Source organism: Mixophyes fleayi, chromosome 3, assembly GCF_038048845.1.
Source record: "Mixophyes fleayi isolate aMixFle1 chromosome 3, aMixFle1.hap1, whole genome shotgun sequence".
Lineage (NCBI taxonomy): Eukaryota > Metazoa > Chordata > Amphibia > Anura > Limnodynastidae > Mixophyes > Mixophyes fleayi.
The window spans coordinates 218,506,980-219,660,412 of NC_134404.1; the positions used below are offsets into that span (position 1 = coordinate 218,506,980).

Sequence of the window (1,153,433 nt, forward strand, 5' to 3'; positions counted from 1 at the left end):
TAACAGGTCCCCCACTTTCCCTTCTCTGCTCCAAGCTAAACATGTAAAGATCTTTCAGTCTTTCTAGGTAAGATTTGTGATGTACACCATACGCCATTTTAGCTGCCCTTCTTTGTACAATATCAGGATTTGCCTTTGCTTCTACTGCAGCATTCCTTCAGCATGCTTCTTAGTCTTGGCAGCTCCTGTCTATTGGACTACTCTATGCTTGATATTATTTGAATGTACCCTGCACTACCTCTGAACCACCAGAGGTGCTGCTATCATGCCTTGCATTTCTCTCAATAGCAGTGGTAAACTTGCTGTACCTAATTATCTGCAACTGTTCTCTCTTTATTTAAACCTGCCTCGCTCAGATCACTTTTTCTGGTCATTGATGTTGCTGTTCCTGATATTGTTGTTCTCATTTGTTACTCCTTTACATCTCCTGTTCCCTGGGACTACTGTAAGCTGCTAGCCGACATCCTGGTTTATTTTCACTCAGCCTGTTCACCTGGACCAGCCATACTCTTTGTTGTTATTTGCTTTCAGCCTCACCCAAAGATCCGTTGTTCAGTATCTGCAATATTCGGTTTGTACCATTTTCTGCACTATCTAGATCATATATGCTCAATAAATGTCATATGTTTTCACCGTACTCCGTGCTCCTTAACTGTCATTTCCAGCTCTCAGCATAGAAGTGTGACATACAGTCTCTAATTTACTTCTGGAGATATGGCCTCCAGAATGGAACATGGTATCCTAGATGAGTCCGTTCCAAAGACCAATATAGTAGCATCATTGCTTCTTACTTTCTGTTACTGATTCCTCTCCCTATGTAACCAAGCATCTGACTTGCTTTTCTCATTGCTTTGTTACATTGTTTACCTGGTGATCTACAATGGAACCAGAGCCCGCCCCAAAGAAGCGGAAAGATACCCGTCCTAGGTAAGACTCTAGTTAGGGATGTTTTCTATGATTGTTTTTAGTAGAGATGGGCGGGTCCGGTTCTCCGAGAACCGAACCCACCCGAACTTTGGGTATCCGAGTACCGAGCTGAGCAGCTTGGTACTCTCCCGCCCATTCCGAATCCAAATCGAGGCCGAACGTCATTGTGACGTCGTCGGATCTCGGGGCTCGGTTCTCGCGATACTTCAACTTTATAAATACACGCCTCCACAGCAATCCATCGCCATTTGACAGAGGGAGAGAGCAGGGTGTAGTCATAGGCTAATTAGAGCAGGGACAGAGAATACAATATTGTTCTTGCAATTGCTCTAACCAAAATCGCTAGTGCAGAGAGGAGGATAGAGGTTTATTATTTTTTCTTCATATTTGGCACTCCCCAGCGCTTTTGGGGTGTCCCCCATAATTGTGCATAAATATTTCTGGCTGTCAAAAGTCATATCTGTCAGCAGTATCTACTAAATAATTTTTAGCACTCCTCAGTGCTTTTGGGGTGTCCTCCCTAATTGTGCATTAATATTTCTGGCTGTCAAAAGTCATATCTGTCAGCAGTATCTACCAAATAATTTTTAGCACTCCTCAGTGCTTTTGGGGTGTCCTCCCTAATTGTGCATTAATATTTCTGGCTGTCAAAAGTCATTTCTGTCAGCAGTATCTACTAAATAATTTTTAGCACACCTCAGTGCTTTTGGGGTGTCCTCCCTAATTGTGCATTAATATTTCTGGCTGTCAAAAGTCATATCTGTCAGCAGTATCTACTAAATAATTTTTAGCACTCCTCAGTGCTTTTGGGGTGTCCTCCCTAATTGTGCATTAATATTTCTGGCTGTCAAAAGTCATATCTGTCAGCAGTATCTACTAAATAATTTTTAGCACTCCTCAGTGCTTTTGGGGTGTCCTCCCTAATTGTGCATTAATATTTCTGGCTGTCAAAAGTCATATCTGTCAGCAGTATCTACTAAATAATTTTTAGCACTCCTCAGTGCTTTTGGGGTGTCCTCCCTAATTGTGCATTAATATTTCTGGCTGTCAAAAGTCATATCTGTCAGCAGTATCTACTAAATAATTTTTAGCACTCCTCAGTGCTTTTGGGGTGTCCTCCCTAATTGTGCATTAATATTTCTGGCTGTCAAAAGTCATATCTGTCAGCAGTATCTACTAAATAATTTTTAGCACTCCTCAGTGCTTTTGGGGTGTCCTCCCTAATTGTGCATTAATATTTCTGGCTGTCAAAAGTCATATCTGTCAGCAGTATCTACTAAATAATTTTTAGCACTCCTCAGTGCTTTTGGGGTGTCCTCCCTAATTGTGCATTAATATTTCTGGCTGTCAAAAGTCATATCTGTCAGCAGTATCTACTAAATAATTTTTAGCACTCCTCAGTGCTTTTGGGGTGTCCTCCCTAATTGTGCATTAATATTTCTGGCTGTCAAAAGTCATAACTGTCAGCAGTATCTACTAAATAATTTTTAGCACTCCCCAGTGGTTTGCGCTCAGAATGGATTCAAAGCAGTCCACATATGATCTGAATGAGCAACCAGGTTCTGTCACCAGTCCTGATGTTAGTGTTCCCAGTACGTCATCTGGCCAAGGCGATGTCAAACAACAGAGTGTTTTCAAATTAGTGCAAAAAACAAAAACCAAAAAAAAATTTACTGTATTGAAGCGAAAAAGAAGTGTAACTGAGCAAAAGTTAAGTGACGATAAAAAAAAAAATTGCAAGCATGCCATTCTACACACGTAGTGGCAAAGAGAGAATGAGGCCTTCACCTTTGGCTATTAGTGGCAGATCCCAAAAAGTTACCCAGCCTACAATTGGTGCACAACTACTGTTACTCGTCAAAGCCGAGCTGCAAGATAACAGTGAGGCATTACAGGAGAATATTTGCTCTGATTCACAAATGACAACAATCCCTGTGGAGAGTCCATCCAACAGTGGGATGTCTAATCGTGAGCATTCTGCTGATGTGTGCCTTAATAGCCCGAGTGTAGCCGGTGATACCCAAATTGAGGATGCCACTTTGGAATTAGAAGAGGATGAGGGGGAGATTTGTGTAGGCGACGAGGGCGCTAATGAGGATGTTGATGAGGATGAAGTTGTTTGTGTAAGTCCTGCACCAGTGGCAGCAGTTCTGGCACGTGACAAGAAAAAGGCCATTGTCATGCCTGGGCATAAAACAAAAAAATCCACTTCTTATGTGTGGAATTATTTCTACCCAAATCCAGACAACAATTGTATAGCCATTTCTAGTGTATGTGAAGCCACAGTCAGTCGAGGGAGGGACCTTAACCATCTTGGAACCTCGTCTATGTTACGCCATTTAACGAGAGTTCATGGCAAAGTGTTGGGAAAAGCTGAAAGTTCTTCCCAAAAGAATACAAGCACTCCCTCATCAGCTAAGACCCTCCGCTCACCGACATACCGACGGCTACAAAATACACCCACCACACCATCCTCATCAATATCCTCAGTAGCGCTCGGAGTTAGCCCGGCATCCCACTTAAGGCTGGATGACTCCGGCACTATTATTGATTCCTCTGAAGAAAGCGTTAGTCCTGCTGCTGCTGTTGCTGCTGCTGGGGGTGAATCGTCATCCCAGAGGCAGGTTAATAAAATGAGCAGTCCTACATTTCAGCACTTAACTGTGAAACAATCATTTGCGAGGGGAAGCAAATATGACAGCAGTCACCCAGTCGCCAAGCGAATCACAGACGCCATGGCTGCAATGTGTTAGATCTGCGTCCAATCTCCACAATAAACGCAGCTGGTTTTTCACAGTTAATTGAGGTTTTGTGTCCGCGTTACAGAATTCCATCGCGACACCATTTCTCCCGTAAAGCTATTCCACAACTATACCAAAAAGTGTGTAAAAATGTAGAGATTGCGCTGAAAAATGCCATTCTGCCCACTGTTCACTTAACCACAGATATGTGGACAAGTGGAAGTGGCCAAACCAAAGACTATATGACTGTGACAGCCCACTGGGTTGGTCATTCACCTTCACCAGCAGGAACAGCAGCAGCATGTACACCACTACGTAACATTTGTCACAGGCAGGCCACTCTTTGTATCACCGGCTTCACTAACAGGCATACGGCTGACAATTTGTTACGCAAACTGAGAGATGTGATTGATGCATGGCTTATACCACTCGGACTCTCCCCAGGGTATGTCATTTCAGATAACGCCAACAATATAGTGCGAGCATTACAGCTGGGTGATTTCCAACATATTCCCTGTTTTGCTCACACCATCAACTTGGTGGTGCAGAGCTTCCTACGAAATAACCGTGAGGTGCAGGAGATGCTTTCGGTGGCCCGTAAAATTTCAGGCCATTTCAGGCATTCAGCCACAGCATGTAGGAGATTACAGCAGCTCCAAGAGCAGTTTAACTTGCCCTGCCACCAACTTAAGCAAGAGGTGGTAACTCGGTGGAATTCCACCCTGTACATGCTTCAGAGGATGGAGGAACAGCGCAAAGCCATCCAAGCATATTGCACAAGTCATGACATTGGGAAAGGAGGGGGGATGTATTCACTCTTGCACAGAGGGGAATCCTTTCAGTACTGTGCAAGGTGCTGAAACCATTTGAAGTTGTGACATGTGAGGTCAGTGCAGACTCTGCTAGTTTGAGCCAAGTCATTCCTTTAATTAGACTATTGGAAAAGCAGCTTGAGAAAATGAAGGAGGAGCTGAAAGCAAGCAATTCAGCAAAGTATGTTGGCCTTGTCGATCAAGTACTTAATTCGCTTCACAATGATCCTCGAGTTATTAAGATCTTGAACTCGGATCAGTACGTTTTGGCCACTGTGCTTGATCCAAGGTTTAAAACCTACATTGAGTTTTTACTTGTAAATGAGCGAGATGTGAACTTTTGCAAGGAGCTATTGCTCAGCAAGTTGGCCGCTGAACTGGGCCTCGGCTTGACGACGTGTCCTCCTTCACTTTCTCAAGCTGTTGCTCGTAAAAAATTAAATTTCCAAAAAAGAAGCAGGGAAGACACAGGGGGCAGACCAGAACAATTTAACATCTGGGCTGGTTTGAAGGATTTTTCAAAAAAATGTGTCACTTTGCCCATAACTCCATCCAATATGAGTATAAACATGCAAAGGATGATGGAGGATTACTTTCAAGAGGTAGTTGATATGGAAATGTCAGACAGTCCCTTTCCTTACTGGGAAGAAAAGCAGGCCATTTGGAAACCCATGTACAAACTTGCTTTGCAATACCTAAGCTGCTCACCCTCCAGTGTGTACTCTGAACGAGTGTTCAGCACAGCAGGGAACTTAGTCAGTGATCGCCGTTGAAGGTTACTTCCCAAAAATGTGGAGAAAATGATGTTTATAAAAATGAACTACATCTTCCACGAGGAAGGCCTTCACCATCCAAGACATCCAAGCACTGACTGTTCTCTAATGGCGGATTCAAGCGGCGATGAATTGATAGTCTGTGATGATGACGTACACACTGATGAGGGTGAGGATTAAGCTGAAGATGATGCCGATAACATCTTTTTAAAACTTTATATGTAAGTGTAGGGTGCAATCTACCACCAAAGAGGAAAGGGACTTGTGGCATTTCCATATCACATACCATCTTGAAAGGCTGCTGTTAGGGCAATTTATCCTTAAGGGTAGGGTGTCATAGACAGAGTGACCCTAAACTGGCTTTGTCCATTTTTCATAATATTGTACAGTCTATAATGGCTGAATTTTTGGGTATTTTATACAAGTGGAGGGGGGCCTAGAGAGACAGAAACCAAACTGGCTTTTTCCATGTCAATTAATATTGTACAGTCTATAATGGCTGAATTTTTTGGTATTTTATACAAGTGGGGTGGGGCCTAGAGAGACAGAGTGACCCCAAACTGTCTTTCTCCATGTCAATTAATATTGTACAGTCTATAATGGCTGAATTTTTTAGTATTTTATACAAGTGGAGGGGGGCCTAGAGAGACAGAAACCAAACTGGCTTTCTCCATGTCAATTAATATTGTACAGTCTATAATGGCTGAATTTTTTGGTATTTTATACAAGTGTAGGGGGGCCTTGAGAGACAGAAACCAAACTGGCTTTTTCCATTTCTTTACATATTTAACTATAAGTGTAGGGTGTAATATACATTCAAAGACGATGGCTGCATTGCCAATATGCATAGATGGAGAGGAAGACAATCTGTTTTGTGTGTAGAATAGGCCTACCAACGAAGAATTAAACTGTTTTTTGGATGATTTATTACCTCAACAATTAGATTACTTGTCTCTAAAACAGTTGGAGCACTAAATTGGGTTAATTTAGGCCCAAAAACATGGATTTTCCAAAAAAATAGCAAAACAAAACCAAACAAAACCAAAACCAAAACCAAAACACACAATGGCGGTTTTGCAAAACCAAAACCAAAACCAAAACACGACGGTAATCCAGATCCAAAACCGAATCCAAAACCAAAACACGGGGGTCAGTGACCATCTCTAGTTTTTAGTAATTTTTTCTTTTTTTAAAAATAGGAAAAAAGCAGCTTGTATTTCTATTTTTCAGCATAAAACTGATACTACCCAACCACAGGAAGAGTTTAAAGGAATAATGGTCTGGATGATGAAGTCAATGCAGTGTATTGTTTCAATAGAGAAGAGAATAAACAGGGGTCATAGAGAGACATAGCACATATTAGTGAAGATCTGGAAGCCTGGTCTCTCTACCAGTAAGACATTATGTTCTTTCATTAATATTTATGTATCACGCAGTAATGAATCAGGAAAAATTACAAAACACTTCAGATAATTTAATCTTGATATTGTGATATATTAAGCACATTACTAAAGCCATAAGAATTGACAATACTCCAGCTCCTATTTCCCTTCAAGATTCCCTTTCCTAGATCAAAGTAAAAACAGAGTTTTTTTATGTGCACAAGTTTCTTAAAAATGTTGTTTATAAAGAATGTTAGTTATATGATAAAGGTAAACCGAATATAAAAAGGCTTGACCATATGTATCCTTTCCAGGATGATGACGCCTCTCAATGGGGCTTGGTGCCTAAAATGAATTCTGCTATAGCCAGTCTTTCAAACAGATCAACTATTCTTTTGGAAGATGACATCCATTCAACAATTACATGGATAGGAAAATGAAAAATTGTTTCAATAAAGTACACAGTTCTTCTTGTATTGCACTTGTGGCAGTGGCTTCAGTATCAAGAGCTAATACGCTGCATATGGACATAAAGGACAACATTAATAGACAATATCTACTAAAATGTATTGAAGATATGCAAAGAAGATTTGATTTTCTTTGAGAAACATCCATTGACATAAATACATTTCCTACTTTCCCTTTAGGAGTACGGATTAATGTTCAATGCCATAGAATGGGGAGATTCGTTTTCCTCAATAGAATTACAGGATGCTTAATTCCATATTCCTTTTGGAGCACACAATCCTCAATAACTCAGATTTGTTGTCCTAAGGATGTAATTTCCACACATCTGTCTTCCATTTGGTCTCTCTACTTCTCCAAGAACTTTCACTGAGGTTCTTGTGGTCCTCATGGCTGCTCTCAGAAGGCATGGAATAGCCCTTATCTTATGGCCACTATGGCCATATGTGGATGATATCCTTGTGATAGGAAAGTCAGAGCACATTGCCAAGGGTAAGACAGCACACATAATCTTTTTTATATAAAATGGTTGGGTCATCAATTTTTAAAAAAAAGCCATTGTGTGCTCTATCAACAACTTCTGTTGTGGGGTTCATATAGACACTACAAGAGACATGGTGTATCTGTTACAAGAAAGACTTGTCAAGATTCAAGTTCGCAACATTCCCAGATACAGTTTCAACAACTAGCCTCATAACAGACTTGTCTCTGTCTCTTGGGAATGTTCTCATCCATTATCAGAATTCTTCCATGACAAGATGAAATATGTGGGATTTACAGCTGCACCAACCCACTCAGTGGAATTGTAAGAAGGATTGTTTCTTTATGACCCAGAGTGAGTTGTACTCACAACAGATTTCAGCTCAACAGGTTGGGGCACACATCAACTTGCAGATGTAACAAAAGGGGGCAGTTTCAATTCTGAGGAAAGTGCAACCACAGCCTTAAGCAATGAAAATCCACCGTATATGTCTGGCATGAAAGCTCTGTTCATTTTTGCTCTCACCTCATAGAGTTTCTTTGCTGATACACAGTTTGAAAGATCCCATCAAGAAATTTCTCAATAAAATTTCAATTATGCACTATTAGTGTTGTTTTTCTTCAGCCAACCCTATTTTATTATACTAACTGGGTATGTTTCATTGTTATGGGTGCAATAATGTAGGAAAAGGAAATAAAGGAATTATAGTTACCGTCAATTGAATTTCCTTGGCACACTCCATGGCAGGCAAATATTTCTCTTCATGTTCTCCGGCTATATTTTCATAGGACAGCTTGGAAAGTTTCTCAAAGGCACCAGATGAAAGCAGAATCTAAATTTTAGACGTGTTTCTTTAGGTCTGTTTCTTTTTCTGTGTCTTCTCAGCTAATTAAGGAGTTGACCCATTGTATTGACTGCAATGAAATATTACAAGGAGATTGATTTAATGGTATAATTCTCTTAATTATAATAAAAGTGTATATGTTTGATATTTACATTATTTTAAAGTGCATCAGTGAATCCAAACTTCTGTCCACCCCTAATAGAGACCTTACTAATTTACAGATGTGATTACTATATTTATTTTTATTTTATTTTTTTAAATGAAACAATTTGTTTGTATTTGTAATACATATACATTTTGGTATACTGTATATGTTTTTTATGTTTTTGACATATTTGTCACCAGGAGAGTCATATATCTCTTAACATTTCCATTTTCTCATTTTCATTTGTTACATTATTCATGAAAAGTGTGAAGTTATTTGGATATTGCTGATAGAAATTGCTTAGTTGCTAAAACCTACTGAGCAAATGTACTTGGAATCAGTTTGTGGGTATGCCCTAGTTAAAAAGTTTTTCAATCTTAAATATGGGATATATACGAATAGTAAATATGTCAGGCCCTTAAAAGCTGACTTTCAGTCAACTTGACAGCTTTCCTTCTCTTTCTGTAACAGCATTACATAATATTTTCTATGTGTGAATAAGGTCTGCTTTTCCAGCAAACAAATCTCAGATATAAGTTACAAACACAAGATACAGGATACAAGATACAAACTCTGCGGAACTGATTTTTTTTTTACATTTGATGTGTAACAAGTTTAATAAAATAGGGAATGATTTCTGTCTCTGAGTTTAACATATTTGTCAGTGGAACCCATTATGATGTATACTCGGGCCTTATGTAGAGCTGGAAGTATTTTGTTTAAAAACTCCCAAACAAATTATGCAATTATGTGTGTATCATAATATATGTGTGACTTGGAATATTATGTTCAGTACGTCTGTTGCATGAAGCTTTAAGCGTATCCTCATGAGGTAGAGAAGCCTATCAACACCTACTGTACCTGACCTAAGCCTGCCCTTCCCTCCCCTCTTTCTGAGTCTGCATACAAAAATAAGTCTACACATTTTTTGTTATCAAGCACAGTAGGAAATTGCATATTTTAAAAACACAAAAAACATACGTCGAACTCTGCCTAAACCCCTAAATGGGCAATGAAAAATGCCTTGATCTTGGACTGGTGTGCCTACATGGCAACCCCCAGTTCAGCTTACACCAACGTACATGCCTGCTTTTTTGAGTAGATGCCTCAGCAAACTAGGACTGCGTTTAGCTGTCTGGAGAAATTGAAAAATTTAAAAAAGATTTTCATTACTGTGCCAAAGTGTAAATGTCACATCAAAAGACCTCCTGCCACTTTAGAACCGACCCTTTCATTAACTGTTGCTATGGTGGCTTAGTGGTTAGCACTTCTGCCTCACTGAGGTCATGAGTTCAATTCCCAACCATGGCCTAATCTGTGTGGAGTTAGTATGTTCTCCCTGTATTTGCATGGGTTTCCTCCCGCACTCCAAAAGCATACTAGTAGGGTAATTGGCTGCTATCAAATTAACCCTTGTGTGTGTGTGTATGCTAGGGAATTTAGACTGTAAGCTCCAATCGAGCAAGGACAGATGTGAGTGATTTTTCAGTACGGTGCTGCGGAAATAGTGGTGCTGTATAGATGATTTATATATATATATATATATATATATATATATATATATATATATATATATATATATAATATATATATATATATATATATATATATATAAATATAATGGTGTGACGGTTATGCTGGGCTAGGAGTGATGGCAGATTTATAGTTGGGGTAAGGCATGTCCTAGATTAACTTTAAATTTCAGTGTACAAATAAAGCTATCAATTATTTGTGTGCTACATGAAAAGAAAAGCCAGTTTTTATCTTATGTGCGAAATAATAAACTAATTTACACCCCTTGCATTGTAACATTGTTTTGTCCAGAAGAAAACTAATTTTTTGCCTTTCTTTCCTTAATGAAGCATACCCATAATGTTTTGAGCTGTGCATTGGCCAATTTTCGGCTTTATAAATGAGGCTTAGCATTTACAAACCTTGTACCATCAATTAAACTCAATTATATTGAACTTTGGTGCCTGTTAAATTCAGGTTAAATTAATTTTGTCTTGCTCATTTAAAATAAACCTTGCAAGCTGGAAACATTGCAATTATGACTTTAAACACGTATTATAATGTATCTAGGATAAAATTCCAATCATAATTCTAGAAAAAAGTTCAAAATGTTCAGACTGCATATAGTTGAATAGCTTGGGATACCTTATACATGGATTCATTTGGGGGGAGTTGTTTGTTATGTTTGATTTCTTGCCCTATTCTGGGCATAATAGTACCTTGGCAATGCACCGTGAAGACAGAAAATCAACCTTCAAAAGATACTCCAAAAAAGCTAAAATGTTGTTTCTGTACCTCATGCATTGCCCAGTGCCCTGACAACAAATAAAGCATACATACTTCATGTGCCTCAAACAGCTGAGTAAAGTGATTAAGCAGACATATACAGTCAGCAGCTTTTTAGAAACTATACAGTTACTTGTGAACTTCCAGGTATGATCTGGAGCAGTAGATGCAAATAACATTTATATTTTTAATGGAGCTATGTGGCCCATGTACAGTATAGCAGAGTAAAAAACTTGTTGAAAAAAAAAATGTTATGTTCAATGGTAGGTCTTTGCTGAGCTGTTGTTCCATCATTCACCAGGAAGAGACCCCCACCATAATTTCAATTTATATATGGACATATAAATTAGTACTGGAAAAGTTAGTACAATGCAAGCAGTTCGGTGTGCACACAGCAATTGGAGCAAAGAGGAGGCTGGCAACCAAGAAGGTGGATTTAAGGGAAGCATTGTACAGTTACATAATCAAAAACATGAATATAATATTATATTATATATATATATATATATATATATATATATATATATATATATATATATATATATATATATATATATTCAAAATTATTATAGGTAATTGGTGTACTTTCCAAATTAATTAAACTTTAACACACACATGGCAGCGAATATTATCAATAAGATAGCATTGAGTAGATTTATTGGATTATATTTTTATAGAAATTTGCTTGTTATGAATTAAATTTGACTCTAGTAGTTCACGTTCTAATACCAATCCTTTGATTAGTTGTCTGGGAATGTGTATTAGATTTGTATTTTATAAACAGTGAAGCTTAGGATCAAAATGTCAATGAACTTTAAATACTGGCTTATATTATATTTTAAAATTTTGTCACAGAACAATTGGTAACCAAATGTTTTGTTCTTTCCTTTTACTAAGGCATTATTATTAGTTTAAAATGATAACCTTTTAATTGTTTGCAATAGATTCCTTATAGTATTTTACAAATAATAATGTTTCAATCCAGGGGATGGCTGGCAAATTTCAGCCCGGGGGGCAAGACTCGACTTGGTAGCCTATTTTAAAGAACAAAAATGCAGGTGGCCCAGAGATTCAACCCAAGGTAGCCCACTATGGGACCAGCCCGGGGGGCAAATACCCCCTGCCTCCCAGCCCAGCCTGCCCCTGTTTCAATCTCACCTAATGTTACTTCAGTCTACTTATTCGAATTAAATGTGCATTTATAGAATTTTCCCTACCTGATAATTTTCTTCAGTGTCTTTTCAACTAAGGTTTATTTGTTCCTTACTTCTGTGATATAGTTACATAATCTGTTATACAGCATGAAGGATTTCTTTTTTTTCCAACAAATTATTATGTATCTGTATGCTACCTTTTGTGATTCAAATAAAGCAAAATGATTAAGTACCCCACTTCTAGAAATCAATATAGTCAAGGTTCATCCATACACCTATGCTTTACTCTCAGCAACATTTTTTATTCTAATAACACTTTTTTCCCCTCTAATTACCAGTATTATCATCTGGCTTTATACAATTTCTGATTTTGCTTTTATAATTTCCCCTCTATTCGGTTCACTGATTAGTACAGGGCTGCTTAATCTAGTCACTAAACCAACTCTTTACAAGGTGGAGGAGCAATTGAATTCTAATTTAGACTCTGAACAAACACTTTTGTCACGTTGTCACTATACATGCAGCCAATAACACATTATCACTTTACCAGCATATTTTTCATATATTACTTGACTCAGTGCCCTAATATTACATCTAAAATCAGTTACTGTTTGGCAAAAGTCACTTGTAGCTGAATTGAGCTGAAGTGATAAATATGCTTCCAATATTTGGTAAAAATATGAACTAAAAACCTTGCTTCATACTTATTTGAAAAGGTTTTTAAAAGTTGTTGTACTCTTTGGTGCATACATAATATTGAATGCCTTTGCTTAGTGTGACACCTGTACATATACACTGTATAATGTACATACATGCCAATTTGCCAAAAGGACCAGGAATTAAACTTCTTCTAGGAGTAATATTTAACTTCATATGTAACATTCTACTCCATACTTAGGGGGGAATTAAATTTCCCCCGAATTTGCGCGGCGTTAAAACTATTACTGTTATTACTTTCTGCTCGCAGCTCAGTCTCTGTGCTCTAACTTGGTTAGTTGTCTACTAACATTTCCTTTCAAAATTCCCTGAACATATCTGAATTTGTTCAATAAGTCTAACCCTTACAATAAATGGATAATTGTGTATGAGCCCTAAAAGTGCCCAGTGATTGGGGTGGTTTGAATTAAAAACAGTGCACTAAGGGTTGGCAGACAATGTCATAAGTGAAAGGGAGAGCTATTCCAAGGGTTTGATGGTGATATAGTAAGTGCAAAGGAGGCAGGATTAATAATATTGTCAGTGCAAGGGGGGCTGGCCATATGTTCAACAAAGTGATCTGAGAATAGGACCAGTGCAAGGTAGAAGGCAGCCAATGGAATCACTGCAAGAACCACTAAAGTATCACCAGAGCTGGAATAAGGTTCTGGGGCAGTGGTTCCCAAACTTTTGAAGTTCGCGGCACCCTTAGAGTCTCTAAATTTTTTTCAAGGCACCCCTCCAAAATAATTATTGAGCAGTCCTGTTTTAGAAGTAGTTGGTTCAAAAAAATGTAATAAGTATTTAGGTCAGGACATAAATACTTATTTAGTTGTATGCAAAAATGTCCCCTCTGCATCCAGACACTCTGCCCTCAGGCACTCTGCCCCCTCTGCATCCAGACACACTGCCCTCTCTCACACTGCCCCCTCTGTCACACTGTCCCCCCTCCTCTGCTCTCTGTCAAACTGCCCCCCTCCTCTGCCCTCTCTCACGATGTCCCCCCTCCTCTGCCCTCTCTCAAGATGTCCCCCCTCCTCTGCCCTCTCTCACGATGTCCCACCTCCTCTGCCCTCTCTCACAATGTCCGCTCCTCTGCCCTCTCTCACACTGTTCCCCCCTCTGCCCTCTGTCACGCTGTCCCCCTCCTCTGCCCCTCTCATGCTGTGTCCCCCTCCACTGCCCCTCTCATGCTGTGTCCCCCTCCACTGCCCCTCTCACGCTTTGTCCCCCTCCACTGCCCCTCTCACGCTGTGTCCCCCTCCACTGCCCCTCTCATGCTGTGTCCCCCTCCACTGCCCCTCTCACGCTGTGTCCCCCTCCACTGCCCCTCTCACGCTGTCCTCCTCCTTTGCCCCTCTCATGCTGTCCTCCTACTCTGCCCCTCTCACGCTGTGTCCCCCCCTCCACTGCCCCTCTCACGCTGTGTCCCCCTCCACTGCCTCTCTCACGCTGTGTCCCCCTCCACTGCCCCTCTCACGCTGTCCTCCTCCTTTGCCCCTCTCATGCTGTCCTCCTACTCTGCCCCTCTCACGCTGTGTCCCCCCCTCCACTGCCCCTCTCACGCTGTGTCCCCCTCCACTGCCCCTCTCACACTGTGTCCCCTTCCACTGCCCCTCTCACACTGTGTCCCCCTCCACTGCCTTGCTGTCATCCTCCTCTGCCGTGCTGTCACACTCCTCTGCCGCGCTGTCACACTCCTCTGTCCCTCTGTCTGCCCCGCTGTCACACTCCTCTGCCCCTCTGTCTGCCCCGCTGTCACTCTCCTCTGCCCCTCTGTCTGCCTGCTGTCTGCCCCGCTGTCACACTCCTCTGACCCTCTGTCTGCCCCGCAGTCACACTCCTCTGCCCCACTGTCTGCCTGCTGTCTGCCCCGCTGTCACACTCCTCTGCCCCTCTGTTTGCCCACTGTCTGCCCCGCTGTCACACTCCTCTGCCCCTCTGTCTGCTCCGCAGTCACACTCCTCTGCCCCACTGTCTGCCTGCTGTCTGCCCCGCTGTCACACTCCTCTGCCCCTCTGTCTGCCAGCTGTCTGCCCCACTGTCACACTCCTCTGCCCCTCTGTCTGCCCTGCTGTCACACTCTTCTGCCCCTCTGTCTGCCCCACTGTCACACTCCTCTGCCCCTCTGTCTGCCCCACTGTCACACTCCTCTGCCCCACTGTCACACTCCTCTGCCCCTCTGTCTGCCCCGCTGTCACACTCCTCTGCCCCTCTGTCTGCCCGCTGTCTGCCCCGCTATCACACTCCTCTGCCCTTCTGTCTGCCCACTGTCTGCCCCACTGTCACACTCCTCTGCCCCTCTGTCTGCCCCGTTGTCACACTCCTCTGCCCCTCTGTCTGCCCGCTGTCTGCCCCGCTGTCACACTCCTCTGCCCCACTGTCTGCCTGCTGTCACACTCCTCTGCCCCTCTGTCTGCCCCGCTGTCACACTCCTCTGCCCCTCTGTCTGCCCCGCTGTCACACTCCTCTGCCCCTCTGTCTGCCCCGCTGTCACACTCCTCTGCCCCTCTGTCTGCCCTGCTGTCACACATCTCTGCCCCTCTGTCTGCCCCACTGTCACACTCCTCTGCCCTCTCTCACGATGTCCCCCTCCTCTGCCCTCTCTCACGATGTCCCCCCTCCTCTGCCCTCTCTCAAGATGTCCCCCCTCCTCTGCCCTCTCTCACGATGTCCCCCCTCCTCTGCCCTCTCTCACAATGTCCGCTCCTCTGCCCTCTCTCACACTGTTCCCCTCTCTGCCCTCTGTCACGCTGTCCCCCTCCTCTGCCCCTCTCACGCTGTGTCCCCCTCCACTGCCCCTCTCATGCTGTGTCCCCCTCCACTGCCCCTCTCACGCTGTGTCCCACTCCACTGCCCCTCTCATGCTGTGTCCCCCTCCACTGCCCCTCTCACGCTGTGTCCCCCTCCACTGCCCCTCTCACGCTGTCCTCCTCCTTTGCCCCTCTCATGCTGTCCTCCTACTCTGCCCCTCTCACGCTGTGTCCCCCCCTCCACTGCCCCTCTCATGCTGTGTCCCCCTCCACTGCTTCTCTCACGCTGTGTCCCCCTCCACTGCCCCTCTCACACTGTGTCCCCCTCCACTGCCCCTCTCACACTGTGTCCCCCTCCACTGCCCCTCTCACGATGTCCCCCTCCTCTGCCTTGCTGTCATCCTCCTCTGCCGTGCTGTCACACTCCTCTGCCCTTCTGTCTGCCCACTGTCTGCCCCACTGTCACACTCCTCTGCCCCTCTGTCTGCCACGTTGTCACACTCCTCTGCCCCTCTGTCTGCCCGCTGTCTGCCCCGCTGTCACACTCCTCTGCCCCTCTGTCTGCCCGCTGTCTGCCCCGCTGTCACACTCCTCTGCCCCACTGTCTGCCTGCTGTCACACTCCTCTGCCCCTCTGTCTGCCCCGCTGTCACACTCCTCTGCCCCTCTGTCTGCCCCGCTGTCACACTCCTCTGCCCCTCTGTCTGCCCCGCTGTCACACTCCTCTGCCCCTCTGTCTGCCCTGCTGTCACACATCTCTGCCCCTCTGTCTGCCCCACTGTCACACTCCTCTGCCCTCTCTCACGATGTCCCCCTCCTCTGCCCTCTCTCACGATGTCCCCCCTCCTCTGCCCTCTCTCAAGATGTCCCCCCTCCTCTGCCCTCTCTCACGATGTCCCCCCTCCTCTGCCCTCTCTCACAATGTCCGCTCCTCTGCCCTCTCTCACACTGTTCCCCTCTCTGCACTCTGTCACGCTGTCCCCCTCCTCTGCCCCTCTCACGCTGTGTCCCCCTCCACTGCCCCTCTCATGCTTTGTCCCCCTCCACTGCCCCTCTCACGCTGTGTCCCACTCCACTGCCCCTCTCATGCTGTGTCCCCCTCCACTGCCCCTCTCACGCTGTGTCCCCCTCCACTGCCCCTCTCACGCTGTCCTCCTCCTTTGCCCCTCTCATGCTGTCCTCCTACTCTGCCCCTCTCACGCTGTGTCCCCCCCTCCACTGCCCCTCTCATGCTGTGTCCCCCTCCACTGCTTCTCTCACGCTGTGTCCCCCTCCACTGCCCCTCTCACACTGTGTCCCCCTCCACTGCCCCTCTCACACTGTGTCCCCCTCCACTGCCCCTCTCACGATGTCCCCCTCCTCTGCCTTGCTGTCATCCTCCTCTGCCGTGCTGTCACACTCCTCTGCCGCGCTGTCACACTCCTCTGTCCCTCTGTCTGCCCCGCTGTCACACTCCTCTGCCCCTCTGTCTGCCCCGCTGTCACTCTCCTCTGCCCCTCTGTCTGCCCCGCAGTCACACTCCTCTGCCCCACTGTCTGCCTGCTGTCTGCCCCGCTGTCACACTCCTCTGCCCCTCTGTCTGCCCCGCAGTCACACTCCTCTGCCCCACTGTCTGCCTGCTGTCTGCCCCGCTGTCACACTCCTCTGCCCCTCTGTCTGCCCGCTGTCTGCCCCACTGTCACACTCCTCTGCCCCTCTGTCTGCCCTGCTGTCACACTCCTCTGCCCCTCTGTCTGCCCCGCTGTCACACTCCTCTGCACCTCTGTCTGCCCCGCTGTCACACTCCTCTGCCCCAATGTCACACTCCTCTGCCCCTCTGTCTGCCTCGCTGTCACACTCCTCTGCCCCTCTGTCTGCCCCGTTGTCACACTCCTCTGCCCCTCTGTCTGCCCGCTGTCTGCCCCGCTGTCACACTCCTCTGCCCCTCTGTCTGCCCGCTGTCTGCCCCGCTGTCACACTCCTCTGCCCCACTGTCTGCCTGCTGTCACACTCCTCTGCCCCTCTGTCTGCCCCGCTGTCACACTCCTCTGACCCTCTGTCTGCCCTGCTGTCACACTCCTCTGCCCTTCTGTCTGCCCCGCTGTCACACTCCTCTGCCCCTCTGTCTGCCCCGCTGTCACACTCCTCTGCCCCTCTGTCTGCCCGCTATCTGCCCCGCTGTCACACTCCTCTGCCCCTCTGTCTACCCCTCTGTCTGCCCGCTGTCTGCCCCACTGTCACACTCCTCTGACCCTCTGTCTGCCCGCTGTCTGCACCGCTGTCACACTCCTCTGACCCTCTGTCTGCCCGCTGTCTGCCCCGCTGTCACACTCCTCTGACCCTCTGTCTGCCCGCTGTCTGCCCCGCTGTCACACTCCTCTGCCCCTCTGTCTGCCCCACTGTCACACTCCTCTGCCCCTCTGTCTGCCCCGCTGTCACACTCCTCTGCCCATCTGTCTGCCACTCTGTCTGCCCGCTGTCTGCCCCGCTGTCACACTCCTCTGCCCCTCTGTCTGCCCCACTGTCACACTCCTCTGACCCTCTGTCTGCCCGCTGTCTGCCCCGCTGTCACACTCCTCTGCCCCTCTGTTTGCCCGCTGTCTGCCCTGCTGTCACACTCCTCTGCCCCTCTGTCTGCCCGCTGTCTGCCCCACTGTCACACTCCTCTGCCCTTCTGTCTGACCCGCTGTCACACTCCTCTGCCCTGCTGTCACACTCCTCTGCCCCTCTATCTGCCCCGCTGTCACACTCCTCTGACCTGCTGCCTGCCCCGCTGTCACACTCCTCTGACCCTCTGTCTGCCCACTGTCTGCCCTGCTGTCACACTCCTCTGATCCTCTGTCTGCCCACTGTCTGCCCGCTGTCTGCCCCAATGTCACACTACTCTGCCCCTCTGTCTGCCTGCTGTCTGCCCTGCTGTTACACTCCTCTGCCCCTCTGTCTGCCCCGCTGTCACGCTCCCTCTCACTCCTCTGCCGCGAGCCAGCCATAGAAAAAAACAAAGAGCACATAAACTTACCAATCCACGCGGCGCCGGGACCCAGCAGACTCCTCTCTCCCGCAGCTGTCACTGAATATCGACGTCAGTGACAGCTGCGGGAGAGAGGAGTCTGCTGGGTCCCGGAGCCGCGCGGATTGGTAAGTTTATGTGCTCTTTGTTTTTCTCTATGGCTGGCTCGCGGCACCCCAGTGAGCCGCGGCGCACACTTTGGGAACCGCCATTCAGGGGGACCTAGTGCACTTAAGACAAGAGAGTTATCATCTTAGACAGATTTTAGACAAATACACAGCCATTACTGTGTGCAGTACTGTTAGGTGCATGCAGCTCTGTCTTTATGAGCTGCACAGTGTGGAGCAGGAGATACCTTCCAACTGTCCTTGTAGTCAGACCAAATCATGATTAAGCGAGACAGTGACCGAACTGCAAGACTGTCCCATCAGATTCAGGACAGTTGGCAGACTGTCCTGCTCTCTACTACCTGTGCTTTTTTCTTTAACTTCCTGTGACTGTTGGTTTCTTTAGATTAGTTGCTGCTTTTCTGGACCCTGAAATTTAGAAAACACCAACCACCCACATTTAATAATAAGGCCTCCCTAGAGCCCCAACATTAAAATAATAGTACTCACATTTGGTAAATTGATTCATTTCCTTCCAACCAACCCCAGCAAAAATTTATAGTATACACACTTAATTTAGAGCCCTATTTACCTCCAACCAACCCCAGCAAAAAATTAATAGCATTTATGTTTAATATTACCATTTCCCAAAACCATCCCCAGCATTAAATAATTGAAATTAACATTTAACAAATAACCTTCCTCCCCAAACTCAGCTCCACATTCATTAAAAACCTCAAACCACCCCCAGTATTAAAATAAATTAAAGGTCCCGTCAGCCCCTCTAAATTTAATAGACCCAACTATTAAATTAGATAACTCATCAATAAATTAAAATACCCCTCCATCACCCCACAAATAAAATAGCACCCATTAAATAATTAGCCCCCACCTAAACTCCATTATTAAATTAAAAGCCTACCTCCTACCCATGTACTATTAATGCATCCCCTTCCTACCCTCAAATCACACATTATATTAAAAGCTCCCCCATTCCCTCACACATTATAGCAGCATACACCCCCTCCTTTTCTTCACACATTATAGCAGCCCCCCTCCTTTCTTTCACACATTATAGCAGCCCCCCTTCCTTTCCCTCACACTTACCTTGTTGCTGCAGCTGCTAGAGACTCCTCTCTCTGCACACATGGGATGGCATGTGTCATGTGGTGCACGTCCTATGTGACTTTGGGCTGGAAGGGAACTGGAGGAGACCACAGAGATAGTGGGAGAAGTGAGGGCGGAATGGATCAATAGATCCGCAGGCACATTAAAGTAGGTGGCCAGCCACTACTAAAAAAAATATATATTTTTATTTTTTTTAAACCCCCACAATTAGACATTCGGTGGATTGGCCACAGAACCTACCAGAACTTTTCCTGGTAGGTTCTATGGCCAATCCGCCCATACATACAAAATAAAAATTATGATGCTAGATAATTGTGTAAAAGCAATTCATTCTACAAGCATACTTTACTGTAATATCTTGACTTTGACCGATTAGAATATTTTGTACTATGTGCTGATGCAAATAGTTTATAATTACATAGTAACATAGTAACATAGTTGATGAGGTTGAAAAAAGACACCAGTCCATCAAGTTCAACCTATTTTGGCTCTCATGCGATCCTGCACTTATATTTGAAATTAATCCAGAGTAAGCAACCGCCAATCTGTTTCAATTTTGAAAATCCCCCCAGACTCAATATTGCAATCCAATTTTTACCCTATATCCACTACTATCCTTTATTTTAAATTAACGGTCGTATCCCTGGATACACCTTTCCGCTAAAAATTTGTCTAACCCTTTCTTAAACATATCTATTGAATCTGCCATCACAACCTTTCCTGGCAATGAATTCCATATCTTGACTGCCCTTACTGTAAAGAACCCCTTCCTTTGCTGGTTGTGAAATTTCCTCTCCTCTAACCTTAGGGGGTGACCACGTGTCCTGTGTATGGTCCTTGGGATAAAAAGTTCCCATGAAAGCTCTCTGTATTGACCCCTAATGTATTTGTACATAGTAATCATATCTCCCATTAGACGCCTCTTTTCTAAAGTAAACATGCCTAAACTGGCTAACCTTTCCTCATAACTTAATGACTCCATACCCTTTATCAATTTTGTCGCCCTTCTTTGAACCCTTTCTAGTTCCAAATTATCTTTTTTATAGAGTGGTGCCCAGAACTGTACTGCATATTCAAGATGAGGTCTTACCAACGATTTATACAGTGGCAAAATTACACTGTCTTCCCTTGCATCTATGCCCCTTTTTATGCATGCCAATACTTTGTTTGCCCTTGCAGCTGCTGCTTGACATTGAGTACTATTGCTAAGTCTACTATCTACGAGCACTCCCAAATCCGTTTCCATTATAGATTCTCCTAAATGAATTCCATTTAATTTATAGATTGCGTGCTTGTTTTTGATCCCTGAATGCATAACCTTACATTTATTTGTGTTAAACCTCATATTCCATTTGGCCGCCCAATCCTCCAGTTTATTTAAGTCCATCTGTAGAGAAGCTACATCTTGCTCTGATTTTATTACCTTACAGAGTTTAGTGTCATCTGCAAAAATAGAAACTTTACTCTCTAAACCATCACCAAGGTCTTTAATAAATATATTAAAAAGGAGTGGTCCCAGCACGGAACCTTGAGGTACTCCACTTAAGACTTTTGACCAATTAGAAAATGTTCCATTTATCACAACTCTCTGTTCCCTATTCTCTAACCAGTTTTCGATCCAAGTACAAAATTTTGATTCCTAGACCCAGTTCCCTTATTTTGTAAACCAACCTCTTGTGTGGCACTGTATCAAAGGCCTTTGCAAAATCTAAGTAGACCACATCTACTGTCCTGCCCTGGTCTAAGTTTCCACTAACTTCCTCGTAGAAACGAATTAGATTAGTTTGACATGACCTATCCCTCACAAATCCATGTTGATTCCCACTAATAATTTTATTGCGTATCAAGTAATCCTGAATACTGTCCCTTAAAATACCTTCCAGTAGTTTTCCCACTATTGATGTCAGGCTTACAGGTCTATAATTCTCTGGTTGTGATCTCGTCCCCTTTTTAAACAACGGCACCACATTTGCTATTCGCCAATCCCTTGGTACTGAGCCTGATGAGATTGAATCTCTGAAAATTAAGAATAGCGGTCTAGCTATTTCCGAGTTTAACTCCATAAGAACCTTTGGGTGTATGCCATCTGGACCTGAAGCTTTATTTATCTTAATATTCTTCAGTCGCCTTTGGACTTCTTCCTCTGACAACCAAGTATTAATTAATGGCATGGTTTCATTTCCATTTTTATGTATTACTCCTGCCATTTGTTCCTCTCTGGTTAATACTGAAGAAAAGAACGTGTTTAATACCTCTGCTTTTTCCTTAGTATCATTTATCAATTCACCCATATCACTTCTAAGGGTCCTATATTATCTTTTTTAATCCTTTTGCCATTTATATACTTAAAAAACTTTTTGGGGTTTGTCTTACTTTCTTTTGCAACGTTACATTTCTATTTTTGTATGTCACACAGACAGGGATTATCACTGATGATATTACTGCATGTGTTGCCAGCATAATGATTTTACAACATGTTTTCATTAATGAAGACTCACAAGAAGAGCATGTTAATGCTATTCAGGGTAATATTTTATGTATTTTTAAACAACTCTACCCCCTTATAATTTCACAATTTAGCAAAACATTTACTGGCATATTGTGTGAGTATTATGTGGTATATGTTATTAAGCATCATGTAACGTTTTCATTCTACGGTTGTGCTAGTTTTTATGACCAAATTTGTGATTAACTAAGCTATTGCTAAAAGAACTATATTATCCCTCACCAGTGTCGGACTGGGGCATGAAGGGCCCACCAGGGGACTGCTACCAGGGCCGCCATCAGGGGGGTACGGGGGGTACTGTTGTACCAAGCCCGGGCTCACCAGGGGGCCCGGTACAACAGCGCAGCACAGACTTACCTGGGGCCCGCTGGTCTTTGCTACTCTGTCATCAGCCTGGCTGTCACCGTGACAGCCAGGCACCAGGATGCGATCTCAGGGGTGGAGGATTCATTCCCCCTGCGATCATGTGATCTGGCTGTCAAGAGACCAGACACTAGAGGGGGAGTAGTCAGCCCACGAAGGACAGCTAGCACCATAGTGTAGTATATAAAGAATGCAGAGTGTATATAAAGAGTACACAGCCTTGACCTACCCCTTAGATTATGCAGAACAGTCACCAAAAATAAGGATTGTCCCACTAGACTCAGAACATTTGACAGACTGTCACTTCCTGTGGCTGCTGGTTTCTTTAGTTGCAGCTTGTCTGGATACTGGAATCAGGGCCCTCTTAACAACATTATAGGCCCCCGGGCAAAGCAGTGCACCGGGGCCCCTATATATATATATATATATATACACGTAAAAAAAAAACGTTATATATATATATATATATATATATATATATATATATATATAAAACTTTTTTATGCACTGGTCAGCCGTCAGCGGCCCTTGAAATAATAATAAAAAAAAACCCCTTAACTTACCTTTTAATCGGCTTACTCTCCGATGCCGTTCTCTTCATTTATCTTCCGAGTCGCTGCTGCTGCCTGCTGATTAAAGTTGTTTTCGCGCGGGGGACTCCTCCGTGCTGCGCTCCACAATGGATGTCGGGCATGCAGTGCCGCACGGAGGAGGAGACCAGGGAGCGAGCCGGATCGCCAGCTGACCGCAAGGTAAGTATTTTCTTTACTTTTTTTTGGTAGGATTTTTTTTTAGCGCTGCCTCTGACGGGCGCTGTGGCCCGCAGGGCCCCCGGGCACCTGCCCATGGTGCCCAATGGAAGAGACGGCCCTCACTGGAATGTTGGGGGCCCTATTCTGAAAAAAAAATGGGTACATTTAGAAAATTCCAACTCGCCCGGGCTTTAAATCAAAAGGACCCACAATTAATACTTAGGCCTTCCTCCAGCCCCAACATTAAAGTAATAGTATTCCCATTTCATAAATAAACTTATTCCCCTCCCTCCAGACAGCCCAAGCAATAAATTAATAGCATTTACATATAATAAATATACCTATTTCCCACAACTGTCACTGCCATTAAATAATTCATATTCACATTTAATAAATCGACCTCATGCTCCTCAAACTCAGCCGGACATTCAATTAATAGCCCCCAAACCACCCCATCTTAAATTAATAGTCCCCACTATAAAATTCAATTGCCCCACCATCACCACAAAATAGCACCCATTAGTTAGCCACCACCTTCCACACACACATTACATTGCCACAAGCCCGCTGTGCCATCACACACACATTACTGTGCCCCTTCATCACTATGCTGTGCATCCTTATGATCACACTGCGTCCTCAATGCTGCTTTTGCTGCCTCCTTCTCCTGGCCTCCCTTCATCACCCTGTGCCACACTGCTTTGCTCCCCTCTTCTCCGGGCCCCCCTTCCTCACCCTATGCCATGGTGCTTTGGCCCCCCTTCACATTCTGCCATGCTGCTTTGGCCCCCCTTCACATTCTCCCATGCTGCTTTGGCCCCCTTCACATTCTGCCATGATCTTTTGGCCCCCCTTCACATTCTGCCATGCTCCTTTGGCTCCCCTTCACATTCTGCCATGCTGCTTTGGCCCCCCCTTCACACTCTGCAATGCTGCTTTGGCCCCCTTCTTACTCTGCAATGCTGTTTTTGCCCCCCTTCACACTCTGCCATGCTGCTTTGGCCCCCCTTCAGTCTCTGCCATGCTGCCTTTGTCCATTCTCACACTCTGCTATGCTGCCTTTGCCCCTTTCCACACTCTGCTATGCTGCCTTTGCCCCTTCTCACTCTCTGCCATGCTGTCTGTGCTCCCCCTTCACTCTCTGCCATGCTGTTTGTACTCACCCTTGCTTCCGTTCTTGCACTTACCTTTTCTAATAGTTTCTTTCTTCTCTTCTTCTGTCTTCTATCTTCTCTCTTTTTGCCGACTCCTCTCTGCGCCGCTCCTCAGTGAATGTCGGGCGTGATGACGTGACGACCGACATTCAGCAGAGAGGAGGAGCCGCGGTCACATGAGTATTTTTTTTCCCCATTTTTTTTAAAGTTCATAATTCAAACCTTCCGCTATCCACCACTGATGATAGAATTCCAAGTACACATGTGTTTTTGCAAGCAGGGCTGCCAAGAGGAATTTTGGGCCCTGGTACAACAGATTCTTGTAGCACCCTCCATAGTTGACCATAACAAAGACTTGTGTGCAACCCATCAAGGGATGTAAGGTAAAACAATTGAGAGTGTGGCTGTGCCTCCTTGGGTGCCTAGAGTGTAAAAAGCACTAGGCCACCCCCTGCAGCAAAAAACATGCATTGCTGCGTACACTAATGACAGAAGTGTACAGTGCCCACTCACAGAAGACATATCTCCCAGCAGTCAGAAGTCCTGAGTTTCAGGACATCAGGACAGTGCTCTAAAAGCACTACATACCTAGTGGAAGGTATGTAGATGTTATAATGAAACAGCCAAAATATGAAAATATAATGTTTCAAAGAAAGACAAATAATGAAAACACACACAAACATATATACAAGCAGACGGGCACCTTGTCTCAGAATAGTTACAATTAACCTGTCCAGACACATACTATTATTGTCCTTAGTGAGAACATTCAATGCCACACCCTACCTTGGCTACATGGGACTTACCTTTACTGCAGGGGTTGGCTAAAATCTAGTCAAGCTCAGAGCATTTAGAGATAAATATACAGTATATAGATACTGTATATATATTAATAGTAATGGGACCAACAAATAAACATTCAAATCCTGCCACACAGTAGTGCCCCAAAATCATATTATGCCACACAGTACTGCCACAGTGCAATTTATGCCACATTGTTCAATTTAGCCACAATTCAGATTATGCCACAGAGTAGTGCCCCCAAGTCACATTAGGGCACACAGTAGTGCCCCAAGTCCCATTAGGCCACACAGTAGTGCCCAAAAGTCACATTAGTCCACACAGTAGTGCCTACAAGTCACATTAGGCCATACAGTAGTGCCCCCAAGTCCCATTAGGCCACACAGTAGTGCCCCAAGTTATATTAGGCCACACAGTAGTGCCCCCAAAGTCCCATTAGGCCACACAGTAGTGCCCCAAGTCCCATTAGGCCACACATTAGTGCCCCAAGTTATATTAGGCCACACAGTAGTGCCCCCAAGTCCCATTAGGCCACACAGTAGTGCCCCCAAGTCCCATTAGGCCACACAGTAATGCCCCCAAGTCACATTACGCCAAGAACATCTCATGTTCTCACCCAGATAAAAAGGGAATGTCCGGAAAAAAATTACAGTAAAATAAAGTAAGCGTGACATATGATTCCTTTCCTCTCTGTGGTCGCTGGGCAGGCTCCTCGCGGCTCCTGTATGCTGCCAACATCCAACATCATTACTTTAAATCTGAGACTCTTAAAGGAGGAGGAGAAAGGTGCAGGTATCACTTTTAACCATGGGACTCACACATACACATTTCTGGCAGTAGGTTGCGCATAGTAAAATAGAATTTTGTTTAAGACTAATAAAGAACTACATTTCAACTGACAGCTCTGTGTAATAAAAGTAAATGTAACAACTGTAAGAAAATGAAAATAATTACCTGTAACATCTGCATATTTTTTTAAAACACATTTGAATGTGTTTCTTGCCTCATTTTGCTTGCTCTGATATAATCATGGCACATCAATGAGATTGACTGCTGAGGTTTGTTATCAATGCTGCTCTTTGACCTTTTTCAAACTGTAAGACAAGCATTCAGATTAAATCCAGAAAAGCATACGACAAGCTCTTTAGCTAATGAGCGTTGTTTTAGTCTAGCGTATCCTGCTGTGTTTTCTATCTATTCAGTCAGATGTGCTGTTATTTGGTGTTATTTGCTCAGAGAGGAGGAAAAAGAATATGGAGACAGACCTCAACAAAAAGTGCACTCATGCTGCTTGCATGAACCAAATGTATAAAGTCCATCTCCCTGGGTACAAATCATTATGAACTGTTACTTTTGACTTCAGATTTTTTAACATGTTATTGTCAATCTCAATGTAAGCGTCCCTTGTGTAAACCATTGTTTTTGTTAAAATAAATTATTTTACATAGAAATGTTATATCTTTCATGAGGATAAAATTGCAGTAATAATATATTTATTCTCCTTCTGACTTTTAAATTAAGTTTTCATACCAACGCTTCTTGTTGGTATATACTGAGTATTATAGCAGATGTAAATTATGATACATTGTATTTATATATAAACCAATAATCCATTAATTGACTATATTTGATATGTGGAGAAAATAGATATAAAGACCATTGTTGATTAATGAAATCAAGAAATATTAAGAATACATGATATGATAATATTAGAATTGTAAAATGAATCTTTGACTCCTGGGATCCAGATTGATACATGAATAAAGATGTACCAATTGCATTCATAGACCCTCATAAGTCATTGTTGAATTCTAGACTGTGGACAGCATCTCACAGCTGTCTCCCTACTAAATTTGGAAAGGAGTACTGCCAGCATTTAGGAGAGGTGAAGACAGGATTCCTTTCACCAGAGCGTTTAATGTCTGCCTCAGTAATATAAGGAAGAAGGATATGGGTGTGCGGGACATAGATGTAATACTTTGTCGGGTATTGGGCGATATAAAAAAAAATTGCCTATGCCAAACTTGCAGAGGAGCCAACTTATCAGGTGAACAGTTCAAAGGCTCCATTAGCAAGTATTTAAAATAACTAAGGGGGGCAGTAAAATGAGTTGTGCAACAATATCAAACCATTCCCCAATGCATAAGGTATTAATAGAGAAGGACTATGTGTGTGTGTGTGTGTGTATATATATATATATATATATATATATATATATATATATATACATATATATATATATATATATATATATATATATATATATATATATATATATATATACATTTATTTATTTATATTTATGTGTATATATATATATATATATATATATATATGTGTGTGTATATATATATATATATATATATATATATTTATATACAATCAAAATACACCAGCCCCTATGTGCAAAGGGAATTAGCATACATTACAAACTAACCAGTACTCACCAACAGGACTTGTGTTAGAGAAATAGGCTGGGTTTGTAGGCTTGTAGCTCCACCCACATGGCCAAAGTTGAAATATCTGTTAAAGTGAAGCTACCATCTTTCCCAGATTTTACAATAAAAGCCAGGTATGACTCAAGTTGATGTTTGGAGAGTGTATGCCATCCTTCTTTACATGGTGCAGGTACAAGCAGATGTATGAACATCCACAATTACTTGCACGGTGCTTTTCTCAAGCAATTTGTGACTGATCCCACAACATATTCAATGAAACTTTAAAAAAATGTTCATTGTATTAAAACTCTTTTGTGTATTTCAATTTGATAAAATAATATAATTTTATAATAAGTCCACCAACAAAATAATAAGAATAAATTAGTTTACAGTAAGGAAATATGTGATTTATAACTTGCCAATGTATATGTATTTTCTATACAAATGTGATAAAAGATATTTTCTTTATCCTAAATGATCAAATGCACCTTATTTTAATAGGGTCGGGGTAATAGAGAGTTATATGCAATTCTTTGTTGCACTGTTATAACAGAGTCTTGTATCATGTCTCAGAAGGTTTGTTTCCTTCTCATTCTTAATTATAGCTTTAATATCTTATAACTCAACTCTAACACTTATCAACTGTTGCAATATAAATGGCTATAAACTTTTAAGAACTAGGCAGTGTCAGTTATTTCCGAGTATGTTATTTCCACTGAGTTGCTTCTGTAGATTTTTCTTTCCCTTCTCATTATAGGCAAAAATTTGATAATCAACTAATCTCTACTGTCGATTAAATAAACTGTGAACTCAAAGTGGCTATCCTTCCTCGCCTCAGATAGCAGCATCTATTCCTGATCTATCTCTCTTCTAATGACCACTAATTATTGAAGTTCAACTGATTTTCCCCATCCAACAGGCATTTTACTGTTGCTGCTTTCTCAAGGTAAATGCCAATTATTAGGAGACTGGGATTTATAAATATTAATTGGCCAATCAAATATCAAATTCATGATTACCCAATCACAGTTTGGAGCATTAAATCTAGTTATTTGTATTTATTTAATTAATTCTCACAATTATATAATTTAGTATTTTGCATTAATTAAGTAATAAATTGATGATGTTGGTGATCATATTCTTAAGCATGGACCAAGTTAGCGTCCACCAATCCTGAACTGCACCTGGAAGTCCAGCGCCCACAGACATTAACAATGCTTGAAAGCTCCCAAATACCTACAAAAGTAGATAGGAAGGCAATTTCAATCAAACAATAACCTTATTGTAATAAAGATACATCATTTAGCAAAAAAAATGCTTGTCATTCACTTGTCACCACTATATCAGAAAGTTATTTTTATAATGACAAACAGTGCTCACAACGTTATGCCTAAGCTTATTTTCATTTTGTATATGATAAAATGATCATTTGTAATTAAGCTAACGTTCAATAATATGCAGTTTTTGCCAAATTAATGTATGCTATTTGGTGCTTGTGGTTTGAGGTCTCTGTTAGCCTATCAACCAGTATATTTTCATATTTAAAATCATCCTGTCGAGATTTTGGGGCATAAGTCCACTTTTTTGTTAACTATACACTCTATATAGTAGCTCCCGAATTATTATGTATGGATGAATCAATTCTTTACTCTAATTTGTGGATAAGTGGTATATCAGCGTCAGTAATTAAACTCTCAAACAGAAGTTGCGCTAGTATCTATCGATCCCTGACTAAACCACGTAGTCTCAAGCCCATAGAAAACCACAGCATCTCCAGACACATATATCTTCACACAAATTCACAGTCCAAAATGGGAGTTTGGATCATGCAATAACCTTTCTCTAATAAAAACAAAACTTATTTAGAAATTATTTGTCACTCATATCTCACTGCAAAATCTTATAAAGATATAAAGTTATTTTAGAACATATTTGTTATTCATTTGTCAATACTAACTCAAAATGTTATGTTTATGGTAACAAATAGCACTCATAACATCATGTCTATGCATATCTTCACATATGATCTAATATTCATATACAGTTATGCTGACTCTTAATTAAATTGCAGTTCTTAGCCTATTAACAACATGCTATTGTCAGAAATCCGCTGGGATGAGTGAGATCCTGCTGGTCTCGACTGGGATTGGCTAGACTCCACCCAGGGGCGCGGAGTCTAACAGAGTGGAAGGTTTTCACCAGGGATCCCTGAAAGGGAATTTGGGCTTTGCAGCTTCCACGCTGCTGGTCACGGCCCTATAGGTAGGTTACAAGTGAGATGTTATAGATAACTGGCATGAGAGATAAGGGTAATCCCCAAGTAGTACTAGGGGCAAGATGAGATGATGCTGGGAGGCAATATACTTGAAGAAGTAGAGAGCAGGAATCTGCGGCAGAACCACTAGCAAGTGGAGCAGGTGAATGATGATCCATGGTAGTTACCACTAATGTGTGGAACAGGTAAGCGGAGATCAGCGGCAGTATACTGGATAGGTAGTGGGTGATGATCGACAGCAATTACCACTAACAAGTGCAACAGGTGAGCAGAGATCAGTGGCAGTACACTGGATAGGTAGTGGGTGATGAGCAACAGCAATTACCACTAATGAGTGGAACAGGTAAGCGGAGATTAGCGGCAGTACACTGGATAGGTAGCGGTTGATGATCTACAGCAATTACCTCTAATGAGTGGAACAGGTAAGAAGATATCAGCGGCAGTATACTATTTTATAGTGGGTGATGATCCACCATACGGAGGAGAGAGAGCTGCTTCCAGGCACAAAGTAGACACGAAGAACCAGCACTGATAGGTGAGGGAAGGAGCCTTATAAAGGGATGTCAGGAAAGTACAACCACTGGGAGAACAGGGCAAGTAGAACTAGTGAGACGGTCTGCGCAAGCGCAAGACTGCCACTGACATGACAGCCGACGAGGAAAGCGAAGGATCAGGAGGAGGGTAGGTGCGCCGATCCTCGAGTGGTGGACATGGGAGGCCGGCATGTGACAGCTATTTAGAAATCTATCAACTAGTTTGTTTTATTGTTTATCTTTATTCTGTCAATATTGAAAAGCATGTTCCGTAGTTAAAAAATATGTTCTTTGTATCATATTCATTAGTATGATGTTCGGAGATCTATCACTCAATATATTTTATTTTTATATTTATAATTATCCCGTGAAAGACATGTTTATTTCCCACAAAATGATGTAATTTACAACATATTCAGTATGCTATTGCCTTAGTTATCTTCACTATGTTTTAGGTAGTAATATTTTAGTGACAACAGTCATTTTCTCAAATATAGACAGAATGAATTTCAACAAGTCCTATATTTTTATGAGAGCCATAAGACTATTATAAATGTATTGTCCTCATATAAATTTAGTAATACTGGTTATTTAATAATGTTATGATTATACCAATATTTTCTTTGCGGCAGTATTGATCAATATAGTATGTTGTCACAGTGACACAATATACAATTTTCTACCAGTGGTGGTAGAATAATGTGTCCCACTGGTAATGCAAATTTTTATATTAAATAAACTAAAAGGATTTATTTTATTTGCCATCCATAAATTTTGATAGAAGACTTTAATTCTATTGCCAAGAAATTACTAAATAGTTTATTGTTGGCTTGTGATTTGTACATGTCAGTGTTTAGATAATGGTTATTAGTATAACATTAATAGAACAGCATTATTGTTGATATATACAAATTATATTAGGACAACTGATTGGTGGATATTAAGAGAAAGGGAAGGGGATTAAGGAAGATTGTACTTATTCATGTGATTAAGTCAACCATATTGGTTGATAATTAACTACATGTATCCATAAACTTAACTAAACAAATAGTGATGTCTAAGACAATCATTTGTGTGACATCAATGTGATGTAAGTGGAAGGAAAGGAAGATGGAGACAAAATATTTGTGTTTCATCCTTCTTTGTAGTCATTAAAAGACAGAATAATTATAATTTTCATTTTCATTTAATCCAATAGGAACCATGCTATTGATGAAAAAGATTCATCTAGACACTCTTTTTATTAATTCTCATTAATTCCCACCTTCCCCGTGTGCTTTGAGAAATGTCTGACAACTCTAGTTAAAGATTTATATTTTTTCTGGTCCCGTTCTACATTTTGAATATTTCCAATATGCTCAAATAACAGTTGTTTCAGTGGTCTAATCGTCATTTCTATCTACCTTCTACCACAGGTGCAAAACAGACAGTATATAACTCTCTGTGCCATACAGTTGAGAAAACTGTTTATTTTCCTGACTTTTTTATATCTGTTAGTGTAGTCCTTGGTCTGGAAAGCATATTTGCAGTCTCTACAGTTGACACATTTGTAGAAGCCAGTTTTCTTATTTGTTAATATTTTTCTGTAAAGTGACTATGAACAATCCTATCCTTCAAATTTTGTGATCTCTTCCAACTGAAGGACACTTTATATTATATTAGTTTAGTACAGAAGTAACTATAAATAAAATCTTAGCAAATACTTTATTATTGACAGGATCTGCCTGTAGCCTTCTGCATTGAATGCTGCTTTGCATTGCCAGCTCCTGCCTTCTGAACTTTTGGACTTGTTATATTATGTTTATCTGGCAGTGTCTCTGTTCACCAGAGGTGCAGCTATTGTGCCTTTTTCCTCTGATATTACTAGGGGTTAACCTGTGTCACTAATTATCTCCTGCACCTGTGTTTTCCCTATTTATACCTGCCTCTATCCCTTTCCTTGGTTGATCATTGTTGTCTCATTGCTTTCCTTATAATTTGTTTTTCCTGCTGCTCCTGTGCCTCAGATTTCACATTCTGCTGCTACGCCACTTCTCTGGATCTCTCTATACCTACCTTTCTACCTGTGTCAGCAATATTCCATGTGCAGTTTCAGCTATATTAGGTTTGTATCATTTACCTGTATCTTTTGCACAACAAACACCTTTTATGCTTAATCACATCCCGGGCTCTATTGCTGTGATTTACTTTGAAGCTGACAATTATTAAACTTTGAAAATATTCAACAGTTCCAATTCATATGCACATCATCATTCATCAAAATAAAAATGTATATGCTGAAAGAAAGATAAGACAGTATGCATTAAAAAAATGTGATAATAACTAGAGTTAATAATTGTATATTGTATATGTTATTATTCATGATGTGACTGAGGCTGTATAGTTTACGTTTGTAATTATTGCTTATTTATTGGACATATTTAAAATAATTATTTTCCACAATAACTATATTGGCAAGGAAATCGTATTCCTAGTCTAAGATTTCTTTGCAGGCAGGAATATCAGTTTCACATATTATCAAGGGAGAATAGAATTTGAAATTGCTGATGTTATATGTCACTTTGTTCTCCGACAACTAGATGATATTTATTTGGTAGGAAGTTAAAAAACAATGTTTTCAGTTCTATGCATAATGATATAGTCATCTAGATTTGCTTGAATGCAAATGTCAACATTTACTTCTCCAAAATGTATTATATCTGTTGCAATTTTGCAAGGCTAATAATGATACTGATTTTATGTCTATTTTCATAAGTAGATCATGTTATCCATTTTTCAAATGAGACTCCAACTGAATCTTTATAGCTTGTTGGGCATCCAGGCACTTGTTCATATCATATGCTATGCCCTCCCATTTGTTAAGAGCAGATTCTAAGCCCTACCTGTATAGTTAACCATTCACACAATAATATCAGGCTTAAAAATAACAAATATAAGGAGGATTTAGCTGCGCACAGAAACACCAATGCACGTTTCGCCATGTAGCTTTTTGCAATTACAATAAAGTTATAGTTTAATTGAAATTGTCTTCTTAGCGACTTTGTGCAGGCATGTGGGAACTTTCAAGCATTGTGGATGTCTGAAGGCTCGGAACTCCCAGGTAATCGGTGAACTCTAACTTGGTCTGTGTTTGAGAATAAGATTACCAGCACCATCCATTTCTTAAATAATGTAAGGGAATTAAACATATAGATGAAGAAATTATTGAATATTAAATTGTAAATTATATGAAATACAAATAACTATATTTACAAGTTCAAACTGTGATTGGATAATCATGAATGTGAAATGTGAGTGGCCAATTAATATTTTAAAACCCCAGGAACCTAACAACTGGTTTGAGAAAGCAGCAACAGTGAAATGCACATTGGTATTCCTGTTGTATACCTCTTCTTACACTAAAATATATATATGGGGAAAACCAGATGAATGGAAATAAAGAGTGATCATTACAATAGTGACAGATCAGAGATATAGGTGTAGCTGAGGAGGTACAACCATTGTGATTCCACAGTTTATTTAAAAAACAGTAGAGATTATCTCACCTATCAAATTCCTACTTATAATGATAAGAAGAATGGAGAAATCTACAGAAGGCTCTCAATGGAAATAATGTATGAGGCTTGGAAATAATTGACACTGTCTAGCTCCTAATAATTAATAGTAATCACTTTCACCTCTATCACCTCTATCACATCTATCTCTATCACCAGTTTTAGAGGTGTTAGAGGTCAGTAACACAATATTAAACCTGTAATTACGAATGAGAAGGACACACACATTTCGATGTGATACCATACTCTACCACCCTATTATAATAAGGTGCATTTCATAATTTAGAAATCATGTTTTATCATATATGTATATGTATGTTTTACCATATGTATGTACAGTGTATATATATATATATATATATATATATATATATATATACAGTATACATTTAAATATATATATATATATATATATATATATATATATAAAAATATATATACATGCATGTGTATATATATGTATGCATGTACATACATATCTATATATATATATATATATATATATATATATATATATATATGTGTGTGTGTATATATAGAGATAGATAGATAGATAGATAGATAGATAGACTATTTTGTTGGATTTCTGCATGTGAAATAGGGATAATGCGAGTCCAGCATGTAATATGTTGTTTTGATTGTGTTTATGACAGCTTTTGCAGTTCCATCTCATGGTTGTGGTTTTGCTATTGGTGGAGGATGTTTGCATTAGTTTTATAATTAGCAAATAGGCCTAGGGGTGGAGTTTGATGATGTCGGATGTGATGCACACCAGAGGGTGTGGCTCATTCTGATGTTGTCAGCCCATTTCCAGGGGGAGTTGCTGGGTGATGTGCACATGGTGTGGCTGCCTATTTAAGGTAAATGTTTGTATCATGTTTTATCACTGAGGAAAATCATTAACCATGATTGAAACTTTGGAATATGAACAACTTTGTGTTTAGATTCTTTGGAAGTCCAAGGAGTGCTGCCCCCATGTGGTGATATAGATATAGATATAGATAGATACAGATATATAGATAGATAGGTACAGAAACATATATACCTACACTGAGAAGTTTTAAACCACGTATTTCCTTACTATACATTACTTTGTTTTGTTTTTCACAAATTGTAATAAATCAGTCATATTCAGATACTATAAGCACATATTGTAGAGTACAGTATAGACAATATGATGAACAGTGCTGTGATAACTTAAAGGGATTGTAAGCCAGAGCGTAATGATAAAATACTAGTATAAACAAAAATACAAAAGGGAAAAGGGAAGGAAAAAGGGAGAAGGGTCGAGAGATGTTCATGTCAAAGGAAAACAGGCATAAAAAAAACCTCTTATGTGGAACATAATTATCCTGGAAATCAGAAAACTTTATTCGCAATCATATTTCCCTGGTTTTAATTAGACTTTGCAGTATTCAATAGTAGGATTTTAATCACATTGAAATAATCATGAGAGTTTTAACATAATAAACATTATTTTTGTCCCTGAGTATACCTCATAGAGAAACATCTTCAGAGATATATTGTAGATGAAAACTTGGGTTCCATACCACTCAAAAACAAAGTGTTAGATATTTCAGGATGGCAGATTGCTTTCAAGAAATGTAATCAGACTCAGAAGAATGAAGCTAAAGTAATATATCTGTTTAAGAATAAGCATGTATAATATCAGGGTAGAGTTGAAATTGCACAGGGAATAAAAGGGGGACCATCCTCCTAAGAAGAAGTAGGCTAAGAAAGGCTCTGACTTGGGAGCAAATTATGCAGCTGGTAAGTACAGAGAACAAAATCTGTCGAAGGAGAAAAATTAAAAGACAAATAGTAAAATTAAAGATAGAGGGTGAAAATATTGTGTAGTGTGACAAGGCTCTCCAGCTCAATACTAACAGGTACCAGTGTTGAGAGCTGACAACATGTGGACAGGGATTGCGGACATTCCCCGATCCTTATTGTGAATTTAAAGTAGCCTGGCCAACCCCAGTGTAAAGATAAGGACGTAAGCCATGATTAGTTTATGGGTCAGGTGGTTCGTTTTTACAGCTCTAGCTCTGGGTATAAAACTATATAAAAGAATGTTAACTAGTCCATATAAAATGTACTACATTATTATGGTATGTGTATGCATTAAAAGAACAGATCTTATAAGAGTTATTTGAGCCAATAGACACCATTACTATTAAACTCTTATTCTTTGAGATGCCTGTCCCTGCTTTGTTCCTGCAAGATACAGACTAAGACACACTTTAATCCTTCCTGGGCTGTCATGCATTTAGCCCAGAATCCTGAGTCAGTATTCTGGCAGCTACTCAGCAGTTCTGTTCCACAGTAAGCGGTGAGGAAAGACCGAAGATAAAGCAGTCAATAAAGAGGAACTACAGCAGCTTGCCCTTGCCAGAGAAGTGGGAGCAGTTATGAAAACCACAGGTCAAAACAAGTCAATACAATGCTGTTGTTATAAACACGGCAATGCAGAAATCCAAATTTTACTCCTGTGATGCTTAGCTGTGAAAGAAGGGTATATTAAGGCTGTAATCAGGTGTTGCTTCTCAGCCCTGATTACTGTTGCTAACACTAACAGAAGTGCTGAGACGTTCTTTGTACCCAAATCCACATGTACACAATGACACCTAAGTGCCCTTAACAATCCACTTCTCATCTTCACTAAAACAACTATTGTCTCCTAAGTCTGCATTGTCCTGCCCTAATCAAGCCGCCTCTTTCTACAAAAAACACTTACTTTAGCCCTAGACAATGCAGCTCCAGCTGCAACATACAGTATCTGACAATCTAAACCCAAACCATATCACACCAAACAGACCTGCTACCTGCAAAAGTGCTCCAGCACTGCAGAGCGCCACTGGAGGAAATTTTGTTCCTATCCTGATTTTCTCCACTATAAATTCATCCTTTCACCTTACAGCACTGCCCTTTCAATTGTTAATGAAACATTCTTCAAATCTTTCCCATCTTCAACTCACTTATCTGCCCACCTGTACCTCCTCCCCCTTCCTCCCTCACAGCCCATGATTTTCCCAAATACCTCAAAAACAAAATCGATACCATTGCACAAGATATTTCCTCATGCCAAATTCCATACACTCCACCCACTCTACCCACCTTCACCTACACTCCCTAATCCACCTTTAGTTCATTCTCTCCAGTAACTGAAGACTAAATCTCTACACTCATATCATCTTCTCACCCTACAACCTGTCTCCACGAACCTCCCAACTTCTCCACTCCCTCTCCTCCACTGCATGTCCACCTCTAACTCATCTCTTCATCCTGCACCTCTCCACGGCACAATTTTATCCTCCTATAAACATGCACTCATCTCACCAGTTATAAAGAAACCATCTTTCATTCCCACAAGGCTCTGTTCTTCAGAGCGTTATGGAACCCCAGTGTGGAGGCCTCCAGCATCAACTTAATGCTGATGACATCCTAATCTATATCTCTTCCCCTGAACTCTCCCCTTCTGTACTGTCTTTCAACTATCTCCACATGGATGTCCCAACGCTACATAAAGCTCAACATATCTAAAACAGAGCTTATTATCTTCCCTCCTGCCAGAATCAACACCTCCCTTCAAATCTCCTTCACTGTGGTGTTATTACACCACAATTTCCTCAGTCTCCAAAGCCCGCTGCCTTGGTGTTACACTTGACTACACCCTCTGCTTTATTCCTCACATCCAGACTCTCTCCCAGTCCTGTTGATTCCATCTTAAAAACATTGCCAGAATCTGCCCTTGTTTTATTCGACATGCTACCAAAACTCTTATCCATTCTTTCATCATCTCCCCTCTTGACTACTGCCACCTCCTGCTATCTGGCATTCCCAACACCCATATATCCACACTTCAATCCATCTTAAATGCTGCTGCAAGATTGATCTTCCTCTCTCCCCACTCCCCATATGCTGCACCACTTTGCAAATCCCTACACTGGCTCCCTGTGATCTCCGTATCCAATTCAAAATACTCATCCTTACCTACAAAGCCCTCAACAACACCACCCCTTCATACTTCTCAAATCTCATATCAAAATACTCTCCCTCCCACCCTCTTTGATCTACCACTGACCTTGTCTCATCTCTGGTAACCACCTCTCACTCGTACCTCCTGCGCTGCTGTATGTCCTTGTTTTATTTAAGTCCTAGGTTTCCCCACTGTATGGCACTGCAAAACACTATAATAATTGTTTTTACATTATTTACATAAATAAAGATGACTTCAGTGCATACAGAACATACCATGCATACCGTATCTTAGTAGCTTATAGTTGTTCTGTGACAGCTACTGACATGCATATGTGTCATTTTTAATTCAAAGACTATGCTGCCTCGGTCATCACTCTGATATTTATACCTTCCCTGCAGAGGGTGTAAAATATATGGCTGAAAATAAGCATACTTATGACAAACACAAGACATGAATCTGGTGCATCTGCATTGAAACACACTTACTGTATATGGCCAAAATTAGTCCCTCCCCTTCCATCCCCCATTGCACCTCTTAAATCATAGGAGTTTTAAGTGTCAGTTGTGTGCGGATGTGAATTGCCTGCCATTGCGTTCATTGGCGTAGTGTCCATTTCTGGGCATGAGCAGTGCGGACTCACACAAGATATGTAGACTTCTGAACATGGATCGGCCCATAGAGTTTTATTATGAATTGAAAGTTCTATATAAAAATTGAATGGATATTTTTTATTATCCGTGTTACAATCTGCAGCCATAGTTCAGAACAATTTCGATTGTGATTATTACTTTTAGTTATGATCACTAAATTGCAGGTGCTACTGAAAAATTGCTTATGATGTGCGGTTCTTTTTTTTTAACATCAATAGCTTTAATTTATTTATATTTTATATTTTAATATAAAAGCTTTGAGGTATGGGGAAACAGGGTACAGAAAAAAGAAAAGGGAGAGGAAGGGGGTACTTAGTTGGGAGCTGACAAAACATTGAACACCAAGCTACAAAAGAATTTGCTGAAATATGGATTTATGCGATTATAATGGAGGACCCTGAATTAACATGGCCATGGGGACGTCAACTAGGCAACAGAAGTATGGCAGCTGGGTCAGGGGTAGAGGAGTCAGTAGCCCCTAGGGGGCATATAAGTCTAGACCCTTCCCTATTCCTGTCCTGTTTTTGGGCCCATCCTGTAGACTGAGAGATGGAGTATGGAATCGATAGCAGCTCAGGTGAAGTAGAGGGCGGTATTTGGTTGCTATGGTAGAAGAGACGGTAATGTTAAGAATATATATGTGGGGTGAGAACAGGCATCTTAGGTGTCAGACATAGTTAGACCGGAGTGGTCTGCACTATACAGCCTATAGAATTTTCAAGCTTGGACCAATGTAGGTGTCCAGATGGAGTTGCTTACTGGGTGATGGGAGAAACAGTAAGTAAGCTGTGTTTTTGTTCAAGATGGATTTATAGCAAGCACACATTTGTTTGCTCCCTGGAGGTTCAAATGCACCGGATGTATATTGGACTGAGCATTTAAATAGGCCATGAACTGACCATTTAAAGAGCTTGGGAGAGTTATTTATGCAAATGATTGTAATTATATTTTAATGATTTAAACTGTTTTTTAGAGTTCATCAAGCAATAAATAAATATTGTCTTATCATATGTGTTGTGGTTTACCACTGCAGTGTGTTATTTGTACTGTTTAATTTGTGTGAGGAGACCAGTTATCCTTGAACGGGAGCAGCAGGACAACATAGATGGTAGGGACATATGGTGATAGGGTATAAGTCAGAGCGCCCGTAAACTGTGTTTTACTTCAACTCCTGTCTACCATTACTTTTCAACCACTTTCGTAATTAAAAATTTAATTAAAAGGAGTAACTTTGCACCTTTGCAAAACCATGTTGCATTAGAGGGGGCGGTAAACGTAAAATGTGATGGCAGATTTATAGCTGGGGTAGGATATGTTCTAGATCAACTTTAAATTTAAGTGCACAATGAAAGTTATCAAATATTTGTGTGCTACATGAAAAAACAGCCAGTATTTAACTTATGTGCAAAACAATAAACTCATTTGCATCCCTTGCATGTAACATGGGGTTTGTCCAGGAGAAAACGTACTCCTTTTTGCCTTAATTTCCTTAATGCTATTTAAAAAAGTTCTGCTTATTGCAGTCTCGTTTATTTATTTTTTAATAAGTCATGAAATGTGCATCGGGTTGGGGTGGGGGGTTCCTGCAACATTTGTACATTTTAATGATTTGATTGTATTAGTTTTGTTGTGCGTATAAATGCACTTCCCTGTATAAAATACACTTACATGGCATTTAAACTACCCCATTGAAAGTTAAGTTTTGACCAGCACACAATCGCTGCTACCTCAATAATCAAGTCGCTTTGCACCTCCAAAAACATACTGTGGACACCTACTAAACCAAAAACACATCCATAAATGCAAGTTCAAGACAATCTGTTGTCTCATTAAACAATGTATTGCATTTGGCAGCAAGCTGGTTGCATGACCAAGACATATCCAAACAACTCTTCCCACCATAATTAGAAAAACTTGTTTCCCTGCAAGTGCTGTCATCTTAGTCACTAACCAATGCAATTCTGGTTGAAAATTACTTTAAAAGTACAGAAATAAGTGCATAATGCATCTCTTTGTGTTATAAATGGTCTTTAATGAGCATTTAAAATTTGGATTTTTATAAAAGCATGCATGGCCATTCATAAAGCAGTTTCTGCATCACTGGCCATTTCAGGTACTATCTGGGAAGAATGTTTCATGTTGACTGAATGTATTTTTAGCTAAAATACATACTGCGTACTTCTATATTTTGAACAGAAAAACATGGGACAATGAGATATTTTTTAAAGCTGTATATGTTTGGCAATTAATTGTACAACTATTGTATGGTTGCCTTTTTATTGAACAGAATTTTATACTGTTAATTTAGAGTTCATTTATCAAAGTGTAACATTATCTAATGTGGAATCTTTGTGCTGCCCCATGGATATTGTTCTAAATAGAGTGCATAGCATTTAATGAATGAAACTACAAAAACTAGCGTCTATGCCACATCAGATATCCTGATCCTTTGATGAATATAACAGGTTAAGAGATTCATAGATACATTTGATTGTATATTTACTGAGGAATATTATGAGCCTTATATTAGTTTTGGTATGATAATTGTTTAAGCAAACTCATTTAAAAAATAAAATTATATATGTAGTTTCAATGACAGATCAATGGGACATCTTTACTCAAAATTACAATGATGCATTCAGAGTGAAAAGCAAAGTAAAAAGCAACCCAAAATAGAATAGCAAATTTTCCGCATTGAAATTAATCCAAACTACTTTTCAACCTTACAATATGCAGTTGAGTCCCACTCTCTATTAAGTTGTACTGAGCTATTAACAATTGACGAAAATATGTTGCATTTTTTGGATGAGGTATCTAATACATAAAACTGTAGTTCAAGTCAATTCACATTTTTAGTATACTTTTCAAATACTAACTAGGGGAAATGTCATTTGAAGAGTTAATTCTAGACTTTTTGATAAAATTGATATCTGGTCTACAAGAATGGTAAAAATATGCCATAGAGAACTCATAAATGTGTAAATAGTAAAATAGGTACACTACATAGCTTGCAAAGTATTTAGAATGTGTGTGTAAATGTTTAAATGTTTTTATTACACATAAAATCGCCTGCAGTGTTACAAGTTATAAGGTAGCAACAACATTGAGGTAACCAGTCTTTAAATGAGTGTTTGTAGGGGAAGAGAGTAAGCTACGATAAGATAGACAAGAGTTGTTGTCAACACCACAAGTAAATAGTGTAGAATGTGAAATTCAAAGTATCCAATTTCATAGATGGCTCAGGAAGATTGAAAAGCAAATAATAACTACTATTCGTTAAATGATGGCTTATGGCTATACACATCACTCAAAGCAATCCATTTTGTATCATTCAGGCTTTATACGTAAACCTCTGACAAAGCTACAAATGCCCTTTAAGTTGAAGACTTGACATAAAAAGAATTCTAAAGCATCCTTATCAACCTCTTAGAGGCTATTAATTTTACCATGATGAAACCACAGTTAGTATAGCACTGAGGTAAAATTTGTTTCACACTAAAATACCACACTGAAACCCATGGCAAATATAATTCATTGCCTTTTAAAATGATTTTCTTTTTATACTTATTTTTCAATCAATGTTCAGTTTCCTGCAAGAAAATGTTAAGTTGGCCACATTTACACAAAAAGTGCAGGTGTAAGTTACTTGCCATATAAAAAAACATTCACATGTTTATTTTCAGGTATGTATATTTTTCGGTAAGCACAATTTAAAATAAACATATATGTTATCAAGACACACTTTAAACATATCCTCATGCTGGGGCACCATTCATAATCAGCAACTTGAATAAATAAATGTAAAAAATAAATAAATACTTTTAAAACAACGTGCCCCCGTCCCAAAAAACATTCTAGCTCTCATAGCCTTTGTTGGTAGCAGGAATAATGGGGAGGGCGAACAGCGTGGTGTCCCACAGCAAAAGCCGCAACCAGCACTAGGCTACGAAAGAGTGGTTTGGTTATACTATAACAGGGTATCACACAGTGCGGTATTGATGAAATGAGCTATTAATATCACCTCAACCTTAATGCACCTCATTTCTCAGAAACTGTGGACTATAAAAACAAATACTTTATCTAGCTCTCTGGTTCCCCATATTTGTCAATCATTTTTAAACTTGTATAAATTGTATTTGTATATAGTTAATATGTCTGGCAGCATGGTTTTCTTATCTTGTGTATGCACGCAGACTAATCCATTGTCTTAGCCTAGGCAAAAAGATTATTGTCCACCAAATTCTTCTATGAATGTACATCACACCAGGGGTCTCTCATCTTTGATTATGTTTAGCTGTGTGTTTGTGTGTATGTTAGCATAGGAAAAAGGTCAAATGATAAATAATTACTTCATATATTTAAATGTAATGTCTTTGGATTGTGATTTTAATCAATTTCTGCTGTATAGACAGACATAGAACAATACCGGTACCTAACTATATCAAGAGTGTCTCATCTGCTATCACATTGTCTGCATGTTTGCCTGTGAAAAAGTAAACAAAGAAAACGACCAATCAGGAATGTCCAGAAACTTCTGAGAAGGTAATTTCTGCCTTTAAAAGACAGCTCCCCACAAAAGCAAACTGGCATTCACTACCCAATGATAACTGAAGTCAGTCTGGTGTTGAGGCTTCAGTCTTAGCTAGGCGACAGGGAAAGCACAAACGGTCCCAGGAGTATTGCATTTATCCTGAGCTACTTCTCCGTCTATTGAGAAGCTGTGTGTCTGACAAAAGTGGAGTGATAGTGACTTAGGACCGGATATTTTCCTGGGTAATTTTGAACTTTGGATAGGTACCAGGTAGGCCAGCTGTGCAGAACAGAGCGATACATTAGGCCCAGTATCATCATGGTGAGGAACCTCTGTAATAATGTCGACCAGCTCTAGCCTGTTTTTTAACTGTAAAGGACCATCAACATGGACCTTTGCTCCTGGAGTAGAACTCCTGCTACAGATATACTACCTGACAAGGCTTTCTTTGGCTGTCTGTATCTCTTAGTAGATTCTATAGAAACTTTGTTATCGCAGAAGGAATGGGACATTCCTCTTTACCAGAGTTAATGAGTAACTCTATTATTGAGGGGGGGATCTTCCAACATATATTATTACCTACAAGACCAGAGTTGGATAAACAAACATAAAAAAGCACTCCAGTCCACTAATTCATCATATAATCAAAGTTAAAAATACAAATCAATCTATATTGTCTCATACATTGGCAACAAGCCTTTATTACAGAGATGTAAATTGGCAAAATATTAAAATCTTTAGAGAAAATGTGAATAAGTGCAGAAAATCGAGTGTGTATTAAAAACATCAGAACGCTTCCATAGAAGCCAAAGAATAATGAACTGAAGGAGCTGATGATCTAAGTTATTAAATGGTATATCTTAATCAATTCACATCCATCATATTCCAATTACATCATGTCATGGACCTAAATATAATTAACCACCTCAATATCCTGACTAGTCCTTCACAAACATCAATGAAATTAAAAATGTTGGCTGTCTCTGATGCATAATAATGAGGTATTGGTGTTAATTTGTCTGTGTTTAATTCTTCAAATTATAATAGGCAGGTTTATATATTATATGAAGTGAGATAGCAAGATTAGCCTGCTGTTCTTATGATTGAGTAGTCATATATAAATGCCAAATATGAGATTATGCAAACATGATTGATCAAATTATACTGTATTTCATCTGCAGTGTTTTCAAAATAAACACCTTCAAAGACTTAAAGTATCACCCCTAGGGTTTATTATATTATCCTAGAATGATTTGTGTCATATACATATTACACAGCTTATATCAGACCTTATATATATGAGTATATAAATAAGGTCTTAGTGTGACCACTGATAGTGCTCATATGTATATTTAACTGAATGTTTGATGTATAATTGTCCCCCAGTCTGTGTTCAATTCATACTCTCCCAGCTATCATGTTATAAGACTGATTGTGTCACTCACACTATTCCAAGACATTCCGTTGCCTAACAGTATATTTGTGTCTCCTCTTTTGAAATTAAATAATATAAATCAGAGACAAACTGTGCCAATGACCGTGGTCGATGGCTTCTATTTCCAGATCTGAAAACATCAGAACTGACGTCATGACCCAAAGTACGTTTTGCCGTGACCATTGTCAAAGAGTGACCTGATTGGAGATTCTGGAATCTCTCTATACTCAATTCCACCAATCAGAGAGAGTTTCTACTTGATTGGCATTGAGTATCACCAATTACATTAGACATTGTGTAAATAGTATAGTTATGATCTCATAATATAACAATGTTTATAGTTTTCATGGCAACGAGAAAGTGTGTATTATTTATTTCACATTTATACAATTAATATATTAAGCATATGCTGAAATTTTATCAGATGGTTATGCCTAATATTTGTTTTATTTATTAAACTGTCATTATTTATTATATCCTAATATAATTTATAAGTTATTTATTTAGACAGTAAATGTTATGATGATATGCTGGACATCAATAATGTGCTGCGAAAAGGTCAAATCGTCATACATTCTCTTATTCAAAATATCTCCTCTTAGATTTGTCCTTTATAAATCTAATTTATTTATTGTAAATTCAAATGGAGTTATATCAAAAGTAGGGCAAGAGAGTATTGTAGAAATAATTAGTAAAAATCCATATATTGATAGGACACTCAGTTTAGCCCACTGTTCTATATTGACAAGAAGTTTTCAAACAACTTAATGTCACTAAGTGTTATAAAATCCTCTTTTTAAATCCGACAGAGTATTTTAAAATGACCTATAATAAAATGGTGAAAAAAGCCTATGTAAATGGGATTATCTGTAAAACCGAATTTGACATTTTAGAAGTTGATAAACCGAGAATTCTCACTTTATCTATTACCAAAGATACATAAAAATAAAAAGATACCACCAGGCACACCGATTCTTTCAGGCAATGGCAGCCTCACAGAACAGGCAAGTATCTTTGTAGATTTACATCTTAGAAAACATGTTACAACATTCATCATCAACATCAACATTTATTTATATAGCGCCAGCAAATATTGCCTTCACATATTAAAGATACAAATGATGTCTTGAAAATGTTTGATGGAATTACTTTGGATGATGAGATTTGGATCATAACGGTGGATGTGGAATCCTTTTATACGAGCATAGGTCATAAGGGTGGAGTTGATGCTGTTAGATATTTCCTTCAAACATAAACTAATACTAAGTTCAATGATTTCCTAATAAAACTTTTTGATTCTCAAGAAAACTATTTTGTTTTTGCAGATAAATTTTATCTGCAGATCTAGGGCATGGCAATGGGGGTGGCCTGTGCCCCGATTTTCGCAAATTTGTATTTAGGAAATTGGGAAAGGGAAACGGTATTTAGTGATGATCTGCAGTTATATACTAATCAGATAAACACTGGTGTGAGATTCATTGATGACATTTTAATCTTTGGACAGGCAGTGAAAATTCATTAAAAAGTTTTATTAATATTCTCAATGATAATTCCAATGATTTGAGGTTAACATACACAATGAGCAAAACTCATATAAACTTCTTGGACATTACCATAAAGAAGGGACATAATGGCAAAGTAGAAACCTACTGTCACGGTTGTCAAGGCTGGACTATGGATCCCTAGACTCTGCTGGACATGGCAAGGCTTACTCATGGGGGCGGAGTCTAACAGGTAGGTGGTGTTTATCAGAGTGGTGTGGAGGAGCCAGGAGATGTTAGGAGGCAGACACTGACACCAGAAGGTAAGTGGTAGAGACACTGGAACAGTGGTGATTCAATGCCAGCCACGGAGATGAGAGCAAGCTGATGCACCGGTGGTAACTCGGAACAACAGCTGAGGAGTCACAAGAACAGTAGTAGCTCTGAGAGGCAGTAGAGAGAGACCCGAAGCTGACACGATGTAGTACTCAGGAGATGGTAACCGAGATACTTGGAACAGCAGTAGTTCAATACTGCCCACAAGCTGAGAGCAGACTGAAGTAGCGGTGGTAACTCGGGACAACAGCTGAGGGCTCACCGGAACAGTAGCAGCTCTGAGAGGTAGCGGTGAGAGAACCGAAGCTGACACGATGTAGTACTCAGTAGATGATAACCGAGATACTTGAACAGCGGTAGTTCAATCCCGGCCACAAGCTGAGAGCAGATGGTCAGGAACAAACGCAAACCACAAGGAATACAGGAACCAGAACCACAGACTGCAGGAAGTGAGCTTGAAAAACAGGCATCAGACAGATGAACACAGGAAGTTTAAATAGTGCTCCATAATCCCATAGACAATGAGGGAAGAGAGGAGTTCTCAAAGGAGTACAGACTGCGCCTGCGCAGATCTGACTGCAGAGGTGATGTATGGTGTGAGCCTGATGGCAGGGTATGCCGGTTTCATGGTCTGTGAGAGGCAGGTAAAGAGACAGGTGCCCGTATGCGGGACCGGAGCATGACAGTACTCTTTTAAAAGTGTCCACTGGATGCTTAGATGGAGTCTTGTGCGGAAACTGAGCATGGAATCTTTAGAGCAAAGCTGGAACATGGATGTCAGATGCGTTGACCCAAGAGTGTTCTTCGGGACCGAAGCCCTTCCAGTCTACCAGATACTTAACGGTTCCCCTGGAGGCCTTAGAATCTAGAATATGTGTGATCTCTAACTCCTCTTGGTGAGAAAACGTGGGTACCATGGAGCAGAGAACCTGTTGATAATTAAGGGTTTGAGAAGAGAAATGTGGAAGGAGTTGGAAATATGAAGGGAAGTAGGGAGCTGCAGTTTGTAGGAGACCGGGTTAATAACTTGTAGGATCTTATAGGGTCCGATGAAGTGAGGAGCAAACTTGATAAATGGGACCTTGAGATGGATATTACGGGTTGATAACCAAACCTTGTCTCCCACCCCGAGTGCTGTTATTGCTCGACGCCTTCTGTCCGCAAAGTATTTGTAACGAGAGGAAGTGTTTTTGAGATAGGTAACCACTTTGGTCCAAATAGCAGAAAAGTCACGTATGGTCTCCTCGACAGCAGAAACATGGGTCTGTGGGAGGGCCGAGAATTTGGGGAGAAAAGGATGAAACCCATTGACAATATAGAATGGAGTGGCAGCTGTAGACTCATGAAAGAGGTTGTTATGCGCAAACTCGGCCCATGGCAGAAGGTCAGCCCAATTGTCCTGAGGGGAATACTCTGATGAACGTCTCCAGATCTTGATTCACCCTTTCCGTTTGGCCATTGGACTGTGGGTGATAGGCGGAGGAAAAGTTGAGTTGGATGCCGAGGGTCTTACACAGAGCACACCAAAATTTAGAGGTGAACTGAAACACCCTGTCGGATACGATCTCTAGAGGACAACCGTGCAGTTGGTATATTTCCTTGGTGAAATGGTGGGCAAGGACTGAGGAGGAAGTTAGACCTGCGAGAGGAATAATATGAGCCATCTTAGAGAAGCGGTCCATGATGACCCAGATGGTATTGAATCCTCTACTGAGTGGGGGGTTGGTAACAAAGTCCATGCTGATATGGGTCCAAGGTTTGGTTGGTACTGGCAGAGGCTGTAATGGACCCATGGGAACCGCACGGGTACTCTTATGCTGGGCACATACGCTACAAGTGGCCACAAAGTCCTTGATATCTGGTCGAAGAGTGGGCCACCAGTAGGTGTGGGATACCAGCTCGTAGGTTTTGAGAAACCCAGCATGTCCGGACGACCTGGAGGCGTGAAACCAGTGAAGCAGCTTCTTCCGAAGGGAGGTGGGGATGAAAGTTCCCCCGGGAGGAGGGGAGATGGACGTGGATAGACCCAGCAGACATTTCGGATCCAAGATGGGACGACTGAGGGATAGATTGGAGTCCAACTTTGAGTCGAAGGCCTGGGAAAGCGCATCTGCTTTTTTGTTTAAGTGGCCTTGTTTGAAGGTCATGTGGAGGATAAAACGGGAGAAGAAGAGTGACCAACGGGCCTGGCGAGGATTGAGGCATTGAGCAGACTGTAAATACAAGAGGTTTTTGTGATCAGTGAATATAATGACCACATCCTGGGCCCCCTCCAAGAGATAGCGCCATTCCGAGAGAGCCAACTTCATAGCCAACAATTCCCTGTCTCCTATAGTGTAATTCCGCTTGACGGGGAGAAGCTTGCGGGAGAAGAAGACACAAGGAAGAAGTCTGTTGGAAGGATACTTCTGAGCGAGTACCGCTCCTACTCCAATAGCGGAGGTGTCCACCTCTAGGAATAAGGGCTGGGAGAGGTTGGGTTGTCTGAGGATGGGAGCAGAAGAGAAGGCTTGCTTCAAGAATGTGAATGCTTCTAAGTCCTCCTCCGACCAAACCTTGGTATCGGCCCCTTTCTTAGTAAGAGCTGTGATGAGAGCAACTATAGTGGAGTAACCTTGGATAGATAGTCTATAGTTGTTTGAGAGCCCCAAAAGCATTGAACAGCCTTGAGTGTAGCAGGGCGTGGCCAATCCAGGATTGCCCGAACCTTCTCAGGATCCATCTGGATCAAAGGAACACTTCTCGAGCTTACAATATAGTTGGTTTCTCCAGAGTCTGGACAGAACCTCCACGACATGCTTGCGATGCGAATGGATATCTTGGGAGAAGATCAGGATGTCATCAAGATAAACGACCACATAAGATTAGAGGAAGTCTCTGAAGATTTTGTTAATGAAGCTTTGGAACACTGCTGGTGCATTACAGAGTCCGAAGGGCACGACTAAATACTCGTAATGACCATCACGGGTATTAAACGCTGTTTTCCATTCGCTTCCGGAGTGTATGGGGATGAGGTTGTAGGCCCCCCATATATCTAAGTTAGAGAAGACCTTGGCACTCTTGATGCGGTCAAACAACTCGGTAATGAGAGGGATGCAATAGCGATTTTTGACCGTCACCGCATTAAGTCCCCGATAATCAATACAGCGACAGAAGGACCAGTCTTTCTTCTTTACGAAAAAGAACTTTGCTCAGGCTGGGGAAAAAGATGGCCTGATGAAGCTTTTCTGGAGGTTTTCTTTGACATATACAGACATGGCCAATGTTTCTGACTGGTAGAGTGGAAAAACTCTTGCCTGGAAGTAATTCTATAGGGCAATCCCAAGGGCGGTAAGGAGGCAGGAGTTTAGCCTGGCCCTTGTCGAACACGTCTGAGAAAGCCTGATATTGAGGAGGTAGGCCCACAAGGGGAGATTCTGTGGAGGAGGATAAGGTCCGCACAGGCTTGACTCGAGTTAGGCAATTGGCTTGACAATGAGGCCCCCAGGCCAGGACTTCTGAGGAATTCCAATCCAATTTGGGAGAGTGTACACGCAGCCAGGGAAGATCCAAGATGACAGGTGTGGTGGAGTATGATAAGACGAGGAATGAGATTTCTTCTAAGTGGTGAACTCCAATGCGGAGAGTGAGCGGCTTGGTTTAGTAGCGAACCACGGCTCCAGGAAGCTGAGACCCATCGATAGCGGTGCTGATGACAGGTGTCTCCAGAAGCAAAGTAGGAAGGGAACACTGAGAAAATAGAGACCAAAAGATAAAGTTCCTGGCAGCACCCGAATCCACCAGTGCTTGTGTAAACCTTTCAGAAGAGTCCCATAGAAAGGAGACTGTAAGGAAGCAAGTGAATGACGGGAAGGATTTAGGCGACCCCAATCTGACCTCGCCACAATAAATACACAACTTGTTTAGGCGTCTTCTATCCCTCTCCTCGGACGTTAAACGGGTCCTCCCAATCTGCAAAGGCTCCTCTGGAGTAAGAGAGGCTGACCGGGGGCGAGGAGCGGGCTTGAAGGATGGGCGGTGAGATTGTTCCTTCTCCGCCGACCTTTCACGGAATCGGAGGTCTACTTTATTGCAAAGAGAGATTATGGCATCTAGAGTAATGGGAAGTTCATGAGATGTCAACACATCTTTAACCAGGTTCGAGAGTCCTTGCCAAAAAGCTGCTACAAGGGTATCATTATTCCAGTTTAGTTCTGAGGAGAGGGTACAAAACTCTATGACGTACTAGGCAACCGTATGGGACCCTTGACGAAGCCTGAGGATGCTGGCAGAGGCTGAGGAAACTCGTGCAAGCTTGTCAAAAATCGCCCGAAGGTGGCTAAGAAAACTGGATAATTATTGAGTAAGGGATCCTCTCGCTCCCAAAGGGGAGAGACCCAGGCTAGGGCCTGACCGCACAACAGGGAGACGATGAAAATTTTGGAGCTGTATCTCAAATTGAATGGAGCATTGGTTTAGAAAACCACGACAGAGTTTGGGATCCCCATCAAACGTTGCAGGGGTAGGCAGCTTGAGAGAGGAGAGAGGACTCTGCCAGATAGATGGTTGGTCTGGAGCAGGCACGGCAACAGATGGCTGGGCAGCTTGTAGAGCATCCAGGCGGCTGGTCAGGGTTTGGAAACACTGCAATAATTGCCATTGGATGTTATCTTGCTGCTCAATGAATGAAACTAAATGTTATAGCAAATCATTTGCCGATGGCTCCACCGGGGGATCAGACATTTTTGGCCTGTTCTTACTGTCACGGTTGTCAAGGCTGGACAATGGATCACTAGACTCTGCTGGACATGGCAAGGCTCACTCACGGGTGTGGAGTCTAACAGGTAGGTAGTATTCATCAGGAACCCCCGCAAGGAAGTATGGTCTTAGCAGCGACCAAACCTGCAGGTTGCAGTCCCGCGAGTGAGTGGACAGCAGACTGGTGTGGAGGAGACATGAGATGCTAGGATGCAGACACTGATGCCAGAAGGTAAGTGGTAGAGACACTGGAACAGTGGTGATTCAATGCCGGCCACGAGATGAGAGCAAGCTGATGCAGTGGTGGTAACTTGGAACAACAGCTGAGGAGTCACAGGAACAGTAGTAGCTCTGAGAGGCAATAGAGAGAGTACCGATACTGACACGATATAGTACTCAGGAGATGGTAACCGAGATACTTCGAACAGCAGTAGTTCAATACTGGCCACGAGCTGAGAGCAGACTGAAGTAGTGGTGGTAACTCGTGACAACAGCTGAAGAGTCACAGGAACAGTAGCAGCTCCGAGAGGTAGCGGTGAGAGAACCGAAGCTGACATGATGTAGTACGCGGGAGATGGTAACAGAGATACATGGAACAGCAGTAGTTCAATCCTGGCCACGAGCTGAGAGCAGATGGTCAGGAAAAAACACAAACCACAAGGAAGACGGGAATCAGAACCACAGGCTGCAGGAAGTGAGCTTGAAGAACAGGCATCAGACAGGTGATCACAGGAGGTTTAAATAGTGCTCCATAATCCCATAGCCAATGAGGGAAGAGATGAGGTCTCGATGGAGGACAGACTCTGCACCTGCGCAGATCTGACTGCAGGGTGACGTATGGTGTGAGCCTGATGGCAGGGTATGCCGGTTTCATGGTCTGTGAGAGGCAGGTAAAGAGACAGGTGCCCGTATGCGGGACTGGAGCGTGACACGTACCTTTTTCGGAAGACAACTGCGACTGACAGTATTTTGCACAGGCAAATTTTCCATTTTCCACCAGTTGTAAAAAATATTCCTAAAGGAGAATTCCTAAGAATTAGATGTAATTGCTCAAACCCACAAGATTTTAAAGTTAGTGCCGAGGAGCGAACTGTAAGATTAATTGAACAAGGTTATAGTTGAAGATCTGTTAAGAAAGCGTAAAGAGAAGTGTATTAGAGAGTTCGGAATAACCTCATTTTTTCTACCAAGAAGAAAGAAAACATCAATATAATAAGATTTGGTTGGAGATTTTTGCAATAAATGGAAAGACATTCAGTCTATAATACAAAGAAATTGGCCCATTCTATTATCAGATGAGGGTCTCAAAAAATCTTAGATGACTTCAGTTTGAGATGGACTACCATATTGAAGGTCTAGTGAGGAGTCAATTTATCTCTATGAAAAACATGGAGAAAATTACAGGATCCTTCAAATGTAGCTGTTGCAAAGCTTGCAAACACATGATCAAAATAAATACATTTTTAGATAAACATGGTGATAATCATCATATCACCAGTTATATCAATTGCAAGTCTAAAGATGTTGTATATGCCTTAAAATGCCAATGTGATATGATCTACGTGGGAAAAAGAAGTAGGATTTTGAAACAACATATTCTTGAACACATTGGCTCCATTAGAAATGCACAGCAAGGTAAAGATTGTCTGAAACAACTTACATCTGTAGCCGAACACTTTCTTCTGAAACATAAGGGTAATCCTGTCAATCTAAGATGTTTTAAGAAAGAGAATATTACCTTGATTATTAGATGAGGAGATATAGAAAGAGAACTTTTGAGAAGAAAAAGTAGATGGATCTTCCTCCTAGACTCCCTTTCCCCATCTGGCCTTAATTTAATTAATAGCTATGCAAGTTTTTGGAATGATAAAATTCAGGATGAAGTTAAAAATGGACCCAAGAAGGGACATGTCATATTTAATATCTTCTAAGAAAAACTATTCCTGTATCCAATGATAAGGATGAAAAAAGATAAGCCATGTTGGATGAATATATTTTCTCTTTCTCTTTCCCTCTAGATATATGAAAAAAACATTTATTACAAACTAACATCATTCAGATTATATAATAAGAGAAATATAACATGATTATATAGAGGGACTCTATTTTGTTTCATTGGAGGTGTGGTTCACCCCAAATGTTGATTATGATATATAGGGACACTACCAATGTATATTAGTATATTTTCTAATTATTATTTTGTCATGTTGGTATCATATTATATACAGGAATTAATTTTTATTTATTCCTTATATTATCATATATAACTAGGATAATCCATATGAGATGTTTATTTCTTCTATAATCAGAATAGAAAGTTGTGGTATCAATATGATTTATCTCTTTTATGCCATGTTATTGTTCTACCAGCTGAGGTATGCATTTTCCTGTTGGTCATCTAGTTTAAAGCATGTTTGTTGTCACTTCACCATTGATTTTCATTTTATAGCACATTTATTCACCACTATTTATCAAACAAGTCTAATATATTTTTTTCATAATGGAATTATTTTGGACATCAAATTCTCACCTGTTTTTGTAATTTATTTCACTCATTAAATCACATAAGAATGATATATTTATTACTGTCCTCTTTTCACTCAATCTGACTGTCCTATCAGTGTATGTATATTCGCTAAATTATTTGTACAATACTCTCTTGCCCTACATTTGATATAACAACTCTATATGGATTTACATTGAATATATTAGATTTATAATGGATAAATCTAAGAGGAGATATTTTAAGCAAAAGAATGTATGACGATTTGACCTTTTCCATTATTGATGTCCAGCATATCATCATAACATATACTGTCTAAATAAATAACTAATACATTATATTTGAATAAATTTCATTCTTAGTAAATAATAAATAATGACAGTATAATGGATAATTTAAACTTAAGATATAACCATCTGATAAAATGTCAGCATATGCTTAATATATTAATTGTATAAATATGAAATGAATAATACACACCAGAATGATTCTCATTATAATGTAAACTATAAACATTGGTATATTATGAGATCGTAACTATTCTATTTACACATCATCTAATGTAATTAGTGATACTCAATGCCAATCAAGTAGAATCTCTCTCTGATTTGAGGAATTGAGTATTGTCAAACTCAGCAAATTGGATAAAGTCATATCAATTAATATCGAGCAAACTTGGTTGTCTTCGTCTGAAAATATGCATAGAGCTCCCTGAGCTGCGAGCTGAAATTCAGCAAGTAATTACCGTATTAACAGTAATAGTTTTAGAGCGCTCGTTTTTTCCGGCAGCCGGAGGAACAATTGAATACGCCCCCTAGGGGTGATACTTTAAGTCTTTGAAGGTGTTTATTTTGAAAACACTGCAGATGAAATACAGTATAATTTGATCAATCATGTTTGCATAATCTCATATTTGGCATTTATATATGACTACTCAATCATAAGAACAACAGGCAAATCTTGCTAGCTCACTACATATGACATATAAACCTGCCTATTGTCATTTGAAGAATTAGACACAGACAAATTAAGACCAATACCTCTTTATTATTCATCAGAGACAGCCAACATATTTAATTTTATTGATGTTTGTGAAGGAATTGTCAGGATATCAAGGTGGTAGTTATATTTAGGTCCATGACATGATGTAATTGGAATATGATGGATGTGAATTGATTGAGATATACCACTATATAACGTGAATCCTCAACTCCTTCAGTTCATTATTTGTCAGCTTCTATGGAAGGGTTTTGGATTCTGATGATTTTAATACACACTCGATTTTCTGTCTTCATTCACATTTTCTCTATAAATTTTAATTTTTCGCCAATCTACATCTTTGGAATAAAGGCTTTTGCCAATGTATGAGACAATTTAGATTGATATGTGTTTTTAACTTTAATTATATGATGAACTAGTGGACTGTAGTGCCTTTTTTTCTCTAAGTAGATTGCAAGTATGTGAACATGCCTGTACTATACTTAGTCTACGTTAACTCACCACTTCCCTCCCATATTCAATCACTCCAGGAGAATAAAGATGGTACAGATCAGAGATACACAGTGTAATATGGATGTGGGGATATGCATTTTTGTGCACATGCGCAGTCCAAAAAGCATATTTTATACTTTGAAATATTCCTTGTATCCTATTCTAAATGAGACAATGTGTTAGGATGTTAGGTCTGCCTTTTTAACTCTGGTGAGCATGAGTCACTGACTGTGTATGTTATTATTATTATTATTATTGTTCATTATTTATAAGGTGCCACAAGATTTCCGCAGCGCTGTACAGAATACAAACAGTAGACCAAACAGGGTATACAGCACAGTCTTGGTAGGAGTGCTACCAAAACTCCAAGAGCTTCAGGCATTGCTAGTATCAGTGTAGCTGTAGCAGAAGCAGGGGCGGACTGGCCATCTGGCACTTCTGGCAAATGCCAGAAGGGCCGATGGCTAAATGGGCCGATCTGGCCGCCCCAGCATCTGCATCTCCCGGCACCAGGGTCGGGCTTGGCCAGGAAAAAACTATTTTGGGCTTGTCCGTCACTATTACTTGGTGACTGGCCCCATCTCCGGGACCAGCCGCCTTACTTTATGCTGTTGTTGCATACACGCAACACAGGAAGAGCTTGTTAACCAGGAAGTCGGGGGGCGTTCCACTGTGGAACGCATACCGCAGATTCAATTCCGGACGGCGCGCTCTTGTTAGAAGTCTTGTATTATTAAATGTATCCAAGGCTAGTGACCCAGACAAGACTGCAGAGGCCAGAACTTTCACAAGAAGTGAGTATAAGTTGTCTGTAGTATATGCCAAGAGATGTGTAAGCAGTGATTGTGAATTGGTTATTTAAAAAACCAATAATATGTATGTGAAAAACAAATGGCACAGAATCAGACTTCATTGTGTATTATCACTCAAATAATGATATTACCCCCAATATTGCCTATTTTGGTGCCTGTTATTTCCAATAATGCTGTTATAGCATCATAACACAAAGCATTGGATATTGTATATGCTAAATAGTCACTGAGTTTCATAAGTGGTTCCAATTACAGAAAAATTCAATGTTTTAGCTAATGAGCATCTCTTTTACAAGTGCCCAAGACTATGTGCCCCAGTATATGGCTTTTTATTCAAAACTCAATTGTTCACAAATTAAACACAGTTATGAGGAAGAGGAGGAGACTGGGCCAACTAGAAGTGTGTAACTCACATGGCACATTATTGATATGACAGCTGGCAATGTAGACCCATGCTCTGAACTAGACAGATACACTCCCTGATTCCAAAGGCACAGTGCAGATTCCTCTGACACCATGCACCTCGATTTGCCCTGGTGCATTTCTATATCCACCAAAGTGTATAGGCTTTCAGTGAAAGATGGCAACATTGATAAATGAATAGAGGTTTGCAATGGTCGATGGGAGCAGTTGCGAAGTATGCAGTAGGCACACCTTTGTATTTTTAACATTACACAAACACGTTTCATTTTGTAGATCAAGATCATTAAAATCACTTCACTCTGCAACACCACAATATTTGTACCAGCTCTCAGCCGGTGGAGATTGGGTTTTGTCCTATACTTTTTAATGAGATGCATTTTGCATCTTCCAGTTGCACTTTGCCCTATGTAAAAATACCTTCAAACACACATGTAACAAATATATGAGAGTGAGGGGACATCAGGCCTGTTTACTTTGAGCCATAAATGAGGCAGAACAGAGCAATATTTTAACATTTAATGGAAGTGATGTTTCTAACTCCTCACAAACCCAGGTACACTAGCGCTGGTGAAAGGAGGTAAGTGCGAGGGGGGGTATATTAATGTAATGTGGATGGGAGGTGGACTAATTTATGTTAGGAGGTTAATTTAATTGTGGGATGAGGGTGGAGGGCTATTAATTTATTTGTTGGTGATGCTGGGGCTATTTAATTTATTAGTGGGGCCTATCAATTTAAGGTGAGGTGACAGGACCTTTAATTTAATGCTGGGGTTGTTTGGGACTATTAATTAAATATGGGGTTGGGTTTGGGGAGGTGGGCTATTAAATGTGAAAATGAATTATTTAATGCCGGGGATGGTTGTGGGAAATGGTTATATTTATTAAACATATTTGCTATTTATTTATTGCTGGGGCTGTTTGGAGGGAGGAAAATAGGTTTATTTATTAAATGTGTATACTATTAATTTAATGTTGGGGCTGGTTGGAGGGAAATCAGTCTATTTATTAAATGTGAGTACTGTTATTTTAATGTTGGGGGTTGAGGGAGGCCTAACTATAAAAGTTGGTGGTATTGCTTTAACACCATGGCTGGTTGGAATTTTCTAAGTTTCATGTACCCATTTTTCCCCCCAAATAGAGCCTCCAGGATCCAGACAAGCAGCAACTGATCTAAAGAAACCAGCAGTCACAGGTGATGAAAGTGACAAGAACAGTAGAAGAGAGCAGGACAGTCTGCCAACTGTCCTGGATCTGGTGGGGCAGTAACAAATTTTAGTCACTGTCTCGCTTAATCAGGATTTGGTCCGACTAAAAGGACAGTTGGGAGCTTCACACTGTACTGCTTGTAAAGGCAGAACTGCGTGAACCTAACAGTAGTGCACACAGTATTGTCTGTGTATTTGTCTAAAATGATAAACATGTTACATAATAGGAACCCCCTTTCTTAAATATCCCGGGCCCCTCAAGCCTTGATCCAGCTTTGGTTAGCAGGAGGAAGCTGATAGCTGCTCCCAGTCCCGGGATAGGACACAGCCTGCAGAGCTAGCAGAGGAGCTCTAAGTATCACAAGATTTGGAAATCTTATGATACTAAGAGCTTCCCTGCTCACTCTACAGGAAGTTCCCATCCGGATGGATAGATAAGTACAGTGGACTGGGAGTGTAATAATGTGCCTGGGGGATTGGCGTGATGTGGCTGGGAATAGCATTATAAATGTAATTTGTTATTATAATGTATGTTTCAGCACCCCATGTTGACCACGCCCCCAGCACAATGTGGCCACTCCCTTGGTGGCTCCACCACTCCGTGGCGACACTGTTTGTTTCCTGCCCATCAACAGATGTGGGCCTGTGTGCTTTAAATGCCAGGGCTGATTTTTAGTCCCAGTCCGGCCCTGAGCAGAAGTAATAGGTATAGAGACAGGAGTAATGTTGACATTACCTCTACAGGTGTGGTGAGCATAAGCCAATGCACACTGAGATTCTTCAGTTTACCAGTCTCTGCTTTAACTTAGACTGTACAACCTTGGCAAACAGCATACAAAGACTTCTGACTCTGTTCCTTGACCAAACAGCATCACTACTCCAGCTCAGCATTCTGGCATCCAGCTTACTTTAAAATTCTCTTTGTGAGCACTGAATCTTGAACATAGAACTGCATATATACAATTAACTTGTAACATACCTGTGAATTGATTTGCTGTGTATTATTTAAACCCACAAAATGACTATTGCAACTTTGTGTAGCTGATAAGAAGAGTTGTTATTTTAGACTATATAAACATAACACCATAGTAACAAGCTGTAGTAAGCAGCATCAGGGCAATGTATAATCAAAACTGACCATGATTTTCTAATGAGATACAGTAGTGTTTCTTCACAGTATTGATAAAAATGGTTGTTTCTCTTTATATTGCCTTGCTGGGACTTTACTACTTACACCACATCTGGAAAACCAACAGGATGACCTTTATCTATTATTTTATATACTGGTATGCATAGGTTGGGTACGATTTTTCGATTGCGAAAAATCAGACTCCCTTGAGACCTAAAAATAAAAAACGAATGTATTAAAAACCAATATAAATATTAATAGACTTACCTGAAAACCGACTGTGCAGATCACCAATGGAGCAGCATGATGACCGCAAGTGATTTGGAATGAAAAGCTGTCCGGCACTACAGTTTAGTGTCATTGCGACTTCTATTAATGTTAATTTAAAGCGGCAATGTCCTACAAATGCATTGGGTTCGTAACATTGGGCTTGCAAATGTTATTTAATGTCTACATAGGTTAAAAAGCAGTAATCTATATCTAGCTATCTGTATTACTGAGCTGAATAATGCATGAAATAACTTGGGTGTTTTCCACAATGTTCTCTTTCACTCCATTGCAGCTATTTGTCATGTTTTCAGGTGCTTCTCTAATATAGCAAACAGAAAGTGACTAGTTTGCTTAGCAAAAATGCACTTGTGTGGATTGGGTGAGTCATGCACAAGGGTAGAGCCAGTCAAGTCAGTGCATTCTCAGCTTTTAGATACATAAGGTCACTATCCTTGGTGTGGACAGGTACGGACCAGGCTGGGCAGTGTGGCCCACTAGGCTGATACAATTATAGCATAGTTGCCAACTCTCCTGAAAATGTCCGGGAGACTTCCGAATTTCTGGGAGTCTTCCTGGACTCCCAGAAAAGCAGGTCAACCTCCCGCATCCTCCCGCATCCTGCCCACTTTGTTAGTAAAGTGGGTCTTAGAATTAGCAAATTGCATCATTATGGCCCGCCTCCTGCTGTAAGGGGCTGAAATGGTGATATTCAGGGGCCTAACAACACGATTCATGTAACCACACCCTCAAAACTCAACAGCAAGATCTTCCCTCCCGAAGGGGAAATAATTTAATTTAGTCACCCCTGCAGGTCTGAGGTCTTATTTTTACACTAACAGAGATTAGGGTGGGGTGAAGATCTGTATTATAATGTCACCAGAGATCTGTGGTCTGATTTGTTTTTTATTATTATTATTTTTTTATCACTACTGGCTATAGGGTAAGGTGCACATGTATTACAATACCACCATAAATCTGGGGTCAGATTTTTATCATTACATAGAATAGGGAGGGAGGGGTGTATGCCACCCAGAACTTGCTTTATGCCCTAACCGATGATTACTCTCACTGAGGTCATCCATATTAAATGAGTACTCTAGTGTTGTTATCTATACATTATTACTTGTATATAAACTATAAACATGTGTATGCAGACAGGTCCAACTCTCCCTTCAAAATGAAAGGTTCCTCAGACAAACCGTTCCTTGTTTTTCACAATAATAGAGGATGAGTTACTAAACTTTTTATCCCTGGTCCCCTCTTCACAGACTTTATTATGGTAGAAATACATGTTGCACTTAATACCCCAATGAAAAGGAGCAAATGTATTTGATGAATTCAGTTATGTTTCAAATGTTCCTGCATTTTGTACCGTGATGTCTATATGCAATTATTGTGTAAAATACGTTGATATTATGTGGTTTATCGCATTGTGCAGGAATACACTGTGTTTTCCCCCTGTATATACCCAATGTTATTATATTTAGTGGAAAACTGCTGGATACACATATAATTAAATGACTGTAAGAGGGGTCTTGAGGCACTACAATGCACAGGTGTGACATTGTGCAGCTTAGAAAATAAACATCCACACAATCATTGTTGACAATCCCACACTTCCTCAGGCTAATTATCTCAGATGTTTGGGCCTGAGTCATTAAGGAAAGTCAGGCAAAAAAAAGGAGTAAATGTTCTCTGGGACAAACCATGTTACAATGCAAGGGGTGCAAATTAGTTTATTATTTTACATATAAGTTAAGTACGTGCTTTTTTTCATCTAGCAGACAAATACTTGATAGCTTTATTTTTCCACTGAAATTTAAAGTTGATCTAGGACATGCCCTACCCCAACTATAAATCTATCCCCACATCTTAAATTTACCTCACACTCCAATGCAACATGGTTTTGACCAGGTTCAATGTTACTCTTCATTTATGCTTTGCTCTCCTTAATGACTCAGGCCCATTGTCTCCAAGGCAGGTGAAGGCCTAGTAAATTCTATGTAGAGCTGTGGAGAAACAGTTATAACACCAAATAATATTCTATAGCTGAACTGTGGTTAATCTGATCACATACCCCATTGTGCAGGGATCTAGACATCTCATCTCTGCCTCTCATAAGACTATAGCACCCTCTATGTGGTCAGTAGTGTTACAAGGGTATAAAGTATCACGGAGGATGGCTGAGAGAGAGTGGGACATCCGGATTGCAAACACCGAGCAGGACCTGCAGATCTGTCAGTCAGAAGAGTCCTTGGCGCAGGGTGCTGTGTGATCTTGTGTCCTAGGCCGGAAGACACAGTACTGCTGCCAGCATTAAGTTGCAATAGAACAGCGTACCTTCACAACTCAATATCAGAGGAGAGTATCAGGCTGGAGAGTAAGCCCCTCACAAGGTAACTACAAACCAGAGCTTAGTTAGCGGGTAATCATATGGCTGCAATTTGCTAATATTATTGTCTCCACAGTCCCTTCTCCCATTCCTGCTGTATCCCCCAGCTCTGGTACCACATGCTATAAGAGTGATTTAATATTATTTTCACTATACTCTACACTGTAGTATAAAGTTCTCTCATGCTAGATGTGGGCTATGTTTTACTAAATCACTGTGATAGTAGTAAAGGTTAGAGCTATACTCTGGGAGATTTCCACTAACAAATGTACTAAATAATCTTCCTTCCCATACTTTGGTACAAGGGATGTATTGTAAATTGGTCACTCAAAAGCTATTGGTATTTGACATTGATCACTAGAATGCTCTGTGCATTGTATATAGGTCAACAGAATGCTCTGACTACTGTATAGCGGTCACTAGAATAGTCTCTGATTTGTCAGATGGGTTGGTAGGTGTTGTATTTGATTATAATTATTTTACATAACACAGTTTCATATATTTGAATCATCTATTTAAACCACATGACTTTTGTCACTCCATTTTTCCAGTGCGGCACGGTAGAAAAGTCAAGGTCACTTGCTTGTGTTTGTCACCAGGCTAAAAGTTATAAGCCAGCCCCTGGTTGGGGAGGTGACACTTTATATATACGTCCCATATTCACATGGGTTTTGCCCATGTTCTCTGGTTTCCTCCCACAGAATCCAAAAATGTACTGGTAAGTTCATTGAGCCTAGTTTGTGCGTGTGTGTGATATAGGGAATCCAGACTGTAAGCGCCAATGGGTCAGCAACTGATGTAAATGATTCTATAGCATCTGAGCAACCCTAAGCTGGCTGCCTTGCCCTCTGCAACAATGTAAAGTGCATTGAGTCCTATCAATATTATTTTATTTTTATGGTTCATATTTTAAAATTATGAAGTCTAGTGGATTTTTTAAGCACATGAAGAGCAACTGTGCAGTTTGTCTGGAAAACTTTACTATTGTTTATAGTACACAGTTGTTTGTACTTAAAGTATACTCACATGCATGAATAATTTCAGTAGATCAGCAGACATTACTGGTAAATAAGATAACCAAAACAAATGCATGATGAGTAAAGAATGATTGACAATTCATCAAAATAATATACATTGAATTTTATTATGAAAAATAACATATTTTAGTCAACAAAATTGTACTTAATAGTCAATTCAGTATATATGTAGAGACAAGTGTTTTACAACCTCACAAGATCACACAATGCAATATACTACAGAGTTTATATTACTGACAATAATTATTTTGAACACGTCGTCTGCTTGCAAAGCAAACTAACATTCCTTTAGTCCACTCAATAGGATATGCTACATGCAGATACTAATACATCATGCTTTATTATACAGAGAAAGCAATCACTAAGTCATTTCATTTGTGATACCGTACACTAAACAAGGCTACCTGACAGTCCATTTCCTTAATGTATACACAGACAGAATGAACAATGATTTGTGCACTTATAAAGAAATTGACATATTTTTTTGTTATAAAATATTCACATTTTTACATTAAATCATATATGTTTCTGTTTTAAAGGGATTGCTTATTTTAAAAAATATTCTAAGATATTTTTCTTGGTTACATTCATATTGTTGTCACATTTTGTAGATTTGTATCAGAGACTCCTGTATTATTTTGTACACCACAATTCCAAATTGTGCAATTATGATTATTGCCATTGAAGCAAGAAATTAATGTGATGATCCTTTAGTGCAGAATTTGTAATGCAATGTGCTAAGTACAGATAAAGCACGTCTATTTTAGAGGAAATGAACATGTCAATTGTGATGTGCGTACTTAATCCTGCCTAACTACCACTGAAATATAATGGAGGGCATAGGTTATTGTGACATGAACCTTAATACCCAAGGTGCCTTGTGTTTAATCACACCATTTAAATAAAACATGCTGAGGCACTGTGCCTTTAAAATCCTGATAAGCAAATAATTGGGAATATGTAACTTCTGTAAATAAACTACTGTGTTATAGCCAAAGTGTAGAAAATCAAAGAGCTTCTATAGACTGTAATCTAGCTGTAAAATCTATCATTACTTGAAGTCCATCACACATCAAATAGCTGTATGTAATGCCTGCCTAGATAATGGATCTACTGTACAAGCAAAATGATGCCAGTGATGCATACTGTGCCTTTTCAATGTACACAATTATCCTTTCTGTCTAAAATGTCACGCTGCCGGTAATATCACAGAGTGCTTTAAAGACCCTGTGTTTTGTTTTTTTATTTACTTTTTTTCTAGCTCCATGTTCATTACCATTGTAGTAGCATAAGGTATGTCCACAATTACTACCTCAGCTGCCTATTGTGCTGTCTTCTGTATTCTAGTAATCTGTTTTTGTATTCTATACTAAATTCAGCTAAAAACAAGGCCAATCATAAGATAAAAAGTCAAAAATTAAATTGAACATTGCTAGATTACAGCAAGGACTTATGGTGAGGTTGCCCCCATCCAACATTTGATAATTTAATGAAATCTTTAAAAAACAGTGTTTTTACCCTTGTAGCATGCAAAGTACAGACGTTTGGGATTATTTGGTAACATGGAACAATGTGCAAAAATATACTATAAACCATAGCAATTAATCAAATGTTTGCTCTAATTTTGTATAATGTATCAACATATTGGTTGCTAATGATTAAATTACAGTTAAGCACAATTCAACATATTATTAGATAATGGTCTTGGGCTGTAGCAGAAGGCGAGAGAGAGCAATCACAAGCTCTGATAGGACAATGTATTAAAGTATACTCAATAGTACAGCAGAAGATAGTAGGATGCTGAGAATTTCCAAAAGCCACAACTCTACCTTACTACTCAAAATTAGAACACTGTTACTCTTCCCACCTCAACATGGATACCATGTCTGTTAGTGAGTTGATGCTTCCTATGTCATCAGTCTGTTCCTTAGCTGGCCCATTCCTGATTGTACTATTATAAAAAGAGGCCAAATTTATGTTATTGGGAGATAGGGAAAAGCTTATTATGCCGACAAAAATAAAGTTTAATATGTATACAAATAGTTTATCAAATACAATTACATAAAGCTTTAAACATGCTGTATAATATACTTATGCTATATGCTGTATAATATGCAGAACATGGGAAATGGTACTATGCACTATGTGTATGGGTTTAGTTATAGTAATTGAGATTGGTTGGTTGATGTGGGCGATTGATGAAGGGTGTCAGGGTGCCAGTGTCTTAATTACCATCCAGGACCCAAGGTAGTTTTAATTAGGGGTGTGCACCGGCCACTTTTCGTGTTTTGGGTTTTGGGTTCTGATTACCTTCTGATTACCTTCAGGTTTTGGGTTCACCCCACTCAAGGTTTTGGTTCTGATTTTGGGTTTTGGGTTCTGATTTTTTTTAAAAAAAAGCATAAAAAGTGTTAAAATCCATATTTTTGTTTTTTTTTCACTCCTACACTATTATTAACCTCAATGACATTCATTTCCACTAATTTCCAGTCTATTCTGAACACCTCACACCTTACAATATTGTTTTTAGGCCAAAAGGTTGCACCGAGGTAGCTGGATGTCTAAGCTAAGCGACACAAGTGGGCGGCACAAACACGTGGCCCATCTAGGAGTGGCAGATAGGATGTCAGTTTGAAAAACTAGGCCCCAAAGAGCACATAATGCCAAAAAGAGAGGTGCAAGATGGAATTGTCCTTGGGCACTCCCACCCACCCTTATGTTGGGGAAAAAGGACATGCACACTTTAACAAACCAATCATTTCAGCGACAGGGCCTACCAAACTACTGTGGCTGAAATGATTGGTTCGTTTGAACCCCCACAAAACGAGCTGGCAAAGAAAAAAAAGAGGTGCAAGATGTAATTTTAGGCTGCAGGAACAGTGAACGTAGTTATATATTGCAGTACTAATTCTTTTATACTGCAGGAACAGTGAACGTAGTTATATATTGCAGTACTAATTTTTTTATACTGCAGGAACAGTGAACGTAGTTAGATTGCAGTACTAATTTTTTTAGGCTGCAGGAACAGTGAACGTAGTTATATATTGCAGTACTAATTCTTTTATACTGCAGGAACAGTGAACGTAGTTATATATTGCAGTACTAATTATTTTATACTGCAGGAACAGTGAACGTAGTTATATATTGCAGTACAAATTCCTTTATACTGCAGGAACAGTGAACGTAGTTATATATTGCAGTACAAATTCCTTTATACTGAGGGAACAGTGAACGTAGTTAAATTGCAGTACTAATTTTTTTAGGCTGCAGGAACAGTGAACGTAGTTATATATTGCAGTACTAATTTTTTATACTGCAGGAACAGTGAACGTAGTTAGATTGCAGTACCAATTTTTTTATACTGCAGGAACAGTGAACGTTATATATTGCAGTACAAATTCCTTTATACTGCAGGAACAGTGAACGTACTTATTTATTGCAGTACTAATTTTTTTATACTGCAGGAACAGTGAACGTTGTTAGATTGCAGTACTAATTTTTTTAGACTAAAGGGACAGTGAACGTTGATATATAGCAGTACCAATGGACTTAGCAGGACAGAGCACAGGACTCAGCACCACTGGACTCAGCAGGACAGAGCACAGGACAAAGCACCACTGGACTCAGCAGGACAGAGCACAGGACAAAGCACCACTGCACTAACCAGGACAGAGGACACCACTAAGAAAACACAACCTCTCACTTCCCTGATCAATGCCCAAGTGAAGATGGCGGCGGCAAGCGGGGAATTTAAAGGATCCGAGTATCGCGAGATCCGACGGTGGGATTATGAGTCATAGCCTCGTTTTCAGTTTTGCTAAGCGCCGGGAATACCGGAACAGTGCTCGGATCGGGCTCGGATCCGCACTGTTCGGGACTGTTCGGATAGCGGAGATCCAAGCCCGCTCATCCCTGGTTTTAATTCGTCACTGGTGCTGACAATTCTAAAGCTTATGATTTTAATACTTCTACTCTAAACAATATTTATTAAAATACACTGGATAATTACAGTTTTGAGAACAACCGGCAGAAGGGCTAACCAATCAACCATTGAAGCTGTAGTATGCTAGAGGGCAATTCTCTTCCATTTTATTGTTGGTTTGTGTCAGGTGTTTTTGAAGATTTCAAAGACTAGGGATTTTTTGGAGCACATCTAGAAAATATAATCATATATTTTACCTGCAAGAGAACAACATAAACAAAATACCTGCAGTTTGGACTGGCCACAAATGTTACGTTTTATATCATTGCAAAGATATATTCATTTAGTTAAAACCAAATAAGATAATTTTACTCTTATTGTTTTAAATTACGTTTATATTATTATTATCACTATTATTATTATTATTATATTTCTTACTATTATATACATACCCAATGATATTTTGAAATACTGGCAAAACTATAATGGGTATACTTGAAGATTTTGATGACATATTTCTACAGACAGTAATAAAAAAATAGCATTTTAATAGATATTCAGCTGACATTTCACTAGGAAGAATGGCTTACGAATCACAGCTTAATAAACATCTTGCACTGAATAGCAAAGTATTCAAGAACCTGATATATATATATATATATTCTAGATCAAATCATTTCTATATTTATTTTTTAAGGTTTATTTTAAAAATGTTTTAGGGTACAATAATATGCTGAAATAAATCCATTTGATGTTGCATATAATGGCAGTGGGACACCCGCATAGTAAAAAGATTCACATTTTAGTATTTACTTCTATAAAATAATCCAAGGAAACACACGTTTTAAGAAAATAGTATTTAGACTTCTTTTGCATCAAGGAAAATGGGTAATATATTGTTCAATCACTAATATAGAGTGTCTCAAAATTAAACATACATGCTTTCCAGCTTAGTGTTGAACTAGACCTTATCCATAGATACCTCTGGATGTTTACGGCATCACTACGTGTACACAGTGATTGAGCTACTGAAGTGGTAACTGTGTCAGTTCAGAATATGATGCATTTTAGAATCAATAAGAAGCTGACAAAAAAGGTTCCCTTTCCTCCTGTATTTCTGTCCATTCCTATCTTGTCAAGATGTTTGTCCTTGTATATTTCACCTTATGTGTTATATATGCTCAGTATCTTTTTATTTGGTTAGTTTTGTACTTTGCTTGCTAATATATATTTTTACAGTAGCAGGATATTCCACAGTGTGTGTGTGTGAGTGTGTGAGTGTGTGTGTGTGTGTGTGTGTGTGTGTGTGTGTGTGTGTGTGTGTGTGTGTAGAATATATATATATATATGAGAATATTAAAACTTGGCAGTTTTTTCTTTATAAGGAAATGGTATATTGTCTAGAGATGCTCAGGCTCGGTTCCTTGAGAACCGAACACACCCAAACTTAGCAGGTCCAAGTACCGACCAGAGCCGGCTCGGAACTCTAGTGCACCCTCGGAATTGAAAACGAGGCAAAACATCACTGTTACTTCGATGGATCTCGCGAGTTTTTGATTCTATAAGTACCGCCCTCCACGGCGATCCAGCGCCATTTCACAGAGGGACAAACAGGGGGTAGCACAGTTCTTGGCAGTCTCTAGTGCAGTTGGGCAGCGTCAATGGTAGAAAAGAAAGAGGAGGGGTAGCAGTGTTCTTCAAAGTCTCCAGTGTCATTCAGGAGAGCTCTATTGCTCCATTTTAAAAGGAGACAGTAAGCAATTTCATTGAGCTTGTGATTTCACTGCTGTCTGATTTCAAGTGCTGTTTGTTTAAAGTGTGGAGTTAGATCCAGTAAGGATTGCTGTGCTGTGTTGAGAGAGTGATATAGTTTGGGGAATTATTCTGTGTGTTTATTGAAGAGGATTCGTTTTTCTGTGTGTTATTAAGTGTCCCTTTTTTCTTTTTCTTTTTTTCTCTTTTTTCTTCTTTCTGTTAGAGCTAGTGGGTGTGGTTTAATTGCATAAGTAAATACAGCTGGTTAGTGCAAGCTCTATTTAACAGGAGGTAGTAAACAATTTCATTGAGCTTGTGATTTCACTGCTGTCTGATTTCAAGTGCTGTTTGTTTAAAGTGTGGACTTAGATCCAGTAAGGAGTTGAATCCAGGAAGGGGTTTAATATGGTAAGTGGCTAGCAAATGTTAGTACTCTCAAGTTCACTGTAGGCTATAAGAAGTTAGGTTAGCCAGGCAGGTTGTGGTGGTAGGGGATTCAATTATTAGGAAGGTAGATAGGGCAATCTGCTACCGGGACCGTGCATGCCGAACAGTGTGTTGTCTCCCGGGTGTTTGGGCTCGGCATATTGCGGATCGGGTGGACGGATTGTTGGGAGGGGCTGGGAATGACCCAGCGGTTTTGGTGCATGTTGGCACCAATGACCGAGTTAGAGGAAGAAGGGATGTCCTAAAGAATGATTTCAGGGACACAGGTCGCAAACTTAAGGCAAGGACATTCAAGGTAGTATTTTCAGAAATACTACCTGTGCCACGCGCTAGTCCAGGGAGGCAGCAGGAGATTAGGGAGGTTAATGCGTGGCTAAAAGATTGGTGTAGGAAGGAGGGTTTTGGATTCTTAGAGCACTGGGCTGATTTCTCGGTCAGTTGCCATCTTTATTGTCGTGATGGATTGCCCCTAAATGAGGAGGGGGCTGCAGTGCTAGGGAAGAGGATGGTTAGAAGGTTGGAGGAGATTTTAAACTAGGCTCCGGGGGGAGGGGCAAGCAAGCATTGATGGGATATACATTGAGAGTAGTAAGGTTGAATTTAACAAGAGTCAAGGAGGTGGAGAGGGGGGAAAGGGAAGCATAGCCAATAAGGAGAGGCCCTTTTTAAAACAAAAAGAAATACCTAAGGGAGGCAATAGACTTAAGTGTATGCTTGCAAATGCAAGAAGCCTGGCAGGTAAAATGGGGGAGTTACAGCTAGTAGCAATGAATGAGCTGTATGATATTATAGGTATTACGGAGAACTTGGAAGGCGATTCTCTCTTCAGGAGGGATAGGGTGAATAAAAGGGGAGGAGGAGTATGTCTTTATATTAAGCCAGAATTAAAACCAAGTATTCAGGAAGTTATATATGAGAATATTGGTGATAATATAGAGGCATTGTGGGTGGAAATATCCAGCGGAGGAAAAAGTTCAGAGAAGTTGCTGATATTGATATGCTATAAACCGCCAGATATTAGTACGATTGAGGAAGCCCAACTTCTACAGCAAATTGAAAAGGCTACACAACTAGGTCAAATTTTAATTATGGGGGATTTTAATTATCCGGACATTGATTGGAGTACTGAGATATGCGATACAGCTAGGGGAAATAGGTTTCTGAGCACGCTAAAAGACCATTACATGTCCAATTAGTAGAGGAACCAACTAGGAACCGGACTATACTGGACCTAGTAATAACAAACAATGTAGACGTAATATCAAATATTCAAATAAGGGAGCACTTGGGAAACAGTGATCATAATATGATCTCATTTGAAATTAGTTTCCAGAAGCAACGGTATAAGGGATCAACTAGGACTTTAAACTTTAGAAAGGCAAATTTTAATATGCTAAAGGAGTCTATAAAGAGCATAGACTGGAACAAAGCCTTTGAAGAAAAAAATACGGAAGAAAAGTGGGCTGTTTTTAAAATGTTGTTGGAAACATACACGTATAAGTTAATTCCATGGGAAATAAATGTAAAAGAATTAAGTCTAAACCAATGTGGCTGAATAAAAATGTAAGGGAAGAAATGCAAAGGAATAAGCATGCATTTAAATTGTTTAAGTCTGAAGGGTCAGAGGAGTCATTCTGGTACAAGGAATGTAATAAAACATGCAAAAAGGATATTAGATTGGCTAAATTAGAAAATGAAAGGCACGTTGCAAAAGAAAGTAAGACAAACCCCAAAAAGTTTTTTAAGTATATAAATGACAAAAGGATTAAAAAAGATAATATAGGACCCCTAAGAAGTGAGATGGGTGAAATGATAAATGATACTAAGGAAAAATCAGAGGTATTAAACACTTTCTTTTCTTCAGTATTTACCAGAGAGGAACAAATGGTAGAAGAAATACATAAAAATGGAAATGAAACCATGCCGTTAATTAATACTTGTTGTCAGAGGAAGAAGTCCAAAGGCGACTGAAGAAAATTAAGATAAATAAAGCTCCAGGTCCAGATGGCATACACCCAAGGGTCCTTATGGAGTTAAACTCGGAAATAGCTAGACCGCTATTCTTAATTTTCAGAGATTCAATCTCATCAGGCTTAGTACCAAGGGACTGGTGAATAGCAGATGTGGTGCCGTTGTTTAAAAAGGGGACGAGATCACAACCAGGGAATTATAGACCTGTAAGCCTGACATCAATAGTGGGGAAACTACTGGAAGGTATTTAAAGGGATAGTATTCAGGATTACTTGGTACGCCATAAAATTATTAATGGAAAACAACATGGATTTGTGAGGGATAGGTCATGTCAAACTAATCTAATTAGTTTCTACGAGGAAGTTAGTGGAAACTTAGACCAGGGCAGCACAGTAGATGTGGTCTACTTAGATTTTGCAAAGGCCTTTGATACAGTGCCACACAAGAGGTTGGTTTACAAAATTAGGGAAATGGGTCTAGGAATCAACATTTGTACTTGGATCGAAAACTGGTTAGAGAATAGGGAACAGAGAGTTGTGATAAATGGAACATTTTCTAATTGGTCAAAAGTCTTAAGTGGAGTACCTCAAGGTTCCATGCTGGGGCCACTCCTTTTTAATATATTCATTAATGACCTTGGTGATGGTCTAGAGAGTAAAGTTTCTATTTAATAAAATCAGAGCAAGATGTAGCTTCTCTACAGAGGGACTTAAATAAACTGGAGGATTGGGCGGCCAAATGGAATATGAGGTTTACACAGATAAATGTAAGGTAATGCATTCAGGGATCAAAAACAAGAATGTAATCTATAAATTAAATGGAATTAATTTAGGAGAATCTATAATGGAAAAGGATTTGGGAGTGATTGTAGACAGTAGACTTAGCAATAGTGCTCAATGTCAAGCAGCAGCTTCAAGGGCAAACAAAGTATTGGCATGCATAAAAAGGGGCATAGATGCAAGGGAAGACAGTGTAATTTTGCCACTGTATAAATCGTTGGTAAGACCTCATCTTGAATATGCAGTACAGTTCTGGGCACCACTCTATAAAAAAGATAATTTGGAACTAGAAAGGGTTCAGAGAAGGGCGACAAAATTGATAAAGGGTATGGAGTCATTAAGTTATGAGGAAAGGTTAGCCAGTTTAGGCATGTTTACTTTAGAAAAGAGGCGTCTAAGGGGAGATATGATTACTATGTACAAATACATTAGGGGTCAATACAGAGAACTTTCATGGGAACTTTTTATCCCAAGAACTATACACAGGACACGTGGTCACCCCCTAAGGTTAGAGGAGAGGAAATTTCACGACCAGCAAAGGAAGGGGTTCTTTACAGTAAGGGCAGTCAAGATATGGAATTCATTGCCAGGGAAGGTTGTGATGGCAGATTCAATAGATATGTTTAAGAAAGGGTTAGACAAATTTTTAGCGGAAAGGTGTATCCAAGGATACGACCGTTCATTAAAATGTAGGATAGTAGTGGATATAGGGTAAAAATAGGACTGCAATATTGAGTCTGGGGGGATTTTCACGATTGAAACAGATTGGCGGTTGCTTACTCTGGATGAATTTCAAATATAAGTGCAGGATCGCAGGAGATCCAAAATAGGTTGAACTTGATGGACTGGTGTCTTTTTCAACCTCATCAACTATGTTACTATGCTAATGGTCATGGCTGAAATAGAAATAATAGGACTGGCAGTCTTGGTCTAAATCTGCAGTCACATTGTACTGTATTATATAAGTAACATACAAACAGGAGAGCTCCATTGCAAATTGTCATTGCTGAAATAGAAATAATAGATCTGGCAGGCTTGGTCTTCTAAATCTGCAGTCATACTGTACGTGTTATATAGTTTAAAACACAAAGAGGAGAGCTCCATTGCTTATTGTCATTGCTGAAATAGAAATAATAGATCTGGCAGGCTTGGTCTTCTAAATCTGCAGCCATACTGTACGTGTTATACAGTTTAAAACACAATGAGGAGAGCTTCATTGCTAATTGTCATTGCTGAAATAGAAATAATAGTGCCGGAAGGCTTGGTCTTCTAAATCTACAGTCACATTGTACTGTATTATATAGGTAACTCACAAAGAGGAGAGCTCCATTGCTCCATTGCTAATTATCATTGCTGAAATAGAAATAATAGGGCTGGCAGTCTTGGTCTTCTAAATCTGCAGTCACATTGTACTGTGTTTTATAGGTAAAACACAAGAAGAGAGCTCCATTACTCTATTGCTAATTGTCATTGCTGAAATACTAATAAGAGGGCTGGCAGTCTTGGTCTAAATCCGCAGTCAAATTGTATCATGTTATATACGTGATCTGACTGGCGACATGGCGACTATGCTAGTATTAGGTCTGTGCCCAATATCCACTATTAATGCAGCTGGTTTTAGACAGTTACTTGAGGTCTTGTGTACTCATTACCAAATTCCATCACAACACCATTTTACTAGAAAAGCTATTCCTTACCTCTACCAGAAGGTTCGTAAAAATGTAGGTATTGGGCTACAAAATGCCTTTCTACCCACTGTACACTTTATCATCATCATCATCATCTATTTATTTATATAGCACCATTAATTCTGCAGATAACCACAGATATGTGGACAAGTGGAACTGGGCAAACTAAAGATTATATGACTGTGACAGCTCACTGGGTTGGTAATTCACCTTCACCAGCAGAAACAGCAACAGCATGTATCCAAGAATGTCACATTTGTCAGAGGCAGGCTACTCTGTGTATCACCAGCTTCACTAAGAGGCATACAGCTGACAATCTGTTACAAAAACTAAGGGATGTCATTGCAAAATGGCTTATCCCACTTGGACTCTCCTCAGGATATGTAATTTATGATAACACCACCAATATTGTGAGAGCACTACAGCTGGGTGAATTCCATCACATTCCCTGTTTTGCTCATGCAATAAACTTGGTGGTGCAGAGCTGTTTAAAAATGACAGGGATGTGCAGGAGATGCTGTCTGTGGCCCATAAAATATCTGCCCATTTCCAGCATTCGGCAACAGCATGTAGGAGATTGCAGCAGCTACAAAAGCAATTTAATTTGCCCTGCCACCAACTGAAGCAAGAGGTGTTGACAAGGTAGAATTCCACCCTGTATATGCTTCTGCGGATGGAGGAACAGTGAAAAGCCATCCACGCTTACTCCACAAGTCATGACATTGGAAAAGGAGGGGGGATGTATTTTACTCAAGCGCAGTGGAGAATACTTTCCGTGTTGTGCAAGGTGCTGAAACCATTCAAAGCAGTCACCTGTGAAGTGAGTGCAGACACTGCTAGTTTGAGTCAAGTGATTCCCTTAATTAGACTTTTGGAAAAGCAGATTGAGTAACTGAAGGAGGAGATGAAACAAAGCAATTACGCTAATTATGTCGGACTTGTAGATCAAGTACTTTATTCGCTTCGCCAGGACCCAAGAGTTATCAAAATCTTGAAATTGGATCACCACATTTTGGCGACTATGCTTGAACCTAGGTTTAAGAGCTATGTCTTCCATTTGTTTCCAACTGACCCGGATCTGAAGAGTCGCAAGGAGCTGCTGGTAAGCAAGATGACAGCTAAAGTGTTACATGACAGGATGGCGTCTCATCCTTCAGTTTCTCACTGACTGCTGCAGAGAAAATACTTAGCTTTCCCCAGAGACCCAGGGATGATGCAGATGACTCAGCACAACATTTTGACATCTGGTCTGTTCTAACAGAATTGACCAAAATACGTGACACCTCTGCCGTAACTCCACCTGATCCTACTATGAACATCCAAAGGATGGTGGAAGATTATCTTAATGACTCCTTAGAAATAGACACATAAAACAGTCCCTTTACATACTGGAAGGAATAAAAGGGAAGATGGAGACCCATGTACTAACTCGCTTTGTACTGCCTAAGCTGCCCACCCTCCAGTGTGTACTCGGTAAGAGTTTTCAGCATCGGCGTAGGAGGCTTCTTCCTCAAAATGTGGAAAAGATGATGTTTATAAAAATGAACTTCAAGTTCCACGAGGTAGGCCTTTTCCAACAATTACATCAAAATACTGAGACTTCTGTAGTGGTGGATTCCAGCGGTGATGAATTAATAATGTGTGAGGAAGATGCAGTGTCGGACTGGGGCATGAAGGGCCCACCGGGGAATGCAACACTAGGGGCCCACCAAAGGGGGTGTGGTCAGCCATCATAGAGGCGGGACCAGACACTAGAGGGGGAGTGGTCAGTCCACGAAGGACAGCTAGCACCTTAGTGCAGTATATAAAGAATTGGCCTGACATGCAGTAACCCCTGTCTTATCTGCAAAGGAACTGTGTTTACTTTCATCAAATCAATGCAAAGCTCTGTGCAGTTTTACCTGTTTGTTTTTATGTTATGCTGGATTGTCTCCAGGTTAAAGCAAAGCTGCTGATCAATTTTGCTGCCTGTAATTTGACATTAAAGCTGCCAATGTAATATAGATTAATCTGTTCACTGCCGCCACAGGATGGACTCGATATACAGCTGCTAAACAACTGATTGGAGGACTCCTTTTTTTGTTTTGAGTTAAAGTGCACCCAACACATACACACAGAGGGAGACGGCCATTTTGTAATCCAGAGAATACAGACCAAAATGTTTCCTTCCATGTGTCACAAAACACTGCTCCCAAAATCACACCTAATTTATTATTGCAGTTACCTGTGATAAACACTTCTCCTGACAATATAAGACTGTTGAGGTAAAGCCAGACAGCCGGCAACCCCACACAGCACTTCAGAAACACCACAGAATTCATGGAAGATCACCGTCTCTAGTATATAAGATACCAACACTCAAATCTTCAAACTTGTAATTCTGTGGAACTGGATTACTATTAGAGGTGCTGGAGATGCCATTGGATCAGTCACCTTATCTTCTCCGTTAACACCCTCCACCCACTACCAATACTTGGGCAAACACTATTTCTAGATTCTCTTAATGGTAGCTAATGCCATAAATATACTAAACACTGATTTCCCTTTAAACTGGACCCTTCTCCTATCAATTCTCTCGCTGGCCATAGTTTAGTTCATGGTTTGCATAAGTCAATGCATATTTCCATTTGTAAACTCATTAGTAAATTTGACTGAATGTATGCCTTAAAGTCAAGCATAATTCTACATTTATAGCCATAGTTGCTGCACTAACAAAAGGACCCTGAGAATTGACATCCACTATTCCCTAAACAAGTATGTGTTAGTTTTGCATCATTAGGAGTATCTCTTTTTATCCCTTTCACAGAATATATTTCTAGTGCAAAATCCATTTGAATGTCCTGTCACACAGTTATGGTACACACACATACATACATATATATATATATATATATATATATATATATATATATATATATATATATATAATCATCATCACCATTTATTTATATAGCGCCACTGATTCCACAGCGCTGTACAGAGAACTCATTCACATCTGTCCCTGCCCCATTGGAGCTTACAGTCTAAATTCCCTAATATAGACTAGCACAAACAAATAAACAATATAAGCAACTGGTTAATACTTACCCAAAAGTTGATTGCTGCAGTCTCTCTCCTCTTCTCCCTTCAGCGGTGCGGGAACATCAGCGGCTCTTTCCCCAGGATAACACTAGATTTAGAACTGTAAGTGATATTACGATGTAATAAAAGACTGCTTTACGGCGGCAGACATGTTTGTGAAGACCAGCACGTGTGTAAAGTAAACATTAGCACATTCCTTCCTACAATAAATAAAGTCTCCTAAACTCTAGTCTGTGTTATCACTGGTGCATTGTGCGGCCATGTATAGTATGGAGAAGTCCCTTCATCTGGAAGAGAGCTGGTTATATGATGGAAATGAGGAGAATGCAGCAGTCACAGATGTTGTATCTCTGCTGGTTTTACCAGGGTCTGTGCACTCCGCTGCCAGAGATTGCAGGGAGAGGAAAACATGGAGCAAAGGAGCCCGTGGACGGGATAACCCAGATACACTCATGTATCCAATATATGTCAGTGGCTGCTGCATCTGCCACTGGATGTAAGTGGAATATATATTTTATTAATCATTACACAGGTCATATGTTAGAAATGTTAGAAATAAAAGTCTCTGTACCTAATGGTTTGTTTTTTTTGCCAAAACCGGATTGCCATCAGAATAATCCAGAGGTGTCAGCCTTGATCCCTGCACTTAATCAGCTGACAGGGTGAGGGGGCGGGTCACATGATCGCAGCTGCGATCGCATGTGAAAGATGACTGGCTGTCAGTGACCGCCAGTCATCTTTCAATTTGCGATCGCAGCTGTGATCGCAATTGAGCAGGGGCGACACATCGGGGACGATGTGAGGGGCCTCCAGGTAAGCTCCGCCCACTGCTGCAAGGGGGTGTGGCCGTACGGTAGCTGGGCCTATTGGTGGCTTAACCGGTATCCCGCTGGGCCAGTCCGACCCTGGGATGATGTACAAACTGATGAGGTGAAGATGAGGCTGAGGACAACAACATCTTGCTACAGTAGAGTTTATTAACAGCACTGTTACCTTAGGTGCCTTAAATCCATTGTTAGCTTGTTTTGTGGGGGCCTAAACAAACCAAGCACATCAGCCTCAAAAGTGGCACTCCTTGTCGCTGAAGTGATTGGTTTGTTAAAGTGTGCATGTCCTTTTTAAGATCCAACAGAAGGGTGAGTGGGAGGGCCCAAGGACAATTCCATATTTCACCACTTTTCCTTTCAGCTACCAGTGTGCCAATGTTACCTACATGTGCTATATACTGTTGTGTGCTTTGTAAAAATCTTAGACACCCACTGATGATGCAGATGACTCGACACAACATTTTGACAACTGGTCTTGTCTACTGTTAAAGAATTGACCAGAATTAGTGACACCTCTGCTGTAACTCCACCTGATCCTACTACTAACTATCAACATTCAAAGAATCGTGGAGGATTATTTTTAAATTTTTTGAACGGTATAAAGACAACAGTTTTATTAACAAAGAACAACGTTGCCTGCAGAAGTAAGCATGGATGTCTAAATAGACGTGTATATGGATTACCTATATATATATATATATATATATATATATATATATATATATACTACTATGGTGTTTTTTACTTCTCATGGATTCACCTTTGTGGATTGCCAGATTGCCATAGGACCTTTAAATGAAACAGTTTAATATACCGAAACATATGAATTCATAATGGAAGGCATTGAGTCTTTTTAATTTCAATATTGATACTAGTGTGCATTCTCCCATTGTTTTAGAGAACTAGGGGCCTGATTCATTAAGGATCTTAACTTGAGAAACTACTTATTTCAGTCTCCTGGACAAAACCATGTTACATTGCAAGGGGTGCAAATTAGTATTCTGTTTTGCACATAAGTTAAATACTGACTGTTTTTTCATGTAGCACACACATATTAACTTTAAATTTCAGTGTACAAATAAGCTATCAAGTATTTGTGTGCTACATGAAAAAACAGTCAGTATTTAACTTATGTGCAAAACAGAATACCAATTTGCATCCCTTACATTGTAACATGGATTTGTCCAAGAGTTCTAAATGAGAAGTTTCTCAAGTGAAGATCCTTAATGAATCAGGCCCTAGGTTATTATTCTTCTGAGATTATGGATCTTAGGTAGTAGCAGCACAAATGAGTTTTAATAATTTCTTTATTGGAATTTGATTATGAAGTCAGATTTTGATTTGATGCACAGTGGCAATATATTATATACATACTTTTATTTTTCACATATAATATATACACAGGTAAGGTACAATGTAGTCTACCCTACAACTCACATTCCACAATTAATTTATGGTTTACATGAAGGGGTTCTATATTGTCACCTGATGGTCATAACTGGCATTTTGGTAATGCAGCCTTTTCAATTTCTTAGCAGCTCATGGCCAATATTTTTTAGCTTGAAGGATATCAGGCACCTGTAACCTGCCCGCCCTCCAATCACAACAATGAACAACCTTAAACTGCACTGAATATGTTCTACTCATCTTAGCAAAGTTATTAAAATAGAATATTCATTGTAGTGTCCCATGAAATTACCAGATAGTGTCAGCTAGAGATTAGCAAAGTTGCTACAAAATTTTACAGGCTGTTTTCTCAGAAGTTCCAGCAATACAATGTTTGACATAATTATTGCTTATTCTTTCACAGTCTGCATACTGCTATTACATATAATCTATTAATAGAGCTAAGGTGATTGTCAGTTTGTTCTGCTGTATGTGTGTTTGGGGTAGGACTGGAAATACTTACATTTAATTGAGTTCTACTTTAGCCATTTTAAATGCCTGCTCTCTCTGACCAATGACTTACAAGATAATAATGATATTTCAGCAAATATACCGGCAGACTTTTTCCCACTGGCAACGTTGCAATGATTGTGTTCATTTCAATTATTTCCAATAAATTATTACACACTACAAAACTTTGCACAAATCATAGAACAATATTTCATAAACTTTTGAACTAATGAAGATGTTTGGCTATGCATTATAAAAACATTGTATTTACCACCTTTTCAGGCAGCCTGTATTATGATGGCCAAGTTTATAATGGCATGTATGCAAAATTATAGCAGCACTCAAAGTCACTAAACGTAAAGTTGCTGATTTAAGAAAATTGCAGCGTTAAGCAAATAGATAAAAAACATATTAAGATATCATGCATACTTATTAATAATAATAATTTCAATTTTGAGAGTTTCATTTTGTTCTTTACAAAATCCAAGTATCTGCACAAGCCTTCACCTTACATATAACATTATACCCCTTGTTATTTTGCAATAATAATTCATTACTGTCAGGTTTCTTTTAATTACAGACTTATCATTATTACTCTAGAAAAATCACAAGGATACTTCCTGGCGACTTTGACCATTGAGCAGTGAAGTGCTGGTTACTGTATTCTTAACGTTGCTCTTCAGAGAAGTCATTCGAATTGCAGAGGAATTAAGTAGGTAACTGGTAGACCTCTCATGACGCTTCTTTCTCCGGCAGAAAAGCTGGCTGTTAAAGTGTCTTCTAAAACTCTCACTGAGCAAATAAAGTGCAAAAGGGTTGACACAAGAGTTAGAAAAACTCAAGACACGGGCTACTAAGGTGATGATCATATGTCCCAAAGAAGGATCAATTTCATTGTAGTTAAAGGAACGGTACATGTACAACACATGGTTTGGAAACCAGCATAGTGCAAAACAGCCAACAAACACAAGAACAATTTTTGCCAGACGTTTTCGAGTTTCCATCTGCAATAAGAATATTTTAACAAGTTAGGTTTCTTGTTTGATACATACTCTTTTTACAATAATTATAAAAATGAACCACCTTCCATTGCTATGTCAGACTATGTTATCCTATCCCATTTTAAATATGTAAGACAATGTATACATTGCATTAGTTGCATTAAAAAAGGGCTGCTTCAGTACATTGCTGGGCCTTGGGGAAAGCACAGAGAATTTGGGCTCTCCGCCACTTACCAACACCTCAAATAGCCCAAATAAAATATATAAAACATAAATTTTCAGAGTTTATATTTTATGGAAAATATAATTTTCTAATACACAAAAACAACACCTGGCACTAATTAGATGGTATTCACGCCTCATGAAATCTCCAACCGCAGCTGTAAAAGGGATAGTGTGAAATCCCCTTATGGAAATGAGCTAAAGGAAAAAAATGGGTGTGTACAGAGCTGATATATGCAATCAGTATTGTGTATGCCCCTATATTTTTATATATTTTTTTATATGTTTGTCATGTGTTTTTTACATGTTTTTATGAGTGACTAAATTGTTAAATTTCAATATTGCCTTGGATATTATTTTTGGTCAATCATCTATTGATATACATCAATTGATATTCACCTGATGTACTCTCCTTTCAGCTCAGTACACACCCATTTTTTTCCTTTAAAATATAATTTTCCACTAGCAGAGAATGAATGCAAGAGTTCATTTGGTTGCCGTACAGAAAGCACGCATGTGCAGTGCAGTTTTATATAAGTGCCACCTACCATTCGGAATCAAGTTACATGCATGAAAAAAAATACTAGTTACCTAGCAACACCTAACTGATAGATAAAGGATGACACATTTGTATCTGTGGCTTTCTAGCCCCCATTCCTCTATTTAAAGATATCAAACTTTTCATGTTGTTCTTGTAATGACTCACTGATTTTCCTAGATATGGACAGAGGGGCATATTTAACTCTAGAACTACAGGTAGCCAGGGTCTGGAACTAGCCAACTTTTTTGTTGAAACACTTTATACGTGTGAATCCAAAGATAAAAAGTAAAATACATTTTGAAAAATAGCAAGTGTACCCTACTGTAAATATGCACTTTTTTTTTATATACGTTGTGGCTACAACCAGCTCTTGCTGACAACACCGTTTAATGTCTTGTCAAAAATACGCCAAATTTTTCTTATGTAAAGGAACCTAGCAGAGTCACAGAACGACTCACACTTACACATATACACTCTAAGAGAGAAACTATCACTAGACCGAGAATTCAGAAAGTCCAGAGGACACATATTTTACTTTGTTTATGTGGTAGAGGGTTGCACTGAATTTTCTGTGACTGATTTTCACTTTGACCCAAAACCCGTGGTCTTCTTGTTATAGTGGGAACCAGCCCAGACTGTTTGCTGCTGCTGCAGAGGTTGCTTTTTTTTTCTTTAGGGTTAATTTAATCAAAAGCCATATTAAGTAAATAAACGAGTAGTGTGTGTCCATAGGGAACATGGATTGTAAGCTCCACTGAGGCAGGGACTGATGTGAATTATTAAATATTCTCTGTGAATTGTTGTGCAATATGTTGAATCTAAATCATAGTTGCCAACATTGGCAGGTTAAGTTCCGGGAGGTCCGAGGGTCAGGTGGGCGTGTGGGGGCGGGGCTCGAATAATTGTGCCGTTAGCCGCCGTATGATGCGACCGTGATGCAGATAAGCCCCGCCTCCCCCATTCAATTTCCACCGTCGCCCGGGAATCGGGAGAATTGCCCTCTCTCCCGGGAGCCTGGGAGACTGACCCAGATTTCGGGAGTCTCCCGGATATTCCGGGAGAGTTGGTAAGTATGTGCTAAATAAGTAACAGTTAATAATTATGACTGATGACTATTTAATCCCCCCTTTCCACAGGGGAAATGGTTTGCCTGTGTAAGTGAAAAGGTTGCTCTCTTCCACCTTCAATTGCCTGGAATTTCACTTTACACAGGAGAAAGAAGTGCAATCTTATTCAGTTCCCTGTACATAATACCTTCACAAATGCTTTTCTCCAGAATCTGCTCACCATCTGAGGCTTGCAATAAGATTTTGTAACATTGAAATTCAAAGTTAAATTTGCTTCAATCCCACTGTAAATCATTTAAGCTACCATTATATCTTTGGAGAGTACAAGGAAACCAGAGCACCCAAAGAAAACACAAGCAAACACAGGAAGAACATACAAACTGCACACAATGGGCCTGAGTCATTAAGGAGAGCAAAGCATAAAAAAGGAGTATCTTTGAATCTGGGCAAAACCATGTTGCATTGGAGGGGGAAGTAAATTTAAAATGTGGGGACAGATTTATAGTTGGGGAGGGCATGTCCTAGATCAACTTTACATTTCAGTGTAAAAATAAATCTATCAAGTATTTGTGCGCTAGATGAATAAACAGCTAGTATTTATCTGATGTGCAAAAAAATAAAGTAATTTGCCTCCCTTCCATTGTAACATGGTTTGTCCCGGAGAACATTTACTCCTTTTTCCTGCCTTACTTTCCTTAATGACTCCGGCCCAATATCATCCTGATATGGTTATAGCAGTTTAGCATAAACTCACACATAAAATCTTATGGAGCAAAGTATCAGACTGGTTTACATAATAATTATTAATATCATCATCACTGAGACACTGAACATATTACAGATTATCCTGCTTGTTATTTAATGTGTAAAACAAAAATCCATCATACTAGAAATCTTTATATGTGTCTATTCTATAGTGATTAGTATAAGGTCGAAAAGCAGTAAGTATAGACTTACCATATAACAATGCAGTATTTCGCCCACGCTTAATTACCATAACATGTAAAATGCAAATTGAGAGATGTCTCCAGCAAGAAATGATGTCAGTTCTAATGGGCAAAGTGAGACTGCCGGTTTTAAAGCGACAATGGGCGGACCCTCTGCCTGTGTAATGTAAACCGGGTGTCGGCAGGACTGCCAAGAGGAATTCAGGGCCCCGGTAAAACAAGTTCATGGGGCCCCCCTTATAGTCGAGTATGCTAAAAAAAATTGCGCCGTCGTAAGACGCTAAATTTTTCAGGGGTGTGGTCATGCAGTTGGGGGCTTGGCAAATGTGCAATTGGGGCGTGGCTAACACATCAAAATCACTAGGCTCTCAATTCGCCGGAGCGTCACATATGTCCAAGCACTCCTGACTTTCAGGACATCTAGCACCACAGTGTAGTATAGAAAGAATGCATTGTGTACACAAAGAGTTCAGTCTTGGCCTGCACCTTACATTGGGCACAACACTCACCAAAAATTGCCATTGTCCCTACTAGAATCACAACATTTCACATACTGTCCTGCTCTCTCCTACCTGTTCTTCTCACTTTCACCACCTGTGGCTGCATGTTTCTTTAGTTATGACTTGTCTGGATCCTGGAATGCTAGGGGCCCTATTTGGAAAAAAATGGCTACATTTAGATAATTCCAACCAACCCTGGCGTTAAATCAATACCACCCACGATTAATAATTAGGCCTTCCTCCAGCTCCAATATTACAATAATGTGCCCCTTCATCATCGCCATGCCTTATGATCACACTGCACCCTCCATGCTGCTTTTGCCCCCTTCACCTGGCTCCCCTTCATCACACTATACTATGCTGCTCCCCCCCTTTTTCAATCCCACTGTGCCATGCCTCCCCCCTTTTGAACCCCACTGTGCCATGCTGCCACCCATTTTTTAACCCCACTGTGCCATGCTGACCCCTGTTTTTTAACACCTCTGTGCCATGCTGACCCCTGTTTTTTAACCCCACTGTACCATGCTGACCCTTGTTTTTTAACCCCTCTGCGCCATGCTGACCCCTGTTTTTTAACCCCACTGTGCCATGCTGACCCCTGTTTTTAACCCCTCTGTGCCATGCTGACCCTTGTTTTTAACCCCTCTGTGCCATGCTGACCCCTATTTTTTAACCCCTCTGTGCCATGCTGACCCCTGTTTTTAACCCATCTGTGCCATGCTGACCCCTGTTTTTTAACACCTCTGAGCCATGCTGACCCCTGTTTTTAACCCATCTGTGCCATGCTGACTCCTGTTTTTTAACCCCTCGCCCCCCCCCCCCCGTTTTCCTCCCTTCACTTACCTTTTCTTTTCTCTTCTTTCTTGGTCTTCTTTGCTGCTCTGTGCTCCATTGCTCCAGACTGACTGAATGCCGGGTGCGACATGATGATGTCACACCCGGCATGCAGACAGTCTGAATGGAGCACAGAGCAGCAGAGAGGAGGGACGCCGGCGCCGCTATCACGTGAGTATGTTTTTGTTTTGTTTTTTTTAACTACCCTGCTCCCCCCCAACAACCGAGCACCCCCCCCCCCCGCCACACAAAAAAATAGAAAAAATCTAGTTTTGAAAAAAAAATCATCGACACAGGGGCCTGGGCCGGGCCTCCTTAAATGCCCAGGCCCGGGTAATTAGTACCCGCTCCCCCCCCTCTCGGCGGCCCTGGGTGTCGGGTCCACCCATTGCCGCTGCAAATATGTTTGGTTTTGTACTAATGGACAATTTAATGCAATTCAAGGTGCCCAATTACTTTCAGTTTTCTGGAGACCCTCCACAAATTAGCTTTGGTCCTATTTTTGCCATAATCTATAAAAAACAAAAGATTACACTGTGCAAAAGTGCACACATTACATCAAAGTGTAAACATTACATTATTTCATTCAGTTAATAAATCTTTTCAGGTTTAGCCTCATTTATGTCTTCATTATAAGGCAGAACATATTTATTACATGTGGCATTTTATTGGGCTTCAAGCTCTTTTTATATTGGCCAAAATGTGCCTAGAAAGGTGCTCCTATGCTGAAGTGATGTCACAGCCAAGCATCACACTCCCAGTCTTAGGAGCCAGAGATGCCGCCCCCTCCTCCTGCCTGTGAAGGTAAGAAGCAGCAGGGGTGGGAGCTCCAGTTCAGAGTTTGGGTTTGCCACCATGTTTAGCCCTGACAGGACCTCAAAAAGACATATTTACAATGTATAAAGCCCCAAGTGCAAACTATTATTATGAATTTAACTTAATTCCTAAAGCAGAGCAACAGTGTTTTTCTCTGTCCACAGGTGCGACAACAGAAATAGTGTAGTATTTAAACTAGAGATGCAAATAACCTGCTAGTCCACTACAGAACAATCCCTGATAATAGACCAGTTCTATTTTTGGTGCATCAATAATTAAATTCTACTGCTTTAAATGAAACAAAATGAATTGAAGAGATGCTTTAAGATAATATATTTTTGACTATTATGTAAAGCTAGTAAAGCTAGTCAATTATTTATTTTTGATATATTTAATCATTTTTTGGTTCAAAATAACATCACATTTTGTTCAAATACATTGTAAAATAGTTTTTTTTTCCAGAATGACCTTTTCGAATTGACTTAACACCTCTGAATCATTGAAATTTAGAGATTCTACAATTTTGAAATCTTTATTTAAAACTATGCAAAATGATTTATTAAAATCCACAGGGATATGTGTTGCCTTTTTTAAAGACACTTGAAAACACTCATAATATTGAATTGCTAACGCACAATGTGTCAATGGTAATGAGTTAGTAAATATTGGTAAATATATGATAAAACAACCTCTTCAGAAATCCAATGCAAACGATAGGAAATGACAGCATAAATATTGGCTTAAATAAATCTATAACATACAACACAGCAAAATAGCTCAATAACATCTTATTTTTTTACAGCAGAAAAAAACTGATTTACTAATTAGTAATTCAGAAAAAAAATAATTATTGACATTAATAAAAATGCAAAAGTAGACATGTAGATAATGCTGCAAAAAACACCATGCCATAATGGGGTGATTAATGTTGTTCCTACAATGAAAAGAAATATTATGGTAAGTACCTACTCGAGAGTAAAAAAATATAATTAACTTTAATGCCTTATTGACTTGTGCATTAGATGTAAAGCCTTTTATAACTTTTTGGTGTAAAAGCTTTTTGATCTTACATTTGTCACTATGAAGAAAGTGCTATTCGCTGTTTACTAGTTCTCCTTTGAAATGTCTCATAGTGCCTTCAGTATGAGACAAACTCAGACCTTAGAAAATTTCAGAAGTCATTATGTATTTATATTCCTGTAAAATAAGTTGAATAGTGTAACTAAGTAAAAGAGGTTAGATAAAAAAAAGATCCATTTGTACAAGAAACTTGTTCAATATATCCAATATATATGTATCAATCATGCATTAAGATATATATATATATATATATATATATATATATATACATATATATATATAATATATATATATATAAATATATATATGTATATATACGAGAACAATACAATGTAAAAGATGACGCTCAAACTCATAGATCTTAAGGCTAATAATATAGTCTGAATATATTTTTAGACACTTTTGTACAAGACGGCTGCCTTTCTTACAAACATCGGATGGTGGATCCAGTCAACTGCAGATTTCTATAGAACAAAACAGAAGGAACAAGGGTGCCCACTAGTGTAGTATCATTAAGGACATAGAATAGCCCAATACCACCAATAAGTTATTCTGCATTCCAGATAGACGTTTGCATCAAGCTCATCTGTATATATTCCAATGAATGCAGTGAATCATATGCTCAGTCCTCAAAAGCGGAGTGCCAGTAGGCAATAAAAAATAAAAAACAGAGATAGCATAGCACTGTATAGTGAAAGTATGAAAATATATATATCACCCAATAGTGTACATGCGTACCAGAAATAAAGAAAATTAAGGCTTATCTGTGTAATCTCTTGTTACTCAGATCTCTTCTGGTCCATTTTATTTCTCGTAACTAATAACAGGAGTGGAAACGTTGGAGAAGATGACACACTATTACACGCTTTCAAGCTTTTCAGTTTATCAACCTCACTGGGAACTAAAATTTTCTTCCGTAAAAAGAATTTATCCCAGATTTACGGAATAGAATTGTATACATATTCAGATTCACTGCATTCATTGGAATATATATACAGCTGAACTCGATGCAAACATCTATCTGGTACACAGAATAACTTATTGTATATGTATATATATATATATATATATATATATATATATATATATATATATATATATATATATATATATATATACACAAGTTAACTTGTGCATGATACTCATGCATTCTAGTCAAATCAAGCTACTTAAGGTGTTAAAAAGGTTCTTGTTATGCATTTGGGCCTAGCCCAGGCCTCCTCAGGGGAAGAGCGTTACTTCCCGACGCAAGCGCCCTTTTTTAACGTGGTTTTGTCCACATGTCACCACCTCATCACTTTTCTCCATCACCTCATCCTTCATCTTCATCGCCACATCCTTCATCAAGCTACTTAAGGTGTTAAAAACTCCACACTGTCACCCCCGGCAACCACCAACCTCTCCCAACTGTCACTTCTCCTTCAAGAAATATATAGGTCAGTGTATAACTCTGCCAGGCAGGTGGCCCTGCAGCTTCTTTTTTTTTTTTTTCACACACGCCACTAGGCATTTATATAGTAGATATATATATATATATATATATATTGTGAGGAAACGGGGTACTACTGGACTGAGAACTATGTAATCATCACCCGTTTCTCACGGTTTATTGTACTTTTTAATCCTTGGCCCAGTCTAAGTATATACACCAGAGCATTGGTGTATTATGTGTATTATTATTTCATGTTATTAGACACATTTTGCCCATACTATTACCTGTGATATTGTATGTAGTATAAATAGAAACAATATTGCCATACTGTGTGAAAATATCAGAACAACAGCAGTCATTTTGCTTGTGGTAGCTAATGTAATTACCATTTGTCTCAAATGTGTATTGTATGGGGTGCAGCTGAGATGAGGTTTGTTATCAGAACAATGTCTGAGTTAACTAGCTGGCAGCCCATGTTAATTAGCTAGGTCAACAGATAACCTGAGAGGTAATGAGGTTAGAACTTCTACTCATATGCAATGTGCCTCCACAGTAATATATTGGTTGAAATAGCATGGGGAAATGTATCAATATGTGTCAATATAAATGTAATTGTATCAAAAGGTATCACAGACTTATATTGTGTAACCCTGCTGATATCATGTGTCAAAAGTCTTATTGTTCCATGTAAGCGTGCAGTGTCATTCCTTGATGTACTATTGTAACCCCATGTGTAGTGTATCCAGCCAAAACAGCTAATTGAGTCAAGCCATTCTATTGTCTAATCAAGGTAACAGGGACAGTATGTCTAGCAGCTAAATTGTTGACTGGGAGGCCCCTTCTGTAAAGGGGAGGTTGGAGACATTTGACCCTATTTCCTGGGTACAGAGAAAATAATATAGGGCGAGGAGAATGCCAGGGGGGGATGCTAGTTTGGAGGATCCTGGTGTAGAAGACATCAGTGAAAAGGACTCTGGGCCAGGAACTGTGGTGCCGCTGGAGGGAACCCTACCAGGACAGGGTTGGTGTGAGCTAGTAACCCAGGCTAGGAGACACCATAACTGTTTTGCTAAACGGTAGTGGTAATATTGCGGGAGGATAAGACCCTGAAAGGGACAGAGATTATGACTTTGGAGTGCTGACTGCAGGAGGCTGCTGGAGGATACGTGCTACCATTTACCCTGTAACTTGTGAACGTCTTGTGGTGTTGTGCTGTCGTAATAAAGTCTTATTTTGGATATATCTTGGTCTACCCGAGTGAGTTGAATCCCACAGAGGGTAACTTCCATCCCAGCTAAGGGTGGTATCCTCACATATATATATATATATATATATATATTAAAACAATAAGCACTTCTAAATGATGTTTTCTCAGAAGTTGATAGCAGCTACTACAAACTAATACACCTCCAACCAGCAATGGAGCAATCTGAAAATAGAAATACAGAAAAAGTCAGAGAGCGCTCATAATGTAGTGTTACTAAACACCATAATAAAATTATTGTTTTCCAATATAAACTGCATTCAATTAAGAAATAGGGCAAGGCTTATCTGTAATCCTCAGAGGTTGATCGCCAAATGAAACCAAAAAATATGGTTGTATGAAATGTAGACTGAGTGTTACAGGGACTCAGCTCAATGTCTGTTACATTCAGAAGAATATTTATATATATATATGTATATATATATATATATATATATATATATATATATATATAAAGTATATATATTATGACAAGAGCCCGCTACTGCAGAAGCACACGCGAACAACTTCTTCCTTTTTATGTAGTTTTATTGTCAGGATGGTAAATGTTTTGACACCGTACAGATTTCACAGCAATACTTGGAGACCCTAAACGCTAGCTATACATAGACCAGCTCTCTCTCAGGACCAGCCAGCTTACCCAGCGTTGGTCTCAGTGCACAAATTATACAAACAAGCTTTTATACCTGATACTCCTCCCCCATCCTTAGCTTGATGGACAGGTGACACACCCACCTTCTCTTTAAAAGGAAACGCCCCATCACTGGCTCTGTTTGCACTAAACAGACTCACCCTGTCTGTTTACTGAGAGGAAGGATTTCTCTATCATTTAAGTTAACCAAACTTAAACTATTGTTTGTTACACATAGGTCTTTACCTTCAATCTAGGTGCATTGCTGCACAAATGTTTTACTTTACTTCCCTGTTTTCTCTGCATTTTGCCAGCTAAATGCCTCCTTTTGTTACGACATATATATATATATATATATATATATATATATATATATATATATATTCATACACACACACAAAACAAGTTTTCTTCAGTTTCTCCTGTTTGTTCAATCAGAAATATAGGTAAAAAAATAAAACTAAGAAGGCACCTCCTAGTGCAATACTTTATTTGTATTGCCTTATTTAAATCTATAAGAACTTGCGTACCATAAAAATAATTAAATTGTGCTCATCTGTATATTATGAGGATGAAACATTGTGTCTCTTACATCTCTACATATACCAGGTAATAATCACATAGAACAGAACCAACAGTGAAAAAGAGAACATCCGTGCTGAAAACACATTCAAATAGTGGATTAATACCAGAAAATCTTCTTTAATAGCACATTTCCAAAAGTAATTTGTGAGTATCCTTTAACACCATCAGGATTCCTTAATGAAACACTCCAGTATTCTCCTGTGATAGATATGTATTAATAACCTATGTACCAACATATCAAAAAGTGTATATATCCTCTCAACTAGGATCTCTTTACACTTCAGATCTTGTATGTACTCTAGAAAAGCATAAAGAATTTGCACAGCTCAATAATCCCAATATATTCAATTAAAAATACAGGGATAATGGTAAAAACTAGTCCCCTGTGGAGAGGATGGGGCGTGGTTTAGCCACATCATTCAAACCACTGACAAGTCAGTGCATAACAGTGATTATCTCGTTACAATAGCCAAGGCTGCCAAGAGGAATTTTGGGCCCTGGTACAGCTACTACATGGGTCCCCCATATAGTTGACAGGAATGATAACCTAAGTGTGCAGACAAATAAAGGTATGTGGCCATACCATTATGGGGCATGGCTGTGCATCATTGTATGCGTGTCTAGCAAGTAAAACGAGCTAGGCCACCCTCCTACAGAAAAAATACAATTCATTGCTGCTTACACCAATGGCAAAAGTGTGCAGCTCGCTGGAGTGTGACATATGTCCCGTGAACCGAACACACTCAAACTTAGATCGGTACTTTTGCGTGCCCTCGGAATTGAAAACAAGGCAAAACATCATTGTTACGTCGTCGGATCTTGCGAGTTTTGGATTCCGCCCATCGCCATTTCACAGAGGGACACAGAAGGGGTAGCACAGTTCTTGGCAGTCTGTAGTGCAGTTGGGCAGCGTCATAGGTAGAAAAGAAAGAGGAGGGGTAGCAGTGTTCTTCAAAGTTTCCAGTGACATTCAGGAGAGCTCCATTGCTCCATTGCTAATTGTCATTGCTGAAATAGAAATAATAGGACTGTCAGTCTTGGCCTTCTAAATCTGCAGTTACATTGTACTGTGTTCTATCGTTAACACACAAAGAGGAGAGCTCCATTGCTAATTGTCATTGCTGAAATAGAAATAATTGGGCTGGCTGGCTTGGCCTTCTAAATCTGCAGTCACATTGTACTGTGTCATCACAATGGATTTACAGCAGTACACAGAAGACCGAAGATTTATTGAGACAGACACAAATATAGGGAAGTGTGCATAAATTAAGGCAAGACATTCAACAAAACTTCAAACAGTGATGGAGGAATGGGTTGGAGGGGATAATGAAAAGGGAAACACAAGCCCAAGGTTTTATTGAATAAACATACACATAGGGTGAGAAGGAAAAGAGGGAGACAGAAAATTAATCATCTTCCTCTTTCTCAGGACTGTCAACTGTGTTATAGTCTCTTTGCAGGCTGTGGATCAGCCTGTAAACGTCCTGGATGGTCATCTTCAAATAGCGTCCTTAAAGCAGTTCATAAGGTGCCAGGACTCCTGGATTGCCCCAATGGTGTGGGTCCCAGGAAATAATCCATAAAATACTGAATGGTGTGAAAGACAAGTTCTGGGCATACTGTCCTTAAGTTCATGTTCCAAGGCATACAACAGTGGCTGTGCAGTGGGGCAGTCCCAAAAAATATGCTTTGCTGTTTCACTTCTGGTGATGCAGAAGGGGCAGTGGGCATATCGGCACAGGTTCCAGGAGTGCATGAAAGTCCTGAGAGGCAGACCCCCCTGGATAGCCATCCATGCAATGTCTTCGTGTCTATTAGTTAGACTCTTAGAGGCCACATTCTCCCACATGTGTTTTGTTGTTGCAGCAGGGAGCCCTGGAACAGATTCCATAATGTCTTTAGCCCCCCCCCCCTTTAGCTCTGATGAGCTTGTGGACAGTTTTTGGCTTCCACAAGTCTGGTTTAAGTCCCTTCAGATGCTCCCTCACAAATTGTCCAACATCCAGGTAAAACCAAGGCGTAGTTCAGTTTTAAAGGAAGGAGTGTCCCGACCAAGGGTCCTCCAAAGAGGCATGAGGAAAAAACGAGACATAGACTTCCCAGCAGAGCAAATGTTCTTTTCAATAAGAGTTCTGCGGATGCAGTTGCAGACAAAAATGACTCGTAGCATGGTGGGGATATCCGAGATCCCTTTCCCACCTTTGAGGGTCTCCTTGTACATGACTACCCGCTTCACTCTGTCCATGTATTAGCTGTAGAAGTACTACAGTTATCCAAGGATCGGGTGGAGCAATCAAATGAACCATAACGGATTTCATGATTCATTCTCAGTTTCATTGTACCGGCCATGTGCTCAGGGTGACGGCAATCTCCTCGTCATCATCTTCCAAAGCTTAGTATGCTGGGGCCAGTGACACACCTATTTGTTTTCTCAGGTCTCTTAGCTGTTCTTTAAACTTTAAAATGTATCGTCCTGCCTCAGGGCCTCCTTTGTATTAATCTTCTGAATCGCAGTGTATCTCTCATGTACAAGCTCTCTTAAATCCTGGATTTAATCCGGTGGGTCACGTTTTAACTTAAGTATGGCCTCCTCAACTGCTTCTATATATTGGTTTAAATCTCTGTTCAATGCAACGTATTCCAACATGACAGATTCCATGCTGCCCACATGTTCCGTGTCACAGTCTGTCTGAAGCAGATCTATTGCCACTCCAGTTGTAATATACATTCCTGTGTCTACATAAGTTTGGTAGTTCTTCAGGGATGACAGGGAGGTATCCACAGAGGAGAAGGAGATTAAAGATGCAGCATGATCAGACATGGTTAATAATGTAGAGTTTATTGACAGCACTTTTAGGTTTAAGGCAGCTAAGCTATTGTTAGCTTGTTTTGTGGGGGCCCAAACAAACCAAGCACTTCAGTCATAAAAGTGGCACTGCTTGTCTCTTGATTGCTTGATTTGTTAAACTGTACATGTCCTTTTCAATATCTTACACAAGGGTTTTTGGGAGGGCCAACGGACATTTCCATCTTGCACCACTTTTCTTTTCTACCACTGTTGTGTGGCAATATTTCCTAGATGTGCTATGAACTGCCGTGTCAGGGTCAGGGTCACGAGCAATATAGCGGGGTCCAAGGCACAGGCAAAATGAATCAGGGTCACAGGCAAAACAGGCAAAATCCAAGGTACAGGCAGGGGTCATACATAGCAAAACAATACAGAAGGTATTCACCAACAGCACAGGAGCAGGTAGCAGGCAGTAAACTGGAAGCTATAACCGGCAGGGAAGCTAAGCCCTCCCTGCCTTAAATACTGAATGTGGCCAATAAGAGCCTAGCTCTGAAATCACCCCCAGCCTAGGTCTAATGTATAAATCCATAATCAGCCCACAGGCTAGTCAATTAGTTGCGCATGCTCCCGGCTGTTCTCTGTTGCAGGGACGCAGCGCTATCTCCTACAGCGTCCCGACCGTTGCCCAGGCCACGGCCGGGACGAGACCCGGAAGTGACGTCCCGGTCGTCATAGTGATGGCCGGGACGCAGGTGAGAGAGTCGGGGCAGTGCCCAGCTCGTAACAGTACCCCCCCCTTGAGAAGAGGTCAAGAAACCCCGACCTCTAGGTTTTCCAGGGAATTGTTTGAATAATTCCTCAATGAGTTTGCGGGCGTGCAAACGTCTCCACGGAATCCAGGATCATTCCTCCAGGCCACGATCTTTCCACTGAACTAAGAAATGGATTTGCCCCTGGACCTTTTTGGAGTCCAAAATCTTCTCCACCACGAATTGTTGATGGCCTTCTGAGTTGACAGGCTGAGATCTCCATAAGTAATGGAGCCTAGACTTGCATGCAGGAATAGCAGGCTTCAGGAGAAAACAGTGGAAAGTGTTCGGCATCCTAAGTGAAGAAGGAAGCTTTAGCCTGAAGGTGATAGGCTTGACCTGTTTGATGATCAAGAATGGGCCAATAAATATAGGGCCCAGTTTTTTGCAGGGCTGTTTGAGCTTAATATTGCGGGTGGATAACCCCACCTTAAATATACAGTCCTTCCGATGACGGTCTGCAAATTTTTTAGACTGTTAAGCGGCCCGTACTAGTGCAGTGTGAACTGTTTTCCAAACAGATTTGAGGTATAAAGCGGTGGAACAGATCTCTGGAAAAGTTGAGCAGGGACAAGGAATTGGATCTTGGATGGAAGTTAAAATTACAGAAAAATGGAGAGGTTTGGGTGGAGGAATGAAATGTGTTATTATATGCAAACTCAGCCCACGGAAGCAATGATGACCAGTTGTCTTGAAACTCTGTGATGTAGAAACGTAGAAATTGTTCCAACGACTGGTTTACTCTTTCAGTCTGTCCATTGGATTGAGGATGATAGGCTGAGGAGAGACTGATGTTTATGCCAAGGAGGCTACAGAAGGACCTCCAGAATTGAGCAACAAATTGGGAGTCCCGATCTGAAACGATATTGATGGGTAGGCCATGAAGACAAAAAACTTGCTGTACAGCCAGATCTTGAGCACTAGGGAGCTTGGTCAGTGGAACAAAATGAGACATTTTACTGAAATGATCCACTATCACCCAAATAGTGTTGTTTCCTGAAGAATATGGCAGATCCACAATAAAATCCATTGACAGATATGTCCAGAGTTTCATAGGTGTAGACAAAGGCATAAGGACCTTAAGGAGAGATTCTGGAGGTTTTGTTTTTTTGTGCAATTTTCACAGGTGCGAACAAAGCTCTCAACATCCGAGGACAGGGAAGGCCACCATACAGAACGTGCAAGGATTTCAAGGGTTTTGGAGATACCCGGATGCCCGGCCGATTTGTTGTCATGGGCCTCAGAGAGGACAGCTCTACGTAGATACACCGGGACAAAAAGGCACCCCGCAGGTGTTTCAGAAGGGGCTATCTTCTGAAATTGACGCACAGTGTTTCCTAAGTCTTGGGTCAACCCAGCGGGAATGATGGAAGCTGGAATAATGGGCGGTGTTTCACCAGTAGGTAGTTGATGAGGTAGAAAACTCCTGGACAAAGCATCCGCCTTTGTATTCGTAGAACCAGGTCTGTAGGTAAGGACAAAGTTGAAACGGGTAAAGAATAACGCCCATCGAGCTTGTCTGGAGTTTAACCATTTGGCAGACTCAATATACAACACGTTTTTATGATCAGTGAAGACTGAAATTGTATGAACCGCTCCCTCAAGACAGTGACCCCACTCCTCGAAAGCCCACTTGATTGCCAGAAGTTCCCGATTGCCCACATCGTAGTTGACTTCGGCTACAGAAAACTTGCGTGAAAAGAAGGCACATGGATGCACTTTATGATCACCAGGGTACCTTTGGGATAAGAGAGCACCAGCGCCTAATTCAGCGGCATCCACCTCCAGAATAAATGGCAACTGCGGATTAGGATGCTTGAGGAACAGAGCAGTAGTGAATGCATTCTTAAGGGCTTCGAATAATGCAATGGCCTCTGGTGACCAATTACTGGGATCCCCCACTTTGCGGGTAAGAGCAGTGATGGGAGCCACTAAATCAGAAAAGGCCTGAATGAATCTCCGATAGTAATTCGCAAAGCCCAGAAATCTTTGGATTGCTTTCAGATTCGTGGGACGTACCCACTCCAGGATGGCTTGGACTTTACTAGGATCCATAGAGAATCCATCGGGGGAGATTACGTATCCAAGGAAGGACACTCTTTGGACATCGAATTCGCACTTTTCCAGTTTGGTGAAAAGATGATGCTCCTTGAGTTTTAGGAGAACTTGTTTGACATGATTTCGATGTTGAGGGAGAGACTTAGAATATATCAGAATGTCATCCAGATATACTACCACGAAATGTCCCAGCAAATCACGGAGAACCTCGTTGATGAGATCCTGGAAGACTGCAGGCGCATTACACAGGCCGAAGGGCATGACCAAGTACTCATAATGGCCAGATTGAGTGTTAAAGGCCGTCTTCTATTCATCGTCCTCCCTGATGCGTATGAGGTTGTAAGCGCCACGAAAATCAATCTTGGTGTAGATGGTAGCATCCCTCAGTTGGTCAAACAGGACAGAGATGAGCGGGGGCAGATATGTGTTTTTGATGGTGATTTTGTTCAGGCCACGAAAGTCGATGCGCGGGCGTAGGTTACCATCCTTTTTGGACACGAAAAATACCCCGCTCCTACTGGAGACTTTGAAGGTCTGATGAAACCTTTCTGCAAATTTTCCTTCACATAATCTTGCATTGCCTTAGTCTCAGGACCAGAGAGGGAGTATAACCTTCCTTTGGGCAATTTAGATCCTGGAAGTAGATCAATGGCACAATCGAAGTCTCTGTGCGGAGTTAGAGAATCAGCCGCCTTCTTAGAAAACACGTCCTGGAAATCACGGTAAGCAGAATGCAGCTGTTCCGGTAGAGGCTGCAGAAACCGAAGAGACATGGCCAAACAATTTTGAGAACAGTGGGTACTCCAGCAAATAATTTGGTTCCACAATATAGGCAGAGGCCTAAGGTGGGTCTCCTAGTTCTCTCTTCCTGGGAGAGGCGACAAGCCCCTAGCTGCATGGGCTCCGCAGCTCTCATATTAGGAGGAGGCACAGAAAGAAATGTACAGATAGCAGGTGCTTCCTTCTCAGCTCTTCTTTCCTTGAGGCGTCTATCAATTTTGATAGTGAGCTGCATAATTCCCTCCAGGGAGGTAGGTGAAGGGTACTGTACCAGGGAATCCTTAATTTGTTCCGACAACCCCAAACGGAACTGGCTGCATAAAGCTGGGTTGTTCCACTCACTGTCAGTGGACCACGGCCGGAATTCAGCAGAGTATTCTTCCACAGAGCATCGGCCTTGTTTTAAGGATTTGAGGTGGGCCTCAGCGGAGGCTACCCGATCAGGGTCGTCGTACAGGAGGCCTAGGGCATCGAAGAAGGAATCCACTGACCTCAGCGAAGGACTGTCAAAAGGCAAGCTGAAGGTACAGGACTGAGGGTCCCCCTGAAGTAACGAAATCACTATACCCACTCTCTGTTGTTCAGAGCCAGAGAAGAGGGGTAGAGGACGGAAGTAAAGTTTACAACTCTCCTTAAAGTTACGGAACAGACTTCTGTCCCCAGAGAATCAGTCCGGTAAGTTCAGCTTGGGTTCGACGATGGAAGCTGACGGGTTTTGTTGGACTGGCACGGCTCTGGTGGCCTATTCCTGGGCAGACAAACGCTAAACAAGATTCTGGACCACTTGTGAGATGGACTGGATCTGACCTGCCAGAACTTGGGCTGTCAGCCATGGAAGCGAATTCTCCAGAAGTTTATGGCCGGTTATAATGTTACGCTGACAGTCAGTACACAAACATACAGAACTAGTTGGCAGAGGTCTTCACCTTTAGCAGCCACCTTTCCCATAGAGTTTTATACGCTCACCGGTACTCAGATACCCCCAGGACTTATCTCCAGATGTAGTGTGAGTTTGTGATACAAAACCGTAGTGGCAGGCCAGGAGGCAGCGTAGATGGCAGCAAATGGTCAGACGAAAGCCGAGGTCAGGGGTCACTAGCAAGCAGGGTAATCAGGAAACACACCAAAGGTCAGGGTCACGAGCAATAAAGCGGGGTCCAAGGCACAGGCAAAACGAATCAGGGTCACAGGCAAAATCTAAGGTACAGGCAGGGATCATACACAGCAAAACAATCCAAAAGGTATTCACCAACAGCACAGGAGCAGGTAGCAGGCAGTAAACTGGAAGCTATAACCGTCAGGGAGGCTAATCCATCCCTGCCTTAAATACTGAATGTGGCCAATCAGAGCCTAGCTCTGAAATCAACCCCAGCCTATGTCTAATGAATAAATCCATAATCAGCCCACAGGCTAGTCAATTAGTTGCGAACGCGCCCGGCTGTTCTCCGTTGCTGGGGTGCTGCGCTATTTCCTACAGAGTCCCGACCGTTGCCTAGGCAATGGCCAGGACAAGGAAGGGACGTCCCGGTCGTCATAGCGAAGGCCGGGACGCAAGTGAGAGAATCACGGCGGCTGGGTACCGCCGCGGCTCCTAACAAAACCACACATATTTTCTTGTTGAGGAATCATAAAAAGGAAACAAAATTATCTACAGTGAAGTGATTATTTAGAAAAACAGAATACTTTGTGGATCTCAGGATTATCATTTCTAATATATGAAATATTGATTCTTCATAAAGTGCAAGTACACTATTTGAGGGGACAAAAAGTCATCAGTAGATCTGGGTGTAAATGTATCAAGGTCCAATTTTGCAAATCCAGCGATTTTCTCAGGAGAGTTGAAACTTGCAGATGTATGAAGCTGAGATTTAATGTAAAATCGACAGAGTTGTGCTTCTGTTTGCCACTCTAGCTATACAAGTCTCAAATGTTTGAAGCTGTGATTAAGCAAACTCAGGAGAGTTTGCTTTCAAATACGCCAGATACAACACGCTTCTTGCTAGCAGCGTGTTGTATAAACACATCAGTGTTACACTGTTCTGCAATACAGCAAAACGTTTTTTAAAACTTTGATCTATTTTTAACAGCTTGTACAGCTGCCGGAGCTCCGGCTGTATTGCAGAACAGTGTAACAGTGATGTGTTTATATAACAGGCTGCTACAACACAGGAGAGTTAGCTAACACAAGAGTGTTTTACATTGCAGCAAAGCACCAGAGATGACCAGCGATTTTGAAGATCAAGGCAAAAATCGCAGCTTGATACATTTGAGAAATTTTGGACTAAAATCGCGGGTTATCACCCACGATTTGCAGCGATTTTAACATGCTGAAAAAATTGGACCTTGATACATTTACCACCTGGTGTTCAGGATTGCTGTCCAGTTGGGACTTATGCTGTATTTTTGTGAACATTTCTTTGTATATGCACTATTTATATTCAACTGTATTTTGGATTTAGATTTACTACGGACGTTGCCTGTAACATTGTAATCATAGAACCACTAGTCCATAGACATTATTGTTAATCTACTACTATTCCACAGATTTATAGTATTTATACTGGATGATGGTAGATAAATTCAGCAAAATTACACTGTATGTAAACTAATCTCTGAATGCTTTATTCTGGGAATGAATAATCATCCTCTTCTAATTGAGCCTTTTTTAGCTACCGGTATTTCACCAATGTACAGTGCAGATGGCTTTTATCTATGCCTAATTCCCTATTCTTTTCCTGTGGTTGAATCTATGTTTGATTGCATGACACACATTTATGTACCATTTAGTATACTCTGCTAAACAGCTCCAGAACCCAATGGTTGATAGGTGATACTGAGTTGTACCTAAACTGTACACAAGAAGGGCCTGATTCATCAAGGGATGCATACTGAGCTCAATGTGCATTGTTGCATTGTTTCAGAATGCATGTAAATCAGGTCTGGGCACACACCTAAATTCAACAAGGAGTGGATCTGAAGATATGGCCAGTGAAGAATACCATTGTAGGTCTGTCCTCCTCTACTACACAGCACATTGTAGGATATGTCCAATACCTATGTGAGATTTAAATTGTCAAAAGAACACACAGAAAAAAAAATTGAAAAAAAAAAATTGTTAATAAGATAGGCATTAATGACAAAACATTAAAAATGTAAATAAATGTTTTTCTCTTTACATTTTTTCCCATGAAATACATTTTTTAGGATGTTATTAAGGTCTACTGTACATAAAATATTTTTTTTTATAGTTCCTGCTGATTGTATACACCTGTTATAGCATGTATACATAGCCGTCATCATTAGTATGCGACACTTAGACTAGTTCTGTAGCTGGAGAAAGAGATACGGTTGAAAAACAAGTAGCTGATAGATGTCCAGGGCTTGAATCGTAAGCTGCTGTGTACGCTTGAGTTTGGCCCTTACTGTACATTGACTATGGCCAAACGCCCCTTCCCCGCCCAGTTCCCTCCTTTAAATTGTAGGCTGTTGTATGTGTCCTCTGCGTTTGGAGATGAATTGAATGTGGCTGCATTCTGTGGCATATGATCCGGTTCTGGGCATGCATAGAGTGATTTTGTAGATGATATGCACAAAATCACCGTTTATGTCCTTGATGGATTGTGCCGGACATGTTTATCTGCTAAAAAAAAAACTTGGCTTACTTGACATCTGCTAAATTTGAGCCCATGCTAACTGGTCTATACATGATTGCACTTTCATCCTACCTGTTTCATGCTTCTTTGGTAAAACAAGGTTGATCTGGTCATCAATCTCAGGATAGTCCTATGCCTGCTCTCTTGATGAAGGTCGGCTCCAGTGTGAAGTTCAGACATTAATACACATACATCTCTACAAAGATATGCTCCAAAATTTAGTAAGATAAATGGTCTATGACCCAGAAGAGATATTGTGAGTTTTTGCCATTAAGGTTTATGTCAGTCGCCTCTACAAGCAATTTAATCTAAAATTTTGCTTAAGGCCTGATCCTCATGTATTGGGGTGAACAACCTTTCCTATCTAGGGACCCAAATTCAGATTATCTAGTTTATAGACAGCAATCTTGGTGTCACTCACCAGACCGTGAGTGCCTCTACGCTGGTGCGTGGCTCCCTAGCCTTCCTGCCGGCACCTATCTTGAACCGCGGCCGTCCGCCATCCTGATGGACTGCGCATGCGCAGCACCCAAGAACTCTTGTGACTGTTGCTTTTAATCTAATTGGTTGATCAGGCAACTCTCCCTATTTAAGGCACCTGTGCTCATTACCTCATTGCCTGATCTTGAGTCTCATTCCCTGTGAGTCTCTGAAGGTGTCTCCTGTGTTCTACTAGTGTCTTCAGTTTCCTGCTGATTCCTGTTCTTCTCATCGCTGGTTTCCATACCCGCTACCGTCTCCTGTGTACTACTAGTGTCTTCAGTTCCTGTGGATTCCCTGTGCTACTCATTGCTGGTTTCCATACCTGCTACAGTCTCCTGTTTCCTGCCTGTGTCCCCAGCTGGACTCTGATTACCGGATCTACTCACCTGTGGTTCCTACACTCGTCTCTGCCGTTCAGCGTCTCTGCAGTCCTTGCATCTTCCTGTGGACAGACTGTTCTACTGAATAGCGGTATGCCTATCTGTTATTGACTTTCAACGTTTACTCTGCATATCCGCTAGGACAATTTTCCACTCTCAGCAGCGGTTTCCATACCCGCTATAGACTGTTATTGTTACGCTGAATATCTGTTTGGAATTAACCGTACTACTTAGTCGTTATATGCATAATTGTGATTGACTATCCTTTATTGGCCTGCATATCTGTGCTGAGCAAGTCTCTACCAAGCAGCGCCTCATACCATTATAGACTTTGCTGATACGCTGCATATCTATTGGGATCAAGTTCCTCTGTGCTCTCAGTGTCTGCATCCTATTATCCTTTGTATGCTTACACACATCCTCACCTATTAAGCAGTGGTACAACTTGCTGTACGCAGACCACTGACTTCCCCGCTACCTACCTGCACCTGGACAAGTCTTCTCACCATAAGCAGTGGTACAACTTTCTGTACGCAGACCACTGACTTCCCCGCTACCTACCTGCACCTGGACAAGTCTTCTCACCATAAGCAGTGGTACAACTTGCTATACGCAGACCACTGACTTCCCTACTACCTTCCCGCATCTACTCACGTCCATCCTGATCTCCGTGTTCAAATCTGCCTTTCCACAATATCAGCTAGTCGCTGACTCATTGACCAAGATTGCTGCAAGTCACTGACTTTCCTATTATTTATTGGCATTCTCTCTCCATCTGCTGTGATATATGTTCCGCTAGTCACCCTGCTACCAGAGGACCGTTGTGTGAACTTCACTACTCTGGTAAGCCCAGTCATCTGGTGAATTCCTGGGCAAGACTCCTAGTGCCCGTGACACTTGGTCTGCCTTTTTAAGCTGTTTGTTTCCTTTTCTGTGGACTTGATAATTTAGCCCTCATGTATTCATGAGAATTGATTTTGGTTACTAACCCAACTTTCCTTTAGAGCATGGGGACATGGAAATGAATATCAGTTTAGTGTTGGGGATTTAAACCAGCCTCTTTGTAGCAGTAGAAACCAGACTTTGTACTGCAGTGCAATGTAAAATCTGTTATCATGGAGTAGCGGGTTGTGCATCACTAAAGCTCTACCCTAATGCACTACCAAGTGACCCTGTTGTGGTGAAACCAGAAGTATATTTCAGGAGCCCTTCTATTTAGGGATAGAGACTTCTACTTCACCCTCACAGGATATGTTATGCTGAATATTATGTAAGGCTTTATAGCATGTAATGTCATCTCCTTGAATATAAAGGAAATTGTATTTCTAAGAATAAGAGGACACAGTTCACTACCTCAAATTAGTTTCAGAGCCAAGAACATATTTTGTATAAGGTGTGTTTAAGATTTGTTGTCATTCCTTGTCTCCAGTCCATCAGTTTTGAAGTTGGCAGTGCTAGAATAAAATGTAGTCAATCAGATCACCAGAATGTACACATCAGCACATATTACTTCAGGAGATAAATGTGCTGATCTTGAGGGATGCTGTGTGCTGTCCATTTGTGTGGTAATGATATTAAGGACAGAACAACATTTGAAATGGGCAGTGTCATGATGTGAGGAAGACAGCAGAGAAAAGCAGGAAGCCATGCAGCTGAAGTCCATCAGCGAAGCGGAGTAGTGATGTGAGGCACCTCTAAAATCAATACAGGACAATTGATATGTCACAGAGAGGAGTGAACTGGTTAATGGGAACTTAGAACCTCTGAAAACCTCTTAAATGCAGAGAAACTGGATCGATTTGTAAATCAGGCCTTACTTAAATGTGTGCTGGCACATCAAAAGTCACCTACCGTAAAATCTAAAATCAAGCAATCACAATAAAGACACAATAAATGTAATGAGGAATCAATAGCAACACAAGAATCCTCACAAAAACGCATAAAAGTAACATGTATCCAGTTCTCCACTAATTATTCCTGCATCCATCAAAGCACTATAAAAGGTAAGTGTCAAAGCACTGTAATTACTGTACTGTAATTCATGGTAGTGTAATATAATGTATTCTACTTGTGACTACAAATTGTGTGTGTGGTAAATATGTTTTTTTTTAATAAAATATGTCAGAATAGTTGCAAATTATTTAGCTATTATACATTGCAAGTCTAACAGCAAAGTAATCGATTTAGATTTATTTTTGATTTTCATCAAGCAAATACCCGAGGGAGGGGAGGGACTTTAAAGGTAGTTTATAATATTATATTGTACTTGCAGCAAACAATTGTGCATTTAAATGTACTTATGTATTGAAAATAATGTTCTAGCCTGGTGTCAAAGATTAATTATTCAAATATTATACCTGATTGCAAGTAATGTAAATCCAGCATTATCCAAAAATTTAGCTAACATGGTAATGAGAAAATTGCCTTGAACATGTTTGAAAACTTACTCGAACAACACGGTAATGGCAAAGTGCATACTGTGTGCATTATACACAGTCATTCGAGGCCATCAGAAAACAAATGAGGGAATATCAGCCCTTTAGTGTCAATGCTGGCAGTGGAATTGTAGCTGAAAAATAAATTCAGTTTTCAATACTGACATTTATTAATATAAATTAAATGACCAGAACTGAATAACCCCAAAGTTTACTCAATCCCAATATTCACAATCATAGTAATTATTCAGTGTTTATATTGTGTATATTAAAATAAAAACATACTGCTTTAGGAACAATAACTCATATATCCATGTACACTGTTGTTGTAGATTTGCCTTTGATGGTAAATATTTTGTTCATAGTTAACCCAGAATTTGAAACATCTTTGTTCACTCAAATAAATATTGCAGTAAGTCTAGCTCATAGGGGTATATTCAATTAGGATTCCTTGCCCGTGATTATGTGCGGCGGCACATGTCAGGGTACCACAGCATTGCGGATTTCTGGGCGCACCCCATACAAAAATCCGCAATGTTGCGGTACTGTAATGACACTTTACATGCACAGCCGCACATAATCTCGAGCACAAATCCTAATTGAATATGCCCCATAGAATCAGACTATAACTTATGCCAAATGATCCAGAAACTGACCTGTCCTATATCCTATGACTATTTTTTCACTCAAATTAATACCATAGTAGTTGTAGTTGGAATTATTTTAATATGCGTTTTTGAAGTTTGCTATATAACTGTCTGTAACATAAATATTTTTTTTATTTAAACAAACACCACATTAGCTATAGTTCAACTTCCTCTAATATATTTTAATCTGAGCATTAAATTATCTGTCTTTTATATGAACCAATACCTTAGGAAAAATTAGGTATTAGTTCATATTTTGATCAAAACTTTAAGCCTGAATCCCAGCGTCCACTTTATGCTTGAATGCAGGCTTCCATGGATAATGGAGGATATACATGCACACAAAAGACTGAGCATGTGATAAGGGAACTATATGGGACAATGGGAAGGATTGTAATGAATTTAGGAAGATTTTAGAGTACAATGCTGAGAGAATGATTGATATTGATAGATGTGAAAGATAATGTTGTAATGCTATATTAAAGGAGTGATATTACATGGGAGCAATGATTGTGATGTGGATAAGGTTTGTAAACAGGATTAAGGATTATTGTATAGTGTATTTTTTTGAACAGTATGCCATGGATGTATATGGGAACGGCCTTTCTGCTCCACGGGAAGTTTCTGTCCTCCCTAAGCTCGCCTTAGGACACCTGCGTTACGGTTTGACAGGTGCACCGCCCCAGTTAAACTTCCCACCTGCCATTGTCCTTGGAGGGTTCAGAAATGTTGTACTGGGTTCAGAAAAGTTGTACTTGGTACAGAAAAGTTGCACTGGGTACAGAGAAGTTTTATTGGGATTGTAATATAATACCCAGAATTGAAATATGAGAAAGGAAAACAGTGGGAATTATATAGTACAAGATTTGTAGGCAATAGATTGCTGCACTGTATAGTGATAGCAAATTATTGCAGTATATTTCTGTGCTATATTGTGGTAAGGTACTGCAGCGAATGAGTACATGCTGAGGTTTATACATGGGAATTGTACATATACACATGGTATATTGGACACACAGTAAGATATCATTAATGGAAGCTAGTGTACTGACACATAGATATTGTATCCTCTATATGGAACTGTTCAGTGTGTAAGATTATGTTATTGAAGATATGTTGTAACAATGTTGTATAAGTAACATATACAGGGCCGGTGCTAGGGTCCACGGCGCCCTAGGCATTTTTTAAAAAGCGGCGCCCCCCCCCACCCCCGCAAAAATCGCCGCCCCCCCACAAAAATCGCTGCCCCCCCCGCAAAAATCGCCGCCCTCCACCCTCCACCCTCCTCTCTCCTCTCCTTACCTTGTCTCACTACAGCCGCCTCTCTGCTTCGTCTCCTCCCCTCCACTCACTGACACTAGTAAGTGGAGGGGAGGAGACGGAGCAGAGAGGCGGCGGTGGTGACAAAATAGCCTCTTCTCCCCTCCCCGTGCATCTGAATGCTGTGCGGCGGTCGTGACAGGTATGGTCAGCGGTCGCCGCACAGTTTTAAAGTCATTTAGTATTCTGTGGCGCCCTCCAGGCGCCCTCCAGAGCCCGGCGCCCTAGGCAAGTGCCTAACCTTGCCTAATGGGAGCGCCGGACCTGAACATATACTATTTTATACATATATCTGCATTGTGAGTGTGGATTTTTCACAGTCCCAATACAGTAACTTTCAAACAAAGCACTCTGTGAGAGTTGTATGTTATTTAAAAGATTAGAGTAGACATTGCTTATAAGCAAAAGAGTGAAAGTTAGTGGGCAATTAAATAAGATTATCAAGGAACAGTATATTGAAATAGTGAGTGTATAATAACATATTTAGGGTTTGGAATATTATTATCACCCAGGAAGCCATAGATCTTGGGAGTATCACTATAGATCCATAAGTACATTAACAAATAAGATGTGTGATAGATATGTCATAAAATAATACACTGGTAAACATTGTACGTGTATATCAGAATCCTTCTGACCTTATGGATGTTACTCCTTGACACACACTAGGTGAAGAAATTCAGTGTTTGAGATAAACATACGTGTGTGTGCATAGAGTCTGAGACTTTACAGATACATTCAGTGGCATGCTTGTTAAGACACCTTGAGAATTACAACACAAACCTCAAAGAAATTATGCTCTAAGAGAAAATGAAAATCACTAGAAAGCAATGTTTCTTAATTTACTACAAAATGGCGTACCAATAGAAATCATTGATGAGTTTTCCATTGCCAAATGTTAGAGATGTGTTAATAAATGGGGAAGAGAGGAAAGATAAAAATAGCCAAACCCAAGAAGGTGACCATTAGTTATAATTTGCCACAATATTACCTGTTCTCCATTCCAGCGCTGTCCGTCCACTGACAGAATGCCGGCCGACACTTCCGTGTGTACTATTTAAACTCACTATGTCAGTATAGCAATGTCAGAGCAACAAATTACCTAGCCTGTCTGACTCCTGGCTCCTGCATGCTCTACCTGGTGTCTTGCGCCCCTGTGATATCTCCCCCTGAGCTTCTCTATAGTCTGCTGACAGTATGTGTACCAGTTCCCAGCTCCTTTGACTCTCCCATCTGCCTCCTTTCTTATACTTTACTGACTGACCGCCTTTGTACCAGTTCCTGGCTCTGCTGATTCTCCCATTTGCCTCCTGATTTTGTACATCACTGACCGCCTGTGTATCAGTTCTGGCTCATTGACTTTGCTTTTGTTTCCTGATTTGTACCACAGTATTACATCTAGTGGCAGGCCAGAGTGCCGTGACCTACGAGTTCTTGGCAGTTAAGCCCATCTCGCTTTGCGGCGGTTCATGGTGAATTCCAAAGAACTAGTTAGACTACTCATCCCTGGTCGGCCAGCACAAATCTAGGTTAACATGAAGAATCCCAACACCTCTGGTTCTTTACATTTTGAGGTGGTTGAGCCTTTGGCTCCGCCCATGCCTGTGGCTTATCTATACAGAAAGCTTTAGAAACTTGTGATTTTGGGAGATGCTGCAAATGTGAGCACAGGAAATATGTAGGTGTCACGGGCACTAGGAGGCTTTACCCAGTATCACCCGCTGATGGTCTTATCAGAGCAGTAGAGTTGGTATATGATACTCTGATGGCAGGGTGATAATGGAACTGGAAATAGCAGATGGTTAGCGAATGCTCAGAAAGTCTATGACTAGCAGCACTGGTAAACAATAGATAACTGAACACGAGGATCTGGATGGACAAGGGCACGTGAGGGTAGTCAGTGGTCTGCGCACGGCAAGTTGTACCACTGCTATAGTGAGAAGAATGTCCAGGAGTAATAAGGAGGTGGAAGTCAGCGGTCTGCGTATAGCAAGTTGTACCGCTGTCTGTAGTGAAGGAATGGAATCCAGGTGAAGGTAACGGGGAAGTCAGTGGTCTGCGAGTAGCAAGTTGTACCACTGCTTATGTGAGAGGATATATGCAACTGGTGACACAGGGAAACAGGAATCAGTGGTCTGCCTCTAGCAAGTTGTACCACTGAATATATATATGAGGAAGGACACAAGGAGATAAATGCTATGCAGAGTCTACACGGGTACACTGAACTTGATCCCACGTTGAACTGCACACTATGATAATAATGAATAAACAGCACTGCACAGATAAACAAAGTCACTCAAATAGTCCAGCAAAGGAAACACAGTTAATAATAGCAATAGTCTCAGAGGATGGGAACTCCGGAGGAGAACAACTCAGTCCAGATGGATATGCAATACACCAGCACAGTCAATGAGAAGTATGCATACCGTGGTTCAGATGAGCAGGCTGTTAGGGATAGCTGCAGGGATACCTGAGCGGCCGGGAACAGACGAGATGCGAAGTCCTTGCAGAATGGAAGAGGCAGGTAGGTGCAGCGCACTGTAGGTAGGCCAGCAAAGATGACAAATACTCAGGAAGCAGTAGTATATTGAATAGAACAGCAGGAGACCACGGGAGAGTTGAAGCGATGTAGCAAAGCTGGAAGCCGAGGAGCGTAGACTCGATGCAACAGGCGAGTTGACACAAATGGACACACTGTAGAAGCAGTAGGCAGCGGGTCAGCTGACGGCAGGTAGAATGCAGACTGGAGCGCTGAGACGAGCGGACTCTGTAGACATGCTGAAGTAGCGAACAGGAATCAGCTGGAACAGTAGCGATGTAACTCAGAAGAGTTTGCAGTAATCTGTAGCTGTAGATACACGGAGGCAGCGGATAGGAATCAGCTGCTGGAGTCACGATGAAACACAGGAGAGTTTGCAGTAATCTGTAGCTGTAGATACACGGAGGCAGCGGATAGGAATCAGCTGCTGGAGTCACGATGAAACACAGGAGAGTTTGCAGTAATCTGTAGCTGTAGATACACGGAGGCAGCGGATAGGAATCAGCTGCTGGAGTCACGATGAGACACAGGAGAGTTTGCAGTAATCTGTAGCTGTAGATACACGGAGGCAGCGGATAGGAATCAGCTGCTGGAGTCACTAGGAACACGAGGAATAGAAGTGGTCTTGAAACCACAAACGGAAAACAGGAATCAGCATTAGCTGAACACACGAGGAGGCACTGGAACACCTTCAGAGACTCATGAGGAATGAGACTCCATGATCAGGCAACGCGGTATTGACCACAGGTGCTTAATATAGGGAGTGTTGCCTGATCAGCCAATTAAGTTAAAGGAACAGAACTGAAGGTTAAAAGGGACTGCACATGCGCAGTACCTCATAATAATGGACGGACACGGTTCCTAGCTACCTTAGAAGTAGCACTCACAGTCCGGTGAGTGACAGTAGGTTCACATTGCAAGTCCAGTGTTTTAGAGCTGGGGTCACACACCACCAATTGGTATCCTTGTTTTGGCCTGGACAAGAATGAGCTCAATATGTAACTGCATTGTTAGACACGTGCTGACGTTAGAAATGTTCATGGTAGTACAAATTAACACAAATATATTTTTGCATGGCTATAGGTAAAGGTCCTATATATGATGAAGACATTTAAATTAATGACTTATCAGTTAGCATTCTTGGAATTGATATTATTAGGGGTCAGAATATAAAAACTTAACAAGGTACAATTGCCTTTGGTGTCAAAACATGTCTGTTTATGCAGTGAAGTCTATAATTAGAGTTAATGCCAACTAAGATCCAGTGCACATACGTCCAACTCAAGTTGTGAACCTCAAGAAGTGCCACATTCATCAATGGAAAAATGACATCAGATAAACTATTAATGAGCTTCTCTGTGTGTTTCAACTGTTTCAAGCTGCGGTTAGCCAAAATGAGTGTCCCAGAATAAATCAGGCAGGTAATGATGGTTAACTATGGACAATTAAGGTGTTACATTCGCTGCAGCTTTGATGCAGAATTTCATACAAAAGGCTGGATCACTGCATGCAGAAATAGACTTGGCAAATGCCTAGATACCAATACCAATTACACCACAACCTTAGGACCAGTTTCAATTTACATGTGATGGATGTCATGAACTACTAATAACTAGGATTTAACATCAACAGCAGTTAACTATATTTATGACTTTTTGTTGAATGGCACTAAGGAACAAATGAAAAATAATTTTCTTCCCCTTATTGTGCATATAGAAGTTTGTTGTAGGGACATAAATCAGCAGGGCTGACATCAGGGGGGTACGGCCAGTACAGCTGTGAGGGGCCTGGACAGACTAGGGTGCCCAGACAGACACCAGACACCTCCGTCTGTCCGGTCCAGGGCCTGATTAAGGGTTCTGCCCCCCCCCCTCCGAATATATAGGTGTATAGGAACACTCCTGAATATGAATGTTCAGGTGTATTCTCCAGCATTCAAATTTAGACAGATTGTGCCATTGTCTCTTACCTGTTCTTGCTCTTCTCTCTTGCAACTTTGTTATCCTCTCGCTGGCTTCTGGAAAGTTGGCGTCCTGTTTTGAAAATGCAAAAATGTATTAAAATGCAAAATGTTAACAAACCCTGAATGATTAGGCCCTTTAGTTAAAACAAAACACTCCATTGTGGCCAGCTAAAAGTACCCCATTGTACAGGCATATATAAGCAATATCTGAATATTTGTTGTCAATCAAATACAAACCTCTACCAGCCCCATCTCACTAATATTTAGTATTCTAGTGATTGCTGAGACCACCCATGTGTCCACCACACAATCATGAGATTCTGCCCCCAAAGCTGCTCTATTTTTTAAATACCCCCTGCAGCCATTTTCCTTAACCACAACCCCCCCCACAGCCATTTTCTTTACCTCCCATCCTGCATCCATCCCCCTTGCAGCTATTTTCCTTACCTCCACTCTGTAGCTATCCCCCCCCGTCACATCAAAACTCCCCCAGTCACATATATCAGCCCCCCTCCTCTGCCCTCCTTCATACATATCAACCTCTCTCCCTCCCTATAGATTTTCATGGCAGGCACCCCTCCCACCCTATAGATTTGTATGACAGTTCCCCTCTCCCTCCGTATACATATGCATGACAGTCCCCCCTCTCCCTCCCTATAGATATGCAGGGTAGTCCCCCCCCTCCCTATAGATATGCAGGGTAGTTCCCCCCCCTCCCTATAGATATGCAGTGTAGTTCCCCCCCTCCCTATAGATATGCAGGGTAGTCCCCCCCCCTCCCTATAGATATGCAGTGTAGTTCCCCCCCTCCCTATAGATATGCAGGGTAGTTCCCCCCCTTCCTATAGATATGCAGGGCAGTTCCCTCTCCCTATAGATATGCAGGGCAGTTCCCTCTCCCTATAGATATGCAGGGCAGTTCTCCCCCTCCCTATAGATATGCAGGGCAGTTCTCCCCCTCCCTATAGATATGCAGGGCAGTTCCCCCCCTCCCTATAGATATGCAGGGCAGTTCCCCCCTCCCTATAGATATACAGGGCAGTTCCCCCCCTCCCTATAGATATGCAGGGCAATTCCCCCCCTCCCTATAGATATGCAGGGCAGTTCCCCCCCTCCCTATAGATATGCAGGGCAGTTCCCCCCCCTCCCTATAGATATGCAGGGCAGTTCCCCCCCTCCCTATAGATATGCAGGGCAGTTCCCCCCTTTCCTATAGATATGGAGGGCAGTTCTCCCCCTCCCTATAGATATGCAGGGCAGTTCCCCCCCTCCTTATAGATATGCAGGGCAGTTCCCCCCTCCCTATAGATATGCAGGGCAGTTCCCCCCCTCCCTATAGATATGCAGGGCAGTTCCCCCCCTCCCTATAGATATGCAGGGCAGTTCCCCCCCCCTCCCTATAGATATGCAGGGCAGTTCCCCCCCCTCCCTATAGATATGCAGGGCAGTTCCCCCCCTCCCTATAGATATGCAGGGCAGTTCCCCCCCCTTCCTATAGATATGCAGGGCAGTTCCCTCTCCCTATAGATATGCAGGGCAGTTCTCCCCCTCCCTATAGATATGCAGGGCAGTTCTCCCCCTCCTATAGATATGCAGGGCAGTTCCCCCCCTCCTTATAGATATGCAGGGCAGTTCCCCCATCCCTATAGATATGCAGGGCAGTTCCCCCCCTCCCTATAGATATGCAGGGCAGTTCCCCCCCTCCCTATAGATATGCAGGGCAGTTCCCCCCCTCCCTATAGATATGCAGGGCAGTTCCCCCCCCCTCCCTATAGATATGCAGGGCAGTTCCCCCCCTCCCTATAGATATGCAGGGCAGTTCCCCCCTTCACTTATCTGTAGTTGTGCCAGCGTCGCTCCTCTCCTCAGATCAGCAGATAGGAAGTGAAGACGTCCTGATTCCTGTCTGCTGCACAGCAACAGGCAGCCTGGTGATTGACTGTGTGTTGCTAACCACTGACCACCAATGCTTTTGATCGGCGACCCCCCCTCCCCCACCCCGAAAAAAAAAATGAATGAAGAAAAGAAAAAAGAAAAAAATAAATACCCGCAACGCCGCATTCCCCGGGACCCAGCGCCCCAGGCTACAGCCTGGTCAGCCTAGTGGTTGATCAGGCCCTGGTCCCGTCCCTTGGTCTGTCCAGGCCCCTAGCCCAGCAGCCTGTCTTCTGCTCCCCTAAGGTAAGTAGCAGCTCCCATACACTATTGGTCTTGGATAGAAGACAGACGACTGGCCAACAAGGTAAGTGAATTAGAGCATTTCCATTATTTACAGATATATATTTACAACTTTTACTTTTTTTGACATCTCTTATTTTAGTTCCATTTTATGATAATAAACCCTGCAAGTGTGAACAGCCTATCACATTCCTGATCCAAACATTTTACTTCTCAATATGACTCCAGCTGCTGGAAACTTATATATAAGACCAATATATCAGACTCTGAGTTAATAACCTTACTGAAGCTAACTTCTAGGATGCTATTCGGTCCAATGTATTGCAGATCACTATTACAAATGACCAACAAAAGCAGGATAAGATGTTATTCTTTGTGTATTTAAGTTTAGGATCCATTAATAATCATAAGATAAACGTGCTGAACAATCTTTCAATACGATCTGTCCATCAAAGTGTTCTTGGTAACGGAATTAAATAACTATTCAGTCAATAATATAATAAAAACTGCAATTTTCAATTTAAAGCTTGGTTATAAAATGAAATATGTAATGTTCGCATTAAGAAGCATATTGGATGCTCCTTTGAGGTCACTTAGACATTGTTAAAGAATAAATGTAATTTTTAGATTGAATATAGAAGACAGGCGGCTGGTAAGTGAAATAGAGCATTTATATGGGAAAGGTGATTGGATCATGTACTGTGATGAGGGGGGAGAGGGAGAGGCATTAACTTTGATAAAGGAGGGAGGGAGGGGAAGTCATATACTGTGACGAGGGGGGGTCATGTACTGTGATGAGGAAGGTGGGTATATACAGCGAAGAGAGAGGAGGCATGCACCGGGAAGAAGGAGGTGGGGGGGGGGCTCTGCCAGATTAATTATTACTGACCCACACAGTTTCTGTGGGCAGCCCTGTAAACTAGTTTAAGATGCAGAGCTCTGTCTAAACTGTGAAAACCTGGGTATGATATGTGTAAGCGTCATTAAGGTTTTCCAAAGCATGTATTGCAGTCTATTGCCAATATAAAAACACCTGCAAATATGAAAGACATTTTACAGGTTTTAGGACTATTTGGATGATGCTCATGGTTACTTCATTTAAGTCTGATACTACAGGCTATCTATAATGTTACTAGTTCTACAAGTAGTTGAAGAAACTACTGAGCCACTAATTAGAAAGTTGAATCTTAAAAGCTTAAAATCATGTATATATATATAAAACAAATGGCGGATCAGCGCTTCCCACGGGAGGGTGAAATGAGGCATCCAGGGGAACAGGGGGATAGGAGTTGGTCTTGGACTCCTAGGTTAGGCAGAACATAATATACGTAATTCCCCAGCGCAATCTAGAGTAAGAAAGGTATGTAACTCAATGTTACAAAAATAATAAATAACACTTCTGTCTGAGAGCAGTTTCCCCACAGCTCTCGCCTACCCTATCTAAGGAGACTGTTTCTTCATAAGAAGGATAAGACCGCCGACACCAACCAGACGCAAGCGCGCAACTCACTGAACTCATTGAACTGCTCTAGCGAGTCCATAGGAGAAGTCCACGCCTGTGGTTTATCTCTACAATTTGGATATCAGTTCTACTCGTGAGCAGCGGGACCTGTCGACCTGGGAAGGAAGGTAAGTGCACTACCCACCCTTCCCAGATAAGAGTCATCACTATTGCCTTCGTTTGTTGTTTGTTATACTGGAATCCAGTGGTCAGCATGTTTGTACTGGATGTCTGAGACTTATGGACTTCAGACCTACACCATAGCCCCCATTGGTTTTATTATACACTTCCTATGAGTTTTGTTTAAGAGACCATCGATTCTGGTAATTTTTTTTTATTTATTTTTTTGCTGCATATCATTATGCCTGTTTTGCCACCTTATACAGATAAACTTTATTTATTATTTTTGTAACATTGAGTTACATACCTTTCTCACTCTAGATTGCGCTGGGGAATTACGTATATTAAAATCATGTATGTTTGTTATGAACTACCAGAACAAACCTTTATGTAACTAACAGTGGGGCGTGTAAGTGCACCCACTAGAGAGGGCAAGCTGGTGAACACTCCAAAATCAACGTAGCACAAACAAGTGATGGTAACAAAGCCTTGCTGGTGCTAGGCCAGTGGATAGATGAACTTGCAAGTCACGTAGAAACATATAAACAAGCCCAAAAAAGGGAAGCATTTATTACCCAAAACATTTCCACAGACATGGACACCCACTCTGTCGACAACTGAAAAAATTGCCTTATTTTACCTGCTGTTCTGGTCTATATGTACTGTGACAAAGGGCCTGGCCAAAAGTTCAGAACAAACATAAGCAATGTGCTCCACCTGTGGATACATTTAGTGGATTACTAGTGATTCAAGTATTTGTTATGCAGACCATGAAGCTACATGAAAGTTGATTGGACAGATTAAACACTTTTATGGGATATTTCAAGTTCAAACTGATAATGGGTCCCATATTGCAGGCCACACAAGATATTGAGCAAGAGAACGGTGTACATTGAGGGCCTCATGTAGAGTTGGGCACAGTTTAAGCTTCCATTGTATCTGCTAATAGCCCCCTGTATATACTACCTTACTGCACTATTGCCAAGCGTATAATCATAGAGATCTTGCTCTATTACAAAGTGCATTTTGCGCTTGTGAGTCGTACTTACGCCTGACTCTACATGACTCCCTAGATCTTACACTTTTCCTACCATACTCAAGCTACAGGTTTGATAGAAAGAATGGATGATTTGTGAAAGAATTAAATCTGCATGCTTACACCTGCCCATACATTCAAAGGGCAAGACAGGGTTCTATCATAAATTACCAGCCAATAGGGAATTCTAAGCATCAGGATATGCTTATATGAGCAGGGGATGACAGAGACACTTACAGATCATGGAAAGTGAGTATTACTAGTAATAATAAACCGCAGGTGTTGGAGAAAAATATGCTAGTATAACACTGATCACCAGATATGCTATTCAGATAAGAGCCAAGACTCAGGAAATGTTAAATGCATTCTCATAAATGCACCAACAGGTATCATAGATGCAAGTCCCCAATCACAGCTGATTTTCTTCTTCAATGATGTGTTAAAGAGAATTGGAACTTGGAGGAGGTGGTTATCAAAGATTCTCTTAGGGACTTTTGTGTACAGATTACTCCCTATGCAGAACAGGAATTCCCTGCACTTACAGTACTTTGATTGTTCATGAGTAGATCTAACCAAAAAAGATTAAATTGGAATGAACACTTAAGACAATATATGTTGGGCAACAAAGTGTATTGCTCCTTCATTCACAAAAAGGGGTTGGAAGAAAAGGTAAGAAGCAGTATTTGTGGCTTGGGGCCTGGGTTCTACTGCTGCTATAATGAAGAATGGTGACATTTATTCTTTTGAATAATATTTCCTCTGTCCCAGATCACAGACTGTTAAATAAACTCAAAAGCTTGGGGTTGGATTCTAAGGTGGCTGAATGGATAAGATCTAGGTTGCAGGATAGAAAACAGAGTTGTAGCAAATGGAGTGCATTCACAGGAGGGAAAGGTTACCAATGCAGTACTCCAGGGATCCGTACTTGAACCAATGCTTTTTAATATCTTTATTGGTGACATTGCAAATGGTATTGAAGGGAAAGTAAGGCTTTTTGCAGATGACACAAAGATATGCAGCATGGCAGATACACCAGGAGGGTTAAAACAAATGATTGATGATCTAGGTAGACTAGAGGAATGGTCAAGTGCATGGCAACTACACTTTAATGCCAAAAAATGATAAATCATGCACTTGGATCTCAAAAACCCAATTGACAAATATAGTATTAACAGCACTTTAATGGAAACTGAGTAGGAAAGAGATCTATTTCAGGTGACATAAATGCAGCTACTAGTGAGGAGGAAAGAGTCGATATTTCAGGTGATTTAATGGCAGGTAAGCAATGTAACAAGTAATGATAAAAGCAAGTCAAATGCTTGGTTGCACAGGGATCAGTAGCAGAAAGAAAGAAATAATAATGCCAATGTATTGGTCATTGGTACAACCTCATCTAGAATACAATGTTCAGTTCTGGAGGCCAAGACTCCAGAAGGATATAAGAATATTAAAGACTGTACAAAGAAGGGCAACTACAATAGTGCATGGATTAAATCACAAAACTAATACAGTATAGCAATTGAAACATGCTTGGGATAAACATAATTCAAATCTTAAATTGAAATATACTATTTTTGTACTGCTTATTCTTTTTCTACTACTAAAATGTCTTTAACCTGTATGTACCAAATTATGCACAACAGAATCATTGCCACTAAACATGGATAAGCACTGAGCTTCTTACTGCACCATTAAAGATGAATGCCCATACCCCCCCCCCCCCCCAGGGTGATGCATATAGGGTCCTTTGTTTGGTTACGTTTCTCTGTGGGCATCTTATTTGAGTATGTGCCTGGATTGTATAGAATAACCAATTAATGCTATTTTATAACTCAAGCTAAATAAAACATTTATTATTGAACTTGCTAGTGTTTTGTGTTCTCAATCTTATCTATAGCTTTAAATGATGTGTAATTGAGAAACCTAACACAATATAACAGGAGTGTGCAAAAGTACTGTAGTTCCTGGGTATATAGCTAACATTAGGAAGTACTGGAACAGAATAATAACAGTAATGGAAGATATTTTACTTCAACTATTTCAAGATAGCTACATCAAACAAAAAATGTTCAAGTAAATATTATAATGTGTCAAGGCTTGGCTGATGTGTGGGGCACTGGAGGCTGATTCAAAGTGGCAAAGGGACACTGGAAGCTAGTATAATACTTGGGGCAGTGGAGGATTGTAAAAAGTGGGAAGCACTGGTGTCTTTTATAGTGTGAGGCATTTTGGTATAATGTGTTGGACACTGGATGCTAGAGTAATGTGTACATAAGTGGTGGTGGAGGTTGGTATATATTTTTTGTACCCCATATTAATGTGTCCATTTTATAACATTTGGGGTACTGGAGGCTGTGGAAAGGGTGAAATTACTGCTGGTTGTTGTGTGTAGCTTTAAATGGGTGAAGGGACTCCAGACTGCTACCCTGCTAAGGGCCAAATTTGGTCCTAACTCAGCTTACTATGCTATTTTCTCTGCTTTAGTGAGGTATCTGATAGATCTTCTGCTTGTAAAGAATTTTCTCATATATATATATATATATATATATATATATATATATATATATATATACACACACACACACAAGTTAACCCGTGCATGATACTCATGCATTCTAGTCAAATCAAGCTACTTAAGGTGTTAAAAAGGTTCTTGTCATGCATTTGGGCCATAGCCCAGGCCTCAACCACCAACCACTCCCCACTGTTACCCCCGGCAACCACCAACCACTCCCAACTGTCACTTCTCCTTCAAGAAATATATATATATTTTAAATCTTTATAAACACTTTTAACAATTAACAAATTAAATTAACAAATTAAAAACATCTTAGTTTACCAAATTTCAGCCCTTTCTGAATTTTTTTTCCCACACACACTAAGAATTTAGTAGGTCAGTGTATAACTCCGCCCAGCAGGTGGCGCTGCAGCTTGGTTTTATTTTTTCCACACACACACACACAGACAGACAGACGGGCTAACACACGCCACTAGACATTTATATTATAGAGATATAGAGATATATATATATATATATATATATATATATATATACATATATATTTATATACACACATATATATATATATATATATATATATATATATATATATATATATATATATATATATATATATTAAAGGTCAAAGTTTTCATTGCCTGAGATTGCAGAACACCAGCTGCTTGGATGTAGGTACAGGTTGGAATGCACTGCAGAAACAGGATGTGTAAACTGCAGTAAGTTTTTTTACAAAGGAACCAAATAATAATTAGTGTATGTGGAAGAAGTGTCAATGCAACTGTACTGTGGTGCAATATATCACTTCTCTCTTCAGCCACTCTGTATGCTAACTTGTTTGCCAGATACCTAGATTTAATTTAAGCACAAGTCCAAAGTCACAAAGTCTCAGTTTTTCTGCCCATGCCCTGAGTTATATTTTCTCCCTGGAGTTGTGCTATCATTTTCACTTCATAAAGATGTATGTGAGATGCCCAGGCCTGTCTGTGTGAAACTTGCAACCAACTACCAATTTCCTGCTCTTGCATTATTATTACCTTAGATTTCACCCAGACACTGCTCTTGACTAAGCACTTTCTTCTGGCCCCTGCCCCTTGGCTAACATTGACTACTCAGATTGAAGAAAAACAATTTTTCCTAGCATTTTTCCTATGATCTGCTTCTCACTAAGCCTTAGCCAAAATTCTTTCCCATCCCAGAGGATACAGCATCCTAGCTACTGAAGGCTTGATCCTGCCTAAGTTCTGGCTAGCCAGTGTTTTGATCCATTGAGTAAGCTCAGCATAAAATCAATCAACAAACTACTAAGCAGAAGTGGATTCTATTGATGGTTCACATGACTAAAACCAGTCATGTGACCACTACTACTGGATATGATTAATCATATTAACTCATTTTTGCTTACACCTACAGTATGTTTGAATAAGAACACCAAACCTGCATTCAAAATGCATCTGAAAACCCACATGCATTTTTAGATTCATTTTCTATGAATTGTTTAGCACCCCATTTAATTAATAATAGGGAATAGGCAAGAGATGCTGCATTCATATTTAAAAAAAAAAATACTTTCAACACAAATATATTCATCTTGATTAATATTCCCATTTGGTCTGTGGCAGGAAAGGATCTTTAAAGGGGAAAACAAATACAAACAGATGTTTGCATTTAATTTAATTTCACTTAATTAATTTAAATTTTGTTTGTGTTTTAATTTAATTAGTATTTTGTAGTACTTTCACATTTATTAATGACGCTATAGTGACATCATTCTCGCTTCTTATAATATTATTGTGACTGGGTCCAGAGTAATCTAAGAGCATTTTGGAATGTACTCAGGGAGGTAAAATAGTTATTAAAAATGTATAATAAAAATAAAGGTATTTTAAATGTGCGCTGCGGGGCCTGAATAGTAATACCCGGGTCTGCATCATTCAATGGGTTAATCCCCGACGCTTTCATCGGCGTCTCCTGATTCGAATGATTCCTGGAGATGTGGAACCCAGCATGCCAACAGTCATACTAGAGCAGAAATATTTCCAGGAGTGGCAGCCTTGAGATTGACTGCCTACTCTCTGGAGTCAATATCGGCTACAGGGGGGTGCCAGACCTCGGGGCAAAGATTCCTGGAAGTATTTTTAGATGGGAGATTTAAAGATAAATTCCCTGCCCTGGACATATTGCCACCAGGGTTGAAGAGTAGGCTGAATCCCCTCTTCCAGGCAGCTCATGGACAAGGGTGACGTACACTCCCTCTACCATTAGCAACGATGTAGAAGGTGTTAATCCTCTATGGGAGGAGTCATGTGCTAGGTGCATGAATCAGCCTGGACTAGTTAAAGGGGCAGGAGACAGGATTACCTCCTGCTAGGTTATGTGCTTTAAACTGTATATACAGTGCATCCGGAAAGTATTCACAAAGCTTAATTTTCCCACATTTTGTTATGTTACAACCTTATTCCAAACTGGAATAAATTCCTTTTCCCCTCAAAATTCTACACACTATACCCCATAATGAAAACATGAAAAATGTTATTTTGAGATTTTTGCAAATGTATTAAAAATAAAAAACTAAGGACCTGATTCATTAAGGATCTTAACTTAAGAAACTTCTTATTTCATTCTCCTGGACAAAACCATGCTACAATGCAAGGGGTCCAAATTAGTATTCTGTTTTGCACATAAGTTAAATACTGACTGTTTTTTCATGTAGCACACACATATCAACTTTAAATTTCAGTGTACAAATAAGCTATCAAGTATTTGTGTGCTACATGAAAAAACAGTCAGTATTTAACTTATGTGCAAAACAGAATGCTAATTTGCACCCCTTGCATTGTAACATGGTTTTGCCCAGGAGACTGAAATAAGAAGTTTCTTCAGTTAAGATCCTTAATGAATCAGGCCCTCAGAAATCACATGTACATAAGTATTCACAGCCTTTGCCATGAAGCTCAAAATTGAGATCAGGTGCATCTTGTTTCCACTGATCATCCTTGAGATGTTCCTACAGCTTAATTGGAGTCCACCTGTGGAAAATTCAGTTGATTGGACATGATTTGCAAAGGCACACACCTTGCTAAGGACACTTCAACAATACACCATCACTGTTTTAAGAATCTACCTGACGCTTATTGCCTGCTGTATCCTGTGACCAACATATAAGAGTTTACACTCAAATCCATTCCCCGGCGGTCCTGCATTGAACCCAGCATCTCTGTGTCAACGCTCTGCTCTTTACCCAGCAGTCCTGATTGAAAGTAAGAGATCAGGAGGTATCAGCCAGCCCACAGTGTAGAGGCACTGCAGCAACTATAGCAGCTACCCAGAAGAAAGCAGCTTCAGCTATCGGTGAAGGAGCCTGGTAGTGGCAGCCCTTTCCTCCTACAACAATTGCACAGTTGGCATTCGCAGACAGAGAGTGTCAGCTGGCAGGTGACACTAGTAGGAGTGGTCAGTAACAGTCAGTTACTGATGGTGAGAAAGAAACCCAGATAAAATGTGTAAGATCCCCCCAGACCAGGTGGCAAAGTAAGTCCATTTGGTCACAATTCTATTATGTAGCAACAGGTTAATGCTCATTTACTACTAACACTGTCAAGCCACATCTATGTGTCCGCTACACTTGTTGCACCTGATGCAAACCTGCCTCATATGCTAGTTTTATAGAGCTACACGCATTGTGAGATGTGTCCGACCGAGTATATGCATGGGAAGGTGTATTTCTAAATGTTTTTCTTACTAAGATTGGTATTGAAATATATACAATTCTTCAGGAGAAACAATGTGACTTATTTCTATATTCTACATTTTGCTCACATTTTCTATGCATAAAAACAGATGAAAAACACTATCGTATGATTGAGCACTTCAAGATGTCTTAATTTCTTTTTTGCTGTTGTTGCTGGGCATTGCTTTAAATTGTCCAGCATTCTTGTTTGTGCAAATCATGGTCATTTTACCCTTAAAAAAAAGCTGTTGGCAACATTGAATATGCTGGTTAATAAAGAAAATATTTTGAATACTTATTCTGCTGAATACCTAAATTTATTAATCTTATACAGAAATTGTATGTTGTGCAAAGTGACATCCATATTCACTACTATCCATCACAATTTGACCCATATGGATCTATAGGTTTTGGGTAGTCTCAGCTGTATTTTGCACAGAGGAGGTCTGGGGTTAAACCCCATATGCACATGTAAAATTACTATCCTATTTCTTGTGCTTTGTGCTTGTCTTTATGCTTTTCTACTTGTATTGTGCATTTGTGAATCTACAACTGTTGCATATCAATTGATCTTTTATCTTTTGCAGACATATTGGAGGATTTAGATATCTGAGTTTCCTACAAAAAAGAAACACTTTACATTGTGTCATGACTGCCCTTTGGATACCATGTTTAATAGACAACACGTTCCAGCAGCTTGCATCATGTGTTATGGAGGGCCACAATTATTGTGGGAATGATGCGGGATGCTGTCCCAAAATGTACAACTCCTTTAATGCTCTGCTGTACTTATTATTCTTTCACAAGCTTTGTCTTTCCTGGCTGTCAGAATCCTTCTTTAATGCTCTTGTAACCTAGACCTAGCCCATAATTTCATTTTGTAGCCAATTATCTTTCAGTTCTGTGGCCCAGCTAAAGAATTATATTGTGGTTTTCATCCTATTATCTTCACCGCAATTCCTACATTATTTGCAAAAACAATTCACAGTATAATCTTTTCAGGGTATTTTTTTTTTATCATTATCCTGCACTACCCTTACCACGACAGTGAAATGAAATGAACTGCATTTATGGTAACACAACAAAATGGCATTGAACAAATGGATAAGAAATTGGTTTTACAAATGAATTTTACACTTGATTGGGCTACAAGAATACATTGGAAGGTTATTACATTCCATTGTGTTGTGTAGTTTGCTATTTAGCAGTCATGACATTCCATTATTTCAAGTGTCAAGTAACAGTGGTATAACTTTGATCAATGACCTAGGTGGCAAACAGGCTATATTACTCTTTATCATTATCTAAATAGAATGAAAGAATACTCTTTGACACTTGCAGAGTAAGACAAATATTATTTATAGATTCATTTTGTTAAAAACTTGCTGAAATCTAAACAGAATCTTCCATTGAAATTGTTTCATTATTATTATTAACATGCACCCTAAACTTAGGTTTAATAAGCATTATTATCAGAAAAGCCATATCATTCTAATCTGTGTGTAATACAGTTGGATTAAGAATTATATTCTTATTATTTTGTGCTTTTATTATGATGTGGCAGAAAAGAGTCCACAAATATTTTTGTATATTTCCTTATCTGAATATAATCTGAGTCTCTGACATTTACAGTGATGTTAGAAATTTGCTGTTGTATATAGAAAGGAATTCATGTGATATTTCCACAATTGAGGGTATGTTTACTTATCTATTATTATTCTATTATTATTATTATTATTATTTTATTCTATAAAATATGTCCTCTATAAAACATGTCTACAGCTATAGACTAGTGCAAGACTATTTTGCATTAACACTTGCCTGTCTGATTCTGAGTTCTGCAATACATCTCACCAGCATTACCTGTTGTGCCTATGAACTTGTGATTCATATATTAACTTTGACTGCATTTTGATATTACCTGTGATCTGTGTTAAAAAAAAAGACACTCCGTTTTCAGTAACAATCAATATTTTCCATTGTATTCATACTTGGATCTTTAACACTCCCTGACTATTCACCACTGCACCTTGCCTGCATCTGATCATTTATAGGCATAAAAGTACAGAATTAAGCAAAGTTCAGATAAGGTATCATATGTTATACAAGAGATAGAAGTGGAGGTCCAGGCATAGAAGTAATTATCAGAGCACGCTGTAAACAATATATATCCTTCTGTGTCTCTGCATTGGTGGCTAATTCTTGGCTCCACTTGGTTACTGATCCCAGGTTTGTGGTTCAGAATGCTGCTGCGGCTCCTCTTCCACATATAAGCAATGTGAATTATGAATATTGAAAGCGCTGATATTCAAACAACGCTGCTTATCATAGCAATACATTGTTTTCTTTATATTGTTCTAACACAGAAACCCTATAGTTTGGAATCATTGGATTGAATGCCAGGAATAGATTTACAACAGTGACATATGATTATTTTAGCAAAATAGATGCTAACTGTAGATTAGCTGTGTCCCAATCACATGACCAGTCAAAACTATGATAAATATTGCAGAGAATCAGGATAATTTTTTTCCTCTGGTGAAACTACAATTGGAACAAAGGGGATGGAGAAAAGGATTAGGAAGATAGATACTGACATGCTGACATATTGTTTTTGGCTCCACAACGTTCTCTATTCATGTGGTTACTGGTGTGGTCACCGCGATGTTGAATGTACTGTGAAATTTATATCTACAGTGTGTGCCTTTTCCTCTATTATCTAGAGGATCTTCACAGCTAAGTATCTGGAGAATTAAATCAAATCAATATAGCACTGGGAACTTTTGAATACTCACTAACAATTAGTGTACTAATATTACGTTGTGACAGTTGCTTTACTGATACAGTTCTGTGAGTTGATCTAATAAGGACATGTATGCATAAGATAATTGTTCACTTAAAGATTTATTGTGAATACCAAAAACACTTAGGCTGGGTAAACACTACAGGATTTTCACTCGATTATCGTGCCAATCACACAATAAACGGACGCTAGGTCTGATATTGCATTAGTGTGTACACTCCAATGATCATGTTTTACCATTCCAAAGCACATCATATTGTTTAAATTCTTTATACACAATGGAATGATGTCAGGCAAATCCTGAAGTGAGTATGCACTCACGACCAGCAGTATAGGCAGATTTCAATAGAGTTTACAGAGTCACGATCTTTTCAGCCGATGGTTATGACAGATCTGAAGGTAAATCTTTTAAAACGTGTATAGCGTGTACACATGATTGGGCTGTCATGAATTGGGGTCTTAGCCATGTATACGCCACTCGGCAGTATCATGTCACCCTGCATCTCCCCCAGTCAGAATGCAGCATTCTAAATCCTGGGAAAAAGCTTGACTTCTGTCTGCTGTACTGGAGGCTGCCTTCTTGGGCAAGATATTTTTGTTACATCCTGCCTATTCTGAGCACCTGACCTCATGCACCAATTAGCTCTCTCTGTAGACTATAAAAGTCACCTCCTACACTCAGCTAATTCCCAGTGTAACACTTTCCTAGTTCCTGGTTCCAGCTTACCACTGTTGCTGTTTGTTTGTTGCTTCATTGCGCCTGCTGCTGTACAGACGTCAGCCTTTAACCCTTCATCTGGATTAAGCTTCATTCTCCCTGCCACTGTACAGCCTCCAGCCATTAACCCTTTGTGTGGATTTAGCTTCATTCTATCCTCCTGCTGTATAGATTCCAGCTTTCACACCTCGTGTGGATCCAGCTCTCTTCAGCCTATTCCTCTGACTCATCTACTGGCTATTTGGGTAGGTAGGCTACTGCTCTGAGTCTTCCAAATTCTTGAGCCATCTCTGTGTCTCTGGGTACCGGCTTCCAGTTCCAGACTTGACCAGGTTCGGGGTTCTGAGTTGCCCGGGGTCAGTTTCAGGCTTATCCAGTTCAGGAGGTAGTCAACCCTGATAATCCGCTGCCTGAGTTTTTAACCTTCCCAGCCCCAGTTTGGTACAAAAATCTTCTGAGTTTATGGATCCTTGGGGGTACTGAGTCTCTGGCCGTGGGTTCAGTCCCTCTATTTCTGCATCCAGTTTCCAGTCCACCAAGTCCAGATTCCAGTTGCTTATTCCAGTACGAAGTTCAGTCCAGCATTCCTCCTCCTGTCATCTGGTAAACACGAATAGAGCACATCCTTCTTTCTATGTGCAAGACCTTCATCTGGCCTCCTAGATTACACTCCATCCCTGCCACAGCTAGTCTCAAGGGTCCTGAGACGAAACTCTATTACTGTGACATGCTGAGCGGAACTTTCAGGCACTGGTGATATCACATCGGGATACATTTTCTGTAGTATGTACCCAGTCCAAAGGCTCATAAAGGATTTCTGGAATCTCCATCGTTCAAGCAGATTGTGACTTATTTTGTTGTTTAATCTTGTATGTGATGCCATTTTTTTAAATAATTCACAGGAGAAAATGTCAGTTAAGATATATGTCTATTTTTAATGTTTAATATGTATTTTTAATACATATTTGATATTGTTTGCATATCAGCACTTTTGAAATTCATTTGTATATTGTTTCAACAAAAGAAGGCTAATGACAGCTTCCTTAAATTGATGTGAGTCAGGTTGCTTTCTTGTTACATTTCACTTGACCATTAAATTCTCACCTCCATACTCAATAAAGATAAAAAGGAAAGGAGTACCTAGGTAGTTAAAGGAGCATCTTGGCAGGTTAACTCAGATCCAGTTGTGAAACAGTGGTACAACCAAAGGAATGTCCAAGGCACACTATAAATACCATGTAAAGAATACAAGTGTAATTTGTATTGTTTACCTTGTTCCATTAGAAGTCTTAGGATAGGTACACACTGGGCCAATGATTGCACGAAAAACCTCCAATCAGTCGACATCCGACCGTTTGGTCAGATCTCGTGTAATTGTGTCTAGTGACACAATGATCTAAAGTCGTTCTAATGTGCCAATCATCGTTTCATTTGGTTGGTCGTACTGTTTAATATTTTCCGACCAATCATGTAGTATGTAAGCACTCATGCTCACGATCTCCATAGAGTTTACAGAGTCAGGCTCTTTTCAAACGATGCTAGCAATGAATGTCCCGATGAATAAATGTAGAGAATGTTGTAGAAGGAATAATTAATTTGTTTATTCTGAGACTGAGGGCTAGATTTACTAAGCTGCGGGTTTGAAAAAGTGGGGATGTTGCCTATAGCAACCAATCAGATTCTAGCTGTCATTTATTTAGTACCTTCTACAAAATGATAGCTAGAATCTGATTGGTTGCTATAGGCAACATCTCCACTTTTTCAAACCCGCAGCTTAGTAAATCTAGCCCTGAATGTTTTGTTTCAGAGTCACAGAAGCTAACGAAATTCATTAGGACATGTGGATAGCTATAACAAGGCGGTTTTAATCAGTGTGACATTGCGACAATATTGAATGAATGCATGAATATTGTGCTGTCATTCTCTGAAGACTAGCGGATCCGATGAAGGACCAGATGAAGAGCACAGATCTGAAAGTAAATTGTGTCAGAGTGTACGCACGAATCGCCAGACTGATCGGACTTTCAGTCATAGGTTCAATCATTTGAGATAATATGACAGTCGGAAAATTCTTCCGTGTGTACCCAACCTTATGCCTCTCTTATCCAGCACACTCCATTCCTAACTGCTAAACTCTCACTGGTTTTTGAGTACTGTATGCACTAGTAACATGTTTACAACACACAGCCAATCATCTGTGTGTATCACAATTATTGTTTACTCTTACTGGTTGTGTTATCTTCTGGATTCTTTCTGAGGGTGAGGTAAAAGTGCAATAAGTAATAGGATCGTTAAGAACAGTTTGAAGGCACAAACAAAATTGCTTCTTGATCTCAAGCTTAACAGTATTGTCTCCTCGCTGATAATGCATCACATTTAAAAGAGACAAGATTAGTACTCTAGTCTATTTTAACCTATTCCATACAGAAATAAATACAGCAACCTGAAAATAAAATAGGTACGCAAACAAGATTCTAATTGATTTACGATAATTTACCATCATGGGTGCTCAGAGATAAATACTTACACAAAATGTTAGCAAAACATATGTACACACTTGTACATATTTACATGCATACATACACACTTGTCTGAAATCTACAGGGACAGCCACATTTGTACACAAAAACACAATTGCACACAAAGACATAAACAATAGTAAAGACATGCTTCAATCCATATAGGGCCAATCACAGTTCTTCCCATTAGTTTTCAACCTTATAATAATAGTTTCATACAAGGCAATGATCAGGTCACTTTTTCTAGGAGTACAACATTCATCAAAAGTTACTGTGCTTCTTTACACACTATACAGTAGTGCCAAGCCACATAATAATGTGTCTGCTATATTGATTAAAAGGTACCTACCTGTCGCTTGGAATGCTCACTGTATTCTCCAGGAATGTTGTGAGCACTCTTAATTAAAGTCCTTGCAATGTGATAGTAGTAAATGCTGATAATAGTGAGTGGAACAAGATAGTAAACCAAGAAAATAAGCACAGAGTGGATCTTTGGATGCATTTCATCATTTTGCGGATATGGGATACAAGCTGTGAAGCTGACATTGTCTGATCCGTTGATGTGTGCCACTTCAGAAAACACAGCTTCAGGGACTGCCAAGAGCATTGATATGATCCAGATGGCTGTAGCTTTTATACAAGTCCACAGAACAGCACTTGATGTTTGGATGTCCATTGGATTTACTATAGCTTTGTATCTGAAACAGTGAGAAATAAATACATGTGAAGTATCAAAAATGGAAACAATGAAGCTGAGGCATGTGTTCCAGTTTTCTGAGTATATGAGCTGACAGCTTGTTGATCTATGCTGTATGTGTAGCTGCATCCATTATTATCACTAAAAGAACCACTAAGTAAAGATCCAAATTCATGACACATTAGGAGACATTTTCTGTAGTGTGTACCGCATAAAAGATTTCTGGAATATCCATCGTTCAAGCAGATAGTGACTTTTTTAGTTGTTTAGTCTTTTATGTGTTGCCTTCTTTTAAAATAATTCACTGGAAAATATGTCAGTTCAGATCCATGTCTATTACTAATGTTTTATATTTATTTGTAATAAATATTTGATATTGTTTGCACAAGTGATACCATTTTTAATTCACAGGAGAATATGTCAGTTACAATGTATGTCTTTTATCTGTAGTGTGTACCCAGCCTGTATACTACAGAAAAATTCTCCTGATAAGTCATTAATATGGATCTTTATTTAGTAGGTCTTTTAGCGATGATATTGGACGTTGCTACTAATGTGGATATTTTTCTCAATTCATATATTAAGGGGGTTAATATCTTGTAATATTATACTGAATTATTTTTAGTTTTTGTCAAATAATATATTTTGTAGCTTTCTTCTTCCTGAAATAAACAAAGGTATGACTATACTGTATTTGATATATTTATTGTTCAAAGTCTTTTACCATTTTGATAATAATATGACCATTAGTTGCGCTGCATTACTACAGCTTATGATTAATAAATAATCTTGGCCAACAAGCAATATTGCAGCTACCATTTACTAAACACAAATATACAAAGAAAACAGGTTATTTGTTTATAATGCAGAATGTCAGTATAACTCAGATAACATAAACACTACATACCTCTTTATCTTTCATAAGCAAATCACAAAAAGGTAGATCAAGTTAGGCAATTTTGTCATTGTTTAATAAAACTAACCAGCCATTGCTCTATGTATGGGAACAAAATTAACAACCAGACTAATCAAAATCAGTTCACATTGATCAAATTTTTATCTATGAAAGTTGTAAATCTGATTCTCCAAAGACTACAACCAAATTCAATGTGTCTCAGCTCATTAGCAAGATCACATTACCTGGGCCTCACAGTCAAAGTCAAAAATTGTTTTGGATTTATTTTTACATATGAAAAGAACTACTCAAGTTCACAGTGGGCCCTAGATGCATTATTAAGCCAGCTTTCATGAAAACGTCTAATACATCTACATTTAGTAATATATGAAAAGATTACAAATACAATAAATACAGGTGATTTAAAAACTATTAATGATATTTAAATATAGTTGTGGCCTTTCCATTTGTATTATAGTTATTCCTAATCAATGGCTCAATTCTTGCACACTAATTTGTCTACCAACCACTTTGATTTCTTTTAAAACAAAATATAAATATAAGAATACAAAGTAAAACATAATTCATGCAGCCAATTTTAAATATATTTAGCCTGTATGTATAATACATCCCCAAACACAATAATATATATATTACATGTACATGCATTTATTTGAGGAATAACAATGAAAGTATTATATCCTATGTATTTTGTCAGAATATAAATTACTGTTCTAAAAACCTTTTTTTTGCAATCAGCATCAATTTAATGTTTTCTATTCTAGTAAATTAGCTTGGCAAAAAATGTTTTTCTTACTAAACCTCTTATGAGTTCAGTGTATGTCTTAATATATCTTTGAACATTAAAAGACATGAATAAATTCAATAGATTTATGCCATTTTAATTTGAAAGGCTTGCGGCAGCTGTTAACATCTCTTTGGGATTTCCTCACAGGAATAGTGTATTAAGGAAGATATTTATGTCATTATAAATAATGGAATTCATTGTTTACAAGTGCAAGGACTGTAAGTACACGACAGATGAGAAATACAATTTTCCAATAATTAGTAAAATAGGTACAAATTATACAGATATTAAACAGTCAAAAATAACATATAAACATACAAATGCTTTTCTTTTCTTTATTGAAGTCTAAAATAATTTATTCAGCCATTCAGGTGTTTTCCTTATAAGTGGCTGGAGACAACAAAGAGATTATTTTAAGTCCTTTTCCAACTATGTACAGTCTAATTAATCACACCATCTGGTCTCAGTTTAAGACATGTTTCTCCGTTTTTCATTTTTATACTGCAGTGCACAAGTCAGTTATACCTATGGGATAGGCTTACTTTCAGATGTAAACTTTTTTCTTCTCTCATTTAGTTTTACAACAGAATAATGGTTTAAGTCAACACAATTGTATTCAAATTCTACAAATATCCCTGAGATGTGATCCCTCTTATTATTATCCATATTTCCCTCACCCTGTTTTATTTGTTTTATTTCTTGAAAACTGAATGCGTGTATGAGAACTGACTAGCTGTGAACTGTATGTGTGCAATGGTTTAGATTGTGTGCATAAATGTTCCATTAATCCAGTTTCTATTCTGATTGGCATTGTTCTTCCTCTGTTTCATCTCTAAATCTTCTCATACTTTCAAGTATGAAAGTTATCCCATTAAATATGAAAAAAGGTAATTCCATGCCTTAATAAAATATATATTATTTAATTAGTTTGACATAAATTTACTTTACATGAGAGAAAAACTTTCATGTGTATAATGCCCAATACAAAATCATTGCCCCTTCTCACCCATGCCTGGCATTATTTATTACCTGTCTATGTTTCTCAAAGAAAATTTAAATAATTTTGAGGGTTACTTTAAATGTTTGCAAGCTTAAAAGATTAAATGATGGTTTGCACAGTTTTGAGCCTGTTTGAGCAGGTTTGATCTTGATGTAGGAGGTTCAAACTGGTTCAAACATTTTTCAACATATTCACTTTAAAGCATTATTCAACATATTAACTTTAAACTGCCATTTTAAATAATTAAGATTGCCAGATTCTAGACTTCTTGAACTGTTAGTGTGCCAGACAGTCAGTAGCCACCTCCACTAATGCCTGTAGTGCCAACTACTAAATTACTATCACAATAAAAAAAAGAATAAAAACACACACAACAATCTAATGGATCGCAAACATATTACACACACTTGATAGTCAGCCATTTTTATGTCTGTTTGTTTTTTATATACAGGGTCTTGATGGGACGTGCACTGTCTGAATTGACACATTTTAATGAAAAAAAACAACATTTTCTTAAGAGGAAGAGCATAAGTCAAGGTGCAAAGTTCTGCCTAAGGAAGAGGTTGTCTGCAGTTCACAGGGCCATCAGATCAGACGACTCCTGATAGTAGGTGAGATCCCGACATCCTGTACCAATTGCTGCCCCTAGTGGTCTTCCAAGTTTAGTGGGAGAAATGTGTGCAGACCTTGATGTATGGGACCTCAAGTCCTTGCCAATGCAGCTTAGAGTCATGGAGATAGCGTTGACAGAGGAAGTACTGGCAAGTTAGGAACTGACAGATTCCATAGCAGGTCTGATAAAAGGAAGTAATGATTCACTCTTAGTAATAATTCAAATGTCACTTCCATTGCCCGAGATTGTGTTACTCTTTCAGTGACAGAATAAGACATTATTGAAGAGGTGTTTACAATGTGCCGTGCATTGACTTCTGTAACTGACCCTGATGCTGGCATTTTTGCTTCTGAGAGTAGTGAGGAGTCTGTCATTATGACTTCCTAGGAGATGAAGGTAGTGACTTAATTCCCATTTCTAATCTACTATGCACCACTGAGTGTGAGTCCTCATAACCATACATTCCTGTCCCATTTGGATGCCAATTGTCCTCATACTGTGCTTCCCATTTCCGTCCCTTCCACTCCACATGCAGCACAAGTGAAAGTGTGGGAAGCTTATTGTTGGTCACCTGCAAATGTGAAATACAATAGAGCACTTACACCTTTCAGGAGGCGAATCTCTTGCAGGTCCTAGAGAGCTTAAAAGGCAATATGCAATGATAATGATGACCATGAGTTGTATTATCTAGCTGCTTCTGATTGGCTAATTGCATTTTGACCCCTACAGCTGATAGTAATTATTAGTGACTATATTATAAAGCGTTGTGTCGTCTTTCCACATTACTTAATTGACTATTTGGACAACTGCAGGAAAGAAGATTCCCATTGGATTTTTTAAAGGGGGGAAACAACAAATGTTGGTATTGAATTTAATATGTTCATTTGTTTTGATTTGTTTTATTTAATTACATATTATACTGAAAATTCAACTTCTTTTATTAATAACACTGTCAAGATAAAAGTCTCTCTTGTGTATATAACAATTCATTGTATTATATTGTGTACAAATAGGGTAATACAACTTTAGCATTTGAAGCTTCCAGTCTGTTATTCTAGCTTAATCAGCATGACAGAGGGATCTCCAGCCATGTCCTCATCAACACTCTCACCTGTTTTAATGAGATAACCACTGACCTGATTTCAGCTGGTCCTTTTGTGGCAGGGCGGAAATGCAGTGGAAATGTTGTTTTTGGGATAAAGTGCAATGTCATGGCAAATAGGGACTTTGAAATTAATTGCAATTTATCAGTTCCCTCTTCATAACATTCTGGATAATATGCAAATTGCCATTATAAAAATTGAGGCAACAGACTTTGTGAAAAATAATATTTGTGTCATTCTTGACATTGACTCTATACCTAGTGCAAAGACTAATTCTGAGCACATGTGTGTTCACCTGCAATGTTATGTTGGATGGTACACAATGTTTACTTCCATTACCCCTTCCACAGCCAATTCCCCAATATTCCTGCTGAATGACCCTTCATCATACATCATCTGTTTTTAGTTGATGTTAAACAACTAAAAAACAAATTATACTTTAAATAAAAATAAATAAGCTGTCAAATCGCAGTCACTTAATGTAAATAATGATTTATCTAGTGTTTTCTTCTACATCATGATGATTCATCAGTAAACTAGAATTAAAGGTTGTGATTCTGAACAGGAGGTAAAAATTGTAATAGTATAATGGCATACATTTATGGCCATGCACTACACATTATATTTCACTAAACATTGAAGATGGGCCACTGTAAATTGAAAGCAGCACAGCACATAATGTTGTAAAAAAGATGTGCTAGATGTGCCATATTGTTACAGCCCCTTCACATAGATTTAGAGTTCAACATAAAGATGCATTTCCACTTTGGCAGTTTGAGTTGCACACATCTTAAAATATGTGCAACTTTAAAAATAGATCCTTCTAAAGCAAAGATGCGACAATTTTGTGTTTGAATCCCCATACCATAGTTGCACACTAAGGCCTCTGATTCACCTCTCCTTGCACAAGTGGTCATAAGTACAAGATACAGGCAACCCTAAAAAGAATGCAAGTTGCCACATACATATTGTATCAGGTTTGCACCAAGACACATATTTACATTGGGAAATCTCACTTTTGTGATACTCAGGCCCAGAGCAGCATCCTCAGTGCACTTGTAGCTAAATGGAAAAATTATAGAGATAATTGAACACCATAACTTTCACATACAGTGTTCAATAAACCTCTCTAGTTTAGCTCCTAAGATTGTATTCAGCATTCATATCTGCTTAAATTAATATATTTTGTATATACATTATTTATTTTTAAACTGTTTTGATGCACTACACAAGTTTTATTTAACACTCTTTAAAGTAATATACAATTGATGACCTAGGCCGCAAAACATGTGAACTAGTTAGAGTAGCACCACAAATCCATGATGCTTAAAATAACTTAGTGTTATATATTCTTTTTGTTTTTGCCTTATATTTGCATAGTAATTGATGGAGAATAGTAATAGATGGAGAATTGTTTTAATAAATTTATTATGCAAGCCAGTTGATGCTAATGATCGACTCTATGGCTGTATGTTGCTTGGTTCCCTTAAATTTAGATATCCTAAGGAAATTAAACATCTCGTAAAAATCTTAGTTGTATTGTGAACAATACTCGAGTATGTCTTTAGATTTATGTTTTGACTTTTTATGAATGGAAATGATGCTTTGTTATTCAACTGATATGGAACAACTACTTGTTACTTTGTAGCAGCTACTGACTGACTTCACTGAACAATAAATAACCGTGGCTCAGATCAGACTGACCACATGCCACGTGTTAACTCTCTGCAAACTACATTTGTAACCTAGTGCTGATGATTTATGATATTGGAAATGGGATATCTCTGGTAATCAGAGCATTTTCCCTGGCTCATTGATTTCAACGTGGAGAGTATATTTGGAGTGACACACTCGTTTACATTCTGGCCATGACAGCTGTTACCGTGAGAACATCACTCTATGGTTTAATATACTGGTCGGTCTAATAGAGAATCATTTGGGAGTCAATATCCATTACGGTTGGGCTCAGAGAGGGACTCGTGTTCTAGAATACTAGATAATGGACGGTTGCTTTTACCCTGTATTTTACTCTTCCTCCTTTCCTCCGAATGGACAGTTACTATCATTTAGACATTTAACTCTCTCCTTCCATTTTGGTTTTAGGCATGATTCAAGAAATACATTTATATTATTTAGAAAGGCATAACCGTATTGTATTTATAATATTGAAGTTATGTAGTTTCTCATATATATATGATAATTTCTGTGTTTATTTTGTGCTTTATATGTATATGCTTATATATATATATATATATATATATAATGTATGACATAGAAAAGATAACGCTTTAAAATTTTCACTCTATTTAAATAATTCTAGGATTTTTGAAGCCCAATTTTACTATCTAACAATTAGAGATGGGCGGGTCCGGTTCTCCGAGAACCGAACCCACCCGAACTTTGGGTATCCGAGTACCGAGCTGAGCAGCTCGGTACTCTCCCGCCCATTCCGAATCCAAATCGAGGCCGAACGTCATTGTGACGTCGTCGGATCTCGGGACTCGGTTCTCGCGATACTTCAACTTTATAAATACACGCCTCCACAGCAATCCATCGCCATTTGACAGAGGGAGAGAGCAGGGTGTAGTCATAGGCTAATTAGAGCAGGGACAGAGAATACCATATTGTTCTTGCAATTGCTCTAACCAAAATCGCTAGTGCAGAGAGGAGGATAGAGGTTTATTATTTTTTCTTCATATTTGGCACTCCCCAGCGCTTTTGGGGTGTCCCCCATAATTGTGCATTAATATTTCTGGCTGTCAAAAGTCATATCTGTCAGCAGTATCTACTAAATAATTTGTAGCACACCTCAGTGTTTTTGGGGTGTCCTCCCTAATTGTGCATTAATATTTCTGGCTGTCAAAAGTCATATCTGTCAGCAGTATCTACTCAATAATTTGTAGCACACCTCAGTGTTTTTGGGGTGTCCTCCCTAATTGTGCATTAATATTTCTGGCTGTCAAAAGTCATATCTGTCAGCAGTATCTACTAAATAATTTGTAGCACACCTCAGTGTTTTTGGGGTGTCCTCCCTAATTGTGCATTAATATTTCTGGCTGTCAAAAGTCATATCTGTCAGCAGTATCTACTCAATAATTTTTAGCACTCCTCAGTGTTTTTGGGGTGTCCTCCCTAATTGTGCATTAATATTTCTGGCTGTCAAAAGTCATATCTGTCAGCAGTATCTACTCAATAATTTTTAGCACTCCTCAGTGTTTTTGGGGTGTCCTCCCTAATTGTGCATTAATATTTCTGGCTGTCAAAAGTCATATCTGTCAGCAGTATCTACTCAATAATTTTTAGCACTCCTCAGTGTTTTTGGGGTGTCCTCCCTAATTGTGCATTAATATTTCTGGCTGTCAAAAGTCATATCTGTCAGCAGTATCTACTCAATAATTTTTAGCACTCCTCAGTGTTTTTGGGGTGTCCTCCCTAATTGTGCATTAATATTTCTGGCTGTCAAAAGTCATATCTGTCAGCAGTATCTACTCAATAATTTTTAGCACTCCTCAGTGTTTTTGGGGTGTCCTCCCTAATTGTGCATTAATATTTCTGGCTGTCAAAAGTCATATCTGTCAGCAGTATCTACTCAATAATTTTTAGCACTCCTCAGTGTTTTTGGGGTGTCCTCCCTAATTGTGCATTAATATTTCTGGCTGTCAAAAGTCATATCTGTCAGCAGTATCTACTCAATAATTTTTAGCACTCCTCAGTGTTTTTGGGGTGTCCTCCCTAATTGTGCATTAATATTTCTGGCTGTCAAAAGTCATATCTGTCAGCAGTATCTACTCAATAATTTTTAGCACTCCTCAGTGTTTTTGGGGTGTCCTCCCTAATTGTGCATTAATATTTCTGGCTGTCAAAAGTCATATCTGTCAGCAGTATCTACTCAATAATTTTTAGCACTCCTCAGTGTTTTTGGGGTGTCCTCCCTAATTGTGCATTAATATTTCTGGCTGTCAAAAGTCATATCTGTCAGCAGTATCTACTCAATAATTTTTAGCACTCCTCAGTGGTTTGCGCTCAGAATGGATTCAAAGCAGTCCACATATGATCTAAATGAGCAACCAGGTTCTGTCACCAGTCCTGATGTTAGTGTTCCCAGTACGTCATCTGGCCAAGGCGATGTCAAACAACAGAGTGTTTTCAAATTAGTGCAAAAAACAAAAACCAAAAAAAAATTTACTGTATTGAAGCGAAAAAGAAGTGTAACTGAGCAAAAGTTAAGTGACGATAAAAAAAAAATTGCAAGCATGCCATTCTACACACGCAGTGGCAAAGAGAGAATGAGGCCTTCACCTTTGGCTATTAGTGGCAGATCCCAAAAAGTTACCCAGGCTACAATTGGTGCACAACTACTGTTACGCGTCAAAGCTGAGCTGCAAGATACCAGTGAGGCATTACAGGAGAATATTTGCTCTGATTCACAAATGACAACAATCCCTGTGGAGAGTCCATCCAACAGTGGGATGTCTAATCGTGAGCATTCTGCTGATGTGTGCCTTAATAGCCCGAGTGTAGCCGGTGATACCCAAATTGAGGATGCCACTTTGGAATTAGAAGAGGATGAGGGGGAGATTTGTGTAGGCGACGAGGGCGCTAATGAGGATGTTGATGAGGATGAGGTTGTTTGTGTAAGTCCTGCACCAGTGGCAGCAGTTCTGGCACGTGACAAGAAAAAGGCCATTGTCATGCCTGGGCATAAAACAAAAAAATCCACTTCTTATGTGTGGAATTATTTCTACCCAAATCCAGACAACAATTGTATAGCCATTTGTAGTGTATGTGAAGCCACAGTCAGTCGAGGGAGGGACCTTAACCATCTTGGAACCTCGTCTATGTTACGCCATTTAACGAGAGTTCATGGCAAAGTGTTGGGAAAAGCTGAAAGTTCTTCCCAAAAGAATACAAGCACTCCCTCATCAGCTAAGACCCTCCGCTCACCGACATACCGACGGCTACAAAATACACCCACCACACCATCCTCATCAATATCCTCAGTAGCGCTCGGAGTTAGCCCGGCATCCCACTTAAGGCTGGATGACTCCGGCACTATTATTGATTCCTCTGAAGAAAGCGTTAGTCCTGCTGCTGCTGTTGCTGCTGCTGGGGGTGAATCGTCATCCCAGAGGCAGGTGAATAAAATGAGCAGTCCTACATTTCAGCAATTAACTGTGAAACAATCATTTGCGAGGGGAAGCAAATATGACAGCAGTCACCCAGTCGCCAAGCGAATCACAGACGCCATGGCTGCAATGTTAGTGTTAGATCTGCGTCCAATCTCCACAATAAACGCAGCTGGTTTTTCACAGTTAATTGAGGTTTTGTGTCCGCGTTACAGAATTCCATCGCGACACCATTTCTCCCGTAAAGCTATTCCACAACTATACCAAAAAGTGTGTAAAAATGTAGAGATTGCGCTGAAAAATGCCATTCTGCCCACTGTTCACTTAACCACAGATATGTGGACAAGTGGAAGTGGCCAAACCAAAGACTATATGACTGTGACAGCCCACTGGGTTGGTCATTCACCTTCACCAGCAGGAACAGCAGCAGCATGTACACCACTACGTAACATTTGTCACAGGCAGGCCACTCTTTGTATCACCGGCTTCACTAACAGGCATACGGCTGACAATTTGTTACGCAAACTGAGAGATGTGATTGATGCATGGCTTATACCACTCGGACTCTCCCCAGGGTATGTCATTTCAGATAACGCCAACAATATAGTGCGAGCATTACAGCTGGGTGATTTCCAACATATTCCCTGTTTTGCTCACACCATCAACTTGGTGGTGCAGAGCTTCCTACGAAATAACCGTGAGGTGCAGGAGATGCTTTCGGTGGCCCGTAAAATTTCAGGCCATTTCAGGCATTCAGCCACAGCATGTAGGAGATTACAGCAGCTCCAAGAGCAGTTTAACTTGCCCTGCCACCAACTTAAGCAAGAGGTGGTAACTCGGTGGAATTCCACCCTGTACATGCTTCAGAGGATGGAGGAACAGCGCAAAGCCATCCAAGCATATTGCACAAGTCATGACATTGGGAAAGGAGGGGGGATGTATTTCACTCTTGCACAGTGGGGAATCCTTTCAGTGCTGTGCAAGGTGCTGAAACCATTTGAAGTTGTGACATGTGAGGTCAGTGCAGACTCTGCTAGTTTGAGCCAAGTCATTCCTTTAATTAGACTATTGGAAAAGCAGCTTGAGAAAATGAAGGAGGAGCTGAAAGCAAGCAATTCAGCAAAGTATGTTGGCCTTGTCGATCAAGTACTTAATTCGCTTCACAATGATCCTCGAGTTATTAAGATCTTGAACTCGGATCAGTACGTTTTGGCCACTGTGCTTGATCCAAGGTTTAAAACCTACATTGAGTCTTTACTTGTAAATGAGCGAGATGTGAACTTTTGCAAGGAGCTATTGCTCAGCAAGTTGGCCGCTGAACTGGGCCTCGGCTTGACGACGTGTCCTCCTTCACTTTCTCAAGCTGTTGCTCGTAAAAAATTAAATTTCCAAAAAAGAAGCAGGGAAGACACAGGGGGCAGACGAGAACAATTTAACATCTGGGCTGGTTTGAAGGATTTTTCAAAAAAAAGTGTCACTTTGCCCATAAGTCCATCCAATATGAGTATAAACATGCAAAGGATGGTGGAGGATTACTTTCAAGAGGTAGTTGATATGGAAATGTCAGACAGTCCCTTTCCTTACTGGGAAGAAAAGCAGGCCATTTGGAAACCCATGTACAAACTTGCTTTGCAATACCTAAGCTGCCCACCCTCCAGTGTGTACTCTGAACGAGTGTTCAGCACAGCAGGGAACTTAGTCAGTGATCGCCGTAGAAGGTTACTTCCCAAAAATGTGGAGAAAATGATGTTTATAAAAATGAACTACATCTTCCACGAGGAAGGCCTTCACCATCCAAGACATCCAAGCACTGACTGTTCTCTAATGGCGGATTCAAGCGGCGATGAATTGATAGTCTGTGATGATGACGTACACACTGATGAGGGTGAGGATGAAGCTGAAGATGATGCCGATAACATCTTTTTAAAACTTTCTATGTAAGTGTAGGGTGCAATCTACCCCCAAAGAGGAAAGGGACTTGTGGCATTTCCATATCACATACCATCTTGAAAGGCTGCTGTTAGGGCAATTTATCCTTAAGGGTAGGGTGTCATAGACAGAGTGACCCTAAACTGGCTTTGTCCATTTTTCATAATATTGTACAGTCTATAATGGCTGAATTTTTTAGTATTTTATACAAGTGGAGGGGGGCCTAGAGAGACAGAAACCAAACTGGCTTTCTCCATGTCAATTAATATTGTACAGTCTATAATGGCTGAATTTTTTGGTATTTTATACAAGTGGAGGGGGGCCTAGAGAGACAGAGTGACCCCAAACTGTCTTTCTCCATGTCAATTAATATTGTACAGTCTATAATGGCTGAATTTTTTAGTATTTTATACAAGTGGAGGGGGGCCTAGAGAGACAGAAACCAAACTGGCTTTCTCCATGTCAATTAATATTGTACAGTCTATAATGGCTGAATTTTTTGGTATTTTATACAAGTGGAGGGGGGCCTAGAGAGACAGAGTGACCCCAAACTGTCTTTCTCCATGTCAATTAATATTGTACAGTCTATAATGGCTGAATTTTTTAGTATTTTATACAAGTGGAGGGGGGCCTAGAGAGACAGAAACCAAACTGGCTTTCTCCATGTCAATTAATATTGTACAGTCTATAATGGCTGAATTTTTTGCTATTTTATACAAGTGGAGGGGGGCCTTGAGAGACAGAAACCAAACTGGCTTTTTCCATTTCTTTACATATTTAACTATAAGTGTAGGGTGTAATATACATTCAAAGACGATGGCTGCATTGCCAATATGCATAGATGGAGAGGAAGACAATCTGTTTTGTGTGTAGAATAGGCCTACCAACGAAGAATTAAACTGTTTTTTTGGATGATTTATTACCTCAACAATTAGATTACTTGTCTCTAAAACAGTTGGAGCACTAAATTGGGTTAATTTAGGCCCAAAAACATGGATTTTCCCAAAAAATAGCAAAACAAAACCAAACAAAACCAAAACCAAAACCAAAACACGCAATGGCGGTTTTGCAAAACCAAAACCAAAACCAAAACACGACGGTAATCCAGATCCAAAACCGAATCCAAAACCAAAACACGGGGGTCAGTGACCATCTCTACTAACAATTCAGAGAACCAGTGTGCAGCCTTTGTGAGGTTGACTTGAATTTATTTATTTTTTTGTGTTAAGCAATGTTGTTTTTAACAAAAAATTACATTTTTGTTAAAACATGTAGTGACAAACAATATTTTATAGAACATGGAAATATTTTAAAAAAAAACATACTCACTAACTGTTTCAGCTTTATTGTCTGCTATAAAGAATGTGCAATATAAGAGACTTCCAGGAAATATAACTTAAAGACCTTTTTTCAGGTCGGCAGCTGATTTTGGGCCTAAACACAGCAAGGCATAATCTGATGGCGTCTTCATGAACATTGATGCTGTGCAGGTGTTTAAGGAAATACCTGTGCTTATAAGATCCAGTGCAAGGATCCCTTTGCTAGATGACGACTGAGTCCAGTAATCATGTTACCTATATCATGATCCTGCTCTGTACTGACTACTGCTGTTAGCTGCCAGCCATTCTGACCATACATACCACTGTACCAGCATTGTACCGTTGGGTACTACCTTAGGCTTAAGCTTACACTTCTTGAACTGTGCTATCTGTTCTTGGGGTTAAAATATAACTATTAACTGAGACATTCATTTGTGTTAGCTGCTCTCTAGCACTGAACTGTTGCAGCGCAACCTTCCTCCTTTGGCTTTGTCCGGTTCCACTTACTGCAATCTAGCACTGCACAACTAAATGTGCTCTGTTCCTGCATCTGCTGTGTCTGATTATCTACACATGCTGAACTTTGGGGATCGATGGTATTAAGGAGATACAAGTGCCTAACCTGTCTTCAATTTGTGGTTGGCGTCAGCTTCTCCTTTGTGTTTGCCATTCTGATTACTTGAGTCTAGCTTGATTACCATTCAGTGCCTATGAATGCATTCTGTTTGATTCAGTACTGAGATAAATTTATGTGGTGACCAGCAGGAACTTGTCTTTCTTATGTGCTGTTAGTTACATGAAATCCAAATACTGATATTCTTTGAATTAACTGCTGCCTATCAAGAATATGAACTGTGCTTATATCTATATATATTTCTACTTCCTGGTGATTGTCAAGCTATTATATATGCATTGTGATAAACTATACTTCAGGCCATTTGCAGTTCTGTTTTATATCATGAACGGAGTATTGTAAATGGTCTGCTATTCAAACTAAATACTGAACTTTTATTGTTGTTTTGGTATTGTGCTACTTGGTAGAAGCTATCACCAACTGGGGTTTAATCCAGCTTTAGTTTAAAATAGTTTCTGACAAGGGAAAGTTTGTTAATTAGAAATATGGAGAACACAGAATCCTTACCTTAAACAGGTTGGCAAGGGTGTAGTAAGGTATTTTTCATTCAGGACTGCCTCATGTCCATGTGGACATGATCTCCTTGGCCATCTCAACATACATTTTGAGATATCTGCTTGGTATTACAACTTCCTTCATACACAGCTCCAAGCACTGTGATTTATGGATAGTACTGCCTATTTACCAACCAGTTTTTAAAAATGGCAGTTGCTATCCATTAATGAAAGTGCTGAGAGCCATATATTGGGTATAATGGCTTCTCAAGACAACCATACTTCAATTTCAACACAGTGGAGAGGGAGCACATAACCCATTTTGGTCTGCACTGTTACACCACCAGATATATGGGGGTAAATGTGGCAAATAGCAATTTTTGCAAATCGCCAATATCTGGCTACTTTGCATGGTAAATTTAAAGCGGTAATAACTTTAAAGGCAAAACTTGCCCTTATTCACTAGAATGATCTGTGCATTGCCATGGAATACACACTGCATTAAATATTTGTCAGATGAGGTTGCATGGTATTTGATTATAACTCTTTGAATTAAAAATGTTTCATATATTTGATTGGCTTTATAAAACCATTTTCCCATTAGACAAACCACAATATTAGAATTTCTACACCCGCGTGGTTTGGCCATACCCATTTCCCCACTGAAGGGTGCAGCTACAAGAGCCTGGACCACTTATCTCTGTCTTCCCCTGTGGCTAAAAGTTGCCAGTCCTCCCCTGATCATTACCCTACTACCAAATATGCTCAGTAACTGATGTTAGTTCTCAATACTGCTGTTCCTTATAAGGCATTAGTTCAAGTTCCTTTAAAAATGATTCTGCCAAAAGTGAATAACCCAAAATTAGACAAATTAAGAAAGTGAATGGATTGTTTCTCTCAACTTCAGTTTTTATGATATAGTCATCTTTTTATGACATGCTGAATACAGAAATGAATTTCCATTAAATTGAATTTTCTTATCTATATTACATTCTTAATTTACAGCATAATAACTTCAAAATGATTTCATAAAATTATGCTACTTCATGATCCTAATTAGCCCATATATGTAACAGACATACAGTATAGTACATGTTTTAATTCCTTAGCAACCATATTCAGCAATTTCAGCACAGGATACTTGGTAGAAATGCAATGCTGAGGAGTATATAGCTGAATTCTAGAGGATGCATACCAGCAGGGGCTACCATAGCCCTTCTATAATTTATCTTTTACTTAAGTAACATTTTTACTTTATATTTGATAACCATTTAGTGAGCTATTAATATAACATCTACAAATCTTTTTTGGAAGCATAATTGTCTTGGTGTTTTGAGGTTGTCCCCGAGAACCGAACCCACCCGAACTTTGGCTATCCGAGTACCGAGCTGAGGAGCTTGGTACTCTCCCGCCCACTCCGAATCCAAATCGAGGCCGACCGTCATCATGACGTCATCGGATCTCGGGGCTCGGTTCTTGCGATACTTGCAGATTATAAATACACACCTCCATAGCAATCCATTGCCATTTGACAGAGGGAAAGAGCAGGGTGTAGTCACAGGCTGATTAGAGCAGGGACATAGAATACAATATTCTTCTTGCAATTGCTCTAACAAAAATCACTAGAGAAGAGAGGTGGATAAAGGTTTATAATTTTGTTTTAATATTTGGCACTCCCCAGTGCTTTTGGGGTGTCCCCCATAATTGTGCATAAATATTTCTGGCTGTCAAAAGTCATATCTGTCAGTAGTATCTACCAAATAATTTATAGCACTCCTCAGTGCTTTTAGGGTGTCCCCCCTAATTGTGCATAAATATTTTTGGCTGTCAAAAGTCATATCCGTCAGCAGTATCTACCAAATAATTTTTAGCACTCCTCAGTGCTTTTGGGGTGTCCCACCTAATAGTGCATAAATATTTCTGGCTGTCAAAAGTCATATCTGTCAGCAGTATCTACCAAATAATTTTTAGCACTCCTCAGTGCTTTTGGGGTGTGTCCCCTAATTGTGCATAAATATTTCTGGCTGTCAAAAGTCTTATTTGTCAGCAGTATCTTACCAAATAATTTTTACCACTACAAGTGCTTTACGCTCAGAATGGATTCAAAGCAGTCCACATATGATCAGAATGACCAACCAGGTTCTGTCACCAGTCCTGATATTAGTGTTCCCAGTACGTCATCTGGGCAAGGCGATGTCAAACTACAGAGTGTTTCGAAATCAGTCCAAAAAACCAAAACCCCCAAAAAATTTACCGTGTTGAAGCGAAAAAGAAGTGTTACTGAGCAAAAGTTAAGTGCAGATAAAAAAATTTTTTGCCAACATGCCATTCTACACACGCAGTAGCAAAGAGAGAATGAGGCCTTCACCTTTGGCTATTAGTGGCAGATCCAAAAATGTTACCGAGCCTACAAGTGGTGCACAACTACTGTTACGCATCAAAGCCGAGCTGCAAGATAACAGTAAGGCATTAGAGGATAATGTTTGCTCTGAATCAGAAATGACACCAATCCCTGTGGAGAGTCCATCCATCAGTGGGATGTCTAATCGTGAGCATTTTGTTAGTGCACCCATAAAGAAGGGCCCTTTCAGCAGTTTTGCTGATGTGTGCCTGAACAGCCCGAGTGTAGCCGGTGATACACCAAGTGAGGATGACACTTTGTCTTTAGAAGAGGATGTGGGGGAGATTTGGGTATCCGACGATGAGTATGCGGTTGATTGTGTAAGTCCTGCAGCAGTGTGGCACGAGTGGGAGCAGTTCTGGCACGTGAGGTTCTGGCACCAATTTGCATTTTCCAAACACAAGCAGGGATGACGCAGGTGGCACACCACAACAGTTTGACATCTGGGCTGGTTTGAAGGATTTGTCAAAAAAATGTGTGACCTTGACCAAAACTCCAACCAATCCTACTATTAACATGCAAAGGAGGGTGGAGGGCCTATCAGGGATTAAACTGTATTTTTCTTAATTTTCACTAATAATGTTTGGGTGTAATATACAGCCAAAGACAAGTGGTCAATTGCTAAGAGTCATTGATGATGAGAAAGACAAGCAGGCTTGTCTGTAGAATTTGCAGGCAAATTGTGCTGCGTTATATAGGTAACTCCCAAAGAGAAGAGCTCCATTGCTCCATTGCTAATTGTAATTGCTTAAATAGAAATAATAGGGCTGACAGTCTTGGTCTAAATCTGCAGTTACATTTTATTGTACTATAGCTCACTGCGAAACAGGAGAGGTGGCAGGGTTTAGTGATAATCTTCCTCAAACAATACTAATTCATCCCACCATCATATAAGTCTGTGTAGTATGATGTAATTGCTGATAATGGCCTTCCAAAGGAAATGACTAGTTGATTTTAGGGCAGAGCTGTCACGATTTTTGGGCAATTCTTTTACAGCACAGTAAATATCAAAATGTTGAGCAGAATCATCTGCATCACCACTACGTGTCTTGGAAAAGCAATTTCTTTTACAACAAGCAGTTTCCAGAGAAACTGAAGGAGAAGACGTCCCAACAAGATGTTGATAAGTCTGGAATCCTTGCAAAGAAAATTAAGTATTTAATTTACAATTAAAATATAGTTAGCACATTTACTTTGTTTTATTGCACACTATAATTTTCTGTAGCACCTTTTCAAAATGTATTATTAAGGCAATCTCTTGACTCAAGCTAACCGTGTCTGCATTTTCTTCACAGGTAACTACTTCGCTGGACTAAAGTATATTCCCCTCAAATGCTAGTCTTCTTGCAGCTGCTGCATTCTCCCACATGCTGTTGCAGAAACCAGAAATTGACCCTAAATGTTTATGGACACAAACAGAATCTCCTGCATGTCATTTTTATAAAGTTCTGTAACACAAAGTTGAGAGTGTGTGCAAAACAGGGAATGTGATGTAATTCAACCCTGCTGTAATGCTTGACCAATATTGGGGTCATAATCAGAAATGACATATCCTCAGGAGAGTCCAAGCAGGATTAGCCATCTTTCAATGACATCCCTTAGTTTTTGGAACAGTTTGTCAGCTGTATGCCTCTTACTGAAGCCGCTGATACAGAGAGTAGCCTACTTCTCAAAAATGTGACGTACCTGGGTACATGCTGCTACTGTCCATGCTGGGGAAGGCGAATGACCAACCCAGTGGGCTTTCACAGTCATATAATCTTTAGTTTGCCCAGTTCCGCTTGTACACATATCTGTGGTTAAGTGTACAGTGGGTAGAATGCCATTTTGTCGCCCAATAATTAAATTTTTAGGAACTTTCCGGTACAGGAGAGAATTAGCTTTTCCAGTAAAATGGTATAGTGATGATATTTGCTAACAGGGACAGAACACCTCAATTAAATGTCTTAAACCAACTGTATTAATAGTGGACATTGGACGCAGATCTAACACTAGCATAGTACCCAGGGCGCCTGTGATCCGCTTTGCGACTGGGTGACAGCTTTCATTCTTGCTTCCTCTTGCAGAGGATTGTTTAACTGCCAATTGTTGGTTCAGGAGATATTGATTATGAAGGTGTTGGGGGGGGGGATATTGCAGGTGCTGGGATGTAGATGAGAGAAGGGAGGTAGATTATGCTGGAATGCTTGTTGTTATTTTTTTTTAACTGAAGTTTCTGATTTTCCCAACAGTTTTCCAAGAACTCGCTGAAAAATGACGAAACATGGAGGAGGATCCCAGATGGTTAAGGTCCCTACCTCTACTGAGTGTGGCTTTAAAAATGCTACAAATGGATAGACAACTCTTGCCAGGATTTGTGTAAAAATAATTCCACACTTAAGAGATGGATTTTTGGTCTTATGCCCAGGCATGACAATGGCCTTTTTGTTATCACTGGCAAAAACTGCAGCAATTTTTCTTTTCAAGTGTATGAAAATCATATTGTGACATAGGAGGTGTTCAAAATTTAATAAAAAATAACTAGAAATTAGTGTTACTGAGGTTAATAATAATGTTGCTACAAAATAATACTTAAATTATGTTATTTTAGCACCAATAAATGTAATTTTTTTTAACAAATTGCAAAACAAAACCAAACAAAACCAAAACCAAAAGACGCAAGGGCAGTTTTGCAAAACCAAAACCAAAACAAGACGGTAATCCAGATCCCAAACCGAATCCAAAACCAAAACACGGGGGTCAGTGACCATCTCTAGTTTTAACCCATGTGAATTTGGATATACTTTTATTAATGTGTACTCACAAAGTGTAAAGTGCAAAATTACTTGAGTAAAAAAATAGTAAAAGAATACTTTTTATAAACCTGGGTTCCTACAGTATATATAGGTAGATATCCCATCAATTATACAGGAAAATAGAAAGTGCAAATTTAATTTATACTTTACTATACTTGTGACAAGCAAGCATAGCAGCAAAAGTTTGATTTTAACTGGAACATGATAATTTAAAAGGAAGTTGACAGTTTTGTGCACTAACCACCTAAAGGCAGCTACAGAAGTAATTGTATAAAGCACCAATGTTTAAAGTAATTTAAAACACAAGAAAAGAAAATCTAAATTTAAATGAAATATTAAGTATTATCAAGGTCTTTATAATACCACAGACAGTAATATTTAAATCTGTTCTTTTCATACCAGAACACCCACAAGTCTCTAGAGTCATGATTTTATTTCTGACAGGTCTGTTTAAATAACTAATTAACAGCATCTTGCAGTTCTTTTTTTTTTTTATCTTCTAGAGACAAAATATTTTAGAATACTGGTTTAAAATTGTTTCCACTTGCTTTGGCAATACTGGCCACTTAGTCAAATCACAATGTCAGTCTAAGAATAATGTACCCAATCCAACGTACAGTAATTAACCATAGATTGTAAGCTTGCGAGCAGGGCCTTCTCACCTCTTTGTCTGTTTTACCCAGTTTGTTTATTAGTTTATTATGCTTGTCCACAATTGTAAAGCGCTACGGAATATGTTGGCGCTATATAAATAAATGATGATGATGATAATTAGAGATGAGCGCACTCGGATTTCCTGAATCCGAGCCCACCCGAACGTTGCCGATCCGAGTCGGATCCGAGACAGATCCGGGTATTGGCGCCAAATAAAAACTTGAAACCGAGGCTCGGAGTCATAATCCCGCTGTCGGATCTCGCGATACTCGGAACCTATAAATTCCCCGCTAGTCGCCGCCATCTTCACTCGGGCATTGATCAGGGTAGAGGGAGGGTGTGTTAGGTGGTCCTCTGTCCTGGTAGATCTCGTGCTGTGCTGTTTAGTTCTGTGCTGTGCTGTTTAGTTCTGTGCTGTGCTGTGATGTGCTGTGCTGTGTTCTGCAGTATCAGTCCAGTGGTGCTGTGTCCTGTGCTCTGTGCTTCTAAGGGCATAGTTCTTATTTCCCCAATATTCCCAAGTGTTTAAAAAATTAAAAAAAAGTTATAAAAAAAAATACAAAAAACTAATTAAATTTTTTTTTAATTACAACAAAATTTGCAAAACCAATCCTGCAGTATAAGCCCATTGGTACTGCAATATTACCAAGTTCACACATTCAGCAGTAAAAGTCGAGTGATACTGCAATATTACAAAGTTCACACATTCAGCAGTATCAGTCCAGTGGTGTTGTGTGCTGTGCTCTGTCAATTTTGAGTTCAGTGGTGCTGCTGGGTCCTGTGCTGTGTCCTGTTCAGTCCAGTGGTGCTGTGTCCTGTGCTCTGTGCTTCTAAGGGCATAGTTATTTCCCCATTATTCCCAAGTGTTTAAAAAATTTAAAAAAAGTTATAAAAAAAATACAAAAAAATAATTTTAAAAAAAATTACAACAAAATTTGCAAAACCAATCCTGCAATATAAGCCCATTGGTACTGCAATATTACAAAGTTCACTGATTCAGCAGTACAAGTCCAGTGGTATTGATATATTACAAAGTTCACTGATTCAGCAGTATAAGTCCAGTGGTACTGATATATTACAAAGTTCACTGATTCAGCAGTATAAGTCCAATGGTACTGATATATTACAAAGTTCACTAATTCAGCAGTATAAGTCCAGTGGTACTGCTATTACAAAGTTCACTGATTCAGCAGTATAAGTCCAGTGGTACTGCTATTACAAAGTTCACTGATTTAGCAGTATAAGTCCAGTGGTACTGATATATTACAAAGTTCACTGATTCAGCAGTATAAGTCCAGTGGTACTGGTATATTACAAAGTTCACTGATTCAGCAGTATAAGTCCAGTGGTACTGCTATTACAAAGTTCACTCATTCAGCAGTATAATTCCAGTGGTACTGCTATTACAAAGTTCACTGATTCAGCAGTATAAGTCCAGTGGTACTGATATATTACAAAGTTCACTGATTCAGCAGTATAAGTCCAGTGGTACTCTCCTGTGCCGCATATAATTTTTAAAGGCTTTGCCGAGTGTGTGTGGCTTAGAGGTACGCTCTCTTGTGCTACATATAATGGAAAACCAAAATTTGGAGTATAAAGTAGGGAAAGATCAAGACCCACTTCCTCCTAATGCTGAAGCTCCTGCCACTAGTCATGACATAGACGATGAAATGCCATCAACGTCGTCTGGCAAGCCCGATGCCCAATCTCCTAGTACAGGGCATGTAAAATCCAAAAAGCCCAAGTTCTCAAAAAATGGCAAAAAGAGAAACTTAAAATCATCTGAGGAGAAACGTAAAGTTGGCAATATGCCATTTACGACACGCAGTGGCAAGGAACGGCTTAGGCCCTGGCTCGTGTTCATGACTAGTGGTCCAGCTTCACCCAAGGATCTAAGCCCTCCTCCTCCCCTCCCTACAAAACATTTAAGAGAGTTATGCTGTCAGCAACAACAACAAAACAGCAAAGAACTCTGCCTTCTAAACAGATGACATCACAAATCCCCAAGGCGAGTCCAAGGGTGTTGTTGGTTGTGAACCCTGACCTTCCCATCACTGTACGGGAAGAGGTGACTCCATCCAGCATTTGCAGCAGGCCCTCTGCATATGCTGGAAGGATCACCCACAGTCCAGTTACAGATTTGGCTAATGAAGGTGTGAATGTTGTACACTGGGAGGAGGATATTGATGTAGCTGGCGCTGAGGAGGATGTTGATGATTATGATGCAGACAGATACCAAATTGCCTTTCTCAATTTCTATTTATATTCTAGATTATATAACGGCTGAATAGTTTTCTATTTTACTCCTAGTGGAGAGGGGATCTGATGCAGACAGATACCAAACTGCCCTTGTCCATTTCTTTGTATATTTGAATTTCTAGTTCTACAGTCATTGCAGGTTGCTTTTTTTATATTCAACTACAAGTGTAGGGCGGGGGGGGGGGGGGGGGGGGCATAGATAGCCACCAATGTAACGTGGTCCATTTAATTTCACTTTCTAGCTCCACAGTCTGTGCAGCCTGCTTTTTTTATCTTCAAAGTATTTACAAGCCTTGCAATCTAAATTAACTAGAGGTAGTGACGTGCTAGAACTCCAAAAGGCAGTTTGGAAGCCCCTGTACAAACTGGCTCTATTTTACCTGAGTTTGTACCCCCTCCAGTGTGTACTCGGAAAGAGTTTTTAGTGCAGCGGGGAACCTGGTCAGTGAGCGGCGAAGGAGGTTGCTTCCTCACAATGTTGAAAAAATGATGTTTATAAAAATGAATAATCAATTCATCAATGAAGTACAGAACTGCCCTCCAGATAGTACAGAGGGACCTGTGGTTGTGGAGTCCAGCGGGGACGAATTGATAATGTGTGAGGAGGAGGAAGTACACACTGTAGGGGGAGAGGAATCAGAGGTTGAGGATGAGGACGACATCTTTCCTCAGTAGAGCCTGTTTAGTTTGTACAGGGAGAGATGAATTGTTTTTTTGGTGTGGGGGCCCAAACAAACCAATCATTTCAGCCACAGTTGTTTGGTAGGCCCTGTCGCTGAAATGATTGGTTTGTTAAAGTGTGCATGTCCTATTTCAACAACATAAGGGTGGGTGGGAGGGCCCAAGGACAATTCCATCTTGCAACTTTTTTTTTGGCATCATGTGACCATTCAACAGTCGTTTGCCATGTTCAAAATGTAAAAGAAAATGTCAACAAATTCAAAAAATTTAATCAAAAGTTAAATGCCCTGTCACTATTTAAAACAAGAGGGTTTGACGTGCTAGAATTAGTGTAGTGTTAATATGTTATAAACACTACACTTGGAACTTGGAGGAGGTATTGTGGCCCCGGTATCAAATTTAGTATCGGGGCCACCCCACTACGCAGTCCAGATACTTGTTTGGTGGAATTCTGACCAGTTGAGGGTGTAACTATTTATTATATTGTGGCCCCGGTATCAAATTTAGTACCGGGGCCACCCCACTACGCAGTCCAGATACTTGTTTGGTGGAATTCTGACCAGTTGAGGGTGTAACTATTTATTATATTGTGGCCCCGGTATCAAATTTAGTACCGGGGCCACCCCACTACGCAGTCCAGATACTTGTTTGGTGGAATTCTGACCAGTTGAGGGTGTAACTATTTATTATATTGTGGCCCCGGTATCAAATTTAGTACCGGGGCCACCCCACTACGCAGTCCAGAATTTTTTTGGGGGGAATTCAGAGCCGTGGAGGGTTTTTTATTAATTCTATTGTGGTGACCACTCCTCTACGCAGTCCAGGTACATTTATTGGTGTGAATCATACAAGTTCAGGGTTTTTAAATTATATTGTGGTGACCCACTCCTCTACGCAGTCCAGGTACATTTTTTGGTGCGATTCATACCAGTTGATGGTTTTCTTATTATATTGTGGTGACCCACTCCTCTACGCAGTCCAGATACATTTATTGGTGCGAATCATACAAGTTCAGGGTTTTTAATTTATATTGTGGTGACCACTCCTCTACACAGTCCAGGTACATTATTCTGTGCGATTCATACCAGTTGATGGTTTTCTTATTATATTGTGGTGACCCACTCCTCTACGCAGTCCAGATACATTTATTGGTGCGAATCATACAAGTTCAGGGTTTTTAAATTATATTGTGGTGACCCACTCCTCTACGCGGTCCAGGTACATTTTTTGGTGCGATTCATACCAGTTGATGGTTTTCTTATTATATTGTGGTGACCACTCCTCTACGCAGTCCAGATACATTTATTGGTGCGAATCATACAAGTTCAGGGTTTTTAAATTATATTGTGGTGACCACTCCTCTACGCAGTCCAGGTACATTTGGTGCGATTAAGACCAGTTGATGGTTTTCTTATTATATTGTGGGGACCACTCCACTACACAGTCCAGAAAGATACCTCGTTGCCACGTTTTGGACTAATAACTTTATTGTGAGGTGTTCAGAATACACTGTAAATTAGTGGAAATGCTTGTTATTGAATGTTATTGAAGTTAATAATAGCGTAGGAGTGAAAATAAGCCCAAAAACTTGATTTTTGAGCTTTTTATGCTTTTTTCAAAAAAAATCAGAATCCAAAACCTTAAATCCGAACCAAAACCTTTCGGCAGGTGTTTTGCGAAACAAATCCGAACCCAAAACATCACGAAAATCCGAATCCAAAACACAAAACACGAGACACCAAAAAGTCGCCGCTGCACATCCCTAATAATAATGATGGTCATATAAATATACACTCATTTACATAGGCTAGCACTCCAAACATCAGCTGTAAAGTGCACAGGTGTGGTAGGATTTATCGGCTGTCAGAAAGCCGACAGAGTAGACATCGATGTTAAAATAGCAATTAATATAACATTTAGACTGAACATCTAACAGACACCAGTAACAACAGCCTTATCATGTAACCAACAGGTAGTCTTTCCCCTACTTCTAATGAGCAGCATCTCTAAAATGCGATTTTCATAAATAACTGTATTACAAAATGACGTCACTTCTAATGGACACACTGAAAACATTGGTTTTAAAAGCGGCAATTGATGGACCCATCGCCTGGATTGTATTAAAAATATGAAAATTGCATTTTAGAGGTGCCGCTCTTTACAAGTGGGGAAAAGACTACCTGTCGGTTACATTGTAAGGCTATCTTTACTGATGTCTATTAGATGTTCAGTCTATATTTTCTGCTTGCCGCTGTTATATTAATCGCTATTTTAACATCGGTGTAAACTCTGTCAGCGTTCTGACAGCCCATATTATGACATCCACAGCAAGTGCACATATGTCTTTCCTTCATCATCATCGTCATCATTAGGTATTTATATAGCGCCACTAATTCCGCAGCGCTGTACAGAGAACTCACTCACATCAGTCCCTGTCCCCTTAGAACTTACAGTCTAAATTCCCTAACATACACACACACAGACAGACAGAGAGAGAGACTAGGGTCAATTTTTTGATAGCAGCCAATTAACCTACTAGTATGTTTTTGGAATGTGGGAGGAAACCGGAGCACCCGGAGGAAACCCACGCAAACACAGGGAGAACATACAAACTCCATACAGATAAGGCCATGTTCGGGAATCGAACTGATGACCCCAGTGCTGTGAGGCAGAAGTGCTAACCACTGAGCCACCGTGCTGCACTTATTTACACTTAGTTGTAACTATTATCGGCACAAGGTCATTAATTATTGTATTAATATTACATGCTTGAAACAGACACCTAAAATAAAAATATAAATGAATCTAAAAATAATTTATTAAACATTGAGCTCTGCAATAAAAATACATAGCTATACTGTGCTACACATTACATGAACTATTGTCAACAGGTATTGAAAGATTGGTTCATAGATCATTAGGTGTCCTAAATGCCAAATAAACTGAGCTATGTCATTTCCCCTTTGAGTTTGGCCTACTGGTAATCCATGACCACTCTGACTTAATGGATACACATTTTAAAACAGAACTGACACACAATAAACAAAAGCATAACTGACACACAATAAACAAAAGCAGAACTGACACATAATAAACAAAAACAGAACTGACATACAATAAACAAAGTTAACGTCACCCATACCATTTCCTGTACTGGATCTACAGTTCACCATGCATGACAGCATGAAAGGAGAGAGCTGTGACTGTGAGCAACAGAAGACTGAATCTAACCTTACCACTGAAGAAGCTGTAATATGTATGTGAAGTGTTTGCAGTACATGAATGGATTGGCCCCAACCTTCCTCACCTTCTTCCCAAATTAATTCCCCCTTAATGGCTTCAATTCCTTGATTATGATGAATGACTGTATACAAGGAACTGACATCCGCTGTCACTAGATGATAATAATTACACCATTGTACACTGCAATTGCAATTTGTTCAAAATATCACAGGTGTCTTCAAACATGACCCCATTGTAGATTTTCTCTACATGCCAAGAGCAAAATTTCCCATATTTCTAGTACTATCTTTGCAATCGATTGTGCACAGAGTCTTCTAGCTAAATTATATAAAATGGTTGGTCCATACAGGTTCAGTATGGTGGTTTGCATTCCTGGTGGTAAATGTATGGAAATCTGAGACTTTGCAGGGAAAATTAAAAGAGACGATTGCTTGTAAAGGCAAACTTGGGGCTTCATACATTTACCCCCTGGACTGTTTTCAGGTGATGAAACTCCTTGACACTGAACATTTCGGAACATAACTCAAAATCACATTTAAAAAGACCACAAGTCAAAATTTAAGAACTTAAACAGCAGTTGAACTGATGAAAGGGAATTCTTAGCGGGTACTCCTCACTGGCCGGTGTTTTGTACCCCTCTCTCATCACACATGCCAACTCTGCCAGACTTTCCATTAATATACACAATGGATCACAGGAGAAGCCCACAATTGCAACTCATGCTGCTTCCTTCATTCACCAGGTCTACATCACCTGAGTAAGGCAAACCTCTTTGTAAATCCAAAAAGTACCTTACAAATCCTTGTCAATTGTTTAACACATTCCTATCATCAACTTAATTACAATGTATTGTAAGTGAGGAAAAACTATTTAATCATATGTTTCCTCACTTATCATGAACACAAATACATATTACAGAAACTCTTTTACTTCCCACAATAACTATGAGATAGTTTAAATAAGACATTCTTCCACACAGTACATACAATATAGTACAATGCAACAGGTGAGATAATATACAATACCACAACGTCACTTTCAGTGTTAACTCTGTATTTTCTGCTTAATTAAGGTTGTATGATTAATGAGAGCGAGAGGATGAGATACAGATGGAGAAAGAGAGATAGAGAAACTAATGTACAAGGACCTATAGAAAAGCAGAACACATTCTGACCGTATTCAAGAATTTCTCAAGTTTCCGTTTGAATCTGGTAAATACGCTTAAACAGTACTTGTCGTATGTAGGCTCACAGAACAGACTGCAGTATATGCACATGCGTAAATACAAAAAAGCTCACATCTGAACTGGAGATGAGCGCACTCGGATTTCCTGAATACGAGCCCACTCGAACGTTGCCGATCCGAGTCGGATCCGAGACAGATCCGGGTATTGGCGCCAAATGAAAACTTGAAAGCGAGGCTCGGAGACATAATCCCGTTGTCGGATCTCGCGATACTCGGATCCTATAAATTCCCCGCTAGTCGCCACCATCTTCACTCGGGCATTGATCTGGGTAGAGGGAGGGTGTGTTAGGTGGTCCTCTGTTCTGGTAGATCTCGTGCTGTGCTGTTTAGTTCTGTGCTGTGCTGTGCTGTGCTGTGTTCTGCAGTATCAGTCCAGTGGTTCTGTGTGCTGTGCTCTGTCAATTTTGAGTTCAGTGGTGCTGCTGGGTCCTGTGTGCTGTGTCCTGTTCAGTCCAGTAGTCTTGTATCCCGTGCTCTGTGCTTCTAAGGGCATAGTTATTTCCCCAATATTCCCAAGTGTTTAAAAAATTAAAAAAAAGTTAATAAAAAAAATATACAAAAAACTAATTGAAATTTTTTTTAATTACAACAAAATTTGCTAAACCAATCCTGCAAAATAAGCCCATTGGTACTGCAATATTACCAAGTTCACACATTCAGCAGTAAAAGTCCAGTGGTACTGCTGCAATATTACAAAGTTCACACATTCTGCAGTATCAGTCCAGTGGTGCTGTGTGCTGTGCTCTGTCAATTTTGAGTTCAGTGGTGCTGCTGGGTCCTGTGTGCTGTGTCCTGTTCAGTCCAGTGGTCCTGTGTCCTGTGCTCTGTGCTTCTAAGAGCATAGTTATTTCCCCAATATTCCCAAGTGTTTAAAATTTTTAAAAAAAGTTATAAAAAAAAATACAAAAAAATAATTTAAAATTTTTTTTATTACAACAAAATTTGCAAAACCAATCCTGCAGTATAAGCCCATTGGTACTGCAATATTACCAAGTTCATACATTCTGCAGTATCTTGTGCTACATATAATGGAGAGCAAAAACTTGGAGGATAAAGTAGGGAAAGATCAAGACCCACTTCCTCCTAATGCTGAAGCTGCTGCCACTAGTCATGACATAGACGATGAAATGCCATCAACGTCGTCTTCCAAGCCCGATGCCCAATCTCCTAGTACAGGGCATGTAAAATCCAAAAAGCCCAAGTTCTCAAAAAAAGCAAAAAGAGAAACTTAAAATCATCTGAGGAGAAACGTAAAGTTGGCAATATGCCATTTACGACACGTAGTGGCAAGGAATGGCTTAGGCCCTGGCCCGTGTTCATGACTAGTGGTCCATCTTCACCCAAGGATTTTAGCCCTCCTCCTCCTCCCACCCCCTACAAAAAATTTAAGAGAGTTTTGCTGTCAGCAACAAAACAGCAAACAACTCTGCCTTCTAAAGAGAAATTATCACAAATCCCCAAGGCGAGTCCAAGGGTGTTGGTGGTTGTCAAGCCTGACCTTCCCATCACTGTACGGGAAGAGGTGGCTCGGGAGGAGGCTATTGATGATGTAGCTGGCGCTGTGGAGGAATTTGATGATGAGGATGGTGATGTGGTTATTGTAAATGAGGCACCAGGGGGGGAAACAGCTGATGTCCATGGGATGAAAAAGCCCATCGTTATGCCTGGTCAGAAGACCAAAAAATGCACCTCTTTGGTCTGGAGTTATTTTTATCCAAATCCGGACAACCAATGTATGGCCATATGTAGCTTATGTAAAGCTCAAATAAGCAGGGTTAAGGATCTTGTCCACCTAGGGACATCCTCCCTTATACATCACCTGAATAACCTTCATAGTTCAGTGGTTAGTTCAGGAACTGGGGCTAGGACCGTCATCGGTACAGGGACACCTAAATCCCGTGGTCCAGTTGGATACACACCAGCAACACCCTCCTCGTCAACATCCTCCACGATCTCCATCAGATTCAGTCCTGCAGCCCAAGTCAGCAGCCCGACTGAGTCCTCTCCAATACGGGATTCATCAGAGGAATCCTGCAGCGGTACGCCTACTACTGCCACTGCTGCTGTTGCTGATGTTAGTCGGTCATCTTCCCAGAGGGTAAGTCGTAAGACCGCTAAGTCTTTCACAAAACAATTGACCATCCAACAGTCGTTTGCCATGACCACAAAATACGATAGTAGTCACCCTATTGCAAAGCGTATAACTGCGGCTGTAACTGCAATGTTGGTGTTAGACGTGCGCCCGGTGTCCGCCATCAGTGGAGTGGGATTTAGAGGGTTGATGGAGGTATTGTGTCCCCGGTACCAAATCCCGTCGAGATTCCACTTCACTAGGCAGGCGATACCAAAAATGTACATAGAAGTACGATCAAGTGTCCTCAGTGCTCTGAAAAATGCGGTTGTACCCACTGTCCACTTAACCACGGACATGTGGGCAAGTGGTTCTGGGCAAACGAATGACTATATGACTGTGACAGCCTACTGGGTAGATGCATCGCCTTCCGCAGCAACAGCTGCATCAGTAGCAGCATCTACTATCATATATTGTGGTGACCCACTCCTCTACGCAGTCCAGGTACATTTTTTGGTGCGATTAAGACCAGTTGATGGTTTTCTTATTATATTGTGGACCACTCCTCTACGCAGTCCAGGTACATTTTTTGGTGCGATTAAGACCAGTTGATGGTTTTCTTATTATATTGTGGTGACCACTCCTCTACGCAGTCCAGGTACATTTTTTGGTGAGATTAAGACCAGTTGATGGTTTTCTTATTATATTGTGGTGACCCACTCCTCTACGCAGTCCAGGTACATTTTTTGGTGCAATTAAGACCAGTTGATGGTTTTCTTATTATATTGTGGTGACCACTCCTCTACGCAGTCCAGATACATTTATTGGTGCGATTCATACAAGTTCAGGGTTTTTAATTTATTTTGTGGTGACCACTCCTCTACGCAGTCCAGGTACATTTATTGGTGCGAATCATACAAGTTCAGGGTTTTTAAATTATATTGTGGTGACCACTCCTCTACGCAGTCCAGATACATTTATTGGTGCGAATCATACAAGTTCAGGGTTTTTAAATTATATTGTGGTGACCCACTCCTCTACGCAGTCCAGGTACATTTTTTGGTGCGATTAAGACCAGTTGATAGTTTTCTTATTATATTGTGGGGACCACTCCACTACGCAGTCCAGAAAGATACCTCGTTGCAACGTTTTGGACTAATAACTTTATTGTGAGGTGTTCAGAATACACTGTAAATTAGTGAAAATGTTTGTTAATGAATGTTATTGAGGTTAATAATAGCGTAGGAGTGAAAATAAGCCCAAAAACTTGATTTTTAAACTTTTTATGCTTTTTTCAAAAAAAATCCGAATCCAAAACCTTAAATCCGAACCAAAACCTTTCGTCAGGTGTTTTGCGAAACAAATCCGAACCCAAAACATCACGAAAATCCGAATCCAAAACACAAAACACGAGACACCAAAAGTCGCCGGTGCACATCCCTAATCTGAACACATAAAAAAGATGATTTCAATGCATACTATAAGTGCATTTATATAGTCTATCTTAGTTGCATACATCTGTTCTGTGATAGCTACTGACACGCATACTTCTACTTTTTTATTCAAAGACAATTTGTCAGTCATCACTCTCAATTGGCATTTACATCTGCCTTTTAGTGGGTACTAATGTTATGGATGAAATAAAACGTACCTACGAGACACACAGGACTTCAATCATCCACATCTGCGTCAGAAGGACCTTGTTGTACATGGCCTACGTTAGTCCGCCCCTCCATTTCCTGTTCCGCCTTTCGAGTCATAGACAGTCATAAGTGTCATTTGCGTTCAGCCATGAATTGAATGCAAGTCTGTTCATTGGCATAATGTTCATTTCTGGTCTTACAGAGAGCTATCTCATGCAAGTTACACTTTGCAAATGGACATATGTCCAAACTTGAATCAGGCCCTTGCATTGGAGAGTATTAATAATCAAAATGCTAGCTGAAATGTGCTGCAAAGAGTAATAACACAAGAGTGCTGGTAAATATTAAAGTGACTAATGAAAGTACACAGGGAAAAGATTAGGATGAATGGGATTATTCAGAAAGTGCACTGAAGATTGCTGGGAATGGGAGAATATTGGCCTCTTTTGCATGTGCATATTAAGCATATGTGTATGAGATTCACATGAACAGGAGGAGGAGTGTTTTGGACTCTTGAGCTGCCTTAACCTGTCTTGAAAACATGCACCAGGAAATTGTATGTGATGGGTGTAGGGAGTGGTTGGAACAGGATTACATTCAAACATTCAAGGAAAATACATACATTATACTTGTAAAAGCCTTTTTGAATGCATTCCTTTCCCATTAAAGACATTGTGGGCCTAGTTCATCAAAGAATGCAAAGTGGATGCAATTGGAGCTTTATTATTAAACGGAAACTGCATGCAGGTACATCCATATTAAAGTTCAAGCTGATCTGAGTAAACGTTTCTAGCTGAATACAGGTCTAAGTTCACTCTACCTATACGGCGCTTGCCGTATGCAGACAGACACAACATAATGCAGGATATGCACAAAGCATATGTCTATATAAAGTCCCATCAGAATGCACAGACAAAAGATAAAATATTAAAGACATTTACTAGAGATGAGTGGTTCGGATTAGGAAAAATCCAACAGATCCGAATTTTGGAGTTTCAAGTCGAAACAAAATCGAATCTGAAAATGAGACAAATCTGCATTTCTGGCAAAATGTTGGATATCGCGAGTTTTGGACCGATATCTTCTATACAAAACCCTCCCCGCCTGTTCTCATCTGCCATTTTAGAAGTGATAGCATGTAGGTAGGAGGTTTACTGCAATTCTGTGCAATTTATATTGCAATAGCTGTGATTTTACTACACAAATCTTAAGAGTTTATTTACAGATCATTCTGCTGAAATTGTTTGCTGATCAATTGGGTGTAAGATAGTGAAGAGTAGGTAAGCAGAAACTACTAGTTATAATAGTATAATATAGTATAAATAGTATAGACATCTGAACTATGTAGTGGTAAAAAAGTAGGGTGCTATTTGACTCTGAGCACCATACACCAAATAAATAAGAATATGTCTTTACAATCCCAAGTGTTTCCATTTGAAAGCAATTGTTTAAGGGACAGTATCAGTGACATATTTTGCAAGTGGTCAAAAAAACAGGTTGGTCTGTGACTCCTGCACTCCCACCCAAAAAATATATCTTTTATCCATACTCGCTCCTCTTGTTTCAGCTGTGCCCTCTTCAACTTAGAGTGTTAGCTCTCCAATGAGCAGGGTCCTCCATTCCCTTTGTTTTCATATCTGCATTTATTTTGTCTGCCTTGAATGTCCTTGTTTTATGTATGTTCTGTACCGCGCTGTGGAGCACTGTGGCGCCTTACAAATCTACGATAATAATAATAGTGTGTCGACCTGAATGCAATTGTATGAGGGGCAATATCAGTAACATCTTTAGTCAGAGGACCGTAAACAGGGTTCTTTGACTCTGAGCAGAACACCCCAAAAATAATACATATTTCTTGCTTTTAAAATCCCAAGTGTTTCAGTGTTTCAATCTGAAAGCAATTGTGCGAGGGACAGTATCAGTGACATTTTTATTAGTAAGCAGACAAAAAATATGTTGTTTTTTTTTACTCTCAGCAGGACAGCCCAAAAACAATATATATTTCTTGATTTTAAAGTGTTTCAGTGTTTCAAACTGAAAGCAATTGTATGAAGGGTAATGTCAGTGACATCTTAAATAGTAAGCAGCCAAAAAAAAGGTTGTTCTTTGACTCTGAGCAGCACACCCCATAGAAACAAATACATTTCTTGCTTTAATAATCCCAAGTGTTTTAATCTGAAAGCAATTGTGTGAAGGGCCGAATCAGTGAAATCTTTAGCAGTAAGCGACAAAAAACATGTATTTTTTTTTTTTTTAAGAACTTTGTAATTATATTATGGAGCAGTGTCAGAAGAATTGTAAGGTAACATTCCCTCCTTTCCTTATCTAGTTTGGCATTCAATGGGTGTGGTGGCAGCTACAAGTTGGTCCAACTTCAAGTAGCTTTACTCCTCTTGTTAACCATGGCTCAGTCTACAGATCAGGAGTATCCCGGTACCAATGCTGGTAGCAGTAGTACCTATCGACTTCTACTAGTAAATAAGGTAATGCGTTAAGAAAGTGTAAGATAGTGTGCTCAAAATCCAAACACTGTCAATACCAAGGAAAACACTATTCATGTTAGGATTAAAGGAAAAGTTTCTGATGAATGTCGTGATTTGTCTAAAATAGTGAAAGTAGCTAACATTCCATACACCACCCACAGTGGCAAAAAAAGGCTCAGACCATGCCCACATTTTGCTGGTAGGAGATCTGCTACTGCTAGTACAGTTACTAGAATGCCAATTGCATAAGAGAGTGCCCAACATGGTCATGCATGTTCCTTAACTTCCCATGCACCACCTTCTTGCTCAGAGCGTAGGTCTGTCATCTCCAAAATAGCTACATCAGTACATGAAAAGAACACAGAGGGTGAAGAATAATTTGGGCACTCACAGAATCCTGGGGAGATTCTAAGGGCATCCATGAGTTCTCTATGTGAGTCTGACATTTCAGATTCTGACACTGAAATTAAAGAGCAAACTTATCTGCTATTTGGAAATGTGTGCATGAGTTGTAATGATGATGATTTAGACATAAAAATTGAGCATGCTACTTTGGAACCTGCAAATGTACAAGACGATGAGGGTGGAAATTGTGAATCTGAAAATTAATGTGTTGTTGTTAGGAACAGCAGGTAACTGCTATTTAATTTTGGCTGCTACAGTGTTGTTGTCAGTCTATGTGTGATCGCATGAACTTCTCTCACCTGCAGCTCAATCTGACACCTGTCCTGATTGGCTGCTACTGCTTTAAAAACCTGTCAGCTTTACTGAGCCTTTGCCAGTTATAATGTTCACACACTTGCCTCTCCGGGCCACTGTTTCTGAGATTATTCTGATCCTGTCTAATCCTCAGTTTTGACCTCTGTCTGTGATCTGATTGCTGGGGGTTACAAGCAAAATAGACCTTGCTTGTAAACCTGACTTTGTATATCGCTGCCTGGACCGACCCTTTGCCTGCCGCAGGATCGTGATGCCAGCTATCTGTTCCATCGGACTCATCTGTGTCAGCAGTGTTTCACAGTCCAGTTCTATCTTGCTCCGCACCTTCCCCTGCACTGTGTTGCTCTCTAGCTGTATCTGTACACAGGCCACAGCTGATACCACATCATCCTCTACTCTACACTGCCAATCTGTTATACTGGTGGAGATTGGTACTGCATTCTGTTGCAAACTCAGTATACCTACTAATTCTGGTCCATTCTGCATCAAGGTTACCATAGAGATCTCAGCTCAACATCCCACTGCCTAGTCCTCTGTGATGTCCACCTACCTGAGTTAAGTTAAGACTACTCGAGATTAAGTCCTGGAGACAACCGAGTACCGGCAAACATATCTGGTTCTATGGGAAAGGGACTTGTTAAAGATGAAGCTCTTGTCAAAAACAGGTTCTGGTAACTTAACTCGTAGGGTGATTCATGACAGTTGTACTTGAACAAGATAAGGAGGATGATGATGATGACTGTGTTGAAGTAATCCAGCCACCGATCGTACCATGTCATGCCCATATTAAGTGTGTTGTCATGCAAGGATATAAGACCATAAAAACACCTCTTTTGTGTTTGTAAAAACTTTTATCCCAACCCAGAAAATATTTTTCTATGCAACTGTAGCCTTTGTGAATAAGTAGAGGTAGGGATGTTGATCATTAAAGCACCTACTCCCTCTTACATCATTTGCACCGAGTTCATTCTAGCAGTTTCTAAAAAGGTGAAAATTTGGTATAGTAGCAAGAAGCTTAGCATTTGCTTGCAGCTGAATATATAGACACCTCATGCAATCTTCATCTTCAACAGCTTCCTTATCAACATCCTCATTATTACTATGTAGTCCAGCATCCAATTTTCCAATTCAGACTGACTCCCCCAATGCAATCCATGAAGAGACTTCCATGCACGCTACAGATGCTGCTGCTGCTGCTGAGGGTGACAATTCTATACTAAATGTGATCAAGTAGAGTAACCATAGTTTTAAACAACAATTGTCTGTGAAAGAAGCGTAGGTTTGTAGAATAGTGCCTGAAGGCAGGATTTGAAAGTGCAGTCAGTACTGAAACGCGTCCAAGGTCATACATATCTGTACCTTAATTTATTCAAACTCAATCTCTATATCGATAAGGGTCCACTACCAGCAAGCTACATATAGCTTATAGTCCAACTATGTCGCTGACATGCAGCATGTTAGTGTGGGGAACTCTTTGCGATGGAGTCTGATTTTATTGATTCTGAACATTTAAGATCTCACAGCTACATTCAAGTGGTTACAGTCTGAATTGAAGTTGGTTTGTGCAGCACACACTATTCTACAAACCTACAAGCTTCTTTTCACCTCTGAGGCTGCATCTACACTGCCACTTGCTAGAGTCGTATTGAAGGTCATGTGACCGGGACTGTCTCATCTATCTATTCGGGACATTATCAATCTGCACTGAGAAATCCAATAAAAGATGCTGCCTCTACTGAATGTACAGGCATCCGTGAGTAACTGTGTATACATTGATCCTTAATTGATGACTTCTCAATATCACTTATAACACTGGCTATTCGAGCTATTAGAAGTGAACATTGTTTCATTTATTCTACAAAAAGGACCCTTTCTAGAGACTGTTCTTGGTCCATTTACATTACAATATTGTCTATTTTCTACAGGCCTATTTAGTCATTGGGTTATTATTATGCATTGACCACTGTGCTATATTAGGGTCTTTTAAACATTTTTTATAATATCTTATTGTATACAAATAAAATACTGTTTGGTATATTGTAAAAAGGAATGTGACTACCAAATAAAAGTGAAGTAACTACCCTTTATTTTTGTTGTTTATAAATACTCTGAGATTTTACCACTATCTCTTGTGACAGCAGCTACCATTTGGTATATTTTTTAATTATAGCACCGTTAGGGGTACTGTCACCTGTGTTGGTCTAGAGCGGGGTTTGACTTTTACTCTGTGATATTCAAAGACATATAGATAGTATAATTATTGGTTCAATAGTGAAAGTATCATCACCTTCATCATCATCCTCATCACAGATGTCTATATCAATTAAAGTGTGATTTTAAAAAAGAAGACAAAATAAGTAGGTAACCATTAACCAGCATGAGTGACACACTAGGTAGGGACAACAGTGACACACTGGAAAAGGACAGCAGTGGCAGTATCAGAGCTAATTATATGGACAGTGACGGCTTCAGTAGATATTTCACAGAAGATGATAGACCAAGGCCATAATGTAAAATGGTGAAAAATGAAATTGTCTTTAGATCCTCTAACCGAAGTGTGATACATAAGTTTGACAATTACAAGATTGTCATTTATATGGTGGACACCTAAATATAGACAGGGTTGAAAAATAATGACATTAACAGTATTATTAGGTCGACAATTAAAATGTCAACAATATCATTAGGTTGACAATTAAGTCAACAATTCACACGGTCAACAGTATTATTAGGTTAACAATTTAAATGAAAACAGTATTATATAGTTAGTGTTAGGGTTATTGTTAAGGATAGGGTTAGGGTTAGGGATATTACTGTAATTTAAAATTACTGTCTACATTTGAATTGTCAACCTAATAAAACTGTCAATGTCATTATTGTTGACTGTCCAATCCTGTCTATATTATGTTATCGACCATATAAATGTCGATCATGTAACTGTCGAATATATGTACCACACTCAGCAGGAGGAAGTAACGTGCTGGAAATCTACAATTCATGTGCTTTAGCGATTTTCTCAAACCAGTTCAATTGCACTGTGGCAGTTGTAAACAGATTATTTGATACTGAAAATTGATGCTATAAATAGTAATGGAAGAACAAAAAAGCTCAAAATCACATAATTTTGCCTATTTTTCACCATTTTTAATTAAATCCAGTTCCAAAACAAAAACACATGAAGATTTTTGGCCAAAACCAAACGAAAGATGGTTTTAGAGCCAAACCAAAACACGGGGGTCTGCGCTCATCTCTTACATTAATATTTGTTGATAATATTGTAATTAATGAAAATACTTTTAAAAATAATTATTTTCTTCATTTTCTTCCCATGAAACGCTTATATCAGGATGTTATTAATGCCTAAAAAAAAAGCATTTTTACAGTTGCTCCCCATTGCGAACACATATTCTAGCATGCATATGCAACAGTTATCACTACCACTCAGCACATACACGAGCACTGTAGCTAGTGCATGTGATACAGCTGAAAATCACATACCTGCGAGTTGCCCAGAACTTGAATCGAATGGATGTGCATGTGATTGACCTTGGCAAGTTCTTACTGTACATTGACACCATGCATATTGCCCCTTCCGTCCGCCTTTCCACCCTTGATACGGAAGGCTCTCGTAAATGTCCTTTGCATTCGAAGATGAATTGCAGACACTTGCGTTCACTGGTTTCTCAAACCCAGTCCTCAGGGCTCCCTAACAGTGCAGGTTTTCTGGATTACATGTGACATAATTAGGACCACCTGTGGATCTGTTACAATGTGTCAGTCAGTAATGAATACCACTGTGCTCCAGCAAGGAGCTATGGAAAACCTGCACTGTTAGGGAGCCATGAGGACTGGGTTTGGGAAACCCTGGGTTAGTCTATTTCAGAGCAATTTTACACAATATACAGCAGCTATCAGCAGTTGCATTTCTTAATGAATCAGGCCGTATATGTCATCCCTACTACTGCTGTAATTCAAATTGCTAACTCAAAGATTTGCATGTTCACTAAAATGCAAATAGAGACTGAGCACCTCATTTACAGTTAGGAGTAAATCCAACTAGAAGGTACAATTTTCCCCTGTAGAAAATCTATGCTGATCTATCTTCTTATATGTTGGACAGCCACCAAAGCAATTCCATACCATGAGATTCTTAGCACAGGCCACTCTAAAACCCCAACACGGTTGTTCTTACTTTTTGTGGTGCATCTCATCAATTAAGCCTCTCTGTTTTGAAAGAGCTATCACTTCTGAAATTTAAATGTATCTAACAGCCTTTAGAGTCAATGAGTTGCCTAATGTGTATTCCGAACATGACATGAGCCACCAAAATACAGTTTTACTCTGCTTTGGACTCATTATTTTAGGGAAAATGTAGGATAAGATTTAATATGAGAGACATTGCCGCTGTTAGTTGTTGATACCTGGGATTCAAGCCTCGAGTCTGTAGAACAGAGTCCCAGTTCAAATGATTTTATAATTTTCATTACGATTCTGAATTCATTAATGGCAATGTACTTGAGATACATAAACAGTTCTAGGATTCTTTTTTTAGTATCTTAAAATGAAACTTTATACTACACGTGTGCACTTAGCAATAATGACTGCTTAGTAGTGCAGCAGGATCTTTGAGATCCTAATAATGTCCCTGGTTACTTGAGTACTGGATCTATATAATATAGCTTTTAAATATTTCCCTCTTCAGACTTTTTACCATACAGTATATACAGTGACAGCTTATCTCCATCTCCTTCTCAAGTGTCACGCATTGCACCAGCTAACCTGCATTTTGTTATCTATTCTTACCTGTATCCTTCGGTTCTCATTCCCTACATTCACTTGCTGGCCTGAACTGAGCATGCACACACCTGGGCTTTTCAAACTTCCTGCATTCCCTTGATTTGCTAATTCCCTGTCAGCTTTATCTATTTAAAGCACCTGCTTCTCTACTAAGTGCTATCTATTGACTGCTGGGTGCACTTGATTTTCAATTATATGGAGGGGATCCTCTATGCAGCATAGCTCCTATAAGTCCAGAGATAGTGAGGAGCATAGGAGGCAGTTAGCAATACACCACCCATGGACTGTCATTATGGATCACAGATTTGGAACACAGCTATACTGAGATTTAACAGGCACAGCGGACATGATTATTTCCATGATTACTAGCTCTATTACACTCTAACTAGTAAGGAGTACTTATTAGGTAGATAGACTACTGCTTTTCCTGATTTTGATATGCAATACAGATCTCAGGCATTTGTTTAAACTACTAGAGAATAGTTATACTACTACACCTAGACCTCCTCCCCACTATTCTCAGTGACAGACTCCTTCATGGCTGTATAAGTGGCAGATAATTGAACATTGATTCAGTACATTAATTTACATAATGACTACGTATTCAAAGCCTTCAATTAGCTGCATATCCCTCACTCTCAAGCATCAAGTACACCCAGTTATTTTATATTTTGTTTTTTATTAGCATATCATTTTATGTTTCGCTGCCTTTTTAGATTTATACTCAATAAAAGTTATATTTTAAGTGGATGGTTCATGTGATCCTAATAACTATTTAGGGACATTTAGTGCACCTTGTCAAAAAACCCTGTTCTCTTCTCTACTAAGTTGCCAGATCTTCAGGTCTCCTTACCTGTTAGGGCGTTGTTCTCTCTGGCTCTCATCTGCACATCGGTATCCTGTGTACCCGTTCCACGATCAAAACATGTGGTATTATTGGAAGAACCTCGTGCCTTATCATCGGTCCCATCCTCAAGCTATTCACTTTCCAGGGATCTCAGTGCATCAGTTCTCTGCAGTTCACCACCTCTCAATTGGTATATTGTGTTACCTGTTCCACGATCAAGACCTGCGGTATTGTTGCAGGAACCTTGTGCCTCATAATCAGTCCTGTTCTCAGCTATTAGCTTTCTAAAGACCTCAACGCTTCGGTTCACTGCCATTAACCTGAACCTCTGCATTTATCGTCCAGCAGTTCTACTCCACTCCACGGTTCCATCTCACCCTGCACTAATCCCCCTTAGAGGACCGCGACCTGCAGATACAGAGCAGCTAAGTCCATATTCCCTTGCGGGGATCCCTGGTGAATACATCTCTAGACTCTGTACCTCTCTGGGGTAAGTCTATCTAGAGCGGGGCTTCAAGGCCTATTCCAAAATCAGGCTCTATGACATTAAGTATTCTATTGTATGTGCAGGCAATATTACATTTTTATGATTTTTTTTTGTTGCCCCAAAATAAATGAGTATTGATATCAGTAGAAAATCCTTGGCAAAAACAAAATTTTCAATAAATTTTGTCTAGAATAAAAATAGTAAAAACATCCCATTTCTGCAAAAAGTTATGGAAATCACATATCTTAGTATGATGATTTAAATTGTAGAGGTTGAAGAAGTTTAGTTAACTCTCAAATATAGTTGAAATTAATTGCATCAGAGATGGGGAATCTAAGCATGCAGTAGTTGAATTGTGAAAGCTGGAGGATAGATATCCATGGTATCTCTTTTATAAACATTAACTACAAGACCAGACTGGTCTTTTTATATTCCAAAACACAAGGTATCCTGCATAGTACCCTACTGAGTGTAAGTTAGATACTTGCATTTTTCCTGCTTTCACATATACAGCTCAAAATAAAGGATAAAAATATTTACACATCAAAATATGGAACCTTGTGCTTAATTGAATTGGACCCTGTGTCCACAGGTATCACACAGTGTGTCATCAACAGAGCAGATAACTTATTGTTTTAATTTAACACAGTCCTGACTGAGGAAATAAATGTTCTGATTAGTCAAACACATGAGTTTTGTGGATAGTTTGAACTGTTCCTAGATAACTAGATCTTTTTGGTGCCCAGTATGATACACAATTGCACAGAAATCTCAAATTAAATTTGTGTCATCTCTAAACATTACTGAAACACAAGTCACTGAGCCCATCATTACATATCTGCCAAGAAGCAGTGCAATTTCCTCTCTGGTAGTGGCAAGCACATTGATTTGTACACATGCATCTAGATTTTCATAAATGATATATGTGTATTGTTGAAAAGGTAACCACAATATGACCTGTCCAGCAGTGAAAGGCACAGAAAAAAAGCTGACATTTTAAAAAGAAGGATTAAAAGTGTTTGCCTTTTGTTGTTTTTTCCGTTTTGCTTGTCAGTGTATGTTAAGGGAGGGGCAGTTACGCTATCCCGCCAGATTGGATAGCAAGATAGAGGAAATCCTTCAAGCTTTAACTAATGTGGCCGCCACACAGCAGGCCTAGCAGGGCGAAATGCTAGCCGTCGCCGAGGCCCAGGTGGAAAGTAACATACTGATATAGGCGTAGCTCAGTCAGATCTGACAAAATGAGCATGAATCCACTGTCTTGTAAAAGATGACCTCCTTGGACGATGTTGAGGCATTTTTGTTATTGTTTGAAAGGACTGTGACACATCTTAAGATGTGAACAGGTGAATGAGTGGAGAAACTGGCTCCTTATTTGACAGGCGGATGTGCCCCAGAAACCAGGCAGCAGACTTGTAGCAACTAAAGGCCGCAATTTTGGTGTGGATAGGGGCTACAGGGCTTGAGAGGGAGCAACAATTCTGAGACCGGCCGTTTTGACAGAGGTCGACAATCCATGCCCAGCTGGCAGACCTGGCAAAATCAACAAAAAATTGGTTGGAGCCCGACTGTAATACAGTCAGAACTTTAGAAATCCTGGCTATCGAATAGTACGAGCAGAACCTAAGTCGAGAACTACAGAGATGGGTTCTACAAACCGCCTCACAGTCATTTGAGAAGCTTGCGACAACTACTGACCTATATTAAGCTGTCAAAAAATATGACCCATAAAACTGAAAAAGTTATCAGGCCAGACGTCAGGCTGAAGCCAACACCTGTGGTGATAGCAGAATACAGATTTATGGCCCTGACAACTGAGAAAGTTGTCCAGCCAAAACCAATGACAAAGGTTGAAACAGACCACAAAATGACCCCAGTGAAGTATTTTGAGTGTGGCGAGCAGAGTAACTTTCCAAGCCATTGTACACCTCAGCCAGAATCGATGGATTGTTTGGTGGTTCGACTAGACCACAGGTTTTCTAATTATTTCACCATGTCCTCATTCACAGGAAGTCCACTGCTGTTCTGCGTGATCATCCTGATACAGCAACAAGCGGTATTAGCGTTGCTGGACTCAGTGAAATCACCTTGGTATCCGGCACTGTGGTTCCAGAAGGCCTGTTGACCCAACTACTGTCAGTGAAAGTCTTAAGCATTCACGGGGTTACAGAGGAATATGACCGGGTCAATCTTCCCATTACTGTGAAGGGACAAACAGAGCAAGTGATAGCAGCGATAGCCCCAAGGCTGCCATACACTGTTATTCTGGGGCAAGAATTTCCCTTGTTCCTGGAAATTATAGCCGATCAGATCAGTCACTACATGCCAACAACTGACATGCTGGCAACTGAGTCACTGGCTGGACTTCCAACCCTACTTTATCCTGTCTATCATACTCCGGAACTGGAGATAGAGACTGAGAAGCCACAATACCTGGAGCCTGAATACCAGGCTGTGGCTGCAACTAGGCCGATGTCGCGTTCCAGAAGACGGGACAGGAAAATCCTACCTGGAGAAAGTTGTGAGGAAATGGACACATTGCCAGAGGGTGAAGATTGGTCCCCAATATCCAGGACTGTGTCACTCCAGGACTTTGCAAGGGATCAACTTAATGATAGTGCTTTGGAAAATGCTTATAAATTTGTGGTCGAAGTGAATGGACAATGGAAGACTAGAGGACCTGCAAGGGAAGAACCTTTTTTTTATAATAAAAGGGGATCTGCTATATTGGGTGGCGGTGATCCAGGAGAAAAGAGTTCATCAACTTCTGGTGCCAGAGGAACATGTCCCTTTGATACTAACCACAGCCCATACACAACTTTTGGATGGGCACCTGGGAGAGAAGATGACTTTAAATTGGGTGCTCATGAGACTTTACTAGCCGGAAATCTATATGTCAGTCAAGAGATACTGTCAAGCCTGCCCAGCATGCAAGAGGACGGCCCCTAAACCAGACTATTGAGCTCTCCCGTTAACTCTCCCTAAAATTCCAGTCCCATTCGAGTAAATTGCCATGGACTTAGTGGGTCCCTTGGAGAAGTCTGCTCGAGGGCATCAATATGTATTGGTAGTTCTTGATTACGCTACACAATACCCTGCAAAATTTCCGCTACAGAATATTAAATCAAACACTATTGCAAAAGCATTACTATTAATGTACACTCAGCTTGGAATCCCAAAAGAGATCCAAACAGATCAGGGAACTCCCTACATGTCAGGATTAATGAAGGAGTTATGTAAATTGCTAGGGGTACAAAGACTACAGACCTCAGATTATTACCCGCAAACCATCGGGTTGGTTGAGTGGTTTAATAGGACGCTTAAGCAAAGGGATATAAGGAATTGAGACACTGACACCCTGTCACCCTATCTCATGTTTGCGATAAGGGAGGTGCTTAAGGCATCAACGGAGTTTAGTTGCTTTGAGCTTCTGTTTGGAAGACAACCCCGTGGAGTTCTAGATGTCCTCAAAGAAGGGTGGGAACAGCAGGGACCCAATGAGTCAAATATAGTATATTTTCTGGCCCAATTACACGATCAACTACAACAGATCAGCCTGTTGGTAAAACAACATCTGGTGGAAGAAAAGGGACGGCAAAAGAAGGATTATGATACCCAAGCAACCACATGCACCTTTATTCCAGGTGACAAGGTTCTTGTCCTAGTACCAACTCAAGAAAGCAAGTTGCATGCGCTTTGACAAGTTCCTTGTGAGGTAATAAAGTCCATAGGACAAGTAAATTACTGGGTATAATAGCTCGGTAGATGGTCGGAAAGAGCAAGTTAATCACAATAACTTGTTAAAGTCATGGGTGGAGGATATCCCAGCATTAACATTGGGAGCAGTAAGAACTGAGGACTGCATAGTCCCTGTGGTGACAACCTGACACCCGGGACCACAGAAATGGAGGCTCGGAATAAGGAAGTTTTTTGGGCTATTCCAGGGCACACCAAGATAATTGAACATGACATTGTTACCCCACCAGGGGTTATAGTTAATCAGCGGCCATATAGAACACCTGAGGCAAGAAAGACTGCAGTAAAGCAAGACATGTTGCAACTCGGGGTAGTGAAGGACTCCACCAACTATTGGTATAGCCCCATAGTCCTTGTGCAAAGCCTTCAGGGGCCATTCGCTTCTGTTATTATTTAAGAAAGTTGCATCTGGTGTCTAGATTTGATACATATCCAATGCCGCCTGTAGATGAGCTAGTGGAGAATCTGGCCAGGTGTCAATATCTGATTACCCTAGATTTAACAAAAGGATACTGACAGATACCACTCACTGCCTAAGCCAAACCTAAAACAGCCTTTTCGACACCTGAAGGGCTGTTTCAATATAAGGTATTGTCGTTTGGCCTGCATGAGCCACCAGCTACGTTCCAGTGGGCAATGGACAAACTGTTAAAGCCTCACTTGGAATACACCATCACTTACCTTGATGACATAGTCTCCTACAGTCACTACTGGTAGTCCCATCTTCCCAAGGTGGAGGCGGTTTTGCAGTCATTAAATCATCACGTCCTTACAGCGAATACCCTGAAGTGTGCGATAGATTTGACAGAGTCTAACTATTTGGGTTATATGGTTGGTCCGGGGAAAGAAAACCCTCAGGTGGATAAGGTAGAGGCTGTAAGAAATTGGCCTAAACCAGAGAGAAAGTCTCAACTGCAGACTTTCCTGGGGTTGGTCAGATACTACTGATGGTTTATTCAAACTTTGCTACCCAAGCCGCATTTCTTAGAAAGAATAACCCAGACAAGTTAATTTGGTCCGACTTTTCGGAAGTTGCCTGGGAAAACTTGAAAGAAGCTTTGTGCACCACATTGGTCCTACAAGCACCTAACTTTAGATGCTTCTGGCGGGTTTGGGGGTAGTGTAGTGTTGTCCAAGAGGGAGAAGGATGAGGAGAGACTATTTCTTTTCCTCAGCTGTAGACTCCTCCCAAGGAAAAAGAGGTATGCCACAGTAGAACAGGAGTGTTTGGCCATTAAGTGGGCAGTAAATTCACTCCGGTACTACCTACTCTGTAGAGATTTCACCCTGGTTACTGACTGAATGTCTGGGTCACAGGTTAGTTCCTGGCATTACAACCTTTTAGCTTTAAGGTAAAACATAGGCCTGGGGCTCTGCATAATAATGCGATGCTCTGTCGCGGAGAGATGCGTTCCACAGGGCAGCCGAGTTGCCTGGTTTGGCATGCCCAGAAGAGGGCAGTTTGTCAAAAAGGAAATTTTTGCCAGGAAAATTATCCGCTTTGTCAAGTATGGCAAAGCCAGGGGCAGGCTGGGCTGGGGGGCAGGGGGGCATCTGCCCCCTGGGCCAGCCCCATAATGGGCTACCTTTGACTGGGTCACTGGGCCACCTGCATTTTTTTTCCATTAAAATAGGCTGCTGAGTTGAATCTTGGCCCCAGGCTATAATTTTCCAGCCCTCCCCTGGAGAAAGCTAAGGGGAAAGGTAACCTCTATAGGATCTGTTCAGCAGGGAAAGGTACAGACAGGGTTAATGATCCTGCTTCTACCTTGAGAAAGGAGTTTACATACATGTACATGACGTGGGTGTGATTACTGTGGCGTGTGCTTGTGAATAAAAGGATCATAGGATCTGGTGGGTGGGGCTTCCAGGGCTGTATAGCAGCTGAACAATAGTGAAGACTTGTGAGTGAAGCTAATGTGTCAAGAAGATGTGGAATCTTTACTGTTTATGTGTTACTGTTTTATGCTAAAATAAAACAGCTACTGCTTAAGAAGCCTTCAATTTCTACAATATATTTTAACCCATTGATATGAAGATGCAGAAAATGCTATTAGTAATTGGTGTAAGTATATTATTATTGTTATCCTGTATAGTATGACAATATGAACATAATATATAAGCCCCAGTGTAAATCAAAAGAAAATGTAAAAGTTACCATGGAGATTTATAGCCCATGTAAAAGCATTAAATGTGAATATCCACTTGTCTCAGCTGTACCCTCTATCAATTAGATTGTAAACTATTTCATGAACAGAAAATTTTCCCAAAGGCGCCAAAGTGGTATACAATTTAGGCACAAAATAATTCTCAATACGGTGTATATTTATACAGCATATATATTCAGTGCACTGATATAAAATCAAGATATCATAACACATATATACATAAACAACAAGTCCTGCAAGGACGAGCATATAGGCATATTACATTGTTAGCCACTGTAGGATGCAGTTCGTGGTATAATGTGTATACAGTCTAAAAGCAGGCTGCTTGTAACTATATCTCAAGCAATTATTGGTAAATGACAAGATGATTCATTCGGTGTCCCGATGTACAAAGTCCCGTTTCTGCTGCTATAAGATCTATAGCGATAACAATATGACACATATATCCATATATATATAGTCCTACAGGGATAAGTAGGTTGGCATAATACTTGGCAAGCCACTTTGGTACAATCAGTGGTGATAACTGTATCCACACTGGGGCCTACTTCCGGTCGGGAGGACTCACCTGCCACTCGTCATCTCGCTGCACTCCGCTTCTCACGCACAGGACTTGGCTGCCCTCACCACCTCTCCTGTCCTCTGATGACCCTGGCCTACTGCCTCATCATCCCCCTCACCTGAACTTCTGCCTCACCTGGCCCTCCAGCTCCCTGGATCTACCTTATCTTCGGACCCTTTGATCTCCACCACATCTTGGTCCACCTGAACTCTGGACCCATGGGCTACCCCTGCTACTGAACTCTGACCCATGGACCACCCCTGCTCCTGCTTCTAAACTCTGGACCCATGAACCAGCCCTGCTACTACCGGTGATCTGTCTCTACTTACCAGTTCCTAGGTTCCCCTTCCTCCACGCCTGGTACTGGCTCTCTGTAGCCCTCCATTGCTGCTACTACCTTTGTTCCATTTCAATCTACCGCAGTGTCTCTTAACCTTATCGTAATTTTTACTTAACTGTATATTATTTTTGCCACTGTCTCTTTGTTTCACTCTGTGTTTTATTCCATTGTCCTACTCGGCTCCACTGTTCTTATCTACCTTTCTACTGTCTTCACAGGTAGAAAACCTACTTGCTTATCTACCACTTCACCATTTACTGTTTTTCCTCATTTAATGCTTTACATATTTACTGTTGTACTTTTTACCGTTTTACCTATTTACTGGTTTTTCATATTTACTGCTACATATTTCAGATTTACTATTTACATATTCACTGTTTACTGTTTTATACTGATTTACTGTTTTACATATTTACTATGCCCGCTCATTTCCCATACCTATCCTCTCCCCTCACCACCTTCATGGACCCGCCTCCCACCGCCCCGCCTCTCACTGTCCCATCTCTCATCATCCCCCTCGCTCCATCAACCCTGACAACCTCATCCACATCTCCCCACTTTCCTCCCTCCCCTTCTCGTGTGCCCTTTGGAACTCCAGATCCGTCCGTAACAAACTCTCCTCCATCCATGACCTCTTTATCTCCAACTCTCTTAACCTTCTCGCCATCACGGAAACCTGGCTCACCTCTTCTTACACCGTTTCATGTGCAGCTCTCTCCTATGGGGGCCTCTCCTTCACCCACACCACCAGGCCAGATGAGCGTCAGGGTGGCGGAGTGGGCCTCCTTCTATCCCCTAACTGCACTTTCAGGGTTATTCCCACTGAACCTTCCCTCTCTTTCCCCTCCTTTGAAGTACACTCCATCCGTCTCTTCTCCCCCATCCACCTCCGCATCTCTGTCATCTACCGTCCCCCCGGCCCCACCTCCCTTTTCCTGGACAACTGTGCTGCCTGACTCCCCCACTACCTTTCCTCCAACCTCCCCTCCATCATACTTGGTGACTTTAACATCCCTATTAACAACTGCTCTGATCCTTCCACCATCAAACTTCTCGCCATTTCCAGCTCCCTAGGCCTCACTCAGTGGACCTCCTCCCCCACCCACTGTCTTGGTCACTCCCTGGACCTTGTCTTCTCTCATCTCTGCGATCTCACCAACTTCTCCAACTCTCCCTTCCCACTCTCTGACCACCATCTCCTCTCCTTCACTCTGTCCTCCTCCCCTGCTCCCACCTCGCCTAAAGCTACCTTCACTAGGCGAAACCTTGAGGCTATTGACCCAACCTCTTTCTCCTCCTCTCTTGACACACTCCTTTCACCTCTTCCCTCCCTGGTCTGCCCTGACCAGGCATCCTCTCTCTACAACCTCTCTCTCTCTAGTGCCTTAGACGCTTTTGCCCCGGCCTCTTCTAATCGCCAGCGCCGCCTCATTCCCCAACCCTGGCACTCTAAACTCAACAGTTCCCTCCAAAAGTGCTCTCGCACTGCTGAACGCCTCTGGAGGAAATCTCGTTCCCTGGCCGACTTCCTTCATTTCAAATTTATACTCACCTCTTTCTGCCCTCTCCCTGGCTAAACAATTCTTCTTTAAGTTCCTGATTTCCTCTCAGTCCTCCAATCCCCGCCGCCTCTTTGCCACCTTCAACTCCCTCCTCTCCCCCCCTCCTGTCCCACCTTCCCTCTCCACTTCTGACTTTGCCACTTTTTTCTCTTCCAAAATTGAGACCATCCCTCTCCCGCCCTCATCCCTTCTCCCTCCAACAACCAACTCTGGTGCTCCTTCTGCCCCACATCGGCTGAAGAAGTTCTCTCCCTCATTCTTTCCTCTCCACCCTCCACCAGTCCTCTCGACCCTATCCCCTCCCACCTCCTTCGCTCTCTCTCTCCTACTGCCTGCTCTTACCTTGCACACCTTTTCAACCTATCACTCTCCTCTGGTGTAGTCCCCTCTTCATTTAAACACGCTCTTATCTCTCCCATCCTTAAAAAACCCAATCTTGACCCCACCTCTCTTGCTAACTATCGCCCTATCTCACTTCTCCCCTTTGCCTCCAAATTACTTGAGAGGATTGTCTGTAGCCGCCTTACTAGACACCTCTCGGACAATTGCCTCCTCGACCCTCTTCAATCAGGTTACCGCCCCCTCCACTTCACCGAAACTGCCCTGGCCAAAGTTACTAATGATCTACTTTTAGCCAAATCCAAGGGTCACTTCTCCCTGCTCATCCTCCTTGACCTCTCTGCGGCTTTCGACACCGTGGACCACCCCCTCCTGCTTCAAACACTTCTCTCTCTTGGCCTCTCTGGATCTGTCCTCGCCTGGTTCACCTCATACCTCGCTAACCGCTCCTTCTGTGTATCCACGTCTGGCTCCTCCTCCAACCCCTTCCCTCTCCCTGTTGGTGTCCCTCAGGGTTCTGTTCTTTGCCCTCTACTCTTTTTGCTCTACACCTCCTCCCTGGGGGCTCTCATCTTCTCCTTTGGTCTTCAGTATCACCTTTACGCTGACGACATCCAACTCTACATCTCCTCGCCCGATCTCTCCTCCACCCTTCTCTCTCGTGTATCTGACTGCCTCTCTGCCATTTCCTCCTGGATGTCCTCGTGCTTTCTCAAAATTAACATCTCCAAAACTGAACTCATTGTCTTTCCTCCCCTTAGACTCCCCTCCCACCACATCCTCTCTATCACTGTTAACAATACCACCATCTCCTCTGTCACCTAACTCCGCTGCCTGGGCGTAACCCTCGACTCCTCTCTCTCCTTCGCCCCCCACATCCAATCCCTTGCCCAAGCCTGTCGCTACCAGCTATGCAACATTGCCCGCATCCGGCCCTTCCTCTCCCAAGATGCCACCAAAACTATCATCCTCGCACTCATCATCTCCCGCCTTGATTATTGCAACCTCCTTCTCACCGGCCGTCCCCATTCCCATCTCGCCCCCCTCTGCTCTATATTCAATGCGGCTGCAAGGCTCATCTTCCTTTCTCGCCACTCCTCATCCGCCTCCCCTCTCTGCCTTGCCCTACACTGGCTCTCCATTCCTTACAGAATCCTTTTCAAACTCCTGACCGTCCCTTTTAAGGCTCTCTCCCAATCTACTGCCCCCTATATCTCTAACCTCCTCTACATTCACACCCCTGCCTGCTCCCTGCACTCGGCCAATGACTGTCGCCTCTCCTCCACTCTGATCACCTCTTCCCACTCCAGAATCCAAGACTTTTCCTGTGCTGTCCCCCTTCACTGGAACGGCCTCCCTCGCTTCATCCGTCTTTCTCCCAATCTGTCCTCCTTCAAGAAGGCACTCAAAACTTACCTGTTCCTAAAAGCCTACCAACCTTCCACCTAACACCCTCATCTCATCTCCTCCGCCTGTTCTCCCCCTCTCTCCTCCCAGCCCCCCTGTTCTCTCCCCACTTCTTCAACTTGCTCCCTGTGTGCCTGAGTTCTGTCTACCCTCCCTTAGGATGTAAGCTCATTTGAGCAGGGCCCTCTTCCCTTTGTTCTCCATACCTGTTCTTCTGCTCCGTCTTTACTGCATTAGCCTGGCTGGAGTCTCTGAAGTTTTGGTATTTTTTGTTTACTGTGTGTAATGTTTCACCTTGTTTAGTCTACTGTTTTGCTGTGTACGGCGCTGTGGAACTCTTGTGGCGCCTAACAAATAAAGGATAATAATAATAATATTAATAATTCATTGTGTTTAGTTATTAAAATGTGTTTCTGTGCTAGCCTAGTGCGAAGTCTGTATTCCAGTAGCCTTTCATCCTTGTCCCCCTTTTTGTAATATTTCTGATTGAGCCACCTCAAAGCTCATTATGTTTGAGCCGATAAATTGAGCCCGCCCATCGTCTTTCATCAAATCTTTAAGAGTTTGTTTAGAAGACATGGATTTGTGTAGTGATTTTCATTTTTGGAATTGGCTCCTTAAATAGGTGAGAGAAATTACATGGATTTGTGTGTACTTTAAATGACAGTTATAAATTCCATTACAGAACATTTTCATAATGGAAAAATTACTGTAGAAGGATACATTTTACAGTAGCTTTCAAGTATATTAATGTGATATATATATATATATATATATATATATATATATATATAAATATATATATAATATTCAGTAGTCTGAAAATAGTAATAAACCAATATCACCTTCACCTAGTGAAACACTTTAAAATATAATTGTCATGTTGCAGGTTGCTTTGAAAAATGTTGCTTAAAGTAAATAAAATGTAAAGGAGTAACTACAGAAGTATTGCTGAGATTGCCTACATATGTCTGGGCACAGAATGTTTCTGCTGATATCCCGCAGTTCATGTTCCAACAGGCTATAACACTGTATAAATGTGGATATTTCTTATTTATTTTTAATCTTAGTCATTTTTATTTTTTTGCTGTATCTCCTTTTTTGCTTCAGTGTTTGATTTCTGTTTTGTCGAGCTGATAGCCATATAATCAAACCAAGCCTGATACAGTAGTGCTTAAATTTGTAAATTAGTTTTTCTTCAGTGCAAATTGATTTGAGTCCATTTATCTTCACTATGGCATCATGGAGTGGTGCCAATGTTTCAAAATCATTAGATTTGATGTTGGCATTGCTGCAAACATTAACAAGATCATTTACACCACTTTCAGTTTTTCTGGATATTGTAACCAGCTCAACTATGTGTTGAACTAACTAACTTCAGCAAATCTATGTACAATCAATTTTCCCCCAAAAAAAAGGTGCAATACAAAATATATTAACAAAACATAGTGACATATGACATGTTGCAGAGTTAAAAGTAACTTTGGTGTAGTTTATAGCCCAAAAATGTCCATGTAAAAATATTGAATTTCAGCCCATATGCTGAGTCAGATACAGATATGTCAGAAATGTGGCAGGATTGTACATTGGATAGAGCTACTAACTGGTATTGGCACAATTGAACAAAGAGGCGCAGAGTCTCAAGCACCACTGGTTTTCACCAGGGATCCCGCAAGGAGTTTTGGGCTTGGCTGAAAAAAGTGCACAGGTCGTGGTTCTACAGGACAGTTACAAGTGTAGTAGTGGTAAGCGTAGTCAAACGAACCAGATTAAGCCAATCTGGGCAAGTGGTACGAAAGGGAGATCCAAGAAGAAGGCCAGAGTAGTCAAACCAGATATGTAACAGAGCTATATCAGTATCTCAGAGAATGGTCAGTGATATTCAGTGGACTGCTTGTATCATAGAAAAGTTTCAAATAATTTTGCTTGAGTCTGTCTCCAAATTTGAGAGAAGTTACAGACCAAGGTATCAGCAGCCAGAATCATGGAAGCAGGAGCCTCGGCAAGCTTGGGTAAAACAGGGTGTCTGTTAAAATCGTAAAAGAGGGAGAAAACCCAATAGAAGTATATACATGAATATTATGTGCAATTCCAGCCCAACAAAGAAGGTCAATCCAAAAGGTTTGTCCGTTGGTCTGAGGGTGATAACCAGAAATTTAAGGTTTATCCCAAGACTCTTGTAAAAGGACCTCCAAAACTTAGAAATAAACTGTACCCCACAATCCGAGATAATATTGCGGTGGCAACTGTGGTGATGGAAAATATTATTGATAAATAAATGGGAAAGGTCAGAGGTGGATGAAACCCTTTATAGGCTATGAAATGGGCCATTTTAGATAATTGGTCTACCACCACCCAAATGGTATTCAAACAATTTCTCCAGGGAAGCTCAGTAATAAGATCAATAGAGATGCTGGATTAGGAGGAATCCAGAACAAGGAGAGGTTGTAGAAGGCCAGAGGGTAGTTGTCTGGGAACCTTATGTAGGGGACAAATGTTACAGGCCTGCACATATTTGCGGACATCTGAGCCAAGAGAGGGCCACCAATAATATCTGGAAAGGAGGGAAATGTTTTTTAGAGCCGACATGTCTGGCAATCTTAGTGTTGTGAGCCCATTTCAAGAGTTTGGGGCGTAGGTAAGGGCTGACAAAAGAGTGCCCAGCAGGAGGGGATTCCACCAAGAAGTCTGACAAGGCCACAGCTTGCACCAGATTTAATACAGGATCACAAGAAGGAGGAGAGAGGAGGTCAGAGCTTTCAAAGGATCTGGAAAGGGCACCAGCTATAGAGTTTTTAGTACCAAGACAGTAAAGTTTAAGTGGAAGCGTGAGAAAAATAGGAACTAACGGGCCTGGTGAGGGTTTAGACATTAAGCCTCTTGTAAGTACGTTAGATTCGTATGGTCCATCAAGATCATGACTGGATGTTGAGCCCCTTCCAATAGATCACGGCACTCATCTAAAGCAATCTTGATGGCCGAAAGTTCTTTGTTCCCAATACCATAATTTTTTTCACACTAAGAAAATTTCTTAGAGAGGAATCCACAAGGTTCAAAAAAAGCCAGAAGAGGATTTCTGAGAAAGAACTGCAGCAATGTCAATTGAGGAGACATCGACCTCAAGAAAAAAGAGCTTGTCTGTTGGGCTGTTTGAGAAACGGGGCAGAAATGAAAGCCTCCTTTAAGGATTTGAAGGCTGAAACTGCATTCTGGGGCCAAACTCTACAGAAACCTCCACCTTCATAGAGTTAATATGAGGTCCAGAACCAGAAACAAATTATCCAAAAAAGGGAAATTGGGGGAGTTCAAAAAGACATTTCACAGTAGAGGTGGTTGGACCGTAACCGCGAGAGGACCTCCTTGCTTGTTTGCAATGAGTGGAGATAGCAGGAGAAAAAAGTGAGAATATCATTGAGGTAGACTTCTCATTTACAAATTATTGAAATACCGCAGAAGCATTGCAGAGCTCAAAGGCATCACAAGGTACTCGTAATGCCCATCACGAGTGTTAAAGACTGTCTTCTATTCATCGCCTTTACGTATGCTCTGAGGTCTAATTTAGAGAAGATTTGGGCTCCTCGGATGTGGTCAAACAATACGTTAATAAGGGGCAGAGGGTAACGGTATTTGACCATGATAGCATTCAGGTGACAATAGTCTATGCAGGCTCTTAAGGAACCATCCTTATTTTTGACTAAAAAGAACTCAGCTCTTGCCAGAGAAGAAGACTTCCATATAAAACCGAGCTAAAAATGTTCGGATATGTATTCAGGCATGGCTTTGGTTTCGGGAAGCGTTAGGGGATAAACCCGGCCTCTGTTAATGGTTTTATGAGGAATAAGGTTGATGGGAAAGTCCCAAAGTCGATTTTGAAGGTAAAATTTTGTAAGCCGATTTGATGAAAATATTCAGGAACTCCAAACAGGCTTCTGGGAGGACCATTTGGGAAGAAAGAAAATGGCAAAGGGATTTTAGCATCAAGAGGAAAGACCTTTGAAAGGCAACATTCTTTGCAAAAGAGACTCCATGAAGTAACTTGGGCTCAACTCCAAGCAAATTGTGGAAAATGTGTCCTTAGCCACGATAAACCCAGGATGATGGAATTGATATATTGAGGAAGGATTAGGAACTTTATACAATCTGTATGGAGAACTCCTACCTGCAACCATACTTGACTAGTTATACAGGAGATAGAAACTTTAGATACGCAATTGCCATCTACTGCGGTTAGAACCAGGGATTGCAGCAATAAATGGAAGGATAAGTTCCCTGCACATCCAGAATCCACAAAGGCAGAACATGTGAAGGGACCATTCGATGAAATGAGGGTAACAAGCATAAGGAAACTGGCATTCTTTAGTAAACAGGGAGTGTGAGCACTGGATCCTAGGACAACCTCCCTCTTATTGCCTAGGAGATGGCGTTTCCGGTCTCTTGGTGAGGGAAGATAGCAAAATGATGACCGGACTCCCACAGTAAAGGCAAGGTGAAAGGCAAGGCTGGAAATGGCATGTGTGAGCGATGCAGAGATGGTCTCTGACACCAGGTTTGCGATAGGCATACTTACATACACAGAACCAGCCCATAGGCGCAATAAAACTGTAAATACTTTTTCATAAGGAAGAACGCATTTGCTTTTAAGCTTCATATATAATATATAATATTTCCTTCTTGCATAAGCATGAAAGTAACAAAGCAATTTATTAAGTAACTACACACCCAAAATCCTATAATATATGCTCAATGAAGAAAGCACTCAGCAGATTTTGAGGTGAAATTGCAATCAGCCAATCAGAAGCAGTAAACTAGTGCTGGCGATCTTCAGCAGCAGCATGTATTTTCAGGCACAAGTGTAGATGCATGCAACTCTGCATTGTACTATGCTGGATATTGTGTGGGCATGTGCAGAGCAAAGCCACATAATTTAGCTTACACAAACGTGTGCTTTAACTCTGCATCACCCCATAGTGTTTTGTTACATTGCTTGGAAAAACAGAAGTATTCAAATTAATCGTCTTTCATTTTCTATTATTCTGTATGCAATTTGCATTTATTTCAAAAGCCCACAGAAAAAAATCCATGTCATTATTAGTTGTTCAATTATAAGATGAAGGAACACTGGAAAATGTTTTTGTAACTGAAATGGTGATGTCAAGTCATTTTAATATAATATTTTGAATATTATAATTTGAATTAAAATAGATGCATGCCATGACAATTTGTGCTGCATGTCTGTTTTATTAGCGGCTTGCTTTAATATCAGAAAAATTGCGCTTCACTCAAATGGAGAAGGTTGCATTTTTTACAGTAAAAGGACAGGGTATAATATAAACAGATTATTTTGTAAGTTGGTTGGTTCAATTTGTTATATTCTTTTAACCCTTGTTATGTAACAATTTTCCAAAAAAAGAAATTTCCTGTAGCTCTACATTCACATAAACCTATAACCGAGCGCTGGCCCACTGAATCAACCGAAATCAAATTATTCTGAACCATGTTAAATAGCTTCCTTTATTTACAATAACTGTTGATTGTTTGAGATGTTAGTGAAATAAATAATAATGCACAACATTTATCTTATCCAATGAATATTTAATCCAATCATTAAAAACAAAACAATATTAAATGGTAGCTTTATACATCTACATTTGCATACAAATAAATTGCGTTAAGTGAGAATCCTTAGAAAGGTCCTCTATACATCAGTTAAAAAAAATTACCCCGAGCATAAATTGCAGTGGACTGTACATTTTAATCTCATTTATATGAAACAAATCTTCATTTGTATGGCTTTTTTTGACAGTAATCCAACAAAAGAAATAGAATAGCCATTTGTCTGTTGTATTCAATAAAGCAAGTGCCTTCAAGATGTTCTGTAGACTAGGATAATTTACTATGTTTAGGAGCACGATTTCAGAGACATTTAGTCTTATTGATGCTAAAGCTTATCGGATTAAATTGCATTCCAACATTCGCAGGCTAGTGTCTATGTTTACTGAATGACAAACACACTGCATTTCAGACATGGCAGATTTGGAAAAAGGGTTTCAATGCAGAGGGAAATTTTTGTGTCCAATAATAAAAAATAAAATAAACTACCTATTGCTCAGGTATTTGTTAAAAGTGGAAAGCAATAAAATATTGTATTGATTTATAATTAGTAGATTATATCAATTGTTAAATGAGGTATGTTTGTAGTGAACAGTGTGATGACATCTTGTGAGAACATTATGTAAGTTAATGGTGGTAAAATTATATTTTTCAGGATCCTTCATGTTCGTTGAATGCACTAGAAAGCCTCACAGTGCTTTTGTGGAGAGGCATCAGCACACATTATGAGATCAGAGCAGCGGCTATAGCTGACCAGTTACTGTCAAATCACAGACTAGTGATATGTTCTTGTTCTGTGACATAAAAGTAAGTAGGAAGATTGAAAGTGGGAGATTGCTACAGCTAGGATGGACCCTTGAGGGCCAAATATTATTCACCACATTTGTATGTGGTATGTGTAGGACTGGGGTAACTTGGACCTGTCAGAAGAAATATCGTGCAGAGCAGGAAGCATAATTATTAACCATATCACTGCCAAGCATTTTTTTGTCCCTTTGCTAATTTTGGCTCTTTTGGGCTGGTCGCATTCCAACATCAATGTTAGTAATATTTTGTGAAATGCATCATTTTTTTTTCAGAAGACTTTGCATGTTCCAAAAATACTACTGCTTTTTATATGACCCAAGACTGGAATACTTTCCAGAATGTGGTTTAAAAACTGAGGAAGGGATTATATTTTTTAATAATCTACCAACAAAAAGATTTGGAAAATGTTTAGATAACATGCAGTACCATGCCTTGGTGAGTGTTAAGGGCAATATGGCATGTTATCCTCAACTACTAGAACCGCTTCACAAGATGTTCAACTTTAGCAGCCCCCTTTCCAAGGAACTAAATACGTTCTACAGTACTCAATTGCCCTCAGGACCTAAGCTCGGGTTGAAGTAGTAGTTAATCTCATTATTGCCCAGTGGAGTTTACAGAACATGGTAGCAGGTAGTAAGCAATCTACATGGTCACACTCATACTTCCGGGTATTTGACAGCACAGCGCACTCATGCGCTTTGCATCATGTCCTGTTGTTAAACAGTGGGACGCCATCTCTCGCAGCCTGACAGCGGTCAGCTGCGTCTGATCGCTGGAAACTCCTGGCTCCAAACAGAGAGCACCCTCATATATTTAAACCTCACTCTGGTGCCATTAGGGTGCCAGAGTATTGGTTCACCCAACTCCAGCGTTCCTGTTTGTTCTTTTGCATTCTTGGTTCCTGATTCGACTTGCCTTTGACTCTCCCTGTGGATTCTGTTTTGTACTGTGCTGCCTGTTCTGGTTTTGACCCTTGGCCATTCCTGACTACTCTCCTGATTATCTACGTTGTACTGTGCTACCGTTGGTTCTGATCCGGACTGTCCGACTACTCTACTTTCATCTCTGCACTGGTGACTATCTGGGAGAATCGCGACCTGCGCACCTCACACAGCAAAGTCCATACATCATTGGTAATTAAATCCGGGACGCTTTATGAGTGCTGCAAGTGATGCTGCCAGACTGAGATCTGAAGAGATGATGATTGCTATTTACATAGCAACCAGCTGAATCAATGAGAAACTGGCTGCATGGGAGGAGAGGACACTACTATTGTTGTTAGGCAACTAGTCCAGAGCATAATGGTGGACATTCTGCACATACATTAGACTTAGTACAATACACTTTCGCTTAGTAAGTAGAAATGCTGGTAACAGATCAGACATGTGGTGGTGACCACTGCATAACTAAACACATCAGGATACAATCTACCGCAAGATGACAGGAAAAAAATGCCAGTTACAGACATTACATGTAACGGCAATGATCAAATTCCTAAACACATGAAAGAGCAATCCACTGTCACCTGACAGGCAAAGGGCATTGGTAATAGATCTGATATGCAGTGGTGATCACCATACACTTGGTATATCATGGTGCAATCCGCAGTTGCCTGGGTGCCGGCTACCGTTATTAGGCAACTGATCCAGCGTGCTGCAGTGATGGCCATATTTCTTAACAGTGAGTAGCCCACCTCCCTCAGAAACAATGGTACCACTACTACTGTACAATTAAAATCAAACTTTTAAATATCTGGTGACATTACAGTGCAGATGCCTAAAATCACTGTGACTTTACAATGAAGTCCCCTCACACACAAACACAATCTCTGCTGGTGAATTATTATTATTATTATTATTATTATTATTATTATTATTATTTATTTATAGGGTGCCACTAGGTATCCGTAGCGCCGTACAAGTTGAATCAATGGAAACTCTATTTAATCACTTATATCCTCTTGCACACTGAACAAAGAGAGTCTACACAAAGTCCTCCTGACCTGCCAGCCCACCTCTTTTGTCTCAATTCAACTTGTATTTGAATCTTTGGTATGAACTCAGTCTACAATTTGTTTATGCATTCAATGATGAGTTTCATTAAATTCACCAGAATACATGTAGCATATTTGTTTCTACCCCCAATTGCCAGGCTTCCAGGACTTCTAAACATAGTAGACAAAGAATAAACAGGATAAAAACACAATAAATATTAACAGTTTTCTACCTGCTAGAGTTGTTAACAACTGGAGTTACAAACTCACCAGTGACAAAGTATGTCAAAGCCGATGTCACTTATCATGCACTTAAATCTGTTGTTGGAGAGGACTCCATGTATACAGAGATAGAATTTTCTGTGCTGAGATTGAATATGTGTAACAACATAATGCTGCTTATATGGCACAGAGAATAGGACAAAATACCAACCTTTGAGAATTTTAAAATAGATAGTATTATCCCCAAGGCTTTTGTGCCTAAGAGTTTGTAGATTGGTATGTGTAGGTAAAAGACTGTATTATTCTTAAAGTCAACCTTACTTAAAAGGCAATCTTACAGTAACCTTGGCACAATGTAACCAGATTGTGTAACACATTACCGGAAAAAGCAATCAAATGACAAGTATTACTAATATCAAAATGCACAGTAGAAAAAATAAAATAAACAGGTTTATGTATTGAAATTCATAATAAAATCCCAGTAACAATAAATCTGTTTTAGATCCACTATACATAGTTCAATTAGTCTTTGTCGGTTTTGTAAAATTATGCTAACACTCACTGAGAATTTCAGAGGCTGTGATGGTATGACTGCAAATAGCAAATAAATCAGGCTAATATATGGTTGCTAAATCCTAAAACATAGGCACCAGAAATTAAGGAATCAGCTAAATCAGCTGGAGAAGTCAATCCGCAACCATCCAGGCAAATGTGTATAGCTAGTGGTAATGATTTTCATAGTAGAATTGTCTAGTTCAGATCAAGAAGAAGAGGCTGGAAAGCTGTGAAACCATGTATTTACTATGTGGTATATACTGAGAACTGAAAATGACTGCCAGGTATTTCCTGTCAGTCAGCACTTCCTGGTTGGCAAGTGAATGGCAGTGATGTCACTACTATCAAACACATATAATATATACATATATATATATATATATATATATATATATATATATATATATATATATATAATATTACAAAGTACTAATCAATAGGTGTGTGGGTGCAAGTCAGTGTGACATTTGTTGTATGAGGGAACAGTGTGCAAGTGAAAATACAAATGAACTGGTAATGCCGAAAGTTACATAACAAAGTCCTGGAATTTAGTATTAGACCTGGAAATTCTAACAGACCTTGTGATAAAGAAAGAGGGTAGTGATGTGTCCTGTGTTGATCAGGACTCCCTGTTGGTCAGGGGCATAGGACTGTCCTGCATTGCAAAAGATGATTCCACATTGATAGGTGTTCTGATATCCTCAGGTGGTATTCTGTGAGGTGGGTATGCTGGCTCACACACCCCTAAGAGGTGACGCCTGTTGCATTTATACAAAGCACCGTCGGATTGCACCACGTAGCCCTTGGGCGTGTTGGAGGATCTTTGCACAGTCCCGACTCTGTCAAACCCGGCTGGGATCTGGATGGAGACGATCTGTCCCGGGGACAGCAGTCTCAACTGATGAGAGGTTTTGTCGTGATTAGCTTTGAGCTGTCACCTGGACTTCTCCAGAGCACGCTGCACATTGGTCTCAATGGTTGGTGTAAATTTGGCTTTTGTGGTAGGAATGATAGTGAGCGTGCGTCTGGACAGAAGGCATTGAGAAGGAGAATTGAGCTCATCCCTTGGGGTATCTCTCAAATTAAGGAGCGCCATGAGTACGTCTGAACCATCTCTGTAGCATTTGTCTAACAGGTGCTTTGCAGAACGTACTGCTCTTTCTGCTAGTCCATTAGATTGTGGATAGAGCAGACTGCTAATAACATGTGAGAAGTCCCATTCATTGGTGAAGGACTGAAACTCACCACTCATGAACTGCATGGCGTTGTCAGTGAGCAGCTTGCATGGTATATCGATAGGTAGAGAGGTGTGTTTTCATTTTGATAATGACTGTGGCACTTGTCAGTTTAGGAAGATTGGTAAGAAAAGCCGACGCGTTTTTCACTGACAGACTTATTCGTGGCAAACAAATCTTTGCCACGAATAAGCCTGCCGGCATTTCTTACCATGCATGGCTTATCCTTTATTTTTCATTTATTATGTTAAAATCCTATTCAGCTAACTAGCTGTTACCTCTGTCCAACCCCGAGTCAGATCTCTGAAAGGCAGATAGGAATTAACTCCCCTCATTATATTGGCAGCCTTTTCTTTTTTGTGAGCTAATTTAACCGTCACTCATTTACCTCCGTTCAATCCCGAGTCAAATCTTTGAAAGGCAGATAGGAATTAACTCCCGTCACTATATTGGCAGCCTCTTTCCTTTCCGTGAGCTAATTTAATCGTCATTTATAATAGCTACATTTGTTACCTTCTATCATAAAATCTATACAGGTTGAACGCTATCTTATTTGACACGGCTATACTGATATGGATAATCAGCTTGGCCGCTATGTTCAAGATAGGTAGATAGGAACCTATTTCCGATAACTTATTTACCGTACTGGCAGCTTTTTTTTCTTGTAAGGCAAATCCAACTATCATCTATAAGAGTTTATCATACTTGCCATCTCTCCCTGTAGAACCCATTCGGGCTGAATATTACTGTTATTGATATGGTAATAGTCAATTAGTTCGGCCGTAATATTAACATCAACATTAGCGTTATTAACTTTAGAATTTCACATCAGATAATTTGTATTCATGTAACTCAAATGTATAGAAAGTATTTTTACACTGATAACATTCTATTGAACAGCCTGTTAACAGTTCCCTTTATCACCGCTAGTGATTTATAAAACAACTAGTGTTTATTATAATACCCTTATTTGAATTACTTATATTATTTGAACCACCAGTATTATTGGGAGATCATTTTACCAACTAAGGGGTATTTTCTTTTGGTAGGAGGTTCTAAAAACAGCCTTAACAATTCATAGCGTTTCGTCAATATAATACAGTTGACGATAACAACTAGGATTTTGGAATTTATCACACCATAAATCCAGCTACTCTTAATATTTTATATTTATATTCAATATTTTATACATGAGGTTGTGTGCCAGCTGAATATTATTTAATCAATATTACTAATGGAATAAAAGACATGCATGGCAAGATTTTAAATACCATTTTAGTACACACTTCACTTATATTTCGTTGTCTTTTATTTAATCAATAATTCATTTTTAAAGGTTACTAATAAAGGTTTTGTTTTATATCTGTTTTGGAGTATATTTATTTTAATTATTGAGAGACCATTACCACTCATTTCCATCATAGCAGACTTTATTGTATTTAGATTTTCCTACTATATCCATGTCAATGAAATCTAATTGATACATTAAAAATGAAATCTAATTGATATATTTTAAAATCTCATCGGTTCCAGTGCACCAACATTTCATACTGTACATCCTTTTTTTTTGTTTACACTATATTATAGATGTATTTTGGTTGCACCTCCCTATATATATACTATATAATGTTTTGATTATTTGGGGTAACCAATCACTGTGGCACTTGAATTTTGTTATCTTGTATGACAGTACTCTCTTACCATGTAGAATTGTCTGAGTTCAAATCAAGAAAAAGAGGCTGGAGAGATGAGAAAATGCCAGGTATTTCCTGTCAGCCAGCACTTCCTGGTTGGCCATTGGATGGCAGTGATGTCACTACCATCAAACACATATAGCATATATCTACCAGTGGTAATTCGTTAAAACGATAAACACAAATCCGACACCGAGGAGACCAACAAATAAAATCCGAATTGAGGAAGAAACGATTAAAATATAATCAGACTTACCTGAAAACCGGCGCTGCAGATCACCGATGGGACCAGCTTGCTGACCACAACTTATTACGGCTGGACAGCGCTCCGGCACTACAATTTAACGTCATTGCCACCTGTGTGAATGTTAAATTTAAGCGGCAATGTCGGCTTAAGTGTTTAAAGACTTAGCCTGTGGGGTCCCGACATTGGCGCTTTAAATTAACATTCATACAGGTCGCGATGATGTCAAATTGTAGTGACAAAGACCTGTCATGTTGGAATAAGTTGTGGTTAGCATGCTGGTCCCATCGGTGATCTGCATTGTCAGTTTTCAGGTAAGTCTGTTTATATTCAAATCATTTTTTTCTCAATTTGGATTTTGTTTGTAGGTCTCCTTGGTGTTGGAATCTTCTATATCGTTTAAGCGTACCCAACCCACATCTACAATCATCGTCATCAGTGTGTGTTGCACCTGCTCTCCAGCTCCTTGAAATACAGCTACTGGCAGGCGTATATGCATTTTTGTCGCAATTATGCCAACACAGACTTACTGTTCTCGGCCTACAAGTGTGACGCAAGTGTAGGATATGACCAACTCTACATATGGATTTATGCATCTGCTTTTTTTTATAGGCAACCGTAGAACAGTTGCATATTTTATGCTAAACGGACATAGGTCCAAAACAGCGTAAGGCCCATAGGGCCTCATTTCGAGTTGGACGTAAAAATTCATTTTGTTTTACTGTGTATTTGCAGTAAAGCATCAATTTACAGTTTTTGGTATGATGCACTTGTGGCCTGGAGAGGCAGAACGGGGCTGTGCAAGTGCAGCTAAAATATAGTAAGGGTAGAGATGCTGCCTATTCTGAGTAGGCCATATTTCCAGATTAGCAGGCATGCAAGAAGTGGTGTGAAGATAGCTGATGATCATCAACACTAGCTTGGATCCATACAAATGAAAAAATAAATAATATTAATGCATTGTCACTTCCCCAAAAATGAAATCAAGCACCTGTGCTCATAGCCTTGGCTGGTTGCAGTTAACATGGAGGGACAAAAAGCATCACAAAAGCAGCAACTAGCATAATGGTATTCCAGGATGGGATATTCTCATTATAACAGGGACCAACAGCAACCTGGTCAGTATTAAGCTGAATTCACCAGGCAGGAGCAGCAAAAAATAATAAATGTACCTCTTTGTGAAAACCAGCTCAATTCTGAGAGCACTAAAACTCATCCTAACCTCCCTGGTTAAATCATTGAAATTCACACCCCGTGGGTTCTATATACAAGTTAAATATCATCACTTATCAGCATTTTTTATTTTTTCCAACAAAGATCCATATGGATTTATGCAGAAAATATAGGTGGCAACGAGGAGTCTTCATTTATATTAAATAAATGTTATAGTCCATGTGTATGAGTCTACAAGTGCCAGCCTGATCATGCACATTTTTCCCTTATTATCTATTTCATTTTATTTGCCAGTTATTATCAAGTTGATGATGATGACTTTCGTATCTAGTTGTAGCCACTGTTACATAGTATTTGGGCTGAACATTTCTTAACATACATACAACTCAGGTAACAACATAATATTGCTGACCATATATTATAAGAGCGAAAAATCACATTCAAATCTAAATGAGGCCCATAGCCCTGACGTTGAGCAGGAATAAAGTGTTGATTTCGAAAGAAGCTTTTACATAGATTCAATAAAACAGCAGACTTTTCACAGATATGGGACAAACAGGCATTTAATAAAATGTGTATTTATATTGTGTTACTTTTGCAGTCCTTTTCTCTTTATAAAATATGAAACAAGTCCTAGTAAAGAAAAATTCACTGGTTATTGTAGTGTGTTTCCTGGATGTGACCTACAGGATGTAATATTTGTGACATGTTTTCTTTTAAACACCTTGCTGGATAAATGTTGTGCATTAGCGCTAATGACCGGCTCTCATGGAGCCAGATGTAGCCTTAGACCTGAAGTGACTAACATCTTAGGATGTTTTCTGTTGAACTGATGTGCTCCTTGTGGCTGCACGCTTGATGTGTATAGATTGGAAAGGTACCAAGAATATTGACAAGTGGCATATTTCTCTGCATGGAAGAAGATTAGCCACCAGACTAATTTGTAATCACTGCAAGCTGTCTATGGTACAAGACAGAAAGTCAATATGATATCATTTATGTATTACAATTTAATCATTTAATAAACAGTGACATTTTCTGCTAATTGTTTTGTGAGAAAAACAAAGAAAAAAACACAGCTAATGTAAAATGAACTAGTACATATTTATTGTAGCCTTGACAATTTAAGACATATGACTATTGGAATTAGATAAACTGCAATATCCTAGATAAAGTAGACACCAATCTACTCATATATTCACAGCTTTCCATGATTTTACAAATTGTAGCATTAGCATGTTCAATATTTTATTTTAGTTTCTTAATGAATTAATTTCAGTATTGGAAAACAACTTCTAATTTGTTTCCATTATTTAAAAAAAATAAAAAAATAGAACTTATTCTGCCAATACTGAACCTGTCAAGTCTTGTCTCGCTTTGTCATCATACCTTGCCAACCCTGGCCACTAGTTCTACACAGGGCCAGTGCAAGGATTTTAGTTGAACGCTAATACTTTTGATATATTTGAATGTTTCTGTTATATCACCTTCTCCCTGTTACATTGCGTTATGAAGCCCATTCACCATTTTTGCATCTCTTCTCTGAAACTGTTCTTTATTTTTATGTCTTATTTGAGGCCTCGAGAGCTGTATGTCTGATTCATTTATTATGGGATAGTGTATAAAATGCCTTAAATTAATTAATTGATCCACCCTAATCTATCACTTTAGGTACCAATATGAGATGCTCAAAATTGTTTTGAAGCGGTTTTCATACCAGATTATCAAACTTGGCCTAAATTTTGGACATTTCTTATAAATTAAAAATTTTAGATAGACAAAAACTTAAAACTAAATTAGGGCAAGGTGAATAGGCCTCACTCAAAGTTTGAGGTAGTTGAACTAGGTCGATTTAATCAAATTTTCAATTGATTTGAATCATTTGAGAATCTGTAGCTACTGAGTCAAATAAATTCACTAGATTTGTTTGGAATAATCTCCCAGGAGCAAACCCATGCTTGGAACTTTTAATTTGTTTGATTGTAAATAGTCAACAGTTTTACATTTTAAGTAATTCCATTAGCTTCTGTACAACAGTGTTGTTCTGATGCAACACTCACACGTATATAGTTACTATATTCTTTCATATTGCCCTTTTTGACTAATGGAACTACATTTGCCATTATCCAATTACCTGGAATTATACCTGTAAGCAGCATTAAAAAGTTAAAATGTTTGCTTAATGATGCTTCAAGCACTACTGTAAGTTCTTTTATTAATCTTGGATTTGTAGCAACGGAACCCATTGACTTATCTACTTTTAATAATTTAAAGAGTTCAAGTAACACCTCTTCAGTAGTAAATATAATTGTTTCTATAGTACAGAAGGGTACACCTTTCCCTCTAGTCCAAATGACCCCTCTGAATTTAAAACAATAAATTCAGTGGAAAAATAGTTTATAGGTAGCGTAAAACTTTTTCTCCTTCAGCATATAAACACCCTTACATGCCCTGTTTTTCCCACTTACTAATGTACCAAAATAATGTTTTATCCCCATTTTCTTACTGACTGTGCAAACTTTTCTACATTTTATATGTTTAGTCTATTTTAGACTAGCTTTATAAGCTTTTTTTTATTCCTGCTCTGAATGGTGCGGTTTGTAGTTCCTATATGCAGCTTGCTTACCATTTACAACAATTGGCACTTACTAGGAGAACCAGATTGGCTTTTTTTTTATTTTGCTTTTACTAACATATCTGACTTAGCGTTTTGTTGTATTTAATAATGCATTTTTTTTGTTTTTTCATATGTTCTTGTATTTTACTTATCAATTCCTAACTTATCAAAAATTCACATAAATGATTTATCATTTGACTAAAATGAGCCTCTCTTGGTTGGGGAATTCTCTGTACCCAGAACAATGTTTTATTCTTACCTTCAGTTACGACACGCCCTAAGCACACAATTTAAAGGGAAGACTTTGGTGTTTGGGGTGGATCCACTGAGGAAACAATTACAGGCCTTGGGTTATAGAGGTCTGATCTCTCGAATGTATTCATGTCTTCTGTATGAATCCACTGCAGATCATTTGGATGGTTTGAGGAATCAGTGGGAAATAGATATTGGCCCTTTATCAGACAAGGAGTGGGAAATGGTTACAGACAGTACTAAAGGTTATACTTCATCATTAAAATTTCAACAAATACAGGTGTTTATCTTACACAGGGCCTACTTTACCCCTATTAGATTGGCAAAATTTCGCCCGGATGCTACCCCTAACTGTCCGAAATGCAATTCGATCAATGCTAACTTTTGGCACCTTCTATGGGAGTGTTCATGTATACAAATCTTCTGGCGAAGGATCAGGAGATGTATTCAGGTTACTGGAATTGAAGTGTCTCTTAGTTCACCGGCCACTTGTCTCTTTGGGCTCCGATTGAAGGGGAAAGTTAATAAACTGACAAAAATGTACATTTCACAGTTATTGATGTTGGCTAAGGTGTGAATAGCGAGGCTGTGGTTGGCCCCGACGAGTCCCACGGTTAAAAATTGGAAGGCACTGGTCAATACCACCATAAGGCACGAGAGATTTGTTTATACTAGTAGACAGGCTCTGAAGAAATTTGAGAATATATGGTACAGATGGTTAGAGTCTCCATTCTATCCTATGTCATCTAGTACAGATGCTCTATCTACTTAAATGTATGGCTACCGCAGTTCTTATAATAAGTATCTGAGTCCATGTAATAAACCCTGCATGTGTAACATACTTATGTATAAGCATTTACGATGTATGATCCTGAATGAATATAGCACATTTATTATTATTATGCTTTAATGTAATCTTGTAAATTCCGTCATTTAATTCCGATATGTATGCGATTGTTTTTCTTTTCTTTTTGTTGTTTAGTATGTTTATATCTTAAAAAATTTCAATAAAAATACTGGATTTAAAAAAAAATGAGCCTCTCTAAAACCATTCTTTTGGTGCGCTTCAGCTTTATTGCCTCCTGTATATTAACCCACTCAGATCAAAGGTCACTAGACCCCAAGTTCTATTCCACCGACACATATATGATGTCTCCATTTCTGAGAACTAAATTTAGAACTGATTTCTTGAATGTTGATACCCTAATATTGCTTGAAATGTGCCCACAACTCAGAAAGTGACTACTCCTGGCTAATTTAGCAATTGACAGACTCTAGTCCATATTAGGCATATTGAAATTTCTCATTATATCTCCTCACCTTTCATTAACATTTCAGTGATTTCCTCTATTGATAACCTATCCATAGTCTTCATCTTCTCTTGGTATAATTTGGTCCTATTTGAAAACCTGTCCCTCACCATTTTCTAGTTATCCAAATCCTATCAATGCTATATGAGGAGCCCTGTATTAAATATGCTTTTATGTCATTCTTTACAGATACAGAAACACAACCTTCCCTTTTTGTACTATGCTTTCTAAATAAATAGGATAAATAGGATACAACAAGTTTCCTTAACCTGCAAACATTTAGATTTAGGAGTGCATGCATCTCATCAACCCACCATGATGTGCTGCAGAAGGATAACATTTAAAATGTGTTGGCAGATTTAGAGTTGCGAGGGGGACACATCTTAGCTCAACTAAATCACAGTGGTAAAATGAATCTGCCCAATATTTTTGTATTTGTGACTCTAGTCTCTTTGTGTGTACTCACACACAGAGACTATTGTTCATTTTGTCAGAATTCAATTGACCTACCATTATGCTTTTGGACAGTGGAAGAAAACCAATACACAACACCAAAAAAGGTAGAACATAAAAACTTCACACATTACTGCCTCATAGTGCTGTGAGGCAGTAATGATAACCACTGTAACATGGTGCTAAATGCAAAAATCTGGAAGAATTTTCCCAGCATGCAAAAAAAAATAATGCATTTCCACTCCTTGCATTGTAACATGGCTTGTCTAGGTGCAAATTTGCACCCTTTAGCAGGATTTGTTCCTAACTCTAAAAGAGGGCCAATATGCACTGAGCAGTCCAGGAAACAACACCAGGGAGTAAATGTATCAAGCTGAGAGTTTTCCGGCGAGTTTGAAAAGTTGAGATGTTGCCTATAGCAACCAATCAGATTCTAGCTGTCATTTTGTAGACTGTACTAAATAAATGATAGCTAGAATGTGATTGGTTTTTTAAATCCGCCAGAAAACTCTCAGCTTGATACATTTACCCCCAAAATTAAGAGTGAAGCTTAAACAAAATCTAAATTTAATAATTTACCACGTGTCACGAAAGCATTTTGAATTAAATTTCTAACAAGATTAGAAAGTGCACATTACTTGATGGAAAAGTAACGAGTTCTTTTAAAGAAATGTACTTGTACTTGTTGCTTCCTAAACAAGCCTTAATCTAACAAACACTGCCCTCAATAGAATGTCGGCACATTAGATAAAGGTAAAATATTAGGAGTAGCCATAGCTTTTCACAAGTTCCTCGTATTTACACTACATCCATTTATTCAGACAGGTTTCTTTTTGTGAATGTAAAAATCCACAACACAGTTTATTCGTTAGCAAAGTTCGTTTGCCGAATTTTGGTCAAGTTTCATTTCTAAATACCTTTTTGAGAATTATTTTTTATCAAGTGCCAACATATTATGCAGTACTGTTCATTAAATTACATACAGTGATAGATTATAAAGGAAAGGTGGCCCTGTCCAAACGAGCTTACTATCTAAGAGATCAATTGCTCATGTGTTAGAGCCACAATATTTAAATTCAATAAATGCTCATACACAGAGACTGATTTGGAATGACAAGATGTTTCCAAGCAGGTCTTTGAAGCAAGATGTTTATTTGATCACACTGGTTTGAGGTACCAGTGATCAGGTCAGATGTTGAATTCAGAAGAACACATTACATGCTCACACAGCTCATCTTTTATACAGTTCAGAAATAGTCTATTTTTAGAATCAGGATGTACCCTGCTTCCCAAAACATAGATTTACAAGCATTTCAAGGCTAACAAAATTTACACTTATCTATGAAATTCACTCTGGGCAAAAAGACCACACAGTAACGACCCCCTACTGGGACTTTGGCCAGAGCAGGCATGACACTTCATCACAAAACTTATGCCTAATTGAAGGTTTCCACTAGCAACCTTACAAATCCTAAACAATGACACTTCCATACTAAATACATCCCAATACACATATGACATCCATCCACAAAGGCCTATTGTATCAAATATATGCATCAGAAATAAGGCATATCCTTTAGTAAGGTGAAAATAGGAAAAACAGTTTCTACCCTGGTCTCAGAAATAACGATTTCCTATCTAAGAATATATACAATATTAAAAATAAGTGCATTGGCAATTTATATAAATCAGCGCCCTGCGCTATTTCCCTTAAATAAATTGATGCCATAAGTTATGTATGAGTCACAATTACAACTTAGTGACTTATTACACGTACTATGCTTTGCACACACAATAAAATTGGCGGTGCAGAATTTCTTAAAAATTGAGAGGTCTTCTAAGAACCAGCTCCTCCATAACCCTGCTGCCATTAGAGAGGCTTTCCAGCAATATTACTCCGCCCTATATAATCTCCCATCTCCCCCTGCATCTAACCCGCAGCAGTCTAACTCCTCGTTGATATCAGACTTCCTTGCTAAATCTAAACTTCCCAAATTATCCCCTCAGGCCCTCCAATTCCTCAACGAGGAAATTACATTAGAGGAAATTCAGCTTACTATTAAATCGCAAAAAAAATGGAAAATCTCCAGGCCCAGACGTATTTACGGCAGCTTATTATAAAAAATTTTTTGAGTGTGCTTGCCCCTCACCTGCTCTCTCTGTACAATGGTGTCCTACAAGCAACCCCCTTCCCACCTGAAATGCTTGAAGCTAGAATTGTAGTGATCCCAAAAGATGGGAAGGACCCACTTCATTGTTCCAGCTACAGACCCATCTCCCTTCTCAACCTGGATCTAAAGATCTTCGCTAAGATCCTAGCAAATCATTTAAACATATTCCTCCCCTCGCTGATCCACTATGACCAGGTGGGATTTATTCCGGGCCGCCAGGCGAGGGACAACACCAGAAGAGCCATTTATATCATACACATTGCAAACACCAGGAGATCTCCCACTATAATCCTCTCTCTAGACGCTGAAAAAGCGTTTGATAGGATCTCTTGGGGTTTAATGAACGCGGCTCTTGAGGCCTTTGGCTTCGCTGGCAACTTCCTCACTGGCGTCCTGGCACTATATTCCTCACCCTCAGCTAAAGTCTTGATCAACGGAGTACCCTCAAACCCGTTAGCCATCCAAAACGGCATGAGGCAGGGCTGTCCCCTCTCTCCCCTTATGTTTGCTCTGGTGATTGAACCACTGGCCTCTCAAATTCGCCATGACCCTAATATTTCTGGTGTGCAGGTGGGGGACATCAACTCTAAAATTTTGCTTTTTGTGGACGATGTCCTGCTCTCACTCTCCCAACCAACAATTTCCCTACCTAACCTGTATAATGTTTTCCAGGCCTATGGTGACGTATCTAGCTATAAAATAAATTATACAAAATCAGAGGCCCTATTGCTCCATGTCTCACCCCAGGAGGCCGAAGTGTTACGGTCCTCTTTCAAATTCAAGTGGCAGACTAGAAAAATAAAATATCTGGGAGTCTACCTCACATCCCGATACGACCTCCTCTACCAAGAGAATTTCCCAACTCTCTTTGCCAAAACGCAATCTGATTTGGCTTCCTGGAACTGCCTTATTATCTCGTGGCTGGGTAGGATCATCGCAATGAATATCATACCCAAATGGCTGTACCTCTTCCAAACCCTACCAGTTCCTGTCCCTGCCACCCTCCTATCCAACATCCAGAAGGCCCTCACTCGGTTTATTTGGAATCATAGGCCCCCACGGGTATCGGTGGCTGTCCTGAAGAAGCCTATTCCCGGTGGTGGGAGGGGTCTACCCGATATTAAGATGTACTACCTAGCTTCTCACTTCTCTCAAATTGTTGCATCATATGCCCCCTCAGGTTCCATGTCATGGCTGGACCTAGAGGCGGCGCATACTGCCCTCCCTGATCTGACACCACTTTGGGGTTTATCCCCTATACACCGTCCCTCGCCCTCCAAACTCCTTCCTGCCATTAAATTTGACGTTAAGATTTGGGATTCCTACTCCTTCAAATTAAAGCTTACTACTGCCCTCTCTCCCCTGACCCCCATCTGGTTTAACCCCATATTCCCTCCCGGCCTCTCTAGATTGAGACACCGTCTCTGAACTCAGGCCGGCCTTAAATTTCCATCAGATTTCTCGAAACAGGACCAGTGGCTTCCACTAGCTGAGCTCCAGTTTCACTCCCCAGGCTGGACGCTTAGCCCCTTTGAGTTCTTTCAAATCAGCCATTTTTTGCGATCCCTGCCACCCAATTCTATACTGCGTCCCCTCACTCCATTTGAGAACCTATGCAAACACCACCCCATGTCCAAGGGCATGATATCACAGCTTTATAGTATCTTTCTTGATTCCACTCTTCACCCTCAGCTCCCCCACGAAGTTGAGTGGGAGAGAGATCTTGGCCCTCCACCAGATGAGGAGGCCTGGGAGGACATGAGACTGGGGATAGCCAAAAGCTCTATATCGACCAGACTAAAAGAAACATCCTATAAAATTTACTATCGCTGATATTATACCCCCACTCGACTTCATGCAATGTTCCCCTCCGCGTCGCCGGACTGCTGGCGGAATTGCGGCCACAGGGGTTCTATGTTACATATCTGGTGGACTTGTCCAATTATCACTCCCTTCTGGGATGCGATCCATGGCTTTATCAATACTTTATTTGAGACTCCCATTGCGAAGGACCCCTGGATCGTTCTCCTTTGTTACCCTCCCCCGGATCTTGATAAATTCGCCAAAAAACTGACGGCGCACATCCTCACAGCCGCCAAATCTCTTATTGCCCTCAACTGGAAGCGTGCTTCCCCTCCATCTTTTTCGGCCCTTAAAAAACAAATTTGGAATGTGGCAGCAATGGAAGAGATTACTTACACCTACACGACAGAGGTTACGCTTTCACCCAAGACTGGGCTGCATGGCAAATGGCGGCAAGCGCGTTTCCCTCTGATACTTGATTTCCTCGTGGAGGCCCATGTGTGGCGAGTGAGTCCCTGCTCCTGCTCTACCAACCCTTGACCCTCTAACACACATTCATTACCTTCCCCCTGACTGTACCCCTGCCTAACTTCTGTGGTCTTCCTTCCCACCTCCCCTCTCTTACCCCCCCCTTTTTTTTTACCCCCCCAATTCTATTTTGATGTTGTCTGATCTATGTAAGATAAAGCAAGAAATAATATAAAAAACTGGTCACTTTACAGCTTAAGTTCCCTGTGGATGTCCTTCCAGGATTTCAGTACAATGTAAATGTCTTCCTATGCACACACTGTAACTTTCAGATTTTGTATCTTGTATACCTTGTATTGCTTGACCATTCAAAATAAAGAATTATAAAAAAAAAAAATTGAGAGGTCAATGCAAAAGCTGCTGTTTGTGGCCCGTAAAATTTTTGGCCATTTTAGACATTCTGCGACTGCATGTAGAACGTTGCAGCATTCTACATGCGCTCTTTTGCTGGGGCCCAAACAAATCAAGCACTTCAGATATAGAAGTGGTAGTCCCTATTGCTGAAGTGCTTGGTTTGTTAAACTAGCTGCATGTCCTTTTTAACATATGGGTAGGTGGGCCCAGGGACAATTCCATCTTGCACTATTTTACATTTTTGCCTTGGTCTATCAACTTGTGTAACAGTAGACAATTCAGGTGTCAACAGTATTATTAGGTCGCCAATTCACATAGTGGACAGCATGTTTAGGAAGACAATTCAAATATCGACAGTTTTATTATAAGGATAGGGATATATTTAAGGACAGGTCTAAGTACAGGGTTAGAGATATGGGCCGGGATAGGGAGAGGTATAGGGACAAGAATAGGGACAGGTTAGGGATAGAAACAGGGTTAAGGATATGGGTAGGGTTAGAGTTAAGGATAATACTGTTTACATTTGAATTGTCAACCTAATAAATACTGTCTACATTTCAATTGTTGTCCTAATAATACTGTCAATGTCATTATACTGTTAACTTTATAACCCTGTCTATTCTGCTGCCCACCAAACTTTCTCCCCTTATTGGCTCGTCATCTGTTAAATAATGTGTACTGATGCAACTGCTATCCCCTCTCCAATGTATTTGCTGCTGACCCTCTCCAATGTGTCACATATGTTGCCTAACGGGTACCTACTTGATCTATCTTCAATATTCAAATAAAGTCTAATTGATGTAAACATCTTCAGCGAGGGTGATGATGAGGGTGATGACTGGTTATCATTGAGGAAGATGACCACTGTTATCCAAATGCCCAATATTAATTTGTTAACATCCGTATTTATTATCCAATTGAACAACCAACAACCAAAATGTTGACTTTTCGGAGGGCTCAACCAAATTAAGCACTAAAGCCACAAAAGTGTCAGTGCCTGTTGCTAGAGTGCTTGGTTTGTTGTCCTTTTCAATATATGGGTGGAAGGGTGTTTGCCCCAAAGACAATGCCAACTTGCACTATTTTGACTTCTCCAGCTCTCCCCAAGAATCTTCTGAAGCTTTCCTTCCATGTAGTACATTCTTGTACCAAAATTGCCTTTTTTGGGTACGTTTGTAACTCATTTCAAATGCCTGTTTTCAGCATGTTACTAGTGCTGCCAACTGCCAACTGTCAACTGACTGCTGGTTGGGTGACCAACATGCCAAATTCTGTTTTTTTATTTCTCAGAATGGGACATCCAAATTCAATTGCATTGTCTTGTAAAGACATATGTTTTGCAACTAAATCTGCATCAATTTGAGTTATACATACTTACTTGTGTGCTGGGGGAAAAAATGTTGTGTGTATGTTCCTTGCAGGATAACCCCACCCTTTCAAGCACCTGTTATGGCCTATAAATTGATTTGAGCAGCTTCCACTTTTGTATTTGTCTGAGAGGCATGTTGGTGTCAGTAGCTGAGAGGGGGTACTGGCACTGAATTGCTGTTTGGAGGCTTCTGGGGTACCTCTTTGGTAAGTTGGCTCTCAATTTAAAAACACATATGTATGGCCCAAATATATGGGACTCTCATTGTGTAGAGTAGGACCATTCTATTAGCAAAAGCGCCTTGGCGTGGCATATGGCTTAAACATACATTTGCAAATGTGTGCAACAAAGACTTTTGCATTTTTATCTACAGTAGAAATGGCAGATCTATTGCTGGCTATAGCAGTGTGCTGGGGGAAAAAATGTTGTGTGTATGTTCCTTGCAGGATAACCCCACCCTTTCAAGCACCTGTTATGGCCTATAAATTGATTTGAGCAGCTTCCACTTTTGTATTTGTCTGAGAGGCATGTTGGTGTCAGTAGCTGAGAGGGGGTACTGGCACTGAATTGCTGTTTGGAGGCTTCTGGGGTACCTCTTTGGTAAGTTGGCTCTCAATTTAAAAACACATATGTATGGCCCAAATATATGGGACTCTCATTGTTTAGAGTAGGACCATCCTATTAGCAAAAGCGCCTTGGCGTGGCGGATGGCTTAAACATACATTTGCAAATGTGTGCAACAAAGACTTTTGCATTTTTATCTACAGTAGAAATGGCAGATCTGTTGCTGGCTATAGCAGTGTGCTGGGGGAAAAAATGTTGTGTGGGAAGGCCAATTATTGCCCAATCTGAACCGTATGGTTTAAATATTTTTTTTTACACTTCACTAATATAACATATATGTATTATTTATACATTCTATATTTATATACATTCCTTATTGATATACATGACATATTATATATATGACAGTTATATACTTGCAAATATATATAAGTGACAAGTCCCCTTGTTTGATACACAAGAGCAACATTACAGCTAATCTCTGTTAAGCCAGATTCAGCCAGATTTACCTTACTCATACCATAACACGCACTTATAGTAAAACAAGGTGCTTGAAAGCTCTTCACTTGACTCTCAATATATACTCTACCCAATGATAAGTAAATAGACAGATGAAGGTGCAGGCCACCTTTGTCTATTTAGTTTTATCAATGTCTAAGTGTATTCTACCACTGTCCATCCAACGAGCTCTGCCTGTTTCTGTAGCATAAGTGTCTATGATGGAAGCTCTGCTCTATTATGTTCCAAATTTATTGCATGCCTAGTCTTTGAAGTTTTTTTCTTATGGGTGCACTCCATGTTCATCGATCATCATCCATATTTATTTATTTATTTATTTAACATCATCAAATTACGTTACATTTTGCAATCGGGTATCTATCTACTTCTCTAAATCTGTATATGTATTATTTATACATTCCATATTTATATGCATTCCATATTGATATACCTGACATATATAATACATGACATATTTATATATTTGAAAATATATAAGAGTGACGAGTCCCATTGTTTGATTCACAAGAACAGCACAGTGGCTTATTGGTTAGCACTTCTGCCTCACAGCACTGAGGTCATGAGTTCAAACTCCATGTTCAAAAAACATGGAGTTTATATCTTCTCCCTGTGTTTGCGTGGGTTTCCTCCGGGTGCACCGGTTTCCTCACACACTCCAAAAAAAACATACTAGCAGGTTAAATGGCTGCTATTAAATTGACATTTGTCTCATGTAGTCTGTGTGTGTATGTTAGGGAATTTAGACTGTAAGCTCCTATGGGGCAAGGACTGATGTGTGTGAGTTATCTGTACAGTGTTGCAGAATTAGTGGTGCTTTATAAATAAATGATGATAAAATGCACTTATAGCAAAACAAGGTGTTTGAAGGCTCGATTCTTGGCTCTAGGTGAATACTGTAACTAGTGATAAGTGTATATAATATTTTGGGGAGGTTAATATATATAAGGTATATGAATGATATTATTTTTGAGTGGAGAGGTGCACCGGTTTCCTCACACACTCCAAAAAAAACATACTTATTTTAACCAGTTCCTGATGTATTTTGATGTCAATGATTTTAATTTAAAATTCACAGCTAAGCATGACGCCATCCAGATCGAATACCTGGACCTAGTTCTAATGGGTACAGGTAGTATAGTGACCACCAAAAACTTTATTAAAATAGTGGACACTAATAGATACCTCAACTTTGATAGCGGCCATGTTAAGAAGTGGAAAATGAATATCAGCTTTTCACAATTTTATAGAATCAAAAAGGAACTGAAGTGAATATACTCACTGCAGAGAACAGTTGGCCGTCTATGCTGAACAATTTAGAAATAGGAGATGCTCAGCTAATTTGCTGGCATGAGCAATTGATAAAATCACAGAAACAAATAGAACAGATTTCTTAAGCAATTCAAAGAAGGAAATAGATAAAGATGAGGTCTCATCTATCACCCAATGCAATAGCGGTGAATCCAGAATTAGATCTACAATCTGCAAACATTGGGGCATACTGAAGAGGGATCCAATATTAACAACTATCCTTCCAGGTAAACCTGTGGTCATCTTTAGTAAAAATAGAAATATGAAGGATACCCTAGCCCCTTGCATGCTAACCGAAATAAAGAATACAAGCAGCGCATTTCTAGATCTGAAGGGCTTTGATAAATGCACGCACTGCAATGTGTGTAAATATGTATATATTGACTTAGAAAACCTTTTTTAATCACAATAATAGTAGGGAATTTGAAATCAAGCAACTTATGAAACGTATGACAACATTGTTTATTTTTTATGTGGTATGAAGTATGTAGGGAAATCTAAAAGACCTGTCAAACTTCGGATACAACAACATGTAAAGAATATAAAGAACAAAATCGAAAGCCATTCAGTATCCAACCCGTTTATTAAAAAAAAAAATAAGATTCACAATTTTTGACCTTTAAAGCCATTGAACATGTCATACCTAGATCAAGGGGTGGGGACTTACAGAAAAAACTTTCCCAAAGAGAAATGTATTGGGTTTATGAACTTGGGACCCTAATAACACAAGGCATATGAAATGAATGAAAGTTATGAGATAGCCCCTTTTTTATGAATTATCATTGGATATTATCATCATATATTTTAACATATTTTATACATTCTTTCATGGGTTTTTAGAGGTCTAGACATGAGTGGAATTGTAATATGTTGTGAATTAATAAATTAGGTATTATTTTACATTTATATCTGACTTTTATGAATTTATTTATGATTTTATGATCACATATTTTATGCTTTTTAAAAGATAGTTGTAGATTTTATAAATTTATGTTGTTTTTTTTAAAGTACATTGTTTATATTATGTTTATATGTATCAGTCCTTTATCTCAAATTGTAATTTTAGTGGTTTAATACATACTTTCACTTTTAATATATTTTGATAGATTATCTAACATATTTTGATATATATGTTATATGTTATGATATTTGAATTACTTGTACCATTATACATTAAGTATAATCTGGGTTTGAAATAATAATAATAGGAGCATTGTATAGGAACTTGCCCTTTTCTAAAATGGCTGCCATACTAGCAAAGTATGGATCTGAATTAATCATAATCGGGCACTTAATTGGAATTGATCCCATTTGAAAATGGCCGCCATTCTAGACAAGAGACCTTAACACAGGATAAACATCATTCACTATTATATTTGGTACAAATAATCATATCACTTTGGGCATTCCCTGTACAAACTACACTATCAGGTGCTCTATTATTATCATTATTATTATTATTATTATTATTATTATTATTATTTATCTTTGTTTTTAGGGCGCCACAAGGTTTCCTCAGCGCCGTACAGGTTACAGACAGTGGACCATACAGGGTAAAACATACAGAACAATAAATAAAAAGTACCAGGACTTCAAAGCTCCAAACACAGCATATATATTGAAGATGGAGCAGAAGAATAGGTAGAGACAGGAGAGAAGAGGGCCCTGCTTGTGAGAGCTTACATCCTAAAGGGAGGGCAAACAGACAGGAGGCACAATAGGGAGTCAGAGGGGAACAATTGCAAGAGAAAAGGGACCGGGGAATAGAGGGAACAGAGGAGAACAGACATGGAGAACAGATTAGGTGGATGGCTGGTATGCTTTGAGGAAGCAGTGAGCTTTAAGTGACTGTTTAAAGGTGCACATATTAGTGGAAAGTCGGAAAGAGCGAGAGAGATCGTTCCAGTGGAGGGCGGCAGCCCAGGAAAAATCTTGGACTCTGGAGTGGGATGAAGTGATCAGAGTGGAGGAGAGGTGATGGTCATTGGCTGATTGCAGGGAACAGGATGGGGTGTGGGCAGAGAGGAGGTTGGAGATGTAAGGGGCAGTGGAGTGAGAGAGGGCCTTGTTGGTAAGGGTGAGGAATTTGAAGAGGATTCTTTAAGGGAAAGGAAGCCAGTAAGGGGCAAGGCAGAGAAAGGAGACAGAAGAAGAATGGCGGGAGCGGAAGATGAGTCTCGCAGCAGCATTAAGTATAGACCTGAGGGGGGCAAGGTGGGAGAGGGGGAGACTAGTGAGGAGAAGGTTACAGTAGTCAAGACGGGAAATGATGAGTGCATGGATAATGGTTTTAGTTGATCCTGAAAAAAGGAAGGGCCGGATGTGGCCGATATTGCGGAGGCGACAGGATTGGGTGAGAGATTGAATGTAGGGGTAAAGGAGAGTGAGGACTCAAGGGTGACGCCCAGGCAGCGGAGAAGGGGAACAGATGAGATGGTGGTATTGTTAACAGTGATAGAGAGTTCAAGATGGGAAGAAGATTTAGAAGGAGGGAAGGGAGGCCAACCTGCACCATCTTGTGCCCTGTTCCTTTTTTATTGTATGTATGTATAAGTATATATATATATATATATATATATATATATATATATATATATATACATACACAATAAATATATATATAAACAGTAAAGAAGGAACAGGGCAGCCGATGGTGTGCAGGTTGGCCCAGTGACCCAAGCCAAGGTAGTCCACTATGGGACCATCCCGGGGGGCAGATACCCTCCTTCCCCTGTGCCCATCCTGCTCCATGCCACACAATTCCATCATCTATGGCTCATTGGCCCACCAGTCACAGTGACCCTTCACAGTCAAACAAAACTCCTCAATCAAATGGCCAATAAACAGAATCAAACCATCTTCCATGAGGTTCACTCGAAAATGTCAGTATATATGAGAATAGTAATAAGGTTCAATATCCCCTCTCTCTTTTATTTTATATATATATATATATATATATATATATATATGTGTGTGTATATATATATATATATATATATATATATATATATATATATATATATATGTATATATAACATAAAATAATAAAAGAGAGAGGGGATAGTCAGCCTTATTACTATTCTTATATATACTGAAATTTTCAAGTTATTCTTTGAAATATCTTGTTAAATTTATAATGATATAATTGTTATGGACTTATTGAGCTTTGTTTAAGGCTTAGCAACTTCTAATTGATAGTTATAATGCATTTTATCATCCACAAGATCATTATACTAGAGCCTGTTAATAAAAATAGTTTAATCAGTTGAAGACTGACATGGCTTCTTCAGTTTACTAATTACCTGCTGTGTTAGATGCTAATTGAGGAAATCTTATATTCATGAAAGCAAAAAAAATCATGCATACCACACTAAGCACTTCTTGACCTCCCGGTAAGATAAGACTTACTTACTGTATACATTACTTAAAATATTTACTTTTAATCCTGTTCCATAAATCCTAGATTGGAGTTGGAGCTGACCACTCTGCATGGCTCCTCCTTATTAGTCTCTTGACTTCCTTTATTTTCAATGTACAATTTACCCACATTCTTTGCCTTACTTAATGAACACAAATATAAGATTTTTACTAAGCCACCTAGCAGTTAGGCGAGCTAGAGGTTGATCCAATGTTCCTTTACATTGTGTACCCTGACACCTGTTCTTCTTAACTAAGAAATAACAACACAGGATGCTTTCTTGGTAAAGAAAGGTCACAAATTTAATGAGTTAAATTAATTTCAGTGGTAGCGAAGGAAAGCATAGGCTAATTCAGCACCCAAATAATGGTGTGTATCGGTATGATATTCACTTTATTCATGCATATAACTTCAATCATGCATAAGTTCTAATCATACAAGTGCTGATGAAAAGGTAAACAGCAATAGCATATTGTACTGATGTCACAGGTAACAAAACAGTCTGTACCATGGAAACTGGATAAGGTATATCAGGTATATAATGGATCAAAACAAATCAAAACAAACTGTTGCCATATAGACGGTATATCCGGTGGTACCGATAAATAATCCCACTATTCCGGATTCAATCACAATAGTCACAATGTCAGGGATATTCAATAGTGGTCCCGTAGGAATGTCAAAGGTGCACAGATTGGTGCCTCATATGACAAACAGCGGTGTGTGAAATAATGACCGAAATAGTGAACAGTGTTCCGTTGGGTATATTTCTGATCCAATACCTGGTATGTAAAGATGACAATGTTGCAGTCAGGTATATCGACAATCCTATCAACAAAACCCTTTTAGGGTGAAATGACCAATATATCGGGCCAATCGATAAAGCACCAACAGACCTCCAGTTAGAATGGATGTCCAGATATTTGAAATGCTGGAGCGGACTTACCCGGTCCCAGGATATGTAGAAGTTTGTGTCCGTTTGCAATCCAGTCGGTCTGTGTATCTGTGGGATGCTTTCCGGCGCGTGGGGTAAACAGATGGTGGTGTATCGACGGAAGTGACGTTAGGCCGCGGCCGCGGCTCAGTGAACTTCCGAATCGCGCATGCGCATGCGAGTATACGGAGGAAATAATCTCCGTTCTGTCGTCTGGCGTTTGTGGCCAAGAGGATAGAGTTTGTATAATCCTGTAATACGTAACCCTACGCGTTTCACCAGTAATGGCTTCTTCAGGGATGTATGAATACCCCACGGGGAAGCGTCCCTTTATAGTCAATGAATATCTTGTAATTGGTCATGTGATGGTGGATAGTGGTAATCAGCTGACGTCAAGAAACAGTCCAGCTGAAAAATGTACATAATCGATTCCTATATGAATCAGATTATAGTATCAAGGTGATAGATAGTATTAGCGTATCATAAAAACTGTAGATGAATCTTCAGAGTATTGTGAATATCGCTTGTGGATGACGGTCAGTCAGCTGATCCCCTGGATTAATACAGCTGAGAGAAAAAATGGGAGCATATAATAAGTTCCTAAGTGGGATGTAATGTCAATACTGATTAAGGTACCAATATTTCATAAAGATGTCAAAAGGGTCTTCAAAGTTGTAAATCACCAAAGATATATACAGATCACCAGAGTTATAAGAACTTAGATAGTTCAAAGTCAATATTCAGACCATACGGTGTGAGTGTTTTCAGCAGGTAAATCCATTTGGATTCTTCTCTGGATATACGTTCTGTATAATCACCACCTCTCCATGCTGGTGGCACCTTACAGATCCCCATGAACTTTAGCATTGTGGGATCCTTGTTGTGGTGTTTAGAAAAATGATCTGACACACTATGTGTTTCAAAGCCTCTTTTTATATTTCTGAGGTGTTCAGAAATCCTGATGTGTAAATTTCTCCCCGTTCTTCCAATATATTGTTTTCCGCAGGGGCATTTGAGCATATATATAATGCCATTGGTGTCACAGGTGATTTTGTTTTTTATCTTGTGTACCTCTCCTGTAGAGTAGAATTTGAATGATCTAATGGGTCTGGTACCCCACACGCCGGAAAGCATCCCACGGATTCACAGACCGACTGGATTGCAAACGAACACAAACTTCTACATATCCCGGGACCGGGTAAGTCCGCTCCAGCATTTCAAATATCTGGACATCCATTCCAACTGGAGGTCTGTTGGTGCTTTATCGATTGGCACGATATATTGGTCATTTCACCCTAAAAGGGTTTTGTTGATAGGATTGTCGATATACCTGACTGCAATATTGTCATCTTTACATACCAGGTATTGGATCAGAAATATACCCAACTGAACACTGTTCACTATTTCGGTCGTTATTTCACACACCGCTGTTTGTCATATGAGGCCCCAATCTGTGCACCTTTGACATTCCTACGGGACCACTATTGAATATCCTGGACATTGTGACTATTGTGATTGAATCCGGAATAGTGGGATTATTTATCGCTACCACCGGATATACCGTCTATATGGCAACAGTTTGTTTTGATTTGTTTTGATCCATTATATACCTGATATACCTTATCCAGTTTCCATGGTACAGACTGTTTTTGTTACCTGTGACATCAGTACAATATGCTATTGCTGTTTACCTTTTCATCAGCACTTGTATGATTAGAACTTATGCATGATTGAAGTTATATGCATGAATAAAGTGAATATCATACCGATACACACCATTATTTGGGTGCTGAATTAGCCTATGCTTTCCTTCGCCACCACTGAAATTAATTTAACTCATTAAATTTGTGACCTTTCTTTACCAAGAAAGCATCCTGTGTTGTTATTTCTTAGTTAAGAAGAACAGGTGTCAGGGTACACAATGTAAAGGAACATTGGATCAACCTCTAGCTCTCTTAACTGCTAGGTGGCTTAGTAAAAATCTAATATTTGTGTTCATACATACACACCATTATTTGATTTTTTGGTGCCACCAGGTCATTCACAGTTTTATATCTATACGATTTAGAGGGTGGAAGCCTACCCCTCATTTTTTCCTGGAGGCAGCCCCCAATCCACACACATCTGGGTTAAGCGCAGGTACCATCCCTCCCCATTTATTATCTAATTCAGCACCCAGCCAATGCTAAAACCAAAATGGGGTGACCCATCCCCCATGAAGCTTCTAGACCATGAAGCCCCACTCTTCCTCATTTGGCTCAGTTTTTGGGGCCTGCCAGCATAATTGGTTCCCAATAAGCCCCCAAGAGGGTAAGTGTTACTATCAATTAGCCTCACTACTTTTTCCCACTGCCACACTCAGGGAAAGGTTGGCAAGTTTTAGCCCAGGTGTGTGTGTGTGTGTGTGGTGGGGGGGGGGGGGCAAGACTTGACTAAGCAGTCTATTAGGAACATTTTAAAAGAAGAAATATGACCCAGTGACCCCACCCAAGGTAGCCCACTATGGGACCGGCATGAGGGGCAAATGCCCTCCTGCCCCCGAGCCCATCCTGCCCCTGGCCACACAATACCAACATCTGTTGCTGCTGATTGGCATGCTTCCTGCCACAGCCAGGTTCCACACCCCCAGAACTGTAGCCCACCAGCCACAGTGACCCTTCACAGTCAAACAAAGCTCCTCAATCAAATGGCCAATAAACAGAATCAGACCATCTTCCATGAGGTTCACTCCATCATACCTGCACAAATTATCAAGGGCCATTATTGGAACCCCTTCCTGTCATACTGGGAATATTGTCCGATCAGATTAACCTAGTACCAAGCAATTATGCCATTATTATGTTGAAATCAGCCTTAATCTTCCAAATAAGTTTTATGTCATTCAGCTTGCTCAAATCATTCCGTCCAGGATGTGTAAATAGCATGTCAGGAATCCCAAATATGGCTTCTGCAATGAGCAAAGTTACAATAATGTAAGACCATCGAATGCCACTAAATTACTAGCATACAGCATTCTTAGCATGTGTGAAAATGGCCATGGTTTTATCCTGCAGGATTTTGCATTACCAATAGACTAATGAATGTCCCATAATCTATACCTTCCTTGCATCTTGCTATCCACTTATAACATGTAATTATCACACATTGAAAATAACAGTATAATATAAAGAACTTACATCTGGAGCCCCACTAATTACAAAAGGCACAAAGGGGGGCGGTAGGAAAATGATCAAATTCCATTCACTTACAGTCCCTTTAATTTTTCATGCCATCACTTTTACATTTTCATCCCGCCACTTCTAAATGTCCACTTCAAACACTGGGTAAAACTTTAAGAAACCTTTAAGGAGCAACAAGCCCACCCGGCCCTTTAGAGTGAGGAAATATTAGGCAAACCCCTCCATGATCCCACAACATTGGAGAGCAATTTACAGCATGGGTAAGCACCGCAAATAAGGCACTAAGAATCATAGCTTGCTCTGTGTCTCTATGTCTTTTTATAATAGTTGGACTTCTGCCTACAGAACTGCAATTGTCTCAGCATAACAAACTAACCTCAGTAGCTGCCATAGCAAGGTCTATTCTGAAAGATTGAGTACCATTGGACCAACCGGTTAAAACCCAACTTCTGTAAACATCTTCTTATGACTATTTTCCAAAATGATATTGGATAAAAGCATCTCCCTACCTATGCATCAGCAGAGAAGACCTGTATTTATATATTAATTCCGAATAATTTTGAGACTGAAATACTGGGCAAACTTCTCTGTTCTCTCTCTAAACCAGATTAAACCAATCAATCTACCAAGTTGATCTGTTTATGATCCATGGAATTACAAACCAAAGTCCGTTCCGGTAAAACTAAATTACACCCTCTTAATCCAGTGACAGGAGTGAAAGCAGTTGGTGTTAACCACCCGCTAATGCTGATGGCCCTGGAGAAAGTCATGGCAAACCACTCAACAACAAACCATCCTTGTACCGATCAGATGCTACATCCTCCTTTCCCGTTATCAGTTTAAACCAAATATTCTCATCGAATACCCTAAAATGTTCCTACGCAATTCACTTAACTCTAGCCCAACCTTTTTCAAAACCTTTAAGATATGCCCATATGCAGGTATTATCTGGCAGTAAGCTGTCTTAAAATCCTGGCATAAATATAAAAATGAAAAGGTAAAAAATAAACCATTTATAATTGGACAATACTTCTGTACTTGGCCATACAATATGGTTCAATACATGAGTTGAACAATGATTATAATGCAGAATAACGTATGTTTAGCATAATTAGTCCAAATTTATGTTTTGGTTTGGGTTTTTTAACAATATTATTCATGAATTGCTCTAGTAAACTGTTCAAAGTTTAAGAAATCTATAATGTTAGCAAATTATTTAAACCACTACATACCCCATAGGTATAACATTTCATAAGTATCTAAACAGAAAAGGCTCATTAGAAGATCTATTGTGTCAGTTTCTGCTCTAATATCTGACATTCCCAAACAGCCATGAGCAACACTCAAATCACTCTTAAGATAAACGTGTTTCCAATCTGTGACAAAGACAGCGGTGCTAAGTGCCATAACAAATTAATCAGAAACACAAGCATTTAGTTAGAAGAAAACCTTTAGATAAAGTCTCACATACTAGACTTTACTTTGTCGAGAGGTAATTAATAAAAGTACATTAAAGCCCACTGTGTTTTTAACAAATAGATAACTCAAAATGGATCACATCAATGCTTACACTGTCTAAGTGACATCTGAAATATTTTGGACAGTCCACTTGTCAGAATTTAGCATGTATGAATGTGTTATATTAATTAGGGATAAGCACAGAAATAATCTGTGAAGCTAAATCACCCATTTCAGATTTTTTTTACTATTGTAATATGGTTATTATCTAAGCAGTGACAGCATATCTTATTGCTGCTAACAAATAGAAAGCTACCTTCAATATAATACACTATGAAAATTGACTATGCAACAAAAGGCATGTCAAATAACATAATACAACTACATACTTACTGCAAGCCTAAGTGTCATTTCTCCATACTCATTCTCCTGGACCTCTCTGCTGCTTTAGACAATGTCGATCACCCTCTTCTCCTACACACCCTTCACTCCATTGGCCTTAGTGGTACAGTTCTTTCCTGGTTCACTTCCTACCTATCAAACCAATACTGTAGTGTTTCTGCCTCTGTCACATCCTCCCCTCCACTCCCACTAACTCTTGGGGTACCACAATGCTCTGTTCTTGGCCCTTTACTTATTCATTGTACACTGCTTCTACTGGGGCACTAATTTGCTCATTCAGTCTGCAATACCACCTCTATGCGGATGACACCCAAATCTATAACTCTTCCCCTGACCTCTCTCCTTCTGTACTATCTTGTGTAATCAACTGTCTTTCTGCTATCTCCACATGGATGTCCAAACGTTACCTAAAGCTCAACATGTCCAAAACAGAGCTTATTATTTTCCCTCCTGAGTCATCACCAGCCATAAAATGTTCCTAACTGTCAATAACACCATAATTTCCTCAGTCTCCGAAGCCTGCTGCCTTGGTGTCACACTTGACTCTGCCGTCTGCTTTATTCTTCACATCCAGCCTCTCTCCCAGTCCTGTCGATTCCACCAAAATGCCAGAATATGCCCTTTTCTTAATCAACATGCTGCCAAAATTCGTATCCATCATCTCCCGTCTTGACTATTGCAACCTCTTGCTATCTGGCATTCCTGACACCCATTGATGTACACTTCAGTCCATCCTAAATGCTGCTGCAAGACTGATCTTCCTCTTTTATCGCTCCACATCTGCTGCACCACTTTGAAATCCCTACACTGGCTCCCTGCACCCTCTAGAATCAAATTCAAATTACTCACTCTTACCTACAAAGCCTTCAACAACTCTACCCCTGCATACATCTCGAATCTCATATCAAAATTCTCTCCCCCTGCCCTTAAATCTACCTTTGACCTGTGCCTTTTATCATCTCTGATAACCACCTCACACTGCCACCTACAAGACTTCTCCCGTGCTGCTCCGCACAATAGAATTCCCTACCACATTCAATCAGACTTTCCCACAGCCTTCAAATCTTTAGACGATCTTTGAAAACTCATCTCTATTTTAGAGGTGACCTTATCCCCGATAACACTATTCATACTAATGCATCCTCACAATTGTCCCAATATCCACTCTGAACCACATTTGCTCCTCTTGTTTCAACTATGTCTCCTTCCACTTAGAATGCAAGCTCGCTAATAATATATATATATATATATATATATATATATATATATATATATATATATATACACATATATATATATATAAATGAGCAGGGTCCTTCGTACCCTTTGTTTTCATGTCTGCGCTTATTTTGCCTACCTTGTATGTCACGTTTTTTGTATGTACTGTTTTCCCTACTGTACAGCACTGTGGAGCACTCTGTCACCTTATAAATCTATGATAATTATAATAGAGCACTTCAAATATAAAAACAAACCCAATGTATATGGGGTGCCACCCCAACCACTTGCCAACCACTTCCAGCACCATATGGGAAACAGTTTAACCGTACCCTCATCTATAGCCTGTTCCATTCATCTGTAGTAGTCCTACCTTGGGTGTCCCCCTCTGCATCCAGCACAAGCATGCCTAAATCTGCCATCCAAACCTTTGTTACAATGTCCACTGTTAAAGCGAAACATTTTCCTCCAAATTTAAACAGTGTGCTAGGCCTTCCCCATCCTTGCTCTGCAGAGACCAACCACCTGAAAACACATTTCCAGGCATACTTCCACATCCTTGCTCCCAAAAGCAATGACACCAATCCAAACTTGCTGTTAAAGAACATCCTCTGTATGCTTCCTCCACATCGTTCCCTTGGACTTCATGCTCAAAATCATTTAACATATACTTTAATGATATTCATGTGCTCCTCAGGCTTTATCTCTAAATAACAGGACAAAAACATCAACTAACCACCCAACCAGCTGACATAACTTTTGTGAGTCTCTTCATCTACACCTCCTCACACTTTATTTCAGTTGCTTGACCCAAACCGTCCACTGCTCCTAACTGCCCCCTGGGAAACTACTTACTCAACCCAGCAATAGTGGAAACCATTCTCCTACAACAGAAGTCTCCCGCTTCATGTCACCAAACGAGGCTGAGGCATTACAGAACCTGCATCATCAATACCCTTGTGAGGGTGGGGGTCAATACTTGTAAATCAATTTGGTGCAGGCCAATCCCATGAGCAGAGACATTGGACCATGTAGATATACTTCATACCATGCCATTCATGTGTCTCTCCGGCCTGGCCTCTGAATAACAAGCCAAAAACAACACCAAACTGCCATCCAACCAGTGAACAATGACTTTTGTCAGCCTCCTTGCATACCAGCTTCCCTTTTGATGAAGTTGTCAAGTCTTGGACTCCTCTGACCTGGCTTCTGGGGAGCTACATACTTGCTCAATCCAGCAATAGTGGTACCAGTAATCATGCTTCTCATGCTAGGAACCTCCTTCCAATTCACCAAATGAGGCAGAGACAGTACAGAAACCACATCTTGAATACCCTGGTCAGGGTGGGGAGGGGGTTGGATCATACACATATATTTTATGATACTTAAATGCTCCTCGGGCCTAGTCTCTGAATAACCATTGGGAAAGAAAACGTTCTGAGAAACCAATCAGCATAACTTCAGTAGGCTTCGTCATCGAAGCCAAACTGGGTAAAAATGTGGATGGAAGGGGCAACATGGAGGGCATGATGTGGTGCAGTGACATCATAGGTTAAAAAATGGGCTGAGACATGGGACAGGCCAGATCTGCTGAGGGGGAACAACTGGGGCAGTGGCACATGTGAACAGTGACAAATGGTGGGGACCAGGGGTGCAAGGGGGAAGTAGAACATGGGCAGTGGAAAAATGGGTGAAATCACATTAGGGGTCCAGAGGTGGCAGATGGGGAACAAGTGGAGCATAGGAACATATAGGCTGTGATATGGGAGTGTCAAAGATGGGACAACTATGGCATGAGTATATATGGCCTTTGAAATAGGGGAGCGGAGGTGGAAAAACTGGGGTATAAGTACATAAATTGCTGAAACATGGCAGGGTCCAGGGTTTGGGGCACCACTGGGGTATGTAGGATCCTGGGCTGTGGTGCAGGCAGAACCATGGGCAGCTGGGATGGAGCAATAAAAGATAAAGCGCTTGGAGTTTGCAGCAAGAAAAGGGGGGCAGATGATTGGCATATGTAGAAATACAAAAAAAAATCTAATATACTATTTAATAACATACAAGGTGGAAGCAAGTGATTGCAGGGGAAAGTAGAAATAAAATACAATACCATGTAATATATAATGTAGTATATTACAATAGCCAGAACAAGGGATTAAGTGGACATGGAGACCTGACTGACTTGGGGAGCAGAGGGGGAACAAGCTGGCACTGATGCAGGTGGCATGATTGGGTAGGGAAGGGAGCTTACAAGCTGAGAGAGCCTGATGGATGCTGTGAGGGGAGAGGGAGAAGGAAGGGGGGCACATCACTCGCACCTCAGCACAGGCTGGCGGGGCTATGAGGAATAGCTTAATAATAGCTTCATGACAGAGCAAAAACAAACAAGTGAAAGCTCTGATAAGCAATGAAGTGATACATTTAATAAATTCATATAATTAATCACAGAACCCTAACTTCTGCTCACACCTTAAAACAATAAAAATACCATATATTGACTTCATATAAGCCTGATAAATCCCCAATCGGATATTAATACTCCCAATATATTGGAGACAGTATGATAAAAACTCTTCCTCTAATCCTTACATGACCAAAAATGTAAACAACATGCATGTTGCGCAGGAAAGAAGTAAACCTTAATCAATATCAAAGGTAATAGATTACAAAATCATTGAAAAATTGACAAATAGCTTCCCAGTCCTGAGCTGAATAAACATAGACACATAAATACTAGAGGCAGTTCACCTGTGTAACAGGAATATACCATTGGTGGAAACAGTGTATTTCCGATTCAGCAATACTTGTAATATTGACTTGAGAGTAGTATATCCTGAACGCCAATAGTAATCCACTGAAATTGCAAGATATTCCCAATCATATTGGGAAGTGCGTCCAGAACAAATGATCACATAATAAAATATATGTAAACATGTCAGCGCGATAATACGCTGATGTATTTCTTCGCCCACTAGTAGGTGATTGGTGGTTTAATCACAGTCATGACAGAGCACTGTATTATGAGCATAGGAGTAGAGGCAGGGACACACATTTATGAAATAGCGGCAGATACTAAAACCTGAAAATATAATGATGAAAACATGGAGAGGGGAGAAAGGGAACAATAATGAATGGGAGAAAAGCAAATGGAGGAAGATGGACGAGGGCAGGAAAAATGAAAAACAAGGAGAGGATTGAATAGAAACTAAAGAAATGAACAGACAAAGAAATAAAGATAAGGAAAAAAAAGGAAAACAAGAATAATAACCTGTGTAAAAATAAATGCTTAGGCAAGAAAAACAAAAACATTAAGGCACTTTGTACTCTAGGATCCTCCAATAGCAGCCCAGACAATTTTCAGTGACAAGAGGAAGAAACACCATATAGGCTTCAGTTTATAAAATCTCCTCTTGTCTCAGACATCCTGTAATCTTTTCTGATTGGCACTGGCTAAAACATTTACTCCTGCATAGCCCAAAATGCAGGATCACACACAGTGCTGTAACTAGACATTTTGGTGCCCTGGGCAAGACAGGGCACCGGCGCCCCCCATCTAAGTGGGAGTGGCATTTGACAAGTGGGTGTGGCCAACCTAATGTGTGGGTGTGGCTAGCACTTTACAGAGAGAGACTATCATTACTGTCTAATGATATCATTTGCAGGGACCATACTTGGCTTACTCCTCACATTATTGGACATTTTGCATTTAATATACAATGATCATAATAAATCTGAGCAGCTTTTATTGCGCCATAGTTTTCATCATGTGTGTCATACTTTATAGTCTAATTATGTTAAATTAAGGTGCCAAGGCTCTTTGAAGTGACTAAGTATGTATAGGATATAAGGTCTTGCAGCAGTTGAAAACCAGTTCTAATGTACACTCACCGATCTTTAAGTGGTTTCAATGGCTCTTCAATACCTGGAATAGAAAATGTGTCCAGCCTTCAGTTTAAATGAAATCTCCCCAAACAGACTTCCAAGAGACTACCAAGAGCTTGGCGCTTCTGCCCGCAGTGAAACACATGCCTGGAATATCTTGGCGCTTCTGCCCGCAGTGGAACAAGCAGGAAGTTCGGCATTCAAATGCCGGATTTCCTGTCAGTGAAACGCATGTGCGTTCCAATGACAGGAAGTCCGGCGTTTGAATGCCGAACTTCCTGCTTTCGGTGGAACGCACATGCATTCCACTGCGGGCAGAAGCGCCAAGCTATTCCAGGTATTGAAGATATATTGATGCCGGGAATCGATTGTTGCTGGATTAGAGCCGCAATTCGTCTGGGCACAGAGGCAGTATCACGCGCCGGGTGTTCAGGCAGCGCACCTGACATCCGGCAGACTTACCCCATCGGCGCTCCGCTTCCCGCTGGGCGCCGCCATCTTGGATTCGGGTCTGCGCATGCCGGTAATCCGGTGATTACACTAATTCCCCTGCTCACTGCTGATTGGCCCTTCTCCCTGGCGGCAAGTTTAAAAGGCACCTCCTCTCTATCTTCAGTGCCTGTTCTTTGAGTTACCTCCTGGTGATAGAAGTGGCTTCCTGTTACTTTCCAGCTATTTACCTCCATTCTGGACTGCAGAGCTGACGCTCATCTTCGGACATCTCCACTACATTTTTCTTCAGAGCTGACGCTCATTCTCCTGAACTTTCACCACATAGTGGTCTGCAGAGCTGACGCTCACTCTACTGAACTCTCCGCCACATAGTGGTCTGCAGAGCTGACGCTCATCTTCGGACATCTCCACTACATTTGTCTTCAGAGCTGACGCTCATTCTCCTGAACTTTACACCACATAGTGGTTTACAGAGATACAGCGATCTGCATTATCTTCAATTCCATTACTTATTGTATTGACCATCCTTCCTACAACCTAGGCATGTATACACCTTTGGGTGAAAGCCAGCTCTCAGTTAGCTTTGTGGTTGATTATTTAGATGAGCAATCTATGATGCTACTAGTCAAATTGTTATACACAATACTTTTTTTGTTTGCTAGATTTGTACTTTTGAATTAACAATTACTCTTCTGCATTAATACAATATTACATCAATGTATTTTATTACCTTATATAGTGTTTCCTAAATTTGATTTCCCTATTCACTTCTCCTTCTAGGAGAATAATCTGCACTGAATACTGAACAAATAGTATCTAACTTGTCAATATGCTGCTCTCATAGCAACTAGAATTGAAGAAATAGCAACACTACATTAAAAGAAACTGGATAGGGAAATTTCCATATCCCTTAAATTTATGACAATATACAAAAAAAGTTTATAGCAAATTAAAAAAAAAAAAATATATGTCATTTTTTGGTTGGCAATACATTTCTTAAAATGTCAGTGAGCAACATTTGACATCCATTATACAAGTAAACCTTGCTGTCCCCAGTCTCTAATTATGTAGTACTTGCTATAACACCTACCATTTTTCCTAAGAACACAGCAATGAATAAAGAATGGTACCAAAACATCCTCCAAGAGCAACTCCTCCCAACAATTCAAGAACAGTTTGGTGATGAACAATGCCTTTTCCAGCATGATGAAGCACCTTGCCATAAGGCAAAAGTAATAACTAAGTGGCTCGGGGTTCAAAACACCGATATTTTGGGTCCTTGGTCAGGAAACTCCCCAGATTTTAATCCCATTGAAAATTTGTGGTCAATCCTCAAGAGGCGGGTGGACAAACAAAAGCCCACAAATTGTGACAAACTACAAGCATTAATTAGGAAAGAATAGGCAGCCATCAGTCAGTATGTTCCCTAGAAGTTGATTGACAGCATGTCAGGGCGAATTGCAGAAATCTAAAAAAAGAAGGGTTAACACTGCAAATATTGACTCTTTGCATAAACTTAATGTACTTGTCAATGAAAGCCTTTGACACTTATAAAAAGCTTGTAATATTACTTCAGTATACCATAGCAACATCTGACAAAAAGGTCTAAAAACACTGAAGCAGCAAACTTTGTGAAAACCACTACTTGTGTCATTCTCAAAACTTGACCATGACCGTACAACAGCACATTGCATAACAAGGTACAATGTCATTCAACATGCTTGCAACCTATTATTAATATATGTCCAAGGATCAGTACAAGACAATTTATTAATAAATATCCCAGAAAAATATTGAAAAGTTCACAGGGGTGGAAGAGTGGGGAAATTAAGGGAGAATGTTAGTAAGGGAAAGTATTAGAGATGAGCGCACTCGGATTTCTGAAATCCGAGCCCACCCGAACGTTGCCGATCCGAGTCGGATCCGAGACAGATCCGGGTATTGGCGCCAAATTCAAATCTGAAACTGAGGCTCTGACTCATAATCCCGTTGTCGGATCTCGCGATACTCGGATCCTATAAATTCCCCGCTAGGCGCCGCCATCTTCACTCGGGCATTGATCAGGGTAGAGGGAGGGTGTGTTAGGTGGTCCTCTGTCCTGGTAGATCTCGTGCTGTGCTGTTTAGTTCTGTGCTGTGCTGTTTAGTTCTGTGCTGTGCTGTGCTGTGCTGTGTTCTGCAGTATCAGTCCAGTGGTGCTGTGTGCTGTGCTCTGTCCTTCTGAGGTCAGTGGTGCTGCTGGGTCCTGTGCTGTGTCCTGTTCAGTCCAGTGGTGCTGTGTCCTGTGCTCTGTGCTTCTAAGGGCATAGTTATTTCCCCAATATTCCCCTGTGTTTAAAAAAATAAAAAAAAGTTATTTAAAAAAATACCAAAAATTAATTTAATTTTTTTTAATTACCACAAAATTTGCACAACCAATCCTGCAGTATAAGCCCATTGGTACTGCAATATTACCAAGTTCACACATTCAGCAGTAAAAGTCCAGTGGTACTGCAATATTACAAAGTTCACACATTCTGCAGTATCAGTCCAGTGGTGCTGTGTCCTGTGCTCTGTCCTGCTGAGATCCGTAGTGCTGCTGGGTCCTGTGCCGTGTCCTGTTCAGTCCAGTGGTGCTGTGTCCTGTGCTCTGTGCTTCTAAGGGCATAGTTATTTCCCCATTATTCCCAAGTTTTTAAAAAATAAAAAAAAAGTAAAAAAAAATTAAAAATTAAAAATTAAAAAAAAAATATATAATTATAATCAAATTTGCAAAACCAATCCAGCAGTATAAGTCCATTGGTACTGCAATATTACAAAGTTCACACATTCTGCAGTATCAGTCAAGTGGTGCTGTGTCCTGTGCTCTGTCCTGCTGAGTTCCGTAGTGCTGCTGGGTCCTGTGCCGTGTCCTGTTCAGTCCAGTGGTGCTGTGTCCTGTGCTCTGTGCTTCTAAGGGCATAGTTATTTCCCCATTATTCCCAAGTTTTTAAAAAATAAAAAAAAGTAAAAAAAAATTAAAAATTAAAAATTAAAAAAAAAAAAAATAATTATAACCAAATTTGCAAAACCAATCCAGCAGTATAAGTCCATTGGTACTGCAATATTACCAAGTTCACACATTCTGCAGTATCTTGTGCTACATATAATGGAGACCAAAAATTTGGAGGATAAAGTAGGGAAAGATCAAGACCCACTTCCTCCTAATGCTGAAGCTGCTGCCACTAGTCATGACATAGACGATGAAATGCCATCAACGTCGTCTTCCAAGCCCGATGCCCAATCTCGTAGTACCGGGCATGTAAAATCCAAAAAGCCAAAGTTAAGAAAAAGTAGCAAAAAGAGAAACTTAAAATCATCTGAGGAGAAACGTAAAGTTGCCAATATGCCATTTACGACACGGAGTGGCAAGGAACGGCTTAGGCCCTGGCCCGTGTTCATGACTAGTGGTTCAGCTTCACCCACGGATCTTAGCCCTCCTCCTCCTCCCCCCCCCTACAAAAAAATGAAGAGAGTTATGCTGTCAGCAACAAAACAGCAAACAACTCTGCCTTCTAAAGAGAAATTATCACAAATCCACAAGGCGAGTCCAAGGATGTTGGTGGTTGTCAAGCCTGACCTTCCCATCACTGTACGGGAAGAGGTGGCTCGGGAGGAGGCTATTGATGATGTAGCTGGCGCTGTGGAGGAACTTGATGATGAGGATGGTGATGTGGTTATTGTAAATGAGGCACCAGGGGGGGAAACAGCTGATGTCCATGGGATGAAAAAGCCCATCGTCATGCCTGGTCAGAAGACCAAAAAATGCACCTCTTCGGTCTGGAGTTATTTTTATCCAAATCCAGACAACCAATGTATGGCCATATGTAGCTTATGTAAAGCTCAAATAAGCAGGGGTAAGGATCTTGCCCACCTAGGAACATCCTCCCTTATACGTCACCTGAATAACCTTCATAGTTCAGTGGTTAGTTCAGGAACTGGGGCTAGGACCCTCATCGGTACAGGGACACCTAAATCCCGTGGTCCAGTTGGATACACACCAGCAACACCCTCCTCGTCAACTTCCTCCACAATCTCCATCAGATTCAGTCCTGCAGCCCAAGTCAGCAGCCAGACTGAGTCCTCCTCAATACGGGATTCATCCGAGGAATCCTGCAGCGGTACGCCTACTACTGCCACTGCTGCTGTTGCTGCTGTTAGTCGGTCATCTTCCCAGAGGGGAAGTCGTAAGACCGCTAAGTCTTTCACAAAACAATTGACTGTCCAACAGTCGTTTGCCATGACCACAAAATACGATAGTAGTCACCCTATTGCAAAGCGTATAACTGCGGCTGTAACTGCAATGTTGGTGTTAGACGTGCGCCCGGTGTCCGCCATCAGTGGAGTGGGATTTAGAGGGTTGATGGAGGTATTGTGTCCCTGGTACCAAATCCCGTCGAGATTCCACTTCACTAGGCAGGCGATACCAAAAATGTACAGAGAAGTACGATCAAGTGTCCTCAGTGCTCTAAAAAATGCGGTTGTACCCACTGTCCACTTAACCACGGACATGTGGACAAGTGGTTCTGGGCAAACGAAGGACTATATGACTGTGACAGCCCACTGGGTAGATGCATCCCCTTCCGCAGCAACAGCAACAGCTGCATCAGTAGCAGCAACTACAAAATGGCTGCTCGTGCAAAGGCAGGCAACATTGTGTATTACAGGCTTTAATAAGAGGCACAACGCTGACAACATATTAGAGAAAATGAGGGAAATTATCTCCCAGTGGCTTACCCCACTTAGACTCTCATGGGGATTTGTGGTGTCAGACAATGCCAGTAACATTGTGCGGGCATTAAATATGGGCAATTTCCAGCACGTCCCATGTTTTGCCCACACCATTAATTTGGTGGTGCAGCATTACCTCAAGAGTGACAGGGGTGTGCAGGAGATGCTTGCGGTGGCGCGCAAAATTGCTGGACACTTTCGGCATTCAGCCAGTGCCTACCGCAGACTAGAGGCACATCAAAAAAGCATGAACCTGCCCTGCCATCACCTCAAACAAGAGGTTGTGACGCGCTGGAACTCCACCCTCTATATGCTGCAGAGGATGGAGGAGCAGCAAAAGGCCATTCAGGCCTACACAGCCACCTACGACATAGGCAAAGGAGTGGGGATGCGCCTCAGTCAAGCGCAGTGGAGACTGATTTCCGTGTTGTGCAAGGTTCTGCAGCCATTTGAACTTGCCACACGAGAAGTCAGTTCCGACACTGCCAGCTTGAGTCAGGTCATTCCCCTGATCAGGCTGTTGCAGAAGCAGCTGGAGAAAGTGAGGGAGGAGCTGGTAAGCCATTGCGATTACACCAAGCATGTAGCTCTTGTGGATGTAGCCCTTCGTACGCTTTGCCAGGATCCGAGGGTGGTTACTCTTTTAAAGTCAGAGGAATACATTCTGGCCACCGTGCTCGATCCTCGGTTTAAAGCGTATGTTGTGTCTCTGTTTCCGGCGGACACAAGTCTACAGCGGTGCAAAGACCTGCTGGTCAGGAGATTGTCCTCTGAAGAGGACCGTGACATGCCAACAGCTCCACCCTCATTTTCTTCCACATCTATGGCTGCGAGGAAAAAGCTCAGTTTTCCCAAAAGAGGCACTGGCGGGGATGCTGATAACATCTGGTCCGGACTGAAGGACCTGCCAACCATTGCAGACATGTCTACTCTCGCTGCATTGGATGCTGTCACAATAGAAAAAATTGTGGATGATTACTTTGCTGACACCATCCAAGTAGACATGTCAGACAGTCCATATTGTTACTGGCAGGAAAAAAAGGCAGTTTGGAAGCCCCTGTACAAACTGGCTCTATTTTACCTGAGTTGTCCCCCCTCCAGTGTGTACTCGGAAAGAGTTTTTAGTGCAGCGGGAAACCTGGTCAGTGAGCGGCGAAGGAGGTTGCTTCCTCATAACGTTGAAAAAATTATGTTTATAAAAATGAATAATCAATTCCTCAATGAAGTACAGCACTGCCCTCCAGATACTACAGAGGGACCTGTGGTTGTGGAGTCCAGCGGGGACGAATTGATAATGTGTGATGAGGAGGAAGTACACACTGTAGGGGGAGAGGAATCAGAGGTTGAGGATGAGGACGACATCTTGCCTCAGTAGAGCCTGTTTAGTCTGTACAGGGAGAGATGAATAGCTTTTTTGGTGTGGGGGCCCAAACAAACCAATCATTTCAGCCAAAGTTGTTTGGTAGGCCCTGTCGCTGAAATGATTGGTTTGTTAAAGTGTGCATGTCCTATTTCAACAACATAAGGGTGGGTGTGAGGGCCCAAGGACAATTCCATCTTGGAACTTTTTTTTTTGCATTATATGACCAATCAACAGTCGTTTGCCATGTTCAAAAAGTAAAACCAAATTTAAACAAATTCAAGAAATTAAACCAAAAGTAAAATGCCCTGTCATAATTTAAAACAAGAGGTATTGACGTGCTCTAAAACTACTGTATTGTTGTTTATATTTTATAAACACTACACTTGAAAGCTTGAGTCTTTCAATAAAAAAGTAACTGTCCATTGCACGAATATTTGCAACAGGGACAATTTTAGGGTTAAGAAAGTCAACTAATAACACTTCGACGCTGTCTGTCTTTATAAACACTACACTTGGAAGTTGGAGGAGGTATTGTGGCCCCGGCACCATATTTACTACCGGGGCCACTCCACTGTGCAGTCCATATTTAGGTGTATCAGATATTAAACAACGGTGACAGTTGATGCCCAATTTTTTAATTATATTGTGGCCTCGGTACCAAATTGTGTACCGGGGCCACCACACTACGCAGTCCATACCCTTTTTTGGTGGAATTCTGACCTGTGGAGGGTTTTTTAATTATATTGTGGCCTCGGTACCAAATTGTGTACCGGGGCCACCACACTACGCAGTCAAGATAGATAGATGTGTATCATAGATAAAGTACATTCAGTGGTGTGGGGCAAATTGAAAAATATTCAAAATGCACTGACATTATCAAAAACAAGAGGTTGTCACACGCTAAAACTCCAACATGTATATGATGGAGAGGATGGAGGAGCAGCCGTATGTGCAGTGTAATGCAGACCTGTTAAAGGTTTTTTATATATTTTATTGTGGTGCCCAGTGCCCACTCCTCTACGCAGTCCAGATACATTTATTGGTGCGAATCATAAAAGTTCAGGGTTTTTAATATATATTGTGGTGACCCACTCCTCTACGCAGTCCAGGTACATTTATTGGTGCGAATCATACAAGTTGATGGTTTTCTTATTATATATATTGTGGTGACCCACTCCTCTACGCAGTCCAGATACATTTATTGGTGCGAATCATAAAAGTTCAGGGTTTTTAATATATATTGTGGTGACCCACTGCTCTACGCAGTCCAGGTACATTTATTGGTGCGAATCATACAAGTTGATGGTTTTCTTATTATATATATTGTGGTGACCCACTCCTCTACGCAGTCCAGATACATTTATTGGTGTGAATCATAAAAGTTCAGGGTTTTTAATATATATTGTGGTGACCCACTCCTCTACGCAGTCCAGGTACATTTATTGGTGCGAATCATACAAGTTCAGGGTTTTTAATATATATTGTGGTGACCCACTCCTCTACGCAGTCCAGGTACATTTATTGGTGCGAATCATACAGGTTCAGGGTTTTTAATATATATTGTGGTGACCCACTCCTCTACGCAGTCCAGGTACATTTATTGGTGCGAATCATACAAGTTCAGGGTTTTTAATATATATTGTGGTGACCCACTCCTCTACGCAGTCCAGGTACATTTATTGGTGCGAATCATACAAGTTGATGGTTTTCTTATTATATATATTGTGGTGACCCACTCCTCTACGCAGTCCAGAAAGATACCTCGTTGCAACGTTTTGGACTAATAACTATATTGTGAGGTGTTCAGAATACACTGTAAATTAGTGGAAATGCTTGTTATTGAATGTTATTGAGGTTACTAATAGCATAGGAGTGAAAATAAGCCCAAAAACTTGATTTTTAAACTTTTTATGTTTTTTCCAAAAAAAATCCGAATCCAAAACCTTAAATCCGAACCGAGACCTTTCGTCAAGTGTTTTGCGAGACAAATCCGAACCCCAAAAATAATGAAAATCTGGATCCAAAACACAAAACACGAGACCTCAAAAGTCGCCGGTGCACATCCCTAGAAAGTATGGGATGGGATGGGGTCTGGATCAATTCTGGAAAATCATTTAACCAATGGAGGAGAAATGTATACAGTTGCCTCACAGTAGGTAAGCCAGGGGGCTCTGACAGAAATTAGATTTATTAGGAAAGTCATGTAAGAAACTCGTTATAGATTCAAATCGATATATATATCTGCCATATTCTATTAATTACTGTGATAGCGGAAGTTCTGTCTTCCACCAATTAGTTAGTCTAACCCTTTCATTAATTACAGCTTCTTCCTTTTCCTCCTACATTTCTGCTCAATGCTCTATCTTCATTAAGTCATGAGAGCATGGAGACATCGGGGCTCTCATCATATAACTATATGAATTAATTGGATTTTAACATTTTAAACAGCACCTTAAAATACATACAAAGTCAATTTACAGAAACATTGCTGAAATACATCAACATAAAAAAAGGAGAATCAAAGGGCAAAAGGCCATTAAGGGTGAAGAATAGGAAAGACTGCATACATTAACTAAGAACCTCATCAATGATAATAGGTAGAGGTGACTCAGGGATCACACGGGTGTGTTAATTTGGAGGATTCTCCCATATCAGTTGCAACTGATTTTCCCATAGAGGACAGTTTATTAGGATTCTCATATTTGTACATATTAATGTCTTTATTACTTTAATTTCCTGCAACTGATCTGTGAGGTCACAGAGGACTTTCAATTATCAATTTGTTTTGCGCATACCTAAAATACTTTGTGGACACCCACTAAACAAGCAACACCTCTCAAAATGCAAAGCCTCCACCCCCTGATATCAATTACAATATTTTGCCTTGCTAAACAAAATCATGTTTTTGCATTTGGACACAGGCACATTCTCTACAACATTTTTATAGTCAATGTCATCTTATGTATCCATATGTATACCTTAACAATTGCAACAGAACAAGAAATGGCATTTGTGCTGCGGCTCTGCACAAATCCACATTCATAAATAACCTTTTAGTTGTAATATTTTAGTTTTAGGAGTACAGTGCGAGTAAGTTTAAACTTAATTTTATATATTTCTTCAATGCAAAAATTAGAAGAAAATTTTGAAATGAAAAAGTAGAAAATGTTTTTCTCACGACTGTTAAACCAGTACACTCAAGCTACAAAAAAAGAACTCACAAGCTTAAAGTCATGAAATATGCTTAGAAAAAATCAAAGTCTTTGAAATAGGTTCCAATTTAATAGATGTCACACCAAGTGAATGACTCTTTTGGTATTCAATAAGTCTAAAACTACAATCCCTATGGGAGACTAAATCTGGTGACAGGCTATATCTTACAATCAGATTCCCTGAAATATGTGCATAATTTCTGCTAAGCACAGTATCTCCTGCCAGGATAACTTTATCTTTCAATAGCCTCTGTAAATATGGATTACGCATAATAACATTGATTTCATTTATTGCTAGGCCTTGTACATATAGAAAAACAATGGTAGTCAAAAGATAGACAAAATCTTTTTTTTTATCCTCATTTTACCAAAGCATTAGATGCACATTCATTAAAGCGATTCAAAGCTTCCCTGCAGCATAGTGAGCTATGTACTTAATGACCTTTCCTATAGAGAACCACTGTGTGTTACCAAGTGTTAAGGCTTCTGAAAGCTGCAAATAGAAATTTAAATAAATCAAAGCACAGTGAATGTTTGCTATAAAGTGTGTGTTCAGGTCTATTCACTTGCATTACCATTACAAACAGAATGTGGGTCTGAATGTAACAGTTACCAGCACACAATGAGTGTCTTGTGCGATCATTAAACTAGTAATGTAGGACTTGTGTCTGTCAAGAAGTGGATCATAGGACAGATATTTATTCTAAGAAGACAGTAGCTTGATGTAGAACCACACTTCAGGCTAATAATGCTTCTACCACTCCCTCATCATCATTTAATACCCCACATCGTTAGACCATCTAAAAACAACAATCAAGGCAGCAGACATGGAAAATTAAGAGTATACCACAGATAATTAAGATATATTTTCCTTGACAGTAGCCTAATTTGTTTAAAGGTGCATTGATTATGTTGAAAGAGAAGTCAGAATAATCACCACCAACTGTTGAGCACTTCATGAAAATACTGAATTGTTCTGTGTTGAATGGACAGTTTAGTGTAGACAGTGCAGTTAAATGAAACACACTTGGAGGGCATTTAAGGTGACTCCTCCTCAATGCTAGTCCCTTTTTTTTTCCTGTCTAAGCTGAGTAAAAAGTAGTGTACAGTAGTTGTTTTGCATGGATATGTGGCTATTTTCATGTAGGTCTGGCTTTGCCTGGGAAGCTTTTAGACTAACCTTGGATAGCAGCAGTGGGGCCTGTACAGAAGCTGGAATGACCAATTCACCTGCCTTTCCTAACTGAGCCTCTTTGTTCCTGGTGTATGCTCCCAGAGTTGTAGTTGAAGTATCCATGTGACTTTTTACTACAGTGTTCCCTTTCTCTGGATGTCCCTCTGTGACAACCAGCTCCTCGAGGAATGCCAGTATCTGCACAGTATGGATAAATGGGCACATGCGCAGTATGCAGCTCGGCTGGGTGTGTGTGCACAGGGCACCCTCTTTTTAATTGAATAAGGCATACAGAGGGAAATGTATAAAGATCTGGGTGCATGTTGAACAGCTGGGGGTACAATGTAATAATGTTCCTGCCAAGGCAGTTTTAGAAGCCAGCCAGGATGCACAGGATGATTGCTCAAGTCCAACTACGAGCTTCACGTGGTATGAGCGGCAGACACCGGCCTGATTTAAACTATTGCCCCGCATGATGCTCCCTTTCTAGTCAATCACATCAAAACCAGAGGTCTTAATATTCAAAAAGTTTTAAAAGAGTGGAAAATGTTGGTTAAATACCAACCTAACATAAAAGACTAAACCATATGTATCCCTTTCAAGATGAGGATGTTTCTAAATGGAGTTTGGTGCCTAAAATTTACTCAGCTACAGCAAGCCTATCAGTCCATTAGATAATGGTGTCCCCTGATAGATCCTATGGATAGAAAGATGGAGAGCTGTTTCAAAAGTATACATATTTTATCAAGCATTTCACTTAAATCTGGAATAGCATGGGCCTCAGTCTTTAGAGCACTTATATTATGGGCTAGTACCTTACATGCAAATATCAGTAGGCAATATATATGTAAATGTGCAGAAATTTTGCAGAAAAGCATTGATTTTATTTATGAAGCCTCTCTGGAAATTATCATTTTCTCTTCTCTTTACATGACTTCAGCAGTAGTGGTGAGAAGAGCCCTTTGGTTACACCCATGGGCTGTAGACCTGCAATCAAAAAATCATCTGGCTATGCTTCCATTGGAAGGGACGTTTCTTTTTGAAGAGAAACTGGACTCTATGGTGCAGGAGACTGCTGGAGATAGGTCTAATTGTCTACCTTAATATAGAAGAGGAAGATAATTTCTTTATTATTCCTCTAGACAGCAGTTTAAGGAAGCTCTCACTTACAGGCCTAGGAAACAATACTCCAGTAAGTTTGACTACACTGATAGACAGACTAACCTCTATTTGTTTCTGTACAGGCAGAAATGTATTCTTTGCAGAGGTTTGGAAACTCCCCATTCAGAAACTGTGGGTAGAAGAGGTGATCAAGGACTACAGTATACCATTTTATATTCTGCCCCAAGAGAGAAATCAGGTCCCGAAATCCATCCTCCTTCTTGGAAACACAGAAATCCTTCAGAACCTGTTAAAAGCAAAAGCCATTGTTCCCATTGCTACAAGTCCAGAAGGCACAGGATTTTATTAAAAACTGTTTCTAGTTCAAAAGCTGTAAGGTAGTTTCTGAACAGTTCTGGACTTTCAGATCTGAATCAGTTTGTTCATGGAAGGCATTTCCAAATGGAATCAGTCACCTCCATTTTCAAGGCAATAGAAAAAGAAAATGATTTAACTTCAATAGACTTGCAGGATGCATATTTCCACATTTCCATTGCAATTCAGCACAATCAATTTTTAAGATTCTTTGTTCAGAGGTGTCACTTCCAGTTCACCTGCTTTTCTTTCAACCTTTCCAAGTTACAAAGAACCTTCAATAAAGTGTTGGTAGTCCTTATGACTGCTCAAATCTGTGCCTGAGCATTTGGCTCCATACCTTTACTCTAACATTCCTGTTCCTATTGTGGCTGATTCCTGTTTATTCTGGCCCAGACTGTTCATTCCTTTTCTACTGCATGATTTTAGTACTCTATATACCTGATTGTTGCTGACCTGGCTATCTCTGACACTGCTTCCATTTGTTAATTTAGCACCCCGCAGTCTGTTTGTGTACCACCCCCGGCTACATTAACCAAACCCTTCTTGCTGTTGATACCATCTTGTCACACCTGGAGGCAGCGCAGAGGTCTGCGACCTGTGAGCCCACCAGCAGAGATGTCCAAACCTCCTTGCAGGGGTCACTGGCAAAAACGGAAAGATCATTAGATTTCATGTTTCTATTATTGCCAACTTGGGAAAGTGAATCCACTATATCTGCTAGAATTGTGATAGTATACTCTGGCCATGGATTTCGCAGGTAATTCATCTCCTCGAGACCTTCTGCAATACCTAGTGGAAAGGCAAGAAGCTAAGCATGACCAGCTAATGCAATTTTTACAGGGCCTCCCCTGCTGCTTGGACACACTCCAGACAACCCTGAGCACTCAGGTGCCTCCAGCATCTCCTAAACAGACATATATTGCTGTGGCGGCACCATCCCAACTTTGTATTCCTGCACCGCCTAAATATGCTGGGGATTCCAAGGACTGCAGAGGCTTTCTGAACCAGTGCGGAATATAATTCAAAATCTTTTCAGGGATCTTCCATTCCAAAAAAACCCAAAAGTATATTATATTATATTCCCACTTTCTAGTCACTTACCTGAGTCTCCCCAATCTGGAAGCGCAATGGTCTGCTTCTGCACAATTATACCTCCTTTGTTAAATATTTTAGAAGAACATTTGATGAACCTGGTTGTGTACCTTTGGTTGCCTCAGGAATCCTTTGCCTGCGTCAAGGTTCTGAAACAATGGGCCAGTTTGCGATTCTGTTCTGGAGTTTAGCATCTAAACTGCAGTGGAATAATGAAGTTCTAGTGGCAAAATTATGTCAAAAGCTGTCTGACCATGTTAAAGACAAACTCCTTGCATTCTACATGGTTTTGTCCAGGAGAAAATTTACTCCTTTTCTTGTTTTGCTCTGCTTAATTTCTCAGGTCCAATTCATTCACTTTGAATGTATACTAATTGTGAAGTCAGAAACCAGTCTGGTTCCTGATCCCGGTTCCACCACAGGACCCTCAAGCTATCATTAACAGTGAGAATATGGTTTTGTGGCAGCTTAGAGAGTAGACATTTTCAGAAGTGGTTTCTCATATTTCTCATTTATTTCCCTTAACTGTTTCATGAAGAACTATGTGCAACCAATTATGTTTGTTCCACCTATTCTGTTCCTATTCTGGAAAATAAAGATCAAAAGAGTGGAAATGAGAAGGGAAGAGATAGGAAGAGATAGAAAGAACAGGAGGAAAAAAGGAAAAATTAAACAAAAAAGAGAAAGTAATGGACAGTAAATAGGATCGACAAAGACAGACAGGGAAAGAGTAAAACATAAGACTAATGAAAGAGAAAAAAGGAGAGATAAAGCAACAAAGTAGAAAGGAGAGAGTGAGGTAGATCTCCATCATCTAGTTCTGTGGGTTGGTGATCAGGGCCAGCAGCCTAACAATAAGCCATCCGCATCAAGGCGTTCCTGTTGAGTGGACTTATCTTCTAAACAATGATAGTTCCTATATTGAGTCACATATTCATGCATTTTAAAAAATACACAGTGCTTTATAGTGGCAGATAGCTTATCATATATATAAATTGTGTAACTGAGACTCCTGTATTTTATTAACAAATAGAATAATAGCTATATTACTGGTTCACAGCAGTGTGCTGGTGGAAATATTCTGTATATGTCTCTTTTCTGGTGTAGCTTTTTCAGTTATAATGAGCAATATTACAGTGACAGCTCTACAATTCAGTATATAGGTGGAGATAACAAACAGGAGGACATTGATGTAGAAAGTAATGTTAGTAATTCTAGTTGCCAAACTGTTGGTTGGTCAAGGAAATGTACAACATTTTAATACTATCCTGTTCTGTAAACAGTAATTTCAACTTCAGTATTGGTAGCATAATTTGACTTAAAGCTGTCACTCAACCAACTCACACAAGATGTCTCAATTAATATTATTTATCACAGACATTTACTTTCAGATGTAGTTTTATAAGATGAACGTTCTTACCTAGGTATGGCTGCCCATTCCTGGTTGAGATTTACTACTTCTACCCTTTCTTGAAGACAGTCGCACACTTAGGTGGGAGTTCCAGTTAGTCCAGGAGCACTGGTTGCAGGCCTCTTGCCTGGGACCAGCCACCTTACTGCATCCCACCATGGATCATCCTGATCCCTCTTCCTATTATGCACACTGTCCCATTACTGCAAGAGTTCAAGTATCTAATGGTTTGTTTATATCTTCTATATTTCATGTGCCTATTCTTTTTCCAAAAACATTCCAGGATCCAGACAAGCAATGAATGAGTTTAACACGTGGGCAGAAAGATGCAAGAACAGATAGGAGATAGCTGGACGGTCTGCCAACTGTCCTGATTCTGGTAGGACAGTCTGGATTTTGGGTTAATATCTTGCTCAGTCAGGGCTTTGCTCTGACTTCAGGGACAGTTAGGAGATATGTACACTTCACACTGCTCTGTCCTTGTATGCTGGTTCTGCCCACTCTTGAGGCATGGCTTGAAAACCTCCTGTAGAGATCCTGCATTTGTCCCTGGCAGATCATTTCCTATAGGTGGACGTTTCAGAGCTTTAAAAATTTTATATATTACTAAAGCCTTTCCCCAAGCAATATTTCTGCATTGAGAATTATGAAAGCTGTATATTCAGTCTGGTTTTCAGTTCATTTTATGACATTTTTTACAATACCTGTTATCTGTCTTGACTCTTTTTTTCTGTTCTATCTACAAAACTGCCTTATCTTGCCTTGAAGTTCAGACTGCCACAGATTACCTGCGGAGACCTCTCAGAAAAAGAAAGCGAAAAAGACATCCGTAGGAAAAAATAATATCAGTGTTACAAGTGGAATACAAGTAAATAGATTATGGATATATGGTTATTTCAGACAGAATAGCAATGATATTACCACATCAGCATTTCTGAATACTCTTTATAAGACAATGATGGTTGATAGGGGCAGCACGTTGGCTTAGTGGTTAGCACATATGCCTCACAGCACCGGGGTCATGAGTTCAATTCCCGACCATGGCCTTATCTGTGTGGAGTTTGTATGTTCTTCCCATTTTTGCGCGGGTTTCCTCCGGGTGCTCCGGTTTCCTCCCACATTCTATAGGTTAATTGACTGCTATTAAATTGCCCTTAGTCTCCCTCGGTCTGTGTGTATATGTTAGGGGATTTAGATTGTAAGTTCCAATGGGGCAGGGACTGTGAATGAGTTCTCTGTACAGCGCTCAAGAATTAGTGGCGCTATATGATTAGATGATGATGATGATACAGCTTACTACTTTTAAGTGCTGCTGTTGAATCATATATGCTCGCTCCAGATTCACAAATAAGCAAAATGATGGAATAGAGAAAAGATATTCAGCATTTATCTCATCTGAATGGCAGTCTTCTCTAAGTCATAATTTTCAATATTTACCAAAGTCAGACCTTGTTGCTACCAAGTAACTATCGCAAAACCTTGGAAATTAAACCGTTTAATTCAGTTAAAGAATTATTGTGGAAATGAGCAGAGCCACATGGAGTGTCCCTAGTCAGCATTATTTTTTTGGGCAAGAAAATACCAGCCATATGTAACAAATTTCTAACATACAGTATAATGTAGTAGTTTGTTGTCTGCATGGCTGCATAGCCACTGATTAAATAACATACTGCATTTGTATATATATACAACTGGGTGTACTTGAAATGTTTCTCTGATAATTTCACATCAGCTTCTATGAAATGTAGAAACAGCTCAGACTACCAGGATGAAGTCAGAGAAGATTGCAGAGACACCAAATATTATTTGTTCTTTCTGCTTGTTTAGTGGGATTTTATAAAAGCCAATCATTTTATATCAGGAGAAAGTATGCTCATTCTTATGTGCATTTTCTAGCATGCACTTACACTGTGAATTAGCAGGGGTAATGCTGTTAAAATGTTACAGATGAAGTACCACTAAAGTACACTTGTTATCTGAATGTTCAAAAAACACTTATTGTTCATGAATATGAATGCATCAGGGACAATATAAGGGTTATAAGGGTTGTTCTCAATATTATTAGTTGCTCTGAATCTAAATTATTAATTATTGTTGTAATAATCATGTGCATATGACACAATCTGTACAGATTACTAACCGTAATATACGGTTGTACATCACATTTAGTATTGTTAATTCTGTAAATGTGTATTTAACATCTTGCTTAAACCAAAAAGTTACAATATAACGGATAGTTTTGAAAAATATATAATTTATGGAGCACTTGTAATTCTATTACACGCTCAGTATCGCAATGACTCTGCGTGATCTGATCCTTCATTATGTCCCACTAGCCTTGCTATTATGTAAATAGCATACCAATAGTAATGTTAATAGGAGATTTTTGCAAGATAGAAGTGAGCTAATTGTCAAGTACCCAAAAGGACTTCCTCAAACACAGTAATATATGCGTAATCCCAAGCTCTTTTGCTGAGGCAGAAAAGTACCTATGGGGTCCCTATCACCAGCACCTATTATTCCCAGGCCAATTATATACTTTTTCCTTCCACTATTCGCTTCCAGCCCCCACACACATACAGGCTTCCCATTCAGAAGCTACAGACCAGATTCTCAAAATTCTGGTACAATAAATACAGGTTAGTTGTAGAGTTGTGTGTCTTTCAATTATTCACCTTGAGCCCACACAAATCTTAAAAATTGACAATAAACTGCAAGAAAAGAGAAATTTAAAACATTATGCAATAATCAAATAGTTTAACAGCATTCATAAAAAGTCTATATGAACAAATGAGTTGCTCCTTTCTCAAGTGTGCTGTGTAAAATTGCGATTTGAACTTGCGTTAACTCATAAACATCATTGGAAACATCATTCCATCAGTGGAATTAAGACTATTTTTTACAAGGTTTTATTGAAAGCCCGGTATCAGTGTTTTTGTGTTTAAGTGGAAAAAAAACAAAAAAGTGCACAAATGTGGAGAACTAGGAAGGGTCAATCTATTCCCAACCCCCAAGACCAAAAGATCCCTTAGGGAACAAGGGTCTACAACGTGTTATTAGTGCAAGACTGACAGAGTCTGTAATTCTCCAATCTATCCCTAAGTTAAGTAAAGACAAGTAAATTATGGAATGGAATGGATAATTCTGGTTGCATCACAATTGGGGGTCATTTACAAAACTGCCAGCACAGTCCTGAAAATGTTGTTGTGAGATCACAAAAATGTATTTTTAGATCATAAACCTATTTTTTAAGACAGTGGACAAATTTTATGGTATGACAGATGGGCCTGAGTGGATGAGGGGAATACCTTAACACTGCTGGTTAGGCAAATTAAAGTACCATAAAGTACCAGACTGAGCAACTGATCAAGATTTTATTATGTAGGATGAGATAATTAAATAATTATTATTATTTTTATTATTAATTTTTATTTATAGGGCACCACTCAGTGTCCGTAGCGCCGTACAGGGGCAAACAAGTACAATACAAGGTGGGACGGCACGGTACAGTAAACAATAAGCACAGTAACTCAGTAAGCTCAAAGCACAGCTAGAGAGAGGGGGAGGGAAGACCAGCAAGCGCCGGAGCCCAAGAGGAAGGGCGTGGATGACGGGGAGCCCCCTAGAGGGGTGGGGGGAAAGGTAGCTGGAGAGCAGTGTTAGAAGTGTAGGAAACAGGAGGAGAGATGGCCCTGCTCAAGGGAGCGTACAATCTAAGGGGAGGGGTAGACAGACAGAGAGACACAGGGGTTAGAGGGAGAGAAGGGGGAACGGAGGCAGATTCAGGGGAGGGGGAAGAGGGGGGAGAGGCAGAGTGAAAAAAAAAGGTAGGAAGTTAAGTGGGAGACTGGAAGGCTTTGAGAAAGAGGTGAGTTTTTAGAGCCCGTTTGAAACTGGACAGATTAGGGGATGATCTGATGGAGGGAGGGAGCTTGTTCCAGTGGAGGGGGGCAGCGCGGGAGAAGTCTTGGATACGCGCGTGGGAGGAGGTAATCAGAGGGGAGGAGAGGAGACGGTCATTGGCAGATCGGAGAGGGCGGGATGGAGCGTGAATAGAGATGAGGTTGGAGATGTAGGGAGCAGTGGAGTTGGCGAGGGCCTTGTATGTGAGAGTGAGGAGCTTGAACAGGATTCTGTAGGGGAAGGGGAGCCAGTGAAGGGCTTGGAAGAGGGGGGAGACAGAAGAGGAGAGGCGAGAAAGGAAGATAAGCCTAGCGGCTGCGTTAAGAACAGAACGAAAGGGGAGCGAGATGAGAGTGGGGGAAGCCAGTGAGGAGAAGGCTGCAGTAGTCCAAGCGGGAGATGATCAGAGAGTGAATAAGACATTTGGTGGCATCTTGGATGCGTGCGATGTTACGTAGCTGGAAGCGGCAGGATTTAGCAAAAGAGAGAATGTGAGGGGCAAAGGAGAGGGGTTGATATTGTGCACTTTTGAACCCACATGGTGTCATGCAAATGGATCTTAAACTTGCACAACCTCATAAATATGTTTCCAATGTACTTTAATAGCGTATCATGTATATATATATATATATATATATATATATATATATATTTACCTCATCCTCATTTATTTATATAGCACCGCCAATTTCTCAGCTCTGTACTTCCTACCACCAGAGCAGCCCATGTTAGTACATCTGCACCCAAAATGTTGCTATGGGGCTCAGTGACTAAGTATTATTTATCTTCCACCAGTCAGTCACAAAGCATTGCAATCCACCAAAAATAATCTCCATAACTGCAATTGCAATGTGTTTAGCTCACACAAATGAGTATGCCTGCAATATACATAATTTGACTGTGGTCACTGCCCTGAAATGGTCTTGCAGCCCTCTAACATAGTGAGCATGTGTGTGTGTCTAGTGCTACATGCACTATAGCAAAAGTCAGGCTAAGCACTAAACATCTATATCTATCTTGACAACTTTAATCTACAAATTCACATTAAATAATTTAGGACACTAGGACAAAATACATTTGCTCAGTAAGAGGAACTCAAACACTATAGTTTTTATTCTCCTATTTTACTTGTCTAACATAAATATTAAGAGATGATTGTGTAAATATTTTTCCTGAATGATTTAACTTTATTTTATGGTAAGTATCATTGAAGAGCGTTTACATTTTATCATTTATCATTTTGTACAGTTCCATTATTTGTTTCTCTTCTTCATAATCCATTTATCTTCTCCCAGACCTCCCCAGTTTATCTAACGGCGTTGTGATAATCATCTGACAATAGATTGGTGGTGTGGAAAAAGAAATGTGACATCACTGGTATGACATCAAGGTAGGTATTGCCAGGTCTAGAAAGCTCCAAAATATGACAGGCAGCAGTTGAAAAGGTAGCTGGCAGAACTCTGTAAGTGTGTTTATAGCCTGAGAGGAATAACTTAACACTATGCATAGTATATACATTCCTCTGACACGATTAAGCACATAAAATGTGTGGGGTTAGTGTTCCTGTAATAAGTCAGGTATTTAATTTGCAAGCTCTTAACTGCATTGCTTATTAGTGTGCACAAGTGAGAGCAAGACTCTTGTGTACACCTTGCTCGGGAAAAAACATCCTATTGAAATTCTTGCTAGTTTAGAATTAACTAAATTGTTTAAAAAAACACTAGAGCATGTCTACATAATGGATTTGTAGCAAAGACACTTTAATAACTTGAAAGCAGCAAATTTTGCACACAAAAAAACAATGTTTAACACATCACGCTGATTTTATGATCCTTTCTTTTGTAATAGGCCTTGACAACCCCTGTTCCTATAATATCTAGTGGACTACAGTATCACACCTACTGTACATATGCAATCCATTTACACTGTAGAATTATTAAAAATTGGCATTTTAACTGTTCTTAACATTTACCACAGCAGTTTTATGATATGTTAACTGCAGTTAGATACAGTAGTGATTAGAAAGAATTTAAATTTAATGCACAACTTCCAAAACTTTATCTGTCTTTTAGTACTGATAAAGTTTCTTCAGTTAAGCAGTTTCATCCCTCTGGGGTAGTTACAATTGCAGAATCAAAGGATTCCATCTGGTGAATTTCACTCTTGTCAGTTTACAGTTATAGATTGTTCAATTTCCAAACATCCCAAACCAAAGTCTTTGCTTGTAATGAACGTAGCTCGAGGGAAGCAATGTTGCATTTTATCTGCTATTCCTCAATGTTTCTTGAGCATCAAATTCTGTGTAATGCAGGAAAGTCACAAAGAGAGGTATGCACTAATATACAATGATATACAATGTAGAAATGTGACAGCAGCACAGTAATATAAAAGAACAAAGAGCATTACAAATCATAGTGGTAACTGGCGCTCTGAAGAAATGAAGAGAGCACTGTGAATACAGAAGATATCATAGGGAATGTTGAAATAATTAGGTAGAAAACAAAGCCTCAGTTAATACAAGAGGTATGAGGATGACACTAATGCATCTGAATGCATTTGATTGAATTAGACAGGAAGCCTTGCTTCAGAAACCACAGCATGTATAAAATCCTGCAAATTGCTAGCTCGAATGTGCAAACACTTATGGCGTTTAATTAACAAAGTTCATCACAGTGAATCATTTTTAGAATATATTTACATTCACTAGACCTCAGTATCGTTAGAAAATAACCTTCTTATTTTTTGTAGCTATTAGGTAGTCAGTACTCAAATTTTGTAACTAACTTTATTGATATTTATTTTCAATATGAAAAACTATGACTGAAATGATAGAGACTACAATAATATAAGTCCCAACTTACAGTTGCACTCTAATACTGTTATGATTCCCAGTATGAAGATCACAGAGAATAGCAGGAATTAAACATATTGTCTTCATTTTATACACAGATCACACAGGTATAAACTAGATGCAGTCAAAGGGAAAATGGCTAGTAGAAGCTCTTAGAAATAACAGGAACATGTGGATAACTGCAGATACAGGATACCAGGTGTAGCTGAGAAGCAAGAGTCACTTGATAGGCAAAAATGTAGAACTGCAGATACAGGATACCAGAATTACCAGGTTTAGCTGGTTTAGCTGAGAAGCAAAAGTTACTGGAGACCAGGCCCAATAGGATAGCTGAAGATACAGGATACTGAGATCTCAGGTTTAGCTGAGAAGCTGCAATTACTGGAGACCAGGCACAGCAGGATAGCTGCAGGTAGAGTAATCTGGGATCTCCAGATTTTTCTGAGAAGAAAACATGTGGATAACTGCAGATACAGGATACCAGGTGTAGCTGAGAAGCAAGAGTTACTTGGTAGGCAAAAATGTAGAACTGCAGATACAGGATACCAGAATTACCAGGTTTAGCTGAGAAGCAAAAGTTACTGGAGACAAGGCACAGTAGGATAGCTGCAGATACACAATACCACGATGACCAGGTTTAGCTATGGAAGTAGGAGACACTGGATGATCCAGGGAAGAATCAGACTGGGGAAGGACAGGTAAGCCAGGGTCAGAAGCTATGAGATCCACAACAGTACCAGGGGATGAACAGGAGCGAAGTCATACAAAGCTGAAATAAGGGTCACAGTAAAAGGTGCAATTCGATGCGACAAACAGGAGTCAGATACTAGAAGACTTATCAGAACCAGATTACAGGAGTTACTTAGAGAGACCAGAAGCACAGAAAATTGATGAACTGGCCAAGTTTTCTGGAACAGGCAGTCTTATAAAGGCCAGATACAGGTGATCATGATCCAAGCCCAATGATGAGAAGTTAACCCCTTGCAGGCGGGATCTGGAAAAGTCAAAGCAGCATCCACAGAGAAGATGCTGTACTGCAGCCGGAGGCAGATCATTACAATGCTTTTATTTTTAGGTTTCTACTCTTTACATGCAACACAAGTGTCAATCATGTACTGGACAGTCATATCTAGAGCATAGTAACTCACAATTGTCTTTTATATAACACTGGTGCCAAAGCTGCACATACTGTGAAACTGTTCTTTGTTGGCTGACATACAATGATAAGCTAAGAGTCTGATTTTCTAAGACTAAGAAAAATGAGACAAGTTTGGTTTACGGTCATCAAAAATCTTCACTCTGAAACTTTTCAGACTTCCTTTATAATGAGGATTAATAAAACCATTGCGGGTTATTTACTGACATACTGTAGTGTAAAAGTGCAAATGTACAGTACCACATAACAAAAAATTAACATTTAGCTTTCTGATTACATATGTCTTGTAATATGTAGCCCAATCGACAATGGATCAAGATGTCTTTAAGCCCTAAGCAGCGCCCAAGCCATGAAATTCATCCTCTCACAGCCCCTTATACTTAGCATGCCGAGTTAATCCCCTGGGGTTTCATAATGTACCTATAACAAGGACCACAGCCATCACTGTCTAACTAGTAGTAAGATGAGTAACTGAAAATATAGAAATGTATTAATACTGTCTCATACTACATTTAAAAAACATGGGGTTCCATTGAAGTGCTAGTTTCCAAATATGGCAAATATGCTGTTTCCTATTGTCTGTACAACTATTCATATAGTTTTCACTAATGAGTAGATCTTAGGTTTAAAGAGCAAGAAAACTACTTGACATAAATGACTCACCAAATGTCACTAGTATTATGGATGTCTCAGAAAATGAAAATCCTGCTTTGTGCAAAATAAATCATTTGCACTTATGTGTTATATGTGCACCCCACTTGTTTACCCACTTGGGTTGCCACATTAATTTGCCATCATTTATTACATATACATGTGTTTAGTGTACATCTCTACCTCCAGCCAAAATATCAATCATAAAAAGTCATGTGGAAGTACAAGGATGCAATCAGAACAAAATTAATATACAAATGCTGGAGTCATTTCATCTTGATCATCGTGATAATCTTGATCATAAAATATTATTGTATGCATGCAGTGTCTTATATAGGCTACCGATAGGGGGGCAAGTTATTAAATATGTAAGTTTAGCATTCTATAAGGAATTTGTGAGGGCAGGGAAAAGAGGGTTACATATATAAAATAAGAGGTGAGCCTCATATTGAGGTAACTATTTCTTCTTTTCGGCCAATCCTGATCTATGAGGACATAGTGTTGGTATTCAAAATCATAAATTATTTATGTTATGAAAAATTGGGAGCTAAAATTACAATTAAAAATTTACAATTACATATATGTAATTGTAAACCGAGTATTCTACTCTGTCAGGTGGCAGCTGGCAGAAGTATTTCATTATGGGATAGCTAGTGAGACCTGAACTCCCCATTTTGAGATCCTTTTAACAGAACAATTAAGTTTGCTTTATTTAAAGTTGACCTATATGAGTATGGAAACATATCATTTTAAGTAAGCTGGAGACCAAGATCCTAACCCTCACTTGCACACAAAGCTGCAAAGTAAAAAAAAAAAAGCTGATCCTGATCCAAAAAGGAAACCACCTCTTTTACTTTGCAGGTTTCACCATCTGTAGCCTTGTGGTACGAATGCTATAAAGGTGCCTTTAGTAACTGAAGTCGCTCTTGAGCCAGGTAACAGTATGCTGAAAAGCCAGACACGGCACTGACATGCAGAATGGGTTAACGATATTAGCAAAACAACAACGATAGAAGCATCATAGGGAATAGAAATATAAAAGGGAATTTGTATCGGAATGCTTATGCTTTGTATCTTGTTATAGATTACAAGTGAAAAGCTAGTTGTCTTCAATTAAAGTATAGGAACTATTATATATCTTACAGAAAATGTCTTTGAATAATCCTACATTGTCATTACCAACACAAAGACTACAAAATCCCCTGAGTACATTGTAAGAAAATATATCAAAACAGCACTCACACAAAGCATAATAAAGCTTTGGAACTGGGGAAAAATAATCCATTATTTGAGCCTGAAGGATTTTTTTCACACATAGTTAATTGAGACCATATATATTTCCTGTTGCAATGTGCTATTATATAGTTTTTAGGGAATTTTCCATGTTGCGTACTTTGCATTACAGAAAAGTCAGTACACCAATCAATTGTTTTATCCTATGTATGTGCATAATTAAATAATGTGTAGTACCAACTCGAGAGTTATAAAATGCCATGTAAAAGTTACCATATATATTCATGCATTTGAAAGTGATACATGACTAATACACAAGGATTTATAGCTACAATCTCAGACTTTCTAGTGTAAAACATGTAGACTATATTTAAGTCCATCTTGTCTGCCAAAAGGCTATCTCACAAAGGATCTACATGATGTGGTAATGAAGCTCCTAAGTCCATGTGCACAGACTTCATTTTTAATTTTAATACTGATGGCTCCACTCTGCCCCTTTGACCTCACAAGCCCTTGACTCTAAATGTTGCTGGAGCACTTCTTACACATGCCTAGTTATTTACTCCAGACTTGATAAGCTCAGGCAATATCAGTGATCACCAAGCCAAGATGTGATTTGCTGGGTATGTTCACATATAGATGGAGCACAAATTTTGTGCTGAGCGCCATGATTGAGCATCTGTCATACGGTGTGTTGATTGTTCTCTTCACCTGTAATCATGGTACACTGTCATAAAATGGAATGAGAAGTGCTGGGTGATCCCCTACATATGCCAGGAACAGTGTGCACATGCATGCTCCCTTGTAAACTTCACTTTGCTGCTAGTTTGTCATAAGATCCTCTGGGCAGCTGTAGCCTATGTACTAGCAGTCACTTGACAGCATCTGGACCTATTGAGAAGGGAGCTTGGCTCTGTTCTGCTCCCTCTTTGGCTATCTGGCCCTTTTTATATCCTGTTGTCTGTTTGTATGAAGCCCGTTGTAGACTCTGCTACTCGTTCCTTTCTCCAGCTGTTATCTGTTTATGATCCTGTGCCTGGACTTTGACTACACTTTCTGTTTGCTGTCTGTCTACCTCTGACTTTGTGCCTGCACCTGTCTATAAAACTTGTCTGCAGCCTGCCTCAGACCCTGTGCCTTGACCAGTCTATGATAATTAACAGCCGTCTGCCTCCTCTGAAGTGCTTGGGTCGGCCCACACTGATTGACATATACCCGGTCAGTATATATATCCAACTATCCATCTATCTATCTATCTATATAGTGACCGAGTAGGGGGGGATCTGGTACCATCTCCTGGGGTAGAGGTGTTTATAGCTGCCAAGAGATTTCATGAGTCCAAAGGTTTCATGCAACTGGCCTCAGCCGGTTTTATTTGGTGTCGTTTAACAAAACTATTTATTTAACAAAGCTCCAAATTAAAGACCTTGTCTGCTAAATGCTAGTCCCTCCTGACTAGCAAACTAAAACAAAATTAAAAAAAAACTTCAGCACAGTTACTTACAGGCAGATTTCAGGCTTTCTCTCACAGAGACTCTGCGGCCTCTGTCCCCAGGAACTAAGAGACTGACTGAACTGCTTTGCAGCCTATTACTTGCACCACTCAGATGCAACACCTGGTCACCAGCAGAATTACTGGTAACTTAGAAGACTCGGTTAGTGGGCCTAATGGAGGGAGCCATAAACCCCAGGACCATTTAACGGCTTTTCAAAAGGGGTTTTAAAACAAGTATGTTAGGAATCTAAGTGAAATATAAATGCCATCATACTATAATCCAGTGACTTTGTTGCACTATATACACTATCCCACCTTAGCACGTGCAGTGGCTGCCATTTGTTGGGAGGAAGTTCCTCATTTTTCATAAGAACACAAGATCATGGGGTACACCAAATGCATTGTACCTGCTAGGTAGATGTTATGGAACAGTGTTAGAGGATAAAAAAGTCAATTTACATAAGGGACACAGAACTGAGTGTAGTGGTGGTAATGCCTTAACTTCCATTACCTTATTGTCAGTGACTACTGCAAATCCTGACTGTGAAACACCTTGCTCAGATCTGTACCAACTTCATTCAACATACAGAGTAGGATTAGGTTTATCCAATGGGCTGTCAACAGGATCTGGCCTTGGAGAAACTTTTTGTTCAACAACTTGTAAACTCCCCACCTCCACCCACTGAGAGTGAGAACTCTCATCATTCCTAGAGATGAGCAGGACTGTTTGGTAATCTGTATGTCTGTTCAGAGCCCATTGAGTAAGAAAATGTATTACACACACTCAAAAAAAAAGTTGTTTAATTTCATGTTAAGAAATAAAGATGTAGAAGTTTCTGATGGTAGCTATGCTAATGTTTCAGTACTTTTATCAAAACAAAGTGAGACAAAGAAAGACATCATACATAGGGTAAATACAGCATGCACCAAACCTCAGTGTAACTCCTCTTACAAAAATTAATATTTCATATGGTACAAAGCGGCCCACGCCATATGCTATAGAGTCTATTGTGTTGCCCAGGGAATTGCGTTTTGTGTGTTGAAAAAGGGCTTACTCATGGCTACTGGTTGGGGCTAATGTAATGTGTTTCCTCAGCAGAGTTACCCCTGCAATAGTGATAAGATATAGTTTACCAGAAGTACCTAAGGTACAGAAACATCAGTTCCTACCAGTTAAATACAAATGAGATATAGAACAAAATAAAAGTAAAGTAAAGTATCTGATTGGATAGTTGGGCTGTTGAAGCATTTCTGATGGACTTCTCTGCTGTAACCTTTTTTGAACTGTATTAAACTATGCTGGATTAAGAAAAGAAAGATTGAGTATGAGAGTATAGGAGTAGGTTAGAGCACTGCTCTACCATATCAGTTAAAAATTAGGTTTTCATTATATAGTTATTTTTAACTGTAAGTGTTTAATGTGTGCATTTTGGTCAAATAAAGTTATATTCAAAACTTGTGTGTACAGTGTTTATTTATAATCTTACAGGTATAGTGGATAGAGGTCTTAATAAGGCTACCAGTTTCTGAGAATCAAATACAAGTACAAAAAAAATCTATATTTGGTCACACCCCTTTTTAATCCTCACCCATAATGAAGTATCGCAAAGCATGCATTTTTTAACATATGACATAATATTTAAGCATTCTGTTAAATTAAATCAATGCACAAATCTCACTGGTAATAGAAGCTATAAATCCATTGCCACAAATATCACATATGTAGTGTGCCATATATAACACAGCATATGGTACATTGAAAAAGTACATAACTAGAAAAAGGAAATGCGCTTATTACAACATAAACGGAAATTGGTGTCATGCCCCCCAATACTCATCATTTCGCACAAAGGTAATTCCCATTGACAGCCATATATTGCGCAGAGCGAGATACCCCTAATCTCAAACATATGTAAAAACTATAAACCTCAGTGCATTCCATATTTTCAAAGAGATACCCATATTGTCAGTCAAATTTCCATCCAGTCTGCACCCCACTCCTACTCACTTACTTGAATATCTTTCCAGTTCTTCTATCTAGTGTTAACAAAATGATGCAAGGAATCACTGCAAACGCTAAGCATTCATAGCAATGTATGATACTTGCACAGTGTATCAATTAACTCATACTGGAGGTGCCAGAAAGTACATACCTTAAAGGGAATGATGCTCCACAGAATTTTTCCAGGGACAGTGGTTTCCCAGAAACAGATCACTGAACCAGGGAGCATCCCTGGTAAACATTGAACAAACACTGCCCATTTCCATTACATAACTTATACTAGGATGTTCATTGTCATATTCATGCAGTATTTCACTATTTTCTTTAGTACTGGAAAGTTTTTATCTGAATCTTGTATGTTCATTTCCATAGCACACTGAATAAATAAACAAGTATTTTTTCATAAATTGTTGAAACTGAATGTACAGTAATTACAGAATTATAGCATTCCACATGACAATAGTTCTTAATATTTTACAATTACACAACTATTTAAATACAAAATGTTAACATTTTTTGTCCCTCTTGAAAATGCATTAAGAAAATTCAAGTACCTTTATTCACAATGAAATGTAATAATGAGATAAATAGATACAAATAGAAATATATATTTATTCAAAAAATGTTTCTAAGTTACATATAAAGTAAAAACACAGGCATTTTAAATTTACGTCAAAATGTGACACCTAAACAAAAGCAACTATTTATGCAAATGCAGAAAACGAAGTTGAGAGATTTAATAAAAGTTTGAACAGAAAGGAAAACAGCTCAGAAATCTAAATAGGGTGAGTTGCAAATAAGAATATTGACTGAGCTAAATGAGAGAAAATGTGTGTTACATATACTGTGTGGGGAAAGGGGGAAAGAAAGATATTGGAAAGTGAAAATTGAGAATTGGTAAAAAGATATCAAACTCAGTTTCCCTTGGCTCAAGTGCTAAAAATCCAAATTCAATTCATTGAATGCAGTGGGAATCCTTGTCAGGGCCGGATTAACCCGAGATCTAACTGGGCTACAGCCCAGGGTCCTCGGGCATCCAGGGGGCCCTTGAACATGCTCAGCAGCATTATTGATTGGCCAGGGGCGCGATCAATGCTGCTGAGCACTTTCACTGTGGTCCTTCTCTGGTACGCTGCAGCGCTGCAGTCTCCTTACTGAGGAGATCTCGTGAGTCTCACTCTCATGAGATCTCCTCAGTAAGGAGCGTACAGCGCGCTGGGGAAGGACTGCAATGCCAGGAGAAGTAGGTAAGTGCTTTGGGGGCTGAGGGCGGCTCGACTCACAGGGGAAGCCTCACCAGGGGGGAAGGAGGGGCAGCTCGGATCACGGAGGGGGGCCTCACTGGGGGTGGGGGGGCTCACGGGGGAATGGAGGCCCTGTTAGCCCAGGGGCCTCCATTCCCTTAATCCGGCCCTGATCCTTGTTAAAACTATTTTTACTCACGGATAATACATATATTTTAATGTGAACCATGTGTCTTTCAACTTCAATTATAAAATAATTAATATTAATCTTGGTCATCAACTTTAAACAAAAACATAATTTTTTAAATATAATGTTTTTTTATCTTAATTATGATCCCAGTCACACGTTACAAAGATCTGTGAAACATTTTTCATTGTTTTGTTGTACATTTTCTAATACACCCTTTGCATATACTGTATTGCATATTCACTGTATTCACAAAGAGAACAATGAAAACCCTATGCTTGTAGGATTTTGGCTTAAGATCCATGTGGGCTGTATTGGGATCATACCAGAGAAGAACGCAATGATACACACACACACAGATATGAAAAATCTCCTAGACTCACAACTGGTTGAGCGGGACATATTTATGACCTGTTACCTGGTGTCTCACCCCAGGGAGTACATGGAGGTGCTTAAGTAGATTCAAATAATTTATGATGTGTACGTGTCATTTCATTCTGATACCTGGCTAGAGTACGACAAGGAGTTCAGAGTCAAGTATGATGGACACCCGAGCATTATGTTTGGGTTCAAGGACGTCGAGACCCACTCAAAGTTACTCAGGAGTGTCAGGGTGTTCTCTTTCGTAGGCCAACCGGCGTTCCCTGTGTTGGGGAGGCTTGGCACACCTTCACAGCATGGAAGGAACTGTTTTGCCTTCAATAGGTGGCAGTGTATCTGTGGCACGTTGTGCAAGTTCACACATACCTGCTAGTGCTGTGGAGGGAATCACCCAGCAAGGTATTGTGGCAAGCGTAATAAAGGGGGCGGAGATGGTGGCCCGCCCTGTGGGCTCTCTGTAAGGCTTTTTCCCCCCTTTATCTTTTCGAGCCTAGCCCATTGGCTGGCCAGATAAGAAGTTCCGAGCAAACCGAGGGGTCCGCCACCCTGGCAGGGATCTCCTTTTTTTCCAAATTGCATGGATTGCTGGATGTGACAAAGAGATTCCTGATTTTTAAGGCTCTGTGCGGCTGGACATGAAAGCGTCCTTCGTTCCTGATGGCAGGCTACCCATTAGTCCCAGAATCTTAGTTGGCTTGCTAGGAGCGCTTGCTGGTGTGGCCCGAGATCCCTATGAATGTAGTTTATTTTATGGGTTATACTGTCACCCCGGTGTAGTTGCTCGGTTTGCTCGGTATGTGTGGTCACTAAGTTTGCTGGGCTCCATCCACAGGATGCATTGCCCTGGTTGGCAGATCGTGATGGGCCTCCCCTCATGCGGTGGTCTTTAAGCACATGCTAGGCACCCTAGGTCTGGATAATGTGCAGTTTGCCACGCAGTCCTTTAGAATAGGTGCTGTGGAAGTCAATTAATTGGATGAAGTAAGCTAAATTGAACTAAATTTGATGCTTATTTCACCAGCATTAACCCGGTTTCAACAGAGTAGCGATCACATCTAGCGGTCGCAAGTTATGAGCAATATGAGATTAATACTCAAAAGTACTTGTTTATGGGTCAGTTTAGACTGGTTATTCATTGGGAAGACATGTAGGCAACAGCTGGAGTAAGTTGCCCCCACCCTTGGAGAAGATCAAATGAACTGACCTATGACCAGCAGTCTACTGGAACATTGTTAACACTGGAGCAATGAAGACCTCTTTTTGTGCTATCTATATATATTCGTGACATCATCACTGTTTATGTTTCTTCAAGCTGCATATAAGTTCCTGGGCCAGTGTTAACTATCTTTCTTCCTGACTACGGACTGAAGGCTGAATATAGACCTGGGCTCAGGGAGCCTTGGCATAATGTAATCTATTTGGTTTATGCTTTCCTGCTTATTGCTATATCTTTTATGCATTAGCATGGCTTGCTGTAAATCCTGCTATCTTCTGCTATTAAATCTCTTTGTGCGTTGGAACCACAATAATCGCGTTGGACATGTTTATTGGTAGCGACAAAACGAACATTACAGTGCGGATATGTCTGTAGATGTAGAAAGTGCTTTAGGCCTCTGTATTCAGGAATTGGGCGAATGGAAGTTTGCTGAATATCAGCGGTATGTGAGGCTTTCTCTTCTATCTTGACCTTTGTTCTGCGCTCTCTGACCTATCAGGGTTGACACAGGACTCTGTTGCTTGCTGCTCTTGAGTACAGAGGCGCAAGGGGATTTCTCTGGATTTTCCCTCTAAAGTGGGCCTGCTTGGCTGTTGGCACCACAAGGTTATGATGATTTTTACCTGCACCTGTGTCGCCCATTCTTTTTCCATTTCCAGTTTCATTTCTCTATTCCTCTATGTCTTGCTTTGTTTCGACTCCTCTTCTGTGGCCTCTATTTTGTTGCCTTAGCGGAAGCTATGCTGCTGTAGGATGCTTTAATGGTATTATTCTTGCTGCCTTACAGTGCATGGAGCTTCGCTAAAAATAGAGGTCCTGGGCCACTCCTTAATGCTTTGGGCTGCTTTGCACTGAGCGGGTACTGATACATCAGTATTCTCGCATTCAGTAACAGCAAATTGGGTGGGGCATCAGGAGCTGAGGTGGCCAAGCTTAAAAGGACTACTGTCATGGAAAATAGAGGAGCGTGAGGATCTCCATATTCTAGTAGTTTGCCTGGGTGGGAACAATTTGGGGCATGCCAAATCAGGGGATTTGACCCAGGCTATATAATCCGATCTAGCATGTGTGCATGCCTCCTGGCTTAATCTGCTCCTATGCTGGTCCGACATAGTGCCTCTGCTAGTGTGGAGATCCTTAACTTCCAGTCATGTGGTTGACCTATCCCGCAGGAAGGTGAATTTGGTAGTCAACTGGTATCTTGGGTCCATAGGGGGTTTTCGGATTGAGCACCTGAGGATTAGGTTCCAGAACCCCATCCTCTATAGGCCCGATGGGGTACATCTGACTGCTGGCGGTTTAGGTTTCTTCATAAAGGAAATTTATGCAGTTTTAGGCACATAGGTAGAGCGTGATATGGTGGCGGGCCTAGGTTCAGGAGGGAAACTGACGTGGCAGGAGAACACTGTACAGTCGATATTCAAGGTTGGTAAAGTGCACATTCATGCTAGCAAGGCATTTGGAACCTGTTCACTTCAATAAGGCGACTTAGGTTCGGTGCAAATACAGCCCGTCTGGGCTGGCATGTGGTGCATTACAATTAGCCTAGAAGAGTTTAAGTATACACTATAGCAGTGCACGTAAGTAAAATGGCTGATGATACAGATGTCCCGAGGATGGTTGACTCTCGATCGGACATCCTGATTAGTAATGATCAGTAGCCAAGGCAGAGTACAGTGTTCTCCCTCCACCATATCAGTGCAAGGTTAATTTAATAAACTGAGTTAATTGTCAACAAGTTGGTGTGGTGTCTCTTATTACATAGATAAGTATTAAGGTTAAGTTAAAAGTTTATGGATATGTTATGAACCGTTAAGCATTTTAATGACTTTTGAAACAAGCAGAAATGTGATCTGCCTAATTTTATTCTACAAGAAGAACTATTATAAATGAGAATTGTTTCAAGATAATACATAAATGTCTATTCTTATTAGTTTCAACTTCATCATACATGCTATGTTCTTATCCTATCCATTAACGTACTGTTCCCTTGGAAATATGTTAAGGTATCATAAGTTGTTTGTTTTAAATTGGAATCAGATAATAAATAGATGTTGTAAATATCAACATTCTATATTCATTTATTAGTCATGCTTGAACAAAGATGTGCCAAATCTTTCCATCCTACATTCAATATACACATTTCTCAGAGGACAAAATATTAATCTGCTGGACTATCAGAAACTCAAATCTGATACAAATAAATGAGTTTCTATCACGTCTAGACATTATTAAGATTTTGATCATGAAAATGTGTTTAGGCAAAAACAGATATCTATCATGTTTATGCATACAAATACAAAATTCAAAGGTGTCAGCACAGAAATTGCCTATTTAGCTAGCTGGAGCTTACTTTACTTTATTAATAGCACCCAAGAGTGTAAGCACATTCTAATGAATATTACACTATGGGGTTATCTGTCAAATCTCATTTGGAGACAAATTGACATCATTAAAGCCATTTTGATCCTGCAGCTCTTAGCAACTACGAACAGAGACCTCATTACTCTGATCTTATTTATTTCACACATATGCAGTTAAGCACACATTCCATTAAACTTTGCTTGTATATGAAATTGAAAACAGTTTAATGTATAATATATAGTGTATATTATGGGGCTGATGCAAAGTTGGTACAAATTAAGAATAAATTACTCTTAAAAAAGAGCACAGAAAAAATTGTGTATTTCCCCCGATATGCAGAGCTGAGCACATTTGGAGATGTATCCGCCTCTGAATCAATAGCATATGAAATTGGTTTACTATAAGTCATCATCATCAGTGGCAGTGTGCACTTGCCATATAGCAGGTGTGAAATATACACCTCCTAACAGGTGCATATATGTGTTTCTAATGGTCTGCATGAGCCACCTTTACTGTACTTTTTATTGCACTCTTTACTGCCAACATTACAATGCTCCTTCCCTGTCCTGTTTTTCCAAATGCAGACAAAAGTAGGTGCCAGAATCACGCAAGTCTACATCGACACATACGTGTGTGCCTACTTTCTGGGCATGCTCAGAGCAGTTTCATGCAAGATACGCTACACAAACTGGAATAAGTTGCATTCTGCATCAACCTTGTCACAAGTCGGGTCCTGCTGTGGCTGTGTCACCTCACAACCATCCATGCCCTCCACCTACAGCACTCCTGTGTCACTATCTGTAAACAAACACTTCCTGCTTCTTGGGTGAGGCCATCTTGATTTGCATCGCATTATTCATTCTGTCAAATCAGTCTCTAGCAACTGTGGTCACATGATTCAGAAAGCCTATCAATGCACAGGGCTCCATACTTAAACCAGGGACTGCTAGTTGTACATTGCCAGAACAACTCTCAATATTCTGGCTCTGATTCTGTTCCTGTCTGCAGTATCTGCTACCAGTATTGCCAAGTGCTCTGCTCCTGTCTGCAGTATCTGCTACCAGGACTACCAAGTGCTCTGTTCCTGTCTGCAGTATCTGCTACTATCATTACCAAGTACTCTGTTCCTGTTTGCAGTATCTGCTACTATCATTACCAAGTACTCTGTTCCTGTCTGCAGTATCTGCTACTATCATATCCAAGTGCTCTGTTCCTGATTGCTGTATCTCCTCTCAGCAGTATCGAGTGCCTATGGTCCTATCCACAGCATCCTCCTCACACTTCACAGTTGGGTTCAGTCTCCAATTGATTGCTTCACCAGATGCCAGTTCTAAGTCTCCTGTGGTTCATTCCAGCTCTAAGTTGCCTTGTAGTTGGTTTCAGGTCTGTGCACCTGGTTGCAGGTCTCAGCCCTGTGTGTCACATGACTGGTTCCAGTCCTGGGTTTGCTGCTGCAGATTCTAGTCTTCAGTTCTCTGGTTCAGTCTCTAGTTCTGAGTGACGTTCCTCAAGGCGCCCAGTTTCAATTACTTGTCTACTGAAGCCAGCTAAGCCCAAGGGTCCTGATCTAGATCTCCAAAATCCAATATTAGTGACAAGCCCATATGTATGCATGGTACTTCAAATAATAGCTATGACAGACTAACTATATCATTTTAAATGTTTCCTTTGTACTTGCATAATGTCAATATTAAGTAATATCCATATAATATGTATAACTGTTCATTCTTTTTTTGTTGTAGTCTATATGGGATTTACGTGTTACTAACATTAGGAAGATAAATTCTATAAATACTTTTGATTGTATCTGTCCTATAATACCCTTATATCTTTACACTTGCCAATCTAACAGTTTTTATCTGTCCCATAATACCTTTATATAATCACACCTATGAATATAACTGTTAATAATCCTCTCACAATACCACAATTTAGTGGCTGGGTAATAATGACAAAGGAACTGTATTCCCTATACTAAGCAATTAAATATTACAGGACTTTTTTCAGGCTGCACCCACTTTGTGGAATTCCCTACCTTACACAGTAAGACTTTCCTCTAGTCTTCAAACCTTCAAGTGTCCTTTGAAAACCCACCTCTTCAGACAAGTTTATGATATTCCTCAACCAGCATCTTAATCTCCCTAGGTTACCCTAGGGAGATTACTCAATACTTTTTACCTTTGCATTCTAGCTGGTCCAATGTGCAATATGATGTAGCACGTGCCCTTGTGTTTCAAACTCTCATTGTCCCATAGATTGTAAGCTTGCAAGCAGGGCCCTCCTACCTCTCTGTCTGTTTGTTTTACCCAGTATTGTTTTATTAATGTTTGTTCCCAATTGTAAAGCACTACGGACTTTGCAGGCGCTATAAAAATAAATGTTGATGATGATGATGAATTAAATATATACTATTAATGTATATATATGAGTGCCTTTTATTTTCGCTTTCCGTAAATGAGATTTAAACTCCTGGCAACAATTGCAATTGTTAATAACAGTGTTAGTACATATGTTTATTAGAGTAAAATCTGCATTTTTGTACTGTGTATGTGCACCAAAATGCATACCCTTAAGTCCATATGCAGATTTATTCGCATCTTACACTTCCTTACATTTAGAGAGGTGATACAGAGAAAGGTAGGGCCAGCCCAAATTAGGTAAAGTACAGTAAAGGAGTGTTTGCTTGACTGCAAATGAGGTAGACCTGGACACAGATTCATATGCGTTTGTCAGGAGCCGTATTTTCTGCGGGTGCTGAAGAACTGATGCAAATACGCGCATTGTAGATGATGATGATCTACACCACTACCCAGCCATTTCAGAATGGGTGATCAGATTGATCTTTCCAGCTGATAGCACTTAATTTACTAGTGTAGCTGCTAAATTATAAGAAGTCGCAGTCATCTATTCACAATACTTTACAGTAAATGATTTTTAAGATGGAAAATAACAGAAGTTGGAATTTAACTTCACTTAATTTAATTTAATTGAAATTAAAATATATTGTATTTTCTGTTTGTATTTGTATTTAATTATATTTTACATTGTAAAAGTAACTTTCACATTAATTAAAGACTCTATTCAGCCATTATTTCCTTATTTTTATATGACACTTAATGATATTATTATCTTGTGTAGAAATAGGGTAAGGCAACCTGTGCATTTACTGGAGATGTGATAAGAACCTCATGTTTGGTTTTAGTTTTTAATGTTTTGGTTTTGTCCAAAAATCCTCATGTGTTTTGGTTATGGTTTTAGATCATTAAAAATTGTGAAAAACAGGTAAAATAGTGTGGTTTTGAGCTGTTTTTGTTCTTACATTAGTATTTATAGCATTATCATTCATTTACAGTCATTTACAGTTTATTTTCTAATGATCTCTTCACCACTGTCAAATGTTCACCAATTTTAGCCAAAGCAAGCTGGCTGCCTAAAATTTTTAATTAATAAAAAATACAATCCCTATGAAACAAAATAGAAAACTAATTTGCACCCCTTGCATTGTAACATGGTTTTGTCCAGGAGGCTACTCAATTTTTTCACTTGACTTCCCTTAATGAATCAGACCCTAGATCCTTAAGCTGTAATTTTTCAAAAGTAAGATTCACTAGACAATAATGACATTGACAGTAGTAGGTTGACAACGGAAATGTAGACAGTATTATTAGGTCAACAATTCGAATATAGACATTATTATTAGGTTGACAATAATATCTCTAACCCTAATTCTATCTCTAACCATATCCATATCCCTAACCTTATCACTAACCATATATCTAACCCTATCCCTAACTCCAATCATATCCCTAATTCTAACCCTATCCCTAACCCTTACATTAAATAAATAAAACAATTTAGATTTGAATTGTTGACCTATCAATACTATCGACCATGTGAATTGTCAATTTAATAATACTGTCAACACCTGAATTGATTACCTAATGTTGTTGACTTTCTAAACGTTGGCCACATGAATGTCTAGCTTTCTACTGGATACCCTCTCACCCACCCACCATATGTTAAAAAGGACATAGCATAGTTTTTCAAACTTCAGAGATTGGGAAAGCCCCTTTTATGTCTGAAATGCTTGATTTGCTTGGTCCCCCACAAAACAGAACATTTTGGTTGTTGGTTGATAAACTTGAGAATAGCTATGGATTTTAACAAATTATTAATGGTCACTTGGCTAACAATGGCCATCTTCCTCTATGTTGACAATGTCATAACCCTCATCATCATCTTCATCACTGAGGTCAAGATCATCACACAATATTATTCATCCCCACTAGAATCTAGCATTACAGATTCTGTTTGTAATTGGTAGCAACAATGGTTTTAATCATACCTTTTACAGTTCATTTTGAAGAACACAACTTTTCTACATCTTTGTGAAGTAGTCTCCTACGACCATCACTCACAATATACACAACTGTGTTAAACACTCTTTCCGACTACACACTGGTGGGTGTGCAGCTTAAGAACACCATACCTTATTTATACAAGGGGCTCCAATTGCTTTTTCTCCTCCCGGAATTCAAAGGGACTGTTTGAGATGCTAATTTGTACATTATCATTTAAGTAATCCTCCACCATTGTACTAACACAATGTTTATCAGATTGAAATATGGTAGAAGTGTCAATATATTTGGACATTTCTTTTAAGCCTGATCAGGTGACATAACAACCTTTCACATTGATGTGCTGTGTTGACTCATCATCAGTCTGACTCTTTGAAATGGTTAGTTTTTTCTGGCAGTAGCATTTGTAAGAGAAGCTGAAGCAGTGGACATATCATGTATGACTTGAGACATCAGTTTGCTCACAGGAACATGTTTGCATCTGTGAAGATTTGTGTTAGTTAGAAATAAAGCCATTACATATGACTTAAACCTAGGATTGAACATCGTTGCCAAAATATCGTGATACAATTTCAAGATGCTGCAAATCCTTTGTCCTGGTGAAGTGAATAAAGAATTTCATCTACAAGGCCAACATACTTAGTAGAATTGCTAAGTTTTCATCTCCTCTTTCAGCATTTCCAGCCACTTTTCCAGTAGTTTGATTAGGGGTATGACTTGACTCTTGATTCTCCGCTGTGCCGGAGTAAGGTAACATGTCCTCCCTCTCAGTCTCATGGCTTGATATGTAGATCTTGATGGCTTGTTGTGGTTTCTCTAGTTGTTGAAGCATAAAAAGGGTAGAATTCTACCTTGTTACTACCTCGTGCTTCAGTTGGTGGCATGGTAGATAATATTTTCCTTTTGCAGCAGCTGCAATGTTCTTCATGCGGTCGCTGAATGTTGAAAATGGCCAGAAACTTTATGGACCACAGACCACATCTCCTGCACTGACCTCTCATTTTTTTAAGAAATTCTGCACCATCGAGTTTGTTTTGTGTGCATAACATGGTACGTGTTGAAATTCATCCAGTCATAATGTACACACAATGTTTGATCACTTATTGGCAATGAGGAATCAAGAGGAGAGTCTTTGCAGGGTCAGCCATTTTGCAATGACATTCCTGAGTTTTTCCAACAGATTGACACTGGGATGTTTGACCTGGCATTGTGTTCTAACACTACTATGCCGAAAGGATAAGGAGGATGATGATGAAGGCATCAGCACTGCTGCTGCTGATGGTGAAACCCCTACCCAGTGGCCTTTCACAGTCTTGTAGTTTTTTTCTCTGACCAGTACTACTTGTCCACATATCCATAGTTAACTTGATAGTTGGTACAATGGCATTTTATAGAGACTGAATGACTTTTTGAATAACCTCCCATTACAGGTGAGGAATTGCTGTCCGGGGAGAAATCTAATCAAGATGAAATTTTGTAGCACGGACACATGAAGTCAACTGATCTGCTAAAACCTCATACATTGATGTCAGCAATTGGAAGCACATCCAAGGGCTAAATATAGCTGTCATGGCTTTAGTGCAACAAGATGCTGACTGCCAAACTTGTTTTTTCTTGCAAATGCTTCACGGACAAATGTTATTTAAAACTATGCTTAATCTTCTTGCTCCACTTCTATATAGAAATATCACTCCCAGCAGCAGCAGCAGCTGTTGCACGCAAGAATGTCTCCTGGGAATCATGGAATCAATTAGGGGAGACAGTTTAAGTTTGTAAATTGGATGCTGGACAACATACTAATACGTTGATGATGAAGGTGTTGACTGTGGAGATTGCATGAGATGTCTATCCATTTGGCTGCTAGCTGATTCTGGGCTGCTTGTTACTGTACACAATTTTCCACCTTTTAATAAACTACTTGAATGAACTCGCTGCAATTGATGTAAAATGGAGGATCTACCTAAATGATCAACATCTCTACCTCTACTTAGTGTGGCATCACAAAGGCTACAGATGCCTTGGCAAATATTGTCTGGTTTCAGATAAAAATATTTCCATACACAAAAGGTTGTTTTTTTGGGTCTTATGCCCTATATCATGGGCATGAGGTAGTACCACTAGTGGCTGCCTTACTTGGACAAAATTATTATCATATTTCTCATTATCTTGTTCAAGTACAACAAATTCATCATGTTCAGATCCACAATTATCCAAGCATCCTGTTGGATATTAGCAAGTTCCAAAGTAGCATCCTCAAATTCTATGTCTAAATCATCATCATTAGTAATCATCCTCACATTTCCAAATGGTTGAGACATTTTGGAAGGAGGCTGCTCTATATTTACATCAGACTCACAAATAAGACTTATGGGTACCCTTACTCAGTATTCTTTGAGTGGCCAAGTTGTTATTCAGCCACTATGTGCTTTGGAGGTGACACACCTACACTCTGAGAGAGAAGGTGATGCATGGGAAGTTAAGGAAAATGCATGATCGTGTTGGGCCCCCTCTTTTGCAAGTGGGCATGGTCTAAATGTTTTCTTTCCACTGCTGGTGGTGTATGGAATGTAAGCTATTTTCATTCTTTTGGACAAATCTCCATATTCATCACAAACTTTTCCCTTAATCCTTACATCAAGAGATGATATTTTCCTGGAGATTGACAAGCAGTGTTTGGATTTTGAGCACTCTTCAATACACTTTTACATTAATTTTTTTACTAGTAGAGGTTGAAAAAGGACTACTACTGCCAGTATTGGTATTGGGATGTTCCTGATCTGACCCAAGGTTAACAAGACAAGTAATGCTACTTGAAGTTGGAGCTACTTTTAGCTGCCACCACACCAGGTGAACACCAATGAGATAGGGAAAGGAGGGAATGTTACCTTACCGTCCTTCTGACACTGCTCCACAGTATAATTCAAATGTGTAAAATTGGTTCTGAAGAACACCCTGCTTTTGAACGTTTAGCAGTAAATACTGCCCTTCACACAGTTGCTTTCAGTTTGAAACACTTGGACCTTTAAAACCAATATATATATATTTTCTCCACTAAATACTTCAGATGTCACTGATACTGTCCCTTACACTACTGCTTTCAGATTGAAACACCTTTATTTTAAAAGCAAAAGAGAAGATTTTGTGTCCACTCCTAATTAGTTTACTAATACACTATTACAACCAGTAGCCAGTGCTTGTCTACTCTTCGCTCTCACACACCCTATTTACCACCACACAATTCCAGCAGACTGATCTGTAAATAAACTTTTAAGATTTCTGCAGTAAAATCACAGGTATTTCAATATAAATTGCCTTTTTCATCATTTGCAACCCTCTACAAGTGACTTTCTGAGCACAGAATTGCAGCAAACCCATATGCTACCACTTCTAAAATGGCAGCTAAGAACAGCAGGAAGAGCTGTATATATAAAAGATATTGATCAAAAACTTGCAAGATACAATATTTTGCCTGTAGTGGTATCTTGCCTTGCTTTTAGATACTAAATTGGCAAGAGAAACAGATTCATGACTCAGTACCGCAAAATACGATTCTGTCGGATTTCTCTGAATTCAAACCACTCATCTCTAGCATTTACTACAAACATTGTTAAGCCACATCTAGCTTACAATATCATATTGATTTTCAACTAATTATGTTTTTAATAGTAACCAGTGGTCAAAGTGGGCTGGTATATGGTGGTATGCCATACCGCTTCTTCTACTGCTTTTATTGTAAAACTATCAAATTCCATGCACTTACTTTTTCCATACCTTCACTTCTAAATTTCCACTTTGATGACTGGTGAAAACAATAAAAGAGCAGTGAGATTCTGCTTTCTTCCCTTGTTCTATTAAATAGTCAATAAGTCATCAAGCAGAAACACACAGTTACTATATGCACCACTGAGTGGGTGATCATGAGAGGTTTATGTTGCTACTGTGTCATTGCTTCTGATAGATGCATTATTGAATTAAAAGCAGAAAAAGCAGAATTTCACTACTTAGTATTCTCAGTTATATTAAGTAACAGACTGACAATATACTGATTCTGTGCAAATTATTCATATAGGTCAGTTGCAAGAGGCCAGTCATTAAATTGAAAATTATCTAACTCACTTTACAAGCAATGATGACCGTTTTCAAACCAACTTTATTGTGGTCTGTTTTTGAGAGTAGGTGCGGCCAATCACTTCATTGGGAAAAATCCAGCTCTGTTGTATGAGCAGAGATGACTATTCTCAAATTTTTTCCATTGTAGTCTGTCCCGATGGCTTCTGCCTGTTGCTTCTAATCTCTTCATTTTGGCTAATTATTTACACAAGTTGCCAGGCAAAGAGGAAAAGACTTACATATATTTAGTTCAACTGACCACCGAAGGGTGAAAAAATTAATCTATGTTCCAGTTAGCTGAAGATTTTACTTGTGCTTCATCTCTTTGGAAAAATAGTTATTGTTATAATGTTAACCGGATATTTCTGATAGACTAAGGAGGATGTGACAGGGATGCTTTTATTATTATTATGAACCCTGCAAACGTCAAATATATTGGAGAATTTGGATTTAAATGTTTATCTCTGAGCTCGTTATTTAAGTGACTGGTGCATTATATTTTTATACCATCTAGTAGCTTGATATGGTTTCAATACACTTCTATTAATGATTTTTTTCAAAAATAAAATAAGAGCATATCTATTGTAGCAAGAGCCTGCTACTGCTGAAGCACACGTGAACAACTTCTTCTTTTTATGCAGCTTTATTGTCAGGATGGAAAAATATATTTGACACCATATGAATTTCACAGCAATTATGGAGCCTACACACTAGCTAGACACAGACCAGCTCTCTAAGGACCAGCCAGCTTTCCCAGCATTGGTCTCACTGAACAATGAAAACAAGCAGGGTTTTATACCTGCCACTCCTGCCACAGGCCTAGCTTGATGAGCAGGTGACACACCCACCTTCCCTTTAAGAGGAAACTCCCATCAATGCTTCTGTTTGCACTAACAGACACACCCTGTCTGTTTGGTAGGAGTAACGAGCTTCCAAATTATGTGAGTTAAGCAAACTTTAAACTATTGTTTGTTACACATAAGTCTTTGCCTGGTTTATCATCAATCTAGGTGCATAACTGCACCAATGTTTTATTCTGCTTGCATGCTTTCTCTGCATCTTGTCAGCTAAATGCCTCCCTTTGTTACACTATGTAGTTCTACAAGCATCATCATGCACAAACAGTGAATGGCTTCCAAGGCTTGATGGAACTTTTAGTTTTACACACACTTTACTTCACTTTCAAGATTCAGCCCCATGCAGAATATACTGGGTGCATTATGACAGGGAACCCCATGCTGCGGTTCTCCCTGTTTTATTGTGACCAGCTCAGTGTGGCGTAACTTGGTTCTGGTTGGCACTTTTGTAGCGGGTTCCCCACATTCTTTGTCCCACTACATTCATGGTGCTACTTAGTTTTGGGGGATCAATTTTTTTAAAGAAATATTTATTTAGTTAAAATGTGTGAAATTGCAACATAAAAAATGTGAACACATCTGTAGAAACACATTGCACCAGCCCAACCTGTGGGCTGGTGCAATCAAACACAATGCAATCAGCTGTGGCACTATCTAGCCACAGCTGATTGCATATTGATCCTTTAGCTGATAATACTTAAATATTTAGCATCACAGCTATAATATATCCAGTCATGGCTGTCTACTTGCATGCTTACTTGACATTTTCATTTGGACTACTTCAGGAAAGAAGATTCCCAATTGATTTTTAAAGTAGTAAGCAAGAGATATGGAGGTGTTTGCATTTAAATACATCTTGAAAACATTTATTAAGTCTACCAAGATAAAATTCTTTGGTGTACACACTATACTGGCACAAATACTACTCTTTGAACTTGATGCATCTTGAGATACCTCTGACTCAAGATAGTTACATAAGTAAGCTTTTTTCATATGTCTTTTACTGGATACATTCGACACAAATGCATCCAGTCCTACTCTAAATGAGCCCCTATACGTGGAGAAAATGTTCATGGGTAAGACTAGGGTTATGTGGGCAAATTTTAGTCACATTGTTAAGTCTCACGAGATTATTTGCTCTTGTTTATTGAAATTAATCAAACAAACTCAATCATGTAAGATTAATCACCCACCCAAAAAAAACTTTCTGCACTCTCTGCTTTAAATTAACATTTCCTTAACATTTCTTGGAATTAGCCATTATTTCCCGATTCAACTCTATGGATGAGATTAATCATCTAAAACTCATGCTAAGTGATTACATTTCACAGTCCTAAGAGATCATTTCACTACACAGCGTAAAAAAGGGTTCATGTAAAATGTTACCCTGTGGTAACTTTTCTGAAACCTCCTGCTTAAAACCCAAAAAAGTCAGAAGGATCGTGAGGCACAATTAGTGTTTCACTGTCAATTTTAATTCCCTGATGTGGGTGAAGAAAAATTATTAGATAGGATGGTAAATATGGGTGAGACATATCTCTGATGACTTAAGCTGTAAAGAATTTTGGATTCAGGGTCTAGTTTGATGTATGTGGCAAAGCCTACTTTGAATATTTCTCTTGGTTGCCTTTAAATCAGGTTTGATAAGCTATTTTTTTTTTCATTGCCTGTGAACAATTATTGATCATTTTTGATATTAGTTTTATGGGTATGGTAGCATCTCATTGAAAATGTGGCATCTTAAGATCCACTATTGCATGTCTTAGAATTAATATACTAATCCCTTCCTCTATGTCCTTTTTATGATTGGAGATCTATAAATAAGTGCACTTTTTCCCTTTTTAAAGGGAAATCAATTTGGTCTAGCTTTCAAACAAATCTATTTGCTGATCTCAAGAGTATTACCAGTACCATTAATGCTAGATTCAGTTAGAGAAAAGAAAATATTGGTTTGACAGGCCATTCAGTGAATTAAAGGTCACAACAGAGTGCTTTATAGGGCTTGGAACAGTGTGTCATATGTTTTGGTTTTGTTTTGTTTAATTATGACTAGAAATGGGCGGTTCGGATTCTGAGAAATCTGACAGTTCCGAATTTTAGGATTCGGAGTCAAAATAAACCATGGTTTCGCATGCCAAATTCAGACCTGATTTTAAGGCAAAAATGTAATGTCTGGTGAAGCTTACCTGGAGGCCCCTCACGAGGATCCGGTGTCCCCACTGGACCAGAATGCTCTTTTATTGGAGCTGACCTATTCTTTCATTCATGCAATCCTGATTCTGTGCCACTACAGCGCTGTAGCGAACTGCCAGTTTGCACATTGAAAGCAACAGCCGGGACGCCAGCATCATTCTGCGCATGCGCGCATGAAAGGACTCCAGAAACTACAATTCTCTCCGATCACCCGCACAACGAAGCGGAGCTTATGCTGAAAAGAAGCATCGGAAGAATACCGTCCCTCCGCGACTGTAAGTTCAAAGACTCCTTTTTATTTCTGCCATTTTTGAAGTTTTCAATCTCTGCACTGCCCGCTGAAGCGGACAAGTATTGACATTCTATCTACCAACTGCAGACTAACCCGCTATGTTTATGAATGAAGATATCTTTCATTAATCCATTATAATGGATAGACAAGTTTCAAACATTTACTATACCTAGCTGCTTGTACCAGTCATTGTTTTATTGCAGGGGACTATTGTTTTAGCACCTGCAACTCGTGAAGCATGCCTATATTTGAGATTGTACCACTGTGATTTATATGCTATCATTGTGTTCATTGTGTCGAACTTATTGGAGTTTTGTAATACTGTTCTGGCCAGAACTACCATCTTTGTTGTAATTAATAAACTTGGCAATTTTACTTATGCTCACAGCGCCAAGGTATTTCTAATATATTTGTATCTATATAGGGATAGGGGTTCCCTATTTTTCCTCTGGCAGCTATACTTACTACAGACGTGCTGCATTATACCATATTTTTAACTATTAATTTAATGTTGGGGTTGGTTGGAGGGAAATAGATCTATTCATCAAATGTGAGCACTATTACTTTAATGTTGAGGCTGGAGAGAGGCCTAATTATTAAATGTGGGTGCTGTTGATTTAATGGCAGGGATGGTTGGCGTTTCTAAATGTACCCATTATTTTTTCCAAATAGGGCCCTCAACATTCCAGGATCCAGACAAGCCGCAACTAAAGAAACCAGCAGCCACAGGTGGTAAAAGTGACAACAACAGGTAGGACAGTCTGTCAAATGTTCTGAGTCTAGTGCAGGCTTGGCTAACCTGTGGTACTCCAGGTGTTGTGAAACCACAAGTCCCAGCATACCCTTACAGCAATAAGCTGCTATATAAAGGCAAAGCATGCTGGGGCTTGTAGTTTCACAACACCTGGAGTACCACAGGTTAGCCAAGCCTGGTCTAGTGGGATCCTGATTTTTGGTGACTGTTCTGCCCAATCTAAGGAGCAGGTCAAGACTGTGTATTCTTTATACACACTGTATGCTTTATATACAACACTAAGGTGCTAGCTGTCCTTCGTGGACTGACCACTCCCCCTCTAGTGTCTGGTCCCGCCTCTGTGATGGCTGACCACACCCCCTCTGGTGGGCCCCTAGTGTTGCAGTTCCCCGGTGGGCCCTTCATGCCCCAGTCCGACACTGCATATATAGCCCTCCCTCCCTTCTCATCTGCCATTTTAGAAGTGATAGCTTGTGTATAGAAGGTTTGCTGCAATTCTGTGCTCAGAAAATCTCTTGAACAGGGTTAGATAGGGTGAAAGAGACAATTTATATTGAAATAGCTGTGACTTTTCTGCACAAATCTTAACAATTGTGGGCTTATCAACTGGGTGTGAGAGTGAAGAGTAGACAAACAGTGGCTACTGGATGTAAGAGTATATTATAGTATATATAGTATAGACATATGAACTATTTAGTGGAGGAAAAGCAGGGTGTTGTATGACTGAGCAGCACACCCAAAGAACAAGCATATTACATGCTTTTAAAACCCCAAATGTTTCAATCTGCAAGCAATTTTGAGGGGCAGTATCAGTGATATCTTTAGTGCTAAGCACCCAGAAAACAGTGTGTTCTTTGACTTTAAGGGTTTTAATCTGAAAGAAATTGTGTTAGGGGCAGTATTAGTAAAATCTATTTAGTGGAGAAAACGCAGGGTGCTGTATGACTGTGAGCAGCACATTCCCCCCAAAAAAGATGTTTCTTGCTTTTAAAATCCCAAGTGTTTCAATCTGAATGCAATTGTGAGGGGCAGTATCAGTGACATCTACAGTAAGCAGCCAAAAACCAGGGTGATCATCTTTTTTAACAAGTAGATTATTTATTGAACAGAAGCAAAATAAGAAACGTACATAATAACAAAGAAAGGGGATTGGGAGACATCAAGTGGAAGTACTGCAAGTTACATTAATCAAGTACTTCAGACAATAGCAAAAATTATACATAAAAAACAGTAATACTGCAATGGTTTTACTTAAAGGAGAGTAACTGCGGTGGGGCTAGGTTCTCTGAATAATTAGTGCTCCAGTCGAGCCATTTAAGTAGTGGGGAAGAAGCTGACATGGAATATGGGTGGCCAAGAGTCTGCATGACATAGCTCTTCTCGAGTTTTGCCATAACCACTGAAACAGGTGGGGGGAGGGAGACTTCCCGGAATTTGGTGATAGCTGCTCTAGTAGCAATAAGAATGTGGCCAGTCACATATCTCTTATGGTTCTGGAAAGAAAGACGGTATAGGTGCAGCAGAGCGATTTCCAGAGAAGGGACCAAACCTACAGAACTCACTACATCAGCTGAAAAACATCCAAGGTGGGTTCAAGGACAATCCCATCCTGCACTATTTAACATTATGGCCTTAGTCTATCATCATCTGTTAAATGTCTACTGACATCATCGCTGTCCATCTAATGAGCTTTAATTATTGCCTCTTCACTTTTCATATGGCATGTTGTCTAGCATTAAAAATATAGTGTGCGTGGTCTTTTATAAAAAAAATTCTGGGCGCAGCCCCCTTCATCTATCTACTTGTCTAAAATGACCATCCTGTCAGTCAGTGCTCTGCCACTATGTTTCCTAGAAACAGTAACATGCTTTGCACACAAAGCTTGGTTGTTGATTCTCATCCTACTCATCCTTTCAGCACAGTAGTGCTAGCACAAATTGCTAGGTCATTCACAGGAAGCTACTGTCACATTTTTGACACAGGGATAATCACTGACTGGTATTGGCACTACTAAACTGGGAGGTGCGAAGTCTAATGCACCCCTGGTGTTAACCAGGGACTCCCGCAAGGAGTTATGGACTTTGCTGCATGAGGTACACAGGTCGCGGTTCTCCTAGATAATAACCAGCGCAGTGAAAGAAGAGGAAAGATAGGATGGTCCTGGTCGGAGCCAGCGGTGGCACAGTACAACATAGGTAACCTGCAGAATGGTCGGGAACAGGCAGAGGATTAAAACCAAAACGGGCAGAGAGGTACAAAACTCCAGGAGAGTAGTCAGGGAAGCCGAGTAAGGAATCAGGAGAGTAGTCAGGGAAGCCGAGTAAGGAATCAGTATAGTATGAATAGCAAGATAATACAGGCACACTGAGAAAGTAAATCAATACTCTGGCACCCTCCTGGCGCCAGAGTGAGGTTTAAATAGAGCCAGGTGGAATCAGATTGGGGCGGAGGTTCCGGCGATCAAAGCAGCTGATCGCCGACAGAGGAAGAGAGCAGGCGCCCATAACCCGAAAGGACGTCCGGTTGCTAGGGAAAAGGATGCGAGTGGGCCGCAGGATATGGCGACCGTCTCCGGCACCCATGAGGAGTGCTGAAGAAGTGCCTGACAGCTACTCTTTGAGTCAATGGTTTCACTGAGCAACAAACCGGTGTCTAAAACCAAAGCAAGAAGATGGTTTTAGAAACAAAACCAAAACACAGGTATTTGTGCACATCTCTAGTTACGACTGATGTGTAAATATATGTTCCGGAATCTGCAGAAAGAATACTGTGTGGACTAGTACAGTAGCAGATAAAGATTAACAGTCTGATGTAATGCTGATAGAAATGCAAGTTAATATTTCAATTTATTTAATAAGGGCATTTCTGAATAAAAAATAATTGATTGACTTTTTAATGTAGTGCTAGCACTATCTTCTCTTATGTATGTCAAAAACAATTATAAAAATTATACAGTTCAGGTAGACTAAATAGTGTTTTTCTCTGGTAGAAAAAGAAAAAAAAGAAATAATGAGATCAGGACAAGCTAATTGGTTTACACACCAAACTATTTTTCCATCCTCTGTTGAAGAATACTGAATGAGACTTCAGAAAACAAGAACATTTCAGGCATGCACTTGGGGGAGTTCTAGTTGCCTGGAACCAACCTCCCCCACCAGCCCAGAATTGGGGCTAGCCACCATGTGTGGCTGTGGATCATACAGATCCGTTCCTCCCCTCTGATTCCCTCTGTGACCACACCTCTCTCCCCAAGACATCATGTAACAGCATTGGTGTGTGTACAGGGTGTGAAGAGTGTTCCTAAACACACACTAATACACAGTCAAACTAACACCCCACAGCTGCTTCATGAAATGGAGCTGCTGTACTGTGTGGCATAATAGAAATTGGGGGGCACGTCTGTTTGGCATAATAGGAACTAAGGGAACTATTGTGTAGCATAATATTAACTTGGGACACTACTGTGTTGCATAATATGAATTGGGAGCACTTCTGTGGTTTAATATGAACTTGTGGCACTACTGTCTAGCATAATATAAACTGGGGGCACTACTGTGGCATGATATTAACTTAGGATACTATTATGTGGTATAATAAGAACTGGGGGCAATAATGTGGCATATGATCTGTGGGCACTAAAGTGTGGCACAATATGAATTGGGGGCACTACTTGTTTATGAAAAGACCTTGAATATGTTGTCTCTTCATTGGTGTATTCAATTTACACATTATAGACAATTGCTAAAATTAATCATTAAAATCATATCTGCATCTTTGACATATAGTTTCATTAACACTACAAAATGTAAATATTTTAATATTATTTTGTAAATATATAAGTGCTTCATATTCAGACCTCAATGACCTGAGTAATGTCCATGTTTTTCCAAACACCTGGAATATCTTTTCATCTACTCAAGTTATATGCAATAAATACAAATTTCTGGTAGCATACTGCAATATATAATCATACAGATGTAGCATGCCTCAAACTGTCTTATAACACTGGGCAATTCAATTGCCATGGAAAACTCCTGCGTAATGTTAACATTAAAAATCTAACATTAATATATTTTACTTGCAATACAATGACTAGCTGCCTGGTTTGCCTTTGAATCAGTGTAAATATAAGATTGTAAGTTACACTGAATAACAGAATGACATAAAAGCAATTTTAAATTAATGAATCTGCAGCACTGTTAAATATTAAATGCTGTTTACCCAAATCCTTAACCAGCCCCAGTGCTCCACAACTGAAATAGTTTGATAAAATCGCTGAAACATATAAAGTGTGTAATTTCACCTCATTACTGCCTCTTGCTGGGTGTGATACATATGTTCGACAGTTAAATGACATTTATATGGCCGACACCATATTATGGACAGGTTTGGAAAGTCGACAATAATGATACTGACAGTACTTTTAGGTCGACAATTTGAATGTAGACAATATTTTTAGGTTGACAATAATTTCCCTAACCCTACCCCTATCTCTTACCCTAATCACATAATACTGAACACCATGTGAACTGTCGACCTAATGTCGTCAACTTTCTCAATGTCGGCCAAATGAATCATCAAATGAAGTCATCGACCGCATACTCTCTTGCTTTAGTTGGTGGCATGGCAGGTCATTTTTTTAGTAGCTGCTGCAATGATCTACATGCGGTGGCTGAATTCCGAAAATGTCCTGGCAATAGATAGCATCTCTTGCACTAACTCTAATTTTTTAAGAAATTATGAACAACTAAACAAGTTTTTTTATGCAAAGCATGCTACAAACCCTATGAAACATAGTGGCAGAGCACTGGCTGATAGGATGGTCATTTTAGACAGGTTGATAGATAGACAGCATGCATCATAGAAAGTGAAGAGGCAGCAATCAGAGCTCATTAGATGGACAGCAGGAGCATCAGTAGACATTTAGGTACGTATATAGACAATGTTGGGCTGAACCCAGAAGCAAAATGGTGAAAGACCATACACACTTATTTGTCCCCGCTGCTCTTTACCACTGGACCACTGGACCGTCTCCGGCACCCATGAGGAGTGCTGAAGAAGTGCCTGACAGCTACTCTTTGAGTCAATGGTTTCACTGAGCAACAAACCGGTGTCTAAAACCAAAACACAAAGATGGTTTTAGAAACAAAACCAAAACACAGGTATTTGTGCACATCTCTAGTTACGACTGATGTGTAAATATATGTTCCGGAATCTGTAGAAAGAATACTGTGTGGACTAGTACAGTAGCAGATAAAGATTAACAGTCTGATGTAATGCTGATAGAAATGCAAGTTAATATTTCAATTTATTTAATAAGGGCATTTCTGAATAAAAAATAATTGATTGACTTTTTAATGTAGTGCTAGCACTATCTTCTCTTATGTATGTCAAAAACAATTATAAAAATTATACAGTTCAGGTAGACTAAATAGTGTTTTTCTCTGGTAGAAAAAGAAAAGAAGAAATAATGAGATCAGGACAAGCTAATTGGTTTACACACCAAACTATTTTTCCATCCTCTGTTGAAGAATACTGAATGAGACTTCAGAAAACAAGAACATTTCAGGCATGCACTTGGGGGAGTTTTAGTTGCCTGGAACCACCCTCCCCCACCAGCCCAGAATTGGGGCTAGCCACCATGTGTGGCTGTGGATCATACAGATCCGTTCCTCCCCTCTGATTCCCACTGTGACCACACCTCTCTCCCCAAGACATCATGTAACATCATTGGTGTGTGTACAGGGTGTGAAGGGTGTTCCTAAACACACACTAATACACAGTCAAACTAACACCCCACAGCTGCTTCATGAAATGGAGCTGCTGTATTGTGTGGCATAATAGAAATTGGGGGGCACGTCTGTTTGGCATAATAGGAACTGAGGGAACTATTGTGTGGCATAATATTAACTTGGGACACTACTGTGTTGTATAATATGAATTGGGAGCACTTCTGTGGTTTAATATGAACTTGTGGCACTACTGTCTAGCATAATATAAACTGGGGGCACTACTGTGGCATGATATTAACTTAGGATACTATTATGTGGTATAATAAGAACTGGGGGCAATAATGTGGCATAATATGAACTGTGAGCACTATTGTGCAGCATAATATGAACTGGGGACACTTCTGTGTGGCATAATGTGGACTGGGGGCAATATTGTGGCATATGATCTGTGGGCACTACAGTGTGGCACAATATGAATTGGGGGCACTACTTGTTTATGAAAAGACCTTGAATATGTTGTCTCTTCATTGGTGTATTCAATTTACACATTATAGACAATTGCAAAAATTAATCATTAAAATCATATCTGCATCTTTGACATGCAAAATAGTTTCCTTAACACTACAAAATGTAAATATTTTAATATTATTTTGTAAATATATAAGTGCTTCATATTCAGACCTCAATGACCTGAGTAATGTCCATGTTTTTCCAAACACCTGGAATATCTTTTCATCTACTCAAGTTATATGCAATAAATACAAATTTTTGGTAGCATACTGCAATATATAATCATACAGATGTAGCATGCGTCAAACTGTCTTATAACACTGGGCAATTCCATTGCCATGGAAAACTTCTGCGTAATGTTAACATTAAAAATCTCACCACATTAATATATTTTACTTGCAATACAATGACTAGCTGCCTGGTTTGCCTTTGAATCAGTGTAAATATAAGATTGTAAGTTACACTGAATAACAGAATGACATAAAAACAATTTTAAATTAATGAATCTGCAGCACTGTTAAATATTAAATGCTGTCTACCCAAATCCTTAACCAGCCCCAGTGCTCCACAACTGAAATGGTTTGATAAAATCGCTGAAACATATAAAGTGTGTAATTTCACCTCATTCCTGCCTCTTGCTGGGTGTGATACATATGTTCGACAGTTAAATTACATTTATATGGCCGACACCATATTATGGACAGGTTTGGAAAGTCGACAATAATGATACTGACAGTACTTTTAGGTCGACAATTTGAATGTAGACAATATTTTAAGCTTGACAATAATTTCCCTAACCCTACCCCTATACCTAACCTTATCCCTTACCCTAATCACATAATACTGAACACCATGTGAACTGTCGGCCTAATGTCGTCAACTTTCTCAATGTAGGCCAAATGAATCATCAAATTAAGTCATCGACCTCATACTCTCTTGCTTTAGTTGGTGGCATGGCAGGTCATTTTTTTAGTAGCTGCTGCAATGATCTACATGCGGTGGCTGAATTCCGAAAATGTCCTGGCAATAGATAGCATCTCTTGCACTAACTCTAATTTTTTAAGAAATTATGAACAACTAAACAAGTTTTTTTTATGCAAAGCATGCTACAAACCCTATGAAACATAGTGGCAGAGCACTGGCTGATAGGATGGTCATTTTAGACAAGTTGATAGATAGACAGCATGCATCATAGAAAGTGAAGAGGCAGCAATCAGAGCTCATTAGATGGACAGCAGGAGCATCAGTAGACATTTAGGTACGTATATAGACAATGTTGGGCTGAACCCAGAAGCAAAATGGTGAAAGACCATACACACTTATTTTTAACTTTAGACAGCATGCCTCATGGTAACTGAAGAGGCAATATTAATCGGAGGTCATTAGATAGACTACGGCATTAGCAGACATTTGGTCAAGATGATAGATGTAGGTGGGCTGCACCCAGTAGAACAATGGTGAAAGACCACACAGAGTATATTATTAATGTTAAGCAGCATGAAACATGAAAAGTAACGAGGCAGTAATAATCAGAGGTCACTAGATGGACATCAGTGGCACCAGTAGACATTTAGACATTGAGTATATAGATGAGGGTGGGCTGCACCCAGAAGAAAATGATGAGAGCTAGACCATGGACACAGTAAATTTAACATTAGATAGCATGAAAAATGGAAAGTAGGGACAGTAGTCAGAGCTCATTATATGGACAGCAGCAGCATCAGTAGACATTTTACACAAAACTAGTGCAAGAAGGAATTGTCCTTGGGCCCTCCCACCCACTCCTATGTTAAATAGGACATGCATTATTTAACAAACCAAGCACTTCAGCAACAAGGACTGCCACTTTTGTGGCTGAAATGCTTGATTGTTTGGGCATGCAAAAAGTGAACATTTTGGTTGTTTTGGTTTAATGAACTGGAGAATAGATAGAGATTTTAACAAGTTACTAATGGGTATTTGGCTAACTTTGGTCATTTTCCTCAATGGTGACAATGTCATCACCCTCATCATCATCATCATCATTACAGATATCAGGCAACCGTTTTACAGCATATGTGACACATTGGGGATGGGCAGCAACGACAGTAATCAGCAGTCATTAAATGGACAGCAACAGCAGACATTTTACACAAGATGATAGACCAAGGTCATAATGTAAATTAGTGCTAGATGGAATTGTCCATGGGCCCTCCCACTCAGTTGTGATACTTATGTTTGACAGCTGCATCATCAGCATTTATATGGTGAACACCCTAATATCCCTAACCCTATCCATTTTCATAACCCTATCCCTCACCTTAGCTTTATCCCTAAACCTATCGTTTGCTCTATCCATAACACTATCTCTAACTCTAAACCTAACACTAACCATATAATGCTGTAACTATTTGAATTGTCGACCTAACAATCCCATCCACCATGTGAATTGTTGACCTAATAATACTGTCAACACCTGAACTGTCGACCTAATGTTGTCAACTTTCCTAATGTTGACCACATAGCATTTTACACAAGATGAAAGACGAAGGCCATACTGTAAAATAGTGGAAGATTGAATTGTCCTTGTCCCCTCCCACCCACTTATATGTTAAAAAGGACATGCATAGTTTTACAAACCAAGCACTTTAGCAACAAGGACTGCCACTTTTGTGGCTAAAGTACTTGATTTATTTGGGCCACCACAGAAGCTAATGTTTTGATTGTTGGTTTCTGAACTGGTAGATAGGGATTTTAACAAATTACTAATGGGTATATTGATAACAGTGATCATCATCTATGTTGACAATGTCCTCACTGTCATCCTTATCCTCATCACTGATATCAAGATGATCCTCACACATTATTAGTTCATCCCCATTGGAATCTAGCGTTACAGATTCTGTAATTGAATGGTAAGTACGGTATTTTGAAAAATAATATTTGGGTCATTTTCAAAACTTTTGGCCATGATTCTATTGTATAGTTTGTAATGGGAAAGGAGAAATTACTTTTCTAAATTTCTGTGCGTGATTGTGTAGCTTTTAAAAAATAGAGTATTATCATAGGCTTTTATTTGCTCTCAGCATACACACTGCCCTCAAGGAAAAAGAGAACTAGAAACCAGCAATGAGGAACATGGAGGAGGGCTACAATGAGAGAAACATGGAGGGGAAAAGGGACGAAACATGGAGGGAGCAAACAGTGACACAGAGGTGGCAATGGGAGAGACGAATGAGACAATAGAAGAGAGATGGAGGGGGCAATGGGAGAGACATGGAGGGAGCAATGGGAGAGAGAAGGTGTGGGAAATGGGAGAGATGAATGGTGCAATGGGAGAGACATGGAGGGGGCAATGGGAGAGACATGAAGGAGGAAATGGGAGAGATATTGAGGGGGTGATGAGAAAGATATGACAGTAAGAATAACACAGTTTATTCTCTCTTTCTTTGTGACTGATGACACTATTCCTTTAGCTTTATATCATAGTGGCCACCCTGTCTTAAGTGCCCTGCGCCCCCTAAAGCATTAATCCAGCCCTGTTAGCACCTCTTTCCTCCTATAGTTGTTTCTGTTAGATATGGCATGCACTAAAGATTAATGTTTATTGTACTTGGTATAGAACTGCATATATACAGCATATATTGAACATTAGTCTTGGCTAGGAAAGTAATCTTTTATATCACTCTGTCTGCTGATACCTCACCGAGGGGCTCTTGGCTCATCTCAGCACTTGGAGCGTTGCTGCCTTTAGGTGATCAGGAAAATTGGATATTGTACATTACAAATAATATTGTGTCATTTCCACAAATGTAAACTTTAATTATTCTGTGTGATGTACTACAGACTGCCAGTGTCTTTCATTTGTTACAGCTGTCATACTCTGTCATTACTATAGACTTTGTTCTGTGCTTAATAATCAGTAGCAAGCTGAATTTTCTTTGTATTTGATCATCAAGTTACTCTGGATGTTTTCAACATATTCAAATAAATTCACAGCTGTTTGATTTGCTCTCCTGTCTATATCTAGCATTGAATTACCTAACAGACATATTTTTGCACTGCAATTTAGTTGAGCTAGGATATTCCTCCTTCCAATTCTAAATCTGTCCATACATTTTAAATTTGCACACACCTCCACTGAAGTGCAACATGTTTTTATTTCTTTTTTGCTTTTGCAAATGTGCACCTTGTTTATTTTGCTCCTAACTCTAAATGAGATAGACAATTTCTGTTAAAAATGAATAAAGGAATTCCCAATATGACCCAAATATAGATAATTTTACTTCATTTGATATTTTTATGAACATTGTACTAAATGTAGTATGGCTCCAGAATATTGAATGGAACTGTTTAAATTGTGGTTACCCATTCAACTCAATTGGAGATATGAGGTAAATGGGTAAACAGCTCCTAAAACTGGTTGTTGTTATCATGCCAAGGATAATAGACTATCTGATCTTATGAAGTTAACGAGAGGAGCTTGAGAGATAACATCAGATATTTTATATAAATTTAAACCCATCATCAACAATGAATCTCTGTCTTGATGTGGTTGGTTTAAAGCTATGTACAGAAAGATGACCAGAGATTATGATATAGGGTCATATATGGTTATAGAAGAGTTTTGGCATAATTTATTGAAAATCAGAATTTAATTAAAGGTCATGGACTATATTTTGGTAAACAACAGATCACAAGCTACAAACAATAAGGTAACTTGTACAGACAAATGCACCTTAAACCTACAGCTCTACCACAGGAAAAATGGTGTAGTGTGTGGTGTTTCCTGTACCAAGAGTAGGGACACATGAAGCATTTCTTTCCAATAAAATATCAGTAAAGATTGGGAAACATAGAGTATATGGGGTTTCATGGCAAAATTTTCAACAAACATATCATAGACAAAAGTCATCATCTCCTTACTCTTAAGCTCCATCAGTCGAGAGGGAGGAATGAAAATGCTACAAATGGAAATAGCGGGGATGTTAGGATATGCATGTGACTTCCATCTGCTCCAGTTGGTTCCTGGCTCCTGATCCCTGGCCCTGCATTATGGATAACATCTGGCTTGTGACCCCCGGCTCTACATTATGTTGACTTCTGGCTCCTTATCTATGCCTCTGCATCTCCATTGGTACATGTTCCTGACTCTGGCATCTGATTATGGTGATATCTGGCACAGACTACTCGACGATTTATGAACACCTCCTCCATATGCGACACCCTACTCACAGATAGTTCTACTATAATTACATACTTGAGCACTTACAGTTCAAAATTTCTTCAATGAGGGGCTCTGGACCCGTCTCAGTAGTGCTGCTATTCTTTCTGAGTGCTCAACTGTTTGTGCTTTTTGGACTGTGTTACCATCAGTCTTTCTGCACCATGTATACCATTGAGAAGCAGAGATACTTTTACAATACCAGTGTGTCAGAGACACTTCTGTATTACCAGTGAGTGTCTACTGCCAGAAACCAGAGATTTTCTGCTACACTGTGTATTTCCATTTTTGTCTACATATTCCTGTTTCCTTTTCAGCACTCTGTTACTGCTGTGCTTCAGCTTTTATACTGCATATTATTATTGCCAGTTCAGTTCTACAACATTGTCGTTATTCCCTGTCTGCTGTTGAATCTCAATAAACCATTTTTTACCACAGCACAACCTCATTCTTCCTGCCAATGTATTCCTAACAGGTGATATCTGAAGAAGGACTGTCCTAACACAGAGAAGTTCATTTATTCCACTTCATAGTATTGTAATGCTCCCCAAAAGAAATGTATCAATTTCCAATGGACACAAACTCTGGCATATGCCCACCCATGGACAAGAGTGGCATCTGAAAAGCGAAAAGTCTGCTTCCTAAGTAAACTCTTTAGTCCTTAAGATGGGTGTCAAACCATCTCATGATGCAATGATAGGAAAACTTTACTTACATGGCTTCACTTCCTCCAGTATATAAAAAGTAAACAATTGCAATAGATATGGATTTACAAATCACCAAACTACTCATCCAGTAGAGATAATCACAATTTAAATTTTTCAATTATTACTTAACACAATCTCCTCCAGCAAAGTCTTAATCAAACAGCAAACCCTCATTGTTTGTATACAATACAATGTTTGTATTGTGTAATTATGTAATGATTGCTAATTGAATAGAAATGCTGATTGGAAGTCTAGTATGTTCCATTTGTATCTTACATATAGATAAAGATGCTGGTGAAAATGAATTGCTGCCCGAAGACCACAGGCTCCACCAAAGGGCATCTCTGCAAAGTGAAATTATGTCTGGGCAATACTGCCCAATATCTGGAGGACTCTATTTAGTAAATTGATTTTCAAGATATTTTTAAAATAAATAAATAAATTCTATTAAAAATTGCATCTATTTTATTTATTTTTTAAATACACAAAATTTTCGGATCACATCTGGCAGTTTCTTTGCAAATAATTGGTAGGGTTTAGTTAACATGATGTGAAAGTATTTTTCACTAATAGTGTGATTAAGCTGTTTTGCAGTGACAATAGGGTGTATATCTACCTATGATGGTATTGCAAGTGAAGGTGCAAAAGTGTTTATTGAACTAAATGGGACAGTGACATAATATTTACAATGGTAAATACATATATGGTGAAAGAAAGTAGAAATGTAAGCATTATAGAAAACACATATTCATTATAGTTCTGTCACACGTTAATATGAGTGTAGTTTAATAGAAAGCATCACCACTATCATTATAGGAAATCTACTAGTGGTTATTGAGGGTTTGTCACGGTCTCTGATGGCCGCAGGTCTTTACAATGCGAAACCTAGGGCTCGTACAGTTTGGCACTACTCCAGCAGGGCGCGGAGTCTTACGAACAGACGGTGTTTACCAGGAACCGCCGCAAAGCAGTATGGTCTTAGCTGCATCTGCTCGCAGGTCGCGGCCCCTGCTAGAGTGCTGAGCGAGGCCCTTTGGGAACGCAGGAGGATAGTGGGGATGGAAGCTCAGAAGACCAGAAGAGTAGTGGATACTTGGTTGGAGCGTCAGCTCACTGGACGAGATAATAGCAGGCTCTTGATTGGAGCGTCAGCTCACTAGAAAAACAGAATAGTAGGTACTTGATTGAAACATCAGCTCACTAGACAAGATAGTAGCAGATTCCTGATTGGAGCGTCGGCTCACTGGACAAGGTAATAGTGGGTTCTTGATTGGAACGTCTGCTCACTAGACAAATAGAATAGTAGATACTTGATAGAAGCGTCAGCTGACCAGACAAGATAGTAACCGGTCCTTGATTGGAGCATCAGCTCACTAGACAAGATAGTAAGCGGTCCTTGATTGAAGCGTCAGCTCACCAGACAAGATAATAGACGGCCCTTGAATGAAGCGTCAACTCACCAGACAAGATAACAGCCGGTCTTTAATTGAAGCGCCAGCTCACCAGACAAGATAACAGCCAGTCCTTGAATGAAGCATCAGCTCACCAGACAAGATAATAGCCGGTCCTTGATTGAAGCGTCAGCTCACCAGACAAGATAACAGCCGGTCCTTGATTGAAGTGTCAGCTCACCAGACAAGATAACAGCCGGTCTTTGATTGAAGCGTCAGCTCACCGGACAAGATAACAGCCGGTCTTTGATTGAAGCGTCAGCTCACCAGACAAGGTAATAGCAGGGAGAGCAGTCACAACAGGTACTCACGGGCAACTGAAGAATGGCACTGAATGAATGGAGGAAGTGCCTTTTGTATTTAGCACCAGGATTGCCTGGCCAATGGGGAAGCAGACATAGGTTTTATAAGTTGCGGGTCTTGCAGACCCGAATCCAAGATGGCGGCGCCCGGGATGGAGCGGACCGCCGGAGTCAGGTAAGTTTGCCGGGGGTCGGGTGGCCTGCCCGATACCCCGGCGGATGACAGGGTTCAACTAATAGATGGTGGTGTTCTAACGTCACAAATGGGTCTAATTAAGGCTATATGCACATTTGTATTCTGGATTGACTTAATTATACATATGATTCTTTTTCTTTTTGAAACACCTTTGGGTTGGTTTTTCCACTATGGTTCCCTCATGGTCATCTCCCCAACAGGTGATTGGGAGAGGACAAGTGAGAGAGTTGACATCTGCTATTCCAACTAATACATTTAACACCCCCTTTCCTCGGCTATAAAGTATTGAGCTGACTGTGTGATCAGTCACACAGAAATTTTGGTCAGAGGGTTGTTGTCTTATGTTAGCTGTGTAGATGGTGGTAATAGGGTACCCTAGGGAGATTAAGATGCTTGTTGAGGAATATCATAAGGTTGTCTGAAGAGGACAATTGAAGGTTTGAAGACTAGAGGAAAGTCTTACTGTGCGAGGGAGGGATTTCCACAAAGTGGTTGCAGCCTGAAAAAAGTCTAGTAGCTGAGAATGGGAGGATTAGATGAGAGTGGAATGAAGGTTTTTACAGTGTCTTGTGTGAGATATGTGCATATTCTGGAAGTGTCCTTTAGATGTATGTAACATGATTTAGATATAGAGTCAATGTGGGGAACAAAGGATAGTTGTGAGTCAAGGATCACACCTAGGCAGCAAGCTTGCGGGGTGGGATTTATGGTCATGCTATAGACAGAAATAGAAATGCTAGACAGGAAGCTTCTGTTTTTGGGTGGGAATATTATTAGTTCAGTTTTTGAAAGATTGAGTTTGAGTTGGCAAGAAGACATCCAAAATGCAATGGCAGAAAGACAGTCAGTAACGCGAGAACACAGATTGTGAGAGATCAGGAGAAGATAGATTTGTGTATCAGTCGCATAGAGATGGTACTGAAATCCAAAGGAGCTTATTAGTTTTCCAAGAGAAGTGGTGTAGATAGAGAATAGCAGATGACCTAGGACTGAGCCTTGTGGTACTCAAACTGATAAGGGAAGCGGAGCGGAGGTGGATCCAGAGAAATTAACACTGAAAGAGCGATTAGATAGGTAGGATGAGAACCAGGATAGGACAGTGCCTCCAAGACCTATGGATTGTAGTGTTTGTATGAAGAGAGAGTGTCAAATGCAGCAGAGAGATGCAAGAGAACTAAAAGAGTAATGGCCTTGAGTTTTTGCTGCTGTGATCAAATCATTGACAGAGAGAGAGAGATTTTAGTTAGAGGTGGAATGAGCACAGGAAACAGTGACCTACCAATTTGTGAGGGTATGGGATCAAGAGGACAGGAGATAGAATAGGATGATGAGAAGAGAATAGAAACTTCCTCTTCATTTGTGGGATCAAATGAAGAGAGAGTGTCAGAGTGCTACAAAGGAATTGAGCTGATTGCTTGTCGAGGGAGATGATACCATTTCAAGTCTGATCTTATCTATTTGTCCTTGAAATAGGAAACATGATCCAGGGCACTGATGGTAGTTGGAAGGTTTGGGGTGGGAGGATTGAGAAGAGATTTAAATGTGTTAAAAAGGCATTTGGGGTTAGAATCCTGAGCTTAGATGAGAGATTGTAAGTATGTTTGTTTTGCAGTGTCCAGAGCATTTCTATAGATGTGGTAGATAGCGGTATATGTGTTGAAATCATTACAGGTACAAGATTTACGCCAGTGACGTTCTGCTTTACGAGAAAGTTTTTGTACAGTTTGTGTTACTTTAGTGTGCCACGGTTGGCAACGAAGTCTATGCGAAGTATGTAGAGTCGCTGGAACCACTTGATCATGGGCAGCTGATAGGGTTTGGGGAAAATGAGGTACTGTGCGATCAGGGGAGAAGAATGTAGAAATTGGGGTGAGAAGGTGTTGAAGAGAGGTGTAAAACTGTTGAAAATCAATAGTGTTAATATTTCTGCGGGTGTGAGGAGATTCGGAACTGTTTGACACTGGGTAGGGTAAAGAACTGGGGGTGAGCGAGTAGCTGATAAGATGAGTAGCTGACAAGACAGTGGCCATCCTGATGAGTAGTGGATTCATTCCACTGGGAGAGGTCAAGTGAGGATGTTAGAGTAGTTTGGAAGCAGCATTGGAATGTGGATTAGCAATAGGGATGTTGAAATCACCCATGATGATGGTTGGGATGTCAGAGGATAAGAAGTGAGGGAGCCATGCAGAGAAGCATTCCAGAAATTGGTCCAGGAGGACGTTAGATGACAGCAACATGCATAGAGAATGGGTTAAAAATCCTAACAGTATGTACTTCAAAAGATGTGAACGTGAGTGATGTGTCATTTGATAGAACTGTGATCATGCACTGTGGCACTTGCCCTCACCACCCGGGCCCCACCTGCAACAGCTTTTGCCATCTGGAACTCCAAATCTCCCAATTCCTCCCCACTTTCACCTTTAGGGACTTCAACATCTCTGTTGACAACCCCATGGGTAGTTCTGCCTCCAAACTCCTTTCCATCTCCTCTGCTCATGGTCACACCAAGTAGACCTCTTCTCCCACTCACTGTGATGGCCACTCTCTGTACCTCATGTTCTCTCACCTCTGTGATATCTCCAACTATTGTTTGTTCTTTTGATCCAGTATTTATTTATATCATGCTTTGTTTGTGTATTGCTGTCTGTGCAGCACTGCAAAATCTGTGATACCTCAATAAAAAAATAAATAAAAGATGATGATAATAGCACTGGAGTAGGAGTGTTTAATTAGGAAAAGTGTGAAAAAGTGGCAATTAAGTAACAAGACTTTCTAGAAACAGTGTATGGACATATTGAGTGCATAATAGCATATTTAATGTGCCCTAATCTCTGTGTAAAACTTCCATTTTAATATATAGTAGACCCAGTAATAACTGTCATAATTATTAAAACCCCATATTAAACTACTGTACTGTAGAGTACTGTAGAGTGATGAACAAAATCAATCACAAATCCAGTTTGAGTTTTATATACATCAACGTTTATCATACTGTACACCACATATATAGCTTGCAGGCAGCTTGTGGGAAAATAGTAATAATAGAGCAGAACGCTTAATTTCTATCAGCATGGTTACTTTCATTGGATAATCAATCAAACCTACAGCAAAAATATCAATGACAAGGAAGAACCTGGGAGATAAATGGGGTTCATTTGTTAAAATGTATTGATATAATTGAATAAGATAGCATGGTGTGATTAATATACCATTTAATCTCAGACAACAAAATAAATAAATGTCAGAGAAAGTATGTTCTTAGTGAATCTGTCATAACATTGCAAATAGAAGTATTAGACACAAGATATAGAATAATGCTTTGACGAATGAATAGACCAAACCGGTGAAATCCTATTCTAAGCTCAAGAACTATTTAAAAGTGTTGCAGTGAAGCATTGGCAATCACTCAGTAGTTGAAGTTGCAATGGTGCCATTATTTGTGTTGTGCATTATCTTGAATAACAGGAGGAAAGGTTTCCTATCTTAATCTTCAGTAGGAATTAGACTTTTTTACTTGAATCACACAGTTTTATACTGAAGTGACAGAATTTCAAATTCTTAGCTGTTTTGTGTTTCACAACAATCAAAAACATTGATATGCCTGTGCAATAAGAAAAACCATTAGCTGCACATTTTGTCACAGAAACATCAATAGAGTTATCTGAACCCTCCAAAATTTTATGTGGAATCATAGCAAAATGTGTTGATTCGCTCTATCTGTCAAACATCTATACAGCAGTTTGTTTGAGCAAAAAATACCAGCTGATATCACAATGTATTGTCTGGGCATTTTTACATCTATAGATCTAATGATAAGTAAAGAAAAAATGTGTAATTTGCACCATACTTATGACAGTGTTATAAGTAAGGGGGCGCATGGAGATATGAATAAAAAAACAAAGCTATACAGTTGATTACAAGGTAGGGTTTAAGAAATGCAAAATAAAATGTGTCTGTATTATGTTCCAAATGCAGTATGATCAGAAGTAATAGAATAGTCTTTACCACTGATAGTTAAACTGGCTACACATCTATACAATCTTATTTCAGATGCAATTTCTGTAACGATTTCACCAACAACTGAAAGTCCCGATGAGGATGTTGATTCATGTGTACACACCTACACAATTTACCTTCAGATCTTTGATGTTTATCACATAACCCTCTGTTGAAAAGATCATGACTCTGTACACTCTAGAGATATCTGCCTGCTCTGCAGATCGTGAGTGCATACACACTTCCACATTTGATCAACATTGTTCCATTACTGAGTGTGATATTTAGGAAGTTTATAAAGCTGTATCAACAGATGAGATGCGTTTTGGTATGGCACAACATGATGATAGAAGCATACACACTTTTGCATATCTGAACAAATGGTCGTGAATCTTGTGATCTGCACGATAATTGAATAGATGTGTAACCAGCTTTACAACATCTTTTACAATTACACTTACACTTATCACAGTATGTATATACATATTAACAGAACAACAATTGCATTTAGAAAAAAACATGACAACTTGAAATTTTGTATAAAACATCCAAACTAAGCTAAATATAAGTTTTACAACTATAAAGTTTTTGTGAGAAATATTGAGGCATTCACATTATTGCTTAATGTTATTGGAGGTGTTATTATTTATTGTCTGTAGTTGTTTTTTTAGGTATTTATCTGATAGTACTGAAACTTGAATCAAAGTGCTATGCAGTAGTTGATAAGGAGGACTGCATTTATATTGATAACATATATGCATGTTTAAAAATATAATATGTTCATATCTTTTATAGTATATACATAACTTAAACACAACTTGTAGAATGCTATTCATTTGTGTTACTGTATTCTGGGCACACAAGTCAATTTTACTATATTACAATGTAAGACTATGAACTATTCTAGAATAGCCTAGTAACATGATGGCAGGACCATGCACTTAAAACGTGCTTATTTGAAGAAATCTACGTCATTATTATATAATATGGGAAGGTAGACAAGGTAATGAGAATTTATTACAGTAATAGACATTTACCCAGCGACAAAAGTGGAATGCCCCAATAGACTTATGAGTATATGTGTAAGAATATATTAATGGGGGAACATAAATTTCTGTCTTCATTATCACTAACACCAAAATAGTAGGGCATTTCGGGATACTATAATACACCAATACTGTACAATGTCATTACATGTTATATGCAAGATATATGCGGTGGTGATTACTATTGATATTATCTCGGGTAAGAACCAGTGAGAGATTAGCCAGTTTGTAACAGATGGGACGATACTTACCTATCAGCACTGAGAGCGGTGAGTGTGAACACGGATACTCCAACTGAAGTGAGTTGAATGGACGGGATAAGTTTGCAGCACACTTCCCCGAGCATCCACTCTTCAAAAAAGAATCGGAAGGCGTCCACTGGCACACAAGTCACCAGCAGCAACAGGTCTCCAGCGGCCAAGCTGGAAATGAAGATATTCGGCACACTTCTCATGGCACTGTTAGTAATGAAAATCTTCACCAGTGTGATGTTGCCTAGAAGTCCCACCATAATGATGACCAAATACAAAGAAGGGATCACACATCGGATAATAAAAAATGCCATTTCACGATGATGGGGTACAGACGTTTCTGGCAGTATGCTCGGTGCCTCAAGACTCCCATTACTCTGTATCAGGGTAGAGTTGGAGATGTGGCCACTAATCATCGTTCAAAAATGTCAAATGAGCCAAAAGTCGTCAATTAGGTTCTATTTCCGTAATTGAGTCAGTTGAGAAGGCAAGATGTTGGACACTCTATTCAACCATACAGATGTGAAATGAATGTAAAGTTTTAGAACAAACAGACATTGGTTGAAATGCAGTGTTTACAATGCATTGCACACTACTCAAACTCTGCTGCTCTTGGATAGTCTGCATATGTCCCTTGACTGTGCTGGGCGACAGCAATTACTGTAGCTCGGAGGTGTCCACAAGAAAACGGACTTAAAAAGTAACACAAACTTGTAAATATTTATAAATATTTGATTAAAATACAATGCTGCGCCTAAGAGCAACCAGAGCTCATTTGATGCTGTCTTCCCCACTGCACAGTTCTTATACTGTATATTCTCTCGTTCCTATATGAGGGGAGGGACTGTTCGATTCAACCTAAGCATACAGAGCGGGCTGCGCGAGGTTTACAGCGACTCTTCAGAGCATCAGAGACACTTAATCACTTCTTACCTTCTGTTGAATTTTACCAGCGGCTTTAAATTATTCACTGGGGACCAAATGCCCCACCACAAGTGTTTGTGCCTGTCTAGACATAAAAACTGAGCTGAGCCATTTCAGTTTGTGTTCACTACTAAGCTAGGTGAGTATGTAGCTAGTGATGGAGCTGTCCACCTCTCAGTGCTGAAATTGACCCGAACATTCCAGTATTTAAAGCTAGTGCGAGTCACAAAACACGTTACATACAAGAATTATTTTTCAGTTAACTTCTACACGGCACTGTCAGATATAAAACAGTTAACTTTGAATATGACCGCAGTACCACACATTGGACTACATTTTCATTAGCAATTGCACTTAAACACATTTCATATAATATGAGGTTATTTACATCACAGCCAAAAGCTGTGAGAGGTTGTAATACTCTATGCACTATTTGCGTAACATATATTTAATACATAGTTGGTTACAATGTTATCTATACTTACTGTACTTTTTTTTGCATATTATCATATTAGATTTAAATAATAACAGTTCTTTGAACAGCTTGTGATAAATGAATGTTTTACACTGAAATCAGATTCTTCCATTTATTCAGTATGTATACTTTTCAATTTAGACTGCGCATTCTGGAATAAATTGCATGATCTTTTTAACCTTCTGTTCTGTCACATAGCCTTCAGTATAGTCAGTGAATAAATCAGAAGCTAAATTGCTATAACATCTTTTTTTGCAGCAGAATATAACCTTTAGCATATATGCGTTAACAAACATGGATACAACTGTCTGCCCACATTGCTGTCCTTCAAGACTCAGTATAATGTTATGGGAGTATTTGTTGAATTTCAACTTACAAGAACATAACTGTTGCATAGTTCTCTATAAACAATGCACTGCACAATGAAAAACAACTGTTCCCAGCACACAGAATGTCATTAATCCATTAATAGGAAATGAGGCCGCACCATATATCTAAAGGCACAACACGGTGTCTAATGTATAAATTTCATTATACACTGAAGCCTAATGGAAAAATGCAAAGGCATGTTTTCAGTTATACTTAATTTATATTTCATATTAACACTCTTACTGCGGCATGCACACTTAATCTTATCTCACAAACTTTGTATGTCTACTTTCAAAGCTTATATTGGTATCATCATTCTGCATTACATTATTACAAAATATTTGCATCTCATCAGAATTAATGCAATCTTTTAAATGCTAGATGCAAATTATTTAGTGTGACTCATATATCGTGCAATAGCAGTCAGGGACAATGCTAAAGACAATGACTTTACATTTAATCTGAATGATTTTAGTTTGCAATTCAATATCCTTTTGAGGCTGGGATTTGTCACGTGCGTTAGGGACTTTTTATCAGCGCTCAGCAGATGTCTGCAGCGAATGTGAGCAGAGGAGACAGCCTGCCTGTAATGACCGGCTTACACTTGCACCCTCGAAATACCTCTTTATTATTCGTGTATTGCAACAGACAGGAGAGATGCTTGTCTCTGAATCCTCAATGAGCAATATGTCTTTCCTAGTCGTAAACATGTATAGCACACGCACACACATGTATAACATTTTTACTTACAGATTTTTGATTTCATGTTTTAATAATTTTATGCACATCCTAGTAAATATTGTTATTAATTGTCAATTTTAATCCTCGAACACCTCGTTATCATTTTAAAATAACTTTAGATGACCGTTTAATAATATTTTTACTGAATTGCAAGTAACAAAAAGTACTGAAGACTACAGACAAAAATGCAATTTAAAGATTTCAGGTTAAACTGGATATTCCAATATGCATCTTAACAACAAAGGAAAATTCAAGTTCTATCAATTAAAAGTGCCTCAAGAAAAGGCTGGTAACTTTGATTTCATGAAACGGCATTTGAATTCATTTGCGGTGGTACTTTATAAAGAAAGGTAGCTGATCTGATAATGTTAGCTGTACCTAAATGCTGGAATAAAAAGTGTTTAAAGACTACGCTGTATTTAAGCGAAACAGCGTCACCTACTGTAAGTGTTACATCTGACAATGCAATGAGACCGGTGAGCTATGCTCTGTCTGTTTTTAGGTGCCACCTAGTGACCGATTGTGATCGTAATGTAGAACATTATTTTAGCTTTAAAGACCATTTATTGCTAAACATGGAAAATATTTCTCAATTTACAGTGCCGATTGAAATTTTACAGAGGACAAGTTGTTAAAACGTAAAAACATTGATCTTTGGTTATATACATTTTTAAAAAATATTATTATTTCACATGATAGTAAAACAAAAGCTGTTTTTCTACAAAAAGAAAAGTAGAAATAAGTATTGTATAGCATCACACATAAGTGCTCTATTAAACACCATTTTAAAAATTTAACTTAAATAAGAGGTCATAGCAATTATTTTCAAAGCACTGAATTCAGCCACTCATAATATTTTTCAGAGAAAAGGTTTTTTTTGTTTTTTTTTCAAATGTCACTAGTGGTGTAATTCTAGGTATTAGGCACCTTGATATTTCAATATTTGCAGGTTTGGGAATACAGTATAGGGCCTGATTTTGAGTTAGGAGCAAAGCAAAGAATAGGAGCAATTTTGCACCAGAACAAACCATGTTACAATGCAAGAGGTACACATTGACTTTTTTTTTTTGCACACAAGGAAATACTGTCTGTTTTTCATGTAGCACACAAATACTTGACAGCTTTATTTTTACACTGAAATTAAAGTTGATCTAGGACAGTGTTGGCTAACCTGTGACACTCCAGGTGTTGTGAAACTATAAGTCCCAGCATGCCTTGCCAATATATAGCAGCTTATTGCTGAAAGGGTATGCTGGGACTTGTTGTTTCACAACACTTGGAGTGTCACAGGTTAGCCAACACTGATCTAGGACATGCCGTATTCCAGCTATAAACCTGTCCCTATAATTTAAATTTACCTCCCCCTCTAATGCAACATGGTTTGCCCAGTTGCAGATTTATACAAAAAGGTAGAATTGCGCAGATGATACCCAAGAGTACATTAATTGAACACAAACAAATAATATATAAATAAACAAATAAACCCTCTAAAGATAATAAAAACAATCAACATACATAACACTGTAATGTATGGAACAAAGAGTCCTAGAAATTCATAGATACAAAAATTATTGCATTTAGCACCAACCAAAAAACAAATAATCATGTCCTTATATGCTCATCAAAGGTGAATATGTAGATAGTAGCTATATATTAACCATTTGATGCATCCATCCATTGAAAAATATAAATATATGAACAAATGTGTAGATATTCAGTAACCACTCTTAATTAGCTGACATTCGCGGGAGAATCGGGCGTGAGTGGGATGATGAAACCCACACACCCCCAAAGGCTTGGCCGCAGATAGATCCAGCAAGATAGTAGAATAAATCTGAACACTCACCCGCCCGAAGAGTGAAAGAAATGACCATGCCCCTTACCACGTCATCGTCTCCTGGTAAATTGCAGGCTAAAAAGGCTCTGTGGTGCGCACAAATTTCTCAATTTGGACAGGTGTTAGGATGGTTGCACAAAAGTTCCTCTTTGAATTGATTCCACTTTCAAACTGTACATCAAATAATCAGCGCTGTTTAGGATCCGCTATAGATGGTTGGTTAACAATACACAGCTCTCCAGATGCAATGCATTTCGTCTGTCATGCAGACTTAGGGCTAGATTTACTAAGCTGCGGGTTTTAAAAAGTGGGGATGTTGCCTATAGCAACCAATCAGATTCTAGCTTTCATTTATTTTGTACCTTCTACAAAATGACAGCGAGAATCTGATTGGTTGCTATAGGCAACATCCCCACTTTTTCAAACCCGCAGCTTAGTAAATCTAGCCCTAAGTCATGCAATGCAACTTCCTTTCTAAATGACCGTTTTTTTTTATAGAGAAATCCTCTCATTAACTAAATTGGAGCCATGTGTCAAACAAATTACCAGACTCTTTGGAAAACACATATAAACAAAGAGACCAAAGTGCCTAAAACATTTCATGTAATATATAAAAAACACAATTAAAAACTAATATAAAAACAAATAGATATATAAATACAAATATGCATATATATATATATATATATATATATATATATATATATATATATATATATATATATATTTATATATAAACATACACATAATCGAGCATGCAAATGCACACATAATTTCATATAAAAACACATAAGACATTATACTAAATATATGTCACTTCCGGTAACCCAGCTGCACGGACGTGCCGGGTGTGCTCTCCTCTAGGGGCCTAACCCTGGGCCCTAATTCTTATGGGATTGCCCCCGGCCCTCACCTGCTGCCCTGCTGCCTCCACTCACCTTCCATCCATCTGATCCGCCGGTGATTCCGACTCCAGCCATACAGCAACTCGAGTCCCCGGCTCCGGCCTAGTAGCGTGTCATCACCTGCCTGGCTCCAGCGGTTCCTGTGTCCATCTCCAGCGGTCCCTGTGTCCACCTCCAGCGGTCCGTGTCGGTGATCCTGCAGTCCTGTGTCGGTGATCTTGCTGTCCTGTGCCAATGACTCTGCCTCCAGTCATACATCCGGCCAGACATTCACTCGGGTCCCCGGCTGCGGCCTAGCGACGCAATCATCGTCTGCCTGGCTCCGGCGATCCTGCTTCCTCCTCCAACGTCCCCGGTCCCTGCAACACCACTCCTCTACATCAGCCCTGATCTCTTCTCTCCTCAGGCCTGCCCGCAACTTCGGCCTACTTCCGGCCTCATCCCTGGTCTCAAGTGACGACTGCATCCACACTGGGGCCCACTTCCGGTCGGGAGGACTCGCTGCACTCTGCTTTTTATACAAAGGACTCAGCTGTCCTCATTACCTCTCCTGTCTTCCGTTAAGCCTGACTTTTCGGCTATTGTGCCTCCTCAGGTGACCCGGCCTACCGTCTCATCCTCCCCCTCACCTGAACTTCTGCCTCACCTGGAGCCCTCCAGCTCCCTGGATCTACCTCATCCTCGGACCCTTTGATCTCCACCACACCTCTGGCCCACCTGAACTCTGGACCCATCGGCCACCCCTGCTCATGCTACTGATCTCTGGACCCATGGGCCACCCCTGTTCATGCTACTGAACTCTGGATCCATGAACTATCCCTGCTCCTGCTAGGGAACTCTGGACCCACGGACCACCCCTGCTGGTACCGGCTCTCTGTAGCCCTCCACTGCTACTCTTACCCCTGTTCCATTTCAATCTACCGCAGTGTCTCTTAACCTTTATCGTATTTTTACCTAACTGTATATTATTTTTGCCACTGTCTCTCTGTTCCACTCTGTGTTTTATTCCATTGTTCTACTCTGCTCTGCTGTTCTTATCTACCTATCTACTGTTTTGACTTGCCTTCTACCTACTACTTATCTACCACCTCACCATTTATTGTTTTTCCTTATGCTATACGTTACATATTTACTGTTTTACTTTTGACTGTTTACTTATATACTGGTTTTCATATTTACTGTTACACATTTCAGATCTACTATTTACATATTGACTGTTTTACACTGATTTCTGTTTTACATATTTACTATGCCGCCCCGCTCATTTCCCATACCGATCCTCTCCCCTCACCACCTTCATGGGCCCGCCTCCCACCGCCCTGCCTCTCACTGTCCCATCTCTCACCATCCCCCTCGCTCCATCAACCCTGACAACCTCATCCAAATCTCCCCACTTTCCTCCCTCCCCTTCTCATGTGCCCTCTGGAACTCCAGGTCCGTCTGCAACAAACTCTCCTCCATCCATGACCTCTTTCTGTCCAAGTCTCTTAACCTTCTCGCTATCACTGAAACCTGGCTCAACTCTTCTGACACCGTCTCACCTGCAGCTCTCTCCTATGGGAGCCTCTCCTTCACCCACTCCACCAGGCCGGATGGGCGTCAGGGTGGCGGAGTGGGCCTCCTCCTGCACTTACTCCCCTAACTGCACTTTCAAGGTCATCCCCACTGAACCTTCCCTCTCTTTCTCCTCCTTTGAAGTACACTCCATCCGTCTATTTTCCCCCATCCACCTCCGCATCTCTGTCATCTACCGTCCCCCCGGCCCCACCTCCCTTTTCCTGGACAACTTCTCTGCCTGGCTCCCACACTACCTTTCCTCCGACCTCCCTTCCATTATACTTTTTGACTTTAACATCCCCATTGATAACTCCTCTGACCCTGCCACCATCAAACTTCCCGCCATTTCCAGCTCCCTAGGCCTCACTCAGTGGACCTCCTCCCCCACCCACTGTCTTGGTCACTCCCTGGACCTTGTCTTCTCTCATCTCTGTGATCTCACTGTATTCTCCAACTCTCCCTTCCCACTCTCTGACCACCATCTCCTCTCCTTCACTCTGTCCTCCTCCCCTGCTCCCACCTCGTCTAAAGCTACCTTCACTAGGCGCAACCTTAAGGCTATCGACCCCATCTCCTTCTCCTCCTCTCTTGATACTCTCCTATCACCGCTTCCCTCCCTGGTCTGCCCTGACCAGGCATCCTCTCTCTACAACCTCTCCCTCACTACTGCCCTAGACGCTGTCGCCCCAGCCTCTTCTATCCGCCAGCGCCGCCTCATTCCCCAACCCTGGCACTCCAAACTCACCTGCTTCCTCCAAAGGTGCTCTCGCACTGCTGAACGCCTCTGGAGGAAATCTCGCTCCCTGGCCGACTTCCTTCACTTCAAATTTATACTCACCTCATTCTGCTCTGCCCTCTCCCTGGCTAAACAATCCTTTTTCAAGTCCCTGATTTCCTCTCAGTCCTCCAATCCCCGCCGCCTCTTTGCCACCTTCAACTCCCTCCTCTCTCCCCCTCCCCCTCCTGTCCCGCCTTCCCTCTCCACTTCTGACTTCGCCACTTTTTTCTCTTCTAAAATTGAGACAATCCGACTGAACATTTCCTCATCCCATCCCTCTCCCGCCCCCCTCATCCCTTCTCTCTCCAACAACCTACTCCGGTGCTCCTTCTGGCCCACTTCGGGTGATGAAGTTCGCTCCCTCATTCTTTCCTCTCCACCCTCCACCTGTCCTCTCGACCCTATCCCCTCTAACTTCCTTCGCTCTCTCTCTCCCACTGTCTGCTCTTACCTTGCTCACCTTTTCAACCTATCACTCTCCTCTGGTGTAGTCCCCTCTTCATTTAAACACGCTCTTATCTCTCCCATCCTCAAAAAACCTAATCTTGACCCCACCTCTCTTGCAAACTATCGCCCTATCTCACTTCTCCCCTTTGCCTCCAAATTACTTGAGAGGATTGTCTGTTGCCGTCTCACTAGACACCTCTCGGACAATTCCCTCCTCGACCCTCTCCAATCCGGTTACCGCCCCCTCCACTCCACCGAAACTGCCCTGGCCAAAGTTACTAATGATCTACTTTTAGCCAAATCTAAGGGTCACTTCTCCCTGCTCATCCTCCTTGACCTCTCTGCGGCCTTCGACACCGTGGACCACCCCCTCATGCTACAAACACTTCTCTCTCTTGGCCTCTCTGGATCTGTCCTTGCCTGGTTCACCTCGTATCTCGCTAACCCTCCTTCTCAGTATCCACGTCTGGCTCCTCTTCCACCCCATTCACTCTCCCTGTTGGCGTCGCTCAGGGCTCTGTTCTTGGCCCTCTACTCTTTTCGCTCTACACCTCCTCCCTGGGGGCTCTCATCTCCTCATTCGGTCTTCAGTATCACCTTTACGCTGACGACATCCAACTCTACATCTCCTCGCCTGATCTCTCCTCCTCTCTCCTCTCTCGTGTATCTGACTGCCTCTCTGCCATTTCCTCCTGGATGTCATCGCGCTTTCTCAAAATTAACATCTCCAAAACTGAACTGATTGTCTTTCCTCCCCCTAGACTCCCCGCCCACCACATCCTCTCTATCACTGTTAACAATACCACCATCTCCTATGGCACCCAACTCCGCTGCCTGGGCGTTACCCTCGACTCCTCTCTCTCCTTCGCCCCCCACATCCAATCCCTCGCCCAAGCCTGTCGCTACCAGCTACGCAACATTGCCCGCATCCGGCCCTTCCTCTCCCAGGATGCCACCAAAACTATCATCCACGCACTCATCATCTCCCGCCTTGATTATTGCAACCTCCTTCTTACCGGCCTCCCCCATTCCCATCTCGCCCCCCTCCGCTCTATACTCAATGCGGCTGCAAGACTCATCTTCCTTTCTCGCCGCTCCTCGTCTGCCTCCCTTCTCTTTTTAAATAATGTTATCCCAAAATCAGCGCTCCCTCCCGTTTGCAGCCTAAGTATATAATAAATGCCACTACATTAAAAATAAATTTGATCAATAAAATACAACAAGGCGCATAGGGCAAAACAATATGACCAAATGTTTCTTTGATCTTCTAACACAAAAAATAATAATAAGAATAAAAAAGTATTCTGTATAACTTTCTATCTCTTTTGTTCTCCAAAACGGGATAATAAAATCCTGTGGTACTCTAAATAAACTTGGCATAAAAAACTATTAAACCAAATAAATGGTCCACAATGTCCATAAATAAGAGAAATCAATCCTTTCAAAAGAAAATGGAGTATTCTTAATAGATGTTTTATCCAAATGAATGTCAAGCAGTAAGATCCTCTCTTCTTTTGTGGTGTCTCCAAATGATTGAATGGACGGAATAGAACAAAAGTAAAAATACACCTAGTTAGTAATTATACTTATACATAAACTCTGTGTCTCAATTCCACGTCCAGAAGTATATATGTATATATGTAAACCAATGCAAACTGTGTGCTGACTATTAAATATTCCAATCACCACCACACGTGTTGCTAATAACAAAAGAGACTGAATCACTTACATGACACACAAACAAGGGATCCCCGTGTAGATCTGATTTCCAAGATCAAGTCCTCTTAATAAATCATTACCCGATCATGTCATATAGAAAGGGAAAGATAGAGAGGGAGAATCTGGCATATTATCTTCAGGATTTATTTCGTAAAAACGCACAACATAAAAGCATTAGAACATCAAAAAACATCTAAAAATCTCTTTCCATATGAGATCCAAGCTTAAAACAAATGATGGACTCATACCAGATAGGAATTAGAAGTCAGCGTGTAGTTAGAATAGTCCCGGGTAATCACCGCTGTACAAATCACTCTCCTCCGGCTTGTGCACCACCACTGTCAAAAGGGCGGATCTCCGTTAGACCGACGCGTTTCAACCCCGCCTCTAGGGTCTTTGTCAAGGTATACGTGAACACAGAGGGAATCCTCCTTTTACGTAACAAACGTCCAATCATCAATAAGGGTTTCCGTTCTCATAAAAAATCATTTGCAATGTTCAAAACGTAGTAACATCAATGTAAATCACATAGCGTGATATTACCTTAATCTAAACATTCAATTTGGTAAGTACCTTATTAATGATCGCATATATGAGTACATCTCACTCACGGAGCCAAATGACATTTCACAATCAACTAATAGACTTAAGATAATTGTAATTGTAAATATCACGGCTTATAATTAGTGGGTCCGATTATGGATTATTCCCCTAATCAGATGTATTCAATGGGTAATGTGAACTAAATTCACCCCATTTATTCCTGTATGTATGACCAATTATAAGTCACGCAAGTGTAAACATAATATAACTATGGACTATGAAGTGTATAACCATAATATATCTATAAAAATATATAAAAAATAATAAATATCTATTTACGAATGGGATTAAAAAATAGAAAATGAATAAAAAATCTACAACTCCCCATACGAAACCATGGGGTCTCATGACAGAGAGAAGGACTAGTCATACATGTAAAGGGTAATAACGTGTCCCCAGACTAGTATATTAAAATTTGGACAAGTCACCCATGAAAAGAAATGGGTCTATAAAGCTAAATATAGTAAATGAATAAGGACCTCACTCCAAGAACCATTTAAGCTCAAAGTCTGTGTTCAGGCCATCCGGAACGAGTGTTTTAAATTTATAGATGGTCTCCATTTCAGTCTTGGCTAATCTACTTTCTTGGTCATTACATCTCCAGTTGTTCGAGATCTTTCTAATCCCACAGAAGAAATCAATAGCATTGATGTTACAATTATGGATTTCTTTAAAATGTGCCGATAGGGAATGGTTCATGTTCCCCTTTTTTATATTACGCAGATGTTCTGCGATACGGACTTTTAAAGGTCTGCTGGTTTTTCCTATATATTGTTTCCCACATTCGCATTGAATGAGATACACTACGTTATTTGAATGACATGTGATAAAATCTCTTATTTTGTGATTATACCCACTTGTTGTTGATGTACATTGTATGATCTTAGAGTTCTTGCTTTTGATGGTTCTGCAGGGTAAGCAGGTTCCGCATCTGTGGAACCCTGTGGTATTTACCCTTTGTTGATTCAATCTTCTTGGAAGCATACTTCTAACAATTTGGTCTTTAATGTTAGGAGCTTTCCTATAAATAAATTTGGGTTTTTTTGGGAGTTGGTCTCGCAATACGGGATCACTGATAAGGACCTTCCAGTATTTCTTTATAACATTTTCATAGTTTCTATGTCTTCTGTTATACTGTGTGATAAAGGCTATATCCATATTTTTATCTTTCGCTTTCTTCCTTGGTTCCAGGAGAGATGTTCTTTCCATATTCCTAACTTTGGTATGTGCATTCTCCACCAACTCACTTGAGTATCCTTTATGTAAAAATTGTTCCTTCATAATAGTAATTTGTTCCTCACAGACATCGTCTTCTGTACAGTTTCTTTTGATCCGCATAAACTGTCCCACTGGTATATTCTCCAGCCAATTCTTATGGTGATGGCTAGATACACCAATATATGAATTGCTGTCCGTGGGTTTAGTGAAGTTTTTAGTATGTAATTTGTTATCCTTCACATAAATAGTAAGGTCCAGAAAGTTAACTGATTGTTGGCTAATGTCATAGCATAAATGAATATTGAATAAATTAGAATTTAGATGACTGCAGAAGAAATCCAGGGAGGCTTTGTCTCCTCTCCAAATAAAAAGGACGTCATTGATGTATCGAAACCAGGACACCAGGTTTGACACCCCTGCCTCCTCGCTGTTCCAAATATACAAATCCTCCCACGCACTCATAAAGAGGTTTGCATAACAGGGGGAAACCTGGTGCCCATGGCCGTTTCTATTTTCTGCAGGTAAAAATGTCCTTCAAAGTAGAAGTAATTGTTATTTAAGATAAACTGAATGCTTTCACAAATGAAGTCGATTAAATCCTCATTCACTTTTTTCTATTCTAATTTTTTCTTAGTAGCTGTCAGTCCCTGATCATGTCTGATGATAGTGTATAGTGAAGATACATCAGCTGTTACAAGAAACCATTGGTCTTGCCATTCTATATTCTTGATTTTAGTCAGGACATCACAGCTGTCCTTCAAGTATGATCTAGTAGTGACAACATGAGGTTGTAACACATGGTCAATATACATTGATAATTTAGATGTTATTGAATTGACACCTGCCACAATGGGTCTCCCTGGTGGGGAGGTTATACTTTTATGGATCTTAGGCAAGACATATATTGATGGTATCGAAGGATTTTGGGGGATCATAAAGTTAGCCACATCCTCTCCAATTGTACCCTTTGTTTGATATTTAATGATCAAAGTTTTCAAATCTTTGCTAATCCGTTCAGTCGGATCTCCTCTAAGTTTCTGGTAGGTTTGTCCATCCATCAACTGTCAATTGATTTCTGCAATATACTCAATTTTATCCATAATGACGATGGCCCCACCCTTATCCGCAGGCTTTATAACTATATCTTCATTGTCTTTAAGGGTTTTTAAAGCCTGTTTCTCTTCCTTAGTGAGATTATTTCCTTTTGGGGTCTTAGTTTCCCAAGATTCTACCTCATTAAGTACCAACTTTCCAAATGTTTCTATATACCCTTTTCTCATATATGTCGGGTTGAAAGTTGAAGGTTTCTTGAATTTATTGATTTCTTTCAAACCGATATTATCTTTTTCTTCCTTTTGTACAAAGAATTTCTTTAAGGATAATTTTCTAAGGAATTTTTGTAAATCTACAAAAAAATCAAAGGGTTTGAGATTGTGCATTGGTGAAAATTTCAGTCCTTTCGTTAGAATGGCTTCTTCCTCCTTAGTTAGTACATATTTACTTAGATTGTAAATCTTAGTATTGGACCCACTAATATTATGTCCAATAGATGTTGTCCTCTGTAATTTCTTTTTATTCAGAAAATATTGTTTTCTTTTATGTTCTCCCCCTCTCTTACCCCTTTTTCTGGGGTGGGGGTTTTTTAAATTCTCATTTATTATTTGTATCTTTTTTGTTTCCTTCCTCTCCACTCTAAAAAACCTCTTTCGCCTCCCTGCTCTGCCTTGCCCTACACTGGCTCCCCATTCCTTACAGAATCCTTTTCAAACTCCTGACCGTCACTTACAAGGCTCTCTCTCAGTCTACTGCTCCCTATATCTCTAACCTCCTCTCCATTAACACCCCTGCCCGCTCCCTGCGCTCGGCCAATGACCGTCGCCTCTCCTCCACTCTGATCACCTCTTCCCACTCCAGAATCCAAGACTTCTCCCGTGCTGCCCCCCTTCACTGGAACGACCTCCCTCGCTCCATCCGTTTTTCTCCCAATCTGTCCTCCTTCAAGAGGGCACTCAAAACTTACCTGTTCCTAAAGGCTTACCAACCTTCCACCTAACCTCTCCTCCACCTGTTCTTCCCCTCTCTCCTCCCGCCCCCCTGTTCTCTCCCCACTTACTTCAACTTGCTCCCTGTGTGCCTGAGATCTGTCTTCCCTCCCTTAGGATGTAAGCTCATTTGAGCAGGGCCCTCTTCCCTCTGTTCTCCATACCTGCTCTTCTGTTCCGTCTTTACTGCATTAGCCTGCCTGGAGTCTCTGAAGTTTTGGTATTTTTTGTTAACCGTTTGTAATGTGTCACCTTGTTTAGTCTACTGTTTGTGCTGTGTACGGCGCTGCGGAACTCTTGTGGCTCCTAATAAATAAAGGATAATAATAATAATAATAATATGATATAAAATATAAATGTGTATACATACATATATACACAAAGAACATATCCATATAAATGTATAACTAACGATACCTGTGGTGCTGGAACTTATAATCAAACATTTTAAAACAACTGTATAAACTATTCGCATAATATTGCATTTCTCATTGGACGGTCCACATCAATATATTTTTTAACTCTCAGCATACTGGAACAATAGTATCATATAAATAATCATATTTATTAGGAGAAAGACCAAACACTTACTCCAGTGGTAATAGATCTCATTTTTTTAGAAAAAACAGACACATGGGAGCAATTTTAACATCGGAATCGATTCAATGCCTTAGCCCCCAGAACTCCAAAAACGCCAAAGAGAGTACGAGGGAAGAGAGGGAGAGGTGACAGAAATAGACCCCAAAAGACATTAGAGGATGTGAGGGGTATATTTAATCTGTCAAAGAAAACATTAGATAAGGGACAATTGCAGCTTTTATCAAAAGGCATGACTTTTGCTCCCGGTGTGAATCCAAATGTATTTGACTTATATACAGAACTCAATAGATATGTTAGAGCATTATGCAGACAACGTTGCATCAAACAATCAGACCGTTTTAGGCGCATCTACCACAAAACCACTATCACGCATGTGCAGCAAGCACCATATCCGCCTGCTTCCCGAACGCAATATACACTTGCGACAGCATGTGGCTTAGTACGAGGGAAAGGGTGAAGCGCGGAATTGTGAAGGCATGAACTTGTATAATATAGACACAGGGGATGTGACCCCGTAAGTAAATTCTGGACGCAGTAAGGCGCAGAAGCAACACACGTCAAAAAAGGGATAAAAATGTGCGGAAGGAATTAGGTGGCGCAAGCAGTTAGCTGGCTGCATGAACTGGTCGCAGCTTGGCAGGGTATTACGAGTGGGACGCAACTGGGGTTGCATGCCACTCGTAATACCCTACCAAGCTGTGGCACACTCCCACTCCTGCACGCCTTAGACGCACATTGCGTCCAACTCTAAATGAGGCCCATTGTATGCACTGTACACATTGAATAGTTAATTATTAAGTTATTTTAAAATAATTTCTGCAACTAGAGAAAAAAATTATATGGAATATATTTAAAAAGATTTATTGTTTTCCATTATTATATTGTTAGCAGTTGCTATTTTAATTTATGATCAATTAAATGTTATGTGTGTTTAGATTGTTGTAGAAATTGTTGTACATACTCATGCGTGTATACTTCAGTCTCCTATGTATGTCTATACTTATGGAAAGTACAGTTTATACTGAGCGTATTTCCACTTCTACACAAGTTGTAACGTATCTTGAGAAAAGCTTTGATTTGAATACGGGCAGAACTATGCAGAAGTTGCTTATGAGTAATTTGCATTCGGACATGAATCAGGACTTGCTGGTAAAGAATGGGTTTCAGTAGCTTAGCAGGGAAAGAGTTATGTAGTTGCATCTAATGTGTGCCTTTGTTTAAAATATGTGCCTATTATTATCATTATTATTATGATCATTCAATTATATCGCCCCAATCATATTACGCAACACTGTAAAGAGAATTTGTAATCAATCACATAAGTTACTGGCCTATTAAAGCTTGCATTCTAAGGGCCTGATTCATTAAGGAAAGTAAAGCAAAAAAAAAGAAGTAACTTTACACCTTGACAAAACCATGCTGTATTGGGGAGATAAATTTAAAATGTGATGGCAGATTCATAGTTGGAGTAGGGCATGTCCTAGACCAACTTTAAATTTCAGTGTACAAATAAAGCTATCAAGTATTTGTGTGCTACATGAAAAAACAGACCGTACTTAACTCATGTGCAAAATAATAAACTAATTTACATCCCTTGCATTGTAACATGGGCTGTCCATGAGCAAACTTTCTACTTCTTGTGCCTTGCTCTGCTTAATGAATCAGGCCCTTATTCCCTAATACCCACATGCACATTCACTCCATTTTGTCAAAAGCCATTTAACCTACCATTATGTTTTTAGACCAAGGAAACCGGAGCACCTGTAGGAAATCCATGCAAACACGGGGAGAACATAGGTACATAACTTGTTTAAACAACAAGATATTCCTTGCAGAGTAGCAGTAGTAAGCATAGGCAAAGTGGAGGAATTTGATGTTAATTGCAATTTAATATTTAACAAAGCAGTAAACTATGATTTTAGGGTGTGTTTTGTTTAATTAAACTCTTCATTTGAAAATTGTGCATGTGTCTTTATTTTTTTCATTTTACTCTTTTGGAATAGTGGAAAAGGGTCTTGTGGATCCTTGACCATTATTTTGGAACCAAGCTTCCCAATTCTGTTTATTACGCTGGCCACCAAAACCTATTGGGGTTGAGAAGAGCTCCACTGCTTTCCAGCATAGAACTGGTAACTTCTAAGAGTAAAGGCATGCACTGATGTGCCTGCTTCTAAAATTTATTATAGCAAAGGGACCCCATACTCATGGTCTCCCTTTTATAGTGGATACTACTCCAGGCTGTCTAGTGCTGTAACTAGTGGAGGATTTGGAAGCCTCATTTTTATTTTTTTTATTTTAATCAGTGCACTGGACAGAGCTTCTTTTTTTTTATTAGAGAACTGCAAATACAATTCCCTGCTGAATGGATCTCAATTAAAGAGTAATGTTTTGGAATAGAAGTGTATTTCTTCACTTACTGTAAGATACAATATAACAAAAAGTAGAGATGCTCAGGCTCGGTTCCTCGAGAACTGAACACACCCAAGCTTAGCATATCCGAGTACTGAGCTGAGCCGGCTCGGTACTTTCACGCTTTTTTGGAATCGAAAACAGGGCAAAATGTCATTGTTAGGTCGTCGGTTCTCGGATCTCGCGAGTTTTGAAATCTATAAATACCGCCCTTCATGGTGATCTAGTGCCATTTGAAAGAGGGACACAGAAGGGGTTGCACAATGTGTAGAACAGTTGGGCAGCAACATAGATAGAATTGAAATAGGAGGGGGTAGCATTGTTCAACAAAGTCTACAGTGACATTCAGGAGAGCTCCATTGCTCCATTGCTAATTTTCTTTGCTTAAAAATACAAATACTAGTGCTGGCAGGCTTGGTGTAATTCTGCAGTCACATTCTACTGTGTTATATAGGTAACACACAAAGAGGAGAGCTCCATTGCTAATTATCATTGCTGAAATACAAATACTAGGACTTGCAGGTTTTTATTCTGACTTTGCAGCCAAATTGTACGGTGTTATATAGGTTACACACAAAGAGAAGAGCTCCATTGCTCCATTGCTAATTGTCATTGCTGAAACACAAATACTAGGCCTGGCAGGCTTTTCTTCTGACTTTGCAGTCAAATTGTACAGTGTTATATAGGTAACACACAAAGAGGAGAGCTCCATTGCTAATTCTCACTGCAGAAAAATACAAATACTAGTGCTGGCAGACTTGGTGTAATTCTGCAGTCACTTTCTACTGTGTTATATAGGTAACACACAAAGAGGAGAGCTCAATTGCTAATTCTCATTGCTGAAATACAAATACTAGGACTTGCAGGCTTTAATTATGACTTTGCAGCCAAATTGTACGGTGTCATATAGGTTACACACAAAGAGAAGAGCTCCATTGCCCCATTGCTAATTGTCATTGCTGAAATACAAATACTAGGCCTGGCAGGCTTTTCTTCTGACTTTGCAGTCAAATTGTAAGGTGTTATCAAAATGGATTCACAGCAGTACACAGAAGAGCAGGAGCACCAAGCAGCTGCTGCCACCAGTCATGATGATAGTAATACCTGTACGTCATTTGGTAAAGCCTATATAAAAGTACATAGTGTTTTTAAGTCAGGTAAACAAAAATCTAAAAAAAAACACCTTTTACCTTGGTCAAGGAAGAAAGAGATGTAATCCAGGCAAAGTTATCGGCAGAAACAAAAAAAATTGCCAACATGCCATTCCACGCACACAGTGGCAAAGAAAAAATGAAGCCTTCACCTTTCTCTATGAGTGCGAGTTCTGCAGCTGTTACTGATCATCATCATCATCATTTATTTATATAGCGCCACTGATTCCGCAGCACTGTACAGAGAACTCACTCACATCAGTTTCTGCCCCATTGGAGCTTACAGTCTAAATTCCCTAAAATACACACACACACACACACACAGAGTGAGAGACTAGGGTCAATTTTGATAGCAGCCAATTAACCTACTAGTATGTTTATTTGAAATGTGGGAGGAAACCGGGGCACCCGGAGGAAACCCACGCAAACACAGGGAGAACATACAAACTCCACACAGGTAAGGCCATGGTCGGGAATTGAACTCATGACCCCAGCGCTGTGAGGCAGAAGTGCTAACCACTTTTCCACTGTGCTGCCACTGAGGCATCTTCTTGTAAGGTCAGTCATGACCAAGCAAGACCTTGTCATTCAGACTCCAAAAGTGGTGCCCAAATACTTTTACATGTAAAAGCTGAGCTGGAAGAAAACAGTAAGGCATTAGATGAAAATGTAAGTTCAGATTCAGAAATGACAAAAATCCCTGAGGAGAGTCCATCCACGAGTGCTTTGTGTAATCGTGACTATTATGATAGTGTACCTATAAAGAAGGCCCCTGACAGCATTTCTGCAGATGTGTGCCTGAACAGCCCAAGTGTAGCCGGTGAAACAGTAATTGAGGATACCACTTTGGAATTGGAACAGGATGAGGGGGATATTTGTGTAGCCAACGAGGGCGCTAATGAGGATGAGGCTGAGGATGATGACAACATCTTGCCACAGTAGAGTTCACTAACAGCACTGTTACCTTAGGTGGCTTAAGGCCATTGTTACCTTGTTTTGTGGGGGCTCAAACAAACCAAGCACTTCAGCCACAAGGAGTGGCACTTTTGTGGCTGAAGTGCTTGGTTTCTTACAGTAGGCATGTCCTTTTTAAGATCTAACATAATGGTGGGTGGGAGGGTCCCAGGACAATTCCATCTTGCACCATATTTCCTTTCAGCTACCGCTGTGTGCCAATGTTACCTACATGTGCTATATACTGTTGTGTGCTTACCAAAAATCTTAGGGGCCGATTCAGTTGTTAGTAGAACACACTCTAATGCTACTTTGTGTGATTTTGGAGCACAATGTTGTTCCCCGCAATTCAATTGTCAATATAATTTTTTTTTATTTTTTTTTACTGAAAACAGCCTATCGCTGCGGGTTTGAGCCTCATATAACGGTATAAGCTAAAGCACAAGTGAGCAATTCAATTATATGTTAACCCAGAGATGTAAACTTTCAAATAGGCAGTTTTATCTCGCACCTCTCCCGGCCAGGTAAAAAATTGTAAACTACCTAAAATTAATGAAATAACAAAGTATGTATTAAAAATGTGATAATTAATTGTTGTTTTTTTTTATAAAATTACAAAGAACTGAAAAAAACCCATTATAAAGCACAGAAATATTTTTTACAAAAATTGCAAATCTACCCCATCATGTATATATGTTTGTAGTAATGTGTTTTGAGGTACTTTGGTATGAATATAACTAGAAATTAGTGTAGTGAAATTAAAATATAATTAAAAATGGGTAGTGTAATGTAATGCAATTTAAATTTTCACTGCAAAAAATTGCTAGATTCTTTGGAGTCTCAAGGGAATCACCAGAAATCCCAGAGATGACAGTGATATTGCTGGAGATTTTTGTTATACCTCCAACATGGAAGCGTTAAACCCTCCCCTCTCCTCCCATAACATTCGCATTCACCTATGTTTAACACGCGGGGGAGGCATTTATAGTTTTTGAATTGAATTGTACTGTTTAGAACACGGCGGAAAGTGAAAACGGCAGCGGTTCTGAGTTAATGCAGAACGTTTTTTGCTTTTTTGTTTCAGCGCAGCGTTGAATGAATTAATTGAATCGGCCCCTTAGACACCAATTGATGATGGCTCAACACAACATTTTGACATCTGGGGGTAAATGTATCAATCTCCGATTTTGTCAACTTGCGGGAGTTCGGCAAGATGACAGCTTAAATTTAAAGCGGCGCTGTCTTGTAAAGGGAAGTTTCCCTTTACAAGGTAGCGGCGCTTTAAATTTAAGCTGTCATCTCGCCGAACTCCTGCGAGTTGACAAAACCGGAGATTGATACATTTACCCCCTGGTCTTGTCTACTATAAAAGAATTGACCAGAATTAGTGACACCTCTGCTGTAACTCCACCTGATCCTACTATCAACTATCAACATCCAAAGAATGGTGGAGGATTATTTTTATTTTTTTTGAACCGTATAAAGACAACAGATTTATTAACAAAGAACAATGTTGCTTGCAGAATCAATGTAAGCATGGATGTCTAAATAGATGTGTATATGTATTATCTTCCACTTTGCTGTAGTTCCATCAAGTGTTTGTAATCTGCACGGTACACCAAAGGTACCTAACTAGATTATAATTTTGTGGGAATTGGGGCTAATTCGAAGCTCACTGATGAACTCGCTTTTTGCTGGGAATTACATTGGATCTTTTTAGTGCATTGTCTGGCACTCTGGTGTAGGTCTGAAAAAAGCACGCATCCCGGGGGGGTCAGCGCTCGTTGCCATGTATTAGCTGTAGAATTACCTCAGTTATCCAAGAACAGGTGGAGCGATCAAATGAACCATAACTGGTTTCATGATACAAGGACAAATCCATGTTGCACCACTTTTCTTTTCTGCCACTTCTGTGTGCCAATGTGTCCTAGATGTGGTAGGAACTGCCGTGTGTTTGAGTCATTGCCCTGTTGCTTACTATGCAGCCAGATCATTGCAGTATTTGTCCAAAAGTGTATGAAAATAATAATGTGACCTGTGAGATGGTCAAAATTGACTGCAAATGACTTGAAATTAGTATTATTGAGGTTAATAAGAATGTAGGGTCAAAAAAAGAGCAAAATTATGTGATTTTAGCATATTTCAGCAATTTATCTAAAAAAAATAAAGATCCAAAACAAAAACCAAAACACACGAGGGCAGTTTTGGCAAAACCAAAACCAGAACATGAAGCTAATCCAGATCCAAAACCAAAATCACTTAACGGGGGTCAGTGAGCATCTCTAATAAAAAGCTACATGCACATATAATTGACACATAATAAGCACAGAATGACTGTTTCCTCACTTTCCTGATTTAAGCCATAAATAAAGCAAAACCAAGTAGTTTTGTAGGAGAAAAACAAAAAACTTTTATCAATTAATAGGGGTGATATTAAAGAATTATGAGCTTGGACTTTAACTGTACATTAAAGTACAAGCTCTTAACATGTTTCACAATGCATCTCCAAAAATGTTTTCACCCATCTGAACATTGAACCATATTTTAAGGTTTTTGAGGCTGCTCCTCAGTGCAGAGAAGAGGTATGCACTTGTTGCACCTTGACGAATCTTGATGTGCTCTGAGCAGACCTTCGAGCGATGTACCTGTAGAAAATCTAGGTTATTTGAAGTGTGCATCAAGGGCACTTTCTAAATAACCTCACAAAAAAAACAGAAAAACCTATATATAGAGAAAGAGAAAGAGAGAATATGAGAAAGAGCGAGAGCTCCAATGTTACTCCCATTCCCTGTGATGGCATAATGGTGGGAGCATAGTCAATATGTCCAGTGACTGCATGGAAATCCCTCAAGGGATTCTAGAGTAGAGGAGCACATGCGCAATATTAGGTGCAGTTTGCAGGGCTGAACATGGTTGTGTGTTCATTGCGTAAGTCTGCTCATATACAATGAAGATAGCCGGTCAGTGTGTACATGTGTGCTACATGATCTTACCTGTCTTGGGTGATGTGGCTCATGATCATGTGTTCCTGATAGATTTTTGCTGCTATTGACCGTAGAAATGGTCAAATTTATTCAGACAATTTTGAAACTCACACCCTCAATCCAAACTATAAAAGAGAAAACAGGTTGGGTTAGCCATAGTGTGGGGATTCCATGTTATATATCAGTGTGATTCAGCACGAGCTCATTCAGTGCATTGCTATAGTGGTTTTTAGGGTAATAGATACAGATTGGGTACCACTAGTTTCAAGTTTATACCTCAGTGATCACAGTTAATGGGATTAGAGTTACAGTTATCCCTTCCACATTATACTAACATATAATATTATTGAATTAATTAATTAACTTAAATACTGACCCAATGGTCTAGTTATTGTGTACAGTTGTCAAGTACAACAGTTTCACCTCAAGTAACAGGGGCACATTCATTTTAATGCAGCCATTCATTTGGTTGATCTGTTTCTGTGTGCCCCCATAACCCAGCCATTAACTCCTATAATTAAGAATTACAATATTGTGATCTATAGACATGAACTGGAAAATGCATTCAAATGAACCAGCTAAAGTAGAAAACATTATTGTTCACCACTTTAAAATGGTTGCAAAAGGGGTTGTGATAGGGAGGACCAATCAGAACCCACAATATCCATTATTGTGGTTATTATCAGGACTTCTCCCGTGCTGCCCCTCTTCTCTGGAATGATCTCCCTCGCTCTATCAGACAGTCTCCTAGCCTGCTCATCTTCAAGCGCTCCCTCAAAACCCACCTGTTCAGGGAAGCCTACCTTTCCTCTGACCATCCCACCCTCTTCCCTTCAGTACCTACCACTTCTTGATCCCTCTTCACCAGTCTTAGTACTCCTCCTTCTCTTTCCATCCCCTGACCTCTACTTCCCTTGCCCTTACTCCCTCCTTTGTGTCTCTCGTTAGTCTGTCCTTCCCTTCTAGATTGTAAGCTCACGCAAGTAGGGCCTCCTTATCCTCGTGTTCTCCTCCTTTTGTTACTTTTCCACTCAGCTCCCCTACTCTTGCTCCACATCTTTATGCTCCTGCCCTTAATCTTATCTTCTCCCTTGTCTCCACTCCTAACTGGCTTTAATCCTGTTAATTGCCCCCACATGCAGGGCTACAGGTAACACTTGCTTAATTTTTCTCTCCCCTCGTTTGCTTTAGTTCTCTCCCCCTTCCTCTCTTTGCTTCTTAGTATCCTGCCCTCCACTTCTACCTCCTTAGCACCAGTGGACTGTTAATCTAGTGCACTCTATTTGTATTGCTCAGTGTGCTATGTCCTGTTTTGTTCTATACTCTGCTGGGTTGATAATTTACTGTAATGCCCTGTCCTGTGTATGTTTTTTGTTTTGTTTATTCCCATGCTCTATGTACAGCGCTGCGAACACTTAGTGGCACTTTACAAATAAACGATAATAATAATATTATTAATAATAATAATAATAATAATAATAATAATTGTGGCCTCTCATTGGTAATCCCACTAACATTGCAATCCAAAACGTTAAATAACCCCATTTATCAGTAAAGCTGAAACATTAATCACAGAGCCCCGGGAAAAACAGCTGCATAAATCCGACTATGGGGGCTAAGGAAATGGCAGAGTTTATAACCTGCACGTAGCAGCGCATATTTAATTAGGAAGTATCTTAAAAAATGTGTATTTATTCATAATAAATACATACATATAAATGTCATTTTTATTGCTGTACTGTTGTAATTGTTCTTAAAGTTTGATACCTATACTACATACAAATAAATACATTATCTGATTTATACAATACTCTTTCTTTCTAGATTAGTTTATTATTTATTTACTACAGTATATTTTGACTTGTAAATTGACCAGGCCAAACACATTAATTTCAATTTGGCTATTCATGCCATTGATCTGTTTGTAGTCCAATCACCAGACGTAAGTAGTAAAGCATAGGTAAAATATCATACTATAACAGTAACTGACTTTCTCATATTCAGTCTTCCACTCCTATATTTAGTGGATCTACAATATTATAATTTACAGGCATGTTCTTGAAAGGGAGTACATTGTTTATTTCCACTCTGTGTATTTTGAGCTATTCACCATTATTTGGTGGTGCACATGGTTCTACAGTTGTCACACTTTGCAGTAATTATAAACACCTCTCCCTTTATTGTGTGCTGACTACAATGTTTCTGCTTCTCAACTAATTAACACAAGAATAATACAAATATATATAAGAACTGAAATTTATCTCTACTTTGTTTTTAGGCTTTGCCACCCACTGAAAATATTTTTTTTTATAACCAAGTCATTTAACCAGGTTTAAATAAGGCACCTATAGGAAAAATGGAAAAAAGTTATTTATCATTATAACATAAGCATATCAAGTCTATTACAGTTACATTATAGGGTATGTGATGATTATGTAGTATATCTAATGACTGTTTGTTATTTTCTGTTGAATTCATGTATGACAATGTATATTGTATGTAATCTTGTAATGCAATCTCAACATATGCTTTGCTAGATGACATGAGTTTGAATTTATGCAAGTGTCATTAATCTGTTGAAATAGCCAGACCAGGGAGAGATAAGGTCTTGGAGGAGTTTGAAGCCCAAAGATGTAAACCATCTAGCCACTCAAGCAGAATGAGCAAAGGTGGGAAAACAGGTCCTGTGAACATTCTGATCTCAGGACATCGCTAGCTCCCTTTGAAAGCCCTGTGACATTTGGGAGATCAATCTGTACTCATTGACAGCTAAAAAAGGTGGAGGGTGATAGCTATGTGGAAAAAAGGTTTAAAATCTTCTGACTTAGACAATAATGTGTGCATTTTCATGAGGGGTCTATCAAGACTGAAATGTCCCATTTTCCTCAATTGTGTCCCCTCACACATCAGGTCTTAACTAGTAACTCTGATTTTATTTACTATTTTATTTTCTGAAACTCATTTCTGTAACATATTGTATGTCATTGTTATTATTTTTTGTAAATAAGCCTTGGAAACATTTTTCAGATTAAATAAATTTAATCTAGTGTATTCTCCATGATTCTTTGTGACCTTACGAAGCCCAGGGAGGCTACATGTGTATGTGATTTAAGTGTGAATCATTATTAACTGGTTCTGGTGAACGTAAGGACAACATAATAAATCTTTTGTGGTGGCAGAAAAGGTGTATTCATTGCTAAGTGACTAAGGTAACGCCAATCACGAACAGCTCTTCAGACTGCTGTATCTGGGACAGGCTCGGCGTTCGTGACAGGATACGATATGTCAGGTGCCCTCTCCGCGCTCTCAACAGGCGCCGGAGACGGACACCTTCTCTCCGCAATCCACGTCCTGTTGCCTAGCAGTGGGACGCTATCTCTGCTCACCTGTCTGCAGCCAGCATGTCTGACTGCCAAAATCTCCCTAACCCAATCAGGCACCTTAGGGTATATAAAGCAGCCTCTGACACATGTCTAGTGCCAGAGTATTGGTTCCTTCAGCTCCAGCATTGTTGTTCCTGTGTTACTCCTGTGTATTGACTCCTTGGTTATAGTTTGACTTCTCTTCCGGATCATCCCTTGTTCTTCGCTGCCCGCACTGGTTTTGATCCTTGGACTGTCCTGACTACAATTTGCCTTCTCTCAGTTGTACTGCGCTCCTCTGGTTTTGACTCGTCCTGTTTGACTACTCTCCATTCACTGTGCCAGTTACTATCTGGGAGATCCGCGACCTGCGCATCACATGCAGCAAAGCCCAAACCTCCTTGCGGGGGTCCCTGGCGAACACCGGTGGTGCGTTAGACTCCGTGCCTCTCAGTTGAGTTGCGCTAATACCAGTCAGTGATATTCCTAGTGAAAGTCGTGACACTATAGGAATAATGTGCTGTATAACAACTTAGGAAGTGTGTGGACTCAGTAAATGCCATTCTCTAAAGAAAGCTGCAGTGGCACTGCATTTTGGGTCAGTGTCTTGGAAAAGATGTGGGCCTTGGGCCTGATTCATTAAGGATGTTAAATGAAGACGTTTCTTATTTCAGTCTCCTGGACAATACTATGTTACAATGCAAGGGGTGCAAATGAGTTTTCTGTTTTGCACATAAGTTAACTACTGACTGATTTTTCCTTTAGAACACAAATACTTGATAGCTGATTTGTACACTGAAATTTAAAGTTGATCTTCATTTAAGATCCTTAATGAATCAGGCCCCTTGTTATGATCTGCATATAATTTGCATATGATTCTGCCAGCCTGTTTTCGATCATATGCTTTTTATGACAGTGTTTCTGATTCCTCATGGCCGCTTTGTGTACATCTGAGGTGGTCAGGTGATCTAACACATTTGAGATGTATTCTCTCTGTAACCGGAGTGGGGATCTTTCAGATAAAGGTCTCCACCTGTAAAGCCATCAATTGCTGATGATAGCGTTTTCTCACTATAATCCTCTCTATAGTTGTTTGATGCCTCTCCATTAGGGGGAGGGGGCTTAAAACTCCAGTCCAAAATGAAGACTTCAACAGATTTCTTTGAAAAAAGGGGCCCACCCAAGCTCTGCAGTGGAAGTGGGCCTGAAGACCCTTGCCTTCCTTTTGGCTCTGGAGGTTGGAGTTGTCAAAGGGCTCTCCTTAGCTTCAGCAGAGGATTGTCTGAAGACTATAGTCTCTGTCTGCGGCTTTTTGGCTCCTTGGGAATTGGGAGGGACAGGGTCCTTCTCCTTTTGGAGAGGACCCAAAGGAGCAAGCCCCCAGCACAGTGTGAGTATTGTACTTGGTGACTTGAGTCACGCACCTTGGGATTCAATAAGAAAAAAACAAAAGCCTAATTATCATCCTTCACTTTTCAGCCTTACGGCTAAGATAAGGTGTAGATGCAGTGAGGCTTAAAGGCCCCCCCAGTAACCAATGGGCCGTCAACTGCTCCTTTGGTTTTGATGCTGACTGCTTGAAACCTGAGGTGTTATGTGCCCCGGTGCTCCCTGAACTGGTGGTGCCTGAAAATGCACTGGTGATGGAGGAATCACAAGCACAGAGTAAAGAACTGTGCTCTGACGGCATGGGAAAGCGTCACTGACGTTAGTGTTCCCATGCTTCCCACGCTGTCAGAGAAGTCACTGACGTTAGCATTCCCAAGCTTTCCTTGCTGACCATTAGTATTTCATTATGCAGCGGGTTGTTTCTTTGTCCAAAAGCAGTTGCGGCGTCTCGGGAATACTTTTTTCTTTTGCCAAGCATGTTCCAGCTGGATTATATTGGGGGTCAAGGTGCCAGACAACATTTTGTTTTTGCTTTATCACTTAAAATATTTTTTTGGGTTATGTTTTTTTAATCTTCATCACTTAGAATAGTTTTTTGGGGTTGCTTATATCTATCATCACTAGGAATATTTTCAACATTTTTAGCATGGAATTGTTCAGAACTGCTAGAATGTGCAGCAGCATGCAGGGACGGATCTAAAATTTTTCTTGGGAGAGGGAGGGGCAATTTAGACTACGCCCACTTTTTTGGGGACTTGCCGATTCGATCAAAACTGTCTGCCAGCAGGTCTGACCAGAGTGGTCGGGAAGGATTGTCTGTCTAAAGACATTGACCTGCAGCACATAGTGTGCAGCCGCAGACAGAACGCCCCAACCAGGAGGGGGTGAATGCCCCAATCATTCCCACACTCATCAATTTAGTCTGTGTATAGACACCATTAGTGATTTCATTTATACAGCTTTTAGTCCCAGTGTTTTTAAATGTTTGGTTTCAATTACCATTTTACCAATTTATGAGGCCTATGTATTATATTTATTGAGACATTAAAAATATATTTTTTATATACTATTACATCTGTTTTTATGTATCCTGTCATGGTTTCCTTTGATTTTTCTAGTTAAGGCCACAACTATATATCACTATTCAGTGCTACTTTTTATTTTTGGTCTGTGGCTCTATGCAGAGACATCTGTGTGTGGTCGGCACTACCAATAAGATTCAGTAATGATGTAGCAGTGAAAACAGCAGAAGCGAGGTGGTTCTCCAATGAATTGGCAAAAACTACAGGATATCCCACAATCAAGGTGAGACTGCGAGAGTGAAATCAGTGGCCACTGATGCATTTATGCCTGTAAAGATAATTCTTGCAAGGTCACTTGAATTGGTTCCTCGCCACTGAAAAATAAAAAAAAGCGGAGATCCTTACATTCTGCCCCAGAATTGCAAGGAAGTATCTGCACACGCAGCTGAAAATGTCAATCACTTACCTGCTAGGTCTGGAATGCCAGCATTGTTCACCAGAACCTAAGCTTATTCACTGCTCACTAGTGCTGCTGGTAGTATCAGCAGAAGGTGGTGACAGCAGTCGCACATGCTTCTCTGCTGTCACAGTTAACAGGGATGGAGGAATATCTGGACAAATTTCTCCAACTCAGCCTCCTCTGTCTTACTTAAAAAATATATCATAAAATTGAAATTTAAAATGATATCTAAACAAACTAACAAAAAGAAACTAATGCAATAATTAGAAATCTTACTAAAATTCACAATTCTGTGAGGATCCACCGCAACATCAGCTACAGAGTAGAGGTGGCAGTGCACCATCAAAACTGGTGACTGTAACATATGAGGATCCACTGCAATACCACCTACAGATGACAAGTGGTAGTGCACCATCAACACTGACAATTATACATTCTTTTTTCACTTACTGTAATCAGCACTTTGCTAAAGGTCAAGTAAATTAGGACTAAGAGACCTTGCTTGAATGCAACATTTATAAAGCCCTCACTCCAACCAATCTTTACATGATGAAAATTGGGATTTTGTTTCTCTTCTCGTGCTTAGAAGAGTTTTGTGTATGCCTTTTTATTATAGATGGGCGGGCTCGGTTCCCCGAGATCCGAATTCATCCGAATTTAGCCTATCCGAGTACCGAGCCGAGCACACTCAGTACTCTCTCGCCCATTCGGAATCAAAATCGAGGCAAAACATCATCGTGATGTATTCGTATTTCTGAGCTCGGTTCTCGCTAGATTTCAAAAGCATAAATACCCGCCTCCACAGTAATCCATCGCCATTTGACAGAGGGAGAAAGCAGGGTTAGATCACAGGCTATATCAGCACAGAGACAGAGCAGTAATTGGACACATTATTGTTTCTATTCAATACAATTCTAGGGCCCGATTCATCAAGGAACGCAAACGCATACGCATCTGCTAAATGGCACTGCGAAACTGACGTCACTCCTGTCTCAAATCCTTCACAAAAGTTAAGGAAGGCCAGGGTCATGTTTAAGTCCAATACAGCTAGCTAAAATAACTATTAAACGCCTTTGAAAGCATCTTTTGCGTTTAAAAAGCAAAACGAAATATGCACAACATACATACATATCAATACAGACTGCTTTTACAATTTTTAATTTTTTTTTTTTTAAAAAAAAAACATTTTTGGGGATTTATATATCTTACAAATGTTCCATTAGTATGTTTGTGTAAAATAAGCCTTTTTTTCTTTACAGACACCTTTCTAATAAATGCAACTCGCAAGTGCAAGATGTTTGATATGATTTTGGCCCTTTGGCCTCAATCCGGAACTGCCGGAATGCCGGAATTAGTTAGCTTAATATTGCGCCCACTGCTGCTTACTGGCTCTTCAGTAAAGCGGCCTGGCTTTTATAGGCCTGTAAACTGCAGTTTGGTATGCTAGGCAGATATCTTCTCAGCATTATGTGGATAATCCAGTGCACAGTGCATTCCACTGCCGGAATGGTTGCCTGAGTGCATTTCCCATTCATTTCGGTTGCTAGAATGGTTGCCTGAGTGCATTCCCCATTCATTTCACTGCCGGAATGGTTGCCTGAGTGCATTCCCCATTTATTCCACTGCTGGAATGGTTGCCTGAGTGCATTCCCCATTTATTCCACTGCCGGAATGGTTGCCTGAGTGCATTCCCCATTCATTCCAATGCCGGAATGGTTGCCTGAGTGCATTCCCCCCATTCATTCCACTGCCGGAACAGTTGCCTGAGTGCATTCCCCATTTATTCCGGTTGTTGGAATGGAGTGCACACTGCATGGGTAATTATTGTATTTGATTTAAAATGTTGCACAAACAATAGACTTTTGCATAAACATTTATTATAAATCTCTTTCGATTCTCAACAACTACCATTATAGTTAGTCTCAATATGTTACATGCCTGATTTGACAGTTGGTGATGGTGCGTTTGCAATAAAAAAATAATAATAATAGACATATAATAACTCTACGCTATATTTTAGCGATTTACACACATTATTTTGCCTAATTGAAAAGAAGCGTACTATTACCAGAGAGATACTTTTAACAGCAACATGAATATTGTAAGGATATTAATGATCCCTAAGAGACAAGTGAATTAGTGAGGACTCGCACACACGTTTGCAACCTTGCAAGGTGGATTGACTAACTGCTATGCCACTGTACAAGTGGTTATGACAAGAGAATAGAATAACAATGAAAGCTGAGCAGCAACTTCTATCATAAGTTGGTTTCCTTAAAACATGGGGAAAAGTCAAAAGACCTACAAATATTATACACTGAAATAATTGGTACATGCAGAGTAAACATTTATGCGTATTGAAATATATCCTTGTTGATTATTAGAAACCAAAAGTATATTAATATTGTTATCCAATTTTTTTTTCACTTAGCTTTTTCTACTTTTGCCAGTGCAGATTTACTATGTCCTTGCAATACAGTTTTTGGCAACAACTGCTTTGCTGTGTTGTAAGTGATCACACTGTTCAACATGACATATAGGCAGATTACACACCAAACCATATACTAAAGCACTCTCCTAGATAAGTCACAGAGTGGAAAAAATACACTAAAAAACAAAGGTAAGCCACAGACACGCATCATTCAGGGGTCAAACTCATTACCTTATCAATGCAAGGTCATTTCTTTATCCACTAAAGTATACTTCAGATTGAAACACCCACACCAAACTGCACATTAACTATTTCGGTCAGCTGAATCGCTGTCTTAGGCCTGACAAATCTGTCAGGTTGCATTTATTATGAACGCATAACAGATAACGTGCTATTAAATTCATAACCCTACATACACACACACATAACGAAAAATAATTGTTTGACTAAAGCAGCAGGAGCTTGAAAGACTTCACCCCCAAAATAGGAAGAAAAAAAAATTGTGAGCGTGTTGCGTATCTTGCGATATGTTACGAGCATTTGCATATTTTTAAAAATGTTATACTTTAGTGCGTACTCTTAATGGAGGCTCCTAAATTGCTTAGTGCTTTGGGTTGACCTGTGGGCTCAAACTCCTGCACTTAGCATTGGTGGGTGGAATACATAACCACTACACTATAGTGTCACATATAAAGTTTACACCTGTTACTTTAATACATGTTAAGGATTTCTACAGACTATAATTATAGTAAAAACTATTTTTACCTTAATATTGCCACAGCACTAACACCTAAGCGCATGAATTACATCTGTAATAATAGTTTAAATCTCGACTTACCGTACATTTAATCTACTTTGCTAACATGGCAGGTGACTTTTAGGATAAAACACACTTATTTAATACGTACGCACCTGTGTGTTCTTAATCACTTCTGTCCGGCATACTCTCCGGCGTACTCACCGGCATTTAATTAACTAATTACAGTGGTAGTTAAAAATACCTTGCTTGCACTTCTGTGTTGTTGGGAGTTTCACAGTTCTGGGTAAGTAGACTAATGTTTTTTCATCTGCTGTTTACTGCTGTACCTTGCTCAGCCCTCAATATGTTTATTATTTAGCTAGGTGTTGGTGAGCTAGAATTCAAAATTGGTGCTGAAAGGCCTTAATGTACTGTACTAGTGGTTTTAATGTTGAAGGTTAGTGGAAAAGTGTTTGCTTAGCTGCAAAGTTTGACTCTTTAGCCCACTGTGTATACTTAGATGCATAGAGACCTCTAGAATGTACTGAAATTAATCATTATAATCCCTTTTCCTTACTTCATTTGTTACCTGTTGACCCTCCCCCACAGATATCGGATCTCTATGCTGAATTTGGCGCACTAATATTTGTTTCGGATCAGTGCCAATTATAGACAAAATATTGTCTGTCTGTGTGGTAAGTAGAAACCAGAAATTGTTTATTACATACCCCTTGTTAAAACACCTTGCAGTAAGAATGGGCAGGCTTTTTTTTTTTGTTCTAATCACTTTTATTGAAGTGGTGTTTTTGGCCCTACCTGAAAGACACATTAACACTCTGTATTTAGTGTTTCACTACCTTCACATTTGTACGCCACATAAGGTTGAATATAAGTAATGTGATTTGTGAAAGGGTCTATGGCGATGGTAAGTATCACGTTTGCAAGCACTTTGGCAGTGGTTCTATATGACTAGATGGTGTTTGGACAATGAATAGGGTTTGTTTCTCTAATTGTGGTTCTAATTTTTTTTTTTTTTTATTAGCAAACTCACCTTCCACATTACTTTCATCTACTTATGGACTGTCCTTTTACACCATTAAGCGAAAGCAAGAATAACGACATCATTGTAAGTATTGGTTGTGTCATTTGTGGCAAAGTCAGACAATGCAAAGTCTAAACGTTTCACGTAAGTGCTGGTTTGTGACCTCTTCCTTTTGAAACACATACAGGCACTCCTGGAGTTGGAGTACATTATGCATCACGAGGGGCCTGCTCCTGTGCCCCGTTCTAACCAGCAACTACAACAACGTCGCCGTCCGAGGGAGTGCATCTTCAGGCCACGTGTCAGCCTCTTTGGGATGTCAGATGCGAAGGTTGTCCGTCGCTATCGGCTTCCTCCACATGTGATCTTGGACACCCTGCGCATTGTGGAGCGTGACCTTGAGCCAATGCGCGTCACACCTACAGCAGTACCGCCTTTGACCAAACTTGTGGTGGTACTGCACTTCTGTGCTACTGGTTCATTCCAGTTCACAGTCGGGGTCGCGGCAGGAATGTCCCAGGCAACCTTCAGCCGTGTGCTGGAGGTTGTCCTGAGGGCATTTCAGTCACGGCTCCGGCAGTTTATCCATCTGCCACTCGAAGAGGAGTCTCTTGTGCGGATCAAGCAGCAGTTTGCCACCATAGTTGGCTTTCCGCACGTCATAGGGGCTGTAGATGGAACGCATGTGGCCCTCGTGTTGTTGAGTGGAGATGCTTTGGTTTACATGAACCGGAAGCATTTTCACTCAATAAACGTCCAGGCCATATGTGACCCATCTCTCCTGTTTCGAAACCTGGTTGCGAAATGACCTGGGAGTACCCATGACTCCTATGCGTTTCGTAACTCATGGTTGTGGCCTAGATTGCAACAGAGGAAAGGGGGTGTCACACCACACGGAGATGCGTGGCTTCTTGGTAATTATGTGCAAATAATGGTTCCCTCAACTCTAAATTGTTAGTAATATTGGATGGCAGACATAGATTGTTAAAGTATAATATAGTACTTGAGATGTTACTGTTATACAATGTGTAAGATAGTGCATATGCCTTGTATTTATAGATTCCGCTACTATAGAGTGATTGAATGAATGTTTTGAATAGTGAGAGATATAATGCTAATGTAGGCGTATAACTGAAAGTCACCTATTAGTAAAAGGTATGTGTCCTGTGAATAGTGGACTCTGGCAGGTGTGTAATTATTAATTAGGTGTACTTTGCCAATCTCTAATGTGGATTGACCTTTGTTTTAGAGGCATTAATAGACATAGCTACTTTTCTTAGGATGCTAATTATACAGTATTAAGACTTTGTAACCTTACTATTTCGGCTAGAATGTAGTTTGGCCTCATATAGTAGAATGTTAACATTAAATTTTTTTCAGGTATAGTTGTACTCTTAAATGATATTAATCTTTTGTTTTTTTGTCTTTCTTCTCTTCCTACATAGGAGACAATGCGTATCCCTCCTGCCCTTGGCTCCTCACTCCTATATTGAACCCACACACAGAGCAGGAGGAGGCCTATAACTCGGCTCATAGGGCCACCAGATCGGTCATAGAAAGGGCCTTTGGACTTCTGAAGGCTCGATTTAGATGCCTTGACCGGTCTGGTGGTGCCCTGATGTATGGTGTGTAGGATCATCGCTCTGTGTGTGGTGTTCCATAATATTACCATCAGGAGTGGGGCACCAGGGGTCATGGATGAGGTTGCTGGGGTGGACGAGGCGGAGGAGGAGGAGGAGCAGGAGGAGGCGGAGGAGGTGGAGGAGCAAGATCTACTACACCCCCCTCATGAAGCAGTGCGTGGCTCCAACTTCAGGAGCTATGTTGTCGGTCGTTATTTTTGAAGTAATGTATTTGTTAGCACTTTTTATAACTTCACATTTCAAAGCTGTGTGGTCAAATCATCTGCAAGCTTATTCAAGGTTAGATTATATAAGGTATGGTAAGTTCAAATGTCAATATGAATAGACATGGACTGGTGTGATAGTGAAATGTCTAATATGTGTAATATTTTTTTAAAAAAAGCATGGCAACCTGTATTTAACCTTTACAATGTGCGTAGAAAGTATATTTTCATGCCTCTACATTTTGCCTTAATGTCTTTTGCTAAATGCACCTTAGTGTGTTAGATTTCATCTACAGCCTAATGTCGCAACATTAATGATTTTTGGTTTAAATGTTTGCTACAGTTTGCCCAGTCCAGACTTTGCCCGCTTGATGCTTGTATTTGCTAAGTCACAAAAGGCACTAATGGTCTAGTATGTAGATGTCCCCTAGTGTCATAATGTGTTTGCTAAATTGTGACTTTTTAAATGTTCCTTAACTCTGGTCATTTAACCATGTGAGGTTTATAGATTATTGTTCTGCACATATAGTGTGTTGTAGTGGTCATTTTTCACACTTTGTTTGTTTTTTCTTATATCTACAGGCTGTATATTACACTTGGCCTGGAGTGATGGCCTTTGGGGTATTGCACTTTCCTTTTGAGTTGGTGGATGTTGCCATGGTGAAGGGTGTTGACAAATGTAAGTCGTATAGTGTTATCAGCACTGAAATGTGTCTGTCAAGTGAGTGTGCTCCATACAATAATGTCGTTACTAAGCCTGGAATGTGTGGGTGTGCAAACCAAACATATGCTAGCTATGTTACCTATGGTTTTGTGGTTTGTAATCATGTCAAAAAGTACAACCAGATTCAAAGATATAGCTCAAACACACAATGTGTAACCCACCTTTGGAACAGCAAATAATCCAGTATACACCCTTTTCATGGTGTATTTACAATGTTTCCTTGTTGGGATAAGTAATACTTAACCTAGTTTGTTAATTGCTCCAGTCTGCGAAATGTGAGTTTACGGCCAACACACTTATCCCAAATTAGCACTAGTTTCATTAGTCTGATTACACACATTGTTTGCCACCAGTCACTTGACATGTTTGGTGCCCCTGACAATGTATGTTTCAAATTTTATTGCAGTGTATAAATGTGTAATTTTTAGACAATCCAAATCTCTGTTAGATTTCCCTCTGTAAATATAACATATTGACAAAAGGCACATTCCAGCTGGGTTTGACTTCAAATGATATGTCAGTGTGTGTGTAAATAGAAAATTGTGTTAGTTTGGGGCAGAATTGAAGCTATGACTGTTTAAACATGCTAGTAAATGTGAAGACTAATTTGCACCTCTTGCATTGTTACATGGTTTTGTCCAGGACACTGAAATAAGGATACAAATCTTTAAACATCCTTAATCATTCATGCTCAGTGATCATGTGCAATGGGTACCTGTGTCTGTATTTACACGAAATCTCAACATACCAAACGATTCATCATAATAATTTGCACGTGATGTCAATTAGCTTGGCCTTGCTTAAATTGAATCCACAACTGGAAGGGAGCAAAAACCTAGTGTCGTGGCCAGTATAGCAATGAATGAATCAGTGTTCATAAGTAAATAAACTATAAGGTCAGTTTTGAAAAATAAGGTATTAAGCCTTCCAAATTGTTTTGAACTGTCATGCAATTGTGGAATCAGACCATAGAGTTTAGTAAAATAACGACTGTATCGAGAAATTTTGGTGACAAACTACCTCTTGGATATCCATCACTAGGTGATGTAGATAATGTGGTGTCTACTTAATTGGATTAGAGGGTATGTTTATTTGCCAGAGTAAACCATAATCAAACTGCCATGTTTTTAGTGTCCTTCTTACATGATTAGCCAGGCACACAGCAAACAGCTCACACAAGACTACATACACCCTTATATAGTGTAAAAATGTCACGGGCATCTGTATTTCTTGATCCGATTCGGGACCCTTGGGACTAGCTGGAGCAGGACTGAATAAGAACCTAGCAGACTGGATCATCTTCCTGCTCATGTTCTTGATGATTGGCGAATATAGCAGGGGAATGACCAGTCTGCAAATGTGGTCATAAACTCTGCTTTTGTAATGCAGGCCAGAACACTGGAGCCAAGACCTATCCTCTGGAGAGAAGTGTGTTGTTCGGCCAATGAACAGCCAATGAACAGATCACAGCAGCAGATTTAAATAGGTTGTCCAAAACAACTATTGGCTGATCAGTTAATAGTATCAGAGCTGGTGATTCTGGTTGGTCTGGAATGATCAACTGACTGCATCCAAGATGGCCGCACCCATGCAGCAGAACAAACAGTGTGTGTTTGTTTTTAAATGGAGGGGTGGAGGACAGGAATGTTGCAGATGACCAGAAGGAACCCAGGTAGCCGTGATATGACAGCAGGTGGATGTGGTAAGTGCGCCTAAGATCCCAATTTGAGTCACTAACTATATGTGCTTAGTGCAATAAGTACATTAAGTAACATTTAAACACGCATTATGCTAAAGGGTGACCGGTGTATCACTCACTGTGCATTAGCACTATTCTTAAAGGCAAATCCCTTATTAGATATTTAGGCAAAATCAACATTCTGGAAGGTTCTGATTAGTAGTTAACAATACTTCCCCTGTGGCATTATGTTAAAAATTGTTAGGAGTATTTACGTGCCATTAGGACCTGTTTTTTGTGGCTCCTTTGTGTCAGGTTACAGTTTACAAATGCAATACTTCCTTTACAGGATGATTTTGGCATCCTATAAAGGGGCACTGTAGTAGTTGCACACTTGTTTTCAAAACATTTACTCACACAAAGAAAGAAACACTGAGGCAAATTCATTCAGAAGCTTACCTTGATAAACTTGTTGTTTAAGTCTTCTTGACCAAACCATGGGCCTGAATCATTCTGGAAAGTTACGCCAAAGTAACTAAGTCAGGCAAAACCATGTGGCATTGTAGGGGTATGTTAAAAAAAAATAACCTTGCAGTTTGTGTTTGGGGGTAGGAGAGGTCCTAGATGAACTTAACATTTCAGTGTTCAAATAAGCTAACAAGTATTGGTGCGCAATATTCGGATACAGACAGTATTTAACTTTTGCAATAAACCGTTTCCTAATTTACTCCCCCTTGCATTTTTACATGGTTTCTCCCAGATTATTGTAATAAGGATCCTCTTCATTTATGACCCTTAATCAATCTGGCCCTTCCTTTTGGACACCACACTGAAATTAGATCCTTATTCCTTATAGAACCTTAATGAATCAGGGCGTGTGTTCTGAGATAATACTTTGCTTAGACTTGATAACAAGTATTGCTTTAAAGAAACCATAATAGATTATGCAATAGCAAATAAAGAAACACATTATTTCATTAGTAAATAACACTTTAATTGTTAAACAAAAATACATATTTTTTATTCAATATATTAAATGATAAGGTTTAATTCCAAAAAGCAAAATCATTTTTTTTTCCGGCTTTTTATATGGTGTGGGACTGGACTGTGTCCGACTCCTACTTCTTGTCACCCGTGATGTAGAGGAGTCAGAGGAACTAGCCAAACCTGCATGGGAAACTAATTGATTCCGACGATGTGAAGGTGCAGGCTCATGGACAGGGGATTGGGAAGGGACCACGACAGGGGATTGGGAAGGGACCACGACAGGGGATTGGGAAGGGACCACGACAGGGGATTGGGAAGGGACCATGACAGGGGGGGGGGCAAAGCCACGGGCAAATGCCAAACACATAAGACAACATAGGCTTGGGTCAAGGAGGGAGGAGTCAGACACAATAGGGAGGTTGGACGCACCAGAAACAACAGGGAGGGAGGAGTCACACACAATAGGGAGGTTTGAGGCACCAGCCAACTGGGTATGGGGGCTGGTGAACAAATAATCAGAACTGGGTGAAGGGAATGTGCCGGAGGTGGGTTGGGGGTGGGCATGTAAGAGATCACCCAGGAGTGTTGCGATATTTGACAATGTGGTAAATAACGTACCCATTTGGGTGGTGTGTGTGGTCATTAAAGAGTTGTGTGTGCTCATTAAAGAGGTGTGTGTGCTCATGAAAGTGGAGAGTGTGCTATTCAGACTGGTAATTTCTTGATCCGTGTGTTGGACAGTGCTCGCTATTAGTGCCAGGTGAACATTCTGTGCTTCAGTGGCATTTTCAAGTCTTTGTGATGCGAGTGAGAGTGACCGCTGCCATACATGTCCAGCTGGATCCACCGGAGCCGCCTCCACATCTCGGGCAACTTCCGCGATGGGTGCAGCGGGCTGCTGCTCAGAATCTGTAGAGAGAATAAATATAAACTCTAAGATATTTAATAAAAACATTACAGTACAATATATTACACATATTGAAGTACACCTGATGTAGCATTGGTCAAGTCTGAAATGACATTTAATGTGCTTGCAGCCCTTCACAGTCACCAAAAGCAGACATTACCACATATTTTTTTTTACTTACGCACAAAACTATACATATAGAGACATTTTTTCTTCAGTGTCTACATTACATTTCCTCCAATCTGATAGGCTAAGACATTGTGCAATCAAAGTTATCCTTCAGACACATCCTGATAGTTTACACATTTGCTCAGACAGATAGAAACCTTTACAGACATTAACTAAGCAAACTCATCATGTACCTAGTGGACCGGCATCTCCTGTTCGGGGTGGGCTATAGCCAGTGTCTATGTCGCCCACCCCAACAATCTCCACCAGAGCAATTGCTGCCCTTGCACGCTCCTCTAGGGGTGTTAATTGAATATCTAGTGGAGGACCACCACCAGTTCCTACTGCATGCCTATGCAGTTTTGAAAGTTTCAATTTCAGGCGCGCTTTATAGACAGCCCATCTGTGGAATAGACAAACATTATTGCCTCACATAGCAGCTTAAAATCCAAATAAGACACAATTTAAAAGAAAACATTGCACGTTTGCAAATCACACTAATTTCTACTACACATACACGAATACAGATTTTGGCCTTTTCAAGTGTGGATAATGTGGGAAACATATTATGTAAATGTGACCAAGGCCCATGCTGTTAGTTTCTTAAAACAAAGGCCCTGATCAACAAATGCTTTCGAGACACAAGGTGGTTTCACCTCACAGTTGCCTAATACTACTATGTCACAATATCCATATTTATCTATATCGATAGCTATATATATATTTTTTTCCAACTAGACACAGTCAGACAAGTTAAATTGGGGTATTGTTTCTAAATGGGATTAGTACCTTTTCTGTACTTCAATCTTTGTACCCACATATGGAGACATGTCATTTATGAGGTTGGTAATTTGGTGCCAATGAGTTTGGCGCTCGTGTCCTGTGATTGGGCGCTGGTCAGTGTGAACTCTCCTCAGCACTTCTTCTACCAGGACTTCAAGTTCCTGCTCATTAAAATTGTGCTTGCGCCTACTTGGCACACCTGGTGCCTGCTCACCACTGGCGCCAGCATGAGACATATTCCTATTTGAAAGATAAGTAGTGTCTTCATAGGCAATGCAAACAGTCAGGTGCTAATACAGATTCTAAGGCCATCCACCCCCTAAATAAGGTAGCATTTCACAAACTTGTATAAAACACATGGCCCTTACTATAATAAACATTGTGGCTTGTATATTTAACGAACATTGAGTTTGTCCACTGCATTTTGTCTGACATATTCGACAAATACTATTGCCACATTCTCCTACTACTACTACCACTCGTCACTTTTAAAAGCATAACCTTGGTTAACAGGTTATAAACACACCAAAATGAAGGATATCACACTCAGAGTTGCAGAGTGGCAAAGCCTATATTGTGCTTTAAATATTAATCTTTGGGTACAAATCAGCCAGCAACACACTTAAGTGTGTACTCCAAATGCAATTTCTTAGGTATGCACCAAAATAAGTGTATACATTTGGAGGCATGTCTCCATCAATGCAATGAGCTATTTATTAGTGTGTTGAATATGGATAAGGTAAAATACCTTAGCATAGTGTAGGCTACTATTGCATTCTTTCCATGTTAAATGTGAGGGCCAGGCCCATTTATATAGCAGTTTAATTACAGCTAGGACACACACATTTCATACAAAACAGTTGGCTACATTAGGAGATACAAACAATTGGGATATACTCCAAGATATGTTAAATAGTTATACTTACTTTTTCAAAGGTTTTCACAAAAAGCCAATTTAATTTAATTTCAATGTAAAGTGGCTAATGCGTGGTGTGGCCTGGCAAAATAAATAAACACAATATTTTCAAAACAAGGAAAGGTAATGTGTTCAACAAAGCTACCATCCAAATATTATTGAGTGCAATATGGATAAGGTAAAATACCTTAGCATAGTGTAGGCTATTATTGCATTCTTTCCATGTTAAATGTGAGGGCCAGGCCCATTTATATAGCACTTTAATTACAGCTAGGACACACATATTTCATACCAAACAGATGCCTACATTAGGAGATAGAAACAATTTTAAAATATTACAATCTCTGATTTAGTTTTGTACTTACTGTTTGTTGTTTGCTTATTAGGCAAAGCATTAAAATAAAATAATTTGAAATCTTGAATGTGTCCTGTCCTGGCAATTAAGCTATTGAACAGGCAGTAAAGCAAAGCACAGGTGGGTTTAAATGTAGGTTTGGTTTAATAAACCAGGTGTACACTTTTCTTCCTAATTGCAGCGCACAGAGTATTCGTCTCATCGTAGGGGGCCGCCATGTTCTTGGTGGGAGAGACAACCATTACACACACAGGTATCTTAAAGATCCGCGTGTGACATGCACACGCCCATACGTGCTCTGAGAACCAATCGGAGCGCAGTGCCCTCCATTTTGAGTGAGAGATAGCATTTCAAAATGAGGGCTTCAATTTTTAGTCGCTGCGGGTTAAGAGTACTCACAGAGGCCATAGATAATGTGCCCTCTGGAAGGTACGTCTCGAACGAGATTAAAATGCGGGCCTACCAAAGGGTCCGCAGATACCTCCATGTGCGGCTGAGCCAAAATCGGAGCACCATCCAGCTGCAGCGCCGCTGGAGCGACCTCCGCCGGCATCAGCCCCAGCTGCTCCGAGAACTCAGGGATGAGATTATAAGAAGTGAGTTCTCTATTATTCGCCAAAAACACGTGTATACATATATATTTGCTATATGTTTGTAAATATGTTCACCCTAATCACCTGACATGGCCTACATAACAATGTGCAAACACACTATAAAGGTCATGCCCCTTCCAGTACACCCAAAATGCTTTGCCTCATGTCTCCTACATTTGTCTGCTGATAATTTACTGACCTAAATGTTTTATTGTGAAAAATCTGACCATTAAGGGTGGTTTTTGGAATCAGGCATTCTAACTCTTGACCCGAGTGCTGTAACTTGCTGGTCTAACCTTAAAAACATTTTGGAGTGGCAGATGTGTTGTCATTATTGGGCAAAGATTTAAAAGGCAGGTTTCAAATTCCAAACACCTTAGTGTATAGACTAATTTTTAAAAGCTCCCATAAGATGCAAACAGATTACAGAGTGTACTAGATATAGCTAATCAATCATTATTTAACTGCCTATTTAGACTATTTAAGACTGTGAGGTAGTCCCAACAAAGGGTGATTTCCAAAATATACTCAAAGATTTTGAGATCCATCCACTAATTCAGTGGTCCTGTAAAGAGAGAACTAATTGATATCATTACCAGCCCCATAGGAGTTTGCAGACGTAAATTTAACCAACATTAAAAAACATACTACTGGCAATTTCTCCAAACAACAAATTACCCGGCCAGTAGTATGTTTGGGGAGTGTGGTAGACAACACATGCAAATATGGAGCAAGCCGGCAAACTCCACACATATGAAACAATAATCAGGGACTTGAACTCCTGACCGTAGTGCTGTGAGAGCAAAGTGCTAAACACTAGGCCACTGCGAATTTCCGCATCTCTATGGAAAAGAAAAACATTTGTGACAGGTCATGTGAAATACTTTGTGTTCATCATGTTTAGCTGCTTGCTTTGGTAGTAGCTAATATTTCTGTCTGCTGCCAATGCAAAGTTTATTAAACATACATGATCACCTGATTGTCATAATACTATCAGTTTTTTAAGCTGGTGATTGTGTTAACATGCCCTTTTTTTTAAATTTGCTTTTTTCCAACAGACCGGGCACGCTGGGAACGCCAGCAACGCCGCCGGGCAGTGGTGGAGGCGCAGGCAGCGGAGGAGGCAGCGGAGGAGGCAGTGGAGGAGGAGGCAGCAGAGGAGGAGGAGGAGCAGGAGGAGGCAGAGGAGGAGGCGGAGGAGCAAGAGGAGGTGGTGGAGGCGGAGGCAGAGGCGGAGGAGGAGGAGGAGCAGGAGGAGGCAGTGGCAGTGGTGGAGGCGGAGGCAGAGGAGGAGGAGCAGGAGGACGACCAGCTGCGTCTGCCGGTGGTGGTGCTGGAGGAGGAGAGTCGGCAGGAGGCAGCATCGGCCAGCCAAGAGCCAGAGGCTTTTGGAGATAGTAAGTAGTGCTGGACATAATTGGATAACATTGAGATGTCCATTATCCTTGAAAAAAAACCCTGCTTTCACACATGTTGATTTAATGGTAACCTAAATGTCACACGTTTAAATGGCCCTACAAATGTCAATGTCTTTAACCACTCAAACCACAGACAGAGCCATCATATACATGGCCACGCAGGGTAGGGCAACACAAATGTGCCCGATAGCCTTGTCAACGTGTCAGTATATGAATGTTTTTTTTTTTTAACTTCAAATCTAAACCAAATTATTGTAATTTCCTGTGAGTGGTTGTGTAGATAGTGGGCCACTGTAGTGCTTTGCCTTGGGGCCTATAATGCTGTTAAGACCACCTTGTCCACGGGCCTCTCCCCGGGCCACACCAGAATGTAGAACATCTATCCAAATGCAACACCAAAGCCTTCTCAATGTTTATTGTGCGCCAAAATGCATTTGTACCTGGAGCCCTAACATTTGAAAGTAGGCATCTCTAGTAAATCCTGTCTGTTTGTCAAAATAGGTATACATGTATGTAATGTTTTTTTTCTGATTTGTTTCAGCACATATGGAGGAAGCTTACAATTGACCTCCCCCCCACCAACCTTGTCAGAGATGCGGGCGGAAATGGCTGCATCCTTTGAGAAAATAAAGCATCACCAAAAGGAGCAGCAAAAATGCATGGAGGAGCTGGAATTGAAAATGGCCTATTGGTCGACCTTGTATGATTAGGTGTTTTTTTGCGCTTAAATGTTAAATGTAAATAGTTTTAAACATTCATGTAAATATGTAATTTTTTTTTATTATATCCAAATTTATATACATTTAAGAAAAAACAACTTTGGTGTGTGTGTCTTTATTCATCTAATTCTCCTACATGTGGGTGTAAGGACAAAAGAGATTGTATATAATAATCCAAAAAGATTAACATTTAAATAAGATGGTTGGTTTTGAAGTCCATCATAATTTCACTAGCATAAAAGATTGTGATTTGCTCTTTGCATGTAATCCAAAATAAACATGTGCCCTCAACGAACAAGCCACCCCTATAAGAGGTATTGCATCTGTAGGCCCTGTGTGCAAGAAACATTCCAAAAAGGTCAAACGCCCTAGCTAGTTACCAATTCCCCCAAATACATATGTCATTGTAGTGATAGTCCAAGGTAACGTGCAAGTATCAGAGCAAAGCCAGTCACACATTGAAGAGAACCTCGAAAGTGTACCCAGAATGGTGTAAGGCAGAAGTGCAAGCGAAGCAAAGGACCATGGTACTGGAGTGTGGAGAGCGGCCTGTTTGGATAAAGCTGAGTACATGACATAACGTGTACGCCGTGGATCCAGATGAAAGTCTGTTTGCTGACAATGTTGCATTTAACTCCAAGGAAGCTGTCCCCTACAACCCCCCCCCCTCTTAGTCCATTCAGAATTATCAATGCCAGCATGCACCTAATAATGTGCATGTGAAGTGTAGGCCGTGAGGCTTCTCGGATTTCCCCTCGAAATAAAGATTTTCTTTCAATACTGTATAAATCAGAGGGCATATTTTACAATATGGTTGAGCGTGTATAACAAATCCAAAATGAAACCATTGTGTCACATTCCTGTGTTTCTTTTTAAGATAATGATTCCAGTCCACACATTAGTTATGGGTATGCTTGGTATTTGAACTCATGTCTGCTGTGTTGTGAGTCCAAAGTGCTAACCAGTGAGCTACCTGTGAGCTGGGTATTTTGCGAGTAATTTGTGAGTAATTTGTGAGTAATTTGTGTGAATAATGAAGAGTAGTATTAAGTATGAGGTGTCTGTGTAGCACGCATGCTGTAATGTTGGTGTTGTCTGTGTTTTTCACATCTGAGGTTGGGGTAGTGGGTAGCTGTCCCACTTTGCATACAGTCATTCCTGAGTTCTGATCCAGACAAAAATAGAAACCCTTCCTCTGTGTGGAAGTTGAATACACTTTTGTATGTATCCTTTATGGAAGAGTATGCTATGCATTTTGCTGAAAAGGCAAGTTTTATTTACACCACATACAAATTGATACATTCGTTATTCACGTGTTTTTAATGTAGCCATGTCCATGCATTTTGTGTACTATACGGCGACTTGAAATCCTGAAACACAAAAAGATTTTGAGCAATGTGTTTGTTAAGTGTGTATTACGCTAATAAGTAGCAAAGGAAAAACAACGTTGAGAGTGTCCCACATCATTGTTATTTGTCAGTGATTAATGAGTAAAGAGCTATCTCGTAAAAATAAGCCCCAGGCATTTGTGTTGGCTTGTGTATAAACAAACTGTTGGTCACTCCCACAGTGGGCATGAAGTATACATTGCTTAGCTTGCCGTCAATCAGTTTCTAACGTTTGCATTGCTTATTTCCATCCCTTAAGTGTAGTGGACCACAAGAGGGTGTGTTTTTGCTGTTTGAGATGCTTATTTCACTCGCATATCGGTTTGCGTTACTCAAAGTATGCAACGCAGATGCGTGTGCGTTTGCATTCCTTGATGAATCGGGCCCCTAGTCTTAATGCCAATTGTTATAGCAGTAAGAGGAGGATAGAGGAGTGTTTTTTTCAATTTCTGGCCCTCCAAGTGCTTTTGGGGTGTCCCTTATTCCCCATTCTTTTGCATTAATTTTTCTGGCTGTCAAAAGTCATATTTGTCCGCAGTATAAAAAACAATATGTAGCACTACAAGTGCTTTGGCCTTATTAAAATGGATTCAAAGCAGTCCACATATGAGCAGAATCAGCAACCAGGTTCTGTCACCAGTCCTGATGGTAGTGTTCCCAGTGCGTCATCTGGGAAAGGCGATGTCAAACTACATAGTCTTTTGAAATCAGGCAAAAAAACACACACCCAAAAAAAATTTACCGTGTTGAAGCGAAAAAGATGTGTAACTGAGGAAAAGTTAAGTGCCGATAAAAATTTTTTGACAACGTGCCATTCTACACACGCAGTGGCAAAGAGAGAATGAGGCCTTCGTCTTTCTCTATTAGTGGCAGATCCAAAAATGTTACCGAGCCTTCTTCTTGTATGGTCACTCCTGACCAAGCAAGACCAAGTAATTTGGAGTATAAAAGTGGTGCACAACTACTATTACGGGTCAAAGCCAAGCTGCAAGAAAACAGTAAGGCATTAGAGGATAATGTATGCTCTGAATCAGAAATGACACCAATCCCTGTGGAGAGTCCATCCACCAGTGGTATGTTTAATCGTGAGCATTCTGTTAGTGACAGTGCACTCATAAAGAAGGGTCCTTTCAGCAGTTCTGCTGATGTGTGCCTTAACAGCCCGAGTGTAGCCGGTGATACACCAATTGAGGATGCCACTTTGGAATTAGAAGAGGATGAGGAGGAGATTTGTGTAGGCAAAGAGGGCACTAATGATGATGTTGATGATTATGATGCAGACAGATACCAAGTTGCCTTTCTCAATTTCTATTTATATTCTAATTCTACAGTCTGTGCAGGCTGCTTCAACTACAAATGGACGGCGGGCAGGGGGGTCATAGACCGCCCACAAACTACCTTGGTCCATTTATTTTGTATATTGTTCAGTCTATGCAGGCTGCTTTTTTTCTATTCAACTACAAGTGGAGGGCGGGGGGGGGGCTATAGAGACTGAAACCAAACTGCCTTTGTCCATTTCAATTTATATTGTACAGTCTATATCGGCTGAATTTTTTAGTATTTTCTACAAGTGGAGGGTGGCCTAGAGAGACACAAACCAAACTGCCTTTGTCCATTTCTTTATATATTTAACTATAAGTGTAGGGTGTAATATACACCCAAAGACGATGGCTGCATTGCCAATAGGCTAAGATGAAGAGGAAGACAATCAGGTTTGTGTGCAGAATTAAGGACGGCCTACAAGGGATTAAACTGTTGTCTTCCTAATTCATTAGCTTTAGAATTACCTTACTTATCCAAGAAACAGGTGGAGCACTAAAATCGGTTATTTTATGCCCAAAAACATTGATTTTTAAACAAAATAGCAAAACAAAACCAAACAAAACCAAAACCAAAACACGCAATGGCGGTTTGGCAAAACCAAAACCAAAACACGAAGGTAATCCAGATACAAAACCAAATCACGGGGGTCAGTGAGCATCTGTACTTTTTATTGACTTTGGCTTTGTCCCTCACGAATCTGAACCCATCAACTTCAGCTTTGTCCAGATTGCCAAATCATATAACAGAAAGGAATGTTAGTGCAAGCTGGGTCAACAACAATCAGAAAAATAAGCAGTATCAAATTACAAACAGAAAAGAAGTCATTAACAATCTGGATCATAAAGCACATGAATCAGCTATAAGATGCACAGGAACGCTGGAGTACAGGTATGGAGCCTAATACTTTGGCATATAACTGTGCATAGAGCAGGTTTAAAAAGGCCGAGCAAATTGAATTGAGCGTGCTTCTGATGTCAGGAGTCATATGACCACAAGCGTCAAAATCTTAAAGGACCACGCACCCCTTGCTGTACACAGTAGAGCAGTGGTGTAAAAGCCAGCGCTGGCAGTGGGGACAGGAGCCGATGAAGTGTACTGGACATCAGACCATCTAAGTGACAGCCGGAATCTGGATCTGGCATGTGACACCCCTTTTCCTCTCCTCCAATATGACGAAACCTGTCTTGTGTGGGTACAGAATTTACTATTGGTAAGAAAAATATTTCAAAGATACACTATATGGAGAAAAGTAGCAGACCCATTGCCAGAGGTGTTTAAAATCAAGCACCTAGCCATGCAGTCTCCATTTGCACACATTTGTGATACAAAATGGGTTGTTCTGAACAGCTCAGTAAATTCAAGCATGGTACTGTGATCGGATGCTACATTTGCAATAAGATGGTTCAAGAAATTTCATCCTTGCTGGATATTTCACGGTCAGCTGTAAGTGATATTATTAGAAAGTGAAAGTGTTTAGGAGCAATAGCAACATAAAATTCACAGACCGGGGTCTACAGCTGCTAAGGCACATGGTGCATAAAATTCGCTAACGCTCTGCTGATTCAAAAGCAGAAAAGTTTCAAACTTCTAGTAAAATCTCAACATTAGATCCAATTGGTGCACCATATTTAGGTGCTATTTAATTACTGACTACAAGAACCTAGGTTCTATATATAAAATGAATATTACTAATAACCAGATTCCTCACCTGAAATGCAGCTGTCTAGGGTTGTGTGACCCTGTGATTTGATAAACAATATAAAAAAGAAATGACAGCACTGTATCTGATCAAGAAAATGACACGATGTGAAAATTGAAATAAGTTTAACAAATTGTTTTATTACACACACTGGTAATCCCCAATGTATACTCTCAGAAATATTAAAACATTGAATAAATTAAAATCAATAGAAAGTAAGAAATTCCATTAAGAAATGGCATATAATAATGTAAATCTCCTGTGCCAACGGGGATGGTTATAATATGTCCACCGATTCCTTCCCAAACTACAGAATAACTGTTATAAATAACAGTGAACTGTGAAAGAGATTACTGCACGCATTTACTTATTGGTGTGTACATATGAGCTGGAACACACTTGGATGTCAGGGTCAGTGTCAATAAGCATAGGGTTTCAGGGTCATATGCAACATGGGTTTCAAACTTACACTGGCATTAATGTAAGCACAAAAATTGTGTGACGGGAGCTTAATGAAATGGGTTTCCATGGCCGAGCAACTGTATGCAAGCCTCATATCACCAAGACCAATGCAAAGCGTCGAATGGAGTGGTGTAAAGCACACTGACACTGGACTATGGAGCAGTGGAGAAGTGTTCTGTGGAGTGAAGAATCATGCTTCTCTGTTTGGCAGCCAGATGGGTGAGTCTGGGTTTGGCAGATGTCAGGAGAATGTTACCTGCCTGACTGCATTATGTCAACTGGGAAGTTTGGTGGAGGAGAGATAATGGTTTGGGGCTGTTTTTCAGGGTTTGGGCTAGGCTCCTTATCTCCAGTGAAGGACAATCTTAATGCTTCAGCATACCAAGTCATTTTGGACAATGCCATGTTTCCAACTTTGTGGCAACAATTTGGGGAAGGCCCTTTTCTATTCCAACATGACTGTGTTTGATGAGTAGAACTTAACTGGTCTGCACAGAGCCCTGACCTCAAACCTATCGAACACTTTTGGGATGAACTGAAATGGAGATTGCGAGCCAGGTCTTCTCATCCAACATCAGTGCCTGACCTCATAAATACTCTACAGAATGAATGGGCACAAATTCCCATATAAACACTCCAACATCTTGTGGAAAGCCTTCCAAGCAGACTGGAAGCTGTTATCGCTGCAAAAGGGAGACCAAATTCATATTAAAGAATATGTATTTCAGTGCAATGTAATTACAGTCCCTGTAGGTGTAATGGTCAAGCGTCCAAATACTTTTGTCCATATAGTGTATGTGTAACTCAAATTAAGATGCACCTCTAACTTGCACCTTGCCAAATCCATGTTGTAATCAAGTGGTGCAAATGCAATTTAGCTTTGCCTGCAGGGAACATACTGTCCACATTTTCACATACATTAAAAAAAAAATCAACAATCGTGCACTCATTGTCTAGTTGTAGTTGGAATGTTTAGTGTCTTTGTGTCAGGCGCCGCTCGGCGGCCGCCCGCCCGTCTGCATAGCACGTCTGGTTGCCTAGCAACCAGACGCGTCACTTCCCCTTCCGCCCGGCCGGCCAGCTACAGACTTGAAAGCGTTCCCGTTGCTAGGCAACGGGACGCTGCATGAAGATAGCGCTACGGCGCTAAAGGATGACTAGCGCTACGGCGCTGGAGTATGACAGCACTACTAGTGCTGAGGGCATTGGCTAGCAGCACTATTTAAGCCTCTCTGACCCCACCTCCTGTGCCAGAGTTTCAGGTCCTTTCCTGTCCTCCAGCATTCCAGTGTTCCTGTGATTATCTGTTTCCTGAGCTTTTCCTTCCTCCAGTTTATTGCCGTTTGCCTGTGACCATTGTGACCCGGATTGCCTTAACTACCCTTTTGGATCTCCCTTTTGTACCTCGCTGTCAGAACGTTATCGACCCGGCTTGACTCACTACCCCTTCGAATTCTCCTTGTGTACCTGCATTGCTCGCACTGTTGCCGACCTGGCCTGTCTGACATTCCTCTCGTACTTCGCTATCTGACTCGTGGAAGGACCGCGACCTGCGTGTTTCCTGCAGCTAAGCCCATACCTCCTTGCGGGGGTCCCTGGTGAACACCAGGGGCACGTTAGACTCCGCACCTTCCTCCGAGTAGTGCCAACGATAGCAGCTCGCTATACTAGCCAGTGTAACCAATTTCAATTTTTGTAGAAAATGTTGCCAATATTGCAATGTATTAATAAAAAACAGAAATTCAAACTTAAAATTGAAAGCACTCATGTTATTATGTATAATGATGGACCTTAAATGAGTAATTGACTAGAGAAAAAGACATAGCGAATTCTGACTTTTCAAAATTGTAACATCCACGTTCACATTTTTAGCATGAATGGGTAATTAGTTTGTCTTGAATTTTTTTAGTATGGGTGCAGGCCACCTTCGTCTGTCATCATCAACATTTATTTATATAGTGACAGCAAATTACGTAGCGCTTTACAATTGGGTATCTACCTGTCTAAATATCTACTGATCCCTCTGTCTATATAATGACATCTGATTGTTACTGCCTCTTCACTCTCTATGTTGCATGCTGTATAATGTTCAAAATTTAGGGCCTGATTCATTAAGGATCTTAACTTGAGAAACTTCTTATTTCAGTCTCCTGGACAAAACCATGTTACAATGCAAGGGGTGCAAATTAGTATTCTGTTTTGCACATAAGTTAAATACTGGCTGTTTTTTCCTGTAGCACACAAATACTTGATAGCTTATTTGTACACTGAAATTTAAAGTTGATATTTTTGTGCTACATGAAAAAACAGTCAGTATTTAACTTATGTTAAATGTTATGTTATGTTAACATGGCTTTGTCCAGGATACTGAAATAAGAAGTTTCTCAAGTTAAGATCCTTAATGAATCAGGCCCTTAGTGTGTACGTAGCATTTCAACATTTTTATCTCTTGTACCTTACACTAATTTTTTTAGTTGTTTAATTTATCTAATGGTCTTGCTTCCGTTGGCATGACAGATGACATTTTTTTTGCAGCCGCTGCAATGGTCTATATGCAGTCACTGAATGTCAAAAATGCTCAGAAAAAACCTTGACATGCAAACATCCTTTTTTAATATGGATGTCACTGAATGACCCTTTCAAAATTGAAGTATTGAAAAATAGAAAACATTAGAATATACAGCATTTTTCTGGGGTGTGCAGCTGTTTCTGAACACCCAGTTTTTTTCAAAATTATTTCAGATGTCACAGCCCCACACAAGATTACTTTCACTAGAAAAACGAAACATTTTAAAATAAATAAATCTATTTGTCTCTTGGATTCGGCTTCTAATAGTCATACAGCAAAAGCGCACTATTTTCCTCCACTAAATATAATACTACGTAGTTCGGAGTAATATTTAACTCAGCCTATATACCAGTACTATTATATATACATTAACAACAACCAGTAGCTACTACTACTTCGTCTAAATTCTCTGAAAAATTGAAATTAAAAGCAGTTGATGAAGAAACTGTTCTAGCTCACCAATCTCTACAGAACTGCTCTACAATAATGACATAATTCTATTGCTTTCTATGTTCCTCTTTCACCCTGAACGCTATTTTCAGAGGAAAGCATTGCAGTTAACTTCCTACATGCTGTCTGTTCTGAAATGGCACTTGAAAAAATGAGGGAAGGCTATATATACAGAAGATATTGATCCAAAGCTACCGAGTTTTGCAAAACAATTTGCCGATCAATTACGTTTTGTTTGAGTCACAACTTGTTTTCATTTGGATCCCCAACATTGGATCTTGTTGGATTTCACCAAATATCTCCCTTACATGTGTACAAGTGAGAGATCACAACTTTAAAGGGGGAGGGGGGCATTGCTGAAACAAGAGGAGTAAGTGGGACTCTAAATGGAGATTTGGACGGTAGCAGTTTAGTTTAGTGAGAGTACTATCAGTAGCTGGTTGTACCCAGTGATAGTGGTATCAGGGGTTGGAAGATGTTAAAAAATAAGATCTCTCCTGGTTACCTGATCTGCAAGCTGTGCATTACTGCTGCAATCATGTGTAGGATCAATCTGGCAGTTCACTGATTCAGAGTGCTAGTTAAAGAGCAACAAGCTTCTCTTTAGCTACCATTCTGGCAGCTGTGAAATTACTTATCACATCCATGAAGCTGATAATTCTGCCTTTCTGATTGGTGCTTCTAGCTTTTATAAACTTCTTCCTGGCAGCATACCTGTCACATATGTAAACCTTGGGTAGACACTTGCAGGTTTTGGCACAACTAATCAAGGAGGTGCGGAGTCTAACACACCTCCGGTGTTCACCAGGGACCTCCGCAAGGAAGTATGGTCTTTGCTGCGTGAGGTGCGCAGGTCATGGTTCACGGAGCTAGTCACCAGCGCAGTGGTATAGAGCACAGGAATGCGCAAAAACTCTGGGTCAAAACCAGCTGGGAGTGCTGTACACAGGGGTGATCCAAGGATAAATGATAACAAGTTAAAGAACCAGAACGAGCTGTGAAACAAACCGAGATCCAAAAGGGAGTACAGAAACAAGCCTAATTTAGGAGCCAAATACAGGAAGCAGAGAGTAAGCAACAGGAACACTGGAGTAGGTCTGCACCAATACTTAGGCACCCAAGTAGTGCCAGAGGCTTCCTCAAAAAGAGGGAATTAAGTCCTGATTGGGGAGGAGAGAATACAGCAGTTAGAACACAGCTGACTGCCGACAGCGAGCTAAGAAAGCGTCTTGTTGCCTAGCAAAGCGATGCGAGTCCCACAGGGCATGCACGCACAGTACGTCGGCCAAATATAAGAATGGCGTCCCATTGCTCGCCAATGGTACGTGACCAGCCACCAGAGAAAGGTGACTCCCCAGAACCTAGGGCAAGTGTGGGGATGTCATCGGACAATACCAATGCTGGTGATAGTTTTTGCTGGACCTAGTGTGCCTTGTATTCTAACCTGGTCTTTTCTCTGTATTTGACCCAGATTGTTCTAAGGATTCTGCTGGCTTCTCCACTTCTGACCCTTGGCTTTGTTAAACAGATTTGCTCTCATATCTCTACCTTCCCTGACCCCTGGCTTGTTTAAAGGATTCTGCTGTCTTCTCTACTTCTGATCCCTGCCTGTCTGATTCTCAATTCTGCCAATTACATTCTAGTTGCTCACTACCTGCTACTGTGAGCTGTCCACTCCATCAGACAAGTGCCAGACTACTCAGCATTAATCCCTACTTGTCTGACTCTGAGTTCTGCCAAGAATCTCCTGATTGCTCACTACCTCCTGTTCTGTCTTCTCCATCAAGCAAGTACTAAATCAACAACTGCTGCTACCCAAGCTTAAATCCTGGGGAACATAACTAGTTCCTTGAGAAGGGGGCTGCTAAAGGTGAACATCTCATCAAGTAGCAGTTGAGGATCTCATGCTGCTCTTCCCTTAACGGTTGGATAAGCTTTTTTTGAAGGTTTAAGGGAGCTTTTAAAAGTGTCATGGTTGGGAGAGATTCTGATCCGGCAAGGCTTAGAGTTGTATAAGTGGGGAGCAGCACATGAGGCAGGTTTAAGAGGGTATAAAGGAGATTAAATAAATATAAGGTTTGAGATTTTTTTTATGGGGATATTTGGTGGGGACAAATAGTTTTATTTTGTATACTGAAGGGTATTGGGAGCCAGTGTAGAGATTGTCACAGTGGTGCTGATGTGGAGCAACAAGAAAAGGATTTCAGTCTCTCAGTGTAATTTAAGTCAGATTGAAGCAGATAAAGTTGAGTGAGTTTAATGTCAGACATAAAGAAGTTGCAGTAGTCCTGGCAGGAGATAATGAGAGAATGGATAAGAGGTTTGGATAAGAAAAGTGCATAATCTAGCAATAACTCAAAGGTAGCATAACAGGAGTTTGAGAGGTAATGGATGGCAGAAGTAAAGCAAATGACAGAGTAAACTTTGAGTCCAAAATAATTGGCTTGGGGGACTGAGAGGAGGGTACTGCTATTAGTTGTGACAGAGCTTTGAGGGATGATGACACTGGGAGGAGAGAAGATGAACTCAGTTTTGGATATTTTGTTGAGCTTTGGACAACATTAAAACATTCATGAGCATTTGGACACACAAGATTGTAGATAAGTGGAGAGGTTGGGGAGGAGAGGTAGATTTGGGTGTCTTCAGTGAAGAGGTGGTAGAAGATCAGGACTGATTGGAACAGCATTCCCTGGTCAATCCCAAATAAATTGCTCTTTTCTCTCTCTCATTCGTAAACACCTAGAAAAACGAATGTTGCAGTAGACGTGGGTCAGATATTTCACTCAAATACTTAAGTGGTTTTAGTTAAAGAAAACATTGTTCTATAGAAGACAGACAACTGTCAGTCCTAAACAGAATACCGTATATTAAAATAAATGTAACCAGATCTTCTTTTTTTATGCAATGAGACATTTATAACAGATGATTTTCGGGAGAGTTGGTATAAACAATATTCAGATCATTTGAACCACACCTACTACAATGTTTATTTAAGTGAACAGAGATGTTTGGAGAGATGTTTGGTAAAGAGAGATGTTTGGTAAAATATAAGGGTGGGGTACAGAGTAATGATGCTAATTATTCTGACAACAATTACCCCGACGTCTTGACACCGAAATGCTCCTTCCCAGGCTCTAGGACGACTGATGTGCCGACAGACTGGAAGCAATCGCGATGAATGAATTTTCTTTGATTCTAAGCAGCAGAATCCCCCAATTAATATAAAATGTGTTTACTAAGAAACTGAGAAATAATAATTATTATTCTCCGTGTATTTTTGCCACTACTTTGTCACTAATATTAGCCAGCCATCTCGCTGCAGACTTTGGCCAAAATGTGTGAAAATTTGGAGAGTTGTAAAGAGATCATTAAAAAATTGAATGGAAATGACTGGAAACAAATGTTAACATTATAAACAGAAATATAGGAGGAAAAAAACAGCTCAAAATCACATCATTCTAACTATTTTTTACAAATTTTTATTAAATTCAGATCCAAAAGCAAAACCAAAACTTTTCTGACTTTTTTGGGCAAAACCAGTAACAAAACCAAAACACAAAGATGTTTTAGAACCAAAACCACATCCAAAACCAAAACATGGAGGTGCACATTTTGTATCCCGTTGAGTACGATTGCACTGTTTGTATGCAAATGATCATAATATACAAAAAAAATGTTTTCAATAGAATATAATATAACTGAAAATGTACACAATAACCCTAATTTCATAAATTTGACAACCTACTCACAGACTAATAAATTTACAAAACATGAAAAAACTGATATATTGGGCGGAATTCAATTGGGCTGCCTTATTCTAGGCCCACACACTATTACCATTACTACGGGAAATTTAATTCAGATATTTGCTTATGGCTCACAGGCCTGCGAGGGAAGTAAAACGTTAAAATGACCATACTAACGGTAATACTATGCACTATTAGGAGAATAATTGAACACTTGAATCGGGCCTTTTGAGTATAAAATATACAGCAGTAGAATTTATATAACCAATTTATTTCTTGATTCCCTGACTTTTTGTATCATTCTCTTTGACAAATTAATTTTAATGGTAATAATTTGGAATTTCTGTTCATGAATGTTGAAAATATATGTATATGATGACTTTATTATTCTTAACTCCATATCTAATGAACTTGTCAACCTTTACTCCATTATTTATGTCCAAATACATTGGAGCATTTTTGCTTGGAGCATTTTTATACAAAATGCTCCAAGATGTGAAATGTTATCCAATCAAATGTTTGTGGACTTACAGAGTAACCACAATTTTGAAAACCCATACAGGCTCTGAGTAGATGTTGTATCTCTCTTATCCAACTTGATAGCTGCAATTCTTAATTGTCCTCTGATGAAACTGTTCTGCTAAAATGGAGAAAGGCGTCAAATTATTGGCACGATTATGTTTGGGACACCGCATGCTCTTTGGAACTATTTGCACTGACCCCAGGGGTTTGGTTTATTAGCTTTAGATTGGAGTTACCTATGATGTCTGTAATCGGATTTCGAAATTTCCTACTTCTCTCAGAATGTTAACAATTACTATCAAGTTGGATAAATACCTTGTTCAATTTATTTTGTAACTATATGAACTGGATTTGCTGCTGCTTTTTCTGCATGTTAACAAGTTCTGAATACTATTCTATGTACATGAACTGTATCTACTGCTGTCATATCCGCATGCCTACTAGTTTACATCGTATTTCCTCTTGAAGCTGCAAAGGAGAGACATTGGGCCTGAGTCATTAAGGGACGCACACTGAGTGCAGCGCACGTACGTGCACTAATGCAAGTACATCGTGTCTGCGAACGGCCGAAGTCATCAAGACGCGTATTGTCACATACGCATCGTAATGACTCGTGGTGTAAATGTTCCTATCGTACCCATTTAGGGCCGTACACGCCGGCAAATAGTAGCATTACCTGCAGAAGCGAACGCAACACTTTTTAGTGCCATAGTAACATCATTAGTGTATCTCTCAAGTGTTGATTCACGGTTTAACAACTACCCTTGTTTGCTATATAGTGCTGGTTGTAATTAACAGTAAAATATATATTCCCCTTGTTACTCTACTTTGTTTACCTATACCACCAATGCTCTCTGTGAATCCCAAAGTGTCAGCATGGCAATTGGCCTAGTTGGTATTTATACAATTGGTAAACTTTGCCACTAAGCCTGACATTAATGCCCCCATGTACATTGCGCCATTGAGGGGGCATGATCATCATCCCCTAATGGTGATAAATTCACATGCATACAGGGGAGCCAGGCCCCCACCAGCTGTTGGCCCTGTAATAGCTACACCCCCTGCTTCTATGGTAGCTCAGCCTATGGGGCAATATTACAACCACTACACTGCATCTGCATAAGTCCTCTGATGGCATGGTAAAAAAACAGAACCTATAATGGTGCACGTTTGGTCAAAATTATATAACTGATATGTTTTTTTTGGCTTATTACATTATATACCGGATGTGAGGTGTGACCCTATTGTACCGTACTTGGCCTCTTCTCCATTGCCTTTTAACCAACAGCTTTACTTACATGTATAATGATAATAAGAAAAATTGGTAAATCAAATCACACACACACCAGTTTTTCTTTTAACAAAACAATTTTTATTTCTAAACTAAAACAATCTGAAAGATGTAACAATACAAAAATCAATAAAATTTATTTAATATTTTTTTAAGATATTTAATTTTTTTTAAACTTTTTTGGGCATTTTGTTTATATTTTTAATATTTTTTTCTTCCTTTTTAATTTCACTCAGAAGCCTCTGGCTGTGTGGTCTTGCAGGACCCATCAACTCCTCATCAGCTGCAAAAAACGAAAGACAACAATTTAGTTAATGCACTCTTAATACATTAATGTGGTGAAATGCTAGCTCTAGGTTCCTATACATATGCATTTTTGAAGCTCGGTATAGTGCAGAAATGAATGTTACCCAAAAACTGGCCCCATTTCTTTAATTTTGATAAATGTAGGAGTAATTATTATTTTTATTATTATTATCTTTGACTTATAAGGCGCCACAAAGGGTCCGCAGCGCCGTACATAACATATACAGAAAACAGAACCAAGACACATGATACACAAATATATACAAACACAGGTGACAGGGAAAAGCAAATCAGATATCTGACAGATAGTGAACGGGATGGTCGAAATCAGCAAGAAGAAGGCTGAAGTTTAAGAAAACAGGGAAAACAGGGCTAGCGAAGCAGGCCAAGACGTATAGAGGGTGAAGGAACAGTAGAAGGAGCACACAAGGAAAGAGGGCCATGCTCATGAGAGCTTACAACCTAAAGGGAAGTGGGAGACACCAGTAATACGAAGTATATAGTATTATTGTGTGTTTTTTTTTTTATACATTTACTTCCTTGCAAATGTTGGCACAGAGAATCTCACCCTCTAGGGTGCATTTTTAAAGCCAGCCAGCTGCGCACAAGACAAGAAGTTGGGGGGGGGGGTACAGTTTTCCCATTGGGGGAACTTAGGATGGCCTCTATTGTGAATGGGCAGTGAAAACTGTTTCTCATGTCCTACGTCTATCTCGTAAAAAAAAACAAAAAACACCAAACTCAACTATATGAAAATTACCATGTACTTACTTTCTTCAAACAGCACTTGTGGCTGCTGAGAGGGGGGTTCAGGTTGGCTCTGGAAGAGCAGTGGTGATGTGGTGATGTCATCACCAACCGGCATCTCCTCCTCCACCAGCGACTCCTCCTCCACTGCTGACTCCTCCTGTGGCTCCTCTGTTTCACCTGCCGCCTCCAGTGTGACCACTTCTTGATCTTGGCGGTGGTGTTGGGAGCTGCGTTGGTGTCCTGTTGGAGAGCATGATGTGTTATCTTACTTGTAATTTTTTATTTTCTTCAACATACAAACATGTAGCTAATGGTAGCTTTCAATGGTAAATGGCACTCATGTCAAGTAAATGAAATGGTTACGTTTGAAAAAAATGACCATAAGAAGTAGAAACTATATAATAGTAAATAATAATAATAATAATATTTAATAATAATAATAATAATCTTATTTATGGTAATGGACATAAAATAGGCGTTTGCAAATATGTCTCCGTATTTCCTGTGTGCTGAAAATATTATATTGCCATATTATTTAGTGTTTGAGCCTGACTTACGAGTAATTATTTCTGCCCTCAATTCTGCGACAAGGTCGGGCTGCCGTCTCCGCAAATCGCTCCATCTGCGCTGCAATTGGACGATGGAACGACGCCTTCCCAATTGCAGACGCAGACCCCGGCGTATGGGTCTATAACTGTTGAGCTTTTCCTTATTGCTCACATACCTCCCTGCATTGCTGTAAGCACCCGCAGTTCGGTACGTGAGAATGCGGCGGCTCTCATTTTCTCTCACAAATGACAGTTTTATATCATGCTCACCTATTGGTTCTCAGTGCATGTCGGTGCGTCTGCACGTCCAGCGCGGAACCTTTACTAAGATGGATGACTGACCTGTCAATAACTTCTCAGCCAGTGGGAGGGCCTAGCGTTCTGGCGCCTACGCAACATAACACACTGGCACCACTATAAAACCTTACACTGCATGCGATAGTTGGCCCTGACAATTTATGCACGGACAAAGTTTTTGCTGTCGGGAAACGGATTTCATTGTTGGATTTTGAGGTAAGAAACATGGGCCTAGGTCCGCAACCTGACATAGCGTAGAAGGAGAAGGAATAATTGCACTTTCTTTTTACTTTTTTTAGTTTGTCATTGACATTTGTTTACAACAGAACAGGATAACCTTGCTCCATTTTGTGGTAAGTAACATGGGCCTAGGTCTGCGGCTTTATGGTATAGTGATGGACTAAACTTATTTTATTTCAATTTGTAGACATGTCTGAACAAGATTCAAATCAGCCTTCAGGATCATCATCTGTTGGTGCAAAAAAAACACGCCAGCCCAATTTTTCAAAAAATGAAATTGACATTTTGGTGGAATTGGCTGTTGATAGGCTCCACTCCGCGTCAGCTCTCTGCACCATCCAAAGCCAGAATATGGGAAGAAATCACAAATGAGGTCAATGCCGTAGCTCCAATAAGACGCAAGATGAATGAGGTCCAGAAAAGGTAAATATTGAAGCGTCAAACAATTAGCTCTTTGTTCTTATATTAAATGTGTCCAGATTTTGGGGATAATTTTATCCTGCTAATGTGTCTATTTTGCACACAGGTGGCAAGACTTTAAACGTCGACTTAACGACAAAATTACAGAGCACCGAAGGCATGCACAAAGGACAGGCGGTGGACCTCCAGCAACACATGAACTCACTGCATTGGAGACCAGGGCATTGGCCTGTTTGGATGCGGAGATGGTGCAAGGTGTGGGCCGCATTAACACTGGACGTAGCCCACCCGCCAGCGAGCCTATCACAGCTACAGGTATATACACACACATATATTATATATATAAATTGTATCACTATATATATATATATATATATATATATATATATATATATTACAGTTAACAAATAAATGGCCTTTCAGTAGCAAATCCTATACTTCAACATATTTGCAGTTACATATAGTGAGAAGTAAAGAAGTTATATTTTAACCGCCACACACACCAAAGTAAACTATTGTATTGACAATGTATTGTTTCCCAAAATGCGGTCAATAATAATTCACACTAATTTCCTAAGGACGGTATTAACATTTTTTTGTTCAATTTGTCATTGTAGGGGCTAATACAGCGGGAGAAAATTCCGAGGATGAGCTGGTGGAGGAGGAACGTGATGTGGAAGAGCATCAGATGAGTGAGGAAGCAGAAGTCAGTAAACGTGAATCACTGCACGCCTGCTATCACAGTATTCGAGAAACAAATACCACTATTCAGTCCAACACCACAGATATTTCCACAACCCTCACCCATATGGAGCATACTTTATACAGTAGCCTCACCCGTATAGAGAACTTTGGACTTAAACCTTACCTCTATCAACAATACCCTTACACGTCTCACTGACCTTATTGCAATGTATATCACCAATCCTGAAGCACGCATATCACAGGGATCTTCTCCTACTTCTTTCTCTCCATCTCTCAGTCCCATTTATCAATCATACTACACTTCACCCGATTATCCTTCCACAAGTAGACCTTATCGCGCGCACCCGTCTTCACATATTGAACAACTCCACTCTCAAGGTCCTATTGGTTCTAGCGAAAGACCCCAAATGTATCACCATCGTTTCCAAAGCAACCAATATTTTTATAATGACCTATATGCACATTACACTCCGTCAAACAACTATCATTTACCTCCACCTGGCACTTCTGCTACTTCTGCAATCTATGCCCCTTCTGCCACCTCTGCCATCTATGCCCCTTCTGCCACTTATGTTCCTTCTGCCATCTCTGCGCCTTCTGCCACTTCTGCCCTTCTGCCATCTCTGCCCCTTCTGCCCCTTCTGCCCCTTCTGCCATCTCTGCCACTTCTGCCCCTTCTGCCATCTCTGCCTCTTCTGCCACCTCTGCCCCTTCTGCCATATCTGACACCCGTGCACCCCGTGCCACCCATGCACCGCGTTACACACAATCATCGGCTGCTGCACACTCACTCACTGCTGCTCCACTGGCCTCTGCTTCCTCCCCACTGTTGCCTTCTATATCACGGGTTACCAGAAGCCAGACTCATCCAAGAAGAGCTGCAACCATTCTTCCACCAAAGAGGACCCGAAAATCCAAGTAATTGTTTGTTTGCTTTTTTTCCTTACAGTGTATATAAAATCTATAATGACATACTTATTAGTTATGTATGTTGTCTTTGGTAAAAAAAAAAAAAACTTACAAGAGAAGTAGGTGTCCAGGAGATGTTGTTTAAAAGACACAGCATCAACTGATTCTGGAGGGCTGGGGTCAGCATCTAACACCTCCTGGCCAGCAACCTCGGCCTCTTCCACCCAAGGAACCCCACTCCTAATGGCGATGTAATGGAACACCACACACAGAGCTATGATATCACACACAGTGGTTGGAGCGTACATTAGAGCACCACCAGACCGAGCTAGGCAACGGAATCTGGCCTTTAAAAGACCAAATGCCTGCTCCACAACCGATCTAGTGGCTGTATGTGCGGAGTTGTATGCCATCTCCTGTTCCGTACGTGGGTTTAATAGAGGGCCAATCCCAGCAATCTCCCTTAAAAACACACCATCTTTAGTGAGACAAGTTAAAAGCATTTTATGAAGGACAGCTGGACATTCCCCTCATATCAGGACTGTCTTGCATAAATCAGAACAGCTAGAAATTAAGTCCATATCTTCCCACTAACCGGCCAAAGTCCTGAGTGAGACAGTTCCTGAAAATCTGGGCTAACCTACCAGAATCGGTACAGACAGTGATGCTCTCTCCTACCTGTTCTTGCTGCTTTGACTACCTGGTGCTGCTGGATACTGGACTGTTTGTAAATGAGATAAGTATCGATCACCTATTTGAAAGCACAGCAACTAATGAACACTCTAACCAGTCCTTACATAAAAAAATCAATAGCACTCACATTTAAAAAATATAAAATTACTAGTAAATAAATTGGCCTATTACCCGTCTATAAGCCCAGACATTAAATTAAAAGGATTCACATTTAATATATAGGCTTTCTCCCCAAACTCGGTCCCATATTCAATTAAAAGCACCGAATCCACTCCAGCATTAAGTCAATAGTCCTATCACCATACCTTAAATTAATAGGCACTGTCATGACCACACCATTAAATAGCCCCAACAACCACAATCATCCCGCCATTAAATGAAAAGCCTCACCAATAAATTAATAGCTCCTAATTGTTATGAATCCCAGTGCATTCACGAAGAGCAACAGAAGTGTAAGGCAAAGTGTCTTTATTCAGGTAAATATATTAACAAAGATAACTCAAATCCACGGATAACAGGTTCCAAAAGAGACTGTATAGTAAAATAGCAGGAACAAGTATAATAAGTTTTACCCCAGTCCAGAAGGCACAAGGCTGTCCAGGAAAGCAGAGTCCAGGGATAAAGCAGTGATCAGACAAACAAATCCAAATAGCCAGGCAGAGGTCCAGAAGTCTGTTCAAAAGGTCAGGGCAACAGGCAGAATAGCGTGGTCCAAGTACAGGCAAATGATTCGGGGTCTCAGGCAAGCAGGCAAGGTCCAAGGTACAGGCAGGGGTCATACACAGAAGTTCAGTCCAGCAGGTATATATCAAATAACACAGGAGCAGGTTAGCAGCAGCCAGGAACAAAACGGATGAACTGCACAGAGCACAGCTATTATTATTATTATTATTATTATTTTTTTATTTTTTTTTTATTTATAGGGCGCCACTAGCTATCCGTAGCGCCGAACAGGGACAGACAGAAAAACGATACAGGGTGAGACAGCTCGGTACAGTTAACAAAAAGCACAGTAACTCCAAAGCTCGATGTACAGCTAGATGAGAGGTGAGAGCCCCAAGCGGGGTAGAGAGAGGGGTAGAAGGGCAGGAGGACCTTGTGGAAGAGACAAGGAGCTGAAGAGCAGAGTTAAGGTAGTGGAGAACAGAAGGAGAGGAGGCCCTGCTCGAAGGAGCGTACAATCTAAGGGGAGGGTAGGACGGACAGAGACGCAATGGTAGGAAGAGGGAATGGAGAGAACAGAGGCAGAGACAGAGAGGGGGGAAGAGGAGAATGAAAAGGAGGGAGGTAAGAGGGGGACAGGAGGGAGGGTAGGAGTGGGAGGGGGGTAGGGGGAGACTGGGAGGAGGTCAATTAGGTGGGGGACTGGAGGGCTAAAGACAGGTACTTAAAGCAGTGCAACAGGTGCATTTCAAATTAGAATCGGACAAGGAGATTAACTCCTTCAGGCATATTGCAAAGTTCAGGAGCAGAACAGCAGCACCTCTGATGGATTATAGGTACTGCTGCCAGATACAAAACAAAGGCAGTCATAACACTAATCACATTTAATGAAAAGCCCTCAATCAATAGTCCCTATCCCCATTATATTAATAGCTTCCACCACCCCACATTGTAATATAAATAACCCACGCACAATTCTCAAACACCCACTTTGTGGAGTTCTCTCCCTAACACAGTAAGACTTTCCTCTAGTCTTCCAACCTTCAAGCGTTCTCTGAAAACCCACCTTTTCAGACAACCTTATAATATTCCTCAACCAGCATCTTAATCTCCCTAGGTTACCCTATTACCACCCTCTACACAGCTAACACAAGTCAACAACCCTCTGACCAAAATAGCATTGTAACTGATCACACAGCCCACTCAATACATTTTACTGTTGTATTCTAGCTGGTCCAAAGCGAGCAGGGACTTCTTGCCTCTTTACATGTATGTATTACCCCGTATTGCTTTATTAAGGTTTGTTCCCAATTGTAAAGCGCTACGGAATTTGCTGGTGCTATACAAATAAATGTTGATGAGGATGAACAGTCACTTTACACTAAGAGTCGTCCCACACTTACCTTCCAGCTGATCTCTGAGCTTTATAGTGTAGGAGGCAGACTCTTCTGTCGCGTCTCTCTTGCTGAATGCATAGGTGGGAAGGTGTGTGCCTGTCAGGAGAAGCATGGCCCCATTTGTGACTTGCTAAAATAGAGTGGGAACAGAAGGATGGAAGAGGGAAACAGACAGATACTCATACACTAGGGGTAGACAGAAGGTGAAATAGAGAGAGACACTTCCTGTGGGGGGGAAAGAGGGGAAGACACACTTGCACTGGGCAGACAGAGGGGGAGACACACTTGCTGTGGGGGGACAGAGGGGGAGACACACTTGCTGTGGGGGGACAGAGGGGGAGACACACTTGCTGTGGGGGGACAGAGGGGGAGACACAGTTACTGTTGGGGGACAAAGGGTGAGACACACTTGCTGTGGGGAAAAAGAGGGGTTAGACACACATGCTGAGGGGGTACAGAGGGGGAGACACACTTGCTGTGGGGAGACAGAGGGGGAGACACTTGCTGAGGGGGTACAGAGGGGGAGACACACTTGCTAAGGGGTGACAGAAGAAGAGACACATTTGCTGTGGGAGAACAGAAGGAGAGACACACTTACTGGGGGAGGGGGCAGAGGGGTAGACAAACTTGCCGTGGGGAAAAAGAGGGGGAGACACACTTGCTGTGGAGGGACAGAGGGGGAGACACACTTACTTTGGATGGACAGAGGGGGAGACACACTTGCTGTGGGGGGACAGAGGGGGAGACACACTTGCTGAGGGGGGGACAGAAGGGGAGACACACTTCCTGGGGGGGATAGAAGGAGAGACACTTGCTGTGAGGGGACAGAAGGAGACACACTTGCTGTGGGGGGAGAGAGGGGAAGACACACTTCCTGTGGGGGGGAAAGAGGGGAAGACACACTTGCTCTGGGGGGACAAAGAGGGAGACACACTTGCTGTTGGGGAACAACAGGGTAGAGACACTTGCTGTGGGGGGACAGAGAGGGAGAAACACTTGCTGTGGGGGGACAGTAGGGAGACACACTTGCTGAGCGGGGACAGAGGGGGAGACACACTTGCTGTGGGGGGACAGAGAGGGAGACACACTTCCTGAGGGGGACAGAAGGGGAGACACACATGCTGTGGGGGGACAGAGGGGGAGACACACTTCCTGTGGGGGGGAAAGAGGGGAAGACACACTTGCACTGGGGGGACAGAGGGGGAGACACACTTGCTGTGGGGGGACAGAGGGGGAGACACACTTGCTGTGGGGGGACAGAGGGGGAGACACACTTGCTGTGGGGAGACAGAGGGGGAGACACAGTTGCTGTTGGGGGATAGAGGTGGAGACACACTTGCTGATGGGGATAGAAGGGAGACACACTTGCTGAGGGGGGACAGAGGGGAGACGCTTGCTGAGGGGGGACATGTAACGATACTTACCTCTCCTCGCTCCCTTGGCGCTCCATTGGACCTGGAAGCCGCATTACCGGGTTCGGCGGTCACATGTCCGCCAGACCTAGGGCGGGGAGTTCAAATCTGGGACTTCCTATTTAAACAGCGCTCTGACACTCTAGGAGTGTCAGAGCAACTTACCTGTTCCTGGCTCCTGATTCCTGTGTCCTCCTGGTTCCTGCTTCCTGTGTGTATTGATCTCCTGTGTACCGACCCGGCTTGCTGACCCTTCTGGATTCTGTTTCTCCTGTGTACCGACCCGGCTTGCTGACCTCCCTGATTGCCTGTGCTCCTGATCCGGATTGTCTCACGCTCCTTCCTCTATACGTTTATCTGCCATTTCTGTGTACTGACCCGGCTAGTTGATTTCGCATCTGTTCTGGTGACCCGTGTACCGACCCGGTTTGATTGACTTTGAGATTGTCTCCCGTTTCTGTCTGCATTGTCTACCTGTGTACCAACCCGGCCTGTCCGACTATTCTCATCCTGCTCCTATTCTGCTTGTCGAAGTCAGCAGATTGGATAAAGTCATTTCAATTGATATCGAGCAAACTTGATCGTCTTTGTCTGAAAATATGCGTAGAGCACGCTACGGCGTGGAAGGGCGTATTCAGCCGCAACACGTGGCAATAACAGTTTTTACACTTTAGTATACATTTGCACCAACACACACATTTGTAAATAGTACACATTAATCGTAGTTGCAACACATAGTTATTTATGTCGAAATAGAGTAGTGTTTATGTGTAATATTATAAGTTATATGCATATTAGTGATACATATGGTTCAGGTTAAAAGAAATGTGTCATGTCTAATATCATATTAATCCCCTTTACAACAGCAGCTGTTCGGTGCATTCGGCGAAGAGATCGCACATTGCATACTTTAGTTATTGATGTTAGGGAATAAACCTTTAATATGATATTAACTGTCAAATGCTAATGACTGATTGTAATTGGAGTTTGGCGGGAAGAACAGAGCAGTTTGGCGGGAAGAACAGAGCTCATCCCCTGGAGAGACCCCCACCTTTGGATTCCTTAGATTGAATCAGCCTATGATGTGTAACCCCCTGTACCCTCCTGATGCCTGGACCAATAGAAGCAAGCTATACCACCTGCATTGTTTCACTGTATCTCTGTTTGCATATAAGCAGTAGCTCTCATGTAGTGTTCAGTCACCTTGACCACAGACTTCAGGACTGAATGACTATTCACTGGATCCAGAGCGCCTGCGATAAGTAACAGCTGTACTTACTATTATTTTGCTTGAATTATTCTGCTACTTTTTGAGAATAAATATTTGTGCGTTGGAAACACAAATCGAGATTCGACAATCATTATTGGATAGCGACAAAATGCTCATAACACTCTGTACTACATCTTGAGGCAAACCTGAGGACCACGACCTGCGACTCCTGGCAGCAAAGCCCATCCCGCCTTCTGGCGGTTCTTGATGAATACTAGGGAGATCGTTAGACTCAGCACCTCAGATAAGCCAGCGCTAATCAAGATTAGTAGTGTATCCAGTTATCCGTTACAGTTTGCTCTGACCATGGATCCAGCGGCTAAAGATCTACTGGAGCATTTAGTGGGAAGAATGGACAAACAGGAGGCGAGCCAAGAGCAACTTTTAATGTTCCTCCAGAGCTTATCCACTCGGCTGGTCGTTGTTCAGAACACCTTAGTGGCCACTGGACCTCCTGCACCAGTGAGTGTGGCTCCGGACCCCCCTTCTGCAGCAGCAGCTTCTTCCTCCCAATTGCAGATACCTAATCCGCCTAAGTTTGATGGAGACCCTAAACTTTGCAGAGGATTCCTGAACCAATGCTCCATTCAATTTGAACTGTTGCTGGGGAATTTTCCTTCTGAGAAGGCTAAAGCGGCCTATGTGATATCGCTGCTCTCTGGTCAAACTTTGCCGTGGGCATCCCCGTTATGGGTGCGGAATGATCCTATCCTGCATAATTTCTTCACCTTTTTGTCCACTTTTAGAAAGGTTTTTGATGAGCCAGGAAGGGTCTCCAATGCCGCTGCTGGGTTCTTGCGTCTCCGCCAAGGAAACCAGTCCATGGGTCAGTATGCTGTTTACTTCAGAACCATGGCCTCAGAACTCCTCTGGAACGATTAGGCTCTTGTGGCTACATTCTGGCAGGGTCTTTCAGATCGGATTGAAGACTAGCTGGTGTCTCAAGAACTCCCTGCATCTTTGGACAATCTCATCTCCCTCTGCGTTAAGATTGACTTACGTTTCAAGGAGCGTAATTCTGAGAAGAAACAATCTCAACGCAGTATGATCCATTTAGCCCTCAACTTCCAAACACCTATTCTTCCGCCCGAGGAACCAATGCAATTGGGAAGGACTCGCCTATCGGCCAAAGAGAGAGAGAGGAGGTTTCGTAATAAGTTATGTTTATATTGTCTAGAGAGCGGCCACCTTCTGAATTCTTGTTACAAGCGTCCGGGAAATGACAAGGCCTGACATGTTCGGGAGCTGTATCATTGGGCCTCCTTTCTCAGTCTCCCTCAATCCCTTATATTAATGATTGTCTCACCATCCCTATTTCTTTACAGTCAAGACATCATACCTTTTCTCAGTCAGCCCTGCTAGACACCGGGGCTGCAGGGAACTTCATTTCTGCTGCCTTGGTAAGGCAATTCTCCATTCCCACGCAAGCATTAGAACAACCTATCTCCCTTTTAGCCATCGATGGGGGAAGAATTCCTGAAGGATCCATCCTTGTACGCACCACTCCTCTTCTTCTTCAGATTGGAGCACTCCACCAGGAGAGTATCTCTTTCTTTGTGATTCACAGATCTACTAATCCAGTCATCCTTGGACTACCGTGGCTTCGTCTCCATTCCCCTAATCTTGACTGACAGTCTGGTCATATCTTATCTTGGGGACAACATTGTTTTTCTCATTGCCTTTCTAAGGTGGTTCCTCTGGGAGATTCCAAATGCCACAGGAGATTTCCCTTGGCCCTTCTTCCTGAGCCCTACCAAATCTTTGCAGATGTCTTTTGTGAACAGGAGGATATGAAACTCTCTCCACATAGAATTTGGTAATGTAGCATCGACTTGATTCCTGGCAAACTAGTACCTCAAGGCCGAGTGTACCCTCTCTCTCCGTCCCTGAAACCAAGGCTATGGAGGACTATGTCCACGATAATCTGAGAAAGGGCTTCATCCGAAAATCTTCTTCCCCTGCTGGGGCAGGCTTCTTCTTTGTGAAAAAGAAAGATGGTGGCCTCCACCCCTGTATCGACTACCGAGGTCTAAATGCCATCACCGTAAAGAATCGGTGCCCTTTACCATTAATCTCAGAATTGTTTGATCGGATTAAGGGGGCTACCATCTTCTCGAAATTGGACCTCAGAGGAGCCTATAACCTGGTGCGTATTAAGGTGGGAGATGAGTGGAAGACTGCCTTCAACACCCGGGACAGTCACTATGAATATTTGGTCATGCCCTTTGGGTTGTGCAATGCTCCCGCTATGTTTCAAGGTTTTATGAATGAACTCTTTCAAGACCTGTTGTATCAGTTTGTGGTCATCTACCTAGATGATATCCTCATCTTCTCCCAAGATTTGGTATCACATTGCAAACATGCCCTAGAAGTTCTGTCTCTGATCAGGAAAAAACATTTATACTGTAAACTAGAAAAATTTAACTTTTGAACAGAGACAAGTTCCTTTCTTAGGCTACATCATTTCTGGCACAGGATTGCAAATGGATCCCACCAAGTTAAAGGCCATTCTAGATTGGCCTCAACCCTCTGACCTGAAGGCTACACAACGGTTCCTAAGCTTCTCCAATTATTACCACCAGTTTATTAAAGGATACTCTACTCTTGTGACACCTATCACCGCCCTGACCCGGAAGTCTGCGAATTCCAAAGTATGGTCTGTGGAAGCTACTCAGGCCTTTGCTACCTTAAAATCTCTGTTTTCCTGGGCTCCAATCCTCCAACAACCTGACTGTTCTCGTCCTTTCATTCTGGAGGTGGACGCATCCTCTGTAGGTACAGGAGAAGTTCTCTCATAACGAGATTCTAAGGGTAAACTACGTCCATGTGGTTTCTTTTCCCGGCACCTCCTACTTGCGGAGAGGAACTACGGTATTGGTGACAAGGAGCTCCTGGCCATTAAATTGGCTCTTTTTGAATGGAGGCATCTCCTAGAAAAAGCTCAGTTTCCCATTACTATATACACCGATCACAAGAACTTGCTATATTTGCGTACTGCTCGCTGTCTAAATCCTCGGCAGGCAAGATGGTCCTTATTCTTCTCCCGATTTGATTTCAATATAGACCTACTTTCCTCCAAGTCTTGTACTGTAATCCTAGTGGTCACGGACCGTTTTTCCAAAACCGCTAATTTCGTTCCACTGAAAGGTCTTCCTTCTGTCTCCTCTTTGGCTGATATTTTCATTAAGCAGATATTCCGTCTTCATGGTTGTCCTCATCACTGTCACGCGCCGGTCCCGTAGATAGGTGCCGGCATTGTGACTTTTTCCCTATGAACTATGTTTTGGACTTGTTCCCACTCAGAGACACTACTTTCATACAGGTGCTGCAGGTTGTGTGATCAGGACCTCCTCCCTGATTCTCATTGGTCCTGAGTACTATTTAAACTACCCATGACCTTTGGGTCATTGCCTGTTCTTCGGGGGGTATTCAATTGTTGCTTTTAACGCGCTAAAACAAAAAAAAATGAGCGCTCTAAAAATATTAGCGTTAATATGGTAATATGCGCGTAAATACCGTTAATACGGTAGTTTACTCGCTGAATTTCAACTCGCAGCTCAGGGAGCTGCGAGATGAAATTTAGCGAGTAATTACCGTATTAACGCTAATATTTTTAGAGCGCTCGTTTTTTTTTTTGTTTTAGCGCCTTAACGGCAACAATTGAATACCCCCCGAACGTGTTACTCAGATTGCCTGGCTCCTGGTTACCATTACCTGTTCCTCTGTTTGGGCCTCCTGAGTCTATTGTTGCTGTGACCTGCCGGCTGGACTTACCTAATTCATCGTTGCACTTGGTACCTGTAGTTCTACACTGTGCACAGAGTTTGCTGCTGCTGTTACCTGCTAGCTGGACTTCCGCTTATGACATCTTCGCATCTGGTACCTGTAGTTCTACTATGCCGAATCTACTATCATGGATGTCTGCTGACTGAACTTTTGCTTTTACATCTATGCACCTGGTACCTGTAGTCCTCTGTTATCCGTTGAACTTTACCGCTGTCAAGTTACAGATTGGAAACATCTTCCGTGAGTTGATCGCTGCATATTCAAGTTGATTCTATGGACCTGTGCTGTATGTTCAAGCTGGCTCCCGTTAAAGACTCTCCTGTGATTCTGCTCGCTATTCTACTGTGACTGTGTTCCATAGCGAGCTTGCTATTAAGTTTACTACTATTGAACTTCTTCTCGTGAACTTTGCTATATTTTAAGATATCTCTGTGTTGGATTGTTGCTGGAAGATATTAGCCTTATGGGGCGGCAAGCGGCTGGGATTCTTTGCTTTTCTGATTACTTCTAAGTAACGGACTGTTTAAGGGCGCTCTGCTCTATTTGATCATATTGGGATTGATATATATTGTCCAAGAATTATCGTGATACCTTTGACCACGTGCTATGTGGAATATACCATCTTCATGTCTGGACTATTTGCTATTTCATCCCATTACAGTTGCTCAGAGTTACTAACAAACTTAAGTATATATTGTGATTTGCATTCTGTTTGTATTCCGTTGCTGTGTGTGCTTTCCATGTTATATATATTCTTCCATTGCCATTATACCATCAGCATATATACCTGTTGTGTCATCAAGCAATATATCCTTCAATTTTATCATCTCTCTAGTGTCTTATTGCTACTGATATTCAGCCTGAGTGTTGCCTCCACTATCCTCTGTCACTTTTGAGGTAGATCATTATAGACAGAGGCAAGGGATCATTAAAAAAACAACTCAAATCGTGACAATCACATTGTCTCTGACCGTGGTTCTCAGTTTATATCCAAGTTTTGGAGATCCTTTTGTCACAAGTCTGGAATCAAACTCGATTTTTCCTCTGCATATCATACCCAGTCCAACGGCCTCACAGAAAGAATTAACCAGCTGGAGAAATTCTTGAGAATATTCATCTCAGAAAATCAAGACAACTGGGTGGATCTCCTTCCATGGGCTGAGTTTGCCCATAATAACCATTTCCACGAGGCTATCTCCAACTCTCCTTTTTTTGCTCTCTATGGCTGTCATCCCAGATTAGCCACCTTTTCCCAAATTTTTTCTTCCGAGGTTCCAGCAGTGGACGTATTATTTCGCAATTTTTCCCACATCTGGGAAAACAACCAAATTAAGCCTTAGAAAGGCCATCACTCGCTCTAAACAAGCCTACGATAAAAGGAGAAGAGCTGGTCCTAATTTCTCCATCGGGGACAAAGTATGGCTGTCTACACAGAACATTCGTTTAAAGGTTCCCAGCGAAAAATTTGCTCCCATGTTCATTGGCCCCTTTTCCATTTCCGAGATCATCAATCCAGTAGCCTTCAGACTAAAATTACCACATTCTCTTCGTATTCCAGATGTTTTTCATGTTTCCTTGCTGAAACCAGTGGTTAATAACAAATTTTCCACTCCTCCCAGAGTTCCTCCTCCTGTTATTATTCAGAATCAGGGTGAATATGAGGTGAAACAAATCCTAGACTCTCGTAAAGTCAGAAGTTCCGTACAGTTCTTGGAAGACTGGAAAGGATATGGCCCTGAGGAACGCTCCTGGGTAAGAGCGGCTGACTTTCATGCCCCCCGTCTACTCAAACTTTTTCATAAGAAATTTTCCTGTAAACCTGTGTAGGTGTCCGGAGTCCACCTATAAGGTAGGGGATACTGTAACGATACTTACCTGTACTTCCGTTGTACTACATCTTGAGGCAAACCTGAGGACCATGACCTGCGACTCCTGGCAGCAAAGCCCATCTTGCCTTGCGGAAGTTCTTGGTGAATACCGGGGAGATCGTTAGACTCCGCATCTCAGGTAAGCCAGCGCTAATCAAGAGTAGTAGTGTATCCAGTAATCCGTTACAGAACAGAAGGAGAGACACACTTGCTGTGGGGGGACAGAGGGGGAGACACACTTGCTGTGGGGGGACAGAGGGGGAGACACACTTGCTGTGGGGGGACAGAGGGGGAGACACACTTGCTGAGAGGGAGTAGAGGGAGAGACACACTTCCTGTGGGGGGGGGGGAAAGATGGGGAGACACACTTGCTGTGGGGAGACACAGGGGGAGACACACTTGCTGTTGGGGGACAGAGGGGAAGACACACTTGCTGATGAGGGGCAGAGGGAGAGACAAACTCCAGTGCCACATCATTGATAAGGATTGTTCCCAGATATTACGTGCTGGGGTGGCGTCTTGTCCTTGGACATGGCAGGTTGTACAGCATCAGGCCTTCCATGGTGGAAAAAGGACAATTGAAAATCTCCATGCTAGGATAAGGCCGTCTGTCCGGCGCTGTGAGGGAATGTATCTGGCCACTCGTCCTGCAGACACATAGTATACTGCGGTGCTCCGTGCTGCCTAATGCCCATATGGGTATCTCGGTGATGGACTTGCTGTGACCGGCCAGGCCTGCTCTGCTGGTCGGCAGTGTATGGAGCATTGGTAGGCAGCCAGCTGGGAGATGCGTGGGTGCCTCGGTCGATACTGGTATTCCATACCATAGCGCGGCCTATTCCATGGACCACAATCTGCCGGTCACAGCCTCCTCTCCATGACAACATAAGACAAGCCCCCCCAGCTCAGGCTGCTCCAGGGATACCGGATTCTCCAATACCACTGTTCAAAACGTAAGCGACGGAAGGCTTACAAGTTACAGCTGGATGGGTGGCCCAACAGCACAGACATAACTCTAGAGCACTACAGGAGGTGCTGGTGCTGGAAACATCGCTAGCAGTATAAAGACAAGCGGAAACATATGGGCATCCCACCATATCGGCAGTAGCTCCCTATGCGACCCCTCAAACTAGCGCAGAAGTTGGTTGTCCTCCATGGGCGGCGGGAAGTTTAAATGGGCTCTGTAACAGCTGCTCTGGCACCGCTCTGAAAATGAAAAATGAGAGCGGTTCTAAGGCATATACTAGTATAGTCTGCCTCCAATTAGCCCCAAAACACCAACTAGTCCCCCTGTACCCAACAAATATGGCTAAATTCTCCTGCTCACAGAAGAACATTTCAAGTGAAGTCACTCTGAGTACACCCAGCACACACCTCTATTTGACATGCGCAACGTTATGAAATCCCCTATCTTTAAAATGGGGCATATTTTAATAAATTGTAAAAAAAACTGTAACTTTGTCAAACTTGTGAACCCTCAATGGCACTCCGCAGCCCTAATAGCTTTTTAACAAAACAGACCCCAAGTCTCAAAACCTCATGTAAACTGAGTTACGCTCTCCGAAAAAACTGAAAAACGATGACTTTTGCAAAACAGGAAGTGGAAAAGAACAGCAACATTTTTAACTTAGGTTATTCCTATTTTGTTATTTTTATTTTTTTTTTCCTGAAATTTGGCATGCGGCACCTGTGGACAGTTCTCCTTTCGCATGCCAAATTTCAGCTTAATAGCTTTAATACTTTTTCAAATGTAGCCGCTCAAACAACATGCCCCCCCTCTCACAGATTAAACGAGGCGAAATACCGTTTAATAAATGCAACCTTAATAGAAGGGCATGACTGCGCCCTTATATTATATATGTATCTTATCTAGTGTTCTGGTTACAAGAGGCAACATCCATATTTATTTTTTTGACTCCTCGTCTTTCTTTTTCACCACCTCTTTCATGTGTCAAATTTAAAATTCGAAGCATACCAAGTTCAATTAAAAATGCAATGCGCTTTACACAGCTATTAATCCTTAGTAGGTGGTTGTAATGTTTTTGAAATTACAGGTCACCTTTAATTGACTTGCTCTTTTCTGAGTTGTGCCTTCAGACAATTCATTTCTTTGTAACTCACACAGGTCAACTGTGAGACTGAAAAACAACATAAACCAGTTGTAATTCTGTTTATAATTAGGTGTGTAATTGTGCATCCATGTGTGATTATAATGGACATACAAATATACACATAAAACATAATGTCATAATGTAAAGATATATTGTGAAATATTATGTTTCTGCTATTGAAATTGACAACATATTCATGTTGCTACCACACAAAATTGAGATTTTTCTAAATGTCATATTTAAAAGCTGTTTTAATGGTGCTAGTATATGACATTAACGTTTTCAGACTACAATGATAAACCTTTAAGGATTAATACAACAGAGCACATCTCAATGAGATAAATGAATACTAAATTTACTTAATCCTTGGCACGGTTCTTACTGCCTGAAATCATATTTACAGAGAGAGAGAATGTGTTTTGTTAGGGCACTCTAGGATGTTTTATATAATAAAATGTATAATATTTATTTATTCTCATTAAAATATTCAGAAATGCTGATTGCTGAAAGGTAGCAGCAAATATAAAAAAAAATTGTGACAGTGCAATACAGTGAAATAAAGTGAATTAAAATTGCAGCCATTAACTGCTATACTTTGTTGTTTCTATCTGTATTAAAATAAACACTTTTATTTGTGTATCAACTATCTAAAAGAGAAAATTTGAAAAAGCATAAATCACAAGTGTTTGATCATAAACGTGAGTGTGAGACTGCATCCTAATAACATTGTAGGTATTAAGCTAACTAATTGGATGTTTCTCACTCAGAGACTTGCGGCTCACAGAGCTGCGAACAAAAATTAGCGTTGAAATTACCTTAATGCACAGCTATTACCATAGCTTCAATGTGGGGAATTGAATCTGCACTGTGCAATGATCTCAAATGCAACTTTTTAATTATAAATGTGAGTGTGAGACTGTATCCTATTGATATTGTAGCTATTATGCTATTTTAATGGATATTTCATCTTTCTTTTCACACTACTTATGCATTGTACCCTGATATTATATGAATCGGGACTCTATGAATGATTTTTGAACATTGGATAAAATTATTGGATTTATATAAACTTGGGGAAAAGGTGGGCTTTTCTGACACTCAGCCATTTTTCCCCTCATGAACATAAATTTAACTTGTATGACCTATTAGTCAACGTGACCAACTGTATAGACATATACAGTATATTCATTATTCCTCCTATAGAATCTAATTATTGAGACTTATGTACTAGTCTCTTGTCTGAGGGAATAAATGATGTGAATGAGTTCTCTGTACAGCGCTGCGGAATTAGTGGCGCTATATAAATAAATGGTGATGGTGGTACTCCCCATAATAATTTACTATATAGATTTATATACTATCAGTCTCTCAATTTGAGGACAAGTGTATTTGTAGTGGTAAATAAATTAAACAAAATTATACACTGTATTACTGTTTATTTCAATACAGTTAGGGGAGAATTCAATTTTCCCCGAATTAGTGCGGCGTTAAAGCTATTACCATTATTACGGTAATTTTAACCCGGCTTTCTGCTCGCAGCTCAGGGTCACAGCAAGTTCATCACTGAGATACCCGTATGGGCATCAGGCAGTACGGAGCACCGCAGTATAAAAAGCCGGTGTTGAAACTACCGTAATAACAGTAATTAAGTGCATTATTACCGTAATAATGTGCAGGCAGCGTTACTTTTACCAGTAACACGGCCAATTGAATTCCCCCCTTACAGACAACAAAGCACAACAGTCAATGACTGATATTTTAATTCACTTTATTTAACTGTATTGCACTCACAATTTTTTTTATATCTATATATATATATAAATATATATATATATAAATATATATATATATATATATATATATACATACATACATAAATAAATAAATACATACATACATACATACATACATGCATACACACTATATGGACAAAAGTATTCAGCGCTTGACCATTACAACAATAGGGACTGTAATGACATTGTATTCAGATGCATATACTTTAATATGGAGTTGGTTCCCCTTTCCTTTTGCAGCGTTAACAGCTTAAACTCTCCTTGGAAGGCTTTCCACAAGATGTTGGAGTGTATCTTTGGGAATTTGGGCCCATTCATTCTGTAGAGCATTTATGAGGTCAGGCACTGATGGTGGACGAGAAGGCCTGGCTTACAATCTTCGTTCCAGTTCATACCAAAGGTATTCGATGGGGCTAAGGTCAGGGCTCTGTGCAGGCCAGTAAATTCTTCTGCACCAAACTCATCAAACCATGTCTTTGCAGTCCTTGCTTAGTGCACTGGGGCACAGTCATGTTGAAATAGAAATGGGCCTTCACCAAACTTTTGCCACAAAGTTGTAAGCATAGCATTGTCCAAAATGACTTTGCATGCTGAAGCATTAAGATTGCCATTCACTAGAGATAAGGGGCCTAGCCCAAACCCTAAAAAACTCCCCCATACTATTATCCCTCCTCCACCAAACTTCCCAGTTGGCATAATGCAGTCAGGCAGGTAATGTTCTCCCGGCATCCACCAAACCCAGACTTGCCCATCTGACTGCCAAACAGAGAACCATGATTTGTCACTCCACAGAACACATTTCCACTGCTCCACAGTCCAGTGTCAGTGTTCTTTACACCACTCTTGGCATTGGTCTTGGTGATGTGAGGCTTGCATGCCACCCAAATAAGACGGTTCGTGAAAGTTCATCCCTGCTGGATATTCCACGGTCTGTAAGAGATATTATTAGAAAGTGTAAAAGTTTAAGAACAACAGCAACTCATCCACGAAGCGTAAGACTACGTAAAATCACAGAGCGGGCTCAACGACTGCTAAGGTGTATGGAACATAAATGTCGCCAACACTGTGCCGATTCCATAATTAAAGAGTCCTGAACTTCCACTGGCATTAATGTAAGCACAAAAACTGTGCGGAAGGAGCCTAATGGAATGGGTTTCCATGGCCGAGAAGCTACATGCAAGCCTCACATCACCAAGGCCAATGCCAAGTGTTGGATGGAGTGATGTAAAGCACACTGGACTGTGGAGCAGTGGAAATGTGTTCTGTGGAGTGATGAATAGAACATCCTAGAGTGCCCTAGCAAAACACATTATTTCTCTTTATAAAACTTGGTATATGTGTGTGGGTGAACCTTTCAAGGTACAGAATAATTAGGTGCCTTGGGAAGCTGTAATCATTTTGATAAATCTAGAGGATGTTGAGTACTTGGTGCAGTTGGGAAAAAACATTATTTTTAGCATAAGTAATATCACACCATCTTTTTTGTTACGATGTAAGCATGTCTTTTTCTGTCAAAAAAAATACAGTATCATACAATTAGAGATGAATGAAACAATTTATTATTTTTTTAGTATCACTAGTCATTGCAATGAAAGTATCCACATGAGCAGTATCATTGTTAGTCATTGAGAATTGTTGTCAGTCACTCACGGTTATCACCAAACTGGCTGAAATTGCTGTACTTTTGTGAAAACTGGTTCCAAGGAAAAAGTGTTGTTGTCAATAGCAACCAATCAAAACCTATTATTTTCCTAAAGCAGTTTACAAAATGAAAGCAGACATCTGATTGGTTATTTTTGGAATCACTACCTTTTACTTTGATCCATATAATTAAACCACAGTAGAAAAGGTCAGGCAGGATGTGAAAGAACAATTGGAAACAGGTGTGGCCAGGGGGGGATCTATAGCATTCACAAGGGGTGCAAAAGGTATCGGGCTCTGAGGTGAGGGGGCCTGGCAATGCCTTTTAGTCTGCAGTATTTATCATAAATTATCAAATTATTTTTCAATTTCCTGATGCAGGCAATTTTTTTCCTTCCCAAAACACATTCATTAATGTCTGGGTATGGTGTTACCAAATAATTATAATCTTTCCACCATTTTGGTCATAAACAGGTAAATAACTAAAATATCTAAACGGTACATCATACTATTAAATATAAGGCATAATAAAATTGATCAACCAATTGAAATCAATCAAAATCATAATGTCAGAAAAAGGGCAACTGGTTTTGTTTGTATGGCCAGGCTGCAGCTGCTTGTGGCTATGGTGTATACTAAGTTTTGTACGTTTACATAGTAAAAATTTTGTCATGTAAAAAGAATTTTGCCTAAGAACACAACCATGAATAAAGAATGGTGCCATTACATCCTCCAGAAGTAACTTCTCCCAACCATCCAAGAACAGGTGACAAACAATGCCTTTTAAAACATGATGGAGCACTTTGCCATAAGGCAAAAGTGATAACTAAGTGGCTCAGGGATCAAAACACCAAATTTTTGGGTCCATGTCCAGGAAACTCCTCAGACCTTAATCCCATTGAGAATTTGTGGTCAATCCTCAAGAAGCGGATGGACAAACAAAAACCCACAAATTCTGACAGAATCCAAGCATTGATTAGGCAAGAATGGGCGGCCATCAGTCAGTATGTGGCCCAGATGTTGTTTGACAGCATGCTAGGGTGAATTGCAGAGGTCATCAAAAAGAACACTGCAAATATTGACTCTTTGCATAAACTTAATGTAATTGTTAATAAAAGCCTTTGACACTTATGAAATGCTTGTAATTTTACTTCAGTATACTATAACAAAAAAAAATGATGAACAGGGGTTCATATTAGAAGGACAAATTAGCACTCCTTATGTTGATTAAAATATAACTTTTAATGATTATTGTTTAATAATGACATCCTCCCGGAAGACAAGGTGAAATATATTAAAAATTACTTTCAAATACACACATACACACGTGTAATAAAAACAAAGACACCAACTGATAGGAATCTATTATATAAAGGAATAGTCTAGTGGATACAGAGAATTATCTGTATAAATCCTTGGTAGCAAACCATTAACTGGTAAGTAGTGGTTAGTAGGAAGACAGGATGATTTAAAGAGTGAATGAGAACCGTGTCTCTTATGGTATTGGTATTGTAAGCCTTCTAGTCACCACTGTAACAAATGTAGCAGGCAGATAACGGAGTGAGATACTTAATCTCCGTGGATTTAATGAGGGGAAACCCCTAGCTCAAGATAGTGTTAGCTTGCATGGTGATATTTGTAAACTTTGAATACAAGGCTTGTTCTGGGTTAATAACAGTATAAAGCACTACACAATAGTGCATCTATACTAAGGCTGGTGTACTTCCTGCAATGTGTGACATTGTCAGCTATAATAAATGCAGTTGACTCATTGCCAGTAACAGCTCTGTGGTACTGAAAGTTGTCCCTGATGTGGGCTAATTTATATATAGTCTCCGTAGTGGACAATATTCACAGCAGCTATACACATTAGTGCATCTATGATGAGGCTGATGTAATTCCTGCGATGTGTGACCTTGTCAGCTTTAATAAATGCAGTTGGCTCATTGCCAGTAACAGCTCTGTGGTACTAAAAGAGGTCCCTGATAGGAGTAAACTTATGTATAGTTTCCGTGCAGGACAATAATCTCAGCAGCTAAGCTCGTTTTATCTGGCTGATAGAATCCCATAATATTGTATAAACTCCATTTATATGTATGCCTGCTACTAAGTTGAAACTATCGCTACATCCCTATCTGCAATTGGTGTTGGCGCCAAATAACGCTGGCCCCAGTAGTAGAGAATGATGTTATCATTTATTTAACCCTGCTACCCTTTCACAAGCTTCCTTATGTCTAAAGATGTCTGGGAGTTAATATCCAGTAGAAAGAGACAAATGTATATTAGATATCATTTCATGTGAAAAATGTCTATTCATTATGGCACAAAGCTACATGAATACTCAGTTATTTGAAGAAAAATTAGTACACTCACCAACATATGGAACTATTTTTTTTTTTTTTTTTTTTTTTTAAATCCAGTATTTTTATTGAAATTTTTTAAGATATAAACATACCAAACAACAAAAAGAAAAGAAAAACAATCGCATACATATCAGAATTAAATGACGGAATTTACAAGATTACAATAAAGCATAATAATAATAAATGTGCTATATTCATTCAGGATCATACATCGTAAATGCTTATACATAAGTATGTTACACATGCAGGGTTTATTACATGGACTCAGATACTTATTATAAGAACTGCGGGAGCCATACATTTAAGTAAATAGAGCATCTGTACTAGATGACACAGGATAGAATGGAGACTCTAACCATCTGTACCATATATTCTCAAATTCCTTCAGAGCCTGTCTGCTAGTATAAACAAATCTCTCGTGCCTTATGGTAGTATTAACCAGTGCCTTCTAATTTTTAACCGTGGGACTCGTCGGGGCCAACCACAGCCTCGCTATACAGACCTTAGCCAACATCAATAACTGTGAAATGTACATTTTTGTCAGTTTATTAACTTTCCCCTTCAATCAGAGCCCAAAGAGACAAGTGGCCGGTGAACTAAGAGACACTTCAATTCCAGTAACCTGAATACATCTCCTGATCCTTCGCCAGAAGATTCGTATACATGAACACTCCCATAGAAGGTGCCAAAAGTTAGCCTTGATCGAATTGCATTTCGGACAGTTAGGGGTAACATCCGGGCGAAATTTTGCCAATCTAATAGGGGTAAAGTAGGCCCTGTGTAAGATAAACACCTGTATTTGTTGAAATTTTAATGATGAAGTATAACCTTTAGTACTGTCTGTAACCATTCCCCACTCCTTGTCTGATAAAGGGCCAATATCTATTTCCCACTGATTCCTCAAACCATCCAAATCATCTGCAGTGGATTCATACAGAAGACATGAATACATTTGAGAGATCAGACCTCTATAACCCACGGCCTGTAATTGTTTTCTCAGTGGATCTACCCCAAACACCAATGTCTCCCCTTTAAATTGTGTGTTTAGGGCGTGTCGTAATTGAAGGTAAGAATAAAACATTGTTCTGGGTACAGAGAATTCCCCAACCAACTGTTTGAAGGATTTAAGTACATTTGTGTCATAAAGTTGACCTACCGACACCACACCCAACCGAGACCATTCCCTGGCCCTCTTCACTGTATTCAACTTCTCAAATTTCTTTGCCCCCCAGATAGGAGTACATGGATCAATGTCAGTTTGTTTCATTATTTTATTACAGATTGTCCAAATCTTAACTGCCTGAATCAGGAGCGGAAGAGCCCGCATACCAAGCCGCCGGCAAGCAGTGACTGTAAGGGAGTGTGATTATAATTAAATTGGTGTACCAACACCCAATGTAGCTCATGGTAACCGGGGTCCGAAACCCATGCCCTAAGGTGGACCAACTGAGAGGCAAAATAATATAGTTTCAAGTTAGGAAGTGCAAATCCACCAGAAGATCTGGATCTATACAGCGAGCTGAGCTTGACCTTAGCCCTTCCCCCTCCCCAAACCAATGAAATCAAATAGCTATCAATGCATCGGAAAATGGAGGGTGGAATATATACAGGTGACTGCTGGAGTATATACAAAAACTTTGGCTGCACCATCATCTTAATTAGATTTATCCTACTGGAGACAGAAAGTGGGAGCTTCTTCCATACATGAGTTTTTTCTTTAATGTATTGGATCTGGGGCCGCAAATTAAGTTCTACATATTCAGCGGGGGTATTAGAGATCCATATTTCCAAGTATTTGAATTTCGATGCCCATTTTAACTGCAAGCCCTCTAGCATTGTCACGGGACACTCCCATCCCAGAGGGAACACGCTAGATTTATCCCAATTAATTTTTAGGCCGGAAAAAATCCATTAACCACCGTCAGCAAATGTTTTAGGTAAGTGTCGTGATCTGAAAGGAACATCAGCATATCATCTGCATATAATGCCACCTTATCCTCTCTGTGCTCTGATCTAATTCCCACAATTTCTCTATCATGCCGGATCTTACAGGCCAGCGGCTTTATTGCTAATGCAAACAGGGCCGGAGACAACGGGCATCCCTGTCTAGTACCCCGCTCTAATTGAAATTGTTGAGAAAGATGCCCATTGACACAGACCCGCACCACTGGATGTGAATACAAAAGTTTAACCCATTTTATAAATTCCGGGCCCACTCCAAATCGGTACTGTACCTCCCACAGGTATGGCCACTCCACCGAGTCAAATGTCTTGGCTGCGTCCAAGGACACCACAACTTCGCTCTCAGAAGAGGGTGACCGCACCTGCAGGAGAGTTGACAGCCTTCTAAGATTGATAGACGTGGACTTGCCCAGCATAAATCGCGTCTGATCCGGATGAATTAATTCCAGCACCACTCTACTTAACCTCAAAGCCAGTAATTTTGCCAGAATGTTAACATCATTTGACAAAAGTGAAATCGGGCGGTAGGACTCAGGGTACAACAAATCTTTCCCTGACTTAGGCAGCACCACCACTATTGCCTCTGCCATTGAAGGGGAAAGAGCGCCACTCTCACCCAGCTCACTGAATGTATCCAACAACCTAGACACAAAAAAGTGTTTTTTATATAATTCAATTGGGATTCCATCTACTCCAGGGGCTTTACCATTAGAGAATGACATAATAGCTATATCAATCTCTTCAAGAGTAAAGGGTGAGTCCAAAAACTCCCTACTATCATCGGAGAGGACAGGAAGGGAGATACCATTCAAATACCGCTGAAACGTATCCATGTCATATCTGACCTGTGACTTATATGTATTAGTATAATATTTATGAAATACCCCAACAATATCAGGCATCAGATACCTCTTAACCCCACTGTCATCACAGATAACCGGTACTGCCGCATCCGCCCTCTCCGCCCTTGTCAGATAAGCCAATGGAACTATGGAATATGGAACTATTTTTTTAATAACTAAACAAACATAAAAAAAAGTTTAAAAAAATCAAGTGCAATAATATTATTCTATTAGAGATTAATTTATTTTTTTCATGAAAAACTGTAGGGATGGGGGATTGGAAACTACGTGAGGGGGGCTGGAAAGTGAGTGATGAGGACTGGTAAAAGGGGCTGCCAATATGTCTGTTTTCTCGAGCTGTAAAAAAAAAGGGGGGATTAGATTAGCATGCTTAGTTCAATTTTACTACGTATATTACTTCTACGGGTATACTTTGTATACACATTTGCCGGCTCAGCAGAGGTCTGAAGTGGTACATAACTTGAAATTCTCTGCAAAGGTTCATGTTATACTAAACACAGTAGGAGTCAGAGGAATAATACTTTTTGGAGGCATATACAGATATAATTATTTGTGGGGTGGCCGCGGGGGGGAGTTGATTGACAACAAACAATTATTAGGCCCATCAAGTCAGACAACTGTGAAATGGCAAACGTTGCCTAGGTCTAGGGTAAATTATATGTTTGAAATCATTGTTTTTTGATGACTACACACTAATGCTGTTGCCCAAACCCCACAAAATATCCAACATTATTACCTCAAGATACTTACATTTTTCAACAACTTCCTCCTTCTGGCTCTCCTTCAAATAAATAGCCTCCTTGGATTTCTGCACCTCCTTGGCTTTCTCCCTGGGCTCCACCCTCACCCCACTTCTTCGCCTCCGGAGGTTTAAAAGGTGGAGCATGATCAGGCAGTGTTGGAATAAATATGACTCATTAGGTGATTTCTAAAGCTTATCTCTGTTTCACACTTACATAGATAGAGACAGTCAGATAATATTAGGTTGTATTGTGAATTATCCAATTTCACACATAGACCATTGGGTGACACATAGTGAATCAGAAGCCTCACTATTACACAGCAGGCCTTGTACTTTGTCAAATGAAGGCTATTACCAGCCATATTGTATTGTAATGTTCCACATCTAGCAGTGTTTCTAAAATAAAACAATTGTGATAAATAGAGGACTCACTATCATCTTAATATATATATATATATATATATATATATATATTGTTATGTGCGTATCGTCGCTAACCAATAACGATTGTCGAACCTCGATTTGTGTTTCCAAAGCACAAATATTTATTCGCAATAAGTGGAAAAATATGCTCAAGCGAAGTAATAGTAAATACAGCCGTTACTTATCGCAGGCGCTCTGGATCCAGTGCAGTCATTCAATCCTGAAGTCTGGGGACAAGATGTCTGCACTCTGGATCACAAGCTGCTGCTTATATACACAATCAAATACAGTAATACAATGAAGATGGTATAGCTTGCATCTATTGGTCCGGGTCTCAGGAATGTCCAAGGGGTCGTCAATCATTGGCTGGTTCATCCTAAGGAATCCAAAGGAGGGGGTCATCTCTGCAGGGGGTATGCTCTGCTCTTCCCGCCCGGATTCCTTAGTCTTAAGTAGTTCATAATTCCCTATCATTCATAACTTGCGTATGCACTCTGCGATTCCCTCGCAGAGTGAACCAAACAGTAGGATATGTAACAAGGTTCATTATGATACCACTCATGATGTTATTCCTTTAACCCGTTCCGTGTATTTCACTAATATGCATGTAACTCTGATATAACATATAAATACTACTATATTTCGACATAACTGACTATGTGTTGCAATTACCATTAATGTGTACTATTTTATAAGTATGCGTGTTTGTGCGAATGTATGGTAAAAGACCGATTACTGTTGCTGCCACGTGTAGTGGATGCGTACGCCCTTTCACGCCGTAGCGTGCCCTTGTACGTCATAGCGTACCGTACGCATCTTTTCAGACAAAGACAACCAAGTTTGCTAGACTTTAATTGAAATGACTTTATCCAATTTGCTGACTTCGACAATATATATATATATATATATATATATATATATATATATATACACTCTACTACCTGGTAGCTCTCCTCCCCAGTTAAATGTTATTTCCATGTCTATCGTCACCAATAAATATTGAACGATGCGATCAATGTGGTTCCAATAGTAAAATAAAGCAGAACACAATAAAAATAATACAAAGTACAACTGATATATATACTGCACACCCTGGATCCAGGAACAGTCCATCTAAGCTGATGTCTGTTGGCAAAGAGGCCGTTCCTGAATCAGACGCCACCTTATATGCTGTTAGGTTTAGAAAAAAGACAGATGAAGTTACAAATATACGCAGATAACACTAAGAAAGTTCTTCATTGGTGGGTTTGTAGCTGGATTTAAAGTATTGCACTTTTTAATAGTGATATTTGCAGGTGCCATCAGTGCTCATTCCCATTTTGTGGATCTTGCTGAGGAGAAATGCCTAGTTTGAGCAAAGTTTAACAGAACAGATACTGCATGTGGTGTATAGATAGTTGAATGTGTCCTAGTACTACATCCTTATTCTTAACAATCAGAAGAGCAGTTGCTGCTACACTTCTTAAACACATAGGGAGAGATCTTGCCACAGTGTCCAATTGTGCACTATAGTATGCTACCCATCTGCTAGCGTCACTATGTTTCTGTGTCAAGACACCTGTTGCACAACCATCAGCTTCCGTACAATATAACTCAAAAGGCTTTTCTTAATCTGATATTCCCAGAGCAGGTGCTATAGTCAGACTCTCTTTAAGGTTAAATAATGTTTGCTCTGACTCCTCTGTATGTGTAACAAGCTCAGGCTTTGAGGATGAGACTAATTCCTGCAATAGCAAAGCCAGAATAGAAAAAATAGGGATCCATGATCTACAATACCCACACATACCTAAGAAGGTATGGATCTGCTGTTGGTTCTGTGACAGTGTCATGTCTTGTATGGCCTGAATCCTGTCCATTGTCAGGTATCTTAGCCCCTGGGTGAGAGAGTGTCCCAAGTATTTAACTCTGTTCTCACATGGCTGTTATTTATCCTTAGCAACCTTGTTTCCTGTCTGTGAGAGATGAAGCAACAACAGTTTAGTATCTGACACTGATAAATATAATAAATAACTCATAAATAACTCAAAACATAGCATCAAATTGTCAACATATTTAATTAAGACAGACCCATTTTTTGGTTGGAAGGATGGTAAACAGTCATGAAAAGCCTGAGACAAAATACAGGGGCTGTCAATGAACCCCTAAAGAAATATTATCCATGTGTACTGTACCCCCTTATGGGAAAAGGCAAAGAGGTACTGACAGTCAGGATGAAGGGGAACAGAGAAGAAAGCAGTCCACTACTACTGGAAAATATACACTCAATTGGAAATTATATTTTTTTTATGTTGGTTTGATTATTATCTTTATCCATCAAAGACATATCTTCCTCCAACATACAATCCTTAATAAACTTTTTAAACTTTAGTATGTCTGTTTTGGAAGACAGGTCCTCAACACCACCCGCAATCTTTATTAGTTGGCTCATAAGCATTAACCAAATCTTTAACAAATTTCTGATATTTGGCAAAATCTTTCTTTGGGTCTGGGAAATCAAACATAATTGAATGCAGCTTAAATCCAGTCCACCTACAATGCATTGTTGCATGTTTTATGGGAACTACACCCTCTTTGTCTGCATTCCCATTAGGAACTGATATTGTACGGATCGAATGTACGCCCACTAAATCACTACATTCAGGACTAATTGCTAAAAGCACTGTTTCAGTACAATGGATATTCCCCTGCCTATTGACTTCTACACCAATCTCACCGTTTTCAGCCACTGCCCCTGCTGGTGGAACCGCTCCCTTTCTTTCTGCCTATGTAGCACTTCTTGTATACTAATATGATGGGCAATGGCTGAAATAAAAGTGGGTTCATCATGTTCTTTAGAAACATTACTTTGCATATCACTCAATATAGGTTACTTATGTTATTTATATTATTTTTGGTATTGGTTGTACTTTTCCACCAGTCCAAATATGGCGACGGGGGCGTCCTTGTGCTAGCTTCTCTTTGCTTCGCAACGCTGGCTTCTGTTGCGCATGCTCTTCCGTGCCATATACTACCTTCCTGTTGCCACAGTTTTAACTGGTCAGTGTGTTTGATTTTCAGTTTCATGGATTTTACAAACAAATTTTATCTCTAACAGTATTCAATACCTCTGGATCAAAACTACCAACTTTAGCAAAGGGTTTCACACATTCATCAGTGATTTTGACCCATTTATCACATGCCATTGCGTACACATAGTATTTTACACTCATAATATACTTTGTCGACCCTATAAGTGCTTGCTTAACCTGTACCTCTCGCTGATCCCTGCAACATTTTCCATACATCACCTGCTGGCTGGATAACTTCATCGCCACGTCTGTGGTAATACCTGCCTTTCACTGATCCCTGCAGTGTCTCCTACACATCACCTGCTGGCCAGATAACTTCATCGCCACGTCTGTGGTAATACCTCCCTCTCGCTGATCGCTGCAGCGTCTCCTATACATCACCTGCTGACCAGATAACTTCATTGCCACATCTGTGGTAATACCTACCTCTCACTGATCACTGCAGCTATCCTATACATCATCTACTGGCCGGATAATCATTGCAACCTCTGTGGTATATACCAGGCATCCACTGTTCATAGCTATATCTTTTATTATCTCATTGTGCAGATGTAGCTTATTCCTGAAAGTAATCAAATGTAGTCCAATGTTTGTCCAACTGTGTTCTCTAAATTAGAGATGAGCGCACTCGGATTTCCTGAATCCGAGCCCACCCGAACGTTGCCGATCCGAGTCGGATCCGAGACAGATCCGGGTATTGGCGCCAAATGAAAAATTTAAACCGAGGCTCGGAGTCATAATCCCGCTGTCGGATCTCGCGATACTCGGAACCTATAAATTCCCCGCTAGTCGCCGCCATCTTCACTCGGGCATTGATCAGGGTAGAGGGAGGGTGTGTTAGGTGGTCCTCTGTTCTGGTAGATCTCGTGCTGTGTTGTTTAGTTCTGTGCTGTGCTGTGCTGTGCTGTGTTCTGCAGTATCAGTCCAGTGGTGCTGTGTGCTGTGCTCTGTCAATTTTGAGTTCAGTGGTACTGCTGGGTCCTGTGTGCTGTGTCCTGTTCAGTCCAGTGGTCCTGTGTCCCGTGCTATGTGCTTCTAAGGGCATAGTTATTTCCCCAATATTCCCAAGTGTTTAAAAAATTAAAAAAAAGTTAATAAAAAAAATATACAAAAAACTAATTACAATTTTTTTTAATTACAACAAAATTGGCCAAACCAATCCTGCAGTATAAGCACATTGGTACTGCAATATTACCAAGTTCACACATTCAGCAGTAAAAGTCCAGTGGTACTGCTGCAATATTACAAAGTTCACATATTCTGCAGTATCAGTCCAGTGGTGCTGTGTGCTGTGCTCTGTCAATTTTGAGTTCAGTGGTGCTGCTGGGTCCTGTGTGCTGTGTCCTGTTCAGTCCAGTGGTCCTGTGTCCTGTGCTCTGTGCTTCTAAGGGCATAGTTATTTCCCCAATATTCCCACGTGTTTAAAAAATGTAAAAAAAGTTATAAAAAAAAATAGCAAAAAAAAAATTGTAAAAAAAATTTAATTACAACAAAATTTGCAAAACCAATCCTGCAGTATAAGCCCATTGGTACTGCAATATTACCAAGTTCACACATTCTGCAGTATCTTGTGCTACATATAATGGAGAGCAAAAATTTGGAGGATAAAGTAGGGAAAGATCAAGACCCACTTCCTCCTAATGCTGAAGCTGCTGCCACTAGTCATGACATAGACAATGAAATGCCATCAACGTTGTCTTCCAAGCCCGATGCCCAATCTCCTAGTACAGGGCATGTAAAATCCAAAAAGCCCAAGTTCTCAAAAAAAATCAAAAAGAGAAACTTAAAATCATCTGAGGAGAAACGTAAAGTTGGCAATATGCCATTTACGACACGTAGTGGCAAGGAACGGCTTAGGCCCTGGCCCGTGTTCATGACTAGTGGTCCATCTTCACCCAAGGATCTTAGCCTTCCTCCTCCTCCCCCCCCCCTACAAAAAATTGAAGAGAGTTCTGCTGTCAGCAACAAAACAGCAAACAACTCTGCCTTCTAAAGAGAAATTATCACAAATCCCCAAGGCGAGTCCAAGGGTGTTGGTGGTTGTCAAGCCTGACCTTCCCATCACTGTACGGGAAGAGGTGGCTCGGGAGGAGGCTATTGATGATGTAGCTGGCGCTGTGGAGGAACTTGATGATGAGGATGGTGATGTGGTTATTGTAAATGAGGCACCAGGGGGGGAAACAGCTGATGTCCATGGGATGAAAAAGCCCATCGTCATGCCTGGTCAGAAGACCAAAAAATGTACCTCTTCGGTCTGGAGTTATTTTTATCCAAATCCGGACAACCAATGTATGGCCATATGTAGCTTATGTAAAGCTCAAATAAGCAGGGGTAAGGATCTTGCCCACCTAGGGACATCCTCCCTTATACGTCACCTGAATAACCTTCATAGTTCAGTGGTTAGTTCAGGAACTGGGGCTAGGACCGTCATCGGTACAGGGACACCTAAATCCCGTGGTCCAGTTGGATACAAACCAGCAACACCCTCCTCGTCAACTTCCTCCACGATCTCCATCAGATTGAGTCCTGCAGCCCAAGTCAGCAGCCAGACTGAGTCCTCTCCAATACGGGATTCATCCGAGGAATCCTGCAGCGGTACGCCTACTACTGCCACTACTGCTGTTGCTGCTGTTAGTCGGTCATCTTCCCAGAGGGGAAGTCGTAAGACCGCTAAGTCTTTCACAAAACAATTGACCGTCCAACAGTCGTTTGCCATGACCACAAAATACGATAGTAGTCACCCTATTGCAAAGCGTATAACTGCAGCTGTAACTGCAATGTTGGTGTTAGACGTGCGCCCGGTGTCCGCCATCAGTTGAGTGGGATTTAGAGGGTTGATGGAGGTATTGTGTCCCCGGTACCAAATCCCGTCAAGATTCCACTTCACTAGGCAGGCGATACCAAAAATGTACAGAGAAGTACGATCAAGTGTCCTCAGTGCTCTGAAAAATGCGGTTGTACCCACTGTCCACTTAACCTCGGACATGTGGACAAGTGGTTCTGGGCAAACGAAGGACTATATGACTGTGACAGCCCACTGGGTAGATGCATCGCCTTCCGCAGCAACAGCAATAGCTGCATCAGTAGCAGCATCTACAAAATGGCTGCTCGTGCAAAGGCAGGCAACATTGTGTATTACAGGCTTGAATAAGAGGCACAACGCTGACAACATATTAGAGAAACTGAGGGAAATTATCTCCCAGTGGCTTACCCCACTTAGACTCTCATGGGGATTTGTGGTGTCAGACAATGCCAGTAACATTGTGCGGGCATTAAATATGGGCAATTTCCAGCACGTCCCATGTTTTGCCCACACCATTAATTTGGTGGTGCAGCATTACCTCAAGAGTGACAGGGGTGTGCAGGAGATGCTTGCGGTGGCGCGCAAAATTGCTGGATACTTTCGGCATTCAGCCAGTGCCTACCGCAGACTAGAGGCACATCAAAAAAGAGGTTGTGACGCGCTGGAACTCCACCCTCTATATGCTGCAGAGGATGGAGGAGCAGAAAAAGGCCATTCAGGCCTACACAGCCACCTACGACATAGGCAAAGGAGTGGGGATGCGCCTGAGTCAAGCGCAGTGGAGACTGATTTCCGTGTTGTGCAAGGTTCTCCAGCCGTTTGAACTTGCCACACGAGAAGTCAGTTCCGACACTGCCAGCTTGAGTCAGGTCATTCCCCTGATCAGGCTGTTGCAGAAGCAGCTGGAGAAAGTGAGGGAGGAGCTGGTAAACCATTGCGATTACACCAAGCATGTAGCTCTTGTGGATGTAGCCCTTCATACGCTTTGCCAGGATCCGAGGGTGGTCACTCTTTTAAAGTCAGAGGAATACATTCTGGCCACCGTGCTCGATCCTCGGTTTAAAGCGTATGTTGTGTCTCTGTTTCCGGCAGACACAAGTCTACAGCGGTGCAAAGACCTTCTGGTCAGGAGATTGTCCTCTGAAGAGGACCGTGACATGCCAACAGCTCCACCCTCATTTTCTTCCACATCTATGGCTGCGAGGAAAAAGCTCAGTTTTCCTAAAGGAGCCGCTGGCGGGGATGCTGATAACATCTGGTCCGGACTGAAGGACCTGCCAACCATTGCAGACATGTCTACTGTCGCTGCATTGGATGCTGTCACAATTGAAAAAATGGTGGAGGATTATTTTGCTGACACCATCCAAATAGACATGTCAGACAGTCCAAATTGTTACTGGCAGGAAAAAAAGGCAGTTTGGAAGCCCCTGTACAAACTGGCTCTATTTTACCTGAGTTGTCCCCCCTCCAGTGTGTACTCGGAAAGAGTTTTTAGTGCAGCGGGGAACCTGGTCAGTGAGCGGAGAAGGAGGTTGCTTCCTCACAACGTTGAAAAAATAATGTTTATAAAAATGAATAATCAATTCCTCAATGAAGTACAGCACTGCCCTCCAGATAGTACAGAGGGACCTGTGGTTGTGGAGTCCAGCGGGGATGAATTGATAATGTGTGAGGAAGAGGAAGTACACACTGTAGGGGGAGAGGAATCAGAGGTTGAGGATGACATCTTTCCTCAGTAGAGCCTGTTTAGTTTGTACAGGGAGAGATGAATTGTTTTTTTGGTATGGGGGCCCAAACAAACCAATCATTTCAGCCACAGTTGTTTGGTAGGCCCTGTCGCTGAAATGATTGGTTTATTAAAGTGTGCATGTCCTATTTCAACAACATAAGGGTGGGTGGGAGGGCCCAAGGACAATTCCATCTTGCAACTATTTTTTTGGCATTATGTGACCATTCAACAGTCGTTTGCCATGTTCAAAAAGTAAAAGAAAATGTCAACAAATTCAAAATTTTTTATCAAAAGTTAAATGCCCTGTCATTATTTAAAACAAGAGAGTTTGACGTGCTTGAATTAGTGTAGTTACTATGTTATAAACCAGGGGTGTCCAACCTTTTAGCTTCCCTGGGCCACATTGGAAGACGACGAGTTGGTTTGGGCCGCACATAAAATACACTAACACTAACGATAGCTGATCATCGAAAAAACCATAGAAAACATAGTTAACATATTAAACTTACTTGGAAATGAAGTTAGTAAGAGTTAGGAAACCTGTTGCAGAATCATGATTAAAGCAGTATTCCCATTACCAGCTACAATTCAACTTACCTGCATCTGCCCCTTAGTGGGGTTCGGGGAGTTAAATGCCAAAAACTTTTTTTTCTCTCTTTCTGCACCCATGAATCATTTTTTTTATTGACCAGTTTGAAATGGTCACCGATATAGGTAGCATCAGGAGGACTAATAGAAATCTACATAGATTTAAAGATAGGGTGGCGGGAAAAATGGCTCAATGGAGCAGCCTCCGAAGAGGGTAACAGTGGGTGATATTTTCACCCTACTCAGCACTGCACATTTAAATTGGTTTAAAATATTAAAAATACAATTATCTCTTAATATTTATATTAGATACATACAGAGAACACAGCTAGTTCATAATTGAATGGTGCAGAAAGTCCAAGTTCAGAGTAACAACAATAAGATACTGGATAATCTTTCACTGCTGCTGATCTCGCGGGTGACTCCTCTGTGCTGCGCTACGCAATGGATGTCGGGTGTGATGACGTCACCCCCGACATTCACTGCGAGCGCCACACGGAGGAGGAGACCAGGGAGGGAGCTGGAGTGCCAGCTGACGTGACCGCAAGGTAAGTATTTTTTAATTTTTTGCAGGATTTTTTTTTTCAGCGCTGCCCCCTTGCCACAACCAAAACTCCTGTTGGGCCACATTTACAGGCATGCTGGGCCGCATACGGCCCTCGGGCCGCTGGTTGGACAACCATGTTATAAACACTACACTTGGAACTTGGAGGAGGTATTGTGGCCCCGGTATCAAATTTAGTACCGGGGCCACCCCACTACGCAGTCCAGAAACTTGTTTGGTGGAATTCTGACCAGTTGAGGGTGTAACTATTTATTATATTGTGGCCCCGGTATAAAATTTAGTACCGGGGCCACCCCACTAGGCAGTCCAGATTTTTTTGGGGGGAATTCAGAGCCGTGGAGGGTTTTTTATTAATTATATTGTGGTGCCCCACTCCTCTACGCAGTCCAGAAACATTTATTGGTGCGAATCATACAAGTTTAGGGTTTTTAATTTATATTGTGGTGACCACTCCTCTACGCAGTCCAGGTACATTATTCGGTGCGATTCATACCAGTTGATGGTTTTCTTATTATATATTGTCGAAGTCAGCAAATTGGATAAAGTCATTTCAATTAAAGTCGAGCAAAACTTGGTTGTCTTTGTCTGAAAAGATGCGTACGGTACGCTACGACGTACATGGGCACGCTACGGCGTGAAAAGGCATACGCATCCACTACACGTGGCAGCAACAAAAATTGGTCTTTTACCATACATTCGCACAAACACGCATACTTATAAAATAGTACACATTAATGGTAGTTGCAACACATAGTCAGTTATGTCGAAATATAGTAGTATTTATATGTTATATTAGAGTTACATGCATATTAGTGAAATACACGGAACAGGTTGAAGGAATCATATCATGAGTGGTATCATAATAAACCTCTTTACATATCCTACTGTTTGGTTCACTCTGAATCGCAGAGTGCATACGCAAGTTATGAATGATAGGGAATTATGAACTACTTAAGACTAAGGAATCTTGGCGGGAAGAGCCGAGCATACTCCCTGGAGAGATGACCCCCTCCTTTGGATTCCTTAGGATGAACTAGCCAATGATTCACAACCCCTTGGACCTTCCTGAGACCTGGACCAATAGATGCAAGCTATACCATCTTCATTGTATTACTGTATTTCATTGTGTATATAAGCAGCAGCTTCACATCCAGTGTTCAGACATCTTGTCCCCAGACTTCAGGATTGAATGACTGCACTGGATCCAGAGCGCCTGCGATAAGTAACGGCTGTATTTATTATTACTTCGCTTGAGCATAATATTCTACTTATTGCGAATAAATCTTTGAGCGTTGGAAACACAAATCGAGGTTCGACAATCGTTATTGGTTAGCGACAATACACACAATATATTGTGGTGACCACTCCTCTACGCAGTCAAGATACATTTATTGGTGCGAATCATACAAGTTCAGGGTTTTTAAATTATATTGTGGTGACCCACTCCTCTACGCAGTCCAGGTACATTTTTTGGTCCGATTAAGACCAGTTGATGGTTTTCTTATTATATTGTGGTGAACCACTCCTCTACGCAGTCTAGATACATTTATTGGTGCGAATCATACAAGTTCAAGGTTTTTAAATTATATTGTGGTGACCCAGTCCTCTACGCAGTCCAGGTACATTTTTTGGTGCAATTAAGACCAGTTGATGGTTTTCTTATTATATTGTGGTGACCACTCCTCTACGCAGTCCAGATACATTTATTGGTGCGAATCATACAAGTTCAGGGTTTTTAAATTATATTGTGGTGACCACTCCTCTACGCAGTCCAGATACATTTATTGGTGCGAATCATACAAGTTCAGGGTTTTTAAATTATATTGTGGTGACCCACTCCTCTACGCAGTCCAGGTACATTTTTTGGTGCGTTTAAGACCAGTTGATGGTTTTCTTATTATATTGTGGTAACCACTCCTCTACGCAGTCCAGATACATTTATTGGTGCGAATCATACAAGTTCAGGGTTTTTAAATTATATTGTGGTGACCCACTCCTCTACGCAGTCCAGGTACATTTTTTGGTCCGATTAAGACCAGTTGATGGTTTTCTTATTATATTGTGGTGACCCACACCTCTACGCAGTCCAGATACATTTATTGGTGCGAATCATACAAGTTCAGGTTTTTTAATTTATATTGTTGTGACCACTCCTCTACGCAGTCCAGGTACATTATTCAGTGCGATTCATACCAGTTGATGGTTTTCTTATTATATTGTGGTGACCACTCCTCTACGCAGTCCAGATAAATTTATTTGTGCGAATCATACAAGTTCAGGGTTTTTAAATTATATTGTGGTGACCCACTCCTTTATGCAGTCCAGGTACATTATTCGGTGCGATTCATACCAGTTGATGGTTTTCTTATTATATATATTGTGGTGACCATTCCTCTACGCAGTCCAGATACATTTATTGGTGCGAATCATACAAGTTCAGGGTTTTTAAATTATATTGTGGTGACCCACTCCTCTACGCAGTCCAGGTACATTTTTTGGTGCAATTAAGACCAGTTCATGGTTTTCCTATTATATTGTGGTGACCACTCCTCTACGCAGTCCAGATACATTTATTGGTGCTGATCATACAAGTTCAGGGTTTTTAAATTATATTGTGGTGACCACTCCTCTACGCAGTCCAGATACATTTATTGGTGCGAATCATACAAGTTCAGGGTTTTTAAATTATATTGTGGTGACCCACTCCTCTACGCAGTCCAGGTACATTTTTTGGTGCGATTAAGACCAGTTGATGGTTTTCTTATTATATTGTGGTGACCACTCCTCTACGCAGTCCAGATACATTTATTGGTGCGAATCATACAAGTTCAGGGTTTTTAAATTATATTGTGGTGACCCACTCCTCTACGCAGTCCAGGTACATTTTTTGGTCCGATTAAGACCAGTTGATGGTTTTCTTATTATATTGTGGTGACCCACTCCTCTACGCAGTCCAGATACATTTATTGGTGCGAATCATACAAGTTCAGGGTTTTTAATTTATATTGTGGTGACCACTCCTCTACGCAGTCCAGGTACATTATTCAGTGCGATTCATACCAGTTGATGGTTTTCTTATTATATTGTGGTGACAACTCCTCTACGCAGTCCAGATACATTTATTTGTGCGAATCATACAAGTTCAGGGTTTTTAAATTATATTGTGGTGACCACTCCTCTATGCAGTCCAGGTACATTATTCGGTGCGATTCATACTAGTTGATGGTTTTCTTATTATATTGTGGTGACCACTCCTCTACGCAGTCCAGATACATTTATTGGTGCGAATCCTACAAGTTCAGGGTTTTTAAATTATATTGTGGTGACCCACTCCTCTACGCAGTCCAGGTACATTTTTTGGTGCGATTAAGTTCAGTTGATGGTTTTCTTAATATATTGTGGTGACCACTCCTCTACGCAGTTCAGATACATTTATTGGTGCGAATCATACAAGTTCAGGGTTTTTAAATTTTATTGTGGTGACCACTCCTCTACGCAGTCCAGGTACATTTATTGGTGCGAATCATACAAGTTCAGGGTTTTTAAATTATATTGTGGTGACCCACTCCTCTACGCAGTCCAGGTACATTTTTTGGTGCGATTAAGACCAGTTAATGGTTTTCTTATTATATTTTGGTGACCCACTCCTCTACGCAGTCCAGATACATTTATTGGTGCGAATCATACAAGTTCAGGGTTTTTAAATTATATTGTGGTGACCCACTCCTCTACGCAGACCAGGTACATTTTTTGGTGCGATTAAGACCAGTTGATGGTTTTCTTATTATATTGTGGTGACCCACTCCTCTACGCAGTCCAGGTACATTTTTTGGTGCAATTAAGACCAGTTCATGGTTTTCCTATTATATTGTGGTGACCACTCCTCTACGCAGTCCAGATACATTTATTGGTGCTGATCATACAAGTTCAGGGTTTTTAAATTATATTGTGGTGACCACTCCTCTACGCAGTCCAGATACATTTATTGGTGCGAATCATACAAGTTCAGGGTTTTTAAATTATATTGTGGTGACCCACTCCTCTACGCAGTCCAGGTACATTTTTTGGTGCGATTAAGACCAGTTGATGGTTTTCTTATTATATTGTGGTGACCACTCCTCTACGCAGTCCAGATACATTTATTGGTGCGAATCATACAAGTTCAGGGTTTTTAAATTATATTGTGGTGACCCACTCCTCTACGCAGTCCAGGTACATTTTTTGGTCCGATTAAGACCAGTTGATGGTTTTCTTATTATATTGTGGTGACCCACTCCTCTACGCAGTCCAGATACATTTATTGGTGCGAATCATACAAGTTCAGGGTTTTTAATTTATAATGTGGTGACCACTCCTCTACGCAGTCCAGGTACATTATTCAGTGCGATTCATACCAGTTGATGGTTTTCTTATTATATTGTGGTGACCACTCCTCTACGCAGTCCAGATACATTTATTTGTGCGAATCATACAAGTTCAGGGTTTTTAAATTATATTGTGGTGACCACTCCTCTACGCAGTCCAGGTACATTATTCGGTGCGATTCATACTAGTTGATGGTTTTCTTATTATATTGTGGTGACCACTCCTCTACGCAGTCCAGATACATTTATTGGTGCGAATCACACAAGTTCAGGGTTTTTAAATTATATTGTGGTGACCCACTCCTCTACGCAGTCCAGGTACATTATTCAGTGCGATTCATACCAGTTGATGGTTTTCTTATTATATTGTGGTGACCACTCCTTTACGCAGTCCAGATACATTTATTTGTGCGAATCATACAAGTTCAGGGTTTTTAAATTATATTGTGGTGACCCACTCCTCTACGCAGTCCAGGTACATTTTTTGGTGCGATTAAGACCAGTTGATGGTTTTCTTATTATATTGTGGTGACCCACTCCTCTACGCAGTCCAGATACATTTATTGGTGCGAATCATACAAGTTCAGGGTTTTTAATTTATATTGTGGTGACCACTCCTCTACGCAGTCCAGGTACATTATTCGGTGCGATTCATACCAGTTCATGGTTTTCTTATTATATTGTGGTGACCACTCCTCTACGCAGTCCAGATACATTTATTGGTGCGAATCATACAAGTTCAGGGTTTTTAAATTATATTGTGGTGACCCACTCCTCTACGCAGTCCAGGTACATTTTTTGGTGCAATTAAAACCAGTTCATGGTTTTCTTATTATATTGTGGTGACTACTCCTCTACGCAGTCCAGATACATTTATTGGTGCGAATCATACAAGTTCAGGGTTTTTAAATTATATTGTGGTGACCACTCCTCTACGCAGTCCAGATACATTTATTGGTGCGAATCATACAAGTTCAGGGTTTTTAAATTATATTGTGGTGACCCACTCCTCTACGCAGTCCAGGTACATTTTTTGGTGCGATTAAGACCAGTTGATGGTTTTCTTATTATATTGTGGTGACCACTCCTCTTTGCAGTCCAGATACATTTATTGGTGTGAATCATACAAGTTCAGGGTTTTTAAATTATATTGTGGTGACCCACTCCTCTACGCAGTCCAGGTATATTTTTTGGTGCGATTAAGACCAGTTGATGGTTTTCTTATTATATTGTGGTGACCCACTCCTCTACGCAGTCCAGATACATTTATTGGTGCGAATCATACAAGTTCAGGTTTTTTAATTTATATTGTGGTGACCACTCCTCTACGCAGTCCTGGTACATTATTCGGTGCGATTCATACCAGTTCATGGTTTATTATTATATTGTGGTGACCACTCCTCTACGCAGTCCAGGTACATTTTTTGGTGCGATTAAGACCAGTTGATGGTTTTCTTATTATATTGTGGTGACCACTCCTCTACGCAGTTCAGATACATTTATTGGTGCGAATCATACAAGTTCAGGGTTTTTAAATTTTATTGTGGTGACCACTCCTCTACGCAGTCCAGGTACATTTATTGGTGCGAATCATACAAGTTCAGGGTTTTTAAATTATATTGTGGTGACCCACTCCTCTACGCAGTCCAGGTACATTTTTTGGTGCGATTAAGACCAGTTAATGGTTTTCTTATTATATTTTGGTGACCCACTCCTCTAAGCAGTCCAGATACATTTATATGTGCGAATCATACAAGTTCAGGGTTTTTAAATTATATTGTGGTGACCCACTCCTCTACGCAGTCCAGGTACATTTTTTGGTGCGATTAAGACCAGTTGATGGTTTTCTTATTATATTGTGGTGACCCACTCCTCTACGCAGTCCAGATACATTTATTGGTGCGAATCATACAAGTTCAGGGTTTTTAATTTATATTGTGGTGACCACTCCTCTACGCAGTCCAGGTACATTATTCAGTGCGATTCATACCAGTTGATGGTTTTCCTATTATATTGTGGTGACCCACTCCTCTACGCAGTCCAGAAAGATACCTCGTTGCAACGTTTTGGACTAATGACTATATTGTGAGGTGTTCAGAATACACTGTAAATTAGTGGAAATGCTTGTTATTGAATGTTATTGAGGTTAATATTAGCGTAGGAGTGAAAATAAGCCCCAAAACTTGATTTTTGAACTTTTTATGCTTTTTTCAAAAAAAATCTGAATCCAAAACCTTAAATCCGAACCAAAACCTTTCGGCAGGTGTTTTGCGAATTAAATCCGAACCCAAAACATCACGAAAATCTGAATCCAAAACACAAAACACGAGACACCAAAAGTCGCCGGTGCACATCCCTACTCTAAATGTGCGTTTTCATACACTTTGTGAGAAAACTCAGTTAGTGCAGAAAACACACATACTTCTCTTCCCACATATGTCACCCCATAGACTGAAGCTAATATGTAGTCAGGGTAATTTAGGAATACACTACAGCTGTGCTAATTGGTCAGCTAATTAAAGGAAAAGAAAAACATTTGTCGAATAGGCTAGAGGAGGCCAGATAACTATCATAAATTAGGCCTCAATAAAAGACTTGACCAACATAAGTTAGAAAAATATATAAGAAATTCCTATTCCATACTTTTTTAACACACAGCTGCAGGGATGAGATACACAAATTAATGAAGTTCAGAACAGCAAAGGATGAGCATACTTTTTAAACACACAGTTGCAGAGATGAGATACACAAATTAATGAAGTTCAGAATAGCAGAGGCTGAACAAATTAATGAAGTTCAGAATAGCAGAGGCTGCACATACCTGGAGATGAAAAGAGAAAAGAAGGATGATGGTTAGTTGGTGTGTTGTCTAATTGTGCATAGGACATTGGGTCATGTGGGAGCCGAAGCCTCTTTACACCTTTGTTTCTTAATTGAGGTAGTTGGGAGGAAAGATGGTGGTGGCTGAATGAAGAATTTCAATGTCATGTTAACCATTAGACACAATTGAAAGTTACAGATTTGAAAGTAACAGATGTATTGCTTGCATAGTCACATTGGCTATACCCTTTATTTTTGCCCAATAGGTTTCTTGCACTTACTGGTGCCCATGAACTAAGAACACTTTTTGAACGTACTTTAAGCCTATCTTGATGTGGCCACACACTATATACTATATCAATTGATAATGATGATTGGTATATTACATTTTTATTAAAAAATAGAAAATACATAAATAACTAAATAAATCATGCTCTCTCCAAAAGTGTAAAATGCATCAATGAACTTCACTGATACATTGAAGTTCACTGATATCTGACTTAAGAACTATACACAAATTATCCAGTGGCTTTCTCACACTATAACCCCCTCCACCCTGGGGAGGGGGGAGATAGCCGAAGAAGAAGAAAAAAAAAGCACCTTACTGTACTCAGATGCACTTGCACTCCTCTGTTCCACCTTTCCAGGCTCAGGGGGCCACAAGTGCAATGTGTGTGAATCTCTACATTCCACTGTCTTCCATGTCTTACAGCAGATGAACAGTAAAACAAAGTGGAAGTTTGCATTTGAAAGCGGTTATTTTTCTCGTTAGCTTAGTTCCCATAATACACTCTGAATTTTAAGTAGTAGACATAATAAATATTAATCTTTGCAGTAAAAGATCACGTAATAAATAATAAACACAACTCCAGCTAGCAACCACAACAAGAGAGGTAATATTGGTAATTGGTCAAAAGAAAAAACAGCTGTATTTGATATAACTAACACATTTGAAAATGTTTCCAGGAGGAAAATTGGCCAATAATCATATAAAAAAAGGGTTCACTTAGGTTTATTAGATCCTTTTATAATAAATAATTTCTTTACTACTGTATGTGAAAAAATAAAAATATAAGTAGTTTCATTCATTTGTTTTAAAAGAAAATGGGAAAATATAACAGAAAAATGTTTCAGTTCCTTTTTGGAAACTTGTTTTAAACAATTTAACAGCAAATATTAGCTTTGTTGATGATCAAACCTCTGAAAATAAGGCACCTGGCTTGTCCTACCTCTTCTTCTAAAAAACATGATGCAGTAGGAAACTTCTAGTGTATATATAAAAGGTACAATTAAAAACAAAACACCAAGGGCTAGATTTACTAAACGGCGGGTTTGTAAAAGTGGAGATGTTGCCTATGGCAACCAATCAGGTTCTAGCTTTCATTTATTTAGTGCATTCTACAAAATGACAACTAGAATCTGATTGGTTGCCATAGGCAACATCTCCACTTTTTCAAACCCGCAGTTTAGTAAATATACCCCCAAGTGTATCCTGCGCTCCTTTCTAAAAGCAGCTTTACCAAATTAGAATAGGGATATAGACTTCACCAAAAAACAGTAGTATAAAAATGTGAATAAAAATTCAAGCGCTAATAGTGTTTTTGTACACAATAATATGTAAATATTAGAGGACTTAATCCTCTCTGTTGAGTGACAAGCTGAACAAAACACCCAATAAATTCAACCTATTCATTTTGTATCAAATGTGTATAATAGGTAATAAACATGAACATACTTATCCTTATTGTCTGTGTCTTGGTGTCCCAGAATAAAACCCACTTGATCTAGGAGAACCAACACTGGGACAAGAGAGGTCAGTCTGCTCGCCAACAGTTTAGCAAACAGTTTTAAAGAGCCATAAAGGCCGCTAGCTAGCACAGAGACTGGGATCATGTCCATCATTGGGCACAACAATGAAGTATGCTCTGGCGGTGTCTCTTTTAAACTTTTTGCCGCTTATAACCCCTGAAATAGGGATGATCTCCCTCACTCCCTGAAGAGTCTTGCATTCTCCCTGATGCTGAGCCAGTACAAGATGTGGTTGGCTTTGCCATCTGTGGCATGACGACAGTTCGGAAATTGTGTCCTATGTCCATGTATTGATGCCTATGGAGGTGGCCATTTTCATGGAGACCAAGATTTAATCAAAGACTGACAGGTAGATATGTAGTATGTAGTATAAGGGACAGCAGCACTCTTAAGGACTTGATAGAGTGATTCCTTCCTCTGCGATCATTGTGTTTAAAGTAGAGGACTGTGGGTCTGTTAGAGCGGGGCAGAGAACAAGTTCGTAGGAAATCTAGTATTTTCTTTTTGGGTTGCTCCGAGTACAATGAAGAGAGACTGTAGGTTATAAAGCGAAGTGAAACATATGTACGATTTTATTCAGGTCATATAAAGTTTGATGTGATGTATCCTTAATTTAAATATTTCTGTTACGTGTGCATTAGTTCTGTAATTTATGTGCTAGCAATGTGTCTGCCTTGTCCCCTCTCTCATAAAAACATTTATTCAACCACCTGCAAGTCTTGAGAGTCTTGGCTGCTTCAGAAGGAAGCATTTTATCAAGCAGTCCTCTGAGTGCAAGAAGTTTAATATACATTTTGCACTTAGAATATTTTTGGTGGGGAGTAGTTATTGCCTTGGTTTGGGTTTCGAGGTCCCTGACCAATTTAGTAAAAATGTTATTGTCATGATAAAATTAACTATTAAGCTGTCCTGTAAAAGTAGCTATGAACTTCCCATCAAATTCTAAGAGTAGTGTCATCTAGGCTGTTATCATTTATAATTCTGTAAGTGATTGACTTATTTTTGCATCTATTCATTTTTATCAGTGCGTACTAAAGACCATTACGGCTTAAAATTTGGAGGAATCTATAGTGTAAAGAGATACTGGGGAGGTAGTGACTTTTCAAATTTCAAAAGAGGAAGGCAGATTAATTGATGACATGGAAATTCTTACACCATATGGGCTGAATATTGATTTTGACTTTTGAGCTTTTCTATACAAATAAAGTTTTTGTGAACTTTTATGTATTCTTTTATATATGTATTTTATAATGCACTATAGTAAGGTAACATAATTTGCATAACAAGGATTTTTTTTTTACTGTATTTAAAGTACTACATATTTATGCTAATAAACTGTACCCTATTAGATATTACAATTCACAATTTGGGGTTAAATACCTGATGTAGTTACATTTATAGACAGCCCTGATAAAGTCCTTTACTGGATAAAATACTTTGGCTACAGAGTCACAGTTTGCACATGGACCTTTCACATTACTGATTTGGACCTGTCTGACTACTTTGGAAGTGGGACTACCACCATGAGCTAAATTGGACATATGGGAGGTCATTTAGAGTTAAACACATTTGCGTTCAAAATGCAGACGTATAATGTGTGCTGCAAAAATGGAGCATTTACGTGTTTATTTTGAATTGCACATATATTAAGGAAGATATCCTTAAAGCGCATCAAAATACGCTTCAGAACTAAAATGAAAAAGTAAGTTTAAAAAACACACTGTGAAAAAAATGGTTTATTTAAATAATGATTCCCCCAATTCCTCATTCATCAATTTATTATTTCATCATCTAATTCCGCAGTATCCACAGCTTTCATTCTTCCTGCTCTTAATCCAAAAAAACCCCCCAAAAAACATATGGACAACAGTAAACTGCTCCTTATGGAACCCAAACACGAAAATCATTTCAGGCAGATTGTGAAATTAACACCTAAATGCTGTGTCTAGAATGGGTGTGTCTAGCCCAACCTGTGGGCATATCTAGTGCCACCCACTATTAGACTGGAAAGAAAATTACCTAAAAAGCATTGATATCAGCACCCTGCTGACGTTCTAGGAAGATAAGAGACCTCTTGGTAAAGGAGAATCTCCTCTTTGCAAAATCTTTCCTACTTTACTAATGTAATGTTAGGATCTGAGTCTAATAAAAGATACTAACCTAAAGTTTAATCTATATTCAACCCTAGAGATAAAAGTAGCTGAAGCACAATCTAGCTTGTGTGGTGGTCTACTAATTTGTACTTTGCCCTGGCTTTGCGAATGTCTTAAGACAATACTGGTATTGGTGCCGCCAGTAAAGTGCACTGTTTCATAGATGTAACAGTGGTCATTTATGGGGAAAAAAATAAAGATAGGGAATAATATATTGCTCTTGTGAAAAGGCAGGCTAATGTGTCAGCATCATTCTCAATTGTAGTTATTCAATAAAATGCGCAGTTGGTATGTGTAGAATGACATGGTTGTTCTCTAGGATTTCCTCAACACTGAGCTCATAAACAAACCTCCTCCTACCCTTGTCTGGCTGGCTGAAATTTCTCTTCAGGTGCTGATTGTTAGATGCCCAGGCTTTCTTCTGTAGTGTGAGGTGTGGTACGATCAGTATGTAAGTTACAACAGGGATCTCTGGGGAAGAAGCCTGCCAATCTATAGTTCATGGGCAAGGTGATCTGTGTGCTGCTCCTTGTCTTGTGTTGTTTAGTGTGTGTTCCAGTAAGGAATCTGCATTTTATAGCACCTCTTTTACCGGTTCACAGCAGTGTGCTGGGGAATTTTTCTCTGTGTTTGGTCCTTTCTGGATAACCCCACCCTTTCAAGCACCTGCTGTGAACCTATAAATTGATAGAGCAACTTCCTTTTCTGTAATGTGTGAACCAGTAGCAAGTGCCTATGTTATTTGTGCGCTTCCACTGAGGCTTCTCATACCTTACATTTTCACACTTGTACATAGGGACTACTAGTGCAACATCTGCAGCATGCTAAGAGTTAGGCTAGGTACACACTGAAGAATTTCTGACCGATGTGTTATCTACTACAACTGAAGGTCATATTGCTCGGGTGATTCATGCGTACATACTGACACGGTTTACCTTCAGATCTGGGCTCTTCATCTGGTCCTCTAGTCGTTTAGAGCACACTTGCCAACTCTCCCTGAATGTCATGGAGACTCCCTGAAATAGGGGTGATCTCCCTCACTCCCTGAAGAGTCTGGCATTCTCCCTGATGCTGAGCCAGTACAAGACGTGGTTGGCTTCGCAATCTGTGGCATGATGACAGTTCAGAAATTGTGTCATATGTCCATGTATTGATGCCTATGGAGGTGGCCATTTTCATGGAGACCAAGATTTAATCAAACACTGACAGGTAAGACATCATGACTTCAGTAATGGAGACAGAAATGTAAGAGACACTTCAGTCTCTAGAGAACGCATAGTTGCCTACTTTCCCGGAATGCCTGGGAGACTCCTGCATTTCTGGGAGACCTCCCAGGCGAGCAGGGCAACCTCCCGATTCTCGTCCCCACAATAGATAAGTGGTGGGGCGGTGCTTAATGACACACCTATTGGGTCATCTTAGCCCCGCCCACTACTGTAATTGGCCAAAATTTGGACAATTGTTTAGGGGCAGTGCCAAAATGATGAGATTCATCAAGCCCCGCTCCCACATGCCCACCTCCCAAGGGATCTCCCTGAAGTAAACAAGGAAAAGTTGGCAAGTATGGTTTAGAGAATGACAACACAATAGTCACTCTTTCATTAATACCTGTCACGCTGATTATAACTGCCTTGTTAACGCTATCCACATGTCCTTACGAATTTCATTAGCTTCTGTAACTCTGAAACGAACCTTTCAGTCTCAGTACGAACATAAAAATTATTCCATCTACATTTAAGTCATCGGGACATGTTTATTGCTGGCATCGGCTGAGAAAACCATGACTCTGTAAACTCTATGGAGATCGTGATCGCGAGTGTATACACACTACATAATAAGAAGGTGATTGCAACGAGAGGCCAGAAATACAGCAGAAAGAGATGAGAGGATTATAAGAGGCACATGGGGCTTCAGAGTCTAGTCACTGGAATATAGTATATTATGTGACCCTCACATTGCACAGTGGGGACCAGGAGATCAGCCTAACTTCCCAGAAGTCAGGGAGATCTCTCACTATTGTTTCCTGGACATTTCAGAAAATTCCAGGAGAGTAGACAACTATCAAGTAGGAGCATTTTAAATTATTCTAATACTCAATATACTTGATAAATTCAAGTTTGACATAAACTAAATAGCTAACTAATAAAAACTAGTAACTAGTAAAAACAAACTAAATGCAAATTTAAACCGCTAAACATTTGCCTCATTTAGAGTTGCATGTAAAGAGGCACATTTTGCATATGATATCATCATCATCATTTATATAGCAACACTAATTCCGCAGCGCTGTACAGAGAACTCACTCACATCAGTCCCTGCCCCATTGGGGCTTACAGTCTAAATTCCCTAACACATACACACACACACACACACACTAAATTTGTTAACAGCCAATTATCCTACCAGTATGTTTTTGGAGTGTAGGAGGAAACCCACGCAAACACGGGGAGAACATACAAACTCCTCACAGATAAGGCCATGGTCAGGAATTGAACGCATGACCCCAGTGCTGTAAGGCAGAAGTGCTAACCACTTACCCACCGTGCTGATGTGCAAAATGTTGTACATAGAACAAAGCAAGGACCAGCACTGACAGCCCCCGTCTTCTCCAGGCCCACGTAGCAACTGTGGCTCTTAGCTGTAGTTCTGCCAGTGCTCCTATACCTCATGTCACATTTCAGCAGCAGCAGTTATTTATATAGTACCACTAATTCTGCAGCACCGTAAAGAACTCACATCAATCCCTGCCCCATTGGAGTTTACAGTGTAAATTCTGTAACATACACATACAGAGACCGAGAGACATTAAGGTTAATTTAATAGCAGCAAATTAACCTATTAATGTTTTGGAGTGTGGGAGGAAACTGGAGCACCCAGAGTAAACCCACGCAAACACAGGGAGAACATACAAGTTCCACACAGATCGGGAATCAAACTCATGACCCTAGTGCTGTGAGGGAGAAGTGCTAACCATTAAGCCACAGTGCTGCCCGACCTTCTTGTGCACTGCACTTACAATCGCAAATTACCTACCAGACCATATGTAAAGATGAAAGTAATCATTTAATACATCATATTTAATATGGTTTAGTCCAGACAGCAAAGAATCTAATATCTTTGTTAGAAAAGTATAAACAGCTGAGGTTTTATGCTGGGTCACTAAAAATAATTGAAACTTCAAAATGAAGATTAGATAGCAGCATTCAGTCTATACTAACTGTAAGTACATGCTATCACTATGGATATTGTAAGCTTTGAAAGAAAGGTTAATCAGTGATATCCTATTACATAGCTTATAATAAGATTGTTATTATTCATATCAGGAACTGTTAGTAAGATGTGTGTGCCAGACTTAGTTTATAATGTTTATAATGTAGGGTTCTACATTATACAATTTTAAATGATTGTTGATTATGACTTTTGACTACTAAATGTTCTTAGAATATATGCTGTCTTGGTAATTTTATTACAGTTTAAATCTGTTCCACATATTTGTTAAATTAATAAGGTGAGTATACCGTATAAATGAATGTGGAAAAAATATGTTTTTGTTCAGTACATAGTAAATAAAAAAAGTTTTACAATACATTGCAATTGTTTTCATACATATTGTACATTTGTTATATTCAGGGCCGCAAATAGGATTTTCAGGCCCCGGTACAGCAACTTCTTGGGGCCCCTTCCATAGCAGCTGAACAGGACGTGGCCGGGGAACTTTGTACCTGACCCCCCTCTCCCCTCTTGGCGTCCCTGGTTATATTATCATACCTTTGATAAAAAAAAAATATTTATTTAAATATTTATGTTAGATATCGCATTCATTAGAAATGCATTCTCCTCTAGAATCTTTTACCAACCCTCAAACAAGATATATAATGAGTTGTATGACCAAATCAAAAGTTGCTAACATCAAGTTCATGTCTAAAGCACAAATGCATTGACATCACAGTTTTTAAATTTTTCAGGAATCCAGTCTTTTCAGAAACCAAACAATATTTTAAAATGCATTGCATTAATTAAAATTGTTATTGTCTCTGTCTTTGTTCCACATTTAGGGGCCTATTTATCATCCTGGGTTTTTTTTGTTGAAACTTTTCAATCCTTATCTCCTTGATAAGGATTGAAAATTTCCGGCAATGTATCAAGAAAGATAACCTGCTGTCCCTGAGAAGTGACTCACCTCTTCAACGCAGTCTCTTCTCATCTGAAGAAAGCTGCGTTCATCTTCTCCTTTTTTTTTGTTAGTGCGCATGCGCCAACCGGAATGTCAGTTCGGAATGGAGTTCACCAAGATCTTCATCAAATTAATACATCATTAGGAGATCATACCAGGAATCAAAGCAATTTCTGTAACAGAATTATTAGTACTATTACCATTTATTCATATAGCGCCACTAATGCAGCAGAGCTGTATAGAGAACTCACTCACATCAGTCCCTGCCCCATTGCGCCTTACAGTCTAAATGCCCTAGCACACACACACACACACACACACACACACACAGAGACAGACACATACAGACTAGGGTCAATTTGTTAGCAGCCAATTAACCTACCAGTATGTTTTTGGAATGTGGGAGGAAACCGGAGCACCCAGAGGAAACCCACACAAACATAGGGAGAACATACAAACTCCACACAGATAAGGCTATGGTCGGGAATTGAACTCATGACCCCAGTGCTGTAAGGCAGAAGTGCTAATCACTTAGCCACCGTGCGTTAGAGAAAATGGCAAATACCTTTGTTGACATAAAAACAATCGACAAGAAATGCTTAAAACTCAAAAAGAAATTGTTACATTATTGAAGGTACAAAACGAACATCTTTTAACAAATCAAATCTTAGGATTAGTTGATGTACAGTCTGAACAGTTATCAAATACTATTACTTTATTAAGCGATGCAGAGTCCACTAAATTTGCAGATGCGAGCACACCATTAAGTTTTTCACAATCCATTCCTTTTTCCAATACAGAGAAATTGATGCTGAAAAATCAAGCCACAGTACATCCACAGTATTAACAGATGAACATTCTAACACATTATCACACACACCAAGGGCTAGATTTACTAAACGGCGGGATTGAAAAAGTGGAGATGTTGCCTATAGCAACCAATCAGATTCTAGCTTTCATTTTGTAGAATGCACTAAATAAATGACAGCTAGAATCTGATTGGTTGCTATAGGCAACATCTCCACTTTTTCAAACCCGCCGTTTAGTAAATATACCCCCAAGAGTCTTACGGGATGCAGTAGATTTGAGTAGTCAGACAGGATCTTTAAGTACTGTGAGCACACATACTGGTAGCCCTGCACGGACATCATGAGAGAAAAGAACAGTAAAACTTCCTCAACGATATTGAGATTGGTGACAATTTCATTTTGGATCTATACATTTTTACATAACATGATAGTCACCTCAATGTTTCTGACACTGAAGGACCTTAAACCTGTAAAGTTAATATCTATCTGTAATATTTGTATTTTGTGTACACCATCAAAGTCCCAATTGTTTTATTGCATATTGAAAATGGTGTTATTGTACATAGACCCAAAGAAAAGAACAAAACATTGTACAATTGTAATGTTCCCAAAAATGTATTCAATATAGTTTTTGTTATCAAAAATTATATATCAATAAATTGTTAAGATGGTTCACATTTCTAAAACCATACTTAGTATATACTGTTTGTCTTTTACAGAACTCAAGCATCTGTTTAGATCAATTCTGAAGACAGAAGACACAATGTCTACTCCTCCCAGGTGGAGGAATAGTGAACCGCCCGGCACTATCAGTTTGGACAGTAACAGAGACCAGATTCAAGCAGCTGAATGTGTTGATAAACCAATTGTTTTAATGCAGCAGGACTCTGTTACACTTTATGTAATGTCTTGTGAAAGCAAAGAACAAGACTTACCTCAAGCACCACAACCTGTATTAGGAAAGCCACATGATCCATATATGATAAGAAAAAAAAAAGTTCCAGAAGAAACAAATATTTTTAAAACATATCTACGCTAAGAGTTGAAAACCAAATGTTAGAGATGTTGGGTGACATAAAAAAAAGCAAGTGGAAACTGAGAAAAAAATTAATAGTATGTTCAAAATTATTAAAGAGAATGCGACAAGTCTAGCAGAGATGCAAATGACCAATTGCAGTCATTTTATGGGAGAATTTCAAAAATTCAGTCGAGAGATGGTTGTAGCATTAGCATTAGACAGTAGTGATGGTACCACTAGCACGTCGTTAGACAACACCTCCTTACATATAGAGTCGATCAATCTGGATAAAGACAATGTGTTTCAGAATACATTAAAGTAAGTTTATTAAAAAAGTTTGAAAACACCCGGGTTAGTATTCAGTTAAGTTTGTATTGAAAAGTTTATTTATGTTCTCCTATATTGTATTGTATTGTTAAAATGAGTTTTTTTTTTTTGCAAAATTTGTAATAATATGTAATGTTTATCAAGATTTTTGCAAAATAAATAAAAATATTTTTTTATATATTAAATAAAATTTTCTATATAATTTTTAAAAAATAAAATTGTTTTGTTTTATACACAGTAGTATTACACCAAACAATATAGTTATAGCGGTGTAACTTTAAGATTATTTAAAAGCAGTTAAACTTAGATGTGAATGCTATTACATTAATGCTCCCTGTGTGCCTGAGTTCTGTCTACCCTCCCTTAGGATGTAAGCGCATTTGAGCAGGGCCCTCTTCCCTTTGTTCTCCATACCTGTTCTTCTGCTCCGTCTTTACTGCATTAGCCTGCCTGGAGTCTCTGAAGTTTTGGTATTTTATGTTTACTGTTTGTAATGTTTCACCTTGTTTAGTCTACTGTTTGTGCTGTGTACGGCGCTGCGGAACGCTTAACAAATAAAGGATAAAAATAAAGGATAATAATAATATTACAGCTAGTTAGACACAACAAAACCAAACATTATACTATTGATCATGTTAAGTCATGGAGTAACAAACGGTCATAAAGGTCTCCTCCCCCCCCCCCCCCCCCCCCCACATACACAAAATAAAATTACATTTTCCAATCATTTTGTGGCTTGATAAAGTTAGCACAATGGTATATATTAAATGGTTCTTCATTCAATAGCTTTAAAACATTATTTGATATATTTAGTATATTCATGTTTACAGTATCCCACAAATAAGTAAATTAGTGTGTATAACAGCTGCAATGTTAGGGTACACATACTTATATACTTTTCAAATGTGACATAACATGGTAATGGCAAGTGTGTAAGGTCAATGAATTTGCCTACACTACAGACAAAGGTAATAATGGTTGTTGTAATTACAGATCACACATGCATGTAATGGTATTGAATAAGTCCCTGCTTTAAATGTATGCACACCTACTCATAGGTTTACAGATGATGATTTTTTTAAATGAAAAACCCATGCAGCATTGAGAAGAAATTTAGTGATCAAATGCATGTACTATGTAGCATTAGAACTTATAAATACACTGACAATTTAATAAAGTAATAAAGATTTAATTTACTATACAGTTAGTAACGGAAGATGGGGTTAGATCAGCGCTCCCTGTGTGATGGTATAGCAGCCACTCGGGAAAAGGGGATGGGGGCGGATAGAGATGGGGTGGGAACAGGATAGGATACCGGGAAAAGGGTAGCTCATCCCTAATAGACAATTTCAATAGTGTTTCCCTGGGCGCTTTTGGGATTAAAACTAAACCATGAAGCATAAATTATGCACATTTATTATTACAATTGTAAAAGTGAGTTGCAACTCAAATGACAGTATTACAGTATTGTGTCAACGTGACTCACAAAGCATATAAACAGCATACAAATTACCACATGTTTGGTTATGCTAAGATGCTTGTATAAATTGACAATAATCCGAAATAATGTCCAAATGCAGAGTCCTGTGAGAAAATTTTCCCACTGCCAATCCTTGTATGGCTTAATAGTGTCAGTCCGCATACAAGTGCTGGATAGTGATAAAGTCCTTATTCGAGACCTGGGCAGTTTTGTCCATCGGATAGAGGCCAGAAATAGGGGCTGGTAATCGGACTTACCCTTGAAGATTTCAGGGCTACAGCTTTGCTGCAAAAAGTTTCCGTGTACCTGATCCACTCCTGTGTGTGACTCTGGCTCGTTACCGTGGGGACGCAAAACGTCCTGCTGCCGGGCGAATAACTCAATGTTTCCGGGGTATGGTGCGCATGCGCATGCGGCGACTCAGTTCCGTTTATGGAGCGGTGCTAAAAAGGGTCCACAATAGATGTGGTGTCAACCTTGGTAGATATACTGAGTGTAGGGGGTATACAATACAACACGTTTCGCCCTGCTGGCTTCCTCAGGGATCGTAGTTGAAGTGAGAAGCAAAGTTGGGACTTTAAATAGGCGCCATTTCTGGAAGGCTGTTGCTGATAGGCTGTTCATCCTCGTCTTCACATTGGTCGCTTTCTTGTGATGGACAGGTGTCCCGCCCTGTGGGCGATCCCAAACTGGATATTGCTTCCACAACTTAACAGCTGATACAAGTCAGTGAATGGAGCGTTTAGGTGTCACATAATGTTGTTTAACGTGAGTAATAGTCCGAGAGGAAATCAGCTCCATATTCAACATAAAGTACATATGTATGGGGTTAGGGATGTCCCCTTGAAATATCAGTTATGGTGATTCATATAAGTAAATAAATACAAATTATGTTAATTCCCTCTAGGGGTAATAAGTCACGGATATATGGGTTTCCCCATATAGGGCCAATAAATGGTGGCAGAAGCAAAGAACTGGTGTGCTTACAATGGGCTAAGTCCCCATAATGGGTTGTCTGTATTGCATAAATAGTATTTTTGAATTACATTAATCTTGCACAGTCTTTGTAGATTATGGTGTGACATCACACCCTATTCTACAGATGCAGGGGGTGAGGACAGATTTCGCATTATATGGGCAGATCACCCTCAGAGGTAATGCCCTAGTTCAAAATCGATGTTAAGCCCTTCTGGCACCAGGGTTTTCATCATAAAGATATATTTTGATTCCTCTTTTGAAATACTTTTGATAAAGTCCCCCCCCCCCCCTCTCCAGGGTTTGTTAACTTTTTTAATACCCATGAATTGTAGCAGTGATGGGTCTTTTGAATGATGTTTTGTAAAATGGTCAGACACACTGTAATTGTCAAAACCTTTTTTGACATTCCTCTGATGTTCAGATATTCTTATGTGCAATTTTCTGATTATTGACAATTTATACAAGCATCTTAGCATAACCAAAATGTGGTAATTTGTATGCTGTTTATATGCTTTGTGAGTCACGTTGACACGATACTGTAATACTGTCATTTGAGTTGCAACTCACTTTTACAATTGTAATAATAAATGTGCATAATTTATGCTTCATGGTTTAGTTTTAATCCCAAAAGCGCCCAGGGAAACACTATACAGTTAGTAATTTGATATTTTACATAACACCCGGATTATGCCAATAATAAATGAAACCAACAAATATATAACGTAAGTACTAACTTTTTATTTATAGAAAAAAAAAGTATTTAGAATGTATTCAATAGTGGTATGGTTGCTTTACATCCTTAGTATAATTACAAATATTAAGGTGAGTGTCAACAAAACAAACCTTTCAAAAACACACCGGAAAAAAAAATAACCGTAATATCACATAAGTCCTTAAAATTTAGCATTATGCATCATAGGAGGATTATCCTGGTCCCTGTGGTTTGACATCCTTGTTCGTATCCTATGGAGAAAAAAAAGAAGTAATTCATGACATACATACAGACATGTTAACAATATGTAGAAGAAATGTAAGAATTAATACACTAGATTTGACTGTTAATATCGATAAATAATGTATGATAAACATAAAAATTAACACATGAACACAACGACTAAGGGGGTGTTTGTATGCCCTCCTACCTGATCCATTATCACTGCATGTTGGACATGACAACATCACGCCCCACATTTACAGTGAAGACAGCAGCAGTGAGGAGTCTGAAGATAGAAAACAAAGGAGAACACAGAAGAAGACGTAAGAAATAATAAAGAAGAGAAAGTAAAAGGTAAGAGAGGGGGCACACAGTAAAGCAAAATACAAGGGACACAGAGTGAGGAAAAATAAATATTTAGAATAAATTAAAGGTTCAATATTGCACGTTATAGTGTAATGATTTGGGACAGATCTTGACCAATTCACAGATATTTATAATTTTTGTATTTTTACTACATTGATATCACTGTATATGCAGGGGAAAATAATGTAGTTTGGTAAGGAATGAAGTGGGTGATCAGCTGGTTTATAAGGTGAGTAAAAGGATAATTAATGTGTGCAAATTAATCAAAGCAAGGTTGTAGGAGATTGGCCAAGTGAAGGGTGGGCAGTGTCAGGTGTACAACATTGAAAGAGTTTTTATGTCAAGCAGAGGCAAATGATTTTAAATAGTGTATAATAATATTGGACATAGAAATCAAAAAAACAGTTTTCATCCAAGTATTAACAGAATTAGTTTACTTACAAGAGAAGAAGTCTTTGACAAGTTTTGCCTGTGCATGGATTCCTAGGGGCATATTCAATTAGGGTTCCGGTTCACGGGATCGCGCCGGAACGGGACGCAAACTTAATCCACATTACCGCAATAACGTGGATTTTCGTTTGCAGCCCATAGGGTTGCGTACGAAAATCTGCGTTATTGCGGTACCGTAATAACGGCAATAACGTGCACTTTTCACGGTAACGCCCGTTACCGCGAACCAGAACCCTAATTGAATATGCCCCCTAATGTTACACACTCTTCATTTGCAGTAACAACATTTGGATCCTCAAATATACTTGGATCAGGAAATTAATTAAATATTGTGCTCTAGACAGAGATTGTGCACAATATAACACAACACAAATATCTGACAGACCTTGTCAGCCGAATATTGTAATGTGCCACCTGAACAGTCCAAGCAATGGAATCTACTTTTCAAAATTTCAAAAGTCCTTTCAATAATTCCATGGGTGGCTATGTGGGCACGGTTGTAACGGTGCTCTGCAGAGGAACGAGGTCTTGATATATGCATTAAAAGCCAAGGTCTTTATCCATAACCTGAGTCACCTAATTGAAAATAAATGAAAAAAAATTAAGATTTTACATCCACGTTATAAGATTTTATTTCAATTAATAAAGTCCAAAGAAAGGTTTAAGTGATTAGACACAAAAATAGGCATATACTTTATTTGCAACTACTGCCATTCAAGTGTTGTAATAATATTAAAAAATGATGTCACTAATTTAATATGTGTACTGAAGAGGTAGGTGGCGAAACAAAAACCAAGACATTCAGACAAACTACAAGCATTGATTAGGCAAGAATGGGCGGCCATCAGTCAGTATGTGGGCCACAAGTTGATTGACAGCATGGTAGGGTGATCTGCAGGGGTCTTCAAAAAGCAGGGTCAGCACTGCAAATATTGACTATTAGCAGATAATGTATGTAAATCTCCAAAAAAAAATAATCTAATTCTGTTTGACTGTACCATAGCAATACCTGATCAAACAGTAGAAAAACACTGATGCAGCAAACTGGGTGAATACTTATGCAATTCTCTGCCGGGCGTGAAGTCATCACGTCCGACAGCGTCAGTGAGGAGTGGCAGCAGAGAGGACAGAAGACAGCGGAACATGAAGAATGAAGGTAAGTAAAGGAACGGAGAGTGAAGGGGACAGACACGCTGAAGGAGGGGGGGGGGAACTGAGAGAGAGACACGCTGAAGGAGGGGGACAGAGAGAGAGACACGCTGAAGGAGGGGGAGACAGAGAGAGAGAGACACGCTGAAGGAGGGGGGACACAGAGAGAGAGACATGCTTAAGGAGGGGGGGACACAGAGAGAGACACGCTGAAGGAGGGGGGGACACAGAGAGAGAGACACGCTGAAGGAGGGGGGGAACAGAGAGAGAGACACGCTGAAGGAGGGGGAACAGAGAGAGACACGCTGAAGGAGGGGGACAGAGAGAGAGACACGCTGAAGGAGGGGGACAGAGAGAGAGAGACACGCTGAAGGAGGGGGACAGAGAGAGAGACACGCTGAAGGAGGGGGACAGAGAGAGAGAGACACGCTGAAGGAGGGGGACAGAGAGAGAGACTCGGTGAAGGAGGGGGACAGAGAGAGACACGCTGTTGGAGGGGAGCAGAGAAAGAGAGAGACACGCTGAAGGAGAGGGGCAGAGAGAGAGACACGCTGAAGGAGGGGGGCAGAGAGAGAGAGACAAGCTGAAGGAGGGGGCAGAGAGACACACTGAAGGAGGGGGACAGAGAGACACGCTGAAGGAGGGGGACAGAGAGAGAGAGACACTGAAGGAGGGGGGCAGTGAGAGAGAGAGATGCTGAAGGAGGGGGACAGAGAGAGAGAGAGAGACGCTGAAGGAGGGGGACAGAGAGAGAGAGAGACTCTGAAGGATGGGGATAGAGAGAGAGACTCTGAAGAAGGGGGACAGAGAGAGAGAGAGAGAGAGAGAGACTCTGAAGGAGGGGGACAGAGAGAGAGACACGCTGAAGGAGGGGGACAGAGAGAGAGAGACACGCTGAAGGAGGGAGACAGAGAGAGACACGTTGAAGGAGGGGGACAGAGAGAGAGAGACACGCTGAAGGAGGGAGACAGAGAGAGACACGTTGAAGGAGGGGGACAGAGAGAGAGAGACACGCTGAAGGAGGGGGACAGAGAGAGAGAGAGAGACAGGCTGAAGGAGGGAGACAGAGAGAGACACGCTGAAGGAGGGGGGCAGAGAGAGAGACGCTGAAGGAGGGGGGGCAGAGTGAGACATTGTAGGGGGGGACACAGGGTGTGAGATGGCGAAGAGGGGGACACAGGGTGTGAGATGGCGAAGAGGGGGACACAGGGTGTGAGTTGGCAAAGGGGCGCAGTGATAAAGAGGCACAATGCGATGGTGAAGGGGTCTAAATACATCTTACGTCATTTTGACCCAACTACTTAAAAAACGGGAGTACCTGGTAATTATTTTTGCTTAGGGGTGCCTTGGAAAAATTAGGGTGACCCTAAGGGTGCCTTGAACTGAGAAAGTTTGTGAACCACTGCACTAAGGTATAGTTTAGATGGAAGCAAACATACATCACAACACAGGCACTAGTGGCAACCTAAAGTGTTAATGAGCATAATTAAATGAGCAATTGCACATACCTTCTTAGGAACAGACATGAAGGATCTTTTTTTATATAAATATTACAATAATAATGTCTATGCAAATGCATCTCAGAATAAATCACAATCAGAAATAAATGCAAACATATTTTAATCAGTATAAAATGAAACAACAGATTCCCGTAACCAGCATTGCATCAGATCTCGTCATCTTATACCACAGTGGGCCATACACCTGCATATACTTGTCTCAGTAGAATCCACTATAAAAGACTTCATGCACACTTGAACTTGGTTAGGTGTCTACTGGTGTGGATTTTTATAGTGGACTTTTATTTGTATTAATAAGTTATATATGAAAGTTATATTTTAGCTTACTCTTTTATAGACACTTTAAAAGTTTGTGTTTGTAAGATATTTTATGTTCCACAATAACAGTACATCTCTATTTTCATATGTAATGTGCATTTTAACGTGTATGTGTTATGTAGCTTTTCAATCTAATATCTATTAAGATGATTCTTATGTGTTTTTGCACTTCCCCATGTTGCATGTTTATCCAACAGATCCCCAGCCCTCTTGAAACTGCGGAGGCAGGACACTTCAGGTTCCAAACTGATTTGCAAGGTAAAATATTTTTCTTATATGGTTTATATCACACTTGTTAAAATCTCTAAAATCTGAAAAATACAATTGTAGTTTGGTGATGAAAGTAAAGGCATTTTTCATTTTTCTAAACATATACAAATCCATGCACCAGACAGTTTTGGCTGAAAAAAAAGTTTACCTTTGAAATATGTAATTAGTTTGTAATCGGGCTGTATAGGCTGCCTCTGCCCCTGTTAACATTATCAGATCTGAATTTTCTAGTCATATCACTTATAAAAATAATGTTAAAGCTTGACTGTTGGAGACAGCTGAAAAAAGACCAAATTAAAAGCCTTCATTTATGAACTACCAGGCCTTAGCTGGGAGATGTCTGCCTCACCTGAAAAATAATCATGAATCAATTATAGTCTGTGTTAATCATATATCTGACTCACTATGTGAATGTTCATTTCTGCCTAGGTAAAGTACATAAAGTACGTGTCATGTTTGCTTATTGATTTTAAGGCACTGATTTGTCAATTTCTTCTAATGGAGATATCTTACATTATCTTTCTTTTTGAGCATAAGTGAGAAACAGACACCATTTTAGTAAATAGCTAAATGTGTACAATTTATTCCTACAGACCTTATGACCCAGCTGTCAGCTGGAGCACAAAGGAGGTGCGGCAAGGATCATTTCATGAAGGAGGATCAGGAAATGAAGGAATTGCCTTTGTAAGCATGTAATATTTTAAACAGCTAAAGAAGACAGCCATTATAGGTTCCAGCATAACCTGCCTTGCAACACCTCTAACCATCATCATCACCATTTATTTATATAGCGGCACTGATACCGCAGCGCTGTACAGAGAACTCACTCACATCAGTCGCTTTAGTGAAGAGTCGTGATGGATCCTCGTCGTGGAAGCAGCCAGCCGGACTCCAGATGTCATGGTAAGTGTTGTCGGCGTAGTCAGCACCGATCTTCCGTACCCCATCCTGTAATTTGTGTTTTATTTGATTCATGAAAAGGTGTTTATGATTAAATATAAATATTTGTAATTTCTCAATACTCATTCTCCGATAACTCTCTGCTGCTTTGGAGACTGTTGAACTCCTCTTCTGCTACACACCCTTCACTCCATTTTCCATCGTGACACAGTTCTCTCCTACCTCTCCTACCTCTCCAACCACTCCTGTAGTGTACCCACCTCTGGCACATTCTCTCTCCCACTCTCACTCACTATTGAGGTCTCACAAGGCTCCTTTTTTTAAACTGTTGTACTTTAATATTGTACATCTCTGGTCTTGGGGTACTAATTTGGTCATTTGGACTCCAATATCACCTCTACGCTGAGGACACCCAAATGTACATTGCTTTCCCTGACCTATTTCTTTCAGCACTATCTGTTGTAAACCACTGTCTTTCTGCATTCGCCCCATGGATGTCACAATGATAGCTAAAACAGAAAATAAAACTGGAGGGTGTGCATGCACATCTGTCGCCGGGAGATGCGGCAAGGATCATTTCATAGAGGAGGAACAGGAAAAGAAGGAGTTGCCTTTGTAAGCATGTAAGTATCTATAGTTAACAATGTTAGACATTTTAGGTTATTGGGGGAGGTGCATTATCTGTTGTAAGCCACTGTCTTTCTGCATTCGCCCCATGGATGTCACAACGATAGCTAAAACAAATCATGTTCTATACAGAGCTCATTATTGTCCTTCATGCCAGAGTCACCAACTGGCCTCCAATCTCGCTCACTATACCCTCTGTGTTGCATAAAATTTAATTCCTCAGTAAGTTTGCAAAGAGGATAGGAGGAGCTGATTCATGAGGCAAATTATGGCCCAATAAATGTGTTACTTTGAACCCTATCACAAAGTAATGGTTTGAAATATGTGTCTGTAATTTAAAACATAAGTAAATTACTGTCTGTATTTTTCTGGCAGTTACATCAAAATTTAACACTTTATTTCTACACTTACATTTACAACTCAGCTATGACAAAAACTACCACACTTATATGTCTAGTGCCTATTATCAGGTGTCTGCAATTACAGTTTCCTGTTATAAAGTGCCTGTAATTGCGAATAGTGGAGTACATTTCCCATCGATCTGGCCCCCCTTTGCTAGGATACGATGAATGAATGACAGGCAGACATTTTGCACACAGGTGTAGAAAAGATCTGCAAGTGACATAAGCTTGCCTGCACGTGCTCTGAGAACCAATCACAAAGCAGAGTATTGGAGAGTTAGCTCATTATCAAAATGAGGGCCAGCACATTTGCTTGCAGGGAGCTGAGAGTACTTGCCGAATGCATGAACAGTATGCCCGCAGAGCGCTACATTTCTAAGGAAATAAAACTGTGGGCGTACCGGAGAGTGCAGAGGCACATCTGTTGCCAGTTTCAGTGCCGCAGATCTGTGTTCCAACTTCAAAGGCGCTGAAGCTATCTATGGCGGCGCCAGCCCCAGCTTTTGGCGAAGATGAGAGAAGAGATTGATAGATGTGAGTTCTCTATTATTCGGATACAATACTGTAATACACATACTTGCTTTATTTTTAAAAATCATTTAAAAGTTTACACAAGACATGGGCGACCAAAAATATATATCTTGCTCTAGATGAGAAATGACACTCCCCCTCCAATGGCACATGCATTTTTTTTTTTATTAAATTTACTATCCCTAATGATTGAGGGCCAAACTCCAGAACAGTAAAGCATGTTTTTGATTCAAACTCATGACCCCAGTGCTGTGTGCCAGAAGTGCTAACCACTAAGGCAACGTACTGACATAAACTTCAAGACATTTATAATATACCAGTGGTAGAAATATTTGACCGCCAATGCTCACAGTTGGCCTAAGCTGATTTTACCGCCTGTAAAATGTCTCCCTAATCTGTCACTAATTAAATGTTCTAATTTTTGGGCCAGTTAAATATTACTACTTTAGTTATACTTTAAGCAGTATTAATAACATTTCCACATCCCTAATCCCAAACCAAACATTGTTACAGGCCATCTGAAAGTGGTGTGTGTTTGACAACCTTTTTTCACTTTTAAGATTATATTTATATCTGTTGACAAATGCAGGTTTCACAATGTCAGCTCACATTATTATCTGGCTACATGTTTAGAATTGATAAGCAGGTCAAAGTGTTTACAATAAGCTTATGTGTAATATTTCTTACAACAGACCATAGAAATCGTGCCCGCCAAAGAGAGGCGGCGAGGAAGCGGCAGAGGTGGTGGAGGAGCCAGCAGTGGAGGTGGAGGTGGCTGAGGCTCCAGTGGCTGCCACACAGGCGATGTTGGAGGCGGCGATGGTTGACATTAAACCCTTTTCCTAATTGTATTCCTTTTGAGGCACACTGTAGTTGAGAAAAAATCATGATTAACCACATGCCCTTTTCACAATAGCTAGTTATCCATTCCACAGTTTTCAACCATGATGGCCATAATAATTTTTTTTGTGATTCAAGTAAGCCCCCCAGCCACCACACAAATGTGTATATATAAATACATCTGCTACCCAACAGTACTCTGCCTAGTATTGTGTTTAGCATACCATTAACCTTTTCCGACAATGTAAAGTTATGTAACACTTCATGTCCTTGCTGATACTGTGTAATGGGGTAAGCAAAGTACACCCTTTTGAAGTAATATATGTTTGAACAATTGGCTAAGCATGCTTTTTTGCTATTTGTTTTAAACAGCTCAAGAAGACACCCAGGCTGTGGGGGAAATCCCGCAAGCAAAAGACAATATTTTGCATGATATCTTAAAATATCGTCGGAAAATTAGAAAATATTCGAAACTTTTTTAACAAAAAGTTCAACTATTGCAACAAAATTATTAGTTTTTTTAAAAAAATTATAACATTGTTTTTCAAATATTAATGTTAACAAAATTGTGATAAAAAAATTGTGTGTGTGTGTCTTTTGTTATTTAATTACAAGAAATGTGTTGAGGTTATTTTAGTCAATAATGGATGGACATTTAGAACATAGCTTAATATTTAATTTACATTGGTCCCTTTGCACTACATCATAATTTCTTTCTTCATTTATTTATTTATGATGCCACCAACAATTCAGCGGCACTGTACAGAGAACATAGTCCCTGGCCCAATAGAGCTTACAGTCTAACAATCCACACACACACACACACACACACACACACACACACACGTCAATTTGATATCAGCTAATGCAACTACTAGTATGCATTGTGATTGATGAAGTGAGTAAATATAGGGAGAACATAAAGGGCAAGATTTGTTAAGAAAAATTAGTCAATAAAAGGAGTAACTTGGTCAAAGCATGTTTGATTGGAGGTATATTAAAAAGTTGGTATATATTGATAATTGGGGTGAGGCATGTCCTAGATCAACTTTCAATTTATCTATGTGGTACCTGAAAAAACAGCCATTAGTTTACTCAGGTGAAAAATATCCAACTATTTTTCCACACTTTTACAAGGTTCAAAGTTCCTCTATTTTTTACTTTACTTTGCTTAATAGTCCACAAAGTCTATGCAGAGGAGGCCATGGTTGGAAACCAAACTCATGACCCCAGTGCTATAAGGCAGAAGTGCTAACCACTAACCCACTGTGCTGCTGAAGTGTTGTCTGCATTGATTTGGAGGGAAGCTGAGTACATAACATACAAGCGGTAGATTAATAAAAAATTAAAGGTTTGCAGACAATACTTGCATTAACCTCAAAGGAGTATGTCTCCTAAAAATCAACCCCCTCACCACCAAAAGTTTAAGGACATTCGTAGTAATAGATGGCAGCATGCAGATAATGTAAATAAATGTGCCCTGTGTACCAAATTCATTTTTAAACCAAAACATTAACAATTATAAATGCACCTTTGCCTTACAAAGTTGCATTTGAAGGGGAAGGTAAATGTAAAATATGAGAACAGATTTATAATTGGGATAGAGCATGTTGCAGCTCAGTTTTGACTATCAGAGTAAAAATCAAGTGTTTGTTTGCTACATGAAAAAATACATTACTTTCCTTATGTGCTAAATACTGTACTAACACTACCACTTGCTAATTAAAAACATCTGCTGGTTTGGACAAAGCTCCTCTTGTGTTCCTTTCCTTAATGATTCAGGGCCACAAGCTGCACACAGATGCTAAGGCCATGTTTGGTATTCGAACTCATGACGCCAATGCTGTGAGACAGAAGAACAAACCACTAAGGCAACCGTGCAAATGTTAATTGGCATATACTTTGTTCAAAATAAGGAAGAGTGCCAGTGTTGTGTTTTTTTTTGTTTAAAGCACTATTATCTAGCTCTTACATCTGTTGCACGTATGCTGTATTGTTGTGCTTCTCGCTCTAGTGTATAGAATGTATTTATTTTACTAACTGAATGTTGCCTTAGTGGTTAGCCAATCCACCTTCCCACAATGTAGTCATGAATTTGATTCCTGACTCACGACCTTAATCTGTGTGGAGGCTGTATGTACTCTCTTATGTATAGATTATGGAAAAGTACGCTATGCATTTTGTAACATTAATTATATAAATTTATGTAATACACTAATGTGTAATTTATTTTAATATGCATGTTTATTTATGCTAGCGAATTATTATAAGATGCAATTGCATCCACATTCTCAGTTCAAATCCTTACATTACACAATCTTTCATGTAGGTGAATATGAATGTGTGTTGATTTAACTCATTAACACTTCAAAGTCATGTGTCCCAGGTTAAGTGTTAAAAAGAATAATTAGGTAATAACAGTTCTGGACAATACACTACGATTGTGTTTTTAAATGTGTAAACAAACCCCTCACTCCTTCCACATTTGCCGTCACGTAACATCGTCTTATCTTTCAATAAGAAGCGGATGTTAAGAAGCGAATCTTCTTAAGATGAATTGACTGCTTGAGATCTGTTGTATCCTATTTTCTGTTGCGTAAATTGCTTAAGATGAGCGTAACTTTGAACTTCCGTTCCTTGGTGAATCGCGACTTTCTAATCTCCCCGTTTGTTCTTAAATCAAACTTCCGCACAAGATAAGATCGCTAATGAACCAGGCCTAGTATCTTTATATGTGATACACTAACTGTGATTTAAATTTTATATGTTTTACATGTTGATGAATTTTATTAACATTGATTATTGCATTGACATGAGCAGCTGCATAGTGATCATTATTACATCTGTGCTACATTGGTTCAGGTTTTTTATTGTTTATTAGAGCATTGAATTCTATTAAAATTATTGATTTTATATATCCACGGATCTTTTCCTTTTTTATTGTGTCATAGTTATAATCCCTGACCACGGTTGCACAAAATATTTCTTTTGGCTTTTTACCTTGGGTGAGTGCAGATCCCCTACAAACAGCAGCCTTGAATTATTAACATACCCACCACTCAAAAGATTATTAATGTATTATATACAAAACGCATTGTTGATAAGTAAGTGACTCATGGTAATATCATAGGAAATATTTATTATGCTTAGTTAGAAGTTTCGAGTTAGCATTATATTACAACCAAAGAACATTATTTAACGTTAATCCCAGTGTTTTACAGAGTCATAATATGCAAAGCACACTACTTCTAAGTTATTGAGTTAAAGCGTGAGTACATGCTGAAAGGTTCAATGAACAAGTCACTACTTTCAATAAAAGCTCAAATAGAGCCCAGAACTCAGTAGTTAACCATAGATCCAATGCAGCATCAGATTGCTAAAAGTTATTGTCCTGGCTATTTGTTGCTTCCGTACCCATTTCCGGTAGGTTTTATATATAGAGAGTGTTGCCAGTCTTATGTGACAGGGGAAATTTTTTTTTTTTTAACTAAAAATTTTATCATATAAACATAAATGCCAAAAAAAACCTTGAATGAATCATTCAAAATACAAATATCAACCAATGTCACTTTCCATAGTAAAAGTATATATTACAGTAAAACAGGGTAGTAATGAGCAAAGTGAGTGTGGGTGAGGCTATAGATATTGAGGGGTGTAGGGCAGTGGAGGGGGGAAGGGTATGGTCGTCGAATAAAGGAAGCTAAAAGGAGCATGAGCTCCCACAGAAGGGGATGTTGTCAAACCTGTATTATGGTCTTCGGAGAAGTAATAGGCCAGATGTTGTATGGGGTTGTATGGGAGGAGGTTTATTCGAAAGGAGGAAAAGTGTGGGACCCTAGAAATAGAGCCAGGAAGCCCAGATTTGATGGAATTTATCTTCTTTGTCTCGTAGTAACAAAGTGATTTTTTCCATGTTGGCGATGAACCAGACATAAGATCTTAGAGAAGAGACACAAGGGGGAAAGGGGGGCTCCGCACGCTTTCATCATTTAGTTGTCAGGCATTTAGCGGCTGCCAGAAAATGTGAAACTAGTTTCACTGAGTGAGCATCAAGGTCCTGTATAGGGTAGCAGAGTAGGAAGGACCATGGATTCTTCCTTATAGGGCATTGGAAAAGGGAGGAGAGGAGAGGGGTTCTTTACAGAAAGGGCAGTCAAGATATGGAATTCATTGCCAGGGAAGGTTGTGATGGCAGATTCCATAGATATGTTTAAGAAAGGGTTAGACAAATTTTTAGCGGAAAGGTGTATCCAGGGAATGAAGGATAGTAGTGGATTTAGGGTAAAAATAGGACTGCAATATTGAGTCTGGGGGGATTTTCACAATTGAAACAGATTGGCGGTTGCTTACTCTGGATTAATTTCAAATATAAGTGCAGGATCGCAGGAGATCCAAAATAGGTTGAACTTGATGGACTGGTGTCTTTTTTCAACCTCATAAACTATGTTACTATTTTACTATGAGTCCCGCAACCATATCCCAGAAGGAGGAAATGACCGTACACGACTACCAAATATGCTCGAGGGTGCCTCGATGACAACAATTTCTCCAACAGTCAGGAGAAGCATACTGATACATCTTTGCGAGCCTATCGGGTGTAAGATACCACCTATAGTAAACTTTGTATGCGTTTTCTTTCATTAATGGGGATATAGAACTAGAGGCCACATTCAATCTGATGGTCTCCCAGCAGTCCTCCACCGGGGGGAATGGGGCAGGTACCCATCCCACTCCCTCTCATGTGCATTTCCAGTAGGCAACATATGCACAGTAGGAGGTTATACAAGGAAGAAATTATACCCCTCCGTAAGGGGGAAGAGAGGCAGAGAGATTCAAATGGGGAGGAGAGGTGGGGCGAGCTGTCGGACAGGAGAGACAGGAGGAAATGCCGAACCTGCAAATATTGGTAGAAAGGCAGATGAAAGTCAGGAACTCTAAAGTTATAGGGTATGGGCCTTCCTTGCTCAAGGAGGTTTCCTGCAAATCGGAAACCTGCTATGGTCCATGTCCGAGAAAAAGATCGGGACATACACGGAGGGAAGGCGGGGTTATGCTACAGGGGTGTCATGGGAAGAGGGCTGGCAGAGGCAGAAAGATGGCGCTTACAGGTCTCCCAGTTCTGAGCAGCAAATTTCAAGGTTGGAAAACGTTTAATCAGAGCCCTCCTGGTATCAGGAGGTATTCCTCAGAGACCGGATAGGTCAAGCAAGGAAAGATAGGCAGCTTCTAAGTCTGCCCAAGTGTGAGAGGCGGGAGGCACAAATGAGGAAACCATTGAGTTAAGCTGGGCCGCCCAGTAATAAGCCTTGAGGTCGGTGAAGCCCCTACCTACATGGCTCGTGGGTTTTTGAGTAGCGCCAGTCGGTGTCTGGAAGGCCTGCCCGGCAAACAAATTTGGTTAAGTGTCATGGCATAGCGTATAATTCGGACAGAGGCAATGTCTGAAAAAGATAGAAAAGTTGGGGAAGAATAGTCATTTTCACGGCAATGATCCTGCCCAGCCACAAAATGATTAGGGTCCGCCAGGAGAAAATGTCTGATTTAAGTTTGAGAAAAAGAGCTGGATAATTCTACTGGTATAGGGACTAGTAAGAGGTGGTAATGTAGACCCCAAGATACTTTAATTTTTTCTTCTGCCATCTGAAGTGAAAGTGGGAGGTGAGATCACAGCAGTACTTGCGAGGGAGATTGAGGAACAGAGCTTCAGATTTTGTTAGTAAAAAAGCAGATTTGCGCAGAAGATGCCCAAATACACATTTGTATTGTAAAAAATAAACATATAAGCAAAAAATATAAGCACAAAAAAATAACAACATTTTATATATATATATATATATATATACATATATATATATATATATATATGTTGTAACTTAAAAACAATCAACATACATGTCATCAATTAATAACAAATAAAACTAAAAAATTAACGGAGAATATCTTCCAAGGCAACAACTGTAAATATATTTTATAGGGTTGAGTATTAGGTGTTTAATATGTCCATCCTTAGGATGTAGATATAATGGAAATAGTAAATGATCGACTTCACTTAGCTGACATCCGCGTGAAGACCGAGCATGAATTTAATGATGAAGTCCACACACTCCCAATGAACTGAATCGCAGGTAAGTCCAGCAAATTGTTGAACTACAACCGAACACTCACCAGCACAAACGAGAGCTGAAATATATAACCCTTTTACGGCATCTGCTCCCCTCTTACTGAGACAATCTGTTTAAATACAGCAGAGTCCGGGTTGGATTTATGTTGTGCCTCCAGCTGCTGGAGGGAGGTAGAGGAGCATAGTTTCAGCTAGTCTCGTCTTCTTTGCCCTTGCCACCAAGGCCAAAAGTGGCCTCTGATGGCAACCTTATGGGCGTTTCAGAGACTTGTGGGTGAAATATCAGGGGACTCATTTATTTCAAAATATTCAGATATTAATGATGAATTACCGTGTTATGGTTATGGAGGAGAGATTCATTGAGTTTCCAGGAGAAGGAAGAGGAACGAGAGACTAAGGAGGAGAGGTCTGGCGAAATCGGGGCATGGTCTGACCACGTGATTTATTTATTTATTTATTTTTTAAGACTTTATTTATTAAAGTTCGTCACAAGAAGTAATTATAATCAACAAAGATAAAAGATACAAAAGTATTTTTTTTAGATCATATATTATCATATATATAACCATATAATACTATTATCTAATATCATAATACTACAACATACAATATAATATATGTATATATATATATATATATATATATATATATATATATTGTAACAAAGGGAGGCATTTATCTGACAATATGCAAAGAAAACATACAAGCAGAGTAAGACATTGGCGCAGTTATGCACCTAGATTCAGGTTAAACCAAGTAAAGACTTATGTGTAGTTTAAAGTTGGTTAACTTACATGATTTAAAAGCTGCTTCCTCTCAGCAAACAGACAGGGTGTGTCTGTTAGCTGAAACAGAGCCAGTGATGGGCGTTTTCTCTTAAAGAGAAGGTGGGTGTGTCACCTGTCCATCAAGCTAAGGTTGGGGGAGGAGTATCATGTATAAAAGCTTGTGTGTGCCATTTGTTCACTGAGACCAACGCTGGGAAAGCTGGCTGGTCCTGAGAGAGAGCTGGTCTATGTATAGCTAGTGTTTAGGGTCTCCATAATTGCTGTGAAAGTATACGGTGTCAAAACATTTACCATCCTGACAATAAAGCTACATAAAAAGGAAGAAGTTGCTCGCGTGTGCTTCTGCAGTAGCGGGCGCTTGCCACAATATATTTATATAGATATATATATATATATATATATATATATATATATATACATACAATACAACATTATATTATATTATATATAACATATTACACATATGCATACTACATACTACCATCATATAATATACTATTATTATATATTATTATCATTAATACACTAGTCAATAATAATATTAATTATTATTATACATTATAATACAGCAGTAATAAGATTCCTTCTTGTGTATGTATGTAAGTTGTAGGAAATTAATTGTAAGATACACCCATAAAACCATATAATATAGGCACGAGGAGAAGAAAACTGTATCATCTTTAGAGGTCAATCTTCAAACAATAAAAGCTTCTAGTTAGTGCTAGTAACCATCATCACTGTGTATTTACATAAGCCCTCAAGTATCTGCAAGTGATACAATAGATATATAATATTTTATGATAAAGACAAGTTAAGATGACCAAGTAAAATTAAAGTGAAAAATTCATAAATGTAGTAATAATAGTAACGCAAAACCGAGATAGACCCAGATACGAAGTCTGTGTTACGAGCCACCGCGGCTCCTGTCTTGTCTCTGAGTCCCGGCCGTCGTCATGACGTCAATTTCCTCCAGGCCCCAGCAGTAATCAGCGCCACGTCCCGGCATCTAGGACAGCCGGGCGCGTGCGCATGTGCAAAAATATTCATAGCCCAGTTGGGCTAAGTAGCCCCTGCTGTGCAGGGCACTGTTCATTGGCCCCTGCAAGTTTATAAGGCAGGAAGGGACAAGCCCTTTGTGCTGGTTATAGTTCCTGCTTGCTTATAGCCTGCTGTGTTCCTTTGCTCTCTGATTATTCTGATTATTGTTGCCGACCCTTGCCTTGTTTACTGACTACGATTGATCACCTGTGCCCCCTGACCTATTGCTTGGACTCTTACGCTGCTTTTTTGCCTGTGACCTCTGACATCGGCTTGTCTACTGGATACTCTGTCTGCTGCCAGCCCCTGACCCTTGCCTGGACTTCACTCCGCTGTGTGCTCCTATACTCTATCGCTGGGTTCTCCCCAGTCAGTGCACAACTCATGACCCTTTGTTGTCTGCGGCCCAGTCTGTCCCCACCACTAGGGGCTCTAGTGAACACCATACTTCAGAGCAGACTCTGGGTTTTGGGGTTCCTAACATTATAACTGGCCCAAAAAGATTTACTCTTGAAGTGAGTAAACAATCTACTCGGCCCTATGGAACCTAGTCCGGCTCAAGTACTGGCAGGACAAATCCAGACCTTGTCCCAAGAGGTCCAAGAGTTGTCTCAGCGGCAACCGCCCAACAACAAGCATCAAGAGCCTTACAAGCCACTCAGCCTTCCGTGGTAGAACCCAAAATGAACTTACCAGATCGCATTTCAGGAGACCGCAGACTCTTCCGCAATTTTCGTGACAGCTGCAAGCTCTATTTCCAACTAAGGCCACTTTCTTCCGGATCACCTCAGCAAAGTGTGGGAATTATAATCTCCCTTCTACAAGGGGATCCTCAATCTTGGGCATTTAGCTTGGATCCTAACAGTCCAAAGCTTCAATCTGTGGACGCATTCTTTCAAGCTCTAGGTTTGATCTACGATGACCCGGATCAAATGTGGCTTCTGCAGAAGCACAACTGCGGTCCTTAACGCAAGGACGACGTTCTGCTGAAGATTACTGCTCCAACTTAAGGCGTTGGTCCTCGGACTGTGAATGGAATAACCCAGCTCTTCGTAGTCAATTTCGATTGGGTTTGTCCGAACAAATTAAAGACGCACTTGTCCAGTATCCTACTGCTGGATCACTAGAGGAACTCATGCAATTAGCCATTCGGATTGACAGACGATACAGAGAAAGGAAAGCTGAGAGGTAAAATCCTTCGGCCTTTTCTCCTATGCCTTCTCCAACTTCTCCCATTGATCAAGTGGAACCAATGCAACTGGGAGCATATCGGTAGTCTTCAGAAGAATGCACCCGGAGACGCAATCTGGGGCTCTGCTTATACTGCAGAGAGAAGGGCCATTTGCTCCGTTCCTGCCACGTCAGACCGGGAAAAGACCATGCCAAGTGAACATGGAGAGAGTTCACTTAGATCTACAGGTAATCTCTCCGAAGAATTCCCTACTAATACCTGCTCAACTTTTGTACGGTGGACAGGAAAATTCTATTCCTGCATTTGTGGATAGTGGAGCCGCTGGAAATTTTTTAGACTTGACACTTGCCCGGTCCCTGGGTTTCTCAGCAGTTCCTCTGGAAACCACTATCGCTGTGCACGGGCTAGATGGGAATCGCTTGAACAAAGGTGAGATCCATAATCGCTCACCTCCTCTTCTGCTAAAGATGGGTGCCCTTCACTCCGAGACCATCTCGTTGTACTTAATTTATTGTCCTTCGGTACCTCTTATCCTGGGTTATCCGTGGTTGGCCCTCCATAATCCCAGTATCGATTGGACTACAGGTGAGATAACCAAGTGGATCTCCCTGTGCTCCTCCTCTTGTCTATCCTTGCCACTCAGGGTGACTCAAACTTGCCCAGAGCAGCTACTCTTTCCGTATCGAGAATTTCTCTATGTTTTTTCCAAGAAGGAAGCAGATATTCTCCCTCCTCACCGGGAGTATGACTGTGCGATTGATCTTATCCCAGGTTCCAAACTACCTAAGGGAAGGTTGTACGCATTGTCCATTCCAGAGACATTAGCCATGGAATCATACGTTAAGGAGAATCTGCGAAAAGGCTTTATTAGGCCTTCCAAGTCACCTGCAGGGGCAGGCTTTTTCTTCGTGGCCAAGAAGGATGGCAGCCTGAGGCCCTGTATTGATTACCGAGGGTTGAATAAGATAACTATAAAGAACACATACCCTTTGCCACTTATTTCGGTCATCATTGACCAGCTTAAGGGAGCCAGGATCTACTCAAAGATTGACCTTCGAGGAGCATACAACTTGATTCGTATCCGTGAAGGCGACAAGTGGAAAACAGCCTTCAATACCCAAACAGGCCACTATGAATACCTCTTCATGCCTTTCGGTCTCAGTAACGCTCCAACCGTCTTCCAAGACCTAATTAATGACGTCCTTCGTGAATTCTTGGGCTCCTTTGTAGTCGTCTATTTCTATGACATCCTGATCTATTCTCGGTCCCTTGAACAACATCGTGAACATGTACAACTGGTTCTTCGGAAACTCCGCCATCATCACCTCTACGCAAAATTAGAAAAATGCTAGTTCGAAGTTTCCACAGTCACATTTTTGGGGTATGTCACCTCCCCGGAAGGATTCGCCATAGATCCCGTAAAGGTGCAGGCCATTCTCGACTGGGTGCGACCCTCGAATCTTAAAGCAATACAGAGGTTCCTAGGGTTCGCTAACTATTACAGAAAATTTATCAGATCCTTTTCTACTCTCGTTGCTCCTATCACAGCCTTAACCCTGCAAGGGAGCTGACACCAAAAACTGGTCTCCAATCGCTATCTCTGCCTTCGAAGCCTTGTAACAGGCCTTTGTATCAGCACCGGTGCTTAGACATCCAAATCCGGACCTTCCATTTATCATTGAGGTGGATGCCTCTGATGTAGGTGTGGGAGCAGTGCTATCCCAGAAAGACTTGGAGGACCATCGCCTTCACCCCTGTGCCTACTTATCTTGAAGGTTTTCTTCTGCCGAAAGACATTACGCTGCTGGCGTCCGGAATGTTGCCTAGGCAATGGACGGGAGGAAATGACGTGACGGCCGGAATTCAGAGTCAAGACAGGAAGCGAGTCGCGGTGGTGCCTGGAGCCGCTGTGGCTCGTAACAGTACCCCCCCCCCTTGAGGAGGGGTCAAGGGATGTAATTTTCTCTCGCCCATTGCCTAGGCAACGGTCTGGACGCCAGCAGTAATCAGCGCCGCGTCCCGGCATCTAGGACAGCCGGGCGTGTGCGCATGTTCATTGGCCCCTGCATGTTTATACAAGCCCTTCCTGCCGGTTATAGTTCCTGCTTGCTCATACTAAGCCTGCTGTGTTCCTTTGTTCTCTGATTATTCTGACTATTGTTGCCGACCCTTGCCTTGTTTACTGACTATGATTGATCGTCTGTGCCCCCTGACCTATTGCTTGGACTCTTACGCTGCTGTTTTGCCTGTGACCTCTGCTCTCGGCTTGTCTACTGGATACTCTGTCTGCTGCCAGCCCCTGACCCTTGCCTGGACTTCACTCTGCTGTGTGCTCCTATACTCTATCACTGGGTTCTCCCCAGTCAGTGCACAACTCACAACCCTTTGTTGTCTGCGGCTCAGTCTGTCCCACCACTAGGGGCTCCAGTGAACACCAGACTTCAGAGCAGACTCTGGGTTTTGTGGTGCTGGCTGTTGGGGTTCCTAACAGTCTGACAATGTGACGACAATGTGACATTTTGAACAAAGGGGGGGAAAAAAAAGTAGAAAGAAGAAGAGGGGGGGTTTAGAGGGGGAGGGAAATGGTGAGGTCAAAACCTGGATTCCCGGGGGTCGAAAGATAATGTAGTATATTATCTACAAAATATTATTTAAAAAGAAATGGCAGATATACTTTGGGGAAGATCAGTTGAGTGTGTGATTCCAGAGGAACCGTTGTAAATGAACCAACCACCCCAGATTTGAGAGAATATAGGAGTTTTCTTATTTAGAAATGCAGAACTTTTTCCATAGATGCGAGGTACCAAATTTTATTAATTAGTTGTTGTCTAGATGGAGGATCAGGGTTTTTCCAATGCTTTGCAACTAGACTTCTAGCAGCATTGAGGATCTGAACGGACAATTTATCTGCGGATTTATCTAAAACCTTGATAGGGTAGCCTAGAAGAAACGACCAAGGACACTTGGAAACCTGTATGGAAGTAACATTACTAATCAAAGTGGCAACATCATGCAAAAAAAAAGTAATACTTGGGCAAGACCACCATACGTGAAGAAAGGACCACTGCTCTCCACAACCTCTCCAGCATAGGTCAGAGGTGGAACCATATATTCTTTTCAGTCTAGTGTGGACTAGGTACGATAATAAATTTTGTATGCATTCTCCTTGACTAAAGATGACATGGATGTTTTAGTGACTCTCTTTCTAATTGTTACCCAAGCATCCTCATCTGGCGGTCTACCTAATTCAGCTTCCCACCTGAGCTTATGAATGGGGAAATTAGTTTGTTTGTAGGAGACCAAGAGGACATAAAGCGTGGAAATAATCCCCTTTCTTATGGACGAATGTATACATAAGGATTCCAGGGAAGTTAAAGGTCTTGTTATATCAACTTTAGGGAGAGAGTTAACAAAGTGCTTTACTTGGAGAAATGGGCTTACATAGGGAAATTACATTTTTCTCGTAGCAACGGTAAAGAAATACATTAATTGACTGCTATCAAATTGTCCCTAGTGTCTCTCTCTCTGTCTGTGTGTGTGTATGTTAGGAAATTTAGACTGTAAGCTCCAATGGGGCAGGGACTGATGTGAATGAGTTCTCTGTACAGCGCTGCGGAATCAGTGGCGCTATATAAATAAATGGTGATGATGATGATGATGATGATGATGATGATGATGATGGTTATAAGTTTTATAGTAAGTAGGTGTAAAACCATCAAGACATGGCGCTTTATTAGATTTCAAGTTTTTAATAACATCAGAAATTTCTTTTATTGTAAAGTCAGCCACCAATTGCTGAATTGCTTCAGGTAGAAGTTTAAGCAAGTGACATTGGGAGAGAAAATGTTTAGAGGACTCGAGTTAAAGAGGGGTCATATGTTAATGAAATGTTGTAGAGTTTGCTATAGAATTTTTTAAACTCCTCTGTTATTTGATTTGGATCTTGAATACTATCCCCTGAATGAGCTTTAATATTGAATATATTATTTTGAGAAAGTTTAGATCTAAGTCTAATCTATCTGCTTTACAACTTTTTTCATAAAAGGATTGATTTAAACATTTAAGAGAATTCTCTGCTTTGGTGGAAAGCAGAAGGTTTAGCTCTCCCCAGCTGCTACAAGTTTAGTATAATCCTCTGACAGGCCCGAGTTTTTATGGATTCCTTAAAGGCTGGTTACATGTCTGGTAACCTCTAGAAATTTCTGTGTTTTTATTTTTATGGCATATAGAGCTGCTCTAATCAAACTACCCCGAATTACAGCCTTATGGGCATCCCAGAGGAGCATGGGGGATATAGAGGAATCAATATTTGTCTCATAATATTGGCAGATTTCTGTATCTATTTGCGATTTAAGAATGGGGTTGAGTAAATCCCTATCATTAAGGCGCCATAGAAATTATTTTTGACCTATCTGAGGACCCATAATATCCACTGTCGCCGGGCCATGGTCCGACCACGTGCTAGGGAGAATATTCACGTCAAGTATATTTTGAGTTAGATCCGCGCATAGGAAGATCATGTCAAGGCGTGTGTGTACGCCATAAACTGCGACATAAAGTAAACATTTATGCAGTAGGTTCCCTGAATCTCCATGCATCAAATAAAAGATGTTAGGATAGAAGAGATCTTAAGGTCCTAGAGTTAGTATCAATGGTATGTCGAGTTGATTGAGGGGGAGGTGTGGATCTGTCCAAATGGCTATCCAGAGTAGTGTTAAAGTCCCCCGCCAGGATTACACTACCCACCCTATGCAATTAGAGTAGGTAACTTATAGAATTGAAAAATTGAGCTTGGTTCGTGTTAGGAGCATAAACATTTAGTAATGTGTAAGGGATGTTATTAAGGTCACCTGTTAGAATAATATAATGCCCCTCTGGATCCTTAATTTCCTTAGATACTGTGAATGTGAGATGTTTAGCTATAAGAATAGCAACTCCCTTTTTCTTTTTAGCAGGATCGCAAGAATGAAAAGAGCAAGGATAGAATCTAGATTTGAGTTCAGGATGGTGGGGGCCAGAAAAGTGGATCTCTTGTAAAAACACTATGTCGCCCTTTAGTTGTCTGATAGCATGGAACAGAGTAGATCTCTTCTTTGGACAGTTCAGCCCCTTAACATTAAGCGTTATAATTTTGATAACCATAAGTGTAGAAAATAAACTATTAAAGCTTAAAAATAGAAATGAATGGTGTTTAAGCCACCGGGAACCCAGATCAACAACCTCAAGAGAAGGGGCGAAACAGGGTCGGGAAAGGGAAGAAAAAGGTAAGGAAATGAAGGCTAGGGTCATAAAAATGAATAGCCCAAGAGGATGGACACAGGAAAAAAGATGGCATAATAGCCAAATGTGTGCAAGACAGGTCCTAATGACCAGAAGGGGGGAAATGTGGCTTTGGCATATGCCAGATGGGTTACAGAAGTGTGCAAACCTTACAGGTCAATGGTGCGTGGAAGGACCAAATCATAAAATAGACAGAATAGTAATGCAATAACATAGTGGAACAACAATGTAATTTGTGTTAATACTAAAAACAATAGTACTTAACTATATGAATATAGGGTATAGTGATAGCAGATATACTAAAATACTAGACTTATCTATAGATGAATATGAAAAAACGGCATTTGAAAGGGAGCCCTGAAGAATTCAGGGTCCAAAATAGAAAGTGATGTAGTAGGTAATTTTGATGAAGAATTGCAGAAATCCAAGATGATTGTTAAACCTGAAAAAAAGAATAGGACAAAAAAAGGACATACAAGAAAATATAACAGATATAAACAAATCAGTCCTGGGGGAAAATGTATCAAGCTGAGAGTTTTCCGGCGGGTTTGAAAAACCAATCAGATTCTAGCTATCATTTATTTAGTACATTCTACAAAATGACAGCTAGAATCTGATTGGTTGCTATAGGCAACATCTCCACTTGTCAAACCTGCTGAGAAACTCTCAGCTTGATACATTTACCCCATGGAGTTATGTGTACTCAAAGAACAATCGTCGAAAATTAACAGGAACTGGAAACCCAATTAGAAATTGGTAGAGCAAAATTTGTTAGATGATAAATGTTCAGGTGATTGGAGGGTTAGTCTTCTTAGAGGAAACGGTATGTCATGTTTGTCTTGGAGCTCTTTGTGGCAGAGGAGTAGCGTAGTGTATAGAGGACTGATCTGGTACAGGAAAGTTTTGTTTCTTAACTAAAGATATAGCTTCTTAAATAGATTTAGCGGATAGTATTCTACCCTCTCTTTGGACTATGAGAGCAAACGGGAAGCCCCATCTATATTTTATGTTGTGGTCTCTAAGAGATCGAGTCACATCTTTCATCTCTCTCTGTTTGATCAATGTAGGGGGGGCTAGATCTTGGAAGAGCATAATTTTAACTCCATCCATGAGAATCTCCTGGCACCCTCTAGCACTTCTAAGAATCTGTTCTTTTGCTTTGTAATAGTGTTAGCGAAGAATAACATTTCTTGGAAAGTCAGTATCTTGTGAACGAGGACAAAACGCTCTATAGGCTCTGTCTAGTAGGAATAAGTTTTCAGAGATAGAGGGGGCCAATATACGAAATAATCGGAGAACATAGTTCTCTAGTTGAGACCCCTACACAGACTCTGGAATATTACAAATTCTAATATTATTTTGTCTACTTCTGTTCTCTGAGTTTTCTTGTTTATTAGCAAGGATCTGAAGACTGTCTCGGATAGAAGCAAATTCCTGTTCCGAGGATTTTTGGTATTGTACAGTTTCATCATGAGATCGCTCCAAGGCATCAACCCTATTGCCAATTTCAGCGACCTCAGAAGAGAGGTTGGACATTGCTTTAGTCACTTCATCTTTAATAACTTGTTTAATGTTTCTCATTTCGGAGAGAAGGGCAGCAATATCCGCTTTAGTGGAATGAGCTGAAGGGTCTTCACCTAAAGAGTCCGTTTCAGAATCACTACCAGGTAAAGATGATGAGGACATTTGTCTGGGCGAATCGTTATGGCTTGGGATGAGATATTTCACAATCGATTGAGAGGTTGATTTTTTTATTTTTGGGCATTCTCATAAGAAGCAAAAAGAGATCAGGAATATACACAACTAGATAGGCATATAGAAGATGTTCCAGTAAAAATTGGTCCACGCACCAGACCAAGAGAGGTATCACATCATGTTTTGTCAAATAGCTAAAGATAAATAAGACAAGAAGATATAAATTTACCTGTCTTCTTTGAGTTTATAGGACTTGGATCAATAGAAAACAAACATATGTTGCAGCCGTATAATGTGGTAACAGCCTACTGTTATGTTCTTGCCCTTACAATAGCCTTTTTCCAAGATGGCCAGAACTGTCTCAGGAAGATTCCATCTTGGATCTCATTTCCTGTTTGGGCCTAGAAAAGGCACTTCCTGTTATGCAGCCTTTGCTCGAGTATTGTGTTTGTGTCTGAACCAGATGCTTCCCCAGAACTCCCTTGTGATTTGGAATACAATTGCTTGATACCTCTACAAGATATTTATCTTGTTGATACTTTGGACTTGCTTGCTGGACATTTAAGATTTATTTCTGTATCAAAATAAATCCTGTTTACTACAGAACTACCTGGCTATTGGGTTCCGTTTGCAATACCAGAAATGTGACACCTACAAGGAGACTATAGGAGCAGTTTGAGGGTCAACTGACAATCAGGATTGATTAAGTAAGAGTCTCTGCAGTTTAGGCTAGATGAATGGCCATATAGCTAGTGACCCTTAGATACTCTTTATTAGGAACCTATTTATTGAAGCAGGTGAATTGAAATATATATACAGTATATATATATATATATATATATATATATATATATATCTACTATATAAATGCCTAGTGGCGTGTGTGAAAAAAAAACAACCAAGCTACAGCGCCACCTGCTGGGCAGAGTTATACATTGACTTATATATTTCTTGAAGGAGAAGTGACAGTTGGGAGTGGTTGGTGGTTGCCGGGGGTGACAGTGGGGAGTTTTTAACACCTTAAGTAGCTTGATGAAGGATGTGGCGATGAAGATGAAGGATGAGGTGATGGAGAAAATGATGAGGTGGTGACATGTGGACAAAACCACGTTAAAAAAGGGCGCTTGCGTCGGGAAGTAACGCTCTTCCCCTGAGGAGGCCTGGGCTAGGCCCAAATGCATGACAAGAACCTTTTTAACACCTTAAGTAGCTTGATTTGACTAGAATGCATGAGTATCATGCACGGGTTAACTTGTATGTGTGTATATATATATATATATATATATATATATATATTATTTTTTTATTATTATTTTTTCTTTTGTTTGTTTTTGTATATTACAAATTTATAGGACTTGAAGCAGTAGGAAAGATATCAAAAAGACGCCATTTTAGAAGTTGGCCACATTGTGGCAGCAAAGTCTGATCAAAGAATGCTATAAGCAATTTTGTCAATTTAATCAAATTGACAACTTCTACAAAAGATCTGAGCAAACAGCAGGGTATTCACTGTTTTCCAGATCCACAAAAAAACCTTGAGAAGTACAGATGTCCAAATTGTGTTATATATAACAGAAATGAGACACAGGTTTTCTGAGAATTATAGAGTCCAGCTGTAGGCAATGATGCGAGGTGAGCCGTCTGTATAAGAGATTTGTAATGTGCTGCAGGGAATCGCGATCTCACGTCCAATAGATGAAGCAAGTACAAACTTGCAGGTGAGTATTGTTTTTATGGGCCGATGGTAATAGCCAAATATTCAGATTGGTAGAGACAGGTGCTGTAGGAGAAATGGCGGCGATCCAAATTTTCTGCCCCTCTATAATCTTCCTTTTTCCCCTAGATTTTCCCTGAATAAAGCAGTAGTTTTAGGGTGAAAGATTATAGCGTATGAGCACTCCGATATCAGCTTCTGTATACTGAGCCAGTCACAAACTGGTGCTTTGAGGTGCAGGTAATGGTTCCAACTGCCAACAGTACATACACCTCCTTCACTCTAAATAAATCAAGCAGGGAGTCCGTAAATAAGTATTGGTTCTGTACACTAATGTCTGTGTCTGTAGATTAAGCCAGATATAAACAAACCCTGTGAAGGGAATGGCAGTTAACAGTCCCAATCAGGAATAGTACACCAATAGCTGACAGGAGCCACCCGTGCTAAACAGCAGGACAACACAGAGGGATAAAACACAGGTCTCCAAGGGTAGTAAGCTCAAAAATGGATTCAGCTATATAGGCAGTGATGTTACCTCTTTCCAATGGTGTAGTGCAGGAACACACTTATTCAACAAAAATGAAGATTCAAGTTGGTAAAAGTTGACTAGAGGGAGAGCACTCAGAAAACTCAACTGGCTATCTTGATAGCCAAGCCACGCCCCCCAGATCATGTGATTGAGTGAATATTAGAGTCAGTGAGTTTAAGGGTCAGATCGTGGCTGAGCAGGATCATGTTGATTCGGGAATATGTGTGGTGGACAGGGGAGTAAAATGAGTAATCTCAGGACAAAGGGTCAGAAATTCGCCATGTATCGTACAGATTATGCAACTTCAAAAAATGTTGCAAAGCCCTGGAGTTCCTCCCATCCCACCTGTCGGGAAGAGCAGTCAAGGGGGCAAACCTATCTAGGTAAGGGGCAAAAACCGTATTGAAGTTTACACCCACTATCAGCTTTCCCTTACGGACCTGAGGAAGAGCTGTCCCTAGACGTTTAAAAAATTTATGCTGGTCCCTATTTGGGGCGTAAATATTCACTAGCGTGCACGGGAGGTTGTTCAGTTTACCCACTAGAAAAATAAATCTATCCTCCTTGTCACTATGTGTATCTGTGAGATCATAAACAAGGTTACGGGAGAAAAGGATTGCCACCCCACGTCTCTTCTGGGTAGAGTCACAAGCATGGTAGGTGAGAGGGAATCGTTTGGAGTTCCGGGTGGAGGTGTTTAATAAAGTGGGTTTCCTGTAGGAATACTAGGTCACCTTTAAGGGCCTGTAGTGTCGAAGTCATATAATTGGATGAACGAAAGTATATTGGTTAATATTGTTTTATTGTGAGATTGCACTCAGTATACCACGCTACACGTGGCATACTTCGATCGCACGGTAAAATATGCACGCACACACTCGCATTACAACATTTATTTATTTATATAATTCATATTCATATTGGTTCCGTTATACAATGATTTATGAGATAGCAGATAGTATTTAGTTTATTATTAGTGTATATATTATGATTATATGTACACTTCAGTGTTATTTTAGGTTCAGGTTATAGGAAATGTGTCATGTCTGATATCATTTTACTCCCCTATTCATCAGCAGCTGTCCGGTTCATTCGCCGAATAGAGATTGCATATTGCATACTCTAGTTATTGATGTTAGGGAATAAATAGTCAGAGTGATACCAAAATGTAAAATGCTAATGGACTAGTTGTAACTGGTTTCTGGGCGGGAGAATCATCTGGAATGTTGACCCTCATCCTTTGAGGGGGTTGTTTGAACTAGCCTATGACCTGTTTACCCTGGACCCACCTGAAGTCTGGACCTATAGAAGCAAGCCACGTCAGTTACATTGCTCTCTCTGTAACACTGAATGTATATAATCATAGCTGCGTTCCCACTAGTTTCAGTCATCTCTGATCACAGTATTCTAGAGTGAACTACTGTCCATTGGTACCCGTGGGAGCGCAGCGAAGCGCATGCGAACGCAGCGGTATGTATCTTTTGGTATTGGCTGTACTGTACTGTATTATATAAAAATAATGTATTGAACTGTAAACTTTGCATCTGCTAAAATAAATTACTTTGTGCGATGGAAACACAATACAATCGCTTGGGCAATGCTTATTTGAAAACGATAGAATTACTTTAATAATTGGGAGTCATAAAGTTTGTCTCTTTTATGGGGAAGGTTGAGACCTTTGACGTTAAAAGATATCAGGCGAAGGGTCATGAGAAAGTCAGGGGGGAGGAGTCAAGGGAGATATGTATAGTAAAATGAGAATCTGACTAGCTGAAGGAGTGGGTAAACAGGATGACCAGGAGTTGGAAAACATGGCAGGAGTTTAAGGCGTGTCGGGAGGGTAGGGGCGAGAGATCGGGTATGGTGCTAGACACCCGTCCAAAGTGCTAGCGGGGTGATTGAGGCGGTACCCTAGGTGACTGGCAGTCACCAACCAGAGGAACGACAACTAGAGAGCGGACAGGGAGGGGGGGTGAGTACCAGCCCCCCAGTGAGCCCGTAATGGGGTGACGAGTTTGGGCATAACTGTAGCATAGGAACACACAGTAAAACATATACAATAAAAGCAGTACATTATCTAGACAGAGGATGCAGAGATAGCACACAAATTTCACATATGTAAGTAGGTACAAGTGTAAACATGGAAATAATAAACAAACAGGCCTGATGATGGGAAAGGAAGGGGAGGGACATTCCAAGAGGAGTTTATATATGCAGTATGATATGGCACTGAAGAGGCAGCGGATGTGAAGACCAACCTGCAAAAAGAGAGGGGAAAGAAAGAAAGAAGGAGAGAGCAAAAACAAAGACAAAAAACAAAGAAGAAACAACACCTGACCTAGTGCATGTAAACATTACAATGAAAGTAAAACAACATTTGTACATCATGAAGAACTAGTAACCGGAGACCTTCAACTTCTTGGGCAGCATCCAGTAGGGGTAGCCAGTAAGCAAGCAGAGACAACTAATATTAGCCCTGTCCCAGATGCACCAACTTTGAGTGAGGAACTCCCTGGACCTGGAAGGCAGTCAGAAAGTTAGATTATGAAGAAGAAGACCTGCGAGGAGTGGAGGGTCTCTGAACCATGGACCATTCGTTTCGTGGTGCTCTTTGACGTTGCAGACTAGTATCCTGAGTGCCTGAAGTAGGTGGTTGAGAAGAGACTGGAGGGGGTCCAGGAGCAAGGCCTTGTTGATGAAGAAGAACCTGGGCCTCTGGGAGTGTGGGAGTGGAGACCTTGCGCTCCTGATGCCAGAGGAAGAGGCGGAAGGGGAAGCCCCACCGATATTGCACATTATGATCTCGTAAAACTTGTGTTACTGGGGCCAACTCCCGACGTCTAGCCAGGGTGGTTGGTGATAAGTCCTGGAAGATCTGTATGTTGTGACCTTCATATGTTAGGGTATACAGTTTTCATAATCCATGTAGGATTATATCCTAGGCAGACGTAGAATGACATCCCTATGCTGGTTTTGGTCTGTCGACCTGGGTTTTTATGGCCCTATGGGCTCTGTCCAGTAGTAAGTGTTCCTCCGGGACCTCGGGGACCAGTTGGGAAAAAAGCTTCTTAAGATATTGGTCGAGGTACGAAGATTTAACCATTTCCGGAATGCCCTTTAGACGTAGATGATTCCGCCTAGCCCGATTATCCATATTTTCCTGATGCTCCTGGACAGATGTCAGATCACTGCGAAGACGTACAATATCCTCCTCCATTCCTGTCTGGGAGGACACCACCAGCTTTAGTCTCTGTTCAACTTGATCGGTGCTATCGCCGATTGAGGACATCTCCACACATAGTGAGTGGAGGGCCGTTTGCACCTCTGAGCGAATAGAAGACTTAAGCGCTTTCATTTCTTTAATTACTGTTAGGAAGTCCCGTATGGTTATCGGGGATGTGTCGTCCTCGTCTGAGTCAGAATCAGCAGAAGTGTGTGGAGAATCTGTCCTCGCCCGGTGCGGGGTTGAGGTCGGTTGTTTCGAGAAATATTGAGGAAGTCCTTTGGGATGAGATTTCTTACTTCCCTTAGGCATATTAGAAGAACACAGAAAGCTAGACATTTAAGCAGGAATCATTGAAGGTGCAGTATACCCAAGCAGGATATTAGAGTAAAATACAAAGAAAGTGCCCACGTAGGTGGGAGGACTCACAAGAATCGGTGTAGAAAAGTTCCCCCCCCCTGCCGGCATGTGGAGGGTTATTAAATCATTGAACGTCCCAGGAGATCCGGGTTGCGGTGAAGCAACGTTATATCCGCCCTGGAGTCTGGTGGCAGGTAAAATACAGGGTGAGCGGGTTAGTAACCCGAAGTAGCATTTGTAAGGAAGGACTGAGAGTCTGGTCCTGATATCAGTGTGACCCTTGTATGCTTAGGAACACAGGTATGGTAGTGTAGGCAACCGACCACTAGAGGGCAGCAGGCTGTGTTGCGCCTGTGAATGCTGAACGTGCAGCGCAGACAGCCAATATGCAGCGGAGGGTCCTCAGTGAGGGGAAAAAAAATTATAACTACTGTGAGAATAGGTAGGAATATTTCATCACTCAGCTGACCTTGGAGGCAGATACAACTTGAATTTATTGACAACACGCGAATTACATGTCAACAGAGAAGTGGCAAGAGCTTAACAGAGAAATCAATGGTTTCTACTTACCTTAACTACCCAATAGATCCCTGGATTGGAGAGAATACTGGCTTAAAGCAAGGATATAGTACTCTCAAAAGGAAAAGAACCTGCCTCATCAAAAATAATATTATTATAATAAGGATAATCAATATCAAAATGTATGTATCATAGTATTACGTGAGGGGGTGCACCACCAACACAAGCAACTGACAAGGATCAAGAAGTAGAAGGGACAAAATAATCTAATGGTGCATTACCTTCTTACCCCCCAGCTGGGGGCGGATGTCTGCACAGGTCTGCTCTACCCTGATCGGTATCTTGCATTGCGGGCGATCCAAGGTTTACTGTGATATGCATGTTTAACATCTATCCAGGGTAAGAGTCAATCCTGAGGGAGACTTCCAGTGGAATGTTCTTTTAATGTTTTTCATGTGTTCATAAGAGTGTTTAATAAAATCCTTTTAAATAAGGTAATGCACTATTAGATTCTTTTTTCCCTTCTACTTGAACACACGTTGGAGCTCCGGTGTGGGAGTTAGCAGTGAAGGAGTTAAAAAGTAGCTGTTCGTGGAGGTGACATGCTGATTCACACTGAAAATCTCAGTACACTGTAGAGCTCCGGTGCAGGACTAAACAGTGAGATAGATGATAAGCTGACTCACACTGGAAATCTCGCAAGTGTGTTTCTTTAGGGGTTGTTTATGAAGGAATTTGGTGATTGCAGATCCTGATACACTACATTTATTTATTGGGTATTTTGAATGTCTAACTGATCTATTTATCGGAGTACAAAGAAGAAAATAGGATCTCTCCTTTGTCATTTAATAGGATCTATATATAGACTATTACGCATTTTACATGTCAATTAAGAGACACGGCACCTGCAGGATTGGGTTGAGAAGATATCGTATCAGACTGTGTCTGTTATGACTTATATATTGACTCATTTATATGTTTGACCATTAATAGGAGACACTGTATTGAATTGTTATTCTTTTTGATCTTTAGCGGCAAATTGATATTGTATATTTAATACTTGTGACTGGAGAGGATACTAGACCTGCTAACTGTTCAACTGGACACTGCTTTACCCAACAAATCAGGCCTTATATGTATATGTTTCACACATGGCATTTTCTAACTCCCCAATCATACCCACTTAATTACACACCTGGCGCAATTTAAACTCTTTTGCCAACTGGACACAACAGTAACAATGAAACGATGAACATTGTAACACTTACTTATAACTTATGATGAACATATTTAGACTCTTAACTATAATATACTATATATGGACACTGCTTAGTTATTCTGCTTTTATTATATACAATAAAGAATGCGGATGGAAGTAGCAATTACCCAGTAAAGTAGCCTTTATTAAGTGTGCTAGACATCTTGCTGTTCACACAATTATCTTAGAGTACTCTTATAGCATTGTATACTTATAACTTGCATTGTACTGTATTTCCCCAGTGAAGAATCAAGATCCAGGTTAAGATACCATTTCAAGCACAAGTGGGGTAAGTACCTCATCACCACAATTACATAACACCCTCCAACTTACCCAGTAAAGTAGTGAGGCCTAGTCGAGGAGGTATTACAATATATATGTATATACAGTATATATACAGTATATAAATACCTATAGTGGGAAGATGACTGGTAGAGATGGGGAAGGGAGGTATTTTTCTTCAAGGGCACTGCCCTATGTGTTTTAAAAAAAGGGTGTCAGGTGTCATCTCCGCGCTCTCCACAGGCGCCGGAGACGGACACCTTCTCTCCGCAATCCACGTCCTGTTGCCTAGCAGCAGAACTCTATCTCTACTCACCTGTCTGCAGCCAGCATGTCTAAACTGCCTAAATCTCCCTAATCCTATTAGGAGGCACCTTAGAGTACTTAAAGCAGCCTCTGACACATGTCTAGTGCCAGAGTATTGGTTCTAACCAGCTCCAGCATTTAGTTAATGATTCCTGTTCCTGACCTCCTGTGTATTGACTCATTGGCTTGTTTGACCTCTCTTCCGGATTTCTCTTGTACTTCGCTGCCTGCACTGGTATTGACCTTTGGACCGTCCCTGACTACTCTTGCCTACTCTCCGTGGTACCTCGCGTCCTTGGTTTGGACTCGGCCTGTCTGACTACCTTCCATTCGCTGCACTGGTGACTTTCTGGGAGAACTGCGACCTGCACATCACACGCAGTTAAGCCCAAACCTCCTTGCGGGGGTCCCTGGTGAACACCGGTGGTGTGCTAGACTCTGCGCCTCTCAGGTTAGTAGCGCTAATACCAGTCAGTGATATTCTCTGTGTAAAAGTGTGACAGAATACTCTGGCCATGAGCGGACCGGACGAACCTTTGGCCCGCGATTTATTACTGCACCTGGGTCAAAGAGTGGAATGGCAAGAATCCAATCAGGCACAATCGCTGCAATGTATTCAGGGAGTGGTCTCCCGTCTGGACTCTCTTCAAGCCTCACTACCTACTCTTTCCACGACCACTCAACTGCTACCATCTCTTTTAGCACCGCAGCTGCCAGAAGCCTCCGCATCCCTCCTCCTGAAAAATATGATGGCGATCCACTGAAGTGTCGTGGTTTCCTTATCCAGTGCTCTATTCAATTTGAATTGGCTCCCGAAAATTTGTCCTCGGAAAGAGCTAAAGTGGCTTATTTGATCTCCCTCCTCTCCGGGCAGGCATTAGCCTGGGCTTTTCCGCTTTGGGAACGGAATGATCCTGTGCTTCAAAATTCGGTGGTCTTCATTGAGAGGTTCCAAAAAGTATTTGACGAACCCGGAAGAGTTTCTTCCGCTGCCTCCGGTCTCCTAGGGTTACGCCAAGGCTCCCTTACGGCAGGACATTATGCGGTAGAATTTAGGACTCTAGCAGCCGAACTCCGATGGAACGATGAAGCTCGCATCACTACCTTCTGGCAAGGCCTTAATCATCGCATAAAGGATGATTTAGCCTCTCGTGACCTCCCTCCCAACCTGGACGACCTCATATCCCTCTGTATCAAAGTGGACATTCGCCACAGGGAACGGGCTCTCGAACGGGATCGCACTCGCCGACCTTTTCCTCGGTTGGCACTCAACGTTATCCCTCCTACTCCACCCTTGGAGTAGCCCATGCAGATCGGCCGTTCCCGTCTCTCTCCAGAGGAACGTGAAAGACGAATGAGGAACCGCCTCTGTTTATATTGTGGTGAACCAGGTCATCTCCTCTCCGTTTGTCCCAAGAGGTCGGGAAAAAGCCACCTCCTAGGTGATAATAGGGAAGTCAACCTAGGACCCCAGTGCCTGTCTCCCTACTCTCGGAAGGAGTCAGAGTTTTTGATGCCTGTCACCTTGGTTTCCCCCAATGGCCCATTTACCACCTGGGCCTTTGTGGACTCGGGGTCCACAGGGAACTTTATTTCCTCCAAGTTGGTGACTGAACTCCGTCTCGATACGATACCGTTGACCCAACATTTGATGCTCACGGCAGTTGATGGGAATAGTCTCCAATGGCTCAATCTCTCTCTCTACTCCTCCGCTCCAGATGGAAGTAGGAGCGCTTCATTCCGAGTTCATAAGTTTTTTTGTGCTTCCACAGTCCATTATCCCTATCATCCTGGGGTTACCCTGGCTTAAACTTCACGCTCCACAATTTGACTGGCAAGGAGCACAAGTTATCCGCTGGAGTCTCTCCTGCAACAAGAAGTGCCTGAGATCCGTTTTTCCATTGAAATCCAAGCTGGCCTGCCTCTGCACATCTTCCCTGGTTGGTCTTCCTGAAGCTTACTCTGGGTTTTCTGATGTATTTTCTAAAACCGCTTCTGAACTCCATCCTCCCCATCGGCCTTGGGATTTCCCTATCGACCTTATCCCTGGAAAAAGTATTCCTAGAGGCAGGGTATATCCTCTGTCTTTACCCGAGACACAAGCTATGTCCGAGTATGTTGCTGAGAACCTCAAGAGGGGATTCATCAGGAAGTCATCTTCTCCAGCAGGTGCAGGTTTCTTTTTTGTAAAGAAGAAGGACGGCTCTCTCAGACCGTGCATTGATTACAGGAGACTAAATGCCATCACGATTAAAAATCGTTACCCACTTCCTTTAATTTCGGAACTATTTAACAGTATTCGAGTGGCACAAATTTTTACTAAGTTGGACCTCAGAGGGGCCTACAACCTGATCAGAATTCGCAGAGGAGACGAGTGGAAAACCGCATTTAATACCAGAGATGGCCACTATGAATACCTGGTGATGCCTTTTGGGCTTTGTAATGCCCCAGCCGTCTTTCAAGACTTTGTTAATGAGATATTCAGAGATTTACTCTATCAGTCGGTGGTTATATATTTGGATTACATCCTAATTTTTTCATAAGATCTGTTTACTCACATTCTGCATGTCAAAGAAGTTTTTTCTCGTTTACGTTCTAATCACTTGTTCTGCAAATTAGAGAAGTGTCTCTTCAATTGCTCTCAAGTTCCCTTCCTGGGGTATATAGTTTCGGGTTCTGGCCTTCGGATGGATCCCAGCAAATTGGAAGCTATTCACAATTGGCCTCAGCCTTCCGGTCTCAAAGCTACCCAGCGTTTTATTGGTTTTACGAATTATTATTGCCAATTCATCAAGGGATTTTCCACGCTAATCTCTCCCATTACTCTGCTTACTCGGAAGGGTGGACAATCTAAATCCTGGCCACCAGAGGCAGTACAAGCTTTCCTAGCCATTAAGAAGGCCTTTATGCTTGCACCCGTCTTATCCCAACCCGATCAAAGCAAACCGTTCTTCCTGGAGGTCGACGCATCCTCTGTTGGGATTGGAGCGGTGCTGTCTCAAAAGAATTCTGCAGGTCTTCCCATTCCTTGTGGTTTCCTGTCCAAAAAGTTCTCCGCCAGTGAGGCCAACTATGGGATTGGTGACAAAGAACTTCTCGCCATCAAGACCGCCTTAGAGGAATGGCTCTATCTGTTGGAGGGGGCACGCTTTCCCATCACGGTGTTTACGGATCATAAAATCTCACCTACTTACAGTCTGCACAATGCCTGAACCCTCACCAGGCCCGCTGGTCGCTATTCTTTAACAGATTCCAGCTGATATTGACCTTCCGGCCCGGTACCAAGAATTTGCGTGCTGACGCACTGTCCAGATCTTTTGATTCCTCTGATGTCTCGTCACCCATGCTTGCTAAACCCATCCTCAACCCCTCCATGATTCTAGCCTTAAACAATTCTTCATCTAAGACTCCTCCTCCTGGTCGTTCTTTTGTACAGGAACATCTACGCATTAAACTCCTAAGATGGGCTCATAACGCCAAATTCGCTGGTCATGCTGGGGTTAAGAAGACAGTTGCTCTTCTATCTCGCCTTTATTGGTGGCCCTCATTGCCCTCGGATGTCCTGAAATTCATCCGTGCTTGTGAGGTCTGCGCCCGACACAAGATCCCGAGGAGACCCCCTGCCGTTCTTCTCCATCCTCTGCCCATTCCGGACCTTCCATGGCTCAGTATCAGCATGGATTTCATTACAGACCTTCCTGCCAGTCAAGGCTTTAACACCATCTGTGTGGTGGTGGTTTTCAAAATTAGCCCACTTCTTTCCCCTCAAGGGATTACCTTCTGCCTCACAGCTGGCTCTCCTGTTCATCCGAGAGATTTTTTCGCCTTCATGGCTGCCCGAGGGACATCATTTCTGATCGTGGAGTCCAATTTGTCTCCCAATTCTGGAGATCCTTTTGCAAACAGCTTGGGATCAGCCTAAAATTCTCCTCCGGGTACCACCCGCAAACTAATGGGCAGACTGAACAGACCAATCAGGACCTGGAGGCATTTCTGAGGTACTACTGTTCGGATCAACAGTCGTCCTGGAGTGAATTTTTACCCTGGGCAGAGTTTGCCCATAATAACCACCAACACGAGTCCACGGGTAATTCTCCCTTCTTTACCATTTACGGGAGACATCCCATTCTCCCCACCTTCTCTGATCTTTTTGATTCCTCGGTACCTGCTGCGCAGAATATGGTACACAATTTTTCTCAAATTTGGTCCCAAGTACGTTCCAGATTACTACAAGCTTCTGACCATTACAAACACCTTTCAGATCGGCATAGAAGGAATCTCCCTATGAATCTCCCTATACTTCGGGTAGGAGACAAAGTCTGGTTAGCTACCCGCAACCTTAGACTCAAGGTTCCCACAATGAAATTAGCTCCACGCTATATTGGACCCTTTTCCATCTCTCATGTGATCAACCCTGTCACCTACAGACTTCATCTACCAGCTTCCCTTCGGGTTTATAATAACTTCCATATATCTCTGCTTAAACCACTCATTCTCAATGAATTCTCCAGCAAAACCTCTCCACCTCCTCCTGTCAAGACCATTCGTGGTGAAGAATTTCTGGTAGAACGCATTCTGGAATCTCGTATCTCTAGAGGAAAACGCCAATTTCTTATACATTGGAAGGGCTACGGCCCAGAGGAGAGATCTTGGGTCTATGAAGAGGATATTCATGCTCCACGTTTGTTGGCAAGATTTCTGCGGGATTCCTGCACCACCCGTAAGAAAGAAGGGGAGGATACTGTCAGGTGCCATCTGCGCGCTCTCCACAGGCGCCGGAGACAGACACTTTCTCTCCGCAATCCACGTCCTGTTGCCTAGCAGCAGAACTCTATCTCTACTCACCTGTCTGCAGCCAGCATGTCTAAACCGCCTAAATCTCCCTAATCCAATCAGGAGGCACCTTAGAGTACTTAAAGCAGCCTCTGACACATGTCTAGTGCCAGAGTATTGGTTCTAACCAGCTCCAGCATTTAGTTAATGATTCCTGTTCCTGACCTCCTGTGTATTGACTCCTTGGCTTGTTTGACCTCTCTTCCGGATTTCCCTTGTACTTCGCTGCCCGCACTGGTATTGACCTTTGGACCATCCCTGACTGCTCTTGCCTACTCTCCGTGGTACCTCACTTCCTTGGTTTGGACTCGGCCTGTCTGACTACCCTCCATTCGCTGCACTGGTGACTTCGTGGGAGAACTGCGACCTGCACATCACACGCAGCAAAGCCCAAACCTCCTTGCGGGGGTCCCTGGTGAACATCGGTGGTGTGTTAGACTCCGCACCTCTCAGGTTAGTAGCGCTAATACCAGTCAGTGATATTCTCTGTGTAAAAGTGTGACAAAGGGGTTCTGTTAGAGTGTGTAAGTGGAACTTTTGGTTGAGAATTTGTGAACCTGTGACTCTTTTGTGACCAATGTTTGTATGATACATTAGATAGTTTAGATTTTTTTTTGCTGTTAGTTAGAGCTCAGACAAGGTTTATTTGTTTTATGTAATTGTTTGATTGCACACATACCAGACAGCACTGTGGACTTTGTTTAGATGCAAATAAAAACTAGCCAGACTGGGTTTAAACTGTTAATGCAGCTAAAATTGAACATGCATGAGCACATATATACTGATTGATTCATCTGCTGAGGAAGTGACTACAAATGGAGGAATACTTGGTAGCGTAAATTTTGGAGAAAGTGGTGATAGAAAAGTATGCTCGCTCTGTATCGCCTACAATTCAATGTCGGGTAGGACCACTAGACTAGATCTCCGAGGTGCAGAACAGCTGGTCAACTCAGTGGAAAAGTTTCAAGCTACAGAGGTCTTAGCTAGGTCCCCTGAATAAATGAATTCCAGGAGCAAGCTACATGATAAGGCTGTTTTGTATTTTTTTGTAAAAAGTAGAAGGATCCCAAACAAGATGGATTTATTGGGGGCAGATCATGTGAAACAAATCCCATTTATTTTTTTGACTAGGTAACTAAAGTAATAGATAAAGGGAGGGGGGGGTAGATGTAGCTTATCTAGATTTTAGTAAGCCTTTTGATACTGTTCCACATCGCAGACTGTTAAATAAGCTCAAAAGCTTGGGATTGGATTCTAAGATGGTTGGTTGGATATGTAAGATATTGATTGCAGGATAGAAAACAGAGAATGATAGTAAATGGTGTGCATTCACAGGAGGGAAAGGTTACCAGTGGATTACCCAAGGATCTGTACTTGGACCAGTGCATTTTAATATCTTTAATGATGATATTGAAGGGAAAGTAAGCCTTTTTGCAGTTGACACGATATGCAACAGGGTAGACACATCAGTAGGGGTAAAACAAATGATTGATAATCTAGGTAGACCAGAGGGATGGTTGAGAGTGTACTGCAGAGTTTTTTGCCAAAAAATACAAAATCATGCACTTGCGTTTTAAAAACCCAAATCCTAAATATAGTATTAGTGGCACTATAATGGAAACTACTGAGAAGGAAAGGGATCAAGGAATCACTATTGAAAGTGACTTAAAGGCAAGTAAGCAATGTAACAAAGCAATGAGAAAGATAAGTCAGATGTTTGGTTGCATCTGGAGAGGAATCAGTAGCAGAAAGAAAGAAGTAATAATGCCACGGTATAGGTCATTGGTATGGCCTCATCTAAAATACTGTGTCCAATTTTTTATCTCCAGAAGGATATAAATACATTAGAAACTGTATAAAGTAGGGCAACTAAAATGGTGCAAGACCAACAGCACAAAACTTACCTGGAAAGACTAAAAAAACTTAATATGTATAGTTTGGAGCAGAGATGGAAACTTTCAACTATATCAAGGGTTTTAACAAGGTACTGGAGGGAGAAATTCTTCAAAGGAAGAGAAATATTAGAACGCAAGCACATGAAAAATTACTTCACAGAAAGGGTAGTAAGTGGAATAGCCTCCCATCAGAGGTAGTAGAGGCTAATACAGTAATCTAAACATGCATGTGATAGACATAAGGATATCTTTACAAAGAATAGATGATCAAATAGGGTTTGAGGTTAAAAAACATGGACAAACTAGATGGGCCAAGTGGTTCTTATCTGCCGTCAAATTCCATGTTTCCAAGGATGTGAAGTGGAAGCCTTATTAGACTCTGGAAGTTTAGTGACTACAGAGCACACCAGCCTGGTGGACATTGGAAAGCTTAAAGGGACTTATGTTCCGGTCATACGTGTGCTTGGGGACATTAAAACTATCAATAGCCGTAATCAAAAAAGACCCCAAGTGGCATAGTCTGTAATGAAGTAGGGGTAGTTTAATCCCTCTTATAAAGTGTAATCATGGGGAGAGAATGTCTGCTATTTTGGGATTTGTGGTGAAAAACAGATGTATCTTCTTGGGGAGAATGGTGTTGTTAGGGTACAATCTGCCATCAACACGTTACCCTTTGAAGAAGTTTAAGAGATAAAAGTAGTAGGGGTGAACCCTGATGAGACTGTTGATTTCCCTTTGTGGTGTTTGCTGGTGAAAGCAGAGAGGAAAAGGGAGTGTTGAATATGAGGTATCAAGTCAAATTGAATATATTCCAGTTAAGAAATCCCACCTTAATGAAAGCCAGGGAAAATATTAAAGTGATTAACAGAGAACTTTAATTTCTGATAAAGTGTTTCTTCATATGGCACAGAATCCTGATCATCTGTACCTGGCAGAAAAAATAAACAGCAAGGTAATACAACTGTTATTAGTACTTCAGCCCAATCGTAGGAACTTGTTGGGTATGGCCCAAAATCGAGTTAGAGGGAAAAACCAGAGATCTGTTTTAACAAAGGTTCTTTTGGCCAGGGGTGTATAGAGAAATCAAGAAAAATTGAGAATCAATGTCAGTTGATGGCTTGTGTATTCCATTATTTCAGAGCCCATGATTACCACTCCCCACTGTAGAGGTTCTCTTTGAAAGACCTGCCAGAGACCTGGTTAATCCATTATTAAAGTATGCTAGGGGACACCAGTATATTTTACTGGCAATGGATTATGCTGCCTGCTGTGCAGTAGCGATTCCCCTACTGAAAGAAATATGTCTTCTAAAAAATATTGTGTGAGGATATTGAAACTGCATTTAACTTTTGTGAGCATGATTTACTGTATATCTCTGTTGTTAAATTTGGGTATGCTTCTCTCCTGACCTGATTGGACCTGTGGAGTTTAATACACCCTCCTGCCCGCTCTCTGAGATTCTTACGTTTATCGGTTTCTGTTTCAACTCTGGCTCTACTACCTTGGCAAACAACATACAGATACTTCGGACTCTACAACATTGGTAAACAGCTTACAAAGACATCAGACTCTACACCTTAGAAAAAGAGCATTGCTACTCCAACTCAGCTTTCTGGAAGCAGCGTAATTGGAATTATCTTTGTGAGTAGTGCAGCTTGACATGAGAACTGCATATTTTAAACACTTGTCTGCAGAGTTGCTGTTGTTTCTAAACGCTTCCATTTTCTAATATCACTTACAGTTGACAGTGGAATATCCAGCAGGGATCAAATTTCACAAACCGTCATATTGCAAAGATGACATCCTATCACAGTACCTTTCTTGAAGTCACTGGCGCTTCAGAATGAGCCATTTTGTATCACAAATGTTTGCAAATAGACTGTATGGCTAGGTGCTTGATTTTATACACCTCTGGCAACGGGTACGATTGAAACACCTCAATTCAATAATTAACAAGTGCGGCCAAATACTTTTCTCCCTACAGAGTGAGTGAGTGAGTGTGTGTAAATAAATAAATATATATATATATTATATATATATATATATATATATATATATATATATATAACATATATATATATATTGTGGCAAGAGCCCGCTACTGCTGAAGCACACGCAAACAACTTCTTCCTTTTTATGTAGTTTTATTTTATTTTACTCTACTTCCTGCTTTCTCTGCATATTGCCAGCTAAATGCCTCCTTTTGTTGCATATCCCTCCCCCTAGCGTCTCCAAGTAGGGGGAAGCATATTTTCGTGACAACGCATCTGCATTTTTGTGTAGAATCCCAGGTCTATGTTCTACTGAGAACTTGAAAGGTTGCAGTGCCAAGAACCAGCGAGTTACCTTGGCATTTACCTCCCGGTTGTTCTGCATCCATCTCAATGGTGCATGGTCTGTTATTAAGGTGAACTCTCTGCCTAGGAGATAATAGCGCAGAGCTTCTGTAGCCCATTTTATGGCGAGACATTCTTTCTCCACAGTGGCATATTTTTGTTCCCTTGGAAGCAACTTACGACTTAAGTACAGGACAGGATTTTCTAGTCCATTCTTCTCCTGTGACAAGACTGCACCTAAGCCAACACCAGAAGCATCAGTTTGGAGGAAGAACCTCCGGGTAAAATCCAGAGCTTGTAGAACTGGGGAGGAACAAAGAGCTAACCGGAGATCAGACCAGGCGGTTTCTGCAAAATCAGACCAGGTTAATCTATCTGGACAACTTTTTTTTAACATGTCCATAAGTGGAGCAGCTCTAGTGGCGAAGTGGCTTACAAACCGCCTGTAGTAACCTACTAAGCCTAAAAAGGTTCTTAACTGCGACTTTTTCTCTGGTCTTGCCCAATTTTTGACTGCCTCCACTTTGTCTAGCTGGGGTTTTACATGCCCTCGACCAACAACGTACCCCAAATATTTGGCTTCTCTCATGGCTATGGCACATTTCTCTGGGTTAGCTGTTAATCCTGCTGACCTTAATGAAGCTAAGACCGCCTCAACTTTGGCTAAATGTGATCCCCAGTCTGGGGTATAAATTACTATATCGTCCAAGTAAGCGGCTGCATAAGCTGTGTGAGGTCGTAGCAATTTATTCATGGCCCTTTGGAAGGTGGCAGGTGCCCCATGCAACCCAAAGGGTAGGACTTTATATTGATAGAGACCATCAGGGGTGGAAAATGCAGTCTTTGGCTTGGCTGTGGAAGTCAGGGGAACTTGCCAATAACCCTTTGTTAGATCAAGGGTTGTTAAATAATTGCTACCAGCAAGATTTTCCACTAGATTTTCCACTAGATTTTCCACACGTGGCATTGGATTGCATCAAACTGCGATATACTGTTTAGGCGCCTAAAGTCATTGCAGAACCTAATTGTCCCATTGGGTTTCGGGACAAGCACAATGGGACTATTCCACTCGCTAGTGGACTCTTCAATCACATCTAACTGGAGCATCTTCTCGACCTCCTTTCTCACGTCCACCCGTCTGGCTTCTGGAATATGATACGGCTTCTGCTTTACAATGACTCCTGGCGCAGTGACAATGTCGTGTTCGATTAAGGTAGTGCGCCCAGGAATGGAAGAGAAGACATCCCTGTTCCGGCGAATCATTTCTTCAGTCTGTTGTCTCTGCTGAATGGACAAAGCTGGCTCTATGGGCACTTCAGACTTTTCAATGGCAGTATTCACTACCTGAGGAGAGGTTTCCTCATCATGCTAAGGTTTAAGGAGGTTAACATGATATGACCTTGCTGCTCCCACCCTTCTTTTAACATATCCGAGATACCCCTGGGCTCTCTCCCTAACAATAACTCAAAGGGACTAAACCCTGTTGAAGCTTGAGGTACCTCACGGATGGCAAACATCAAATAGGGAATAAGAGTGTCCCAATCTTTTTTGTCTTGAGCCACTGCTTTCCTGAGCATGTGCTTTAATGTGCGGTTAAAGCGTTCCACCAAGCCATCTGTTTGTGGATGGTATACAGAGGTGTGAAGCTCCGTAACCCCTAGCAACTGGCACATGTCCTTCATCAGTTTAGACATGGAGTACCCTGGTCTGTGAGAATTTCTTTGGGTATTCCCAAGCGTGTAAACATCAATACAAGTTCTCTAGCTATGGTGCTGGACTTTATGTTTCGTAGGGGAATTGGCTCTGGATACCTGGTTGCATAATCAAGCACCACTAGTATATATTGGTGCCCACGTGCGGATTTTTCCAGTGGCCCCACAAGGTCCATAGCTATCCGTTCAAAGGGAACTTGTACTATTGGTATTGGAATGAGAGGTGCCCTGTACATGGGTTTGGGACAGGTTCTCTGACAAATGGGACAGGACGGCAATACTTTTTCACTGCCATGTGTACAACGGGCCAGTAAAACCTAAGCAGAACTTGTTCCCGTGTTTTATCCTCCCCTAGGTGTCCCCCACAGACATGTGTGTGTGCTGCTTTTAACACTAGGGGTACATGGACCTGAGGAACCATTAATTGTTACACTTTTTACCCCTGTACATTAGCAACTCTATACAGGAAATTATTTTTATCAATAAAATATGGTATACCTTCTGCAGGCTGGGCGTCTTTCGCTACCCAATTTACCTCAGTCACACTTTTAAAGGCATGTTCCAAAATGGCATCATTAAGCTGGTCTCGAGCAAAGTCCTGCAGAGGAAACAAAATTGGTATTATGGACCAGTCCGTATCCTCACTGACAGGCGGGGTGGGTTCATCTGCGACATCACCGACCAATGCTAGTTTGGACTGTCCATGTTTCCCTGCAGGTGGATGCTTTTGTGGAACTCCTGCTGTGACTCCCAGGATAGCATTCTGGTTTGGCGGTTCCCAAAGATCGATGTCCAGATGTTGTGGAATCTTAGGCGGTTCCTTTAAGACCAGGCTTCCGTTGCATCAGTTGCCGGCATGTCCGGCCAGATCCGCTCACCGAGGACATCATTAAACAGTGGGAAGTCTCGCTCCAAAATGAGTGGATATGGGAGTTTAGGTGCTAGGGCAGCTACCACCATAACAGTTTTGTCTTTGAGTGTGACTGGTAGTATTGTTCTTTCATACTCCTCTGTTGTGCCATGTACGCAAAGAACCTTCACCTTGGGCAACCGAGAAGTTATGGTTTTGGGTAAGGCAGAGCTGGAAACCAATGAGGGTTCACTCCCCGAGTCAACCAAGGTCAGAACAAGGTTTTGGTTGATTAGCACAGTCACCTGGAACAAACAAAGACTTCCTGATGTGGAACTCATGGTAAAACAGCTTGGAAATGCAGGTCCAATATGAGCCACGGAACAGTCCATGGGTTCCTGTAGTTTATGACACTCTGCCTTAAAGTGGCATGGCTCACCACATTCAAAACACTTCAGATTAGACAGCTTTGCACCTGGCCCTCTGTCCGTAGCAGTTTTGCCATTGGGCCCTGTAGCAAGGATTATCAAACCTGGCTTTTGGCGTGGCAGCGGCTTTGGCACAAATGCAGGTTCTTTAGTCATTTGCTGTAGCGCACAAAACCTTTCTACCACTGTGGCAAGCTCTTCATAAGTTTGTGGGTCTGATTGCAGAACCCACCTTTGCAAATCGCGGTTCAGCCCCCGGATGCAGTGATCTATCGCCAGAACTTCAATAATCCGAGAAGGCGAACTCTCCTCAGGCTGCAGCCATTTCTTTAAAATTTTAGAAAGCTCAGCCATTTGCGCTCTGACCGGTTTTTCTTTATTATAGCGCCATTGGTGATAGCGCTCGGCTCGGCCTGGCCCGGAAACTCCAATGTGAGCCAATATCTCAGACTTTAGGCACAAATAATCAGAGACCCGTTCCTTATCTAGACCCATATAAGCTCGCTGAGCTTCACCAGTCAGATATGGCGCCAGTCTCTCAGCCCAATCTTTAGGAGGCCATTTTGCAAGTCTCTCAAAGGACACCAGGGGGTAAATGTATCAATCTGTGGGTTCTTCAACACCCGCGTGTTCAGCCTCTTCCGCGATTAAATTTCAAGCGGCGCTGCATTGTAAAGGGTTAACTTCCCTTTACAATGCAGCGCCGCTTGAAATTTAATCGCGGAAGAGGCTGAACACGCGGGTGTTTAAGAACCCGCAGATTAATACATTTACCCCCAGATATGCTTCTATGTCATCACTTGGCAACATTTTCTGGAGAACAGGACCAGGTGGTTCATTTCTGTCATGTCTCACCTGGCTTAACTCTTCCCTTAAGAGCCTTGTGTTTTCCACCTGTGCCTCTGCAACTCGTAGCATCTGAGCTTGCTGCCGTTGCTGCGCAGTGGCCACATTCACGAGGGTTCTCAGTACTTCCTCCATGTTGATGTCTGCGCGGGTTGGGTAGCGGAAACTTACTTCCCGGAGTATCCCACTCCTGACACCAGTTGTGGCAAGAGCCCGCTATTGCTGAAGCACACGCGAACAACTTCTTCCTTTTTATGTAGTTTTATTGTCAGGATGGTAAATGTTTTGACACCATACAAATTTCACAGCAATTCTTGGAGACCCTAAACGCTAGCTAGACATAGCTCAGCTCTCTCAAGACCGACCAGCCAGCTTCCTCAGCGTTGGTCTCAGTGTACAAATGATACAAACAAGCTTTTATACCTGATACTCCTCCCCCAGCCTTAGCTTGATGGACAGGTGACACACCCACCTTCTCTTTAAGAGGAAACGCCCATCCCTGGCTCTGTTTGCACTAACAGACACACCCTGTCTGTTTGCTGAGAGGAAGGATATCAAATCATATAAGTTTAACCAAACTTAAACTATTGCTTTTCATACATAAGTATCTAGGTGCATTACTGCACAAATGTTTTACTCTACTTCCTTGCTTTCTCTGCATATTGCCAGCTAAATGCTTCCTTTTGTTACAATATATATATATATATATATATATATATATATTACATTTAATTGTGTCTTACTTTATTATGCTAATATCATAATACGTATAGTAATGGGACTAACAAATAAGAGTTCATGTTATGCCAAACAGTAGTGCCCCAGTTCAAATTATGCCACATAGTTGTGCCCGATTTATAATATGCCACATAGATGTGCCCCTGATTCATAATATGCCACATAGATGTGCCCCCAATTCATAGAATGCCACATAGTTGTGCCCCCAATTCATAGTATGCCACACAGTTGTGCCCCCAATCTATAGTGTTCCTCACACTTACCTATGGAGTCAGCACCTTTTTTCCATTCCATAACAAAATCTGGGAGCTGCTTCACTAAAGCAGCCGATGATTGCCGAAATGGAGCTGCTGCGCATACGCAGAAGCTGTTTCATCCAACATTGGCTGCTTTAGTGAGGCAGCTGTGGAGCTCCAGCCTATGTGGTTCAGGGTTTGAAGGAGACAAGGAAATGGTAGATCAAGGTGGGTGAGGCAAAAACTCCTCTATGAGAGTGATGGAGCGGAGGATTGTGCGTACTCACTTTTATGTGCCTGTTACTAAAAGACTACCCAGGTGATATGTGCTCAAAGGATCTGTCTTTCGTGAATTCTATGCTAATTCCTCCTAAGTTTAGAGAATATGGAGGTTTACAAGGGACTGTCCCACGCCTTACATCTTCCGTGTCTTTCAGGGCTTATTTACCCTAAGTGGGTGTACGGAGTGCTGAAAAGAGGTAGAGATTTTAATTTAAGCACTCATTTTTAGTTAGTACACTAGTTAGATTTTACAAGTGGAGTGCACAGTGTTCAGTATCCATTAGGGGAAAAATCCTTTCCTTTAGTGAGGTGGTGGATAGTATTCTGCATGAGGTTTGGAAGATAAGGGAGAGAGAGATTTGCTGGATGTATTATTGCAGGTTAGGGTAGACTCTGGCAAGGGTTGAGACCACACTAAGTGGCAGTTAGGATCCAGTAGTCTCTCAATTCTTGGCTATCTATCCTGTTCATTGACTATTAGGTTTGGTGGAAATCCTTTTATTTTTTAGTTAGGTTTAAATACATTTCAAGTTTATTTTCCGTTCCTGTTTAAACAGTTAATCTGCGGGGTCCTGACATTGCCGCTTAAAATTAAAATTCATTCAGGTCGCACTGAGGTCCTTTCAGACTTCTGCTGCCATCGGATATCTGCAGAGTCGGTTTTCAGGTGAGTCTTAAGTCGTTTTTTTTTATAAGTCTTCTCTGTGTCGGATTTCTTGTCATTGTTGAAGTGTACCCAACCCATTGTAATGCAGAGTATTGTGTTGGGGGATGCTATGTTTCTTTGGTGTATATAGGTATCTTATTTGTGAAGTGATGTAGTTTTGTGGAGGGATTTTAGTACAATTGGGTATTATAATGTGAAGTTTTGTTCCTATTGGTCATTTTTACTCTTTGATGTTGTATATTGTCTATTTTATTTTGTACAGTGATATATTATTTTGTTGCAATTTTTAATAAAAACATCAATCCTTGCATAACTTCAGCTACTTATACAAAATGATCAAATACTATCCATGCCCACTTTTCCACCTGATTTCATGCCCAAAACAGTGTTGGGCCAGGCAAAAGACAAGTGTTTTGCATGTAACTGACCACTCTCTGTTGATTTTTTTCTCATATCTGTTGCCCAAAGGCATTTAATCATTGCAAAACTAGCTACTTATTCAAAATGATAAACTATGGTGACAGTGCCCACTTTGACGCCTGATTTCATGTCCTAATCCATGTTGGGCCAGGCTACATACTATTGTGATTTCTGTAAGGGACTCTCTTTAGCAGTGCTTTTTTTTCCCATTGAACGCTGGGAACGGCGTTCCGGCACATTTTTTTTTTCTCTGCGGTGCTGCTACAGTGCAGCACCGCATCTGTGTGTGTGTGTGTGTGTGTGTGTCCTGCTTCCGTCGGCCGGAAGCAGGGCAGCAGGAGGAGCAGCGATCGAACTAAGAAGAGTGCAAAGAAGGTAAGTAATACTGACTACAGAAAGCGGGAAGGGGCGAAAGTAGAAGAGGGCTACAGAAAAACAAAGGGCGAGCAGAAAGAAGGCTACAGAATAGAGGGGGAGCAGAAAGAAGGCTACAGAATAGAGGGGGAGCAGAAAGAAGGCTACAGAATAGAGGGGGAGCAGAAAGAAGGCTACAGAATAGAGGGGGAGCAGAAAGAAGGCTACAGAAAAACAAAGGGCGAGCAGAAAGAAGGCTACAGAATAAAGGGGAAGCAGAAAGAAGGCTACAGAATAGAGGGGGAGCAGAAAGAAGGCTACAGAATAAAGGGGGAGCAGAAAGAAGGCTACAGAATAGAGGGGGAGCAGAAAGAAGGCTACAGAATAGAGGGGGAGCAGAAAGAAGGCTACAGAATAAAGGGGGAGCAGAAAGAAGGCTACAAAATAAAGGGGGAGCAGAAAGAAGGCTACAGAATAGAGGGGGAGCAGAAAGAAGGCTACAGAATAAAGGGGGAGCAGAAAGAAGGATACAGAATAGAGGGGGAGCAGAAAGAAGGCTACAGAATAGAGGGGGAGCAGAAAGAAGGCTACAGAATAGAGGGGGAGCAGAAAGGCTACAGAATAGAGGGGGAGCAGAAAGAAGGCTACAGAATAAAGAAGGGGAGCAGAAAGAGGGCTACAGAATAAAGAAGGGGAGCAGAAAGAGGGCTACAGAAAAAGGAGGGAGGTGGAAAGAGAGGGCCACAAAAAAACCAGGGTGCAGAATAGGGGTGAGAATAGCTAGCGGCCATATGTGAGAAAAGTTGGTGGGCAGCCGCAGCAGGGGACATGTCAGTGTGTAACAGGTGAGTGATGTCCAGTTGTTATGTTTGTTTTATTAAATTAACATATGGGGCCTCCCCTCTAGATATCCTGCGTTTACTCCATCAGTCATCTGGACTGCAGCCTTGCCAGCCAACCAGGAGGAGGTAGGAGTTAACTCACGTCACCTTTTTTTTTATTTTACAAAAAAAGCACTGCTCTTTAGTATTAATCTAATCAGTGAAGCAACTTGATTTAATCCTTTAAAATTAAAAAGTTTTCTGAATAAAAAGTTGAAACATGAATAAGTAGCTTGAGTATGAATAAAGAGGTAATTTCAGCATCGTTGTTCCAAAAGTGTGACTTATTTTTACAAAACCAGTTTATTGCCCTATAGATTGTAAACTTGCGAGCAGGGTTATCTTACTTCTCTGTCTGTATGTATTACCCAGTATTGTTTTATCAATGTTTGTTTCCAATTGTAAAGCGCTACTGAATTTGCTGGCGCTATATAAATAAATGTTGATGTTGATGAAGACCTCCATGTTCTTTTAGTATAATTTACTACTGAATTATTAGTTTACACGTTGAGGAAATTATGCAATTAACCAATCATTCACTTTACTATCGTTTTCAGTTAAAACTATAACCGATTTAAGGTTACACTTGTTCAATATTATGCTACATGAAACAGCTGCAGACAAAACGTGTATGCAGCAAGCCGGCCCACCAGTGGAGGGAGGTGCTTGGTGACACGCAGAGAAGTGCAGTGCTCTTCACACTGCAGCACGTCGTCTACTGTTCGCGCCCTGACAGCCAGCACTACACCCGAAGAAGGAAATAATAATAGCCCTATGGCCGCTCGCAGTGAATGCCTAATGCAGGGAGAGCGCCACACATACTGATATTGTAAACACTGAGAAGATGTTCTGCTGGCGGACAAGCGATAGCCACCATCAGTCAACATAACCAGCCGTCGCCGCCTAGCGCGTGCGTAGATTATAACCCGAGTCAATGCCCGCGCTCGGCGTAGTCGACAATGCGTCGTGTGTGACAGCGTTGGGCGTGGTCACCCGTCTCCCCCACGGCCCTGAGCCTGTGCGTGGCCCCGCCTACTCCTCCCCCGGCGGGCCAGCGGATGACGTCTCCTGGCTGGAGGTGTTGGGTTTCCTGGGCAAACTGCTGGGCGCAGTCGCCGCGCTGAAAGCAGCAGAGTACCTGCTCCGTGCGCTGTGTGCAGTCATGGCCTGGAAGTCAGGGGGAGCCAGCCATGCCGAGCTGGTCGGCAACCTGCGCAGTGAGTGTGCGAGGGGCAGTCAGATGATTGAGATAACTGCACGTATTCAGTCGCAGAAGTACCCTGTCAGTATCGTACTACTGTACTGATAGACGTGCACAGTGACATGACATTTATTGCAGCCATTGGTTCTTATGTATTGCTGTTCTTGAATGATTTGTGTTTAATAAGCATACATGATTTACAATTGCAACACACAAGGCTTGTGTTACATGCAATGAAAAACAAGCTGTCATAAATGCTCTATTATAAAGTATTCCTTGCACATATAGTTGATGCATGTCACATACTTTAGGTGCTACAAAATGTAAAGGTATTAATTACCATGACAGAAGATCAAATCACCAGGAGATCACACTGTAACTGTCTTTTCTTTTATAATTTTATGCTTTTCAGTAAGGGTTAAAAAAAAACTGAGTCAATTGTGCAGAACTTAAGATTCTCTGATATTTGCACCACAACACCTTTTACTGTACCATAAATGTACAGTTTTATCTTTCTTGTAATTGCAACAATGCTGATCTGATGTCAAAGCATATATGCAGGAATTTTTTATTACACTTATACCATATTTGTGCACAGTGCAACATATTAAACAAGTCACATTGTCATCATGCTGCTTTCATATCCATGCCCTTAATAATCACCTTTAGATTATGTTATGGTTGCTTTAAAATGCCTAAACATACATAAATTGTAATGTGAGTGTGTATAAGTGGAATTAATGTGATAGATATGGCCAAATTAACCTACTACATTCATAATAAACATAGATGGATATGACATGCATTTTTAGGTGTGTTTGACTAAAGTCAGAACATCTACCAACGCTAATTATTTAAATCTGGGGACAAAAGAATAAGCAGAAAATGAGGTTAGAACAACCTGTGCCTAATTTGAGTATTAGAATGTTAACAGCAGCTCATATTAGTACAGCTCAGCCAACTCTTGCACATCCATATGTAGGCAAGTTTGCATAGAGAAGGGGCCATGCCAATTTGTAGTCAGTCTGAACATTTAAACATTAACAGCATGAAGTAATGAGGCTCCTTTGAAACCGGTACCATATGATTGTGGTATCAAGTACCTTTCATATGAAACAATGTTCATATATAATGTTAATATAACCTAAGCTAGGGGTGATTGTATTTTCAGTCAAATAGGTTTTATATAGCAGGTATTGTTAGAATGTATAGTTTAATAACAGATTTAAAGGCCAATCCCATCCAAAACTGAAAACTTTGCATGTTGAACATTAATGCAGACTGTTACGTACCAGGGATCCAGCATTCCACCCAATCTGGTGGATACCCTAAATGTGTGTCCCATTGTGATAATAATCTTCTTGCTCTAGCCAGAACTAAATTGTTGGTGGACAACACACTGAGTGGGGAATTCAATTGGCCGCATTACTGTAAAAAGTAACTTGCCTGCACGCTATTACCTTTATTATGGTAATAGTACGGTTAAATACCGTTATTATGGTAATTTCAACGCCGTTTTTTTGCTCACAGGTCCCTGACCTGCGAGCAGAAAGCCGGGCTGATTTTACCGTAATAGTGAGAGAGGTAATAGGGTGCTAATCTGGGGGGAAATTGAATTCCGCCCTTTGTGTATGACAAAAGCCCACCTCAGCAGGGGTTTGCAGACATAAGCAGATTCTTACTCCTTCCTCACTTTGAAAATTACCATTTGTAAAAATAGTAATTGTTATTATGTATGTATTTGTATTTTATCTACCTTCTGCAACGTGTCAAATTCCTGTGACACTTTCAATATACAGGGTGATTCAAAAGTCGCAGTACACCCTTTTATTTCAAAAACTCTACAGGAATTGGGCCGATTTCAAGATGGCGCCCATGTTTGGTACATACCGTAAAAGATAGACCACGTCACCCATACCATACTGGAGTATTCAGGTTTCCCAATTTCCTGTAGAGTTTTTGAAATAAAAGGGTGTACTGCGACTTTTGAATCGCCCTGTATAATAAATTGTTACATTCGTTGGTCATAGTGGACAATGTATTCACAAAGTAGCAAAGCCTGTTGTTTGTATTTCCGGTTTTAAAGAAGCAGTTCCAGGACTAGCCGCCTTAATAATCCAACCTAAGGGATAGCGTTACGATTAGGGTTAATATTAGCCTAGGACACTTGGGGGTAAATGTATGAACATGCGGGTTCTTCAACACCCGCGTGTTCGGTGATTAAATTTCAAGCGGCGCTGCATTGTAAAGGGAAGTTTCCCTTTACAAGGCAGCGCTGCTTGAAATTTAATCGCCGAACACGCGGGTGTTGAAGAACCCGCATGTTCATACGTTTACCCATTGGTCTTGGCATTGGTGAAGATAAGGGTCTTTGAATAGATTTCAGATGGAGTGGCCCTTTTGGAAATTGTATGCAAAGATATGGCTGTATCCTGAGAGAATAAAAAGATCAGTCATTTAAAAGTATATATGGGAAGTAGCAGTAAATACTGATTGCAAGAGAAACAGTCCCCAATTCAAATGACACATCAAGTTTTTGTTACCTCTGTACTAATTAAATATTCCAGAAGAGCTAACTCATGAAGAGACTCTAAATACATCAAATATAAATTGAGTCTTGCAACACTTAAATCCCTCAGATTCTGTAGCTTTGTTTACCTACAGCTTGCATGCTGACTAGATTTGTTTATATAAACTGTAAAACACCTTCAGTGTACCCACTGGTGTTGTATAGGTGTGTTTTTCTTTCAGTGGAAGTAAAAATACATGTTAGATGCAAATGTTTTTAACATAAGTTTGATAGCATTTGGAGATTCCTCCAGACTGCCACCATGATTTGTTTTCTAAAAACTAGGACGCATAGAATGATGCTGCAATGCTGGTAAAAGCAATAATGGACATGCTGATACTAGAAACAATGGTAGTATCACCCTAGTGTTTTTACTAGCATTTAAAATGGCTAATAAAATGCATGTAATTAAACCAGTAGATATATGGTCATCATATAGCACCACTAATTTCGCAGCACTGTACAGAGAACTCACTCATATGCCCTGCCCCATTGAAGCTTACAGTCTAAATTCCCTAACATACATACAGACCAACAGAGACTAACCAGAGGGAGAACATACAAACTCCACACAGATAAGGCCATGGTCAGGAATCAATCTCATAACTCTAGTATTGTGAGGCAGAAGTGACTAACTAATGAGCCACTGTGCTGCACAGTCTAACACTTTACCTCTAGGGAAAGCAAATAAGAATATACATTGAAATGTGTTTTTGAAGTAATATTTAAACACAACAGCTTCTTAATAATTTGAAATATCTCCAAAAGGGTATTCATTCTACTGCACCTAAAGAAGAGAATTCTTTACTCATTCATAAAAGTACACATGAAAGAATCGATAGAAATGAATCTTGATTGATACTTGGTAGTGAACTGGTAATAACCGATTCTAAAAAATATTTAGATTTTTTTAATTAACGCATCTAATTAGCATGGATGTGTAAAATATATATTTGCAATAATTAGTTCAACTCATGTTCTTGTGTCTGTTTTTAACTGGTGGTAGTCACCATTTCAAGTCTGATAAAACAAACACTGACTATATCTACATAAAACTGGGAACACTATGAGAGAGACATTAAAAAAAAAAAATAGACTTGCCAACAAATAGACACAAATCATTTCCGACTCTGTTTCGACTCGGCTTCTATCAATTGTGAACACAGAAAATGCCACCATTTGGAATTTACATCACTTAACATAGCGAACCCCCCAAATCTTAAGCCAATATGTGCAGTGGTTTTGAAGTTATACAACTTTAAAGTTGCACTTTTTTAACAAAAAACTTTGTGTTAACGTTTTTTTAAATAACATTTGTAGCTCACCTGATTGACACATTCTCACAGTCTGATACTCCACTGTAATTAAACACTCGGCTTTTTCAAATGTGACACAAAAGGTCCAAGGTCAGGTAAGGTTTGGGTGGGCTTAAATTAGTGACCAAGGTGCTTTTCTTCACTAATTAAAGCCCACCTAAACTGTCCCTGTAAAAGCGGACCTATTCAACACTTCTCCTGCACAGAAGTTTACACGCCTGCGCAGGAGTGTGAGTAGGCACTCACACTGTAAAATCTTGATCCCAAGCACACCTGAAGAGGAACGTGCATTCCTCTAATGAAATGAAAAAATATTGTTTTGTTAATTTTCTCAATAAATGCAATTTTCATGAATCACTCAAAATTTAAAGCTCTTGTAGCAGATGATCCCATAATGAACCAAAATAAAAGTTTGGGGATTTATTAACAATAGTATGAACAATTTTTGAGATGTTTTTTTTTTTAAAAAAATAAATAAAATAAAATATGGCTTTTGGAGAAATTCAAGATTTTGTTTTGAAACTTTTTTATTTGTATTGAAACATGATGCTGTTATATATCATATGAAAGCCCATAAAAAGAGGTTTAAAATGAGACCTTGCCCAATTCTTTAGCTCAATCCGGTGAGCTACAAATGAAATTAAAAAAAAAACAAACTTTAGAAGCAAGTTTTTTGTTAAAGTGCAAAGGTGTATAACTTCAAAACAAGTGCACATATCAGCTTAATATTTGGGGGTTTTATTTACACACATAGCAGCATTTATTATACTAAATTTAATTGAAATTAGAGAATGTAAGGTAGAATTTTTTCTAATATTGAGTTGATTTGATGTGGAATGACCCTGTGGCGGTATTTTCTGTGGTCACAATTGATAGGAGCCAAGTCAAAGTCGGATCAGAAATGCTCTGTGTCTATTTGATGGTGAGTATATATTTTTTTATTCGCTCTCATTTATGCGCATATAGTCCGTGCCAGTATTATCAAGATAGCTAAGACGCACCACGCCCTTTTTAACAGTCTCTGTTTCTCTTGCTAAACTGGAACATTGTTGTGTTTTAAACTTTGATTTGACATCTTACTCCATTTGAATATGGATTGAAGAATACAGTCTGCACCACATTCAGTGGGGGCAAGCTACCAAAGACTAGTTTAAACTTTGTTGACAGCAATGAAAATGACTGTAAATGTATAATGTTGTTTAGATATCACTCAATATTAGTTCCAAAACATAATGTTTAACGAGTTTGATAATGTTATTCACATTCAATGTACAGTGTAATGTTATTTTTAGCATTGTATACTAATGTGTGTTAGAACAATGTGTTCTGTACGGAGTATGGAAAGAAGGCATGAAAGGTGCCAACAATGTATGCAATGTGTAAACTCCTATTGTGTTAATGCTTTTTTTACTCTTCATATTAAGAGCATACTTTGAACTATTACAGTTTTCTTAGTAGAGTCAACCATGTATTTTGACATTTAACAGGCAGTGTATTACATTTTGTAAAAAAGTATGATAATGCAATTTTGAACTTCTGTCACTGCTTGTAATTGAATTGTCTGCCATTCCACAAATCTGTTTAATGTGCAGTAATGCTACAGTATAACAGCATGTATACTTTGAAAATGATTGCCTGTTGTTGAACATTTTGTGTGTGCTTGGCCTTGTACACATGGGGTTTAAAACACAAGTGCTCAACTTGTTTTTAAGGCTGTGCTGCATAGGTTTTAAAAAGATGTTAAAGTACATTAATTATGTCCACTGTTTAACAGGTTTTTCTTTCAATGTTTTTGTATGTGATGCTTTTATGTGCTAACTCTTTTTGTGATTCTGTATCGTTAACTATTAAAGGAAACTCCCCAAACACATGGTTCAGGTTAATAGAGAAGAAATGTATTTAATCATGCAGCCTAGCATAGTCCTGGAGATTAGGGCTTCTTATAGTGAAGTCACCACATTAGAAATATTTCTGTAGTTGATGGTAGTGCAGTGTTAAAAAGAAAGTAGTCAGAGCTCTAACATGCCTTTACATTCATTGGGATAGGACTTAAGCTAAAGTTACATTTTGCACAATGCAAAATAAAATGTATAGTTCTCATTGCTTCTAGAACAGTAATGGGTATCCTGGAACCCTTCAAAGAGCCGTATGCATGACTCTCTAATTTTAGAATAAGAGCTGGGGCTACAGTTTAAGTAGCAAGGCATAAAGCAAAGTATAAGAGCTGGGGCAGATGGTGCATAAAGCAGAGGAAAGAAGTGAGAGAGCAAAAAGCAGGGATGAATTGGTGACAGCGGATAGAATGGTGAAGGGGCGCATCCAGCCGTCTGTTGTCTATCACTGTTCTAGAAGGTGATCATTTTAAAATTGCCGAAAATGAATAAAACAATTTTTTGTAAATCTATTAAAGGATATCATTTTGAATAAAAAACAAGCTGTATGTTGAGTTTGCAATTGCATAATTCTTGTATCAGTTTCACAGGAACCTTAGATTACAACTTCCATTCCTTGTGCTCACTTAGAGTACCACACAAGTGGGCAGCTCACAGCTTACCATTAGACCGGCACACTTCTCTAGTATAATACGTGCTGCTGTGAATATCCCATTGATCTACTAGTGTTCTGCCTCCATCCACTTCAAAACTGGGGACACATAGACATGCTGGAGATGACGATCTGTAGCAAAAAGTGATTTCACCCTTGTCAGCCACACCTTAACTATTTCTGTGTCAAAAAGAAAGTTAGACTGCTGCTGGAATAAGAAAAATAGGGGACAACAATTCTATACTAATATTCGTACATTGTGTTTTCTGTGCACTAAAAAAAACTAGATGAAAAGTGAGCTTGAGTTTCTAGGTGTCCGCTCTACCTGCACAGCCTCTTGTAGTTAATGAGTTTATAATTTCAAAATTGAGGAGTTGATTGTTCCATCTCTTGATTTTTACTGTAATTCACATTTTGACATATTGCTGGAATCCTTAGATATACTCCAACATTAGATGAAATGTAAAGACCATGTTATTCATATATAATTATTTTTACACAAGGCCTTCACTGATTTTTGGCATGCATAAAATACTCCTAAAAGTGCAGCTTTTAGAAGTATTATAAACTATTTATACTAACCACTTTGTTCATAAAATATGTATAACTTGCCCACAAAATTGCACTAAGAATTATCTTTTGATACCTTATGCATGTTAGGATGCCTGGATAAAGCTGTGGAGAACTAGCTTACTGTGCGCATTCCAGCTGTGTTTCAAACATCCCCCTCAGTAGTTGCTTGACCTAAGTTTCTGAAAGCCTGTGTTATTCCAGCTGCCCACACACACATGCCAAAACACTTGAGTCCTTTTTAAATTTTTCTTCTTGGCAATTATATCCTGTATCCTGTTGCTAGCAGTATTGCCGATTTATATCAGTATATTTTATATGATAAATTGATTGCTTCCTTAAAGCAGCACTACCAGTTAGTGTGTACAATTCATCTTATCCTCTGCATTAATCACCACAACCCCTTGGACTGCTTCATTCAACTATTTTTTCCATGGCTTGTCTAAGAGACCTGGCATAAACTGGGGCTGTGTGATGCCACAATCTCCATGATATCAAAGAAATTGCAGCTTCTGATTGGTCTTCCAACTTGCACCCCCTTCAACAGCTATGCAAGTGTGGTGAGCAGAGATTACTCCAGCTATTTGAGAGTGCAGCATAAGTATCATAATCAAATGCTAAATTACAGTTAATACCATGGACATTTTTGCAATGGAAAATAGGCTGTGAAAATATACATTTCCCACTGTTCCCAAAAAAAAAACCACTGACAGCACTGAGATGTTGGTCTTTGTGTCAGAGACCCTTTCTTCCTAACTATATGATCACTGAGTCTGTGTATCTATGTGTGTGTGTGTGTGTGTGTGTGTGTGTAAATATATATATTTTTATATATATATATATATATATATATATATATATATATGTGTGTATATAATATATTTTATAGTAATTTCTATTTAGTCTAAGCTAAATCCATAATTGGGGGCATTTGGTATTTTTATGAGGCATAATTATCATTATTTTACACTAATTTTTCACCTCAATTAGTTGTTGTAGTTGTTAGTATTTAAAGCTACAAGACCAGCCAGAATATTTTATTATTTTAGTGCCTAGTGCTTTTGTACCTGTAGTTATGTTTTTTTGTTTTGTTTTATCTGTATAAAGTCCCCCCTCCCCCTAATTTCATCCATTTTGTAAGGTTAAGAGTGTAATGAATAGGAAATTGGGCATCAGTATTACAGACTTCTATTAATACATATTATGTTTTTCCAAGGAACATAGCGCTAACACTTTAATTCTTCTAAAATTATTTCAGAAAATGGAATTATCAAGTCAGACAAAGTGTTTGAAGTAATGTTGGCAACTGATCGCAAACATTATGCAAAATGCAATCCGTATATGGACTCTCCACAATCTATAGGTAACGCTGCAATTCTTTGTTTTCAAATTAAAGTTCATGTGTATTTTCTGGTAATTTTTATATTTTCAGCATTTAGAGTCAGTTGCTTATTTTAGATACTATATTTTCAGATTAAAAAATGTTAATTGTAAATTGATTACATTAGTTTACAAAAGATGAAGTTATCTGTAGTTTAGCATGTGAATTACTTTTATATTGCTAAAATGTTAACATGTAATGCTGGAAATTCAGTTTTGCTCTTTTTGAAAATGTCTTTTTCTGTGATAAAAAAACGATCTGGTATCTAAATTTCCCATAGAAACAGTTGACAAATGTTGGGTTTCCTATCTGTACTTTCACACTTGACTTGTAATGTGGTCTTGTAATTCAAACTCCTGGGAGACCTGTAAAAAGGATTGTAACTGGAAATACTGTGTTTAGTTTTATATAGCATCTAAAATAAATATTTTAAAAGATTTCTTTTCTTTTCAGTTCTCAATGGCAGCCATAACTCTGAATAGATTCCCTTTACATTTTAGGTAGAGACAAGTTACAAGAAAACACCCCGAATGGTATATAAGGTAGCTGATCCTCTTCCCCTGGGTCTTTTCATGTCTGTAGTAATAGTGCAGGTAGTGGTTTGTTTTTCCGTAGAAAGGGGCTTCTCTAAAGGTTCTGGTGATGCACCAGTCTCTGCTGCAAGCTGAGAATCCTGCTGGCTACCCAGGAACACCAGTGTGCTAACTCCAGTAGCAGTCTGGTGTAGCAGTTTTGAATCTGGCACAGATTTCCCATCCTCAGCAATTATACCCATGCATCCACATCAAAAGTTGTACTGCACAAAGATGGAGGACTAGTCACAGAGCCCCTCTAATCGTCCCTGCCTCTGGGAAACAATTTGCATTGACCTTCGGTATTTCTTTTAGACCCAGAACTGAGATTGAGCCTGCATCCGACTCCAAAGAGCTGAAGGGCACCCGCACTGGTACTCTTATAGATCCTGTAGGGAACTTGTGACACACATTTAATGGATGAAATGGAAGGAATTTTTCGCACACTATGCCTTTCATAAACCAAGGGATTATATCTGCCACCAGAGCAGAATAAGGAGGAATTTATAGCTTGAATGAAAGCGGATTTTGTTACTACAGAAGATTTGTATGCCCATAAAGAGTTAAAGATGTATCAAAATGTGATAGCTCAGTGGATGTGGATGATTCCTCGAGTGGGGAATCCAGGTAAATTTAGAGAGTCTCTTAGAATGTTTCGTCTGGAAAACTGGACAATGTGGAAAGCTTGCTTAAGTATATTTACAAATTCATGGCATTCGTTTCTGATCTAACAGGCTTCCACAGAAATGCAAAGATCCCTTTTTGAAGACTTAAGAAGTATTAAAAGTTAATTTTCCTTGTACATTGGACAGCAAAGGAACTGATTTTGTTTTGTTTTTTACACTTTTTATTTGATGTAAACAGTCAGAGTAAACAGAATTGGACAGGTAATCTAATAGTTATTTCTTTTTTTTTACCAGTAGAACAAAAAGACAGGGATGGGTGGCTGATTTTTAAGGAATGGGCATAAGTAGATAAGGGTCGTCCCAACTTAAATTGGGCAGGCTGTTTTGTGTCATTTTTAGTAACAAGAACCTCATAAATGGAATATGTTCCCTAAACTAGACGCACAATGTAGATAGTATGTCATCCAGAACCTATTCCTATTGAGGTTGCGGTCCCGTCAGAGATCCCATGGATAGGAAGATGGAGAGTTGCTTAAAAAAACATAATAATGTTTCTGGAATTACTTTGAAGCCAGAGCTACACCGAATTTCAATGGCAAAATTACTTTGATTATTGGGAAATACTTTATACAGATGTGCCAGAGAAAGCGATAGAGAGCAAACTTTAAAAAGCATTTGGATTATGTAGAAAGACAGTTTTTGTGCATCTTTGAATACCACTGTTTTTTTTTTAGCAATACCCGTGACCTCGGCATCCGTGAATAGGAGGGGGCTCTGGCTATCTTTTTGATTGGTTGCCCTTGTGAGCAGCAGATGTTCAATCTTCCATTTGGAGATCCCTGCTTTTTGGGTACAGGTTAGACTCTGTTATAGAGAAGTTCTCTGGGGCTGTGATTAGGTTTAACAACTTCCCACAAGACAGGGAGGCCTAAGTATTCATCCATGAAAACAATATGCCTATCATTTCCAAACAGTGCTTTTAGGCAAATTGGAAAACTCCAAAACATTGCAGAGAGAGCTTTTTTTTTATTCAGTCCAGAGCCCTGTCAAATAGGGCAGAAGTGTTAGTTTTACAAGACTCTATGCAAACATTTATAAAGATTCATACAATTTCTTTTATCCCTGCAGGCCGAGAAGGCACGCACAGGCTTTTACACTCTTGTTTGTCAAAACGTCATCAGGGGTTTTTCATATAGCTCTGGATTTGAAGGGGCTCAACAAGTTTGTCCATAGTTGACCTTTCCACATAGTCTGTGAATTCTATTCTCATGGCCATTAAAAGAGACTTTCTCACATCCATAGATCTTCAGGATTCCTATAATCATATCGTTGTTGCAGTTCATCACAGGAAGTTTCTCAGATTCTGGGTCATGGGCCAGCACTTTGTTTGTTTGCCTGGCTTGCATTGATTCAAAGAACAAGGCACTAGTCACTCTGCTGTCAGAATTGAGGAAAGTTGTAATCAATACATGGCCTTATCTGGACGACCACCTTCTGGCGGGGAATTCATAAGGCATTGTCAGATGCAGGACTACTCAAATGATCATTTTATGGAACAACATGGCTGAATTGTGAAGTAAAAAAGTAATCTGATCCCATCACAGCAGATACAGTTCCGGGGGTCCCGAGAGGCACCATACAGGGCAAAGTGTCATTGTCACAGGAAAGATTTATCAAGATTGCTAGATCAGGCAGGTCAACTACAGACTCCTTGTTAAGCATCAGTAAGAAATGAACATCAGTTGTTGGTGATGTTTTCCTCCACGATAGGGATTCTCCCATCGGCAAGATGGCGCATGCAACACCTCCACCTGGAATTTCTAGGAAAATGGATTCCCAGAACTTCTCTGCATCATGTTATTACTGTGTCAAAAGCCAACAGAGAACCCCTCTGGTGAGGTGAAGACCAAAGTTAAAGATAAGGGAAGTATCACTTTTGGAACCATAATGGATGATACTAATAGACGCCAGTAGCACAATCTGGAGGAGCTTGCGTTCAGTGACTAAGTAGCGCCAATCTGTTGTTCACGAAACGAGAAGTCTTCAACACTTTCATTTCCAAGACATTTATGTGAACTTCTTTCCACACTGCTCTCATCTTCATCTAGCAGGAAACAATCTCAGAATATCCTCAGACAGCAGGACGGAGGTAGCTCTCATGAATTGACAGGGAGGTACCAGAAGCTGTATATTGATGGTAAAGGTAGCCAAGATTATGTCCTGGGTGGAGAGAAACCTGAAGTAATTCTCAGCCGACAACAGATTCACCCAGGAGAATGTTCCCTTCATTAGAAAGTATTCCAGCTATTGACAGGAAGGTTTGGGTTTCCTCAAGTGGACATCATGGGATCTTATTTTAGTGCTAAACATGCTGATGTCAGCACCTTTTCAACCACTGCAAAGTGGTTTTATTGAGATGGATGACACTGAAGGTGATATTCCTGATGGCATTTTCATCTACTCGCAGTGTTGGAGAATTGCAGACACTGTGGTACAATAAGCCATTTTTTGATGTCTATATGTGTAAAGTAGTACTTATTGCCAATCCAGAATTTCAACCCCAAGGTACTGTTCCACATTAATGAAGAAGTTTACCTGCCATCTTTTTGTCCACAGCCATAAGAAAGAAAAAAAACTGCTCTCGCTGGACTTATTGAGATAACTTTGTGTCTAGGACACAGAAATTCAGAAACACAGAGCAACTCTACGCATATCCTCTTAGACTGGACCTAGTAAAGGATATGCTTCTTCTAAACAACCCACCTTGAGATGTTTTAGATACGTGATTATACAGGCATACAAGATTAATGGAATGTAAGGTGCCAGAGATCTTCAGTGTCCACTCAACACGAGCAGTAGATACAACTTGGGCAAGCAAGCTGGCTTCCGCATTGGTGCTTTGCAAAGCAATTGAATTGTCATCTATTCATACTTTTTACTAGTCGTTATCTGGATATCCTATCCATCCTGGACTCTCCGTTTGGGAGACATTTTCCCAGCCATTAAATAAATTCTTGATTTACAGCATTCATGGCTGATCTTATTTTCCTTACTTGGCCCTCCCTGGTATATAGCTTTGGTATATCTCAGAGGTATGGCTGCCTTGGAGGATAGAAGAGGAAAAAGAGTGAATTATGCTTACCTACAATTTATTTTCCTTGAAAGACTCCATGGCAACCCAGCTTCCCACCATGCTTGTTTTGTTTAATATTTTTCAGAAGAAAGCTTGGGTATTTGCGCAATGTCACGGGAAAAATAGAAGCTACCTTAGATACAATCCAGGGTGTGTTTATCGAACCTTTGTTTACCTAAACTGGAGAGGGGTTCTAGCCACAGTCATGGCTGTTATGGAATCTTTTGAAGATAAGGAATGATCGGCAAGCATAACTTTTTTCCTAAAGTAATTGCTAGAATTATTTACTTCTAGTTTATCGCAACAAAATGAACAGCCCCTTTACTGATCATTTCACATATTAGAAGGATCACTTAATCTTATTGTCTAATTGCCATTGGATCAAACATCTCTTCAGCAGTTAAGTGAAAACTTTTATCCAGACGCAATTACTTACTAGGAGATGAAATTTAAAGTTATGATAATGAAAACTAATGTTAAATACTTGAAAATTTACAAGAGATGTTCTTTTGGTTGCTTTTTATTTATTTTTTTTCTTTCAAATAAATGTAAGAATGGGCAGCACAGTGGCGTAAGCTGGGTACACACTGAAAAATTGTTCAGACCGACGTGCTATCTCAAACGATTATACCTACGACTGAAGGGTCTGATCAGTCTGACGATTCATGCATACATACACACTGACACGATTTACCTTCAGATCTGTGCTTTTCATCTGGTCCTTTGTCTGGTCCTCTAGTCCAGAGAATGACAGCACAATATTCATTCATTCACTACTGTCACATTATCACACTGATTAAAACCGCCTTGTTATAGCTATCCACATGTCCTAACGAATTTCGTTGGCTTCTGTGACTCTGAAACAAATTATTCGGTCTCGGAACGAACAAATGAATTATTCCTTCTACAGCACTCTCTACATTAATTCACTCTGACATTCAGTGCCAACATCAGCTGAAAAGAGCTCTACTCTGTAAACTCTGGAGATCGTCAGTGTGAGTGCATACACACTACATGATCGTTAACTGATTGATCGTAAAAAAATTGAATGCTACAACCAACCAAATGATGCGATAATCGTCCATTTGGGCAGACTTTCGACCATCGTGTCGCTACACACACTGATCCGACTTTCGAACGAGCGGTCGTATGTCGGCTGGTTGAGCCGATTATTGGACAAAAACCCTGTAGTGTGTACCCAGCTTTAGTGGTTAGCACTTCTGCCTCTCAGCACTGGGGTCATGATTTTGATTCCCAACCATGGCCTTTTCTGTGTAGTTTGTATATTCTCCCACTTGTTTGCGTGGGTTTTCTCCAGGTGTTCTGGATTTCCTCCCACACGCCAAAAACATACTGGTGGGTTAATTGACTGCTATCAAATTGACCCTAGTCTCTCTGTCTGTCTGTATGTTAGGAAATTTAGACTGTAAGCTCCAATGGGGCAGGGACTGATATGATTGAGTTCTCTGTACAGCCCTGTGGAATTAGTGGCACTATATAAATAGATGATTCAATCCAGATACAAATTTGCTATGTAACTGGACAAAATCTGTCTTGTGACATGTATAAAAATATAGCATGTAAGATGCCGTAATGCTGTGATTTTATCATAGAAAATTATACATTTCTACATAAAAGCATATTTGAGCTGCTTTTATATAATTTTTTTTTGTTTGTTTCTGTCCTTCACCTGTCTAGTTTTCAAAGTACAGTAGAATACAGTGATATACTTCTTTTTGTTTCTGTTTTTTGGGTTTTTAATACTTGGTGATGAGTATCTTCTAGCACATTTAGGTTTCATCTGTTTTTGTTTTTTCTTTTGATAGGTTATCAAGCAACAATTAGCGCTCCACATATGGTATGTAAGATTATTCTTGCCGTGAAAGAAAAAATTCAATGTTTTTATATCTGATATTTTAATTCACTTTAGTTTGATGTGACAAACCTTCAGAATTTCAGGCCATGGTGATCTAAAATATGTATAATCTCTCTTGATCACAGCACTAATGTTTTATTCTCTGTCATATAAACTGCCTGTGCAATGAGTATCTTCGTAATAGTTTCAGAGGGTTTTCCTATAAGGATGGTTTAATGTTTAGCACTACAGTTTGGATACATGTTTCTTCGTACATTCAAGTGATTATTCAAATGTGGTTTATGGACTGACAACTGACTGATAAAAAGGACCTTTTGTCTCTTCCATTTAGTGAGCAAACCCTTGCATTGAGTAAATGTAGGATAAAAGATTTGTATAAACTGTCTAGATATACTAATGTTTTCAATAAATTGCTTTTAGAATGGAATAGCACTGGATGTGTACATAGAGACCAGGGGATAAATGTATCAATCTGCATATTCCGCAAGTCGCCGGTATTCGGCGACTTTGCAGGGCAGATTTAAAACTGCAATGTCTTTATAGGGAAAAGATGCCTGTAAAGACATTGTTGTTTTAAATCAGCCCTGCAAAGTCGCTGAATACCGGCGACTTGCGGAATGCGCGTATTGATACATTTACTTCTAGATGTAGTCATGTTATGTGATAGAGTAGAACTTACTCTAGCTGACAAGTAATTTTCAAATATCTATAAAAATGTTTGCTTTACTCTTTAAAATGGCAGTGAGAACTGTCACATGCTTTAAATTAAATACAAAGGTGTACCTTTTTTGTCCATGAAGTATGTTTATTTTTGGCATGATGCTTAATGGGATTACGTGTATGAAGAGAAATGTCACTTGCATTTCAAGTGAGCAAGCCTGTCTCCGTTTCTGACATTCTTTTCTTTTCTATATATAGCATGCTTATGCATTAGAACTCCTCCATGATCAGTTACACGAAGGTGCCAAAGCTCTTGATGTAGGATCTGGAAGTGGTATTCTTACTGCTTGTTTTTCAAGAATGGTAATTTTATGATTTTTTTTTCTTGTGTTACATGTAAATATACTTATCCAGATAATGGGAAATCTGCTCAGTTGCTCCAAATTCAAATATCTCAGAAATGGAGAACTATATTAAGATGATTATCTTTTTCCTGACTTTGCTATGTAATTTGATATTCATGTAATTTCTGCAAATTATTTCTCAGTAAATAAATAAATGTACATTTTATTAACCATTTAGGATACAGATGACCTATAATCAAATTGTTGTAGTGGTGAAGGTGCTTCAATTGTTGTGTATGACCATATGAATACCATTCAGTTATAGTGCATCATAGTGTGTGTGCGTGTGTAAATTTCTTTTTTTTTTTTTTGTGTGCCCTGCGCACCATGCCATTAGTATTTTAAACAAGCCAGTCCTCATTTTAATCAATTGTACCCAGTGCAGCGTTTCCCAAACTGTGTGTCGTGGCTCCCTGGTGTACCGCTGCGATAACATGGGTGCCGCGGCCAGGGCCGGCGGTGGGCGAGGTAGGCAAGAGTTGGGGGGGCCACTGGCCTAGTGTTTTTTAAAGAAGAGTGCATATGGAACATCCCATTCAAATGAATAGAGAGAAATTTTAGGAACATAGGAGTGTACCTGAAGCTTCAAATACACTTTAGAAAACATTTTTCCTAAAGCTTTTTATTAGTATTGTATCTTTGATCGAAACACAGTTAAAGAAACATGTTTAGTTATTCTTTTATTAAAGCAATTACATTTTACAAAGTTGTTACATCAAGCTTGGTGTGTAAACCAGCGGTTCCCAAAGTGTGCGCCGCGGCTCCCAGGGGTGCCGCGTGCCAGCCATGGAAAAAACAAAGAACACAAAAACTTACCAATCTGCACGGCGCCAGGACCCAGCATCCTCCTCTCTCACGCAGCTTGTCACTGAATGTCGACATTCGGTGACAAGCAACTACTGTTTTTTCCATGGCTGGCGCGCGGCAGAGGGGACAGAGTGTGAGAAATAAAAGTACAGTAAGTAGATTGATGTGAGAGAGGAATAAGCAGGTGAGTTCAGTAAGGGATAGGTAGCAGAAAATAATGTGCTAAGAGTGAATAACATAGTGAGAGGTATCAAGTGCTAACAAAACAGATCTAACAATAGAACTCCATTGTTTCTAATGTTACCAAAATGACTTACATTTTTTACAAGCGTTCTGGTGTGTTCCATTTTTTTTGTGTTTTTCAGAACGCATTTTGCTCTATATGTAGAAATTTACCCAGAGTAAATGCTTTGGAAAGTCTACAATGAACTGCAATGACACAAGACACTAGCAACAAATGCATGTCAACCTTTTTTGTATTTAATGTATGTTACAAAATACAGATTCAATGTCTGTGGTTACCTGGCCTAATGTTAATTTCACTATTTCTGTGAACAATCTCTTGTTTGCTTTTATATATCTTGCATAGTCATGTGGATATTCTCTGACTGGCAGTGGTTTATAATCTTCTGGATATTCACATGTTCAGTTCTAGCATACCTAGAGGGGGCAGTGTGTCTGGAGGCAGAGGGGGCAGTGTGTCTGGAGGCAGAGGGGGCATTTTTGCATACAACTAAATAAGTATTTCTGTCCTGACCTAAATACTAATTACAATTTTTTTGACCCAACTACTTCTAAAACAGGACTGCTCAGTAATTATTTTGGAGGGGTGCCTTGAAAAAATTATGGAGACTCTAAGGGTGCCGCAAACTGCAAAAGTTTGGGAACCACTGGTGTAAACAGATCAGTTGAGTTTTTCCAGAATTATAAAAAGAAATGCATTTGTCATTAACAATAAAAACTTTTTCACAAAAATAGAAGAGATGAAAATTATTTGCACATTAACAATAGCACCTGAATGATTTAGACTAGTAATAGCAACCTTATACACTTCAGTTGCTGCATAGTCCGCTTTCTAGCCCTCAAATGGGCCCCACATCACCCTTAATCTCAGTAATAAGTTTAAACCATACATTTAATGAAAGAACGAGACTCCTATCTGTAATAACATCGGCAGACATTTCAAACAAGTGTTACAAGCTATAACAATCACAGCTGGCCATAAAGCAGGAAGGAGCTGGGGGCCACAAATGAGACCTTTAGGCTCAGAGGTCATCATTGGTTTAGACCAAGAGGTAGATTTACTAAACCTTCTAAAAAGGAAAAGTGGAGGTGTTTCCTATAGCAACCAATCAGATTCTAGCTATCATTTATCTAGTGTATTCTAGAAAGTTCTAGCTAGAATCTGGGCAGCACCTCCACATTTGCATTTTGAAGCAAATCCACCTCTAAGGGGGGTATTCAATTGTTCGTCCGGACCGCCGAAAAACTCGCGCTCTAAAACTATTACCGTTAATACGGTAATTACTCGCTGAATTTCAGCTCGCAGCTCCCTGAGCTGCGAGCTGAAATTCAGCAAGTAAATTACCGTGTGAACGGTTTTTACGCGTAATATTACCGTATTAATGGTAATAGTTTTAGAGCGCGAGTTTTTCGGCGGTCCGGACGAACTATTGAATACCCCCCTAAATGTTTACTAGTTTGCCAAAACAACCTTTACAATTTATTTTGGTTTTATTTTTAACACTTTTCTGTATATGTTAAGTGAAAATAGCAGTTTTAGGGTGTTATTTTTTCTTTTTGTTTTTTTTTTTTTTTACTGAAACCATTAACATTTCAGGCAAAATATGTTCCATACTAAGTAATACCTTCTGTACTCTGACCATGATGAGTCCAAACATTGCTTTACATAAATAGCCACTTTCTGCTGAGTGCAGTGCAATACATGAGAGCTTGCTGTCAGCTGATGTCTCCCACCATGCCTATAATCCTTTCAGTGCAGGACTGCAGCCTGCCTGCCAACATCTAGTGGCAAGCGTTTCCACAAACAGAAACCTATAGTTGTCATAGTGAAAACCTTTAGCAGATCCCATGTGGCTGCTCTTCACAGCTCTCCTGGTATTTCTACATTGTGATTTTAAGCTGTTGCCTCATGCTTTAAGCCAAGATATTTTTGTTTAGTATTTTGTCACACTTGCCATTGGATTTTTATAGCAGCTTTTTCATGTCTCTTTCAAATGAAATGGAAAACTATTCTTAAAATCACTCTAGTTATATGTATTGTCATTTTTGACTGGCTCTTTGAGGACAAAAATCATTGTATTGGTTCAATAGAAAATGTATTTAGTTGTACAAATAACAGGAAAATGTACGTTTTTTTTATATTTAAGTTGGTTTTATTTTTCTGTTCATTGAAATGCTCCGTAAACTAATGTGCATAAGAGGAATCTCTTTCTCTCCACATTCATATGTATCGTATGAATGGGACGTTACAATGTAGTCTTTATAAAATTAAAAGTGAATTATCACTAGTAGGCCGCAATAGAAGAATGGCGCCAGATGCCATTCTATTCTGATAAATAGTACAACAATCGTTTGTTTTTGTTTTGTTCTTGATTGTTTTAACAGAAAAAAATCTCAAAACTTAAATTTAAGCAATAAGTACATATTATCTCTTATTACATTCAGTTTTTTTCCTTAGCTAATTTTCACACTAATGTTCAGTGCAAGCAGCTTCATAATTATAGATATTCTCTTGTAGCTGTATCATGACCATGGCATATAGTAGGAAGCCAGATACACTTCATATGTCACAAACACCCATTTAAAATGATGTAATCTGGGAGCATTCTCCTATATACGATCCACTGCCCATTACAGCTCACAGTAAATTTATCATGATGGATTAGATAATTTAAGATTAGTTATTAATATTTATACACACACACATCCAAGACCTGGTAATCATTTTAATTAATACCTGAATCGAAGGTCATTTTCTTCCTAAAGTATTCTATAAGGAAACTTTATCCATAACCACGTCCGATTTAAAACATAGAAAAGCAGCATAAGAATTGCATCTGCTCCTTATGGATACAGTACTGAAATTAATCTACCTAAGTGTAGTGTTCTGTTTCACATGACTCATACATATACACACACACACACAGTGTACCTAGAAGAATAGATGCTGTTTTGAAGGCAGTGTGGTCACACCAAATATTGATTTGATTTTAGGTTTCTCTTCTGTTCATTCACTTTGCATTTTGTTACTTTATAAAAATAAACTATTAACACTTCTATTTTTGAAAGCATTCTTACTTTGCAGCATTTTTTCCACACCCGCCTTAATTTTTGCACAGGTGTGTGTGTGTGTATAGCTAGATAAATACATCTTTGTTTTGGTTTATTAATAAAATTATATCCATTTATATTGGTGCCCCTAGAAGTTCCTTTTTTTCCCTGTAATTTTAAAACAATTGCCCCCGCTAGGAGCTGCAGAGGTATACATTGAATATACTCATATACGCTTGATTCTCACATTGTCCGTTTCTGTTTTAGTACTAGTTCACAACGGTTAGGACACAGATTTTTTTTTTTTCCTGCAAGAAGCTATAGCCAATAGGACTAGAGGCGGAGAATCCATTGTTCCTGTTGACTGTATAGTAACAGACCTGTGTAGAACTCCCATCACTCACACAGCATATAAAATCAATCAGTGAGGCGATTGTGATTTGGTGGAAAGACCTTTTGTCTGATAGAGGTTATTTTAGGGCTGATGTTGCTTTTTTACTTACTGAATTGCATACGTATTACAAGAGTGTCCTCCATCGCTTTTCTTGTTTGTACTTTTTGCAGAAGTTGTTTTGTTGGTGTCTCAATGGAAATCATACTGGACCGTCATACATAATTATCATTAGTGCAGTATGTGTGATTTGGATTGGGTTTGTACTCATTGAGGAATTGAGGCCAAAGGATTTGGGCCATACAGGTTATTTTAAGCAGTAGTTTTGAAATGGTCTGGAGAGCACATATTTAAGGAATAATTTCTGGGTATGTGCGGTGGAACAGATTCCCATATGTCCTAGGAACGTTTTAATATATGGACATGCGGTTTTGGAAATCATAGGGATCATTGTGGGCATTGCAGTGAGAAATCAAGGGCCATAAGAGGTTGATCCCTTATTAAAACGCAATTGTAATTTGGCCAATTACAATGTTAAACCCTGTTCCTTTTTTAAATGTATGCATTATGCAAAGCTGTCTAAGCATCTTTTAGTGAAATATTAGTCATTGTCTCAGATTAATATTTAGAATTAAGTGATCAAGATCGATTTATATTCTGTATTATGCACTGCACATTAATTCAAATTACATTGATGCAGTATGACTGAATTACATATGAATCATAAATGGTCAAAGTTGCATGCATTTTACATTCTATATGTCCTGTCTGGCCCTGTATTTGTCAGGGCATGATAAATGTTCACAGAAAAAGTCGCTGATAAGCATCATGCTCAAGTCGGAGGCTATTTGTTTTGGTTCTTAACATTTGGTCAGCAAAACATAGTGTTCACTATAAGACCTGTAACTTCTGTCCAATGAGTTGTGCCATAGCTCTTCAGTGACCAACTGTGCGTCACAACTACATTTCATTAAATTCATTCATTAAATCAGTATTGTTAAAACTATATCTAGTAAACTTAAAATACAATATATTACTTATCAAAAAGGAATTGGTACAGAATAAGCATGTGTTCTTTCTTTTTTCTTTTTTTAAGGTTGGACCCAAGGGTCGAGTAGTAGGAATTGACCATATCAAGGAGTTAGTAGATGATTCATTAAATAATGTGACAAAAGATGACGTTACATTACTGTCTTCAGGTCGTGTGAAATTGTTAGGTAAGCATGATGTATGTTTTAAGTTTGTGGATATATATGAAATAAGCATGAAATTTTTAAGAAACGTTAGAATTTTGTAAAATGTAATTTATCTATCCACTGGGGAGCACTGGACCCTCCTTAAGAACATGGGCACAATTAAATGCTCCTCCCACTTTTACCTCCCCATCCTGCAGGGATGTCAGTATTTTTAGAGTGCCTTCAGGACAGGGTGTTTCTTTTGCTGGGCTGCCTCGGCAGCCTGTTTCTTTTATTTGTTTTTACTTTAATTTTTAAGGGTATGCAGTCGTGTGGTGCCATCTGCAGACGGGAGCAGAGAAGTGTCGTGTAGGCACAGTCTGCTGCAAATCCGCTCCCGACGTGGGATGTCTCCAGGGGCCTTGTATCTCTTCCACCGCAGTTTGTAGCTGGGGGTTTTGTGCTTCCCCTTCCCGAGACCAGGAAGGGGATGTTTATAAGACGGTCAGGATGATTTAGTGTGGACAGATTCCAGATACTATACATCTAGGACAGCGGGTAGTCAGAGTCTGCAGGACGCTGTTTACATAGAAAAAGTTTCTCTCCTTCCTTATTATCAGCAAAAAAAAATGCTGTGTGAGTTGGGGACCCAACCTGTACATAGGTTTAGGTTATATGTAGATATTGGACCCTTTATTACTTACCAGGCTAGGTTACAAGGAAATGCCTCCTATGGGGCTGCATCTATTGTCTATTGCATCTATTGTCTAATACCATGTCTTCTTATCCACGAATACCACAGCACTTAAGAATGGTAAAGACAGACAGTTGAGACCATTCTTAAAACTGTTTGTTAGTGGCTGGTGCTTTACTGAAACCCATCTTTAGCTTCAGATTGGGTCAATCAGACCACAGAAAAGTGTCCAGAGCAACTTGCAGGCTTGCAGTCTGGGTGGCATAGGTCTGTAATGGCGACCTTTTCGGTACACTTCCAGAAGGAATATGTATATCTGGGGATACAGCCCTGGATGCTGGTCAAACGGAGCCAACATTTTTATATTGATGGGGTCAGCTTGCTGAGCCAGTTGGCTCAATGATTTGGAGGCAGATGAGTCAAAAGTACTTTGGTGTCCTTGTCTTTTATGGTGATGTCTATTCGGTTTTGACTTGTATAAAATTATTAGCCAGACAGGTGAAAAAGTTCCAATTGGTATATCTGCCAAGAGCTCAGGTCTCTTGGTTTCAGGCCTTTTCGCGTAGTGGTAAAGGCACAGGGTTCAGGAATCTCCTTCGACAGCTCCCGGCTCCACGTGGAGGTCAGCAGGCGTGTTTCACTAAGATGCAAGCCAGGTCCTCAAATAACAGGCTGCATGATGGACATTCTGCCTACCAGCAGAAGCAGTTGTGTGCGCCTGTCTGCTGATTTATAGGGGTCAGTGGTTCAGTTCCACTTCACATTTCTGTGAGGGGATAAATATATTTCCTACCTTCTCACTACCTGTCTCCCTGTGGACCAGCTTTAATTACCATGCGGTTAGCCAATCCCACTTTACTTACCGCGGGTATGATTTTCTTCCAGTGTTGGTATACCACAGTGGGAGGGATTATCTTTCCTAAAGCTGTTTGTGTTAGGTATTAAACAGATTAATTCGGCAGGATGATCCACGGGACACTCAGCACTCATGTTCAGGTGGACATACTCGGGTTAACAGGGTGTCTGTTGGCTCTCAGGTGGATGCTGCTCCTCGGGAGGTTGAAATGGCAGCATTGACAGGGCCAGTCCCCTGGCTATATAAGATTGGACAGTTAGGACAACAGATGCCCCTAGTGCTGAGAGGCTGTCTCCTTTCACTGTCTGTTCTTGAAAAGCTTTTCCAATAAGTGTTCTAGAATTAAACGTTCTAGCTCAGGGTTACCTCCTGTGACGGGGAAATCCCATACAGAGTCCGTTAGATAATGCCACCAGGGAGTTACAAATAAATATTGCAATAGTCCAAGTCCAGTTGTGGTACCAGACTGGCGAAGCTGGTCATAGCAGACATGAGCACAGCTGGTTTTAATGGTATAATCGGTGAGCGTCATGTGGACGGCTCAGCATAGGGCTTCGGCCGAACAGTTTGGTTGGGCATCCACGTGGGGCACCATACATACCTTTTACAAGTCTAAGGATGTTAGGTTTGGGTATAAGGTGCTGCACACTACAACTTTGTGAGTGTACCCAACCAAAGGGAGTGCCTTTGGTACATCCCCATGGTCTAGTGTCCCCCAGTGGATGATAGAGAAAATTAGATTTTATACTTATATTAAATCCTGTTCTCTTAGTCCATGGAGGACACTGAGCGCCCACCCAATTACGCTATAGTTATTCTGAGAAAAAGTTTACCAAAGTTAAATGTTTCTTTTTCAGGGATGAAGTTGTTTCTCTTTCTTGCTTGTTTCTGTCCTGTGGGACTTGGTTAGTATAACTGACTTTCCTGCAGGATGGGGAGGTATAAGAGGGAGGAGCATTGAATTGTTAGAATTATTTAAAGTGCCCATGTCCTGAAGAAGGCTCTATACCCCATGGTCCAGTGTCCCCCCCCCCCCCCCCCCCCCATGGACTAAGAGAAAAGTGTTTAACATAAGTATAAAATCTTATTTTTAATATAATTGATAGAACATTGGATTAGACTTATAACTAATGCAATATGTTGGCTGCCTCAGGAGTAGCCAGAGAGCATGTCGTCTTAACAATTGTAATTCTAGTTAGTTATGCCAGTAGATCACGAGAATACTCACAGCAGCACTGACTATTTCAAGAATTGCGTTTGCTGATCTTATGTGCCCTGACTTGTCAACTCCTGTGATAGTTGTTGACAGTGCTGCTTGTGTCATGAAGTTGTAGGAGAGGAATGGAGAAACATTTAGAGACACTAATGTGTACTGCAGCTATGTGCAAAGTTATTCTGGTAGTTTCATGGGAAATAATGTATGTGTTTAAGCGTTCTTATTTACATTTACCTATATAGGAGTTAATTGGGAATGTATATAACATTTCTGCTTGGCGCTGGTGATCTGTGGCAGAAGATCACTTTTAATTTTTTGTTCTACAAAACTTTTTGCAAACTTTGCTTTTATTGTTTTTTAATGTTTTTTTTTTCTTTCCTTACCACCGTTTGCAACACAGTACAATGCAATTTAGTCCAAGTATATAGTAGATTCTAATTAGTGACATTTTAATCTTTTTTGCATATATCAGTTGGAGATGGACGTATGGGCCTTATTGAAGAAGCACCTTATGATGCTATTCACGTGGGAGCAGCAGCACCTGTTGTGCCACAAGCTGTATGTATTCTTTGACCAAGCCATTTGCCTTCATTGCTAGTTTGAAGTGTCTAAATTACATTTTTCAATCCTACCCTGCTGCCAAGTTATGTATCTAATACCATGTTGTAGAATAAGCTGCTGCTGTACCTGACATGTACATTGTGTAGTAAGGGAGAATCCATGGAGATTTTTTTTTTCCTATGCTTTTAACTTTAGCAATGATGAATGAAGAATAATAACCGTATGTGTATAATACCCTCTGAAATTTTTTTTCTCCATATACTTCCATCTCTTGCTTCCAGCTGGCCCTGCCAGCATTTTCATTAGAGTTTTATCTATGTCTTGTTAGACTACAGTGCATTCAATACACTATATAACTATAGTTCTAAAAAATTACTCTACCCTAAACTGAAAATTTTACAGTTCAGAAAGTTAGACAATAATGAATATTGGTTACCTAGTGTTCCTCTCAATTCAGCAAGCCCCCTCATGTCAGTAAGAGTCCTTCAATGCTTTCTTCGCTCCTGCTAGGATAAGCTTTTTTTTCAAAGAGTGTGTTTTCAATGCCTCTCCTCCATGAACTCCCCTTTCACATGAATTTGAAGTTCATGGAGGAGGAGCTTTGACAACACTGCTGCCTGTTTGAGATAGACAGGTAGCAGAAGAAGCAAGGAAAACATTGCTTGGACCTTTACAGAAATCGTGGGATACGCTGGATTGGGAGGAATGCCAAACCACAGGTAAGTATTGTTGTAAGACTACCCAAAACTGAATTTTCAGTTTTGAGTGGAGTTTTTCCTCAAAAAGTTGACGTGTGGTGTAGAGATCCATGCTTGAGGCTGTTTACAGTGTAAGGTTGTGTTGAATGTATTTTTATTTCTTTTTCATAGTGTAGTTAAAGTTTTATGTTTTGTTTAACAATATTGCACAGTGGGTTTAACAGGTGCTTGACAATTTGCAAATATCCCACAAAATGTAACAGATATAATGAAATAATTTATAATGTGCTATTCAAATTTGAAAACGCCCATTACTTGCCTTACACCAGATTTCAATCTATACACCCAGCAGCTATCACATTTGCTGGCATGTGTAGGCAGGTTGGAAGGGGGGCTTCTAGCTTTGTCACCCAACAACCAGAAGTTTGTCATGCCACATTCAGTAAATTATTGGCTGGCTACACTACAAAAGCAAATCGTTCAGTAAATATTCATAGTCTGAGCTACTGAGCATGCCCAATGGAGTTTTCCAGCCAAGTTTTCTCTCTGTAAGCAGAGTTGGACACATCTCCTGATACTTTTGCATACAGTATTTTTTATTTATCTTTAGAGTCCCTTTAATCTGGGCACCAGGATGTAGAAAATGAACTGTAAGTGAATTGCAAGAAAAATGTTTGGTCCCGCTTCCCAATTATGTTTTTGTGGGTCTTCAATAATGAAATAAATAAAACAAAATAAAAAAACAAATATTATATCTGCCCTAAAGAAAAATATAAAATTGTTCCTTTTTATTTAGAATTATCTTTGGCTCTGTCACAGCAATATAGTAAACGCCAGCTATTTTTGTGCTTCAGTTAATAAAATCCTGTGTTTTACCATTCCAGCTTATAGATCAGCTTAAACCTGGAGGCAGACTAATACTACCTGTTGGACCCGCTGGAGGAAACCAAATGTTGGAGCAATACGATAAGTTAGAAGATGGAAGTGCCAAAATGAAACCTCTGATGGGGGTGATCTATGTGCCTTTAACAGACAAAGAAAAGCAATGGTCAAGGTGGAAGTGATTTTCTGTCCCACTCTTTCTCCTTCTAAACATACACAAGGTGAAAGGTCTGGAGTTTAGCAGATAACCTGAATGGCTGCATTTGCTGCTGTCACTGCTCTCTGCTACTTCCATACCATTTAACAATCGCTTAACAAAATAAACTGCATTGGCATGGTGTGACAATAGTTATTTGAAAGTCATGTATTAATAAATAAGTATATGCATCAGAGAGCGTTCAACTTCACACATTTTATATCATTGTATTTAGAACAGCAATCCCATGTTTTGTTTTTGTTTGTTTTTTAAATTGCAGATTAACTTTTAATGCATACATCTGGTACTGTCTTTCTACAAATTATCCCCTTTTCAAAGGGGTTTTAAGGAGTAATCTGGACTGTCTGATTGTGCAAGTCTTTTTGTTTGAATCTGTGTTTGCTGCCTTTATGGATATTAAAGGCGTCCCAGGACCTATTAGTCAATAAGTGCAAGGGTTTTCCTGATGCAAAGATGGTGTCGTTTTTTGGATCGGTAGGGAGAAGGGGTGTGGCTTATGCATGTACCTGCCTCTTGGTGCGGAATGGTGTGGGTAGCCATGGTAAGCTTCTCATGACTGTTGTTGTATAGGTGCCTTCAGGATAGGATTGGAGGCTGATGTCTGTAGGGTCGGCTTTTTATTTTATTTTTTAACTTGAGTTGTTCTTTGGAGGTGGTGGTGGTTTTAGTGTTGCAGTATAAGATGATATACTTTAAAGGCTGGTTGCTGTAGTGTAAGGTTGTTATATTCTATAGGTCTTTTGTCAAAAGCTCGGAGATAGATTTAAGATAGGCTGTTATGTTAAATGGCTCTGGACCTGTAGTGGTTGATCTACTTTTATAGGCTGTATGATGGTTGCTTTTACAAGATCAGTATGATTGTATAAATAAATGGTAAAGATAAGTTCTCTAGTGAAAACAGTAAGGTCAAAGTGTGAGGTTCTTGTTGGGGAGGGTGGGCAGTGGAGTCGGGTTTGTTTCGTGTCCTACGATTCGGCCAGTGAAATGCAAAAGGCTGCACAGTGTTCTACAAGACTGAAGTTGTGCGGGGGAAAATGTGAGTGTATGTCGAGGATGGGTGTTAGTTTGGTGCATCAGTGAAATGGTTTGCATTTCACTTAAGTTCATTGTTCCTCTGGTGCCACGGAATGAGGCAGCAGGTGACTAGGACAGCAGGATGTGTTGCTTTTCACCTGTTGAATTGCTGGACATGGAACAAATTTTACACAAACAAATCCCCATAACTTCTCTCTCTAAGTCAAGTGAATGCATAGGGTAGAGGAAGAAGGGGAGAGTTTTACACTACAGTGGGTTAGGGGGCCGTTCCACTGCCTCTCTGCTCACTATATCATGTGCCATGTGACTATGGTTGCTATGGTAGTTCATGAAAATGTGCAGAATTATAAATCATAATAGCAGCCTAAAGAAACAAACCAGGGAAAAATGGCAAATACATTTATTCTTAAAGCATGCAATGGTTTTTTATGTAAAAAAAAACAACAAAATTTTGATTTTAATGGGGTTGTTGTTTTATGTTCATCTTTATGCTAATTACATTTCCTATAGGGGAATTTATCATAAACATTTGTCACTAATATTCCCTCTAATAGAGAGAGTACCATATGTTGAAGCTAATCCCTATGAATAGGGTATATTAAAGTAAATTTTCGGAAGAGGTGGAGTAATGTAAACTGGCATGATCTGCATGTATTTTATAGGTTGGTATGTGTGTGTAATAAATGTTGTTTTTAACTTTAGATAAAATACTAGACCAATGTGATCTGCAATAACCCAAAAGTGAACTCTGAGCATTTTCTGAAAAGGTAGACAATAATTTTTTTTATAATGAGACACTGTGACAGTTGAAGCTCTGGTCACTGCCGCAAATACTTCATATGCCTCTATCAACACAAACTTTTTAAAGTGCTTTTCTTCACATCTGCACTTTGATATTCCTATGGAACAACGTGTTGGGTCCAAGCATTATGTTTGAGTAAAGTTTAGTAGTTGAACAGTCAGGAAAACACACACAACCATTTTTTTTTACATGGTACATTGCCTACTGCTGGGACAATAAAAGGCACAATTATAAAGATAGTAAGCAAGTGTGGTATATGTGGCATCATACTTGCTTGCTATCTTTTCAATCTACTAAAGCCGGACTGTTAGTGGCTAATCTTATTTGGAGATTTTAATTGCTGTTATAGTTTGCACCTGCTGTTTTGATTTTCAAGGAACTTTTGGCGTGTATGGGATAATTCTCCTTAATAAAGAATCGCCATATTCATTAGTCCTCAGGAAGGTTTGGATCCTACTACTTGCAAATTATTCATTGCGTGAACTATTTTGTATGTTTTTTGCATTTTGATGCATCTCATTTTCTATATGCTGCAAAAAAGAAATATTTTGTCTGTCCTTATTATTTAGGCGATTGTATTAAGACAAATATAACAGCAGTAATTATCGCTGTTTTCATGCATTGGGTTATATTCTTATTGTTATTTAATATAATTTTTATTGGTTTTAAGTCCTGGTGTTCCTGCAGCCTCTTTCATCGTCCATGGAGAATCTTGCACATGTTTGTCTGCAGAAGGATCTGTGGAGGGGATATGGGAAGACTGACTGGAAACCATGGTTTAATTTGAAGGGGGATTGGACCAGTCCAAAACAAAGCACTATAGAAACTTCTTGAGGCATTGATTAGAACACCCCATGGGTATATTTACTAAACTGCGGGTTTGAAAAAGTGGAGATGTTGCCTGTAGCAATCAGATTATAGCTTTCTTTTATTTAGTACAGTCTACAAAATCATAGCTAGAATCTGATTGGTTGCTATAAACAACATTTCCACCGTTTCAAACCAGCAGTTTAGTAAATATACCCCCATGTGTCTATTCGACTGGGGTGGTACCCGGCAAGAAGTGGAGTGAAATTTCCCAGCCCCTTGTAGAAGGTTCTCCAAGACTTGGCCTCGGTACTCTTTACCATGAAATGCTCTCGAAGTGATGGCCTCTTTGTTGAAGATCTGGGAGAGATTAAGTGGTGCTGGTGCCAGTTTTTTTCCAGGTCATGAAGTGGTTAGGATGGTAGTGTTACCTTGGGAGCTGTGCAGGTTGTTGATGAAATTCATGTAAACATAGGTCCATGGCCTCTGGTGTATGGGCAGGAGCTCAGCGAAGCAGGTTCCATGGAACCTTGATTTGTGCAAAAATATTGCAGAATTGAATGAAGGAGGCAACATCCTTCCTTACAGTTGCTCACCAGAATTTCTGGAGGATCAAATCTATTATTTTCATGACCTCAGAATGCCATGCAAATTATGTCTCCATTCACAGGAGGTCCAGCTAGCATCCCAGAGGAACAAACTGCCTGCCTTCGGGTGCCTTGGTGTTTTGACGTGTATTCTGTTAAGCAATACTGAAGAGATGGCTGCTGCTAGAATCGAGCCTGAAGATATGTTTTGCCTCCATGATTGATCGTTTGAGAGAGAACTGGGAGACTGCGTCAGCCTTGATGGTGCTGGATCTAGGCCAGTATATTATAATGAAGTCAAAACTAGTTAGGAATAGCGCTTAATGTACCTGCTGGGAGTTCAGCATGTTTGCCTCTTGAGTGGTACTGCAGGTTCTTGTGGTCAGTGAGGATAGAAAGAAGGAATCTGAAAAGATGGCACATGGGTGAATGACGTTCTTGTCAGTCTGGGAGAGCACATCTCCTGCTCCACTCTCGGATGCATCAACTTTGAGTATGTATGGCCTGACTGGGCTCTGGATACTGCAGGACAGGCGTGCATTGAAGAGACATTTCAAGGTGTTAAAAGCCTGTTGTGCTTAGGGAGTCCATGCAATGTGTCCTTAAGAGTCCCCAGTTTGGTCAAAGTAGGACTAACAACTCTAGAGAAATTGCTGGTAAAATGTCTGTAGCAGTTGCTAAACCTACAAATCTCTGGATTGCCTTTATATCACTGAGCATTGGCCAAATGAGCACAGTAAAGAGCTTTCCGGTTCCATTTCTATGCCCTGTGCTGAAATGATGTCCCAGGAAATTCACTCTGGACTGGTGTGATGTTGAATACTTTCGTGTCAAAAAAGACAAAAGTATTATAGAAGTGATACTTTTATTTGCTAACCAAAATAAATGTTTATATTTGTTCGCTTTCAGAGCACAGAGGCCCCTTCATCAGGCATGTTTACAAATGAATGACTGAGAAAAGGGCACACCATTTAAGAGCTGTTACATCAAGCAATTTGTATATGGTGGATTCATCATGAAGATAAGCTAAAGTAATAAAACAGAGGTTTTCGTTACTGATGGAAGAGTTAAAGTACTAGGAGTTCAGAGATCTGGAGTCACTCTGCTGTGGGGTGTGAAGTTTGTCTATGTAGTGGGTAATAAATCCAGTTGTTAAGTTGAGTCCTTAAATCAGTGACTTGAATGTTCTTATCAGTTTGAATTCCCAGATTTTTCTCCGTCATTTAAAAAAAACCTTTCAGTATTAAGACTTTTAGATCTGTCATACTGTGTCCTGGACCAGAGAAATGTTTACACACGGGGGTGTGCAGACTCTTCTTTATTGTGTTTCTGTTTAGATTCATCCTGGATTGCAGTTACTGCTTGGTCTCTCCAATGTAGATTCCCTCAGAGCACCTTGTACACTGTATCATGTACACCACATTGAAGGATGTTCATGAGAATGTGTCGGGTATGTGGACTGTGTTTGTTGGTAGGGTATGGGTGCAGGTTTTGCATTTTTTGTTTTTGCAAAGGAAGGTGCCAGTCTCTGATGGTGATGAGAGGGCACGTCTAACGAGGAGATTTCTTAAGTTTGGAGATTGTTTGTATAAAAGGAGAGGTAAATCTGGGAATATTTTGTTCAGCCCATATTTCCGAAAGACGATAGACTGAAGATCACCAGCATTTTTTCCCAAGATGTTCATGTGAGGATTGTAAGTGATCTCTGGGGGCACCCTGCTGTTGTCCTCCTTCTGTTTGTAATCCAGGAGGCTACTACTCGGGATTCTTGTGGATCTGTTCATCTATAACTATTGAATGGTATTCTTGTTGTAGGAATCTTTTCCTCATTGATAGCAGGTGTTTTCTGTCTTCACTGTCTGAACAAATCCGAATGCATCTCAGAGCTTGACTGTAAATGATGGACTTCTTTATGTATCCTGGGTGAAAGCTGTTCCGTCTCATATATGCAGGGGGCCTGTAGGTTTATTATAGACTGATGTTTGTAGAGTATTGCTTTTATTGTATAGGGTCATGTCCAGGAAATGTATCTGAACTGGACTGGTCGAAGGAACACTGCTCCGGCAACAACTCAACTCCTGGCCATCTCCCTAGTCCAGATACACCCTTGCCACAGGAACTTCCTTCTCCAGTCCATTTGCCACAGTAACTCTGGCAGTGGGACCCTGCAATTCTGCAGCAGGATCAAAAATGTGGGGTCTCACTACAGTGATTGAGCCCCCTGAGTCTCTATGTCCTTCTCCCTGCAGGGATCCCACTTGGACCGGCTGCATGTTCCTCCCCATATTTTAGGGGGTCTTTTGGACAAAGTGATTTTCTCAGCTGAGTCATCTTCAGACACGCGTAAACGTATAGGAGAATGTTGAGTGAGGGTTCATCACGGAATCCCGGTCTCAGTCAGGCCAGAGTCTTCACCAAACAGGACCTGCAAAGGGCCTATAACCTGATCTGTGTCTGAGAGGGAGATGAATGGAATACAGCATTCAACATGAAGAACGGGCATTACAAATACCCCGGGTTCATGATATTTGGCTTGTGCAATACCCCAGCCATCTTCCAAGCCTATGTAAATTCCCTCTTTAATAAAAAGCTGGAATATCAGTCCTCATTTTCTCCTGCAAGCTAGAGGAACATTAATACCAAGTGAGGGCATGGCAGAGGCTCATGGATAAATCATCTATTTGCCAAGATGGAGCAGTGTTCAAATCTGTATTAAATGGTTTGTCTTGTAGTGAAAATTGTTATTCATGTTCCATCTGACCTGCTCCCTGGTACCTTCAACCAGGGTGAGCAAATAAACATCACTTGCTTCAAAGACCTGCTTGGAAACTTCTCTATCCCTGTGACCTACAGATTATACCCAAAATCTAATCCGTCCTCGGCTGTTTCTGAGGTTTGGACCCAGCATCCAGTACCACTGCTCTGCCGCTACCCAGCAGCTCTGGCCAGTGTGGTAGGCCAGGGGGGATCCATCCACAGCAACCCTGATCCATAGGAAGAGGTCAGGAGTACCAGCTCGGGTACACCAGTAATGGGATACACTCGCAGCACCAGTTACCCAGAAGAAACCCGGTACTGGATGCCAGTACTGTAGTCCAGTGGTGGCAGCACTTGTAAGCCCCTCCTACTGTGGTGAGAGGGCGTGCTTGGGATAACAAAAGGGAACGGTGACAAAGTAAGCCCAAACAATTCCTAACAGCAGCAGACAGTGGCTTTAGGTGGTGTGTGTGTGTTTGTGTGTATGTATGTATGTATATGTGTGTGTATGTATGTGTGTGTGTGTATATATATATATATATATATATATATATATGTGTATATGTATGTGTATGTATGTGTATATATATATATATATATATATATATATATATATATATATATATATATTCTCTTTAAGAATATTTGAGTCAGTGTTGGTTTCCTCAAAAAAAAAAAGTTTTGTTATTTTAAAACTTTTCTCAAAGAATGGTGCATATTATTGAAGAGCTGAAAATATCAGCACAATGGACAATTAATTTCACCTTTATGCTGTACGACATTCCATACCAATAGTCAAAATACCTTTTTATTGCCCTGTAAATAAAGGGCCTGTTTCTCTTTAATTGCTTTTAGCTTTGCTTCTGCTTTGTATAAAAATGGTTTAGGACGCTTTATTTTACTGTATCTCACCTAATAACAGAACTTTGAAATTCCCTTTTCTCTCCACAGAGATGAATTATAATGGCTTCATCACTCCGATCCAAACATAGTATTATGGCGTGGTGCTGTACTGCACTCCAAAAAGCTTTTTCTTCAAACTCCTCAGCAGTGCAGCTTATTTTGGTACCTTACTAAAAAAAAACGGCATGGACATGTTTTTCTTTTTGGCTTTTAAGAAAAATGTAAACTGTGCAAATCTCATTTGAAAACTTTAATTTGAGCATTTTTTTTTCTTATGCATTTGAGAACATCAGAGTGCTTGACATCACATTTAACTGCAAATATTTTGTTTTAATCTGTTGATAGATTTAAACTGCAATGTTCAACTTCACTGTTAAATTTGCAAATGGTTACAACGTGACACTACAATACATGCACAACATCAAGTTTCTGCTAAATGCTGCTAAAAATATAGAACTGAGCTTTCTCAGAGCTTTATTATTCACGTGTAATAGAATAGCATGTGGATGCAGTCAGCAGCTTTATCATACTACCAGGAAATGTGTTCGTCTTTTATTGTCCCTGTGCTACCAGGTCATGAAGCACATTTCCCCGGAGTCTTCAGTGCATCAGAATAAGCTGTAGACAACTTGAATGATGCTGTTCAGATTGAACATTTAAGAAATAGTTTTCATTGTCTTTCAGAAAGGTAATCATTGGAAGCTTACGCTTCATCCAAGCTTTTCCTGTTGATACAGTTTATAGGTCACCGCTGTGTACAACACGTGCTGTGTAAGCCATGTTCTTGCAGTTGAACAGTTTATGCAGTTACGCTTTGCCAAATAAAGTATAAAACAAGAACTCTGCTTAAGTCATTCTTTTGGGCAGTGTTACACATTCTGACTAGAATCACAAATTAAGATTTAAGAGATTTGCTGCATGAAAATGGTCCATGAATAATTGTTCTGTGTTTAGTTTAGAAGTAGTGACATACACATTGCAATCTTTTCCTTTGTACATTAGCCGTTGATGTATTTGGAACATATGGTAAGTTCTCAAACGTTTGGATTCACAGAAAATAAAAGTTTGGGAACATGTAAAACCCTTATTTATGTTACTGTACACTCTTATCACAGACAGTAGTTCACTTAATCCATGCAGTGTCAAATTGAGATTAAATTGTACTGTAAATGCAATATGCAAAATAGACAAACATTACCTCCAGACCTACAGTCCAGACATTTTGTTTTCCTTTATTTCGCCCAATAACAAAGAAAACCATCCACTTGCTAGACTCTCTTCAGATTCCCTGGCAGCCCTAACCAATGGTTTATCATCCTACACAGCTGAGCATTGACAGGAAAGGAGCACACCTAAGGCTGTATTATGTAATTCCTCCTCTACCGTACGTATCTTGCCAACCGAGTAAGCAGTGGAATATGTAGTATAGTGTATTTAGAGTTTGTTTTAGGTGTGGAACTTAATTTTATATACTTGGAATAGGATCCAGAAGGCTCTGTGGTCATGCTACTGGCAGTTACTTCCCAGGGCAAGAGGTTGCTCCTGCTTTATGGCTCTGTTGAGCCGTGAGCAACATGGGCATCTGCCAGCTTTTCAGCCAAACCTGCATTGTAGATGCGACCTGTTACACGTTGACGTGACATCTAGGAGTGCCATGTACAGCCTTCTGGGATACCCAGGCGTTTAAAGGGTGCCTTAGTCTGACATTTAAACAGAAGAAGATGGTGCAGAACAGAAACTGTTATGGATCCAGAGCCCGACCCAAAAAGGCACAAAGACAAAGTAAGTGCCATTATTATGCTCTAAATGGATTATGCTGCTAGTGAGGCAGTTTGGTTAGAATCATTTTATGTATTTTTAGTACCCTTATGGAGTCTGCTGGGATAAAGAAAAAGTGCAAAACTCAACATAAAACTTGTGGAGCGTGTGATAAAAAAAATTGCCTAGTGATTATTCTCAACCTCTGTTGAAACTTGTGGTGTACATTCAATGCACAGACTTAAATCAGAGGCACTTTAAAGAATTAATGGATTGCCCTTTGTTGCTAAAGATGACTTTTATGACCTTCAAAATGGTAAATGTAAAACTCATATGGCATTTGATGATTAGCTAGGACCGTCTGTATATACATCAGATTAATCAATGGAGAAAAAAGATTGTGCTTTAGAAAGTGATGGAGTCATTTAAAGAGGAGCCCAAAGACATTTAATTTAGACAGTGTTTTACTCTCAACAAATTAATAAGGCCATGGGTATTCAGGATATTCCAGTCACTGCTACACTACAAGATACTTTCTTTGAGGAGAGTCAGCACAAGCATATCGTTGGGGTTTTTTTCCCCCCATAAAGTGATAAGATCCTTTATCAAGAAGGAATGTTAACAACCTGAAAGGTGTAAAATAAATCCTAAAAGAATTGAGAGGATGCACCTATTCTCAGGCTGAAAAATGGGATACCGGGACTAAGGTTGATGCAATGGTGGCGAGTTATACAACTATTCTATGGATAAGAAAATGAGAGAAATGTTTGCATATTTCTGCATATATAGGGGTAGCGGTAGGCAGCCTGTTTCCAGAGCCTTAAAGATCTAGATGAAAGCGTTGTGTGGATACACAGGAAAATAGATTTGTTACTGAAAAGTATGTAGATAATGAAAAAAGGAACTTGTTTACTTTGTGAAGCATCTCTTGAAATGGTAACTATCAAAGGACTGTGACGTCTACCGTAATGGCTAGAGTATTGCTTATTGCATCTTAGTTTTTAATTTTAGGTTTTTTGTTTCTAGGTCAAAATATTGATTTCACGTGCCTACATTTCGGACATTTGAGAGCATACACCAAAGAACCAGTTGTGATAATTGTTGCTTTAAGAAAACAAGAAGTGATGGTTTGGCCTTTTCTGGACTACATTGTAGTGGTAGGAGATTCAAGAGCAACATCTCAAAGTACAGACAAGATAATTGGGATTTTGAAAGAATATGCCTGGATTATCATTGTTTAAATGAGTCCTTGAATACCAGTGCAATAGTTATAGTGCCTATAACCTTGTTTAATTAGACACACAGACACCCATTTCATGCTTTTCCTTGATAGTCACACCTACTCCACTCCTTTTCACCACTTTAAATATCATACAACCATCCCAGATTTCTTTCCTGATTACTTACTCAAGGCTGTATGAAACAATAAAATACAGACACATATGTATAAAACTGTTATACAACAATGTTGAAAAATATACTTTGTGGCCTCTTAGGTACCTGTTGGTTAATAGAAATACCTAATCAGCCAATCATGCAGCAGCAACTCTGTGCATAAAAGCATGATCAACAGGTTAAGTTGTTCGGACCAACCACTAGAATGAGAAATAAATTTGACTGGAATAATTGGTGGTGCCAGACAGGTGGTTTGAGTATCCTAGAAACAGATGATCTGGGATTTTCATGCACAACAGTTTCTATAGTTTACAGAGAATGTTGCACAAAACAGGAAAAAAATCCAGTGAGCGACAGTTCTGTGGGTGAGAACTCCTTGTTAATGCGCAGCACGTCTACCCTTGAAGTGAATGGGCTTACAGCTGCAGAAGAACATGAATCTAAGATTACAGTGGGAACAGGCTTACCAAAACTGGACAGTTGAAGACTATAAAAACATCTGGTCTGATGAATCTCTATTTGTGCTGCAACATGCAGATGGTAGTATAATTTTGTGTAAAATAAATGGATCCATCCTCCCTTGCGTCAGTGCAGGGTGGTAGTGTAATGGTTTGGGAAATGGTTTCTTGGCACAAATTAGGCTCTGTAATACCATTTAGGCATTATTTATATGCCACAGCCATCTAAGTATTTTTGTTGATCATGTGCATCCCTTTACAGCCACAGTCTTCTAATGGCTTCTTTTAGCAAGATGTCATCTTAAGCTGGTTCCATGAACATGACAATGAGTTTAGTGTACTTTAAAGGGATCCACAGTCACCATATCTCATATCAATTGAATGAGGTGAAATGAGAGAGCATGAATTTTTAGCCAACAAATCTGCTATCCGGTCAAAATGGACCAAAATCTAGAAGGGATGTTTTCAGCACATTGTTGAATCCAAGCCACAAGGAATTCAGGCTGTTCTGTTGGCAAAAGTGGGTCGCACCCAGTACTAGAAAGATGTGCCTCATAAAGCGGGCTTTGCGTCTATGATAGCATAATCTTACACTGAAAATGTGATTCCTATCTCCATGTGTATGTGCAATTCCCATGTATAAACCTCATGTACACAATGTTATCACAATCTAGCACAGCAATATAAAGACAGCTCATTTAGAGTTGTCATTTACTCTTTAAAACCAGCTGCCATCACATGGACACCAGTTTAGACAATTTGTAGTGATGCTCATCTGAACATATGGTTTTAGTAACCTGTTGTGAAAGAAACAGGAGTATACATGTTCCATTTATTATCTCACCTAATCCTATATTTATGTGACACACTGAACATTTACAAATGTATTTTAATGGTGATTGTAATGTCCAGCCGTGGAATCTTTTTAAACAACTTTATATTTACAATCTTCCATTAAAATTGTAAGTTTTCAAACTTATGTATCACTGCATGTGCTGTGAAACAGATCTGTGTATCCACTACTTCTTTTTCTAACTACAACCTGAGTTAGGCATGTGAATGCCCCTAGTGGACACCAAAGGTCAATTAATCAAAAGTACATTGTACTAAAAAAAAAAAAAAAAACTACTGTAGTTCTTATCCGTCACTCAAAACATTTTTTTATTCTTATTACCCTCCCCTTGGTCCAATTGTGAATAAAACAAGGCATTTGTGTGTATGTTAGTGTAGAATGTCTTGTTATTTTCTACCTATGTAGCTTACCTGTTTCCAGCGAGTCTGGATGGTCCTTGTTTCACCTCCTGGATTGCAAGCAGGGACATGTGTGGCCACTATCTTTGCTACTAGTAGCAAACACAGGGTTTGAGATTCGGTCATCCTTTTCTACAACAAAAAGCACCACTGGAAGGTCACCAGCACCTATGACATCACTTCCAGTTTGTGCTGTGTGCTGACCAGTAGTGAAGCCATGTGGAATGCTTGGGACATTCTGCATTAAAAACTGTATTTATTTAAAAATTGTACATTATGGAACATGAACCCACTCCCAAAAAGCTGAATATCACCTGTTGTAGGTAGGTCTGTTTTAGGGATGCTTTTCTGCAAAGTTTTTAGTTAGTTTAGATTAGTTAGTTACTTTCATAATCTACCAGTGTGAAATGAGAAGTACGAACATGATGGCAGAATTTTCAACAGTCATAAAATTGGCAGAAGAAAATTTAATTTCACCCTACGCTACAGTTAACAGGCAAAAATACAAAAGGATAGGCTATCTCGGTCGATGTCAAGTTCATCCAGGAAAATGGGCCTTGTCCAAAGAGGTTTTTCAACTGATAGTACAAAAAATTCTGCTCCCTCAAATAGACCTGATGGCGATATATTCAAACACCAAGGTAATACAGTTCTGTTCTGTTATCACAACAATACCAGGTGTGAAGGGAATAGATGTCAATTCCATAGAAATTTCAACTAGGGTATGACTTCCCTCCTTTTCCTTTCATTGTCCGCATGCTATGAAAAAATGAACAAAAAAAAAAAAGTAAAAGCATTGCTTCCATTTTGATCACGCCACCTGTGTTTTGCAGTAGCCGTGGGAATGCTTCTGGAACACTCTTGGCATCTACCAGCCTAGCCAGACCTTCTATGTTAGGGATTAATATCAAATCCCAAACCAAAGAACCTGGGGATAAATGTATTAAACTGTGATTTCTGAAAATCGTCGCTATTCGGTCACTGACAGCTGAATTAAAACTGCAGTGTCTTTTAAGGGCAAAATAAAGACATTGCTGTTTTAAATTTATCGCGGTTTAATACGGGGATAATTGTATCAAGCTGAGAGTTTTCCGGCGGGTTTGAAAAGTGGAGATGTTGCCTATAGCAACCAATCAGATTAGCTTTCATTATGTAGAATGTACTAAATAAATGAAAGCTAGAATCTGATTGGTTTTTCAAACCCACCAGAAAACTCTCAGCTTGATACATTTACCCCCTGGTCTTTGATGGTATGGAGATTAAACGGTCATTGCAAATAAGCAAAAGAGTCTCAGGTAAGGTGACTGAAATACTTCTGAAAGGCAAAAACATTTATTATATGATTTCAAGATATTCGCTCTGTGGTGAAAACCTAAATAATTTGATCCTGCTTCTACTACCATTCCACATATTCTAGATTTTATTCAGGATGGATTGCTCTCGCTGCCCAGAAAGTTCAGATGTTTGCACCTGTTTTTCTGGACTCATGGTTGGCATCTAATGAAATTATTTTTGGATTTTTTTTCAAACACAGAAAACAGTTAGCTCTCTTATCAATGCTTTGTAGCACCTTGGTATGTTAAAATGTTACTACATGCACTAACTTCTGACTCCTTTGAGCCTCCGCAATAAGTATCCTTGAAAAGGCTGACATTTACAGTGGTATTTCTGCCTGTTGAGTGGGATAACTGAATGCTCTATGGTGTAAGGAAGCTTTTCTAAACAAATATATGAACAAAGTGGTACTACAAACTTTGCATTACTTTTGTAAGTAAAGTAATTTACAGTATTCATATCAATAAAGAAATTATACTTCCTTGCCTCTATCCGCTACCAACTAATGATAGAGAAGAACAATTACATACCCTGCATCTTGTCAAGGCAATTTCAATGTACCTTTCCAAAATGAAATAACTTGGAAATACAGATCATTTTTGTCTGCCTCCAGCTACAGGATCTCATCACGAATATGCTCCTTCTAAACATACTCTAGATGGATCAAGGAGGTCATTGTGTAGGCTTACATGAGTAACGAGCGCGAGGTGCGAGAAATAATAAGATCGTATTCTTAAAGGGCGGTGCCAACCTTTTTCTTCTTTCTACTCGACTGATTAAAGAGTTGACTCGCACATTACAGCTGCCATGGAGCCTTTCAAGGAATAAAATTAACGTTAATAATTATTCTCTTTCTTTAGGAACCTCTCTCTGTCCAACAGGAATGGCAAAATGGACTACAGTGGCACTTTGGAAAGTGAAATGTTTTTGAGAAGAGTCTGCATAACGTTTAATTTGATACTGTGTTCGCTGTAATAATTCGAATTTTTTGAAACCACGTTACCTGTACACACTTCTTTCTAGACGATAGACATACAGTAATAACACAGCAGTATCACTTCTCTGTGTAACTAAGATTTCTGTTCCCACCACTCAACCAAATCAAAGTATAGAATTCATTTTACCACTATATCTTAATATGAACATCACAATTAAAACTGTTAGCCTACACTATCAAAATAAGTTTGCTGCAATTAATTTTGGCTCTTTTAGACCTCACTTGAAATGTACCAACTACTTCCTAATGGTGTACAGTAATAACATTCCTGACCAAATACAGCAATAACAAATAAGTATCATTTTCCTGTAACCATGTTATTTTGCTTCCTCAGCTACATTTATAATAGTATATTTTACATGCACAACAATACTACAATAGATCTTCAATAACACAATCTTACACACCAAATATATAACAGTTCATGTACGGTATTCTCATGTATAAACCTCAGCATGTACTCAATCGCAGCACTAACTCATTACAATCTAGCAATGCAATATACAGTAAAAATATCTTATTGACATAATTATTTTCCTGTTTTAGAGCTTCAAATATTGGTATCCTCCTAAATATAGACCCATTGATCTCAGTGTTTTTATACAATATCTCCTGGTAATGAGATTAAACTATGTCTATCATCTGTATTTATTAGTGCCAACCACTGTTTATTTGTTAAAAAAAAATGCATTTACATGTATCAGTCTTATAACCTCATGTTATGAGGTAAGTTTTATCAATTTTAAGTATCAAGTAATATATTTATTTTACATATACTGAATAATTTATTAATATACATTCAGTGTATTATGGGCATGATTTAAGTTCAGTTGTATGTCCATTTGTGTAATGTATCTTGCGTGAAATAACTGAGAATGCCCATAAATGAACATTACGCGCTAATAAATGCAATTGCATGAAATTCATGTCTGAACGCAAATGGCAGTACTCCCTACAACTTAACAGGCAGAACTGGGAAAGACAAATGTAGGCCATGGGCAGTAAGGGCGTTCAGACGCAGATGCGGCTGATTCAAATTCTGTGTTTGTCGTAAGTATGCCTGTTTACACATATCTTTTGCGCCCAATACAGCACAGGGGCAGGCAGGCTAAATTTTTTTAAATGAATTTTTTTTTTTCAAATGAATTGTCCCCAGTCCCTGGTCAGTGTGAGACATCTTTAAATCTCATGAGATGACCAAGACGAGTGCTTCCCTGTTCAGGCAGCACATCTTAGGTGTGTATGCTGGTCTGGGAGGGGTTGTGTGTGTGTGTGTGATGTGTCTAAGGGGTTGAGATATGTCTGGGTTATCATGATGTGTCTGGAGTTGTGATGTGGCACGATGTGGCTAGGGGTGATGTGATAAATGTAATCTCCTACATCGGCCTCTACAACAGCACCTAAAACCACTTCCTTCTGGGTAACTCGTTGCTAGAGTACCCCCTTTCTGGTACACCTGGGCTGGTATACCTCTTTCCTTCAGATCAGAGTTGCTGTGGATAGTTCCACCTTGGCCAGAGATGCAGGTAGCGGTCAAAACGTAGGTACTGGAATGCTGGGTCCACCTCAGAACAACCAGAGAATGCATTAGACTTGGGTCTAATCTGTAGGTCACAGGAATTTACAGCAAGGTAAGTAGTTGTCAAAGCAGGTTTTTGAAGCAAAATTATGTTTTATTAGCTCAAGTAGTCCTACACAGTCACAGCCACTAGTTGAAGGTACTAGTGACATCCCGAAAGGTATGGATGGTAAGAACATTACATTCTCAAATAGCCCACTGTTTAGACAGTTCTGACATAACTCCTGGCATAGGGTAACGCCGACCCCTGATCCTCCCCGGCCCCAACACATCAGAGTTATTTTTAGTATCAGGATACAATATGTTTTCCCAAAAATGGATTTACATGCAATGCAAAGATAACAATATTTACACTTCTCTGTTATATGCTAAAACTTGCTGCTTGCATTATCTGAGATGCAGCCACACCAGAGGCCATATGTTGCCTATACAGGCTAAACAGACGTGTTGGTCACTGAGTGATGAACAGAGCTAATTAGCATGAGTTTACCTGTCTCTAGACAATTTAAAAAACATCCCCTCCATTCTATTGCTATCTTGGGAATTCCCCCAAAAAAGGTTACAACCCAAAGCAAGACATTTCCATACAAAATACATCCCAATGTAACACAACAAGTGCATTTGCAATTACATACATTGGTGCCTGCACTACTAATTGACATATTTTTCTACAATAAATTATTTCTACTCGATCCAGCCACAAATAAGTTATAAGTGATCCAGCCACAGGGAATATGTTAATGTAATGTGTGTGGGTGAGAAAGGAGGGGTATGTTCATATCATGTGTGTAAGAAAGGGGGGGTATATTAATATAGTGCGTGTGTGTGGACAGGATATGTTGATACAATATGTGTATGTGTTAATATAGTGTGGGAGGTATTACTAGTGGGGCCTATCAATTTAAGATGGGGTGATTGGACGTTTTAACATAATGCTGGAGTGGTTTAAGGCTATTAATTGAATATGGGACAGAGCTTATGAAGGAGGGCTATTTATAAATTGTGAATATGAATTATTTAATGCCAGGGATGGTTGTGGGAAATGGTTATATTTATTAATCGGAAATGCTATTTAATTTATTGCTGGGACTGTTTGGAGGGAGAGCAATAGGTTTATATATTAAATGGAAATACTATTAATTTAATGTTGGGGCTGGTTGGAGGAAAATAGATCTATTTAGCAAATGTGAATATTATTATTTTAATATCGGGGCTGAAGGGAGGCCTAATTATAAAACGTGGGTGCTATTGGGACTGGTTGTAGTTTTCTAAATTTCTCTTTTTCCAAATAGGGCCTCCAGGATCCAGACAAGCAGCAACTAAGCTAAAGACACTAGCAGCCATAGGTTGTGAAAGTGTCAATAACAGGTAGGAGAGAGCAGGACAGTCTGACAACTGCCTGAATCTGGTGGGAAAGTCCTGAATTTGGGTGACTATCTCGCTTAGGATATGGTCTGACTGCAAGGGCAGTTAGGAGTAGGACCCCAGTACAGTAACTCTTCCCCCCCCCCCACACACATGCAAGTAGTAAGGGTGCTGTATGCTGCGGCGGTGCGCCAGAGGGGGTGTGGCCACAGTGTTGGTGATGTGATCAACATGGGGTGTGGTTGGACTTCTTTAGACATGACATATTGGGGGAGGTTCAATTGCCAGCAATTACAGTAGAGATCTCCATTCATTTTCCATCCCATAGAGGTACGAGGCTAAATAAGAAGAGATTTCTGTCAAATCTCAGCCGCTAAGTGGCTCGCAGACGTTCAGGAGACACTTTGCAACTAATTGAATTCCCCCATTATGTATTAAAATGGTGTTACTCTCACCTGTTATTGCAACTTTCACAACCTGGTTCTGGATTCTGCATGGATCCTAGAATGTTAGGAATTGTTGGAAAATGTAATTATGGAAAACTGATCAATAAGTGAATACCGTGCACAATGCAGATGCAGTATATAATACATACATTATAATATAATATTACATTTATCACACCCTCCCCAGCTACATCACACCACCTCCTGCCACCTTGCGTATCACGCCACCACCCAGACCCAACACGCCACCCCCAGACACACCTCGCCATCCCCCAGACACATCATGCAGCCCCCCAAGACATATTATAACCGCACAGACACATTACAACAAACCCTGCCCACTTTACTTACCTATGCTGCTGACAGAAGACTTCCTTCAGAGTGTGCAGGGAAGGTGTTAGATACACACTGTTATTACACACTGTCCATGAACAGTCCCCACTCCAGGCACAAAAATAAGTACTTTAAAAAAAAAAAAATGTGACTATTGTAGACACCCCCAATTTCTGTGCCCGTGATAGAGAGGTTTGGTGCTTTACAGCAAATGAGCAAAGCACTTCTGTATGTGGCAAAGCTGATGCCATGTCAAAAGTCAGGTTTGTCAATGCTTGTTATAGGGCATAATGGTAAAACTGCTACTGACAGAAGGCCAGTTATAAGGAGGTCTAATCAAAGTGCATTGAATGTGGTGAGCCAGGCCACTTCAGGGTCAAGTGTCCTAAACTACCAGAACCAATGGACTGTTCTGTTGTGCATGTTGGGTCTTCTTATCCATGCTGTTATACCATGAGTTCCACATCATGCAGTCCTTGTTTGTTCAGAGTGACTGTGCTTATCATCCAAAATTTTGTCTTAGTTTTGGATGATTCAGGAGTGAGCTTACATTGTTTTCCAACTTGGCCTTGCCCGAAACCATAACTACTCGCTTGCCCAAGATGAAAGTCTTGTGCATATATGGGACAATGGAGGAATGAGACAACACTTCTGAAAGTCACACTTAAAAACCAAACAGTTATGGTGAAGGCTGCCATAGCATTAAACTTCCATATTCACTAATTTTGGGGTGAGACTTCCCACTGTTTAAAGAGGTCCTCGGTGAACAAGACTGGCTGGACATGCCGGCAACTGATACAACATTTGGAATCCCAGTCTTAAAAGACCTGCCAGAAAACCCACATCTTGAACTTGATCATTGGGAACTGCCAAACTGGAATGTTGTCCTGGGGGTCACAGCAGGTGTTACACAAAAGTATCCACATGCAACACATATAATTAAAAACCACAGCACACTGTAAATTTACAGTTTCAGTTACCCACAAATGAAACCAATAAAATAAATAACCTCAGTCAACAAAGGATCAGTCACAATGTTTGAGTCTGCACAATTGATATTAAAGATTGTAACTGTGGCAAAGAAAATTATCAGTTTAAATGGGAAAATATGATTATTTTCTAAAGTGGGAGATTTTGGGAAGCAATTCACTGATAACAAAGTGAGGAAATTTCATAGGGACTTGAAAGATTATTGTTTTATTAGAACTTGACCTTTTATAACAAAAGTCCAAATGGTTAGAATATTTATAAGCAAATAGGTCTGTTTATTATAACACATAAATGTGTAACAGATTATCCTCCCTCAAAGAGGAGTTCTGATAAGCTTAAAAATGGTCAAATACGTTTTCTCTTCTATCCTATACACAGAATCCTCCATAGCGGTACATATTGTCTAATCTATTTGTGGCACTTACCTTGAGTAAACCATGCCGAAAGGGGCCAGGAAGATGGGCAGCTCTGACCCCCCTCAGAGCCACAAGAAATTTGCCTACACAGAAGCAAAGACTTCGAGCGCTTCATCTCCACGCCACGAGACTGACTCTGACTCCGAAGACTCGGATTCCTTGCCGCTGACCCGTAAAGACCTACAATCTTTGTTTCGCGAGGAGGTCAAGGAGACGAGGAGATCGGTGCAGGCAGTCCAAACTGAAGTCCAAAAAGCGATAGGCTCCCTCAAGGCTGAGTTGCATGCCATCGGGGATAGGACGGATCACCTAGAAACCAAAATGGACGAAGTCGTTAACTCCCATCGAGACACAGCAGCAGATGTTCACCGCCTCAAACAGGATATGGCTTGCATGCGGGAGGAGCAAGAAGATCAGGAAAACAGGACTCGGCATAATAATTTGCGCATCAGAGGCATTCCTGAGGAAATTGACCAATCCCTCCTTGGCCAATACCTGAAAAGACTCTTTGCGCATATAACTCCTGCTACACCAGAAGACCAACTTCTCCTGGATAGAGCACATAGAGCTCTACACCCTAGGTCTCAGGATCCTTCTCAGCCTCGGGATGTCATCTTTAGATGTCATTATTACACTACTAAGGAGGTGATCCTGCAGGAATCTCGGAAATCTGACGCAATCTCCTTTAATAATGCCTCCCTGCAAATTTACCAGGACATTGCCCCGATCACCCTCCTCAAGAGGCGTGAGTTAAAACCAGTGACGGCGATTCTCAGAGACAACAACATCCGATACTGCTGGGGATTTCCGTTTCGTATTCTCGTCTGGCACCATAACAAGCTCCACTCAGCTAGGACAATGGCGAACGCTGTCCGTCTTCTTGAGACTTTGGGACTTCCTGCCCCATCCTCCCTCGCTAACCCTCCGACACAAGGCTCAGATCCTGATTCCTTGGTCTCACCCTCCCCATGAAGAAAGCTTCCAACTACTGAGTGGACGACTGTGACAAGAACCGCCAAACCTCCGGCCTCTGTTCCACCGCCCTGATACGTTCTTATTGGGTTTTATTTATTAGAAGTCATCTTGCTCTCTGCTCCTTCTCATGTAGATTAGGAGTGATGTACCACTAAAAATAGATTGTTGGTTTTATTTTGTTTCTCATTGATTCTGTGTTTTTGCTGTGTTATTTTTTGTTTTTCTGGGGTTTTTGTTTTTTATTTTTCTTTAACTGTTCTAGAATTTGGCCTTCTGCCCTATTTTTTGCTGCCTCTTTGGATTGCGAGGCCAAAATAAGTTACTTCTTACCTTTCACGACATTCCCCTTCCACATACCTCTCCTTCTAGCTGACCTGACCCTGGCATGGGGGCAGTGTGGCTGTCCACCTCTTCCAGTTGGGATCACAGGACCTTTACCCATATCCCTGACCGCATCCCCGTAATGGGGTTACTACCCTTGCCCGGCCTTTACGTGCCATTGGCACATTCCCCTATTTTTCCTGGCCGGCATTGTGGCCCAGATGTGCTCCCACACACTGGTCCAGTCCACTTCCCTACCACCCTTTTTTCCATGTCCCTCCCTTTCCTTTTTTCCTACCCTCAGGCACTTTTGACTTTATTTGTACTTATTACTGCAATGCTAATGCCATGTATCTGGTTTGTTCTCTCCTAGCTCGTCTGACTCTCGCTGGAGGACCTGAGGTGGCCCATTCTTCTCCTGAGTGATGACTTTTAGGATTTTCTCCCTGAACGTCAAAGGTTTGAACAGCCCACAAAAACGCACGACACTCTACCTCACACTTAAACAACACAAGGCCGATGTATTCTTTATTCAGGAAACACACTTTACTCGTCACTCCCACCCAGAATTGAAGTCCAGACTATATCCCTTTACTTTCCATGCTTGCGATCCTAGACAGAAAAAACGGGGCGTAGCAACTCTTTTTGCTTCTCATGTAACATTTGAGATGTTGACTTCCCACTCTGACCCGGATGGCCGTTTTTTAATCCTAGTGGGAAAACTTAACAATACTCTGTGTACCTTAGTTAATTTATATGCCCCGAACCAAAATCAACACTCATTTTTTGCTTCCTTAGACTCCATGCTCTCTCAGGTCCGCCAGGGAGAAGTGATTATGGCCGGGCACTTTAATGCTGTGATAGATGACACTGTTGATAGATCTTCTATCGCGACTGCCCCCGCTGCTCTGAGTCTCGTAAATTTAAAGCCTTGGCATCCCTCCTCTCTCATCTTCTCTTTGACTCCTGGAGAATTAGAGAACCCTCGTCCCGAGACTATACGTTCTATTCTTCGGTTCATGGATCTTATTCACGAATAGACATGATCCTCTTCAGCCACGATCTATCCCTAAAACTTCAGGCAGCTCGCATCCATCCAATGGTCTGGTCTGACCACTCCCCCATATCTGCTGATCTCGCTGATATAGTTTCCCATCCCCGCCCTGCTACGTGGCGCCTCAACGACACCATCCTGCATGACCCGCAACTCACCCTTGATTTGCGGAATCTTTTAGATGAATATTTTCTCCTAAATGTCCTTCCAGACATGCCCCCCGCGACCCTCTGGGAAGCCCATAAGGCGGTGATACGGGGTCATTTGATCAGCATGGCTTCACGCTGTAGGAAATTAACAATTCATAAGCTATCCAACTTCAGACTCTGGAACGACAACATAAACTCTCCCCAGATAATATAACAAAGTAAAAGGGGGTCTGCGCTTTCCTAAAGAAAAGGATAGTCAGGTTTCTACTACTGTAACCGATGTGTGGTCTGCAGAAGATGTAAAATTAAACAAACCAAACCTGTTACATCATATGCTTCCACTATTACAGGAGAAGTTTTTCCAATTAAGGAGAAAATAACATGTGATACATCTGGGGTCATCTACCTTCTGTCTTGCCCATGTGGCAAACAATACATAGGCCGTACAATCAGAAAACTATCAGTAAGGATAGCAGAACACCAACGTAACATTCTACATGAGATCAAAACGCACAGCGTTCCGGAGCATTTTTCAGTTTGCCATGAACATGATCCCTCAGTCCTTAGCTTTATAGGCATTTTCAAAGTTAAAAAACCATGGAGGGGAGGAGACTTTGTTAGACTGATCTCCCAACATGAAACCCGTTTCATATATTCTCTCAAGACCCTATTTCCACAAGGTGTAAACATTGACTTTGACCTCAATCACTTTTTATAACCTTCTTTCCTACTTTACTAATAGATGTACATCTGCTTAAGTGTCCAATTTCAGCAATAGGAGCAGAGTTTGTCTCTTTCTATTTAGCTTTGGGCATTTATCTAGTTAACCTCTGATTTTTTATTCAAATACCACCTGATATATTCACTAGAGCTTTTTACTTACAATAAGGAGTTGATTTAGATACACTAACATTGGATTTATTGATTCACGATCTGCTTCATCTATGATTTTCAAGAGGAGGCTATGAGGAGGGCTCTAGGACCTGACAGATGGAAATCTGACTAATAAGAGATATCCTATTAGATAGGAGAACACTATTTAAGGCAACAGATACTACTCCCCATCTACTACCATAACACTATCCCTGAGGAAGCCCCTATTGGGGTGAAATGCGTAGGATACCATACTTACTATTTTTCACATACATCTCACTGCAGCGGAAAAGACCATCCAGTTTATGCGCATGCGCCTACTGTTTCCCTGTTACAGCGGACCTCGAGGAGAAGCTACTCACCGAGGCAGGCTGACAGTGATCTATAGAGACTGTCAACGTGAAACTTTTTCAGATTTGGCTGACCCTGCAGCAGCAATATCCGGACGGAGAACTTGCGACAGGCAGAGAGCGGCAGCGAGCGGGACTCTGACTCACTCAGTTGACTGGAGAACAGGAGATTCGGCTGGATCATCTGGGGAGGAAGGTAAGTGCACTACCTACCCTTCCCAGTCTTGAAAACGGATTTGCACTGTGGATTTAACCTTTGTTTATCTATTTTGCTTGGCACAAGATCTCCACATGCCAGGTACAGGAGTTTTTTGGCATTAAGTTACCTTTGCTCTAGTTTTAGGACACATATCCATGCGATATTGTGAGCCTATTTTATTTGTTTATCAGCTACTTGCAATATATATGTCATTTGTTTTTACTCTGTGATTATTTACCAATACACAATATTTTTACATAACACAACTCAGCCCATATTTCTTCTCACCCATTTTTTCCTTTCTTTCCTCTTTTTGCGCTGGGGATAAAATTATATAAATCTCCCCAGATAAAGCTACTTTGAACAAACTTCTAAAAGTACGTTCTGATTTGAATCTCCTCCTCTCGGAATCCACAGCCGCGGCCCTGAAACAGCTGAAGCAAACGTTTTACAAAAAGGGGTACAAAGCAGACAGGATCTTGGCCACCCGTTTTGAGGGCTCAAACTTGCCAAAATAATGTTATGACCCTGAAATCGGCCTCGGGCTCCCCCATACACAGCCCTGATCAAATAGGACAAGAGTTTGAGAAGTTTTACTCTGCCCTATGTAATTTTAGCTCAAATCCTGGAAGTACTCACCTAGCTGAAATCATAAAAGCTTTTCTAAAACAAGCGAACCTCCCCACTCTCTCCCGCGATTCGGCCCAACAATTAAATGAGGAAATCGCGTCAGAGGAAATACTAGATGTTATTAAAGCAAAAAAGGCCTCTAAGGCCCTGGGCCCAGATGGCTTCACCGCAGCCTATTATAAAAAAAATTCCCAGTCCCTGGTCCCCCACCTCCGCACCCTGTTCAATGCTGTCTTGCAAGGAGCTCCATTCCCTAAATCATGGTTGGAAGCACGTATAGTAGTTATACAAAAGGACCCTAGTGACTGTGCGAGCTACCGTCCTATCTCCCTCCTTAATGTAGATGTTAAGATTTATGCAAAATTATTAGCCACTCGTCTGAATACAGTCCTTCCGGATCTGATCCATTATGACCAGGTGGGTTTTATCCCAGGTCATCAAGCCAGAGATAATACCCGTCGAGCAATAGATATAATTCAAATAATTAATCACAGACGTCTCCCAGCCCTGATGCTCTCTTTGGACGCTGAGAAGGCATTCGATCAGATTTCGTGGGACTTCATGTTTCACGCTCTGAAGACGTATGGCTTCTCGGCTGAATTCCTGATGGGAGTTTCTGCTCTTTACAATTCTCCCTCCGCTAGGGTATTGGTTAACGGCTCGCTTTCTGATCCTCTCTCCCTTTCCAATGGGACGAGACAGGGATGCCCCCTATCTCCTTTAATTTTTGCATTGGTTATAGAGCCCTTGGCAGCAATGATTAGGCAGTCGGCTTTGATAACGGGTGTGGAGGTGGGACCCCGGGAATTCAAGGTCTCTCTTTTTGCGGATGATATACTGTCTCTCTCATGAATCCCCAAGACTCTTTACCCGCCCTATACAGGCTCATTGATGAATATGGTCTTCTCTCAGGCTATAAAATTAATTTTGCTAAATCTGAGGCCATGCTCCTGCATGCTCCCCCTCCCCTCCGTGCCACCCTACAGGCTAATTTTGCTTTGCGCTGGCAGGCAAACAAGATGAAGTATTTTGGGGTCTATATCACCTCTTCCTATGACCGATTATATAGAAATAATTTTCCTCCCCTTCTCATTAAAATCAAAAAAGACCTAGAAGTATGGAGGAGCTATATTATATTGTGGCTGGGGAGGATCATTGCTGTTAAGATGAATCTGATCCCCAAACTCCTTTACCTCTTCCAGACTCTACCAGTGAAGATGCCGGATCCTGTGTTTCGGGACTTACATTCTTCTTTCCTCAAATTTGTCTGGCGTGGCAAGCCCCCTAGAGTCTCAGTAGCAGTACTTAAACAGCCCAGGGCCCGGGGAGGAAGAGGCATTCCAGATGTTAAACACTATTACTTGGCGGCCCATCTGACCCAGGTTGCAGTTACTTATGTCCCTTACCGGACTGTAGCATGGGTGGACTTGGAAACCCACTTTGTGGGAGTCCCTACCTTGTCATCTCTGTGGGGCCTCTCCAGACTGGACAGGCCACAGGGGGCCTCCTTACTCCAATCGCTCATATTTTGTTTGTCCCTATGGGACTCGTCCCGGCTCAAGCACAAACTATCGTCCCTTATTTCCCCTCTAACTCCCCTCTGGAGCAACCCACATTTCCCCCCAGGTGGCCAGCCACAGCAATTTAAACTCTGGAAACGTGCGGGGATACGTGTGATCTCGGACCTGGTGGTCGACGGAACTTGGGCCTCTATCTCAGATCTTCAGCATAAGTTTGAATCTTGAAACAAGGGTCAGCATGGTACAGTGGGGTTAAAAAACAGGGGTCAGCATTGCACAGAGGTGTTAAAAAACAGGGGTCAGCATGGCACAGTGGGGTTAAAAAATGGGTGGCAGCATGGCACAGTGGGGTTCAAAAGGGGGGAGGCATGGCACAGTGGGATTGAAAAAGGGGGGGAGCAGCATAGTATAGTGTGATGAAGGGGAGCCAGGTGAAGGGGGCAAAAGCAGCATGGAGGGTGCAGTGTGATCATAAGGCATGGCGATGATGAAGGGGCACATTATTGTAATATTGGAGCTGGAGGAAGGCCTAATTATTAATCGTGGATGGTATTGATTTAACGCCAGGGTTGTTTGGAATTATCTAAATGTAGCTATTTCTTTCCAAATAGGGCCCCCAGCATTCCAGGATCCAGACAAGCCGCAACTAAAGAAACATGGTGGTGAAAGTGAGAAGAACAGGTAGGAGAGAGCAGGACAGTATGTGAAATGTTGTGATTCTAGTAGGGACAATGTCAATTTTTGGTGAGTGTTGTGCCCAATGTAAGGTGGAGGCCAAGACTGAACTCTTTGTGTACACACTGCATTTTTTCTATACTACACTTTGGTGCTAGATGTCCTGAAAGCCAGGAGTGCTTGGACATATGTGACGCTCGTGCGAATTGAGAGCCAAGTGATTTTGATGTGTTAGCCACGCCCCAATGGCGAATTTGCCACGCCACAAATGCACGACCACAACCCCGTAAGGCGGCGCCAAATTTTTTACCATGCTCAGCTATGAGGGGGGCCCCATGAATTTGTTGTACCGGGGCCCTGAATTCCTCTTGGCAGCCCTGCCTGTCCCCGTATAATCCCTTATTGGAACATGGTCCTTGCACTTATTAATTCGGTATCTGAACAACAGATCACTAAGGATCCTTGGTCGTTCCTTCTCTCTCGCTCTATCCCTGATGAGAGCGCCCCTTCCAACAAGCTGATATCCCACATACTAGCTGCTGCCAAATTCCTAATAGCTAAATACTGGAAAGATCCTAACCCTCCCTCTATGCAGTCCTTACGGAATTACATCTGGCATATTGCAAGCATGGAGAGTATTACATGCTACCTTCACAATAAATCCTACAACTTTGACAAGGTTTGGGCCCCGTGGTATCTCCAGGAAAGCCGTAGCTGCTTACCCCCTTTGGCTCTCTCGTCCTCTAATGGTACATAAACTCTGGGCCGTCTCCGGGCCCTCCAGGTTGGTCGTCGTGCGCCATGGATAAGAGATCCATATATCTTGCCTTCTACTTTTTATTTTCTTATTTTATAGGTTGTTATTCTGTAATTATGTTGCTTACAACCTCCTTTGTAATAGGTATGGTGATATACGTGCCTGTCCTTCCCAACCCTCCCTCCGCGTTCCCCCCGTTCCCCCTCCTTAACCCGTTTTGTTTCCTGTCCCTTTCCTACCCCTCCCTCCTACTATAAAACTTTAAAATAAGAGGAGACATCTTGTTGTCTTAACACAGTTGGTTTTTACTTGTTGTTGGCTCTTTTCTATGCTGTTTCCTCTTGTAACAAACAAACATCGGAGAAATCTTATTCTCACCCGTTGCCCCTGCAGACACATTGTCCTTGCCATTTGTCTTGGAACTTTAATTAGTGGCTTCAGACATTAGAGAATGCGCTTGTACTTTTTCAATTGTTACAATTTTTTTTAACAGTATTTAAACGCTTATGTAAATTAAAACACAATTTTTTCCCCCCCAAAAAATAAAAAAATGGTCAAATACAAATGAACGCCAACGCAGGATATAAAAGAAAGAACTCAATAGCGTTTTCTGAACATGTTCTCAACTGGGTTGTTAGACCTAAGATTATGAAAAATAGCAACTCAGAAAAAGAGTCTAGAACACCTAAATTCCTTTCACACTCTTTACTTGACTACACCCCATATATATATATTTATTTTTTTTATCTGTGAACTAGGTAGAACTATATTTTTTCTAGAGATGCTCGTGCATGGTTTTCTGAAAACCGAGCCCACCCGAACATCGCAGATCCGAGTACCGGTACTTTTGTGCGCCCATGGGACTAAAAACTGGGCAAAACCGCCCTCCACGTAGATCCGGCGCCATTTCACAGACAGGCATAGAAGGGTTAGCAGCGTTCTTGACAGTCTCCTTAGTAGTTGGCCAGCATCATTGCTAAAACAGAAAAGGGAGGGGTGGCTGTTCTTGGCAGTCTCCAGTGACATTGTACCGTACTATAGCTCACACTGAAACAAGAGGGAAGGCAGTGTTCTTATTATCAGTCTCCAGTAATATTGCTCTGTGCCATTGCTCAAACAGAAACAGGTGCGGTGGTAGTGTTTTTATAAGTCTCCAGTGACATTGCTCTGTGCCATTGCTCATACAGAAACAGGAGGCATGGCAGTGTTCTTATTATCAGTCTCCAGTGATGTTGCCCTGTGCCATTGCTCACACAGAAACAGGGGTAGCAGTTTTCTTGTCACTCTCCACATTGTTCTTGTCACTCTCCATTCTCAGTACCATTGGTCACACAGAAAAAGGGGTAGCAGTGTTCTTGTCACTCTCCAGTCTCGTCGCTCTGTACCATCCATATGGATTCACATCAGTCCACAGAAGACCACGAGCACCAAGCAGCTGATGGCACCAGTCATGATGATACTAATCCCTCTACATCATCTGCTAAAGCCTATGCTGAAGTGCATAGTGGTGTTAAGTCAGGGAAACAAAAATGTAAAAAAAAAAACTTTTACCTTTTTTAAAGAAAAAAAAAACCACCTCTCTAATAAAGGTGAAAGTTTACTGTAGAAAAACATAAAATTGCCAACATGCCATTCTTCCCAAAATATTAATAGGCATACCAGCATCAGCTAACTCCCTTCTCTCAGCTAGATCCCAGCACGTGCAATCTACATTATTATCATCCTCACCCACATCACTGTGTACATCACCCTCACACAATACTAATTCATTCCCGCTGAAATTCAACAGTACAGAAGTCTCTTTAATTTGATGTAATTGCCAGTAATGGTCTTCCTCTTGGAATTTGGAGTTCATTTTACGGCAGAGCTGTCACAACTTTTGGGCAATTATTTTAGACCACACCAAATGTCAAAATGTTGTGCTGACTCATCTGCATCACCACTGGGTCTCTTGGGAAAGCAAAGTTTTTTCCTAACAGCCGTTGCCAGAGAAACTGAAGTACGAGACGTCATTGTGTCATGTACCACTTGAGCTGCCAGCTTGTGAACCAGGAGCTCATTGCATATCTTGAGATCTGGGTCAGTTGGAAAGAGAGAGAAGACATAGCTTTTAAACCTAGGAACAAGCACAGTTGCCAAAATGTAGTGATCCGATTTCAAGATGTTGATAACTGTCGGATCTTGGTGAAGCAAATAAAGTACTTGATCTAAATGTCCGATATAGTTAGCGGAATTGCTTTGTTTCATCTCCTCCTTCAGTTTCTCTAACTGCTTTTCCAAAAGTCTAATTAGGTGGATTACTTGACTCAAGCTAATAGTGTCTGAACTCACTTCACAGGTGAATACTTTGGGTGGTTTTAGCACCTTGCACAACACGGAAAGTATTCTCGACTGCGCTGGACTAAAGTACATTCCCCCTCAAATTCTATTCTTCTTACAGCTGCTGCAATCTTCTACATGCTGTTGCAGAATGCTGAAAATGACCTGAAATATTTCAGGACACAGGCAGCATCTCCTACATGTCACTATCATTTTTTAAAAAGCTCTCTACCTCCAAGTTGATCGTGTGAGCAAAACAGGGAATGGAATGGAATTCTCCCCACTGAAATGCTCTATCAATATTGGTGAAATCATATATCCTCAGGAGAGTCCAAGCGGGATAAGCCATGTTGCAATGACATCCCTTAGTTTTTCAAGCTGGTTGTCAGGGAGTGATACACAAATTGAGAATACGACTTTGCATTTGCAACAGGATGAGGGGAAAATATGTATAGCTGATGACGGCGCTAATGAGGATGTTGATGAGGATGGTGTTGTTTGTGTAAGTCTTGCACCAGTAGTTATTGCCAGTGATAAGAAGAAGGGCATTGTCATGCCTCGGTATAAGAACAAAAAATTTGCCTCTTATGTGTGAAATTATTTTTACCCAATCCTGACAACAGTTGTCTAGCTATTTGTAGTGTTTGTAAAGCCACAGTCAGTTGAGGTATAGACCTTAACCATGTAGGAACGTCATCCATGTTACAGCATTTGAAGCGACTTCCTGGCAAGCTGTTGGGAAAATCTGAAACTTATATTAAAAAAATAACAACAAGCAGTCCAGCATCTGCTAGCTCCCTTCTCTTTCAGCTAGATCCTGGCACCTGCAATCTACACTAACATCACCTTCCTCATCAATATCCTCACTAGTTAGCGTAGTTAGTCCTGTATCCAGGTTGCTAAGGTTATATACGAGTGTGACAGCCCATTGGGTTGGTGAATCGCCTTCAGCAGCACCATATACCCTACAATGCCAGATTTTTCAGAGGCAGGCTACTCTGTGTATCACCGGCTTCAGTAAAAGGCATACCGTTGACAACCTGTTAGAAAAACGAAGGGATGTCATTGCAACAAGGCTTATCCCACTTGAACTCTCCCCAGGATCTGTCATTTCAAATAGCGTCACCAATATTGTGAGAGCATTACAGCTGGGTGAATTCCATCACATTCCCTGTTTTGTTCACCCAATCAACTTGGTGGTACAGAGCTTTTTGAAAAATGACAGGGATGTGCAGGAGATGCTGTCTGTGGCCTGAAATATTTCGGGACATTTTCGGCATTCTGCAACAGCATGTAGGAAATTGCAGTAGCTGCAAGAACAATTTATATTGTCCCACCACCAACTGAAGCAAGAGGTGGTAGCAAGGTGGAATTCCACACTTTATATGCTTGTGAGGATGGAGGAACAGCAAAAACGCCATCAGCACCTACTCCACAAGCCATGACATTGGGAAAGGAGGGGGAATGTACTTTAGTCCAGCGTAGTGGAGAATATTTTCCGTGTTGTGCATGGTGATGAAACCATTCGAAGTAGTCACCTGTGAAGTGAGTTCAGACACTGATAGCTTAAGCAAAGTGATTCCCTTAATTAGACTTTTGGAAAAGAAGCTTGAGAAATTGAAGGAGGAGATGAAACAAAGCAATTACTCTAAGTATGTCAGACTTGTAGATCAAGTACTTTATTCGCTTTGCCAGGATCCAAGAGTTATCAACATCTTGAAATCGGATCACTACATTTTGGTGACTATGCTTGATTCTAGGTTTAAGAGCTATGTATTCCCTTTATTTCTAACTGTCCCAGATCACAAGAGAAATAATAAGCTCCTGGTGAGCAAGTTGACAGCTTAAGTGGTAAATGACACAATGGCGTCCCCTCCTTCAGTTTCTCAGGCTACTGCTGCTAGGAAAAAACTAAGCTTTCACAAGAGACCCAGTGATGATGCAGATGAGTCAGCCATACATTTTGACATCTGGTCTGGTCTAAAATAATTACCCAAAAATCTCCCCTCCCGGAAGGGCGATCTCACAAGTCAGAAAGTATGGGTTAAAGTAGCCCCAGAAAAGAGGGAAACTCTTTGCTCTACTGAAACTTATCAAAGTAGACTTGATTTATCTTCATGATACCCAATTTTGCCAAAATCTCCAGCCAGATCTTTATTCTAAAGTCTATCTGACACCTATCTATCCTACATCTCATGCATGGAACATGCATGCAACTCCTGATAAACAAGTGAGGTTTATCAATGATGATTGCTAATCATATTGCTACTAGATTCCCATAAAAAAGGTGGGTAGACTCATCATATTAATTGGCAATCTAAACATCCTTATTTGCACCCTGTGACCTGTTCATTAGACAAGGCCGACACCCAAAAATCCAAACCAATCAGAGAATTTTTAAAGTTACATAAGTTATGTAATTCTTGGATAAGGAACTTCTTACAAGGTAATATTCATTTTACTTTTATGTTCATTCTTCATATTGCAGAATTGACATTAAAGTTAATTTCCTCCCATGTCTATCCTATTGTTTGGTTAGACCATGGTAGAATTTCAGCAAACCTATGAGATTTAGCCTTTTGATCCTCCTCCTCTATATGCAGACTTAATGAAAGCCTTCCCCATAATAAGGTCAGGTATTTAAACATCTGACTTATGACTCTTTAAATGAATGATACTCCTGATATCTTTTCTGGAACTCTATGGGAAAATTAATACGCAACTTAACCATTATCTTAGCAACATTTAAATAAGTTTAATGTATTTCTATCATTTAATATAAATTATAATGTGGTGAAAAAGCTAATGTTTCCAACATATTAATTGCACTGAATTTGGTCTCAGGTACACAAGGAGTATCCGAAGGGAAGATGAGACAACCTGGCAAGTCAGTAGCGTTCTGGAAGCGCGGTACAGAGGGAGATCCAAAAGGGGTAGTCAAAAGGCAGTCCGGGTTACAAGAGTCACAGGCAGAAAGACAAATATCAGAAAACAGACAAAGGATACTGGAACACTAGGAAATGCTGGAGGCAGGTAGGGACCTGATACTCTGGCACTGGTAGGAGGGCCAGGAGGGGTTTAAATAGTCCTGTGGCCCAATGAGGAGCAGCGTCACAGCGCTGTCATAATTAGCGCCGGTGGCGATCAGGGCATAGCGTTCCGTTGCCTAGCAACGGGGACGCGCTAGTGTGCAGTGGCCGGGCGGCCGGAAGTGACGCGTCTGATTGCTTAGCAACCAGACGCTGGAGAGCACAGGCGGCCATCCCGGGGAGATCGTGGGACGGCGCCTGACATTGCATCAGTGACATGCTGTTATTGACCACTATTACTGTTGTTCCCCAGCCACTCATCAACTGTAAGTGCCAACTGCACACCAGTTGTAGGAGAGTAGTCGCTGCCACCACCAGGCTCCTTGACAGTCACCACTTCTGGGTGTTGTGTATAGCTACCTATTTCATGGTCACTGTGGCGGGTTCCTCCTGTCTGATTACTTATGATTAGGACAGCGGGGTAGCAGGCAGAACATTAGCTCAGAGTGCTCCTACAGAAAGAGTGGTATGGGGCGTGGGCTAAGTGCCATACTGGATAGTCACAGTTTGGTGTAGCTCTCTCCTTTTTGCGAAAATACCCTGTTTTTTTAGTGCACTTCAAGCACTGTTTCAGCACTGGTGGGTTTGGAGAATTGAGTAGACTGTAGCTCCCGCTGCAGGGAGCGCTGACGCTTTTTACCAGTCTGCCCAAATCGCCTCGCTGCAAGCCTCATTGCCTATATCAGCCCTCCTGAAGTGGTAACCTCCTGGCCTGATAAACAGCAACAACATTGCTACAGTGGTCACACCTCAGGCTCTATATAGTGTGTGTACTGTGTTGGTGATCCAATTTCCAGTGCACTGGTGAACGGTGCGCTGGTTGTGACGGTGATCCTAGCCCACTCGCCAGTTGTTCAATTACCGGAAGTTGCAGCCGCCATTACCTGCATCACTTCCTACTTCATCCAGCCAGTCAACCTCCCACACTTCCCCGTGGGTTCTGCAGGCACGCTTGGATCCTTGCCAGCTCTCCTGACTCAGTGTCTGTTATCGGCAGCAGCAGCTGTGAGCCTGTCACTCATATGTCGTCTCATTAGGCTGGAGAGAGATATAAGCCAAAGTCTTCCCCTTAGAGCTGAGTGAGCTCCCCTGCTGTAAGATCTCATTCCATTGGGTTCATTGGTTGCAGCCTCACAGGGAGGTCCTGAGAAGAGGTGAAACAAGAGATGAAACTGCTTCCCCAGCATAACGTGTTACCTGTGCTGTCAGCGGTGAGAATAGCTCCCTTGACAACAACAACAATAATAGTCATTAACACCAGTGAAACGTTTGGATCTTCTATCAAGCCGAGCTTCGTTAATGCCTCCTGGCTTCTGTCCTGCAATTGTAACTTGTAAAATAATGTCACCTCGACTCTAAACTTAGTGGGTGCGGGGGATACTCCATGCTATTGATGTTGTGAAGGAAAGTGTCGTATATTTTCCTACACAGATTGGGAAGCCAATTACAATTCTACGCAACAGATTTCTATAGGTTTTGATCTCTACATAATTCTTGAAACGATTGTTGGAACTTTCTTCTTGCCAATATGTCTCACAAAAACAAAAAAATAAGTAACACTCCTAAACATACCATTGTTAAAGCTCTTGAAGAGGCCAATGGCCATTCTAAAACAATAGATTCAGATGACAATTCATCGCCCGAGGCCCGCTTACTCCCAACGATGTGATTGCCATAGTCACAAAAACAATTCAATCAGAAATGAGAGTAATTGTCTCAGAGCTTCATGCGGAAATATCAGAACTTAGTTCTCGAACGGACGTTTTTGAAAATCAACTAGATGCAATCTCTAAACACCAGCAAACAACAGATACTGAGATAGCTGGTCTATGAGCGGATCTTAATACCTTTAAAGATCAAATAGAAGAAGATCTTGAGAACTGCAACAGACGCAATAATATCCGGATAAAAAAAATATACCAGAATCCATTTCTTCGGAAGCCCTGCCTAACTACCTTGAGAGTTACGCTATCTCGATAACATGTTTCCCTACCTCTAAAGAAATTTCGACCTACAGCTCTCTTTCGAATTATAAAATAAATATGGACAAATCTGAAATATTAGACCTTAATTCTCCTCAACATATTACCCAATCGCTTAAGACCAATTATAATTTTCAATGGCAACATAATAAGATTAAATATTTGGGAATCTATCTAACTAAAAGTTATGCCTCTCTGTACGCGGCCAATTTTTCCAGACTTCTTAATATAATCAGAAATGATCTAATTCAATGGCATAAATTTCATATTTCATGGATTGGCCGAATGGCCTCTGTCAAAATGAATATTTTACCCAGATTACTGTACTTATGGCAAACACTTCCAATTCAGGTTCCTCAAACATTTGCAGCAAATTATATCCAAATTTGTATGGGCAGGACAAAAACCTAGAGTGCGAATGCAAATTCTTTATAAGTATCAAACTGCTGGAGGCCTGGGCCTCCCAAACATATTAAAGAATTATCAAGCAGCGCATATGTCCCAATGTATTCTCTGGCACTCACCTCCCTATCATAGAGTGTGGACTCAAATCAAAACAGATATATTACAGTATACTCCCCATATTCCTTGCTCTGGATTTCATCCCAACATAGGACAAGACGTCTAGCCCAGCTTCCTTTTGCGCGTTTCTCTGTATCAATTTGGGATCAAGTGACTAAGTCCTACAAATTGCTATCCAAATACCAACATCTTGTCCCACTTTGGAACAATAAACATTTTGATCCAGGTCTAGATCATAAAACGTTTCACCACTGGTCTTCTCACAACATTTTTGTTTGGGATCTGGCTCCAATGAGGGTTTTCCCTACATTCTCAGAATTACAGGATAGACTAGGTTTGCCCCACAAAATTTTTTATCAATATCTCCAGCTCAGACACTTTTATGGATATCTGAAAGCTCTACTCCCGTCTCCGTACTATCTTTCCTGCTTCTAGTGACCGGTGTTGGAGGGGTTGCGGATTGCAAGGTACCCTGTTGCACGTCTGGTGGAGTTACCCTAAATTATAACCTTACTAGCAGCAAATTTATAAACTTATTGACTCAGTTATGCAGGTTCAAATGCCTGACTCCCCTCTATACTCCCTTCTTCCTAGACCGCTTCCTTTCATACCGGCACATTTAGAGCACTGATTTGGAGAATAACATTTTTATGTTCACATAATTTTCAAGGCACTATTTCACTCCCCATTGTACTTGCAATCTATTTTTGATACGGTGAGGCAAGTTGTCCAAAGTCACAAGAAGCTAATACAGACATGGGGTCTCCAGCAAGTACTTCAATGTCATTGTTAACCAATCAATGCAATTAAAACACTGCACTGCTCCTCCCATTCAGTTTCCGATGTAAATAATTTTCCTGTTTAGGCATTGAAGTAAAAGGCTCTTATGTAAACGAAAACTCAAGTAAGCAAAAAAATAAAGAAATAAAAGTATTTTGTTTACTACGGCTGCTTTCAGAACCTATTTTGAGAATGTAATTTCACAGTATAGTGCAAGAAAAACAAAACAAAAACAAACTTCTATACAGTGAGATACACACAGAATGGTAAAACAAGGATTGTATAGGACACATATGACAGTAGATAACTATACCATTGCTTTATACTCCAGTAGATTACTTACTGTTCTGCATGTTAATTTCACATCACCTTAGTGAGACCTGTGATATGTGAGCAGAGCAGAAAAGTTATATATTATATATAAGCCCATCATCGTGGAAAACACTTTCCACTTTGGAAAATTGGTAGAATAAGATCACATCTTCAACATTATAACCCAAAGAATGGTCGGGGATCCTGAGGACCAGGTTTAAAAACACTGGCTTAGAATAAGTGATTTTCTGGCACAGTAAAAAAAAGTGGCATTTATATGCATAATTTACACTGAACCATGGCAACCAATCAGACACCTGCTTTCATTGTCTAACTTGTGATGGTAGACAGATAAATGCAAAATACAGATTGGCTGTTGGTATTAGAGGTGCAGCGTCATCAGTGTACCTAAATACAATGTCAGCAAATAAGTCCTAGGGGTAGATTTATTAAAGGGAGCTTTTGGGTAAACCATAAGATTTAATAAAAGACAAACCACCAGGTTTTACCAAAACACCTCTTTACAAAATCACCACTCCCGATTTTTAACATGAACAAAATACAAACTGACAGATGTACTAAGCTGCTGTTTAACAAACTGATGGGAAAACCGCCAAACAAAAAGCAGTGGTCATGAGAGGCGAAAATCTCAAAGTGCATGCTGCTTGAGCTATTTTGCCATTCAGAATATAAGGCACCATTGACTTATAGTTGTCATCATTATTTATTGATTAAAGGGAAAAAATAATTTATAAATTAAGTTATGGGCAAATTGTACTTTTCATTATATTAAGGGGGCAATATTATTGTTTTATCATACTATGGGGGCAATATGTAGTGCTACATGTGTGCATCCTAAATAATCACAGAACTCAAAGTGTTGCCCCCATAATATAATTATTATTATATATTCATATTGCCCCATAGTACAATACAATAATATTGCCCCCTTAATATAATGAAAACTAAAATTTGCCCCAATAAGATCATTTTGCATTAAATTAGACCCTTAATTAATAAATAATGATTGGCCCCATAATTCATAAGTCAATTGTGCCTCCTCTTATGTTTTGATTGGCGAGATAGCTCAAACAGCATGTTTGTGCTATTGAGCCAATCAGAAGCAGGAATCACCTCCACAAGTTATAATATCCTCATTGGGAAAGTATGAATCAGATCTAGGCCCTCCTCCTGAAGAAGATTATTGGTCAGAGACATAATCAATAAAACAGCATAGAAATTGTAATATCAGTAATACTTTACCCACAACAAATTACATAAAATTTATACCATGTCTGATCCGGCTTGTTAGAGAAATTGTGCCCACAGGGGAACTTTTTTTTATCATATATGGTTGGCATGCTACACAAATCTCCCTCTTTTGGGATGATGTACATCAGCTATTCAACTCTCTCAATTAGAAGTAGGTATTAAAAAAACCTTTTATCTAACAGTTTTGATGGAAATTTTCACTAAACTGCAGACTGTTTAGCTATTTTCAATCCTCCAGGCATTTAACATCCTAGCCAAATCTTCCTATAGTAAACCTACCTCCTAGTGTCAGAACAATAAGTTGGGGTGATGAGGATGAAATGCCATCCCTCTCCACTATAAAAACACATGATGTAATAATATAATAAATGCCTAGCATTATGGGCAGAAATTAATCTAGCAAGGCAAGAAAAAACAGGGAATCTGCTGCCAGCAGTCCTATACAGAGCTAACACTAAAGGCACAGTTCAATTTGAACTTTCACAGGACTTTGTGTTCAGTGCAGAAGCTTCTTTCCCCATGCCCATTCTGACATATATAGTACACATCACTATTGGCAAATACTATATTACTTAAAAATATGGTTTGATGTCCATTTCTATTTATTCTTTAAAAATGAAAATTCTAACATATATTTTAATTGTAAAGCTATTTTCTAGGATCCTTTTATACAATTTATAACACTGAAATATAGTAAAAGGAAAATATACCCTTAGAAGTAGTGATTATTTTCTCTAAAGAAGCAATAGAAATTCCATGGGCTTCAGTTATTGTGCAGGGGAACATTATTTTACTGCCTATATTATTATTGCTAAGTGTCAACAGATGTGTAAACTGCCACACTGCTTGCCGTGCGAAAGAAAAATTAAATACAGTCTATAGCCAGAACAGAACAGTACCACCCAATGGCCAAATTATCAGGAAACAGGGGCAGGCAGGGCTGGTTCCACAGTGGGCTACCTTGGGCTGGGTCTGCGGAATGTTCCTAATAGGCTGCAGATTCGATTCTTACCCCCAGGGCTAAAATTTGCCAACCCTCCCCTGTCAGAAAGACTGGCAGAAAACTTTTTGGGCATTACCAAGTAGGAACCTTTGAAGTCTCTCAGAGGAATGGGAGCAATCTTTAATTCACTCAACCAGAGAAAAAATACCAAAGTATACTGAATAGAGTTTATAGCAATAATTTGCAAATAATCTTTTTTATCAATAAGGGAATGTTAATTAAAATATGGATTCATCTTCTACGTCCTGCGATAATTAAGTTCAGTGGCAATGCAAAACAGTTTGTGTTACGTTTGTCTTTTTATGCTTTATTTATTGTCACACAGTTTTGTACAGTTTCTTAATTATATTGTTAAAGACAAGGAGTCAAATGTGTTAAACACACATAATTCATAAATATTACATACAGGTCTGAGTTTACCAATCCAGTCTTCGGGGACCCCATGCAGTACAGGTTTTCCAGGTCACAAGTGAAACAATTAGTAACAGGAGGATCTCGTATAATGTGTCAGTCAGTGATGAATACACCTGTGCTCCAGCAAGTAGACATGGAAAACCTGCACTGTTAGAGCTCTGAGGAACACACTTGGGAAAGACAGTTATAGGTTATTATTGTTCTCACAGATAAGTGGTTTGTGGTTCAGGTAAGTGAGGGTTCATGTTTGCTATACATAAGGAGAGATTGAATTACTCTATTTAAAGGCACACTAAATTAATTTTTAAAAACATTTACATATGATTTATATTATAGCTTTATAAAGAAATATAGTATATACAAGTCTGTACAGAAAGACGTGTTGTACTTTGTTATTATGTGTACTACAAACAACAATTATACAGCTCAGTAGAAACACCCTCATTGTTTTTGTCATCATTCTCCAAGACCATCTTCTCCTATGTGAACTGAAAGAAACCTCCCTACCCCTGGCTCCTCTATCTTCACTCACCCCTGCATTACTGGAGTTAGAAGTTCTTTATTTTCAGGGATGTGGGGAGAGGACAGGAGAGAGAAAAGGGAGCACAGGGAATCTCTGAGGACCACTAGTAGGTGGCTGTTCTCTTCCAAAAGAAAAGACAGAAAAAATAGATACAGACAGCATTTTTGTATTTACTTTTCTGCACACAACACAAATCAAAAAAGTTTGAGATTACAGTCCCTTTAATTAACACAAGTGTCTTTCCTGAATTTGAAGTAAAGTGGCTATAAAAATGGATTTATTCTGGAATTTTGATCACTGTTCAACACAAAATACTTTAATATCAATGTAAAAAAATAGTTTTTTAATTAATTACAAATAAAAAAAACAGAAATTAAATGTTTAATTATTTACCCCTAGTCAGGATGAATCTAAATAAGCAATGTGGCATTTAGTTGTCTTCAGAGGTCACATAATTAATTGACTGAATTACTGTGCATAATTAAAGTGTTTCCACTGATATAATAAAAAGGTCCTACTGATGTTTAGTGGATTTCTAAACAAAAGCTTCATAATGTAGATCAAAAACCATTCAAAGCAAATCCAAGGAAAGGTTACTGGAAATCATCAATTAGGGCAAGGATATGGCACACTTGCTTACTCTCCCGGAATTCCCAGGAGCCCCCTGAAGTTCGGGGAGTCCGCCTGGACTCCCGGAAGAGTAGACAAATCTCCAAGATTCGCAAAATTCACAGCATTAAATGGTAGGGGCGGGGCATAATCGCATCATTAAGTCCCGCTCCGCCCTGCTATTCAATTCCGTGAATTTCGGCATTTTACAGAGGGGGCGTTACGCCACCACGCCCCCTCCTACCGTCTGTCAAATGACTTCTCCCCCGGAAGTTTTGAAAGTTGGCATGTATGGATATGAGATTTCAGAGATGTAATATCCCTCAGAGCACTTTACATATCATAATAAGGAAATGGAAAGAGCATGGCACAATGTATTTTTTTCTGTCTAGAAAAGCAGTCTCCAAAAAAGCGTGCAAAAAGCATGTGGGAAACACTCATACCAAGTGAATGAAGATTTTAAGGTCTGATGAGACCAGAAATTAACTTTCTGGCCTCAATGCTTGGAGCTACAAATGGCATAAGCCTAACACTGCGCATCATCCCAAAAACTCTAGGGACTGTAAAACTTGTCAAATTAGAGGACTAAATGGATTGAACAAGAAATAGGTAAATCTTACAGGAAAATCTGTTAGAGTCTATAATAGACCTGGGACTTAGGAGAAGGTTTATATGGCAGTAGGACAATGAACCAAATCAAACAGCAAAACTCATATTGTCTTATATACAAAAAAAATTACTCAAGTGGTCCAATCAAATCCCACTGAGTATCTGTAGAATGATTTGAAGACTGCTGTTCCCCAACATTCCCCATCTAACCTGCCGTTTTCTCCCTTTTTTCTTTACAATATTGCTCGACTTCCATCAATGTCCAGATGTGCAAAGTCGGTAGAGACTTGCTGAAATAGACTCACAGCTGTAATTGCATGTAAAGGTGCTACAAAGTAGCACCTCTACATGCAATTTACCTTTGCAATAAATTATTGTTTTTATCCATAATTAATCTTTTTTTTTTTTCATTTGATAGTACAGAGTATTTAGTGTTGATCAGTGGTAAGCTTTTTCGAATATATAAATTATTATTCCACTTAAGATTTGTAGGAAAATAATAAAGTGAAAATGCCAAAGGGGATGAATACATTTTGTAATCCTCTGTATATAGACAATAAATTCATTTACAGGTCGGATTTGGAAAAGAGTGAAGGGACGTTGCTTCATATACTGCTACAGATACATGCCATTAATGAGATAGTCTGACTCTTCTGAAGTTAATGGACGAGCTTTCTTCAGCTTCTGCCTCACAAGCTGAAGACGACAAACTACCATCAACAGCAGTAGCGAAGTGATTGCCAAACCAAGGGCAAGTGGTAAGACTGCTCCTGAAACCAAACACAAAGGATTCAGTTTTAGATATGCATATACACACACCTACAAACTTTTTACTTCTAGCATTGAAAACTAGAAAAATGTTATAATATTTGCATTTTTAATTGAAAATGTATTGTTACAACTTTTAGATGATTTACATAATACATTTTACCTTAATGCTATTGTAAATAAAAAATTACAATAATCTTGTTTATTGCATTTTTTTTGTCCTTTCTTTCTCTTCTATATATATATATTCCTTTGTAAATAAATTTGACAACTTATTATAGTTGCATTTTGTGATTTCTCCGATAGCCAATTCACTAAATGACTTCAAGGGGGAAGCACAGAAATGCCTTTTGTTGATTTTAAATTTATCTTTCCCTTTTAATTCCCCTTCTTCCAGGTCAGCAACAAGATATCAGACAGTGTCATGGAAGTTTATATATATACATACATATATACATACATACATACATACATACATAATTACATACATACACACACCATACATACATATATACATGCACACACCATACATACATATACACACACACACAAACAAACCAATTTGCTGTTTATTTCTTGTCAGGATGGATAATACAGCCTCTACAGTGGCTTCAGCGGTCGCATCAAACACTTTCAAAATATTTACAAAAGTCCCATGGCACTAGTGCTGGCTATTATAGTTAGTTTCCTAACTGGACACTGGCCCCTTGTTGGCACCAATCTTCCACCCACAGCACAAACCCAGCTACTTAAGCTTCCTGTCAAAGCACTGTACTAGCTGATTCCTTAATTGATTAGGGCCCGGTGTTCCACCTGTATTCCTATGCTGTGTGTGTGAAAGTGTACAGTTTCCCTTTACAATGCAGCGCCGCTTTAAATTTAATCGTCAAAGACGCTGAACACGCCGAAGTTGAAGAATCCGGACATTAATACATTTACCCCCAGATGGGAGTGTCACCTGTCCAGCAAACTAGGGCTGTGGCTGGACTGTGATGTATAAAAGTCTGAGTTGTTCATTATGTAGCTGTAACTGATGATGAGTAAGTTGGCCGGTGATTAGGGAGCAGAACTTTATGTTATTATGAGCTAAATTGCCATCCTGACAATAAAAGCAATGTACAAAGCAAGAAGTTGATTGTGTGTGCATCATCAGAATGGTGCTCATGCCACAAGTGGTATCAGATGTACAGATGCATAGGGAGGCAAGTTTCCACTATCCAACCTGTGTGGACATAATGACATGGAGGAAGTTTGAAAAGCTCTCATGAATGTGGCTACTGCACAGCAAGAGCAGCAGGTTCAGGTGCCACAAATTGCAGAGGCACAAGGGGAAAACACCAGGCTCTTACAGGAAGAGTTAGACCAGGTGATTCATGACAAAAACATACCAACTGGTCCAGCTCTGCAGTAAAGGTCACAAGTTGATGACATAGAATTGTATCTGGTGTCCTTTGAGAGAGTTACAAAAAGGGCAAATTGGCCTCCTGAAGGTTGGGCTGAGAGGTTGGCACCATTATCGATGAAGCTCAGCGAGCTTATATGGATCTGGAATATGACCAGGCATCCAATTATCCGTGCTTAAATTTTGAGTTACAAAGCTGTCTAATCCAAAGTGCTCGAAATGTGGGAAGTCAGGTCACTTTCGGGGCCCAGTGTCCTAAACTACCGGACCCCACGGACTGTTTTGTTGCGCCTGCTTATCTAAGTTGTTTGCATATATTGGAAAAATGACAAATTTGAAAGAACTCTTCTGCCAGTCACACTTAAAAAACAAACCATTTCAGTGGTGGCTGCCATAATGCCTAAGCTGCCATATCCTCTTATTATGAGGTCGAGACATCGCACTCTTTGAAGAGGACCTCTGTAAGCAAGTCAGTCCAGACATGTTAGCAACTAATTCAACGGTCGGAAGCCCAATCTTAAAAGGATCTGCCCAATAAGCCACAGTGTCGGGATCTTGATCTTTGGAAACTGCCAAACCAAAATTCTATCTTGGGGTTCACAGCAGGGCTTCTACAAATGTGTCACCGTTCGAGGAAGCCTGGACAGTCAAAAGCAATGCTCCTTGCCTGTCGGTGAGGATACGGACTGGTCCACAATCAGGGGCGGGCTGGGCCGCTCAGTATAATCACTGTTTGGGCCGCCCCTCCCCCCGGATACAAGCGGCGCTGTCCGCATAAACTGAATGCACAGTTTATGCGGCCACATCGCGTGTCATGTGATGCGGCCGCCTGTGCGCCCCCCGGGCTGAAACTTTCCAGCCTGCCCCTGTCCACAATATCAACGTTGATTCCTTTGCAGGACTTTGCTTGTGACCAGATTAACAATGCAACCTTGGAACATGCATTTAAAAATGTGACTCAGGTGAATGGTATAGCAAAAGACACCCAGCCTACAGAAGATATACCATATTTTGTTATTTTTATATTGGTATTGTACAAGGGGAAATGTTAGAACAGTTAATTGTTCCTCGGCTACATGTACCTCTATTGTTAAAAGCAGCACATACACGTGTCTGTGGGGGACACCTGGGGGAAGATAAAACACAGGAATGAGTTCTGCTCAAGTGTACATATGGCAGAGAAAATGTATTGCTGATCATGTCCAATTTGTCAGAGAACCTCTCCTAACCCCATACATAGGGCACCTCTCATACAAATACCTGTAGTTCAGGTTCCCATTGAATGTATAGGTGTGGGGCTGCTGGGGAAGTCTACTTATTGCCATAAATATATATTACTAGTGCTTGACTATGCGACCTGATATCCAGAGGCAGTTCCCCTGTGAAATATAAAGTCCAGCACCATAGCTAAGGAGCTCTAGTTGATTTTTCCATGTTTGGTAATTCCCAAGGAAATTCTCACTGACCAGAGCACCCCATTCATGTCCAAGGTAATAAAGGACAGGTGTCAGCTACTAGGGGTGATGGCTCTTCACACCTCCGTGTACGATCCACAAATGGACGGCCTAGTGGAGCCGCACACTAAAACACATGTTGAGGAGAGCCGTGGCGCAGGAGAAAAAAAGATTTGGACACTCATCCCTTATTTGACGCTTGCCATCCGTGATGTACCTCAAGCCTTTACACTGTTTGGGCCTTTTGAACTATTATTTGGGAGACAGCCAAGGGGCTTATTGGATATGTTGAATGAAGGGTGGGAGCACCAAGGCCCCAGAGAGCCAAATCTGGTACAATTTGTGGCCCAAATGTATGAAAGATTTCGAAAGATAGGGCCCATTGATATCCAGTATCGGGTGCATCTCAGCTAATCCTGATATCCAGTATCCTGTATCTAGTACTCCTCTTCAGATCCTGGTTTCCTATTATCGGAACTGCTCTGCTCTTCTGATACCCCCATATGCCTGTGGACAACCATCACATCTGTAAGTCTCCTCTGGAGAACTGCGACAGGCATGGTGTTAGCAGCAAAGACCAAACCTCCTTGCGGAAAAGACCTTCACCGAGTTAGACTCCTGGGGCTAAACCGGGCAGATTGTTAGAATCCTACCTTTCATGTGTAAACTGTGATAGTCTTACCTTCACTTTACTGTGCTTATAAGCAGACACTTATAAGCACAGTGTCTGGACTCACCTGCTTCACATGGATGGGTTTTGGGTCTGTCTCAGAAGTGACCACTACCTTGCATAATACTGTGTTGCTGCTAGTTGGACTCATCCCTTAAGCAAAGGACTGTATCATCACTGCCTAACTTGCATACCAGTTTTTGTGCCATTTATTATCTGTGCCAAGTGTTTCCTGTTATAATACACCATCAACCTTGTTTGCATTAGTGACTGTTTGTGGTTTACTATCCTGTCAGTAACCTATAGCATTGTCATCATTGTGCCATATTATATGATATTGCCTTGCTTGTTTTCATACCTGCTAAGTTCCTATCTTGCTTTTGTTATCTCTCTCAATTGATTGTACATATTGAGCTGCTTCAATAAATCTACTGTTTATTTCACAATTGCCTCATATATCCTGACTGCAACAACCGAGCAGCCAGTTTTCATAACAGTACATTAATAATTGAAGTGAACAGGTCTGCCGAGGTAAGACTATTTCATTTTGGATTTCATTGCCTTTGAAGTTTTTTCAATTATCATGCACTGAAATGCCAACATTGTTTTTGCAACTGTAACTTCCTATACACGGTCTACCATTTCAGATTCTGGGAGTATAATTCTAAAGCTAAAGATTCAATAATAGAATAACATTTGTCAAGAACATCTATAAATACGTTTATCGACTTTTTTCCCACATAATAATAATGACCTTCACGGAGTCTGACAATAATGTCACGTTATCAGGTAAATGTTCACATACAGGAGAAGTTTAGAACATAATTCAGTGGTTATTGATTTAAATGCTACACAGTGACAACATCAATTGCGGTAAACTCAAATGACAAAGCACAATTATCACTGTCAAACATGACACTTAGAAGAATAGGAACACAGTCTTTGCCATCTTTGATTTCACAGATGTAACTTTCAATATACAGTAACTTTACCAAAAGGGTGAAGTCTAATGTGGAAAGATAGATGGGTTTTGATGATACTGACCACTATGCCACCTTATTACAGCTTAAAAGGACCACTTAACTTAAATTGTAAGCTGCCATATAAAATTATTAATGCTAATAACATTCATAGGTATATATGTATAATTCCAAAGACAGAACTTAAGTGTGACATTCTGTTTCAAGCAGAGTGCATGTTATTAGCCATTTTCTGTAAAAGAACTAAAAGTGGCTGTAGAAGTATTCTACGATGGGACTGCTGACAGAAAATCAGCTATCTGTAATTTTCTGTTCTGCAAAGATGCTGAAATGTTTACATATGAATCTTTGAATGTTTTTAAAGATGTCAGTTGTATTTTAGGTTTATAATATAAAAAGCATCCAAAATGACCTGCTTTTATTGCATGGTGGCCACTTCCTTGTGGAACTTCAAAGAACAGAGGTTCATATTGATGCATACGGGCTTAGGAAAAAAAAAACAATCCTGTGGGATTTGTTTCCTGAACAGTACTACCATTATCTGTCCTTACAACAAATAAAGAACCTACACATGCACCGATGGGGGCTTTCTTCACTCTTACAAAAGGCAAACCCTAGTGAAGGATAACTTAAATCTCATAGACATGTCCTTTAAAGTGGATCTCTCCTACTATAGAGAAAGCCAAGCAGTATCAAAAGTAATCAGAGACTTCATCAATGTGAATGCTGGAACCCTGCCAATTACAGTCCTTCCTTGTTAAACGGAAGGAAGGGGATTTACTAGAAATGTATTTAAAGTGGAAAACTGTTTTAAATAAACTGCTTTGCAGTAAATATCCCAGGCTCATGTGCCATTTTATTTTCTTTCAGGATCTCTCAAGCCTGATGTCTGAAATAAATTATCCAGTTAGAGTACCCTGCATGTGGGAGCATTATGATTTATGTAGGGAATTGATCTAATCTAGCCACGTAAAATGTGGCAAGTGTAAGGGAACAAAGCCCTTACAACGTGGTCCCATGGAATAAAGCAGCTTCATTATATAGATAAGTTTTATGAGCTATAAACTATATATGACCCATTTACTCTTTAAGCAGATTTTTGACTTTTACCTGTTTCTGGTTCAGGGTGTCCATTTCCTTGTAGAATATGTTTTGAGATTAAGAAACTTCTCTCTGCATCTTTGTCAGTTTTTGATGACACAGTGTCTATAACAAATGAATGATAAAGCAGACAATCCTTACAATAAAATCAACATGGTGGTCCCATAGCTATTTGCTACTAATTACCAAGATTTTTGCAATAATTAGCACCAAACTCCAATAAAATAAAATTTCCATTTTCAAAGTGTTTGTAGCATCATGTAAAATACCCATTTTCTCTCTGTGTTGTAAGCCATGTATTTAAATAACCAGAATTCTCTGAATTTCATTACTCTTGGAAGCATCACAACATTTCTACACTCTCAGCCTTGTATACAGCTGTACCCGATGAGCAAATGTGTCTCATATCCAGGGGGCAACACAGAATAAAGAAATTTCTCATGATATAAACACATGGAAAATACAGAATGTGGTTACAAAAAAAATGGGATTTGGTAAAAGGTGAAAAATGGCTCATAAAAGCCAATAAATTAAAATAACAGACATGAAAAAAAAAAAATAAATATATATATATATATATATTATTATTATTATTAATTAATTTTTATTTATAGGGCGCCACTAGGTATCCGTAGCGCCGTACAGGGACAGACAAACACGATACAGGGTGAGGCAGCACGGTACAGTTAACAAAAAGCACAGTAACTCAGAAGCTCAATGTACAGCTAGATGAGAGGTGAGAGCCCCCAGCGGGGTAGAAGGGCAGGAGGACCTCACGGAAGAGACAAGGAGCTGGAGAGCAGAGTTAAGGTGGTGGAGAACAGAGGGAAAGGAGGCCCTGCTCGAAGGAGCGTAAAATCTAAGGGGAAGGTAGGACGGATAGAGACGCAAAGGTAGGAGGATGGAAAGGGGAGATGGAGGCTGAGACGGAGAGGGGGGGAGAGGAGAAAGAAAAGGAAGGAGGTAAAAGGGGGATAGGAGGGAGGGCAGGAGTGGGAGGGGGGTAGGCGGAGACTGGGAGGTGGACAATTAGGTATATATATATATATATATATATATATATATATATATATATATATATTCATATTCACTGGACTATTGCAATCTTAAATACACTGGTTAACTCCTCCTACACAATCTACAGTCATGGCCAAAAGTTTTGAGAATGACACAAGTATTGGCTTTCACAAAGTTTGCTGCTTCAGTGTTTTTAGACCTTTTTGTCAGATGTTGCTATGGTATACTGAAGTAAAAATACAAGCATTTCATAAGAGTCAAAGGCTTTAAGTAACAATTACATTATGTTTATGCAAAGTCAATATTTGCAGTGCTGACCCTTCTTTTTTAAGACCTCTGCAATTCGCCCTGGCTGCCGTCAATCAACTTCTGGGCCACATACTGACCGATTTGCCAGAATTTCTGGGTTTTCGATTGTCCACCCGCGTTTAGAGGATTAACCACAAATTGTCAATAGGATTAAAATCTGGGAGGTTTCCTGGTCATGGACCTAAAATTTCAATGTTTTGATCCCCAAGTCACTTAGTTATCACTTTTGCCTTATGGCAAGGTGCTCAATCATGCTGGAAAAGGCATTATTCATCACCAAACTGTTCTTGGATGGTTAGAAGAAGTTGCTCTTAGAGGATGATTTGGTTTTATCCCTGTTTATTCATGATTGTGTTCTTAAGCAAAATTATGAGCCCACTCCTTTGGCTGAGAATCAACCCCACACATGAATGGTCTCAGGATGCTTTACTGTTGGCATGACATAGGACTTATGGTAGCGCTCACCTTTCCTTCTCCAGACAAGAGTTTTTCCAGATGTCCCAAACAATCTGAAAGTAGATTCATCAGAGAAAATGACTTTAGCCCAGTCCTCAGCAGTCCAATCCCTGTACCTTTTGCAGAATATCAGTCTATCCCTGATGTTTTTCCTGGAGAGAACTGGCTTCTTTGCTGGCCTTCTTGACACCAGGCCATCCTCCAAAAGTCTTCGCCTCACTGCGGGTGCAGATGCACTTACACCTGCCTCCTGCCATTCCAGAGCAAGCTCTGCTCTGGTGGTGGCACGATCCCGCAGCTGAATCAACTTTAGGAAATGGTCCTGGCGCTTGCTGGACATTGTTTGGCACCCTGAAGCCTTCTTCACAAATATTGAACCTCTCTTCTTGATAAATGGTTCGTCACGAAAGCCCAGCCTGTCCAGATACAGCAATCTGAAAAGCTGGCTGTGACTGGCGTCACTTTAGTCACTTAGCAATGAATACACCTTTTCTGCCAGCACAAAGGATTTATTATGGTGTCCTTACGTTCACCAGAACCACTTATTAAATGTTTCACACTTAAATCACATACACATGTAGCATGAGTCTCCCTGGGCTTCGTAAGTTGACAAAGAATCATGGAGAATACGCGAGATAAAATTTATTTAATTTGAAAAATGTTTCCAAAGCTTATTTACAAAAATTAATAACAAGACATACAATAAGTTGCACAAATGAGTTTCAGATAATAAAATAGGAAATAAAATCAGAGTACTACTTACTAGGTAGACTTGATGTGTGTGAGGGAACACAATGGAAAAATATGGGACATTTCCGCATTGATAGACTCCCTCATGAAAATGCACGATGTAATGTCTAAAGCAGAAGATTTTAAACCCTTCTTGTAGGCTCTTCATCCCCACCTTAGGAATAACACTTTCAATTAAGTCAGATTGATTCCCAAAATGACACAGCTTTCCGAAATAAATTATCTATCACTAAGATATATGTTTGGGCACCGCAGAGAATCTCTAACCTCTGATCTGCTTTGAGTGGCTAGATGGTTTACAACTTTGGGGCTTCAAACTCCCCCAAGATCCTTATCTATCTGGCTAGTTTCAAAAGACTCTTTATTAATTGCACAGGTCATCTAGGTCATTCAGCAAAGCAAACTTTGAGAGGTTACATAAAGTATTCACATGGTCATACATGAATTCAACAGAAAATAACAATCAGTCATTAGATAAACTACTTAATCATCACATGGTTGATTTAGGTGCAATCTTACTAGGAGCAATATCCTTGCCTGTGAAGCCCTTTTTGTACAAAGCAATGATGACTGCACATGTTTCCTTGCAGGTAACCATGGTTAACAGAGGAAGAACAATGATTTGAAGTACCACCCTCCTTTTAACGCTTCCAGTCTTTTACTCTAACTCAATCAGCATGACAGAGGGATCTCCAGTCTTGTCCTTGTCAACACTCTCACCTGTGTTAACAAGAGAATCACTGACCTGGGGTAAGCTGGTCCTTTTGTGGCAGGGCTGAAATGCAGTGAAAATGTTGATTTTGGGATAAAGTTTATTGTAATGGCAAAGAGGGATTTTAATTACAATTCATCTGATCACTGTTAATGACATTCTGAAGTATATGCAAATAGCTATCATAAAAACTGAGGCAGCAGACTTTGTGAAAAATAATATTTGTGTCATTCTCAAAACTTTTGGTCATGACTGTACTTGTACACAATCATTCTACACTACTTTATTCATGCATCAAGTTCACTTCAATTGGCTGGCTTACCGGAAACAGATGGTAGGCCTGCCCTGACTTACATATTTTTTTTCTCTCATATTTTCAGACCTCTCAGTGAACATTAAGTTTAAGGTGGAAAATGAAAAGAAGTCATAAATGCAAAAATATTACTTAACAGTGTTGCAGCGATCCATCTGGTGCTCGATATCTGCAGCAGTTTTGGGAGACTGTCTCGCTCTTTCTCACAGTATGTTACTAATTGACTGCACACTGTCTATATGACAAAGGAATAACTTCGCAGGAGTGAGGATAGATGAGTAATATTTTTGCAACTATGTTTTACTTATCGAATTTCACCATTATGGAATTAGCCTTTAATTCATTTATTGAAAAGCATTACCCAAAATCAAAGCATATTGTGAAGATACGTGGTTCCCAAATCACTCAGACGCGGTATTAGAGGAAAAATAGAAGGACGATTTATTCTGCAGAACAGGATTAAATACAGCACGGCTCCTTAACAATAGCAAGTCCAACAAGTGAGGAAATCAATTCAAATAAATCCAGTGGGATAGGTACAACACAGTCCCCATAACAGTAGCTGGTCCAACAAGTCAGAAAATCAGTTCAGATAAATCCAATGAGATATGATCCACAGCAACTCTCTGGCAGAGCATCACCTCTTGGCCAAAAGTTAATCACACAAGTCCAGCTTCCTGGGTAGCCTCTTTTATCCCCTCCTAATCCCCCTTTGGGATCTGCCTGCCCAGTGAAGTTGCAAAAGGTATTGATTGTTTGGCTGCTTACACTATCCAGCCCCTCCCCTACCTTTGCAGGTGTCTTCAATCAGGTGACCCCTACTGGGTCTGGCTCCTGGCTGGCTGTAGAGCTCACTAGTGGACAATGGGGAGCAAACAGAAATAACAATGATATCTTAATTCACTTAACATCTGAGTGTTCCCTGTGGAGGTGAAATTTAACCCCTGAAGTACTTTTCCAAGGATATGTTATAGATACCTCACTGATACTTCCTGATAACAACATGGCTGAAAAGTGCAGCTCAGGTATGGAGTAGATTAAGGGGTTGTAACATCATACACCATGCCTGTTATTTTACATTCCTCCCCCCACTTTTTAGTCCATGTCCCCCGTGGTGAGAGAGACTGGCTGGACAGTTCCAGAGGCGCGATGAGGTTTGGAGTCTGGTTCCTGCTGAGACAAACCATCCGCGTTTCCGTGATCTTTGCCCTTTTTGTGAGAGATGGAAAAGTTATATAGTTGTAAGGCCAAGCTCCATCTCAGCAACCATCCATTGTCCCCTGCGGTGCGTTGTAACCAACTAAGGGGATTATGATCTGTGACCATCGAAAACTCGTGCCCATTTAAGTATGGCTGCAACTTTTTGAGAACCCAAACTATGGCCAGGCACTCCTTTTCAATAGTGGCGTATGCTATCTCACGATCAACAAGTTTCCGGGAGAGATAGGCCACTGGGTGTTCACAACCGTCCTCCCCTACTTGACTCAAGACAGATCCTATTCCACAGCCCGAGGCATCTGTTTGCACAATGAACTGCCGTCAGAAGTCAGGGGCTGCTAATACTGGGGACCTGGACAAGATATCCTTAAGCTGGGAAAAGGCCTGCTCACAATCAGGGGTCCAGTCAATTTGTCGGGAATACTTTTTGGTTGTCAAATCAGTCAGCGGCTTGGTAATGGTACTGTACTGGGGCACAAACTTGCGATAGTACGCTGCTGTCCCAAGGAAGGCGCGTACCTGTTTTTGTTTGGTGGGATGAGGCCAATTCAGGATGGCATCAATTTTTGTCTCCGGTCAAATATTTCCTCCACCAACCCTGTGCCCGAGGTACAACACCTCCACCATCCCCATCTGACATTTGTCTGGTCTGATCGTCAACCCTGCCTGGCTAATCCGGGCTAATACTTGGGCCACATGTTGCAGGTGGTCCTCCCAGGTAAAAATAGCTATATCGTCCAGGTATGCCTGGTCAAACTCCTCACACCCTGTCAGCAAAGGGTCTACTGCACGCTGAAAGGTGGCCGGGGCATTCTTCATTCCGAAGGGCATGGCAGTAAAGTCAAATAGTCCAAATGGGGTGGTGAATGCGGACTGCTCCTGTGCCTCCCTGGTAAGGGGTATCTGCCAGTACCCCTTACTAAGGTCCAGCGTGGATACATAGTGAGCCGCCCCCAGCCTGTCTAACAGCTCATCTACCCGTGGCATGGGATACGCGTCTGTCACCGTCACTTCATTCAGTTTCCTATAATCCACGCAGAAGCGTGTACTCCGGTCTTTCTTGGGCACTAACACCACACTGGCCGCCCAGGGACTATTGGATGGTATAATGACCCCCAGTGCAAAGTCAAGCACCTCGGGACTCACTCGATATGTGGGTTGCGGAATAGGCCGAGCCTCCCCAGTGTCGACATGATGGGCCACTACATGAGTGCGCCCAGGCCTGCTGGTGAACTGAGGCCGCTCTACCTCCAATACTCCCTTCAACTGTTGAGTCTGGGCTCCTGTTAACTGCAGGCCTATGGGCACCGCCTCCACCCCTAGGTCCTTTTCGGTTGCTGCGTGAATGTGGGGTATGGGGTCAGTCCATAGGTGGGCAGCAGATTGCCACGGCCCCTATTTCCCTGGTGACGTACTCTTTTAACCTATTAACCAGCAGCTTCCCCGTTTGATCTAGTGGTATAACGTAATCTACCCGACCCTGTCTGTCCACTATGGTATAGGGCCCTGCCCAAGTTGCCTGTAATTTGTGCTTTCTGGCAGGTACTAGCACCATCACTTTCTGTCCAACTTCTAACTCCCTTTCTCGAGCCCCCTGGTTGTAATAATGGCGCTGCCGTTCCTGCGCCCCCAAAGTATGGTCAAGAGCGAGCTGCATCAACCTCTGCAGTCTATCCCTCATTTGTATTCCAAGACTGGAACCTCAGGTTCCTGGAATGACCCTTCCCAGCTTTCCCAGACTAGGTCGAGAGGTCCCTGTACCGTTCGAGCATATAATAACTCAAAAGGAGAGAACCCGGTAGAATCCTGCGGCACTTCGCAGTACGCGAATAATAGCTGCTGCAATGACTTCTCCCAGTCTCCCCCCTCCGACTCAGCATATGCCCGCAGCAACTGCTTAAGGGTCCCATTAAATCTCTTGCAAAGACTGTTAGTCTGGGGATGGTAGGGGGTTGTGCATAAGGGATGGACCCCACATTGGTCCTATACTGTCTGCAGAAAGTCCCCTTGAAATTGCTTCCCCTGGTCGGTGACTACTTCTTGAGAGAATTCTACACAGCTAAAGATATCCATGAGAGCCTGGGCAATATGTTCAGCATTTATGGATGCTAGTGCCACTGCCTCTGGGTATCTAGTCGCGTAGCCGACTACGGTCAGGATGCACTTCTTCCCTGTTCGGCTGGGTTTCTTAAAATGTCCCACAATATCCATGGCTACCCTCCTAAATGATTCACCTATGATGGGCATGGACTGTAGGGGGACCAGACGTGGGGGTTCCCCGAGGCGTTGGCATACATCGCATGAGGACCTATAGTGTTTGACCTCCTGGTTAACTCCAGGCCAGAAGAAATGTTTTAGCAACCGGGCACAGGTTTTATGAACCCCTAGGTGGCCAGCTAGGGGGATGTCATGGGCTAGTGCTAGTAACCGGTGACGGTACTGCTGGGGAACAATCAGCTGTTTCCTAGCCACTCCTGGCTCTAGAGGGTCAGCCTTGGCAGGTACCCGGTACAACCTACCTGCTTCCCACATGATCCTATCCTCCTAAAGTCCCCAATCTGTCCTTTCTGCCGCACTGCAGAGATCATCTAAGGATGGGTCAGTCTGTTGGGCTTCCCCTAATGCAGTCCTATCTACTTCCCCCAGATTCATGTCCATGTCAGGTAAGTCTGGTACAGCGTTACTCACCGACAGTGGTTCAGGTGGTGTGGCAGCAGAGCCAGCAGGGACTTCTGGTGCTGGTATGGGTGGGTCCTCAGGAGCTGTCTCCAAAGCCAGTGCTTGACTCCGTGTGATAGCTCCCACAAAGTAACTGGCCAATTCACCACCCAGATTATTCTCCAGAATAACGTGGGTAGGTAATTCATCCAAAAGTCCCACATTCTCCTCCCCCGATCCCTGGCCCCAATCCAAATGAACCCTGGCCATGGGGATAACTGTAATCTGGCCTCCCGCCATTGAAACTTTAGCCATTGATTAGGTGGGACTAAACTGGGTCGTATCAGAATAATAGAAGCCCCGGAGTCCCTGCAGTTCCTGGTCATTCACTTTTACAGACTGCAGGTGTCCCTTCATATTTGCAGGGGTAGCTTTCCCGATTGCCGCTACCACCTCCACCTGATAGACTACTTCCTCCGCCTTTGGCGCATCAGGATCATAGTACCCCTCCCCACCCTCAATTGATGATCCTTGGCACACCGACACTCGGGGCACAGCTGATTTTAATCCAGAGAACGGTCTTCCTCCCCGTGGGCAATTTCTTTGTATGTGTCCTGGTTGTTGGCAAGTGTAGCATGTAGCACCTCTTAGGGTCAGATACTGCTGGACCACGAGGTCTGGATGCACTAGAGTGCGTAGCTGGGGTACGTGGCAGCATGGGGCGTGATGTAGCCGGTGGTGTCTCTCGATCAGGTGGGGTCCTTCGAATAGTTGCCCATTCACTTTCGCTAGGTCCCCTCCATTGGGGACAGTTTGCCAGGAATTCATTGGCCGATGCTGCTGCTTTCTCTGGGGTAGTGGGATTTCTGTCCACCACCCATTCTCTGATTTCTGGAGCCATTTTATTCATTAGCTGCTCCAATATAAATATGTTTTTAATGTCTGTTAAGGTTGTGGCTTGCTTCCCTTCTAGCCACCGATTACAGTTTCTTTGCAATAAACTGCTAAATTCTATATAAGAAGTGTCACTGCTTCTTACCATGGTTCTGAACTTAGTGCGGCAGGATTCAGGGGTGACCGCATATCGAGCCAACAATACTTTCCAAATCTCCTGGTTGTCTCTTCCTTGCTCGGGGCTCAGGACATGGTGTGCCTCCTGCACTCAGCCCATCAAACTAGGTATCAAATATTTTGACCACTCTGCCACAGGTATATCATGCATTGCCATCATGGACTCAAATGATGATTTATTCTGCAGAACAGGATTAAATACAGCACGGCTCCTTAACATTAGCAGGTTCAACAAGTCAGTAAATCAGTTCAGATAAATCCAATGAGATATGATCCACAGCAACTCTCTGGCAGATCATCACCTCTTGGCCAAAAGTTAATCACACAAGTCCAGCTACCCAGGTAGCCTCTTTTATCACCTCCTAATCCCCCTTTGGGATCTGCCTGCCCAGTGAAGTTGCAAAAGGTCTTGATTGGTGGGCTGCTTATACTATCCAGCCCCCACCCCTACCTTCCCAGGTGTCTTCAATCAGGTAACCCCTACTGGGTCTGCCTACTGGCTGGCTGTAGAGCTCACTAGTGCACAATGGGGAACAAACAGAAATAACAATGATATCTTAATTCACTTAACATCCGAGTGTTCCCTGTGGAGGTGGAATTTAACCCCTGAAGTACTTTTCCAAGGATATGTTATAGATACCTCACTGATACTTCCTGATAACAACATGGCTGAAAAGTGCAGTTCAGGTATGGAGTAGATTAAGGGGTTGTAACATCATACACCATGCCTGTTATTCTACACATATATTAGATCGCTGTTTATAATTTATGCAGTTCTAATACTACTACATGCTTCCCAGTGGTCCTCACTGCAGTGGGACATCCCTAATTTGCAGGTCCTGAAAAGGATGGGACTTATGGTAAGCAGGTGTGACTGAGTGGATATGGGTGTGTTGTGTAAAATGGGAGAGTGTCTCACACGAATTGGGGCCAGTGCTTTTAACATGAGAAAATGTTGAGAGGTATGCTATTATGATACAGTAAACCATTTATATTTAATATATCAACATTTAACCTGGTAGTGCTTCTAGGTGTCCTCTGGGATCCAATGTTGTGTGTCGAACCACGGTTCCTGCACAAAGACAAAATTCAAAATACCTCTATATAGTCATGTTGTAGATTGTTATGGTACATCTAAGAGACATATGGACTAAAAGTGGGAAACAACTGGCTCATAAAACCCTAAACAAATTGTTATTCCCAACATTTTTACTTATTTCAAAGTTACCGGGTATTGAGCTCTGTATTCTATACTAACTACCAGGCAATGGTCTTTGTGTTCTAAACCAGTTACCAAGAAATGGCTCTATATTCTATACTAGCCACCAAGCGAATGCACATTGGCCACCAGAGAATTTGTCTCATGGCCCATGTACAATACAGAACAAAGGGCTATGTAATCTACACTAGTCACCAGACAATGGGATCTGTATTGGATTTTAGCCACAAGGCAAAGGGCTCTGTGTTATATAGTAGTCACTGAGCTACAGGAAAAAAAAAAGAAGGGAAATTGATGCATTCACAATCTCTCTATTTAAAAGTGAATTATATGATATGTCTATAACATTTAATGGAATAAAAAGAGCGAGTGATTAAAGCACATAAAGCTTATACATTCTGATTGGTAATTAGGTGGAAACATAAAGTTGTACCCAACAAAAAAAATTGCTTCACAGCTTTTGAAAGAGATTAACAAATTTATTAGCATAGGAACCCATATGGGTATAAAAGTAGGAACCAGCATGAAACAACTCTTCTTTGTACGCATAACCATTCACATGCTATTAAATTGTTAATGTCTTTTAAAACCCATGGAGACAATGTTTGTAGTGTATATAGACATTTAATAACTCTATATTGTGTTTATTTGTCATGAGTTTCTGATGTAATAACTTAAACTGCGCACCATAGCTGCTGGATATTTACAATCTTGGTATTGTATTCACTACATTACCACTATGCTGCAGACAGTAAATTGGCAATATGCCAGCTCTATGTAAGTTGACATGGCAGGTTTTAATATATTTGTATTCATTGTGTATATTATTACTTAAAAGATGATTGAAAATGGTAAAAAAATTTGGTTGCTGGAATACCTTAAGTTATCCTACATACTCTATTTTTCTAGTACTTAAAATTAGACCTCATATACAACATGTGACCTAACAAGGGACAACATCCTTAATATATTCTGCCCTCTCTCCCTGTGTGGAAAACAGGGCACCTCCCCACTACACAGCACTGGTCATGCTGCAACTCACTTGCTGGAGAACTGAATCTGTACAGTTCGTGATCGGCTGTTGGTTTCAAGTAACGGAGGAGAGTCTTGTAGAGACTGTTTGCTACACTGGTTAGGGGGCTGGCTATAATGCTTTTCGACAACCTCTTTTTATTCCTGATTTCTTGTAGTAGGCTACTCCAATACTTTACGTTGGCAAATAAGACCCCATGTGTTGTTGAAATTCAAGATTTTTTCTTTACAAGCACAGTATTATATGCATGCCTACCTGTATTGAGGACACTATTGCCATTTAATTCCTGAGGAAGTGTCTGATTCTTTTCTACATTTGTGTGACCCTTGACTATTTCCACTGCAGAGTTCTGTTTTGTTTCAATTACACGTCCTTCCTCTGCGTGACTCTCCTTGTTCTCAGAGATGTGAACCACAGTCTTCCGACCAGAGCTGACTAAATGAAATATAAATGCTTGTTATGTAGCAGTATTAAATGCAAAAGATCAGTTCAAAAATAAAATGCATAATTTATTATACCATAACTCCCATATACTCCTCTTTTGTGCTTTAATATTTATTTTTATGCATACTGTAGTCCTCTAGAAAACAGTATGTGCCCTTTATATGCCTCATAATCTTACAGAATGCCAAAAAATGTTATTGTTAAGGTTCTCTTGTATATCACACAGAAAAAATGGTGATGAACTAAAATAATGTTCATTGTTTACTATAAACAGGGTAGGATCTCATTGGCTGAAGGGCCAGCAAGACAGGCACCAACAGTCCAGAATTAATATGCATAAACAAAGTCCTTTAAACTTGCCAGGGTCCAAAAATGCAGAGTGGTCATAGTACCAGAAAATCAGGAGCGTGGTCAAGAATAGCCAAGGTCAAAATCCAGATATAACAAGGTGCTGCAATACAGGAATCAGGAGCAGCTGTACAAAAAAGCGATACAAAAAAAACTGCAAAACAATGATCCAGCCAGGTCTGATTGCCAGGGGTGAGTATTTATAGGATAGTCATCAGTATTACCAGTTTACAGCTGAGTGTGGCAGCTCAGCTGTTTCCAGGACATATGATCCCCATAGCGGCCACTGGTGGGAAAAATGCCGAACTGCACGGTTACAGTACACCCCGCTTAAAGCAGATTCCAGATGCTTTTTCTCTTTCCTCTTCCCAAATTAGAAAGCAGCCTTTTTCTTCTTCTGATTACCTTTCTTTTTAGATACAGGTCTCCCGACTGAAGCTGGGCACATGGCTGCTTCAGAAGCTGGAACATCAGCAGATGCTGGAGCTTGCGCTGGAGGTAATGTTGGTTCCAGAGAAGAAATAGAAGCTTCTGTGGTATCAGACGGTGGGTCAAAAAGAGAGGGTGGTCCAAATTTCTTCACCACTCCACCAATGAAGATACTTCCAACTGCCAGATCCCCACCAAAAGGCAGAGGCTGAAACAAGGGAAGGTAACAAGCGGTTGCCTTGGCATTTATAGTGCAAGAATCCATAGCTGGATACACTGAAGACTTTGGCTGTGGGTTAGCGTCTGTTACCTCGGACTGATCACACGACTCGGAAGGCCCGTACTGGGCACATGACCCGGAAGGCCCCGACTGTGCAGTGTTGTGAAGATACAGGGTCCTTTATATCACTTAGCCCGATACCAAGTCCCAGTTGAACATCATTTTATTAGTACTGAAGGTGTACTTTAACACATCATAGCTAAACAACAACTCTCCAAATATATAATACACGATAGCTATGTTAGCAACAGTGACCTGCTGATGGCAGATCAATGTCTTTGAATATGTGATGGCAAGGTCCTTGAATAGGATAGAATTCCGCAGAATAATTTCACACAAGGAATAATAATGAAAGTAAATCTACACAGGAGATGCTCAAGTCCACACAGGAGCTGAAGATCAATTCCACACAGCAATAATGATGAAAGTGAATCCACCAAGTCCCTTGACAGAGTATTACCACTTAGCCAAAGTCAGTCACTAGCACGAGGATATGACTAGGGTAACCTCCTTTTTAAAACCCAACAAATTTCCATGGTGAGGTGCTTTTTCAGCAAGTTGTTGCCTTTCCCTCATGTGTTCCTTCTTGTGGGCAGATAATGAACCACACAATAACAAACTCCATAGCAACTGGTCAAAACAAAAACAAAAAAAAAAACCACACAACATGACCTTGTATATCTGTAATGTACACTATAAATATATTGTCCCTTTAATCACTGGATTACATTTCAGAGAAGAGCAAAACTCTAAGTTTTCAGTAAGGCTGGGTACACACTACAAAAACTTTCGACCAATCTGTTATCTCTAACAATTTTACGAACAACTGAAGTTCCAATCAATCTGCCGCTATAGCATACACACTATACCCGATTACCTTCAGATCCGTGCTCTTCACCTGTCATAAACGTCGGCTGAGGGTACAGGAAGTATCTCCATGGCAAGAACGATTGTGTTCATAATCTTGAGGGTGGGGGGGGGGGGGAAGGGGATCTTTAAACAGGCTCCTAAATCATCCTGCTGACAGTGATGTGACTATCTATGTGGGAGACCGGGTGACCGTACCAGAGACTGGGTGCTGGATGTGATTACCGGAGTCTCACTGTTCTGCTGTGTACAGGGCCGTCATTATCAGCTAAACTGTCATTCCAATTCTGCAGAGTGCATACACACTGTAGAATTGGAACAACATTGTTTCATCATTGAACGAGATTTTGAATTCAGTTAAACAATCTGTTCATAGATATTATGTGCTTTGCAATAATCGTTCCTTATTCCAGGGTACATACTACTGTGATATCGGGTCAGTCAGACGTTTATCGTCTGATTGTCCCGATAATCTGCAGAAAACACTGTAGTGTGTACTCTCAGCCTAAGAAATAATCTGTTTTGGTTTTTTTCGTTTTTTATTTCCTTCATCTTGCTGCTTACAAAAAGCTCCAGATGCATCATTATAGACAAACCCCTACTCACTATCCGACAACTTTATACTGTCCCCCCATCTTACTAAGATTTAATTCCTGGACTTTACTTCATGTGTGGATTTCTGGTAGAATATTCACTATCAAACTGAAGATCTCACTCAGTTAATTGTTTTTATTCTGTATTCATGTTAAAACTAAATTTAGCCAAAACCAAATTTTTGCATATTGGTGAGGAGAATGAAAAACAATGTATTTTTTCTGAATAACAGAACAGTTATGTTCACTCACACTATCAGTTAAACGTTATTCATGAGAGATGACATATTTCTCCATTGCTCTGTTTGCAGAAAAACACCATAAAATACTTGTTACCTCTTAGGAGCATATTCAGTTAGCCTTGATGTCCTGCGCACTTTATATGGTAATACGGTACCGTAACAGCATGGATTTTCATTGGCAAGCCTATGAGGGGCAAAGGGAAATCTGCAATGTTGCAGTTTTGGAGGCGCTCTGCACATAAGTGAATATGCCCCTTACAGTTTAAATCATAGTTGCCAATTTCTGAGATCTCCACTCCGGGAAGGGAGATCTCACTGCCATGTCCTAGGGGCATGGCCACATGAATTGCACCATATGGCCTTGCCATGGTGTCATGATGACGCTAGTTGCTATGAATCAATGTGGCTTAGTGGTTAGCACTTCTGCCTCACAGCACTGAGGTCATGAGTTCGATTGCCAACCATGGCCTTATCTGTGTGGAGTTTGTATGTTCTCCCCGTGTTTGCGTGGGTTTCATCCGGGTGCTCCGGTTTCCTCCCACATTCCAAAAACATAGTAGTAGGTTAATTGGCTGCTATCAAATTGACCCTAGTCTATGTCTGTCTGTGTGTGTGTATGTTAGGGATTTTAGATTGTAAGCTCCTATGGGGCAGGGATTGTTGTGATTGAGTTCTGTGTACAGCGCTGCGGAATTAGTAGTGCTATATAAATAGCTGATGATGATGAATCACATTGCTAAGCCCTGCCCCCACCCACTTCACTAACGATGTGGGCAGGAGGTGGGAGGTTGCCCTGCTCTCCTGGAAGTCCGGGAGAACTCCCAGAAATTCGTGATTTTCCCGGAAATTCCAGGAGAATAGGCAAGTATGGTTTAAATTTCATGATTAAAAAAAATAGACAGTCAGTGCAAATGATTTAAAAGACTTCCTGTATTAGTTGTACAGTACAGAATAAAGTAAATTTGTTCCTTAAAAAACACTGCATGACTGCAATGTGTTGAAAAATTTCAGACCTTTCTCTCTATGTTTGTTTGAAAACAAGAATGACATATTTTATTATTTTCCAGTTTCCTAAAATATTTAACGAACATGACTCAGCTTCTGAATGTGATGCAGAATGACTCACAGTTCTGGCAGAAAGCTTCATCAGAGCCATCTGGACACTGCACCAATCTGTCACAGGCCAGAGTGATATCTATACAACAACCGTCGTCACAGATAAACTGGTAGCGGTTACAAACTCCAGTACATGCCGTGGAAGCTGTGAGAGAGAAAAAAAATACAAGACAATATGGGTTATTGCCTGGCATTATTTATATAGGAAGGATGCTTCATGTCTTCACTATCAATGTACAGTCGGTTGTTCAATACACAAAGGGATATATTTTTACTTTATTATATTATAGTGACGCACTATTACCAGTGGAGCAATAATAATTTTTTACTGATGTGGCAACACTTAATATTTCCAGATGGAGACCATACTTGTGGCACTACCAGTGGCAGCATGCACTTGAGCCAAAGTATGTACTTAAATGGTGTCCCCATCTGGAAATATTAAAGTGTTGCCACATCAGTAAAATATTATTATTACGCCACTAGTAATGAAATAGTATGCCACTTTAATATAATAAAATTTTTTGCTTCCTTACATATACTCATTAATGAAATTTGGCCCACTAATTTATTCATAAAATAATTTGGCCCCGTAAGATAATTTATAATAATTTGCCCCTCTAAACAAGAAATCATTATTGCCGTAATAATTAAAACTTGTATTGTGTCTCCTGTTATGTTAACATTGGTCAGCAGTGGAAAGCTGATGTGTTTGCTTATCTCGCCTATTTAAAGCAGAGTGTTTATTCTGCCGATTTTCATAGTAATCTCAGGCGAGTTTACAAAATCAACTTAACACTCCTTAATTGGTTGTATTTAAAACTTGGATATGTGTATATCAGATATTAAATACTTAATTAAAATATGAGAATAATTTATGTAAACAAATGAAGTGCTTTGTGAGATAAAATCATAGAGCCACCTTTGTTCCATAGGAATCACTGGATTTTACACAAATAGTAATAGTTTTAGGACACTCTTAAAATGTATTAATATATTACATACATTATTATTTATGAACAGATTTCTCCTGTTGCAATTATCACCATGTATATTAATAAGGAATTAGCATAGATTAAATGTTATAAAATACTCAGATTATTGCCTCTCCATTTTGTCTTCCCATTCATTCTTCTTTTGCATCCATACCTATATATAAACCTATACTGTCAGATACTGTGACATGACTATATTTTACTTTGTATTCAATTTACCCAGGGTACATACTTCTACATTTATTTGTATGTGATAATTTTAAGTATGTTATTTTGTATATCATTTATAAAACTCCAGGGGGTATATTTACTAAACAGCGGGTTTGAAAAAGTGGAGATGTTGCCTACAGCTACCAATCAGACTCTAGCTGTCATTTTGTAGAATGCACTAAATAAATGAAAGCTAGAATCTAATTGGTTGCTATAGGAAAACATCTCCACTTTTTCAAACCCGCTGTTTAGCAAATCTAGCCCCAAATGTTTATTTTTATTTAATTGTATAATACAATCTAACAAAAATATTCAGATCAAACTGGAAATTAAAAAATAATATTTAATATTTAAAGAGCATGAATTGCATGCACATTGCTTATAAAGATTTCCTTCCCTATGATTAAAGTGAATTTATCATTGTGACAGGATGGACCTCCTATGACACCCACCCTGTCTGTGTGTTGCTAGAGACGGGCTGGGATTGCCTTGCCACCGTCAACTTTCTTTCTCCCAAATGTGCCCTCTAACCACAGAAGGAGGGGCTTTTGCTGCTGCAATCACTAGGCTCCTTAGCGGCACCTAGAACAGTGTCCATATGGGTAACTTTTCCTGCTGGTGTACCCCTTTGCTGGTACACCTGGGCTGGTATTCCTGACCTCTTGCCTTTAGATCAGGGTTGCTGTGGATCATTCTCCCTGGCCTATCACATTGGCCAGAGCTGCCGGGTAGCAGGCAGAGCGTTGGTACGAGACACTGGGTCCCAAACTCAGAACAGCCAGATAACAGATTAGATTGAGTCTAATCTGTAGGTCACAGGAATTACAGCAGGTAAGTAGGCCTCAAAGCAGGTTCCATATAAGTGATGTTTACCTTCCTGAAAAGGACAGTTACACTAGTTTAAGGTACTAGTGATATCCAGAAAGTACAGATGGTATAATGATACATTACATGGTAAAGCAGTGCTCTTTTTATACAGTTTTGCAGACATGCTAGCAGGAGGTAACCCAGCCCCTTGAAGTCTTTGCTGGCCCCAAATGTCTGAAATTTTACATCAGCTATTTAACATCAGGATGTGATATTTTCCCCGAGCTTGGAGTTAGAGTTTAAAGTTTAACAAAATTGATATATTTTGAGTTCCAAAATCACTTTGTTATTTACATTGTTCAGATAGGTTCTGACACACAGGACAAAAGGCCTCACAGGAAGGAAAGGCAACGGCCTCCTGCTGTGTTTTCAGCCTAAACCAGTTTTGGCCACTTCACAAGAAAGAGGTCTAATTAGTTTTAATGATGATTTCCTCTAGAAACGTTACAAAACCAAATCATGACATACTGTCTCAGAAGTTACAAATCAAATTTCCTCCAACATTTGCCTATTGTATCAGAAATCAGTACATTTCTGATACAGAAATATAACAGTATCAAAAATCAGTACATTTGCAATGATATAAATTGGCGCCTGCACTACTAATTGACATACATTTCTAAAATAAACTATTTCTATGTGATCCAGACACAATCATACAAAAAAATTATAGCATCCATTGATATTTACTGAAACCATATTATCATATTAAAGTTATGATTTATTGTAATTTATTTTGTTCTATTAAATCACTTTACTGATTTAGCAATTACGTATCTACTAGTGCTGTTGACCATTTTAATTGAATTTCAGGCTGGTGACACTAGATGGCACCATTCTCAAATTAAATGAACATGAGAAACTTAAAGTTCAAGTTACACAACTGAACACACCCAGATCATCAGTTTTCTATACTGCTTATGTCTCCTCCTCAAGTGTGTTTTGATGGTGGTGGCATTTTATTTAACAGTTGGACAGGCCAAGGGTCAATTCATGCAGTGCAAAGGTTAAAGGAAGTAGTATTGTACAACTGTGCACACAAAGATACTATGAATTATATTTAGCATACACTATAAAGGAAAGTGGCACTGTGCATTTGTACATACATTCAAAATATAAGATAAATTGAGAACTATATCCATCATATTAAAAAAGTGATTATATCCCCAATTAAAGTCAGTCATTATAAAAAACAGACATGGCGAACAGTGCAAGTTTGATAGTGTAATCTGCTATTTATATATGTATAGGCATTCCTAGGACTGAAGCTGTTTTTGTTTACTGTATAAATCATCTTGCCTACTCTCCCAGAATTTCCATTAGGTTCCCGAATTTTAGGAAGCCTCACTGACTCCTGGAAGATGAACGCAAAAATAAAAAGTAATCCCACGTTTGGCTGCACCACACCAAATTAGGGATGTGCACCGGCGACTTTTGAGGTCTCGTGTTTTGTGTTTTGGATCCGGATTTTCATTATTTTTGGGGTTCGGATTTGTCTCGCAAAACACTTGACGAAAGGTCTCGGTTCGGATTTAAGGTTTTGGATTCGGATTTTTTTTTGGAAAAAACATAAAAAGTTTAAAAATCAAGTTTTTGGGCTTATTTTCACTCCTATGCTATTAGTAACCTCAATAACATTCAATAACAAGCATTTCCACTAATTTACAGTGTATTCTGAACACCTCACAATATAGTTATTAGTCCAAAACGTTGCAACGAGGTATCTTTCTGGACTGCGTAGAGGAGTGGGTCACCACAATATATATAATAAGAAAACCATCAACTTGTATGATTCGCACCAATAAATGTACCTGGACTGCGTAGAGGAGTGGGTCACCACAATATATATTAAAAACCCTGAACTTGTATGATTCGCACCAATAAATGTACCTGGACTGCGTAGAGGAGTGGGTCACCACAATATATATTAAAAACCCTGAACTTGTATGATTCGCACCAATAAATGTACCTGGACTGCGTAGAGGAGTGGGTCACCACAATATATATTAAAAACCCTGAACTTTTATGATTCGCACCAATAAATGTATCTGGACTGCGTAGAGGAGTGGGTCACCACAATATATATAATAAGAAAACCATCAACTTGTATGATTCGCACCAATAAATGTACCTGGACTGCGTAGAGGAGTGGGTCACCACAATATATATAATAAGAAAACCATCAACTTGTATGATTCGCACCAATAAATGTACCTGGACTGCGTAGAGGAGTGGGTCACCACAATATATATTAAAAACCCTGAACTTGTATGATTCGCACCAATAAATGTACCTGGACTGCGTAGAGGAGTGGGTCACCACAATATATATTAAAAACCCTGAACTTTTATGATTCGCACCAATAAATGTATCTGGACTGCGTAGAGGAGTGGGCACTGGGCACCACAATAAAATATATAAAAAACCTTCAACAGGTCTGCATTACACTGCACATACGGCTGCTCCTACATCCTCTCCATCATATACATGTTGGAGTTTTAGCGTGTGACAACCTCTTGTTTTTGATAATGTCAGTGCATTTTGAATATTTTTCAATTTGCCCCACACCACTGAATGTACTTTATCTATGATACGCATCTATCTATCTTGACTGCGTAGTGTGGTGGCCCAGGTACACAATTTGGTACCGAGGCCACAATATAATTAAAAAACCCTCCACGGGTCAGAATTCCACCAAAAAAGGGTATGGACTGCGTAGTGTGGTGGCCCCGGTACACAATTTGGTACCGAGGCCACAATATAATTAAAAAATTGGGCATCAACTGTCACCGTTGTTTAATATCTGATACACCTAAATATGGACTGCACAGTGGAGTGGCCCCGGTAGTAAATTTGGTGCCGGGGCCACAATACCTCCTCCAACTTCCAAGTGTAGTGTTTATAAAGACAGACAGCGTCGAAGTGTTATTAGTTGACTTTCTTAACCCTAAAATTGTCCCTGTTGCAAATATTCGTGCAATGGACAGTTACTTTTTTATTGAAAGACTCAAGCTTTCAAGTGTAGTGTTTATAAAATATAAACAACAATACAGTAGTTTTAGAGCACGTCAATACTAAATTATGACAGGGCATTTTACTTTTGGTTTAATTTCTTGAATTTGTTTAAATTTGGTTTTACTTTTTGAACATGGCAAACGACTGTTGATTGGTCATATAATACAAAAAAAAAAGTTCCAAGATGGAATTGTCCTTGGGCCCTCACACCCACCCTTATGTTGTTGAAATAGGACATGCACACTTTAACAAACCAATCATTTCAGCGACAGGGCCTACCAAACAACTTTGGCTGAAATGATTGGTTTGTTTGGGCCCCCACACCAAAAAAGCTATTCATCTCTCCCTGTACAGACTAAACAGGCTCTACTGAGGCAAGATGTCGTCCTCATCCTCAACCTCTGATTCCTCTCCCCCTACAGTGTGTACTTCCTCCTCATCACACATTATCAATTCGTCCCCGCTGGACTCCACAACCACAGGTCCCTCTGTAGTATCTGGAGGGCAGTGCTGTACTTCATTGAGGAATTGATTATTCATTTTTATAAACATCATTTTTTCAACGTTATGAGGAAGCAACCTCCTTCGCCGCTCACTGACCAGGTTCCCCGCTGCACTAAAAACTCTTTCCGAGTACACACTGGAGGGGGGACAACTCAGGTAAAATAGAGCCAGTTTGTACAGGGGCTTCCAAACTGCCTTTTTTTCCTGCCAGTAACAATATGGACTGTCTGACATGTCTACTTGGATGGTGTCAGCAAAGTAATCATCCACAATTTTTTCTATTGTGACAGCATCCAATGCAGCGAGAGTAGACATGTCTGCAATGGTTGGCAGGTCCTTCAGTCCGGACCAGATGTTATCAGCATCCCCGCCAGTGCCTCTTTTGGGAAAACTGAGCTTTTTCCTCGCAGCCATAGATGTGGAAGAAAATGAGGGTGGAGCTGTTGGCATGTCACGGTCCTCTTCAGAGGACAATCTCCTGACCAGCAGGTCTTTGCACCGCTGTAGACTTGTGTCCGCCGGAAACAGAGACACAACATACGCTTTAAACCGAGGATCGAGCACGGTGGCCAGAATGTATTCCTCTGACTTTAAAAGAGTGACCACCCTCGGATCCTGGCAAAGCGTACGAAGGGCTACATCCACAAGAGCTACATGCTTGGTGTAATCGCAATGGCTTACCAGCTCCTCCCTCACTTTCTCCAGCTGCTTCTGCAACAGCCTGATCAGGGGAATCACCTGACTCAAGCTGGCAGTGTCGGAACTGACTTCTCGTGTGGCAAGTTCAAATGGCTGCAGAACCTTGCACAACACGGAAATCAGTCTCCACTGCGCTTGACTGAGGCGCATCCCCACTCCTTTGCCTATGTCGTAGGTGGCTGTGTAGGCCTGAATGGCCTTTTGCTGCTCCTCCATCCTCTGCAGCATATAGAGGGTGGAGTTCCAGCGCATCACAACCTCTTGTTTGAGGTGATGGCAGGGCAGGTTCATGATTTTTTGATGTGCCTCTAGTCTGCGGTAGGCACTGGCTGAATGCCGAAAGTGTCCAGCAATTTTGCGCGCCACCGCAAGCATCTCCTGCACACCCCTGTCACTCTTGAGGTAATGCTGCACCACCAAATTAATGGTGTGGGCAAAACATGGGACGTGCTGGAAATTGCCCATATTTAATGCCCGCACAATGTTACTGGCATTGTCTGACACCACAAATCCCCATGAGAGTCTAAGTGGGGTAAGCCACTGGGAGATAATTTCCCTCAGTTTCTCTAATATGTTGTCAGCGTTGTGCCTCTTATTAAAGCCTGTAATACACAATGTTGCCTGCCTTTGCACGAGCAGCCATTTTGTAGTTGCTGCTACTGATGCAGCTGTTGCTGTTGCTGGGGAAGGGGATGCATCTACCCAGTGGGCTGTCACAGTCATATAGTCCTTCGTTTGCCCAGAACCACTTGTCCACATGTCCGTGGTTAAGTGGACAGTGGGTACAACCGCATTTTTTAGAGCACTGAGGACACTTGATCGTACTTCTCTGTACATTTTTGGTATCGCCTGCCTAGTGAAGTGGAATCTCGACGGGATTTGGTACCGGGGACACAATACCTCCATCAACCCTCTAAATCCCACTCCACTGATGGCGGACACCGGGCGCACGTCTAACACCAACATTGCAGTTACAGCCGCAGTTATACGCTTTGCAATAGGGTGACTACTATCGTATTTTGTGGTCATGGCAAACGACTGTAGCAGCAGTGGCAGTAGTAGGCGTACCGCTGCAGGATTCCTCGGATGAATCCCGTATTGAGGAGGACTCAGTCTGGCTGCTGACTTGGGCTGCAGGACTGAATCTGATGGAGATTGTGGAGGAAGTTGACGAGGAGGGTGTTGCTGGTGTGTATCCAACTGGACCACGGGATTTAGGTGTCCCTGTACCGATGAGGGTCCTAGCCCCAGTTCCTGAACTAACCACTGAACTATGAAGGTTATTCAGGTGACGTATAAGGGAGGATGTTCCTAGGTGGGCAAGATCCTTACCCCTGCTTATTTGAGCTTTACATAAGCTACATATGGCCATACATTGGTTGTCTGGATTTGGATAAAAATAACTCCAGACCGAAGAGGTGCATTTTTTGGTCTTCTGACCAGGCATGACGATGGGCTTTTTCATCCCATGGACATCAGCTGTTTCCCCCCCTGGTGCCTCATTTACAATAACCACATCACCATCCTCATCATCAAGTTCCTCCACAGCGCCAGCTACATCATCAATAGCCTCCTCCCGAGCCACCTCTTCCCGTACAGTGATGGGAAGGTCAGGCTTGACAACCACCAACATCCTTGGACTCGCCTTGTGGATTTGTGATAATTTCTCTTTAGAAGGCAGAGTTGTTTGCTGTTTTGTTGCTGACAGCATAACTCTCTTCAATTTTTTGTAGGGGGGGAGGAGGAGGAGGGCTAAGATCCGTGGGTGAAGCTGAACCACTAGTCATGAACACGGGCCAGGGCCTAAGCCGTTCCTTGCCACTCCGTGTCGTAAATGGCATATTGGCAACTTTACGTTTCTCCTCAGATGATTTTAAGTTTCTCTTTTTGCTACTTTTTCTTAACTTGGGCTTTTTGGATTTTACATGCCCGGTACTACGAGATTGGGCATCGGGCTTGGAAGACGACGTTGATGGCATTTCATCGTCTATGTCATGACTAGTGGCAGCAGCTTCAGCATTAGGAGGAAGTGGGTCTTGATCTTTCCCTACTTTATCCTCCAAATTTTTGGTCTCCATTATATGTAGCACAAGATACTGCAGAATGTGTGAACTTGGTAATATTGCAGTACCAATGGACTTATACTGCTGGATTGGTTTTGCAAATTTGGTTATAATTATATATATTTTTTTTAATTTTTAATTTTTAATTTTTTTTTACTTTTTTTTTATTTTTTAAAAACTTGGGAATAATGGGGAAATAACTATGCCCTTAGAAGCACAGAGCACAGGACACAGCACCACTGGACTGAACAGGACACGGCACAGGACCCAGCAGCACTACGGAACTCAGCAGGACAGAGCACAGGACACAGCACCACTGGACTGATACTGCAGAATGTGTGAACTTTGTAATATTGCAGTACCACTGGACTTTTACTGCTGAATGTGTGAACTTGGTAATATTGCAGTACCAATGGGCTTATACTGCAGGATTGGTTGTGCAAATTTTGTGGTAATTAAAAAAAAATAAATTAGTTTTTGGTATTTTTTTAAATAACTTTTTTTTATTTTTTTAAACACAGGGGAATATTGGGGAAATAACTATGCCCTTAGAAGCACAGAGCACAGGACACAGCACCACTGGACTGAACAGGACACAGCACAGGACCCAGCAGCACCACTGACCTCAGAAGGACAGAGCACAGCACACAGCACCACTGGACTGATACTGCAGAACACAGCACAGCACAGCACAGAACTAAACAGCACAGCACAGAACTAAACAGCACAGCACGAGATCTACCAGGACCAGGGCCCGATTAAGGGTTCCAGCCGCCCTAGGCTATTACCGCCGCAGCGCCCCCCCCAATATAAGTGTATAGGAATACTCCTGAATATGTATATTCAGGAGAATTCGCCAGCATTCAAAATTAGACAGATTGTGCATTCTCTCTTCCCTGTTCTTGCTCTTCTCCCTTCCCTGTTCTTGCAGCTTTGTTGTCTTCTAGCTGCTTCTGGAAAGTCGGGGTCCTGTTTTGAAAATATGCAGCAATTGTATTATAATGCTAAATGTTAACAAAGCCTAAATGATTAGGCTCCAAAACACAACAGTCCATTATGGATATATAAAACTACCCCATAGCACAGGCATATGTAACAGTAAAATATATGAAAATTGTTGTCAAAGAGCTATAATCAAATATAAACCTCTATCAGCCCCATCTGACTAAAATTTTGCATTCTAATGGCCCTAGAACCACAGAGACCATCCTCATAACCGTCACACAATACAAAGATTATGCCCCCCTAAAGCTGCTCTATTTTTTTAAATAGTCCCCTCAACCATTTCATCAGCCCCGTTCAGCCTCTTCAACTGACCCCATTAGCATTGTCAACTGCCCCCTTTAGCCTCTTCACCTGCCCCTTTAGAATTATCTGCCCCATTAGCATTGTTACCTGCCCCCATTAGCCTCTTTAGCCATTAGCATTGCTATCTGCCCCTATTATCATTGTTACTTGCCCCATTAGCTTCTTCACCTGCCCCTTTAGAATTATCTGCCTCCATTAGCATTGTTACCTGCCCCCATTAGCCTCTTCTCCTGCCCCCATTAGCATTGTTATCTGCCCCCATTAGCATTGTTATCTGCCCCATTAGCATTGTTACCTGCTCCCCATTAGCCTCTTCTCCTGCCCCCTTTAGCCTTTTTAGCCATTAGCATTGCTATCTGCCCCTATTATCATTGTTACTTGCCCCATTTGCTTCTTCACCTGCCCCTTTAGAATTATCTGCCCCCATTAGCATTGTTAGCTGCCCCTATTAGCCTCTTTTCCTGCCCCCATTAGCATTGTTACCTGCCCCCATTAGCCTCTTCACCTGCCCCTTTAGCATTATCTGCCCCCATTAGCAATGTCACCTGCCACCATTAGCCTCTTTACTTGCCCCTTTAGCTTTGTTACCAGCCCCTCCACCCCCAGACATTAGGACTTACCTGTTGTTCCTGGGCAGCAGTCTTCTCTCCAGCGCTATACATGACAGGCAGTCTGGCAGCGATCGCTGCTAGCTGCCTGTCAGCGCGGCCGCGAGTGCTTCTTACTGTGGTCACGTGAGATGTGGAAGTCCTGATCTCATGTGACCACAGTAAGAAGCTCCCGTGGCCGCGCTGACAGGCAGCTAGCAGCGATCGCTGCCAGACTGCCTGTCATCTAGTAGTCGGGCCGCCCCCTTTAGACAAGGGGTGGTCCCGATGATTCAGGACCAACGCTAAGTAAAAAAAAAAAAATGAAAGGGAAAAAAAATTAACCTCGGGGACGCTGTGCCCCCCAGACTCCAGCGCTCCAGGCTGCAGCCTGATCAGCCTATTGGTTGATCAGGCCCTGACCAGGACAGAGGACCACCTAACACACCCTCCCTCTACCCTGATCAATGCCCGAGTGAAGATGGCGGCGACTAGCGGGGAATTTATAGGATCCGAGTATCGCGAGATCCGACAACGGGATTATGAGTCAGAGCCTCAGTTTCAGATTTGAATTTGGCGCCAATACCCGGATCTGTCTCGGATCCGACTCGGATCAGCAACGTTCGGGTGGGCTCGGATTTCAGAAATCCGAGTGCGCTCATCTCTACACCAAATAAACACAAATCGCAGTTGCAGAAAAGGGCCATTCGCTAGCCCCTAATCAAAAACAACCACAGACCAAAAAGAAAAAGCAGCGCTAGTGATATATAGGTGTGGCCTTAACTAGAAAAATCAAAGGAAACCATGACAGGATACATAAAACCAGAGATAATAGTATATAAAAAAATATATTTTAATGTCTCAATAAATATAATACATAGGCCTCATAAATTGGTAATTGAAACATTTAAAGTGGGACTAAAAGCTGTATAAATGAAATCACAAATGGTGTCTATAAATGGACTAAATTGATGAGTATGTCCATGTTACTAGTAAATAGATGGTAGTTCATATAAAGATATAATCAAAGTAAAAATAACAATAAAATCCCTCCAAGATATCCAGCAAATCGGGCCATAAGTTGGAAGATAAATAGCAATCAAAGTAATGGTGGTATATTAATGATATTTCACGTCCATATCCTGATGGAATGTCACTGACAAAGCACTTACATAGGAAATAAATTATATAACTCACTGAATTGTTTCAGTGGTTCCAATGTTGCAGCTCCCAGCTTATGACTCCGTCCGGGTGCTCTGTACACAACTGTCGGAGAACATTACCCAAAAGCACAGTGGTATGTTTCCTTGCTGCCAATGGCGCTAGTATTACCAAAGATGAGGAGGTCTTTCCATGCAAAAAATTGTAGAGATTGATTTCAGCATTGGTAGCAAGTTCCAATTAGGGCGCATAAATCCTGGATGGAAAAAACTGGAACCAGTGTGAACATAAAAGTCCAATATTGAGACACTTAAGTTAGTTATATAATTTATTTCCTATGCAAGTCTTTTGTCAGTGACATTCCATCAGTATCTGGACATGGAATACCATTAATTACCAGTATTACTTTGATTGCTATATATCTTCCAACTTATGGGCCGATTTGCTGGATATTTTGGAAGTATTTTTTTGCTATTTTTATTGTGATTACACATTTATATGGCAGATTCAATAGATATGTTTAAGAAAGGGTTAGACAAATTTTTAGCGGTAAGGTGTATCCAGGGATACGACCATTAATTTAAAGTAAAGGATAGTAGTGGATATAGGGTAAAATTGGATTGCAATATTGAGTCTGGGGGGATTTTCAAAATTGAAACAGATGGGCGGTTGCCTACTCTGGATTAATTTCAAATATAAGTGCAGGATCGCAGGAGATCCAAAATAGGTTGAACTTGATGGACTGGTGTCTTTTTTCAACCTCATCAACTATGTTACTATGTATGTTACTATGTTACTATGTTATATATTTACTAGTAACATGGACTTACTCATCAATTTAGTCCGCTTATAGACACCATTTGTGATTTAATCTATACAGCTTTTAGTCCCAGTGTTTTTTTTAAATGTTTGGTTTCAATTACCAAATTATGAGGCCTATGTATATTTATTGAGACATTAAAAATAATTTATTTATATACTATTTTCTCTGGTTTTATGTATCCTGCCATGGCTTCCTTTGATTTTTCTAGTTAAGGCCACATCTATATATCACTATTAAGCGCGGCTTTTTCTTTTTGGTCTGAGACTCCTGGGAGAGTAGTCATCCGGGTCTTGGAGGCGGGGCTTAATGATGCAGTTCACACTATAAAGCCCTGTCCCCTGCTATGCAATTCCGTGGATTTCAGCATTTCATAGCGTGATGGTGGGAAAAACAGGAGGCCAAGTCAGAAACCATAATCATGAGATTGCAGCTCCTGATTGGTCCTCCCGCTCACACACTTTCTCCGCAGCTATTTTAATGTGGCAAACTTAAATGGTATTATGGTTAGGTGGTAATGTAGGATTACTAAGAACACAAGCAGAGTGGTTTTATTTATACATATTCTAGAGTTTTTCAGCACCAGCATAATAATAGTCCAATAACACACAAAGACTGACCATTATAAAGCTGAAAGCCTTGTTTCCATGACATTTTTTTTTTGTTTTAAAAAAAGCTGACAACAGTAAAATAAACTCCATTTGGAGTGAAAATTATAGTTGATGGCAGTTGCAGCAGAATATCATTACACAATGAAGTCTAAAATGAGACATAAATCACAATAACATTATGTAAACAATGGAATGTTGTGAGACTGTTGTTTTGATCAGTATGATTTTATAAAAATGTTAAAAGGTTTTAAAAAAGTAATTTGTCTGACCCACCTGACTTGTGATGTTCTGCAGGGAGGACACTAACAGAGACATTGTCTGTGTTTTTCTGACCAGATGTGTCAGTCACAGTCAGTTGCAGAGTGTACACTCCTTCTTGCAAATGAGACAGCTTCAAAGTACCTGGCTGAGGAACCTAACAAACATAACAGTTAATATGTCAGTTATTTCAATCAATCAATTCTAACTATAATATCAAGTAATGAAAAATGTCAATAGTTAAAAAGATATAGGGGGAAATCAATTCAAGCAATGTGTGGTGGAACGTCACCGCAATGTGTGGTCGAACATCACCGCAATGTTCGCCTGAGAACATTTCCGTGTACTACGGTACCCAACATTGTGGATTTTCCTGCGCACCTATATGGGGTATGATGCAAAATCTGAACATACATTGGGCTGGAGGGCATCTGCAACAGCTCCAGAATCACTGTGTAGGACATTGCAGAAAACTGGATCGGCCCCATAAACTACTTTCTAAAATATCTTCCTTCCATCACCTTTGATATTTCTCATGTTCCCAATCAACATCACTTTTCATTGGCTTTATTTCCATCTCCAGATCTAAAAATGTGTCAGAAACATTACTTAACCTATTAGGCTCCTGAAAAGAGGTATTATGTGTCACAGCCTTAAGAAAACCCCCGGAAGTCCCTCTCAGCTCTTGTGTACCATAGATAAGGAAAAACCAATGTTCGAATTAAGGGGGAATGTGTCTTAGGATACACACCTGGAACAGATGGACTTTTGTACATAGTTGACTACTCGCCCAGAATGTCCGGGAGACTCACAAATTTTTAGGAGTCCTCCTGGACTCCCGGGAGAGCAGATCCACTTCCCGGGTCATGGCTTGTATGGTTAGTAGACTGGTGGGGGTGGGGCTTAATGATACGGAACACGCATCATCATGGCGCGGCCCCTTACTTTTATAGGCCGAACTGACTGTAACACATTAGGGGTGGGGATAAGTGACATGTCCCGCTTGGCTACGCCCCCAAAAATAGCCAGCGAAATCTCCCCTTCCGGAAGAGAGATCTCAAAAGTTAGCATGTATGCTTTGGTATAGCAAGAAATAACTAGTAAATAATTTAGCAAGAGCATTTTTTTTCGACAGTGCCTAATATAAATCAGTTACAATTTCAAGAATCTCTTCTTTAATTAATTCATTGTATGAAAGTGTGAGCATATCACAATTAGAAGAAGATGGCAACTAACTGGCTCTGAAAAAGGTGTGGCCTCATGATGTAGGTAGGAGCGTATTATCTGTAGACGAGAAAAAATTAGCATAATGCGGATCATGCATGTGCCTCCAGTTTGGTTGTGTGTTTAGCATGCAAGGGGTGTAAATATCTTTTTAGACAGTGCTAGACCACCCATTAACCCCTTCAAACACAGCAGCGTTACTGCACACATCAGTGTTAGGTGCACACGGCTCTATCTTCACGAGCAGAGCAGCTTGAAGCAGGATATACCTTACAACTGTCCCTGCAGTCAAAATAAAGTCCTGACTGTCGAGATACTTCCCCCAAAATCAAGACATTCCAACCAGAATCAAGAAACTTGCTTCTCTACCTGCTCTTCCGATTCCACTATGCTGCTTTGCCTTATCCTGAAATGTTGGGAAAGTCGAGCAAAGAGTGAACACTCACACAAGTGTAACTTGCAATTGAAACAGTCACATGCAAGTTTATGCATGTGTACACATATTCAACTTTTATTTTATAAGTTATAACCACAATTGCTATGTAGCATCATTTAATCTTGAGTAACTTAGCTAACACAGCAGGAACAACCTCCCGACAAGCGTACGGAAAAAAAAATATATATATTTTTGCTAAAACACACTCAGCAGGGGGGAATTCAGTTCCCTGTGTTGTTCTAAAGAACTCGGGGTGCGCATAATTATTGTTAGATTGGCAATTGTGCGTTATTACCGTTAATATGGTAATTTCAAGGCTGATATCAGCTTGCAGCTCCCTGAGCCTCGAGCAGAAATCCGCGTTGTAATTACCATACTAACAGTAACAAAGTGCACACGACGTTGTTCTTTAGAACAACGCAAGAAATTGGATTCCTCCCAGCAAATACTAATCTATGGCCAAGCAATTATTAAATTACCAATAAGTGTCTGTGGATCACTCGCAAACCTCTAATTATAAATGGTTCTCTAGTTTGGGTATTTCTTCATCAGCATCATTAGCTACTTACACCCATGGCCGGATTAAGGGGGGGGCACAGGGGGCACGTGCCCCGGGCCCCCCTCTCTCCAAGGGCCCCCCGCCGCCTGCATCATCTCACCTGTCAGCAGCGGCAGATTTTTTTTTCAAATACACTCGGCGTGTGTGCCGGCAGTCGGCGCAAGGGAAAGGGAGGGGTACCCTACAGCGCCGCCAAGAGGCAGTCTCAGGCATTTTTCCCCCCAAGTACACGCAGCGCGCACGTCAGCGCTTGGTGCGGGTGTACTACGCGGGAGGATGGACGCGGAGTCTGCCTAAGTAATGAATGAATGAATGTGCAGCTGGCCCTACATTAGTCTCTCCTTGCTTCCTTTTCAAAGTGGGGACTGTGCAGTCTATTCATACAGTGCACAGCCCCTACCTCATGTCTGATGGCCACTCCTGTTCAAACTCCGTGGTGGGGCCCACTTCTTCTGACCTGTGGCTGCGCCCTGCCATCCTGGACAACAGCTGGGAATCTTAAGGTGAGTAATTTTCAAGAAATACAGGGACACACATACACTGATATATACATTAGGCGCACACACACTGGGCACACATATACTGGCACATACACTGGGACAGGCATCCTGGGCACGCATACACTTGTACAGACACACTGGGCACACTTACACTGGTACACACACTGGGCACACATACACAGGTACAGACACTTGGCACACTGACACTGGGCACAGATACACAGGTACGGACACTTGGCACGCTGACACTGGGCACACATACACTGCTACAGACACTTGGCACGATGACACTGGGCACCCATACAAAAGTACAGACACTTGGCACTCGGCACACATACACTGGTATACACACTAGGCACACATACACTTGTACAGACACCCAGGTCACACATACACTTGTACAGCCACTGGGCAAACATACACAGGTACAGACACTTGGCACGCTGACACTGGGCACAGATACACTTGTACAGACACCTTGGGCACACATACAGTGGTACACACAATGGGCACACATACACTGGTACAGACACTGGGGACACATAGACAGGTACAGACACTTGGCACGCTGACACTGGGCACACATACACTAGTACAGACACTGGGCACACAAACACTGGTGCAGACACCCTTGGCATGCATTATAGTCTTTTGATGCAATTGAGGGAGGTAATGAAGGAGACGAAGGAACATTTTATATATATATATATATATATATATATATATATATATATAGACTTAATTGATGACATCAGGATTAATAATTAAACTGCATGAAGGAGTTAATGATTATGAAGGGGTTGTTATAATGAGGCTGGAGTTAATAATTTTGAAGGGGTGTTAATTCATGATCAGGAGGGTGGTATGTGTGGCAGTCACAAAAATGCACATGTTATTATATGGGGTCACTAGGATGCTCTCTGTTTGGTGGTCATTGGAATGCTCTCTGTATTTTATGGTGGTCATAGGAATGCTCTCTGTATTGTATGACGGTCATATGAATGGTCTTTGCATTGCATGGCGGGCACAATAATGCTCTTTGCATTGCATGGCGGGCACTATGTGGCTCGTTATATTGTATGACGGTCACTAGGATGCTCTTTGTAATGCATAAGTATCACTAATACTGGACAAATTATCACGCAGAACAAAAACATTGCAATACAGCTTTTATGGTGGATCCATGGGACTTTTTTCGTTTAATTTGAGAAAAAAAAGCTTTTTTTTTTTTAATTGTTCATGCTAGTGTGTTTTACAAGTAATCACAGTTTTACATAAAAGTATGTAGGTTTTTTCTTTGAAATCCCACTACAGTACTAACCCTATAAAGAGGCAGAGAGGGCATTGGGAGGGTGGAACCTGTTCTTGAGGGTTAGGGCACACACCACCATGGTTGGGACACCCTAAAGGTTTGCATATAGGTAGGCAGAGGCAATGTTTTTTTTTTATTATACCGTTAGGAAGACTTTTAAAATGGTGGGAGATCCAACTACTATTAAATTAATGCTAATCATGGGATCTCCCTTCTGCTGGATTAAGCTGCTCCTCTTACATAACCACTGGTGTGCTGACTCTGCCTACTTGTGTTTGTTGCTCCTACCAGTGAAATGCTTCGCCTACTTATGTGTTACCTCCGCCAGCTGTGACAGGCGGATTCTGGCTACCACTACGTTTGCATTTGCTTTGTTTAATACTGATGTGGCTAGGGCTAAATCTGTGCTATCTCCACCTACTGTTGTATTGGCTCCGCCTACCATTTATTTGGTCCTGGCTCCATGAGGCCACTTTCAGAATTTTTTCCAGGGCTACTTTATGTTCCCAATCCGCCCCTGCCTGTCAGTTGCTGTCAGATGCGGCTGCGGGGGTCCCCTGATGCATGCACACACTCAGTGTGTGAATCGCTCCGTGTGCGCATAGAGATCATTACGATCTCTAAATCTGTGCCAGTAGCACAGCAGCACCTGCTGGAGGAGCTGCTGTACTGTCTAATATTGGCGAAATGGAGCTGCTGCGCATGTTCAGCAGCAGCAGCTCCTCCAAGACATCAAAGAAGCAGGTGAGTCGTTTCACTGGGTACATATTTATACTGTTAGACACAAAATAAATCATATATAAAGAAATCAAGAAGACTCCTCATACCATGTGTATTGCTTGAGATATATATATATATATATATATATATATATATATATAATCTATATATATTTTTAAAAATACAAGATACAGCAATTGGCGCTTGTAACAAATCACCAATAGTCCAGTATAAAGTCTATATTCTTTTCAGTAGACACTTCCCATGTGCAGGCGGCTGCCAGTCCTCTTTACCAAGCGGTGTAGCATGGAAATAACCTATAAAAGAAAAATGGAGGAGGAGGCGCACAATAGTGTAGTATATTGATATAATATGGGGATCACACAAGAACCCACAGTAGGACCGGAAACACCAGTGGAGAGGAAACCAGGAAACAAAAACTGTAATATAACATCCAATGTGTAGATGTAGAATACAAGTTACAGCTTATTCTCAAACAGAGTCACAGTGGGTGAACTCGCAGAATTTCCATATATTAAACACCCAGGAAACACTTATGCAGATGTATGCGTACCAGATAGCAAAACTTTTAAGCTTTGTGTACGTAGATATCCTTCATCTGGTCACAAACGGGTCACACGACTGGATACATAACTGTCAGCCTTTAGTCTCCTCTCCTCTGTCAGATGTTATTAAGGAGCTACCATTCATTTATATATATATATATATATATATATATATATATATATATATATATATATATGTGTAATCTATTTGAAGTTTTAATATAAGTGGCAGACTTCGATAATTACCTTTAATAATGATTAATAAAATAGAGGATCCCATAACATAGTTGCTGCGTGATATATATACATACATAGCTACACACATATATACACACAGACAATTATAGTCAAAATTGGTGTTATGTTATCAATGTTTATTCTTTTTATGTTAGTTTTAATGTGCAGTATCATTGCTAGTTTTAATGTGCGGTTTCAATGCTAGTTTTAATGTGTGGTGTCAATACCCATTATAATGTGGGGTTTTTATGATTGTTTTAATGTACAGTATTTTAGCTTGTGGAAACAATGATTTTTCTTGTGCAGACAACCTAGGCGAGCCCTCTGGATGAACTATGTCACACTGTGGGCTGTAGGTGTCGTAATGCAGGATGTGTCAATGCTAATAGCCTTATACCCAATGGCTTTATATTACATGAGTTTTATACAGAGGTGCCTGTACAATTTACAACTACCTGTACTAATATTAATATATATTACATCTAGCCATCATAACTTCACATCTTTGTGGACCTAGCCAGCTTTCCAGAAGAAGTATAGGTAGCTGTAAGTAGTTGTAATATATATATATGTATATATACATATGTATTTGTGGTATTGTATATATGTGTTTGTGTGTATGTATAGATACATATAATATACAAAACATTTTATTTTTGCACTATTATTTTTGGATACATGTTAAATAAATATTCATTTTGTGATAGAATTGGTCAGATTGTCTTTTTAATATTCACCAGCTACTTGTAATGCTCTCTCGTGCATGATGACACTATGCTCTTAATTTCAGATTTTAGGGGCCCCCCTGTTTTAAGTGCCCCGGGCCCCCCAAAGCCTTAATCCATGTCAGCTTACACCTGCCCCTGACCACCCACAAATAAAATCGATTTTTCTGCCATATCTGTGACTACATTCCAGTCTGATCCATATACAATGTCTCAAATATGTCCATTGCCTACATTATAGCACCCCTTCCCTCTCTCATCGTCTTCAAGTGTAAGAAGTCATAAGTGCTAAAAAGTTGCAGGTCTGAATAGCTGCAGTTAAGTACATTCGCTTTCTGAACATGGGCAGTGCTAAAAAACGCAAAGATACGCTCTTGTACATCTCACTGTAAATCGCAATCTCTATGTCTATTCACCCCAACTAGACCAACATTAAATTAATAGTATTCACGTTAAATAAATAGGGTTATTTCCCCAATGAGCCCTTACATTAAATTATTATCCCCATCATTTAATAGACTCCATGTTCCATTCATTAGTATCCTCCTAAAAACATTAGTAGACCACACATTTAGTAGCAATCCCACATCACATTAATAGCCCACCATCATCACCAGCCCCACACAACATAAATACACCAACCACTAGCCCACACATTCATAAGCAAACCGATGGGGGGGGGGAATTTCCTAGCAGAGCAGTAACTTAGAATTCTAGAGCCTGGGCGAAAAAGACAAATGCCACTCCTCTAGCACTCAATTTTAACCAAATGAACCTAAAATATTCCTAAATTGCGCCTCCCTTCAGCGTTACACTCTGGGCGATTGCCCCTGTTGCAGAGCCTTAGTTATGGCCCTGTGTATTAGTGCCTGGAAACCCCTCTCCCAGTTTGCGGCACTGCTTGCTTGAAGTGGTCGGACCCCGCCTCCAGGACCAGCCACTTTGCAGCTGGTGTGCAGATAGTTTCTGCCTACACTGTTCACAGCCATCTCTCCCCTGCTGTGTGTCCCTGCCCCTTGCTCCCCCATGCTGTTTGTCCCCACCCATTTCTCTCCCCCTGCCTGCGTGTCTTATGTTTACAGCAGGAGGACACAAGACACAGAACTTGATGAAGAGGGTAAGTGTGTGAGTGTGTAAATGTGAGTGTGTGTGTGTGTGTGTGTGTGTGGAGGGGGTTCTCGTGTGCTTTTAATGTAAGTGAGGGGATTTAATGTATAAGTACAACAGTACAACTATGTAAACATAGAGGGGGCTTGTAATAAGGGTTGGGGCGGGGGAACAGATATTTTAATGTAAGTGTAGGGGGGTATTTTATGTGATGTGGATGGGGTGTGAAATATTAATTTTAATATAGGTTGAGAGTGGGAGCTTTTAATTTATTGGTGGGGTAACGGTTGGGGATATTTAATTTAACAATGGGGTTAGGGCAGACCTATTAAGGGTGGGGTGATAGGACTATTCATTTAATGCTGGGGTGGTTTGGGTGCTATTAATTGAAAGTGTGGCTGAGTTTGGGAAAAAGGAGAGCTATTTCTTAAAAGTGAATTCTAATTATTTAAGGTTTGTGAGGAAATAGATTTATTTATTAAATGTAAATACGGTTAATTTAATGTTGGGGTTGTCTGGGGGAAATTGATCTTTTTATTAAATGTGTTTGACATTAATTTACTGTCTGGGTTGGCTGTTGGAAGGCCTAATTATTAAACATAGGTGCTTTTTATTTAATGTCGGGCTGATTTGAGGGAGGGAGGCCTACTGTGTTCACTCATTGCTGGGATTCCTTTATCATGTACCTGCCCTTATCCAAACAGGGACCCAACATTCCAGCATCCAGACAAGGAGCAACTGAGCTTTGGACACGAGCAGCGGCAACAAGTAGTGAAAGCAACAAGAACAGGTAGGAGAGAGAAGGACAGTCTGCCAACTATTCTGACACACTTAGGAATTTGTCCTGACTGTAGGGACAGTTGGGAGGTATGTCCTGCTTCACACAGCTCTACTTGTGAAGGGGGAGCTGTGTGTATCGAACACTAGTGCACGCAGCACTGCCCATGTATATGATGGGGATAGGAAAAGTTGGAGAGCAGCCAAGCACTGTCTAGAATTATAGCCACGCCCCCATGAATGCTGGTTATGCCCACTGGTGGTGTGGCGTGGAAACCCCTTTCTACAAATCCTGCATTTGTCCCTGACATTATAGTAATCACCTCCAAAAACCCCTTTAGGCATGGCTGGACCCAATAGACTAGAGCCAGGGCAGGGCTCTAAGGCCCCAAAAGCCTCACCCCCTCATTGTTTGTTTGTTTTTTTAGGGGGAAAAAAGCTAGAAAAAAAAAAGTTAAAAAAAACTCCCAGTGAGACCTACAGTATGTCAAATCCAACCATGATCACATTCACTTTTAATTTATACTATGTTTTACAACAAACAAATTTATTGAGATTACTCTTATTTATGTGGGTACATTGTGTGACAAGTATATACAATACAAATAGTAATTGTTATAGACATTTTCCAGTTTACAATATACATTATCAAGAAGTTAAGGGAGAAAAATTATTTGTTTCTAAGCAGTATACTATAACTGGAACTATGTTTCTGCAGATGCATAACCTTTATTTATATAACACCATCTGTTCTTCTTGTCAGCACTGTGATACTGTAGAGTTCAGTGTACTTACTTGTGTTTACATATCCTTTGCAATGCAAACCTGTTCTAAATAATTTCATTTTTACACCGTTTACATGAATGTATCTAAACCTTTACTGTAGATTATCCTGAATTTAATTACTTAAGAACATTAAAAAAGAACAGTGTTATAAAGCTTAGGTTAAAGCTACATGGGTGACCACACTAAATAACCCTAAACTTGGGCGCTGAATCAATTAACCATAAGGTTACATAATATCCTCACAACTATATTAATACGTGCATTACTGGCAATTACAGTAATGAAAACTTTGCACTGGCCTACTCTCACGGGAGTCCAGGAGAACTGTGCAGAGATTTGGGAGACTCCCAGATGTTCTGGAGGAACAGGCAAGTATGATATTACGACGCCCAATAGTAAAATATTAACTTCTTATTAAAGTGGAGTCGGCCACAAGTGTGACACATTTTTAGAAGCAATACAGCATTTTGATTATCTCATACATGAATATGGGTCGCTTTTCCAATAGATTGTAGTTTGCAAGGCACATTTTTATTGCACCTTACAATAGCTAGACAATGTCTAAAGGCACAGCACAAAGAATCATTGTTAAAAATCCTGCCGTGACTAAACTTTAACCTTTGCCTTTCATAGTTCATTGGCTCTAATATGTGATCATTTGTTCTTATTTTAATAACTTGTGTAATTCAATACAAGCTGGTTGTTTGGCTGGCTGCACTTTACTCAGTTAGAGCTGCAAATGAATGCCGCTCATTTCTGCAGATGCAAATAAACATATATCTCTTGTTTAAAATATAGAAACAGACCTGTATAAAATGTTCTACTGTGAAATAAACAGTGCTCAACTATCTCGCTTTTTTAAAAGAAAAATATATTATTGACCCTGTTCCTAATAATTTATAAATTATTTAAAAAAATAATACATAATAATGAGGTGACTTTTCACCTCAAAAGGAAGATTTCTTGAATTCGGTGACAGAGCTTTGGGTGCAAAACATAGGCCTCCCCCAGGTAATCCAGAGATTGCAAGATAAGTTAGCTTTAAATTACCAGCACAGGGAAAGTAAAATACAATTGGCTTAAAAACAACAAACACCTTGCTCCCATTATGACACAAAGGGGGGTATTCAATTGTTAGCGTTGACGCTCTCAAACGAGCGCTCCAAAAATCTTAGCGTTAATACGGTAATACCTCACGGAATTTCAGCTCGCCGCTCCCTGAGCGGCGAGCTGAAATTCCGTGAGTAAACTACTGTATTAACGCTTTTCGAGCACAAAACGGTAATATTTTTTGAGCGCTCATTTTTTAGCGTTAACACTAACAATTGAATACCCCCCTAAGTCACTTCTTTGACCTGATCTACAGAAGGACAGCAAGATCTGCTTGCCAACTTTTTTGACATCAACAGTTATGCTCACTTGCTCACTCATTTAGAAGTAAATATAGCAAGCTGCGAGTTTTCGGCGGGTTTGAAAATTTTAGATGTTGACTATAGCAACCAATCAGATTCTAGTTATTATTTATTTAGTACAGTCTACAAAATGATAGCTAGAATCTGATTGGTTGCCATATGCAACGTCTCCACTTTTCAAACCCACCGGAAACTCGCAGCTTGATAAATGTTCCCATTAGACTTTGGTGGAACGCAACTCTCAAGGAACAATCCCTTAGATTGTAAGCTCCCTGTAGCAGGGCCCTCTATCCTCATGTCCTCTTCCTTCTGTTTACCTCTGCCCCCCGCCCCCACATTTCTCCTTTTCATCACTAGACCGCTGCCGCCGTCTCTCCTCTTCTCCCTTGCCTCTGCATCTCCACCTTTGCTAAAAGTTTTGAGAATGACACAAATAATAGTTTTCACAATATCTGCTGCCTCAGTTTTTATGATGGCAATTTGCATATACTCCAGAATGTCATGGAGCGATCAGATGAATTGCAATTAATTTCAAAGTCCCTCTTTGCCATGACAATGAACTTTATCCCAAAAACAACATTTCCACTGCATTTCAGCCCTGCCACAAAAGGACCAGCTGACATCAGGTCAGTGATTCTCTCGATAACACAGGTGAGAGTGTTGACGAGGAAAGGGCTGGAGATCACTCTGTCATGATGATTGAGTTAGAATAACAGACTGGAAGCTTTAAAAGGAGGGTTGCGCTTGAAATCATTGTTCTCCCTCTGTTAACCATGGTTAGCTGCAAGGAAACATGTGCAGTCATCATTGCTTTGCACAAAAAGGGCTTCACATGCAAGGATATTGCTGCTAGTAAGATTGCACCTATATCAACCATTTATCAGATCATCAAGAACTTCAAGGAGAAAGGTTCAATAGTTGTGAAGAAGGCTTCAGGGCACCCAAGAATTTGCAGCAAGCGCCAGGACCATCTCCTAAAGTTGCTTCAGCTGCTGAATCAGGGCACTACCAGTGCAGAGCTTGCTCAGGAATGGCAGCAGGCAGGTATGAGTGCATCTGTACGCAGAGTGAGGTGAAAACTTTTGGAGGATGGCCCGCTGTCAAGAAGGCCAACAAAGAATCCATTTATCTCCAGGAAAAAAGTCATGGATAGACTGATATTCTGCAAAAGGTACAGGGATTGGACTGCTGAGGGCTGGGGTAAAGTCATTTTCTCTGATGAATCCCCTTTCAGATCGTTTGGGGCATCTGGAAAAATGCTTGTCCGGAGAAGGAAAGGTGAGCACTACCATCAGTCCTGTGTCATGCCAACAGTAAAGCATCCTGAGACCATTCATGTGTGGGGTTGCTTCTCAGCCAAGGGAGTGGGCTCACTCACAATTTTGCCTAAGAACACAGCAATGAATAAAGATAAAGAATGGTACCAAAACATCCTCCAAGAGCAACTTCTCCCAACCATCCAAGAACAGTTTGGTGACCAACAATGCCTTTTCCAGCATGATGGAGCACCGTGCCATAAGGCAAAAGTGATAACTAAGTGGCTTGGGGATCAAAATATCCAAATCATGGGTCCATCGCCAGGAAATTCCCCAGACCTTAATTCCATTGCGAACTTGTGGTGCATTCTCAAGAGGCGGTGGACAAACAAATTCTGACAAACTCCAAGCATTGATTAGGCAAGAATGGGCAGCCATCAGGCAGTATGTGGACCAGAAGTTGATTAACTGCATGCCAGGACAAATTGCAGAGGTCTTCAAAAAGAAGGGTCGATACTACAAATATTGATTCTTTGCATAAACTTAATGCAATGGTCAATAAAAGCCTTTGACACTTGTGAAATGCTTTTAATTTTACTTCAGTATACCATAGCAACATCTGACAAAAGTTCTAAAACCACTGAAGCAGCAAACTTTGTGAAAACCAATATTTGTGTCATTCTCAAAACTTTTGGCAATGACTGTACATGTGTGGCTTTAGAGTTCCCAATATGACAGCCTAACATAATATTACATGTATATTTGGTATACAATAATGTAGCCATTAGAAAAATAAATATTTGCACCAAATATTATGCAGTTTTCAGTGCCCACTTTATGAAAAACTAACATGGTTTAAAATTACAATTATTGTTGTAAACTAATTATCTAAAGTAGGCTACAGCATTGATCTTGTTTTGGGCTGCAAAGAACAACAGAGCATACAAGCCAACAACTAGAATTATCCTGACTCTGTAGTGACAGTTAGTGGTCACTCGTGATACTAGGCCTCTCTCCCATAGTTCCTTACATTATGCAGTCCATCACAAAGGCAATCAGCTCTACCCAACTCTGTAGATCCACTGATATTTTATATTGCTGCACAAAGTATATTTATGTAATAAAGCTAATTGCAGCAGAATAATTGCACATATCACTGCAGTTCCACACAGGTAGAACCATGCAAGACAGTACAAGATAGTGTTTTCTGGCCACGTAGGGAACTCCAGCTGTGGGATATGTAGAGCTAACCTGTTATACGTGTCTTAGATTCCCCTTAAATGTTTAATTCAAAATACCTTCATGTCAACTAATGGATCTCCTCGAAGCAGAGTCCACTCATATAGTATAATAGCATGGTCATCACTGCTTTCACGTCCGTCCAATATAACCCAGTCCACAGGCAACTGGAGTACCACATCTTGTCCTGCATTGCTGTTGGGTGGCTTGTCACTTTCTACAAAGGAAATAATCACATGTTGCATGTTACAGTTAGTGTCATGAATGTTCTTTAATATATAGGCAGAAATTTACCAAATACAAATAAAATACTCTGGGGTCTATTTATTAAGGTCATGCTGTGTCAATCAATATGCACCATGGTGGGCACCTCGGCAAAGTATGCCCTCCCCTGCAAACTATTTTTACTATTTTCTGGAAACCTATCGCTGCCGGTGAATGGAGAAAGTGAAATGCGCATAGCACTTCCATAGGAGGAATCCAGCAATGTCGGAGAGGCTGCAGCTGGATCCCATTGACAATGACCGGTCACAACATCCTGAGATAGTGTTACCTTGCAGTGAAAAGTAAAGCTTTTCACAGCTTAATAAATTGGAGAACTTCTCAGACCCCATATTAATATATGGGGTCTGCTTTAAGCAACATTAAATGGGTAATGGTGAACCATTCATAAATCATGCAATGGACATTTTATGGCTGATCGCATCTTAATAAATAAAATCCTTTGTGCCTTAATGTAAAGTTTAGTTAAACGTTATTTGTTACAACCCTCTGTAACTGTATCAAATATTACACAGTTTTGCGCATTTTTTCAGTAACAGAGTTCAATACTAAACATATTGAAAACATATTTTGTACAGTACATCAGTGTGGATATATTACACCAGCAGTAAACTATGTATCGGGTATATCACCATCTGCTATGCCATCTGTTGAATTTCAGCAAATGGATGTTTGTTTTGTCAAATTATTATTTGACGTTTGTGAATATATGCTGTATATGTTGATGAATTACATAGAGCTCTACATATTTACATAAAATACGATGTATCTCTATGCAACTGCTTTTAATCTACAATTCTGATATATTCTTAACGGGGCCACATATTTTGGAAGAATAGAGATACATTAGTTATCATGTCCTTTCTAATTAGAGATGGTGTTGGAAGCTCTTCATATACAGCAACTGTACAAAGGAAAAACCCACATAGTGAAAATAATTGCTGTAACTACCCCTTCCAATTAAAAGAGACAAACAAACCTGTATGTGCCAGTTTGTGTTTGTTGTCTCTCAACAGTGTTAGAAGCAGTGAAAGATTGTAAATCGTCTACATAGGTAATAGCTTGTGCAATCAGTACACAAATAACAAGATTATTACAGAGCGGACAGCAAAACACTGGTAACTAAGTTTATTATATTGTATTTCAGCTATCAATACAGGTGGTCAAGATGGTGTTCCATAAACAATGAAACAGAGTAGACATAGGGTTCAACATGACATCTGTAGCAAAAGGCAAAAAAGTGAGTAGAAATGAGACACAGGAACATTAATAGAATATTCAAAAAACATAATAGAGACAAACATTTTCACATGATTAGATATGAGTGTATCAATTGGGCTGATTAGGAAATTTTAACAAATTCCAACGATTTGCGGTTGGCAATTTAATGTGCAAATCATTCCCAATTCACCAAATATTCGGCTAATAATTAGTGCCAATCACTTGTGAAACATAAAAGAGTCAATTAGCAGGCATCAAGAAATATTGCATGCCTTATAAATGGTGCTTAAAGCCTCTTGGACGCTTATTTTTGTTAGAATGTACTAGGAGAAAACACATGTGAGTGCTCTCTGTGACTATTGGTAGCCCAGATGACTGTAAACGCTTGTGCACCCTGCATGTGCTAAATAGCTGTGTAAAAAAGTTCTTCAGCAGGATCTGCTTAACTTATGTTTGTCTTCTGTACATGTCATTAGCACCATCACTCATCTAGATGTTCAAATACCAAGGCAATACATTCTGATAACAAACAATGGTTTTGTTACATTTTTTCTTGGTTTGGTTTTTTAAAAAAGGAGGATGAATAGTCACCCACATACAGCAACCACTGGACAAAAAGTGGTGTAAGTGTACCAGAACTGCCTGATAGCACTTTCATCTAATTGTGATCCACTGGAATACAGCCAAAAGCTGGACCACTGAAACCCCTAACTGCCTATGTTTTAGTATATTGTGTAACCATTTGTTCAGTGCTGTCTGTGAAATTGTAATAGAAAATATAAGAAAAAAATATGGAAATGGTAACATTTATAAAAATAAATAAAAAATGGATAACCCCTAAATACACTGTCACCCCTTTGTTGTGTGCACAAGATTCACAAGAATAATTAGTATGCTGTGTAAACATTTCCTGTATCATTACAGATGTATCAATATGCTAATTTGGAACAAAGCGATATCCATAGGTTGCAGATCAAGCTGGTTGTATTTATAGAGGCAAAGGTTTAATGCCGATTGGGAGAGTTAGACGTTACTGACATTTTTGTGCATGCATTCATCGATTCTATTGTGACTTTTTCTGTATATATCTACTGGAGTTTTTTTTGGAATTTTCCTAGATTTACTCTATCGACTATTTTTCAGTTATTTTTTAATTGCATTTTTAGTATTCATTATTCAAACCTGTTTTACTTGGGCTTACTCAACCCTTTTTCTCTCATTTAGCCTATATAATAAACCTTTATTAGAATTTCTTCTTTGGAGAGCATTGGATTGGTTTGATTTATCCTTCATACATTTTAGCGCCGTGGGTCCTTGTTTATTGTTGTTGGTTACATTAATTTATTAACAGGACTACCTGCAAGCCGCATGCAATTCAGTATATGTGCATGTCTGCTTCAATAAACAGTATAGTATAAGGAATAATGCACCTTAAATTACAAGACCTTAAAAATGCACTTGTATGATCATATTAATGCACAAGACTACTAGACAACGTCTTGGGGACCTGCTATCTCCTTATATTTTACTTGAATAACTGCTAAAGGGCCAACAGGCCTACTATAAAGGCTGATAAACAACATCTTCTGAAATTCACAAATGTACATGTAACATTTTCCTATCCTAACAGGAGAAAATATAGGTGAGATATATGCATGTTATAGTAGCTAACTTTGTTAAAAATCTAACTGCTAAATGTTCTGATATGTTACTAGTCATTTTATGCTCAGACAGATTGATTCTCATGCAGGGGCTGGCTGGGGGGGGCGGTCCCATAGTGGGCTACCTTGGGCTGAGTCACTGGGCCACTTGCATTTTTTTCCTTTAAAATGTTCCTGATAGACTGCCGAGTCTAGCTTTGTTGTGGTGGGGGGTTTCCAGAAACACCTCCCCTCCGCTAAAGAAGTGCCCCTGTACTATATCCAGTAGCCGCGGCGCTGTCAAAAATGCGTCCGCAGTGGTGCTGTATTTGCTAAATTTGCCAGCCCTCCCCTGTTCTCATGCCTTTTACATAACAAGCTACTGTGTTTTTGAAAAATGGTTCCCCATGATGAAATATTGTCCAAAAGGTCTCACTTCTTAGAAGCCTGTAAAGACTGTGCATGTATATTTTGGATAACACTTCTATATAGAGAAACTTGCTTTATATGATTATTGATCTCATTTAATTTCTAACCTGATTCAATTAATTTAAATAAATAGTAAATAATGTATACCTTAATAGAAACTTCAGACATGTGAAAGAAAATAGGAAACTAGATAATAAACACATGGATACATAAAGGCCGCAGATTTGCAGTGTTACCCAGGTTGCTGGTTAACGTGCGCAGAGGAGTCCATCCAGCCCACCCGGAGGAAGCATTGCGCACGGTCATGGTGTAACTGCTGTAATCTCTGTGCGGGGAGAACTGGCAGACATTCCGCCCTCGATGAGTACAGTCGAAGAGAAAGCAACTTAGACCTCGGCCTGATCTCTCCACGACGGCCGCAGAGCAGCTGGGCTGTGAACAGCACACTTCGAGGCACTGCTTCCAGCTGTACACCTCGGTCTGGGCCTTCAGGAAGGTGGCTCCGGCCTCTAATGAGTCCTTAGTACGAATAATATAGTCCTCCAGCTGGTTAAAGTTACACAGATCCTCTCCTATATCTCCGGAAGGCCGGACACCCACTTCTTGCAGCTGCTGTTGCATAGCCTCCTCCTCTGTACCTTCCTGAGCATCCTTTCCATTCCCGTGCTGCCTGTGTCTGTTCTTACTCTGCCATTCCTGTTTCTCCTCCTGCACGGATAGTGTGTCCTCTTCGTGCTCCGGCTGCTGCCTTTGCTGCTGTAGCTGTTTTCGGAATTCTTCCAGCAGTTCCTCCACCCCGGTAATCTGAGATCTCAGATCGGTCAACTGTGGAGCAGGGGAACCCGGGGACACCCGTCTGCAGCTCCCTATATCACAAAACAGCAGCAGAGTTAGCAGACTGAAGCAGGAGATCACGGGCCTGATACCCAATACCGGGTTATGGTAAGCTGGGAAGGGATAGATCATGCTGACCGGAGAGAATATACTTTTCAAGAGCAAGTCCCGAATCCTTTGTTCCAAATTCCTAATAAAATAACAATCCTGCAAATGTCATTGTGTCCTGGCTGGTGATTGAAAACCTGAGATCCCATAAGCAAGATGGTACTATTGGTTGTTGCTGGCAGTCCAAGGCCAGAACATTGCGCTCCTATATCATCCTCCCCCTCCTCTCTTCAGCTGTGAGCTAGTGTGTATCCTTCCATCCCCAGATACCAGAGGCCGTTAATGAAGAGAATTGATGGGTTGAGGGAGTTTCAACAAGGACAGGTGTACGGTCTAGCTCCCAACTAATCAGCACCATGGAGGAGTGACAGCTCCCAGTTCACCACTCCCTCCAGCCGTCTCCACACTGGTGACATCACATCTATCCTGGTTTGTGTTGCTAATATAAAGAGGAGAATTAACTGTACAGCAACTGGTGCATTTGTCCTGCCTTACATCCAACACAGTAATTATTGAGCTCGCTGTACTTCAGTTATAATGTTTACACTGATGCCTTGTGAGTGTAGTGATAGGTAACGCTATCCTTGCATTTGTTTTGGCAGAATACATTCAATAAAATCTGTTCTTGCTTTGGTAGTAATTTTCTTTGGAACATATATATATATATATATATATATATATATATATATATATATATATATATATATATAGTTTAGAGCAGACCCAACCAAATAGATTAACTCACCTGTGCATAAATAAAGAACTCCTGAATACACATGCTCCTGCGCCAATGCCACTGCCTTGCTTTGCAAATTCATCTGCTTTGGCAGAAATTTAAGAGCACCTGCACAAATGACACAGCACCACCAAAGAGGATTTCACACTGCACTTTGGTTGTTTCACACTTCATATATGACCTACAGCCAGGGCCGGATTAACCATAGGGCTAACTGGGCTACAGCCCAGGGGCCTATGGCATCCAGGGGGCCCTTGAAAGTGCTCAGCAGCAGTATTGATCGGTCGGGGGCGGGGCACCCCCGGCGCGATCAGTGCTGCTGAGCACTTTCCCTGCAGTCCTTCTTCGGCGCGCTGTAGTCTCCTTACTGAGGAGATCTCGTGAGTCTCACTCTCACGAGATCTCCTCAGTAAAGGAGGGCAGCTCCGATCACGGGGGGAGGGGGGGGCCCTCACGGGCAGGGCCGCCGAGAGGGGGGGGGGGGAGCGGGTACATTTTACCCGGGCCCGGCTTGCCAGGGTGCCCCGCCCGGCCCTCGGTTCTAATTTGTAATTTTAATTTTTTTTTTTTTTTATCTTGCTTTTTTTTAATGTATTTTTTTTTTCTCCGCGGCGGGTGGGGGGGGGGGTCAGGTCGGTTTGTTGGTGGGGGGAACTGGAACAATAAAACAAAACAAGAAAAAAAAATACGTGAGCGCGGCGCCGCGTCCCTCCTCTCCTCTTCTCCATTCACACTGACTGTCGGGTGTGACGTCATCAAGTCACGCCCGTCAGTCAGTGAAGAGCGCCGGACAAGACACAGCTAGAAGAAAGAAGAGAAGACAGAAGAGAAGAAGAGAAAAAGAAAGAAGCTGACAGGATGTAAGTAAAGAAACGGAGAGGCAAGGGGTGGAAAGGGACAGTGCTATAAAGAAGGGAGAGTAAAACAACGGGGGAGAGAGGCTGAGAATAAATAAAAAAGTAGAGAGAAACAATAAATAAAAAAGGGCAGAGAAACAATAAATAAAAAAGGGGAGAGACACAATAAATAAAAAAGGAGAGAAACAATAAATAAAAAAGGAGAGAAACAATAAATAAAAAAGGGGAGAGAAACAACAAATAAAAAAGGAGAGAAACAATAAATAAAAAAGGAGAGAAACAATAAATAAAAAAGGGGAGAGAAACAGAATAGTTGAAAAGGGGGAGAGAAAGAGAATAAATAAAAAGGGAGAGAAGCACAGAGTTAAAATAAAAAGGGGAGAGAAACAGAATAAATAAAAAAGGGGAGAGAAGCACAGAGTTAAAAAAAAAAAGGGGAGAGGCACATTTAATAATGGGGACTATTAATTGGGGTGGTTTGGGGGCTATTGAATATGGGGGTGAGTTTAGGGAGAATGAGGTCTATTTATTAAATGTGACTATGAATTTATTAATGGCAGTGATGGTTGCGGGAAATAGGTATTGCTAGGCTGTTTGCAGGAAGGGAAATAGGTTTATTTAATAAATGTGAATACTATTATTTTAATGTTGGGGGGAAGGCCTAATTATTAATCGTGGGTGCTATTGATTTAACGCTGCGTCTGGCTGTAATTTTCTAAATGTAGCCATTTTTTCCCCCAAATAGGTCCTTCAACATTCCAGGATGCAGACAAAGCCGCAACTAAAGAAACATGCAGCTACAGGTGGTGAAATGGAGAAGAACAGGTAGGAGAGAGCAGCAGAGTGTGTGAAATGTTGTGATTCTAGTAGGGACAATGGGAATTTTTGGTGAGTGTCGTGCCCAATGTAAGGTACAGGCCAAGACTGAACTGTATGTGTACACACTGCATTCTTTGTATACTACACTGTGGTGGTAGATGTCTTAAAAGTCAGGAGTGCTGGGACATATGTGACGTTCTGGTGAATTCAGGACCTAGTGATTTTGATGTGCTAGCCACGCCCCAACGGCGCATTGCCACGCCCCAAATGTATGACCACACACCCCCAAAAATTTGCACCGTTGTTAGGCTAGCCACGCCCCAACGACGCATTGCTACGCCCCTGAATGTATGACCACACCCCTGATTTTTTTTCCACCGCCATAAGGCGGCGCAATTTTTTTTGGGGGCTTACTTGACTATGAGGGGGGGCCCCATGAATTTGTTGTACCCGGGCCGTGAATTCCTCTTGGCAGCCCTGCTCACGGGGGGATGGAGGCCCCCTTAGCCCAGGGGCCTCCATTCCCTTAATCCGGCCCTGCCTACAGCACGTGTATTTCATATGTTACAGGTTTTTAAACTAGAATAAAAGTGAAATAAGTAGTGAAAGTAAACACACGCACAACACATTGACATTCCAACGTTACTAGTGTGTGTAACAATCAGGCCTGGATTATCTTTTTTGCCTCCTTACATAACCTTTGCCTTCCCCCAAATCTTTCCCTTTCCCATAAAGATCTGTGGTCCTGACTCATTATCATCTTTATAAAAGCAATAAGTGTGTTCAGTGATTTCAATACCTGGTTCCAGGGCATATATGTGTGTCACAAAGCCGCAGTGAATGCCTCACAAGAAGTTAAAGTAACAAGGGAAACATATAAAAAGCTAAATAGATGCCATTGTGTTTCATTTACAAATAAAATACAGTTAAGGATTAAAGAAATTAGCTAGACTTCACTCTGGTTTTTAAACATACTCATATTTAATAATAGTTCTGGTTTTATTTATTTCAATATTTTAACGTTGGTTTGTCACAGAAAACAAATCATGAGGTATCTGTATCAGCAGGTCACAACTGCAACAATGGCTGGGAAGCGTTGTTTTAAATGATCATTGTCATTTCCATTCTTTTTTATGTTGGCAGGTTTGAATCGGAAGACAGACCCTATAGTTCTGACACTCCTGGACCATGTGTTTAAGACCTGCTTACAATAAAATATTTTAATTGGTTTGTGTTTTTTAATTATTACATTTATATTTGATATAATCTATACATACATATATATTGTTGATCATACTGTGGAAGTCAAATAATTGGCTGAAGTAAACTAAATCGATTAATATTGATTTACCGTGCGATTGCGATTAGTACGCCACGTGTAGTGACGCAATCGCACGGATCAATGACACACACATTTACAACATTCACTCTTACACTGTAAATAATACAGAATTATTAAGGTTCCAATCCAAATTTATTAGTAAAATGTGTTAGAGTTTAATTATACATAGATAATATTAAAGTTAAGGTATTTATGGTTCAGGTCCTCTAAAAGATAAAGAGTTTGTTCTCATATCAAAGCTTATTTCACCAGCATTAACCCGGTTTCGACAAAGTAGCGATTGCATTAATACTCAAAAGTACTTTGTTTATGGGTCAGTTTAAACTGGTTATTCAGAGGGAAGACACATAGGCAACAGATGGAGTAAGTTGCTCCCCACCCTTGGAAAAGATCAAATGAACTGACCTATGGCCAGCAGTCTACTGGAACATTGTTAACCCTGGACCGATGAAGACCTCTCTTAGTGTTATCTGTGTATATTTGTGACATCATCACTGTTTTTGCTAATTCAAGCTGCATATAAACTCCCTGGGCCTGTGTTTTCTTTCTCTCTTCCTGACTACAAAGATGAAGATGGACCTGGGCCCAGGGAGCGCTGGCATAATGTAATGTATTCGGTTTATACTTTCCCGTATTATGTTATACCTTTTCTGCATCATAATGGCTTGCTGTAAATCCTGCTATCTTTTGCTATTAAATCTCTTTGTGCGTTGGAACCCCAATAATCGCATTGGACAATGTTTATTGTTAGCGATAAAACAAACATTACAATACAGAGTTTTCAGTCTGATTAATTTCTGAAAATTAGTACAATTTGTGTTTCGAGTTTTGTATTTTATATTTTTATATATTTTGTGGCACAAAACTATTTCAGCAGCTAAAGATCATTTTCATATCACACTGTTTTCATTTTCTGGTACAAAACTAGTTATTCTGTGGCCCAAAAGTGATTATGTAATAGAGAAAATAGATTTTTGGGTACAAACTATATTAATATAATTGGCAAACTGCTCCCTAAACAAAAGCTTTATGTGTGGTGTGGATGTTGAGGAGGATAGGGGAGGAAAGGGGTGAGCCCCTGGGGTAGAGGTTGTAAACATTAGCATGTAGGTTATTATTCATCCCCAATTGGTGCCTGGAATTGGAGTGCTTTAATAGTTGTGTTATGGATCCCAAATGTTGTGGAATTTTGTTCTCATGTTGCCCTGCCATCTAGTGATGCATTCCATGTTTGATATAAACCAAATATGGTTAGTTAATTCTTGCTGCAAGAGAGACTTCCTTTTTTTACAGTTACATGCTATTTAAAGCTAAGCTGCACAGCAAATATGAATGATGAGTTTATCATCATCATCATTTATTCATATAGCGCCAGTAAATTCCGTAGCGCTTTACAATTGGGAACAAACATTAATAAAACAATACTGGGCAATACAGACAGAGAGGTAAGAGGGCCCTGCTCACAAGCTTACAATCTATGGGACAATGGGAGTTTGATACACAAGGGTAAGTGCTACATCATATTGCAAATTGGTCCAGCTAGAATGCAAAGGTAAAAAATATTGAGTGGACTGTATGATCAGTCCCACAGCAATGTTGGTCAGAGGGTTGTTGTCTTGTGTTAGTTGTCTAGAGGGTGGTAATATGGTTACCTACGGAGATTAAGATGGTGGTTGAGGAATATTATAAGCTTGTCTGAAGAGGTGAGTTTTCAGAGAACGCTTGAAGGTTTGAAGACTAGAGAAGGTTTGATGACTAGAGTCTTATTGTGCGAAGGAGGGAATTCCACAAAGTGGGTACAGCCTGAAAAAAGTCCTGTAACGGGGAATGGGAGGAAGTGATGAGTGGAAGAGAGAAGCAGATCTTGCGCAAAACGTAGGTGCCGAGAAATTTTGTTGATGGCCTTGTATGTTATAAGAATAATTTTATATTGGATTTGTTGAAAAACAGGCAGCCAATGTAGAGACTGACAGAGTGGCTCAGCAGAGGAAGAATAGTTTGCAAGGAAAATCAATATCAGTGTACTTCTGAATATGAGGTATGGGTGCACATTATAGGAAGTTGGGAAGGGTAAATCTGAGAGTTAGTCCTGTTACCTTGGTAATAAGTGCAGAAATGTCATTCCAGAAAGGTGCTATAAGTGGACAGGACCACTAGATATGTATATAGCTGCCACTCTGTCCACACTGCCTCCAACACTGATTTGATGCTTTGGAGTATATACAATGAAGTCACTCTGGTACCAAATACAATACTATATCTTGTATATCTTGTAGAAATTTTCTCTTCTACGCTAAAGGAGCATTTTGCTGTCCTAGTACAAACCTTCTCCCACACCTCTATTGCCAGGGGGCACAAATATCGGGTTCCCAGGCTGCCTAATGAGTGTCTAGTGTTGGCATTTCTAGGGGAGCCTGTACCTACTCACCCAACATCAGAGGCACAATCTCTCTACAATCTAATTATTATTATGTTTTATTTATAAGACTCCACAAGGCTTACACAGCGCCATATATAGGGGGTTAGACAACAAAATTACAACAAATGCATGGATGCAATTAACAAAACAAATTGCATGGCATAAAAAAAACAAGTCAGCATAATACAAGACATGGAGAAAGAGGATAGTGAACAGATATCAGACATGGGGTTTGGACATCAGACATAGGGTAGAGTGCCCTGCCCATGAGAGCTTACATTCTAAGGTAATGAGAGATAATAGGATGGGATGGGAACAATAGAAATAGTGGGATTCACTATGGTGCAGAGGTCTGCAAGATACTGAGTACATCATGAAGAGAGGCCTAGATGGGATCATGATGGTGCAGGGGCCTAGGTATTACAAAATGTAGGAGGGTCCAGAGGGTGCAGAGCAGAGCCGTAACGAGGCATGTGCGGGCGGTGCCGTTGCCCAGGGCGCAAGCCCAAGGGGGCGCAGCAGCTGCCCGCTACATGGCTCTGTACATTCATCCTTTAACTTTTGCAGTGGAACTTGTGTTCCACTGACAGGAAGTTCGGCATTTGGAACGCAAACTTACATTTCAAAAGCCGAACTTCCTGTCAGTGGAACGCATGCGGAAGTAAGTAAAAGTCTCTCTATCTCTCTCCCTCTCTCTCATCCAAGTTTGCACACTTCAACTTTCATTTACAGTTTGCACCTGCTTTCTAACTTACTTTATAGAACCCAGCATGAGTTCATATAAGTATTACTTTATTTTACAAAAATTAATAACTGCATCAATCACCAGCAGATTTCTGTCTCAATTCCTCTATCTAAAAGATATGGTTTACACAGTGCCCAAGTACTTCACTTATAATATTTAATATAGCTACTGCAGTCTGCTAGGCTTTATTAACGTCAATGCACCCACAGTGGGAAATACAGATAGGTATGCAGCAACTAGGAGAAGAGATCAAAAATGTTAAGTTCCTGTACACTTTGTCTCATCCCTGCAAAATGAACTAACATATGAAAGCAAATACTGAATAAACAGGATTTATTTTCCTATATCTGTCCTAAGCCAGGCTTCATTTTACTGCAACAAATCCTTGCTTCATTGAAGCGATTCAGATAGTGCTTTCATAGTTTGGTAAAGCAGTGAAGCTTCTATATCTCTTACATTCATGTTTCACCCTCAAAACTGTAGTCTAACTCTCTATACTTTGTTAGGGGACATGACCAGAGCAAATGGGAAGAACACCAAAACAAATAATACCTTGTGCTTTCTGATACATTTGGTTCAGTGCGCCACAGTCCCATCATTTCACATATTACGAGACTAAAGCAAAGATGTTGCAGAACATCCTCTCTTTTTCACAAGGTCCATGCAGAAAAGAATAATAAAATAAAATAAAAAAAAGTCCAGATATATAATAATGGAAAAGTAAAAAAAAAAAAAAAAAAGTTAAAAAAAATCCAGCATGAAGGTTCACAAGATACAAGTGTTCTAAGCATGAGTCCATATTCTTCTGGAATCTGGAGAAGAAAAATAAATTGGCACTAATATCTGATCTTCCCAGTTTGACTGGTCACAAACTTATTCGGGCATGTGAGGGCGGAGATGATCCTCAATGGTGCCAAGCGCCCAATGAGTGAGCTGTACCTGTGGCAGGTAGAGGCAGATGCTGCATAACTTGAGGATTGTGGCTTTAGGAGTCTGCAAGTGCTGTCTATCAATGAAGAGCAACACTGACTGGCTAGAACTGTTAAGAACAATTCCAGTCTTATCATTTTATATATATATATATATATATATATATATATATATATCATGCATTTGCAAATATGTGTAACAGAATTCTTTCAGTAAAGTGCTAGCCACACCCCCACATTAGGTTGGCCACACCCACTTGGCAAATGTCACTCCCACTGTCTCGCCCAGGGCACTAAAATGTCTAGTTACGGCACTGGTGCAGAGGCAAGTTCAGGATGGTGCAGGACCCATGATAGTGTCTGGGCCTAGTTAGTGTAGAGGTCCGGATGGTAGAAAGGGAGTTATGACAGTGGCAATGTAATCAAAGTACGGCAAGATTTTGGCCCAGCAAAATAGTGTGGGAGGGGGAATTAGTTGCAGGAGAGCAGTGAAGCGAGAGGGACAGGAGTGAAGGGGTAAGAAAGTAGAAGTGAGAGAGTTTGTAAAAAGCAGAAGTAGTAAGTGAAAGGGTAAGGGTAATAGAGAGCTAGAGTTGAGCAGCTGGATGGTGAGAGTGAGGTAGGGAAATAAAGAGAGAAATTTGAGATATAATTAGCAAGTTACAATTCCAGGACAGTAAAATAAAAAGTGTAGTGACTGGATGCAGCAAGTGAAGTTAGTTATTGGCAGTCATTAGAGGTTGTTTCAGTGGTGGGATTCAAATAAATTAACAACCGGTTCTCTGCCCTAATGACCATTTTAAGTATACAAAAAGATATACCGAAAGGTATTTTAATATTTCATGCATTTAACACGCAAATAAAAACAATAAAAGAGGTATACAAAACTAGATTATGTTATAAGAAAGAGTTTTAAAATATTAAAGAAAAAATATTAAAGAATACCTGACAAAAAACTGTTATTTAAGATATTTCCATATTACTTCTTGATTGGCAACCTCACTTGCAATTTTCTTCGCTTTTATCCGAGCATCATCGGCTGTGTGATTTATCCTTAACCATCTTTTCACTGTAAGGGGGGTATTCAATTGTTAGCGTTAATGGGAAAAAACGAGCGCTCAAAAAATATTACTGTTTATACGGTAATATTGCGCGTGAAAAGTGTTAATACAGTAGTTTACTCGCGTAATTTCAGCTCGCCGCTCAGGGAGCGGCGAGCTGAAATTTCGCGAGTAATTACCGTATTAATGCTAAGATTTTTTGAGCGCTCGTTTTTTTCCGTTAACGCTAACAATTGAATACCCCCCTAAGAGTAGGATCCCATACCTTTTGCAGTAGGCCGATTAGACTAATAGTCATTGTGTTTGATATATTAGAAACAGTTGGGCGACTTCTATTCTCTGAACATATAACGTTCATCTTTGAAAAACCTCTTTCCGCTTCTGCTGAACTTACAGCAATTGTTCTAACAATATTTTTAGCTCTTTGAACACTTTCAGGAATTGCATAGTTCTGGGAATTTTTTAAAACGTTTTCCACGAAATCTCGATAATCATTAATATCAATTTGGTATTTAAAAATGTCATGAAATAGAAGCAATTGTTTTTCAGCTGCTTTCAGGGTCTGGCTGGCAGACTTCAGCCCGGGGGGCAAGCACACAGCACTGGCCCATAAGTAGCAGCCTATCCTAAAAGGGTTGTTTTAACTATAATATATTTATCAATATAAAAAAAGAGGTTATTTTAGTGTTGCTTAATCCAGCGGTACTTTTATTATTATAAATGTAAATCTTAAATAATGAAAATAAATAATGCAACAAAAAACAAACCTCTCTTTATATTGTATGTTATTTATTGCATATGTTCCTTCCCTTTTTCACATACCTGTCTGATTATAATGAATTATATTCTGACACCCTGGGAACATCAATACTGTGGCGATCACACTCACACAGTCATTTGTTGCTGCAAGGCTCCTGTAGTCTAGAGGAGGAGCATTGTACACTGTCATTTCAGAAATGAGGTGTAGGCAGTCTATGCAGTCCGCGCATAAGTGGCCATCACATACTGCTGGATTCAGCCACATCAACCATTGACAGAATATACAGCTTGTAGTACAATAATCTGTCAATGGATGACACGGCCATATAAAGTAGTACATGGTGCTGCTGACTATGCACGGACTGCATAGGCTCCTGCACCGAGTTTTCCACTGGACCACTAGGTTCTCTCCCTCCACAACGTACCTTTGTGGGAGTAGATGCTTCCTTTCGGTGGTTACGCATCACCGGTGTCTTCTGCTTGCTGGTCTTGTGCTCCGTTGCTGCTTGGATGGATCCTGGAATGTTGGGCTCCTGTTTGGATAAGAGATAGTTACTATTCACGTTTTAAAAAGTTGAGCAGTGAGTGAAGAATCTAGGCCTCCCTCCCCACAACCAGACAGACATTAAATCAGTAGCTTTTTATGTTTAATAAACAGGCCTATTTCCACCCAATCAGCTCCTGAATGTAATTAATAGCATTTAAGTGTAATGTCTATTTTCCTCCATATAGCCCCGACATCAAATTAATAGCACCCATGTTTAATAATTAGGCCTCCTTCCCCCTAACCAGCCAACAATAAATTAAAAGCCTACTTCTCCCCAATCAATCCCCTGTAATAAATTAATAACATTTAATAACATTCCCATTTAATAAACAAACATAGCCCCCCCATCAGCCCAGACATTAAATTGATAACCTCTACATTTAACAAACAGACCAATTTAACCCCTCACTATCCCCGACATTAAATTATTAACATTCCCATGTAATACACATGTCTATTTCCCCACCAGCCCCACAATCAAATTACGGGTTACAACTTTCCTCACATTTAATAGAGAATATTATTGCAAATTAATAATTTACTGATTTATTTTTTATATTACTTATGTTTTATTAGTATGTATCATACTATAAAAAAAAATCCTCCCTTCTCTTCACCGTCCTGCCCTCTGAAATCTCCAGTCCCCCTTTCTCATCAGCCCCCTCTTGTCTCCTGACCCCCTTCTCATTAGCCCTGTCTTCTCATCATTCCCCTCTAGTCTCCAACCCCCCCTCTCTCATCAGCCCCCCTCTTCTCATCATCCCCCTCAAGTCTCCAGCCACCCCTTCTCATTAGCCCTCCTCTTCTCATCAGCCCCCTCTTATCTCCTGCCCCCCTTCTCATCATCCCCCCTCTTCTCATCATCCCCCTCTAGTCTCCAATCCCCCCTTCTCATCAGCCCCCCTCTTCTCATCAGCACCCTCGTCTCCTGCCCCTTCTCATTAGCCCCGTCTTCTCATCAGCCCCTTATAGTCTCCAGTCCCCCTTTCTCATCAGCCCCCCTCTGCTCATCATCCCCCTCAAGTCTCCAGCCACCCCTTCTCATTAGCCCTCCTCTTCTCATCAGCCCCCTCTTGTCTCCTGCCCCCTTCTCATTAGCCCCGTCTTCTCATCAGCCCCTTCTAGTCTCCAGTCCCCCTTTCTCATCAGCCCCCTCTTGTCTCCTGCCCCCTTCTCATTAGCCCCGTCTTCTCATCAGCCCCTTCTAGTCTCCAGTCCCCCTTTCTCATCAGCCCCCTCTTGTCTCCTGCCCCCTTCTCATCAGCCCCTTCTAGTCTCCCGTCCCCCTTTCTCATCAGCCCCCCTCTTCTCATCATCCCCCTCTAGTCTCCAGCCACCGCTTCTCATCAGCCCCCCACTTCTCATCAGCCCCCTCTAATCTCCAGCCCCCCCTTCTCATAAGCCCCCCTTCTCATCATCCCCCTCTTCTCATCAGCCCCCTCTAGTCTCCAGTCACCTCTTCTCATCAGCCCCCCTTCTCCACAGCACCCCTTTCTCATCAGCCCCCCCATCTCAACAGCCCCCTCTAGTCTCCAGCTCCCCCTTTTTCATCAGCTCCCCCTTCCTCTTCTCACCATCCTACTGTAATTTACTTACCTGAGCTCTCTTTTTCCTCCTCCTTCTTTCTGCGTCGTCTGTGCTGGCTCCTCAAAGCACCCACTATACTAACTATTGAAAGAGAGCTGGAGCATCGGCTCTCTCTCACTGCAGTGTCCTGACTTATTTTTTTCACGTTGGGATGCTGCAGTGAGAGAGAGCCGATGCGCTGGCTCTCTTTCAATAGTTAGTATAGTAGGTGCGGGCGGGCGGGTATGGCGCCCCCCTACTAACTAGGCGGCCCGAAATGTACAATGGACGACCGGCCCTGGGGCCTCATGCCCCCCTGCCCCCCGGCCAAGCCCACCACTGGCTGCTTTCCATGGAACTAGTACTTCTTCAATATTCCAGTAATCTGGCTCCAAAAAATTGAGAAACTGTAATGTATTCCTATCTTGAAATTGGTACAACTTGCTTTTAAATGTTCACAATCCACAGTCTTTTTTTCAAATTTGTTGCAATGTTTTCTAAAAGTCTTTCTCAAGGAAGCTCAGCAAATCGATGATTTTCTCCAAATTTTATATTTTTGTAGGTTTCTGAAGTAATTAATTTTTTTTTTTTTTTGTATGGACCCTTTTCCTTTCCAAGCATTTGAAATGCTTTAATAGATTTTATCACAAGTTTTTCAGCCTTTATTACGTCTTTATTTCTTGCTTGCAGTGCATTTGAAAGAAGAGAAATTTTGTTTAAAATATCAATCGTCAATGACAAATCAGTTCTAAAATATATATTTTCCAGACGGGCAGCCATACCTAAGTACTTTTTATTTAAATAAAAATAGTGATGTAGCGCCGGATAAGTGCGCCACACAGTTAGAGTTGACCTTAAATTACAGGCAAATCAAATATTATGGAAACCGCTGCGCATAAAACCAAATGCAGCCTCTTTATCCTTTAAGCACAAACCCCCTTTTTGAGCTTCAAATTTGAACAATATATATAATGGAAAAGGACAAAGTTGGCGCTATTGATATCATCTAATAAGAACAAAGTAAATAAAAGTCCCGAATGAACAATTCAATAAAAAAATCATCAATAAAAGTCAATAAAAGTCAATAAAAGTCAATGAAAGTAAATCTTGATGATGGTTTTCACCTTAGATCAATTCTTCTTGATTCCCACATCCATCCGTTGATCATAAAAAGAAAGAAACATCTAAAGAATATATCTTAGAATGATTTCTATCAAACATCCAAGTGGTTAAACTCGTTATGATCTCTCTATTCACCGGTGAAATCTAACATGTATCATGCAGCACCCCGTGATAAATATTTGATGTCTTTTCAAATATGCACTTACACAGAGAGACAGGTGGCTGGATCCAATGGATAGTTCCTCCCCCTTTACTGAAGTCAGTATTTGCTCTGATATAGAAAAAAGGGGAAGTTCCTCATGTGTAAAATCATTGATACATTTATTTAAACAATGGGCACACGTCCCGATAAAACATAAAAACAAATAACATGTAACACACGACCATCAGGTGAAGGTGGACTCTTACCCCCACTCAGAAAATAACGGGCACGTAAGGAGATGTTAATGTCCGAATCCGGACCGCCGGCTTAATCACTCACGGATCCCGCTGTTGCTGGGTGGAAGGGAGTTCCCCTGCACGTACTTCTGACGTCACCTACTCCTTCCAACGCGTTTCGAATATTAAATCTTTATCAAGGCATAGTAGGCGAACATTTTCCCGATCTTAAATAGTGTCCTCTTAATTGACTTCCTATATAATAGCCATTATTTCACATAGCATAACCCAATCAAATAGTGGTAGGAGAATCTACTGAACAGATCTTATTTGCATCAAAAATAAAACAAATAAAATAAAATACAATAATTTCACATTTTGATCTAACAAGCATAACTCTATGTCATACAGCTTCAGACTCCTTTATATGCCCCTTCTCAAGTATAATATTGATCACTCAAAAGATAACAATATAAATATCAAACATTGAAACATAACCTAAATCATATCCTTAGAACTCTGCATATCTTTTTTAATTTTTAATTTTTTAATTTGCTTAACCCTTTCCTTCTTCATTCTTCTAAAAACCATTTGACTTCAAAGTCCTTATTAAGACCTTTCGGAGTTAAGGTCCCCATGGAATAAATCATTTTCATTTCACATTTAGCCAATTCTATTTTTGAATCTTTTTTTCTCCAATCACCCATAATTTTTTTGATTCCACAAAAGAATTTTATGGCATTTACATTACATCCATGTACTTCTTTGAAGTGGGCAGACAGGGAGTGTTGCTCAAATCCCTTCATGATGTTTCTTACATGCTCTCCCCATCTCTCTTTTAACTTTCTCCCCGTTCTCCCTATATATTGGATCCCGCAGGTGCATTCCACTAGATACACACAATTCTTAGTATTGCAAGTTATCATTTCCTCAATTCTGTGTACATATCCGTTTGAATGGGATTGGACTTCCATAGTTTTGGTAGAATGACATTTGGTATTCCTGCAAACCAAACAGGTTCCACATCTAAAAAAACCTTTCACATTCTTTACAATTTCAGCTGGTTTGGTAGTAACACTTCTGACCAGCATATTCTTCAAGCAAGGGGCTCCATTTTTCAGATGAAAAAATGGAGGATAAGGGATTTCATACAATGGTACCTTTTATAACACAATATAATACCCATTACAGAAAGGTAGAGAAAATTATTAACAGACATTGGTCTATATTACGGGGTAATGTGGATTTGAAAGAACATATAAAGGAAAAACCCCGTTTTATTTATAGGAGAGCCCCTTGTTTGAAGAATATGCTGGTCAGAAGTGTTACTACCAAACCAGCTGAAATTGTAAAGAATGTGAAAGGTTTTTTTAGATGTGGAACCTGTTTGGTTTGCAGGAATACCAAATGTCACTCTACCAAAACTATGGAAGTCCAATCCCATTCAAACGGATATGTACACAGAATTGAGGAAATGATAACTTGCAATACTAAGAATTGTGTGTATCTAGTGGAATGCACCTGCGGAATCCAATATATAGGGAGAACGGGGAGAAAGTTAAAAGAGAGATGGGGAGAGCATGTAAGAAACATCATGAAGGGATTTGAGCAACACTCCCTGTCTGCCCACTTCAAAGAAGTACATGGATGTAATGTAAATGCCATAAAATTCTTTTGTGGAATCCAAAAAATTATGGGTGATTGGAGAAAAAAAGATTCAAAAATAGAATTGGCTAAATGTGAAATGAAAATGATTTATTCCATGGGGACCTTAACCCCGAAAGGTCTTAATAAGGACTTTGAAGTCAAATGGTTTTTAGAAGAATGAAGAAGAAAAGGGTTAAGCAAATTAAAAAATTAAAAATTAAAAAAGATATGCAGAGTTCTAAGGATATGATTTAGGTTATGTTTCAATGTTTGATATTTATATTGTTATCTTTTGAGTGATCAATATTATACTTGAGAAGGGGCATATAAAGGAGTCTGAAGCTGTATGACATAGAGTTATGCTTGTTAGATCAAAATGTGAAATTATTGTATTTTATTTTATTTGTTTTATTTTTGATGCAAATAAGATCTGTTCAGTAGATTCTCCTACCACTATTTGATTGGGTTATGCTATGTGAAATAATGGCTATTATATATTAGGAAGTCAATTAAGAGGACACTATTTAAGATCGGGAAAATGTTCGTCTACTATGCCTTGATAAAGATTTAATATGCGAAACGCGTTGGCAAGGAGTAGGCGACGTCAGAAGTACGTGCAGGGGAACTCCCTTCCACCCAGCAACAGCGGGATCCGTGAGTGATCAAGCCGGCGGTCCGGATTCGGACATTAACATCTCCTTACGTGCCCGTTATTTTCTGAGTGGGGGTAAGAGTCCACCTTCACCTGATGGTCGTGTGTTACATGTTATTTGTTTTTATGTTTTATCGGGACGTGTGCCCATTGTTTAAATAAATGTATCAATGATTTTACACATGAGGAACTTCCCCTTTTTTCTATATCGGAGCAAATACTGACTTCAGTAAAGGGGGAGGAACTATCCATTGGATCCAGCCACCTGTCTCTCTGTGTAAGTGCATATTTGAAAAGACATCAAATATTTATCACGGGGTGCTGCATGATACATGTTAGATTTCACCGGTGAATAGAGAGATCATTTACGAGTTTAACCACTTGGATGTTTGATAGAAATCATTCTAAGATATATTCTTTGGATGTTTCTTTCTTCTTATGATCAACGGATGGATGTTGGAATCAAGAAGAATTGATCTAAGGTGAAAACCATCATCAAGATTTACTTTCATTGACTTTTATTGACTTTTATTGATGATTTTTTATTGAATTGTTCGTTCGGGACTTTTATTTACTTATTGTTCTTATTAGATCATATCAATAGCGCCAACTTTGTCCTTAAACTACAGGCAGCCCATCTTGGTCCCAAAGCTCTATCAATCTTTAATAATTTCAATTCCAAGTTGTTCGGATATTTTGTTAAGTTCAATTTGGTTCCTATTGGATTGATGAAAAATAGTATATATATTATTAATAAATATTTTAAAATGATTTACTTGCTTTTTTTCCTATATCAAGTCCCCTAATACAAGTTGGAGATGATGGTTTAAACAGTGCCATATTAATATGTTTGGAAACTCTTTTGCTATCCTAGTGCTTACTACAGATTTTTTCACAAGCATAATGCTGGCACCATCGGAGCAAAATCCTATAAAAAATTTTTTTAGGTAGTTCTTAGTGAGCCCAACATTATTTAAACTTTCCATAACTGAAGAACATATTGTCTCTGCATCTTGTTTTTCCAATTCAACTAGCTCGACAAAAATCATTGGTGATGTAAGTGAATCTACAACTGTTAAGAAAAGTATAATAACTGGTTTGCAAGATATCGTTGAAACTTTGTCAATAATCAAACATATTTTCAGATTATTTTTGTAGTTTTAGTAAATATTTATTTTTTAATTTCCTTTGCAAAGAAATCAATTACTTTCACAGTGGTTTTACATGAATGTAATCCTGTTCTCATATCTAAACCATTTTTAATTTGCACTTCAATCTCATCTTTTATGTCTGAATATGGTTTACATCTTTTTGCCAGGCTGTAAACTGTATTAAATACTCTACAAGTAGTACTTAAATATTTTTCATTGATCGTATCTATTACTTTTGTTATTGAATACTGCTCACATTTTTTGCAGTTCTCTTTACAAATGTTATGACCCTTTGATGAAAAATGTTCTTTAATTTTTTTTCTTAGAGAAGCTTGTTGTACCGCTTTATCATTCCCCAATGCCTGAATCTGAAAACATTTCCATTCTTTTGACACATGAACTTTTCTCTTTTATGAAGTCATACTTTGCACAATACTCGCAACCTAACTTTTTGTTAGAAATTGCCAGTCCGTCATATTTTTCGTCAAAATTGTCCAGCATTCCAGCACTGTCCAGCATTCAATTTTGGAGTTATGGGTATTTCAAAAACTAACATACTGCTTTCTACAGGTTGGATTGGTTGTGCTTGTAACTGTTTTGCACCATCCAAGGCCAATTCTGATAAAACAGATTCCAATTTTGGTTTCTTATTAAAAAAAATCTGTCAAACTCTGTTGCCTTTTCATCCTTTTAAGAGCTACTACCAAAAAAATAAAAAATGTTTATTTTAAAATGTGTAAAAGGTGTGCATGCGTGTATAAAATATTTCTTATTTTATACTGCTAATATCGAAATAATAGTAATAAGTCACGTTATGCCACACAGTAGTGCCCCCATTTCAAATTATGCCACAGTAATGCCCTTCTCCATCACACTGTGCAATGCTGCTTTTGCCCCTCAAAACACTCTGCCGTGCTGCCTTTGCCCCTCAAAACACTCTGCCATGCTGCCTCTGCCCCTCAAAAAACTCTGCCTTGCTGCTTTTGCTCCCCCTTCACACTCTGCTATGCTGCCTTTGCTCCCCCATGCTTCCGTTTCTTCAATTACCTTTGCTATCGGCTTCTTTCTTCTCTTCTTGCTCCTTGTCTACTCCTCTCTGCGCTGCACCTCACTGAACATCGGGTATGATGAGGTCACGCCCAACATTCAGTGCAGATGGAGCAGGGGGGAGGAGTGCCAACACCGCGGACAGGTGAGTATTTTTTTTTTATAAAGGGCCTGCTCCCCACACCATCAATGACTCAGTCTGTTGTCACTGGTTCACAGAACTGAGCCTAAAATTAGATATCAGTTCTGGCGAACCGGTGAGAACCGGGCGAATCCCACCATGGGTTGTTCACTGTTTGTTCACGTGTATCGTTTAACAGTGCATTTTCTTACACTTTGTGAAAGAAACCGCTTAGTGTAGGAAACTTCAACCGTCACACCCCAACAACATTAACCTTAAATTAATGCTAAGATATAGTTGCAATGATTATAAACTAGCTACATTTGTGCTTATTGGTCAACTGATAATAAAAACAAGAAAAAAATGTATTGGGCCTTAGTCAGGCTAGATGAGAACAGGGCCAGAATGGTGTCATAAAATATGGTTTACTGAGAAGCAGCCTAAAACAGGTTATAGCAATAGAGAACAAATTCATGTTATTTACATACTTTTTTTTTTTCTTCTCTTTTGTAAAAAAGCACAGTTGCACAGATGTGAAGCACAAGTTACAATGAGATGAGAGTCAGATAAGGTGAGAGTTTTTTTGTTTTTTTTATATTGAAAGTCCAGGATTGGTGTTTTCATGCTCCCAGTGGAAAAAACAAAAAGTGAAAAAGGGTACAGCAAACTTCAGGCACTCCTCTAAAGAGGTAAGACCTCTCTATCCCCTGCTCCTTAGACTCAAATTTACTTTAGGGGCAAGGGTCTTCAGATCCTGCAAGGCTAGGGGGGGTCCCTTTACCTTGGAACTCACCAAAGATTCAGCAAGGGTCCAGAGACCTGTCCATCCAGGGAAGGGAGGGAATCGCAATTTCAGAGGGTTGCAGAGTTCATAAGGGCATACCGCACCCTCTAGATCCATGAAGCAAAAGCATAAAAGTAAAAGTGAAAAACAAGGCGTGCAATAAATAGTACCGTGTGGGTACAGTTACAGCCTAATGAATGGTAAATATAACATTTCTCCCGCCCAACCAAAAGGCTAGGTCAGAAAAATAAAAGTCGAAAATATGTGCTCTAGGGCCATTAACATCACCATTGTTTCTCAGGCACCCCTGAGTTACTGATCTAGGAAAGGCGGCTCCACCAAAGGGGCGTAGCCAAATAATGTTGGGGGCTTGGTCAACATGGGGCGTGGTTGCACTTCTTTAGACATGACATATTGGCAGAGATTCAATTACCGGCGATATTATGGTAGAAATCCCTGCTCATTTTCAGGGAAGAATGGGAGGACATTTCTGTCAAATCTCCGCGTCAAAGTGTCTCGGGGACGTTCCTGAAGACACTTTACAGCTATTTGAATTCCCCCATTATGTATTGTAATGGTGTTACTCTTACCTACCTGTTATTACAGCTTTCACCACCTGGTACTGGATTCTTGCATGGATCCTTGAATGTTGGGACCTGTTGGAAAATGTAAATATAGAAAAACAAGCAATGAGTGAACACTGTGCAAAACAGATCATGCAGTATATAATACATACATTATGATAAAATATAACATTTATCACACCCTCCCCAGCCACATCACACCACCCCTCAGCTTCATCACGCATCACGCCACCCCCCGATGCACCATGCCAACCCCCAGACACACTATGCTACACCCCAGACACACCACGCCACCCCTCAGACATATCATGCAACCCCAAAGTTATATTGTCATGCCACCCCCCAGGCACATTATGCTCCCCCAGACACACTGTGTCCCCCCAGACACATTAGGACCCCCCCAACAAGACACATTAGGAAACCCCAGACACATTATAACCCCCTCAGCCCACTGTACTTACCTATTGCTGCTGACAGAAAACTTCCTGCAGAGTGAGCAGGGAATCTGTGTAGAGCAAGCCTGGAGCTCCAAATCTTGCGAGATTGGGAACTCCTGGCTTGCTCTGCAGGCTGCTGGACATTGTGGCATGTGTTGTGTCAGTGCATGTAATATTTACCAGTTTTTCAGCGGTGGGCAACTTAGTATGTGATTTTTCATTACCAGACAGAGCAGCACCCCCCTCACATGCCCCCCCAGCTTACCAGCATTCCACTCACATGCACTCCCTGCACACCAGCGTTCCACTCACATGCCCCCTTGCACACCTACGTTCTCATATGCCCCCCAGCTTACTAGCACTCCCCTCACATACCCCCAAGTTACCAGCGCTCCTCTCACATGTCCCCAGGCACATCAGCACTCCCTTCACATGCCCCCCCAGCTTACCAGTGCTCCCCTCACATACCCCACCCCAGCTTACCAGTACATTTGCTGCTGCAGCCATCTCTCCTGTGTACCAGGTGACTGGAGCAGTCACGTGACCTGGTGATGTCACAGGGTCCTTTCCATGAAGGTGATCTAGCCTCTGCCATGTGGGTAGTTTGAACACTGTCTGTCCCCCCCTCCCCCACTCGCAATCTTGCGAGATTTGGAGCTCCTGGATTGCTCTGCAAGCTGAAGGACAGTGTGGCATGTGTTGTGTCATTGCATGTAATATTTACCAGTCATTCAGGGGTGGGCTACTTGACGCATGTTTTTTCATTACCAGCCAGCACAGCACCCCCCTCACATGCCCCCCAGCTTACCAGCGTTTCACTCACATGCACCCCCTGCACACCAGCGTTTCACTCACATGCCCCCTAGCTTACCAGCGCTCCCCTCACATGCCCTCCCAGCTGACCAGCACTCCCCTCACATACACCTCAGCTTACCAGCGCAACCCTCACATGCCCCCAGGCACATCAGTGCTCCCCTCACATGCCCCCCCCAGGTTACCAGCGCACCCCTCACATACCCCTCTTGCACATCAGCACTCTTCTCACTTGCCCCCCTGCACATCAGCACTCCCTTCACATGCCCTCCCCAGCTTACCAGCGCTCCCCTCACATGCCCCACCCCAGCTTACCAGTACAAAGGGAGGTGTTTGTTTTACTGCTGCAGCCGTCTCTCCTGTGTACCATGTGTTGAAGTCGTATAATTGGATGAATGAAAGTATATTGGTTTAATCTTGTTTAGCCATGCAAATGCGATCCGTACGCAACGTGTTGCGTGGCGTGGTGCGTTCGCACGGTAAAATACGCACGCACACACTCGCATTACAACATTTAGTTATTTATATAATTTCATATTGGTTCTGTTACACTGTAATTCAGGAGCAGATAGTATTTGGTTTATTATTAGTCTATATATATATATATATAAAGTCAAATAAGGATACGGCGCACAATGGTGTGTTACTAGGGAATTTAACCCAGGTTCAGTGGGGAAGTAATAATAAAACAACAGTTCAAGGTTCCACGCTTGCTGGATGGTCCTCTAGGACCACGGGTATAAGTCCAGTGTTGCATATATAAAATGACAGAATATTAAAAACATAGGATTAGTAGGAGCAGTGTGTTAGTGATAGCCCATCACCATAGTGTTACATACACCCAAGGAATTATATCGCTTATCTGTATAATTAATCCAGAGACTGGAACACAGCTTAATCACCACTTCTCTTTCAATAATATGTGGTCAGCATTCTCAGCAACTGCAAGTCTGTACTCCAGTCATATAACATCAGCATACTGCAAACACCATATCTTTCTTCCACTTGGCAAGACGACCAGACTGGGACAGGGCGAGAACCCCCTAAAAAATTACCAAAGGCAGCATTCCGCACCGATTTCTTATTCACCTTCTGAAGGTTATATTTGTCACTAAGATGTTCCAACACTGTGGACAATGGGATCTCTTCAAAACACTGCAGAACCTGAGCTAAGGCCAAGCTGAATCCTGGCCGAGAGAAGAGATCCCATTGTCCACAGTGTTGGAACATCTTAGTGACAAATATAACCTTCAGAAGGTGAATAAGAAATCGGTGCGGAATGCTGCCTTTGGTAATTTTTTAGGGGGTTCTCGCCCTGTCCCAGTCTGGTCGTCTTGCCAAGTGGAAGAAAGATATGGTGTTTGCAGTATGCTGATGTTATATGACTGGAGTACAGACTTGCAGTTGCTGAGAATGCTGACCACATATTATTGAAAGAGAAGTGGTGATTAAGCTGTGTTCCAGTCTCTGGATTAATTATACAGATAAGCGATATAATTCCTTGGGTGTGTGTAACACTATGATGGTGGGATATCACTAACACACTACTAATCCTATGTTTTTAATATTCTGTCATTTTATATATGCAACACTGGACTTATACCCGTGATCCTAGAGGACCGTCCAGCAAGCGTGGAACCTTGAACTGTTGTTTTATTATTACTTCCCCACTGAACCTGGGTTAAATTCCCTAGTAACACACCATTGTGCGCCGTATCCTTATTTGACTTTATACAATTCTGGACTTACCTACCAATTACAAGGAAGGCTGCCTCCATATGTGGAACTATCTATTTATTTACTTCATACATTACTGTTGTGAGCGCCAGTGTTTATTACGTATTTTGTTACACTACATATATATATATATATATATATAGTGATTATATGTACATTGTAGTGTTATTAAAGGTTTAGGTTATAGGAAAGGTGTCATGCCTGATATCATATTGATCCCCTAATCATCAGCAGCTGTCTGGTGCAGTCGGCGAAGAGATCGCACATTGCATACTTTAGTTATTGATATTAGGGAATAATCCTTTGTATGATGCTGGCTATGAAAGGAGCAGACCCCCTGGAGAGACGACCCCCTCCTTCGGATTCCTTAGACTGAATCAGCCTATGAACTCTTTACCCTGAAGCCACCCTGTGTCTGGACCTATAGAAACAATCTACGTCATCTCTATTGATCAAGTGTAACACTGTACTGTATATAATCATAGCTGCACACACCCTGGCCCTCAGTCAACTCTGACACAGTATTCTAAACAGATATACTGTCCACCGGGTCCCGTGGGTGCGCAGCCTGCGCAAGCGATTGCATTGGTATGTACTTATCTTTTTGGTATTGGCTGTGCTGTACTGTACTGTATTATAATATGTTAATGTATTAAATTGTTGACTATTTACATCTGCTAAAATAAACCACCATGTGCTTTGGACACACATACAATTGATTGAGCAATGCTTATTTTAAAATGATACAATTACTTTATTACATGTGACCGGAGCAGTCACGTGACCTTGAGATGTCAGAGGGTCCTTCCCATGAAGGGAATCTAGCCTCTGCCGTGTGGATAGTTTGAACTCTGTCTGTCAAATGAATATGAATAACCGGGTCAGATGGAACAACCTACTGGATCAAAGAGAGACCTGAATCTGTTGTACTGGTTCAACTAGATCCATGCCTGTGTTTCTCACAGCTAGCACCCGAGGTTGCGGGTGAACATTTCTTCCGTGTTTACCTCTTTGTGTACAAGCAGAGGCTATCCTCATCAGACTGTGAGTAACTGTATTGTCTCAATGCCGTATCTATTTGAAATTATCCCACAATTTTTTAAAGGTTTGGAAACAAGTGTCTTTGGATAAAAAATCCATGTACCTGTTAGTTAATTTTAAAATACTATTTTTTAAGTGTGGATCCACAGATTTACTAGTCTATACTAGATTGCATCTATCACAATAACAGTGTGTTGCAATATGACAGTTGTTAATTGACACAATACAATTTGACAATATTGTTTTAAACTGTTGAATATTAAATAGGTTTTAACATTTTCTGTATAATAAGGCTCAAATTTTCTATTCTCATAGTCACGTTGTTTAGGTCTGTATTGTTGTGCGCTAGGGATATTTTTGCCAGATTATATGTATTGAGGAGGTAAGGATCGCCTTCAATCCCCTATATAGCAGCACCATTACATGCAATATTTCACATAGGTGACAACGCAGTGTTTGCTTTTTCATTTTAGCCTGATTCATTGAGGAATGTAAAGTAAACATAATGTGCACATTTTTAAAAATGCACATAAATCAAGTATATGCACACCCAAATTCAACAAGAAACGGATGTGAAGATACATCTGGTGATGAATATGGGTCTAGGTCCGCTCTGCTCTAATAGACAGGACACTGCAGGATACGTCCAATACATACAGGGCCTGAGTCATTAAGGCAAAAAAGGAGTAAATGTTCTCTGGGACAAACCATGTTACAATGGAAGGGGTGCAAATTAGTTTACTATTTTGCACATAAGTTAAATACTGGCTGTTTTTTCACGTAGCACACAAATACTTAATAGCTTTACTACACTGAAATTTAAAGTTGATCTAGAACATGCCCTACCCCAACTAAAAATATGTTCCCACATTTTAAATGTACCTCCCCCTCCAATGCAAAATGGTTTTGCCCAGGTGCAAATGTTACTCCCTTTTTATGCTTTGCTCTCCTTAATGACTCAGGCCCACAGTGTATAGAATATCAAGTCACACAAGAACACACAAAAATAAATATAAACTATTCAATTAATGTCACCTGTTAAAAATATACTCATTAATGACAAAACATACATAAAAAAATAATAATTCCCCTATGAACTACATTTAGGCCTATTAGGATGGAATTAATGTCTTCTTTACATAAAATACATTTTTAGAGTTGCTCCTGATTGTAAACACATGTTCTAGCATACATACTCAGCCATCATCACTAGTAATCAGACTAGAGCTTAAATCAGATGCTGCTGCATGTACTCAAGCTTAACACACCCTTATTATACATTGACTACGTGCATTCACCCATTCCCCTCCCCATTCCGCCACTGAAATCATAGGTGGTAGTAAGTGTCCTTTGCGCTCGAAGATGAATTAAACACTGCTGCGTTCTGTGGTGTATGGCATTATGCGCAGCAAATTGCCAGTTATGTTTCTTAATGAATCATGCCCTAGATCAGTACATCAGATTTCAAATTGCAAAAATGACACTTGCATTAAGTTTAACAGCGCTGTTATTATTGTTGCAGCTGATTTTACTATTTTTACATCTGGTAAATATGTCTTCTTTTTTTACAACAAGAGTAGAACCTGTTTAAATCATTATTTTATTATTGACAGAGCTTTTTTTGTGGGTTTTAACTGTTGTCTATCTGGATGTGTATCACGATAACAAATAAACATTTGAAGCCAATATGTATTCTGCAACATATTTAGATAGAAATAAGGGATTATTCCTTTTTCATATGTAGTTGTGTGTGTAATCATTCTGAGCCAATCAGAAAACATTGTTCAAGACACGTAGACTTCTAAAGTTGGATTATGTCTCCAAAAGCTTATACACATCTCTTCATACAGTGCCTAATGTGCATATTGCAGTATCAATACTATAGATCATCTATGGTATCATTGATTAATACTGTATTATATACAGTATGGCATACTTACCAACTCTCCCGGAAAGTCCGGGAGACTCCCGAAATTCGGGTCAGTCTCCCAGGCTCCTGCGAGAGCTGGCATTTCTCCCGCATCCCGGAATTCACTGATTGACCGAAAAGGGATTCTCTGTGAATAATGCCATTTTTGAGGGTGGGAGGAGGCGGGGCGAGGCCAATCGCGTCATTTTGGCCCCTACCCCGCGATGTAAATTACGGTGTCGTGGGGGGTGGGGCCAAAATGCTGCGATTGGCCTCGCCCCGCCCCCTCCCGCCCTCCAGTCACGCCCCCTTTCCCGGAAAAAGGTTTACAGAAGTAGGCAAGTATGCAGTATGCACTGTATGATGAGATCTGTGTGTATTCTATAGAATTACATACACTGTACTCTGCTTGGGGCAGACAATCTTTTTCTTAAGGGCTATTCATGCCACCTCCATGAGCTGGATACACTTGTTTCAAAATCAGAGTTTGGAAATCCCCCTCTGGAAAACCTCTATTTGCCCTGATAAGAGGGGAAGAAACAGAAAGTCCAAGGCAGACTATGGATGGGAGTAAGGAGGGAGAGCAGTTCAGAAGGGACAGAAATCCATAAGAGTATATTGCCACAAAGAAGATTGGTCGAGCAACCATGAAGGGTGGAAGAATATAACTGCTGGACAAGCGATTGAAAAGATAATAGCAGCAAAATAAAGAGTACAAGAGATGAGGCACCTTCAGTCCCCGCTGGGGCTGCAGGTAAAAGATCAGTGAATTGCTGACGCCCCGCGGGACAATTTAGCCCACTGCTGGTATAGTCCTTCTTAAAAAGACCTTCTTATTCCGCAAAGGAGAATGCTTTCTCTAGTGGGGCTTTTAGTTTTCGTATTTAAGTTTACTAATTAGGGTAACATATTTAACCATTAGACCTGGTTAACTACATTGTCAAACTACCTTTTAATGCCAATTTTCCATAAGTAAATATAAAATATATTGACTACATTATTTGTGAAAAACCACCTCTTTCAGGTGCATGTATCGAATACTAGTTTCTAACCACTGCCTAAGTTAGACATTTGTATTACTATTTTAAAAGTAATTCTGCTGTTACTATTTCAAAACAGTATTGCCAGGTTTTATTCTTATGGTCTATGTCCAATCTTCCTTTTCCTGGTGAACAAAACACATTATATATTGGGTTTACCTTTAAATATTTATATGCTGTCTAACAATGGAAAATATGTAAACCTGTGTTTTATTTTCCTTATGCTACTGTAACCCCTGTTTGTACCCTTAGGCCAACCTGGTTGTAGGTCAGTCTCCACTATCAGGCAAGTGAACAGACAAGAGTCCCCACACATGAATGTGTGACATAGATGAACAAGTGTGAATAGGCGAACCAGGTGAAGTTTTGTGCACAGATTATTAGAATAATGTGCAACTGGTCAAATTCTCATATAAATAAATTTGTTTTTATTTATTTATTTACATAGTAGCTATCCACAATTTCTGAATTCACAAATTACTCATACACAGAAACTTTCACAGTATTGTTAGGTAACCCCCTAGCCATAACTGCACAACCCGGAGTCTGCTCTGCCAGTCAGGTGTTCACTGGAGCCCCTAGTGGTGGGGACAGACTTGGCCGCAGACTGACAGAGGGTCGTGAAGTGCGTACCGGCTGGGGAGAACCCAGGTAAGAGGATTAAGGTCCAGGTACGGGTCAAGGGCTGGCAGCAGACAGCAAATCCAATAAACCAAGCCGAGGTCAGGGGTCACGGGCAAACAGGAAGGTTGGTAATCACACCAGAGGTCGGGGTCACAAGAAACACAGGCAGGGTCCAAATCCAGGCAAAGGGTCATACACAGGTAATCAGGCAGAGAATCACAGAAGAGGGACAAAGGGCAGAGCAGGTCAGCAAACAGATAGCAGGAAGCTATAACCGGCAGGAGGCTAAGCCCTCCCTGCCTTAAATACACGGTGTGGACAATCAGAGCTTAGCTCTGAAACTGCCCCCAGCCTATGCCTAGTGGATAAATTATACAAAATTAGCCCGCAGGCTAGTTACCTAGTTGAGCACATGCCCAGCAGTTCTCCTTTGCCGGGACGCGGCGCTCTCTCTTTCAGCGTCCTGACCGTTGCCTAGGCATTGGCCGGGACGAGCCCCGGAAGTGACGTCCTGGTCGTCATAGCGACGGCCGGGACGCCTGTGAGAGAGTCGCAGTGGCTGGGCACCGCCGCGATTCGTAACAGTACCCCCCCTTGTGGAGGGGTCAAGGCACCCCAACATCCAGGCTTCCCAGGAATTTGCTTGAAGAATTCCTCAATGAGTTTGCGGGCGTGCAGGCGTCTCCACGGAATCCAAGATCTTTCCTCCGGGCCACGATCTTTCCACTGAACTAAGAAATGGATTTTCCCCTGGACCTTTTTGGAGTCCAGAATTTTCTCCACCAAAAATTTCTTGTGACTTTCCAGAATGACAGGCTGACATTTCCGTAAATAACGGAGCCTAGACTTACATGCAGGGATAGCAGACTTTAATAGAGAACAATGAAAAGTATTCGGCATCCTAAGAGACTGAGGAAGCCTTAGCCTGAAGGCGACAGGATTAACTTGTTTGGTGATCAGGAATGGGCCAATAAATCTAGGGCCCAGTTTTTTGCAGGGCTGTCTGAGCTTAATATTGCGGGTGGATAACCAGACTTTTTGCCCCCACCTTAAATGAACAGTCCTTCCGATGACAGTCTGCAAATTTTATTGGACGGAAAAGAGGCCCGTACTAATACAGCATGCACTTTTTTACAAACAGACTTGAGGTATGAAGCCGTGGAACGGATCTCCGGAAGGCCAGAAGAATTGAGCAAGGACAAGGAATTTGATCTCGGATGGAAGCCAAAATTACAGAAAAAAGGAGAGGTTTGAGTGGAAGAATGAGAGGCGTTATTATATACAAACTCAGTCCACGGAAGCAATGATGACCAATTGTCTTGGAACTCAGTAATGTAGAAACGTAGAAACTGCTCCAACAATTGGTTCACTCTTTCCGTCTGTCCATTGGATTGAGGGTGATAGGCTGAAGAGAGACTGATGTTAATCCCAAGGATACTACAGAAGGACCTTCTGAACTGAGCAACAAATTGGGAGCCCCGGTCCGAAACTATGTCAATGGGTAGACCATGAAGACGAAACAGATGCTGTACGAATAACACAGCCAGATCCTGAATGCTAGGGAGTTTGGTCAGAGGAATAAAATGGGACTGAAATTGTATGAACTGCTCCCTCAAGCCAGTGGCGCCACTCCTCAAACGCCCACTTGATTGCCAGAAGTTCCCGATTGCCCACATCATAGTTGACATCAGCAGACGAAAACTTGCGTGAGAAGAAGGCACATGGATGCACCTTACGATCACCAGGGTCCCACTGGGATAAGAGAGCACCAGCGCCTACTTCCGAGGCATCCACTTCCAGAATAAATTTGCTACTGTGGATTATAATGCTTGAGGACCAGAGCAGTAGTGAGCGCTTTTTTAAGAGCTTCAAAAGATGCAATGGCCTCCGATGACCAATTACAGGGATCCGCCCCTTTGCGGGTAAGGGCAGTGATGGGAGTCACAAGATCAGAGAAAGCCCGAATGAATCTCCGATAGTAGTTTGCAAAGCCCAGGAATCTTTGGATCGCTTTTAAATTCGTGGGAGTACCAGGATGGCTTGGACTTTACTAGGATCCATAGAGAATCCATCGAGAAGTTACATATCCAAGGAATGACACTTTCTTGACATCAAATTCACACTTCTCAAGCTTGGCGAAGAGATGATGTTTTCTGAGTTTAAGCAGAACCTGTTTGACATGATCCCAGTGTTGAGGGAGAGACTGGGAATAAATCAGGATTTCATTGAGATATATCACCACAAAGCGACCCAGGAACTCGCGGAGAACCTCGTTAATGAGATCCTGGAAGACTGCAGGCGCATTGCACTGGCCGAAGGGCATGACAAAGTACTCATAATGGCCAGATTGAGTGTTGAAGGCCGTATTCCACTCATCGCCCTCCCTGATGCGTATGAGTTTATAGGCGCCACGGAGATCAATCTTCGATGTATATGGTAGCATCCCTCAACTGATCAAACAGGACAGAGATGAGCGAAAGCGGATATGTGTTCAGGCCACGATAGTCGATGCATGGGCGTAGACTACCATCCTTTTTGGACACGAAAAAACACCCCGCTCCTGCAGGGGACTTTGAAGGTCTGATGAACCCTTTCTGCAAGTTTTCCTCCACATAATCTTGCATTGCCTTAGTCTCAGGTCCAGAAAGGGAGTATAACCTTCCTTTGGGCAACTTGGATCCTGGAAGTAGATCAATGGCACAATCGAAAGTCTCTATGTGGAGATAGAGAATCAGCCGCCTTCTTGGAAAACACGTCCTGGAAATCACGATACGCAGAAGGCAGTTGATCCAGTAGCGGCTGCAGGAGCCGAAGAGACATGGCCAAACAATTTTGAGAGCAGTGAGTACTCCAACGAGTAATTTCTCCAAGACTCCAGTCGATCACAGGATTATGGAGGTGAAGTCATGGATGACCCAGAATTAGCAGAACGGAAGGGAAATCAATGAGGAGAAGAGACAGGGTTTCGGAATGAAAAGACCCAACTGTAAGACGTAAGGGCGGAGTCGTGAAGGAAATCCTGCCTCCAGGTAAGGGACCCCCATCCAAACCGCAGACAGTGATAGCGGAATTCATTTTTATGAACGGAATTCCAATGGACTTGGCAAAACTGATATCCAGAAAGTTGCCTGCGGCACGGCTATCAATAAATGCTGAAGTAACAGAGGAGTGTGATCCACAGGAAAGATGAGCGGGAACTATTAATGCATTTTTGGAAGAAATGAACTGCAGACCTAGATGAATCTCTTCCACCTTCTCTAGGCCTGATCTTCCCGACTTGTTGGGACAGGAGCGCAGAAGGTGACCTTTAGGTTCCGCAGCTTGAGGCGTCTATCAATTTTGATTGTAAGCTGCATAAGTCCCTCCAAGGAAGTAGGTGAAGGGTACTGTACCAGGGAATCCTTAATTTGCTCTGATAACCCCAAAACGGAACTGGCTGCGTAAAGCTGGGTTATTCCACTCACTGTCAGTGGACCAGCGCCGGAATTCGGCAGCGTATTCTTCTGCAGAACGTCGGCCTTGCTTCAAGGCCCGTAGATGAGTCTCAGCGGAGGCAACTCTATCTGGGTCATCGTAGAGGAGACCCAATGCGTTAAAGAAAGCTTCCAAAGATTGCAAAATAGGACTAGACTGCGGCGGGGTGAAAGCCCAAGACTGGGGGTCACCCTGCAGGAGGGAGATGACAATTCCAACTCTCTGCTGTTCTGAACCAGAAGGCCGAGGTTTCAGCCGAAAGTAGAGTTTGCAGCTTTCTTTAAAGTTCCGGAAAAGGGCTCTATTTCCGAAGAAACCGGTCCGGCAAGTTTAACTTGGGTTCATCAACGGAACCGGAATTCGCTAATGTAGTCCTCCTCTTGAGTGGACAAATGCTGGGACAATCCCCGGACCGTTTGGGATAGGGTCTCAACATGACCCGCTAGGGCTTGAAAAGGAGGCGATTTGGTTCCGCTTTCATTCATCCCAACTTCGTCTCTGGAACATCGGTTTTTAGGCCGGTTATAATGTTAGGAACCCTCCTAGCCGATACTGCACAACCCAGAGTCTGCTCTGCCAGTCAGGTGTTCACTGGAGCCCCTAGTGGTGGGGACAGACTTGGCCGCAGACTGACAGAGGGTTGTGAAGTGCGTACCGGGTGGGGAGAACCCAGGTAAGTGGAGTAAGGTCCAGGTACGGGTCAAGGGCTGGCAGCAGACAGCAAATCCAATAAACCAAGCTAAGGTCAGGGGTCACGGGCAAACAGGAAGGTCGGTAATCACGCCAGAGGTCGGGGTCACAAGAAACACAGGCAGGGTCCAAATCCAGGCAAGGGGTCATACACAGGTAATCAGGCAGAGAATCACAGAATAGGGACAAAGGGCAGAGCAGGTCAGCAAACAGATAGCAGGAAGCTATAACTGGCAGGGAGGCTAAGCCCTCCCTGCCTTAAATACACAGTGTGACCAATCAGAGCCTAGCTGCCCCCAGCCTATGCCTAATCCGATAAATTATACAAAATTAGCCCGCAGGCTTGTTACCTAGTTGCGCATGCGCCCAGCAGTTCTCCTTTGCCGAGACGCGGCGCTCTCTCTTTCAGCGTCCCGACCGTTGCCTAGGCAACGTCCCGGTCGTCATAGCGAAGGCGGGACGCCTGTGAGAGAGTCGCGGCGGCTGGGCACCGCCGCGGCTTGTAACAAGTATCTCTCATCATCACCACACAAATTTCTGGATTGACTTTGTTTACATCACAGTGTTACACTCAGTCTAGATTTGTGCAGACCTAGCAAGGTGCAGAGTCTAACAGCCCCCTGGTATTCACCAAGAATCACCGCAAGGTGAGATGGACTTAGCTGCTAGGGAACTGCAGGTCGCCGACCTTGGTTTGGCCCCTAGACATGAGCGGAATAGGTGAAGCTGACAATACAAAGGAGTAGAAGTAGATACCTTGAGGGTGCTGAGGTATTCACTGGAGGATAGTTGAGAACAATCTGGACTGAGCAGACGGAAAGCTGGATGCAACCCGAATAGGTGCACAGGATAGAGGACAACGGCACTCTGGGGTAGACAGTGAGTAGTCTGGTATACAGGCCGGTTCAATACACAGGTCAGATGACAGCGGTACTCAGGAGTAGGAAGGAGCATGGTCTGGTATACAAGCCGGTTTGGTACACAGGTCAGATGGCAGCGGTACTCAGGATTAGACAGGAGAGTGGTCTGGGATACAAGCCGGTTTGGTACACAGGTCAGATGGCAGCAGTACTCTGTATTAGACAGGAGAATGTTCTGGAATACAAGCCGAGTCGATACACAAGTCAGATGGCTGCGATACTCCGGATAGACAGCGGAGACCACACAGGTGCAATAATTCAGGAAGCCGAAGCAGAGACGCCAGAACAGACAGCCACAGAGAGCTCCGGGAACACAAGGACTGAGTCAGGAGGATTAACCTGTTGATCTGACACAGTTATGATGTCAGATCATCCCTTTATTTCAGATTCCCCGCCACAAGATCACATGATGTTTTCCAACGGGAAGTTACATGAGCTCCTCACCGCAAACCCGGAATAGCAGCTGACAGGCACTGGAATGAGAACAGGTAAGCTCTCTTACACACAGGAAGCGAAACAGAATAGGTTTGTCTGCTTCTTCTCAGACCACAAGGTCATTTTCTTTCAGGGAGTCCTGGGCCATGGTTTTCCTCCTTACCCATGCTGCTGGAAGTTGAATTGTTCACTGTTGGAAAGGAAGGAGGTGTTGGAGGAGCTGAGGGATGCCTACATTACATGGAAGAATAACAAATGTTATTTTGATTGCATGAGCAACTGGTGGAAATATGTTAAGGTCACAATTCACAGTCTCCTTCAGGCCAAAGGAACAGGTGTGTGGAAGTAAGAGAAACTTCAGGATGCTGCAAAGTAAACTGCAGTCCCTTCAAGAGCTCCAACTGTGCAGCTGGGATGTGAGAGACAATCTGGAGGAGACACTTCGAGAAGAAATCCAGATGCATCACATTCTGTTCCAAGATGGAGAACCTGGAGAAGTGTGAGAAATGTTACTCTTTCTTTTTCAGGAAACTCCACTCCGGTCCCCGAAGACAACTGAAAAATAGGCGGCTAATAAGTTCTTGTCAGGTATCACTAACATTATTGATCTTCCAGATAAAGCAGGCATGGATGCTCCCCTGTGGTTGGAGGAAATACACTCTGTTGGTAAATCCGGATAGAACCAGGGCAGTTATGGTCTTCCAGCTGAGCTCTATGTAGCCCTGTGGGATCTCAGTGGGTGTCACAGTTCCTATGGAATTTGGATCCTAGGTCTGCCTAGATTTGTGCAACTCCAAATGAGACACGGAATCTAGCAGGGCAGAGGGTCTTCACCAGAAACCCATGATAGGTGGTTTGGTCTTAGCGGCGTCTGCTCCTCGGGTCGCGGCCCTCACAGGGAGCACTAGGCGAAACCTTCTAGAGGAGGTCGGTACAGAAGGAATACAGGAACAATAGAAGCTAAGATCATGGTTAGTTGAAGGCTCGACTGGGTGCGGAGGAAACCACAGGAGCGGTGGAGCACAGGTGGATGCTATATGCTGGAGGCCGCAGAACGATATCACTGGATGGGTGGAAAAGTAATAGTCTGTGGATAGCAGGTTAGTACCACTGATACTCAGGAGTCTGTGGATGGCAGACAGTAACACTGGTATATTGGCGATTCACATGAAGTGCCAATAGTCTGCGGATGGCAGATATACCACTGGAATGGTGAAGATTCCACAGGAGGTGCAATAGTCTGCGGACAATACTGGAATGGAGGAGAGGTGAGCCATGTCCATCACCTAAGAGGATAGATGACCAAAAGAACAGGCACTGACTAACTAGAGGAGAAGATGGCGGCCGCCACGAACGGAGTGAAGCCATCAGCGGGGAACAGGTAAGTACGTCAGGCTACGAGCATGGAAGTCGAACACCCAGTGTGTGACAGAACTCCCCATTTAAAGGTGGGCACCGAAAACCTAGAATCAGGAAGCGAGGACCCAGGAGCGCTCTTCAGGGCCAAAACTTTTCTAATCCACCAAACATTTTAAGCCACCCCTGGAGTACTTGGAGTCCAAAATCTGACTAATCCCGACTCTTGTTGAACATAAAGAGCGGAAGAAGTGGAAGCGGAGGAGGAAAACCGATTAAAAAAAACAAACGGTTTCAACAAAGAAACATGAAAAGAATTGGAGAGATGAACAGAGGCTGGCAAAAGTAATTTGAAGCTGACCAGATTGATGACCCATGGAATTTTATAAGGACCAATGAAACAGGGATCGAGTTTCACGCAAGGTACTTTGAGACGAATGTTCTTGGTGGACAGCTAAACTTTGTCTCCAACTTTTAACTCAAGACACTTATTGTCTGCAAATATTTTATAGCGGTCAGAGGACTTCTTGAGACAATCCCCTCACTTGGTTCCAAATGGTAGTGGGAGGGATGGAAATTTGGGAAGAAGCGGATGAAGTCTATATACGACTGGGAAAGGTGAGACAGAAGTGGATTCGTGAAAAGAATTGTTATGGGCAAATTCGGCCCATGGTAGGAGATCAGCCCAGTTATCCTGAATGGCGGAGGAAAACATTCTGAGAAAAGTCTCAAGGTCCTAATTGATTCTTTTGGTTTGTCCTTTTAATTGAGGATAAGAGGATGATAGGTTAAACCCAATCCAGAGAAGTTTACACAGAGCCCTCCAGAATTTCAAAAAACAAACTGAAAGCCTCAGTCAGAGACTATTTCAGATGGACAGCCATGTTAATGGAAGATTTCCTCAATGAAATGCAAAGTCAAAACTGGAAAGGAAGGAAGACCTTAGAAAGCAATAAAATGGTCCATTTTAGAAAATCGATCCACTACTACTCAGATGTGTCAAACCTCTTCCTGGGCGGAATATCCGTAATGAAGTCCATACTGATATGGGTCCATGATTTGAGTGTTGCTGCAAGCGGAAGCAGCAGACTAGAAGGAGACTGGTGAGAGAACTTATGCTGGGCGCATATGTTGCAAGTGGCTACAAAATCCTTGACGTCAGAATAAAGACTAGGCAACCAATATCTTCGGAAGATTAATTTGGCAGTCTTGCGAAAACCTGTGTGACCGGGGAAGCGGGAGGAATGAAAACAAACCAGGAGCCTTATCGGAAAGTGAGAGGGAACAAAAGTCTTACCTGGAGGAGGTATGGGAGCAGTAGCCAAGGTGGTAGACAGGAGACACTTGGGGTCCAAAATAGGACGATTGAGAATGTCCTCCGGACTTTGAAACAAAGACTCAAGATAATGCGCCTGGCGCCTGCCTTATTTTTCTCCCCAGGTTTGTGGGCGATATGAAGGCCAAAATGTGAAAAGAAAAGAGACCACCGAGCATGCCTATGGTTTAAACATTGAGCAGATTGAAGGTAAAACAGATTCTTGTGGTCTGTAAAAATGGTGACAGGATGCCGAGCTCCTTCCAAAAGGTAGCGCCATTTTCACACTGCCGCTTTCATGGTGAGTAGCTTCTTGTCCCCAATTGCATAATTTATTTCTGCAGGATGGAATTTTCTTGAGTAGAAGGCACAAGGATGAAATTGATTCTGAGAAGACTTTTGTGAAAGAACAGCCCCAATGCCACGTTGGAGGCATCAATCTCCAGAAAAAATGATAGGAAGGTGTCTGGTTGTTTGAGGATGGATGCAGAAGAAAAGGACTTTTTTAGAAAGTTGAAAGCTTCAGGGCCCTCTGGAGACCAAAACTTTGGAGCCCTTCCAGATGAGCGACATAATGGGAGCAACAATAGTAGAGTAGCCTCGAATGAATCGCCTGAAATAGTTAACGAATTCGAGAAAACGTTGAATGGGTTTAAGACCGAGTGGAATAGGCCAATCCAAAATCGCTCTAACCTTATCAGGATCCATCTGTAAGCCTCACCTGACACAGTATAACCCAAAAAAGACATCTGTGGAAATTCAAAAAAACATTTTTCGAGCTTACAAAAAAGTTGATTTCTCTGCAACCTGATGAGGACCTCTGCCACATGGAGACAATGAGAGGAGATATCCTGAGAGAAAATTATAATGTCGTTGAGGTAGACAACTACACAAACATACAAAATCTCATTCACAAAGCTTTGGAAGACAGCTGGGGCGTTGCATAAGCCAAATGGCATTACGAGTATTAAAGACACTTCCACTCATCATCGACTCTGATTCTAATAAGGTTATATAATCCTTGAAGGTCTAATTTAGTGAAAATCCTATCCCCTTTGATACAATCAAAAAGTTCAGTGATGAGGGGAATGGAATATCGGTTCTTGATTGTTTTTGCATTTAGACCATGATAATCTATGCATGGCCATAGCCTCCCGTCTTTCTTTTTTATGAAGAAGCCGGCTCTGGCTGGAGAGGTGAAAGGTCTAATAAACCCACATTGGAGTTTTTTTTTTATATATTCAGACATGGCTAGTGTCTCGGGTAGAAACAGGGGGTATAATCGACCACAAGGAGGAGTTTTGCCAGACTGCAAGTCCATGGGACAATCCCACGGCCGATGGAGAGGAAGATGTTCAGAGCGGGCCTTGTCGAAAACATCCGAATACGATGAATACTTATTAGGAAGTCCAGAAAACAGAAGAGGTAGAGGTTGTACCAAGGGAATGGACACAAATGAAGCATTTCTGAAAACATGTTGAACTCCAGGTCAAAATGTGGGAAGTGGACCAATCCATTTGAGGAGAGTGCAATTGGAGCCACGGTAAACCCAGGATTATAGGACTGGTTGTAGAAGGCAAGACAAGGAAGGAGATCTGTTCCCGATGTAGCGCTCTGACTTGAAGGGTAATGGGTTTGGTGCAGACCTTAATGATGCCTTTAGAAATACATGAGCTGTCAACGTTAGTAATAGAGACTAGATTTTCAAAGGGGACTACGGGTCACCAAGGAGAGAGAGATATAATTTCCAGCTGCCCCAGAGTCTAGTAAGGCACAGGTGTTAATTATAACAGAAGGCCCATACAGGAAATTAACAGATTTTAGGAACATTTAGAATGGGAGAGAATTTTAAGATCCCCAGCCTGACCTCCCCGGAGCAGGTTAGGGTCTGGTGTTTCCCGACTTCTTTGGCAAGCGTTGAGCATGTGACCTGGGTCTTTGTAGTATATGCATAACTTGTTCTTCAGTTTGCTGTCGTGCTCTTCTGGGGGCAGGCGATATGTCCTATTTGCATCTGTTTGTCCACTGGTACTGGCTGGTGGAAGCGTGGCGCTAGCCTAATCGTGGAACGATGGGGATTTTTTCTCTCTGAAGATCTTTTGCGGAAATGGAGATCCACACGATTACATAAAGAAATTAAGGCATCCAAGGTGGATGGCAGTTCTTGATAGGTCAGGACATCCTTGATTTTGTCTAAGAGCCCCTGCCAATAGGTTGCTACTAAGGCATCATTATTCCACTGAAGTTAGGATGACAACGTGCGAAATTGAATGACGTACTGTGCCACGGAACAGGAATCTTGATGAAGTCTAAGGATACTGGAAGCTGCGGAAGTGACACATCCAGGTTCATCAAAGATTTTGCGAAATGCAAAGGTGAATTCTGCACTCAGAAAGGAGTGGACTATCATGTTCCTAGATAGGTGATGGTCAGGCTAAGGCCTCATCCGAGAGCAAGGATATTATATATGTCACATCTACAGGATCTCATTGTTGAAAGGGACCAATCAGGAAAGTTTTATGAACGGACTTCAAAGGCATTATGTGCACCATGGAACACTGTCAAGTCTATCATCAATAAGTGAAAAAAATGTAGGACAGCAAGGACATTGCCAAGATCAGGTGGTCCCTCCAATATTGATGGCGACAAGGAGAAGGGAAAAAGTTATCCAGAAGACTACCAAAAGACCTATTGCAAAATGAAAGAAGTTCCAGGAATTTCTGGTAGGAACTAAGGATGAGCGGGCTCGGATTCCGCTAATCCGAGCCCACCCGAACAGTGCGGATCCGACGGGATCCGAGCACTGTTCGGGTATTTCCGGCGCCAATAAAAAATGAAACTGAGGCTCTGACGTCCAAGTCTCGCGTCGGATCTCGCGAGACTCGGATTGCATAAATTCCCCGCTAGCGGCCGCCATTTTCATTTGGGCTGTGATCAGGGTAGAGGGAGGTTGTAGGGTAGTGATACTACTGCGTGATCAGTCCAGTTGTGCTTGTGTCCAGTGCTCTGTCCTTGCTGAGTCCAGTGGTGCTTTATGCTTGTGTCCAGTGTTCTGTCCTTGCTGAGTCCAGTGGTCCTTTTGTTCTGTGCTCTGTCCTGCTGAGTCCAGTGGTGCTTTGGCCAGTGTCTGTCCTGCTGAGTCCAGTGGTGCTTTAGTCCTGTGCATTTTTGTGCTAAGTCCATAGTAATTGTCTAATTATTAAAAACTCAAAAAAAAAATAAAAAAAAATTAGACAAAAAAAAGTAAAAAAAAATATTAAAAAATAATTTAAAAAGTATAAAAAAATTCTAGAGCAATATATTATTGCAGTCCTGAAATATTAGTACTGCAATACCTACATTCACTGTTTCTGCAGTCCAAAAAATAGGAACTGCAATCTATATTACTACGTTCACTGTCTCAGCAGTCCAAAAAATAGAAACTGCAGTCTATATTTCTACGTTCACTGTTTAAGCAGTCCAAAAAATAGGAACTGCAATCTATATTACTACGTTCACTGTTTCAGCAGTCCAAAAAATAGGAACTGCAATCTATATTACATTTACTACGTTCATTCTTTAAGCAGTGCAAGAGAATAGGTACTGCAATCTATATTACATTTACTACGTTCATTCTTTAAGCAGTGCAAGAGAATAGGTACTGCAATCTATATTACATTTAATACGTTCAATTTTTAAGCAGTGCAAGAGAATAGGTACTGCAATCTATATTACATTTAATACGTTCAATTTTTAAGCAGTGCAAGAGAATAGGTACTGCAATCTATATTACATTTACTACGTTCATTCTTTAAGCAGTGCAAGAGAATAGGTACTGCAATCTATATTACACGAGAAAGTGAGGGAGGAGCTGGTAAACCATTGCGATTCCACCAAGCATGTAGCTCTTGTGGATGAAGCCCTTCGTATGCTTTGCCAGGATCCGAGGGTGGTAACTCTTTTAAAGTCAGAGGAATACATTCTGGCCACCGTGCTCGATCCTCGGTTTAAAGCGTATGTTGTGTCTCTGTTTCCGGCGGAAATTTAAGGCACCTGTGCTCATTACATCGTTGCCTGATCTTGAGTCTCATTCCCTGTGAGTCTCTGAAGGTGTCTCCTGTGTCCTGCGCGTGTCTTCAGTTTCCTGCTGATTACCTGCTCTACTCATCGGTGGTTCCCATACCCGCTACTGACTCCTGTGTCCTGCTTGTGTCTTCAGCTTCCTGCTGATTATCTGCTCTACTCATCGGTGGTTCCATACCCGCTACTGACTCCTGTGTCCTGCTCGTGTCCTCAGCTGTCTGCTGGATTACCTGCTCCGCTCATCAGCGGTTCTCATACGCGCTACTGACTTTTGTATCCTGCTTGTGTCCTCAGCTGTCTGTTGGATTACCTGCTCTGCTCACCTGCGGTTCCCATACCCGCTTCAGTCGTTCAGTGCTCCTGCTGTGCCTGCATATCCTCGTGGACAAGCTTCTCTACTGAACAGCAGTATGCTTACTTGCTATTGACTTTCAACTGTTACCTTGCATATCCGCTTAGGACAAGCTTCCCTACTCAGCAGTAGAGATGAGCGCACTTGGATTTCTGAAATCCGAGCCCACCCGAACGTTGCCGATCCGAGTCGGATCCGAGACAGATCCGGGTATTGGCGCCAAATTCAAATCTGAAACTGAGGCTCTGACTCATAATCCCGTTGTCGGATCTCGCGATACTCGGATCCTATAAATTCCCCGCTAGTCGCCGCCATCTTCACTCGGGCATTGATCAGGGTAGAGGGAGGGTGTGTTAGGTGGTCCTCTGTCCTGCTATATCTCGTGCTGTTCAGTTCTGTGCTGTGCTGTGCTGTGCTGTGCTCAGTCCAGTGGTGCTGTGTCCTGTGCTCTGTCCTTCTGAGGTCAGTGGTGCTGCTGGGTCCTGTGCTGTGTCCTGTTCAGTCCAGTGGTGCTGTATCCTGTGCTCTGTGCTTCTAAGGGCATAGTTATTTCCCCAATATTCCCAAGTGTTTAAAAAAACAAAAAAAGTTATTTTAAAAAATACAAAAAACTAATTAAATTTTTTTTGTAATTACAACAAAATTTGCACAACCAATCCTGCAGTATAAGCCCATTGGTACTGCAATATTACCAAGTTCACACATTCAGCAGTAAAAGTCCAGTGGTACTGCAATATTACAAAGTTCACACATTCTGCAGTATCAGTCCAGTGGTGCTGTGTCCTGTGCTCTGTCCTGCTGAGTTCAGTAGTGCTGCTGGGTCCTGTGCTGTGTCCTGTGCTCTGTGCTTCTAAGGGCATAGTTATTTCCCCAATATTCCCAAGTGTTTAAAAAAATAAAAAAAGTTATTTTAAAAAATACAAAAGACTAATTTAATTTTTTTTTAATTACAACAAAATTTGCACAACCAATCCTGCAGTATAAGCCCATTGGTACTGCAATATTACCAAGTTCACACATTCAGCAGTAAAAGTCCAGTGGTGCTGTGTCCTGTGCTCTGTCCTGCTGAGTTCCGTAGTGCTGCTGGGTCCTGTGCTGTGTCCTGTTCAGTCCAGTGGTGCTGTGTCCTGTGCTCTGTGCTTCTAAGGGCATAGTTATTTCCCCAATATTCCCAAGTGTTTAAAAAAAAAAAAAAGTTATTTTAAAAAATACAAAAAACTAATTTAATTTTTTTTTAATTACAACAAAATTTGCACAACCAATCCTGCAGTATAAGCCCATTGGTACTGCAATATTACCAAGTTCACACATTCAGCAGTAAAAGTCCAGTGGTACTGCAATATTACAAAGTTCACACATTCTGCAGTATCAGTCCAGTGGTGCTGTGTCCTGTGCTCTGTCCTGCTGAGTTCAGTAGTGCTGCTGGGTCCTGTGCTGTGTCCTGTTCAGTCCAGTGGTGCTGTGTCCTGGGCTCTGTGCTTCTAAGGGCATAGTTATTTCCCCATTATTCCCAAGTTTTTAAAAAATAAAAAAAAAGTTATAAAAAAATAAATAAATAAAAAAATAAAATAATTATAACCAAATTTGCAAAACCAATCCAGCAGTATATGTCCATTAGTACTGCAATATTACCAAGTTCACACATTCTGCAGTATCTTGTGCTACATATAATGGAGACCAAAAATTTGGAGGATAAAGTAGGGAAAGATCAAGACCCACTTCCTCCTAATGCTGAAGCTGCTGCCACTAGTCATGACATAGACGATGAAATGCCATCAACGTCGTCTTCCAAGCCCGATGCCCAATCTCGTAGTACAGGGCATGTAAAATCCAAAAAGCCCAAGTTAAGAAAAAGTAGCAAAAAGAGAAACTTAAAATCATCTGCGGAGAAACGTAAAGTTGCCAATATGCCATTTACGACACGGGGTGGCAAGGAACGGCTTAGGCCCTGGCCCGTGTTCATGACTAGTGGTTCAGCTTCACCCACGGATCTTAGCCCTCCTCCTCCTCCTCCCTCCCCCTACAAAAAATTGAAGAGAGTTATGCTGTCAGCAACAAAACAGCAAACAACTCTGCCTTCTAAAGAGAAATTATCACAAATCCCCAAGGCGAGTCCAAGGGTGTTGGTGGTTGTCAAGCCTGACCTTCCCATCACTGTACGGAAAGAGGTGGCTCGGGAGGAGCCTATTGATGATGTAGCTGGCGCTGTGGAGGAACTTGATGTTGAGGATGGTGATGTGGTTATTGTAAATGAGGCACCAGGGGGGGAAACAGCTGATGTCCATGGGATGAAAAAGCCCATTGTCATGCATGGTCAGAAGACCAAAAAATGCACCTCTTCGGTCTGGAGTTATTTTTATCCAAATCCAGACAACCAATGTATGGCCATATGTAGCTTATGTAAAGCTCAAATAAGCAGGGGTAAGGATCTTGCCCACCTAGGAACATCCTCCCTTATACGTCACCTGAATAACCTTCATAGTTCAGTGGTTAGTTCAGGAACTGGGGCTATGACCGTCATCGGTACAGGGACACCTAAATCCCGTGGTCCAGTTGGATACACACCAGCAACACCCTCCTCCTCAACTTCCTCCACGATCTCCATCAGATTCAGTCCTGCAGCCCAAGTCAGCAGCCAGACTGAGTCCTCCTCAATACGGGATTCATCCGAGGAATCCTGAAGCGGTACGCCTACTACTGCCACTGCTGCTGTTAGTCGTCATCTTCCCAGAGGGGAAGTCGTAAGACCGCTAAGTCTTTCACAAAACAATTGACCGTCCAACAGTCGTTTGCCATGACCACAAAATACGATAGTAGTCACCCTATTGCAAAGCGTATAACTGCGGCTGTAACTGCAATGTTGGTGTTAGACGTGCGCCCGGTGTCCGCCATCAGTGGAGTGGGATTTAGAGGGTTGATGGAGGTATTGTGTCCCCGGTACCAAATCCCGTCGATATTCCACTTCACTAGGCAGGCGATACCAAAAATGTACAGAGAAGTACGATCAAGTGTCCTCAGTGCTCTGAAAAATGCGCTTGTACCCACTGTCCACTTAACCACGGACATGTAGACAAGTGGTTCTGGGCAAACGAAGGACTATATAACTGTGACAGCCCACTGGGTAGATGCATCCCCTTCCGCAGCAACAGCAACAGCTGCATCAGTCGCAGCATCTACAAAATGGCTGCTCGTGCAAAGGCAGGCAACATTGTGTATTACAGGCTTTAATAAGAGGCACAACGCTGACAACATATTAGAGAAACTGAGGGAAATTATCTCCCAGTGGCTTACCCCACTTAGACTCTCATGGGGATTTGTGGTGTCAGACAATGCCAGTAACATTGTGCAGGCATTAAATATGGGCAATTTCCAGCACGTCCCATGTTTTGCCCACACCATTAATTTGGTGGTGCAGCATTACCTCAAGAGTGACAGGGGTGTGCAGGAGATGCTTGCGGTGGCGCGCAAAATTGCTGGACACTTTCGGCATTCAGCCAGTGCCTACCGCAGACTAGAGGCACATCAAAAAAGCATGAACCTGCCCTGCCATCACCTCAAACAAGAGGTTGTGACGCGCTGGAACTCCACCCTCTATATGCTGCAGAGGATGGAGGAGCAGCAAAAGGCCATTCAGGCCTACACAGCCACCTACGACATAGGCAAAGGAGTGGGGATGCGCCTGAGTCAAGCGCAGTGGAGACTGATTTCCGTGTTGTGCAAGGTTCTGCAGCCATTTGAACTTGCCACACGAGAAGTCAGTTCCGACACTGCCAGCTTGAGTCAGGTGATTCCCCTGATCAGGCTGTTGCAGAAGCAGCTGGAGAAAGTGAGGGAGGAGCTGGTAAGCCATTGCGATTACACCAAGCATGTAGCTCTTGTGGCTGTAGCCCTTCGTACGCTTTGCCAGGATCCGAGGGTGGTCACTCTTTTAAAGTCAGAGGAATACATTCTGGCCACCGTGCTCGATCCTCGGTTTAAAGCGTATGTTGTGTCTCTGTTTCCGGCAGACACAAGTCTACAGCGGTGCAAAGACCTGCTGGTCAGGAGATTGTCCTCTGAATAGGACTGTGACATGCCAACAGCTCCTCCCTCATTTTCTTCCACATCTATGGCTGCGAGGAAAAAGCTCAGTTTTCCTAAAAGAGACGCTGGCGGGGATGCTGATAACATCTGGTCCGGACTGAAGGACCTGCCAACCATTGCAGACATGTCTACTCTCGTTGCATTGGATGCTGTCACAATTGAAAAAATTGTGGAGGATTACTTTGCTGACACCATCCAAGTAGACATGTCAGACAGTCCATATTGTTACTGCCAGGAAAAAAAGGCAGTTTGGAAGCCCCTGTACAAACTGGCTCTATTTTACCTGAGTTGTCCCCCCTCCAGTCTGTACTCGGAAAGAGTTTTTAGTGCAGCGGGGAAAAACGTTGAAAAAATGATGTTTATAAAAATGAATAATCAATTCCTCAATGAAGTACAGCACTGCCCTCCAGATAGTACAGAGGGACCTGTGGTTGTGGAGTCCAGCGGGGACGAATTGATAATGTGTGATGAGGAGGAAGTACACACTGTAGGGGGAGAGGAATCAGAGGTTGAGGATGAGGACGACATCTTGCCTCAGTAGAGCCTGTTTAGTCTGTACAGGGAGAGATGAATAGCTTTTTGGTGTGGGGGCCCAAACAAACCAATAATTTCAGCCAAAGTTGTTTGGTAGGCCCTGTCGCTGAAATGATTGGTTTGTTAAAGTGTGCATGTCCTATTTCAACAACATAAGGATGGGTGGGAGGGCCCAAGGACAATTCCATCTTGGAACTTTTTTTTTTGCATTATATGACCAATCAACAGTCGTTTGCCATGTTCAAAAAGTAAAATCAAATTTAAACAAATTCAAGAAATTAAACCAAAAGTAAAATGCCCTGTCATAATTTAAAACAAGAGGTATTGACGTGCTCTAAAACCACTGTATTGTTGTTTACGCAGTCCAGATACTATTTTTGGGTGTAATGCAGACCTGTTGAAGGTTTTCTATATATTATATTGTGGTGGCCAGTGGCCAGTCCTCTACGCAGTCCAGATACTATTTTTGGGTGTAATTCAGACCTGTTGAAGGTTTTCTATATATTTTATTGTGGTGCCCAGTGCCCACTACTCTACGCAGTCCAGATACTATTTTTGGGTGTAATGCAGACCTGTTGAAGGTTTTCTATATATTTTATTGTGGTGCCCAGTGCCCACTACTCTACGCAGTCCAGGTACTATTTTTGTGTGTAATGCAGACCTGTTGAAGGTTTTCTATATATTATATTGTGGTGGCCAGTGGTAAGTCCTCTACGCAGTCCAGATACTATTTTTGGGTGTAATTCAGACCTGTTGAAGGTTTTCTATATATTTTATTGTGGTGCCCAGTGCCCACTACTCTACGCAGTCCAGATACTATTTTTGGGTGTAATTCAGACCAGTTGATGGGTTTTTAATTGTATTGTGGGGAACACTCCTCTACGCAGTCCAGAAAGATACCTCATTGCAACGTTTTGTATTAAAAAAAAAAATATATTGTGAGGTGTTAGGTGTTCAGAATAGCCTTTAAATTAGTGGAAATGATTGTTATTGAATGTTATTGAGGTTAATAATAGCGTAGGAGTGAAAATAAGGCCAAAAACTTGATTTTTACACTTTTTATTTTTTTTTAAAAAAAAAAATGCGAATCCAAAACCTTAAATCCGAACCAAAACCTTTCGGCAGGTGTTTTGCAAAACAAATCCGAACCCAAAACATCGCGAAAATCCGGATCCAAAACACAAAACACGAGACCTCAAAAGTCGCCAGTGCACATCCCTACTCAGCAGCGGTATCCATACCCGCTATAGACTATTAGCTATAATGCTGCATATCTGTTTGGAGCAAGTCCCTCTGTGCTCTCCTTGTATTCATACAATTATTGGCTCTATTCATTCCTCCACTTATCCTCACCTGGACAAGTCCTCACCTCTTCGCAGTGGTACAACTTGCTGTCCGCAGACCACTGACGCCTCCTCTACCTACCTGTACCTGGACAAGTCTTCTCATCACAGCAGTGGTACAACTTGCTGAACGCAGACCACTGACTTCCCGCTACCCTACCTGCACCTGGACAAGTCTTCTCATCACAGCAGTGGTACAACTTGCTGAACGCAGACCACTGACTTCCCGCTACCTACCTGCACCTGGACAAGTCTTTCCTTCACAGCAGTGGTACAACTTGCTGAACGCAGACCACTGACTCTCCCATTACCTTCCTTCACCTGCTCACGTCCACCCGGCTCTCCGTGGTTGAAACCTGCCTTCCACTATAGCTGCAAGTCGCTGACTTATCTACCAGTATAGCTGCAAGTCGCTGACTCATCTACCAGTATAGCTGCAAGTCACTGGCTATTATCAATTCCATTGGCATCCTCTCTCCATCTGCTGTTATATACGTTCCACTATTCACCCTGCTGCCAGAGGACCGCTGTGCAAACTCCGCCCCTCTGGTAAGCATAGTCACCTGGTGAATCCTGGGCAGAACTCCTAGTGCCCGTGACACACAGTTGTTTGGTAGGCCCTGTCGCTGAAATGATTGGTTTGTTAAAGTGCGCATGTCCTATTTCAACAACATCAGGGTGGGTGGGAGGGCCCAAGGACAATTCCATCTTGCAACTCTCTTTTTGGCATTATGTGACCGTTCAACAGTCGTTTGCCATGAGCACAAAGTAAAACAAAATTAAAACAAATTAAACCAAAAGTATAATATAACTTATAAACACTACACTTGAAAGCTTGAGCCTTTAAATGAAAAAGTCACTCTTCATTGCACGAAGATTTGCAACAGGGACAGTTTTTTTGTTCACAAAGTCAACAAATAACACTTCGACCCTGTCTGTCTTTTACATACTTGATGGGATCTCAATGATGAATGCTCTGTACCATGGTTGGAGGAGGTATTGTGGCCCCGGTACCAAATTGGGTACCGGGCCCACTCCACTACGCAGTCCAGAAAGCTACCACGGTGCAACGTTTTGGACTAAAAACAATATTGTGAGGTGTTCAGAATAGACTGGAAATTAGTGGACATGATTGTTATTGAATGTTATTGAGGTTAATAATAGCGTAGGAGTGGAAAAAACCCAAAAAAGTGGATTTTAGTGCTTTTTATGCTTTTTTAAATATAAATCAGAAACCAAAACCCGAAATCAGAACCAAAACCTTTTGTCAGGTGTTTTGGCAAAACAAATAAGAACCCAAAACCCAAAACACTAAAAGTGCCCGGTGCACACCCTTAGTAGGAACTGGTCACTTCCTGTATATGACAACAATATTCTGTATTTTGCACATGTCTGCGCTATGGAGCAGTGTGACAAGATGGAAGCCATTTTTCAAAAAAGAAAGAACATTAAAGCTCATCTAAATTTAGCAATAAATACTTTCAATCCCCAAAAACTATTGTGGGAAAATATCTCATGCTCTGAACAGACGAGCGTTGAACTTTTTGGCTTTAATTCTAAAAGATTTGCTTGGTGCAAAGATAACATGGCTCATTACTCAAAGAACACCATACCTGCTGTGAAGCATGGTTTTGTCAGTATCATGCTTTGAGGCTGTATCGCTTTAGCTGGGACAGAGGATTTAGTCAGGGCATAATTAATAGCTCCAAATATCAAGATATTTTAGTACAACCCTTTGTCAGAAAGCTGAAGATGTGGAGAAATTTCACCTTACAACATAATAATGAACTCACACATCTAAGTCAACCAAGGAACGACTTTGAAATAGTCAGAACCTAGACCTCAATCCCATTGAAAACCTGTGGAAAAACCTAAAGAGTGCTATGCACAGGAGATCCCCTTGCAAGGATGAGCGTGAAGATAAAAAAGGAAAAGACAGCGTTCAGAAAGAATCCCCAAAAAACTATATGTAGGCTATTAACCAATATTTAGTAAAATAAGTTTACTAACATGAAATGTGTAAAAATGTTACTCTGTTGATGGCAGCAAAATCTTGTGAATGAAAACATTTAGCTAGATATATAAAAATATTAACCATAAAAGCCTGATGAATGTAATAAAATATTATACAATGATTGCAACACAGTACTGTATGTCAGTGAGTGTGTTCCATAAATACATTTTTTGCTTACTTTGCGATACATGCTGCATTGTGATTAACTGAAGTGTATTTATAATGGAAAGATAAGAATAGCTGTAACAAATATAAAAAAAATCTGGATTTTCTTTAAATACACCTATAGTGCATACATACATGCATGTGATTACGCACATCCTGTCCCCAAATGTCAGTAAATTATAGGATCACCAGGTGCTTCCACTTGTAATCTATGTTAAGGATGAAATATAAGTTCTTGTCATGGAAACTATGCACCCTACCCTCCCTGTTAATATCCCCAGCTTCTGCCCAGTGGAAGTTATTTATGAGTCATAAGGTGTCCTCTACACAGCGCAAGTGCAACTTTGGACTCACAGCCTAGATTAATGCTGTTGTGCATAGGATTGGAGAGCAATCATTTGAGGAGGCGTTGGACAGAGTAAATGCATTTCTACTGGAATAAGGAGAAGGTGCATCAGTGTCTTATATGCCAAGATTTCATTCTGCATATTGAGATTAACACGCTTCATTCACAAAACTGTCAGCAAGAGCTGACGATACTTAACAGCAGTTGTGTGAGGAGTGACCCACTTAATTTACAGCATAGGACAAAGCAATACAAGCTCTGTAGGGCTTTTCGTCATTTGTTAAATTTGCCCACTTTGCTTGTCCAACATAAAATATAATTTTCAGCATGTAGTGCCTGTGGGGAGTTGAGGTTAAGTTCCAGCAATTCAGTGTAATGCCACTGTCTCTCCTTCATGGCTCTGACATACTGCATTGTTGTAGTGGAGTATCAAATTTAATGTCTGTTCACCACTGGACGTAGCTTGGACTGTATTCACTGACTGTATGATAAAAGCCATGATCAGAATTTTTGACAATCACAGCACTACATCAGCATTACACCAAATCATGGTAAATAAGGGGAAGGAAGAAAGTTGAAAAAAAATATTTTAGGTGAAGTGCCCCTTTAACTTTGAGGCACTGTGAACATTAATGTATAATGTATTTATCATAGTGGATTGCAGGCATAGTTGTGATAAATTATATATATATATATATATATATCGAATATATATATGCCTAGCGGAGCGGCGTGTGTTAGTGTGTGTGGAAAAAACTATTTTCTCAGAAAGGGCTCATCCAATTGACCTGAAATTTGGTATACTGACATTATTTGACAAAAAAATTATAATAGTGAAGTCAGTTAACTTCCATCATCATTCCCCCTTCCCCCCGTGGGAGGGGTAGTAAAGGCTAAATTTACCAGTTGAGGGCTCAAACTCTTGACCGTGTGGGTATTTATTTACCAGAGCCTGTGTTTGGTCATGGACAATTGTATGTCGCATTTTCACGAGTACGGAGAAGCAGTGATGTGAAAGTGCAGGTTATAAATACTGCCCTTCAAGGAAGACTGATTGAGCACAGCGATAAGGTGTTTAGCAGAAACGTTGTGTATCGAAAGGTTTTAGAACAGTAAGACGATGGAGATTAAGGATGTGGCGATGAAGATGAAGGATGAGGTGATGGAGAAGAATGATGAGGTGTGACATGTGGACAAAACCACGTTAAAAAAGGGCGCTTACGTCGGGAAGAAACGCTCTTCCCCTGAGGCCTGGCCTAGCCCCAAATGTATGACAAGAACCTTTATAACACCTTACGTAGCTTGATTTGACTAGAATGCATGAGTATCATGCACGGGTGTACGTACTAGGGGGGGGGGGGGTGTGAGTGTGTGTGTGTGTGTGTGTGTGATACCTAAATTCTGAATACCAACATAGTTGGCGCCAGTGTGACTGTAGTATGCTGGTGATCATTAAATTAATATTCATACTTAGTTTAGATGCAAGATAATAAATACATTATTATTCAAAATAGAATAAAGTGATGAACTTTGTATATACATTTGAATGATTAAAGTCGAATTATAAAAAATTTATTTATAAATTTATTTCATCAATAATTTGTTTATCTGTAACTCCAGGGTATAGATGAAATCCGGAATCCCTCCGGAACCAGAATGCTGGAATGACTTGGCTCCCTGCAGTGGCCACTGCTGCTTAGTGTCCTTGCAATGCCTAGCCCAGTCTGGGTGTGTGTAGCTGACATCTGGCACTGGAAAAAGGAGGAGGAGTGGCAGCCTTCTGTGAAACTGTTGATCATGTAGAAGGACTGTCTAAAAGCCGGCACGGAGTCAGATCAGCCTCAGCATTTACTGATTACAGAAACAGACATACACCCAATCTGTGCTCCTTCAAGCGGGCTCTTAAAACTCACCTGTTCCTCAAGGCCTACCAACCATCCACTTAACCTCTCACCTCTTCTGGTTCTCCCTTGCCCCCTTTCTCTCTCCCCGTTGCTTCACTGGCTCCCTTATGTACCTGATTCTGTTTACCCTCCCTTAGGATGTAAGCTCGTATGAGCAGGGCCCATCTTCCCTCCTGTCTCCATACCTGTTCTTCCGCTCCGTCTCTACTGTATCTGCCTGCCTGGAGTTTCTGAAGTACTGGTACTTTGTGTTTATTGTTCTGTACTGTCTTACCCTGTATAGTGTTCTGTTTGTACCATGTACGGCGCTGCGGAAACCTTGTGGCGCCTTACAAATAAACGATAATCATAATAATAATACATTTAAATCTTACACCTGGTAAGGTGACAATATATGTATAAATACATATTTACACGCAGTGGCCACTTTACTAGGTACAACTGCTTGTAAATGCAAATATCTAATCAGTTAATGATGCAGGTGCAACTCAATGCATAAAACCATGCTGACACGGTCAAGTTTCAGTTGTTGTGCATACTAAACACATGAATGGGTAAAGAAATGTGATCGAAGTGACTTTGACCAAGGATTAATTGCTGAAAACAGATGGAATGATTTGAGTATCTAAAAAACTGTTGATCTCTTGGGATTTTCTATCCTTAGAGTGGCAATTCTGTGGACAAAAGTGCCTTGTTAATGAGTAAGTTCAGAGAAGCTGACAGGAGGGCGACAGAAACTCAAATAACCATGAGTTACGACAGTGGTATGCAGAACAACGCACAGCATGCTTAACCTTGAAGTGGACAAAGAAGAAGACCATACAAGGTTCCACTCCTGTGAGCTAAACTGGAGAGTTGAAGACTGGGAAAAACATGTCCTTTTCTGTCAAATCTTGATTTCTGCTGCAACATGCAGATGATAAGGTCAGACTTGGGCCAAAATTACATGAATCCATGGATCTATCCTACCTTCTGTAACTAGACCAGGCTGGTGGTGGGGTAATAGTGTTGGGACTTTTTTTTTCCTTTACACATACTAGACCCCTTAATGCCAAATGAGCAAATGCCAGTTTACCTGCGTATTATTACTGGTCATGCATCACTTTATGGCTTGTCTACCAACCTTCTAATGGCTACTTCCAACAGTGTAAAGCATGTCAAATCAAGCTGATTGACTGCCAATGAGTTTGGTCCGCACATCCCAATAGAACATCTTTGGGATGTGTGGAACAGATTTGCAGCATGAATGTGCAGTCTAATAATCAGAAGCAATTGCATGATGATATATAAAAATGGTCCAGAATCTCTACTGAATCCATGCCATGAAGAATTCTGGCTGTTCTGTAGGTCAACAATACTAAAAAAAAAAGGCATACCTCAAAAGTGGCCATTGACTGTGTATAAATATAATTTGATTCTGTTTTGTGTATACATATGGGGTCCATAACGGAATATATCCTTGTCTCTCTCTTCGAATGCTTGTGCCCGCACCGAACATATGTTCTCAGATAATGCAAGGAGCTAGTTCATTTAATACAGTTGATCTAATTCTGAACTACCTATATAGCCCCTTGTCACAATATGTGGCATTAAAGGGGTGCATAGATAGGTCATGCACATCCTCCCTCTTTCTTATGCCCTGGCTAGCTTTTTGGTGTGGGCATTGGTGATCAGAGTGGTCGGGCTTACAACAATGTTTGTTTTTTTGTGTGGGCACAGAGGTCTCAGGGTGGCAGTGCAGTGCAATAGATGTAAAAGTAAACTGAGCTCCAAACCATGTCTCATATACAAAGTAAAGGATCTCAAATGGGACTCCTATACTCCACATGCCAATTCTTACAGACACTGCCCGACAAGTGTTCCTTGGTAATATATTGTAGAGATATATATCAGAATTTTTATGTAAATCAACTCAATAGTAACAGATAGTAGAGCCTCTTGGTAAGCGTATTCTTTTTCGCAACATTGCATGTGTATCTCACTCACATGAAGACACATCGTTTCACTATTCAGTACTTACAGTTTAATGAACATAGCCATTCGCATATGCTTAACAGGAAATCTCCGGGTACTCCTGCAGGTAATGGTGGTTTTCACTCAAACCCTTTATCTCTGCTGTTCCTCAGATTGTCTCAAGAGTATGTTGTCTCAGTCTCTCCACAGACTTTACTCTAGACTGCTGCATTTCAGCTACACCGTCACCCCTTGCTCACTGGCTCACTCACTCCAATTTTTTTTCTTGCATTACTTCTGTGCTCCTTCCCATCCAGCCTATTACTTCCTGCTGACACAAAGGCTACTGGACATTCCCAAGCCTATCGCACCGCTGGCAAAAGCCCTCACTTGCATGCATCAAGGGGTACGTTCACACAATGCTCTGAAGGAGGCGTTACACATATAACGGATTTCAATGTGTTTTTTCCCAATATTGGTTTTAAAGGGGAAACAAGGTACCCTTTTGTGGACTAGTGCAACCTATGGAATGTTAATTTGATGAATACATATAATTTGATCGCTACACATGGTTTTTAACATATATATATATATATATATATATATATATATATATATATATATATATATATATATATATATATATATATATATATATATATATATATATATATATATATATATATATATATATATATATATATATATATATATATATGTTAAAAACCATGTGTAGCGATCAAATAATATATATATATATATATATATATATATTATTTGATCGCTACACATGGTTTTTAATATATATATATATATATATATATATATATATATATATATATATATATATATATATATATATATATATATATATATATATATATACACACACACACACACTAATAATCGCATATCTAATTAGAATTAAGTAAGCCTCATTAAACATAGTTTGTGCACACATCAGATCCAAACAAATAATTGATCACTAAACAACTAATATACTGGAGGTAGGGCCAGCACTGGCAAGTACAGCAGAAACAATGCTTACTGTTACACAAGTTAGGTCAGTCTAAATAGAAAAAAAGGTTTGATAGCTTACTCTTAACAAAATATTTCAAGCATGAACTTGTTTTGTTACAAGCCAAGTGTATAACTGTCAAAAGTGGGTTTGGCAAATTCCTATTATACATATATTTGCCCACTATATTACAATTCAGCATGGTAGCATTCAGGTGACATGCAGAAAGTTGTGTCAGTGCCAATGGCAGCTGGTGTATCCAGAAATTGTGTTATAACTGTTTAATTTGGGTATTGGCAAACTCAGATCACTGCACACTGCATTGATAGTGAACAGTATGGGCTTTTTTCAAATTGAAGAGGAAATTATGTGACATAACAAGGAATTACCCCAGAACTACTGGGTGTAGTTTACTGTGAAAGACTCAGTACTGAAAAATGGGTAACATATCAAATAAACTATAGCTCACAGTTTACATTTATTTTACAACAAGAAGATTCTTTAAAAAGTGGATTTTCCATACACACATATACATATATATATATTCCAATGTGCTATCAGAAGAGCCCTTCATTCACACTGGGTTATAAAACAAATTATACAGTATAGTTACTGTGAAAAAATGCCATTTACTTAAACTATGACATTTATTTTTTAAATAAAGAGTAAGAATTCTGGAAATGTATGTGGTCCTAGTGATATAGCCATGTTTTATATATCATGAATGTTTAAACATTAGCTATTTATTGAAGCTAAGTATTAAAATTTGATTTTTTTTGCAAGACTAAACATAAGTTACACAACAGTTTCTGCAAAAGGCAAAATAGGACAAATATATTATTAATAATAATAATAATAATAATAATAATAATAATAATAATAAATACAAAACGAAAGCTGAAAAACTATGTCCATTTCAAATTTGATTAGACATCAGCAGCTTTTATTTTCATCTTGGGCATACAAGTGTGAACACGCATGTTCAATTCTACTGCCTAAAACTTTGTACCAGTTTGTTTCAAGTAAACATGTAGCAAGCCATGGTTAATGTCATGCATTTTAGCCAGTGTAACATGCCAATGCATCACATTATTGAATGGTATGCTTTCCCACTTATGTCACTTTGTTAGATTTTAGAAGCATCTTGGTGGTACTGTGACAAAAATAAAAAGATTACATAATGCAATCAAAATTGCTCCCATGGCAAACATGTATTCTTCACAGTGGTATTATTGGTGACAGCAACTGTCTCAGTCAGGTTACACACAGACTAAGGGAACACAGGGAAGGAATGAACGCTACCTTTAACCTGAACAAGAGAAATGACCTGCTCAGTAGCAGTGAAACACTACCTTTGATGTCCAGAGAAAATGTTCTTTTTGTTCCTGTCACATGAAAGCGTAACTGCCATAGGTGAAGGGGGTGCAGCTGAAATGGGCCCCACAGCTGAGGGGGGGGGGGGGGGGGGCTGCTTTCATGGTCGATAGGCTGTACCTGGGGGCCCCTATAAATATGTTGCTATGGAGATCACAACTGCTTAGTTACACCCTTTTGCTGCATGCAGTGTTGAAGGCTGAAGCACTCTGATGCGACTGCGTAAGAACATTTATCTAATCCAATTTGCCACTACTGTAACAATATACAGTTTTAAATAACTGTGCCACCGGCCACCTCTGTGGCTTAAGTTTGATAAAGGACGGATGGGAAAAGACACCACACTCCTGTGTTGTGCTTTCACTGTATTCCACAGAGATATCTATAGAGCAGCCGGCAGCTAGACAGAAATCACAAGCAGCTTCTGACTGAATGAGTGTCTCTGCTGACCTCTTTACCACTGCAATGATGCAAGCCACTGACAAACTGTTCTCGGTACGGATACTGGAGCTGCGGCAGGGGATCACAGCATTGTACAAAAGGTCCAGCACTCACGTCACTGCAAGAACCTCTCTCCAAGGTGGAAAACTCAGAAATCAGTGTGCAGAAAAACCTGCAGTAAAATATTGTGGGAACTTACCCTCAAATCAGACAGAATTATGTCTGTTTAACTCATTGTTACTGTACAACATTACATTCATACAGCAAATTACTTCTAATGTTGTTTCTTTGGATGTTCATTATGAATGTTACATAAACTAAAACCGAATAGAAGTTGGAGAAAAAAAAAGTAACTCAAACTATAAAAAATAAAATAAAAAACCGCATAAAGTGCATAGTTATTAGCAAAAATAATCATCTAAAAAAATGTTTCAAACAATAATTTATTTTGTATTAGCTAAAATATGAAATGTGAGTATCAAATGCATTAATTAAAGCAAGTTTTATAGTGGCACTTTCAGGTTGTAGCACCTTAAATTATATGTAGTTCAAGAATTGTGGGGGGATGGGGAGAGAGTACTTCACATTAAGGATTAGTGGAAACTTTGTGACAAAGAAACATAAAAGGTTCAACTCAACTCAAGGTATTGGAGAACAATAAAGTAGAGTGAAAAATAATTTTGATGGTCTGCACAGAAGGGAAAAGGTTATATTGCAAGTCCAAAGGCACTGACTATACAGTACATAGTCTTGTTCTCCCATCTCACGGTACAGCTTCCTGCACACACACAAAAAAAAAAAATAGGTTTAAAAAGATAAAATTAAAAAATGCATGACATTAAAATTTAAAAGACTCCCAAAATGTATACTTCAGATTATATTTACCGACAACAGCTTTATGAACATAAGGCTACGTACACAGTTTTATAAACATGAGCCAAATTCTGTACACCGTGTGGTAATTGAGCACACATTACACTTGATCGAGGTCTCAAAGCCATTATCACACAGACATTAGAGCAAGTGCACATAGGTGTTTAGCAAACACTGGGGGGAATTCAATTCAACGTGAAGTCGTGTCAGAGCCTTGCGTGATGTCCACTTGCAGTCTTCTGGGTATTTCACCAAGTTAATCAATTGCTGATTTTGCCACTATGTGTATATGTACGATGCTTTAAACAGTTTGCTGTTCCCAGTTTTACACAAGTTCAATGAAAATCTGTTTAAAAGGTTACCTTATGGACATGGCTGAGGAATTTAAAAGTAACAACTTTATTCTCAAACTGCACATAGAACATAAAAATATGATGGTCCTGCACCCAGAGAGTGCCCGACAAAATGTTGAGTCAATGCGCTTGTCTTTAAATTAAGTTCCTTATTAGTTTGATGACCTTCAGAAGTCATACTAAATCTAAATATCAAATGCAGTGTTCCCCAGTATTTATTGATTTTTTTTTTTTTTTTCCCTCTATGAATCATGTAAGGTAAAGCACTGACAAAAATGGAAGCAGGGTTCATTTGCTGCAAACATTCTAAGAAAACAAATGTGTAATTATGCGAAGGACATTATCTTCCAAGCTATACTTTTCAAAAACAAACCTTACCATCTGTTGAGTTATCCCAGAAACAGGAGCTTGCTGTGTGAAGTCCAGCACCATTCTTTTGCATGATCACACAAGTAACTGTAAAGACATGGTAATCATTTATTATTGAATATCTGTACTAGAAAGAGAGCAATAATATACATACACATGTAATATTGTTATGGTTTAGGATATGTCAATCTAGTAATGTTTTTGATGCTATTAGAGACCTGCAACAAGTTCTAAGCATTGCGTGAGAACAAAAAGATACACAAAAGTTTATATTTTCCTTGACCAATGTTAGTGCTCCACTTGAAAACAAAAATGATGCATCAGACCTTAATATTTCTCCCTTGCAAGAGCTCAGGGAAACCAAACTCTGCATGAACTCAAATTTCCCTCACTTTGTCTTCTAGATTTTCTTACACAACCCATTTACTTTAACAAGTCAACTGCTGTGATGCATCACTATACAGTTGTGTCATATAGTGTGTATTTTTATTTGTTTTGGTCAATTATTTTGTAATATAAACTTTAATAATTTTCAACAACAAAGTTGCAAAGGTTGCACACAAATGTTTATGGAGTAATTAATTATAGGAATGGAAACGACATTATAATACAGTACATATTGGGGGGGGGGGGGGAGGGGCAAGTGGTCCTGTTCACAGGTGCTTGGTGATTACTAAAGAAAAAAGGTGAATATATTGCTATTAACCAAATAACCAATGTTACATTTTAAAACTGTTGAAGTCAAATAATTGGATGAAGTAAATAAAATTGATTAATGCTATTTTATCGTGCAATTGCGATTAGTACACCACATATTATGACGCAATTGTACGGGTAAATAACGCACACATACACTCACACTTTGTTTTGTAAATAGTTCACCTTAGAACAGGTCAAACACACAGTTGTTTATAGTCAAATTTAGTAGGATTTATAGTTAAATATAATAATGTTAAAAGCACTTTATTGAGATCTAAGGTTCAGGATACAGGAAACATATCATGTCTAGTATCATTCTAATACCCTATTTATCCTCAGATGTCCACTTCTATCGGCTAAGAGATCGCATCTTGTGTGTGCGAGTTATGGATGATAGGGCATAAATTATCAGAATGGTATTGCGTGTGTAATGCAAATAGACCAGTTTGAACCAGCTATTTGGCAGGAATAGCCGGTTCAAACTGGAGGGCATCGTTGGAACTGACCTATGAACTGCATTATACTGGACTGTCCTGAATCTATGGAAACATGCCATGACATCATCAGTATTTTTTTTCTATAGTGAAACTGGATACTATCAAGCTGCCAAGACACTCTCTCTCTAATCCTGACTACATGTGACCATGACTGTATCCCCTGGGCCTGGTTGAAGCACTACAAGGAAAATGTAATGTATTCTGTGTTTTTATACTTCTTTTTTTATACTTTCCAATATATATATATATATATATATCTCTCAATGTGTAATTGTATTCTTTATCTAGATGCATATTGAAGATAATATATGTACAATAAATGATAGTTATTATAACTATTGTAACAAATTATTCCTATCTTGCCAAGAACAATTAATTATGTGCTATAACCTTATACTGCAATTCATTATACACTTAGCGGTAAAGGTTTAAGAGTGGCCTATAGTCTAAACTTTGCTTAATACTCTAGCAAACAAAGTTCACGATTTTTCAATCCACTTTATTTCATTCTGCCAAAGTAATTTGGCCAGATCACTGCCTATAGAGGGGAGGGAGACATAGGGAGGGATCAATCAAATGCCAGCTGTAATTTTAAGCCTTTGCATTGGATCCCTAAACTCCTTTGGCGTTCATTTATATTTCATCAACAAAATGTCTCCAACTAAACATAAGTATAATAAATTTTGCTGAACGGATATGGTACTAGTTTGTTAGTTAAAAATGAAAAACTAAATATGCAAATTATCTTTGTCATTGTCTAGAAAGAGCTACTTATTTATATAGACACTAATGGAGAATGAGTTGTGCCATTTTGTGTAGTATATCTCGCATGAAATCGCTCTGTACATATTCAGAAAAGTGGCTGCACACAAGTAGATTTACGTGATTCTGGCATTTACGCCTGCTTGCACTTGGAGACAGAAGGGAAGAGGCGTTTTAACCTAGGCCTAGTACAGTAAGGGCATATTTGCGCAATTGTAAACAGATGCAGACGAGGACACAGACCCATACACGCATGTCCAAGTTGTATTAGTTGCAATTTGGGGCAGGTGCAAATAGATGACAATAGTGAACTGTTTGTGAATGCTTCACTGATGTTGATAGGCGCTTTCTTTGTTATGGTTTTGTGCACATTTTTTTTTCTAAAGTCCCTCTATTTATAGAATTTTCTGTTTTTTCTTGAAACAAGTAGTGCAGTGTGTAAAAGATACATACATAGTACAATGAACTCATACACCGTGATATGGATCAGAAGTACTTGCTAAAAGCAAGAAGGTGAAGAACATAATATCCCAGTGTTGCAGAAAACAGGTAAAAACATGTATGCGGCAGAAGTGTTAACCTGTCACTGCCTTGGGGTGAATATTAGAGAATGCACATGGAGTCGGGGAAGCATTTCGTGAGGGGCGATGGTGGGAATAGGAATAGTTAGAAGCAGAGGAAATTCAGAATGTGCTTGGTAGTGAGGCCTTGTGGTACATGTACCATGTATCGCAAAATCTGTGGAAGGATGCCTCTTTATTGTTTTGAAGGCTGGTGATATATTCCAGACGAGATAGGGTGTTATGTTTTTTCCAGTTTCAGGCAATCTGAAGTTTTGCTATACAGGAGATGTGTAAAATAAGTTTGTCGATGAACTTGTTAATGAATTTATCGAGGTTTGTAAGTGTCAGACTGAGGGTAAGCCCATTGAGGTCTGCTATAAGATCAGATATCAGTCCAAAAAGAAGCTATTGCTGGACAGGACCACCAAATGTATATGAAATCTACCTTTAGGCCGTACTGTTTCCAGCACAAGTCGAAGGTGTTCGGGAAAATGGTATGTAAATTGCTGGAAACTAGGTACCACATGATGAGAACTTTGTAGGAGTTCTCCTCAATGGCGACACTGATGGAGCACTTAAGAGAGCCGGGCATGGATGATTTCCCATGTCAGCTTCCCTTTCCGTTATATAGGCAGCAGTTGGAGGATTCTGTGGGGCAAGGACAGTGCGGTAAAGGAAAGAGATGGCCCCCTTATAATTAGCATTATACATGCATGCACATTCGAAAAGATGCAAGGCGCCGTGGAAGTGAAGGTTTAAGAGAGGACTGTATCAAGTAGTGTATTTGAAGATACTGGTAGAATTTTGAGTTGAGAATGGGTTTTGTGTAAATTTTTAAGCAAGTTCTCGCACATAAGTGAAACCTGGAGTTGTTTCTCCTGTATTAGAGGCATTTTTTAAATGTTTTTTAAGCCCAATAGCAAAATTGCATTTTGCAAACAAAAATTGTTGTTATAACCATTGCGTAAGTGTATGTGCCGTATTCCTGGTGTAAAACAGGTGCATATGCTATTTGAGCTGACCTCACATATATTACAGCTTAGCACATGCCCAACATTGTGACTTTTTAGTGAATGCAATTTGGATCACAGCTGCAGCCAACAGTACACCATAATAGCTACGCTGCACTATACACAAAATGTATTGTTACATACTTTTGAATTACAGCTCAACAACAATTTACAAGTTTTTATTTAAAATTTGCTTTTTCTGATGTATTTTTATGACTTAGCTACCGATTACCATGCAGAGATATTAAATAGAATGCATACCAATGTACTTGAATGGCTTGCCCAGTTTTGTAAGTTGGCTCAGGGTCTGCTCCACTACATTTGTGGTCCATTGGTTGACTTTGTTGTGTTGGTAAGCATTGCCACCGATGGCACTTTCTATAGACTGAAGAAATAAATTGAAAACAATGTTTCAACACCATGCAGCAGAATGTTTACAAAATATATACTATAACTCTACCACAATACACACTACTTAGTTTTGCAAGTCAACATGCATTGAATAGATATTTTGTTTTACTAGATGCAGAAAACTCTTACCTCTTTAATGATGTTGCTTACTTCATCTACAACAAATGAGGACTGAAAAAGAATAAAAAAAAAAAAGCAAAAAACATTAAACAAACAGCAAGTGTTTCCTTCACTAATCCACATTGGACTACTCGAGTCTTCTAAAAAAAAAGCAAAAAGAAAAAAGAAAAACGTCTGCTAATGTAAATAACTTACGACTTTTTCACTGCCGTCACTGAACACGCTGCCTGAGCACAAACCATGACATACTGCATACTCAGCAGTCAAGCATACATATCTATTTAAATGCTTCTCTAGAGAGGGTGAAAGATGAACAGGAGACAACTGAAATAGTCTATGGAAAACTCAAATCAGTTGAATTGTCAGGAAAGGGGTAGATAAAAGAATGAGCGAGTCGGGAACCAATCTAGACTTGTGACTGATTTGGGGTAATTTTTATTACAATCTGCAATATATTAACAGTTAATTGCAATTCCCTGTATATATGATTATCCAAACGTCCAGCAATCTGACGACATGTGAATTTAAAATATGTAGATTATTTCTTACTACAGGTCACAATAAAACTAAAATTACATTTACCACACAGGATTTCATGAAGATATTTATTGTCATTTGTTAATTGAAATGAAATCTTTTGAAGATCATATTAAATGGTATTATGTGTATTTCCAGTGAGCGAAAATTGCCAAGCTGATTTTATAACAAATGTCATAAACCATGTAACAAAAGTAAGCGGGCAAGAATGACCAAATTTGAGAGGGAGTGTGCCAATTTAAAGGGGGTTATATGCATAGATGATTGTCTATACAGCATCACAGGCAGTACAAATAAAGTTTTGTTAACTTAATATGTGGCAGAAATGGCTGCATTGAATTTGATAAAACAATCCACAAATCTAGCAGTTTAGCCTGAATAGCCAAATCTGCCACCACAAACATGGGGTCATCTACACAGATAACCAGGAAATATAAAAAAAAGTTAAGCATTCACAAAGCCAATCATTTCAAAGTAATTTAAAATGCTGTGATAAGACCACCCTGATTTTTAGCTCACCGTTTCAAGAATCAAGTATTTAATGTGGTAATTTTTTATTCAATGTAATGTGAAGCACTACCAGCCAGGGAAAGCAGTTACATCAACTCCTTAGCAACTGTAAACAAACACATACTGTATATGCATCCATGGTTTCAGCTCGTCAGGATTAACAGCAGGGAATGTAACACAATTAAAAATGTGCTGCAAAGTTTCTGATAGCAGATGAGAATATGCATATATAAAATGGCAAATTTGTAATATTTATTTTAAAGTAAGTAACACTGGTTCGCAAGCCTGTCCAACACCCAATGCATTAATGAGTCAAAAGCATATGAGAGAGGACCTATTTAAAAACATTATTTATCCAAGTCCATGTGTACAGTCATGGCCTAAAGTTTTGAGAATGACACAAGTATTGGTTTTCACAAAGGTTGCTGCTTCAGTGTTTTAGACCTTTTTGTCAGATGAAGTAAAATTACAAGCATTTCATAAGTGTCAAAGGCTTTTATTGACAACTACATTAAGTTTATGCAAAGAGTTAATATTTGCAGTGTTGACCATTTTTTTTTTAGATCTCTGCAATTCGCCCTGGCATGCTGTGAATCAACTTCTGGGCCACATACTGACTGATGTCCGCCCATTCTGACCTAATCAATGCTTGGAGTTTGTCAGAATTTGTGGGTTTTTGTTTGTCCACCTGCCTCTTGAGGATTGCCCACAAGTTCTCAATGGTATTAAAGGTCTGGGGAGTTTCCTGGCCATGGACCCAAAATTTTGATATTTTGATCCACAAGCCACTTAGTTATCACTTTTGCCTTATGGCAAGGTGCTTCATCATGCTGGAAAAGGCATTGTTCATCACCAAACTGTTCTTGGATGGTTGGGAGAAGTTGCTCTTCGAAGATTTTTTGGTACCATTCTTTATTCATTGCCGTGTTCTTTGGCAAAATTGTGAGTGAGCCCACTCCCTTGGCTGAGAAGCAACCCCACACATGAATGGTCTCAGGATCCTTTACTGTTGGCATGACGCAGACTGATGGTAGCGCTCACCTTTCCTTCTCCGGACAAGCGTTTTTCCAAATGCCCCAAACAATCTGAAAGGGGTTTCATCAGAGAAAATGACTTTACCCCAGCCCTCAGCAGTCCAATCCCTGTACCTTTTTCAGAATATCAGTCTGTCCCTGATGTTTTTCCTGGAGAGAAGTAGCTTCTTTGCTAGCCTTCTTGACACCAGGCCATCCTCCAAAAGTCTTCGCCTCACACCTGTCTGTTGCTAATCCTGAGCAAGCTCTGTACTGGTGGTGCCCCGATCCCGCAGCTGAAGCAACTTTAGGAGATGGTCCTGGCACTTGCTGGACATTCTTGGGCGCCCTGAAGCCTTCTTAACTATTGAACCTCTCTCCTTGAAGTTCTTGATGATCCAATAAATAGTTGATTTAGGTGCAATCTTACTAGCAGCAATATCGTTGCCTGTGAAGCCCTTTTTGTGCAAAGCAATGATGACTGCACGTGTTTCCTTGCAGCTAACCATGGCTAACAGAGGAAGAGCAATGATTTCAAGCACCACCCTCCTTTTAAAGCTTCCAGTCCGTTATTCTAACTCAATCAGCATGACAGAGTGACCTCCAGCCTTCTCCTTGTCTACACTATCACCTGTGTTAACGAGAGAATCACTGACCTGCTCCTTTTGTGGCAGGGCTGAAATGCAGTGGGAATGTTGTTTTTGGGATAATTTCATTGTCATGGCAAAGAGGGACTTTAAAATTAATTGTAATTCATCTGATCATTCTTCATGACATTCTGGAGTATATGCAAATTGCCATCAGAAAAACTGAGGCAGCAGACTTTGTGAAAAATAATATTTGTGTCATTCTCAAAACTTTTGGCCATAACTGCAGATGTGTACACATAAATATACAGGCTCATCAGGACTTTCAAACATTGGTAAAATCGTTAAATATCTCATTGGGAGAATTTTTCTGTAGTGTGTACCCAGCTTAACTCACATCTTGATTGAACTACTAAAACAAACCTTAACACAACCTAAACAAACCCCTAATTGTAAGGGGGGGGGGGGGGGGAGTTACAGGAGTTTAATAGTTTACAAATAAGATAATAGAATTGTATTGGGTATTATCCACGGTTACAGACCACTGAGCTGAAATCTGTAGTATACGAGACCTTTAATGCAACACGATTTCAGTGAGTGCTTACAGAAGTATTTGTGTTTTCATCGTTTCCTTAGGAGATCTCCTAAAAAAAATTGGGTAACCAAAACTGCACTGAGATTTCCTAGAAGAAAACGTGAACAATGGAAGTAGGACATGAAATGATGGAAAGCATCTAAACTCCAGTTTTAATTATAGTGCGTGGAATTATGTCCATTGTATGACACATTTCAAGAAGGGTGGTACTGCATACAAATGGACATAGATGATGGAGTCTAAACTCAAACTAACCAAGATTTACTGTGCACAGGGGCAAACTGGGCAGGGGGCATCTGCCCCATGGGCCGATCCCATAGTGGCTACCTTTGGGTAGGTCACCTGCAGATTTTTCCTTTAATATGTTCCTAATAGGCTACTGAGTCGAGTCTTGTCCCCGGGCTAAAATTTGCCAGCCCTTCCCTGACTGTGCAGACGCTTTTGCTAGTTCACTAAAGTAAAACCATGCTTTGGTACATGGAAACTACTATAGAAATGTAGCATGCTGACATATGGAAGTAATATGCTCATGCCAGACTATAGGCAAGATCCAAATTAGTGAAGCACAGAGAAAAATAGAGTTAAACACTCAACTAGAAGAATGAATATTTTTTATATATCCCTAAATAATTTAGTAGTATTTCATAGAATTTCTTCCTGCACTCGACTTTTCAGACTATTCTCCTCTATCTACCACAGAGTAGGTAAGGTAACATTAGTGACTGCAAGGAGACAACATTCCCACAACGTCAGTGTGAACAGCGGCTGCCACATCCACACAAGGGAGCCCCGGTGTAGTCTGTGCTAGTCATGGCAGGACGGGCTGCGGGGTATATGGCTGCAGCCCCGGGCCCCGCACAATGACATAATCAGAGGCCGCAAGGAGACACATGTGGGTATTGTCTTACAAACCCAGGACAGTCAGGCAAACCCAGGACAGTCAGGCTGCACCACCCGGCACCTCTTCTCACCTCCTCCGCCGTCTGGAACTCGTCCATCTTCCCCGCAGCGTCCGCAAAGCGTCTATCCTACGTACGCACTCACCGGCAAGGCAACCCGACTACCCGCCCCGCCTACCGCCGGTTGCCACAGACGCGCGAGGCAGCCACGCCCAACGAGCCCTTCGCCTGTCATGTGATCCCTGTCCCAGGTCTCCTGCGGCAGCTTGGGCGGGGTGACCGCGGACACCAAACAAAGCGCATCGTCGTGTAGTGTACTCTGTCTCTACATTTTTCCCTCACCAGGGCTGGATCAGGTCTGAAACGGGAACTACCGATGTGTTTTATAATATCCAACTAAATAAAGACCCCCCATTGTAATATAAGTATGAACACTCCCAAGATGCTTTGCCCTAGCTCGTGAAACCTAAGTGAGGCCAATGGAAGGATCCCCACATTACCTACTCCCACTGAGCCCTGCGGGGAAATGAAGCACAAAAACATTTTATAAACTATTTATCCATTCAGATGAATGGATTTCATTTATATGTATTTAATTTATAACACTTCATCACCATTTATTTATTAGCGCCACTGATTCCGCAGCGCTGTACAGAAAACTCACATCAGTCCCTGCACCATTGGAGCTTACAGTCTTAAATTTAGACTCTTTGAGGGGTATTCAATTGTTAGCGTTAACGGAAAAAAACGAGCGCTTAAAAAATATTACTGTTTATACAGTAATATTGCGCGAGAAAAGCGTTAATACGGTAGTTTACTCGCGGAATTTCAGCTCGTCGCTCAGGGAGCTGTGAGCTGAAATTCCGCAAGTAATTACCGTATTAACGCTAAGATTTTTTGAGCGCTCGTTTTTTTCCGTTAACGCTAACAATTGAATACCCCCCTTTGGGGCATATTCAATTGTCGGCGGGATCGCCGAAAAACCCGCGGTCTGCGCACTATTATCGTTATTACGGTAATCATGCGCGGAAAAACAGTTAATACGGTAATTTACTCGCTGGATTTCAGCTCGCAGCTCCCTGTGCCGCGAGTTGAAATTCAGCTAGATTTTACAGTTTTAACTTTAACAGTTTTTACGCCGCAGAACTTTTTAAGAATTGAATATGCCTCTAAATTCACTAACATACAGAGAGAGAGACTAGGGTCAACTGTTGTTTTTTTTATAGCAGCCAATTAACCTACTAGTATGTTTTTGGAGTGTGGGAGAAAACTGGAGCACCAGAAGGAAACCCACGCAAACACAGGGAGAACATACAAACCACAAGGATAAGGCCATGGTCAGGAATTTAACTTCTGACCCCAGTGCTGTGAGGCAGAAGTGTTAACCACTAAGCCACCGTGCTGCCACACTTACTGTCCTACTCACCAGTACTGCAATAAATCTTTATCTGACTGGTAACTGACTTGATGAGATTGAAAGAAAATCGCCCCCCCCCCTAGCAGACACTTGCTGCCCACGGCTGGACAGTATGTGCAGGTCCGTCCAGCCATGACAGGCAGGGACAGTGTGCTGCCCGGCTGCTCTGACTGTGTTTAAAACACAATCAGAGCAGCCGGGCAGCACACTGTCACGGCTGGACGGACCTGCACATAGTGTGCAGCCTAAGATGTTAGAAAGGGGCGGGGCCTAAATCCCCCCCCCCTTCTAAATCGCCCCGGGTACAGCATTTTTCTAGATCCGCCCCTGCTTGCAACCATGAACATCTTTCATCAGTGCCTTACTATTAACCCGCTCAGCAACCAGCTCTTTTGATATAAAAACAAATAACTTTTTGTATGTCTTACAGCAACCTATTGCATACTTCTAAATACATTAGTTTGCAAAATAGGGTGGAAATAAACCACTCCCATTCACCTGTCTGAAGCTGAAGCTGAGCCCATGGTTACTTTAGCTCCTCTCATTTTTAGTTCAACCACTTCAAAGTGTCAGGAGATATTCAAATACAGCAAGAAATACGCCATTTGCAAAAAAGATGCATGTGAGAGGATTTGAACCTGAGGTCTATTTAAATTTGACAATTTCTCTGATCACGATGCTCTTGATAAAGTTCTGTTCACTAGAACGAAACGCGTCAAACTGTTATGCCTCACATTCATTTGAATCATTAAGACTGCTCGACTTATACTGACACATTATATATTGTGACAGCTGCTACAAAGGAGAATTTGAATGAAAGTGTTGGTCATATCTGGCTTCTTTCCTGCTATTTTCACTGGAGATTTTATTTTAACAGCTGCACATGTAGCTGTTCCCCTTTTGTGGACTCCATACACAGACAGCAGACGTAGATTGATCGATTACAGAGGAGTGACTCCTGTTATCTGCATCTGTACACATTGCAATATGTGTAGCTGATTTCGTTTTGTGGATTCTATTCACGGAAAGCAAATGCAGAGTGACTGACTATGGATGGAAGAGTGACTTCTGATATTTACATGTAAGTTATGGATTTCTCCTTATTTTGGCTGTTTTTTCGCTGTTTACCATCATCACATCACCATTTATTTTATATAGCGCCACTAATTCTGCAGCGCTGTACAGAGAACTCACTCACATCAGTCCCTGCCCCATTGGGGCTTACAGTCTAAATTCCGTAACATACACACACACACACACAGACTAGTGTCAATTTGTTAGCAGCCAATTAACCTACTAGTATGTTTTGGGGTTTTTTGGAGTGTAGGAGGAAGCCGGAGCACCTGGAGGAAACCCACGCAAACACGGGGAGAACATACAAACTCCTCACAGATAAGGCCATGGTCGGGAATTGAACTCATGACCCTAGTGCTGTAAGTCAGAAGTGCTAACCACTACCAGAGGATTTGAACCGTAGCTGCATCCATGATCTACTTTAATTATATTTTGTGATTAATCCACCCAGCCACCCTCGCTTTTGAAACAAAGTGCAGAACTTTTTACTACATACCCAATACATAAACTTTCCAAATTGGGGGGGAATTACCAACTCCCCTCCACCTCTCTAAAGCTGAACCCATGGTCACTTAAGCTCCTTCCCTTTTTAGGTCAACCAATCAAAAGAGTTCAGAGATATTCAAAAGCAGCAAGCAATACACCGGGTGAAAAAAATATACCTGAGTTAAGCCATGACCCACTTTACCATGTCTGGTTATTAGCCCTATCAGCCACCTGCTCTTTAACAACAATGAAATAACTTTTTCTATGTCTATCACCAACCTACTGCATACTCTCCAATACATAAGCTTGCAAACTAGGGTGGAATTAAGCCACTCCCATCCACCTGTCTGAAGCTGAACCCATGGACATTTAAACTCCTCCCATTTTAGGTCAACCAATCAAAAGAGTAAGAAGGTATTGAAAAGCAGCAAGCAATACACCAATTGCAAAAATGATGTCTGACAGAGGATTTGAACCTGGGATGCATCCATGACCAACTCAGCCACCTTGTTTTTTTGAAGCAATGTGGAGAGCTTTTTGAATGTCTTTTTAAAACCTACTACATATTCCTCAATAGATAAGCTTCCAAAATAGGGTGTAAATAAGCCACTCCCATCCACCTCTCTGAAGCTGAACCCATGGTAACATAAGCTCCTCCCTTTTTTAGGTCAACCAATCAAAAGAGTCAGGAGGTGTTCGAAAGCAGTACACCAATTGCAAAAAAGATGCCAGTGAAAAGATTTGAACCTTACAGCTGTGAATTACACAGCCACCAGTGCTTTTAGGTAAGGTAAGAACTTTTTCTATGTCTTTTTCTATGTCTATATTAATCTACTGCAGACTTCTCAATACATAAGTTTGCAAAATAGGGTGGACATCAGCAAGTAATACACCAGTTGCAAAAATGATGCCTGTGAGAGAAGTTGAACCTGAGATACAGATATGAACTATGAGTGCAGTGTGCTGCTATTAACTGACTCATCTGCCAGCTCTATTGACACAGACTACTGATTCTATGTCTACCACCAACTACCATACTTCTCAATATATGAAAGACTGCAAAATAGGGTGGAAATAAGCTATTCCCAATCAATGTTCTGAAGCTGCACCCATTTTTCACACAAGCTCCTCCCCTCTATAGAACCTCTGGGCTGGTCTGCCCGTGGCCTCTGGGCAGACTGCATGTGACGCTTCATGAATCAGGTCAGCTCTCAGTGGAACCTCAAGATGCAGTGAAATCCTCCCTGAATCTCAGGACGCAGGGCAGTCATATCTGTAACCTCAGGGTACAGAGCAGTTCTCTCTATAAATTATGCAATGGTCTCTGAGAGGACTGCACCTAGAACTTCATGACTCAGGCCCCCGCTATCTGTAACCTTATGACACAGTGAAATCCTATTGGAATCTCAGGATGTAGGACAGTCATTTCTGTAACCTAAGGGTGCAGAGCAGTCCTCTCTAGAACTTTTGGACTGGTCTGCCCAGAGGTCTCTAAGCCTCTGGAGCTTCATGACTCAGGCCAGCTCTCTGTGGAACCTCAAGACGCAGTGAAATCCACCTTGGAATCCATGGATGGATGACAGCCTGAGTTTGGAATAGACCTCAAAGCACTGCTCTAGATAGACTTACCTCCAGAGAGGTGTGGAGTCTAACGGTATAGAGGTATTCACCAGGGTTCCCCGCAAGGGAATATGGACTTAGCTGCTCTCTAGCCGCAGGTCGTGGTCCTCAAAGGAAGATTAGAGCAGGGTGAGATGGAACTGTGGAGTGGAGCAGGACTGCTGGATGATAAATGCAGAGGTTCAGGTGAACGGCACAGTGAACCGAAGCGTTAAGGTCTTTAGAAAGCGAATAACTGAGAACAGGACTGATTATGACGCATGAGGTTCCTGCAACAATACCGCAGGTCTGGATCATGGAACAGGTAACAGGATACCAACTGAGAAGTGGTGAACTGCATAGAACTGATGCACTGAGATGCCTGAAAAGCAAATAGCTTGAGGACGTAACCAATGCTGAGTCACAAGGTTCTTGCAATAATACCACAGGTCTTGATCGTGGAACGGGTACACAGGATACCAACTGAGAGGTGGTGAACTGCAGAGAACTGATGCACTGAGATACCTGGAAAGCGAATAGCTTGAGGACGGGACCGATGATGAGGCATGAGGTTCTTGCAATAATAGCACAGGGCTTCATCGTGGAACAGGTAACACAGGATACTGATGTGCTGATGGGAGCCAGAGAGAACAGCATCCTATGGCAAGGAGACCTGAAGACCGGCAACTTAGTAGAGAAGCAGGTGATTTAAATAGACAAAGCTGATAGGCAATTAGCCAATCAAGAGGAGGTTTAGAAAAGACCAGGTGTGCGCATGCTCGGCTCAGACCAGTAAGTGAATGCAGGGAGTGAGAACCAAGGGAAACGGGTAATAACAGTGACCAAAATTCAGGTTAGCTGGTGCAATGTGTGACACTCTAGAACCTCTAGACTGGTCTGCCCGAGGTCTCTGGGAGGACTGCCTCTAGAAATTCATGACTTAAGCAAGCCTTCTGTGGAACTTCATGATGTTGTGAAATACTCCCTTGAATCTCAGAATGCAAGGCAGTCATTTTTGGAAACTCAGGGTATAGGACAGTCCTCTATGGAACATCTGGACTGGCATGTCTACAGTTACTGAGAGGACTGCCTCTGGAGTTCCATGACTCAGGCCAACTCTCTGAAGAACCTCATGGTGTATTGAAATCCTCTCTGGAATCTCAGGGTGCAGGACAGTCATTTCTGTAACTTCACGGTGCAGGGTCATCTCCTCTGGGAATGCCGGTAACCGCAAGAAGAGGTTCCAACCTCCAAATGCAATCTCTGTAACTCTTCTTGAAGGCAGGGGAAACCTTTAAAAAGAAACACTTAATACTAAATATAATATTGAATAATGAGCTTCACTTGCATCAACAATTCAAACATGCTTATATAATATTTTAATCTAAAATGTTGCAAACCTACGTTGATGTATGGGAAAGGCAGTAATGGACTCTGGAACCCGAGGGCTGAGGTCTGTTCTGTCTGGAACAAAGGAGGCAAGGCAAAACTTTCTGGAACCTCAGAATGTACTGCGGTCCACTCTGGAACCTGAGCACTGCCATACCAGAGGTCTCTGGGAGGACTGCCTCTGGAATTCAAGATGCAAGCCAGCCATTTGAAGAACCTCATCATGCAATGAAATCTTCCCTGGAATCTCAGGATGCAGGGCAGACATTTGTGCATCCTCAGGGTGATGGGCACTCCTCCCTGGAACCTATGGACTGGTGTGCCCAAGGTCTCTGAGAGAACTCAGGCTGCTGGACAGTCTTTAGGTTATTTAGGACTTCATGACAGACCATCTCTCTTAGTAACCTTAAGACACAGTGAAACCCACCCTGGAATCTAAGCATGCAGGGCAGTCATTTCTTTAACCTGAGGGGGCAGAGCAGTCCTCTCTCGAACCTCTGGACTGGTCTGCCCCAGGTCTCTGAGAGGATTTTCTCTGGAGCTCCATGACCCAGGCCACCTCTCTGTAAAATCTCATGGTGCAGTGAAATCCTCCCTTGGATCTCAGGATCCAGGGTAGTCATATCTGTAACCTCAGTATGCAGGGCAGTCATTGCTGTAACCTCAGGGCTCTGGGCAGTCCTCCCTGGAACCTCTGGACTAGTGTGCCCGAGGTCTCTAAGAGGAATGCATATAGGACTTCATGACTCAGACGATTTCTCTCAGGAAACTTAATATGCAGTGTAATACTTTCTGGAGTCGCAGGATGTAGGGAAGTATCTTTTATAGTCTCAGACTGCAGAACAGTCCTCCCTGGAACCTCTAGATGGTCTGCCCAAGGTTTCTGTGATGACTGCCCCTGGAATTTCTTCACGCAGTGAAATCCTCCCTGGAATCTCTGGATACAGGGCAGACATTTCTGCAACCTCGGGGTGCCGCACAGTCCTGTTTCAAACCTCTGGACTGGTCTGCCCTTGGTCTCTGGGAGGACTCCCTCAGGAGATCCATGATTCAGGCCAGCTCTCTGTAGAACCTCATGAGGTGTTACGAGCCGCGGTGGTACTCACAGCCGCCGCGGCTCGCTTCCTGCCTGCCCCAGCGTCCCGGCCGTCACCATGACGACCGGGACGTCACTTCCTTCTAACTCCCGACCGTTGCTAAGGCAACGGCCGGACGCCCAGCACCGTAGCGCCGCGTCCCGGCAACAGGGGACAGCTGGGCGCGTGCGCAGGGAGATCTAATAGCATGCTGGCTATTAGACTGTGATTAATTCATTAATCAGCTCCTGGAGGTATTTTCAGACCTAGACTCTGATTGGCTCATCTGTACATTTAAGGCAGTGAGGTCTGCAGCCTCACTGCCGGTTATAGCGTTCTGTCCTGCTGCCTGCTTGTGCTATCCGTTTTGGTTCCTGCTACCTTGGATTTGACTACCCGTGTTTTGACCCCTACTTGTAATTGGACCTGTGACCCTTCTCTTCTGACCTTGACCTTTGGCCTGGAATTCGGATTTTGCTTCTCTGCCTGTGAGTTTGACCCTTCGCTTGCCCTTGGATATTGCATCTGTGCCTGTGACCTTTTGACCTAGGATTCTTCTTATACTACAGTCCACCAATCACTCCACTTCTGGGAACTCCTTTAAGTCAGTATACGTTACTTGACCCTCGGTCGGCCCGCAGCCCAGTCTGTCCCCACCACTAGGGGCTCCAGCGAACACCTGGCCTTCAGAGTAGTTCCCGAGTTTCACTGTACTGACTTGGGAGTTGCTAACATTATAACCGGCCAAGGAAGATTGGTATCATACGGCCATGGACAGCAAAGAGTCGAATCTGTCCCCAGCCCAGATTCTGGCCAACCAAATACAGGCGGTTTCTCAAGTGGTGCAGAATTTATCCCAGCGCCTGGCAGTCCAAGAAGGAGCTTCTAGAGACCTGCAGCTCCAGCAAGTTCCTGCTGGTGACACACCAGAGCCTAAAATTAATTTGCCTGACCGATTCTCTGGAAGCAGGCCAGCCTTCCGTAATTTCAAAGAGAGCTGCAAGTTGTACTTCCGTTTGAAACCACGTTCCTCGGGTTCCGAACAACAAAGGGTAGGGATCATCATCTCTTTACTCCAGGGGGATCCTCAGTCTTGGGCTTTCTCCTTGCCTTTAACAAGCCCAGCCTTGCAGTCAGTGGATGCCTTTTTTCAAGCTCTGGGGTTATTGTATGATGGCTCGGACAGGGTAGCCTCAGCGGTGGCTCATCTCCGAACGCTAAGGCAAGGACATCGCTCAGCGGAAGAGTATTGTGCGGAATTTCGGCGATGGTCCACTGATAGCGCCTGGAACGACCCAGCATTGCGAAGTCAATTTCGCTTAGGACTTACCGAGCAGATTAAGGATTCCTTAGTCCAGTATCCGATATCCCACACGCTGGAGAACTTGATGCAACTTGTCATAAAAATTGATCGTCTGATCAGAAAGAGGAAGGCTGAACGGGAGTCCTCTGCTCCGATGGACGTTTTCACTAGCTCCGATAACAGTTTGCCCGATTCCTCTGAACCCATGCAATTGGGCGCTTACCGCTTGCCTCCGGAGGAGCGCTCCAGAAGACGCTCACTAGGCCTGTGTATGTATTGTGGTCAACCAGGCCACTTAGTTCGCTCATGTCCCAATAAGCCGGGAAACTCCAAAGCCTAAGTGCAGGTGAAGAGGTGCGCTTGGGCCTTCAGATTACCTCTTCAGAAAATTCTTTATGAGTCCCTGGACGTCTAACTTTCCGTGGGAGATCCATGGACCTGAAAGCTTTTCCTGACAGTGGTGCGGCTGGTAATTTCCTGGATATACATTTGGCTCAGACGCTTGATATTCCGCATATCAAGTTAGGATCAAGCATCACCACATGTGGTTTGGATGGTAACCCCTTGCCTGGGGGAAGGATTCTCGCTAGGACTCCAATGGTTCGGTTGTCTGTAGGAGTTCTCCATACAGAGGAGCTCTCCTTCTATCTTATTAGTTGTCCCTCTGCTCCTTTGATATTGGGGTATCCCTGGCTTCGCAGTCATAATCCCCTTATCAACTGGAAAAGTGGAGAGATTACTCGTTGGAGTCCCGAGTGTTCCACGTCTTGCTTGACCCTGCCGCTTAGAATCTTACAGCCTAGTCCAGACTTGTTGCCGGTACCCTACCAGGACTTCTCTGATGTGTTCTGCAAAAGAAAAGCTGATTCCATTCCGCCACATCGAGAATATGACTGCGCCATTGATTTAGTCCCAGGTTCCAAGTTGCCCAAAGGGCGGTTATACTCCTTGTCCATTCCAGAGACTCAGGCCATGGAGCTATACGTGGAGGAAAACCTGAAAAAAGGATTCATACGTCCTTCCAAATCTCCCGTAGGCGCAGGTTGCTTTTTCGTGTCAAAAAAAGATGGCAGTCTTAGACCATGCATTGATTTCCGTGGACTGAATAACATCACTATTAAGAATATGTACCCGTTACCATTGATTTCGGTGTTGTTTGATCAATTAAAATCTGCCACTATATTTTCGAAGATTGACCTCAGAGGGGTTTACAATCTTATTCGAATCAAGAAAGGGGATGAATGGAAGACTGCCTTCAATACCCAGTCGGGACATTACGAATATCTCGTGATGCCATTCGGGTTATGCAACGCTCCGGCGGTTTTCCAGGACCTGATCAACGACGCTTTACGAGAGTTCCTGGGTAAAACAGTAGTTGTGTATCTGGATGATATTTTAATCTACTCTGAGTCTTTACTTCAGCACCGTCAGCATGTTCGCCAAGTTCTGCTGAAATTACGGGAACATAACCTATATGCAAAAAGGGAGAAATGTGAATTTGAGTTGGCCACCGTGTCATTCCTGGGAAATATCATCTCCTTATCAGGATTCGCAATGGACCCTGCCAAAGTTTGAGCAATCCAGGATTGGGTCCTCCCTACTAATCTGAAGGTGATCCAGAGGTACCTCGGATTCGCAAATTATTACCGTAGGTTTATTGATTCTTTCTCCTCATTAGTGGCTCCTATCACTGCTCTCACTCGAAAGGGAGCTAACCCAGCAAAGTGGCCTTCGGAGGCATTGGCGAGTTTTTCGGCACTCAAAGCCGCTTTCATTTCTGCTCCAGTGCTGAGACATCCTGATCCGGAACTTCCGTTCATTGTAGAGGTGGACGCTTCTGATATCGGTGCTGACGCTATCCTTTCTCAGAAAGACCCAAGGAGCAAAAAATTACATCCTTGTGCATTCTTTTCTAAAAAAAAATTATCTGCCGAATGTAATTATGATGTCGGCAATCGTGAATTGTTGGCCATTAAGTTGGCACTGGAGGAATGGCGACATTGGTTAGAGGGAGCTACTCATACCATCACCATCTTCACGGACCATAAAAACCTCCAATACATTCAGACCGCTAAAACTCTGAATCCTAGGCAGGCCCGCTGGGCCTTATTTTTCACCAGATTTAACTTCATTATTACATTCCGTCCAGGTTCTAAAAATACTAAGGCTGATTCCTTGTCCTGAAGTTTTTTGGCCCATCATCCTCAGTCTCCGGACCCATTGTCTATTGTTCCTACAACTGCTGTTCATTTTGGACTCACCCAGGATCTAGGAGCAACTATCCGGCGCTTCCAGAGAATCGCTCCAGTTCAGACACCGGTCAACAAATTATTTGTCCCTGTCCATTTAAGGAAATCTGTTCTCATGGAAGGCCACAACAACCGCTCTGCTGGCCACCCGGGAATCCGTAGGACTATTGAGGTTCTTTCTCGTTGGTTGTGGTGGCCCACTTTGTCAGACGATGTGGAGAATTATGTTCGGGCTTGTCCTGAGTGTGCTAAAAACAAGACCGATAGGAACCGTCCTTCTGGGCTATTGTTACCCTTGCCGGCGCCGAGCAGGCCTTGGACCCATCTGTCGATGGATTTCATTGTTGACCTACCAGTATCCGCAGGACATAACACCATCCTGGTAGTTGTCGATCGGTTCAGTAAGATGGCACATTTTATATCTTTGCCCAAGTTACCGGATGCCAGGACCCTGGCCACCTTGTTTTTGACGCATATTTTTAGTCTTCATGGGACTCCTGAAGATATAGTATCAGATCGAGGATCCCAGTTTATTGCCCGGTTTTGGAAAGCCTTTTGTAAGTCCATCGGGATCTCTATCAGTCTGTCTTCAGCATATCATCCTCAGTCGAATGGACAGACAGAGAGGACGAACCAAGCTCTGGAACAGTTTTTGCGCATTTATGTGTCTAAATTTCACGATAATTGGTCCTCTCTTTTGCCCTGGGCAGAATTCGCATACAATAATTGTTGCCATTCCACTATTCACACATCCCCGTTTTTCTGCAACTTCGGGTTTTACCCAAAATCCAATTCATTCTCTACTACTGTTTCCTGTGGGGATTCCGGAACTCCTGCTTTTACGGCCAGGCTAAGGTCCATCTGGAAAAAGGTGCATGCTGCACTAGGTCAAGCTGCCCGAAAATCCAAGATCTTCGCTGACCGTCACCGTAGACCCTGTTCATTGAAAGTGGGGGATCACGTTTGGTTATCCACACGGAACATCAAGTTGCGGCAACCTTGTAGGAAGCTGGGGCCCCGATACATCGGACCGTTTCCAATTGAGAGGAAAATTAATCCAGTGGCATTTAGATTGAAACTACCCACTTCCTTAAAAATACCTGCGACCTTTCATTGTTCGCTTCTGAAGAAAGTCGCTGCTCCCAGCAAGTTTAACCGGTCTCTCTCTAACAGGCCCAGGCCTCTGATGGTGAACGGAGACCACGAATATGCTATTGAAAAAATCCTTGATTCTAGGAGGGTTCAAGGTCAAGTTCAATTCCTCGTTCATTGGAAGGGTTATGGCCCTGAGGAGCGCTCTTGGATACCACAGAGACGTATACACGCTGGAAGACTCATTAAAGAATTTTTTAGGAAGTTTTCCACTAAGCCTGGATGTCGGGGTTCCTTAACCCCTCCTCAAGGGGGGGGTACCGTCACGAGCCGCGGCGGTACTCACAGCCGCCACGGCTCGCTTCCTGCCTGCCCCAGCGTCCCGGCCGTCACCATGACGACCGGGACGTCACTTCCTTCTAACTCCCGACCGTTGCTAAGGCAACGGCCGGACGCCCAGCACCGTAGCACCGCTTCCGGGCAACAGGGGACAGCTTGGCGCGTGCGCAGGGAGATCTAATAGCCTGCTGGCTATTAGACTGTGATTAATTCATTAATCAGCTCCTGGAGTTATTTTCAGAGCTAGACTCTGATTGGCTCATCTGTACATTTAAGGCAGTGAGGTCTGCAGCCTCACTGCCAGTTATAGCGTTCTGTCCTCAGTCCTGCTGCCTGCTTGTGCTATCCGTTTTGGTTCCTGCTACCTTGGATTTGACTACCCGTGTTTTGACCCCTGCTTGTTATTGGACCTGTGACCCTTCTCTTCTGACCTTGACCTTTGGCCTGGAATTCGGATTTTGCTTCTCTGCCTGTGAGTTTGACCCTTCACTTGCCCTTGGATATTGCATCTGTGCCTGTGACCTTTTGACCTAGAATTCTTCTTATACTACAGTCCACCAATCACTCCACTTCTGGGAACTCCTTTAAGTCAGTATACGTTACTCGACCCTCGGTCGGCCCGCAGCCCAGTCTGTCCCCACCACTAGGGGCTCCAGCGAACACCTGGCCTTCAGAGTAGTTCCCGAGTTTCACTGTACTGACTTGGGAGTTCCTAACATGAGGTAGTGATTTCCTCCCTGGAATCTCAGGATGCAGGACAGTCATTTCTGTAAGCTCAGGGTGCAGGGCCATCCTCTTTGGAACCTCAAGATGCAGGGCAGTGCTCTCTGGATCCTCTGGACTTCTCTGACCGAGGTCTCTCTGATGATTGCATCTGAAACTTCATGACTCAGACCAGCACTCTATGGAACCTCAAGACTCTGTGAATCCTCCCTAAAATCTCACGGTGCAGATTTTTCAATTCAGTAACCTCAGGGTGCAGGGCAGTCCACCCTGGAACCTCTTGACTGGTCTGCCCAATTTCTGTGATGACTGCCTACAGACATTCCTCTGGAACTTCTTGACAAAGTGAAATCCTCCCTGGAATCTCAGGATGCAGGGAATTAATTTTTGTACGCTCAGGATGCAGGGTCATCGTTTCTGGAACCTCAAGATGAAGGACAGGACTCTCTGAAGACCCATGGAAATGGGAATGCCCTTAACTAAAGGAAGAGGTTTCACCCTCCCTATGCCCTCTGTACCTCTTCTTGGGGGCAGGGGAGGCTTTTAATAAAAAACACCTATTTCTAAATATAATATTGAATAATGAACTTCAAATAGTAGCATCAACAATTCAAACATGCTTATATAATATTTTAATCTAAAATGTTATAAACCTACCTTGATGTATGGGAAAAGCACTAATGTACTCTGGAACCTCAGGGCTCAGGCCTGTTCTGTCTGGAATAAAGGAGGCAAGGCAGACCTCTCTGGAATCTCAGAATGTAGAGTGGTCCACTGTGGAACCTAAGCAATACCAATCCAGAGGTATCTGGGAGAACTGCCTCTGGAAATTCAAGATGCAGTCCAGTCATTTCAGAAACCTCATCACGCAGTGGAAGCCTACATGGAAACTCAGGGTGCAGGTCTGTCCTCTCTGGAACCTCAAGATACAGGCAACCAAAAGATGCAGGGAATGTTTACCATGTTTACCTGATGAAGAGAGAAGTCCTATCTTTCACCTCAGGATGCACATCAGTTTTCTCTGGATTCTCAGGGTGCCAGGCTTTCCACTCTGGAAACTCAAGGAACAGAACCGTACTTTCTGGATCCCCTGGTCTGACCAGACCGAGGTTTCTAAGAAGACTGCCTTTGGAACCTCATGACTCAAGCCATCACTCTCTGGAACCTCATGATGCTGTGAAATCCTCCCTGAAATCTCAGGATGCAGGACAGTCATTTCTGTAACCTCAGGGTTCTGGGCAGTCCTCCCGAGAACTTCTGGACTGGTGTTCCCGAGGTCTCTGAGAATACTGCATCTAGGACTTCATGACTCAGAACATCTCTCTGAGGAACCTTATTACGCATTGTATTCCTCCCTGGAGTCTCAGGATGTAGGGTAGTCATTTATATAATCTCAGACTGCAGAACAGTCCTCCCTGAAACCTCTGGATGGTCTGCCCAACGTTTCTGTGATAACTGCCTCAGGAACCTCTTGACGCAGTTAAATCCTCCCTGGAACCTCAAGATGCAGGGCAGCTCCCTCTGGAATCTCATGCTGCAGTGAAACCCTCACTTGAATCTCAAGATGCAGGGCAGTCATTTCTGTAACCAGAGAAGGCTGTAGGGCAGCCTTCTCTGAAACATCTGTACTTGCCCAAAGCTTTTGTGAGGACTACCTCTGGAGCTCCATGACGTGGGCCAGCTCTCTGTAACACCTCATGGCGCAGTAAAATCCTCCTTTGGATCTCAAGATACAGGGCAGTCATTTGTGTAACCTCAGACTGTAGAACAGTCCTCACTGGAACCTGTGCATTGTTTTGCCCAAGGTCTCTGTGATAACTGCCTCTGGAACCTTATGATGCAGTGAATCCCAGCCCTCTAATAGGATTACCTCTGGAGCTTCATGTCTCAGGCCAGCAATCTATGGAACCTCATAATGCTGTGAAATCCTCCCTAAAATCTCATGGTGCAGGGATATCAATTCTGTAACCTCAGGGTGCAGGGCAGTCCTCCCTGGAACCTCTGGACTGGTCTACCAAAGGTCCCTGTGATGACTGCCTACAGAAATTCATTACTCAGGACAGCATTCTGTAGAACCTCACAATGCAGTAAAACCCAGTCTGGAATCTCAGGATGCAAGGTAGTCATTTCTGTTACCTCAAGGTGCATGACAGTTTTCTCTAGGACATCTGCACTGCTCTGGCTGCAGTCACTGTGATGACTGTCTCTGGATCTCCATGACTCAGGACAGCTCTCTCTAGAACCTCTTGACGCAGTGAAACCCTCACTGGAATCTCAAGATACAGGTAATTAATTTCAGTAACCTCAGACTGCAAAACAGTTCTCCCTAGAACTTCTGGACTGGTCTGCCCGAGGTCTCTGAGAGGACTTCCTCTAGGGATCCATGACCCAGTCCACCTCTCTGTAGAATATCATGGTGCAGTGAAATCCGACCATCTCTCACAGGAACCTTAATATGCTGTGTAATCCTCCCTGGAGTCTCAGGATGTAGGGCAGTCATTTCTGTAATCTCAGACTGCAGAACAGTCCTCTCTGGAATCTCTGGACTGGTCTACCCAAGGTTACAGTGATGACTGCCTCTGGAACTCTTGATATTGTGAAATCCTCCCTGGAATATCAGGGTGCATGGCAGTCCTTTAACAAACCTCTGGACTGGTCTGCCGAGGTCTCTGAGAGGACTTCCTTTTGAACTCCATGTCAGGCCATGTCTCTGTAGCACTTTATGATGCACTAAAATCGTCTCTTGGATCTCAGGATGCATGGCAGTCATTTCTGTAACCTCAGGGCTTTGGACAGTTCTCCCTGGAACCTCTGGACTGGTGTGCCCGAGGTCTCTGAGAGGACTGCATCTAGGACTTCATGTCAGACCATCTCTCCCAGGAACGTTATGATGCTGTCTCTGGAACTCCATGACTCAGGTCAGCTCTATCTTAAACCTCTTGATGCAGTGAAATCCTCCCTGGAATCTCAGGATGCAAGGCAGACATTTCTGCAACCTCAGGGTGCTGGGCAGTCCTCCCTGGAACCTCTGGACTGGTGTGCCCAAGGTCTCTCTCAATAACCTTAAGACGCAGTGAAACCCACCCTGGATCTAAGGATGCAGGGCAGTCATTTCTGTAACCTGAGGGTGCAGAGCAGTCCTTTCTCGAACCTCTGAACTGGTCTGCACATGTCTCTGAGAGGACATGATCTGGAGCTCCATGACCCAGTCCACCTCTCTGTAGAATATCATGGTGCAGTGAAATCCTCCCTTAGATCTCAGAATGCAGAGTAGTCATAAATGTAACCTCAGGATGCAGGGCAGTCATTGCTGTAACCTCAAGGAATCTCCCTGGACCCTCTGGGCTGGTGTGCCCGTGTTCTCTGAGAGGATTGCATCTAGGATTCCATGACAGACCATCTCTCCCAGGAACCTTATGATGCTGTCTCTGGAACTGCATGACTCAGGTCAGCTCTATCTGGAACCTCTTGACACAGTGACATCCTCCCTGGAATCTCAGGAAGCCGGGAATTCATTTTTGTAAGCTCAGGGTGCAGGGCCATTGTTTCTGGTTCATCAAGATGCAGGACAGGACTCTCTGAATGCCATTAACCCCAAGAAAAGGTTTCACCCCCCCCCCCTTCAATACCCTCCCTACATCTTCTTTGGGGCAGTAGAGGCTTTTAATAAAAGACAAATGCTTCTAAATATAATATTAAACTTCAAATAGTAGCATCAACAATTCAAACATGCTTATATAATATTTTAATCTAAAATGTTGCAAACCTACCTTGGTGTATGGGAAAGGCACTAATGTACTCTGGAACCTCAGGGCTCAAGCCTGTTCTGTCTGGAAAAAAGGAGGCAAGGCAGACCTCTCTGGAACCTCAGAATGTAATGCGGTCCACTGTGGAACCTAAGCGCTACCATTCCAGAGGTCTCTGGGAGGACTGCCTATGGAAATTCAAGATGCAGGCTAACCATTTCAAGAACCTTATCATGCAGTCAAAGCCTCCATGAAAACTCAGGTTGCCAGGCTGTCCTCTCTGGAACTTCAGGATGCAGGCAACCTAAAGATGCAGGCTAGGACTCTCGAAGAGCCATGGTAATGGACATGCTCATGCCCCCAAGAAGAGGATCCACCCTCCCAATGCCCTTTCTACATCTTCTTGGTGGCAGCTTTCGAACATGAAAAACACGTACATTTAAATAAAACATTGACTAACGACATGCAAATAGTTGTATTGTCATTTCAACAAATGCTTATACAATATTTTAAATTTAAATGTAGCAAGTTTACCATATTGCACTCTGGAATCTCTGGGCACAGAGCACTACTTTGTGGAACACGTGGACTGGTCTGACCGAGGTGTCTGAGAAGACTGCCTCTGGAACTTCATGACTCAGGCCAGCTTTCTCTGGAACCTCAGTGCACAGTGAAATCCTCCCTGGAATCTCAGGATGTAGGGCGGTCATTTCTGTAGCCTCAGGGTGCAGGGCAGTCCTCTTTAGAACCTCTGGACTGGTCAGCCTGAGGCCTCTAATAGGATTACCTCTGGAGTGTCATGACTCAGACCAGCACTCTATGGAACCTCAAGGCACATGAAATCCTCCCTGGAATCTCAGGATGCAGGACGATCATTTCTGTAGCTTTGGGGTGCAGAGCAGTCCTTTCTAAAACCTCTGGACTGGTCTGCTCAAGGTGTCTGAGAGCACTGCCTCTGGAACCTCATGACTCAAGCCAGCTCTCTCTGGAACCTCATGACGCTGTGAAATCCCCCTGAAAATCTCAAGGTGCAGGGATGTCAATTCTGTAACCTTCGGGTGCAGGGTAGTCTTCCCTGGAACCCTTTGAATGGTCTGCCCATGGTAACTTTGATGACTGCCTCTGGAACTCCATAACTCAGGTCAGCTCTCTTTGGAACATCTTGACACTGTGAAATCCTCCCTTGGATATCAGTATGCAGCGCAGTCATGTCTGTAATGTTAGTCCTCCATGGAACCTTTGGACTGGTGTACCCGAGGTCTCTGAGAGGACTGTCCCTGTAGCTCCATGACTCATGCCAGCTCATGATGCCAAGCACATGATGCCAAGCACATGATGCAGTGAAATCCTCCCTTGAATCTCAGGATGCAGGGCAGTAATAACCGTAACCTTAGGGTACAGAACAGTCCACTGTGGAACCTTTGTACTGGTCTGCCCACAGACTCTAAGAGGACTGCCTTTGGAACTTCATGACTCAGCACAGCACTCTCTGAAACCTCCTGACGCTGTGAAATCTTTTCTGGTATCTAATGGTGCTGGGAAGTCAATTTTGTAACATCAGGGTGCAGGGCAGTCCACTCTGGAACCTCTGGACTGGTCTGCCCAAGGTCCTTCTGATGACTGCTTTTGGAACTTCATGACTCAGGACAGCTCTCTCTGGATTCTCATGACACAGTGAAATCCTCCTTGTAATCTCAGGATGAAGAGCAGACATTTATGAAAGTTCCAATGCCCTCTGTACTTCTTCTTGGGGGCATTGGAGGCTGTTAATAAAAAACACCTACTACTAAATATAATCTTGAATAATGAACTTCAAATAGTAGCATCAATAATTCAAACATGCTTATACAATATTTTAATCTAAAATGTTGCAAACCTACCTTTATGTATGGGAAAGGCAGTAATGGACCCTGGAACCCGAGGGCTGAGGTCTGTTCTGTCTGGAACAAAGGAGGCAAGGCAGACCTCTCTGGAACCTCAGAATGTAGTGTGGTCCACTGTGGAACCTAAGCAATACCAATCCAGAGGTATCTGGGAGAACTGCCTCTGGAAATTCAAGATGCAGGCCATTCATTTCAAGAACCTCATCACGCAGTGAAAGCCCCCATGTAAACTCAGAATGCAGGGCTGTCCTCTCTGGAACCTCAGGATGCAGGCAACCTAAAGATGTAGAGTAGGACTCTCTAAAGAGCCATGGTAATGGGCATGCCCAAGCCCCCAAGAAGAGGCTCTACCATCCCAATGCCCTCTGTACCGCTTCATGGGGCCATGGGAAGCTGTCAAACAAGAACAACACATAGATTTATATATAACATTGACTATCAATATGCAAATAGTTGTATTAACATTTCAACAAATGCTTATACAATATTTTAAATTAAAATGTACCAAGTTTACTATGTTTATCTGATGAAGGGAAGTCATCTCTTTAACCTCAAGATGCATGTCAGGATGAGAGCATAAATCTGATATGCTGAAATAGAATATTGGATGTCAGGACCCAAAATAAAACTTTGCATGGGTACATAAATTAACCTGATCTTCAACTCAGATAAATGTGTGACCAAATGAGCCCAGTAGGAGGTAATTGAGTTAGGCAAACCCTTTGTGAAGAGACCATCTTAAGATATGCAGATCACACACATCCATTGAGTTTGATCATGTATTTCCCTAGCTAATTGACTTCCTTTCAATAGGGTTGTAGACACGGGCTAACCCCTGGGTGTAAATTGGAGAGCCATATGCCTAGGTGCGAATCTGGGAGACTCTTGTATAAAAATCTGCATGGTCTTTATGCAGGTATATAGAAATATGAACTTGAAAGGAAATGCCTTCATTTTTCATATTTTGGAAAATCCCTCTGCCACTCCGTACTGAGGGACAAAAACCACACCAGGGTTTTAAAACATAGATACCAACTACACAGGGAACAGCCATAGTCACATATCTTTGGAAGAGGTATCTCACATTGTCATAATTCCATTATGTTTGGTATTTAAATGTGCATGAGATTATGACCTGTTTATTGAGGGGGATGTTATTTCTCTGAGATATATCTGTGAAGAATTACAAACAGGTCAAGACTCTGGGAATATTTGTGAGCAAAGTATAGTGACACCCAGGGGACATCCCTACCCCCTATTAGCATTAAACACTGCCCCTGTGAAGACCATCCCATTTCATTTGGCTTAAAAACCTGTGTGTGGAAAGTAAAAATTGTCAGACTTTTGGGGAAATCAAGTTACATTGATAAGCTGTCCATCTTCCTAGCCAATTCCCCTTGGCCAGAATGCAATTCATGTAAGTGCAAATCTGAATGTAATCCTTTTTATTTTAAACTGTTTTTGCTTGTTATGTCAATATATTAATTATTTATTCATTATTTTTGTTATCTGTATGCCCTGTACTTTTTGTATATTAAATCTATAATTTAATAAGTTGCGTCTTTGATACTCTAAAGAATCCACTAGCCTATTAGAAGAGAGATTGCTCGACCAGGTTAACCCTTGGAATGCCAGTGTGTGATTTGTTGATGCATTTGATTAACAAGCTGGGTGTGCTTGTATTTACATTTGTGTAACAGTCTGGAGGTGTGAAGAGTTAACCCTGTGTGTGCTGGTGTGGGTCTTGTTAGTTTGTGGAACTAGAAGCCTGTGTGCCAGTGTGGGACAGTATATTGGGGTCCTATTGCCCGTACTCAATAGGTGGTGGCAGAACCTGAAGTGTCTGGGGGTGAGAGAGCGCTGAGTTTGGGGACGATTCCGTAGGTCTAGAACCTGTGTGATAGGTGAGAGAGACTGCGGGCTGAAATTGTGTGTGACCTCATACAGTAAACACCACAAAGTCACGGCAGCTGGGAGCGTGTTCGTGACAATGCACATCAGTCTTCTCTGGATTCTCAGGGTGCCAGGTGTTTCACTCTGGAAACTCAGGGCACAGAGCAGTACTTTCTGGAACTCCTGGACTGGTCTTACTGAGGTGTCTGAGAAGATTGCCTCTGTAACTTCATAACTCGGGAAAGCACTCTATGGAATCTCAAGGCAAAGTTAAACCCACTCTGGAATCTCAGGATGCAGGGATGTCAATTCAGTAATCTCAGGGTGCAGGGAAGTCTTCTCTGGAACATCTGCACTGGTCTGTCCGCAGTGATGACTGCCTCTAGAACTCCATGACTTAGGACAGCTCGCTCTGGAACCTCAAGACTCATTCAATTCCTACCTGGAATCTTAGGATGCAACGAGAAGGATAATCCTCTCTGGAACATCTCCACTGGTCTGACCGTGGTCCCTGAGAAGACTGAATTTGGAACTTCATGACTCAGGCCAGCTCTCTCTGGAACCTCATGACGCAGTGAAATTCTCCCTGGAATCTCAAGATGCAGGGCAGATAATTCTATAACATCAGGGTACAGGGCAATCCTCTCTAGAACCTCTGGACTGGTCTGCCCGAGGTCTCTGACAAGACTGCCTCTGTAACTTCATGACTCAGCACAGCTCTCTCTGGAACTTCATGATGCAGTGAAATTCTCCATGAAATCTCAGGATGCAGGGCAGACATTTCTGTAACCTCAACGTACAGGGCAGTCCTCTGTAGAACCTCTGGACTGATCTGTCCAAGGTCTCTATTATGACTGCCTCTGGAACTGCATGATTTAGGACAGCTCTCTCTGGATTCTCATGATGCAGTGAAATCCTCCTTAGGTGCAGAGCAGTCCTTTCTAGAACCCTGGACTGGTCTGCCTCTAGATCCTTATGACTCGAGCCAGTTTGCTCTGGAACCTCATGTCGTTGTAAAATCCTCCCAGGAATCTAAAGGTGCAGGGAAGTCAATTTTGCAACCTCAGGGTGCAGGGAATTCCACTCTGGAACCTCTGGACTGATCTGCCCAAGGTCTCTGTTATGACTGCCTCTGGAACTTCATGACTCAGGACAGCTCTCTCTGGATTCTTATGACGCAGTGAAATCCTCCCTGGAATCTCAGGATGCAGGGCAGTCATTTCTGTAACCTCAGGTTGCAGCGTAGTCCTCTCTGAAACCTCTGGACTGGTCTGCCCAGTCTCTGAGAGGACTGCCTCTGGATTTTCATGACTGAGGACATCTCTCTCTGGAATCTCATGATGATGTGAAATCTTCCCTGGAATCTCAAGTTTAGGGAAGTAAATTCTGTAACCTCAGGTTGCAAGGCAGTCCACTCTGGAACATCTAAACTGGTCTGCCCAAGATCTCTGTGAGAATTGCCTCTGGAACTTTATGACTCATGACAGCTCTCTCTGCGTACTCATGACGCAGTGAAATCCTCCCTGGAATCTCAGGATGCAAGGCATTAATTTCTGTAATATCAGGGTGTAGGGCAGTAATCTTTTGAACCTCTGGACTGGATGGCTAGAGGTCTCTGATAGGACTGGCTCTGGGGCGTCATGGCTCAGGATACCTCTCTGTAGAAACTCATGATGCACTGAATTCCTCCATGGAATTTCAGGATGCAGGGAAGTCATTTCTGTAAACTCAGACTGCAGAACAGTCCTCCCTGGAACCCCTTGAATGGTCTGCCCATGGTATCTGTGATGACTGCCTCTGGAACTCCATAAATTAGGTCAGCTCCCTCTGTAATCTCATGATGCAGTGAAACCCATGCTTGAAACTCAGGATGCATTTCTGTAACCTCCGGGTGCAGGGCAGCCTTCTCTTGAACATCTGTAGTGGTGTGCCCAAAGTCTCTGTGAGGACTACCTCTGGAGCCTCATGACTCGGACTAGCTCTTTGTAGCACCTCATAACGCAGTAAAATCCTCCTTTGGATCTCAAGACACAGGGCAGTCATTTGTGTAACCTCAGATTGCAGAACAGTTGTCACGGGCACTAGGAGTCTTTACCCAGGTATCACCAGATGATGGACTTACCAGAGCAGTATAGTTGGTAATATGGTACTCTGGTAGCGGGGTAAGCAACGGAACAGGAGACAGCAGATGGTAAGAGAATGCTCGAGAAAAGTCTATGACTAGCAGCACTGGTAATAGGTAGATAACTGTACACGAGGAACTAGATGGACAAGGAAACGTGAGGGTAGTCAGTGGTCTGCGGATAGCAAGTTGTACCACTGCTATAGTGAGGAAGAATGTCCAGGAGTAACGAGGAGGTGGTGAGAGTCAGCGGTCTGCGTATAGCAAGTTGTACCGCTGTCTAGGTGAAGGAATGGAATCCAGGTGAAGGTAACGGGAGTCAGTGGTCTGCGTTAGCAAGTTGTACCACTGCTATGTGAGAGGATACTTGAAACTGGTGTCACAGGGAACAGGAGACAGTGGTCTGCATCTAGCAAGTTGTACCACTGCAATATATATGTGAGGAGGAGCACGAGGAGATGAATGCAATGCAGAGTATACACGGACACACAAAACTTGATCCCACGATGATATGCACAATATAATAATAACTGAGCAGCACTGCACAAATATACAGAGTCACAATAACTATCCAGGCAAATAGGAAACACAGTCAAATGATAGCAATAGTCTCAGTGGATAGGAACTCCGGAGGAGAACAAACTCAGTCCAGCTAGATATGCAATACACAAGCACAGTCAATGAGAAGTATGCATACCGCGGTTCAGGAGAGCAGGCTGTCAGAGAGACGTGCAGAGATACCTGAGCGGCTGAAGGCCGGCAGGAGGAGAGACCACTGGAAGATGGAAGCGGTAACCAAGTTGGTGCAGCGCACGGTAGGTAGACCAGCAAGAACAAGGCAATACTCAGGAAGCAGTAGTATATGGAACTGGACACCTGGAGAACACGGGAGAGTTGAGGCGGTCTGGTAACCAGTAGCTGAGATGAAAGCAGCGGAGCGCTGACCCGATGAAGGCAGGCGAGTTGAAATGAGCAGGAACACTGTAGAAGCACAGAGACAGCGGATAGAAATCAGCTGGCTGCAGACACGATGAACACTGGAGAGTTGAGGTGAGCAGGACTCTGTAGAAGCACGGAGGCAGCGGATAGGAATCAGCTGGTGCAGTCACGATGAACACAGGAGAGTTGAAGTGAGCAGGATACTGTAGAAGCACGGAGGCAGCGGATAGGAATCAGCTGGTGCAGTCACGATGAACACAGGAGAGTTGAAGTGAGCAGGATACTGTAGAAGCACGGAGGCAGCGGATAGGAATCAGCTGGTGCAGTCACGATGAACACAGGAGAGTTGAAGTGAGCAGGATACTGTAGAAGCACGGAGGCAGCGGATAGGAATCAGCTGGTGCAGTCACGATGAACACAGGAGAGTTGAAGTGGTCTGGAAACCACAAACGAACAACAGGAATCAGCAGGAGCTGAATACACGAGGAAACACAGGAACACCTTCAGAGGCTCATGGGGAACGAGACTCCAAGATCAGGCAACGAGGTATTAACCACAGGTGCTTTAAATAGGGAGTGTTGCCTGATCAGCCAATTAACTAAAAGCAACAGGTACTGAAGGTTTGAAAGGGCTGCACATGCGCAGACCCTCAGGATGGTGGACGGCCACGGTTCCTAAACACACGAGAAGCGGCACTCACAGTCCGGTGAGTGACAACAGTCCTACCTGGAACGTCTGGATTGGTCTGCTCAAGGTCTCTGTGATGACTGCCTCTGGAACCTTATGATACAGTGAAACCCAACCTGGAATCTCAGGATGCAGGGCATTCATTTCTGTAACCTCTGGGTGCAGGGCAATCCTCTTTAGAGCCTCTAGACTGTTCTGCCAGAGGTCTCAGGGAGGACTGCCTCTGGAGCTCCATGACTCAGATCAGTTCTCTGTAGAACCTCATGATGCAGTGAAACCCTCCCTGAAATCTCAGGATGCAGGGAAGTCATTTCTGTAACATCAGACTGCAGAAGAGTCCTCCATGGAACCAGCGCCGGTGCTAGGGTCCTTGGCGCCCTAAGCACAGTGTGAAAATCGGTGCCCCCCTTTAAAAATCGGCGCCCCCCTGTCAAAATTGGCGCTGCGCTTCCCTCCCCTCAGCTCCCCATGTCTTTCTTTAACTTACCTGCATGAAGCTGCTCCTATCTGCTCTGTCTTCTCCCCTCCACTCACAGACACTGTTGGGCCGTGATGATACCTTCATCACGGCCTGTCACTGTCAGTGAGCGGAGGGGAGGAGACAGAGCAGAGAGGAGCAGCTTCATGCAGGTAAGATTCATAGCCCCTTCCCTCCTCTCCTCCCCGTGGATTTCCGTTTTAAATGACCATAGTCATTTTTTTTTAATTTCGAGGCGCCCTGCAGAGCCCGGCGCCCTAGGCAATTGCCTAACCTTGACTAATGGGAGCGTCGGGCCTGCATGGAACCTCTGGACTGGTCTGCCCAAGGTCTCTGTTATGACTGCCTCTGGAACCTTATGATGCACAATATAGAGCCCCAGTTAGAGCAATAAATAATAGAGTGTGCCCCCATTAGTGTCATAAATAACTAACAGAGTGCCCCTGTTAGAGTTCTAATTAATTGTAGTGCCCCTTGTATACATAAGTTATTATTGGGGGCTTCATTTAAAACAATAGCCCCCATCATTTATAAAGATTTTTTCCTAGATACTTACCGGTAATCTTTTTCTCTTCTTGATCCAATGTAATTCATATCTGGCACAAAATAAACCACCGTATTGGAACAACGAATGAACTCTTCAGGCACTAAACCATCATCATCATTTATTTATTTATAGAGCAACAGCAAATTCCATAGTGCTTTATAATTGGGGACAAACACAGTAATGAAACAATACTGGGAAATACAGACAAAGAGGTAAGAATGCCCTGCTTGCTAGCTTACAATCAAATAAATTAATCTCCAGTGACGCCATCTACTTACTAGATGGGCAGAGAAGCAGAAGTGGTCTTGTACACCGCTCAGTTTATCACGTATGAGAGATCACTTACTTGACTAAGATAACCCTAAGATCTTCTGGTCAATGAAAAAAATCAAGAAGAAAATACTAACCTCTAATTTAATTAGTCCAAGTCCTAATCTATCTTTAGCTTTAACCGCAGATCTAACATTTTCCAAGCCCGAAACATAACCTGTGCTCAAGTTCTATGTCATAACTGAGGTCTCATACTGCTTCAGTAAAGTCTAGTACCAGTGGAAATGTTCAAAAAACAAACAATCTTTTTAAATGCATATCCAAAATGTGTTTGTGATGGTATTAAGTTTCAATATTTTATAAAAGTTAATTTACTAAGAGATGATTTATTAAAGGGTGCATTGCCCTATTGTTGCCTGAAATGGCAGTTGATATAACTTTTTTTTACTATTTGCATTGTTTTTCATGCATTGTTTGTAAATGGCAAAATACATTATAAAAATTAGTTCTTTCAAAACCCTAGTGGAGGCTTCAGAGATTTAGAACTTCATAAATTAGCATTATGGTATACAGTGACTAACGTATTACATGTAAATCACATACATTACAACTTTTTTTATCCAAGTTTTACCATTTTTAATGAAGCCAACTTTGAAAATAGAGTACAAATAGAGTACATTTCCTTGATGACGTTTCTTGGGAGCCACTGTACAATATTGTTTACACCACAGGTCAAACTGAACGGAGAGCCGGCAGCTTATATAACTTTTAATATATCAACCACTATAGTTTTATATATAAACATTTATTTTTCTTTTAAAAGCTTTTATTTATTTTGTTATGTTTAGTAATATTAGTGAAACTGGAAACTGAAATCGGACTTCCAGTTTCAGGCATGCTCTGTAAAGCAGAATGGGGAAATCCAGAGCGAAAACTCATCTTTTTAGACAGCTTTCGTCACAGCATCTAGTACAGTATATATTACATTGTTCAGCTGCTAAAATGTAAAAATATTATTAGCTTGCACAATAACAAGAATTTTTTAAAATTAGGAATTTAGCTACAATTTTACCTTAAACTATTTGATGTCAATCCCAGCAGATATATCCATAGAAATGAAGAGTGACTATATGCAACCCGCACTGTCCAGTACTAACCTTTATACACAGAAACATCACAAAAGCTCTTTATGATGTAACATGTAAGCCAGTGACAAATTCAGCTTAGTCAAAGTTGTTATTTCTCAGCCTGCCTGCTTATTGGGGCTGAATGGAGGTAATATGTTTTTCAGGGACTTTTTACTGGTACATCGATGTTCAATAAAAAGAAAAATCATTTTGGAATACATTGGAAGTTACTGCAAAAATAAATGTCAGCCCATTAGTGTGAGCTTTGTTTTGGGTACACAAATATGCAGAGCCGTAACTTAGAACTCTAGTGCCCGGGGCGAGAATGACAAATGCCCCCCCCCTAGCCCTCAAATTGAACCAAATTAACCTAAAATATTCTTAAATTGCGCCCCCCTTCAGCGTTGCGCCCTGGGCGGTCGCCCCCTGTCGCACAGCCCTAGTTACGACCCTGCAAATAGGTATAAATGCTACTTGTCTCCTCTCCTGGAATGTCCAGGAGACTCCCGGGGTGGGGCTCTCAATTGCGTAATCCGCTGAAAATATCATAAAAATTGTCACTTAATCTTCTCTCAGGGAGATTTTATAGTTGGCAGGTATGGTTTAAATCACCTTGAATTACTGGGGCCCAATGATTATGCCCCATTTATTCAGCAGGAGGAAGCACTATCATAGAGGCACGGTGTTGGTGCCTCAATGATGCCGCTAGTTCCTATTGAATTGATAGTGTGCATTCTGATTAAATATAAACATTCAATATTACATTCTGGTGTTAAACTATATTATACTATATTACATTATTTGTTCAACCTGCAAAATGGCTGCCTCCACTATGGGTGAGAGACACATCCACTTTAATAATGTTAATAATTGCTAATTGGTTTAGGAGCAGGGATGTTTTATAAATGTAGTAGGCCTGTGTGCAAGAGTAGAGCTTGGACCCCAAGTAAAATCTGTCAGACTTAGTAGCAAAAGTGCTGTGGTTGTTAGACATAGCTTGCTGGAAGTTGAAGTGACGCAAGCCAGGATCAATCCACCTTTAGAAATGTTTCCCCCAGGAACATACACGCTGTGATTTGTAGGCATTTAGGTCTAAAGTTATCAAAATCACAGAGAATGCACGTTCTGTTATTGCCATCTCAGAGAAAAAATTATGAAAAATGCTGTACTCTTTGAATAAACTGTTTTCAATAGTTATTTGTAAATAAAATACACACATATATATATATATATATATATATATATATATATATATATATATATATATATATATATATATTTATACATATATACATACATATATATAAATATATATGTATGTTCCATCCAAACCCCGGCCACAAATAGACACATTTCAATAAAACTCCCTTTTGTGGGCCCCGAATCAGGTTGTCTGCTAAAGTCGGGACAGTTGGGCGCTATTTCACAGCAGCCAAATACAGTATAACCCATCATGACACCTCCCAAAGAAAGTGAGAGGATAATTTTTCTACAGATTATACATTAATGTAAGATGTTTGTATGTGGTAACACAGTAAAATGAAAGGGATACAGGAGCCTGGCTCTCACCCTAGTACATTACTCACATTCTGAGGAACCCTTTGCATTCCCTGAAATCTTAACGCCAAGCTCCCTCTGCTTGTAATGAATCATGTTATATAACCTATAACTAAGTAACTGTCAGATTGATCTACCAAAATACACTCTACTTACACACTGTACCTTATAGGAGGGATTGTTTAGACATCAGAGAGGAGGAGCAGGACTCAGCCTGTGCAGCGAGTGTTGCTAGGCAACGGAATGCTAGGGGCGGAACTCAGACATCACAATGCAGGAGCCAGGAGGGGAGGAGCAGAGCTCAGCATGTGCAATGGATGCTGCTAGGTAACGAGAGGCTGGGGGTGTGGTCAGCAGATGAAGTAACAGGAAATCCTGCTTTCCTGAATGGATGCCCTGATGGGAAATCTAGTTCATTTTGGATATTAGTCCATTATTATCTAGTTCATTCAAAAGTTAAGTTCAAAAGGTTAGTTCATTTAGTTCATTATTACACTGGCCCTGGAACACTGCTGAGTGATTGGAAACATAGATCTAGTCCAGGCCTGTTCAACCTGTGGCTCTCCAAGTGTTGTGAAGCTACAAGCCCCAGTATGCTTTGCCAGTAGATAGCAAGCCAATAGCTGGCAGGACATACTGTGACTTGTAGTTTTACAACACCTGGAGAGCTGTGGAGACGCCGGCTCCACACACGGGCCGCGGGCCAATCACGGCGCCCGCCCACGGACCAATCACGGCTCCCGGCCGTGATGAGGTCATAGGGAAGCGCCTGGCCCGGGGATATCGTCGGCGGCCACGTGGGAAGCGTCCTGTTCGGCGGGAAGTGAAGCTGGAGGAAGGACGTCCGGACACAGCAGCAGCAGCACCCACAGCAGCAGCAGCAGCAGCACCCTCAGCAGCAGCACCCACGGTAGCAGCAGCAGCAGCAGCACCCACGGTAGCAGCAGCAGCAGCAGCACCCACAGTAGCAGCAGCAGCACCCACGGTGGCAGCAGCAGCACCCACAGCAGCAGCAGCAGCACCCACAGTAGCAGCAGCACCCTCAGCAGCAGCACCCACGGTGGCAGCAGCAGCACCCACAGTAGCAGCGGCAGCAGGACCGAAGAGGAGTTACGCTGACGTCGCGAGCGGAGGACCTAGACCAGGTAAGACCCCAGTGGGGACCACCCCTCCCGGGCCCACGCCCGCATCCTATCGGACACTCTTTACCCGGGCCCAGGGCCTTCTGCCGGCGTCCATTAAGTCTGCCTTTCCATTTGGTAGCTCCCGTTAGACCCAATAGGGCACCAGGCCCTGAGTAGATTCCCTAGGGCGCGACGCCCTCAGGTCACCCCTGGGCTTTAGGCCCTGCCTTGGAAGTCTGTCTTTGTTCCCTCTCTCCCTTTTCCTAACCGTATCACCCTTGGGGCAGAGTAGGACAGGAACACACACACTCTGCTTTGATATTACACTTTTCCGTGTTAATAGTGTCCTGGGTATTGTACTGTGCAATTGAGTATTGTATTGTGAGTATTGTACTGTCAATTGAGTATTGTATTGGGGGTATTGTACGGTGTAGTGGGCGGTTGGGGCGTGTTGTGTCTCCCTGCAGGGGTCGGAAAGTGGTGTGTTGGGACTGATCGCCGGGTGGACTCAACTCGTTCCCGAGCCGTGCGTACGGCCTAGAAAGGGCAAGTAGGCAAGCTACGTCCCACCCCAGGGAGAAGGACCGAGGAGGGTCTCCCGAGCCGGTAAGTATTGTCTATCCCCTTTCCCTTCCCCCTTCCGTGTAGGCCCTGGTGGGGCAGATCCTTGGGCGGCGGTGTGGCACGACTTCTTCGCGGGCTGGAAGAGATCCAGGTCTCCCTCGGTGCCTTGGAAGTAGTGTAGCACAGCCCTTCTGAGTTCCGAGGGCGGTTCGGGCGTTCCGCGGTTCCACTGGGGCAGTACAGCCCTGCCCTGGTGAGTTCCGGGGTTGGTCACGGCCGTCCACGGTTCCATTGGGGTGTCTGGCCTGAGTTCCGGCAAGGTTGCCTGGCGGTTCCAGGGCAGACGGTGCCTCGTGGGGTAAAACGGAGTCCGCCCGCACGTCGGCAGGAGACTGACGGTTCTGGGTGGGGACTGTGATACCTCGCGGCGCACCGCCGGCGGAGTGAGTCTTGTCCCCACACTTGTGGCCCTCCCCAGAGGGGAGTAGGGAGTTTGGGCGAGAACGTTCTCTACCCCGAACTCTTGGAGCCGCGTGGCTTGGCCAGAATAAAACGGAGAGTCGCCAAGCGGGGCTGAGTAACCCTCTAGTCCTGGGCGGCATTCCGGACACCCCCTTCCACTTCCCCCATTGTTTTCGTGCCTCTGTTCCTCTCGCACGCAGGAGGGACCGTGACTGCAGCAGAAGCCTCCTGCACTTGACGGGTTCCGCCCATAGCGACCCTCGGGATCAGGTGAGAACCTTTCCCCATTACAGGGGATCCTTTGAGACGTTCTTCGGGAGTACCGCTCTCACATTTGGCGTAGTCGGCAGGATCCTGACAGGTAACTATGGAGCCCACGGGCAACAACAACGCTCCAGAGGGCCGGCCGTCTGGAAGGCCGGCGAGCGAGGAGGATCTGCCTAGTGCCGCCGGGAACGTCCCACGCGACGTGGAACCGGTAGGGGAGCCGGCGGAGCGCTCCCGAGTTGTAGCGATAGGGGCGGCTCTTTCTCACGTACCGAAGTTCGATGGTACGAACATAACGTTAGCCGACTGGGAGATGCAGTTACGAATGGTCATCCGGCTATATGGTGTGCCCCCAGATATGCAAGCGGAAGTGGCCGTGCTCGCCTTGGAGGGAGATGCCCGCCAGGCCGCACTTCTATGTGAGCCTGAACAGCGAAAGACTTTGGCGGATGTGTTGAGGGTCTTAAGCGATGTGTATGGGGACAAGTCTACCACCGCGACCCTGCGCAAACGTTTTTTTACCCGATTTCAGCGAGAGGAGGAGACCATCCCCAAATTCGCTATAGCCCTCCAAGGCCTGCTGGCGAATTTAAAGAAAAAGGACACTAAGGTATTGGGAGAAACAGATACCGTACTACGGGATCAATTTATCAACGGCTTACGTAGTGAGCACCTGCGAACCTATATGCAGGACCGATTGGAATTGTTGCCGAGCATGACCTTCCATCAAGCACAAACCACGGTCATCGCCCGGGACGACAATACAGGCAGCGGCCCGAGCACCGTGGCCGTGCAGCAGGTCCGCGCCCCCATCCCAGCGTCCTCCGCACCATGGGAAAGCTGCATCCGAGACCTGACGGACGTAATTCTACAGATGAAGGAGGACATGGGACGGATGCAGAAGCGGATCGAGGGAATACCGTCCGGCCGCGGGGATAGAGAGTATCCCCGGAATGAACCAAGGGACGCCCCACGGCGACGCCCAGCGGACGGGCCCCGGTTTTGGCAATGTGGGCAGGTGGGACATCTGGCCCGTAATTGCCCCAACACCGCACCCAGGCCGACTTTAAACTAGAAACCCTTGCGGTAGTGGGACCCACCGCAAGGGAAGCCGACTCAGAACGACTGATTGTTAATTCGGCTGAATTAGTAGGAGAGTGTCCCGTAGTTGTGGCTCGCTTCCAGGGTCACAACCAGCGTTGCCTATTAGACACCGGGTCCCAGGTCACCACGATGACAGCGGCCTGTTTCCAAAAGAACTATCAACATCTACAACAGGCCCAGACGGGGGACTGGATTCATCTCACGGCCGCCAATAATCTACCCATCCCTGTGGTGGGAGTCGTGTGGATGGAGGTGGAGCTCTACGGGCGCCCGTTGGGGAAGCAGGGCATTGTGGTCATAGACAGCCCGGAACTACGACATGGCCCCGTGATTCTGGGGATGAACATCCTCCGAGGATTAGACCATATGCTGTGGTCCGAGAGGGGTCCGGCTTACTGGAAGAAACTGGGGGTCCAACGACCGGTACAACAGGCGCTACAGCAGGTGAACCGCCTGCGAGTCCCAACATTTCCCCAAGGCCGTCCTGCTCCCCTGGGATCCATCCGCACGAACTATCGGCAGGAGGTGGTCGTTCCCCCTCGGCAGGAGCTCCTGTTGTGGATGAGGGTGGGGACCAAGCGGAGGCTCGAAGGCCGGGAGGTGCTCCTCGAACCGGTATCCTCGGGCGGGACGGAGGAGAGCAACCAGAGGATGCCAATGGTTGGCCGTGCACTGGTCAGGATACGGGAAGGACGAGTCCCCGTTCGTTTCTGTAATATGGGCGACCAACCACAGAAAATACCGCCCAACACCCTGCTGGCCTTGCTCCACCCAACCACCGGAGAAGAGGTGGAAACCACTCAAGATGTGTCGTTGTTCCCCGACCCCCAAAGACCTTCGACCATGGTGGTCCAAGTAGCACCCCCGGAACAACCCACCTCCACCTGGAACGGACGGGTAATCCGTGAAAGCATGGATGTTTCAGAAGGTGACCTACCGCCGAACGAAATCCAACAACTGGAAGCGATGCTGTGGAGAAGACAGCGAGTGTTCTCCCGACACGAGGACGATTTCGGGCTAACGGATCAAATGGAGCACGAGATCCATACGGACGGGGCCGTGCCGGAGAGAGAACGTTACCGTCAAATACCCCCGAAGCTGTACCAGGAGGTCAAGACCATGCTGCGTCAGATGTTGGACAACGGGGTGGTGACTGAAAGCCGTAGTCCCTGGGCGGCACCGATCGTCCTGGTGCGGAAGAAAGATGGCACTGTCCGGTTCTGTGTGGACTATCGGAAGCTTAATCACTGCACCGTGCGCGATGCATACCCATTACCACGCATAGAGGAATCCCTCGCGGCGCTGGGCCGGGCCAAATACTTTTCTACGTTAGATCTGGCAAGCGGCTATTGGCAGGTACCCGTGGCCGAGAAGGACAGGGCAAAGACGGCGTTTATTACACCCATGGGGCTATTCGAATTCCAACGAATGCCGTTTGGGTTAACCAACGCGCCAGCCACCTTCCAGCGACTCATGGAGCGCTGCCTCGGAGATCTGAATTTTGAAGCCCTGTTAATCTACCTGGACGACATCATCGTATTCGCATCCACCCTGGAGGAACACTTAGCCCGCCTAGACCTGGTGTTCCAACGACTGGAACGGTTTGGGCTGAAACTCAAGCCGAGGAAATGCCATCTGCTGAAGGATCAGTTGGAGTACCTGGGCCATGTGGTGTCGCGGGACGGAGTGCGTCCCACCCAGGACAAGGTATCCGCGGTGACCAATTGGCCAGCCCCCACGACCATCACGGAGCTTCGAGCGTTTCTGGGCCTCGTTGGGTATTACCGCAGGTTCATCAAGGGATTCTCCAAGATCGCCGGACCATTGTTTGACTTGCTCCGAGGAAGCCCAGCGGGAGCCAAGTCCCGAGTGGAGGCGTGGAATGCCCCCCACGAGGCTGCTTTCACCCAGCTAAAAGAGGAACTTACCCGCGCCCCCGTGTTGGCATACGCCGACTTCAGCCAGCCGTTCATCCTGTACACGGATGGCAGCCACCAAGGGCTAGGAGCAGTACTGGCCCAGATACAGGATGGTAAGGAGCGCGTGATCGCCTATGCCAGCCGGACCTTGCACGACTCCGAGCGAAACCCCGCCAATTACAGCTCCTTCAAACTGGAGTTCTTGGCAGTCGTGTGGGCCATGACCGAAAAATTTGCAGAGTACTTAACGGCCGCGGAGGTGGAGGTAGTCACCGATAACAGTGCACTGGTGCACCTGGACTCGGCCAAATTAGGAGCCTTAGAACAACGGTGGCGAGCCCGCTTGGCCAAGTTCTCTCATCGCTTCCGCTATCGCCCCGGCCGGAATAACGGCAACGCCGACGCACTCTCCAGATTCCCAGTGGTCATGACAACTCACTCCAAAGACGAAGAAGAGGAAGAAGTGGAAATCCCAAACTTCACGCGGTTTCACAAAATGGTCTCCAAGACACCGCTAGACGCCAGAATATGCGCCACCCTCCTTGCCAACCAGATGCCAGACTGGGCCGCAGAACAACAACGGGACCCCGGTATACGCCAGGTCTTCCAGTGGTGCCAGCAGGGACATTGGCCCTCGAAGGGGGAGAGGAAGCGCCTGCCGGTGAGCGAACAGAAACTTGTGGAGCATTGGAACCAGCTGGCGGTGCACGAGGGCGTGCTGCGACGCCGCGCCTATTTGGAACACGAACTACGGCCGGTGTGGCAGATTGTGGTGCCAGCCGAAACCACGCGGCGCCTGGCCGAGGAGGCCCATGTTCAAGGCGCCCACCTGGGGGCCATGAAAACAACCCAATGGCTAAGACAGCGGTTCTATTGGCCAGGGCTGCCAACGTTAGTGGAACAAGTGTGCCGTGAATGCCGAAGATGTGGCGTGACCAAACCCACCCAACAACGGGTGCCCGTCCACACCATCTCGTCGGGACGGCCCCTGGAGCTCCTCATGATCGACTACGTGGCTATCGGAGAGTCTACCCGCGGACACCAGTATGCATTGGTCATGACCGATCATTTTACCAAGTTCACCGTCGTGACCCCTACTCGGGACCAGACGGCTGAATCCGCCGTCACGGCCGTCGTGGAAGACTTCATCAGGAAGTACGGCTGCCCGGAGCGAATCCACTCCGACCAGGGAGCCTGTTTCCAGGGGTGCATCATGCAAGGACTCTGCGACATGTATGGGATACGCCGGTCTAGGACTACCCCCTACCACCCTCAAGGGAATGGCGGGTGTGAGCGCTTCAATCGGACCCTAATCCAGATGCTGCGAACCCTCGAAAAGGAACAGCGGACCCACTGGCCAGCCGCGGTGCCGGATCTTACGTGGGCTTACAACAACCGAGTACATAGCACCACCGGGTACACACCCTATTTCTTAATGTTTGGCCGAGCAGGGAAGGACATGCAAGAGCTGGCTCTGGGACCGGCAGAGGAGGAGCAATGGACATGTCCTGCCTGGGTCATGGAGCAACGGCGGCGGCTGAAGATCGCATGCAGCCTTGCCAAACACCACATCGAAGCCAAGATCCATGATGGCGCCCAGCGAAAGGCACCCCCGGACTTCACAGAAGGGCAGCGCGTTATCGTCCACGTGTCTAAACCGGCAGACAAGCTACAAGAGAGGTGGGAAACCGCCCCCTATGTGGTCCGGCGGCGGTTGAGTCCAGAAAGCCCCGCCTACGAGGTTGAGTCCACCAGGGTACCCGGACTCACGAAAATACTACACCGAGACAAGCTGAGGCCCTGCCTGTTCCACCAGGTCCCAGCAGAGGACCCGGTTCCGGAAATCCTGGGACCCGCACCATGCCCAGGGGGTGAAACCGAGAAAGGGTGGGTGGAGGTACCCCGACCAGCTTTGCCGGGCTCCCCCCGAGATAAAAGATCGGACGACCTCGCAGAAGCACCCGGAAACGTAGGATGGGAGGCGACAACCCTACAAACCCCCACCCTTGGCCCCCAGACGCAAACGGACCCGGATCGCCCTGTCCCTTCCTCTCCGCTAAGACTCATGGCGCCTCGGCAGTCACAGAGGAGCAATCGAGGCGTTCCGGCCCCACGTTTCGCCGATCCGCATTTCGATTGGTCCCAAGCCGTCATTGCAGGGACTGCAATGGGAAACGTAGGGGGATGTGTGGAGACGCCGGCTCCACACACGGGCCGCGGGCCAATCACGGCGCCCGCCCACGGACCAATCACGGCTCCCGGCCGTGATGAGGTCATAGGGAAGCGCCTGGCCCGGGGATATCGTCGGCGGCCACGTGGGAAGCGTCCTGTTCGGCGGGAAGTGAAGCTGGAGGAAGGACGTCCGGACACAGCAGCAGCAGCACCCACAGCAGCAGCAGCAGCAGCACCCTCAGCAGCAGCACCCACGGTAGCAGCAGCAGCAGCAGCACCCACGGTAGCAGCAGCAGCAGCAGCACCCACAGTAGCAGCAGCAGCACCCACGGTGGCAGCAGCAGCACCCACAGCAGCAGCAGCAGCACCCACAGTAGCAGCAGCACCCTCAGCAGCAGCACCCACGGTGGCAGCAGCAGCACCCACAGTAGCAGCGGCAGCAGGACCGAAGAGGAGTTACGCTGACGTCGCGAGCGGAGGACCTAGACCAGGTAAGACCCCAGTGGGGACCACCCCTCCCGGGCCCACGCCCGCATCCTATCGGACACTCTTTACCCGGGCCCAGGGCCTTCTGCCGGCGTCCATTAAGTCTGCCTTTCCATTTGGTAGCTCCCGTTAGACCCAATAGGGCACCAGGCCCTGAGTAGATTCCCTAGGGCGCGACGCCCTCAGGTCACCCCTGGGCTTTAGGCCCTGCCTTGGAAGTCTGTCTTTGTTCCCTCTCTCCCTTTTCCTAACCGTATCACCCTTGGGGCAGAGTAGGACAGGAACACACACACTCTGCTTTGATATTACACTTTTCCGTGTTAATAGTGTCCTGGGTATTGTACTGTGCAATTGAGTATTGTATTGTGAGTATTGTACTGTCAATTGAGTATTGTATTGGGGGTATTGTACGGTGTAGTGGGCGGTTGGGGCGTGTTGTGTCTCCCTGCAGGGGTCGGAAAGTGGTGTGTTGGGACTGATCGCCGGGTGGACTCAACTCGTTCCCGAGCCGTGCGTACGGCCTAGAAAGGGCAAGTAGGCAAGCTACGTCCCACCCCAGGGAGAAGGACCGAGGAGGGTCTCCCGAGCCGGTAAGTATTGTCTATCCCCTTTCCCTTCCCCCTTCCGTGTAGGCCCTGGTGGGGCAGATCCTTGGGCGGCGGTGTGGCACGACTTCTTCGCGGGCTGGAAGAGATCCAGGTCTCCCTCGGTGCCTTGGAAGTAGTGTAGCACAGCCCTTCTGAGTTCCGAGGGCGGTTCGGGCGTTCCGCGGTTCCACTGGGGCAGTACAGCCCTGCCCTGGTGAGTTCCGGGGTTGGTCACGGCCGTCCACGGTTCCATTGGGGTGTCTGGCCTGAGTTCCGGCAAGGTTGCCTGGCGGTTCCAGGGCAGACGGTGCCTCGTGGGGTAAAACGGAGTCCGCCCGCACGTCGGCAGGAGACTGACGGTTCTGGGTGGGGACTGTGATACCTCGCGGCGCACCGCCGGCGGAGTGAGTCTTGTCCCCACACTTGTGGCCCTCCCCAGAGGGGAGTAGGGAGTTCGGGCGAGAACGTTCTCTACCCCGAACTCTTGGAGCCGCGTGGCTTGGCCAGAATAAAACGGAGAGTCGCCAAGCGGGGCTGAGTAACCCTCTAGTCCTGGGCGGCATTCCGGACACCCCCTTCCACTTCCCCCATTGTTTTCGTGCCTCTGTTCCTCTCGCACGCAGGAGGGACCGTGACTGCAGCAGAAGCCTCCTGCACTTGACGGGTTCCGCCCATAGCGACCCTCGGGATCAGGTGAGAACCTTTCCCCATTACAGGGGATCCTTTGAGACGTTCTTCGGGAGTACCGCTCTCACAGAGCCACAGGTTGTCCAGGCTTGATCTAGTCTATTACACATAGGCACTACTACTACTCACTGCATGAGTTATATCCCTGTTAAAATATCATCAGATATGATGTTTAAACTATCTGTTCATTATTAATGTTTTAAAAGGGCAATCACTTATACAACAAACTAGTAGTGTCATGTTGAGCTCTACAAAGTTATTTCAAGTTTATTTATTTTTTTACTTCCTGAATATGTAAAGGAGAAAGATCCAAATTCAGAGGATTTTAAAATGTCACTTTTATGCTTTTAAAATATACAGTAAATAATAATAAAAAAAACTTAAATTTGTCCTGATCTTATTTTTCTGATTGCACCCAATAATGTCACTGATTCCCCACCCATATTACCCTGCACACTGGGCCTGATTCATTAAGGAAAGTAAGACAACAAATTAGTAACTTTTTACAATGTTACAATAAAAAGGGTGCTTATTACTTTATTATTTTGCACATAAGTTAAATACTGGCTGTTTTTTATGTAGCACACAATTACTAGATAGCATTATTTTTACACTAAAATTTGATGTTGATCTAGAACATGCTCCCCCTCCAATGCAGCATGGTTTTGCTAAGGTGCAAAGTTACTCCTTTATTGCTTTACTTTCCTTAATGAATCAAGCCCAATGTGTTTTTGCTTTCTTTTTAAAATCCACGTGAATTGGGTATATGCACGCCCGCATTCAACAAGGAGCAGATATGTGCGGTGATGAATACAGATGTAGGTCTGCTCTGCTCAACTAGACAGGACACCGCAGGATACGTCCAATACATATGATGCATATTTTGTTTGGTTTAGTAATAATAGTGAAACTGGAAACTAAAAACAGGGCGTCCAGTTTCACGCATGTAGTATAAAGCAGAATGGAGATCGCTAGAATGATAACATCTTTTTATACAGCTTTCATCATAGCATCTAGTACAGTATATTTATACATTGTTCAACTGGGTAGTGAACAGAGAGGAATCACAGTTATAGGGATTAACCTGTAAAATAATTAGAATAAGGGGAATAAGGCCTAACAATAACTGCATTGTAAATACTGTGTGTCAGATGAAGCCATTTATAATTTGTTTTCTCTGCAAGTCAAATGCAAATGATTTCAAAGTGGAGCACTGCTCTCCAAGGGTAATGATATAATTCCATGTGTAAAATATGAGGCCAGAAAAACTGTCCTGTTTTACAAGATAACAGTGACACCTGAGTCAGCTTCAAAAGCCCCTACGGTGAGCTACACCCTGAGAGGAGAGTTCTTTGACACCTGGAGAGACGCTAGGGAGCCATTCACAGCAGGAGTCTTGCCCAAAGAGACATGAGCTGTGTGACCATGGCCTGCAATATTGTATATAGGCAAATATAATTCCGTTTTCAAAAATGCCACTTAAAATCAATAAAAGTAGTGATCAACAACATATTCATCAATAGCATGATGAAGGGCATCCCATACGTCAAATAAAGCATTCTGTCACACAGAGAAGTTGAGGAAAGGAGTATGAGCTCAACTAATACGCTGGACCTAGGCCTGTTTGGTATCAATTGATTTGTAATTTCATAGTGGATCTATTAATAATAAAAGTGGGTCTGCTGGACACTCCATAGGAAAGTTAGGTCACAGAAGAGAATTGGGTAGTAAGTCAGGCAACATACAAGTGTTGACAGTGTCACAGACCACAACTCCTGGGTTTGGGGTAAGGTGTAAAGGTGTCTTCAAAAAGCTGAGACAGTTACAAGTGTCAGTCTTTTGGAAAATCAATCATCATTGATAAGCTGTCCATTTTTCAAGCCAATTTCCATCGGCGCAGATTATATTTATATTCTGAAACTTTGTCTTTTTATTTTTTAATCTGTTTTGTTATGTATTTCATGTCATTTTAGTTGTTTTTATAACCTGTAAGCATTGTACTTTTTCTATATTAAATCTAAAAAATTAATTGTGATGTCCTTATTGCTCTAAACAAATTCACTGCCTATTTAGAAGTGATAGATTGCTGGATCATGCTAACCCTTTAATTGCTTAGGTGTAATTTATGAATACATTTGTATTCTAAGCCGAGTATGTGCCTACATTACACTTGTGTAATGTACAGGCACATTTTACATGTGTCATAGAGCCTTGAGGGGTTAAGTGTTAACACTTTCATTTCTGATGTGTGCCTTGCTAAACTGTGTATAACAATGAGTGCTCAATGTGTGCCAGTGTGAGACAGTATAATGCGGTCCTATTGCCATTATTCAATAGGTGGTGGCAAAACCAAAGTGGGTTTGGTTGTGTGACCGCTGTTTGGAGGCTATTCGGCAAATCTGTAAACTGTGGATAGGTGAGAGGAAGATTGAGCGCTGGAATCACGTGTAAGCACTTCCAAGTCACAAGTGCGCAGAGTGCGGTTTGTGAATGGTAAAGGCAGTTAGGAGACAAAATAGAGGTGATATATTATTTGACTGTATGAATATATGGTAAGATATTAAATCAGCGAGTGGCTAGAGGAGGCTATTCATGACAAGCTGCCAAAACTATAAAATATTATTACATTGCACAATAACAAGAATTTTGAAAAATGGAAAAGTTAGCTACAATTTTATCTTAGATCATTTGATATCAATTTCAGCAGATATATCAATAGAAATGAACAGTGACTATATGCAGCGCACACTGTCTAGTATTAACCTTTATATACAGGCACATCACAAAAGCTCTTTATGATATAATCCAGTGACAAATCAGCTTAGTCAAAGACGTTATTTCTCAGCCTGCCTGCTTATTGTGGCTGAAGGAGGTAATGGGCCTAATTCATTAAGGAAAGTAAGGCAAGAAAAGGAGTAAGTTTTCTCCTGGACAAACCATGTTACAATTCAAGGGGTGCCCTATCCCAACTATAAATCTGTCCCCACATTTTAAATTTACCTCCCCCCTCCAATGCAACATGGTTTTGCCAAGATGCAAAGTTACAATTTTTTTTGCTTTACTTTTCTTAATGAATCAGGCCCAAAGTGTTTTTTCAAGGACTTTGTGCTAGTACATTGATGTTGAGTAAAAAGAAAAAAAACTATTGGCATACATTGTAAGCTTCTGCAAATATAAATGGCAGTCCACTAGTGTGGGCTTTGTTTTGGGTACACAAATATATATAAATCATACTTTCCTACCAGCGGCGGATTGGACATGGGCCTTAATGGAAAGTTTCCTGGTAGGCCTACGGCCTAACGAGGCCGCCTCGTGTGTCACTTTGCAAAAAAAAATATATATTTTGTTTTATTATTATTATTATTATTATTATTTATAATAGCCTGTTGCAGTATGGGGTCCCAAAACACTATGCGTCAGACAGGGAGCAGGAAGTCTTCACTACCTGTCTGATCTGAGGAGCAACACTGACCAACGCAACAAAAAGTAAGTGAAGGGGCTGCCATACAAAATATAGAAAGGGAGAGGGGTCTGCCATACAATACTATAGGTAGGGAGGGGGCTACAATACAATATAGGGCGGGAGAGGCAGGCTGCCATAAAAAACTATAGGTAGGGAGAGGGAGGCTGTCATACAAAACTATAGGGAGATAGAGGGGGGCTGTCATACAAAACTATAGGGAGATAGAGGGGGCTGCCATATAAAACTATAGGGAGATAGAGGGGGGCTGCCATACAAAACTATAGGGAGGGAGAGGGGGGCTGCCATACAAAACTATATTGAGGGGCTGCCAGCCATACAAAACTATAAGGAGGGGGCTGCCTATGTCAAACTATAGGAAGGGGGGTCTGCTATAATGTGTGAGGGAAGAGGGGTGTATGTTGCTATAATAATATGTGAGGGAGTGGGGGGGTCTTAATATATTGTGTGATATGAGGAAAGGGAGGGGGCTGTCTTAATAACACTTCAGTGAGAGGTAGGCTATTAATATAATGGTGGAGTTCAGGTGAGGGCTAATTATTTTATTTGTGGGGTGATGGTGGGGCAATTTAATTTATTGATGAGCTATTTATTTTAATGCTGTATTAGTTTGGGGCTATTGATTGAATGTGGGGCTGAATTTGGGGAGGAGGGCTATTTATTAAATGGGAATATTTTTATTATTATTAATTTTTATTTATAGGGCGCCACTAGGTGTCCGTAGCGCCGTACAGGGACAAACAAGTACATTACAAGGTGGGACGGCACGGTACAGTAAACAATAAGCACAGTAACTCAGTAAGCTCAAAGCACAGCTAGAGAGAGGGGGGAGGGAAGACCAGCAACGCCGGAGCCCAAGAGGAAGGGAATGGATGACGGGGAGACCCCCAGAAGGGTGGGGGGGGGGAAAGGTAGCTGGAGAGCAGAGTTATAAGTGTAGGAAACAGTAGGAGAGATGGCCCTGCTCAAGGGAGCGTACAATCTAAGGGGAGCGGTAGACAGACAGAGAGACACAGGGGTGAGAGGGAGAGAAGGGGGAACGGAGGCAGATTCAGGGGAGGGGGAAGAGCGGGGAGAGGCAGAAAAAAGGTAGGAAGTTAAGTGGGAGACTGGAAGGCTTTGAGAAAGAGGTGGGTTTTTAGAGCCCGTTTGAAACTGGACAGATTAGGGGATGTTCTGATGGAGGGAGGGAGCTTGTTCCAGTGGAGGGGGGCAGCGCGGGAGAAGTCTTGGATACGCGCGTGGGAGGAGGTAATCAGAGGGGAGGAGAGGCGACGGTCATTGGCCGATCGGAGAGGGCGGGATGGAGCGTGAATAGAGATGAGGTTGGAGATATAGGGAGCAGTGGAGTTGGCGAGGGCCTTGTATGTGAGAGTGAGGAGCTTGAACAGGATTCTGTATGGGGAAGGGGAGCCAGTGAAGGGCTTGGTAGAGGGGGGAGACAGAAGAGGAGCGGCGAGAAAGGAAGATAAGCCGAGCGACTGCGTTAAGAACAGAACAAAGGGGAGCGAGATGAGAGTGCGGGAGGCCAGTGAGGAGAAGGTTGCAGTAGTCCAAGCGGGAGATGATCAGAGAGTGAATAAGACATTTGGTGGCATCTTGGGAGAGGAAGGGCTGGATGCGTGCGATGTTACGCAGCTGGAAGCGGCAGGATTTAGCAAGAGAGAGAATGTGAGGGGCAAAGGAGAGGAGTCAAGGATGACACCGAGGCAGCGAAGTTGGGGGACAGGGGAGATAGAGGAGGAGCCGACAGTGATAGAGAGGTCAGAGGGGGAGGAAAGACAATGAGTTCGGTTTTGGCGAGGTTGAGTTTGAGGAATCTAGAGGACATCCAGGAGGAGATGGCAGAATGCCAGAAATGGTTGTGTTAAATAGTTATGTTAAACGTAAATGCTATTAATTTATTGCTGTGGCTGTTTGGAGGGAGGGAAATAGTATACACATTTAATAAATAACCTATTACTTTAATGTTAGGGCTGGTTGGAGGGAAATAGATCTATTCATCAAATGTGTGTACTATTATTTCAATGTTGGGACTGGAGGGAGGCCTAATTATTAAATGTGGAAAGTTATTGATTTAATGCCGGGGCTGGTTGGAGTTTTCTAAATTTCATGCAACCATTTTTCTTTTGAAATAGGGCCTCCAACATTCCAGGATCCAGACAAACCACAGCTGATTTAAAGAAACCAGCAGCCACAGGTGGTGAAAGTGACAAGAACATGTAGGAGAGAGCAGGACTGTCTGCCAACTGTCCTGAATCTGGTTGGGCAGTCCCGAATTTGGTCTTGCTTAGTCAGGATTTGGTACGACTGCAGGGACAGCCTGGGGCTGCCCCCCCCCTCCCCTCCCCAGAGCCTTATTTCAGCTCTGGTGATAGTTTAGTTGCTCTTGCATTGATTCTATTCTATCTTGCACTGGTCACATTCTCAGATCACTTTGTAGAACATTTGGCCAGGCCCCATTGCACTGACAATATTATTAATCCTGTGTTATGGTCACCAGTGCGGCATAAACTCATAGAACAGGTAGAAGAGATCTTCACCTTTAGCAGCCGCCTTTCCCATAGAGACTGGTTATGCTCACAGGTACTCGGATGCCCCCAGGTCTTATGCTCAGAGTAGTATTAGTTTATGCTAACACGGCAGCGCACAGGTACAGGAGGTAGCACACGGTGTAGCGGCAGGCCAGAGATCAGCGGACTGCACATAGCACCAGAGAGAATGTCAGGTACAGGAAAAAAAGGTCAAGGTCGCAGGCAGTGGTTCAAAATCTGGGTACAGGCAAAAGTTCGGGGTCACAGGCAGTGGTTCAGAATCCGGGTACAAGCAAAAGGTCGGGATCATAGGCAGTGGTTCAGACTCCGGGTACAGGCAAAAGGTCATACACAGGTAATCAATCCAAGGTTTCAACACCAAACACTAAACAGGAACAGGAGCAGGCAGCAGTACTGGAACAGAACTCTATAACCGGCAGTGAGGCTCAGACCTCACTGCCTTAAATAGTACTAAGAGCCATTTAGGACAGAGGAGGACAGGGCTGACAATCAGCCTCAGGAGGCAGCTAATTAATTACTAGCTAGAACTAGCATAGGTAATAACATAAACCAGGAAGCATGTATAAAAATATAAATGAACCAGTTTAGATCATATGAGAGCTCCCCCTGGAGTTGATGGATGTCCCTACACCCTCCTACATCTATGTCACAAGGATAATGCCGAAGAATAATAACAGAGCATAGAAACTAGAGCAGGCGTCCGGCTGCTAGATCACGCCAGGATGTGGCGTACCGCCGCGGCTCGTGACATCCTGCCTCCTTTGCACTTACTATATCACCAACAAACCCTTGGAATAGCTATCCCTTTTACTTATGCCATTATCTGCCAACCCTCCCTGCACTGTTATTAATTCAAACAAACCGAATCACAGGGCGCATTTAGGGCTCATACACAATTGTTACAAAAGAAGTGTTTTCTTGCAGATGTTTGCAACATTTCACCTTTGTGGCAATAGCACTGGATAGCCATTTATTATTATTTTAAGGATTATTTATAATGCATTTTCTGAAACACACACACGTATATATATTAGTCCCAGGTTCCTGTCATTTGTAGGTTAAACAGACTGATTAAGAGATGCACCTGTGAGGTGCCTGTGAAAAGGCAGATGGGATATGCAGCCAGTGTCTCAGACCTGGGGAGGAGGTGAGCTGCCTCCTGAGACACTCTGCTGCAGTAAGCAATAATTTTTTCTAGTTCTGAGAGAGGGTCTTGCTAAATGTATTAGCTAGTAGCCAGACGGCTAAGATTTTGTTTATATTTTGTTTTGTTTACAAGCTAGTAAATAAACTAGCTGTGGCTGTTATCCTGAAACCTATGGAATTGTGTGGTTTACTGCTGCTGTTCACCAAGGAGATAGTACCTATTCCCCTTATTATACCACATATGGTGGAGAATTAGCTTGCAAAGATCTGCACATGTCAAGAATAGCAGCAGTTTTGGAGATACTTGCAGTAACCAGCTCTGTGTGTGTGCTTGGAAAGTTTAAAAGGGACAGACACCATGGAGAAATACGTGTATGTCTTTTCATGTGGATAAAAGCAGATAGAATTGGAATGTTTTGGCACAGTAACAGTGGGAAACAGAGAACCACATGGATGTGAGTAATAAACCCTACTGTGAAATACTGTTTAAACAGAGTTGCTGCATATATGATGATTTGAGAGAAGTTAAATGTTGTCAGTGAAACTGGCTATATGTGTGTTTGCAAAGACCAATGAGACACACAGAATAAAGGCAAAGAAATCAAGTGTTTCCATGGATTGAGTTGAATTGCTCTAAAGCAGGTGTGGTCATGAAGACTAGGAAGAAAACCCAAGTATATGTTGCTGAATTCTAGGAAAGGTGTGTTTCTGAAAACCACAAGTTGGGTGTGTGTATATTGGTTCTGTGTATAAGCAAAGAGCAAGAGACTTTAAAGAGAAAAGTTTATTGAGAATCTTTATCAGTGTAAAGTGGATGTTTCTGTGTTGAAACAACAAGAAGCATGCAAATGTGTTTGCAAATCTATTGAGCAGAAGTTAAAGGAAAAAAAAAAAAAATCTTTTTGCTCTGCAAAGGAATAGTTTGAGACATATGCTGGGTGTTGTAGTGCCACACATCTTAAGTGAAGTGAGGTGCTCCTTCTATAAAGAAAGTGGTTTGTTCATATAAAGATTAAATTGGCTGCTTCTCAAGCTACAGTGGACAAGAAAAAGCAGAAGCCTACTGTCTCAACCCAAAAAGAGACTGTGTGAAAATTTAAAGAGACAAGCACACAATTTTGGGAAAGTCCTCTATATGACAGAGTCTTATGAACCCTAACCCAGGACATCACCAGCTGATCAAGAAGGCTACATCCTGCCCTTTTCCTGCACCAGGAGGCATGTTCAAAATGTTGGTACAATCTAATACAGCTCAGCAGGAAGCTACCAGGCTACAGAAGCTAGCCATTGAAGAGTCCCACAGGCAACAGCAGCTAGCCATTGAAGAGACCCAGAGGCAACTGCAAGCAGCCATTGAGGAATCCCAGAGGCAATATCGCCAAGACCTAAAATAGGTGGTGCAGTCTTTGGCGGCCCTGTCTGGCAAGGCTTTCCCCGAGGTCATAAATAGCTCCAGCTCTATGCCAGCTAGTCATTACCTTCAAAAGATGATCAAGGGAGATGATGTAGAGGCTTATTAAACAATGTTTGAGAGAACGACTGAAAGGGAAAATTGGCCTAAAGCTCAGTGGGCCGGCCTGTTAGCTCCCTTCCTATCTGGGGAGTCGCAAAAGGCATACTATGATCTAAGCATTATTGATGCCAAGGACTATGATAAATTGAAGGCGGAAATTCTGACCCGTTTGGGTGTCACAATGTCTGTCCGGGCGCAAAGAGTACATCGTTGGGGATACCAGGAGGATAAACCTCCCCGCTCACAGATGCATGACCTAATTCACCTCACAAAAAAATGGTTACAACCGGAGATTTTGACAGGTCCCCAAATTGTGGAAAGGATCGTGATGAATCACTATTTACAGGCTCTGCCTGCAACTCTGCACAAGTGGGTAAGCCATGGAGACCCCAAAACAGCAGACCAGCTCCTGGAGATGGTCAAGAGGTATCTGGCAGCTGAGGAACTAATGAGTATACCCCGCCGGCCCCTAGTTCCTGCTACGTCGATCTCTAGTGACTTCTGGTAAGACTGTTCCAGGGGAAAAAGGTGCTGGGCGGTGGAATGTGCTGAAATATCCAGAGACTGACTGTCGGGAACCTGGAGATTGGCCAGTGTAAGTGTAAAGGCTCTACTAGATTCTGGTAGCATGGTGACACTTGTGAAAGCCGAGTTGGTGACCCCCGTAAAACATCAAAGGGAAAGTGTTGGGGTAACCTGTATACATTATGGCATTATGCTAACGCTGCAGTGAACATAGTAACACAGTTTGGTTCCATGGTATTTATTGTTGGATTAATTCCCCATTTGGGGTTTTATGCAATACTGGGGCGAGATTTCTCTCACTTCTGGGAGCTGTGGAGAACCCGTTGGTTACACAAGTAAATAGCCCAGACCCAGTTAATACTGTTACAGATGCGGTAAGGGTGGAAGTGTTCCCAGAATCTGAAATGTTTCCTTTCTCAAATATGCTTGGCGAGACAGAAAGTGACAAGGGCAGTAGTGGAGCACAGGAGAATGTACCCCCCTACTAAAGGAGAAAATGTTGTAGAACTAGTTGATTGTATGCCTGAACATGAAGTGAGAAAAAACCAGGGTACTCCTTTTATGTCCAGAATTATGAAAGAGCTGTGCCGCTTGTTTAAGGTCACTCAAATAAGGACCTCTGTGTATCACCCACAGACTGATGGGTTAGTAGAGAGGTTTAATAAAGCATTAAAGCATATGCTAAAGAAGGTAGTGGATAAAGATGGGAAAAATTGGGACTATTGCCTTTCTTGTTACTGGCAGCTAGATAGGTACCCCAGTCCTCCACGGGGTTCTCACCTTTTGATTTGTTGTATGGGAGACACCCTAGGGCAGTGGTTCCCAAACTTTTGCAGTTCGCGGCACCCTTAGACTCTCCAAATTTTTTCAAGGCACCCCTCCAAAATAATTATTGAGCAATCCTGTTTTAGAAGTAGTTTGGTCAAAAAATTGTAATAAGTATTTAGGTCAGGACAGAAATACTTATTTAGTTGTATGCAAAAATGCCCCCTCTGCATCCAGACACTCTGCCCTCAGGCACTCTGTCCCCTCTGCATCCATACACACTGCCTCCTCTGCATCCAGACACACTGCCTCCTCTGCATCCAGACACATTGCCCTCTCTCACACTGCCCCCTCTGCCCTCTGTCACGCTGTCCCCCTCCTCTGCCCTCTCTCATAATGTCCCCCCTCCTCTGCCCTCTCTCACGCTGTCCCCCTCCTCTGCCCTCTGTCACACTCCTCTGCCCCTGTTACACTCCTCTGCCAATTGTTACACTCCTATGCCCCGTTGTGCCCCAGCTGTCACCCTCCTCTGCCCGTTACACTCCTCTGCCCCGTTACACTCCTCTGCCCCTGTTACACTCCTCTGTCCCGTTGTGCCCCAGCTGTCACCCTCCTCTGCCCCTGTTACACTCCTCTGCCCCGTTGTGCCCCAGATGTCACCCTCTCTGCCCCTGTTACACTCCTCTGCCCCGTTGTGCCCCAGCTGTCACCCTCTCTGCCCTAGCTGTCACCCTCTCTGCCCCAGCTGTCACCCTCTCTTCCCCGCTGTCACGATCCCTCTCACTCCTCTGCCGTGCGCCAGCCATAGAAAAAAAAGAAAGAGCACAGAAATTTACCAATTCGCCGGGCGCGGGGACCCAGCAGCCTCCTCTCTCCCGCAGCAGCTTGTTACTGACGTCGATATTCAGTGACAGCTGCGGGAGAGAGGAGGCTTCTGGGTCCCGGCGCCCGGCTGATTGGTAAGTTTCTGTGCTCTCTTTTTTTCAATGCTTGGCCTGCGGCACCCCAGTGATAGCGCCGCGGCACCCCTGGGAGCCGCGGCGCACAGTTTGGGAGCCGCCGCCCTAGGGAGTTACTGGATATCGCCAAGGAGACGTGGGAGGGGCAACCTAGTCCCTATAAATCTGTGATTGAACATGTTTCCCAGATGCAAGAAAGAATGTCTGCCAATAGTAAGAGAGTACCTAGAGCAAGCCTAACTGGCACAACAACGGGTGTATAACCGTAATGCCCGAGTACGCACCTTTGCTCCTGGGGACAGAGTGCTTGTTTTAATGCCTGCTGTAGAAAGTAAATTGTTGGCTAAATGGCAAGGACCCTTTGAAATAATGGAAAGAGTGGGGGGAGTTAGCTACAAGGTATATCAACCAGGGAAAAGAAAACCAGAACAAATTTACCATGTACACCTTATAAAACATTGGAAAGAAAGAGAAGCCCTGTCAGCTACCCCGGTTTCCCCCGGAACCTGCTGTACCGCTGGTTCCGGAAGTACTAGTAGCTAACACCCTCTCAGTTGACAAAAGGGTGATGCTAAAGAGTTTCTCATAAGAAACAGAGACTTATTTGTGGATGTACCTGGTAAAACAACAATCATTCAACATGAAATAGTCACTGAACTGGGGGTTAAGGTCAATATGAAACCCTATAGAATACCAGAGGCTCAACGGGAGTTAGTGTCGAAGGAAATTAAGAAAATGTTAAAATTGGATGTAATTGAAGAATCACATTAGTGAATGGTCAAGTCCTGTCGTGCTCATTCCGAATCCTGATGGTAGTTTGCGCTTCTGCAATGACTTTCGTAAATTAAATAAGGTGTCTAAATTTGATGCACACCTGATGCCTCGAGTGGACGAGCTTATTGAAAAGTTGGGTATAGCATGTTATTTAACCACTTTAGACCTAACCAAAGGGTACTGGTAGGTACCGTTGACAGACAGAGCCAAAGAGAAGACAGCTTTTTCTACCCCAGAAGGTCTCTTCCAGTATAAGAGGTTACCATTTGGGTTACATGGGGCACCGGCCACATTTCAGAGAATGATGGATAAGATACTAAGGCCCCATAGACATTATGCTGCAGCCTACCTCGATGATGTAGTTATCCATAATCCAGATTGGCAATCCCATCTGTCCAGGGTTCAAGCAGTGTTGGACTCTATCCGGGAGGCAGGTTTAACAGCTAACCCAAAAAAGTAATATTTAGGAATGGAGGAGGTAAAATATGTGGGGTATACCATTGGCAGAGTTCTGATAAAGCCCCAACGTAATAAAATTGAGGCAATACAAACTGGCCAAGACCTCTGAACAAGAAGCAAGTTAGGGCTTTCCTGGGAATCACCAAGTATTATAGAAGGTTTATTCCCAATTTTGCCGCTATTGCTGTCCCATTGACTGACCTGACTAAGGGGAGGAAATCAGTGATGACTATCTTTTCAGGCATTAAATATAGCATTGTGCAGTCAACTTGTTTTAATGACACCTGATTTAAAAAATGAACTTGTTTTGCAGACGGATGCCTCAAGTGTAGGGGTAGGTGCGTTGCTATCCCAAAGTAAGAATGGTGAAGAGTGTCCTATTATTTATTTAAGCCGGAAGTTGAATGTGCATGAAATTTTTTTTGCCACTATTGAAAAGAAGCCCTGGCAATTAAATGAGCATTAGAAACATTAAGATATTATCTTTTGGACTGAAAGTTTAGGTTAATCACCGACCATGCTCCGTTGAAGTGGATGTCTGAGAACAAAGAAACTAATGGAAGAATAACTAGGTGGTTCTTGGCCATCCAAAATTTTAAACTTTCTCTAGAACATAGGCCAGGAAGCCAACTGGTCAATGCAGATGCACTGTCCCAAATCTATTGTGTAAGGACCACAAGTGTTCCACCCCACAGTTCGAAACAATGGGGGGGGGGGGATATGTGACAGAAGCTCTGGGCAAGTGGTAAATAGCAGGTACATAAGTCCTAGGTTTCTGTCATTTGTAGGTTAAACAGATTATACCACAATCCCCTCCTGCCTCTCGGCCATCTCATCTTGGATGCCCCAACGCTTCCTTAAACTCAATATGTCCAAGTCAGAGCTTATAGTCTTTCCCCCCTTCCAGGACTCTCCCACCTCCCCCCTCTCTATTTCTGTTAATAACACTACCCTCGTTTCTGTCCCCAAGTCCGATGCCTTGGGGTCATCCTTGATTCCTCCCTCTCATTCAAGCCTCACATTCTGTCCCTCTCAAAATCCTGCTACTTCCACCTTTGGAATATATCTAAGATACAGCCCTTTCTCACCACGTACGGCACTGCGGACCCTTTGTAGCGCCTTATAAGTCAAAGATAATAATATATATATATATATATATATATATATATATATATATATATTTATTTAAGGAAGAGATTTGCATAATTCGCTGCGAATATCATAAAAATTATGCAATTTGCACCATCACGTTTCCCTCTGCACTTACTGCTTGACCTTCTCTCAGGGAGATTTTTAAAGTTGGCAAGTATGGTTTAATTCACCTTGAATTACTGAGGCCCAATGATTATGCCTCAGTGTTTTTTCCCTATTTTATCAGCAGGAAGCACCATAATAGAGGCATGGTGATGGTGCCTAATTGATGCCTCTAGTTCCTATTGAATAATTCACAGTTGAATATGGATGAAAAACAAACATTGGAAATTGACTCTTTGGAAACAACATTGCCAGTTAAGAGGCAGCGGAAGAAGAAAAGACTGGTAGATGACGTTATAGAAGATTAAGGAATTTTCTCAGATTCTCTAACTGATTTTCGAGTAAATGTGTTGAACCTAATAATGGACCGCATTGTCCAGTCACCAGATTCACGCTTTGTACACCACAAAAAGTTGTATAAAAATTCTGGCATCCAACAGACTTCTTGACAAGGCATATGATAACCTATATGAACTTTATCTGCACACTATCAATTACTTAAGTCCAATGTGAGAGGACATTTTCAAAGATAAAGGCAAGAGTAAGAAATTCACTGTCTGAGGGGAACTTGGAATCATACATGTTACTATCCATTTAAAAGGAATTGTTAGATGAATTGGATGCCGAAGCAATTATTGACACAATCATCTAGTGAATTCAAACAATTACTCTTAATATAATGAATTGCATGAAATATGCTTTTTAACTACCTATTAAATTGTAAAATGTGCAGTACAAGAAAACTATTTAAAAAATATCCACCATTTGTTTAAAATAAAAAAAATAGAAAAATCAATTATAACAATCTGTATTTTAATTTAGTATCTACTGTATAGTGCCAGTAATATGTACAATATATGTACACTGTAATTACTAAAAAATATGCATTTGTTTTGCAAAAATGTAATTGTACCCTTTTTCCACTTATGTATTTTTAGAAAATTGTATTTATTTGTTATAAAAATGAAATGATAGCCAGTCTGCCACTGTTTATGACCCAAACTTTAAAACACTTTGGACCATCTTGAAGCTTTCCATAGTTGTTACATCTATATATAACCAGCCTTCAGCTAGAATCATAGTCAGTGGTTTCATCTGAGGTCTTATCACTATTACAAAACAGTACTTGGCAAGACTGACCCCTTTCCTCCTAAATCTTTCCTCCTAAATCTTTCCTCTTGGTAATTGGGCCTCTAACCAGAGCTATCAGGGCATCCCTGAACATTCATGGTGTAAAGGTGTTACGTCTCTCAGAAGGCTTCTATTAGTCAGTGTTAGCGCTGGCCTTCCCAAGGCGCGGAGTCTAACTAACCTCCCCGGTCTTCACCAAAACCTCCTCCGCAAGGCAGGATGGATTTTGCTGTCGGAGTACCACAGGTCGCGGACCTTAGGTTAGCCCACTGGCGTGATTGGTGATAGACGGTTGGTAAGAGATCAGGCGGAAGTGTAGTACAGCAAGGCAAATTAGGAATTAGTAAAAGTAGTACAGTGCATACAGAAGAATCCTAAGCCGTAATCAAAGGAACACCTAGTCGGATAAAATGAAGAAACACTGCACAAAGGAGAGTCGTTGGGTCGGATACACTGAAACTCAGACAACAGAGTGATCAGTATGGATAGCCCGGTGGGATACACAGGAGCACAGGCAGCAGAGTGGATGTCCAGAAGCAGAAGTCTAACAAGCCAAAAGGTCATACACAGGGAAACACCAGAAAGCAGTACAAGGGTAAACAGGGAGAGCCAGAAACCAAGTGGTAATTTGTTGCTCTGACACAGCTGCAGTACCAAAATGAGCCTTATAACCTCTGCAGATTGTATATGGCACCTCCCAGCCAGGATCATGTGATTGCTTAAACCAGGAAGTGCTTACCTCAGGGACAGGCTGGGCTGGGGGGCAGGGGTGCATCTGCTCACTGGGCCAGTCCCATAGTGGGCTACCTTGGGTTAGGTCACTGGGCCATCTCAATTTTTTTTCCATTAAAATAGGCTGCTGAGTTAAGTCATGCCACCCGGGCAAAAATTTCCCAGCCCTCCCCTGGCTAACCTGTACATAGAGACAGAGGAGTCAGCAGCACAGGAGCAGGTAAGTTTCTAACAGAAGGTGGGAAACCTAATAAAGCAAGTTGTCACTGTTTGTAGGCAATGTATTGCTACCTCTTAAACAGCTGAAAATCTTCACCCCCCCCCCCCCAACCTCTTCAAAATTAGGAATTCTTACAGCAATCTGCCAGGATGTATAATTAGTATATCAAAATCAGAAGCTATGCTATTGAATTTATTTTTTCATGAAAAGTAACACATCCAATTCAACTTCAAATGCAAATTAAAAATATTAAATCTAGAGGGGTCAATAACACCCATATCTATGAATACCTGTACCCAGAGAATTCCCCAGACCCCTTTGTCAAGATATAATTAGACCTTTCTTCCACTAATAAGCTTGTGGTGGGCAGGACCACCTCAGTCAGGAGCAGGCTGGGCTGGGGGGCAGGGGGGCATTTGCCCCCCGTGCCGGTCGCATAGTAGGCTACCTTGGGCTGGGTCACTGGGCCACCTGCTTTTTTTTTCCTTTAAAATGTTCCTAATAAGCTGCTGAGTAAAGTCTTTGCCCCTGGGCTATATTTTGCCAGCCCCTCCCTGATCTCAGTCAAAATGAATATACTCCCCAAACTCCTGTACCATTTCCATACCCTCCAAGTCAGTTCCACTGTCAGAAATTACATCCATCCAAAAATGCTATCAAAATTCATATAAAATAACAAAACACAATTGTTAGACTTGCCCTAGAGTAGGATTGATAACACAAGGGACTCAGAGACTACTCCTCCACTTTTACAGGAACTTTAGGAAACCTATCAGACAGACAGAAGGACCAACACTATTCCTGGGACGTTGATACCATTGACGAGTGATTGGATAAATGCCTGATATTTGTAACAGATTCTGGATACTATATTACTAATCTTGATTAGCGCTGGCTTACCTGAGGTACGGAGTCTAACGATCTCCCCGGTGTTCACCAAGAACCGCCGCAAGGCGGGGTGGGCTTCGCTGCCAGGAGTCGCAGGTCACGGTCCCCAGGTTCGCCCCAAGATGTAGTACAGCGTAGTAAAGCGGAGGTAGCAGAGTCAAACAAGCCGGTTCGGTACACAGGAATGGAGTCAGGCAGAATCAGAAGGCAACTCGGAGTCAACAAGCCAGGTTCGGTACACGGGTCACAAGAATAGGAGAATGGTCAGCAAGCCGGGTCGGTACACAGGGATAGGAGAACCAGGGAAGTCAAACAGGCAGAGATCAGCACACAGGAAGACACTGGGAACTGGAAGACACTGCAATCCACGAAGAACAGGAGCCAGGAACAGGTAAGTGTTGCTCTGACACTCAGCGAGTGCCAGAGTGAGGTTTTTATGCTGAAGGGAATTCAAAATCCCCGCCTCTGGGTTGTGGTCATGTGACTGCCTCCGGGTGCGGTCACGTGGTCCTGGATGCGGAAGTGCGGCTTCTGGACGGAGCGGCGGGGATCAGGTAAGTCCGTTACAGTACCCCCTGCCATAAAGGTGGACTCCGAACACCTAATAGGGTTTCAAAGGAAATTTTTTATGGAAGGATTTAAGCAGACGGGGAGCATGCAGATCAATGGCTCTTACCCATGAGCGCTCCTCAGGGCCGTTACCCTTCCAATCCACCAGGAACTGTATGGCACCTTGAACTTTACGAGAATCTAGGATAGTTTTAATCTCGTATTCGACTTGATCCCGATCCACAACAGGAGGAGGAGTTCTGGACGAGGTGGAGAATCTGTTGGTTACCATCGGTTTTAACAAGGAGACATGAAAGACATTGGGTAAGCGTAAAGAGGGAGGCAGACTCAATCTAAAGACTACGGGATTAATAATCTCAGAAATAGCGAATGGGCCAATAAACTTGAGAGCAAATTTTTTACTGGGAACCTTTAAACGAATGTTCTGGGTGGATAGCCATACCCTGTCACCGACTGAAAAACTTGGAGTCATTCTTCTCCTTTTATCATAGAATTTCTTGGAACGAGTGGTTGCTTTCTTTAAATTTATCTTGGTCTGTTCCCAAATAGCGGAGAAGTTACGAAACCGAGAGTCCACAGCCGGAACTTCCGAAGATGAGATTTGAGAGAAGGTGGGTAGTCTAGGATGGCAGCCATAAAGAACAAAAAAGGGGGAGTTAGAGATGGCCTCATGGAAATGGTTGTTATGGGCAAACTCGGCCCAAGGGAGAAGGTCCACCCAGTTGTCTTGGTTACTTGAGATAAATATTCTTAGAAACTTCTCTAATTCTTGGTTGGTTCTCTCAGTAGCCCCATTGGACTGGGGATGATATGCAGAAGAGAAGTCAAGCTTAATCCCAGATTTATTGCAAAAAGACCGCCAAAATTTTGATATGAATTGTGATCCCCTATCGGAGACAATATGTTGAGGACAGCCATGGAGGCGAAATATTTCTTTAATAAAATATCGGCTAAGGAGGATGAAGAAGGAAGGCCTTTAAGAGCAATAAAGTGAGCTGTTTTAGAGAAGCGATCCGTGACCACAAGCACCACAGTACAGGATTTGGAAGGAGGAAGGTCCGTGATAAAATCCATGGAGATCTGTGACCACGGGTAATCAGGAATGGGTAATGGGAGCAAGCATCCATAAGGCTTCTTCCTAGAGGTCTTGTTTTGAGCACATTTGGAACAAGCAGCAACAAATCTCTCACATCTTCCAGCAAGGAAGGCCACCAGTAACTTCGGGACAATAAGTCCCAGGTCTTGCGAATGCCGGCATACCCAGAGAAGAGTGAGTGATGAGCCCAGTTAAGGAGCCGGGTGCGTAGATGTGGCAAGATGAATGTTTTGCCCGGAGGACAACCCTTTTTCAGGTGTGTAGCTGCCAATACTTGACATGGATTTACAATGAATTTATTATCTTCCGAGGATTCCATGTCAGCTGGATCAAAAGAGCGAGATAAGGCGTCTGCCTTCGTATTCTTGGATCCCGAGTTAAAAGTGATGTTGAAATCAAAACGTCAGAAGAATAAGGACCACCTTGCTTGTCGAGGGTTTAGACATCGAGCAGTGTGTAAGTAAAGCAAATTCTTATGGTCGGTATATATGGTGATAGGAAATTGCGCTCCTTCTAGTAGATGTCTCCATTCGGAGAGAGCCAACTTGATGGCCAGGAGCTCTTTGTCGTCAATCCCATAATTCCTCTCAGCAGGTAAAAAGCGACAGGAAAAGAATCCGCAGGGATGAAGTTTTCCAGAAGGACTTCGCTGTGATAGTACAGCTCCTGTGCCAACAGAAGAGGCATCTACCTCCAGGACAAAAGGACGTGAACAATCCGGCTGTTGAAGAATGGGTGCAGATGAAAAAAGAGACTTTAATAATATAAAGGCTTGGATAGCCTCAGTGGACCAAATACCAGCATCAGCAGATTTACGGGTCAATGCTGTGATGGGAGCCACGAGAGAAGAGTACCCTTTGATAAAATGACGATAATAGTTGGAGAATCCTAGGAAGCGTTGAGTGGCCTTAAGGCCTGAAGGATGGGGCCAGTCAAGTATGGCTTTCAATTTCGTGGGATCCATCTGTAGACCGGTGCCCGAAATAATATATCCCAGGAAGGGAATTTGTTTCTGCTCGAAGGTGCATTTCTCCAATTTGCAAAATAGATAATTTTCTCGGATACGAGAGGGGACCTCCAATACATGAGTGCGATGGGATACTAGATCTTGAGAAAAGATGAGAATGTCGTCCAAGTAGATGACTACGGATTGGTACAAGAGGTCTTGAAACAGCTCATTCATAAAGCACTGAAAGATGGCCGGGGCATTGCATAACCCGAAGGGCATGACCAGGTATTCAAAGTGGCCATCTCGGGTGTTGAACGCCGTCTTCCATTCATCCCCCTCCTTAATGCGTATGAGGTTATACGCTCCTCTGAGGTCAAGTTTAGAAAAGATGGTGGCACCCTTAATCCGGTTAAATAATTCGGAAATCAGTGGCAGTGGATACCGATTTTTTAACGGTAAGGGCATTCAGGCCTCTGTAATCAATGCAAGGGCGGAGGCCCCCATCTTTCTTTTTTACGAAGAAGAAGCCAGCCCCAGCTGGGGAGGGAGACTTGCGGATGAAGCCCCTTTTTAGATTTTCTTGGACGTACTCCTCCATAGCCTTAGACTCCGGGAGGGAAAGGGGGTAAACACAGCCCCTGGGAATGGGTTTACCAGGTATCAGATCAATGCCACAATCCCAGATTCTGTGAGGGGGAAGTCTAGTGGCTTCTTGTTGACAAAAAACATCAGAGAAGGTTTGGTATGGTTCAGGCAAAAGAGTCACAGGAAATTCTTGGGAACGTCTGGGACTATTCGGAGGAACCACTCTCTGTAGGCAGTGAGAGAAGCAGGACTGTCCCCAGGACAATATGTGACCTGATTTTCAGTCCAAGGTGGGGGAGTGGAGACGAAGCCATGGAAGTCCTAGGATGACTGGGTTGGTAGATCTTTGAATTACTAGGAAAGAAATATTCTCCCGATGAAGCGCTCCTATCTGAAGCAGTAGGGGAATAGTGCGTACCAGAATGGACCCCTCAGGAATTCTTTCCCCATCAATGGCCATTAGAGAGATGGGTTGTTCCAAAGCTTGTGTGGGAATAGCAAATTATTTAACTACCGCGGCAGAGATGAAATTTCCTGTGGCTCCGGAATCAAGAAGAGCCGACTGCGGGAAAGTCTTTAGTCCTAACTGAAGGGAAATGGGAATAGACAGGCAATCATTACTACTGGGAACTGACTGACACTGAGAAAAGAGGCCCAATGATACAGCTCCTGAATTCGTTAGGCCCTGTCATTTCCCGAGCGTTTAGAACAAGAACTCAGAAGATGGCCGCTCTCTCCACAATATAAACACAACTTGTTCCGAAATCTCCTCTCCCTTTCTTCGGCTGACAGGCGGGTCCTCCCCAGTTGCACGGGCTCTTCAGGAGAAAGAACAGGGGTTTGGAAGTTGGGAGCCAAGCGAATCATACTACATCGAGACTGTTCCTTCTCGGAATTACGTTCCTTGAAACGCAAATCAACTTTGACAAAGAGGGAGATAATATCGTCCAAAGACGTAGGGAGTTCCTAAGATACCAGCTCGTCTTTGATTCGGTCTGAAAGGCCCTGCCAGAACGTAGCTACTAGGGCTTCTTCGTTCCAGCTAAGTTCAGAGGCCATAGTTCTGAAGTGGACCGCATACTGTCCCACAGACTGGTTTCCCTGGCGGAGACGTAATAAGCCGGAAGCGGAATTGGACACCCTTCCTGGCTCATCAAATATTTTCTTGAAAGTGGACAAAAAGACGCTGAAGTTATGTAGAATGGGGTCGTCCCTCTCCCATAAGGGGGAAGCCCATGCTAAGGCTTGACTGGACAATAACGAAATCACATAGGCCACTTTCGTTTTTTCGGAAGGGAAGTTCCCTGGTAAAAGCTCGAATTGTATGGAGCATTGATTTAAAAATCCTCTGCAATACTTGGGGTCTCCATCGAACTTGGGTGGGTTAGGTAACCGTTACTGTGAGGAAGAAGCTGCTGCTGCGGCCTGAGGTACAGGGGCCACTGCCGGCCCAGGTGATCCACCAGCCACTAGGGTGTTCTGGACAACATCCAACCGAGTAGATAAACTATTGAGTAATTTTAAAAGTTGCTCTTGGTTAGCTTCTTGCTTATCCATCCTTCCTACTAAATGCTCCAACAGATCTTTAGCTGTGGTATCCATGGTCAGAGCAAACTGTAACAGATTCTGGATACTATATTACTAATCTTGATTAGCGCTGGCTTACCTGAGGTGTGGAGTCTATCGATCTCCCCGGTGTTCACCAAGAACCGCCACAAGGCGGGGTGGGCTTTGCTGCCAGGAGTCGCAGGTCGCGGTCCCCTGGTTCGCCCCAAGATGTAGTACAGCAGAGTGAAGCGGAAGTAGCGGAATCAGAAGGCAACTCGGAGTCAACAAGCCAGGTTCGGTACACGGGTCACAAGAATAGGAGAATGGTCAGCAAGCCGGGTCGGTACACAGGGATAGGAGAACCAGGGAAGTCAAACAGGCAGAGATCAGCACACAGGAAGACACTGGAAACTGGAAGACACTGCAATCCACGAAGAACAGGAGCCAGGAACAGGTAAGTGTTGCTCTGACACTCAGCGAGTGAGGTTTTTATGCTGAAGGGGATTCAAAATCCCCGCCTCTGGGTTGTGGTCATGTGACCGCCTCCGGGTGCGGTCACGTGGCCCTAGATGCGGAAGTGCGGCTTCTGGACGGAGCGGCGGGGATCAGGTAAGTCCGTTACAATATCACTTCTGGATTTTTCTTTTTGTTTCTTACATTTGGTTTTCACTGTGAGAGATACTCCCAAAAAACTGAATTGGAAGGATAAAGAACTCTCTGAGGGCCTGCTTTTATTCAATTTCTAGTAGGAATGCCACCAGAAGGGGATGTTGGTGTGAATACACTGTGTTTTTTGTATGGATGGTAAAAACTATTTCACCAAGCATCTTGGACAAAGATATTGATTTTGGGCACTTTCAAAAGAAATTGTTTGGTACGGGCACATCTAAAATCATTTTGGAGTTTTGGAACATTATTTCACTATATTCATAATTAGAAAGTATTTACATTTAGAAACAGATTGCACTATGTATGTTCTTGTATTTTGTATTACATGCAATATGATGGACTAATACTGGATAATGAAGATATCCTGGAACAAAACCAAGTGTATCTGAAGTCCACGTGAATAATATAAGTATTTTTGTATTTTTATTACTATTTTCTGCAAACAACCTATTGGATCCTCTTCAATCAGGCTTTCACTCTCAACACTCCACAGAGACTGCGCTGACGAATGTTGTCAATGATCTGATCACAGTTAAAATTAAAGGAGATTACTCTCTTCTAATTCACCTGGATCTTTTTGCTGCATTCGACACTGTTGACCACTCTCTCCTCATACAGACGCTACAATCCCTAGGTCTTCAAGACACTGTCCTATCCTGGTTCTCATCCTACCTATCTAATCGCTTTTTTAGTGTTAATTTCTCTGCAATAACCTCCACTCCATTTCTTTTATCAGTTGGAGTACCACAAGGCTCCGTCCTAGGTCTTCTGCTATTCTCTATCTACACCACTTCTCTTGGAAAACTAATAAGCTCCTTTGGATTTCAGTATTATCTCTATGCGGATGATCCACAAATCTATCTATCCTCTCCCAATCTCTCAACATCTGTGTTGTCTTGCGTTACTGGCTGTCTTTTTGCCATTTCTTCTTGTATGTCCTCTCGCCAACTCAAACTCCATCTTTCAAAAACAGAATTAATAATATTCCCATCCAACAATAGAAGCTTCCTGCGTGACATTTTTATTTCTGTTGACAACATGACCACCCCGCAAGCTCGCTGCCTAGGTGTAATCCTTGACTCTCAACTATCCTTTGTTCCCCACATCAGCCCTATATTTACATCATGCTGCATACATCTAAAAACCACATCCAGAATATGTACATATCTCACACAAGACACTGCAAAAGCTTTAATTCATGCATTCATCATCTCCCGCATTGACTATTGTAATTCCCTCCTTATTAGTCTTCCCAAAATCAGACTCGAGCCCTTACAATCTATTTTGCACGTAGCAGCTAGATTGATTTTCCTTGCAAATCATTTTTCATCTGTTGTCCCACTCTGTTAGTCTCTACATTGGATGCCTGTTTTTCAAAGAATCCAATATAAAATTATTCTATTAACATACAAGGCCATTAACAAAATTGCACCGACATACATCTCCTCACTTGTCTCAAAATATCTCCCAACTCAACACCTCCGTTCTGCATAAGATCTGCATCTCTCTTCCACTCTCATCACTTCCTCCCTTTCTCGATTATGGGACTTTTTTCGGGCTGCACCCACTTTATGAAATTCACTCCCTCGCACCACAAGACTTTCCTCTAGTAATCAAACCTTCAAGCATTCTCTGAAAACCCACCTTCAGTCAAGCTTATAATATACCTTTACCACCCACTTAATCTGCCTATGTTACCTTATTACCACCCTCTACACAGCTAGCACAAGACAACAACCCTCTGACCAACATTGTTGTGTGACACAGCCACTACTTTATAACCTTTGCATTCTAGCTGGACAAATATTCAATACGATGTAGCACTTACCCTTGGGTATCAAGCCATTGTCCCATAGATTGTAAGCTTGTGAGCTACTGGAGTTATATAAATAAATGTTGATGATTGATGATGAAGAGTCACAGGGGTAGGTGTCCAAAGCCAAGGGTCAAACAAATATAATCAGTCCCTTGGACAATGCTGGTTTAGAGATGTAAGTTCAATAAACTGGCAATTTGTTTGTGACCTGTCATCAGATTTTATAGTGAGAATTTGATCGCCCGTCTATGATGTGTGCAAAAATTAGGGATGTGCACCGTCGACTTTTAAGGTCTCGTGTTTTGTGTTTTAGATCCGGATTTTCGCGATGTTTTGGGTTCGGATTTGTTTCGCAAAACACCTGCCGAAAGGTTTTGGTTCGGATTTAAGGTTTTGGATTCGGATTTTTTTAAAAAAAAAACTAAAAAGTGTAAAAATCAAGTTTTTGGGCTTATTTTCACTCCTACGCTATTATTAACCTCAATAACATTCAATAACAATCATTTCCACTAATTTAAAGGCTATTCTGAACACCTAACACCTCACAATATTTTTTTTTTTTTAGTACAAAACGTTGCAACGAGGTATCTTTCTGGACTGCGTAGAGGAGTGTTCCCCACAATATAATTAAAAACCCATCAACTGGTCTGAATTACACCCAAAAATAGTATCTGGACTGCGTAGAGGACTGGCCACTGGCCACCACAATATAATATATAGAAAACCTTCAACAGGTCTGCATTACACCCAAAAATAGTATCTGGACTGCGTAGAGTAGTGGGCACTGGGCACCACAATAAAAAATATATAGAAAACCTTCAACAGGTCTGAATTATACCCAAAAATAGTATCTGGACTGCGTAGAGGACTGGCCACTGGCCACCACAATATAATATATAGAAAACCTTCAACAGGTCTGCATTACACCCAAAAATAGTATCTGGACTGCGTAGAGGACTGGCCACTGGCCATCACAATATAATATATAGAAAACCTTCAACAGGTCTGCATTACACCCAAAAATAGTATCTGGACTGCGTAGAGTAGTGGGCACTGGGCACCACAATAAAAAATATATAGAAAACCTTCAACAGGTCTGCATTACACCCAAAAATAGTATCTGGACTGCGTAGAGGACTGGCCACTGGCCACCACAATATAATATATAGAAAACCTTCAACAGGTCTGCATTACACCCAAAAATAGTATCTGGACTGCATAGAGTAGTGGGCACTGGCCACCACAATAAAATATATAAAAAACCTTCAACAGGTCTGCATTTCACTGCACATATGGCTGCCCCTCCATCCTCTCCATCATATACATGTTGGAGTTTCAGCGTGTGAAAACCTTTTGTTTTTGATAATGTCAGTGCATTTTGAATATTTTTCAATTTGCCCCACAACACTGAATGTACTTTATCTATGATACACATCTATCTTTCTTGACTGCGTAGTGTGGTGGCCCCGGTACACAATTTGGTACCGAGGCCACAATATAATTAAAAATCCCTCCACGAGTCAGAATTCCACCAAAAAAGGGTATGGACTGCGTGGTGTGGTGTGCCCGGAACACAATTTTTTACAGCGCCAACAATATAATATAATTAAAAAATTGGGCATCAACTGTCACCGTTGTTTAATATCTGTTACACCTAAATATGGACTGCACAGTGGAGTGGCCCCGGTAGTAAATTTGGTGCCGGGGCCACAATACCTCCTCCAACTTCCAAGTGTAGTGTTTATAAAGACAGACAGCGTCGAAGTGTTATTTGTTGACTTTCTTAACCCTAAAATTGTTGCAAATATTCGTGCAATGGAGAGTTACTTTTTCATTGAAAGACTCAAGCTTTCAAGTGTAGTGTTTATAAAATATAAACAACAATACAGTAGTTTTAGAGCACGCCAATACCTCTTGTTTTAAATTATGACAGGGCATTTTACTTTTGGTTTAATTTCTTGAATTTGTTTAAATTTGGTTTTACTTTTTGAACATGGCAAACGACTGTTTTTTTTTTTTTTATAAACGTTTTATTTTTGCAAGGTCATGAGAACAGCATAGGACAAATGACAAAGTGCATACTGATAGCATAAGTATACAGGAGGAAACCATATCAGCCATCAGCATGAAACATAAGAGGATACTAAGTCAACCAGTCTAACAATTTTAGTAATGACAGATGACCTAAGGTTTTATAGAAAGAGGAAGAAAGAGAGAGAATACATAGAGGAGAAAAGGAGAGAGAAATGAAAGAGAAGAGGAGAGAAGGGAAGGAGTGAGTGACTAGATCCATTGTTAGTTGGAAAAAGATCCGAGAAGAAGAATGAGGTTTTAAAGCGGAGTTAAATAAAGGGTGGGCAGGCCTGGAAGAAGGATAACCATGGGTCCCAAACCCTGGAGAAGGCTCCGGAGGAGTTTCGGATAATACTGGTCATGTATTCCATCCGTTCAATCTGCCAAATTCTGTTGATTATGGACTGCATGGAAGGAGGGGATTGCGAACGCCAGTCTGCCGCTATTTGGCAGGTAGCTGCGGAAACAATATGTCTAATCAATTTGTTCTCATGTCGGGATGCCGAGGGAGCCCCCATAGGGAGAAGAAAAAATTTTGGCTCCAGGGGAATATCCACCAGGAGAATTGAATTAATCAGGCCTCTTATCTGGATCCAGAAGCCTGTCAATTTTGGGCACGACCACCATATGTGGAGAAATGTGCCTTCATGGGAGCACCCTCGCCAGCACCGATCAGATGAATCAGGATGGATTTTGCAAAGACGCGAGGGCACATATTACCACCGATAAAGCATCTTATAAACATTCTCTTTACTTCTTACGCAGATGGAACTAGAGGCGGCGTTCTCGTAAATTTCAGACCATTCCTCTTCCAGTAGCTCTTCTCCAAGGTCCCGTTCCCAGGTTAGTTCATGGGGGGGTCTAAGAGAAGAAGAAGGGGAAGCAAGTTCGTGGTAAAGCATTGATATCAGACCTTTGGTTGAAGATTGGCGTAGACAGAGGGCTTCGAAGGTGGAGAGAGGTCGGGCCAGCAGGCGATCTTTAGCAACACTATGGAAATGGCGAAGTTGCAAGAACTGATAAAAGTGCTTTGAGGGAATGTGGATCTGTGATTGAATTTCAGAAAACTGAGGAAAAGTTACTGAGGTGGATAAATGATTGAGGTAGATGACTCCCCGCGAATACCATGGCTGGAATGAGTTATGATGTAGTCCGGGAGGAAATTCCGGAGAGTTGAATAGCGGAACAACCGGAGAGGGATGGGGAGATAAGGCGAATTTTTGGGATGATGAGTCCCAGATGGATAATGTGTGTGAGACTATTGGGTGAGATAACAGACGTTTGGGGCGACGAGGCCTCGGGACCCATAGGAGAGAGGATAAGGAAAGCAGTCCCAGACCCTCTGCCTCAATTTTAGACCAAACTCTGGCTTCCGTCCGACCAGACCATAGGACACACTGAGCAAGTTGAGCGGAGAGGTAGTATCTTTGAAAATCAGGAATCCCCAGACCTCCCCCCCGCGGGGACCTCTGAAGAACCTTAAGTCGGACCCGGGGTCGTCTGCCCGACCAGACAAATCTGGAGACATGGAATTGTAGGAATTTAAAAACATATGGCGGTATGCGGATGGGGAGAGTCTGAAAGAAGTAGAGCAGCCTAGGGAGGATATTCATTTTGACGGCATTAATGCGTCCAAGCCAGGAGATATAGAGCTGTGACCACGATGTAAGGTCTATTTTGATTTGATCGAGTAGGTGAGGAAAATTGGCTTGAAATAGATGTCGATAGTGCTTTGTGATGGAAACACCCAAGTATTTAATTTTGCGGCGACCCCAGTGAAAAGGGAAGGAGCGTTCTAATAATAACTTGTCTGTAGCTGATATATTAAAGTCTAGAACCTCCGTCTTATCTGGATTGATCTTGTAGCCTGAGAAATAGCCATAGAGATCTAGTTCCTCTAGAAGGGGGGGTACCGACGTTTTGGGATTAGTGATAGTGAGCAGAACATCGTCTGCATATAGGGCAATCTTATGGGTAGAGGGGCCCACCTGTATGCCAGATATCTCATGATTGTTACGAATTCTGGCGGCTAATGGCTCGATGACTAGAGCAAATATCAGTGGGGAGAGGGGGCATCCTTGACGAGTGCCGTTCGTGATCAAAAAGGGCATCGAGGTCAGACCATTAGCGGAAACAGTAGCTGACGGAGATCGGTAGAGGGCCAAAATACCTGTCAGGAATTTGTCTGTGAATCCCACTGCTCGAAGCACACCCTCCATAAATGACCAGGAGATGCGATCGAACGCCTTTTCGGCGTCGAGCGCCATGACGAGAGAGGATAGATTATCATTGTTTATCGTGTGGATTAGATCAATAATCCTTCTGGTATTATCGGGGGCTTGGCGCCCTGGAATAAAGCCCACCTGGTCAGGATGGATGAGGGCTGGAAGGAGTGGATTCAACCTAGAGGCCAAGATTTTTGCAAATAATTTTAGGTCAACATTTAGTAACGAGATGGGCCTGTAACTAGCGCAAAGAGAGGGGTCTTTTCCCGGTTTGGGAATTACAATTATATTAGCCCTGGTGGTGGCGGAGTCGAAGGGAGCCCCCCCTAGCACTTCATTGAAAAATTTTGTCAGGTGAGGACCGAGGACCGAGGCAAACTTTTTATAGTACTGGGGGGTGAGGCCGTCCGGGCCGGGAGCTGAGGAGGATTTCAGGGACTTAACTGCTGTCAATACCTCCGATAGAGTAATGTCTTCATTCAAGACAGATTGTTGTGTGGTAGTAATTTTAGGGATGGGTGTAGATAAAAGGTAATCGGACAGGGTGGGAGGCTGGGGGTCCCGACGAGGGGAGGGAGCATCGAGGTTATAGAGGGAAGAATAGAAGTCCCTGAATTGTCTAACTATCCCTGTTGGGTCATAAGTTACATCTCCAGAAGGAGACTGTCGAATTTTATCAATATGCTGCAAGGCTATTTTTTTCCGGAGCTTTCTAGCTAATACGGAATCCGCTTTATCCGCCTTATCATAATACCGTTGTTGGAGCTTCTGCATCGTGACAGCTGCTCTACGGGAGAGGATGGTATTTAATTGGCCCTTCATTGACACAATCTTGGGAAGTAGGGTCGGGTCGTGGTGAGTTTGATGCTGAGTAAGGAGTGAAGCTAACCCACTTTCCAGGGATAAGATTTCCTCAGCTGCTTTCTTTCTAGCTGCAGCTGATTGACTAATTAATTGGCCTCGGATGGTAGCCTTGTGAGCCTCCCAAACAATTCCGGGGGCAACATCAGGGGTTGAATTTTCCTGAAAGTAATTGGTAATGGAGGTCTTAATGTCTAGGCAGATAGATCTATTAAGTAAAAGTGCGTCGTCTAGGCGCCATCTACTGCGCTGGGGGGGCGGTTTGAGGAGATCTAGTACAAGGGAAACACCCGAATGGTCTGTCCAAGAGAGGGGGGTAATGTCTGCCCGCGTCACATGATGAGTGAGTGAGTGTGAGATGTGTAACATATCTATGCGCGTGTATAGTTGATGTGGGGCTGAGAAGTGAGTATAATCCTTGGCGTCTGAGTTACATAGTCTCCAGGAGTCATATAAATGATGGTGTATAAGGAGTGTGGACAAGGTGGCGGATTCAGAGGAGGAGGAAATACCCCGCCGAGGAGAGGAGGGGGGAGACCTATCGAGAGCCGGGTCGAGAGTAACGTTAAAGTCACCTCCCATGATAACATGGCCCTGCGCCAACCGCTCAATTTGCTTAAAGAGCTTTGTAAAGAAAGGCTTTTGCCTCTGATTCGGGGCATAAACTGAGACCAGAGTGACGGGAGTAGACCGGAGAGTGCCGCTCACCAGCAGAAAGCGGCCTTCTGGGTCAGCATGGGTCTTGGAGTGAAGAAAGGGGACTTTACTATGGATTAAAACAGCAACGCCCCGTTTCTTGCAGTCTGCAGAGGCGAAGAAGGTCTGGGAAAATTGCTTACCCTGGAGCCGAGTATGGGCACCTGTGAGATGAGTCTCCTGAAGAAGAACAATGTCTGTGTTTTCTCTCCTACAGGCACCCAAGAGAATCGTACGTTTACGAGGAGAGTTGAGGCCGTTCACGTTGACGGAGAAAATCTTCAAAGCCATGGCAGTCGCGAGGAGCCAAAGTCTGGAAATAGGTCTAAACAGTTAGATAGGGAACAAAACCTGTTAGTTTGTGGGTGGAACTGAAGCTTGAAGAGCCAATTAGAGAGTGGATCAAAGTCACAAGAAGAAGAGAAAAGAGATAGAAAAAGAAGAAGCCCAATTGGGCGAAAACCCTGAGTAAAAGGAATCCTAAGCGGATTCAAAGACATTATTATAAGCTAGAGCGCAGTAAAATTAACAATGTCAAAGGGTGCACGGGGGGTGGTCCTTAGGCTCGCACGGCATCGACAGCCGCCAGAGCCTCGGGAGACCCACAAATAGAGTACATTAATTGAAAAATTCAAAATCAAACCATGGAACGGTGTGCAAGGTAAATAAAACTTGTACAGTAAATATTTATAACAGTTTAAGGAAGAAAAAAAAAAAAAAGGGGGGGGTTAGGGAAGTGGAGGGGGGGGGGAAGGGAGGGTAGAAAAGAGGGGAGAGGGAGGAGGAAGGGACACGGGAAAGGCAAGCTGCTCCCCCTTCCAACAGCAGGAAAAAGGCCACATTACAAACAGCCATAATATTACATAATGAGAAGAAGCGTGAGGGGTCTGGAGGCCGGCAATAGAACTATTGGTAGAAACAAGAAAAAGAGCAACCACCAAAACAAAAAGCAATAAAACATATTATGTAAACTACTTGAGAGTGTAGGGTAGTAACCGCTACCAACTGACGATGAAAGTCCCCCTAAAAACAAGGGAGAGTTAGAACAGGAAGAAAACAAAAACAGACACAGATAGGACCATTAGTGCAACAATAAACAAATCAGGGAGGATCTGCATCCCGCGGACGTCGTCTCGAAGACCGGGACCAATCAGGCTGAGGAAGCGCCGGGCGCTGGGTCTGGGAAGGAGTAGCCTCAGGGGCTGACGGCTCGGGAAGAATGCCCAGCTTATCCAAGAGGCTCTGACCCTGTTCCAGCGATTTGACAAAGTGGGAGGAGTTGTCAGCAAATACTTGAAGCTGGAAAGGGAAGCACCAGCGGTAGCGGAGGTTGTGTTGTCGAAGAATCCTAGTGACTGGCTGAAGATCCCTCCGCTTTTGTATCGTGGAAGGAGCCAAGTCCTGGAATAGCTGGATGTCCATGTCCCGAAATGTAATTACTGGTCGGTCCCTGGTAGCGGAAAGAATACGATCTCTGGTCCGGAAATAATGTAGACGGACAATGATATCCCGAGGAGGTTGGCTGTTTGGGGGTTTGGCTCTCAGGGCACGGTGAGCCCGATCCAAAAGACAGTCAGTCTCAGAGATGTCCGGGAGGAGGTGAAGAAAGAGGGCCATGAGGAAGGCTTGAAGGTCTGCGTTACCGATTTCCTCAGGCACATTTCTGATGCGGACATTATTACGGCGAGATCGGTTCTCAGAATCCTCTTGCTTCTCTTTCAAGATTTCAACTTCGTCACGAAGGCGGGAGAGTTCCTTATCAGTTGCAGAGTTGGATCGGCAAATGTCGTCAGTTTTTGATTCTAGGGCGTCTGTCCTGTTTCCCAGCGCGTTCAACTCTGTTCTGAGCTCGCTGACCACTTTTGTCATTTCCTGATAGAAAGTAGTTTTCACCCCTCCAAGAGACTGGTCATTACCGCTTGAATCTGAGGGTCAAGTTCAACTTCAGACGATGAAGATCCCGACGCCCCCTGGCGATCAGCTTGTGGAGAGGGGGGCTTCGCTTTTGATCCAAAGAAATTTGCAGAGGTTCCTGCTGTCACTTTCTTTGGTTTGGAAGCCATGGTGCCCTCAGGCGAGCCGATCTGGCCGTTGGATGGGATAACAAGGCCAAGGTCAGGTAAAGAGAGGGAGAGGGAAAGGAGGGTGCACACCGAACTCGGTTCAGTTGAGAGGGGTCCTACCCGGGATCGGGCAGCATAGTAAAGTTCACATACTAGCCGTGGGTGTAATGATGAACAGACGAATCAAGGCACTTGAAAGGCTGGTTTCGAGTAATAATCAACCGGTCACGGGCAATAATAATGGTAGAGAGCGTTTTGCTCGTATGGGGTTTGACTCCAAGAGGGCACTCTGAGGATATGACTGGTCACCACATCCGTCAGGATTAGATCTCACAAGGACAGTCAATATATTTGGGTGCACGTAGAAACTGTAGTCTCCAATGGGGGAGGTTAATTTTATGTTACAGGTGTAGTGGCACAGAAACGACACAATGGGGCAGCAGTTGACCCCTCAGGCTCCGAGACCAGATGAGGACTTACATCGGATTTCTGACTGCTGAGATGTAGCAGCAATACTTAGCACACCAGCATGTAACTGTTATTAATAATACAGTTGAAAATATATTAGGATATAAGGACGGTGTAGTTTGCTTGAACGGCCACAGGGTGGCAGTAGTTTCCCACACTGGAAGTTTGTATTCGATCTAGTCTGTGCAATCAGGTTGTTGACTCACAGTTCACTGCACGGAACAGCTAGAATTTCACGCAGGAGGGAGTCCCAGCCCAGTCAAGACGGGGATCTACTGAAGGGAGCCAGCAGTGAAACGTCGGGCTGTTCTGCCGGACACCGACTGACAAATCAGGTGAGTTGTTGCTGGTGGTGACCGTGTCTTAAGCGCTGCTGTCAGTGAGCTGGCTGAATGTCCCCCTGGTGTCAGCGCTAGCACAGGGCTGCTGGTGAGGGTCTCAGTTGCATCTCAGCTGCGGGGGTAAGAGCGGGAGAGGGGGGTGGTGATGCCGTTCACGGAGGGCCCTCGGTCAGTGAGTGGGGGATAAGAGAACTTAGCGGGCACTACTGTGCTCCAGCCCCAGCTGGTGTATCAAAGGGGAAACGATGCTGGCACTGTGTGTGTGTGTTCCGTCGGCGGTTACAGCCACACCGCCATTGCGAGCTGCAGGGTCAATGAGAGTTGCGCGGTTCGCGCCAAAAGCAGCGGTGAGTTAAGTGCGGGCAGCGGGACTAGTGTGGTGTCCCGATAAAGGTGTCGGGCAGAAGCCCTTGGTGTCCCAAGACCGGATGAGCGGCTTCTGGTCAGATTAGCTTTGTCAGAGACAAAATTTAAGCGCTTTCCTTCTTGTTGTGGCAGGAGACGTTAGGAAGTGTGACCGTCCATTTTGGCTGCCAGGCCACGCCCCCGGCAAACGACTGTTGATTGGTCATATAATGCAAAAAAAAAAGTTCCAAGATGGAATTGTCCTTGGGCCCTCACACCCACCCTTATGTTGTTGAAATAGGACATGCACACTTTAACAAACCAATCATTTCAGTGACAGGGCCTACCAAATAACTTTGGCTGAAATGATTGGTTTGTTTGGGCCCCCACACCAAAAAAGCTATTTATCTCTCCCTGTACAGAGTAAACAGGCTCTACTGAGGCAAGATGTCGTCCTCATCCTCAACCTCTGATTCCTCTCCCCCTACAGTGTGTACTTCCTCCTCATCACACATTATGAATTCGTCCCCGCTGGACTCCACAACCACAGGTTCCTCTGTAGTATCTGGAGGGCAGTGCTGTACTTCATTGAGGAATTGATTATTCATTTTTATAAACATCATTTTTTCAACGTTATGAGGAAGCAACCTCCTTCGCCGCTCACTGACCAGGTTCCCCGCTGCACTAAAAACTCTTTCCGAGTACACACTGGAGGGGGGACAACTCAGGTAAAATAGAGCCAGTTTGTACAGGGGCTTCCAAACTGCCTTTTTTTCCTGCCAGTAACAATATGGACTGTCTGACATGTCTACTTGGATGGTGTCAGCAAAGTAATCCTCCACAATTTTTTCAATTGTGACAGCATCCAATGCAGCGAGAGTAGACATGTCTGCAATGGTTGGCAGGTCCTTCAGTCCGGACCAGATGTTATCAGCATCCCCACCAGCGCCTCTTTTAGGAAAACTGAGCTTTTTCCTCGCAGCCATAGATGTGGAAGAAAATGAGGGTGGAGCTGTTGGCATGTCACGGTTCTCTTCAGAGGACAATCTCCTGACCAGAAGGTCTTTGCACCGCTGTAGACTTGTGTCCGCCGGAAACAGAGACACAACATACGCTTTAAACCGAGGATCGAGCACGGTGGCCAGAATGTATTCCTCTGACTTTAAAAGAGTGACCACCTTCGGATCCTGGCAAAGCGTACGAAGGGCTACATCCACAAGAGCTACATGCTTGGTGTAATCGCAATGGCTTACCAGCTCCTCCCTCACTTTCTCCAGCTGCTTCTGCAACAGCCTGATCAGGGGAATGACCTGACTCAAGCTGGCAGTGTCGGAACTGACTTCTCGTGTGGCAAGTTCAAATGGCTGCAGAACCTTGCACAACACGGAAATCAGTCTCCACTGCGCTTGACTCAGGCGCATCCCCACTCCTTTGCCTATGTCGTAGGTGGCTGTGTAGGCCTGAATGGTCTTTTGCTGCTCCTCCATCCTCTGCAGCATATAGAGGGTGGAGTTCCAGCGCATCACAACCTCTTGTTTGAGGTGATGGCAGGGCAGGTTCATGCTTTTTTGATGTGCCTCTAGTCTGCGGTAGGCACTGGCTGAATGCCGAAAGTGTCCAGCAATTTTACGCGCCACCGCAAGCATCTCCTGCACACCCCTGTCACTCTTGAGGTAATGCTGCACCACCAAATTAATGGTGTGGGCAAAACATGGGACGTGCTGGAAATTGCCCATATTTAATGCCTGCACAATGTTACTGCCATTGTCTGACACCACAAATCCCCATGAGAGTCTAAGTGGGGTAAGCCACTGGGAGATAATTTCCCTCAGTTTCTCTAATATGTTGTCAGCATTGTGCCTCTTATTAAAGCCTGTAATACACAATGTTGCCTGCCTTTGCACGAGCAGCCATTTTGTAGATGCTGCTACTGATGCAGCTGTTGCTGTTGCTGCGGAAGGGGATGCATCTACCCAGTGGGCTGTCACAGTCATATAGTCCTTCGTTTGCCCAGAACCACTTGTCCACATGTCCGTGGTTAAGTGGACAGTGGGTACAACCGCATTTTTTAGAGCACTGAGGACACTTGATGGTACTTCTCTGTACATTTTTGGTATCGCCTGCCTAGTGAAGTGGAATCTCGACGGGATTTGGTACCGGGGACACAATACCTCCATCAACCCTCTAAATCCCACTCCACTGATGGCGGACACCGGGCGCACGTCTAACACCAACATTGCAGTTACAGCCGCAGTTATACGCTTTGCAATAGGGTGACTACTATCGTATTTTGTGGTCATGGCAAACGACTGTTGGACGGTCAATTGTTTTATGAAAGACTTAGCGGTCTTACGACTTCCCCTCTGGGAAGATGACCGACTAACAGCAGCAACAGCAGCAGTGGCAGTAGTAGGCGTACCGCTGCAGGATTCCTCGGATGAATCCCGTATTGAGGAGGACTCAGTCTGGCTGCTGACTTGGGCTGCAGGACTGAATCTGATGGAGATCGTGGAGGAAGTTGACGAGGAGGGTGTTGCTGGTGTGTATCCAACTGGACCACGGGATTTAGGTGTCCCTGTACCGATGAGGGTCCTAGCCCCAGTTCCTGAACTAACCACTGAACTATGAAGGTTATTCAGGTGACGTATAAGGGAGGATGTTCCTAGGTGGGCAAGATCCTTACCCCTGCTTATTTGAGCTTTACATAAGCTACATATGGCCATACATTGGTTGTCTGGATTTGGATAAAAATAACTCCAGACCGAAGAGGTGCATTTTTTGGTCTTCTGACCAGGCATGACGATGGGCTTTTTCATCCCATAGACATCAGCTGTTTCCCCCCCTGGTGCCTCATTTACAATAACCACATTACCATCCTCATCATCAAGTTCCTCCACAGCGCCAGCTACATCATCAATAGGCTCCTCCCGAGCCACCTCTTCCCGTACAGTGATTGGAAGGTCAGGCTTGACAACCACCAACACCCTTGGACTCGCCTTGGGGATTTGTGATAATTTCTCTTTAGAAGGCAGAGTTGTTTGCTGTTTTGTTGCTGACAGCATAACTCTCTTCAATTTTTTGTAGGGGGGGGAGGAGGAGGAGGGCTAAGATCCGTGGGTGAAGCTGAACCACTAGTCATGAACACGGGCCAGGGCCTAAGCCGTTCCTTGCCACTCCGTGTCGTAAATGGCATATTGGCAACTTCACGTTTCTCCGCAGATGATTTTAAGTTTCTCTTTTTGCTACTTTTTCTTAACTTGGGCTTTTTGGATTTTACATGCCCTGTACTACGAGATTGGGCATTGGGCTTGGAAGACGACGTTGATGGCATTTCATCGTCTATGTCATGACTAGTGGCAGCAGCTTCAGCATTAGGAGGAAGTGGGTCTTGATCTTTCCCTACTTTATCCTCCAAATTTTTGGTCTCCATTATATGTAGCACAAGATACTGCAGAATGTGTGAACTTGGTAATATTGCAGTACCAATGGACTTATACTGCTGGATTGGTTTTGCAAATTTGGTTATAATTATTTTTTTTTAAAAAAATGTATTTTAATTTTTTTTCTTATTTTTTTTTTTATTTTTTAAAAACTTGGGAATAATGGGGAAATAACTATGCCCTTAGAAGCACAGAGCACAGGACACAGCACCACTGGACTGAACAGGACACAGCACAGGACCCAGCAGCACTACTGAACTCAGCAGGACAGAGCACAGGACACAGCACCACTGGACTGATACTGCAGAATGTGTGAACTTTGTAATATTGCAGCAGTACCACTGGACTTTTACTGCTGAATGTGTGAACTTGGTAATATTGCAGTACCAATGGGCTTATACTGCAGGATTGGTTGTGCAAATTTTGTTGTAATTAAAAAAAAATTTAATTAGTTTTTTGTATTTTTTAAAATAACTTTCTTTTATTTTTTTTAAACACTTGGGAATATTGGGGAAATAACTATGCCCTTAGAAGCACAGAGCACAGGACACAGCACCACTGGACTGAACAGGACACAGCACAGGACCCAGCAGCACTACTGAACTCAGCAGGACAGAACACAGGACACAGCACCACTGGACTGATACTGCAGAATGTGTGAACTTTGTAATATTGCAGCAGTACCACTGGACTTTTACTGCTGAATGTGTGATCTTGGTAATATTGCAGTATCAATGGGCTTATACTGCAGGATTGGTTGTGCAAATTTTGTTGTAATTAACAAAAAATTAAATTAGTTTTTTGTATTTTTTAAAATAACTTTTTTAAATTTTTTAAACACTTGGGAATATTTGGGAAATAACTATGCCCTTAGAAGCACAGAGCACAGGACACAGCAGCACTGGACTGAACAGGACACAGCACAGGACCCAGCAGCACCACTGACCTCAGAAGGACAAAGCACAGGACACAGCACCACTGGACTGAGCACAGCACAGCACAGCACAGCACTGAACAGAACTGAACAGCACGAGATATAGCAGGACAGAGGACCACCTAACACACCCTCCCTCTACCCTGATCAATGCCCGAGTGAAGATGGCGGCGACTAGCGGGGAATTTATAGGATCCGAGTATCGCGAGATCCGACAACGGGATTATGAGTCAGAGCCTCAGTTTCAGATTTGAATTTGGCGCCAATACCCGGATCTGTCTCGGATCCGACTCGGATCCACAACGTTCAGGTGGGCTCGGATTTCAGAAATCCGAGTGCGCTCATCTCTAGCAAAAATATTGTTATATTTTATTGTCCATGCTTAGATATAGAAGATTCGCTTGCTTTTGACATGGGAGGAAGGATTGTGCAGAAAGACATCACACCTACGGTTGCAAATAGTCCAGGGGTCCATACCAAGATGTTTGCAAAACATAGGAGATTCCTGGGGGTAAATGTATCAAACTGCAATTTTGTACTTCTAGCGATTTTATCGTGCAAATTTAAACTCATCGGTGTATTAAATTGCATGTGATGTAAAATCTCTGGAGAAGTGTATCTTTCAAAATCGCCATTCTCAAAATCGTTACAAATCTCAGTCCCGACAATTTGGCACTCTAGCAATACAAATCACTAAATGTATGAAGCTGCAATTCTGCAAACTCGCCTGAGTTTGAATTCAATATCACCAGGCTAGATTAGCAAACTCATCACTGTTACACTGCAGGGCAATGTTAATATAACAGGAGGTACAATGAAAGTTTAAAAAAACTATGTTTTGTGTTGTAGAGGGGCAAAAATGATTAGGAATTTTCTACGGGGGGCAATTTATTGTAAGAATAAATTAATGGGCCAAATTTAATAATAGCTTATATGTAAGGAGTTTTTTAAAATTTCATTTTGTTATAGCGGCTTACTATTTTTTTTAACCAGTGGAGCAATAATTATATTTGTATGATGTGGCAACACTTAATATTTACAGTTGGGTTCACCATTTAAAGTACAGAATTGTGACACTAAAACATGCTGCATTCTATAGGCGTGATTGCCAAGCACATCAGCCATTGCTCTTTGCAAGCTAATGATGATTATAAAAAGTATCTCCATTACTTTGAGGATGGTTGAAAATGGTGTTAGTAGGAAAAGTTTTGTTGGGTGTTTTGGAGCAACATCTGATTTTGGAGTCAACACCGACTGGGAGAGAGGAACATCCACAGCACCAGGTTCCATTTTGTTTTTTATTGGTGTTTGGTGTTTTTTTGTGGGGTTGCAATCATCTACATGTATTTATGTTTAATTGTAGATGATTCTGAATATGGGTGTCAATCCAGGTTATGACACCTCTTTCATAGAGGGGTGGTAGAACTTACCTTTTCCCTTTAGAGGTCCACATTCATGTGCCTTGATACATCTGGCGGTGTGCCTCTCTATTTCCCAGGTGATATGGCCGGTATGGTGTGGTGCTGTGTGCTGCATAATTTGGCTCTAAACCTAAAGCTCTAAAGTATATCCCTAACACCAGCAATATACAGTAACGAACCAGGTGAGCTCATTCCAGCAGCTGATGTTCATAATACAGAGCTGGGAAAGGAGGTCATAAAAAACATTCTCACCCTTTTTAAGTAAGTGTAATTGTTGTGTTATTACCAGCAACCTTGTTTTAAATATTTAATTATTCTTGTATAACCAACATTATTATGAACATCATATGTACAGGTTTGTTTTTTTTTTAAACACCAGTAACCTTATTTTATAGGTATATGTATGTTTATTGAAATAACCATTTAGGCATTATTGAAAGATAAAAACTATATCATAAGTGTACTCATATTACCAAAGTAAACAACAGCAGTGTGCATAAAGAAAATATATATTTTCTAACTAAATAAACAAAAATAGCACAAAAAAGGCACTTTGCCATAAATGCAAAACAAATAAACTTTTTCTTTATCTTTGCTGCGGGCTCTGGAGACTTGGCCTGGCTGATGGATGGCCGACAGCCGCCCCTGATCCTACCACTGCTACGCACAGGGGTAGCAGGCAATGATGGGCTTGGGGTAGTGCTTTCGGTGCTGGCAACGGAAGATGATGGCACTGGTAGCCGTGCCAATAATTGGCTACACACTATTATCAAATTGCCAGACAGTTCACACACAGCCCCTGTCAAATTATTAAGTCCAGTGTTCAAATGGATCAGGCTATTATCAAATCTTTCTAAGGACATGGACATCCTTAGCTGATTGTCCGTCACATTCCGCAGACATCAGAATCCTTTTCCTTTCAGGATAACCCCACCCTTTCAAGCACCTGCTATGAGCCTATAAATTGAGCAACTTCCACTTCTGTATTGTTTGTTTGAGAGTCATGTTGGTGTCAGTAGCTGAGGGGGAGTGCTGGCGCTGTAATGCCATTTGAAGGCTTCTGGGGTACCTCTTGTTAAGTTAGCTTGCAATTTAAAAACACATATCTGTATGGCCCAAATATATGGGACTCTCACTGTTTAGAGTTAGGACCACCCTATTAGCAAAACCGCCATAGAGTGGTGTGTGGCTTAACATACATTTGCAAATGTGTGCATCGGAATCCTTTTGTCAGCTGTCGCTGAATCCCTCTCAGTGAGTCCTAGTAGGAGGCCACCAAATTCTCCTGCATCCTGCTAAACTGTTGAATGGATGCAGACAAATTGGGAACTGGTGTGGGTTGAGGTTGGGTAGGTGTTGAAGATAGTGGGCTGGTTGCGAGTGCATCTCCTCAATTTCAGTGTCTGTTTGCACGGTCTGTAAAGTGATAACCTCCTCAGATTCGACGTCAGGTGCCTCCACCATGGCCTCCAATGCACCTTGTGATGTTCCTTAGAAAATGGATAAAAAACATTAACCATTATCAGGACTAAAGCAGTTACAGATTATTTTCATTACAGACATCCCCATTACAACATAGGTGCATTTACCTTCTAGGGAGTCATCCTTCTCCTGAGTTCCGACTGCTGACGCTAAAGGTGTCTGCTTTTGGGTGGAGGCTGGAGGACAAAAATTTAAAATGTTTGATATTAAAATATTTGTTATGTGCAACAAACATTCAGCAAAAAAAAACATATTTTTCACATGTTCTGACATGCTGCAGGATTACTGAGCCACATGCCTTCCACATGGCTTGGAGCCTCGACGTTGCGGACGGGCCGTCAGAGGACATAGGCACCTATTCCTTCTCCGGTGACCTCCGGTTACATTTTGCGGCTCCTCCAACCTGTGAGCTGCCTTGAATGGCCTCCCGCTGCTGAGGCTGATGGCCGCCGGCTTCCTCATACCGGCTTCCACCTGGACTTACCTGTCTCCTGGCGTGGTCGGACTTCCTGTACGGCTGGCCAGGCTGGTTTCTCCAACTGCGGTCCTCCTCTGAACAGGTTCTTCTCCGGCGGAAGAACGGGAAGTCACCGACCCTACATACTTCCGGTGGCAGTCGCCCAGATTCCCGACGTTGACTGAGAGCCCCCGGCTGGTGGGGCACATTGATTGATTCCTCTCACCTGGGACTGGGACACCTGTAGCTGCGGATTGCCTGCTGAGTCCAAACGATTCAGTTAATATAAAACTGGATCCTTCTATATGGCGGTGAGAGTGGCCCATGCTTGATAAGCCATTGTGTGTTCTCAGTATCCTTACAAGCAGCTAGATTCCGTGTTCAGTGCCTGATTGTCTGCCGTATTGCTCACAAGGCCAAAATTTTTAGCACTGCAGATTCCACATAGCTTGAAATTTTTGCCTCTGCTGCCACCTAGTGGTGAATCTTAAAGAGTGCAGCAACTGCTACTGTATACTACATAACTCACCTCCAGTTTCTCTGCTCTGAATATGCTAAAGATTACTTTAGGCTGGCAGGCTTGAGAATGCTCTAGGATCCATCTGGTTATACAAAATACCTGGTCCACTACACTTACCAAGGTGATTCGGTTCATTTGGGCCGTAATCATGTATATAAATATGGTGCTTCGTCTACCTACAAAGGACATTTACATGGTTCTGCGGCTTGGCTAGATGGCTGAGTGATCCATCCACTGGGGGGAAGCGGCATGTGACAAAGTAGATCATCGGTTCATAGCAAGTATACTCTCAATCTCTGTACCTCTATTATTTATCTGGCAATCTTGGTGTGCTCATCTAATGGGCAAAGATAAGAAAGGTCAGTCAAAAATGTTTCTCGGACAAACTGTGGATACACCCAGACGTCAAGACCTACGGCAATATCTACATTCTGTAGTTACTCCTCCAGAACAAGATAATCGTCCACCGTCTACACCAGAAGCTTCCAAGGCTACAGAAATGGCTTCTCCAACTGAATCCACCTCTACTGAATGCTCTGTGAGTACTAATCAAGATATTGGGGCGATCCTGCAATTAGTTAAATCCTTACCAACAAAGGCTGAACTTCCTTCTAAGAGAGACTTTGAGTTACTGGAGTCCAATTTTAAAGAGATGGTTAAGAAGGAGGTGGCCATTCTACATGCTGATTTGACCCATCTGTCATCTAGAATCTCTACGCTAGAAGATTTCAAAGGCGAATCTGTGGCACTCCATGATCTTCTTAGTGATACTGTAGCTCGACAAGCTCAAGATCTTCAATTGTTACAAAGTAGAGTTGATGACCTAGATAACAGAGGTCGCAGGAATAACCTGCAAATTCGCGGAATCCCTGAAGACATATCTACACAAGACCTAATCGCCTTCCTCACTAAAGTTTTCAATGAGATTCAGGACTTCTCCACAAGTATCCAATTCGACAGAGCTCATAGGGCTCTGAGACCACGAGGCTCTCCATCTGTTCGCCCAAGAGACGTTATCTGTCGCCTGCATTATTACGTACAGAAGGAAGCAATTTTTAAAAAATCAAGGAATCTAGACGCCATAGAGTATAACGGTAACAGACTCCAAATCTTTCAGAATCTCTCCTGGCATACTTTGCAGATGCATCGTATGCTTAAACCTTTAACAGATGTACTACGTGCCAAGAACAATAAATATCATTGGGGTTTCCCTTTCAATCTGCAAGTGTCCAACAATGGAAAGATTGAATTCCTGAGAACACCTCAAGTTATCAACCCATTCTACGTGCAACTGGGCTTACAGGATGTTCTACTCCCGGACTGGCAACGACATCTGGCCCGATTGCATCCGACTACTGGCGAGTCTTGGCAAACGGTGGGAAGTCCCAGAAATAAAACGAGGATTCGGCGTGATCCCCCGGAGTCCTCGGACACATTCCCTGATGTAATCAGGGAACCCCGGTGTTACCTAGACGTCTAGTGGGTCATGGCTGATGCTAAACTAGTTCAACCAGTTTCCTTGATAATACTTCTTTTTCTACACTGGAGAGGATCACATAAACAGACATTTGGGGCTTCTAACCCAGATGTCTACTCGAAATCTCATCAAGCAAAAATGTTGCCCTGGCCAACATCCTTTAGAGGTTCCCTTTTCTATGAGACTTGCTGTGTTATGGTTATTGTTATTGTTACTGCTGTTGGGTCAATTGTTTTTGGAAACCTTTGCTACATTTTTATGATGTTTCTGTTAGTCACTGTCGCTAATCCCCCTTTTCCCCTCCCCGCTGGAAGAAGTCTGAGAGATGGGTGTGGCTCCTCCACACCCATTTCCCTGGAGCGGTTTGTTTGATTGCTATTTGTTATGTCTTTGTTTGTATTTAGGCCTGTCTTTGTCTGTGATGTCTTCCCCCTTGTATAACTTTCCTACCCTAACTGACCCATCAGATTTAATGACAAGTGAGGCCCCTTAGTCGAACGCACTTAAAGGGCAACAATGTTTGTAACTGAACTTACACTTACCTTTAAGGGTTAACCTCAGTCCTTGCCCGATCAATGATAGATGTTGTGGGAGGGTCCTGGTTTCATATAGATGTCAGCACTTCCTGGTTGCTTCACTCTTCGTCACGAGATGCAGTGGAAGAGCATGCAGCAGACAGCTGGGATTAGTATCATCTAATTTACTGTTCTTTCTCTTGCTATATCCTTCTTTTAGCTGTCCAGTCTTGTTTCCCTTGTTATAACCTGCAGCATTAATATTTTCACAGATTTTTCTGCTTTCTGAATTTTTCCCCTTCTTTGTTTGCCTCCCTGTATCATATCCCCCCTCCCCGCCCCTTCCTTCATTCCTCCCCTTGCCCTGCTTCCTTATCCCCAGCAGTGGATGAAACGTCTGTGAGGCTTTCCCTATATCGCCAAACCTTATCTCCACCAGCAGTCAGCACATATAGGTCGCAGTCGACCCATTCCCCATACAGCCCAGCGGCAAGCGGCCCATATGTAAGACAACGTAGCACCCAGGCTAACATCGTTATTGACTAACACAATGCTAGTGCAGACATTCCATAGCAATGGCCCTTCCCACCGTTAGACTTTGTTTCCCCAGCCGGACACGGTGAGGCTCTTCCCCGGTCGCAGTGTGTCACCCCTCCCCAGCAGTATCGGGACGAGCGGTATTTTCATTCCCGTTCAGGACGGTACGCAGCGCCATTTTTATGGACGACGCCAGCTCGTGTACACGCGATGCGCAGCGAAGGTTTGATTATCATCCAAGTACTCAACTCACTGTTCCTTATTTTTTGCATCCGGAGAGCCGGTGGCGGTTAGAGGTCGCCGCACAGGGTCTCGTTCAGACGGGCTAACCTCTGTAGAGGAATCCAGGGAGCTGACACCCGCCTGCTCTGGGATGCAGATCGCCTCAGCTATGGTCACGACAACTTCATCTCTGGGAATAACCAAAGACACGGTTTCCAGTTCGGGGAATTCAGCGCCTGTGTGTGAGTGCTCTGGTTTATTTATACAAAAGTCGCAGAAACTAGGTTCACCTGTTTCAACGACCAGCGGTGAGTCTTCAGACTCTGGGAATAAGCCTAGGAAGTTGATTAAAATTCTAGAAGCTCAGCTGTTAGGTAGGCATACAAAACATCCAACACAGACAGAGGGCCCCGAGCCAACCATGAGGTTTGGTGATTTAGGTCGGGTGGAGAGCATAGCGTTAACGTACGGTATCAGACCAAGCGTGCGGGATAAGATCAAGCTAAGAAAGTACGTTGATATGTTTGCGCTTACTGGTGATAATAGAAAGGCCTTGGCAGCGGCGCGTGAGAGGATCGCCATGGGGGAGGACAAATATCGCTCCTTTCCTAAATGGGTGAACTGTTTCTAGTTTTTGCTGCAGTCTACCTAGAACCTCGGTCCAGTGAGCACACAGAAGTCTGGAGATATTTGCATCTGATTAGTGATATGTTCGTGAAAGATGGGCCATTCATATGTAGAGCACATGACGAGCTCTTTAGGAAGCGAATGAGCAGTCGGGAAAAATTACCCTTAGGGTCGAAGAACATAGATACTTGGTTGGAATTGATGAGGCCAAGTAGTCAGGTAGCGAATGTAGGTTTGGGCAAGAGGTTTCCTGGGCCGGGGAGGGCACAAGCTGCCCTCCCCTCCAAAGGAAATTGCTATGACTTCAATTCCGGCTTGTGTCAACGAGGATCAGCGTGTAGATACAAAGACGTCTGTGCCTGTGCGTTGTGTGGCGGCCAATACCTCGCCGCTGAATGCGTTCAAGCCCGAGGTACTGTCAGTAGGGGAAGGGGGGCATCAACAGCAGCTCCTCATCAAGGGCCCATCGCCAATTAATCTGGCGGAACTGGACAAATGGCTGAGGCTTTACCATGATCGGAACACCGCAGCCTTGCTTCACGACGGCTTTCATTTTGGTTTTAAATTACCGGTGCAGGGCCCCTTGACAACGTTAGCCCCAGTTAATCTCAAGTCAGCACTCGCCCTCCCCGAAATCTTAGATGAGAAGATAGGGAAAGAAATTAGTTTGGGACGCATGATTGGGCCATTTCAACAGCCTCCTATTCCCAACCTCATGTTGTCCTCGGTCGGTAGTGCCTAAGAAGTCTGAGTGAAAGTTTAGACTGATCCAACACCTTTCCTACCCCGCTGGCCGGTCCGTGAACGACGCCATTGATATCTCTCTTAGCTCAGCTACTTACCAGTCATTTGAGTCCGCCCTGACCCTTGTGCAAAAATGCGGCAAGGGGTCCCTTTTGACTAAGATCGATATTGAGTCGGCTTTCCGTTTGTTGCCCCTTCACCCAGAGTCGTATCGGTACATGGGTCCTACATTGAACGCTGTTTACCAATGAGTTGCTCAATATCATACGCCATCTCTAAAAAGTTTAGTGGATTCTTGCACTGGTGCATCCAAATGGGAACAGGTTGCAAATGGATTGCGCACTCTTGATGATTGCTTGGTTATCGACCCGCCCGACTCTCCCAGATGTCAGGATGCGTTGTTCTCCATTCAAGCTTTGTTTGCAGTGCTAGGTGTCCCCATAGCCGCGGAGAAGACCTAGGGTCCTATGGTTCATTTGTCATTCTTGGGCATAGAGTCAGCGGCTGTTTAGTAAGGCGCTAGTGTTTGTTTGGCTGCAGGTCACTGTCCTCTTCGAGGCAACAGTAACTCTTTGGTCCTTCGGTGAGGAGAGTCCCTTGTGAGGGGGGGCATCGTGAGTTAGAGGGGGTACAGTCACTCTGATGACAATTTAGCGCGTGTCAGTTTTAGGGATGTGATCCCCTGTTAGTGGATGTACGGTGGATTCGCCAGTTCCCACGTTTATTTGGTTGCATCAGCTTGGTAGCTGTCCCGCAGTGCCCTTTCTCCACCACCAAAGGTTTGTGAGAGCAATATGCAGCATGAATCAATGTATTGATTATAAGAAAATAAATATGTTTGATCAAGCTTTTTAATATATATATAACACAAGTTGATATGAATAAAACTGACTTAAATTAAAATACTGATATAAGATGTTTTTCTGCTTTTGTCCCTGAGAAACTAACGAGCTGGCTTTACTAAGAGGAAAGGATGTACGGACGTGGAAACCTTGAAGTGTCTAAAAAACGAATGTTATGTATACCAGAAATCTACAAAGAAGATAAAGATGCTCAAGGACACCATTAAAGCAAGAATGTTTTAATTAATTGTCAGAAATATTTATGGACATATAATCTTTTTCAGCTGTCAATTAATTTCATGAAATGTACATGTAAGCATAAAATGTTGTATAAATAAAGCAATATCTGACTAGGGTGGTCAGAAAAAGAATCAGTATTCAGCCCTTACAAGACAGAGTATTTATTTTCTCTATCGATCGATACCCACATATCAGAAGAGAGCCAGAGGTCGTTGTATCCCTTAGGTACAACGCTGACAGGTTAATTAAATTAATAAACTGTGACCTCTATTTTTGCGAAACTTATACATGTCTCTGTGTGTTTATTTTAGTTAAGTGATAAGCTATAAAGGATTATGAGGATAGGGGCACATACACGGTGAGCCATTTATGATAAGTGAGGCCCCTTAGTCGAACGCACTTAAAGGGCGACAGTGTTTGCAACTGAACATACTCTTACCTTTAAGGGTTAACCTCAGTCCTGGCCTGACCAATGATAGATGTTGTGGGAGGGTCCTTGTTTCATATAGGTGGCAGTATTTCCTGGTTGCTTCACTATTCGTCACGAGATCCCGCCCACCCACGCCTAGTTTACTGTGGTTGTTGTTGCTGTTTTAGCCATTATTCTCACTTCGTCACAGAGCAGGCACAGTTGGTAGGAAGGGACTGCATTCAGCGGCTGATTACTAAGGCGCTAGTGTTTGTTTGGCGCAGGTCACTGTCCCCTTCGAGGCAGCAGTAACTCTCTGGTCCTTCGGTGAGGAGGGTCCATTGTCCGGCTCGGTGAGGAGGGGCATCATGAGTTTAGAGGGGGCATAGTCACTCTGATGCCAATTTAGCGAATGTCAATTTTAGGGATGAGATCCCCTGTTAGTGGATGTACGGCGGTTTAGCCAGTTCCCATGTTTATTTGGTTGCATCAGCTTGGTAGCTGTCCCGCAGTGCCCTTTCTCTGCCACCAAAGGTTATTTAAATTAATAAAGTGTGACCTCCATTTTTTACAAACTTATACATGTCTCAGTGTGTTTATTTTAGTTAAGTGATAAGCTATAAAGGTTTGTGAGGGTAGGGGGACATACACGGTGAGCCATTTATCTATACAAATCTCTCATTATCTATCAAGCTCATGTTGCTCCTTATTTACAAATGTTGATTCAATTGTTTTGTCTTCATGGTTTCAGAGAGCCTCTTCCGGAATACTTGGACCCCCCATGACAGCTCAATTTAAACTAGTTTCAATTAATGCCAAGGGACTCAACCTTCCCAAGAAAAGATCACGGGCGTTAAGAGAAGTGAGAAGCCTGAGAGCAGAGGTAGTTTTCATATAAGAAACACATTTCAAACAGGGAACTGCCCCACAGCTCTCAAATAGTTTCTATACTAGCTTGTATTTTAGTAATAATAGCGAGGGGAAGACCGTAGGAGTTGCCATTTTGTTTTCCAAAAGACTCCCTTTCTCAGATTTCCAAAAATTCTGCCTTGTTGAAGGAAGAGCACTCCTGATAAAATGCCGCATATTTGATATAACATACACTTTTGTTAACTTATATCTGCCTAATCAAGGTCAGCCATTGTTCATAACACAGGTATTAGAAAAAGTTGAGGAGCATGCAGAGGGAGTTCTAATTGTAGAAGGTGACCTCAATTGGACCTTACAGCCAGAGCTTGACACTTCCAATGGTCGGACGAGGGTTCACAGATCTCAACATTGTAAGGTTAGACGGACACTCCATGAACACCAACTGGTCGACACATGGCGCCTCCAACACTCGGGGGAGAGAGATTACTCTTTTCTTTTCCCACCCACATGATGTATATTAACGAATATATTATTTGCTTCTTTCACATAGGTTTCTTCCTAGACTCTTAACAACATCCATTGGTCAAATAACTTGGTCTGATCATGCACCTGTATAACTGACATTCCAGATACCCCATTCCATGACCAGAAAATGCACTTGGCGCCTTAATGAAATCCTCGTACAAAACACATACTGTCGGTATCAATTGGCCACTGCCCTGGACGATTATATCACTGACACTAACAAATATTACTATTTGGAAAGCACATAAATGTGTCATAAGAGGAAGACTCATTGAATTAGGTTGCCGTTTTAAGAAAGAAAGCACAGCTCCTCGAGACCAATTATTACAACAGATTAGAGTCCTAGAAACGACACGTAAATCCAATATGACTAGAGACCTGTTGACTAGGCTGACGGAGGCAAGGACGGCGCTTAACAAATTATTATATGATAAAGTTAAATTAGATTTACGTTGGTGCCGCCACCGTTTCATTAGGTGGGAAAATAGACCTGATACTATGGTAGCAAAGGCCTTATTGCATATATTGCTTCAATCAAAGATAGTAGAGACTGGGAATGTAAGCTAACTTCTGATATAGTCGATGCTTTCCATGCCTATTACACCAAACTATATAACTTTGAGACCCAGGAAAATGGTTTACAAGGCATCATACAATCAGCTCAGATTTTGTCATATCTAAGGAAGATAGGCTTTCCCACTCTCTCGGGCTCAGACAGAGATATGTTAGAACAACCCTTCACTGACAGGGAGTTGAGGGAGGCAAATAAATCCATTGCTTTATTTGCAGATAATCTCTTGGCCGTTATTACCAATCCAATTGTCTCGCTGCCCAACCTGGTCAAAGAATTTCAAAAGTTTGGTTTTGTCACTCACCGGACTGTGAGTGCTTCTTCCCGTATATTTAGGAACCGTGGTCGTCCTCCATCCTGAGGGTCTGCGCATGCGCAGCCCTTTCAAACCCTTCAGTACCTGTTCCTTTAACTTAATTGGCAGATCAGGCAACACTCCCTATATTAAGCACCTGTGGTCAATACCACGTTGCCTGATCTTGGAGTCTCATTCCCCATGAGCCTCTGAAGGTGTTCCTGTGTTTCCTCGTGTATTCAGCGCTGCTGATTCCTGTGGTTTCCAGACCACTTCTACTCCTGTGGTTTCCAGACCACTTCTACCCCTGTGGTTTCCATACCACTTCTACTCCTGTGGTTTCCTAACCACTTCAACCCTCCTGTGTATCATCGTGACTGTTAGCTGATTCCTATCCGCTGCCTCCGTGCACTACAGTCTTCAAGCCACTTCAACTCTGCTGTGTATCATCGTGACTGTTAGCTGATTCCTATCCGCTGCCTCCGTGCACTACAGTCTTCAAGCCACTTCAACTCTGCTATGTATCATCGTGACTGTTAGCTGATTCCTATCCGCTGCCTCCGTGCACTACAGTCTTCAATCTACTTCAACTCACCTGTGTGCCATCATGACTGTTAGCTGATTCCTATCCGCTGCCTCCGTGCACTACAGTCTTCAATCTACTTCAACTCGCCTGTGTTTCATCGTGACTGTTTGGCTGATTCCTATCCGCTGCCTCCGTGCGCTTCAGTCTTCAGCTCATCTCATCTCTCCCGTGTTTCCTCGAGACTGCTACAGCTGATTCCTATCCGCTACTCTCCGTGCTCAACAGTTCCAGCTCAGCTCTGCTCTCCCGTGTTTCATCGTTGCTGCACCTGCTGGTTGCTATCCGCTACCTCCGTGTATCTGCAGAGTCCTGCTGCTGCTACTTCTCAGTTCTACTCGTCCTACAACAGCTGACCCGCTCTCCGTGCTTCTTCGTGTTCCCGCTGGTCTCTACTCGCCAGTCTGCATCGGATCTGCGCCTCACTGTTTTCATCTCATCTAGATCATCGCTACTCTTCAGGGTCCTCCAGGAGTCCAGTCCTACATACTACTGCTTCCTGAGTATTTGTTCCCCTGCTGGTTTACCTACCTGTGCGCTGCACCTACTTGATTACCGCTTCACCCCTCCAGGGACTTCGCATCCTGCCGGCCTCCAGCCGTTCAGGTATCTCTGCACTCCTGTCTGACAGCCTGCTTCTGAACCACGGTATGCATACTTCTCATTGACTGTGCTGGTGTATTGCATATCTTGCTGGACTGAGTTTGTTCTCCTCTGGAGTTTACTATCCGCTGAGACTATTGCCATCATTGACTGTGTTATCTTGTGCCGGATTACCTCAAGTGACTTTCTATTATTGCAGTGCTGTTCAGTCATTAATATATTGTGCATGTTATTGTGGATCAAGTTTAAGGTGCCCGTGTATCCCCTGTATTGCAGTCTCTCCCCGTGCTCCTCCTCACATATATATTCAGTGGTACAACTTGCTAACGCAGACCACTGACTCCCCGGATACCTCCTCGTTTCTGTTGGACATTCCACCTCACTATAGCAGTGGTACAACTTGCTACCGCAGACCACTGACTACCCTCACGTGTCCTTTGTCCATACAGTTCCTCGTGTATTACTACATCCATATTACCAGTGCTGCTAGTCATAGACTTTCCTGAGCATCTCTATCATCTACTATTTCCTGTTCCGTGATCATCCTGCTACCAGAGTACCATATTACCATCTATACTGCTCTGGTAAGCCTATCACCTGGTGATCCCTGGGTAAAGACTCCTAGTGCCCGTGACAGTAAGATCAGGCCATGACAGACCCAGATACGGAACCTACAGCCAAAGAGATGCTGCAGCATCTGGTCACCCGTGTGGAGCAACAGGATGCTCGCCAACAGCTGTTACTTCAATGCTACCAGTCGTTAGCCTCCCAAGGACCATCTGGACAGCCTGTTACAGCTAATGTTGAAGCTCCTGTGCTTTCCTCCGTTTCCCCAGTGCCATCCCAGGTGTCTACAGCTCCCACGCTTCACCTGCCTACTCCGTCAAAGTACGATGGAGACCCCAAAACTTGTAGGGGTTTCCTTAACCAATGCTCAGTTCATTTTGAGCTCCAACCTCAAAATTTTTCTACCCACCGTTCCAGAGTGGCCTATCTTATCTCATTGTTTTCTGGACAAGCTCTGGCTTGGGCCTCCCCTTTGTGGGAGAGAAACGATCCTGTATTACAAGATAGTGCCAAATTCATTTCTATGTTCCGAAGTGTGTTCGATGAACCAGGTCGTGTGACCTCCGCTGCTTCCAGCATTCTTCGTTTACGTCAAGGTTCTCATACAGTAGGCCAGTACGTCATTCAATTTAGGATATTAGCCTCTGAACTTCAGTGGAACACTGAAGCATTAATTGCCGCCTTCTGGCAGGGGCTCTCCGATAAAATTAAAGATGCACTGACTACCCAAGAGCTTCCTTCGTCACTAGAAGATTTGATCTCTCTTTGCCATCGTGTAGACATGAGGTTTCATGAAAGAGAATCTGAGAAAACAACTTCAGTTAAAGCACCTCTTCGCTCAACCCCTCAGTTTCGTCCAGCTTCACCTTCCATGATTCCCATGGAGATAGGACGTTCCAAATTATCTTTAGAAGAGAGGAAACGAAGAGTAAAGAATAGACTTTGTATCTATTGTGCTGATTCCACACATATGCTCAGTTCTTGCCCTCAGAAATCGGGAAATGCCAGGCCCTAACTAGTTCTGGAGAGGTGAAGTTAGGGTCCCTGGAGTCCTCTCCATCTTCTATGAAATTAAAAGTCTGCGCTTTTGATGTTACGATTTCCTTTGCTACCAAATCCTTTGAGTCTCAGGCACTGATTGATTCTGGAGCAGCAGGAAATTTCATTTCTAAATCCCTAGTGAATCAATGGTCCCTACCAGTGATTACTTTGAAAACACCGATTACTGTGACTGCTATAGATGGATCACGTCTCATCAATGGTCTCATCACTCAGAGTACGTCTCCAGTAACACTTCAGATTGGTGTGCTACACCATGAAGAGATCTCGTTTTTAATTCTTCCAGTTACGACAAGTCCGATTGTCTTAGGCCTTCCATGGCTTCATTGTCATTCTCCCCAGATTGACTGGCGCACTCCTCAAGTTATGTCTTGGGGAGCTGAATGTCATCATCATTGTCTTTCTCAAGTCATTCCTCTTAAAGTACAGCAATCTTCCATCTCATCTTCCTCACTGGGACTCCCTCCTCAGTATGCTTCATTTGCCGATGTTTTTGATAAAGCTCAGTCTGAACGTCTTCCTCCTCATCGTTCTTGGGATTGTCCGATCGATCTTCTACCTGGCAAGACTCCTCCTAGGGGTCGGGTCTATCCACTTTCGTTACCTGAAACTCAAGCCACATCTGAGTACATCCAGGAGAATCTCCAGCGAGGGTTTATTCGACCTTCCACCTCTCCCGCTGGAGCCGGATTCTTCTTCGTAAAAAAGAAGGATGGATCACTACGCCCCTGCATAGATTTTCGTGGACTCAATGCCATTACTATTAAGAATCGGTATCCCATTCCGTTGATCACTGAGTTATTTGATCGCATCAAGGGAGCTCGGATCTTTACCAAGTTGGATCTTCATGGTGCCTATAATTTAATTAGAATCCGTCCCGGTGACGAATGGAAGACAGCGTTCAACACCAGAGATGGGCATTATGAATATCTAGTAATGCCTTTCGGGTTGTGCAATGCCCCCGCTGTTTTCCAAGGCTTTGTTAATGAGATCTTTCGGGACTTATTATATGTATGTGTCGTTGTCTACCTGGACGACATATTGATCTTTTCACAGGACCTGCCTTCTCACCACCAACATGTGGCAGAGTTCCTTTCCAGACTCCGGGAAAATTCATTATTCTGTAAACTAGAAAAATGTTCATTCGAGTTGCCCCAGATTCCATTTTTGGGGTATATTGTTTCCGGAGTTGGCCTGAAGATGGATCCCGACAAGGTGAATGCTGTATTACATTGGCCCCAGCCAACTACTCTTCGTGCTATCCAGCGTTTTTTAGGTTTCGCCAATTACTATAGACGCTTCATTCAAGACTTCTCGTCCATTGCATCTCCTATTGTGGCCCTGACTCGTAAAGGGGCCAATACTAAGCAATGGTCATCCGAGGCCCTCCAAGCCTTTCAAATTCTTAAAGAGTCCTTCTCCTCTGCTCCCATTCTTCGACAGCCTGATGTGACACTTCCCTTCTTCCTAGAAGTAGATGCCTCTAATGTGGGCTTAGGAGCCATTCTCTCCCAACGCTGGGACCAACAAAAATTCCATCCTTGTGCCTTTTACTCTCGGGGTCTCCTGCCTGCAGAGAAAAATTACACGATCGGGGACAAGGAGTTGCTGGCTATCAAAGTTGCATTAGAGGAGTGGAGATACTTATTGGAAGGAGCTCGTCATCCGGTGACGATTTTTACAGATCATAAGAACCTGTCATATCTACAGTCTGCCCAATGCTTGAATCCTCGTCAAGCAAGATGGTCTCTTTTCTTTTCCCGTTTCGAATTAATCATAACCTTCAAACCAGCTGCCAAGAACAAGAAAGCTGACGCTCTATCTCGAGCTTTTGTGACGTCCTCTGACGTTGAAGAGGTTTCCAACCATTCTATATTAGACCCCAAATGTATTTCGCTGGCTGCTTCGTCCACCAAAGTGCTACCATTTGGGAAGACCCTCGTGCCTCCTACTCTGAGGAGGAAAATCCTTTCGTGGTTCCATTCTTCTCGTTTTTCTGGACATGCTGGTGAACGCAAGACCTTTGAGATTCTCTCTCGAAGTTACTGGTGGCCCTCGATGAGGAGAGACGTCAAAGAGTTTGTTGCTTCCTGTGAATTGTGTTCTCAGTTCAAATCCTCCCGCAGAACTCCAGCGGGGTTGCTGCGACGACTACCCATTCCGTTCAAGCCCTGGACCCATATTAGTATGGACTTTGTTACTGATCTGCCATCTAGTAAAAATTGTAATACTATTTGGGTAGTGGTAGACAGATTTTCGAAGATGGTTCATTTTGTCCCTTTGTCTGGTTTGCCTTCCTCGTCTACTCTGGCTGAACATTTCGTTAAAGAAATCTTTCGTATCCATGGATGTCCGTCTGAGATTGTGTCAGATAGAGGAGTACAATTCGTTTCCAGATTCTGGCGGGCCCTTTGTAAAACCTTGGGCATACGATTAGCAATCTCATCTTCTTACCATCCGCAATCAAACGGACAAACTGAACGGGTCAATCAAGATCTCGAGACCTTTATAAGGATGTTCTCATCAGCCAATCAAGACAACTGGGTAGAATTGCTTCCTTGGGCTGAATTCGCCCATAACAACATGTACCATGAGTCATCATCCAGAACTCCATTCTTTGTGGTTTACGGTAACCATCCGTCTTTTCCGGAATTACCTGCCCTCCCTCCCACCCAAGTTCCTGCTGTAGAGACTGTTTGTCAGACCTTCAAAAACATCTGGTCTCAGGTCAAAACCTGTTTAAAGAAGACATCTGACAAATATAAGTCTTTCGCAGATAAGAAGAGGCGGGCTATTCCACCACTAAAAATTGGAGATCGTGTCTGGTTATCTACCAAAAATATTCGTTTGAAGGTCCCATCTATGAAATTCGCTCCTCGTTTTATTGGTCCATATAGGATCATTCAAGTAATAAATCCAGTTTGTGTCAAACTTCTACTTCCTAAGAATCTTCGTATTTCCAATGCCTTCCATGTGTCCTTGCTCAAACCTCTCATCATCAACCGTTTCTCGACTCCTCCTTCAGCACCTCAGCCAGTTCAAGTTCATCAGGAGGAAGATTTCGAGATTACTCAGGTATTGGACGCAAAAATTTCGCGAGGAGTTCTCCGTTTCCTCGTTCATTGGAAGGGCTTTGGTCCTGAGGAGCGTTCATGGATCAAAGCTGAAGATCTCAACGCCCCAGCTCTTCTTAAGAAGTTTTATTCCAAAAATCCGGACAAGCCCGGTTCCAGGCGTTCTGTGCCCACCTTTAAAAGGGGGGGTACTGTCACTCACCGGACTGTGAGTGCTTCTTCCCGTATATTTAGGAACCGTGGTCGTCCTCCATCCTGAGGGTCTGCGCATGCGCAGCCCTTTCAAACCCTTCAGTACCTGTTCCTTTAACTTAATTGGCAGATCAGGCAACACTCCCTATATTAAGCACCTGTGGTCAATACCACGTTGCCTGATCTTGGAGTCTCATTCCCCATGAGCCTCTGAAGGTGTTCCTGTGTTTCCTCGTGTATTCAGCGCTGCTGATTCCTGTGGTTTCCAGACCACTTCTACTCCTGTGGTTTCCAGACCACTTCTACCCCTGTGGTTTCCATACCACTTCTACTCCTGTGGTTTCCTAACCACTTCAACCCTCCTGTGTATCATCGTGACTGTTAGCTGATTCCTATCCGCTGCCTCCGTGCACTACAGTCTTCAAGCCACTTCAACTCTGCTGTGTATCATCGTGACTGTTAGCTGATTCCTATCCGCTGCCTCCGTGCACTACAGTCTTCAAGCCACTTCAACTCTGCTATGTATCATCGTGACTGTTAGCTGATTCCTATCCGCTGCCTCCGTGCACTACAGTCTTCAATCTACTTCAACTCACCTGTGTGCCATCATGACTGTTAGCTGATTCCTATCCGCTGCCTCCGTGCACTACAGTCTTCAATCTACTTCAACTCGCCTGTGTTTCATCGTGACTGTTTGGCTGATTCCTATCCGCTGCCTCCGTGCGCTTCAGTCTTCAGCTCATCTCATCTCTCCCGTGTTTCCTCGAGACTGCTACAGCTGATTCCTATCCGCTACTCTCCGTGCTCAACAGTTCCAGCTCAGCTCTGCTCTCCCGTGTTTCATCGTTGCTGCACCTGCTGGTTGCTATCCGCTACCTCCGTGTATCTGCAGAGTCCTGCTGCTGCTACTTCTCAGTTCTACTCGTCCTACAACAGCTGACCCGCTCTCCGTGCTTCTTCGTGTTCCCGCTGGTCTCTACTCGCCAGTCTGCATCGGATCTGCGCCTCACTGTTTTCATCTCATCTAGATCATCGCTACTCTTCAGGGTCCTCCAGGAGTCCAGTCCTACATACTACTGCTTCCTGAGTATTTGTTCCCCTGCTGGTTTACCTACCTGTGCGCTGCACCTACTTGATTACCGCTTCACCCCTCCAGGGACTTCGCATCCTGCCGGCCTCCAGCCGTTCAGGTATCTCTGCACTCCTGTCTGACAGCCTGCTTCTGAACCACGGTATGCATACTTCTCATTGACTGTGCTGGTGTATTGCATATCTTGCTGGACTGAGTTTGTTCTCCTCTGGAGTTTACTATCCGCTGAGACTATTGCCATCATTGACTGTGTTATCTTGTGCCGGATTACCTCAAGTGACTTTCTATTATTGCAGTGCTGTTCAGTCATTAATATATTGTGCATGTTATTGTGGATCAAGTTTAAGGTGCCCGTGTATCCCCTGTATTGCAGTCTCTCCCCGTGCTCCTCCTCACATATATATTCAGTGGTACAACTTGCTAACGCAGACCACTGACTCCCCGGATACCTCCTCGTTTCTGTTGGACATTCCACCTCACTATAGCAGTGGTACAACTTGCTACCGCAGACCACTGACTACCCTCACGTGTCCTTTGTCCATACAGTTCCTCGTGTATTACTACATCCATATTACCAGTGCTGCTAGTCATAGACTTTCCTGAGCATCTCTATCATCTACTATTTCCTGTTCCGTGATCACCCTGCTACCAGAGTACCATATTACCATCTATACTGCTCTGGTAAGCCTATCACCTGGTGATCCCTGGGTAAAGACTCCTAGTGCCCGTGACAGGTTTGCTGTCTAATTTTAAAATTAATTATAGTGAATCAGTGGCCATGAATATGAAGACCCCGGCCTCAGTGGTAAAAGGCCTAAAATATGCCTTTCCTTTTAATTGGTACCCTTCCCAACTGAGATATTTATGCGTTGCACTATCTAACGATCTTTCATGCTTGTTTGACCTCAATTTTAAACCACTTTTGGGCAATCTCCGGTCTGACTTGAGAGAGTGGCAGAGTTAGAATTTTACATGGATAGGCCGGGTTAATATAATCAAAATGAATGTCCTACCCCGACTTCTTTACTTCATACAGACGTTACCAATTCATATACCCAACTTTTGGTTTCAAGGCATCCAACAACTAGTGCGGGACTTTGTATGGTGTGGGAGATGTCCTAAGTTTAAACACAAGATATTATTTAGATGCAGACACTTGGGAGGGCTCCAACTTCCTCACTTCTCCTCTTATTATGATGCGGCAATACTGACCAGAATATTGGAGATGTCAAGTCAGGCCGGGACGAAACAGTGGGTAGCAATTGAGTCAGTCTTCTTTGAATCCCCTGATACTACATTACTTTGGCTCCCCAACATTCCTAAGATTTCACATCCTACTTTGGGACCCACTTTAGCAAAATGGTCCAAGCTTAGAATCCTCACTCATATTTCCTCAACGATCTCCCCTTTAACTACAATATTCAATAACCCAATTTTCCCTCCAAGGATTACTCCATCAGCTTTCAAACTATGGCTACAAGCAGGAGTTCATTGTGTCGGCCAGATGGTGGGAGCCACTGGGGTTCTCTCATTTGCATAGATTCAATCCAAATGGGATTTACCTAATATAGAGATTTGGAAATACCTGCAGATTAAACAACTCCTGTTGATAGTTTTCCCGAGACAGCACACTAGTAGAAACTTAACAGCTTTCGAATCCCTTTGTTGCAGATCACACTGCCCCTTGCACTCCCTATCAACTATCTATAATCTTTTGGTTGAACATCTTTTCGGGTCTCCCCCAAAATTCATTATAGAGTGGGAAAGGGATTTGGGAGTGGATTTACAAGATGCTGACTGGTCTAAAATTTTCCAAGCAACTCATGCATGTTCACCTAACGTTTCAATTTTAGAAACCCACTACAAGGTTCTAACCAGGCTGTACAGATGCCCGTCACACTTAGCGAAAATCTTCCACGGGGTGCCTAGCACCTGCTGGCGATGCAATCAAGGACCGGGTTCCCTCCTGCATATCTGGTGGCATTGCCCCTTATTACAACCGTTCTGGTCCTGGGTCATCTGCATCTCACAGAAGCTGCTTGGCCAAGCCATACCTGACACCCCAGTGTTTTGGTTATTGAATAAAACTGACATGCCTTTATCATGCTTTAAAAAATCCTTGCTAAAATTTATAATATCGGCAGCCAAGGCAGTAATCCTAGTGAGATGGAGAGCAACTACTCCACCAAATATTCGAGACTAGACCAATAGATTAGAGCATTACAGGGTAATGGAGGAAATTCACCTCTCAGCCACGGACTCGCTTGATATGTATTACGCCATTTGGGGTTCATGGTTAAATTTCCTAGACTCTCATGAGTCTGCATTTTTAGACCTCGCTAACTCATTATTATTGAGATGTCTTAATACTGGTTCCGTAAGGCTGGTTGCCTAGGTCTGTCTTTTACCTGTTTTAAACATGATGTTTGGTTAGCTGAGACCTACAAGGAGGCTGTGATATGAGAGTATTCTTTATAATATTCATTATAATACCCCCCCATCTCACCCCACTGTGGTTTCCCTTCCCCCTCTTTCCTCTGTCTTTGTGTTATATGTTAGGTTATTAGCAATTGTTGTTTACGGTTGGGATTATTCCTGGTTATGTCCCTAATTCTTTAGTGGCCTGGTGCCATGATGTTATTTTTCCATTAGTATTTGCCAACCAAAACAACTGTTGGAATTGCATATATAACCTGTTTGTATCTTTAAAACCCAATAAAAATGTATTTAAAAAAAAAAAATACTGACAAATAAAACAAACAACATACACTCACAAACCAAGGAAAGGATAAATACAGTAAACACAAAAAAACAACACTCACCATAAAAAAAAAAAATCAACACATAGACGGTAAGACAAACAAGGCTAACTAAACAAAATAAGACTGAAAAAAAACCCACAAAACTTTCCACACTCCTTAACATAAACTAAACTCTCTCCTACACTGTCACCTGCTCTCTCTAACTCCTGAAAACCCTATCAACTCAAATAAGGAAGTACCTTGCTTTTTATAATGTTCGTGAGGTCAAAATCATGCAAGTTTAGCATGTAAAACTTGCAACCAATTAGAAATGAGTATTGGTCTGAAATTGGCGATTTTCAGCTAAACACGGGGAGTTTAAATTGTGCCGTTTTAATGCATATGGCGACTTGAGGACTCAAAACGCTGGTTCTCCCTCGCGATTTACTGCGATTTTAAATTGCTTAAAAAAATGCAGCTTGAGAACCTTGAGAAGGAAGTATAGCAGGTAAAACAAAGTCAGTGACTTCACTAGGAAGTGGGCAGATCCGGGAGATTTCCACACTCTCCCGGGATTCCGTGAGACTCACGCTAAATGCGGGAGTCTCCCGGACATTCCGGGAGAGTTGGCAAGTATGATATAAACTGGGCACAGTTCCAGAGAAGAGGTATAATTAGTTGATTTAGCATAAGCCTGTGAATGTGATTTTATCATCATGCATTTTGCCTCAGTAAAGCTTTTTGTGCTCATTTGGACTGATGTGGGTAATTATACACATGCAAAGAGAGAGAAAACAGACTCCAGGTAAATGCTTATCAGTGTTATATTGAAACTGTGGAAATCCTTTGTAGTTCAGCATATGTTAAAATTAAATAAAACAATCTGAGAGGCCAAAAATGTAAAAATATAATGTAATTTACAGTCATCATCCTGTAGCATCAAGTAACTTGTATCCTGAGGAAGGAAGATTGATTACCATCAACAAGTAAAATATGCAATGCAGCAAGTACAGTGTATGGATCTCACATGAAATGTTAGATATCTTTTTTCAGTTAGTATTATCTGTATCTTTTGTTTTTATATACTCATAAAAGCTGATGATTTGATATCCAGTGTATATTTTCTAAGCCTACTCAAGCCATAGCTTCAGTGGCAGGATTAATATCATTGTGATATTTGCTAGAGCTCCACCATCAATTTGTCATCACATCAGCATTTTTGCAGAATGAAATATAGTCACTGTTGCAACATTATTATTATTATTATTATTATTATTATTATTATTATGATTATTATTAATATCATTATTATTTAGAACAATGTTTTTTTATTTAAAGACTGTACAAACAGAAAAATTACCAGCATGTATAAATGTGAACATGCATGCAAAATAAAGAGCATTTTCAAAGAGTATAAACAAGTTTGTATTGCTTCTATATTATCCTGGTTTATAAAGTTTATACATTGCCCTAGGGGTCACTGTAGCAGGTTGGGAAACTAACAAAAATAAGGATATGGGGAAAGAAGATTTGAGGCAGGAAGGGAAGGGAAATGAAGAGACCCCTGATTGAATGTAACATACCCAACATTTATTCCATGATCTAAAAACAGGGGGGGGGAGAAAAAGGGAAAATGTCATATTTCAATAACCAAATTTTATTAATAGGAGTTCTAATAATGTAAGGTGCAGTGAATTGTAATTACTGAATGTAAGTAGACCATGGTTCCCAATTATTATTATCATCGTTATTATTATCTTTTATCTAGAAAGTGCTGACATATTACACAGAGCTGTAGATTGAAGGGATCATGATAGAAATAAATAACATACAGTGAAATGAAGCACAAGGTAAAAATGGGCCTGCCCAAATAAGCATGCAATCAAAGAGATATAGGGGAACAATTGATGCATAAGGTGGTGGAATTACATTAATTATTGTGTGGTTGGGGAAAGTGTTTATGGCTACTCTAAAGCAGATACATTATAAGTCACCAAAATTAATGCAGCAGTTGGCGTCTGGAATGTGTGAGTTGTTCTGGTGGTATGATAGGTTTGGAATGAGGAGACACACTGGAAGGTGAATACATGAAAGTTGAACTGGTCATTGTTGAAATCTTAAGACAGTCAGCTGCTGGCAACCGTACTTAAGCACACCATTTATCTGAACTGAACCTCCTGGTTCTGGAGAAGACTTTCACTTTTATGCTGCATGAGCCACTTGTGGTTATCTAACTCACTAACAAATGTCAATTACATGAAATCATTGGTGGGGTAAGATTATAAGATGATTTGGAGCCCTGGGCTGTACGCACGCCATGAGCACTCACACGAGTTCCTAAGTCGACAATATTTGAAACACAACTACAATCACTGGGCCCAGGTTCGCAGCACTGCAACAGCATCCCACCTAAACTCTCCTGCAGTCTGGCTGCTTCTTTTCCTGAGTTGAAGAGCTACAGCGGAAGAGACAGGACCAGAGTTTGTGATAGCATCGAGCCCCAGCTCCCTGCACTCACACCCTATCAAGTGATGGGAACCGGGATCTGAAGTAGATATATCCCCCACTCTCATTGGGAACAATAAAGGAAAGAGTTTATATGCATTCTCAGTTGATCTAAAGAAGGAATGGTTTATAAAGAAGGAGGAATATGGATACGACATACATTATATATATATATATATATATATATATATATATATATATACTTGGACATTTTAATTTTACATATTATGACAAACACACACACGTATACTTGTTTTTATTGCACGTCTGAACATTGCCACGTCTGAACATTGCCACGTGGGGACACCCTTTTCCTAATGCCCTATAAAGAAGACCATATCATATGGGTATGTTTAGGAGCTGTTTATCACCACTTTTACCACTTGAGATTTCCCGTTTGAATAAGAACCGAATAATCTGTATTATTCCTTAATCTTCTCTCCTCTTGAAAAGACACATAAAGATATGAAAATTCTATGCTAACCATCAGATGAATTATATTATTTTTTTATACTTACCTGTGCAAATGATAAGTATCATATACATGATCTACGCCACAGAAGGAATATTAACATGTAAAATAAAATATCTATTGCCAACCTTAAATATATAACAATCTAAGTATTCACAAGGATTTATTAAATTCACCTTTTTAAACTGAATTTAATATTATGTACTGTCCTGAACATTAATTATATATTATGAGTAAAGATATGTCCGATTTTAAGGTCTACAGGAACAATATTGGACCAATCACAGACATAGGGAGGCGGAACTATAAAAATACACTCCCACATTGGAAGAACATATTGTCAATCAAAATGATACAGCTTCTGCGTAATTGGTGAGCGTCACCGTCACCTAACGGGTGGCGCAGCTTCTAGAATATATATGAAATGTCAAATTGAACCCTCGGTTTAAGCAGATTTAGCAAAACGCGCGTCGGCGTCTTCGCTGTCTGCACTCAATCTCCCTTTTTATTTTGAAGCTGCTTACATTCTCATGCTCCATTAAAACCAAAGCCAGTCTGGAGCCGTAGTTAGGCAGATAGCAATTCACCCTCCATAGCCTGCCATGGAATGTAGCGCTACATATTGCTACAACTGACAGCCTGGGGATTCATATTATATCTCTATATGTGCACTTTAAAGCTGAGAAGAATATTATACATAAGCTGATATAGAGAGAGAGAAAATATATATTGCTATTTATCTATAGAATGTGATTCTTGGAGTCTGGCACAGCAGGGGCTTACAATATTGAATGTTATTGAGCAATAGCTCTCCATATACTAAAAGGAAAATAAGGGTGCAGACAGCAATTTTATCTGACTTATTTTTGGACACTTTCACTTATTGTTCACTTTATATTTTGCTAATTTTATATATAAGACTAAAAGTTAAGTTTTAATTTTATGCTCCTTTGATCCACAGCATATATTGAATGTGGAGTTGACAGTGCATCTATATTAAAGAACTTATTTTTTCCTCCTATTGTAGCTTCCATTTCTGTAGGATTGAAACGTCCTTGGATTTCAATCCTTGTGAAGTACCGGCAAAGCTTCTTCTGAAGCTCAAAAAGCACTAGAGAAACTTCTTGCATCTATGTATGTAGTTAACAGCATCTTGAAAACTTTCCCTCCCGTTCTTTGATTGAATAAGATCACCTGAGCCAGGGTAAACTTTGCAAGCAATATCCAATTTTTAACCACATGCTATGTGGATAAATTGCTGTGGTACGCCTGCTAATTCTCATCGAGATACAAGTGCATCTATTTCATATCTTCACTGAAAGGTAATAGCTGAGCCAAGTTCCAATTTGACTCCTTCAGAGATTTTAAGGTAGCCGATGAGATCAGCTTGCTCCATCTTGCCTCATAGATCTTCCTGAAGTTGCGTGCATTTCCCCCTATAGCAGTGCACCCCTCCATCAGTGCTCAGCATTCCACAATGTTAAAAATCCTGGATGACTTTCATTGTCAGCAAGGGGGTCTTGAATGTACCAGTTTTATCATTGTACCCAGCCACCACCTTCATGGCGTCTACTGCATGCAGAAAGTTTGATGGAATGGTAGTCTTCAAAGAGGTATCTCTTCTGGCAAGTAACAGTAGCTTTCCCATTTCTCAAAATTTCTGACAGATGTTCTAATGTTTGCCACCATCTGATCCCACCCAGTTGTAGAGATGCTGCCCCAACTGAATGATGGATCTGCCATTGTTAAATGTGAATAAAACTTCAACTTGCGTCATGCCATTTGACAGCTTCCAAAAGCCACTGTTGATGTCAGGTGGAACAGGCTGAGCAAAGACAAACAGAGACTGGACTATGTTTTTGCCGGGTTTGGGTCTGTCACACCTTTGGTTTACCATACACCAATCAGCCACAAAATGAAACCAATGACAAGGGAAGTGAATAACATTGATTATATTGTTACAATTGCAACTGTCAAGGGGTGGGATATATCAGACAGCAACTGAACACTCAGTTCTTAAAGTTGGTGTCATACTCATTTCCTCTGATTTACAGTCTATATTTGGAGCCACCACCAATGAGCTGTGTCATACCCGACTGTTCCTACCTTTCGTTTGGCAGGAGAAGGATGTGTGTGTATGTATTTCAGGGGATTTAGATTGTAAGCTCCAATGGGGCAGGGACTGATGTGAATGAGATCTCTGTACAGCACTGCGGAATTAGTGGCACTTTATAAATAGATGATGATGATGATAGTCTCTCTTTCTCTGAATCCCGTTATGCATATATATAAAGGAGGGAAAGCTGCGACCCCCTTTTCTTCTAGACTATTGAGGACCTTGGTGATTCTATACTGCGACAGAGGATCGTCATCAACATTATATATAGCACTAGCAAATTACATAGCGCTTTACAATTGGGAACAAACACAGTAATAAATCAATACTGGGCAATACAGAAAGACAAAGAGGTAAGTTCCACTGACAGCCGGTGATGGAGTTCACACACGTTCCCCTCCATAGCATAAACAATCACACACTTTTTATCTGACAAAGTGACTCATTGGGACAAGCCAAATTTGGATGCTGGGTATATAAGCAAGGTCTCTGCATTCACCAGCATAGTCAGTTTCATGGGGACTTCATTTTGTGTCCCCACTACAGCTATGGTCCCCACAGAGTTGGTGTGTAAACAGGTTAACTTCCCCACAAGTTTAGGAATACAAGTATACAAATAGCCACGCATTATTGTTTCTTTCCATTTCTGCTTCACTTGTATATTCCCCCTCCTCCATATCTTTTATTTATTAACCCTTACCACCATGTGTTTTGTCTATGATCCTTCCTCCATTGTTTTGTTATTACCTCCCTCTGCGCCATGTGTTTTTTTCTGTTCCCATTTCCTTTTTATCTTGTCTTTATACTCCCTCTAATACTGATGGGTCTTGTCTTTGGTTACCTCTCACCCCCTGAGTCTTTTGTGTTACCCCCTCAGCAGCTTTTTTGTTGCACCTCCCCTGGATGAAGGGTGAAAGAGCAGTCTTTGGGGTGTGCCCGCACAGTCCAATAGGAAGTCACGTGTGGATGGGACTCGAGACATGGACCCCAAGGAGAGACGTTCCATCTGTTCCCATTGTAATCTACCACTGCATAAAATGCAGCAAAGATTATACTATATCCATAGCAACTAATTGAAGTGCTCCGTAACCTAGATAAAAACGAGAGTTATTAATGTCCCCTCCATCAAGTTGCAAATCAATTTATTTTTATAACCACTATTAAGAAAAAAATAATGTGTATATAGTTACAGCATCTATATCAAACTGGTTATGATGTAAGTTATGCCTTGGACTGTTGAGTATTTTTGAGGAGCATGTCTCAAGGGGATGATTTTAACAATGAAGTTTGGGTGAGATCAGGATGCTCTAAATTTTAATATGTGGCATAGTAATTTCCATTTTCATCTGCAAGATGTGTTCCTTTCTGACCAAGCAACTCTTATATCAATGAGCAGCACCATCTCACACATATATGCATACAGTCTATCAACAACCTTAATTTTATTACATTTTTTAAATTAATTTAATTTAGTAGACTACTAAAATAATATAATTTGGGTAGGGGTTATTGTGTAGATGGTGTTGAGTGCTTAAAAATTCCAACTTTCCCCAACATTTTCCTCTACTAGACCCACATATTACTCATTCTCTTCCAAAATGAACACACACAAATTCCAATTCATCATTACTGACACCATTACTGGATACTGACAGTTAGTATTCTAAATGTTGAGGCTTAATAATTGGACGAAGGTGGTAATCAATAATTTCTGTGCACTACAATCAGTTGTGATGTGATTAATACGCAACGTAATTGTAATATGCAATGTAGCATTAGCACATTGAGAACTCTAGTTATAAATAATATCACTTTTCATACACCAAATAGCAAGTCCAGAGATGTCATAAAAGAACCAATCTATACAGGTCTAGATGCACAAGCCTGAAGAAGAACAACTGTCCACCCAAAAGGACAATGATCCAGAAGAATCAACCAGTGGGTCATGAAGGGCCCACCGGGGGACTGCAATGCTAGGGGCCCACCAGAGTGGGTGTGGCCAGCCATCATAGAGGCGAGATCAGACACTAGAGGGAGAGTGTTCAGCCCACGAAGGAAAGCTAGCACCATAGTGTAGTATATAAAGAATGCAGTGTGTATATAAAGAGTACACAGTCTTGACCTGCCCCTTAGATCAGGCGGAACAGTCACCAAAAATCAGGATTGCCCCACTAGAATCAGAACATTTGTCACTTTCACCACCTGTGGCTGCTGGTTTCTTTAGTTGCTGCTTGTCTGGATCCTGGAATGTTGTGGACCCTATTTGGAAAAAAATGGGTACATTTTGAAAATTACAACCGGGCCCGGCATTGAATCAATATGACCCACGATTAATACTTCTGCCCTCCCCCCCTCTTCTTCATCACTCTGTGTTTTTCTGCCCTCCCTCTCCTTCATCACTCTGTGCCTTTCTGTCCCCCCTCTTTTTTATCACTCTGTGCCTTTCTGCCCCCCTCTTCTTCATCACTCTGTGCCTCTCTGCCCCCCTTTTTCTTCATCACTCTGTGCCTTCTCCCCCCTCTTCTTCATCACTTTGTGCCTCCCCCTTCTTCATCGCTCTGTGCCTCCCCCCTCTTCTTCATTACTCTGTGCCTCCCCTATCTTCTTCATCACTCTGTGCCTCGCCCCCCTCTTCTTTTTCATCACTCTGTGCCTCCCCCCACCCTCTTTTTCATCACTCTGCGCCCCCCTCTTCTTAATCACTCTGTGCACCCCCTTTTCTTCATCACTTTGTTCCTTTCTGTTTCCCTCCCCTTGTCTCCATTCTTTTACTTACCTATTGGCTTCTTTCATCTCTCTTCTTCTCTTCATGTCTTCTGTCTTTTTTCTTATGTGCTGGGCCCTCTCTGCGCTGCTCCTCAAAGTCGGGCGTGACTTGATGATGTCACACCCGACATTCAATACGAACGGAGCAGGGAGGAGGGGCGCCGGCGCCACAACGTGCTAAATATATAAATATTATATATATGATATAACTCGGCCCCCCCCCCCCACCAACAAAGGGGGCAGAGTTTACAGGGGTCGGGGCCTACCGGGGGATAGCTCAGCTTCTCGGGAGGAAAGTCCGACCCTGGAATCAACCAATGAGACGTTGAGTTCTTGGGAGGTCATGACCCATCGACCTATGAATGTGGACCTTGATACTGTAACTGTGCATTTTTGTGATGTCACTGCTTTTACAAATGTACAGTGTTTAAATTGGTAACCTCTGAAACCAGAGCAATCTTATAGAAGCTTGTGTTGGTGTCAACAGTGTAAGCGTATGCATGTGATACTTTGCCCTATAATCTATATTGCAAATAAAACCTTTGTGCTTTTGAACCACAGCGATCGCATTGGAGAATCTTTATTGCATATGTTACATACGGACATAAAATAATAAATAATAAAATAAACCACACCAATTCAATATTAACATATGAGAATTGTCCATACTTTCCTTATGATCACCATTTTCATTTATTTATCTTTAAAGGCTAAAGATAAATAGCCTATGTTAACAATTTACTACCAATCTAGTGGGACATGCATAGTCAAGTAAAAAATCTAGTTACAGGTGGTTATTAAATGCTGGTGATTGCTGCCAATTATATTCATGTTGCTCCTGGTTGGCAAACATTACAGGCATGAATCATCAAGGCAAGAATCTGCAAATTTTGATTATATTTTAAGCAAAATTACTGTAGGCTGCTCCGAAACGGGACATACGCTAGTGAATGCCAAAGACATATTGGTATGGTAATTGGCTGCAATTAAATTGACCCTAGTCTGTGTGTGTATGTTAGGGAATTTAGACTGTAAGCTACAATGGAGCAGGGACTGAGTTCTCTGTACAGCACTGCGGAATTAGTGACGATATATAAATAGCTGCTGCTGCTGATGATGATGATGAATGCAGCAATGTCCACTCCATTTCGAGCACAAATGACACCTACGACATACTATGATTTCATGGAGGGAATGGGGAGGAGAAGGAATGGATGCACATAGGCAGTGTTCAGTAAAGGCATTCCCCCGCTATATGTCCGATTTCAACTCTGGCGCATGCAGGAACATGCTGCTTTTGCAGATGGAAAGCCTACGCCTGAAAGGAGGCTAGTCCAAGTCACTGTAGACAGGCATAAACAAACATGTTTCACACCAACGTCATTTAATGGAGGCTTGAACTATTCTGCTGCATACACTCATCTCATTATACACCACTATATAAGACCCATGGAGGGAGATTTCTGAGATTTGATTAATTCATACAACCCTCGTCTTCCAAAGAGTTATGTTTTAATTTTTATATTTCATTCACTGCATACGAATGCAAATGGTTTAAATTGTAATTGTTATAAAATTGCAGTTCATACAAATATTTCATAGTAATATGCCTTCTTCATTGCAGGTATCCTACTCTCTCCCTCCCTACCTGCTCTCCCGTGTGCCTCATAATCTGCTTCTTTCGCTCCTCCACAGTGTGCCCCTTCCTTTATCACACTGTGCACCCTCATCATCACACTGTGCCCCCTCATTATCACTCTGTGCAGCCTCTTTAATGACAATGTGCCCCATCCTTTATCACACTGTATCCCCTCATCATCACACTGGGTCCCCTCCTTTATCACACTGTGCCTTCTCATCATCACACAGTACTCCCTCCTTTATCACACTGAGCCCCCTCACCATCACACTGTGCCCACTCCTTTATAATACTGTGCCCCCTTCTTCATCACACTGTGCCCCCTCTTAATCACCCTGAGCCCCCTTCTTTATCACATTGTGCCCCCTTCTTCATCACACTGTGCCCCCTCTTTATCACGCTGAGCCCCCTCCTTTATCACACTGTGCCCCCTTTTTCATCACACTGTGCCCCCTCTTTATCACGCTGAGCCCCCTCCTTTATCACAGTGTGCCACCCTATCATCACACTGTGTCCCCTCCTTCATCACATTGCTGACCCCTCCTTCATCAATCTGTGCCCCCTGCTTTCTTACTTTCTATGGCCTTCTTTTCTTCTGTCTTCTTCTCTTCCTCTTCTGTCTTTACTTTGGTCGTCTGGCTTCTCTCTGTACTGCTCCTCACTTTCCGTGTCGAGACGTGATGACGTCACTCCTGAGAGTCGGTGAGAAGGGAGCAGGGAGGAGGGAGGAGAGCATCACCGCCAGATGTGGCACCAGAGGAGGAGAGCCATGAGGAGCAGGCTTATGATGTGCAGAGCCAGGAGAAGAATCAACAATGGGAGGGCAAGGATGAGGAAGTCCATGATGTTGAGGGCTACGAGGGGGAGCCCCAGATGGAGGGCCAGGAGGATGAGGCCTAAATGTTTTCATTTTCGCAATTCCTCTTTACACCACCACCACATTAGCAGAAAAAGGAGGAGCTATTCCACTGGTATCTGACATCATAAGCATACTAATTTTTGGAGGAAAACAACATCTCCCCACACACAATGTATATCACCATGAGACTCGAAAAACTGAAATTCTTCTGGCTACTACTGTGTTCAGTATAACATGAACCTTTGCCCAGATTTTCACTTAATGAACCACTTGTGAACTCTACTGACCTTGCAAAATGGGTGAACAAAAAAGTAAGTAAGTAATGGTGCAATATTTTTAAATATTTATTTTCTTTTTTTATCCCAATGTTCAAGGACCCAACCCCCAGTTATAAGATGTTAGATTCCATTATCCCACCCCCGCAATCCACTTCCCCCTGCCCCAGTTACCTTACTCCAAACTAAAGTTAAAGATAAACTCTATTTATATATGTGTATTAAGGTTTTAAAACAAACGAACAAACAAACAAAAAAAAAGGTCTGTCACCCCAACAAACAGCTTAACCAAACCTAGTGCTGCCAGCCTAGGCTGGTATTAACAAAATTGGGGCCACAAAAACATAGGCCCCAACGATTCTATTACCAGCACTAGGCTTTGCCAGCCTGGGCTGTTGATACAGTAGCAGGGAAACCCCCAGCGTGAGGTCCCCCTGCCATAATGCCAAACCAGCCCTAGGCTGGTCAGCACGGCCTGAATTCCTTAGGAAGATGGTGTACACAAATAAAGTGCAGATAACCCCCACCCCAGGTGTACCCAGATCCATGCTGATAGGACTAGGGCTCATCCCACACCCCTGGCACATGGATGTGGGTTAACGGTAATTTAATTAATGTAAAAATGTTTTTGTAAGCTCTAGTGAGCAGGGCCCTCTTCCATCCAAGTGTTAGATTTGGGAGCGAAAAACTTGACACAATAAGCTGCCAACAGACAATTCCCTTCATCAAAACAATATAACAGTTAAGCGCTCCCACTCCAGGGACCAATTGTGAGAATTTAAAATATTAAAAAAAGGGAAATATCCCATGTTCTATCCTCTCCAAGGGGTGCCAAACTTTAAAAATGAGCAAACATACAAAGACAATAAGAGGTGCGCCAGGGGACTACAAAAAAATGTTTAATTCAGAAAAAATCAGCACAAATATGGCGCAATACGTAAGTTAATAAAATATACATTTCTTAAAAATACATACACAAAAACAAGCATGATGTTTAATATAATAATAAAAATAAATAAATATCACAATCTACTGTCATGCACTAGGCTAACAATATAAATATAGAACATACTTATTTTATTTTATTTATTTTTTATTAGACATCATTGTTGTTTTTGTGTATGTATTTTTAATAAATGTATATTTTAATAACTTATGTATACATTTTTTGTAGTGCCCTGGCACACCTCTTATTGTGTTTGTATGTTAATTCCCTTCATCACACATTTCCCCTTCATCACTCATACTGGGCCCCCTTTATCACACTGTCCGCCCTGCATCACACTGTCCGCCTGCATCAGACTGCCCTCTCTTTCACACAGCCCCCCTCCAGTATCAGACTACTGTTCCCCCTGCATCACAATGCCCCTCCTCCAGCGTCACACTGCTCCCCCACAACACAATGTTCCCCTCCATCATCACACTGCCCCCCCACTTGCATCACACTGTCCCCTCTCCTTCACACTGCCCCTCCACATCACAATGTCTCTCTTCCAGCATCACAATTACCCCCCCCTTCAACAAACTGCACCCCCATCATCACTGTCCCTCCAGCATCACAGTGCCCTTCCCCCACTTGCATCACACTGCCCCCCCTAGTGATGGGGGAGGGGGAGTGGAGGTGAAAGATGGGACAGGCAGTGTGCAGGGGGGGCGCGATCACTGTCCCCACCCCCCGTGGATCTAATCTTGTGTGGCGGCTGGGACACAGCATGGCACGGTAGTGCCAGACACAAGTGGTGCCCCCCAGAGCCCAGCGCTCTAGGCAGCTGCCTAACGCTGCCTAATGGTAGCGCCGGGCATGAATATACCCCTTGCAACCCTGTAGCTGTGTTGAGAGTTGTAGTATTATTTGTTTACTCTATTGTACTGTTAAATCATGTAATGTCTTGTTGCTTTCCCTCGGTACGGTGCTGAGGACTTCATGAGATGCCCTATAAATAAAGTCCATTTATAATAATAATAATAATAATAATAATTATAATATTTTTGTATCTGGTGCTCTACAGGTCTCAGGATGGCCAGGCTGTCATTAAGTGTCTGGACATGCTGGTGCCTGTAGTACTACAAGCACCAGAATACCCATGGCTGCCAGGGGATGCTGGCAGTTGGGGAACCACAAGTGCCTTTATGTCCTGGCACCAAGGGCCCACTGGGACCTGTAGAGTAGCACAGAAAAATGAAGAAAAAAAAACACCAGCTTTATTGCTCACCTACATCAAGTGTCTCTCATCTGTAATAGATCCCTGGATTCTTGGGTAAACTAAAAACCCAGGTAGACGCAGCTAAACTAGGTCCTTAAAGCTTAGCTGCAAAATGAGCCCAAGCGTCAATGGTCCTTTTTATAACAGGATGGTAGTACAAAGGGATAGTGTACTCAAACGTACGTGTGTCCATGAAGTACTTGCGCAGACAGACACAGCAGTGCACCACGTCAGCTTTTTCGTCATGTAAATGTCTTTACTACTGAATTCATCTAGCAACCTATCTTGAGATTAGCTCCTTGGTGAACTCGGAAACGCGCAGCGCCCATTTACATGCATTTTAAATGAACACACGTTGTGCTCAGTATGTCTGCCTTGATGAATCAGGACCTACATGTCAGGTATAGGTTGTTTGCTATATTATTTATATACCATGCCCTGTACTATATAATTTTTATGATTCCTTAAAAAGTGTATTTATTTAATATATTACTATACTTTACTTTTATTCAATAGGTTTTGTAGCCAAAAATAGATATTTGTGCCTTTGGATTTATTTTTCACAAACTGGTAACTTTATAGTTCAACAGATGAATATGCTATAGTTTTATTTTACTTTGTGCAGACAATAACCAGACTTAAACTTTGTGATTGTTATTGCTGCTTTCATGCTTTTCATACTTTGGAACTAGCCGTTTCCCACAGCACACCAGTCATGACACCATCATTTGGTCCCCATGCCATCTGTGATTTTCTCATGGTAACAGCCAAGCCATATCTATATTTTTTTTTCTACATAGACAACATATATGGCAGCACATATAGATCAATATATTCATTTCAAATGATCTTAGAGAAAACTTGATGTGCAAGAACCCTAAAGGTTCTATATGCAAGCTACACACTGTAAGCAGATATAAATGTATATAACCGATGCTTACACACACATATGAATCTGTTATCCAGATTTCAAAGGATTCAGGTTATTCCTGTGAAGTTTCTTTTTTCTACAGAACAATGCTTAAAATATAGAAAATTAAGTTTATCCCTGTTGTTCCTAGTGCTTTTCCTCCTTCTCTTTTTACTATGATTTTTTAGCACAGCTATGTTAATGACATTATCACTGAGTAGTAGAATAAAAAATTGAAAGATTTCTATGGCATATGATTTCTTACCAGGTAATTCTCATCAATCCATTATCATATTTTCTTTGAGTAAAAGGTCACTATGGTAATGTAATATGCCAAGTGATTCCTGGAAAGAACCCACCCTTTTCATATCGGTGTGGTCTAGGTTTAAAACACAGACAACTGTATGTAGGTACTTTATATTACAGCTGTTCTCGAGCTTAGTCAGATACTAATGCTGTGGTTTTGGTTTGGTCTGTATTTAGCACAGACACATGACATTTCCAGAAACAGTTTTGGTGATATAGCTCTAGTGCAAAGATTCTCAACATAGCAGTAATGTATCATTGCCCTCTCTACTGCATATGCTGAGGGAAACAAGTTTTCCATGTGATGCCTTCTCGTTGCTTGCTGTGACTTCATTACTAGTGCAGCTAATGAGGTCCCCCAGGGTCTTACTGACTGAGCAGGAAGGAAAGGAGATGACGTGTTTATTTCCACAGAGAAAAAAAGTTGTCTCATTCTAAATACCTATACTTACTGTTAGTGCTGCTGCTGAGAAGGTAAGAGATATAACAGTCTTGCTAATTAATCTGTTATACTGAATAATGACACATAACTGCTTGTGAAGGTTTACTCATTAAAGTCGTTTGTATAAGGACATATTTTAGACTGAGCTTTGTATGCTTGAAATACTGGCTTACATTGTGGAGGCTTATTGACATACATGGGAATAAAACATATCAGTGCATGCTGCAATATTTGTGCAATAAACAAAGGAACTTGCATTAAACTTTGCCGGAAGTCTGGATAACTCAGTCTATAGACGAAAGTTTATGGTATACGGAGATCTGGTACAAGGAATGAAAAGCATCCAGTAAAGTTTCTTAGGGCATTGCTTAAATATGGTGTGATCATTTGTAGATTCTCCTTTTGTGAGGCAAACTCAGGCTGTGTTTCAGGTGGTTGTTTTATGGGTGAGGGATAATGGGTGTAGCAAACTATAGGTAAGCAATATTAAAGTCTATATTTTTTTGCTGTCATTCACTGAATTGATATGTTATTTGTCAATACGCTGCAGAAAACAAATAAACAAGCTTAGAATAAGCACAAGTCTGAACTGTAAATAAAACCATCGATTGGTAAAATAGGGAGACTGGATGGACCAACTGGTATTTCTCTGTTGTTGAGAATGGTTCGGTTTCAGTAGTGTAAATATTAAGTCTAAAATTAAGACTGTTACAACATTCTACTGATCATAGATATTCTGTAGCCCAATGACCAGATCCATGTTCACATATTTACATCCTGTTTGATGTAAATAATTTTTTTTCCCACTGTACATAATAAAATGTTGTATAATATGTATATTTTTTGCAGGACAAATAGTGAAAAATGACTTTGGTAGCATATTAGAGTAAATAGCAATTTATTTTAATTGTAAAATATAGGGAAATGAATCTATTATTGTGCCGCTATAAGCTGCATACGATTAATTTCTCAACTTGATATAATTTATATGTGATCTATTGTAGGTTGAATGCACCAATTCATGTTCTTTATATTTGCATTTATACCACATTTACATTGCTTCTCTTTGTTTGGTAGAGAAGTGCCAAAGATCGATTGTATCATATAGTTTAAATTGAGGTCTGGACACTCTGGTGATGATTTATTAAGGCACGCAAAATGAACGTAAATTGTGTTGTTTTTTTAAATGTTAATGTAAATCGGGAAGCGGATCTGAAGATATGTCTGCTGTTAAATACAGGTCTAGGTGCTCTCAGCTCTAATAAACAATACAATACAGGCAGGGGCAGGCTGGAGTGGGGGGCAGGGGGCATCTGCCCCCCGGGCCGTCCCATAGTGGGTTACCTTGGGCTGGGTCAATGGGCCACCTGCATTTTTTGACATTTAAAATAGGCTGCTGAGTCAAGCCTTGCCCCCCGTGCTACAGTTTGCCAGCCCTCCCCTGAGTGCAGGATACATCCAATACAGATGTGGAATAAAACATCCCACCACTATGCAGAGAAAAAAACTCAATTAATGTCACCTATTAATAATATAGTAATGAATGACAAAACATTAAAAAAATAATTATTTTTTATTAATTTTTTTCCCTCACCAAAAATATTTATTAGGATGTGATGAATGTCTACTGTACATGAAATGCATTTGTCAATTTTTCCTGATTGCAAACTCATGTTCTAGAACGCGTAAGCGATCGTCATCACTAGTAAATTGCACTTACACCCAACCTGTAGCTGGTGCAAGTGATGCAATGAAAAGCAAACCTTTGAGACAGGGCCGGACTGGGGCTAAAAATCAGCCCTGGCATTTGAAGCATACAGGCCCTCTGTTGGTGCCGCTGCGCAGCAGCGCCAAGGGCGTGGCTGCATTATGTTGGAGGCGTGATCAACATAGGGCATTGATATATACATTATAATAAAACATTACATTTATCAGGCCCTCCCCATCCACATCATGCCACCCCCTCCCCAGAAACACATTACAACACCCTAGTCCACTGTACTTATCTATGCTTCTGACATCCATTAGGGTGGGAACTTCCTGTAGAGTGAGCAGGGAAGCTCTGAGTCTCACATGATTGATAAATCTCATGAGACTTAGAGCTCCTCAGCTTTCTCTGCAGGCTGTGTCCTGGGTGGGGACTGGGAGCAACTATCAGATTTTTCCTACTAACCAGAGCTGGATTAAGGCTCGGGGGGGGGGGGGGGGACACAGCAGTACAATGTGAAGCAGGACATACCTCTCAACTGTCCTTGCAGTCAGACCAAATCCTGACTAAGCGGGAGTGTCACCCACCAAGTTCAGGACAGTTGGCAGACTGTCCTGCTCTCTCCTGCCTGATTTGTGGCTGCTGGTGTCTTTAGATCAGTTGCTGCTTGTCTGGATCCTGGAATATTGGGGACCCTATTTGGAAAAAAAAATGGGTACATGAAATTTAGAAAACTCCAACCAGTTAAATCAATATAGCATCCACGTTTTAAAATTAGGCCTCACTACAGCCCCAACATCAAAATAATAGTATTCCCATTTAATAAATAAACCTATTTCCCTCCCTACATACAGCCCCAGCAATAAATTAATAGTATTTACATTTCATAAATATACCCATTTCCTGCAACCATGACTGCCATTAAATTCATAGTCACATTTAATAAAGAGACCTCATTCTCCCCAAACTCACCCACACATTCAATAGCCCCCAAACCACTCCATCTTAAATTAATAGTCCCCACTACTAAATTGCCCCACCATTACCCGGAAAACAAAATAGCACCCATTAATTAGCCACCATCTACCTCACACACACTACATTGCCACATTACTGTGTCCCTTTCATCACCACCAGGCTGTCCCCCTTATGATCACACTGCGCCCTCCATGCTTCTTCATCACATTCTGCTTTTGCTTAATCACTCTGTCCCTTTTACCCCCCCTTTCATCATCACCATGTGCCTTTTTATCTCTCCCCACTTTCTTCATCCCCCTGTGCCTTTTATACCCCTCTTCTTCATCCCCCCTGTGCCTTTTATGCCCCCTCTTCTTCATCCCCCTGTGCCTTTTATGTCGCCTCTTCTTCATCCCCCTGTGCCTTTTATGCCCCCCTTCTTCATCCCCCTGTGCCTTTTATGCCCCCCTTCTTCATTCCCCTGTGCCTTTTCTGTCCCCCCTTCTTCATCCCCCTGTGCCTTTTATGCCTCTCTTCTTCACCCCCTGTGTCTTTTATGCCCCCCCTTTTTCATCCCTCTGTGCCTTTTATGCCCCCCTTTTTCATTCCCCTGTGCCTTTTATGCCCCCTCTTCTTCATTCCCCTGTGCCTTTTGTGCCACGCCTTTTTCATCCCCCTGTGCCTTTTCTCTCCACCCCCCAATTCTTCATCCCCCTGTGCCTTTTCTCTCCCCCCCCCCCACTTCTTCATCCCCCTGTGCCTCTCTTTGTTTCTCCACTCTTTTACTTACCTCTGTATTTCTTTTCTTCTCTTTTCTCCCTTCTCTCTTCTTTCTTCCATGCGCCGCTCCTCACTGAATGTCGGGCGTGGAGTGACGACATTTAGTGCATGTCCCCCCGCTTCGCAAATAGAAAAAAAAAGGTTTAAAAAAAAAAGTTAAGAAAAAAAAATACATTTGAGTGAGGGCAGGGGGCTGCGATCATGTGAGTATACAAATACTCACATGATCGCGGCGTAGGGTACCGGACTGGCCCACACAGCCATCGGCCTTTCTGGCAAATGCCAGAAGTGCCAGATGGCCAGTCCGGCCCTGCTTTGATATGCCCAAAGCTTGAATCAGATGTTGCTGTATGCGTTTGAGCTTGGCACGCACTCACTGTACATTGACTACATGCATACGGCTAGTTCCCTCCTGGTTCTGCTCATGAAACCATAGGCTGTACAAGGAACTTTTTCACTAACTAAATGTTGTAGCGTTCACTGGTGTATGGTCCGGTTCTGGGCATGCGCAGAGCGGTTTTATGGAAAATATTAGCAGTACATTCCTTAATGAAGAAGGCCTTCTCTATCTAGGCATCTCCTCAGATACACTATATGGACAAAAGTATTCGAACACTTGACCATTTCACCAACAGGGACTGTAATGACATTGTATTCAAATACATATACTTTAAATGGAGTTGGTTCCCCTTTTGCAGCGATAACAGCTTACACTCTTCTTGGAGGACTTTCCACAAGATCTTGGGGTGTTTCTGTGGGAATTTGTGCCCATTCATTCTGTAGAGCATTTATGAGGTCAGGCACTGATGTTGGACGTGAAGTCCTGGCTCACAATCTCCGTTCCATTTTATCCCAAAGGTGTACTTGATGGGGATGAGGTCAGGGCTCTGTGCGGGCCAGTCAAGTTCTTCCACATCGAACTCATCAAACTATGTCTTTGTAGTCCTAGCTTTGTGCACTGGGGCACAGTCATGTTGAAATAGAAAAGAGCCTTCCCCAAACTCTTGCCACAAAGTTGGAAGCATAGCATTGACCAAAATGAATTGGTATGCTGAAGCATTAAGGTTGCCCTTCACTGGAGATAAGGGGCCTAGCCCAAACCCTGAAAAACAGCCCCATACCATTATTCCTCCTCCCCCAAACTTCACAGTTGCTATAATGCAGGTATCGTTCTCCTGTCATACACTAAACCCTAGACTCACCTATCTGACTGCCAAACAGATAAGGGTGATTCGTCACTCGTTTCCACTGCTCCACAGTCCCGTGGCTGTGTGCTTTACACCATTCCATCCGATGCTTAGCATTGGTCTTGGTGATGTGATGCTTGCATGCAGCTGCTCAGCCATGGAAACCCATTCCATTAAGCTCCAGCCACACAGTTTTTTTGCTTATATTAATGCCAGTGGAAGTTTGGAACTCTTCAGCTATGGAATCAGCAGAGCATTGACGACTTTTACGCACCATGTGCTTTTGCAGTCATTAACTCCGCTCTGCAATTTTACGTGGTCTTCGGCTTCGTGGCTGAGTTGCTGTTGTTCCTAAACGCTTCCACTGTCTAATAATATCACTTACAGTTGACTTTGGAATATCCAGCAGGGATGAAATTTCACGAAATGTCTTATTGAAAAGGTGGCATCCTATTACAGTACCAACTTGAAGTCATTGAGCTTTTCAGAATGACCAATTTTGTATCGCAAATGTTTGCAAATGGAAACTGCATGGCTAGGTGCTTGATTTTATACACCTATGGCAACGGGTCTGATTGAAACACCTCAATTCCATAATTCACAGGTGTGGCCAAATAGTTTTGTCCATTTAGTGTATATCATGGAGATCAGAATTTTGAGTGCAAGGCTAAGATTTTTTTTCATTTTGTTAGTCTTCCCATTTGCACATACTTCTGCGTGAAGTTGTGGCATGTTTTACTTCGACCCTGCTTTATCCATTGTGTGTGCTACATGTAGATATGCCACTAAAATGAATAGACAATTGAAATTATTTGGCTTTTTAAAAGAATGGGGCTTCACAACATTGTTAATTGTTTTTGTGCCATATTAAGAGATTCAGTTAGGCTTTATTGGTGTGTGATTATACAAGGGATTCCAGGGACTCCTTTCTCCACAAGTCATTCACAAGCAGCCAGTGTGGGAAACAACTTGTGATTGGCTGAGCAGCTCATGATGCTATCATTAAATTAATTCAGTGGCAGAGTTACTAGTGAACAGTTTGTGGCATACATTTTGGAGTTTTACATTTTCTGTGGATTACAAATAAAGATAAAAAATTGCCATGGTTTACAGGTGACAACTTCTCATGGATTGCATATAAATATTTTTTTGTTATTACTAAAGTGGTGAAAAAGAAGTTTTTATTGCAATATATGTTAATTTCACAGACATATGTGTGTTTTATTTGCATATTTTTAATAATTTAATATAATGTTTTCACAGATCTGCCACAGTAAAATTGTGTAATATACAGTTGTTTGTACTGATTCCCCAAGAGTGGTGTCAAGTAGCTGGTTTTTACTGCATGGTTACAGTGCGGAAACTAATCTCTCCAAATTGACTTTATTAATTTCTAGGAATAAAATAGAGGATGTCATAGAAATGCTTCATTCAGTCAAGCCGTTTTTAAAACAACAGCATTTTGGACAAGTGTCCAAAGTGCTACATAAAAGTAAAATAATAAATAAATATAGGAAAGCCTAAACAACAGACCAGAATTAACATATGGCAAAGGAAAGTTACTTCAATTACTGCTTTAATTCCCATTAACTGTTTTTTTGCAGAGCAAAGCATAAGATTATTCATGCTGTGACTACCTTTATGACCAGAGGTATTTAATATCTTTGTGACTGGTCGACATTTCATAACATGGCAATTGGTAGGTTGAACCGATAATAATTTTGAACTGTTTTATGTACCCTAGTAAACTTCACATTATTATTTTTAGGACAGGTAATGTTTTATTTTGGTAGTATAGTTAAATAAATATCTTTTGAATGTAAGTGCATTGCATTTGGTAAAATAGGTAAATGCTTAAGTCTTCCTTATTGTCAACATTGAACAGTATGACCTACATCTAAGAGCCGCTGACATGTCAGTCACTGCAAACGCAGGGTATACTGTATTAGTGCTGACAGGTTGAGGATAATCAATGCACCAATTTCATGTGACAGATGTATATTTTTCATGGTGACATCCACTATGGGTTTCTTAAAGTTAACAACCTGCCTGGCCAACTTCAGTGCTGCCTGAGGTGCATACAGTCACCTTGACAACCAGGTTGGGGGTTGCACAGGTGTAGGTGTGTTAGAGTGGTGGCACCCTGTTAAGCTAAAGTAAAAGGCATCAACCACTTTATAATTTTGAGCTTACTTTATTGAACAATTCTGGTGGATAGGGTGAGGGTAGGATCAGATTCCAGAATACATCCAGCATGAGAATACCAACTAGCAAGTTAATCATGTTATAATTAAGCAGCTTCTCGGTTGGGCTATCTTCATATCCAGTTGGCACAGGGTTCAGCCAGATACATAAGGTAATCTTCATAGACTACATTACTCAAAGCAAAATGCAATCCAAGCATTTATTCTGCCAACTAGACCAATCCCTTTACTGACCCTCCAGCCTACTATTCCAATCTCCCCCACTAGACTCAGTTCTGGGCACCAATCTATAAAAAAGATAATTTGGAAATAGAAAGGGTTCAGAGAAGTGCGACAAAATTGATAAAGGGTATGGAGTCATTAAGTTATGAGGAAAGGTTAAAGAGCCGTCTAAGGGGAGATATGATTACTATGTATTGACATTAAGGGTCAATACAGAGAACTTTCATGGGAACTTTTTACCCCAAGGACTATACACACTATAGTGTATAGAGGAGGCTATAAGGTTAGAGGAGAGGAAATTTCACAACCAGCAAAGGTAGGGGTTCTTTACAGTAAGGGCAGTCAAGATATGGAATTCATTGCCAGGGAAGGTTGTGATGGCAGATTCAATAGATATGTTTAAGAAAGGGTTAGACAATTTTTTTGCGGAAAAGTGTATCCAGGGATACGACCGTTAATTAAAATGAAGGATAGTAGTGGATATAGGGTAAAAATAGGACTGCAATATTAGGTCTGGGGGGATTTTCACAATTGAAACAGATTGGCAGTTGATTACTCTGGATCAATTTCAAATATAAGTGCAAGTTAGCAGGAGATCCAAAATAGGTTGAACTTGATGGACTATTGTCTTTTTTCAACCTCATTAACTATGTTATGTTACTCCTGTCTGTATCAGGAAAATTTAACCAGTTGCAGGATATCACTCTGTTTCTTAAGGAAACCAGCTCAGTAAAGTTAGAAACAGTAAGAAAGGCAATTAGTTATTCAAATAGTTCTCCAATAGTCGTTTTAATTAATGTATTAAGACCATATAAAAGGTAGTTTAAACAAAGCATTAATTTATGGTACCTAAACAACTCCAAAAATATATTATAAACACACACATAACTTAAATGTGTCTTACCCTGATTAGGCTTTTTCAAGGTGGAACTGAGGAAGTTCTCTGAGGATCAGGTTTGTTCATACTTGCCTACTCTCCCGGAATTCTGGGAGGCTCCCAAATTTTGGGGAGTCCTCCTGAACTCTCGGAAGAGTAGGCCAACCTCCCGGATTGGCCTAAATTCACAGCACTGAATGATGGGGGCTTAATCGTGCCATTAAGCCCCGCCCCCGCTATTGAATGCCGTGAATTTCAGCATTTTATAGTGGGGGCGGGGCTGTGGTGCAACAGGTATAAAAGCTTGTTTGTATCATTTGTTCACTGAGACCAATGCTGGGGTAGCTGGCTGGTCTTGAGAGAGAGCTGGTCTATGTATAGCAACCGTTTAGAGTCTCCATAATTGCTGTGAAAGTATACAGTGTCAAAACATTTATCATCCTGAAAATAAAGCTACATAAAAAGGAAGAAGTTGTTCGCGTGTGCTTTTGCAGTAGCGGGCTCTTGCCACAAGTGGTGTCAGGAGTGGGATACTACGGGAAGCAAGTTTCCGCTACCCAACCCGCGCAGACGTCAACATGGAGGAAGTACTGAAAACCCTGGTGAATGTGGCCGCTGCGCCGCAACAGCAGCAAGCTCAGATGCTACGAGTCGCCGAGGCACAGGTGGAAAACACAAGGCTCTTAAGGGAAGAGTTAAGCCAGGTGAGGCATGACAAAAATTAACCACCTGGTCCTGTTCTCCAGAAAATGTCGCCAGGTGATGACATAGAAGCATATCTGGTATCCTTTGAGAGACTTGCAAAAAGGGCAAAATGGCCTCCTAAAGATTGGGCTGAGAGACTGGCGCCATATCTGACTGGTGAAGCTTATATGGATCTAGATGAGGAACGAGCCTCTGATTATTTGTGCCTAAAGTCTGAGATATTGGCTCGCATTGGAGTTTCCGGGCCAGGTCGAGCCCAGCGCTATCACCAATGGCGCTATGATAAAGAAAAACCAGTCAGAGCGCAAGTGGCTGATCTTTCTAAAATTTTAAAGAAATGGATGCAGCCTGAGGAGAATTCGCCTTCTCGGATTATTGAAGTTCTGGCGATAGATCACTGCATCCGGGGACTGAACTGCGATTTCCAATGGTGGGTTCTGCAATCAGACCCACAAACTTATGAAGAGCTTGCCACCGTGGTAGAAAGGTTTTGTGCGCTACAGCAAATGACTAAAGAACCTGCATTTGTGCCAAAGCCGCTGCCACGCCAACAGCCAGGTTTGACAATCCTTGCTACAGGGCCCAATGGCAAAACTGCTATGGACAGAGGGCCAGGTGCAAAGATGTCTAATCTGAAGTGTTTTGAATGTGGTGAGCCAGGCCACTTTAAGGCAGAGTGTCCTAAACTACAGGAACCGATGGACTGTTCCGTGGCACATATTGGGCCTGCATTTCCAAGCTGTTTTACCATGAATCCCAACAGGAAGACCTTGTTTGTTCCGGGTGACTGTGCTAATCAACCAAAACCTTGTTCTGGCCTTGGTTGACTCGGGGAGTGAACTCTCATTCGTTTCAAGCTCTGCCTTACCCGAAACCATAACTTCTCGGTTGCCCAAAGTGAAGGTTCTTTGCGTACATGGCACAACAGAGGAGTATGAAAGAACAATACTACCAGTCACACTCAAAGACAAAACTGTTATGGTGGTAGCTGCCATAGCACCTAAACTCCCATATCCACTCATTTTGGGGCGAGACTTCCCACTGTTTAATGATGTCCTCGTTGAGCGGATCCGGCCGGACATGCCAGCAACTGATGCAACGGTCGGAAGCCCGGTCTTAAAGGAACCGCCTAAGAATCCACAACATCTGGGCATCAATCTTTGGGAACTGCCAATCCGGAATGCTATCCTGGGAGTCACAGCAGTAGTTCCACAAAAGCATCCACCTGCGGGGAAACATGGACAGTCCAAACTAGCATTGGTCGGTGATGTCGCAGATGAGCCCACCCCGCCTCTTAGTGAGGATACGGACTCGTCCGCAATACCAATTTTGTTTCCTCTGCAGGACTTTGCTCGAGACCAACTTAATGATGCCACTTTGGAACATGCCTTTAAAAGTGTGACTGAGGTAAATGGGGTAGCGAAAGCCACCCAGCCTACAGAAGGTATACCATATTTTATTGTTAAAAATAATTTCCTGTATAGAGTTGCTAATGTACAGGGGGAAAAAGTAGAACAATTAATGGTTCCTCAGGTCCATGTAACCTTAGTGTTAAAAGCAGCACACACACATGTCTGTGGGGGACACCTAGGGGAAGATAAAACACGGGAACGAGTTCTGCTTTGGTTTTACTGGCCCGGTGTACACATGGCAGTGAAAAAGTATTGCCGGTCCTGTCCCATTTGTCAGAGAACCTGTCCCAAACCCATGTACAGGGCACCTCTCATTCCAATACCAATAGTACAAGTTCCCTTTGAACGGATAGCTATGAACCTTGTGGGGCCACTGGAAAAATCCGCACGTGGGCACCAATATATACTAGTGGTGCTTGACTATGCAACCATGTATCCTGAGGCAATTCCCCTACGAAACATAAAGTACAGCACCATAGCTAGAGAACTTGAATTGATGTTTACACGCTTGGGAATACCCAAAGAAATTCTCACAGATCAGGGTACTCCATTCATGTCTAAACTGATGAAGGACATGTGCCAGTTGCTAGGGGTTACGGCGCTTCACACCTCTGTATACCATCCACAAACAGATGGCTTGGTGGAACGCTTTAACCGCACATTAAAGCACATGCTCAGGAAAGCAGTGGCTCAAGAGAAAAAAGATTGGGACACTCTTATTCCCTATTTGATGTTTGCCATCCGTGAGGTACCTCAAGCTTCAACAGGGTTTAGTCCCTTTGAGTTATTGTTTGGGAGACAGCCCAGGGGTATCTTGGATATGTTAAAAGAAGGGTGGGAGCAGCAAGGTCCCAGGGAGCCAAATCTGGTACAATTTGTGTCCCAAATGTATGAGAGGCTAGGAAAGATAGGGCCCATTGTGCAGCAACATGTAAAAGAGGCTCAGGAACGACAGATAAAAAGTTATGATAAAAGTGCTGTTGTTCGATCTTTCAAGCCTGGGGACAAGGTCCTAGTCCTGGTTCCCACCCAGGAAAGCAAACTTTTCGCCCATTGGCAGGGTCCATATGAAGTTCTAGAGGCTGTCGGTCCTATCAATTACAGAGTCCGCCAGTTAGGTAGGAGAAGGGAGGAGCAAATATATCATGTTAACCTCCTTAAACCTTGGCATGATGAGGAAACCTCTCCTCAGGTAGTGAGTACTGCCATTGAAAAGTCTGAAGTGCCCATAGAGCCAGCTTTGTCCATTCAGCAGAGACAACAGACTGAAGAAATGATTCGCCGGAACTGGGATGTCTTCTTTTCCATTCCTGGGCGCACTACCTTAATCGAACACGACATTGTCACTGTGCCAGTGTCACTCACCGGACCGTGAGTGCCTCTTCTTCTGTTATTAGGAACCGTGACCGTCCGCCATCCTGATGGTCTGCGCATGCGCAGCCTCTATGAACCCTTCAGACCTGTTGCTTTTAGTTAATTGGCTGATCAGGCAACACTCCCTATTTAAAGCACCTGTGGTCATTGCCTCGTTGCCTGATCTTGGAGTCTCATTCCCTGTGAGTCTCTGAAGGTGTTCCTATGTTTCCCCTCGTGTCTTCAGCCCCAGCTGATTCCTGACTATTGCATTGCCGGTTTCCAGACCGCTTCAACTCTCCTGTGTTTCATCGTGTCTTCAGTTCCAGCTGATTCCTGACTATTGCATTGCCGGTTTCCAGACCGCTTCAACTCTCCTGTGTTTCATCGTGTCTTCAGTTCCAGCTGATTCCTGACTATTGCATTGCCGGTTTCCAGACGGCTTCAACTCTCCTGTTTTTTATCGTGTCTTCAGTTCCAGCTGATTCCTGACTATTGCATTGCCGGTTTCCAGACCGCTTCAACTCTCCTGTGTTTCATCGTGTCTTCAGTTCCAGCTGATTCCTGACTATTGCATTGCCGGTTTCCAGACCGCTTCAACTCTCCTGTGTTTCATCGTGTTTTCAGCCCCAGCTGATTCCTCACTATTGCATTGCCGGTTTCCAGACCGCTTCAACTCTCCCGTGTTTCATCATGTCTTCAGTTCCTGCTGATTTCTGCAAGTATCATCATTGCTCCACTCGTGTCAAGTTCTCTGCCTGTGTGCTACACAGACACGGATTACCGCTACCACTCTCCTGTGGTCTCTACTCGTGTCGGCGTTCAGCCGCTCAGCTATTCCTGTGTTTTTCTCGTGACAGCCTGCTCAACTGAATCGCGGTATGCTTACCTTCTATTGACTTTACTAGTTTATTGCATATCCGCTTGGACTGTGTCCTGCTCATCTACGGAGTCCTCTATCTTAAGAAGATATAGATGCTATTGACTTTGCCTCATTTGACCTGGATCTCAGTAGTGACTTTGTATCTCTCAAGCAGCGCTTGTCATTTGCTATTGTATTGTATATACCATTTGGGATCAAGTTCCTTGTGCTTTCCGTGTTACCTTCTATGTTCCACTCATCTACACTAGTGCCTATCCTCACCTATAGCAGTGGTACAACTTGCTGAACGCAGACCACTGACTCCCAGTTTCCTATTGGCACCAGTTACAAGTTTCCTCACTATACGCAGTGGTACAACTTGCTGTACGCAGACCACTGACTTACCCGTTACCTACTTGCACCTGGAACCAGTCCCATCACTACAAGCAGTGGTACAACTTGCTGTACGCAGACCACTGACTTCACTACCTCCTATCTATTCCTGGACAACTCCTCTCACTATAGCAGTGGTACAACTTGCTGTACGCAGACCACTGACTTTCCTCACGTCTTCACGTCCATCAAGATCCTCGTTTTCATATTGTCTAATCCATAACCAGTTGCTGCTAGTCATAGACTTTTCTTTAGCATCCTCTCACCATCTGCTGATTCTTCTATTCCGCTAGTCACCCTACTATCAGAGGACCACTCTGTGTATACACTACTCTGGTAAGACTACATCTGGTGATATCCTGGGCAAAGACTCCTAGTGCCCGTGACAGCCAGGAGTCATTGTAAAGCAGAAGCCGTATCGTATTCCAGAAGCCAGACGGGTGGACGGGAGAAAGGAGGTCGAGAAGATGCTCCAGTTAGATGTGATTGAAGAGTCCACTAGTGAGTGGAATAGTCCCATTGTGCTTGTCCCGAAACCCAATGGGACAATTAGGTTCTGCAATGACTTTAGGCGCCTAAACAGTATGTCGCAGTTTGATGCGTATCCGATGCCACGTGTGGATGATCTAGTGGAAAATCTTGCTGGTAGCAATTATTTAACAACCCTTGATCTAACAAAGGGTTATTGGCAAGTTTCCCTGCCTTCCAAGGCCAAGCCAAAGACTGCATTTTCCACCCCTGATGGTCTCTATCAATATAAAGTCCTACCCTTTGGGTTACATGGGGCACCTGCCACCTTCCAAAGGGCCATGAATAAATTGCTACGACCTCACACAGCTTATGCAGCCGCTTACTTGTACGATATAGTGATTTATACCCAAGAATGGGGATCACATTTAGCCAAGCTTGAGGCAGTCTTAGGTTCATTAAGGTCATCAGGGTTAACAGCTAACCCAGAGAAATGTGCAATAGCCATGAGAGAAGCCAAATATTTGGGGTACATTGTTGGTCGAGGGCATGTAAAACCCCAGCTAGACAAAGTGGAGGCAGTCACAAATTGGGCAAGACCAGAAAAAAAGTCGCAGTTAAGAACCTTTTTAGGCTTAGTAGTTTACTACAGGCGGTTTGTAAGCCACTTCGCCACTAGAGCTGCTCCACTTATGGACATGTTAAAAAAAGCTGTCCAGATAGATTAACCTGGTCTGACTCTGCAGAAACCGCCTGGTCTGATCTTCGGTTAGCTCTTTGTTCCTCTCCAGTTCTACAAGCATCAGATTTTACCCGGAGGTTCTTCCTCCAAACTGATGCTTCTGGTGTTGGCTTAGGTGCAGTCTTGTCACAGGAGAAGAATGGAGTAGAAACCCTGTCCTGTACCTAAGCCTTAAGTTGCTTCCAAGGGAACAAAAATATGCCACTGTGGAGAAAGAATGTCTCGCCATAAAATGGGTTACAGAAGCTCTGCGCTATTATCTCCTAGGCAGAGAATTCACCTTAATAACAGACCATGCACCATTAAGATGGATGCAGAACAACCAGGAGGTAAATGCCAAGGTAACCCGCTGGTTCTTGGCACTGCAACCTTTCAAGTTCTCAGTAGAACATAGACCTGGGATTCTACACAAAAATGCAGATGCATTGTCATGAAAATATGCGCTCCTCGCGAAGTCTGCGTCCCCCTACTTGGAGACGCTAGGGGGAGGGATATGTAACAAAAGGAGGCATTTAGCTGGCAATATGCAGAGAAAGCAGGGAAGTTGAGTAAAATATTTGTGCAGTAATGCACCTAGATTGAATGTAAAGACCTATGTATGAAAAGCAATAGTTTAAATTTGGTTTAAATTACATGAATTGAAATCCTTCCTCTCAGCAAACAGACAGGGTGTGTCTGTTTGAATTAAAGAGCCAGTGATGGGCGTTTCCTTTTAAAGAGATGGTGGTTGTGTCACCTGTCCATCAAGCTAAGGCTGGGGGAGGAGTATCAGGTATAAAAGCTTGTTTGTATTATTTGTTCACTGAGACCAACGCTGGGGTAGCTGGCTGGTCTTGAGAGAGAGCTGGTCTATGTATAGCAACCGTTTAGGGTCTCCATAATTGCTGTGAAAGTATACGGTGTCAAAACATTTATCATCCTGACAATAAAGCTACATAAACAGGAAGAAGTTGTCCGCGTGTGCTTCTGCAGTAGCGGGCTCTTGCCACAGTACATAGTGGGTTTTTTTTTAGAACTGGTGACATTTTACTATAAGGATGTATAATCAAATTCAAGCAAATTCAAACACTTCCTTTCTAGTTGGTTAGTTATACTAGCAAACTTAAATGACTTTTACATCATTTAATCCATTAAGCCCAGGCAAGTCACTTATGGGCATGGGGTGAAAGATTAAAGATATGCCCAGTCTCTTAGGCTTGAAGATCACAACCTTGGTAACCTTTCAGTAAAAATAGACAGGAACTGTAATCCTCATCTGTTTTACTATCCATTTTTTTTTACAGCAGACAAGATTTTAGATTAGGTGTGAGTACAGCTGGGTACACACTACAGGTTTTTTGTCCAATAATCACCTCAACCAGCCGACATATGACCGCTCGTTCGAAAGTCGGTGTCAGGTCAGTGTGTGTAGTGACACAATGAACGAAGGTCTGCCCAAATGATCAGTTGTCGCCTCAATTAGTTGGTCGCACTGTTCAATACTTTTGTTCCAATCACCTTTCCATCGTGTAGTGTGTATACATTTACAATCGATCCACGATAATCCTCCGGTACCTCCTCGAGCTGGGGCTCCGCTGGCTGCGTGTGTATGTATATTTCAGATGCCTGTACCTGTCCCATGTGGTGTGGTATCCACACATCACTGACTAATTACTTAGATGATTGTAACAGAGTAGCAATAGCAGTAGTCTATTGTATTGATGCGTCTAGCATATGGCAGCCAGTTTACTGGCTGCCATATGTGTTATACCAACCCTTACATCTATATTGGCAAGCTATTCATATTTACCCTTTCTAAACCTATACCTGTATAAACGATGAAACTTATAAACTTTATAAGCTAATAATAACCTTTAGTAAACTTTATTAACTTATATTTGTAACATACTCAGAATAAACCCCACAGTGTTAATGCAACAGTTTTATTGCATAAAAATTTACAAAAATATTTAGTGCAAATTATTAAAAGTTATAAAAATAATACTACACTTTAAAGGTGCTAGTGGGTTGTGGCAGAACCGTTCAAAACAACATAAATATTTCAACAAAATTCTTCACAATCTTTCTAATTTTTGTCTTGATGTCACTTATAATCCCTGCTCCTCATCTGTCATCTTTTCATGTCCCACAGCACCACACAGGCTCCTCTGTAATTTTAAACACTCACACATGAGCGTTGGTTTCTGTTGTGGATGATCACCGAATGGAGCATTGTGGGTGAAGAATATTCAAGAATTTTAGCTGAAATTTGTTGTCTTCTGTTTTTTATGTATTTTTGGGTGTTAACTATAGTGAAAGGTCTGCCCCTTTATGCTAATGTCTTACATCGCTTCAGTGTGTACGAAATTTAAATCATTGTTCACAACAACATGGCTGTAAAGGTTGCTACCGGGATGGTCGCTCTTCCATTTATCATCTAAAATAAGGATAGTGTGTATGCAGTCTATAGACCGAGCGATTGGGCGATCGATCGGATGTTAAATCAATCGGCATAAAAAGTTGGTGGAAAATTAGGCAGTGTGTACCTAGCTTTAGCAATAAAGAGAGCAGTTGCCCTTAGCCATTCTTGTTTTTAAAGATAAGACCCATCACAATAAATTAGTTTCAGCTTGGCTAGCAGTTCTGACCAAGAGATTGCTGTAGTGTATTGCACATGCTGGATGGGATAAACATCAAAGTAATTAACAGCACCCAGTCTAGGGGTAGGATTTAGAACAGATATTGAATAACTCGATGCCAGTCAAGATAGGCTCTGCCACCAGACCGAGTGTTGTTAATTACTGTGATATTAATTCTTGTCTCCATTTATTAAATCCAAGATTCAGGAAAGTCCTGATTTTGGGTGGTTTGCACTGACATAGGTAGCTATTTTTACATACCTCATACTTGCCAACTTTTCCTCATTGGCTTCAGGGAGATTCCAGGGGCGGTGGGTGTATGGGGGCGGGGCTTGACAAATCACATCATTTTTGCCCCGCCTCCTAAACTATTGTCACAATTTTGGTCAATTTTAGCAGGGGTGGGCTGAGATTACGCAATATTTACATAATTAAGACCCGCCCCCCACCAATTGTCTATTGCGGGGGCGAGAACCGGGAGGTTGCCCTGCTCTCCCGGGAGGTCTCCCAGAAATGCAGGAGTCTTTCAGACATTCCAGGAGAGTACTATGCGTTAAAGAAAAACAGTTAATAAATCTCTAGAGACTGAAGTGTCTTACATTTCTGTCTCCATTACTGAAGTCATGTTGTCTTACCTGTCAGTCTTTGATTAAATCTTGGTCTCCATGAAAATGGCCACCTCCATAGGCATCAATACATGGACATAGGACACAAATTCTGTACTGTGTCATCATGCCACAGATGGTGAAGCCAACCACGTCTTGTACTGGCTCAGCATCAGGGAGAATGCCAGACTCTTCAGGGAGTGAGGGAGATCACCCCTATTCAGGGAGTCTCCCTGACATTCAAGAAGAGTTGGCAAGTATGACATACCTACCCATAATAGTCTATAAATGCAAGCATGTTAGTGGTGCTGCAAAACATTGGACCATTTAATTATGCCTCTCCATTGCGGCCACAGTTGCATGCCTTCATCTAAAAAGAAAAAAATAATAAAAGCCAGCATTTCTGTATCAAATAGCGGTACGTATACTTGACTCCACCCACCTGTCATTTCATTTGTTTAGTACTGAAACCTGTTTTATAACTGTCTGTCCAGACTTGCAATTCTTTACAACAGCCGGGAAAGGTCACAAGTTGCCTAAACAACATTAGACACTCTACCTGTGCTAAGCTGGTTACATGGTAGGTGGGGGTTGCAATTAATCATTAATGGAGGTCCTCCTATGTAGTACTGTGTCTTAATTTGCCCTCTTGTAATTTTGGGGTTTTTTTGCTCCCCATTCAAGTGAAGCAAATCCTCCCTAGAATGATAGGAATAAAATAGGGGTGCATATAATTAATAAGTACCCAAATAGCATGTATTATACATACCTCCCATCTGTCCCGATTTAGGCAGGGCAGTACCGATTTGAGGGGACTGTCCCAAATATAAGGACATTTGTCCCTACAAAAGTTGGGAGGCGTGTCCCACTGGTGGCGGCCCTTTCAGGTAGTAGGTGCATTGAAGGAGTGTTTTTGGGTAGCGGCTGGACATGTCTCCTTTTTGTACATATGTTGTACTAATTAGGGACACGGACAAGTTGGGAGGTGTTAATTATATATAGTTTCTTGTTATATACTGTTGAACCACAAAATTTTATGTAATGGTGACAGGTGCATTTTGAATTACATTTTGAGCGGATATGCATTTGTAGTACAGTATGATCTAGTCTGCATCATTCCAGAAATCAGAGAAAAACAACATTTTTCTCTCTACATCAATACTTGGAGATTTTGTTTTTGCTTGCTTTCTCTTTAAATGTGTCAATGTTTCTGTAACATGGGTGTGTCTTACAAGAGGCAGTCTGTGAAACTCCTCCCATTTGTTTCCATACTGATACTTTCATGCATCTGTCTCTATTCATCCTTTATTTGATACAAATATTGCAACCTTTATTCAGCTTGTAACTAAATGATCCCTAGTATAATATCTGCATTATTATTTTGATTTACACGCTGCATTTTAAAAGAAGCCCATTACATTTAGCAGAGATTCAGGTAATTTAATTCTCTGCTTTTAACTGATTCACCTGTGTGTAGACAAGCCAGCTTTGTTTGGTCCACTGTTTGTTGTGCATTGGTTTGAGAGCAACTTCATTTGATACATTTAATGAATTGGAGATCTATGATTTTTAAAATTACTTCAAGCAATATTAGAATTAAATATTTATTACGATTATTTATAGAAACTGATTACTTTTTCTCCTTAGGGAACACACAAAATCATGAGGGGTGAATTGATTAACTGCACCTGACACAAAGAATGGAAAGCAATGCTACTTCATTGGTATGAACTATTTATATAATCTGCATTATGTTTTGACAAATAATGTGTGTACTATGAAATTTGTATGTTTTTGTTGATTTTTAGCATGTTTATCATACTTCTAAATTCTGTTTTGCTTTCCTATGGTTGTTTTCTAAACAATTTTGAATGATTTCCTTTTTTGGAGTGATATTGCACAGGCTAACAGCATTGAAAACATTGGGTGGAATGCAGCAAAGTGGGTGCAGTTTGAATGTAAAAATTCTCAGTTTTTTAATTTTTCTTTGGCGGAAATGTGTGTTCAGTGACATCCTTAGTAAACCAGGAATTATTATCCTAATGTTATTACTATATTATTTTATATTGTAATTGGGAAGAGCAGCTAAAGGTCTCGGCATATAGTGCTGACACCAGGGACCCACAGCAATGATTATCTGCGCAACACTTCAGAGGCCCTGGCTCTGTTCTTCCAGCATAAGCAGGGGCTGGTGCATACACAAATTGGGCTTTAAGCTCCCTTCTATGGAAGAATGATAATCTGTAATAGTATTGTCCCTGACACTTCCCTTTCAAGTTCAAATGTAGCTGTCACGGGAAGAAGTTGAGGTTGGAGATGTGTATAGGGTATCTGAGGGCTAGGACTCCAGGTAGTGCTCAATATTCTAGAACTTCAAGGCTGTAAGGAGTTCATAAAGATATTTTTACTTCTGCCTTGCCACACTGGAACATGGCATATGGGCCTTAGACCAGAACAGGGGCCCATTAAGCAGAAGATCACTCATTGCTAGGTCACATAGCAGCCACAGAGGTAATTACTCCACCTGCTACCTTTTTGCAGATTGATTGTCTCTGAGGTCTGCATGCCTGCCCGTCTGTCTCCTATTCACTGTGAAATAATACTCTGGTTCTCACAAATTTTCTATTGGTAATAACATGGCTTATATCTGTGAAATAATGATAAAGTCTAGGTCACACAGGTGTTTTACAATGCTGCAATTTTGTAAGGATATGGTAGACAGAGTATTCTGAGCTTTGTCAGCGTAATTGCTAAGGTGTGACAGGGGAACACAATTTCGATTTAATTGTACATGACCCTGAGTGAGTGTATCATCTCTTTAGAACTCTTCTGTTTTCTGCTTATGATTATTTTTAAAATCTTCCAATACATGTGCCCTTACAAAATAACTTCAACTCAAGAAAATTAACTCGGCCCAGGTGGTTACTTTTGTTTTTACATTTGTTTTGCAGTATTATTATGCCGTGAGCAGGTGCCTGGTTGGCAGATATGGGTGTGCAGCTTCAGGGTCACTTTTGTTTTAGTTTTTGATGTCTGACATCGGAGATAAAAACTTGGATTGGTAAAAATAAGGGAACATTTTGCAGCATGCAAAAAAATGTGTGCTGCCAAGACTTGTGGTTGTGGTTTTATACAACCAATGAAATTCAAAAAATTATTCTTTAAAGAACCGTAATAATTTTATGTTTATAATGCTTGTCTCCCAATAATACTCAAAGGGCATATTGAATTAGGTTTGCTGATCGCGATTACGTGCGGCTGCACATGTAAAGTGACAATATGGTACTGCAAAATTGCACATTTCCCTATGGGGAGCGCATGGAAATACGCGGTGCTTCGGTAACGGGACTTGTGCAGCCACACGCAATCGCCAAACCCAATTGAATATGCCCCAAAGTACTTTAAATTTGCAGGTAAGAAATACATGATACAAAATAAGCAAATAAAGGATTAAAAGTACAGAAGAGAAATAACCTTTTGGGTTTTTTTAAAAAATAACTGGGTATTATTGCTAGAGTAAAACATGCAAGACTTTAATTGGTTTCTGAAGATTTCTAGAGTGGAGGCTATATGTACAGTATGAGGCAGCGAGTTTCAAAGAGTTGGAGTCACAAACCTAAAAGCTGGAGCCCCAAATGAAGTATGGGAGATTTTAGGTAGTGGTAACAGTCCTTCATCTTTGGAGCCATGTGAGCAAGTGGGAGTGTAGGAAATCAGTGATTGCTGCAAGTACCCAGGACCCTGTTTGTGTAGGGCATTGAAAGACAATAAACCAATCTTGAAAATTAACTCTATACTTACATTGTAATATAATTATCCCCATATAGTCAGTTGAAGTCAGTATATGTTCAATAATTGGTAATTATTATTGTTTATTTACATGGCACTACAAACTTTCACAGCGCAGTAGGCAAGAGACAAGGACGCACAGGTGGAACAGACAAGAAGAAATGAGGAAGTGGGGCCCTGCTTATAAGAGCTTACAATTTAGTGGGAAGAGCGAGACTAAAGAGTGACATGAAGTGAGAATGTTAGTAGCCAGTGTGGTTGTAGTTAGGAGGAAGACTGGTAGGTTTTGATGAACTGAATTTTTCTTAAGTGACACACTACCATTACTTAAAGATTTCTATAGATGTAGCAGGTCTAATTATTTAAGTACTACCAGAATATTTTCTAAATAATTAGTTCTGCGCATGTATAGAGCTTGTAAAGTAATGACAGAGCCTTACCTCACACCTTAATTAATGCTCAAATGTTACTTAAGGTGTAATTAAGAGACATTACTTAGTGTAGCTAATTTGCATAGAGCATAGCTAAGTAAGGTTTTTTTTCTATGTCTCTTACTCGTTTAAGTTGTCCCTAAAGGCCCTTACTTAATGGACTTTAGCATTTGATGAAATTCTTTGGAACTGCTCAGTTTATTGTCACAGTAGTGCTCGGGTTTGTGGATAACCCCACCACAGGAAGTGGTGACTGATTTTCTGAGTTCTTTCCATAAGTTTCAAGAATAGTTTTACATTTTTAAAAAGTCCCTTCAGATACCACCATGGCAGAGTGTGCCATGGACCATCTCATTTCGGTCCGGAGTTGTGGACACAACAACAGCTAAGATTGACAGTGCCAGCAAGAGGTGGTGCGGACTCTAAGTTACTACCAGTATTCACCAGAGCCTGCCAGTGGGATGAATTTGTTTGCATTTAGTAACCAGGGGCCTGATTCATTAAGGATTTTAACTGAAGAAACTTCTTATTTCAGTCTCCTGGACAAAACAATGTTACAATGCAAGGGGTGCAAATTAGTATTCTGTTTTGCACATAAGTTAAATACTGACTGTAGCACACAAATATCAACTTTCAGTGTACAAATAAGCTATCAGGTATTTGTGTGCCATACCGCCACTTCTCCTACTGCCTTCATTGTAACACTATCAAATTCCTTTCACTTACATTTCCTTTACCGCTACTTCTAATTTTCCACTTCGACAACTGATAAATATACTGGGATAAGTATGCAGGGAATAAGTGAGACGTTAAATTGTTAAAGCTATAAGTGTGTGAGAAAGCATAAAACAGATGCAAAGTAAGTAAGAATCTGTTAAATGTAAACCAGATTAGCAAACATAGAAACCGAACAACTGTCTGCTAACAATAAAGCAAGCCTTTTCCTAAATAATATTGCATATAGAGAATTATTGATTATTTAAGCAAAAATTGTAGACTTAGGCGAAAACAGGGAGATTGGTAGAGGGAGATAAATAAAAGGTGACCGCTTAAATGCAGATAGAGGTTAGAAAATGTGTTGTGCTCTAGTGAAAAACATGCACACCATTGGATATTGCTTATCTAACTTAGCAGGAAGTGCAGACATCTCTTAACAAGATTAAGCTAGAAAAAATACTGCCTGACCCAGATCGCACACACCCTGAACGCTAAAGGAGTTAAGTTTGGTAATGTATAAATCACTATTTCTCATTCATCTAATCTGGGGGACACTGCTACCATGGGGTTGTTTGTGTGGAGCCTGGGAGTTGGCACTTAAGTTAATAAATTTGTTTATACTTGCTGACTGAACTCCCCCCCCCCCCCCCCCCCTTCCCCTCTGCAACCCCTCCTAGCCCCAGTGTTTTTTCAATGCCCAAGGAGTTGGGCTTGCAGGGTTGATCTGCAGCTATTTTTTGCTGATATTAGATTTATTTTATTATCTCTTTTCTTAAACTTAGAAATGGGTGTGTATGTGCTGCAGCACATGCACTTGCTGGATCCCGGGTCCCAGCTTCCACAGGAGGCGCACAGCAGGCGCCATAGAGAAATTGCTATTGCAGTGACAACGGTTTTCTATCTGACGGCTGTCACTCAGAACCGTGCTAGATATCTGGCGCTGCCATTAGATAGAGAGCGCCGGCCACTGAAAATGCAGATGGTTGTCACTGAGAACCGCGCTAGATGTTTGGCGCTGCCATTAGATAGATAACGGCGGCCACTAACAGTGCGCACAGCCATTTCCAATTTGGATCATGCCATTCCCCCGCAGATGCGGAGCGGGAACAGGGGATCTCAAAGGAGAATTGGAGCAAGAGATTTATGCGGGTTTAATTTAGAAGCACCGCAGAACAGATGGTTTTGCCAGATACCGCTGTAGAAGGGAGAGAATCCCAGATAGGGTTTATTTCTCATCCCCCCACCATTTGCTACGATGCAATGGTATATTCCTGAAGCGGGATCTGCAGACATGGCTACAGGCTCCTCTCATCTATGGCGTTGACGGTCCTTGGCTATCAAGAGCTAAGTACTTCATGAATGTTTTTGCATAAATATATATGAATAAGATATATATATATATATATATATATATATATATATATATATATTATATGTATGTACAGTCACTATTATGTTGATCTGCACCTATTTCATGTATAGGAATATTGTATTCTACAGTTTATATACATTTTGCTGTGTTTAGGTATGAGATGCTCTGTTTATTTAGTGACATAGTGTACTACACACTTTATATGCAAAAGTCCTGACTAGAGTTATCTGGAAATAGAAGTATACCCTGAACAGGTGCCACATACTTCTCTCCTTTCATATTGAGATACTGTTTTGGCTGAGAGCTAAAGAAAACAGGTATCCTCTACATTAACTCATTCTGCACCTTTATAACTGTGTTGCCTGCTAAGGTATTTAAAACACAAGGAACTGGTTGGTACCGCAGTTACCTGGTTACAGGAACAATGGCTGCTATAGAGTACCCATGTAAAATGATTTACTCATTATAATGTAAATATTAGTCTCCTGATATGAACTAAGGACCCGGGACCAATAGTGCAGACTAGGGGGGTGCTTACCCATTGGAGTAAATCTAGGCTAGCATTCCACCCCAGCTGTGTGTGTGTGTGTGTGTGTGCGTGTATGTGTAATATATATATATATATATATCAGTGTCGCAATTGAGCAGACACAGTCAGTAGCGACACATGTTCAGATACTTACGGAGATATAAGCTAGTGCCGGGGCCCTTTCCATTACTGTACTCCACTCAAAAGTGAACAGGTACCGGTCCCAAAATTAGATGTGGGCCTGAGCCTGCTTGGTCACATAGCAGTGGGGGTCCTCCCAGTAGAACCCAATCGCTTCATGGTTAGGGGAGGCCTTAAGCCGGTTGACATGGTTCCTGGTTTTACCCACACGGACTCCACGAACGTGAGTGTCAGGGGTCCCTGAATTCTGTTATCGACAAAAGTCAGAAGAAAAGTATGGAGGATTCTAGTACAAATACTTGTGTATCCTGGTTGTGGCAGGCCACCAAGACTAGGTTCTTACCTAATTGGAAACCATACAAAAAAGAAAAATTTATAAGGCTCATAACACTGTGACCGTTATCCCCTACAGCGTTTAAGTATTGTACCACTGAATTCCGTTCCGGTGCTTATGGCAGACCTATCTAAGACTTGGCATAAGAACATCCCGGCCCTGACTCATTGCTGGATCATCAGGGCGGTGGATATGCGGGCTGACAAGAAGGCAGCACAGGTACCAGACATTGGGAAGACGCTGCTCCTTAGGACTTACCACTGTTGGAGTTTTGGGATGACACCGAACGCAACCTCATTTCTTTATCTGTCTGTAAATGGTTAAGGGCCACAGGACCAGAAACTGGTATACATTAAATAGTAGCCCACGGGAGATGAGTACCCTCTTTCCGATGGATATTCTAAACAAACTCTGTCTCGGAGAGTGAATTTGCTGTCCGGCCCCTCCAGGGTGATTGATCTGGCAAAGGTTCAGTAGTCCAGAGGCAGCCCCTTCGGCCATGGACCATCCCTGGGGGGGTACTGATTTTCTTTATTATAGCAGGCACCCAGAGACCTTGCTTCCAGAGGGTGTCAAGAGCTTTGGTTGGATCCTACTTGACTCTGTACCGACTCTACTACTTGGGTTACCACAACAGATCAACATCCCTAGCCAGATAGGCTAGTCAGTCCCACACTCTGTTTACGAGCCTTCATCCTGTATCTCGAACCATGGATTAAGATATACTGTGCACTATGTTCTTTCATTGATACCTGATACACCCTTATCTGGTAGCAGTATAGGAACAGGACTGATAGAACAAGGAGAGGGTATAAGAGCTTGTGCTGGCTATCCCAGGCTCTGCCAGTCCTGGGAGTACTATGGCAGTACTCCCAGGACTGGTACTCTACTTCTTAGAATGGTTTACTTCCAAGTGAGGCCTGTACCGGTAGGTGAGAACGGGCATGAACCACAGGAGTCCCTGGCTCCCAGCATTAGGAGAGATGCCTACAACATTACAGCTCCATCTGGATGACTTTTCGATCTCTTCCCTGTATACAGCAGGACCTTCACATCTCAAGTCTGGCTTTTCATGTGAGAAAGGGTCTTACAGAGACCTCGGCGGTGGTAGCCACCTATCTGAGCCTCGACTGGTCTTTGTCAGCAGTGAATGACATTATCAAGGCAGGTTCAACCTGCATGCCATAACCGCTTCCTACCCAGGCTTCAGGGTATGTGTCTACAGGAGTGATAGTTCTATCTCCCTCCATTCCACTTGGTTCCCTCACAGAGAATGTTCTTCTGGAAATCGTTTTGGATACCAAGGCCATGGTCTTCGGCTGGAGTGTGTTCTGGGGGACAGGCTGAGTTTCCCCGCATTGTTCTCTAATGCTTCACAAATAGGAGGTTTCTTAGGGAATGGTGTCCTACTTTCTGATTCTCCCTGAAGGGAGGAGGTTACATCCTACTCATTCTGGGGGATCTGGTAAGCAAAGGATCGTTTTTCACTCTCAACTGGGTAGTCCAGATGCTAAGATTTCAAACTCCTATCAAGAGGAGGCCCTTCTTAAATGAGTGCCCCTTAGGGGACCATCTCCAGGCAGACAGGGCCTTGGCCCTGGGCACATGGTACATGGTGACATCGATGCCGTCCTATGGGCTGGAGAGCAGTGTCCTTCATCTAAGTGTGGGGGGGCTCTGTATCTGACTTAAGGAACCTGATATTTGAGAGGCTTCTACAGAGATGGGTTGGACCAAAGGGTCACGTTACTGCCCCAGCAGGGGGCTCGGTCATTCTTCAAGAATTCCAGCCCTTCTTCAGTCTGAATATGCCAGGGTCGTGGCATACATTAACAGAGTGGGCAGGACCAGGAATGCATGAGGGCGTTCAGTTACAGCTTAGTCCATTGGGTGGACTTCTGTTGCAACGGTCCCACCGGGAAAGGGATAGTCTCTACGAAGATCTTCAAAGGCTGTGCTGGCAGTGGATTTACCCAATATACATCTCAGGGTGCCTTGGCACGGTCACCAGGACCTGTATTCTGTTCAGGACCAGAATTCCTACTGTTGAGGTGGCCGTCATGTCCATGTATCGAAAGTCCTGAAAGGGAAAAACATTCCTTCCACTATGCAGATTCCCCTGAATATCCTGAGAGTCTATACAGGAGGCCCTGTTTAGAATTCTGATGACTTCAAATTGGGCCATTGGATACAGTATTCTAATCATGTTGTGTCTGTGGTGAAGAGGTATTTTTTTGCTTAACACAATCCTCGCTTGGGGCCCCCCTTACAGCTGGGATCATCTTTGGTTATCCTTCTTGATCAGGATCGTTATGGCTGTCTTCTGAGGGTAACGGAGATTCTCAACCAGAATAGTGGCCACCCTTTTCATCTTCTTGGACTCACTCTGTAAAGACATAGGTTTGCGAATGGACGAGATTTGTGTCCCTTCTGTCTGTCTAAGGGTTCGGTCCACATCTACACGGTTCCTGCCATGGCTCCAAAAGGAGGCCTGACATTATGTTCTTCTTCACTAACAACTTCCTTACGCCTCGGGTTCAGCTGAAATGTGGTTTCCACTTAGACTGGAGTTTCTTGCCTAGGAACCTTGGTGTAAGGTCTCAGGCCGGGGGCCACTTGACTGTATACCTAATTTTCCTATCTGTCATGTTCGGGCATTGGCACACAGTTCCCTTATTCACCCTATGTGGCTTTAAAGGGTTCAATTCAATTTGGAGATTCTGTTCCTGTCTTTCAGGAGGTAGTTGCCTCTTAAGACCTTATCTCAGCATTTTCTCTTACCAATTGGGTTGTGTCCTCCATCTTCTATGGAGTGGCCGTCCAGATTTAGGAAGACTGACTTCCATTAGATTTGGTTTATGCTGAGATTGGGAAAGGCTGGCAGCTCAGCAGACCATCGCCAGGAGTTTCTGTATTCTGTCCAACAGGCATTGCAGGTTCAAGTTGGACTGTTGTCCCTACGACTGCTGTTTTTGGCCGCAGTATTGCGTGTCAGAGCATTCCCTCCCTTCAAGGGACTGCTTTAGAAAGTCCCCATGGTAGCAGTGTCCCCCAGATGATTTTTGTACTTACAATAAATCTCTTTCTCTGAATCCATCTGGGGGACACTGCGTTCCCTCCCTTCTGCTCTTTTGCTGATTGGTTTTGGTTGTTTGACTTCCCTTCCTTAGGGCTTTTGGCTAAGACTAGGAGAGGTTGCAGAGGGGAGGAGTTCAGTCAGTAAGTATAAACAAAATTATTAACTTTTTAAGTGCCAACTCCCAGGCTCCCCACATACAACCCCGTGGTAGCAGTGTCCCCCAGATGGATTCAGAGAAAGAGATTTAACGTAAGTACAAAAATCTTCTTTCCTTATATTTAAGGACTTTCTTAGCAAGCTTCTTGCCCCATGACTGACTTGAAGCCATTGTGGTTCCAATATTAAAAAAGGGGCTAAAATTGGAACAAAGAAATTATAAACCATGGTCATCAGTTGTGGGTAAATTATGGGATGCCATCTAGAATTATATTCTGGAAAATAAACTCATAAGACAGAGTTAGCATGGGTTCATAAAGATCACAACAAACAACATTGACTCATTTTTATTTTGTAAATGACAAAATGGATCTTAGCATGAAGGGTTTATGTAATATTTAGATTTTTCAAAAGCACTTGATACAGTTCCACATATAACAGATGGATACATTAAATTGTGGGATTAGGGGAAAACTATGTATACAGGTAGATACATACAAGTTAATGATATGCAACAGACAGTTTAAATTTGACATATTTAGTCTAGATCCCAGTAATTCATGAGCTGTGCCCTGATTAATATTTAATGACCATACAATGGCCTAGAGAGTAAGGTGTTGTAAGGGTTAAACAAATGTGCTTTTTATGTGGCTATATACCTCCAATGTTTCTACTTGAATTATGTAACCATTGTGGGTAATGATGTGCTCAGCGAATCATAAGTGTACATTTGTAATTAAACCTTATATGGTCATGGTAAAGGGAGCCATATTTAAGAACTTCTATATAAGAATGCGCTAAACAAAGAACGACCAGCTGGAATCACAAGAATATACACTGATGTCCAGAAGCCTTCTCTCTAAGGAAATCAGGTGTCTAAAATGTGTTATGCACGTCTAGTTGCTACCCAATAACGAATTGTCGATTGCCGAAATGTGTTTCCAAAGCACAATGTAATTTAATAGCCAAAAGTAGCAGAATAACAATCAGAATAAAATAAGTACAGCCATTACTTATCACAGACGCCCTGGATTCAGTGTACAGTCATTCAGGTCTGAAGGCTGTGGTCAAGTAGACTGTCCACTAGGTCCAGAGCCCCTGCTTATATACAGTCAGTTAATACAGTAAAACAATGCAGATGATATGGCTTGCTTTTATAGGTCCAGGCTTCATGTGGGTCCAGTGTAATGCAGGTCATAGGCCAGTGTAATGCAGGTCATAGGACAGTTCAAACGAAAATATCCAAAGGTGGGGGTCACCTCTCCAGGGGATGCACCCCTATTTTCCCGCTAAGAATCCAGTTTAAACTAGTCTATTTACACTACACAGACAATATCATTTTACACATTTAATTCCTATCGTCGCTAACTAGAGTATGCAATGTGCGATCCCTGCGGCGAATGAACCGGACAACTGCGGATAAATAGGGGATTAAAATGATACTAAACATGACATGTTTCCTGTAACCTGAACCTTTGCTTTCACTAACATGTATATAACTTATAATATTAACCGTAAACATTGCTACATTTTGACATAAATAACTATGTTTTGCAACTACAATTAGTGTGTACTAATTACAAATGTGTATGTTCGTGTAAATATGTAAAACCTGTTGTTGCCACGTGTGCGGCTGGATACCCTTCTCCATGCCGTAGCGTGCTATGCGCATAATTTTCAGACAAAGACGATCAAGTTGTCAAGATATTAATTGAAATGACTTTATCCAATTAGCTGAAAAATGAAATGAGGCAACAGGGCTCCTGACCAATCGCTGAATAAGTTAAACCGTTTACTCACTTAATGGTTGTTTGTTTTATTACTAGTAAGTTTGTTATAGTCACTTAATAAATCACTGGTATTATTTGAACATATGTTCTACTGGAAACAGGTGTCCATATTTACAGATGACCCTAAAAGATGTGGTGGTATGTACACAGAAGAAGATAGTGGGCCTAAGCCATTAAAGAGAGCAAAGCATGAAAAAGGAGTTACTGTATACACCCGGGCAAAACCATGGGGAAGCTAAATTTAAATGTGGGGTCAGATTTATAGTTGGAGTAGAACATGCCCTAGGTCAACTTTAAATTTCAATGTAAAATTAAAGCTAGCAAGTATTTGTGTGCTACATGAAATAAACAGCCAGTATTTAACTTATGTAAAAAATAATAAACTAATTTGCACCACTTGCATTGTAACATGATTTCTTCCGGAGAACATTTACTCCTTTTGTATGCCTTACTTTCCTTAATGACTCAGGCCCAGTATGTTTTTTCAGAAGGATTTTGAGAAATCGCAAAGTTGGAGGAAGTTTAATATAGATAAATGTAAGATGCACCTAGGCTGTGGTAACATTTCTACTACTTACACATTAAATGGGATACAATTAGGAAAGTCTGAGATGGAAAAGCATTTAGGAATACTAAAAGACACTAAACTTTAAGATTTGTCTAATGATCTTTTCATACCCAGGACTGTGGAGCTGACCAGGGCTCCTCCGCTTTGTCTGGGTTAGACGCTGGGCCGGATTTATCACTAGGCAACCTAGGCAATTGCCTAGGGCCCAGCGGTCCCCAGAAGGCCCTTCCAGGACCGGAGGTGAGACCAACCTTTAAAAATGGGCCGCTACTTATGGGCCAGTGCTATTTGCTTTCCCCCCTGGGCTAAAGTCTGCCAGCCAGCCCCTGAATAGGGGTATATCTTATGCTAAAAACTATAGTGCTATGGATTTTTTCAGGGAGGGGGCCCCAAACCAGTTTCTTGCCTAGGGCCCCATGAGGTCTAAATCCGTCTCTGGTTAGACGCCTATCTTAAAAGAAATTGTATCTTTATCTATAACTATTAGATTATATTGTTGGGGTTATTGATTCAGTTAGAATGCCATTTATGGGATTAGAAAAGAATTTGTTCCCATTGTATGGACAAATTGGCATCTAGGTCACTGTGAACGTCTAGAATTTATAATTGGCTGACTTGATGGACTTTTGTTCTTTTTCAACTTTACTAGCAATGTAACGTCATTATTATTATTTATATAGATCATTGTCCTCTGTTTAACATGAAACCTATTCTACGCTTAACTTGTATTAAGCATCGAATATATACTTTCCAAGAACTACCTCCTACATGTGTAATTGAATCCATCTTTTCAAGTTTTCATATACGTCAGCCTCTATCAACCACATATGTCAACATTAGAGCAAGCATCTTATGGCATAACGGTCAGTTTTCAAAAATGTTATAGGGGACATATATAAAAACTGGTATAAAGGAAAATGGTTGCAAAATAGGCAACACAAATTTACAGACATTGGCTTTCACTTTCTAAACTGTGCGGGGAAAAAAAAAGATTTTGGTTCTTCATTTCCTACTGTAATTTTTCTGCATATTAGAAGTCATTTTATAGTTCTGGAAAATGTATAAAAGCACTTGGCCTGTGACTTTTTCACAAGTCATATCAGGGACGAATATATAATAAGGGAAATGTTCCTATGCATAATAAAAAATATATTAAAAAGGAACACTTAAAATGTAAAAATAAACAACTGACAACTTTTTAAGAAATAAAATAGCCCCCAAACAAGGTAGTTTTTAGTTAAAATTGGAATGCTTCTGATAGTCTGCATTTAAGAACTCCCCCTGCTGGCAGATAGGTGCCCTCCCGTGGCTATGTAGAAGACCACCAGAGACTCTGAGGGGTAAATATATCAAGCTGAGAGTTTTCCTGCAGGTTTGAAAAACCAGTCAGATTCTAGCTATCATTTATTTAGTACATTCTACAAAATGAAAGCTAGAATCTGATTGGTTGCTATAGGCTACATCTCCACTTTTCAAACCCGCCAGAAAACTTTCAGCTTGATAGATTTACCCCTATGTATGTTTTGGAATTTTTCCAGGTTTGTTCTGCATTTTACATAGTTACAATGCAAAAAATACCCTTTCTTACTATTATACTCCGTTGCACTTAAACACATACTAAGAAGGCTGCAGAGATGACGTAACCTTACTAGACAGGAAATTCCTGTAGGGAACTTGCGGAATTGACAAATTGAAATTGTAACTTTAATAGTCCTTACTGATTTGCAAGAGAAACAAATTTCCTGTGATTTGCATATCTCTTCTCATAGGAGTTTGAAACATCACACTCGCCGTCAATCTGCTAGTCTTAACATACTGAGACGGAATAAAATAGAAGGAAAAGCAACAAAGTAAAGGAGCAGACACTGAGGATTTTATTTGTCCGTGACCCCCTGGTCTGTTATTCTAAATTCATTCACTCAGTCTCCCTACTGAATCTATGGGTGTCCGCAGGGGTGGCAAAGTGGTAAATCCCATTGGCATTTCACCATAGCATGCATTATTTCTAATTATTTTCCATTGCTGTATATATGTGTTGTTGTTTTGTCTATTGTGATATATTTGTTGGCTTCCCTGAAATGAATTTAACAGCTCAGCTGTAAGTACTTGCAGGAAGATGTTATTGTTTTCTTCGCGTTTCCATACATGTAGCTCTGTGAATGAGTGCCTATGACATCATTTTATACTTCACAATAGTTTTGAAGCTGGTGGGACAGTAATATCATCTCTCTTTTCATATTGCTTTAATTAATACAGTCTCTTATTCTGCCATACTTTAACCTGCTGCCCTTCCTCTGTGTTTCTGCTCTTGCGCTCTGGAACCTCTGTTACATCTTAGTTATACAGTGCATCCAGAAAGTATTCACATCGCTTTACTTTTTCCACATTTTGTTATGTTGCAGCCTTATTCCAAAACTGAATAAATTCCCTTTTTCCCCCCAAAATTCTACACACAATACCCCATAATGACAACGTGAAAAAAGTTTTTTTGAGATGTTTGCAAATTTATTAAAAATTAAAAACTAAGAAATCACATATACATAAATATTCACAGCCTTTGCTCAATACTTTGTTGATGCACCTTTGGCAGCAATTACATCCTCAAGGCTTTTTGAATATAATGCCACAAGCTTGGCACATCTATCTTTGGGTAGTTTCGCCCATTCCTCTTTGCAGCACCTCTCAAGCTCCATCAGGTTGATTGGGAAGCGTCAGTGCACAGCCATTTTCAGATCTCTCCAGAGATTTTCAATCGGATTCAAGTCTGGGCTCTGGCTGGGCCACTCAAGGACATTCACAGAGTTGTCCTGAAGCCACTCCTTTGATATCTTGGCTGTGTGCTTAGGGTTGTTGTCCCGCTGAAAGATGATCCGTCGCCCTAGTCTGAGGTCTAGAGCGCTCTGGAGCAGGTTTTCATCCAAGATGTCTCTGTACATTGCTGCATTCATCTTTCCCTCTATCCTGACTAGTTTCCCAGTTCCTGCCGCTCAAAATTATCCCCACAACATGAAGCTGCCACCACCATGCTTCACAGTAGGAATGGTATTGGCTTGGTGATAAGCAGTGCCTGGTTTCCTCCAAACATGATGCCTGGCATTCACGCCAAAGAGTGTAATCTTTGTCTCATCAGACCAGATAATTATGTTTCTCATGGTCTGAGTCCTTCAGGTACATTTTGGTAAACTTCAGGTGGCCTGCCATGTGCATTTTACTAAAAAGGGTGGCTTCTGTCTGGCCACTCTACCATACAGGCCTGATTGGTGGATTGCTGCAGAGATGGTTGTCCTTCTGGAAGGTTCTCCTCTCTCCACAGAGGAATGATGTAGCTCTGACAGAATGACCATCGGGTTCAAGATCACCTCTCTGACTAGGGCCCTTCTCCCCTGATTGCTCAGTTTAGATGGCCGGGCCAGCTCTAGGAAGAGTCCTGGTGGTTCCAAACCTCTTCCATTTACAGATGATGGAGGCCACTGTGCTCATTGGGACCTTCAAAGAAGCAGATATTTTCCTGTACCCTTTCCCATATTTGTGCCTCGAGACAATCCTGCCTCGGAGGTCTACAGACAATTCCTTTGACTTCATTCTTGGTTTGTGCTCTGACATGCACTGTCAAGTGTGGGACCTTATTTAGACAGGTGTGTACCTTTGCAAATCATGTCCAATCAACTGAATTTACCACAGGTGGACTCCAGTTAAGCTGTAGGAACATCTCAAGGATGATCAGTGGAAACAGGATGCACCTGAGCTCAATTTTGAGCTTCATGGCAAATGCTGTGAATACTTATGTACATGTGATTTCTTAGTTTTTTATTTTTAATAAATTTGCAAAAATCTCAGAAAATCTTTTTTTCATGTTGTCATTATGGGGTATTGTGTGTAGAATTTTGAGGGAAAAAGGGAATCTATTCAATTTTGGAATAAAGCTGTAACATAACAAAATGTGGAAAAGTGAAGCTTTGTGAATACTTTCCGGATACATTGTATATTCCTGGAATTGTTTTACTCCACTCAACACTTACATGCATACCCACCAGTAGTCTTGTTGCATAAACTTAATGTACTTGTCAATAAAAGCTTTTGACACTTGTGAAATGCTTGTAATTTTACTTCAGTATACCATAGCATTATCTGACAGAATGGTCTAAAACCCTGATGCAGCAAACTTTCTGAAAACCAATATCTGTGCCATTCTCAGCCAGATCCCCAACTTGCTATGTTGTGAAATTTAACCAAAGCCCTGGATTGAGCTCCAAACTGATTGTGAGAGCTGCATTCTATGCGAGTTAACCTAACCAAATACATTTTCCTTGGTCTCAGACTGTAGACTTATATTGCTATACCCATACCTGCTAGCAGTCCCAACCTTCCTGAAACTGTCCTGATTTTCAGTGACTGAAAGGGGCATGGGTTTATCTATTATGTCTGCTTGTTCTTCCTCTAACCTGAGACAAAATCCCCATTTGGTTTCCACATAAGAAGGTGCAACAACTTATTATTGGTATATTTAACATAATATGATTCTAGTTTTCTATTCCAAAAAATTGTGGCCAAAAATGCATGATCAATGTGCATTGCAAGATTGGTTGAAAATAATAATTTGGAAACAAGTTCAGTGGAATTAAACTACCTTCAGCACTGATCAGTGCTTAGACAATGTCCTACCGTTCCACATGTTTCTTTTTAATTCCTTAGACAATGTCTTATCATTCCACATTTATTCTATATCACCCAGTGAGGCAGTTTTAATATTTCAACAATATCTACAGGACACTATTGAGCTTAATTTACTAAATCAATCATACAAGCAGGTCCTCACTACCCCAGTGGTGTAATCAGCGCCAGTGCTAGGGTCCTTGGCGCCCTAGGCACAGCAAGAAAATCGCGGCCCCCCGTGTAAAAATCGCTGCCCCCCCCCTTTAAAAATCGCCGTTGCGCTTCCCTCCCCTCAGCTACCCTCCCCACCCCTCCCCATGTCTTTCTTTAACTTACCTGCATGAAGCTGCTCCTCTCTGCTCTGTCTTCTCCCCTCCACTCACAGACACTGTCGGGCCGGGATGATGACATCATCGTGGCCTGTCACTGTCAGTGAGCGGAGGGGAGAAGACAGAGCAGAGAGGAGCAGCTTCATGCAGGTAAGATTCAATAGCCCCTTCCCTCCTCTCCTCCCCGTGGATTTCCGATTTCGAGGCACCCTGCAGAGCCCGGCGCCCTAGGCAATTGCCTAACCTTGCCTAATGGGAGCGCCGGGCATGGGTGTAATACATACAGCACTCTTCATACCCATGTTGCAATGTCTATAACTTTCTCCTTTTGACTTTATAAAAAGGTACCTTACACGTACCAATACGAAGCAGTTAAACAGAAACGGAAAAAATAGACTAAACATACTCTGCAGTCCAGGCCTGGAAACAACCGTCTCCCCCGTCTTTGGCTAAGGTGATCTCTAAAGTGAACTTCAGCTTTGAGATGGAGACCCTTGGAGTTCTGTATTCAACGGCAGCTTCTTCCCCATTAGTGAAATGGCGAGCTGGCATAATTACGTCACAGACGGAGGTGGAGCCCCATCCCAGTCCCCCCATAGGCTGGATATCTCCGACTCAGTGTCTCGTGCCTTGATCTAAGAAATATTTGTTTTTGGGCCTAGGTACAAGGATGGAATGGACTAGTCTCCGTATTGTAAAGTTAAAGTGACTTGTGTTTAGAGTGCCAATCTTTAGTTTTACTAGTCAACTGGCTATAATTCTATTTAAATACTAAAAAGTGATAAATGTCTAGATTTTTGGTGTTTTATGACCTATTGTTGTGTTTCGTCCCCACTATGTACCCCTTTCCCCTTTATGTCCTACCCCTTCCCTGTTTCTTTTTTTTTTGTATCCTTTGCAATTATCTTAGAAAATTCAATAAACTTTACTTCAGTTAAAAAAAAAACATACTCTGCAGTCAACTACTATAAAGATTATATAATTAAAAGCAATTGATTATAAATGTATTCCTCTTCACAATATTATTTAGAGAATGTGGTTTGTTTAATTTTCTTCACAAAATCTTTTCACGTCTACTTTCTGGTTTGGTAGCTCTGATGAACATTTGCAGATCAGAAAACTTGGCAACTTTCTTGTGCTGTGTAACAGTATCTTGTCACGTTGTTAACTGACAAACTATTATTTATGTATTGGATCCAATTTTACATGATATATAACCGCAGAAACGCCATTTACAGCCTCTTATCTCAACAACACAACACACAAGCTACACTTGTTTCAGGCAGCAGGCTCATTAACTATTACTCATCTAAATATTTAATGGGAGTTTTCCACTTTGCTGTTTAGCAGAGACATATACAGTACAGATTATGTGATAGCCTCAAATGTTGTTTCTGGTTTTTTTACTTAAAGTAGAAATAATTTGAACATCATGAATGTTGTTACCAATACCTTTAAAAAATATAGAAGAAAGGCTAAATGCTATTACTTAAAAAAAAATCATTAAGGACAACAAACTCCACCTCCTAGACGATAAGTTAGAAACACCAATCTTAAAGCATCCTTGGACCTTCCTCCTATGTTACTCATTCCAAAACCTTGGCAAACAAGAAACATCTCATATTTGGCACAGCCAAGAGTGTATTGACCAGGAATAAAAAAACTCATTAACCCCTAAAACGTAAAAACTATATCTGGCACATTGCGGCCATGGGAAAAATCAACTGCTACATTCACGACCAGTGACACCTTTTTGGACAGGTCTGGATCCCATGTGTTTTAATGAAGGCCAAGACAATCTCTATAAATAGATTATGCACCTCCAGTCGCACAAGGGCCATGTGTGATGGGTGGGCCCAAAGCCACCTGCTTTAAGTCCCAATTCTGTATTACTTTTCTTTACTACCCAATATCTTGTGATTACCAACCTTAATCATTCAGTATTTGTATCATCCTGTATTGTATTTTTGTAGGCTGTGGTCTAGACCTGTACAATCCCCCTCCATCTATCCCTGTTGCCAAATTAATCTACCTAATGACAGAGGATTACAGGATTTTACGAGTGTTGAAACTGGATACAAAAATATGAATAATTTATTTAACCAATTGGTGAGAACAAGGTATTGTACAGTCTATGAGATCAGCTTTGTTCCGGCAATCCCACAAAGAACATTTTGTCACTTTAGCTCAGCATTGTTCATACATCATCAATATGAAAAACAAGACAAAAATAGTTATGATTTTAGGCATAGATGGCAGTGGACACATACAAGAGTTTCACAATATAGCAAATATATAGGTGAAAGGTCATGGCTTCATAATAACAAGCACAAAACAGTTAGTGTAGGTACCAGTTGAAAGATCAAATGGGACCACTGCGCTCAAAAAAACAAAAATAACCTAGACTGGTAAAGCTGCAACTAGTTTAACAAGGTATCGCTCCTTGGTTTAAACAATAGACAAAAAACACACAAAATTATTGCACTCATACCAGAATTATATCATAAAAAAGTGATGATAGTACAAAACTATTGAAATTATGATGATGTTGATAAAATGAGTTTTAGACTTATAAATGGTATTGGAATGATTTTTAACCAGATGAAGGCACATATACATAAAGTGCAATTGTGAAAATATTAATAATACTTTAATAGTCATAAGACCATAAAATATGAATTGATAAAAAGAAAAGAAATAGAAACGACTATATGTAACAATAAATGCACAATGCCAAATGGATATAGTGCAACCTAACTAATTGCACTGATAACCTAAAATGGTAAAATGTAACAACAAAAAAAACATACGCGAGTAATACAGAGAGTTCAAGATGATGAATAACAGTAAAGTACACAATGCCAAATAAATACAGTGCAATCTTACTAATTACACTGATAATTATAGGCCAGATTATAAATACTGAAAATACCTGTAAAACACTATAAAAGTCACAACAATTGTCTCTGATAGTAATAATACCGTGGTCCAAAGTACTAGCTGGTAAATTAATTTGTGGGTATATAGCAAAATTAGATGTATCTTAATCAGGGCCAGATCAAGGGAAGGGAGGCCACTGTGCTAAGGGTACTGTGAGGGCCCTCCCAGCCATGAGAACCCCCCCTGAGTTTACCTCCTTCTGTTTGTCCACTCCCTGTAGCAATTACATGGCATGCAGTAATCTCCTTACTGAGGAGATCTCGTGAGAGTGAGACTATAACTCATAGTCTCACTCTCATGAGATCTCCTCAGTAAGGAGATTACTGCATGCCGCGTAAGTCCTACAGTGACAGCAAGCAGCTAACAGCATAACATTTTCTGTTAGCTGCCTGCCATTCTCCTTGAGCAGGTGACAGTCGGAGCCGGGGGCAGGGACACCCCCAGACCCAATAAATGCCGGCGGGCCCCCCAGCTGCCCGAGGCCCCTGGGCTGTAGCCTCTTTAGCCCTATTGTTAATACGGCTCTGATCTTAATAGCATCCAGGTAGGTAGACGTTAAGGATCCAAATTAATCGTATGCAGTCTAGTGCCGCAACGCTAAGGGATCTAAGATCAAACTAATCCAATATCACAAACTATAACTAATCAGTGTGGATACAAGTGCCAAAATGGTAAATACTTGCTGTATGTTGATAATATCTTTAGCTGGGTACCCAGGGTTTGAGAAATGTAGAGCTACCCAGCCGATAGTCCACACGTGCGTTCCACTGTGGAATGTACGTGCCACATGCCGCTTCCTTTATTGATGTCGTCAGTTCAGGGGGTGGGTGCCAACGTGTTTCGTCTCCTATGAGAGACTTTCTCAAGGGTGAATAAAGTGGGTTTGACGAGAGTCAGCTTTATTTATATATCCCATGATATTTTAATTGGTTCATTGGTATGAGCAAAGTAATTTTGTGTGTATTTTGTCTACCAGTTTAAAGATAATTAAAAAGTCCCTAGAAAATGCCATTGTACCAACTATCCACTTAACTACGGATATGTGGACAAATGGCACTGGTCAAACAAAAGACTACATGACTGTGATGGCCCACTGGCTAGGTGTATCTCTATCAACAGCAGCACCGGTAGGCTCCTCATCCTCCTCCTCATCCTTTCAACTTAGTAGTGCTGGCACGCAATGCCAGGTTATTCACAGGAAAGCTTTTCTTTGTATTACTGGTTTAACTGAGAAGCATACTAGTGTCAACCTGTTGGAAAAATTCATGAATGGCATAGCAAAGTAGCTCACCCCGCTAAGACTCCTCTCCTTTTATTGTGTGTGCAAAGCATGGTACATGTTGAAATTCACCCATCTATAATGCATACATAATAAACTTGGTGATTCAAAATGTCTTAAAAAAAATGAGAGCTCAGTGCATTAGATGTCATCTGTGGCCTGTAAAAGTTCTGAGCATTTTCGAATTTAGTGACCGCATGTAGAACATTGCATCAGCTGGAAAAAAAAAATCCTCTCCCATGCCTCCAGCTGAAGCAAGAGGTAATTGCAAGGTGGAAATCCACACTATATGCTTCAGCGACTAGCCATCAAGACCTACACACCAAACCATGAGATGGGGAAAGGGTGGAGATGTCCAGCACACTGGACAATCCTTACTGTTTTATTCAAGCTACTCAAACCATTTGAAATTGTTACAAATGAAGTGAGTTCAGTGGCAGTTAGTCATACCCCTAATCAAACTACTGGTAAAGAAGTCATTAAAACTGAAGGAGCAGATGAACATTGTGAGTGATAATCGGACGTGACTACTTACCAAAAATGTAGAAAAACTTATGTTCATCAAAATGAACTACTGTCACGGGCACTAGGAGTCTTTGCCCAGGATATCACCAGATGATGTACTTACCAGAGTAATATAGCTGGTACTATGGTTCTCTGGTAGCAGGGTGACAACGGAACAGGAGAATCAGCAGATGGTGAGAGAATGCTCAAAGAAAGTCTATGACTAGCAGCAACTGGTAATGAGTAGATGAATGTACACGAGGAACCAGATGGACAAGTAAACGTGAGGAGAGTCAGTGGTCTGCGTACAGCAAGTTGTACCACTGCTATAGTGAGGAGGAATGTCCAGGAGTAGCGAGGAGGTAGTGAGAGTCAGTGGTCTGCGTATAGCAAGTTGTACCACTGTCTATAGTGAAGGAATGGATTCCAGGTGCAAGTAGGTAACGGGGAAGTCAGTGGTCTGCGTATAGCAAGTTGTACCACTGCTATATATATGTGAGGAGGGACATGAGGAGATGAATGTAATGCAGAGGATACACGGGGCACACGGAACTTGATCCCACGATGATAACCACAATACAATAATAACTGACAAGCGCTGCTTGAAGTATACAAAGTCACTAGAGCGATCCAGGTAATAGGACACAAAGTCAATAGTCACAATAGCTTCAGTAGATAGAAGACTCCGGAGATGAACACAACACAGTCCAGATGGATATGCAATACAAAAGCAAAGTCAATGGAAGGTATGCATACCGCGGTTCAGGAGAGCAGGCTGTCAGTGAGACGTGCAGGGATACCTGAACGGCTGAACGCCGGCAGGAGGAGAAACCACTGGAGGATGGAAGCTGTAATCAGGTTGGTGCAGCGCACGGCAGGTAACCAGTATCAACGGAGCAATACTCAGGAAGCAGTAGTAAGTAAAACTGGAAACATGATGAACACGGGAGAGTTGAGGCTGTCTGGTATCCGGCAGTAGTAGCGGAGGCAGCGGAGGGAAGACACGCTGAACACGGGAGAGTAGAGGCGGTCTGGAATCCGGTAGTAGAAGCAGATAGGAATCAGCTGAGTGCAGGCACGATGAACACAGGAGAGTTGAGGCGGACTGGAATCCGGCAGCAGTAGCAGATAGGAATCAGCTGAGTGCAGACACGATGAACACAGGAGAGTTGAAGTGGTCTGGAAACCACAAACGAAGTAGACAGGAATCAGCTGGAGCTGAATACACGAGGAAACACAGGAACACCTTCAGAGGCTCATGGGGAATGAGACTCCAAGATCAGGCAACTAGGTAATGATCACAGGTGGTTTAAATAGGGAGGGTTGCCTGATCATCCAATCAATTAAAATCAACAGGTACTGAAGGTTTAATAAGGGCTGCACATGCGCAGACCCTCAGGATGGCGGACGGCCACGGTTCCTGAACACAGGAGAAATGGCACTCACAGTCCGGTGAGTGACAACTACAAATTGAATGAGGAAAACTTGTTGCCGTCAATTACAAACAGAATCTATAACGCTAGATTCCAGTGGGGGTGAATTAATATTGTGTGATGTTGATCTTGACATCAGTGGTGAGGATGATGATGAGGGTGATGACCGCTGTTAGCCAAATGTCCGTTAGTAATTTGTTAAAATACCTATCTATTCTCCAGTTCATCAACCAAACCCAAAATGTCCGGTGTTGCGGGGGCCCAAACAAATTAAGCACTTCAGCCACAGTGGCATTCCAGGTCGATGAAATGCTTTGTTTGTTAAAGTATGCAAGTTTTTTTTTAACATATGGGTGAGTGGAAGAGCCCAAGGACAATTCCATCTTGCACTATTTTACATTATGGCCTTGGTCTATCATCTCATGTGAAATGTCTGCTGGCTATCTAATGAGCTCTGACTACTGCCTAATTAGTTTTCATGAGGCATGCTGTCTAACAGTAAACCTATTCTCTACCATTTTTCTTCTGCGTGCAGCCCACCTTATCTATCTACTTAACTAAATGTCTATTGATGCCACTCTCCATCTAATAGCTTTGATTACTGCCTCTTTACTTTCAATGAGGCATGCTGTAACTTTAAAAATATTGTGTTTCTGGTCTTTCTCCATTTTCGTTAAGCCCATCTTTGTCTATCTACTAGTCCAAAATGACCATCCTACCAGCCGGTGCTCTGCCACTATGTTTCATAGAGATTGTAGCATGCTTTGCACCCACAACTTGGTTGTTCAGAATTTCTGAACAAATGAGAGGTTGGTGCAGGAGATGTTGTCTGTGGCCCATAAAATTTCTGGCTATTTTCGGCAGTCAGCAACCACATGTAGATCATTAAAAAAAATTCCTACCATGCAACCAACTGAATCTATAGTGTCCAACATTGTGAACTAACACACACACAAAAAAGGGCAACAGGTGGCTGGCATTTGGAGGTGGGAGTGATGTGCAGTAGGTGGCTGGCAGATAGTGGTAATCTGTGCAACAGGTGTTCTGGCAGGTGGTGATGATGTGCAACAGGTGACTGGCAGTTTGGGGTGAGATGTGCAACATGTGTGTGACAGTTGAAAGTGAGTGTAATCTGTGCAATATGTGGCTGGCAATTGGAGATGAGGATGATATGTGCAATGGGTGGCTGGTAGATGGGAGAGGGCTGATATATTCAACAGGTGGCTAGCAGTTGGAGTCAAAGTGATATGTGAAACGGATGGCTGACTAGTGAGAGTGATGTTTGCAACAGGTGGCTGGCAGGTAGGCGGTAAGTATGTGCAGCAGGTGGTTGGCAGTCAGTGGTGTTGATATGTGTAACAGGTGGATGGCAGTTGGGGGTAATCTGTGCAACAGTGGCTAGCAGGTAGGGGTGATGTGCAATAGGTGGCCAGCAGTTGGGCGTGGGCATGATATGTGCAACAGATGGCTTGCAGTTTGGGATGGTGGTGATATGTTATGATAAATTTATATATTTACTCAACTACATTTTCAAGGTAATTTTGTAAGTACATTATTTCAATAAATATTACTTTAGAAATCTCTGGGATTAATAGTATCAGCATCCAATATGCAGAATAGGATTGTACTATGCAGCTGATTATCATTGAAACATTTCTAGAGACAAATTATTAAAACTAGAGATTGCCCATATAAATGTTTGACCATTAATAACTATGCTAGATGTGCAAATCGGCATAGGTGATGTGATAGAAGCATTCAAACATAGCAAAGATATGACTAGAAATCAGGATTTTTTTGAAAATAAAAAGATTTATCAAAAAAGAGCAACCCATTTGAATTGGGGTTGGAAGAAGACTAATGGATAACTGGAAGAAACTCTTACAGAAAGGGTGATGAATCCACAGAATAGTCTCCTGGCAGTTGTGGTGGGTATACCTACAGTAAAAGAATGCAAAAATGAATCGGATAAACATAATGCTGTTGTTAAAGCATACAAAATATTAAGAACTGCTCCCCTCCACACCACCCCAGACAAACGCACACAGAAAGGGCAACAGGTGGCCTGCATTTGGAAGTAGAGGGGAAATGTGCAACAGGTGGCCAGCAGGTGGGGGTGACATCAGCATCAAGTGACTGGCAGTTGTGGGTAATCTGTGCAACAGGTGGTTGGCAGATGAGGGTGCCATGAGCATCAAGTGACTGGCAGTTGGGGCTGATTTGTAGCAAGTGGCTGGCACTTGGAAGTGGGTGTAATATGTACAAGAGGTGGCTGTGGTTTGCATTGGGGGGTAATTTACTGCACGTCTGGTGGGCAATGGTAAATGTCCTCGTTTTATGTAAAGAAACATTTTAGGTTTTATAGTCATTTGTAAATATTTCAAAAACATTTTTAATTATCTATCCTACTCATTTCTTATCTTCAGCCAAGACCTTGTTGCTTGAGATTAACCTCAGATTATTATTTTTTTTGTACCCTAGTTTACTGCTATCTGATCTTGTACTGATTTGTGGCATAGTTTACCATTCTGAACAAGAACAATATGTTAATTAATGTTTGTTCTATATACAATACACTAGAACTCTCATATATTTTCTTTGTTATTGCATAATCTATAAAGCTTTAGCTGCTGAGCAAACTTGCAACTGCACATTTAAGAGGAGAATGACTTCCCACACTTAAAGCAAAGGCTCAGATTGTTGAAAGCAAATCCTTTTTCATTTAGTCTGCAAGCTGCGTCTATTGAATGGCTCCACTTTGCTACTGCACATTATATCATTATATTCTTGGCACATTATCACAAAGAAATGGTTATGTTTCCCACAGTTGCATTATGTAGCTCAATTTTAGATTAGAAATACTTTTAATTTAACAACATGAAACTACTGTGGGTTTTCTTCTTGTATTCTGAAAAGGTGATTTTTTTTCCTTTCTGAAATATGAACACATAATTTGCTTGGCATCTTCAGAATACGCCTGCTGCAGTTTTTAGTATTATCTGAGGGTCTAAAAATATTCCTCGGTTTAAGGCATAAAGTGTTGTGTTCTAAAGCAATATTCTAGTGTGCAGCCGCATGACAGAGTTGTTAAATGATACAAGGCAGCGATTAGTTTGTCTTATCCGTATGCTTCATGTCTGGAATCTCTCTTCTGTCCATAGACAATGGCACATTAAGCAAGAAGAGAAGTAACTCCAAGTAAGCAGACATTAATAAGTGCTACAATACAGTTTGAAGTGGACAATAGCAGGTGGAAATTTTTCTGGACGTGAGAGAAGATGGCTGTTGATTTCAATTTAAGATTTCTGAAGGAACTTGAGAGAGAGAAGGTGCTGGAGGTCCTTTACCGAGACCAGACTCTTCAGAAAGCAGAGGAAGAAAGAATAAGGTATTGTGAGTCCTTTTATTCTGATCTATGTTTTACAGATTTATGAAACACTGACATGTGAATGAAAATTAGAGTAGAAAATAAAGTGTCCTTTGTGATTTTCTCTTACCATTTTGATTGCACCAATCATTTTCTGAATATTGTGGTGAAACTATGAAAATGCTGTCTAAAGATGTCTAACATTCTTATTTCATAAGTGCAAAATATGATCCAAATAAAATTAATGTTGTTGCGACATGTCATAAACAATGCGCCTGACCTTTGTTTTGCTTGTGTAGCTATCACATCTTTTTCAAAACATATATATCTGTTGAATAGAATATACAGTGATACAATAGCCAAAAACCTACTCAACACATCATAGCGGTACCAATATGTGGCAGAGAAAGCGGCTGTGCCAGAATAGAAAATAACAAACCATATTGGGATGGGGAAGTAAAGCCTATGGAAAAGATTGGGAAATTATAGAAGGTCTAAAGAAGTATCTGGATGTATCTTCTTTTATTCTCCAGTCGTGTCGTGTGCAGACAGATGATTCAACCCAATGCCTGGATTTTCTATAGTGTAAACACTATTTCTATGGAGTTCAACAATCTCGCTAAGATTTTTTTTTTCTGTTTAGGAGAGATGCTTGAAGTATTTAGAGTTTGGGTCCTAGACAGTTAAAGCATTCAGCTGTAAGGGTAGAGGTTTTTCTTATACTTATCCTTTCTAAATTTGTGTTTGTTTCATTTAGTATAATTGTTCCCCTAACTGATTAAATGTAGGTAAGTTGTTATGATTATCCTCCACCTGACACACCTTGTCTCCCTGCACCCCACTGTAACTTAAACATCTTAAATTTCTGTTCACCTCTATTTACATTGGACAGATAGAAGGAAAGATAGGGTTCATAAAAAAATTAAACAAAATTTGTTTAGATTATAAAAGCCACTCTCTGCTCTCCTACCAATGTCAGTTGCAGTAAAATAGTCCTAGTAGTTTAGCAGTGGCAAGTTGGTGTATCAGGGAAATGGCACTTGGAGTTTGATAGCTGCTTCATCTATGGACAGGCCATGCTAAAATATGCACATTTTTTTTTAACCAGATTAAGTCACTGGGGTGCGTGGTTCCTTAAAACGGCTTTTGGGGGGGTGCATTACATTTACTTATTTATTATTATTATTATTATTATTATTATTACTTATTATTATTTTTCAGCCACATCACCCTATTGATTGTCTTTGTAAACTCGAGCACAATCATTGCAGGCTAAGGAAGTAGCACACAAGCGCTCTATAAGAATAGCACTTGTTTTCTGTCTAATTATTAGCAGGAGTTGTTTTAATAAATGTCCCACAGCCTCTCTTGTCCTCCACTGAGAAAACTTTAAAGACCCAGGCTCCAATTCAGTCTCCATATTTTAATTTAGGATTATTTTCAATTAATATTTTTAACCCTTTGAGGCAAAACAGTGGGAACACAACAAGGAAGCTGAACAGAACAGGGATGTAATATGAGGCAGGCCAGCAGACACTTGTACTTAAATAAAGCAGTTCTTATAAATATGGCCCTCAGCCCTGAGACATCCAGATACATTAAGTAGAATCAATTGAAAAATAAGATATATTTGGTTTGTGGTTAGAACTGACCATACTCATATTTTCATATCAACTGCAATGTAAGCTTGCAAAGGCCTGGAATAGCTCCTAAAGAAGAAAATTGTTTGGGTGGGTGTATAAAGGGGTAACAAGCACTGACCACTTTCTTATCATCCACACTCCTTTTGTAGGCTGTCTAGGTCTCTGTTGGGTCTAATGGTCCAAGCATTTTGTTTTCCTTCCCTCTCATCCTGTTTGGAACATGCTTGGGGCCTGATGTAGAGTTGGCCGAAATGTACACTTCCATCAGGCCCTTAGTGGTTATCTTCACCACTCACCCGTGAACTTCACTTTCAGCTGAATATTAAATTGACAGGGGTGTGGCACCGGCAACTGCTCAACTTGTCTCAAACATGTTTAATTCTTGTAAGAAATGACGAGAATATCCCAACAAGAGTTATTATCGTTTAATTTATACAACATGTATTGTTTTTCCATTTCTATGACTTGTTTTCAGGTTGAACCTGGAATCTGTGAATTATTATCATGACCTCTTCATTTTGTTGATTTCTTGTATGGATGTATTTTTTGTTATCTTTTAATTATTTCATGGTTTTGAGCCAGGTTACTTTTTTTTTTTTTTTATTATTATTCTTGACCTGTTCACCTGTCATCTTGTTTATTTAGCTTTTAGTCAAGGTTAGTAAATTATGTATCTCATTATAAAACACATAGCATAGAAGTGCACATAAATTATAGTTACGGTATTCTCCTTTGCATTTGCTGTGACAACCAACCAAAAATAGTACAGGCACTCAATGTGTACCGTGCTCTAAAGAGATACCTGTATGTTTGGATAATATTGATAGTAAATCTCCCGGTCTATTTTCATGGGTCTGAGACCTTTTTAGTGGGCTTTTTTTTATTTTCCCCGGCTTAGTCTCTAGAAATTTGGGGGGTTTTGCTTCTCTGGGTGAAAGTTACCTATACTGCATTGATTATTTGTATTAATGGTAACTATTGTGGCATCAGTTCACTGTTCTGTCTCTATCGTTGGTGTGTGATGCAGAAAATTGAAAGCACATTTACAACAACTTCGATGGAAAGGAGCAAAAAGTGCAAGCAGAGAATACAAAGCGAAATCATGTGCCCGTTGCCAGAAAGCTCTTGGAAGGGTGCTGGGCAGAGGTGCTGTCTGCATTGGCTGCAGTCACAGAGTTTGCGATGAATGTCAGGTTTTCCGGTGTAGCCTTGTATGGAAGTGTACAGTCTGCAGCTCCCATGGGTAAAGAAATGTTGTTTCCGCTGGAACTGTCTCTTTAACCTGAATGTCTTTGTATTTTAAATGAATTGTGAAACTATGGCGATATTTATGCATGTACAATAAAGTAAAATTGGACTTAAAAGTGGATTTCTTTAATAAATCATTATTATTATTAATAATAATAATTACACAGGTCTGCAACCAAAAAGCTGTTTTCATAATTTTATCTGATTCTTAGGGGGGTATTCAATTGTTCCTCCGGGCGCCGACGGAATGAGCGCGTTAAAACTATTACCGTTTATACGGTAAACTTGCGTGTAAAAAACGTTAATACGGTAGTTTACTCGCTGAATTTCATCTCGCAGCTCAGGGAGCTGTGAAATGAAATTCAGCGAGTAATTATCGTATAAACGGTAATAGTTTTAACGCGCTCGTTCCGGCGGCGCCCGGAGGAACAATTGAATACCCCTTATATTTTTTGGTGCGCTGAATTCGAAAATGACCACCGTTTTTTCCTAGGACGTCAGGTTTTTTCACAATGGAAATGTGCCTTGGTCAAACAGGTAGCTGGAAATCGCTCAATTTCAAATTCATCATACTTGGGGAAAAAAAACTGAACATGGAAAAACAAATTTATTTTCACTGCCAGTGCTCCCAAAAACAGGAAAATACATGTTTATTGGTCCTGATGGTGATCACTGCATTGTTGAGTGTGCTTGCTAAAGGGGTTGATGGCTCAGTTCCACATTCAGTATGATTCTTCTGAATGGAGGCTTTTCATTGACTCTTCCAAAAGAAGCTTAAAAGCAGTTTTACTTCACAATGGTGGCCGTTATGCGTCCATTCCTGTTGCTCATTCAGTGTACTTGAAGGAGACTTATGAGAACTTGGAGTTGGTACTCAAGAAAGTGGGTTATCAAAACCAAAACTGGTTGGTATGTGGGGATTTAAAAGTATTGTGTATGCTGCTGGGACAACAGGCCGGTACACCAAATACCCTTGTTTTCTATGTTTATGGATTGAAGACAAATATATCAGCGCATTTACCCACTAGAAAACAGCTATAGGGATGAAAAATCAAATAACCGGCATAAGTAAACATAAAATATTTAATTCAAGTATATAAAAGATATTAGTATATCATCCAATAACAATCATATAGACCAGGCCTGTCCAACCTGCGACCCTCCAGGTGTTGTGAAACTACAAGTCCCAGCATGCCCTTCCAGCTATCAACTGGTTGTCTACCGGCAAAGCATGCTGGGGCTTGTAGTTTCACAACACCTGGAGGGCCGCAGGTTGGACAGGTCTGATAAAGACAAATCATCAGTATTACTTGGTATATAAAATTGAAAACCACCTATGACAATGGCGATGATAAACAAGACAGAGTAATATCGTAATAAAAACAATGAGATGTCTCATATAATCTAATACATATGTTGATATATTTAGGAAATCCAGCCCTATATAGCACCTCAAATCGCCAATTTATTGCCAGGGAATATAGTTCTCTCCAGGATCCAGAGTGGTAAATAATATAGGAGGTACCTGTACCAATAAATAGATCAGTCTCAAGCCTCGCCGGGTATTCCGCTGGACACACTCTGCAAAAGCGATAAAAAGGTATTCACCAATCTTGTGTAGGAGTTGCTGACAGTAGTCACGATGAAATGCGGTCACATGTCTTCTGGGTGCGCACCCGAAATGGATCCGCCCGGGGACAATGAGAGGCACAGATGTTCCTCAAGGAATAGTTCCTAGCGCTTGAGCGAGATGGTGACAGAGGGATTCTGGATATCACAAACGGAGGACCTGCTGACGCGTTTCGTCTGGTTCACCAGACTTTTTCAAAGCATAAGAGTCCTCTCCACATGGTTCTGCTATTTAAGTAAGAATATCTACATCTGATTGGTGAACTGTTGATTACTATATTGGAGACATACTGATGTAATAAGTCTCCATCATTAACACCTTCATATCTGTCTAGAATTTTTAGAAATACAACCAATGCAATAAAATACATAGAATAGATTAAAACAAAACTAAATAAAATAAGATAACATAAATAAAAGAACCAAATTTAATTAAATATGTATATTGATAATACACCATAAAAACAATAAGGTGCAAATAATTACACCATTACAATATGCCGGCCATTATCATACAATAAACCATGTATTTATAAATACATTTTTGGATCTAACCTCTTCCGGAGAAAAGACCAGAAAAAAAGACACAACAAAATATACACCACAGTAAACAGACATAATAAAGTACATAAGCATATGTAATTATCAATATAGATGACATTTAAAATTATAACCATATCTATACACACTCTATCTTCTCTGTTTTATTTTTATTGTTATTTATAATTTTTAGATATTTAAACTATACAGATGATATGAAATTCAAATTCCATTCATAAATCGGTGTTACGATAAAAGATCAAGACCATAAAATTTACATTTCTATGTTTATGGGACAGTAGAGACTGACAAAATCACTGGAAGCAAAAAAATTGGCCACCAAGAAGTCTAGTTGTTGGTGAAAAGTTAGTTCTCAGAGATACATTGGTACCCATGAGAAGGTTTTATTATCACCACTCCATATAAAATTAGGATTAATGAAGCAATTTGTTAAGGCACTTCCCAAAGATAGCGAATGCTTCAAGTACTTGGGATCCAAGTTTCCAGGTTTAACGGAGACAAAACTGAAAGAGGGGGTTTTTGTTGGCCCAGATATTAGAAAACTCATATCCGACAAAGACTTCATCAGTTCAATGACTCCAACTAAAAAAGAAGCGTGGGTTGCCTTTACTGTGGTCATAAAAAACTTTTTGGGAAACCAAAAGGACCCAAATTACAAGGAAATGGTGGAAACAATGTTGAAAGCGTTCCACAAGCTTGGTTGCTCCATGAGCTTAAAAGTCCATTTTCTCAACTCACACCTTGACTGTTTTCCTGAAAAATTGGGAGCAGTGAGTGAAGAGCAGGGAGAACATTTCCATCAAGATATAAAAGAAATGGAAAGAAGGTATCAAGGCAAAGTGTTACAATGATGGCTGACTACTGCTGGGTGTTGTACAGGGATCTTCTGGAAGCCACCTACAAGAGGAAAAGCTCAAAAAGAAGTTTAGAGCTTAAAAAAAAGACGATTTCACAAGCAATCTACTTGAGTGTGGTGTTAATTTTGTCGTCACCTGTACAAATGAGTTAATATTTTTCATGTAAATAAAATATTTGCGTTAAGAGATTTTTTTTAAACGATGACCACCCGTTTGTTCGAAAACCTGACGTCCCAGGACAAAACGGCTGTCATTTTTGGATTCAGCGCACCAAAAAAACGTAAGAATCAGTCAACTAAACCAAAACAGCTGTCCAAAAAATTTTTTTGCAGACCTGTTTTATTATTTAATAAATCAAGTTTCTTCTTTAATACATGTTGAGAAACCTTTATGAAAGTGCAGTAAAGAAAAACTTAATTCTATTGTTTGTGACCTGCTTGAAAAATGTGAATGAAAACTCAGTTTTGCAATGTGCGACATGTTTTACTTGTAGATTACCAACAAAATTCAAGTCTTCTGGACTTTAAATTCAGATTTCATAGATTTTATTTGTAGCCTGTCTTAATGACTCTCATGAGAAATTCCCCAGGGAAAGTGATATAGAAATATATAAATGTTGATAGAGATATATAGATAGACAGAGAGATCTAGATAGACAGATATATGTATAAGTAAAGGTTTTGAAAGTGTCAAATATATAAAAGTCAATATATTTATTAAATACATGCCTTATACACCTGCAGAGTTATTGCATATGATACATTTAGAAATGTATAATTAAATTAGACCATTTTCATTAAAAAGCATCAAAATACAAGTGCAAATGAAGCAAACTGATGACTTTATTGTTAGATTTATCGCTCCAGTCTCTGAGCAGTGGCTCCCTAGTAAAAAAAAATTCTATCACAGTTGCATAAAATCTTTTAAGAGCAGTTTTGAACAGAAAACACTTACTAAGAGAATTACTCTCAAGGCTAGTTTATAAATTGCTTACTGACAGTTTATGCTTTAGTGCATGGATTAGGGACATAATTGTGGGTTTAGTATATTGGGTAGGTAATAGGTAAAGTTTGTGTGTTTGAGTTTTAAGTCTGTAGTCATCAACAAATTTAATTTTGTAACAGCAGATGTTTGGTTACACAATTGCATGTATGGTGATTTATATATGAATGTGCTCAGCTCACAAACACAAATTCACGGCATCATATTTTCATTTGCATGTTTGATGCTATGTGTATGACAAGCAAAGGGTCATTTACAAATCTGCTTAAGAGCATTGCCAGTGCTGTTTTGTGACATCACCCATCTGCTCCTAGATTTTGCAGGCAAAGATGGTGACATCTGTGTTGGGAGTGCTAAAGTCTGCACGGCCTGATTGGGGATGAACCCTGCTAAGTTCAGATTTGACTCAAAAGTGGAAATCTTCTCTAACGTGTATGGCTCTAGCTTCTTTCACTGTGTATCAATAGACTAAGGGTATATAGTCACAGGTCCGACCATCCACAACCACCCATGGTGCATTGTTCTGTGCCACTTTCACCGAAAAGTGAACATAGCATGATCAAATATCAGAATAGAGCTATATAAAGATCACTATGAAGACTGAACCATCAGTACTCACAGTATTGACTGCTAACCATCACAAAATCACTAAGTTGCATCATTGTTAGGTCCAGCATCCAGATTATTGATCACTATTCTGAGATCCATTCATGCTGTGTTTATACTTCTAATTGCCAAGAAAAACAATGCACCTCAGTTATATATAATCCATGTTTATGTATCCTTACATGAGATGTCGTATATGTATAGAAAAATGTTGTGTTCCTTATCACAAGTTTAATTAAAATATATATTAGGTCTTGCAAACTCCTGAAATGTTTGTATGTGTACATGTGTGTATGTATGTGCTATATATATATATATATATATATATATATATATATATATATATATATATATATATATATATATATATATATTATTATTATTATTATTATATATTTTTGTTTTCCTCTTGTTTACATGTATTCATTTTGTATAAACTTATTAATAGCATTTTAAAAAAAATTTGTTCACACAAGCTTATCTAGACCCTGCTTTTTTCCCCTTCACAAAACAGACACTTAGCAAATTGATGCAATGCTCATAGGCTGTTTAATGGACAGAGTTAGAATGTTGCATTCAAGTTTATTTCAGTCCGTGCTCGGTTTTGCTTGTGTGAACAAACCCTAAGGAGAGACCTTGGTTCTTATGATTGCTTTAGCAGTTGAAATAATAACATGCACTTTTTTTTCTCCCACCCATAAATATTAGGGATGTTAAAATAAAAACCGGGGAATGGTTCTTTGATGAAAGAGAAAAAAAGTTTCCATCAGCAGGTAATAGTCATGGCTAAGGGTGTGTGACTGATTACTAGAAAAAAATTGTCTTTTGTGTGTTTGATACAGAGCAGGTTGGCTCTAAAAATAACTTATGTTATATAACTGACCATGGTGCTTAAAAATATAATTGAACAAATGCTATGTGGTGATTATGCAGAATGCAGCTCATTGCAAAATATTCTTGCACAATGTAAATCCTGACCATGAATTTACATCTCTCCTCCTACTTCCTTGTAGGATTAGTACATATCATGCAAGAGCCCTAGATAAGTGCGTCCACTATTCCTTGTGTGTTCATCAATGCATATTAATATAGTTGGCCTATAGTTCATGCTTAATAAGCATTCTCATAGAACACATATATAATAAACTTACCTGAAAGTGGAGTCAGCATCCAAAATAAAGCAAAACAAATGCTTGCTTAAAGGCATGTGTTTAGTTGCCCATTGATTGCACCTGAAGTCCAAAAATAAAAGTGATCCATGGTACCTTGATAACTTATGTTGTATAGCTATAAATATGGAAATGTGTATGATGTGGTGCCAACTGCTTTATATATTTATTGACAGGATAGACAGAACACCTAATTTGCCAAATTGTAGTTAGAAATTTAATTCTTGCGCTTCTATACTGTATGTGGTGGTATAATTGCAACAATAGGTACATTATGTCTCGTCTTTATTATATCTATCTGACTGTCTGTCTAATCCTGTAATAACTAAGAAATAAATTAATGTAGTATATGTTTTATATCATTTGTTTTACAGGAAAGCATGAAACAGCTGGTGCCATGCTTTTGAAATCCTACCAAAAAATGAGGTAAGTGAAGATTTACAAACATTTCTGCTGAGGAGCTTTTGCAACTGCTGAGAGTGCATCACATCTAGGGGCTTGTTTCTCTACAGAATAGAATTCAATAAAGTTTAACTATAGGATATGGAGTACAGTTTGTTACAGATACTCAATTGGATTTTGCTACTATTCAAAGAGCCCATGAATATTAAATAAGAACCCCAGCTTTGCTTGGCGTTTTACAACCTCTCTCCTATTGGAATCTTCACTGTTCAAGAGAAGCTCACAGGCCTCCATGCCAATGCTAATCCACGTATTCTGCAAGTCTGAGTCTGGAGAATTTTATTACTAGTGTCACATGAGCACTTTGACCACAAGTTTTAGCCCTGTGAGCCCCTCGGCTTTCATACAACATATCGGGTTTTGGGTAAAAATAACTCTGTACTTACAGTGCAGGATTCCCAGAATTAAAATATGTGGACTCTCAAAGCATCTGTCTGTCAAGTGTCTATTAAGTCAGCTAACTGGACAATTTATGTGACTTTGCCTTTAACATCTTCTTATTTTACAGTTCTAGGCTATTGCGTTTTTGATACACAAGTTTAATTTAAAGCTGTGAATCCAACATTGGAGTGCATACAGGTCACATATATTTTCCTGGAGAAGCAGCATAAACTCATATATGATATAACCATCTAGGAATGGGATGACATCAAGTCACTAAAATAAAAAAGTATAAAAATAAAATCAACAGCTATTCAAGAAACAGTAGTCATCATGATTTACTGTGGCTTGTTCTAGGAGACACACAAACACCTTTTATATGTGCCTATTTTTCCACCAAACGCATACATAGGTGCCCACTTACTTTATGTTGTGCATCCACTCTTGTAGTTTCCCAACCTCTGGAGAGCCACAGATTGGCCAGGCCTGACGTAGAGTCTACTAGACTACCCTGCCTCAGCCAGTCAATTGGAAGTGAGGGGATAACCTGTTTCTGATGCTTCAGGCTGGTTAGTCAGTATAAGTTACAACTATTTATACAGAGTCAGCCTATCCCCAGCTTCATTTATACAATTGGCTACATTCATTTATAGCTGTCCAGTTTAGCATCCAATTTTATGAAGTATGCTAATTCCCTGCATGGATGGTTGTACAAGTGAATGTGAAGTGTGTGGGGGAAAAGTTCTACACTTCTAGATGGTTGACTGGGCAGCGTAGAAGACTCTTGGTTTCATTTACTGATCAGAGGTAGTGAGTGCATGCAGTGGCCGTTTTTTGGTGGGTATTTAAAAAAAATGCATAGATTTTATTCTCCAGCTGGACTACATTTGGCCAGGAGATATAGGTGTGGACGAGGGCTTTACTGGGTGGGAAAAGAACAGGTGTTTGGATTACATCTGGTGGAAGATAATAAAGATTTGTTCTATATTGACTTACCACAATAGTTACAGGCCATCTTACAGGCTAATAGCCTGTAAGAGGGGTAAGCACACTTTTTGCAGAAATCGAGATTCATCAGACCAGGCGTCTTATTTCCAATCTTCAACTGTCCAATTATCGTGAATCTGTACCTCCAATGTAGCCTTAGTTTCCTCTTCTTAGATGACAGGATTGGAATCTTCTGCTGCTGTAACCCATCCACTTCAAGGCTCAACGTGCTGTGGGTTCAGAGGTGCTTTTTTGCATACCACTGTAACGCATGGTTATTTGAGTTTCTGTCGCATTTCTATCTATTTAAAACAATCTAGTCATTTTCCTCTGACCTCTTTCATTAACGAGGCATTTTCGCCCACAGACCTGATGCACACTGGATGCTTTTTGTCATGTACACCATGCTCTGTGAACTCTGGAGACTTCTGTGCATGAAATTCCCAGAAAATCAGCAGCTTCTGAGATACTGTTTTTATGCATTGATTTACTGCCATGATTGTCTGATTAAAGATTTGCATTAACGCAAGTCCAATCAGCATTGATCTGACTTCTGCACCCAAGCTGCCGTCAAGCTATTCCTCACTTATTGGCACTAACGTCCCATATAAAACGGCTCCTGCTGTGGCTATCACTTATACATTTTCTCTTGTACAAAGACTTTATTAAAGACTTGAAAGCTGAATTTGACTACAATTGTGGAACACCATGCTGCTAGTTTCCCCTGTTATAGCGAACTGGAGTTGATTTATAAAATTTATGGGAGGGTTACACTGCCTTTTGTATTTATTTAAGTTTGGTGAAGGCTTATTGCCCATTTTCAACAAAAGTATCCCCTTCTATGACCAACCATACAGGTTCCATGTAGTCCCAAGACTGGCACTAATTCCTTCCAGTTTGCCCTGTTGCATTGTTTTTTTCATGGCTTACACCATCGAGAGCTGAGGTTTTTTTTTTCAAAACTACCCTGAGGATTTTAACAGATTTACTCATTATCACTGAGGAATCCTTCAGTGCTTTTAAATAGCTTGAAAAAGGTAGGTAGTTTTCTGCATTCTGTATTAAAGGGCAAACAAAATGGAGAATGAAAAAAACATATTTTTCTACCCTTATTAAATAACCCCTCAGATCTAGTAAGTTACATAGTAAATAGTGTTACTTAAATGTAATGTAATTTTTATCAAAATGTGAACTGATTTTTAAAATTTTGACGACTTTGTGTATTTTTTCCCTTACTTTTTATGTTTAGTAAGATCTCTGTTGTTCCTCCCACACCACCTCCTTTTTCCGAAGCAACAGATGTATATACCACAGTGGTAATGTATAAAAATTATGTCTTGTTTTTTTTTTGGGCTTGTTTAGATGATTTTGACATTCCAATGAATTACAGAAAATGAGAAGAACATTTAAGTATAAAAATAATCTAAAGCAGCATAGGCAATAACATATATATGGGAATAAAGTCATAGGGTTCGTACAATTACCGTTAGTACGGTAATTGTTGCACGTTATTACTGCGGTAACGTCAACGCTGATTTTTGCTCGCAGCTCCCTGAGTAAAAATCCATGTTGAAATTCCCATACTAATGGTAGTTGTGCACACCCCGCGTTCTTCTTTAGAACAATGCAGGGAATCAAATTACCCCCATATAATCTAATTAGAGCTGGTTGTAATATATATATATATATATATATATGACTTGTATTCCTTGTAAACCGGTATATTGGTCATGACGCTGTCACACCTGTGTCAGCATTTATAATGCTACAGGAATTCTAGGGGAAAAAGTAGAATAAAACATTTCTGCTAGCAAATGCCAGGACTGGTCTGCAAATGGGATCCTTAAGGGGACACAATGACTAAAATTGTGCATACTTCATATTTATATTTAAACATAACATTTAGAAATCTTTAATAGCTATTTTGTATGTATAATACTATGCACAAGAAGTCTCAATTGACATTTTTGAGCTGAAATTAGTTTTCACCTTTTCTTCTTTCCCTCTTAGTGATCTGTCACTTTTTACAATGTCTGTAACACTTACTTTGTATTATCATTAGTTAGCTGATAGTGTTTCAGGGGCGCACACAGGATTTTTTTTAAAAAAAAAAGCGAGAGAGCTGCAGCTCCGTTTCGCCAGCACTGTACTATACAGCAGCAGCAGCGCTGTCAAAAAAGCGTCCTTATTGTTTACAGCACCGCTGCAGACGCTTCTTTGACAGTGCCGCGGCTGCTATATAGTACAGTGCCGCTATGTAGGGGCACTTCTTTAGCGGAGGGGAGGGGTTTCTGGAGACCCAGAAACCCCCCCTGCGTGCGCCCTTGTGTTTGTAGCTTAGGTAGTCCTATAAAGTGACACTTGGCTACTGTGCAAGCACAGTTGAGCTAATATAGGAAGCACACAGGATGGACAGTGCAACACATCTTGATTTTGCAGCTAGATTCAAATTAATAGCTCACCAAGTGGCAAAGTGCACGCCTAGTTTCTGCTCTTGTTAGATGACTCTGCAAATGAGAAATATGTCTGGTGAAGTGGAAAACTTAGAAGAGACGTACTGTGGAATAGACACTTCCAAACCAGCATATCCATTAAATAAAACTTCAGTTTTTCTTCTAAAGAACCACTGGTTCATGAGGGAGGGGACATCAGACTGTCTTTATTACATTTACCACATTTGTTTGTTGTAATATTTGTTTTACATTTGGCAAAGTGCACTTAGAAACCGTCTTCTCCACCAAAGTGCCGTTGTAAGGCACAAGCTGGGTCCTTCTCTAACGTTGCCATCGTAATCCACAAACTCATGTGCTGTGGGAACAGTTTAGGTTCAGGCAAGGCCACCACCAAAAGGAATTCAGTCCTGTTCATTACTCATTTTGCACATTGTAAATAAGACTCAATGAACTCTGACAATCATTCCAAGACAATAACCCAAATCAAAATATTAAATAAATTTATGTTTCTCTTTCATCCATCTGGGGGACACTTCTTAACCATGGGGTTGAGTCGGGGGGAGGAGTCTGGCACCCAAAGAGTTAACTTTTTTCAGCTGACAGCATATCACCCCCGCCAATTCCCACATACCTCAGTTTGAATTGGGTGCCCTTGGAAGAAGGTTGCACCTGAAGAGCTCCAAGAGAGACAGTGAACAGGGTTCACTGGTTATAGTTTTTTTCCTTTTCTTTAGCAGTTTTTTTCTTTTGACAGTGGCGAGAGGCTCCGTGCAAACGAAGCTGACTTGTGGGAGAAGCGCCTGTCGGGGGGGGGGGGGGGCGCGGCGGCCCTGCTGACAGAGAGGTAAGAAGCCCTTCTCACAGCGGGAAGCAGTCGGCAAGAGACTCTCCCCGCTGATGCAGGACGGGCGCTGCCATTAGGCAGAGAGCGCCTTTACTGCTGAGGTTCCTCGGAAGCCAGCTGGAGTATACCAAGTTCCTCCTCCCATGGGGATGGCAGTGAATTCTTGGAATTCTTGAGGATGGCTCGCTTTGAGTAGCGCTAGCGGGGAACACATTCTAACAGGTTTTCCCCTAATATAAGAGAAAGGGCAAAACGCTGTTAAGGTAAACAACACAGAAGGAGAGCCAGTGGAAGGGGAATGTGTTTGAGGAACACCGCTTCCCCCACCCCCTGCTGAGTGAGCACGTGGAAGATCCCTTTTTTGGTGCCAAGCTTCAAAAGGAGGACAGTTGTAGCAGTCATTTGAAGAGAAGTGCACTGTTGACACATATCTTCCCCGCTGAGTATCACTTTTATTTTCTTCTGTGTGTATGTGTGTGCATGTGTAGACATGTATATTATAAGACAATGATGTGTTGAGAGAACTGTTGTTTATGAGAAAACTATAAAGTTCTCCAAGCCTGTCTTATTTAAATCAGAAATACTATGATATGTTAATATAACCTAATCTGTATCATAAATTGGAGAAGTGTTTGTGAATTTTGAAACGTGATTTAGTTTTTCTTATCTTGTGATGGCAGATAAAAGCAAAACAACACGTACCAAACATAATGTCTGTTCAAAATGTAATGTTAAACTAACAAGTGAACGGCTGGATCAGGGGGGGCTCTGTGCAGCCTGCACTGTGGCTCCTGTGAAACAGCCTATAGACACCTCCACCATAACGGTAGATCCTCCTGAGTGGGCGGCTGCCTTAACACAGGGAGTTAATACCCTTGTAAATCTGTTATCTAAACCAGTTGAGATCCCAGCTACATCTGTGGTTTCTCAGGGTATAACAGTAGGAATAACAGATGAGTCATTTTCCCCAGGGGTCCGTGTAATTCCCTCCCCAGCCCTCCCGGGGGTTTCCCAGATGGGAGAGGTGGGTTGCTCAGCGGTGGCTAAAAGCCTGGACCGGCTTACCCATCTACTGGAGAACCCCAGACACAAGCGTAGTGTTAAAAGACGTAGACAAACAGCTAAAGCGCTGTGGTCAGTGTCAGACTCTGAGAGTTCCTCATGGAGGAGGGGGAATTGTTGGACGATTCAGATGTGTCCATTATAGAGTCAGAAGGAAACTCTAGGCACCAGGGTATGGACGACCTGGTAAGAGCAGTTCGTCAGACCCTGGGGTTTGCTGAAGTAGAGGAGACGAAGTCTTTGGACCGCTCCCTCTTTAAGAAGGCTTCTTAGCAGGTGGTCAGGTTCCCTCCCTCAGTTGAGTTGAGGGATATTGTAGAGGCCTCTTGGAAATATCCAGATAAAAGGTTCTCTATGCCAAGGAAGTTTGGCGTATTGTATTCCCTTCAGGAGGAGGATATGACCCGTTGGGAACAGGTGGCAAAGGTAGATACACCTGTGGCGAGATTGGTTCGTCAGACTACACTACCTGTACCCGGGTCAGCGACCTTACAGGACGCGACTGACAAGAAATTAGAATCCCTGCTGAAGTCGATCTTCTCGGCCGCCGGTATTGGCCTCAGGCCAGCATTGTCCTCTACCTGGGTAGCTAGGGCTATGGAAGTCTGGGCAGGGCAGTTAGAGTCTGCCTTGCAGGATTCAGATTACTGCCTCTGGCCATGCAGCAGGCTATGTATATGAAGCGGCCCATAATTCGGCCTCCATAGCTTTGTCTATTTCAGCTACAGCTGTAGTAGCTAGAAGGGCATTATGGTTAAGGGCTTGGAATGCGGATTCAGAGTCAAAACGATCATTAGAATCCATCCCGTATACGGGTGGGATATTATTTGCTCCAGAATTAGACTCTTGGATTTTACAGGCTTCAGGGGGCAAGAAGACGTCCTTGCCTGTAAATACTCCAAGACCTAGGGCTAGGCCTAGGTTTAGTTCTTTCAGACAGCCTCCTTACGGGGGCGGGTCTGGCAGAGGCCAGACTACCGATCCAGGGGCCGTGGAATCCAGGAGACAGTTCCGTAGGGGAAGGTCATCCTTTGCCCCTGCGGAGAGGAGAGCTTCTTCCGCCAAGCTGCCGGATAGACCAGCGGCATGACTACCACCCACCTCTGGTTCCAGAGGGTGGGGTGGGAGGACGGCTGCTTGGGTTTGCCCGGCAGCAGACAGGGTCCTCGGTAGATGAGTAGGTCCAGAATATCGTGATAGAATTCATGGGACCAGCTCACATCAGGTTTTGGAAAAAAATTACCTCGCTGGCTTCTGTCAAATCAGAAAGAGCTCAGGGCTGTCGATTTGCTTCGTTCAGACGAAGCTATACAGGCTTAGAATTTCCAGTAAGGGAAAAGGTTTTAGTCACACCCATTCAGGGTGCTAAGGCTAGACGAGTTGTTCAGTCTATGACCGAACTTTTAGAGTCTGGAAGGGTCACAGAGAATCCCTTGTCTAAGAATGAGTTTCTTGAGACTAGTGAGGGACTTGGTATGCAGCAGAAGGTTGTCTCCACAGGACAAGTTGAGGTCCTAGATGGAGTGGACAGGCAGGATCCTGTCAGACAAGAGGCTGCCAGTAGCCAGGTCTTTGAAGCTGCTGGGAAAGATGGTGACATCTTTCGCGACCTTACCCTGGGCAGGGTCCCATCCCAGAGGAGCATTCCCGTGCTCGAGGTACCAGTAGAGGAGGTAGGTTCTCAGCTGGTGGTTGCTGGACAAGAACCAAACAGAAGAACAAAGACAAATAAATATTTGGACGTAGTGAGGGCATTACGTATATATGTTAAGAGATCTGCAAAGATACCTAAGACAGAGTCTCTATTTGTGTTGTTTGACTTTTCCAAATGGGGATGGCCAGCATCTAAGTAAACTATTGCCAGATGGCTTACCCTGACTATCAGGGAGGCTTATGTCCAAAGTATTAATCTCCCTGTGCCGAAACGTATTGTTGCCCATTCTACCCGGTCGGTTGGGGCGTCTTGGGCGGCTCATAGTGGAGCCACGGCGGACCAGCTGTGCAGAGCAGCCACCTGGTCCTCGGTCCATACCTTTACGAAATTCTACCAATTTAATAAATTTGCGTCTGGGGACGCCTCCTTTGGCCGTAGTGTTCTGCGTGCAAGGAGATCAGAGCGGTCCCACCCTTCAGAGGGATTGCTTTTGTAAGTCCCCATGGTTAAGGAGTGTCCCCCAGATGGATGAAAGAGAAAACGGGATTTATACTTACGATAAATCTTTTTCTCTGAGTCCATCTGGGGGACACTCCGATCCCCCCGTCTTTTCGTTGTTTAGTCTCCACTCCCCCCTCTGTTGAGTGGTGTGTCTTGGTTGATTGGCCTATCTTCCTAATGGCTTTTGTAATCAAACTGAGGTATGTGGGAATTGGCGGGGGTGATATGCTGTCAGCTGAAAAAAGTTAACTCTTTGGGTGCCAGACTCCTCCCCCCGACTCAACCCCATGGTTAAGGAGTGTCCCCCAGATGGACTCAGAGAAAAAGATTTATCGTAAGTATAAATCACGTTTTTTGACAATAAATATGGGAGAAAGGAAAGAGATGTGCTCTTGGGGCACTCAAAGACCAAAATAAAATATAGTATATACTTAATTGATATGCATTAAAATAATGATTTATATATCTTGAACAACTTTAGCGAATTATTAAAACTTGAATACAATATGTAAAACCAGAAAATAAAGAATAACTGTTAAAACTAGCAGGAAAATACTGCTAGACGCGCCGTAAGCTCTTGTGGAATTTAGTACATATGACTAACAACTAATATTGTCACTGGGACAAAAAAATGTATGAATCTAATATTGTCAACCTTTAGCGATTAGATCTTTGCCGGTATGTATAGCCGGAAGATATTGCCTACCCTAATCCAAGTTGCGTATAATATGGTAGTCATTTTTCATTTTCTCTGCCTAACAGGGTAGCAATATTCTTGATTCACCAGTGAATGTATTTTGTGCCTGTACATACAGATTTCCACCAATAGGGGGAGTATAATACCGAGTATAATGGTCCCCACTCTAATAAGTAGCACTGATAGTAACTCGGTGTAGATTCTCCTTAGTGGTATAATTGCGATCAGTAGTATTCGCCTAGTAGGGATTAGTTTTATATATAATAGATTGTTGTTCCTTAGCTAAATACACTCAAAGTCGCTAATATTATCTGTATGTTAGGCCTAATAACTGCAAGAGCCTGCGGCGCGTATTGACTCCAACTCGCGTTTAGCTAAACTGAGCTTTGTCAAGGCAACCCGATACAGCCTTCCTGTCTGCTATTTAAGGCAGAAAACGCGCCCATCTATTATGTTATCTGCAATGACAGTGTTAGTGACGAAAAATCAGGATACTTTTTTTTTTTTTTTTTAAACTATTTAAAGAGGAAACAACAGGAACAATACAGACCACATTTTTAACAAGAAAAATCTTAATAATCAAGATGTCTCCTCTGAGTTTTATACTTTTGTAACAGTGGGAAGGGTAAGAGGGGAAGGGGGGGTTAGAAAGGCACCGGTATTGTTTACAATATAGCTAATAAATAAGGAAGCAAACTTGGAACATTGCTAGGAAAAGCTGGGACACACAATTACATTGGCTACCCCAAAGAGAAATAGCATACAGACATTACTCACCAGCAGCGCACCATATCCAGCCTGGGGGGTCCAGAGGCAGCCCAAGAGCTATGTTCCCTCTGCAGGAGGAGGAGCCGTATTGGATAGGCAGCTACGGCTTTCTAGTAAGTACCACGGGGCCCACACCTTATTAAAATTATATGATTTATCATGAAGGTAGCACGTTATACTCTCCATGCTTGCGACATGTCCTATGTACGACCGTAGCTCCTGCATAGAGGGAGCCCTAGGGTCTTTCTAGTGTTTTGCTATTAGGGATTTAGCAGCTGCCAGGATATGGGAAATAAGCTTGTTAGAGGGCGCGCTCTCATCAGGTATAGGGCGAGAGAGAAGGAATGATCAGGGGTCCTTACTTATCTGTTGTTCTGACACAGAGTTTATGAGTGTAAGAACCATGTTCCAGAAAGGAACAATGCGAGGGCAGGTCCACCATATATGTAGCATCGTACCTCTCTGGCCACATTCCCGCCAGCAGCTCGGAGTGGCCGTAGGAAACATTCAAGACAACTTATCAGGAGTGTAGTACCACCTATAGTACACTTTGTAGGCAGTTTCCTTGATTAATGTAGAGATCAAGCTCTTGGCAATCCCCTCCCTGACCTCCTCCCAACATAAGTCGTCTAGAGGTGGACCCAAGTCATTTTCCCATCCAGTGTACTTTTTTTTAATGTAACTTAGAATCAACAATAATAGAGAGAAAGACCCTTTCTTTAGTGTTCCATTCAAATGCTAGGTAAAAGTATATGATATCTCATAAAAAATAAACCATTTTATTAATAAAATAAGTAATCATGTAGATCTGATAAATAATTCTAGAATCCAAATAGATCTAGTGTCCAAAAATCTGGACCGCCTACACCATCAGAGCCAACAAGGCAATAGGATGAAAAAAAATCTCACTAAGGGGGAATTTGAGGTTCTTAAGGAGATTGAAAGGTGGAATGACATTGTGATAAAACTATCGGATAATGGTGGGATTTAGGTGTTATGGCCACGCACTAAATGTGGATGAGGTATATCGCCACTTAATAATAGCGAGTGCTATAAACGTCTCATTTTTAATCCAACAACTAATTATCAGTTACAATATATGAACATGATACAGGAAGCCTTATTCATGGGTAGTGTTCCACAGAATGAATTTGACTTTCTCAGTGTTAGCCATCCAAGGATAGCAACTTTTTACATCCTACCTAAGGTGCATAAGGATAAAAATAATCCACCAGGCAGACCCATAGTTTTGGGGATCGGAAACCTTACAGAACAGGCTCGTAAATTTATTGATAGACATCTTCGTCATCATGTCACTAGCCTTGAATCATATGTCAGAGACATGTCAGATGTACTAGCGAAATTAGACAATATTGTGATTAATGAAACAACTAAATTAGCATCTTTTGACGTGGAATCTCTCTACTCAAATATAATACACGAACAAGGCCTACATGCGGTGAAATACTTCCTGAATATGGGACAAGTGGATGATTTGGGTGATTTTATCATAAGATTACTTAAATTTGTACTGTCAAAACATTACTTTATCTTTGAGGAAAAATTTTACCTACAGGTCAGAGGGACTGCTATGGGCAGTGCATGTGCGCTCCCATATGCCAATCTTTTCTTGGGATGGTGGGAGAGGAAGAGAGTCTTCACTGAAACCAATACACTGTATACTGACCACTGGCTCAGATATATAGATGATATATTCATTCATCCATAAAACACAATATGGCCATCTGAGCACGGATGTATACTGTAAGAAAACAGCTACCAGTAGCTTGCTGCACTCTACCAGCTCACATTTTCCATCTGTAATCTGGGGCATACCCAAAGGTGAACTACTACGGATGAAGCGTAATTGCTTGGATGAACATGATTTTACTCAAATAACTAATGAACTGAAAGACAGGCTGAGAGGCAGGGGCTAAAGTAAACGTATAATTCAAAAGGCCGAAATCTCGGTAAGGAAAAGAAATAGAGAGACTCTCATTCACACACCTCCCAAGACGAAGAATAATGACACCAAGATACGGATGATTAGCACATTCTGCGCGGAATGGCAACAGATTGCTAATATCTTTCAAAAACATTGGGGACTCCTCAAATCTGATAATGATCTTCATTGTATCTTGGAGGATAAAATATCCATGACTTGGCGAAGATCCAAAAACCTTAGGGACTGTATTGTGCATAGCAACTTAGCCCATGAAAGCATAACATCTGGAGACCAGTGGGTTTCTTTAAATGTGGCAATTGCCGGTCGTGTCACTTTATGGCAGAAACTAAAGAATATAAGGACCGTTACCATAAAATATGGAAAATAGATGGTTTTCTGAACTGTAATTCTTCGAATGTCATTTACAGACTGACCTGCCCATGTGACTTACACTTTGTGGGCATGACAAGCAGACCTTTAAAGAGAAGGATCCTAGAACATGTTGGAAACATCAAGTGTGCCAAAAGAGATGCAGACAAGTTCAAACCACTGACAACAGTGGTCAGACACTTTTTGAAGCATCATGAGGACAACCCACATGGTCTCCAAGCTTTTGCTATGGAACAAATCTAATTAGGTCTTAGAGGGGGAGACCTTAATCAGGAACTTTTAAAGAGAGAATCAAAAAGGATTTTTCTAATGGACAGCTTGACACCGCGAGGCCTTAATGATTATAATAATTTTATGGTCTATCTGTGAATAGCATGATGACTTATAACAGGTTCACAACGCACTTGTTATTGTTATATACAAGCATTACCATTTGTCACTCTGGTTGATAATGTAAGTCATATATCCTCATAGGATTTACAAATTTGTGCTTTATATTATTTTTTGTTTTTTCTTTTTTCTTTTCACTATCTCCCCATAGAGGGGTTTCTTATTAACTCTTAATCAGCACCTTAACTATTCATGTCATGGATACTGTAATTGATAATGGTTTCCTTTGGACATTGTCTTCTTTGGGCAGAAACGATTCACTTGAGAACTGTATTTTTTGCTCATACACATTTCACTTTCACTTTCTTATATTTTGGACACTTTTTGTGAAGGTCATTATCACATTTGAGAGCTGGATCATGCTATTCCTGGATTATAGATCGCAATAAGATATGCATGGACACTGACCAGATAAACAACTTATCCTAAATTTTAATCAAGGCTACCTCCCTCTGGTCTTAATACACTGGTATATCTACTCTATTAGAGGACCAATCATATTACAATATTGCTCCTACCAGCAGATGGGTATTTTCCCAATATAGTATAAAATTTGGGATATATACAATCTTAGGGACTCGTATGTCTCTGTGACTAATATTATGGTTAATACACTTTTTGCACTGAATAATTGCTACCCTAATATCTGTGGAACTTTTTTTCTTTAGTGATAAGTAGGAATGAGTGCAGTAATATGATCATTCCTGTATTAATTGCATGGATGTACATTTTTCCATTGGGATCCACTGGTTGAATAACTGCAAATTATTTATCATTACTACATGATTACTTATTTTATTAATAAAATGGTATATTTTTTATGAGACATCATATACTTTTTCCTAGCATTTGAATGGAACACGAAGAAAGAGTTTTTCTCCCTATTATTATTGGTTCTAAGTTACATTAACCAAAGTATCCTGATTTTCATCTCTAACAACATCATTGCGGATGACGTAATAGATGGGTGGATTTTCAGTGCTACTTATTAGAGTGGGGACCATTATACTCGGTATTATACTCCCCCTATTGGTGAAAATCTGTACAGGCACAAAATACATTCACTGGTGAATCAAGAATATTGCTACCCTGTTAGCCAGAGAAAATGAAAAATGACTACCATATTATACGCAACTTGGATTAGGGTAGGCAATATCTTCTGGCTATATATACCGGCAAAGATCTAATCACTAAAGATTGACAACATTGGATTAATACATTTTTGTTGTTTCAGTGACAATATTAGATGTTAGTCATATGTACTGAATTCCACAAGAGTTTACGGCGCGTCTAGCAGTATTTTCCTGCTAGTTTTAACAGTTATTCTTTATTTTCTGGTTTTTCATATTGAATTCAAGTTTTAATCATTTGCTAAAGTTGTTCGATATATAAATCATTATTTTAATGCATATTAATAAAGTATATACTATATTTTATTTTGGTCTTTGAGTGCCCCAAGTGCACATCTCTTTTCTTTCCCCCATATTTATTCTCATATTACGCTTTAGATGTGTAGGAGCACCACTCCTAGTGTAATTTTGAAATAATGGGTATTATCCTTCCATTTGAGATATATTAAATGTATAGGATATAGTAGATCCACCTGGTGCGATATCAATTTCTTTTGATTTTAAATTTATGTTTTTGTCACATTGATAACAGATCACAATATTAAAAAAAAAGTTAAATATCAAAGTCTGGTGTCCCTGTAATCATTAAGCTTCTTCCAGAGAATTTTGGCTACATGGTTGCCATGTATTAGGGGGAAGGGCATAATGGGGAAATTAAATACATCATCATTGTCAACATTTATTTATGCAGCGCCAGCAGATTCAGTAGCGCTTTACAATTGGGAACAAACATTAATAAAACAAAACTGGGTAATACAGACAGACAGAGAAGTAAGAGGGCCCTGCTCGTATGCTTACAATCTGCTAGCTAGATCAATTCTAACACTTGTCTTTAATAGATACATAACTTACGTGTGTCCTAAATTCAATTTTTATATGCAGGAGCTCAGCAAATCAAAAGGCTTTAATAAATCAGTGGAAAATCTCTTCCTGTCCCTCACCACTCAAGTGAAAAGTAAGTATGGGCCTACAACAGTTATATTCACTCCATGCAACAAAAACAAAGCAACCAATTAGTAGCTATCGGAGACCAGTTAGCTAAACTGTGTTACTGCAGCAGACAATATTATATTTGTGTTAATTTTCTGGTAAGTTATATTCATGTCTGCCCCGGTAATGAAATTGCTAATGTAGATTTGTCAAGAGGAACTTTTCATCTTGTCAGTGTTACTGGCAGCACAGTGGCTTAGTGGTTAACTCCTCTGCTTCACTGCGCTAGGGGCTAGGGTCTTGAGTTTGATTCCTGACAACAGCCTTATCTGTGTGGAGTTTGTATGATCTCTCCGTCAGTGGGGGAACTACCATTGGTGCAGCAGTTGTGGTGCCTGCTGCACGGGGAACTAGTGAGCTGTTGGCACTGCTTCCCTGCAGCTTGCTAGTTCTGCCTCTGCTCCCTGTGTTTGTGTGGGTTTCCTCCAGGTGCTTCAGTTTTTTCTCAAACTGCAAAAACATACTAGTAGGTTAATTGTCTGCTATCAAATTGATCCTAGTCTGTGAGTGTGTGTTAGGGAATTTAGACTGTACGCTCCAGTGAGCCGGGGACTGTGGCAAGTGACAAATATCCCCTGTACAGTATTGTGGTATTAGTGGCGTTATATAAAGATAACAGAGGATTTCACTCTCCATTTAATTCAATGGATGAAGTTCTGCTCACACATCTAAAGCTCACATGCATTTAACCAGGGCCGGATTAAGGGAATGGAGGCCCCTGGGCTAAGGGGGCCTCCATTCCCCCGTGAGGGCCCCCCCGTGATCAGCAGCACTGATCGCGCCGGGGGCGCCCCCGACCGATCAATACTGCTGCTGAGCACTTTCAAGGGCCCCCTGGATGCCATAGGCCCCTGGGCTGTAGCCCAGTTAGCCCCATGGTTAATCCGGCCCTGCATTTAACACATACTTTTGATGCACTTAAGCTTCCCCCACTCTTCAATTAGCTTCTGCACATTGGGAGATGTAGATGCACATGTGTATAGCCCATCTATATACATCAAAGTTCATACATCCAAATTCTTTTCATTTCAAGTGCAGTATCTCTAAACATAAAATAGAAATGTATCCATTATAAATTTACAAACATATGTTCCTAATATATCCTGATCTTAAGGATGCTGAAAGGGATGTGTTCTATTTGGCTGTGGCTTTGAGAAAACCACGTTGAGACGACTTGAAAGTCTCAAGGATAGGTTTTATTTTGTCCTAATTTTTTTGTAAAATGTAAAAAAGGTATCATGTAACCTCCACAGATGTCCATAAACATGTATGTAAAAGCTTCCCTACAAGAGTTCTTATATTTGATTTTGTATAAAGTTTTACTGAAGTTAGTTGTATAAGAGACTTACTGGCAGGAGGCTTTATAAGCTTTCTTACTAAAATAATTAATATCACTGTGAAGTATTGTTATGATAATTATTCTTTATATAATGGTCACATATTATGCAGCACTTCCATAGAATATTTTTTTATCATACTCTAATTTCAGTAGAGGTTGCCAATCCTTTTATCTTTCAACCCAAATCTAGACAAAAGATACTAACCGGGCCACATACTGGACAGAAATGAAATCTATAAATTAAATAATCTGTACAAACACAAGACCTACATGATATGTACTTTGGAAATCTAACCCCATACCAGTTTTAAAAAAAACATTGAAATAAAATAGTAATGAACACCTAGCAAACCATTTCTTAATAAACGAAACCTGGAGTTCATATGTAAAACAAATATAGGAGTCTCTTATTAAAAAGTGGTAACAATCATTATGTATAGCTGCAAATCACAGTGGTACATAATAAAGTACCGTTGCAATTTACTATGCTGGGACTGCTTTGGGAGCCCTGACGTACATCCCCTTTTCAACAATGACTTTTTTCCTTGCACCTGCAGCCTAACTGGCTAATGGAGAGAGTGTGTGCACATAGTGCTTTCATCCAGAGAGGCTTCAGCTTGTATAATACCTGTAACGCCATACTGAGATGACGTTACTTTGCTGCAAAAAGTTTACCTAATACTGTTGTCCACATAGAGGCCTCTGGGAACAGCAGTACGTGCTGAAACTTAGGTCAATGCTGGAGAAATATATGATATTTTTTTATTTTAACAATCCTCTAGAGAACTTCTAATATAAACTAATTAGCTGGAAGATAGCTTTACCATTCTTTCCAGCAAGTCTTTCTTCCTGGTGAGACAATCTCAATAATGTACGTAATTCATATACTCTCCAATCCTGAAATTCAAATTGCATGTTTTCTGCAATATTTTCTTCATAGAGTGAAAGAGAGAATTGTAAATATATCCAATGTCAGAGCAATCGGCTAATCTTATTTATTTTTGCCTTAGAAATATCCAAGTCACAGAACGATATGTTGACCGATAAATTTCACTTAAGCACAGACTACGGGCGGCTTGCAGAGAGGAGGAAGGAAAGGAGGAGTCATTCAGACACTGCCATCAACATAGCAAGTCAGGTACGACTTCGAAGACTAGAGAACTACTAAAGCCAAAGTGACATGTTAATACATGAACAATGGATGCAAAATGTTCTTCTCAGTCCATAGACTTGCATAACTGTTGTAAAAGTTTTTTATTGGGGGATGACTTTTTTTTTTTTAATCATATATATAATGTATCTTTGTGACAGCTAGAAAAATCCAACAGCCTACACCACCTTATTCACAAAGCAAGGGAGGAAGAACTACTAGGAAAAAAAGATACAAACCATGGGACAGAAGAGATTACTGACTCAACAAACCGGATATTCTTTGGGAGTATGAAACAAGTAGGTATTTAATATGTAATTTGAAATGCACATTATAGGCCTGATTCATGTTTGGACATCCGTCTGTTTGCGTAGCGTATCTTGCACGATTCTGCTCTGTGCCAGAAATAGACATTACATCAATGAATGTAAATTCAAGCAATTTATGTCCACCCACAATTGACACTTACAACTATTCACAACATTTAGGGGAGAAATGGGGGAAGGAAGGGGCGGACTAACATAGGCCATGTACATCAAGGCCGATTCAACTCGGGTGCACCCTATTCAAGTCCTGTGTTTGTTGTAAGTACATTTGTTTTCAGTTATATATTTTGGACTTTCCACAGGGCAGACTAACATGGCATAGTCTGTGAATTAAAAATTATATGCATGCGTATCACTAGCTATCACAGAACTACTGTATGCAACTAAGATATACTATAAAAATGCATTGTATGTAAAGTACACATTGAAATAATCTTTGTTATGTTTATGATAATATAAATTATACTGTGAAGTTATTTAAATTTATATTAGATTGAAAGTTTTATGCGTCCTGATGTGAACTTTTATTGTACATATGCATGTGCATATACTGCTATCTGCTATGTGTCTATACGTACGACCAGAGCCGGATTTAGACCTCATAGGGCCCTAGGCAGGATACTGTTTTTGGGCCCCCTCCCTGAAACAATCCATAGCACTATATTTTTGCAGCCTACCATATACCCCTATAGTTACGTAGAAGTGAAAGCATGTGCCGCCGCATGCCTACCATATACCCCTATAGTTAAGTAGATATGAAAGCATGTGCCGCCGCGCAGTGGCGGCACGCCGCCAAAGGAGGTGAGGGCGTGGCTTGCATCTTTGGGGGCGTACCTAACATGTGAAAAGAGCAAGGCCACCCTGCTGCAGAAAAAGGCACCCCTAAATAATTACCAAGCAGTCCCGTTTTTTTAAGTAGTTGGGTCAAAACAACATAATAAATATTGAAGTCAGGGCAGAAATACTTACTTAAGTTGTTTGCAAAAATAATACGCATAAATCCAAGTATGTGCTCTTGTCACTTTTGTCCCTCTATCATCACACTGTGCCCCTTCATTGTCACTTTTGCCCCTTCACAATATCACATGTGCCCTTTCCCCATCACCTCTGTGCCCATCACCATCCCCACCTCTGTGCCAATCACCATCACCACCAATGTGCCAATCACCATCACCACCTCTGTGCCCATTACCACCTCTGTGCCCTTCACCATCACCACTTCTGTGCCAATCACCATCACCACTTCTGTGCCCCTTCACCACCTCTGTGCCTCTTCACCATCACCACCTCTGTGCCCTTCACCATCACCACTTCTGTGCCCCTTCACCATCACCACCTCTGTGCCCCTTCACCATCACCACCTCTGTGCCCTTCACCATCACCACCTCTGTGCCCATCACCACTTCTGTGCCAATCACCACCTCTGTGCCCTTCACTATCACCACCTCTGTGCCCTTCACCATCACCACTTCTGTGCCAATCACCATCACCACTTCTGTGCCCCTTCACTACCTCTGTGCCCCTTCACCATCACCACTTCTGTGCCCCTTCACCATCACCACTTCTGTGCCCCTTCACCATCACCACTTATGTCCCTTGTTTTACTTACCTTTCTATTGCGCGCTGCTCCTCCTCCGTCAGTCCAGATGTAAAAAAAAAAAAAAAAAAGAAAGAAAGAGTCACGTGATCGCTCGTCGGGTCCCGGCAGCCTCTCCTCCTCTCTCTATCACTGAGACACTGAGAGGAGAAGAGGCTGCCGGGACCCGATTCGCGGCACCCGACCCCCCCCCCCTCCCCCGATTCGCGGCACACCCTCCCCCGACTCGCGGCACCGCCCCCCCCCCCCGCGACTCGGGGGAGGGGCCGAATGTTTTTTTTTTCATTTTTTTAAAAATTACTCCTGCCCCCCCCCCCCAGCTGTGCCCCCCGAGAGCCGCTAGGCCCTAGGCAGGTGCCTAGGTTGCCTAGCGGTAAATCCGGCCCTGCGTACGACGAGTACTGTTTTAGCAGAGCGTATTTCTGTCGGAATCAAATCAAAACATATCTTTAGATACGTTTGGATTTGAATACGGGCAGAACTACGCTCAACTTGCATGCTATTTTTAAACACAGAACATGAATCAGGTATATGTGCAGTATATGGCTACAAAATGTTAGTCCTAATGGCAGTGCTTTTAGCAAGTATTATTTAGACACATGGGGCCTGATTCATTAAGGATCTTAACTTGAGAAACTTCTTATTTCAGTATCCTGGACAAAACCATGTTACAATGCAAGGGGTGCAAATTAGTATTCTGTTTTGCACATAAGTAAAATACTGACTGTTTTTTCATGTAGCACACAAATACTTGATAGTTTATTTGTACACTGAAATTTAAAGTTGATATTTGTGTGCTACATGAAAAAACAGTCAGTATTTTACTTATGTGCAAAACAGAATGCTAATTTGCACCCCTTGCATTGTAACATGGTTTTGTTCAGGAGACTGAAATAAGAAGTTTCTCAAGTTAAGATCCTTAATGAATCAGGCCCATGTTTCTTACAGGGTTCAGTTGCTAGAAATATCTATATTGTAATGTGATATTGATAGGATGAAGAGCTATCAAAGTCTGCTGTCTGTGTCAGATCACATGAATACATGACTGTATATGTGGTTTCCAGAACCAAGAGAAACAAATTAGTAATTTTTAGTTATTTTACTTTCAATAGAAATATAATACAGTGATTCCATAATCATTCTATAACTGCATACAAATATTTTACATTAGTAAAAATGTATTTTTTTTTTAACTTTAACTTCATTTTCAAAACATGTTTCTTATTTTAAACTGCTAATTGCTTTGCTTGAAAGATCTATTAGCAACATTCCCAATTATGTAAAAATGTTTCAATTAAACAAATTCTAGATAAATCTGTCGTTTGATGGCAGTGAGAGGGTTACAATGTAACTTAGTCTACCTGATATTATCATATTGTGAAAAGCAGAATATTCCACTTGGTGTCCTAATTTTGAAGTTCCAGAATACAATTTCCTGATACACCAAGAATGGTGGGATTAGGCTCTGATAACTATTAATGCTTTCGATACAATAAAGCATGCAAGGGTGTCAATGAATTATTAAAAAATATATATTTACATAATGCTCAATGTACTGCACCATTAAAGATATAACCTTTATTTTCACATGATATGGGCACTAACATTAAATTCTTTTCCAGGCTAGTATGACCAGCATCAATAGTGTTTGCACTGATGGGGGCAGCATTGACAATGCTAATGTCACTGGAGAAATTGAGTTTGCCATTTTATACAGCCTGAAGACTGGCACTCTGGAAATCTCAATAAAAGCTTGTAAAAACCTGGCCTATGGGGAAGAGAAGAAGAAAAAGTGTAACTCGTAAGATGCATCTTTGCACTGTATATGCTATTATGTCTTCATTGTACTGCACACGTTATATTGTCTTCTAGCACTGGGTAATTTCATTGGTCTTCCTCATGCCGCTGATTTAAGGAAACACATCTCTTTACATCAAGTGTTTTTCCCAAAGTGTAATAATGAAGTTCATTGAAATACATTTTTCTGCCATCGGATGACAAAGAATCGTTATACCTGTGTCACATGAAAGAAAAGTAATGCAGCACGTGTACTGTGCTTTGTGAGTTCTATTCCTGTGCTATATGCTTAATGACTGGCAGCATCTGTATGGAGGTAACTGTCAGTCACTTGCAGGAAGAAAAACATGCTGCTGAATAGTGGGGAACTGCCAGCAATCAGTTACCTTTACTCAAAGAACAGATGCTGCACTCTGTAATTCAAGAAAATAAATTAAAACCATTTTATACAAAAAAGAGCAGTGAGCCTCCCACAGACATGGCCCACACCTGGTCAGCATATGGCTGGTGCCTTTATGGGTGGGGGGGTTGCAAAAAAAGCCAGCATGTTCCTTAACCCCAATACATAGGCTACGAGTTCCATGCTGAAAAAAGCTGGGGCTCTTCCAAACCTCCCTGGACTGTGGGAGCTGGGGTAAGTGACAGGGCTGGGACATCTGGACTGGCAACTCTGCCAACCCAGTGGTCCCAGTATGATGGACAGGTGTCCGTAAAACCACTGACCATTATATTAAATGCGAGAAAAAAAATAAATACACACTTTTCAAATAAGCTTTAATTTACCACTTATTAAATATTATATTGCCTTTACTTACCACATGCCCTAATTGGTACAGTTGGAGCACATTCCAAATGGAAAAATCCATAGAGATATATGGAACACACTAAATTGAGCCTACTTATGCTGACTACTCCATTATATTTCAATGCAAATGTGGTGCAGATGGATTTGAATGCCAGGCAGCTAAAGACAGCTTTCCTGGCTCCATGCATGGATCTTTCCACTGCCCACTTAGGCAACAGCCAAAACTTTCCATCATCTCTTACTATGTACAATATATGACCAGTAATGGGGGTGGGTGTATCTATGTGCAAAATAACTGACAATGAGGTTCATTTCTGCAATAAATGTTTAGCAATGGGGTATATAATTGTGCAGTATTTGACTGGCAACATAGTACAGTATAATACTACACTTTTACCTAACCATGCATGTCCGCTATATACTTAATTGATGCTTTGTGCAGTACATGGCACATCACAAATCAGATTTTTGCTGCAGTTACAAACTAAATTAAAATATTGGTGATAGACTTTGTGCACTGCACTAATTTAACACATTAGTGTTAAATTTGTATTTTGGATGAAAAATGCATCCTTTAGTCACCATTAGGGCTTAAAAACAGAGTGTAGTTAGTGTCCCTGGATTAATTTTTAAGAATCTGGTAACATTTTAATAATAAGACTATCTACAGTCTGTCTGATTGCTGGACAGGCAGATATAGTTAGCCACACATGGTCATTCAGCAATTCAGCCTAGTAGCTGGATTACTGAGAGGCCAATTGGGTACAGCCCTGAGGTATGTGTATTACCACAAATTAACCAATAAAGTTTTAAAAACCTATGTAGCCTTAGTCAAACTAATTGAGTAAATGGAGCTAGAATAGCTGCTATGTAAGGTTTGTACATGTATCGGACAGAAAACCATTAAAGCTGACATTTTTTTTTAACGTTGATTACTGGATAATGTACATTTTTACAGTATATATTGTATTTCTTGTTGTAAATTCAGAAATTGCAGTTATGTAGCAATATATATGCTTCAATTTATTTGAAAGTGTTTTTAAAGGATATTGGGGAGTTCATATATATTTTGAAGTGCTAATATTTTGAAAAAGAATGTTGTGCTGGGCAATGACCTCATAGCTTGGTGCCACACTGCCAGCCCTTCACTGACATGGAAGAGCAGCCGAGAGCAACTGGATAGGTAATCAGTGTCAGCGCAGGGAAAATAATGACATTTAATATGTGACATTATTGTCTCCATTTAGTATCACTCATTCAGTATTTTCGGCACCTTGGCACCCTAAGCAACCATCTTTTATCCTAAGGGAAGTGCAAAATAGTCACCTCAGAGCATGAAAGCAGCTGTAGACTTGCCGTGACTCCCTCTTTTTACCGAGGCACAATAGATTTATAGCACAAGATGACTTAGCTGCTTTTGCAGGGACGCATACATTTGCACAGGCAGCAGGGAGGAGTTGGGAAAAGAGAAGGCGTTTTATAGTGAAGTGTGGGATAGGTGAACAGCTGTGTCTCAGATAAAGGGTTGGGAGTATTTTTAGGAGTGTTCCTTGCAGTTAGGAGGGGCTCAAAGCCATTTCCACAAAAACACTTCAGTTCTACACTATCACGAACGCCCAGCCTGTCCCAGATACAGCAATCTGGACAGCTGGCCGTGACTGATGCCACTTTAGTCACTTAGACAACAAATACACCATTTCTGCCACCACAAAGGATTTATTATGGTGTCCTTACATTCACCAGAACCACTTATTAATGTTTCACACTTAAATCACATACACATGTAGCATGAGCCTCCCTGGGCATCGTAAGTTCACAAAGAATCACGAAGAGTACAATAGATAAAATCTGTTTAATCTGAAAAATGTTTCCAAGGCCTATTTACAAAAAGGTTATAAACAGACATACAATAGGTTGCACAAGTTAGTTTCAGAACATAAAATTGGAAATAAAACCAGAGTCCCTACTTACAAGTTCAGTAATTGGTATGTAAGGAGTACACATTGAGAAGAATGGCACATTCCAGTCGTGGTAGACCCTCCTAAAAGAAATGGACAATCTGATGTCTGAAACAAGGGTTTTTTAAACCATTTCTTGTTGAGCTCTTCACCCCCCACCTTTGGAATTTTATTTTTCACCTAAGTTAGATGGATGCCCAAAATTACACAGCGTTTTCCCCATAGTAAATTATCTATCACTAAGATATATGTTTGGGCACCTCAGAAAATCTCTCACCTCTGATCTTTCTGCCTGGCTAAGCCTAACTCCTCTGCATACACAAACTACTCCTATCCATCTCTGGGCCTACACAAACTACTCCTATCCATCTCTGGGCCTGGCTACTTTCAAAAGACCATTGACACTTGCCTAGGTCGGACTCAGGTCAGTTAACAAAATACACTTTGAAAGGTTACATAAAATATTCACAGTGTTATACATAAATTCAACAGAAAATAAGAATCGGTCATTAGATAGAGTACATAATCGCCACATGCACCATCTCAGAGATATTGGTCTTCAGGTCTCTTCCTTTACGTTTAATGAGTCTCATTTTGCATATGCGCATATTTAGATGTACTACAGTTCAACATACACAACTGTCATGTTCAGCACAGACAGATGCTTTACACTTATGATTAAACAGTATGAAAATTGACTCACATCACCAATGCAGAATCATTTACCCTGGCTTTGTTTCCAGTCATTTCAGCGATGCCAACAGTCAGTAAATTTAGTGACAAGATTGCTGGAAATTATCCCGTCAAATAAAAATGAGAAACTCTTACATAAATGACTCAATGATTTTTATTTATTAAAGGGTTTGGTACCTCTTACTTTATATCTGAGGCCTCTTGTTCTCTAGATGCTGCTACTACTTTCAGTTGAAGGGAAAGTTTGATTTAGTATTAAAAATATGCTAAATGTCAGTAAATCTTTTAATTTTGTTAAGCTTAAACGGTTCACATGAACCTCGTTGAAGTATCAGCTGACTCTGTAAATAAGCAGTGTTTATTTCAAGTGTCATGTTTGCTACAAGCGTTGATTCATTTATGCTTTGGCTCCAGTTGGTAACATTTTTAGTGTCTAGGTTGTACTTAATTATTTTCAAAGGGCTGCTTTATTTTTGCTACCTCCAAGATGTGTTGAAACCAAAGAATTGCATGTCTCTCCGCCCCTTGTAACTCCCTTAAATCAATCCAATATAAATTGTGTACATTTGTTGCTAGGTCCTTTTGTAGATGGTAGGTTCCAATCTGCCCATTATCCAAAGTAATCATTTACAAATCTGACATCCTGCAGCACTTTATAAAGGGACAAAAACAAGTGCAGGATATGAGACAAGGAAAAAAATCACACATGGCTTTTGTATTTCTTTGTGCTGTGTTGTGCACTCATAAATTATATATCTGGACTATCACAATTGGCTTTGTTCCTTCCAAAAAGCAAAATCACTTTCATAACTCATCTCTTCATAAAGTGATATTAGTACAATGTGAAACATATCCAAATGGGTGTCTATCTTCCTCACGCAGATTTATAAACAAAGTGAAAATAAATGTCTTTTTAATGGCTCTGTTTTCTCTTTAGGTATGTGAAGACCTACTTGCTTCCTGATAAATCGTCCATTAGTAAAATGAAAACAAGTGTAAAAAAAAATACAGTTGATCCATTGTTTCATGAAAGTTTAAAGGTAAGTGGTAAATCTCACATACATAGATTACCAAAGTCATAGCAGTATGTTTACAAAATGAGGCCCAATAGCCAGGCCCGGCGCTCCCATTAGGCAAGGTTAGGCACTTGCCTAGGGCGCCGGGCTCTGGAGGGCGCCACAGAATACTAAATGACTTTAAAACTGTGCGGCGACCGCTGACCATACCTGTCACGGCCGCCGCACAGCATTCAGATGCACGGGGAGGGGGGAAGAGGCTATTTTGTCACCACCGCCGCCTCTCTGCTCCGTCTCCTCGCCGATTTTTGCGGGGGGGAGGGACCCTAACACCGGCCCTGCCAATAGCCCTTCAGTTTTACACCATCTCAGAGATATTGGTCTTTGGGTCCCTTCCTATATGTTTAATGCATCTCATTTTGCACTTCCACTTATGGGGAAATGTGCATATTTAGATGCACTATAGTGCAACACACATAACTGCCATGTTTCGCACAGATAGATGAATTACTGTCATGATTAAACAGTATGAACATTGATTCACATGACCAGTGCAGGAACATACGGATACATGACCTGTTCTTTCACCGCTATTCTAGTCGCTGACTATATTCATTACACAATGCAGAGTATGGGTGACTGCTAACGCTCACTAATTTCCCCCCACCCAAAATAGCACATTTTACATTAATCCTGTGTATTTTGGTAACCTGCTCCAGCGTGAGCTGTTGTGGGAATCTATGGGTATCTAACAGTTTACCTGCAGATTGAAATTTTAAGTGAGTCCTTTTTTTTTTTTTTCTTTTTGGCTCGTGACACAGTTTAGTGTATTCAAGCTAAATAGATCTTTTTTTTTTTTTAATGATTAATATGTATCAGTATATGTATGTCTGATGCAAGGCATTTGACATGAATAACCAGATACCTTGGGCCTGAGTCATTAAGGAAAGTAAGGCAAAAAAATGGTGTAAATGTTCTCCCAGACAAACCATGTTACCAGGGGATGGCTGGCAAATTTTAGCCCGGGGTGCAAGACTCGACTTTTAAAGGAAAAAAAAAAATGTAGGTGGCCCAGTGTCCCAGCCCAAAGTAGCCCACTATTGGACCGGCCCAGGGGCCAGGTGCCCCTATGCCCCCCCCAGCCTGCCCCTGCATGTTACAATGTAAGGGATGCAATTTAATTTATTATTTTGTATATAAGTTAAATACTGGCTGTTTTTTCATCTAGCACACAAATACCTGATAGCTTTATTCGTACACTGACATTTAAAGATGATCTAGGGCATGCCTTGCCCCAACTAAAAAGCTGCAACATCACATTTTAAATTTACCTCCCAAAGTAACATGGTGTTATCCACATGCAAAGTTACTCCTTTTTTATGCTTTGCGCTCCTTAATGACTCAGGCCCCTTTTGTGGACACCTTTTGCAAAGACACTTTGTTGCAGACAACTTTGCAGGGACGTTACAGGAGCAGTTTTGAAATTTTGCTCATCGTTCGCTTCCATGAACTATGTATTTCCTAGAGTATGATTCAAATAAGAAAAGGACTATAATCAGCCCTGATTTGTAACCACAAATGTGCATGACACAACACTTTGTCCTTGTTCCTCTTGAGGCAGGTGCTGTAGAACTTCCATGTCTACAAAGCTCTGAATCATAAGACAGAATTCAGCATTTTTTTTGATTGTCAAAATAAAACATGGATCTGGCCATCTGACAAATTTGTACTCTGTACCCTTCTTTTAAATTTTTTACCAAAAAGGTCAAATGGTTGCATTCTTTATAAATAAAGCCTTAATCTTCCTCCATCCTTGTGACTCGGACATTTGGCATTAGAATTATAAGCAGGGTTAGATTTTCAAATGCTATTTGATGTTCTTTGATAGGACCTTAACAGGAAGGACCCTTGGGTAACTTCTATCCAGAATCAATATACTGGCCTGTGGTAACTTATATCCAGAATCAATATACTGGCCTGCGGTAACTTATATCCAGAATCAATATACTGTTCCAACTAACTTACGGAGATCCTAAAGACTTTTTGTCAACTGAAACTGCAGCAGAGGCTATGCAAAGAGCAGCTACTGTACAGTACTATGTTCATTACACTGTCTGCTCATCTATTAATTGGGTCACTAAAAGTCACATTATCATCAGAAGTTTAAAATCTAAGACAACAAGAACCACCTAATGTAGCTGTTCCAATGTCTCTCATTCATTTTGGTCCACTTTGCAAACAAGTGTAAATTTTATTCCATTTTCAATTTTCCTATCCAGAACTTTTCATTATTTATCAGGAATGTCTTCTAAAACTGGGCGTAAGGGAAACTTTGTAATCCATTCGGGGAAATAGAATACTGTTTCCTCAAATTTGTCTGAAGCAAGGAATCTGCTTCTTCTGAAAATTAGCCAATCTCAAGACAATCTTCCTCTTCTATTACATGAGGTCTGAATTATGGCCGTTCAGAAAAAGGATAAAATGTATCAACTTTTTGTATTTGTTTTCACTCCCTCTCTAGGATTGATTAGACAAGTGTATGGACATCTATATCAGATAGAAATGAGAAAAAAAGAATTGAATAAGCCTATTCTCCAATTGTATGCCAGTAGCCTCAGTTTGTCATTTTCTTAAACAATTATCGTTCCTGCTAATTGATCCCAAATATCAGAGGGCTAAATATAAATAAGTAGTTCATCGGAGACAAAGACAGTTCAAAGACCAAGACAATTGCCAATGCTAGTGAAATGCCGTACAACTACACTGTGTCCCTGTAACCCCAGGGCACAAGTGCAGCCACATTCTTGCTACTGCTCAGTATCCCAATGAGTAAAGAGAAGAGAAAGAAAGGAACCACTACCCGTTGTTCCTAGGAGAGACGTGTGGTCTCTTCTTGCCCCTTTTAGAACCACTATGAGCAGTGGACCAGATCAACACCTTTAAATCTGCACTTTTATCCCCTACCAGGATGGTTGGACAAAAAACAGTGTTGTGGATTTGGGGAACATTAAGTATTTTATTATTCTGTTTCTTACCAGCTGATGAGGAAGGATAAAACCTATTTGTATGTTCTGCCTGATGGGCCCCTCACTGTCCACAGCAATAACTTCTATACCATGCTTCATTTTTTTTACCACAAATTATCATGAGTTACTTCATGTTGGCTTATGTATTGCTGAATATTACTTTACTCCTCAGTACACCATAGCGCGCTCGCAGTTGGAGACAAGGACTCTTCAGGTATCAGTGTGGCATGCAGGTACACTGAAGAGAAAAGTTTTCCTAGGAGAAGTGATAATCCCACTGGAATCTTGGGACTTTGAGGACAACTCTACTCAGTCATTTAATTGGTACCAGCTGAAAGCAAAGGTATACTTAGTTTGGAACTTGTTGGATGTTTTTATATAGAAAAATATATCCTCTTTTGTAGATAATAAGCAAGTGGCGACCGAATAATAACAAGAAACCACGACTTGACTACCGGGATCCTATGAAAAATGGATACTGCTTCTCACCATGCAAAGCAGATGAAACTGATGACACATCATTACTACTAATGCTATAATAATAAGTATAATAATAATAATAATAATAATTACTGCCCCACAATTACTTCTACTATGATTATTTTTTATACTATTATTTTTATTATGGACAATAATATTTATATAGTGACAACATATTTCACTGTATTTTCCAATTGTATTATTAATACTATTACTACCACCACAATCTACCACTTGCTGCTAATATTTATTGCCACTGACAGAAATAATTACATTTAAAGATTTAATTGTAATACTTCATTTAGCTATGTCTTTTTTTCCCTCTTATTTTTTTTTTTAGTTTTCTTTTCCTCCTTGGGAAATAGAAGCTATTCATCTTAATTAGGATCTAAAGACTTTGCTAAAGTAAACTATTACAGCATTATTATTATTATTATTATTATTGTTTACTTATATAGCACCACCATATTACGCATTGATGTACAGAGAATATTTATCATTGAATGCTCCACTGGATATTACAATCTAAATTCTATAACACACAAACACTAGCATCCATTTAGTCAGCAGCCAGTTACCATACCACTATGTTTTCGGACTGTGGGAGGAAATTGTACCCAAGCAAACCATTGGAGATCATATAAACACCACATCATAAGCAGCAGCTATTTATATAGCGCTACTAATTCCACAGCGCTGTACAGAGAACTCACTCACATCAGTCCCTGCCCCATTGGAGCTTACAGTCTAAATTTCCTAACATACAGACAGACAGAGAGACTAGGGTCAATTTGATAGCAGCCAATTAACCTATCAGTATGTTTTTGGAATGAGGGAGGAAACCGGAGCACCCGGAGGAAACCCACACAAACACACACAGTCCAGATAGAGCACTGGTTGTAATCTAACTCATGAACACAGGACTGTGAAGCAACAATGATAACCACTGTACTAATACATACTAGTACTCATTATATTTAGTTATAGTTTAAATCAATGTTGTAGTTGAGGACAAAAATGCAATCAACAATCAGGTGAAAAAATTAATATGATTGTTAGTCACGTTAGTATGTCGGCGTGATGTGCAAGGATGTTGTATGGTTTCTGTGGCATGAATGTAAAATAGTCTAGTCTATAATAGTCTATATCTTTGTACTACCCTGCAGATGAACTTCTACTACTGTTTTAGTTCATTCATTTAGGGTATCTCACTATTAATATGAATTACAGCTCATTACTTTTCTATTACTGCTATTTCTACATTCAGTACAATTTCTGTTTCTATAATCAGCACTTTTACTAATCTATCTTTTGCTGCTATTACTGTTATAATTAACACTTTTAAACTAATACTATTACTACTGTATTATAACTATTAACATTAACACTGTGCTTTATTAATGCTACTGTTAATACTGTTGCTAATATTGCTACAAGTATTATTGCTATTGATACTACTATTATTATTGCCACTTCTACTACTATTAATACTATTTGTAGTAGTACTATAGTCACTACTTTTATAGCTTTTAGTTATTTACTGTTACTACTATTTCTATGACTACTATTATGGTTATCATTACTAATGGTTATTATTATTATTATTAGTATTATTGCTACTTTTATTATTACTACTGTTACAAGTATTGGTATAGTATTACAAACAGTCAAACCCATTTTACTATTGCCACTGTTACTACTTTTATTATTATTACTCTTACTACGTTACTGCCATTCGTTTTATTAACTAGTATTATTGCTATTATTTGTACTTTAACTAATACTACTAATACTATCATATTATAAAGAAATTAAAAAAGTGTGCTTAAGCCTACAAAAGTCATGATTTTAAGTAAATCAGCAATTAAATATGAACTAGAAACATAGAAGACAGTGTACAGCAGAAACAAAATAAGCCAATTTGGGATACATAAAGAGGAGAGAGGCCCTGTGTTCTAACCAACCTGTGTACTACAGCTCAAATTAATATAGAGATTCTTGGTGCTAGCGCAACTGTGATAGAGGCAATCCCTTATTAATACTAGTACTGTTACTACTTGTACTATTACTTATGCTTTTATTATTACTGCTATTACTATTATTTCTCTACTAGTAGCTGTAGTAGTATTGCTGCTATTATTAATATTATTATTAATAATACTATTATTATATGTACTAATACCAGGGTCGGACTGGGCCACCGGGGGGTTGCACTATCCCCCGCTAGGCCCCGACCCTGATCGCTCCCCTCTCCGTTGGTGGGGAGAGCAGGTATAATTTTTTTAAAAAAAATACGTGATCGCAGCGATCCCCGACTCCTCTCTGCTCCGTTCGCACTGAATTTTGGGAGTGATGATTTTAACGTTGAGTGAGGAGCGGGGCATATTCCTTACAGTATTTATAACATCCTTTCATTAGACAACATAGAACATAGTGGCATAGGAGGTAGTATTTTAATCTCACGTTCTATATTGGTTTTCGTTGTGTGATTTTTATTTTTTTCTACAGTCCAAGAACTTTTAGTGAAGTATTTAAACTTCTACTGGTGCAAAACTCACATGCTGGTGCCATACCATCAGCAGGATGACATTTAGCCCAATGGGAAATTTTAAAGAACTTTTGACAGGTAGAGTAATTGGCTTCTAACTAAATTGGACCTGGTGTGTGTTTTTTTTGTACATGTTGGAGGGAGATGGATTACAAGGTCCTTTTGGAGCAGAGACTGATGTGCCTGAATAGGATTATCAGTGCTGCATAATATATGCACTCTATAGAATCAATGGAAAGTATAGAAATAAATAAAATACCTGTATATAATTTTTTGAATATTGTTAATTTTTCATTGTTTTTGTTTTTCATTCTATAGTCAAAAAAACATGAAGAGGGGACAGTGCAGTACCATGGAGAGCTCTGCGTGAAACTCCGACTTGAAATTCCTCCGGTTTCTAAAACCTTCCAGTATGAGCGTTATACATCAGATGGTAGGCAGCATCCAGTAATCCAATATTTGATTAAGCCTTAAATCAATTTAGTCTATTTCTCATAGTAACTTTTTCAACCTTGATGTAGGCAAGGAAGAAAAACATTTGGAAGTGGTCCAGCTTCATCTTGTAGTAAAAAGTGCCAAGAATTTGTCGTTGAGGCCAGATGGTTTTTTAAGTCCATTTGTTAAGAGGTAAACTGGCAAATATGTCTATTTCCATTCACTTATCTTTACATAACAGATTCAAGTTGTGCTACAGAAGAAATATTTATTTACTTATTTTACCAGTTGTCTTGTTCTGCCAAGCAAGTGTGAATTGAAGCAAAGGACTCCAGTGATGAGAAGACAACCCTGTCCAGAGTGGAACCACACCATCATTTATAATATTGTGAATCCAAGTGATCTTAGGACAGCTCGACTGGATCTTACTTTGTGGGACCAAGGCTTGACTGAGCGTTTTCTGTGTGGGACCAGTTTGAGCGCAGGTAATACTAATTTTCTCCAATTCCAGAAAATGTATACATCAGGTCACGCATGAGTGGGTTATTTGCCTCAATGTTTAAACTGTTGTTTTTTTTGTTTGTTTTTCTTTCATAATGAAATTTAAGAGCCTTTACCCAGAGAGTCTCCTCTTCCTTTTGAATTGTGTTATCTGAAGACATCCAAGTTCAAATAAAACAAAAAAGTAGACCAAAAGCCTACTGTAATAGTTTTAATCCCGTCTTTTACCTGATCTATTATCTTAAATTTGATTTTACATGAGGTTTTATCCATAGACCCTGTTCATACTTACCAACGTTTCATATTGTTATGGAGGTCCCCTGCAGGAGTAAGGCTAGGTACAAACTACTGCGTTTTCAGCCAATATCACAGTGGTGTGTACCCTAAAACAATAAATAATCATCGTTCCAAGGCACATAAAATTGTTGATTGAGATTTATAAACTGATTTGAAAATCTTGTTCAACAATGGAACAATGTCGTTCCAATTCTGCCGTGAGTATGCACGCTGCAGAATTGGAATGAAACACGGGGCTGGGGGGGCGGGGGGCTGGAATGCAGGCTGAGAGCATGGGGGTGGATCCCTGCTGAGGGACTGTCTGACAGCCAGTCGATGGTTATGACAGATGAAGAGCACAGATCTGAAGGTAATCGTGTACAGTGTGGACACAGGAATCGGGATGCTGATCAGGATTTTTTTTCCTGTACTTTGTAATCGCTAATCGTTTATTTTTCCTCACATTTAGTGTGCACCTAGCCGAAGAGCTACCTTTTCTGATAAGTCCTAAATTGCCCCTTAAGTGGACACACATCATATTCCTTCAGATAATCTGATAAGTTATCTGTTATATGATGGATGTGTCTATGAATAGCACAATTTAACGTAATACATCCTTAAAAAACTAAAATGGCACTCATGTGCATGATCCCATATAGTTGTATTAAAATACAAATATTCCTGTGTCTTCCATGGTCTAGGCTGACGTGTAACTTACAATAATTAAAATATACATAATTTAAAATATTTAAAGCAAAAATCTTTTCTTTTTTATTTAAAAAAAAAAACAACCGAAAACTTAAAAAAAAAAATGACAGGCTTTGAAACACACTTCACTTTCTTGTAGACCCAACGCCAGTAAACTAGATATATTCTGTCTCTAAACACAGGAGAAGTATAAACATAACTAGGGTATGCTTAGGAAAAGGGTATTTCTTTACTGTATGATGAAACATTATCTCATAAAAAAAATAAACCAAAAAATTAAAATACAGTTCACCAGGATACCCTAAAAATATATCTAGTTATTCTCAAGTTACTCAGCATATAGCAAAATTGGTCTGGTCACAAAGCTAAAAAGTATTCACAGTTATTAAAGATTGGCATTGTAGTTGTAAAAGAAACTTTTAGTGATAGTGATTGTTTGTTTGTTGTTTTTTTTCTTCCCTGCCCCACCCCCCAATAAATTTATATATATCTCCCAGCCTTGAATATGTTTACATTTTGGGATGAGAAGGGTGTGTGATCACACTGCATGAGGTTGTGGACACATTGCGGGGTGCCACATCTCCGAGGCATGCCCATTGCTTCCTAAGGATGGCATATACAACCCAATAAATTTCTAATATGAAAGTGGAAACCCCATAAAGGTTAGTATGACAGGGGCACTAGAACACTATCACTCTAGCTAGCTCTGAAAGCTTCTATGTAACCTATGGGGTTGACAGTTTTTCTGCGAAGATTATACTTTTGATTAATGAATGGATTGTTTCAAGTACATTATGGGGAGTTATTTTATTTTTATACTTACTGGTGATTCCAGAACTGACCGATTTGTGTAGTTAATGTACACTACTCCCTGCTTCTAGACTGTATGGTAGTGGATAGAAACATGTCTGTAGATCTATGTTTCCAGTTCTTCTATCTCCCTAACATTGCAGTGGAACTTAGTATTAGTGTATCAAATACAGCACAACACAATGTTTAGAGGGACAGAAGACTACCATGGAAATGTAGGTCTAAGGTACCATGACATATTTTTCTCGGAGGCAGGGAGACTAGTAGTGGCCAGGCCCTGCACAACACTCGATCAGAAATGGTTTTCCAATAGGTAAGTGTAGATGGAAAATATTATCCCTTATGATGGTAGGAAGGCAAACCCTCTTAACGGTATTTCTATTTTAACACTTTCTTCTTTTTATTATTTATCCCCAAAGGTGATGTCGCCAGTGCCTCTGAATGCCACCGAGCACAACTCTTATGGGAACAATTGCTCAGTACACCCAATCAGTGGATGGAAGAGACTTTTGTATTACAAGCTAACAAGGGAGCTTTTTATTTCTAACCTTTACACCTGCACATTATGCTCCTTCCAATTTGCCATATTTTTCCCAAAGTATATGAAAAATAGCACTGAATGTAGTGGGCATTAGTCCCACAAAACAAGATTGGCCTTATAATCTAATGATGGTTTAATTCTAGCTCAGAGAATAGAAGTATTAGTAAAACAGGGATGCTAAAATACTGCTGGCTGATTAAGAGTTGGGGGCAAAATTTTCACCTGAATAAATTATTTCGTATTCATACTGATTTACAGTTGAGGGGACATGGCCTAGCCCAACTCTAAAATGCAATGTAAAAACAGAGATGACCAGTTTGTGTGTACAGCATTCAAAAAAATGCATTATTTGCCCTGCAAAATTTGCATCAGCTGTCTTAACTTTGGGAGCGATAAATGGTAAATGTTGCAGTATGTGCATACATTAACTGACTAAAAGCTACAACCAAGCTAAGCACATTTTGTTTTACTGCAGTAAACCATACAGGTCACCAATGAATTCTGACAATGTGTTGGTGGCTATGGGTGACAAGCATTTTGTATATTTAGTACTGATACTCTAGTAACACTGAATACAATAGTGGATATGCTGCTTTGCATTTTATAAGTTTGTACATTATCTTTGTAGACTGTTTTACAAGTTTTGTCTGTGTGTGTATTCTTTTAGAACTAAATAAGTCTTCTGTAACAGTTATATATATTAACAGAGTAGTCCACAATATGTACCTCATCTGTCTGACTGGTGTTCAGAGTCTCTTTGGGCAGTAGTGGCTTCCACCTTGCTAGCATGCCAAAAACTGAACAATGTTTCACAGAAGTTGAGTAAAGGAAAATCATGGATGTTGTAATTTATCTATATGTGGTATGCTTTTATGTGTAGTAATTTTTATTATAATAACTTTTTATATATGGTCTCTTTATTGATCCATGGAAACATGTTACTACTTGCATTTGCACGGAGTTTGCAACAACAATGTTTATTGTATCAATGGGTATGTTGACAGTGGTTAAACAGATGGATGTTTAGTTCTGGGGCAATATTCTAAGCGATGTATCACTATATTTTATTGTTTGGTCATACCAATCAAATAATGGACACTTTTTTTTATTTGTATTCAATAACTTGCAGAACTGATTTAGCCAGCAATATATATGCTTATGTCACCACTAAGTATCTATTTACCTATTTATATAAGGATTAAGAAATTTGTACTTGTTTATCTGTATTTTGTCTGAGTAATATGTGCCATACCTTTGTTAAAACACCAAGGAATAAAATAGTAACACAATATTAAGGATTATTATATTTTGTGATCAATTCTATTAAATATTTTTTCATGTAGCAACTGTGAAGAACATGTGTATGGTTAGAATAGTCTTGTAGCGGGTGTTGGTTTACCGCTAATATTTTGCAAAAGGGACAAGTGATCTCCCTGTCATTATAAACTCATGAATTCCACATTTTCATATAATGGTTAGTTACTGAGATCGAGATGCCCATTAACCTCATTTCCTGCCATCTAGGATCCAATTCTCAGATATTACACAGTCTTGTATGACTTTAAGATTTTTTCTTGAATAACACACTGCCATCCTAACCATTTACTGCTACAAATCACAAATCTAGTATAGTTTACTTCCTGCTTAAAGTGTCTGAAACAAAAATCTTTAAAGTTTTTTGTTTAATTAAGGCAAGTGTTCCTAGAAGTAATGTTTTGAGGTTTCCGTGGGGCAGTTGTTGTGAAGGTGAAGGAGTTGTGTGGTTGGTATGCCTGTATGGACTGAAAAGAGATGGGTGGGCTTTACTAGGTAATGTGTTGGACTTGGGATTAGTCTGTATCTGGAGAAACGATGCCGGTCTCTGGATGGTTCTTCATTGGTGGCCACTTCTTTTGGCGCTTCTTTAGATGTTAGAAGGGGTGCTTATGGCCTTGTGGATTTTTTTTGCAGGGTTCTGGGTGGAGTGTTGCTAGTCAATAAAGGATTTCCCGACCCTGCTGCACACACAATGGAAATGTGTTGTTGTGTTTTCTTACTTCAGTAGAGGTACTAGCAGAGGGTTTGGGCATTTATTTCAGTCAGTAAAGCTATACTGAAATAGTATAACAATCACATATGGCCACAGTTCTAGGCTGCTAGTTGCCCAGCACTGTTCTGCACATATTTTACTGATCGAGCAGACTGGAGGGGTTTAGAGTAGGGATGTGCACCGGCCACTTTTGGTGTCTCGTGTTTTGTGTTTTGGATTCGGATTTGCTTGAGGTTTTGGGTTCGGATTTGTTTCGCAAAACACCTGACAAAAGGTTTTTGTTCGGATTTAAGGTTTTGGATTCGGATTTATTTTGAAAAAAACATAAAAAGTGCTAAAAACTAGAGATGAGCGGGCTCGGATTCCGCTAATCCGAGCCCACCCGAACAGTGCAGATCCGAACGGGATCCGAGCACTGTTCGGATATTTCCGGCAGGCAAAAAAATGAAAACGAGGCTCTGTCGTCCAAGTCTCGCGTCAAATCTCGCGATGGGTGGGACGGAGGGCCCAGAACAATTCCATTTTGTACCTCTTTTTTTGGCATTATGTGCTCAAGCTACCTCGGTGCAACCTTTTGGCCTGAAAACAATATTGTGAGGTGTTCAGAATAGCTGGAAATTAGTGGAAATGATTGTTATTGAATGTTATTGAGGTTAATAATAGCGTAGGAGTGAAAAAAAAAACCACAAAACTGGTTTTTAGCACTTTTTATGTTTTTTTCAAAATAAATCCGAATCCAAAACCTTAAATCCGAACCAAAACCTTTCTTCAGGTGTTTTGCGAAACAAATCCAAACCCAAAACCTCAAGCAAATCCGAATCCAAAACACGAGACACCAAAAGTGGCCGGTGCACATCCCTACTAAAAACCAGTTTTGTGGGGTTTTTTTTCACTCCTACGCTATTATTAACCTCAATAACATTCAATAACAATCATTTCCACTAATTTCAAGTCTATTCTGAACACCTCACAATATTGTTTTTAGGCCAAAAGGTTGCACCGAGGTAGCTTGAGCACATAATGCCCAAAAAAAGAGGTACAAGATGGAATTGTTCTGGGCCCTTCCTCCCACCCCTCGCGAGATTCGACGCGAGACTTGGACGACAGAGCCTCATTTTCAATTTTTTGCCCGCCGTAAATATCCGAACAGTCCCGTTCTTATCCGCACTGTTTGGGTGGGCTCGGATTAGCGGAATCCGAGCCCGCTCATCTCCAGTTTAGAGACATGTGCAATGGCTGCAACTGTACCAAATGCCCTGTATTAATCAAAGACCTAAATCTGAACACACTCTAAACTTCATCCCTTGACCTAACATTTATATGAAGCTGCAGTCCAAGCCTAAGCCCTATCCATAAATCTAACCAAGTATCCTGAGTCTTAACAGAGTATTTATTGGTATATCATATAGGAAGTAAGACATTCTGCTCAGAGGGGTATGTGAGCAGTAAGACTAATAGAATGCTGCATACTCCATGATTGCGGCTTCCCATAGGTCCGCATGGCCACACATTTCTGAGTAACATTACACAGCCCTCGACATCTTTAAACAAACTTGATATACTTTTAGGATATAGTTTGTTTCCTCTGATGTTTTGCAAAGGTGCTCTGTATAAGTAGATTTTTGCTCTATCCTATTAATGTCCAAAAACAGCTCTGCTGAGTGCAGTATATTAACCTAAGTTTTGTCAGTGGGCTTCTCTATCTGTCAGTTAAAGGCAAAAAAACATATTGCACTAAATGATTTAATGAAAGCAGCTCACTACGAGAAACAGATCCCTCTAGTTAATAAATAAGACTGGTGATGCTGACACCATTTAAGAGCAATGAGAGATGTTTTAGGTAGTCAAGATCACTGAGGTAATGAATATCAATGAGGAGTGAGTGTTTTGTATTAATTAGATATTGGTATTATAGCTATATTTGGTGAATCACGATCCACACTGTTTCATTACAAATATTATGGCTTTTTATTTATTTATTGAACTTTTAAACCATACTTGCCTACTGCTGGAATGCCCATGAGACTAAAGATTTTCGATGAGTCCTCCTAGTAGAGTAGACCACCCTCCCAGATCCCACTACTTCTTGTTAGTGGGTGTTGTCTTGAAGACACAAATAGCGTTATCGTACCTTGTCGGGTGGGGGCTGTGATGACTTGTTTTGCGTTATTACACCCCTGCAGGAGGGAGGTCCAAAAAGTAGGCAAGTCGATAAAGCATTTAATAGAAATTTTTTCCCTTTCAAATGAAAAACTATGACTTTTGAGCGCAAGCTGAGTTTTTTTGTGGGAAATCTATGTCGGCTAGATTGATATGATTGTTTCATATATGTCTAATGTATTTCTGGGATAAACATCTCATATGTCGCTGACAGATAATGTTTGCTGTCAGCTACATATATTCATTATTGCATTCTGATTGATACTTTAAGCTTCTTAGTGGATTCTGCCATTTTTTTTATTGGATTTACCTTTTAGTTTTATTTATGTGATCATCTGTTAGTGAAATAAGATTTTTTTTTTTTTGTGTGTTTTTTTGTGTGCAAATGATCCCAACAAATCACCTGTCACCCAAAGTGTGGAGTTGGGGCTTTAAATGCGCAGTCTTTCAATTCAAACACTGCAGTTTAATACGGATTTATATAATTCTATTAGCAAGTGAATGTAATTGACTGTTTCTAAAATGTTTTGTGTGGTATCACACTATTTTAGCAGATTTTTGTAGAATTCAAGTTTTACTGGATCTTTGAATGTCTGATTGAAAGACAAAAAGCTGACCATCATTATTGGAATTAATAACACCAACATACAGACTACACATGGTCATGAAAGACATCCTATACATTTCAGGATGGTGACTTCTCTTTACATCACTCATTCATTTAAAGCTCAAGGTTTTGGCGTAAAGGTGAGCATATATCTACAATATTTCAAGATTTACTTACTACACTATGAATGTTGGCATTCTCTTTTTTTACATGATAGTTAGGCTGGAAATATGAACTTGAATGAGAATGTACCGAGCTCATTATACGTGATGATTAGTTTCAGTATGTTGTGTATACTAAAGAATGGTAAAACTATATTTTATTTTGTCTGGTCCCAAATTGTGCCAAGGGATTTATCCTATATGGAATGATTCTGGGAACCCTCCTCGCAGCAAATAGGAATTGGGGAATATATACAATATGTTATAAATCTATTAGATGGCAGTACCTGTACCGCTGCAGTCCTTATTAAACAGGAGAAAGCCCTTGCATCTCTTTGCCTGGGAGAAGCTTGTACCGGCAGCCTTTGATAGACAGAGAGAAGGCCTATCTACAGCGAAGGCACACTTTTTTCATCAGAGACGGTGGTCAGTTTGATGCAACAGTCAGTAGAAAGAGGCACACTTACCAGAACAAAACCAAGATTCTGCAACTTCTGATAGACCTCACCAATATTTAATTAATATCTGAATTTCTTTTGGCTATACTTTCTCATAGTTTATAATATGTCCCAAACTTTTTATCCCTCTGCTCTAAAGCCCATGCTTTTTATTATATCTAAAGATTTCTTTCCAAACTGCTTGCACTTTATATACATTTTTTTCTTTCACTATTGTGTGACATTTCCCTTCTCCTTTAGATTGTAAGCTTATATGGGCAGGGACACAGTATTTATGAAGAAAAAGTCTCATTTGCAATTTTGTAAAGTTTATTATTAAATTAAAACAAAGTTCAATGTTTTCTTCCTGATGCTTAACAATGTGCCTTTCATGCTACTTTTGTTCCTTTTCTCTTACCTTTCTATTGCATTCTTTCTTCTTATGGCTGCTCTCGGTGTGCTCCTCACTACAAATGTAAGGTGTGATGACATTATGCCCAACATTCAATGCGAGGGGAGGAGGACAGGGCCATAAAAATATGTCTGGTCCACAATCTCTTATCAGTAAAATGCATTAAAATGTGTAGTTTTGCAATGCTTTCATACGTTGTTGTAAATGTATTGAATTTTTTTGGATGCATTTCAAATAGTAAAAGATGAAAAACATCACAAGTGGAGGAAGACATTATAGACTGTAAAATATATTCATACAACCTATCCAGCAATAATTCTTGTGACCATACAGGAGAGGTCATTCACTAACCGCAAAAGAGCCAGTTTGCGCAAGTACATCAAGATATCCACCAAAGAGCGTGGAATTACCACGCAGGTTGACAGTGTTTGTGGAGGAGCAGGAGGGAGGCGCTATGTGGGGTGAGTTTCTTGCCAAGTACAAAGTAAGCATAAGCCTCATGTAGAGCAGTGCAAAAATGAGACTTCATTTTGTGGAGCAAGACCATTGAAATAAAGTAAATAAAAGTGGCGCTTCTTTGCTGTGTTGCAGGATGCACAGCCAGCTCAAAACTGAATAACTAAATTCATAAGTTAGGCTAAACCAAGTAGTATTACTGAAGAAAAAAAAAAAGTATAACTTTTAATTCATTGAAAGCAGCGATACGAGGAGGTTGGACTTGGGCAGCCCTGGAGACTTTTCCACCTCTCCACAAACCTAGACATCGCTAGAGGCACTATATCTAATTTGTTTAGGCATAACTTGAGAATCAATAGGCATACATTTTGAAGTATGCTTGCTGGGCTATACAGGTTAAATAATGCTATATATGTATGTATGTATGTATGTGTTGGTGTGCTCCTACACACTGCAATTTTGATGGCCTCAATTTGCAAGTGAATGGGCCCAAAAAGATGAATATTGGATGATGTCTGAGCACATTGATGTTGTCATGCCCCAAGTATAGCTATCTTTAAAACATATCTACCTCCAAAAACATCAATTTGACAGCGGAAAATAACACAGCCCATTTAATTTTTGTGTGCACTTTTTTTTTGGGTGAGAGGGACCTTGGCGTGTTTTTTTTTTTTCCCCCTCTAGTTAATATTTTCTATCAGTCTGTCTGTAAAAACATACAGTAAAAGGTCAATAATGCATGGTACAAACATATTGCTATCATCATTTTATGAATACAATTGTACATTGCACAAGTGTGTGTTGAGCCACAAAAATACATTTTGTTGTTAGGTTTGTTTTTTTTTAGGGTAAGAACTCCAATAGGATTTTATTTTCTACAAAAAAAGCACAAACTGAGAAATTAACAAACTTTAACAGATAGTGTAGTAATGTACTCTGTATAGCATAATATTAATTTAAAAAACATAGGCTAATCATTAGACTTTAAGATTTCCTCAAATACTTATTTTAATAAAAAGCCCTAGTGAATGGTTTGAGCATATGTAGTGCCACAAGGTATGTAGCATATTTTAATATAAACGGCGTGTTTAAAAGGTTTACTTTTTTTTATAGCAGCAAGTATAAAACCAGATTATGAACATACATCTACATTTGAAGACAGAAGCAATACAATCAATAAATTCAGGTGCTGCAAATACATACAGATATTACTATTTTAAGACAAAAAAATTTTGAATAAGTATTTATGTAGCAAACTTTACATATGCAGTTTATTCTTGATCTGTAAAAGATAACAAAATATACAATGCAAACTTATTTACTTTTTTTGATTAAACTTAAGACATTTTTTCTAATATTTATTCAAAAAAATACTAAGTCCTACAGAAGCCTGATTTGTTATATTTTTTGTAGTGTATCAAACTGCTACTGTAGAAGAGACCACAAAAGTTCCCCCAACAAGTTTATAATAATAAAATAAAAAAGGTCACCTATAGTACCAACCTTTTGTCACGTTGTGAAAATACAATTTTCAGATCTGGGGCATGAGGCCTAGAAATATTAAGCTTATACTACTGATAGTCTCCAAAAGCAACAGAGAGATGGAAGCTATCTATGACTAATCTGGATCGAATTTAGGATAGTAAGACATTAAGGGTAGATGCTTCAACTTTCTAATATGGAAAAGTAGGTGTTGCCCATAGCAACCAGTAAGATTCTAGCATCATTTATCTAGTACATTCTAGAAAACGGTACCTAAAATCTGATTGGTTGCTATGGACAACACTTTCACCTTTCCTATTTAGAAGGCTTGCTTACATCTACCCAAATGTTTCTTTATTGAGATGGAACCAACTGAACCCTGTTGACAGCCAAACCTGGGCCTAAACTAGCACTATAAAGTGGAAGAGTAAAACAGATGTAAGCTTATTAATTGATTACTGTAGTAGTAATAGTGCAGGATAGTGCACTGGATTACAATTATTGATGCACTAACCTAGCAACACACACTAAATCAGTCTTAATGTCCAGTATGAAATATTTTATTCACTCTTCTGAAAGCACAGATGAGCAGCAACCTGCATCCACATGCATGGATTGCTCTTTGGTAACTACACAGTGTGTGTTTGCTGCAATACTATTCCTCCACAGCCCTTTCTCAGACACCAGGAAAGTCTCAGGTGCTCTGTAGGATTTAAGTTGTCCTTTTACCTAGTATGAAATTGATTATTATGTAGATCTTAAGTTCAGGTCAATACAGAGTGTAAATAAGAAAGGACTCCTTAAATGTATTAGAAATGAATAAAATTCATGAGATTAAATTCATGACAAAGTATATTATCATGTAACAATTTAAATACATCAATAATGTCTTGATAATAAACTATTTGACCCTGCTCTCATTTTCTTTTCCTTTAAAGTTTACGTTTTTAAACAAACAAATGTAAAATATAGATATTTTTTTTTTTTTTTAAACCATCCAGGGGCAAATACATATTCTTAGCTTGTGGTAAACAAAAAAAAAATACACAAAAAATGTATGGCACAATATTCACCCAAGAAATCTTTAATCACAGGCATATAGCAATGCGATTTACAGTGGAAAAAAAAATAAAAAAAAATGACCCATCGTCATCAGTGTGTAGAATGTGGTGCCAAACAAGTGACTGCATTAAATTGAAATCTAGCCTTAGAAAATATTTTTTGTCGTTCCACAAATAAAAGAAAAAAAACAAAAAAAAAAACCTTTTGGCACCACTATTGTAAGTAATAACTGTTACTTTATTGGAAATTGTGTATCAACTAAAAGTTTAAATAATTATTTGCTTAAATAATTGCATGGTGCAAACATGTGTCTGCAGTTTGGCCCCTACGATGAAGCGTTTGGTACTATGTTTTCAGCATTTAGCTGGCTAAAGAATGGGTAGTGGAGAAAAGATACATATATTTTCAAGCTGTTTTTTGCAGCAATTAAGGGTCAACTATCCAATTTTATCATGTATAGATCCTATTTAAAAATATAATCCTCTAGGGAGATGTGACTGACAAAGTCAGCATCCTTTACATTGCTTCAAATTCATCAATTCTCTGTTTGGTGTTGCCCTGCCGAATTTGCCTCAGGGTCTTGTACTTGTCGCGACCCACTCGCACATTTTCTGTGTGTAGAAGATCGTTGTGTGTCTTCTTGGTGTCATCCCGTGCTTGAGACAGCTCATTTGTCAAAGCCTGATAAGGAGACAGACAAATATGTTGAATTTCCAGCTTCAAATATTTTCATACAAGTCTGTAGTCACTAAACACACCAGGTCTTAAAGATTTTTTTTAAAAAGTCATGCTTTTAATGGCCAGGAAAACATTTTTAAATACTTTTGTTTTGAATTCATTTCCCATCTCAACTATCAGCTCAAACCTGAACACTAGGCTGTTTTAGTTACTGATGCAGACAACTCTACAATAATCTATTCTTATCTACATTGCTAAGTCAAGGTATCCCTTACTTTAGTATATGTCATGAAAGGAAAATTCCAGAATCAAAATTAAATAAACAAAATAAACAGTAAAGCTATAGTGTTTGTTTCAGGGAGCAATTGTTCCTAAAGCAACTCTAAGCTATATATTTTTTAAGCATTGCTAGTTTTACAGTTTTGTTTTTTTTATATCAAAAATATTAAACACAAACTTTTATATAGTCAGGTGATTACTAATAATCGGTCATAAAAATTTCACTATTTTCATATTGGTACATTTTCATTTAATAATAATCAGTAATATAATTTGCAATTTTGATAACCGATACCTTGACTCACTAAAAAAATGTTTTCAATGTTCATTTACAATTCAGAGCTACATACTATGTGCTGACATGGAGTGCAAATAATTTTCTACTATTGGGGATATGTAAGCTGGGTATGTTTTCTGAACATAATCCATTCAATTCAGAATTTCATGGTAACTAATGACTTGTTTATTTTAATTCCAGTGATTTACATGTCAGTGGTGTGGAATAGATATGAATTACTCTTTACTCACCATTAGCTGCTTTTGTACGCGCTCATTTTTCTCTGCTTCAGTGATGCGATTTTCCTCTTTGCGATCATCCTGGAAATTGTCGTAGTTGAATTCTGCACTATATTCCATGCCATCATCTTGCAGATGATCGTTGACGTACTCTCTGACCGGCTCATACACTGGTGGTGGCGGCAATGGTGGGGCGCTCATTACCATGTGCAGCTCTTCCTTTGTTCTCAGCAGGTCATGCTGGGCTTCCCTTGCCTGTTTACCAAACAAGAGGATCGGTCAAGGGCAAATGTAACACCAGTTCAAATGACAACTGATGCGAAGTTAAAAGATAAACAGTTATTTTGACAGCTGTTACTATGAATTGTATGTGTGTAGTTCTAAATTTGTTTCAGAATGTTTTTCTAGAAATGTTAGGCTTTATCTATTTTTCCATAGAAAAAGCAGTTTCTGAATATACTGTCATTACAGATACTAACAAGTTGTACAAATTAATTTTCCACTCCTTTAAACAGAACAGTCGTGATTCCAAATTGAATGTGAGGCCAATGCTAAAGCTCTCTAAAGAGTATCTGATTTTCCAGAGTAGGCAACATTGGATCCTAATGTTGAGCCGGTCTCCTATTGTCAATCCACAGCACCAATAGTTACTGTGCTGGAACTTATTTGATTATATTATAGTAAATTTGACACTTATTAAAAAAAAGAAAAAAAAAAAAAGGAATGGGTATAGGAAATGTCATATTGGTCTCCTTCTAGAGATGAAATAAAAAACATGCAAAAACTCCAATATATCACTGAGCCTATGTCCACATTATCCTACATAATGGCAGAATTATTATTTAGCGAAGCATAACAATGAACTAAGTATAAGAAATGGACTACCTATAATACCCTCAGCTAAAAGACATATGTAAAGCAGTTTCCCAAAAACTGATTTGCATAGAATATCTTTTAAAATAAAATATGCATGTTTTTAATCTGGTCCTATATAATATCAAACTTCAATTTCCATCCTATACAATATTACTCAACACAATATCTATTATAAAAAAAAAAAAAAAAATTCAAATAATTTGGCCCAAAAATGATCTATCATGTATACCTCTATGCTTCTGAGTTTAGTTATTTAAAAACAAAGGGATAATGGTATGGGGCTGTCTTTCAGGTTTTAGGCCAGGACCGTTATCTCCAGTATAAGGCAATCTTAATGCTTCAGCATACCAAGTCATTTTGGAAAATGCTATGCTTCCAACTTTGTGGCAAGAGTTTGGGGAAGGCCCTTTTTTATTCCAACATGACTGTGCCCCGGTACACAAAGCAATGACTACAAAGACATGGTTTGATGAGTTTAGTGTGGAAGAACTTGACTGACCCGCACAGAGCCCTGACCTCAACCCTATCGAGCACCTTTAGAATGAAATGGAACGGAGATTGCGAGCCAGGCCTTCTAGTCCAACATCAGTGCCTGACCTCATAAATGCTCTACAGAATGAATGGTAACAAATTCCCACAGAAACACTCCAACATCTTGTGAAAGCCTTCCAAGTAGAGTGTAAGCTGTTATCACTGCAAAAAGGAGGGACCAACTCCATATTAAAATATATGTATTTGAATACAATGTCATTACAGTTCCTGCTGGTGTAATGGTCAAGCCTCTGAATATCTTTGTCCATATAGTGTAGTTGCATGCATTGAGAGGAGGCGTACTAATTTAAAACCCTATTCTCAGAAACATGCTGTAATTGGTAAAGGAAGTGTGTAAACATACCCTTAGTTGCCATTCGCCAGCTTCGTCTTCTTTGGCCCTCTTTGCTTCTTCCAGGAGGGTAATCCTTGATGTATACTCTGCTAGCTCTAAGGCCTAGTAGAGGGAAAAAAAAGTGGTGTCAATCAACAGAAACTTCTATGGCTGTATAGATAGAAATCACTTGAAATAATATAAATGTGTGAATAACTTGCATAATAATATTGAACAAAATAGTAAAAGAACCAAAATACATGTTCTCTTAAATATACCTTTCTTCCCTACATGTTCTGAATGGTAGAAAAACAAATTAAAATGACACTTTATTTAGAAATGAACTTGTCAGTAGGGTTCATTTACAACAAGTGCAATGGTTTTGTGATGTCACACACCTACTTTGCCTGATGCACCTGTTTTCACAGGTGTGCACATGAAGTTTGCTCCATCTGATGAGAAGAAGTGGGAATAACTTGCTTGGGGCATGGTACAGCCATAAGTGCACCAATATGCAAAAAAACTGATTTTGTCTTGAGAGACAATATTGTTTAAGAACAATAAAGGGAGGTAGAAAGTGCATAGACAAGAGACTTCGCTGCACAGCCTGTTTTTGATGCAAAATGACTTTTTTACCACTAGCTCAGAAGTGTCTTAGATTAGGCGTTGTATTATACTTTCATTCGGAAGCATTTCCAATTTCACTTCAGCGGAGAAAGGCATTCTAGGCGTACTCTGACCAATGTAATAAAAATCTTAAGACACACAAAGGTACAACATATAATAAAGATATTTATGTCTTAAAGTGTTAATGAGACATCAGGACTAAGGCTAAACCAAGTAGTATTTTATGAGACTAGGTTGGTCTTATAGTAAAAGGGTGGATATTTCAGTCTTTATGCACTTTCAGGTGTATCTGCAAACCCATAACAATGCAGACTTGTGGTTTGTGCACAGTTCCAAGGACTGGGAAGTGGTTGTCTTGCAGGTCTGCTTTTTCTTTTAATTCTGAATACAAGCCGTAGTCGCGGTATCGTTTACATTCTATAATATGCATCACATTGTGAAGATGATGTGGAAGTGCTATAGATGGCAGCAAACACATTATGTACAGAGACTGAGGAATGTTAGGAGGGGCAATTTGTGCATGAGTTTGTTAGTGAAAGCTAGAAGTGATCAACATGTATGTCTTACCAACTGCTCCTTGCTCTTCTTCTGATCAGCAGCTTGTCTCTCCAGCTCTTCTTTGGCACAGAGGGCATCGATACGTTCAGCCTCCAGTCTCTCTGCTTCTAACTGAGCTCTTACCCTCTCTTCCTCCAGCTCGCGGGCTCTCTTGATCTGCTCAGATAGTTCTGTTAAATGGAACACAGACTGAATCAGTGAAAAATGTTTTCACATCTATAAACTTATAAACAGCATATGTATAGGCATACCAAGCAATCAAATAAATATAAGGTGTTGAGTAATGCTTTGTTTCATAATGTATTGCTGTAAAAGTGCCAAACCAAGTGAAGGAGAAGAGTTATCAAAAGCAGCAGTGAGGTCCAGCAGGATGAAAATAGGATTTTTGTACTTACCGTAAAATCCCTTTCTTGTAGTCCATTGGGGGACACTGCGATACATAGGGGTATAGTAAGTGGTACCAGGAGTCCAGGCACTTACTCAGTTAAGTCTGAGTGTAGCTCCACCCCTGCTATACCCCTTCCACAGGAAGGAGCTTCAGTTTATATATAACAAAGCCCGAAGAAGGGACAAAATTAGGTTAACCAACAACACAGTCAACCTTACGAACTCTCAGAGCAAGGGTGGGCATGCAGTGTCCCCCAATGAACTATGAAAACGGGATTTTACGGTAAGTACAAAAATCCAATTTTCTCCTGCATCCTATTGGGGGACACTGCGATACATAGGGGACCTACCAAAGCTGCCCCCTAAGGGAGGGACTGCTCTGACACAGCTGCTCGCTAGAAGCCTACGGCCAAAGCTGGTATCCTGTGATACAAAGCCTTGTAACCTTATAGAATTTGACAAAGGTGTGAACAGACGATCACGTAGCCGAACGGCACAGCTGTTTCAGCAGAAGCTCCTTGATGCACCGCCCAGGAAGCACCCACAGCTCTAGTGGAATGAGCGCACAAACATCCCAGCAACGGTCTATCTGACCTAGAGTAAGCCATCTTGATGGTGGAGGTAATCCAACGAGCTAAAGAGACTTTAGAAGCAGGCCAACCTCGTTTCCTTGTGTCATAAAACAGAAAAAGATCTGTGGTTTTGCACAATCCAGCAGTGCAGTCCACATAGCACCTAAGAGCCCTGATCAAGTCTAGAAGTAACAAAAAAACTGATCAAGTGACCTAGAACTTTGAGAAAAAGCAGGGACAACAATTTTCTGATTTAAATGAAAACTGGAAACAACCGTAGGGACAAAAGGAAGGATTAGTGCGGATTAGGAAGGATTGTACCCCCCACTCCCCCAAAGATAAAGCACCCAAATGGAAAACCCGGTGTGCTGAAGACACCACCAAAAGAAACACCACATTCCAAGGTGACGAAGCTCCACAGACTGTAAAGGTTAAAATGATTCTTTGGGCAAAGCCTGGAGAACCAAGTTTAAGTCCCATGGCTCAGCAGGGTGTATGAATGGAGGCAAGATATAAAATGCCCCCTGTACGAAGGTGTGAACCTCTGGCAGGGAATCCAGTTTATGCTGAAAATAAATGAACAATGCTGAAACCTGCGACTTTAACTTGGCTAAGAACAACTCCTTGTCTAAACCAGCTTGAAGGAAGGCTAGCAACTGAGAGAGTTTGAAACAGGAAGTGTGAAAGTGATTTCATTCACACCATAGTACATATGTTCTGTAGTAATTGGTTGTCGATGAATTCTTCCTGGCCCTGAATATGGTCTAAACTACTTTAGTTGAAAGACCCTTGGCTTTCAGAATCATGGTCTCAATAGCTACGCCGTTGAAGTCAGCTGATCTAACAAGTGACACAGAAGGGGACCTTGTGTGATTAAGTCTAGTCTGAATGAAGGTTCTACTACCATTCCTAACAGATCTGAGTGCCAGGCTCAGCGAGGCCAGTCCGGAGCCACTAGACTGGCCCTCACCCATTTCTTGAGAACCTTTGGGATCATTGGAAAGGGGGAACTTTGAGGCCATCAGATCTATCTCTGGACAACCCCTTTGTTGAACCAAGAGATCAAAAACCACTGGTTGAAGGGACCATTCTCCCGGATGAACTATATTTCGGCTGAAAATCGGTCTCCCAGTTGTCCACTCTTGGAATGAATATTGCCGATATAATCGGAATGTGTTTCTCTGCCCACAGCATTATTGCTTGCTTCACTCATGACCCTGGCACTGTGTGTGCAACCTGATGATTGAGGTACGCTACTGCTGTCGCATTGTCCGACTGGACTCTGACCAGCTTTCCACGCAGAAACACCTGAGCATGTACCAGCACCCTGTAGATAGCTCATAGCTCCAGCACGCTGATGGCAAGAGATGACTCCAGCTGATCCCACTGACCCTGGAATCTGAGGGTTGAAATGAATCTCCCCCAACTTGCATCTGTGGTGACAATCGTCCATTCACATGTCCTTGATGTGGCCTGAGAAGTCACAAGTGAAGGACAGGTGGACCTGAGATGATAGTATGATCATCTGCTTGTCTAGGTTTGAGTAAGAGCCTGACCTTTAGCGCCGGATTTCCAACTGAAGCACTCGTGAATGGAACTGAACATAGGGCACTGTTTAAGATTGACACCATTGTCCCCCAGCAGCCTCATGCATTGCAGCAGGGACATCTGACGCCTGCTTAAGAGGTCTTGGACTGGACCGATAGAGAGTATCTTGTCTTCTGGAAGGAAAACTAACACCTGGTGTCGAAATTTAATCCTAGAAAACGCATTCTTTTTGATGGGATTATAGATGACTTTAGCAGGTTTGTTATCCAACCATGCTCCTCTAGGAAGGATCTGGTCAACTGAATGTGCTGTGACAAAGTTTGAGAAGACGGAGCCTTCAATAGAAGGTCGTCCAAGTAAGGGATGACCGTGACGCTCTAGGAGCGAAGTAGGGCTTCCATTACCTTTGTAAAGACCATCGTGTCAGTTGTTAGACTAAAGGGTACCATCTTGAACTGGAAATGATTTTCCTTTACTGCAAAGCGTAGTGAGCATTGATTACTGTGCCAAATGGGAATGTGCAGGTAAGCGTCCTCTCTATCCAGGGAAACTAAAAACGCTGCCTGTTTCATGGCTGCTATCTCTGACCTGAGAGATTCCATCTTGAATCCTTGACTCCAAGTTATCTTTAAATCTAAAATTCATCTGAAGGAGCCGTCCGGCTTTGGCATTAGGAAAAGGTTTGAGTAAAACCCCAAACCTCTATCTGGTGATGGAACTGGAATCATGACACCCGCGCCCAGCAAGTTCTGGATTGCTATCTACAGAGCATTGTGCCGAATACAGCAGGCTGGAAGCCCCGTGATGAAAAAAACGGCAACTGTGAAACTGAGGTAAGTCTATGACATACCTCCTCGTGACAATGCCCGATCCATGGGTCTAACGATGATTTCAGCCACCTGTCCCGAAAAAGCAGAAGACATGGCCCCACTACAGCTCTGTGTATGGAGATCACGTCCTGCTGAGGCCAACTGTCTGTTTGGGATGTCCTCTGCGTGAGGGACCCCAGCCCCTACGGATACCTCCTCAAGCAGGGTATCCTCTGGATCTGTAGAAGGGCCAGAAGGATCGAAACCTAGGCTGTTTAGGCCTGGTTTGAATGTCAGGCAAAAATGGGCTTTTACCACCCGTAGGTTCCGAAATGAGCTGGTCTAATCTGGCTCCAAAGAGTAAAAATGCCATCAAAAGGTACAGCTTCCAAGGTGCGTTTGGAATCCGCGTCTGAGGACCAAGAGAGGAACGTCTGGCTGCTATGACCAACGCAGAAAGCTTAGCCACGACAGAATTAACATCCAATTATGCCTGTCCTACAAACTCTGATGCCTCTCTCCCAGAGACCTCTGAACAACTGCTCTGCCCATGTTTGGATAGCCTTGTTGATCCAGGCCGTGGCCATAGACGGCCTGAAAATACTACCAGCTGCTTCGTAAGCTGACCGGAGCAAAAAAAAAAAAAAAAATCACATTTCTTGTCCGTGGCGTCCTTGAGGGAAATAACCCCGTCAATTGGTAAAGTGGTTGCTCTAGTCAACCTGGCTCTGGGAGGGTCCACTCTTGGGAAATCTTCCCATTTATCACAATCTTTAGCTGGAAGAGGGTAGAGAGTTTAAAATTTTCCTGGAATGCTAAAGCGCTGATCAGGCTTTTTCCAGGCGTCTGAAGTTACTTCCATTAATTAAGGTGATGGAGGAATGGAAGCTAGTTGTTTAATATGCCTTTTAAACAGAGAAAAACAGCTGCCCGAGATATCTCTGGTTTAGTGAAGCCTAATGTTTTGGGCACTCGCAGCACCAGGTCCTCTACACCCTGCACTGTTGATGAATCTTCCAAACTGGCCGAATCCTCTTCCAGAATCTCGCCTGACGATTATGAGATGGTCCCTTAACAGCATTCAGTAAGCTTTCCAGTGAGGAAGTAGCTGTAACTAAACCCTGGGCTGAGACCGCAAGAGTCTGTGCTAAAGAGGATTCTACATAGGATGCCCCTGAAGGGGACTGTCCAGACTGTGTATCTGACTGATGTAGGGCAGAAACAGAAGTAGAAGGTTCACCTACCTCACAGTGAGAGGTTACCCTTGTGAGCTCTGCTAAAGAGTCGACCGCAAAGGACACACACACATACATATATACATACACCCCCAATTGCCCCGGTTAAACCTGCACGCCCAGCAGACATGAAAACCAATGCTGAGAAAAAAAAGCCCAATAAAACAAGGGGTTTTGGCTGTGTTCTAACTCATTATTGAGACCCCAATTTTTACTGTGCAATATCTCAACCTATTGCTTTCTTGGATGTATGTACTTTTCACCTAGAAATCATGATAAATGTTAATTTGATTACATGATTTAACCAGGTTAACTTATCTTTTTGCTAAGCAGTTTCACATTACTTGATTTATTTTATATAATTTTAAGATTGTGGGTATAACTTCTATTTGATGGATTTCCATTCAACATTTTAATTAAGCGGTATCGGGTACTTCCTAAAAAATTTCATTGCACAACATGGACAGATGAGGCAAACATTTTCCACTACTATTTCTATAAATTATTTAAAATTATTTCACTTTTTAATACAAATATTGAGTAGCGATTTCCTAGGCGGTAGTAGATAATGAACAATGATAAAAGCTTGTATTTCAGGGTGCAAAATACAGGCTTAGGGGATACAGCACCACTTCAGTTAAGAATTCAACTACTTCTGGCTTACCTCTTTCTGCCTTCTTAGTCTTCTCCTCATATTCATGCAATCTGTGCATAAGCTGCTCCTTTTCTCTTATCATTTGTTCCTTCTCTTTCTCAACGGCTTCCCTCTTCTTTTTTTCATTTTCAAGCTGCTGTCTGTGTGGGGAACAATGAACAAGGGGACATCACTAACTCCTCAGCTTACTAAAGAAAGAGATCCATTTGTATTGTACATCCCTATGTACACTAAACACAACAATTAAAACAGACGTAGTCACGCTATTAAAAATCCACTATTGCTCTCTTATATTTTCTGTTATCTTTAATTTGTTAAAAACTGTCAGAATTTTCTCCATGTGCCAGAGTGGAGGAAACCAGACCAATAACCATTAGAATGGTATTCAGTTCCCATTTTAAACATACATGGCCCGATTCAGGTCCGAATGCAACTTGCACACAAGTTTTGTTTAAAAAAAAAAAAAAAAAAGAGCACAGAACTTGTGCCTGGTTCCGACCATGTTCAAATCTTAACACTGTTGGCAGCAAAACTTTGGCATTTGACAAATGTAGTTAATGATAAACTTGACACAGGCCAGGGAGTTTTCTTTGTTTACACTATAGAGGTTTAAATAGCACACTGTTGTACAAAGTATATAAAATGAGGCTACAAAGTCATGTTATTCCGTTCTTTAGGAAGCAAAATTCTGTAACAGAAGTTGAATGATATTAGCTGTCTGGCGCTCATTTACTCACCGTTCCATATGCTTATGACTTTTTTCTTCCTTGGCCTGTGCTTTCATCTGCTGCACCTCAATGGTGTCCGGTTTCCTGCGCCGCATGTACAGCTCGTGATTACCCATACAAAGCTGCAAGATTCGCTTGTTGATTCTCAAGCGCGGAGCATAGAAGACAAAGTCCTGACATGACACAACAGAGAGAATAAACCCACTAGATAGACATTATACTAAAACATACATATTTCTAAACATGTATACGGGGAAAGGTTTCCTCACTGAATAACACTGGTTGCTCCCATTTAATGAACATAATATGGTCAGGACTTAATGCTTGCTAAAGCCCTGTCAATATTCTATCTTTGTTCATGACAAAGCAATATGGCTGTTTCCGCTCATGGCAGTGAATGCGAATAAGCAGGATATAGAGAAGTTACCTATGGAGAATAATTTGTTTAGAAGGTGCTGTCTATTTACTTATCAAGTCAGTGACTTGGGAATGAAAGACAAACATAAATAGGCTGAAGTAATTTCTGAATAGGTTTATGAATAAACACATTTGTCCTGACACTCATTATATAAAATTAAAATATAATCTATTCACAACAAAGCCAGGTATTCATTAAGCTGACACTTACAGGTGCCTTCTTATCTATAGGTTTGATAATGAACTTCTTGTCATTGAAGGAGATATTCCTGATTTCACTCCAGGGGAAACCGATCTTTGGGGTCAACCTAAAACAAAGTGTTGAAAAGTTATAAAACTGATCACAATATATGCATATTACAAATGTGCATATTCAAGGTGTATCCAAGAACTACACATGTGTTTGGTGCAGATGGAATCCTTGCAGTGGTTCCCGATAACCAAATGTTCTGATGTGGTAAAAAGCAAGGTACAGTATGTATGTTCAACTAAAAGAAGGAAATTATATTTTTGATACTATATACTTTAAAACTAGAGATACAATCAACCCATATTGGACTGAACTTGAACCCTAATTTATAGTCTACAATTAAACAGGAGCTAATGGAAGTACAAACACTAAAATTATTCAAGGATTTATACTAAGATGGCCAAATATGGTTGAAACCTAGTCTATTGCTCCAATACAAGCTACCAGCACATAAAAACATTTGAACATAAGCGACAATCTTATTATGCCTTCCACATAACTTAATCCCAGCTGGAAACATGGATCATCAGGATTTAAACTTTCAGAAGAAATATGGCTTTATGTATTCACAACTGTGTATAAACTCTCTTCACACTTGTAACATATAACTCTCTTTCACACCATAGAAAAATAATACATAGATTTATGATATGAGCATGGAAGTAGCATGTCTTTTCAATGTGCAAGCTTGTCACAGGTAGAAATGCAGCATCTAAGCTCTCTCTGTACTGGATAGCATAGATTTGTTTCGGATCTACATGGATTTCAGGAAAACAACAATAGTCACTCACATTAAGATTCTATTCATATAGACGGTGCTTTCACCTTTCCTTTTAGTCTTCTGTCCTCTATTTGTACAGTTTATTTTAAGGTTTGTTCTAGGAAGACTGAATAGGAAAGCACTGTAAGAAAACTATTGGACCTCATATAGTAGTAGTGGTAGTGGACCCACATGGTCGACTGTGAGCATTTCACAGTGCATGCCTACTCTGCGTTCTTTACATATGCCTCCGCAAACTAGATGTACCTGTATAGCTTTGCGGGGAGGTGGAAAAGTCATGTTACTCTAAAAATTGGTTTCAAGTGATGGGAACCATGAATAGTGAGTTGCTAGTTGAGCTGCATAATGCTGTAAAAGTACTGCAAAATTCATTGCCTATAGGAAAGATCCTGTGTATCACAATGTACACCCAATTTGTAGCTATATTTCTTCTGGAGTCTATAATGGACAGCCTTCCAAGCAGTCTGAGTATTTGTGGTTTCAAACTGCCTGCAATATGAACTCAATATAGATAAAAAGAGTGGTTCAGTGCTCAGGCACATTGCAGTTCTGGAGTAACAATCATTTTTAGCACAATAATAAAGATTGTTTTATAACAGAAATATTTTCTCTCTTAAGGTACACATCATACACAACAATCATAATGTGAGATTACATTTAGCCAGGCTGTAATTTTCTGACCACTGTCTGCTCCATTCAATGCGGTTAGCAAAAGTTAAATGTATTGACGTCAAGGAATGACCTCAAACACAAGTAAAGCAATTGCATATCAAACACTTTTTAAATGAATATCAAACTCCAGTAGATATCTGGCCTCAGGTTGTGAATTCCAAGAATGTAGGTTTTCAAACTATTCATTTACAGTAAAGAACACAATCATATGCAAAAAATTATCTGTGTACAGCTAGAGGGTGTTGTTGGGCTTCTGCTATAAAACTTTCTCTGCTCAGTCCTGTAGTTTGTAGGTTACAGCAGCTTGAAAAACCTGTTTGTGTCTCCATAGTGACATTGTAGTGTTCCAGTACTTCAAATAATGATAAAAAAGTACTGGCAGTTTCTGTTACGTAACCTACAGACAGACACTCCTTGTTTCTTCAGAGAGAAAACTGGAAGGTTGGCAGATTGCGAAAGAATGACTTAATGTACTCCTTTCTACTTCTCCAGACAGGATTGGAGGCGGCTAACCACACCTTGAGCCTTGCTGAGCCCTTGGCACAGAAGCATTTAAGCACAGACACAGGCTCCCAACATTACATTTATTAACCAACGATGCTAATAAAGCTATATTCTATTACTATACTCCTTTCCTCTCATATTCACTCCTCCCTCAGTACTTCTACAAAGTTACAGATAACATCTTACTACAGCCAATGAAGACATGCACAGAATAAAAGGTACTATTTTGATATTCAATAAATATGTATATTATTGACAGTACAGAATTCTAGAATTACGCTGCCAAGCTGGTCAACCAAGATTTTTTTAATGACATACACATTTCCAAGAAGCAAATTTTGGTTCTAAAATAACATACAATGGATTCCATGAAGCTGCCAATATGAGACAGTAAGGGTCTGCAATGTAATTCCTAATGAACCAGAGAAATACAGATTAATTCAACCTGTAACGAAATGTTGTAATATTCAAAAATTCAGCCCCCAAGGAAATGGATTTGACCTGTTTGTAGGTGTGTGACAATGCAGTTCTTCTGCAATCCTGATACAATTGGGGAGGCCTCCCTGGAAAAGCTGGTCTACAAACAAGTAAAATCTGAGCAGTCTGGTGCACGGATCTAAGCATCATGCAGTGTCTCTACAGTTCTTACTTTGCACTTTATTGCCATATATTTAAGTGTAAATAATAAAAAAACAAAAATAAATGATAATCATAAAGGAGTGGTGAAAAATATGTAATACCGTATATACTCGAGTATAAGCCGGGTTTTTCAACACATTTTTTGTGCTGGGAAAGCTGCCGCCCCCCCTCGGCTTATACTCGAGTGATGCTCCAGGACCACAATGAAAAGTACCTGCTTGAGGTGGCCAGCGGCAGCAGTGCGAGATATCCTCGGGGTACGCTGCCCTGTCTGATTCCACTGCGCTGGTGACCTGCTCTGCTCTGTATGCTTCTGGGTGAGCGGCGCCCGCATGTGATTATTGTGCTCAGATATGTAATTTAACGGTTGTCTTTTGGTTTTATTTCCTCTGGGTGTAGAAATTTTTATCTCCCTAACCTACGGTTCCCTTAATCGGGCTGTGTGATTTGTGTACAATGGCTGTTATAATACGCTACAGCCAGTGGCAAACTTATACATTGTAACTGGACGCTGAAATAATTATTTCACTTGTGTAGAAAGCTTTAAAATGTTCCCGTATCACAGTAATCCGGAAAAAGTGGTATTCATGTGAATTACGACTGCATGGCTTTTATGGTACTTAACTCAAATTTGTGTCTATTGCCACATTACAATTGATTCGTCCTGTGCGCTATACTGTACTTTGCGGTGTGAAATGACAGCTTTGAATAGAACATAAAATAACTGCACAAAGAGGATTTAATGCCAAATGTCTCCCCCATGGAGGCAGAATGTCTGAGAACATAAATTAAATAAAAAAATAAAATTAAAATATTAAAAAACATTTAACCTACCGATTTTTATTTTTGAAATTTACCAGTAGCTGCTGCATTTCCCACCCTAGGCTTATACTCGAGTCAATACGTTTTCCCAGTTTTTTGTGGTAAAATTAGGTGCCTCGGCTTATATTCGGGTCGACTTATACTCGAGTATATACGGTATGGAAAAGATGAATAGCAGCACAGTTTCTCTTCACTTCATGCCAGGTAGGTAGTCACATGTTTGCAAAACAATGCAGTGTAAGTCTGTGTTGAAGCTATTGTTTCCAAACTTTTAAAACAATTAGCCTATTACTTACTTGTCATCGTGCTCATAAATGTTTAGGCCCAGAGAGTCCACTCCCAGCCAGAGATCTGTTCCCTTTTTATTCTTAATTTCAAAGTAGTTGATGCCATACATCTCCAAGTCTTGGGCTATCTTCAGATATTCCAGCATGGAATCCTCTCTGCACAGCATTGAAATGTGAAATCATCAGTAACTAATTAAAAAACCCAACCAATTATCAGCTATGTGGAACAGGAAAATGTCATATAAAAACATGTCCTTTTTAAATGTCTGAATAGTTTCATGTATACAGATGAGGATTCTGGGTGATAGAATCAGACAGCATCAAATGGTCACTTGCTACCTTAACTGCTTTACTACCCAGTGCCTGAAAAGAGTAAAAAAAATCTTGCTTGACTGAAAGGACAGTTGCTTTGATAGACTATATGCTGTTCCCCTGTGAGAATAACATGATAAACTTCAAATTAAACCACACTCAATATAAGAGGTGAGTTATTATACAGTACTCTATATAAAGTGGCAACATATTTCGCAGCAATGCAGATTAAAAACAAACAAAATTGATAAAAGTAGATGAAACATTCCATAAAACGTAAAGTCTGATAGCCCTGTTCACCACAGTTTACACTCCAAAGGAAATACAGAGAAAGTGATAGAAAAGGCCAATGGTCCAGTAACTTAGAAATATAAAGATGTAAATTGTTCAATGCTTGGGACTAATGAATGGAACCCAGACCTGGCTGATTTCTCCTGAATCAGAAACATTTGACATATGAAGCTAGACATTAATAAAAATATATTGTAAAAGTTACTTTTACTTAATGCCCATTTTATCAAAGCATTTTATGCTCACATATCCAGTAATTCCTGCAGCCTGATGTTATGAACTTTGCTCTAACACAACTTCCTTAAAGTACTTCGGCTAAGTGATATTAGTAGGTCGCTTGTGTGTGCATCGTAATCTTAGATGACACGTACACACATTCATACATAATATGCTTCGCAAAGATTCCGGCTACTGACATGCTAAGACTTGAATATGGAAGAATATATTGAAAATTAAACTTTTTTCCTATTAATATTGGTGGATTTTTCATATAGTTTTTCTTTGTTTTTTTTTTAATCTTGAAGGTTTCAGGCTCACTTCAAATTGATCTATACCTAAAACAGAGAAGTTCATCTAGCTATCTTATTACATTCACGGGTACACCAATCAGCCACAACACTACAACCACTGGTAACTGAAGTGAAAAACTTTGATTATCTTGTTGCAATGGCACCTATCAAGGGGTGAAATATATCAGGCAGTAAGTGAAAAGTCTCTTCTTGAAGCGGATGTGTCAGAAGCAGGAAAAATGGGCAAGGATAATGACTTGAGCGACTTTGACAAGGGCCAAATTGTGATGGCTAGATGACTGGGTCAAGTCATCTCAAAAACTGCAGGTCTTGTGGGTTGTTCCCGGTATGAAGTGGTTCGTACCTACCAAAACTGGTCCAAGGAAGGACAACTGGTGAATTGGCGACTGGGTTATGGTCGCCCTAGGCTCATTGATGCGCGTGAGGAGCGAGGCTAGCCAGTTTGGTCCAATCCCACAGAAGAGCTACTGTAGCCCAAATTGCAGTAAAAGCTAATGCTGGCTTTGATAGAAAGGTACAAATACAGAGAAAAGCAACTCCTTTGCTAGTTATAGCAGTGTGCCTGTGGATTTTTCTCTGTATTTGTTCCTTGCTGGATAATCCCACCCTTTCAAGTACCTGGTATGAATCTATAAATTGATTAAGCAACTTCCACATCTCAAAGGCATGCTTTGGTGTCAGTAGCTGATAGGGAGTGCTGGCACCATCTTGACATTTGGAGGTTCCTGGTTCTTGATAAGTTAGCTCTCAATTTAAAAACACATATATGTATGGCCCAATATAGGGACTCCCACTGTTTACAGTTAGGACCACCCTATTCGCAGAAGCGCTGTTAAGTGGCAGGTGGCTTTCCATACATTTGCAAATGTGTGCAACTGAGATTTCTGCATTTTTATGTACAAGTAGAAATAGCAATTCCTTTGCTGGTTATAGCAGTGTACTGGGGGATTTTTCTCTGTATTTGTTCCTTGCTGGATAACCCCGCCCTTTCAAGCACCTGCTATGAACCTATAAATTGATTGAGCAACTTCAACTTCTGTTTGATAGAAAGGAATGAGAACACGCAGTGCATCAACTTGGTGCGTAGCCGCAGACCGGTCGGAGTGCCCAATACTACCCCTGTCCACCGCCAAAAGCGCCTACAATGGACACGCGAGTGCTAATTCTGGGCGACGGGGCAATGGAAGACGGGGTCTGGTCTGATGAATGATTTTTTTTTTCTTTTAACATCATATTTACTGCTGGGTGTGTGTGCATCGATTACCTGGGGAAGAGATGGCATCAGGAAGCACCATGTAAAGAAGGCAAGCCGACAGAGGCAGTGTGATGCTCTGAGCAATGTTCTGTTAGGAAACCTTGGGTCCTGGCATTCATGTGGATTTTACTTTGACATGGTCTGCAACAATGTTTAGCTAGGTGGTCCAAGTACACCCCTTCATGACAAAGATATTCTCTTTTAGCAGAATAATGTGCCCTGGCACACTGCAAAAATTATTCAGGAATGGTTGGAGGAACATGACAAAGATCAAGGTGTTGACTTGGCCTCCAAATTCCCCAGATCTCAATCTGATCGAGCATTTGTGATATGTGCTGGAAAAAAAAGTCAGAGCCGTGCAAGCCCCACCTCACAACTTACAGGACTTAAAGGATCCGCTGCTAACATCTTGGCGCCAGATAACACCGGACACCTTCAGAGGTCTGGTGGAGTCCATGCCTTGACGGCCGTTTTGGCGGCATGAGAGGGACCTACACAATATTAGGCAGGTGTGTGCAGAGAAAAATGCCTCTCCTAGGGTCAGTCAGGAAAATTATTTAAAAAAATAAAATAATAAATCATTCAAGATATATCTTTGTATTTTTTCTTAAAAAATTACCGACAAGATACTTTTAATTCTTACATTGCTGCATGGATTCTCAACTCTGCAAAACTGCTTTGAAACCAAGGTGTTTCCAAGGTAAGCTGGCTTGATAAAAGGTAAACAGGGATATATTTTGATAAGGAGTGTTCCAAAGTATATGAGTAGGTAAACAGGCAGTTACACAATATGAGTTACATACAAAGCACAAAAACCAGACTCACTTGAGCATGCCACGGTGCTCCGAGTGCCACACCTCTATCCTCTCTTCCCACTGTTCTCTGGAAAGCTTGTGCTGATCCAACACTCTAGAAGAAAACATCGTCATTAAATCAGCAAGGTAAATTCCTACAACATGTTTTGAACATAAGCAGTTATACGACGTAAAGAACAAATCTTGTAAAGAGGTAAAATTAGGAAGCATTGGTTCCTATATGCAACACAATATCTAAGAAAACTTACATTTTTTAAACTAATAAATCATGAACAATCCGGGTCTCCATTAGGGAGCACCAATGAGCTGGCTGCTGTGCAAAATGCTCATTGGAGGAGCAATGGTGCTCGATTGGTGTAAGTGCTCCTATATCTGAGAAAGTGCACAGGTTGATAAAGTTAGATAGCAGCATTTGCACTAGCCAATGGGAGGAGTTTGGCAGAGTATCATCATCATCAGCTAGAGTAAAGGCATTACTTGGTATGTAAGAATTAGGCACACGTAGAAATAATTTTCAGGCACTCTGGAAAAATGAGATTTCAAGTTGCTGATCAAGGTTACTGGGATGAGATAAAAGGGTGTAAAATGCACCTTTCTAGGGACATTCTTTGTTCTGTGGAAAGGTGCACATCCATTTTCAATTCGCAAAAGGACTGAGCTAGTGGAAATCGGGTCTCATCCCTTCCGATTAGTGGGACGTATTTTGCACCTTCCAGTTGCACTTGGCATAGAAGTGCAGTTCTAGGTGCACTTTGAATGAGAGTGGCTAAATAAATCACATTATTATGAAATGGGTGGTTCAAAAGTAGTAGTAGTTTGGATTCACACTCTTTCACAATGTGCCTCCTAAGATTTCTTTCAAATAACTAGGAGCGGCGCATCTAAAAAAATAATGGGCCCCATAGCAAAATATTTATGGATCTCTACACCTTGCATCATAACCACCACATACAGGACAACGGCAGACAAAAAGTTTACTGTAGTCCCACTGAACTGTCCACTACTGTCAGCTGTCAACTTGCTTCCATCAGCTCACACACACGGCTTCCATTAATTACAGCAATTCCTTGTCCCCTAATAGACTTGTCCACTTATCAGAGACTGCTCTACTTAATGGAAATGGATAGCGGAAACAATTTGATATCTAGGAGGAGACCTAGACGGGCTCTTTATACCTCTGGCCCCATAGCATAGGCTGCTATAACTAATGTTAGTAAATGTTGTACATAGGTGTAGTTTTCATCTGTGGAGGTGTCTCCAAAAAGTGGAGAGTAGGTAAAAATGTTATAGTGATTCACCTGTATCCTTAAAAAAGTGCCAGAATTTCACCCTAGCTCACCCCGGTCGAATTACACCACTGTCTAGAAGGTTTTATGGTTCTGTTTCTTGTTTTTTAAATTGTGGGCTCACCTTTGTGGCAAGAGACGTTCTGAGTTCAGATATCCAGACTTGTGTGTATCTTTGCTATAGTCCCCAAACTTGGCTTGTACAGCATAAGAGCCGAGGAGCACAGCAGTCTCCGGAGGACAGTACACTTCGTCACTCAGGACACTATCCTTGACTTGCAGGAAGAATAGTTTTTGTGTGATGTCCTGGATGAGCTCCTCAGACACATCCTCAGGATAGAACTTGGTACGGAACTTGAATTGGAGGGGATTATCCTTTCTCACCTCCTGTGCAGAAACCTACACACCAAGGACATCGTTAATAAATCTATAGCATAGGGCTAGCAGTGAAATGGCCAGTTTTACTACAAGAATACAGTCTATCACTAAAATATCAGTATTTAAAAGCCTCAAACCAATGTAAAAAGAGATATGTCACTGAAATAAAGCATGTCTGGTGCATATGCACTATGGTAAAGAACACAAATAGGGAACAGTAACCATTAAAAGGTAAATGCTCATTATTAACCAAGCTGATTTTTGTTATATATTTCCAAATGGATAGTAAACCACATGGACCAAATTCATTAATTGGGAAAGATATATTACATGTCATCCATAGATTCCAGTGGAAGAGCTGCTTGGCTTATCAAACAACTGAAGAATAGATCTATAAAATATGGTCTGTTAAACGATCAGTTATTATAGGATCTCAAACACAATAGCAACATTAAATATAAATAAACATCTGCATTTTAATTTTTCTGTGTGGAACACATAATTGTGTGGTTATTTTTGATGTAACATTACGGTCCACATATCTAAATGAGACAGAATAGTGATTTGTTATGTCATCAAGGTTAATACCAAGTACAATGAGAAGAGGACTTGTTTTGATGTATTCTTTGTTACAATGTGTTACCACATGTCACACCTTCTATTCCTAGGTGTGACACGTGATATTTATAGAGACAACACCTGTGTTGTCATTGATTTCTTATGATCAAACTTACACGGTCACACTTGTAAATTCTCTAAACACTGCTGGGGTTTTAGAGGAACAGTTATAAAACCAATGTAGAAGAAGCAAAGAAAATCATGCAGTGCACATTTGCATTTTTTCCACACAGATTTGTAATTTCTTGAGCTGGAATGTTACCATGTATACAGTAATAATGGCTTAATGGTGATCTACTGAGCTTAATTTATAATGTAGCTATGGTGTTTGTGCTGAAAGTATGCAGGTGCAAAATGACCCCCTGCTTCCCAAGAAGTGTCGAAGCAGTGCAGTGCTCTACAGTTGTTTGTTGAAGTTAAGTGTCTGTATTTTAAGTGTTTTCATTAGATTTGTAGAAAACGTGTTATTTTAAAATGTTACGCCACAATGAACAATTTACCCCGATGTAGCAGGACACTATGATTTTTATAAATATTACACAATGCGTTCTCCATCTGTGCGGATGCTAGGAGTCACACAGATTTGTTAGGAGACAAATGGCAAGCTCTACTTTTCATTAGCTCAGCCACTTACAAAGTGTATGAATGCAAGTGCAGCACGACCAAGTGCACTATGTAACTAGCGCCACTTTGAAAAGTTTGTCTCAAATAAACTTGCTTACTCATGTTATGCAATGTTTTTACTTGCCAGTGCTGAGCAGTCAGGTTTATACAAGGCAACGGGCAAAAAAGTAAGATCCTGTGTACATGAATATAAATAACTTAAGCCTGTATATTTTCCTGAACAGTTATAAATATAAATAAATTGATAGTCACCTTGCTAAGTGGTAAAGCAAAACAACATATTTTATTTTATTTATGCATGGTTAAAACACATTATTCTGTGTCTCAGCTCCACAGCTTTATTACAACACACAAATCATCATCATCATAATATTAATTTATTTATATAGCGCCACTAATTCCACAGCGCTGTACAGAGAACTCATTCACATCAGTCCCTGCCCCATTGGAGCTTACAGTCTAAATTCCCTAATATAGGCACACTCAGGGCCGTAACCAGGGCTGTGCGATAGGGGCGACCGCCCAGGGCGCAACGCTGAAAGGGGGCGCAATTTAGGAATGTTTTAGGTTCATTTGGTTAAAATTGAGGGCTAGGGGGGCGGTATTTGTCTTTCTCGCCCAGGGCGCTAGAATTCTAAGTTACGGCTCTGGGCACACTCACACACTGACACAGACAGGGAGGGAGAGACTAGGGTCAATTTTGATAGCAGCCAGTTAACCTACTAGTATGCTTTTGGAGTGTGGGAGGAAACCGGAGCACCTGGAGGAAACCCACGCAAACACGGGGAGAACATACAAACTCCACACAGATAAGGCCATGGTCGGGAATTGAACTCATGACCCCAGCGCTGTGAGGCAGAAGTGCTAACCACTAAGCCACCGTGCTACACATATCTATAATAGCATCCACTGCTCTCAGAGAAATGGAATCGGACACACTTTAAAATGTTTAAATGATCAAGTACAGAAAGCCAGTTATGCTGATATCACAGGCCCTGCACCTATATATGAATCCGTTGCTCTGCTGTCTGTACATACTATTCCTGTTATAAGGGAGATTGAAAGCCAATAACTCACTGGCTTCAGTATGGCCCCAAACTGATGCTAGTTAGCAAAGTTTAATTTTTTTTAAGCAAATTTTGAAAAATTACTACTTAAAACATTGGCAGGTAACAGAAAGTTACATTATGCAAGTATAAACTTTTTACGATTATTATAATAGGCTTACTATTTTATTTAGTAACCTTCTCCTCACCCTGCCTCCCACCTTGCCCCTCTTCGTTCTATACTTAAGGCTACTAGACCCATCTTCCTTTTACGCCACTCTTCTTCTGCCTCCCCTCTCTGCCTTGCCTTACACTGGCTCCCCTTTTCCTACAGAATCCTTTTCAAACTCTTCACCCTCACCTATAAGGCCCTCTCCCACTCTACAGCCCTATACATCTCCAACCTCCTCTCCAGTAACACTCCCTCCCGCTCCTTGAGATCAGCCAATGACCGCTGCCCCTCTTCTCCACACTGATCACTACATCCCACTCCAGAATCAAAAGACTTTTCCCAAGCTGTCACCCTCCCCTGGAAAGACCTCCCACGCTCTATCAGATTGTCCCCTAATATGTGCTCCTGCAAACAGGCACTTAAAACTCACCTGTTCCTCAAAGCCTACCCAGTCATCCACCTAACCCTATCTTCATGCTTGTTCTTATCACTTCTCTCTTCCATGCTCCTTTACTCCCTCCTCTTGCACTAGATCCCCTCCACTGACTCCCCTTTGTGCCTGCGGTCTGTTTGCCTCCGCTTTAGATTGTAAGTTCCTACGATCAGGGCCCTGTTTCCTCCTGTCTCAATTCCTATTCTTCTGCTCCAACTTCACTGTACTAGCTATGCTTGGATCTTTTTTTTAGTTTATTGTTTTGTACTGTTTTACCCTGCATGGTCTACGGCTTGCATTACGTACAGCGCTACGGAAATCTTGTGTCGCTCTATAATATAATAATAATAATATTACTAATAGTATAAATGCCATTAAGGTAGATGTCTAGACTCCATTACAGTCAAGTACACTTTGTCATGAACAATGACATTTTACTTTGGTGCATATGCTGTAGCATCAAGAATAAAACATGCATCTGAAAATTAGTTATCTTGTTATAACCTCTCTTACTAATGGCACATTCCACAAATCAATCATTAACTAAAAAATGTAGTCTTACTTACAGCATAAAATCACAAAGCACAAGTCAGCACATGAACATATACCCTATTAATGGTTAATAAGCCGGTCATCAAGCATGTCAACCGATGGTGATTAACCATATAGTTCACACTTTATATCATGTTATATTTTACATACCTAATAAATAGCCATGAATCTAGCATTTCAAGTCCCAACATGGGGATAGTAGCTGAATATTTGAGTGAACATGGCGGGTATAATGTGTGGCAGCATATCACTTGCATATTCTGTGGAGCATAGGCTGGTAAAGTATAAAAATATCTTACAAATTTTCTTCAACCACCCTCTTAAAATCCCTAGGGTAGCCTACTACCACCACTTCCACAGTTCACACAAGACAACATTGTGACCCCCTGTCAAACATTGTTGTGTGACTAGATCATATAGCCCACTAAGAACTTTTACCTTTGCAATCTGGCTGGATCAATATGCAGGTTATGTAGCATATTAACCTCATGTATCAAACTCCCACTGTCATATAGATTGTAAACTTGCTAGTAGGGCCTTCTTGTCTGTCCATATTACTCATCATCATCATCAACATATATTTATATAGCGCCAGCCAATTCCGTATCGCTTTACAATTGGGAACAAATAGTAATAAAACAATACAGGGGTAAAACATACACACAGAGAGGTAAGAGGGCCCTGCTCGCAAGCTTAGAATCTATTACACCTAGGCAGCGAGCTTGCGGGGTGGGATTTATGGTCATGTTATCAACAGAAATATAAATGTCAGGCAGGAAGCTTCTGTTTTTGGGTGGGAATATTATTAATTCAATTTTTGAAAGATTGAGTTTGAGTTGCCGAGAAGACATCCAAGATGAAATGGCAGAAAGACAATTAGTAACGTGTGACAACACAGATGGTGAAAGATCAGGAGAGGATAGATTTGTGTATCATCCGCATAAAGAGGATATTGAAATCCAAAGTAGCTTATTAGTTTTCCCAAGAGAAGTGGTGTAGATAGAGAACAGCAGAGGACCTAGTACTGAGCCTTGTGGTACTCCAACTGATAAAGGAAGTGGAGCAGAGGTGGATCCAAAGAAATTCACACTGAAAGAGTGATTAGATAGGTAGGATGAGAAACAGGATAGGAAAGTGCCTTCAAGACCTAGGGATTGTACCGTTTGTATGAGGAGAGAGTGGTCAACAGAGTCAAATGCAGCAGAGAAATCCAGGAGATTTAGAAGAGAGTAATGGTCTTCAGTTGTTGCCGTTATCAAACCATTGACAACCTTGGTCAGTGCAATGTCTGGAGTATTGAGAGCAAAAGCCTGACTGAAGAGGATCCAATAGGTTGTTTGCTGTAAGAAATTGTGTGAGGCGAGTGTAGGCAATTCTCTCAAGAAGCTTGGAGGGGCATGGGAGCCGAGAGATGGGGTGGTAATGAGAGTGTTTGGCTCAGAATTTTGTTTTTCAAAATAAGACTAATCACTGCATGCTTGAATAGTGATGGAAAAATACAAGCAGAGAAAGAGAGATTACAGATTTTAGTTAGAGGTGGAATAAGCACAGGAGACAGGATCCTACCAATTTGTGAGGGAATGGGATCAAGAAGACACGAGGTAGAGTAGGAAGATAAGAGAGTAGAAACTTCCTCTTCATTTGTGGGATCAAACGAATAGAGAGTGTCAGAGGGTGCTACAAATCAATTGAGCTAATTGCTTGTCGAGGGAAATACCATTTCAAGTCTGATCTATTTTGTCCTTGAAATAGTAAGCAAGATCCTGGGCACTAATGGTAGTTTGAGGGTTTAGGGTGGGAGGATTGAGAACAGATTTAAATGTGTTCTCAGTATTTTTATATTACAATGTTTGTTCCCAATTGTAAAGTGCTACGGAATATGCTGGTGCTTTATAAATAAATGTTGATTAAGTATGGTTTTAAATATTTATATTAAGGAAGGTTACAGCCAATTATATGGTAAAAACTACAGAGTAAAAAGTGTTGGTCATCATCAATTTATATAGCGCCAACATATTCCGTAGCGCTTTACAATTGGGGATAAACACAGTAAACTAATAAAGAAACTGGGTAAAACAGACAAAGAGGTGAGAAGGCCCTGCTCGCAAGCTTACAATCTATGGTAATTTCTGCTGCTGCTTAATATAATAAGCAAAGTATGGCAGTCAGGAGTGTTTAAATGAAACAGCATAACTGAAGCGTTATGTGAACGTAGCATAGCATGGTGCAGCCGGTGAGAAAGGGACTTAGTATATGGGAAATGACAAAACAATACAGTTGAACACGTTACTCATTATGGAAGGGTTGTGATCTTGCTTTCAATGCTCGAATGGAAAAGAGAGTAGGAGAGCGAGGAATCATGAGTGCGAGGGAGTGGGGGGTGGGGGGGTAGCAGTGTAGACTAGAGAGCTCAAAGGTGAGTAATTGTCTTGTATGTTAATTATATGTTCGTGCAGTGTATGTATGTATCTTTTTATATCTGCCAACAGTCTGATTCCTGAGGGAAAGTCCCAAAGTCAAGCAACCAAAATAAGTCTGCTTTGGGAGCAGTGTGGGCTGTGCAGATCAGAGCAAGTTTTGTGCTTGGATTTGGAACATTGGGGGCATGACCTACGTTGTCCCACTTTTACAGTGTGATGTTGGCAGGTTAGTCTGTGTATTAGTGCAGAGCTTGTGTGGCAGGAAGAAGCAATTACTTGCCAGATAGGACGTTATTCCTCTGTAAAACAGGTGTTCTTTGGATGAATAAAATGTGATTGTGCAAATGTGATTATACAATTGAACTATTACCTGTTTAGGTGTCTCTCAATAGTTTCTAGCTCCTAAGCAGTGTATCATTTGCTATATTTCAGAAATATTTGATTCAACTGCATGCTACTAATTGGTAGGTAATATGTTATTAGTCAATGGCGTGCATTTATTGATATTTATGTAAAACAAAAGCACATACAGAATATTCTGCATAGCCACATCTGCCAACGACCATGTTCCCCAACCAGAACAAATTGTTACAGGCCCAATATAGCCTACAGGACATGACATTATTTTTGGGTGGCCTCCCAGCTTTGTCAGGTTTTGCAGTTAATGTAAAGTAGTACAACTATTGTTGATATTAGCCTGATAATGTCAACTTTACACAACATATACACTGCAACACATTCTAATACACCCCCCCTTCCCTTTTCCCCACTCACACCCCCTGTAATTTGTTTCTCCTCTACCACTCTTCCCCTCCAGATATTCATTTCCAACCTCTGTCCCATGTAATTTATTTCTCCCACCCCCACGTAATTGATTTCTCCCACATAGTCATTTTATGCAATTTATCTACTCCTGTAATTAATTCTATAGTTGTCTGTAATTTATTCTTCCCTGCTACATCTTACAGTGGGTAGAAGAGGAAAGACTATGGCTGGTATCGTGGGAAATAACCAGGTTATAAATAGACCCAGCGGCGGTCATTTTTATGGACAACCACAACGATTACTTTTACTAGGTTTTTTTTTTTTTTTTTTAAAGCTTACATGATTGGTTCCATTACAGATGAAGAAAGAGCCTAGTGGTTGGTGTGTATTACTGTTTTTTTTGTGGTTTTTTTTTAAATAAAATTAATGGTAAAACAAGGTGTATGGTTTTGGTTTATTTAAATTTTTTGTTGGGGTACTACAGGTTGCAGGGGGTCCGGGTCCAGGGTGGCAGGGCATGCTGCCACTTGTGGTTCCCCAAGTGCCAGCATGCCCTGTCAGCCATGGGTATACTACAAGCACTAGCATGTCTCAAACTGTTAATGGCAGCCTGGGCCTGCTGGGACCTACAGTGTCCAAACACAAAATGGTGTCTATATTATTAAAGTATCTTTTATTACCCCACACTCACCGGCGCAGGGGTTTACAGGGCTGAGTACCACTAGATGGGAGGGCCCGCATTTTTTTTTTTTGTGGACCCCATCTCCTTAGAGAATCCAGCCCTCTGATGACCAGCCTGGGGCTGTTTGACATTATGGCAGGGGGACCCCACGCTGCCCGATCCCTTGCTATAGTACCACCAGCCCCCCAGTCTCTAGTGCTGGGTCTAGTAAAATTGGGGGGACCCCATGCTAGTACCAGTGCTAGGCTGGCAGCACCAGGGTTAATATATTGGGGGGGGGGGGGGTGTAGCACTTTTTTTATGTTTAAGCCTTATGTTTAATCCTTTTGCCCTATTGCCGCCGGGTCTGCTGGCTGCCAGCACAAGTTTTCATGTGTTTTGGGAGGAAGGGGAAGGCATTATTAGTGTTTTTATAACTTTTTTTGCCAGCGGGTCGGACAGCTGTATAGCAGGTGGACCCACAAGCATTGCTCGCTTAGTGTATTGGCATTATTGTTGACGATCACAATGTCTACATTTTATTTTTTTACATCAATCATTTTTATTGAAATTTTTAAGGCATATAAGGGGGTACAGAAAGCAAAAAGGAGGTAAAACAGGGGGTACATGGGGGCCCCCACGCAGGGGGGGACAATGTGTACATTTTACAATGAATCTGACAACATTTACCCTGTCACGAATGTGGTGGCGACAGGGTATGCGTTGACAGATTCAGCGTCGGAAAATTATACCCAACCCGTGAATACACGTAGCACAGTGATGGTGGTGTACTGTAGTGCCCTGCTCTCAGCCAATCAGTAATGCTGGGCAGCAGCATATTGTGCGATACCAGACATCCCTGCGAAGTAGTAAAACGTGTAACTGTGCAAGTGAAACTAACTGCCATGACCTGCAAATGTCACAGAAGATCCAAAAGGTCCTTATCCTGGTATTCACATACCAGGATGTGAATAGTAATCATCATCATTTATATAGAGCCACTAATTCCGCAGCGCTGTACAGAAATTAGAAAATACTTTCAATAAAATGTCTTTAGTTTGGTCAGGTTACAATTTTGAGATGCACTTTAAAGGCAAATAATAATTGTAAATAATAATTAAAACATGTAAATTGTTATTTTTGAAAGAAAAGCAGCTACAAAGTTTCCTTACGGTTGTCTGTTTCAGAAGACATCCGTGAGGCTTAAACAAGCATTATTTGAAGAGGAAGAAACTAAACAGTTACAATTTATTAAGGGGGTGGTTTCAAGTGTCAGTAAATTGTACTTTAAGGTGACATTTTTAGTTTTGCCGACATTTTAATCTCAGACCAAATATTTGCAAAATGTTGTGCAAAACTATGAAGCAAAAATAAAGATGTGCCATTGTATGTGCTAAAATAGGAACATTTGCTGAAAAGAATTATCTTCTGTTATATATACGTGACTTCAAACGGTCTCTCTGAAATGTTTCAGCAATACACACACAAAAAAAAAAAAAAATCAGGAAAGGCAAGTGCATAAATTCTACTTTTACAAGGCAGATTCTAAAAATAACCCATGTATAACACTATATTTCTTTGACAAATGTACCTAAAATGTAAAGCTAGAATGTTTACCCTTCAATAGCAAATGGCCATAGTTTACAGCATATTTTTAAAAAAAAAAAAAAAAAAATACATGCTTTTATACAGATGTAGAAGGGCTCTTGGCACTAATCCTAACACATTTGCACTAAAGAGTTACAGTGTTATTAAAACTGACGAATCAACAATCACCTCAGGAATTCAGTACCAACTGAACTCTATGACGAATGGCAAACTTACCTTTTTGTCAAGTTTCAGCCAACTCGGAAATCCCTTTGTATCTGTGTACTGCATTCCAAAGTACCATATCTCACGTAGGCCCACAGTCTTAACCACCTGAAACAGCACACTTGTTAATGACCAACTACAAAAGGCATACTAATACAGGGAAAATGTGCAGTGTATGCACAACATGTTTGTTTTAGCTGCACCTCCTGACTAGTACAGGAAATTTGAACTACCCCCTAAGCTCATTGACAGTTCTCTCTCTTTTACCTGCTGGCTACTGTAGGGCTCATTAGAGGTAACAATGGAGGGGCTGTTCAGAAGTGGACAGCCATTTTAACATGTTCAAGGTTTAATAAGTCTGAACAAATATGGATGCACATGTGGGTACCTAACAACGTGAACTGACTGGCCAAAGAATTAACAGAATTGATCGGATAGCCTTAATATTTATATATCCATTAACAAAAAAAAAATCATTGTGTTTCTGCAATAACGTGAACAAGATTAATCTCACTGTGACGGCTATTCGTTTAGGCAGATCATTTAGAGGGTGTTCATTGCAGAGTACGGAACATTACAAAAACGTGAATTCATTTTGTGAAGTAAGAAACTAAAAATGTAATAAAAAGAAGGAGACATTATTAGGGGTGTTCCTTGCTGTGCTGAGGGGCACGTAGCCATTTAGTTTTGCACGAGCTCTGACCTGGCAGAGAACAGGACACATCCTTTACTTTCAATAGAAAACATGTTGTGCCTTCCATTTCCACTTCACCGGGAAAAAGCATAACTGGGGACACTTTGCTAATGTAAAAGGAATTTCCAAACAGTAAAAGTACCACATGCAATTAAGGCAGTCCCAATCATTCATGTGATTAGTTTAAGCCGGCGGTTCCCAAAGTGTGCGCCGCGGCTCCCAGGGGTGCTGCGGCGCTGTCATTGGGGTGCCGCGGGCCAGACATGGCAAAAAGAAAGAACACAAAAACTTGCCAATCCGCCAGGCGCCGGGACCCTGCAGCCTCCTCTCTCCCGCAGCAGCTTGTCACTGACGTCGATATTCAGTGACAGCTGCGGGAGAGAGGAGGCTGCAGGGTCCCGGCGCCCGGCGGATTGGCAAGTTTTTGTGTTCTTTCTTTTTGCTATGTCTGGCACGCGGCAGAGGAGTGAAAGGGATCGTGACAGGGGCAGTGTTGGGGGACACAGCGTGAGAGGGGGCAGTGTTGGGGGACACAGCGTGAGAGGGGGCAGTGTTGGGGGACACAGCGTGAGAGGGGGCAGTGTTGGGGGACACAGCGTGAGAGGGGGCAGTGTTGGGGGACACAGCGTGAGAGGGGGCAGAGGAGGGGGACACAGCGTGAGAGAGGGCAGAGGAGGGGGACACAGCGTGAGAGAGGGCAGAGGAGGGGGACACAGCGTGAGAGAGGGCAGAGGAGGGGGACACAGCGTGAGAGAGGGCAGAGGAGGGGGACACAGCGTGAGAGAGGGCAGAGGAGGGGGACACAGCGTGAGAGAGGGCAGAGGAGGGGGACACAGCGTGAGAGAGGGCAGAGGAGGGGGACACAGCGTGAGAGAGGGCAGAGGAGGGGGACACAGCGTGAGAGAGGGCAGAGGAGGGGGACACAGCGTGAGAGAGGGCAGAGGAGGGGGACACAGCGTGAGAGAGGGCAGAGGAGGGGGACACAGCGTGACAGAGGGCAGAGGAGGGGGACACAGCGTGACAGAGGGCAGAGGAGGGGGGACAGCGTGACAGAGGGCAGAGGAGGGGGACACAGCGTGACAGAGGGCAGAGGAGGGGGGACAGCGTGACAGAGGGCAAAGGAGGGGGGACAGCGTGACAGAGGGCAGAGGGGGCAGTGTGAGAGAGGACAGTGTGTCTGGATGCAGAGGGGGCAGTGTGTTTGGATGCAAAGGGGGCAGAGTGCCTGAAGGCAGAGTGTCTGGATGCAGAGGGGGCATTTTTGCATATAACTAAATAAGTATTTCTGTCCTGACCTAAATAATTTTTTGACCCAACTACTTCTAAAACAGGACTGCTCAATAATTATTTTGGAGGGGTGCCTTGAAAAAATTTGGAGACTCTAAGGGTGCCGCGAACTGCAAAAGTTTGGGAACCACTGGTTTAAGCCATACATGAGCCTAAGTCAAGCAGTATTTTAGGAGAAAAATTAAATAGTTCTATTTAATGTAAGGAGGGACTCTAAAGTTCCGTACGTTTGATGTGACATTTACAATATGCACAGTGTTCCAATTTTTCTGCCTCTCCGCAAGCCTAAGGGGTATGTTTACTAAACTGCAGGTTTGAAAAAGTAGAGATGTTGCCTATAACAATCATTTAGATTTAGCTATCATTAATTTCAGCCATTCTACAAAATGACAGCTGGAATCTGATTGGTTGCTATAGGCAACATCTCAACTTTTTCAAACCAGCAGTTTAGTAAATATACTTCTAGATGTTTACAGAGCAGAGAGTGTGCACACCAGTGCAAACCCAAGGCATTTTGAGCTGTGCACCAAGTGTGCCACATAAATGAGATCCCGCGTGTGGTTAAATTATTCACAGATCTGAAAGTCTAGCAATCAAATCAATTCAATCGGTTTTATGGGCACATTACTTTTCAGTAAATTGCAGTTAGGGCAAATCTGATTCACACATCTATTTGTATCTGACTACCATGCTAAACAAACCATATAAAGGAAATGTGAATTAAAAGAAGAAAAAAAATAGGAAAAAATAAAAACATCATTGCTGATATTATTAATATTTGCACCTTTTTCATAAAGACACAGAATGATAAAAGACTGGATGTGTGGCTTCTCCTTCCTTGATGCTCCTAACCTGTGTAATAAGGCTGGACAAACCCATGAGACAGAATAGCCATGTCAAAAATTACTGTTTGCATCATGGCTGTCAAATGCTCTGTTTTTTTATCCACTTGAGAGGTAAAATTGGACCTCAGTGCCAATGTCATTAATAAAGCTTGCACAAAGCAGATAGTGTGAAGTTGGTATTTTTTCTCCAGAAATAGTAACAACTGTAGCTGGAGCCTTACTTTTTACAGTAACTGATCTGGACCACAATCTGTGCAGATCTTTCCTTATTTCCTAATAATCAAGCCACAACCTAGGTTTGATTATAAACTCTTAATTCTAAAACAAACCATATCCCACAGATTTTTAGTTTCAGACATTCAGTATTTTGCATCTTTAAAACTTCAAATGGGCTGCATGAATTGTAAAAATAATCACATATAAATAGTTGATTCAGTTTAATATTACAATACATAAGTGAGAAGTAAAAAAGACAAAACTCCTCAATATAAAAGAATTTAAAATTAAAATGAGCAACATTAACAAGAATGAGTATCACAGTAACTGTGTATTTTTCTCATAGAAAGAAATATTTTGTTAATGTTATACTATGTCCATATGATGATGAGTTAGATTGTCTAATTGCCTAATCTACAGGATGACAGCTGCTATATTCTGAAATAGAACAGACTGCAGTAACCACAAGCCTCAGGCAATTTAAGATAATGTTGGTACTGAAACATGCAGGTGCCCCTCTAACCCTCCAACATTGTTAAGGTAGAGTGAGTAGAAAGAGGAAAATATGGTTCTAATCTATGATTCATTAGTCAGATGTCAGAGTTATCAGATGGAAAATAGCACTCTGTGTACTGTATGAAAAAATATAATTGTTTTATTTAATTAAAATAACAAAAAATTGTGCAGCTACTAAATAGATTGTGTTTACATCACCATAGTTGCCCTCATTTTACCAAACATCAGTAAACTGGCATCTGGTCAACCAGAATATCAAAAAGGTCACTGAAGAATACTGAGCCAAAAACGTAACAATTACTTTTGGTACACAGAGATTCCTTGCAAATGAGCGCTCAGCAGGTTATTGTTCCTGATGCAGTGGCTCATTAACCATAGACAATATGTAGTCATTTATTGAACATAAACAGAGGATGATGAAAAAGGAATTTCATGGGGATTTTTTAATAAGAGAGTGTTGTAGCCAGAATGTATTCACGTTTTCCACACCAGTTCACCACTGCATGCCCCTAGCTCCTTAGACCTAACACATAGCCTATCCAGCCTTCATGTGTCTGGGTCTATTAAATGAGCTTTTGTGCTGAAACCTGGCCAATTGCATAAATGCCTAATATTTTGTCATTGAATATAATATATATATATATATATAAAAATTTATTTTATTTTTATTTTTTTCAGATGCTTTTGTGTTTTGCACAAGTGCCCAAACAGGTTACAAGCCAGTTTTGTTTTGAATAGTTTCAAATACTTTCAAGAACTCCTGGAGACTGGGAGTGACTGTAGTTTATGTCGTGTTGCTCACACTGACTAAGTTCCAAAGAGAACATAATATTAACTGCGCAATACACATCCTGGGCAACTTTTAAGATTTTTTTTTGGTGCAAGTGCATTGGGGTGAACTATAATTGTGAAATATTAAGTCACAGGCAGATGACTTACTCTATATTCACTAACAGAACATTTACAGTATTACAAAGCCTACCTGATCGAAAAGCTGTTTGCCAGTAGTGTTGGGCTGTATGGCAAATTCCAGCTCTGCGTCCATGGTAGTCACCCGAACATTAACCTGAAATAAAAAAAATATATATTTTTACACATGACTTAGAAACGAATCAATCCAAATGAACCCACAAAATGAGCATGTTCCAGATAAAATACTTCCCCTCTACCTTATTGTGTTTACATTCATACGGGGGGGGGGGGGGGGGGAGGGGGTTTACATTTCGCACTGGGTAGGGGCTGGCTGTATTTGTGGATCAAAATGATGCATAAATACATATAATTCCTCATAAACACATGCACATTTAGACAATAGACCTTACAAAATAGTACTGATGCATATTAAGCAAACATAACGTATCTATCATATTTGTTACTGTTAAATACAGTGAATGAAAGGTGAGTCAAAGTGTGTATATTTGTAGCTGAAGACATACAGAAAGTAGCACACTATTGTTTTTAATTCTGCCATTCATTTAAGGCGAGTTTGACCACGATAAAAGCACTATTTGTTTTCCTGTGGCCTGTCAGTGTGTCCCCAGTTTTGAAGTTACTAAAGAATGTTTTGTAGCATCAAATCATCACAATGGGAGTCACATACACAATCACACACATTGACAAGTAAGTGAAGAGCAGAAATGAATGTGACAGGGGCAGGATCATGAAGTGAGGAGGAAAAGGGAGATAAGCACAAAGCCACAAACCAAAAGATAGTGAAAGAAGCCAGGTCCACTAGAGTTGAATACAATCTCTAGAGACCATGCAAAAAGCTATATATTTGACTTGACACATTTTGACCTCACAAATGCCTCTGATTCCAAGTTTTCTCTTCCATAACATACCAATCTTTGTTACAGAAAAGCTTAGAAAAAGTGGCATTGGCGAGGTCATCAGTGGTGATGTTGAAATTGCCAAGGCTGAGGGCGAGTATGTCACAGGAGAGTATATGTAAAGGACAAGAAGCAGAATTGTCAGGAAATAAAACATGCAATGCAATAGTTAATAAAGGTAGCTAAGAAAGATGAAGCTAGAGCAGCGATTATATTTCAGCATTTTTGTTGGCATTATTTTGGAACTAATAATACTAAGCTGCTTTAAAAAGTTATTGGGCCACTAACTTGTTAACAGCCCTTTGTACAGATTGCTTTCCAAGTGGAAAATAACGAAGGAATTTGCTTCCACAATATTGAACTAGGTCTTTACTTTAAAAAGTGATTGTCAGCATTAGGTGGATACTGAAAAAAGCAAATCTGAGCAGCTTAAGCAGAGATGAGCTAAATTAGCAAACGCATTGCTGCCCTAATTTCCAGTACCATATTTTAAAGATATGTCCCTACTTTTCAATACTAAACACTGAAATAAACTATTTTACAATGTTGGCAAATATGTTAAAGTTGTGTTAGCCTTTAAACTGTTTGTTGATGTATATTGGGAGGTCTAATAACATTTTTCACAGAACATTCAACCCAACATTACCCTGTAATGTACAAAACTGTTCTTTTCTTATTAGTAGAGCTTTTTAAGCTTTTAACACATTCCATTAACTGGGAAATATGCATAACTTATTAAATTGGTCTATATTACATTTCATATGTTAATATATATGTATAGATTACTATTATTTAATAGTCACAAGGGCATTGATCTTAAAAAAGACACAGGGCCATCAGGTTAACAATTTACTTTCTCATTAACTGAAAAACAACAAGAAAAACTCTGCTAAAGTAGTTCTCATTTCTCCTTGGATCAACCACCACAATGTGTAATGTTATCAGTAGCATTGTAGATTTGTTTAAACAAAAATCATCCAACCTGTTCTTAAAAGTACTAAAAATAAGTAACAATCAGACAACACAGCGTTCAATTCTGTTGCTCGGCACATGTAGGTGGTAAAATTATATGAGATGTGGCCTTTCGACCTATTGGGTCACTACCAGCATGACTAGCGCCTGTCAAAGTGGTAAGAGGATGATGGAACACACAGACTGATAGCGTTCATCTTCAACAGGATTTTCTAATTGGATGAATACGCATGTACTGATATTTATTAATTTGTAAAATACTTATACCACAAGGGTCATGTTTACTAATGTAATGCCCTACCCGGTTTCTTTTTCCTTTCCTTTCCACCATACCTACTCTATGACACTGGGTGCTTCTTTGTGGTTTCCTCTGGCTGTTAGGGGAAATGGTTTCAAACTGTGGTAAACAAGATATATGGACTTGCCATATAATTATTTAACATGACACCATTTAGTTCTCATACAGTGTGTATATTCTGAAGGAAAAAATCCAGGTAGGATCATTCCTTTTTATATATTCTTTATTTTGATAATACAAGAATCAGACAATACATTGTCATAGGCAAATGTCAACTTCCAGTCATTAGTTGTGTGTTTATTTTCAACTGTAATGCGTTCAACGGAGTAACCAAAAGAAAAAAGTAGTATCAATTAACTGTAATGTATTGGGGGTAAATACAAGTGATAATTGAGATAAAGTTGGCAAAGAACGTAGATGAATTGAAGGAAAAGGGTAGTAGGTGAGGGTAAAAAGGTTACTGAAAGCCGCGTAGACAATCAAGGTAAACATAACAAATGTACTATCCATGAAAAAAATTGCAAAGAGAGGTCCTAACCAAGAAACAGGCATTGAAGAGGTTGAAGTTTGAGTTTGCAGGTAAACATGTTTTTAAATTACAAATCTGCTAATGTCACATTGTCCATTGCCATATAAAAGTCAATACACCGAAACCAATCTCAGATAGAGGGTGAGGAGATGGACCTTGGAACAGTACTGGCATCAGAGCCTTAGCAGCATTATTCAAATGCTTTAGAAGAGATTTCCTGTACTGAGATAGGAGTGTTAATGTTAGCAGCCAGAAACCAGGTTCAGCAGTCGAGACTAATTATTTCTCTGAAGAATTTGACTACCTCCTGCCACTATGGAGTGATATTTATACAATCTCACCAGATGTGGACATTTCATTAGCAAAGTTTTGTCTACTAATAAAATGTCATTTAAAATATAAAGGTTTAGATGTGCATAGTTCCCTAAAGATGGGCATATCCTTCCACTTCATCGATTTATCACAGGCAGCAACAACAACTCTTGCTATTATATCTTCCTCATTATCTTCTTGGGTGTTTCTTCAAGATGTTAAGGGTGTACCTTTTTTCTATAGCTCCTGAAGAATCAGGCTCTGGCTCCAGAAATAATCGTGTGTATCAAAACTAAACTATAGGGTAAGAATAAACATAACATAAAATGTAAAGTAAGAGCTTGCAACTTAACCTGTTGGAAATAGAACAGAATAAGAACAAACGCAATCCTTGCATAAAGTATACCAGAGGACTTCCTGACTCTGCAATGCTGACTACCAGGACACTCACTGACGCCTGATGGAACACACTATTCTGTTTGGTAGAAATTAATATTCTGACCATTAAGAAAAATATCATCTTATAGATAACTTTGAAGCACCCCAATACAAACTATATTTAAAATGTCAACAATAAAAATTGTGTTAACCACTACTTATAAGTCCTACACTGTCCATGGCACATCATTTTAAAATAGTTAATAGTTTTATTAGTAGTCTCAAAGTAAATAGCCACAGATGGAAGGTAAGAAATCTATTGAATGGATAAAGCTTGTGTCAGTGCTGGTAAGAAAAAGGGGGATAATTTGCCAACAATTGTCCTCACTTTTCTGGAAGGTGAGAAGCAAACAAAGTAACGCAGGACTGGCTGCTGCAGCGAGTCCATGCATGACTTCCAATGGAGTGTAGAAAACCATATTTCTTCAAGAAAATATGTGCATGAAGACTTGCAGAGATTCAAAGAACACTGGTAGGTAAGTATTTTGAACTGTGTAGATTTAATGAAAACAAAATATGTACTGCTTAGTGTGTATTTATTGTACATTTTAAAAATGTGATAACATATAATAGTGATAATTTTTAATAATTATGTCTAAATGCTTTCAAATGCAATGAAAATTACAGCATGGGTTTATATGATAATATTTCTAAAAATGTAGTCCAAAATAAAGTGTACTAGAATTGTAATACCCTGAGTAGAAACTGTTTTGTAAGTCTTTTGCTTACCAAACAATTACATCAGTGTTTTATTTATAGTCCTGAATTCTGAACTAATATTCTTATAATGTGACACAAGGAATGCAAGGCACTAGGAAGTAGTTTGACATATATTACAACTGGTAAGTTTAGGCTTAGTCCTGTGTTACTGTACTTATAGAAGCTGTAAGCAAGCACAATAAAAGGAGATTTCATTTGTATATTTTTGCACTGGTTGCGACAACACAACACAATACTATTTGCAGTTGCCCAGTAAAAGACAATAAGTGGCAGGGCGAGGCTGGCTAACTTCTATCTGACACAGATTGTTATATTGTGTAAAAGTAGAGTCATCTGATAAAATTCTAGCCAAGTACAATTTATACCTATTTTAGAGTGATATGTAATAATAGAGATGCAGTAGGACATTTATCACTTGCTTACACAGTGAGGTCACTTGCACAAGTAATGATGGGTTTGCCTGGCCATTTACAGTACAAATACATTTCATATAATTTTATTAAAATGTATCATTTACATTTTTATTTTAGTTAGCAAGATAATCCAAATCTAAAAATATAAAGCTGAAGTTATCTCATAAAAACAACAAAATAAAAGCACTGACAACTATATATAAACAAAGTGTCACGGGCCTAAAGGAACTGAAGGTATTTGAGATAAAGTTTTGGTCATGTTGGAAACATTTTTTCTATAAACAGCATACTTTCTGCTGAAATGACTGATAATACAACTGCATGGGCAAATGTATGTGCAATATCAAACATCTTCAGCTCAAGGTATCAGGATATCACATATCATTTGCAAATGTTATTAATATATCTCTAATATAAGGTAAATTGTACTTTAGATTTAGTAGTCCTTTAACGTGTATTCTGTCTGTAGAGAAAAGGCCAACACCACATTAAGGGGAAGAGATGAAAACAAGTCACCCCACCAGTGCTTCCAGGACACAAAGGAAGACACTAATGGAAAATGGTTATTCAGCATTGGTAGATAATGAACGTCTTACCATGCACCTTGCCCATGCCTGGAGAAAATATATACAGGTAAGCCAAATCACATGGAGGCATGACAGCTCAGATGAAGCTCAACCTTTGCTGCAACCTAGTGTGTCCTCTTCTCCTCTAGTCTTGTTCTCAGTGACGTCATACAAATGTTCTAGCTAATTATTTTGTAAGCAATAGTAATCTAATTGTAATTTATTGGGTCATTATCAACCAGCTAGTAAAGAGATGACCACTATTGGTCTGTGTAAGCTGCCATTTTCACATCCCAACAAATAGTCTCTCCTATTTGGTCCAAAAGTGATCCATATATTTGGCTTGAGTGGTGAATGATGGTACTTAGTCTAATTTGGATATCAAAGTGAGAGAGAGGCCAAATTTGGCCCGAAATACTGCTACTTTTAGCACTCTGATAAGATTTTCTTAAAGGAGGAGGATTGGCTTAAAGCTGCCCATACACAGGCCGATACCAATTGCTCTGACAAAAATGGCAAGTAATTAAATCTGTCTCCAATTTGGCCACTTATCTTGGGAACAGTTAGTAATGTCAGAGAAGTTGACAACCATAATGTTTGGGTATTGTCAGTGTGTCGGAGTCCAATTTTTACCATCTATATGGCAAACCAGCTGCACACACTGTCAGGTCGCAGCTATTGACTGCCTGGTATTTACTGAAGTCTCGATCAACATCTGATCAATCCTTATCATATGCTCATTTGCTGTACAAATGGCTGTGTGCATAAGTATATGAGTAGCTTAAGGCTTTTGTCATACTCATTCAGTTTCATGTAAATAGAGATCACTGCACTTTAGATCGTTTCCTCTCCCTGTCCTTACTTACGCCACCACACTAGTAGACTGATCATTGTCTACAATGGCATCAGCACCCCTGTGGCTGGATCATTTATAAATAACTCATTGTATAAATTTATTTAAAGGAAACATTGCAGGGCACATATTTATATCATTGCAACTGTACTGATTTTATTATATCGTGTGGCACTTTGTATAGGAAATGCATTCATTTTTGGAGTATTGATTTGTAACTTCTGAGACAGGATATCATGATTGGATTTGTATAACTTTTCTAAAGAGATTCCTTCATGTTAATTAGACCTTTTCATTTCAGGGGCCAACACGCCTGTTTGGCCTGTATACACAGCAGGGAGAAGGGGGACGCTGCCTCTATCTGTGTGGCTTGTATCCTGCAGCTCAGATCCTGTCCGAATAATGCACACAGAAGGTTTTGAGATATAGCAGTTTATTGTAAATTTTGTTAACTTTGCATTGCATTTAAATCCATGTTTTGGGAAACATATTGAATCCCGATACTAAAAATAACTGACTTATTGGGGTCAGTAAAGAGTTCAGGGTGCTGGCTTACCCTCTGCTAGGCTGTGTCCAATACTGTATAAAAACCAGCACTGGTTTGTACTGAAAGATATCATTATTGTTCCATCTGACTTTCTGATCACTGGTACCTTCAACCAGTGTGAACTGTCTTTGTCAGGACACTTGAGCTAAATAAACATCACTTGCTTCAAAACCTGCTTGACAACTTCTTACCTGCTATAATTTCCTGTGACCTACAGATTAGACCCAAATCTGTTTGCGGCTGTTCTGAGGTTTGTACCCAGCTTTCCAGTACCATCCCTCTGCCCGCTACCTAACAGCTCCTGCCAGTGTGATAGGTCAGGGGGGATCCATCCACAGCAACCCTGATCTATAGGAAGAGGTCAGGGGTACCAGCAAAAAGGGTACACTAGCAGAGACGGTTACCCAGAAGGAATGTGGTTCTGGATGCCGTTAAGGAGTCCAGTGGTGAGGGCATTGTAAGCTGCTCCTACTACGGCGAAGACGCAATTGGGATAAAGAAAGGGAATGGTGGCAAAGTAAGCCCAGCCGGTTCCCAGAAACATCAGACAGGGTGGCATAGCCGGTCCATCCTGTCAAAAACCTCATTTGTTGAAATACTATGTGCATCTATATCTGAATGGCTACAGGTTGCCAAACTAACAGAAGAAGAATAAAAAAATGTGCTATTCCCTAATCAATAGCAGCATAACAAATGTGTTCCACTGATTAATTCACGTGATCACTGGAGCGTATTATTTGCAACCACCTCACCAGGTACCTTTCGGACAAGTCCCCCCTTGATCCTCTCCAATATAACTTCCGCCCCCTCCACTCCCCTGAATCTGTCCTGATCAAAGTCACTAACAATAGTCTGTTGGCCAAATCCAGGGGCCACTACTCCCTACTCATCCTCCTGGACCACTCTGTGGCTTTCAACAATGTTGACCAACCCCTCTTTCTGCAGATCCTTCTTTCTTTTAGCCTCTTTGGTTCTGTCCTTGCATGGTTTACCTCATACCTCACAAACCACTTCTTCTCTATTTCCACTTTTGGCTCCTCCTTCATCCCCCCCATAGCAGTCCCACAGGGCTCTGTTCTTGGTCCTCTGCTCTTCTCTCTATGCACTACCTCCCTGAGCAAACTCATAACTTCCTTCTGTCTCCAATATCACCTGTACGCCGATGATATTCAACTCTACCTCTCTTCCCCTGATCATTCCTCTCCTCTCCTATGCATCCGACTGCCCTTCCGTCATCTCCTCCTGGATGTCCTCACGATTCCTTAAAATTAACATTGTAAAACCGAACTCATTGCCTTCCCCCTTCCAGATCTTCATTACACCTTGACACCTCTATCACTGTTAACAATACCTCCAACTCATCTGTTCAACTCCGCTGCCTGGGCATCACTCTCGACTCTTCCCTCTCCTCTGACCACATTCAATCTCTTGCCCATTCCTGTTGCTTCCAACTATGCAACATTGCCAGCATCTGGCCCTTCCTACCTCAGGATGCCATCAAAACTATTATTCATGCTCTTATTTCCCGCCTTGACTACTGTAACCTTCTCTTCACCAGTCTCCCCTGCCCCCACCTCGCTCCTCTTCTTTCTATACTTATTGCAGCTGCCAGACTTATCTTCCTCTCACACTGTTCTTCTGCCTTGCCTTACACTGACTCCCCATCCCATACAGAATCCTCTTCAAACTCCTGACTCTCACTCCACTGCTCCTTACATCTCTAACCTCCTCTCCATACACACTCCCTCCTGTCCACTGCGATCGGCTAATGACTGTCACCTCTTCTTCACTCTGATCACCACTTCCAACTCCGGAATCCAAGACTTCTCCCAGGCTGCCCCTCTCCACTGGAATGACCTACCTTGTCATACCAGTATTTGCCCTAATCTGTGCACCTTCAAACAGATACTCACCTGTTCTTAAAAGCTTACCAACCAATTGCCTAACCATCTCTCTATGCTTTCTCATTTCACCTCCTCCCTTCCCCCGTCCATTGATGCCCTCCACTGACTCCTCCCTGTGCCTGTTTTTCCTCCCTTTAGGTTGTAAGTTCTTACGAGCAGGGCCCTCTTCCCTCCTGTCTCAATACTTGTTTCTTCTGCTTCAGTTAAACTGGTACTGGCTTTGCATGGAGCTTTTGAAGTCTAAGTAGTACTTGTTTATTGTTCTGTGCTGCTATACCTTGTCTACTTTCTGTTTGTAATCTGGGCAGAGCTGCTGAAATCTTGTGGTGCCTTAGAAATAAAGAATAATAATAATAATAATGTGATAAACAAATTGTAGGTGTGCAGAAATTTACATTCTAACAAATGTCTCTTAGGGGATCATGAAAAACATTAACAGTTTTGTGGTTACTCAATTTGGCTAATGGTGGTTAAGTAAAATGACCCTATTTGATCATGTGGGAACAGATGTTCAGTTTGACATCCTTATGCTGGATATAAATTTACAAGTGACACTAATAAATAGGGAGTTTTAGTTATTTACAGCAAAGCTGGCTATAAATACATGCATGGTCAGTTATGGGCATTGAGACCCGCCTAAAATATTTATAAGGAACAGGGCGACGTGGGACAGATACAGCCACTGGGACCCTGACAGATTGGCACATATAAGTTTTTTCAGTGGAGTTATTCTTTAAAGTAAATAAACAGCTACAACTGCACGATTTGAGTGGTTTTTCACACAGTGGTAGTTAATATATAGAATGCAAATCGTGTTGTACTGTATCACGTTTTGAACGACAAGAAAAGTTATATTCCATGAGTTGTTAATGTGTAATTTCCTAAACTACCTAGTTACTGTCATGACTATAGTTAAACCTAAAAAGCTAGTGGGATTAAAAAGCAGATGGGATTAAAAACACCTACGCACTAAGCAATCTTTTAAAACCTGACAGAGTGAAGCCGGGAACACTGGCAGATGATGCTGCTTAACAAAAGAAACAATATCACATTAGTATACCTTCCACCCCGATTCCTTTTCACAGTCAGATAATACTCTACTTCTGCTTTTCACACTTGTTTACTATCTGCAATCACCTAGGCTGAGTTAATTATATAGCACATTTAACACTTTTAAAAAGACTTTTAAAATAAAATAACAAATTTAACCCAGATTATGGCAATTGGAAAATTAGAGTAAACACTAAAAATGGAGCACTGTGAAAAGGAGTTAGGATGGCAGGTTGTACAACAACCACCCTCTCAAAGTATTTTGTGTTCAGTCATAACATTAATACATTGTTCAATTACAACGCTGACAGGGAATGAACAACCAACAGAGATCAGTTTACACATGTAGGGCCTGATTCATTAAGGAAAGTAAAGAAAAATAAAGTAACTTTGCACCTTGGCAAAACCATATTGCATTGGAGGGGGATATAAATTTAAAATGTGGGGCCAGGTTTATAGTTTTGATACGGCATGTCCTAGATCAACTTCAATTTCAGTATAACCATAAAGCTATCAAGTATTTGTGTGCTAATGAAAAAACAGTTGGCATTTAACTTATGTGCAAAATAATAAACTAATTTGCACCCCTTGGTTTTGTCTAGGATCAAATTTACTCTTTTTGCTTTGCTCTTCCCAATGAATCGGTCCCATAATATTTATATAAATACAGGGCCTGATTAATCTTCGGACGCAAGTTCTTTTGCGCGAAATAGTTCTGCGCACTCTCAGAAACTGACCTTACGCCAGTAAACACAATTGCATGCAATTCATGTCCAAATGCAAATGATACTTACTACTGGATACAACTTGTATGGCGGAATGGGGGAGGGAAGCAGTGGATGAACATAGGCAATGAATAGCCAGGGCATGCTGAGTGAGTGCCAACGCAGATGCAGCCGATTCTGGGTCTCTCTTAAGTACATGTTATTTAGCCGTATCACCAGCTTCAGGGCAGGTGCAAGCTGATAGTGATGACTGTCACAGCATACTCTTTGTATTAAAAAACTACACATATGCGTGCCACTAGCACATGTGTATGCAAGGAAGATATGCTATTAAAATACATTTATGTACAGTACTCATTAAGAACATCCTGATTTTTATATTTACTGTTAACAAATATGTAAAAAAAAATAATTCACGATTATAGTATTAAAAGTTGTTAATTTGTTTTAGAAAATATTATTTTTTGCATGTGTTCTGATGAGACTTAATATTACACATATGCCTGTGTGTACCCTGCACTCGGTTCTGTCTGTTTACATACAGCAAATAATGTTCAACCAGAGCTCACTTACAGCCAGATTCAAATGGACACATACCTTGAGATCTGCTTGTATTTAATACGGTCGGAAATACGCTCAAGTTCCGTGCTCATTTTTTTTTTTTTTTTTTTTTTGAATGTGAGTTGCTTGCAGGTTGCGTCCGAAGATGAATTAGGCCCACAATATTTACCATTATTATATTATGTTAGTTAATTTTTTTCCAAACTAAAATGACTCTGTGGGTAACTTCAGTGGCTAGTACATATGAAATATAACTCAGCTAGAAACATAGGCTCTTCTGTGACAATTGTATTAGGACACTGTTTTAGGACACTGTTGGACTTAAAACATTGGGTCTTAATACATAATTTTAATTTGACTGTAGTCAAAGTCATAAAAAATCGTAAGACCATATTTATGACAGATCATGTCAGATCAATATGAATAGTAAATCCACAATAAGAGAGACACCAATTTTAGCCTGAGCCCATACCAAAAAATAGTTTATATTTCAATATATAAAACACTACTGAAAGTAAGAAAAAAAGAAAAAAAAAGTGAATAAAATGTGATGTTGCGTTTAGAAACTAATCAGACATTTGCTTTTCGTTTCAAAACAGTACAAGAAAAATAAAAGCTAGAATGCGATTAGTTGCTATATTTACCTGTACAGCAGTTTTCATAAATTTCCCCACATACGTATTGTCAGGATAATACCAATTTGACACAGCGCATCAGTAAATGTAAAAATATAACAGCAGCTGCAGGGCCTGATTCAGAGTTAGACGTACGTTCTTTTGCAGTTATGTTTGCACTGCGCAAGCTCAGAAACTGATCATATGCAATTACAGCTGTTCAGACCTGCGACTCCATACACCTGAAGAGGTTTGACAGGGGGGAGGAAACAGGTATTCTAAAGTAGGCAATTTAAAGTAGGGCATGTTCGATCAATTGGGATCTAATTCAGACTGGGACGTAGTCGCAGATATGACTGAAACAGCATTTTTATTTGCAAGTGGTCAGGGATAGGTGTAAGTAGTGGATGATGAAGAAGAACACCCGAACTAGCGAACTGCCTGTAATTAGGGATGTAAATGATTTGCAGACGCTTAATGAAAATGTAATAGTTGCTCTGTCATAGATTTGCCGAGCGTGTTGTAGTAAACAAAAAAAAAAATTGCGCACATTGCTTCGGAGCAAATGCATTATTAATATAAAATAAAATGATTTTGTGCACGTTCACAAGTGGGATGTAAGTGTCTGAGGGGTGTGTCTGTTGTTAAGCGGACACATCTGATATACAATCAGACTTGGACGCATCTTAAACGATGAATACGATGTATATACACATACACTTGCATGGTTATAAGAGATAAAGAGCACAAATCTGAAGGTAAATCTTGTAAAACATGTATACTGTGTACACATGAACTGGCATGCTGATCAGGACTTTTTTTTTTTTTTAATCAGTCGTTGGTAAAAATCGTTATAGATAACACATTGGGAGAATATTTCTGTACTGTGTACCTAGCCTAACTCTGTATCTTAAAAATGCTATAAAGATAAGCGTCTGACTAGTCAATTTTTTGTTTGCTTACAATGGAACTACAAAACTATAATGGGATGGAATGGGGTGTTTATACTGCATGTTACTATTTACATGCCTATTGGTAAAGACCTTGTAAAAAGATTAGCAAACTATAAAACAAAAACAAAAACATGGCAAGGGAATTTGTAGTACATTCGGTTTTCGAATTGACTATAATGGCAAGTCAGTTAAAAGGATTTCTTTATCATGAAGTATCATATACACACACAAATAATAAATATACATATTAATGTGACCAATTACATACTCTCTATACAGCCCTGCGCAATATGATGATTGGTGCTAAGTAAATAATAATAATTACACAAACACACCTACCTAGGTACTTGATAAGTGTACAGGAGCCACTGAATCAGGCTCCTCCTCCTGTCAGGTGTAATCAATCAGTTCAATGACAAGCAGAAGGAAGATTTGGTACCTACTGAATTTAGTGCATGCTGGGTGAGGAGGTATCCTCCTCCCAGTCCACATGAGTTTTTCTCTGCCATACTGCAGTAGGTTTACTGCGAGAGACAGTTGTGGTGAACCAGAAGAGATGGGTGCTGAATAAATACTGGATCACAATCAGCCACCGGATGAGGGCTTTTTCTAAGATTAGGGGTCATCAGAGCTCCCTAAAACTTGTTCAATATTCCTGAATCCACCCTGGAATGACTGTTGGGCAGAATCCATGTTTTAAAGTGGCATCCATATAGTTAACTAATAGTTAGGTACTCCTACCTATTTTAAATGCTCCCGTATTCAGCAGATTTTTTATTTTGCTGTAATCCAGTTATGGCTTTGCTATGCAACTAGATCAGATGGCACCAATAAGCACTTTTTACCTTTGCAATCTGACTGGACTAACATGCAATCTGTAGCACTTAGTCTAATACATCAAAAATCAATTTTCGAGTAAACCAAAAGCTTGCAAGCAGGGCCCTCTTGCCTTGTGTTTTTTCTGTTTGCTAATACCCAGTCCTGTTACATTACTGCATTTGTTCCAAATTCTAAAGTGCTGCAGACTATGCCGGCCCTATATAAATAAATGTTAATAATAATGATGGCTGACAGATGCCATGGTAACTAAATAGGAGCACCTGCACTGCGGACAGACTGCTATTGCCCATAAACAGAACATCAGGACACACCACAAACATGACTGTGTGCAAATGCAGCAGTTTCCCAGCTACTTTTCTTCAATTAGACATTGTTGCATTTGATAGGTATTTTCAATTAATTTATTTTGTAAATGGTGTCCAGCATAAAAGTGTAATACTTAAATTAAAATAGGAGTATTTGACTGTTTATTATTGTATGTACTAAAGCTTCTACTGGTGAAAACTTATAACTGGTCAAATCTGCCCCTTGTCATAAATAGCACCAATATTAGTTCCATTAAGAGTAAAAGTATACAAATAGAAATCACCTTGCCTCATGCGCATGTTATTGTATGTCTGCTTCTGAGCTTTTTATTGTCACATTGTGAGCAACTTAGTGCCTCATCTATTTTACTAGACACAACTGTCCTCTAAAAATCTATTTAGGAAAAGATGTTACAGTGAGAAGCGTCCAGTCTTCAAACGCAATGATTCTGCACATCAGATGCTCAGGTTGTTTGTGCCCAATGTACAAGTGAACATATATAGTGATCCATAAAAATAGGGTATATATACAAGCCCCAGTCAGCGTTCTTGTTGTTGACCATGTCTACTTATGATGTGAAGATATAGGGCTAGTTAAACATAGCCATAACACAAAATCACGGTCCAAACTGTTCTAAATATTTTTTCCAGCTCTGACACACACACACACACACACACACACACACACACACACACACACACACACACGTATGTGTGTTACAAACTGCATAGTTCTTATTTACAACATCAAATAGGGATTTTTATAGAGGGTGCTCAAACAAAGAGTTTAATGTCTAAGTGAGAAATTAAAGGTGACAGCAGGATATCCTTTACTAGACTGGAAAAGGCAGGGTTTTATTTATTGAACAACATATGCAGGGAACAGAGAAGCAGTGAAACCCATAGTGGAGGAAGGGTATACAAATGCACAAACATACCAACACAGGACTTGACATTTTTATAATGGGAAATAAGATGAGCCAACAAAAATTCCATTAAAGATGCGTAGACATATGTCCAGATGCAATTTCTGTAACGATTTCACCAAGGATTGAAAGTCCTGATGAGCATGCCATGAGTTTTAGCAAACAAATCGAACAATACAATGTACTTTGGTATGATGAAAAATTATTGCAGGAGCGTACACATTCTTACAATATCTGATCTGTGATCTGCATGATCATTTCATCAGTGTGTACCCAGCTTAAGAGAAGTAGTAAAGTGATTTCAGGATTTACTTTCTTGCTCAAAATCTCATCCTTGCCAAACTACTATACACAGCACCTTTTTAGTGCGTATTAAGCAGATGTTCAGGAGAACATCCAGGAGTCCAGAACATGATGAATGCTGATGCGTACATTTAGGTTAATGATACAGATACAGGACAGACATTCCACTTTAGCTGTGTTACACTGTGCGTTGGACTAAAGTTAGAGCCTACATGTAGCTGTTGCGCCCCAACTAATTCAGAGGCATCCAGCCACCTTCTCAATGGCTATCCTGAGCTCTAACTAGCAGTAAGTGATTATGTGACATTTGCCACTAAGTCCATAGAAAGATAAAATGGTTGTTCTGAAGGAGAGTAGACAAAAAATAAGTTAGTTACAGCTTTGTGTAGGTCTAACATACAACCTGCCAAGTTGCAAGTATGTGTTTCAATTTTGGGGAGATTGGGAGCAATGTTAATTCTCCAAAGGCCTTTAAAGACTTAACGTTGCCCTGTCATAAGCAGCCCGTGAATTATATATTAACCTACCATGCTGAATTATAATGGACCTATTTTAACTGGTTCCATTTGTCACAAAATCTTCTGTGTTGCTTTCTGCACTTACCATGGCCAAAAGAAGACCATTTAAAGAACCTCTAACCCGCAAAATTAAAAATGTCAGCAATGAGCCAAGGAAGTAACAGTCTTACATTCCACTGCAGTTCTCATAAGTAAAGTATTACCTTCCTACTCCACTGGACCGCTGCAACTCCTGAAACATGTTTATGACCTAACAGGATCTCGTACAGGTCAAAAACCTGCTTCTACAGGCATCACAGGCGCTGTCTCTGTATGTGACTCAACCATTCCACAATGGACATTTCTCAACAGCAAGTCTACAAAGCTGTCACACAAACTCTAAGGGCCAGATTTACTAAGCTGCGGGTTTGAAAAAGTGGGGATGTTGCCTATAGCAACCAATCAGATTCTAGCTTTCATTTATTAAGTACCTTCTACAAAATGATAGCTAGAATCTGATTGGTTGCTATTGGCAACATCCCCACTTTTGCAAACCCGCAGCTTAGTAAATCTGGCCCTAAGTGCCTAGAGCAGCACCTATCTCCCAACATGACAATCTGCTGCAGAAGGATGAAAGAGCATGTTGGATACATTTAATATAAACCCTCCAGTTATTTATTGTATATTATTCAGGTCAGTAATACACATCCATTCCTATATTTTAATGTCAAATAGCCATATTACTTGCTGTATAAGATTTGTTAGGAAAATACTCTTTTCCCTCCTAGTATTCATAGATATCTACATACACCTCAGCAGATGTTTGGATAAAAATTATATTCAAACACAAAACTATTCAGAGCTACAAGCACAAAAGATCACTAAAAGAGATAATGATACTGGTTGGATGTTATTATAGTTTTTAAATGATACCATCACTTTTGGGGGTCAATACCAAGAAATTATTCACAGGGTTCTTTACTGTATATAGGAAATAATGATAGATGATTAGAGACAAAATTGAGAGCTATGTATAAGTATTTGCATTTTAAAACATTTTAAATATTTACAACATTCATACAGTACCACATACTATCTAATTCCTGCTTCCCCAACAAGGGTATTTATTAACGTGCCTAAGGGTGATTCTTTATGATGATGTCTTGGCAGGAGTGTGTTGGAATGGGCGGGTAGAAAAAACAAGCATGAATAAGGAAGATCAGCATTAGACAAGCAAAAGCAGTAGAGGGACAGATATCACCAGTGCTCTTCCCCACATTGTTAACCTCAGTGTCAAGTCAGGTGACTTGCTGATGTATTTAGGGGACTAAAGGCTCGTTCTAATTGATATGAGCTCAATGCTTGGAGATGGGAAGTGCTGTGAAAAAGTCTCTTACCTTAGGCTTTCATGAAACAAGATACCACAGATATAGATATGTATATAAACACATACACACACACATACATATATATCTATATACATGCATACATACACACACATACACCTTCATCCCTTGAATATATTTGTTTTAAATAACTATGGAGCATTTGTTATTACTTGGCTTCGGACTGCACTATTGTTAAAATCTATGTAAAGATCTACTGCATCCCAACTGATGTTCATTGAATAGACCCTCAGACTCTGAACTCAGGGAAAGCTAACAACATATACTTGCCAGCTATCGTAATATGGTCAACACAGTTGTCAATAGGAAATATGACAAATATATAGGAACGCAAGAATAAAAGTCAATAAGTTCCTGTAGTAGATGCATGGTAGCAATGGAGTGTGTCGCTAAGGAAGCCATGGTGCACCGTTGCTAAGAGCAGAAGCAGGTAACTAAGGAAGTCATTATCAGGTTATCCAGCTCTGTAAGTATAGAAGCTGTTCATATTGCAAATTTAATAATGATGCCATTGCACAGTGCTCCTGCAAGAATACAGGATGTGAAACGATTCTATACTTACAGCTGCACACAGTAGGGCTTAGGAGAACAACAAAAAATAAAGACACATGGGGGAATAGGCGAGGACATCCACATTTGGGAATAGACATGAGGAAACATATAGAAAACATGGGGTGAAGATCATTTGGGGGCAGACATGGGGAAGCTTATGAAAGATATTGGAATTAAACATGAGAGCAACATAAGAATGTGGAGCAAAAATGGAAAAACATAAGAGAAACATAAAGCTTATATGGGGATATGTAGAATAAATATTTGAAGCAAATATGAGAGTACAAACGAAGGGACAAAGTTGAGGTGGGAAAATTAGCAATAATCCAAGGCCCCAAACCAGGGAGACCCAGCATGGTTCTCAATATTAGACTTGGCAAAAGATATACTATAGTTCTGGTAATGAGAGATGGCACCAGAAATGGCTCTGGAGTTGGTTACTAGATTTTGTACATATTTGTTAAAACATCCTCATACTTTAAATGCCTTTGTAGTTCGTTCTGCTAGCTGTCAGCTGAACTTGAAGAACAAGGAAGCAGATATAGGCAGCATATGCAGTCAGCTCCAGTTCAGTGATCATGTAGCATGGCCGGCTCGATGAGACAATGAGGGAACCATAACAGTGTGATTGGCTGATAATAACTTTTATTTTAATGCAGCAAAACAACCTTTCAATTGCATAAGAGAAAGAATCATATTTAAAATAAAAAGTGGTATGTGTAGTGTGGCTGACAAATGTACTGTGTAATATTGCTGCATATCAAATGTCACATAGCCCTGGTCCAGCATGTACCATGTGGTGGGTCCACTAAGATTCCTGACCAGGACTCCATTTTGTCTAAAACCAGCTTGTTTTGTATAGGTCCCTGAATTTGAAAGTCAGAGGGTGTTAAACTATTCCTACTCGGACATCCATGTGAAAGTGGATAGCTGGCAGTCTCAGGGATCATGGTGCACTGCTGCTAGGCTCCCTAAGATACTGGGTCCTCCAAGATAGGGAATAGAGAAATATCAGGAATTCTCCAGAACAGAAATAATAGATGGAGAGCAATGCCAAGTAAGGATCACCAATGTATGGGAGGAAGATATCTGAGAATTTGTATTTTATTTATTCAAATATCAGCTGCAGATGATAGCAGCTTGCAGACATCTAGATCACCGGGCTACATACAATATCATTGAAAAGTCAGATTAAAACTGCCAATCTGATTGCTCAGTAAAGATATAATTACTTACTTAAACAGATCAGTGAAACCTAGTGGCCAAATTATTATGGTATATCTAACCAATAACTTAAACAGAATTGTCCTCAAACACATGTATTTTAATCAGCAAAAACATTTTATTCACAAAATAAGTAATGCTTAATATGCCTTTAATATGATTTTTAGACAATTCACTAGAAACTGCTATTTAAGAGAGACTGGCAGAAAGAGTTCACCTGTAGACATCAGAAGACCTATTCATCAATGCAAAAAAAGAATTAAAAATATAAATGTACTGACCTGACCATCATGCCCTATAAACTTTGAATCATGTTTGCAAATGGCAAGTATGACCTCCTACACCACACCAGTGTACATAATGATTGCTACCCTAGCACAGCAGAAGCCGCGAGGCTGGGAATGTACCAATATAGAGTATATCTGCAGCTGTTGGCACTTTGTAATACATGCTACATTGCTGACAGTCAACAATAATTTCCACAACAAATAAACATTTAAAAATTCAATTGACATAGCAAAACATTTATGAGTATTAGTAACCATGAATTCCCTGGTGTAACAGGCCAGTACAAAAATAAGAGGTTGCTAAATTCGTTGAAATTGAATACTACTACATTAAAACATTTGGGAAAAATTCACATTCAGTGGGGATAAAATTTACATAATAAAGGCAGGAATCCACAAGCTTATTGAAAATAGACTGTAGTGTAATATACAAAATTTGGTTAAAATGAATCACTTTTATGCAAAAACATCAACACAGTGAGCTTGTAACTAACAACAGTGAAACTAAGAGTCTAAAGAAGGGGAGGGTTCAATTGTCTGTTTAGTTAGACAATCACATACCTCCTAACATGGTAACCTGCTGTATAAGCGGGATAGAGTCCATGATGGACATATATTGCTAATTAAAAAATACTCTGGTTATTTTTGGTATATTATTTGGCTTAGTAATATAGGGGCATTCTCAGTTCTAAAATTGTCTTATGTGTATCTAATAAAGGAGTATGCACATGTTATGCTGTTACATCTTTACCTGATCTCAATCATATTTTAAGATCTCTAGTTCCTAAACACATTCTAACAATATTTTTGAATCACACTCCTACCCTAATTATGCCATACTCATCTCTTACCACTAGGTAACATACCTCCCAAGAAATTGAATGTGAGAGAACAATTTTAAGAAATTTTATAGGAGTTAAAAAGGATAGGAGAGACAAACAATTGCCAGTGTACTAAATTGTGACTTCTTAGTGATACTTTTATAGAAACTATGCAAAGACTATTTATTTGCAATATATATTTTAGACACATACAAAAAGGGACAATACTCTATTAAAGTTTAAAATACTTAACTCCTACTCTTTAATCTAGAAATAATGGTCATTTAAAGAGAGAATTCAGTTTGTATGCTAGAGGTTTTTTTTTGGTTTACAAAACATATTTTTTTTTAGTGATTAATCATAAAAATTGTTGTTAAATTGCACTGAGAATGATTGCCAACACTGTAGTTGAACTCTAGACCGAATCATGTATAGGACAGATAAGCAGGTTATACAATTAAATGTCAAAGAAAATTCCAGGAACTGAACCTCCTCAATTTAGCAAAGGAAGAAACTTGAGGAATGCTCCATACCCCTCCTTTCTAATATGACGTAATAAAAGTCCTTCAAACAATGGCAACATTCAAGGGCAACCAGATTACACTGCGAGGAGAAACTTCAAACAAAAGCAGTATTAAGAGAAATACTGAAAGTGGTACTGGAAATCAGGGTCTACCTTGGAACCTTTAGAATAACAGGTTTGAATGAAATCTATACTTTGTATAACATACAAACTTGAGGAAATACCAATACGTTTAGTCCGGAACTCATTTACAGCTGGCTATCTTTTGAATAGTTATACACAGAAGAACAACTAAGCGGCCTCATTATAATAACTGCATCTCTACTCATACTAAAGTAGTGCAAAACTGATGTATTGGTACCACTTGCACAGGAGCTAAAGATGGACAAATTAATCATTTTTTTCATCTCCACTATATACCACTAAGCATGATATATAGCTAAGCATGACAATTTTTTTAAACAAATATGTAAAGTAACAAATATTTGCTTTAATATACTTTCATAACATTTTAACATGCCAGCAAGACATATGGTGGATATAGGCCCCATAAAACTGAAAATTTGTAAGGCTATTAATGTTATTTGGCCATTTTCCTAACTCCTAAACTGGAGAGTCAAATAAGAATGTTCATGTCACAATGGCAGACAACCAAAATCTCAAATGACTTTAAAATGACCCCTATGCTACCTTTGATCCACTAAATAGCTGCCTGTTTTAATAGAAACTATATATTTTTCCCGTTGTGTAGAGTCAACACACACAGTGCTTAACAACGCTTTGCTATTAATGCATCCAGAACAGGATTTTATCATTCAGCAGAAACCCCCATGAACTATTAACTGGAGTTTCTTTGTAGATGTGAGGCTCTTACCACAGTATTAGCACAATATTATGAGTGTTTGAACTCAATGGTCTGATTCCCAGCAGGTAATATATGCGCCAGAGCTCTACATATTTGAAAATAATTTCCCAACATAAACACAATAGTTGCTAAGCATAATCTGCTATATTAAAATGCTATGCAATAAATATATTTTACCAACATGAGTAGCTTAAATATTTTATTCTGCTCATACGACATCATTGCCTTCTAGCTTTTACATTTCTGTATTAAGAAAATCAACTAAGTAGTATGTCAGCTCTTCATATCAAGAAATAAAAATATACAAAAATGAAGGAGCCACAGTTCTGAATAGGTGCTATGCCGAGCATGGGTCAATATATCTTATATTGCTTAGCAAGTTAAGGTAGTGGTATATGCAGTGCCAAATTATGCTCCTATTGGAAGCAGATGGGCTGATTTGTCCTTTTTTTGCTGAGTGTAGGCTAGCCATGTTGTTGCAAGAGATATTTTAATGAGCTGCTGTTACGGTCAACTGGAGCCATCTACCAGTCTGGGTTAGCGCAGACCCTCCTAAAGGCGCAAAGTCTAACAACCCCCCCAAAACCGCCACAAGGCAGGGTGCATTTTGCTGCTAGATGCTTGCAGGTTGCAGCCCATATGTTGGTCCCCTAATATGGTGACAGATGGTATAGGCAACAGAACTAAAACAGAACCAGAAATGGTGGTCCGCATGTATGCTGGTCTGAGACACTAGAAGTAACTATGTATACAGGACAATCTGAAGCCGTAGTCAATAAAGAAGAGCCGGGGCCTGGTACACAGAAGAGGTCGCGGTACACAAGGAGATCCGAAGCCAAAGTAGAAAAGAAAGCAGGGTCTGGTACACAGGAAAAGCACAACACAGAAGGGAAATCCAGAAACTTAGTCAGAAATGTTGGATCTAATACACTGAGGACTAGCCAGACCAGGGATACCTAAAAGCAGAGTCAGACAAATCCATGGTAATACACAGGGTGGCAGAACGCATGCAATCCCAGGAGACACGGGGAGCCAGACGCTGAGAATGTGAACCTGATGCTCTGGCGCTACTGTTATAGGAGAGGGGAATTCAAATTACCCGCCACAGTGGCACATGACCCCCGTTGCTTGCCGCCCATCCGGATGTAGACAGACCAGGCGGCTGAGATCGGGGGCCGGATCGTGGAATATGAATATGAGTTTTGGGGCATTCCTATCTCAACAGGTGGCTGCAAAGTAGGGTTACCCTTGGAAAATTACCTGATATTTACAAGTCTTTCAATGTGACAGACGTCGTAATGCATATGACAAGCAAATATTTAAACAATATTTCCATAATACAAGTACATGCAATGATAAATAGCACTGCATTACCTTAATATTACATTCATACACAGTTCAATTGCCATTAATATTTAAATAGTTCAGTAATCATTACCTTTACATCTGCTTTTAAATACACAATTGGACAAAAGGTTATTGGGAAGTTAATCTGACCAATTCAATTTTGTTTGTCTGCTTCTCTGTCACAAGGCAGTGTTATGATAAGCTTTTTTGAAATTTGTGCATGCAAAGCTTTCATAGCTGAACATTTCCCGTGTGACAGGGCAACCACACTTTCCATTCTTTTTGGGGCTTACATTTGCAAATTAGAGGGGTATTATTTTCCCCACATCCTGCTCCTTCATCTCTTTTGGTTAAAGTGCACATGTGAACTGTTCCTGCGTCTCTCTATACAGATCACTGACCTCTATATGAGCATTAATTTCTTCTCACCTGGAATGAAACGGAGGAGAAATGCATAAAGAGACACTGGTGTGCACACAGCCTAGCCCTGTTCTAATATTCTATGAACTAATTATATGTATTCATGCTCAGCACATGAAAAATTCATGTGTTTTTGTCATTTATGTTGCGCTCACTTGAAAATACTGAACAAATTCAATCATACAGAGTACACTTAAGTATGTCTCAAAGTCGGTGAAACAGCAATTTTCATATTTCATTAATATAATTTATCCTTAATGAATGCAATTATGATAACTCAATACTCCATGCTACTACCTAAACAATTAAAGTTCAACACTTTACAGGTTCTGACATCTGACAGACGTCAGCAGCCCTATACACAGCAAGCTGCAATGCGCTATGTGTTCTGACACTTTCTACCATAGTCAGCATTAACTTTTTCAGCAGTTGCTACAGTAGCTCTTCTGTGAGCTTGGATTTGGGGTTAGCCTTTGCTCCCACGCGCATCAATGAGCCTTGGGTGCTCATGACCCTGTCGTGGTTTCACCGGTTGTCCTTCCTTTGACCACTTTTGGTAGGTACTAACCACTGCATACCAGGAACTCCCCAAAAGACCTGCCATTTTGGAGATGCTCTGACCCAGTCGTTTAGCCATCTCAATTTGGCCCATGTTAAAGTCACTCAGGTCCTTACGCTTGCCCATTTTTCCTGCTTCTAGCACATCAACCTCTAGAACTGACTGTTCACTTGCTGCCTAATATACCCCACCCCTTGACAGGTGTCATTGTAACAAGATAATCAATGTTATTCACTTCACTTGTCAGTGGTTTTAATATTGTGGCTTATCTGCGTATAAATACACAAAACACAAACAAACCCAAGGCTCTATTATGTTGCAACTTGCAGGCAACATTTTATTTTTACACTAGGTGTAGGTGCTTTTACAAATGTCCCCCTCAGCATGCACTTTTTCTGCCTAGTACTAGTGTTATAATTATACCCAAATCTGCACGGATGTGTGTCCATATGTTCATAATAGCATGAGTTTATTGTTCAAATGTATTTTACTAGTTTGCATGTCCTTGCTTTGCAAAGCTGCTGGATATTTATTCAAAAAGGTGAAAAGGTAAGGATTTCATACAAATAAGCCATAGTCAGTTTCTACATGACATGCTTACTGCAGCAGTTATAATGGATTATAATGTATTATTGGAAATAGACTATATAAGTTATCTGTTTCCATTTGTCCCACAACCCATATAGACTAGTCGATGATTACCTTCAGCACTGTGTTTTCAAAGGACATTGCCCTTGCATTCTTAGTCAACTTAGTTCCTGTGTACCTAAGGTGTGTGATTAATGAAGTACAATACAGACACATCCTGATCTTCCCACTCAACCATGCCTTAAAAATAATCTTTCTATGAGTTATTTCAGGTTCAACTACGTCAGTTTAGAGGCTTTTGCCACCTATTTGTTCACAAAGCATTATGCTTCATCACATTCTATACATAACTGAAAACAGAATTATATTACAAAGGCTATGCAAGGTATTTATGGTACTTAACACTGAAATTAGTATCTGTTACTATTACAGCTTGTAAGCTTACATAAATGGAACATTTGGGCAAAAATTAATCATTGTTTTATAATTTGTAATCAAGTTGTGGCGCTATATAAATAAATGTTGATGATGAGGAAGTTGTCATTTTTTTCATTCAGAGTTCTTTAAATAAGAAAAGTGAAAGCTACTCTGGCCCGAAATATTGGTACCAGTTTGGATCATTAAATGTTTAACAGGAACACTAGAAGTCAGCAAGAATCTTACTAAAGTAGATGTGATCTTCGTAAGTCACACATCACCTTGTGCCATATGTTACGTACAAGAGTTCTCTCTGATTGCCTCGAACTAGTTTGGAAATATTGAGCAACTAACAGAGGAAGAGGTATCCAATTGAGCACAGAAAATATATGCAAGTATGAAATCACAAGACACTGAGGTATAGTCAGTCAGACAGTATACATGGAAAAGCTGAGGTACAAGCACAGCTCAAGATAGGGGGTCTAGCTGTAAAAAAACCTCAAAAGTTAAAAAGAAAAAAAACACAACGAGGACTACAAGAGCCAGACAGTCCTATCTAGGAGCCAGCAAGTTGCAGGTAAGACTGACACAAATTAAAAAATTACTAAGTCAGGCGCCTGCAATACGTTTTAGCTACATTGGCTACCTAGCTCTTAAGATTTATGCACTTTGAATAAAAGAAGGTTAAAATAGTTTTCAGTGCAGTAACTTGACTGGACGTAGGGCATTGTAGGGGGTAATGTATGTGGAGAAAATAAAGTAATTTCATTGAAAAAAAAACCTGTTCAGGTCCATATTGTGCAAATACTTATGTCACTAACATGGATTAAAATGTTTTTTTATTTTAACTTATTATATGTACAGTATTGACTTAACTAATTTAAATAATAATTCCCCCTTTGGGTGGAAAATGTTACTAAACTCTTTTAATACCTTAACTCTACAGGTCCTCCTCTGGTATCTCCATCTTCTGTGCTCTAGATTTCACTGAAGAAATCAGGTCCCAACCTGGAGTATGCCACAAACTGAGCCCTATTTTGAACCTGGTCTATGTCTCCATAATCACATAGCTACTGCTGTCAATGCTCAATCTCTATGGTTCTGAACCATTACAATGGCAGACAAAAGTGGTACCAAGAGAAGTGAGGCTGACACAGGGCTCTGTCAGCAGCCTGCTCCAATTTAGGTCCCCCCTTTGTGAGGTAGCAAAAAATGTAGGTGGGGGTCAGTTTGCAGGATTGTCCTTTCATCTCAATGGTCATATAATACCCACCTATTAAATAGACTTTAGTTTTTTTCATTTGCAAATCAATACTAATTTTTGGGACAAGAAGTTTGTCAGACAGGCTAATAAAGTTAAGCAAGGGGATGATTAGTAAAAATGCAAATATTCAAAGATGTTGAATAAATTATTACAGGCACGATGCATTTGAGTTTAAGAATTAATCTATAGAAGGCAGCTCTCAGCAGACCGATTGATGCATTATACTAACAAATAACCATTGCATGTGCTCTTCTCAACACTAGTAAGATCTACACACTTATTAAACAACTGATTCACAATGATAAAGGCAGAAATTAAAAGGTAAGGCGGCAGTGAGATGACGCGGAGACTGAGCAGTGAAATACGTGTGAAAGAACCAGCCCTGCTAGAAAGCTCATTTGACTCAATTTTGTAGTTTCCGTAAATTATTTTGTTATCGATAGCAGACCTGAACCCACCAGTTGTGTCTCACACACACTAACTGATCAGAACTATACAACAATAACACAGCTGCAAAAAAGTTTAGGGTTTTTTTTATTGAATGATCTCTAGCTGTTTACATTTGTATTGTTTGCTCTCTTTCAGCCTAGGGCTAAACACTACTTCATTATCCTTTATGCCAACTTCCATTTCCCTACATAAATATACTGGCTATTATTATTTTTTATAATATATTTGCTTTCATATAAGTATAGACAAGCTTTTTAAAATCTGTAACTGTTTTATTGTTATATTTCTTAGCTGTCTGGATATTCCTCCACACAGCGACCAAACCCAATAATCAAGACTATTCTTATGAAAACAATGAGTACAAATACAGATGGAAAAGCCTTTACTGCAGCATATAGCTTATACTGCTGGTTGGTTCTTGCGCTATTTGCAAATACCAGACATGTTCTATTGAAAGATTGTACAACACAGCCTGCTCCATCTATAATCCATCTTTTGAGCATCAGAATGTTTCCAGAATTTCATTGTTGATGTAGCTACATGTACATTACACATCTAACCTATAAACATATAGAATAATCACATCATTGACGAGTTCCACTCTCACCTTACCCTGGAAGCAGACAGATTATTTCGGTTTATCTCCCTCTTTTCTACCTTAATAAGATTGTGGCATAAATTGAGGTGTGTTGGTCAAAAGACTATCTTACATACAGACCGTCATCTTCTGATCCCATTTTTAAACACACCCTTTAACTATCTAGATTCAAAATAGATCATTATCAAGCTAATTTTCAACTACACATGATGAAAAGCACTTACATACTTTACTGTGTTTTTTGAAAAAGTGTCAATCACTACATGAAATTTTTTTAAAAAAACAATAGAATACATTCTCCTAGTACAGATTTTTTATTCCAGACACAATCATTTACTGGTTATGTATTATGGAGCACCACACAGTACTGTGCAGAGAATATTTGTCACTCGCACACGTTAATTTTGTTAGCAGCCAAATAAACTACAAATATGGGGGGGGGGGTTTCATGGAGTGTGGAAGGAATCCCACCCAGGGAGAGTATACAGACTCCACACATTTAAAGCTCGGGTCAGAAGTCAAACCCATGACCCCAGTTCGTTGAGGCACTGTGCTGCCCAAATGTCATGCTTCACCAGAGATTTTACTCATGGTGCTCACAATTACAGAAAACATATTAATATGGAAACTGCCAAGTCACAAGTATCTTTACATTTACCTAGGTTTGTAGGTAAAGTAGCTGTAACAAGAGCCCTGCAGAACATGGTACCCCTTTCTGCTCATCCCCACCCTGTGGAATTCACCTACATTCAAAGTTCTAGAACAGCTATTCTTGTACTCTATGCCAGTTAGGTTATTGTAACATAAAATAGAAATATTAAATTGAGGTGACAAACATATTGTAGTAATTTGATGTATATGTCGAAATGCTGATCAGACATTATTAGAAAGCTATTAAGAAACCATTTACTCAAAGAACAGTAAATGGTTTATTCACATCTCTCCATCATGCACCTACTCAATTTGCATTCTCTCCTATTTACTATCACCACACTTCTCTTCAAACTCCTCTTCTTTCTTCATCATCCTGTTTCTCCCTCACATATTATGATTTCCCCTCCACTACTTCCCTCCTCACTAGTCTGCACACATGAATTGTCTTGTCTAATTTGCTTAACTTCCCTACTAGCAGGGGCAAATCCACTCCAGAGACCACTGATCTGCCCTTCTGGCTGCAGTTTCAGTTCTGACAGACCAAACATGGCTTCACTGTGCATAGAGAACAACAAAGCAGAAGCCTCTGATAAACAACAGTTGCCGGACGCCTCCACCCCCCCCCCTCTTTTGCTGGTTGCATGTTACTTTATGAAGTGTAATGCTTTAATAGTTTTACATTATATGGAGGACTGCTTTTTCCTCCCCTGGTTATAAAATGAAGCACAATATGCAAAATGCCAATCAACTGTGGGTAGCAGTACTTGCAATATGTCAGAAGATAAAGCTGCATATAAGAAAAGAAAGGACATAAATGAAGCCATGTTTGATATAAACAATCCTTCTTCTCAAAAATGACTAGCAATAGTGGTCTTGGAACCACACTGCAAACAGCACAAAAAAATATTGTAAAAGAACAACATTAAATAATATTACACAAAGAGATAATTACTAATCTATAACAATTACTTGCTAAAACAACCTATCTTATGGATTTATTGATGATAAAAAATATCAAACACAGATACTTTAAAAAAAAACTCAATTGGCGCAATGACTGTTACAGTATATAGTTATTATTTAGCACAGATGCAGAGCCTTATGGACAAAATATAATTTGGCAAATAATGTCTATGTTGTTACTATTTTCAGAGCCAGAACTAGAACATGACTTTTAATCCTAAATCTTGTGACCAGATGCAACTGCAGGATTGTATCATTGTCTAAAACCCTGTAGTTACTCAAACAAACAACAAATTCTACATTGGTCAGCATGCAACCGTAACTCTTATTTTGATGACAGGTGCATTGTGTGAGCTTTCAAACCCTGATAACATTCAGCCCGCTGTTTAAATCTATTGTTGAGAAAATGAGTTATACCTCAGCACTTATTGTATGTGGGCGATGTCCTCTAAAGGAAAGTATGTACACATTATAATACTATAATGTAATATTTACAGAAAAAAAGTATTCTTTATACAAATAATGTTATTTGAATATACATATGTTATAAATGAAAATGAAAAAAGATCTGAAGTTTAATAAACATGCTTTTTAATAATATCAAGGATGCCCAAGAAGCAGCACACAAGTTTTCTGTGAACTCCTCTACTTCCCTGAGAACTTCCATGCCTTTATCATATGCAGGGCCGGATTAACCATAGGGCTAACTGGGCTACAGCCCAGGGGCCTATGGCATCCAGGCGGCCCTTGAAAGTGCTCAGCAGCAGTCCTCCTTCTCCGGCGCGCTGTAGTCTCCTAACGGAGGAGATCTCGTGAGTCTCACTCTCTTGAGATCTCCTCAGTAAAGAGAGTACAGCGCGCCGGAGAAGGAGGTAAGTGCCGGGGGGGAAGGGGGGGGGGCGGGCAGCTCCGATCACGGGGGGGGGGGCCCTCACGGGGGAATGGAGGCCCCCTTAGCCCAGGGGCCTCCATTCCCTTAATCCGGCCCTGATCATATGTATCATTTGGTCTTGCAACTAGAAGGGACAAGCAGAAGAGACCAGGCTGCTTTTACTGGTACAGGTGTTGTGACAGTCAAGCAGGTAAAGCAAGGACTGTAATAGTGATATTTATACTAATATTGGGTATATAATTGCTATTGTTGTTACATTAAATGTATATAGCAATGGAGAGAGCTGAAAACAGAGAAAGCACTTGATAGATCTGCAGAGGAGGATACAAAGTTCTGGTCATCTGTCTTTTGATTCATTGATAGGTCTTTTAGTATTTAACTGGTATAAGTGCAATTACTAAATTTATAAAGGGGTTCAACATACACTTGATTTATTTCTCTGTTTTCAGTGCTCTTCATTGACACACACACACACACACACACACACACACACACATTGGATTCTGTGCTTGGTATGGCTGCACAAGGATTAAATTCTCCAATCAGAGTCCAGCGGACTGTGGTGCTGACATTTACAAACTCTGCATGAACACTACTTCTGGCTTCTGAGACCAACTACTACATTAAAGTGTACTTAGCCTTTAAGCATGTGTTTATAGCAAATGAAAAACCTAGAGAGCACCGATTTAAGAAAGGTTGACCAATTTTGGATAATAGCGCTCTTTAGGCTTGTTACTCATTGGCATTAGGAAAACACCAGTGACATCACATGGCAAACAGGATCGTGTTTGGCATGCAGTAGTAACCAGCTCTTGCACTTTGGGTATAAAGAGGTTTAATGGAAGATACTGCACACAAATAAATATAGCAGGCAGTGTCCAAAGGTCTACGCCATGCCACCATCACTCCTGCTGCAAGAGTAGGTAATGGGTTATTGGAAGCAATACTTTAATGACCCATACCTTGTTTAGATGCATTCACTGGTGCTAAGCAGACCACTAGTAAAAACAACGCCAATGGATCAAGGGCCTTATCTCCTGCTGCTCTGATAAAGTAGGTGGAGGTCCCTCCACTGAGATCGCCCAGGTTCTTAGAAGCCAAAAGCTGGCACACACCTTCTATGACAAGGCATCTGCAAGTTTCATGATAAGGGCACTCCACCGGTCCAAGCCAAGACAGAAAGAGGAAGTAAATATGGAACCAGAGCTGCTATCATTCATTCAGATGCGGCATTCACTTCCTCATCCTGTCTTGTACTTATCATACACAGCTAGAGAACTAGTATTCTATGTCGGTAGGGGGCACACCAAAATAAAAATGGGTTTCTTCTGAGAAGTAAGCCTGACCCATTTCATCTAGACAGCACCCGTACTTAGCATTGATCTTCTACCTGGATGACCCAAACTCTACAATGATAAAGCCCTAGTTGGAATTGAACCCATGACCACAGAGCTGTAAAAGCAGCAATGCTAACCACTGAGCCACGGAAAGACATCAAAATCTTGATTGACACATAGAGTCTTAAGGAATTGCAAATAAAGGTAAATTACTTAAGAATCTTATATAAATATATCCTAAAATATTCAGCTTGGAAATTCCTCTGTCAGAAACATCATTAAGGAACAAAAGTTAAGGGGAACTTTTAAATTGAAGTCAAGATTTGGAAGACCCAGAAAAATCTCTGATAGTGGAGAAACCACATATCACTGCTAAGGACCCACAGAAAGGTTTAGCAGACACAGTATCAGTGGTAAACAGAACAGCATTGTTCACACAAAAATGATTTTGAAGTGTTGCCAGAAATAACCTCAGTGTTCTCCCCAGAACCTTTCCCGGGTGCTCCATCCGGCTGTATTTACTTGCCACCCGGTTCTTAGAATCTGAAGGAGTATTTTTATAATAGCACAAACCATTGTTTATCGTATTATAATAAGCACTGTGTGCAGTCAGCAGAGTGCGTTAGACCACAGACCACCAGTCTGGACAGTACAGTCTAAGCATAACCAGTCCAGTCAGCAAGTGGGCAATAACCTACGGAGTTTTTATAAATAATAAGTGTTGGCAATAACCTCCAATATTTTTTTATTCTTTATTATTATTATTGCAAACTATTACATTGTCCCCACCCAGCTACTTCTTAAATCAAACAGTTTGGAAGATAGTACTGCGGACTGAGAAAACCAAAAATAAATGTGTTGGCCACAACCACACATGAAGCATTTGGAAGAAAATGGTGAAGCATATTAAGTAATTGACCCTTTGCCAACCAGTAAACATGTAGGCGAGCCTATTATGTATTAGGGTTATGCGGCAGCTAGTGGCAGAGGAACATTGTCCAGGTGGAAGAATTACTCCAAATATATTTCAGAAAATCCTAGAAGTAATGTCCCAAAGAGCCGGAAGAAAATACCTTAAAACTGACCATGAAGTACTTATAGAAATTAAAGATTAAGAATGGCTTTCACTTTCTCTAGACTTGAATATCATCGAAAAAATGTGGCAAGATCTCAAAAATACAGTGCTTGCCCGAAGACCAAAGACTGAGGTCTGAAAGGAAGGCTTTGATTTTGAGTTAGGTGCATACTGAGTTTACAGCCAAGTTAACCATGTTGCACTGCAAGGGGTACAAATTAAAACATTTTTCCGCGCAGGGCAAATACTTTGTGCATTTGCATTCTTTTTCACACACATACTAGCAAAGTAGTACTAAAAATACAAGCAGGTCCTAAATCCCATGACTTTCAGGAGTTCTACAATCGCTAATTGAGAACAAAATGTGCAGTACAGATGGAGGGCAAAAAAAGTTAAAATCAATGAAGGAAGAGGACTAAAATGTGATAGTAGGATGTTCTTTGACCTGACCTATTTATGTGCAGCGCAAAAAAAGTTTTTTGCTGCCTAAAATTTTGATAGATGTAATTTTTCTAGACATGACAGAAACTTTTATACAAAAGTAGAAAATAATCATTGCAAAACATTTACATTTGTATTTTCATGTGCAACAATTGGAATGACAAAATGCAGACTTACCGGTTTTGGCATGGTTGGTTCTTTCTCAAAGTCTTTTCCACAAAATGCAAATTATGTAAGTTCCAAGGAACAATATTATATCAGATCCTAAAAATATAAATTAACTAAAATTAAAATACAGTACTTAATATGGGAAATGCAAAACAAGCTACCATAAAGCACATTACCTCTCGTCTTAAATAATGGAAAGAGTCTGGAAAACAGCTAATTTAAGGGTTTCTACTAAGGTATATGAATCATAAGTAAAACAAGCAATTCCAAGCAGTGTAGCTATGAAGAAAAAGGCCTCACCCTCTGGCAGAAAGTCCAATTACAACCTTAAAAAGGTCGTTTACACCACACCCATAAAACGAAACATATTTAGTGTCTTTCTAGATGTAAGCCCTTCCAACCTTATGCATTGCTCATACAGTATCTGAAGCCCCAATTTTCTATATGGATTTATGCAATTAATCTTAGTGCAGCACAGTGTAAAAGTAGTAATTACTTCCCCATATGAAATTAAACATTTGGTAGAACTCTGTATGTACACGCAACTTATAAATACACAGCACTAAATCACATTTTCCCATACACTTAATTCTGGAAATGGGGAAATGACACTCTTTTTAACCGGAGCTCACATCGTCGTCATCAGATTTTTTATATATATATATATATATATATATATATATATATATATATATATATATATATGAGATCATTGTCTCACAGTGAGGCAATGATCTTTAGAATGGTGGGAATGAACCTTGCTTTAATGGTGACACAGAACTTCATAGCAGCCCCACCTCTACCTACCTGGCTTAAAAACTTGTTCTGCCACTTCTAAACTTTGTACTAATGTCTTTTTAAACCGCATTTCTTATGGTTTCTTGCAGTTTTAGAACCCCTGACATGCACATAGGGAAAGACATTTACCAAAGGCTTCACTTCTTGTAATGTAGTATTACTGTACATTGTCATAGATCGGCAGACCATACGTTATCATAGACTACACGAGAAACCTGAAGCTGGCGAGATAATAAAGTTACACCCGAACCCTGCACAATTTCAAACCAGAGACAGAGATCAGACCAGGAAATCAGCTTCGCAGCGACTGCAACAACCACAAGTAAATAAATCTCCACATACCGCAAACACTGATACCCCTGTTTAAATGCCAGCGCTGTGTGACAGGTCCTCTAATGACAGGGGAATAACACTTACACAGAACTACCCACACACTGACCTATTATAATCGTGTCCTGTAATAGAAAAGTTAAAAACATGTTTACGATAACAACTGATTTTGCCCAACACCTCTATTCATTTACAATGACTGTACTACCGACATCTCTGGGCTCGGCATTTCACAGGAAGGAAACAAACAGTGGTTGAACTTTATTTCTTATACTCACTGGCATTAGGAATTATCTATGCAGGCTGTCGGAGGGCAGCTGTGCACTCTTCTGCAGCTGGTACTAAGATGCACAACAAGCGCCTAATCCTGCTAACACCTGTTGTCAGGACTGTTCTCTGCGCTGACAATAGAGGAGACTAATATAATAAGGAGCCATAATAGAGGATAGAGAGACAGCAGACAAGCAAGTCTGTTACTCACCCTTCACGCTGCCAGTCACTGCCCGAGGTGCCCTGTCTTTACGGAGCTTTCCCCGGGTGCTCCACTACTCCCCTCTGGCTGCAATATGGCTGACTTGCCAACTTAGTCTAACATGTCCCTCCCTTCCTCCACTCCCTCTGTTGGGACCTGTTGTGAAAGAGTCACACACACGTTACCTGCCTCTCCCTCCACTCCCATAGTGCGCCACTGGGAGATATGCATCAGAGAGGGTTTGTGGAAAAACATAATAAGGAATGTTCTCTTTGTAACCTATTTACTTTTTTGTTATGTAACTACGTATTTATTTATTGCGGTATATTTGAAAACGAATGTATTATCTATCTTCTGTTCACTCTTTAGTTTACCACTTGAATCTTAAACCTTCGGAATAAAACTATAAAGTCTTTCTAATTTCCAATAACTTACTTAATACAACAAATAGAATTACACAGAGTATACCAGGCTTTGTACTTCAATCAACCTTGACTATTTTTTTTTCAAATTAATACATATTTTCATAATAAAACTTAGTTAATGTCTTGTAACAATCGGATATATTAAAATATATAAAGTGATATACTAGGATGGAAGAAGAAACCAATACGGGGCTTGTGTTACAGCTAAATTACAGTGCTAATAATGCTAGTTACTGGATTTTTAAATTAGGGTGTGTCATCTGAACAGACCTGTTCCTACTCACACCTTAGGTACTGCAGTGGTTTTAGAGAAAACTATAAAAACCAATATAAATCTCGATCATATTTTGTTTACTATTTTCCTTGTTGCAGTCATTAAACCTTTATAACCACTAAATGAAAAATATGTGCGGAGTTACTGAGAGCCATTGTGACATCTTGTCATCCTTTGACACTGTAGTGTGCGTTGTAAAAATTTAAAATGGCAACACATATCCCAATAGGAAACAGCTGTGTAAAAAGTCTGCCACATACACCAATTTTTCACAAAAAAGCAATGCAAATAGGCACCGCCAAATGCTGTTACACAAAATTATATCTAATATAATAGACATCAGTAATACATAAAGTCTATTGACATTTCTGTAACCAATATCATTATAAACAAAGTAAAAACATGCTTATTATATTTTTTGGTACTTGTTGCCAATAGGCCACTACTTTCTCTGAACTCTCCGTAACCCCAGCATGTGAGTGTTTCACATACCTCAGAGTTCAGCACCACACATGCCCACATTTTGCTCACCTTTCACCTCCTAACCATAATCTTACATCTAACAGTCAGGAAAGGGGAGAGGCATGGAAAGCATCCTCACCTTCATCACTGACCTGAATGAAATTTTTAGTGATTGCGCACTCCTGTCTTGCCACAAAGCTGCTCTCATCCCTTTGGCTAAAAAAAGTGGAGTTGAGTTAACAGAGGAACCTGACACCATAAGCCAGAGTAGAAATGAAGGCAATACCACAGGGCTACCAGGTACTAAGCTGTATAGGGAACACTGGGCAATATATGACCACCCTGGCCTACCAAGGACTGGGGAATACATGGCCCTACTGGGCCACCAGGGAATGTGCTCTGGATGGAATACTGGGTTAATAGTAGAGATGGGCGGGTCCGGTTCTCCGAGAACCGAACCCACCCGAACTTTGGGTATCCGAGTACCGAGCTGAGCAGCTCGGTACTCTCCCGCCCCTTCCGAATCCAAATCGAGGCCGAACGTCATTGTGACGTCGTCGGATCTCGGGGCTCGGTTCTCGCGATACTTCAACTTTATAAATACACGCCTCCACAGCAATCCATCGCCATTTGACAGAGGGAGAGAGCAGGGTGTAGTCATAGGCTAATTAGAGCAGGGACAGAGAATACAATATTGTTCTTGCAATGGCTCTAACCAAAATCGCTAGTGCAGAGAGGAGGATAGAGGTTTATTATTTTTTCTTAATATTTGGCACTCCCCAGCGCTTTTGGGGTGTCCCCCATAATTGTGCATAAATATTTCTGGCTGTCAAAAGTCATATCTGTCAGCAGTATCTACTAAATAATTTTTAGCACTCCTCAGTGCTTTTGGGGTGTCCTCCCTAATTGTGCATTAATATTTCTGGCTGTCAAAAGTCATATCTGTCAGCAGTATCTACTAAATAATTTTTAGCACTCCTCAGTGCTTTTGGGGTGTCCTCCCTAATTGTGCATTAATATTTCTGGCTGTCAAAAGTCATATCTGTCAGCAGTATATACTAAATAATTTTTAGCACTCCTCAGTGCTTTTGGGGTGTCCTCCCTAATTGTGCATTAATATTTCTGGCTGTCAAAAGTCATATCTGTCAGCAGTATCTACTAAATAATTTGTAGCACTCCTCAGTGCTTTTGGGGTGTCCTCCCTAATTGTGCATTAATATTTCTGGCTGTCAAAAGTCATATCTGTCAGCAGTATATACTAAATAATTTTTAGCACTCCTCAGTGCTTTTGGGGTGTCCTCCCTAATTGTGCATAAATATTTCTGGCTGTCAAAAGTCATATCTGTCAACAGTATCTACCAAATAATTTTTAGCACTCCCCAGTGGTTTGCGCTCAGAATGGATTCAAAGCAGTCCACATATGATCAGAATGAGCAACCAGGTTCTGTCACCAGTCCTGATGTTAGTGTTCCCAGTACGTCATCTGGCCAAGGCGATGTCAAACAACAGAGTGTTTCCAAATTAGTGCAAAAAGCAAAAAACAAAAAAAAAATTACTGTATTGAAGCGAAAAAGTAGTGTAACTGAGCAAAAGTTAAGTGACGATAAAAAAAAAATTGCAAGCATGCCATTCTACACATGCAGTGGCAAAGAGAGGCCTTCACCTTTGGCTATTAGTGGCAGATCCCAAAAAGTCACCCAGCCTACAATTGGTGCACAACTACTGTTACGCGTTAAAGCCGAGCTGCAAGATAACAGTAAGGCATTAGAGGAGAATGTTTGCTCTGATTCACAAATGACAACAATCCCTGTGGAGAGTCCATCCAACAGTGGGATGTCTAATCGTGAGCATTCTGCTGATGTGTGCCTTAATAGCCAGAGTGTAGCCGGTGATACCCAAATTGAGGATGCCACTTTGGAATTAGAAGAGGATGAGGGGGAGATTTGTGTAGGCGACGAGGGCGCTAATGATGATGTTGATGATTATGATGCAGACAGATACCAAATTGCCTTTCTCAATTTCTATTTATATTCTAGATTATATAACGGCTGAATAGTTTTCTATTTTACTCCTAGTGGAGAGAGGATCTGATGCAGACAGATACCAAACTGCCTTTGTCCATTTCAATTTATATTGTACAGTATATAACGGCTGAATTTATTAGTATTTTATACAAGTGGAGGGGGGCCTAGAGAGACAGAAACCAAACTGGCTTTCTCCATGTCAATTAATATTGTACAGTCTATAACGGCTGAATTTTTTGGTATTTTCGACAAGTGGAGGGGGGCCTATAGATGCAGAAACCAAACTGGCTTTGTCCATTTCAATTAATATTGTACAGTCTATAACGGGTGAATTTTTTGTTTTTTTAAAAAAGTGGAGGGGGGCCTATAGAGACAGAAAGCAAACTGTCTTTTTCCATTTCTTTACATATTTAACTATAAGTGTAGGGTGTAATATACATCCAAAGACGATGGCTTCATTGCCAATATGCATAGATGGAGAGGAAGACAATCTGTTTTGTGTGTAGAATAAATGAAGGCCTACCAACGAAGAATTAAACTGTTTTTTTGGATGATTTATTACCTCAACAATTAAATTACTTATCTCTAAAACAGTTGGAGCACTAAATTGGGTTAATTTAGGCCCAAAAACATGGATTTTCCAACAAAATAGCAAAACAAAACCAAACAAAACCAAAACCAAAACCAAAACACGCAATGGCGGTTTTGCTAAACCAAAACCAAAACACGACGGTAATCCAGATCCAAAACCAAATCCAAAACCAAAACACGGGGGTCAGTGACCATCTCTAGTTAATAGGGACTGGATTCTCTAAATGACATGGCTTCCAGGCTATTGCTATGCCAGCAAAGCGATTAGCAATGTTGTCTCACAGCTCTGGGGTGATGGGATCTATTCTGAACAAGGCACTATCTGTCTGAAGTTTGTACATTTCACTGGGTTTGTAAGTTTCCTCTGAGGGGCCTAGTTCCCTCATAGGGGCATATTCAATTGTTGGCGTTACTGCCTAAAGTAGCACGGCGCGCGCACTATTACCGTCATTATGGTAATAGTGCGCGTAAATACTGTTATTACGGTACATTTCACGCTGGATTTCAGCTCGCGGCGGAAAATGCCAACAATTGAATATATAGAGTCTAAAAACATTTGAATAGGTATTAATAATAGATACTAGTAATTGGCCTCTGATGAAAATAACCCAAATGTGTGTGTTTGTGTGATAGAGCATTTAGACTGTAATCTCCATTGGTGTGGAGGCTAATGAATACTTATTCTCTATATGTGCTATATAGATAAAGGTTAGATAATGAATACGTTGGCTATCAGGCAGTGGTATGGTTTTTGGAGTGCCGCACTGCTTAACTGTCTGCCACATTTCTCCCTTATGACTAGCCTGGAATATTGGTCTGTCTGCACATCCATTCTGAGTAAAGATTGGATGATTGATAGTAAAAGCTACCATTCAGATTCAGAGATTAAATGAATTGTGGTGGTGAGCAAGCAGTATAAATTAAAACAAAAAAGTTGTCGCTTTGTATAAGGAATAATGTATCCCACACTGTAAAATAATACATTACATAGCTCTGAAACCTGTATACTTTTTTTTTGTCATGGAACTCCTTAGCTTCTTCCAATGTCCTTATAATTTAAAGTAGGAGTACATTATTTCTATTATGTTTACGTTTATATAGTCATCAACTGCCAGAGTCCATGGGGAGTTTCTGGAGTGGGGAGAAACAGGAACTTTTGTAGGTAAAGTTACTTTGACCATAAGCTGTTGTGCAGGCACTATATAGATAGTCCATTTGAGGAAATACAAAAAAACAGGGAGTACCAAAAATGTTATCTTTCTATAGGAAAAGGGATACAATAAGAGGAATTGTGAAGTTTGAAAACCAGCCAATCAGCTTTCACTGCCTTCACTACCACTGGCTTATTCTGGGCCCACTACCTCTGAGTGGTAAGTTGAATACCCTTATACAACCTCTGGGGAAAGGCTACATCCACTAAGGTATTTCTTGAACATCTCTACTGACATCTACTATGCAGCAAGAGAAATACTGACACTAGCGTTATATATATATATATGGATGGAGGAAAAATTAAACTTATCTTGTACCACATCGATCTGACCTTTCCTTCAGCATTTTGGTGTATTATGTGTACCTAGGAGGACATAATGACAGATTTTCTAACAAGTCTTATTTAGCTTAAATATTTATAAGAGAGACTGCTTTAACAAGGAGCAATACTAAATTACCAACTGATGGAAAACTTACAGTCAGACTGAATCAGACTTTTACTACATGAGGACTTTAGTTTAAAAATCAGGATCTGGAAACAGTTGCCTTTTTTACACCACCTTTTTTGAATACTATTATTACATTCATGTACCATGATGAATTCTACGGTGATTGTATTTTGATTTCTATGAATATTTAGCATTTTTCAATATTACCAAAGTACTGAATATTATACAGCTTACTGTGCTTACTTACACACTATAGACCACTCTTAATTAGACAGTCAGACTAATTAAATAATATCAAAAATCAAGTTTGAAACATCTGTAATGGAAGTCTACCGTTATATATGGGAAGCAGTGCCTCAGGTCATAAGTACAGTTGAATAAGTGCCGATATCTCAGTAGGTGACAAGACACAGTTTCAAGAAGGCAAAAGGACGTTCCCTGAACCGGTAACACATCAAATGACAAAAAAAATAAGTATTTGTAGAGAAAGGTTTTCCCTTATAAGGGAGCCATGTCATGGGTCATAGGTACAGTTGAAAAAAAAATCACAAAGAATCATAGTACAGGGTAAAATATAAAGTACAGTTTCAGGTAGTCAATTTTCCAGTTGTGAAAGGGTGAGTGCCTTTTAAACAAGTTGCATAACTAACCCACTTTTCAAATGGAGATAGTCCATGCATAGGTATGTACATAAGGTGGCTGCCTAAGTAAGATGGGCTAAAAAGTCCCTGATACAACAACCAACAAGGTAAATGAGCATATGATCATGTAGTAGCAAAAGGATGGGTGCAGACATTCGTCAAGGGAGGTGACAAATAGAGAGTCAAAGGAAAGTTCCTAAGTCAAAATCGATGTTTAAAACCCTAGGGAGCAGATTCTTTAAAGTAAAGATACATCGTGCTTCTTCATGGGGATTTGTCTAACATAGTAACCCCCTCTCCATGATATTGGGATTCTGTTTATTCCAATGTATTTTAGGGAGGAGGGGTCATGTGAGTGACATTTTGAATAGTGTTCTGAAATGCTATGTGCTTAATTTTTCCTTGTGATATTTCTCTGATGCTCAGAGTGAGATCCTTCTATGTGACTTCCTGATAGTGCACCCTACATACTGTTTTCCACAAGAGCATTTAAGAAGATAGATTACTCCTGTACTGTCACAAAAGTCTCCCTTTGATATTGTATTCCTCTCCAGTGACATTAGACTTGAATTTATAAACTGCCTGAGTTTTACCTTGTTTTGTAACTTTACAGACATGGCACCTATTGCAGAACTAGAACCCATTATTCTTTTCACGCAGCTAACTTTCATTTGTTCTACCATTTCCTATTGGTATCGTCATTTTAAGCAATCTGTATTTTGGGTTGTCACCTCTTTTGTAGATGATTCTGGGTTTCTCTGGTAGAATCTCTTTAAATATGTCCCAATGCTTTCTGATCATAGTCTCAATGTTTTTGAATTATGACCTAATCTGGTAAGAAATGAAAGGGTTTCTTATTCTGTTTTGGTCATTTTCTCTTATGAAATGAGTAGGGCTTCCCTGACTGAGTTCCTAACCTCAGTGTAAGCCTTGTCGACTAATACGATTTCTGGAAAGGGATATACTTTCTTCAGTATATCTTCTTCGGGGTCAAATTGGTTCAAACTAGAATGGTTTTTTTCTCAATCTGGTGAACTGTCCCTTAGGAATGTTGTTGAGTCTTTGTTTGTGATGATTACTGCATGCTGGTATGTTAGAATTGCAGTCATCTTTTTAAGGAAGGTGTCACGGGCACTAGGAGTTGCTACCCGAGTTTCACCAGATGGAACTCTGCTAGAGAGGCGGGGATATGGCACGCACCTCAAAGCAGGCAGGTGAATGATTGGAGCGACACAACAGCAGGAGAGTAGAGATAGTCTGAGGAAGTCAACAACTTGGAGCTGTAAACTGGAGACTGAAGATAATGTAGACACGAGGAGTGGATGTGGATAGGTGATGGTAAGTAGAGGAGGAGTCAGTGGTCTGCGTACAGCAAGTTGTACCACTGTTGTGATGGGAAGAATAGTATTGGTGCAGGTAGGTAGCAGGGTAGTCGGTGGTCTGCGTACAGCAAGTTGTACCACTGTTGTGATGGGAAGAATAGTATTGGTGCAGGTAGGTAGCAGGGTAGTCGGTGGTCTGCGTTCAGCAAGTTGTGCCACCGCTATGGTAAGAAGTCGGGTCCAGGTGTAGGTAGGTAATAGGAGAGTCAGTGGTCTGCGTATAGCAAGTTGTACCACCGCTATGGTAAGAAGTCGGGTCCAGGTGTAGGTAGGTAATAGGAGAGTCAGTGGTCTGCGTATAGCAAGTTGTACCACCGCTGTGATAGGAGGACTTGTCCAGGTGCGGGTAGGTAGCAGGGAAGTCAGTAGTCTGCGTGCAGCAAGTTGTACCACTGCTGTGAGAAGGAATGAGGACTTGTCCAGGTGCAGGAGAGTGAAGTTGAAAGGCAAACTGTGGCTGAATGGGAACAGCGCGAGTAGAGCAATGTCTTGAGAGGCAGGGATGGAAGGCACAATGAATAGTCTGTATGGAGTAGATGCCTTGCAGTGAGGAGAGGCTGGTCACAGCAGATATGCACAATAACGCTAAGTAGTAGCGTGAGGAGATATCGTAGCTTGAGTGAAAGCTTGTCCTAAATGAAGCAATGCAGTAACACAGTCTATATGGGTACCTGTACCCTGTGCAGCAAACAACAATGGATGCAACTGGTATGTGAGCAAATAGGCAATAGTCAATATTCAGTAGAGCATACCCAGTTGTGTAGATCCGGAATCAGCTGAGAAGTGAAGCGTTGTAGCGGTATGGGAACCGCCGCTGAGTTGAGCAATGGAGCAGCGTGGAAGCTGTAACACGATCAGCAGAGTGATAGCGTTGGAGCGGTATGGGAACCGCTGCTGAGTGGAGCAGGGAGCAGCGTGGAAGCTGTGACACGATCAGCAGGGTGATAGCGTTGTAGCGGTATGGGAACCGCCGCTGAGTTGAGCAGGGGAGCAGCGTGGAAGCTGTAACACGATCAGCAGGGTGATAGCGTTGTAGCGGTATGGGAACCGCCGCTGAGTTGAGCAGGGAGCAGCGTGGAAGCTGTAGTATGAGTAAAGCTGGAAACAGTTTGGAAACTATACACACGAGTAAAGCTGGAAGCAGTTTGGAAACTGCACACACCTATAGAAGTTCACAGGGAATGAGACTTCAAGATCAGGCCCCTACCTAGGGTTGCAGGTGCCTTAAATAGGGTGAGGTGATTGATCTGTCAATCACCTCAATGGACAGGTGAAGTTAATAGCGGGTCCTGCGCATGCGCAGATGGCAGGATAGCGGGCAGGTGTCACTCACCGGACCGTGAGTGCCTCTTCCCGGACATTTAGGAACCGTGGCCGTCCTCCATCCTGAGGGTCTGCGCATGCGCAGCCCTTTCCTATACTTCAGTGTATGTCCCTTTAACTCAATTGGCAGATCAGGCAACACTCCCTATATTAAGCACCTGTGGTCAACACCACGTTGCCTGATCTTGGAGTCTCATTCCCCATGAGTCTCTGAAGGTGTTCCTATGTTTCCTCGTGTATTCAGCGCTGCTGATTCCTGTGGTTTCCAAACCACTTCTACCTCTGTGGTTTCCAAACCACTTCTACTACTGTGGTTTCCATACCACTTCTACCATCAACTGTATCATCGTGACTGTTTGCTGATTCCTATCCGCTGCCTCCGTGCACTACAGTCTTCTATACCACTTCAACGTTATCATATTCCATTGTGACTGTTTGCTGATTCCTACCCGCTGCCTCCGTGCACTACAGCCTTCTCTCCACATCCACTCACCTGTTCATCATCAAGTCGGTGAGCTGATTCCTATCCGCTGCCTCCGTGCACTACAGTCTCCAGCTGGTAACTCGTCTGTGTTCATCATCGTGACTGTTAGCTGATTCCTATCCGCTGCCTCCGTGCACTACAGTCTCCAGCTTGCAACTCGCCTGTGTTCACCATCGTGACTGTTAGCTGATTCCTATCCGCTGCCTCCGTGCACTACAGCCTCCAGCTTGCAACTCGCCTGTGTTCACCATCGTGACTGTTAGCTGATTCCTATCCGCTGCTCCTGTGCACCTCAGCCTCATCTCATCTCTCCCGTGTTTCCTCGAGACTGCTGCTATTATTACCATCTGCTTCTCTTCGTGATCAACAGCTCCTGGTCTACTCTGCTCTCCCGTGTTCCATCGCTATTGGTACCTGTTGGTTGCTACTGGTTACCTCCGTGTGTCCGCAGAGCCCTGCTGCTGCTGTCAGCGCTATCGTCCACCCGCTGCTGATCCGCTCTCCACGCCTTCCTGTGTCCTGCTGGTCTCTACCCTCCTGTCAGCATTGGATTCGTATCTCATCAGCTACTCCTCTGCTAGATCATCTCCATTCTCCTGGGTCCTCCATGAGTCCAGTTCCACGTTCTACTGATTCCTGTGGATTCGTGTCCCTGTTGGTCTACTTACCTGTGCGCTGCACCTACTAGACTCTTCCTCCAGGGACTTCTCATCCTGCCGGCCTCCTGCCGCTCAGGTATCGCTGCACTCCTATCTGACTGCCTACTTCTGAACCACGGTATGCATACTTCTCATTGACTGTGCTGGTGTATTGCATACCTTGCTGGACTGTGTTGGTTCTTCTCTGGAGTCTGCTATCCGCTGAGTCTATTGCCATCATTGACTGTGTTATCTTGTGCTGGATTACTTCAAGAGACTTTCTATATTTGCAGACCTGTTCAGTCATTTATATATATTGTGCATATTATTGTGGATCGTGTTTAAGGTGCCCGTGTACATCCTGTGTTGCAGTCTCTCCCCGTACACCTCCTCACATATATATTCAGTGGTACAACTTGCTGAAGGCAGACCACTGATCCCTGTTTCCTGTATCACCTGTTCCAGTATCCTCTCACATAGCAGTGGTACAACTTGCTATCGCAGACCACTGACTACCCGGATACCTCCACTTGGATTCCATTCCTTCACTCAGACAGCGGTACAACTTGCTCTCCGCAGACCGCTGACTCTCATCACCTCCTCGTTGCTGTTGGACATTCCTCCTCACTATAGCAGTGGTACAACTTGCTATCGCAGACCACTGACTACCTTCACGTGTCCTTGTCCATACAGTTCCTCGTGTATTAATACCTCCATATTACCAGTTCTGCTAGTCATAGACTTTCCTGAGCATCTCATCATCTACCATTGCCTGTTCCGTAATCACCCTGCTACCAGAGTACTCTATTACCATCTACGTTGCTCTGGTAAGCCTACCACCTGGTGATCCCTGGGTAAAGACTCCTAGTGCCCGCGACAGTAAGATCAGGCCATGACAGACCCAGATACGGAACCTACAGCCAAGGAGATGCTGCAGCATCTGGTCAGCCGTGTGGAGCAACAGGATGCCCGCCAACAGCTGTTACTTCAGTGTTATCAGTCATTAACCTCCCAAGGAACATCTGGACAGACTGTGACAGCTATTCCTGAGGTTCCTGTGCTTTCCTCCATTTCCCCAGTGCCATCCCAGGTGTCTACAGCTTCCACGCTTCACCTGCCTACTCCGTCAAAGTACGATGGAGACCCCAAAACTTGTAGGGGTTTCCTGAACCAATGTTCAGTCCATTTTGAGCTCCAACCTCAAAATTTTTCTACCCATCGTTCCAGAGTGGCCTATCTTATCTCTTTGTTTTCAGGACAAGCCCTGGCTTGGGCCTCCCCTCTGTGGGAGAGAAATGATCCAATATTACAAGATAGTGCCAAATTCATTTCTACATTCCGAAGTGTGTTCGATGAACCAGGTCGTGTGACCTCCGCTGCTTCCAGCATCCTCCGCCTACGACAAGGATCTCATACAGTAGGCCAGTACGTCATTCAATTTAGGATCTTAGCCTCTGAACTTCAGTGGAACACTGAAGCCCTAGTTGCCGCCTTCTGGCAGGGGCTCTCCGATAAAATTAAAGATGCACTGACTACTCAAGAGCTTCCTTCATCACTTGAAGATTTGATCTCTCTATGCCATCGTGTTGATATGAGATTTCGTGAAAGAGAGGCTGAGAAAACAACTTCTGCTAAAGCACCTCTTCGTTCTAACCCTCAATTTCGTCCAGTTTCACCCTCTGTGATTCCCATGGAGATAGGACGTTCCAAATTATCTTCCGAGGAGAGAAAACGAAGAGTAAAGAATAGACTCTGTATCTATTGTGCTGATTCCACTCATATTCTCAGCTCTTGCCCTAAGAGATCGGGAAATGCCAGGCCCTAACTAGTTCTGGAGAGGTGAAGTTAGGGTCCCTGGAGTCCTCTCCATCTTCCATGAAATCTAAAGTCTGCGCTTTTGATGTTACGATTTCCTGTGCTACCAAAACCTTTGAGTCACAGGCATTGATTGATTCCGGAGCAGCAGGAAATTTTATTTCCAAATCGTTAGTAAATCAATGGTCTCTACCAGTGATCACCTTAAAAACACCCATTACTGTGACGGCTATCGATGGATCACGTCTCATCAATGGTCTCATCACCCAGAGTACGTCTCCAGTAACACTTCAGATTGGTGCCCTGCATCATGAAGAAATATCGTTTTTAATCCTTCCTGTTACGACAAGTCCGATTGTCTTAGGCCTTCCATGGCTTCAGTGTCACTCCCCCCAGATTGACTGGCGCACCCCTCAAGTCACGTCTTGGGGGCCTGAATGTCACCATCGTTGCCTTTCCCAAGTTATTCCTCTCAAAGTACAGCAATCTTCCATCTCATCTACCTCACCGGGACTCCCTCCTCAATATGCTTCATTTACTGATGTGTTTGATAAAGCTCAGTCTGAACATCTTCCTCCTCATCGTTCTTGGGATTGTCCGATCGACCTTCTACCTGGCAAGACTCCTCCCAGGGGCCGGGTCTATCCACTTTCGTTACCTGAAACTCAAGCCACATCTGAGTACATACAGGAGAACCTCCAGCGTGGGTTTATTCGACCTTCCACCTCTCCCGCTGGAGCTGGGTTCTTCTTCGTCAAAAAGAAGGATGGATCATTACGCCCTTGCATAGATTTTCGTGGACTCAATGCCATTACTATCAAGAATCGGTGCCCCATTCCGCTGATCACTGAGCTATTCGATCGCATCAAGGGAGCCCGTATTTTTACTAAGCTGGATCTTCGTGGTGCCTACAATTTAATCAGAATCCGTTCCGGTGACGAATGGAAGACAGCGTTTAACACCAGAGACGGGCATTACGAATATCTGGTAATGCCTTTCGGGCTGTGTAATGCCCCCGCTGTTTTTCAAGGCTTCATCAATGAGATCTTTCGGGACTTATTATATGTATGTGTCGTCGTCTATCTGGACGACATATTGATCTTTTCTCAGGACCTGCCTTCTCACCACCAACATGTGGCAGAAGTCCTCTCCAGGCTACGAAAAAATTCATTGTTCTGTAAATTAGAAAAATGTTCATTCGAATTGCCCCAGATTCCATTCTTGGGGTATATAGTTTCCGGAGTTGGCCTGAAGATGGATCCAGACAAGGTGAATGCTGTACTACATTGGCCCCAGCCAACTACTCTTCGTGCTATCCAGCGTTTTTTAGGTTTTGCCAATTACTATAGACGCTTCATTCAAGACTTTTCTTCCATTGCATCTCCTATTGTGGCCCTGACTCGGAAAGGGGCTAATCCCAAGCAATGGTCGCCTGAGGCTCTTCAAGCCTTTCAAACACTCAAAGAGTCCTTCTCTTCGGCTCCAATCCTTCGACAGCCTGATGTGACACTCCCCTTCTTTCTAGAAGTAGATGCCTCTAATGTGGTCTTAGGAGCCATTCTCTCCCAACGCTCTGAACAGCAAAAATTCCATCCTTGTGCCTTCTATTCTCGGGGTCTTCTGCCCGCAGAGAAGAATTATACTATCGGGGACAAGGAGTTACTGGCTATCAAAGCGGCATTAGAGGAATGGAGATACTTATTGGAAGGAGCTCGCCATCCGGTGACGATCTTCACGGATCATAAGAACTTGTCATATCTTCAGTCTGCCCAATGCTTGAACCCTCGTCAAGCAAGATGGTCTCTTTTCTTTTCCCGTTTTGAATTAATAATAACCTTCAAACCAGCTGCCAAGAACAAAAAAGCTGACGCTTTATCTAGAGCTTTTGTGACGTCCTCTGATATAGAAGAGGTTTCCAACCATACCATTCTAGACCCCAAATGTATCTCACTGGCTGCTTCATCCACCAAAACGCTACCATTTGGGAAGACCCTCGTGCCTCCTACTCTAAGGAGGAAAATCCTTTCGTGGTTCCATGCCTCTCGCTTTTCTGGACACGCCGGTGAACACAAGACCTTTGAGATTCTCTCTCGAAGTTACTGGTGGCCTTCAATGAGGAGAGACGTCAAAGAGTTCATTGCTTCCTGTGAATTATGTTCCCAATTCAAATCCTCCCGCAGAACTCCAGCAGGGTTGCTGCGACCACTACCCATTCCGTCCAAACCGTGGACCCATATTAGTATGGATTTCGTTACTGATTTACCATCTAGTAAGAATCATAACACTATTTGGGTGGTCGTGGACCGATTTTCGAAGATGGCTCATTTCGTCCCTCTGTCTGGTTTGCCTTCTTCGTCTATCCTGGCTGAACATTTCATTAAAGAGATCTTCCGCATCCATGGATGTCCGTCTGAGATTGTGTCAGATAGAGGAGTACAATTCGTTTCCAGATTCTGGCGAGCCCTTTGTAAAACCTTGGGCATACGATTAGCACTCTCATCGTCTTACCATCCGCAATCTAACGGACAAACTGAACGTGTCAATCAAGATCTTGAGACTTTTATAAGGATGTTCTCTTCAGCCAATCAAGACAACTGGGTAGAGTTGCTTCCTTGGGCTGAATTCGCCCATAACAACATGTACCATGAGTCATCATCCAAAACTCCATTTTTTGTGGTTTACGGTCACCATCCGTCTTTTCCGGAATTTCCTGCCCTCCCTCCCACCCAAGTCCCTGCGGTGGAGACTGCTTGTCAGACCTTTAAAAATATCTGGTCTCAGGTCAAAACCTGTTTAAAGAAGACATCTATCAAATATAAATCTTTCGCAGATAAGAAGAGACGGGCTATTCCACCACTAAAAATTGGAGATCGTGTCTGGTTATCTACTAAAAACATTCGTTTGAAGGTTCCATCTATGAAATTCGCCCCTCGTTTTATTGGTCCATATATAGGATCATTCAAGTAATCAATCCAGTATGTGTGAAACTTCTTCTTCCTAAGAATCTTCGGATTTCTAATGCCTTCCATGTGTCTTTACTCAAACCTCTTATTATCAACCGTTTCTCAAATCCTCCCTCAGCTCCGCAGCCAGTTCAAGTTCATCAGGAGGAGGATTTCGAAATTACTGAGGTACTAGATGCAAAAATTTCGCGAGGAGTCCTCCGTTTCCTCGTTCATTGGAAGGGCTTTGGTCCTGAGGAGCGCTCTTGGATCAAAGCTGAAGATCTTAATGCTCCTGCCCTTTTGAAGAGGTTTTATTCCAAAAATCCGGACAAGCCCGGTTCCAGGCGTTCTGTGCCCACCTTTAAAAGGGGGGGTACTGTCACTCACCGGACCGTGAGTGCCTCTTCCCGGACATTTAGGAACCGTGGCCGTCCTCCATCCTGAGGGTCTGCGCATGCGCAGCCCTTTCCTATACTTCAGTGTATGTCCCTTTAACTCAATTGGCAGATCAGGCAACACTCCCTATATTAAGCACCTGTGGTCAACACCACGTTGCCTGATCTTGGAGTCTCATTCCCCATGAGTCTCTGAAGGTGTTCCTATGTTTCCTCGTGTATTCAGCGCTGCTGATTCCTGTGGTTTCCAAACCACTTCTACCTCTGTGGTTTCCAAACCACTTCTACTACTGTGGTTTCCATACCACTTCTACCATCAACTGTATCATCGTGACTGTTTGCTGATTCCTACCCGCTGCCTCCGTGCACTACAGCCTTCTCTCCACATCCACTCACCTGTTCATCATCAAGTCGGTGAGCTGATTCCTATCCGCTGCCTCCGTGCACTACAGTCTCCAGCTGGTAACTCGTCTGTGTTCATCATCGTGACTGTTAGCTGATTCCTATCCGCTGCCTCCGTGCACTACAGTCTCCAGCTTGCAACTCGCCTGTGTTCACCATCGTGACTGTTAGCTGATTCCTATCCGCTGCCTCCGTGCACTACAGCCTCCAGCTTGCAACTCGCCTGTGTTCACCATCGTGACTGTTAGCTGATTCCTATCCGCTGCTCCTGTGCACCTCAGCCTCATCTCATCTCTCCCGTGTTTCCTCGAGACTGCTGCTATTATTACCATCTGCTTCTCTTCGTGATCAACAGCTCCTGGTCTACTCTGCTCTCCCGTGTTCCATCGCTATTGGTACCTGTTGGTTGCTACTGGTTACCTCCGTGTGTCCGCAGAGCCCTGCTGCTGCTGTCAGCGCTATCGTCCACCCGCTGCTGATCCGCTCTCCACGCCTTCCTGTGTCCTGCTGGTCTCTCCCCCTTCTGTCAGCATTGGATTCGTATCTCATCAGCTACTCCTCTGCTAGATCATCTCCATTCTCCTGGGTCCTCCATGAGTCCAGTTCCACGTTCTACTGATTCCTGTGGATTCGTGTCCCTGTTGGTCTACTTACCTGTGCGCTGCACCTACTAGACTCTTCCTCCAGGGACTTCTCATCCTGCCGGCCTCCTGCCGCTCAGGTATCGCTGCACTCCTATCTGACTGCCTACTTCTGAACCACGGTATGCATACTTCTCATTGACTGTGCTGGTGTATTGCATACCTTGCTGGACTGTGTTGGTTCTTCTCTGGAGTCTGCTATCCGCTGAGTCTATTGCCATCATTGACTGTGTTATCTTGTGCTGGATTACTTCAAGAGACTTTCTATATTTGCAGACCTGTTCAGTCATTTATATATATTGTGCATATTATTGTGGATCGTGTTTAAGGTGCCCGTGTACATCCTGTGTTGCAGTCTCTCCCCGTACACCTCCTCACATATATATTCAGTGGTACAACTTGCTGAAGGCAGACCACTGATCCCTGTTTCCTGTATCACCTGTTCCAGTATCCTCTCACATAGCAGTGGTACAACTTGCTATCGCAGACCACTGACTACCCGGATACCTCCACTTGGATTCCATTCCTTCACTCAGACAGCGGTACAACTTGCTCTCCGCAGACCGCTGACTCTCATCACCTCCTCGTTGCTGTTGGACATTCCTCCTCACTATAGCAGTGGTACAACTTGCTATCGCAGACCACTGACTACCTTCACGTGTCCTTGTCCATACAGTTCCTCGTGTATTAATACCTCCATATTACCAGTGCTGCTAGTCATAGACTTTCCTGAGCATCTCATCATCTACCATTGCCTGTTCCGTGATCACCCTGCTACCAGAGTACTCTATTACCATCTACGTTGCTCTGGTAAGCCTACCACCTGGTGATCCCTGGGTAAAGACTCCTAGTGCCCGTGACAGCAGGCCACGATTCCACACAGGTGTAGGTAGAAAAGATGGAGGACCTCGCACCAGTGTAGAGGCACTCACGGTCCGGTGAGTGACAGAAGGTCTTGGTTTGTATCGAGTTGTTTAAAATGTGAATTTCAAGGTCTACAAATTTTATCTTTACAACTGATGCTAGCTGTAAATTTAAGGTTCAAAGTGATTATACTGATATGTTAAATGAAAAGGTCCAGTTCCTCCTTGGTATCGGTTCATAGACAGAACACGTCATCTATGTACGGGTGACATCATAAAATCTTGTCAAGAAAAGGGTTTTTATTCCATATGGAGTAATTTTCCCAGTGAGCCATAGACAGATTTGCGTAGCTGGGCGCCAACTCCGTGCCCATGGCAGTCTTGTTATTCCTTCTATAGTGTCCACTGTTAAACCAAAAATAATTGTGTTTCATTATCAAGAGGATACTTTTCAAAATGAAGTTTCATAGGAATATCTGATTCTTGAGTCAAAATTTTTATTTCACTACTAATACTTGATATCTTTGTTGTTTGACGTGTTACCTGTTGAGGAGACACCCTTAAGCCAACTTGAAACAGTGTCTTTTCATTTACAGAGATATCAACACTTATTCAATTCTACCTATGACCTATGGCACTGTTTTCCATATAGGGGTACACTTCCATTACAGACATTTAACAACTGATTGTTTGATATTATTTAATTAGTCTAATTGACTGTCAAGGAGCATCACACCTGATGATTAGGGTGATTCTGCCTGATCATAATAACATTTGTGAATTTTGAAAACATACCAATCAGCTTGCGTCCGGGCACTAAGGTATTTCTTGAACATCTCTGCTGACATCTACTATGCGAGAGTGAAATATTAACACAAGTGATCTATATGGATGGAGGCATATTTAACTGTACCACATGAATCTGGAATTTCTCTCTGCATTTTGGTATATTATTATGTGTACCTAGGAGGACATATGAAAGTTTCTCTAACAAGCCTCATTTATCTTACACATTGATACGAGCGATTGGTTTAACAAGGAGCATTACTAAAGTACATTATTGGTAAGAAATAAGGTTCTCTCCTGTTAGTCTGATCTATCATCTGCGCAGTGACTGCTGCAACCATGTGTAGGATCATTTCAGTAGATCACTGATTCAGCTGGTTGCTATGTTTATAGCAACCAGCATTGCTTCAACTCTCTGTAAGCATCAGCTGTGCAATTATTGCTGTGGCCATGCAGCTAATCATCAAGCAAACTTAAGAAAGGCTTTGGTGACTTTATAAACCACTCCCTATTTTCATTCTATGGTGGTGATAGTTTCTGCTTGAGCTAGTGTGCCTTGTATCCTGACCTGTTCTGCTGTTTAGTTCTGACCTGGATTATCCTAAGGATTTTCTGTCATCCAATTTGCTCTCATATCTCTACCTGCCCTGACCTCTGGCTTGATGAGGAACTGCTGATTTATCCTGCCACTGACCTAGGCCTGTATATTACTGTGCATTAACTATTGCCTGTCTGGCTCTGAGTTCTGCTATTAACATCCTATTTGCCCACTACCTGCTACCGTTTGCTGTCCGCTCCACTGGGCAAGCGCAAGATTATTCCGGTTTAAACCCCTGTGTATCTGGTTCTGAGTTCTGCCAATAACATCCTGGCTGCTCGCTACCTCCTACCATGCGGTGGTAATCGTTTTCTTGATTTACAAAACCCTGACAACCAGGATTCCTACAACAAAAAAAGATTGCTACAAAAGCGAAAGGAATATAATACAGACTTGCCTAACAAACGAGGCTGCACATTTCCGAAGCAGCAACGTTCTAATGGCTAACTGTATTAGTAAGGTAACCTTAGAAAATTGCCACTTTAAATTCACATTTATCTATGTAGCTGTGTCAAGTTACGTCAAAGAGAAGTGCCGGAAAGCTGTGTACTCGGAATTAGTTCCTGTCAGCATGCTGCTGTCATAGGAAATGTGCATCTTCGGTTTTTAGGTAAGTCTGTATTATATTCCAGTCCTTTTTCTAGTAATCATATTTTTTTAGGGATCCTGGTTGTCGGGGTTTTGTAACTCGGAAAAATGTATCCAACCCCTACCGTGTTCTGTCCACTAACCCAGGCAAATTCTAGATCAATAGCTGCAACTACCCGAGCTTAGGTCCTGGGCCAACAGAGTACTGTGAAACATAAATAGATCCTTAGAAAGCGAGCTGCTAAAGGTGAACATCTCGTGAAGCGGTTCTAGCAGTTGAGGATCTCGCACTTCTCTGCCCTTAACAATTATACAGCTTTTTGTGCTTACTTGCACACTACAGCCCACTTTCTAGTCAATTTCTTACATACCCCTTCATAACACCTTGCTCTCTGGGAATCTTAACCCCATTAATTGCATCCAGCTGTATATAAGGCCCTGGGTGTAGTCCTATACAGTGGTCAAAGTGAAAATTTAGAAATGACAGTATATTTAAATTTAGAATAGGTGGTATGTAAAGTGTAACTAAATGGAATTTGATTTTTTTTTGAAAGGTAAATTTTTATTAAAGTTTTTCAAAACAACATAAGTGTGAATGCGAGACATCATATAACATATATGTGAAACATTTCACTTTAAGTAACAGAAATGCATATTAAAGAAAACTCACAACAGTACATAGTAAATTAGCGTGTTAGTGTAAAGAAACGAATATGTTGTGTTTCTTATTTTTGTTGTTTTGGGGGGTAGGGGGAAGACAAACAATGGGGGAAGGGGGATGTGGGGAAGAAAAAGAGGGGGGGAAGAAGAGTTTATCACCCATTATTCCCTGTATCAGATGATTTTTTTTTTATAATGATAGGAGTAAGAGAAGTGGCGGTATGACATACTACCATATACCAGCCCACCTCGACCACTAGTTCTATGTATAAGTTCTTACTTTGTGTGTATAGATAACTACATGATACAATTATTGTTACAATATTTAAACTGAAAGAATTACTCAGTGCCTGTAATTTTTATGTATGTTGTAATAAAGTATATTTATTGAATAGTAAAATAATATCTAGAAATTATGTCCATTTACTGGATTTCCTTAGCCCATATAGTCTGTTTGTCTATGTGCATCATCAGCATTAAAATGTCTATAGTTATTCTGTGATTTAATATTTGTTTTAATATATGTAAGTTGCCTATTCCATTGGCATGTGCATGTGCAAACAGTTTTGAAATGAGATACCAGGAAAACTTTTTCTTATATTTGTTAGCACTGAGAGAAAATTCAAGAACCCTCCATGTATCTATATTGTTGTGTTCATTAACCTAAAATACAATTTACATCTATATATATGCCTATATATGTTATGATATTGACATAACTGGTAAATGGCCTAATATTGCATTGTGTATGGTCCAAAAACTAGCCAGATACTCTATATTTACTGCTGCTCAGAGATTGGTTAGCAGCAAGATCACCAAATGTATGGACAGCTCTAATAGATAAGGCATTTCGATTAACCAAATAAACCTCTGAAAGTTCTACTTTTCAATGTGTTTAGTTAACACTTCTAATTTAATAGACACAATTTAAGCCAAAGGTGTCCTGCATCTGCTGAATAATCCTGCAGAGCTGCTTAGATATGCATTACATGAAAAGCCCACTTCAGGTCATGCTTCAACATTGAGGTAAGTAAGGACTTATGGACTTTAACATGGCAATTATGGTCAAGTCATGATATTTGTTTTTTTAGCTTTATCCATTCTCACATACAATTAGTTGTTGTTTGGGATTGTTGTCTTTATAGTCCACATTCAGAAAAGCTTCAGCTCCTAGACGGATAACTGACATTTTTATGTAGAGGTTGCTGGTACAATCAATATGTAATTTTTCTTTTAATGATTGTGAGCTGCCCAGGTCCTGAGGCTTCAAAGCAATGCTAAACCGTGACTATCCCAACTTTCATTAACATTTATTAGATAGCTGCCAGCACTCTGATTTGTTAATAGTGTCAGAAGCTGCTTCTACAGTGAACTCCAGCCTCCAGAGTCCACTGTACAGATACTTTCCTTTCTGAGACTATTAACAAATGAGAAAACCAGGGTCTGTCTGCTAGATGTTAATGCCAGCTCTCGGCTGCTCTCACCTCATAACAATGAGCAGGAGGGAAAGCAGTGACTGGATAATTACATTATGGTAAGGGGCTGTTGTTTATATACTAGTCACCAGACTGGAAATGTCCTATATATGTTAGCATACAGTTTGATGGTCTCTTTTGTACACTAGCCACTATATTGAGAATATGCGTTAAATACTTGCCACCATATTAAAGTCTGTTACAGTAACCACCAGTTTGAAGGAATCTTTTAAACACTTACTAGCAGAAAGGACGTCTATTTGCTTGCCACCACAATGGGGATCTGTTTTATACACTAGCCACCTGATTGGAAGTTCATTAAACATTACCCATCAGATTGAACGTCTCCTTTACACACTATCTACTAGATCAGAGGTCTGCTTTACACACTTGATCCTAGTTTGCTATACAGTAGCCACCATATCAAAAGTCTGCCTTTTATACTAGCCAGCATATTAAAGGTCTGCTTTCTTGTCTAGCTTTCAGAAAGTCTGTTATATATGCTAACCAAACACATGGGCCTCTAATTTATACAGTAGCCAGCAGATAGGGTTTAAATGATACACAGCCTCCAGGAAAGAATTGTACAACTACCACCTTAAAGGGCACTGCACTCTACGCTGTTCACCAGAATGGAATCTACTTTGCATACCACTAGACAAAATATGCTTTGCATTGTAGCCACCTGAATGAGGTGAAGCATACAGCAGATGAGGATCCTCTCTGTAATGTTTATGGGCCTTTGAGATTTCTGATGCCCTCCCTGGATACACAGACTGAGAAATAGACAGATCTATATACACATATACAAGAAATAGGCATTATGACAAAATAGGGAAATCCTTATGTGATAAAGAATACTACAAAAGAAATAAATCACTATCTCTAAACCTAACCACAATCCAAGTGATATCAAGGAGTCATACTGACAATCGAGATTTGGTGCCATACACAGCAATATCTTGAGACCCAAGCAGGGTCTGATTAAGGGTTCAGGCCGCCCCAGGTTAATACGCTCTTAGTAGAGATTCTCAGGCTCGGTTCCCCGAGAACTGAACACACCCGAACTTAGCAGATCCGAGTACTGAGCTGAGCCGGCTCGGTACTTTCACGCACCCTCAGAATTGAAAACGAGGCAAAACGTCATTGTTATGTCATTGGATTTCGCGAGTTTTGGACTCTATAAGTACCGCCGTCCCTGGCGATCCAGCGCCATTTCACAGAGGGACACAGAAGGAGTAGCACAGTTTTTGGCAGTCTCTAGTGCCGCTGGGCAATTTCATAGGTAGAAAAGAAAGAGGAGGGGTAGCAGTGTTCCTCAAAGTCTCCAGTGACATTCAGGAAAGCTCCATTGCTAATTGTCATTGTTGAAATAGAAATAATAGTGTCACACACCGCTCTCATAACTAGGTGCTGTTGTGTGACTTGCCCAAACTATGTTTGTGCTTGTCTCCTGTTTCAGAGTCTCTACCTTTTCATAGTTATTTTCTGTTATTCTAATTGGAAACCTCCTTCTGAAGCTTATTGGTTACTGAAGACTATATCAACCTCTTGTGATCAGGGATTCATTGCCTGATCTTCGTGTTACTCACACTACCGTGGGTTCTGGCTGCATACCTAACTCCCTGAGTGTCTCCTGGATGTTATTCGGTAAAGTGAATCACATTCCATCTGGATCAGCCAAGTCTATTTACTATCCTCATCGGACTTTCAAGCTGTGTCAGTGATTCTCCTTTATTGCTGTCTGTGTTACAAGGTTACAAGTGTTCTGGATCATCATCTCAGCGTTGAACTGTATTGCTTGTTTTCCATGCTGTTGCTCATAGTTTCCACTTGAAGTACTGATGTGATTGTTTTTTTTCTCAACTACCGTGTGCTCAGCACAGCTGAGTTGTACATGCCTTTTATTACTGCTGTTGCACCATTGAACAATATACTAAATGTGCAACACTACTTTATCATCTGTGTATTTTTTCATTGTGATTCTCCATCTGAACTTATCCCAGCGTGTTTTGTCTCCACCACCCTCTGCTTTACCATCTAAGTAGAGGTTGGGGATCCACAAATATTCCTAGCCGTGACAGTAAGATCAGGCCTAATGTCTGATCCCCTGGTGGAGCCCTCCGCAAGGGATATGCTACAACATCTGATTGGTCGTGTGGAACGACAGTATAATACACAGCTTCAAGTACTGAAATGTCTCCAGGCACTTGCTGGTCGTTTGGACTTATTGCCAACTAATCTTCCCTGGATCAAGTCTCGGGACACCAGGCCTCCCCTGTGACTTCATCTACACTCAGGTTACCTGTTCCAGGCAAATTTGATGGGAATCCCAAAATGTGTCGTGGTTTCCTTAATCAGTGTTCGATTCAGTTTGAACTTCAATCACAGAATTTTCCCACTGATAGGTCCAAAGTGGCATATGTGGTTTCTCTGTTGAATGGCCAAGCCCTAGCCTGGGTGACTTCACTTTGGGAAAGGAATGACCCACTTCTTTCGGATTATGCAGCCTTTCTTTTGATGTTTCGTCGGATCTTTGACGAACCTGGCCGTCTCACCTCACCAATGACTCATACAGTGGCACAATATGTAATTGACTTTCATATATTATCTTCAGAACTTTCATGGAATGAAGAAGCGTTGGTAGCTGCTTTCTGGCAGGGGCTATCAGACCGCATTAAAGATGCATTAGCACTACATGAACTGCACTGTGTGCACTTTCTCTTGCACTTTAGAGAAAGAACGGAGGAGAGAGGAGTAGGACGTAGTGTAACTTTTGAATCTATGTCTCATCCTCCTCCACAAGTACCTATGGCTAATGAGCCTATGCAGGTTGGAAGATCTCGGTTGACCCCGGAGAAACGTGACCGTAGACGGCATGAGAAGTTATGTATTTATTGTGGTGACTCTGGCCACTTCTTGAATACCTGCTGTAAGAGGCCGGGAAACGCCAAACCCTGATCTGTTCTGGGGAGTTCAGATTGGGGACAGAGGGAACCTCCTCTTCTATTGCTTGTACCATTCCAGTTTTGTTATTGTATGATTCCAAGAGACATTCTACACAAGCCTTAATTGACTCTGGTGCTGCAGGAAACTTTATTTCACAAGATTTAGTTACCTTATGGGCCATTTCAATTGTTCCGCTGGAGAACTCTGTAGTCATCACAGCTATTGATGGCTCTCGACTTCCTAAGGGTGTAATTCATGCCCGTACCAAATTAATTTGCCTCAATATAGAAGCACTACATTTTGAAAGTATTTCCTTTTTTGTAATGCCATGTACTACGTCACCTGTCATTTTGGGTCTCCCATGGCTTCAAGTTCACTCTCCTCAACTGGATTGGAAGACTTCTGAGATTCTATTGTGGGGTCCACAATGTCATTCTAAATGTTTACACAAAGTGAAACCTCTTTGTTCTTCCAAGGTGAATATACCATCAGAATTATCTACACTACCTCCTGAGTATCAATCATTTGCTGATGTTTTTGACAAAGTTCGTGCAGAGATTCTTCCTCCTCATCGTTTGTGGGATTGTCCTATAGAGTTACTACCTGACAAAAACCCACCTAGAGGTCGGGTGTATCCTCTCTCCCAACCAGAGACTGAGGCCATGTCCGTTTTTGTACAAGAGAATTTACAAAGAGGATTCATTAGACCTTCTGTCTCCCCGGCTGGGGCTGGATTCTTTTTTGTAAAAAAAAAAGACGGTTCTCTTCGTCCTTGCATTGACTATCGTGGCCTTAATTCAGTGACTGTAAAAAATCGGTATCCCATCCCTCTGATTACTGAATTATTTGACCGAATTAAAGGTGCTAACATTTTCACGAAACTAGATTTGAGAGGTGCCTACAATTTAATCTGTATTCGGTCTGGAGATGAGTGGAAAACTGCTTTCAATAATCGTGATGGACATTTTGAATATTTGGTAATGCCATTTGGACTTTGTAATGCCCCAGCCGTTTTTTAAAGTTTCATTAATGAAATATTCCGGGATCTTCTTTACTCCTATATTGTTGTATATCTAGACGATATTCTCATTTTTTTCTAAGGATCTGGAGACTCATAGAACACATGTAGTTGAAGTACTAAGTAGATTCCGCAAAAAACATCTTTATTGTAAATTGGAAAAATGTTCATTTGAAGCTACATCTATGCCTTTCCTAGGTTTTATCGTTTCTGGATCAGGTCTACAGATGGATCCAGAGAAAGTTCAAGCTATCCTGGACTGGCTACTCCCAGTGACTCTTAAAGCCATTCAACGTTTTGTAGGGTTTGCAAACTACTACAGACAGTTTATTTTGAATTATTCTACTATGATGGCTCCTATTACAGCTCTTACTAAGAAGGGGCTAATCCTAAAAAATGGCCAGCAGAGGCTTTGGAGGCCCTTTCTTATCTTAAAAAGGCCTTTTCTTCAGCACCCATCCTTCAACAGCCAAATCTTTCGCAACCATTCTTTTTAGAAGCAGATGCATCCGCAGTTGGAATTGGGGCAGTTCTCTCTCAACGCTCATTAGCCAATTGTTTGTTACCATGTGCCTTTTTCTCTCGAAAGTTGCCAGCTGAACAAAACTATACTATTGGAGATAAAGAATTACTAGCGATAAAATTGGCCTTGTCTGAATGGTGATATTTATTGGAAGGGGCACAACAAGTAATAACAATCTTTACCGATCATAAAAATCTGTTATATTTACAAACGGCACAGTGTTTCAATCCTCGACAGGCTCGATGGTCCCTCTTTTTCTCTCGTTTTAATCTTCATGTCACTTTCAAACCTGGACATTTGAATAAAAGAGCGGATGCCCTATCTCGGGCTTTTGACACTTCAACTGATGTAGATCCTCTTGAGAATCGTCTCATTCTGGATCCCAAATGCCTGTTGGCTTCTACTGTGTCTGAGACTCCTCCACCTGGTAAAGCTTTTGTCCCCACTACACTTCGGAAGAAGTTATTACGATGGTATCATGCCTCTAAAATTTCTGGCCATGCAGGATTTTGAAAGACATATGAGTTAATATCTCACTCATATTGGTGGCCATCCGTTCGTACTGATGTTAAAGATTTTGTGGCCTCCTGTGATGTTTGTGCTCAACATAAATCTTCTCGTCTGGCCCCTATGGGACCCTTGTTGCCTCTTCCCGTACCTTGTAGACCATGGACTCACATCAGTATGGATTTTAGAACTGATCTTCCTCCTAGTAGAGGTTATAATACGGTTTGGGTGGTGGTGGACCGCTTTTCAAAGATGGCTCATTTTGTACCGTTAGAGGGATTGCCCTCCTCCTCAGTTTTGGCACAACATTTTATTAAAGAGATCTTTCGTTTGCATGGATGCCTTCAAGAAATTGTGTCTGATAGAGGTGTACAGTTTACCTCTAAATTCTGGCGAGCATTATGTAAAGCTTTGGGAGTTCAGCTTAATTTCTCACCTGGATACCATCCACAATCGAATGGGCAAACAGAGAGGGTGAATCAAGACCTTGAGACTTTTATTCGTATGTTTTCGTCTGCTTCTCAGGATAATTGGATGGATCTTCTGCCATGGGCAGAGTTTGCACACAATAATCTGTTTCATGAGTGTACCTCTTATACTCCATTTTATGTTGTATATGGCTTACATCCTGGGTTGCCGAAATTTTCAGAATGTTCCTGCAGATACTGAACTTATTCAAAATTTTTCTACTATCTGGAATCAAGTCGTATCTCAGCTCAGGAAAACTTCTATTCAATATAAATCAGCAGCTGACAAAAGACGTAGAGCTGTACCTGCCCTTAAAGTGGGTGACAAAGTTTGGTTATCCACTCGGAATATTCGTCTTAAAGTTCCTTCTATAAAGTTCGCTCCTCGATTCATCTGTCCATATAAGATTTTGAAGGTCATTAACCCAGTGTCCTTCAAATTGAAACTGCCATCCTCACTTCATATTTTTAAACTCCTTTCATGTTTCACTGTTGAAGCCATTAATTATTAATCGTTTTTCATCTTCAACATCTTCTTCAACAGTACCTGAACTCTCTCAACAGGAGGACTTTGAGATCACTCAAATTTTAGATTCCAAAAAGTTTGAGGAGTGATCAAATATCTAGTGGATTGGAAGGGCTATGGTCCTGAGGAGCGTTCCTGGGTAAAAGCTTCTGAGATTGATGCTCCTGCATTACTACGCAAGTTCCACATTAAGTTTCCACGAAAAGTCATCTTTAAGTGTCCAGTGGCCACTTCTAAAAGGGGGGGGGGGTACTGTCACACACCGCTCTCATAACTAGGTGCTGTTGTGTGACTTGCCCTTTAAGGAACTATGTTGGTGCTTGTCTCCTGTTTCAGAGTCTCTACAGTTTCATAGCTGTTTTCTGTTATCCTAATTGGAAACCTCCTTCTGAAGCTTATTGGTTACTGAAGACTTTATCAACCTCTTGTGATCAGGGATTCATTGCCTGATCTTCGTGTTACTCACACTACCGTGGGTTCTGGCTGCATACCTAACTCCCTGAGTGTCTCCTGGATGTTATTCGGTTGCCGAGATTGCCTGTCATCGCTGATCTCTATTTGGTCCTGCTGAATACCATTTCATGGTTCATCTCTAAGCCTCAACTATTCATTGAACTTTCATCTGCACATTGAACTGTTGTGAGTTGCCTGTTATAAACTGTGCTCATATTGATTGGATTCATTACCGCTCTGCTCGGCTGTTCATTATTCTGTTGAACTACAATCAAGTTCTGGTCATCTGTGGTTCTAGGTCTGGCACGGCTATTATTATCATTCTGCTGTATGTGAATTGCTGGACTATTTCTAAGAATCATTGCCGAGCTAGGAGCCAGTTCCTTTAATTAAGTTCTGTGCAATATCAGCTGCTTTCTGTCAAAGGGATGAACTTATGTTTCTCTGTGTGTTGGACTTCTATTGTCACGCTGTACTTCTAGCAACATTCTATGGCATGTCTCTAGTTCACCAAGCTCTTGGACTATATATATACATCTGTTGTTCCGCTGACAAGAACCGTTACATTACCTATCACCATCCGCTAAAGTGAATCACATTCCATCTGGATCAGCCAAGTCTATTTACTATCCTCATCGGACTTTCAAGCTGTGTCAGTGATTCTCCTTTATTGCTGTCTGTGTTACAAGGTTACAAGTGTTCTGGATCATCATCTCAGCGTTGAACTGTATTGCTTGTTTTTCATGCTGTTGCTCATGGTTTCCACTTGAAGTACTGATGTGATTGTTTTATTTCTCAACTACCGTGTGCTCAGCACAGCTGAGTTGTACATGCCTTTTATTACTGCTTTTGCACCATTGAACAATATACTAAAGTTGCAACACTACTTTATCGTCTGTGTATTTTTTCATTGTGATTCTCCATCTGAACTTATCCCAGCCTGTTTTGTCTCCACCACCCTCTGCTTTACCATCTAAGTAGAGGTTGGGGATCCACAAATATTCCTAGCCGTGACAAATAGGTCTGGCAGACTTGGTCTTCTAAATCTGCAGTCACATTGTACACTGTTATATAGGTAAAACACAAAGAGGAGATCCATTGCTCCATTGCTAAATGTCATTGCTGAAATAGAAATAATAGGGCTGGCAGGCTTGGTCTTCTAAATCTGCAGTCACATTGTACTGTGTTATATAGGTAACACACAAAGAGGAGAGCTCCATTGCTAATTGTCATTTCTGAAATAGAAATAATAGGGCTGGCAGGCTTGGTCTTCTAAATCTGCAGTCACATTGTACTGTGTTATATAGGTAACACACAAAGAGGAGAGCTCCATTGCTAATTGTCATTGCTGAAATAGAAATAATAGGGCTGTGTGAGGAAACGGGGTACTACTGGACTGAGAACTATGTAATCATCACCCGTTTCTCACGGTTTATTGTACTTTTTAATCATTGGCCCAGTCTAAGTATATACACCAGAGCATTGGTGTATTATGTGTATTATTATTTCATGTTATTAGACACATTTTGCCCATACTATTACCTGTGATATTGTATGTAGTATAAATAGAAACAATATTGCCATACTGTGTGAAAATATCAGAACAACAGCAGTCATTTTGCTTGTGGTAGCTAATGTAATTACCATTTGTCTCAAATGTGTATTGTATGGGGTGCAGCTGAGATGAGGTTTGTTATCAGAACAATGTCTGAGTTAACTAGCTGGCAGCCCATGTTAATTAGCTAGGTCAACAGATAACCTGAGAGGTAATGAGGTTAGAACTTCTACTCATATGCAATGTGCCTCCACAGTAATATATTGGTTGAAATAGCATGGGGAAATGTATCAATATGTGTCAATATAAATGTAATTGTATCAAAAGGTATCACAGACTTATATTGTGTAACCCTGCTGATATCATGTGTCAAAAGTCTTATTGTTCCATGTAAGCGTGCAGTGTCATTCCTTGATGTACTATTGTAACCCCATGTGTAGTGTATCCAGCCAAAACAGCTAATTGAGTCAAGCCATTCTATTGTCTAATCAAGGTAACAGGGACAGTATGTCTAGCAGCTAAATTGTTGACTGGGAGGCCCCTTCTGTAAAGGGGAGGTTGGAGACATTTGACCCTATTTCCTGGGTACAGAGAAAATAATATAGGGCGAGGAGAATGCCAGGGGGGATGCTAGTTTGGAGGATCCTGGTGTAGAAGACATCAGTGAAAAGGACTCTGGGCCAGGAACTGTGGTGCCGCTGGAGGGAACCCTACCAGGACAGGGTTGGTGTGAGCTAGTAACCCAGGCTAGGAGACACCATAACTGTTTTGCTAAACGGTAGTGGTAATATTGCGGGAGGATAAGACCCTGAAAGGGACAGAGATTATGACTTTGGAGTGCTGACTGCAGGAGGCTGCTGGAGGATACGTGCTACCATTTACCCTGTAACTTGTGAACGTCTTGTGGTGTTGTGCTGTCGTAATAAAGTCTTATTTTGGATATATCTTGGTCTACCCGAGTGAGTTGAATCCCACAGAGGGTAACTTCCATCCCAGCTAAGGGTGGTATCCTCACAGGCTGGCAGGCTTGGTCTTCTAAATCTGCAGTCACATTGTACTGTATTATATAGGTAACACACAAAGAGGAGAGCTCCATTGCTAATTGTCATTGCTGAAATAGAAAGAATAGGGCTGGCAGGATTGGTCTTCTAAATCTGCAGTCACATTGTACAGTGTTATATAGGTAACACACAGAGGAGAGCTCCAATGCTCCATTGCTAATTGTCATTACTGAAATAGAAATAATACGGCTGGCAGTCTTGGTCTAAATCTGCAGTTACATTTTACTGTACCATAGCTCACTCAGAAACAGGAGATGTGGCAGGGTTCAGAAATTATAATAATAGGGCTGTCAGTGTCCTTAAATGTCTCCAGTGACATTCTACTGTGCCACAGCTCATACAGAAACAGGAGGGGTGGCATTGTTCTTGTCACTCTCCAGTCTCAGTCATGATAATACTAATTCCTCTACCTCATGTGCTAAAGCCTATGTTCAAGTACATAGTGATTTTAAGTCGGAAAGCAAAAATGGAACTTAAAAAGCTTGTACCTTTTTAAAGAAGAAAACACCTCTCTAATAAAGGTGAAAGTTTACTGTACAAAAACATAAAATTGTCAACATGCCATTCTACCCAAAATATTACCAAGCATACCAGCATCAACTAGCTCCCTTCTCTCAGCTAGATCTCAGCACCTGCAATCTACACTGTCATTATGTTCACCCTCATCTGTGTTTGCATCATCCTCAAACAATACTAGTTCATCCCAGCTGGAATCCACCATCACAGAAGTCTGTGTACTTTGATGTAATTGCCGGTAATGGCCTTCCTCATGGAATTTGTAGTTCATTTTACGGAAGAGCTGTCACAATTTTAGGGCAATTCTTTTACACCAGACCAAATGTCAAAATGTTGTGCAGACTCATCTGCATCACTACTGGGCGTCTTGGGAAAGCTGAGATTTTTCCTAGCAGCAATTTTTAGACAAACTGAAGGAGGAGACATCATTGTGTCATGTACCACATGAGCTGTCACCTTGCTGACCAGGAGCTCATTGAATCTCTTGAGATCTGGGTCAGTTGGAAATAAAGAGAAGACATAGCTCTTAAACCTAGGATCAAGCACAGTTGCCAAACTGTAATGATCCGATTTCAAGATGTTGATAAGTCTTGGATCCTGGCGAAGCGAATAAAGTACGTAATCTACAAGTCTAACATAATTAGCGGAATTGCTTGGTTCATTTCCTCCTTCAATTTCTCTTGCTGTGCTTCAAAAAGTCTAATTAGGGGAATCACTTGACTCAAGCTAACAGTGTCTGCACTCTCTTCACAGGTGACTACTTCGAGTGGTCCCAGCACCTTGCACAACACGGAAACTTTTCTCCACTGCGCTGGACTAAAGTACATTCCCCCTAAATTCTATTCTTCTTGCAGCTGCTGCATTCTCCTACATGCTGTTGAAGAATCCAGAAATTACCTTATATATTTCGGGACACAGACAGAATCTCCTGCATGTCATTGTAATTTTTTAAAAAGTTCTGTACCACCAAGTTGATTGTGTGAGCAAAACAGGGAATGTGATGGAATTTCCCCAACTGTAATGCTCTAACAATATTGGTGCGTGGCGTTATCAGAAATCGCATATCCTCAGGAGAGTCCAAGCAGGATAAGCCATGTTGCAATGACATCCCTTAATCTTTCAATCATGTTGTCAGCGGTATTACCTCTGACCTGCTGTTTGTCTCATCTCTGATAACCACCTCTCACTCCCGCCCTCAAGGCTTCTCCCGTCCTGCTCCCCACTTATGGAATTCCCTACCACACTCAATCAGACTTTCCCACAGTCTTCAAATCTTTAGATGCTCTTCGAATACCCATCTCTTTTTTAGAGGTGATCTTATCCTCGATAACACTATTCACACTAATGCACCCTCACAACTATCCCAATATCCACTCTGAGCCACACTCGCTCCTATTGTTTCAGCTGTGCCCTCTTCCCTTTAAAATGTAAGCTCTCTAATGTGCAAGGTCCTCCATACCCTTTATTTTCTGTCTCCATTCATTTTGTCTGCCTTGTCTGTTCTTGTTTCACGTATGTCTTGTTTTATGTATGTCCTTGTCTTCCCTACTGTACGACGATGTGGAGCACTGTGGTGCCTTACAAATATACAATAATAATAATAATAATATGCCTCTTAGTGAAGCAGATGATACACAGAGTAGCCTACCTCTGAAAAATGTGACATTCTTGGGTACATGCTGCTGCTGTTCCTGCTGGTGAAAGAGAGTCGCCAACCCAGTGGGCTGTCACAATGATATAATCTTTAGTTTGCCCAGTTCTGCTTGTCCATATATTTGTGGTTAAGTTTACACTGGGTTGATTGGCATTTTGTAGCCCAATAATTAAATTTTTACGAACCTTCTGGTAGAGGTGAGGAATAGCTTTTCTAGTAAAATGGTGTTGTGATGGAATTTGATAACGGGGACAGAAGACCTCAAGTAACTGTCTAAATCCAGCTGCATTAATAGTGGATATTGGACTCAGATCTAATACTAGCATAGTCATTATGGCCTTTGTGATCCGCTTTGCGACTGGGTGACTGCTTTCATACTTGCTTTCTATTGCAAAGAATTGTTTAACAGTCAGTTGTTGTAAACTACTAGTAGTCTTCCTCTTGGTCTGTTTCTGGGTTGAAGATCCACTCCCAGCAGCAGGAGCAGCAGCAGTGGGCCTAACGCTCAAGGATTTTTCTGAGGAGTCTTGGATAGGGGAGGAGTCATCTCGCCTTAGAAACTTGGATGCAGAACTAACTCCGATCACCTGTGAGGATATTGATGACGAAGGTGTTGGAGGTGTAGATTGCAGGTGCTGGGATCGAGCTGAGAGAAGCTGATGCTGGAATGCTTGTTGTTATTTTTTTAGCATAAGCAGGCCTGGCGCTTCCATTAGGCAACCTTAGGCAGTTGTCTAGGGTGCCGGGACCTGCAGGGCGCCGCTGACTAAATTTTACAATCTAGTCTAGTTTTAATAGATGCGCCCGGGCCGCGCAGCCTGCCACACTCACACATGATCACTGACATCAGTCAGTGATTATGTGATATTAGTCCTCCTCGGTGGCGCCTCCAGGTCCAGAGAAGTGCTGTTCCTGCCCCCCATGTTCTCACACTGTCTGTCAGTGACAGACAGTGTGAATAAAGTTATTTCCCAGAGCCACCTCCCCTGCCAGCATGCAGCGCTCCTCTCCACCCCTCTCCTCTGTGTTTTTGGAAGCTGAGGAGTGTTTTGGCAGCCATTGGAGAGGAGTGTGAAGAGCCCCCTGCATCTGCTGACAAAAGAAAAAAAGTAAATAGAATGTTATTTTTATTTTTTTATTATTATTTTTTTTTCATTTGTAAAAAGGCGTGCACAAAGCCTAATAAGGAAGTGGTGAGTTAAAAAATAAATAAATAATTGTGTGTGTGAGGGGGGACGACCTCATGTTCTTTATTTGATTGTAAAACTATGATGGAGTGGCACCTCATGCTCTATATTTGACTTTCAATTGTCAAATATAGGGCATGAGGTGCCAAATAATAGTCATTTTTCTCACGCATAGTTTGCAAATCCAATATAGAGTATGACGTGGCAAAACATTTTCTATGGTATAAAAATTACTATTTGCCACCTCATGCTCTATATTTGATTTGCAAGCTATGTGGGAGAAAAATGACTATTATTTGGCACCCCATGCTCTATATTAGACAATTGCAAGTCAAATATAAAGCATGAGGTGCCAATAAAATAATCATTTTCTCCACCATAATTTGAATATAAAATATAGAGCATAAGGTGGCAAATAGTCTATTTTATAAGGTAGAAAAATAACTATTTGCCATCTCATGCTCTATATTTGATTTGCAAACTATGGGCTAGAATTCCTACACTATAGTGATGCAGAGGGGGGTGCAGTGGTGTGATGCAGAGGGGGGGGGCAGTGGGGTAATGCAGATGTCGTTTGCTTTTAACAAGTGCATAATTCATAGGCTTATTGTGTCAAGTTTTTTGTTCCAAAATCTAACACCTGGATACATACCTCCCCTCTAGAAATCCTGAGTCTGGACAGCGGTCTGCATCAAACATCACTGCATCTGGACCACTGGAGAAGATACCGCTTATCTTTTTTATTTTTTTTTAAGCACAAAAGCACAAAGTCAAGTATGTAAGGGTCTGTGAGGTGGTTGTTTGGTGTGTTCACGGGGGGGATCCAGGACAGTGGAGTAGTCATCTAGCTTTAGTAACTTGGGTGCAGGACTAACTCCAATCGCTACCGAGAATATTGATGAGGACGGTGTTGTGGGTGTAGATTGCAGGTGTCGGGATCTAGCTGAGAGAAGGGACCTAGCTGATGATGGACTGCTTGTTGTTATTTTTTTAGCATCCAATTTTCCCAACAGCTTGCCATGAACTCACTTCAAATGGCGTAATATGGATGAGGCTCCTAAATGGTTAAGGTCCCTACCTCTACTGACTGTGGCTTTACAATACTACAAATGCCTGGACAACTGTTGTCAGGATTTGTGTAAAAATAATTCCACACATAAGAGGTGGATTTTTTGGTCTTAGGCCCAGGCATGACAATGGCCTTCTTCTTATCACTGACAAGCACTGCTGCAGTCTTTTTTTGAAAGTTTATGAAAAGGCCTAACTCATAACTACAGTGTAAATATGGTATATCAAAATAATCCAATGATAAGTTGAGCTACTAAAGTGTAAAATGTGATGCCAGAGAGTCCGTTGTATGTGTATTTGGTGGCTCTGCACATCCCAGTGTTGGAAGATAGCAGTGTCAGTTGTAGCAGCTTCAAAGGCCCCTGCGGTGAGCTATATCTAACACAAGTTAGTTTTTTGGGGCAGTTCACAGCTTGACATCTTTGCAGACATAGGCAGCATTTGAAGGCTGCCTATAGATGTATATAGAAATATGAGCCTCAAATAAAATATCTTCTTTGTTCATATTTTGGGAAATCTGTGTGCTACTCCATACTGAGGAGCAGAAATCACACCAGGGTTGTGAATGACAGGTACTAGTGGTATCAGGCAACAGCTATAATCACATGTCTTTGAGAAATGTATGTCACATTGTCATAATTCCATCATGTTTGGTATTTAAATACGCGGGAGATTATGACCTGTTTATTGAAGGGAGAATTATGTCTTTGTGATATATCTGTGAAGAGTTACCAAAGGTCAAAACTTCTGGAATATTTGTCAGCAAACTATAGTGACTCCCATTCGACATTCCTGCCCCTCTATTAGCATTAACACTGCCCCTGTGAAGGCCGTCCATTTTAATTTTGCTTTAAAACCTGTGTTGGGAAGGGGCAAATTAACAGTCTTTTGGGAAAGCCAATCCACATTGATAAGCTGTCCATCTTCCAAGCCAATTTCCCATGGCACAAATTATACAACTCATGTAAGTTATACTCTGAATTTGATCCCTTTTATTTTAAACTGTTTTGCTTGTATATGTTATGTCAATTGTTTTTTTAATTGTTTTTTATATCTGAATGCCCTGTACCATTGTATATTAAATCTATAAATTTAATAAATGGCGTCCTTTATACTCTAATGAATCCATTAGAATGTTAAAAAGAATATGGCTCACCAAGTTAACCCTTTGAATGGCGGTGTGTGGTTTGTTAATACATTTGACTAACAGGCCTAGTGTGTGCTTGCATTTACATTTGTGTAACAGTCTGGAGATGTGACGAGTTAATCCTTTGATTGCTTGTGTAGGCTTTACTAACCTGAGGGTAGTAAGAACTTTGTGTGCAGTATGGGACATTATATTAAGGTCCTATTGCCCATATTCAATAGGTGGTAGCAAACCTGAAGTGCATGGGGGTGTGAGAGTGCTGTTGTGGGGCGATTTAGCAGGTCTATAACCTGTGTGATAGGTAGAGAGAGACTGAATGCTGGAATCGTGTGTAACCTCATACAGTAAAATACCCCAAGTCACGGAAGCTGGGAGCATGTTCATGACACTCAGGATAACACATAAAGAGGTGGATGCGCAGGACAATGCTAGCCAGGGACCCAGAAAAAATAAGCCTGTGCATATACTAGTCAGGAGGCACAACATCCCCATTTCTAGAATGTATTCTATACTTGGAATTGTACCAGTGAAACCATATCTGATAATACTTATGACTGGCATTTTTAAACTTGTACATGTAGCGTTCATGGCCCGTAACATCATTTATTAGAGCTCACCATTTTTGGAAGTCAGGGTAAATACTGAAATATTTAAAACATTGGTGATAATTTTATGTCTTTCACATATTTTAAGAAAGCTTACTACAGACCATTACCATTTGGTGCTGCTTCTCTGGATGGATTGTGCTACTATGGTAGATGTTCTGTGTAAGGTGAATCCGTTAACTCCAACAGGTCAAATGTACATCCTTTCTGAAATGCAAATACTAAATGATTTCCTGAACCTATGCTCCATACAGTTTGAGTTGCAACCACAAAATTTTCCAACTCAAAAATCCAAGTTGGCATACTTAATTTCCTTACTGTCGGGTCAAACTTTAGCTTGGGCATCCCCTCTATTGGAGCGAGATGACCCACTCCTCGCAGACAGTGCAGCTTTTATTGCTGCATTTCGTAAAATTTTTGATGAGCCCAGACGAGTAACCTCTGCAGCATCCAATATTCTCCGACTCTGTCCAGGCTCCCGTTTTGTGACTCAGTGTGTCATTTAATTCCAGACCTTTTCATCTGAACTTTGCTAGAATAACGACGCTTTGGTGGCCACCATTTGGCAAGGCCTCTCGGACAGAATTAAAATGCCCTAGCTTCGCAGGAACTTCCTACCACCTTAGATGCTATGATTTCACTATGCAATCGAGTGGACCTCCACTTTCGTGAAAGATCTCCGAGAAGGATAGTTCCCAGTGCCCTGTGGTCAAAATAGCTCCTCGTTTTCTGCACCCTGTATCTGAAGATGAGCCCATGCAAATAAAGGGTTCTCGTCTGACTCCGGAAGAGCGTGAGAGGAGGCTTAAGAACAAATTGTGCTTATATTGCGCTGATCCTGGTCATCTGCTGAACACCTGTCCTAAGAGGTCGGGAAATGCCAGGCCCTAACCTGCTCCGGAGAGGTCAGATTAGGGCTCTCTAACATCTCGCCCTCTCTTAAAATTCCTAAAGTCTGCTCCTTTCCTGTCATTCTCCATGGGCCTTTGGGTTCCATTCACACCTTCACTCTTTTAGATTCTGGAGCAGCTGGGAATTTTATTTCACTTTCTTTAATTTGGCAGGGTTCAATATCCGTTGTACCCCTGGAGAATTCTGTTTCAATTAATGCCATCGTTGGGTCTCGCATAGCTAATGGAATTGTAGTATTTTGCACTAAACCTATCACCCTTCAAGTCAGAGCATTACATCAAGAACAGATCTCCTTCCACCTTCTGCCTTCAACTACTACTCCTGTCATCCTGGGTTTGCCGTGGCTCCAACAGCTTTCTCACCAAATGGATTGGTTTACTTCCCAGATCCGGTCTTGGAGTTCTTCCTGTTTTTGGAAATGCTTTACCTGTGTCCAACCCCTCAGAGCTATTTCCAACTTACCCGGATCTAAGTTTCACGAGGCTGCCCGATCGTTTCGTTCTTGGACGTTTTTGATAAAATCCGTTCGGAGCAATTGCCACCTCATCGACCGTGGTACAGTCCCATTGAACTACAGCCATGAAAGACTCCTCCCAGAGGCCGAGTATACCCTTTGTCTTTATCTAAGACACTGGCCATGTCTGAATATGTTAAAGAAAATATTCAATGTAGCTTCATCAGACCTTCCTCACCTGCCGGAGCGGGTTTTTGAGACCGTGTATTGACTACCGGGGGCTCAACACCATAACCATCAAAAACCTTCTTACGGAGCTCTTTGACCGTATCAAAGGAGTCAAAGTCTACACCAAACTAGATCTTCGTGGAGCCTATAATCTCATTACAATAAAATCAAGGGGATTAATTGAAGGCGGCGTTTAATACACGCAATGGTCATTACAAATACCTTGTAATGTCGTTCGGTCTGTGTAATGCTCCCGCTGTATTTCAAATATTTAGAGATATTCTCTATGTGTGTGTGTGGTCGTGTAGCTTGACGACATTTTTTTAATCTTTTCCCAAGATAACTCCTCTCAGTGAATCCATGTGGCAGAAGGTCTTCTCCAGGTTGTGCCAAAGCCAACTCTTTTGTAAACTTGAGAAGTGTTCCTTTGAACTTCCTCAAATGCCTTTCCTTAGTTACATTGTGGTTGGTTCTGGAATATGAATGGATCCTGATAAGGTTAGAGCAATTCTGGATTGGACTCTCCCGCTAGGCCTCAAACCCATTCAGCGGTTTCTCGGGGTTCGCCAATTATTACAGGCATTTTATCAAAGATTATTCCACCATTGTGGCCCCTATTGTAGCACTTACCCAAAAGAGTTCTAATCCCAAATCTAAGTCTACAGCTTTTGGGGTACCGCGGCTTGGTGCCCCTCTGATAATCCTCTGATATTCTGATTTTCCATTAAAAACAATTCTGGTAGTCGACTGGCGAGTGTGAAATGAAACTCAGACACGTTTCAGAGTCAGCTCTGGCTGCTTTCGGGCCCTGCTAGTTTATATATACACAGAATTAGACTGTTGTCCTATAAATGTAAAGCATAGCTTAGCAGATACAACAGTCCATATGTGGTAATAAAAGTGAGTTTTCCTTATCTAGCTGTCAGGTGCCGTCTCCGCGCTCTCTACAGGCACCGGAAACGGACACCTTCTTTCTGCAATCCACGTCCTGTTGCCTAGCAGCAGAACTCTATCTCTACTCACCTGTCTGCAGCCAGCATGACTAAACCGCCTAAATCTCCCTAACCCAATCAGGAGGCACCTTAGAGTACTTAAAGCAGCCTCTGACACATGTCTAGTGCCAGAGTATTGGTTCTTCCAGCTCCAGCATTGTTGTTCCTGTGTTACTCCTGTGTATTGACTCCTTGGCTATAGTTTGACTTCTCTTCCGGATCATCCCTTGTTCTTCGCTGCCCACACTGGTTTTGACCCTTGGACTGTTCCTAACTACGATTTGCCTTCTCTCCGTTGTACTGCGCTCCTCTGGTTTAGACTCGGCCTGTTTGACTACTCTCCATTCACTGCACTGGTTACTATCTGGGAGAACCGCGACCTGCGCATCACACGCAGCAAAGCCCAAACCTGCTTGCAGGGGTCCCTGGTGAACACCGGTGGTGCGTTAGACTCCGCGCCTCTCAGTTTAGTTGCGCTAATACCAGTCAGTGATATTCCTAGTGAAATACGTGACACTATCTTAGCAGATGGTTAATCTAGGCATGGTCTCCTTGCAGTCTTCAGATTGTATGGTAATGAAGGTGGGTTTCCTTATCTTGCTTAGCAGATGACTGATCTAGCTGTTGGCTTCAGATTCCAGCAAGCAGAAATATATCTGATCTTTATTATTTAAAGTTGTAACATTTTATAATTCACTTATCAATAAAGTAAATATCATTTTCACCCGCACAATCCCCTCTGTTTAATATAAATGGTGTTTACTCTGTCCCTACTTGAGGTCATGGTGACTGCACTTTCCTGTTGATGGTTATGTTGCCTTGACTTCAACCTTATGTATCCATACCGGCAGACAAATGTCATTCACTATGCGGAGTGTGCACTCATCATTCCCCTTTCCCTTACAGGCTGCTGCAGTAAATACATTCAGTTGCCTCCTTGCAAGGGTTCTTTCTGTTACAACTAGTGCATTTTTCTCTGAATTTTGCCACATACTCTGCTTGTTGAGTCTTAGCCTTGCTTATCATTCTCCTGAACCTGCAAGATAGATTAAAGTTTCAAAAGATTAGTATAATCAATATTGCTATAATTATTGCTATCAGGTGTATCAGTATTTTGAACATACTAGCAGTAGTGGGGCACTGTCCAGTGAACACGTCCCACCAATGATGCTGTGTATTGTCCTTTAACACCGACACTACTTTCTTTATTTGCCTGGCTTCTACAATGGTCTGCATTTTCACATGATTGGTACTGTAATTTACTTCTTTCAGATGTTCAGTCAGCTTCTTTGTGTTATTTATCACATTGATTATATCTTGTACATTAATGCTCAAGTTATGAGGAGGGAGCTTAGCAAGCTTGACGTGTATGTTTTCATATTTTATATCGTCCTTCTAGAAATTGAATGTTAAGTTTCTCCAGGTCAAGTGAGTTATATTGGTAATGCATCCTGAGAAAGGTGTTGACAACTTGTATGCTTGAGCAGTGATCAGGTCATGAGTTACCATACAAACATACTGTGGTCCTATCTCAATAAACATGTCATATTTTGGATTGTGCAGGTGCCAAGCACAGATACTAATTGAATGCTCTGACTTACAGGGCTCATATATCAGTGTGTTCTGTCTACAGACAATCCCATCATATGTCCTAGTACACAACCTCAAGTCATGCGCCTTGTTGAGATTATCTATATATTCACCTTTCAGCTCTGGTACCCATAATGATGTTCCTTCCTGTGGTGTGTATAGCGGGACTAGCAGATTTATATCTTTAAACATAATTTCTGACTTGGAGATATTATGGGTATAAAACTCTCCAGTGAATCCATGGTTGTTACACCTCATGTGAATGCTTTCTACCTGTATCCACACCTGTTCTGTTATATTAAATATCTTTCGATAATCTTGTTCATTCCCTGACCAAATCTGAGTATCTGTAAGTTTGCTATCTGTGAGACTTTAAACAACTTTAGATATTCGCTATCCCAGCTAATTAGTTTCTGTATTGGGGTATATATTGTAGGCATTCATTCTGCCTGCATAGTAATCACCTTGTTCATGACTTATGCTGTACTCATTATTTTGTATATTACTTCAACATCAATGCTGTTGAATACCCTCATTCCTGTTTCTGCTGCCCCAAGAACGGTATCCTGCCATTCTCTTTTCCTTCTGTTGCTACAGTCAGGGTCTGGGAGAAAGGTTATTGCATGCCTGGTGGAATATCTATGTGTTCCTACCTTGATGCAGCCTTGATGCAGAAGGTAGCTTAATTATGGTATTATTATGTGGTTTAGGCTGAGCATTTAAAACATACAGTCTCTGCATCAGAATCTCTGATCTAGATAGCGTTATATTATTCCCCTCATACTCTAGACCTGGTACTCCTACTATTTCTGTGAAATTGGCACATATAATCATCACATCTCCCTGTGCTGTCCATGGCTGGTGCTGGTTTATAGTCCTTTGGTTCTTAGTATCATTAATACACCTCATCCCTGTCTGCGGAGCCTGTACATACCCCTTTAGTTGCAGGAAGTCTTCTTTACAACACACCATCTTGTAAGTGTTTGAATTCAAAATTAGAAGCTTACCGCTCTTCCCCGGTACTCATACCCGATGACTCTCTGCCCCTGCCTTCTCAGTGAACCAATATCCACCTGTCATATGGAATTTAAATACACAGCATGGTTTCCAATTGCTATCTTTTGAGAGAGTCTTGCTGTATCTATCAGGCACTTAGTCTGAGTGTCATTAGCACTAATCCACATGGATATACAGAAATTTCTTGTTTCTTTCTTAATCTTCATTACTGGTTGTCACGAACACGCTCCCAGCTGCCGTGACATTTGGGTGTTTGGTGTATGAGGTCACACACGATTTCAGCCCGCAGTCTCTCTCTACTTATCACACAGGTTATAGATCTACGGAATCGCCCCCAAACACAGCGCTCTCACACCCCCAGACACTTCAGGTTTGCCACCACCTATTGAATACAGGCAATAGGCCCCCTATATACTGTCCCACACTGGCACACAGGCTTCTAGCTATCCACAGACTAGCAAGACCCACACCAGCATGCACAGGGCTAACTCTTCACACCTCTAGACTGTTACACAAATGTAAATGCAAGCACACACAGCTTGTTAATCAAATGTATCAACAAATCACACACTGACATTCCAAGGGTTAACTTGGTCGAGCAATCTGTCTCTTCTAAACAGGCAATGAATTAGTTTAGAGCAATAAGGACTGAACTATTAAATTTTAGATTTAATATACAAAAAGTACAATGCTTACAGATAATAAAAACAATTAGATAAAGATTTGACATGCAGATAAAAATGGCAAACAGTATAAAAACAAAACGGATAAAAATACAGAGCATAACTTACTATCACAATCTGTATGCCTGGGGGTAGGCAGAAAAGATGGACAGTCCTTCAATTAGATTGATTCCCCAAGAAGATGACAGTTTTTCCTTTCAAAACACAGGTTTTTAAGCAAAATGAAATAGGATGGTCTTCACAGGGGCAGTGTTTAATGCTAATAGGGGGCAGGGATGTCCCCTGGGTGTCACTATACTTTGCTCACAAATATTCCCAAAGTCTTGACCTGTGGGTAATTCTTCACAAATATATCCCAGAGAAATAACTCCCCCCTCAATAATCCGGTTATAATCTCCCACACATTTAAATACCAAACATGATGGAATTATGACAATGTGACATACCTTTTCCAAAGATATGTGATTTTAGCTGTTCACGGATACCACCCGTACCTGTCATTCACAACCCTGGTGTGATTTCTGCTACTCAGTATGGCGTGCCACCCAGATTTCCCAAAATATGAGCTGTGTAGACATTTTCCTTTGAAACCCATATTTCCATATATCCTTTATAGGCAGTCTTCAAATGCTATCTTTGTCTACAAGGATCTCACCTAGGCATATGACTCTGTCATTTACATTTAGTGGTTCCTGGTATTTACACTACCTATTGAAAGGAAGTCCATTAAGTGGAATACAGGATCAAGAACAATGGATGTCTGTGATCTGCATATCTTAAGCAGCTCTTCTCACAACAGGGTTTGCTTAACTTAATTACCCCCTACTGGGCTAAGGTTTTCCGTTTAAAAACATTTGGTCACACATTTATCTGAGTTGAAAATCAGGTTCATTTATGTATCAATGCCATGTTTTATTAGGACCCTGACATTCAATATTCTATTGCATCATATCAGATTTATGCTCTCATCCTGACACTGGTGTATACGTCAGTGTGAATTATTAATTTTAATAATACTATGTTTATGATCACTAAAAAAGGATTCATGGTGATGGTAGATCAATATTGACAGTTAATTTCTTGCAGTGTGATGCGTGGACCCAAGTATTTCTGCCTCCCAGTTTGACTGATGTAGGCGTTGTCAATGGGACTTGATAAGGACCATCAAATCTGGGTTCCAACACCTTTTTCACATGCCGTTTCAGAAATACCCAATCACCTGGTTGTAGAGAGTGTGCTGCAGAGATATTATCTGGTCCTGGAATGGAGGACAAGACATGAGAGTGTGCATTAGTTAAAACCCTGGAGAATTGTATCATATAATCAGTTAGGTCAGCATGGTTATGTTGTAATTGCTGTGGAAAATAACATCCTATCCTCGGTGGACTGCCAAACAATGTCTGATCGTGAGAAAACTTGTGTTTCTTTCCTGGTGTAGTCCTATCCGAGTACAGTGCTAATGGTAAAAAATCTACCCTAAGTTTTTCCTGTCTGTGCACACATTTTCTGGATTCTCAGTTTTAATGTCCCATTCAGTCTCTCTACTTTACCACTTGCTTGTGACCTGTAAGGTGTATAAAATGCTTGTTGTATCCCTATATCCTTCATTATGTTTTGTATTATTTTTCTTGTGAATCGGGGGCCTCTGTAATTCTATTACTTCAGGTACCCCGTATCTGCAAACAACTTCACTAATTATTTTCTTAGCTGTATTTTTAGCTGTGGCTTTTGATACTGGCCACGCCTCAGCCCAATTTGAGAAGAGGTCAGTGCACACAAGGACATATTCATAAGTGCCAACTCTGGGTAACTCTATGTAGTCAATTTGCAGTCTCTGAAATTTATATAATGGCTTTGGTGTATGCATTTGAGGAGTTTTAACTGTCTGTCCTGGATTATATCTCCCACATAGAAGACATGCAGCTGAATAGGATGTGGCCGCTGAATTAAACCCTGGAGCCACCCAGTGTTTTAGAACAATATTTGAAGATGGATAATACGTAAACATAACTCATAAAACCAAAATTTTTATTGATATGCATTAAAAATGAATTTGATAATTAAAAAGCGAAATATTAAAATTTCGGAGTCTGGGAGTCTGGGACGGGTAAATAAGATGGGAGTACACATGAGAGTGTAGTGGTGGTAGAATCACCTATTTTTATGTATCTCCCTCTCCACGATAATCCCAGTGAGAATCCCTAATTAACCATCAAACATGATTAAAAACCGCACAGGTCATCTGAATGAATAAATCTTTATATTGTGTTAGTAACATAGATATCTTATGATGTATATAATTAATACAGATGAAGTTCCTGAATGTAAGTTCTGTTTCTATGTCCTTAAATGATGGTAAGTATCTGTTCAATTTTGTGACGATCAACGGAGTATTCGTGATACCGGTTTATTTCTGAAATCAGCTTATTTGTTATTATTATTATTTTTATTTATTTTTTTTAAAGATTTTATTTTTGCAAGGGTCAACCAAAAGTAACATTCTATACAGCACTGTGTTAAAAAAAACATCTGAAAAATACATATGCAATAAAACATACAGCGTCTTGTTAGAAAAGAGTATTAATAAGAATGTTGACCCAATTTTTTCAAGAAAGCAACTATTTTAGAAAGAGAAATAAGACTGAGAAGAGTAAAAGGGGTGGGGGGGGTGGCGGCGTGGGGGGCCGCCTAAGAGTAAGATGGAGGAAAGAGTGTGGTGGAATATGGGAGAAGAAAAAGAAAGAGAAGAGATGGGAAGGATGGAACAGGGAAGGGAAGAAAGGATCCAGATGGAGTGATGCTGTAGAATCACATGACAAAAGGGGTTTGGATTTGGAAGTATGAGGTCCACGGCGCCCAAACCTTAGTGAATGACTTAGAGGTATTACGGATTATGCATGTCATGTATTCCATCTGATAAACGTACCAAATCCTACTGATAATCGTCTGTAAAGTTGGAGCATTGGGCTGCTTCCAGTCCGTAGCAATCTGGCATAGGGCAGCGGATATTATGTGGCGAAACATTTTCATTTGATGTTTAGTGGCCGATGGAATCCCGAGAGTATTATTATTATTTTTTATTTGTAAGAAATTATACGAAGATCGTGTGGATGGTAAGTATGTTAGCTTATAATGATGTTTCTTATAGTGAGCAGAGAAAAATGTATGCATGACCGCGCATACACATGTCCAGGGACACGATCGCGATCAAGATAAGTATATCAGTTTCACAGATCCCCAATGAACAGAAGAAAAAAGTATATATCTATATCTGTATATTTTCAGGTGTAATCTGGGTTTAGTAATTATCAACCCCACATATACTAAATATTCCTTCTATTCTCACTTAAAACCAGCTAAAATTGTCACTCGAGAACTTCAAACTAGATCCGGATACAGTAGAGGTAAGTACAACCTATTCTGCAACATGTTTTGCTAAACATTTTCTCCCACCCGGTTACTTCCCGATTGATACTAACTTCTTTTGTTCAGAGTGCTTACTCTATATATTGGTACTCAGTACCAACTGTTTGCAGCTATAGCAAGTTGGAATTTCCTTAACTCAGATTTTGTTTTGCTGAGAATACTGTGGAATAGGTGTACTTTGGAAATATAGCAGTATCAAAGCAAATGGCACGATGGTAATACAAACCAGTGTGGATTCTTACATTCTATGGAGGCACTGTCCATTGATCTGAGTTGGAATAAATCAGGATTTTGTGGGGTTGACACTTGAGTGGGGATTTTAATATAGATTCTCATTAATTTACTGATTTCATCCATATGGTGAAGCTTCTTTTTAAAAAAGTATAAGCAGATACATGTGTAGGTTACATTGTTTTTATATGTACTCTGATCGCTGTTCAGTCAGCAATAAATGGTAATCACACCCATCAGGTCAGTTGCTCTATTAACAGACCAAATGTTTGGTAAACACTTACTAAAACCGTTGGCAGGCACTATATGGGCTGTCCCATAAACCTTTATTATATTTTTAATATGCTTAACTTTGCAGGCGACACTAAAATTGATGCATAACAACCTTTGGTAATATGTGTGCAGGTCACTTGGCTTACATTATTTTTCATACTGTCAGTGTCGTAGCTCATTTATTACACTTTGAGAATGCGAGTTAAAGACTTTAAAATAACACCCATGTGTATGAGGCCTAAGCCTACATCTACACTTTTTTTAAATTTTCTTAAACATGTGTTTATTGAAGGTCAAAAACAGGAAAAACAGAGTACAACACAATATCAGCAAAAATAACAGCGAAGGTAGAAATATCAACAAAAACATACCATTTTGGAATATAAGTGGACATTGTTAAACCCATTCAAAAGATCAGAAATTTATGACATTTTATAGAACAAGACGGGAGAGACGAGAGAAGACTAGGGAGAAAAAGGTAAAATGGGAAGCAGTAAATTGAAAGAGGAAAAAGGGAGAGAACAGGAGGAGCAAGAGAGTAGGAGGTGTGGTTGAGACGGCACGGGGAGGGGGGCGGATGTTAAGTGTTTTTAGAGGACATTAGCACCAGCCATGTTAGGGAAAAGGGGAGTGGTCTTGAAAAAAGGACAGCCATGGGTCCCATACTGTATTGAGGATTTAGAGGTATTATTAATAATACCCGTCATAATTTCCATGCGGTGTACATGACATGATTGACTAATGACAGCCGGTAGGGAGGGAGGTGTAAAAGTCTGCAGCAATGTGGCAGGTGGCGGCTGAGATTATATAGCGGGCCAGTTTGTTTTAATGTCTGGTTGCAGCGGGAAACCCAAGGGGCTGAAGAAAGTATTTTGGGTCTAGAGGAATGTCAATTTGGATCAGGGATTGAATCAGTTTCTTGATATCTAGCCAAAATTGGGCAACCATCGGGCAATCACACCAGATGTAAAGTAACATCCCTACACCAGAGCATACACACCAGCATCTATACAAGAGCTTATATACTTATTTTTAATCTGAACACATATGAAGCCAGAAGTGGCAGCACAGTGGTGAAGTGATTAGCACATCTGCCTCACAGCGCTGGGGTCATGAGTTCAATTCCCAACCATGGCCTTATCTGTGTGGAGTTTGTATGTTCTCCCTGTGTTTGCGTGAGTTTCCTCCGGGTGCTCCGGTTTCCTCCCACACTCCAAAAACATACTGATAGGTTAATTTGCTGCTATAAAAAAAAAAATTGACCCTAGTCTCTCTCTCTATGTTTGTCTGTGTATGTTAGGGAATTTAGACTGTAAGCTCCAATTGGGGAGGAACTGATGTGAATGAGTTATCTGTACAGCGCTGTGGAATCAGTGGCGCTATATAAATAAATGATGATGATGATGAAGTGGTGTTTTCGCATTTTTCAGTCCAGTCCTCGTTGTCCAAAGGGTCACCCAGGTCTCATTCACATCTACACTCTTATGAGTTTATTTGAAGCACAGAATGATACTAAAAAAAAAAAAGGATGGTAACATATTAAAGTAGACCTGTTATAAAAGAAGCATAGTGCTTTAGTTATTAATTTAAAGTATTATTATTTTTTTAATAAGTGTTCCAAACTAAAATAAATCATTACCCCCCTATAACCCGTTAGCCCAGAAAACACTGCACATGCCCAATGCACTAAGCTTTATATGTAGGCATCACTATTGCCCCTGCACCCTTTCATATTTGTTAGTTCTTCTGGACAGTAAGAAGCACTGCAGGGAAAAGAGTGGGACTTCAGAGACTCAGCTCAGCCCTTTCAAATGGCCAACTTCCTTCCTCCACACCAGCTCAGGAAAGATGGTGGTGGCACTGGCAGGCAGGTGATATAGCTGCTCATATTGAGGCAGTACAATGGTCAAGTGTGAATAGGCGGGGAACAAAAGTTTATTTGTTTTAGACACACACAAATTATTTTTTTTAATCATTTCAATAATTAAAATCCCATGCCTCTTCTCCCTTCTCATGATTACTCCTTAAATCATCTGTTTTTTAAATATCAGAAAAAAAGGAGTCACTATGGATTAGCATAGCAGATGTCACAAAGTGTTACACAATACTCCATACAGTACTTTCTTTTCTCTGTTAAAGCCATATTGTAAATTCACACAGTTATTTTGCATTTTATTGAATGAACTGGAATGGAATGTAGACAGAGCTGTATGTAAACTACCTTGAGTCATTCCGGTTTTAATGCATGCCTGTCAACTCTAAAACATAGTTTCAACAAACACTTTGCAGTTTGACCAGTTAAATAAAATTACATACAGTAGGGCCTCACTTAGAGTTAGGAGTACAGCAAGAAAAGGAGCAAATGTGCACCTTAGAAAAACTATGTTGCACTACAGGTGGGGGTAGGGCAAATTTAAAATAGGCAGACAGATTTAGAGTTGAGAGGGGCATGTTCTAGCACAAGTCTAAATTGTAGTGTTCAGTAATTCTGTGCTGCATGCAAAAGAAGACAATATTTTCCCTGCATGTAAAAAAATCAATAAATTAATTTGCATGCATTGTATTACAACATGGTTTGTCCATCAGTAAATTTGCTCCTAACCCTACATGAGATCTATAATGCACATTGCATGCAACGTGTGCTGTATACCCCATCAAGATCTGCTCACTAGAAATGGTGTATATTGTATCTGAAATTGTCACCTTTCCTACGTTTTATTGTATAAATACATTTTACTATGTAGTTGGAACATATTGCAAAATGGGGACAAACACCTGGAAATCAATTGCCAACTGTACTAATGATGGGGACAGGAGAAGAGAATAGGGCTGTGGGTCTGCTACATTTATAATTAAAAATTGCACAAGTATTGTAAATGATAATATATATTCAAAAAACAGCTGTAAACCACTTTAAATTGCAATAATAACTTGTCCCTTAGTGAAGTGGTTTCATCTTGCTGGATATTGAACTCAATATTCTTTAATGAAGCATTGTTTCTTTAACATTAAACATATACTGTCACGAGCCGTGGCAGTATGCAGCATCCTGGCGTGATCTAGCAGCCGGGCACGTGCTCTAGTTTCTATGCTCTGTTTTTATTGTTTGGGATTATCCTTGTTGCATAGATGTAGGAGGGTATAGGGACATCCTCCAACTCCAGGGGGAGCTCTCATATGATTTAAACTGGTTAATTTATATTTTTATACATGCTTTCTGGTTATGTTATTACCTATGCCAGTTCTAGCTAGTAATTAATTAGCAGCCTCCTGAGGCTGATTGTCAGCCCTGTTCTCTTCTGTCCTGATTGGCTCTCAGTACTATTTAAGGCAGTGAGGTCTGAGCTTCACTGCCGGTTATAGCTTCCAGTTCCCTGTCTGCTAACCTGCTCCTGTGCTGTTTGGTGTAAACCTTCTGGATTGAACTACTGCGTATGACCTTTGCCTGTTTCTGGACCTTGAACCTCTGCTTCTGACCCCGACCTATTGCTTGAACCTGGATTTTGAACCTCTGCTTGTGACCCCGATCTTACGCCTGTCTCTGGACTCAGAACCTGTGCCTGTGGCCCCTGACCTTGGTTTGTTCCTTGGATACGTTGTCTGCTGTCGGCTGACCCTTGCCTGGACCCCACGCTGCTGTCTGCCATAGCACTCTCTTCCTGGGTTCTCCTTGGCCAGTACACATCTCACGACCCTCTGTTTGTCTGCAGCCAAGTCTGTCTCCACCACTAGGGGCAACAGTGAACACCAGACTTCAGAGCAGACTCTGGGTTTTGCTGTACTGGCTGGAGGGGTTCGTAACATATACAATGACATATATAAGAACCTTATGCTACTATTAGAAATTAGTGTATTTGAAAAATGTTGTAATTTCAGAATTTAATCCTTTTTTCTTCCATTCCTGCAGTGGCATGCTGAACACGCTAGGGCTGACTGACATTATGATGGGGGACACTAAGCTGTGGGTTTCCCTGTTATAGTGCAACAAGCCCAGCCTGTTATAGCCTAGCATGTATTTTTTAAATTTATTTTTATTATTTACTTTTTAACAACTACATTTAAAACCAGTTGATGATGATGGTGACTGACTTACTAACATAATGAGGCAAGCCATCCACCACATTCAAGGTGCTTCCACTAATAGAATGGTCCTATCTCTAATCCATGAGACTACCCACATTGGTTATATATGAAAATGGGATATTTTTAATTGTAAGCAAAACCTACCAGGTGGTACTCCAGACAAGAAATACAGCCCATGGCAGGTACACAGGGAGGCAGCTGCAGACCTGCCATGGCTGTCTCCTCAAACAATGCTGCTAAATAGAAAATATGGTTACTCAATCAATTTATAACTAGCAAAAGATGTAAATGACAGGTGCTCACTACAAATCCAAAAGAAAAATAAAGAAAATTATTTATCCCTAAAAACAATCATAAAAGTTTAAAGAGGGCATCCAGGGTGCTGGATTGCGTTAAGGGTTTGAGCTAGACTTGGCCAGGATACCACAGTAATAGCAAACTCAAACTTTTCTCTTGATGATCTGGATGATATAAAACCAGTGGACAAGATGAGAATGGATAGAGAAATGCTGTTGCCCATGTAGGAAAAAGAGTCATTTGCTGTACAGGGTTAAAAGCTTTGCCTGGAATATGACTGGACTGTTGCATTGAAGAAAAACCAATTGGTGTCTGAGAAGCAGCAAATGCTGGTACCTCAGAAACAGTTCTGGATTAAGATTTGAGGGGGTTTCAGTGCAAACTAAGGTGCCCAGCTACCTGCTCTCCAAGATGGATAAATATAGTGCCAACTGTGGGCAGTGTCCATGTCACCATCTAGACTATACGCAGAGTGGACAAACATTAAATCTTTTTTTGACTAAACAAATCTTGATGAAATCTGCATTTTTGTTTTAGATTTCTTGCTTTTAATAACTGTCTATTCCATCAAAGTGATCAAAAGAAAAGTTCTGGGTATTTAGAATGATTGTGTTTCCTCCAATACACCGCCAAGAGCTACCCAAAGTATTATTGGCGTCCTGAAGACTAATGGAAATTGTGTTTTTCTGCTGCCAATTATCTTTTTCTGTCCTTTTCTAATTCCCATACTTGACATCCTTTCTTTGCCCATTTACAAATTATTAAAGAAACCTGCTGGATTTTAAAGCTTCTAAGCAGTATCTCTTTCTCTGCAAGCTTGTTACACAGGTTCATTATCTCCTTATTTTAAATTCTTTTGTGGCATATACGATTGTAAATTTGCAATATTCTTCTCTTCGGCAGTAACAGATTTGAGGAGTGCACACAATTGTTTTATAAATCCTGGAGTCACCACAAACCATATGTGACTGTCCAAACCCAATCCGTGGCACTCCAAACAGACCCACCACCTGCAAAAGTGTTCCCGTAATGCCAATGGAGAAATTTTACTCCAATGCAGGCTTCATTCATTACAAATTTAGCCTGTCTCTTACTATACCGCCTTCTCTCTAGTCAAGCAAACTTATTTAAGATCCCTAATATCCACAAGTCAATCAACATTCTCCTCTTTGTCACCATCAACTTGCTTCTCAGCACACCTCCCTCCCTCCCTTTTTCCTTCACGGCTCATGACATTGCCACTTCAAAGGCAAAATTGACACCATCCCGGAAGAAATGTTCTCCCGCCAGATCCATTATCCCACATGAATTTTCTCCTCCACTAACATACCCACCCTCAGTTCTTTCTTTCCTGTTACTAAGGTTTTCAGACTCCTTTCCTGCACATCTTCCCCTCTCCAATGCTTGCCATCAGCTAGCTCATCTCTTCAATCTGTCTCATTCCATGATCACCTACCCTTTCATCTTCAAGCATTGGCTCATCTCTCCTATCCTCAACACCATCTCTTGATCCTACTTCTTTCTCCAGCTATCACCCAATTTCTTTCCTCCCTTTGCTTTCAAACTACTTGAGCATATTCTATACAACTGCCTGACCCATTTTCTCTCAACTCTCTTCTTGATGCTCTGCAATTATGCTTCTGCCCTCTACACTCCACTAAGGCGGACCTCACTAAAGTGACCAATGAGCACATGGCATTCTTCTTGACCTCTCTGCCACTTTCAATACAGTCACCACCCTCTTCTCCTTGACACTCTTCACTCCCTTGGCCTTTGCAACACTGTTCTCTCCTTGTTCACCTGCTATCTTTCTGAATGCTCCTTCAGTGTCTCTACTACAAACACATCCTCTCCACCACTTCTTCACTGATTGGGCTCCTCAAGGCTCTGTTTTGGCACTGAGTTCACCAAGAGAAGAGCTATAGTGAGAGAAAAACAAACTCTCCTTCGGCCTTCATTACCACTTCTTTGAGGAGGGCACACAAATCTAACACTCCTCCCCTGACCTTTCTCCTTCTCTTATCACATCTAACTGCCTCTCTGCCACTTCCACCTGCATTTCCTAAAGATACCTAAAGCTCAATAATGTCCTACACTGGGCTTATCAACTTCCACCCTCCTACTATTACAACCCCTCCTCCAATCTCTCTTTCACAGTTGGCAATATCACTATCCCCCCTGTTCCCCAGGGGTCCTCCTTGACTTCTCCCTCTGCTTCACTCCACACATCTAGTCCTTGCGCTATTCCTTCAAAACATTGCCAGATTATACCTCTTTCTAACTCAGGACGTTATCAAAGCCCTTGTCCATTCGCTCAATATATCAATATATTCCTGTCTCACTTTCATTTGCATTGCCACTCTACAAATACCTTTACTGGCTCCCTATTCCCTGCAAAATTCAATTCAAGCATCTGCAAGTCAACTTCAAAGCCCTCACTGATTTTTCAATTGCATACCCCTCTGATCTAGTCATGAGATACACTTCCTCTTCCCTTTTGCAATCTGCCTCTGACCTACATCTCACCTCCTCCCTAGTAAACACCTCTCACTCCTGCCTCCAAAATAACTCCTGTCCTACTCTCCATTTATGGGACAAAAGTCCACCTTCTAACCACCTTTTGTGAGAGTCATGGCAAACACAAAGCACAGGGGTGTAAGAAGCAACCTTGCTTCACCCAGAGTCCACAAAGACAAGAAAAATAAACTTTTAGTGTAGGTGCACAAGAATTTAAAAATGGCATATGTGTTATTAAAGTCATTTTATCGCTTACCAAATAAACATTGTCCAATGCAATTATTGTGGTCCCAAAGTACAAAGATATTTAATTACATAATCTAGCAGGATTTACAATAAGCCATTTTTACGCATAAAAGATATTACACTAAAGCAGGAAAGTATAAAAACACCAAATACATTACATCTCCTCTAACGCTTCACCCGGGCCCAGGATAAGGCAATCATGTCTACTGTAGTCAGGCAAAGAGAGCTACCTAGGGGAAGCAGCTTGATAATATCCATTTTCAGTATCGAAACAAACTACTGATGATGTCACTATGTACACAAGCATCACATCTAGGGGTCTTCATTGGCTCAGGGTTCATGATGTTCCAGTTGTCTGCTGGCCACAGGTTAATTCAAAGAATTCCTCTGAAAAGGTGTGATCACCCCACCCCCAACTGCTGCACAGAGGATTCAAGATGACACTGTGCAGATCAAAATGACACTAAACATGATACGTTTCCTTACATACTTCTAATATATTATCATTTATGTATAAACAATCTCTAATACATTTTACAAATAAATAAATATGGATTGGAACCTTAATAAATGTGTATTATTTACAAGTGTAAGTGCAAATGTAAATGTGCACATCCATTCTTCCCTTCTCATCCCTTCTTCCCTTCTCCCCCTTCCTCCCGTCTCTCCATTCTCATCCATGTGTCTGTCTGTCTTCCCCTCCCTTTAGATTGTTCGCTCCTTTGAGCAGGGCTCTCCTACCTTCTGTTTCCATCACTTTTAACTGCGCTCTCCAGCTACTCAGCTCACCTCCTCTCAGTCCTTCTGCCCTCTGTCTCCTCTCGCTTCTCTCCGCTCCCCTCAGTGACTCTCAACCTGTCATCCGTGCCCACCCTCTTGGCCCATAGTTACCTGCCTGTACTCACTTTTCCCCTCCCTCTCTTTCATGCTGTGCCTGAGCCCCCAGAGTTATAGTGCTTACTGTTACTTGTACTGTGCTGTTTCACCTTGTACTGTGCCATAGTTTGTCCTTGTACGGCGCTACGGATACTTTGTGGCGCCCTATAAATAAAAATTAATAATAAAAATTAATAATAATAAAAATTAATAATAAAATGTGTGTTATGACTCCCTGCGATTGCGTCATAACACTCTGCATATTAATTGCAATCGCACGGTACAACAATATTAATGAATTTGGTTTACTTCATCCAAATATTTGACCTTCACAGTGTACTGGACCAGCAGCTATAAAGGGAGGATGCAAGTCTCCTAATTAGACAACAACAAGTAAATAGTTAATATGCAGCGCAATGGGACCAGTGCACAATAATACAAATTAGATATAAAATGTTAAAAAGTAGTTAATATGTAAGATCATGAAAATACACACGGATCACCAGTATAAAAAATGTAATAAAATAAATAGATAAACATAGAAAAATCACATACATATAGTAAAATAGGTGTGTTCAGAATAGAACTCTGCAAATGACAACTACCCTCTCTAAAACCAAAATCTATTAACATAATTGCTCTGAACTGTTATATAATGTACTTGATCCAGATATACGATCAAAGGAAAAAGAAATTCTGTATTAACCAAGCAATAATACGCTAATGTGGATCATAGAGAAGCTTCCATAAGGCATAGTCACTGTGGAGTCATAGAAAATAAAGTGCTGATGCATAAAAAAAAAAAAATCTGCAGAGAATAAGTGGCTATTGTGTAATCAAATTCATAGAAATACCACAGGAATTTAAGCTCTCACCCCACAGGCAAGCAGATCCAAACGCACTCACGGAACTAAAGGGGGAAAAAAAGTGGGATTGTGTGCCTGGACTCCTCCGGCCCTGACAGCTGGCAACTTGCAGGCTGGCAGCTCTGGAGGAACCAATGTAGATAAACGGCAGTCAGTCGTGCAGCGGTGTGAATGGCTCATAAGAAGGTAGCAGTCTGGGTGCCACAATCATAAGTAGCGTGCTGAATGGAGGTATATACTCTCAGTTCAACAGATGGTAGGAAATCAATCCTGCATAATGAATCAAGTCCAATCCAGTATTGTTAGTGTAAGTTAGGGTACCATGCCTTTATTTCAGCTATTACCTCTGAGAAACTTCATCACAGACTCCTCATTGAAAGCCTCCTCTACCTAACCATCATCATCAACATTTATTTATATAGCATCGGCAAATTCTGTAGCGCTTTACAATTGGGAACAAACATTAATAAAACTATACTGGGTAACATAGACAGACAGAGGTAAGACGGCCCTGCTCGCAAACTTACAATCAATGGGACAATGGGAGTTTGAAACACAAGGACATGTGCTACATCATATTGCACATTGGACCAGCCAGAATGCAAAGGTAAAAAGTATTGAGTGGGCTGTGTGATCAGTCACACTGCAATGTTGGTCAGAGGGTTTTTGTGTTGTGTTAGCTGTGTAGAGGTTGGTAATAGGGTAACCTAGGGAGATTAAGATGCTGGTTGAGGAATATCATAAGCTTGTCTGAAGAGGTGGGTTTTCAGAGAACAATTGAAGAATTGAAGACTAGAGGAAAGTCTTATTGTGTGAGGGAGGGAATTCCACAAAGTGGATGCAGCCCCGGAAAAAGTCCTGTAACCGGGAATGTGATGAGAGTGGAAGAGAGACGCAGATCTGGTGCAAAACGGAAGCGTTGAATTGAGAGATATTTTGAGACAAGCGAGGAGATGTATGTTGATGGCCTTGTATGTTAGTATAAGAATTTTATTTTGGATTTGTTGAAAAACGGATAACTAATGTAGAGACTGACAGAGTGGCTCAGCATACCTTTAAAGCAAAACATTAAACAAATAAATAAATTGCCGTAGGATACCAAATGTCTAATAATTTTCTTTTACCTTTTTATCTTTGCAATCTGATTGCACCAAAATGCAATATGTAGACTTAATCTCATTTCAAACTCCCATTGTCCCTTAGATTGTAAGCTTGCAAGCAGGGCCTTCTTCCCTCTTTGTCTGTATTACCCAGTATTGTATATTATTGTGTTTGTCCCCAATTGTGAACTGCAACGGAATTTGCTGGCGCTATATAAATGTTGATGATGATGATTTACCAAGAACAACCAACTGTATAAGCACATAAAGGTCTTTGAATGATCTAATGCCAACAGGTACTAACCTAATCTCTCAGATCTGCACTGTTTCAAGGCATCCTGGACGTCTAGGACTGTAGAAAAGTTCTTCTCTTTTGAGCAATTCAGAGAGGTAGATAGCAACAGCCCTGAAAAACAAAATCAGATATCTCAAATGAATCTTTGAAAGGATCTTCAAATCAGAATTGAGAAGAGTGATGGAGCACCAATTCTTAATCCTGATTGGATCTTTACCTTTGGGCAGCAGAAAAAAAGGATGATTCTCTCAGAAGGTTCAATCTCTCACCTAGGTCAGTATTAAAAACCTCAACAAGATAAAGGGTCAGGATATTAAATTCTTTATAAAATTCAGATAAGTCATATTGTCTGGCTGTAATTGTACAATCCAAACCAACAAGGAAGAACAGAGTCTGATTAAGACCCCATGGGGATCTAGGATACTGGTTTGGACCCCTCTACTACAAAAAACAAAAACAACAAAAAACAAAAACACTACACACATAAAAAATAAGTTAGAGTAATCCATACCCGTCAGTGCACACCAGGTCATAGCTCTGACAGATCTCCTGGCACTGAACTACCTCAAAGATGTTAAATGTTCAGCATAACAACTCAACTTCCACTAATATTCAAAGTTACACTTTACAAGCACCATAGGTTCATTATACAAGCCATTTTTTAACTTGCAGGCTACAGACTTCTTACAATTCCGGAAAGGAGCATTGTAGGTGCCATATCCTTCTCCAGAACCAAAGACGCATCAAGATCATACTGGCAGAATCTAAAAAGCTCTTCACCTTTGAGATTTCCTCACAGTCTTCAAAATTAAACAGTTTATCCAATTTTCTTCTAAGGGCTAGGCAGGTAAACTATATATTTTGCAGTTTTCTTCTTTTTAAACCAGCTCTGCAACTGACTGCTACAAACATCCATTAAGTATGCCTAGAAAACAGAATTTGATGGCAGATAAGAACCACTTAACCCATCTAGTCTGTCCACTTTTTAACCTATGGTAAACTCTGACCTCTATTGTATAATCCCATTAGAGGCTATTCCACTTATCCACTACCCTTTTTGTGAAGAAATCTTTCCTCAAATTGCCTCTGAACCTACTGCCCTCCAGTTTCAGTGCATGTCCACGTGTTCTAAAGAATGTTTATCTCCTGTACTTTGCTAAAACACTTGATATATTTGAAAGTAACTATCAAGTCCCCTCTTCCCCTTCTCTGTTCCAAATTATACATATTAAGATCTTTTAGACTTTTCAGGTAAGTTTTGTGATGTAAGCCGTGCACCATTTTAGTTGCCCTTCTTTTTACAGTCTCCATTGTATTTATATCCTTCTGGAGATATGGGGGTAAATTTATCAAGTTGCGTGTTTGAAAAAGTGGAAATGTTGCCTATAGTAACCAATCACATTCTAGCTGTTATTTATGTAGAATGCAATAAATAGATGATAGCTAGAATCTGATTGGCTGCCATCGGTAACATCTCTACCTATTCAAAACCACAACTTGATAATTTTACCCCATCGTGTCCATAACTGAACACCTGAAAGAAATCCATAAAAATGTTGTCTTATAGTCTCTTCAAACAGGAGATCCAAATTGCCATAAGGGGTTTCTTCAAACAGCAGAAAGTGATAAAATAAACTTATATTATTATATTTTAGAACTTAGTATGAACCCTGTGTGGAAAGGGAAGTTCTTAATGTGCATGTGAACTAGTCAGAGATCTCAATTCATGATATTAATTGTGTCATACTACAACTGGCCTCTGACATTTCTACTGTTTTTTGACCTAATCACGGCATAAAGAGCAACAACAAAGATCACCTGAGTTGCAGTAAACAGGGATAAAGTTTGATGGCTGCATAGCTAGTGTGTATAGTTCTAAGTAGAGATGCTCAGGCTCAGTTCCCCAAGAACTGAACACACCCGAACTTGGTAGATCCGAGCCCTCGGAATTAAAAACGAGGCAAAACATCATTTTTACATTGTCGGATCTCGAATCTCGCAAGTTTTGGATTCTATAAGTACCACCCTCCATGGCGATCCAGCGCCATATCAAAGAGGGACACAGAAGGGGTATCACAGTTCTTGGCAGTCTCTAGTGCAGTTGGGTAGCATCATAGGTAGAAAAGAAAGAGGAGGGGTAGCAGTGTTCTTCAAAGTCTTAAGTGACATTCAGGAGAGCTCCATTACTCCATTGCTAATTGTCAATGCTGAAATAGAAATAATAGGGATGGCAGGCTTGGTCTTCTATATCTGCAGTCACATTGTATTGTGTATATAGGTAACATACAAAGAGAAGAGCTCCATTGCTCAATTGCTTATTGTCATTGCTGAAATAGAAATAATAGGACTGGCAGGCTTAGTCTTCTAAATTTGCTGTCACATTGTACTGTGCTATATAGGTAAAACACAAAGAGGAGAGCTCCATTGCTAATTGTCATTGTTAAAATAGAAATAATAGGGCTGGCAGTGTTGTTCTTAATCTGCAGTCACATTGTACTGTGTTATCAAAATGGATTCAGAGCAGTACACAGAAGACCAGGAGCACCAAGCAGCTGCTGGCACCAGTCATGATGATAGTAATCCCTCTACGCCATCTGCTAAAGCCTATGTTAAGGTGCATAAAATTTTTAAGTCAGGGAAACAATGTAAAAAACACCTTTTAACTTGGGAAAAAAGACCTGTAATCCAGGCAATGTTATCTGCAGAAACAAATAAAGTTTGCAACATGCCATTCTACACACGCAGTGGCAAGAAAAGAATGAGGCCTTCACCTTTCTCTATGAGTGCTAGTTCTGCAACTGTCACTGAGGTATCTTTTTGTAAGGTCAGTCATGACCAAGTAAGACCTTGTCATTCGGAATCCAAAACTGGTGTCCAAATACTTTTACGTGTAAAAGCCGAGCTGGGAGAAAACAGTAAGGCATTAGAGAAAAATGTATGTTCAGATTCAGAAATGACACAAATCCCTGAGGAGAGTCTATCCTTGAGTGCTATGTGTAATCCTGACCTGTCTGATAGTGTACCCATAAAGAAGGCCCCTTTCAGCATTTCTGCAGATGTGTGCATGAACAGCCCAAATGTACAGGGGATAAATTGAGGCTCTTTTCACCATTTCTCCAAATGTGTGGCTGAGCCCAAGTGTAGCTGGTAATATAGAAATTGAGGATGCCACTTTGGAATTGCAACAGGATGAGGGGGATATTTGTGTAGCTGATGAGGGTGCTAATGAGAATGTTGATGAGGATGATGTTGTTTGTGTAAGTCCTGCCCCAGTGGAAGCAGTTGTTGCACATGATAAGAAGGCCATTGTCATGCCTGGGCATAAGACCAAAAAAATCCACCTCAATTATTTTTACACAAATCCTGACAACTGTTGTCTAACCATTTGTAGAATTGTATAGCCACAGTCAGAAGAGGTAGGGACCTTAACCATCTAGTAGGAACCTCATCCATGTTACATCATTTGAAGAGAGCTCATGGCAAGCTGTTGGGAAAATTGGAAACTTATGCTAAAAACATAACAACAAGCAGTCCATCATCAGCTAAGTTCCTTCTCTCAGCTAGATCCCGACACCTGCAATCTACACCTACAACACCGTCCCCATCTATATCATCAGTAGCGATCGGAGTTAGTCCTGCATCCAAGTTACTAAAGCTAGATGACTCCTCCACTATCCTGGATTCCTCAGAAGAATTCTTGAGCGTCAGTCCCACTGCTGCTGCTGCTGTGGTGAATCTTCATCTCAGAAGCAGACCAAAAACAAGACTACTAGTAGTTTACAACAATTCACTGTTAAACAATCCTATGCAAGAGGAAGCAAGTATGAAAGCTGTCACCCAGTCACAAAGCGAATCACAGACACCATGGCGACTATGCTAGTATTAGAGCTGCGTCCAATGTCCACTATTAATGCAGCTGGTTTTAGACAATTACTTGAGGTCTTGTGTCCCCGTTACCAAATTCCATCACAACACCATTTTACTAGAAAACCTATTCCTCACCTCTACCAGAAGGTTCGTAAAAATGTAATTATTGGACCACAAAATGCCATTCTACCCACTGTACACTTAACCACAGATATGTGGACAAGCGGAACTGGGAAAACTAAATATTATATGACTGACAGCCCACTGGGTTGCTAATTGACAATTCCATCTAGCACCACTTTTCCTTTCAGCTACCGCTGTGTGCCAATTTTACCTGCATGTGCTATATACTGTTGTGTGCTTTGCAAAAATCAAAGACACCCATTGATGATGAAGATGACTCAGCACAACATGTTGACATCTGGGGGTAAATGTATGAACCTCCGATTTTTTCAACTCGCCGGAATTCGGCGACTTTGCAGGTAAAATTTAAAGCGGCGATGGCTTGTAAAGGCAAGCTTGAATCTGATCTCCAGAAAACTCTCAGATCTATCAATCCTCTCCTGATTTCTCACCATCTGTGTTGTCTCGCATTACTGACAGTCTTTCTGCCATTTCATCTTGGATGTCTTCTCACCAACTCAAATTTTCAATAACTGAATTAATAATATTCCCACTCAAAAACAGAAGCCTCCTGCCTAACATTTCTATTTCTGTTGATAACATGACCATAAATCCCACCCCGCAAGCTTGCTGACTTTCGGGGTGTAATCCTTGACTCACAACTATCCTTTGTTCCCCACATCGACTCTATATCTAAATCATGTTACAAAGATCTAAAGACCATTTCCAGAATACGCACATATGTCATGCATTCATCATCTCCTGCATCGACTATTGCCATTCCCTCCTTACTGGTCTTCCCAAAATCAGACTTGAACCCCTACAATCTATTTTGCACGCAGCAGTTAGATAGATTTTCTTTGCAAACCGCTCTTCCTTTGTTGAGCCACACTGCCAGTGTCTACATTGCCTGCTATTCAACAAATCCAATATAAAATTCTTCTACTAACCTACAAGGCCATCAACAAAATTGCACCAACATACATCTCCTCACTTGTCTCAAAATATCTCCCAACTCGAAAACCTCCATTCTGCACCAGATCTGCATCTCTCTTCCACTCTCATCACATCCTCCCTTTCCCGGTTACAGAACTTTTTTCGGGCTGCACCCACTTTGTGGAATTCCCTCCCTCGCACAATAAGACTTTCTTCTAGTCTTCAAACCTTCAAGCGTTCTCTGAAAACCCCCCTCTTCAGACAAGCTTACAATATTTCTCAACCAGTATCTTAATTTTCCTAGGTTACCCTATTACCACTCTCTACACAGCTAACATAAGACAACAGCCCTCTGACCAAAATTGCTGTGTGACTGATCACACAGCCCACTCAATACTTTTTACCTTTGCATTCTGGCTGGACCAATGTGCAATATGATGTAACACGTGTCCTTGTGTTTCAAACTCCCATTGTCCCATAGATTGTAAGTTTGTGAGCAGGGCCCACTTACCTCTCTGTCTGTATTACCCAGTATTGTTTTAATAAGTTTATTCCCAATTGTAAAGCGCTACGGAATTTGCTGGCGCTATATATGAAAAAAAATGTTGATGATGATGATGATGATGATGAAACTATGGTAAAGAGAATTTTCCTATCCAACTTTGTCTGGTGCCAATAAACTAACATATTATAACCGTTAATTAGGTTTCCTTGAGCTTCATGGCAGCAGATACTTTCTTCTAGTCAAGTGAGGACAGAAAAGAACATACAGTCAGACGGTATATAGGGATTCCTTCAGGTGTCTTCTGGCTTTCCCTGAAGTGTGAAAATATCTCAAAATAAATCACATATACAAATAGAATAGAATAGCACAAGTATGAACACGAGGCTCCCATGAAGGAGATCATGAAAACATAATTAATAGTAATAATTTGTTCGTTTTTTCTTTCTTCTCCATGTCAGTAGGGTAATACCCAATCAATTGTGTCACTGGGTGGGCCCCTACTCAATTATAGTCCAAATTTTCTTTTTTTCCCCACAGCACTAAGCACTCTTCTGTCAAGCCTCGCATCTGCTGAGGTTTAGACATCAATATTGTTGTGTTTAGAGAAAGTATGTACAGATGACCAACCTGCTGCATTTCAAAACTCTTCAGTTGTCATGGATGTTCTCTCTGCCCAGGATGCTGTGACTGCTCTAGGTGAATTTGCCTTAATAAAACGTGCTTCTTTCTGATCTTGCGGCCTTTTGTAAAAAACATTTAATCCATCTTGCAATAGTGGTAGCCTGCCCTTTCTTCCTGCTAGGAGTCAAAAGAAACAGTTGCTTTATTTACCTATGTCCTTCAGTCTACAACATGTAAATGAGTATTACCCTAAACAAGTCCAGATAATTCATTTTTTTTACCTTCCGACACATGGACTTTGGACATTGAGCACAATGTCCTGCTTTACATGAAATTCTGTCACCACTTTGGGCAAAAAAATAGGATTAATTCCAAGTAGAAACTTATCCCGAAATATATTCAGAAAAGGTTCCTCAGCCAAAGTTCAGCTCCAAAATTCATGCAGATGCAATTGCCACTAAAAAGGATCACCTTTTAGGTACTTTAGGGAGATTTCCTGCAAAGGTGCAAATGGAGCCTTCATAAGAAAGTCTAATACCAGATTCAGATCACATTGTGGTACAGGATGTCAAAATACTGGTCTTATTCATTTTGATGCCTGTATGAATATTATGACAAATTAAGCTGCTGCTAATTTTTTGTGTATGTTTAGTGTGTTCACTGCCAGTTCTTTATCTAATCCTTGCAGAAAACTCCAGGATGTGACTGAGTAATTACTTACTGTTATCTTACTTAAAATTACACCAATTGCTGAAAATCTTCCAGATTGTGTACTACACTTTGGATGTGGACTGTTTCCTGGCCTTTAAATGAGTAGATATCAGCTTGGACGAAAAACCTGGTTTCAACAGTCTCTATTCAGGATCCATATTGTCAATTTCAGGCATTTTGGATACAGATGCCATACTTGTCCTAAATGCAGAATATTTAGACATACAGGAAGATAGCATAGCTGTATTACTGCCAACTGATTCACCTCTAAAAAACATGGTCTATGTGTCCAAAAAGTTAGAATCGCAGTTCTTTTCACACTTTCTTTTCTTATATTTTTTAGGACTGACAGCAACCAGGCAACATGTTCTTACCACAAAACCTAGGCTTCAGATGGTCACAGCATACACCACATCTGGTCTTGCTGGCATCTATAGTAATGATAATCCATTTGTGATCCAGAAGTGATCTTCATATAGTCAGGGTAACTTTCTTTAACCATTGTAGGTCTTGACTTGCTTCTCTTAATAATGGAATAATTTGATGAAGATGTTTGATATATCCAAATGGTGAGGAAGCAGTTTTGCAGGTATCTTATATCAAGGAATAACCTTTATGTTTGCAGCCACATCCCCTGGAATTCATAACATGACTTCACCCTTTCCAAGGACTCCATCCTGTCCCATTTCTTCTTTACAGGGACAAGACAGCTCCCCCTTGTAGTGTGTCCGACAAACCTCTAGATATTGTAGTCTCTGGAATGGTTGTAAATTATCTTGTTCCTCATATAATCCAAGCATGATGTTCCAGAATTTGTTTGACCCATGCTGTCTCTTTGGATGATTTGTCTCTGGATCTTGCCTTTATCAAAATATTGTTGCGGTAAGGCCATACCAATTCTAGTCTTCACTTTGAAATTACTACCACCAGGACCAATGAGAATTTAAATTGGAAATATTAGTTGAAGATCAGGAACCTGAAAAACCTATGATGTAATGGAGAAAATTCTCCAATACCACTGCATTTAGGATGTATTTCAGGCATTACATCTTGAACTTTCTGCCATAAATCCAAAATGCTTGTACAATATATTCCTCCTTTTCCCCGACAGTCCTGTATTAGAGAGCCATGTCTTTTTGATGAACAGGAATCCTGATGATTACTTTCTGGTCCACAACACCTGCAGACTATCCACCATGGCAGTCTTTTCTTTGAGGTGGGGAACTTTCAATTCTGTTGCCTGGTGAATGTGTCACTAATTCCAATGCATACCCTCTCATAACTGTTAACATCCATTTCTCTGTAAATATTCCCCCTTTTTCTGTCTCTCCAGAAGAATGAATCTCTGCGTTATAATTGGAAGGAAAAACTGGACAAACCCATGGATTCTTTTCATCTCTGCTTCTGAAACCCCTGCCTTGAAATCCTCATGCTCTTGCCATTGCAGATGTCATATATTAAGGTATGCACTGTATAAACAAAATAATAAAATAAGCTTTTTCTACACACAGTCAGCATACAAGAAGAAGGGAAAAAATAAAAAAGACACCTGATGGAATGAAGTGAGCCTGTAAATCTCTGGAAGGATGGCCTAGCTTGCTCATGGAGAGGTGGGGGTTGGAGATGAGGGTAAGTGTGTGATTAAGTAGTGAAAACGGCACATTTACAAAGCAACATACTGGATTAACATGCTGGTTGCTACACATGCGCCCCCTAATGCAAATAAAGTGGGGAAAAAGTAAGTAGGAGGACACGCTACCAGGGATCATGAGGCAACCCACTTGGGTTGCTTGAGTGAGAAGACGATCCGAGGGTAGTCTCATGGTTAAACCAGGATTTGGAAATTCCATTTCTGTCTTCCTTTACCGTGACTACACAAAGACTGACAGTCCCTCTTTTGCTTCGTACCCTTTTCTCTCGGCACCCCTCTATTTTTTTGCTTTGCTTCCCCTCTCTTTGCTACTCTGCAATTCTTTCTATTGTTTGCGGGGCAGCGGAGCAACAGAGAGAGTGTTACAAGCAATAGATAGCAAAAATTCCTTCCACAACTATTGTGAATGTGGGAGCAGCGTGAACTATTGTGAAGAGTCAGACTATTAGTAGCAGTTTGATAGTTGACTTGATGATTATTTTGAACACTTTGGCAATGTTCAAATTTTTCTTTTCCAATGTGCAGATTTGATAGTTATTGTAAATATTTTGTCAATATCCAAAATTTTCTTTTTCACTTGCATGACATACCAGGATATACTTTATTTAGGAAGGACCGAGTGGGAAGAATTGGAGGAGGAGTAGCAATGAATGTGAAAAAAACCATAAACACTACTTTAATACAAAGTACTGAAGAAAAAACTGAGGCCCACTTAGTGGGCCTGATTCATTAAGGATCTTAAATGAAGAGGTATCTTATTTCAGTCTCCTGGACAAAACCATGTTACAATGCAAGGGGTGCAAACTAGTTTTCTGTTTTGCACATAAGTTAAATACTGACTGTTTTTTCCCGTTGCACACAAATATCAACTTTAAATTTCAGTGTACAAATATGCTATCAAGTATTTGTGTGCTACATGAAAAAAACAGTCAGTATTTAACATATGTGCAAAATTTTTTGCAGGGAGCATCCATGGTGAGGGAGCCCACTCAGCAAATGGTGAGGGAGCCCACTCACAAAGATGCAATATTAGACTTCATTCTTACAAATGGTGACAGAATATCTGATGTAAATATGTGTGAGAACCTAGGATCCAATAACCATCAAGCAGTATGGTTTAGCATAAAGAAAGAGACCGACTCATACCACACAAAAACAAAAAGGTATTAGATTTTAGGAAGGCTGACTTTGTAGAGATGGAAAAATGTGTAAGTGACTCTTTGGCAGAGTGGATAAACTGCAGTGCGGGAGAGGTGGGAAAAATTAAAAAGTGCAAAACTAAAAGCAACAGATTTTAGTATTAAAAGGGTTAAGAAAATCATAAGGAAAAGGAAGTCAGTGTGGTTTGCAAAAGAAGTATTGTGAAGCAAAAAATATGGTGTTTAGCTAATATAAGCAGACAGAGGTGCATCTTGTTAGACAGAAGGGGCCTGATTCATTAAGGATCTTAAATGAAGAGGATCCTTATTTCAGTCTCCTGGACAAAACCATGTTACATTGCAAGGGGTGCGAACTAGTGTTCTGTTTTGCACATAAGTTAAATACTGACTGTTTTTTCATGTAACACACACATATCAACTTTAAATTTCAGTGTACAAATAAGCTATCAAGTATTTGTGTGCTACATGAAAAAACAGTCAGTATTTAACTTATGTGCAAAACAGAATACTCATTTGCACCCCTTGCAATGTAACATGGTTTTGTCCAGGAGACTGAAATAAGGATCCTCTTCATTTAAGATCCTTAATGAATCAGGCCAAAGGAGGCTAAGAAGGTAATCAGATGTGCAAAGGCACAGGCTGAAGAAAAAAATGTCCCAGTCAGTAGGCAAAAGGTTTTTTTAGACCTGTAAGTGAAAGAAGAAAAACAAAAGGAGGAATAATAAGACTAAAGACAGAGGACCAGAGTCAATAAGGAGAGCAAAGCATAAAAAAAGGAGTAACTTTGCACCTGGGCAAAACCATGTTGCATTGGAGACGGAGTTAAATTTAAAAATGTGGCGACAGATTTATAGTTGGGATAGGGCATGTCCCAAATCAACTTTGATTTTCAGTGTAAATTAAAGCTATCAAGTATGTGTGCTAGATGAAAAAACAGCCAGTATTTAAGTTATGTGCAAAATAATAAACTCATTTGTACCCCTTTCATTGTAACATGGTTTGTCTCGGAGAACATTTACTCCTTTCTTTTTTGCCTTTCTTTCCTTAATGACTCAGACCCAGAGATTGAGAGTCTTGTTAAGAGAAACAAGGTAATAGCAGATCAACTTAATTAAAGAGAGGGGAAGGGGTTCCAGTTAAGTTGCAAGTATATTCATAAAAATTAGGTAGCTACAAGTACATTTACAGAGGAGAAGTTCCTAACAGAGCTCTCAAAACTGAAGGTGGATAGATCAATGGGGCTGGATGGGATACATCCAAGGAAACCAAAAGAATTTAAAGGGGTGCTGGTAACACCATTAACAGAATTATTCTACCTGTCACTATATACAAGAGTAATTCCAGAAGACAGGAAAAGAGCAAATATAGTCCCACTGCACAAAAGTGGAAGCAAAGAAGAGGCAAGCAACTACCGACCAATAAGCCTTACATCAGTAGTAGGGAAATTGATGTAAACTCTCTTAAAAGAAACAGTTGTAGAATATTTCAAATCAAATATCTTACAGCATCCCAAACAGCATGGATTCACTGGGGGGAATATCATGTCAAACAAATCTTATCGACTTTTTCAACTAGGTGACTAAAGTAATAGATGTGTTTATATGAGTTTAGCCCTGTCCTCAACCCCATAAAACACCTTTGGGATGAACTGGAACAGAGATTTCAAGTCAGGCCTTCTGTTCCCACAGAAACACTACAACATCTTGTGGAAAACCTTCCAAGAAGAGTGTAAACGGTTATCTCTGCAAAAGGGGATCAACTCCATATTAAAGTATATGTATTTGAATACAATGTCATTATAGTCCCTGTTGGTGTAATGGTCAAGTATTTGAATACTTTTGTCCATATAGTGTATATTAAAAAGGTAAACTTGGCTCTTTGAGGCATCTATAGATATTTGTTTGACTCAGTCTCTGAGTGATTGACCACCCCTGCCTTAATTCTTCTTCCATATGTTCCATCAAAATCAATAAGGCAAATCAAATAGATACTGGGACAACCTGGATCCCTAAAACTTGAAAAACAATGTTGAAGTTTGGTAATTTCTCCTGACGCTAGGACACTAAAGTAACACGGGGGAATGTTGACTTAGAATTCTTGGAAACATGGGGTATGACTCGGTAAAGATGCTTTTGTGTAGGTGGTCATGCATCAAGGCCCAGGCAACCATCTGGTTGAGAGAAAAACTATGTACTATTGGTTGGAGTATTTTGTCTTCTAAATTTCTGAGCTTCACACAGCATTTCATCCGCTTCTCTCAAAACTGTACTATTCCTATTTTTTTTCTGGGTATTCAATTCTTGATAGCGCAGTCAGAATTTCCACCACCAACAGGTTTGCCATTTTCTATCCTGAACTGTCCCATTCAAGTAAGAGGAAATAGTGTTGATGGCTATCCAGGCATCGTTACCCTCAAGTATTCCTTCAGGTAGGACAAATACAATTTTAGTCTGTCAAATTGCCTGGTGCAAGTTGGCAAGGTATGAATTGATTTGATCCTCTGACAGTAGGGAATGTTGCCTCAATACTGTGCCATGCCAATTATAGGCATCACCCAAATGTCCGAATAGATTACACTTGATCTGCATGCATGTCTTCACTAGATGTCCTATGGCATGATACACAAAGCATTTAACTTTGACTATACTGAAATCAATGCTATTCTTCCACCTTTCTAACTCACACAAAATGTTCTGTTCATCTAATTTTCCCTAGAATACATTACACATTCCCATGTATTTTCAACCATACAATCAGATCAGATGGTGAAAAGATTCATCATGGATCAGAATGGTTACTGTTTTGATGTTATGGGGACTGCTTCAAATTCACAGCATAGGCTAAGCTATAATACCTGGGGATTTGTCTGTACCCGGACTGGGTTGTGTCTCTGGAGCTGAACTGGTGGCTACATGCACAAACCTGGCTGGCCTGATTATGTCCTTTTGCATGAGAAGGAAAGAACAAGTGCAGGTGGTGGTTACTGAGAGTTCAGGAGATTACCAAGTATGAGTGGCACAGGAGATTGGCAAGAAGTCAAGAGTTGTAAGATGGTGAGAAGATTAGCAAAGATGACTGGACTGGAACCGGAATGCAGGCTGCGCTGTCTGAGCAGAAGGAACTGAGTCTAAGGAAGACTGCTAGAAACCAGGTTGAGGTCTGAGTAATCAAAGTTGCACTGGCAACAGGTTGGGGCTCCATGAAGTCCTTTTATGGTATCTTCTATTCAGTGATTGGAGGCTGCGGTCAGCTGAGGTGAAACAGCACTCTGACTGGCTCCCAGGCACTAGTTTTGGAGGGATCTTTGGAGTGTATACAGCAGCATCATGCAGAGAGATCTGAGACCAGCAGATCCTGCGGACAACAGGGACAGCTTAGAAAGACAGCAGAGGGGTACGTAACAGTGACACCAGCTTCATTCACCTGTAACTGGAACCAAAATTTGTCCAGCCCTTGTGGTGGTTAACAAAAGTAATGTCATATTCTGGTGTGCTCAAATAGTAAAAAAAAAAATCACTAAGTTCAAAACCCAACAATAAAACATTATTTCTCCCTGATGCAATTCCTTCTTCCAATACCTCAGATCAATCAACCCCCTCCCCCTGCATTATATTTTTGCTCTGTACTTTTATCTTGTACTCTGGCTGATGATACAGCATATTGGAATGGAAAATAGTGATCTAGAAGATTTTCTCTGTCCAGTCTCAGTCATAATAAATTTGTAAAGAAGTTTGCACACTAAAAGTATTTGGGTCAGGGAGACATAAAAGAGGAGATTATTTCTTTATTCAATGTTGCCATTTCCTTTCTCCTTACAAAGTCAGTACCTGTTACAGGGCTGCAAGTATGTTTTCTGTAAGTGGGTATATACAAGAAGTGGTAACATTGACGGTAGTATCTACACTTTGCTCTAGACCAGGCTTGGCTAACCTGTGGCACTCCAGGTATTGTGAAACTACAAGTCCCAGCATACCCTTCGAGCAATAAGCTGCTATATATTGGCAAAGCATGCTGGGGCTTGTAGTTTCACAACACCTAGAGTGCCACAGGTTAACCAAGCCTGCTCTAGACAATACATAGACCAAGCATAGGCTCTACATATGATGATTCAGACATACCAGACAATGATAAAGGTGAGATGGGGTGGGAAGGAATTTGACCTATCCTGCTGTATTGTTCTCCAACCAGGGACTGCATTGGAGATTTAGGTACATGGAGATGTTGGAGTACGGTAAGATTGAAATCTAGAACAGCTTGCTTCAATCTTAAATTTATTCAATTATTAAACATGTCAACAAGGATGCAGCTTTGTCCACTTTATACTGAAATTTAACACTAAGTACCACAGTTTTGCATAACAGTACAGGGTTCAGTCATAGAATTGGATTAAGGCACATCTGAGAGATAGCAGCTGGTTATGCAATGAATGCAGTTTTAAGTTCAGCTTCCTTTACCTGCTGCTAGGCTCCAATGATTGCATTACCAGCCATTTATGCAATATCTGTGGCATCAATGCATCCATGGCTATCTCCACACATAATGATTGATGTTATATTTGTATTGAGAATGAAGGACTTTGCTGGTCCTCCTGTTGAGACAAATAATAATGCATTAATTGTGTGGTGTCTGGGCACCTTCATATGTTCCTGCATATGATTTGTTGCTGATTATTATCATTCTTGCTGATGGTCCTGTTCATCTGTACAGACTATAGTAAGAACTCTTTCAGGATAAGTTACATTGAAGAAACGGCAGGTGGGCTGAAATAATGACCATGGACTACTGGCAACAGATTTTAACAAAACTTTGTATTTGAAAATATAAAAATAATTTCTTGCTTAATTTGCTCAGTAAAAATGGAACTAACCCAGCAGTGGCGTACTGGGTCTAAAAATATTGGTTGCCAGGAGACAAACGGGGCCCACCCACAACTATAAGGCTATCATTTAACTTTTATAAGAAATAAATACAATTTTCATAAAATACATAAGTGGAAAAATGGTGCAATTAAAATTTTTGAGAAATAAATGTATATTTTTTCGTAATTACAGTGTATATATATATATATATATATATATATATATATATATATATATATATATTGTACATATTACTGGTAGTATATAGTAGATACTAAATGAATATACAGATTGTTATAATTGATTTTTTATTTTTATTTTAAATAAATGGTGGATATTTTTAAATAGTTTGCTTGTACTGAACATTTTACACTTTAACAGGTACTTCAAAAGCATATTTCATACAAGCCATTATATTAAAAGCAATTGTTTGAATTCACTAGATGATTGTGCGAACCTGTCAATAATTAGTTCTGCATCCAATTCATCTAACAATTTATTTTCAATGGATAGCAACATGTATGATTCAAAGTTCTCCTCAGTGAATTTCTTAGTCTTGTCTTTATGATCTTTAGCTTTGAAAATGTCTTCTCACATTGGACTTGAGTAACTGATAGTGTGCAGATGAATTTATAAAGTTCATATAGGCAGTGACGGACTGGGGCATTATGGTCCCACCTGAGGACTGCAACGCTAGGGGCTCACCAGAAGGGGTGTGGCCAGCCATCAAAGAGGCGAGACCAGGTAATAGAGGGGGAGTAGTCAGCCCACGAAGGACAGCTAGCACCATAGTGTAATATATAAAGAATGCAGTGTGTATATAAAGAATATACAGTCTTGACCTGCCCCTTAGAGAGAACAGGCGCCAAAAATCAGGATTGTCCCACTAGACTCAAGAACAGGTAGGACAGGCTGTCAAATGTTCTGTCACTGTCACCACCTATGGCTGTTGGTTTCTTTAGTGGTGGCTTGTCTGGATCCTGGAATGTTGGGGGCCTTATTTGGAAAAAAAAAATGGGTACATTTAGAAAATTCCAACCAGCCCCGGTGTTAAATCAATAGGATCCACAATCAATACTCAGGCCTTCCTCCAACCCCAACAGTAAAGTAATAGTATTCCCATTTAATAAATAAACCGATTTCCCTCCCTCTAGACAGCCCCTGCAATAAATTCAAAGTATTTACGTATAATAAATACACCTATTTCCCGCTACTGTCACTGTCACTAAATAATTTGTATTCACATTTAATAAAGACCTCATGCTCCTCAAACTCAGCCCGCATTCAATTAATAGCTCCCAAACCACCCCATCTTAAATTAATAGTCCCCACTATAAAATGAAATTGCCCCACCATCACCCCACAAACAAAATTGCACCCATTAGTTAGCCACCACCTACCACGCACACTTTACATTGCCACAAGCCCGCTGTGCTATCACACACACATTACTGTGCCCCTTCATCACCATGCTGTGCCTTCTTCTGATCACACTGTGCCCTTCATGCTGCTTTTGCTCCCCCCTTCTCCTGGCCCGCCTTTATCACACTGTGCCATGCTGCTTTTGCTCCCCCCCTTCTCCTGGACCCCCTTTATCACCCTGTGCCATGCTGCTTTGCCTCCCCTTCACTCTCTGCCATGCTGCTTTGGCTCCTCTTCACTCTCTGCCATGCTGCCTTTGCCCCTTCTCACGCTCTGCCATGCTGTCTTTGCCCCTTCACTCCCTGCCATGCTGCCTGTGCTCCCCCTTCTCTCTGGCATGCTGCCTTTACTCCCCCTTGCTTCCGTTCTTGCACTTACATTTTCTATCGGTTTCTTTCTTCTCTTCTTCTGTCTTCTCTCTTCTTGCCAACTCTTCTCTGCGCCGCTCCTCACTGAACGTCAGGCGTGATGACGTCACGCCCGACATTCAGTGCAAACGGAGGTAGAGAGCAGTCGGGGAGCGCTGAGGTCACATATTTTTTTTTCTATTTTTTTATTTTTTTATTTACCCACTCCCCCCACCAACGAAGAGGGGAGCGATGCGGGTTGGGGCCTACCAGGGGATAGCATGGCCCCTCGGTGGCCTAGTCCAACCTTGCATATAGGTTATCATATGCCTTATCATGGAGTCTGTTGGATACCAGAATTTTAACAGTGGGCAAGTGCTACAAACTTTACACTTGTTGCAACTGGAATCCATATTCTCACCATCATTAAACAATAGCTTTAATGCATCAAGTTCAAAACAAAAGAAAACAATTCCAATATTACTTTGCCGATTTGTGGGGACAGCTTAATAATACCTTCCAATGCTTCATCGTCAAGGCTCTTCTCTGAAATAGTTTTAAACTTTGCTGTTTCAATGCAGGATAAATCTTTATACAATTTTTTGTGTTGTACAAAGCGTGAATATAGTGACTGGACAATGCGGTCCATTATTATGTTGAACACATTTACTCGAAAATCAGTTAGAGAATATGAGGAATTTCCTTCATCATCTATAACGTCATCTACCAGTCTTTTCTTCTTCTACTGCCTCTTAACTGGCAATGTTTTTTCCAAAGAGTCAATTTCCAATAGTTTGTTTTTCATCCATATTCAACTGTGAAATTTTGTCAATACATTTATTTACAAAATCCAATGCCTTGCTGTGAACGTTATCAAATTTTCTCGTCTGTTCCTTCAACTTTATTGTAGCTGAATCTACTAATCTCCATGCAGTAAACATATCTAAACCACTTCTCTGTAAATAACTTGATAACGGGGCTGTAGTTTCAAATATTTACAAGTAACTAAATGCTGTGAATATTGTTTCAAACTTTAGAAGATTTTGAAGTAAAACTATCTTGTTTTGTTTTTGCATCAAACTTTTCTGAAACTTGTATCAGTGATAAGCATGTCAATAGATTTACAAAAGTATTGACAGCGGCATCATCAAAACCTCCAAATATAGTTGTTGCTGCATTGAATTTTCCTGACAATCTTGTCTCACCAATTAGCTTTAATCACTTTATTTTTTCTTATCCTAGATGTTTTCCAACAACTTCTATCCATACAGCCAGTCCCTTGTATGATGTTTTCACAAACATTGCTAAATTCTGGAGAAACTTGGAAAAAAACTGCAGACATTTCGTTTTTTCAGTTATCACCAAATTCAAGACATAGGCATAGCACCATACATGTTCTCAACTCTCCTATTCTCAAGAAACCTCCCCTTGACCCATCCTCTCTCTCCAACTATCAACCCATATCTCTGCTTCCCTTTGCTTCTAAAATTCTCGAACGACTTGTCTTCAATTGTCTGACCCACTCTCTCTCTTCCCACTCTCTTTTCGACCCTCTCCAGTCTGGCTTCCTTCCCCTTCACTCAATTAAAACTGCCCTCACTAAAGTAACATTTGACTTACTCTCAGCTAAGTCCAATGGTTAATTCTCCCTTCTCATACTTCCCGACCTCTCTGCTGCTTTTGACAAAGTTGATCATTCTCTTCTTCTAACTATCCTTCACTCTCTAGGTCTTCACGAAACAGCTCTTTCCTGGTTTGCCTCCTACTTCTCTGGCCGCTCTTTTAGTGTGTCTGCTTCTGGCACTTCCTCCCCCTCTTCCCTTTTCTATTGGAGTCCTACAAGGCTCTGTCCTTCGCCCTCTGCTATTCTCTCTCTACACCACCTCTCTTGGTGAACTCATTAAATCATTCGGCCTTCAATACCACCTCTCTGCAGAGGACAGACAAATCTATCTTTCCTCCCTTGACCTCTCTCTCGTTGTCCTAACCTAGGTATCTAGCTGTCTCTCTGCTCTAACTACCTGGATGTCACAGCACTTCCTGAAATTCAACATCTCCAAATCCGTGGTCATCATCTTTCCTCCTGCAAATGTTGCTATCCCTCCCAATGTCTCCCTCTTGGTTGACAACATCATTCTTTCTCCTGTTAACCAAGCCCACTGCCTTGGAGTCACCCTTTACTGAGCCTTCAGTTTTACCACTCATATCCTGTCCCTCACCAAATCCTGCCACTTCTGCCTCCGCAACATTATGAAAATCTGTCCCTTCTTCTCTCAGGAAGCAACCAAAATCCTGTTCCATTCACTCATTTCTCATCTCGGGGACTACTGCAACTTCCTTCTCACTGGTCTTCCTCGCTCTCGCACTTCTGACCTTCAATCCATACAGAATGCTTCAGCTAGGCTCATCTTCCTCTCCCACTGTACCTCTTTTGCTTCTCCTCTGCGTAAATCCCTTCATTGGCTCCCTATACTTTTCAGAATTCAGCTCAAGCTCCTTACCCTCACTTACAAAGCCCTTACCAACACTTCTCCCTCTTACATTTTTGACTTTGTCTCGAGGTACATACCTACCCGGCCACTCCGCTCCGCCTCAATTCACCTCTTATTACCTCCTCTCATGCTCGTCTCCAAGACTTCTGCCGTGCTGCCCTAATCTTTGGAACTCCCTACCCCGTCTTACTCGACTCTCCCCTAACCTTCAGTCCTCAAATGCTCACTCAAAACTCACCTTTTCAAGATTGCCTATCCTACCACCTACTAATCATTCTATCCATCACCAGCTCTTCATCATCTGCCATCTAAATATTTCTCCCAGTTGGTCCTTCTGTCTCTCACCACCCCTCCCTTTAAAATGTAAGCTCTCGGAGGCAGGGTCCTCTCTACCTATTGTCCCATGTCTGCCTTCTGTCCCTCGTAAATCCTGTCACGTCTTTTGCTGCACTCTGTATGAGTCCCCATAGCATTACTCATACTCATTTATGCTACTTACATGTATTACCTCATCTATTTGTTACTTGCTTCTGTATCCGGCGCTACGGAATCTGTGGCGCCTTATAATTAAAGAAAATAATAATAATAATAATAATAATAATAATAATAAATATTAATATAGGAACATGCTGATCAGCCACATCAGTAATTTTACTTTGTAAACCATTATACCGGCAGTCATAGCTAAATTTCATCTCAAAAAAATGTTTAAGATACTGTAATGTTTCAGTCAATGGGGCTTTTCGGTCCTCGATTGCGTGCGGCTGCACGTGTAAAGTGACAATACGGTACCGCAACACCTATGGGGTGCGCACAGAAATCTGCGATATTGCGGTATGGGGACTCATGCAGCCGAGTGTAATTGCGAACCGAAAAGCTAATTGAATATCCTCCAATATATCAACAAGTCCCTGTCCTGTACCATCATTACTTGGCACAACTGAAAGTAATCTCTCACAGATAAGACCTTTAAGCACATACCGAATAATAATGCTAAACTGATTTATGTTTTTTCTTGTCCATGCTGGTAGGGGTTATATGAAATTAAAACTTAATTAAAAATACTCCATGCTGGGAAAAATAAACGTCTACAATTAAATGTTGAATCCAGCTTTTGCCATAAATTGGTTATTTGTATTTTGCATTTCATAATAATTGTAGATATTATTAGTGTTGCTGTATTCTGCATTTTGTTTGTAAACTTTTGTAGCGTATTGTAACAACTTTCTACAGTACAGTAGTGAGGTCCATTATGTATTTCTGATAGAAATACATAATGAACCTCGCTTCAAGAACACATCGATGGGAATATGTATTATAGATGCAGCTATTATTATCAACAATTTTAACAATAACAGTAATTTTAACTGCAGAGTAAATAAAAGGTATCATTATTTATTGAACTTTCATTATGTGTATATATTATTTTTTGAGACTGCAGCTTAAATATATATACTACCTAGTATTTTTTCACCAATTTTATACAATGAAAGAAAATACATTATATTTAAATTAAAGGGCATATGACCATAGTATATAAAAAAAATATTAATTAAATATATACCTTTTATAAAACACATCAAACACAAGGTGAGGAGCTGATGAAACACACAAACTGAGGCTTACGCAATGAAAAATTATTGCTGTCTTTGCAATGTATGCAATTTCTCGATACAAAGTTGACTCTGTCTGCCCATGTTCCCAGGCTGGGATTTCCAGCTAAACTTCATTGCGCAGTCGCAATAGTAAAGACACAAGCCTATACAACGTATGCCTTGGCCTCATATAACCCGAATCAGAATTATATTTTCAGAGTTATTTATTATATTCTTAAATATAAAGTATCCTCGAAAAATTATTTTATTGAGATAGTAATCAAATGTAAATTTTAGTTGCATACAATATTAATATTGGAACTTCTATTATATTTTCAAGCTTCTAAAGGGTAATTAACATTTTTAACATATTGTCTAATGTTTAAAGGGGCCCACTGCATCAGGGTCCCACAGGGCCCACTTGCCATTGGGCAAGCTGACACTCTGGCTAGTCCGCCACTGTATACCAGCAAGAAATAGTCTCTGTATGCTGAATCTAAATGCTACAATCAGATCATGATGTGGTGCAAGGAATAACCTCTCACCAGTGATACCATTTTATTTTCAGAGCAAAAGTTTATCTATGGTTTCCAATAGACTCATCAGAAAGCAATTTAGGGTAGATATTCCCTGCAATTTGGGATGTTTATTCTATTTCTAAAAGTAAGAAAAGAGATATGAGAGATATTTCTAAACCTGGGGCCTGATTCATTAAGGATCTTAACTTGAGAAACTTCTTATTTCAGTCTCCTGGACAAAACCATGTTACAATGCAAGGGGTGCAAATTAGCATTCTGTTTTGCACATAAGTTAAATACTGACTGTTTTTTTCATGTAGCACAGAAATACTTGATAGCTTATTTGTACACTGAAATTTAAAGTTGTTATTTGTGTGCTACATGAAAAAACAGTCAGTATTTAACTTATGTGCAAAACAGAATGCTAATTTGCACCCCTTGCATTGTAACATGTAAAATAAGTTATCAATGTCTGCAGGACAGGAGGGAATGAGACATTTTGCTGACTAGTAAAAGAGAATTGTGTGCTCCAATTGGAAAGAAATGTGATGGCTAATTCTGATATATAGATATTTGAGAATGCTGAAAACATTAGAAAATAATTAGAAAGATCATGCATTTTGTTTGGTTGGTTAAGAGCTCCATGGACACAAATATTTTAGGGGTCATTGATATATGTTTGGTCATGTACTTGCTTATAAAGAATATCAAATACTGTTTGATAGAAGCATGAAGATTCAGTACCACTTAGTTTATGCAAAAAAAGCTATTTGAAATGATGTACTTTGATTTAAACACTGGGGAAAAAGAGATGCAATCTTGTGAAGGACCTCATGAGTATTAACATTAGTAATGAAGTTTAGCAGAAAAAGGATCAAAAGATAGGAGAGTAGAAGTATTCCTTAACCACAAATTCTTCAGAAATAAAACCGATTTATGTATGTCTTACACATTTCTTTTCTTCTCCTTCCATGACACTTTGTAATTATGATAATACCATTGGTAATTGTTTCTGTAATAACCTATGTATTTGCCTAAGGGATTGTGCTTAGATAGGTGATCATATATGTAACTACTGAAATATGAGATTTGTGTAATTACCAAACAGAAAGGAATGTGTACTGCCGATATACAAGTTTTTTGTATTTTATTATTGTTTCAGCCTCCTGATCATAATTTAGTCCCCAACAATGAACAATTTATCTTTATGACATATCTAAATAATGCTTTTGTTTGTGTTTAGAGGTTCCTTAAAATAAATACCTTTGTATATGAACTTTTCATATTTACAGACCTGTAATTTTGAGATTTTTGAGTTCTGTTAAAAAAATAGAGGACACAGAACATCTACAGGACACAGCTGGAACCAAAGTATATATTTTGCATTTTACTGAACTTAGCCAGCACTGAGGCTGTTGATAAATGAATTACTTTTGTATTTGAATAGGGGACGTCAGTGAAAACTCTGTCGTGTTATTAAAAAAATAAATTGAGGAAATATGCTAACCTGTAAATAGTGCAATCATGTATAGACACATATTGAACACCACCAACTAAAAGTGCGTTGAGAGTACATGATCATGTGTGTCAACACTTAAGCTTTTGGCAAAGAAATGCAATTTTGGCACCAATTTTAAGAGATAGGATTGTGTGTGGCATACATAATGATGACTTGTACACACGTAATTTCTTAGAGAAAAAAAGAAAGCTTACACTAGAAACTGCAACCAACATGTGCGTGTTCAATGAACATTTTGAGAAATGCGGGAGCACTGTCAGTGCAAAACGTGCTGCCACAACAGCTGTATGTCAAAATTGCAGCAGCCAACCCGTTTGAGTGGAGTAAATGTTCAGCATTTAACAAATAATGCAACTAATGTGGCAAATGGAATCATTTTGCCAAATGCTGCAGATCAAGTCCTAACATGACAAGAAGGGTTGTAGAATGTGTGCTGCTCAATGTCTGCATTTACCAGTACCCACAAATCATTGTGGGAGTGGCCAGTGTGTGATGTTGTCACTAACAGACAGGCTTCTGGAAAGATCACACACTACAGGAGAGCTTGAATTGAGGTTACAAACTGAAATACTGTCTGCTGGGTACTGCACATTTCTACCCCTGTATTTAACAGTTGATACACTATATATAAAACAGACATATATTAGCAGATGCATTTGTTTTACCCAGTTAATACATCTAATGCATGGAATAACTACAAATAACTACCCACATCAATACAACTACATGAAGTGCCCAAGTTGTATGTTGAACGACTATACCTTTTACACATGTGCACATTGTTGTTACATTTCCTACAAATAGCCATGTGAAAAATGAATTATTTTTTTTTAAAATTTAATTTTTATTGGGTTTTTGTAAACACAGACAGGTTATAGATGCACAATCAACAAATTTGCATGGTAGGCTGTTGATACAGAAAGAATGACATCCTGGCTCCAGTCCAAAAAATGTACTCAAAGACCTGTAAAAGAGATATGCCATACCATACACAAATCTACTAGTAACAATATTACGAACAACATACAGACAAAGACAAAGGGAAAGAAGGGAAGGGGAAATCACATTTGGGGGAGGGGATGTAGCAAAAAATCCTCACTTAAAACTTCAATTTAGTTTAAAGCTCTGTTAGCCTAGTAGGTTGTGAATCTGCCTGGTACAACACAAATCCAGATGGGCCACCTAACCAAGCCAATCTTCGGGTGCAAAAGTGGGAACAAAACCACTCAATCAGTCAAATTTGAGATCGGGGACTCAGGAGAGTCTAAAAGGTTTAGCCATGGGCCCCAGATAGCATAATACATTTCAAACGAGTCTGTGGTTGACAGGTGCATCTCATCCATGACCCTATAGTGTTCCAATCTATTAGACCAGTCCCGAATACTCGGAGGCCTGGTGGATCTCCATTTCACTGGAATTACTGCCTTTGCTGCTGAGATAATAAATTTCAAGAGAGATTTTTTAAATAGTGATAGGGGCATATCAACTTTATTTAACAGCCAGAACACCGGAGTGTTGGGTATGTCTTTGCCTAGCAGCTTCCGCGTGATGCTTACCACCCGGAACCAAAACGTTTGCAACATGGGGCAATCCCACCAGATATGCAGAAGAGAACCAACACCCCGGTTGCGTGAAAAATGAATTTATTCTCTATTTCTTCTGAAACATTAGCACTCTCTGCAGTCTTCTCAGTAGGGATTATGCCCCAATGCTCAATATCACTGAGGTTATTTGGTAACCAAAATATTGGACAACTGGACAAGTTCAGCATTATTATATATGGTAGCATGCCAAGTGCTTAAAGTGTACACATAATCTACACACGGTAGAAGCAGCAATTTTTCATACACCATTAGTTATTGCTCAATTGGATCTATTTCTATGAATATTGGTCCAGCCCTGTGTATTTGGGTAGATACCGGTGTGTTTATGCTTTTTATTATTGGATTTGCTTGGTTGGGTATTTACAATTACACAATGAACCAGACTGAGATTCCATGGTAAAATAGAAAAAGCGCCTTCAGGTGTTCCTGCAAAACTTGGAAATGATTCCTGTATGACTCATTTTCATGCTGAATAAATGGAACAATTCTTGTTCTTAGTGAAAGCTCACACCCTTTGTTCAAACATGGCTTCATTGTATAATAAAGTGTATTCAATATTCTTGAGATTATTTTCTAGGTGTCTGTAAAAAAATCCTAAGGTGTTAAAGCATCATTTTTCAGAAACATTAGTACTGACCAGAAATTCTGCTAGTTTTACAATTGTAGATGTTTCATTTACTCCCAAAATGACTACAGAGATTGCAAAAATGAAGGTTGATCCCCCAGTGAATCATTTTACTTTATTACCGGAGGTTATTAGTAACGAGGGCGGTTTTGGTAATCTACAAGATGAAAGATAAGATGCATACACACCTAGGAGTTACACTTTCTGCAATGTACTGGAACACATGTATTTTTAATTGATTACTAGATGCGTTTACAAAGTACTTTAAATGCAGCAAGAGCAAATCAACATTATGTACTGACACATTGATTATTAATGGGACAATTATTTTTATTAGTTCTTATTGTTGTTGATTTTAAGGTGCCACTATGTTCAACAGAACTGACCATTGATGAAACAGAGCATATATAAAGCACTAACATTTAATGACAACACAATAAATGCAGAAGTGAAGACAGAGTCGGGAAGGCCATAGTAAACTAAATATGTATCTACATATCCTAAAATCTTTCAATTAACAGATTATTATTATTATTATCCTTTATTTGTTAGGCGCCACAAGAGTTCCGCAGCGCCGTACACAGCACAAACAGTAGACTAAACAAGGTGAAACATTACACACAGTAAACAAAAAAATACCAAAACTTCAGAGACTCCAGGCAGGCTAATGCAGTAAAGACGGAGCAGAAGAACAGGTATGGAGAACAAAGGGAAGAGGGACCTGCTCAAATGAGCTTACATCCTAAGGGAGGGTAGACAGAACTCAGGCACACGGAGCAAGTTGAAGAAGTGGGGAGAGAACAGGGGGGCTGGGAGGAGAGAGGGGGAGAACAGGCAGAGGAGATGAGATGAGGGGGTTAGGTGGAAGGTTGGTAGGCTTTTATGAACAGGTAAGTTTTGAGTGCCTTCTTGAAGAATGACAGATTGGGAGAAAGACGGATGGAGCGAGGGAGGTCGTTCCAGTGAAGAGGGGCAGCACAGGAGAAGTCTTGGATTCTGGAGTAAGAAGAGGTGGAAACTTTATTTAAATAAAAATACATTTCCAACCTGAATATAATGGATGGAATTTATGGTCTCATTATTGTATATACACAGGGAGGATCTATCATCCTCATACTGAACAACACTACTGCATTTAAAACACTGTAACCCTTTTCATAATACAGAGCACTATATTGACAATACAAGAAAACCTTGGAGTCTTTGCGGTACTTTAGAGTTGTAGTTTAGGAGGCCCGTGCTGCCACTGTACTGGATGTTGTCCCTTATGTAAAAATGGGCATAGGTGGATCAGTACACGGCCAATTTTGTACTGATTTTTAGCATTAGATAGTTGGGAGATCTGCAAAAAAACATTGTAATGAGTTTATCAAAGGATCATGCTTGCAAAGTATGAAATATTGTATCCAGGAAGGCTGTCTACTGATGGCTTTTGAGTTAGACCTGTTTTTTTGTTTTTATACAGTGTACCATAACCATTGATAGCCCTTGCACTGGCTCATGTTTATACTGTTTTATAGAGTTTACTAGGGCAAGATGTTGGGATAAAAAATAAAACACTTGAATAAAAAAACAACTATTTCAACATATTAATATGAATATGTTCTTTTGTACAGAATATATCCCAATCTCCACTTTTTAACTGTGATTCAGATTATTTTACAACAATTGAAATTGACCATTTCAATTCGTTAGTTTACATACCAAAATCTGCATAAAATGAAATTTCAGTTTGTTAAATAAAATTACAGCTAAACAACTTAAATGTTATTGCAGAATATTTGGGGAGGTGGAGTGGGGTGGCACTGTTGTATTCACCCTACCTAACAAAGAAAAAAAAACTTGCATTGGATTTATGTATTTATTATTATAATAGAAAAGAATCACTTCTCTGTCCCAATATGTATAGTGATTATTAGATTCTTACTGAGCTGTACTATTCTCATAGCTTTAGGGAAAGAACATCATAATTGTGACTATAACATTGACTAGAACAGTGATTCCACTCGGAGAGGTTGAGAGAAGAGGTTAGGGAGAGCAGTTTGGAGACGGAAGGAGAATGTAATTTATTAATTGGGATGTTGAACTCATACAAGATTATGATGGGGAAAGCAAACATCCCACGACAAAACGCAATATTTCTCCTACTACCCTGCTCTATAACAATTTCATTTACTATGTTGAACTCCAATTGTTAGCCATTTCCTGTTGAATTTATGGAGGTGTATCTTTCTGGGGGAAAAAATTAACACTGTTATATTTCTGCCCTATTAATAACATTGGCACAAAGACATTTTTTACCAGTCAGTTCAGTAAAATACTGGAAAACTAGCAAGCCTACTCCATCATTATTATCCAGTTGCTGGGTTAACTTGGATGTAAAAGTAAGTAGTGGTCAAAAAAAGAAAATAAAAATTGAAACAGCTGGGTAAATGAAGGGCCCTAAGGATATTGAAAACAAGAGACTTCCACGTGTGTTAATGAAGCAAATAACATCACAGCAAGGACAGAGTCATATAGAAAAATGCTGAACTGCCCAAGTCTTCCAGTATGACAATAACACCATCAACACAGCATTTGTGGTTGCCAAATGATTTTATGAAGACACTGATGTTATCCATATGCCATGCTCATCTCAGTCACCAGATCTGGGGGTAAATGTATGAACCTCCGGATTCTTCAACTCCGGCGAGTTCAGTGTCTTCAGCGCTTAAATTTAAAGCGGCGCTGCCTTGTAAAGGGAAGTTTCCCTCTACAATGCAGCGCCGCTTTAAATTTAAGCGCTGAAGACGCTGAACTCGCCGGAGTTGAAGAATCCGGAGGTTCATACATTTACCCCCTGAACTCAATGGAGCATTTATGAGATCAACCAGACAATAAGTGATTTGCAGCCTTCCTGCACAGTTACATATCTGCCACATGCATTAGCCAATGCCCTTTTAAGTGACATTACAGGGGCATTTGCACAATATTTAAGCTGTAGTCCAACCAAAGTATGCATCTACCAACATTGCATTAAGGTGCAAGTATCTTATCAATCAACACACATCAGACAATGAAAACAAGTGTCTGAGTGCAGGGCCGGTGCTAGGGTCCATGGCGCCCTAGGCAAAATCGGCGCCCTCTCCCCCCCCCCCTGCAAAAATCGGTGCCCTTCTCCCTCCTCCCTCCTCCCCCCTCACCCCGTCTTTTCTTACCTTGTCTCACCACCGCCGCCTCTCTGCTCCGTCTCCCCCCCTCCACTCACTGACACTAGTGAGTGGAGGGGAGGAGACGGAGCAGAGAGGCGGCTGTGGTGAGCAATAGCCTCTTCCCACCCTCCCCATGCATCTGAATGCTGTGCGGCAGCCGTGACAGGTATGGTCAGCGGTCACCGCACAGTTTTAAAATTAATTTCCAGTTCTGTGGCGCCCTCCAGAGCCCGGCGCCCTAGGCAAGTGCCTAACCTTGCCTAATGGGAGCGCCGGGCCTGTCTGAGTGGTTGTTGTGGTTCAATGCAAATTCTGCGCCTATATGCATGGTTAGTAAATGAACCCTAGGGCTCTTATAAAATGCAAATTCAGTTGCATTTTCTTCATAATCACCACAAAAGTTCTAGTGTCAGTGCCAAGTTTATCTATATGGTGCTGTAAATATTAATCTGCAGTGTGAGTTGTCTGGATACCCTCAGAATAAATGACTGCCAACAGTTATTCCCAAGTAAAAAACAAACAGAAGAAAAACCAAAGTACATTTTGTAAATCTGCTTGATAAAAACATGCAGTTTGCATACAGTGTTCTATTGTGTCCATACCACTAAAATAAATATTATGTTACATATATCCAACATAACTGTAAAAGGGAAATTGTAATTAAGAGGAAGGTTATAGCTTTTGGTTTATATGAAAACAGTTGTCATTTAATGAATATTTATCATTTTAATTTGGTATGTACAATTTAGTTCATGCAAAAGACCGAACAATTATTTGCTGAGCTCAGCTTCTTTTGATCGGAATATAACCAGGCATTTTCTCTAAAGAAAACGTAATCATTTTTGAAACAATATGAACTAGAGTGATAGTACGAACATTGTAGTAAGGTCAGTAGTTTTTAGTTTAAATGACTTACACTGTGTTTCATGCAATGTCTATTAGGAAACATTACAACTGTGGGCTTCTCTAGTGATCGAATATGCTTTTCTGTTTCGTTTGTGTCTCGTCTGTTCTCATTATCATGTACTGGAAGTGGTGATGAGATTAAAAGCTCTGTGTTGTCAGAAATATGTTAACTAAGCCATTTGTACGGAATAAGAGAGATACCTTAATTATGTTCTGTCTGCTCATATTATGGTAGACAACAGAATTATCAGACGAAAAAAAACAAAAAAACAAAACAGTATACATGTTTGCCAGTATATTTCTCAGCTAAATGTTTAAGCAAAACAAAACAAATTGCAAATATATATTGTCCAGTATTCAATACCACCAATGTAATGTGTGCAGTATTTCAGTTAGATTTCATGTATTCCTCTAATTCAAACACAACATTAGCTATGAAAAGGTACAAGTTTAAATCAAATTTTAAATTCTCTTATAAATAGATAAAAGTGTTGATGCTAGCGTAATGAAAAAGATGACTGACTGGCTGTCGTTGAGCCGTGAGCTCAGCCTTCTCAATACATTTGCACTAGGTCCAGTAATACAGGTTCACCAATGTGTCATGTCCTATCAAGAAGATTAGAAGATATATATGTTGGAAAACCTAACTATTCTTTGCACACTTACAGTAAAACAATTGTACTGTAAAGAGCAAAATATGTATCTCATTATTTACGATAGAAAAAAATAAATATAAATATAAAATACTATCTAACATAGGGATATGTTTAAACGAGTGCTATATATTTCCAACAAGGTAAATATATCAGATCTTGTCTGTATCATATCGCTTTTATATTACTGGAAGGCAACCCAGCGGCCTGCCGAGTCTTCACTTGCAGCCTCCTGCCAGCGGCTTCTGACTATATTCCCTGTTTAATTAATGCAGAGAATACGGCAGTCTGGGGCTGCCGACTTCAATGACACGTGACCCCCTATGCACAACACTCAACGGAGGAGGAATAGGGAGTCCCGTGTTCTCTCCTTCCTCCCAGAGTGTGGTCCTCCAAGAACATAAGGTTGTTTTATAATCCTCCAGAATACTAAGATTTCCCTAAACTAATGTAAGATTTCCTCATTGCAAGGCATAAATATAATCTAATTTACATTCTCCAGCGCTCAAAAACAAACAATATATAAATCACTGTGTCAGCATATACATAAAGGAGAATTTTGTACATTATAGCTATATTGGGGTCTCCAAGGCATCTCTCATCTCTTGTAGGCGAGTCCCTAGCCAGTGAAACAAATATATTCAGTGTGTCACATTTAAAACCTTCCCTGAACCTCCATTCTTTAAAGCATGCAGCACCTAAGGGGAGTGATTAACTCACAGAAAAACAAACTAGAAATTAGCTTCTTTAAAATTAATGAAATGTGTACAAGTGAATAAAATCATTTTAGACGGCAGCTAACGACAATTGAGACCAATGTGTATGTGCAAACAAAAAAAATAAATGTTGGCCAGTGTTCAAAAAAAACCCGCAATATATATTTACTTATATACTTCCCAGGAATTTGACTACTCTTTACCAACTTAATATTGGCAGGATCAACGATGATATCAGGAAAGAACTGATGGGGTGGGAATACCTTAACATCTCATATCTAGGTAGGGCAAGCTTCCTGGAGTTGTTACATCCTCTGCAGACACTACCCTTACTTCTTGCAAAATAAATGAACATCTTCAGTTATATATTCTGCACTTTATAATGGAGAAGGAAATGTCATTGTATTCCGCTCATCAAACTCCAAAAAGGTTTACTATAGCTATGCTATGCTGCCCACTTGCGTTACTTAAGAAACTGGCTCTCAAAGCGCAGCATATACACAAATTTGGTAATTGAACAGCAATTCCTTCTAACCCTACATATTAAAGCATTTCTTCACCTCTATTATCCGGAGATCCGAAAACTCGCAATGGACAACCCCCTTTTAACATCAGGGAGGAAAAATTTGCACATTATATAACAGTAATCCCATTTAAACCCATATAAATCCATACATGTACCCATGCCTGGTAACCCCGGTTTGAAGGATGGAATGATGGCTCATCCTTTCAAGGCATGGGAATCAAGGGACTTACACCCAGTAGGTCAACTAATGAACAAACCATCTAAAAAGGCATTCCGATATGCACAGGATATTGAGCGATTCCCATTTTTCGGCACCTGTAGTCTAGCGTTCCTCCATTCCCAGTACTATACTAGGTCTCGTTTCTTTTTCCTCCTATGTTGATTGGGATAATCCCTTTGATATACTCTCCTAACCTCCTGTCCCCCTAAAAAAAAGGCAATTTCTTACCACTATAATTTCCCGAGGTATAACTTAAATTAATCCTCTGACCAATCTGGCCTTACACTGGGGTTAAAATATTTCCCTGACTTATTCAGTGATATTCTACTCCAGAATCTCAGTATCTCTATCAAGCTGCTCCCAGCCGCTACATATGTGGTAATGTTCCTTAACATATTCCAGAGGTTATATTTACCCTCACTGACGCTTCACTATGGGCCTTTCTCGGAATTCTGACTGCCCAGAATTCCCAGAAAGGCCCATAGTGAAGCGTCAGTGAGGGTAATGTGGTGAGGCAGGAACAGATCTATTCAATTGTTTCTGGAGTTGCCCCATCATACAAAGCTTTTGGATCTGCGTATGGTGTTTACCATGGCGGATTTGGTAAACTATATTCCCTTTATGCCTGATTGGGCCATATTGTGTATTTTGGCACACAATACCTGAACATCCAGGGGAAGCAAAAAACTACTTTTGCCAATTTCGTCTGTAAGGTAGGAAATAGATTCTCGACACATGGATCCAGGTCTCTCTTCCCCCCCCCTTCGCTTGATCTTTTTAAGTTAAAGTGGGTTTTCCTCCTATGGATGGACTAGCCGGAGAGCTCCCTTAAACAGAAAGACTTACCCACCAATTTTTTGAAAAATGAGAAAGTTCCATATACACACTGGGCCTGAGTCATTAAGGAAAGTAAGGCAACAAGAACTAAAATGAGTAAATGTTCTCTGGTACAAACCATGTTACAATGCAAGGGGTGCAAATTAGTTTATTATTTTGCACATAAATTAAATATTGGCTGTTTTTTCATGTAGCACACAAGTACTTGATAGCTTTATTTTTACATTGAAATTTAAAATTGACCTAGAACATGCCCTTCCCCATCTATAAATCTGTACCCACATTTTAAATTTACGCCCCCCTCCCATATAACATGGTTTTGCCCAGGTGCAAAGTTACTCCTTTTTTATGCTTTGCTCTCCTTAATGACTCAGGCCTACTGTCTATTCCCTTGAAGGAGCAACTTCTGGAGTGTTTTCGCCACAGTCTGGTATGAAATGAGTATTTCTGTTCAAGACCCCCCTCCCCCTATTGTTCTAAGCGACTAATAGTTATATATGCTCTGGCCTCTCCACAGCTCAGGTCTTCCCGGTCACCACACAAGACATACTCTCCTGCTACCTCCGGCAACATTTGTCATTTATTGTTCAAAGATACTCTTCACAATTGCTATGGAACGTTTAAGACACTCATCTCGAACTGTAGAAATACTGATATGTATGTTATCTAAAAGCTTTAATTTTGTACATGTCTGAACTTCTTCAATACAAAAAATTTGAGTAAAAAAAACAAACACAAAAAAACAACAAACAAACAAAAAAAAAACAGGGAATGTTAGTTCCACACATTGTAATATATGAAAAGCTGACCAACTCACGCCAAAGACTTCCCCCCTCTGGCTAGTCCTAACATGATCAAAAGCTATACTTTTTCATCTAGGCTAAAGGCTCATCTGCACACAGCGTTTAAAGGCAAGCAAAATATATAAAATATACAAGATTCCACAACGCCAGGATAAGCACAGCTCCTTAAAAAAAGGGGGGGGGATGTACGATAAGTTACTCTCTCTCATATATGTGTATGTTTAGTGGCCATTTAAAAAGCAGGCACATTTATATTAGTCATAGTATAACTATTTTTAGGATACAAATATACAGTAAACAATGCAATGTACAATAGTGGCATTATATACCCCATTCGGTGGTTTGTGTCTTTAGAACAATAGCTTGCATGCAATACTTGCTCAAATTATGAATTCATTGAGGAATTCTTATTACATAAGGTTTGTAAAAACATAAATAATTAATCAGTGGTGGAAGTGGAAATTTAGAAGGGGCGGTTTGGAAATTGAGAAGCGGCAGTGTGGAAATGTAAGTGAATGAAATTTGATAGTATTACAATTAAGGCAGTAGAAGAAGTGGCGGTATGGCACACCAACATATACCTGCCCACTTCCACCTGTTTAAATAATTATAAAAACATACCAGTTATTAAAAAAAAAGTTCTCTTTTTCATTTAAGCAAGGCAGTAGGTCACATTTTATTATTTTCAGAAATCTTTTTTTGGTAGGGTATATACAGTAAGCAGTAATTTTCAGTTTTAGTCCAAAAAAAACAAACAAACAATCTAGCAAGGATATTTTTATTCTTTTTATGATTTAATTAATTCAATATTTAAAACATGCAAAGCAAGACCATTACATACCTTAGCATTTGGGAGAAAAGGAGGAATAGCAAGTTTCTGTAAGATAAGCACCAGGGTCTTGCAACGCAAATATGTCTACTTAAGCTAGTAGGAGCAAAGCAGGTGTGACTAACTACTGTGATGTAGTCAGTCAGGGCCATCTTTTCCATTGGGCACGATGGGCAGCTGCCCGGGGGCCCCACGGGCAAGGGGGCCCCATAGGCACGGCTCTTAATGAGAATAAATAATCCTGCAAAAGAAAAAAACCTGCATAAAAAACCTTCAAGGGTCACTGAGCAAGTACATCTATCTATCTCTGTCACTATATATCTGTATCTGTATCTGTATACATCTATATATCTATATCTATATCTATATCTAGGGGCCCCGGTGCACTGCTTTGCCCGAGGGCCCATAATGTTGTTAAGATGGCCCTGAATCACTGCACAAGGATGACTGGAAACATAACTTAATGTTTTAATGTAGAGATAATTGACTTCAAAGTTTATATGCAGCTATCATAGCATACAGTAATATAGCATGAGTGTCAGAAACTGCACATCACTGTATCTTATTATGGCACAGAATAAGTGAGGGCAGGGCATGGAAATTAAGAATTGCCAAATCACATTTTTAACTGCGAAACAAGGTGGTTGCATTTCTTTCAGACACAGTAGCCTGTGGTAATCTAAAGCAAATTGATTTTGTGATATTTTTATAGTGACACACCCAGCATGCTCTTATTCATACTCGTTAAGTAGTGAATATGACTCACCTCCCAATGGCAACTCTATGCAGAAAAATATCATTATTTACCATCTCCAGGCTAAACCTACCAACCTCTTCAAACAAACAGGACCTGATTCATTAAGGAATGTAAATGCAGATACATGCCGTAATTTGTGTAAGTCTCTGTATGCCCAGAGTTGGACTATATGCCATTTAAAGCAAGAACATCCAATTCATCTTTGAGCGCAAAGGGCACTTACTACAGGCTAAAATTTCATGGGCAGAACAGGAAAGAGAATGGGCATATGCACATAGTTCATGTACAATAAGGGTGTGCCAAGTTCGAGCGCACACAGCAGTGCCCGATTCAAGCATTGGGCATCTCAAAGGTCCGTGTTTCTCTGCCATATCACATGCATCAGCTACAGGGCAGGTGTAAGTGCTGATTGGTAGTAGAGACGTTATTAAATTTATTTTATTTGGGGAGGGGGGGGGGTAAAAAGGGCCCTTTTTTAAAAAAAAATAAAAAAAATTATTATCATTGATGACTATATTATTAACAATTGGCAATCACTGAATATATTTTTTTCTGTGCAACCTTTTGGGAATTTATATTCCAGATATCTATCGGACATTTCCTGCAGTGTATTGTGTCTGTCAAAGCAGTGCACACCTAAGCCCATACTCAAGAGACATTTATTTAGAACTCTTTGTAGTTGAATACAAATGTGATTTATGTGCAATAAAAAATAAATAATAATAATAAAAATAATAATAATAATAATAATAATAATAAAAAAAAGAAAGAAAATAAATTACGTTCGATTTGCCTGTGTTAATGAATCATACCCACATTTTTACCTGGAGCAAAGAGTATGAAGTGAAGATTAAACAACTGAGAAGGTATTCTTTGGCAGTCATACTAAAAGACAATTTCAGGCTAAATTGGATGCAGATAAAAACAGAATCAAAATGAAACAATGCTTCATCACAAGTTCGGTTTTCTGGATATGTGTTCTGCTAAATCTGCGCAGATTTGATGTCACGTTCAAAAATGAAGAGAAGTTATTGTAATGACCCAGGTTTTGCCAGATATAATCTTTCTTCATCTAAATAAGGCTCTAAATACTTATACTTCATGAAAAGGAACTCATTTTGATTATATGAAGGTGTCATGTGTCCAAGAACATCCTTATTAACTTTTATTTATAGGACGCCACATGGGGTCTGCAGTGCCAATTAGAGGGAAATCAAGAAGAAAAGACACGGTATAACAGTACAATACAGTAAACAAATAACACTACAATGCTCAACACAGCTACTGGGGTGCAAGGGGTATAATCAGCACACGCTGAAAAATGTACCCATTAGTGTGGGTGCAATGACAATGGAGGAGTGGAGACAATGGACAGAGCGCCTAAGGAAGAAGTGTGCAGTGTAGCTAGTGAGCAAAAGTTATAAGTAATGAAAACAGGAGGTAAGAGGACCCTGCTCACTAGAGCTTACAATCTAAATGGAAAGGGGAAGGCAAATGGTTGACGTATGGGGGTGAGCCAATGTAAGGGGATCTGAGAGCAAGAAGCAAGAGTTGGAGAGATAGAGGGTAAGGTATATTACATGGTGAAATGGTTAAGCGGAGGACTGGTAGGATTTTCTAAACAGGTGGGTTTTCAATGACCATTTGAAGCTATAGAGGCTAGGGGGATAGTCTGAAAGAATGAGGGCGATTGTTCCAGTGGTTGGGGGCAGAACAAGAAAAATCTTGGGTAAGGGATCGAGATGTGTTTACCAGAGGGGAGGAAAGGCGACGGTCATTGGCCAACCTAGGGCGTGAGGGAGTATGTATGGAAAGGAGGTTGGTGATGTAGCGAGCAGCGATGTTGGAAGTGACATGATTGGGCAAGAGAATGAATGTGAGGGGCAAAGGAGAGGGAGTAGTCAATAATGACACCCAGGCAGCGGAGTTAGAGGAGATAGTGGTGTTGTCAATAGTGAGAGAGGTCGGGAGGGGAGAAGACTCTTGATGGAGGAAGACCATGAGTTCAGTTTTAGTCACGTTAAGTTTGGGAAAGTGTAAGGACATCCAGGAGGAGATGGCAACTAGAAACCAAGAGAGGAGGGAAGGGGAGAAATCAGGAGAAGTAGAGTTGAGTGTTGTCTGCATAGAGGTGGTACTGGAGGCCAAAGGAACTGAGTTCACCCAGGGAGGAGGTGTACAGAAAAAAAGCAGATGGAACCTAATTGCACAGGATAGGTGTCACACGCCGGTCCCATAGTTAGGTGCCGGCGCTGTGACTTTCCCTTTAAGAACCATGAGTCTGCTTGCTTCTGCCTCAGAGACATTACTTTCACAGGTGTACCTGGCTACTGTGATCTGGACCTCCTCCCGAACCTCATTGGTCCTGGAGCACTATATTAGCCTCCCATGGTTATGGGCTCATTGCCTGTTCTTCGTGTTACTCTGGTTGCATTTGGATCTGGCTGTATACCTTTCCTTCCGTGTGTCCGTTACCTGCTCGCTGGACTGTACTCCTTACTGCTGTTCATCTGCAAGCTGCAAACTCCTCACCGCTGTTCACCTGCAAGCTGCAAACTCCTCACCGCTGTTCACCTGCAAGCTGCAAACTCCTCACCACTGTTCACTTGCAAGCTGTAACTCCTCACCGCTGTTCACCTGCAAGTTGTAACTCCTTACCGCTGTTCACCTGCAAGTTGTAACTCCTTACCGCTGTTCATCTGCAAGCTCCTCACCGCTGGTCACCTGCAAGCTGGAACTTCTCTCCGCTATTCATCTGCACGCTGAATGAGTATCGTGAGTTGTTGCTAAACCTGTGCCTTATCAATTGGTTCAACTTTACTGCTGGCTGGCTAAGATCGCTGCATCTCGTTGTTAGAGCTACTATCAAGTTACCTGTCACCTGTAGTTCCACATCTGACACGGGTTATCCTTACTCTGCTGTTACCTGTTTACTGGACTGTTATTGTGAGCTACTTGTTGTGCCGGTGGCTAATACTTGGGCTCAAGTTGCGTGTCTCTGTTCAGTTGCTCCATACTACAGCGAACTTACCATTGCAGTTACAATGAATCCTGCTACCTGTAGTTCCACGCATGGTTCAGATACTACTCACGTCTCTGCTACTTCTAGGCAACATTCTACTGCATGTCTCAGTGTTCATCCAAGTCCTTGGGTGATGTTTAACGCTTACTGCTCTACTTAATAAGAATCACAGCGATTCCAATATCACCTGCTATGTTGAGTCAGCTCTACTCTCGGATCAGCTAAGTTCTATATACTACTCTGTTTGGACTGTAAGCTGTACCAGTGATTCACATTCATCTACCGTGTGGTTCTCTATTGGATCCTAGTGTTCTTGTTTATCATCACTGCGTTGAACTGTATATCATCTCATGCTTGTCACGGGCACTAGGAGGCTTTACCCAGTATCACCCGCTGATGGTCTTATCAGAGCAGTAGAGTTGGTATATGATACTCTGATGGCAGGGTGATAATGGAACTGGAAACAGCAGATGGTTAGAGAATGTTCGGAAAGTCTATGACTAGCAGCACTGGTAAACAATAGATAACTGAACACGAGGATCTGGATGGACAAGGACACGTGAGGGTAGTCAGTGGTCTGCGCACGGCAAGTTGTACCACTGCTATAGTGAGAAGAATGTCCAGGAGTAATAAGGAAGTGGAAGTCAGCGGTCTGCGTATAGCAAGTTGTACCGCTGTCTGTAGTGAAGGAATGGAATCCAGGTGAAGGTAACGGGGAAGTCAGTGGTCTGCGAGTAGCAAGTTGTACCACTGCTTATGTGAGAGGATATATGCAACTGGTGACACAGGGAAACAGGAATCAGTGGTTTGCCTCTAGCAAGTTGTACCACTGAATATATATGTGAGGAAGGACACGAGGAGATAAATGCTATGCAGAGTCTACACGGGTACACTGAACTTGATCCCACGTTGAACTGCACACAATGATAATAATGAATGAACAGCACTGCACAGATAAACAAAGTCACTCAAATAGTCCAGCAAAAGGAAACACAGTCAATAATAGCAATAGTCTCAGAGGATGGAAACTCCGGAGGAGAACAACTCAGTCCAGTTGGATATGCAATACACCAGCACAGTCAATGAGAAGTATGCATACCGTGGTTCAGATGAGCAGGCTGTTAGAGATAGCTGCAGGGATACCTGAGCGGCCGGGAACAGACGAGATGAGAAGTCCTTGCAGAATGGAAGCGGCAGGTAGGTGCAGCGCACTGTAGGTAGGCCAGCAAGGATGACAAATACTCAGGAAGCAGTAGTATATTGAATAGAACAGCAGGAGACCACGGGGGAGTTGAAGCGATGTAGCAAAGCTGGAAGCCGAGGAGCGTAGACTCGATGCAACAGGCAAGTTGACACAAATGGACACACTGTAGAAGCAGTAGGCAGCGGGTCAGCTGACGGCAGGTAGAATGCATACTGGAGCGCTGAGACGAGCAGACTCTGTAGACACGCTGAAGTAGCGAACAGGAATCAGCTGGAACAGTAGCGATGTAACACAGGAGAGTTTGCAGTAATCTGTAGCTGTAGATACACGGAGGCAGCGGATAGGAATCAGCTGCTGGAGTCACGATGAAACACAGGAGAGTTTGCAGTAATCTGTAGCTGTAGATACACGGAGGCAGCGGATAGGAATCAGCTGCTGGAGTCACGAAGAAACACAGGAGAGTTTGCAGTAATCTGTAGCTGTAGATACACGGAGGCAGCGGATAGGAATCAGCTGCTGGAGTCTTGAAGAAACACAGGAGAGTTTGCAGTAATCTGTAGCTGTAGATACACGGAAGCAGCGGATAGGAATCAGCTGCTGAAGACACTAGGAACACGAGGAATAGAAGTGGTCTGGAAACCACAAACGGCAAACAGGAATCAGCATCAGCTGAACACACGAGCAGGCACTGGAACACCTTCAGAGACTCATGAGGAATGAGACTCCAAGATCAGGCAACGTGGTATTGACCACCGGTGCTTAATATAGGGAGTGTTGCCTGATCAGCCAATTAAGTCAAAGGAACAGAACTGAAGGTTAAAAGGGACTGCACATGCGCAGTACCTCATAATAATGGACGGACACGGTTCCTAGCTACCTTAGAAGTAGCACTCACAGTCCGGTGAGTGACAATGCTGTTGCCAAGGGTTACCGATTATGAAGTAGCATATGTGATTTGTGTCTGCATTACTACAAATTGCCGTGTATTCATCTTTGCCAATATATATATATATCTATTTCCTTCCATTCCTGTTGTACCAACATTCAATACACTACGTTGCAGCACTACTAATTTCTCCTGTGTTATTATTGATGCTTGTAAGCCGTGAACTTATCCTGAGAATATCATTGTGTTCTGCCTCCACTATCCTCTATAGTAGAGGCAAGGGATCTGCAAAAAACCTCAGAGCTGTGACAATAGGCTACAACTGTAAAACTTTGTGTAAAAACATTAAAATTAACAGCATAAAAATGTCACTAATCCTGTTTTTAGTCTCAAAAATATGGCCACTGTGCTGCCCTGCAATTGCTTTTTTGTTGGTAACACAACCACCTATGCTGTTTTTGCTCCTATAACGCAGTTGCTACCAAAATCTAAAACCATGGAGTGCCCCTAGGTCAGTAAACACAGTTCAGACTTCTTGTACTATAGCCTTATGCACCCCTTCAGGAGTGTCCTACAGAGTATATCAGTGACTTTCTTTAGCCTGCCAGTGTGGAAGCCTTTTTTTCTCAGCCTGAAGATCTTTGTTTGGGTCCCAAAAGATATGTATTATTCCTAGTGGTGGCTACTGTAGTGACCCTGCAGTTTTTGTACAGTAGTGCCAAAAGAGTTATATATTCAGCTTCAGACCTACTTGTATGGCAGACACATTACTCAATATGTATTTCTCACTAGTTTAGTGGGAGCGAGGCAGATTTAGCGACTAGATGGGAATAAGCTGTTGTTCTTCCAGCGGTGCATCCAGGGACCATTGTCTGAGATCCCCTTGCCTAGAAGTCTAGCGAGGGCCACTGTGGAAAATCCAGGAGGGCTTGACCACATTCTGGTTCCAAATTTCCTGGAAATAAATTGGTCTTGGAGGTGGTGTGAGACTCCACGTACATATCCCTGGAAATAAACTGGGTGGGTTATCTAAAGATTAGATCTCCCAGCCCAGGCTAAGTGGCATTATAACCTATCTGCATGTAGATTAGTGGGCAGACAACTACCATCATTATAGAATGTAGAGTGTCCAGGGTAACCCTTATGCCCATGCTCAGACCTGTATGTTAAAAGAAGGGTGTCAGGCGCTGTCCCCGCTATTCCTCCGCTGCGCAGGGACAGCCGCCTGATAGACTCAACCGGGGGCGTCCTGCTGCTAAGCAACAGGCACGCAACGTCCCCGGCCGTCCACACACTGTCGGGCGCGTGCGCCCTGACTCGTCTCATTGCTAGGCAATGGGACGCTTCCATTCGGCGATCAGCGTGTCTGAGTGCCCCCTGGTTCTCCTCCTATCCCTGGCTTCCTGCTTCTATTTAAACTCTGCACTGGCACCATTAGGGTGCCAGAGCAACAGGTTCCTGTCTCCAGCATTTATTATAATTCCTTCACTGCTATTTGGTTCTGACTTCTCTTCTGTTTGGTGCTTCTCCGTTGTGACCCGGCTTGCCGACTACTCTCCTGGATTCCGTCCCATTCTGTTCCTGCGACCTCGGCCTGTCTGACTTCTCTTTTGGATCTCCCTTTGCTACCGATTGGCTTCTGACCCGGACCGTCTGACCTCTCTTATCACTACACCGGCAACTGGCTAGTAGGACTGCGATCTGCATGTGCAGCTAAGTACAAACCTCCTTGCGGGGGTCCCTGGTGAACACCAGGGGCACGTTAGACTCCGCACCCGCTAATCCTGGTTAGTGGGCCCTCAGCATCTGTGTTACAGCCGTAGCCTGACAAAGAGCTAGTAAAACTACTATAATGTTGTGGTATGTGTATGTATTTAAAGGAACAGATCTTGGAAGAGCTAATAGAGCCAATAAACACAATACTATTAAGATACTTTTCATACACCAAATAGCCAGTTCACAAAGATCAAAAAGGAACCAATTTTTACAGGTCTAGAGGTGTGAATCTGTAGAAAGATACCTGGCAATATCAAGGAACATTGACCAGAGAAATCATCCAATGACATGTTGAATTCTTGGGAGGTCAAAACCCTTTGACCTATGAATGTGGACCTTAATACTGTAACTGTGTATCTTTGTGATGTCGCTGCTTTTTTCAACTGTTCAGTGTATAAATTATTCACCTCTGGCTTTGGAAACCAGAGCGTTCTTATAGAAGCTTGTGTTGGTGCCAACAGGCACAAGCGTGTGCATGCCAAAATCTGCCTTTTAATACTTTGCGAATAAAACCACAGTGATCACATTGGAGAATCTTTATTGCAAACGATATGAACGTATCACTGAACACTTACAGTGGATCAGGACTGCTGGGATACTGGTGCTGGGCTTAATACATGGCAGCCAGAGGATGGATTAAAATGTAAGCTTTAATATGCTGTTCACAGGAGCACAGCAGTTCGGGGGTAGGTGTTATAGGAGAGGGTCTGAACTGTAGAATCTAAGAGATAAAAATGTCACAGCAGTGAACAGTTAACCTTATCGCTGTTTGATAGATTGTCCATTTTGCTGTCCCCACAAAGCTCCTACTGTAGCTACCTAACCCTCTGTGGCTCTGTGTTCTCCATCCTGGGGGTGATGGAAAGAACATTAATGTCTCTACAATTAGGGTCAGATTCACCACCGGAGTCTGGTGCCTATGCCTAGTGCTTCATAGAAAAGGTTTTGGTTGGAACTTCCACACAGAATAGTTAATAGACTTAAAGATAAATAAATTGATTGATGCAAGACTACTCTGTAACGTTATATTCTATCACTTTTGCTACAACAATAATTTATCAGAGTAGGGGTGCAACCCCTTGAGAAACAATAGATACTATACCTCAAGAAAGAAGAAAGATCTCTTAGTGGGGGCAGACTGAAACTCCCTAATAGTTCATATAAAATCATATTTTTTTTATGTCTATTTAAAAGATAAAAGATAATATGACCATCTATTTTATAATCTATACTCTGTGAAATATAAAATGATAGTGAAGAATGTGAAAAGAATAAAAAAAATAGATTATGAGGTGGGCATTCAATTGGCCGCGAGTTGTTTATTTTTCTCCACAGCGTAAAAAAAATCACACATGGGTTTAGAACTGCTCTAGCGACCGTTTTTAGTTAACGCAGCGTGAAAACACGTGCAATTCAATTGAAAAAGAGGGAACGCTGCCCCGCGCGTTAATCATTCTGTTTGCAAGTTTTTAGGGGAGTGAAAGAGAGTTTTTAACGCAGTCATGTATAACAAAAAAAAAAGAGGAGTGGCATACATTTTCTTACATTAGATTGCATTACACAACCATTCTTATTGATAATATCTACATTACAGTACTTTCTTTAGCATATATTTTTATTAAACTACTTTTTACTATAGAATCATCTATACCATCTCAAAACACATTAGTACATACATATTTGTACCAAAAACATACATAAATATATTTAATTAGTGATTATTTTTTATCTTTTTTTTTCCATTATTTTTTCATAAGAAAATCAACTTTTACATGTTAGGCATTACTGATAAACATATTTTATCTTTTTTTTCATTATTACATGATTTCAAATAGTTTTCCTAGGATTTTTATTTATTATCACACTCCAAAGAGGCGTGAGATAAACAGCATATTGGCCTGTTTAACGGCCGCATTAAAAAACAATTGAATAGCCTTTAATACGGCTGCCTCTCGCACACCCTATACTTTCAATAGACCTTGTACTGGAGCACGAGAGGACAGTTTCATGAAAAAAAAAATGGAGAGTTAAAAATGGAATTGAATTACGGGTAAAGTTAAACCACTCAAAAATGACAAAAAACAGTATTAAAATGACTTAGCGTTGTCTTAAAAAAAAACTTGCGATCAATTGAATACCCCCGAGTGCTTAAAATGTTGTAATTATACAACAAGGGACCTCCTTGTATTAATATAAGTATTTGTCCATATATTAATACCCAATAGGTGATCTCAATTATGTTATATGCCACACTCAAGAAAATGTATTTTATTCCATCTTTATTGTTTGTTTCAAGAATAAATAATTATAATATCACTTTGTATTCCTGTGGTTATTTCAGTAATATGGTTTCACTTTCAGGGAATTTGATAACAATGGGCCTGATTCATTAAGGATCTTAACTTGAAAAACTTCTTATTTCAGTCTCCTGGTCAAATCCATGTTACAATGCAAGGGGTGCAAATGAGTATTCTGTTTTGCACATAAGTTAAATACTGACTGTTTTTTCATGTAGCACACAAATACTTGATAGCTTATTTGTACACGGAAATTTAAAGTTGATGTGTGTGCTACATGAAAAAAACAGTCAGTATTTAACTTATGTGCAAAACAGAATGCTAATTTGCACCACTTGCATTGTAACATGGTTTTGTCCAGGAGACTGAAATAAGAAGTTTCTCAAGTTAAGATCCTTAATGAATCAGGCCCAATGTTGTTATATTGATTTCTATGTATCTATCTTGACCACACTTGTCTCAACTCTAAAATATATAATTGTTTGATGGGCAGGGGTTTCACTAGATCTTTACCCCTATATCTGTTATTCCTTTGTGGTAAAGTGGTGTATATGTAGTAAGCCACATTAGATAATTTTGAGGTGATATTCCACACTATATGAAATGTGGTTATAACCACTAGACAAGTAATTTAACCAAAGGAGATTTTTTGCAGTCCAAATTCAGTGTTCATCGCTACCCAATATTAATCCATTGTTTTCAACAAAGCGTTCTAACTCTGAATTAATAAAAGAGCACTGCTATCTACAGCCCACTCCGATTCTTAATCCATTTAATTCGTAGAAAATAGGGAGAACAGAAGCACTATGGTAATAGTATGTAGCGGACTACTGACAGGTGCTTTCTATTTCCCTGCCCGATTCCCCACTAATTTTATGCCAGGCTTCCACGTGGAGCTGAAATCACTGAAGATATAGCTATATTTGATCGCTCAAAGACAAAAGTTCAAATATATCAGAGGTTTTTACCGGAAGCGCATATAGTTCTGTCGCAAACGCATCGTTCTGCCACTTACTCCTTAATGCACTACAATTTCTAGCTGCAGCCCTTCACTCTGCTACTCGATCTCTCACTCAGGGGTATATTTAACAAACTGTGATGGTGCACTAACGTGCACTTAACATAGAATCCATGCCCCGATGTGTCCCCCGCATATTTATTAAAGATGCATCGCAGCAGATATTGTGGATATCTGCTGCTTTGCATTCTGCTTCGTTTTGGGGAGTAGTCACCATTCAATAGTATGGTGACTGCTCCCTCTTGCAATCTATCAAGTTCCGAAAAATAGATTTTTTCGGGAACTTGTCTTGATAATGTACGTCAGCTGAAGCTGGTGTACATAATTATAAATGAAAAGTTTCAGTGCTGTCAGCTCTGCTCCGACGAGCAGAGCAGGACAGCGCTTGTGTGGAGGGATCACATGATCCCTCCCTGTCATTCACACTCTCTCTCTGCAAACTATAATTGCGATAGAGAACAGAGATGTTTGTGCGCATGCCCGAGGGTTTCACTCGGCGCATGCGCACTGGAGTAAGAACAGGACCCCCTGTTGACCACATACTGCTTCGGGAACGAAGCAGCTGTGGTAAGTATGATTTCTACTTCACAAGAAGAGCAGTTTTTCGGAACTGCTGTTCCTGTGTTGCTTTTTTAATAAATATGATAAATAGTTCAATCCTTATCAATGCGATAAGGATTGAAAACTATTTTTCATATTTTGCGAGTGATGATAAATGTGCCCCTCAGTCTTGCAGAGTTTTACTGTGTAACTGCGGTCCCTGAATGCGCAACTGAAATCATTATTCTTTTGGAGGCATATGTTTATTTCGTTTAATACTGAGGTCCCTGACGGCAGCACATTCAGTACTGCCGCCTACCGCAACAGGCGTTTCGCATTTGCTTTCTCAAGGAATCAAACCGATCCAGTTTCCGGTCAGGCTTTTAAATGTGAGTAAACCAATCAGATTTTGGAATCAATGATTGACATTTCTGTTCCCAAAGGAATCTTCTCCTCTTATTCAGTTCAGAGTAGAGCACCATCTTATACGGATGTTAAAGGGCCATCAATAGTGTGATTTGATATATCTTCCAAACTAGATTATCCTCATATCTAACATAATATTATGATCAATTAGGTTATATGCCACTAAAGACTGGAGAGGAGGAGATTATATGCAATGTATTTCAAAAATAGAAACAAGATGGATATTCAAATTAAAAACACTTACACCTTTGGGTCTAAATTTAGATTTTGACTTGGGTTCCTTTCTTACATATTAATTTCTTCAATATGTAAGCTATTAGCTTTTTATAATCACTCCTTTCAATTGCAATTTTATTTTACCTTATTCTTAGCTTTATTGTCATGATTATTTATATATATATATTTTAGTTACTTTTTATTATTTTTTTCTTTTTCCCCTTTTTTGTCTTATTTTTATAAGTACCATTGTCTGTTGACATATTTCCATCAGATCAGCTGATAAATAGACACTACACTACAAGAAGAAACTCTGCTATATCAGCGACAACAGAGAAAGACACTAGGATAAGCCAATGAGTTTTACATCCAACCAAATATTCTGAAAAGAGCTATAACCGCTAACCTACGGTTGTATTCAGTGTGGTCACTCCATGTTTCCTTATTTATTTTTATAGTGTCTGCTCTTATTGTTACATTTATATTTTAATTTGGGTTTTTATATCAATTTATTCACTATTCAGTATTTGCATATTCGGTACATTCCATGATTCACCTGCACTTCATACTGTATGTATTTCATAATCAATACAACTCAGTGAAGTTGCTAAACTACCTACTTATTTGTACTTCTTTTTTCATTTGTACTAGAGGATCTTGTTATGGTATGCAGCATACCACCCTATGATGTATGCCAAGACAGTACATTTTTCAAATGCTTGCAGTGTTTACAAAGCTCTCTGCTAGACATTTGTTTATTTTTTTTACACATCAAAAAGCACTATGTAAAAAGGTAATTATTTTTACAATGTGACTGGTTCCCCTTAAAAACAATATAAACCAATCCTATTTGCTAAAATAATGTTACCAGGTGCTATGAATGCATGCATATGAGCCAAATCCTATTGAACAACAAATGTTAATATTCTAAAGAGTGTTTACAAAAGCTACAGAAAACATATTGTTACCTATAGTATATTGTTCTCAAGGAAGAACAGCCTCTGCTACATGTACTGATTATGTAGACTTAGGTTCAATTTCTGGCTTAAAATATGTAGGATATTATACCTATTAAACATGTATGAGCTTAAAGTGCACCTGTCAACTACACAGACTAACGTCATCCATTTTGTGAGCTAAATCATTATGTTGCTTATCACTTTTATAGGAGTCAGTGACAGCACCGATACATTGCCTGGTTAATAATCTTGAGGCCCGTATATTTATTAGGCACTGGTTGCTAGGCTACATTCCCATGAATAAATAGTTCAACCCACAGATGGAGTGTTTTCACTGCTCTCGTTTAGAAGCACAGAATGGTTAAGGAAATTAGCAAAATCCTCTTTGGCAGTGCTGTATGCCTTTAGGCAAGTGTACCTAGACTTCTATTAAGGCTATCGGTTTACGGAGCATGGTGGAAAAGTTTGCATCGGCTGAAAGGAGAAGTTAAGCGGAGCATGGATGTGTGCTGCAAATTAAAGAGTGGGCACACCAACGCCTAGCAATGCGCTCTCATGAGCTAAGGATAAGACTAAACAGAGTAGTATCCAGAAGAAAAACATAAGTTTTATTTAAGGTATGGTAGTAAATTGGTAGAAGATTGAACTATTGAGATGTTATCATCTCTCCCTCTTCTAGTTTGAGTAGACGTCCCTGGAGACCGAAGACTAGGGGGTTTATTTATAAATGTATTACTTGGCGTAATTTTTTTTTAAACGTTAATTTTATTAAAAGATATAACAAAATGGGCTTTTACCTTTAATAAAAATCACAGTTTTAAAACAAATGATGGCAAACCACCTTTTGATACATTTATCCCTAGGAGTGCACTTTGATATAGATTATAGAAGTACATGGAAGCAACACAAAATCATATTGCAATGCGCATCAAGTGTGCCTCTTAAATGAGTCCAAGTACAATGTGTACAACTGCAGGTCCACTTTAAACTGGGAATCCACAGAACTTTTTAAAATAACATCAACAACTTCATAATGATATTTTTTATTTTTTTTACCTTTCTTGATACCATATGATTGAAAAGTATACATTCAATACATCCGATGGCTTTCAAAATGTCTACAAAATAAAGAAACATAGAGCTTGATTCATTACGGCATGCACAACAAATGTATTGATTTTTGTTTTTAAACCCACATTTAATTTGGACATACACACTTCTGTATTCAACTACAAGCGGATCTGAAGAAAAGTCTCTTGTTGAATACGGGTCTAGACGCGCTCTGCTTTGACAGACACAAAGCACTGCAGGATACATCTAATACATATGTGGAATATAAAGTCCCAAAACATTCCCACAAATTCAATTAACACCTGTCAAGTCTTTTTGTTTAGTCTTCATATCCCCTCCCATATAAAATACATTTATCAGGATGTTATTAATGTCTACTGTACATAAAATGCTTTATTACAGTTGCTTCTGATTGTACACAAATCCATCACTATCAATCGGCACTTGTAACTGCCCTGTAGCTGGTGGAAGAGATATAACATAAAAAATGAAAAACAAACATGTACCTTAGAATGCCCAAAGTCTGAATCAGATGCTGCTGCTTCCGCTCGAGCTTGGCATGCCCTTGTTTTATGTGGACTATGTGCATATATTTCCTTTCACATTCTACCCATGAAATCGTGGGCCGTAGTACGTGTCCTTTGTACTCGAAAATTAATTGTATGGTGCTGCTTTCACCGTCACATAGCCCTTTACTGGGCATGTGAGTAGCGATTTTACGTTTCTTAAATAATCGGGCTCATAATGTTCAAATAAATGTTAACTGAATAAAATAATCTCCCAAAACCCTTGTTCACAACTCAAATGAAAAAAAAAATTACAAAGAAAACCCTCTTCTTTCTTGATCTCGTATAAGTCCAAGTAGAAATGATACTTCATGGGGGAGATTAAATTCTAAAGAACAAAGCGGGGCGCACATTATTACTGTTACTACGGAAATTTGAATACAGATGTTTGCCTAGGGCTCACAGAGCTGCGAGTAAAAATCAGCATTGAAATTAACGTAGTAATGGTAATAATGCACACTATTACTGTAGAAGCCGTAGAATTGAATTCCTCCATATATATTTAATTATGTGGTGACAGATGGTTTAGAGGAGTCTTATTCAAACCACGTTTAAAATTGTGTTGCAGTTTTGTTTTTTACTACAAATCAGAATCTTAGGGATCCATACTGGGATGACAACTTAGCACTCCAAAGCATACAATCTTTATAATTACCAGCCCCAACAGCCCATGGGGGTTGGCAAAGCCACACCAGCCCTGTGCCACCCAGTATGTGGCTGGATTTCAGTATGGCAGGGGGACCCCAGGCTTATGGTCTTCTGGTTACAGTGGAAACCAGCCTAGGCTGAGGATGATGGAGGATTTTGGGTAGGGGTGTATGCTGCAAATTGTTATATTTTTGTTTTAATCTTCTTTTTTTGTTTTCACTACACATGTATGTGCATGTAGACAGTGCTGCCTTTAATACAGATGGCAAATTATTATGTCATGTGTGATTGCATTACATCTCTGCCAAAATTCAACATGCAAGTGCAAAACTCGTCCCATTTAAAAGTTTAGGATGAGACCCAATCTCTGTCAGCTCTGAGCACGGAACCCCTGAAAATGTGTCCTTCCAACCCTTCATCTCATTTGCGCACTGCTCCACAAAACAAGATACCCCAAAAGCGTCTACTTGGTACTTAGATAGGAATGTCTTTACAATGTCTCTGCAAAGTTCTAGTACTCTGCAAATGCTGCCACCTTGCTTTGTAAGCCTTCTCTCTCCTGGTGTAAATCTAGGCGCACTTACGCAAATCGAGGTGTGCAGTGGGTCAAAGCCTGTATTTGTTCTATGGAGGGGGGCATTTTCCTAAGTGTAGGACAGTGATCGCTGTAAACCCTACAGAGGTAGCACTGATATTGTTATTGATTTATAAGGCACGACAGTGAAGAAAACAGAGATATATTCCTGTTGGCGTTTACATTACTGAGACAATATTTCTGCAGTCAGCAAAACAATTATCCATTGGTGCACTGAAACTGATACAGTGAATATTTCAACCATAAAAGAATAATAGGAAATGAAAAAGCCAGCTAGATATTTTTTAAACGGTTTCTTCAGCCAAATAAATAATTACTCCTCCCACTTGTAAAGGCCTCCTTTCTGTATTAAACCTCCATACCTCAATGCCCACAGGTTGTGGACTGTGCAGAGCTATAAGCATTGCTATGATCTAGAAGTTCTGAATGAGCTCATGGATCTTCCTGTCAGAAGAGGAGGTATTGCACTCAGAACACTAACATTGGTCCCCAGTCCACAAACTGATAGCAGTCAAAGTAGGCGAGAGAGACATGGGTACTGTCAGTTTGATATGACACCGGAGGTACCGGCAAACATTCCTGCAATCACCGTCATAGATACTTTTGTGTATCATATGGGATTGCAGCCAAAGTAACCTGTTCATATGGGACCTGATCACTGCCACAACCTCTGAAATTTCAGAGCAAATAAAATGGTGCACCACTTAGCTGCTTGCAAGGAAACAATCTGGCAGATCATCATCATCATCATCATCATCTATTTATATAGCGCCACTAATTCCGCAGCACTGTACAGAGAACTCACTCACATCAGTCCCTGCCCCATTGGAGCTTACAGTCTAAATTCCCTAACATACACACAGACAGACTAGGGTCAATTTGTTAGCAGCCAATTAACCTATCAGTATGTTTTTGGAATGTGGGAGGAAACCGGAGCACCCGGAAGAAACCCACGCAAACACGGGGAGAACATACAAACTCCATACAGATAAGGCCATGGTTGGGAATTGAACTCATGACCCCAGTGCTGTGAGGCAGAAATGCTAACCACTATATCACCGTGCTGCTGGCAGATCTAAAGAACAGCATATAGCTCATCTGACTTGAAACATTTTAATATGCTATATTTGAGTGCATATTATAGTGCTAGGTTCCATTATATTGTGCCATAAAATGGTACCTGATTAAGGGTTCTGACTAATAACCCTGTACCCCTCCTTCCAATGTTTACATCCATATTCAACAAGGTGCCACACAATACAGAGAGCAGCATTGTTACTGCCATGCCCCCCCCCCCAGCCTTTGTATTCCCCACCCCCCTTCTGACATTTTATTTCTCATTGTGACTGGTAGTGGTTCTGAGCCTATACATGCTGAAGTTAAAAATCTAAAATAATTTAATTAGCCAGTAGAATCACAGAGCACATGAAAATGCAGAGGATGTCCTTAAATTGGCACATCCAAAATGTCATTTGAAAGCTGCCCCCCCCCCCCCCCTCCCACCACCAGCCATTTCATGACAGGAGTGCTGCATCAGCCAATTGGCTAGTCAAGTGCTGCCATGAAATACGTGGAATGTAAAGCACGTGCTGATGCAGACACTGTTTCATTCCAGATTAACCAGATGCATTTTTACATGCATAAGGCCATACTTGCCAACTCTCCCGGAATGTCAGAGAGACTCCCGGATTCAGATTGGGTCTCCTGGACTCCCGGGGGTGTTTGGCAATCTCCTGCATCTGCCCACTCCCTAGTGAATTGGGCAAAATTAGGTCCAAAATGCCGTGATTCTCCTGGAATTGCGGCATTTGGCCCCGCCCCCGCTGTAAAATGACGCGTTAGCATCATTACGTCACCCACCTTCCCCTGGTAGCTCCCGGACGCCAACTACAAGAAGTTGGCAAGTATGCATAAGGCTAATCTTACTGCAGAACAGTCTCTCCTGAGCGAGGAGACATCAGGCAGATGTGTCGGCATAATAAGCAGTTTATAACCGCAACTCTAAAATTAGATTAATGCCCCAGTAGGCCTCAGTGCATGACCTGGTATACTACTGCAATCAAATATACTTAGGGAGGTAGTATGCAAGAACTACACCAACAGTATAAATTTGAAAAAAATCCATTATGAGTGTAAAAGACAGGGGGAGGGTACAATTAGTCACTTCCTTTCAGAACACATAAGAAAGCTTGGTTGATGGGGTTAAGCAACAATTACAATGGATTATAGCTTGCCTCATAAAGTAAATGTTTATGTTTGTCTTGTGACTAGTTGTTCTGTGCTTGAGTTCTATTTAAAAGTTACACCTGAGAGAGGAATATTTCCTTGAATCTCATTATTAAGACAGGTGTGTCCCCAAAAAACTTAAAGTAATATTAATATCCTCTTGTATGATTATTTTCTAATAAGGTGTTGTGTCAAGTGAAGGAGTGTGGAATGAAAAAGTGATATTTGCAGGGATGTGCATGCAATTCTACAGACCTATTAAATCTAGAGATGCTCAGGCTCGGTTCCTCGACAACCGAGCACACACGAACTTACGAGGCAAAACGTCATGGTTACGCCATCGGATCTTGCGAGTTTTGGATTCTATAAGTACCGCCATCCACGGTGATCCAGCGCCATTTCACAGAGAGACACAGGAGGGGTATCACAGTTCTTGGCAGTCTCTAGTGCAGTTCGGCAGCATCATAGGCAGAAAAGAAAGAGGAGGGGATTGCACGATTCTTGGCAGTCTCTAGTGCAGATGAGCAGCGCCATAGGTAGAAAAGGAAGAGGAGGGGTAGCAGTGTTCTTCAAAGTCTCCAGTGACATTCAGGAGAGCTCAATTTCCCATTGTCAGTGCTGAAATGGAAATAATAGGTATGGCAGTGTTCTTCAAAATCTGCAGTTACATTGTACTGTGCCATAGTTCACCTAGAAATAGGAGAGGTGGCAGGGTTCAATGCTGAAACAGAAATTCAAATAATAGGGCTGGCAGTGTTATTAAAAGTCTCCAGTCACATTTTACTTTGCCATAGCTCATACAGAAACAGGAGGGGTGGCAGTGTCCTTGACACTCTCCAGTCACATTGTTGTTGTCACTTTCCAGTCTCAGTCATGATGATACTAATCCCTCTACCTCATGTGCTAAAGCCTATGTTCAAGTGCATAGTGGTGTTAAGTCAGGGAAACCAAAATGTAAATAAAAAGCTTGTACCTTTTTAAAGAAAAAAACTCACCTCTCTAATAAAGGTGAAATTTACTGTAGAAAAACATACAATTGCCAACATGCCATTCTACCCAAAATATTACCAAGAGCACCAGCATCAGCTAGCTCCCATCTCTAAGCTAGATCTCAGCACCTGCAATCTACACTGTCATCATGCTTACCCTCATCAGTCTGTACATCATTCTCAAACAATACTAATTCATCCCCACTGGAATCCACCATCACAGAAGTCTGTGTACTTTGATGTAATTGCGGTAATGGCCTTCCTCATGAAATTTGTAGTTCATTTTACAGACGAGCTGTCACGATTTTTCAGCAATTCTTCTACACTAGACCAAATGTCAAAATGTTGTGCAGACTCATCTCCATCACCACTGGGTGTCTTGGGAAAGCTACGTTTTTTCCCAACAGCAATTTCCAGAGAAACTGAAGGAGGAGATGTCATTGTGTAATGTACCACTTGAGCTGTCAGCTTGCTGACCGGGAGCTCATTGCATCTCTTGAGATCTAGGTCAGTTGGAAAGAAAGAGAAGACATAGCTTTTAAACCTAGGATCAAGCACAGTTGCCAAAATGTAATGATCCAATTTCAAGATGTTGACAACTCTTGGATCATAGTGAAGCGAATAAAGTACTTAATCTACAAGTCAAACATAATTAGCGGAATTGCTTGGTTTCATTTCTTTCTTCAATTTCTCTTGTTGCTTTTCAAAAAGTCTAATTAGCGGAATCACTTGACTCAAGCTAACAGTGTCTGCACTCTCTTCACAGGTGAGTACTTCGAGTGGTTTCAGCACCTTGCACAACACGGAAGTGTTCTCCACTGCGCTGGACTAAAGTACATTCCCCCTAAATTCTATTCTTCTTGCAGCTGCTGCATTCTCCTACATGCTGTTGCAGAATGCCGAAAATAACCCTAAATAATTCGGGACACAGACAGCATCTCCTGCATGCCATTGTCATTTTTTAAAAAGCACTGTACCACCAAGTTGATTGTGTGAGCAAAACAGGAAATGTGATGGAATTCCACCGCTGTAATGCTCTAACAATATTGGTGGCGTTATCAGAAATCACGTATCCTCAGGAGAGTCCAAGCAGGAAAAGCCATTTTGCAATGACATCATTTAGTTTTTCCAACAGGATGTCAGCGGTATTACCTTTGACCTGTGCCTTGTCTCGTCTCTGATAACCACCTCTCACTCCCGCCTTCAAGACTTCTCCCATGCTGCTTCCCACTTATGGAATTCCCTACCACGCTTAATCAGACATCCTTCAAATCTTTAGATGCTCTTTGAAAACCCATCTCCTTTTTAGAGGTGACCTTATCCTCGATAACACTATTCACACTAATGCACCCTCACAACTATCCCAAACTCCACTCTTAGCCACACTCGCTCCTCTTGTTTCAGCTGTGCCCTCTTCCCTTTAGAATGTAAGCTCTCTAATAAGCAAGGTCCTCCAAATCCTTTGTTTTCATGTCACCATTAATTTTGTCTGCCTTGTCTGTTCTTGTTTTACATATGTCCTGTTTTATCTATGTCCTCGTCTTCCCTACTGTACGGCACTGTGGAGCACTGTGGCGTCTTACAAATCTACAATAATAATAATAATAATAATAATATGCCTCTTAGTGAAGCAGATGATACTTGGTGTTACACAGAGTACCCTGCCTCTGAAAGATCTGGTATTGTTTGTTATATGCTGCTGCTGTTCCTGCTGCTGAAGGCGATTTACCAACCCAGTGGGCTGTCACAGTCATATAATCTTTAGTTTTCCCAGTTCCACTTGTCCCCATATCTGTGGTTAAGTGTACAGTGGGTAGAATGGCATTTTGTAGCCCAATAATTTTCTTTTTGTAACCTCCTGGTACAGGTGAGGAGTTGCTTGTCTAGTGAAATGGCGTTGAGATGGAATTTGGTAACGGGGACACAGGACCTCATTAACTGTCTTATTCCTGCTGCATTAATAGTGGATATTGGACGCAGATCTAATACTAGTATTGTCACCATGGCTCCTGTGATCCACTGTACGACTGGTTGACAGTTGAAATACTTGCTTCCTCTTGCAAAGGATTGTTTAACAGTCAATTGTTGTAAACTACTAGTAGTCTTCTTCTTTGTCTGCTTGTGGGTTGAACATCCACCCCCAGCAGCAGGAGCAGCAGCTGTGGGCCTAACACTCAAGGATTCTTCTGAGAAGTCCGGGATAGGGGAGGAGTCATCTCGCCTTGGAAACTTGGATGCAGGACTAGCTCTGATCACTTGTGAGGATATTGATGAGGATGTAGATTGCAGGTGCTGGGATCTAGCTGAGAGAAGGGAGGTAGCTGATGCTGGACTGCTTGTTGTTATTTTTAGCATACGTTTCTGATTTTCACAAATTTTCATGAACTCGCTTCAAATGGCGTAACATAGATGAGGTTCCTAGATTGTTAAGGTCCCTACATCTACTGACTGTGGCTTTACAATGCTACAAATGGCTAGACAACTGTTGTCAGGATTTGTGTAAAAATAATCCCACACATAGTAGGTGGATTTTTTGGTCTTATGCCCAGGCATGACAATGGCCTTCTTCTTATCACTGGCAAGAACTGCTTCCACTGGTGCATGACTTGCCACAGTAGAGTTCATTAACAGCACTGTTTGCTTTGGTGCCTTAAGCTCATTGTTAGCGTGTTTTGTGGGGGCCCGAACAAACCAAGCACTTCAGCCACAAAAGGGACACTGCTTGTCGCTGCAGTGCTTGCTTTGTTAAACTGTACATTTCCTTTTCAACATCTTACATAAGGGTGGGTGCGAGGGCGACAATTCCATCTTGCATATAATTATATATATACACACACACACACACACACACACACATATACATATAGACACACACACACCTGTGTCAATGAATAGGATACAAAGGGACTGATTCTTTAAATAGCGTAAATGCTGTTATGGGTCATATTATGCGCATGCCCAGAACAAGAGCATACGGCAGTGGTTCCCAAATGTTTTCAGTTTGAGGCACCCTTGGCGTATCCATAATTTTTTCAAGGCACCCTAAAGACAAAAAACGGTACTGCTTGGTAATTATATTAAATAAATGGGTCAAAATAACATATTAAGTATTAAGGTAAGGGCAAAAATACATATTACGTTGTTTGCAAAAGTAATACACATAAGGAAAAAGAATATTTTTATATATTTTATTCAATCATATTTCGTTAAAAGAACAATTTACAGCTATCATTAAGAGGGATAAGATCAAACTAAATAAAGAACAATATGTACAAAAATCATCACACTGTGCCCCTTCATCACTCTAAGCCCTCCATCATTCTGCACCCTCCTTCATCGCATCACACGGTGCCCCCTCCTTCATCACTTTGCACCCCCTTTAATCATTCTGCACCCTCCATCATTACACTGCGTCCCCTTCACCATATCACACTGTGTCCCCCCATCGCTGTTTCCCCTCCATTCCTTTACTTAGTCTTCTTTCTTCTTTTTCTTCTGTCTTCTTTCTTGACACTCATCTCTGCTGCTGCTGCTCCTCACTGAAAATATCGGACGTGATGATGTCACGCCTGACAGTCAGCGAGATGGGAACAATTGGGAGGAAGGTAGGAGGATGCTGATGGATTGGTATGTTATTTTTTGTTTTCTTCTTTGGCCGATTGACAGGCAGTCCTGGCTGCGGCACACCTGTGACCGTGCCACGGCACCCCAGAGAATATACGGCAATAAACGCAGCAACATACAATTCATTTTTTAACACAAAGGACACTACAGCCTACAATTTCAGGGGCCGAATGGGAAGGGGACTTGGCACCGTCAATGTACAGTAAGGGCGTGCAAAGCTTGAACGCACGCAGCAATGTCTGATTAAAGCTTAGGGAATTTCAACAGGTACCTGATTTTCAGTTGTATCACTTTTACCAACTACAGGCCTGGTGTAAGTGCTGATTACTAGTGACAATACCTGTGTATGCATGCTGAAAATAGTTTGCAATCAGGAGCAACTGTAAAAATGCATTTTATGTACAGTAGACATTCATAGCATCATAAATGTATTTTATGGAAAGGATTTTTTTTAAAAAATAATTTGCAATTAATGATTATTACTAGGTGACATTAATAGAATTTATTTTCTCTGTGCATTCTTTTGTGACTTTTTTTATTCAACATAGGTATTGGATGTATACTGCAGTCCTGACTATTAGAGCAAAGCAGAACAGAACTACACCCATAGTCATCAACAGATGTATCTTCAGACCTGCTCCTTGTTGAATACAGACTTGCGTATGTCCGACACAATACGTTCGTTTTGCGTTCCTTGATTAATCAGGAGCAAAGCCTACTGAAAGCACAGGTGCATTAAGTAAATTACATCCCAGTATCATCAGGGTCATGTATAGCAGGGTTTCTCAAATCCGGTTCTCAAGGAGCCCTAACAGTGCATGGTTTCCATTTCTCCTTTCTGGACCACAAGTGTAATCATTACTGAATGACACATTTTAAAATATCCACAGGGGGTACTGTTTATTTCACATGTGATTCTGTGAGAAGACCTGGAACACATGCACCATTAGTTCTTCCCGAGAAACGGAATTGAGCAACATTTATGTATAGAAATGATGGGGTACCCTGGTTGCATTTAATTATGGCTAGCTTTGCTGCAAGTAGCTCAATGAGACCTCAGTGGTTTTGTAAGAGGCATCATTAATGGGGCATGTTTTAGCTTGAGCGACTAATACAGCTCAACTGGCTAATGTTTCGCAAACAATGGTGTCTAAGATGATTTCAGGAACTCAGAAGTAAAAACTTCAAAAAGCAAGAGTGGGCGGAAACTAGGGATGTGCACCGGCCCTTTTGGTGTCTCGTGTTTTGTGTTTTGGATTCGGATTTGCTTGAGGTTTTGGGTTTGGATTTGTTTCGCAAAACACCTGATGAAAGTTTTTGGTTCGGATTTAAGGTTTTGGATTCGGATTTATTTTGAAAAAAAACATGAACAATTTTAAAATCAAGTTTTTTGGTTCATTTTCACTCCTACGCTATTATTAACCTCAATAACATTCAATAACAATCATTTCCACTAATTCCCAGTCTATTCTGCAGAATCAGTGAACTTTGTAATATTGCAGTACCAATGGACTTATACTGCAGGATTGTTTTTGGATATTTTTTTTTTTATTTCTTTTTTTTATAATTATTTCTTTTTTATTTTTTTATAACTTTTTTTAAAAATTTTCGTGCTGTGCTGTGCTGTGCTGTGTCCTTCTAAGGGCATTGTTATTTCCCCAGCACAGCACAGCACGAGATATAGCAGGACAGAGGACCACCTAACACAACCTCCCTCTACCCTGATCAATGCCCGAGTGAAGATGGCGGCAGCTAGCGGGGAATTTATAGGATCCGAGTATCGTGAGATCGGACAGCGGGATTATGACTCAGAGCCTCGGTTTCAGTTTTTCAATTGGCGGGAATACCCAGATCTGTCTCGGATCCGGCTCGGATCGGCAACGTTCGGGTGGGCTCGGATTTCAGATATCCGAGCCCGCTCATCTCTAGCGGAAACATATGCTTCAGGATTGCATTAATTCCAAGGGCAAGGCAAAACTGCCAAGCAACTGCAGAACAATTGACTGCAATTTCCAACCTGTGGTGCAAGCAGTCAATTTTATTTAAAAATGGTTCAGCGACAACTGCACAGAGCGAGATATCATTGCAGGGCATAACAGTTCATAAAATCAGGCAATGCTCGTTTGCAAGTTCAGTTGTGCAAAGAGCATTGGCAGTGGACTATTGAGCAGTGTAAGAAAAGTGATACAGTAAGATTATTCATCTGTCACCATGTTCTCAACAGATGGACAAAGGTTTGTATCTGAATGCTGGTAGCTACGTAACATTGTGGGGCATGGTTTGAATGCATTCATTCACTCAGAAGGCAAAGTCAATACTAAAACACTTCATAATGATATGGATTGATCATTTTCACACTAGTTTGCAGCATTTGTTTTGCAACAGGAGGCCTTCAAAATAATAATGTCCTCACCCACAGGACACGTGTGGTCACCCAATGGTTTGATGATCATGCTACTGATTTTATCCATAGGTCATGAGCTTCTAAATCACCAGATCAGGACCCAATAAAGCATTTATGGAATATTCTATTATGATGACAGGGACAGAAATTTCCACCTCCATCAACGAGGGGGGATCTGACCTTCTAGACAGTGATAGGCTTAATTCCCTACCGAGTTATTTTTTATGGGAGTTTACATATTTCGTCCACTATCTAGTCTCTTCAGAACTGATAAATGGTTATCAGACAGTGTCTTACACTCTGCACTACTATCTAAAATTGCATTGTGCTGCAAAATTGAGATATGCAAATCTGGGTACAGATATTATACAGTGCCAGTACTCAATAACTGTCCTGAACCAGGAACTTGCACTGGACCTGTAATTATCAACGGCCTTGAGCCATGAATTAGCACAGTGCCAGTAATCACCAACTATCTGGAGCCATGAATTAGCACAGTAGCTGTAATTATTAACTGCCTAGAGCTAGCACAGTGCTTCAACACCAGGTTGTAAGCTCATGTAATTGTATGCCATTTATTTGTGTCATAATCCCTTCAATGTACAATGCTGTGTTGGCACTTTATAAATACAAAATAATAAAAAAAAAACCAGCTAAATATCATAAAATTAGAGCAATGTGTTGCGTACTGAATACACTTTGTCATGTCGAAAAAGCTGGTGAAAAAGTCCCCTAGTAACACTTCATCATCCACCTCCAGGTAATAGTACAAAACTCCCATAAATTGTTGCTCCACTGTTCCTCAACTCCCTTTAACTGCCTTCATGTTTGCTGCCCTCACTATAATCTAATCTCTATTCCCACAGGCAGAGCCGGATTAAGAAAAGGGCACATGCCCCTGGCCTGCCTCCCTAGGATCAAGTACTCTCAAGGGGTTCCAGTTGTGCTTACAGTGTAGTAGTTAGTGGCTGGCCCCTGCTCCGAAACCAGCCACCTTTCTTCATTTGGCCACAGATCCATCATTGTCAGATGTCACATGAGGCACACACCACATGACAGACAGGCCCTGTCCCATGTGTGCAGACTGCAAAAGAGGCAGAGGAGTATGTCTCTCCAACATAGAGTAGTTTGGAAGAAGGTAAGTGTGGGGGAATGGCTGGAGGGGGTATTTTAATTTACATTAGAAATACATTATTCAGAGGAGAGCACAATTTTTTTATTCAATTTTTCTCTTCTTCTTTATGCAAATTTACTGTATTGTGGTAGCATCTCCCAACATTTGAAATATTTTACACCAAATATGCAAGTGATACACAATAAAATAAAGGAAGCTGATCTTGTATGACCTATGCTGAATAAAGATCAATCTGATGAGATGGTTGGAGTTTTTTGAATTTCATGAACCCAATTTTTTTCCCAAATAGGGCATCCAACATTCCAGGATCCAGACAAGCAGCAACTAAGCTAAAGACACCAGCCACAGGGAGTGAATGTGACAAGAACAGGTAGGAGAGAGCAGGACAGTCTGCCAAATGTGCTGACTCTGGTGGGGCAATCCCGAATTCGGGTGACTATCTTGGTTAGTCCGGATTTGGTCTGACTGCAAGGACAGTTGGGAGGTATGTCCTGCTTCACAGTGTACTGGCTCTGTATTTGTCTAAAATGATAACCATATTACATCAGAGAAGCCCGCCTGTCTGTCTTAGATGCCCCTGGCCTCCCAGAACCTTGTTCCAGCTCTGCTCACAGAATGTCTACCTTTGCCTGTATCTCCATGGTTTGGCTGCTGGCTGAGTCTTCCCTCACACTGACTATGGCCTTTGAGCTGTTACTACAAGTTCCAACATTCCTTGCCAGCTGAAGGCAGTGGTGGAACTACCATAGGGGCAGCAGGTGCGGTGCACCAAGGCCATGGAGATAATGGCGCCTGCTGCACAGAGAACTAGCGAGCTGTGAGCCTCGATTCCTTCCTCCCTGCTTCCCTACACCGGGGCCCACAGCTCGCAAGTTCCTCTTCTGGCTGGAGGCCATTACAAGGAGGCTATATTTGGTGGCATAATCAAGACTAGATCAATGAATAATGGGTCTATACAGAGCCATGATACGTCTATTACATAATCGTATTATGGTTTCTATAAAGCCATACACCACACTGGGTAATGGTTACTACTTTCTAACAGTTGGAGAGACTATTTAAAAGTTGTTACCCTTCAATCCAATATTTAGGTTTCATTAAAAAGGTAAACTGTGTATACATAAAACATTATAGAAATTACATACTTAATACACAGTTAAATGCAAATTGTGAAAAACAGAAAGCCTATTCATAACCATAGTTTTATGTTTTTGCACCCCACAATTTACATAAAAGTCTTGCCCAAACCTCCTTATTGGTGAAGTTAGGTGACATTAGCTTAGTTGCCTTGGTAATTACAGTCTATATAATAATCCAACTATGTTACTGCTGTAGCTAGATAATAGTTAATGGAAGGTGGAGATACAAATAATTCGGATGACAAAACTTGATATGTCCATCATTTTCCAATTCTATAATTTTTAAACACTGGAGACACATCTTCTGGTGGATGTTATTATAAAACGAAATAACGATTATACCTGTATTTTGAATTGCATACCTTCTAAGGAGATGTTACATTTCTTCAAACAGTGAGAGCTTGTGAAAAAGGTCCTTCCCTTTGAATTTCCAATTCACATTTAATACACTGTTAATCCTAAAATATGTTTTTAGTAATTTCACTTAAAAGGTAGAGAAAATATTCATAGCTTCAGAATTTGCCAAATTGCATAAAACAATTGATGGACAAAGTACTATACTTATCCATTCATTTTAGAGGCACTGAAGTTAATGTTTAGCTTGTAAAACATCCAAGGAAAAATAAAATACAATCAATTAAACATATTTTTATTAAAAAGTTCCCAATTTCAAAATATTTAATCCATTCAACATGTAGAATAATATTTATGCACCAACTGCTGTCTGGAGGAACAGTCTCCAGTCTAAAACCACACGTCGGAAACCAGAGTGGTTAAATAAAACAACTGCTTAGAGACAAGTACAGTAACTGCTCTTTAATTCCCACAACTAGCATCCCATACTTAATTTAAATGAGCTTTCATTACATCTATTTAACTTTCGCCAGGCAACGTCTTTGGCTCAGGGACCGTGAATGGATGAAAGGGGTGCAATCCAGCTCCAAATACTAATTTACATTTTATCACCTATCCACATAGCTACACAATACACAAGCCAGGTAATCAATACACACTCCTTTCACATAATACCGACATTCCGAACCTTGGACTCCACCGCCAGTGACGTCACAATGAGGCTCCGCCAATCGGGACTCGGGTTAAATATAGTCGTATATAAAAGTGCTGCGAGAGCAGCTAGTAGTGTGTCAGTGCAGGGAGAGGTGCAGGTGTGAGGCTGCAGTGTGCTGCGTACACACCTCCACACTACCTACATGTCTGACGAGAAGTGCTCTTACGTGAGCGATTCAATCTCCCTAATTATCTTCAATGTACTTTGTCAGTTAATTAAGTCATTTAACGTGATTCATGACAGAATTAGCGGATGTAGTCATTTCCGGATTATTAGAAACGTAGATAAATCTGAAATCATACAGGGATATGTGGTTTACGTAAATATAAATGCAATTCGCTTCAACTGATGTGAGAGTTGTGAACATGATCTATAATAATATCCAGTTTTAACAACTTATTTTTAAATTGCATTTACCAGATCTGAATGAAACAGTTGCACAGTTCCCATAAGTGTAAAGATAATTTTGCTGTTGATCTGATGTAAGCATGTCACGCACAATACTGTCCCCATCATGTCAAGATATCCTAATTTTATTATGACATGATTTTTTTGTATGTTACTGCTCATTTTAAATATATATTTGCTTATGAAGCCAATTAGATATATAAATAGATGGTAGCACTTGCATCAAAGAGACAGAAAAATTGTAATTTTATTTTAAGTTGTAAAATAGAGACAGACAACATTTTCCGAAACATGGGTCTAATAAATAATATCGCAATTGGAAAATATATGAGCAATATAACAGTGTGCCCAAGTTGGTAGATCTGGAAATTTTATTATTTGTGTTTTGTTGCATTTGTTTTTGAGTAATATGAAAACATATACTTCAACTTAAAGTAATAAATGAGGAGTATATCCTCTGCTAGCTGTGGGATAGGTGCACATTGGTTTGCGTGGTATTCAGCTTATACTAAACATATTTGTACAATAGTCCAAAACTAAATATACACACATGCACTGGTTTTTACTTGAAATGTTAGAAAGTAAAAACACACAGTTATTGTCTATGTTTGTGGCACATGAATAATCAAATTTCACTGTAATAAAATGTTGCTGCCTCGAATGTGATCATGTGTTTTGAAATCAATTGTATTGCTCTGTATGTGAAAATACTGGACAAAATTTTCTTTCCAAGCCCAATTTTTTAATTACCATATTTACATTGTTAGAACTGTAATGCTCATTAAACTCTATTATCATATAACAACGAGGGTTTGAGAGGTTGGAAGAGCTGTGGCATTCAAAATACGCAATTTGTTACAGAAAAATCTACCCTGTAACTACACAACTGTAGGCCCCATTAAAAAGAAACAATGCTGGAAATTTTGTTGGGAGTTTTACTTTAAGATAACTCATAGTAAAGCAGCAGTTTCCTTCAAGGTATTTTCTAAAGAACATAACATCTATGTTCCTATGTGACTAATAACTAACCTTGCACATTGAGTCCCTGCCTGGCATGCTGAGATTGTACACATTCTTCTCTGAATTAGTCTACTGTCAATGATTTAGCTTATGACACTGTTGTCTTATGCAAACAGATTGTAATGGATAATTAAAATGTATACCATTATTTGCTTCTATCTAATGTATATACAAAACAAAAATGATGTAATTTGTTTGCACAATACTATAAAATGCACAAAAACACTTAGTAAATAGCAAGTCCTTACCAAAATCTATTGCATTTGTGTTTGCACAAATATGTATCTTGCATAATATATGCCGGGCTGCACATGTGCACAACTAGTGTCAGTATTTGGAACTGCACATATCTAACACTTGCAGCCTCTTGCACTTCAAGATAAAAATTATACTTATCGCTGCGATAAGTGTTATTTTTATAAATAGGCCCAGTGGTCAAAGTGGGAATTTAGAAGTGGTGGTATGGACATTTTAAGTGAAAGGCCATGGGCCCTGTGAAGCACTATGAATTTTAGTACTGTAGAATTACATTAATTTTTGATGTTTATTAAAACATATATTACTTAACATTACTGTCGGCTAATAGGAATAAAGAATATTTTTTGAATAATTAAATGTTGCTGCCATGACTGACTGTTTGAGCAGCGTGAACACGTGATTCTGGCTGTCTGATGTCAAAATCTGATCTGACTTCTCTGTAAAGGCAATGTGTCTGAGAAAAATGTCATGTTGTCCACGTCTAACAGTTATCTAAAGACTGTGCACTCATGCACTTGCCTTCTAGCGAAGTCATTCAAATGTAATAATGTCCGCAAAGACAAATAGATATTTATTGTAATGAATCTCAGGACTGAGTAATGCCATACACTTGATTAATTTCATCTTGAAAAAAAATGACAAAATAATATACATTTATGTTTTTCTCAAAATACATACACCATAAATACAAAACTAAAGTATTAAATACATTAGTGGAGTATGGATCACACCAAAACATCTTTCCCCATACCTCCCAACATTTCAGTCCCAGCAGCGGTAAAGGGAGGAATGGCCACACCACAGTGAGACATGACCATGACCCCAGAGGACTGCCTAGTGCTATAAAGCACTAGGATGTCCTTTAGAAATCTTCCTTCCCCCAATGTTCCTCTCCCTCCTTCACATCACACTGTTTACCCTTACACTGCTCTCCTCCTTTACCATACTGCTCCCTTCCATCATGCAGCACTCCATCACATTGCTTCTTCTCCTTTATCCCATTGTTCCCTTCGTTCACCACATTGTTCCGCTCCTTCATCAATGCTCTCCTCCATCATTATGCTGCACCCTTCCTTCATCATTACTCCCTCTCCATCATCACACTGTTCCCCCTCCATCACACTGCTCCCCCTCCTTCATCCTTTACCACACTGCACCCTTCCATCATCATTGCTCCCTGTCGTTCATCAAACTGTTTCAATTCCATCACACTGCTCCCCTCCTTCATCACACTGTTCCCCCTCCATCATAATGCTCTCTTCCTTCATCATTGTTCCCTTGTTCCCTCTCCTTCATCACACTTCCCCCTCCATGTTCATCTCCTTCATCACACTGTTCCCCTCCTTCATTACAGTGCTCCCCCCTCCTTCATTATTGCTCCATCTCCTTCATCACACTTTCCCCTCTTTCATCACACTGCACACTCTCCTTCATCACACTGCTCCCCGTCATTCATCATTGCTCCCATCCATGATCACACTACTAGCCTACCAAATAACTGTTCCCCTCCTTCATCACACTGCTCCCTCCTCCTTCATCATTGCTCCATCTTCTTCATTACACTTTCCCCTCTTTCATCACACTGCATACTCTCCTTCATCACACTGCTCCCCTTCATTCATCATTGCTCCCATCCATGATCACACTACTAGCCTACTAAATCACTGTTCCCCTCCTTCATCACACTGCTCCCTCCTCCTTCATCATTACTCCCTCTCCTTCATCACACTGTTCCCCCTCCATCACACTGCTCCCCCTCCTTAATCTTTGTTCCCCTCCTTTACCACACTGCATCCTTCCATCATCATTGCTCCCTGTCGTTCATCACACTGTTTCAATTCCATCACACTGCTCCCCTTCTTCATCACACTGTTCCCCCTCCATCATATTGCTCCCTTCCTTCACACTGCTCCTTCATTCATCATTGCTCCCCTCCATGATCACACTACTAGCCTACTAAATCACTGTTCCCCTCCTTCATCACACTGCTCCCTCCTCCTTCATCATCGCTCCCCCTCCTTCATCACTCTGCTCCCCTACTACATCTAACTGCTCCCTCTTTTATCATACTGCTCCCCTTCCTTCATCACACCTTACTTCATCACACTGCTCCCCGTCCTTCACCATTGCTTCCCTTCATCATGTTGCTCCCCCTTCTTTATCACAGTACTCCCCTCATTCATCACAGTGCTTCCCTTGTTCATCACACTGGTCCCCTTATTACATCACACTGCTCTGCTCCTTCATCACAGTGCTCCCCTCGTTCATCAAACTGCTCTCCTCCATCATCACACTTTTCCCCTTCTTCACACTGCTCCCCTCCTGCAACACAGTTCCCCTTCCTCCATCATACTGCTCCCCTTACTTCATCACACTGTACCCCTTACTTCATCACACTGCTCCCCATCCTTCATCATACTATTCCCCGTCCATCATTGCTCCACTTCATCACACGGCTCCTCCACCTTTATCACACTACTCCTCTTCTTCATCACAGTGCTTCTCTTCGTTCATTACACTGCTCCCCTCCATCATCACACTGGTCCCCCCTTCATCACACTGCTCCCCAACTACATCTCACTGCTCCCCTCCATCACACTACTCCCCTTCTTTCATCACACTGCTCTCCTCCTCCATCCCTGTCCTTCATCATTGCTCCCCTTTCTCCATTGCTCCCTCTCCTTCATCAAACTGCTTCCCTTTCATAATTGCTCCCTCTAATTCATCACACTGCTCCCCTTCTTTGTCACACTGCACAACCTCCTTCATCACACTTTTCACCTTTTATCATTGATCCTCTACATCATCACACTGCTCCCCTTCTTTGTCACACTGCACAACCTCCTTCATCACATTCCCCCCCCCTTCATTACACTGCTCCCCTCCTTTATCACACTTTTCACCTTTTATCATTGATCCTCTACATCATCACACTGTGCCTTCATCGCACTGCTCCCTTTCCATCTTCACACTGCTCTCCTTCCTTCGTTGCTCCCTTCCTTCATCACACTGTTCCCCCTCCTTCATCACACTGCTCCCCCTCATTCATCACACTACCTTACATTATCACATTTTTCCCCTTCTTCATCATACTGTTCCACCTTCATCACAGTGCTCCCCTCATTCATCACAGTGCACCCTTCATTCATTACAGTGCATCCCTTTCATCATTGCACCCCACCATCATCACACTGTGTCCACTTCATCACACTGTACCTCCTTCATTACACCATTCTCCTCCATTGTTTGCTTACCTTCCTATAACCTTCCTTTCTTCTGTAATGTTTTCTTCTGTGTTCTTTTCTTCAGTCTTCTCTTGCGGCAGCGGCTCCTCTCCAACAGCTGTTGGACGTGATCCACACCGACAGCTTTGGGATGTGATAATGATGTGATGAATAGGCCCAAAGATCTTAGTCACTTCACTACCATAGCAATTCCACACCCTTGCCACAATTATTTTCACAGATCTGCTAGTGAACCATATCTTTAATGGTATTTGTCATCGTCACCACTAGGATTATCCCATTCATCTGCTGGTCTATCTGCAGTGCTAGCTCCTTTGCAATTGTTGTATGCACAGTGCAACACAAAATAGAATATAAATATTATGTCAACCTACCCACAGACAACTGCAATCTTCTCTTTAGTAGAGGAATACTTTTTTAAATCTGAAGCAGTTGTTGCTCTACCGTGGAGCCTGGATAGAGAACTCACAATAAAGCTTCAATCTCAGTTCCCTGATGTCCTAGGAAGAGAAAATACCACTTTTTTCAAAGAGGTAAGTCTCCTCTTTAATGTGAGTTGCCTGACCATTAAGATAAGAAAATAAGCATTAGCACATGACCTAAACCAAGTCTTAGTCCTAACATTAAACCCATTAAATTCTCAAAATACAATAAGTTGCATAATATGTGCAAGTAAAACTGTAAATTGTTGTCTTCTCCTTGTCACAAGAGGTAGTCTGTGAACTGGATGATGAGTAATGAGTGAATTCAAACTGAATTAACAACATTTTTATTAACAGCCTTAATTTTAACAACCTTATAGATGAGCATATTTCACCATTTACTAATTACAGTGCTTTAAACAGTCCACAATAATGAAAGCTGTATATTTGGATGTAATTCAGAGCACTGAATTCCCTACTCTTTACAGAGAGCGATAGTTAGGTCAGATAGTCTTTCTACTTTTTAGAGGGAAATTCAATTAGCCGCAATGTTCCTCAGAACATCGTGGCCGCGAGATTTCTGCAAGAATTCTCTGCTGATGTTTCCTTGCACCATATAGAGGTGTCGTACTGTACCGTAGTAACGGTAAAAATGCACAGAGAGTAACATCGCGGCTAATTGAATTCCCCCTTAGTATTAAATTTCAGGTGGCACAATTATTTATAATATTTAGTATATTTTTCCCCCAGTTGATTAAACAGTGGCCCCAGCAGCATCAATTAAAACATTATCAATTGTACCTTCTTTTTAGATACACAACAACCCTGCATGCTACATTCAGGTAAGGAATAATCTTTGGTTTACACAGCAGCTCCTGCATGGAGCTTTGTTATAATCTAAGGCTACATATATGCACATATAAACAATTAAAACCTTAAAATGTCTGGCTAATTTTTTTTGCCCTGGGCCCTCTAACGCCCTGACAGCATGTATGCAGCTCTCTACATTAAAATATTCAGAAATAACTGCTTAATTTGTTTAACATTTTATATCTGAAAATATTTTCTATTTAGAATAAAGTCTTCCATCCATTGATGGTGCAACTCTTCTCCATAAGTACTAATTGCATGCTGAATGAGTAGTTGATACATTGAAAAAGCATAGATAAATGAAAATGTATTTATCTATGCTTTTCCAATGATGTAAACATGTTTCATAATGGAAAAACTGGAACTCACTTGCAATTTTGGTTAATTTAGCAAAATGCATGAGACTGAAAACTCACACAACAGCAAAAGTAGACACATTGGACACAGATAATGAGCACTGCCTGCATTTGATTTTAAACGCACTTATTTTAGCTTTGTGGATGACAGAATTCATCAAGGCATTGATCTTAAAATACGTAAGAATTCGGGTTTATGTCAGCTGTGCTCTACTACACAAGGCAGTGCACGATACGTCCAATATCTATGTGGACTATAAATCGCCCAATATATATAGTGACAAAGAGGCCACTCTGCCATACCTCTCCTGCATAGAAACAGGCGAGTCCTGGTGAATCTACAGGGGAAAGCTGCATACAGGGTTAAGCTCTTACAGGCCAAGAACCCTAGGTTTAATATACACAGGAGAATAGGGTCTAATGTGCCAATTAGAACAAACAGAGGAGCTTTGTGTATTTAAGCTTATCTTTCCAGTTTTCAGGGGTGCCCGATGATAGAAGAACTGTCCGGAGACTATCAAAGTCCTGTGACAGCATTATGGTCACCAGGAGGTGTAGGCAACTCGATATTGCTTGAAGGTGTCAAGACTGCATGCTGTTATTGTGATAGAAACAATAAAGCACTGTTTGATTTGAAGCAAGAAGTTGTTCATGTATAAATCACCTAAGGGTGTCAGTGTCACAAGGTGCCAGAAGTACTACAATAATAAATGTGTGTGTGTGTGTATATATATATATATATATATAATTAATGCCATCTGTTAATAATAAAAGCATTAATGAACAGTGATTTTTTTTTTTATCATGTAATACATTAGTATGCTGTTAATGTCTACTAACCATAAAATACATGTTATAGCATGCATACAAGACTCATCATTACTGCTCAGGAATTGAACTAGCCCTGTAGCTTGGAGCAAGAGATGCAGCAGAAAAACAAGTGACTTTGAGATGCTCAGAGTTTAATTCAGGTGTGCCTGTGTGCACTTGAGTTTAGCACACCCCTACTGTACATTGACTACGGCAAAATGTCCGTTCACTCCCCAGAATTGTACGCTGTAGTAAATGTCCTTTGATTTTGAAGACAGAGCGGTCAGGGCTGCGTTTGCTGACGTAAGTCCCAGTTCTGGGCATGCACAGACTTATTTTGCGCACAATACGCTTAAAATCGTCAGATATGTGCCTTGACCCACTGAGTGCCTCTAGAAGTTTGAAACTGTCCAGGGAAAGATATAAAATATAGTCCATATTGTGCATTTTCAGAAATATGTATTTATCTGTCTAAAGTTGTTCCTTATTGCCGCTAGATAACATGTTTTGGGTTTTGTAGTGCAGCCTCGCTGAAATTGTGCCACACAAAAGGGGGCATTTATCTTGGCCATTGTATGTCATTAGCAAAATTGCTCTAAAAAAAAGGCAAAAATAAATAACACAACTTTTAGTAAATAGCACATTTAAGAAAACAGGAAAATGGAATATCATTTTCTAAACATGTACTTTGATCACTATTGACGTCAGCTGTTAAAATATTTCCAAATATTTTATTTAGTTATACAATTTGTAACATTTTTATTTCTGTAATATAGTCTAGGCAAATTAACATTGTTTTCCCTGTCTAAGGCCCACTGTGTTCACTCTTATGAATGCAAGGCGAATGTAGCATTTATGTTGGACTGATAGTCTTATTAAGAAGGCAACATCAGTGTACATTTTCTTCTTTTCCAGATGGATGACATATAAAAATAATACACATCTAAGTGAACACAGAAGACAGATGGGAAAGTGCTACCTGTAGTTTGTCCAGGCTCATAAAAGACAATTTTTAATGCAGGCTCCACAAGCTGCAATATCGCCGTAGATATCAGGCAAATGGCCCAATATGTATAAATTAAAGAAGAGGGCAAGATAATGACCTTAATTAGCACTCCAGGTACAATAGTTGATGCATTAATACATTAAATTTTTATTGATATGCATTAAAAATAGTATGTATAGGTATACCAACAATTAAAAAGCAAAATATTAAAAAATAGATAGTGTTGAAAAATAGAAATTAAAAGTTTTAGTTGACCCTGTGGTGGAGCCGATCTAATTATATATAACAATTCTGAGAGGAGAGTGTACTGATAGGGGATCTCTTGTGGATATAGGTACAAAAGAGTTTTATGCTATTATTTAGTCCATATTCAGCAAATAGGATACTAGATAATTATACAGTATCTCCGATTCCATGATTAAGCAGTATAGCAAAACGTACGTCGGGCCGACGTCACGCTGAGTGACGTCAGACCCGGAAGTGGGCGGGGCCGATCTCGGCGTTCTGGCACTCGAGCAAATACAATTAACTGATAGAGAGACTTCTTTCTTAAATGTTAATTAGCTTCAAATACCTGATATCCCATCACAATATCCTATTAGCAGATGACATGGGTGTATATTTTAAGTGGCTCAGCGCTAACTAAAGAGAACAGTGTTATCTAAAGATATTTACCACTACATATGCAAATTTCTGTGTATCCCAAGTGGCTTAGCGCTGCCTAAACAGACTAGTACTATCCAAAGAGATCGATTACCACACGTGCAATTTATGTAATATCATGAATGTCTAGTAATTCAACAATATATATGAATATCAATGAAATACAATCTGAGTGGCATGACCTGTAGATACTTTTATATAGATATGCACTATGGTAGGACACCTTGAGCTATAGTCTGTCAGTGCTAGGGGGCATGTGTGTGTGAACCAGATAAAATTATATGCCTGGCAGTCTGGTAATATAATGTATGAGTGGCGCTGCCTGAATAGATCAGTGTTATCCAACACTCAACACTATGAATGCATAGTAGAACTATAATTTACCAGTGCAAGCAGGCACATATGCAAAATACAATTATATGCTTGGCAATCTGGGAACACAGTATATAAGACTATAGGCTCAGGAATGTTTTAATATAAACAGGCACAGCCTTGTCTCTTTTGCATATTAAGATACACTTTATAAAGAAGACTCTCTAGTGGATCAATATTGTGGAGGAACAGATTAGGCATTACTGCCATCTGTAGTGCACATAATGCTATTTATTTATCTAGCCCTATGCAATGTGATACATTGTCACAATGGAGATACTGTATAATTGTCTAGTATCCTATTTGCTGAATATGGACTAAATAATAGCATAAAACTCTTTTGTGCCTATATCCACAAGAGATCCCCTATCAGTACACTCTCCTCTCAGAATTGTTATATAAAATTAGATCGGCTCCACCACAGGGTCCACTAAAACTTTTAATTTCTCTTTTTCAACACCATCTATTTTTTAATATTTCGCTTTTTAATTGGTGGTATACCTATACATACTATTTTTAATGCATACCAATAAAAATGTAATGTAATAATGCATCAACTATTGTACCTGGAGTGCTAATTAAGGTCATTATCTTGCCCTCTTCTTTAATTTATACATTCACGTATGTGACCCTAGCACCCCCTCACTTAATATAATTCAATTTATTGATATATTAGTGAGGCAGGGTACCATCTTGTGCGAAGCGGTTTCCCGTTACCCCTTTCCTAATTCTCCCTTTGACATTAAATGGCCCAATATGTATGGCCTCAAAATAGCACAATGATAGGATCATTATTGAGCATGTTGACAAATGTGGTCAGGTTATAACTGCTATTGGTCCTGTGTACTGTCATCATCTGACCACACTGTCACACTCCAATGATACCGGTTAACTTGGCAACTTGGCTGACTGCTGAATACCGTGATATTGCGCAATTTGCCACTGAGTCTGCATCTTAGCTATAGGGAAGGCCTGCATGTATGACCAGCTTAGCACAAATTTCTCAATAAACCCTTATCATATACAGTATAATTCTATATTTGTGTCAAATACATGATGCAAACCAGCACAAATGCTTCATACAATAAAATGATGACGCTTTATTAATCTTTTTTTCTTCCAGAACTTATATTTATACTTTCCCAGACATTATTTTAGTTCTACATATTGCTGTTTGTTGAATGCAGAGACCTGAAATGTAAATTGATGATCCTGCAAGAAAAAAAAATCCAAATATGAATGAAATAATTATTCTTTGTTAAATAGCTATTATTTTTACACATATACAGTAACTACAAACGAGCTAGCAGTGATTGATTACTGGAGTTTTACAACAGTAACTCATTTGTTCACATGTGCTGCATAAAACATGCACTGCTGGTGAGGCCTAAGAAAAGGATTCAGAACTGCTGGTCTAAAGAAGTAGGCAACGCCAGCATGTGTGGTATTTAGCATCTTTTAAACAACTTGTGGCTTTTAAGACAATGCATGAAGGATCAATAATGACAAAAAGTTATGCTGCACTATTGACCCATCATGTTTTTTCTTAAAATCTTGTGTTAACTGACCACCCATTTCTGCATACGCAGAAATGCATAATGATTTCCGTGCTGTGTTGAGTTTTCGCTGCATTGACATGTGGACGAACATAGCATTTAGCTGAGTATACTGAATTTGATTACAATGCATTATTTTGCATATGAACTTATAAATCCCCAAGAATAAGAAGAGCGAGTCATTTGATGCAATATGGAACTGCCCCTGGAAATTATGAGAGTCCTTCAATTTGAATGTCAGTTCCATACATATGCATTGAGTACATGATTAATAGTATATAGCAGAACAATGATTCCAATAATTATGTTAGGGACATATTTGTCATTATTAATATCCTTCTTTTTTTAATAAACACCAAAATATTACATAGCGGATGCAATTGTCTGGTTTATGAACAGAGGTTGGCATAGAAACAGTGGCAGATTGAGGTATTCCAATACAAATCATCCTGTTTCCACTGGTTGCCTTCACATTATTTAACTTCCTTGACACTCATTAGAGTGTTGAAACACAAGGAGCCTGATTCATCAAAGCACTCACACTGAGCGCAATTTGTGTTTGTTTCAGAACACATGTAATTCGGGACTGCGTACTCCCGAATTGAAAAAGCAGCGGATGTGAAGATACAGGCGCTGATGAATACGGGTATAGTTCTGCTCTGCTCTACTACACAGGTTATTGCAGGATACGTCCAATACCTACCTGGAATATAAATTTGCAAAAGACCACACAGAAAAAAAAAAAAAAATGTTGAATAATTGTCACCTGGTAATAATATAGACATTAATGACAAAACATTCATTTTTTTCCCGCCATGAAATACATTTATTAGGGTGTTATGAATGTTTACTGTACATAAAATAAATTTTTACAGCTGCTACTGATTGCATACATCTGTTATAGCATGTATACACAAATGTCATCATTAGTAAGCAACACTTAGACTAGCCCTGTAGATGGAGGTAGAAGAGATGCTGCTGTAACACAAGCATTATGCGATGCCCAGAGTTTGGACCCGGACATGCTGCATGCGCTTGAGTTTGGCACACCCTTACTATACATTGACTATGATCAAACGCCCCTTCCCCATCCTGTTTCATCCCTGAAATCGTAGGCTGTAGTAAGTGTGCTTTGCCCTTGAAGATGAATTGAACTTGGCTGCGTTCTGTGGCGTATGAGCAGGTTATGGACATGAGCAGAGTGATTTTCGGGAGGATGAGCTCAAAATCAACATTTAGGTCCCTCGTTGAATCAGGCCCAAGGAGTTTGAAGTTTCAGATAGAGGGATTATTTATAGGGATATTTTCCAAAGAAAATCTTAATTTATCACACAGATAAGGATATAAAATGGGTCTAATTTGAAGTTATAAGTAATCACTATATTTAGTGAAGGAGTGCTCCAAAAAGACTCAATTGTGGAGGCATGCATACAATTTATTCATTATAATTTATTCCAATACATTACAAATCATATTCAAAACTATGTTGTCCTTTAGCAAAATATTAATTAAAAATGTGAAAAGTAAGAGAAAAGCGGTAAAAACATATATAAAATGGTTAATTATAATCCAGAGAATCTATAACAATAGGGCAAGGTTTTGTACAGTCATGGCCAAAAGTTTTGAGAATGACACAAGTATTGGTTTTCACAAAGTTTGCTGCTTCAGTGTTTTTAGACCTTTTTGTCAGATGTTGCTATGGTATACTGAAGTAAGATTACAAGCATTTCATAAGTGTGAAAGGCTTTTATTGACAATTACATTAATTTAATGCAAAGAGTCAATATATGCAGGGTTGACCCTTCTTTTTGAAGACCTCTGCAATTCACCCTAGCATGCTGTCAATCAACTTCTGGGCCACATACTGACTGATGGCCGCCCATTCTTGCCAAATCAATGCTTGGAGTTTGTCCGAATTTGTGGGTTATTGTTTGTCCACTCGCCTCTTGAGGATTGACCACAAGTTCTCAATGGGATTAAGGTCTGGGAAGTTTCCGGGCCATGGACCCAAAATTTTGATGTTTTGATCCCCGAGCCACTTAGTTAGCACTTTTGCCTTATGGCAAGTTTCTCCATCATGCTGGAAAAGGCATTATTTGTCACCAAACTGTTCTTGGATGGTTGAGAGAAGTTGCTCTTGGAGGATGTTTTGGTACCATTCTTTATTCATGGCTGTGTGCTTAGGCAAAATTGTGAGTGAGCCCAATCCCTTGGCATGACACAGGACTGATGGTAGCGCTCACCTTTCCTTCTCCAGACAAGCGGTTTTCCAGATGCCTCTAACAATCTTAAAGGGGATTCATCAGATAAAATGACTTTACCCTAGTTCTCAGCAGTCCAATCCCTGTACCTTGTGCAGCATATCAGTCTGTCCCTGATGTTTTTCCTGGAGAGAAGTGGCTTCATTGTTGGCCTTCTTGACACCAGGCAATCCTCCAAAAGTCTTCGCTTCACTGTGCGTGCAGATGCACTCACACCTGCTGCTGCCATTCCTGAGCAAGCTCTGCACTGGTGGTGCCCCAATCCCGCAGCTGAATAAACTTTAGGAGACGGTCCTGACGCTTGCTGGACATTCTTGGGCGCCCTGAAGCCTTCTTCATAACTATTGAACCTCTCTCCTTGAAGATCTTGATGATCCAATAAATGGTTGATTTTGGTGCAATCTTACTAGCAGCAATATCCTTGCCTGTGAAGCCCTTTTTGTGCAAAGCAATGATGGCTGCACGTGTTTCCTTGCAGATAAGCATGGTTAACAGAGGAAGAACAATGATTTCAAGCACCACCCTCCTTTTAAAGCTTCCAGTCTGTTATTCTAACAGACTCATCATGACAGAGTGACCTCCAGCCTTGTCCTCGTCAACACTCTCACCTGTGTTAACAAGAGAATCACTGACCTGATGTCAGCTGGTCCCTTTGTGGTAGGGCTGAAATGCAGTGGAAATGTTGTTTTTGGGATAAAGTTCATTGTCATGACAAAGAGGGACTTTGAAATTAACTGCAATTCATCAGATCACTCTTCATGACATTCTGGAGTATATGCAAATTGCCATCAGAAAAACTGAGGCAGGAGACATTGTGAAAAATAATTATTGTATCATTCTCAAAACTTTTGGCCATGACTGTCTATCTGTATCTAATACATGTTTTACAATTTCTTATTTTATGTGTTGGGCTAGTATTCCTCACATATAAATAATTAAATCACATGAAACTATTGAACACCATAAACACAATCTTCTTCTAAATGATAGAGAGCGCATGGAGGAGGTTGAGCTTGCAAAAGCAACACTGTAGAGGTATTATGAAAACTGTGATACAGCAGTGTCTTTTGGACCTAAGGGGTTTAGAGTTTGAATGAGAAAATGGTAGTCAAATGTAAAAAAGGCAGCAGGTAAGCTCAGGAGAACTAAAAGAGAGTAATGACCATTGGATTTAGCAAATAAAAGATCAATAGACTCTTTTATGATTGGTGTTTCAATGAAATCTAGTGCACATCATATGGATCCTAGGAGGTCCTATATAGAGGAAAATATTAAATTAAACAGGTGATCAAGGAGCTTTTACACAAAGGGGAGGTTAGATATTGGGCAAAATTTACAGTAGAGGAAAAGTTAAGGGATAGCTTCTGCATGATTGGAAGGAGAGGTAAAAATTTCACACTAGAGGGAGAGATTGACGATCACTCTTAGGTGGGAGATTAACGATGGAGACAGAACATTATGTGTAGGAATAGAATGGGGAGAATGGGGAGGGCGGGTAGTGAGGAGAAGATAATTGTATAGACTTCGTCCTGAGTGACTGGTTCAAATACGGAGATGAAGCATGGGAGAGTAATGAAACACTGAGAAGCTGTGCTGCTGGGAGATTTCAATAGTATACCCTGTCTGATAGGGTCAATCTTTTTCTTCTGCAGCAGCTGGGTTCCAGTGAAGCTCTGGTGTCTAATGATGTTGCCCAGTGAGTTTCGGGGGGTCCGAGACTGCTCCAATCCCCGCAAATCGTGAGGCCAAAGGAGAGCTCCAGCGATTCCTGTCCTTCCAGGATGGCTGCCAAACCACGCCCCCCATCAATCTTTTTCTTGAAGTGACAGACATGATCTTGGGCAGTGAGATCAGTGGTGGGTGTCTGCACTCCTGGGTTAAGGAATGAATTAAAGGTACTAAAGAAACCTCTTAGATTCACAGACAGAGGATCAGTGATCTGAAGTCGGAGTGTTTTGCTAGAACAAGTGCATAGGTGTATGAGCAGTAATTTAAATTGTAGTGCAGGAAATCCAAAGACGAGTTTGACTTCCTCTAAGGACGCTCAGTAGAATGAGAGCATCTTTGAAAGAATTGTGTCTTTACAGTGAGCCAAGATTGTGGAGAAGTCAGGTCATGTGCTGGTACAGTCCCTGACTTTCTCTCCTGTGTGACTCTTGCATGCCCTGAGATGACATGATGGGGTTACCATTGGTGCATAAGACAATGGTCTAATGATCTGCTGCTGCAAACAACACCTGGCCAGTTTATTAAGTTCTTGGGTGACTACCTTCTTTGGCTCTGGCTACTCCTGGACTCATCTTCTGTATTTAAAGATACAGTACACCCTGTAAACTAAGACTGTTCCTGCTAGTAGAGTCCATCATTCCAGTATCTACTATAATAGTTCCATGAACCCTGGCAGGAGAGTTATGACAAAGACGGCAAAGTGTGGCAAGGGCTAGTTATAGTGTAGAGAGGTAAGTTTGGGACATAAGAGAGAAGAAATAGAGAGTAATGTTTTTCAAAAGCTACTGTAGTGCTGTATGTCTATGGATTTTATATCATAGAATATATTTGTGCAATTTTTTGGAAGCATGGGGATGACAGAAATTGAAAGGCAAGGTTAAAACGGTAAGGGGAGAATTAGTTGACTTGGAAAGGCCATATGAGCTGGCCAAAAAAAAAAAAGAGGTTGGAAGGAACAGGGAGAAGGTTACCAATGGGGATATAAAAGTCACCCATTATGAGAGTCGGCACTTCAGATCAGAGAAAATAAGAGTGCCATGAAGAGAAATGATCAATGACTGATGTGCTGAGCCAGGTAGATGTTAGATGACTAAAACATGTAAAAAAGAAGAAATGAGTCTAACAGTGTGATGTTAAAGGACACAAAGTAAAGAATGGCATTATGACAGTATACCGAAATGCGCAGTGATACAAAAAGCATTATACCTACTCCACCATCATGTCTGTCTCTAGGGAGTGTGGTTGATCTTTCCTGTGGTTATCTACATTTCAGAGTCAGGAAGCCAAGTTTCCGTAAGAGCCAAGAGACTTAGGGGTAAATGCATCATCCTCCGTTTTCTGCAAGTCGCTGTGAATCGGTGACTTTGCAGTGAGAATTTAAAGCGGCGATGGCTTGTAAAAGCAGTCTTACAGAAATTGGAGGATGATACATTTATCTCTTAGATAGAGAGGGCCTGATTCATTAAGGACAGTCCAGCCACCACAGAGAAAGTAGACCTCCAAATTTTGCGGTTGGGATGTGAAGGAAGATCTGGAGGAGACCAAAGGGGGCCTGAAAAAGCACTTTGAGGAAGAATTCAGACACATCAAAACTCCATTCCAGTCACACGACCCTGACTGATCTGAGAGATAAGACATTTCCAGAAAGGGGAAAGAGGGCGTCATGGGAGTTGTCAGAGATTACTATGCAACCTTTATTTCCCTAAGACTACTGACAACGACGCAGCTGATTCATTCCTGTCCGCTATCAATGCAGGTAAAGAAGCCATGTACACTCTCATGGACCTACACTCTTCCATTAGATCTTTTAGGCCAGGTAGTACTCTGGGCAGTAATGGTCTAGCAGTGGACTTCTATATAGCACTGTGGGACCTCATTGGCCCGGACCTGCTAGAGCTGTATGAGGAGATGGTGGTGGAGGGCAGAAAGCCTCCTATACTGAGGGAGGGTAATACTATGATTCTGTACAAGCACAAGGTGAAAGGATGTGATCTTAAAAATTGGCATCCCATCTCTCTCCTGAACGTGGACTATAAGATCCTAGCCAAGGTAATATCTAATCGGATAAAGGCTGTCATCGGGCAGATAGTTCACCCAGATCAGACTTGTGGCTTTCTGGGCCGCAGGATTGCAGATAGCCTTGCCCTGCTCAGGGATACAGTTCATTACATCCAAGATCGCCATGCACATGTGGCCGTGGTCAATCGTGATCAGGAGAAGGCCTTTGATCGTGTTTCTCATGAGTTTATGCATAGGGCTGTGGATAGATTTGGTTTGTGAGAAATGTTTTGTTCGTATGTTAACCTTATGTATCTTGACATTTACCGCTCAATGTTGGTGAACGGCTGGATAACTGACCCCTTCTCAATTCTGTCTCAAATCAGACAAGGCTGCCCTTTTCACCTCTTCTTTTTGTTTGTTGTATAGAGCTATTTGCAATGTGCATCAGACAGAAGCCAGAGATAAAAGGTATCACCGCATCGGGTCGTGACTGACAAGAGGCCAAGTGCTTGCTCTACATGAATGATGTCACTGTCTTCTGTGATGACCAGCGTTCGCTGACAGAACTCATCCAGACATGCGAGAACTTCGTCTGCGCTTCAGGGGCAAAGGTCTACTGCGGAAATCGGAGGTGATGCTCTTCAGGCACTGGCATCTGTCACCTCCCGCTGCATTCCCCTTCACAATCAAGTCTGACTTCATCAAGATTCTGGGATTCTGGTTTGTTGGAGAGGAGGCGGTCCCGAAGTGTTAAGAGAAAAGACTGCTGAATTTCAGACAAAAAATTGGTTTGTGGAGCCTCAGAGACCTCACCATCAAAGGGAAAGCACTGGTGCTGCGCAACAAGATCCTTCCAGTTCTGCAGTACATGGCCCAATCCTGGCCACTCCTTGCAGTGGTCTGCGAGACCATCACAAGGACAGTCTTCCATTTCATCTGGAGCTCCAAAATGGACAGATTGAAGCAATCAGTTATGTACAAGAAGTCCTTCAAAAGGTGGGAAAGGGATCCCTCATATCCCCACCATGCTACGAGCCTTCTTTGTTTGTAACTGCATCCACAGGATTCGGATTGAAAAAAACATTTGCTTTGCTGGAAACTCCATGTCTCACTTTTTCCTCCTGCCTCTTTGAAGGGGCATTGGCTGGGACAAGTTGCACAGCTCCTTTCCTTACAACTGGACTACATCTTGTTTTTACCTGGATATTGAACAATTTGTGGAGAACACCATCGGGAAGGATATAAACTAGACTTGAGGAAGCCTAAAACCATACACAAGCTCATCAGAGATAAATATGTTATGGAGTCTGTTACGGAGTCTCTTCCAGGGCTCCCTGCAGCGACTGCTAAATATGTTTTGGAGAATGTGATCTCTAAGAAGTTGATTAATAGACACAAAGACTTGGCATGGATGGCCCTTCAGGGGGGTTTGCCTCTCAGGACATTCCCGGAATCTGAGCAAATGTATTTACTGCCCTAAGTGCATTGTCAGCAGGGAAACATCTCGGCAAATCTGCCCCTATGCACAGGCACTGTTTGATGCCCTGGGACATGAACTTAAGGACACTGCGCCCAAGATTTGCCTTTCATACCATTCGGTATTTGATGGATTATTTCCTGGGACCCACATTTATGGGGCAATCCAGGAACCCTAACATCTTATTAACTATTTTAGGAAAGCTTTATAGCTTGCCAGGAATCACCTCATTTTGAAAAGGCAGAAGATCCATCCAGGACTGTCCAAGGCTGATCCACAGTCTGCTCAAAGAATATAACATCATGGACAGCCATGATTATTGACGATTATTGATTATAGACAATTATTGAGTTTGTTTCCTTCTTCCCCTTTTCCCTCATATGTCTGTTTTTTTCAATAAAGCTTTGGGCCTGTGACTCCCCCTCCCTTACCCCTTCAATCCCATTCCCCCATTACACTGTTTGATGTTTTGTTGAAATGTATTGCCTCTGTCACCCCCCCCCCCAGTGGCGCACGCAAGGGGGGTTTCTGAGTCTCCAGAAACCCCCCCCCCTGCGCTAACTAAGTGGCCGCTATAGCTGCACTGTCCTATACAGCAGCCGCGGCGCTGTCAAAGAAGCGTGCGCGGCGGTGCTGTAGTGTATACAGCACCGCCGCGGACGCTTCTTAGACAGCGCCGCGGCTGCTGTATAGGACAGCGCTGAAGAAACGGAGCTGCTGCGCATGCGCAGCAGCTCTCGCGGGGGGTGTTTTTTTTTTGGGGTCGGGGGGGGGGGGGGGGTTTCCTCCGTTCGCCCCTGCCCCCCCCCCACACCACCACCTTCACCTAAACCCCCCTCACAATGATTGCTTGTTTAAAACTGTTGTGTTGTTTAAATGATGCATAGTTACTGCAGTACCTGATGCATAGTGTAGGATGTTATATCTTGTACCTTATGTCTTGTATTGTACTAAAACATATGTCTGATTATGTTTTGCGCTGTATTGTGCTTACAGGTGCGCAGAGAAGCAGTACACTTAAATGTAATGTACCATATATGTTTTTTGTATCTTTATACCAAAAACTTTTTTTCAATAAAAAAAAAGTTAATGTATGTTTAGCAGCATTAGAGTTTTATACAAATAGTGATGCTTATGTAAATAAATGGCAGTAGAGTAGGTTTTAATTTTACACAGTTCAAAAGTAATTAAATGTATAGATTAGGCCAATATTTCTTTGTATTTAAGAAAAAAACTGCTGCAGCAGAAAAGACTATACTGTTTGTATTTAGAATGTACAATACAGCATATAAAAATAGGAGAAATGCAAATTTAAATGGTATAGGAAAGACAGCATTGTACTCATCAGCTCCACCTAAAGGACAAAGTCCACCAAACAAACACAGCAAGGAAAATATATTGTGTATCAGTATGCTGTAAGCTAGTGTGGGCCATAGCTTTTCTCTAGAACTTTTAAGGGCGGTGTCCAAAATTGTTTCTAATCTTGTAAAATGGAAAGAATGAAATGCCAACAAATTACTTTCACTGATAAGAAGTAACTGAGAATGTTACAGAGGTGGACTTAAATGACCTACTGAACAATGATTACATTAGTGTATGCTAAAAACAGTTCCATAAGAATATCAGAACATTTATTTTATCTATTTATTATATCTTATTTATCTGGTATCCTTTATTTATATAGTGCCTACATGTTACGCAGTGTTTTACAAAGAACATTTATAATTGTTTGCATTAGTTTCTGCTAAATTCTCTATCACACAAACAGTAGGGCTAAATTCTATCAGAAGCCAATGTGCCTATGAGGTATGTTGATGGAATGTGGGAGAAGTTGGAGCTGAGGAAACCCATGCAAACATTGACCATACAAAATACCACACAGAGTGCACTGCTCAGAATAACACCCAGAGACCCAACATTAGGAGGCTGCAATGTTAATCAATGTGCTGCTGTGACCATGTGCTGTAGCTAATACCTACCAGTCACATATTAGCTTTGTTTAGTTTAATGGAAGTTAGGCTGAGGAAGTAACTATCTAATTGATTACTATGCGTTATCACATTTGTTCTCTCTGGCCATGTTATAAAATAAGCTTTTTTAATCTTTTATTGATTAAAATGTCAAGCTAGAGGCCCATCCCTTTATTTATGCTGCACCAGAAATACCTGCTTTGATTCCCCAATTTTACCTATGTACTAACAACCATATTGATCTCTATTTTAATAATGTTGGCAAAACATTTTTAGCTTTTCACCTTTATTTGTACACCTTTAGGTTAATAAATGTACTTGTTATATGCTGGTACATTACATGATTATATTTAAGGTTTGTAACACTGAAACAGAATATAGTTGAGCCAAAAGTAAATAAACAGTATAATATCAATGCATATAAATAAACATACAATACATTTTATGTATCCAATCATGATATATTTATACCGTTCAATGACTGCTGTTTCTTAAACGTCTGAAGTCACAGGGTCTTTTAACTCCAGCTTGTTGAAATCATCAATCCGCTTTTCCACTACTTCACGTATCAATACTAAAAGAAAATAAAAACCATCATTTCAATGCACTGTGCTCCTGCACTACAAGACAGACACAATTACTACAATGTAATCATTATTGGTAAGTCAGAATTTCTAATGCCTAATAACATACTGTACTGTTCAATAAATAAACAAAATATGTGTTCATTGCCTTCTGTATTCATCTCTATTTAGCTTTAAGTTTTATCCTTCAATGTGCGTAACAACGAACTTGCTATTTCATGTGCAATATTATCCGTCAATGTAGCATAGCTTGTAAACTTGTACTAAACAAAAGACTTTTGAAATCAGATTTCCGAATATTAGAGGCAGTTATGACATATTCATTTAATTGAAAGGACCAATGGTCCAATGTGTGGGCGATCAGTTAATTATAATAAATGAGTCCAGTCCTTCTATTACAGAGCTTCCTGGTGGCTGATTGCAACCCTGGACCAGCCATCTTTTTGTATGTGCTCCGGATCAGTATATATTCTTCCCCTTGTCTTCCTCCTTTCCCTCCTCCTACTTGCTCTCATTTTCTATCCACCCCTCCTCTACCAACACAGAGATTGCATGGAGGCAGACACAATAGTCTGCCTCCCACACCATTCAAGAGCAGGTAAGCGTGTAGGGGACGGGGGGAATATAATGAGGGTACTGGAGGAGGATTTAATGTTTATGGGAGAAATGGTGATGGGATATTGTTATGCAAGGAAACTTTATTAAATGTAGGAGACAAATAATGTAATGTGGGTTTGGTGCAGGGGCGGACCCAGACATTTGTCCTACCCCGGGAGATTTTAGGGGGGGCGATTTAGGCCCCACCCCCTTTCTGTGTTCTAAGGCTGTCGGCGGCTGCACAGTATGTGCAGGTCCGTTCAGCAGTGAAAGTGTGCTGTCCCGCTGCTCTGATTGTGTTTAAAACACAATCAGAGCAGCCGGGCATCATACTGTGCCTGCTGAACGGACCTGCACAGTGTGCAGCTGTCCGCAGCAAGCCCCTGCTAGGGGGGGCGATCGCCCCGATCGCCCCCCCCCTGGATCCGCCACTGGTTTGGTGGGGTTATTATTAATATATTCTAGGGGGCTATTAATTAAATATGGCATCTAGTAAATTCAGGGGATAATAATTTAATTTTTGAGCTCATAGGGGGAAATTTGAATACTGTTATGTAGATGTTGGGATTGGTGGTGGAGAAACTAGCCTATTATTTTAATATTGGTAGTGGTTTGGGGGAAATTTAATGTTGGCCGATTGGGGGAAGAAGGCTTGTGACATCAGGAATTTGTCACCACTGCAGGGATGTTTCGATGCATTCTGCTCTGTAACATTACTGGTGTGTTTGAATGTGAGGGCCCTAGATGGTATTAACATTCCGGGAGTAGTGTTGGTCTTACTGTATGTTTAAATATGGCCACCGGACAACACAATCCATTCTCCTTGATAAAGACTTATGAGCAAGTCGAAACGCATTGGAGAGAAGGACCAATGCAAGGGATTCAGAGACTGCTCCTCCATTTTTCCAGCAACATCAGGAAATCTATCAGACAGACAGTAAGACCAACACTACTCCTGGGATGATAATACCATCTATGAACGATTGGACAAACGCCTGTTTGATAATACCTCTGGTAGGAGTATCTCTGTATACCATTGATCCTTTTTATGTATTCTTTTACATTTTTATAATTTTATTTTGAATTTGGAATATTAAACATTACATATTAAAACAATACTATGCTAGGATTTTACCCTTTGATTCTTATATTTGGTTTTGACCGTGAAAAAATACTTCCCAAAAAACTGAATTGGAAGGGCAAAACTCTCTGATGGCCTGTTCATTCAACTTCTGGTAGGAATCCCACCAGAAGGGGGTGTTGGTGTAAACACACGGTGTAATTTTGCATGGTAAAAATTATTTCACCAAGCACCTTGGATAAATATATTGTTTTTGGGTACTCTCAAAAGAAATTGTTTGCTACGGGCACATCCAAAATCACTTTGGATTTTTGGAACATTATTTTACTATATTCACAATCAGAAAGCATTTATATCTTAAAACAGATTGCACTATGTATGTTCTATGTATTACATGCAATATGATGAACTCATAATGAATAATGAAGATAGCCTGGAACAAAACCAAGTGTATCTGAAGTCCACATGAATATTCAATCTCTATATTGAATTACACTGTAGCACTGGATTTTTTATATGTCTTTGTTTTTTCTACAATCTTATAATCTTTCATATTGATAAACCAGTTTTAAAATTAAGAAAATGCAAATTTTAACGATAATTCTATTATATATATATATATATATATATATATATATATATATATGAGTTATGTGTTATTAAGTCAATGTCTTTAATGCAGTCAATATGTGGCTAACCTACAGCCAGCAGAAAAAGTCATTGTTCATTCCTATTAGAGCAATCATACAAAAAAATGTAGGCAGAAGAACCTTTTATAATAACCTAAGGGAAGAGCTCTCAATATTTTTGCCTTACAATTGATAAGCACCCGTGACTTGACAATACAAGCTATGTTCTTTACCAGGAAATGGTTTTTGTCTGTTGCTTCCTGGAAAAAATGCAGTGGATTATGGACAATTCCAGGGAAGAATTGCCAGTAACTCTAGCACTTGTATGACATTTCTCTAGTCCCAGTAAGTAGTATTTTAGTGGTTGCATCTCTAAGTTCACCATCATAGTTGCATAGTTCACCATCTTTCGGGTCCTATCGCGCGGGCTCGTGCTCCACACACACAAGCTCTTTTGTAAACTGAGCCAAAAAAAAAATCACACTCTATTGTAAAGAAATTGTTATTTACATCATTCTGGGAATGTAATCATTTATAGTCTCATTAGTAATCATAATGTTTACTGGCTTAAAAGTTTATGTTTGTTTAAAAATAATATGTTAATTACAGGCATATATAATAATCAATGTATATAGGTAATTACAATAACTCTAGAATAGAATGAACATGTAGGTGTTGCAAGAACATAACTTACTGTCAATCATTGTTCTTCCCAAGTCATTCTTATCCAGTGTCTTCTGCAGTTCATCTATCAACCATGGCATGAATTCTGTCTCCACATCTGTTTTGATACACAAATACTCGGTTATATAGAAAGGACTGAATAAAACCATGAAATTAAAAATCTAAATACATGACTGCGAGTAAACTGAATGTGCAAAGAAGGAAGTATGTACACATCCTTAAGAACTGTACATGAACCATGTGAAATATTAAAAGCAAATATTTGCAGTACAATGATCCCATCACCTGAGCAAAACACATACAAAGTGTCAATGTTATGCTAAGAGTATCATCATGAGGCAGTAACTAATATTGTTGTGGTACGTGCTGCATGAAATCCTCAATGAACTGCTGCCTGGTCAGCAGGGGGGGCACAACACCTGCCCGCCCGTTACCACTACATTAACTATTGACAGAGCCAGCGCATCAGCTCTCTGCTCACTACAGCGTTCTGATGTGAAAAAATGATGACAGTACGCTGCCAGAACACAGGAGCCGGCATAGAAGCAAAAGGAAGAAGAAAAAAAGAAGCTCTGGAGCGATCAGGTAATTAAATTACAGGGTGGATGGTGAGAAAGGGAAGGGGGGTGCTGGAGACTAGAGGGGGCTGATGAGAAGGTGGAGCTGATGAGAAGGGGGGGCTGATGAGAAGGGGGAGCTAATGAGACGAAGTGACTGATGGGGAGAGGGGGCTGGAAACTAGAGGGGGCTAGTGAGAAGGGGGGTCTGATTAGAAAAGGAGGCTGGTGAGAAGAGGAGGCTGATGAGAAAAGGGGTCTGGAGAAAAGAGGGGTCTGGAGAAAAGAAGGGTCTGGAGAAAAGAGGGGGCTGATGAGGAGAGGAGGCAGATGAGAAGAGGAAGCTGGTGGGAAGAGGAGGCAGATGAGAAGAGGAAGCTGGTGGGAAGAGGAGGCAGATGAGAAGAGGAAGCTGGTGGGAAGAGGAGGCAGATGAGAAGAGGAAACTGGTGGGAAGGGGGGCTGGAAAGAAGAGGAGGCTGATGAGAAGGGAGGGGCTGATGAGAAGAGGAGGCTGATGAGAAGAGGAGGCAGATGAGAAGAGGAGACAGATGAGAAGAGGAAGCTGGTGGGAAGAGGAGGCTGATGAGAAGGGAGGGGCTGATGAGAAGAGGAGGCTGATGAGAAGGGGAGGCAGATGAGAAGAGGGGGCTGATGAGAAGAGGAGGTTGGTGAGAAGAAGAGGCTGGTGGGAAAGGGGGCTGGAGAGAAGAGGGAGCTAGAGATTTTAGAGGACAGGAGGGTGGAGAGAAGGGGGGATTTTTTATAGTATGATACATACTATAAAAACATAAGTAATATAAAAATAAATCAGTAAAATATACATTTGCAATAATAATCTCTATTTAATGTGAGGAAAGTTGTAACCCATAATTTGATTGTGGGGCTGGTGGGGAAGTAGACATTTGTATTACATGGGAATGTTAAGAATTTAATGTCGGGGCTGGTTAGGGGTGGAATCAGTCTGTTAAATGTGGAGGTTATTTAATCCGGGCTGATGGGGGGGGGGGGGGGGGTTAAGTTTTTTTTATTAAATGGGAATGTTATTAATTTATTGTAGAGGATTGGTTGGGGAGAGGAGGCTTTTAATTTAATGTAGGGCTGGTTAGGGGGAAGGAGGCCTAATTATTAAACATGGTGCTATTAATTTGATGTCAGGGCTATATGGAGGAATATAGACATTACACTTAAATGCTATCAATTAAATTCTGGATCCAATTTGGTGGAAGTAGGCCTGTTTATTAAACAGAAAAAGCTACTGATTTAATATCCGTCTGGTTGTGGGGAGGGAGGCCTAGATCTTCACTCACTGCTCGACTTTTCAGAAGGTTAATAATAACTATCTCTTTTCCAAACAGGACCCTAACATTCCAGGATCCAGCCAAGCAGCAACGGAGCATAAAACCAGCAGGCAGAAAACACCGGCAATGTGTAACCACTAAGAGGCAGTATCTACTCCCACAAAGGTAAGTTGTGGTCCAGTGGCAAACGCGGTGCAGGCACCCTATGCTGCCTGCACATAGGCGGTGGCATCAAATACTACTCAATACAGCTGTCTCATCCATTGCTAGAATATACAGCTTGTGCAATATTCTATCAATGGATTACACAGGCCGAATCAGTAGTATGTGATGAACACTTATGCGCGGACTGCATATGCCTGCACTGCATTGCTCTAATGACAGTGCTACAGGGCTCCTCCCCTAGACTACAAGAGCCCTGTAGCAACAAATGAATACAGTCAGGTCCATAAATATTGGGACATCAACACAATTCTCATATTTTGGGCTCTATACACCACCACAATTGATTTGGAGGCACATATAGAAACCGTTGTAATTCCTTCACCGTTCACCTGATTTGGAAGTAAATACCCTCAAATGAAAGATGAAAGTCTGCAGTTAAAGCACATCTTGCTTGCTTCATTTCAAATCCATTGTGGCGGTGTATAGAGCCCAAAATATGAGAATTGTGGCAATTTCCCAATATTTATGGACCTGACTGTATGTGTGAGTGTGATCACCACAGCATTGATGTTACCAGGGTGTCAGATTATAATCCATTATAATCAGACAGGCATGTGAAAAAGGGAAGGAACATACACAATAAAATGCAATATAAAGGGAGTTTTGTTTTTTGTTGCATTATTTATTTTCATTATTTAAGATTTTAATTTATAATAATAAAAGTAACGCTGGATTAAGCAACACTAAAATAACCTCTTTTTTATATTGATAAATATATATTGTACCCCGGGGCGGATTGGGAACTTAAATTGGTCCTGTAAAAAATTCTGAAAGTGGCCTCATGTAGACGGGGACCAGATAAATGGTAGGCGGGGCAATAGTAGTCAGAGTTAGCACACCATTAGCCCTGGCCACATTGGTTTTAGGCAAGGCAAATGCAATACGTATTGTTAGGCAGAGTCTGCTTGTCACAGTTGGTGGAGTTAACACACAAGTAGACAAAGCATTTCACTAGTAGGTGGAGCAAACACAAGTAGGCAGAGTCAGCACACCAGTGGGTGGAGTACACACATTGGTTATGTGAGAGGAGCAGCTTAATTCAGTAGCAGGGAGTTCCTAGAGTTAGCAGTAATTTAATAGTAGTTGGGTCTCCCCAGGGCCATCTTTTCCATTGGGCACGATAGGCAGGTGCCCGGGGGCCCCACGGGCAAGGGGGCCCCATAGGCAGGGCTCTTAATTAGAATAAATAATCCTGCAAAAGACAAAACCTGCAAAAAAACCTTCAAGGGTCACTGAGCAAGTACATCTATCTATCTCTATCTCTATATATCTATATCTGTATCTCTATACATCTATATCTATATATATATATATATATATATATATCTATATATGTAGGGGCCCCAGTGCACTGCTTTGCCCGGGGGCCCATAATGTTGTTAAGATGGCCTTGGGTCAAAGTCTCCCTAACGGTATTAATAAAAAAAAAAAAAAAAAAGACACCTCTGCCTAACTGTGTGCAAAACTTTAGGGTGCCCTCTATTTGTGACAATTTTGTCTGTACCTATTCTTGGTACAGACATCCTAGTGACTGCCAAACAATACAGAGAGCATCCTAATGACTGTCATACAATACTAAGAGTATTCTAATACATACAATACATATAATACAAAGTACATTTTTGTGACTGCCACACAAATCAAGCTACTGTGCTTTTTGCTTTAATGCCCTCCTAGGTAAAAGCAAAAAGTATTTTTTAAATAGAATTTACCTCCATTTACTCACAATTTACCTCCATGCTTTCCTTCCCCCACTTTTACAGGATTTCCTCTATAACTTTCTAGCACATGTTTTTTTTCTATTTAAGATATGGCCTAATGGCATGTAGAGAGTGCATAAAGGAAGAAAGGAACATGCACTATAGCATTTAACACAATAAACAAATTACTTCTCACAACACAGTGCACACACACACACATATATATATATATATATATATATATATATATATATATATATATATATATATATATATATATATATATATATATATATATATTTCTATATAGGTGCACAGCCAGTGGTTGAGGATTCTGTGGACTAAATAGGAGGAGTATCAAACCATATGGCCCAAATTGGTCAGTCATTATTGATGTACGCTCAAGATCACCCAAAAATTGCTGAACAGATTTCCAAAATAGTTGTATTAGTGGGCAGGCCCCAAACATATGTAAATAATTGCCTTTGTTCAGCCCCACAAAGGAATTGGATGACACAATATAACTGCAGGTGTTGAAGAAATAACTTGTGTGAAATACCTTCCTCAAAAGTATAAATCATTCAATGGGGTAGCCAGTCATCGAGTGTTTCATTTCCCTGCCTACACCACCATGACTCTGCAGCCCCCACCCCACTCAGCAACAGGCAGCACCGATTCGCTGCCTGTTGCTCTCCAATGACAGGACTGCCCCTGGCAACCAAGGAAGCCTAGGGTGGATCTCCAATAGGATGAGACTCCTACTATGTCCTTCAGCCCTGCCGCGCTCATCGCCCCCGCTATCAGCCCTCTCCCCTCCGAACTCATTGCCTTGACTGTCAGCCACTTTTGTCCGCTCATCACCTCAACTGTCAGCCCTCTCCCCCCCTCATTCATTACCTTGACTGTCAGCCACTCTTGTGCACTCATTGACCTTACTGTCAGCCCTCTCTCCCCATCCGCGCTGGTTGTAAGAAAAATTAATAACAAAAAAAAATCCAGGGGATACATGAGGAGGCCTCCGGGCAACATTGTTAGGGCAGCGACCTACAGGGAAACTTCCTGGTAAGGTATATGCCCAATCCGCCCCTGATTGTACCGAAAACAACCCTTTAAGGATAGGCTGCTACTTATGGGCCAGTGCTATGTGCTTGCCCCCCGGGCTGAAGTCTGCCAGCCAGCCCCTGATCCCAGACTACAGAAGCTTGACACAATTTAGTGCTCCTTTATTTAAAAAAACTTCCCTAGTCCTTATATTACATTGGTGAGGAATGGCCATAGTTTAGGAAAAGAAAGACTATATTTCAATGTGACATCACTTAAATGGAGTTATCACTGGCATGGGGAGAGGCTCATTCTTTACCCCTTATACATCCCTGTGCTAATATAACAAGAGCAGCCACCAATATTAAAAAAGTACTGCATGCTCTACATTTGCATATAAGGGCCAGCTCAATGTATGTGCATATAAGATGTTAAGTCTGATTGCATAGTGAGAATGTAAATTCTTCTTAAGCCTAAATAAATTAATCACACAGTTCCTAAATAATTAATGAGCATGTATAATAATAAAGTAATAATAATATGAGTAATAAAGCCCACAGTTTCTGTTAACCACTAAAACAGCATTACATCACCTTCCTTATATAGTACCCGTGGTTTATTCTCAGACGGTGAGCTGTATCTTATCACTGATGTGTGTCACCGTATGACTCACCACAGGAGTGGGCAGGAGATGTTTGTTACTAATGGCAACAGTGACATCCAGACAGAAAGAGGCTACAAGGGGGCAAGAGTTATTGGGAGCCAGAAAAGCACTGATCTGGTCTAATCATCCATGTGTGATTAATATAATTATATAGCCCCATTACTGTAAAATTTAAGCATACTGTGGATTGATAATTGATAATAATATACACAGATCTGTATTAAAATAAGTAAGTGTTCTGTGAATTAACAGGAAGACTGAAAGAGAACATAGCATGTATCTTGGACCAGTTAGGCCATTAATACATGTTTCTTAGGCGAATAATTATAAACTTTCTGGATTAATTATAAAACAGTTGCATAAATGTAGCATTAAAGGGACACTATAGTCAAATGAGTTATAATTTGACATAGATTTAAAAAGCAAAGTTATTATGTATTTTCTATTTATAACATTATACATATACACTTTTTTTTTATTTTATTTGTTACATTAGATGATAAAACATGTTAGTCACAAGTAGGTATACTGACATTGTAAACAATAGGTTCTATTGTCAGACCTGTTTACCTGTGTTGTACTTGTGTTAAAAACACTAGTAGACGCATTCACTTTAACATCAGTGGATATGAGACCTTATGGCAGTGGCTCCCAAAATTTCTCAGTTCAAGGCACCCTTAGGGTCTCCATAATTTTTTCAAGGCATCCCAAAGCCAAAATAATTAGCAAGTCCCCCGTGTTGCTTACCAACGGCCCTGTGAGATCGCTGCGGCAGTTTGGGAACCACTGCCTTTGGTGTATATTAGCCTTTAAATTTATCAACACTGCCATTCATTGTTGACAATAAAGTGTCCTTTTATTTTGTATCCCTGATTGACTTTAACGCCATGGGACAGTGTTAAGTTGGATAAACGGTACTAAAAGTACTAAATAGAAGATACATTTCACCCAGGATTCTCTTTTACAAATTACAAAGAACCAGGTAGTTTATTTAACTTTGACAGTGTATGAAGAGACAAACACATGAAGGTGCAACTAGAATGCTTTTTTCTTCAGTAAGTAGAGAATATCTCTGAATGCAAATCAATACTTTACCATAAAACAAATATGTCCAGCTTACCAGCCAACCCCCAAACAAGTTTGTGCTAGCACTGCTGTTGTTATAGTACTGGTGGTGGTCTCCAAAATTGGGAACTTCTTATCCCTCAGTGATTATGTAAAAATATCATAAACCGTGCTGCAATTATTGCATTATATTGAAATGTTGAAAAAATATAGTATTTAATATATGTTTTTAGTTATGGTACAGTGTGGTGGTGCCTAAAAGCTGGTTATGGTTAATTTGCTTGGATGCAATTTAAGATAAACAAACAAATAACAAACAAAGAAAATACCCTGTCGTGTACATGTATGGTCATTTTATCTGCTGCAATTTTGTGGGAAAATTAGGCTGTATTGAGGCCACAGATTGAAGCATATATGGACCCAAAAAGATTGTCTATCCCTGATTGGCTGGTAAATCACAGAGAGAATAAGATCAGCCAGGTATGCCATCATTGTCCTACCATGCCAACTGTGTATAAAAGGCCATACACTTGTATTTAGGCGCAGTCACCCACCTGGTATGGGCACCTGTAGCCCCCACCCAAGAGAAGACTGAATATATATAAATTACATTAAAGATAAAATAACACTATGAGTAAGTTGGCTAATATAGAAGCCAAAAGAATATATGCTGTTCTATTTAATATTAGTAAGACGTAGGCAGCAGGTGACTTTGTTAGCTTATGATAGGGCTGAAAGACAAACAGCAGTCAGCAGCCACAGTTCCAAATGCTACAAATAATCCATCAAGATATGTGAAAATAAACGAGAACTGAGCTGTAATGCTGACGTGGAAAAGGTCATCTTTGTTCTCCAGGACATTATATGTCCTTAAACATACAAGGTGACCATTGGCAGACTCAACTCAACAGCCCAATTAGAAACATTTTAAAGGGAAAAACATGCAGGTGGCCCAGTGACCCGGCCCACGGTAGCCCACTATGGGACTGGCTTGGGGGGGGGGGGGGGGGCAAATGCCCCTCCTGGTCCAGCCTGCCCATGACCATTGGGCATGTCTGAAAAGAGCAGACATATTCAAATGGATATAGTTACAGGGACTATATTATGAGCATCCCGAAGATGCACAAAAATCACGCATTGGTGTAATGTAGTGAATAATGCATGGGAAGCGATTCTGTGTGACAGGAGGTGTCTAATGGACATCTCACTGCAACTAATGCATTTTTTCTGAAGCTCCATCTAGAAGAGGGGAAAATTTTCACAAATTTTCAGCTACAGTATATTATTTTTACAATATACGTTTTGAAAAATCACAAACCTCTTTCCACAGGGTCATAGAAATAGCCATTGTCCCTTAAACTGCTAAACACAGAGGGGATAAGATCAGCCAGGTATTGCTGTGCAAAAGCCCTCGCTGCCACTTTTTCTGCCGTCTCCTTTTCTTTGAGAAGCATTTCCCGTTGCTGCTGTTTGCGCCGTTCCTGCAAAGAAAAATACATGACAATGATCTGTGATTTTAGTTTGGATTTTTCATAATTGAAAATACAGTAAATTGGTCAGACATGTACAAGAACAATGGTGATTGATGACCAGTCTAACATGACCTTACCTTTTCCTCCCTGTGCCGTCTCTCTTGCTCTTCGAGTCTTTGGGCCTCAGCAAGCTCAGCATTGCGCAGCTCCTCAAATGCACGCTGTTGTGCCCTTAGGTTGGCCAATTCCTCTTCTTCCTTTACTTCCAGCAGAGCCTGCTCAATTGTCTTCCCAACCAACACTTCCAGTATTGGTTTCACTTCCAGATCAAAGTCAAAAAGCTTAAAATAATAAGTATGACATATATTAAATACAGACTCATTTCACAATGAAAGGTCAACACTAGATAGTTATTGTTCTTGCTACCTAAAGTAATCTGATCTAACATATTTTGTTGTTGTTCATTTTTTGTCTTCAATTTTCAAGTCAGAGATGTTCTGGTGCTTTCCTCTTTACAGAACTGATTCAACTGATTAACATTTTAGGTTGTCTTGCATGAACTGATCATTACATGTCATGCCACAAACTTCCTAACCACTAATATATTAGTCTGCTTCAGCCATTCTAGTATAAATGTGCTATGTTTGGGATTTATCGTATGGACAAATACCGTGACATTCTACAACAGAATTTGCTGAAACAATCCAAAATTTACTATTCCCAAAAGAAAGGCAGTCCCCAACCATAATATTACCACTGGCATGCTTCATCCTTGTCAACTCTTGTGTGCATAAATTAGGTGTTTATTATTTTTCAATTTGTGAATTAACTGTCTGCATAAAGTTTTTTCAAGTGTTTTGTAACCCTTTCCACCCTCATATGGGTCAAAAAACCCTTTATGACATCCTCTGAAATCATTTATGTTGGTGTCAAGTACTGTAAAGAGCACAATGGTGATGACCAAAGTTCATGTTAGCTAGCTGATGCCCTGTGATATGCAAGAAGCATACACATCTTAACAATTTAACGCATCATACCACACTCTGACATTTACAAACGTCATCATAGATATGGTGGATCGCACTCCTATATGCCGCCCTATCTCCAGGCCATAGCTGTTGATGACAGGGCCAGTGACCATTTTGTTAACTTCCTAATTTTGCAATCTGCAAAAACAGCATTCAAAATTGCTATTGCACTATTACAAGAAACCACAGGGAGTTCACCCTGGTTCTTGCTAAAACCCTTATTAAAAGCACTATTTTATATCCTTATACTTGGCAGAACTAGACAAATAGATCTTAGAAATATATTCTGGGATCATTTGGAATACATAACAGTATCATTGGGAAAGAATATGAGATAACTGAATAGACGTAAAACAAAAATATCTATTTGTTACCAAAGGAAACCCCTGTGTGTCTCCATAAATATATATAATATTTACTTGGGAATAAAAAGAAATTAAAAGCTGGCGTAACTGATACACAGCATCCAAAACATGGAAAGGGCTCTGGTCAAATTGGTGTAAACTGATGGGGTTAAAGAATGCACAATGCAAATCAACTAGAGATTCATTTTAACAACTAGCTTCAAGACTATGGATAGAAATGCCATGTCACATTATAGATAATTACTTCTCCTTCCAGGATTTGAGTTGCAACATCAGCCCCAGTCTTTGCTGGGATGAAGAGAGGCGTGGGTGGTCTATCAAGGAAGGCATCAGTCTGGCACTCCATGTCCTTCTCTTCTACGCGATCACTGAGCTCCTCCAGGTAAAGCTCTGGGAAAGAATGCAACATAGATCACATTACATACTCTGCTTTCCTACAACTTACACAACTATGTTTTACGTATAGATGGTTCAAACCAGAGCCCAATTCATAGGGTGAGAAATAATCAGAAAAAGGTTAACTTAACAGTTGCAAGCATGAAACCAAACGTAAGACCTCTTTTTCCTCTAACCTGTCTGCACTTCAATGTGCTTCCTGCCTTCTATGGGCTCCGGTGTCCTGGACCTCAGAAGTTCCTTGGCACGTTTCTTTGCCAGTGCTCTTCTGCGAGCCTCCTGATTCCTCTGTATCTCCACTGGATCTGGCTGTGCTGACTAAAGGACAAATAGTCAGTACCATGTGGTCTGTTTATATATATATATATATATATATATATATATATATATATATATATATATATGTATATATATATTACAATTAAGTGTATACTCTGATGTCAATTATTTTATTCTGAAGCAAGCTATGTTGGTTGTGTAATTTTTAATTATAGTCTCATCCAATATCACAAAGATATTCAGAAAATACGACATTTTCCATTATCATCAAAAGTAGTGCGACTGCCGATTGTGCAAGAACAAAATGTGAAATACAAAAGTCATTGTACACTTCTTATTAATAAAAGGGAAATTCTAAAGGCACATTGAAAGAACTGGCTCTTCTGTTCTAAAATTAAAATGTCACAATTCATTTTAGAAGATTCAATTGTTCTGAGTTAAAGAGTGCGTTAGTGATCTCATACAGGGTGTATTTCTTTAGCTCTGCAATGATTACATAAAAGTGACACAAACTGACCAGGAATAGCAACCTGTCATCCTTGCTGTGTCACGTAACCAGACTGATACTGTTATTATTATTATTGCCACTGTACCATTCTGGCTGAGTCATGCAGCAGAAATGTAATCATTTTAGCTTTATCAAAGGTTTGCTTCAAAAGAAGAAAATATTTTTGATAAATCAAAATCCACTGATCACAGGATTGAAAAAAATAGCTAATTTATAAAGACACTTACAATTAGATTACCCAACAATTAAAAAGATTCAATGAAGTATATAATATTACAAGTTAACCCGTGCATGATACTCATGCATTCTAGTCAAATCAAGCTACTTAAGGTGTTAAAAAGGTTCTTGTCATGCATTTGGGGCTAGGCCAGGCCTCCTCAGGGGAAGAGCGTTACTTCTCGACGTAAGCGCCCTTTTTTAACGTGGTTTTGTCCACATGTCACCACCTCATCATTCTTCTCCATCACCTCATCCTTCATCTACATCGCCACATCCTTAATCTCCAACGTCTTACTGTTCTAAAACCTCTCGATACACAACATCAGTCTTCCTTGAAGGGCAGTAATCATAACCTGCACTTTCACATCACTGCTTCTCCGTACTCGTGAAAATGCGACATACAATTGTCCATGACCAAACACAGGCTCTGGTAAATAAATACCCAAACGGTCAAGAGTTTGAGCCCTCAACTCGTAAATTTAGCCTTTACTACTCCTCCCACGGGGGGAAGGGAGGATGATGGAAGTTAACTGACTTCACTATTATAATTTTTTTGTCAAATAATGTCAGTATACCAAATTTCAGGTCAATTGGATGAGCCCTTTCTGAGAAAATAGTTTTTTCCACACACACGCACACACACACTAACACACGCCGCTAGGCTTATATATATTAGATAATCTACTATAAACAGTGATCTATGCCTTATATAAAAGCACATGATTTTATTATGAAATAGAACCACTTGGTGGCTTCTAATTCCCATATAATATTTGAATTTCCTTAAATATGTTGTCCACTTTAGGACAACTAATTTTCACAAAAACATTTAGCAAAAAGGTCCCTCTACTTTCCTGGACATAACTCTAAAATATAGCTCTTTGAAAGCAGGCTCATAAACTCTATTGTGAGCTATCGTCAACCAGAGTTCACATTCGCGGGGGAGGGGGGATAATATGACCCCATATAAAAATTATAAATATACAAGAAACCACCTTTTGAAATATTGTGACACATATACAAGATCACCAGGTCTATACTCATACAACTCTCTGCTGTTTCTTTTAAACCTATGATGCATACCAGTGAAAATATTCTTAAGTATATATTCTGAAGATTTCAGAAAATCCCAAACAGTGGGAGATTTTTAGACATCACAGTTTAGCATGGGAAAATAATGAAACAAATTTAATAATTTTATTTAAGGCCAAGCGGAAGTAAATCCCAAAATTATGTAAGATTCCTCATGAGGAAACGTGGAAGTGACTAGACAGAGAATGCAAATCTGCTACATCGGTTCCTGGAAAAAAACAAATGTATAAATGTGCTTAATCCTTACGGCTTTGCTAAGAATGATAATCCTACAGTTTTATCTATAATTATTAAGTATTAGGTTTAATTTTTTTTTTTTCTTGCTTTCTGTAAAATCCATCGGTTTTTTTTTTTGTCTTAATAGCAAGTAAATACCTTCTAAGCATCTGATAGCTGTCCTTCTACAAATCATTATCTCATTTTCAAAATCTCTCTGGAGGTTGTAAAATATGGTCTCACATAGACTCACAACATTTCTCAGCATGTCATGTGAAGGTAGAGGGGAGGAGAAGGAAGGGGAGAATTTTACAGGCCAGACAGTACTCAGAGGGGAATGCCAAAGCGTCTCTGCTCACTACATCATGTGCAATGTGACTGTGGTTGCCATGGTAGTCCATGACACTGTGCAGAATTATAAATCATTAATAACAGCCTTAAGAAAAAAAAAACAAGGAATATGGTAAATGCCAACATTTTTCATAGACTGATACAGTGATCTATGTTTTTGTTTTTTTTTAAAAACACCTCATGTTTTCATGGTATTGCTGCTATAACGATAAGGAGACATCTAAATAAATTGTACATATTTGTGTATCCATTACTACAACCCACCGTTTTCTCCAATCTGTTCCACTAAACATAAAACCACAAATACAATATATATATATATATATATATATATATATATATATATATATATATATATATATATATATATAAGGCCTATAAATTATAATGACGGTTTCAAAATACTGTTTATGCTGTAGATCGGCCGTTTAATTCAAGGAGGTAAAGGTATCAAGCGGCGATTTTGAAAATCCAGCGATTTTCTCAGGCAAGTTTAAGATCACCGATTTATTAACCGCCGATTTGATGTAAAATCACTGTAGATGTGTTTCTTTCAAAACCGCCATTTTCAAAATCGCTACAAATTGCAGTCCGGATTTTTCCCCACTCTAGCAATACAAATCGCAAAATGTATGAAGCTGCGATTCTGCAAACTCGCCCGAGGTTGAATTCAAAAATTGCCAGATACAACACACTGTTTTCTATAGGCGAGATTGGCAAACACATCACTGTTACACTGCAGGGCAATGTTAATATAATAGAAGGCATAATGGAAGTTGAAATAAACCATCTTTTTTGTTGTAGAGTGGCAAAAATGATCATGAATTTTCTTACAGGGGACAATTTATTTTAATAATAAATTATTGGCCCAAATGTAATTATAGAATAAATGCAAGTGTTTTTTTAACAGTGGCTTACTATTTCATCAGCAGTGGGGCAATATGTATATTTGTGTTTAAATGTCAACACTTTAAATTTTCTGATGGGGACACCATTAAAAGTACATACTTGTGGCACTACAAGTGTCAGCATGCATATGAGCACTTGTAGTGCCACAAGTCTGTACTTTTAATGGTGTCCCCATCAGGAAATTTGAAGTGTTGACATATCATACAAAATATACATATTGCCCCACTGCTGATGAAATAAACCACTGTTTAAAAAAAACAAACATAATAGACTCGATAGAATTGGGAAAACAGTTTACTGGTTTTCCATCTTTTCCATGTCCACTTTTGTAGTGGAGGTAGCTTATTCTGTGGAATCATATTTCGCTGTAAATATTAAATTATACTCGTTATTACTAATATTACTAAGGTTTTCTATAACAAAGTAAAAAATTCAATATCAAGCAGTTTTTTAATTGTCAGACAACTTCGGTAGTGTACTTACTAGAATGTACATGTGGATATAAGTATGTAGGCAAAACCAAACGACCACTGAAATTTAGAATACAAGAACATATCCGCAATACAAGAAAAAAAAGAAGAAGGTCATTCGTTGTCTAAACATTTTGCTTCCAAACACAACTCTGATCCGAGTCAAATTACATTCAAGACAATAGAACATATCCAATTAGGCCCTAGAGAGAGTGACATTCAGAAGAGAGTATCACAATATATATATAAAATATTCTGAATCTATCAGCGCAGCACGCTTACCCCTAAGAGATTCAATAACGGTTATGAAATTGCACCATTCCTATAGAATATTTTCTAAAGGTCTATTTCCAAAATCGATAGAGATCAAAGCCCGACTGTTTGCCACTGTAGCTATACAAGTCTCAAATGTATGAAGCTGCGATTAAGCAAACTCTCCTGAGTTTGCTTTAAAAATTGCTAGATACAACCCGCTGCTTTCTAGCTGCGTGATTAGTAAACACATCACTCTTACACTGTCCTGTGTATAGAGCCGGAGGTCCGGCAGCTGTCAAAAGTTTAAAAATAGATAAACCCTGATTACAGCGACGCAAAGGGTTTTCCCTTAGACCAGTGATGGGCAAACTTTTTCAGGAGCGGGCCAAATAAAAAAGAAAAACTTTAGGCGGGCCAATATAATTTATTAAAAAACTCAAATATCAAAATATATAATACAAATTTTTTGAATTGGACGGGAGGGTGTTATATAGCAGTGTTACCTCTATAAGTGCAGCGATCGTACATACACAGCACTTATCTCAGCAGGTTGTTGCAGATCCGTCTTTCTGGTGAGCCACTAACTGACAACACTGCAGCCAATCGAAATACGCCTTAGTATATGGTCCAGCCCATCTCTTCTCACATGACTATCAGCCATTAGGGGGCGGGCAGGTGTTTGAGTGATTGATATACGAAGTGTCCTTTTAGGAAGGAGGATGAAGTGTAATGGAGGAAATAGCTGGGAAGGCATAAAAATGAAGGTTCTGACACACAGGGTCCGCCCTAATAATTTCCTGCATATTTTAATGAAATTTTTTAAAATATTGGCGGGCCGGATAGAACCTCTAAGTGGGCCGGACCTGGCCCACGGGCCGTAGTTTGCCCATCACTGCCTTAGACTATAAATAGACCTTGCGCCTGTGCTAAACTCATTGCAGCACGGTGGCTCAGTGGTTAGCACTTCTGCCTCACACCACTGGGGCCATGAGTTCGATTCCCGACCATGGACTTATCTGTGTGGAGTTTGTATGTTCTCCCCGTGTTTGCGTGGGTTTCCTCCGGGTGCTCTGGTTTCCTCCCACACTCCAAAAACATACTGGTAGGTTAATTGGCTGCTATCAAATTGACCCCTGTCTGTCTCTGTGTTAGGGAATTTAGACTGTAAGCTCCAATGGGGCAGGGACTGATGTGAGTTCTCTGTACAGCGCTGCGGAATCAGTGGCGCTATATAAATAAATGGTGATGATGATGATTGCGTATTGGAGCTTGTATTAGATACAAGCTAAGTTTGCGCCACTGTAATCAGGGTTTATTTTTTTTAACCAAGCATGTTCCGGATTTGGAATACAATTAAGGGGCCACTTCTGGCCTGAAGAACAGACGACTGCAAGCAACAAGGGGGCCCTTCTGGCCAGAACAATGTATTTGGGACATAGTTTTTAAACACATTTGGATTAAAAGCTGCTGACAAAAGAGCAAGAATTCAGTAAGTATATATATATTTATTATTTTTAATAAAGTTATGTGGCATGAATGAGGGTGTTTAGTATATTTATTGGGGTTTTAATATTTTTTTTAAAAAAAGTTAAAACAGGGAGTTGTGGTTTATTTAACATTTTGTTTTGTGGAACTACAGGTCTCAGCCAGCCATGGGTGTCAGGACATGTTGGCATTTGTGGTTCTCCAAGTGCCAGCATGCCCTGGCTGCCATGGGTATGCTTGTGCTTGTAGCTATATAAGCATAGGCATGCCCACACTGTTTAGGGCAGCCCAGGCTGGCTGGGACTTGTAATTCCACAAAACAAAATGGCATCCGTTTGTTTTTTTAACATTATTATTGGTAATACTACCCTACCACCCACAGCCCACAGGGGTAGGAAGAGCCCTAGTGCTTTCAGCAATGGGTTGGGTCTTCCTAGAGGAGGGGGGGCGCTCGTTTTTTCGGCGGACCACACTCCCTAGGGAATCCAGCCCAACGCTGAACAGCCTGGTGTGGATTTGTTATATAATAGTGCTCAGACAGGGGTACTCCACACATTTTGTTTTTTTCTGTCTTTTTTAACATTTTTCTATTTTTAAACTTTTGACAGCTGCTGGACCTCCGGCTATACAGACAGGGGCAGTGTAACAGTAATGTGTTTACTAATCTCGCAGCTAGGAAACACAGGAGAGTTTGCCAAACACGGAAGGGTTAGCTAAACACAGGAGTGTTTGAAATTGTAGCAAATCGCCAGAGATGGATCAGCGATTTTGAAGATCAGAGTAAAAATTGCAGCTTAATATATCTGGCGACTTGGGGACTAAAATCACGGGCTAACACCCACGATTTGAAGCGATTTTAAATTGCTAAAGAAATCGGACCTTGATACATTTATCCCCAGGTCTAATTCCTATGCGTTGTTTTCTAATCATGAATTTTACCCTTTTTATGTGTTGTTGTGAAGTTTTTTCAATATACTTGGTCTTATTTACTATATATGGTCTCCTTTTTATAGCCATAGTGGACTATACATATTTTTTACACTTTTATATTTAAAAAAACATATTTATGTTTTAATATAAACTGGCATGTTGATTTTCCTGGCTTCTTAAATATCTGTCTAAAGTTTTTTAATTTTATGATGAATATGTCTGCTTTTAGTTGAAATGAATAGGTTGTATCATTACTTTTATGCATGCATTTAGTATTTTTTATATATTTATTACTGTATATCTTTATCCATGTAATGTCTAGTGTTTTAACCAATTTACAGTAGAGACCAAGTAAGGTATGTGGGGTCACACTATCATACATTCTTACATTATGTTGATTCTTTGTATGTAGTATGCTCATGCAAGACACCTAGATATGGCAATTGGTTTTGCCCTTATTAAATATAGTTGTCACACTATGACAACTATATAAATATGGACGCAGCATTAATTACTTGACCATATGGAACCGGGAACTACTTGTCCCAACTGTAGCCATACCTTTTCGTTTAGCCTGTCAGCTTGCCAGCTGTTTATTATACAATCATTTCTTGCGTCCTCTTTATTGGTCTATATTTCATGGTAGTAATGCCATTTGCACAAGTGCACTAGATACTTTCGATTGCGCATGCATATAATGGCGTCCACCATTTACTATAAATAACTTGAGATTAGAAGAAATTAGCAAATCCTCCTAAAGAAGTCTTAAAAGACGCAATGCATTGAAGCATTATAAGTATAATTTATGCAGTACTTGTCATCATCCATATTTGTAAACTTGGTCTGAGCTGAATTCGTTGGATTATCACTTTGCTATTCAGCAATTCCTGATCTACCAATTAAGGCAGTAGTTCCCAAACTTTTTCAGTTTGCGGCACCCTTAGGGTCTCCATAATTTTTTCAAGGCACCCCTAATCCAAAATAATTGCAGAGCAGTCCCGTTTTATAAGTAGTTGGGCCAAAATAATGTAATAAGTATTTAGGTCAGGACAGAAATACTCATTAAGTTGTTTGCATAAATAATACACATAAATCCAAGTGAAAATAATATTTTTATATACCGTATATACTCGTGTATAAGCCGAGTTTTTCAGCATACTTTTGTATGATGAAAAAGGGCACTCGGCTTATACACGGGTGAACTTACCTGGTGTCCGGTCCCTCGGCTTCAACTTCTGCATATGCGTTCCAACACTGCCGTTAAGTGAAAAAAAAAACTCTCTCTCTCTTTTCCACCCTAGGCTTATACTCGAGTCAATAAGTTTTCCCAGTTTTATGTAGTAAAATTAGGTGCCTCGGCTTATATTCGGGTCGACTTATACTCGAGTATATACGGTAATTTTTAAAATTATATTTCTGTCAAAGAACGAATTGCAGCTATAATTAAGAGGAATAAGATCAAGCAAAATAAAAACAACAATATGTTTAAAAATCATTGCACTTTGCCTTTTCACGTCCTCGCACTGTGCCCCTTCACCATTACACTGCGCCCTCCATTGCTGTTTCCTATCACCATTTCCCCACCGTTCCTTTACTTACCTTACTTGGCCTTCTTTCTTCTTTTTCTTCTGTCTTCTTTCTTCCGGCTCCTCTCTCCTGCCGCTCCTCACTGAATATGTCAGATGTTTTGACGTCACGCTCGACATTCAGTGTGAACAGAACAGGGAGGAGTATGCTGGGTCCCGGGCCTTGTCAGAGTATTTTTAGCACATTTTTTTGCCCTGGCCGCAGAACCCCTGTGAGAGCGCCACGGCACCCCTGGGAGCCGTGGTGCACACTTTGGGAACCACTGCATTAAGGAGTAAATGAACAGAGACATCTAGTGGAATCCAACTGGAATAACAGATAGGCTACAAACCTTTTTTTTTTCCATCTATAATTTTTATTGAATAAGTTATTTGGGGTACAGAAAAAAGAAAAGGGGAAAGCATACAAACCAGAAGGGGACTTGGGGGGTACCCCTCACAGAGTCACAGAGGGGGGGGGGAGGAGGGATTGCTCAATAAGTCTTACCATATATAAATAACTGACACGTAAAAACAGGGAGTAAAAGACTGTGAAAAAGTTACTATAGTTAGCATGGCTGAACCAGTTACAATGAAAATTGCCAGTCTGGGAATTATTAGGTCTCTTGGGAGGATTCAAGTAGAGCTGATAGTGATGGGGCTGGGGAGGAGGAGGTTGGACCCCCAGTAGCTCCAGCACCTTCTGTAGTATATTCATGCCACTTAAACCATTTCATAATGGGAGCTGAGGCTGAAGTGGAATACAGCATATCAATCGTTTCCATCTCGAAGCACTGCTGAACTTTGGATATGAACCTAGATAATGCAGGGGGAGTCAGGAGCTTTCCAGTTTTGGGCTATGGCTGCCCCAGTAGCTATCAGAATGTGACCCAGGAGGTATCGATCTTGCTTAAATAGGATAGAGATGAAGCAACGCCACCGACGGGTCTAGGTCCATGGGCAGCCTCAATACCACAGATATAAAATCAAACACTTCCTGCCAAAGAGGTTGGACGCATGGGCATGCCCAGTAGATAGGGAAAATGTCAACAAAATGGGTGCATTGACGCCAGCAAAATTTGGATTGAGAGGGCCAAATAACATGGAGCCTGGTCGGGTTAAGATAAAGTCTGTTAAGTATTTTAACGTGCATCTCAGTGTGATTAACACACCTAGACTTTCGATGAGAGGAGGTATATATAGTTTCCCATTGCTTTGGGGATTGAGAGAGATTAAGGTCTGACTTCCAGCATGTCTGAGAGGGTGCCTTAGGAGCAATAAGTAAGGATTGGAGGTGCTGGTGAAAGTTATCCCACCTCTATTGGGGCCTTTTGTCAATCTATCTAACAACGGGGCCGGAAGCAAAGACAAAGAGTGGAGGTGGGGAAGGGGGGGGGGGGGGGGGGGGCTAGAGGCTGCTCCTACCCAGTGGTGGATTTGAGCATATTTGAATATGTCTTCATCAGAGGGTATGTAAAAGTGTTCCTGGAGTATGGTGAAAGGGAGGAAAAGGTCTTAGGCATATTGGTATTTTAGAAAGAACAATCCCTTAGAACCCCAGGTAGCAAGATTAAGGTCCCGGATAAGTTTAGAGAGGGCTTGTAGGGACACATTGCGAGAAGGAAGTGAAAAGTCCTTATGACGGCCCCTAAGGCGGTCCCATGTCAGCAGAGCATGCAAGTTGGAGAGTAGGTACTGGTCGAGCACCCTTAGGGGTCCACAACAGATCTGCAAGGGGATAGGTTGAGGAGGAGGCCCATTCCAGGTCCACCCATGGTTTAGTGTTGAAGGGGAGGGACCAGTCTCTATGCAGTGGTTCCCAAACTTTTTCAGTTAGCAGCACCCTTAGAGTCTCCATAATTATTTCAAGGCAACCCTCCACAATAATTACCGAGCAGTACCGTTTTATAAGTAGTTGGGTCAAAATAACGTAATAAGTATTTGGGTCAGGACAGAAATACTTAGTAAGTTGTTTGCAAAAATACACATAAATCCAAGGGAAAAGAATATTTTTATATATTTTTTTCAATTATATTTCTGTCAAAGAATAATTTACAGATAATACTAAGAGGCATAAGATCAAACAAAATAAAACAACAACATGTCCAAAAATCATCACACTGTGCCCCCTTCATCCACACTCACTGTGCCCCCTTCATTCACACACTCTGGGCCGTTCTTCATCCACACACTCTGGGCCCTCCTTCATCCACACACTCTGTGCCCTCCTTCATCCACACTCTGCCCCTCTTCATCCTCACTCTGCCCCCTCCTTCATTCTTTCGCCCCTCCATTGCTGTTTCCTATCACCATTTCCCTTCCCCTTTATTTACTTACCACACTTGGCCTTCTTTCTTCTATTTCTTCTGTCTTCTCTTCTGTATTCTTACCAATCTGGCGGCGCCTGGGACCCAGCATCCCCTTCTCCCCTGCCGCTTCTCACTGAATATGTCTGACGTGATGACGTCACGCCCGACCTCTTTGGTAAGTTAGCTCTCAATTTAAAAACACACATATGTATGGCCCAAATATATGGGACTCTCACTGTTTAGAGTTAGGACCACCCTATTAGCAAAAGCGCCGCGGAGTGGCGGGTGGCTTTAACATACATTTGCAAATGTGTGCAACTAAGACTTTTGCATTTTTATTTACAGTAGAAATGGCAGGTCTTTTGCTGGCTATAGCAGTGTGCTGGGGGAATTTTCTGTGTGTTTGTTCCTTTTAGGATAACCCTACCCTTTCAATCACCTGCTATGAGCCTATAAATTGATTGAACTTCCACTTCTGTATTTGTCTGAGAGGCATGTTGGTGTCAGTAGCTGAGGGGGAGTACTGGCGCTCAATTGCTGTTTGGAGGCTTCTGGCAGGTTTTTTGCTGACTATAGCAGGGGGAATTTTCTGTGTGTGAGTTCCAGGTGCTGCCGGATTGGTAAGTTTTTTTCTCTTTTCTTCCTGGCCACAGCACCCCATGACAGCGCTGCGCACCCCTTGGAGTCGCAGCGCACACTTTGGGAACCGCTGCCCTAAGGTGTGACAATAGACATGCCTCCTGATAGAGGGTCAGATTGAGAAGTTTTAGGCCTCCCTGACGTTTTGGAAGGGTCATACCATGGTAAGCCATAAATGAGTGATTTTGCTTCCAAACATATGTTATCATTAGTTTGTATAATAGATCCATGTATTTTTTAGGGACAACATAGGGTATGGTAAGAAAAAGATACATCAGTTTTGGAAGCATCATCTTAAAAGTGGCAATGTGACCCAGCCCGGAGACCTCGTAATTGATCCAATACTTAGTCAATGTAGTAAGTGTTATGGCCACCAGTGCGTCATAAACTTGCGGAAGAGGTCTTCACCTATAGCAGCCGCCTTTCCGGTAGAGACTGGTTATGCTCACAGGTACTCAGATGCCCCGAGGACTTACACTCAGTGTAGTACAAGTTTATGTCCACACAGCGGAGCACAGGAACAGGAGGTAATACATGGAGTAGGGACCGGCCGGAGATCTGTGGAGTGGCCGATGTACAGGTGGATATTGACAGGTGCTAGCTGGACAAGGGCCACAGGCAAATATTCAGAATCCAGGTTCAGGCAGAAGATCAGGGTCACCGGCAAATATTCAGAATCCAGGGACAGGCAGAGGTCATACACAAGAGAACAATCTGAGGTTAAACACCAACACAGCAGAGAAGCAGGCAGCAATTCTGGGAGCAGAACACTATAACCGGCAGTGAGACCCAGTCCTCACTGCCTTAAATACTTTGATGGACAAATCAGAAAGGAGGAGGACAGGGCTGACAGTCAGCCTCAGAAGGCTGATAATTAATTACTAGCTTAGAACTAGCATAGGTCATATCATAAACCAGGAACATGTATAAATATATAAATGAACAAATTAGAACCATGCGGGAGCTCCCCCTGGAGTTGGAGGATGTCCCTACACCCTTCTACTCTATGCCACAAAGATAACAGTGCATTGTAATTAATGCACATGCTCGGCTGCTACATCACGCCAGGATGTGGCGTACCGCCGCGGCTCGTCACAGTAAGGTGCGTAATTAACAGGGTAAAATTAGTTTAAAATATTTCAACAGTGGTAACCGGAACATGAATGCCCAAGTAAGGTAGGGATTTTTGTATCCATACAAAAGGGAATTTCCTCTGTAGAAGCGTAAGAGTAGATAGGGGGATGTTAATAAACAGAGCCTCTGATTTGGTGATAATAAGTTTAAAAGGAAGCAGCACTGTAGCGGTCTAAAATGAGCTGGAGAGCCTCCAACGCGGCCTCCGGGCTGGTGACAAACAAGAACACCTCATCCGCAAACAGACATAATAAAAAACCGACAAAAGGGAAAAAAACAAAACTAGCCTGAAGATGGGGCTAGAGTATTTGCCACAGAGGAGAGGCAGTGGCAAAGTAGATAAAATGTGGGGGTGGTGGGGAAGCTGGCGGCCCACCATGGGACAACCCAGTCCAAGAGGAAGAGGGAACAATTAATCTTCCCAAACATTACTTGGTAAGTCATAGTAGGGTTGACAACCAAGTGAAACACAGTAAATACAGTCATGGAGAGTCAAACAGTATTATGACTATGAGATAGTATAACATTTAAACGAAACTTACACATAGGAGAGAAGTAAATTTACGCATACAGCAAACAATGAACAACCAGATAATATAATATAATATGTCCCACCCTCACCAGAACCCCAGCACCCCAACGAAGGGGACTGCGGTGGGAGTGGCGCCCAGAAGCATCCCTCACCGAGGAAAACTGTGTAAGAAAAGCTAACAAGTGGAAAGTATGTTATACTAGCACAGGCTTGGCTAACCTGTGGCACTCCAGGTGTTGTGCAACTATAAGCCCCAGCATGCTTTGCCAATACAGCGGCACACGGAGGATTGTCGGGGGGGGGGGGTTTCCCCCCGCCGACCCAAAAAAAAACAAAAAAAAAACCCAGAGAGAGAGCTGCGCAGCAACTCCGTTTCGCCAGCGCTGTCCTATACAGCAGCCGCGGCGCTGTCTAAGAAGCGTCTGCGGCGGTGCTGTATACAATACAGCACCGCCGCGGACGCTTCTTTGACAGCACCGCGGCTGCTGTATAGGACAGTGGCCACTTAGTTAGCGCAGATGGGGGGGTTTCTAGAGACTCAGAAACTTATTGCTGGAAGGGTATGCTGGAACTTGTAGTTTCACAACAACTGGAGTACCACAGATTAGCCAAGCCTGTACTAGCATGTACAGAGTGAAAATGTGGCTACACGGCCTATATTGTAGGCATAACACAAAAGAGGTAAGAATACTCATTCAGTCAGAGATGAGGTCATGAAAAGGTTTCCGATCAAATAGATGGTTCCACAGTTAGGGCACTGGCTGGTGGACAATGCGCCACAGATATATTGGTGAATAGATCTGTTTTCACTGCGATGCAACCCGATTAGTAGGGGCTAATGCAGGGAGCTTCACAAAAAACAACACACCAGCCTCAGCCTCCAGGCCACGGCTACAAACTTTTTAACTTTGTGTGAGTGTACAATCTATATTACTATGTGCAAAAAATAAAATAAATCATTTTTTTTTTCTATCCCTATGGGCACGCATGTTTTATATATATATATATATATATATATATATATATATATATATAAAGACACAGATATGAAAGCACACTAATCAGCCTCATTTAGAGTTGAAATCGAATCCAGCTAAGGCTGAAATCCAAATCTGTCTGGAGACAAACCAAATGCAATATGCTTTATTTTTACACTGCAGTTGAGTTAGAATAAAAATTGTACAAAATATACTTTTAAATTGTTTCCTTTAAAAACTGTTATGGAGAAGAAAACAGATGAGAAGACAATACAAGGTACAAAAATAAAACAGTTTGAGCACAAAGTGTTATGCTTACCAGAGGTAACATGTGTTGAGCATAAGTGTTGCCTCGCACCACCCTTGCGTCATACATAATGTTTCCATAATGATACGTTTCTTCAATCCTGGAACACAAGAAAACTTATGCTATATGTGAGAACATTCACCTTACGCAATCTCGTATAAACACTATAGGAACAGCATAATGAAAAAATACCCTTATTCGATTAGAATAAAACTAAAGTATTTCTATTATGTCTCGTTAAAAGGTTAGGTCGAAGAAAAACATATCTATTCAGGAAATTAAACTCTTATTACAGCAGGATATAGATCTTTTTCATTTTTACCTCCACTGAGATCAGTAAAATTTTAGTTCCTCAACTATTTTTCGGAGGGAGAGGCCATCATGGCCAGATGCATCCCCTCAGAGCTCCTGAGATATGGCACAATCAGACCCCTCTGTTACTTGCCATGTAGTCAGTCCTTTAGATCCACAGCTTAGTGCACTGCCAAACTTATAGTTCAAGCAGGTGTCACTTCAGGCCTCCCAGCAGCCGACAGCTCCATTTTCTTGGTATATGGGGCAGCACAGTGGCTAAGTGGTTAGCACTTCTGCCTTACAGCACTGGGGTCATAAGTTCAATTCCCGACCATGACTTTATCTGTCTGGAGTTTGTATGTTCTCCTCCTGTTTGCGTGGGTTTCCTCCAAGTACTACGGTTTCCTCCCACACTCCAAAAACATACTAGTAGGTTAATTGGCCCTAGTCTCTCTGTCTGTGTGTCTGTATGTTAGGGAATTTAGACTGTAAGCTCCAATGGGGCAGGGACTGATGTGAGTGAGTTCTATGTACAGCGCTGCAAAATTATTGGCGCTATATAAATAGCTGCTGCTGATGATGATATCTAATACACTGGAAGAGGGTGGAGCACTCATGGCACACGTCTTAACCTTCATACAAGCAACTGTTATGATTTATCTCATCTGCTGCACCATGCAACTCCCCTGACTCCCTCCTATCTACATTTAGTCTTAAAGTGTACTGTTAATACGCAGCCATTATTAGTCTCACTAACTCTTAGCATCTACATTCTTGTATATCCTCATCCTGCTTTGTCCTGCTAACTCCTAGCAGTTGTTATTGTATAATGCTGTGTAACACTGGGTTCAGTTAGACTTCATGGTGTCTTTTTTTGCACTTTTTTGCAATCTGCTTGATATCCCTGACTCCTCACTTCATCATCATCATTTATTTATATAGCGCCACCAATAATGCACCTTATAAACTGCTCCACTACTATGTACCTCTACTTTGCTCATTACGCTCCACACTGTGCCATCACCTGGTCTATACCCCAAACTAATCTGTCCCACTTGATCTTACTGTCTCTTCACCCCAATCCATCTCCACTAGAATATAAGGTCTCACAGGCAGGGTTCTCTTTACCTCCTGTCTTGTGTCTGTCCGTCATCTGTCTTCCTCGTTATGTATGATGCTGAATTTTTATGTATGCCATGAAATTTGTTCCGTTAATTGAATTTATTATTTTCCTCATGTCATTTATGTCAGGTGCCATGGAAACTGTGGCATTAAACAAATAAACGAAGATGATGATGATTTATAAATGCAAATACTGAATGTATGCATTGTGTCTGTCCACAATAATCTATGCAAATATATTTTTTAAAGTCTAGCTAAGAAACAATTTTCATATTTATATTACAATCAACAAATTAAATGGTTGAAAATGGGAAAAACAATTAGGCCCGCACTATACTGATGTACACAAATTGTATCTACTTAAACGGGTGACCCAGTCATTGCTAGCTTAGGTTCTAGATGTGTATATGAGGGTTGGCTGAGGCAGTGTGAATTAAGTGCCATGAATGTTACATGGCATAGTAGCAACTGATGAGAAAGTGTGAAAAATATGGACAGTGACAAACTATAACAGTTGAATGGTTTGCACTGATTGTGGGAAATATACCATTAAACAGCTTAAGACAGCTGCCTAGAGCGCTGGGATTTTGGGAGGTGTCACTCAGGCTCGTATTATAAACAGTGTACCAGGGTGGAGCTGGTGGAGGAGCGGCCTCTGACACTGTAATACTGAGAAATTTTCTGCTCAGGCAGGAACTCCGCAGCAGCCTCTACTGTGCTCTGGTTGGCTGAGTGACATCCCACAATCACGCAGCCAATGGGAGCACAGACAGCTAGGCTCATCTTCCTCTCCCATCGCTCCTCCTCTACTACTCCTCTGCGTAAATTCCTTCATTGGCTCCCTATTCGTTTCAGAATTCAGTTTAAGCTCCTTACCCTCACTTACAAAGCCCTGACCAACACCTCTCCCCCTTACATCTCTGACCTTGTCTTGAGGTACATACCACTCCGCTCTGCCTCTGATCTCAGCCTCAATTCACCTCTCTTACAATGCTCACCTCCAAGACTTCTGCTGTGCTGCCCCTAATCTTTGGAACTCCCTACCCCGCCTCACCCGATTCTCCCCCAACAATCAATCCTTCAAATGCTCACTCAAAACTCACCTTTTCAAGCTCACCTATCCTACTACCTCCTGACCATATTTTCCATCACCTTCTCTTTCTTACCTGCCATCTCCATTTTCTCCCAGTTTCTCCTACTGTCAATCATCACCCCTCCCTATAGAATGTAAGCTCTCACGGGCAGGGTCCCTCTCTACCTATTGTCCCACGTCTGTCTACTGTCTGACTCCCTCAGAGGTCCTGTCATGTCTTTTGCTGCAGTTTGTGTGAGTCCCCATAGCATTACTCACTCATCTGTGCTACTTATGTGTATTATTTTTATCCATTTGTTACTTGCTGCTGTATCCAGCACTACAGAATATGTGGTGCCTAATAAATAAATAAATACACAAATAATAAGAACAATACAGGGATGTTACACTCACATAAGTGGCTCTACTCCTCGGTACTTCCTGCGGTTTTGAACAACCCTTGGATGGCTAGAGAAAGTGTATGTTCCACTTCCCATTTCCTTCTGGCTGGGTAGCACAGACGTCATGGCTGTAACGTCTCCTTTTTCCTAGTAGTTTGGTCAGGACACAACTGGCTATGCTGCTAGAGAGAAGAATTTATGTTATCAAATGTATAAGACAGCATGGAGAACCATATTGGTTTGTCAGTATAAGGACATCAAAACTGACATAGCCCTCCTTCACCTTCATATTGTAGAAATTCTGTTCATTGTCTAGGGCAGTGATGGGCAAACTTTTTCAGAAGCGGGCCAAATAAAAAAGAAAAACTTAAGGCGGGCCAATATAGTTTATTAAAAAACTCAAATATCGAAATATACAATACAATTTTTTTGAATGGGACGGGAGGGTGGTATATAGCAGTGTTACCTCTATAAGTGCAGCGATCGTACAGACACAGCACTTATTTCAGCAGGTTGTTGCAGATCCGTCCTTCTGGTGAGCCACTAACTGACAACACAGCAGCCAATCGAAATCTGCCTTAGTATATGGCCCAGCCCATCTCTTCTCACATGACTTTCAGCCATTAGGGGGCGGGCAGGTGTTTGAGTGATTGACATACGAAGTGTCCTTTTAGGAAGGAGGATGAAGTGTAATGGAGGAAATAGCTGGGAAGGCATAAAAATGAAGGTTCTGACACACAGGGTCAGCCCTAATAATTTTATGCATATTTTAATGAAATTTTTTAAAATATTGGCGGGCTGGATAGAACCTCTAAGTGGGCCGGATCTGGCCCGCGGGCCGTAGTTTGCCCATCACTGGTCTAGGGTATAAAATTTGTACATCAAAAAACATTATTATTTATTTAGATAGTACCAATCATATTATGCAGCGCTGTACAGAAAATATTTGTCATTCAGAACAGTCCCTGCTCCATTGTGTGTCTAAATTCTCTAGCACACACATACATATATATATTAGGGTCCATTTTATCAGAAAACAATTAATCTACCAATATGATTTTGGACTGCAGGAGGAAACTAGAACACCCAGAGAAAACCCATGCAAACAGGGGGAGAACATACAAACTCACAGATAGGTCAGAATCGAACCCATGTCCACAACATTTGAAGCAGCAATGCTAACTACTGTACCAACATGCTGCCACATATACATTCTTCTTTGTAAAGATAACACTGCCCTGCAAACGGGAGATAGATACTGCTGTATTGCCAGTTCTGCACACACCAGCACTTGCATTTAGTCTGGTTTTGAGGGTGGAATTCTGAACACTGTTAAACCCCTGTGCTTGCCTATGTTCTAATAGTAAAAAAAAAGAAATAATGTCATTGCAACCTTTAGAACATAAATGAGAATGCAATTACATATATTAATTCTGTCATTACACAAATTCATTTTATACCTCACCCCCAAATAAATATGGTTTGGTAATAGGTTTAATTTTAAGGTATTACATATGCAGCTTGGGAAAAATACCTCAATGGTCAAAGTGGGCTGGTATACGGTGGTATGCCATATTACCACTTCTCCTACGGCTTTTATTCTAAAACTATCAAATTCTATTAAATTAACATTTTCCATACTGCTATTTCTACATTTCCACCGGGACCAGTGATCTAACTAAAATCTATCAATTCTACATATTGTTATCACCAAATCCAAGTTTATGGTAATATAAATATTTTTTTTTTACCGTAATATATTTCCATAAAGCTATACATGAGGTGGTGCACTCTAGACAGACGCGGATCACTAACATGACATACAGAAATCAATGCACATGATTATAATAAAAAGTGTTACCTAAATAAATCTCAATAAAAACAACGGATTCTCAGAACAACATAAATAACATTACCAATAGGCATTTATTCAATATATATATATATATATATATATATATATATGTAATAGAAGCATGTTAAAGAGATCTATATATATGTAAGAGTAATAGAGGCATGTTAAAGAACTATATATATATATATATATATATATATATATATATATATATGAGTAATAGAGGCATGTTAAAGAACTCTCTCTCTCTCTCTCTCTCTATATATATGTAAGAGTAATAGAGGCATGTTAAAGAACTATATATATATATATATATATATATATATATATATATATATATATATGTAAGAGTAATAGAGACATGTTAAAGAACAATAAGAAACATCAGAATATCTTCAAAAACGGAAACAGAAAATCGGGGTCAATTGCAACTATGTAATAATGCAAAATCTGCCGGAATCCCTTCGCCTATGAGAAAGTTTATCATCGCAAGGGATGAGTTTAGCTTTTTTGTCATAATTTACGAGTGCCCGGATGAGAGGACTAGGTACAGGTGCTTTTATCACGTAGAAGTTAACGTCTCCAGTGCCAAATGCGTGTCCTCTTAGTTTCTCACTTATCACTTATACTAAATAAACGATCACTCAACTCATGTGGGTGGGTATCAAACACCCCCCATTCATACTAGTGTGTGTAGCAACGTGGTCACCCTGGGTCCCCCTCAAACGGCCTCTCATACCTGTGTCACTGGACTCTTCTGTGTCTTTGAGCTCTAAGTGACAACAAAGCTACAGCGTTCTGTGGTGACCGGTTACCAAGGAACACAACTTCCCCATAGCAACCGGTCATTTGTACACAATTGTCACAGCAGATTTTTTTTATACAAAGCTTTATAGATACAGCGCAATAAAACACGCGTGTAAAAAAACAGTTTAGTTGGTCTGATTGAATTCGCAAAAGTATAATAACCACGTTTGTTTTGTAACCACCAATAGCAGCCTTTAATAGTGTTTTAAAGTATATCTAAACAAACAAAACATCTTCATGAATAGAAGAGTTAAGAAATAAGAAATAATTTTATTTAGTTTGGTTCCATATATGCCAACTGTGTCTAATTTCCAGTGACAGTCCCTGGTTTTGTGCATGTTAGACACAATTCTTACCATTTATTCTTATTCTCTGGATTTCTTGTTAGTATTTATGGAAGAGGAGTATTTGAAATACATATAATTCATACCACCTAACTCACAGCCTTATACATCACTACTGTCCAGATTTTGATGTGATTAAACCACGCCCCCGCTATTCAATGACGTGAAATTTTGGCATTTTATAGGATCCAGGATGTTTGCCTACTATTCCGGGAGTCTGGGAGGACTCCCCGAAATTCGGGAGCCTCCTGGAAAATCCGGGAGAGTAGGCAAGTATGACCAATTCGTTGTCCACAACAGGGACCAGGGCGGGGTTTAATAGGAAAATGGGTGGAGTTTACCCAAATATGCCTGAGTGTAAGCGGATCTGGGTTTGAGCTTATTCTGTCCTGCTTTCGGGATCCTAAATCACACTTGCCTACTTTTTAAACTTCTCCCGGAGTTCCTGGAGGAGAAGTTATGTGATGGGGTGGGATGGCGTGTGTTGATGCCACCATAGCCCCGCCCACTGCTAGTGCATGCGAAAATGCATAATTAAGCCCCACCTCCAGGAGGATGCCTACTCTTCTAGGATTTTAAAATAATTTCCATGAACACTTTACATTGCAACTGAGCATGAACAGCATAAACATGCAGTCATGCCCACATTTCAAGTTAGTCATAAGGGAGACATTTTTTGATGGTGAAGTAAAAAAAACAGCATCAATTTCTTGTTTTAGGTTGTAGCTTCTATAGAAGAGATGTGGCTATTATAAAACATAGGTCCCTTTCCCTGATATAATACAATAAAATGACCAGTCTCTGATGACTACTTTACAGTTTATTGTCAGGTCCATGGTGGCCAAGTATGTCCTATAGAGCACAGGGTCTTGTAGCTAGTACAAAATCAACCTTACAAACAATGAGCTGTTAATCTTTTCAACTAGTCAACAGAAGCTAAATACCTGACATCTCATCTATTTATTCTATCATCTCTAGACTCAGCAAATACTTTAATTCGTGTAACCATTTTTCCTTGTAATACATTCTTCAACTGGTGCTTTGCTCTGCCAATCCCCTCATAGTTTGTCCGTATTTAACCGAAATCAATATAAAATAAAATTCTAGCCATTAGTAAAACTGCATCATTATATATCTCTTCATTTGTCTCAAACTGTCTTCCAATTCAATCCCTCCACCCACCCAAGATCTGCACCTCTCATTACTTTTTTCCATTTCTAGTCACAAGACTTTTTACGGGATACACCCACTATCACGAACACCCCAGGCCCCAGCCTGTCTCAGATACAGCAATCTGAACAGCTGGTCATGACTAGTGTAACCTTAGTTAATTAACAATGAATACACCTTTTCTGCCACCACGAAGGATTTATTATGGTGTGCTTACGTTCACCAGAACCACTTATTAATGTTTCACACTAAAATCACCTACACACATGTAGCATGAGTCTCAATGGGCTTCGTAATTCACAAAGAATCACGGAGAACACACTAGATTATATTTATATAATCTAAAAAATGTTTCCAAGGCTTATTTCCAAAAATTAATAACAAAGACATACAATATGTTGCACAAATGAGTTTCATGAAATAAAATAGGAAATAAAAACTAGAGTCCCTACTTACAAGTTCAGGAATTGGCGTGTGAGGAGTACACAATGAGAAGATGACACATTTCAGTTGTGATAGACCCCCTCAAAGAAATGAACACTTTACTACTGATACAAGTGATTTTTAAACCATTTCTTGTTGGCTCTTCATCCCCCACCTTATTTTCACCTAAGTTAGATGGATGCTTAAAATGACACAGGGCTTTTGAAGTAAATTATGGATGTCCTGAGACCTGGCATTTTCACAAGACCTGAGTTCTCACCTCTGCTTGTACGGTCTGGCTAACACTAACTGCTCTGCATACACAAACTACTCAGAGATTTTATCTGTCTCTGGGTCTGGCTACTTTCAAAAGACCATTGCCACTTGCCTAGGTCAGACTCAGGTCAATTAACCATACTTGCCAACTTTTGCTCGTTGACTTCAGCGAGATTCCAGGGGAGGTGTGTGTGAGGAGGCGGGGCTCCACGAATCGCGGGGCTAAGATGATGCAATATGAATTATCATTAAGCCCTGCACCCGTCACTTATCTATTGCAGGGGCGAGGACTGCGAGGTTGACCTACTCTCCCGGAAGGTCTCCCAGAAATGCAAGAGTTTCCCGGATATTCCGGGAGAGTAGGCAACTATGCGTTAAGGAAAAGCAGCTAATGAATCTCTAGAGACTGAAGTGTGTTTTACGTTTCTGTCTCCATTACTGAAGTTATGTTGTCTTACCTGTCAGTATTTGATTCAATCTTGGTCTCCATAAAAATGGCCACCTCCATATGCATTAATACATGGACATAGGACACAATTTCTGAACTGTGTCATCTTGCCACAGATGGCGAAGTCAACCACTACTTGTACTGGCTCAGCATCAGGGCGAATGCCAGGCTCTTCAGGGAGTGAGGGAGATCACCCCGATTTCAGGGAGTCTCCCTGACATTCAGGGAGAGTTGGCAAGTATGCAATTAAACAAATACACTTTGAAAGATTACATAAAATATTCACAGTGTTATATATAAATTCAACAGAAAATAACAATCAGTTATTAGATATACTACATTTCGTCACTATGTGGGATTTCCTCCCTTGCACAACAACTAGCTTCCAAACTTACAAGCCTTGCCCGAAAATACATTTTTTACCACTCCTGTACACAGCACGCAAAACCTATATTTATAGGTTTCTATACTCAACCTACTGATCCCTAAACCAACATTGCCATGTGATTGGATCATATAACCCCACTTTTTCCATTGCTCATTTAATCTAATATATCAAACAATCTAATATATGAAACCCCTATTTCCAGTAGATGGTAACATTGCAAGCAACGCCCTTCTACCTTCTTTGTTTATCAATACTCAGTCATGCTTTATAGCTGTGTTTGTTCTCAACTGTAAAGCACTGTGGAGCCTGCTGGTTCTTTATAAATAAATGTTAATAATAATTAGAGGTGGGCAGGGACCCCTGTATTTTGGTTCTAAAACCATCTTTGTGATTTTTTTTTGCTTTGGTTTTGGCAAAACCACTCTCATTTGTTATGGTTTTGCCTCTGGATTTCATTAAAAACTATGAAAAATAGGTAAAATCATGTCATTTTGAATTGGTTTTGTTCCTACATTAGTATTTATGGGGCATATTTAACAAATCACGGTAGTGCACTATTGTGCACTTACCGTGGAATTAAAGTGCCGATGTGCCCTCCGCAAATTTATTAAAGGTGCATTGCAGCAGATATCATGGATATCTGCTGCTTTGCACTCCTGATCGTTTTTGCGAGCAGTCACCATTCAACAGAATGGTGACTGCTCCTGGCCGCAATCTAACAAGTCCCGAAAAATGTTTTTTTTCGGGAACTTGTCTTGATAATGTACGCCAGCTTCAGCTGGCGTACATCATCCGAATTGAAGAAATCCACTGCTGTCAGCTCTGCTCCGACGAGCAGAGCTGGACAGCGCATGTGTGGAGGGATCACATGATCCCAACTTGTCACTCAGCGCGCTCTCTCTGCAACGATAGTTGCAGAGACAGAGTGGGGACTTTGTGCGCATGTGCACTGCACATGCGCAATTGAAGGAAGAAGAGGAGATCCCGAGACAGCGCATCCGAAGAGGGAGGTAAGTGTGATTTTTTCTATCACAGAAACAGCAGTTTTTCGGAACTGCTGTTTCTGTGTTCCCTTTTTAATAAATGTGAGAAATAGTTCAATCCTTATCCTTGCGATAAGGATTGATAACTATTTCTCACTTTTGCCGAATAATGATAAATGTGCCCCTATATCATTAACAGCCATTTACAGTCTATTTTCTAATGACTTCCTCCAAACTGTTAATGTTTCCACCAATATTGGCCAAAGGCTACAGAGATCTGGCTGTCTAATAATAGTGTGAGAGCAGCGGCACAAACACAAAAACAATATACAATACCTAGTAAACATAGTGGCACAGCAGTGGCAGATAGGATGGCAGTTTAAATAAGTAAAGGACACCTTTACAACATACAGGCAGAGCACTGGCTGAAGGGATGGTCATTTAATAAAGGAAGATATGCCAAGATGGGCCAACTCACCAGTGAAATTGTTTGAGAAAATCGTCCTCTTTTATTCTCACTGTTATACAGCTGGTGTGATTGTAGAGGGAGAGCAGTGACAGTAATAAAAGTTAATTATAGAAAACAAGATACAACAAAGTGAGCCCACCCCGTAAGTCAAATTGTTTGAGAAAGAAAATAGTGTAAGATGGAATTGTCCTTCTGACCTCTTGGACCCCCACTTAAGAAAACATCTTGGTTGTTTATTGTTGAACTTTTAAGACTGACCAGATATCATAAATAATCTTTCACATTGGTGCGCTGTAAATACGCGCTTGACTGCTCACAATTGCAAAGGAGTGTAAACATTGCCACTTTTGATCTATGTTTTTCTCTCCTTTGTTATTATATTCACAGCTATTTGCGCTCCTTTTTCTGTCTTTATCTTTGCCATCTAATATAGGAGCTGCTGTGCTATTGGAGAGAGCGCTTATCTTTAACATTTTATTACATTGGTGCGCATTGTTGCTTCATTATCAAGGTGACTCTTAGAAATGGGAATTTTTTTTTCTGGGAGTAGCATTTTTAGTAGGATGTGTCATGTGCGACTTGAGTCAACAGCTTGCTCGCAAGAAGCTGTTTCATATCTTAAGATTTGTGTCAGATGGTAAAAAATACATTACATATGATCAAGCATGGTTGTCTAAATGTAGCAATCTAATTTCAATATGCGCAAATCCTTTGGTTCTGGTGAAGCGATAAAGAACTTGATCTACAAGGCCAACAAGCAGAATATCTTACTTTAATATCTTTCTTCAGCTTCTCTAGCTACATTTCCAGTAGTTTGATTAGGGGCAGTGGCAGATTGGCCATAGACCTTAACGGAAATTTTCCCGATAGGCCGATGGCCTAATGAGTCTGCCTGAACACCAACTTTTTTTTATTATTTTTATTTTTTTCCAGTCCATTGTATTTATTCTTTTTGTCACGGCACGGGTATGGGTATGAGGGGTAGGGTGCACTGCAATAGTAGTTAATATACATTTGACAGGTATTACACAAGTATTACTTACATGTATAGCACTCCCCAGCTGGACTCTAGAGAAAACTTTTTTTATAATGCACTTTAATGATGTAGGCCCAGTATCCATGCTCTATAGAGTCTTATTACATTAGGTTCCTTACTTAAATCTCATGGATCTGTGAGTGAGAAAAAACTTGACACATTTTGATTATGCCCTTACAATAGTCCACAACTAGTTCATCAGGCAGTTGCAGGTCAAGGGAAACAAAACATTTGCAGAGATGATGATAATCTTATAGCTTGTTCTAATATTTGGGGACTCAGTCCAATCATTCGGTATCTCATGCTCTTTAAGACTATAGATCAGGCCTGGATAACCTGTGGCTCTCTAGTTGTTGTAAAACTACAAGCCCAGCATGCTTTGCTGCCAGTGCATGCTGGGACTTGTAGGTTCACAACACCTGGAGAGTCTTGTGTTGTCTAATCCTGCTATTGGTAACTTAACTTATTGGCGACATAACTCTGTTTCTTCTGCACGTTCCTTGGCATCTTCTTTTATTTTAGTTTTTTCTACTTGTGAAATTTCTACATAGTTCCTATATGTAACTTTTTCTGAATTCAAAACCTAGGTATACACCATACTTGCCAATTCTACCCAAATTCCGTGTAAGTCTCTTGGACGCTTGGGAGACTAGGGCAACCTCCCGCATCTGTCTACTTCCTAGTAAGAGGGTAGCAGTGAATTAATAATTTGGCAAAATGTGTCACTATTAATAACCAATACAATTAATATATATATATTTTTACTGTTAAAAAAAATATTGCATTGTGGAGCAAATCCTGTCATGCAAGGTAGAATTGGAGTTCCTGTTTGAAATTATTAACAGGAACAGATGATAACTATACAATTCACTCTTCTTGTGGCAAAAAAACAAAATCATTAAATGAATGAAAATGTAGTATAATAAAGAGTACATTTTTCAATTTCATATGTTCTGTGATGCTGTATTGCAACCACAAATAATACTTTCAGTTGCATGACGATTTACAATAAATAAAGTTAAGGATGTATTAACAATCAGTTTTGATTTGTAGAACTTCAGATATGACCCTATTGTTTGTTCCCAGAGCTGTTTATAGTCATGGATAATAACATATGAACTCCGTTATGTGTCACGATGATCATCGTGTCCAGATACAAGGAAGGAACACCACTTTCAATTCACAAACCAGAATCATTAACTAAAGGATGTAGAAGTGTACTGAACATTTAAAGATAGAGTTGTGAAAGGAAGAGAGGAGGAATAATTAGTTTGAAATGAAATATCGTATTGATAATACGGAACTTCAATTTCAATCCCTCCTTGCCAATAAACAAGGTTTCCTGTGTCCTGAAATTCCTTAGAAAAATTATAAGCACTGAAGGGGCAACTCAATGCAGGTCTGAAGAAGAATATATATACTCCATCATTATACAGTCAAGTCCATAAATATTGGGACATTGACACAATTTTATATTTTGGGCTCTATACACCACCACACTGGATTTGATATGAAACAAACAAGATGTGCTTTAACTGCAGACTTTCAGCTTTAATTTGAGAGAATTTACATCCAAATCAGGTGAACAGTGTAGGAATTACAACGGTTTCTATATGTGCCTCCAACTTTTTAAGGGACCTAAAGTAATGGGACAAACTAAACAATCCTACATCAAACTTTCACTTTTTAATACTTTGTTGCAAATCCTTTGCAGTCAATTACAGCCTGAAGTCTGGAACGCATAGACATCACCAGACACTGGGTTTCATCCCTGGTAATGCTCTGCCAGGCCTCTACTGCAAATGTCTTCAGTTCCTGCTTGTTCTTGGGGCATTTTCCCTTCAGTTTTGTCTTCATCAAGTGAATTGCATGCTCAATCGGATTCAGGTCAGGTGATTGACTTGGCCATTGCATAACATTCCACTTGTTAGCCTTAAAAAACTCTTTGGTTGCTTTTGCAGTATGCTTCGGGTCATTGTCCATCTCTACTGTGAAGCGCCGTCCAATGAGTTCTGAAGCATTTGACTGAATATGAGCAGATAATATTGTCTGAAACACTTCAGAATTCATCCTGTTGCTTTTGTCAGCAGTCACATCATCAATAAATACAAGGGAACCAGTTCCATTGGCAACCATACATGCTCACGCCATGACACTACCACCACCATGCTTCACTAATGAGGTGGTATGTTTTGGATCATGTGCAGTTCCTTTCCTTCTCCATACTCTTCTCTTCCCATCTCTCTGGTACAAGTTGATCTTTGTCTCATCTGTCCATAGGATGTTGTTCCAGAACTGTAATTGCCAAACTCTAATCTGGTCTTCCTGTTTTTGTGGCTCACAAATGGTTTACATCTTGTGGTAAACCCTCTATATTCACTCTTGTGAAGTCTCTTGATTGTTGACTTTGACACATATACACCTACCTCCTAGAGAGTGTTCTTGATTTGGCCAACTGTTGTGAAGGGGTTTTTCTTCACCAGGGAAAAATTCTTCTGTCATCCACCACAGTTGTTTTTCTTGGTCTTACGGGTCTTTTGGTGTTGCTGAGCTCTCCTGTGCGTTCTTTCTTTTTAAGAATGTTCGAAACAGTTGATTTGGGCACACCTAATGTTTTTTCTAACTCTCTGATGGGTTTGTTTTAATTTTTTAGCCTAATGATGGCTTGCTTCACTGATAGTGACAGCTCTTTGGGTCTCATATTGAGAGTTGACAGCAACAGATTCCAAATGCAAATGCACACCTAGAATCAACTCCCTGGGGTAAATGTATCATACCCCGTTTTTTTTCAACTCATGGGAGATCGGCGCCTTTGCAGCTAAAATTTAAAGGGGCGATGGCTTGTAAAGGCAAACTTGCCTTTACAAGCCGATCTCCCGTGAGTTGAAAAAACCGGGGTATGATACATTTACCCCCAGACCTTCTACCTGCTTAATTGATGATGAAATAACGCAAAATAGCCCACACATGTCCATGAAATAACTTTTGAGTTGATTTTCCCATTTCTTTTGGTCCCTTAAAAAGTGGGAAGCACATATAGAAACCGTTGTAATTCCTACACAGTTCACCTGATTTGGATGTAAATACCCTCTAATTAAAGCTGAAAGTCTGCAGTTAAAGCACATCTTGTTAGTTTCATTTCAAATCCATTGTGGTGGTGTATAGAGCCCAAAATATGAGAATTGTGTCGATGTCCCAATATTTATGGACTTGACTGTATATCCCATTTTTCATCAGGAGTAACCATTATCAAAATGATCTGATTTTCCTGCACATAACTCTCCCGCCTTAATTAGAGCAACAGGTTTTGGTCTTTGAAGCAGCCTCACATGCTGTGAGCAGCCCCTGTTACACGGATCTCTCCTCCCCGTAGAATGCTGTTATTACGTCAGACACTAACCTCTCTTAAACTTCAATAACTGAGTAAATTTATGAACATTTGTCAGGACGCCGTCATGGGATTTACTTTATATCACTTATTGACCATGTGATGCGGCCGCCTGTGCGCCCCCGGGCTGAACTTTGCCAGCCCGCGCCTGGCCCCACTGTCATAATGTCACACAGCCCTAGCCTGTTCAGCAAATGGTTGAATACCATAGGGGAATTGGACCTGAAAAAAATGGGACAAATTACAGTTGGACCTACCAGTAAGTTAGTCCAGATTATTCCTGCCTGGAACCATGCATGAGGGCATATGAGGGCTTCACTGCAAGGTCTTTTCCCAGCCCAGACAAAACGTATCACTATCTTCTGGAGGAAGGGAAAGGTTAAAGAAGGGACTCTAATGGATAGTGTTTGAAAAGGTACAGTTATCTTTGCAAAATATTCATCTTCATGGCAGTAATGCAGCAAATCTGGGACACAAACATTTTATTCCACAATCTGAAATCCTTCTTACTATTAGCTAGTAAAAAGGGATAGTTAGCTTGGTTTAGAGTGTCCATGCTTCTACTTATTATTATTATCTTTTATTCATGATGCGCCACAAAGGTTCCGCAACGCTGTACATAGAGCATGGGACAAAACAGAACATGGCATACGAAAACGATGTGCAATAAATACAAATTCAACAGACAACAGGTGCACAGGACAAATAGTGATTCCAGAACAAAGAGAAAATGGAAAAGGGATAGAGTGATGTGGGGAGTGAACTAAAGGAGGCAGACCCTGTGTCCAGCAGTGCAGGCCCCACTAACAGGATCAGGGCAGTGATGGAGTAGCAAAGGCAAGGGAGAAGAGGAGATTTAGAGGCAGGAGTGAAGTGTCGAGGTGTAGAAAATAGGCTGGGGGGCTGAAATAAAATGTAAACAGGAGAAAGAGGATACAAGGTTAAGAGGGCCCTGCTCAAAGGAGCTTACAATCTAGAGGGGAGGAAGGGACTGACAGGAGACACAGAGTGGGGAGATGGGGGTTAGATGAGATGAACAAGAGTAAGTAGGAGCAGAGAAAGAATGAGGGTGAGGATAGTACCGTTAGTGAAGAAAATTTGTGACGAGTGGAAGAGGAGGGCAGAGGAGAGGTTAGACAGATGAGGAGTAGGCTTCCCTGAACAGATGGGTTTTAAGGGAGCATTTGAAGATTTGCTTGCAAAGGGATAGCCTGACATACCAAGGGATATCGTTCCAGAGAAGGGAGGCAGCATGGGAGAAATCTTGAAAGCGGGAGAGAGACGTGGTGACTAGATGGGAGGTGCGGTTGCAGTCGGCTGACCGTAGAGGGGAAGATGTAGTATGAATGGAGATGAGATTGGAGAGGTAAGGAGCAGTGGAGATAGAAAGAGGTATATAGGTGAGGGTGATGAGTTTGAAGAGGATTCTGTTGCACAGGGGGAGCCAATGTAGAGCTTGACAGAAAAATGAGGCAGATAAAGACCGGTGAGAGAGGAATGTCAGTCAGGCTGCAGTATTGAGCATGGACTAAAGAGGAATGAGACAGGTGCGGGGGAGGCCAGTAAGGAGGAGATTGCAAAATCAAGGCAGGAGATGATCAGAGAGTGGATGAGAGTTTTGGTGGCACCAATGGAGAGGAAGGATCTGACCTGGGCTCTATTGCAGAGATGGAAGTGGCAGAAATGGGCAAGGAATTGTATGTGGGGAGTGAAGGAGAGGGAGGAGTTGAGGGTGACACCCAAACATCAAACTTGGGGAGAAGAGGAGATGTTGATAGTACCATTAGTGATTGAGAGAATGGGAGGAGAGGAGACTTTTGAGGGAGGGAAGACTATAATTTCAGAATTGGAAATATTTTGTTTGAGGAAATGTTGAGACATCCAGGAGGAAATGGCAGAGAGGCAGCAGAGGACAAGAGAAGAGAGGTAGATTTGGGTGTCATTGGCATAGAGGTTGTACTTGGGACTGTAGAAGATGATAAGATCATCCAGTGAAGAGATGTAAAAAGAGGAGAGGGCCAAGGACAGAGCCCTGAGGGACTAAGGAGTTCCAGGAGGTCAGTAATAATAATCTTGTGAGTGAGCAAGGAAAGGACAGCAGGCCTGGAGGTAGTGGGAGAAAATCCTGGGGGCCCAGTGAAAATATATATAGCAGAGATCCGATGAGGAAGGCTGTTGAAGAAAGCAGGATAATGGAGGTCCATTGAAGAGATGAGTCTATTGGTGGTGAAATTGAAGGCCGGTGGAGAACAAAGGTATCCAGATTTAGGATCGAAGCGAAAGCTCAGTGCAGGGAAGGTTTCTGGAAGTGGCAGAGACAGTGTGAGGAGGAGGGCAGGATAGCAGCAATCAAATGAACTGGAGCTGAGAAGGTCCCAGTTGTCACAATCTGCCTCCTGCAGCTCCTGTTTGCCAGGAGCTTTGTTGGAGTTTCTGGATATATATTGCCTGCAGTACCACCATGCCGCCAATGGGGCCACTGTGGCGTTTGATCTGTTTCCTTTCCTGCTGAATGGCGCAAAAGGGCCAAAAAAACTATTTCTTTACTGTGCTAGTGATGCACATTTTTTACAGGACTGTTCACTCCGCAGACCTAAACAATCTACAGAACCATCTTCTGCTTACTCCACTCCTCTTTCTATATTTGTTTGTGCTCCACTTTCCGCTACTTCATTAGAATCAGTTCTGCTCCCTGGGATGAGGCCTATTCCACCAGTTCCGCTTACCTGTCTTAAGGTACAAGCTCCAGCCGATTGTGCCAAGACACCAGTCTGCTCCAATCTCCAGTACCCAGCTGCTAGCTTCAGTGTCCAGTACCCAGCTACCAGCTTCAGTCTCCAGTACACAGCTGCCAACTTCAGTCTCCAGTACCCAGCTGCTAGATTCTGTCTCCAGTGTTGAGTCTCCTGTCATGACCTCCAGTGCTGAATCTCTAGCTACTGTCTCCGTTCCAGAGACATTGTCTGCTTCCGAGGGGACGCTGCCCTTACTATCCACTCCAGAGAGGGCCCTGTCCCGCCAGTCTGCTCTAAAGATGGACCTGTCCCTCCAGTCCACTCCAGAGAGGGCCCTGTCGAGTTGTCGGTCAGCGCAGTCCAGCCTGAGTTGCCGGTCAGCGCGGTCCAGCCCAAGCTACCAGTCAGCGCGGTCCAGCCCAGTTGTAATTTAAGGAGGTGCAGCCCGACTTTTTGCTCAATGCTTCCATGTCTGAGGCTCCTCACAGTGCTGCCATGTCCAGGTCTCCTCACAGTGCTGCCGTGTCTGGGGCTCTTCACAGTGCTGCCGTGTCTGGGACTCCTCACTGTGCTGCCAAATTGTGTGCCTAGTCCGGGCCTTCGTATATATATACTGAACCCGAGTTCTTCAAGATGTTTGACCCCCCCGAGCCTTCCTCCAAGTCATGTGCTCTGTCCGAGTCCTCTCTTGCCATCCCAGTTGAGGATCTTTGTTCTCGTAAAACCCCCCCCTCCAGGTTCCGGTTACCTCATCACCTAAAGTTGCCAAAACTGCTGACTGTTGTTGAATTCCCACCACCTACCTTTGAAAGGGACATCCTGCAATTTAATACCCTTGTAAAATTTTGTATATCTTACTTTATATCTTATCTTACAAAGAATTTGCCAACCCTACTCCTAGTGCTTCTTCTTTGCAGCTTTATTTATCTCCGGCTACTCCAACTGTGAGAATGTGTTTTGCCTCGCTCCATTTCCCGCAACCCTCTAAAAGCGGTAAAAAGAAAGGTAAAAAGAAGAGGAGGAGTGGGGCTTCGGGATCCAACAGGAGCCCAATTCTAGACTGCGACTCTGATTTCTTTGACCGATCCTAAGCTTCCTATTTGATGACCGACTGGAATCCGTCCTTTAAAGGGGGGTGGGGGACTGTCACGATCTGCCTCCTGCAGCTCCTGTTTGCCCAGAGCTACTTTGGATTTACTGGATATATATAGCCTACAGTACCACCATTCCACCAAAGGGGCCACTGTGGCGCTTGAACTGTTTCCCTTCCTGCTGAACTAAGCTTGTTTTCTCAGGATGATTTTCACCTGCCGCTACTCCTTAAAAGACAGCAGTCTGGGCCAGATCATCAGGTCAATCTACCTGATAGGAAGCAATCCTTTGACTCCTGTTTCTGGTTATACTTACCTGTGTACCTGACCTTGTAGTTTTGCTGTTCATTGCACTGCTGCAGACACAACTCATCATCTATCCGGTTCCTGAGTTAAACACCTGTGTAGATCTCTGTGCTTCTGCTTTCTACAGCTCATTTCTTCTCAGTGTAACCTGTTCAGCTTACTTCCACCATTACCTGCTGTCTGCTCTCAAGTGTTTCAGCATTACCTGTCTTCTGAGTCTCACCACAACCCACATGCTACTCATCTCACCACCTTTCCAGATATATTTAACCGTGCAACCTGCAGGCTACTCAACTCAACACCTTTCCAGAGGTATCCAACCCTGCAATCCGCAGGCTTCTCATCTTTCCACCTCTTCAAGAGGTATACACCCTGCAACCCACTGGCTACTGCATCTCTCCGTCACTTTACATTATTGCCTATTACACTGTTAAGAACTGTGGTTATATTACTGCCTTACCAATTATTGCATCCTGAACCTGTATTGCCTGTGTTTCTAATAAACCACATCGTTCACCTACTTTCTCTCCATGGTCTTGCCTTGAGAACCCTGACACCAGGGCTCTCTGGTGCATCGGCAGAGGATGGAGCAAGGAGATCAACGGGAGAAGGAATACTGCATATGGAGCTGGAAATAGTGAGAACCAGCAGCAGGTGAAAGAAGTCATGGCAGCAGCCTGAAATGGACTAGAACTGTACCGTGTTACCCAGCAAAGAAGAGACACAGCAGGGTGGCTCGGAGCCCACAGAAACCAATGGGTTGGCATGGATAGAGGATCATTGGGTTGGCATGGGAGGCGTTGATGAAGACCTCATGACCGCAGTGATGTGGGACTAGGCCAAATCAATGGCCTCAGTTACGGAAATGTATCTAGAGCAGTTTGATAGTAGATATTGGGCAGAATGAAGAGTCTGCTTGATCCAGGAGCCAGAAGTGTATAGATAAATTCCTGTACCTGTATAGATAGATAGATGAATTCCTAGATATTTGATCTTACCAGTATGCCATTTAAATTGGAATTTTTATTCTAACAGGGTTATTAGTCTGTGGGGAGATAAATAAGTTTACGATTTCCATTGTTGTTCCTTTTAAAGTTGTTTAGAGCTGAAAACCATTGAATCTCAACCAACATATTGGAGAGGGAAATCAAGTAATTGACAGAAGACTGCCATCTGCATACATGGCTACTTTATGATTGCAGGAGCTTATTGAAACTACTGGCATGTTTGCATTTGATCTCATCCTGGCAGTTAAAGGCACAATCACCAAGGCAAATATGAGGGGCAAAATAGGACACAATGGTCAGGTACCATTTTGGATGGGGAACCGGGAGAAGCACACCTGTTCACCTGGACAGAACTGGAGGAGTTTTGGTATAATGCTACGATACCAGCAATGGATTTCCCCTGGAAGCCGTAAGTACTCTCAACATAAAGAGCCACTAAAAAAGTAAAGTTAAAATATATTGGCATAATAGGAAACATTTGTATAATAAACTCTGCAAAATTGCTATATAATATTTGAAATAAACAAGAGCTCTTTATAGACATTTGGACCAAATTGTAAATTGATGAATCTGGGTATAAGGACCAAAAACCTTCTTTTTGTCTGTGTATTATTTTGAAGGTTGTGGTTTCCATCAGTTTGGCCCAGCACCACAACCAACTATCCATTGCATCTATCAATTAGAGCACGATCCAGTCAGGTAAATACCTGTTACCAAATGAAATCCATTGCTAGTTTAAGCACACATCTGATCAAGATCACCTAGTAATGTTAGAGGGACATCTATAATTTCATAATAATGAGCTTTACGAACCTAATGTTTATTGCAGATATTGTGAATGAGGTTGGTATTTACATGACACTTCACACCAAGATAGCTAAATCAAGTGTCCAATTTTATTGTCAGGATGGTAAGGATAGCAGTTTGTTCAGCATATAATGACACCTGCAGCCTTTCAAAATTCCTGTGACCCTGTCTCTGTCTAGACATACATCTTTTGCCTAGTCAACGGCAAACTAACTGGCTTTGGTCTCCTCCCAAGCACTAATTAATCAGTAAAATAATAATAAACTAATTTCTCCCATGTGCACCTGTGTACTGCATGAAAGCATAAGTGGTAATTTAACGGTGTCTGCAGCCTGTACCTGTAGACTCTTTGGGATTTCACCTGTCTCTATGCAGTATAGGTATGGCAAATAACCCTCTGTCACAATATTATTTAGAAATATTGAATAGTATATTATTTCAGTGGTTAAAGTAAGATCCTGCAATTTGGGCTTAAACATTCTTTTAAGGAACCCCACAACTACAGATTACAGCATACTTGAAAACTCTTGGCATTAGCTTTCTGGGAGGTCCGAGGGGCAGGGGCGGGGCTTGGAGAATTGCGTCATTGGCCCCACCCCCTATACTGGCAAAGCCATTTTTGACCTATAACAGCAGGGGGTGGGGCCACGATGACACGGAAATCGCGTTACTAAACCCCGCCCCCTCATTTTTACTTTACCGAGCTAACGGGATCCGGTATGTTGTCCTGTTCTCCCGTGAGTCTCTGGGAGGACTCCCAGACATTCGGGGAGAGTAGGCAACTATGGATTACAGTTCTAGTAAAGTGGATTGAACTTCCTTGGTATCTATGAGTACTGTGACCTTCTTTATCTGTAAAACATAACCCACAGCAGATGAACTCATTAATTGTTTCATTTTCCCACTGCCAGTAAGAAGATAACATGCATACAGAAGAACCAGGAGCAAAAGTTATCATTAAAAGTAGTCCTACATTAATATTTTTTGTTTGAATTTAAAATATAAGTAGATTGTGTGGATGAATGTCCCATGTCAGTGGTTTACAAATGTATCTGCTCAGCAAGAAATTTTATACAAATTTTATATTGTGCCATATTGTGCTCCAGAAGTTAAGTAATAAAAATATGTGAGTGCAACTGGTAGGGTCTGGAATTGAATCATTAGTGTCTCTGAATCCTTAGTGTGTTCACTCCTCAGGGAATAGAGTTTTGATAAGAGGGAAAGCTTTGTATCTCATGTCATTAATTCTGGTCTTATGCATGGGAGAGTTATGCATACTTGCCAACTTCTCCTCGTTGGCTTCAGGGAGATCCCGGGGAGGGGGGCGTGCTGGGGTGGGGCTTGAGGAATTGCATCATTTTGGCCCCACCCCCTAAAGGATTGTCACCATTTTGGCCAAATACAGCAGGGGGCGGGGCCAAGATGACACAATATTTGTGTCATTAAGCCCCCACCACTTATCTATTGCGAGGGCAAGAATCGGGAGGTTGCCCTGCACTTTCGGGAGACTGGGAGGTCTCCCAGAAATGCGGGAGTCTCCCGGACATTGCGGGAGAGTAGGCAACTATGCATTAAAGAAAAGCAGCTAATGAATCTCTAGAGACTGAAGTGTCTTTTACATTTCTGTCTGCATTACTGAAGTCATGTTGTTTTACCTGTCAGTCTTTGATTAAATCTTGGTCTCCATGAAAATGGCCACCTCCATAGGCATCAATACATGGACATAGGACACAATTCCTGTACTGTGTCATCATGCCACAGATGGCGAAGCCAACCACGTCTTGTACTGGCTCAGCATCAGGGAGAATGCCAGACTCTTCGGGGAGTGAGGAAGATCACCCCTATTTCAGGGAGTCTCCCTGACATTCAGGGAGAGTCGGCAAGTATGGAGTTATGCATTTAAGAATTAGCTGCTTGTGATAATTTGGTTTTTACACAGTAGTTTTCTGTGGTGCTAGAGATTGACAACCTAGTAAATGAGGAACCCACATGCAAACCAAGCAGGGGGAGTAAAAGAGGAATACACGTTAAAAAGGGCTGTGAGGGCCCTGACTATCCAGATACAGCATACTTGCCGACTTTAAAATGTCGGCATCCGGGAGCTGCGTGGGTGAGGTGGGCGTTTCGGGGGTGGGGCAATTCAGATCACATTATTTTGGCCCCGCCCCAGTGATGTAATGACGCAACCGCGTCATTTTAAAGCGGGGGGCGGAAATCGTGGAAACCCCATGCAATTTCTTTTCCGATTGTCAAACAACCAGCAGTAGGCTGGCAACACTAGGGATAATAGTGCTTGGACAGGGTGACATTTAAAAAAACAAAAAACAATCATCTGTTTTTAAGCTTTAGACAGCTGCCGGGACCTGCGGCTGTATAGGCAGGCAGTGTAACAGTGATGTGTTTGCTAATCCCACATCTACAAAACAGCGTGTTGTATGTGTCGATTTTTATTTGAAACTCGATCGGATTTGCGAAATCGCAGCTCCATACATTTGGAGATTTGTATAGCTAGACTGGGGAAAAAATTGGGATGGCGATTTGCTGCGAGTTTAAAACCAGCGATTTTTACAATAACTCATCTGTGGCGATTTTACATCAAATCTCAGGTTAATACATCTGCAAGTTTTAACTTGCCTCAGAAAATCGTGGGATTTTAAAAAATCGCAGCTTGATACATTTACCTCAAGGAGTTAAACCTTTTATCTTATTTCTATAATCCTGCTTCACAAAATTAAATCTCAATTCTAAACTGCTGCACTTAATTAGATAAATCAGTGTGCCTACTCCTTACTTGACAGAGAGCACTTTCCTTCCATTCAACTCCTCCCAGCAGGCACTGCAAACTTCTCCTCCTCCACAAATTCACCATCTCCACAAACCAAAGCATTTTGGTGGAAATATAGGTAGGTGGATTTCAGCCATTTTGCACTTACCTACCTCCACTATGAGGATTCGGAATTTCGGGATTCCGAAACGGAGGAGGAGTTGGAGGTGGAGAAATTACTAGAGCTGCCCGCAAGCTGCCTATTCGACCACCTGGAAGAGCAAGGTCTGCTTCCCCCTCACCATGGGGACACGGGCAGACCGGACCAAGTCCCACCGGACAAGGAGGGTAACTAATGTACTGACTGTGCTAACTTTCTTTTTTCTCCCAACTAATGGCTAATTTTTCCCTTTTTACTATTAATGTGAGGAGTGTGAAGGATAAGATTAGATGTCAGTCTGTGTTTACCTTTCTAGACAGTCAGAAATGTGATGTTTACATGTTGCAGGAATGTTCTTTGCCTTTCTCTAGTTCCTATAGGCATCTGGGTAGGCAGTGGTCTCATGGGCCCTCCTATTGGTCTGGGGGGGTGACTGTAAGTCTGCAGGGGTAGCCATCCTTATCAGGGGAAGCCTCTTCACACTAGATTCAGTTCAGGAGTTTGTCTGTGGCAGATTGCTTATCGTAGATGGCTCTTGGGCGGGTGAGCCTATCAGGCTTATCTGTTTGTATGCATCCCCAGGTAAGAATGAGCATTTGGAGCTTTTCCAGACCCTGTGGGCCCAGCTTGCAACCACAAGGGTGGTAGTGATGCCCGGGGATTTTAACTGTCCTATAGAGGAAGGCGGACGAAGTTCTAACAGCAATGCTAAACTTAATGTTTCTTCCAGGTTGCTGCAGGAGATGGTAGCCGAAGCATCCTTGTGGGATGCAGTGGGATCCATGGGGACTGGCTCTGTTAACTATACTTGGAGTCGCCCCGATGGCTCAGTGCGTTCCCGGATTGACTTTGTGTTTACCTCGAGAGCGGTAAGACAGAACAGGCATGTCATGGTTCCCTGCTTCTTTTCTGATCATAGGGCCATTCTCTTTGATGGGCTTCTGGGCCATGGTTTTCTTCCTGGGCCCGGCTCCTGGAAGTTGAATTGTGCTCTGCTGGAAAGGGAAGAGGTGTTGGTTGAGCTGAGGGATGCTTATGTAATGTGGAAAAATGACAAAATGTTTTTTGATTGTATGTCTAACTGGTGGGAGTATGTCAAGTGCAAGTTTCACAGTTTCTTTCAGGCTAAGGGCAGACAACAGGCGTGTGAGAGGAAGAGAAACTTCAGGAGGCTTCAGAATCAGCTGCAGTCCCTGCTGGATCTCCAACTTTGCGGCTGGGACATGAAGGATGATCTGGTGGAGGCCAAGGGGGGTTTGAAAAGGCACTTCGAGGAGGAGTCCAGACGCATCATCTTCCATTCCAAGGTGGAGAATCTGGAGAAGGGTGAGAAATGTAACTCTTTCTTTTTCAGAAAACTACACTCCGGCCACACGCCCCTGATTGAACTGCGTAACGAGACTGGCACCCCCAGGAAGGGGAAAGAGGGCGTCTGTCACGGGCATTAGGAGTCTTTGCCCAGGATATTCCCAGATGATGATCTTACCAGAGTAGTGTGGGTTACACAGTGGTCCTCTGGTAGCAGGGTGACTAGCGGAACATATGACTCAGCAGATGGTGAGAGGATGCAAATAGAAAAGTCAATGACTAGCAGCAATCTGGTTAATGATTAGGTAGATATGAACACTAGGATCTTGATGGACGTGAAGAAGTGCAGGAAGGTAACGGGGAAGTCAGTGGTCTGCGGACAGCAAGTTGTACCACTGCTATAGTGAGAAGACTTGTCCAGGTGTAGGTAGGTACCGGGGAAGTCAGTGGTCTGCGTACAGCAAGTTGTACCACTGCTTGTAGTGAGAGGACTTGTTCCAGGTGCAGGTAGGTAACGGGGAAGTCAGTGGTCTGCGTACAGCAAGTTGTACCACTGCTTATAGTGAGAGGACTTGTTACTGGTGCAGGTAGGTAACTGGGAGTCAGTGGTCTGCGTACAGCAAGTTGTACCACTGCTATAGGTGGGGATAGGTACAGGTGTCGATGAGTGGAAACATAGAATGTAGACATTGAGAGCACAAGGAACTTGATCCCAAACAATATGCACAAGTCTATGTTGGTGTGGCAGGCGCTGCTTGACAGAGACAAATTCACTACTGGAATCCAGGCTAATAGCAGAAGGTCAATTAGCATATGTATCTCACGACTGAACAAAGAGGTAAACTTCCCAGCAGATATGCGAAGTAATAACACAGTCTCAGGGAGATAGAGGATTCCGTGGGTAAGTGGAGAACAGTCCAAGCGGATATGCAGTAAACGAATACAGTCAATAGAAAGTAAGCATACCGCGGTTCAGTTGAGCAGGCTGTCCACGAGAGGATACAGGAACAGCTGAGCGGCTGCACGCCAGCACGAGTAAAGAAACCACAGGTGAGTGGTAGCGGTAATCAGGGTCCGGGTCAGCACACAGGCAGAGAACTTGACACGGGTAGAACAACGATGAGCAATGCAGGAATCACTGGAGATAGCGAACACGAGTAGAACACTGGAGGTAATAGCGGACTGGAAGCCGCAGATGATTAGAGCAGGAATCAGCAGGGAACTGAAGACATAGTAGAACACAGGAGACTTGAAGCGGTCTGGAAACCGGCAATGAGTTGAGCAGGAATCAGCAGGAAGCTGAAGACATGGAGAAGTACACAGGAACACCTTCAGAGACTCACAGGGAATGAGACTCCAAGATCAGGCAACGAGGTAATAACCACAGGTGCTTTAAATAGAGAGCGTTGCCTGATCAACCAATCAACTAAAAGCAAAGGTCAGAAGAGTTCTTAGGAACTGCGCATGCGCAGACCATCAGGATGGCGGGCGGCCACGGTTCAGGATAGGTGCTGGCAGGAATACTGGAGAGCCACGCACCAGTGAAGAGGCACTCACGGTCCGGTGAGTGACAGCGTCATGGGAGTCGTCATAGACTACTACTGCAACCTCTACTCCCCTAAGACTAAAGACAACGATGTGGCTGAATCGTTCCTGTCAGGTATCACTAACCCTATTGATCCTACAGGTAGAGCAGCCATGGACGCCCCCCTCACGTTGGGGGAACTGCACTCTGCCGCTATATCCTTTAGGCCGGGTAGGACACCGGGCAGTGATGGTCTCCCAGCGGAGCTCAATGTAGCGCTGTGGGTCCTCATTGGCCGGACCTGCTAGAGCTGCACGAGGAGATGGTGGTGGAGGGCAGAATGCCTCCGACTCTAAGAGAGGGATTGATCACGATTTTGTACAAGCGCAAGGGGGAGAGGTGCGACCTTAAAAATTGGAGGCCCATCTCTCTCCTGAACGTGGGCTACAAAATCCTGGCCAAGGTACTAGCCAACAGGCTAAAGTTTGTCATTGGGCGGATTGTTCATCCTGACCAGACTTGTGGCATTCCTGGTCACAGGATTGCAGACAGCCTTGCGCTGCTGAGGGACACGGTCCACTACATCAAAGACCGCCATGCAGACGTGGCCCTGGTCAGTCTTGATCAGGAGAAAGCCTTTGATAGTGTTTCTCATGATTTTATGCATAAGGTTCTGTGCAGGTTTGGTTTGGGTGATATGATTTGTTCTTATGTTAACCTGATGTACCTTGACATTTACAGCTCGGTGTTGGTGAACGGCTGGAAGACTGACCCCTTTTCTGTCATGTCTGGGGTCAGACAAGGCTGCCCTCTTTCACCTCTTCTTTTTGTCTGTTGAAAAGAGCTGTTCGCAATATGCATCAGGCGGAATCCAGAGATAAGAGGCATCACCGCACCGGGTCCAGACCGTCTGGAGGCCAAGTGTTCACTCTACATGGACGACGTCACTGTCTTCTGCGCTGATCAGCGTTTGGTGGCAGCACTCGTCCAGACCTGCGAGAACTTCGGGCTGAGCTTCAGGGGCAAAGGTCAACTGCGGAAAGTCAGAGGCCATGCTGTTCGGTCAGTGGCACCTATCATCCCCGCTGCATTCCCTTTCACAATCAAGCCGGACTTCATCAAAATCCTTGGAGTTTGGTTTGGTGGAGAGGAGGAGGCCCTGAATTGTTGGGATGAGAGACTGGCGACAGTCAGACAAAAGATTGGACTGTGGAGCCTCAGAGACCTTACCATCGAAGGGAAAGCACTGGTGCTGCGCAACGAGATACTTCCCGTTCTGCAGTACACGGCCCAAGCTTAGCCACCTCTTGCTGCCGCCTGTAAGACCATCATGAGGACAGTCTTTCACTTCATCTGGGGCTCCAAAATGGACAGAGTGAAGCGGTCAGTTGTGTAGAAGGAGCCCCCCAAAGGCGGGAAAGGGATCCCCGATATCCCCACCATGCTGCGGGCCTTCTTTGTTTGCAACTGCATCCACAGGACACTCCTTGAAAAGAACATTTGCTCTGCTGGGAAGTCCATGTCTCGCTTCTTCCTCCTGCCTCTTTGGAGGAACCTTGGTTGGGACAAGTGGGACAGCTCCTTCCCTTACAACTGGACTACACCTTGGTTTTACCCGGATGTTGGACAATTTGTGATGGAGCACCACCTGGAGGGACTTAAGCCAGACTTGTGGAAGCCTAAATCTATCCACAAGATCATCAGAGCGAAGGACGTTATGGAGTTGGTTCCAGGGCTCCCCGTTGCAATGGCCAAACATGTCTGGGAGAATATGGCATCTAAGAGGCTGACTAATAGACATAAGCACATTGCATGTATGGCTATCCAGGGAGGTCTGCCTCTCAGGACATTCATGCACTCCCGGAACTTGTGCAGATATGTTCACTGCCCCTTTTGTATCACCAGAAGGGAGACTGCTCAGCATATTTTTTGGGACTGTCCCACTGCATAGGCACTGTTGGATGCCCTGGAACATGAACTTAAGGACAGTGTGCCCAGGACTTGCCTTTCATACCATTCGGTATTTTATGGATTATTTCCTGGGACACAGACCGTTGGTGCAATCGAGGAGGCCCGGCGACTTATGAACTGTTTTAAGGACGCTATGTGGCTTGCCAAGAATCGCCTCATCTTGAAGCGGGAGAAGATGACCATCCAGGACTGTCGCAGGCTGATCCACAGCTTGCTAAGAGACTATAACACCCTTGACAGTCCTGAGGAAGAAGAAGATGACGATTGATTGTTATTGATTGTTGCCTCCCTCTTCTCCTTCTCCACACTTTTTTTCAATAAAATCTTTGGTTTATGCTTCCCCTTCCTTACCCCCTCCAACCCATCCCCCATCACAGTTTAAAGTATTATTGAATGTCATGTCTATTTTTGCACCCTTCCCTTTGTGTCTGTCCTCAATAAAACTTTTTGCTCGTGACTCCCCCACCCTACCCCTCTCACCTACCTCCCCCTCACATCCAATGTTTTTTATTGTATTGGGATATTGTTTAAAGTTTGAATGGTTAGTGCACTACTTGATGTATAGTGTAGGATGTTATATCTTCTACCATATGCCCTGTATTGTACTAAAATGTATGCATGATTATGTCTTACGGTGTACTGTGTACACTTGAATGAAACGTATTGCCTGTGTTTTTTGTACTTTATACAAATAAAGCTACTTTTTCAATCAAAAAATGAGGATAGGTGAATTCATACAAAGGGGTAAGTACAGTATAAATTAACAAAGCATGATTTCCAAGACACATTCATACACTGTAATAAATTATTTTAGGGAAAAGGTCAAGTAAGCAATTGACAGGCAAGTGGCAGTAACAGATTTTAAATTACTTTGTAATATTGACTCAAAGGGTCAGTATTACAATACAAGCCTAGAGTTCTGTCATTGACATTGCAGTTCTTTCTTGCAAGTATAAGTTACTGACCATCTCTAGTTCTGCAAGTGACATCCTAGATGTGATGAATTATGTGAAGTATTGCTACTTCAGCATGAATTGCCATAATTCAATTAACTTCTAGTTAGAAACTGTATCTCATACTTGCCAACTCTCCCGGAATGTCCGGGAGACTCCCGGATTCAGGGTAGGTCTCCCGGACTCCCGAAACAGTATGGCAGCCTCCCGCATCTGCCCACTTCCTAGTGAAGTGGGCAGAATTAGATAAAAAATGCTTCGATTCTTATGGAATTATTTAACATTTTTCTTTGTGGAACTACAGGTCGTAGCAAGGCTTGGGAGTCAGGGCATGTTCGCACTTGTGGTTCACCAAGTGCCAGCATATCCTGGCTGCCATGGGTATGCTGGTGTTTGTAGTTCTACAAGCATCAGCATGTCCAGACTGTTTAGGGCAGCTCGACCTGGCTGGGACTTGTAGTTCCACAAACAAAAATGGTATCTGTGTGTTTTTTTTACTCTTTAATTACCATTATTACCCTACACCCACCCCCAAGGGGTGTAGGAAAAGCCCTAGTGCTTTCAGCACTAAGCTGGTTCTTCCTAGAGGGTGGACCGGCATGTGTTTTTGCAGACCCCACTACCTAGACAATCCAGCCCAGCGTTGAAAAACCTGTGATTGGTTTGTTAGTATTAAGGTTAATAGTGCTTAGAGGGGGGGGAGGGACACATACATTTTTTTAAACATTATACTTTTTTACATATGTGTTTGTGTTTATCAAGACCATACTTGCCAACTTTCACGGAATGTCCGGGAGACTCCCGCATTTTGCATGAGTCTCCCGGACTCCCGGGCGAGTGTGGCAAAATTCCGAATCTGCCCACTTCCTAGTGAAGTGGGCAGAAAAAGGTCACAAACCCCGCGATTCCTGGTGAATCGCAACGTTTGGTCCAAAATTATGCGGATTTTGGAGGCCCGCCCCCCATGACGCCCATCTGTCCCGCAGGCTCCCGGATACCAACATTGTAAAGTTGGTAAGTATGATCAAGACCCATTCTAGCTGAATTGTAAGATGAAAATAATAATCAAAGCTGTACCAGTTTGCAAATGTAAACATATTAGGACCATTGCAGTTACCAGTGTTCAGAAAATTGTTTGTTTATTTTTAGAGTATATTAAATTCAACATATGTGGCACAGTCTGTGACTGTCTGCGTTTCAGAGGAAAAGGGATGCTCTTTGCAAACAATTTTAAGGAAAACACATTAAATTATTTATTTTATTTTCTTGCCTGCAGACTCTGGAGACATTGGACGGCTGCTGGATGGACGTCTCCCACCCTTGATCCACCCAGTGGACTGCACAGGAGTAGCGGGTAAGGAGGGGCTTGGGGTGGTTGCCAGGCTACTACCAGCTGAGGATGTGGGCACTGGGAGGCGTTACATTATTTGACCCAAAATTGCTACTAAATTAGCTGACAGCTCCCGCCCTGCCCCTGTCTGGTTATTGATTGCTGTGTGGATGTGAACCAATGAAGCGTCTATGCGCTCCTTAGTGCTGCATAAGCGGGTTTGCTGATCCTGAATATTATGTAAATATTGAAAGGCTTTGGTCAGCTGCTTTTGTATCCCCCGCAATGAGTCCTGATGAAATTGCACCAAATTGGCCTTGATGCCGCTGAACTGGCGGATAGACTCTGCCAATGTGGGGCCAGTTTGCGCTTCGGCTTGGCTCTGTGGGGGTTTGTGTGGAGTGAATGTTGGTGTCAGGCTGCAGCTGCTCTTCAGTGACATGTGGCACACTTTCTAGAATTATGAAGTCCTCACTTAAGTCTTCTGCATCTGGATTGTCTGTGTCTCCAGTAGTGATACTGGAATAGTATTCTAGTGATGTTGTTTTACCCAAAAAGCAAAAACAAAAATGAATAACCATTCTCTGTCCACTAGCAGATACAGATGATTAACACTGCAGGCAAATGATTAATAGCATGTTTTTTCCTCAAATACAACATAGGTGGATTTACCTGCTACAGACTCTTCCTCCACATGGGTTTGGACTGCTGCTTCTGCTGGCGGTGGAGTTGTCTGCTTTTGTGCGGAGGCTGTGTGGAGACACATGTAAAATGTGAAAAAAAATAGTTTATTTGTGTACATATAACATTCACCCTTCTGACTTCTGTGGGAAATGTTATGAAAAATCACAATTTAACATGCTGCAGGAGAACTATTTAAAAAGTTACACCATTATACAATACTCACCAGCCATTGGTTGAGACACAGGTATGTCCATGTCCCGCTCATTAATCCCCTCGAGGAGCTCTATGGGCATCAACTGCTTAAACTTCTCCTTGTAGGATGTATAGCTCATCACCAGAGCAGGGCAACCACCAGTCCCTGTAGTTGCTCTTCGCTCCTCTGCCATCTTATCCTTTACATTCCGTTTTATATCACTGATGCATTTGCAGCATTTTTCAATAGAATGCTTAATGGGCCCCACCACATTCATCGCATCAGTCAATTGGGCCCAGAGCTGTTTTTTCCGGGGAAAGGTGGTTTTGGCAGCTAGGCTGCACAAAATTCGATCAGAAATGGGCACTAAATTGTGCACGGGTACACAATTCTCCTGAAAGTTAAAACGGACATTGCGGCCAGACTTTGGTTTGCCCGCAGGAAGGGCTGGCTCTTCCTCCTGCTCCTCCTGATCGCCTAGCTCCTCTCTCTCCTCCTCCCCACTCTCTCTAGCCTCCTCACCTCTCCTGCCTCTCACCATTCTGACAAAGACACAGGGGAAATACAAACCAAACAAGGAGTTAAGAATCTTAGACTAGAGGAGCACTACGCTCCGTCTCCTGTTTCGGTAATCCCTGGTGGTCTAGTGTTAAAAGGAAGTGAGGCATGACTGTCTGAAATGCACTACTGCGCATGCATGGAATGTGCAAACCAGAAGTTCGGCTTTTGCACTGACACTTTCACTCCTACACTGATGGAGTAAGATGCAGCTCTGACAGCTGCATACTGTATGTGTATAAAGTCGGTCAAAGTGGCTGCAATAGTGACCAGCGGCACCCTACACTAATTAAGCGAGGCAGTGATCACATATAAATCCCTGCATGGACGTGCAGAGGTATAGAGGCACAGTGCATACCGCGACTGTATACTGCCTAATACTGTATAACCTACTGCTGGTGTACTACAAAAGCTTTAGACACAAAAAACGTGCCACATGTAATAAAGTCAGTCCTGATGTGTGTTCACTGTCATGATTTATTTAAGTGATAACTGAGGCTAAAACAAGCAATATTATAGAGCAAAAACTAGAGCTTTGTTAATGTCACTCACCGGACTGTGAGTGCCGCTTCTCGTGTGTTTAGGAACCGTGGCCGTCCACCATCCTGAGGGTCTGCGCATGTGCAGCCCTTTCAAACCTTCAGTACCTGTTGCTTTTAGTTAATTGGCTGATCAGGCAACACTCCCTATTTAAAGCACCTGTGGTCAATACCTCGTTGCCTGATCTTGGAGTCACATTCCCCATGAGCCTCTGAAGGTGTTCCTGTGTTTCCTTGTGTATTCAGCTCCTGCTGATTCCTGTTGTTCATTTGTGGTTTCCAAACCACTTCAACTCTTCCGTGTTCATCGTGACTGCACCAGCTGATTCCTATCCGCTGCCTCCGTGCTTCTACAGTATCCTGCTCATTTCAACTCTCCCGTGTTCATCGTGACTGCACCAGCTGATTCCTATCCGCTGCCTCCGTGCTTCTACAGTATCCTGCTCACTTCAACTCCCCCGTGTTCATCGTGACTGCACCAGCTGATTCCTATCCGCTACCTCCGTGCTTCTACAGTATCCTGCTCACTTCAACTCTCCCGTGTTCATCGTGACTGCACCAGCTGATTCCTATCCGCTGCCTCCGTGCTTCTACAGAGTCCTGCTCACCGCAACTCTCCAGTGTTCATCGTGTCTGCAGCCAGCTGATTCCTATCCGCTGTCTCCGTGCTTCAACAGTGTTCCTGCTTATGTCAACTCGCTTGTCTGCATCGGGTCAGCGCTTCGCTGCTTTCATCTCAGCTACTGGTTATCAGACCTCCTCAACTCTCCCGTGTTCTCCAGGTGTCCAGTTCCATATACTACTGCTTCCTGAGTATTGCCTAATCCTTGCTGGTCTACCTACCGTGCGCTGCACCTACTTGGTTACCGCTTCCACCTTCCAGTGGTCTCTCCTCCTGCCGGCCTCCAGCCGTTCAGGTATCTCTGCACGTCTCTCTGACAGCCTGCTCTCCTGAACCGCGGTATGCATACTTCTCATTGACTGTGCTTGTGTATTGCATATCTAGCTGGACTGAGTTTGTTCTCCTCCGGAGTTCCCTATCCACTGAGACTATTGCTATCATTTGACTGTGTTTCCTATTTGCCTGGATAGTTCTTGTGACTTTGTATATTTGTGCAGTGCTGCTCAGTTATCATTATATTGTGCATATCATCGTGGGATCAAGTTCTGTGTGTCCGTGTATACTCTGCATTGCATTCATCTCCTCGTGCTCCTCCTCACATATATATTTCAGTGGTACAACTTGCTAGATGCAGACCACTGTCTCCTGTTTCCTGTGACACCAGTTTCTAGTATCCTCTCACATAGCAGTGGTACAACTTGCTAACGCAGACCACTGACTCCCCTGATACCTTCACCTGGATTCCATTCCTTCACCTAGACAGCGGTACAACTTGCTATAGCAGACCGCTGACTCTCACCACCTCCTTGTTACTCCTGGACTTTCCTCCTCACTATAGCAGTGGTACAACTTGCTATACGCAGACCACTGACTACCCTCACGTTTCCTTGTCCATCCAGTTCCTCGTGTACAGTTATCTACCTATTACCAGTGCTGCTAGTCATAGACTTTCCTCGAGCATTCTCTTACCATCTGCTGTCTCCTGTTCCGTGGTCACCCCGCTACCAGAGTACCATATTACCAACTATACTGCTCTGGTAAGTCCATCATCTGGTGATACCTGGGTAAAGACTCCTAGTGCCCGTGACAATAAGATCAGGCCATGACAAACCCAGGATCGGAACCAACAGCTATAGAGATGCTGCAGTATCTGGTTACCCGTATGGAACAACAAGATGTTCGTCAACAACAGTTGCTGCAATGTTATCAGACTTTAGTCGCCCAAGTAACTTCTGTGCAAAATGTAGCAGCCACCGTTGATCCTACCGTGTCGTCATCTTCTTCCCCTTTGCCATCCCAGGTGTCTACTGCTTCCACGCTACACCTGCCTACTCCTTCAAAATATGATGGAGACCCCAAAACCTGTAGGGGCTTTCTTACCCAATGCTCCATCCATTTTGAGCTCCAACCTCAAAATTTCTCTACTCATCGTTCCAGAGTGGCCTATCTCATTTCCTTGTTTTCCGGACAAGCTCTTGCATGGGCTTCCCCTCTGTGGGAGAGAAATGATCCATTATTACAGGATAGTGCCAAATTTATTTCCACGTACCGAAGTGTATTTGATGAACCAGGTCGTGTTATTTCCGCTGCATCCAGCATCCTCCGTCTACGCCAAGGATCTCGCACTGTAGCTCAGTACGTCATTCAATTTCGGATACTAGCCTCTGAACTTCAGTGGAACGCTGAGGCACTGATCGCCGCCTTCTGGCAGGGGCTTTCCGATAAAATTAAAAACGCACTGACCTCACAAGAAGTACCCTCCTCTTTGGATGATTTTATTTCCCTTTGCCTTCGTGTAGACATGAGATTTCGTGAGAATGATTCCGAAAGTGTAATTTCCTTCAAAGCGCCTCTTCGCTCGGTACCTCAAGTTCGTCAAGCTCCATCTCCAGTAGTACCTATGGAGATAGGTCGCTCCAAATTAACTGCAGAGGAGAGAGAACGAAGAGTGATAAATAGACTCTGTATCTATTGCGCTGACTCTACTCACATGCTGAACTCATGTCCCAGGAAATGCCGGGCTCTAACCAATACTGGAGAGATAAGGTTAGGGTTCCTGGAGTCCTCTTCTTGTTCCACGAAATTAAAAGTTTCTGCTTTTGATGTTACCGTTTCCTTTGCTACCAAATCATTTGTCTCCCAAGCACTTATTGATTCTGGAGCTGCAGGAAACTTTATTTCTAAATTCCTCGTGAATCAATGGTCCCTACCAGTGATTACTTTGAAGACACCCATTACTGTGACTGCTATTGATGGATCACGCATAATCAATGGTCTCATCACCCAGAGTACGTCTCCAGTAACCCTTCAAATTGGTGTATTACACCAAGAAGAAATTTCATTTTTAATTCTTCCTGTTACTACAAGTCCGATTGTCTTAGGCCTTCCATGGCTTCAATGTCACTCTCCTCAGATTGACTGGCACACTCCTCAAGTTACGTCTTGGGGAGCTGAATGTCATCATTGTTGTCTCTCTCAAGTTGTTCCACTCAAAATACAACAGTCGTCTATTTCACCGGGTCCACAGGGTCTTCCTCCACAGGATCCTTCATCTACGGATCTGTGTGATAAGGTTCAGTCAGAACGCCTTCCTCTTCATCGGGCGTTCGTGACGTCCTCGGATGTTGAAGATGGATATCAGGAGTCATCTTCAAAAAGTAAATTTTTTGTGGTTTACGGTCACCATCCGTCTTTTCCGGAATTTCCTGCCCTCCCTCCCACCCAAGTTCCTGCTGTAGAGACTGTTTGCCAAACCTTCAAAAATATTTGGTCTCAGGTCAAAACCTGTTTAAAGAAGACATCTGCCAGATATAAGTCTTTTGCAGATAAAAGGAGACGGGCTATTCCACCACTGAAAATCGGAGATCGTGTTTGGTTATCAACCAAAAATATCTGTTTGAAGGTCCCATCTATGAAGTTCGCTCCTCGGTTTATTGGTCCGTATAGGATCATTCAAGTTATAAATCCAGTTTGTTTCAAACTTCTACTTCCTAAGAACCTTCGTATTTCCAATGCCTTCCATGTGTCTTTGCTCAAACCTCTTATCATCAACCGTTTCTCGGTCCCTCCTTCAGCACCTCGGCCAGTTCAAGTTCATCAAGAGGAGGACTTTGAGATTACTCACGTTTTGGATGCAAAAATTTCGCGAGGAGTCCTTCGTTTCCTCGTTCATTGGAAGGGCTTTGGTCCTGAGGAGCGCTCATGGATCAAAGCTGAAGATCTCAACGCTCCAGCTCTTCTTAAGAAGTTTTATTCCAAGTATCCGGACAAACCCGGTTCCAGGTGTTCTGTGCCCACCTTTAAAGGGGGGGGTACTGTCACTCACCGGACTGTGAGTGCTGCTTCTCGTGTGTTTAGGAACCGTGGCCGTCCACCATCCTGAGGGTCTGCGCATGTGCAGCCCTTTCAAACCGTCAGTACCTGTTGCTTTTAGTTAATTGGCTGATCAGGCAACACTCCCTATTTAAAGCACCTGTGGTCAATACCTCGTTGCCTGATCTTGAAGTCTCATTCCCCATGAGCCTCTGAAGGTGTTCCTGTGTTTCCTCGTGTATTCAGCTCCTGCTGATTCCTGTTGTTCGTTTGTGGTTTCCAAACCACTTCAACTCTTCCGTGTTCATCGTGACTGCACCAGCTGATTCCTATCCGCTGCCTCCGTGCTTCTACAGTATCCTGCTCATTTCAACTCTCCCGTGTTCATCGTGACTGCACCAGCTGATTCCTATCCGCTGCCTCCGTGCTTCTACAGTATCCTGCTCACTTCAACTCCCCCGTGTTCATCGTGACTGCACCAGCTGATTCCTATCCGCTACCTCCGTGCTTCTACAGTATCCTGCTCACTTCAACTCTCCCGTGTTCATCGTGACTGCACCAGCTGATTCCTATCCACTGCCTCCGTGCTTCTACAGAGTCCTGCTCACCGCAACTCTCCAGTGTTCATCGTGTCTGCAGCCAGCTGATTCCTATCCGCTGTCTCCGTGCTTCTACAGTGTTCCTGCTTATGTCAACTCGCCTGTCTGCATCGGGTCAGCGCTCCGCTGCTTTCATCTCAGCTACTGGTTATCAGACCGCCTCAACTCTCCCGTGTTCTCCAGGTGTCCAGTTCCATATACTACTGCTTCCTGAGTATTGCCTAATCCTTGCTGGTCTACCTACCGTGCGCTGCACCTACTTGGTTACCGCTTCCACCTTCCAGTGGTCTCTCCTCCTGCCCGCCTCCAGCCGTTCAGGTATCCCTGCACGTCTCTCTGACAGCCTGCTCTCCTGAACCGCGGTATGCATACTTCTCATTGACTGTGCTTGTGTATTGCATATCTAGCTGGACTGAGTTTGTTCTCCTTCGGAGTTCCCTATCCACTGAGACTATTGCTATCATTTGACTGTGTTTCCTATTTGCCTGGATAGTTCTTGTGACTTTGTATATTTGTGCAGTGCTGCTCAGTTATCATTATATTGTGCATATCATCGTGGGATCAAGTTCTGTGTGCCCGTGTATACTCTGCATTGCATTCATCTCCTCGTGCTCCTCCTCACATATATATTTCAGTGGTACAACTTGCTAGATGCAGACCACTGTCTCCTGTTTTCTGTGACATCAGTTTCTAGTATCCTCTCACATAGCAGTGGTACAACTTGCTAACGCAGACCACTGACTCCCCTGATACCTTCACCTGGATTCCATTCCTTCACCTAGACAGCGGTACAACTTGCTATACGCAGACCGCTGACTCTCACCACCTCCTCGTTACTCCTGGACTTTCCTCCTCACTATAGCAGTGGTACAACTTGCTATACGCAGACCACTGACTACCCTCACGTTTCCTTGTCCATCCAGTTCCTCGTGTACAGTTATCTACCTATTACCAGTGCTGCTAGTCATAGACTTTCCTCGAGCATTCTCTTACCATCTGCTGTCTCCTGTTCCGTGGTCACCCCGCTACCAGAGTACCATATTACCAACTATACTGCTCTGGTAAGTCCATCATCTGGTGATACCTGGGTAAAGACTCCTAGTGCCCGTGACAGTTAAATGAAAGGGGTAGTTCATTGTGGGCTCAGACATTTTGTAACATTATGCACCTTTTTTGTGCAAATATGCTCAATTTAATATGAAAAGCTTGGAATGAATGCATCGAAATAGTGGTTGTTGCATGTGCTTATGGTAGGACCTAGGTGGATTGGGGCATTACTAACTAACTCCAGACTAAGTGCAAACATGTCCCTCATTTTTATTGGCAGATGCCTATTGGATTTTAACAAGTGTCAGCAGATGTGAGTAAGGAGGTTAATCAACACATTGCAATCTTAACTAGAACGTTGGTTTAGTGAACACCGGAAACAAGTTTGTATATGCAGTATACAGTCTTGAGAAACAGAGTAAGTACTGCATGTCTCATACGCAGTAAGAAAGAAGAATAGCGCATGCGCAGTAGACACCATAGGCAGACCACAATGCACATGCGCAGTAGACACCATAGGCAGACCACAATGCACATGAGCAGTTGGACCGGACGGAACCGCGCATATTGGAGACAGCATGAAGCTATCTCAATACCCTCCCCCCAGCTTAGAGATGTCCACAGTTAAAAAAAACTCATGTTTTAACTTTGTCAATAAAATTTCACATCGTTTTCCTGTAACTGAAACATAGGGTTAATGCAACAGATAATGTCAGCAAAAACATCAGTTGTTATAGCGTTCCAAACCACATTTTATTCGAAATGCTATCAACACTTGTGATGTAAGGCTGGGTACACACTGCAGGTTTTTCAACTGATTATCATGCCAATCACACGATAAATGACCTTTTGGTTCAATATCGCATTAGTGTGTAGGCAGATCTCCCTAGAGTTTACGATCTTTCCAGCGGATGGTTATGACAGATGAAGAGCACAGATCTGAAGGTAAATCTTGTAAAACGTGTATAGTGTGGACACATTAATCGGCATGCTGATCGGGACTTTCAGTCACTGGTAAAATCATTAACGATATTGCATCAGGAGAAATTTTCTGTAGTGTGTACCCAGCCTAAGATCTTTCAGAAGCATATCAGCTACATTCTGATACTTGCAATGTAGTTCACGCTAATTGACTTTTTCTGAAGTTCTCAAATTAAATGTTGTCTAATAGCAATATGATCAGACCTACTATGATGCTTTATACTTGCTGACAAATCACACGTTTTTTGTTGATGGATTCAACTCTACTTAATAGATGTAGTTCACACAAAGTCTCTTTAATTCATAGGGCTTCTTTAGCGGCATCTGTCAAAGCCATATAGTCTGCTTGCCCAACTGACCGCTGTGCCTGCTAGTTCAAACAGGTAGCCAGTATATGTACGATGATCATCTTTGTCTGCTCCCCAATCTGCATAGCAGAAAGTCTCTAGTTCTGATGACTTGGATTTGGTAAACTAGTTTTAATGAATTTGTAGCATTTAGGTATCTCAAGATTCTCTTAATAGCTTTCCAATGCTATCTCCCAGGATATATTGTAAATTGACTCACTCCCTCACATTATCTGTGATGTTGGAACAAGATTCAACACTTGCATACTTTAAACTTCCAATTGCATTCTTATAGGGGATTTCTTTCATCTGCTCTATTTCAGATTTACTTATTGGTGACAAATCTTTGGTTAATTTGTACTTTTCTTCAAAGGGAGTATTTACTGGTTTTGCATCTGTCATCCCATACTTAATAAGTATAGCCTCATTGCAATTTTGTTGGTCTATGGTGACAGTCCCAGCATTGAGAATCTGTGAAATTCTTATTCCAAACAGGTGATTTGCAGGACCTAAGTCTTTCAATCTAAACTTTTCTCTCAACAGACATTTTACATTGTCTATGTGATTTCTCTGAACTGCAATCAACAAGTTATCCATATATACAACAGTGATGAACAGCTTTCCATCTATTATTTTGTGGTAAAAAAAAGTGGTCAGTCTCTGATCTGTTGAAGTTAGATAATTGGATGAATGTGGTAATCAATACTTTCTGTAAACTAACATCACAATCCTCCCACCCCGAACCCTCCATCTACTATCAGTGCTTCCTACTTCAAGGACAAGATTGACAAGATCAAACTAGAAATGGTATCCTCTTCCTCAACAAGCCATCAGCTCAATTCCTTCCCACTACCCTCTGACACCCTGTTTTTTATATACTGTATGTATTCAATTAATATTTTTTATATACTGTGACCCTATGCCCTTTAATTTAAATATAATGTATTTTCTTTCATTGTATAAAATTAGTTCCAAAATAGGAAGTAGTGTATATATTTAAGCTGCAGTCTCAAATAATAATATACACACACAATGCAAGTTCAATAAATAATGATGCCTTTTATTTACTCTGCAGTTAAAATTACTGTGATTGTTAAAATTGTTTTTAATAATAGATGCATCTATAATACATATTCCCATCGACATGTTCTTGCGGCGAGGTCCATTATGTATTGCTAGCAAAAATACATAATGAACCTCGCTACTGTACTGTAGAAATTTGCTACAACAGTTTACAAACTAAATACAGAATACAGCAACACAATAATAATAACAACAACTTATTATTATCAAATGCAAACGTACAAATAGCCAACTTTTAGTTGTAGATGTTCATTTTTCCAAACATGGAGTATTTTGAATTAAGTTTTAGTTTCAGGTCAGGGACTTTGATCTATTGACTGAAACATTACAGCATCTTAAAATTGATCCCCCAAAAAATGTTTATCTGATAGTACAGATGGAGCTGCAAGCTACCATGGCCAGCATGTTCATATATAGTGCTATGACCATGTCTTGCATTTGGTGACAACTGAAAGAACAAAATGTTGCGTGTCTGCAGTTCCTTTTTTCAAGTTTCTCCAGAATTTAGCAATGTTTGTGAAAACCTCATACAAGGGACTGGCTGTATGAATAGAAATTTTTGGAAAACATCTAGAATAAGAAAAATGAAACAATTAAAGCTAATTGTTTAGAGAAGGTTGTCAGGAAAATTCAATGCTGCAAAAACTATATTTGGATGTTTTGATAATGCCGCTGTCAGCACTTTTGTAAATCTATTGACATGTTTATCACTGATACAAGATTCAGAAACGTTTGATGCAAAAACAAAACAAGAAGCAAATTTTTACTTTCAAGTCTTCAAAAGTTTGAAACAATATTGACAGCATTTAATTATTTGTATATATTTGAAACTACAGCCCATTATCAAGTTGTTTACAGACAAGTGGTTTAGATATGTTTACTGCATGCAGTTTAGTAGATTCAGCTACAGTAAAGTAGAGGGAACAGACAAGAATATTTGATAACGTTCACAGCAAGGCATTGGAATTTGTAAATAAATGTAATGACAAGATTTCACAGTTGAATATGGATGCAAATCAAACATTGGAAATTATCTCTGTGAAAGCAACATTGTCAGAAGAAGAAGGAAACAATGGCAGATGAACTTAAAGATGATGAGGAAATTCCTCAGATTTTCTAGTTGATTTTTGAGTAAATGTGTTAAACCTAATAATGGACGGCATTGTCCAGTCACCAGATTCACGCTTTTTGCAGCACAAAAAGTTATATAAGGATTTATCCTGCTTGGATACAGCAAAGTTTAAACCTATTGCAGAGAAGGGCCTTGAAGATGAAGCATTGGAAGGTATTATTATGCTGTCTTCACATATCAGCAAAGATCAAGTAATATTGGAATTGTTTTCTTTTGTTTTGTCGAACTTTGATGTATTAATGCTATTGTTTAATGATGGTGAGAATATGGATTCCAGTTGCAAAAAGGGTAACATTTGTAGCACTTGCCCATCGTGTGTACTAAAATTTCTGGCATCCAGCAGACTTCATGACAAGGCATATGATGACCTTTATAATATCATCTGTACTATCAGTTACTCAAGTCCAATGTGAGAGGACATTTTCAAAGCTAAAGATCATAAAGACAAGGTTAAGAAATTCACTGTCTGAGGAGAACTTGGAATCATACATGTTGGTATCCATTGAAAAGGAATTGTTGGAAGAATTGGATGCAGAAGCAATTATTGACAGATTTACAGATTCACACAATCATCTAGAATTCAAACAATTGCTCTTAATATAGTGGATTGCATGAAATAAACTTTTGAACTACCTGTTAGTGTGTAAAATGTTCAGTACAAGCAAACTATTTAAAAATATCCACCATTTATTTAAAATAAAAAAAATTAAAAATAAATTATAACAATCTGTATTTATATTTAGTATCTACTATATACTGTCAGTAATATGTACAATATATGTACACTGTAATTACTAAGAAATATACATTTGTTTCGCACAAATTTTAATTGTACCCTTTTTCCCACTTATGTATTTTTTGAAAATTGTATTATTTAAATGATAGCCTTATAGTTGTTGGTGGGAGCAAATGAGGCTAAATTAAGTAATATGTCAGGAATAAAACAGAAAAGTTCAGATAGCTGAAGGATGTAATCTTAAAGTTACGTATTCTGGGCTTTTAAATGACTTTTGTGTTCTTTCCACAATGTACATTTTCATTTTGCAAAGCGCTACGGAATTTGCTGGCACTATATAAGTAAATGTTGATGATAATGATGATGATGATGATGATGATGATTTAGACCTGCAATCCTGCCAAATTATTGTTATTACCAGTTATTTATATAGAGCCACCATATTATGCAGAGGATATTTAAATAATTCACATCAGACATTGTTCCTTTGGTGCTTACAATGTAAATATCGAACAGACACACACTAGATATACATATTGTCAGAAGCTTCTTAAGCATGTTTTTGGACTGTGGGAGAAAACCCATGCAAACATGGGGAGAACAAACAAACTCCACACACAGTAGGGTCTGTGAAATAGAGTACTTTTCTGGGGCAGTTCCAAAAACAGGATATGTGTGAGGAGGAAAAATAGGCACATTTGCTCATTTAATTAAATTTTTTATGTGTTACTCCAGCTTCACCTAAATGTAGTAACTCATATTGCACACTAGATGGCAGTACAACTACTTCATGAAACAAAAAACAAATTTATGTCAGATGAAAAGTATTTTTCTATAAGCAAATTGCTTTCTTTATATTTTTAGCTATTTGCATTTGCAGTACTCTCAGCATTAACAAAGAGTACATGGTAAATACATTAAAGTATGTTTTATTGGTGAATGTACTGCCTAGAGCACCTACCCAACCATGGTGCAGAAGGCAGTATAGGTCTCAAAAGGTCAAAGTAGAAAAGAGCAGAGCAAATGTCTTCTTTTGTACATCTGCATCTGGATAAAAAAAAAACTGCATGAAAGTATGTTGTTGATGCCCCAGGTGATGGCATGCCTCAAAACAGAAGGTCTTGAGTGCCACTTACCAATTAGTAAAGCGAGCAGTGACTTCCTGTATTAAATGTACTCATGCCACGCCAAGTCTGCCTCAGACACAGCAATATGAAACAGCTGCCTGTGACTGGCGTTACCTTGGTCACTTACCAATGGACAGACATTTTCTGCCACCACAAAGGATTTACTATGGAGTCCTTACGTTCACCAAAACCACTTATTAATATTAGCGAAAAATTGAATTTTGAGTTCTCTAGTGCGCTTCAAAAAGATTGCTGCTCAATTAAGTCCTATATTGACCATATATCCATCAATAAAACACAATATAGCATAAACAGATAGAATAGGACAACAAATTAAGCTCTATCCTTTTGACATAGATTAATAAGGAATAAAATACTTATTTTTTGTGGTGGGTTGGAGGATTTTCACATATTTCTTATAGGCGATCCACACCATATAAGAGATAATAAAACATACAAATAATAGTGCAATCCTATTTGTACAAAATATACTGTCACATATACATATATAATATAATATAATGAAAAATGTATAGAAAACACAATCCACATTGATCTCCAAAGTGCTGGTCATCTTCTGTGGGAAAACTTACACTACACAAAACTTGTAAGTGTGCCGTCATAAATATATCACCCTTCATTGTGAAGTTTCCCTTTAGGTATAAGGCTTACTAGATTCACACTTGGAAATTGTATTTCTGAAAGTTTTTTGAATTTTCAGTAGAATCAGTGCCAGATATCGGACAATGTTCTCAAAAGTATTAATGGCGGAAAAAATGAAAAATAGAAAAAACAATCCAGTGTAGTGGGCTTTGGTAAAATTTTAAAACAAATATATTTGGACACTAGACGTATATACTTTATAAAGGAAACAAAAATATTGAATGCAGGTACGCCTACCAGATAATGAAAGATAACAGGCACATCACATGAAATCTCGGGGTCAGGTGATAGCTGATTCCTCTCAAGAGTATAGTATTCTCGGCAGGTGAACCTGTAGCACCTAACTTGTACTTTACAAAGTGTTTGGTCCCAAATGTGTGTTTTTTTCAAGTTAGGTACAAGTATAGTGCACAGAGATCTATTTATAGTTCCCATTGTGTCCCTCTGTGAAATGGCGCTGGATCTCCGTGGAGGGCGGTACTTGATTCATGATTCAAAAGGTCAAAACATGCCAATAAATTATCCTAAGATACAAACTTATAAAAAATGTAGGTATCCAATGACTGCTCTAATACATAATCCGTCTTTATTATTATAAAAGGAAAATTCTATTAATATAAATATCTATACTAACAAGGTCAATCCTATTTCTATTATGCAACAAAGCAATAAAGTTTGTATAAATAATCCATTGTTATAATGAATCGATAATTTCTCAAACTAATCTTATCACTGTATCACAGCTGGATTCCATAAATAACATTAAATCGCTATAAAATAAGAAGACAGAACAAGACATAAAGGAGAGAACGCCGTTTGCATGTGGCTTCCTTTTTGTGTTTCAAGCCTCGTTTTGGCTAGCATGAAATACAGCTATCGTAGTAACGAGATCCAAGCCTCGCTTTTGATAGATGTCCACTCCTTCATGTAAAGATGTGTTTTTATGGCTTGTTTAAAGCCTTGGAGACTACTGGATAGTCTTATTGGGCAATGAAGGTGGGGAGCAGTATGGGAGAAGACTTGGAGGTGGGACTTGGAAGAAGTAATCAGTGGGGAGCTAAGGCAGCAACCATTAGCACATGGAGCAGGAGGGAGTGATAAAAAAAAGAATTTGGGTATGTAGGGGGAAAGGAGTGGCTGAGGATTTTGTAGGTAAGTAGCTTGAATTGTATTCTGTTGCGTGCAGGAAGCCAATGTAGTGAATGGCAAAGGTGGAAGGCATGGTATAGATGTGAGGGCGTAAAATAAGTTGAGCATCGGCATTGAAGATAGACTGAAGTGGGGAGAGGTGGGAGAGATGGATACCGGAGAGGAGGAGGTTCCAATAGTGGAAGCAGGAAATAACAGGAGAGTGGATGAAAGTTTTATTTATGTCTGAAATGAGAAAGGGCCTGAACCTGATAATATTGTGAAGGTGGTAACGGCAGGATTGGGAGAATGAGTAGGAAGTGAAGGAGAGGGAGGAATGCAGGATAACATTCAGCCAATGAGCATGACGAACCAAGGAGGAGGGTGGTGATGTCAGCAGGTAAGGGAGAGGTGAGGAGACCCTGAAGGGGAGAAGGAGGGTTCCATCTTATCATGTTGAGTTTGAGAAAGTGCTGATACATCAAGGGACCTAAAGACAGAGGGCCTGAGTCATTAAAGAGAGCAAAGCATAGAAAAGGAGTAACTTTGCACGTGGGCAAAACCATGTTGCATTGGAGGGCGAGTTACATTTAAAATGTGGGAACAGATTTATAGTTGGGGTAGGGCATGTTCTAGATCAACTTGAAATTTCAGTTTAGAAATAAATCTATCAAGTATTTGTGTGCTAGATGAAAAAACAACCAGTATTTAACTTATATGCAAAATAATAAACTAATTTACACCTCTGGCATTGTAACATGGTTTGTACCGGAGAACATTTACTCTTTTTTTTGCCTTACTTTCCTTAATGACTCAGGCCCAGAGTCCTTACCTCACAGAGTACATGTTTGACACACTCAAAAACTAGAGATGTTCACTGACCCCCATGTTCTGGTTTTGGTTTTGGATCTGGATTAGCTTTGTGTTTTGGTTTTGGCAAAACCGCCCTTGCATGTTTTGGTTTTGGTTTTGGATTTTTTTATTTTTTTTTAACAAATCGGTTTGCAAGATAGAAAAATTAAGTATGTAGCTTCTGTAATATCCAGCCAAACCCAAGATTGAGCACATATCATTTTTGTGTTCAGCGCCTGTCTTTGAACTGTACTTCTACCTACTAAAAGATGGTATTGCCGTACCCAGGTTGGAGTTTCCCAACATATCAGGCAAACTGTCTTCAGACTCTTTATAATCAGGGGAAATGGGAGGCTTTCAAGGGGTATGTGACTTTAATACTGGGTCTGTGGCAACCAGACGGCAAAGTTCATCATCATCTTTAAGTGGGTGTACAAACAAAGCTTTCTGTTCCTTCCAGGGCTTAGTGGTTTGTATTATAAATGTGTTTTCCCTTCTGGGTATCAGGCAGTGAAATTTCTTAGTTTATCTCCGCAAGTCAATGCAGCACCTCAAAAGGGCCCTGTCGTTTAGTCAACAGTTTGCTGTCTGTTACCCATTTTTTTCAAATTTCCTCTGGTCAATGGCTAAATAAATAAAAGCAGTTGCAGGTGTTCAAAACATACCATAAATGATTTTCTTGTCTAAAAGGATTTTCTTCACACTATTTTCTAAAAAGGTCAAGAAAGCCAGAGCCTTCTTAGTATACAAGAGTCTAAACAGCGAAAAGATTGTTGAAGTCTTGGGGAACTTTCAGGTTTGGAAAGAGAAGAAAGCGGAGGAATTTGTTTTTCTCATTTGAACAAACTTTCTCAACGTAGCCTTCAATGAATGGTTAAATCATTTGAACCAGTTGAAGTAACCCAAGAGCTTTAAGATCTCTTGAATAAGTCAGAACATGAAATTTGCGGTTTGGACTTTGAAGACAACTTTAGTAAACCAACCCAAGTTTACCTCTGTCTTTTTAAATGGAACCCTGATTATCGGCAGAGGAATAAGTGGGGCTGAAGGCTAGTTTTTAAGGGCCTTTACCTGATAGTCAAGGCGTGTTGTGCAAAATGTACCCACTTTAGCATGCACTCTGGTTCAGAAAAATTAGGCTGCTACACGTTTTAGCACTTACCAAGTGCCAAGTCAGAGAATAGTATGAGCTAGGACTAAGATATGTGTTTCTTTTACGGAAGCAGGGACTACCAGTGGTTGAAAAACCTCCCTATTTGTTTGTTGTTGTCACTTAGAACCAAAATATAATTGAGCAAATGAAAGCAAGGGTACCTAGGCACTTTCACACAGGGTAATGATCTTTAATTTATCATAACAACTTTATATAATGTTGGGTCTTCCCCCTGTGCCGCCTTGGAAAGATCTAGGAATGGCAGGAATGGCACATGGGCAAGGGCTAACACATCTTCATCATCATCATCATCATCATCATTTATTTATATAACGCCAACATATTCCGTAGCGCTTTACAATTGGGGACAAACACAGTAAACTAATAAACAAACTGGGTAAAACAGACAAAGAGGTGAAAAGGCCATGCTCACAAGCTTACAATCACATCTTCATTAGTCTCAGACAATTCAGCATTTGCATTAGTAAGTTGCTTCTCACCATGCAACAAAAGGGTATTGTTATTCCCTGTATAGTGAGAAGAATCTACCACCACTATGACTACTTACTCCTCTCTTACTCCTCTCTCTCAACTATTACTTGCAATAATGGAGGGCCCAGGTGAACAGGAGCTGTAGCAAAGACCTCTGTAAATATAAAGATTTCTGAGTGTCCCTTTCCTCTGCATACTGAATTATGGTCTTTGTGTGGCAGATACTGATTAGAGATTCCAATGGCGGAAACAGTCTTAGGGCTAGATTTACTAAGCTGCGGGTTTGAAAAAGTGGGGATGTTGCCTATAGCAACCAATCAGATTCTAGCTTTCATTCATTTAGTACCTTCTACAAAATAAAACCTAGAATCCGATTGGTTGCTATAGGCAACATCCCCACTTTTACAAACCCGCAGCTTAGTAAATCTAGCCCTTAGTGAGAAAAGGCGCAGTAAAAAGATGCCTCTTGAGAAGATCTGAGATGTCATGGGTTTTGTAGATATATTTAAACGTAGCGAAAATAGCAAATAATCTAATTCATTAAATTCATATTAGGTAATTCTATGGCATTTGTCTTGTTATTGTTATTAATAACCCATTAATATATATTCTTACTACAGATAGCATGTTTTGCAGTAATTGACTATATCATTTGTGAAAGTTTTCTTCACAAACTTGAACTGATTGGCGAAAGTCAGTAAAGGATAGTCAGCCATAATTTTATTAGTATCTGCTATGACTGCATCTCATCTGAATCTTGGGTGAATAATGCTGGGTATGGTGGTAGTCAGCATATCGATGCTGACTATCCCGACAAGACTTACCCCCCCACCCCCAACGTCTTCACACCGAACGCCACCTTCCCGGCCAGGCCCCAGAACAACTGATGTGACAACCGACTGCAAGGCATCGCGATGAATGAAGAAGCTGGCAAGACTTGATGATGTCACTGGCGACCGCAAAGCTTTTATCGGTGCTGTTAAGGGGGTAATGTAAGAATGCGGGCATGGACAATGTACTTTGCAAAGTGTTGTGCATTGGTGTATGAAATTATAGAAGCACACCTCAAATAAAGAGACACCTGTTATTTTGCATAGTCATATTCAACTTGAAATATGCCCTGTCCATAAATTGGCCACAATTTTTCATTTGCATATTTGTGATTATCAACAAAATTGTATAAACTTTTACAAAATTGGAGGAAACATTTGATAGAAAGGGCTCATTTGGAAACCTATTTTATTATTGTACAGTTATGGCCAAAAGTTTTGAGAATGACACAAACATTGGTTTTCACAAAATTTGTTGCTTCAGTGTTTTTAGACCTTTTTGTCAGATGTTGCTATGGTATACTGAAATAAAATTACAAGCATTTCTTAAGTGTCAAAGGCTTTTATTGACAATTACATTAAGGTTATGCCAAGAGTCAATATTTGCAGTGTTGACCCTTCTTTTTGAAGACCTCTGCAATTTGCCCTGGCATGCTGTCAATCAACTTTTGGGCCACATACTAACTGATGGCCATCTAGTCTTGTCTAATCAATGCTTGGAGTTTGTCAGAATTTCTGGGATTTTATTTGTTCACCCGCCTCTTGAGGATTGACCACAAGTTCTCAATGGGATTAAGGTCTGGGGAGTTTCCTGGCCATGGACCCAAAAGTGTTTTGATCCCTGAGCCACTTAATTATCACTTTTGCCTTATGGCAAGGTGCTCCATCATGCTGGAAAAGGCATTGTCCTTCGCCAAACTGTTCTTGGATGGTTGAGAGAAGTTGCTCTTGGAGGATGTTTTGGTACCATTCTTTATTCACGGCTGTGTTCTTAGGCAAAATTGTGAGTGGGCCCACTCTCTTGGTTGAGAAGCAACCCCACATATGAATGGTCTCAGGATGCTTTACAGTTGGCATGACACAGGACTGATGGTAGCGCTCACCTTTCCTTCTCCGGACAAGCATTTTTCCAGATGTCCCAAACAATCTGAAAGGGGATTCATGAGAGAAAATGACTTTACCCCAGTCCTCAGCAATCCAATCCCTGTACCTTTTGCAGAATATCAGTCTGTCTCTGATGTTTTTCCTGGAGAGAAGTGACTGCTTTGCTGGTCTTATTGACACCAAGCCATCCTACAAAAGTCTTCGCCTCACTGTGCGTGCAAATGCACTCACACCTGCCTGCTGCCATTCTTGAGCAAATTCTGCACTGGTGGTGCCCCGATCCTGCACCTGAATCAACTTTAGGAGACGGTCCTGGCACTTAGTGGACGTTCTTGGGCGCCCTGAAGCCCTTTTCACAACTATTGAACCTCTCTCCTTGAAGTTCTTGATGATCTGAGAAATGGTTGATATAGGTGCAATCTTACTAGCAGCAATACCCTTGCCTGTAAAGCCCTTTTTGTGCAACGCAAGATGACTACATGTGTTTCCTTGTAACTAACCATGGTTAACATAGGAAGAGCAATGATTTCAAGCACCACCCTCCTTTTAAACCTTCCAGTCTGTTATTCTAACTCAATCACCGTGGCAGAGTGATGTTCAGCCTTGTCCTCATCACACTTGTGTTAACGAGTGAATCACTGACCTGATGTCAGCTGGTCCTTTTGTGGCAGGGCTGAAATGCAGTGTAAATATTGTTTTTTGGGATACAGTTCAATGTCAGGGCAAAGAGGGACTTTGAAATTAATTGCAATTCATCTGATCACTCTTCATGACATTCTGGAGTATATGCAAATTGCCATCATAAAAACTGAGGCAGTAGACATTGTTAAAAATAATATTTGTGTCATTCTCAAAACTTTTGGCCATGATTGTAGTGTGGGCGCAACTAAGAGGTTTAGAGTCACTGAAAGAGGTGCTAAGACAATGGAGGAATGAGGTCAATGGGTAAAGAGAAAAAAGAGGAGATGCACAGCTGGTGAGCAAAAGTTGTAGGTAATGAGAAAAGGAGGGAAGAAAACCCTGCTTACTAGAACTTTCAATCTGAAGGGAAAGGGGCAAACAGTTGACACATGGGGTGAGCCTATGTAAGGCGATCTGAGGGCAAGAAACAAGAGTAGGAGAGATGGAGGATGAAAGAAGGTGAGGTAGTGAAATGGTTAAGTGAGGCTGGTAGTCTTTTCTAAACAGGTGGGTTTCAAATGACCGGAGATAGTATGATAGAATACACATGCATAATATTTGTGTCAATTTCAAAACTTCTGGCCATGACTGTACAATCTTCTATAAATTTGAATCTTGGTGCACAGGAGTGTGGTTTCTTCCTATATATATATTTATATATTTATATATATATATATATATATATATATATATACACAAATGTATATATATATATATATATATATATATATATATATATATCTATATATATATATTTATACACACACACATACACACACACACACGTCGATCAGCCACAACTTTAAAACCACGTACAAGTGAGGTGAATAATACTGATTGTCTCATTACAATGGCACCTGTCAAGGGGTGGCATATATTATACAGCAAGTGAACAGTCAGTTTTTGAAGTTGATGTGTTGGAAGCAGGAAAAATGGGCAATCGTAATGATCTGAGTAACTTTGACAAGGGCCATTTGCAATGGCTAGACGACTGGGTCGGAGCATCTCCAAAACGGTGTTCCTGGTATGCAGTGGTTAGTATCTACCAAAAGTAATACAAGGTGGGACTGTCGGTGAAATGGCAACAAGTCATGGGGCCAAAGGCACATTGACGCGCATGGGGAGTGAAGGCTAGATCGCCTGGTCAAATCCCACTGAAGTATTGCTGAAAAAGTTAATGCTGGCAATGATAGAAAAGTGTCATAACACACAGTACATTACAGCTTGCTGTGTATAGGGCTGCGTAGCAACAGATCGATCAGAGTGCCTATGCTGACACCTGTCCACCACTGAAAGTGCCTACAATGGGCACGTGACCAGGGAGCAATGCAAGAAGGTGGATTGGTCTGATGAATTATGTTCCCTTTTTATCATGCGAATGACTGTGTGTGAGTGGGTTGTTTACCTAAAGCAAAGATGGTACCAGAAGGCACATTGGGAAGAAGGCAAGCCGGGAGCGGCAGTGTGATGTACTGGGCAATGTTCTTCTGGGAAACATTGGGTCCTGGCATTCAAGTGGATGTTACTTTGATACATACTATCTACCTAAACATTGTTGCAGACCAAGTACACCCCTTTATGACAATGGTATTAACTGATAGCAATAAGCTCTTTCAGCAGGATAACGCACCCTACCACAGTGCAAAAATTGTTCAGGAATATTTTGAGGAACATGACAAAGAAGTCAGGGTATTTACTTGGCTTCCAAATTCCCCTGATCTCAATCCCATCGAGTATCTGTGGGATGTGCTGGAGCCGTGGAATACTGACCTCTCAACTTACAGGACTTAAAGGATCTGCTGCTAATGTCTTGGTGTCCGATACTACAGGACAACTTTAGAGGTCTTGTGGAGTCCATACCTAGATAGGTCAGAGCTGTTTTGGCGGCACAAGGGGGACTTATACCATATTAGGCAGGTGGTTTTAATGTTGTGGTTTATTGGTGTATATTAGCTGTTAAAAAAGATTTATACTCATAACATGCCTGGGTAGGTTTCTATCACCATACTATGATGTACAATAATTTCAGAGCTAAATTATTAATAATAAATAAAACTGTATATCTAGTGAATGTAGCTTATGGGGTTTATGTGTTTCTGACCAATGAAAGGTCAATAAACTGCTCAGATTAGATAGTGCCGGTTAACAGGAACATGGGTATTTTGCATTAGTGGTTTGAGGTGTTCAGCTCAGTGGAAGCCAGGGTGTGAGGTCGATAGCAGGTACAGCTCTACAGACAGCACTGAATTCATGCACTGTGTCTGTAATGGACCAGCCTGGGGTCCGGACAGAAGTGGCTGTGTGATAGTGCCCATGTTCCAGACAAAGCAGGATTCCTGTCAGAAATCTGTCTAGGTACCAGAGTGGTGAGTACTAATTTTACCATCATCATCATCATCATCATTTATTTATATAGCGCCACTAATTCCGCAGCGCTGTACAGAGAACTCATTCACATCAGTCCCTGCCCCATTGGAGCTTACAGTCTAAATTCCCTACTATAGACACACACTCACACACAGAGACAGACAGACAGAGAGGGAGAGACTAGGGTCAATTTTTTTGATTGCAGCCAATTACCCTACCAGTATGTTTTTGGAGTGTGGGAGGAAACCGGAGCACCCGGAGGAAACCCACGCAAACACAGGGAGAACATACAAACTCCACACAGATAAGGCCATGGTCGGGAATTGAACTCATGACCCCAGTGCTGTGAGGCAGACGTGCTAACCACTAGGCCACTGTGCTTACCATTTGTATTGTCAGCTAGTGAGACCCGTAAAACCATGGAATATTTCAGAGTAAAGCCACACCCACATAGGTATAAAATTTGCATACTAAAATACTCCTTTCACCTGGCTTCTGTAGTTTTGACTGACTTCTAAATTTTTTACAGTTTTATCCAAAAGTACACTGTTTGCATAGGGAATATAGGTTTAGAAGTTTGCCTCCCTTGGCCCCAAATCAGTTGAATGCAGAGGTAAAAGTCTCCTTGTACAAACACTTTGAGCATGCCACTCATACTGGTGCTGCTTGGCCAAACCATTCACTTACCAACTGTTATCTGTCATCACTAGGCTCTCTCACTGGTATTTGGTACTGCTTGCCTTTAGATGGTGTATGTAACTGATGCAGTGCCCCTTTGCTGAACTCTCGGTGGATCCTCCTGACCTCTTACTTTGGATCAGGAGTGCTGGATAGTGGGCAGAGCATTGAGTCATGACACTTGGCTCAACACAGGACAGCTGAGGGATGGCTTAGAGTATTAGCCCTTATATGTAGCAGGAATACAGTAGGTATAGGAGTCTCACAGGACCTTTTGTAGTAGCTGTGATAATTATGTCCTGAGATTGCTCTTTCTTTAACTTAAAATACTATTTTTTGTACATATTCTTATTTATATATATATATATATATATATAAATATATATATATATATTTATTTAGAGAGCGAGAGATAGAGCGAGCGAGAAGAGAGAGAGAGAGAGGGGTAATCAGGGGAATAGGTACCATCCTGGGGTAGATGGTAACGAAATGCAGCAATGCAGCAATAAAGTCATACAAGTCCATTATTTTCTGTAGAACTCACCTCAGTAAGCACATTCAAATGAACAAAACATAAATTTGTCCAGCACTAACTAACCATTCTCCAACACTCTCTCTCAAGTGTGGCATCTTGTGTCCCAGACACATACCAAACACAATAACATCTATTGCCAGAGGTGTATAAACTGAAGCACCTAGCCATGCAGTCTACATTTGCAAATATTTGTGATACCAAATGGGTCGTTCAAGCGTGGTACTGTTATAGGATGCCACCGTTGCAATAAGATGGATGAAATTTAATTCCTGCTGGATATTCCACAGTCTAAAGTGATATTATTAGAAAAGTGGAAGCGTTTAGGAACAGCAAGACATATATCCTCCGCACTCTCCATGCATGTACAGACTGGGTGCAAGATATCTATCTATCTATCTATCTATCTATCTATCTATCTATCTATCTATCTATCTATCTATCTATCTATCTATCATCTATCTATATATATATATCAGTGCCGTAACTAGACATTTTAGTGCTCTGGGCGAGACAGGGCACCGGCGCCCCCCATCTAAGTGGGAGTGTCAATAGTCGAGTGGGCGTAGTCAACCTACTGTGGGGGCGTGGCTAGCGCTTTACAAGTTCTAGACCGCACTGAAACCCCCTCCCTCCCCATTCTTCACGATCTGGCTTTGTAAGGATCTTTATGTGATTCCTGTGACCTCTATACTATACAGAGAGCATTCTTATGACCGCCATACTATACAGAGAGCATTCCTATGACCGCCATACTATACAGAGAGCATTCCTATGACCGCCATACTATACAGAAAGCATTCCTATGACCGCCATACTATACAGAAGGCATTCCTATGACCACCATACTATACAGAGAGCATTCCTATGACCGCCATACTATACAGAAAGAATTCCTATGACCGCCATACTATACAGAGAGCATTCCTATGACTGCCATACTATATAGAGAGCATTCATATGACCGCCATACTATACAAAAAGCATTCCTATGACTGCCATACTATACAAAAAGAATTCCTATGACCGCCATACTATACAGAAAGCATTCCTATGACCGCCATACTATACAGAAGGCATTCCTATGACCGCCATACTATACAGAGATCATTCCTATGACCGCCATACTATATAGAGAGCATTCCTATGACCACCATACTATACAAAAAGCATTCCTATGACCGCCATACTATACAGAGAGCATTCCTATAACATCATATCCTGATGACAGCATAAAAATTATACAGAAGAGATATACACCCACCTGCTTGGGATTTGGTGGCTGTGAGACAGGGAAGAGGTTAGGGCTTCCCTTACTGTAGGTCAGTGTGTGAAATATTCTGTGTTTATAATGGAGGGAAAGGGGCAGGTATCAGCTACATGGAATTAGGGGGTGGTCTATATAAGATATAAGGAAGACGAGGGATACCTGCAGTAGGGATGGAGAGGGTGCAGAGGTTACAGCTGTATTTCGGGGGGTCCAGCCAGTAGTCAGAATTGACAGGTGTCAGGGATCAGAAGGAAGGGAAACATATCTGGATAGTAAAGGTCAATGATGGGGGTTCTGTATGGTACAGTGCACCGAGAGTTGGGAGGGGCAATGGAGTCATAGTTATCAGGAGCAGAGGTGACAGGTCGGCACGTGAGAGTGCTGACCTGTCAGGAGAAGCTGGGGATGCTGGGAGGGGCAGTCCTGCAAGGAGAGAGCTGCTAAAACACAGCAGGTGATTTAACCTCCCCCTCACTTACTTAAGGTCTGTTCTCAGCTTTCCGCAGTGTTGGCTCTTCTGCACTGACAGCATCGTGACATCATCAGTGATGCTGCAGTGACAGGGAGCCGGCGTTTTTTTTCATAGGTCTTTCATGGACCAGCCACCACACTAGCCCCTCCCCCTCTTGTGGCACCCGACCCCTCCCCCTACCCCGACTCGCGCCTCCCCGCGACTCGTGCGGGGGGGGGGGTGTGCCGAGAGTCGGGGGAGGGGCCACAATTTTTTAATTTTATTTTTTTTAGATTTTTTTTTACTATGTTCCACAGAGGGAAGGTAGCGGGCGGCTGCTGCATCCCCTCGGGCTTGCGACGGCACCGCCCGCAGCACCCTAGTTACGGCTCTGATATATATATATATTAGAGTTGCTCAGGCTCGCTTCCCCGAGAACCGAACACACCCGAACCTAGCAGATCAGAGTACCGAGCTGAGCCGGCTCGGTACTTTCGTACACCTTCGGAATTGAAAACAAGGCAAAATGTCATTGTTACGTAGTTGGATCTTGCGAGTTTTGGATTCTATAAGTACCGCCCTCCATGGTGATCCAGCGCCATTTCACAGAGGGACCCAGAAGGGGTAGCACAGTTCTTGGCAGTCTGTAGAGCAGTTGGGCAGCATCATAGGTAGAATAGAAAGAGGAGGGGTAGCAGTGTTCTTAAAAGTCTCCAGTGCCATTCAGGAAAGCTCCATTGCTCCATTGCTAATTGTCATTTCTGAAATAGAATTAATAGGTCTGGCAGGCTTGGTCTTCTAAATCTGCAGTCACATAATGTGCAGTGCTATATAGATAACACACAAAGAGGAGAGCTCCATTGCTCCATTGTTAATTGTCATTGCTGAAATACAAATAGTAGGGCTGGCAGGCTTGGTCTTCTGAATTTGCAGACAAAGTGTATGGTGTTATATAGGTAACACGCAAAGAGGAGAGCTCCATTGCTTCATTGCTAATTGTCATTGCTGAAATACAAATACTAGGGCTGACAAGCTTGGTCTTCTGAATTTGCAGTCAAAGTGTATGGTGTTATATAGGTTACACACAAAGAGGAGAGCTCCATTGCTTCATTGCTAATTGTCATTGCTGAAATACAAATACTAGGCCTGGCAGGCTTTTCTTCTGAATTTGCAGTCAAAGTGTACGGTGTTATCAAAATGGATTCACAGCAGTAAACAGAAGAGCAGGAGCACCAAGCAGCTGCTGGCGCCAGTCATGATGATAGTAATCCCTCTACGTCATCTGGGTAAAGCCTATGTAAAGGTGCATAGTGTTTTTAAGTCAGGGAAACAAAAATGTAAAAAAAAAACTTTACCTTGGTCAAGAAAAAAAACCTGTAATACAGGCAAATTTATCTGCAGAAAAAAATAAAATTGCGAACATGCCATTCTACACATGCAGTTTCAAAGAAAGAATGAGGCCTTTGCCTTTCTCTATGAGTGCGAGTTCTGCAACTGTCACGGAATTCAAAAGTGGTGTCCAAATACTTTTACGTGTAAAAGCTGAGCTGGAAGAAAACAGTAAGGCATTAGAGGAAAATGTATGTTCAGATTGAGAAATGACACAAATCCCTGAGGAGAGTCCATTCAAGAGTGCTGTGTCATCATCATCATCATTTAGTTATATAGTGCCACTAATTCCGCAGCGCTGAACAGAGAACTCATTCACATCAGTCCCTGCTCCATTGGAGCTTACAGTCTAAATTCCCTAATATAGACACACACATACACACACAGACAGACAGAGAGGGAGACACAGACAGACAGACAGACAGGGAGACACAGACAGACAGACAGAGACTAGGGTTAATTTTGATAGCAATCAATTAACCTATCAGTATGTTTTTGGAGTGTGGGAGGAAACCGGAGCACCCGGAGGAAACCCACGCAAACACAGGGAGAACATACAAACTCCACACAGATAAGGCCATGCTAGTGGTTAGCAGAAGTGCTAACCACCACGCCACTGTGCTGCTATGTGTAATCGTGACCCATAAAAAAGGCCCCTTTCAATATTTCTGCAGATGTGTACCTGAACAGCCCAAGTATAGCCAGTCATACACCAATTGAGGATGCCACTTTGGAATTGCAACAGGATGAGGGGGATATTTGTGTAGCTGACAAGAGCGCTAATGAGGATGTTGATGACGATGATGTTGTTTGTGTAAGTCCTGCACCGGTGGAAGCAGTTCTGGCACGTGATAAGAAAAAGGCCATTACCATGCCTGGAAATAAGACCAAATAATCCACTTCTTATGTGTGGAATTATTTTACCCAAATCTAGACAACAGTTGTCTAGCCATTTGTAGCGCATGTAAAGCCACAGTCAGTCAAGGTAGGGACCTTAACTATCTAGGAACTTCATCCATGTTACGCCATTTGAAGCGAGTTCATGGCAAGCTGTTGGGAAAATCAGAAACTTATGCTAAAAAAATAACAACAAGCAGTCCATCATCAGCTAGGACCCTTCTCTCACCTACATCCCGACGCCTGCAATCTACACCCACAACACTGTCCTCCTCAATATCCTCAGCAGCGATCGGAGTTAGTCCTGCATCCAAGTTGCTAAGTCTAGATGACACGTCCACTATCCTGGATTCCTCAGAAGAATTCTTGAGCGTTAGTCCCACTGCTGCTGCTGCTGGGGGTGAATCTTCATCCCAGAAGCAGACCAAGAAGAAGACTACTAGTAGTTTACAATAATTGACTGTTAAACAATCCTTTGCAAAAGGAAGCAAGTATGAAAGCTGTCACCCAGACGCAAAGCGGATCACAGATGCCATAGCAATGCAGCTGGTTTTAGACAGTTACTTCATCATCATCATCATCATCACCATTTATTTATATAGCGCCACTAATTCCGCGGCACTGTACAGAGAACTCACTCACATCAGTCCCTGCCCCTTTGGGGCTTACAGTCTAAATTCTCTAACACACACACACACAGACATACACTTGAGTTACTTGAGGTCTTGTGTCCCCATTACCAAATTCCATCATGACACCATTTCATTAAAAAAGCTATTCCTCACCTCTACCAGGAGGTTCGTAAAAACGTAATTATTGGGCTACAAAATGCCATTCTACCCTCTGTACACTTAACCACAGATATGTGGACAAGCGGAACTTGGCAAACTAAAGATTATATGACTGTGACAGCCAACTAGGTTGGTGATTTGCCTTCACCAGAAGGAACAGCAGCAGCATGTACCCAAGTACGTCACATTTGTCAGAGGCAGGCTACTCTGTGTATCACCGGCTTCACTAAGAGGCATACAGCTGACAATCTGTTACAAAAACTAAGGGATGTCATTGCAACATGGCTTATCACGCTTGGACTCTCCTGAGGATATGTCATTTCTGATAACGTCACCAATATTGTGAGAGCATTACAGCTGTGTAAATTCCATCACATTCCCTGTTTTGCTCACACAATAAACTTGGTGGTGCAGAGCTTTTTAAAAAATGACAGGGATGTGCAGGACATGCTGTCTGTGACCCGTAAAATATCTGGACATTTCTGGCAATTGGCAACAGCGTGTAGGAGATTGCAGCAGTTGCAACAGCAATTTAATTTGCCCTGTCACCAACTGAAGCAAGAGGTGGTGACAAGGTGGAATTCCATCCTGTATTAATTTAATGGTAGACTGTACGTCGGAGCTAATGATTTAATGGTTGGTGCTATTAATTTATTTGTGGGGTGATGGTGGCGCTATTTAATTTAATAGTGGTGCCCATTAATTTAAGGTAAGGTGACATGACATTAATTTAAGGTAAGGTGGTTTGGGGTTATTATTTGAATGTGGGACTGAGTTTGGGTAGGAGGGCTATTTATTAATTGTGAATGTTAGTTATGCAATGCCAGGCATGGTTCTGGGAAATGGTTACATTTCTTAAATGTAAATGATATTAATTTATTGCTGGGGCTTTTTGGAATTAGTCAAATAGGTATGTTTATTAAATGGGAATACTATTAATTTAATGTTGGGGCTGGTTTTAGGGAAATAAATCTATTTATCAAAAGTGAACACTATTATTTTAATTTTGGGGCTAGAGGGAGGCCTAATTATTGAAATAGGGGCTATTAATTTAACGCTAAGGGTCGCTGGAGTTTTCTAAATTACATGTATCCATTTTTTTACAAATAGGGCCCTCAACATTTCAGGATCCAGACAAGCAGCAACTAAAGATACCAGTATCCACAGGTAGTGAAATCGACAAGAACAAGTATGAGAGAGCAGAACAGTCTACCAACTGTCCTGAAACTGGTGCGGCAGTTCCGGATTTGGGTGACTTTTTTTTGCTTAGAAAGGAAGATACACACAGTGAATACTTATTATAGTGTATATGTAGCGCCCCCTGCGGGGAAAAAGGACAGACGCAACACAAAAGAACTTATCTTGTAAATGATGGTCACCTCCAATCCGCCTCCGATATCCCAGCTGTGATTTGATCCCAGCAGATCCGCAGCCGCAACCCTTGTCACCTCCAACCACGTCCCTCTAAGAAAGAGACAGAGATTACGGCCGTGCCTACCAGGTAAGGGCTGTCCGAAGATACGGCAAAGAACGAGGACACGGTCAGTCCAAGCTCACTTGCCGCCTCCTCACTTTGATCTTGCCAAGGCACGGGGACTACAGGCGCTTGAGACCAGGACTGGTCTCGCCTCAAGTACCTGGCACACCTGCCGGTGAGGGCCGAACCGAAAGGGGAATCGAGCGTGATACTCACCGGGACACTCCCACTTACGATCCTGTTCTCTTGCACCTTCCCGACACCTGCGGATGACAAGAACACACAGCCTCCCTCTGCACTAACGATGGGACTAAAGGTGTTCACCCGCAAAACTAAACTGACTGCAACAGCGACCCGACCCTAACAACGTTCTAACGGTCGGCAACGCAACTAAGTCAAACAACTATGACTAACTAGGTGTGGTGCACTAACGGAACTGCTCACTTACACACTACGGGGAACACCAGCCGGTGTTCACGGACTATACCGGAGGGCGGTTCCTAACCCCCTCACCCAGGTCTAACCAAGGAGACTGTCTCCTCACTATGGGGTCACCCACAGACCCTAAGGACCGGTTGCTTCAAGCCCGGCTAAGGCTCAGTGGAACAGCCCACTAACCCGCGGGCCGACTGCCGCACGGAACAGCCGATCGAAACTGAACCGCCCGACTGCCTGTACTCGGGTATCTTACACGTGTCCTTACGTCCGGAGCCACAGGTCCTCCTGCACGGAACCGGCCTTGGGGACCCTCAACCAGAACCATGGGCCGCCCCTGGAACTGCCTTAAGGTGTGCGCACTGCCACCAACTCACTTAGCCACCCCCTCTGGGAACCAGTGTGACCCCGGGGACCTAAGGGACGGGAAAACTACGTGTGTTCTCCTCTGACTATGTGTACGCTGGTAACTACACTTGTTCCCCACAGCACGGGTTAGCACAGAAAAACACAGGAACAAGCGCCTACCTTTAATTGGGGCCTGACGTCTTGCCCCTGAACACAGTTATGTAGCACCCTCAAAATACAGTAATACAAACAATACTCGCCGCACAGACAAAATAAATGCAGTATACAGTACTTTGCACGCTACTCACCAGAGCACACCGCTGCTAGCCAACCAGCCGGTTGCTACAGCACCACAGATGCCTCGCTCTACTGTACCTCCTAACTCTGTGTGCTCACCTCACACAGGACCGCGCCTACACTCACGAGGCTCTCACGCCTCTATCACACCCTGGGCCTCTTGCCCAGTTGCACACAGAGCCTTGTGCTCTGATTAATGGGCCTCAGCCCCCTCTCTAACTCTGGGCTCTGAGCCCACTAACTAGGGCCTTGTGCCCTGCTACCTAGGGGCACTAGCCCCTGCCTACTTAGGCCTGTGGCCTCCCTAACTAGCTGAGGGCCTTGTGCCCTTTAAAGCCTACGGGCTACCAGCCCCTACACAGGCCTAGTGGCCTTCCTATAGCCTCTAGGCCACTAACTACCTAAGGGCCTTGTGCCCTTGCACCTGGGGGCTCTCACGCCCCCTGCCTAACTAACTAACAAGGGCTTGTCCCCTTTATTAAAAGGATTGTGGCCTACTGGCCCACTAGCTCATGGGGCCTAGTGCCTCTAATTCTCCGTCCCCACTGGCCTTGTGCCCGACAGTGACCCCGGGCCTAGTGGCCGAATTTAACGTTGAGACTACTTACCTGCTCTGCGCAGGAATCTCAACTTGCCACGCCGTCTTCTGCCTTCTTTCTCCGGGTCTTCCAGACCCTCCAGCCGGCGGTGCCTCTTCTCCGGTTCGGCGCGGGTCTTCTGTCTTCTTTGGAGGCAGGGGCGCTCTCAGCCCTTACAAGGGCTCCCCGCCGATGATCTCCGCCGGCTTCTGCCCTTGACTCGCCGCTCTGGACATCCCACGACATCCTTCTCTCTCCGCCGCCGGACTCTTTCTGAGAAAATGGCGCCGCCCGGCGACTCATATAGTCGCCGGTGCGACATCATCATCAGGCGCTGCTGCCGCGAGCTCTGATTGGCTCGCCGCGGCGCCAATCTTTCAAACGGCCGGGTGCGAGCCGCGATTGGCTCGCGTATCCGGCCGCTGATTGGCCAGCGGGGAAAGATGAGCCCTGATTGGCTCATCCGTCCTCCGCTGCCAGAACCTGAAAGAAAGAAGCCACGATACTCACCGCTGGATCGATGGACGGGTAAGTTTTTCTCCTCTTCTTTTTTCCTGCTGGGCACCATCAGGGACCTCTTCAGCCCCTCCAGGGGCACAGCGCTGGCGGACATCTTCACCCTCTTCACGGGCACCGGGCATAGAGATATCTTCGGCCCCTCCGGGGACATCTCCACATATATAATGAATTCATCCAAGGGAATTACAAATATAATACATTTTATTACAATCCCATATAAAATACACACACAATAATTAAAACAATAATGGAAGTCAATAACTCCACAAGATATAAATATAATCCACGGTATGGCCATATTTCAATAGTCCAACCAAGTTAGAGTTTCTCATACAAATACCGCCTAGTGTTAGCTATACACAGTGGAGAAATGTACTGGTAAGGAGTTCAGAACATAATCCGCCGTATTAATGGACTAGAAAGGAGTTTAGCAAAATCCTCGCACTTACAGTCAACACAGAGCACTCATCTGTGCTCATTCCTCTTCTAACCGAACTTCTCCATCCCAGCTGCCACCTAGATGATAGATACTCTCCAATACAAGAGATGAGGTGCGCACCTTATTGTTGTTCAGACAACATCAGCCAGTGTGAAAGTTAGTTCCATATAAGGCAGCTGCCTTTCTTTGGCGTTTAAAGCTTGAAATTTTGATAGGCAATCACATTAGGACGCATTAGGAGTGAGCTTTGCAGATCGGAAGCTTATGTAGCAGGCAACTCATTTTGTCCACTGTTTGTGGACTTTTTCAAAGTCATAATTATTATCACATAGTCACTTCCCTTATCTAGGGCAGACTTCTAGCTCGCATTGGATCATTCACAGGTGCCCTTGTGCCTAATTAGGCTTTATCGTATGACTCATTCATCTAAATTGCTTTATATCTCTGTAAATAATAAATCTAATTGTAATTCTAAACAACTATTAAATATATACCACTAATAGTCCTAGATTTCTTATTGTTTCCAGTAGGGGTCTAAGTTAGCCACCGGCAATTGAAAGGATTAATGTGCTGTAGATCAATACCTACATTTATAACAATGATCCTAAACCATGTTTATACAGACAGAAAATATTTTTATAATCATATTTGATAATTCATTCCATTATATATACAATTCTTATTTCAGTATGCACTCATATCAAAGAACCCTTAGGGAAATAAACATGTAATAAGCACTATAGTTACTAGAGAAAACCATCTTAGATACCAATGGATAGAACAGTCAATCTATATCAAAACCACTCAAACCTATAGATACCAATCATTAAATTCTATAGTCTCATTGAGGCCTTCTGGAAACAGAGTTTGTAGCTAAAAAGATCCAAGTGGCCTCACCACGACACAAGTTCCTAAACCTGTCTCCACCTCTAGCTGTTACATCATATTTTTCTATCCCAGTTACTTTAATACCTGTTGGATCACCTTGGTGTTTTTCCATAAAGTGTCTCGACAGCCCATGTGTAAGCAATCCCTTTTTGATGTTCAATCTGTATTCCCTAAAGCGGATCTTCAGTGGACAGGTGGTTCTGCCTACGTACTATAGGACATATGGGCACGTATACAACATAGGTAGTGTCACAATTGATATATTGTGAAATTCCATATTCAGTACCATTCACAGTGGACGTAACTCCCTTTTCTCCATTTTCAATATAGTCACAAGTATTTTTATTACACCTAAAACATCCACTGGGTTTAGGTCAGTGATTCCGAAAACTTTTGCAGTTCGCAGCACCCTTAGAGTCTCCATAATTTTTTCAAGGCACCCCTCAAACATAATTACAGAGCAATCCCGTTTTATAAGTAGTTGGGTCAAAAAAATGTAATAAGTATTTAGGTCAGAACAGAAATACTTATTTAGTTGTATGCAAAAATAATACACATGAATCCAAGGGAAAATAATAATTTTATATATTTCTGTCAAAGAATAAATTACAGCTAACTCACACTGTGCCTTCCTTCATCTCCACACACTCTGTGCCCCTTCTACATCCCCTCACTCTATGCCCCCTCTGCATCCCCTCTCTCTGTGCCCCCTCTGCATCCCCTCACTCTTTCCCCTGTGCATCCCCTCACTCTGTCCCCTCTGTAATCCCTCACTCTGCCCTCTGTGCATCCCAGGACAAGGAAGAGAAAACAAAAACAAAAAAAAGTACCAATTCGGCGGCGCCTGGACCCAGCATACTTTTCTCTCCACGCCCGACATTCAGTGAAAAGCAGCACGTGAGAGGAGGATGCTGGGTCCTGGGTGTCGCCAGATTGGTAAGTATTTCTTGTTTTGTTTTTGTTTTCTCTTCCTTGCCGCGGCACCCCTGTGACAGCGGCGGCATCCCTGGGAGCCAAGGTGCACACTTTGGGAACCGCTGGTGTAGATTGCATCCACAAACTCACTGTCGTCTGTTTAGTCTGATATCTATGGAAGCTGGGAGCAAGAAGATTTTTCAAATTACAGTTTTTCTTAAACACTCTCTTTGGTTTTTCACCCAGGACATTTCTCAAGACATTATCCTGTTGTAAAATCTTATGGTTATCTAGGATAATTTTATTCTCTCTATGTGACTTATTATTAAATTTAGAAATAAACAAAGGTAAATCCCTATCTTTCAATACCATATCTTTTTTATTTTGTTTAACCTTAAGGACTAACAGATCACATATATTAGTATTTAATGCAGATTTTTTGGCTTTCTCAATAAACATTTGTGGATATCCCGTTTCAATAAAATTCTGCTGCATGAGATTTGCCTGAATTTGAAAATCATTTTCATTTGTACAATTTCCATTAGTTCTATTAATTTGCCCTTTTGGAACTCCTTGGGCAGAAATGGCCACTGGTATTGTGAAGATAATTGTTTGAATCCCCCATTGTACAAATTAAAATGATTTTCATATTCAGGCACATCTCATGCAGCAGAATTTTATTGAAAGGGGATATCCACAAATGTTATTACAGTAACATTGCGCATTGAAATTTAGACAAATTGCGCCATTCTCTCTTACCTGATCTTGCATAGTAGACTACCTGACATTATCTCTTGCTTGTTCTTGTTGTCAGTTGGCTGGCTTCTGGAAACTTGGAGTTCTGTATTGAAAATGTGCAAAAATGTTATTATGGAGCAAAATGTTAAGAAACTCTGAATGATACAAACACAACACTCCATTATGACCAAATAAAACAACCCCCTAGTACAGGCATATATAGACAATAAAATATATGAAAATTAGAATCATATACTAACATCTACCAGCCCCATCTGTCCAGTATTTAGCATACTAGTGACTGCTGAAACCACATAACCGCCCCACAATACAGAGATCATGGCCCCCACAAGCTATTTCATCACCTCTCTCAGCCATTTTGTCATTCCTCACCCCCACAGCCAATTATTCACCTCACCTTAACTAATTCATTAACTCTCCCTTAGCAATTTATCCCCTCTCCAGCCAATTCAGTAGCCCCTAATCAATGAATCAACCCATTGCAGCCAATCCCTTAGCATGCCCCAGCCAATTCATCAGCCCATTAATGCCAATTCATTAGCACCCTTCCCCACAACCTAATTCATCCAACCTTTGTCGGCAATTCATTAACCCCGCCACTAGACTAATTCATCAACCCACTGCAGCCAATACATTAAAACCCCCAATATCTTGCTGTCTTCTGCTGCTCCTCTCTTCAGACGCTGGCACTTCTGCTTGGCAGACAGCTAACAGCAAATCCGATGCTGTTGGCTGCTCTGTCAGTGCGGGTGCGCTCTACCTGTTTAGTGTGGTCACGTGAGATGATAATCTCACGTGACCATATTAAGCAGCGTACCAGAACCGCACTGGCTGGGCAGCTAACAGCATCGGATTTGCTATTAGCTACCTGTCTGAGCTTAATTGGATCCACTGACAGTGGGGGCCGCAATAAAAGAGGTACGGAGAGGGCAGCAATGAAAGAGGAATGGAGGGGGCTGCAATGAGAGAGGCATGGAGGGGGCTGCAATGAGAGAGGCATGTAAGAGAAATGAGAGCGATATGGAGGGTAAAATTAGAGAAATATGATGATAACAGTAACAAAGTGTTTCTCTCTTGTGAATAACACTATGCCCTTAACTTTTTGTACAATAGGCCACCCCCAGTCCTAAGTGCCCCAGGCCCCCCAAAGCCTTAATCCAGCTCTGACTGTGTATGTGGGTGTATATAGGGGTGTGCACCGGCTACTTTTGGGGTTTTGGGTTCTGATTAGCTTGAGGTTTTAGGTTCTGATTTGTTTTGCCAAAACACCCCACGAAAGGTTTTGGTTCTGATTTTGGGTTCTGATTTTTTTTAAAAAAAGCATAAAAAGTGCTAAAATCCATATTTTTGTTCTTTTTTCACTCCTACACTATTATTAACCTCAATAACATTCATTTCCACTAATTTCCAGTCTATTCTGAACACCTCACACCTCACAATATTGTTTTTAGTCCAAAAGGTTGCACCGAGGTAGCTGGATGTCTAAGCTAAGCGACACAAGTGGGCGGCACAAACACGTGGCCCATCTAGGAGTGGCACTGCAGTGGCAGACAGGATGGCAGTTTTGCAAGAGTTTGCTAGAGGTGCAAGATGGAATTGTCCTTGAGCCCTCCCACCCACCCTGATGTTGTTGAAATAGGACATTCACACTTTAACAAACCAATCAGGAACAGTGAATGTAGTTTAATCTCTGGTACTAATATTTCTGGACTGCAGGAACAGTGAACGTAGTTTAATCTCTGGTACTAATATTTCTGGACTGCAGGAACAGTGAACGTAGTTTAATCTCTGGTACTAATATTTCTGGACTCCAGGAACAGTGAACGTAGTTTAATCTCTGGTACTAATATTTCTGGACTGCAGGAACAGTGAACGTAGTAAAATATTGCAGTACTAATATTTCTGGACTGCAGAAACAGTGAACGTATTTATATATTGCAGTACTAATATTTCTTGACTGCAGAAACAGTGAACGTATTTATATATTGCAGTTTTTATATACTTTTTTATAATTTTTTTATATTTATTTTTATTATTTCTGCATACTTTTTTTATAATTTTTTAAATTATTTTAGTATAATTTTTTTATAATTTTTTTTTGATTTTTTCATAACTTTTTAATAATTTTTAAATAACAATGGCCTTAGCAGAACAGAGCACAGGACACACACAGCACAACTGGACTCAGCAGGACAGAGCACAGGACACAGCACCACTGGACTCAGCAGGACAAAGCACTGGACAAAGCACCACTGGACTCAGCAGGACAGAGCACTGGACAAAACACCACTGGACTGATCAGCAGGACAGAGCACAGGACTAAGTAACCACTGGATTAAGCAGGACAGAGTGACAGGACACAGGAGCACCAAACTACAACCTCCCTCTTCAATGATCTGAGCCCGACTGAAGATGGCGGCCGCAAGCGGGGAATTTATGCAATCCGAGTCTCGCGAGATCCGACGCAAGACTTGGACGTCATAGCCTCGTTTTCATTTCTTTTGGCCGCCGGAAATACCCGAACAGTGCTCGGATCCCCTCGGATCCGCACTGTTTGGGTGGGCTTGGATTAGCGCAATCCGAGCCCGCTCACCTCTAGGTGTATATATGCCTGACCTAAACCTGGTGTATATGCAACAGGTGCAGAGCTGGATGCATTTTGCAAAGCATGAAAATCAGAATATAAGTGTAAATATGATATTTCTATGGTATGCTTTTTTAGTGTAAATTACTCCTAACATGTCCAATTCATCATCAGGTCCTAACGCTTTGGAATACTTATTTCACCCAGTGTTCAATAAGTGCTTACAACAGGGACAGTACATGAAAGTTTTGTCCAGCTTTAATGTTACCTGCTATTAAGCCTATTACACATTTTTGCCTTATTCTTTTCCCATTGCAGAATATGCAAGAAAAATAGACACTGCACTGTAAAATGCAACTAGCATACATAAGTTACTCAATTGAGTGACTGCAGTGTTTAAACATAACTAAGCTATCTTCCACTTCCAACAAGACTCTAATAACTGTCTATTTGTAATCTGGAAACTCATCACGAATTGGCAGGAACTAACAACTTTATTTATAATGCACGTAAATGGCCTAATTTCGCTGCGTACCTCCCAACTATCCTGACTTCAGCGGAACAGTTCAGATTCTAATGGATTGTATTGGTATGTTGAAATATCCTCCTCACTAAAGCAGAATAGCATTGAATGGGTGGCGCATGCACCTAACACAAGTGTATGTTGCTATGTATTCGTGTACTTAGGAAAGGGAAGATGGGAAGGGGTGCATGACCCAGACTGTTACAATCTATTTGCTATAGGATTATTTCCTGCTGTCAGACAGAATTTGCGCTAATAGAACGGAGGCGTTGAGTCTAAGAAATCGCTCATTTTTCACCAGGGTTCGCCATAAGGTGGTTTGGGCTTTTCTGCTTGGGGCTCACAGGTTGCGGCCCTCTATACTGGCCTTTGTCATGAAGGAGAAATTTAAACATATTGTAGAAAAAAGAACCAGTAAGGAAGGTCATCAGTTGTGCACCAGCAGTCTTGCGAGGTGCCTAATCAGAATCTAATAGAGTAGTTAGCAACCAGCCAAGATCTAACCAGGAGATCCAATGAGAAGTACAGGTAAGGAGTAAACAGGTAAAAGGGACCCAGGTACAATGGAAGGGAAACCTATTGCTCTGACTCCGCGTCCGTGTTCAGAGGCTGTAGGAATACTGAGGCCGATTGAATGCTTCGTCCCTGCAGCTGCAATGATGTGACCACATTTATAGTAAGTCAGAAGCACCGTCAATGAGAGGAAAGAACCTGTTGCTGGAGCCAAGAAGCTGCAGAGAATCCATGGCTCCAGCACCTGAGTGTCAATTGCTGCACATCCAAAACATGATGCAACCACGCCTCCCATTTGATGCAATCACACCCATTTTTCTGGGGTGACATGTCCATGTCTCAAAACCAATTCATATGTGCCATACATACATTCAGCCCTAAGAGTTGTACTCGAGTCTCCTTGGACCATTAGACAGCAATCATTTCTACCACATATCTACAGTATCTTCTAGATTATAATAATATGTTAAATAATAGATGAGCAAGGATATTTTTTTTCAGCCAGGACTTCTTCTTTGTAACCCTCTCATAAAGGTCCTTTTATGAAATGCCTTGGAGATTGTAGACACATGTTCATTATGCTCCATTGCAGTCACTGATTTCTGTAGCTATTCATTACCGTAGCTTCTCTGATAACTTCCTTTCATGCCCTAAGCTTAGGGGAATATCCTGGTCTTGGCAGGATAGCTGTGGTTTCATACTTGTGCACAGTGCACTGAGCTCCAAGGGATGTTTCCAGCCTTTGCATTTCTCTGACTTGTTTGTAATGCTGTTTTGCCTTCATTTTGAGTCTTATTTTTATTCCAGTTGACTACTTTAGGAATGAAGAAAGAAGATTCCCTTTGTATCTATGGGACAAATAAGCGGGATCTGGCTGCCTGGGAAAATTTGTGACATATGTAGTTCGACGATAGTCAGTATGCCCAAGCAGTCAATGGCTTTACCCTGGTGTGATGGTTTTTCTTGACCCAAGATCACTAAGAAAGCCCGCATTGTGACAGGAGGATGCCAAGATTGGAAACTTTCTGTTATATTGTGTCGAAGTCGTATAATTGGATGAACGAAAGTATATTGGTTAATATTGTTTTATTGGTCGCTACACGCGGCATACTGTGATCGCACGGTAAAATACGCACATACACACTCGCATTACAACATTTAGTTATTTATATAATTCATATTCATATTGAATCTATTCTACAGTGATTTATGAGCAAATAGCATTTAGTTTATTATTAGTTTATATATTATGATTATATGTACACCTCAGTGTTATTTAAGGTTCAGGTTAAAGGAAATGTGTCATGTCTGATATCATATTAATCCCCTTTACATCAGCAGCTGTCCGGTGCATTCGGCGAATAGATCGCACATTGCATACTCTAGTTATTGATGTTAGAGAATAAACCTTTAATATGATGCTGACTATAAAATGCTAATAGACTAGTTGTAACTGGAGTCGTGGCGAGAACAAAGGAGCACATCCCCTGGAGAGATGACCCCCACCTTTGGATTCTTTAGTTTGAACTAGCCTATGACCTGTTTACCCTGGACCCACCCGAAGTCTGGACCTATAGAAGCAAGCCACGTCATTTGCATTGTTCACTCTGTAACACTGAATGTATATATATCATAGCTGCGCTCCCACTAGTTCAGTCTTCTCTGACCACAGTATTCAAGGGTGAACTACTGTTCACTGGTACCCGTGGGAGCGCAGCGAAGCGCATGCAAGCGCAGCGGTATGTATGTATCTTTTGGTATTGGCTGTACTGTACTGTCATGTATTGAACTGTTATCTTTTTACATCTGCTAAAATAAATCACTTTGTGCGTTGGAAACACAATACAATGCTTATTTGAAAACGATATAATTACTTTAATAATTGTGACAAGCCCTGCTTGACAAAATTATAGCATTGATGGTGGTTACTTATTTTTTAAATTCATTTAGATAACCGTTCCTATTAATACTCTAAACAGCAGCATATATATTTACAGAGGGCATTCAACTCACAAAAGATGCAGCCAAATGTAATTAAGCCACATTTCCAGGGGGCAGGCTACACTTACATTTGTATGCCCATATTGTACTCTACTTGCTCTTGCCCCAGCTCTGTCTCTTCAGCATTAAGGGGCAGCGGTTTATAGTTAGTCAAAAATCTCTGATTGCATTTTACTGCACAGGTGCATTAAAAAAAGGCAGATTTTTGCGACTTCATTATGTGATTATTGAGGCATTGTGTTGAAACTGTGCAATGTTCAATGTTGCAATTACAAATAACATAAATGCCATTTACAATTAATAATTTCTGTTTTTTATTTCCAGGAAGTATTTGAAAGCTTTGGAAATAGTTATTTTGATTTGACATGGTACTCAGTACTTTGAATCTTTGGCAATGATCCAAACAATCACACTTGAATCTATTTTAAATTCAGAATTGACAACAATAAAATGTAACTCATTCTTTTTCTAGGCACTGTAAGTGGGAAGACTAAGACCATACAGTCATTTGGGCTGATTGGCTGAAGTAAAAAAAATAAAAATGTGGTCTCCTTCAAAGAAATATGAAAACTCAGTTTTCAAAATAGTAACTGTCACATTTTGTCATTAGTGTGGTTTTCCCTTTTCCCTGCAGAGAGAACATTCTGTTCATCTCTGTTCTGTTCTGAGAACATTCTGTTCATCTTATTTTAAATGTGTGATATCATTATTTAAATATATTTAAGTATAAAAATGTTACTGCCTTATATTTGGTTGGTTACTGACAGCTGATAGAATTACAGTTTAACAGAATGACAGGAGCACTCAAATAATTTTACCAAAAAACACAATAAGGGCTTCATAATTTGGAGGGCCAAACCTAAACGTAAGAATTTATCCGGCAAAATTGCACTTTTGGATTGCACCTTAAGATAAGTATAGCTCAAAATAAAGTGTAAGTAAGAAAAAAAAAAACTTAAAACGTTTGATGGTTATAATGTGCTAAAATAAACAACTAACACTAAAACAAAAAAACAAACAAGGTGCCCCCTCCATACATAAACTAAGAGCAGAGCTAGTAGCCTTGCTTGAAATAGTGACTATTAAAGTATGGAGGGTCTAATTTTGCAATAGGCTGACTAGGCTGCAGCCTATGGCGTGAGGCTTTTGGAGGTGGCATATTAACTGAAATTTATTTAAAAATATAAGAGAATAGTTATTCTCCAAAGTAAAATGAGAGAAATGAAAGCAAAATCTAGCTGTCAAGGTTCTGAATAATATTTAGTGGATCCCTTGTCTCTGACTGCGAGTAGAACTCACTCAGGAGTGCGGAGTCTAACGAGTAGGAGGTTTTCGCCAGTGACCGCCGTAAGAGGGTATGAATTTCACTGCTCCTATATCACAGGTCGCGGCCTCCTGAATGAATGTTGGCAGAGTGACAGTGGAGCTTGAAACAACGGGTTGGTAACAGGTAGTCAGAGAGACCCTGGAAGGACGAGCTTGATAGTTTTTGATTCAGTGGCAATACAAGTGACAGTAATACTGAGACATGACAATTGAGATATAGATGATACATCAGGACTACTGCAGATGAATACGGATACAGTACAGTGGAAGCACAGAGATAACGGATGAAAGCTGACTGATCCATAGCTGGTGATGCCTCCCTCCCCCCGCACTGTAACTCCTGACTAGCGCTCCTGGAGGGGGGGCGCTTATTGTAGGCAACACATTGGTGACAGCGGGAGAAATCACAGGCGCTCCAGGAGCGCCCGCACCGCTGGGGACACTGTGTGCATCCAAGCATGGCCACGCTGGCACGCATACGCAGACACCTTTTGAGCCACCGAGCTTGCGGAAGAGCCTCTTCGCTTGTCCGAAACCCATCAAGCGAGGGGGCAGTGGACACCACTAGCGGTGAGTTCTGGATCTGGATTCGCAGCTTGCCACTGGCAGAGGGGACTTGAGCAGCCTCTGAGATGCGATGGGCGGAACACGGACCATCTTAGCCCGGAGCATGTTTAGAGAAAAAAAAGGAGGGGTGGCGGATTATACAGGGGAATAAAAAGATGGGGGGAGAGGGGAATAAAAACGAATGGGGAATGGAAGGAAAGAAAGTGGTAATAAGGGGAATGAAAAACGGAGGGGTGGATGGAAAGGTAGTGAAAACAAAGAAACAAAAACCTGAGAAAGGAGGTTAAATGAAAGACAAATTAAACAATGGAAAACACTTTACAATATATACTTACTAGATCAGCAGAGCAGGATATACTCACCAGAAATTCTCCTGACGGCAAGGGGAAGTTAACTACTCTTCCTATACCTTATAATCCTTCCCAGATATAATCCTTCCCTCTTTGCTCACCACTGATTGGCTGACTCTCTTCCCATTCCACCCAGCTAAATTAACTCTTGCTATACCCAATGCTTTTTCTCTTACATACACTTTCAGCGTTTATGTTACTTCGGGCTAATTCCAGCCCTCTGTTATCCTTGCTATAATATGATTTATACTCCATTATAATCATCGAGGTATGTAAAAAAAGCAAAATAAAACAAAAGTGCTGTAAAGAGAAGGAACATATAAAATAAAATGCAATATAAAGTGAGGTTTGTTTTTTGTTGCATTTTTTGTTTTCATTATTTAAGATTTATCACTTATAATAATAAAGTATCGCTGCGTTAAGGAACACTAACATTGCCTCTTTTTATATTGATAAATATATATTGTACTGAAGACCACCCTTTAAGGATGGGCTGCTGCTTATGGGCCAATGCTTTGTGCTTGCCCCCCAGGCAAAAGTCTGCCAGCCAGCCCCTGGCATCCTCCTATCCCCCAATTGTACCCCGGTTATAGCGATTCATGCAACCCCCTGTGGGAGATCTCAGCTGCTCAAGCTGGATTGCTATCAGTTTTACTAAGGAACAGTGGACTACAATTCCATCTCACACCGGGATATATAACAAGGGTCTCCAAGATCTTAGTATCAGGAGAAAGACAGAAAATTCACTAACTGAGAAGATTAATTATGCAGACGACCTTAGTATATATATATATATCTTAGTTCCTCTGCGCTCTCTGTTGTCTTTATGTTAGGAATCCTGACACAATGGAAGTTTAAACAGTTATGCCCCTCTGGTCTATGAGTTTTTCTTCTATATCATGTTTCATTCTTCACATCTTGGGTACCAGGAATCATTTATACAACATCTCTTCACAAACTGGGTTTTTCAACACCTCGCAATATTCCCTCATCGCCGCAGTCACATACTCAAGTACTAGTCATAAATAATAAACCTGAATATATTGTCATATATTTCAGTTATATTATCAAAGTGTTTTGGTTAGTTTGTTATAAGGTTATAGTTAATGATATGTTGTTCATATACTGACAGTACCCAAACCTTTGCATAGGGTCTTGATAAATCCAGTATTTTGCTTTCTTATGGCCACTGGTGTCTCTCTGCATGTCTTTACTGTGGTGTTCACTAATACCTGGAACTAAAGTACCAATAAGACAAACCCCAAATAAAACATCTGGAGGTAGGGTGTAGGGTATATCCACCCACGCCTCATGAAAAATGGGCTGCACTGAACTTGGATTTGGTGTCCTTGTTGCACATTTTAATGTACAAGTTTCATTAATAGCAAAAAGCTTCTCTAACGAATCATGACAGCAGAAATTAAATCTCATCACTTTTTCATTATAATCTGTAATCACTTACAGGTATAGGGGGAGATACCTGTGCAACATGGAACACCTGTGTGAGTAAACTGATAGGTACTTTGTTACCTAGATGTGGATCTATGTGACGTGTGGTGCACTCAGCTCTTCCTAGTTACTTTATGTTTCCCGGATCAGCCACAAGCACCCTTTGGTCAAAGTCTTATTTATACAATCAGTGGGTCTACTGGGAAACCAAGGAATCGAGGACTCTCAGTTTTAGGGGGATGTTGCCTATAGCAACCAATCAGATTTTAGCTTTCATTTATTTAGTACTTTCTACAAAATGACAGCTGGAATCTGATTGGTTGCCATAGGCAACATCCCCAATTTTTTAAACCCGCAGCTTAGTAAATCTAGCCCTTAGAGTCACTGAGTGTGGGGGTTGGACAGTGCAATGTTGTTATTCCTGGTATATTGAGGGAGAGAGCTAACCAGACCATACTTTTAGATAATATCGAGGGTGGAATACACACCCAACAATCTCTTACATCAAAATAGCTTCCTACTAGAGTATGATATTTTAACCAAAGCTTTATAGAGTTTAGATCAGAATGATGTTTTTATAATTCCTGCTACTTTCTCGCCCCCTGGTGGGTCACCTCAATTAGAAGAGTGCTCAGTTATGGCAACATTAGTTGTCTGTTGTATCAGAGAAGTGATTACTGCATCATACGTAGGTATCAAATCAATGACTATGTCAATAGTCATTACTATCAAACCAGAACACAGAATCAGTGTCCATAGGCCCATATCAGGATTTGAAACTGCCTGGTGATTTCATTTTAATTTCAATAATTCCCATAAAAAGCTCTCACCTATAATGTTACGGTTGCACACTAGGAACCACACGTCTCCAACATATTAGTAGCACATTGTTCACTTTGTAACAATCTACACTCAGTTTGGATTCTTTTGTTGTTTATAGGTTTATGTTATATGTCACTGTTCACATTAATATATCATTATATCTTCTTTTCTTCTCCATCATTTCTTCATCACATTAGCACACTCGGTGACAATAGATATAGCTACAGAAAAACACGAAGACTGAAATAACGACCTACTTAAAATGTACACTTACATTAAGCCCGATGACAGAGATTACCGAAAGAACTGCTTTACGACTGCTAATAAATGCGAAGATGCTGGCGCTTCATCCTGATGTCACCGAAGACAGCGACATCTACTTTTAAAGTGGTGGGTTAGGGTTAGAGGTTAGGAGTTTGGGTTAGGGTGCGTTGGTAACTTAAGTAACATCAGAATGAAATGCTGCAATCCAGCATCTTCGCATTAAGAAGCAGTCGCATAGCAACACTTTCTGTAATCTCCACCGTTTTGCTTAAGGTAAGTGCACATTTTAATTAAGTCGTTATTTCACTCTTTCTTTTTTTTGTAGGTATATAGTGGGTGTCGGTATCCCAAGCGTAGGAATATTGTACTCATCCCAGCGTACTATTATACATTGTTACCCAAGCTCTCTAGCAACTATTCAAATAAGAATTAGCATTAATTATCCTGGTGTTATATCAAACCATTAATACTATCAGGTATACATATGAGACTTGTCATATGAGATCTATAAGTTCACTATATATACGTGACACTATTTTGTTAAGATGAATATATTATTTATGATTCTAGTTCAAGCTTTATTTGGGTGATTGTATATGCTTGCATTGTGGTTAGCTTATATAATTTTTAATTTAATTGCCAATATCTTATTCTGGACAATGCCACATCTCATTAGCTTGCTATTTTTATTATAAGTACATTTTACAGAATTACATATATATATATATATATATATGTACATAGATATAGATATATGCACACCCACAATCAGCCAGTCAGTAGCAGTTAAACAGTGCTGGTGACCGCCATCACCATCACTGGGTATTTGTTCCAGCCATTGGGTATCCACAAGAGAAACAGCTATTCACAGATGTATCACATAATTTAGGAAAACCCTATTATTTCCAAAGTCAATATCACCCATACCTCCCAAATTATGTTAAATGCAGTTAAACACATACAGGATAACCATATATATCATGGTGATAGTGGCAGTTAGATGGTCACTCACAGCATGTGCAGTGACATCACAAGATTCTATGGTACATGTGACCATTTGAAGCTGTAGTCGGGGCAACCGAGCTGTTTACTTTCAGACCAGTGGTCTACCACAGCGACAGTTGGAAGCGACATACTTGGATTGCCGTTGTCTCAGACAAAATGTTGGATCCAGAGCCGAGAAAAAGTGCCAAGGAGGAAGAGGAAAAAGAGGAGAAGGAGGAGGAAGAGAAGGAGGAGGAGAAAGAGGAGAAGGAGGATGAAGAGGAGGAAGAGAAGAAGGAGGAGGAAGAGAAGGAGGAGGAAGAGAAGGAAGAGGAGAAGAAGGAGGAAGAGAAGGAAAAGGAGAAAGAGGAGAAGGAGGATGAAGAGGAGGAAGAGAAGGAGGAGGAAGAGAAGGAAGAGGAGAAGAAGGAGGAAGAGAAGGAAAAGGAGAAAGAGGAGAAGGAGGATGAAGAGGAGGAAGAGAAGGAGGAGAAAGAGAAGGAAGAGGAGAAGGAGGAGAAAGAGGAGGAAGAGATTGTCCGGAGCAAGCCAGCCGTGAAGAAAAGAAGAATTTTAGACTCATCGGATGAAGGCCTAAAGAAAGTGTCCATGAAGAGAAAGCACAGGAAGAAAAGGAGAAAGGGATCATCTGGGTCAGAGATGGAGAAACATAATCAGGATGGAGCAGGTAGATAATGAATAATGTTATAATAATAATAATAATAATAATAATAATAATAATAATAATAATAATAATAATAATAATATTATTCATTTACACATAGAAACCTGTGGACTCATACATATAAATTATTTTCATACAACCACTTTGCATTGATCTTGGTGGGCTGTCCTATTGTATACAGGTGTTGAATAACATCCAAGCTCCAATCTAGATGTCTCATTTGACATTTGTGTGATTGAAAATAATCTCCATAGCAAAGACAAATGGCACAGTAAGAACAGATGATTTAAATGGTGATCTGTACATTACTGATATTTGTTGTACAGAAGATACAATATGTAAAATGTTGGTTTAGTATAAGGTATATTATTTCAGTCCAGATATAACTCAACCCTCATTCTAACAAAATAAAAATACTGTCATTTATAAGCGTTATTAAATCAACCAACAATCCAATGCCACAAATTTAGATTTTGCTGCAAATTAGTTATCTTATTTTTTTATGAAATTATTATTTAATCTTATAAATTCTTATACATTACTTTGTAGCCCATATGTCCAGAGATATCTGTCTCAAATTGCCTCATTAAAGACGTGCCCATGTGCCTAAGTCTTTATCTTTCATTCTAAGGGGCATATTCAATTCCGATCCCGATTCACGGGATCGCGCCGGAACGGCTGCGAACGTAATCCGCGGTACCGCAATAACGTGGATTTTCGTTCGCAGCCCATAGTGCTGCGTACGAAAATCCGCGTTATTGCGATACCGTATTACCGGCAGTACTGCGCATTTTCCGTGGTAACGCGCGTTACCGCGGATCGGATCGGAATTGAATATGCCCCTAAGAACTCATAACTGAGATTTAACATTGCACACTCTGAGGCTGATTTTTAAAGTATTTGTGCCCAAAGGTGCAGACTAAAATGCAGTCACTAAAAAAAGACAATTATTGGCAGCATATGCAAAGTTGGAGTTATCACAGGTTGTGCGTATGACTGCACCAGTAGCAGATGCAACATATGCACCATACACATCAGGTTTACATCAGATCAGGCCCAGTGCAACATTTCTCTATGCTCTAGGCAAAGCTTAAGCCAACTGCTCCTTCTTCCCACAATTTCCACTTCCTAGACCCTCACACACTTGACATTTGTAATATAAAAATATTAACTCTCACCTCCTCCTGGCAGTCTGGTAAGTCCAGATGTACTGATGTCTGACACAGAATGCTGTACAGGCTTCACTTCTGCCCAGGAGCAAACACAGGATATCTAGAAGCGTGGCACCAAATGTTAGATTTCAGAACAAAGCGCTACGGAATATGTTGGCGCTATATAAATAAATGATGATGATGATGATGAAGTAAAAAAAATCATTCACCTGTTACACACTGACATGTCTCCCGCTGCCCACCAGCTTTTCTCACACATGTCACTCTTACTCTTGTTAGCAATGGTGTCCTGCCACCGTGCTGCTCTCCAGAGCCCAGCGCCCTAGGCAGCTGCCTAATGGTGACGCTGGCCCTGCATCAGCACATAACTATTTAAACTTTTATTTTGATAGTGAAATATGCATTCTTTATTAGGTTTAAAGTCAATTATTTTTAAAAACGTATTGAATATGTCAGGTATAATTCTCCTTCTCCTGTGCAAATTTAAAACAAAATTGTTTCTAATATACGCTCACAAAATCATATACTATATGCACGAGCAAAAAAGAAAGCACATAACAGCTTAAAAGGTGAATCCCCAAGCAGCCAATCAGTAGCAGCTAGTTAGAGTTGGTGACCATCGTCATCATCAGTTTCTATTTGCACCTGCTCTCTGGCACCGCAATTAACTTAATTGATACGGCTTTGACAAGCACATATGCATCTCTGTGCAGGTCAACATCTATTTGTAATTACGCAAACATACCTTACTGCACTCGGACTATATTAGTTAGAGATGGTCACTGACCCCCGTGTTTTGGTTTTGGATTCGGTTTTGGATCTGGATTACCGTCGTGTTTTGGTTTTGGTTTTGGTTTTGCAAAACCGCCATTGCATGTTTTGGTTTTGGTTTTGGTTTTGTTTGGTTTTGTTTTGCTATTTTTTTGGAAAATCCATGTTTTTGGGCCTAAATTAACCCAATTTAGTGCTCCAACTGTTTTAGAGACAAGTAATCTAATTGTTGAGGTAATAAATCATCCAAAAAAACAGTTTAATTCTTCGTTGGTAGGCCTATTCTACACACAAAACAGATTGTCTTCCTCTCCATCTATGCATATTGGCAATGCAGCCATCGTCTTTGAATGTATATTACACCCTACACTTATAGTTAAATATGTAAAGAAATGGAAAAAGCCAGTTTGGTTTCTTTCTCTCAAGGCCCCCCTCCACTTGTATAAAATACCAAAAAATTCAGCCATTATAGACTGTACAATATTAATTGACATGGAGAAAGACAGTTTGGTTTCTGTCTCTCTAGGCCCCCCTCCACTTGTATAAAATACTAAAAAATTCAGCCATTATAGACTGTACAATATTAATTGACATGGAAAAAGCCAGTTTGGTTTCTGTCTCTCTAGGCCCCCCTCCACTTGTATAAAATACCAAAAAATTCAGCCATTATAGACTGTACAATATTAATTGACATGGAGAAAGACAGTTTGGGGTCACTCTGTCTCTCTAGGCCCCCCTCCACTTGTATAAAATACCAAAAAATTCAGCCATTATAGACTGTACAATATTAATTGACATGGAAAAAGCCAGTTTGGTTTCTGTCTCTCTAGGCCCCCCTCCACTTGTATAAAATACCCAAAAATTCAGCCATTATAGACTGTACAATATTATGAAAAATGGACAAAGCCAGTTTAGGGTCACTCTGTCTATGACACCCTACCCTTAAGGATAAATTGCCCTAACAGCAGCCTTTCAAGATGGTATGTGATATGGAAATGCCACAAGTCCCTTTCCTCTTTGGGGGTAGATTGCACCCTACACTTACATAGAAAGTTTTAAAAAGATGTTATCGGCATCATCTTCAGCTTAATCCTCACCCTCATCAGTGTGTACGTCATCATCACAGACTATCAATTCATCGCCGCTTGAATCCGCCATTAGAGAACAGTCAGTGCTTGGATGTCTTGGATGGTGAAGGCCTTCCTCGTGGAAGATGTAGTTCATTTTTATAAACATCATTTTCTCCACATTTTTGGGAAGTAACCTTCTACGGCGATCACTGACTAAGTTCCCTGCTGTGCTGAACACTCGTTCAGAGTACACACTGGAGGGTGGGCAGCTTAGGTATTGCAAAGCAAGTTTGTACATGGGTTTCCAAATGGCCTGCTTTTCTTCCCAGTAAGGAAAGGGACTGTCTGACATTTCCATATCAACTACCTCTTGAAAGTAATCCTCCACCATCCTTTGCATGTTTATACTCATATTGGATGGAGTTATGGGCAAAGTGACACATTTTTTTGAAAAATCCTTCAAACCAGCCCAGATGTTAAATTGTTCTGGTCTGCCCCCTGTGTCTTCCCTGCTTCTTTTTTGGAAATTTAATTTTTTACGAGCAACAGCTTGAGAAAGTGAAGGAGGACACGTCGTCAAGCCGAGGCCCAGTTCAGCGGCCAACTTGCTGAGCAATAGCTCCTTGCAAAAGTTCACATCTCGCTCATTTACAAGTAAAGACTCAATGTAGGTTTTAAACCTTGGATCAAGCACAGTGGCCAAAACGTACTGATCCGAGTTCAAGATCTTAATAACTCGAGGATCATTGTGAAGCGAATTAAGTACTTGATCGACAAGGCCAACATACTTTGCTGAATTGCTTGCTTTCAGCTCCTCCTTCATTTTCTCAAGCTGCTTTTCCAATAGTCTAATTAAAGGAATGACTTGGCTCAAACTAGCAGAGTCTGCACTGACCTCACATGTCACAACTTCAAATGGTTTCAGCACCTTGCACAGCACTGAAAGGATTCCCCACTGTGCAAGAGTGAAATACATCCCCCCTCCTTTCCCAATGTCATGACTTGTGCAATATGCTTGGATGGCTTTGCGCTGTTCCTCCATCCTCTGAAGCATGTACAGGGTGGAATTCCACCGAGTTACCACCTCTTGCTTAAGTTGGTGGCACGGCAAGTTAAACTGCTCTTGGAGCTGCTGTAATCTCCTACATGCTGTGGCTGAATGCCTGAAATGGCCTGAAATTTTACGGGCCACCGAAAGCATCTCCTGCACCTCACGGTTATTTCGTAGGAAGCTCTGCACCACCAAGTTGATGGTGTGAGCAAAACAGGGAATATGTTGGAAATCACCCAGCTGTAATGCTCGCACTATATTGTTGGCGTTATCTGAAATGACATACCCTGGGGAAAGTCCGAGTGGTATAAGCCATGCATCAATCACATCTCTCAGTTTGCGTAACAAATTGTCAGCCGTATGCCTGTTAGTGAAGCCGGTGATACAAAGAGTGGCCTGCCTGTGACAAATGTTACGTAGTGGTGTACATGCTGCTGCTGTTCCTGCTGGTGAAGGTGAATGACCAACCCAGTGGGCTGTCACAGTCATATAGTCTTTGGTTTGGCCACTTCCACTTGTCCACATATCTGTGGTTAAGTGAACAGTGGGCAGAATGGCATTTTTCAGCGCAATCTCTACATTTTTACACACTTTTTGGTATAGTTGTGGCATAGCTTTACGGGAGAAATGGTGTCGCGATGGAATTCTGTAACGCGGACACAAAACCTCAATTAACTGTGAAAAACCAGCTGTGTTTATTGTGGAGATTGGACGCAGATCTAACACTAACATTGCAGCCATGGCGTCTGTGATTCGCTTGGCGACTGGGTGACTGCTGTCATATTTGCTTCCCCTCGCAAATGATTGTTTCACAGTTAATTGCTGAAATGTAGGACTGCTCATTTTATTAACCTGCCTCTGGGATGACGATTCACCCCCAGCAGCAGCAACAGCAGCAGCAGGACTAACGCTTTCTTCAGAGGAATCAATAATAGTGCCGGAGTCATCCAGCCTTAAGTGGGATGCCGGGCTAACTCCGAGCGCTACTGAGGATATTGATGAGGATGGTGTGGTGGGTGTATTTTGTAGCCGTCGGTATGTCGGTGAGCGGAGGGTCTTAGCTGATGAGGGAGTGCTTGTATTCTTTTGGGAAGAACTTTCAGCTTTTCCCAACACTTTGCCATGAACTCTCGTTAAATGGCGTAACATAGACGAGGTTCCAAGATGGTTAAGGTCCCTCCCTCGACTGA

The 1,153,433-nt window shown here is 40.9% G+C and overlaps 7 protein-coding genes across 11 annotated transcripts; 2 read left to right on the top strand and 5 right to left on the bottom strand.

Annotated features, from left to right (window-relative positions):
- Window positions 1-68,337: 68,337 nt before the first annotated feature.
- LRP11 (LDL receptor related protein 11) lies at window positions 68,338-566,429 on the bottom strand. 2 transcript variants are annotated; one of them, XR_012689692.1, is made up of 9 exons: window positions 565,319-566,429; window positions 561,570-561,727; window positions 548,670-548,811; window positions 535,567-535,701; window positions 531,493-531,672; window positions 530,001-530,057; window positions 520,491-520,586; window positions 514,439-514,876; window positions 68,338-68,353 (listed from the first exon to the last, which is right to left on the bottom strand). XR_012689692.1 is itself a non-coding variant. In XM_075203121.1 (8 exons), exons 1-8 carry the CDS (start codon window positions 566,046-566,048, stop codon window positions 514,722-514,724), a joined length of 1,653 nt encoding a protein of 550 aa, XP_075059222.1. In that variant the 5' UTR covers window positions 566,049-566,429; the 3' UTR covers window positions 513,039-514,721. The 2 variants fall into 2 exon arrangements, 1 of the variants encoding a protein (XP_075059222.1); XM_075203121.1 differs by lacking the exon at window positions 68,338-68,353 and having other exon boundaries at window positions 513,039-514,876.
- NMBR (neuromedin B receptor) lies at window positions 78,282-127,427 on the bottom strand. Its single transcript, XM_075200668.1, has 2 exons — window positions 127,101-127,427; window positions 78,282-79,854 (listed from the first exon to the last, which is right to left on the bottom strand). The coding sequence occupies exons 1-2, from the start codon at window positions 127,425-127,427 to the stop codon at window positions 79,456-79,458; spliced, it is 726 nt and encodes a 241-aa protein (XP_075056769.1). The 3' UTR covers window positions 78,282-79,455.
- PCMT1 (protein-L-isoaspartate (D-aspartate) O-methyltransferase) lies at window positions 447,034-481,686 on the top strand. Of its 2 annotated transcripts, none has more exons than XM_075203118.1 (8): window positions 447,034-447,529; window positions 455,771-455,875; window positions 462,051-462,082; window positions 463,019-463,123; window positions 468,753-468,873; window positions 472,070-472,155; window positions 473,741-473,910; window positions 480,895-481,686. In XM_075203118.1, exons 1-8 carry the CDS (start codon window positions 447,247-447,249, stop codon window positions 480,905-480,907), a joined length of 915 nt encoding a protein of 304 aa, XP_075059219.1. In that variant the 5' UTR covers window positions 447,034-447,246; the 3' UTR covers window positions 480,908-481,686. The 2 variants fall into 2 exon arrangements, with proteins under 2 accessions (XP_075059219.1, XP_075059220.1); XM_075203119.1 differs by having other exon boundaries at window positions 447,036-447,529; window positions 473,741-473,959.
- Window positions 566,430-621,095: 54,666 nt separating the features above from the next.
- Window positions 621,096-630,696, bottom strand: DYNLT1 (dynein light chain Tctex-type 1). The gene is made up of 5 exons (XM_075203122.1): window positions 630,541-630,696; window positions 626,337-626,378; window positions 626,058-626,181; window positions 622,275-622,352; window positions 621,096-621,448 (listed from the first exon to the last, which is right to left on the bottom strand). Exons 1-5 carry the CDS (start codon window positions 630,565-630,567, stop codon window positions 621,378-621,380), a joined length of 342 nt encoding a protein of 113 aa, XP_075059223.1. The 5' UTR covers window positions 630,568-630,696; the 3' UTR covers window positions 621,096-621,377.
- A 110,306-nt stretch (window positions 630,697-741,002) lies between these two features.
- On the top strand, window positions 741,003-830,233 carry SYTL3 (synaptotagmin like 3). Its single transcript, XM_075203123.1, has 17 exons — window positions 741,003-741,106; window positions 759,815-759,891; window positions 785,373-785,599; window positions 788,249-788,464; window positions 793,833-793,897; window positions 794,668-794,719; window positions 797,373-797,439; window positions 808,840-808,912; window positions 811,297-811,424; window positions 811,598-811,735; window positions 814,982-815,160; window positions 819,550-819,652; window positions 822,827-822,997; window positions 826,001-826,115; window positions 826,204-826,309; window positions 826,406-826,602; window positions 828,832-830,233. The coding sequence occupies exons 3-17, from the start codon at window positions 785,490-785,492 to the stop codon at window positions 828,957-828,959; spliced, it is 1,848 nt and encodes a 615-aa protein (XP_075059224.1). The 5' UTR covers window positions 741,003-741,106; window positions 759,815-759,891; window positions 785,373-785,489; the 3' UTR covers window positions 828,960-830,233.
- A 7,520-nt stretch (window positions 830,234-837,753) lies between these two features.
- Window positions 837,754-904,726, bottom strand: EZR (ezrin). Of its 2 annotated transcripts, none has more exons than XM_075203124.1 (14): window positions 904,608-904,726; window positions 903,008-903,094; window positions 870,975-871,058; window positions 866,447-866,542; window positions 857,078-857,352; window positions 855,678-855,761; window positions 852,474-852,620; window positions 848,721-848,817; window positions 848,102-848,265; window positions 847,374-847,504; window positions 842,168-842,328; window positions 841,004-841,096; window positions 839,245-839,487; window positions 837,754-838,440 (listed from the first exon to the last, which is right to left on the bottom strand). In XM_075203124.1, exons 2-14 carry the CDS (start codon window positions 903,017-903,019, stop codon window positions 838,276-838,278), a joined length of 1,752 nt encoding a protein of 583 aa, XP_075059225.1. In that variant the 5' UTR covers window positions 903,020-903,094; window positions 904,608-904,726; the 3' UTR covers window positions 837,754-838,275. The 2 variants fall into 2 exon arrangements, with proteins under 2 accessions (XP_075059225.1, XP_075059226.1); XM_075203125.1 differs by lacking the exon at window positions 904,608-904,726 and adding an exon at window positions 903,175-903,242.
- A 128,580-nt stretch (window positions 904,727-1,033,306) lies between these two features.
- On the bottom strand, window positions 1,033,307-1,076,362 carry RSPH3 (radial spoke head 3). 2 transcript variants are annotated; one of them, XM_075200670.1, is made up of 11 exons: window positions 1,076,269-1,076,357; window positions 1,075,426-1,075,484; window positions 1,073,688-1,073,856; window positions 1,070,798-1,070,885; window positions 1,056,785-1,056,926; window positions 1,056,457-1,056,602; window positions 1,054,957-1,055,160; window positions 1,054,666-1,054,828; window positions 1,046,805-1,046,891; window positions 1,043,691-1,043,793; window positions 1,033,307-1,033,438 (listed from the first exon to the last, which is right to left on the bottom strand). In XM_075200670.1, exons 3-10 carry the CDS (start codon window positions 1,073,798-1,073,800, stop codon window positions 1,043,711-1,043,713), a joined length of 1,026 nt encoding a protein of 341 aa, XP_075056771.1. In that variant the 5' UTR covers window positions 1,073,801-1,073,856; window positions 1,075,426-1,075,484; window positions 1,076,269-1,076,357; the 3' UTR covers window positions 1,033,307-1,033,438; window positions 1,043,691-1,043,710. The 2 variants fall into 2 exon arrangements, with proteins under 2 accessions (XP_075056771.1, XP_075056770.1); XM_075200669.1 differs by lacking the exon at window positions 1,075,426-1,075,484 and having other exon boundaries at window positions 1,076,269-1,076,362.
- Window positions 1,076,363-1,153,433: the final 77,071 nt, after the last annotated feature.

Excerpts from the sequence above, each read along its gene's own strand:
- NMBR (XM_075200668.1), bottom strand. The coding sequence starts at position 127,427 with ATGGACATCCAAACATCAAGTGCTGTTCTGTGGACTTGTATAAAAGCT. Across the intron at positions 79,855-127,100 it reads GTGAGCATTCCAAGCGACAG|ATGGAAACTCGAAAACGTCT; the intron begins GTAGGTACCTTT and ends TTCTTATTGCAG.
- PCMT1 (XM_075203118.1), top strand. The coding sequence starts at position 447,247 with ATGCCCGCGCTCGGCGTAGTCGACAATGCGTCGTGTGTGACAGCGTTG. Across the intron at positions 447,530-455,770 it reads GCTGGTCGGCAACCTGCGCA|AAAATGGAATTATCAAGTCA; the intron begins GTGAGTGTGCGA and ends AAATTATTTCAG. Across the intron at positions 468,874-472,069 it reads AGGTCGTGTGAAATTGTTAG|TTGGAGATGGACGTATGGGC; the intron begins GTAAGCATGATG and ends TGCATATATCAG.
- LRP11 (XM_075203121.1), bottom strand. The coding sequence starts at position 566,048 with ATGATCTATCCCTTCCCAGCTTACCATAACCCGGTATTGGGTATCAGG. Across the intron at positions 548,812-561,569 it reads ATCCATTAGTTGACATGAAG|GTTCCTCAGCCAGGTACTTT; the intron begins GTATTTTGAATT and ends TATGTTTGTTAG. Across the intron at positions 514,877-520,490 it reads ACACCCTGAACCAGAAACAG|GAGCAGTCTTACCACTTGCC; the intron begins GTAAAAGTCAAA and ends GTTTGGTTTCAG.
- DYNLT1 (XM_075203122.1), bottom strand. The coding sequence starts at position 630,567 with ATGGACGAGTTCCAGACGGCGGAGGAG. Across the intron at positions 626,182-626,336 it reads TAAGCAACATCATTAAAGAG|TCTATAGAAAGTGCCATCGG; the intron begins GTAAGAGTTTTC and ends TTATTTCTTCAG. Across the intron at positions 621,449-622,274 it reads CTGGGATAACTCAACAGATG|GAAGCTGTACCGTGAGATGG; the intron begins GTAAGGTTTGTT and ends GTGTGTGTGCAG.
- SYTL3 (XM_075203123.1), top strand. The coding sequence starts at position 785,490 with ATGGCTGTTGATTTCAATTTAAGATTTCTGAAGGAACTTGAGAGAGAG. Across the intron at positions 808,913-811,296 it reads CCTCACCACTCAAGTGAAAA|AAATATCCAAGTCACAGAAC; the intron begins GTAAGTATGGGC and ends TTTTTGCCTTAG. Across the intron at positions 811,425-811,597 it reads CCATCAACATAGCAAGTCAG|CTAGAAAAATCCAACAGCCT; the intron begins GTACGACTTCGA and ends TCTTTGTGACAG.
- EZR (XM_075203124.1), bottom strand. Across the intron at positions 848,818-852,473 it reads ATTTATGAGCACGATGACAA|GTTGACCCCAAAGATCGGTT; the intron begins GTAAGTAATAGG and ends ACTTTGTTTTAG. Across the intron at positions 842,329-847,373 it reads GACTAAGAAGGCAGAAAGAG|AACTATCTGAGCAGATCAAG; the intron begins GTAAGCCAGAAG and ends TCCATTTAACAG.
- RSPH3 (XM_075200669.1), bottom strand. The coding sequence starts at position 1,073,800 with ATGACGTCTGTGCTACCCAGCCAGAAGGAAATGGGAAGTGGAACATAC. Across the intron at positions 1,054,829-1,054,956 it reads GACGGCACAGGGAGGAAAAG|GAACGGCGCAAACAGCAGCA; the intron begins GTAAGGTCATGT and ends TTTTCTTTGCAG. Across the intron at positions 1,043,794-1,046,804 it reads GGGAAGAACAATGATTGACA|TATTGATACGTGAAGTAGTG; the intron begins GTAAGTTATGTT and ends ATTTTCTTTTAG.